The sequence below is a fragment of the Panthera onca genome, chromosome B4 (genome assembly GCF_046562875.1).
Source record: "Panthera onca isolate mPanOnc1 chromosome B4, mPanOnc1 haplotype 2, whole genome shotgun sequence".
Taxonomy (NCBI): domain Eukaryota; kingdom Metazoa; phylum Chordata; class Mammalia; order Carnivora; family Felidae; genus Panthera; species Panthera onca.
The window spans coordinates 100,242,548-101,395,980 of NC_138345.1; the positions used below are offsets into that span (position 1 = coordinate 100,242,548).

At 36.8% G+C, this 1,153,433-nt stretch overlaps 1 protein-coding gene, 1 long non-coding RNA gene, 1 other non-coding gene and 2 pseudogenes across 8 annotated transcripts; 4 read left to right on the plus strand and 1 right to left on the minus strand.

The window, feature by feature from the left end:
• Positions 1-10,144: 10,144 nt before the first annotated feature.
• LOC132694038 (heterogeneous nuclear ribonucleoprotein F-like) lies at positions 10,145-17,174 on the minus strand (annotated as a pseudogene).
• Positions 17,175-68,477: 51,303 nt separating this feature from the next.
• On the plus strand, positions 68,478-889,759 carry NAV3 (neuron navigator 3). 6 transcript variants are annotated; one of them, XM_078449654.2, is made up of 39 exons: positions 68,478-68,590; positions 299,906-300,314; positions 637,636-637,753; positions 638,395-638,447; positions 657,062-657,134; positions 659,638-659,821; positions 681,970-682,038; positions 685,231-685,370; positions 695,351-696,377; positions 712,416-712,531; positions 729,754-729,862; positions 730,563-730,946; positions 743,002-743,121; positions 797,273-797,405; positions 798,320-798,590; positions 799,772-800,480; positions 802,524-803,012; positions 808,331-808,372; positions 809,783-809,943; positions 815,442-815,630; positions 819,013-819,065; positions 825,015-825,038; positions 827,591-827,668; positions 834,988-835,071; positions 842,405-842,516; positions 849,360-849,481; positions 851,188-851,360; positions 852,992-853,145; positions 854,347-854,521; positions 859,218-859,315; positions 862,071-862,166; positions 862,436-862,604; positions 863,839-864,074; positions 874,573-874,727; positions 875,775-875,846; positions 876,463-876,659; positions 877,864-877,982; positions 882,493-882,696; positions 887,173-889,759. In XM_078449654.2, exons 2-39 carry the CDS (start codon positions 300,243-300,245, stop codon positions 887,290-887,292), a joined length of 6,900 nt encoding a protein of 2,299 aa, XP_078305780.1. In that variant the 5' UTR covers positions 68,478-68,590; positions 299,906-300,242; the 3' UTR covers positions 887,293-889,759. The 6 variants fall into 6 exon arrangements, with proteins under 6 accessions (XP_078305780.1, XP_060512876.2, XP_078305779.1 ...); XM_060656893.3 differs by lacking the exons at positions 68,478-68,590; positions 299,906-300,314 and adding an exon at positions 535,180-535,838; XM_078449653.2 differs by lacking the exons at positions 68,478-68,590; positions 299,906-300,314; positions 808,331-808,372 and adding an exon at positions 535,180-535,838.
• Positions 282,676-282,782, plus strand: LOC132660432 (U6 spliceosomal RNA). The gene has a single exon (XR_009601782.1). It is a non-coding gene; the product is annotated as a U6 spliceosomal RNA (small nuclear RNA).
• Positions 889,760-932,211: 42,452 nt separating the features above from the next.
• Positions 932,212-963,558, plus strand: LOC132675809 (peroxiredoxin-2 pseudogene; annotated as a pseudogene).
• Positions 963,559-1,140,872: 177,314 nt separating this feature from the next.
• LOC145715598 (uncharacterized) lies at positions 1,140,873-1,141,261 on the plus strand. The gene is made up of 2 exons (XR_014137881.1): positions 1,140,873-1,140,953; positions 1,141,193-1,141,261. It is a non-coding gene; the product is annotated as an uncharacterized LOC145715598 (long non-coding RNA).
• Positions 1,141,262-1,153,433: the final 12,172 nt, after the last annotated feature.

Below are 1,153,433 nucleotides of genomic sequence, written 5' to 3' on the forward strand. Positions count from 1 at the left end.
GACATGGATTCCCTCTCCTTTGTTTATCAGCATAACCTAGTCTGGATTTCCTCTCTCATCTCCATAGTCACCATCACAAAGAGGGCAGTGACTGTCCCACCTTAGAATCATGGAGTTTTCTTACTTTTACAATCTAAGTTTCTCTATTAGGATCATTCAGCTGCAAGTAACACTTTTTAAACAAAAGAGACTTTAATTTTCCTACAGAGTGAGAAGTCTGGGAATAGTTGGTTCTAGATTTGGTAAAGAAGACCAAAATTCATATCAAGGAACAAGGAGTTAGTCCTGTCCTTCTTCTCTGTCATCCTCAACTTTATGTTTGGTTCTTAAACTACAAGATGGCTACTGAAAAAGCATCATGGCCTCTTGACATGATGTTTGATTAGGAGCACGGGCTGGGGAAAAGAGCTCTTCTTGTTTCAGGAAGACACATTTCTCCCAGAGGTTCATTATTAGGCATTCCTTCATGACTCATTGGCAAGAACGAAATCACATATTCTGCCATTCCTACCCCCACAGCTGCACAGAATATTGGCGAAATAGCTGGCTAGCAAAGGAGAACAGGGTTTCTATGATTGGATTAGACAAACCAGAGTCATGTTCTGACGTTGAGCACATTGACACGCCCCCACCCTGCACCATTATGATTCCTTTGGCAAGGAAGAAGTGGGGAAGTCTGTTGAGTAATTACGTTTTGTCGTTTCCCAGCTGTGATTTCCATGACATCTCCCTCTGTCTGATATGACTCAGCAATGGGAGTCTTTTGGATGTTCACCTTGGGTTCTAGCCCTCCACTCAGGAAACCCCCTCATTCTTGATTCAGAGAGAAAAATAGGTCTAACGCGTCATTCCATATCTCATCACATAATTCACAACTTCATATTTAAGTGCTTTCTCAACTCATTTTTTTTTAAACCTAAGAGGTCTAGTTTCAAAAATGCACCTTTATCTTTTTTTTGCCCGCAGCTATGGCTCGTCTGGGTACAAAATAAAAGGGACAAAACGTCTGTGTGTCTGGTAACTTTTGGTTGTCTCCTCTAATTTCAGGACCCATAAGCCTCTGCCAGGAGATAGCTTGTGATGTAGGTCATCTATATTTTCTTGTTTCTACTTTTAAACACTCTGCTGGCTGTTCTACCTTTCCCATGAATGTTTAATATGTGTAATGATCCTGCCAGAATTGATTTTTCATTATAGAGGCCATTTTCCAAAGAGGTTTGTCACTATTTTTAAAATAGTATTTTAGCATGTTTATAAAAGACAGTTCTAAACTCAATTTTGTGCAACAGTTTTTTCACTGATAGAAAAAAGGACTTTTTAAAGGTATTTTACATTATTCATGTTACTGATAAGTTGGAAGGTTTGAAATTATCCATTTAGGTTTTAGTTACATTTTTAACAATTGATTCTTTAAATAATTGAAAATAGCTGGTAAGTTATTCATGTTCGAGGGTGTCATGTTATATTTACAAATCAGTGATTTGCCATCAACATAATACATTACATCTAGTGACCAAGCCTGAATATTCTTCCCATCTAAAATGAAGAAAAATGTGGGTGGCTCAGTCAGGTGAGCATCCGACTCTTCATTTCAGTTCAGGACATGATCCCAGGATGGTGAGATGGAGCCCTGCATCGGGCTTGTGCTGAGCATGGAGCCTGCTTGGGATTTTCTCTCTCTCTTCCTCTGCCCCTTTCACCTGATCATGCTCTCTCTTGCTGTCTCTAAACAATTTTTAAAAATTATAAAATGAAAAATGAGATATGAATGAGAATGAATGTCTTAGTTTTGAAATGGGTGTTTCTTTTACTATTTTATATTAGAGCTTTCTTAATTGGATTTTAATTGTTCTTTCTTCTCCCATTATTTATTCATCTTCAATTTGACTTTCATTGCTAAAAAGAATGACTGGCTTTCATATTACCTTGTCCCTATTGTCTTGATCACCTGAAATCAGGTACAGGTGTCACAGTTAGTTCTTAATAGGAAGATTCAAAAAATGGCTGGTGTTGAAGAGAGAAATAGGACTATAGAGGAAGATCCCAATTGCCCTCTCTGATAATTTATTATTTAAAAAAATTAAGGCTTTTTAAATATGGGGAGGCATCTTTACCCCCTATTTCTCCACACGCCCACTCACCTTCCACATACAAAATTCAAAAGGACTTACAGAAAGAAGAAAGATAGCAGTTATGGTTTCTTGGACCCTAAATCTTACCTGCAGATTTTTACAATGAAATGGAGGAAAGAATAAGTCATTATTTCTTTACTTCATGTTCTTCAGAGCCATGCATCCCAAGCTATCATAGAACTTAGCAAAATAGCTTGGATACTGATTGAAGAGACAGACTCAGAGTCTAGAAATGCAAAATAACAGCCCATATGCCAAACCACATGCATTGTAAGGCTTGGTACTTCTGAGGGAAGATTTAAAAGGCGACAAAGAATTCCAAATTTGGAACCCACAAAGACATCTGGTATCTTAGAACTTTCCACTTTCCCTTGGCAGATATTTCAGCTAATTTTCCCACCTTGGTCAGAGTGTATAATTCTTTCTTAAGCTTATTTTAATTTTAACATATTCTCTCTATTCAACTGTTACTGTGAAATGGCCCTACTCTCAGGACCAGCCACTTAATTTTAGCACTTAAATCATTTAGCAATTTCTTAGAAGAACAAAAATAAGGGGGAAGAATTTAATTAACATAATGGGTACATCATCAACTTTTTTGTGACATTTATGTATATTTCCAACACTTGGTCATCAAACAGATGCATGTGGGAAAAAAATGACAGATGAATCAAAATGTAGAAGAAAACACTGCATTCCAAATTGCGATTTTCATCATCAGTGTGCATGTGATGGCTCTTCAGCTTCAAGTAGATATTACCAAAACTATCCCAGGAGGTATCTTCATTATGTTGTTGCTTTTTACAGACCAGCCACTGGTAGCTGATCTGTGTCTACTTGAAGAATTCATTGATTGGGTCCACATTTGCTCAATGTGGATAGTGGGATGGGAAGGGGATTTGAGATTAATGAGGTTTTGGGCCAGTTACTGTGCAGAATGTTCTAAGGGGTGGGGGGGGGGAGGAGTTAAGATGGTAGAGAAGTAGGGGAACCCTAGGCTTTCCTTGTCCCTCAAACAGAGCTGGACTGAGGTCAGATTACTTGGAACACCCAGAGTGTCTGCAAAGTGGCAGAAGGATTTCGATAGTTGGAGGGAGACAGCATGGTAGGTGCGAGGTATGTGGAAGTGAATTGAGGGAGAGAAAAATTGCGGTGGCGCAGAGGGGAGAGAACACTTTTCATGGAGAGACAAAAGGGAGAGAAATAGAGAGAGATTGAGAGAGTGTGGCATTGGTTTTGCACAAGAGGAAGAATGTACTAAGGGGTGCATACAAGGGTTATTGAGTAGCAGTGAGTACTTAGTTGAAATTCAATAGTATAAATATTGAGTACTGTCAACCATCCCTATTCAATGACAGTAACAGTATCCTAGAATTGTGTTTATTTTAGAGCTAAAAAGGACCACCTAATTGAACTTTGCAGCTTACAGATGAGGAAACTGAGGCACAAAGAAGCTAAATGAGTGGCCTGGGTCTACAAAGCAAATGGCAGAGCAATTCTAATGCCTACACCAGATCTAAGGATAGTGTTTATAGGGATTTCAAAGTATGAGTAACTTTAAAGTAATTGAATTTCAGAATTTTCCATGGATTCTCTCCCTCTCTGTCTCTCTCTGTCTCTCTCTCTCTCTCTCTGTCTCCATCTCCCTCTCCCTCCACCCTTCTCCTGTCAAAGAGAACCTCTTGCTGGAATCTGATCTTGTCTTTGCGGAGCGATTTCTTGAACTCCTGTGTCAAGTCTTATCAGAAGGAAGAGAAAATGGCAAACATGGGAACGTATGTATCATCAATACAGCTGACCAAAGATTTACAATTAATAGATGGTCTCTTTTGTTTTTTTTTCTTTTTTTTAAAAAAAAATTTTTAATGTTTTTATTTATTTTTGAGACAGAGAGAGACAGAGCATGAATGGGGGAGGGGCAGAGAGAGAGGGAGACACAGAATCGGAAGCAGGCTCCAGGCTCTGAGCTGTCAGCACAGAGTCTGACGTGGGGCTCGAACTCACAAGCCATGAGATCATGACCTGAGCTGAAGTCGGACACTCAACCGACTGAGCCACCCAGGCGCCCCTCTTTTGTTTTTAATATATACATCTGTATTTATCATTCGATAAATTTAATTTTCTCATGTTCTAAATTCATTTTTAAAAATTGCCACTTTCCTGAGAATCCTTTACGAAATGGTCTGAAGGTTAAGTAGTGCCACAACTCCCGTTGGACCCCTGCTTATCATTGGTACCACTTACATAGCTGCAATACGTTGAATGTGTGCCCACTTCATACTTTTGTATCATGTGTCTAACCTGGTGGACATTAGGAACCGTCTAGTGTGGCTGACCCTTTGATCCCGTTTTCTAAAATGGGATATGCTCTAGGTTAAAGTACAAACAATGATGGGTAATCAATGCTACATTAAGATATGACTTAGAGATTCCCTTGTAATAACACTTAATAATATAGAAGGATATTTTTTTAATGTTTATTTATTTCTGAGACAGAGAGAGACAGAGCATGAGTGGGGGAGGGGCAGAGAGGGAGGGAGACACAGAATCCGAAGCAGGCTCCAGGCTCTGAGCTGTCACCACAGAGCCCCACACGGGGCTCGAACTCACAGACTGCGAGATCATGACCTGAGCCGAAGCTGGACGCTCAACCAACTGAGCCACACAGGCGCCCGTGGAAGGATATTTTAAGTGTGAAAAATATTTCATAAAATAGATACCCCTAAAATATCTCTTTAGAATTACTAGTCATTATTTTTGGGTATCGAGATTATAATCATTTAGATATATTTTATATGTATATTTCAAAATTTCTACTAAAATGAGTCCCATTTTAAACAAGAAAAACATAAAATATTATTTTCATTAAAAGAATAGCCGGGGTACCTGGGTGGCTCCGTCGGTTATGCATCTGACTCTTAGTTTCGGCTCAGGTCATGATCTCAGAGTTCATGGGTTCACAAAGCCCCTGGTCCGGCTCTGTGCTGACAGTGTAGAGCCTGCTTGGGATTCTCTCTGTGTATCCCTCTCTCTGCCCCTCCTCCTCTTGTGCTATTTCTGTCTCTCTCAAAATAGATAAATAAACTCTAAAAAAATAAAAAAAAAAACAGGTGAGTGTAAAAATTAAAGCATAAAAAAGGACATCTCTTTGCTCAAGGTAACAAATCATATGAAAATATATTGTGGCTTGGAGAATTTGGATGAATTTTAAAGAGAGTGGAGGTAAAAGTAACTATATTTTTCTGGTTGGTGTGACAGAGAATGTTGAGATGAGAATAACAACGTGCATTCGCAAACAGAAAGTATCATTGGAATAATGTTAAGGGTGATAAGATTGAAACAATATTGTCTATAATAACAAAGTACCTAGTTTCTTACATGGAAACTCAGTTGATACTGTACTAGAAACACATGGGGAATATAAATAACCTGAAAATCAGATGTATGAATCAAATGGAGTAATAATACTTCATAGTTAGGAAGCATTCTCTTGTCTTCATTATCACTGTTTCTTCACATAGAACGGTGTACACAGAAAGTGCTTCTCTAGGTAGAATCCCACATGTTATAAGACAGCAGAGAAGTTATTTTGAATGTTCCTTTAATGAAAGAGGAAACGTACTTGAAGAGAGCAGATTATCTGCTATGGCTGAAAAGGTCTCGATATCTTTTTCTAACCTTATGGTAAAAGTACCTGTTTTATATTTTTGTGCATAGGTTTGTATTTTGCCCTCCCTCATTCTCTTTTTGTTAACTAAAATGTTACCCTTATTCTTTATATACGGTTGTTTCCAAATCCTACCTTACTATTCAACCTATTTTGACGAAAAGAAGGGTGATATTTAAATTATTTGTCAACCGGAATGATGTGGGCAATAACTAATCAAATTGATTACTAGAATAGGTACCGATTCATCGGGATGTTCTACAAACAAACGCCATAGCCATGTAGGTATGTTTTAGCTAAATATCAACCTGCCACAGAAAACCCAACCCAAACAATGTTAAGGAATTCTGGGTAATTTTTTGACACACACATCTGGGCTGTCCAAATGTGGACTGTTTTTAGACACAACAGGATCCAGGAGCACAAACAATGTTGTCTCTTTCTCTTTGTTCTTCTTTTCTCTGTATTAATTCCAGTTTTAGAAGGGCTCTTACCTTGTGGTGCAAGATGACTTATAATGGCTCCTATTTCCTTAGGAAAAATGAGTATCTCTGTTGGTTGTCTGGTAAAAGTCTTGGGACTAATTTTGAATTGACTCTGATGAGTGTCCATCTTGTGGCCAAGGGGCTGTGATACAGTAAGTACTGAGGACGGAATCCAACTCCATCCAAACCATCAGACTAACATTGGGGGAGGAGAGTTTTTGAAGGAAAACCAGGGCTGTACCCAAAAGAAGGGGGAAAATTAGTGACCAACTGTAGATGTCTACTCCACTCTGTTTCCTTTGAGCTCTCATAAAACTTTATTACTTTAAGTATTTTTCTAAATTATCAAAGAAATACACTCTCATTTAGAAAACTTAAAGATAAAGTAAAATATAAGAACAAAGTAAAAAAAAATGACATGTTACTGAATTGGAAATGAAGAAAAAAGTTATAATGTCTGTAACAGCATAATTCATTGCAAATAGTGAAGTGCAGAAGAGTTAGCTTACTATGACTTAAAATCTGCCAAATTGATTTTATTCTACTCTCTAGTATCTTTAATGTTTTCCTGTGTAAACCAGATTATAGCCACAGTTTTTATTATGGCATTATAAAATAAGACCGATAATAATAAGACCAAGAATTGTTTTTCATAGTGTTACTCGAACTTAGTGTTATTATTTATTTATTTATAAATGTTTTTTTAAATTTATTTTTGGGAGAGAGACAGAGTGTAAGCAGGGGAGGGGCAGAGAGAGAGGGAGACACAGAATCCGAAGCAGGCTCCAGGCTCTGAGCTGTCAGCACAGAGCCCGATGTGGGGCTCCAACCCATGAACTGCAAGATCACAACCTGAACCAAAGTCAGACGCTCAGTGGACTGAGCCACCCAGGCTCCCCTAGTACTATTCTTTTATTAAAAAAATTTTTTTTCTAGTGTTTATTTATTTCTGAGACAGAGCATGAGTGGGGGAGGGGCGGAGAGAGAGGGAGACACAGAATCAGAAGCAGGCTCCCGGCTCTGAGCTGTCAGCACAGAGCCCGATGTGGGGCTGGAACTCACAAACCGTGAGATCATGGCCTGAGCCGAAGTCGGTCACTCAACCGACTGAGCCACCAAGGTGCCCCCCTAGTGTTATTTTTTAAATATAAGGTAGGATAAAGTATATAATTTGTATACTGAATTATGAAGTAAATATTAAGTTACATATATACATATACATGTAAAATATGTATATATATACATATGTATACATATAAAATACACACACACACACACACATATATATATACACATATGAAATACACATACTACATACTTTAAATAATGTATATGTTATAAATGTGAAAGGTAAGTTGCATCCAAAAAAGTTGGTTCCTAAAATTTCAAGGTGTCATTAAATCTTAGGAAATTGTAGTGCCACAATCATACATGTCTTTGAAAAAATACTTTGACCAGATAAACCTAATACTGATCCCTTTGCTAGCTCTGTTGGCCTAATAGTTAACATTTTAAATTAGTGTTTTCAGGCGTTAACCCAAATGAGTGACCCTTTTTGGGATTCTTGAGTCAAAAAGTACAGCCATGACTGAACAAGAACTTTATCTTTGACAATCTGCTACAGCACTATCTAGTAGAAATGTAATGAAACTCACAAGTATGCACTACATATGTCATTTAAAAGTTTCTATTACTCACATTAAAAACAAGTGAAATTAATTGTGAGAATATATTTTATTTAACCTAGTGTGTCCAAAGTATTATCAACATGTAATCAATATAAAACATTTTAATGACATATTTCACATTCTCTTTTTCATGTTAATTTTTAAAAATCCAGTGTGGATTTTATACTTACAGCACATCTTAATTTGGGCTAACTGCATTTCAAGTGCTCAATAGGCACATACGTTCACAGATCTACTAGGCAAACAAGAGTTATTAGTCAATAAGCCAAGATAATAATGATGATGATAATAAAAATCTGAATAGAGACCTGAATTCCTAGTGCATTCCTTGACAATTTTAGTCCTCAGCCTGACTACATAAAATTGGACCGACCATGTGAAATTGGACAAGATTATCTGTTGAGGTTGTGTAAGCAGGCTACAGGGAATTTTGGCTTTACTGTAAACTATTTTCACGTATGTTACTTATACTGAATTTACACATAACTCATGTTTGTAAATTTCAGGTACCCAACATTGTTTAGCTAAACATCCTTACCCTTAATTCCAAAGCATAATGTTTTAAAGTCAATACAGTCACTCACAACATACCCAGTAGCAGCAAGGGAAAGTTCAAGGTCTTGGAAGTACAACAGTAGGCTTCAAAGTGATTAGTAGGGTGTTGTTTTCCTGGTGTAATGGCATGTTATACACATTGTAATCAATAAAGGTACAGTTGGAGAAAGATTTCTGCATCTTGGCTTATTATAAATGGCCTCTTTTAACACTTGTTTTATTTAGGTCATGAAAAAAGAATTTTAGTATAAACCAATACCCAAAAGTTGTGGCAAGAAATGAGCTTGGTTCTGAATCACTGCAAATCTGGGGAAGTATAGGGAAGATACAATAGACATATAAGTTGGTTTTATGTTTTTTAAGAAATAAATCTAAAGCTAGTTAGGTGGATCAATTACTTAAGCAAATTTATTGGGTTGCACTGTACATATATTAAATGGAAAGAGTAAGTGGGACAGGCCTATATTTTAAACTAATGCATAAAATCAATAGGTACCAAGTAACTCTTCAACCTGACTATATTTATAATGACTTCATGTTCCACATTTACCAAAATTGTTCCTGTTCAACTGTTCCTGTTCCGTTTTGCCTCACTTTTGGCTTAATAAGCATATTCCGTGTCTAAGATATATCTATTTCTATCTCAAAAATCAACAAACAATACCACTTAAACTTTGGGAAAAGTTTCCAAGCTAGATCCAGTGGTCATGAAATTTTCCCACATAAGGTAGAATTTGGAACCAAGAAAAAAATATTTATGTTCAATGTCATTTTTTCTCCAAATTATCACCATGCTTGCTTACCAGGATCTGGTATGGATTTAGATTGTTATTCCTTAACTACTAGAGAGAGTACATTGATACCATTTCTGAACTGGGAAAGGCATATCACAAGTGTTGAATGAGGTATATACATGTTAGCATCTATTATGAGTACTGAATACTTGCCAGGCTACCTTGAGGAAAATATTTATGACAGAATTTAGGAATGCTGGATATTGTATTGACTCACATATATTAAATCTCAACAGAAATAGAGATTCTTTGCCTTACAATTTATAGCACTTTATTGTTTTTTTCATTGTGGAAAAAGCTTTAAGAAAAAAAATGTAGTTAACAAAAAAAACTTAACAAGTCCCACCTAGCAAAGTATACCCAAAAGGAAATTACAGTACAAGTAAGCTTTAAGTCAAATCCTCACCAATTCCTACAGTATTAGTAATGAGTCTCAATTTTCAAAACTCATTTATTTTTAAAAGCTTAAACTTAACCTAAAAGATTTTAAAGGAAAATAAACTAGAATGAACAAACATGAGAAATGTTCGTCTTTGAATTAGGGATCTAGCACCTTGAGTTGTCCAAAAAAGTATGTCTCCCCAATGTGTTCGTGGCAATGTGGTGTAAAAGATCCATTCAATGTACTTAAAACCACTTTAAATCAGATACATCACTCTGAAATACACAACCAAAATGTTACTTGAGAAAAGCTGAAAATAGTTTTAGTTTACTCATTATCACATGCTAGAAGAAAGTTTGCATGAGAAAACACTGCAAAGGTAATTTTTTAATCCAAATTTCACAAACTCATGGTGCAAAATGGGTCCCACAGCTTCTTCTAAGACTAATAATTGCTTTTCACTGCTTGTTGTATGCCTGTGAAAATTTGATTGCAATAGTGCAAATGTTCCTACAAAACTAATCATATCCACCCATGCTGTTCTGGCCTCAATAGCCAGCCCCATAACAGCCACTCACAGACTGGCTCTCGAGGCCACTGTAAGTAAGCTGGGCTGACACTCCCATGCATTGCATCATCTGGCTGCTATACGCCCCATTGCTGGCCCCAGGAGTAGAATTCAGGAAAAGGTCTATGTGCCTGTGTTGCGTGTTGGCCTGGTCTTTGGACATAGCTGCCACAGCTTTTTCGTGAGTGGGAGACTCAACATCAGCTCCGCCGGTCACGCTTCCATCAGGCCCAGTCTCAATATGCACTCTCACAGGGTTGAGCGGAGAGGAGTTGTGTCGTTCTCTGTGGGTGTGTATGGCAGCCCTCTCATGTGGACACTGTCCAGTGCTACTCCTGAGAGTGAACTCCCTGTCTCCATACCTGTGGTCATCCGTGCCTGAGGGACAATAGCTGAGGTCTCTCCCAAACACATCAGTGGTAAGCTGTAGCCATCGCTGAGGCCGCCGTTGTCCTCAGAGCCCCCATAGCCTGCACTATAATCACCAGACCTCATCCTCTCCGGGCCCGCTTGCTTGATGATGCCAATACACCTCCTGGCTGTGCCAGGACGATCTTGGGGCCTTGGCCGCTGTATAGACATGAACTTCACAGGGGGATCCGAGTATGACCTAACTTCTTCCTGACTGCTTTTGAACACTTCAGCATACCTGCACCTTATTCTCTCCTTATGCTTCCTTAGGGCCTTCTCAGCTAACTCCTGTGAGGCAAAACTACACAAAGGCTTCCCCTCTAATCTTGCCCCTGAGGTCCACAGGCAATGTGATCCTGCTTGGCATAATTTCAAACCCTGAGAATTGAACAGTTTCTTTCTTGGTGCCTCCAAATGGGGGTGGTCGAAGCTGCGCGAAGCCATCATTGGCGGTGTCAGCACCGTTTGGACCATGGGGCTTCAACACTCAGTCCATCTCGGTTCTGTGGTATGCTTCCCCTGTCTTTTTTAAGGGCCGTTTTTACATGGCCCTTACCACTCTCACCAAAAGCCTCACCACTCTGCCTGCCTTCTCTAGAGTAGATGAAATGAACACCTGCAGCCCCCTCATGTATTGTGCAGTCAGAAAGGAAATTCTGCACATCCTCAACAGAGCAGGATCAGGGCAGGCCACGGAGCTTGACCACAAAGCCTTCACCTCCCTCGGGCACAGCCTCATGGACACTTGAGAGAACAGAGGTCAAATAAACTTGGATGCAGCTTTTTTGTGGCTTAAAGAACAACTCTAGGATAAGGGTGGGATGCCCACAGTTAAATAAATAAATAAAAAGAAACATTTGTGAAAGGGAGGCCTGGGTGGCTCAGTCCCTTAAGTCACCCACTCTTGATTCCACCTCAGGTCATGATGTCACAGTTGGTGGGATCAGTCCCACATAGGGCTCTGTGCTGACAGTGCAGTGCCTGTTTGGGATTCTCTCTCTCTCTCTCTCCCTTCCCCGCTTGTGAACGCACGGTCTTTCTCTCAAAATAAATAAATAAACCTTATAAAAAAATTTTAATTTTTTTTTTCAACGTTTTTTATTTATTTTTGGGACAGAGAGAGACAGAGCATGAACAGGGGAGGGGCAGAGAGAGAGGGAGACACAGAATCGGAAACAGGCTCCAGGCTCCGAGCCATCAGCCCAGAGCCTGACGCGGGGCTCGAACTCACGGACCGCGAGATCGTGACCTGGCTGAAGTCGGCCGCTTAACCGACTGCACCACCCAGGCGCCCCATAAAAAATTTTTAAAATAAACATTTATAAAGATCTTTGTATGCTGAGTTTTTTATATGGTATCTTGTTCTTTTGAAGAAAACATGAAATACGCATACATATGAGTGTAGAGCTTATTCATCATACTGAATATATTTTTCAGTGGGTTGCTTTCGGGTGCTACTTTTTCAATTTTTTATTATTTTTTGTCTACTTCCTGTGTTTAGAAATTATATGTCCTCTGGCTAATCATTTAGTGGTTAACACACATTTAATTGTGGTAAAATGACATTACATTCATCATAATCATTTTAAAGTACAATTCAGTGGCATTAACTATATTCACAATGCACAGCCAGCCCAAATTGCACACAATGTACAATTAGAACTATATATTTCCAAAATTTTTCATCACTCTAAATGGAAACTTGTACCCACTAAGCAGTCATTCCCAAGGTACCTGGGTAGCTCATTCGGTTAAGTGTACAACTTCAGGTCAGGTCATGATCTCACAGTTCATGGGTTTGAACCCCGTGTGGGGTTCTGTGCTGACAGCTCAGAGCCTGGAGCCTACTTTGGATTCTGTGTCTCCATCTCTCCCTGTCCCTCCCCTGCCTGTGCTCTGTTTCTCTCTCAAAAATAAATGTTTTAAGAAATGTAACCAGTCGTTCCAAATTCCCCTCTCCCCCCAGCCCCTGGCAACCACAAATTAACTTTCTGTCTCTATGGATTAGCCTATTATGTACATTTCATGTAAATGGCATCATACAGTATGTGGTCCTTTGTATCTGGCTTGTTTCACTGAGTGTAAGGTTTTCAAGGTGCATCCATGTTGTAACATGTATCAGTAACATATGCAATAATTGTCTTTATGGCTGAATAATATTCTATTGAATGGATATCTCACATTTTGTTTATTCACTTATCTGGTGATAGACATTTGAGTTGTTTTTACCTTCTGGCTATCGTAAATAGAGCTACTATGAACATTCTTAACTTTTTGTTTGAACACCTATGTGTAATTCTTTTGGGTGTGTATCTATGAGGGAAATTACTGGGTTATGTGGTAATTCCATGTTTACATTTTTGAGGAAGCACCAAATTGTTTTCCACAGCACTGTACAATTTTATATTTTTACCAGAAATGCATAAGGATTATAGTTTTTCTACATCCTTGCAAATACTTGTTATTTTCCTTTTTCTTTTTTCTTTTTTTTTTTTTTTTACTGCAAATAGTTTCTCAGTGTGCTTTTCATTTGCATTTTCTAAATGACTAATTCAGTTAGCATGTTTTCATGTGTTTGTTGCCTATTTGGATATCTGGAGAAATGTCCATTTTTAAATTGGGTTTGTGTCTGCTGTTGAGTTGTAAGAGTTCTTTATATACTCTGGATACTAGACGCTTATCAGATACATGATTTGCAAATATTTTCTCCCAGTTTCTGGATGGTCTTTTCACTTTTAGAGTATCCTTTGATGGATGAAAGGGTTTTTTTAAAATGTTTAAAGTTTATTTATTAATTTGTTTTTTGAGAGAGAGAGAGAGAGAGAGAGAGAGAGAGAGAGAGAACAAGTAGAGGAATGGCAGAGAAAGTGGAAGAGAGAGAATCCCAAACAGCCTCCGTGCTGTCTGCATGCAGAGCCTCACGGGGCTTGATGTCATGAACTGTGAGATCATGACCTGAGCTGAAATCAGAGCCAGATGCTTAACTGACTGAATCACCCAGGCTCCCCTATGCATGTAAGTTTTTAATTTTTATGAAATCTAGCTTACCTATTTTTTCCTTCATTGCTTGTATTTTTGGGGTCACATTTAATAAACCATTAACAAAGGGGGACCTAGGTGGCTCAGTCTGCTAAGCATCAGACTCTCAATTTCAGCTCAGGTCATTATCTCCTGGTCCATGAGTTCGAGCCCTGAGTTGTCTGAAGCCTGCTTGGTATTCTATGTCTCCCTCTCCCTCTGTCCCTTCCTCAGCTCATGCTCTGTCTCTCTCTGAAAATAGTAAACATTAAAGAAAGAAAGAAAGAAAGAAAGAAAGAAAGAAACCATTGACAAACAATTGCCAAAGCCAAGAAAATTTTCCCATTTTCTTCTAAGAATTTTATTGCTGTAGAGCTTAAATTTTGATCTGTTAACTATTTTGAGTTAGTTTTTGTACATCATTCTTTTACACGTGAATATCTAGTTGTCCCAGCACCATTTGTTGAAGAGACTCTTCACCATTGAATAGTCCTATGGAACTTGTTGAAAATCAATTATAAAGCCTCTCTTCTACCCCACTCCCCCCCCCCCCCCAAATTGCACTCCCTAGCTCTTCCTCCTAGGTTTTTGGCATGTCTTTTGTTTGTCCCAGCTTTCTCCCCTAGCCTCCTACCCCCAGGCAACAGCAACCTGCTCATTTTATTTGTTTTCATTGTTTTTGAGGACCACATAGCCACTCCACTCTGATAGAGTTCAGAATTAGGCAAAACAAAGGGGAGACTCTTGCATAAGTCTTTGAAGGGAACTCTAGCAAGGTCAAAACAGAGAAACACAGTTCCTTGGGAATCAGACCATTTCTGTTCTTCTGGTTCCAGGTACCCACCCTGGGAATGCAGGCTGCCATTTTCAAGAATGCCACCATGACAGGAAAGAGGATGGAGCTAGAAGTTAGAATATCACAAAGAACTCTTACCTTATTTTGGAGGCTTTTCTGCTGGCTGAGTCTGTGCTTGGTTGCTGTAGACCTTCTGTTCTCTTCCAGGGTTGTGATTATAACAGGGTTTGTTTAGTTTTGTTTTGCCAAACATTTAGGGGTTTAGGGGCAGGATGGCTCCTGGAGGTCCATACTCTGCCATATTTTCTTCTATCACTCTACCCTATATATTTTGACATGCATGTCAAATTTAACAAAGTCTAAAAGATTTTACCCTTCTCTCAAAAATATAAGGTTTTAAAAATGCTTTCATTCTAATTCCTCCTGCCCAACTTACAGGCTATTTTCCTCCATTATCTTAGTTTTTGACTGCTTATATATCTTCCATGATAATAATGGTTGTGATAATGGCAATGAGGATGATGATGACTGTTACAATGCTTAATTAAATTTTCTCTTATTTGCTAGCATAATTCCTCATTATTCCATGGTAAATCACAAAGTCTCCATATCTTCACAGTCCGATGTGGTTGCCATTAGCCACATATGGCTATTTTACACTTGAGATGTGGTTAGTAAGGCTGAGGAACTAAATATTGTTTTATCTGAGTCAGTGTAAATTTATATTTAGAAAAAAAGAAGTGGAAAATCATTTTCTGTTAAACATGCATGTATTATTGTCATAGGACTCCATTTCACTTTAAATGTCAGCATTTCAATTTCACTGTGTTGTAAATATAAAATACACACTGGATTTCAAAGACTTATTACAAAAAAATAAATGTAAACTATCTCATCAGTAATTTTTTATTACTCAGTAATTTTTTAAAATGATATTTTTAATACATTTGGCTAAATAAACTATTAACATCAATTTTTCACCTTTTGTTTTCAATGGTCATAATGTGACTACCAGAGAATATAGGATTACATATATGTTTCTATTAATAGTGCTGCTCCAATCAATGTGATTTCCATCTCTCTGATATATATATAAAATTTAGAATTTCCCTTACTGAAGGTGACAATCTCTCTATGTTGTCTAAAATGTCTATTTTATTTTCATATTTCAAAGATAGTTTCTTTGGGTATAGAATGCTAAGTTGATATTTATTTTCTTTCAACACATTGAAGATATACCATTCTACTGTCTTCTGGCTTATACTGTTACCTTCAGGAAGTGAACATTCAGCCTAGTTGCCATTTCTATGTTAACAGTCATTCATTATCCTCTCGATAGTTTTAAGATCTCCTTTAGGTTGATGTTCTCCTGTGCTGTGTCTAGATGTAGATTTCTTTTTATTTATCCTATTTGGAATATATTGGGTTTCTTTGAACTGAGGTTTTGTGATTTTCAATAATTCTGGAAATTCCAAGCCATATCTCTTTACAGAGATCCTCTTTCCTATTCTTTCTATTTTCCCCCTTTTGGAACCCTAAATAGATATACATGAGACCATCTATTTCTAGATTTCATGTGTTTTCACTTTTCTTCATAGTTTCTATTTATCTTTCTTAGCTACATTCTATTACTCTATTGTTTAATCAACACTGAGTATTTTTATTTCATATATTGTATATTTTACTTCCAGAAGTGCTGTTAGGTTCTTTTTGGTCATTTGTTGCTTATATATTCAAGCTTCTCATTTAACTCTTTAAATATGTTAATTATAATATTTTTCTATATCTGACATTGTCACTATCTGATTTCTATGGGTTTGTTTCTGCAGCTGTTATTTCTACTTATTTTCATTCATGTTATCTTCCTTTTCTTAAAATGTATTTTATCAGGGGTACCTGGGTGGCTCAGTCAGTTGAGCGTCTGACTTCACCTCAGGTCTGATCTCACTGTTCATGGGTTCAAGCCCCGCATCGGGCTCTGTGCTGACAGCTCAGAGCCTGGAGCCTGCTTTGGATTCTGTGTCTCCCTCTCTCTCTTCCCCTCCACCACTCACACTCTGGGTCTCTCTCTCTCTCTCTCTCAAAAATAAACATTAAAACATTTTTAAAATGTATTTTATGAAATTTCAGTGTAAGCTGCATTATTCCTAAGACTACATCTTTAGGAATTTTTTGAAACTCAAACTAAAGGTAAAATCATCAAAGAGGATTCTTATTTGCTTTTGCCAGTCACCTGGGGGACATGGTTAACCCAGAACCACTTTAATTTTTCCACTTAGGTATTTTTTTTTATCATATAAGTAATATGAATGTGCAACAAAACCTGCAGGTGTATTGGTTTATGGATACAAATTTTTTGAAGAGGATTTTTTTCCTCCTCCATCAAATGGAAAGGCTGCATTAGGGCAACTTCCTGGCTTTCTCCTTCTATGTAGTGGGTTTATTTCTAACTCATTATTACACTGATAGAGGTAGGCTGTGTGTGTGTGTGTGTGTGTGTGTGTGTGTGTGTGTGTTGCAGTTTAAGATCCCTTATTAGGTTCCTAACTCAGGTGGGCCCAAAACTCCAACTTTTGTTACCTCATGTAGAAGAGTCTCATGTAGAAATTGAAATGAAACCTCAGGGTCTCCAGGTGGGCAACAGAAATCTTCAGGGCAACAGCCAGTTTTGGTGTCATTTTCCTTTTAGGATTTCAATTTTCGGTGCATTTTGAGGACCTGCAAATTCTTTGCTTTTGTGTCAGTGCAATAATGTGCTAAAAATATTTTCTTTATATAGTATCCAGCATTTAAATGCTTTCAATTAGTGGATCATTCAGTGTATTTTGTCTGTCATAATGTTAGGAAATAAAATGATCTTTTGTTTCTTTCTCATGGATTTCATTCCATCTTTTATTTCTCATGTATTTTTAACATAATTATTTTATAGTTTATATCCAATAATTCTTATATCTAAAATTTTTGATAGTCTAATTCTCTGTGTTGTGCTTTTGTTGTTTCTGTTGACCCTTGTTCATGGGTCAACCTTCTTTTCTCATGTGTTTTGGATGGTGAAATATGGGTAGCAGGGCTTCATATATGGGAGTCTTGTGAGGGAGGCATCCCTTCATGCAGGATTATTTTCCTCTTTTAGGTAGCATGGCCATTTACCAGTCTGGGCTATTTTAAGTGTTGTTGCTTTGGGATTTCTGAGATTATATGTGTATAAAATCCAACACCAAACTCCTATGAAGGCAGGCCTGAGCTATTAATTCTTTGACAGTCATGTTATACTCCTGCTCAGAGCCCAGGTTGGGATTCATGCATTTTCTTGCCTTCTTTTGCTGGTAGTAGGAAGTCTTGGTTTGTGTCTTGTTTCCTTGAGGATATAGCCTTCCTACATCTGTGCTTTGATCTCAACTGCAAGTCCCTCCTGGCCAGTCCCCAAGGTCTTGCTTGCTTCCTATCCCTCTCATGGCTGCTAAACATTAGCCTCTTAGTTTCAGGATCAGGAGAAGGTACAAGATCAACCCCGGTTTACCATCAGTCCATCTTGCCACTCTGATTTCCAGCAACCTGGTCTGTGAGGCCTTCTAGTTCCTTTTATATCTCATTGTTGATTTATTTTCTCTTTCTAAATTTATTTTTGACAGAGATTTATTTGTTTCATTATTTTGACCCAAGAATCAGCTTAGACTTTTTAAGATTCCACTGTTTTGCTGTATTCTGACGTTAAAACTTAATTTTTTATCCTGCTTTTCGTTGCTTTGTTTTGTTTTTATCTTTGTTATTGTTCTTTGTTTTTCTTATTAATTATTCCCACACTTTTACTTGTAAGCTTTCCCACACATTCTGTTTTGGATACATTTTGTTGGCATATATTGGCTATCTTCACTTAGCACGTGTTGCATATCTTTACGTCAACAACTAGTGGAATTAAAACGTGATATATATTGTTCAAGTAACTGAAGATAAAAACTAATAAGCATAGTTTATGTTACAAAAGATTAAAACAGTAAGTAAAAGGAATCACAGGACCTACTTTCATTAAAGGGAATAAAACATTTGTTATCTACCAATTATAGAATAGGGAATGGTTTGAATCTTTATTTAGTATAGAAGTTTAAATAACTTATAACTGATGTATTTCTTTAAAAAAATTTTTTTTAAGTTTCTTTATTTATTTTGAGAGAGACAGAGACAGTGTGAGTGGGGGAGGGGCAGAAAGAGAGGAAGAGAGAGAGAATCCCAAGCAGACTCCACGCTGTCAGCACAGAGCCTGATGCAGGGCTCGAACTCACAAAATGAGATCAAGACCTGCACCTAAACCAAGAGTCAGATGCTTAACTGACTGAGCCACCCAGGTGGCCCCTATAACTGATATATTTCATGGTTTCTGTTCTTTGTTTTTGCTTTTGCCTTGTTACTGGTTTTTGTATTCTGCTTTTTGCTAAACTAGTATGACTATTTAGATTGTATTTTATGACCAAGAATATGAACACTTTTTAGAAATATTCTCCTGACACTTGAAAATAAAGATTTTACATAGCTAACTATATATTTGTTCAATTTATTTAATTACATTATTCTTCTATATGTGACTTTCTATCTTTGTAGATATGTCAAAGGCAGGAAAAGGTATATTAAAGTCTCCCATAAAAACTATATTTTTGTATTTTTCTCCTTGTTTTGCAACCCGTTTCTGATGTGTGGGGTGTGTGTATTTGTGAATCTGGGACCATAGTTTACAGTCTGTTAAGGTTCATGATTTTTATATCTTTATTGAATATTGTACCTTTAAAAATTTTTTTAATGTTTATTTTTTGAAGGGGGGGAGAGAGAGAGCAAGCGAGTGTGTGTGAGCATGAGCAGAGGAAGGGCAGAGAGAGAGGGAGACACAGAATCCGAAGCGGGCTTCAGGCTCTGAACTGTCAACACAGAGCCTGATGCGGGGCTCGAACCCACAGACTGTGAGATCATGACCTGAGCTGATCATGACTCAACCAACTGAGCCACCCAGGCATCCCAAATATTATACCTTTTGATTTTTAAATCTTGAATTACATAGTATTTTACCCCCCACCCCAAATATTCAACCTATATTTATAGCCAATTGTAAATATCAGAAGTAAGGTATCATCTTTTATATTTTCTTTATGTAAAATGAGAAACTTAACACACCTTTACCTACTTTCATTCATTCAATCAAAAAATACTTCTTGAATACCTATCATGATTCCCTAGGCACTATTCCAATTGTGAAAAATAAGTATAAAAGTCCCTGCCATCTTGGAGTTTAATTCTAGTGGAGAGAGACAGATAATAAACAATAAGTAAGCAAGTAAATGACCATATTTCATTGATTCAAATAAGTATATTTTTTTCCCCCACAATTTAACGTCTTTGAAATCAGGATGTCTTTACAATGGATGATTCATCATGTTCAATTGGCTGTGCTTTTTTGGGTAGAATACTTTAAAAATGGTAAGACTTGGGCTCCTGGGTGGCTCAGTCAGTTGAATGTCTGATCTCATGGTTTGTAAGTTGGAGCCTTGCATCAGGCTTACTGCTATCAGCCTGTCAGGGGAGATCCCGCTTTGGACCCTGTCCCCCTCTCTCTGCCCCTCCCCCACTTGCACTCTCTCAAAAATAAATAAACATTAGAAGAAATGGTGAGCCTTATAATTAGTGATGTGTTATATTAAATGAAATATTATAGTATATCCAATGGTGATTAATGCTATGGAGGAAACGAAGGTGGAGAAGGGGTATGGACATTTCTGGAGAAGTGTTGCATTTTTACGTAGGATGATCAGGGATGCCTACCTCCCTGAGAAGGTGACTTCTGAGCAAAGACCTTAAAGAGATGAGAGAGTGAGTAGGACCACTGCGTGCAGTTGTGCAGGTCATACACTGCTTTACTTTCATGATTACCATTCATATGGATTATGTGAAGAGCCTTACAGCTATGTTCAATGCCTATGGGAGGGAGCCATGTGGATATCAAGGGGAAGTAGGGTCTAGGCAAGAGTACATCATATGCAAGGGTACTGATTCTGGTGGGCACCTGGCATTCTCAAGGCACAGGGTGAGTAGGGGGGGAAGTAGTAGGGAATGTCAGAGAAGTCAGTAGGGGCCAGCTTTTATAGAGTCCTGTAACCACACTGGGACTTTGACTTTTACCTTGAGTCAGACGGGAAACAATTTGAAGATGTGGAAAAGGCAACTGATAACATCTGACTTACATTTTTGAAAAGGACCACACTGACTACAGTGTGAGAAGAGACTACAAAATGGGACAAAATAGGATACGATGAGATAGGTTAGTAGGCTTACTGCAATAATACAGGTGTGAGACGAAGGTGCCTGGGTGTAGGGGATGAGAAGTGGTCAGGGTCTGGGTACATTTTGAAGGTATGTAGGGCCACAGCATTTGCTTATGGATTAAATACGGGATGCGAGTCAAAGAGAGGCGTCAAGGATGTTTCCAAGTTTTGGGGGTCTAAGCAATTGCTCTCACTTCCCTGTTTGTTTATATAATCTAGGGTTTAAAACACAAATTATACATATAAAATTACTTTTTAATAACATATATTTTTGTTGAAGTACTGGTACAGATATTTATATTCAGTTTTGTAACAAAATTTATTATGCTTACATGGCACTAAGTTAAGCTGGTTTTAGTTCCTATCTGCTTTATTATCATTCCTTGGTTCCTAGATTTTGCTATTATTTGAGCTGTCTCAATATTGACCTCTGTCCATAACATTCTACTCTGTGTTTTGTTATTAACAATTTTTAGCTCAATATGGGATAGGATGTATAGACAATGAGAACAAGGACAATGACACTTTGATTTCCTCTGTCTACCCATATGATAGAAAGATAGATGTTTGGTTTTCTGCTTGCTACAAACTGTTGTTTCTGAACCAGGGGAATGACAGAAGATGGAAAAGTGTCATCTATCTACGTATGAGTCAGCCCAACCCTTTCCTGTGGTGTAACAGGGGTAGGTCACTGATTTGATCTTTCAGTCTGGTTCCGTTGACCTTGCAATAAATAAATTTCCCTGATTCTGGAGGCAGAGTGATTATCAGGACTTGTTCTTGGTGTTGCTCTTTCTTTTTGCCTTGTTCTTTACCTTCATGTAATCTCATGCGGTGATGGTGCAATGTGTGTTAAGGGTGGTTTGTTAGACGTTATTTTAAGCTGGAATTCAGAGTCTTTAAATTTAAAACTAATTTAACAAGCTGCCTTAGTTGAAGAAGGCACCAGCTGAGAATAACTTCACTTGTTAAAGGGCCTTTATCTCCATTGGACTAGCAGGGTTTTGACTTAATATTTCAAAATGGCACTTTTGTCTTCCTATACAATTGTCATGTGGAGCATTTTTGGGAAATTATGTCTTGTGTGACATCATACATAACACCTTACTCCTTTCTCCTAAAAAGACATTTAGTTTGCATTTCCTTGAGCAGAATTTGAAAGTAAAGCCACTCCCATCTATGCAAGACCACATTTGGATCCTGAGGGAAGTCTATTGCTTTCATGTAGACCCAGAGAATTAAGAAGTTAGTTCAGAAATTTAGGAGGTAACATTTGAATAATATAATGATGTGGTTTGTAGTCAACACCCTGCTCTGCCTCGGTTGTTCTGTGCATTGTCATGTTGAGGTATTATGGAAACTGCCTATATCTAAGCTCCTTGAACACAAGTGGAACAGCAAGTAACACTGGCTTTGCACAGTCCCCAGAAAGCCATCTCTAGGAATATAGCTTTTATAGCATATATATAGGAACAGTCAGTTCCTATATACTTCTGTATATATTTTTATTCCTGAATTATGTATGGGAATGCAGTAAGTATTCTGGGGTGAGTCTTTACAGACAAAATAATATTGTCCCTTTTCAAATGTTGGACACGGCTAGTGCCAGCCCACCAGGAAGGCCTGAAAGCCTAGCCATCTGTCAGCAGAAAGAAAGAAGTGTTACCAACTGAAAGCGAAATGGTCTTTCACTGAGAGGAGTTCTCCTTAGGATATTCTAGTCATCTTTTGTGAGTTTTGTTCCATTGAACAATAAAACCAAAGCCTGCTTAAGCATGGCTTCATGATTCTGCAATGAAGATTTTCTCTTATGGGTGGTTGTACGTTGACAACATTCTATTAAATGACCTTTTCATGTAAGTTAAGTTTAATGGGATCAGGAAATTGGTAGCTGTATACCTAGAATTGCTATTCCCGGAAAAACTTTAAGAAAATATTTTAATATCTGATGGAAATTACAAATAGCCACTCATCCAGAGGACATTGATAGAAGGAGAGAAAATGGGAAAGGATAATGTCAATTTATTTATATTTCTTTGTTCTTCCCTAGGAAGTAATATGTGGTTGAAAACTTAGATGGATGGTGAGGGTTTTAGGCCATACTGTGAAACTGTTCTCTTGATTAAGCAATCTTATTTACAAATACAAGTGTTATTTCTATGCACCTTCTATGTTTAAGTCCTCTTCTACATATTATGAGAACTTAAAAAAATTTTTTTAATGTTTATTTTTGAGAGAGAGTTCAAGTGGGGGAGGGGTAGAGAGAGAAGGAGACACAGAATCTGAAGCAAGCTCCAGGCTCTGAGCTTCAGCACAGAGCCCAGTGCAGGGCTTGAACTCACAAACCGTGTGAATGGTGACCTGGGCCAAAGTCGGACACTTAACCAACTGAGCCACCCAGACAGCATGTATTATGAGAACTTAAATAACAAACAACAAATCTTAGAATAGTAGGAAGAAAGGTCTTTTTTTTTTTTTTAAAGAAAGTTTATTTATTTTGAGAGAGAGAGAGAAAGAGCACACACAAGTGGAGGAGGGGCAGAGAGAGAGAGAGAGGGAGAGAGAGAGGGAGAATTCCAAGCAGGCTCCTCACTGTCAGTGTGGAGCCCCATGTGGGGCTCGAACTCACAAACCAGTAGATCATGATCTGAGCTAAAGTCAGATGCTTAAGTGACTGAGCCACTCAGGTACCCTGAGAAAGATCATATTTTATACAAACCATAGTAGAAAATAATCAGAATCAATTTGCATTGTCATTCCTGTCTGGTTGCTAAAGAGATTATTTTGTGGAATTGTGGGGACTAATGTTTTCTAGTTTTTATGAAAAATATGGTTAATTTTCTCAAGTAAAAATAAAAAACCTAAATATTAGCATTACAAATCCCTCAATTGCTTTAATCTTTATTGCGTACTATAAACAATATGCATAATCTTCCGTAAATGTCTCTCAACCTCTATAACTTTGGGGAGATTAAAATGTTAAATTTCAATATTACACTTCAAATGTTTAAAGCCTAATAGATAACTAAATTAATGAGAACACTATGTGCCATTGGACACATTGTGGCTTTCTCTCTTTTGTCAATATTGATTGAAATGGTTGTGGAAAGTGGCCAAATTAGACTAGATCTTTTAAACAATAGAATGTGTAAGAATAAACTGTATTTACCTTTGGGAAGCATTAAGGTACATGATTAGAAAAACAAGGTCATTCCTATCTCTTGTTCTTTGATCCTAGTCTCTGTTGGTGCTTTGTCCTGCTGTCATAGCCTAGTAACCTGCTCTGGTGGAGAAGCCACAGCTGCCCAGCTGTGCTAAATTATCTCCAGAATTCATTCTCCATCTGTGGACATTGTAGAGCCTATCATTATAGCCTTCTTTTAGGAAAACCTGTACTACAAAGACAAACTCACAAGGCAATCTCACAGATCATTATTCACACTATAGAGGATTTGGGGCAGTTGGGATTTGCAAAGGGAGTTACCTTGAGATTCCTGAAAAAATCAATCTCCTGTGTCCAATAAAACACAAATTGACTGCTACATTTTTTATTTTTTGTTTTTTTGGGCAGAATTTTCAGCAGGACTTACTGAGCAAGTAAGTAAATTGAATTCTTTCTAAGCATTTTTAGGAAGAGAATATTGATTGTCACTCAAGAGATCCTCAAAATTGTTATTCCTTATAATTTTATGTCATTCAGATCTTGGGCAGGAATTTAAATCCAGATATTAAATATTTATTAATATTTCTTTCTTTGCTGGATTTCTTCCATTACCACCAAAGGATGGGTTTTGGTCCAGGAAAGTGATCGTTACAGCTTTTTAGTGGAATGACTTACTGATTTATAATGTGAAAAGTCATCAAGAAACCTGTAGAATATTGGATGGCTATTCTTATAAATATTACTGTCTCCTATAAGTTACTACACCCTGAATTGTAATTGTCTTTATTTTTTGTGTTCATGGGCTTACATATATGCATGTGCTCACACACACACACACACACACACACACACACACACACATACACACTTTGTATAGTCATTAGAGTGGGTGTTAAATTGCTATATTCCTTCAGTTAAAAAAATAAGGGTAGGAGATTTTCATATCTAAAACCTTAATATTGACATCAATGAAGTGTGCACATGGGAATGTGAGCTATAGAATTGGGTCTTTTAATAGCAGTTGCTGGCTTGGAATGCTTTCTAAGGCCAGGTTCAAATCTGTTCTAAGGCAAAAGAAGATGTTTACCTTAAGAATCTAAGGCACAGGAGCTCAACTGGAGACTGTTTGCTGCACAAATAAATGCTAATGCAATGGAATGTTATTTGCGTCAGTCTATTCCTAAATACATTAATTTTCTCTTTTGCTATTCCAAATGTTCAATTAAATTCTTCAGCCTCTCCCCCCACTTCCCCCCTGCCCCCCGCCTCAACCCGCACCAGGAGCATAACTTGAACATAGAATTAGTTCCATCTGAAGCAAGACTTTTAACCTGTTGTTTCTTGGGCTGCATTTGTACATTTTATATACCAGTTTTAAAATGATTCAATAGTGAATTTGCAAATCATGACATAAAGTAATACTATTAGTGCACTGAAATATGTGGCTAAATGAATGCTGATTTTTAAACCAGGATTATCTTTTAATTATCTTTCAATTAAGTTTTTTCTAACTATAAACTTTTACAGCACATTTTTAGTCTGTATCTATTTTCATATTTATTTATGCTACTGAAGAGAAACTGCACTAAATGAAAAAAATGGATTTAACATAAAGACCCAGGTAGAGCTATGCAAATTGGAGATATAATAAGACAGTATAAATATGTATCCTTTTTTATGGAGCTAATGAAAAGATGTTGGGATTTTATTGTGCTTTTATTTTATAAATTAATGGACATTGTTATCATTTGAATCGTACTTTGGAGAATGCTTACCACTTTTTTTGAAATGTCTGTTTCCTACAATATGTCTCTATTAAGAGTTAACAGATTTATGTGGCACTAAAGGAGTAAAAAATAATGTAATGAAGAGCCATCTATCATTGAAATAGACTCTCCTTTTGAAAGCTCATATTGGAAAATCTGAGGCAGAGTGATGTAAACAATATCTATAAACCTTGAACTTACAGAAATGATGAGTTACCATTTTTATGGAATCAAAATCAAAGGCCAAAAAGGAACAATTTGAGGCCATCAAAAAATCAGGGTCACTGCTTCATGTGCCTGCCCTGTTTAGACAACGGGTGAACTTGCTTCCTTTCTTTAGTCTTTGCTGAAGGAATTTCAGTGCTTTATATAGGAATTTGATGCTCCATGCAACCAGAAGATTTTTACTTATATATAAACAAAGTAAAACATCTCTTTATAATTTAGGTATGGAAAATAAATTTATAATAGTAGTGCATGCAATTATATATATGTTATGTAAAGCAAAAATACCTATTAAGATTAAAGAAGTCTTTGCAGACATACTACATGTAATGTGTGACTCTTGTTTGGATTCTGATTCAAAATGAGGTCTCAAAGGACACTTTGAGATACTGGGAAGATTAAACATAGTTTAGAATGTAGACAGCATTAGAAAGACTGTATTAAATTTTTTGGGTACCATAATAAAATAGTGACTAAAAAAATCCTTATCTGTTAGAGATAAGTAATGATGTATTTCTAGAAGAAATGATTTGGTGTGTGGGATTTGCTTTAAAATACTCCAGAAAAAAATCTGGAAGAAAGTTGAGAAGCAAGAACAGGAGAAAGTTGTTGGTTCTCAAAGCCGAGCAGAAACATCTGAAATCTTCCATAATGAAAAGTTGGGGGGAAAAAAAGCACTCATGTCAGAATATACATATTCAAGGGAGTATTATCTTAAAAGTCATCTTGGAAGGTTGTATGCTTATTAAATAGTTATTCCAGCAGTAACAACACCAGTTAAAACAGCTCTGAAAAGCGTCATTTGAAAATGTGCTCATGACAGTGGAATTCTCAGTATGTGGCCCACATAGCTCAAGTCAGGGTCTGGGTTTCCCCGGGGGAGCAAGGTACAGGAGGGAGTCCTTTGTCAGCAAACATACTGCATCCAAAGGTAAGAGGGGATTTTTAAATCAGAGTCTATTTGGAAAAAGAGTAGTTCGAACATTGGAGAAATCATTGCTAACTTTCAGTTCAAAGAGCCAGAAGCGGAATCCAGTACTGGATTCAAGATCTATGAATTGGAAACAGGGTGGAGATTGAGATAAAGTTGAGAAATACTATTGAACTCAAACAAGCTAAGTAATCTAATGTTACTAGATAATAATGAACACCAGTAGGGTGTCTGTTGCTCTATTAGGTGTGCTGGTGGATGGGCGGGGGATAAACAAAGGAGCCAGCATAGGAAAATTAGACACACTCCTGTAGAACTGCACTTCACTTTGGAGCTCAGGGCATATCACCCAATTTGGCCATCTACTTCTGATCACTGAATTTAGCTCTGAATGACTATTGTCAATTTTCACAAATTAGACACACCCTGAAGAGATGAAGCTTTGCCAGTCTGCACGATATTCAAAAGAATATGCCCCAGGTTCTGAAGCCCATTCCCAAACGAGGGTTTGCAAAAGACTGGAAAATAGAATCCTTGCAATAAACATGCAGCTTCTTTCCTTAAAGAGAACATAGCCTGTTTACGTAATATAAAAATTCCATTATGTTTTTGAGAATTCAGCCCTATCACTTTTAGTTATAGCTCATAATTGTTATTTACTGTAATTTCTAATTTAAAGATGTTAAGAGTGGGGTGCTTGGGTGGCTTAGTCCCTGCATCAGGTTCTGTGCTGGCAGTGCAGAGCCTGCTTGGGATTCTCTCTCTCCCTCCCCCTCTCTCTCTGCCCCTCCCCTGCACGTGCATGCATGTGTGTTTGTGTGTGTGTGTGTGTGCGCGCGCCCACGTGTGCGCACTCTCTCAAAATAAATAAATAAACTTAAAAAATAAAGATATTAAGATTAACTAGCATAACTAAATTATAATAATTCATAGGAAAAGTGTGTGGGTGTGTCTGTGTGTGTGTGAGAGAGAGAGACAGAGACTTTTACTTCATTGTCTTTGAACAGCTGGGGAGTTCTATCCCCTTACCTCCTACTCTAAAGGAGGAACCTATCTTGGTTCTTATAACCTTGACTCTATCATCAATTCATGTGAGAAGCAACACTAACTCATCTAAAAGGTTGCCATATTCATTCATTAAATGTCATCTGCCTTGCCATATATCACAGCATGAGAAACCCTTACCTTCCGGTTGGGAACAAGAAGGATAAATATAGTCACTTCCTTTCCTTCCCTTGGAATCTCTGGCCACCTAAGCAGACAAATATGAGGGTGCAGCTGATAAATACAAAGCTTATGCCAACACACATCCCCATTAACACATTAGGCAGATGAGCAAGAGCCCTTATGACTGCAGTCTAGGCAAATCACTGCAAAGGTGCCCTTGATCCTGCAGGTCCCTCTTCTGTCGCCACCTACATGAGCTGGAGACCACTTTGCTAGTGACACTACCTTGGGGAAAGGAGGGAGGAAGACATTATTAGCAAGAGTTGCTTCTTCTTTGTAGTTCTCACAGTTCTCTTGCACACCTGACATCTGACACAATGAATGCATTATCAAATCATTAGCCCCCATCAAATAGGAGGTGACTGCATCTTCTGTCTGTCAATGCTGTATAGATCCAGAAGAGAAGCAGTTAAGTGTTAATGGATTTGCTTTAGGCATTTTACAACCTATTGGTCCTAAATAGACTGAAAAAGGGTTGCTATAGACAACCTGGAATTTAAATAATGTATTTATTCTCCTTTATTCTTCTTAAACATTTCATCGAGAACTTAGGGGAAAAAAGAGAAATATTGTGAAACAGTGTAATTTTGCATTTTCAAAACAGAGCCTAAACCTCACTGAGTTATTCTGTGCCATTGATGACGTGGCTTAGCAAAATTTTAAAATAGTATCTTGAGCACAGTGCACTCAAGAAGCTTACGTGAAGTATCACCTAAACAATGAGGTTGCAAGAGAAACTTGAATTGATCACTAGAAACACAAAGGCAGTTGTAGAAAAGCAGAGATTCTCCAAACAAGGAACAGGGATGGTATCTGAAAGCAGCATGGGTCCAAGTAGTGTTAAGCCTGAAGAAGTAAGAACAGAGGGGTCACTTATTATACGAACTTTAATGAGCTGTCTTAAAGCAGCAACAGCAGAGGTCCTTTGAAGTACCCAGAACCCTCAGAAGACAACATTTGGAGAGATATACAGACATTTGCAATAATCAATAGGAACAGTGGCAAAAGCATTAATTAAAGCTGTTGCAGTTCCTTGCAATCCAAGGAGGTTGAGATTTCAGATAATTGTAGTACAGTAAATGGAATAAGGAAGCCAAAGCTCTTTGTCTCAGATGCAGGCCAATTTTCCATGCACAATCAAATTTTACTTCTTATATCCCCTAACAGCTGCTCTAAACCCACTGAGGATTTGGAAGTCATGATACAATATTAGTAAGAAAATTAGAGTGGTAGCAAATCACAAGTTGCTTTCTGAGCAACACAGTAGGAGGTCAGTTAATATTAAATATCCATAGCCTGTGTGCACACACTCACATTTCCTGGGAGACTCTAAGCAAAATACAGCCTTTGGGGATACACACTTAGTAGCTTTTGCATAACAATAACCAAGATGCTGATACCAGCTAATGAAATTCTGATGCTGAAGAAGGGCCCCAAAGGCTCAGAACAAAGGCCTCTAGGAAAATAGGGATAAACTTCTTATTTAAACAGTAAACAACCAATCTCATATATTTTTTCATTTAACATATATTTATCGAGGGCCTTCTTCCTATCACTTTGGATAGGCCCCAGAGAAGTCATAGTGAGAAAATACAGACTCTGTCCCTGACCTCAAGGAGTTTAAACTTAGAGGGAGACAGACTTCAATGAAACATTCACATAAATAAGTGTATATTTACAAGCTGAAATTACTTTGAAGTGACGGTACCTGGTGCTATAAAAGCATCTAATAGAAGACACTGACCTTGACTATGAAGGGTGAACAGGGAATATGAGGGATGACCAGGAATTCTAGAAGAAGACGAATTGAAGAGAGTTCTTGTTTGAAGGGAAAGTATGTGCAAAGAACCTGTGGCCTGAAGGAGCATAATGCTTTAAGAAACTAAGATAGGACATTTAGGGACAGAGAGGGAAGTGTAAGATGTAAAATGAGGTGGAAACACACAGGTAGGCACCAGACCATGCAGGGCATAAGACTATTCTATCCTGTAATTACAGCAATGGGAAACCATTGAAATTTAGGTAGATAGTTGTTGTGAGCCTTTTGAAGTGATCACTTAGGATAAAGTGTGAAGAATGAGATGGAAGAAACCAAGAAGATTGCTATAGGCAGTGGCTCAAGAAAGAGGATGGCAGTCTGGACAAAGATGGTAATGAAGTATGTGGAGAGCCATGAACAATTCATGGAGAGATATTTAGGAATTAAAACAGGAATTAAAGTTTTAGATATGAGAGGTAGTAAATGAGAGGGAAGTGTTGAAGATGAATCCTAGATTCTGACTTCCTTAATAGGATAGACAAGGCATTATTTCCTTGAATAGACATCCCTGGAAAAGTAACTGGTTCATTACAAGTTCATAAGTTTATTACAAATACATTGAGTTTGGGGGTAACTGATGCACATAAGTGGAGATTTTTCATTCCTATTAGATATTTGGGTGTATAAATTTGTGTGTCATTGATATGAAGCTAGTAATTGAAGTTAGGGATGTACAAGAAATCATCAATAGAAAGAGTAGAAAGTAGAAAAAAGAATATGGCTATGACCAAGTCTAGAAGAATTGTATTATTTAATACAGTGGCCCTCAAAGCGTGATCCCTAAACCAGCAGCATGGGAATCAGCTAGGAATCTATTGGAAGTACAAATAAAAAATTCTGGGGGTGAGGTTCAACAACATGCCCCAAACATGTCTTCAGGTGTTTCTGATGAAGTTTGAGAACCACTAATAATGGAAGGGTGGAGGAGACATGTCTGTAAATATTACTGAGATTGAGATGCTTAACAGATGATAAAAGGAAAACCAAGAAAGTCATTAGAGCCATTAGGAAAAGGGAGGAAAGTAGTTCAAGGAGAAGATCAAATTCAACAGAGTCAAATGTCATTGGGAGATCAAGTGAAATGGAGATACTTTTGACTCTAGAGAAAGCTGTTTCAATCAAAGATTGAGATGAAAATATACTGGAGAGATTTTGAAGCATGAGTGAGAGGGGAAGAAGGGGGTAAGTATAGACAACTCTTTTTTTTTTAAACTTTGGATAGACTGAATCTGGAGGAGAAAGCGGAGATGTGTTTTAAAATATTAGTGTCAGGAACATGTTTTAATGCTGAGTGAAATGATCAGCTTGAAAGAGAATGCAGAGCAGACAGAGGTAGTATATCAGTAATGAGGGTTCTTAAGAAGGCAAAGGGTATGGGTTCCAAAGCACAGATGGAAAGACCGTATTCAGATCCACTTTCTTATAGCTTCCGGATGAGTAGAGGACACTGTCTCATCCCATTCTCCTTCTTGCTTACTCTGTTCAAGCCACATGGACTTTTTTGTGGTTCCTGAACATGTAATAAAGTTTTCCTTCTTCAGGACCTTAGTTCTTGCTTTCCTTCTTGATCTTCCCATGAATGACTGGTGTCATGTGAGTCATAACTCAAATGCCACCTCCTCAGAGAAGTTTTCCTTGACACTATATCTTATGTTGCTATCCTCTCTCACCATCTGTGATCAAAACCTCATCCATTACCCTATCTCTTATTCCTCACAGCACTTTTCCCTCTCTGAGGGTATCTTGGGTATTTGCCCACTGTCAGGGAACACCATGGAACAGAAAGACTTCCCTGTTCATGGCTATAGCTCTAGAGTTCAGGACAGCACCTGGAGTGTGGTGGGCATTCTATAAACATTTGTTGAAGGAAAGAATAAGAGAATGGGTGCAGAAATATCTATCTGTTTGTACATTCGATAGAGGGAGATGAGGTGGAAGGGTTTCTTTCCACTAGATTTTATTTTCTCTCCAAGTATGTAAGGGAGGTCATCTTCCAAGACCAAAGGTCAGAGGAAATTGAGGATGTTGATTTGCTGAAGAGTGGAGAATGTTTTAGCTAGTCCAGTCGGTGAAAGACTGAGTAGACTATATAATCCAGGAGTTCCAGGTGGTATTGAGAATCAATTTGAGAATGATAACCATGAACTTAGAGTGGGACAAATTGCTCTGCTGAATGACTTTCTCCAGTGATACTCAGATAAATGGGAAGACACAGGAAAAGCTGATAGTACATTGGGATTGGTGTTTTCTCAGGTGGGGCCAGAGACTGTAGAGTATTAGCAAGAATGTTACTGAGTACCAAGGACTTTAAAGGGTTAGAGAGTTTAGCAGGAATAGTTGATCAAGAAACATGGAAGTTGGGAAAGTTGTAACCAAAGATCAGGATGCCCAAATTAGACATGTTCTGAGTCACGCTTTCATGATGACAGGAAGAGTGTGAGGTTGAGGTGGATGTGGGAGAACTCATTAGAAATAAAGGTCAGTGAACTGAGCTTTTCACTTCTAAAATCTTTTGAAGGCCCAAAACATCTTATAAACCAACCAGATATTTCAAATCATAATACAAAATACTTAACTAAAAATAACAACAGGTAAAAAGTGTCTTACCATAATGCTACCATGCCATTTTTGTGTTGGTCTTAAAGTGGCATCTCTGAATTATGAATGATAAAGTAAAACCTCATTACTTCATTTCACTAATTAATAATTAGTGATAAATTATTTAGCTGGGCTGATACTTTATTTCATTAGTAAAAGCTACAGAGTAAGAAATGGATTTGTATATTGATTCTGTCACCTTTCTGTGGGTGTGTTGGCCTTGGGCTAGGTTCCTAACTACTGAGCCTCTGCTTTGGGATTTGTAAAAAGGAGGAAAAATTAAATGTCACACAGCATTATTGTGAGGTTTAAATGAGAACATGTAGGTAAAAATGTCTATAAATGATAGTTGTCACACAATTAGAAGGCCTTAGACTCTATAGAAAAGATATTTGTTATGGAAATAAAAATTATAATAAGACTCAGCCAGATGCTTATCTTTCTTACAATTTTTAAACCTTCTTAGAAACATTGTTTACAAATAATGCATATAATAATTATCATTCTTCATTAAAAATTTAAAGTGGATCAAAATAACTGTCCTGTTTGTCAACTGTACCTAAAATTTATGAAAATGTATATATTAAAAAATACTTTATAATCTTGATTTTTCCTGATGTCAAAGAGGCTTTTTTTCTCAAAATATACATTTATTTTGTTATTCTAAAATATGGCAATTCTAGCGCTATGCCTATGTGTGGGTAGGGGTGTGTGTGGGTGAAGGGCGTGGGTGGGTGTGTGTGGGTGAAGGGCTTGGGTGGGTGTGTATATATGTATATCATATCTGTGGCTTCTGTAACTTTTCTTTTCACATCAAACTTGATACTCATAATTTTTATTCTCATCTGGACTGGTTTAATTATGGAGGCATCAATTTTCAATATCAATAAATAGAATAGATCGATACAATGTGTTTACTCAAATCTATGGTCTGAGCAGCTCTTCCAAATCATAACGTGAAACACTTAACTGAAAATGAGAACACAGCATTATTACATAAAATAGACACGGAATATTTTATTGCACTTTTGTAGTACTTTTTTTTTTTTTATTTTTAGGGAGACATGCATTTACCCAAACCTAGTATTTGGTGTTGTGAGCAGAAAGAGACAAAAGCAAAAGGTAATTTATTGTTTTATCAAGGGATGAGGACAAACCTCATTTTTACAATATGATCAAGATTCTAAAATAACTCCAAATTTTCTCCTTACTGACTTGACAACATGTGCATACCTCCCCCGCACCCTTTTTAGTTGGTAAATCAATGGGATAGAATTGAAAGCAGACTAATGACTCCTACGTATGAAAAATTATGTCTGTCTGCTCTCCAGTGTGTGTTGTCCACGCACTGCCAAATGAAGATGCCACTTGAAAGTTCCCATGAATATTTGTTTTGATTACTTACACTTAGGTTGTCTCAAACTATTAAGAGCAGGAAGCTGTTTTTTTTCCACATCAACTCACTAGAGTCTGAGCTCACCTATCCATCAAGTGAAAATGGTATTTAATTGGCAGCTGCTGAGAAAGTTCAAAGAACAGTCATCAATACAATTTCCCATGCTGTAGCTGTTGCCTGAATGAAACTTGCCAGGATGCCGGCAAATGTGAACCAATTTTCAGTAAACATTCTGTTATTTTAAAATCCTTGGTGAGGAAATTCTTAATATATGTTTTTTCCTCCTCTTATTTTTGGGAAATATCTCACTCGGGAACAATACAAATCTTTGTATCGTAGGTAGGAGTAAGGGAAGTAGAATATTTAAATGTTGACAGAAGGGAAAAACAGGTTGAACACAATAATATTTGTAACAATGATGCGTGTTTTTCTTTTTTCCTTTCAAGTTGAATACAAAGTAGGAAATGTAATTAGGTGAACTAGGTTAGTTTCTTATTAATGCTGTCTCGCGATTGAAAAAAGCAATGATGCAAATTATCCTTCATGTTTTTCCAGCGTGTTTTGGAAAATCCTAGTACCTTGTCAAACATCCGTGGTGTTCCAAAAACTGAAACAGGATAGGTGAAGAGGCCTGTAGATAGGCTTCACTGTCCTCCAGGCCTTACTTTAAATGACTCTCTTAGCAATGCTTACTTCACTTTGGAATCTTTTTCCACCCTCTTCAGGGAAAAGAGCCCTTATGTGTCTGATATTCCTGGTGTCTGGCATCCCTACTAGAACATACGAGGCATATAATAAATATCTGTTAAATGGATGAATGAATGAGTGAACTGCAACAACATATATACCATCTAACCTGGAGTTGAAATACAGCCCTGTTTCAATCATGAAGTCACATCTGTATTGATAAAACATCAGAGTTGCAATGGCAGGGGAAGGTCCATGTGTCTTGTTTTGGTCTAACCATTGACTAGGAGGCCTTAAAATGGGACTTTACAGGCTGATTAAAGATATCTATGTGATGACTTGGTTATTATTTATAAAAGAGTAAGATGTACGTGAATGATGGTATGAGTTATTATTTATGCAGTTCTAATTTTCCATAAATATTGAGCATTTGTGGCAATGAGTAGAAGTTTTAAAACTGAGAACAACAGGTTTCTTTTTTTGTTTTTTTAAGTCTGAAATAAATAGGGCATCAGCAAAGCCATCTGAGGATGCCTTGCTGCTTGAGTAAGAGGAGGTGGGAAGACACATTCTAGAATTCGTATCACTTAAGCCAAGGCAGGAGAAACTCCTGCCGAGGATCAAGTTTGGATTTAAATTTGATGGGAGAAAATAAATGTTGGCAATGCTCAGAGAGGCTAACAGTCATGGATTTGGGCATCCCTCATAGATCCCCAGCAGAGGTTTGAGTATCAACTTTGAATAGAATAAAGGATTTTTATTTTAATAATTTAATAGTTTGTCAGACACATAGAATTTGGGCAAAAGGACCATTTTCATATTTCACCATGACGTCAATACCTCTGTTGGATTGAAATGTCTCAATCATGTTAATTTTACCAAATAGCTCTTTAATATAGTGACTATGTTTGTCTACACTGCTTTTGGTTTGGCCTTCTTTATCACTGGGTAGCCTTCTGACTGGCTCTTATTTGATTCTCTTTTTTTCATTCTTCAGTAAATTTGCTGCATTCATTGATGTGATCGTCTAAAACAGGAACTGGCAAACTCTTCCAGCTGCTGTTGTAGTGTGTAAGCAACCATAGACAATACATAAATGAATGAACATGGCTGTGTTCCAATAAAATGTTTTCTATGGGCATTGAACTTCATATAATTTTCATGTGTCACAAAATATTATTCTTTTGATATTTTCCAGACATTTAAAAATGTAAACAACCCATCTTGCTCGTGGGCCATATAGAAACAGGAAGCAGGCAGTCTTTGGCTGGTAGACCATAGTTTGCTGATCCCTGTTGTAAAGCAAATTTAATTATAAGTTCTTGACTTTCTATCTTTAAGTGGTAAGTTAGGTTATTAAATCACCTGCTGTGACAGTTGGCCACTATACATTGGCTTACACGGGGTTAAAGTTGATATTTATTTTTGTGTACCAGTCTAAGTGTAATTAGGCCAGGGTATGTGTGGAAGCCCTATGGAGCTGGGGACCCAGGCATCTTCACTCTAGTTGGTCCTCAGTGTGCTGCCCTCATCTGCATGGTCCAAGTTGCTTCACCATCACTAAATTTACATTCCCAGTGGGAAGGAGAAGAAGGGAAGGAGAGGGCAAGTTTCCTTTTAAAAGCATGACTTCAAATTGCACATATTACTTTTGTTCACTTCACATTGGTTGTAACTTGATCATGTGGCCACTGCTAGCTATTGAGGGAAGCTGGCAAATACATTCTTTATTCTTTGCATTGAAGTGTCCAGTTTACAATCGTGCATGCTAATAGTATGAGAAAGCAGAAGGAATATGGGGGAGAGGGCAACTAGTGGTATTTGTTCTCTCTCCATTGTATTCTGAGGTAATACCCTGGCTTTACTAAAATGGCTCAATTTCCCATTCCAGTCCAATTTTCCATCACTTCCCAGTTTGAATCTGTCCCTTGCTAGAATATGAGCTGCCTGAGGGCAATATTTTATTTCATCTTTGTATTCCTACTAGTGTCACTTAGAAAAATCTCCATCTATATTTGTTGAATGAATAATGACAGGATGCTTTTGTCCAGCAATACTAAGCTGGACTTTGCTGGCTGTCAGGAGTCTATTAGACTGTGTGCAATGAAAAGGAAATAGGATTAGTTAGGGTCCTCTGGTTGGAAGGAAAGAAAATTCAGTCTCAAAAATTTAAATAAAGTAGAGCTTATCAAAACTACACTACCGCACTCACAAAATCAAAAGAAATGCTTACAAAAATAACCAGGTAAGAAAGAAGCAAAGGTGCGTGGAAGATCTTCGAGAGTTCTAACAATGGGTGCCCCAGCTCTGTCTTCAGTCTCTGTGGGTCTTAATTCAGTTTTCAGACACCTGGGAGAGGGAGGATGACTGGCCTAACTTGAATCAAAACCACCTTGTGCATAAGATATGGTGGAATATTGTCAGTGATATTTCCAACAAAGTAGAATGGAGTGGGTAAGGGGAAGTTCCTTAAAGAAAGGAGTTCATTGCCTAACAACAACAACAACAAATAGAGGACCATCATAAAGGTTTTGGGCAGCAATAACATTTCTACTCCACCACTGCTCCTTGGAGATGCTACTCTCACTCTGCTGTAGAGATAGCGTATTGGTCTTGAAACTCTATTCTGAAATTGTGGCATGGGGGCTGGAAGGCAGTAGACTTTCCTTTCCTAATTTGTCATAAGAGTCTTAGCTTATGGAGATGAAAGGCTCTGTCCCCGTGAGTCTTGCCAGGGTATCCATTGCGAAAATTTGCCAGTCTTTCTACTATACTATCCAATACAAAAGAAGGATAAAAATGTAGAAAAATGCCTGATGACCTCCCAAGGAGAGACGAAATGCAAGAAATGTAGACTTCTTTTTTTTTAATAGTCCTTCTTGGATCTAATTATGAATCATTGATTCACCTTTTTGATTCGTTGATTTCTCCAACACAGGGAATAGAGACCATACTGAACAACCTTATTTTTGCTGCTGTGTTGTTATTGTTATTCTTCTTCCATAAACTCAAAGAAGAAGGATTTATTGTAAAATTTATATTTATCCAAGATAAAAAAAGAAAACTATAACTTCATCAAAATTGCAGAAAATATATATAACAAAATATCTTGAACATAAAAGTGACATCAGGATTGAGACAGAGAATGAATATAAGCAGGAATTTAGCAAAAAGCATGAGAGACTAAGCTAAAATTCGACTTCAGAGAGGAGACTCTTGGACAAAGATGTCCCTAGAATTTCTTGGATAATGACACAAGGTTGGTTGTAGAGCTTTGGAGGGGACCAAATTATCCTGAGGGAAATTGTGGGCGGACTCATAGGAAGCTGCATTAGGTGTAGCAGATACAGGCAAATGGACTACACAGAAAATGATTGAATACACTGAAAAATTACATAAAATGTCATCCATTGATCAGTTAGGGTTCATTCAGTGCAAGGAATTAAACACTACATCCCTTTAATTAGCAGTCTATGAAATACATATGATGCTCAAGGTTGTTAGAAGGAGAGAAGAAGTAGGTTCTAGGATGGGCCTCCAGGAATAACTTCTGGAAGATTTCATAATTTGTTTAGGGGAGCTAGCACCTTTAATATTATAAGTGGTGCTATGAGTTCAAGAACACACCCCATAACTTTGATACCAGATTAGTCATCTATAATGAACCAGTTCTGTAATGAAGCTGCTGCTGTGGACAACTTTCTCTCATTATCCAGGAATCTAGAGAATGGGCCCACAATTTTGATCCAAAGATTAGAATGAGATGACACGATCATTTCTTAACAACTGCACAGCTGGTAAACAGATTCTGAATCATTGTTGCAGAAAGCAACTTCCTTTTCCATGACATTGATTGCCAATAAAAAGACCTAAGAAGGAACAAGACAATTCTTTCGCCTGACTTTGTCTCCCAAATTTCACATAGGAGCATCCAATTGACATAACTGAATTTGCATGAAGAATCTTAGATTCAAAGGAGTCTAAATATTTTAAGTTTTCCAGCTTCTCCAACTAAAAGGAAGATAGAATGGAGCTTGAAAAAGCTAAAGCTAACCTCCAATTCCACATACCTGTGATGTTTACTTATCCGTATTTATGTATACGTATTTGGTCATGTGGATGTATCATTTGTACCATGTGAAGCCTAACTATGCCTTATATGCTTGTGCTCTGTGTGTATGTGTGTAGTACTTAATTAACCTATAACTGAAATGATTTCTGAGGAAAATAACACCTATAGGAAAAAAATATATATTTGGAGCTAAAGAGAGAAGTGAAGTAAAGTTGACTTTCTGTGTGGCTTAGTAACTAATGCATTTATACATAAAACAGGCTAATTTTTAAGAAGAGCTTCCAAAAGTCAATAACCTCCACCTTCAATGATTCTTTGAGTCTTTTATTTATAGATTGTCTTTCCCACTCTCATTTCCCCCTTACATCACAGGAACTCTGGCCTAATGTAAAGTGCTTCATCCTTGTGAGGTATCAGCTTGCCCTTTAGTTAGTCTTCTCCTTTATGCAGCAATACAGAGCGAATATAACCACAATGAGCTAATTTTTACCTAATTTCCTTCTCCCAGGGAGCAAGACAAGGGACTGTAGTTTGACCTCAATAAAACAAAATGGATTTGTATTAATGGCATACTAGTGAAAATCCATTAAAGTCATTTTAGATAAAAAAAATTGTTGAGATTTTCAAACCATACTAAGGTTTTTAGTATAAAATAACTTTATAATTTTTCTTATCACTGAAATAAAATTAAAGTGGAGTTCTCTTCTCATTTCTCTGGTTGGAAAAAAAATGTGAAGGGTTTGGGTTAACCACCCTACTGAGCTGAATGTACACAAATGCAAGTGAAGCTTTTCAAGATGCTAGGGGGCGATTCATCCAGGAAACAGAGATTCATTTGACGCTATTCTTTAGCAGTACTTTTTGAGCCTAGGGAAGCAGTACATTGGGGAAAGAAGAATCATGCTTGAAGAGTAAAGGTTACCAGATGTCTCAGATAAACACAAATAAACAAACATAGATATTAATAACTTTTTGTAAAATGAGGTGATAAAAGGATTAAGAAGGAATGCTTTGTGGTTGTTGCCACTGTGGGGATTTTTAATTGGCTTTTTCACTCAATGGAAGATAAAGGCCCTATTTAGCTCCTTTTCTTCTGCCTCAGAGAATGTCTCAAGACCCTTTAGTCACTGCAGGGCAAGAATATGTATCAGGCAGACTGACCGCAGAAGGGCAGAAGGTCGCCAAAGCTAGAACAGAGAAAAGCCATTCCAAGTTAATAACTAATTCATGGCCAGCGTTTTATACAGCACATTGGTTGGAGAAAATATACTTAGGAATAAAAAAAAAAAAGGGTAAATAATTATAAGGCAAATTTCAGCAAGTCCACAAATGGAGATTGAAAATGATATCCTCAAGGCAAAAGGGTGACATCCCAGAATAGGGCAATGTGGACCAGTAGATGCAGGACGCTGTGGCAGAAACTGACTAGATACAGCTGTTTCAAATTCTTTCCCTTGGTATTTTGCTTTTCTAAATCTCTCTACCCATTGCATGTGATTGAGCTCTGATCAACGCATGCGGATAAAAGGGGTTCCTGCCATTATAATAAGAATGTGCAGATCCCTTTCAAATTTTGCTCATTAGCTGGTGTGCATCTAGAAATTCTATTGATGGGCTCTGAGGTTTAGTCACTACTAGCTAGAGCCCAGCAGAGCCACCAGTTGGAAGGAGCCTATAATGGTGTGGAGTGGAAGACCCTGCCATCTCATTCAATCTGTATTAATTGTGACCCAAGAAAGAAAGACACCCTTCTTGGATTAAGCCACTACAGCCTATGGGTTGTTCATTGCAACAATCAGCCTAATAATAAATCTAATAATTAATAATTTGATATTATTATTAAATTTAATATAATAAATCTAACTAATAAACCACAGAATAGCAGAACTTGGAAAGATGCAAGAAGAGGTGTTCAGACAAAAATACAGAATAGAAACTAGAATAACCAGAGAGTTACCTGATAAGGATTTTCTAGCAGAAATAATTGGATAGTGTTCACAATCACTAACCACAAAATTTCATCAAATTTATTAAGTTCTCATTCAGCTTTTAGGTTTACTTATTCTCACTTGACATTTTGTATTCCCTAAAGTGTTCCAAACTGAAGACCCTCTCCGGATTTTATTAAATAATTAAATCATTCTACCAAAAGTGGAAATTCCCTGAAGTGAGGTTCTGATGCTCCCAGTAGAAATATCATACGGGTATAGTATGCATTATGAATGCATGCTAAGATGCCATCAAAATCATTTGTTCATTCATTTGTTCATTCATTCACTCAATCAACAAACAGAAATGAGGAATACAGGTTCCAGGCACAATTACTGAGTGGGTGGGAGAGAAAGGTGGTGGCCCCAGTACCCCACCTGTGTTCCACACCCCATTATTAGTACACTTTTTCATTTCAATGTAGCATTTTGAATGGTTGCTTCTGAGTCAGTGACAATAATTTTGTTCACTTTTCTCTGCGATACCCATGTCTTTGACACTCAGCAGTTTCATAGAAAACAAAGAATATAAATCCTAAAAGACAAGACTTCAGTGAAAAGCCAAGTAAAGATTGGTAACCCCAGTTTTAATCATGATTTTTTTGTTTCTACATGTTATTAGTCTCCTTAGATTATTATGCTTACTTGAGTAAAAGAGGCCAGCTCAGTTACCTGTGCTTTCTAGGATGTACACAAATATGATATACAAATAGGATGTTTATTGGTCCTGAGTAAGAATGCAAGTCAGAGGATAATATCTTTCATTTGCAAGTTTGTACATGATTTCTTTCAAGTTCAAATGTTGAAGCAACAATTTTGCTGCAGACATTTTTGAATGTGAGATTGAGCTTTTATTGCTTGAAAAGAAGGAGTCATTTTTATACAAATAACTGAGCTAAACACCAGGACGCTTGATACAGAATCCCCAAATCAATTTTTACACCAGTTCTTCTTCCCACCAAGAAAATATCATAATTTTTCTTCTTTAGTGTCAGTATTAATTAAATTTCCCTTTAGCTTCTACTAGTGCTCTCCTCCAATGTCTACACAGGAAAAAAAAAAAAAACAAAACATTTCTTTATATATTGTAATTACTCTTGCTTAGGATCTTCCTCACTAAAATTTGTTTTATGTTCTTTAGGTAGATTGCATTTAAAAATTCAATTCCTTGAATAAATATCTTTATTGAACACTATGTGCCAGGAGGGGTGCTGATGATCATTAAAAACGCTATGACTTTTCCTCATGGAATGGGGGTGATGATATTTATCAAATAGTCACATAAATAAAATGACTACTTTGATAAGTATAATGAAGGGGAAACACATGAAAAAATGAGAGCTGGTGAGTGAGCTGAGTGCTTTCCTGAAGGATGTGACCACACAGCTGAAGTCTGAAAGAAGAAGGAATAGAGTATCCTTAACCACTTGCAAGGTAGGGTACTTCGGGAGTCAGGGGTGCAGGCAGATTTTCACCATGTTTTAAGTCCTTGAAGTGGAAGGAAACAAGAACTTATTGGAGAAATCAGAGGAAGGGGCATATAGTAGATCACAGAAAGCTAGAGAAGGTGGGAGGCTCTGGAGAAGGCATTTTCATAACATGGAGGCAAAGAGTTATTTCCCAACCTCCCAATAATAATGAAAAACCATTGATATGATTAAAACTTGGGGGTGGGGGTCCACCATATAATTTGTCTTTGGCTTATATTCTCAGTTCAAGATATTACTTTTAGAAAATTAATTATAGTATTTCCTGTCATAATATATAGTGAAACACACAAATATGAGCTACCCCAGACATAAAAATAGGGTCAATTTTACTCTCCACAGGAGCAAGAGTATTCTTTTTTCAGAAACAACAGGATTCGGAATTGAAGAATCAAGGCACAATTTGTGCATACTGAAACCTTACCAACAGCAGAGATAAGCCAGTCTATTCTAAAAAGTATTATTGCTTACTCGAAGGACCTTTAAGGTCTTTTCATTATCATCTTGGGTAAGATCATTCAGCTTGATGGGAGATTGAGTGTTGTGCCTAAGAAAATACTGTGAAGATGGTAATATTATATTCCCAGTGGATTGAAAGCTGCAGTTTCCATGAAATTATGTAAAATATATCAGGGAAGCTCATCTTTATGGCGATCTATACTCACAGATTAAATTTTGTTGATATATGTGCAATAGAATGAAGAGATTGAATAATGAATTATTTCTTGATATTTCACATAGAAAGAGAGGGACTTTTAACAGTTGTCTAAGTGTCTGAACTGAAAATTAAATGTGGATTGGAAAGACAAGGTTGGCAGGATTTCTACTCAGAAGAGGAAGTGGAGAGTTTCATTTCTTTTCTACCCTAGAAAAGGACTCTTGGCTATATCATGGACAGCAACCTGGCAAAACTAATGTCTGCAGTATAATGCCTACTCTGATACAAGGTGAGTAGCAAAGCTCCAATGCTTGGGAACACAACAGCAATGAGATTGGCAAAGAACCAAAGGGAAGAGCGTGACACTATTAGGGACAACCTGGAGTTGTATGCATGACCAAGAGATGATTGGCCTTTCCTGACTTATTTTTTGAGCATTGATTTATATGTGTGGCACATAGTTTTTTCTCTTCCTGTTTTTCTCTAAACTAATTTATATTTCTAGATTCTATTTTTCCTAGAATGCTGTTATATAGGCAATTAAGGTACTTATATTTTCCATGAAAATGACTTTCCCCAAACTTCTCTCACCCACTAAGAGTAGAAATCTGATATCTGTGTTGTTGGAAGAAGGGAATGTGTTCAAAGGTGTCTGGATAGGCTCTTAGTTTTTGACAGACTTCATCCGTGGGAATTTTTTACTCATTAGTACACCTCATGGATTCAAGGATTCAGATTTCTGTCTTTGGTAATTTTGAGGTTCTGCCAGAGAAAATTGCTGGTTCTTTTCCTGTAAGGCTTGTATTAAGTGCAAACACATGGAATCCTAGCCTTCCTAAATTGAACAAAATCTTAGAAGTCATATCATCCAGCCTCTTGGTTTTAAATTTTTGAGAAAAATAAGGTTTTGGTATAAACAGTCTAATGAAAAGATAGCTGAACTTGAAGCCAAAATAGTTGTTTATGACTCATCTATTGATTCACTGTGCACTGTTTGCTTGGCCTTTAATCTGTACTATGTTTTGCAGTAAGCATATTATGGGAAGACCCACTAATCTGTGTAATCTCAGACAAATTATGTAAACAGAGACTCTGTTTCTTCATCTTTTAATTGGCGATAACAATAATAATCCCTTGTGGCCAGATTGGGTCGGAGGAAAAAACAAACAAGGTGGACAAAAGGTCCTTTGCAAATCCCCTATGTTTCTGAAACAGTGGATGGCACTGACAGAGACCCAGGGCAAGGTTGATAAAAAAGAGCTGGTGGTTTCTACCCTCCTTTCTGCAGTAAGTAGAGAAGAGTTTGCAACTGCATCTCTTAGCCTCTGGCCTCTGGCTAAAGCTGAGGTTTCTCTAGTTTCTTCCAAACTTTGGAAGTTTATTTGGGGGAAGGACTATTGGTTTTACTATAAAAGGAGTGGAGCTGAGTTTGAATTTTGGTTGTACCTATCAGCTCTTTGACCTTGAGCAAGCTTCAATATTTCTTGAACTTTGTTTTCCCATCACTATAATGGGGTTTTAGAACATCTGTATGCTTTAGCTAAAGCAAAGAGATATAGAAATGCTTTCTTTCTCAGGGCACCTGGATGGCTCAGTCAGTTAAGCTTCTGACTTCAGCTCAGGTCATGATCTCATGGTTTGTGGGTTTAAGCCCTGTGTTGGGCTCTGTGCTGACAGCTTGGAGCCTAGAGCCTGCTTCAGATTCTGTGTCTCCCTCTCTCTCTGCCCCTCCTCTGCTCATGCTCTGGTTCTTTCAAAAATAAATAAACATTTAAAAAAATTAAAAAAAAGATTTCTTTCTCTTACCTCTGCTGGGGTTAATCTTTTATTAGGTAAAGTTAGTTGGGTAGTATGATTTGGGAGAAGGTCTAAAATATATGAGGGGCCCTTGGGTGGCTCTGTTGGTTGAGCATCCGACTTTGGCTCAGGTCATGATCTCATGGTTTGTGAGTTTGAGCCCTGTATTGGGCTTGCGGCTGTCAGTGTAGAGCCTGCTTCAAATCCTCTGTCCCCCTCTCTCTTTGTCCTCCTGCTCATGCTCTCTCTCTCAAAAATGAATAAATATTTTTAAAAATGTTTAAATATCATCTGATATTTCTCAAACTTCCACAAGTTAGGGAATATAAAATGGTACAAACATTGGAAAACTGTTTTACTAGAAAGTAAATATACACCTACCTTATGGCCCAGATTGATCCCCCAAAAGAAAACATGTGTCCACACAAAAATTTCTGCATGAAAATTCAAAGCAGTTTTATTCATAAAAGCCCCAAACTGGAAAGAGCCAAATGTCCATCAACAAGTGAATGGATAAACTATGGTAATTCCATGCAATGGAATACTATTCAGCAATAAAAAGGAATGAACTACTGAATGCATTTGCAACAGCATGCATAAATCTCAAAAATACTATGCAAAGTGTAAAAAGGTCAGATGCACAAAAAATATATATCTTGTATGATTCCATTTATACAAACTTCAGGAATAGCTGCAATTAATCTCTGGTGATAGAAGTTAGAACAGTGGTCGTTTAAAGGAAGGTTAGAATTGATTGAGAGGTAACCTGAGGAAACTTTCTGGGGTAGTCTAAATCTTGAGTGGGATGGTAGTCACATGAATGTAGTTAATACCAAACTCTTCATATTTTGCATTTGAGACTTGTGTATTTTGCTGCATGTAAAATTTACTCAATAAAAATGTATCCACCAGTAAAGATCCATTCAACTTGGCGAGTTAAAGAAGAGGAAGCAGGAAGCAGGAAGCAAGAAGCAGAGTGAATCGTTCCCTTCCAAGTGTGGGTTAGTTTATTGTTTTTGTTATTGTTTATTGCTTTTTATTATTATTGTTATTAGTTTATTGCTTTTATTAGTTTTATTGGTTTTGTTGACCAAGAGAAAGTTTAGAACTTGAAACACTTCTGTTGAGAGTAAGCTTGGAGTTGGTGAGTTATGCTGAAACTCTGAAAACAAATATTTTCAATTTTATATGTATATGGCTCTAATGATCATCCTAAGGTATGTTTGGAGTGACAGGTCTCACTTGAGATGGTGCGTATAGGTTAGAAGCATGTGAGCTTTTTGGATTGCCAATTACAGGGAGTATAATTAACTGAGGGTTGCAGGTGTCAGGCTCTGATATTCACCACCAAGTTTGTGCTGAGGCCATGCCTCCCACAGGCTGTGCTCAGCCAATAACTAAGCACACCTGGGATGTTAAGGCAGGTCTCTCCCTGGGAGCGATGGGTCTCCTCTGATAGGCAACTTTGGCTTGAGGACCTTCCCACCCATCTCCCATGACCTTTCCAAACTTCTTTTTGAATGTCCTGCTAAGACACATCCTACCCTCCTCCCTTCTTTCTCTCTGCTCTCTTTCCACCAGGGCACACCTATGTCAACGTCTCACTGCCCTCTCAGCCTCTCCCCATTTTCTCTTACAGGTGGGTCCCTAATAAATTTCTTAAATATGCCATTCTGTCATGGTGTCTGCTTCTTGAAAGGTCTGACAAAAGCATGTGTGTTATGTGTGTGTTTGGGTGGAGGGAGGGAATCAAAATCTTGTGGTATCTTCTAACCATTCCCAACCTCCTGGCCCATTTCTGTTGGATACCCACAGGTTACAGAATCGTTCAATTTCAGACACTGTGACAATATTGTAAAACATTCACTAAGCCCTCTCATGCTCTTTCTTACAATAAATCTGTAGCAGAAGGCCAAGAGAAGCTACAGCTAAAAAACAGTTCTTAGGCCATTCATAATATTTAATTAAAGCTAAATTTTCACCTGTTTTAAATTTTGCCTGCTTTCTTTCAGGTCCTGTGTTAGCATATGTAGTTGTATTGTGTACTTTTATTATGTGCTGGTGTAAATCTAAATCTGGCTTATGTATACCTCTATATTTTTTCCTTAAAAGATAATTATTTTTATAATTATAGTGTACATATATAATAAGATACATTATTTCTCTCTGAGAATAAAATTTAAAAGGCCCTCATAAGATAAATCTAAATCTGGCTTATGCATACCTCTAGATTTTTTCCTTAAAAGATAATTATTTTTATAATTATATATATATATATATATATATATATATATATATATATATATAAAGTAAGATACATTATTTCTCTCCAAGAATAAAATTTAAAAGGCCCTCATAAGATAAAGTTTGAGTGAGCTGATTATGGTACACAGAACATTAAGAGTAGGGCTTGCTGAAGATTATTCATTAGTAAGCTATTTTTAAAAATATGCTTCTTTTTCCAAGCTGTGAGATGATACCTACATGAGTCAAATGACTTGATTAAATCCACTCAGAAGATTTGGAGCAGGTTAGGGTTAATCCTGTTGGAGACCATAGTCTAAAAGAAAAATGGGAGAACTCTCCTATTAAGTATGAATGATTTGTGCTTTAATAGAAAGGGCTTTCTTTAAAAGGAGACTTGAGGTTATGTAAAATATTTCTGAAAAGGTACCCTCAAAGCTATTAATGCTGAGTGCTTCTGAGGACTGAAACAGAGACCTGGGCTTGGGAAGAAATTTATACTTTGCATCCTACACTCCTGTTTGCTGTTAAAAAAGAAAAGAAAAGAAAAAGAAAGAAAGAAAGAAAGAAAGAAAGAAAAGAAAAAACAGAAACCATGTGAATATCTTTTTAAATAAAAAAAACTATTCAAATAAAATCTAAGACATGCAACAAAGGATGTAGTAAGGATATAATTTTGGTGAATTCCGTTTACAGTTGTAAATGGAGATCAGGAAAATGAATAAGTGACTAGACATCTTCATGCTAACCTTTAGAAGAAAGAGTATGACTATTGCTAGAGAAATCAAGAAGGGGATTGTTCATTTATGATATATTATATTTAAAAAGGCTTTTTACACAAATCATGGTTGTAATTCTATAACTGAGTCATTTGGTGTCTAGTGGTGATTCATAACTTACTGGATACTCTGGTTAAAATGTCAACACTGCTTAGAATGAAAATGCAGTGGTACCAAAAAGAGAACTGCAATATTTTGGGGAAAGCAGCAGACCATTACTCTGTGACCAAGCTCTGTTAAGTGAGCATGATCTCATAGTTTTCTGTGGAATCAGTCTCAGTATGTATGAGCGTGATTAATATCATGCATTATGAAAGCTAATGCTGTGTATCTCTAATGCTCATGACTCTATAACCACAGATTAAAAAAAAATTAACATGCAACACATATACAGGGATAAATTTCAAAGAACACTTACACATTCAGGAGCAACTTTATTAAATGGGTGTCATGTTTGTTTTCTTTCACTAGGTTCCAGAAAATCTTGATTTTAGAAATCTACAGTTGATTTTTTTTAAATCAACAAAAGGATCTGAATATCCAGCTGTGTTCTTTTTTGCTTTTCAATTTTCCACCAGAACTCAACTGTGAATTGTATGGTTCCTAAAGCAGGATGTGATTCAGCTGGATCTTTCCACCAGCCTGCTATAGACCCAGCGGGGAAGGCCCTGGACAGGGACTAGAAGATTATTTTAGTAAATCTGTAACTCGCAACCTAATCTCCTGATGCCTCATTTTCTTCCCTGCCCTTTCCAGAGCATTTGTGAAACTAATGAGGTGATAGATTATCCAGGAAGTGTTTTACATTCTTAGGAAAAGGGTCTGATCTGTGAAGTGCATCCCGCAAAGGATGCATCCATACCCAGGACCTATGAATAGATTTAATTTTTTAATTTTTTAAATTTAAATGTTTATTTATTTTTGAGAGAGAGAGAGAGAGAGACAGAGAGAGAGCACGCACAAGTGGGGAGTGGCAGAGAGAGACACACAGAATGTGAAGCATGCTCTAGGCTCAGAGCCTGATATGGGGCTCAAATCCATGAACTGTGAGGTCATGACCTGAGCCAAAGTCAGACTCTCAACCAATTGAGCCACCCAGGTGCCCTGAGACTTTATTTTTAAAAAGGATTTTTGCAGATGTAATGAAGGATCTTGAGATCATCCTGGATTCTCCTGTGAGCCTTAAATCTAATGACAAGTGTTCTTATAAAAGACAGAAGAGGAGGAGTGCTTGGGTGGTTCAGTTGGTTGAGTGACTGACTTTGGCCAAGGTCATGATCTCATGGTTCAGGAGTTCAAGCCCTGTGTTTGCAGAGCTTGCCTGGGACTCCCTCTCTCTTTCTCTGCTCCTCTCCCACTTGTTCTCTCTCTCTTTCTCTCTCTCTCTCTCAAAATAAATAAATAAGTAAACTTGAAAAAAAAGAAGAGGACACAGAAAAGACTGTGAAGATAAAGGCAGAGATTGGAGTTCTGCAGCCATAAGCCAAGGAACACCTGGAACCACCAGAATTGGGGAAAGGCCAGGAAGGATTCTCCCAAATCCTCAGAGGGAGTGTAGGTCTATTGACACCTTGATTTTGGACTACTTATTTCCAGAACTGTGAGAGAATAAATCTCTTACTCTAAGCCATCAAGTTTGTGGTAGTTTTTATGGTAGACACAGGAAACCAGTACCCTCTTGTCCTAAGTTATCATTGTTATCTGACATATAGTGATGATTAAGCATGTGAACATTATTGGAAAAACTATACAAGTGCTATTATAAAGGTGGTATGATGTATGACAGGTTTTCAGTCGGGGTTGATTTTGCCCCTAAAAGACATCTGGCAACATCTAAAGACATTTTTGTTGTTATGGTGGGGGAGGGGCACTGCTGGTATCTAGTGGGGAGAGCCAGAATGCAGCTAAACATTCTGAAATGCACAAGACAGCCCCTTCCCCAAGTAATCACTCAGCCTACAATGTGCAGGGTGCTAAGACTGAGAAATCCTCACGTATGAGACAGCCTAGCATTCTGAGATTCAAACCTTAGTTCTGCTCTGAATATGTGAGCAAGATGATTTACTCCGGGTAGTAGACCTTTTGGAGCTTTGTTTTTCTCATCTGTGAAACACTGTGATATTGATACTTGACAGTGTTGTATCAAGTGCCAATGAAATAATGTCAAGTCTTTAATAGTAATGGAGAGGATTTCATTATTGTTCCTATATATCTTTCGAACTAACAAAAATAAACCTTTGATTTTTAATTAATATAGCTAGGAAGACCACAATGAATGGATTCACTGGGCCTCAGGGGACTCACTTTTATATGTTTATGGTTATTATCTCAAAGAGAGTAGTTCTCAGAAATTTCATGACTATTACTGTTTAATGATGTTTTTCAGTGGAAAAGATACTCTGGAAGTGCTCATAAAGTTTCTCTGGGGAGCTTATAGTTTATGTCAGATGAATAACAAAAGCAAAGCCAAATCGAGGGTTGGACAGAATTTTAATGTAATGCATATAATAAAAGCAGAGATAGCACTATGTAGCTTTTAGTGCTTTTTGGTATATTTCTTTCTAATAATGATTATTACAACAGTCCTGCAAAGCTAGTTGGACAAGAGTTATCTTCATCTGACTTATGAGAAAACTGAGGATTGGGGGAGTAATGTGCATAGTCAGCAAATGGCAGAGTTATAATTAGAACTCAGGTTTTTTCATCCTTACTCCACTACAGAGTATCTGTAAACACCAGCCCTTGAGAATACGGTTATGATAATGATCACTGAAGTGTGTCCAGAAAAGTGGATATTTACCTGAGAATAAAAGGCAAGAAATTATTTGATAGACACTTCTAGGAAGAAAGATTTAGTCATTAAGACAGACAGAAAAATAATTAACCTTGTTTTGAAAGCAGGCTAGGAAAATTTCTGTGATGACCAGTTCTGGACCTTCTTAGCAGAACGTTTAGTGAACACCTAAAGTGTAATGCATAGTATCTCAGACACAGTGGAAGGGCAGAAGGGAGAAGAAATAGGCACAATTTTTTATTCAGAAGGGTTATATACTAACAAAAAAAATCATTTAGATCAACTTAGGCCAAAAGGGAATGGGATATAGAGAATGAATACATTTAAGGTGGTATTTTTCAAAAATAAGATTCGTGAGACTTAGATCTTGAGATATAGTTCTTTAAAAAGTGAAGGATTCTTCTTTGGTTAGACAAATTTGGGACTAAATATATTGCCCTTGATCCTAAGAGGAAATGTGTGTGCATGTGTATGTGTGTGTTTGTATGTTTTCAGTTTTAACATCTCTGAATTCAAGATGTGTCTTACAAATACAATCAGCTGACTAGCAGGTTCTAGATATGCAATATATTTGAATTCTTGGCTGTTTCCTAAAAATTTCTTTGACATCTAATAAAGAACATGCCAACTTAAAAACTTCCAAAATAGGTATAAGTGTCTTAGAAGCATATTCTAGAGATAATAGTGAAACACTTTTAGGAAATATTGCATTAGGAGAAAATGTTGTCTGGAAAAATGATAGTGAAACTCAGTTGAAAAGTGCTTCAGAAAAGTCAGACTTTGAATGTGAAGAAATTTGTTAATAATGTGATCAGTGACTTTTCCTTATACTTTCCTTTTTATATATGCATGTGAATGATATATGACAAGGCTAGGTAGCCTTCCTATTTACTTGGCATTATTATTACCTGTCTAGTTGTACCTAAAGTGATACATGTTAGCATTAGATGGCATTTAGATTCATTGAAATGTGATATATTTCCTTCTTGGAATATATAGAAGGGTATATACTTCTACATATTAGCATCCAGAGATGCTAATGATTAGTATATTAAAGACTCTAAGAAGTTTTATAGTAGAAAAATTAATTTTCACATATATTTTATGATACCTCTCCTTTTTCTATAAAACTTACATCTTGGATGACTTAATTTTGTGTTTTCCTATCAGGTTGTAATACAACTTTGAAAAATACACCTACCTAACTTTTAAAACCGGATTTTTAAAAAAATGTTTATTTTTGTGTGAGAGAGAGAGAGAGTGCGCAGGGGAGGGGCACAGAGAGAGGAAGAGGGAGAACCCCAAGCAGCCTCCACACTGTCAGCACAGAGTCTGATGCGGGCCTTGATCACACAAACTGTGAGATCGTGACCTTATCCGAAATTACGAGTTGGATGCTTAACTGACTGAGCCATCCTGGTGCCCCTTAAAACTGTGTTTTTGAGATAAATATTGCCTTCTTTAAGTAAGAAGGAGTATTTTTATTAACTTTAAAGGCAAGTACTAAAATCAATCAATGCTATTTGTCTCCTTAATTTATTATGGGTCAGGCTTGTAATAAATTAGGAGTTTGAAGTAAGTTATTTGAAATTATTTTAATTAGATTATTAATACCTGGCCGAAATAAAAGAACATATATATTAGAGTAGCAATAGCACTTGTGATGTTTAATGTTATGTGTCAAGTTGACTGGGCCATGGGCACCCAGATATTTGGTCAAAGATTCTTCTGGGTTTGTGAGAATGTTTTTGAATGAGATTAACCTTTGGATAGGTGGAATGAGTTAAACAGATTGCCTTCCTTAATGTGGGTGGCCCTCATCCAATCAGTGGAAGGGCTGAATAGAATGAAAAGGCTGACCCTCCCACAAGTACAAAGGCTCCTGCTGCCTGACCACATGAGCTTGGACATCAGTCTTTTCTTGACTTGGGACCCAAACTGAAAGAAGACCTTCTTCTTGGGTCTTGAGCCTGCTGGCTTTCAGATTGGAGCTATACCACTGGTGCTTTTGGTCTCCAACTTGCTAACTGCAGATCTTGGGACTTCTCAGCCTCCGTAATCACGTGAGCCAATTTCTTATAACCTATCTCTCCCTCTTTCTTATATATATATCATATATATGTATGTATATATGATATATAACATATATATGTTTATATACACGATATATCATATATGTTTATATATATGTTATATATGTTATATATATGTTTATATATATATAATCAAGAATATATATGTTATATATATGTTATATATAACCCATATATATAACATATATATGATTATATATTATATATATATGATTATATGTTATATATATATGTTTACATATATAAATAACCAAGAATTGCTGCTTATATATATATGTTTATATATATATAATATAATGTTTATATATATAATATATGTTCCTGCTACTCAAAGATTGGCCCTGGATTAGCATTGACATCTTTGGGAGCTTACTAGAAATGCAGAATCTCAGGCCCTCAGGCCCCGTCCCAGACCCAGTGAAGTAGAGTCTGCATTTTGACATGATCCCCAGATGATCTGTATGCACATTAAATGTGAGAAGCACTTCTTTAGAATATTTTGAAGTCTTGCCTATAATTTGTGTTACTGAAGAAGAGTACAAAAGAACCTTATAATTATTTGACATTAATACTTCAGGAGAGACATAATAGGGGGATTGTAACACAAGAATATTTTTTTTAAAGAATTCTGCATAAGATTTGATGAACAATTTTGCAATGACAAAAAAGAAAAAGATTATCTTCGAGGGTCGCCTGGGTGGCTCAGTCAGTTAACAGTCCGACTCTTGATTTTGGGTCAGGTCATGATCTCACGGATTGTGGGTTCGAGCCCCGTGTTGGGCTCTGTGCTGACAGTGTGGAGCCTGTTTGGGATTCTTCCTCCCTTTCTCTGTGCCTCTCCCCCACTCAAGCTTGCTTGCTCTCTTGTTCTTTCTCTCAAGATAAACTAATAAACATTAAAAAATGATCTCTGATCTTTTATTCTTAGAAAATTTCTAGATTTATCAGTTTTGAAATAACAATACACTGTAATGGACACCTGCTTGTCTTTAAGGATTAACAAGAAGATGTCTGAAATTTGTTTTACAAAGAAACCTTACAGATATTAGCCTAAGCACCTCCAAACGTTTTAACATTTATTTAGAGTAGATTTCATAACTGGCCTATGATGACGTGTGGCCCATAGTCATGACCATTTAATAATAATATCTTGAATTTTCCAATGCTAAGAATAACACTCATACAGCACTCTATTGTTTTTAAATCAGCTTCACATACATCAATAGCCCAAGAGATTCTTTCCGTAAACTTGTGGAATAGCTATAGGGTATTTCTTCTGAAATACTTTTACAATTATTCCTTCACTTGTATTTTCATCTTTTTAAGTCAGAAAAGTCAGCTTGAATTTAAGCATCATAAATATTTATTGACACTGTTTGAATAATTTTATTATTTTCAATTCTTTTTAGTTCTGCGGCCCACCAAGAGTAGACTGGCTTGTTGTTGTTGAGTGAATTCTACTCTGCTTTATATTTAATGTGGCATCGAAACCAAGAATTGCTGCCTTCCTTTTCAGTCTACCTGTCTCCTTTCGGTGTGCAATAGGGATATATCCACGTGTGATTCAGTGGCATCTCTGCTTCTGGTTTCTGGGGAAGTAACTATACTTAGTAATTATCACCCAAAAGTGACTGGCTATTGGGCAGAGATGAAGTTGCTGTTGTATCTGTACGTCTAGGATAGGATTTAGTTGTAAGAGCAGATCATAGCCTGTCACACTGTAATTTTATCTTGCCCACGGGACATTTAGGCTCAGGAGGTTACCCAGGGATGCCAGGGAGCAGCTGATGCAGCTGAGACTGGTTCCCTGTCCTAGGGAATTGGGCTGCTCGTGTTTAGGGGGATGACAAGGATGAGAAGGTACTTGTCTTGGTTTAGATAAGGCAATATTTTCCTCTGCATACAGGAAATAATCTGCCAGTTTAGAATGTTGCATTATTGGGGTACCGGGGTGGTTCAGTCGGTTTAAGCGACTTTGGCTCAGGTCATGATCTCATGGTTTGTGATTTCAAGCCCCGCGTTGGGCTCTATGCTGACAGCTCGGAGCCTGGAGCCTGCTTTGGATTCTGTGTCTCCCTCTCTCTCTGCCTCTCCCTCACTTGTGCTCTGTCTCTGTCTCTCAAAAATGAATAAATGTAAACAAATATTAGAATATTGCATTATAATACTTGGTATTTAGAAGAGCTTAGTAATGCAAGCAATGAGGAAATTACTTGTTGGTAGCTATTCTACTTCACAGATAGATTTTTATACTGTTTAGTATACATCAGTGTGCTATGAGGCAAAATGATTTTGGGGGAGTAGGAGTATCGCTGCTATGAGACCAAACCTTTAAAAATGTTTTATTATAATAAATGATGTGAACAACATCTGGTTGTTTTTTAGAGAAGATTTGAAATTCCCTGGTGGATTTTTTAAAATAATTTATACACATAGAAATGGGTCAACAATTAGGCTGATTACTCAGAATTTATATTTCTTTGTAAAACCAGTTAACTGTTCACAAGGGTATAATGGAATGAAAGAGACTATGATTTACAAATGCAAAGCTATAAAAGCAAAGGGCAGGGAGACAAGGAGAGCTGATAAAGACCATAGACTCATTCCATGCATAATTATATGAAATTAACTCTTTGAGAGAGAATATAAAATTGCAAATTATTTTTAATTAATGTTAAAATTTCAACTTTTTTTTTAACGTTTATTCATTTTTGAGAGACAGAGAGAGACAGAGCACGAGCGGGGAAGGGGCAGAGAGAGAGGGAGACACAGAATCTGAAGCAGGCTCCAGGCTGTGAGCCATTGGCACAGAGCCCAATGCGGGGCTCGAACTCAGGTACTGTGAGATCATGACCTGAGCCGAAGTTGGATGCTCAACCGGCTGAGCCACCTAGGTGCCCCAAAACTTCAACTTTTTAACACTTACCATTGTAATCACTCAGGTTCTATCATAACCCCTCCAATCTCTCTCTCTTTCTAGGTTTCTTCCCACTTTTAAGTAAGTACTTTGCTCCACCTTGTTACAATAGAATAAAACAAAATAAAAAAAACCCTAGCTTGACCCTACTGTTTCCTGAGGTACCGCTTTATACTGCTCAGTTCTTTCCCTGCCAAATTTCTCTGTCTGGCTTCCACACCCTAGGACACTGCTGGAAATTTTTCTTGAAACATTTCATGTAAGTAAAAACACCTAGCACATAGTTGGCACTCAAACATTTGTACCTTTTCCTTTGCATAAAATCCAAGGGTTTACTTTCACACTCTGTCTTCTCTGATCCCCCCACGACATTCAATGCTATTGACTTCCATCTGGTTGAATTTCTCTTTAGGTTTTCCATGTTGTCTCTCTTTTCAGATTTCTGTGTTTAACTGGCATTCATTTCCATTTCCAAGTCAACACTGCCCTGTCTTTTCGCCCATACTTTCTTTGACCTCTTTGATGACCCATCTTTTTCATCCTACTCTTTACCCCTAAATAAGCTCATCCATGAGGCTATAATCCTCTAAAAGTGAAATACTCCCAATGCTGTGTAGTAACTTCTAATCCTCAACCATGCTCTAAAACTGTCTATTAGATATTCCCACTTGCAAGTTCTACTGTTAACTCAAAACTAGTATTTCTCCAACTGAATTAATAATTTCTTATCCTAAATCAGCTACATTTACTTAACTCCCACTCAGCATTACTCTCATCGCTCAGCATTACTCTCATCGCTCAGACTTAAAATTTTATTTCACACTTGACTTTATTTTTTTCTTTCCTTGTTTTTATTTTTTGGTCTATTAAGAAGTCTAATACATTTTTAGGTTCAGTAAAGCTTTTCTTGAGAAATGACTCTATATCAACTAGAGTCGATATACCATTGTTTCCACCCCCAACACCAACGTTAATACTTTCTCTAGTATTTGTTAAATCACAAGACACTTACTTGACAAACAGGAGACATCTTTCAATTATGTTAATATGTGCAGAATAGAATATCATATTTTACTTTTTCATTAAATCTCTTTCAAGAGAGGTGCCAAAATTTTGCCTTGGAATCATAAAAGGTGTCAACAGGCTTCATCTTCCTACAAAGATATAAGGGTTCTTCAGTAGTAGGGTAAAACCACCTTTGATTCACAGTGTTACCTTCCTCAGAAGAGTATTAGCTTTGTGTTTGGAGAATATAAGATGAAAAACTGCCTGACACCTGGGGAGGGAAACTGAAGTGGTCTCTGGGTGGCTGACATTGAGCCAATCTGGACACCAAAATGTTGAAATGAAAGCTACATGCAGTGGGAGCTCAAGTGAGGGCACTTTATTCTCACGTAGCATTGAGGGGGTAGGTTCCTGCTTCCTTGCAGAACCACAGTGGCTTGCACTTGGATCTGGATTGTCATTAATTCAGTGGTGGATTGGCATTAACTTTGGAATTTTGTAGAATCTAGTTTCAACTGGGCCAACCATATAGCAGCAAGAAGCAATGCACATGACTTTAGTGTTCTTCCTGTTCGGGTGTGCACATTGGGTTGTATGAACACTGGGGGTTATGGTTGATGGGGCAAGGGAGGGTTCTAAAGAAGGTACATGACTACCTATAAATAAAGACATTAAGGGCTCAAGATATTATTTGGAAAAATGGATAAGATTTTATTGTATTTACATTCCAAGTTTTTAGGGCATTTTATATTAGTTTCTTGTGCAAGCACACTATATCAGGAATACAGGTTTGCTCAGGATGGTCTTAGTTTACAACAGTTAAACTGGTGTAGTTTTGAATAATTTTCTCTTTTACCTTCAAAGATTTCCTACATTGCAAGATATAGTGTTACTCTCTCTAAAAATCTCCAATTCTGTGGGCTTGGGTTGAGGAGTGGCTTTTTACATCCCATAAAGTCTCTAGATCTTGGGACTTCAGTCCTCAGACAAAAATTGTCTTGTATATTTTGAGTCTGCATGCATGATGAAAAAGTTATACTTGACCAACAAAAACCTACCTAATTAACGAGCTTCCCACCAAGGACCAGGTGGCTGCCTCACATGTCCATTTTTAGGCAAGGCAAAGAAGGAAAGCAGGTTTCCAGCTTCTTCCATCCCACCCAATGGGTGGGATGTGTGAACTCTGCTCTGAGGTGTTTATTTCACAAAAACAAGAAGTATAGGCTAGTTCTGTAGTGAAGGGGTGGGCAGGATAATTCATGCTTTTGAAAAACAGAGTTAAGGCCCACTAGCAAGACACAGCTCAATGAATCTCAGGCTCTCATCAACTGGATTCACCTCTCTCTTTTTTGGGTACATGTAAGAATGTTGCCTTTAGCTCTTTTTCCTCACAGGAGGAAATTTTATGGACAGTCCCCCAAATACATGGCGTATGTTCTTCAGGCTGTGGTTTCCTGTTGGTGTCCTTGTTCCCCATATATCTCTTTTCTGATATAGTCTATGCTTAATCACTGCAAATGTAAAAATGAATTCAGTTGAACTTTCAGGGCTCTCTACTATTTAGACTCTGTTTATGACCATAATCTCACCTATCTTGTTATTATAGGCCCTGATCAAAGATTGCTTTTTTCCTACCAGTACAGTCTCAAATTTCATGGGCATGGAATTGAGCTTGGGATCTGGTGAAAATGAAGATTCTGATTCATGGGTCTGGCTTGAGGCCTGAGTTCTGCATTCGTATCTAGTTTCCAGGTAATGAATTTGCTCCTGGTCCTCTGTACTACATTTGGAGTATCAAGGCCGTATATAGCCCAATTAAAAGCTCATTTTAAGCCCATTTCCTCAGAACATTCAAATTAAGTGTTGCAAAATTGTCTTTGGTTGTTCTTAATGGCAGACTACTCATTTGTAGTATATCTTCTCAAGTATTACTATTTAAGTGCTTCATTTTCACATGCTGTCACCCCCGGTAGACAAAAAAGTTTCTTTACAGCAAGAATTGTTCTCTGTAACTTTGGCAATCTCTTCTAGTGGGGGTCACACTCCCACATAGTAGGTCCACAACAGATTTGCTGATTGATTAATCATCCTTAAGGAATGCCTTCTTACCATTCCATCCCGTGAGAACTCCTGAGATATATTTAAATTTACACTTTGGCAACAAAAAATGTTTTAAGCAAAATTATAAACTATAGCAAATGAGGAAATCTCAGAATACAGAAGAAAATGTGTATTTGAATTATTAAATTACAATGCTTATGCAAGAAGTAAAGGCCTTTGTTATATTAAAGATAATATAAGTCCAAATAGGCTTTAAACAGGATGCCTGAGCGGCTCAGTTGACTACTTGACTCTTGATCTCTGCTCAGGTCATGATTTCGTGGTCCTGAGATTGAGCCCCACGTTGGACTCTGCACTAACAGTGCAGAGCCTGCTTGGGATGCTCTCTCCCCCTCACTCACATACTTTCTCTCCCTCTCAAAATAAATAAATAAACTTTAAAAACAAAACCAAAACAAACAAATAGGCTTTATGGACAAGGTTAGGGGAAAGTATGCATTAATGTATTATTGCTTTGATTACTTGATATGTACTCTGGAAAACTCACAAATCATGAAATTATAGGTTATAATCCTGATGATTATTTCCAAAATTATTTTAACTGATTCTTAGACACAAATATGATCAACTTGTGTGGGTAGATCACATCCTTATGGAGTTCCTGTTAAAGAGTTTTGAAGGATTTCAATAGTTAGATGGTCTACAGAAATAACATATAAACTCTCTTCTTTTTAGAATTTGAAACAGAGTTGGAAACCTCCCACAGACATCAGGATATAACAGCCTGTAGAAGGGCTGGTGAAAAGTTTAGGGAAAAAGAAAAAAGTAATAAAATGGTCATAAATCCTGACTACAGACTTTGGATCTCAGTTTTCAAATGAATATATTGATTGAGTCATTTCCTATAACTCTCAAAGGTAGTCAGATGCTCTTGAGTAAATTTTATGGATATATGTGTTTCAAAATAAGTGCTTTGCCAGGGGTTTACACTTGCCTTCAGTAGAACAAATATCTGTCTGTGATAACTTTAAGCTTTTCCTCATCACTTCTTAAGGATCTCAGAGTTCAGGAAATAAATTGGAAGAACGACATATTTTCTTATCATTTATACAGCACACTCTATGAGATTTTTGTTCAATTTTGCTTCATTTTTAAACTAATGACTATTCCTTGGGCATGTGCCAAATATTCTTTGGCATAAGAATGGCCAGCAGTCCATTTATATTTCTGCACTTGAGCCCTGTTTGTAGCATTGGTAAGAAAGAACTGGTTCTTTTCTAGATGTTTTCGGATATATTAGTACAGATTTATTGTAAAGGAGATAATCATTTATCTTCACCAGCACCAGAAGCCATCATTCTAACTGGATACTGTATACAATTAAAGGTGGGAGACTTGAATAAACTTTGATTCTTATGCAGATTGATGATAACTGGTATTAACACAGAACAAACATAGTTGTTTGACAGGAGTAACTGCCACCTTCTTAGGTAAGACTCCTGATTAAGCTGGGAATAAAACTGGCTTCATAAGTGCTTATGACTTCAAGTTTATAAATTACTAGAAAAACCTCACTAGTCTGCAAAACATCAAGGAGACAGACATTAGCATTTCACATCTGCTCTCCTATGACAGTTATTACAGGAGCTGAGATATGACTCCTCATTCCCTGTCACGTGATTCAGTCCCTATCCATCCTTTTAGGATCTCGGATTGCAGATTGTGACTTGAACCAAGTGTTTGTGCAGAAGAGCTATGCTGTGAGTAAAGTGTCCGGGGTTTCAAAATGAAGTATCCGGGTTTGTCATAAGCAGAAGTGGGGTACTTATTAAGTGAAATAATATGTTCCTTTTAAGAAAGAGGAAATATTTGAGAATTTTTTGAGAACAGGAAGTCAAAGCCCATGTGTACATACATTCTCTCATACATATGCTTATGATCCTATTTGGGGGTCAATAAGGAAGCATTTAAATAGTGGATTTTAATGAAATATATAAATCAGAAATATAGCTCATTCTCATCAACCATGTAGACTGAACTCCACGTGTAATATATTAGAACTCAGGTTTAAAAGTTTTTCATTCAGTAAGTCAGATTTATATCTAATCTATACTATATAAAATGTAACATGTAGGTTGAATATTTTGGGATTGCATGTAGTGACAGGTAGCTGTGGAATAGATGAAGTTAAGGAAACAAGATGTCTTCATCTTATATTTAACTTATTATTTTGCCTGAGGGCTGTATCCTCTATATGTCTGTTATTCATATTTTTTTATAAGTTAATTTTCCTATGTTTGAATTCCTAACAGCTATGGTTAAGAGGGCATTTTGTGAGTGGAAGGAGCAAATCAATATGCTGGTCTGTGCTGGTGTTTTACTTCCTAAAGGCACCTTTCCAAAAATATCAGAAAAAAACCAATAACCCATAAATGAAAGCTAATGAAATTCCTCCCCAAACTGGCCTTAGTCAATCCCTTGGTATTAGAAAAAGTTGTACTCTTGTCACCATGCTTGGTGGAATAAAACTGAGTACAATTTTACTAATATCTGTCCACACTCAGTTACTACAAAGGTTCAGGACTCTTCCCCCACCCCCCACCCCCCACGCCCCCATTCCATATAACTTCCAGTAGGACTTGGAACTCTAAAGACATAGAAATAAACGGGGTTCCCATTAGGGGAAACGAATTTTGCAAAAGATCTGTTGATTTGAAGGGCAGCACTCTCATGTTTCTGAGCTTTTGACATATTCAACTAGATTCTCTACAGGGCTGAATAATTAAGGGGTGACACAACCTTTTCATTTAGGACTTATTTTGTACTTATTGAGCTTTTCTTGAGAATGTGGCTCTGTATTCACTGATAAGTGCAATTCAATGTATGATTCCTCTCCCTATATATTGGACTACTCAAACAGAAATTCCCTTACCTGATTGTTTCTGAAAGGAAAAGAGAACACTCTTCTCTTGGTGTGCCTACCTTGCAAACACATCTTGAGATTTGATTTGCACTGTTAGTGTGAGGCAAGAAGTAGGGAACTTTTTCTAACTTTATCTTTTCTCTATATCCTCTGGCATGTAGAAAAAAAATCACTCTCTGTTCCATTTGATTTTCATGCTACCTAATTCTTCCATTTTTGCTTGTTTCCTCCAAAAGATAAGAAATGTGTGCAAGTCAGGGTTGACCAAATACTGGAAATCAGAATCTCTTTTTTTTTTTTTTTTCTCCCTCCTACTTAGAAAATCTAACAGAAACAGAGCAGGTGCCTTGAAGAAATTGAATACACCTGGTTTATTTTGCTTCCATTTTTTTATTTGTTATTTATGGGAATGTGGGTCTGCTAGGGAATTCTAAGTCATAAAGCTTAAGGCAGGTGCCAACTTCCTCTTATTCATGATCTGGGTGTGACTCAGGGGTAGGGATTGATTGTCGCAGGGCTTTTTAGAGGAAACCTTACCATGGGTTAGTAGGATCAGCATCCATGCAAATGTAGCATTAGGAAGGACATTTTTGTGGGTCAAAAAATTCGTGAGAACAAGTAAAGGTGACTTAATGATGGAAAAATACATTAATACCGTGGACATAACATGGTTTTAAGGGTTGTGTACACTCTACATTTTCTAGAGGTTGATAATTTTACTGTCATAGTTGGCAGTGCAGAAAAGTATAAATCTGATACTGGTATTCAACTGAGTACCTCTGAGAAACTCACACAACTGCCGATAGCTCTTAAACCTGTCCTTAAAGAAGGTTCTTGGTGCTGCTCGTCTCCAGACCAACAATAAAGGTTGTTACGAGGCCTCTGGGAAAGAGAAATGTGATTCTGAGCACTGATGAGCACAGAAATGCAGGACTCACAGCTGGCCAGTCTTGCTCATTTTCTTCTGGGCAACCAAGGCTATAAACAAGGGGGAGTGGGAATGGCCTGGAAATCAATTTGCGGAATATTAAAAAGGTCACCATGGTGCAGAGAAATATGCTGCAATACTTGGAAGATATGATGGGCTAGACGTGTGTGCCACATCTTTAACGACAATAATTGTTACACAAGAGGGGGACATGTTGCCAATCTCCTGTTAATGGTTCTTCAGAACAGACCGAAACCTATTTTCAGGACCTTCATTTTGAGCTCTTTTTCCATTGTGACTTTGGGAGACGTATTTTGCAGCACTTTTGTTAATCAATTCTTTTTCAAATAAGCTTTTTAGTTTGAAAAAATTTTAAACCCACGGAAATGTGACGTCTATTACAACTCGCATCTATTCCCGTATGTCACCTTTCATTAACGTTTGTCACATTTGCATTTTCTCTCCTGATTATATGTATATCCAATCTATATATCTATATCTATCTATCTATCTATCTATCTATCTATCTATATGGTGAGACACTTTCTTATTTTCATGTACAAATAAGAAACAAACCTTCTTATTCTTAAATATTTGTTGTTGTGGCCATGTCTGTGTAAGTTCAACTGACTTCTCTTAAGAACAGGAACACTTTCTTATGTTACCTCACTGCTACTTTCAAATTCTATTTTTAAGAGTCGTCTGATTTGAAAATTTAGCTTTTTATTACCTTTTCCAAGGAGATCAACTCAAAAATGAAACAACCCCAGGTGTCTATAAGTGACACTGTCCAAATGAAGCCCACCTTGTCATGCACAGCAATCTCTTTCCCCAATATTCCTGCATGCCTTTTCTTGTCATCATCTTTATCTACTTTTTTTTCCTTCTACATTTCCTCATCACAATTGATATTTTTAAAGGCTACTTACTGCTGTTCTCCATTCACCTAAGCAACTTAATTACATTTCTTGGAACTGCCTTGCTTATTTAAGTGTATATGCCTATAAAAAGAAATCTATGTGACATTTTGCAGTTTGGCGGTGACTATTATTTCCTTCAGCCTGGGTAGGAGGAGACTTCATTCAAACTTTAAGAGCTTTCCAGAGTAAGCAGTTCAGTAGCTGATGTAGTAATTAACATTGTGGCTATTTGAAAAAGCACAGGCAAATACAGGCTGGTAGATCACCCTTAGAAAGCCTTTTCTCTTGTCAGCAACTCGGCACCTGATGTTGTGGCTGGCAGCTCTTTCAGGACCCTCTCCCAGGAGCTCTCATCAGTTAAATACAGAAATGCCACTGATCCTAAAGAAGTCTCAGAAAGAAAATGCAGTTTAACAGTCTATTTCAGAACTTTTCAAAAGCAATTGCCAAGTAGAGAGGCAGGGTCTCCTACTCTAAAAAAGAGCTTATCCCCAAAAGAGTCTCTCCTAAAGGATCCAGGTTAGTAGCCTGAAATCAATTCAAGCAGCTAAAAGGATGAAAGGAGATTTCATGGTCCGGGGTGTCTTCTTTTGAGTCTCTGGTTGGGGGTTTTCTTTGGCTGCCTGACTAGAGGCAAAGATTAGTGACACAGTGCTTGCTTTCAGTGATCTGTGCTTCTCTGCTTTTCCCTGGAAGGAAGCCCAGGCTGTGGGAACGGGGGTGCTTTTAACATTTGTAGGTTAGGATGGACAGGATTTACATAGCTACATTCACACCAAGGCACCAAGAAGAAACAGTATTTACTTTTTGAGAATGACCAGGGTTTTCTTTCTTCTTAAAGCTACTACAGGAAGAGTAGCCTCTTTGGGGAAGGTAAATGGGCTGATTGGTGTAGCCAGAGAGGGCAAACTCTTCATCGGCTTTTATGCTCTAGATCTGGTGGTTTGGTTTGAGGAGAGAAGGGATCATGGTTTTTTTTTTCCCTAAAGTTTTTGTGCAATTTAGTACAATCACTGAATTCTTCACAGCCGTATCTATAACTGTGGTGCCTGTACCTTTTAGTTCTGAATACTGATTTTTTTTTTTTTTACCCAGTAAGAGTAGGTCAAAACAAAACAAAACAAAACAAAACAAAACATGTTGCATACACAATCGTCCCATAACTTTATACTTTGGGGAATTAGGTACAAGAAATTTCTTTTAATAAGCTTGGTGCAGCCCCAGCACATTGGTTTCATTTTGGGATAAGTTCTCAGGGAGAGCAGAATACATGCCCCCAAAATGTGCCACTTTGGCATGTGGAGGATTTTGAGCTGAAGGTAATGAAGACCCAGCAGACTCAAGGAAAACCTTTTTTTTTTTTTTTTTGCTTCTCTTTTTTAATTGAAAATAATTTAGATAGAGAGCTTGTACCAGGACTGGATATGAAAGCTAACTTTTTACATTAGAAATATTTATCTGTGTGGCATGGCAAACATTTGTTTACCAAACATTTGCTCTTCTCATCTTCCTGTGAATTGTCTTCTTCCCCTTTGAAGCCCCAGATCCCTAACCGCTTCTCCTTAGCTAGTGCCTGTCTTTGGGGTCTTATACCTTTGGGGCTCCCTCACATACGAAATTTGTTTTTTTCTTGTTAATCTGTCTTGGGTCGATTTAATTATTAGACCCACCTAAGAAGCCAGAAGGAAAGAAAGGAAGTTTTCCACCCCTGCAGTCCCTTTTGAAAACAAAAAAAAAATGAAACAAATTTCAAGATTCCTAATAATTATAGGGATTGGCTCATAATGGGACAGTGGTTCTCAGAGTGTGATCCCTGGAACCACAGCATCCTCATCACTAGAAACTAGGAGTGACGGTCAGGACCACCATATTTAAGAGCTCAATAGAAGTTTGCTAAAGGTGATGCTGAATTCTTAAATCTAAAGGAGAATGATGCCACTAATACCGTGTTATAAGGCAGTGGGTCCCAAAGTTCAGTGTGTATTAGAATAATTAGGAAGACTTGTTGAAATACAGAGTTCTGGAACTCACCACAAACATTTCTCGTTCAGTGGGTCTGAGGTGGGAGGGAGTCAGAATCTGCGTTTCTAACAGGCCCCCAGATGGTGCTGCTGTTGTGGGGACTCTGCTTTGAGAACCATTGCTCTGAGACAGGTTTTCCTCAATAAGAACCTCTGCAGTGAGTGTGGGCGTGGTAGCCATTAAAATTTCTCAGGTGATCTAATGAACAGCCAGCCTTACGTCCCACTGCACATCATCTCAAAATAAGTGGTTCTCGGTACTGGTTGCCCATGAGAACCATCTGGAAGTCTTTAAAAAAATCCTGACACATAGGGGGACTTGGGTAGCTCATTCAGTTAAATGACTCTTGGTTTCAGCTCAGGTCATGATCTTGAATTTCGTGAGTTCAAGTTCCGTGTTGGGCTCTGCGCTGCTGGTGCGAAGCCTGCTGGGGATTCTCTCTCTCTCTCTTTCAACAAACAAACAAACAAACAAACTTAAAAAAAAATTCCGACATCTAGATGCCAATCCTGGAGGTTCTGATACAGTTGTTTTGAGATGCAACCTGGGCACTGAAAGTTTTGAGAACTCCCCAGGTGGTCCTAGTATGCAGCTAAAATTAGGAACCACATCCCTTAAAGATACCCTCCAACTGTCAGAATTTCATGATGTTAGCATAGTCCTATGTAAAGGACACAACACTCAAGGAAAACAAACATCTCTCTAGGGACACAAACATTCAGTCTATAGCAAGCATGCAAAGCGTTTAACCTAGTATCTGATACATGCAATAAATACTAATTCTCTCTTCCCCTCTGTCCTAATATTATTACTACTTCCCTTATGTCACTCTTTTGTCTTTGAACATCATTAGAATCATCAGTGATGAAAAATGTCATCTCTCCCTCTCTCCCCTGCCCCCATGTATTGAGCTGCAACTTTCTGACCAATGTGCTAGGCACTTGGGGATACAGGGATAAATAAGCTACAGTCCCTGCCCTTAGCTTACCCAGTCTAATGAGGAAGGAAACAAATAAATATGTGAGTATTATACTTAAGGTGTGAAAAGTGGGTACAGAGGCAGCACAAAGAGTGAGACCTAAACTCAGATGTGGGACCCTGGAGTGTTTGGGGAGGCACCCTGAAGTTGTTTAGTTTTAGGGGTTGAGCAAGTTACCCAGATGCTGTACTGGGGGCATGGGGGAGAGTAGAGGGGAGAACATTCCTGGCAGAGAACAGCCTATGCAAGGTGGGGCTGAGTAGGTGCTATTTGGGAAAGCATAGCATAAGTTAGTAAGTTCACCTTGCTTGGGAACTGTGGGGCAGGTGTGAGGGATGAAGCAGGAGAAATAAGCAGGGGCCAGATCATCAAAGATCTTTGCCAGTGGTTCTCAAAGTGTGGGTCCCAGACTGACAGCATCAACATCACCTAGGATCTTGTTAGGTTTACACATTCTTATGCCTCACCCTATTCCTTATTGAAAGGGAAAAGTTGAGCATGAGTATGGGGCCTAGAAATCTTTTAATAAGGCCTCTAGGTGATTCTGATGCATGTAAAAACTTGAGAAACACTCTTCTATTCCATAATAAAAAAATGGCCATTTTCCTTGAGGAAATGGCAAAGTATAGAAGAATTTTATAATTTTAGATAGGGCTACTATATTTTGAAGGCTTGCTCTGGAAGTCAGGTAAAAGACAAGATGCAAGTATGGAGCAGGTGTGAGTCCTGGGGGTAGGATCGTCTGGAGAGGTAAAGAAGAAATTTAAGACACTTGAGTTAGAATGTAGTCTCCGTGTTTGTGTAGGGCTCATAAAAATATATAAGGTCTAAGATATAGGAATAATATATGACTCCTGCCCACAGGATGTTGGTAATTTAGACTTCGATTTATTTCTTCTGAGAATACTTTCTATCAACCCCAAAGAGTGTCATTCACATTTATTGACACCACAGGGAGAGCCTTATTGCCCCCCTCCCCCCAGGAAATTTGTGTTGAACTGGTACCAAAAAAGGCTGTTTAGTATATGAAGCAGTGAAAGGTGATTGTTTGAACAGCAAAATAAATTGATTGGATCATAATTTGATACTCCAAATAAATATGTGGTGGCATTAAACCGTGTACATTTATAAACACATTCTTTGGGCTGTATGTGGGGAACAGCACAAATGTGAGCCGCATTTGCAACGGCAGTGAGAGAAGTGGCCACTGAAAGCTGGTGTAGCTAGGGATAGCAAAGGGCCAGACTCGATGCTTCTTTCTGCTAGATTCTTGCTTATTCGCAGCAACAGAAGCAAGCTTGCATTCATGGTTGTAGAGAAAAGGTGCCAACTGGAGGGTGATCTGTCGGAGGACGCTTAACTAGAGGCTGGAATATACATTCAAGCCTGTTCTCCAGGGCTGAGAGGGAAGAGAAAAGGAGAGGCTTCCTTGGTTGAGAGAGGAAGAGAGAGAGAGAGAGAGAGAGAAAGATTTTTCAAGACAGTTGACAGCTGTATCTTCCCGCCACCACCTTCGCTCCAAACCCATGTGTCTCTCTGCTTGGTGTCTGACATAAAACAAGGAATGAACCCGCATTTGTCTCTGTGCTTTCAATGAAAAAAAGTCGGTGCACAAGGACGAAAACGAGCGCAGCTGAAAATAGGTGCATGACTTGTTGAGCATACAAATCATTTCCCCCTTAGTCTCCAAGGGAGGGGGAAAAAAAAAAGCCCTCTTACTCTCTCCTTGCAGCCTGTGTTCTGCATTCTGGAGAGGAGGCCGAGGCAGGTCTTCACGCACTCCCGCCGCCGTCCCCGCACGAAACTTTTCTCTCCCGGCCTGCTCTGTCCCTCCCGCTCGGGCAGAGACGGTGGGCGCCCTGCGTGCCCCTCTGAGGGCACCGGCCCCAGACCCCGAGAGGCGTCTGTCTCTTTAAATTCCAGCTGCGCGGTCGGGAAACAGCGCCACTCGGCGCCCAGGCCGGCTGGTGGCTGCGAGCTCGCTCGCGCTCTCGCTCCCGGCTGCGCGCCGCGGAGGGCTCGCTCGGCCCGCGGGCTGCTCGGCGGCGGCGGCGGCGGCGGCGGCGCGGGGCGGGGAGGCGCGGCCCGGCCGAGGAGGGAAGAAAGAGCGAGCCGGGCCGGGAGAGGCGCCGCGCCCGGTCCCGCGCCCACGCTCGGCGGCCCCAGCAGTTTCCTTCGGGGTGACGAGGATGTGCCTGGGCTGCGTTTTTTTTTTTTCCTTCTCAAGACGATTTCCATAGTAACCTGATCAAGTGGCTCAGTATCGCAAACCTGAGGATTTCCGCGGCCCGCCGGCTTGACCTCAGTCAGGTAACGCTGGGCTCCCGTTCTCTTCCATTGCAAACCGCTGCGCTCCTTCCAAACTTCCTTTTGTGGAAAATCGCCCAGCCCGACGCAGCCCGGGGTATTTGCAACAGCGTGTTCCTTCCCAGGTGCCTGCCACGGGTCTCCTTCCCTGTGCTCCCCCAGGACCTATGACCACATTATTAAAAAAAAAAATTTTTTTTTTTTGGTCGTCTCCCTCCCCTTTTTGATTTTCCCATCTCTCGGCTTTTCCCTAGACTAGTGATGGGGGCGCCGGGAGCAGTCGGGGCGGGGGTGGCTAGCGCGGTCCAGGGAGTGGCGGGCTCGGCTGGGTGGGCTGCTGGGGGCTACTTGGGGCATCTCGGCGTGGCCTGCGCCGGGCTGGGGTCGCGGGGAGGGCTGTCCGCACCAGGGCGGCGCACCGGGGGAACCCCACGGCTCCAGACGAGAGAGCGAGGGAGGCAGGCTTGGGGGCGATGGAGCGCTCGGCTGGGTGGCTGGCGAGCGTCCAAACATCATAGCTTTCCTTCCTACTCCCCCGCCCCTCTTCGGGTTTCTCTCTTTCTCTTTCCCCGTTCTCGTTTCTTTCTTCCTTTTCTCATCATCAGCTCCATTCTGTTCCCTCCCTTCCCTGTTTTTCCTCCCCCCGGTTCCTTTTTTCGTCTCCCTCTTAAAAGAAAGGGAATCGTTGGTAACCCTTCCCTTCTGCCAACATGGGAAGAGCCGTGAAACCTGCAGCGTGGCCACCTCAACCAGGTCGTTTTCAGACTTGTCCTCATCCATCAGCATATTTGTTTCCTGAGTCTATTGATCTCCCTCGATTCTGCAGAAATGCATTCTAAGCTGGGCTGTGTGTCAGAATCAGAGTTCTGCAGCTCGCTTCCGTGCTCCAAGTATGACATGTATTGTAAGGGCTGAATATGTTTTCAAATCCTCCTAAGCCATGGATGTAAAGAAATCTTACGTTTTTAAAAATACGATCTTCTACAGAAAGTCTCAAATTATTGATCTATACGTACTCTTCTTTGAATTTTAATTTTAGGGCACTTGAGAGATACCCCCCTCCCCCTCCCCCAGTTTATGAGGAACATGCAACTTCTGTTGCCTTAATTATCTCCTCTTTAACCCTCATTCAGTTTTACACGTTCTAGTTACATGAATGAGTGGATCATAATTAAGGTTTAGAACGTTGCTTCCTAAAGTCCCAGCTGGCTGAAAAGGCATCCTCTGGTAGAAGGTGTAACAGTCAAGCGGGTAGGAGGGTTCAGACAGACCATGCCAAGGAATAGAGAAGGCATAGCAACTCCTGTGTGAAAGACATAAGACCTAAAGACTAGATTCAGACTTTAGTCCTGAGGACATGATAGTACAATGCAACCCGACTTTTGCTTTGGTTCTTAGCATGTGTAGAGCTGTACTATGTAGGTCTAAGTTAAAACTTATTTAAAAGTGGAGCCGCTCTAGTATGGAACCCGTTCTGCCTTGTTTATGTTTGAGGTACTTCCTCACTATGGTTTTATTTCTCCTTGAAACATGAGATGTCTGTATCATGTGGAAACAAAGGGATAAGACAGGACAGCTTCCTTTTAACCAGAAATAGAAATTTTGTGGATTTTTGTTTCCCGAAAGATCTAGTTGTTACGCTCTCAAGTTTTCCTGAGGTCAAAATATTTCATGGGTGAAAACAATGCTAATCAGTGGTTTTCCTCTGGTCTGTTTCAGTGGTATATAGTTAATATAGAAAAAGGTCTCTGTTTTAGTGAGGTCCCCTTGCCTCCTTTCCTTTGTCTGCACATTTGTTTTTAAATTCAACTATCATTGGATCTTGGGGCAGAGAATGGATCAGGAAGAAGAGAAACTACTGATATATTGGGAAATATAACCGATAATTCTAATCAAGAAAAGATCATTACTGCCATGCCACTCCACACTGTTGGCTTTGTTTTTACCCAATTAAGAAGCTGTAGGTTTTAAATGTATTTTCATCTTATTAATTCTACATCTAATACTTTTTATACCGTAGGTCATATTTATCCAGTTCAGATGAATATTTACAGAAGACTTAAAATTCCCTTGCCAGTGAAATCCAAAAAAGCATGATTTTTCTTTCAACATTTTCTTCTTCCTTCTAGTGAGCAGTGATAGTAGTAATTAATGGTCCTACGTTGTTGTTTTCACCTGACTTCTGATGTTTGGTGTTTCCTGGTTGAGTGGGTTCTCTTGACGTATGTACAAGATGTTCCTGGCGGACTGCATGGCACTTGAATGCACAGTGCATAGATTCAATGAAATGTTCATTTTTCTTGCCTTTGGTTTAAGAGATGCCATGCCCTCTTGTACTTTTAATATTTTCATGTGACTGCTCTGCTCCTCTTTTTGTATGTGTACACGAAGGATTTAACGTGAAGTCTGTTCTGATTAATCCTTGCATGATTTGAAGTTAAATGGTGTATTAGGGACACATCATAAATTATTTACTTATTTTGAATACATTGATCCCCAAACCGTCTTTCCTCCTTGTGATTGCATCTATATGTGAATCATTTAATGAAAGGTTAGTAATAATGAGTTACCTGTTTTATGAAAGGGGGAGAATCCCTCAAGTTTACTTACTTCAAGTCCCCATTTTCCTGCAGAGGGATTAACAGATGTTTTTGATCTGATATTTTAATAGACTGTATTGCTGAGCACTGCTAATTACCGAGAATATATTTTGTTAATTCTGAAAATGGTACAAGATAAGACATCTTTCAAGTTGTCTGGAGGGCTCCAAGTGACTCATCCTTGTTACCCATGGCAACAGGAAGTGGTTGTCCTGGGTGCAAGCCGAAGTGTGGACAGAAATCCACACTTTGTGATCATTCAGGGACTTGATAGGAAAAGTGTGTTGGCTCCTATGAATAGTCTGATGTAAACTTTCTGCCTTCACTCAGAACACTGATTCCCAGGCCTAGGTTTGCAGTTCTCCTTAGCTCCTTATTTACTTGAGGAGTGTTCTAAAATTCTCAGAAAACACCTGAGTTTACTGTTATTTTTGTAAGAGAAAAGAATTTATGGAGACATGTGCATATGTGTCTGACTTTGTGTGTAACTGGGATCATTAGGGTGAGAATATCACCAAATCAAATGAGAGTCTGTGAACCTTAGAAATGCTGGGAGTCAGGGAGCTATGCATAAAGTAGGAGCCAAGAGACCAAGGTTATATATTCCTACTTGTCACTGGATCACAGTTACTCTTGGGATCGTCTCCTTATTCACAGATATCACTTAGTTTTGTTTTATCCAGGGGGAAAATGGACACAATAATCTTTTTTTCCTTTTTTTGAATTCTTCAATATGTGCGTATATGACATATATACACAGGTGTACCTTTGTAGCCTGGTGGATGCTAGAAGATACACACTGCACACATTGAGAGGCAGCAGACAAGTGTTCTGAATAAAGGAAATCTTTACTTTTGCCATTGACAGATGGGTAATGATGCTGAATATTTCTTTCGATTCAGGAGAAGGTGATTATTCTCTATATTCTATGGATATGGGTAGTAGATGGTTAATGGCTAATCACATAACCTGGTATCCAGAACTGAACAATCCTAGCAGGTACCACCCTTTTACTTCAATGCAAGTAAGTAATAAATTTCTCCCACTTTAAAACAAAAACAGTGTAAGATCTCCTCTTCCAACACCAACCCCCACCCTCCCATTTTGTAAGGAAAAGTAATTTTCTGTAAGGTTAAGTGGACCTCAGGGTAGGAAAAAAATCCCCAGAGGTATCTTTCTGCCCAGACTTCATTTTTCCTCCCAAGTCTGACTGTCAACAATAATATCTGATATGAGCCTCTGGTGGTGATATTTCCGTAGGTCATCATCCTTCTCTGTCCCAGATGAAGTCTCAGGACAAGCAATGCAGTAGCATAGATTCTGAATGTAATGCATCATTCAAGGTGGTTATGTAACTCAGCAGTCTTGTTAAAAAAAAAACAAAAAAACAAAAAAACTCCAAGTCTTTAAAAATTATACGTGTTTACTATTCTCTTATCTTAAAATGATTTTTACAGTGTTCAGAGAAAATAACCCTGGTCCCTGTAGGGATTCAAAAGCTGCTTGTTCATGTCATTAGATTAAACAGCGTTTGTACAATGATACTTTTTGTTAAACTATGCAACGTTTTCATAAGAGCATAGCGGTTGGGACAATTGCTAGTTGTGCTTGTTTGGATAAGTACTTGACAGAATGGGGACCTCGAGATTTCACGATCTGGAAACGCTGCCAATGCACAGGGCCAAAGTTTTTTTGAGAAAAGAAGGGAAAATCCGTGTTTTGACAAGAAGTAATTTGTAACACTTCAGGTGCAGTCGGGAGGATTTGAAACAGACTCGTATATTTCTTTAGTCTTGATTTGTATATATTTTTATGTAGTCCATTCATATGTTGAACCATGGGCCTCCTGTCCAGCTTTTAGTTTTCTCTAGTGGGGAACATCAAAGTCTCTAACCTTACTTGATACCTTTTGGTAGGTTTGTAGGGGTAGCACTGAGGAAGAAATGGTACCTTTTTATATGCTAATGTTGCAAATACAAATGAGACCTCAAAGTCGGACCATGAGGAGCTTTTTCAATCAAAAGAAGCATTGTTATCGAACACCTTCTTACATTACCTTATTATAGGGAACCAAACATGATGGCTACTTGATTTTACTGCCCCATTTTAAGGCAGCACTGCACAGCACTTAAAGATGTAGCTTCTGGAGTCAACTGCTTGAGTTCGAATCTCAGCTCTGCCACTTACTGTGTAGGTTGTCACTGGTAATTTTCTTAATCTGAATCTGTTTCCCCATTTGTAAAATAGTTGTTTAGAAGGATTTTTGTGAAGATTAAACGAGAGCCTCTATTAATTTAATATTTAGGAGTGTTCCTGGCATGTAGTAAGTCTTCATTGCACATTCACTATCATTATTGGTGTTGCTGCTGCTGTGGCTGAAATGTATCAGAAGGCTGTAGTTATTTTTATTAGATTTATTTTTCTTTCCAAGTCTGATATGACACATACAGAACACTTATCCACATAGGAGCTGTGCCACTCTGTTTCTTTCCCTCTTCTCTCCAACCCCAACTTCGCTTTTCCCCATAGTCTTAAGCTGAAAATACTGACCAGGTGCCTGGGAGAAAATAATACAAGTTGTTGTTTTTTTTTTTTTTTTTTTTTTTACCCATTCTTCTAGTTTCCAGAAAAGTTTATCCTATTCTTTTTTTTTTTATATGTAGTATCAAGATTATCCATGGGTTTTTTAAATTCAGTACTTGAAACTTGAAATCAGGATTAGCTCCAGTAGTAGTATGTCTGTTAAACAACTTAACAAGCATAAAATTCCTACCTTTGGTATACAGTGCTTTTTAGTCACAACGACAACAGACTACTGTTACCCTAATGTAATCCTAAAGCAACAAGCTTTTGCTAAAGAGAGTTGCTGGACAGTTTTTGTGTGTGAAGTTATTTAAGGTCTTATGGATGAGAAGATGTCACTTGTTTAAAGATGTCATGTTTCATCTTGGCTTTTTATCTTTTGTGAGTTCCAATATTAAGAGCTGCATTGAATAGGTAAGTTTCTTTATATATTAAGGGAATGTCTTCATCTGTAAAATGAATGTATTGGATTAGTATGCTTAAGTTTTTTTTTTTTTTTTTATTATGGACTGTTTTGAATAAACACAAAAGTGGAAAGGATGGTGTACTGGATTTCCAGGGACCTGTCATTCAGCTTCAACAAAGTAGGTGACCTCTTAAGATCCTTCCTGATTCTCTGATTCTCTGATTCTCTGACCATGGAAACTAACTTACTCAGGTTTTGAGAATCTAGAATATTTGATTTTAAAATAATATCGTTACTACTATCAATAATATGAATTCTGAGATAAAAGTTACTAGATTACAGGACTGAGCATTTCATGGCAAGTCAAAATAATAGACATATCATATTTAAGAATAGTTATTAAGGAATTGGGCTATATAAAACCAGTCTGAAACTATATTGAGTGTTATCTTTCGTTTGGAAGCTTATTTCAAGATTGCAATGATAGCCAGCCTGCAGATGGTCCCCGGTGGTCATTGGTTGTTGCTATTCATGCCTTTCTGAAGTTTCCTCCTACATTGTACCAGGGTTGTTCTGTGTGATCTATAGGATATGACGGAAGTGATGGCATTTGAAATGTGAGGCGAAGTCATAAAAGCCATTGCCACTTTTGCCTTGTTCTCTTGGATAACTCACTTTGGGAGAAACCACCTGCCGTGTGGTGATGACATTCAAGCAGTCCATAGAGAATTATGTAGAAGTGAGGCCTTTTGCTAATTGCCAACAGTTTTTCAGTTTACCAGCCATCTGAAAGGGGTCCTTTAACCCTGGGGAAGTACCAGATAACTGCAGTGCTGGGTAACACACTGTATACTCTTGAAAGACCACAAACCATCTAGTTAAGGCACTTCTGAATTTGTAACTCACAGGAGCTGCATGAGTTATTAAACGTTTACTATTTGTAATGGCTAAATTTTGGAGTAATTTGTTATGCAGCAGCAATATAAAAACCTTAAACTGCCTTAGGATTATTCTTATAAATACTAGTTACTGTTTTATAGATACAGCTAATAGAGTTCTGGCTGACAGAATGCTGTTTAAAGTCTACACTTACCACAGTGAGTTATTGGCATCTTACCCTTTTATACTTTAACTCCTCAGAGTGACTCTTTTGTGGACATTATCCATAATTAAAGGAGAAGACACGATGTTTCTTCTTTCATTAGTTGCTAACCTGGAACTTAATCCCAGCCCTTCCTTTTGGCAATCGTATATGTTAACAATTCTACTGTTGTGGAATTTTGAAAGAAATCAGGGCTGGGGGTTGAGTACTGGGACATGTTTTAGCTTATATTTAGGTAAATTTTGAGATACTATCATAGTCTACCTTCAGGTTACCCCCAGCACACACGAAGTCCTTAATGATGTAAGCTTTCATTGTCCTACAGACTTTTTTTCTGTTGCCTACTAAATAAGGTAAGATTAAAGTGCCCAAACTATAATATGCCCCAAATGAGACCCTGGTAACATTGTCTCTTGTAGCCATTCTTTATGAATTTGTATTTCAGGCTTTTGTGTGTATTGCTGGATTTCCCTTTTTAAAAAAAAAATTTTTTTTTCTTTAACGTTGATTTTTGAGAGAGAGAGCAAGTGGGGGAAGGGCAGAGTGAGAGAAATACAGAGTCTGAAGCAGGCTTCAGGCTTTGAGCTGTCAGCCCAGAGCCGGACACAGGACTTGAGCCCATGAACCGTGAGATCATCACCTGAGCCTAAGTCAGACGCTTAAGCTTAACCCACTGAGCCACCCAGGTGCCCTTGGGTTTCCTTCCCTTCTTAAGTGTGGTTCTGGATCATATGTATCGATCTGTTCTTCTCATTGTTTATCTCATTAAAAGTTTAATGAACTCTAAAACTTGGATATTTATCATAGGTAGAATAGGTTCTATGTAAGTGCAAGGTTTTGATATATCTGAAAATGTATGGATTAGAGAACCAAGAAAAGACAATTCCATCACTTTTTACTTAATCTGTTTTATCTATGTAAATTACCATCCATAAAAATTTAAAAGGTGACTGAATCCTTAATATGTATAAGTTGGTGCTAGGAACTTTGGAGAATAAATACTAGGAAGTAAAGTTTTTAAGACTTTAGACTGGTGTGAGTATTAGGCTCTTTTCATAAATGAGCCACCAGTCTTATGGTCTGGAGCATCAGGTGTTAGTACTTTTGCTGTGTGATTTGTTAGGTAGTGTAATTAATAGGATTCTTGCTCCTGAGAATTTTTCAGATCCGTGGTTATCTTGGGATGAAACACTAATGGTGTTCACTGACCTACACCAATATCATGCTCTCTGGGAATTGAAATTGATTTTTTTTGGGGGGGTTCCTTGGCTATTTGAACAAACCTCACCTGGGAGGACTCAGAAAACCACTAAGCGGCCATTCAGAAATTAGTTTTTAGGCCCTCGGAAATAAGTTGCATCACCAGCCTCAGGAGAAAGTTAATGAAGTTACTAGTTTCTTATGTTTGAGCACAGTGTGCAGTAAGAACTACCTTTAGAATTGAGAATAAACAAACAGATCTGATTTTTTTGTTCTTTGTGAAATGTGTAGAAATTCAACCACTCCATGTTGCCAGTAAAAAGGATCTACAGCAGATGTGTATAAAGTCTGGGAGTGTTTTCTTAGATGTCTTTTGATAAGTGTGCTTTTGTGTATTTGATGGATAATGTGTCCCATCTTGTGTGCTTGTTTTATGTGCTATGCACATGTGGCATTGCATTAATTTACCCTACCCCATGATGTAAACATGATGTTTAAACAAAAGTAAAGTTTATAGATATATGTTAATTGGCTTCTATGCTGTGATGAGGATATCAGGGGTACAGAAATGAGTAAGACAAGGTCCCTGCCCTGCCTTAGAGGCAGTTGAATGTGCTTAATTTGAATTTATTTTATTTTTTTATTTTTCAGAGTGTTTAGCTGCTTATTTATAGCTAGACTTTACAATTTATAATGGTGAAGCCGCACTCAACCTAAGATCAGGTTGAATTATGTTACCATAATTGAGAGTTATCCTGAGTTCTACACTGTTAATGAATGCTAATGCTCTTTTGAAGGTCTTCTATATATGGCCTCAGTAACCACAAAGGCTTTTCTGCCTCCAGCAGATAAACTCTCAATAATGTCACAGGAAGTTGCATTAGAAATTATGCCTTTACCTATAGCTTTTTCCTTTTTTGCGCACTAATAATGTCTCTTCAGGGTATTCCCTATAGGGCAAATGTCTGTATCATACTTTGGAAATGCGTTTCCACTCTGGTAGGGAAAAAATACATCTCATGAACTTTTAAACTTCCTGATGTTAGTGCTTGTTAAATGTAGAGTTTAAGAATTGAGGTGGGATTTCTTTGGTAGTATGTTAGAGTCCCAGAAATATCTGAATCGTCCTTGCCCTTCCCTCCATCCCTGTGCAAGGACCCCAGGGAAGATCTTTGCATGCAATAGCAGCCGAATGGTAATCAGAATACCATTTTATTAACGCCTTGAGATGGTGCAATTTTCCCTTGATGCAGGCTTCTTTGGAAGATGGTTTAGAATACATACTTTAGTCTTGAATCCATATATGTATATATATTTAGTCTTGATATGCTCTGGTCTCAACACAGTTTAGGGAGTGGAAGTCAAAAAGAGAAAGAGAGATCCTAATTTAACTCAATAGCCATATAAAACCCAGAAGTCAAAGGAGAGTGAGAGGGAGTAGACCTTGGTTTTGTGCTCTTTAAAGCATAATCACTCTGCCCACTAATAATTAAAGTTAAGTCGCTGTTTTTGGATCTTTCCTAATAGAAGAGCAATTCCTCCTTTGAAGGGAGTGGTCAGAGGTGGCTCTGCTGAGGAAGGAGAGAACAAACAGTATGGATAAATTATGGCACAGGTCAGAATCTTACTGAAACCCTAGGGATAAGTATTTCAGAATGTGGGCTTTCTTGTATTTTAGAAAGAAAATAGTGTGTGTCTGTGTGTGTGTGCATGTGTACACACACACGCGTGCGCACACGCGCACACACACACACACACACACACACACACACAGTGCATTATGTAACAATCTGACCATGGCCTGGGGCAGTGTCTCTTGGTTTAATAAATGACTATTTCTGTAAGGAAATCCATAAGTAATCAGAATAAGTGGGAACAGTAGACAGAAGAATGCCCCTCTCCCAAAATACCACATCCCAATCCCCAGAACCTGTGGATATGTCCCTTTTCATGGCAAAGGGGACTTTGCACCTGTAATTAAGGTTTAAGGTGTTTGTGGGCCCAATCTAATGACATGGGTCCTTAAGAAAGCAGAGAACCTTTCCCAACTGTGGTCAGAGGAGATGTGATGATGAGAACAGGGTCAGAGAGGTGTGACCTGTCTTTGAAAATGGGGAAGAGGAGCATGGGTGAAGAAACACAGGTGGCCTGTAGAATCTGAATAGGGCAAGGAAACAGATTCTCACCTAGAGCCTCTAGAAAGGAATGCAGTTAGCTCAGTGAGACCCTGGTTGGACTTGAACTCCAGAACCTAAAGACAATACATTTATGTTGTTTTAAGCTGCTAAAACTATGGTAATTAATTATAGCAGTGATAGAAAATGAATGTGGTGGGAGAGACTATATAGCCTTATTTTACTTTCTAAAGTGAAATGGGTTATAAAAACCTTGTTGATTTTCAGAACTTTCACTATATGAATTGGATTTAGGGATTGTGGACCAGTAGAGAGAACCAGGAATCTTGATGTTTTTACTGGATGACTTGACTTTGAGGTTTCCACTGGATGACTTAATGGTGTTTGAATTTTTAGCAGTGGGAAGAAGAGCTTCTTAGAAGAAAGCCTTTTAATTGTTACCATCCTAATCTTTGAGCCTTTGCTGATTTCTTTGTATTCATTTCTATTGCCTTCCTGGATCTTAACAATGGTTGATGGTTGATGATGGCTCTGGTTCACTGTCAATCAGATCAAGGTAATGTAGGTGAAGGAACTCAAACTCCAAGGTACTATGCAAATGCACATTGGTCCTTGTTGATTGTGTTCATTATTATTGAGCAGCTGCCTCCTGTCCTTCCTTCCTTCTAGCCTGGTTGGGGGTTAGAGGGGAAGAAATACTGCAGGATGATTTTGTGAATGTGGCAGCAGCACTGTCTCTTCCTCTGGGCTGCCAGAAATCCTCTCCCCTCTACCATACCTCAAGTTGCCTACAGTGTGTGTGGCTACAAGGTAGGCGGCACCTGGAATGAATGTCTTATCACAGAAAGGGTGGATACCCTTGGGCTCATCCATGTACCTCATTGTCAGCCATTTACCTTTAATTACATTAAAATTTTAAGTAGAAGAACTCTCCATATTCTGCTTCTTCTCATGGCAGAATCCAGGGCAAAGTCTATGTGTAGATGGTTTCTAGAAAATCTCCCACGAGGTATATAAAGTGCATTTTAGAACATGGGGCAGCAGTTTATGCTAAAAATACGTTGTTTATTTTCTTATGATGTTGTGCTGTTGTATTATATCCCATTATTATGAAATGATTGTAGTTGTCGGATTCATGTTTGAAGGTTATTCCATGAAATCTTTCAGAATAATGATACTAGATCTGAGTCAAATTAAGATGCTTAACTTCGAGCATGTCCCTTGCAGTGTCCTTGATTTGTAGCTGAATCTTTAGGATCATCAGTTGTCCTATTGATTCTTTTGATGTCCAAGTGCTGGGAGAGTGAGTCTTACTTTGTTAGGTGCCTGGTGTATGTGTGTGGTTGTGTGAGGTTGTGTTCCTGTTTGATCTTCATTTTCAGTAAATTGGTAGGTTTTGAGCTGTACTTAATGATCAGATGTGTGAATGCAAACTTTATTCCTTAGTAAAGACATATCTCCTTTTTGCCCCAGTGCCTACATTGCCCTTATCAATAACACAAGACTTTTCTTCATCAACATTTTCAGTAGGACATTTAAAATCTTTTCTTAGCTTTTGGCAAAAGTGATTGCGATTCAAATACAACTTTGCAACTTGCTCTAGACAAGTACCTGTTTTGAGACCTCATGTCTTTGTAATCAATAATAAGATTTTGCTATTTATGCACAATTTTAAATAGTTTTATTTAGATCAGGGCCTAAGTGAAAATCCGGCACATTGGGAACTCTGGAGAGAAATTTTGTCCCTTGAAATCTATCCTGTAATTGCTATGATACATAATCATAAGTTTGTTTCAACACTTAATGAATACTGAATTTTAATTCAAGTGTATATTTAAAGTAGTTTCAGAACCTAGAGAGTGCCTTATTCTTCATGCCACGATGTATTGGGCTCTGGGCTATGTGCTAGAGATGATTGGGGAGCGAAGGATGTAGCCTTTGCCCTTAAGGGAAGGGAAGACTTGTGGAAAGGAAAACGTGGCAAGTTGTGTAGACAAGTATAAGGATCCATGGAGGGGAACAGATAAAGGAGGGGAAGGCTGCTTCTGGATGGGGAAAATGCAGTATGCTTGATGGATTAAGTGGCTTTTGACCCATGAACACATGCAGAAGTACAATGATGGATATTGTCATTGAGAAATGGGGTAGTAAAGTATGCAAGTAAACTTGAATCTGCTCCATGGCATACGGATCCCTGGGATTTGGCCCTGCCTCCTCTTGCGTCGGGTCATGTCTATCTCCCATTGAAGGCGTGTTGAGCTATTTGTAATTTCCTGTAAGTGTCCTGCTCTTTCCACTTTGGATCTGTGCTAACAGGTACAGTTGCTGTACAGTGAGCTTTCCATATTGAGTTTTTTTTTTTAAAGAACTCCCCTTAAGATGTAGGCATTACTCCCTGTAAATCACATCTTGATAGTTGTTCAGTCTTGCCAGCTACAAAGTTTAAGAGTTCCAGAGTTCATAGTAAGGGATGTTTGTTGTTGAACACCACTAGTGCCTTTTATGTATTTGTTCCTTTGTTTTTTCCTGAAGCTCGTCTATTGCTGAACAGGCACCGATGGCAAAGTAGCTGCTCTTAAGGATCTCACTGCTGGCAAGACCCTGAACAGTAGTTTTAATGTGAAACTTTCATAGCCAATCTAGATGTGTGAAGAAGATGCAGGGGAAAGCACAAGTGGGAGTGACCATTCCTCCTGATGGCAGGGCGTCAGGGAAGGATGCCTAGAGCGGAGATGCTTGAACTGAGTCATGAGAGATGAGTGGGAACCTACCAGATGGACAAAAGGGAGTAGGATGTTTCAGCATGTGACTCCACAAGTGGAGAAAGACCTAGGGGAACATGAGAAGTTTGGGAACAGTCAGTCCCCAGGAGCAAAAATGCGCGCATGGGTCAGGTGCAACATGGTGAAGCTGGAAGGGGAGGCAGCCCAGAAAGTGTATAATTCTAGATGAAGGAGTTTGTACTTTATTCTGAGGTAGAAGCGATCATTGAAGAGTATTGAACAGGGATGCCATGTATAGAATTCTGTTTGAGAGGGGATATCACAATTACAAGATGGTAAAATTGTTTAGTGCAGAGCAGTACCATATAAAAAGCCTCGTCTTTCAATATGATAACACTTCTTAGAGCCTTTGTGCATGTGGACAAGTGATTCAGTTTCTCCAGATCTTAGTTTCTTCATCTGTAAGTGGGAATTATAATAGCACTTGTCTAAGAATTGAGGTGGCAATTAGGTGGACTATTGTTGCTAAATAACCCAACTACATAGTAAGTGTATAATAATTAAATTACATTTATTATGCATTTTGATTTTATTAAGAATAGTGAATAGGTGTCCAGCGAGAGGTTGGCAATGTAGAAACAGAATGCTTCATTAGAAGTCAAATGCAGTGTGTATTATTTTAACCTCACAACAAAGGCCAAAATCCATAAGCTGAATTTTAAATATTTTTTGAAATCTGAGATTGTCCTGTTTACCTGCCTGAGGAAAGAGCATTGGAAAATGAGATGTGGCATAAATTAAAAAGGAATCGCTAATGTGGCCAACGGTGTGTGGAACCCTGACTGGAATTAGTCAAATTTGAGTGAGGTTATTGCAATCTCATCCCATAATCAGCATTATTGTGTCCCTGTATCAGTAATGTAGAGTCATTTCATGAGGCAATCTACAAAAAACAGGGGATGTTTAAGGTTGAAAGAGTTTCCTCTGCCATGACTCAGTTGGTCCAGAGAAATGTGAGCTGAAGCCTAGGGCACCAAAATGGTATAAAGGTTGGTCATGGCTTCTGCTGGCCTTTTAAGGCTGAATAATTGTCAGTGACTTGTGGATAACCACAAAACTGTGTTTGAATATTCACTCGAAAATCATTCACATTATGGGTCAGCAGATACTAACCATTTTTAAATGTAATAAAAAATATTTAGGAAAGAGTAAGACATAGATTTAGTGGTTCTGTTGGTAAAAATGTGTGTATCAGTGAGTACAAAGTATTTCATAAACAAAAACATTCTCACAATATCAGTACTCTTGTATACCAAGATGTATTATATATATCATTGGTCTTGCTGTTAGTAAAATACCAAATGATATTTTTACAAGATAGGCTATGAAGTATCAATCTATGGTTTTATTAATTGATAATTATATTTTCCTTGCTATTTTAAAAAGTGTTTTGAATTATCTCCCTATTACTGTAGCAAGATTTTTAAGGTAATTACCATGATAATTTCTTTGGCTGAGTGTGGTTTTATTTCACTGACTTTCCAAATGATGTTGAAACATTCTGTTTCTAAACAGCAGGACTTTTTTTTTTTTTTTTTTAATTTTAAGTGTTTGTAACTTCTTATATAATCTAATAGAAAGGTGAAGTCAGACCTTGGTCTTTTTTGTTGAGCAGTTACTAAAGATTGAATGATGAATGATTGTTACTCTCTCAGTCATGTGAATCACCAGTACCCAAGGAAGGCACAGTCTAGAGAAGTTTTTAATGATGAGTTGGTGCCATTAATGAAAAAGAAGTGGGTGGTAAATTATAGATCCAAGCCCTTGAAAATTAACCTCTCGCTCGTGTTATTAGTTGGATTTTTTGCCTAGAGCTACAGTTAAATTTTTTTGATAAAGCCATTTATTGCCCTCTAAAACATATTTAAATTAGAAAAATACTTCTTTTGTGTTGCTTACCCAAAAGGAGCAATTTACCAGTGGCCATGTTATGGTTGTTTTTCTCATTTGCATTCTTAACCCCCTCTTAGGGCTCTTGTTTGGAGCTGGTATAGATTTATTTGTAGAGGAGGACACATTGAATTGGATTTAGGATTAAATGAATTCCATGAATTAGAAGGATGACCTTGTAGACAGAAAAAGATTTCATTACATGTCTTCCCTGCTTCCACTATATTAGAATTTGTGTTGTGTGCCTCATGCTTAAACCTTTCGTGTGTGTGTGTGTGTGTGTGTGTGTGTGTGTGTGTGTGTTACATCAAAAGAATAGATGGAAATTCAGCACCCAGGCAGTGGACAATAAATTGACTGAGTTCTAATTGTGAAGATTGTAGTACTGCATTTCATTTTCCCTCCTGTCATTCTCAGCAAATAATTCTATTTACATTTCAGCCTCCAAACATCTTTGTTTGGGCATGATGGGAATACCATACGGGCAAATGGTTTTATGGTTAGAATGCTGGTTATATGGATTTTTATTTCTTGTGTGTGTAGCCAAGTAGTGTAAAGTCTGGTGTTTTGCTCAGGTATTGAAGCTTTGCAGGACTGAGAGAGGATAAAATAGAGGGGGATGGAAGAGTGGAACTGCCCGTGTCTTTTTCTAGCAGAAACACGGTTCATGGCTCTATGCTAGAAGGGGAGGCTTTGGAAGCTTCAAAAGGATCAAACCAAATAGCAGGTTCTAACAATTTACTGCTAATTGATGAGCTTTAGGTATAAGGGTGTGCAATTACATGCAATTGCAGCCAACTGTGGGTTTTTTATTTTTTTAATTGTTGTTGTTGTTAAGTTTATCTGACTTTTAAACCAGATTCATTTGCTGTCTGTTCAAATTGGTTTTATTCTTCACGAGGGCCTGATTGATTTGACCAAGGACTGCACCTTCATGATAGCTAGCTGTTGACAATGGGGGGTAAATTAAAATAGCCTATGGCCAGGTCAGACTATCTCTGAGAGGTAATAGAAGAGTCCCTTAGGCCTGGTGACTCAAAGTGCTCAAATTCTATTTTCTACTCTGGTTAAAAACAATTTTAAAAATGGTAGCCTTTAAAGTATGTGAGATACAATAAATTGTTTCCTCTTTCTACAAATTGGTTTAGAAAAAATCTTTAGGAAGTATACAAAAAAATATGTTCCCATGGGGGTTTAATGTTACCAGGAAATCACCTAGTTTGTATTTGTTGCATTGTTGCATTTATATGGTTAGTTTGGCATATAATAGTTTAAAGTTTGGAAGGATATAGTACCTGTATTTGCTCCCAATTTATAGGCAACTAAACTGAGGCTCAGAATAAAATTCAGTGGTTTATTTGAAATCACAGAAGTGATTACAGTGGAATTAGAACCCTGTTTCACAAACGTCTAGACTTTTGAATTCGCGACTGTGATGAAGCAAGGCATGTAGTTAGTTGCTCAGGCAATGGCGCAGGGATTCTTTTACAAATTATTTCTGGGGCCTTCTCAACCATGATAGGTCTTTAGTTATGCCTCTGCAGCACTGAGGGAAGCCAAACATATTTTAAAATCAGTAATGATGGTGGAAGGAAGAAAACAAGAAGCCTGATCTGCTTATTTTACTGGGCACAAATGGAAGGAGCTCTTCTTTTAAAACGCTTTTCTGTTTGTGTTTTGGGATCAGTGTGTCTCATTTGTGACATAGGCTTCTGTAAAGTCAGTAGTTTGAATGAATGGTGAATTATAGTTACACAATGCAGTCTCTTTCTTCTAAACATCATAAATCGATCAAATTTGACAATTTTTGTTTCCATTCTTGCTGAAAATGATCATTGTGGATACTTTGCTCAATTTCCCCAAGAGTATATGACTTAATATTATCATTTTTTTTCGTTCTTGAAAGGAGCTAATAAAACCTGCCTCTGGGATGAATAAATACATTATTATAGGTGTTGAAATTGTTTAAATAGGAAATATTTATCCCCTCCTTGAGTGAAGCTATATTATCCCAAACATAAACATTGTCAATGAAAGAGTTTGAATGTGTCCTTCAGTCAACTCAAGATCACTTTGTATAGCTAGGGCTCAGTCAAATATCACTTTTAATCATTTAATTACATAAAGGAGATCAGGTTTTCCTGCCAAACAAATGACTGGGGAGGAATAATTCTGTAAGCGTACACTCCTGAATGCCCCCCCTCCCCCAAACAAAATAGTTTTTTGAGGAAACAAGGCTCACAAGGTTAAAGTTGTATATGCCTTAAATTTTGGAATGCTCATTACTTTAGAAGGACCATGGGAACATTTTATTGTATTTAGGAAAGAAAATTAGTTTGGCATTCTGCCCCTTCTCTCCCACCATCCCTGCCATTAAATTCTCGAGTCTCCATGTTTCCCTTTCTGTATTAACCTTTCCTCTCCAATTCTTCCAGGTGTCCTTAGGCTCCGAAGGCCAAGAACACAACCTTCTCCTTGGTGACAACATCAGTTTGTCATAGGGACAGTATCCTGTGTCTCCTAGAAAACCGTTTTCAACTTCCTGTGGTTCTTTTTTTCAAAGCCATATGCTTGCATAGGGCTTTAGATATTCACAAAACCTTATGCAGTTTACACAGTTAGTCATATGTATGTTCACCTCATTGAGGCCCAGTGAGGCTAAGAGATTTGCAGAAGCCATTTTGGAGTGGAGATAGGAGTGCTGGTCTGATCTTAGCATTTAAACTAGGAAATGCAAAGGTAGAACAATTGCCAGGGTGAAATAACCTATTCATCTTCCTTGTTACAGTGTGGTCTCGGTTACAATAGGAAGTCCTGTCTCCAGCATCTATTACCCTGAGCACATGCAATAAATATTTTCTGAAGCTGCAAGAGTTGAGAAAGAAACCTATTGTTCCACTGCAGGGACTATTGAAAAACATGCCAGAGCTTTTCTCATCACTGCTCCATTGCTTATTGCTTACTTCTACTGTTGAGTTTTTCTTCTGTCACTAGTAAGGTTTCAGGTGAATATTAGGAGATGAGTAGAGATTGACAAGATTTTTTCACATCAGCATGTTAGAGTATTGCTGGGAACCTGAGAGTGTACGGTATTGGGAGTATATTGGTAAGGGGCTTGTAACCCTTGTCCAATTCTCTCTGCATTTGTGTTTTCTAGGCAGGCCTCTGGAGGTAGCAGGGCTATGCTGAGGTGATATGGCTGGGTCAGCATTTCCAGGGTACTGCATGATTTCATCCTGACTGAGGTTCAGAAGTCTCTTTCTCCTAGCTAGCAAGAAGTCCTGTTGGGATGTTAATGGCCCACATAGGACTTGTTCCTAAGGATTGGGTGTAAAAACTGATCCCTTTTCAGGGAGGCACAAAATAAGGGACGCCCCATACACATATGAGGTCACGTTCTGAAAGGCAAGGATAGTGACCATATGGCATGTCAGGACTATCAGCCATAAAGAGTGGTGCACCTGCAGAAACATTTATCAACTTACAGTACTTTTAAAGATGGGAGAAGACTGTAGTAAATGTGTGCCCCGAGGTTCATGGAAACCGGTAGGAAAGTGCTATGAAATCTCACCTGTCATCCAAAATCTGAATGCAGATTTTGCATTCAACTTCATGATTTTTGTGTTACTGGTTACATTACTCAAAAACATAAAATTGAAAATGTAGACATAAGAACTGTTGCTACTGGAATTCTCCTATCCTTTGGTGCATGTTTCTGGATCATCTTCAGACAGTTTTTATACCTTAAGTCCTAACTCTACTGAAAAAAAAAAAATCCAACACCTGGCATAACTTTTCCAAAGGACCATACATGCAGGCTCTATGGTGTTTGGTTAATACCCAGGGTGAAGAGTCTGTGTGTTATAAGGGAAAATTTCCATTTAAATTTTTTCTATGCCCATTATTAGGTTATAATGGAATCATTTCCCCTGTTGGTGAAACATATTAAAACAAAAAGCAAATAAAACATTTATTTGATAAGAGAATAGTACCATACAGGAGGAAGACTTTTATGAGCTACGTTCTGATACTGGCTGAACCATGTGAAAATGTGGGGTCTTGGGCAGATCTATGACCTTTCTGTTGTGGGTGACTGCATCATTTGTTGTCCCTTTGTGGAGGTGCTTTTCAAAATTACAGTGAGTCATCAGACCTGAACCAGGACTGTCCTGGGCAAACTGATTACCCTTGCTTCAGTTTTTTTATGTTTGTTGGTGAAATGAGATGGGTGGATTAGGTTAGATGTTTTTAAGCAGTTTTTCCTTCAAGAAGCCCAATTATAAAACAAATAAGAGGCAAGTTCAATTTGAAGCATGGGCAGGGGGCAGGGCTCCAGTTCCCCACCCTCCCGCCCCTGCATACTCCACCCGAAGATCCTGAGGGATCCCTGGAGCAGTTTGAAAACCCTCACACTCTGGTGTATCCCACCCATCATTCGCCTCTCGCTGGTTTCCTGTGCCCCATCTTCAGGACAGGAAGGCAAACGCCAAATCTAAGTATTGGGCCAGTGCAAATCCTAGGAAGAGAAAGGATGTAATCTCACCTGAGGCAACAAGGTATTCCTTTTGGGCTTCATCGTCTTCTTTCTGCTTCCCCTTAACTATTTGCTTTTCTCAGGGGTAGGAGCTTGGGCGAATTTTGTTTCTTCTAAACTTACTGTTTTTTGTTGGAAAGACCTGAACCTTCAAAATGTAATTTTAGGGGTGGAGACATAGCTAAGCCTTTAAAAACAAATATTAAATGAGGAATTCTTCTGTGTGTGTAGGAAAGTGATCGGACCATTCCCTGACCCTCCACACTCATCAAGAAGAACATTCCAGTGCTGAGACCACAGGTCAGATACAATGTAAGCATAAGGCTATTTTCAGGGAGGTGTATGAAGGTACACAAGAAAAGTAATAACCTTGACTTGCCTACTAATTTCCCCAGTGCAACTAATGAGTTAATTCTATCATTTGCTCTTTATCTCCTTGTTTCTGTGCTGTATTCTTTTCCCTTCCCAGTCTCTTTATTGCAGACATCTCCTCCATCTTCCTGAACATCATTTGGAGTGTTGTTCTTAAGATCACCCTAATCGCTGTGTCTCAACAGTTCTCTCAATTAAAGCTGCCTCTCCTCTATGCCTGTAACATCCAGACAGTAGGAATCCAAGGTCCTTGTGGAGGGTGGGGAATTAAGTCCCGTTCCCCCCCCCCCCCCCCATCACTGTTGTACTAGCAGACAAGCGGCTGAGAATGAATGTAACACTCCATCCACATTGGACGTTAGCTGTAACAAAGGGGAGCAGAAACCAGCTTCTGATCACTCCTGTATTTATATTCCCTCATTATTGACTGGGGCAGGCTCTTGCATTTTTGTGTGTCCTCCCTTCTCAGTGATCATTGGGAGGTTCCTTCACATGAATGTCATCAGATTCTTAGGCTCAGTGGTCTTAGACCTGACCTGAGGCAAGTGGACATTTTTTTTTTTCTGTTATTTCTTTTTAATGTACTATGGTTTTTTTTTTTTTTTTTTTTTTTTTTTTTTTTTTTTTTTTTTTTTTTCCTGACTTAAGTTCTAGCACTGCCTTGGGCTAATAATATTCCCATCTAGGTTTGCTCATCTTTGGAATTCAGCTGCTTCTTGGTTGATGTTCCCTCCCTTTCCACTGCATTTAGTTGTCTGGACTATTGCAGGTGCGATTATCTGAGAATGAACGGCTAGAGGATGATCCCTATCTATAACTGTTTGATATGTGGTAGGAGGCATCCGTATTGCTACAGGTAACAGACATGATCTGCAGTGGAAAATTAGATAACTGGTTTCTTGGAGAGGCATGAGATTGCCCTGGTTATGGACATCTCTCCACAATAATTCAGCAGCCATCATTAATCCCGTGTCTAATGTGTGCCATGCTTTATTCACATACTTTCCCACTTAATATATCGATATCAGTCGTTGTTAGTATCCTGTTGCTGCTGTAACAAATACTACCAATATAGTAGTTTAAAACAACCATAATATGTCACAGTTAGGAATTGAAAAGGTCACAAATTTCTTCTAGTTATGAAGGTCAAAAGTCCTAAAATCAAGGTGTCAGCAGGGCTTTGTTCCTCCTGGAGGCTCTAGGGGAGAGTGTGTGCCTGCCTTTTCCAGTTTCTGGAGGCTGCCCACATTCCTTTGGCTCATGGCCCCTCCTCCATCTTGTAAGCCAGAAGTGGGTCATCTTCAAATCTCTCCTCTGACCCCTGCATTTGTCTTCACCTCTTTTTCTCTGATTCTGGTTCTCCTTCCCCCTTCCCCCTTCTTCTCTTAGAATGACCCTTGTGAGTCCACCTGGATAATCCTGGATAATCCTCCCATCTCTGGATCCTTTATTTAATCACATCTGCAAAGTCCCTTTTGATGTATAAATGACCACAGGATTAGAATGTGGCCCTTTTTGGGGGACCATTATACTGTCTCTCACAGGTGGAAAGAGCTCCTACCACTGGAACAGGAGCAGTAGTTTACAAGTATGGAGTTCCTACTCTGCTCCAGTCAGGAGAAGGATCTTACTTAATTTTCATCACAACCATGGGAGGATGGTATCTTATGGTAAGGCACCGAGGCTTGGTGAGGTTAAGTGACTTGTCTAAAGTCTTGCCACTTGCCACATGGCTGCAGGCAAAGGATTGTGGTCCAGGCTCTTTGATACCGGTGTGCATACTCTTAACCACTCCGCTATTCCACGTTTATTACCTTTCGGTACAGACAGGCGTAAGTGAAAACAGGGTGTTTTCTCTGGCTCACCCAGGTAGTCGATAAACAGGGTCACTATTCAGACTGGATCTCTTGGATTCCAAAGCCTCAGTCTGAAATGCTGTTGGCATGTGCTGATATTATACCTTTGTTCTACTGAGATTTTTGCTTTTAGCTGTGGTTCCCATGACCTTTGTTTTGTTTGTTTGTTTGTTTGTTTTTTCCTTTCCGGATTGTGCTTATTTATCGGTGAAGTCAGGTGGAGAAGGTTGTCACTTAGGTCATGATGTCATGGTGTTGACAGTTACTGGGCAAAGGCCTTTGGCCTGAAGCCGCTGAGCTATCCTGGTTTGTGGCTGCCGCCTGCTCTCTTCAAGTGGAATTCTCGGACTGGCTTATAGGTTGAGGTGACCACTGCTGCCTCATTTGGAGCAGAGACCCTGACTTCCATTGAATTTTAAACACCGTCTCTGCAATGGAAAGCTAATGTTTTATGGAACCAGCCCCAATTTAGTTACCATAACAACTTGGTAATACTCCTTCTGTCTTGGCTTACCGCCTCAGAGTGTGATGTACAGCAGTCATTCTGGCCAGCTGAAATGGGCTCTCACCTTATTCTTGTCAGGCATATTGATAAATAGCTCTGTTTCATGACACATTTCAAAGTCATCACTTTTTTTTTTTTTTTTTTTTTTTTTTTGTGTTGCTGACCTTCCCTTTAAGCTTCAGGTTGTATAAAGAGAAGCTGCTGGAGTCACACCATGATTGTGCTGCCTTTTTGTTCCTGAGCTATTTTCTCACAAAATCCTATGTCCATGTGGTGGGGGAGGGGGATAAGGAGTGAGATAAGTAGATGATTGTGTTCATATTCTTGGAGCAGACTGTCGTAGAATCATAGCAGTGTCTTTATGTCATCTGCCAAAAAGAAAAAGAAAAAAGCTTGAAATAATGTTCAATTTAATCTCATTCTTTATGCAGTAAATTTGATGTCCTCTGGAAAAGGTGTGGGCAATACAATCAAAGAGAGGGTTCATTTCTTTTATTCAAGCATTTCGTATGCACTAAACCATTCATGTCTAGTATTGCCTTGATAATCAGTAACCTGTAGCAGAATTTAAATTTTGCATAGGAGAAATAGATGGGCTGGGGGAATTTGAGGGGAAGCAGACATAAGGATTTTGTCTTGTATTCTAGTAGGTAGGAGAGTGTTCTCTGTTTCAGGAAGGATTAATAGGTATTCCTTGGAGAGGTGGGGAGGAAAAGGCAGGGTAATGATGCATTCTTTATTCCTCTCTGGGAGATACAGAATCTATATTCACATTCCAAGGCTCTGAAAAGTCCAGCAGCAGAGAAACCTATTTAATTAACTGTTTTATTCAGCTGTGGGGGCTGTAGGGGCCCCCTTTCCAGCAGAGCATCTGTGAATATCTCCTAGAGCACGGGGAAAATGGTGCTTTAGAACAATAATGATAAAGAGGAAACCAAAGCCAGGATTTCACCTTGTGTTCTTAACCATTTCTGTAGTGATTCAGCTATGGGGCAGACTCAATACTTTTATTCTTCGTTATGAGCTGATGTGTTGTCTACTCCCCTCTCCACATGTTTAAAATGGCCTTTCCTGTGGTTTGTGCCTTTCAGGATTCCATATATGCATTGATTTTGAGCAATTTGTGTAACATTCTGTTCACCTTTTCTTTCTCTAAATATGCAGGTTTATTGTTAAGGAAGATTATGAGGTTTCCTTGGGAGAATTCTAAGAAAAAGTACTGACCATTTTTTTGGGGATAGTTAGAGTTGAGGCTTCTAAGAAACAAGTAATACATCTACTGAAATCTGTATTTTTATCCTAATGATTTCATGTAAAAACCTGGAAATCTAATGGTTAGTAATAAATCCTAAGCTTTCTGTGCTTTGGAGAGAATCTCAATAAGTTAGTTAATATCTGTCTTCTAATGTTGCAAAAACCTCATTACCTAAAAACCGGAGTTCTTCAGTGTCATCAAGTAGGAAGACTGGCTGTAGAACTTGGAACTCTTGATTTCTGAGGAATGCATTTCCTTGTTTTGTTGTTGGTAATTTTCAGCAATTGGACTAAGCAAAAATACTTAGTGAAGACATGAAAACCCTCTTGATGGCATCCTTTCTTGAAGAGACAGGGTGGAAAGGTCTGTGTCCTCCTTGATGTTGGTTCTTTTTTTTTTTTTTTTAATTTTTTTTTTTAACGTTTATTTGAGACAGAGAGAGACAGAGCATGAACGGGGGAGGGGCAGAGAGAGAGGGAGACACAGAACCGGAAGCAGGCTCCAGGCTCTGAGCCATCAGCCCAGAGCCCGTCGCGGGGCTCGAACTCACGGAACGTGAGATCGTGACCTGAGCTGAAGTCGGATGCTTAACCGACTGAGCCACCCAGGCACCCCGATGTTGACTGTTTAAGATATCTTTTATTGAGGAATGGAGTTTTTAAGATGATTTTCAGTGTATATGCCTATCCAAGTGTTAGTTTTTTTTTGTTTCAATCCAAAAGATTGGAAAAAAGCATATTTGAGTAACTGGGTATGCAGGAACAAAGTTGTTGTCTACTATTTACTTCATAGATGTTCTGAGATCCATTCCTGGCCCAGCTGGCTTGCTGGATTAATTGACCACAATCCCATGAGTGCTAGTGGTCAGTGTATTGTATGTGATTTAGCAGAGTCAGTAGCTTTTCTAATTCAGAACAGCTTTTGTGTACTGTGTTGTCTACCCATGGTTCACATTATCCAAATAACAATGCCACACCATGATTTTGAGGCAATTGGTAATCTCTGTCTGATGAAGCTTCCCTATGTCTCATTTGTTTGAATTTAATGTGCCTCTTTGTTCCTTTTTAATTTTTTTTTTCAACAACAGCATTGTCTGGCATTTTTAGGTAATTGATTTTTGCATTTGCATTTTGGTTAGAAAATGGCTGTGGTTCTAAGCAAGAGGGTTGGATTCATCCAGCACTGTCTATATTGTTAGCCAGAAGAATTGTACATTAGAGTAACTTGATAATAGAACACCCAAATGTATACTTTCATTGAAAAATTTCAAGTAATTTCTCCTTTGGTGATACAAAATTAGAGCTAGTGACAATCAACGGATGATAACCCAAAGTGTTAACCCGAGATGTTTTGAAATATTTGGGTTATTATACACAGCTCAGGGAAAAGAAATAGCCATTCGTGTGTGTGACTGCTAAAATGCTGACCTTGTTTATTCTCAATAAACATAATAACTAGTTTCATATGAGTACATAATTTCTTGGAAGAAATTTGGAAGAGCTGAAGTAAAGTGGAATGTACATAAGACCTATATATTTACCCACCAAAATATACTTCCTGATACAGTCACTCAATTTTTATTTTTAGGAGGGAAATCAGTTAAAGACAATGTGTTAGAAATCTTTCTTGGCTTCAGGAATGTTAGTAGTTTGCATATTTTTTTAGGTGCTGTTAGCAGGGTTACTCATTTCCTGGCATGATGTGGTGCAAGTATGTCTTCATGAAGATTAAAATGAGAAGGAAAAGAGATCTAAGGATTGGGCTTCTTGGAAATTATCTCCCAAGGCACGGGAGACAAAGAAGTTCTCTATGTTGCTTCAATGAAGCTATAAAAATAAGACTTGCTGTGGGCATGAGTAGGATCAGAACCCAAAGAGAGTCAGTTAGATGTAATAAAGACAAGAAAGAATTTGTTACATTGTCATTTCACATACTTTATTTTTATTTTTGTCTTTCCTGATTAGATGCTGGGAGAAAGCATCTGATGTATGTCATTACATCTTTGTGTGTATGTCATTGAATCTTTGTCATTTAATCTTTGGTTAGTAGGAATATGATTTAGCTTTTCCAGTCTGATCAACATTTTTTGTCACTGATAGAATTGAGCTCGTAAGAATCATACCCTGGATTGTGGTGAAATTCACTGAGTTTTAAAGTATGCCCTTTGGGTGGGTAGCCAGCCTCTCCTTTTCAACACTCCATACTCTCCCAATAACTTCCAGAGAAAGGGTATGCACTGTGGGGGCCTGAAGAGGAGGGGAAAAAAAAGCCTACATTTTGACTGTCATTTCTTGATAGGTGGTGGTTTCTAGGGTGTGGGTAAGGGCCATAGTAGTTTTCAGAGATACTTGACTCTTGTAGGATTTGTCAGAGTTTTCAGGAGGCAAGCAGAGGTGAAGCAGGAAGGCATGTGTGGGGTACTAAAATTGTGTTGGGAGTGCTAAATTGTTGGAGCCTAGAGCACATGGTTGGAAAGGACAATAGTTGAAGTCTCCAAGGGCAGACAGGGACCACACAATGCAGGGTCTCACCTGCTGTGCTAAGGATTTAGGGTCTGTAGCATAGGAGAGAGAGTGATAGGTCTGCATTTCATAAAGATAGATTTGGGAGATGAATCCAAAGAGGGCTGAGGTTTGGGAGTAGGGGCTTAGTAATGACATAAGGAGATGGGGGTCTAAGTTAAGGTCATAGCAGTGGAAATGGAGAGGGAGGGAATGGCTACTGAGAAATTTGGGTGCTGTGATTCTAAAGACTTCGTGATGTATTAGAAAGGGGGAGTGAAAGATTGTGGTGTGAATTAAATGAGATAATATATATTTTTCATGTATTTAACACAGTACCTGGCACATGGGAAGCACACAGGAAATGAGAACTTGCAATTCTGTTATCAACACAGACAATAAGAAACCTGTTGGAGGTTCCTGTTACTAGTAACAATAATAGTCCCGTCTCCAAATATGCATGCTAGCAGATTTCATACTCTTATTTTTTGCTTGTTAGCGAGACTGTGGCCACATTGTATTCACTTTACCTGATGACCTGGCAGTAATACCGGTGCATGCTTGAAATCCAGCTCGACTGTAGAGCACATCTGTTTACCTTTATGCTGTCATTAAGGGAGAAAGGCCCAATCCCCCAGTCCTATTTCATTAGTTGTCTGAGGTTTTATCCTGAAAGTACTTTCTTTCCCTTCATGTCTTCAGAGTTATATTTTCTTTCTTATTTCAGATAGGTTTCTTCCAGTTTAGTAAGTTAGGAGATGAGGTTATTCATAACTGTGTTGGTAGTTATGGCGAACAGTTCTTTGATAGGATGTTTTTCGTGTAAAACTAGTGAATTAGTGTAATTGGGCTGCCATAACAAAATACCATAGACTGGCTTATACAACAAAAACTTCTTTTGTACAGTTCTGGAGGTAGGAAGTCCCAGTGAAGTCCAAGATCAAGGTATCCAGGGATTCTGTTCCTGGTGACGACTCTCTTCCTTGCTTGCAGACAGCTGCCTTTTCCCTGTGTCCTCACATGGAGGAGGGTGCTCTCTCTTTTCTTCTTATTATCCCTTCATGAGGGCCCCACCGTCACGACTTCATCTAACCTTAATTAGGCCTTCCAAAAGTCCTATTTACAAATACCATTATGTTGTGGGGGGTAGGTCTTCAATGTACAGATATTGGGGGGGGGGACACAGTTCGGTTCATAGCAACTGGGATTCAGAAATGTGAGCTAGGGTGTTTGGAACTCTTATGCCTTATTTCTACCTTTTACAGATTTGCCTTGATGATTGTCTTAAAGCTGGTTGTGTTGGCTGTTTAAGATGTCTTAAAGAGTCATTCATTAGCCATTCATCAGATAGTTATAGAGCTAGGATTCAGAAGTCAGTAAGATAATTTTTCCCTTAAAAGCTTTTAAAGCACAGCTGTAGTTTCTTAACTGGAAGGAAACAAACAAATGTGCCGATTGTTATGGGAGTAATTGTCTCTTAGGGGGTGGGAATCAGAGAAGGTACAACATCAGGATCTTGGCAAGAAGGTTATTCTCTGGAGATCGTTTTCAAGGCCAATATGGTACTTTATGTGCTGCTAAAAATGATATTGTGTCATGCTATAGTTGTGTCCTGTGATTCAAGTAATGATGGAGTTAATCTTCACTACAGGAATGGATAATTTCCCTTCAGGTGTGGCCCTAAATTTAAAGGAAGCTGTTAATTTAAGTACTTTGTTAGTATAATTTTTCTTTAATGCCAAAACACATTTTCCCACATTTTAAGATCTCTGAAATCAAGATGTATATTACACTCAATGATGCATCTTAATTGGCACTTTTTTCTTTCCTGTTAGAGTATTTTATTTCTTTTATATTGTTTCCTCTTTTCTTATAATATTATAGTACATTTTATGGTTGACACCGAATATTCATTGAAATACAATTGTAAAAGCTAGACTAATATGTACCTGAATAAGCTGTTTTCTTACTATCTCATTTAATGTTTACAATGACCTTATGAATTGTGTTTAATTTATAGAGGATTTGGTGATATTAAGTTACTTGTTGAAGGTCATTTTTTTCTTTAGTGGTTTACATTATTTTCTTCATGAAATATATACAGTTTTTTTCTTAGCAAGATCACAAATCTTCTAGTAATTCTCCAAGACTGCATACTTTAAAGGAAAATATTGATGAGTTTTGCTCTGAATTTCATATGAATTTAAACGATGTAGTTTTCCGGGGGGAAATTCTATCTCCTTGTTTGTATTTGCAGATGTTCCACACACAATACAATATAGTAGTCTTGTCCTTCAACTCTATTAGAAGATGAAGAGTTCTTTCAGGACAGCTGGATTGACAGCCCTGGACCCTGGCTTCCTCCAATTCCAATCTTAATTCCATAGCTGGAGTGGGGGGTGGTGAATGGCTCAGTCGATTAAGCTTTTGATTAACAGCTGTTGATTAATCGACTGTTGATTTTTGATTCAGGTCATGATCCCAGAGTCCTGGGATCGAGCCCCATGTCAGGCTCCATGCTGTTTAAGATTCTCAGTCTCACTCCCTCTACCCCTCTTCCCCGATTGCCCGTGTGTACATGCTCTCTCAATCTCTCTTGCTCTCTCTCTCAAAAAAAAAAAAAAAAAAAAAAAAAAAATTCCATAGCTGGGACTCCTCAGCTCTTGTATGTAAGATATTTTCTTCCCAGTCTCTGAGGGGATTCTCTTTCTTAGAGGGAATTTCAGAAACCTAGGCAATTATCTTGTTTGGCTTAGCATAAAATTAATCATGATTCTGGTCTTGCTGTTTACAGTGGCTGTGTTCTGTTCACTGGGTTCTCTTGTGAACAGACTTTAAACCTAGTATAAGTAGCTTGAGTCTACATTTTCTCATTATGCTGGAGCCTCTGTAATGGTTCTTTGCCTGAATCTTCCAGGATCCAGGGCCTGCCTGCCTTGATCCTCCCTGACTAAGGGCTGTGTCTCCTGTATCTAGACCTGCTGTCTAATGTTGAATACTTGGATCCGTATTCTGCTTTTCTTTGGGAAATTGCCTAGGGAGCCCCTCTGGGATTACCTGGCCCTGTTTCTGGTGGATGGGGTCTGGGTCTCTGTTCTATTACCTACCGTGGGCTCTGATTCAGATATCCGAGACCATGCCTTGAATACTACATAGATCCGTCTTAGTTATTCAAGGTTTTCCAAAATCTGTCTCTCCCTTTTCTTTCCAACAGTTTGCACTACCCAGCACTATCAAACTTCTTTACAGTAATTTGTTTTTACTGTATTATGATTTTTGTGTTTGTACATTTGTCTAAATTTGTCTAGTATACTCTGAGCCCCTTGAACACAGGACCATGTCTTTTACATATAAAAGATAAAAAAGATCCCCCCCATAGTACCTTGCATGTAGTAGTAAGCAGAATGAGTAAAGGGTAGAGTTAATGACTGTTGGGCACCCAATGTTTACCTGATGACTAAAAGCTTGTAATAAACAGAAAAGCATTCATAGCAAGTGGTCCTTGATCACATGATCTGTGCTTTTATGGGGCCATATGTCTGGATTTTGGAATGGTGCTCTTTAGCTTTTAAGTATTTGCTTATTTTTGATCCATCTAGTGTATAATTTATTAACTTTCAATAGAGTTTGGCTGTTTTTTTTCAACTTTTGAGGTCATATTTTACCTATGATTTACACATGAAGTATATATGTTATATAGCCTTTCTATATAAATGCATGTTTAAAATGATTTAAGCTTTTCAGAGTTTAAGTACTTTAAGAACCTTTTATTTTTTTTATTAAAATTTTTTTAATGTTTATTTTTGAGAGAGAGAGAGGGAGAGAGACAGAGTGCAAGTGGGGGAGGGACAGAGAGAGAGGGAGACACAGAATCCCAAGCAGGTTCCAGGCTCTGAGCTGTCAGCACAGAGCCCGACATGGGGCTGGAACCCATCAACCGTTAGATCATGATCTGAGCCGAAGTCAGACGCTCAACTGACTGAGCCACCCAAGCGTCCCTTTAAGTACCTTTTAAATGTGTCACTAGAGTATAAGCTTATGAGGGCAGTGGCTTTTTTAGTTTATTTCTACATGCTCAGTTCCTGGAATAATACCTAGGTACTCAACTATTGACTAGTAGGTGGCCCATAAATTGTGAATAAATAATTATAATAATCTCTGCTTTCCTGAGAGGAAAAAAATTAGTGTTCGAAAATTCTTCAGATTTCATATATTGCTTACAATTTGATTCAGATTTAATTTCCAGGTTGTATGAGTTTATAGACTCTTAGGTTTGGAAGGGAACTTAAAGCTATATATAGTCCAGCTTCTCTACTGTGGATCAGCTAACAAGTGAGTATCATACATGTCAGTAAGTAGAATATTTAGTTCAGAAATTGTTACTGGAAACCTAGGACTGTGACACTAGTGAGGAAAGACCAATTCCTCAAGCACTTTGCCCCTGTGCCCCCCACTTAAAGGATTGTTTATATGGGGACTACAGAAAATTACATTATATTAAAGCGATTTGTGATGTCCGCTAAAGGTGCACAAAAGTGGCTTGTTGCTGATTTGAGAGATCAGAAGCAGTTCTTCTGTTGTGTTTATTCTGTTTCTGTTCCATCTTTTCTGCCAGTGGAAAATGGCCTCAGGATTAGGAGAAGGAAAGGGATATGAAACATTTGAGCTGTGTTTGGTGCCATATTGAATATTTGGAGCATTTATTTGCTTTGTTCGTTTGCTTAGCCCTATTTTGATTAAAACCATATTTCTAGAAAAAAGGAAATAAATACTAATAACTTTTGTAGTTGACCAGTTGGCATTGGCACCAAGTAACAGGGTAGCTAATTAGTCCTTAGAGTGTTTGAGAGTAGAGTATATCATTTTTCTATTCTTGGTTAGTGACATTTCCAGTGATGAAATACAGTCTCTCTGGTCCAGAAACACCTGCAGTGTTATGGAGTCATTTCTCTTAAGCTTGAATTTTCTCTATAACCTTCTTCTCAGGTGTTCTTTCGAGATGATCCTTCTACACTAACTTGCAAAGCTTTCTCTGTCTTTAAATAATGCTAATTTTTCAAAATAAAAATTTCCCTTATTTTCATTGTCATTTGTTTGCATAAATCTCTTACCCATTGTTACTAGTCTGATGTCTGGTGCTATCAAGAGCTTGTCTAATTCCCCTCACATATAGCTCCTTCCTTGAGTTTCTTGGTTTCTGGAGAAGCCAACTACAGACCTTCAGCTACTTCTCACATTCATTCGCTGGACCCCCTTAATTTCGTAGTATCTTTAGATTAGGTATATCACTTCTGTTATAGGTATATCTCTTCTGTTATTTATTTTTGAGAGATTAAAAAAAAAGGACGACATGAGCACAGAGTCATTATGTTCTTGGATATAATCATAAGGCTTTTTCTTGAAATAAGTGAAATTTTGTGTGTCATGAAGTAAAAATTTTCTCTTAACAAATGAGGCAAACATCCCTTTTCTTCAATTTGTAGTGTGTTTGAAAATGGTCTCTAGGCCTCTGTCTGTATCTACTCTTATGATCTTTACAACAATTCCGTGATCATGGGTTTTCCCTCAAATATAAACATTTACAAACAGAAGGGACATAAACCTGAAATTGCATAGCTGAGACTTAGTGCTAGAAAGATTGTTTAATAATGTATTTAGCATACATAAATGAGATTAAAAATGAGAAGCTGTATCCTTTGCGTTTGCTCCAGCCCAATTCTTGTTTGTTAAAATGAAAAATGGTTCAGTCTATTTTGGAGCATTGCCATTATAAAAATAAATGTCAATATGTTGCGTACTTGCAGAGTTTTAGCACTTGTCTACAAAATGCCAAAGGATGACTACACCAGTACTTCTGGGTGTGGGCAGTGTATTCACAGAGGAATGACCTCGATTACAAAAATGTAAGCTTGTGCTTGGCCTTAAAGGAGTTTCCCCGATGGGAAGTTTATTTGATGATAGCAAATGCATTCTTGGTTAGTGAATTCTTAGAAGAAAGATAGGAACAGTTTAGGTGGGGAAGTATTTGGTGGTTTTCTCTCTACCACTTGCTGGCATCTAGTTCCCAGTCTTCTTTCATTTTCCCTCTGGCTTTTCTAACTTTCTCTTCAATCCTTTTTTTCCCCCTGCCTTGCAGTGAGCAGTGTGGGTATTACTTTGTCCCAGTGGTGGCATAGGGATTTAATAAGATTGCTGACCTCTGGGCCACAATGACTCTTGCCTGGATGACAGTTGTTAACTCCTAGTGGGCTATGTAGGTAAGAAAAGCGAAGTGATAGAATTCACAGGAGCTGCTGAAACAGAAGGTGTTGAAGACGGGGGACCTCTGTCAACACTTTTTTTTTTTTTTTTTTTTTTCTTTTTTAGCACTGGGTCTGGGTGGGTGGTGATGTAATTCGTTCAGAATTAAATAACAGGAAGGGATCGGTAGATGTGCCTTCCATCTTGCTTTTAATCACATGTCTTCACTACACTCAAGGCCTTACATGTGGCAAAAAGGAACGAGAACAGGATAAAGAGGTGCTGAAAAACCATTTGTGTTTTTCTTGTTCTGTCTTTGGAGAAAGGTTTCTGGTTTTGGGTGTGGAGGTGGAGCTGCTATATTAGTGATGAGAATTGGGACCTGGAGGGTGGGTTTGGATGACCTGGTTCTGGGAGTGTTGGGGCTGAGGCCATAACTTCAAGGACATGAGCAGAGTGGAGACCTTTAAGAAAATATGAGTTCACTGTTTGCACGAGTAAAGTTAAGCCAGCTTTGCAAATTATGTATTTCTCTAACTTAGTCCCGTTGACAGTAGAACCTGCTATGAGGCATACCAAAATTTCTCTCTAACTTTGGGAATTCTTACTACCAAATATATGGATACAGTTTTTTTTAAATTAAAGATTCCATTCTAGAGGCTGATATCTTGTGACTTCTTAATGCCTTATAATATGAATTCTCTCTCTTGTGTACCTGATTCAAAATAAAAAGCTACTACAAGCTGTCTTACAAGGTACCTGTGAATTCCTAGTTGTGGCAACAGGCAGACCAGAATCAGTTAAATACTGCTTACTGGTAGGTAACCATTTTCTTTTTTTTTTTTAATGTTTTTATTTATTTTTGAGAGAGAGGGAGAGAGAGAGAGAGGGAGGGAGAGAGGGGCAAAGAGGGAGGGAGGGAGGGAGGGGCAGAGAGAGGGAGACAAAGAATCTGAAGCAGGCTCCAGGCTCTGAGCTGTCAGCACAGAGCCTGATGTGGGGCCTGAACTCGTGAACTGCGAGGTCATGACCCGAGCCAAAGTCAGACACTTAACAGACTGAGCCACCCAGGTGCCCCAATAGGTAACCATTTTCTATAAAGAACTGGGAGCATAGTGGGTAAGTAGGTAGTTTTCCGTAATCAATGAGTTTTTTATCCAGCAAAAAATCAAATAAGTGATCAATTTCTGTCCCTCTGCCCCTTCCCCCTCCAAATACTTGATTAGGATATATGATTTGAAATTTGAAAATACTTCCTGAAACTATTCTGGAAATATTTCTATTCCAGTTATTAAAAATGAAAAGTCTTTTGGTTTATTTGATCTTCCTCTCTGTCCCATTCACCAATAAAAAAATGAAACTTAATATCAAGTAAGCATTTGATTAAGTTAGCAGTGATTTATGGGGAGCTCATTAACGTACTGCACAGGCAGGAATTATACAGATTTGATGAATCAACAAAGCAGAAAATGGAAAATACATTCCACTCCTGAATTTTTAAGTGAGGAAGAATATATCCTTGGCCATGGTCATGCTTTAATATCAGTCCTACAAAAAAGAAACAGATTTTCACTTGCGCTGATCTATTATGCTGTGAAAATACTGTGTGCATTTTCATCCTTAGAAAAGATTTCTGCAAACAGAGTTCTAAGAACTGAACATAAGTGATTGTGGAGATTGTTTTATTTATCCCTAAAAGCAATATTCTTCCTGTTAGAGCAAGGGATTTAGACGGCAGAATCAATAACTTGGCTGCCGTATGGGACTTGCTTATACACAAATTAATGTATGATGCTCATGAACTTGATAAGCTTGAAAGGCCATATTCTCTTGGTCCTTTATTGCCATGCAGTCAAATGAAACATTAGATAGAAACAATGTAAGGGAATGAAACGATATGTATCATAATCTTTGAGGGATGTTAATTCACATGTGTAGTGACGACAGCTGATATCTTTGTACTAGCTAGTTGCATGGCAAACTCTTGAGACAAATCACTGGTATAACGTGTGTGTTTTCCTAAAGCAAAAATCAGATAAAACCTGGTAGTTTTTTTTTTTTTATAAGAACTGCTCATTCTTTGGCATGTATAATTGGAAAGCATTGGCAAATAGACACTGACTATGAGATTCATTTCCTGAAATGCTCTTTTCAGAGTTCCATGTGAAAGCGTTAGCTGTGTCAATTAGTTGAGATGAAATGACATAATTTATTGACCTGTGGTGATAACTTCCTAAATACATTGAACATTTGGCGCCATATAACTGAATGCCTTGCTAATTGCTCAGATGCATGCCTGCTTTCGTAATCAATGTGCTACTTGGGCTAACCTCAGCAGATTTATTGCCTCATTTTCTGTTTCAGACTGCTTAACTATTCACTGGGTGGTATCCGTGAAAATGACAGTCCCTAAGGATCAGAATCTGCGTGTCAGAGGGCAGAGGTCTCTCTGTTTCATGGCTTTGGAATCACTCTTTCATATTCTAAGGGGAAGGCAGAACTGGCAATTTGCATTTAAAGCACTGCTCTCCAAGGTTGCATTCTGTTGAGTATATATTTCAGATAGTGGACATTTATCATAGTGTAGCTCTCAAATCTGAAATTGCTGCTGAAGGTATAGCCGAAGAGCCATCACAGTCTTGGAGAACAAGGTAATAAATCAGAGGCTGCCACATGATCACTATGGTAACCGTCAGGCCCTGTCACAGTGCAGGCATTATTGAAGGGTAGGTTCAATGTTCAGCTCATCAAGTGTTTGTGATCATAAACCTATTGACACTATAGATTTGATATGACCATATTATTGTCTTTGTGAATTGAAAGGGACTGCTATCATATTTAAGGTAACATTTTATGACTGTAGATTTGAATCTGGTTGTCAATGCCAATTGGTTTAATACAATAGTATGTAGTTTTTAAAGGTAAAATCTAGTTTTTCAACATTGTGAAACTAAACGTTTTTTTTCTAATGAGACCATTCATGCTGAGCTGAACCTGTAGACCTATGTAATTATGTATCCACATTGATTCAAATCACTTAATTCGAACATTTTAAACAATATTCAACACTGTTATTTGACACAATTTCTTTATCATAATTTTCGGAATTTATAAACATGAGATCTTGCAATAATGATTTATGCTTTATTTTTAAATTCATGCACATAATTGTGTTTTAAAATTTTATAACATGACATTTAGATATAGGTAGCATCTTGATGAACTTGTTGGGAACCATTAGAATACAAGGCCAACATCCTGAAAGGTAATTATTTTTGTTTATAAGAACTGTGCATTCCTGAAATCATGACAGCTTTAAGTAAATACATACATTCTCTAAGAGCAGAGTTCATGTATCCAATATATTTTATATGAATTTAGTGAGTAGTAGTATTTTTCAATTACATTTACTTATAACAGAAGGTGATTCCTCAAAATAGTTTTACCATAAAATTTTTTAGCATTTTATTTAAGAACATAGATTTAGAACTAATCAGAGTTGCCGGGGGGGTGGGGGGGGGCTCACATGCATTATTATAATAAAGTTGTTAGTATTTTCATAATTATTACTGCATTTGAACATCTTTCTTCAAATTGAACCAAAAGGGCATTACTAAATGTTAAAGGCAGTAACTATGGTAATTCCCTTGTGAGAAAGACAAAAACTCATTAAGATCATAATAAGGTAGTCACTTGTACACATTCCTCAGAAGGTTTTGAATTTTCTTCCTTCTCCTTTGTTTTAAAAGAGTGATCAAACATGAAGTTGGTAGGCACATATCCATCATGACATGTTGAAAGCCTCCTATCCAACTTCCCTATCCAAGGATACACATTGTAAAGTTTGTTCTGAGGATAGTACTTAGCTCTCTGTGTTGGAAGGCAGGAGGAAATGAAGGACAGAGGGAAGGGACATTTGAACATTTCCTGTCTCCTTTGCTGCACAGTGCAGGAGTTTGGAATCACTATATTTAGTGACTAGTAGAGGACGAGGCACTGCAGATATTTAGCAGTTTTCAAAAAAAAAAAAGATTTTTTTCCTGCCGTCCTTCTTTTTATATGAACGGCAGCCTACGGCAGGGGCCTGTTGCTGCTGAAATGTAGTGCAACTCGGTGATATGGCCTGTGCAGTAGAGTGTGAACTAGATCATGAGTGCTGCTGTTTCATGTGGGATGCTGAGCAGCTGGCAGATAGGAACTACTTTGCACCATTTATGGGCTGGAGTTAAAGTAGTAGGCTGGAGAGGAAAGACTTAGGGCCAGTCGGCTAGCTTCTGAAGCTCTGTCTGAAAGTGTTTATAAAGGCAGCAGTTATGTCCTATTTGTTATCTTCACTGAGTTCGCTTTTCCTGGTCTCCGTGTCCATTATTCTTATTACATTATTACATTAGGTGCTCAGAAGCACTTGCTCTAGCATTTTTATACATTTTGAAGAAGTCCAGGAAAATTACACACTGTAAAGGAAGAAGACTAACACTTCTCCCTTGCCGTGTGCTAGGTACCATGGTAGGTATTTGCATCCACACTTTAATCCTGAGAGCAACCTTAAGAAGTGTTACAGTTCCCGGTTTTAGTGATAAGAGGGTTGGGCCTAAGAAAGGTTAAATGTGTGGGAAGTGGCGGAGCTGGATTTTCAACACGATATTCTTTGGTGCCAGAGTCTATGTTCCTTCTATTTTTCCTGTCCTGTTTGCATGAATGTTCAAGAAGGCATAACTTCTTCCAATTGCTTTTTTATATTCTTTTGGTTATTGTAGCAAGAGCACTTAATATGAAATCTACCATTTTAACAGTTTTTTAAGTATGCATTACAGTATTGTTACCTACAGGTACCATATTGTATGCCAGATCTCTAGAAGTTCATTATTTTGTACACCTGGAAATTTATAACCGTTGAATAGCAACTCCCCGTTCCAATCTTCCCCTAGTCCCTGGCAACCACCGTTCTACTCTCTGCTTCTAGGAGTTTGACTACTTCAGATACCTCAAATAAGTGGAATTGTAGTGCTGTGACTGGCTTATTTCATTCAGCATAATGTCTTCAGGGTCATTAATGTTGTTCTCTGTGGAAAACTTTCCTTTTTTTTTTTTTTTAAAGGCTGAATATTATTCCATTGTATGTACGTATCACATTTTCTTGATCCATTCATCTCTCAACAGAAACTCAAGTTGCTTGCAAGTCTTGGCTATTGTGAATGGTACTGCAGTGAATGTGGGACTGCAGTTATTTTTTTTTCAAGATCCTGATTTAAATTCCTTTAGAGGTATACCAAGAAATGAGATTGCTGATCATAGGGTAGTTCTGTTTTTTAATTTTTTGAGCAACCTCCATATGGTTTCCCATATGGCTACACCATTTGCATTCCCATCAACAGCACACGAAGGTTCCAGTATCTCCATGCCCTTGCCAAAAAAATCTTATTTATTGGTTTGATAATAGCCATCCTAACAGATGTGAGAGATGATATCTCATTGTGGTTGTGATTTGCATTTCCCTGAAAATTAGTGATGTTGAGCATGTTTTCATGTGTCTGTTGGCCATTTGTATGTCATCTTTAGGGAAATGTCTGTTCAAGTGTTTGGCCATTTTTAATTGGGTCATTGATTGATTGATTGCTATTTGGTTGTTGGCATTCTTTATCTATTTTGGATATTAACCTCTTACCCAACATGTGGTTTGCAAATATTTTCTCTTCTCCCATAGGTTGTCTTTTCACTATGTTGATTGTTTCTTTTGCTATGCAGCAGCTTTTTATTTATTTATTTTAAAAGATTTTTTTTAATGCTTATTTGTTTTTGGCAGAGAAACAGAGACAGAATATGAGTGGGGGAGGGACAGAGAGAGGGAGACCCAGAATCCAAAGCAGGATCCAGGCTCCAAGCTGTCAGCACAGAGCCTAACGTGGGGCTTGAACCGTGAGATCATGACATAAGCTGAAGTCAGACCCGTAACTGACTGAGCCACCCAGGCACCCCTGAAGCAGCTGTTTAATTTGATGTAGTCCCACTGTGTGTTTTAGCTTTCATTGCTTGTTTTTGGTCCTATCCAAGAAATTACTACCTAGACCAATGTCATAAAGTTTTTGCCATATATTTTCTTCTAAGAATTTTACAGTTTCAGTTTGTTTAAATCCTTAATCTATTTTAAGTAAATTTCGTGTGTGTGTGTGTGTGTGTGTGTGTGTGTGTGTGTGTATGGTGTAAGATAAGGATCCACTTTTATCTCTTTGCTTGAAGATGTCCAGTTTTGCCAGCACTGTTTGTTGAGGAAACTGTCCTCTCCCCATTGTGTATTCTTAGTACTCTAGTTGAAGATCAGTTGATAAGTATGCCTGAGTTTATTTCTAGGTTCTGTCTCCTCTTCAATTGGTCTATGTGTTTGTTTTTGTGCCAGTGTCATACTGTTTTGATTACTATGGCCTTGTAATATATTTTGAAATCAGAAAGTATGATGTTTTCATACTTTCATACTTTCAAAGTATGATGTTTTCATACTTCATAGCCAAGATTGTTTTGGCTATTCAGAATCACTTGTGGTTCCATATGAATTTTAGAATTGTTTTTTCTATTTCTGTAAAGAAAAAAAAGTCATTGGGATTTTGATAAGGATTGTAGATCACTTTGTGTGGTATCGACACTTCAACAATATGAAGTCTTCTAATTCAAGAACATGAGAAAAATAAAAGGCATCCAAAGCCAAAGGAAGTAGTAAAATTATCTCTACTTACAAATCACATGATCTTATATGTATGTTGAAATCCCCAAAGATTCTACAAAAAAGTGTTAAATTAATTCAATAAAGGTGCAGGATACTAAATCAGCATATAAAAATCAGTTGGGTTTCTATACACTAAAAATGAACTATCCAAAAAGGAAATTGAGAAAACAATCTAAGGTAGCGCCATAAAGAATGAAATACTTAGGAATAAACTTAAGGAGATTAAAGGCTTATACACTGAAACTGCATAACTGAAAGATATTGAAGAAGACAAGAATAAATGGAAAAACTTCTTTTAGCTTTGTTAGTGTGTATTTGGATGTTTCTGCTGTTCATCTGTTCTTAGAATTACATCCAGACATTGTGTCTGGTGCTAGAAAAATCTGTCCAAATTGAGTCCTCTGTACTTTAATGGACTCAGACTGGGGTAAGAAGATCATGACCTGAGCCAAAGTCAGGCACTCAACTGACTGAGCCACCCAGGTGCCTCGTAAGCCAAAAAATTTTAGATGAAGGTTAGTATTCATTTTCATGCACCTTCATGTATATAATATATTCAGTGATAGTGTAGGTGACACTCATACTAATGATATTTCTATCTTCTTTCCTATTAGAGATTAATTGCTGTCTTCATTTATGCATTTAAAACTGAGCTATTACTTTGACCATTGGATGCAAATATGGAAAAGAAAATGAGAATGCAGTATTCTCCCCAAATCTAAATCTGTGCTAGAGCCCTGAGGGTCTTTCACCATCGATCCTGGTGTCTGTGCCGAAGAGAATCCTGCTGATCAGAGTCAGGAAGACAGAGGCTAACACGCTAATCTCTAGTATTTCTCCACGAATTGGTCATGCCTCTGTGTCTGCTTTCGTTGATTTGCTTGCCTTTGTTTTCCTGTCACTCTCACTCTGCAGAGCAACATCCTAAGATTTGTACTTTGTACCTTCTGTCACAATAATGCAGTATAAACCTTGCTATCCAGGGAGGGGCACTTGTGTCATTTCATCTGGTTTGGTACTGTTACGTTGGCCTTTTAAATGGCAGCCTCCTGATTTGTCCAGCCCAGCTCCTGGTGCAATTCGGGAAGCCTGTAGATACGGGCTCAGCTCTCCCCTGGTGTGGACAGACGCAGCCAGCATACTCCTGAGGGCCGCTACATGGAGGTGTTACGGTTACAATCATGTCATTGCCAGACTGTTCAGTGTTCTTTCGCAATAATGGCAATCATTTGATTAACTGAAAGATCATTCTCGTAATAAAGGATTAGTTTTTTTTTCCAAAAAGCATATTAAAATGTTTCAATCTTGTATTAACTTTTATTTGTTCAATACTGTCAATAGTGGCTTCTTTTTTTTATAACAATATTTAAAAGGTTTCAATTTTGCAATAACTCTTATTTGTTCAGTGCTGTCAGTTGACTGTTTTGGTTTTTTGTGTGTGTGCTTTTTATTTCAAAGGCTTCTGGATGTGTGTAGAAAGCAGATAAAATTCTGTAGGTTTTGTTATCTCAGGTAATGCTTAAAACAGAATTGCCATGGTAAGTCATGTTTGGGTAGAAATTCTGATGACATTGACTTTTCCTCTGTCATCCCTATTCGACTCTCAACAACAGGCAGTAGCTTGAAATTCTTGTTCTCTGTTAGATGAGAACTCGCCCTTTTTCTGAAATGTTTGATTTACCTTGGCTTTGCCTTTCCAGTGGTAAACAAATAAGCATTACTGTTTGCAGAGCCAGACTAAGATTAAAACAGGCCTTTTACATTTAGGCATCTTGATGCTTGTTATACTAATACATACATTTTGCTTCCCTGCTTTCTAAGAAGTTGAAACAGAAATATACATAATTGATGACCTAGGGAATTGTGATTAAGTGCTTGATGTGTGTGTGCTTGCCTATTGGCTTCCTTGTTTCAAATGTAATTACTACATTTCCTTATAAGATTTGGGAGAACTGTAGCTTAAATGAAAGGCAACAGGAGGCTTAGGATATAAAAGCTACTTAGTTTTGAAACTTCTATATATTAAAAGTCACTTTTTTAATGTGTTGATCTATGAATTATGACAAATAGCATCAGCACAGTCAAGGTTCAGAACAGCTCCTGGCTTCGCCAAACTCCCTTATGCTGTCACCAAATTCCCTTTGTAGTTAAACCCTTCTCCTGCTCCTAATCCCTGGTAACTATAGATTTGTTCTTCCCTATAGTTTTTTACCTTTCTCAGAATGTGATACATAAATGGACTAATATGTAGTCTTTCAAGTTAGAGCTTTTTTTCATTCGGCATGATGCATTTGAGATTCATCTAAGCTGTTGTATCAATGGTTCCTTTTTTATTGTTGAGTAATATTCCATTGTATAGGTGTACTATAGTTTGTTCACTCATTTATCAGTAGAGACTTCTAGGATGTTTCCAGTTTTGGGCAGTTATGAATAAGGCAGCTGTAAACATTTGCATATAAATTTGTATGTAAATGTAAGTGGTATCTCTCTTGAATAAATACCTAGGAGTGTGATCGTTGGATCATATGGTAAGTGTATATTTACCTTTGTAAGAAATTGACACTTTTTTTTTTTCAAAGTGGCTGTAACATTTTGAACTACTCCAACCAACAAAGTAATGAACTTCTCAGTTTCTCTGCCTCCTTGTCAGCACTTGGTCCTCCTTCCCTTCTTCCCTCCTTTCCTTTCTCCCGCCCTCCCTTCCCTTCCTTTCTTCTCTTCCAGTTTCGCTATTCCACTGGGAATATAGTGTCTCATTGTAGTTTTAATCTACATTTGTGCTTTACTTGTGCTTCTTATCTGTATATCCTCAGTGAATTGTTTGTGCAAACCTTCTGCACATTTGAAAACAACAAAGTTATTTTCTTAACAAGTGCTGCTCCTATATACCCTGGATATAAGTCCTCTGTCAGTTATGTGACTTGAAAATACTTTTTTCTCGGTCTTGGCTTGTCTTTTAATTCTTTTAACAGAGGCTTTTGCAGAGATAAGTTTTAAATTTGAAGTCCATTTTAACCATATTTTCTCTTTTAAATTGTACTTTTGATGGTGTATCTAAGGACGGTTTGCCTAACCTGGGGTCAAAAAAAAACCAAACAAACAAACTCCTCCCATGTTTTCTTCTAAAAGTGTTTTATAGTTTTATAAATTACATTTAGGTCTGATCATCCATTATGAGTTAAGTTTTGTATAAGGTGTCAAGTTTTTGGGAAGGCTTTTTAAATTTATTTTTGTTTTTGTTTTGGATGTAGATGTTCACTTGTTCCAGCACCAATTGTCAAAAAGGCTCTTCTTTCTTCGAATTGCCTTTGCATCCTGATCAACATTGATTGTATTTGTGTGGTTTTACTTCTGGTGTCTTTACATTGTTCCACCTAAATGTGTCTGTTTTTGCAGTATGATATTCTCTTTATTACTATAGCTTTAGAGAAAGCCTATGAATCCGGTGCTATGAGTCTTCCAACTTTATTTTTCAAAATTGTGCTTGTTATTTTGGTTCCTTTGTCTTCTCATAGAAATTTTAGAATCACCTTCTAGACAGTTATAAAAAAATTCCTCCTGGGGCTCCTGGGTGGCTCAGTCAGTTAAGCGTCCGACTCGGCTCAAGTCATGATCTCGCAGTTTGTGAGCTCGAGCCCTGTGTCGGGCTCTGTGCTGAGAGCTCAGAGCCTGGAGCCTGCTTAGGATTCTGTGTCTCTCTCTCTGTCCCTCCCCCACTTGCACTCTGTCTCTCTTTCAAAAATAAATAAACGTTAAAAATTAAAAAAAAAAATTCCTCCTGACATTTTTATAGGAATTACATTGACTCTATAATGCAATTTCTATAGATAAATTTGGGATAGTCTACATGTAAATAACATTGAATCTTTTTAATTTATTTTTATTTATTTATTTATTTATTTATTTATTTATTTATTTATTTGAGAGAGACAGAGCATGAGCAGGGGAGGGACAGAGAGAGAGAGGGAGACACAGAATCTGAAGCACGCTCCAGGCTCCGAGCTGTCAGTGCAGAGCCCGATGTGGGGCTCGAACCCACGAACTGTGACATCATGACCTGAGCTGAAGTCGGACACTTAACTGACTAAGCCACCCCGGCGCCCCAACATTGAATCTTTCAATCCACGAACATGTTGTATCTCATTAAAAATGTTTTATTTTTCTTTCATCAGTGTTCTATAATTTTCTGCACATAGATACTCCATATTTTGTTAAACTTTCATTAGTCTAAATATTGTGGAGGGTGCTGTTATATATGGTACTTAAAATTTTTTTGATTCTAGTTACTCATTGTCACTTAGGCTATCAGTAATACCAATATTATTGAAATTTGCATTTTTACGTTGTTTCAGGTGACCTTATGAAAACTCACTAATTATAGAAGCTTCTTATGAGGATTTTTTTGAGATTTTTCTACATAGACAATCATGTTGTTTACAGATAGGAATAGTTTTACCTCTTCCTTTCCAATCTGTATGCCTTTTCTTTTATTTCCATCTTATTGCACTTATTAGGACTCTGAATGAGATGTTGAGCACAAATGGTGAGAGCCAGTATCTCTATATTTTTCTCAGTTTTAGAGGAAAGCATCCAGTCTCTTAGAAAGATTGATGCTAGCTGTATATTTATTTTGTGGATGCTCTTTGTTAGATTAAGAGAATTCCCTTTTTTCATATTCTGCTAATATGATTTTTTTTTCTTAATTGTGAGTGGGTGTTAAATTTCGTCAATTTTTTTTTCTGTATCTGCTGATGTAATAATGGTTTTTCTTTACTAGTCTGCTAATAAGGTAAATTACTTATTTTTAGAATGTTGAAGTAGGCTTGTATTGTTGGAAGAAGCCCTAATTAATTATGAAGTAATTATGAAGTAATGTATATACATACATACATACATACATACACACACGCATATGGGGTATGTGTGTGTGCAGATACACACACATATAATCTAATATTTGCTTGAGAATTTTTGCATCTGAAGAATATCTGTACTTTTTTTCCATGTCTTTGTCTGGTTTCAGTCTCTGTGTAATGTCAGATTCCTGTAATGAGATGGGAGATGTTCTTTCCTCTTTCATTTTCTAAAAGAAATTTGTGGAGTTGTTAGGACTTCTTCCTGGAATATTTGGTAGAATTTTCCAGTAAAACCATCTGGGCCTGGAGTTTTCTTTGTTGGAAGGATTATGATTATGAATCGAATTTTAAAAATAGTTTCAGATCTCTTCAGGTTATCATTTTCAGTTTGATAGTTTGTCTTTCAAGGAATTATCCATCTCATTTTTGTTTTTATTAGAATTTGTCTTATTTGAGGCTCACTGGGCATAGTGAATCTGCAAATCAATGCATTTTACCAAATTTGGGATGCTTTTGGCCATTATTTCTTCCAATATTTTTTTCTGCATCATTATCATTCTCCTCTCCCTCCAGGAGTCCAGTGACACAAATGTTTGCCCTTTTGGTGTTGTCCCACATGTCTTTGAGATCTGTTCATTAAAAAAAAAAATCCAGTCTGAAGAACAGAGAAGATAATTTCTATTGCTTTGTCTTCAAGTTCACTGACCATTTCCTTTTTCATCTTGATTCTACTCTTGATAAAATCCACTGAATTTTTGAATTTCAGAATTTTACATTTCAGGGTTTTTGTGTGTGGATGTTTAAAAAATTTTTTTGCTCTTGGGTCAACATAAGGAGATAAAGAAGGAAAAACAAAACTAGTAAATATGCTCTCTTTTTTATGGTTTCTTTCAATTTCATTTCAAGAGTATGTTCATAGATACCACAGTTGTAATTGCCTCTTTAAAATCTTCATTAATTTTAAGATCAGGATCATCTTGGGCTGACCCCTGTTGTTCATTCATTTCCTTGTTAATTGGTCAGAGTTTCCTGGTTTTTTATATGTTGAATATGTTTGGATTAAATCTTGGATTTCGGAATATTTGATGAGACTCAGCATCTTGTTAAAATCCTCCTGAGATTGGTGACTTCTTTTGTTTCTTTGTTTTAGCAGGAAGTCAATCCTGCTAAAGTTGTACCACTTCATTGGGTGATTTGCTCTATGTTTCATTTTCTAAGCCTTTTCTGTACTGTTTTGGATCCATTTTGTGCATTTCCCATTCTTTTGGGATGTGGGTGGTAATTTTAATCTTAGCTTAATTCTCAAAACCTTTGTTAGGTTTCTTTGTGTCTGTGTCACGAAAGCACTGGTTGGGGTGGACCTGGGACTCGTATTTACATACCGCGTTAGGGGATCTCCTCTCCAGTTCTTTCTTCATTGGACTTCTCCAGTACTTTCGGACTCCTAGGATCTCTGTTTCTTTGGCTAAAAAAGGCTAGTGTTTCTCTCAGTTTACCACCCTTTGCTGTTGTACAGTTCTGACTATCTGGGCTGCCTTTGGGATTGAGCAATGGGGGTGTGGTGGGAAGTTTGGGGGAAGACAGGGACCAGAAGAGAGATGCTGACATTCTCACATTCTTCAGATCACTTGGTTGGGTTCATTAGCTCCATTCCTTAGAATCAAGAGATAGGCATTTGGAATCTGGAAAGAAAACGTGTGTCAAAGGTGTGGCAGTAGTGCAACATCGTGGCTGCAAGTGGTCTCTAAGCAGGACTGGGGGAGGGAAAAGGAAGGATTCCCTCTACATTCTTCTGTTCCCAGGGGTCCCTTTTCCAGTCCTCTGGAGAGAAAAAGGCTTTCTCTTGAAGTTCTCTGCCATCTGTATCCACTGTATATTTCAGGGACTCAGGCCCAGCCTTGGGTCAAAGCCAGAACATAGAAGATCTAGAAACCATCATTGTACTGGTCGTTATCTTAAGTTTTTACTTCGCTCCTTAAATCATTTGCTCTTGTTAATTTTTTAGAGTTGTCAGGTAGCATTTTGTGTATTGTCCAGAGTTTTTAGTTATAATCAATGGTGGGGAGAGAGAGAGTATAGTGGACTTACTCTATCTTAGCTCCTTAGGTATCAGGAGCCCAAAAGAATGTTTTTAATATTAAATGTTATTTTATTTGCCAATCATCAAATAACAAATTACAGTAACAATATGGGAAATCTGGGAAATACAAAATTAAACTACCCATAATCTCACAACTTAAAATTAAGTACTCCTAGCATTTTTATGTATACCCTGTCTGCTGACTTTTAATGTATAGGTAGCTGTTTTTCAGAAGCGACTATATTCTATACACTTGTGTATCTTTTTTCACTTATTACAAAGGAAGATTTTAAATGTTATGAAAATTACAGTGAGTTTACAATGAGTTCATTGAATAAATCCCTTATAGTTTATTCAATTTTTTCCCTATTGTTAGACATTTGTTTTTGAAGTATTTGCTACCGTAAAATTGCTGTGATTAACATCTTTGTGTATAAATATTTCCCTAAATTGAGATCATTCTTTAGGTTGGCTTTTTGGATGTATAATTAAAAACTCATAGGATATGAATGTCTTTGAGGGATTTGTTACCTAATTGTAAATTGTACAATACTAACTATCCCGCTGGCAGTATTTAAGAGTGCCTAATTCCTGGCAATTGAGGTAGCCCCACATATCTTCTACAAGTCTTTATTGGGGCTCTGTCCATTTCCTTGAACCTTATGGACTTAATCAAGACCCCATTCACTATCTGGAACACTCCTATTCCATCTTTTTTTTTTTTTTTTTTTTTAACATTTATTCATTTTTTGATAGAGACAGAGTGTGAGCAGGGGAGGGGCAGAGAGAGAGGCAGACACAGAATCCTAAGCAGGCTCCAGGCTCCGAGCTGTCAGCACAGAGCCCGTCATGGGGCTCGAACTCACGGACTGTGAGATCATGACCTGAGCCGACATCAGGCACCCAACCGACTGAGCCACCCAGGCGCCCCTGAACACTCCTATTCTGAACACTGTCTTACTGCTGTGCCTTAAAACTTTATCACATGTTGCCCTGGTGCCATAATGACTTATGCAAGACTTGTGCTATTTGAGACAGTCACTTGAGAAGCTCAACTGTAATCACCTCACTTTCTTTTTTAAAACCTATTAGTCCTCTGTTGCCGATGGGAAAAAGTCCAAGTTTCTTAACATGACACAGAAAGCATTTCACTATCAGCCTTGTTTATTTGTGATGCTCCATTTCTTACCATTCTTGCATCACAAGTTTGGTTTGAGGTGTACTCAACTGTTTGTTCGTATGTTCTTTCTTGCCTTTGTATCTTTATTCATGGTCTTCGTTCCCATGTCCTGCCACCTTCTTCCTTCCCCTACCCCTGCCACATGATTCTGATCCCACACAAATAGAAGCAGACACACACACATTTGCAAGTTCCTTTGTCTTGTATAACTTAGTTGGGGTGTCACTTCTTTCTTCAGAGTGTTTTTTTTTCCTGAACAAACCTCTGTTCCACTCCACTCACTACAGTCGTATATATGTTTGTTTAAGCTGTATTCAAATTATTTGCCTATAGATTTTTTTCCTCTTCAGTATATCATGAACCCTGTAAACTAGAGACTTTTTTTTTTTTTAATACTATCAAAACCCAGCACAATACCTGATGGATGCTAGGACTTTAAGAAACACTGATTAGTTGAATGAATGCATATATGCATGCATGAATGAATGAATAGCTCTGAAATATCCTTACTTTTGTTCATTTTTCACATTTATTTAGTGCTTTAGAAGAACATCTTGTTGTTGTTTTGGTTCTCAGGTGTGAATATTTGTTACTGGTGATGATGGTCAGTGACATGAGGGCAGCCCTCTCAGCATTGCCCCATTGTGAACATAGTTCTTGATTCACAAGTTCAAATGGAGACTGATTCTTGAGCACTTATGGCTCTGGAATATGGCAGCAGTACACAAATCTTTGTATATTTTGTGTTAACTGATGTTGTGTGTCATGGAGTAAATGCTTTTTGTTTTTCTCTTTTTTTCTCCACACTCCCCCTCCTTCAAGTTCTATATTTTGTGTCTGTGAAAACTTCAGGATGTATGGTTAAAATTATTTTCGAACTAGTCTGTTAAAGAGCTATGAGAACCATTTGGTTTCACTCTTGCAAAGTAAAAACAGATTAAAAATTATAAAATGTGTAAGTGGTTATTTAGGGAAGGGCGTTTGAGACTGTAAAATTATTTACGTGTAAAAATATTACTTAGGCTTTCTGATTTTTTTCTCTCTCCTTAGTTCACTAGGACCCACCCAAACTCCATTCAATACAGATTTTCATACTTTCAAATAGGTATTCAGTTTAAGGTAAACATCCCATAAAATGAAATGTAGGCAATTAGATAAAGCAAAATATAAAGCAGGAATAAAGTTAGAACAAATCTCACCTGACTGTCCCAGTACGTGCATTTTCTTTGGATCTTAACCCCTTAATATGGACTGTAGGGTAAAAGTCGGAATTGTCATTTTCACTATTCCTTTTTTTCTGGTATTGTTTGTCATTTTCCCCTATTGATAATTATCCTTCCACATCCTTCCAGAAACACCAACATGGGACAGACATGTACTGTTTTCTTTGCCCACTTCCTAAAATATATTATGTGAGCTTGGAATTGGTGTTAGGTGGTCCTGAGTTCTTTAGGTGTGGGCTCCAGCTCCTGTTATCTTTGGACCCCAAGGTGAGGTTAGATTTAGCATCCACCAGCTGGTTTGGTCTGTATTATTCATTCATTCACACACACACACACAAAAAGTGTCCATTACTGTTTTACATGGTAAAAAGGCACAGGGTCTGCTCTTAGGGAGCTCACATGGGAAGCAGCCCAGTGATGAAGTGACCAAATCAACGGGCAATTGTAGATGACACTGTAATGTACAATGTACTGGCAGAAGAGTGAATGGAAGGTTCTTTGAGTGCATCTAGAGTAACTTTGGTGGATCAGGAATAATTTCTTGGAGGCAGTGAGAACTAAATGTTGATGTTACTGAGTTATAATTTGGGATATAAAAAAAAAATCCTTCTGTGCTTTTGGATATGGGTGTTTAGCTCTTAGCACTGGGTTTCCAAGTATGTCCTTATTAGTCTGTACCTTACTACTCTACCAATCTGTCCTCTCTCTCTTCCTGGCATTGTATCTTTAACACGATGGAGCATCCGAAGAACTCTTCTTGGAACAAGTAACGAAATCCATAAGGCGCATTTATGCAGGGCACCTAGCTTTATCCCTCCCTCGCTGTATTTTTAGGCCTAGTGGGAACAGTATTGCCATCAGTGTTTGCCAAGTGCAATTGCCAGGAGGAATATTGCAGGGGGCTTGTTGTTAAGGTGAGGTTATGTGAGGCCCAGCTAACTCTTTGGCTATTGACAAGTTGTAGTTTAAATTACTCAGGGGGAAAAGAGGGAACTTTTGTCAGCAGTTTTGAATACAGGAGGAAGTGTTGTCTCTAGAGAAATTACAATTTAAAGCATGCTGTTTTTCATTTTGGAGCTGGTCCTAGTAGCTGTGTATATTTTTCCTTCCTCGCTGGCTGAATGACACTCTGTAGCACTCCAGCAAATTGGGGTGAGGCTTTTAGATCCATTCCCATGGTTCTAGCTGGCTAGCTGCAAGTGCCATGTTGACCACACATTCTCCCCTTGAACCGTACAAGTACGATAGGAATTGACATCACTAAACAAGCTAGGGTATGTTGGCCGTGTAGATCGCTTCTAAAAAGGATTCTTAAGTATAATTTTTTTGGGGGATACATTTAGACAGTTGTAATCTGTTCATAATTTGGTATAGTCAGTGGTAGTGTAGACTGTAGATCTACATTATCTGGGTTCACATTCTGGCTCTGTGTATCCTTGATAAGTCCATTATTTTACTCACGTGTAAGGTGGGAACAGTAATAATGACTTCTTGTAAGAATTAAATACATGAATATATAAAGCACTTAAAATATTACCTGGCCTGGAAAAGTGCTCAAGTGCCATTAGAAATCATTAAAAATTAACGAACACTGAATTATATGGCATCAGGGAATGAAGAGCAGTGGGAATGCCTAGGGTTTTGTGATAAAGATCTGCAGAGCCATTCAGGGTTGCTTTGTGGGAGGCATTGTATACATGTGCTGAAAAAATACCAGAGTCTGAGAGCAGTTTCTTTATCCTCCGCTATCATTCTGGTTTTTCACGTAAGCCTCCTTTGCTCCATATCCAAGGAAGCATTTTTGTCCCTTGGAAGTAGCTCATTCCTTTATCACCGTTAGTAATCATATAAATTAATTGGAATCACCTTTGAGGTGTTTGTCCAGCGGTAGCCTGTGGCAGCCTTTCTGGAAGAGTCTCCTCTTAAAACAGGCTTTATAAAATAAAGCTTGTTGCAGAGTGTTTGTTTGCCCTCTCCTGCATGTTATTTATGTACTTACTCTGTAATTTCTTTGGAGTGCCTTCTTCTTTTTGCTTGAAGTATGTTTTGTGAATTGAAGTTCTCCCTTTGTTTATAACCTTGCATTGTGATGCATTTTGTCCTTGAGTTTTTCCTGTCTCATTCCTTTACCAATTGGAGGAACATTTTTTCTCTCAGTAATAAAATGAGTCTTGAAGTGAACGTAATTTGGTTTTTACATTGTCTTGTTCTTGTGTTCGCATGTGAGCAGTGAGTGAAGTTCAGGTTCAAGGACAATTGTTGCATTGCATGTGGTGTGCAGCTTTGAAAGCAGTATAAAGCATAATTGCCATTTGGTGAAATTTGACTGTAGTCCTCATCACTACAAAAGTTCTTTAAAATCACCAGGTTAGGGAAAAAAAAAAAAAAAAAAAAGTTGAAAAAAAAAAAAAAATCACCAGGTTAGGTTCTTTACTGAGTGCTTTGTTCTATATGTGGGTTCTGAATGTATGATAAATGTTTTTGTAATTTGTCATTTTTTAATGTTTATTTATTTTTGAAAGAGAGAGACAGACCGTGAGTGGAGGAGGGGTAGAGAGAGGGAGACAAAGAATCTGAAGAAGGATCCAGGCTCCATGCTGTCAGCACAGAGCCTGACAATGGGGCTTGAACTCATGAACTGCATGATCATGACCTGAGCTGAAGTCAGATGTTTAACTGACTGAGCCACCCAGGCGCCCCTATGGTAAAATTTTTAATGTCCATGTCTCATTATATATATTGCCTAAACTAAAAGGAACTTTTTATTATGTGTCATTTTGGTCTCTATTCAGGGGAGACCAAGAAATATGCCCTTATGGTTGGCTTAAACACACCTCAGATCAAAGTTATTAAGCTTTCCCTATGATGTCCTTCCCATGGCATATATGGAAAATCTTACTTAAAAGGATTCTTAGTAAGGGACAACATTCTGTAGCAGCTAGTAAGAAAATTTTGGTAAGGGTTCATTATGTAGGTGCAATACAGTCTCATTTTTTCTGTATATAATGGAGCTCACAGTTTATTTATAAACTCATTTCTCCAATGTTTTCAGATACTGGCCCCTTCCACATAAGTATATTCTTATGTGCGTCCCTTGGTATGGACTTTTTCTGTTGAGTCCCCTTAATTTTATACCTTTTTTATTGATCTGGCAGCTTTGAACACACTCAGCTTATTTTGAATGATCCTTGGTTCTTCTAGTATTTTTTTTCCTTCCTGAGATTCTGTAGAGTATAGATATTGTTGCTGAGTTGTGAGATATCAAATGGGTTGTTAAACATGGAAGTGCTTTGTTTTGCTGTTTCATTTACCTCAGCAAACATTTATTAAGTGCCTATGCTGTGCCAGGTTACCTAAATACAAAAGACAGGTCCCTGCTTTTGAGGTTCAAAACCGTGGTGGAGATCTCTGTAAAGGTAGAATTTCTGTACACAATGGTAATTATAACGATGGAAACATGTGACAAGTGCTCTATGAGCTCAGAGGAAGGTCGCGCATGTAGCCAGCTTGGTCAGCCAGGAAAGGCTTGTCTGGATAAGCTAAGTCTTAAGGAGGACTAGGATTTAACTAGAGAGAAGCAATGAGCCTGAGCCTAAGATGTAGGACAGAACTCTAGTCAATAGAAATGATTTTACATAGTTGTGTAAAACATGAGAGTATATATGTGGTCACTACAGGATGCAGTTATTTCTGCTATAATGGGACCTATGCATTCTTAAAAATCACTGTTGCAAAATTACACAGTGAAAAGCCCCAAGGTCTTATGAGGAAAAAAAGGGTCAGGGACAAAGCACTAAAAAACCTTGTGTCACGGGAAGAAAAAAAGCTAGAACCTAATAAACCTGAGCACAGTTTTACACGTTAAATGGTTCAGAATTGTATGAATACTTCAACAAACCTGGTGCAGTGCCTTGCAGAAGATCTGAAAGATCTGAAATTTGCCTTTTGAAGCTGGCCTGAGAAGAGCCGCAGCTTGGGAATGATGGCGAGGCCGCGGCAAGAGGGCTTCTGCCCGGGAGTGAGAATTGTAATACCAGACAAGTGGCTCGTGAGACGGCAGCTAAGGGGTGGTGGGTGTCGAAGTGTGCGTGTGTATGGGGGGGGGGGGGGGGGTTGGTTTTTTATTTATTGTATTCCTGCGTGGCTTGGTTTAATTGGGTACCCTTCTCTTTGTTCACCCAGTCTTTCCCAAAGATGAAATTGCACGGAAGCAAATGCAAAATTTGGTTATGCTAAATTATTTCCTAATATAATCTGTCATGTTGGGACAAATTCGTGTTTTCAAAGCCAGTGCTGTTGCAGAAGTGACTGGCTTGTACTGGGGGAGGGTAACAACAGATGTCTGCAGTGGCCAGAAAGGTAGGGTGTGGCTCTGGCATAGGGCTCCCATCTCTGTGTGCGGCATCTTTTTAATATTTGCCGTTGAAGATTGTTGTGGTTTCTTTAAATCTCTAGCAAATTCATCATATGATCTTTCATGATGTTACTGGCTTTCCTGTCCATTCTTTTCTCTTCAGTATCTTCCTTGCACCCCACTGGGAATTTTTACTGTGATCATATTATCTCTTTCTGACCCTTGTCGCTCCTGAGAGTGGCCCACTTTGTTGTCAGTGGCTGGGCTTTTTCCTTGGCCTTCCATCATCTCATGTCAGGCCTTTTTTACATTAGTGCAAGGGCTGCTGGGAATTTAGTTCTGTCCTACAACCACCACCCAGACCCTGCTTTCCCCTGAGTGACCACTTTGCTGTGGTTTGGTTTCTGTGCAGATTGGTTACTTGTACTTAATACGTCGCTGCTGGTATGTTTCGTGCTTTTTGAAAATTTACCCTCATGTGCTCACCGCTTGAAGCTGTGCTTAGCAATTACAGTGGACCTGAGGGGAATTAGGAGTTCTTTTAGATCATATACCTATGTAGAAAAAGTGAAACCTTGCATCTCTGTCAGCTGATGATCATTTAATTTTCAATAAGTAGTTGCAAACCTTTCCTGAATGTATAGTGTAAAGACAGGCACAGCGTCACATAGTTTACCTGGATGCTTTTCTTTCATCCTCACAGTGGTCTTAGGACGTAGGTCCTATTATCTTCTTTTTTACACATAAAGCTACTGAGACGCAGAAAGTTAAGTGAATTATCCAAGGTCACACAGATACTTGTTCAAGGTCACATGGTAGAGTGCCTATACGAACCTGGATAGTTTGATCTAGACCCTACGCTTTAAACCATCATTGCGTAATTGACTTAGTTTCTGTCAAACAGTACTGTAGGCACCTTGAGCTTGTACTGGGAAGAAGGCCTACCTCAATGTAAAGGACCATGATACTTGGATAGTTTACAAATCAGATCTACTAGCAGCTAAGTCTCTGCCCTCAGTTACATAGATGGATCGTTCATCACTTTATATGTTGGGCATTCATTAGAATATTTTAATAGTACTTCAATAGTTATTGGCTAAATTTTTCACCTGCATTTTTTATAGCATTTTTGTTGTTGTTGTTAACTAAACTCGGTTTGTAGTGGTAACATAGATGGTGAGGGGAGAAACATGACCTCTTTCCTATTATGGGTTATAGAGCCCTTTCATGTATCAAAGCGTAAAGCCCTAATGTACATGCTGAGGTGGGGTTGGGGGCATGTGTGCAAAATAATCATAAGAAATGTGCTCAGATATGAAATAGGGGAGTTCATAACTAGAACTAAATCAACTACTTGGTTCTGTGTTGATAAGCAAAATAATAAAGATGGAAACTGAAAACAAGGAAGTTCTAGCGCCATCTTGTGGAGAGATCACTGCAGTCAGGTTCTGCCCCTTTGCCTGTGCTTCTGCTGGTGGAGTGTGGTGATGGGGTGCTGTTACCACGTGGATGGGGATGTCGTGGCATGCCTGTGCTGAGCACCTATGTTTCTAACCAAATGTTGGGCTTCTAAGAGTTAGAGATGATGAAATTAGATATCAAGCGTACTGGGTAACCTTGACAGTTTATAGTGCCCTTCTATATGTATTATTTTATTTATTGCATATCTGTAAGGTAGGCAGGGAAGCTATTATTCTTACTTAATAGGTGAGGAAATGGGTTAATTGACTTGCCCAGGGTCACAACCAGTAAGTGATAAAGCTGTGACTTGATATACAATCTTTTGTGTCCTAATCCAGGGGATTTTCCTGTTGTACTGTGTTTTTCATAATGCGTGAGACTGTTGTATGTGCAGGCAGTGGCTGCTTCAGACAATTGCTTTTGAAGCTTCTTTTCCTTATTATTTTGTAGTATTTTGATTTCTTCATTATTTTCTGTATTACTGGAGGTCTGGGATCTGAGGGCTTCAAATTCTTGTCAAGAAGGTCCTAAATCTGTTTTTAGAGTTAGATGCATAGAAAGTGACAAGTCCTTAAATATACAGAATCTTTGTTTAGAATTTGCCGGGCAATGATTTTTAGCAGGGAGAGGGAAGCCCTTTCTATCTGAAAGGGAGAGAGAGGTTTCATCTTGATTTTTGACAGAGCAGAGGACTCAGCACGTGATGAAACCATGCTTTGCACTGGGCTTTTGTTTCTGTTTCAGCCTTGTGGACTTCAGGCGTTGGTTGGAGTCTTAGGAAAGTCTCATACTGCAGATTCTGTATCCCCACTAGTTTCTTAGTTGACTGAGATCAGGGCATCTATGGGTCCTGTTTGTTGCTGTGTTCTCAGCATTTAGGAGGCACTCAAATAATTGAGTGACACATGAAGGAACTTTGGTTGTTTTCTTTCTCTTGGATCAGTGCTCTGATTCATTAGGAAGTTAGTGGGGCACAAGAGTTGAAGCTAGACTCTGGAGTCAGACATACTTAGATTTGATTTGATTCCTAACTGTGGTCCTTCTGATTAGTACCTATCTCTCTCAGGTTTTTCGAATGAAGTACAGTTGACATACAATGCTACATTAGCTTCAGTTGTGTAACATGGTGATTTGACAACTGTGTACATAATGCTCTGCTCACCACAGCGTAACTATCCTCTATTTCCATACAATGCCATTATAATACTATTGACAATAGTGTCTATGCTGCACCTTTCATCCTCGTGACTTATTTATTTCATAACTGGAAGACTGTATCTCCCACTCCCCTTCACCCATGATGCTTCTTTGCCCATCTTGATTCTCCCCTCCAGCAACCATCACTTTGTTCTCTGTGTGTATGGGTTTGTTTTTGCTTTCTGTTTGTTTGTTCATTTGTTTTGTTGTGTAGATTCCACATATAAGTGAAAACATTGGGTAATTGACATTCTCTGACTTATTTCACTTGGCATCATACCCTTGAGGTTCACCTGTGTTGTCACAAATTTGAGCCTTGGGTTTCTTAATTGTAGAATGGATAGTTTATAATGACCACATAGTACTGTGCATGTAAAGAATTTGGCACATACTTGGTACACAGTAAGTTTTAAATCAAGGCTAGTTGATATTGTCATAATCATCTGAATTCATTTGGACTTCCATACTTCTCATAGAACGGGCTAAATATTCCAAGGTTATAATGTTCGCTTTTATTACATCTCTAAATATGGTTCTTAAGATTTTAGTATCAGTCCAACCCATAATTATTCATTGTGTCAAATCGCTTTGCATGTTGGAGTGCCACTGTACTGACTCATGCTTATTTTCTTTGGTCAGTTGAGGATGAAGCCTTGGATATCAACTAGAGCCTTTCACACTAGTATCTCCATTTTTGTACTGACAAAATTTTGGGGAAAACATAGGCCCGATTCTGGGCTGTGCAGATGAGCAGAAGCAAAGTGAAATCTCTGGTAAACCTTTTTGTACCTGGTAAGAGAACCTTGTTTGATTGTTCCTGCAATCATTTTCTGTATCTTACAGAAAGTCTAGACCAGAGTTACTCAACCTCAGTATTGCTGGCGTTCTGAGCTGGATAATTCTTTATTGTGGGTGGCTGTTCTGTGTGCTGTAGGATGATTAGCAGCGTCTCTAGCCCCATCTGCTAGGTGCCAGAAGCATTCCTCCCCTCCCTGTTGTGACAACCAAAAACATCTTCACATTGTCCAAATATCTCCCAGGGAACAAAAATCAGCCTGGTTTGAGAACCCCATATGTAAACCTTTCTGTGTTAGTGTCTTGCCAGATACTGTCTCCTTTCAACTAATGACTGACTTTTCTCCTTTAATTTTTTCCTTCTTCCTGTCATTCATTCTCAGCTCACTTCTTTTCCCTCTGAGAGTACCGATTTGCTTAGGTTCAGGGAATTACTAAAGTACTCTCTGTGAGTGCAAAGGTTTTAAATTCACAAATGCTCAGTGATTATAAGTCTCAAGGGCCATGTTTCCCAGAAAGTAAAAGTAGTAAGTATTTCTGCTTCTCTTTAGCAAAGGATATTGTCCTTTTGAAGGAAGGATAACATTTTGTCAACATGGAGGCAAGTGACGTTTGTCTTGCTTTCTGCTCTTTCTTTTATTTCCCAGTGCTCCCTTTCCAAAACTTCAAACTTAATCCTACTTACTTCTTGTAGTGTACAACCTTTTACTGTCCATCTTCAGTATGTAAGGAGTTCCATATGTATTGGAAATCAGTTAATGATTAGGAGAGCCAGATTATCAGTCAAATTTATTTGAAATTGGAAATAATTCATAGGAGTCACTGTATTGGGCCTCTTAACATTTGCATTTTCTGCAAAGTATAGCTTGCTAACTGAAGTCTCATGGGCTTTGCTATAATAAAACGAAGAATTGTCAGCGGATGATATTTTCAGATATGAGTCTTCCCTGCACTTAGTAAGTCGTCTCCTCAACCACAGTTTTTTTTCTATATACAGACAACCAACATACGTTTCAAGAGTTTTCAGATAGAAGTTGTCCCACTTTCTGGCTATCCCTGTAACTTCTTGGGAGTATTTTTTTTTTGCTCTTGGTGGTGGAATGCTCTTCCATGTTCATGGTCTGTGAGTAGATGAGGATGTTGAGCAGAGGGACACGTTGTATATCCATGCAAGCTGCTGGAAGATAGAAAACCAAATTTTAAAATTGTATGTAAATGACGTGGCAGGCTTTGTAGAGGGTAGGGTACAGTTCTGGTTCTGGGAATGCGTGAATTTATTCTGAAGATATAAATAACTCTAGAGGAGAAAAGACAGCTGGAAAAATATATGTGGCCGAGTAGAGGACATTATAAGGAAGAAGTTTGGGGTAGACAGACTAGACAAACATTTGCTGCCTTGCGTATAAGAAGAGGGCTATGAAGATTTATGTATTATCTGTAGAAGGAGAGTATTGGCCTGCTTCCCTCTGAGTCTAGCACTCTGTTATTACTAGATGACATTCTTGAAGAGCTGGGAAAGGGGCAGTGTTTGCCATTTAATACCCAAAATGCAGTAGGAGCTCTCTCCTCTCTGTACCTCATTACAACAACAATCATGTAGCAGAGAGAACTGCAGAATGAGAGTTGCCTTAGACAAAAACCTGGGCCTACTTCCTCCTCTGCTTGGGTATGGTCTATGCTTGAGTATATTCTGTGCTCACAGACTTGAGACTTGCACATATCCGAGTTAAATTCAAAAGTGAATCTGTCACTTACAGTGTTTTCATGGGTTAATGAGGTTTCTTAGGTCTTGCTTTATTTCTGGATGTCCTAAAGTATCCTATAATAATATAGCCACATTTAGGATCAATATTGCCTTTCATTATTTCTGAAATTTGTATAGGACTATCTTCAGGAACATGGCAACAGAGTGGGTACAGAGACAGTCAGAATGGCCTACAATCACAAATGGAACATTACATTAAAAAAATAATTCTTCAAAAAAAATTAAAAAAATAATTCTTCAAAAACCCTCTGTTAAGTGCATACAACATGCAATGCATTTTGCTATGTGCTGGGGCTGTAAAAGAGGAAACAAACAATCAAACAAACACAACAGCAACCATTTCCAAATTATAGTTTGCTTTTCTCAGTTTGCAAAAGCATGGTGATTAGAATAGAACCAACGCACAATACTAGAAACCCTGAGGCTTGGAATACAAATGCTCGTGAGGGCCCTTTGCTCTGGACATCTCTCCACATTGGGTCAGCTGCAGAGGAAGTTACTGAGGGCAGGAGAAGCGGAAACTGCTATGTCCATGTGGCCTCGAATGCCTCTGGATTCATTTTATGTTGTTCTGGATAGATTCTTGGAACCCTGCCCCATTTAAGCTTTTCGGAAAGCTTGATTTGGGGTTCAAGTGCCATATGCGAGGGGTGTGGTTTTTGGATCTTCTCTGGAATGTGGGAATTGACAAAAACAGATGAAAATTCTGGGGCAGGCTTTGCTGTCCTAGAGTGTCCTCCTACCGACTAGTGGTTCACCTGCATGCTTTTGCTCTTATGAGTTTTTCAGGCCGAAGTCCACCCTTCTCAATCTTCAAGGAAGTTCTGGCAATCCCAAATGGGCCAAGGTTGGGAGAGGGGCTCAGGACAGGAGGGTTAGATGCAGTTGTTAATGATGGTTTAATATAGTCAATCTTTAACCTGGTAGCAAAATGTCTAAATGGCAAAGGGATTGATTTCTTTCTCTGTCTTGCAGCCTCTCTGTGACCTTGGGCAAGTCACACTTCCTCTCCAGGACTGTTTTCACATCTATAAAATAAGGGAGCTAGAGTAGGAAAATTTCTAAAGTTGATCAAAGGAGAAGTACCTCTAATTCTAGGTCTTGTTGGTAGTTCTCTTTTGAAAGGATAGGAATGGATCTAAAGCTGTCTCCTAGGACCCTATACTGAATCTTGCTTGTAAAAGTTTTACTTGTTTGCACTAAAGAGGGTAGCCTTTCAGGATGAGAACGAGCACCCATAAGGTACATCAATCAGTTTCTACTGCAAAGAGCAAGATTCTTCTTGATTCTTCTTGACTCTTCACTGATTCTTCTTATCACTGGCATCCAGAATAGTGGCAATGAAATGGGAAAGAATGAATTGGGTAATTATTATTGCTGCTTGAGCAGACAGAGGAGTATGGCTTCAGAGTTCCTGGATACCATTTATTACTGTCTTGTCATTGTTGCCAGAACTGTGAAGAAAATGCAGCTAGGATAAGAGGTGTTAGAGATAAATTTTTTTTCAGGCACAACTTTATTATTTTTTTCTTTTTTTGTTGTTTTAAATCTGTAAAAGAAAGTGGGTTCTAGAAGCTGCAGTGATTTAAGCAGCAGCAAGTTTGTGCATTCGTCTTTTTTTGGTTTTCTTTAAATTCGGTTAAATTTCCACACTGCTGGCACACCTCACTTGCACGCAGTTCTGGACCCTACATACTAAGTGTAGTAAAAAGTTACCTGCTCCCCATCTGGGGTAATTACTCTGGAATAATAATTTTCACTGAAATCTAACTTAACTTCGTTAAGGGGACTGTGACAAGATTATAAATGATATGATAAATGATATCAACAAGTTATTCTTTCTGTGCGGAAATAAAGGGGTAAAAATGGGGAATGGTATCCAACTTGAGAAAATGCAGGACTGGTTCGAGATGAAAACACCAGGATGTCCAGAGAAATGATTATGTATAAGTGGTAAGTTCTGACTGAAGTTGTCATCAGCCAGTGTTTGATGCATACCTTTTCTTTTACAGGAAAAATAAAAGATAAGTACACATTGCTGTTGGCATCAAAGAAGCAATCTGAATTTAAAGAGCTGGAATCTTTTTTTCTTGCATTATCTCCAAAGCTGTCAGTGATGTAAATTATGATTGCAGAACTTCTATTATTGTGGCAGTATTATAAGCAGGAAGAATATAGCAGTATTTTCAGATCCCAGGTGGAATACGTCTGACTGGCACTTACATCCCAGATTTTGATTTATAAAAGCAAGAACAAAATCATGAAGGGAGTGTACGTGTTGCTCCACCTAATCTGTCATTTTTTGAGTTACATCCAATTTTATAACTTCAGTAAAGTTTTTTTCTGTTTCCCTCTTATTTAGAAAAAAATAAATGCAATGCTATCATTTTTAGAAAGAAAATTCCAGAGTTGAGGATCATGAATGACTTATTTACTTTAAGAATGAGAGTTTCCAGAACAGTGATTAGAAAGGTTTCTAATTCTACATTAGAAATGTGGGAATTTTCTTTTGTGCTAAGCATACTTGAAAAAGTTATAATTGTACAGTTCATAGGAACCAATTAAAATTGGGTCATCTGAGTTTTATTCTCTTCATGGCAGTAGAAACCTTACATGTTGTGATATTTTGATTCTTCTTTTTTTTTTTACTTGCAATCAGAATGCCAACCATTATCGGTTTTTTAAAATAGTAGTGTTCCCAGACTTAGTGTAGTTGAAACCATTCCCAAGAGATACATTTCTTAGCCCTTGATTAAGCTCAGTTTTACTTCTACCTTGTTCAGATGACTGAAATGGAAATAGGGATGTTTAAACAGGAATGTAGCATCCAGTAATCACGAGTAATCCTTCTCCAGTAGTTTTTGCTGGAAACATCTGGAATATGACTAATGGTTTGGGAAATAGGACCTATGAGTAAAAGTTAACAGGAATTGAAAATTATTTCACATGTGGATAAATAAATGGTGATTTAAATACAAATTGTCAGTTTATGAGGAACAGTTGGAAGAAGGACAGTAAATGTCATCTATTCTTCTAAATAATAAAGAACATACATAACATCAGGAGAAATTTGTATTAGAACTAAAGACAAAGATTTGTAGCAATGGCCCAGAGAGATGTTAACTACTGTAGTGCATTAGAAAAAAGACCAATAGTTAACTATTAATAAAGTATCAGGATTTTATCTTGGACAAAATTATTTCCAAGATCATTTGGAAAAGTTTTTTCATTTATCAGTGAAGTGGTAAACATGTTCCCATAACCCATTTCCTTAACGTTTGTATCGCTTTTTTTTTTTTAATGTTTATTTGTTTTTGAGTCAGAGAGCATGAGTTGGGGATGGGCAGAGAGAGAGGGAGACACAAAATCTGAAGCAGGCTCCAGGCTCTGAGCTGTCAGCCCAGAGACCTATGCGGGGCTTGGACCCATGAACTGTGAGACCATGACCTGAGCTGAAATCGGATGCTTACCCTACTGAGCCACCCAGGTGCCCCAACATTTGTATCACTTGTATCCATTATTCTGCCCAGGTGTGATAAAGATCAGGTATTCTTGGAAGCACATCTGAGGTCATAGAATGGTTGTCTTAGCATACAAATTTCAGGGGTCAGATATTCTCTTGGGTCCTGAGCTGAGTATGCTGGAGGTGTTCTGGCAAGAAGTAAACCACAGTAAGCTGTTTGTAACTAGAAGCAGTCACTAATGTCATGAGGTATGAAAATATGCAACTAAGGGAGGCATAATTTGATGTAGAGGAGTTGTGGGCAAAGAGAATTCATTGGTTTGAAAAGTATCATTGGAAATGTATTTTTTTTTTTTTTTTGGTAATCAGACTTCCACTGCTTACAAATATGGTACACGTTAGGAGCTCAAATTAAAATGTATCAAGAGCAGTGTGTTGGACACAATGTTCGTATATTCTTGAGAAAATGTTAAACTCCTTGAAGATATTTCTTGGTTTAATGGCATTCTTTTTATTTCCTAGGATGATATTTCATGATGCACTTTTTTTATTCCATAAGCACCTCTTTTCTTCCTCTATGCTTTTGTGTGGGATTGAAATAAAATAAAAAAATTTAGAGCTATACAATGCTGTCAGGCCCATAATGAAATCTAGCTTTATTTATGTGTGCTTCAAGGGTAGCAGTTTGAGCTGCTAACTGTGGTGTTAAACATTGTCTGATACTCCTCTCCCTTAAATCCTTTGAAAAGAGCAGATTTTTTATGTTCATGCAAAAGAGCCCTTAAAGGATAGTGAAGGAGGCATGTGGTTTGCTCATATATGGGATTATTTTATTATTATGTAACCTTTGCAATTGTTAAAGGAAGAAGCAGCCATGGAGTAAAGTAATACTGAGATGTTTCCCATAAACTCCAAGGGCTGTACCATTTAGGAAATTTGCAAGAAACCTTAATCATGCCTATAAATATGCGACCGATGTATTATGGCATAAATGAGATCATAGTATGAGAATGGAACCCAGATTATATCTCTCAGTGTATATACCTAACATAAATTACTTTAATTGAAATGACTGGGCAATTTAAGGTTTTCTAATAGCCCAGCTATAGATGATGAGTAGAGTGAAGATTTTTTAATGGGGCTTCATGACCTAAAGTATCTGAACTTTTCCCATAGAGAATAGCTGCCTTGATCTTACATAATCACAGCCTTACATTTGTATTGGGATGTTGTTGGTAACATGTGGGAAGGGACAAGGGCACCTCACATTTAGTCGGAAGAGTAGACACTAGAAGAGCAAGTGAGGCCTAACAATTAGAGGACTGTTAAGGTCCAGGAAACTAAAGGATGTATAGGAAAATGCTCTTCAAATGAGCAAGACCTGTAGCCTGGGCATCACCTGGGAGCTTGTTAGAAATGCAGAATCTGAGGAACAACCCAGACGTAGTGATTCAAAATCTGCATACACACACACACACACACACATATGCATGCAGATTTATATATATATGTGTATGTGTGTGTGTGTGTGTATATATATATATATATACACACACACACACACATACACATATATATGTAAATATAAATACTTAAAAAGTTTTTTAATGTTTATTTTTGAGAGAGGGAGGGAGGGGAAGAGAGAGACAGAGGCACAGAATCCAAAGCAGTCTCCAGGCTCTGAGCTGTCAGCACAGAGCCTGACGCAAGGCTCGAACCCATAGGCGGTGAGATCATGACCTGAGCCAAAGTCTAATGCTTAACCGACTGAGCAATCCAGGTGCCCTGCAAAATCTGCATATTTAGCTCCTCAGGTTGTTGGTACGTGCTGTGTAGACTGAATGATGCCCCCCCCCCCCCCGCCACTTGCCCCCCACACACCAAATTCATATGATGAAACCTAACCCCCCTTGTCATGGTGTTTGGAAGGGGAGCCTTTGGAAGTAATTAGGTTATGAGGGTGGGTCCTTCATGGTTGGGATTAATGCCTTCGTAACAGAGGCCCCAGTTGGCTCTCTTGCCCCTGCTGCTGTGTGAAGTTATGGTGAGAAGATGCTGGTCTATGAATCAGGAAGCAGATCCTCATTAAACCCTAAATCTGCTGCCTTGATCCTGGACTTCCCAGCCTCCAGAATTGTGAGAAATAAATTTGTTATTTATAAGCCTTCCAGTCTATGGTATTTGGTTATAGCAGCCTGGACTAAGGTAATATGTACATTCAACTTTGAGGAACAGTGATCTACAGAATCCCTCAGATGGAATGGGCCCTAAATTGAAACTGAAGTGAGTGTATACAGAGTGGGGCATCTTGAACCTAGGATCAGGATCAAAGGGAGGGTATGTGTGTTTGGATTTGTTTGTTTTAGTGGTGGGGAGGGTGGGTTAAGGGAAAAGATGGTATCTTGAGTGATTGCCATGGTTAAAACCTCCATTATTGCTTGGCATTTGGTTTTATGGAGTGTGCATGAGGGACCTTGTTTACAGATAGGGGTGAAACACACACTGGATGACCATGGAGTCTGGCAGTTATTAAATGTCAGAATAGATCAGAGACTCGGAAGTCTAGTGAGAGCAGAAGACCCCAGCTGAGTCAAGTTTGGGGAAATGAATGCTGTTGGCTGAAGGTGAGGCAGCCTCTTGGGGGCAGAAAACCAATCAAATCTTACTCCCAAGAGAAAAGGCATTTTACTGGTGGGATATTTCCTGAGACTGGCTTAGCTGTGTCCATCTCTCAGGTCAGCTGAGGCACTATTGCATGCACGTGTTCCCACCAGATGCCAGTAAGCCTGGGACTTTGAGGCCAGGTCCAAAGATGGAAACGCTAGTAATGCACGAATTAGGTTTTGCTAAGTTGATACATAAGAAACAAGAAGACATACATTTTCTGTCGGAAATAATAGGAAGCCATCCATCTTCTCGTTGGAGAAATGTCAATAATTATTTTTTTTAATTTTATAGTTTTAAATTTTAATTAAAATAAAGGTGTAATTTTTATGTTGGTTTTAATTTTGCTTAAAAATGCATACATGTTAATAAAGAAATTAAAAGAATAGTGAGTACAGTAAAAATTTAAATCAGTCTGTACTATAGTGTGAAAATATTTAGTGGGTTGTTACCTCTTTATCTACATTCCTTTAAATTTCATTTACTTTTCCTCTCCATTGGTGACCATACCTGAGGCTTTGTATGTAGCTTCCCATATTTGGGGAGGAAAAAGAATCTTATTCATGATAGCAATTGAAATTTTCAAAAGAGAACACAAGAATCTTTTAGTAACAACAAATATTTTGAATAAAACATGTACAGGACTTCTTAAAACTGTAATAAGGACCAGAAGTTAAGATCTTTCTATGAACTTCTAGCAGTGTCGGCAGGAAATGAGGAGCTGGGTTGCAGTATATTTTGGTCGAGCCAATTATGTCAATGAGATCAGAGGTATATATAAAATATATTTTTAGTGGTTGCACAGCACTTAAGCTGTGGCAGTCCTTATCCTACACTCTTGTGGTTTAGCTTGGCAGATCTGAGATGGGATGTAAGCCACAAAGGGCTATGGTTCTTAAGACAAAATGAAGTCATACATTACAATCAAGGATAGGGAGGTGGAAAATCAACATTTCCCAATATCCAAGCCCTTCACATAGAAATTTCAGATATATTTCACTCTTTGTGCCTTTATAGCCTATTATAACTCTGTAAAGATTGCCTTAATTTCTCTACCTGTGGATTTATGGGACTAAGTGTCTTGCCTTTGTTCATGTTCAGGGGGCTACCCGGTGCTGTATGGAGTCCTCCGAGGCAGTGACCTCTCACTCTTCTAGGTATATAGTGGGTGTTACATGAGTAATTCTTTTGTTGGGTGCCCATGGTGCAACTTGTTGACAGTGTAGCTAGGGAGCAACTACTGAGGTCATTCAATTGACCGGAGTAGGGAGTCTGGTTTGAGAGAGAAATGTGGAGAAGTGAGGAGACTGTGGGTAAGACTCCAGACAAACATGGAGGCTGACTCTTACATCATTAGTGACCAGGCAGATGATGGCTCCACCTCTCTGGTGCTCACTGCTTGGGATGCCACAGTAGAATATGGCCATAGGAGCTCTTGGACTATGACTATGTAGGATGACTGGGAGGCTGCCTTAGGTAAGCTAATGTTTCAAATTGGAAAACTGGAAAATTGGAAAATTTATCACCGGAGTGTAACCATCCCTGGTAAAGGATGCTTTGTTGAGATAAGTGAATCTTGTTTGTGTTCTAATTACCTGTAAGTGTTAGAATGAGAAAATACATGTGGTGATATAAAAACGAATGGAGATGTTCATCTTACGGTTGATTTTATTGTGCTTTCCATTCAGAATCATAATTATGCCTTGTTTCTGGGACCTGATTATATCAGAAAAGGTCATAATATGAATCCCTTGTAGAAAATGGCTATTTTTTTTTAATGTGAAAACATATCGGTCTTTTTCTTTTTAAAAACAAATTTAACTTTAGAGAGCAAGAATGTGCAAGTGGGGGAGAGGGGCAGAAGGAGAGAGAAACCATCTAAGCAGGCTCCATGCGAAGCGTGGAGCCTGATGCAGGACTTGATCCCATGACCTTGGGATCATGACCTGAGCCAAAATCAAGAGTCAGCCATTCAACTGACTGAGCTACCCAGGCACCCTGATATTGATCTTTTTTAAGGGATAGATTGGTTGATAAAAGAAAAAAATACCCAGGGGCGCTTGGTGGCTCAGTTAAGCATCTGACTTCGGCTTAGGTCACGATCTCATGGTTCCTGAGTTTGAGCCCCGTGTCATGTTCTGTGCTGACGCTCAGAGACTGGAGCCCGCTTTGGATTCTGTGTCTCCCTCTTTCTGTGCCCCTCCCCGACTCACGCTCTCTCTCAAAAATAAATAAATTTAAAACAATTAAAAAAATGCCCATCCATTTAAGACATTTTCTTCTTGCATGTTTCTTGTTTTAGCTTCATCTGAGCCAGTGTTCTGTGCCCTGTGCATTTGTCTATTATTCCCTCCGATCTGAAGGTACAGTCCCAGGTTTAAATCTATCTCAACTGTACACATTTATTATAGGTTCAGGAAGGGGAGCTGGAAACTATCCTCTGAATAATCCTGAGAGGGTTTTTTTAATGGTTTTTTTCTTTTTAAAAGACACTAAAACATATCCTAAATTATCTCCACTAAGATTGGCTTTTGTTTCTGGTCATAGATAGTTGAAAAGTAATCCAATTGTTATTTAAAGATGGGTTTGTTAAGATTTACCTGGTGGTGTTTTCTAAGAGAAAAAAAAAAAAAAAACATGTCAGCATTAAATTTGCTGTTTAAGTATCCTAAGAATATACTGCACATTACATACTAAACATATGTTTGTATGTTAAAAACGTCTAGACTAAATTTGTTTAAATGCATATAAATATACAATTGTTTTATATTAATACCTCTGATTATTTTTGGTGCTCATGCTTTGAGCCACTGTTTTTGAATCAGTTAGTTACATGTATATTTGTTTTTTAGAGACAGATGATTGTTCATGGGAAAGAGGCACACAACCTTTTGTCTTTTGTAAGTGAATTCATGGAATGCATTTTAGAAATGGATTTTCTGTGGCAAGACTTTATCCGACACATTGTTGAAACTTTTATTAGTCAAGCCTTACCAAATTTCCATTTAGCACATTTATCCCTCCATTTAAACGTTGGGACATGAAGAGAATTTAAATAGCCTAGAAAATTTACATATATCTATTCAAGGAATCAGGATACTTCCTTAATTTCTTACTTGACCTTGTAATGAAAATTAGGTGGCAAAAGGTGATAATTTGTTAACGGGATAGTGTGGAGTAATGGAACTCTAGGGCACCAGTGACCGGTACAAAGAGTAACGATTTTAATGTGGATTTATTTTTTTGGAGAGAGAATATTTAAGGTCCCCTCTTTAAAAACTGCCTTGACACTAGCTCTTAATTCAATTATATTTCTGCCTAAAAGCCCTTCATGTAATAATCAATTAGCAGGCCAAGCTGGAGGAAACCTCGCTGTGTGTAAATACAAAGAGCTCGTGTCTCTGTGTGTGCTCTACATGCCTGTGTATCAGTGGAACGGTGGAGTGTGTATATGTGTGTATGTATGTCCTTGACTGTGTGTGTGGTGTGTGTATCTCTTGGGGGGAGGGGAGGGTCTTTGCTCCTGAAGATGCTTTGTAAATGTCTTTTGTTTTCATGTATTTCTCTTTCCCTTTGTGTGCAGTCCCTTGGATTCTCCTCTGCACCAGTGCCCTAAGTGACAGCCACTGGCAGTAATGAGGCTGCACGCTCCACTATAATTGAACCCTGTCAGCGCTGCCCATTAAGGCCGTGGTGTGCATGCCAGCTCTTTAATCCCAGACCCATTTCTTCTCTCCGTCATTTCCCTTTTACTCATGGCACCGGTTCAATTTCCTGATCCCCTCATTGTGCACGTGGAGGTTCAGGAATGGAGAGTAATTGGTGTTGTTGCACCCGTCTTAAGAAGCAACCCTTTTAATAAAGACATGTTCACATCTGCAAACTAAGATCATTGTGTCATGATTGAGCATTGTTTGGGCTTCCTAGATAGTCTATTTGCAGTTAGATTTCTTTATTTTTGGTGGATTCAGATGCAGCATCTCAGACTCTCACAGTGGCGTGATAAAAAGACAGGTCTTTATGATGGAAAATACGCACATTTAATTTGCTTTTATATTAAAACTAATTAGGTATTGTGAAATCCCAGTATAACATAAAACTTAAAGGGATTGTTAGTTTTCGTCCACATGCCAGCATAAAAATAACAGGCTTCTTGATTAATACACTCCTGGTTAGTCACAATTTCTGAGAAAAACTTCTTTCTTCAGATAGTTTTGTTAAGTGTTACAATCTTAACATCAAAATAGTAACAGAGGAATACCAGCATGCTTTTATCTTTACTTTTCTTTTACAACATGTTCAAATTTTGTCATTGTTTTCGTGTTTGTGCTTTGCGTATATGATCCTTTTACGTGTTCAAACTCTCTGGTACGAGCAGAGATGACTTAGTTGTCCCACGGTAACATGTGTAACTCTGTTTAGAGTCCAACTTTCATCTCCTTATGCTAAATACACCCTTATTTACACTCAAAATGTAATTAAATGAAATCCCTTTTTGCATAATTTTGAATCTAATCTAATTGGGGCTTATCTTTTAATGTGGTTTCTAAGTAGGAATCAAAGAAAATCTACTTTGGGCCTTGGTAAGGGAGGCAGTTCAACTCAAGTATCACCTAATCGAAATCCAGAAACGTTGACAATGATCCAGCCTCTATAGAGATAGTGAGTGAGGGAAAGGGTGTAGGAAGGTAAATGGGAAGAGGTATTGACAAAAATAGTTTAAAAATTCAGGTGACTATTTCATGTAGAAATTAATAGAGTCAGATTTATCAACATTATCACTTGCTTCTAGATAACTTTGAAGTTTTGCTTAATGAAGTGGGAACACGTTTTTAAACAAATGGAAATTGTTGATATTTAGTACATGTTATCTGTTAAGTTATTTTGTTAGGCTAGCTCAGGTCTGAATAGTCTAGGACTCACTTTGTATAAAAGTAAAAAAAAAAAAAAAACAGAAATAGTTATCAGGAACAACAACAACAACAAAAGAAGTCAGTTGCAACTTGAGGATGAGATTTGTTTAATGTTCTGAATTTAATGTTCTATATTTGCTATAGTTGAGTGTTTGAACACGGTAAGACTTTTAATCACAATTTCATCTAAACAATGAAAATTCTGTGTGGGTAGAGATTTTTGCCTCTGTTGTGCTTCTAGTTCTCAAAATGGCAGAAACAGTGCTCAGTAAATTTTATTGAATTTATTAATTGATTCATTTTATAATACAGACAAAAAGATTACCGTTACAACAAAGGTTTTCAACCTAGCTTCTTCATGGTAGAAAGCAAAGAGGAAGTTGTAGCAGAATAACCAGAGAAGATACCCTTTTATTATCAAGAAAAAAAAATATGTCCAGGATGAAACACAATCTCTAAAGTAAACTTTTAAGCTTTCCACAACCAGCAGACTTTGGAGTTGTTTCTGTCCTCAAAATCACATGTCAACATTGTTTTGAACTCTATACATTTTTCTGATAATTTTTGTTTCACTAAATGTTGTCAGGAAATATTTTTTTAAGTTTATTTTTTGAGGATGAGAGAGAGAACGCGCATGTGAGTGCATGGGGAAGGGACAGAGCGAGACAGAGGGAGGGAGAGTCCCAAGCAGGCTCTGCACCCTCAGCACGGAGCAGGATGCTGGGCTAGACCTTGCAGAACCATGAGATCATGACCTGAGCCAAAATCAAGAGTTGGATGCTTAACCGACTGAGCCACCCAGACACCCCTCAGGTAAGATATTTTTTAAAGGTAACAGTAATAAAAATCAAAATTTAGTTATGTAATCTCTGTTAGAGGCAACATAACATGTACTTGATTTTTTTTTTCTTAAGAAAACACAGTTCAGAAAAGTCTCTTTAAGATGATGCAGTTAGTTTGAGCGATGTGAAATTGGCACATTTTTACATGAAACCTACCAATTTATATCTTATTTCTAGATGATGAGGTCACAGATATTTTTCTCCTGCTCCTTTCTCCTTCCCCCCACTTCCTCCTCTGTGTGTTTGTGTGTGAGTTTGTGAATGTGTGTGTGTATGTGTGTGTGTGTGTGTGTGTGTGTAACGGGTGGTGGTGAAAAATTTGAACATGGAATAGGGAACCCAGCCCCGGTCACATGGTTCTAAATAAATCAACAAAAAACCAAGAGTGCTTCAAGTCTCTTTTTATCCTAAAAGAGGAGTTAAGGTGGCTGTGGGAGTCTAGTGGACTCCACCCTCTAATTTCAGGGCTCTCATTGATTTTGGTGTCATTAGCAATTTGACCCTTGATTATAACCATATGACTGGGAACTTTGACCAAGATAGAGAAGTGATCCAATGTTTTTTTTTCTTTTTTTTTTTTAAATAAAGGCCCAATTATAGTGAAAGGAAAATAAACATATGTTATATGTCTTGAGAAATGCTTGAAGAGTTTGTTATTGTGGGAGTTACAGATACTGTTTAAACGAAAACTCTGTATTGAAATTTGTTGCATTTTGAATACTTATGTGAAAGAAGTCATCAGCAGATGATTTTCCTGACATTCCTTCTCCTCCACATTTTTTATCCCAAATTTTTGAAACCAGCCACTATTATATCTGTTGCAGATGTCACAGTTACGCAAGGGTCCTCACACAAATGGGTGTTTCAGAGCCTGAACCTCTTGGAGCCTTAGACCGTGTTGTCATAGGAGTGGATGTATTCTCTCAAGGCAGAGGCCATGACTTTTGCAGAAAAGATAATTAGACTAAAAAAACCCCAACAAAAACAGACAAATGTACCTATCTTCCCCCTTTTCCTGCCTTTCATTTAGGCTCAAGCAGACTAATACCACCAAGGTCTCATTGAAATCCAGTTTCTTTTTTTTTTTTTTTTTTTAATATATGAAATTTATTGTCAACTTGGTTTCCATACAACCCCCAGTGCTCATCCCAAAAGATGCCCTCTTCAATACCCATCACCCACCCTCACCTCCCTCCCACCTCCCATCCAAAAAGCTCATCACATTCCTCTGAGACTCTCCCTTAAGACCTTGCTGGCCTCCTGATTTGCAGACGGTTATATTTTTAGCAAGAGCGTGACCTAGACTAGGGTCTGTTGGAAATATCTTATAAATCAGAATGTAATTGACTGTCAGTAACTTAGTTGGGTGGACAAGTTGTTTGGGGGAATCTAAGGTCATGTCTGTTAGATGATGACTGACATTAGGTACAGTGGCCACTAATACACAGATTCTCTGTTGACAATTTGTTTATCATATCTTACTTAAAGAGCTGTCATTTCCACTGACATGAATGAGCACCATCCATTGTATACATTTATGCATTAAAAACTGATGATCTTATGAATCTTAACCTTGTTTACTGTGCTGGGATTGTTGCCCATTAAATTAATATGATATGACTGTTTTTGATTTGCCTATGTTTTTATTTATAATAATATTCTTGAAATATTCTCTAGTAATCTTTGCTAAGAATATTACCCATTGTATGGTCCTTCCACCTCAGAAAAGAAGGAACATATTGCCTTTTTCCTCAAGCACCTTACCTTTACCCCTTCAAACATTGCTTAGAACCTGACTTCTGAGTAAGATAAATGAGTAACTTTTCAGTGCATTATCATATTAATACTGTCGTTAGTACAGTATTAATTACAAGACCAAAATTTTACCTGATGAGACTCATTCTTCTTAGTTTTTTCACACATTGTGTTTTTTCTTTAGTATTGAGCTCTGGAATTCTTTTTTTTTTTTTTTTTTTTTTTTTTTTTTACCTTACTGGGTACTTGAGAATAAATCCTTGTTGTATGTTATTTTTTTATATGGTTGGTTTTGTGAAGGAAAGTTTAAATTTTTAAAATCGCTCTCAGTAGCCATCGCACCAGGTTGTTATTTAATGGATGGTATTTTTTGATGTTGAGGTATAAGGTAAAAATATGAGAATCTTGAGTACTAACTTCAGATTTGTAGTTAAAAGTCTGTAGATTAGTCTTCTACACTACTTTTGGGGTAGGAGAGGTTGTAGCTTTTCTCAAGGATAGTTTGGAAAGGCTTTAAAATATCCAGGTTTTTTCAGAAATATTTCCTAAACTTTTAAGAATATGCACAAAGATTTGACCAGAAGAATGTCTCTCCAGACAGAGAAGAAAATGAGAGGGAAGGAAGAGTAATTTAACTCTTTAATAGTAGAGCCATTTCTTAATTTTTCCATATTTATAAAATGAATGCCCACATAGCCATTCATTATGAAGCTGTGTATTCTTATTTATACCAATAACATTAGGGAAAATGTAGCCTAGAGTATAATTCTATGTTTATTGAAAAAACAAGCATCTTGAAGTACATGCACCAAGGTACAAATGGACATTACATGTGAACCGTGAGGATTATGAGCATTTTTTGCATTTGTCTTTAGTGCCCTATCTTTTCTAATCTTTTTACAGTAAGTGCATACTCAGTTGGTATTAAAATGTTGTTTTTCATTTAAGAGCCCTTCACATTATTTAAAAACATATTTATTGAATGCTTCATGTCTGCCAATTCTGTTCTAGGTGCTAAGGGCATGTGAAATAACAGCTGATTTTCCTGTCGACATTATATAACTCTAGTGAACTTGCTGCACCGATTAGCAGCCATTCCCTAATGAACACGCAAAAAGGCTATTACTTTTATTGTCTTCACAAAATGAACATGGGTATTTTCTACAGACTTGTGATTTTTATGGCCAAAGGTATTCCTATTGTTAGTGGTGGTTAAAAGATGTGGAGAACCATCTTTTATTTTCAGTGTTTTATTTGTAGAGTTCAGCCTTGTTCCTTTCTGAAATTTTAGGCCTGGAGGTTAACCTTGTCAAGACCTTGAGTATACAGATCCTACCCTCTAACTTAGGCATAGTGCACACTTAAAAATCTCTGATTGCTTTTAAGCAAGGAAGTATGATTTTGTAAAAAGAGAACCGAGCCTAATTAGTAATTTCGTATACCAAGTAGACTGGTGATGTATTTCATCATGGATTTCATTAGTGGTGAGAAGGAGAGCTTCGCCAATCACAAAACTTATCTAAATTAAATTCTAAATTAGCTTTATAATAAAATTGTAAATGGTATTGCTGTAAGACTCTAAAATACTGTGGTGTCCTGTCAATGTTTTCTTTTTTTAAATTTAAATTATGTCTTATACTGATGTGTTTGAATGGCAAAACAACCATTCCGCTGTTAATAGACTGAGTCTCATCTTAGAGAAACATAAATAACTTCTTGCAAATGAAAATTACTTGAACTATTCAGTAATAGTTGTAATAAATGTACTGCAGGTTAATTTTACTTAGTACTTAACGGTATTTTTCAAATGGCTGAAAAAGCAAGATCTCTTGATTAAATGCTTTAAGAGAGTGATTTCGTACACTGGTATTCCACAAAGCACTATTTCTTGAGATGTGGTAATGGTGGTGATGTACAGTGAGGGGTTTGATACCAAAAATAATTGGGAAATACTATATGCTATGTTCTCTTGGAGATATAAAAGCATACAAGCCTTGAAGGCTCTGGGAAGTCATGCAGTAAAGAGGCCAATTTCAATTTTGTTTAATGTTTCTTAAACTTATTTATCTAGGAAGTTTTTACATTTCCTAATATGCCACACTCTGGTATTCTATGAACCCTCTTTGGCCGGGATGATTTAAGTTCTAGAGTAGTGCTTCTGAAACTACTGTGTTTAAGTGTCAACTTTTAACATTCTAATCTGTCATTGTAGACAACTGGTGATGACTAGTATATACATATATATATATATATATATATATATATCTTCTACCACGTGGGTCTGACAGTATTTGAACTGGCTTATATGCTGTTAAATACGATGAGTCCAGTGATCCTGCAGTTGGATGTTACAACAATGTCAAGTCACAGTAATATTTTCTAAATGCTCATTGTTACTTTCCTCAGTTCTGTACCTCCCTCATTTTAGACTGGTAACGCACACTTGCAGACCAGCACCGGTCGTCATAGTACACTTAGAGTAGTGTGTGTCCAGAGCCTCACTTAAGGTTAGGTCTGCAGACCAGCCATATTGGGATCACCTAGAGTTTGTTGGAATGCCATACCTCAGGCCTTCACCCATACGTGTTGACTCAGGAATCTGCATTTTAAGGTCCCAGGTGAGTCCATGCACATTAAAATTTGGGAAACGTGAGTTTAGAACTGTGCTCTAATAGAAGTAGAATGCAAACCACATATGTAATTTTAAATTTTCTAGTAGACTGGTTAATTTTATAGTTTTTACTTTTTTAACTTTCATATATCTCATTTAACTCACAGATAACCAATAATTTTAAGTTGAGCATGTCTGTATGTAACAATAAGATATTCTATATTTTTACAAAACATGCCTTTGAAATTTGGGTATTTGCACTTACAGCACATCTCAATTCCTGCTGGCCACATTTCAGGTGTTCAGTGGCTACATGTGGCCCGTGGCTATCTGTATTGGACAGCTCAGGACCTGGCATGATATCTGCTTAGGAGTTGGGAGAGAATGTTGATTGAAGGCCAGCTATGTACCAGCTGCATTGCTGCCTCATAATGTGTAGTAGGATAGGTAGTTTTGACAGAACAGCACTTAGAACCAGGTCTCTGACTCCTTGGTTTACCACTTTCTCTTTAGCTCTTGAATGCTTTTATATTTTTATTTTCTTTTATTTTTTTGTGCGTCTCTTTACGTGCTTTCAGTAGAATTAAAAAATGTTTTTTTTTTTTTTTTTTGTTTTTTTTTTTTTTTTTTTTTTTGGGAGAGAGTGAGAGAGCAAGCATCTGTTCATGAGCAGGGTAGGGACAGGGAGAGAGGGAGAGAGAGAATCCCAAGCAGGCTCCATGTTCTCAGCACAGGGCCTGACCTGGTGCTCAATCTCAGATCTCACAAACCATGAGATCATGTCCTGAGCTGAAATCATGAGTCAGATGCTTAACTGACTGAGCCACGCAGGTGCCCCTTTCCCAAATGTTCATAAGTCTGTTTTAAATCCTTCTTGGAAAAAGTTCAACTTTAAATAGATAAATAATCAAGACTGAGTTTATATTATTTCTTTGCCCCTCTGATAATTCCCTGACTATATATATTTTGTTGTTACAATTTGTAATTTAAATCTACCTTGGGAAAATTGGTCAGATAGTTTTCCATTCTAGAAATTCTTTCTCCAAGTTTGGTGGAGAGAAGGATTTGGAAATTGAAAGCAGCTAGTCAAACGAACTATAAATCACAGCACTTTTCTATACCACGTGGGCCAGTGTGATTAAAAATATGGTTGATTCCTGGTGTCCAGGAGATGGAAAACCTGAGTGTCCTTGGACAACAGAACAGAACAACCACAGGATGCTGAGGTTGATGCTCTATCTACAGAATTCATTACCACAGGTTGTGTGAGAGTGGTAATTACAAGGTCTCAAAGCACAAGAGCATGAAGGACAAGTACTTAGTTATTTTCTCCTTATGTGTGCTGATTGGGTTTCTGAAAGAATCAAGACAAAAGATAAATTATTTCTTGTACTATCCCCTAACTTCTATTTATGAGGCTCATAAAATCAGAATATCGACTCTCTGCACCTCTTTTTTTTTAAGTTTATTTATTTATTTTGAGAGGGGGGTGGCCCATTAGTGAGGGAGGGGTAAGAGAGAATCACAAGAAGGCTCTGCGCCATGAGCTCATGACCTGAGCTGAAATCAGGAGTCAGATGCTTAACTGACTGAGCTGCCGAGGCTCCCCTCTGTGTGCCTTCTAAATAGGAATTCTACAGCTACTATTGCATCTGTTACCTACTGCTTGCTTTATTCAGTGAAATCTCCCAAGACAGGTGGTGGGATTTTAATTAAGCACCCATACTATGGGGGCACCTGGGTGGCTCAATTAGTTATGTGTCCAACTCTTGATTTCAGCTCAGGTGCTCATCTCCTGGTTTGTGATTATTGACCCCTTTGTCGGGCTCTATGCTGACAGCATGGAGCCTGCTTGGGTTTCTTTCTCTCCCCCTAACCCTGTGCGTGCGCACGCTCTCTCTCTCTCTCTCTCTCTCTCTCTCTCTCTCTCAAAATAAATAAATAGACCTAAAAAAAAACCATACTATGCTGTAGACTCACATGGAAATGTAGCAGATTGGAAAAAGATTGAATCTAGGAACTCTGGGCATCTCAGGTTTTAATCTTGGTGTTCCATCAAACCAACTTTTTAAAATCTCAGTTTCCTGATCTGTTAAAAGGAGGATAATACAAAACTTCCAGGATTAAACTGAGAGGAGTAAATGAAACAATATGTTTTAAGATACTTGGGCCAACAGAAATTAGTTATCCATGCTTTTTCCTGAGGAAGGGAGAGGGAAATGGGAATTTTCACATACCAAGGATTGGTAGAAGGTTAACCAGAACATGCTTTTTCGAAGGCAGTTTGACAGTCTTTTGACACAGCAGTATTGCCATTCATGTACTTGTGTAGCAGAAGAGTACATTCTTGGGATCTATGAACAAGGACGCTCATGATAGGATTGTTTTAGATAGCAAGTCTAAAACTGTAGACAACCAAACTGCCAGTACATTAGGAACTGATTAAATTATGGCAGATCCCTACAGTGAGATGTACAGACATTACAACAAATGACAGAGACCCTTGGGAAGATGTCCAAAACCTATTAAGTGAAAAGAAATTGCAGGATGCTCTTTTTTTGCACAGAAAATATATAAAAAATATGCAATTATTAAGTGGGTCACCCCTGAGAAATAGAAATGGGGTCTAGAAGAGAGGAGGACTTGATTTTATCCCTTCTGTATGGTCTGAGAGTTTTGTTATGAGTGGCATTACTTTTCCAAAGTATTTATATCAATATTTGTAATAGGGAATGTATTGCCTTCTAGCTAAGTACTCTGATTGTTGGATGAAAAGGCAATTTGGGGGAGGGAGATCAATATTACAGTGGAGTAATTTTGAAATTTTGCCGTGCAAGAACTAAAAAACCAATTCAAAAGCCTGTGTACTCTGTCGAAGTTGATTCAGTGTGTCAAGTTTGGTCTAGGGGTGATTGTTCTGGAGCTTTTATATTAAACAACCCGGTGTTCTACATTGTGATTCAAGCGTTTTTGTAATGACTTAATTTGGTATTTTGCAAGGATTCACATGATTAAAGTGGATGCGAAAAATGCAGCCTTAAAAAAAGTCCTATCAATTCAGTTTCTCCTCACCCATCAATGTAATATATACTAACGAGGCCTGACTTCATTTTTCCAGAGGTCAGTTTCTAACTCATTTTATTTGCACTGCATAAAGAAAAAGGAAATTCAAAATAAATTCAAATTGATTTATTATAGGAGGGGCATACTCTGAATGAGTTTAGCTAAGTAGATGCTAAAACAAATGTGGCTTACAAAAAAATACAATAATGTAAGGATTTTTCCTAATCCTGATTAGATTTTAAATTGCCCTTTCAGTAGTTTGCATAATTATAAGGCACTGCCATACAGTGAGTAACAATGGAAAATAACTCATTAATGCCTGTTTCTCTTTGGCATTGTTCCAGGCCATGCAGCTTGATGTTTACCGAGCAGACAGTCTGTAGCATTTCCCTGTCTGATATGGAACATCAAAGATTGCTTGGATTTCTCTGTACTCAGACATTCCTGATTTTGTCTGAAGTGGTAATATCCCGAGAAGCCAATAGCAGCATGAAATTTAAAGTATTTTGGCACTTCCTAGTTCTTGTATTATTTTCAAACGCAGTGATATTGGAGAAGTAGATTGGGATTTCTTGGCTTTTAAACAAAGTGAACTGTTACAAATGTAGTTTCTGAGCCCAAGGTCATAAGGTCATTACAATGCTGGTGACAGAACTGAATCACTTTCCAGAGCTAGGTTTTTAAATATCCACCACTGACAAGCCACGGTGTTTGTTTCATTAGCATTAGTGCATTTTCAGTGGTGCTGAGACATTAGATATGCATCTCTAATAAATAATGAGATGTAGAATCTAGAGTATTGGAATTTTATTCTTCACTGTGCAGTATTTTTCAATACAGGTTGTGCTTCACGTTAGTGCATCAGGAAATAGCTGTAAATATGGCTGATGCCTTGCAAATACTTACCAAATAAGCAGTTCCTGTCTTAATAGTCTTAAACCGTTGCCAGCCTCTATGGAGTTTAGACTGATCAGCCCACTTAAAAGGAGTAGAACCAAGGGTGCGTGGCTGGCTCAGAAGACCATGTGACTCTTGACGTTAAGGTTGTGAGTTTGAGCCCCACATTGTTTTTAGAAGCTACTTAAATGAACAAATAAAGACTTAAAGAGTAGGACCCATTGATATATGGACCTGATCCAAATGTGGGCCCTAAAATGTATATTCTTCATGGGACAGACTATATGGAACCAGTAAAGATGCTCTTCTTCTAAATAGTTCAGTACTAAGATAGGGAGTAAATAGTAAGACAGTCTTAACCAATCAGCCATTTAACATATAAATCTTTCCACTGTTCTTTACTGGTAAATGTTTCATTTATCTATTTGAACCGCTCAGGAATAATTATTCCTTAGATCTCTGCATTTTTTTTTTTTTTTTTTTTTTTTAGAGTTAACAAGCATGTGAGCAGGGGAAGGGCAGAGAGAGAGTGAGAGAGAGAGAATCTTAAGCACACTCCGTGCCCAGCACAGAGCCCAATGCAGGGCTTGATTTCATGACCTGAGCTGAAATAAAGTCCAATGCTTAACCTACTAAGCCACCCAGGTGCCCCAATCTCTGCAGTTTTTAAAAGTTCTTTGGTTGGTTATGTCTGCTTAAAAAAATACATTCATGTTGTCACTATCACCCAATGATGGTTGGGCATTCAACAAGAATTACATAGTTGTTAGATTTTAAGTTTTTTTCTCTTATTCTGAGAGAGAGAACATGCACATGCGAGTGAGGGGGGGCGCAGAGAGAGAGGGAGAGATGAAGAATTCTAAGCAGGCAGTGCAGAGCCCGACATGGAGCTCGAACACATGAACTGTGAGATCATGATCTGAGCCGAAATTAAGAGTCAGGCACTTAACTGACCAAGCCACCCAGACGCCCCATAGTTTTTATATTTTTGTGAGCGAGTAGGATATATATCATAATGAGATAATATGTGTATGTATATACACTCATAGACACTGCCTTTGTACAATAATTTTATCAATATGAAATTGTATTAGTAGTAATAACTTCAATGTGTTGGGTATAGATAATTAGTTTAAACTTTGTTTTATTGAACTGGAAGAAAAAAGTTCATCCTTTCTCTAACTTTTGACCGTGACCACCAGGCCTAGACATTTGTACAACATCTTCTTGGGAAAATTACCCTCTATGTTCCTCAACCAGATGTGTGCTTCCCCACTGGCATCTGCGTACTTTCTGGCCCTAGTGGGTATGGGCCCTGGATAGCCATGATGACCAGGCCCCTGGTTAACTTATGTCTCCCTAAGGGTGGAAGTCACCACTTCTGAGGTAGGACTGGTAAGAGGAGTACTGCCCTTTTGATGATATCTGATTCCATGGAAAGGTAACCAAATTCAAAAAGCAGTTTTTCTTCTGGGCCTCTTTATTTCTGAATTGTAGAATCAACTTTTCTGTCCACATACATGGATCCATGGATCCATCAGCCACTGTGTACCTTTCTGACTTCTTAATAACTCATGCCCTTAGTTCACCCTGTGAGGAATTGCATTTTGTGCATTAAGAAAGTGAAAAGAAAAACCTCAATCAACACAGAGTAGTATCTCTTTAAAAAACATATGCACACTTGTGTTTCACTATATAATTGTTTTACTCTTGTGACTGTATTTGTTGGCTTTAAAACAAGCCGACCATGACCTAGGATTTCAGAAAAGGATAATTCTATCAGCATTCTACAGTAGCTACTGTGAAATATGGAAAGACTAATTCTTGTATGTAAGTTTTCCAGATGTGTAGAGTATCAAGCATAGTAAATCCAATGAGAATGTTGTGAGATCCTCTCTGTAGAGTTCTTCCATTTCAGAGTAATGCTCATCAGACATTGATAAATATATTTTCATTATTTTTTCCCTTGATTTTTATATATTCCTCAAAAGATATGGATTTGCTAAATGAAATCTAAAATTCAACTTGTTAGGGGTGCTGGGTGTTTAAGCTTCTGACCCTTGATTTTGGTTTAGGTCATGATCTCATGGTCGTGAGATTGAGCCCCATGTTGGGCTCTGTGCTGGGCATGGAGACTGCTTAAGATTTTCTCTCTCCCTGTCCCTGTGCCCCTCCCCTGCTCATGCGTGTGTGCACATACCTTCTCTCTCTCTCTCTCTCTCTCTGAAACAAAACAAAACAAAACTCCACTTGTAAAAACAATATATAGGGGCGCCTGGGTGGCGCAGTCGGTTAAGCGTCCGACTTCAGCCAGGTCACGATCTCGCGGTCCGTGAGTTCGAGCCCCGCGTCAGGCTCTGGGCTGATGGCTCGGAGCCTGGAGCCTGTTTCCGATTCTGTGTCTCCCTCTCTCTCTGCCCCTCCCCCGTTCATGCTCTGTCTCTCTCTGTCCCAAAAATAAATAAAAAACGTTGAAAAAAAAAATTTAAAAAAAAAAACAAAAAACAAAAAAACAATATATAAATGATCCTGTTATGAAAGATGCTGTTAAAGAAAGTAATTTATTACTGGCATAGTTCATTATATCAAACAACATATAAGAAAAGATATAAACCCTGTGTAGATGTACCATCTGTGTTAGTTTCCTAGGACTGCAGTAACAAGTATCAAAAACAAAGTACCAAAACCAGAAATTTATTGTCTAGCAATTCTGGAGGGTAGAAATCTGAAATGAGGGTTTTAGCAGGCCCATGCTATCTCTGAGTGCTACCAGGAACGATCCTTTATTGACTCTTCCAGCTTACGGTATTTGCCACCATCCTTGGTGTTTTTGGCTTCTAGATGCATCATTCTAGTCATGTGGCCATCTTTTCTCTTTGTGATTTTTAAAAAAAAAAAAATTTAATATTTATTTTTCAGAGAGAGAGAGACAGAGTATGAATGGGGGAGGGGCAGAGAGAGAGGGAGACACAGAATCGGAAGCAGGCTGTAGGCTCTGGGCTGTCAGCACAGAGCCTGATGCAGGGCTTGAACTCACAATCCACGAGATCATGACCTGAGCCAAAGACAGATGCTTAACCGACTGAGCCACCCAGGCACCCTTTCTGTGTGTTTTTACTTTATCTTTCTGTGCATGTCTTTTTCTTTGTCCAAACTTTTTATTTTGTTAGCACACCAGTCATACTGGCATACCCTAGTGACCTCATTTTAATCCTATTTCCAAATAAGGTCAGGTTCTGAGGTATAGTGGAAGGTTAAGACTTCAGCATACCTTTTTTTTTGGGGGGGGGGGCAGAAATGATTCAACCATCTGCTGCTAGAAACGTGGATGGTGTTTATTCATTTAGAAACTGTTTACTGAAATTACATTATAGGATACAGACGATAAGCCAGGTAGTTGTAAACAAACCTCTGAATAATCTCTATTACTATTCATTATTTATTCAATTATTTAAATAAGATAGAGAAATCACATAAATTAAAGCAGGAGCAGAGTTAGCAGAAGTGTGTGTGTTACGAATACCGGTGCCATGAACTAATCAAACGAAAAATGGTATCAAATGAGAAAAGGTTTCAGTGCCTAATAAATCTATAGAATGCTGGGTTAAATAGGTGACGAAGTGTTCTTTTCTGAAAGACTGTTCCAAGCCTCGACTATGCTATTGTGCTTTGAGAATATCCAGCAGGAGGGTACAGTGTTTCTCAAACTTACTTGACCACATAACTCTATATTATCAATCATCTCAAGGAATTAAATTCCTAGGAAAACACTGGAAACTAATTTAGTGTCAAACCAAAATTTAGTTTAGAGAGCAGATCACTTGCTTTTAACTGGATTTTGGAATACATCAAATTTTCTGGATCAAAGACAGAATTCTGTTCACTAGTAAGTATTTTCTTGAATCTGTCATGAAAGAATTTGCACTCTCTTCACAAAAATTGAGTAGATTTACATGAGAATTTTGTAGATTTCTGTGAAAATCTTTGGTCTGGTTTCAAGGGCTCTGAATTATATTTGTAACTATTAGATTACTACACTTCTTTAATGATGTTTTAAATATTATTCCGAGCCTTGAAAACCTGTATGTCTTGTATACTTTTGAGACAATACCACATTACTGTTTATATCAATGTGAGGAAACATGAAGCTGTGTACCAAATTATATTAGGAAAATCTTACAGCAAATACACTTCTATTAGCAACTTAGAGCAGGAACAATATCTGAACTCCTATTCACTAGGATAATTTTGGAAAATGAGTTGGCTAAGTGGTAATCTTAACAGCATTAGAACCACAGATAGGCTGAGAGATGCTTAAGTGAGCAGCCTGGCCCTATGCAATTTGAATGGGATAGGAGTTATGGATGGGATAGGATTGGGATGTTTCTAGCTCTTAGAGACAATTGTTTTATTAAATTTTCCCCCTACCTTTTGGAAACCCATTTGGAGTCATGAAGTTATGGCCAATCTGAGGAATAATGGAGACTCTGAGACCTAATTACCCTCCCAGAATATGGGATTGATGGTGAAAATTTTGTATGGCTTCCCAGGGACTGAATCCCCCAAGAATCACTAAATTGCTCTGCGCATGGTTTCTTAATCATATTTCCTGTCCCCTAATTCTTTACCTTCAGTGTTCCATACCTATGCATAGAGCTTAGTGAGGCCACCCCACCTCAGTGGTTCCACAAAAGAGGAGATAACATACCTTCTCTTTAACCACGGGTCAAATAACTGCAGGATTAAACATGAATTCTTTTGACGTCTAAGCCCCAGAGTAATGATCTTCCAAACTTCCAGACTCCAATATCTCATTAAATGTGTCTGTTTTGAATTTTGTGAACGTCATTGCTATTAAATAAAAAAATCCTCCTCATTGATGTTTGTTTTGTAGTCAACAGCATAATGGTCAAAACATTCTATGTGCTGGCACAGTGTTGGTTGAAGTGAGTGAAAAAGTTCCTGGAGAGAGAGAGAGAGGGAGAGAGAGAGGGAGAGAGAGGAGGAAGTGTGTGTGTGTGTGTGTATATATTCCCCCCCCCCCGGAAAGCTATGTGAGTGCTCTGTGGAGTCAGACAGCAGTTTCAAAGGTTACAATGTTCCAGAAATTGAAAGCCACTGTAGTAGACAATGGTTCTTGGTGGCTTTCTTGGGGCTTCTATTGAGTCATCCAGCCTTTGGTGTTCTTTGGTTGCTGAGTAATTCTGGAGGGCTTGATGGGTTCTTCTGTTCCACCTTAATAATGTCTCAGTTTCAAAAATGAATGTAGACTTCTGAATTTTCTAAAGAGTTTTATTTTATTTATTTTGAGAGAGAAAGTGTGAGTGAGAAATGGAAGAGACACAGAATCCTATGCAGGCTCTGTGCCGTTAGCGCACACCCCCAGGTGGGGCTCAATCTCGTGAATCTCCAGAGCCTGACCTGAGCTAACACTCCTGTATTTTTTTTTTTTTTAAGTCTGTCTCTTTGGATTAACAGCATAGAAATGTAAAACATTTATTATTATTGATGATCATCTTACTCAAAGCTACCCCCTGTAAAGGGAGAAAACCAAGAACTTTCTATTCATTAAAAAGCTTCTTAGGGAAAAGCAGAGGACATGGATGCAAACTGTCCTCCGCTGTGACAAACCAGTATTTCCTCTCTACTGAGCTCCAGTAGCAGATTGTTCTTAATATCTGGCTGATAAATGGAAATGCAGCTCGTTTCAACAACGCACAACATTGACTAGTGTTCAAACAGTAGTGACTGGGTGGAACACTTATGGATTACAGGCATTTTCTGACATTTTGGAAAAGAAGGTATATTTGGGGGTTTATTGAAGAATACCATTGTAGTATGCATTCAGCTTCTGGGAGGAATGACCATGTAGTTGATTCATTCCCGAGCATGAATCCATAAGACACTGTTGTTTTTATTGAGATCATATGCATAAGTTTTTGTTTACTTAAGTTATCCTCATTTAATTGGAACAGCTGTGGAAATGTATTTTGTTCACTCAGCTAAGCTTAGAGCAAACTTTTCATTAGGAATCCCATTGAAGACTGGAATTGCTCCTTTTCCCTTAAATCAAGACTTGTAATTTTGAACACAAATCATTAAATGGTGATGTCCAAAGCTTTAGGTCTTCCATTTTGTATGTGTAACTCATCGTTACCCAAGGCAGTTGTCATTTTGGGCAACGAATTAAGATGCTTAGCGTGGGCGACTTGATGTGTCTTCTGCCCAATCCAGAATGTCTTGAAGCATTCCAAAGTGACTTCTGTGGAGAGGTAGTACTCTAAGTCATACCAAATGGTGAGATAGCACTTTTGTTTGGCAGGACTAAAACCATTTACACATACAGAAATTTTTACCAGAAAAAAATATATTCTGACGTGGCCTATAAATATTAAGGGGATAGAAAAAAAAGAGCTGACCATAGAACGTCTGAATGATTTGTTGTCACTTCAGGCCATGAGTTCCTTGAGGACAGGGATGTCAGAGACTGCTTATGTTGCTGACTCAAGTAGTTCAGGTTGAACAACATCTTCAGTAATTTTGAGGGGCTTTCTCAATAACTAGTGAAGTTTTACATCTGATTCATTACAACTTTAAAACCTTAGTTACAGACTGAAGGGGTATGAATATAATTTGACTGCGATGGCAGTCACAACCCTGTGAAAGGAGAAGGACAAAGTTTCCTCTCCGTGTTTCGTAAGAGAAAAGCAACAGGAACAAAGAGGGTGCGTGATATTTTCAAAGCTGCAGCTAGGATTTACCTCTAAGAATCTACCACTCTGATTGACCTCATACACTTTATGAAAAGAATAAACTTTCCAACAGTCGTTAATTCTTTGCAGTTACCTGTGAACTATAAGAAATGAATTCTATGTGGCTTACCGGTTTTAAATGTATTAAAACTTGGAAAAGTAGAAAGACACCAAACAGGAATTTTATTAAAAATGTTTCAGTTTTGATAAGTCTAATTATGTATTGACTTAGTTAATTCTCTGGATATTTTTGCCTGCTTGTACTTATGAAGTATTTGGATGACAGTTCTACTTCCTTTACAGAATTGAAGTAAGTGAGGTATAATGTGTATGAAAACAACTGGAAAAATATAAGGCATGTCAACATGGTTTATTTCTAGGTGATTGGAACACTGATACTAGCTTTTGTGCTTCTCTGGATTTTTTTATTTTTTTTTCCAATTAGAAAATAAAAAAATACAGCCATGTAAGCCATTATTATTTTAAAAACTGAGTTAGGTAAACTGTCTAGACCCTAATGCATTCATCCATTGCAGTGTACAATTCAGTGCTTTTTAATAAGTCTATAGAATTGGGCCACTATCACCACAACTCAGTTTTAGAAAATTGCCATCAACCTCCAGATCCCTATGGGCATTCTTGTAGTCCATCTCAGTTTAGCCAATTACTGATAGACTTTCTGTCTTTATAAATTTGCATTTTCTGGATATCTCATATAAACGTTATCATGGAATGTGTGTATCTTTTGTGCCAGGCCTCTTTCACTTAGTGCTACCTCAAACATAATGCTATCAGTAATTCATTCCTATTTTATTATTATTTAAAAAAAAATTGTTTATTTTTAAAAGAAAGAGACAGAGTGTGATGGGGGAGGGGCAGAGAGAGAGGGAGGTACAGAATCCAAAGCAGGCTTCAGGCTCTGAGCTGTCAGCACAGAGCCCAACACGGGGCTCGAATTCACAGACCGTGAGATCATGGCCTGAGCTGAAGTTGGACGCTTAACTGACTGAGCCACCCAGGCGCCCCTATTCCTATTTTATTATTAAGTATTGCTCCATTTTCTGGATATGTCACATTCACTTACATATGGACATTTGGATTATTTCCATTTTGGGGGCTATTACGAGTAATGCTGCTATGGGCATTTGTGTACAAGTCTTTGTGTGAACACGGGTTTTCATCCTTCTTGGATTCCTAGGAGTAGAATTGTTGGATCATATGTCTGTTGCACTTTTAAGGAACTGCCAGTCTATTTTCCAAAGTATTTAGATCAGTTTCCACCAGAAACATACAAGTGATTCCAGTACTTCCACATCCTCATCAACATTTGGTATTGTCCGTCTTTGATTTTAGCTATTTCAGTTGATGTATGGTGGTGTTTCATTATGGATTTAATTTGCATTTCCCAATGAATATTGATGTTGATCACCTTTTCATATGCTTATTAGCCATTCTTTTTTGGTCAACTATCCATTGAATTATTTTGTCAATTTTTAAATTGTCTATTTACTGAGTTTTTTTTTTTTTTTTTTTTTTTTTTTGGGGGACAGAGAGAGACAGAGCATGAACAGGGGAGGGGCAGAGAGAGAGGGAGACACAGAATCGGAAACAGGCTCCAGGCTCTGAGCCATCAGCCCAGAGCCTGACGCGGGGCTTGAACTCACGGACCGCGAGATTGTGACCTGGCTGAAGTCGGACGCTTAACCGACTGCGCCACCCAGGTGCCCCTCTATTTACTGAGTTTTAAGAGTTCTTTGTCTACTCCAGATACAAGTTGTTAATCAGATATGATTTACAAATAATTTCTCATAGTGTCTGGTTTGTCTTTTCATTTTCTTACTGGTGTCTTTTGAAGTGAAAAAGTTTTTAGCTTTAAGTCCATTTTATGAATTTTTTAATTTTAGGGTTTGTGATTTTGGAGTCAAGTTATTATTAATTGGTATTATTATGTATTTTGAGTTCAGCATCCCTAGTAACTTCTGTTTAGGTAATTAAAAGATAAAAAATGAAACTTAATAAACTAGGGCATGAAAGATGTCCTGTGAGAAATTTTCTTTATAAGAAATATTAAGGGAAAGAAATCTGAACTGATACTTAAACATGATTGTGAACTCTGTGTTGGCATCTGGGAATACTGGGTACCTGTGGATAGCGCTGGTGCCCAGGGACCGTCCTGGCTTCATTAATGACCAAGTCCTTGTACTGACATTGGTTTGCATGAGAAAAATGATAAAAACTCTGTGGGAGAAATACCCACTATATGCAGTCACTCATAGCATGAACACTCTTATGTTCTAGTTCTAACACATATAAGCTTACTTTTTTGTTTTTTTTGAGAGAGAGAGAGAGCATTTGCATACGTACACATGTGGGAGTGTGGTGGAGGAGCAGAGTGAAGTGAGGAGAGAGAATCCCAACTAGGCTCCAGACTGTCAGGGCAGAGCCCCACACTGGGCTTGATCTTATGAAGTGGGAGATCATGAACGGAGCCAAAATCAAGAGTTGGACACTTAACCGGTTGAGCCACCCAGGCGCCCCACATTTAACTTTTATAAAGAGCAAAATATGTGGTTTAACACCTTGCATAGATTATTCTGGTAAGAATGTGTCTCCAAGAAGTGTGTTTTAAAAGTCCTTAGGGTTTGTATTGTTTTCTTAGTTATTAAAAGAAAAGGTAAAAGATATTAATGATTCTCGAAGCTCCTTTTCAAAAGCGGAGTCTCATATAATTTAATTTCTTGCATTTCTTACACGCAGTGACACTACACTGTAGATTTTATTTTTCTCTCACTCTTAACCAGCATGCTGGTATTAATTAATACCAGGATTGAGTGATGCCTGTGGCAGTCGTGGCAGAGAAGCGTGCTGTTAGGGCCTGTTGTAGACGATGCTGCTGCTGAAGAGATATTAGCATCAGGACAGAGGTAGTGCAGGGAAGAGAAGATCTGTCTTCTCGTTGCTTTTTCTGCCTTCTTCTATTAGGCCCACATCAAAACTTGTCTAACTCCTTGGTCTTTGGGTGAGGGCTTTAAACTAACTTTGATTTGATTTCTAGCTCTTGTAGTTACTAGCTGAATGGCCTTGGACAGGCTATTCAACCTAGTAAGCCTGCGATTTCATTGCTTGTAAAACGGGATTGCCAGAGCTACTTGCATTGAGTTTTTTTAAGCAGAGAAAATACACACAGATCACCTAACATCGTGATTAGCATATGGTAGATACTTTATTGGAAATTGTTATTATTGTTAATGTGTTATTTTCTAGATTCTTGATGATCCAGAGAACTCTTACGTACAGAAATATGAAGGAAAAATGATCATATTGAAGGTAGAACAAATAGACTGATCCCTATAATAAAACTTCAGTTTGTTTTTTTTTTTAAAGAGGTGTTGCTAATCTTTCTGTTTTTCCAGACATGAATTCATGCAATTCTTTTCTCAGGATACATATTTTTCTTTATATCCTTATAAATAGAATCTCTAAAAAGTTTAATTGGTTGGCAGAAAGACTCTGGCATGAACGTAGCCTATACTGATATTAGTCATTTGTAAAAGCTGTGGAGTCTTATGAGGTCTATGGGATTCCTGTATTTGAGTTATTTATTTTTTCTACACAAGGACCCTCAAAAATTACAAGGTCAGAGGAGCCAAGACTCCTGTATTTGCTTTTTCTGAAATAGCACTTCATTTGATACTGGGTGCGCAACATTCTTAAGCATGAACATGAAATTCTCTCTTCCAGTCAATTATTAAAAAGGTGCTAAGATCTTGCAACTTTAACATAAAGTTAAAATTCTATTATATTGCGCTAGGCAAAGTTCAAACATCATTAGATAACTTAGACATGAAGTGAATAATTTCTCTCTTGATATGTGTGTATCATTCATTATTAAAGTGAGTAATTTATTTAATTAACAGCTGCTCAGAGATTGGTTTTTCTGTCTTTTAATTTTATCAAAAGTGTAGGAAAACTATAAGATAAAATGACTGTGTGTTCTCATGCTTAAAATTCCTAATTTCTCTCCAACATATATTTCCCCTCATAATTACACATCTAAATTTCTGAGCTAAAGGACAGATTTATCCATACTAATAGAAGTAAATCTTTCCTTTTGAATTATTGCCTCTTGTTGAACATTGTAAGATATTTAATTAGTTCTCCTATCTACCATTAAAAATACTGCTGAGATATCTTGACAACTAAGCCACATTATGTATTAAAAAACACTCCCAATTTATATGAATTTAATGTGCGTGCAAGTATTAAGTATTAAAATTAGTTATTGCGACATGTAATCCATATAAGCAGGAGCAGACCTTGTATAGGCACTACTCCATAAATGGGGTGTAGACCTTACTATGGCTCCTTCAGGAGAACAAGTCTGTCCCATTAGCCAGAGGATCAAATCTTTGCTTATCCTCACTGGCCCAAGTCAGACTGTCCTTCCATTGAAGGACTTTTGTTTTTTGAAGGATACTTTTGATATTTGATCTTTTTGTTAATGTTTTTAGTATTCACTACTCCAGACAAAAGAACTGGGGAGTCGTGTCATATATTTCTGCTTGTAATTGAGATGAGACAAAGACAGGAGAGATGTTGGCTGTTATAAGTGGAGTGGTGGACAGTGTTCTTTCTTAATGCCTCATCAGCAGCAATTATAACAAATTACTTAATGCACTCATTAATATACTCAAAACATGAATAGTATTGCATGTCTGTTTAAACACCACCTGGTGGATATCAATAGACCACCAATGATCTTTTGACCATATTTTGATAATCACTGGTTTAGAACTTCAAATGCTTTGGAAGTGACACAAATAATTTAATTTTGATTTAAAAATATTCTAATGAGCTATATAACTGCCTGCTATATTTGCAAGTAGAATTACTTTCTGGGATGTTTACAGAAATAGGAAGCCATTCATATTTCACCGTTGGTACAGAATTTTACCTTTATGATATATTTATTCTTGGAGTCTGAGCCAAACATTTTTCTAGTTTCTTTTGAGTGATCCCATATACTTAGTTTCTTCCATTTGATCATTATTGTGTTGGTTAAATTTCTTAGGTTGACTCCTGAGAAAATTACAATGAGCTGAGCATTTTAATGTGAAAAGGCAACTGAGAAAACTATGCAGTAAATAACATTTAGGATATAATAAAATGGCTCCAAGAATGGTTGTAAATGCTTTCTATTTATTTGCCCCTATGTAGCTGAGATTGAAATACATCAAGCTTAAGCTGGAATCACTGCTACTTTAGTCATTAAACTACAACATGTGGATGCCACTTTATTAAATGTCCTTTCAGAGAAGACATCCAAACAATTTTTGCACTATCAAGCAATTTTCAGACACATAGAAGCATCAGATAACTTGAAAATATTTTTAAGATTAGGAATTTTATTAAAAATGGCCCAATGGAGCAAATCAAAACTCCACAAATTTGGATCCGCAAAAAGATGAGAAAGGTGAGTAAGATAATGTTCTATGTTGAAAAATGTCTTTGGCCAGGCAGTTCACAATGTAGATAGGTAAGTACAACCTTTGGGGTCCTGAAGAAGAGAGTATTAGGGAACTAAAAGGATCGTGTCTAAAATGAGATTTATGGTTTAATGAGCAGTTAATATTTGTTTTGCTTTTAAAAGCAGAGCCATATGCTAGAATTTATGTATTATGTTAAAATAAATTTTCTGGAAATGCTCGCTAAGTTTCTTCAAGCCATTTTGGGGGAAAAGGTCAATGTTTTTCTGTAAAGAAAACACTGTTTGCATGAGGATGGTACTTCGTAAACACCACATTTGCAGCGTTAAGTAGGTAATCAGAATGAGTTGATCCAGTAATCATTGTTCTCTAGGCTACATATAGGAAAAGAGAATAAAACTCCTCCAGGCACTTAAAAGACAAGCTTAAACCCCATGTACTCCTCTCTTTTCCCCAAGGGTGGATTCCTAGCAGTTTTAGATTTTTGCTCTAAACAGTTTGAGGAAACTTACAGCACATTATACTTTTCCAAAGAAACAATGCTTTCAAAGTGTGTTGAGTTTCTAAACAAGGACTAGATAAGGTGTAGCAAACAAGGATGTAATAACATTGAGTTTAAACTAAAACACTATGGTCTAAAATACTAAAATTACACTTTTCAGCATGTGTTTTGGATTTTAAAATAACCATATTTCTATTGTGTAGGGAGTTTTAATACATTATAAATTAAATACATGCATGAAGTTTGATATACTTAAGGTAAATATTAGCAGGTATAGTTGTTAAATAATGGATTGTCTGTGATTTCCTTGCCTGAGCATTTAGAAGAGTGATCAGTGATATGACTTGATTCCTTGAAATTTCTTTAAAATTGGTCACTCTCATTTGGTTGCACGTATTCACATTATTTAAATCTCACAACCACGTGAGGATGTTTTAATCCCTTTGACCGTTCAGGAGACCCAGGCTCAGAGAGTAATTCATTTACAGCACATATGTTTTAATTAAGGTATTTTTGATTCCACGTTAATTAAAAAAAAAAAGCCCTCTCAATCTATCATAAGAGATGTTTGTGGTGATGAAACCTCATGTACACTGAAGGCTTAGGAATGAAGTCCATTTGGACGATCCTGTGCCTGGCTTTGCAGACTGGTAGCTGATTGTCTCAAGTTATTTGAATAAAGGTAAACCATTCACTTGTCACAAACATGGCTGTAGGGGCAGTAAGATGAGGTCAATTCCAAATAAGGGAGTGTGGATAGGATTGGCATGTCACAATAGAGCTGCTTGGAGCAGGACCAAAATCCACCTGCAGACCTTCTCATCCCAAGTCAAGGCCTCCCTCCCATGTACTTGGGGTAAAAGTGAAGTGATGAATGATTCATTTGAAGTACTTTGAATAATTTCATGGATCCTAGAATTTTAAATTTTGATCATCCTTTTAAATAAAATATAGGACCTAAATATTTGAAAGCTTTCAAGATTTTAGGTGTGAAAGTTTGAATAGGATTTATTTTTTCTTTGATTTTTCCCTCTCCTCATAAATAACATGAATAAAACTTAGGAAAGTTAAATAAAAACATCATAAGAGCAGAGAAATGGAGTCAGACTTCTTTGCTACAGTATTCTGGCTGTAGAGCATGTGTGTATGTTGTGAAGAGGGTGACAGAACCATAGGATGCTTGTATATTTATTAACCTTCAAAATTTAAGCTCTGATGGAAGCATCCTGTATCAGCATAGGCTACCGTATGCTGCACTAACAACCCTCAAATCTTAGTTTTTTTTAAAAATAGAAGTTTATTTCTTAGGGAAAATTTCTGTTGTGATTCAGCTGCCACATGATTCCACATTGTCTTCAATTGATTCCCTGCCTGAAAGGCAGGAGAATATTGGTGGTCTTGGGGCAAGAGAAAGGGTTAATGCGCGGTGCGCGCTGGTTCATAAGGCCAGAGATGGTGTCTGTCACTTCTGCCTAGATTTCATTGGCCAAATCAGATCATGTAACTGTGGATGAGTTAAACTGGTAAACCTTTTTGCAGGAAGGGGCATCATGGAGGGTGCCATAGAGCAAACATGTAGATGAACAGAAATCCCATCTGCCACAACCCCCTTCTAACATCTTCCCTCATACCCCAGAATCACCAGAGGCAAGGGGGCCTTCACTGACCTTTTTTTTTTTTTTGTAAAGTTAGTCAAAAAGAACATATAAAAGCTTATATACTTTTATAGCATGTATGGTACGCGTATATTTGTATATACACATTTGAAAGCTACATTTGTAGTCTTGAGATTTATATTTTTACCCTTATCAAGACTTCCTGCCTCTAGAGCGCCTGGGTGGCTCAGTTGGTTGGGTGGCTGACTTCAGCTCAGGTCATGATCTCAGGTTTGGTAGGTTTCGGCTCTGACCCAGGCTCTGTGCTGACAGCCTCAGAGCCTGGAGCCTGCTTCGGATTATGTGTCTCCCTCTCTCTCTGCCCCGCCCCTGCTTGTCCTCTGTCTCTCAAAAATAAATAAATGTTAAAAAAAATTTGTTTAAAGACTTACTGCCTCTCATCATCAATATTTATTAAGCATTTGCAGTGTACTAGGCACAATAGAACAGACAGACAATATTACCCCTGCTGTTGAGGAGCTGACGTTCTAAAATACACACACACACACACACACACACACACACACACACACCTCTTCATTTCAAAAGCAGTCTTTACTTTTTGGAGAAGGTTTAGGTGAACAGCAAAATTAGAGGAAGGTGTAGAGATTGCCCATATATCTCCTGAATCCATAAATGTATAGCCACCCCCCCCACCCCCGCCATCATCAGCATCTCCCATCAGAGTGATAGATTTATTGCAGTTGAGGAACCTACACTGACACATCATTATCACAAAAAAATCCACAGTTTACATTAGGGTTCACTCTTGGAATAGCACATTTTGTGGTTTTGAACAAATATATAATGACCTATACCCATGTTGTAATATTATAAAGAATAGTTTCTCTGCCCTGAAAATCTCTGTGCTCTACTTTGTTCCCATCCCCCCCCCCCCCCACCGCCATACCTGGCAACCAGTGATCTTTTTACAGTCTTCATAGTTTTCCCTTTTCCAAAATATCATATAGTTGGAATTGTATAATTTATAGCCTTTTTAGATAGTTTTTTTTTCACTTACTAATATGATTTTTGTTTCCTCCGTGTCTTATTCATGGCTTTATAGCTCAGTTCTTTCCAGCACTTACAAGCCTTGACATTCGCTTATTGAAAGACATCTTAGTTGCTTCTGATTTTTGGCAGTTAAGACTAAAGCTTGTATAAGCATCCGTGTTCAGGTTTTTGCGTGGATGTGAATTTTTCAACTGCTTTTGGTAAATACTAAGGAAGGTGATGGCTGGATCGTATGGTTAGGGCATGTGTAGTTTTGTAACAGACCACCCAGTGGTCTTCCCAAGTGGCTGTACCATTTTGCATTCGCACCGGAAGTCGATGACAGCTCCTGTTGCATCACATCCTTGCTAGCATTTGGTGTTGTCAGTTCTGGACTTTGGCCACTCCAACAGGTGTGTACTGGCATCTCATTGCTTCAGTTTGCATTTACCTGATGGCATGTGATGGGGAACATTTTCTTAGGCTCATTTGTGATCCTTATATCTTCTTCAGTGAGGTGTCCGTTAGGATCTTTGACCCATTTTTTATTTGGGTTGTTTTCTTATTTTTGGCTTTTAACAGTTCCAGTCCTTTAGCAGATACATCTTTTGCAGGTGTTTTCGCCCTGTCTTTGGTTTGGTTTTTTATTCTCTGGACAGTGACTTTTGCAAAAAAAAAAAAAAAATGTGATTTTAATGAAGTCCAGCTTTATCAATTCTTTTTTTTCCCCATGGATTATGCCTGTGGTGGTACATTCTAAAAAGTCACTGCTAAACCCTAGATCATCTAGATTGTTTTTATATTATCTTCTAGGAGTTTTATAGTTTTGTATTTTACATTTAGGTCTGTGATCCACTTTAATTTTGGTGATGGGTATAATGTAATACCTAGATTATTATTATTATTTTTTGCATGTGGATATCCAGTTATTTCAGCACTATTTTTTTGAAAAAACAAACTTTTAACATGGCATTTTTGTTAGATGTTTTCTGCAAAGTTCTGAGGAAATATTCTGGAGGGTGAGCTTTGGGTATACCCTAGCCCCATCGTTATTTAGAGAGTAGAGGAAAAAGAGGATTATTGAATGCCAATTCTGTATTAGTCATTATACTATATAGTCCATACATGTTATTTAGACTTTGTAACAACCTGAGTTGGGTATCGATCTACTCATACACTATAATTTGAGATGCAGAGCTTAAATACTACTTCTAGCCGGGTTCTCTTAGTACACACATGGCAAGAGCACAGGCTCTGGGAACAAGCCTGGATCTGAATCTGAGGCTTGCCATTTTCTGACCATATGACCTGTCAGGTTATGGAACTCCCTGTTTTCAGTTTCTTAGTAGAATGTGGGTAGCAATCATGTCTATCCTATAGGAGTTTTGTAAGCATTAATGCATGGGGAGTGTTTACTGCCAGGCCTCTGTACACAGTGATTGTTCAATAAACTAGACGTTAGCTGTCATTCACTCCCAAACATGCCCATTCTGTCCATCTGGTTATACTGGTCCTGAGAAGTGAAATAGCAGTGGTGTCCTAGGCCTGGTTCTGTGGCTCGGGGAGAAACTGTCCAGGTTACATCTCGGGAGCTGGGACCCGGGCTCTTCCACGTGGAGACATAAAGTAATAAAAGTGGTATAAAATGCAGTAGAACACTTTTAAAACATATGTTGCCATAATGAAATAGTAAAGAAGATACCATGATAACTGCAAATGGAGGACTAAAGCTCAATGTCAATATAAGGCAACATCTGTCAAGATTGTAGCAAACTCTGATTAGCCTATTTTTCATAAATGAAAATGAACCCATATCTGCAAAGGATTGCCAACTGTTAATACACCATTTCATGGAAGCACTTTGTTTCATAATAGACTTGTGGAAGGATGTCTTAATCTGATGTTTTGTTTGGGATTTTTTTTTTTTTTTTTTTTTTTTTTTTGAGGAAGACCTCAATGTAGTGGTTTCATCCGTAGCCAGTCTACAGACCTCTAGGAGTCTGTTGTGTTCAGATAGTTTTAGTAGCTCATCTTTGTGGAGGAGTCACCAGGGGCTGGGTTTATCAAGTATTTGCTCATTTAATCCCTCCCAACAGTCCAACGAGGTAAGTGGTGCTGTCACACCCATTTTACAGATTAAGAAACAGAGATACAGAGAGGTCGAGAAACAGGTCCAAGATCATATGCCTGATTGGTATGTGATTGTGGCTGAACTGAGATTCATATCCAGGTGGTTCTGCTCCCAGAGCCTGCTTTTAAGCGTCGTGTGTAAATCGTTTTTATTCTCAAAACTCTAAGAGGAACTATGTATTTATCAAAGTTACTGCTGCATACACTATTTAAACATCCTTTACTTCGGGCTGAAATTACTGCAAATTCTTTTGAAATACAGGATCTAAGGGGGAAAGGAACAAATGGAAAGACCTTGCTGAGGAACTAGGAGATAAGACTAGTTGCAGGAGGAGGTAGGAATTGACGGGCACATGAACTGAACTCAGTCTGTGTAGGTGTTCGTTTACATCAAACGTGTTGTTTAAAAAAACTTCAAGTTTGGATACATGTAGTCAAGATGTGCATTTAGCATCCTACCTCATTTCCTATCCTACCCGCGTCCTCTTCATTGAGGGTGTGGTCCCTGTAAAGAGAGGGTCTAAGTCAGTTTTCCAAAGTCTTTGTTGCTGTTAGTTTTTCATTGAAAATAGTTCAGCATTTCTTTTGTCCTAGTTTTTCATTTACTGAACTTTTTGAGACAAGGTAGCTTTAAGTACTATAGTGTTTGGTCCTTGAGGTTAGGAAGTTGTGTTCACTGTACCTCTTTTGCCTATAATGTGATGAGCCAATTAATATCTTGATTAGTTAATCCATTCAGTAATAGTGGCTTGTAGGTTCTATAAAGAAAGACACCTTACAAAAGGGGGCTAGAATTCTAGCAGCTGAAGTTGGACAATTAACTCTTACATTCTAGCAGGAAATTCTCCGCTAGACCTTGTTCATCACCAACGTAGTTTAGTAGAATGTAAATATAGCACTAAAATTTAAAAAGACAAAAAATGATGTTTACCATTGCATTTTTAAAAAATCCTTGCATGTACTTTGACTTCTATGTGAAGATCAAGAGACCTGGGCAGCGCTTACTGCTTTCATCAAGCATTTTGAACCTTGTTGCCCATAGATATCGTCACATCCTGTGGGGGGAGGTAAGACCATAGGTATTTATATGGAATGTGTGTTTCATTGCCATAAGTTCAGTACATAAAGAAGTTGCTGAAAAGCTCCTAATTTTTTAAAGTTTATCTCATTATTTTGAGGTGGGGTGGGGAGGGGCATAGAGAGAGGGAGAGAGACAGATCCCAATCTTTATCAGCACAGAGCACGACTTGGGGCTCGAACTTCCCAACTGTGAGATCATGACTTGAGCTGAAATCAAGAGTTGGATGCTTAACTGACTGAGAAGGAGAAATGAATGTAAAGGTTTTCATACCCCACGTATTCTGGAGCACTGATACGTTAATTGTTCCACACTGGCACAAAGTGCTGGTGTCATCAGTAAGAGCTGAGAGTAGGTCCAAAAAAAGAATGAAGCCAGTATAAATTTTGCAAGTGCTTACTTCTTAAAAAAATTTTTTAATGTTTATATATTTTAGAGAGAGAGAGAGAGAGAGAGAGAGACAGAGACAGCACGACCAGGAGAAGGGCAGAGAGAGAGGGAGTCACAGAATCTGAAGCAGCTCCAGGCTCTGAGCTGTCAGCACAGAGCCTGACATGGGGGCATGAGCCCAGGAACCATGAGATCATGACCTGAGCCGAGGTCGGACGCTTAACCGACTGAGCCTCCCAGGCGCCCCTGCAAGTGTTCACTTTTGAATGGTAATCATTGCCTAAAGTTCACAGCAGAACTGTTAGCTTCACTCAGCAATCACTCAGTTCGTGATTGAGTTTCAAACAAAAGTCCAGTTTTTGGATGTTGACACACTGAGAAGAGTATGCAGTGAGCTAAGGATTGACGGTTGTACCTGAGGATTGACAATAGTCATTACACAGTTATGCAAACTCTGTAGCTTCCTGTATCACCATAATTGCTTTGGGGCCACAACATTGCACTATAAATTGCTCTGGTGAAGAACTGTAAATTTGGCATTTACTTTGGGCAGGAGGAATCCATGAGTCTGTGTTTTTCTCTGGGCCCAAGAGACAATGGATAGGGTTAAGTAAGATAGAAATAGAGAATAAGTGGGAGTTTTCTGGCTTGTGGACTCAATGGGGAAAGTGAAACAGTTCAGGCAGGAGTTAATTTTTCTATGGTTCTTCTATAGCAAAACTGTAAGTGGTCTGCGTAATAGGGGAAAGAAAAAAAAAGTAGCTCTATTTTCACCACCTCCTCCAGCAGCTTGTAGACTCCTTATAGAAACAAGGTACTCACTAAATTCTACTTACTATCCTTTGCCCTCACTCCCTACTTGTCCTGTTTGGGTGGAAGAGGTGTGGAAAGCCATGAAAATAACCATTATTAAGTTTTCTTGCATTAATAAACATTTAAAATAAACTTAGAATGTTCTTTTCCTGTGGATTCGTATGATTGGAATTCTCTGTGATGGACTGTTAACATTGGTTTCAAGGAGATGTTTTGATATCTTCATGCAGCTTGTGTGAGATCTTGTCAATGTAAACTTTGACAACGTTTCATGCTCTTCCAAAGTAGAAGCTAGATTTTTTTTTTTTTTTTTTAGAGTAGTTGCTGCTTGTGCTGCAATTATTTGCAGTTCCTTACCTATGAGCTTATTTCTTGATTATTTCTGGCCTTGTTTCCTCTTGCATCTAGCAAGATATTTGGAATAAACCTTATTACTGTCCTGTGGGGTACATAACATGTGTTTGATTTCTATTTCATTACCCACAATACCTGGCAGTATTGGGCACTTAGTAGGTGTTCAGGAAGTATTTGATTCATCATTTATACTTTCCGACTATTCTAAGAGGAATTAGGGATACCTGTTACTTAGATTTAATCCCAAGAGAACTTTTTTCTTAAGGTATCTGTGGTAAATGGGGTTCCCATCTGCCTCCATTGTTGGGGTGTAAACCTTTTGCTAGTGATTACTAGCCTTTTCTAATTTCGAAAGGATTGGACTCCGTTCCTTATGGTTAGTCAGTTGCTTGTTTTAGCAGAGGCAGTATACGGTAGTGGCTGAGAACATAGGTTAATCCTGCTTCTGTCACTTAGCTGTATGACCTTGGAGGTCTTAATAGCACTTAACTTGTTGTTGGGAGAACTAAATAGATGTAAATAACTTAGAAAAGAGCCTGGTACACAATTATGACTTTATTTGTGTTAGCTTTAAGATTTTTTCTTTAAATTTTATTTATTTTAGAGAGTGCCTGAGCAGGGGAGAGGGGCGGAGGGAGGAAGGGAGAGAGAGAGAATCTCAATCAGGTTCCACGCTAAGCCTGGAGCCCTCCGCAGTGCTCGATCCCACAACCCTGGGATCATGACCTGAGCCAAAAGATTTGGACACTCAACTGACCGAGCCACTCAGGTGCCCCTGTGTTAGCTTTTATTAGTAGCTTTTAAAAGCTGAGTTTGTGACCATCATATACTTTTATAAGCTATTGGAAAAATTGTCTGGAAATGCAAGTGCCTTTTTATTTAGACTAGTTAGAGTCTTTTGCAGTGTGTTTAATTTCCTTGACCTTGGGTTCCTTTCTTTATCAGAAGCCTTTTTCTCTAAAGATTTAACTCCCAGGAAGGATAATAATATTTATGTTTAGAGGAGACGGGCTAAATTACAGAACATTCCTGATGTTCACCAGGGTTTTCCAGCACTTCATTGAACATAAGTTGATAGGACCCTTGATAATACTAGTATGTAACCAGTTTAGACTTGAAGATTAGGAATTGTTGTTGCTTTCATGAAAAAGGAGTTTGGGGCTTTTCTTTTTAGCTAAAACGGTTTATTTTCTACAAGAAGAGCACTGCAGCCTGCTCTTTTCTTTTTTAAGCACTTTTAGACTATTTGATCTTTCTTAATTCTTAATATTGAGGTATCATAAAGGAATTCATCTGGCTTTAGTGAGTATGATAACATTTAGCCAGGCACTATAGAAAGCCATTAAACATGACCTTCTAAGGGTCTGTGTAGACCATTAGTTGAATATTTTAGAAATAGATTTTATAGGTTAAAAAAGTACCTTTTTCCCCCCATTGGGTCTACACACATTTTAAATGACTTAGTTTTCATATCCTGATATTTTTGAAGTGAATTGATTCAGATCCATTATGAGGACTAGGGTTTGTATGGCCTTTCTCTTTAACTCCAGGGAAATCTGCCTAACTTTACAACTCATCTATGATGCCAAGTTATCAATTAACTGTCAAGTTTGCTGCTTTAGAAATCAAACAGCCTCTAAAATCCAACTCTAAATCTCAATAGATTTCTTTCTAACCACATCTGAATCATGGTCCACTGTTCTGAAGTGCTGAATTAAATCAACCACTGACTCTACGCCTCACTGTCAAAATGAAACTTCTAGTGGATCAATTAGGAAATGTATTGATTTTTTTAAAAAGGCTCTTATCCTAGTTAGAACTTATAAACCACAAGAGTATCTCTATATATTTATGTACAGACTTGATCTGTAGCTCAGATGGTTTCCCAGCCTTTGCCAATATGATTCTGGAGTACAATTTGCAGTGAACCATGGTCTGTTTTTTCAATGGGCCACCCATGAGTATTCATTGCTTAATGCAAGCAGGAAATAGAGGCACCATATTTATAGTGGGCATTTATTTTTGAATGCTACATTTCAAGGTTAGAGATAGTAAAGATTTTAAAATAAATCCACTTTGCTTATTTACAATCTCTATTGGTTCTTGTCTGAATAAATTAATTCAACAGGTATTTTAGGTTGCTCATAGTCCAAATTAGAAAAAAAAATCTATGTTCTGTGATAGTATTTACTAAAAGTTTTTTCAAAAGTATTAATGACTCAATCATATTTGTGTTTTACTTAAAATATACCTTATTCTGAAATAAACATGTACATAAAATGCATAACACAGTTGGATTGATTCCATATCATTTTATTTATATTTCAGAAGTGATGCTTATGACTTGTTGCCTTTTCCCCTGTGAACTCTGGCTTTATATAATACAACTACTTTTATAATGGACTGTTAAAAACCAAACAAATGAATATGGCTTTAAAATAATCATCACGTGGAAGGCCACACACTTTTTCAACAAATGTTGCTATCTCAAATGTTTTTGTCAGTGTTTTGGAGTTGCCTAGAGTTTGAGTATACCAGTTAACTTCATAGAACTGATTAACTTTTTACTAAGCTGTGGTACCAATCTCATTCATGAACTTTTGTTTGAATGACTTGGCTGTAACCAAATGTTAAGTCCATTTTGAAACATGCAACAGTGATATATGGATTCTACAGATAGTTCAGCTTTGGAGCCATAATTATTGATGACTCTGGAGACTTTTATAAATATAAACAGCTTTGCCAGTGTTCAAGGAGGCCGAAATTTGGAAAGGGTGCAAGTTGGCTTTTTGCTGGATAGGATAGGAGAGGGGGATATTGACTGAGCACTTGTTACCTTACCCCTGTTCTGATTATTTTCACTTTCTTTCCTTCTTTTGAATTTCTTAATGGTGTTGCCTAAATTCTCAGAATTGGTCTCAGATCTCCTAATGAAATACCAGATTGGCTTTATTTCGGGGGGAGAAGTGGAAGTGATGGAGTAGCCAAACAGTCTTTCATACCAAATTCATCATCAGGACAAATGCTAATTTGCAGGAGAATGTAAATTTATTTTTAGGTAGTTGACTCTACCCAGACTTTAAGGGAAAAGAACATTTTTTCTGTGTAATTAATGGCTGTAGGAAGATATTGAATCTAAAGCTGAATTAACCTCTCATGCAATGGTTGTGATTTAAGAAGTAAAGTAATTAAACAAGTAAAAAAATATTTATTAAATGTGAAATTGTCCTGGTCATTGTTGAAAACTCAAAATCTGGGCATTCTCTTTGTCTTCATATAATGAAGATGTGATGGGGATGTAAACATGTAAATCACAACATAAGAGCTAAATAACAGGAACTATGAAAAATAGCAGAAGGTGTTTTACGATTTATTGATAACACCTTACATCTCTTTTTGTGTTTTGTAATTGTCGGACTACTTCCGCGTACGTCATCTTGTTTGCGTTTCACAATTACCAGGTACACAGGCTAGATGTTATCTTCATTAGATAATAAGTAGGCCTGAGAAATAGCCAAATTATGGAAAGAGCCTAAATGTCCATCAACTGATGAATGGATAAAGAAATTGTGGTTTATATACACAATGGAGTACTACGTGGCAATGAGAAAGAATGAAATATGGCCCTTTGTAGCAACATGGATGGAACTGGAGAGTGTGATGCTAAGTGAAATAAGCCATACAGAGAAAGACAGATACCATATGGTTTCACTCTTATGTTTAACAGAAACCCATGGGGGAGGGGAAGGAAAAAAAAGAGTGGAAGAGAGCCAAAGCATAAGAGACTCTTAAAAACTGAGAAGAAACTGAGGGTTGATGGGGGGTGGGAGGGAGGGGAGGGTGGGTGATGGGTATTGAGGAGGGCACCTTTTGGGATGAGCACTGGGTGTTGTATGGAAACCAATTTGACAATAAACTTCATATAATGAAAAAAAAAATAAAATAAGTAGGCCTGAGATTAAGGAGATGTACATGAAGTCATAATTACTAAATGTAGTACCAGGGGTCAATTCAAGATCTTTAAAAAAATGAACTTCAGTGTTCAGACTGACATGTGCAGAAAAAAACTTTTAGAAATGGGAATATAAGGTGGATCTTGAAGAAGATACAAGTAGGATATTCTGCCAAAATATGAAAATGAGAAACTCTGAGTAATATTCTAGAATACAGCTGCGAGTCGAGGTAGATCAGAAGCTTTACTGTGGGGCCTGTTGAGAGAAGATTTCCAGAAAGGTGATTTGGGCCGAGAGCAGTGATTTTCAACTGTGGGTGAAAGTTAGCAGTGTCTGGAGAGGTTTTTGCTGTTGTAACTGGAGGGGAGAGGTGGGGCTGCTGGCATCTAGTTAGTGCGGATGAAGATGCCCCTAAATATTGTGCAGTCCACAGAACAGAACCACATCACAAATGATCTTTTGGCTCAGAATGTCAATAGTGAGGCCGAGAAATGCCGAACTAGATTGCAGAGGACCAAAATGTCCATTCAACGACTTAGAAGTTACCCCATATGTATTAGGGGGCCATTGAATTTTTTGTAGTTTTAACTAGGGAGTGCTGTACCTAGTGGAAGTCGGTCAGAAATGGTAATCTATGAAATAGATTGGATTTTCTAAGTTTTTCGACAAGAATAAAACTCTACACTTCCTTATGCACACAGGTCTACAGAGGAGACAACAAAATCATTTTATGATGTTTTGCAGGGAAGAGATGGGTCTTGAAAGGTACTGAAACCTTACAGACAAATCCTTTCGAGGTGTGTGAGATAATGAGAATTCAGCTCACAGAAAGATGGGATTGAATAGCCAATGTAGGTTTCTTTCACTGAAACGACGAGGGAGGCTGCTGTCGCGCCCAGCAGAGCTGAAAGGGCACCGTCAGGCTGCCGATGCCTATAAATCACAGAGATGGTTTATAGCAAGGGCAGACTGTGCTGACGTGATCGATGCTCTCCAAACCATCAATGGGTCATTCCTCGTTGTGATGAGATGTGAATGCTGCCAGGGGTCATGAGAATCTTGGATTTATCCAACCATCCTGGATTCTGAATAGCTTCATCAAGTGAGACTTCTCACAGTCCCAGCCCCCATTTTTAACCTTCTGCTGCATGAAATTTCACATCTATGAGCTACAACATGATGAAATGTAGAGGCAAGCGTCTGCTACTTCTGTAATCATCTTCCAGTTTCTTTTCCAGCATTTACTTTTTATTTGCAAAATGCTAGATTTCATTGTCATTCAGCTTCATGCCAAAACTTGTTCCTTTCTTCTTTGCTGTTACATGCATTTCTCTATAAGACATTGTCATGGGAAAAAATTATATACTAACAATGTAAAGGTGTCTGTTGCTTTAATGGTATAGCGAGAAATGAAAGATAAATGCCAGGTTATCATTTGATGCTGTGCTCGATACCAGGATTAATGAATGTGTTGCTATACCTAAGCAACTCCCCTTTGGGCCTCCTCTCCGGGAAGACTGTGATTTATGTGATACAAACTTCTCCCAATTTAAAACCAGTGGGTTTTCCATTATCTAGGATAGGCTACCATTTGCTTTAAGCAAAAGTACACATTTACTACAGCTGTAAACCACCTTGAGGGCCCAGAAAATCCCAAACTTTATAGATTGCTTTAAACTAATTTAATCCTAGAGAAAGGTCAGTCTGCAAAAATTTAATTTTTATGTTTCCAAATCAGAAGGCAGAGAATGTCTGTGTCCTGAGGCATATGCATTAGCTCTAGGGCTGGTGGGAGTCGGGGGGAGGTGCGGTCATCATCTTTTATTAATATTCTCGGTTTTCTGTGGCTTTCTTTCAAGTCTGGCCAGATTCATCTCTGGACCAATGCTCATTTGCAGGGGAATGTACATTTACTTTTAGGTGGTTGACTTTACCCAGTCTTTAAGGGAAAAGAATATGACCATTACTCAGGAAGATACTTTAAACCTTTTAGGTTTACTCAAGAAAATCACAAATGCAGGTGGCCAAAGGACTTAGGAAAGCATGGAGTGAAGTAGGTGACCCTTTTTTTAGGTGCATCAACTTAGAAGAAATCTATTGTAAATGCCAAACATACACCATGTGATAATGTGAGGTTAACACAAATTTAGCTATTAGAATAAAATGGCTTGCTGAATTTTATCAATTACACTCTTATTGAATACACACCTATAGTTATTAAATATCCTTTGAATGTCAATACATATTGCCAATTGAATGTTTTCCTTAATATTATGACTATGACAGTTCTCTCCTATTCTGAATAAATATTAAAACATTTTAATACACTCAGCCTGTATGGTTTATGGTTAGGTTTAAATTTTCTATTTTTATTTTCTCACCTTCTACTTCAACAAAAGTTAAAGGGTTAGATAAAAAAGAAATGTAACTAAAAATTCACAGTCACATTACTACTTGGCAAACTTCAGGAGTTCTGTACATTGCATAGTCAGTTTTGGGAAGACCATTCCTACTTTGAATATGCTTGAAAAAAGACGATAATTTGATTTGGAGAGTGTAGGTTTGCTCTATGGGAATTTATAACTTAGAAGAAAGTAAAACATGCCCAGGAAAAGTCTTAAAACTTCTTAAGAGGCCTGACATTGTTTTGATATACTTTTCAAAATATTGCTGAAGAGTCCTGTATGAATTTTACGGCACTAGACTTGATGAGAAATAGAACTGCGGTTAAACAGCACCCAGGTAATATTAAATGATATGTAATGGGATTGGGTACTGCAGTTTTTACTTGTGTGAAATTTTTTATGCTCTATATTACTGAAAATGGTTAAATATAGTATTGTCATTTCTATAAAAAGGCATTTGAACCTTGAACATAAGTGCAGTCTCCAATTACAGAGTAATACTCATCTTGCTTAAATGATGCTTATAGACTCTTCTTTTTTTTTTTCAATATATGAAATTTATTGTCAAATTGGTTTCCATACAACACCCAGTGCTCATCCAAAAGGTGCCCTCCTCAATGACCGTCGCCCACCCTCCCTCCCCTCCCACCCCCCATCAACCCTCAGTTTGTTCTCAGTTTTTAAGAGTCTTTTATGCTTTGGCTCTCTCCCACTCTAACCTCTTTTTTTTTTTTTCCTTCCCATATAGACTCTTCTTTAGAAAAACAATTAGCCAAAGGAGTATAAAAAAATGTATTTTTCCTTTTTCTTTTGGTTTTGGGTTCTAAAATCTAGAATCAAAGGAGAGATCAATATTCTTAAACTGTGTGGGTTTGTATAATTTAAATTATAGTAATATGATCTGGGGCTATTACATAATGAGGTAATTATCAACACCATCTTCTATGTGTCTTTTAAAATTCAGTAAATGAGGGGCACTTGGGTGGCTCAGTCAGTTGAGTGTCCCGCTTCAGCTCAGGTCATGATCTTGAGGTTTGCGGGTTCAAACCCCACGTTTGTGGGTTCAAACCCTGGTGATAGCAGAGAGCCTGCTTTGGATCGTCTGTCTCCCTCTCTCTCTTCCCCTCCCCTGCTCATGTTATCTCTCTCAAAAATGAATGAACATTGAAAAAAATTCATTAAATGAAAACAAAGTTTTAGGCAATTCATGCTTGTTGAGACATAACTTAGTTATGCATTGAAGTCCAACTTATTGTCAACATCTCATTTAGATAATCTTAGTCTTCATAAATAATATACTTAAATATCTAATCATTTACTAAATGATATTTAAATGTTTGCTAAAATGTAAGTCAGTTTGAATGACCCCCTTTGCCTTTATACTGCATTGGTTTATCTTTGATATATGCTTTGATACATACTTAAACACATGCTTTTCACTGAGACATTTTCTCCCCATTTATTTAATTTTAAAAATCAGTTTGTGTAAAAGAATCATGATGTTTTAATGCCTACCGATGGTAATACCATAGATATTAGAAGAATGGAGCTTTGACCTCGAATAATAGAAATAATCATTTATATAAATTTTAGTGTACTCTCTGCCAGCATGTAATAGATAAGAAAAAATATTTTGGTATATTCAAATTGCACTTTACTATAGCCAAATTTAGTCATCCCTGTTGCTTTCTTGTGTTTACTTCACTGTGAGTATGCCTGTACTCATGATGGCTCTATGGCCAGCCACCCATTGGAGATGGTCAATGTTGCTTTTCACAGAGATGGTTGTGCTAGTTTTCTATTAATGCCATACCCCATTACCACAGATTTAGTGACTGAAAACAATATCCATTTATTATGTCACAGTGTACGGGATAGAAATCTGGTTACAGTATGGCTCAGCTGGGTTCTTTGCTTACGATCTCACAAGGCCTTGTGTGTCAGGTGGGCTCTGTTCCTTTCTGGGGATGGGTCCACTTACAGACCACTCACTCTGGCTCTCCTTAGAATTGTAGGATGGAGGTTACCCTTTCCTTGCTGGCCATCATCCAGGGGCCAGTCTTTTCTGCTGGAGTCTGTCAGCATTCTTTCATGTGCTTTCTGGGTTCCAGGTGTCTTTTCTTAGCAACAGTGGGTCCGGTCTGTCTCATACTTCAAATCTCTCTGACTCTAGCCAGAAAAAGTTCTCTGTTTTTTAAGAGCTTGTATCATTAGATTTGGCTCACCTGGGTGTTACAGTTTAATGTCTCTCTTTTAAAGTATGCGACCTTAACCACATCTGCACAATCTCCTTTGCCACGTAACATATTCACAGGTTCCAGGGATTAGGGTGTGGGCATTCTTTGAGTGTCATTCTGCCTAGTGGGATGACCATACTAACAAACCAAAGAACTACCTTAGGTTCTCTTCAGTCTCCTTCACTAGCCAGTTGTATGAACTTGATCTTTCAGTTTGCTTATGGGTATGTTATGCCATGAACTCTTAAAAGTCCCTTCTAGTTGTTTACACCATGAAAGTGTGGACCTATCTCTCCACTTGCCTTCTTTCATTCTTTATTCTTCTTTTCTCCTTCATATCATTAAATTTTTGCTCAAACCATTTTATTTTCTCTATTATATTGGTTTTCACATTCCTTTGCCTTTTTTTTTTTTTTTCCTTTAGTGTTTGTATGCAATTCAAGGGACTCTTGGCTGGTAAAAGATTTTTTTTTCTTCATATATCATTTAATTGTAATATCTAACCTGAATCAGATGTGACACTCTTTATAGCCTTTATTCCAGTTGATGTATGTTGTAAGTGTTGCTATAGGATATTAATGTGTTTGGCTGTAGCATGATACTCTAACCTTGCCAAGACTTGTGTAATAGATAGGATATTACCATATTACCTTCCTAAGATCTGAAAACTTTTGAGTTCTACAACAATCTGACCTCCCATCATTTTGGATAATGACAGCTTATTGGGTGCAGTAGTCCTGTGTTGCCACAGAATGCCATGTGGTGTTAGGACCTTCTTTCCCTCTTTAGGATGCCAGGTGTCAGATACTTGTGTTAAATTAAAATCAATCAGATTTGTGTTTTGTTTAACATACTTCTGAAAATTACCCACCCCTTGTGCTAATAACACATGTTGCTTTTGAGAAGTAATGCCACAGAGCCGGGCCAGAGAAATACTCCAAGAGTCTGTTGCCAGAAACTATTGAGGCACACAATGTGCAATAAACCATGGAGGGGAGGGGGTCTTTATCTTTCAGGGATACGCTTGATTTTCAGTTAACAAAAAATTCGGGCATTGTTCCAGAATTTAAATTTACAGTGTTGATAGCCACACATGAATCTGAAAGTTGGAAGATTGTGCTAATCATGGTAGATTCCCGTAAGATGCACTGGAACTCTCCTATGCTAGATAAAAATTGTGATGGGAAAATTTACTGTGTATATATAGCAGTCTTGCTAATTTACTAATTGTTTCATTTAGGATGTTGAAAATAATGCTTTTCTTTAGCTTATTCTTTTGTATTAGCTACTGCTAACCCTTCATCTACTTAATTTCTTCACTTGATTTTTATTATATATTTTTTTATTTTTTTAAAGTTTATCTATTTTGAGAGTGAGAGAAAGTGCACAGACACACTTGGAGGAGGGGCAGAGAGAGAGAGAGAGAGAGAGAGAGAGAGAGAGAGAGAATCTCAAGCAGGTGGGGCTAGATCCCATGACCGTGAGATCATGACCTGAGCCAAAATCAAGAGTTGGACGCTTAAACCAACGGAGCTACCCAGGCTTCCCTCTTTACTGGATTTTTGAAAGCCTAAGAAAAGCTCATTCAAAAATAAATCTGGCTGACTTTTAGATTGTTAATTTGCAGATAAGTAATTGCATTTATTTTCTGGCAGTGTTACACAATTAATATTTAAGCCTAGAATCTTGTATGTTGGAGCTGTTGACACAGAGTTAAATATCTCCCAGAGTAAAGGCCACTGATATGTAAAAATTCCCTGCCCCCACCCTTATCCTTACTGGAATTTTATCTGATAAGCTCTGGGTTAGTTTTGTTATCTATAAGCCTCGGGCTCTTGTATTTCTATCAGGATTTATTAGGATCTGGTCCTGAGAATGCTGCTTGCATACCATGAGGTACACTACAGGATGAGAATGGACTATGAACTTGTAGTTTGTTATTTATGATTCTCCATGACTGCTGCGTTTTAGTTATGGTTCTCCCTGTCCTCCCCTCAGAGTACTAAGGGAAGGGGATAGTGGCATGGTTGCTATTGTTACTATTTTTCTTTTCTTTTTTTTTTTTTTAATGTTTATTTCTGAGACAGAAACAGCATGAGTGGGGGAGGGGCAGAGAGAGAGGGAGACAGAATATGAAGCTGGCTCCCCCGGCTCTGAGCTGTCAGCACAGAGCCCGATACAGGGCTCAAACCCACAAACCTTGAGATCATGACCTGAGCTGAAGTCGGTCTCTCAACCGATTGAGCCACCCAGGCGCCCTGTTACTATTTTTCAAATAACCTGTTGACTGATTTCTAGACTGAAATAACCTTACTTGGATATACAAATACTCCTTTAAACGATACCTTCTGTGGCAAATGATTATTGTCTAAAATATGACTAATCATAAAGTTTTGTAACAGCATTGTAAATAATTTGATATTTTGACTTTCCTTTTCTTGGATGACTTCTTTTCCATAGAAAGCAAATAGTAGGTACAATGAAGAAATATTTTTTGCTACTTGTCCAGAACATTTTCACTTCTTTTGGGTACAGAACATTTATGGGGATTGAAATGTTGCTGTGTTCTCTTAGCCATCATGAATGTATCACCTATTAGTATTTCAAAATGTCGTTTGAATCAAAATTACCTAATTCCTTTAAAAATGTTTATTTTTTTCACCTTCTGTGTATTCAAGCTTAAGTTTGTCATCTAATGATAAAAGTAGCACTTTCTTGTTTTTGTCCAAAAACCTTTATCTTTTAAGCTTCAAGATGCATGTGTAGTATGGGTGGAAATTAGAGTTCTGGTGTTCTATGATTTGAGTGGTCTTCAGGTTACCAGATAATTCATTACACTTTTGATCAGATGTTTCTTCAGTTTTTGAGCATAAAGAACCACTCCTCTTTACCCCAGTGGTTCTCATAGTTTGGCCTGAGGATGCCTGGAGGCCCCTTCCCCCCCACCCCCCCCCCACCTCCCCAAATTTTTCTGGAAATTTTTGTGGAAAGCTTTTCCACAAAAGCTTTCCTTTTTGCAACTACATATCTCTGTGAGGTTAGATTATCTTCATATACTTCAATGAAAACAATATATCTTTTTTTCTTTTTAACTTTTTTTAACGTTTATTTATTTTTGAGACAGAGAGAGACAGAGCATGAACGGGGGAGGGTCAGAGAGAGGGAGACACAGAATCTGAAACGGGCTCCAGGCTCTGAGCTGTCAGCACAGAGCCCGACGCGGGGCTTGAACTCACTGACCGCGAGATCATGACCTGAGCCGAAGTCGGCCACTTAACCGACTGAGCCACCCAGGCGCCCCGAAAACAATATATCTTAATAGAATCCAGCTGGCTTTTATGAAGCCAGACAGTAAAAAGATTTACAAAAATGTAGAACAAAACAGCTCTTTTCACTAATTATTTTTGTTTTAGAAAATGTACTTTTCCCTAAAAGATATGTATCTACATTTTAACATGCAGTGGGCATAATATTGTTATTTAAAGGGCATTAACAAATATTTAAATGCTTCTCACTTTTCATATTTATAGCAAATGTTGATAGATAACAACCCATATAAATAAAAGATTGCTGTGGTCCTTAACAATTTTTAAGGGTTTACAAGGCTTCTGAGACCAAAAATTTGAGAAGGACCTGCCTTATACACTTTCATAAGGCCTCCTAAACCTCCATTTCCTTGAATTATTTCGAGTTCTAGCACTTGGATATAGGAGGCTTTATAAATATTTTCTCTTTAGTGTCTGATACTTTTATGTAGTTTTCTGATCTAAAAAAAAGATCAGAAAGGCAATGCTCTGTTTTCTGATAGATCCCCAGGAATATCTGACTGGTTTCGGGGGTTGTAATGGGGAGGGGAGTTAGCACAATGTTGGATCTGCAACTCTTCAAGTCAACAACGAGCAAAGGAAAGAGAATGTTGCATACTCACCTCTCAACTTTACAAATCTCAACATTTTGCTATATTTGCTGTTTGACTCTGACTGTTCTACTTCTTTCTTCTTGTAAGGACCCTTGTAATTACATCAGGCCATCTGGATAATCTCCCCATCTCCAATCCTTAATCATATCTGGAAAATCTTTTTTGCCATGTAATGTAATATATTCACAGTTTTCAGGAATTAGGAGGTAGATATCATTGGGAGGCCATTATTCTGCCTTGATATCAAGGGAATACATGTCTTTAACTTTACTAGGTGTTACACATTGCTCTCAAAAATTGTTCAGCTAAGTTTTTCTCCCACTAGCAGTTTAAGAATTGGTCACATTCCTTGTCAACAACTAGCTTATCAGAATTTAATATTTTTATTACTTTTTGGTATAAAAGACTTTATATTTTCTTTATTGTTAGTGATATATTGTGTAATCTTTCTCTTATAAATCACTATCTTACAAGTATAGTTTGAATTATTTTGGCTAAGATGTTTTTTTGTTTTTGTTTTCTTGAGAGAGAGAGAGAGAGCGAGAGAGAGCGCAGTCATGATCAGGGAAGGAGCAGAGAGAGAGGGAGATAGAGAATCCCAGGCAGGCTTCATGCCGTCAGCACTGAGCCCAGCGTGGGGCTTGAACTCACGAACCGTGAGATCACAAGTTGAGAATCAAGAATCAGATGCTTAAGTGACTGGGCCACCAAGGTGCCCCATATTTTGGCTAAGAATGTTGGCTCACATTTCTTTGCACTCACATAGCCTTGTGCAATCTTTTTGCAGGTTATTTCTGTGATTGACAGTTTACTAGCCAGAAATACTTAGCATAATCTGCGAACAGTAAGACATTCATCAAGATGAAAAATAAAACCAATCTCAGTTTTAATGAAAATTGAAATTAATCCAGAGATTTACCAGAAAACTACTTCTTATAGAATGCTGTTGTTTGTAAGTGTCTCCTTGGTGATTTGAAATATATACATTCGTAGACCTATTATGGTTATATACATGATTATAGTAAGGACATTGTTGCTTATTGGTCTTATTCAGCAGGAACTCTTCCTGTGCTGCCTGACTTACATGAAGTCTGTGTCTTTTGTAGCCTGGCATTTCCCATAGTCTCTTATCTGATTTCCCTTCCTTTAGTGTCATGCACTGTCTGCCCAATCTATACATAGTCCTGGTGCCAGAGTCATGTCTCCAAAGCATACCTTGAAGAAATTCCTCCTGCAGATATCCCCAACAGATTTCATAACATTTTTTAATTCATGGACCCTTTTAGAATTTAAAAACAGTTGTAGATCTGGGGCACCTGGGTTGTTCAGTTGGTTGATTGTGTGACTTCAGCTCAGGTTATGATCTCACGGGTCGTGAGTTCAAGTCTCGCATTGGGCTCTGTGCTGACAGCTCAGAACCTGGAGCCTGCTTCGGATTCTGTGTCTCCCTCCCTCTCTGCCCCTCCCCTGCTCACACTCTGTCTGTCTCTCTCTCACTCAAAAATAAACATAAAAAATTTAAAAACAGTTGTAGATCCTTTCCCAGTGTGTATATATGTGGGTGTGTACACACACCCACACCCACACACACACCCACACACACACCCACACCCCCCCCCCCCCCCCCACACACACACAATGTAATGATAGTCTCAGAGTGTTCAGAGACTACATGTAGGGTCTGTGTGTCCCAAATTAAAACATCTGACTTGAAGGAGAAAAACGGAACTGGCTAGCCCACGATCCTGTCAGGATGCCGTTTATGATCTGATCCCTAGATTCCTGCCTCTCCAGATCAATTTCCTACCACTATATCCTGCATTAACATTTTACTACTTGAAATTCCTCAAACATTCTGTTCTTATCTGTTGAAGCTAGCTCTGGACTAGTTTATAGGATCCTGATAGCTATTTCTAGATGTCTGATGGCCATATTAATAGGTAGAAAACTTTGTGCCTTTGCCAAATGCTTTACGTAGCTTTCAGTGATTTTGTTTCCTCACTTTTTACTCTTAGTAGCTATTTATCAGTATGTTAGATTTGAATAGTTTTCACGTCAGCAGCTTTGGGCAATGGAAGACTGTTTCTTTCATAACAAGTAAAAGACTCTCTGGGATAATTATTTATTGCTCATTGTCTTCCTTCCTCCCTCCCTCCCTTTCTTCTTTTCTTCTCATTTCTTGATTTCTTGCAGTGCTTCACAAATCATAACTTTTGTGTGCTGGACAATGGGAAAAGTGAGAGCCAGTATAGTTAGTGGTTATGAAGATGTGTTCTAGGGGCACCTGGGTGGTTCAGTTGGTTGAGTGTCTGACTCTTGATTTCGGTCAGATCATGATCCCGAGCTTGTGGGATTGAGACCCGTGTCGGGCTCCATGCTGAGTTTGGGGCCTGCTTAAGATTCTCTCTCTCTCTCTCTCTCTCTCTCTCTCTGTCTTTCTCTCTCTCTCTCTCTCTCTCTGTCTCTCTGTCTCTCTCTCTCTCCATTTCTCTCCCTGTCTCCCTCTGCACCCCTCCCCACCTTGTACACACCCAGTGTCTCTCTCAAAAAAAAAAAAAAATAAAGATGTGTTCTAAAGCCAGATGGACTATATGAATCCACATCCTGACAGTTGCAAGTTTCAGAAAATGCATTGCAGATTGGTTTAATTAAGGGCACTTGTTTTTACTCACGTAACTAAAAGTCTGGTAACATGTTCTCCTTGGGTATGGTTTGATCTCAGCTATAGCACCATTTATCTGTGATTGTCTTATCTGTATCCTTATTTTTGAAGTGTCTTCTTTGAAATACTTTCTTGTGTAGGAAAATGGCTGACCTAGTTCTGGGCCTTACACCCTATACCATGCAGTCTGAAAAAGTACAAAATGCTCTTTCTCAACCCTGGAATGGAAGTCTTAGAATTTATTTTATTTGGAACGACTTAGGCTATGTGCCAACCCCTGTGGTTAAGGAAATCTCATGTACTAGTTGGCTTATAAAGGGATTAGTGCTCATCAATAAAACAATTGCCTTTGAATAAATAAGTAAAATTAGCATATTTAACAATGAATGTCTGGCCAAGAATATTTGAAATCAAATTAAATGAATAGTTTAAGACCCTACACTTTACTTGGTAGACTCTCATCAGAAAAATGTCTACCTCAGATGGTTATGAGTGTTAAGAAATGTGAACAATCTGAGATTCTACCCTACTTGGCCAGCTGATAAGTTAGCCTGCTACAATTCATGTTTGCTGGAAAAAGGCACAAGACTCCTGAATCAGATACAAAGGGTTTTATTACAACGATAGCAGTGGAGGAGTTATAGGATTTGCACGAGTTACCTCAGACCCTGTTCCCACAGGGCAGTGCAAAGAGGGCCAGATGATACCTGCATATGCATTGGGTTGCATTATATAAAAGGGACACCCCAGCCAAAATTAGGGAAACTGAATCTTTTATTATGTTCTCTAAGCAAACTGCCTGACCTTTGCCTTGGACAGAGTCATTATCCTTATTATACTGGACAGTAAACAAACCTGCCTTTTGCTCCACAGAGAGATAATGTTTCTGTCTTCTAAGGCTGTTTTCTATACAAGCATCCTTGAAAAGATGCTGTGAAAAAGTGCTGTGAAATGTATCTCTGACTTGAGCCGAAATGATCAATGATACCAACTAGGCCCTGGAAAACATTCAGGTCAGCTGCAGCTCACTGACCAAGGCTGTTAGGGACGACAGAGCTACCCTAGACTTACTCATTTTGGGCTAAGGCATAGTATATACAACACAGGCTGCTAGAACAGTCTAGAACAAAAGCTGTTAGTGCCTCTGCTCGCAAGACATGCGTAAATGTAAGGGACCTGTGGGAAATTGTTTCCCAATAATATCTATCCCGCTTTTCTGCTCTCTCTCAGGTTCTGGAGACTTGACCTGTGAGAATGCTGCACCATGGGCTATTCTAATCTGGCCAACAGAAGTTGCCGCAAATCTGTTTAATTCATCTTATGTGGTATTTAATTAAGTCTGCTCTGAACAGGATTCCAAGTAGGGCAACCTCACCGTCCAGGGGTCCAACCATACCCTACAGGGTCTGAAACCTGGCTAGCTGAACAAATCCCATAAAATATCAGGGTAAATGAAAACCTTGTGCTTTCTCCTTAAATTTCTGTATTGACCTTTCCACTTGATTTAGCATTGATTCAGGCATGGCAGGATGTATTAGTGATTGTATATACTGTGCCTTAGCCCAAAATGAGTAAGTCTAGGGTAGCTCTGTCACCCATAACAACCTTGGCCAGTGAGCTGAAACTGACCTGAATGCTTTCCGGGGCCTAGTTGTTATCATTGATCACCTCAGCTCAAGTTAAAGATACATTTCACAGCACTTTTTCTAATTAGATGGCTCCTGGGAAAACTGCCCCCAGAGTGTGCATAAATAACATGTCAGTTATGCCTCTCGGCCACTCCCCCAGGTAATATGGATTTCAGCAGTTTCCTGAAGGTTTTTTTTTTTTATTTTTTATAATTTGTTTTTGAGAGAGAGAATGAGCAGGGGAGGGGCAGAGAGAGGGACACACAGAATCTGAAGCAGGCTCCAGGCTCTGAGCTGTCAGCACAGAGCCCAACATGGGGCTCGAACTCATGGGCCGTGAGATCATGACTTGAGCTGAAGTCGGACACTTAATTGACTGAGCCACCCAGGCACCCCTCTAATGGTATGCTTCTAGAGGCAGTTGTAGGGTTGCTTAGAATCTTCTGTGGCTTCCCATATTTAATAGATTCTTTGAATCCTATGTGATCTGGCCTTTGTTCAACTTATCAGCTTTATCTTGTCCTAGCTTCTCCCTCACTCTCTGTATTCTCTAATTCTCTTGTATTTGCCATGCTCTCTCTTCATACATAGCCCCTGCACCAGCCAGGCCTTACATATAAAATGCTGTGAGTTTCCACTTAACTCTATCCTCTCCCATCCCCATTATCCTATTGTACTAGATCTTGTACTTTTGAGGTGTTATGTATGTACTGCTTCATAGTGCTTATCACAGTCTCAGTTTGCATCTATTAGAATTCTGTTAGTGTCAAGTCATTGCTAAACTATATGCTCTGTGATGGCTGGGAATGCATTTATTGTTGCTTATCTTTATATTCCTGTAGCTTCCTAGAACAATGTCTGGGAAGTGGCTAGTATTCAGTAAATATCTATTAAGTTAATTAGTGCTTTTTTTTCAATTCACAATTAAATATTTGGAAAGGATATTGGTGTCAAGCTGTTGGGCAATAATTGCTCATGCATCAGACGTGGCTCACCATAGTTGGCTGTAGCTTGATTGGTCAGGAAAGGAGATCCAGTCATAAGACACCCAGTAAAATACAGAATGGCATGATTAACAAAGAAACAATGAAGGTGGGCCAAAGAGACTTTTGCATCACTTAGGGAAACAGGGCTTAAGCTTGAAGAGTATAGAATTTGCTTCCTTGAACTCCACAGCAGTTCCCCAAATGTGCAGACAACAGTTAATGAAGAGGTGACCTAATACGTAACTAAATCCCAGGCTAGTGGAAGTGTTAATAGAGAAGTCCTTTAAAGACCTGTCCTGCCAGGTACAGGAAATGGATGTTGGATGATTCTGTTCCTAAGCTGGTTCCTCAAGGGGTTCTGGGTAGGGAAGGCCTCCTGGTGATGCCTAGGAGTTGGATCTGTTCTGTTAAATGAACAATAGTGATAGTGTTCACTCAAAGCTGCCATTCCAAATTTATCTGGAAGTTCTTTTCATTTTACTTGCATTTCTAGTTTTTTTATTAAGGTAGTTTAGGGAATTGATTAGATAGTGAAACAAAATGTTTACTTTCAATTGTTTGTCCATGTCTCTGCAAGCTGTTCCAAGTCAGGCACTCTTATTCTCTGTGTCTCATTTACCTGGGATAGTGCCTAGGACATACAGAGTAGTGACTCCATGGACTTGTGTTCTGGGAGGCTCCAGAGAGAGACTGTCTAGTTTCATCCAAGCTCTGCTGCTTCTTGCTGTGTAGCCATGGAAGTTGACTGAATTTCTCGTAGCTTCAGCTTCCTCATGGAGATAATAAAGCTTAGAGGGTTCTTGGGAGAACTGAATGACATAATGTATAAGAAGCACTTAGAAGGTGCCTGGCATATATTTAATGGTCGATGAATACTAGCTTTCATTTTTAGGAACATAGCATCACACATCTATATTTTGATCAGAGTTTGGGAATCTTAAATCAGTTGGAATATTAATACCTACGTTAGGACAGGCAGTGGTAATTGGAAGGTGAGAGGCTTACCTGGGCTGTTCTTCTTCAAGTGATGACTCAGGGAACCAGAATCTTCTCTCATGGTTCTGTCTACTCTCTAGAACCTCCTTGGAATTCTAGCTGCATCCTCCTATGCAGCTGGCTGATGAGTGAAGAGAGAGACTAAGCAGGCCGATGTAGGGGCCAAGTGTAGCAGTGACAGAATTCTCTTCTACCCATGTTCTCTTGGCTAGAGTTCAGTTACAGAGCCCCCTGGAGATGCAAGAGTACTGGAGATTGGAGTCTTGGGTACCTAGGAAATGCTCCGAGGAACTCCCTGTACTTCTACTACAAGCTTTTATTAATAATCATCAAATATCCATAATTAGCTTGAAGTAATATCATTTTTAGTGAATGTCATCTAGTTTTGTTGATGTTCCTCTTGTTGTTTTTATTCCATTTGTTTTCACAGACTGCCTGGTATGGCCATGTCCTGGCCATGGGCAGATTCAGTTTGACAGCTGGAAAAACAGTAGGAAAGCTAGAAAAAAGAGGGGACCTGCCTCCAAACAGGCACCATGAAATTGTTGAAGCCATTTTATGTCTTGGAAATCATAAGAGCTGCAGAGAAATATCTCTGTGATGTCTATTGATTTGCCATTCAATTCTCCTTTGATTATAGTTTTACACAGATCCCATTTTATACATTAATAAGCTCTAGCAGCTTCATATTTGACTTTGAGATTCTAGTTAATCTAAAGCTTTATCTGGTAGGAATATATATATGCATATGTACATATATATATGTGTGTGTATAAATATATATATATATATATATATATATATATATATATATATATATATGTATGGTATGTATGTATGGTATGTCTTATTTATTAGCTATAGTATATGCTTTTAGCAGTTACTTTTCAATAACTGTTGCTCCACAGGTCAGATACTATCTCCACTCCACCAAGTAGAGGTACTTAATTCTTACACTAAGGCCTTTAACCATGTTAGTTTGACATCCACAGGCTCGTTGGCATTATTTTTAGTCGTTCTGTATTCTCTCTGTATTCTTACTGCATTTGATGAAGAGGGTTTTGGATTCCCCAAGCTAAGAAACAAAAGTGGCTGAGTGTCCTCCTTATTGCTTTTAAACCTGAGGGATTATCAGATGCATTTCAACTCCGTAAAGCTCAAGGCAATTTAATAACTTGCACACTCCAAATCATAAGAACATATAAAACAACTAGGACAGTGACAGCTTAAGTAGGACATTTCCTTTCTAAACACTGAGAAGCAGCAGCATTAGACTGAGTCATAATGGAACTGAAACTCTGCTTCTATACCTTGAACGTTTGCAATCACTGAAACTATTTGTAGCAACTGGCTAGTGTGCCTTTGAGTCTGACTAAGTGCTTTTCTTATATATCATCAAAAGTATATGTGATATATTGATAGTTAGAGTGATATGTGGGAAAACTTAGATCTGGGTCATAAGGTTATGTTAATATTTCTGCCTCTTAGGGACACATGCTTTTATGAATGTAATCCCCTGCTGTGGGACCTCTGCTCTGGGAGCAAGAAGCACACCAGAGTTGGGTGCAAGCCTAAAAATTTCTCCTCCTTGATTTTAGAGAGCTCTAAATTGAGATCATGAAACTGCAGTGTGCCTGGTGAATATTTTTGTGTTAGGATTCATCATATTAGGATTAAAGGCTCTTATGATTGAATATATTTCCCTCTAAGCCATATTCTTTCATATTCTGGGTCCCAAGAACTCCTAAAAATGGGCTGAAGTTGAAGTTAAAGTATTGTAGCTTTTATATCCATGGTATCCAGGTAGCTCTTTATTCAGCTGTATTTAGTGACCACATCCAGGAGCTGTTTCAACCAACTCTGTGTAACTAAGATCATCTTAAAGGGGTTTGTTTATCAGCAGGAAACTTTGACTATTCAGTAAGATGTCAAGGGCATGTTTTTGTTGGTGGGACCTTTCTAAACCTTGTCTAGAACCTGAGGATTCAGAAAGAATGGCAGTGTTGTTTTTCTTTGATTTATTTTTTTCTCGACTGTTGTATTTTTGTGTTTTATGTGTGCTTAGCAGCTCTGTGCACAGTTTTATTGACTTCTAAACTAAGCAAATAGAACAAACTCTGGTGGTATAAAGTGCTAAGTGAGTGAGCCACAGGGAGCACATTATAAAGGCTCTTCACTCACTCGGCTCTGGCTGCCAATTTGCTTTCAAGTGCAATTCAGGAAGCCAGTTATGCTCTATCAAGCCCTAAATAATCTAGGCCTTGTTCACCCCAGAAATTGGCTGCTTTTTATACCATCACCACAATTAATCATGGCCCATCATCCTCATATCCTATGTGGGGAGGTTCTGTCTATACTTTATTTGATGAACTCTTCCTACACCCTGTCCCCTTGTTTATAATGAGCGGTAGTGTAGAGGAGAGTTTAGGAGTTGGTCTATTTGAGACTGGGGTTCAAGATTCAGTTTTACTACGTAATAGCTGTGGGATGTTGATCAGCATACTATGACCAATGTTACCAGTAATTTTAAGAGCAAACACATACCACTGTGTGTCAGATACTGTTGTAAGTTTTAACATATATTCTTTCAATTGTCGCTCCCAACCCTATCCTGTAGGCGTTATTATTTTCCCCATTTTGTAGATGAGGAAACCAAACATACTGAAACTCTGATTCTCTGATTCCTCAACTGGTAAATGAGAATAATAGTATTCATGTAATAGTAATATGCTAAGGATTAAATGAGATTTTGTTTATAGTAGTGTCTTTCAGTAAATATGTACTCAGTAAGTATAAGCTGTTAATATTATGGTCACAGTTGTAGTAGGTTCTCCAGAGTAACAGAACCAATAGGATATATATCTCTATATTATATATTATAACTGATTAATATAATTAAGATGTATATATGAATGTATTGTGAAGGAAATAAATACATGTATGTGTGCATAAATTTATTGTAAGGAATTGGCTCATGTGATTATGGAGGCTGGGAAGTCCCATTTCTTCAGAGGTGGGCTGGTGGTACGGGACACTCAGGGAGAGGCAGTGCTCCAGTTCAAAGGCTGTCAGGCAGTAAGAGTCAATGTTGCAGATGAAGTTTGAAGGCAATTAGCTGGAGAAATCTCTCTTACCTGGAGGAGGCTCAGCCTACAGTCTATTCAGACCTTCGACTGATTGGATGAGGCCCACTCATGTTATAGAAGGCCATCTGCTTTACTCTGATTAAAATGTTAATATTAAGGTGTTTCCATTTAAATGTTAATCTCACCCAAGAACACCCTCATAGAAACATCCAGGATAGCATTTGATCAAATATATGGGCACTTCATGGCCTAATCAAGTTGAAACTGAAATTAACCACCATCACAATAGTTTATCTAATTTAATAATCAATATGAATATATTTTTCCATTACATATAATCTTCTCAGGAGACTGACCATGTCTAATGTATTGTTGATATTTTAGAGCTCAGCTTTATACCTGAGATAATGTCAGGGGTGTGTGTGTATTTTGTTTTGAATCTAAAATCATCCATTTCATCCATGCGGACAAGGAGTATCCTTCTTAACTCCTGGATTCCTGGGAATGTGGGTATCCATGAGGGAATTTGAGCAATGACTCTATTTTGCTCCAGACGTGACTATTGTCAGGAGAGGATGTACCTGTCATCAGTATGAGTTTTCTAAGGCTGAGACCCAATAGAGCACTCTTGGATCAAAAATATACTTGACCAGGAGGTGGTTTTATTCATTTACCTTAATATTTGGAAGAACTCAGTTGAAGTCCACACTTTTCAAACTGTAGTTTGATGCCTCTATTTTAGTTTTTTATTTTTTATTTTTTATATTTATTTATTTATTTATTTATTTATTTAATGTTTATTTTTGACAGAGAGAGAAAGACAGAGCATGAGCGGGGGAGGGGCAGAGAGAGAGGGAGACACAGGATCTGAAGCAGACTCCAGGTTCTGAGCTGTCAGCACAGAGCCCGACATGGGGCTCGATCTCACGAACTGCAAGATCATGACCTAAGCCAAGTCAGATGCTTAGCCGACTGAGCCACCCAGGCGCCCCTAGTTATTTTTTAAAAAGGAGAGGAAATGGTCCTATTTGTCAAGCTGTCCATGTTTTATGATCTCTCGTCACTGGAACAGCATCTAGTTATTTCAAGGCCTTGAAATGGACCCTGGAAGATGTAATTTAACTAACATTGTGTACAAACATGCAGCAACCATAACGAAACATATTTTGTCTGGTTCTCTATAATCACACAGTTAACATGTGTCTTTGTATGCAATTGGAATAATTTAAAACAAAACACCATTTAATCAGAAGACAGCTGATAATTAATCACTTCTTATAGCTACATTCCCCCCCACCCCAGACTTGTTTACAAAACCCGGGCTTCTAAACATTCACTTTTATTCCATTCGGTTCATTGTTTTTTAGTACCTTTTCAATGCTCAAGCCGGTCTTGAATTTAATCTTTCATATAATAATAGTTACATTATTATCAATTATAATATAATTATTAATATTAATATTAATTATATATTAATATTATATATAATAATAACAATAATAATGTTTACCGAAGCTGTTTTTGGACCTTCAGAATCATGCTAATACTGAGATTGTGGATTGTAAAAAAAGTCAGAAGCAGGGATGAAATATTGAAAATTTGACTCCATTTAGCAGGTTGGATCTCTCTATTTAAATATAGCAATAAGATATAGTGACTGGAGATGTCACTATCTTACATGGAGGAAGCCAGGGTAGAAAAATTATAAAGAGAAACACTAAAAACAAAAACCAAACAAACACCCACAAAATCTTAAACAAAAGGCTAATAATAATCCTGCTCTTCTGTCAGTCTCTATTTTAGGCAAAATAGGTCTGCCTAATCTTCCTTAAAAATTCTTTCAGTAAACAGCTATAGGAAGGGAAAAGGAAAAAAAGAAGACCCTGCTACTAAAGAAAGTTTCCTTCTAGCAAATATAATGCCCAATCTTTCTCTCTTCGAAGCAATATGGTGCCCTGTAGTGACTTTCTCTGTGTTATGGGATTCGTGTGTAAGGATTCCCAGTTGATTCCATTTTGTCAGTAGTCAGCAAGATGCCCAGTTCATTATGCTTTGTCTTTGGCCAAAAAGAATGTTGCTTCTTACTCAGAGACTGGCATGATGCAGATTTAGATACAGTGCCTGCTGACTCTTGAAAGGATGAATCTAATAGTTCTACATCCAGGCAGTCATTCTCTACAGAATGTGTTTAGAGTTTATCAATGGCTCATTATGACTCCTTAATGATGGGGACCCTCTGGTGTTGGGGTCCATAGTCTTGAATAAGGACTAATTTACCTGGTTAAAAATAAGCAGGCAAGCGGGGAGAAGATCAAAGGGTAGATAGAGTAGAATCTATTTCTGTTAATCTGGCTGGCCGGCTGGCTGGCTTGCTTGTTTGCTTGCTTTTCTTTCTCTCTCTCTCTCTCTCTCTCTTTTTCTCTCTCCCTTTCTATTTTTTTACAACAATGTCCAGATATAGTGACCCTGCAAATAATTTCACAGGTTGGCTTTTGCTGTTGACCTCAGAAGTCTTCTTGACAACTGTCTCTAACAATGAACTTGGGGGAAAACTTAGTGGTTTCCACCCCCATTATTTGCTTGGATAAAGTCCCAGAACGATGATTTTCTAAACTTAAATGTGATAGCTACATACCATGATGAGAAAAAACCCAAATATTAACTGTCAGCTAGGTGAGATTGTTGCGGAGGTTTGAGAGAATAAACAAATATGGCAGTGCATTTTTCTATACTCCACCACAATAAAGAATGCCTGTGCTAAGTGATGGATGTTCTTGACTGAGCCTTACAGCTTCCGTACAGCCATGAGAAGCAGAAACCTCTCCCTGAAGATTCATGTCGCATATTAACAACATAGTTTCTATTGGTACCTACTCTTCTGTTATGATAATTCTGGGGGAGGAGCTATTCCGAAGGCCCCTGGGGCTCCTTTCTGCCTTAGGGCCTCTGAACTTAATCTTCTCTTCCCCAGAAGCTGCTGACCCAGATCTTCTCTAGGCAGGTAGCTTTCTGCTGTTTGGAAATCAAATATTTACTTTTCAGACTCCTGGCCCCAGACAAAAGCGGCTCTCCGTGTCACTCTGTCACTTCAGCTCTGTTTTATATAGCTTTATGTTAAAATGTAACAAAACATGTTTTAGCAGAACACTGTCACTGTTTGTGTGTCTATTGTCTATCATTCTCCATGTCACCACTAGAATGAAAGATCCAGAAGGAGGGAGCTTGCCTTTCTAGTTGGTACTGCGTTCCCTATATATTTGTATAGTAGGTGCTTTAAAAATATTTGTTGAATGCGTTGTTGAAACAAGGAAAACAGAGCCACCTCAGGGTTTTCATTTGTAGCTTTTCTTTAAAGATTTTGTTTTCAAGTAATCTCTACATCCAGCATGGGGCTCGAACCCATGATCCTGAGATCAAGAGTTGTGTGCTCCACTGACTGAGCCAGCCAGGTGCCCCTCGTTTGCAGCTTTTTATGAGTAACATGAATAGCACTAGCAACACTCTCTAATGTCTTATGAGGGCAGCGTGCCAGGCGTTATGACTCAGCACAGTGCCTTACCTATATTTTCTTATGTCAACCTCAAAATAATCTGAAAATTTAGACACCGTCATTATTCCTGTTTTATGGAAGCAGAAACGGAAAGGTTCCTACCACTTGGCAAAGCTCCTGTAGCTGGTAAGCAGCAAAGCTAGGATCTGGTTAAGTCTTTGCAGCTAACTGCATATTTCAGGTCCAGAGGCATTTTTCTCTGGAACATGACACAGTTTATGAGCTTTGCTTTTATATGAATAATTAAGAATACTTGATGCTTGGCAGCATGATGTGCTATAATAGTTTCAGAATTTCATTCTGAGTTATACTGAATGACAGGGTCTCTGACAGTGGCTCTTTGTTCCCATATAGACACTGCAGTCCACGTTCTTAACCTTTTGTAGACTGTGCGAATGGTGATTTTTATTGTTTGGGGCATATTTTGAAGCAAATGTTTTCTGTCTTCTGTCTGCTGGCAAAATTTTTCTGCTAGCATGTATCCATGATTTGCATAACAAGATGCTCCTGTACTTTTTGGGGCTTGTAGTGGTCTTACTGGTTAGAAGCAGCTTTTTAGTTGTTCCCACATTTAGTCAAATGGGGTTCAGCCAAGAGCTTTAGGAAGAGTTTACCTGTGATCTTCATATATAACCCAAACACAGGTAATATATTCTGTTAAAAATCCCTCAGATCTCACTGTTGAGACATTTGCCAGGTTTGTGTCAGGTATACGTCACAGCACCCTGCTGTCTATAAGAACGATACTGTGGAATGGAAAATGTACCTTCATTTGACCCGTAAAATCACTGCCCTGATATTCTGTGATTAGGGTGGTAAGGGGGCTTAACATGGCGGGTATGGGATGGACTCTCAGAAAAACATCAAAGTAGGCAGCTCCTCTGTCTCCCTTCGTAAATGTAAAGATGGTGAAAATACTGCATTTCTGTATATTCTGTAATGAACAGAATTCCCATTTGTGGAATACAGTGGTGGGGTGGGAAGTTCAAGCTCATTTAAAAATTCCATGTGCTTTCCTTTCTCCACAGTTGTACAGAGCTCCCAAGGTTATGTACTCCAGTAAGATAATGATGTAGGCCCTCTTGACACTGGCTATTAGTATAGTGGCAGTAATTAGAGGGATACCCGCATTTCTAGGCACATGTTTCCTTGGGATCCTCACTCCATGAATTCCATAGTGTAATTTGGGGTTTAGGAATCTCAAGCAAAGTTGAGAATCCAGGAGCTGTGTTACGCAGGACCTCTTCTCTTCTTATGTCCCGCACAGCAGTTCCCCTACTGAACCCTGCCACGTCCCTAACGGAGAACATGCTGCCAGTCACCAGACCTCTGTTCCCATCTCGGTCTCAGGAAATCTTCCTTCCCCACTTCAGGTCTTCTCACATTTACTTTCAATGGGCCAATCCGTATTTCCAGAATAAGGAATTACAAAGGAACACACCTAATTTAGTATTTCAGTGGATTATTTTGTCACGGTAAACTGAACACCTTCTAGGAAGTGAATCCCAGGAAGCAGTGTGTCTTATGTCCACCTACTTTATATAACAAAAGAGCCATTTTGAAGAGAAAGCTGAGGTCTACGTGATAGCTAGGATGGAGATTTTAGTAGGTTTTTTATCCCCAATTGTTCAGAACAGGGTTCAAGATACTGCCTTGAAAAATGCTCTTGACATAGGAGCCCTGTTGTCATCATGAGGGAAGTTATATTAGCACGAAAACACCAATGAACAAACCAAGGAAAGCATGTTTCTTTTACCGGGAAGGCCTTTGTGGCTCCCGTATTCCTTTGGTTGATCCTCCTTTCCATGAGTGAACAGACAACTAAAGAATTCAAAATGGCAAACATTCTGTAGTAACACTGAACCACACAAGTCAGTGACATGTGTCATAGAGCAGGTGGGTGGTAAGATGGAAGGAGAGCACCACTATACCCTTTCTGGTCTCCTCAGAAATTCCATTCCTTGGAGGAGCAATTTCTCCCATTTAGAGGATTGAAAAGGCAAGGCTGGCAGATATTTGACCATTATAATAGCATAAGCACCAGCTGGCTATAGACTCATATAAAACATACCTAGAAAGACGGCTTTTTATTGGTATTCATGTACAATTGATGAGAAAATATCTCCTCCCCCCCTTTTTTTTATTAACAGCATTCTAAATATTGTCAGATGTGTTTGGCATTTGGATAAGAATTAGTATCAGTCACATTGTTTACTTGTGACTATTCTCTTGCCTTGCTTCCACTGTTATTTAAGCCTTATTTCTAATTTCACTTTGAAAAGCACATGAGAATGGAATTAATTTGCTTTGATCTGGGGCCTTCTCTGATGACTGAATACTATAATTTACCCAACGCAGTGACTTTGATATGTTTTTCTTGGTTAAGCTTACATAGGTATTACATGTCACAACTGGTAGGGCTATAATAATTTTACTGTTCATTGAATGTCAAATTAAAAATGTATATGAGATAGCTAAGGATCCTATCCCATTAATTATTCTCTTAGGATTTCTGAAATTCTGTGTTAATGAGCTGTAACAGTCTGAAGACCAAATGCCTGAATGTATTAAAAGGAAGAGTGAGAAAACCTGCAACCTGAAAATTGCTCATGAAGAAGAATAAGCTAAAAATAAATGTGGTGCGATCATTTGACTTTTTTTTTTTTTTAATGAGGAAGTTGGTCACTTTTGGAAATGAAGATCACTCTTGTATTCATAAGTACCAATCTATGTTGGTGGCTGTAAAATCCTGTGCCTTGTAAAAACAAATCTATTCTCTTCATTGAAATTCAGGACCAATGAATGAATGAGTGAACGAACGAACGAGCCAGTAGGTTTTTTATTCTGTTGTTCTCCTCATTCTAAAACTGGGGCAAGTTGTTTGTTTCCCTGAACCACTATTTCCTCATTTATAAAATAAAGAAAATGGCTCCTACCTCTTAGTGGCTGAGACCTGAATAAATTGATTTACATATAATTGTTATATGTTTTCTAAAGTGTTTCTTGCAATATAGTTTTTTTACTCTCCCATTTGTGTTTGAATACTATTAAAATTTCCCGGAAGTCTATAGCCATTCTGATTCAACTGGAGGAACTTTGTAGAGTATGTTTATTTTCTGTGTTGGTACTCTTCTAGTTCATCGAAGGACAATCTGATAATTGCTTTTTCTATTTTTGGATAGGACTAGTTTATTGTGAAGTGTAGCTTTAACAGTTTATTTTGGGGGATGTCATAAGAATCCCAAAGACATTATGGAGAGTTTGAGCTCAGTAGTCATGGTGACATGATTTTGCTGTAAGCAGCCAGGTGGTCCCATATGGCAAAGGACCACTCTAAATGAAAGCTTTATCTTTGAAACTGTAAAGAATCTTCATTTTTAATCTCTCATTCATTTTCTCATGTGAGTCCCCAGAAGCTTTACTCAGAAATTTGTAGATGGTTATGCTTGCCTGGATTTCTCAATTATACGGAATTAGGATATGTGGCTTTATTCTGAGAATGAATTATTGCAGAGGAGTTACATGATGTAAGCCTGTATTTACTGTTGGAGGAGCAGTGAACATTTTCTTTTATTTCATCTTATTTTTGTGAACTCTGAAAAACTAAGAGCAAAAGGATGGCAGGAAAGTTACATGGGCTAGAAATGATGAGGAGCCCGGGGTCAAGGCTGACGATTCTTAGATATCTGCATTTTCTTTAATGAATCTTTAAATGAGACATTAAAGAATTCGACATTAAAGAAATTTAAACTTGAGGACACTTCTAAGCACAATCCAAATTACTTGGAAAGAGGAGCTAGCACTCAGACTTCTTTTACGTTTTGAATAACCAAGAGGGAGTACATTCTGCAGGTGCACTAGCATGGACTGCCTTTCAGTGACATTGTTATATTTTTAGCTGTGTTCTTGCCTCTGTGGCATCCCTACTCCCTTACCTTTTGGCTCACGTTAAATTTTTTGCTGAATGGTACTGTATCTGATCTTACATCTTAACCAGAACATACCTGTGGTTACCATGCAGTTTCTTTTCTTTCGTTTGTTTAAAATGTGTTAAAAGAAGTTTCCATATTCTTTTTTTAAATTTTTTTAACATTTATTTATTTTTGAGAGAGAGAGTGTGAGTGGGAGAGGAGCAGAGAGAGAAGGAGACGCAGAATCTGAAGCAGGTTCCAGGCTCTGAGCTGTCAGCACAGAGCCCGATGCGGGGCTCGAACTCATGAACCTCGAGATCGTGACCTGAGCTGAAGTTGGACGCTTAACCAACAGAGCCACCCAGGTGCCTCCAAAGTTTCCATATTCTTAAATTTCACTGAAACTGTGCATCCATTTGAAGGCAGATTTTCCGTGAAACTACCAAAGCTTAAACATCAGGGCCTCCTGTTTGTATGAGCCTTTACCTAGGCCTTCATAAGGGCCTACACAATAGTGTATTCACAATTTATTTTTATTTTTGTAAGTTTATTTATTTACTTTGAGAGAGACAGAGACAACATGAGCGGGGGAGGGGTAGAGAGTGAGGGGGAGAGAGAGAGAATCCCAAGCAGGCTCTGCACTGCCAGTGCCGACCCCACAAGGGGCCCCAAACTCATGAAACCATGAGATCATGACCTGAGCTGAAACCAAGAGTCAGACGCTTAACTGAGCCACACAGGTGCCCCATAATTTTCTTCTTTTAAGAATTAAAAAAAAAAAATTAACGTTTATTTTTGAGAGACAGAGAGAGACAGACCATGAGCAGGCGAGGCAGAGAGAGCAGGAGACACAGAATCTGAAGCAGGGTCCAGGCTGTGAGCTGTCAGCACTGCGAGATCATGACCTGAGCCGAAGTCGGACGCTTAACTGGCTGAGCCACCCAGGCGCTTCCATAATTTTCTTTGTTTAAAGGAGACTCTAAAATTGCTTAATATTTGTGCCCACAAGATCTGAATATGCCCCAAGTTCTATTGCCAATACTACTGAAACGTGGTTGCTAACATTATCAGTAACTACAGGATTTAAGGTTTTACCTAACTGGGCTTCCTTGTATTTTATACTATTTATTAATCTCTTTTTCATGAAAAGCTTTTGCTTTGGTTTGTATTTTTCCCAGTTAGTGTGGTTTGTTGAAAGTTCCTCCCCATCTGAGATACAGGCTGTTTTCTTATCATCTCTATTGGCATTATCCACTTCTAGTTCTCCCTTCTTATTCAGTTTATACTTTCCATGTAACACACACTTTCTCACGTCTTCAACCACCCCCAATTCTGTAGTGTACAAGACAGTAGCCACTAGTCACATATGGCTACTTAGCGGTTGAAATATAACTAGTGCCATATGCTGAAAAAATATTTTGGATACATTGGTAAAATAAAATATAACTTTATTTGTTATAAATATGTTATAACTTTAAAAAAATGTAGCTACTAGAAAATTTGAAATTTCATATGTGGGATGCATTATATTTCTATCTGAGAGCACAAGAAGATGCTGATGGCTGCCAAATCTCTGTCTCCAGTCCAGACCCCTCGATGGAGTTTCAAGCATGAAAACCCTGCTGGTATCCTTCTGGCCAACTGAAGAGGCCTCAGACTGAACCTGTCACCTTTGTAGTCAGATGCTCCAGTGTTCTTTATGTCCGCTGGAGGAATGCACTGTCTTAATTCACCCAAACTAGAGACCTGATGTCATACTGGATTCCACCTTCTTGCTCATGTCCGTAACAAGTCCGTCAGAAGTAGTCAGATCTTAAAATTCCATTTCAACTGTATCTTTGTAATCCTCACCGTATGTATCCTGGTTTGAGCACTCATAATTTTTTTTTTTACCTGAACTATTGTAACAACATTCCAAGTGTGTTTCCCATTTGGTACCTCTCATATATCCTCCGGTGACTGATGCTTTGTATAGGAGAGGCAATAGAGGCAGACTGTTGAAAAAACCAAAAGCCATGAGGCTTATGAGAGATGGCCATAGCTGTGTGAGTGGAGAAGCACATGCTTCTATTATAAGGCAGGTGCTTTATGTGGAATGGATTGCTGTATCAAATCATAAATCGCTAGCCTCGAATTGCCAATCCAATCAGAAGATAGGCAGGTTTCTCCAGTCTCATGACCCAGTAAAGTGACTCTGAGTGCATTTTTTCCCCTTACAACAAAACTTACAAACATTTTTACGTAGGCTTTGCTCTTCTCTTTGCCATGCTCACTGGCAGCTGCTTATGTATACCACAACCATTGTGTTAATACCTTTCTGTTGCTCCTCTTCTACGATGTCTGCTTTGGTGACTACTTAAGTTAAAAGTGCCTAGAATATTGAAAGTGAATTGTTTAAACAACATGGGGTGTGTTGGAAATTGAAAACATTATTATGATGATGTCATATTAACCTTAAGGCAAACACTCTGAAAAGCAAACGTTAATTTTCAAATAGTGGAAGGTACTTGGTGAGAAACATTGAGTAACAAATTAACCAAGTATCTTCTTTTTTTCTTTTTAATATTTATGTTGAGAGGGTGCATGTGTGCATGAGTTGGGGGAGGGGCAGAGAGCGAGAGCGAGATCGAGAGAGAGCGAGAGAGAGCGAGAGAGAGAGAGAATTCCATGCAAGCTTCTCAACATCACCTCAGAGCCCGGCACAGGGCTCCATCCCACGAACTGTGAGATCATGACCTGAGCTGAAATCAAGAGTCAGAAGCTTGACTGACTGAGCCACCCAAGTGCCCTTAACCAAGTATCTTTTAATTTAAGTGTTACATTGAAGTTCTCCTCTTTTTGGGCAATGCATGAATTCATCAGTACCTTCACTGATTTTTTCCTCTTCTGGATCTTTACATTTTACTGACTAAAATTGTTACCTGGCATGTAGTGATCCAAAGTGAGGTAGAAATACTAGAGACTCTACACTGTCTTTACCTGACTTGGAGAAGGAGGGTTGCTTTATGCATAGAAAATGCTCAGCCTAGTAAAAACATAAAAGGAGCCTTTATCTTTCAATATAAAAATAAATGATCTTTGCTATAAATCATGAATGCAGTGGTACATGGTTGTAATCATGCTTTGTCTTTCAAAGGTATAAAGGATCTCTGTTCTCTAATGATGACCCTCTACTCTGGTGCTCTCCACTTCAATTTAAAATTTGTATCAAATATGCATTCAATTATTTAGATTTCAATACAACTTAATAAGTATTCTTATTAACGTTCTCTCTTGCAAACCCTTCAATTTTACTTCTGTGCTAAACCAGGCTTGCTGGGATGATTACATTAATAATACATCTCTATCCAAAACTGAAGTGCCGAGTAGAGAACATGCTAATGGGTTTCATTGATTTCAACTTGGAAATGGGTGCAGGCAATCAGAAAGCAGGTGCAAAACCTGACTAGCACTGAACGACTGGGAGAATATTGAGCCAGGATCCGTGGCAAGATTCATGGCTGTGATTTGAGTTGGAAAAATGTTAAACATAATGAAGTTAAAGCGATTAACGCCTTCTGGGAGAAATGTGAATGCTTCATTATGCTTTTCAGATGGTGGCTTTGAGGGATAAGAGTTCTAAATTCTGTCTTAGTAATTTTATTAGTTTTCCTCTATTTTTCCTTCAAGTTAGCTGCATATAGACTCACTCTTCGTTTTCTAAAAACTTGGAAGATGAAGTTAAGGACACAGCTTAAAACATTCAAACAATCATACTACCCATGCACTTTTCTTTAAAATGATCTGGAGTTAATTTCACTGTTGGTAAAACTGTGTCATTAAAGCTAATTCTGTACTTGAGTGTATACTCCTTTGTATTTATTCCTTTATTTCTGGCCCTAAGAATGAAAGAATAGATGATACTGTGCATAAAAAGTGATTTTAGGGTAAGTTGGAGAGAAGGGCTTCTTAAAATGCAAGGCAGAAACAGTAGTAATACTCCTAATTTCTCTTGTGTTTTCCTCAGTCCTGGATTCTCTTCTTTTTGAAGTGTGCCCCTTCTGCTTCATATACACACTTTCAGACACTGTACTTCTCTATAGTTTTTGCATGGGTAATAATTCAAGTGATTATCATCAGAAACCTTCAGTAACACATAAAAATGGACTCATTCACTGGAAATTTAATAGGTTCATTTGGTTTCTTCAGACAGCTTATGAGAGGTGCTTGGAGGAATAGACTGATAAGGCTCAGGCCTCTGTGTTCTCTACCTGGAAATATCCCATACAATTTAGGGACTGCTATATGGGCATGGTCGTTGTAATTTGGAGCACATGCAGAGAATCTGCCTTACCTGGGTATTAATCCCCGCTCCAACGACTTGCCGGCTCAGTGACTTTGTGTCTTAAGAAATGGGGCTAATATTAATACCTATTTATAGAGTTGTTGTGAGAAGGACGTGAGTCAATTCACTTAGATCTGTTGGAGCAATGCCTGGCACATGGTAGGCACCCTGTGACTGTGAACATGTGTGGTAGTAGTTGTTGCTGCTGTTACTGCTGCTGCTACTATAAGATCCTCGTTTCTCCTTTACCAAAAGTGGCCTTACATCCTGACCCAGTTCCCACCGTCATTCATTCTAGCTAAGTCTCTTTGTTTTGCACGCCTGCTAAAATACCATACTACATCTGCATCACTTTTCATTCCTGAGAAATTTGAATTTGACCTTTTGACGCTATCTACTAAGTCCTTATGAGGGGGTATTGATAATGCCAGGTAATGCATTGTATTCGCTTTATTGAATGAGAGGGCTGTCTGGCTTGAGCAAGGACCCAATCTACCTCAATGCTTGATTCTTACACTGGGAATGTTGGAAGTATATAAAAAAATAATTTGGGGGAGTGCCTGGGTGGCTCAGTTGGTTAAGCGTCTGACTTCAGCTCAGGTCATGTTCTCGTGGTCCTGGGAGTTCGAGCCCCACAGCGGGCTCGCTCCTGTCAGCTGGAGCTGAGCCCTCTTTGGATCCTGTCTCCCTCTCTCTAGTCTTCGCCTGCTCACGCACACTCTCTCTTTCTCTCAAAAATAAATAAACATTAAAAACAAGAATAATTTGTTCACAGACGGGATTATCACCCCTGAGGCTGCCTTCCTCAATCTTCTCAGCTATTATTTTACTGGTATAATTTTAATTTTTGATGGTCGTGTATGTGTTGAAAGAAAGGAGGTCTTTTTGGTTGTTCGTGCCACTTCCAGTTTGTGTGGTTTTAATCAGGTACCCTAACCTCTCTATGACTGTTTTCTAATCTGTAAAATAAGAAAACAAATAGTATCTACTTCATAGGATTGTAGCTAGGTTTTACCGATTCAGTGTAATATTATGTCCCTGATACATGACGTGATCCTAATAAATTGTCACTAGTTACATCAACCCAGAAAGAAACATATTTCATAGTTCTTTTCTTGCCAAGATTTGCCAAGTCCTTCAGGCTACTTCTCACTGTAGCACTTGGTGAAGGAGCATTAGAGCCACAAATGGGAAATCTATGTAGACGTACCCCAGACTGCAGTGGGTGCACAGTCTGTTTGGTGGACCACACCTTCTTCTTTTCTGCCACCTATCCATGGCTGAGAATGATCCAGATCCCTTCCACTTTTTCACACTTGATTATGAATATTAATTTGTTTATGTGTTCAACTGTAAGCATTAGTCTTGGTGAGCCAGTGTTCAATCGTGGCCTTCTTCAGAAAAGGGTAGTGGGGTGCCTGGGTGGGTCAGTTGGTTAAGCGTCCGACTCTGGCTCAGGTCATGATCTCATGGATCGTGGGTTCAGGCCCCGCGTCCGGCTCTGTGCTGACAACTCGGAGCCGGGAGCCTGCTTCCGATTCTGTGTCTCTTTCTCTCTCTGCCCCTCCCCCACCCATGCTCTCTCAAAAATAAAATAAACATTAAACATTTTTTTAAAAAGGATAGTATTTTAATATGTAATAACTAGAGCAAGAAAAATGTGAAGAGTAATAGTAGATGAAGAGGTAAAAGGCAAGCATGATACACGGTTGCCAGTATCTTTATTCTACCAGAGGAAGAAGCAAAGCAGATTCTCACAGATCCACATTCTTGATTAATGACCAGTTAAAGCCTAAAGCCATCCTGGTAAAACCTTTCATGTGGTTCTCCTCCTGCTGATAACTAAATAAAAATGAAGAAACTTTGGCCTATTTCCCTGTGTAAAACTTTGACTGTAACAAGGGCAAACCCAGAAGTTCAGCCATTAGGTCATCGTACTCAAATCATTCCCTTGTGAATTTGTCTTCCATACTGGAAAGTTCTTAGTGTCATTATTAAGCATCTTATGAAACTCTGTATCATTGTTCCTTAATTCACTTTATCATAATGTTCATCAGAGAGTTGGTGAGGTGTAAATGAAAGGTGAAATTATCTGTGGTTAAGCTGCCAATACACATGCTACGATTTTCAATTATACAATAACTTCTCCAATTAGTCATTTTAATTTCTAAAGGCAAGGGTCACAAGAACCCATTTTCCTTGAATGAATAAGCACTAGGAATATCATTTGAGGCCACTGCATTAAACAGTAGTAGTCCATTTTTCTACCAGTGCGGAGAATCCAAGAAGCTTTGGGAAATAACGGTTTCGTTTTGTTATGGCTGTCTGAAGAAGAAAAAGCTCGCGAAGCGTTGCCACATATTTCTTTAGCTACATTTGGGAAGGAAATTCAACTTGGTCAATTATGGATACGTATACTCTTCACAAATATTGTTCCTTTTTTATTAGATAGTTGTAGACATGTTCTTAATTTTGTAATACTATAGTAGATTAAATGAAATTGCGGAGAATACCTTAGTAATACCACTATTAGAAAAAAGATTTACTACATGATTATATACATACTTATTTCTAATTTTTCTCTTGCTACCATGAGTGTGGGTATGTGGACACATGTGTATGTATTTGTGTTGACTCAAACACTTTGTCTTGGATTCCCCTCAACCATATTTCAGTTGAGGGACAATCTGTTTCTTATTGATACTTGACTATAGTTTTCTATTTTTGTGACCTCACTGGTGTTTGTAGTGTCTCTAGAAAGTATCATATGCTAAATTTGTTTTCCGTCCAAATCATTAAATTAAAAAAATGAAACAACAGACCCACGGCTGATTTGCCCAGTGAGCTGATTGTTGCTACAGGAAACAGATATTATCAAGCCGACTTGATGAATTTTCCACCCTCCCAGTCTCTTCTCCCTTTTCTCACCCATTGATCTTCAATTGAATATATTTTGGGAAATTTTCACATCTCATTGTCTGGGGACAAAGAGGCCAGTGAGAATCTATAGCACAAATAATTCATAGTTTTAATAAACACTATTTAAAGAAAAATCCAGAGTCCTGTACTTTGGCATTTGTTTATCATTCATTCATTCAACAAGGAATTACTGAATACGTGTGTTCAGATAGGTATAGCATAGATAAAATCCTGTTTATGGAATGTAACTACTTGAAACTCTTTTCAGTGTGTCCATTCTAGATTTGTGTACAATACAGGAAACATACTTTCAGGTATATTCTATATGTGAAAAAATACAGAAATTAGAATACAGCAACACAGAATATAGAAAAGAATTCATGTGTATAGTAACAAGTACAATGGTACTGTCACATTTTCCTGTCCAGCAATTTTCATATATATATACGTATGTATATATATATACATACGTATATATATATATATGATATTGTTATTGCTCTACACATTTCACATAGGCTTCAAAAACTGGAAATAATTTATTATGTGCTTTTACTTATCTTGCAGGGTCTAGAGTTTTTGTTGTTGTTGCCTTCATTTCAGTTGCTTTAGTGTATGTCTCTTGACAACTACTGTTTCATTTCTGAGTACACAGATATAGATCCTGTGCAGACTCTTGCAGGTACTTCCAAATGAATATAGTGAAAACAGGAGGTGATGTGTGAAATGCTGCAGCAGTATCGATTGTCCTGCCACACGAACAGGAATAAACCAAATTACTGCTGTTATGCAGGCCTTTTATAATTATGGGCAAAGGCCAAGGTTAAGCTGGAAAGTGAATTGCTTTCAGAATACTGTATGACATATGGATTTTTCAGGAAGGATGGAGATTGAAGACTTGGAGAGATTGTGAACTTTGCCCTGTTACGTGGAACACATTTGTTTGACCAAGATTAAAAATCGGTGGTAACAGGCAGACATACCTTCTTATTAAATGCTATCCTTTGAATTGTAAACAAGGTGGTTAAAAAATCATTACCAAAAAAAACCAGTCACATAGTTGGTGATCAATACATATTACTGACAAAAGTTTGTGAACTGACATAAGTTGACCAATTTTAAGATACACCAAACAAAATACTGGGAAAATATTCCAACCATTCAGGTTGATAACAGTTTGAACTCTGGCTTGTATCCTTCTAAATATCAAATAAAAAGTTTCCAGTTTCCTGCTTTGAAGTTTCCTCAGGATTCTTTTAAGTTCTCAGGAATCTAAATTCTTCATATGTAAACATTGCATTTGCTTGCAAGCAATAAAAAAATAATCATGAATTTGTATTTGATTATATGATACCCGAGATATTCAAGGCATTGCTTCTACTCATCAAAATGTTAAGTCAAATATTTTTCTTTTGTTTTTCTGTAAACTGTTACTTTCCCATTTTTTTTTTCACATTTTAGTCAAATGTATTAGAACAATATAGAGATAACCTTGTTGACTCTGGTTCTAGCAGTGACATTTGGGATGGAAAACTTGATAGGCAATAATTTTTACTATGTTTTTAAAGGAAATCTTTATGGTTTGTGGTTATGGCCCATCCCACAAATGTCATCATTTGATTGTATTCTTCCTTTACATTTGGTCTTATGTTTTATATTTAAATGTCTTATACATGATGGTAAACTTCTTCAGGGCAGGGATCATAGAAAATCCCAATAATTGTCAGCTTTTCTGAGGCCAGTGCTCAATAATACAAATTGTGTCTTGCTGAGAGAGAATAAGAAAGGAAAAGAGAGAACAAATACCAAGTCCAACACTGTTTCAAAAGGCCACATGGTCCAGAATGAAGGGGCTCTGGGGTAGGAATATTCTAGTCTCCAGTGCTGGACATTAGTGACAGGGGCAGTGATGGAAGAAAAGGTCACATAGGAAAGCAGAAGAGGCAGCATTAGTGGCATAAATGGAGGAGGAAGGAAACAAGGCAGTGAGTAATAGTTTTTCACATCCATAGATCGGAAATGCACTCTAAGTCAGGTACGTATTGCCTGTAGGTGAAAGATTATGACAATACAATACTACTGTAGGATTAGCTATATAATGAATAGCTATTGATTTACATTATCTAGACCAGCACTGTCTAGGAGAAATATAATACAAGCTACATATCTAATTTAAAATCTTCTAGTAGCTGTGTCTTAAAAGCAAAAGGAAACAGAGGAAACTATTTTAGTCATATAATTTACTTTACCCAATATTTCCAAAGCATCATTTCATCATATAATCAAATGAAAATTAGTCAACTACTTTATATATTTTTTGTACCAAGTTTTAGAAATCTGGTCAATTAACAGTGTGCATCTCCATTTAGACTAGTCGCATTCCTAGTGCTCAGTATCTCTACACGGCTAGTAGTGACTATACTAGACAGTGAAGGTACATGTATGTGTGTTTTAAATAAAATGTGCTCTTTCTTATATTCTAAAAATGGAAGTATACAGTTTCTGGGCATTTTTCACATTTGTATGTTTCCATTTAAAATCTGAGGATACTTTCATATATAGGATGGAAGTTTATAAATTTTAACAGAATAGCTCCAGTGTTATTGAGGTCACACTGTGTCCTTGGGGTCTTACCCTGGCCATGAATAATTAGGAGCTCTGGGTAATCCCTGAAATTATAGCTGAAATTCTTCATGTGGATGTATGATATGTACATGCAAAGGTTCCCATCCGCTTCTCCTGGTGAAGGGGGTCTATACCTTTTATTCGTCTCTCAAAGGGATCGTTATACTCCCGTCACCCCACCAAAAAGAGTTAAGAACTTTTGCGTGTTTATTTGCTTCAGGTAAAGAGACCAAATAGTAAATTGAAGTTGGTGAAATTAAAATCAGGACTGTGGTTGATACTGGCTAGAAAGCCTGCCATGATGACTCTTATACACATTATAACAAATACATAATTAGGTGTCTATGGGTCTGATGCACAGAATGAACGAATTAAATTATGACATTCTACAATATTGTAGTCATCATTAAAATTTGACAAGTAATTGTTTAATCCTTTACAGTTTTTAATGAGGTATTTACATAACTTGTAAATGACACATTAATTAACATAACTTATCTGAGGGATCCACAGTTTTGTTCTTTAATGACACATTTCTGGCAAGGCTACCTATTCAAAGAGCGTGATGAAAGTAACTTCAGTTCGTCCAGGATGCTTCATTTCTGATTTAGCGTATGCTATATGCTTTCAATCTAACTTTCCTGTGGGAGAAAAATTGTAATTCTCTAGTTCTATCATCTGTGTTCCAAAATCTCTTATTTTGACTTAAATAAATCAGAATTATAGTCCCACCTTGATGGAATTTGGGGTGAGGCAAGGTCTGTATTCCATTTTCCTGCAAGAGGTGTCAGGTGCTAAAGTCTTTATCCCTTTATTTCCCTTTTCCTTTTCTGAATAATTCCCCATTTGTAAGTACATTTGAATTGCAGAGACTGGAAAAAGGTTTTTTAGCAATCTGTAATTATTAATTGATTACCTTTATATTATACAAGCTCCCTGGTGACTTGGCTGGAGAGAACTGTAATAAATCCCAGCATTAACATAAATTAATCATGAAAGAAAATATGAGATACGTGAAGAGCTGGAAATGAGATTAGAGGTAACAATTTTTTTTTTTCTAGAAAATACAAAACAAGAGCAAAGGTTTTATCTCCCATGCAAGGAGACACAAGAAGCAAAGCCCAAGGATTGGGTAGTGTGAATGTGAGGAATGGGTAGAGAGACAAGGGTCCAGGTTGTATGGACAGACTGCCAGGGAGGTGGAGGACAGTGACAAGCCAGTTAGATCAAAAGATGAGAAGTGAAATCTAGTACAAAGCCATTTGGGAAGAATTAGAATGTAGTAGAGATCATTGTAGTAGAGAAGAAAGGAGGAAATTATACAGGATAAAAAAGGGAAAATTCAAGAGTGGAGCTAAGCCCCACAACCTGACAAAGCTGGCTGTCCCGAAGCAGAGCTCTGTCAGGAGGTTTTGTTGGGCTCTCTTCAGGTGGCATCTGTCTCCAAACCTCCAAGGGATAGAGGCTGAAGTCATGATCGTAATTGCGAGAAACGGATTTGGAACAGTAATTGTATCTTGGTCTGTTTGGGCTGCTATAACAAAATGCCATAGGATAGGTGCCTTATAAAACAAATGTATTAGTCCTGAAGGCTGGGAAGTAAAAGACCAAGGTGCCTGCAAATATCATGTCTATTGAGGGTCTACTTCCTGGTTCACAGATGGCTGTCTTATCATTGTGTCTTCATGTGGTGCAAGAGATGGGAGTGTAATCTGGGGTCTTTTATAAGGGCACTAATCCCATGCATGAGGGCTCTCCCTTGTGATCTCATCACCTCCAAAAGGCCCTACCTCCTTTTTTTTAAAAAAAAAAAATTTTTTTAACGTATATTTATTTTTGAGACAGAGAGAGACAGAGCATAAATGGGGGAGGGTTAGAGAGAGGGAGACACAGAATCCAAAACAGGCTCCAGGCTCTGAGCTGTCAGCACAGAGCCCGATGCGGGGCTCGAACTCACGGACCGCGAGATCATGACCTAAGCCGAAGTCGGCCGCTTAACCGACTGAGCCACCCAGGCACCTCTAGGCCCTGCCTCCTAATGTGACATTGGAGATTAGGTTTCAACATAGGAATGGGGTGGGGGGCACTGTTGGTCTATAGCAATTTCCTTCTTTCTTGTGATTCTACTGCAGGGGTTAAGTTTGGAAGTCATATTGAATAGGTGGGTGCACACTCACATGCACAAGACTAAAATCTTCAGGGGTTGAATGTCTTGGAGGTGTGCATCACTTTGGTAGTGCTGCCATGCCTGAATCTGACAGATTTCAAAGGAGTCCAGAAGCTGATGTGTCAGGGCCTTTCCTGTAACTCAAGCAGATAGGTTTATGGAATGGGGGCTCTGGGTAGGAATTTAACTGTAAGGTGGTCAGAATCATTAACAAGGAGATGGGGTTGGTTGATAGTTTAAACATCTTTAACACCATCACTGTCTTTCTTCTGCTGACCATTCCTTGCACGCGCGCATGTGTATGGTGTATGTAGAATAAATAATGGCTCAGAAAGGAGAATGTGTTGCTACATTTGAACTAAGCCAACATCTAGATATATGGACAGTCTGCTTGAGAGTTGATTTGTTAGAAGGCGTTTAACAGGTCTGATGCTCATATTTTTATAGCAAATATTGATGTATTAGAAGTAGAGCCAGAAAAGTCTGAATCCAGACAGTTCCTGCAAGAGCAGTCAGAAATTGCTTTGTGCTCCAGAGTAGACAGAAAGGAAGGCTGCTGTCTGTCAAAAGCTCGGTAGTATTGGCCTTTCCTTTACATTGCAAAGACTGGTTTGCTTCCTTTTGATAAAGGAATTCATCTGGGATCTCAATAAATTGTTCTGAAGCTCTGCACTGAAAGTTCTCAACAAAACTTTGATCAACTTTTTCCCCCCTGCTACAAGCATGAGAATCTTCTCTAGCCTGTAGTACTTCTAAGACCACTGCAGTAAGATTCTAAGAGACAAGATAAGTAGATAACTTGTTACAGCTCCTTTTTAGCATTAATTGACCTGGCTTCTTACATCCACAACTTCCTAGAGACATTTGTAACCGATAAGTTTTAGAGTAAGTACATCATTACATTTTGAGTTCTTTTTTTTTTTTTCTTTCCAGTTTTATTGAGGTACAGTTGATACAGAACAATGTATAAATTTAAGGTGTACAACAAGATGACTTGATTTGGGGCTCTTTCTTTGGTCATTTATTTATATATTTTTTCTAACTGCATATCTTTTTTTGAAATATAGACTCCACATATTCTGGAAGTTGGAGCAATGTCGAATTGCTTACTATAACATGGATATGTCAGTCATTCCACCCACCGTTTATATATTTGACTGAATGTCCCAGGGGGATAATAAAGCTGTGTCTTATTTTTAGCTACTATCTGGCCTTTGAAGAAGGAAAATGTGTGCTGATGAAGTCTATGGTTTTTAAGAACATTATAACAAAGTAGGTATACAAGTTCACATTTCCTGGCACACAGGAATAACTGACCTCTGACATAGCAGAAACTGTTTTTTCCCCTGGTCCCAAAGTCTGATGTCACCAGGTAATGTGCATCAACTTAAATGGTGATCTAAGCCATAAAATGCAAAACCTGTCTATGTCATCTTTACTTCAAGATACTAAGTAAATGCCGTGGGGATTTGTTTGTTTCTTGTTACTTGGAAAATGGAATCTTAGTAGAATATAAAGAATCTTAATAAATAAGATTAATGAAAGTTGGTAATCAGTGTATCTTATTCTGGGTAATAAAGTTTACCAACAGAAAAAATTTCTCTCCAGTAACCTTGTCAACAGTAAAATATTTATTAGTCTTCCTCATACACATGGTTGTATTCATTGGGAAAGGATTTTCTTCTGCTCAATATTTCAGTAGGTTACATATTTTCTCCTCTGCATGTGGTATATTTTAAGAGAATATTGGCTTTGTTGTCTTAAAATATTGTGTGTCTAGAAACAATATGATGCTTCAACTTCAGCCAAAATATTTGCATTTGAGAAACAGCGCATTTGTTTTATTAATTGTCTTCTATTTCTTCCTGTGTTTGGTTACTTACAAGCTCAGTCAAAAAATATATTAATGGTGCTAAGGTCTTGGATGTGGTATCTCAAACCAGTTGGATTTGTGTGCATTTTGCAGTGCTTTAGACCTACTGTTTTTGCATGTCCAATTGTAGATAAAGGGCTGAAAGGAATTTTAAGGATGGCATTCTCCTTCTAATTGAGACAGAAAACTGTGTGATCACTTGTCCAATCTTCTTTTCACTGAATAAGGGAATAACATATTGATTGTACTCAAGGTCTGAACAATTGCTCATCAGAAAAAAAGTAAAAGTACCTTTTCCTCTGTGTTTCCAGATATTTTATGTGGCGTAGTGTATTAACAATCGTACCTGCCGATGTAAATTTAGAGACACTTACCCAAAATGTATTCTAGGAGTTGAAATGTATTGAGTATACTATATTTTAAAAAGTAACTAACAATTTAGAAGTAACTTTTTCCTGTGTTCCCAACTCTTCATTTACATATATACAACTATGTTGTGTGTGTGTGTGTGTGTGTGTGTGTGTATATATGTATGTATGTATATATATACATGTATATGTATATACATATATGTATGCATATATATGTATGTATATATGTATGTATGTATATATATGTATGTATATATACATATATACATGTATATGTATGTGTATATATACGTATAAGCGTACATATATACAGCTATATATATGTACGTTTATACAACTTGTACATATATGCAACATATATCTTATACATAAATACAACTATGTTTCTTGGTACTGCAAAGTTGGAAGATACAACTGAATGCTACTGATTTAGATAGTGTGTGAATGATAAATAGAAACTTAAAAACTTAGGTCCAAAGAGGTTGTGGATTGGCAGACAGAGTGGTTTCAAGAGAATTCAGGTTTAGACTGAACCTAAGTTAAATAAAGTTGGGGTAGCATCTAAAGGAGTATTTCTTCTGTATCCAATCGCTCATATACTTGCATCCATATTTCCTGCGTGTTCTACTCAAAACCATTTAACTCCCTACAGTGCGATGCTTCCACATCCCCATGGCTGTGCTTACTGTTATGCCCAGAATTCGTGATCCCCAAATACCGCCAGGGAGCCGAGTCCGATGCAAAAGCAAAAGAGCCTTTATTCGAGCTAGCTCGAGCTCAATCCCCTACCTGCACCAACGCATCGGTGAGATACCGGGGAGAGAGAGCGAGTTTCAAAAGCACAAAGGTTTTATAGGGGTCTAGGGGGAGTTGGTGAGGTAATGGCTGTGGCCTCAGCTGATTGGCTGGGGAAGGGTTGGAGTCCTGTTACGCAGGTCGCTGGGCGTGTTTTGATCAGGAAGTTTGAACGGGTGAGCGGAAAATTACTCAAGGGGAGGAGGCGTGGTCTAGGTGAAGGACACAGAACAAGATGGAGTCGGCGGGCATAGGCCCGCCCTTCACTTACTAGTGAAGTTCCACTGGTCTATAAATGTACATAGAACATCTGACAGCAAGACATCCAGCAAAGTAGCTTTTATGGAGCCAGAGATAATTCAGAAAAAGAGTATAGTCAGAAATTAAAGGAGCATCCTGCTCTCTGGGCATGAATATAAATTCTAGGGAGAGGGCCACTTTTTTGTGCCTCTTTTGATATACCCAAAGGAAATGAAATGAGTACCTTGAAGAGATACCTGCACTCCTGCGTTTATTATTGTTCCATTATTCACAAGAGCCAATGTATGAAATCAATCTAATGAATGGATAAAGAAATTGTGATACGTCTATTGTGTCTTGTATCTATAATGTTTATATATGTCTATATAAATATAAGTATATAGATATGAATAGACATATATAGATATGTATATAAATCTAGAATGTTATTAGATATAGAAATGTATATAAATGCCTATATTGGTGTGTATGTAAATAAAGATATTATGAAATATTACTTAGTCTTAAAAAAGAAATCCTGTCTCCATTCCATCAGTTGCCTTTTATTTTGGTGATTGTTTCTTTAGCTGTTCAGAAGCTTTTTATCTTGATGATATCCCAATAATTCATTTTTGCTTTTATTTCCCTTGCCTCGGGAGCCATGTCAAGTAAGAAGTCACTGTAGCCTAGGTCAAAGAGGTTGCTGCCTGTTTCCTCCTGCAGGATTTTGATGGCTTCCTATCACACATTTAGGGTTTTCATCCATTTTGAATTTATTTTTATGTATGGTATAAGAAAATAGTTCAATTTCATTTTTCTTCATGTTACTGTCCAGTTCTCCCAGCACCATTTGCTAAAGAGACTGTCTTTTTTTCCATTGGATACTTTTTCTTGGTTTATTGAAGATTAGTTAGCCATGTATCTGTGGGCCAATTTCTGGGTTCTCTATTCCATTGTTCTGTATGTCTGTTTTTGTGCCAGTACCATATTGTCTTAGTGATTACAGCTTTGTAATACAGCTTGAAGTCCAGTATTGTGATGCCTCCAGCTTTGGTTTTCTTTTTCAACATTACTTTGGCTATTCAGGGTCTTTTGTGGTTCCATACAGATTTTAGGGTTGTTTGTTCTAGCTCTGTGAAGAATGCTGGTGTTATAAAGAAGATGTGGTATATATAAGAACAATGGAATACTACTCAGTGATGAAAAAGAATCAAATCTTGCCATTTGCAACAAAGTGGATGGAACTATAGGGTATTATGTTAAGTGAAATAAGTCTGTCAGAAAAGGATGTCATATGATTTCACTCCTATGTGGAATTTGAGAAACTGAACAGATGATCACAGGGGAAGGGAAGGAAACATAAGATAAAAAATAGGGAAGCAAACCATCAGAGACTCTAAAATATAAAGAACAAACTCAGGGTTGTTGCAGGGGCAGTGGGTGGGGGGATGGGCCAAATGGGTGAGGAGCATTAAGGAGGGCACTTGTTGGGATGAGCACTGAGTGTTATATGTAAGTAACAAATCACTGAGTTCTACTCCTGAAGCCAAGACTATGCTGTATGTTAACTAACTTGAATTTAATCATAAAAAAAGAGGTTCTATCATTTGCAATAACAGATAAATCTAGAGGACATTATGCTAAGCGAAGTAAGCCAGACACAGAAAGAAAAATGCTGCACGTTGTCGCTTGTATATGGAATCCAAAAAAGTTGAATTTATAGAAGCAGAGAGTAGAAGGATAGTTGCCAATGGGGAGATACTGGTCAAAGGGTACAAAATTGCAGTTAGGTAGGATGAAAAAATCTAGAGACATAATGTGCAGTATGAGTATAGTTAATACTGTACTCACCACTGGACATTAGCTGAGAGTAGATTCAGGTGCTCTCACCACATACATAAAAGGTAAGAATGATTGAAGCAGGTAGATAAGTTAATTAGCTTGCCTATAGTAATCTTTTTACTATGTCTATCAAAACATCATGTTGTACACCTTAAATGTATACAGTTTAATTTTTTTTAAAGAGTGAAATCTTTGATTCTTGCCAAATTAAAGGAAGAAACAAACTTCAAGTTCACCAGGAGTCTATGAAGCTAAGTTGCAAACCATAGTAAGCTACACAAATCGCAGCTCCAGCCACGAGGCAAGGGACCACCCGCCTGGGCCTGTCTTTAAATGTGTGTGGATCATATAAGAGATTCTGGGACTTTATTATGTTCTTTTAACAAATGGCATAATTTCCAATAGAATATAACTTGGAATTGGGAAACAAGATTTTCCCCCAGTATTTTCCATCTACTATCATTTTTAGATAATAAAGATATTTCCTTAAAAAGAATAAATATTTTCATGTCTTGCCAATTACCCTACAGGCAGCTTATGCAGGTAAATGCTAATGTTAAAATCAGCAGCAGTGGGGGGTGCGCCTGGGTGGCTCAGTCCATTAAGTGTCTGACTTTGGCTCAGGTCATGCTCTCACCGTTTGTGGGTTGGAGCCCCGCGTCGGGCTCTGTGCTGACAGCTTGGAGTCTGGATCCTGTTTCAGATTCTGTCTCCCTCTCTGTCTGCCCCTCCCCCACTCACACTCTGTCTCTCTCTCTCTCTCTGTCTCTCTCTCTCTCTCTCTCTCAAAAAAAAAAATAAATGTTAAAAAAAATTAAAAGAAGAAAAAATCAGCCAGCAAGTCAACTGCAGCTTTGTAAAGAAATATGAATAGAGTTGGCCCAACAAAGAAATTTGGAAGAGGAACTGTAAGACATCAGACCATCACCCTCCTATTAGGTCGGTGCACCAGATCTGAGAGCCAGGTAAATACCAAATGCTGCTGCTAAGTTAAAGGGATATGTCATGTAGGATGAGTCCAAGAAGTATCTTTTGCTCCTTTTCCAGAAAAAGAAAATTCTAACCAAATCTTTCTTACTGATGTTTAGTTGAAGATGTGTAGGATGGCACCCTTTGGGATCATACTTGTTTTAAACCAGAATTTGCAAACTTGAAGCCAAGAGATCCAGCTTGTCTTACAGAGATGCTTAGGGAAAAAAAGTAAGCTGACAGTTGAAAATGAGAGGTTTTAATTTAAATACTTGGGTTTTTGACTTCCTAGAAGACTTGGAAGATGAACCATGCAGAGCCTGCATTCCTACATGACAATATTTTCCTGAAACTCAGTATTACTGCCATTTTTATTCATTTAAAAAAATTTTTTTAAAGTTTATTTTTGAGAGAATGAGAAAGTGTGAGCAGGGGAGGGGCAGAGAGAGGGAGACACAGACTCTGAAGCAGGTTCCAGGCTCTGAGCTGTCAGCACAGAGCCCGACGCGGGGCTGGAACTCACGAACTGTGCTACCATGACCGGAGCTGAAGTTGGATGCTTAACAGACTGAGCCACCCAGGCGCCCCAATATTACTGCCATTTTTAAAGGGAACATGCCCCATAACTTTCTGTAGTTTCTCTAAAACTGAGACCGTGTGTAGTGGTGTGCTTGCTGATGTGTCCTACTTGGCTCTTCACAAATAAAAAAAACCCGATTTATAACATTTTATGATTTTCCAACATGGCGGATTTTAGGTTACCAATGCTATGTCATTTAACAAGGAATAGGGAAGACAGCCATACAGTTTGGTATGAGCTGGTTCTAGAATACCATGGGTAGTTTTCACGTATCACGCTTAGATGATTTTTTCTTAAAGTAAAGAAATACTTCTTTATTCTTTGTTCCATCAAAATTGGAAACATAAAAGACAATTCAAAAGACTACACGTTTCCAAAAATAAAAAGATGTGTCATTGTGATTTACTATCCAGATAGCTGGCACAATTTATTAATTTGTGGTTCCTGTATGGGCCCTCTGGGCATTTGCTACCTACGTCTAAGGGACCCTGAGGACATTTTGTGGATTCTAGGGAGTTTTAGGGAGGCTGTGCTGTAGTGGAAAGAACACCAGATAAGCTCTCAGGGGTTCATATTTTGATCTTCTACTAACTTGGTTGTTTGATCTTCAGTAGTTTATTAACCCCCCTGGGATGTTTTGTATCAGAGGCCATTAGAATTGGAGGGAGCATAAGAATCCTTGTCTAACCAGCCGTATTGGATGCAGCTCTGTGCCTCCCCAGGCCTTGTTAACTTGCCTAATGGAAGGTCTCAGCACATTGTCACCACTTTATCTCATAATAGTCTGCTGGGATAAGGCCTGGCCACAGTAGTCCTGACACTCAGGTCAGACTTCGGGGTCCAGGCTAACAAGACTCATGGAGGGTTCTCATAAAACTTCCAGGCTTAGAAGAGGTGCTATGTAAACAATTCCTAGGTTTTGGCTTCTGCTCCAGCAGTTATGCAGAGGGCAGGATAAATGAAACAGGAAATATTAGAGGGTTTTGACTTGGGGCTGACTCAGACCAGTGAGGGAAAAATGACTGGAAGAAATATGTTGACAAAATGCTCTCCTATCTGATTGACCTAAGGGGCTGTGTTTCCACACAGTATCCATATCTGAGGGCATCTCTCTACCATGCTGGAGTCATGGCTGTGTTTTCTTGAGAAACTTTATATAATACCTTCTCTTCCACCTTGTATTTTCTTTCTCCTCTTCCCTACTTTTTCCTTTGCCTTGGAATCCTACTTTTCATTTAAGCTTGATTCTGAAATATTTACCTCAGACATGGATTTTTAAAGAATTAAATATTTATTTTTAAATTTTAATTCCAGTGTAGTTATCATACAGCGTTACATCAGTTTCAGTGATGTGTGTACAATATAGTGATTCAACAATTCTATACATTACTCAGTGCTCATTGTGATAAGTGTTTTCTTAATTCTCTTCTATTTCACCTGTCCCTGCACTCACCTTCTCTCTGGTAACCATTGGCTTTTCTCTATAGTTACGAGTCTGTTTTTTGGCTTATCTCCTTCTTTCTTTGTGTGTTTTGTTTCTTAAATTCAACATATTAATGAAATCATCTAGTATTTACCTTTCTCTGACTTATTTCACTTAGCATAATATACTCTACTATTATCTATGCTGTTGCAAATGGCAAGATTTTGTTCTTTTTTATGGCTGAGTTACATTCTCTTGCCATCTTCTTTATCCATTAATCTTTTGATGGACATGTGGGTTGCTTTCATAGTTTGGCTATTGTAAATAGTGCTACAATAAATATGGGGGTGCATATATCTTTTTCTAGTGTTTTTATATTCTTTGGGTAAATACCCAGTAGTGGAATTACTAGATCATATGATAGTTCTATTTTATCTTTTTGAGGACCCTCCGTATTGTTTTCCAGTGTCTATACCAGTTTGCATTCCCACCAACGGTGCACAAAGATTCCTTTTTCTCCACATCCTCGCCAATACTCATTGTTTCTTGTGGTTTTGATTTTAGCCATTCTGACAGGTGTGAGGTGACATCTCATTGTAGTTTTCATTTGCATTTCTCTGATGATGTGTGATGCTGAGCATCTTTTCATGTGTCTATTGGCCATATCTTCTTTGGAGAAATGTCTGTTCTTTGTCTTCTGCCCATTTTTAAGTTGGGTTGTTTTTCTGATGTTGAGTTGTTTTAGTTTTTTATATATTTTGGATACTAGCCCTTGTCAAGTATGTCATTTGCAAATATAAAGAATGAAATATTTAAAAGAGACTAGTATCTCTCAGGATTAAGATACTAGTCTCTGGGGCACCTGAGTGGCTCAGTCGGTTAAGCGGCTGACTTTGGCTCAGGTTGTGATCTCGTGGTTTGTGAGTTCGAGACCCGCGTCGGGCTCGGTGCTGGCAGCTCAGAGCCTGGAGCCTGCTTCGGATTCTGTGTCTCTGTCTCTCTCTGCCCCTCCCCCACTTGTGCTCTCTCTATCAAAAATTAATAAAATATAAAAAAAAAAGATACTAGTCTCTTATCCAAACAAATTCTAACAGATGACTGAGTGACTTCTACTTGAGTAAATATTTACTATATTCTAAAAACTAATTTAATTGTTAAGTCAGAATTTCAAGAGATATAGAAAATAAATGTAATTCCTATTTCACATGTGTTTAAAGATAGAGGAAGTATTGCACAAAAGGTTAAGAGTAGGGACCTCTGGAATCAGAGAGACTTGGGATCAAATCCTCTTTCTTGTACTTGCAAGGTGTGTGATTTGGGCAAAGGTACAAATTCTCTCCCAGCTTCAGTGTTCTTAAAATACAGGTCTATGACAATTTGATTCTGTATCCCTGGGCCTTGTCTGAAACTGTCAAGGTATTGAGGGACTTGACCATTGAGTGGAAAGGAGGGGAGAGATTGGAGGTGGTTGGTGAATGTGTGGTCCCGCTTGCTGCTATGCACTTTGGTGTCAAATGGGTTCAGGTAAGATGATCAGACAGTAGAGTCTGTAGTGGAGACTGGAGTTAAAAAGATTACGGTCAAAACTGGAAACTGCAGCTGTGCTTTTCAGATTGTCAGCTGAAAACCAAATAAGAGGTTAGTAAAGGGCATCCAGGAATGTAAGATAAGATGAGATATGACAGCTTTGCCAGGAGGTCGTCTTGGGGCTGTGGGAAACGTAGAAGTGGAAAAACACATTTTGGTTTCTCTCCCCTCTTTTTAGGCGTAGCCTGGGGAAAGCCTGTAAGTTGGAAACATCACCTTAAATATTGTGTTCTGTTTCTTCCAGGCAATTTAGTAAGCCCTGTTTTTCATTTTGAATTACTGAATATTTCATTTACAATATCCAAAATTCTAAGAGGAGGAAAGAGATGAGAAGGAGGAAGAAAGGAGGGAGAGAAAACATCTCTAACAGAAATTCATTTTCTGGCTAGCTGATGTCCATTAAAAGGAATTTTTTGTTTGTGGAAAACTACCCATTATCATATTTTATCAGGTTATTAAGTATTATGAAGTTGGAGCTTTGTGACAAAAGACATTTGAGGTTAAAGTATGTTTTAGAAAATATTTATCTCTGTACTAAAACATGATAATCCATGCTATATAAAATTTTTTGAACTACTCTCCATTATGTAGTATTTTCATTTTACAGAGAAGCAAATTAGTATTAGCATACTTTTGCATAGCTCTATGTGATTCTTATTCATGTTTATATGACTTTAATTTATCAGGACTTTATAGAGTCATAACAACTTACTTTACGTGAAATATATCTAATGGACAGGTTTGTTAAGCTGAGCTCTTAAATGAAGATGGGGGAATGACAGAGACTTTTCACTTCGTATATTGCCAGACTAAAAGTTTCCTCTCTTATTGCACCATAAAGGCGAAATCTCAATGTTGTATTTGGGAGTGGGAATAAGACTTGGAATGAAGCATTTGTGTGTATGTGCTTCGGTCTTTATGAGTTTAGAACTACTGGTATGCTCTAAATTCTTAACTATTTTTACAGTGGTGGGGAGAGGAGATGATAGAGCATATTGAAAAGCCCTTAATCATTCATGCATTCATTTATCCATCAACTGCTTATCAAGCAACCATTTTGGAATTTGGAAACCATTGTTCTAGTGACCATTTTTAGGCTTGAATTGAAAAACAAACAAAACAACAACAACACATTGCAGAACTGAAGTATTCACGTATCATATATGACTTAATGTTCAAAGGCAAAAATCAAGTAAAATATTTAACACAAAATAAATGGCTAAAAGCTTAGCCCAGCCTTATTTTGTGGAAAAGAAAAGAATGATATAATTTGAGGATCTATTTTGGGCCGAGTTCATTACTAGTAATTTTTTAGAAACGGTTTCATTTAATCTATAGACCATGAGAGGTAGGTGTGCTGTATGATGAGGACTGGTGGAACAAAGCTGATGAACAGGCCTCTGCCCTTGCCCTCAAGGATTTTATACTCTCGTGGGGACAGATAGGGATAATTTAAATGTAACATCTCAGCCCCACAAGAATATTAATCCATGCCTATTGATCTATATGAAGTGAAGGAGGAGGTCACATGCCAGACACATCTGACTCAGCCCAGGTCAAGTCAGGGATACCGTATTTCATCAGAATGTGTATGTGTGGGGCTAGGTAATTTGTCCATGGTTAGTGTCTTAAAGGGATATTCTGCAATTTGGGTGCTGCAGAATGGGAAAACTGAGATCAGCAGATATAGGTATGTTATTCAATATCTGAAGAAGGGTTAAGAATGAAGGATCAGAACTACCCATATGTCCCATAGTATATGTCCCAATACTATTATTATTCCAAGGCCAATGGCGTTCCCTATGGCCTTGGAATAATAATAGTATTGGGACATATACCCAGTACTGGGGAGCTAGTGAGAGTTGTGGGGTAGCTACCTGCCATGTTTTTTGGACTTAAAACTGATGAGTAGGCACCCTGAGACACAGAGATAAAGTAACAAGACAAAAGTAACACAATTATTAAGTTGTAGGGCCAGGATTACTCGAGTCCCTGCTCTTAGCCATAATATTAAACTGTCCTTTCAACAACTACAGGTATTCTATACCCATTTTATAGGAAGAGAAACCTGAGGTTTACGGAGATTAAGTATGACTTCTTGCTTGAGGTCGTATAGCTCATAAGTGGAACCCACTGGGCTTAATTCCATATTGAATTTGCTCTGAAGCCATACCACACTTTGGTTAATTATTTTCAGGAAAAACATTTTTTACTTCAATGGTGCCAAGTGTAGGTTATTGTTTCTGGCGTATAAATTGTCCAAATTCACATGAATAAGATTAAATAATTCTTTTCAACGGTGCAGCTGGGAAGACAACTTGAATATCATTTTGGGGGCTAATTCGTTCTGGCAGGCCTTTCAAGAGGTGGTATTGTGTGCTAGGGGGGTGATAATAAAGGATGTTAACGTTTTCCTGGCCCAATTCAAGATTTGTTTGAGTTCTCTGGTACAGAACTGTGTAGGCTCAGCTTTGTACTGGGCTCGTCACTTGAGTGATTCCTACTTTTATTCCTTTAGAAAAACTTGAGCCTTCTCTCCTAAGGCATCTTGACAGCTTGTTGAGAGGTGAAGTGACCTTTCATTTGGGTGGAATCAGATGCCACAGTTTTGGGGTAAAGTGCCTGCTCGCCTCTTCCCTCTCTTGTTTCTGAAGGCTTTTACTCTCCTTCCAATGGATAGTATTATGTTTGTTCTTTGGGTACTCACTAGAAACTAAATCCTGAATGTACTGCTAGGTAGGTTACTTTGAAAATACAGGATACCCACAGTATTTTAGGCAGTATTTCTGAATGCAGGCTCTTATGAGATTGCACAGGCTACTTATCCATGAAGCTGGCCCTGATTTTAGAAAAATTATCTGAGGTAGTGATCCCAAATACCTGTGTTCTGGTGCTATTCTGTAGCGAAACTTTTACAAGTTATGGCAAATAGGAAAAACACATGTTAGAACAATTTGGTGATTAGACATTTGATAAAATTTACTAAAGGATTAAACTTTTGACTTAATATTCATACTTTTTTTATTTTTGCATTTCAAATAGACTTTCTTTTTAAAGTCATCATGATAGACATAAAAATATCCCTGTCAAAAGTAACACACAGAAACCCCTTCTACTTGTGTTCTTTTCTGAATTTACTCAGTAGAAATTCCTAGGGTCTTGAAATCACAGGTCAAAAGTACCTACAGACAATATTTCTTTGCGTTCAGTAAACTCTTAATCATATATCTTTAAAAAAAATTTTTTTAACATTTACTTATTTTTGAGAGAGAGACAGAGCATGAGCAAGGGAGGGGTAGAGAGAGAGGGAGACACAGAATCCAAAGCAGGCTCCAGGCTCCGGGCTGTCAGCACTAGAGTCTGACATGGGGCTTGAACTCACAGACCGCGAGATCATGACCTGAGCCAAAGTCTGATGCTTAACTGACTGAGCCACCCAGGCACCTCTTCATCAGGTTATATCCTAAGGAATATATTATTGAAACTTATGAAATTATTTACTGTATGTCTTTAGTCTTCATCAAACACTTTTATAAGAAATGGCCTTAAAAAGGTAGTTTTCCCATCCCATATTCAAAAGATATTTTTTCATTTCATTTTCAACATCCCCCTTATATGTAAGGATTCACAAAATGCATTCTTCCTAGGACTCAATGCCAACAAAATCTGCCTCTCAAATGAACTTGCCTGCAAAGAGTACTATAAAATCCATCACAAAATTTTAGCCAAGTGCTACATTTGATCGTGAATGGCAGAACCGTTTTGTACCATTTTCCTAGTATCTTTCTTCACTTCTTTTATTTATCTTTTTTATTTTTTTATTTAACTTTATTTTTTTTAATTTACATCCAAATTAGTATATAGCAAAGCAATGATTTCAGTAGATTCCTTAGTGCTCCTTACCCATTTAGCCCATCCCCCTCCCACAACCCCTCCAGCAACCCTCAGTTTGTTCTCCGTATTTATGAGTCTCTTTTGTTTTGTCCCCCTCCCTGTTTTTATATTTTGTTTCCCTTCCCTTATGTTCATCTGTTTTGTCTCTTAAAGTCTTCATATGAGTGAAGTCATATGATTTTTGTCTTTCTCTAATTTCACTTAGCATAATACCCTCCAGTTCCATCCATGTGGTTGCAAATGGCAAGATTTCATTCTTTTTGATTGCGGAGTAATACTCCATTGTATGTGTGTGTGTGTGTGTGTGTGTATATCACATCATGTTTATCCATTCATCCATTGATGGAAATTTGGGCTCTTTCCATACTTTGGCTATTGTTGATAGTGCTGCTATAAACATGGGGATGCATGTGTCCCTTCGAAACAGCACACCTGTATCCCATGGATAAATGCCTAGTAGTGCGATTGCTGGGTCATAGGGTAGTTCTATTTTTAGTTTTTTGAGAACCTCCATACTGTTTTCCAGAGTGGCTGCACCAGTTTGCATTCCCACCAGCAGTGCAAAAGAGATCCTCTTTCTCTGCATCCTCACCAATATCTGTTGTTGCCTGAGTTGTTAATGTTAGCCATTCTGACATGTGTAAGGTGGTATCTCATTGTGGTTTTGATTTGTATTTCCCTGATGATGAGTGATGTGGAGCATGTTTTCATGTGTCAGTTGGCCATCGGGATGTCTTATTTGGAGAAGTGTCTATTCATGTCTTTTGCCCATTTCTTCACTGGATTATTTGTTTTTTGGGTGTTGAGTTTGATAAGATCTTTGTAGATTTTGGATACTAAGCCTTTATCTGATATGTCATTTGCAAATATCTTCTCCTATTCTGTCAGTTGCCTTTTAGTTTTGCTGATTGTTTCCTTCGCTGTGCAGAAAGAAGCTTTTTATTTTGATGAGGTCCCAGTAGTTCATTTTTGCTTTTGTTTCCCATGCCTCTGGAGATGTGTTGAGTAAGAAGTTGCTGTGGCCAAGATCAAAGAGGTTTTTGCCTGGTTTCTCCTCGAGGATTTTGATGGCTTCCTGTGTTACATTGAGGTCTTTCATCCATTTTGAGTTTATTTTTGTGTATGGTGTAAGAAAGTGGTCCAGGTTCATTCCTCTGCATGTGGCTGTCCAGTTTTCCCAGCACTACTTGCTGAAGAGACTGTCTTTATTCCATTGGACATTTTTTCCTGCTTTGTCAAAGATTAGTTGCCCATACGTTTGTGGGTCCATTTCTGGGTTCTCTATTCTATTCCATTGATGTGAGTGTCTGTTTTTGTGCCAGTACCATACTGTCTTGATGATTACAGCTTTGTAGTATAGCTTGAGGTCTGGGATGTGATGCCTCCTGCTTTGGTTTTCTTTTTCAAGATTGCTTTGGCTATTCGGGGTCTTTTCTGGTTCCATATAAATTTCAGGATGATTTGTTCTAGCTCTGTGAAGAATGCTGGTGTTACTTTGATAGGGATTGCATTGAATATGTAGAGTGCTTTGGGTAGTGTTGACATTTTAACAATATTTGTTCTTCCTATCCAGGAGCATGGAATCTTATTCCATTTCTTTGTGTGTTCTTCAATTTCTTTCATCAGCTTTCTATAGTTTTCAGTGTATAGATTTTTCACCCCTTTGGTTAGATTTATTCCTAGGTATTTTATGGTTTTTGGTGCAACTGTAAATGGGATCGATTCCTTGAGTTCTCTTTCTGTTGCTTCATTGTTGGTGTATAGGAATGCAACTGATTTCTGTGCATTGATTTTATATGCTGCAACTTTGCTGAATTCATGAATCAGTTCTAGCAGTTTTTTGGTGGAATCTTTAGGGTTTTCCATACAGAGTATCATGTCACCTGCGAAGAGTGAAAGTTTGACCTCCTCCTGGCCGATTTGGATGCCTTTTATTTCTTTGTGTTGTCTGATTGCACTTCTTTTAAATGGTTTCTTATCTCAGAAATGTGTATTTTAACTGTTCTTACTCCATTTTAAATGTCTGACATTTAAAATTTTTCAAATCTATCCTTTTCTTAAGCTTTAGGTTGACTTAGGTAAGTAGTCAAAAAATAGTAGATACTACGTGACAAGGGCTGTGAGTGTAGAGAAACATTTTGATGAGCTTGTAGAGGTTGGGTAATACTCAAATCAAAGTTACGTGCATTTCCTTCCTGGCACCTCCTGTATCTGCGTCATTAGCATTTTTCTCATATGGTTGTGCCAACTAGTAGAAGGAAGGAAGGAAGATGAGGATGACTTAGCTTCTTGGGGTATGTGTGAATTCCAGGTGCTGAGACATTGATGATGAGGCTGTCGTTCTTTTTCCTCCAGTTTGGAGTCAGTGTGAAGTGTGAAGTATTATTTCTTTCTTCTCTGGAATTTAAGCTGCTTCTCTAAATTGTGATTTCAAACGTGAAGAGTAATCCTGGGTTCAGCTTGAAAATGCATGGGCAAAAACTGATGTGTCTTGAGAATACTACCGAAGGGAGCCTCCAGCTAGCCTGGTGTTACCTCACCTACCTGCATCTTAAACATATGACCGTACGAGTGTTTCCTTTAGGTTTTTAATGGTGACCTATAGTAAAACAGATAAAAATTCAGTGAGAAGTTGTCTGTAATCTTAAGAGAGGCTGATGTACATTTTTCCTTGAATTTTCACGGTGGATTGCAGTGCGATATCCATTAGGAAACACTTAGAATAGTGGTTATGCTTTCCGAAAGAGAGGGAAATAACTTCATTCAGTACTGCATGTGCTGAATTGTCAGGAATTGTCCATCAAGAATTGTCCATAAATTATTTTATTTAGTTTTCATAACTTCATGAAAATATATTATCTCTAGTTTTTATGTGTTGGAAAAAGAAGCTTGGAGAAATAAATTGCCTGATCTGACAAGGCAGAACTAGGAATTTCTACAACTATAATGTGACTGTAGAGCTCTCGGATTTCCTCTGATTCCAGAGACTGCACACTTGTCCTTTAGAGTAAGGTGGTAGCTGAGTTGGACATCTGAGGCCTTTAGGCAGCTTGCGGGGAGGAAGTTGATGATGTTGGCTATTGTATTACAGATCTGTTGCACCAAGCCATACTTCACTGCATAAAGACTTACCTACCAGAGCCAGCCAGCCCTCATTAGAACTGTCAAAGCTCTTTGGAAAGCATACTAGTCATCTTTGAGAGAAACAAAGTTAGGAAGGTTTGGATTTAAGAGAAGGCATCTTTCTCCCAATGACCTGTATCTGTGACCTCTCCTATCTTCATTTGGAAGAAAAAAAAAATCTTAACTATGTGCAGAGTACTGTGCCATATTACAGCATCCTGAAGATACTGTGATAAGAAGTGCATGGTCTCTTTTCTCAATGAATTCATTGTTTATTGAGATAAATTAGTAAGCTGATAATCACATAGATAATTCGTTAATTAGAAGTGTGATGAATGCTGTAGTGGAGAATGACAGGATGTTATGATCATGTAAGAAGTCTGACACTAAGTAGTGGTCAGCTGAATGAAGGGAGTGGGAGGAGCTGAGCATTCCAGCCAGAGGGTCCAGATAAGTTATAGAAGAGCCACATGGAAATAAGCAACACATCTGGTAGGTTGCAGGATGCCAGAATAAGAGGATCACGGTTACATGGGCCATCAGACACTTTTAGTTAATAGTTGTGGTAGCTCTGAATTCCATCCTTGCCCCAAGTAGTTTTGTAGCATAGTATAAGGTAGCACAGTACCTGCATATTGTAGGGGTCGCATGTGTTTTACCTGTTACCTATTGCTGTGTCATAAATCTTTCCCAACCGTATTAACAAATAATTAACCTTTTATTAATCAGCTCTCAGGGTTCTGTGAGTTGACTGGGCTCAGCTGGGTGGTTCCAAGAAGCCCAGGTAGAAGCTGCAGGACTTTTTATCTGGTCTTGTAAGTTTGAGAACTTCACTTCTGCCATATTCTGTTAGTCAGAAAAATCACTAAGGCCAGCTCAGATTGAAGGGAAGGGGAAGTAGACTTCACCTGTTGGTTTAAGAGTGAATAGGTCACATTGCAGGGAAAGCATGCTGGCGGGAAGATACTGTTACCACTATCTTTGAAAAACACAATCTGCCAAGCTGAAGAAAGGAATTGGATGCTAGTCAGGACTGAGATACACCCAGGAGGCTGGTTTGTCTGCTCCTTATGGTCTCAAGTTTCTGATCTGATTCATATTTTAGGAACTGCCAAGATTAGATATGTCTCCCTTATTTAATCAGATCCTACTCTGATTCATTTAATCCCTATGAGATGGCATTACAGCATACATCCTTGCCAAGTATTTTTGATCAACTTATATTATTTCTCTAAGTTTTTAAAAAGATGCTAGTAAAATATAGACTATCAGAGTTCTTTATCTGCCACATTAGGTTGTGGTAAGGTTGCCACTGATGTACTCATTTTTCAGCAAACAACATGACAGCAAAGGCTTAGGGTGCTTGCTTTAGCCTGAAGCTGTTCCACTACTTTAAGGACTATATATTCAGTAGTCCTTTTTTTTAAAAAAAAATAATGTTTATTGAGAGACAGAGAGAGTGCGAGCAGGGGAGGGGCAGAGAGAGAGGGATACACAGAATCTGAAGCAGGATCCAGTCTCTGAGCTGTCAGCACAGAGCCCAATTCAGGGCTCGTACTCAGGATCTGTGAGATCATGACCTGAGCCAAAGTTGGATGCTTAACCTACTGAGCCACCCAGGCACTCCGATTCAGTTATCTTTGATAACAGGACTGAGGACCAGCTGTGTGCCAAGTAGCATATTCCGTGCTGAGGATGTAAAATATTAACAGAAAAATGTGCAGTGCTGCCCTTAGGAGTTTCTAGTTTCAAGACTGGTTAAACGTTCACACAAATGTGAACTTACATCTCAGATACAAAGGCATGTAATGAGAAATAACTTGATTTAAGAAAGATATAGAAGCACCTACTTTGTGCCAGGCCTAGGTTAATTTAAATTGGTAGATGATGGTTTCTACTGTGGTTAATGTGTAAAGGTCACTAACATGTTTCAAGGAGTTTGGGGGGTGACCTGAAAAATTGTAAGATTCTGACTAGGTAAACTTAAGAAAGAAGCTAAAATAGGGATTTTATAATGAAATATTTTTGAGTGCTTCTGAAGAGTTTGCTCCTCATATTAATTTTCATGGACAGCTGTGACTGAAGCATGATGAAATTGCTTAAAAATGGTGTTTCTTAGCAGATTCTGTCATTTTTATGACAAATCTGCCCACTTTTCCCCCTTAGAAAATAAAAGAAAATAAAGTTGTCTTTCTGGTCCCATAACTTAGAAGTGTTTCCATCCCATAAAATAAGTAAAGCTACTTCTTTGGCCTTTTGCTAAAAGAAAAAAAAAAATGCTTAGGGATATTCTTCAAAAGGCACAGTGGCACTGTTTAGAAAACTAAAACTTTTCTATTTGGAGCCTTGAAAATCTGGCTTTGAATTTCCTCTCTACCTTTTCCTAACCAAACATCCTTAGATGAGTTACTTAGCACTCCTGAGCCTCTATTTCCACTGTCTGTAAAGTCATGTAATAAGATTTTATTTTTATATACACTGCACGACACTATGTAAAGCATTACAGTGTCACACAATTATCATTTAATACTACTTGGCACCAACTGGGACTGTAGAATGTTAGGTTTCTAGGTAAAACAAAAGCCTTTGTATCTCCTGTATGTTCTATTTTATTTTAAGGTCAATAATTGATTTCAAAATAATACTGGACCTCGAGGTCAATTGATGTTAGGGCTGGTGGCCATTTTGCATGTGAGATCATCTTTAATGTGGTCTTTGGAGTAACATTAATTTGGTCATCTTTGGATTCAGTGACTAATCAGCTTATTTTTCTTTATGATCCGAATACACAGAGAGTGCTTGATATCCATGTATAAAGTTGGGTCGAGAGCAAAAATTGGTATACTATTAAGCTCTTTACTGATTATTATCTTAAAAAGTAGTCTCCATTCAAACATCTCTTATGCTTAATGATGCCATCTTTCCCTACACCTGGTGTCAAATTCTATAGTGGGCAGTTACTTGCTGAAATCTAATGCAAATTCAGTGTGAATTCTTGGGAATGGAAATGATCGGTTTTTTTTGAGTGAATCAGAAATGAACAATGCTTTATAAATGTTTTCACGCATTTTTTTTTCAGAAAAATAATGTCTCTGAAATTTATATCTGATTTATTTTTGGTCAATTAAAAATATAGGACTTATTTTCCTTATTCCACCCCCCCAATATTTGTAATCACTAATTAAAATATAAATTTATGTATATATTTTAATTGACTGCTTTTGGTAACATTATCCTATAATACAGAGCACCTATTCTATACTAAATTAGAAGCTGGCATTGGGTGGTTAGAACTAAATTAGAAGCTGGTGCCTGGGTGGCTCAGTTGGTTAAGCGTCCAAATCTTGATTTCGGCTCAGGTCATGATCTCACAGTTCATGCCCTACTTTGGTCTCTGTGCTGACAGCATGGAGCCTGCTTGGGATTCTGTCTCTCTCTCTCTCTCTCTCTCTCTCTCTCTCTCTCTCTCAATCTCCCTCCCTCCCTCCCTCCCTCCCTCACTCTCTCTCTGCTCCTCTCCCTTTTGCTTTCTGTGTCTCTATCTCAAAATCAATAAACTTAAAAAGATAATTTAGAACCTGGCATCCAGTTTACCAGTGTGGTAAAGGGATGATAGAGATCAAGAAAAGAAATTAAATTTTGAAGGATAAGGTTATTTTCAGGAAGTTTAAAAAAATGGATTTCCTTTTCTTATTTATGTTAATTATATTTATTTATTATAGTTTACTTATATTTAGATTATTTGTAACATATACCAAAAAATAAGGCAGCTTTTTAAAAATAGTTATTAGTTTACTCTGAATTTTTGTTACTGAATTTGGGTTGTTCAGTCATCAGTACTTTTAGGTCGAGACTCCAATTTGAAGAAGACTCAGGGAGGATTGGATAAAAATGAGTTTCTTATATCTTGCCCTTGTTGCAAACATTTCAGTTTAAATTATACCTTGATCAGTATTTATTCTGACCCATGGTTCACAAAAACTCCAGAATCAACTGGGGAACTTCATAAAAGTTCTAATCCCCAGACCTCACCCAGTCCTTTATTTATTTATTTATTTATTTATTTATTTATTTATTTATTTATATTAATTTTTAAAATGTTTTTATTTATTTTTGAGAGTGAGAGAGAGAGCACAAGCAGGGCATGGGAAGAGAGAGAGGGAGACACAGAATCCAAAGCAGGCTCCAGGCTCTGAGCTGTCAGTACAGAGCCTGACATGGGGCTTGAACTCATGAACTGTGAGACTGTGACCTGAGATAAAAGTCAGATGCTCAACTGACTGAGCCACCCAGGTGCCCCTCACCCAGTCTATTTAAATCAGAATCTTTGAGGGGTTAGGCCTGGTTGCTTTTTAAAATTTTATTTTATTAAAAAATTTTTTTTTCTGTTTTATTAATTTTTGAGAACAAGAGAGAGCATGAGCAGGGAAGGGAAAGGAGGAAGAGTGAGGGAGGGGCAGAGAGAAAGGGAGACACAGAATTGAAACAGGTTCCAGGCTCTGAGCTGTCAGCATAGAGCTCTGTGCAGGACTCAAACCCACGAACTGTGAGATCATGACCTGAACCGAAGTCAGATGCTCAACCAACTGAACCATCCATGTGCCCCTAGGCCTGGCTACTTTTTTTTTTTTTTTTTAACGCTTATATATTTTTTAGAGACAGAGACAGGGCTTGAGTTGGGGAGGGGCAGACAGAGAGGGAGACACAGAACTCTAAGCAGGCTCCAGACTGAGCTGTCAGCACAGAGCCGGATGTGGGGCTCAAACCCACAACTGTGAGACGATAACTTGAGCTGAAGTTGGAAGCTGAACTGCTCGAGCCACCCAGGCGCCCCTATGCCTGACTACTTTTAACACTTGTCCAGGTGACTCTAATGTATGACAAGGTTGGGAAGTACTGATGTGGCAGATCCTGACAGTGGAATCACTCCCAAGGGGCTCTGGGATGGCAGCTAGTAACCGTCCATTTCCTGGAACCCATTGTTCCCAAATGTCTGCACCATTATTCTGTTCTCTGCTCTCAACTGTTCTTCCCATTGCTCCCACTTAGAAGATGTAACTGTCATTATTTAGAGCACAACTGGCCCCAGGATGCAGTTTTAGCAAGATTCCAGCTTGGCTGCCATTATTGACTAGAATTACTTGTGATAGAGCCAAGCCATTTTTCTCTCAAACAACTCAAAACTTAGTGTCATTGCAGCATGGTGAGGATGAAACAGCTGTCTAATTTTCTTTCTACCCCCAGACCCTGATGTAGCTTTTTAGCTATTATATATTGCCCTTGAAATGGACCACTATGAGGTCATGCTGGGAACTTTGGTGATTTTACATCAAGGAGCCGCCCAGACAGGCTGTGAAGTGAAAAGACCCAGCTGCTGAGGAGGATGAAGCTGCCAGTAACAGCTTTTGGTTCCGAAGCCTGGAACCTGGTCTGTCTTGTTCACTGTGGGGTCCCTGGCTTCTAGAACAGTATCAACCACAGAGTGGGCACATGATGAAAACTTGTTGAAGGAAGACCTGAAGCATGAAAAACCTAAGTGCTTAATGGCTTTGGGAAAGGCTTTTAGATACTATCTGTCAGCCTCCCCCCATACTACTCAATAATAATAATAATAATTATTATTATTATTGTTATTACCGAGACTTTACACATACTGGACAATGCACTAACTTATATGTACACCTACATACAGGCACACATAGGGACCCAGAAATACAAGTATGTTACTTCCCCTTTACAACTTATAATAATCATCTTAAATAATTGTTTTTATGCATTATTGTCCTGCTTTGTTTGGCGACACTGAGACTTAGGCCAAATAACACAACCAATTAAAAGCAGAAGTGGTATCAAATTTCACATCTTCCAATTCCAAGGCTGCATGATAAAATCACCAAATGAGGCTAATAAACTAGGTCTCTAGCTTCCTTAAACATTTCCTTTCCAGTTTCCTTAAACATTTCCACAAGCTTCAGCCCTTCATAGCAGTTACAAATCCACTCTCAGAAGTTACCTTATTCCTGCATCTGTTCACCTGCTGCCTCAGTTAGCTTCTAAGTTCAACAAGAGAAGGAAATTGGTTTTCTTGTTCACCACATAAGCATCTAGAGAGTGGTTAAGTGGGTATTGGATGAATGAGTAAATGAGCCCACTCTCCTCTATGGTCCGTGTTTGATTGATAAGCCTCACCGTCCAGTTGCTCAATCAAGACAGCTGGAGATTATCTTTGATCCATTGCTCATCCTCATTGATTGCCCGTGATTGGCCAAGTTATGTTTACTTCTCAAATGTTACTCAAATCTGTCACTCCTCTCCTTCATTTCCCATGCTACTGCATTAATTCTGGCACTTAGTGCTTCCTCTTTTGTGGTAGCATTCTGATCTGTTGTCTGGACTTGAGTCAGCTTCTGATTCATGAAGCTTCTAGTGTGGTGCTTCTCAACTGGGGAAAATTTTGCCCACCAGGTGAGATTGGGCAATGTCACAAGACCTATTTTGTTGTCACACCTGGGGATTTGCTCCTGGCATCTAGTTGAGAGAGGCTATGGATGTTGCCGAACACCCCACAATGCACAAGACAGTGCCCCAAAATGAGGAATTACCTGGCCAAAATGTCAGCAGTGCAGATGTTGGAAAACAGTATTCTAGAGAAGGTTACTAAAACTTCTTTCTAATTTATGTATAGTCAAACCCTTTTGATGACTGGTCTCTGCCAGTAGGGTAAAATACAAAGTTCATAGCATGTAGAGTATAATTATGATTTGCTTCCATCTTAGGACTTCAGCAACACCTCTCATTCTTCTGCCATATGTGCGGTGAAACTCCAGTTACTTTAAGCAATTTGCACGTTCTTGAAAGCTTTCAAGTATTTCTTATTGTTGATTTGTTAAAACTCTCAGCAATCTTCTGAGGTGTCCTCTTACACTATCCTAGTTACAGTACTTGGGTTAATACTGAGTGCTCAGTGTGTGGATGCTATGGTAGGCATTGAGGATTACAGCAGTAAATACAATAAACGTGGTCCCTCACTCTTGGAGCTTCCCATCTGTATCTACTGGAGTTAGCTTAGAGTTGTGTAGCACTTAGAACTATCAGTTTACCATTATTAAGACCATTAAATACAATTGAGTTGTCACTTCAGATAAAATGAGCAAGACATAAAAGTCATTCTCTGTTCACAGCAAAATCACATTTATCTTAAAAAATGTGTGTATTTTAAGCAGTTAATTTCTTCAAATCAGGTTTCAAACAAGATCCATTCTTTGTATTGGGTTATGTCCTTTGTCTGTTGTAAGTCTTTTGGGTTCTTTTAATCTAAAGACCAATTTCTTTCCATCATCCCTCATTTTCTCTCCTTCCTTCCATCGTTTCTTCCCTTCTTCCTCTTCATCTCTCTCTTCATTTCATTCTTCTTCTCTTTCTCCCATTCTGTTGTTTTGTAGAAGCCATCGGTCATCCTGTAGAAAGTCCCATATTTTGGAGTTTAGATTTCTGACTGCTCCTTTGTCTAGGTACTTAACTTATTCCTCTATTCTTCATGTTCCCTTGTAACTAGATATTAGATAGAAAAGCTTAATTAGACTTATGTATCTTTTTTGCAATTATATTTATAACTAGTGCTGTGTATTTCACAGTTCATCATATAGGTGGTAAACAATGTGTGGTTGCTGCACCTTTAATGATGCTTAAATTGGGTTTGGATGGTGACAGGTGACAACCTGATATCTTCCTTATAAACTTTCCTATCAATTTTGCATCTAATGGTTTTACCATTCACTGAAGAGCATTGTGTGAATCAGTTAATTAGATATTTTAAAATGTTGGCAGTCTAATTCTTCTATTCTGTTTGCATTTATTAGGTAAAATTCCTTTATATAGAATTTGCATCGTGGTTACTGTGAAATAGAATTTAAACAAGATCAGCAGCATAGATTTTAATTTTCCTCTTCAATCATTAATTCGATGAGAAATAATTTAGTACCTTAACATTCTCTGGTGGTATCTAATTAACTTTAATTTGTTTTTTTCTTTATCCTTCCTATTTATTTTCTTCCATAAGTATTATTATGAACTAATAGCACCTTTATGCCTATATCTCTTTTTAAATGCATGGGGCTCTAATATTTAGTACAAAGCTTTGTACATAAGCAATGGATATTTGTGGGTTTTTTCCCCCGAAAATTAAAGGAATAATCATTGTTTTAGAATTTGGGTACAAGTTTATTAGGGGATGAAATAAATTAGTTGTTACTTAAGACAGTAGATCTTGTGCCTGTTTTCTTGGATCCAGTAGACACACTCTAACACGTACTAGACAACAGGCTAGATACTATTTTTGTTGCAGATTTACTTTTGGTCATAATATCTGTGAATTATTTACAATCAAATACCACTAGACTGTGCAACTTACTACATAATTTAGAGATGTCTCAGAAATTATACCCTTGGTGGGAGCTCTGGGGGATGATTGTGGGTCACTGTGGAATCTTTCTCACATTATATAATTCCCTTGTGTGAACAAGCATTAGAGGACCTTGGTCAGTGACATTTTCTAGAGGAGCTTATTATAAAGGATCTAGCCAAGTTAAAACAGGACCATGAATTCAGAGTAGTTGTTTGAAGTTTTGGTTTTGCTGTTGATTTCCTAGACATGCTTGATCAAATCTTTTGATCTCCATTTCCCCCAATTTTCCCGCATTTAACAAATGGTGTTTATGACAGTCTACTTACCTTTCAAAGGTGTGGTATAGTTTAATCAGTGTTATAAAAATGCATAAGTTTTAATTGAGTTTCAGTATCCTAGTCCTGTATATGTTTTGCTGCCAAATAATTTTACCTGGCTGGTACACATTTGGGAGTTTTTCTGTGCTGTTAGTGGAGTGTTCCATAGTTGATCACAGCTTAAATTACGTTTAATTATTGGAAATTGGAACACAAGGAATGATGTGGCTTCTTTTATTTGTCACCTCTCAATTTAAAAAATTATAATGAACATAGTTATGTGAACTGGCAGTAATAATGAACTTACTGAATGCTCCTGGTCCTTGTCTGACAGCTTACACCAGTGATATTTTCTTTTGTATCCAATTATTTTCTCTTGATTAAAGTTGACTATGTCTTTGGATTATCTGCTTTAAAATATTTTTAAGAGTGATACAATTATTTAAATAAAAGTAACTTCAATTTATTGATTACTTACTATGTTCTTGGTCCTATGATATTGTACCTTATTTGGTCCTATGATATTGTACCTAATTTTAAAAATATGCCTTATAATTAATTAATTTTAATTTTTATAACAGCCTAATGTGTTTCCAGAATAAATTTAAGTATTATAGAGATTTAAGAATTTTCCTAGTGTACCATGTATAGTTAGAAGTAAAGTTGAGATTAACTAAAGTCTGCTTGACTCTAAAGTTTATGCTCTTAACTATAAGCTACTGTCATCTTTGAAAAAGACCAACTCTTTTCCCACAGAGAACTAGTAAGTCATCTTTTCCAACCATAATAAATGCTTGTTTATATAAGTGAACATATTTTTATAATATGCACATATTATGTGGCCCTTGATAACTTAGACACCCATTCCTTAGTATCCAAACAGCATGGCATAAAACAAAGTGTATGGCCCAGGATCATTAACAATACATTCTACTCTTAACTTGCTTAACTTGCTCTGATCTTCAACAGACATTGAAAGAACCTAAAGATACAGCCCATAGAATTTATTCACTTTCCCTTTTCTCTTACAGCTCTTTTCTCCAAATCGCCCAAATTTCTTGTCACAACCTGCCTTTTAAAAATATTCCCTCTTTTCTGTTTTTGTTCTTTCAGTTTGGGAGAAAATTCCTTATATTTAGGAAAGAGGTAAGGGAAAATCAAATTTGTGATTTCAGCAGTGACTTGCAAACTTTGTTGACTGCATATAATAAGTGAAAAGTGTTGGAAAATAGTGCAGTGGCTTTAACACTTCTATGTTATTCCAGTCCATTCTGCTGCACCCTTACCCTGCTCTCTATCCCCTTCACCCTGCCTATTTAAAAATTTCGGTTATGACCCATCCACTTGATTTTATCATGAGTGGGTCATGGGCAGAAGTAAGAAACTCACTTAAGACAATTATCTTCTATTGGAGAAAGAGAGAAGTCTATGAACATGGCTCAATTACTAATTTTGCTCCTATTATCCATATACATGCATGTCACATTAGTTGCTTTGCTAAGAATTACTTCAGTGGGAATTTGTATTTTGAAAAGTCATATTAAAGTGATTATTAAGAAAAAAAGGATAATGATTAGGTCAGAGGGGAATGAAGTAAAACACTTAGAAAATAATAGGATTAAAGATGGATTATGGATTTAGTATATTTTGTTTCATTTAAAATGTGTTTGGTAGAGTTGTTTGACAACACAGGAAGGTCCATGGGAAGGAGGGTAAAACACAGTGAACAATTTTAATGGGGAGTAAAATGACCAAGAGAAATTATAAGTATTAATATGCATGTTTTATGACAGACAGTGAGAGAAGTGTTGGTGAGAAGGTTGAGAAATTGGAAACCTCATATATTGCTGATGGGAATGTAAAATAGTGTAGCCACTTTGGAAAACAGCTCAGCACTTCTTCCAAAGGTTCAATGTAGACTTAATATTTGGTGCAGTAAATCCACTTCCAGGTATACTATTGACAGCAGTGAAAGTATATGTCCACACAAAAACTTGTTCACAAATGTATGTTCACAGAAGCATTATTCGTAATAGCCCCAAATTGGAAATAACCCAAATGTCCATCAAGTGATAAATAAAATGTGGTATATTCACTCGATGGAGTATTATTCAGCAATAAAAAAAAGGAAGTGGTGATATATGCTGCAAGATGGATGACTTTTGAAAGAATTATGACAGCTGAAAGAAGCCAGTCACAAAGGGCCACATGTCGTATGATTTCCTTCTCAAGGAATGCCTAGAATAGGCAGATTTATAGACATAGAAAGTGGATTAATGGTTGCCAGGGCTGAGGGTAGGGTGGGGCATGAACAGTGGCAGCTAAGGGATATGAGGTTTCTGTCTTGGATGACAAAAATGATCTAAAATTAGATCATGGTAATGGTTGCACAACTCTGGTAATAGACCAAAACCCACTGAATTGTGCATTTTAAATGGGTGAATTTTATGGTATATGAATTATACTTCAATAAGGCTGTTGAAAAAGGAAATACATGTTTTAGAACTGAGTGGAAGTATTAAATGAATGGTATCATTTGATGAATCAAGTGATCGTTTTTATGTTTTTGAATATTGCCTACTTGTTTTTCATAGTAGAGCCCTTGTTCAAGGTGCCTTCACATTGTAAAGAGAAAATTCAGCATAGCAGTTTGGCTCAAGTTTGTATAAAATCTGCATGCATAAGAAGAGAGGCAGTTAATAAAAAATGATATTTTCAGAAGGATATTTAAAACTAATTCCAATAAAATGGCAAAAATAGCTCAAGAGCAGAAGGACAGAAACTGTAAACTGAATTGTTTTCACAATGTAGACAGTATATCTCATGTTGCTAATTTTGATCCAAGATTTTTATAACTTCAAAATTAACTTTTTATTTTGTTCTCATAATTTAACTGGGGACTGATTGCTTCTGTCTTGACAGTAGTTTAACTGCGATCTGAGGTAATTTGGAAAAAGACATTGGGGTTTTTGTATCATTAAAAACAGGAAGTTTAATTTTAAATAAACTTCATTTTTTTTGGAGTAATTTTATATTTGTAGAAAAGTTGTGAAGAGAGTGGACAGTTTCCTTAAACCCTTACTGATGTCCCTTAAGGTTAGCCATGGTATAAGTGCTGGTCAAAACTAGGAAATTAGTATTAACTAGCACACTGATAGTAACTAAACTCCAGAATTTATTCGGAATTCAGTGTTTTTCCACTGAGTCCTTTTTTTTTTTTTCCTGCCATTCCTTCAATCTAGGTTACCCCATTGCCTGCAATCATTATGTCTTCTTAGTCTCCTCTCATTTGTGACATTTTTTTTAGTCTCTCCTTGTCTTTTGCATGACCTTGACATCTTTTAGGGCTAGTGGTCAGTTATTTTTTAGAGTATTCCTTAACTTAGTTTGGTCTGATACATATTTTTTATCGTCATTAGCTCTGAGTGACGAAGGTTGGGGAAGAATATCAGAGAGGTGAAGTTTTTTCCTGGTCACCTCGTGTCTGGAGATACATGGCATCAATATGACTTACTCCTGGTGGTAGTAATCTTGATCCCTTGGCTAATGTAGTGTTTGTAGGGTTTCTTCACTGAACAGTTACTATTTTCCCTATCCGTATCCTATTCTTGGGAAGTGATGAACCTAGTTTTATATGATAAATGGACTGCTTCATTTTTATTTCCCTGTATTTTATTTAGGCCCCAATATGTCTTTTGAATCTGTGCGGTAGGGTGGTTCTTTTTTTTAAATCTCTACTTAAAACATCTTATCCTTTTTGTGACAAATTACAGTGCTTCTTAATCAAGTGAATTTTGATTTTCATAACACATGAAGATTCCACTCTAAGTTAGGTAGTTTTTTACAAGTGACAGTGAAGATATTAATATAAGATGAAAATTCCTATACCAAAAGGAATATATTTTTAGGGCAATCCAATACAAAAGCTTTTCTGTGAGCGCTGTTTCATACAAACACTAAGACAAAAACACTCCACCGTAAATGGCATTTTGCACTGTGTTTGAGTAGATAGGTAGCTCTAATTTTCATGTACATTTTTTCATTCCATTTATGGAATTCTGTTCTTCAAAATGGGAGTGTTTCAGTTTAATTTACTCCGTGCACTTTATAATATAAAGTCCTGCATAAAAAATTGTATTTTTTCTCTCAGAGACATGATGTGTTAAAAACCTGCAGGACTTCTATACAAGGTTAATTCCTCTTAGTTTGCTTCCTTCCTTCCTTCTCCAAGAAGGCTCAGCTTTAAAATGAGCATGTGTGGGGGTGCCTGAGTGGCTCAGTCGGTTGAGCATCTGACTTCGGCTCAGGTCATGATCTCACAGTTTGTGGGTTCAAGCCCTGCATCGGGCTCTGTGCTGACAGCTTAGAGCCTGGAGACTGTTGCGGATTCTGTGTCTCCCTCTTTCTGCTCTCCCCCCACTCATGCTCTGTCTCTCTACTCAAAAATAAATAAACATTAAAAAAAAATTAAAATGAACATGTGTGCCCGGGTGCCCATATATATGTGTGTGTGTGTGTGTGTGTATGTGTGTGTGTGTGCGCGCACGCATGCACGCACATGCATTCTTGCACTCTCGGGAACACACACACACACGTCTCTTGAGGCTTAACATCCCATGGTTTCTCTGTCTGTGTCTGTCTCTGATTGTATCTCTACTTTTTTCATTCTCCTGAATCTCTTCAGAGGTTACATTTATACTTCATGTCACTAAATTGTACATTTAGAAATTGGTTAAAAGGGTAAATTTTGCTGTATCACATTAAAACCTAAAATAACCAACAAGAGGTTCGTTTATCTCTTCTTTGTCTTTATTTGCCATCTCTAACCCACTTTCATTCTGAATTGTACTGTATTCTATCTGCTGAAATTATTTTGTCTGTGCCACCAGACATCTCTAATTTCCAAATCAGATGGACTTTCTCCTACTGGACTTTGACAGTTACTGACATATGGTGTGTATTCAATAAATATCAGTTGATTGGGTGTTAAAGGAACTTCTAACTCTCCATAAAATATTGGTATATATAGAAATACCTCTCACAAATGTGCTTTCCTCATTTGGTTAATTTGTAATGACTAGTTTCTCCCATATCTGTGTGGTACCTACTCATGTATGTGAATAAAACAGGAATATCTGGTATAGTCAGCGTCACAGCTTTTGCAATGTATATTTGATTATTGTGAACTTTTTTTTCTCCACTGATAATTTTAGTAACTGCTTTGGGGCCGGTTTGGTTAGTCCCCAACAACAATATCACTTTCCACTTTCCCCTTTGGGTCCCCAAAGGCAAATATGTGCTTGTTTTGGACCAGGAACAGTATACCAGAATAGCTATATATTCTCTTCCCAGAATAGCTCCCTTGTTCTCTTTCCTAGGAAAGCTCAGTTAGTCACCTGAACTAAGACATCAATACTTAAAAATGAGGCAGTAGTTGTATCCTAGATCTTATAGTGGAGGTAAAGTAAGATAGGTCACAGAAGCATAAAGAGTAACCAGACCTAACAGGGTAGGGTTTTTAAGCAATGTTAGAGAGCCTTTCTCTGGTCAGCCCTTATGTTGATAAAAATTTCTCCAGGCCCAGATAAGGACTCATAATGGGAAACTTGTGCATCTTTAATATAAAGCCAAGGTGCTTTTCACAGTGAAGTTGTATCTATGTTTGTAGGGTCCTAGTGGGTCTGCTCAGTAGTTACCTCCCTTTCTTCTCTCATAATTATATCCCTCTTTAAACTTCTTTATTTCAAGACACATTGTAGAGAGAAATGGAATTATATATTCCTATTGGAGAGAGGTGCTTAGCTCTAAGCTCAGTATTGTCAGCATGTGGCTGGGCCAAGAATAATACTAATATATATCAAAAATAGTAGCAGCGTCAACAGCCATTTATTGAACCCAGACCATGTGCTTATGAAAGTCACCCAGACATTTTGCAAACACTCTAACGTCAGGGATCATGTCCACTATATCACCACTTTTGGCAGAGTCACTGGGACATAGAAGGCAAAACTTTTTCTCACCTTCAGAACCATCCTGAACAGGTCTATTATAGTTTCTCTTGTATAGAAGGAGAAACTGAAGCTTACAAGTAAATAACTTGCACAATGCCATTCACTTAGTAATTATAGTGTCAGATTTGAGCTCAACTATATACAGCTTCAAGGCCAGGTATGTTTGCACTATTTCATGGTGGCAAGTGAGCAGATGGTTAAAATAATAGAAGAGTGAGTGAATGAATACATTGCTCTAGCCCTATTTATTTGTATTTATTACTCAGCCATCCCTAGGCTACCTTTGCTTAGAATTAGAGAATTGTGCTTGCCACTGTGTAGAAGACGGCTTTGATTTCTGCTTCCTTGTTCTTAAGATCCAGAGCATCTGTGGAGGTCAAAGACAAAGACAAAAACAAAACGACAAAACAAAACAAAACAAAAAAAACAGTGGGACCGTTGGACTCCAGGAATGTGCTCACACTGTGGAGGCCAGCCTTCTTAGGTAACTACAGATATGGGAGCTCTCTGTGTCTCAGATATGGGAGCATGTTCCGAAGGTGCTCAGAAATATTTTATCACCAAGGAACTGGGTAGGGATAGTAGTGGAGGCGGTGAATGAATGGTCATTCTGTCAGGTGCCCACATCATTCTTGGTGCTCTGTGAGTTCAGCTTCCAAAGAGTAATTCTGCTCTTTGCTTTGTCTGGCCCAGAATCTGGCTAACTGTCCAAACCTGGGGAGCTCACAAACCAAAACATCAATTTCCAAGAAGAGTGGCCTATTTAAATTCAATTCCAGGAAGGTACCGGAATCAGGGGGTGTTTAATAGGGCAGGTCCGAAAAAAAGACTGAGATAGGCAAGGACAGGAAAAGGGCATTTCTGGCAGAGAATAATGTGTTTATTATCACACTTGGGTAACTTTAAATTTTGATCCTTCTATTTGTCTTTCTGCTATTTTACTAGAAATTGCTAAGGAAAATTGGCCAGAAAGTAGAAGAAAAGGCCATACATCATCTAGAAGTTTAATAATTTATATTTGAGTCTGAAAACTTGCCTAATTAAGATATTAGATATTTAGATGGAATCAAATATGGAAGCAAAACTAAAGTAGCCAACACTCTGAGAGTGCTTTTGAATGACTTGTTGAGTGAGAGAGGCTTTTGTCTCTTGGAGAATCTTTTGCAGACTTGCAGCCCAAGAGAGTTCTGGTGCTAACAAGGTTGGTCTAATATTACTTCCCATTTGTTAGAGAATTGTAGTTGGTTAGCTGGAAATACAGTATTTCAGTTGCTAGGCAAAATACGTCTGTTGTAAGCAGTAATGCTTTTACATATATTTATCTGAGATTTTGGAAGAAATTAAATTTACCCTGTCTTCATTTACATCTCTAATGCATGCCTTTTGACTGTGCTGATTCTAAAGCATTGGTTATGATGCTGTGTTATGTTGTTAATTTATACAATAGCTCACTGTTTATAGACCATTGGCTTCTGGGATTTGAGGCAGTTTATGAATAGAGTATACTGCTATTGTTTCTATAACCTCTTGTTTAAATCAGTAAATATTTGAGATTGCTGAAGGAGGATTTTTTTTTTTTTTGAAGATCACTGAATGTACCTTATTTTATATTAAATCATTGACACTTTTCTTTGTGTCTTTCTTTATATGTAATAACAAACACTTTATGAAAAACGTGTTCTCACACATTTTCTTTTGTATCAGTTTTATGTCTATTCAACTTAATAACTTTATGAAAATGAAATAAGGCTATGTCTTTTAAAGGCATCAGGTCCTAAAAAAAAAAAAAAAAAAAAAAAAAAAAAAAATTTAAAAAGGGGCGCCTGGGTGGCGCAGTCGGTTAAGCATCCGACTTCAGCCAGGTCACGATCTCGCGGTCCGTGAGTTCGAGCCCCGCATCAGGCTCTGGGCTGATGGCTCGGAGCCTGGAGCCTGTTTCCGATTCTGTGTCTCCCTCTCTCTCTGCCCCTCCCCCGTTCATGCTCTGTCTCTCTCTGTCCCAAAAATAAATTTAAAAACGTTGAAAAAAAAAATAAAGGCATCAGGTCCTCATTAATAGTGTTTTGGAAGCGGTTAAAAGTATGTATGTTTTGAAGCTGAGCTTTCAGAATTCTTATACAACTTTAATCATTTACTGGCTGTGAGATTTTTAAGCAACTTAGACATCTTTGTGCCTTAGGTTCTTCAACTGTAACGAGATTATAATAGTATCTACTCACTAGTCTTGTTCTGAGGATTAAATGAGATCTTTTTGATAATGTGCTTATGTAGAACAATATCTGCCACATAGTAAACACTATTTATATAATCACATGTCTTTGAAGTTTAATAGTTTCTATTTGGTTTTGATTGGTAAGTATATTTCTGGTAATCAGAGTATTTGAATTAGACTATTGGATTATTGATTAGCAGGTTTTCATTTACTTACTTGAGATCTTATATCAACAATTTGTAAAGAATATTTTTTGAGAAATTCCAAAGGTATTGTGCATGAAGATCACATATCAAATAGAAATATACATATATACATGCATGAAATCATTTAGTCATATTGTATTAATTGGAAATGTTAAACTATTTCAGCCTATTTCATCTTTTTGCAAGGTTTTCAGGTTAAAGTGCTTCCCTTGGACATTCTTGTCAAAACTGTATGCTGTGTTATTTTCTTATTTTCCTTGTTAATCTTAGCCATGTCCTTAATAGATGGGCACTTTACAATGATAAAATCACTGAACTAGAATCATTAATCTTTTATTTTGGTAATTTATGTTTTCATATTTGTGCCTGCTCTTTAGAGGAATATTAGGAAAGTAAGTTGCATGTTTGAAACCTATAGAGTCTATTTTTTTAAATGTTTATTTATTTTTGAAAGAGAGAGAGTGAAAGGGGAGGAGCAGAGAGAGAGGGAGACACAGAATCTGAAGCAGGCTCCAGGCTCCGAGCAGTCAGCACAGAGCCTGATGCGGAGTTTGAACCCATGAACCATGAGATCATGACCTGAGCTGAAGTTGGACGCTTAAGTGACTGAGCCACCCAGGTGCCCCTTATATAGTCTATTTTTAGGTATATGATATAAAGTTCTGAGAAATGGTAATACCTTGATTTTGTAACATGTTGTTAGGAAATGATGTATTCTAGATACACATATTTTTAAGGTGATTTATTCCCCTTTAATGTATCCTGTTTTCCTTGTCTCCTGAAGCAGTGTATAGTGAATATAAATTTTTCCTTTAATACAGGGTCATCATTAGAAATTTTTATTATTATGCTGCCCAGTGACAAAACACTGTTCTCAGCATATATTAAAATATGTAGTTCTGCTTGACCATGTACTAAATCAGTCCAGACAACTGTCTTTTTGTGAATTCTCATGTCTACTGTTTTTCCTTACCATTGGCGATACGCTAACTTCTAGAAAGCCACTCCTCTTTATTTGTTGGTTTTGACTATAAGCCATGCTATCTGGAATTGTGTCTAAAATAACATTAGAATAGAGCTCGAGTAAGGACTTGATGTTTTCTCCTCAAGTGCAGTTCATAGGATGAGGTGTTAGTGTAGGTAGAGGAGATATTAGCTCCCTTAGAGAGCTCTGCTGGAAAAACTGCTTTTGATGTCTGGCACGCTATCTAACATACAACCAGAGGACCTTTATTTATTGATTTAAATGTTTATTTTTGAGAGAGAGAGAGAGAGAGAGAGAACGCGAGCGCGTGCGCGATGGGGAGGGGCAGAAAGAGGGGGGAACAGAGGATCCGAATAAGGCTCTGTGCTGACAGCACGGAGCCCATTGCGGGGCTGGAACACACAAACTGCAAGATCATGACCTGAGCTGAAGTTGGATGCTTAAGCAGCTGAGCTACCCAGGCACCCCTGATTTATATTTTAAATAGATGGCTCACTCAAGTGATGAACTTGAGTATAAATGTGAACATTACACATATATTGAGTAGATTTGCTAAGTCTGTAAATAAGAGAAACAGAATTCTGAGTTCATAAATTAAACATCTTAAATATAATTATGCTAAAACTAGGAACAGGTATAATACATGTTCTGGAGGAGTCCCTCTCCCTGGAGATATTTCACGGCATAACTCAAGAATTACTGTCTGTTATTTTTAGTCAGCACTTTGGTGGTAGAGGCTTTATGGGTCAGATGACTATTTGAAAACTTTTTGGCTCTGCCTTTGTTCTCTATGTTGGATATGAACATTGACAGATTGATTCATTCAATGATTTTTCATGATTTTATCTACTCAATTAAAGGTAGTGTGGGAAGTACTGGAGAGGTAACTAAAACATATATGGCCCTTGCCCTTCTGAAAAGGGGAGCAAAATAATCACGTAAAAGAATCCATATTTATCAATTGTAATAAGTCTTATAAAAGTATTGGGTGCTGTGAGCTTAAATATTAGCAAGAAGAGGTAATTTAGATTGGCAGTTTAGAGATGAGTTGGTGATCAAGTTGGTATCTGACAGGTGAAGAGAAACTAGAAAAAACAATGCTCCTAACAGAGGAAGCAGTGTGGGGAAACTCTTAGAGATGAGAAAGAGCTTGGCCCATTGTGAGATCTGAAAGAAGGCCCAGGAAACTGGAATGCAGTGAGCAAGGAAGAGTATCCTTTATGAGATAGAGATGGACACGTGTGTCAGTGATGGGTTGTGAAGAACCTTGGAGGCCATTGGAAAGGTTTTGAATATTTCCCCAGTGTAAAGACACTGAAGAGTCTTAAGTAAGGGGATGGCATCATCAGAGTTTAAAAAAAACAAAAATTTTCTTCTCTGCTATTCATTGATTAATGGAAGTTGGAGAAGGTGTGAGGAAGTGTAGAGACTGGCAGAGAGGCTATGGAAGTAACAGAAGGGTGGCGAAAGTGATGATGGGCATAAGTGGACAGAGCCAAGATACACAGACCAAGTCCTCAGTTCCATTATCTGTAAGGTGGGGATAGTTGCCGTGTCTGGTACAGGGTTCCAGGTTCAGTAAATGGTAGCTTTGTTGTTATTTGTGTTATCCAGTGGAATTTTACTAGTTGATTAGTTAATTGAAAAAGCTGGCTAAGGAAGGAAAATAGTAAATAATACATAAACACATTCTGTATTTTAACTTAAAATATATAAATACTCATTGCTAATCTTTGAATGTAGTGTTGGGATCATTTACTGAATATAAATCTGTGAATTGCAGTTCTCAGTTGATTTCATTTGGTTTGGTTTTGTATGATGCAAACCCGTAGATATATCCTTTTATTTACTGGTGTTGTTCACTGATGGTCCAGCAAGAATTTAAAGACATCTGTAGATGCCTTTAGAAAGCAAGGATGAGAACAGAGAACTTTCTATTTTTTTTTTCCAGTGTGTGATTTAAAAACAATTCATAAAATAATTTTTCTTGGAAGTTTTTCAAAATATTTTACATAGTTTTTGTGGAATTAAACATTTTAAAATTGAAATTTTACCAGTTTATATAGTATTTAATTAGAATATATGATTTCAGTAATAAGTACATACTGATATAAGCAGGTTTGGAAAAAAAGTATAGCTGACTTCTGGCATTGATATCATTTGACTGGAGGGAATAATAATGTAGGGTGATACTAGAAATTAACTTTGTACTGGTGCAAACATTCCATGTGCCATGGCCATTCGTCAGTGTCTTTTTATAGAAGTAATGGAGAATATCAGTAAATCTCACAAGTAACTGGAGAATAGTTAAGAGTGCTTTTACCGGGTTTTGGAAGTACTATTGATGGGACAGACCTTGATGAGGTGAGGGGAAGGAGAGTTCCAAGCATGTCTCCCATACTTCTGTGTAAGCAACCATTTTGAAGAAGGAATTATTTATCAAGATGGTTGGGAAGTTGGGGGATAGGCTCCAAATGTAGTTTCCAATTTAAGATGCCTGGAAGACATTCAAGTAGCATATTAAATAGGCCCTTGGCAGTTCAGCCCTAAATTTTAGAGTGATCTTGGCTGCCTTTGCTTTCGGAGCTGATGGGGAAGTGTGAGGAAGGCTTGAACCAAGACTGAGTGGCCCATGTGCCAGGCTGAATTATATAGCATGTGGAATCATGATGGCTGCAGGCCAAGTGGTGAGAAGGAGGGTCTGAATGGTCCTTGTGTAACGAGGCAGAGTGACGTAGCTGCAGAAGTGGATCTGACTGCCGGGTACAAGGGTCAAAGTGGAGCTTCAAATGCAGAAACTAATCAGAAAATCACAAGTCTGCAGAATTAGTAGAGAAGGAAGTGCGGCAAAAAACAAATTAAGGTAAACGCTTCAGTGGTAAGACATAAAACTGCTGGGGTATTAGAACACCATTTTTTTTTGCATTGTAGTGATTGAACAGTGTGTAGGCCAATATGAGAACACCTCATACACAGTCAACAGGCATAAACATTGATTTGATTTCCTAAAAGTGTCAGTGGACTTTTCATAGTGCAGCCTCGATGCAAGGCTGCTCTTATAATCAGTGGTATGCGTTTATGGACGTGTTAGCTTCTGCTAGGGGTGCTAGATAAAGAAAGCAATTCCTAATTCCCTAAAAAGGACCTATGCTCTTAACCTTGGTCTTATTAACATTATTCTGTAACAAAATAAACAAACTGATCCTACTGATTTATTACTCTGCATGTGCAACAATACAGACGTTTGTTATCACCAGTGCCTGAGAATCATACTGATGTCCAAATCATTCCATTGTGTCGGAATTCATATGGAAAACACAACATATTTAGAAACTGGTGGAAATTATAAGTAGATCTGAAAGTATCTTGTCAATCAAAATAAATATTGTGTTGTTTTACCCAGCTGAGTTAAGTGGCAAATTGTGGTAAGGAAGGAAGCGATTATTTTTAGTCGATGAGTATAACTAATCTAGCCTCTCAGTATAGGGTGGTTGGGCTGTGAGATGAGAGATAATTTGGCTGACTGGCCACATGATGGCTTGTTAAATAGTTTCAAACACACCAGATTGAAGATTTTCATTGATTTCCCATTTCCTGGAAGACTAGAGAGCTGAATCTGGGTATCTTTTCTTTTTGAAGAGGCAGTCTCTTAAAGGATGGTTTCTTCCTTCTGATGTGAATATTTATGTATTTAATGTTAAAACTGGAAATAGCCATGATTGATTTTTTTTTGAAGAACTTGATATCTTACCTACATAGTGAATTTCTTAAATGTTTTAATCTTTACAGATACTTGATGTTTATTAAATTTTTTCTTTACCTATTTTAAAAACACCCCTGAAGAACTGTATTCTGTATGAAAAATCTGTCAATATCTCAGGTTTATAATACATTTTTTTTCCATTTTATATTTAGAAGGAGCCACACATCTCGTATGAATTAACAGCTCTTCTTGATTCCCTTTCTTGGGATCTGGTGCCATCATTCAGTCCCTTGCCCAAAGTGGAAAACTGGGCTTCATCATTGACTCCTACTTTGCTTTCTTCTATACTTAACTCATTCTAGAGTCTGCTCAGATTCTCTATCTTCATAGCTCCTACTTAATTCAGCCCTCTGCCTCTGCCCTACATTGTTTCAGCGGCTTTCTGGATTCTCTCTGCCACTACTTTTCAACGGATCCTTTCTCCGTTAGACAGCATGATGTAGAATCATGCCATCTCCCTGCTAAAACATCAGTGGTGTTGCCTTTAGGGGAAGACACAAACTACTTAACATGTTGTCTAAAGTGTTTTGAGGCCTGACCACCTCCTGTTTCTTCAGCTTCAGACTCCCTTTTTATTCCCTCACGTTCTAAGCTCCAGGCATACAGAAACTTAGTTTATGTTCTCAAATGTTACATGCCTATGTGGCAACTCCATCTTCACGCATGATCTTCCTTTGGTTTACTGTCTTCCTACCTTCTGGCCTTCAGTGTAGGTGTCACTGCACAGAGGAAATTTTCCTTGAGCAACACAGACAAGATTATGTATTCATGTTACGCATACCCAGTGCAACCATTTCATCCATATTGTGGCACTTTTTATTCTTCACTGCTGTTGCGTCTTTACTTGTCTGTACCTCCCAATAGACTGTAAGAGATGAGACCATATCTATTGTTCTGGTTATCTGTTGCCACATGTTTTAGTTTTGTTATGGTGGCATCCCACTTCTGGGAACCCAAATCTGTTCCAGTTACTATTACAACAAGTAAAAAACCCTTAAAACTTAGTGGTATACAACATCCATCATTTCATATGTTCATGGCTTACATGGGTAAAAATTTGGACAGGGCATAGTCCAGCTATGGAGATGACAGGTCTCTGCTCCACAGTGTCTGAAGCATGAACTAGAAAGACTAGAAGGGCAGGGAGTACAGGATGGAATTGTCTGAAGGCTTCCTTCCTCATGTGTCTGGTACCCAGACTGAGAAGACTTGAAGATGTGGTTCAGTCAGGGTTGTCAACCAGAGTGCCTACCTGTGGCCTCTCAGTGTGTTCTTGGTATCTTCAGAGATTCAACTTCAGAATGCCAGATATGTTACATGCCCTCTCAGGGCCCCAGGATCAAGTCAGAAGAAAGTAGAAGCTGCATACCAATCTCAAAGCCGGCTGATTGTCAACCTTAATCCACCAACAACTTGAATTTCCCCTTGTCATATAACAACATATTTATAAGTTTTGGCAATTGGAATGTGCACGTCTTTGGGGACTATTGCAGTCAATCCCACTCAGATTCAAGGTGACTCTTACCAACAGGGACTAGGTTTTGAGACTTGGCACTGGTCAGAAAGTCCTCTCATGAATGGACCCAAAGTCCTTACTCACACAGACTGAATCATCGCTCTGAAGAGATCAGAGCCTGAGACTGTATTCTCCCCTCCATTGGTTAAGGCAAGAGGATATAGATTCACTCGTTGATAAAAAGAGGGTCAAGTAATTTGTAGCCATATTTTTAAGTTACCACATATGTTTTGTTCATCATCAGTCTGCTTCATTGTTTAACAGATAATAGGTACTTAATGAATGCAGGGCACTTAATGTTTGTATCATGATTGAATTGAATAATGTCAATTCTTATGAAGGAGTACCAGAAAAAAAATGAGCTATGAAGACTAGGAAACAAGTTTGTGCATCTAAGGAAATGCAGAGATTTTCAGTGGTTATCTCTCTAAATAAACAGATATGTTCAGTGACTAGTAATGAGAAGCAATGATGTGTCAGAGTTACTATTGTGAACACCCCAGGGAGGCATGCTCATTTATGTGTTGTGATATCTCTGGTCTATAAAAAACTTAAATACATAAGACGTAGTGAGAATATATGATAAATATAACAAGTGTAAGTTTATGGAAAAGATGAAATGAGAGAGGAACCAAAATGGACATAAAACACTATGGAAATTTTAAAATTATGTTATGGGCTGAATTATCCCCCTGCCCCCAATTCGTATGTCAAAGCACTAGCCCCCATTGTGACTGTATTTGGAGACAGGGCCTTTGAGGAAGTTATTAAGGTTAAGTGAGGTGTAAGGGGTGACCCCAATCTGATAGAACTAGAGTTCTTATAAAAAGAGGAAGAAACATCAGAAAATAGCTATGTCTGTCTGTATGCACAGAGGAAAGAGCATAGAACGAAACAAGAAAGCGGCCACCTACAGGCCAGGAAGAGAAGGCTCACCAGAAGCCAAGACAGATGGCACCTCGATCTTGGACTTCTAAGTCTCCAGAACTGAGAAAATGAATTTCTGTTGTTTAAGCCACCCAGTTGTTGGTGTTTTGTGATGAAAACCCAAGTAGACTAGTACTTGTATTTAAAAACTAAATGAATAGATTGAAGCTAAACTTTCTAAAGGATTAAGTCAACTTCGAGGACTTCATTAACTGGTGATCATAGAATATGTTTACTATATGGTGGTGATTGTTTCTTTTTCTTTTGTAGAAATGTGGCTCCAGGAAGTAAGGAATTTGAATCTTTAATAACTTTGGAACTTGTAATCTTATGGCACTAGGTCACTTCATCAGGTTAACGTGGTAGTTCCTGCATAGTGGGTCTCCATTCACAGTATTTGGGCGGGGAAAAAAAAACTTGTTAACTCATAATTTTTTCTTATCTTCAAATTGAAAACACATGCCAATATTCATTTGACCCCCTGGTTTTGTTATCCTCTATGATTAATGTTCCCTTGAAAAGGGCTAGAAAAGCAGTTTGGCTAACTTCAATCAGAAGTGTCTAAGTAATGTACACATGTACAGAGTTCTCTTAAAGTTAGTGGGGTGGTGTGTCCCAGATAAAGAGATAAGTCATGATATTAATGATATTAGAAACCACCTGCTTAAACTGGTTCACTAAATCAAGCAATTCTGTAATTTGTCTTAACCCAGCTATTAAACAGACTCTCAAAGATGATCAGTTTTTATTCATGGAGAAATCATACTAGAAAACAAGATCAAAATCGCTGGTAATGCCTTTGGGATTAACTATATAAATGAGGGTTCGTTTTTTTTTTTTTTTTTTTTCAAGCAGTGAATTACTGTGGTTAACTCGGTAAATAAATGCATTTATTTGAAGTTTAGGGTATAGTTCCCAATATCGAAAGTGGTAGTATAAACCAGACTTTAGATAGAACCAGGCATACTTATATGGCTCATGGGAACAGCAAAATTTCAATCCTCTTTCTCTGGCAGCTTTATGGTATAGGTGAACTTAAACTGCTTACCTGCCCTTGTACTCCCTTATGTGAATTTTTTTTTTTTAAGATTTAAATTTTTTTGGGAGAGGGCAAGTGGGGGAGGGGCAGAGAGATGCTATGAAGCAGGCTCTGCCCTGACAGGCTGACAGAGGTGAGCCCAATGTGGGGCTTGAATTCATGAACTGCAAGATCATGACCTGAGCTGAAGTCGGAAGCTCAACCGACTAAGCCAGCTAGGTGGCCCTCCGTTACATGAATGTCTAAGAGACAGAATTTTAGTTTGCCTGACACCTTACCTGTATACAGATGGCAAGAAGAAAGAATCAATGATGAGACCTTGAGGCATACCTTGGGAGTCCATAGTGGAAGAATCACCTTGATTTATTGTTCCACTGAAATATCACATAGGGAAGGAAACTTGTTTCCTAAAATGAACTAGATACTATTAGCAAAGCAGATGCCTTTCAGACAGCTTCAAGGCAAGAGCTATTCACTATACTGTTTCATTTGTTTGTTTTGAATGTATTTATTTAAATTCAAGTTAGTTAACGTACAGCATATTAATTTCAGGAGTAGGAGCCAGTGATTCATCACTTACATATAACACCCAGTGCTAATCCCAATATGTGCCCTCCTTAATGCTCATCACCCATCTGGCCCATCCCCCACCCATCTCCCCTCCAGCAACCCTCAGTTTGTTCTATTAAGGAGCCTCTTATGGTTTGCCTCCCTCTCTGTATCTTATTTTTGCTTCTCTTCCCCTGTGTTCATCTGTTTTGTTTCTTAAATTCCAATTCTGAGCGAAATCATATATTGTATTTCTCTGACTTATTTCACTTAGCATAATACACTCTAGGTCCATCCATGTTGTTGCAAATGGCAAGATTTCATTCTTTTTGATCACTGAGTAATATTCTGTTGGTATATATGGCACATCTTCTTTATCCGTTCATCAGTCGATGGACATTTGGTCTCCTTCCATAGTATGGACCCACAAATGTATGGCCAACTAATCTTTGACAAAGCAGTAAAGAGTATCCAATGGAAAAAAGAGGGTCTCTTCAGCAAACGATGCTGGGAAAACTGGACAGTGACAGGCGGAAGAATGAAATGAGGCCACTTTCCTATACCATACACAAAATTACATTCAAAAAGGATAAAAAACCTAAATGTGAGACCAGAAACCATCAAAATCCTAGAGGAGAAAACGGGCAGCAACCTCTGTGACCTCAGCTGCAGCAACTTCTTAATAGACATTTTTTGTTTGTTTTTTTTTTTAATTTGAGGGCTTAAAGGCAATCTGGCTTTGCATAAGTAGTCCTGCTTTTGCTCATGGATCCCCTTTAAAAGAGTCAACGCCATATTAGAACCTATAAGTAAATGAATACATGTGTTTTAGAACTTTCTAGTAGTGTTGTGAGGAGTCAATATATTATGGTTAGCACAATACCTAGCAAAAAAAATTAGACTTTAAAACAAGCCTTGCCTTTGAGATGAAAATTGTTTTAGGGTTCCTACCAGTTTAAATAGAAGATTTAGGGATAGAACCACAAAAAAATCTTATACAAATGAACTATAATTGTAAATATATTTAATAAAATAATTAGAAAACTCAGTTACAATGTCAGTTTGTTCTCTCTATTAAGGAGATACATTTGCCTCTAAGAAGATAGTGTTTAACAAGGGTGTCAAGATAATTCAGTGAGTAAAGAAGAGCCTTTTCAAGAAATGGCACAGTGACAACTGGATATCTACATATAAAAGAATGAATTTGAACATTATTTCATGCCATATACAAATATTAACTCAAAATGGATCATTAGACCTACATGTAAAAGTGAAAACTATACAATTTTTTTTTCTATAAAACTCTTAAAACATAGGAGTAAATTTCCATGATCTTGGGTTAAGTGGTGGCTTCTTAGATATGACATCAGAAGTATAAGTAACAAAGGGAAAAATAAATTTGACTTACCAAGATTAAAAATTGTGTTTTTTTTTTTAAAAAAAACACCATCAAGAAAGTGAATCCACAACCTAAAGTGTGTTTTACTTACTGTATTTTCTCCCACAGAACTATTCCAACTCAATAGACAAATATCCCAATTGAGAACAGGCAAAGTACTTGATATTTTTGTAAAGAAGGCATGCAGACGTCCAGTAAATACCTGTATATGTTATGAGTCATCAGAGAAATGCAAATCAAAAGGAGATACCACTTCATGCCCAGTAGGATGGTTAAAATCAGAAAGATAGACAAAAACAAGTATTGTGAGGATGTGGAGATATTAGAACCTTCATATATTGCGGGTGGGATTGTAAAATGGTGCAGTCACTTTGGAAAACAGGTTAGCAGTTCCTCAAAATGTTAAGCAAAGGGTTACCACGTGACCTAGCCATTCCACTTCTAGGTATATACCCAAAAGGAATTTTCCACACAAAAAACTGTACATGAATATTCATGGGAGCATTATTCACAGTAACCAAGAAGTGGAAACAACTCAAATATCAATCAATTGATGAATGGATAACACAATATTATATGAACCATACAATGGAAGTTTATTTGGCATTAAGGAATGAATTAGTGATACGTACAACAATGCAGATTAGCCTTGAAAACATGCTAAGTGAAAGAAGACAGTCATAACAGGCCACATACTATATGATTACTTATATGAAATGTTCACGTTAGGCAAATGCTCACAAACAAAAAGTAGATTGGTGAATGCCAGAGACTGGAGGGATGAGGACATGGGGAATGAATGACAGCTTATGGTTACAAGGTTTTTTTTTGGTTTTGTTTTGTTTTGTTTTTGTCTTTTTGAAGTGATGAAAATGTTCTGAATTATGTAGTGGTGATGATTGTACAGTTCCATGAATATTCTAAAAACCAGTGACTTTTGTATGCTTTAAAAGAGAAAATTTTATGGTATGTGAATTACACGTTAATAAAAGTGTATATGAAAGTGAGTTTAGCCAATAATAAAGGCTCCATGCTTGAGATTCTTTTCAAAGAGAGTTTGAATGCATATCTATTTGAATATTTTGAGAGGGATGTAAATGTCATTCTGTATTTTTAATTCATGTGTTGTATAATTTCTTGGATTCAAATCATGGCAATAAGGTATCACAAAATGTTAAAATGTAATGCTGTGTGTCAGCTATACTTGAATTTAAAAGTGTTACAGTGAGGAGTTAAGTAAAAATACTTAATATTTTTTCAACGTCATGGGTTCCTGGGTGGCTCTTCTGGTTAAGTGTCTGACTCTTGATTTTGGCTCAGGTCATGATCCCAAGGTTGTGGGATCAAGCCCTGCATTGGGCTCTGCACTGAGAGTGGAGCTTGCTTGAGATTCTCTCCCTCTGTCCCTGTGCCCCTCTTCCACTCTCTCCCTCTCTCAAAAATTAACATATTTTTCAACATCAGTGCACATGCATAGGAGTGAAAGGATGTAGAAGCAGAGACTGAAGGAAAAGGAGAAAGACGGATTTTGCTAATAAATCTTCATTTGGGTTTAATATATGTCTACTCTACATGTGGCTGTAAGAGAAACTTATTATAATTTTTGATGTTTGGTAGAAGCCAAAAAATTTATTCCAACCAGCTATGTTCAGCAATATTTATGTTCACTGACACTCAACATAAAAGTGAAAGAGGAGGTGAGTATAGTCCTACTTTTGTATTTGCTTTATCTAGAAATTGGAAAATAATTGGTAGGAAAAAGAAGGTATACTATGACTTATTTAAGTGCATAATGTAAAGAAAAATCTTATGCCACGATTGCTGCATATCTTTGCCACAATTTGCATACTATTTTCAGGTAAAAACATGGATATTGTAAAATTTCTGATTACCAAACAATACATTACTAAATTCCCATTCATAATTTTTTTTACTGTTTATATAATCAAGATTTATTGGAGATGCAAAAGAATTGGAAACAGAATTTTGAAGAGATATTTGTGCATTCATGTTCTTTGCAGCATTATTTAGAATGTCCAAGAAGTGTCCATCAATGGGTAAATGGATAAAGAAAATGTGGGGTGTGTGTGTGTGTGTGTGTGTGTGTGTGTGTACACACACACACACATACAATGGAATATTGGAAGGAAGCCTTTTTATATGCTGAAATGTGAATGAACCTGGAGGACTAAGTGGAATAAGTTAGTCACGGAAGGAAAAATACTGCATGATTCCACTTATATGAGATACCTAAAGTAGTCAAACTCGAATAAATAGAAAGTAGAATGTGGTTACCAGGGACTGGAGGAGAGGGAGAAATGGGGTGTTATTCAAAGGGCATAGTTTGTTTTGCAAGATGAAAAAGTTCTAGAAATCTGTTGTACAACAATATGCATATAGTTAACAGCATAGTTAATTATAGTTAAGTATTTTATACTTAAAAATAGTTAAGGTGGTAAATTTTATGTGTTTCTTTACCACAAAAAAAATTCCTAAAATAAATGTACATCTGGAGCACATAGAAAAGGTATGACATTGTATTTAGAGTCTTTCTTTCTAATGGTGGGTGATAGGGATATTTTCTCCGGAAACTTGGATAAAATGAGATATTTTATAGGTAAACAATAAAAAGGGTATATGAGTAAAAACTTCATTGTGAAAATTTAGAACTGCAGATTTTGAGCTGGAAAAATTTTACTTTATAGAGAAACGGCCAGAAAGTAAAAATTGCTATGCTTATTAATCCAGGAAATTTTTCTGTTATGAAAGTGTGATCAATAGGTAATATCTTTATGTTTAAAAACACTGGATATGGATGGACAGGCAGAATTCCAGACTGACTCTGTCTTAGGTGACACACCATCTAGTGTGGGGAAACAGATGCCTAAGCAATTAACGGTGCTTGCAGCGAGGGCACAGAGAGCTCAGATAGAGATACAGTCCTGGAGCAAAGAGGATGCAGTGATGGACTCTGCTCAAGGCACAGGCAACGGAGTCATTATGGTAGAGCTGGGATTGAAAGAATGAGCAGTCTCTTCCATGGTAGGGAGGAAAAAATGCCCTTAGGTAAAGCCCTGGAGTCATGAAAGTAGATCATGCCTTGAGGATGATGAGAAGTGCAGTGTGTGTAGAGTTTGAGGTGCAGAAATGAGAACATTTGGAGCCAGAGTATAGTGCCCTCCAATGGGATATCCTGCACACTTCATAATTGGCTCTCTAGGTGTTGAGGAACTGTGCTATCAGTGACTATAATAGCTGCCATTTACTGAAGGCTAACCACGGACAAAGAATTACGTTATTTGCATATATTATCTTATTCCCATTTGGTAGACAAGGAAGCTAAGGTGCCCGGAAGTTAAGTAATTTAATATCACGTAACAGATGACTTGGAGAGCCGGGTTTGGAGCCACATCGTGTCAAATTCCAAAGATTCTGTTCTGAAATTATATAATGCTTGACAGCTTTCTGTGGCAGTATTTAAAGAGGGGAAATGTAGGTGAATGTGAGATGTGTTTTGGGAAGGTATTGCAGCAATGATGTGGAGAAAGCCCTGGAAGAAAGGAAGGTTACAGCAGTAATGCAGGTGGAAAATCGTGAGTCTGAATAAAAAGCATTGGTGGGAAGTTGTTGAATCTAAAAATGGTACAGTTCTGAGACGTCACTCTCCTTAGAAGCTAAGAGGTTTGCCTGTGAGGTAATGTGTGTATATATATATATATATATATATATATATATATATATATATATATACACACACACACACACACTAACAGAAACACGATACCTCTGAATGAGAGAGAAGACCATTTCCTCACAGAGCATTTTAGCAACACCACTCCTCATGCTGCAATTCTCCATAGGGCAGTGAAATGCAGACTAGATATATCTGTGCATGCAGGGACTGCACCAAAGGAAAGGAACCCCCCAAATTATGAAACTCAGAGTTTATGTAGGGCAGCAAGCATATCAGCCCTTAGTCCCCCACAGAGAGATAAGTCCTGTCTGGGGAGGGGAGGGAAAGGTCCCTAGATTTTTATTACCCTTTAAATGTACGCAAGTGGCTCTGAGGGAGATAAGCCCTTAAATCTCTCTAGAAAAATTTATCTCTAACTTTCAATGTGTGGTTACTGTTCAGGCATCCTTTAGCCTAGCTGCCAATAATTTTTACTCAAAAGGTTCTGAATGTGCAGAAACGTGAAAATATTCATGGAACATAGTTTCTCAACAGCAGTATGAACAACCTACTGACAGTGGATAGAAGTTTTATACCTTTTCTAAGATACTTCCACAAGCTTTAAAGAAATCCTCTTGATTATTCAAGTTATAGTTGTTGTATGTATATTCTTAATTTGAGTACCAATAAATTGTTTGAGAAGAATCCTATTTCTTCTCTACTTTGAAAGTTGCTGAGGCCATACTGATTAGTGGTCCAGAGAAGGACCAAGGAACCCTGCTTTTATTGAGAAACCCAGGCAATTAACACAATTTGAGGAACACAGCAACATATCTCCAGAATAAATTGCATATAATAAAGCTACATTGGATGTGAAATTTTAAAAAGAGAGTTTCCCTATTTCGGCTGATAATGTATATCATAAACTCTTCTCTAGAAGACATAATGGCACTCAGTTCTGTTTTCCTTAAAAAATAAAAAGATGTGAAGATGAATTCTTGTTTCATAGAGATTGTCTAGGCAGGTACCAAAAAGAATAAATTCAATAACAGCATTAAATCAAGAGCACACTGAACCAAGCTGAGTCTGACATTTGGAGAGTTAAAAAAAAAATCAGTTTCTAGTATAATACAATGATCTTTCATTTCCGACTTTGTGTGTGTGTGGATGAGGGAGGTTGGTTAAGGAATAAGTATCAGGGAGGAAATAGGATGGAAGTTGGAAATAAGCAGGAAATAAAAATGAAACTTCCAAGGATTTTTAAATCTTGGTTTGACAGCAGGTAACTTTTCCAACATGTTACATGCAAAATAAAACTGTTAGGTTTTGTTTGTTTGTTTGTTTTCATGTTTCTCCCTCCTTTTCTCATTGCCAGAGATGATATTAGCCTTGATCCTATCACTTACATGTTAGAGAGGAGAAGGATATCAATACCCAAAACCAAGAAGTGCATGTTGGCTGAAGACCAGACTTCAATGTGTAGATCTTTTTTGCTTTTATACTTTTTAATTGGAATAATGATAAAATAGCAGTGTTTTTTTTTTTAATAAAAAGTTATACTGTTCTGTCACCATCAATTTGCTTTTCTGTATTACCTTGCATTTTAGATATACACACACATCCACACACAGCAGAGTTTTGGTAGTTATTAAGTACTTAATACATCTTCCCCATTAGCATTGTATTTGTTTTTCAAGGAGGTACAAAAAGCTCAAAATTGAATACTGAAAATTTGATTCAGGTGTACTGAGTGTTTTTAAGTCTGCCGGAGTAACCCTAGGCTAACATTAGTCCTGCCAGTGACACGTTAAAGTATAACAGGCATAAAATGATCTCTTGCCACAGCTGTTAGGCAAGATGAAAGTGCCAGTTTTACATTTTTTTGTTGCTAACCTCATAATAGTAATTTTATAAGATGCATGTATAAGCTTGATTGTTGCTTCATCAGAATAATTTATAGTTTCTTTGAATTATCAATTATTTTTGCATGTGTATTCATACATGAATAACAATTGGAAGAGAAATGATTTTGATCTGTAAGTCAGAAGATCCTAGAACTGTTAAAAGCACTCAGACCTCTCCTGTATCTGGGCAAGTCTCCAATTTTGGTGCCGAGCCCGGGATGCTGCTTTAAAGTGGAGGTTCTTACCCATCTCGGAACAATCTGGTTTAGTAGGTCAAATGTGAGGCCTACTAAACTTACATTAAAAAAAAATTAATATTTATTTTTGAGACAGAGAGAGAGATAGAGTGTGAGCAGGGGAGGGGCAGAGAGAGAGGGAGACACAGAATCTGAAGCAGGCTGTAGGCTGTGAGCTGTCAGCACAGAGCCCGAGGCGGGGCTAGAACTCACAGACTGTGAGAGCATGACCTGAGCCAAAGTCAGATGCTCAACTGACTGAGTCACCCGGGTGCCCCCTAAATGTGCATTTGTTAATTTTTTTAAAATGTTTATTTATTTTTGAGAGAGAGAACATGAGCAGGGCAGGGGCAGAGAGAGAGGGAGACATAGAATCCGAAGCAGACTCCAGGCTCCGAGCTGTCAGCACAGAATCCTATGTGGAGCTTGAACTCAAGAACCGCGAGATCACGACCTGAGCCGAAGTTGGACGCTTAACCGACTGAGCCACCCAGGCGCCTCAAAATGTGCAGTTTTTAAATGTGCCCAACTGATTTTGATGCATGTGGTTGTTGGACCACATTGAGAAAATACCAGCTTAGACCTCATCTTTTCAAGCACTTAAGAGAAAAAACTGTGGACTGGGGAGAGTAAGTGACTATCAGGAAGGCTGCAGGTGGCAAAATACATCTACCACTGGGTTAAACAATAAGAAATTTTGCTGTCTCATGTAAAGGGAAATTCAAAGGTACAGTGAGCTTGAGGTGCAGTTCAGTGAGGGCCCCAGCCCAGATTCTTTTTGGTCACTGAGATTTTTCCTTCTCCCTGTGTGACATCTCACAATGCTTCTCGTAGGGGAGCGAGATGGTACATTTGCCATGTTTCCTCATTCATATTCAGCAGTCACTTCCTTTGATACTTTTAACCTTTCTTGACACTTCCCATCTTATTGGCCAGAACTGGGTCCCAGGTCCATCTCTAAAATAATTATTGATAGAGGAAATAGAATTACCATGATTGATGTATACTAATTCTTTCTTAGACTTAGAGCTGAAGTCAGATCCATGATCTGCCTTACCTACTACTCAGTGGGCCAAGATGGAATAAATGTGGTAGCATTTCAAAGCTAATAATGCCTTGTTTAAGAAAAGAAAGAATTCTCTTGAACTTAATTTTTGATTGAAATTATACGAATAGTAGTGTATCTCTATTCTCGAAACCTTTAATGTTACCATTCTTGTTCCTTTTCCAAACATTATGCTTGGTAAATTTATTCCAGGATAACAATGTAAACTCCAAACTTTAAAGTGTTTTCAATATGTAAGAAAGCACCAGAGAGTTTTAACAGTATTTAACAAAGGTTTCATTAGGAAATTTAATTAATATATCACACCAGCTTGCTATTCCTATTAAATTTCATTATTGACTCTACTGATATGGCAGAGACCTTGTCAATGCTAAGACTATGGTGTTGAACCCAGATTTTCAAATCCTTGTGCCCATGGAGTGTGCTTTTCAGTTGTGGGTTCCCACATGTATGCAAGTAATTACAATGTTGTTTAAGTTCAGGCTGCTGTAACAATACAGACTTGGTGGCTTAAATAACAGATATTTCCATTCTAGAGTCTGGAAATCTGTGATCAGGTTGCCATGGTCAGGTTCTTAGTAAAAGTCCCCGTCTTGGTTATATCCTCACAAAGCTTTTCGTTGGGGAATGTACTGAGAGAGAAATCTTGTCTTTTAGTATTTCTATTAGGGCATTAATCCCACCATCGGGGCTTCATGACTTCGTCTAAACCTAATTACTTCCCAAAGGCTCCACCTCCAAAAGCCATTATGTTGGGAGTTGGGACTTCAATATATCGATTTGAGGGGTGGAGACACACACATTTAATACATATGAAGTATAATGTAGTAATTGCTATAATAGGAAGAAAGCAGCAGGTGCTGTCGAAGTTGCATTAGGAACACCACACCAAGAGTGAGAGGTCAGTGTCAGGAACCTAGAGGGAGTGAATTTAAACCAATGCCTGACCTTTGATCAGAATTTGGGTAAGAAGGGATAGAATAGGGAGTTTCCAGGGGAAAAAGGCAAAAACAACATGGTTTGGTTAAGGGAATTTGGCATCCAACATTTCACCATGTCAGTGTGTTTGGAGCAGAGATGGAATAGGTTAAGGTGTGGAGTAACCAGTGATGAGGGTGAAGAGATACTCAGTGCCAGATTCTTAAGAACCTTTGTAAGTTACACTGCAGAGTTGGGATTTCATCTGAAATAGTGGATTTCAGAAGGGTTAAGTAAACCATTTGGAACGTTCTTAGGGATTTCATCTTGGGGCAAATAGGGAGCCAATGAATGCCACTTAAAAAGGGAAGTGCTGTTATGGAATCTGTATTTACATTTTTTTTAATGTTTATTTTTGAGAGAGAGAGAGAGAGAAAGAAAGAAAGAAAGAAAGAAAGAAAGAAAGAAAGAAAGAAAGAAAGAAAGAAAGAATCCAAAGCAGGCTCCAGGCCCCAAGCTGTCAGCACAGAGCCTGACACAGGGCTTGAATTCCTGCACCACGAGATCATGACCTGAGCCCAAGTCAGCCAGTCAATCGACTGAGCCACCCAGGTGCCCCTGGAATCTGCTTTCAAAGGTGACTCTCTGTGAATAGTGGATTTCAGAAGGGTTAGGTAAACCATTTGGAAAGTTCTTAGGGATCCCTGTGAGGAAGAAGGGGGCTTAAGGTCAGTCTGAGGCAGCAGAGCCATAAAGAAGTTAGGCTAAAGAGGAATTTAAGAGACTGACTCAGCAAGCCTTTGTGATTAAGTGAATATAGTAATTTGGGAAGAGGAAGCCTTGCAGGATTAATGCACAGGTGTCTGATAGGGAAAACTGTGTAGCTGTTGGTGCCGGCCACTGTGATGGCCATAAATTGAGTGATGCCTATGAATCCTTTCCAGCCCAGTGGTATCTTTAGGACTTGAAGATAAACATGAATGGGCCAAGTGATATATTTTGCATTATGTATCTTTTTTGTTCTTAAGTTTCCAGTTTTATGTCAGTATTGCTAAAATATTACAAACATTAAAAAAATATTCATACATATCTTTTCAGACCTTCCTTGAAGCCCTTCTGATTTCTGTCACTGAAAAAACAATTATTAACTTTCTCTGGCACTTGTGTATTGCCCCATAGCTATGTCAGTTTTGAATTGTGTTGGGGTTTTGCTTGTATTTTCTTGTGTCTTTGTTTTTGATTTGTCCTTATTGCCTTCATTATTAAGTGCTTGGGAATGCCTTATCTTGTATTCTTTCTGTGTCTTGTTAAGATACCTGATTGTTTTGATTTAGTAAAGGTTTTGACCAATTAAAATGTCTATAATATAGAATATGAATGTGGATTCTGTCAAGGATAAACATTACGTAAAGTTAGAACAAACTTATAACTCCAGACCTGGGAGGTGAGATATGCTGGAAATTATTTCTATTCCCATTAATGTGTAAAGAAGCTATCAGAAAATTATTGCATGTGTAATTATTTGATACATACCAGTTATATACAGAGGACCTTGTTGGAAGTACTTGTTGAATGAAGTATTTGTTGATAAAGGCTTTTGCATAGTAATTATTTTCTCATTACTGCAACGGAGAGAACTTTCTGAAATAAAATCAGGTCTCTATCAATAAATCCAAGCCAATCAGACTCATCTCACTCAGGTGTTTCATGCTGCTGATGGCGATCTTGAAATTTCTTGTCAGCTGTGAAAAATTTTACTGTGGCATCAAAAACACGTTATGAAGAAAATGTATGATAATTCTTTCAATTTTCTAAGTTGAGCATAAATGTTGTGTCCTACATACACAAGCTCTTCCGTGCTCTGATTTAGTATTCAAACCCTTCGAATCTTACGTTCTCAAGTTTTGCAATCATTTTTCCTTCAAGGATCTCTTTTTTTGTTTAGGTTTTTATAAGGTACCTGGGATACCACTGTAGTTCATGGTCTTTAATGTTTTTGACAAAAAATACATAAAAAGAAAGCAATTAAACTCTTTCCTATAAATCCTATGAATATTTTCACTTTTAGAAAAACTTGCATTATGAATACCGTTCGGCTGAGTGTTTAAAGTTTTGAGCCGCAAGGCTATATTTGCTATCCTTCTTATTTATTTCTTATCTGTTGAATGTATTATCTCAGAGCCAGTGTCTGTGGCCAGATTGCTCTTGTTTTTTCTTTGCATGTACCTTTATTGGAATGATTCTTTTATCCAACTCAGCCCCATTGTTCTGTCTTTTATTATTGATGGGTATGTGCTGAGTCATTTCAGCTGACCCTGCAGGTCATTATTTAGCTTTGTTTAACAATGTGTTAGGTAATTATATTTGTTCTATTTGTCTTAGTCTCTTCATCAAGACCATAATGAGTCTCATCTATATGTTAAAAATCAATTATCTTTAATTTTATCATTAAGTCTTTGTTGTAGTCAACTTTTGTAATTTTCCTTTACACTTTTGGAAAGCCTGTCAAATTTGATAGTTGTTGATTTGAATTTTACAGCATATATTACTTACTTTCTCTAATGTTCATTTGACTTCCACTGTGGCTTTATAAATGACCCATCATTCTTTTATCTAGCCCTGTGAGTATATTATTTTTCCATGTTAGCATTTATACTAATTAGGATGGATTAGCCTATGCAGTAGGAATAAATAACCAAACCTGTAAGTCTGTAGCTCAATGAAAATAAAAAGTGTATTTTTTTTCTCTTGCTGCACTTTATCTGAAGGTGGCAGTGTGCTGTGCTTCACACAGCCATTCCATGACCCAAGCTGATGGAGCCCTACTGCTAGTTACCCGCACCACCTGGGATATGTTACATTTTCCGTCATAGCACTGTGATTGAGTTTTTCTGTCTCATTGGCTGGAAGCAGGCACTTAGCCCAGCAAACTATATGTACCTGGAAAGAGTGGAGAATTAGATGTGAGTAACACTAGACATCTCAACTAGAGCACTTAGGAAATTAATGGCTATTTTAAAGTTTGTTTGTTTGTTTGTTTGTTTAGAGAGCATGCACATGAGCAGGGGAGGAGCAGATAGAGAGGGAGAGAGAATTCCAGGCAGGCTCCGTGCTATCAGTGCAGAGCCCGAAGTAGGGCTTGGACCCACAAACCGTGAGATCATGACCTGAGCCAAAACCAAGAGTTGGAGGCTTAACCGAGTGAGCCACCCAGGTGCTCCAGTGATTATTTAAAAGAAATTGTTTTGGGTGTATAAAGCAGATAGTGTCTAAATCTTACCTGTGTTTGTGTTTCTGATGGTAAAACTTTTTTAGAGGTATGATTGTCTTCTTTGCTTTGGCAGAATCTAGAATACAGAATATGAGAATATCATGTTTTAATCAATGTATTTTAATATACTAAAATGACAGATATAAATATTTTTTTTTAATTTTAACGTTTATTTATTTTTGAGACAGAGAGAGACAGAGCATGAACAGGGGAGGGGCAGAGAGAGAGGGAGACACAGAATCTGAAACAGGCTCCAGGCTCTGAGCTGTCAGCACAGAGCCCGACGCAGGGCTCGAACTCACGGACCGTGAGATCATGACCTGAGTCGAAGTCGGATGCTTAACCGACCGAGCCACCCAGGCGCCCCAGAAATGACAGATATAAATATTACAGACATCTTAAATTGTTTTCCCGGGTTGAGTACTAGCCAGTCACCCCTATACCATTTATCGGGTTGTTTCTTCTCACTTATTTGGATTGAATGATCATCTTTGTATACTAAATGCTCATGTATTTTAAGCACCTGGTAGGGAAAAGCATTACCTTTTTTCTCCTGAAGTTTTCTTACTATTTGTATATATTTAACCTTCAGGGGAATTTTAGAATCATTTTCTCAGTCTAAGCTTTCTGAAAAGATGCACGAAGTGGCTGCACCTCATCAATATTCGTAATTAGTAGAAAGTCGTAGAATTATCTTTTGTGGAGTCAGATTCCTAGGTTCTAATCTCAGCTTTGCCACATAACAGCCATATGACCTTGGGAGAATACTAGACTCTATATCTCAATTTCCTCATCTGTGAAATAGGGATGATAATATCATCTATGTTATAGGGTTATTATAAAGGTAAAGGGTCAGTAAAGCTCTTAGTACAATGTCTGATATGTATTCTGTGTTAGTGGTTTTTTAAATATAAATAAAGTAAAATTAAAAATGTTAATGCTGGAGCACAATAGAAATATGTGAGGTTTTTGAGAATACTATGCATGAAGAAATACATTTGTTCACCCTGGAGGAAAAAGACATCATGTGTGAATGTAGGCAGTATTGTTCTTTCTGGTGTTGGTTTTCAGGGCAGATGAATTGTCATTGTACCTGATGTGATATGTGAAGTCTAATCTGAGATTAGAACATTTGATATACCTGAAATACTAAAATTCTTGTCAGCAGACCCATACATTCTTGGGGAAAGGCTACCCAACTCCCAGCTTAAAAGCATTGTTCTTTATAGTAAAGTTTGCCTCTAGAGGTCTGTAAGTACTCATCTTTAGCAGAAATAAACTTGGAGGTTGTGAATTTTTCTGACCAAAGACAGCACTTTATTAAAAAAAAAAAATTACTATGTGCAGGCAACCTCTATATTATTTTGAATGTTTTACTTTTATGTCTGTTTGTTAAGCTATGCTAGAAGTTTTATGTGATTGTAAGATTGTTTAAATATAGGGTTTTTAAAAACCAGACTTTATCTTGAAGCATCATGAGATTTACAAAGGCATAGCAAGATCGGACTAATGCCCATTTTACATTAATATTAAAATACGGAGGCGTATGAACTGAAATGTGGCTATATTATTTGCATTGGCAACTGAGACGTCACATGAATCATTTTCATTTTTAAATGTTAAGAATCCTTTGCCTTCCACCGAAATAGCAAGAAGTATAGAGATAAACTATTTATTGCTGTGCTAGCACAAAGCAATATACCTTTTTTATTACAGAATCAGGCAACAATCCTCTGAGATTCTTATTGAAGTAGAATGGAGTGAATTTTTATTGATTTGTTATTTCATTTAAGACATCATTTTGCCCTCTTGCTTTCTTGTAGTATGAGTGTTCAATAAATAATACATTCTCTCTTGTACATGGTGCCACCTAAGAATTTGTTTGGCTTGAAATAAAACAGGTGTTTCTACAGCCCACTGTTCTGGCTTCTCTGTCATTTTGCATACCAGCTGTAAGGACTGATCTTCTTAATTATTTTATGTGATGTGAATTCAGGTTTTGATAATAAAGGTGGTCGGGGGTCAGTAGCTGAATGCCCTTTACTCGACGGCCATGTTGTGGACATGTGCTGCTTGTATTGTCCCTGGCTGATGTGTGGTGATGGTAGCTGACCTCTGCCTGTCGTGCGTGCCTGGTAGCCGATCGATGGAATCACCTCAGAATGATGATCAGTAACCGGGCCTGACAGCAACCAGATGTAAAAGCAGCTTTGCAAGTGAGACCCACATTTCATGGTTTGATTCAACAGGGAGCATGGCTGTGACACAGCTGTATTTTCATAATCCAGAAGACAAGTGACAAGACAGGTCTTTCCAGAGAGGGTTATTCATACATTTCATCAATGGTTCCTTTTGGTTTTAATTAGAAATCCTAGCAGTGTCACTTTTTGATAGTTTCAGTTGGATTGAAAAAGAAGGCAAGAGGATGCAATTCTAAATTCTTTTTTTTAGTGTTTTATTTATTTTTGGGAGAGAGAGCGTGGGCACGCGGGGAGGAGAGCGGGGGAGGGGCAGAGAGAGAGGGGACAGAGAATCCGAAGTTGGCTGTGCACTGAAAGCAGTGAGCCCAACGTGGGGCATGAACACACAAATTGTGAGGTCGTGACCGGAGCCAGTCAGACGCTAAACCTACTGAGCCACCCAAGTGCCCGAAGAGGATACAATTCTAAAATGGCAGATAGTAGGATTTCAGTGAGTATTTAATTGAAGTCAGGATTAGATTAGAAAGCATCTTTGGTTATTTCATGAAGCTCATTCCTCTTTGAAACTGTGAACACTGGAACTACCCGATGAAAATGAATTTAAATGGGAGGTACCACACCCATGTCAGGTCTTCTAATGCCCCATCTCAAGCCTTTCTTCAGGTAAGAAGTGCTGCTTATGGAGAAGGGTATGTGGTTTGTATTACACTGATTGCATTAAACTAGGGGTCAGATTTTTGTTGTTAGCTCTCAAAGTTTTGGAGAAAATATGTGCATTTTTATTAATGTATCCCACTTGGTCCTTCACTTTTTAGTTTAATTTTATTTTTTAAGTTTATTTACTTTTGAGAGAGGGCACACGAGCCAGTGAGTTGGGGAGGGGCAGAGAGACAGGGAGAAAGAGAATCCCAAGCAGGCTCTGCATTGTCAGCATGAAGCCTGATGTGGAGCTCGAACTCACAAACTGTGAGATCATGACCTGAGCCGAAACCAAGAGTCGGGATGCTTAACTGACTGAGCCACCCAGGTGCCCCATGGTCCTTCACTCTTAAAAGAACCTCAGTTTACTATATTCCATACTTGACCCTTAACACAGGTTGGCCCAAGCTGGAAGAATACCATTGAATACAGTGAAAACACATGTCTTCAAAGGTGCATTTGGAATGATGGGCCTCTCTGGGACCCTACTTACTACAAATCACCTTTCGTTTTCCAACAGGTGGCTGATAATGGATTCACGTAGTGGTTTTAAGTAAAAGCTCATTTTACTTTCTGCTTAAGACCTGAAATTAAAAAAAAAAAAATTAAGTTTATTTTGGGAGAGAGAGTAAGCATGCATGAGTGGGGGAGGGGTAGAGAGAGAGAGGCTGAGAGAATCCCAAGCAGGCTCCGTAATGTCAGCACAGACCCTGACATGGGGCTCAAACCTATGAATCATGACATAATGATCTGAGCTGAAATCAAGAGTTGGATGCTTAACTGACTGAACCACCCGGGCGCCCCTAAGATCACAAATTTAACACGATTATGAAAAGGGTCACAGCACTGGGGTGCTTGGGTGGCTCAGTCAGTCAAGCATCGAACTCTTGATTTTGGCTCAGGTCATGATCTCACAGTTTGTGAGATCAAACCCCGTGTCAGGCTCTGTGCTGGCAGTGCAGAGTCTGCTTGGGATTCTCTCTCTCCCTCTTTTTTGTCCCTCTTCCACTTGTTCTCTGTCTCTCTCAAATAAGCATTAAAAAAAGGGTCACGGCATTATAACCTTTAAAAAATAATGTATATTTCAATTAACAAAAAGCACTTTTTAACAAAATACATATTTTGAAGATACACTGTGAATTGCACATAATTTTCATTAGTCTTTAAATACGTAAATACCTTAGATCATAACTCCTTCAACATTTGAATTCTTTTTGGATTGCACAAGGACGTGCTAATGATGCTAATGGTGATACAAAACAGGGAAAACCGAGAAGACAGAAGGAAACTAAACAGCCAGGTATTGAGGAAGAAATCAGCATTTTAATCCTTATTTCATGTGTTGTTTACTGTCAGAGGAAGGCCTGTCCATTCTCCCAAGTTGAAAACAGAAAGATAATTGAAACAAGCAGTGTTAGTAAGAGATCTCTAATGCCAAGTCAGTAAGTATTATAATCATGCGCTATATTTCTTATTAATATTGGTTTACAATTTCTATTTAGTTGTTAATGGTCTCTTGGTACTGCCTTGGATTCCATATTTTTTTGATAGCATTTACTGGTTTTTTTTCCGCTAATATAAAAGAAATTGTTATGTTAAAAACTTTGGGAAATATTTACAAGAAAAAATTAATGAAAAGCATTTGTAGGAAAATGATAAATGATGAAGTTTGCTTCAAAATGATTTTAAATGAGAAAAGAAGTGGGATCTAGTTGAATCTGTATTGGCCATGATAAACTTTGGGTACAAAGAGATGCATTATACTGTTTGCTTTACTTCTTTATCCTTTGAAAGTTACTATAAATAAAAGCACTTCTAGTCCCATTTCTCAGACGTAAATGTTTCTTCTTCTGCAGATATACACATTCATAAAAGCACATTATACATATTCACAGTTTGCAATTTAAACAAAATTGGATTCCTGCTCCCCCAGCGGGTGGTATATTCAGGAGAGACTCCAGTAGAAACTCTGAGTCTGGTAGAGATCAGGTTGCTCTTTTTAAATGTTCTTGGCAGTCTTGTGTACAGAGCATTCATTTGAAGCTTGTGACTTGTCATTGGATGGTCAGGTTTGGCGAGTGACTTGTGTATTCAGTTCTGTGGGTTCAGCCCTAAAACACCATGAACGGCTACATACATTGACAGTGGACTGTTGGACTTAGAATTTGCTTGTGTTTGGTACTGCATTTAGACAGCTTGAGTATTTTCCATAGGATATGTGGGAAAAAATTAAAAAGCATGGAGGCTACCTCATTCTCATCATCTCTTCCTTTGTACTGTGTACTCCTTCTTCCTCTGAAAGAAATGGAGGGGAGACTGAGTAGAACCTTAGAATGGTTTAACTCTGAGAGCAAGGTATGAAAGAACTAGATTGCCACCTGCTTTGCCTTTCCCCAGCCCCTCCATATCCTCCACCCCAAGCCCCAGCATGTGTCAAGTTCATATGTACAAGTTCATTTACATAGCCCAGGCAATAAAAAAGTATTTTCTGAAACATAACATTTCCAGGACAGATCTAGGTAACATGACTCAAGGGATCCTCTAGGTCCTACTGATATTTCCAAAATGATAATCCCTATACAGACTCTGCACTGCCAGCACAGAGCCTGACACGGGGTTTGATCTTACAAACTGTGAGATCATGATCATGTATCTAAAGTATCTTAACTTAGCTCCTTGGAAGATATTCACATTCAGTTCATGCTTTGCATGAATGGTTTTATCTTCTGGAGGTATGTGAGAAGCATGAGAAGCATTCTCAGTATATTTGGCCCTCATCGATGCTAATTTTCAGAACACTGGAGGAAGGTTTAGGTCCAGGTGTGGAAAAGAATCACATTGATTATGGGAAATTCATTTTGATTCATGATGCAAATGGCTGCATAATTTTAAAAGCCTTTTCTCAGTGGAACTCCTGTTCCTAGGACTAGCCTTCCTTTGCATGGGTAGGCATGGGTAGTCTTTGTTTCTTTTTCTTTTTAATGTTTATTTTGAGAGAGAGACAGAGGATGAGTAGGAGAGGGAGAAGGAGAGGGAGAGGGAGAGAGAGAGAGAGAGAGAGAGAGAGAGAATCCCAAGCAGGCTCTACACTCAGAGCAGAGCCTGATATGGGGCTCAATCCCAGGACTGTGAGATCATGACCTGAGCTAAAATTAAAAGAGTCGAACACTTAACTGACTGAGCCACCCAGGCGCCCCTGCATGAGTACTCGTTCTTGAATACTTTTTTCAGTACCTTAGGCAAATACAAAGTTCTCACCATGCTAAGTATACCATTCCAGATACCATGAATTCTCCTCATGCCTATTTATTTTAAACATTTGCCCTTACTAAATTTGTGTGTTTCTACACTGTGATGATAAGGTTTGATGTAGCGCTTGTGAAGCAGTTCTGGGCACTGAGTTCTGGTGGCAAGACACAAGAGAAATGGGGAATATGATGCTAAGGGAACAGTCTACACTGCAAAAGCATTGGTGAATTGCATTGTAGAATTTTGGAGCAAACAAGATTTGTGTGTCTTTAACAAAGTCAGTGACCCATGTTTGTTTATGGCATAGGGCAGAACTTAGGATATTTTAAGTAATAGCAGAATATTTTAAATCCTAACCTGGGTTTTAAAAGCCCTATATTTTTAGATTTGGATTTATTATGAATTATACTCACAGGTTAGTTTGGTTTGTGGCTTGGGACTATTAAATGACATCAGTGAACAACGAGAATTTATGATTAGTGATTTTTTTTGTTAATGCCTACTTTAAAAATCTGTGCTTGGTTGGCAAGTAAAAACCAAGTGTTTTTTAGTAGTGTTATATACTATCATAATTTATATTTTTTGCTGTAATTGCAGTAAGATATGTCAGCATTTAGTAAAAATCTTAATGTTTCCTCCAAATATCATTTAATGTTGTCATTGTTTTGTCTACTTGTATTTTAATTTTCCGACTGAAACCCTGTAAGAAATTAGTAAAATGATCATGTACTTTGAATTTTCAGTTGTTATACGATAACTAAATTTCTGTTGAAAATTTTTACTGATTCCTGGACCCAAGTAAAATGTAGCGAAATATTTTTTTAAATTATTGCCAGATTCTTTTGTCCAGATCCTGTGAGGCCAGCAGACCTGGACTAGTCCCAGCATTAAGCTGGTAGCTTACTAAAAGTAAACGCTTGATTGAATTACTTCTTGGAAATAAGGAATTTCCATTACTTCAAAAGGATTGGTTTTTTTCTTCTTTTTCTTCTTCAGGTTTTTATTTAAATTCCAGTTAGCTAACATATCATGTAATATTAGTTTCAGGTACAGAATTTAGTGATTCAACACTTGTATACAACACCCAGTGCTCATCCCAACTAGTGCCCTCCTTAATGCCCATCACACATCTAGCCCATCTCCCGCCCACCTCACCTCCAGTAACCATCAGTGTTTTCTCTGTAGTTAAGAGTCTTGTATGTTCATCTGTTCTGTTTCATAAATTCCACTTATGAGTGAAACCATATAGTATTTGTCTTTCTCTGACTGATTTATTTCGCTTAGGATAATACTCTAGCTCCATCCATGTCATTGAAAATGGCAAGATTTCATCTTTTTTATGGCTGAGTAATACTCCATTGTATATGTGTATACACACACACACACACACACACACACACACACACACACACACACACATCATGTCTTCTTATCCATTCATCAGCCACTGGACATTAGGGTTCTTTTCTGTAATTTGGCTATTGTTGGATAATGCTGCTATAAACATTGGGGTGCATGTATCCCTTTGAATCTTTATTTATTTATTTATTTATTTATTTATTTATTTATTTGTATCCTTTGGGTAAGTTTCTGGCAGTACACTTGCTGGATTATAGGGTAGTTCTATTTTAAAATTTTTGAGGAACATTCATACTGTTTACAGAGTGGCTGCACCAGTTTGCATTCCCACCAACAGTGTAAGAGGGTTCACCTATCTTGCATCCTCGCCAACATCTTTTGTTTCCTGTGTTGTCGATTTTAGCCATTCTGACAGGTGTGAGGTGATACCTGATTGTAGTTTTGATTTATATTTCCCTGATCATGAGTGATGTTGAGCACCTTTTCATGTGTGTGTTACCCATCTAGATGTCTTTGGAAAAATGTCTGTTCATGTCTTCTGCCCAATTTTTAACTGGATTACTTGTTTTTTGGGTGTTGAATATATTAGTTCATTATAGATTTTGGATACTAACCCTTTATCACATATGTCATTTGTAAATATCTTCTCCCATTCCATAGGTTGCCTTTTGGTTTCATTGATTCTTTTGCTGTGCAGAAGCTTTTTATTTTGATGAAATCCCAATTGTTTCTTTTTGCCTTTGTTTCCCTTGCCTTGGGAGATATATCTAGTAAGAAGTTGCTATGGGCAATGTCAGAGAGGTTGCTGCTTGTGTTCTCCTCTAGGATTTTGATGGTTTCCTGTTTCACATTTAGGTCTTTCATCCATTTTGAATTCATTTTTGTGTATGGTGTAAGAAAGTGGTCCAATTTCATTCTTGTGCATGTCGCTGTCCAGTTTTCCCAAAACCAATTGTTTTTTCCAATTGATATTTTTTCTTGCTTGGTCGAAGATGAGTTTACCATATAGTTTTGGGTCCATTTCTGGGTTCTTCATTCTGTTGCATTGATCTATGTGTCTGTTTTTGTGCCAGTACCATACTGTCTTGATCACTACAGCTTTGTAATAAAACTTGGATTCTGGAATTGTGATGACTCCAGCTTTGCTTCTCTTTTTCAAGATTGCTTTAGTTATTTGAGGTCTTTTGTGGTTCCATACAAATTTTAGGGTTGTTTGTTCTAGCTCTGTGAAAAATGCTGGTAGTATTTTGATAGGTATTGCATTAAATGTGTAGATTGCTTTGGGAAGTACAGGCATTTAACAATATTTGTTATTTATGGGGCGCTTTGGTTGCTCAGTTGGTTGAGCGTCCAATTTCGACTCAAGTCATGATCTCACAATTCATGAGTTCGAACCCTGCATCGGGCTCTGTGTTGACAGCTCAGAACCTGGAGCCTGCTTTGCATTCTGTGTCTCCCTCTCTCTCTGCCTCTCCCCTGTTCACACTCTGTCTCTCTTTCAAAAATAAATAAACATTAAAAAATTAAAAGAAAAACAATATTCTTTCAATCCATGAGCATGGAATGTTTTTCTATTTCTTTTGTCCTCTTCAATTTCTTTCATCAGTATTTTATAGTTTTCAGAATACAGATCTTTTACCTTTGGATAGATTTATTCCTAGGTATCTTACTAAGGTTTTTGGTGCATTTGTCAATGTGATCTATTCCTTGATTTCTCTTTTTACTGCTTCATTATTGATGTATAAAAATGCAACAGATTTCTGTACATTGATTTTTATCCTGCAGCTTTACTGGATTTGTATATCAATTCTAGCAATTTTTTGGTGGAGTCTTTTGGGTTTTCTGTAGAGCACCATGTCATATGCAAATAGTGAAAGTTTGACTTCTCCTTGCTGATTTGGATGCTTTTAATTTCTTTTTGTTGTCTGATTGCTGAGGCTAGGACTTCCAGTACTATGTTGAATAAAAGTGGTGAGAATGGACATCCCTGTCTTATTCCTGATTCCCGGCTGTGGGTTTTTCATATATGACCTCTATTATATGACCTCTATTGAGGTATGTTCTCTCTGTCTCTATTTTCTTGAGGGTTTTCATCATGAATGGGTATTATACTTTGTCAGATGCTTTTTCTGCATCTATTGAGAGGATCATGTGGCTCTTATCCTTTCTTTTATTAACGTGGTATATCACATTGATTGATTTGTGAATATTGAACTACTTTTGCAGCCCAGAAATAAATTCCACTTGATCATAGTATTTCTTTTAATGTACTGTTGTTGAGAATTTTTACGTCTATGTTCATCAGGGATATTGGCCTGTAGTTCTCTTTTTTAATGGAGTCTTTATCTAGTTTTTGAATCAGCATAATGCTGGCCTCTTAGAATGAGTTTGGAAATTCTCCTTCCATTTCTATTTTTTTGGAATAATTTAAGAAGAATAGGTATTAACTCTTCTTTTATTGTTTGGTAGAATTCCACTGTGAAGCCATCTGGCCCTGGACTTTTGTTTGCTGGGAGATTTTTGATTACTGATTCAATTTCTTTGCTGGTTATTGAACTGTTCAAGTTTTCTATTTATTTCTGTTTCAGTTTTGGTAGTTTATGTTTCTAGGAATTTCTCTTTCTTTCAGATTGCAAGTTTGGTGGCATATAATTTTTCATAATATTCTTTTACAATTGTTTGTGTTACTGTGGTATTGGTAGTTATTTCTCCTCTCTCATCTGTGATTTTATTTATTTGGGTCCTTCCTTTTTTCTTTTTGATAAGTCTGGCTAGGAGTTTACCAATTTTATTTTATTTTATTTTATTTTTTTCAAAGAACCAGCTCCTTATTTCATCTATCTGGGTTGGTTTTTTTTCAGTTTTTATATCATTTATTTTGCTCTAATCTTTATTATTTCCCTTCTTTTGCTGGATTTAGGCTTTGTTTGTCTAGCTCTGTTAGGTGTAAGGTTAGTTGTATATTTGAGGTATTTTTCTTGCTTCTTGAGGTAGACCCGTACTGCTATATACTTCCCTCTTATGATTGCTTTTCCTCCATCCCAGAGGTTTTGGAGCTTTGTGTTTTCATTTTCATTATTTATTCTTTAATTTCCTGGTTGACCCATTCATTCTTTATGAGCATGTTGTTTAAACTCTGTATATTTGCAGTCTTTCCAAATTTTTTCATGTGGTTGACTTCAAGTTTCATAGTGTTGTGGTCAGAAAATATGCATGGTATGATACCAATGTTTTTGTACCTGTTGAGGCCTGACTTGTAACCTAGTATATTGTCTGTTCTGGAGAATGTTCCATGTGCACTTGAAATGAATGTGTTTTCTGCTGCTTTGGGATGTTTTGCATATATCTGTTAAGTCTGGTCCAGTGGTGTCTTTCAATGCCACTGGTTCCATGTTGATTTGTGTGTCCCAGGCATTTTTCAGATTGCTGTTTTCATGCTGTCTGTCTCTGGGTTGCTTCCCTGCCTGGAGCAGCACAATGCAATTTGGGCTCTGTCTCAACCAGGTCTGCTGACTTTTAATACTCCAAACTTTAGGACTTGGTGTGGGGGTCCCTATGCTGGTCTTCTGGGAGAGTATCTTGCTGCATTGGGATGGATGCAGGTTTGACCAAGAAGGACAGTCCTACCAGAGCACAGGGGCATGGGATTTGGAACAAAGCAGGCTAGTGGTGCTTGGGTGGCTCAGTCAGGGAAGTGTCCAACTTCAGCTGAGGTCATGATCTCTAGGTATAAGAGTTCGAACTCTGCGTTGGGCTCTGTGCTGACAACTCAGAGCCTGGAGCCTGCTTCAGATTCTGTGTCTTCCTCTCTCCCTGCTCACATTCTGTCTCTCTCTCAAAAAATAAATAAACCATTTAAAAAAAAACTTAAAAAAATGGGCTAAACAGTTGGTGTCCAGGTTAGCCTCCCTCATCAGGTGTCTCTGATCCTATACAGGAGTGGGGGTGGGTGGTGGGGAATGGCATCCACTGACTCCTTTATCCCTGGAGAGGTGTCTGCAAAAACCACCTCTCACAGATGCAAGAGAGAACAGTCTCTCCTTGTGCACCTTAGGCAATCCTCAGATTGCAGTGTCTGCCCTGGGGTTGTTTTATTACCTTCTTTGCAGGTGTAGGGCAGCGTCCTCAGGGCTTTATGCCAACCAAGCCTGATGACCTCTAAAACTCCAGTCTTTGAGCCCTGCTATTTGCAAAATCTCATGAAAATCAGCCCCACTCCTTTTCCCAGCCAATGGCTTTTTGGGTAAGTGTTCTCCTTATTTGTATCCCTGTGCCCTATACTTGCTCTCACCTTTCTCCCTGACCAGGGTTTCCTCCCTCCATAGCACCTGTGATCCATTTCTCCTCCAAACCAGGTCTCCCCTTCTACCTTCTTTGATGTGGCCTTTTCTCTCCTTCTAGTTGTGCAGTTTGTTCTGTGAGTCCTCAGGTCGATTTCTTGGGTATTTGATATTCATGTATAGAATGATTTGATAGTTATCTAGCTGTGTTTGAGGGATGAGGTGAACCTAGGGTCCTCCTCTGCAGCTATCTTACTCTCTCAGCTCTCAAAAGGACTGATGTTTAATCAAGGTCGAATTCTAAAACATCTTTTCAGGATTCTGTGTTTGATTTCCATGAATTTGGTTTCTGAGGCCTTTTCCTTTTAATAATCTTCCTTTCTGAATTTGGTTTTCCTTTACCAAGGGGAAAATATTGCTTTCCAGATTAAATGATAAGCTGAAAACCAGAATAATAGAGGAATAAAGCCTTCTATTTCTCCAACTTGGCTAAAAGAACTCCTTTACTTTATTGTATTTGAATCAATAAAACATTTGTTACTTTTTTTTTTAGAAAACTGAGCATGCTTACTTACTGAAGAATCAGCTTGGAGTTAGTTCTCCTTAATTTTCTCAGACCAGGTACTGGGAAAAGGTCTTTTCAGGGATGTGGAAGGTATACCATTTGTTTCATAAAATTACTTTGAGTTTCCTTGGGGAGGCAGGGATTTGTTGTAATTTTCTTTTATTTACATGTGTTCTACGGAAGTTTCAGGAAGGGGAATTGGAGCAAATATATGGGATTATAAGAACCTAGAAAATGAGACAAACTACATCTCTTGATGACAGATGCAAGAACTTCATACTGGGATGTTGCTGAGTGTTTCTAGGAACCACGTTTGGGATTATAAAAAAATGGGAAACATAAATGAGTAACAAGCAACAGCATCTACTCTCAAGAAACTCACAACCTAGTGAGGCACGTGTACTTGCTGTTATCCCCCATGGGGCCTATGTCACCACATTAAGATGATACACCGTCACTTTACTGACTGCAGTCTTTCTGTATCTGCCAATTATAGCAGATGATAAAATGATATTCCTCAGGCCCAATAATATCAGAGCCAGTAGTTTGGGCTCATCCAAAGCATTGACTGATTAGTGCATACAAATTTAACATGGTTCCTAGCTTTTATGACTAATACACAAATACTAAATGAACACATGAAAGTATATCTATTAAGATAATAAGAAAGATATTATATAAGGAAAAGGTGACAAGTGCTTACATGATTTAATGCATTGTGGTTTTTTAAATGTTTTTACTTATTTATTTTGAGAGAGAGAGAGTGTGAGTGAGGGAGGGGCAGAGAGAATATATAAAAATGTCCCTTGGGCATAGGAAAAAGGGTTCAGATTCACTGATGATTTGGTAAATGCCAGTAAAATAGTACTGGGATACTATTTCTGGGCCATCAGGTGAATTAAAATGAAAAAGTGTGATGACCTATCCCATTGGTGAGACTGTAAGTAGGTGCTCTCAAACATTGCTGATGGGAATGTAAACTGGTAAAATGCTTCTGAGTGAGAATTTAGAAATAGTTGGCAAAATTACATATGCTACTACCTTTTGACCAGCAACTGCACTTTTAGGACTCTCCCTGGTAACTACATCTACAGCTTTTTGGAAATACCTATACAAGGTTACTCAGTGCAACTTAAATTAGAATTGGAGAACACTGGAAATGACCCATATGTTGACAAATGCAAGAATGGTTGAGTAAGCAATGGTGTATTTGCACAGTGGAACACTATACAACTGCAGAAAGCAAAACAAAAACGAAAAGAAAGTGCAAAAGACTGTACTATGAAACTCTTTGTATCAGAAATAGGGAGTATAAGAAAATATAGTGTGTCTGTTTATTTGTCCCAAATAAATTTAGAAAGGAGAAAGCAGAAACTGAGATTATTACCCACAGAAGATGAGTGAAAACAGGGTTGAGATGAGAGTGATCCATTTCTTAATATAGATTTTATATAGCTGTGAGTCTTGGAAACATGGTAATCCTTCATGTATCTTCCCTGAGATAAACAATTAAAATTAACAGGACGTGGGAGAACCCAAAGTGGAGTTTAAAGAGTAACAAATGAATATAAGTGTATTATAGATGAATGACATCACTACACTGATGATGGGGAAGGAAAGATTTAGGCAAATTGGGAAAACAGTATTTGGCTATGGACTGCAGGGTTTGAGACAAAAATGAACGTAATTCAAATATTATACTGCAGTTAATTGAGACATTTCTCAGAGGCATCTGGGTTGGAAATTCTAAACTACTTCATGTGTATATTAGAACTAAGTGAAGAAATATATTGTGGATAAATAAGAGCCAGGTTTCTTGGAGAAAGAAAAGAGAAAAGAGAAAAGAGACACCTCATATGAACCCATGATTTTGGTGAGAATCAGAGCTATCAGTATGATCTCATGGTTTTTAATATATAAGTAGTTAGAAAAATGCAGACATAAGTATAGATGCATGTATATATGTGTGCATGTCTGTTGGTGTACATACTTATATTTCCATGCTTCGTCTGCTTGAAAGTGAGACTAAAAGTGGGAGAGAGATAGAGAATCCCAAGCAGGCTCCGTACTCGGCGCAGAGGAATCCAGGACACTGGGATCATGACCTGAGAGCCAAAGTCAAGAGTTGGACACTCAGCTGACTGAGCCACCCAGCCGCCCATAAGATTTTTTTTGAATGGGAGTATAGTTGACAGTGTTAGAATAGTCTCATTGTACATAATACATAGTGATTCGACAACTCTATACTATATTCACCACAAGTATAGCTACTGTCTGTCACCATTCAGTAAACTATTTTAAAAGCTTTTTTTAAATTTTATTTAAATTTTAAATTTAAGTTAATTAAAATTAAATTAAAAGTTAAATTTACTCAAATTTCAGTTAGCATACAGTGTAATACTAATTTCAGGTATACAGTGTAGTGATTCAACACTTCCATACAGCCCCCACTTCTCATCACAACCAGTGTACTCCTTAATCCCTATCACCTATTTCACATACCCTGCTCCCCACCACCCTTCTGCTAACCATCAGTTTCCTTTCTGTAGTTAAGGGTCTGTGTTTTTGGTTTGCCTCTCTCTCTCTTTTTTTTTTTTTTTCTCACTTGTTTCTTATATTCCACATATGAGTGAAATCATATGGTATTTGTCTTTCTCTATTTCGCTTAGCATAATACTCTCTAGCTACATCCACATCATTGCAAATGGCAAGATTTAACTCTTTTTTATGGCTAATATCCCATTGTGTGTGTGTGTGTGTGTGTGTGTGTGTGTGTGTGTGTGTGTGTGTATGTATGTATATATCTCTTCTTTATTCATTCATCAGTTGATGGACATTGGGCTGTTTGCATAATTTGGCTATTGTAGATAATGCTGCTCTGAACATCAGGGTGTATGTATCACTTTGAATTAATATTACTAATTAGCATTAGTAATTAGTATTACTGGGCAAATACCTAGTAGTGCGATTGCTGGATTATAGGTTAGTTATATTTTTAACTTTTTGAGGAACTTCCATGCTTCCATACTTTTCTTCCAGAGCAGCTGTACAAGTTTGCATTCCCAACAACAGTGCAAGAGGGTTTCCCTTTTTTCACGTCCTCACCGACATCTCTTGTTTCTTATATTGTTGATTTTAGCCATTCTGACAGGTGTGAGGTAATATTTTGTAGGTGTATCTCATGTCTTCTGCCCATTTTAATTGGATTATTTGTTTTTTGGATGTTGAATTTTGGAAGTTCTTTATATATTTTGGATACTAATCCTTTATTGGATGTTTTATTTTCACATATCTTCTCCAATTCCATAAAAGCACACTTTTAATTCAGAATCAAGCTGCCTGTTTGTACCGTGTACTAAATAGATGACCTTTGGTAGACCTCAGTTTCCTTCTCTGTAAAATGGAGAGAATGAAAATCTCAAATTCGCAGGTTTCAGTGAGATGGTAATGATTCTGGTACAAAGCATGGCTTATAGAAAATGCTGTATGTTTGAGCTATTATAATCTCTATTCCATTTGGAAGGAGAACTTAAGGCTGAAAAATAACTCATCCACTGGTGGCAACAGTACATATTCTTCTATAGGATCACCATTGAAGCACAGTTTCAGTCAGAATTCATGTTTCTTCCTTTGAGCTCACTATGTGTTTTTAGGTCCTGGAAGAACACTAACTAGTCCTTAGAAGCAAATCACAGAATTATGTTTATTGACAAGCTAAAGAGATTTTGTGTAGTACTGCTAAACAAATTGAGTGAGAAATTGCCTTTATGAAAGGCCAGCAAAAGAAAATGTATGTAGTACCTTAATATAACCATTTTTTAATCAAAATGGTACTCTGCCATGTAAGCTAATGTTGCTGAAATCATTTATGTAAGTAGAATTTGTGTTCATATTTTTACAGAACTAGGCAGATATTTCTGCAGTGTTTCTTATTTGCAATTAGATATACTACTCATTGGAACCAGTGTTTTCCTCCAGAGAATAGCATCAAGGTCACCTGGTTTTGGTTGTTCTTTTTTTGTTTTGTTTTTGTTTAAACATTGTGTCATGCTAGTTGCTCCCTACAATTTGACTGTCAGGGTTAAAGCCAGGCCATTTAATGAGGGAAGTGATGGCTTCATTTTTTAATGAGTGGTAGATGTAAATTTATTCATAAGTTAATACAGGTTCACCACTGATGTCCAAATAAATAATTCCTTCTGCCCCTGTCCCTGTACTGGAAAATTTTTTTCCTTTTCTCTAGCTCTCTGTGTCAGGGGTTGCAATGTCAAGTGCATCAATCATGTTTAGGGAATAAGTAATTATAATCAACATGTGGATGACTAGTTTTAAGACAATAGCAAGTGGCATAAGCCGGCTTATGGAAAATTGAGAATGCATGGTTTGCCTAGTGACAGTTAAAAAAAAGCAAGAAAATAAAACCATAGCACCCTTCCTGACATCCCCACACCCTCAACACACACTCTCTAATACTTAACCTTTGGGTCAGGTAGGCTGTCATTTTAAAAGCCTTGTTAATGTCCTTTTTCTTTCTTTAAGCTGTAGGTCTATCAGTCTTCATGGACACTTTCCCTTGGTTTCTTCTCATTTGAAACTACCCTGGTGTTACCAAAATGTTACTAATGCAGATAATCGGGATCAGAATTAATTTCACCATTTTCAACTCTTTTTTTCTAGAATACATTTGAGAACGTTTCATTTTACTGTGCCTTTATAAAGTGAAGTTAATTCCTGGCATTTAGTAGGTGCTCAGTGCATATTCATTGAATGAAGAAATACCTGACTTGCTTTTATGAATAACAAGAACCATTTGTAATCAACACATTTATTACTTGTAAACAGATTACATGTAGCTGAAGTGCTTGGAAGCAGCTAGTTCTTACTAACATACTTTTTATACTGTTGATTTGCTCTGAAATCTTTTTTAAAAGTATTAAAGAAAAATTAAGTCCAGTATAATTCTAATTTCTAAAATATAAATTCTGTATCATGTGGATGAATTAATGGTGATTCAAAAGTTTTTAAACACTCTGTTTCCCCTTTATCAGGTAGTCTTTCTTGTTCATTATCTTGACCTATTACATGAAGAGCCATATTTTCAGAAACATAGGCGTAACATAGGCCTTTACAAAAGAAATAACTATTAAATTTCTTTTGTTGGATAATGTATTCTTCCTCTCTCCCTTCCCGTTTCCTTATTTCCACAATCATTTGTTAAACTATGTGCTAAGATAACTTACTCCTGAAGAGTGAAAATAAGGTAGTGTTAACTGTTTCTTAAGTGACTCATTGTCTAGAGAGGTACTGCAGTGATTGTGAATATACTTATTTGATGATATTTCATGTTTCTCAAAATATTCGTTTTCAATGGATCATGAATGTTTGTACACAAAAGAGTGTATCTTCGTGTGTTTTTTTATGACTTGAGACCTAACGTTTATAAGCATATTAAAATGAATTATTAGAGTTTATTGAAAGCTATTTCATAATGAGATTAGAAGTCAATGTAAAACTAGACCATATGAAAATCGACAAGTCGTTTGAAAATCGGGGTGCCTGGGTGGCTCAGTTGGTTAAGTGTCCGATTCATGGTTTTGGCTCAGGCTACCATCTCGCAGTTTGTGGGTTAGAGACCCACATCGGGGTCCGTGATGTACGGAGTCTGCTTGGGATTCTCCCTCTCCCTCTCTCTTGGCCCCTCCCCCCACTTGCACTCTCTCTCAAAATAAATAAATAAACTTAAAAAGAAAATTGATGAACTGCATAAAACATACAGTTTATTGACTACTTTGTGCAGTGGCATGTTGTATATGCCAGCAGGCGCCGAAACTTTTATTGTGTTTTCTTTATTCAGACGTTACCAGTTCAACAACATTTCACTGATGTATGCGAAAACAAAACAGATAGGTTTTCAACGTGTGGTGACGACATTCTAGTAGAGAAGCAGAGTAGTGTGTGGTGCTATGGGATGATGGAGCCAAGCTATCCTTCTTGTACCTGTCAAGATAATGTGGTGATCAGAAATTCCAAATGGCTTAACAAAACACAGGTGTTTGTTTGTCTGTTTGTTTTTCCTCACTTGCATCATCGTCTGATATGCGTCAGGCCACTTTCCTTGTTGACTTTTCTTCAACTGTAAACTGAGGGATTCAAACTCTTCCCGTGTCAATTGCACGGATGGGAAAGAGTGATTGGAACTCACACTCATCTTGGACTGTCCGCTTCCAGAGGTGAAACCCCACTTGTGCATCGGTGAAAACTAAGCAATGTATTCCCAACCCTGTGACTGTGAAATGTGGTCTTCCTGTAATCACAGAAGAAGAAACTGCTGTGAATGTAGAGATTCTACAACTGCGAATAGTGAGCTACAAAAATTTTCTGCTGTTATCAAGAAAAAATATGCACAAAGAAGTGGTTTTACTAGACACCAAATACTACTGACTGTTCACTAAAGGGTTTCTCTCCCATCCTTTTATAAATCTCATCACATAAAGGAGTGACTCTCCATTGAGTGCTGGTCTTTCTCTGATAACTCTGTTCAAAATATTCCATTGGACCCTCTAATAGAAAATTTCCACAGTTTTATAGGCTGGGTAGACTTTTGATTCTCTAGTTAACATGCAGTTTGTGATATTTAATAAGATAGCATCTGTTCCTTTGTGTTGCACTAGTGTTCAAAGATAGGATATTATAGAAATTAAAGTGTAGACCATTGGGCTATAAAATGGTAACAAATCTGGTTTTAATGATCTGAAATCAGGGAGGGCTCAGAACACCTCTTAGCAAGGAGAATGTCCTAAAAGTTGCAATGCACTGATCAAGATAGCCTTGGCTAAGAAAGTGGCAGAAATTAGGAGGCAGTGTATGAAATCTTAGAATATTAAAGTTGTAGGTGTCCTTGAAGATTGTATATTGTACCTTTTTTATTCTGAAGATCAGAAAATTGAATTGAAACCATGATGAGTTACACATAAAAGTTTTGAAAACTTTTAATTCCCAGTTTGTGAAGTCCACATTATTTTCTGTGTCATCAGTATTCTTTTCAGTATTGCATGTTGCTTCAATAATGTAGCCCAACTTCACCCTATGCCCTTCCTCCCAAATTCAATAGCTTAGAAAAATAAGCATTTGTGTTCTTGTTAATGGAATGGCCATGCCTCATCTGTGCTCGTGTGGTTTTGGCATCATGGCTGGATACATGGATATGGGTCTCCCTTACATTTCCCCTTTTTTCATGGACCAGTGGCTACCTGAGGCATGCTCTTCTCATGGAAGATTATAGAAAGACAAGAAGGCAAGCTGATTTAAAATCTCTGCTTGCAGTGCTCTCTTGGGCAGCACTTATACTAAAATTGGAATGATACAGAGAAGATTAGCATGGCCTCTGTGCAAGGGTGACACGCAAATTCATAAAACCCCTGCTTGTGTTAATTCTCTCTTTCGTGTGCGCTCGCTCTCTCTTGAGCAAAGTCAGTTATTTGGACAAATTCTAAGTATTTGGACAGGGGAGATGAGAGAATATTCACTGAAAACAGTCCAATCTATCATGTTCTCTATAAGGCCAAGATTTCTGAATTTAGGGTAAAGGAGAATCTGCTGTAACAAAAGTACTGTGGTTCAAATAAGATTGATGTTTATTTTTCACTCTCATAACAATTTAGAGTAGGTCAGTGTTCCAGGGCAGGTTAGAGGTTCTGTTCCAGGGACCCAGATTCCTTCCATTTCATTGCTCTACCATTCCATAGGGTGGTGTCCTTGTCACATGACTGAAGCTGTCTGACTGGTACAACATTACATTGTAGCCCATGGGAAGGAGAAGAGAGAAAATCACTACACAAGCAATCTCCTTTTCAAGTCCGTGTTTGAAAGTTGGTATGTGCAATTTCTGCTTGCATTCCATTGACCGTAGCATCATAGAATGGCAAGACCTAGCCACCAGGTAAACTGGTTAAGGTAGTCTCTCATTTCTGCATAGAAAGTTATAATGCTGCCTACAGTTAGAACCTTGAGGATAAATAGAGAGTGGATCTTGGATGACAGTTAGCAGTCTTTGCTCTCAAGATAGTTTGAGGTAATTATGTATACGATGGAATGGGCATGGGTGGGAAAGATGAGGAATGCTCCTTTTGCCTAGGGGGAATTATGTAGGTAACTACCTTCCACAAGAAGAAAACTGGAAAAAAAAATTAAAACTTTTTTTAGCTCACCAATTCTCAGTATGTTTACTTTTATGATTACCTAGAAAAAATGCTTGTCTATTTGCTGTTGTAACCAGAAACAGCCATTGTTTCACATCTCCCTTAGGCGAGCCTGTATTCTGTAAATAACCGAGTCCATGTACAGACTAAATGTAAGAACCTGATTAAATAAAAAGTTTGATTAAAATTATAAAATAAGGCACTGGATTTTTAAGCATACATCATCATTGTATGCACATAATGTGTGCCATATCATATGGGTTATGACCTGAATTATTGCGTGTGTGTGTGTGTGTGTGTGTTTCCTTTCTCTTCAAGGCTTAGAAACTCCCATTTCAGAACTATTACTGAAGATTGAATTGATGTCAGCCAGGAAACTGTAATTTCCTGTCACTTGGCCTTGAATTACTACTTTGAGTTTGCAGACAGTAAACAATTTAGCTAAAAGATGCAAGCTTTTTTCCTACTTATCATTAGTACCTAAGAATATGAATGTTTTGTACTGTTCCATCTCCATTACACATATACTTATTGGCTCAGAATGATATTCAACCCTCCTTGTGTACTTTTATCTTGAACTAATCAAGTCCAAACTTCCTGCTGCTGAAAACCCATGTATGTTCTTTTAAAGTGGGCTACAGAGCCAATTCATCTGATAAAGCAAATAATCTACCATTTCCAGTACAGAAATGAAGCAGAGAAGCCATGTTGCAAGGAACATAATGTTTTCCCCTGCTGTTTTTATTTGTTCTGCATATTTCAAGTGAGAAAGATGGAATTTTACAAGAACTTCATTTGTGAAGGATGCAAGGCAGTTATGTTTCTTTAAATACTTTCCCCGAATACTTGGTACACGAGAGAGAAGCTTGTTTTGTCTTACATAATTGGGTTGCAGTTTTTTGAAAACTAACCCACAAAATTTGTGTTCTATTAGTGTTGACTTTCTGGTTGCCGGTTTCGCTACGATGCCACAAAAAGGGATTCATTTATTTGTGGGGGGCATTTATGGGACAATCAGTAGCACCAAGTCTGTTTAACTGTGTGTAGCTGAATCAAGTGAGCTTAAAGATTTCATGGGGTTAATGTGATGGGGTCCTCGGCTGAGGGGATGGACTGGGAATTCAGCTTAGGGGTTGGGACTAGGGCAGAACCTCACACATCTTTTCTCTCTCTGGTCCAGGAACAATCTCTGACACATAGGAAGCTCTGGGAAAAGAAAAAAAAAAATGTTATTAAAGCCAGCATACCAAGGAAGGAGGCCATCTTTTCATGAGAAGGGACTTGAGCTGACACTTGGTCAAGTCAGTCATGTTCCAGGGCCACTTGGTATGGTGACGGTAACCGTCAACAGGAGACGTAGGGACAATTTTTCTTTGCTCTGGATTGTACCAATGCATTGTAAAGCATTTATCATTCTTCCCCTTCCTCCCAATAAATGCCGACAGCACTCTTGGGACAACCAAAAGGAACCCCTTGTCCCCGACCACATTGTCAGATGCCACGTATGAGGAGGTCATAGCTCTGCAGAAACTTACTGTCTATAGTCCCATAGTTACTTGTTTGGTTGATCGATTTAGCTATTATAAATAAATAATTTAATAATGTCTTTTTAAAAAAACATTTCTTGTTTTTATTGTGAACTGTTTTCAGTGTTAGGAAAACCAAAATGAATAATAATGATTAACTCTTGTGTACTCAACATCCAGCTTTACTTCATTTTAACATATTGCTTTAGACACTTTTTTTTAAGTACATGAATACAGCATCATTATTAAAGCTTCCTTTTTAATCCTCCCCAACCTCATTTCCATGTCTTCACCTCAGGAAAAAACCTGCTGTTCTAATTTTGGCTTCATTACTTTTAACATGTTTTTATGCTTTTACCATACTTGCATGTATTTCTAAGTGGTATTTAGTATTTCTTTATATGTTTTAAATTTCTTATAAATGGTATCACGCTCTATTCCTGCATAATTTCCCTACTTGATGCATAAGTATGCTACCAAGATTTGTCTATGTGGATATGTAGAGCTTTGGTTCATTCATTTTAAATGCTACAGACTATGTCCTTATACAATTATATGCTATAATTTATCTAAATTTCTGGTTCTGGATATTAAGTTTATTTTTAATTTATTATCAATGCCAAGGATGCTGTAATGAACATTCTTATACACATCTTTTAGTGAATGGGTTTCTCCCTAGGAATTCAATTGATGCATAGTTGAATTTTATTAGATTTTGCCACATTACTCACTACAGTGCTTGCACTAAACCAGCACACCAGGTACCTACCCACCATCAATTCATGTAAGTTTTAGAATCATCACATCTTTTCCATCAGTTGCGGTTGGTAACATTTAAAAAGTTTTAACAATCTGTGACGTGGGACATAGCATCTTTTTAAAAAAATTGTATTTTCTCACTTTCTATTTCTCATGCGTATTGGCCATCCATATTTCCTCTTGTAGGGAATGTGTATTCATATACTTTGTTCTTTTTTCTATTGGGTTGGCTGCCTTCTTTGATTTTTAGTTTTTTAGTAAGAATTTTGTTTTTCATTTCTACACACACACATACATATACATATGTGTTGTAAATATATTTTCCCAATCCCTGGCCTTTCTTTTCTATGTCCACTTTTTGTTGTATAGATGGCTTTACTCAATTTTATCACCCTCTTTATTAGAGTTTATATTTTTTATATATTAAACAAGAAATTTTTTTATGCTAGCTTTATTTTGCCTCATGTGGATAACCAATTCTTCCAAAATCATTTTTAAAATTGTAAAGTCTTTTTTATTGAATTGCATGTTAATATTTGTGGGCGTATCTATTTCTAAGCTATATATTTTATCTCAGTAATTTATTTGTCACTTTCCTTGTCCCTTACTTTGTCATTGTTTTTTTTTTTTTTTTTTATCAATTTTGTTATCTTTGAAAGCATCCTTTTTTTAAAAGTGTCTTGGCTAGTCTTATCCCTTTGTCCTTGCATATGAAGTTAACGTCAGCTTTTTAAGTTACATAATAAAGTTATATATTGACATTTAGGTTGGGAACTGAAATAAATAAAGTTATGGAATAATTGGAGGACAACTGATATCCTTATGATATTGAATCCTCCTACACATTAACATGTATTATCTCTCCATTTATATAGTTTGCATGTTTTTAAATTAAAATGATTTTCTATGTAAAGATCGAAATATAGTTTACTAGTTTGTTTCTCTGAGGACATTGTATCGTATGTTTTTCTTACTAACGGAATTTGTTTTGAAATTATATTTTCTGTCACTGTTTTTATTGTTGCTGATCTAAAGTTTTTTTTTTTTTTTTTTTTGCTGGTGCATTATGAATCATAATCTTGTTTAGTGTAAATGATTTGTTTATAATTTTTCTTAATTGCTCTTTGTAGTCAATATTATATGCAAACTTTTTTCCTCCTTTCTTATCCTTATATTTATTGATTTTTTTTTGCCATACGATGGCAATAAGTGCCTATAATATAGCAGTTTATTGAAATGATGGTAGCAGGCATCTTTATCTTATTTTTTTATCTTTATTTTATTTTTTTTAACTTTGTAATTTAACTTTATTTTTTTTTTAAATTTACATCCAAATTAGTATATAGAGAAGCAATGATTTCAGTAGATTCTGTACTGCCCCTTACCCATTTAGCCCATCCCCCCGTCCTACCCCCCCTCCAGCAACCCTCAGTTTGTTCTCCGTATTTATGAGTCTCTTTTGTTTTGTCCCCCTCTCTGTTTTCATATTATTTTTGTTTCCCTTCCCTTATGTTCATCTGTTTTTTCTCTTAAAGTCCTCATATGAGTGAAGTCATATGATTTTTGTCTTTCTCTGACTAATTTCACTTAGCATAATACCCTCCAGTTCCATCCATGTAGTTGCAAATGGCAAGATTTCATTCTTTTTGATTGCTGAGTAATATACTCCATTGTATGTATGTGTGTGTATGTATGTATGTGTATATATATATATATATATATATATATATATATATATACACACACACATACCACATCATCTTTATCCATTCATCCATCGATGGACATTTGGGCTCTTTCCATACTTTGGCTATTGTTGATAGTGCTGCTATAAACATGGGGGTGCATATGTCCCTTCGAAACAGCACACCTGTATCCCTTGGATAAATACCTAGTAGTGCAATTGCTGGGTCGTAGGGTAGTTCTATTTTTAGTTTTTTGAGAACCTCCATACTGTTTTCCAGAGTGGCTGCACCAGCTTGCATTCCCACCAACAAGGCAAAAGAGATCCTCTTTCTCCGCATCCTTGCAACATCTGTTGTTGCCTGAGTTGTTCATGTTAGCCGTTCTGACAGGTGTAAGGTGGTACCTCATGGTGGTTTTGATTTATATTTCCCTGATGATGAGTGATGTTGAGCATTTTTTCATGTGTCAGTTGGCCATCTGGATGTCTTCCTTGGAGAAGTGTCTATTCATGTCTTTTGCCCATTTTGTCACTGGATTATTTGTTTTTTGGGTGTTGAGTTTGATAAGATCTTTGTAGATTTTGGATACTAACCCTTTATCTGATATGTCATTTGCAAATATCTTCTCCCAGCCTGTCGGTTGCCTTTTAGTTTTGCTGATTGTTTCCTTCACTGTGCAGAAGCTTTTTATTTTGATGAGGTCCCAATAGTTCATTTTCGCTTTTGTTTCTCTTGCCTCTAGAGACGTGTTGAGTAAGAAATTGCTGCAGGCAACTTGGAGAGGTTTATCATTTAATATATGAAATTACTTTTACTATATTTATCTGTATTTATAAATACTACCTAGTAATAATTTTAAACTTCATATAAATAGTATTCTATGTGTTCTTCTTATAGTTCATCATTAAGTATGATATTCTCTGTTAGAGCTATTTCTTTCTATTTTATATTTTCTTTTTATATTTTAATCATGAATGGGAATTGATGTTTATCAAAAAATTAACATTTTTTGTGAGTCATATTGTTCCAATAGGTTTCTGTTTTTATAGTGCTGGATTCCTTTAGTATATGTAACACTGGAGTCTTTGATCTGGGACACATTAGCAGAAGGGCAAGGAGAACTTCTGACCCCAACATCTTCTTCTGCTGGAACAACTTCTTACCCTGAAGGGTTATAGGATCCATCCTTTTCTTTGGGCCTGGATCCTCTTCTTTACACTTTAGATCTACTGATTTAGCTATGTAAAGAATATTCAACAATTCAATACCAGAATTTAAAGAGCAAACAATGACCATTCACCTCTAATACTTAAAATTCCAAAAGCAATTTCTAGTCATTTTTGAATGGTTTCTGGATCTGTGATTTGTTACTTCTTCGGTAGTCTGGCACGGGAACTGTTGATTCTTTTTCATTCTCTTGGACTTGAATAGAGGTCCCAGAGCCTGGGAAAAATATGTGAAATAAAGCAAACTTTCTTATTTTTCTATTTGTAAAAGTGAAGACTCCAGAAATCCCGAATTAGGATATTGAGTTTAAGATAGTTAAAAATCCCCCTATAGAATTGGGCTTTATTTTGGTCAGTTACATGAATTGGGATCTGTAAGGAAACCATCCCCTCCATAGAGCAAAAGAATGAGTTACCTAGTGCTACTTAAAATTACACAGATGGATCTTCCAGATTTAATGTTGAAAAAAAAAAAAAGGAAAAAACGTACAGGTACATGCTGTATAATTCCACTTAATATGATAATTTAAGACCAAATAAATCCACAGTAATAAAACAGAGTAGTTGTTACCTATTAAGGGAGGGAGGAATAAAGGGGTCTTTTGGAGTTCTGGAAATTTTCTCTATCTTCATATAGGTGGTGATTAACTCAGTATATCATATGCTCTACAATTAAGATTTTTGTGACTTATTGTATGCATGTGATAACCTCAGTAAAAAAGAGTATGGCTAACATAAATTCAGAAAGGGCTTACTGTTCCTTCTATGTGATACATAGGTTTTTTCATAGGATGAGACAATTTTGGAATAACCTTTTTAGGTTTATAAGAGATTGGTAGAATATGTGTGTATGTGTGTATGCATGTCATATGTTTTCTTCAGAATCACATGAATCCTTTAATGAATGGTGAGCAGCTTCCAGGTGTTGTGTTATAACTTGGGGATTCTAAGAAAGTATATCGGGGCTGACAATCTAGTGGGGACAAGTAATTAGGGATGTGTGAGAGCAGGGGGAAGTATTTAATGCTTCCTAGAACATAGGGGAAAAAGTGCCTGACTTGTTTGCAGTGGACTTGGGGGCACAGAGTGAAACCTTCTGAAGACATAGACTTGAGTAAAATTTTTAAGGATAAATAGAAGTCTGACAAAGTGGATTGTGTAGCACGTATAGATATGTTAGTGCTAAAGGTATGAAATGGCATTTTGTCCTCAGGACTCTAGTTTTATGATATAACCACAACAAAATGTAGAACCTGAGAAGTGTTAATATATTAAATTAGAAAGTCAATTTCATTTTTATTTGAGAGAGAGAGAGAGAGAGAGAGAGAGAGAGAGAGAGGAAGCAGGAGAGGGACAGAGAGGGAAAGAGAGAGAATCCCAAGCAGGCCACATGCTCAGTGCAGAGCCCGATGAGGGGTTCAATCACACGACCCTGGGATCATGACCTGAGCTGAAATCAGGAGTTGGACACTCAACTGACTGAGCCATCCAGACACCCTTGAAATTAGAAAGTTAAAAAGGGATCATGATGGGAAAAGTTTTGAATGACATGCTAAGGAATTTTTATTTTTATTATTATTTTTTGGCTTTAGATGGTAGGGAAGCATTGAAGATTTTAATTAAGTGGTGTGATTGGGTTAATTTTGGCAGTATTTGGCAATTTGGATCCTCTCCCTGGAGTTCTTTCTTTGGTGCTTTTTTCTTTACTGTAACGTGTATGCATCATCTCCTCTGTAGACCAGTGGTTCCTAAATCTACATCTCTGTTCCAAAGTCCTCTCCTGTGTCTTCAGACTCCTTAGCAGAATCAATTGTTTTTCTGTCCCTCGATGCAAATTTCAGTTGTTTCTTATCACTTTATGTCACAAAACTTCACCTTACAATTTACACTATTTATTCCAATATGTTTATAAACATATGTTTCTTCAAAGCTTTTTCCTCTTGACCCAAACCAAGACTGACTACAAGTGCTTCTTACTACTACATTCCTGCTGTTTGGAAAGGACCTTTGTTCACCACCTCCAGGCTCAATAGGGTCTCTGTAGGAAATGGGGAAGAGGAGAGGTACAGAGAGACATTTTCTTATTGGCTGATCCTGTGGTAAGGTGGCTTCATTCTCTAGGCTGGGGGGATATTTAAACTGACTCATTGTTATTTGCCTGAGATATTTGAAGATTTCACTGTAGGGTACCTTTGATCTTCCCTCCCTTGACCTGAGTAATCACATCTCTCCTCAGTTTCTTTCCCCAGTGGTGCCTAGAGCTTCCTCTTGGAGGAATCACTCACGTGGCAAATTATTCTTTCAAGCAGAGCCCCTTTTATAAAAAAATTCAGGCAAACATTCCTACCACAAATTCCATTATCTTGTCTCTAAGATTTGTACATCTTAGATCTACGATCAGAGAAGACTTTAGTTTACTTCTCAGATGATTATTCTAGCCTGCTGCCACAGGTACCTTTACCTTGCTTAGGTACTGGACTTCTTTGTCTCATCAGCTGCAGGGAACATACATCGGTTGCTCCGGACAATACGGAAACCTCATAGGTTCTCTAGAAAAATAAAACTATTTATATTTAGGCATTAAGAGACTTGATTTCACTACCGAATCCAACCACTGAGTTATATTGAGTAAGAATGGCAAAGAATTAGTATGATATATTGACCATTAACTTCATATAAGAGAATAACCTTTTTGAATCATTTTAATATACATAAATTCACTCTTTTTCTCTCCACTCCTTTAGAATTTTTTAATAAATGTTTTTTATTCCACAAAAGTAAGAGGTCATATTATATTCTTTATGCATTTAAAATGAATCAAAGCCATATTAAAATTAATTTTTATTTGTACAGTATTCCATTAATTAATTCTATCCACATGAAATTGACTTTTATCCTTGATATGAAATCATCAGTATTCTAAAGTGTTGATGTTGGACTAAATTGAAGAGTATGCTGATACTCATTAGTTTTATTTATACCTGACTCCTTACTGAACTGTAATTTCCATAAAGACAAGGGATGAATTTGAAAGTTGACTGTGCTGAGTGCATATTAGGCACTCAGTGCTATGTGCCTTTCATATGTCTTTAGTGCTATAAGGAAGATACTAGCTAAGGTGGATAAATTTGAATAATGTAGAGCATTCGTGATGCTTTGGCAGTATTATTTCATATCAATTTCAAGAAATGTGCATAACAAGTATGGTCAATAGGCTATAATAAGTCATTAAGGAAAATGGGAGATATGTTGGAAGTCTAGAGATGAATACATTTCCTGACACTTGATAGACCATGTATTTGTAAGGTTGACGTTGTTCTCAGGCAAAATTTTATGCCATAATCAAACAGTTGGTCATAACCTTAAAAAAGAGTGATGCCCACTAATAACAGGTTCCATGAGTCTAGGATACTTATTTGTTCCTTATTCGGAGCACTGTTAAAGGGAATACTAAAGACAGGATGTATCTGAATTTTTTTCTTAGTGTACTTTTTTTCTCCCCAAACATACTAGACATCAAGAAAACTGCACAGAATGTAAATTTACAGCTCACTGAATTGTTACAAAGGTAGCATCCATGTAGTGCACCCTCAAGTCACAAAATGGAACACTAATAGCAACTCCAGTTAAATTCCAGTCAAAACCCTTTTTATCCCCCTCACCAAAGGTAACCACTATCCTGACTTCTAACCCCATAGTTGAGTTTTACGAATTTTTTGAACTTCTGTGAATGGAATCATGCAGTATATATTCTTTTGGACTTTGAATTCTTAAAATTTTTGATATTTATATTGATAAGTGTCTCTAGTTTTCTCATTTTATTTAATGTATGTTTATCTCTTGTATAAAAGTGCCACAAATTACTTACCCATTGTAATGTTGGACTTTTGTATTCTTTCCATATTTTTGGCCATTCTGAAGGAACTGTCCTGCACATTTCTCTTCATGCACTATGTGTACAGTTTTGAAAACTACAAGTCTAGGAGTATTACTGCTGGGCCATACTGTATGTGTATCTTCAAACTTGTTAGATTTGCAATTAACAATTTTTGGTAAAAAAAAATTGTTGCCATTTTTGAGTGTGTGTGTATGAAATTACTGTACAAATTTATATTTTGGCCAGCATATTTATGTTCTTGTTTTTCCATGTCTTTGCCAGTAGTTGGTATTGTCATTTTAAAACATTTTTTCTAAGTTTTGAGTTTCAATTCCAGTATAATTAACATATGATGTTATATTAGTTTCAGGTGTACAATATAGTGATACAACAATTCTATATATGACTCAGTGCTCATCATGATAAGTGTACTCTTAATCCCTTTCACCTATTTCACCCATTCCCTCCCCCACCTCCCCTTTGGTAACCATCAGTTTGTTTTCTGTAGTTAAGAGTCTGTTCCATGGTTTGTCTCTCTCTCTTTTTTCCTTTGTTTGTTTCTTAAATTCCCCCTAAGAATGAAATCATAGGACATTTGTCTTCCTCTGGCTTACTTATACCGCTTAGCATTAGACTTTCTAGCTCCATCCATGTTGTTGCAAATGGCAAGATTTCATTGTTCATGGTTAAATAATGTTTCATTGTGTGTGTGTGTGTGTGTGTGTGTGTGTGTGTGTGTGTGACACACCATGGAATATTTATACACACACACACACACACATACACCCCACCTCGTCTTTATCCATTCATCTATTGATGAACACTAGGGTTACTTCCATAATTTGGCTATTGTAGATAATACTGCTGTAAACATCGGCGTGCATGTATCTTTTTGAATTAGTATTTTTATATTCTTTGGATAAATACCCGGTAGTGTTGGGACGCCTGGGTGGCTCAGTTGGTTGGGTGTCTGACTTCAGCTCAGATCATGATCTCACGGTTCGTGACTTTGAGCCCCATGTTCAGCTCTGTGCTGACAGCTCAGAGCCTGGAGCCTGCCTCAGATCCTGTGTCTCCCTCTGTCTCTCTGCCCCTCCCCCATTCACACAATCTCTCACTCTCTCTCTCAAAAATAAATAAAGATTTTTAAAAAATTAAAAAAAGTACCCAGTAGTGTATAGTAGTTCTATTTTAATTTTTTGAGGAACCTCCATACTATTTTCCATGGTGGCTGCAGCAGTTTGCATTCATACCAACAATGCATGAAAGTTACTTTTTCCCCACATCCTTGCTGATGCTTGTTGTTGTGTTTTTGGTTTTAGCCGTTTTGACAGGTGTGAGGTGATTTCTCATTGTAATTTTGATTCGCATTTCCCTGCTGGTAAGCGATATTGAGTATCTTTCCATATGCCTGTTGGCCATCTGTAAGTCTTCTTTGGAGAAATGTCTGTTTATGTCATCTGCTTATTTTTAATTGGATTATTTGTGGGTTTTTTGTTTGTTTTTGTTTTTAGTGTTGGGATGTGTGGGTCTTTATGTGTTTTGGATACTAGGTCTTCATTGGATATGTCATTTACAAATATCTTCTCCCATTCAGTTGGTTGCCTTTTAGTTTTGTTAATGGTTTACTTGGCTGCACAGAGATTTTTATTTTGTTGTGGTCCCAATAGTTTATTTTTGCTTTTATTTCCCTTGCCTCAGGAGACGGATCTAGAAAAATGTTGCTACAGTCGATGTCAGCGAAATTACTGCCTGTGTTCTCTTCTAGGATTTTATGGTTTCAGGTCTCAAATTTAGGTCTTTGATCCATTTTGAGTTTATTTTTGGGTATGGCGGGAGAAAGTGGTCCGGTTTCACTCTTTTCCGTGTAGCTGTCCAGTTTTACCAACACGATTTGTTGAAGAGACTTTTTTCCCTATTGCATTTTCTTACCTTTTTTTGTTGAAGGTTAATTGATCATAGAATCACGGGGTGTTTCTGGGTTCTGTTCATGTGTGTGTCTCTTTTATGTGCCAGTACTATACTGTTTTGATAGCTACAGCTTTGTAGTTTATCTTGAAATTGTGATACTTTCAGCTTTGTTTTTCTTTTTCAACATTGTTTTGGCTATTTGGGTCTTTTGTGGTTCCAAACAAATTTTAGTGTTACTTGTTCTAGTTATGTGAAAAATGCTATTGATATTTTGATAGGGATTGCATGAAATGTGTAGATTGCTTTGGGTACTGTTACCATTTTAACAATATTTGTTCTCCTAATCCATGAGCATGGAATATCTTTCATTTGTGTGATCCTCAATTTCTTACATCATCAGTGTTTTATAGTTTTCAGAGTACAGGTCTTTCACCTCCTTGGTTAAGTTTATTCCTAGGTATTTTATTATTTTTGGTGCCATTGTAAATGGGGTTGTTTTCTTAATTTCTCTTTCTGTTGTTTCATTATTGGCGTATAGAAATGCAATGAATTTCTGTACATTGATTTTGTATCCTGGACCTTACTCAATCCATTTATCAGTTCTGATAGTATTTTGTTGTTGGTATTGTTAGGTTTTTCTGTATTTAGTATCATGCCAATTGCAAATAGTGAAAGTTTTACTTCTTTGTGATAATTCAGATGTCTTTTATTCTTTTTTTTTTTTTGTCTTACTCTGTGGCTCGGAATTCCAGTACTATGTTGAATAAAAGTGGTGAGAGTGTCTTGTTCCTAGTTTTAGGAGAAAACCTTTAAGTTTTTCACCATTCAGTATGACATTAGCTGTGGGTTTTTCATATATGGCCTTTATTATGTTGAGGTATGTTTCTTCTAAACCTTTGTTGAGGGTATTGCCATTTTTGAAAATTATAGACCTTGGTTTACACTAGCATTTTCCTAATATAAATGAGGGTGTTTACTTTTTCATGCTTGTTGGCATTTGTGCATCCTCTTTTCTTCTCACTTTTTATTTTTAAATAATTTCAAATTCATAAGGAGTGGGGGAAAAAAGTACAGGGAAGTTTTATTTCTGTACCTAGTTTCTCTAGTTGATAACACTGTGTGTAACTATAGCACGTATCAAAGCCAGTAAATTGACACTGGTACAATTATAAGAACGTATTCATATTTCACCAGCTTTGCACTCTTTTGTGTATGTATATACATTTATTGCATGTGTAGATTCATGTAACCACCTCCACAATCAAGATAGAATTATTCTATTAATATAGGGCTTCCTCACATCACACATCCTTCTCCCCATCCTTCTCCCCACCACTAATCTGTTCTCCATGTCTGTTACTTTTCTCTTTTTGGAGCACCTATTCAAATATTTTTGTCTGTTTTTTTTTGTCTTTTCTTAATTTTTAAATGTTTTTATATGTAGTTATATGTATAACAAGTACCTTTTCCTACTCTGGGTTTATATTTTCTTATTGGTGTAATCTGATGAATAAAAGTTCTTGATTTTAATATTATCTTAGCTACCATGTTTTCTTTAGGTTTAGTGCTTATGACCTCTTGTTTCTCTTCCTTCAGATCATTAATATATTCTTGCAGAGGCATTATTATCTTGTCACAGGTATATGTACAGTCCACCTGGAATTGATTATTGATGTGAAGCAGAGGTCAAATTTCACTTTGTACCCACATGAATGTCTAATCGAGCCAGAACTCTATTGAGAAAACGTCTTCCTTTCACTTTGCAATCCTACCTTTGCACTGAATCAAGTGACCCATATGTGTTAAGAGTTTGTTTCTGGGCTTCTGAATCCATTGGTTAACTTGTCTATCCTTGTATCAGTTATATCCCATTGTGTTTACTGTTGGTTTATATTTCTCAACATTTGGCAGAGCAGATAGTTGAAACTTGTTCTTCATAATGTCTTGGATTTTCCTGGTATTTTGCTTTCCCATATACATTTTAGAAGCATCTTCTGATGCTATAAAAACAAAACCGGGAATTTTGTTTGGTAATGGACTGTGTCTACAAATTTTTTAGGCATGAATTGGCATTTCTGCAGTATTAAATCTTACAGTCCATGAATATAGCATAGTGCTCTATTTATATTTTGATTTTTTGATGTTTTATTGCTTTATTATAAAGTTTTCAACCATCTTTTATGAGATCTACTCCAAGATATTTGATATTTTTAATTCCACTGTAAATAGTATCTTCTTAAAATTTCATCTTTTTGAATATTTGTTGCCGTTATAAAGGAATATAAAGGGATGTTATGCATTGATTTTGTATCCAGGAAATTTGCAAACTCTATTAATTCTAGTAATTTAACTCTTGATGCTTTGATATTTTCTGTATACATCATCATAACATTTCCAAATAAAAGTTATATTTCTTCCTTTCCAGTGCTTTCACTGCATGCCTGTATCCCTCTCCTTCCCTTTTTCTTTCTCTCATACTTTCTTGTATCACTGCATGGTAGGACTTTAAGTACAATATTTACAATATTGTAGATACTTTACATTGGTAGTTATTTATGTGCTGTCCCTGAGCAGATGGAAAGTCTTTAATTTTTTACAAGTATGATGTTTACTATAGATATTTTGTGAATACACTTTATCAGATAAAGGAAGATTATAGAAATCCTTTTCTAGTCCTCCTTTGCCAAGGGTGTGTGTGTATGGTGTGTGTATGTGTGTGTGTGTGTGTGTGTGTTTGCGTGATGAATCAGTGTTTAATTTGTCAAATTATATTTCTGCACCAATAGAGATGGGCATATCATTTTTCTTCCTTATTTCATTAATCTGAATTATACGGATTCATTTTCAAACCTTAAACCAATCTTTATTTCTGGCATAGGACCAACTTGGAATTGGTGTATGATCCATCTTGTACATTGTTGGATTCAGTTCATGTTCCTTTAGGAATTTTGCTCCTGTGTCCATCGGTGAGATTGGCTTGTAATTTTCCGGATTTTAGCAAGCATCTTTTGTGTGCTTTACAAGTCATTTTATCTTCTTCCATCCAAAGTGCTTCTCTTGGGGGATTTGCTGTTTTAGATAATGATATTATCCTTCCTGTGCTAATAGGAATAATGCATCCTTACATCACACACCCACACTCATGTCTAATCAGGTACCATTTCCATCAACTGTACCTTTAAAATATCATATTACTTAGTTTTGTCATTCTTTCCATTTCATCAGCTCCTGCACTAGTTCAGGATGCTACTGTCTCTTTATTTGATTGTTGAAGCAGTATCTATAAGGTTTTTCTGTCACAGGTTTTGTTCCCTCCCATCTATCTTGCTTATTGCAGGTAAGATGAACTTTTAAAACCACAAATTCTATTATGCTTCATTTCTTCTTAAGAAATTTCAGTGACTCCTCATCGAATTACTCTGAGCTCATATGGGCCATGTGTTCTCTCATGTCCCAGCCTTGGCCCATGCTGTTTTCTTTGCTGGTAACATTCCCATTAGTACATAAACTAGGTATACCTCTGCAGCACATCAGAGGACTTGAGGAAGGAACAAGACTTGGGGAAATAATGGCTAGACAGGAAACTGTATGGAAAGGTACAAAAGGCAGTCAGGAGCTGATTTTTCAGACAGTATCTATTTAGTTTATCATTTATTTTATGCTTGGCCTGGCATGTTTTGTGGGACCTGGCAGTGAGGTTCTTAAAAGGAATACATCATGCCGAACCCTGGTGCTCAGCTCTTGATAGTGTAGTTAATGAGTCATGTAAAAAGTGAACCTCTTAAGTAAATAACCAGGGTGATGGGGAATTGGTGAAGGTGTAGGGATGGTTAACCTGGCTAAGGTGCTACTTGAAGACTTGTCAGATACAAGGGGAAATTAAAAATGTTTTGTGTACATTGATGACTACAAGGATATAAATAACCACAAATATACAGAAGTATTTAGGAATGCAGAATTGATCTCCAAATTAGGAAGACTTATTTCAAGGCCAGAAATTTAAAGACTGCTTCCATATGGAAGGAGCTGCCTCCCAAGATAACTGTTTTCTCTTGTGTAATGTACTTAGGCAGTGGTTGGTCAATTATGTTAAGGGATTTTATACATTAGGGCAGTGGTTTGAAGACTCAGGCCATATACAGACTAAATAAGAGTCTTTGGGGATGGGACATAAGAATCAGTAATTTTTGAAGCTTCCCTATGACTCCAAAATGGAGACAAGTTTGGGAAGCCCTACAGTAGTGGGAGGTCTCAATTCCTCAGTGGTTTCCTACATCAGGAGTGTTTCAAGGAAATGAATAAAAAAATGCACATTTCCGAGCACTCCTTTATAGCTTCTACATTAGTCGTGTTGGGTGGACCCAATAAATCTGTGTAATTAAGATTATTTCCAGATTATTTCATTTTCTAGCAGGGTTTGGAAACCACTGGCTTATATGACTTTTTAAAGGAGAAAATTGTGCATTCATAATTCAGCAAGGCACCTGAAAAACTAATTTATGGTATGCTTGTGGACAAAATATATAATATGAATTGAGACATCTATGTCTAGGACAAAGAATGGGTTTTGTGGGACATTTGGCTGGCTCAGTCGATTGAGTGTCTGACTCTTGATTTCAGCCCAGGTCATGATCCCAGGGTCGTGGGATTGAGCTCCAAGTTGAACTCCCTGCTGAGTGTGGAGCCTGCTTAAGATTCTGTCTCTGTCTCTGTCTCTGTCTCTGTCTCTGCCTCTCTCTCTCTCTCTCTCTCTCTCTCTCTCTGTCTTCCTCTGCCCCCACTCACATGCTCTCTCTTGCTCTCTAAAATAAAAAACTTAAAAAATTAAAAAAAGAATGGGTTTGGGTTCAAAGTTATCTGAATTCTAATTCTAGTCCTGTTGCTACTTACTAGACTTAAAAAATTTGCTTACCATCTCAGTCTCCTCATCTTAAAATAGAGTAATAATAACAACTTTATAAATTCATTTTGAAATTTAAGTTATTTATGAGAACTGTCAGTCTAACATCATGTCTAAGTATATTGGGCTCGTTTTAAATTCTTTAGTTCTGTGAATACTGAAATTAATGAGTGGATCCATGGAGCATATACGCATGTTTGATGAATGTATATGTATTCCCTATTGACTTTTAGCTTTGATGTGCTGTGAATCCCTAGTTTTAATATTCTGCTTTGAGTCAGGTTGGAATTGGTATTTTAAAGGCCAGAGGGGTAAAGAATAATGCCTTTCACCAGCTATTGCTTTTATGTGAAATATAATCCATGCCTACATTGTTTTTCTAAATTGCACATTTTAGGTAATTTTTCATTAATTATACTGCAAATGACGGGGGTGAGAATTAACTGTGTACTTTTTTTTTTTAATCACAGGTTAAGGGGAACTGTGTAATTATTTATTAAAATGGAAAACTGTGAAGAAAGAAAAAGATAGCAGTTGGAGTTAAAATTCCTGGATGAATATTTTGCTTTTTGAGACATCAACATTTAAAAACGATATGCTGATTTGGAAAGTCCTGGGAGTACATTGCAAAATTCATCTTTTCCATTCAATAAATGGACTTTTTAATCACTCCTTGGAGTTGAGGAAGTTCGGAGACAGTGTGTGATGGGAAATGTGGCATGCCGGTGTTTTCCTGGTGATTGCATCTTGGATTAGGTTGCTGCCTATTTGAAGAGATTCCATTTTGAAAAGCAAGAACCCACTGTGATGGATGTCTCTTCAGAGATGAGCAGACATGGGAAGAATCCAGTGAGTCACAAGCTAGAAGATCAGAAGAAGGTAATGCAATACATTTCTTTTTGCTTCGTCCTTTTTATTTATGCTTAGCGAGAATTTTCTGAATTGCAAATGAATGTGGTTTAGGAGATAAAATAACATACTATTTCATGGAAATAAATCCCTCCATATAGCCATGTATAGCTTTGGGCCTGGATCTCATTACCAGTTGGTGGTTTTATTTCTGAAATCTTCTGAATTCATCCATCCAATAGGTTGGCAAAGGATTCTGTGGTGTTCTCTCACTCTTGACTGTGTTCTAGTGACCTGCTGGCCTGACCTCGTGGAACAGTTTTCTGAGATCCAGGATTAGGTATGAGTCATGGGGCATTGCTAGAGTAATGGAGCAAGTTAGAGCACTCCTAAAAGAGAACACCTGCCTTGCTGCCAATAGAAGGTGTAGTTGGCATTTGAAATTCTCCGATTTCATGTCCTTGGGGCACATCAACTTAAGCCTTCTCATTTTTACAGCTGGCCTGGAAAGAGAGTCATGAGGAAGCTGTGAGCTTTGGTTTGACTCTTCATGTGTGATGTCAAAGGAACTAATGGAAAATATCAAAATAGTGCTGTGCTAATATTTATTTTTAAATGGGGTTAGAGAGGTTCTGAGTGAGAAGCTGGGAATTCAATGCTGTGAGGTTTGCACTTAAACCTCATTTTTCTACCTTCTTAGAAATTCTTACCTGCTAAACTGCTATATCATCCAGAGAGTACTTACTAGAAGGGTCAAAGATGGTACCAGGAGAGAAATCCCAGTCTTAATAAAATATATTGTCTTTTGTGGTGCTTTCATTGATTCCATTAGTATAGGAGAGGTGTGTGGGGACCCAGTGGCTAAGTCACGAAATCAAGGAATAATGATAATAGAAAGGATATTTTTAGTTACAACTGGATCTAAGGGCATGATTAAAGTTTGTGTTTACATCTGTCTTAGAAATTTGTTGGCTAGTCCTTTTGTACTCCCAGGAGACAACTAGCTCTTTTGCAGTTTTGGAGGTAGGAAGTTTCGAAGAGGCCATGTAGACAATAGCTTGTTAATTTGTTCTGACGTTTTGACTAGTGCCACTAGAAGAGGGGCTACAGTGATTGCTGTGCATCAATCTGGGCAGAAATGGATGGATTATTTATGCCCAACTGGTTCATTCATTGGGTTTACCTGCAGTATAAGTAAGTCTTGGAAATACTAAGTAGCATAAAATCCAAGATGCCTAGAGTCAATTTCGACTTCAATGTGGATATAAATTTCTGCACAAATAAGTGTGTTACCAAGAATGTTGTTGGTGTTTCAAGTGGTCAGCATTTTTTTCTTCCGCTGATACTAAGGGTGTTATTCCAAATAGATGGCAAGATTAATTTCCATCTAAACCACGCTCTGAAATTTCTTAACTACGGAGGGGCGGTTTTATCATTTTTCTCTATCTATAATTTTTATTTATTTAAAATTTTTTTTTCAATGTTTGCAGAGAGTGCAAGCGGGAGAGGGGCAGAGAAAGAGGGAGGCACAGCATACGCAGGCTCCAGGTGCTCTGAGCTATGGGCACAGAGCCCAACGCGGGGGCTCAAACTCAGGAACTGTGAGATCATGACCTGAGCCGAAGTCAGACGCTCAGTTGACTGAGCCACCCAGGCGCCCTTCTATCTACATTTTTTTTTAATGTCCTTAACTATGATGGGTAATTTGCTTACTGTATTAGATTGGTTAAGAGGGAAGCAAGTAATAGGTAAGTGGTTAATAATACAGAAATCTGACTTTTGGAGGAAGTCCTGCTTTTCTGGCGGGAAAGAAAAGCACCCTTGCGGGTGCTATCATTTTCTTTCCTGAATAAGAGATTCTTTCTGCAAACACAGAAAGGATTGCAAACTGAAGAATGGAATGAATTCTTCAAGTAATTCTGAAAATTCCTTGTATGAAACTTTAAACAATGGTCTCTAATGAGGCTTAGTTTCCCAGGCCAGTTCACAAAGGACTGTTCAGCTCATAAATAATAGTAATAGAGTTTAGGCAAACTATGGAGAGCCATGGCTCTGTGGGAAAATTAAAAAGACCAGTGTGGTAGTGTGGGACAAGAGGATCCCCATTCAACTGTAGCCTTCTAGTCGGTAGGGAGATGGGAGGAGGCATGAACATTTTCAGTGAGCATTATCAAGACAGAAAATGGGATACTAATGATTTCCTGGGTGTCCGATTTGTGTGAGCATTCACATTGAGTCAGCTAGAAATTCAGATGTTGATCGATTAATTGATAAGGACTTAAGATTCAGATTGAAGTGTCAGCAGGAACCCCTAGTCTCAATGACAGGTTTTTGAGTTTGCATTGAGGAGAAAAATGAAACGTAACATCATAAATCTTCGCAGACTAAACTCTGGGCACAGCCCTGCCACCACACAATTGCCAACAGAGATTATAAAATCATTCATGCAATTACTTCGAGTGTTTGTAGTCCTTTGTGATGAATTAATTTAACAGGCACAGTGTTTCACAACAGTGAAATAAAATACATTTATTCCAACTCGTGACTTAATCTAGAGGTGAAGCATCTTTTTGATACTACTGAAAAAATGTGTTCTTCTCACAGTGTTTGTGGCCTGCGGTAGATATTTAAAGCAAGACACGTGGAACTGACTTCAATATAGGCTCTTATTTTGAATACTGCCCCGCTGATTTTTTTGTTCAGTCTACAAATAACTCGTTAGATTTTTGTTCTTTTTTTTCTTTATTTATTTTGGGGGAGGACAGAAAGGGGGAGAGAGAATCCCAAGCAGGCTCCATGCTGTGAGTGCAGAAACCAATGTGGGACTCGATCTCATGAACTGTGAGATCCTGAACTGAGCCGAAATCAAGAGTCAGACACTTAACCCACTGAGCTACCCAGGCACCCCACTGGCTTTTGTTCTTGATTTAAAATGTTTGAATTTGTACTTCGTGTGCTCTACTTCCAAATAGAAACCGTTAGGATACTGGGCACATGAGTTTGTATGTGTGCGACTCTGGTGAGTAGGGAATGTCAGGGAAGAGGTAATTTATGGAGTGCTTACTATACCAGGAGCATGCTTGGTCCTTTCCAGTTCATGAAGAAAGTGTCTTTCTATAAAGATGAAAGGTGGTTTTACCTTTTCCGTCTCTCCTTAAGAAATTTGGTCCTGTAAAATTAATGACAAGTTCCTCAAAAGTATATATACGATATATATGTATATACAATATACAAAAATATAAATAAAATAAAATAAAATATATACCATTATTCAAAATTAAAGCTTTCAAAATGTGTGTGACTCCTTAGGCTTCTTTAAAATAATGCCCCATCACCTGACTAAATCTGGAAAACATAGCATGCTTGGTCCTTTCCAGTTCATGAAGAAAGTGTCTTTCTATAAAGATGAAAGGTGGTTTTACCTTTTCCGTCTCTCCTTAAGAAATTTGGTCCTGTAAAATTAATGACAAGTTCCTCAAAAGTATATATACGATATATATGTATATACAATATACAAAAATATAAATAAAATAAAATAAAATATATACCATTATTCAAAATTAAAGCTTTCAAAATGTGTGTGACTCCTTAGGCTTCTTTAAAATAATGCCCCATCACCTGACTAAATCTGGAAAACATAGATAAAGTATGATCATAGTATCATATCTACAAGTCCTATCTGAAGAACTCTTCATTATGGATAAACCAGAGATGTGGATCTTATAGGAGCTGAGAATACTTCTAAGAATCTCAACTCAACCTGGATTAGTGTAGGGGTAGGTGGAATTCAATTCTCTTTTTGATTCCTGTGATTTTTATCAGTAGAGTGGTCAGTTAGCGTTGGCCCATTATCCTGCACTTGGCATTCTCTTTCTGGAATGTCCCAGATGGGAAAATGATCCTGGCATCTCAAAGCTCCTGAATGCCCATAATGAGGTGTTTTATTTTTGAAAACTTGACCTTTTGACCCATGTTTGCTCCTTGTGCCAGTGAGTTCGGGATATTGCTTTCCACTAATTTTATTGCTTTGTGGGATTCTTTCTGCAGAAGCCCGTGGAACAGTGAAAGCCCAATAGGTACAAACGTCGCTTCTATTTAATTAATTGTGAACTAGAACTGAAAAGCAGAGCTCAGTAGGTTTGACTGTCACTCAACTGCAGCAGTTTGCAGTTCAGACAGCCCTGGGACACTGCTTTATTGGTCCATGAATAGTTTGTGTATTAAAACAAACATTTGTCATAGTCAACAGTTTGCTAGGTTGTGCTGAAAAGGGTAACAGGGACACACATTTTGAAATTATGGCAATGAAATGCAATAAATATTTAGTGACCTGTTGGAATAACTTTGTTTTTCTGTTCTCTGAAGCAGAAAGGGATGAAGAGTATTACTGAATATATGCAGAGATATTTACATTTATGGAAATGTCTAAGATTGATGTCCTATTATTTTACTGCCTAAAATCATATCTTTTACATATTAGCATTATTTTCACACTGCCTTGCAAAAAGCTCGAGATAAATTCTAACACATCATGTCTTCTTAAGAGATGGCAATTATTTCAAAAGTAACACAATCTGAGTGTAGTGAATGGGAGTCTGAGATGTGGAAAGTCATGTAAAATGAGAGAAATGATTGTATTAATTAATAGAAAAGGGGATGCTGATATGGACAAAGCTTGCTATTTGAAGGGCAACTCCAGTGATGTTGTGGACTTAAAATCAAGTTTAGATAGGGGTTAGAAAAAGCATCATCTGCAAGTGCCATTGAGGGCTTCATCAGTGTCTCTCCCCATAGACTAGTTTTGTTTTTCAGTTGACATCAAACAGAAGAGTGTGGTCCAGGTTCATAACTGCAGACAACTACGTTAGGCTACTCCAATAATTTTACTGAAAACCTTGCTCACAATGATTACCAGTGCTTTATAGAGCAAAAATAATTTATCAGTTTAAATCTAGCCTAATTTTTCATTTACTATTTTTCTTTTAGTGTGCTGATTGTGATTATCCTCACAGGTGTTGAGAACTACTTGAAATTTTTGATGTTGGAAGCTGATTAAAAACCTGTGTTCTTAAGAGAAAATATGAAGATAAGTCACTAGAGAAGGCTTAGAATAGATCTAGGCTTTTCGTTCATTCTTTGATCTTCTTGAAGGATGGACTCATTACATGGTGCTTTATTTTCACAAATCTGCCTGACTTCTTTTTTGTTAGTATGTCTGAGATACGTTAAAAGGTCCATAAGCGAGCACGAGGTTTCTGAAACAAAGTCACATCATTTATTAATCATCCAATGTGAAGCATGACTTGCTAATATGAATCGATTATCTGTGGGTTTCAACAAAATTGATGAGTCATCTGGTTGCTGATTAGCCAAATTTTTAATTTTTGAAATTCATTGAGCAGGTATTCGGCAATGATCTTATATAAATCTGGAATCCATGTGGAGACACAAATATGAAGGCCACGTTCACAAAGAAACTGGTACTGGAATTGTGGCATTCTGTGATACTGCCCCTAATTTCTGCCCCTGTTGTGTGTCTTTTTTTTTTTTTTTAATTTTTTTTTTTTTTTTTTTTTTTTGCGACAGAGAGAGACAGAGCATGAGCAGGGGAGGGGCAGAGAGAGAGGGAAACACAGAATCGGAAGCAGGCTCCAGGCTCTGAGCTGTCAGCACAGAGCCCGATGCGGGGCTCGAACCCACAGACTGAGAGATCATGACCTGAGCTGAAGTCGGACGCTTAACCGACTGAGCCACCCAGGCGCCCCCCTGTTGTGGGTCTTAAAAAAGCTGCTGCAAACAGCTGTCTCCCAGCCACTTTACCTGGAGTTCTCTAAGAATGAATTAGATAAGGTGGGCTCTTTTTCTGCTGAGCAGTGATTCTAGAAACTTCTCTCTCAGATGTGAACTTGGATAAAACTTCTTTTAAAGCTCCTTCTATCATATCATAGGTGGTCCTCAAATAGACCTCTCCTGAAAGTTTATATGGCCACTTGCCTTTTTGGTCCTGACCACATACGTTTTCAGTGTAAACAGTATTTGTGCTAACAGGAAGAATTGGTAATAGATAAAAGTGAATATTGTATACCATGCTTAATGGTTCTGCTCCTTGGTTCTAAACTAGACCATGTTCTGTTTCCTGATTGGTGAATTTTAGATGTCAACAGGTGTAATGACTGCATTACATAATGCATAATGCATAATGAATGACTGCATTCATAAGAATAAACAGATACAACAGGCCCAAGATGGATGGATGATACTTGAGTGGTGTGATACACATTTTGAGCATTTTGAAGGCAAAATTACATGTTGTTGTTTGGTTATTACTTGTCCTTAATTATGTTCTCAATGATAATAATGATTACTAAGATATAAAGTTTAGTAAGTTTTAATTCCTGTTTATTCTTAAATACTTTTTTCTGTTTTGGTATTAACATGTGAATTCTGGCTTTTATCATTCCTTAAAGGAATGACTGAAACTAATTTTTTCATCTAAAATATATTGGAAAAATGTGACCACATGCAATACAAAAAACTTGGAATATATCAATAGACTGACTTGCTCTTACCTTTCAATACATATATTATTATATTTTTATGTGTTTATATCTAGTGTGTGTATACATACACATACAACTTTTTAAAGCAGATATTATAATATTGTGTGACCTGTTTTGAATGGCCAATCATATCATTGTCAGTTTCTCTTTAAAATTATGTTCCTAAAAGGATTGAGACTTTCCTCCATTTGACCATATGAATAAATACTTTTGAACATAGCACAGTCATTTTATTTTTTAATTTAATTTTATTTTTTTTAAAGTTTTTAATGTTCATTTTTTTAAATTTTTTTTAACGTTTATTTATTTATTTAAAAAATTTTTTTTAACGTTTTTTAAATTTATTTTTGAGACAGGGAGAGACAGAGCATGAACAGGGGAGGGTCAGAGAGAGGGAGACACAGAATATGAAACAGGTTCCAGTCTCTGTGCTGTCAGCACAGAGCCTGATGTGGGGCTCGAACTCCCAGACCGCGAGATCATGACCTGAGCTGAAGTCAGACGCTTAACCGACTGAGCCACTCAGGCACCCCACATTTGTTCATTTTTGAGAGACAGAGACAGAGCGTGAGTGGGGGAGGGACAGAGAGAGGGGGAGGCACAGAATCTGAAGCAGGCCCCAGGCTCTGAGCTGTCAGCACAGAGCCCGACGCGGAGCTCGAACTCATGAAGTGTGAGATCATGTCCTGAGTTGAAGTCTGATTCTTAACAGACTGAGCCCCCCAAGCACCTCATAGCACAGTCATTCTAAACCAATAGTTCACCTGTGTCCACTTGCCTCCTTCGAGGTTCCAGGTAATTATAAAAGGGTAGACTGAGAATTCTACAAAGCTTACCCTGGGGTAGCCACATGGACAACAAACCTATAAATGCACATAAAAATACCATTAAAAAGTGCTGAACATCAAAATTGGGGGCGGGGGGGGGGACTTGCTCATTTCCACGAGTCAAAGATTTGAGATTAATCATGAAATCAGAGTACACGTTGGCACCAGAATGGAGTGGGAAGCAAGAACATGTGTAAGCAGAGAAGAGTCAGAGTGGGATGCCATGAGCTGGGAGTGGGATGATACGGGGAGTGCAATGACTTGTCTCGTTTGTGTCTTGTACAGCAGGCTCCTTGCTGGTGAGCAGAGCCATCTGATTTAATAACACGAGGACAGGGTGGCAGCATTTTTTGTTTTTTTCCTACATGGGGACTGACCAGATGTCTCCCAGACATGATATTCAGTGAATACACAAATGCCTGGGATAAGAGTTACATGAAGCAAAGCAGATTTAATGATATGTTCTAAAAGCACCGGACATAAGAAATTCTGTCAGTTTTATATGCAAAGTTGGGCAATTTTTATGAGAAATAAGCAGAAAATCATCAAGTCTTCGAAGTATGTTCTGAGGAACAGTAACAGTATTCTAATCAGAAATGTATAAGAAATGCGGAGTCTCAGGCCCCACACCAGAACTACTGAATCAGAATGTGCATTTGAACAAGATATCCAGGTGGTTTATTAATGCACAGCAGTATTGGAGAAGCACTGCCCTAGAGATCATGCCTGAGAGCTTCTCAGTGGGACTAAGCTTTTTTTTTTTTTAAATATATTGTATTTATTTATTTTTAATTTACATCCAAGTTAGTGAGCATATAGTGAAACAATAATTTCAAGAGTAAATTCCTTAGTACCCCTTACCTATTTAGCCCATCCCCTCTGCCCTCCCATAACCCTCTGTTTGTTCTCCAGATTTATGAGTCTCTTCTGTTTTGTCCCCCTCCCTGGTTTTGTGTTCTTTTTGCTTCCCTTATGTTCATCTGTTTTGTATCTTAAAGTCCTCATATGAGTGAAGTCACATGATATTTGTCTTTCTCTGACTAATTTCGCTTAGCATAATACCCTCTAGTTCCATCCACGTAGTTGCAAATGGCAAGATTTCTTTTTTCTTTTCTTTTTTTTTTTTTTTGGTATTTCATTTTTCTTTCTTTTTTTTTAATATATGAAATTTATTGTCAAGTTGGTTTCCATACAACACCCAGTGCTCATCCCAAAAGATGCCCTCTTCAATACCCATCACCACCCTCCCCTCCCTCCCACCCCCCATCAGCCCTCAGTTTGTTCTCAGTTTTTAAGAGTCTCTTATGCTTTGGCTCTCTCCCACTCTAACCTCTCTCTTTTTTTTTCCTTCCCCTCCCCCATGGGTTCCTGTTAAGTTTCTCAGGATCCACATAAGGGTGAAAACATATGGTATCTGTCTTTCTCTGTATGGCTTATTTCACTTAGCATCACACTCTCCAGTTCCATCCACGTTGCTACAAAGGACCGGATTTCATTCTTTCTCATTGCCACGTAGTACTCCTTTGTGTATATAAACCACAATTTCTTTATCCATTCATCAGTTGATGGACATTTAGGCTCTTTCCATAATTTGGCTATTGTTGAAGGTGCTGCTATAAACATTCGGGTACAAGTGCCCCTGTGCATCAGTACTCCTGTATCCCTTGGGTAAATTCCTAGCAGTTCTGCTGGGTCATAGGGTAGGTCTCTTTTTAATTTTTTGAGGAACCTCCACACTGTTTTCCAGAGTGGCTGCACGAGTTTACATTCCCACCAACAGTGCAAGAGGGTTCCCGTTTCTCCACATCCTCTCCAGCATCTATAGTCTCCTGATTTGTTCATTTTGGCCACTCTGACTGGCGTGAGGTGATATCTGAGTGTGGTTTTGATTTGTATTTTCCTGATGAGGAGCAGCATTGAGCATCTTTTCATGTGCCTGTTGGCCATCTGGATGTCTTCTTTAGAGAAGTGTCTATTCATGTTTTCTGCCCATTTCTTCACTGGATTATTTGATTAAGCTTTAGTTACCCACTCTTGGAGTAAGATGCCCTTTATTTTCTGTGTTCTGATTCCTATCTCCCTTCCCGACTTCTCTCCCAGTATTTCCTGGCATCATCAGCTAAGTTAACTACTTGCACTTGAATCATTCTTTCAGGTTCTACTCTGGCAAAAGCCTAAACTAAGACATTCTGTATCTGAGGTTCTGGACCAATACGGTGTATTTGTTTCCATCAGCTAGTGTTGGACTCTAAGTTAACACAGTTATTTGGAATTTAAATTTTTCAGGAATTCTTCTATCTCGTTTATTTATTCCTATTTTATTTTTGGATATCCTAAGTGCACACCCAGATAATGGTGGTGTGCTGGCCCTCACTTGTACAATATGGCTGGCCCTGACTTATAAACACTCAATTAAGAGATGACCCACTCACAGGACAGCTGCTGCCACCTCCCACTGCCACCCCATTGTCAACAGCCTCTACAGCACAAATTGTCCTAAGAAGTTGTTGAAGGAGCTGTGAGCTCCTTTCCCCATCTCTTGCCTTCTTCAACCTATTCACTAAAAACCAAAACACAATTATGAGACATTTACTGAATCTATTGTTTGGCATGGGTTTTTATATGAAATCTTCCTATTCACTCCTCTTTTCCTTTAGGGTTCCTTGCTGGGGAAACTAAATATACACAAAACAATGTCTAAGTGGGAACAAAGAACTAGCTTTATGAAAAGAGCATGCATGTAAATGCTCCCAAACTCTCCTAAAAGTAGATCTTCTCTTAGATGCTATGGTGCTTCAGTTCCAGAAGCCAAATGTGGGTTTCCTACTACCCTCAAAACTTGGATCACTGCTCCAGTGAACTGACCTGAAAATACTAACTATGTTAGTTGTGTGGATGAAGATGGACAGAGAACCTACCCAAAGAGGAGGACCGTGTGGGGGGAGTTTATCACAGATGAGCAATACAGTGGAAAAAAAAGAAGTGATGATGCCCATGATCTTACCTTTAGTAGAAAGAAACACTGCCCAATAATAAAACTTGGCCCAATATTTCACTCATGACCTCACCCATCAGGCTAGCAACGTCTTTGGGAGGATCTAGTAAAAAGTAGTGTAATAAACAGTGAAAAGCAAAGGATCTAGAATAAGATGCTTGAATTTGATTTCTGGCACTTACTGAAATTACTCAACTCTGTCCTCTCCTAGTTTTCTCATTTGTGTTATTTTATAAAATGAGAATATTTAAAACAATTATATATAAAGCATTTGGAGCAATGCCTTGTACCTACAAAACACTCAATAATTGGTAGCTTTTGGGGTGAACTAAAGAGTTGGGCATGGTTTATTTTCCTGTGTGCATAGGCCAGAATGTGAGTTAATGGGCACAAGTGTTCCTCCCTTCTCATCACTTGACTTCCTATGAGGTCCGGAAATGCTGGTCCTGAATGACTTCCTGGTTAGTTGTAATCACAGCAACTCATTTTAGACTTCTCTCTACCATCTGTGTTTAACAATTTAAGCACTCATAACATTAGGCTTCCCAAAATGTGAAGGGCTTCTTTATTAGGGAGTGGGAACAAACTCTCCCTCCCTGCTCCCTAAAACACCGAAGTGGAACCAACCAATCCTGGATTATGCACTAGAGCTTAAGATGGGTGGTAGGTCTGAGCATTGTTTCTTGACTTCTATTAAACTTGGTGTTAGTAGTTCATGTGAGTCCAAGGCTTAGTTTGCCTGTTTTTTGGAGAGAGTCTGAGGATAGTTGGTACCGAGGGAATTTCATCTGAAAGTATGGATATCAGGTTAACTACGTGTGACTAGAGTTCAACCCTAGAGCCAGTCAGAAAAGACGTCTGTGAGTTCAAAGGCTTTAATTTTCTTAGGATGACAAGTTTGATAAACCAAAATATTTTCTGGCCATGACATATTGATAAATACAGAGTTATCCTTAGCTCATGGTACATTTTAAATAAAAAAGTATTTTCTAAATCCTAAATATTTAGGATGAGTTTTGTTTCTGTTTTCAAGAGGATATAAAGAACATTGAACATGAGGAAAATTCTCAGTTGATGCAGACTTTATTTCTTTCATTACCAATGTGAGATTGAGAGTGTAAAAATGTATATAAATTTTTTTTAACGTTTATTTATTTTTGAGACAGAGAGAGACAGAGCATGAACGGGGGAGGGTCAGAGAGAGGGAGACACAGAATCTGAAACAGGCTCCAGGCTCTGAGCTGTCAGCACAGAGCCCGACGCGGGGCTTGAACTCACTGACTGAGAGATCATGACCTGAGCTGAAGTTGGCCGCTTAACCGACTGAGCCACCCAGGCGCCCCATAAAACTGTATATAATGAAGATATGTGATGAAGCAAACATGGTAAAATGTTAACCATACATACCAACTAGTGGTATGTATAAAGGTGTTTACTGTAAAATTGTTTAAACTTTTCTGTATGTTTGAAGATACATATAAGACAACATGGGCAAATATATTAATAAGTGATGTTTGCCATCAAGGTATTAACATTCTAGTAGCATATGTATAGTTTCTGTGCTTTACTTCCTTGAGCTTGATTCTCCTCCTCTGTGTAACTTGGGGATCAAGGGAGCTTAGAGGTTTTTAGAGGGAGACTAAGGACTGCTATTTTATTAGTCTTTCAGCTGCACTAGGTAGTTTTTCCAATTGGCCTGGGTCCTAAGCAGTGTTTCTTACATGATATATATAGGAAATGCACTCACAATTTTCAACAACTGACTTAAAACTCATTTAGAGGATCCATCCCCATATGTATTGATTTTCCTTGACTTAAAACTAAGTTCGGTATATTCAATCATTTGTATGTTTCATAGACACGCACAGTTATTGTGCTTTAATTTGAATCTGGAGATGTCCATTCCAAGCATTAATACAGTAAAAATAAATACCTTTTTCTCGTTTTTAGAATCATTCTTTATGACCAATTTTTCATATTTCATGGAATAAATGCTTTTTTTAATTCTTTTTTTTAATGTTTATTTTTGAGAGAGAGCACGAACAGGGGAGGGGCAGAGAGAGAGAGAGAGAAGACACAGAATCCAAAGCAGGCTCCAGGCTCTGAGCTGTCAGCACAGAGCCCGATGCAGGGCTGGAACCTATGAACTGTGAGATCATGACCTGAGCCGAAGTCGGATCCTTAACTGACTGAGCCACGCAGGAACCCCTGGAATAAATTATTCTTTATAAATGTTTCTTGACACATATTACAGCAGAGCATGTACTTGTTAAAAATCCATTAAAAATGTTCAATGTTACATTGCTTGTTTGGAAGGAATTTCTTATGAGCATTTTTGCATAATGGTAAAGTGGTTCCTTAGTGCCCAATGGATATACTTCTACAGTGTACGTAGAAGGTTCTACATATTGCTTGCTATCTTCCAGGTTTTGATAACTCATCAGGTTTTGAGAAGTCATTGTTTCAGAGACAGAGATGGAGGTTAGTGGATTCAGGTTAGTAACGTTGCTCTTTGTTTTACTATATATTGCATTGTAGCATACTATTTTGTTTGATGGTGGAAATTATCAAAGAATCAACCACAGATTTAAGAGATATTTTGCAATCTTCAGTGTTTATTTGTGTATTTATGGAGTGCCTACTAGTTCTCTGTGGTAGGCAACAGTAATACAATTTACTTGGTTAACTGCATTACTAATGAATGGATGTATCCATTTGTATCTATCACCTCCTCTTGCATAAAAAAGTGGGTTAGGCTCCTAACTAATATCTGAATAGCAAGCAATCTGTAGTTTGCAAAGAACTTTTACTTGTGTTTCTGTCCACCCTCGCAACTCAGTGGAATTGTAGGTCCAGTAATTTTATGTTCATTTTAGCAATGAACTTGTCTCAGATGAGAGAACTCACCGGTTGCATCTTTTTATTTTGCTCAGTGATTTATTTTTATTTTATTTTTTAAAGATTTTTGAAATGCTTATTTTTGAGAGAGAGAGAGAAAGCCAGCACAAGCCGGGGAGAGGCTGGGGGTGGGGGGGCAGAGGATCAGAATCAGGCTCTGTGCTGACAGCAGAGAGCCTAATGTGGGATTTGAACTCATGAACTGTGAGATCATACCCTGAGCTGAAGTCGGACGCTTAACTGACTGAGCCACCCAGGTGCCTCAAAAACATGTAACTTATTAATAGGTTGTTAAAAATCTGTTTGAAAAATATAAATCTATGAAGACTTTTTGTTTCCATGTTAAATTTTATTCTAGGTGGGTGTGAGTATGATACACTTTCTTTAAGCAGATGTTTTTCGAGAGCTACTCCCAAATGACTTTGAAAAGATGTGAAAAATGAGGGTCCAGATTTGGGAACTGCAGTTAACCTGGTTTAGTCACGTTAGACTTGTCACGTTTGGGAAGTTGCACTCAAGGTTCTCCATCTATCTTATTAAAGGTGACTGATTTCATTAAGTCACATTAGGAAGCTTCATTTAATTGTTAGGAAAATATGTTGTAAGGGACACAGGTCATATTTAAATTTGATAGACTACATGGAGAAAAATTATTGCCAGTCTACACAGGTGGGGCCACACTCCCTCTCAGCTTCTCAGTTTTGCCAGCCCATCAGCCACCAGCTAACCCACAAAGCTTGGCTACCTGGTCCCCTGGCTGTGCCAATGACACATGTGAGTACACGCAGGTATGTAAGCCACCGAGCTCTCCTGTAGTGAGGCAGGATGTTCTGTTGGACCACATTCACATTCAGAATCTGCTTACCAGGGTGGAAATGAATGGGAAGTGGGGTCTGTCCCAGACATACGCCTGCTAGCCATTGTAAGCCATATCTACATCATTTTTGAGAGAATATTAAAAAAAAAAGTTTGTCTACCCATCTTTGGATCTAATTTATAGTGTGTTTGATTTATCTGATGCAAAATGAAGATGAGGATAGTGTTTTATACAAATGGCCCTTCTGACTTTCTACTTTGATAAATATCTTTCAACAGCTACAGTTACGACATTTTCCTAATGTTGTTGTTTTCACACATGCTAATGGCTCTAAGGTATTAATCCAAATGGGCACGTTTAGTTCTGAGGCAAGAATGTGACTGAAACCACATGAATTCACCTGAATACTTTCCACTTTTTGCTGCTGATAGTTAACTTTATACTTTATAGTTTTTATTAAAATTAGGTGTTTCCTCTGAAACTCTTACTGGCTGCTTGATTAAACAATATTGTTAGGTGCAATGTAGTAGTTTTACTTCATGCTGTCTCGGTAAGAAGGGCTTGTATCTTTTAACAGTTGCTGGTCTTGGCAAATTGTAATGCTTGCACATAACAGATAAACAACACCTTGTATGTGCTTGTTATTCTCTAATTAACACTGGGAAAGGATTTAGGGTTAAACTTGAAAAACAACATAATGTCTTAATCTGCTTTGCTTTGTAAAATATTTTCATAGAATCATGAACCGATGCAGTGATTTCCACATTGCTTTGGGTGGAAAAGTACAAAATAACGTTAAATAAAAATGTGCCTTTATGTTTCTGTAATACTTACCATTTTAGAAATGTCTTTCATATCCTTATCAGGTGCTAAATTCGTGTTCCAGCTAAATATACGATACTAAGAATATCCATGGGTATAGCCATGATTTTCTTTTTAACACATCTAGATTAATCACTTACCTTCCTAATAACCCTCCAGTGACCTTCTGGTGCATTTTGAGTACAGTCTGAACTCCTTAACGTGGCCCATAGGGCGCTGCATAATATTTCCATTTTTCCCCCAAAGTCATCCTCTGCCACCTTTTCTCTCCCTCATTCTGTCCAAGGTGTGTTGGTGATCTGTCAGTAAGTTCTTTGAACAGTCAAGGGTTTTCTCACTCTCAGGCCTTGGCATTGACAGCTCTTTCTGCCTAAAGTACTCATTGCTCTATTTTTTGCATGAATGACTTCTCATCATTCAGGCATAGGGTATTAATGTAATTTCCTCCAGAAAGTGCTTTCCCATCCACTCCATCACTGTGTTCTGTTGATTTTCTTTCTAGTAATCCTTTCAATATTTCCTTCTTACCCACTTAATGGCTTGCTTGTTTATAATCTGCCTCTATTAGGTTAGGGACGCTGTCTGTCTTGGTCAACATTGTGTGGGAAACCTTGCATGTGATACAAACTCAAGAACTGTTGCTGTGGAACAAAGAAGAAAAATCTATATGAGTACTTACCAAATTGGGGTGCAATTTTTGATAAAAAGCTAAAGAAGAAAGATATAAATCCCTGTATTGCTCTCAGGCTAGTATATTGTTAAATGAGAAAATAGGAAAACTTTAACTCATGACAAGGGCTTTTGGGTTAGAGTAAATGCTTCTGAGTATTATTTGCCTAAACACCCTTGTATCTTTATTTCTCTGAAGGAAGAGTGGAATTGTCAAAGCATGACTCTCTGTGCAGTTCCTTTATTTTCTACTAACTCTCTGAAGCCTTCTAGCTCTTGAAGATGAAAGAAATGATAGGTTTAAAAGTTGAACAACTTTCATTCCAAATCATCTAGCTATTTGTTTATGAGTTAATCCACGATATTTTGTAAGCAAAAGAGATGGCATCTTTAGGATTTAAAATTGCTGAAAACTGGTAATACAGGTACTTATGTGATATTTGGACAATCTCCAAGCAGTATCAAAAATTAAGGCTAACATTAGTTAATATTTAAGGTTTGATTGTTTTTACTCACAAACATAGGGCAAAAGGATAGTCAAATTTTATTTAAGTTTTGAAATGATTGTAAATGCCCTTATCTATCATATTATCACAGACACTAGTTATCAACTTCTGAGTAGTATTCGAGAATTCTGATGGCACAGTTGAAAGTGGAGGAGGGTAGGGGCACTCCTCCTTACCCACCCAAGTAGAGATAAACCCCAGTCTCATCAGTCTATGGCTTTGTGTTTTACTGCCAGATGGTGCTGACAGGTGTTTCTTCATTGCCTAACTGGTAATGCCTGCCTCTTGGTGGTTCAGGATGTTTTTTGACAGAATATGATCCTGCTTCCTAGGGCTAAGCTGGACTGTGCTTTTGCTACTGTAGCTGTAGTATTCGACGTTCCTCCTTTTCAGGTCACATTCAAACTCACCTCCCAGGTGTCAGCCAACACCGGGACCCTGCATCAGATCTGTTTCTAGGGTCTTTCCTCTCTAGGCAGTTACCGGTAGACATCAGCTACCATTTTCCTTTCCTACCAACAAACACAATTTGCTTGATTATGCACTCTTTAGCTGGGTAGTTAGGTTCTAGTAGAACTTCCTTGGACCCTAGATGGAGTCGATTTCAATGACTCCAAGGTAATTTCCAGCAGTTCACTTGCTAAGGGAGAGAAAACACAAATATGAAAAACTAAATTAAAATACTCTTTAATTAGCCATGCTACTATATAAAGTACACAAGTTAATAGGTTTGTTGATTTACTTACCTCTGTAGTATTAAGCATGTCCATTCTCAAAACTTCCTGTAATATTATAATTTATATTGGCCACCAGCTCCTTGTACATGAAGTCTATTCTGTAAATTCTTATAATATCATCTGGCCAAAAGTATTAATATCTCTCCTTGAAGAAGGATTTTATTTTCGGCAGTTAGGAGAGCACTTTCCTGGATAAGAAAATATAATTATCCCTTTTTATGCTTGTTTTATATGGTTAGTTTCTTTCCAGTATTCAAAAAGACTGGGAGTCCATTAGTGCACAGTTTTTTTTTTTTTTTTTTTTTTTTTTTTTTTCCCAGAGATAATGGGCTTTTCATACTCTTGTTTACAAACATAATTAAAAATAGGCTTTTGTGGAGAGGAACTTAATTCTAATAGAATGTTGATTAACTGAAGTGTTTAGTTTTGTCTAAAAGTCTTAGAGAGCACCTGATATACATTTAGGATTATTCTAAGAGAAAGTAAGTTAGAGCAGCTACTACAAAATAGAAACTAGAGCTTAAAAATTATTTGAATGCTCTGTGTGTGCTTGCTGGTGCAGTATCCACTAACCATTGTAACCATTACCATTGAAATTAATAAAAATTAAATAAAGAATTCAGTTCTTCAGTTGCACTAGCCATATTTCAAGTGCTCAGTCATTGCTTGTGACTAGTGGCTACCCTACTACAGAGTATATTTACATAATTACAGAAAGATCTGTTGAATATTTCTACTGAAATATTGTCCTGGTTAGAATGTAACATAGAATAAGAAGTTAGGGGAATCCAAGAGTTAGACTTCTTGTCAGAGGAACAAGAGCAGTAATGGAGGCATTTTTTCTTCTTTTTAGTGCATAAAATTGGAATGGGAAGCCACTGTTGTTCCACGATAAAGGAACAATGATAAAGGGGTCAATAACCTTTTTGCTTGCCATAAATTTAGTAGACTAAAGTGTTTGCAAATATCTTAAAAGTCAGACCGATTACCAAGTTTATCTTTGAACTGTTTATCTTGTTTATTTTTGCTTAGATGGATTGCTTCAAAGCACCTTACCTTAAGAAGCAATATACATTGAGCAATGAGTGGGATAATCAGTTTTGTATTCTACATACAGAAAAAATGTGAATTATCACACGTTAGTATCCATAATAAATTATTTGACAGTAAACTTTCAGTACTGAACCAACATGAAGACTTTCCAAAAATGCTTTCCATGACCCCGGGGGGGAATTGAATATGGTTTCAAATCTTAGGACGTGATAAGGTTGTCAGGCAACAAATTAGCATCCAGGCAAAAGTACTGAGGTCAAAAAGAATCTTAAAGTACTTGCAAAAATACATGCATAGTAGTCTTTATCATTTTAGCAAATGATTTAACATCACGATTGTGTCCATTTATATTGTAGTTCAATCGGCCATATATATTTTATTGTGTTCTTGCCAAAAGATAAGATCAACAGAGCCATATGTTTCCTAAGCTCCTCTTGGACAGAAATTTTACTAAAACCGGACCAAGTAAAATATTACCTAGTCAGCAAAGGTCATCATTAGTTAAATTTGTGTTTCACGAAGTGCTGTTCCAAAATAGGTATTATCAATAAAATAAAAATTATGATTTAACACAGCATTGTTTTCTGTTTGATGAGAAAAACAAAATTAAGTAACTTTGATACTTAAAATTTTTTTTCCAAATTTTATAAATTAAAAAAAATTAATGTTTATTTATTTATTTTTTAATTTTTTTTAACGTTTATTTACTTTTGAGACAGAGAGAGACAGAGCATGAATGGGGGGAGGGTCAGAGAGAGAGGGAGACACAGAATCAGAAGCAGGCTCCAGGTTCTGAGCTGTCAGCACAGAGCCCGACGTGGGGCTCGAACTCACGGACCACGAGATCACGACCTGAGCCGAAGTTGGACGCTTAACCGACTGAGCCACCCAGGTGCCCCTAATGTTTATTTATTTTTGAGAGAGAGAGAGAGAGAGAGAGCGAGCGAGCAAGCGTGAGCAAGCAGGGGAGGGTCAGAGAGAGAGAGAGGGAGGCGTAGAATCCAAAGCCGGCTCCAGGCTCTGAGCTGTCAGCACAGAGCCCGACGCTGGACTGGAAGTGATAAATCGTGAGATCATGAGTGAGCCGAAGTCGGACGCTTAACCAACTGAGCCACCCAGGTGCGCCCCTCCAAATTTTAAATCTCTCCTCATCTTCTCAATGTCCGGAGAGCCAACTATAACAAATTCCAAATTTTAAATCCCTTTTGGAATGGAGTGTAGTTGGCTCTCTGGACACTAAGCAGAAGAGATGGGAATTGGGCTACAAGTTAGAATTGCGTACGACAAAGTAAAGCTTAGAGGTGATTGGTAGGAGCAAGCTAAAGACACTGTCCATGTGGGGGATACTCCAGCGCTTTAAGGTAAACAGCCCAGCATCCAGGAATCTGAGTGTCTCAAGGTGGTGTAGGAGCATCAAGCCCCATCAAAATCAAGTAGCCCAGGTTACCACGAGGCTGGAGATAAAATATCTAAAAACTGAAAGAAAGATTGCTTTAGGAAGAAACTTTTTATAATTTTTCCCCTGTAGAAAGGTCTGAGTGGCATGAAATAGTAGGAAAAACATCAGCCTTGACAAGAGGCAGATAATAGTTCAAATCCTGGCTCTCTCATTTAGCAGATCTGTGAATTTAGTTCAGCGACTTAACCGTAGTGAGATTCACCTTTCTTCATCTGTAAAAATGGGTTTGTAATGTTAGTTCCCCTTTCCAGAACATAGTCTGCTTAGAGACTACTAGTCAGCAAGCATCATCTTCAATAAGGAAAATGTGGATGCTCTTTTTAAATCACTTTTATTATCTTTATTGTATAGATGACAAAAGTGACATTAGGCGTTCCAACAAATACATTGAATATCCTCATAGAAAAAAGAAATCTGCAAAAGTATACTCTCTTAAAATTTGCAAATAATATTTCTCCATGCTTGGATCAACAGAATATTTGAGTGTGTGTGGTATGGGGGTGTTTACTGTATTGTCCAGAAAGTACATTTTACAGATATCATACATACTGCACAGACACATACGCATACATACACTCTGTAGTTGTCCAGTTGGGAATATCCGAAAATGATAGGTAAATTTATAATCAGAGAAATATCGTATGTTACAAAACTCTGCTCCCTTAAGATATAAAAGTATTAACTTATATGGGGGTCGTAGTTCAAACGAAAATGAAAATTATACTCTTCTTGAAGTCATGTGCCAGTGTTCTCATGGTGAGAACTTAATTTTGCTCCTATTTTTTGGACTCTTGTGACTCTTAGTTGAATAGTGTGTAGGGTGTTGAGGGATTGCTGCTGCTGAAGTCCCATAATTATGGAAGAGGATAATTGTCCACAGGTCACTGAGAAGAGCCACAAAACCCTGTCCCTGACAAAGAGGTCAGTGGACTTTGGAGAATAGAGTTTTGACATAGTTGATGAGTTTGAAGTTTACCATCAACACATATAAAGTCCTTTGCTGAAGCCTTACCCAGTTTATTTTTTTTACACAGAAACTGTATGAAGAACCACAATAGAGGACATCTTAAACTGACCCTGAATTTAGTCATCTACTACGTCTGTTTTACAAAGAATAGAGGTTAAGGCACAGGCTTTGGAGTCTGACAGGCTGAGCGTGAACACCGGTTATGCTCTTTCCTAGCTGCTTCAACCTGATCAGGTGGCTTAATCTCTTCATGCTTCCTTGTCCTCATCTACAAAATAGGGACAGTAATAGCCTTTCCTCAAATGGTTGCTGAGGACATTCAGAAAGATAATTCACATAAACTTGGAAAAAGACTAAGCATTTAGTAAAGATTAGATTTATTGGCTACTATAATTCCTGAGTGATACAAGATTAAAACAAACTTAAAGCTCTATGGAGAAGAAAACATTAACTATAGGGCAGTTATTGGAATTACCAGAAGAGGTTGTGTACCCAAATCTGCATCTGGCATTTTAGGTCAACTGATGGCAGGACCTGCAAAACTGGAGGACAGGACCATGGATGGTTCGACAGTGATAGGGTAAGCTCCTGGCCTTCCTTTTGCTTGGGACCTCCATGATTAAGATGAGAAGACCCAACAATAGATTCCTCAGCAGGAGGAATGAAGTTAAGACCTCACACTTGTGGTTTTAATTATTCACATCAGTGTGCTCATTTATGGAGATTGATCATCAAGGTTTTATATATAGAAGCTTAGATGGAATTTGTGAATAGACAGATTTTGCAGTGATTAACAACCTGTTGTAGAGTCCTACAGATCTGGATGTGAGTGTCAAGATTACTGCATCTTGTCCATGTGGTCGCAGCTCCTTTAGCCTCAGTTTATTCATCTGGAAGAGGGGGGCTTAGTAATATCCACCTCGTTAGGTGGTTGTGATAATAAGGGTGACAGGCCATGTAAGTCCCGTTGTATGATGCTCGCTGCTCATTTAAATCACTGTCTTCTTAACAACGTCCCTCAGTGAATTATTTTCTGTTTGAAACCTTATTTCTTAAAAGGAAAGTGGTTATTAATTTAGAAATCTGTTACTTTCATCCATCTCAAGCACTTTGGAAGATATTTGTCTATTTTATTAACTCTTGTGGACAATGGGATAAGTCTTATCCACCAGATTTCCTCTGTAGGTTTTTAGGATTATTTCCTGTGGGAAACTTTACAGCATGGGAAATACTTGTGATGTTCCTTCTTTAATTATTTTGTGCCAACTCCGAAGTTGAAGATATTCCAGGAAGATGTATAAAATATATAGTCAATAGTATTAAAGTCTACACGGATGGAAGAAGCTGATGCTTAGAGAATTACTAGCTTTTCGAAGCATCCAGTGTAGATAAATTGAGTGATCAGGAAGCCTTATACATAACAATTTGATTAGTCATATCCAAATGTGTCAGTTGATTTCAAAACCATTTAAACATATAGCAAATTATTCTAGGTTTGCATATCTGAAACTGAGTGCACCAGGAGGAAATCCTATATAAAAATATATTATTTAAATATAAAATAAAAAATATATTTAAAAAAATATATATATGAGCTTGGATTTATGTGTGTGTGTTATATGTCTATTTCTATATGTATGTGTGTGTTTGTATGTATTGAAATGTATTCATATGCATATAAATACACCATCATACTTGATATTAATACTAATAAGAAAGTCTCCCCAATTTTTAGTAACATAAAAGGAATGTTACAAATTTCTGAGATGTTTTGTGAATTATGATATACATTTTTCATTCTGTGGAAGCATGTCTTCTGAAATAAGATTCAGTGGTAGATTGCTGTGTTGTTGTTAGAAAGTAGACATTCTGGGCCTCTTGTTGGGCAGGCTCTGCAGGTGCTTTGCATGGTGTCTGGCTCTAAAACCAGCTTTGGATCCTGCCTAGCTCATTGGGCTTTCCTCCCAGGTTTTCTGATCAGAAAACTGAAGGCCAGCTGCTGCCTGTCATTAGGAAGCTTAGTGAAAGTCAACGTGGGACTGGAGGCTGGCTGGGGGCAGATGGGGCACTGTCCACACTCTGACTGAAGGTCACCCAGAGAAAGACTTTCTAATGCTGCCTAGGACTTGCTGCATAATGTGTCTGCTCTAAAGCAGCCCCAGAGAGGTAATAGATCGTTTTCAGAATGTTCTGTTTTTGTAGATAGATGTTATATCTGGAGAATTTTGAACAAGGTTTGGAGTGAGAGAGTGGTCACTCTTTGATCTCATGTAAATATTATTATAGCTGAATCAACAGATTCCTTTTGTGTTACTCTAAAATTTTAATTGAAGTATCTCCCTATCCTTTCCCTTTCTCACCATGCCCACCCCATGTCTTTTGTAATATAGCCTTAAGGGCTGATTTATTTTCTGACCTTCCTTAATGAAGATAATCAGATTTTGCCCTGGAGCCTAACAGTTGTTCTAGTCTTTGGTCTGATATCTTGATTGGTGCTAGGACATATGTTGTGCTTATTTACAAATGCTAAATTGCTACACTTTTCTAAATTCCTCTAAATATTTTGGCTGAGTGATTTCCTCTGGCAGTTGATTAGCCAGGTTGCCCATATACTGGGTATTGTGAATTTGTTCTCCTTTTATCAGACTATTTTATACAGTGTTATGTGTTGTGTAGCAAAGCCTATTGAATGAAAAGAAAATGCTGACATTTGAATGGAAAGCCCAGAGGGCTCGGGAAATGCCAGAGGAATTCTACAAATACCCTTTCTCAGTGGCCTACACAATTGGGATCTAATTCTTCCTGGGTAGCAGATGGAGGTGGTAAAAACTGAGCTTCTAAATGGCCTGAGTCTCTGAGTTAAAGGGCTTGGTGCAGTGCCATGCAAACAGCCCTGCTTTTTTCCAGCCTGCAAAGAGGATGGAAGCCAGCTTTCAGACAAGACTGGGCCTCTGAGAGAAAAGAGAAACCCAAATCGCCCTTGGGTGTCTAGAAATGATTATAGTTTTAAAAGTAATGGATCTGTTGAAAAGGAATGCCAGTGTTACACCAATGCTATTAACACTCATTACTCTGTGGAGTATGCATGTGTGTATATTTTTATCCCTTAGGTTTTAAACAGTAGAAAGCTGATTATATTTTATTCTAACACATTAACTTCTCTTTCTGAATCTGTCTCTCTCCCCCTTCCCCTTGCCTTCCCTTCCCTCTTTCCTAATCTCTTCCCCATCTCTCTTTTCCCCTCTCTTTCTCTCTCCCAAAAAGCCAAAAGGTATTTTTGTATGTGTGATTTTTTTTTTTTTTTTTTTGCGGGGAGGGAGTATTTGGGGCAGGAGGAATAGAAATTAGGCGTTTATAGCTTGTTTAAATTGTCTAATGTCTTAATGCTCTTTTCTCAATATTTTACCTTCTCTGTAACGACACATGATTCTTCTACCTTTGTAAGCTTGAGGACACAAAACTTACATATATACTGGCACAGCGTCTGTTGCATGTTTAGTTACTAATTTTTTAACAAATTTTACATAATTTTTATCTCTTCTCATTTTCAGCAGATGTCCTTAATGCCAATGACTAACAAATTCATAAAAGGAAAATCTTAGTAAGTCCCCTTGCTGTTGGAACAACTATAAAAAGATGCTAGTAAATTTTGTTTTTGAGAAGAGGAATTATGGGTATTGTCTCACACATTTACAATTGCAGACATTTTATTTAATCATTTCTATTGCTCACGGGGGAAGAGGGGGTGGGAGGGAGTAGCTGGTATACACTATTGAAAATATTGTCATGGAAAAGAGAACAGCCACACAGAATTTTATAATCATCTTCTCTAATCATCTATCTGTGCTAAGAAGAAAGAAAAAAATATAGCTTAGCCTTTCTTCCAGTGCTTAAATAAACGTGCCCAATTATTTTAACCAGTTTCCACTGACTTGTCAAAAATCCTTGTGTACAATAATGGTCTGCCGGCGGCAAGACTGGACAGAAATACTGTAGAGTAATTGATTTTGTTAGTTGAACATCTGGCAGAACAGCCTGGATATTTACTTGGAAGGAATGTTCCCCAACCGGAGTAAGTTCACTATTGGGTTTTAGGGCACTAAAGTGCCAGATCAGGCTGCACCAGGCATAAAACACATAGACGACAACAGGCAAGTAAAGCAGTAAAAGAAATGAGGAGAAGAGAAATAAGGAGAAGAAAATGAGGAGGAGAAGGAACACTTTGCACACATGGACTGAAGGTTAGAGGACATGTTTTCCAGGACTTCCTGACTAGAGTTCAAAATGGAAACCAGGCAATATATAGTAGGATAATTGTTTTACTTCATATGATTTGTAATTAGCTATTCATTTTCTTAAATGGGATTGTTTTTTTAATAAATGCCAGTAAGGAAAACCCAATTGTGGGGGAAAGAATAATTTATCATTAAAATATAATCTTTGTGGGGCAACTGGGTGGCTCAGTGGGTTAAGCATCTGACTCTTGATTTGGGTTCAGTCATGATCTCATTGTTCTGTGGGATCAAGCCCTGCATTGGGCTCTGCGCTGATAGCACGGATAAAATAAATAAACTTAAAATATAATACTTACAAAATATAATACATCTGTGATGTTAGATACTGTTGAATGCAGTGTGGTACTGATTATGATAAACACCATCATTTGGTTTGTTTCCTGGCTAACATGCCTGGCGTGTGTATCTGTCCTTTTTGTGGTTTAGTTGTTATTCTCGTAAGTGTATGATTTTGACAACCATAAGAAGTTCACAGTATGTTCTCTCTCACCCTATCTGATTTCTTTAAGCAGACTATAAGTTACAGATTGTGCTTCAGACCATAAAATATTGCTAGGGATATTTTTGTTGTCTATTTAATTCTAAGGATCATGTGGTAGCATATATATTCTTCTAGGACATTAATAAAAAATGTTTTCCAAGGAAATGGTCCCTTGTGCTATCCACAAACCTAGGATATGTTGGCATGACCTCCTTATTTGTATTCCTCTAAATTGCAGTCGTTAATTCATTGTACCTACTAAGATGGACTCCCCAGTAGATTGAGATTGCCTTGTGGGTAAGAATGTATCTTACCGATTTTTATACTCTAGCCCAGTTGCTGACATATGGTAGTTATTAAGTGAATACTTATTGAACAAATTCCTCCATGATTTATATTTATTTTCAGCACATCTTTTATCATGCCGAACAAACGTTTGTGAAAGAAATAAGCCGTCATATTACAAATGTGAAGTGTATTTGCTTTGCTAGGTATATGTATAATTTGAATATTTGTCATATTCCCATAACTCTAATTGGCTCTGTGACAGCTACATTTGTTTGGCGGATAAATAATAAGGAACATGAAGGTAATGCACTGAGTTTTAAAAGGATTTGTTTCACGGAGGGGGAAATTTACTTTAACAACACTGGATATTCACTGAATGTATAGTTTTACTCACTTGGTGCATTCTGGGAATCTCTGAGCAATGTGTAATTTTAGTCCTATAACTAGTGACTAAAAGGTTGGACTCTGGGGCCAGACAAGTCTGAGTTCAAATCCCAGCTCTACCACTCTCCTGGTTATTTGGCATCAGACTGGAGGCTTAATATCTCAGAATCTCTTGCAGTCAATGGGCATAATAATAGAATCCGTGGATGGTTACTAGTTAGATAAATGAGGCAATGCATTTGAGCTTTTAGAAGTGCATGATGTATGGCAACATCTTGAAAAATCATATTTTTGATCACTTGAGCAGATTAAAAAACTGGTTTTATTTTGTAAAGACTCCTCATTTGATCAAAATGTAGCCTTTTATCAAATAATTCTTAATATTTATTGATTGATATGTTATATCATAAATATTTTATGCTATAAATAATAGTAAAATAAAAATTTAAATGTAATGCTACCAAGATATGTAATTCACAGCTTAGATCCCAAGTAAAATTGCATAAAATCTTATTCTCAGATTTATTTCTGAACATTACATGTTACTACAGTTTCATAGGCTATAGAGCAAGTCAGAGTATTTTAGCATGTCTTTGTATTTTCAAATTAAAGATTAAACAGTCTACTCATGAAGCAGTCATTTTAGATACAGCACTAGACGTTGAGAGCAGAGGATGCAATTGACACTTTCTCAGCTTTCAAGGCAAATAGAGAGGAGGAGAGAAAACTGATTTAATAATCAATGAAACAAGACAAGCTTATATAATACACGGAGGTAACAAAGAGAAAATAGTGATTAACTGCTGAAGGGGTGGACATAGGTGGCTATTTTGTTGGGATACAAGTCAGAGGTTTTGTTTTTTTTTTAATTTTTTTTAATGTTTATTACTGAGAGGGGGGAGGGAGGGAGAGAGGGAGAGGGAGAGGGAGAGGGAGAGAGAAAGAAAGAAAGAAAGAAAGAAAGAAAGAAAGTAAGTAAGTAAGTGGGGAGGGACAGAGAGAGAGGGAGACTCAGAATCCAAAGCAGGCTCCAGGCTCTGAGCTGTCAGCATAGAGCCCAACACAGGGCTCGAACTCACAAACTGTGAGATCATGACCGGAGCCAAAGTCAGACGCCAACTGACTGAGCCACCCTGGTGCCCTGGTCATGGTTGTTTTTGAAGATGCAGAGACATGAACCAGGTTGGTGTGTTTGTGCCTCCATGTGCAGTATTACTTTGCCAGAAAGTAAAGATGATAGGTGGGGTGGAGAGAGAGAAAATACAGTTGTTGGTAAAAATGAAATCGTGAAGGGTCTCTCAGACAAGGTGGGTGTGGCTACTTCCCCGTGCAACCACTGATTCTGTTCTGTAATTCAACAACATGGAAGGATGAACACTTTTTCAACTCAAAGAGCAATATGCTGGTAGAGATCTGTGTCCATCATTAGTCTAAAATTGATGAGCATTTGCTGGGCTCACGATAGATGGTGATATGTAACATGAAATACAAAAACCCCGAAATGACAATTAGTCCGTGTTAATGGTATTTAAGATCTAAAGTGACAACTTTCTTCAACCTGTTCTCTATGGGGTAAGCTTGACATTTCTGAGGTATGTTATTGTTGACTTCTGTTTTCCCATATCAAGTTGCAGTGGCTCCTGTTCAGTCCTAGCCATATGATATGAAATGATTTATTTCTATTCCTGTCTCTTCCACTAAGGCAGGAAGTTTTGAAAGCTCCAGTATACAGAGCAGGTAATAAATATGCAAATTCTTTATCTTCAAGGGTTAGTAATTTTCAGTGATACTACGAAAAATATCACTTTTAATCACTTGAATAAGATTTGGTGAGCATAGACATTATGCATGGGATTACATTTTAGAGAATCTTGAGTTACTCAGTTGTATTTTCAAGGAGGAATTTTAATGACTTTTGTTCAAAAGTCACTGAACAGATTTTGGGTATTGGGTGCTGTCCTGAATGGCAGGATATAAATATGAAAATATATGTTTTCTGATCTCAGATAGTTTCCAGTTTCTGCCTTCTGATACATGCAAACAATTGAAATACAGTAAGAAAACAGGTATGTTCAAAATGCAGTAAGGTAAAGCTATGTCCAAGTTAACCTGAGAGGAACAGAAAACTTTGACAGAGGATGTAACATTTGACCTAGTAGCAAGATAATAGTTTTCAGGTGGGTATGTGGGGGACAGATTGGGTTGGAATTAGGCTTGGCAAAGAAGAAAGCCTCCTCCCATCTCTGACCAGGTAGAAGAAGGGAAAAGGAAAGGGAAAGGGTGGGAACAAGATAGGTGCAGATGTGATAAATTTATGAGGAAGGCTGTAAGTACTGAAGAAATGCATGCCTGGTAACCATTGTCTTTCAGTTTTATAAAAAATCATGCCATCTTCCTATAAATAGCTTAATTTTTTTGTAAGTTACATAGCCACATACATACATTGTGGAAAATTAAATCATTTTTTCCAGAATGTTATTTTACCTCCTATTTTGTCAGTGGAAATTTTTGTTTCATGATAAAGTGGCCATTTAAAAAATATATGTGTTAGTCTATAGTATCTTTTTAAATAGTTGAATAGTCTTCTTTTTATGGACGTATCCCAATCTAATAACCATTTCATTATTGTTTGGAATTTGATGGTTTCAATTTTTATTTGTGACAATTATGTATTATACCATTGACATTTTTCATAACTAAACATCTGCTAAGTATTCCAACATATCCTTCGTTTTTAGGATAAATTTGTAGAAATGGAATCATTAGGTGATAACGCATACATATATTTGAAGGACTATATCCTTGCCTAATTAGTCTCTAGAAATTGCATAACAATTTTAAGCATAACATTTTATTAATTTGTTTAAAATTAGCTTTATTGCATATTATACAAAGTACATATTTAATGTATACAATTTGAATTAGGTTGTATCTATTCATACACCCATGAAACTATTGCCACAATCAAGGTAATAAACATACCTCCAATGTTGACTCAGGCCCTTTTTTGTTTATGTGTTAAGAACACTTAATATGAGATCTGCCCATCTTAGCAAATGTTTTCATTGCATGATACATTCTCATTATCTATGGCATAATATTGTACATCTGATCTCTGGAACTTCTACTCATCTTCCATAACTGAAATTTTATACACACTGAACACCTTCCTCTCCACCCGCTCCTGGAAATCTTCATTCTTTTCTGCTTCTATGAGTTTTATTATTTTAGATACCTCATATCATTGGAAATATGCAGTATTTATCTTTCTGTGACTGGCTTATTTCACTTAGGATCATGTACTCGAATTTCATCCATGTTGTCACATATGGTAAGATTTTCTTCTTTTTTAATGGTGAACAATATTCCATTGTATGTATATACCACAATTTCTTTATCCACTCATCCACTGGTGGACATTTAGGTTGTTTCCTTAGCTTGGCTATTGTGAATAATTCTGCAATGAACATGGAATGCAGATGGTTCTTCAAGATTCTGGTTTCAATTCTTTTGGATATATATCCAGATGTGAGATTTAAGCATGACTTGTGCATATTCTACTATGGGACCATTTATTTGGTATACTTACCAGTATGGTGAATTATAAGGTAATGCTCATTCCTTTTACTAAAATACAATTTGCATACCCCAAATTTTTCATTAGTCTAAAACAAAACAAAATTTTGTAGGCTGAAAACTATTCCAAGATAGGATATTTAATGTTTTGGTAATGGTGACATATATTGGTTCAAATATTTTAAAACACTTGTTTTTGGGGTGCCTGGGTGGCTCAGTTGGTTGAGCATTCGACTTTGGCTCAGGTCATGATCTCAGAGTTTGTGAGTTCGAGCCCCGTGTCGGGCTCTGTGCTGACAGCTCAGAGCCTGGAGCCTGCTTCAGATTCTGTGTCCCCCTCTCTCTCCGCCCCACCCCTGCTTGTGCTCTGTCTCTCTCTGTCTTTCAAAAATGAATAAACATTAAAAGTTTTTTTAAAACACTTGTTTTTATCATCACTTTCCACATCTCATACCTTTCTCAGCTTTTCTTATTTCTTTAAACATATTAACTATTATTTTTAAAAAGACTCAGATCAGGTTTCCTTCTCTAATAAAATGTTGTGATTTACACTTGAGAGAAATTTTTAATTTTTAATTGGTTAGTCTCTAGTTTATAAGGAGCCAAATATGAACAAACCTTAAGGAATATAGAGCAGGAAGGCACATTAGTGATTATCTAGTTTAAAGTCCAGTCCTTTTGCACTGTGAATAGAAAGTCAATTTGCAGAAATATTTTGCCATTAAGCCGGTAGAACAGCTTTTTAATAATTAAAGAAGCCTGTCAGATCTTTGAAAAACTACACAACATCACAGATTTTCTTCTCCTTTGTAGCCGTACTTGCTGTTGGAATATATTTAGAAACATTGATGCTTAAGCAAATGTGTAATACATGTGGTCAAAGTAATGCAGCCTAAGTGTAAGTTTACCCCAGGGAATGCAAAACTTAGAGTTTTGATGTTTGTGTTGAAATATTTAGTACCCAGGCCAGCTCTAGGCAGAATTGGTAAAGCTTATCTTGGGCATTCTCATCTTCTTTCAGCTTTCTACGTAGGATTCCTGATGTACTGGGTCTCTGTTTCTGATCTAGTACTGATCGCTGCCCCAGTACATCTCAATTCTCTGTTTGACTGAAGTTTCCAAAGCAAGTCCTTCTGCCCTCCTAACTGTCTATTCTCTCTAATTAATCCTGCAACCTTCAAGGCTTTCCCAAGCTTCAGATCCAACCTGTGAAGCAGGAATTTTGTAGGACAATGGGGTATGGGCTGTTCAGGGATGGGGGGAAGCCATAATGTAGATAAGGTCTTGAGATCAGACCAGAGACCAGAGAATTTAGCAGAAATGCAACCAGCGGGTGCATTATCTCTGAAGGGGGAAAAAAGCATCATAGATCAGGGAATGACTATGTAAACTGAAAGGTAAAAGAAAAGCATCCATTGGATGGCAGAGCTGGAGAGAAAAGGACAGAAATTTGGCCAGGGAGATCACTCTGGTTTATCCCATGACACGTGGTGATAGATTACCTTTAGATAGGGATGAATGTGTAGTTCAGGATCCATCTAGCAGATATTGGGCTCTGGCTTCCAGTTTCTTTACAGGTATATCTACAGGTTTCCATATGCTGGGCCTTAAAGTGGCAGACTTCTGCCAGCCATCCTGTAACCCTTAAAACTGAATAGATTATTTCTGTAACTATTACCCAGTTTTAGAAAGGTATCCCTATCAGATAATAGTGAGAAAAAAAATACAAATAATTAGCCATCTTTGCTGTTCCTTCAAGTAGCCTAAGACCCTTTTTAGCTTTCTTTTTTTAAATTTTTTTAAAAATGTTTTTGAGACAGAGAGAGACAGAGCATGAATGGGGGAAGGTCAGAGAGAGGGAGACACAGAATCCAAAGCAGGCTCCAGGCTCCGAGCTGTCAGCACAGAGCCTGATGCAGGGCTCAAACTCACAAACCGCAAGATCATGACCTGAGCTGAGGTTGGACGCTCAAAGCTCAACTGACTGAACCACCCAGGCACCCTGGCCCTCCTTAGCTTTCTTTTCGCTTTTCTTTTTGAAATGGTAACAACAGCTAGCCCTTTTATAGTGCTTAGTGTGGAGGTTTCCGTTTTAACTGCATTGTATGTAAACTTATTATCTATTTTCATATTTATAACTTATTACAAATCCAAAGTCATGTTATCCTCACAAATACCATATGATTAAGAAAACTTATTATTCTGACTGCAGATGAGGAAAATGAAGCACAGAGAAGGTAAAGTGATGTGGCCCGGTGAATGACATGCTACCGGTTTGTGGCAGAGTTAGGACTGGAAACAAGCCCTGTGGCTTCAACGCTCATGCATGTGCTTTATGACTTTTAGGCCACTGTCTCAATTAATCTTTTCCCTTTTGTCACCAGAATGAGAGAGTATGATGGGAGGAGTCCAATCTGAATGTAAGGGAAGGCTCTCACCACTGTACATTTTTATACTGGTAGGATGCTTCCTTATGTTTATTACATCAATCTTTGCAGACATACTGAACTATTGAAGGATCGATTCAGTTACTCCAAAATATTTATTATTGTCCAATACATGCCAGGGTGACCAAGTTACAAAGATGAATAAGAAATGCTTTCTATTCTTTAGAAATTTAGAGTAAGTCGGAAATGCTTTCTCTTCTTTAGAAATTATAGTGAGTCAGACACGCAGACGGGTAAATTAAAATATGATTTATTGCTGCTGTTACATAATAGAACACAGATAATAGAGCAATAATCACTACTGGGAGATTTCGAAGAGTCTTCATTGAAGATAAGACATTTATAATGGGATATAAGGGTTAAGTAGGTGTTTTCATGACTAAGAAGAAAGGGCAAGGGGCATTTCAGCCGAAGAGACTCCATGAGTAAAGGCATAGGGAGGGTTGTAATAATTATGGAAATAATGGGGACTTCTGTGTGGCAGGAGCATGTGGTATGTCGTGAGGAATGGTAGCAAGTGAGAAGGATTTCAAAGATCTGTGTATGCCAAGCTAAGAGATTAGGATAGTATTTGGTACATATTGGGAAACCTTCAGAAGTTTTGATGCAGAAGAGTGATATCAAGAGATTTGTTTTATAGGAAGATTATGTTACTGGCTGTTGGAGAATAGGCCACAATGTAAAGGGTATCAGGTACGAGACTTAGAAAATTCTAAGCCAGACCCTTTTATATATAGAGTTTGAGCAAGGTCTGTGCAGTTAGAAAAGAGGAATTGAATTTGAGATATTTTTCCATGATAGAATCAGTAAGATTTGATAAATGATTAGAGGTAGAGGATGAACTATATTGAGGAACAGTGCCTTTGAAATTTCTAGCCTTAAGAAAGAAGGAAATCCTGCCATTTGGAGCCATGTGGAAGAACCTAGGAGACATTATGCTAAGTAAAATAAGCCAGTTGCAGAAAGACAAATACTGGTATGATCTCTGCTAAATATGAAAAACTAAAATATTCAAGCTCATAGAAGTAGAGAATAGAATGGTGATTGCCAGGGTTTGGGGGGGAGGAAAATGGAACGATGTTGGTAAAGGTGCATAAAATTTCAGTGATGCAAGATGAACTTATGTACAACAATACAGTTACCAATACTATATTGTATACTTGATGTTTGCTAAGAGGGTAAATCTTAAGTGTTCTCACCATAACAACAACAACAAAAATAATAACTATATGAGGTTATAGATACATTAATTAGCTTGATTGTGGTGATTATTTCACAGTGTATACATATATCAAATTTCTATGTTGTATACCTTTAGTATATATACTTTTAATTGTGAATTATTGGAAAAAATGCATACATTTATTTCTCTTTCAGCCAAACAGTACAGATTTAGCAGTCTAGAGATAATATGGGCTTCTGTGGTATTACGGATGTAGATATATTTTTGTTGGTTTCTCTCCCTTCTCTCAGGGTGATAAAACTCCATCCATGTGGTTGAAGAGGTCTCATTGCCAAGAGTTACCTCTATAATTCATGAAGTAGGAAGGAGCAAAGGGAGAAGTGGCATGGCCAGGAAGTCTCCTCATATTCCGTTGGCCACAACTTAGTCACATATTTCTAGAAGTAAAGAAGGCTGGGAATGGTTGCCTTTATTTTGGATGGCCATGAACCTAGCTAAAAATTGGGAGTTTCATTGTTAAAGGAAGAGAGGGAGAATGGATATTAAGGTACAATTAGTAGTTTATCTACAGAGTATCTGATGACCACACTAATAGCAGTCTGAGATGAACAAGGGAGAACAGGTTTAGGGAAATAATGAGTTCCATTTGGATATATGAAATTTTAGGTGTCTATGAGACCATCTGATAGGAATTCTTCTTAGGAATTCTCATTAGGATGCTCTCTCAGAGTTGTGGAACCCATTTCACTATTCCTGTAACAGCAATCTGCAATATCCTGCACATATTACTGTGGCCATAAAAGTGATTCTACGCTGTAGCCTCCTACCTATCAGAAAGCAGCTTTCAAAATCTGAGGGTCCAGTCACAGTGGCCTTCATCCATGGCCTCAGTCTATTGCTTATTTTATTCATGGAAGCAAAGACCACTACAACAGGGGATTCTAAGAAATTTTGAGGCACTTAGTGCTCAATTCAGAGAATCGAATGATATAATATCTTTCAGTTTCTTGCAATAATTTATCATTTAGCTTCCTCAAACAGAGTCAACCCCAGCAGGGAATGTACATGTTATGTTGAGATTGCCTTCTGTTATATTTCTATTTATTGTCATTGAGGAAATGGGAGAATCAATGCTGTGAGATCCCAGACCTGATGCTGTACATGGTGGTTTCCAAGGCTGGTAGACTTTAGTATGACTCACTGGCACTGGCCCTGAGGTTCACCTGTAAGTACAACAATTTGAGCTTATTGGCATGTGAAAAGCAAGGATGGAGTGGTGGTTGAGAAGTAGGAAGTGCTGATGAGAGATCAAATAAGGTGAGAGCTAAAACTATGGAATGGAGTATGACATTCATGAAGTCTCTGGTGATTTCAGCAAAAGGCACTCTAGTGCATTGGGATTAGTAAAAGCTGAAGGATTGTTGGGAGTAATGCACACTGAACTGTGGATTAATGAAAGTAAAAAAAGTGATAATAGAAAATTTAGGTTATGCTTCCATAGATTTTGCTGATGAACAGAAGCTGGAGGGATAGTCATGATGAAGGGGGCGAGATGTGATAGACCATTGAATCGAGGGCAAATCTATAATGAATTATATTTTTCCTTCTGACTTCCTCCTTCCCTTACTTATTTCCAGTCAGAGTTTTTTTTTTAAATAAGTTTATTTATGTATTTTTAGAGAGGGATTGTGCGTGTGAGTGGGGGAGGGCCAGAGAGAGAGAGGGAGAGAGAGAAACCCAAGCAGGCTCCACACTGCCTCACAGAGCCTGATGTGGAGTTCAGTCTCATGAACCGAGAGATCATGACTTGAGCCGAAATCAAGAGTTGGACGCTTAGCCAACTGAGCCATCCAGGCGTTCCTTCCCCGTGTGGGAGTTTTACATGTATTTACAGGCTGATAGGAAGAAGCCAGTGCAAAGGGACAGCTTAAAGTACAGGAAGGAGATGTTTAATATATAGAGGAAGTCTTTCATAAGAAAGATAGGAGCAGAGGGTGTAAGAAAATAATCTGTAATAGGTAAGTTTAGAGATGGAGTTTGAAAAGGTAAGTTGGGAGAGTTCCTGTTTGATATTTTTTTTTTCTCTGTGAATTAGAAAGCTGTCTAATCAAGTGAGTATACGGGACGGTTGGGGCGGTAAGGAGATGCAGAACTCAGTGCAGACAGAAGTGATGAGTCAGAGCAGTGCTCTTGGCTCACATGGAGGTAGAAACCATCCTACAACCAAATGGCATAGATGATAATCTCCAGAAACACTTTCAATTGCAAGCATTCAGGACAGAACAATTTCCAGGGCATGCAGGCCAGTGTTTGTAGCAGAAGGACAAGAGAGAAAGCGAATCAAGAACGCTGGAAAATTTGTGGTTTTATACGTACTGATACCTTAGTAAAAGTATAAACAGAGGTGTCCATACAGTACCTACAACAGTCCCTGGCACAGAGAAGTCACAAGTAAATATTCTTCAAATAAATGACTGTTTTTTCCCTCTAGGAATCATAAATTTATTCTTATATATTTTGGGGGGGGGATGCATTTTGAGAAAAATAGCTCTCTAGAATGCATTTGAGATGCACATCGGGCATTGGATTATGTGTGGCTTTTTCTTTGATGACATTTCCTTCCTGTTGAGTGTTTACTAGGCTGTTTAGCTTGTGCTGCTATGGTCCTCAGTTCATTTATGTTTCTGTTGCCCTTATTTAGATAGACAGGTTTAAACTCTGTCTATAAATGGTGCTTATTGGTAAAATTCCAAGTAGGTTGGGGGATGTTTAAGTAGCATATTAAGAAGATTTACTCACTATCTCTCACAGAACTAGACTCTTACATTAACAGTGCACTATGTGCAGACATAAACTTTCTTCCTTTAAACTATAAATAAAGACTTGTTTAACTATTTCAGATTGTGCACTTAAAAAATGGTTGTTTGCTTTAGGATTTGACCTATATTGCTCTTCTTTATTCAACATTTACTGAGAGCCTAGTATTTAAGTTAAGTTATAATGTAAATTATGAACGATGGATTGAGGACTCAATACTTAGGGGAGAAAGAGAGAAGAGTCTGTATCATCACTAATGATGAATCATTTCAAAAACAGTTCAGTTTTCTCTGCTGTAGAAGTGTCTCCTAGCTATAGCTATTCTAATATTCAGAAATTCTAAATAATGATAATAATTTATGAGATAAATTAGAATCCTGCCTAGCAAGATACCTTATAGTCATTCATTTGTTCAAGTATTTCAGCTTGCTTAGTCTCAGTCTCCTCATCATCTGTAAAATGGGAATAATCATTCCAACAAGATAGTTAATAACACCCTATGATAATTACCTCTAAATATTAGTTTTCTTCCCCACTTTCTGGTTATACTAGAAGATTCAGTCAGCCAATCCATTGATTCTCATTATATTCCCTTCTCAATGACAAGAAAAAAAACAAAAAACAAAAAACAAAAAAAAAAACCAAGGGAGCAAAACTCCAAACTGGTTATATTTGTACAAATCCAAATAAGAAGAGTGGTATTACAGTTCTTTATTGTAGCACATTAATTTGTATTGGGACTTCTTTAACATGTTCATATTGTGCTCTAAGTTTAAAGATACAATCTTTTCCTAGAGGTAAGTGCATGAAATAATTGTATTTCCTGAAACTCTGATTACTGTAAAAGTGCACACTCTGGAAAAATAGCAATAACCAGCATTTGTCTTGAGTGCTTTATAATCTTTAACTCTCTCTCATATCCTGTATTGGATGTGACTCCACAGGGAACATTTCTGTCATACAGAAATGTATTTTAACACCCAACTATTTTACCACCTTCGCTTTTTAAAATAGCAGTTAATTTTTGCCTCACTGAATTTGTTGACTTTCAGGTCCTCGGAGATTGCTTCTTAAACACACCACAGGTAAAATAAATTACCTGGTTGTGGCCTCAGAGTCAGTACTTTGCATTTTGTCCACTGCAGTGTCCTTTCATGCCACACAATAAATGACAATCTGTTGCAGGAATGAGTTGGTGATTTCAAGGGGCTAATATTGGGTGCAAATATTAATATTTAGCATTTAAGCCACAGGCATGTCACATTGAGTGCAAAGCAACTAGCCACACTGCTAACTGGCAGATGGTCATCCATAAACCAGTGATGGGGTGTAGTCTGACGTTTGGATATCAAGTTTTGGAATGGATGCCCTTCCTTTTTAGCATTCCATTATCCTATTATAGTGTTTACCTTCTTAATTCACTGAAACACTACTGATTTAGTCTTTTTATCTTTTTAACTTTTCTGCTAGAATATCAGCAACTTCTGGGCAGAAATTATGTCTCATTCCTTGCTGCAATCCTAGAACCTAGCACAGAGCATGTGCTCAGTGAACATTTACTGAATTCATTAGTCATATGTTTTTAGTTGCAGGGAAAGGGGAAGCCCACTAAAAATGCCTTGGACAGTAAAATAATTTGACTTAATAATTGAGGCCCAATTTGATCAAGACTGCCTCCACCTCTTTTTGCAGTTTATTTGGCCCTTTACAGCTCCAAGCCAAAACTTCAGTCTTCTGCAGGCTTCTCTCAGGGAGTGAAAAGACTGAAACATGGGACCTTCCATATTTAGAGCAAGACATAGTCTGCCCCAGACTGTTAGGAACAGTCCTAAAACTCACTCCAACTGGACTCTTTTAGGTCACATGTTGTCCTTGAACCAATAACTATCATCAGATACAGAATACACTGATCGGCTTTGCCACGATTATGTGTTCTGCTCCTGAAAACTGATTGCAGTCAGGGGACAAATGAATGCAAAAAAAGCTATCAAAAAAAAAAATTCACTACAATTAATTAATGGATTTCCAAGTCTCTAGTGTATTTTAATGAAGTATAGGGGAATGAAACATTTTTTAAAAGTTTTAAATCTGAAGAATATCGCCCTTCAATCGTTTAAAATAGTTGCACCCTTGTTAAGACAAGTATATTTCAGTCTGTCCATAATACTTCTGCCTGCATATAATTACCTGAAATCCAAGACTTACCTTAGCAAACGTTAGAGTGGGCAATTGTCTTCATGCTGCAATTTAGGAAGAACCTTTCACTGCTCCCAACTCCTGTCAGTCTATGTCCTTGAATCTATGAGGAATTGTAGCCTTCAACAAGGGATGCTTTTTTTTTTTTTTTTTTTTTTTTTTTTTTTATAATTAGATGAGGGAAGGCAAATCTGGGACAGGGAACATTGAGGGAATCAAACTTTGCAGACTCACATTTTTGCCTAGACCCATGCCAGATATTTCTGATTTCTTAAAAACATGATTTTGTGTGAGCATTTACATTTTGAAGGAGATAGATGAATGAATGAAGTGTCTAAGAGAGGGGATTGTAGCCAGGAAGCCAAAACCAATATTGCGTGGTAGTGCTAACTTTATATAAAACTGAAGTCACACACAGCTTCTTGTAGACTGTGTGCTTATCAAGCCTTTGCCTCCATGGCAGTCCCTCTTTCTTCTGTTTCAACCCCATGCAAATCCTATTGTCTGATCCATTTTTCTCTTATTCCCACATTGCCTTGCGGTATCATTTAACTGTTTTCATTTGCGTGTTTTGTCTCCCTAAACAGAATGTAAACATTCAGAGAGCAAGAACTTTGTCTTGTCTTTCTATGGAATTAACTCCAGTGTTTCGTAGAGTTGCTCTGTAAATAACTGGTGCTGAATAAATGCTTGTGGGGATTGGCTCATATCATCTATTGCACAATGATTGGGGCAAAGATGATTGGACCACAGTGATGTGAAAATGTTTGCCTAACATTTTTTTTCACTGTGAAACTCTGATTAAAACTTAAATATTGACGTGCACAGGAAAAGATCCAATAAGAAAGGAGACTATTGAAAGGCTTTCAAAGGGAACGGAACCATTGAAAATACATTCATTGCTCTTCTGATGCCAGGTTTCTAATGACTTTCAAACAAATAGATAATAAAGGAAGACATTTTATGGGTGTGTCAATGCATTTATATTGCTTCCATAAATCTGTTAGAATGTTGAGATATGGACAGACTATAATGTTATTCAGATATTTTTCTTAAGCAGATGCAGGGAAAGGAGGAAAGATGGTACAATGTCATTATTGTTCCCATATTTGTTGTAAACTGCGAAGTGCTTGTCTTTTGTGAACTGTCAGCTTAGAATATTCCGCCAAAAACCTCCTAAAGCAAGTCCTTATTAGAATTAATCACAAGTGTCAGCTGAGACAGTATTATCTTTTCTGGGTAATTTAAACAGACTCTTATGTACTATATGCAAAATACTTGCTTTGTTTTAGATGCAGAGTTGGGCCATAACAAGATGCTGGTATAAAAAAAAAGAGTATCTTTGGCCCTGCTGGGTCTCAAAATGCTAAGCAGCTGAGGTCACTCCTTCTTGTATGTTGTAAAGATATTTTCTAGGTCTCTGACTTAATTTGTCCTGGCTGGTAGTAGCATTTCTGTAGTCACGTAGACCTATGGATTGCAAAGTAAACTGGGAATTCTCTATTTTATTATCTTTGTAGAGTTACTGGCCATGTACCATCAGTTCTTTCTTTGAAAATCCTGGCCATCTCCTTTTCTGATGTGTAGTGTGAAATACTGGGGATGAGGTATATACCCGGGAGATGTATGACCTTGGTTAAGTCGTCTACCACTTTTTGGTCTCATTTTCCCTACTCTTAAGGTCCTCCAGCTCACCTTCTCTGAATCCTCTACAAACATCCTATCTGTCCTTTTGCTATATCACACTTACGGGTGGTAGTAACCTTTAATCTGGTACCTTTGCCCAGATCTCTGCGTCCTATAAGTCAGGGCTCCTGACCAATGGCATATAAATCTTTCTGAAGCATTGCCTTATCTGCTCACAAAATCTTCAATACTGGCTATTTTGCAGTAATTCATTGAGTTGGCACCAGTATGATTTGTGCACATTTCTATACCTGGATGTTATATGTCAACAAAAAGGTTAAAGAATCCCAACACTGAAATGGCTTTTTGTGACTCCCCACTAAGGTCTGACACCTCAACCTTGAATTTAAGGCTGTCAGCAAACTGGCCTCAACTGAAGTTTCCATTTAAGCCTCCACTACTTCAGTAGTTCCCGAACCTTGCTGCATAGCAATATTACCTGGAGAGCTTTCTCTGCATATTGAGAACTTCAATATGGAACTGAAAGGTGTTTTTCTTTTCTTTTTCTTTCTTTTTTTTTTTTTTTGTAATCCATTCTAGACGATTCTGACATTGTGAATCCACGGTTAAACGTTTGAAAACATTGGTTTTGCCTCATTATACCTTTACTTATGATTCTCAAACCTCAGTCCACATCAGAATCACCTGGGATGATTATTAAAATTTAGACTGTAAGGCTTGTCAACTCATTAACTTAGGGTTGGAGCCCAAGAATTTGTAGTTCTAATTATTTCCCATATGATGCGGATGGTGTTGGTTTGGGGGCCACACTGTGGGAACCACTGCTTTATGCTAGTCCCTTGCCCTGGAATGCCACTTACTTACTTTCTTTCTTTTTCTTTCTTTCTTTCTTTCTTTCTTTCTTTCTTTCTTTCTTTCTTTCTTTCTTTTTCTTTCTTTCTTTTTTTTTTAAATTTTTAAAAACGTTTTATTTATTTTTGAGACACAGACAGAGCATGAGCAGGGGAGGGGCAGAGAGAGAGAGGGAGACACAGAATCCGAAGCAGGCTCCAGGCTCTGAGCTGTCAGCACAGAGCCCGATGCGGGGCTTGAAGTCACAAACCGTGAGATCATGACCTGAGCCGAAGTCGGACACTTAACCAACTGAGCCACCCAGGCACCCCTAGAATGCCACATGTTCATCAACGTCATGATACTGCCTTCATAGATCAGTTCTTGAAGTCCCAGATAGAAGGGATCTCTTTGGCTCATATACTGCCAACATTTTATTCTTGCCTTGATTTTCACTATTACCATACTTGGATTATACTAGATTGTAAGCTCCTTGAAACTTTATCTCATTTCCGTAAAACCCCATATCTGTGGTTCAATGATTTGCACAAGAGAGGGAAATTCAATATACATATTTGAATGAATGTCAACCACTTGAAAATTTCTTTTTCCACATTTTTTTCTCCTTCTTTTGCTCATGGCTTTATTTTTTTTTAATCTAATAAGGCATTCTTAGAGTAATATTTCTGTTTAAAATTTTAAAAGGCCCTGCTGAATACTATTTTCAGGGAGATTAACTATGCCATTGAATTATTGATTTCTAAGATACACTAATTATTGCCTACATTTTAAAAAGAGTGTTTCTCTTAGTCACTCTTAATTAACCTCAAGTGCCATCACTTACAATACATTTTCTTTGAAGTTATCTTTTGGCCATGGTCCTGCTACTGCCCCCCTCCCTTTTAAACTACACCTTACATTTGTTCTCTGTGTTTTCTTTGTCAGGTATCTGGATAGGTAAGTAGCTTTGGTATTATATGGTATTTTGTTCAGTCTGTTTGCTGCTGGACGAATTACAGAAAGTGGCCATCACTGACACAGTTCACTCAAGGCTAGAATTGTAATGTTGGAAGAGATCTGTCAGGACATGGAATCCGTTTCACATTTACAGATAAGTAGGCTGAAGACAGGTAAGATGGAAAGAGTTGCACTGGTCACAGATAGAATGGATGATGAAACTGTAACTCTGTGGTTGAGATCTCATCCTAGAACTCTTTCTGGAATCACTTGGATTCCATTTATTGAGACTCAGAGGAAAATTTCAAAGAACATCTCCTAAGTGCTTGGAACCAAGGCTTCCTCCCTCCTGACAGCATGGAAAAATTTTGTCAAGTTCTGCAGATAGAACTGGAAATGGGATCCTAGTCTCCATGGACTCAGAAGAAAAGCACCTCTTGTTGGCTTTTTATTTGGAAAGTAGAATATTTTAAGAGGCAAGTATGTTAGATCAAAGATGTGTGTGATCTGTACACTTTTAGAAATAGACAAGAAAGTAGAACAAGAGACAAGTAAAGACTAAACTCTTGAGAATAGAGGATGTCCAATTTTCAGATGATTTTTATTTTTTATTTTATTTTATTTTATTTTTTTTCAATATATGAAATTTATTGTCAAATTGGTTTCCATACAACACCCAGTGCTCATCCCAAAAGGTTCCCTCCTCAATACCCATCACCCACCCTCCCCTCCCTCCCACCCCCCATCAACCCTCAGTTTCTTCTCAGTTTTTAAGAGTCTCTTATGCTTTGGCTCTCTTCCACTCTAACCTCTTTTTTTTTTTTTTTTTTCTTCCTTCCCCTCCCCCATGGGTTTCTGTTAAGTTTCACATAAGAGTGAAAACATAAGGTATCTGTCTTTCTCTGTATGGCTTATTTCACTTAGTATCACACTCTCCAGTTCCATCCATGTTGCTACAAAGGGCCATATTTCATTATTTCTCATTGCCATGTAGTACTCCATTGTGTATATAAACCACAATTTCTTTATCCATTCATCAGTTGATGGACATTTAGGCTCTTTCCATAATTTGGCTATTGTTGAGAGTGCTGCTATAAACATTGGGGTACAAGTGCCCCTGTGCATCAGTACTCCTGTATCTGTTGGGTAAATTCCTAGCAGTGCTATTGCTGGGTCATAGGGTAGGTCTATTTTTAATTTTTTGAGGAACCTCCACACTGTTTTCCAGAGTGGCTGCACCAGTTTGCATTCCCACCAACAGTGCAAGAGGGTTCCAGTTTCTCTACATCCTCTCCATCATCTGTAGTCTCCTGATTTGTTCATTTTGGCCACTCTGACTGGCGTGAGGTGATATCTGAGTGTGGTTTTGATTTGTATTTCCCTGATGAGGAGCGACATTGAGCATCTTTTCATGTGCCTGTTGGCCATCTGGATGTCTTCTTTAGAGAAGTGTCTATTCATGTTTTCTGCCCGTTTCTTCACTGGGTTATTTGTCTTTTGGGTGTAGAGTTTGATGAGCTCTCTATAGATTTTGGATACTAGCCCTTTGTCCGATATGTCATTTGCAAATGTCTTTTCCCATTCCGTTGGTTGCCTTTTAGTTTTGTTGGTTGTTTCCTTTGCTGTGCAGAAGCTTTTTATCTTCATAAGGTCCCAGTAGTTCATTTTTGCTTTTAATTCCCTTGCCTTTGGGGATGTGTCAAGTAAGAAATTGCTACGGCTGAGGTCAGAGAGGTCTTTTCCTGCTTTCTCCTCTAGGGTTTTGATGGTTTCCTGTCTCACATTCAGGTCCTTAATCCATTTTGAGTTTATTTTTGTGAATGGTGTGAGAAAGTGGTCTAGTTTCAATCTTCTGCATGTTGTTGTTCAGTTCTCCCAGCACCATTTGTTAAAGAGACTGTCTTTTTTCCATTGGATGTTCTTTCCTGCTTTGTCAAAGATTAGTTGGCCATACGTTTGTGGGTCTAGTTCTGGGGTTTCTATTCTATTCCATTGGTTTATGTGTTTGTTTTTGTGCCAAAACCATGCTGTCTTGATGATTACAGCTTTGTAGTAGAGGCTAAAGTCTGGGATTGTGATCCCTCCTGCTTTGGTCTTCTTCAAAATTACTTTGGCTATTCGGGGCCTTGTGGTTCCATATAAATTTTAGGATTGCTTGTTCTAGTTAAGAGAAGAATGCTGGTGTAATTTTGATTGGGATTGCATTGAATGTGTAGATAGCTTTGGGTAGTATTGACATTTTGACAATATTTATTCTTCCAATCCGTGAGCACGGAATGTTTTTCCATTTCTTTATATTTCTTCAATTTCCTTCATAAGCTTTCTATACTTTTCAGCATACAGATCTTTTACATCTTTGGTCAGATTTATTCCTAGGTATTTTATGCTTCTTGGTGCAATTGTGAATGGGATCAGTGTCTTTATTTGTCTTTCTGTTGCTTCATTGTTAGTGTATAAGAATGCAACTGATTTCTGTACATTGATTTTGTATCCTGCGACTTTGCTAAATTCATGTATCAGTTCTAGCAGACTTTTGGTCGAGTGTATCAGATTTTCCATGTATAATATCATGTCATCTGCAAAAAGTGAAAGCTTAACTTCATCTATGCCAATTTTGATGCCTTTGATTTCCTTTTGTTGTCCGATTGCTGATGCTAGAACTTCCAACACTATGTTAAACAACAGCGGTGAGAGTGGACATCGCTGTCGTGTTCCTGATCTCAGGGAAAAAGCTCTCAGTTTTTCCCCATTGAGGATGATGTTAGCTGTGGGCTTTTCATAAATGGCTTTTATGATGTTTAAGTATGTTCCTTCTATCCCGACTTTCTCAAGCGTTTTTATTAAGAAAGGTTGCTGAATTTTGTCAAAGGTCTTTTCTGTATCGATTGACAGGATCATATGGTTCTTATCTTTTCTTTTATTACTGTGATGTATCACGTTGATTGATTTGCGAATGTTGAACCAGCCCTGCATCCCAGGAATGAATCCCACTTGATCATGGTGAATAATTCTTTTTATATGCTGTTGAATTCAATTTGCTAGTATCTTATTGAGAATTTTTGCATCCATATTCATCAGGGATATTGGCCTGTAGTTCTCTTTTTTCTACTGGGTCTCTGCCTGGTTTAGGAATCAAAATAATACTGGCTTCATAGAATGAGTCTGGAAGTTTTCCTTCCCTTTCTATTTTTTGGAATAGCTTGAGAAGGATAGGTATTATCTCAGCTTTAAACGTCTGGTAGAAGTCCCCTGGGAAGCCGTCTGGTCCTGGACTCTTATTTGTTGGGAGATTTTTGGTGACTGATTCAATTTCTTCACTGGTTATGGGTCTGTTCAAGCTTTCTATTTCCTCCTGATTGAGTTTTGGAAGTGTGTGGGTGTTTAGGAATTTGTCCATTTCTTCCAGGTTGTCCAGTTTGTTGGCATATAATTTTTCATAGTATTCCCTGATAATTGCTTGTGTCTCTGAGGGATTGGTTGTAATAATTCCATTTTCATTCATGATATTATCTATTTGGGTCATCACCCTTTTCTTTTTGAGAAGCCTGGCTAGAGGTTTATCAATTTTGTTTATTTTTTCAAAAAACCGACTCTTGGTTTCGTTGATCTGCTCTACAGTTTTTTTAGATTCTATATTGTTTATTTCTGCTCTGATCTTTATTATTTCTCTTCTTCTGCTGGGTTTAGGCTGTCTTTGCTGTTCTGCTTCTATTTCCTTTAGGTGTGCTATTAGATTTTGTATATGGGATTTTTCTTGTTTCTTGAGACAGGCCTGGATTGCAATGTATTTTCCTCTCAGGACTGCCTTCACTGCGTCCCAAAGCGTTTGGATTGTTGTATTTTCATTTTCGTTTGTTTCCATATATTTTTTAATTTCTTCTCTAATTGCCTGGTTGACCCATTCATTCTTTAGTAGGGTGTTCTTTAACCTCCATGCTTTTGGAGGTTTTCCAGACTTTTTCCTGTGGTTGATTTCAAGCTTCATAGCATTGTGGTCTGAAAGTATGCATGGTATGATTTCAATTCGTGTATACTTATGAAGGGCTGTTTTGTGACCCAGTATGTGATCTATCTTGGAGAATGTTCCATGTGCACTCGAGAAGAAAGTATATTCTGTTGCTTTGGGATGCAGAGTTCTAAATATATCTGTCAAGTCCATCTGATCCAATGTATCATTCAGGGCCCTTGTTTCTTTATTGACCATGTGTCTAGATGATCTATCCATTTCTGTAAGTGGAGTGTTAAAGTCCCCTGCAATTACCACATTCTTATCAATTAGGTTGCTTATGTTTGTGAGTAATTGTTTTATATATTTGGGGGCTCCTGTATTCGGCGCATAGACATTTATAATTGTTAGCTCTTCCTGATGGATAGACCCTGTGATTATTATATAATGCCCTTCTTCATCTCTTGTTACAGCCTTTAATTTAAAGTCTAGTTTGTCTGATATAAGTATGGCTACTCCAGCTTTCTTTTGGCTTCCAGTAGCATGATAAATAGTTCTCCATCCCCTCACTCTCAATCTAAAGGTGTCCTCAGGTCTAAAATGAGTCTCTTGTAGACAGCAAATAGATAGGTCTTGTTTTTTTATCCATTCTGATGCCCTATGTCTTTTGGTTGGTGCATTTAGTCCATTTACATTCAGTGTTATTATAGAAAGATATGGGTTTAGAGTCCTTGTGATGTCCGTAGGTTTCATGCTTGTAGTGATGTCTCTGGTACTTTGTCTCACAGGATGCCCCTTAGGATGTCTTGTAGGGCTGGTTTAGTGGTGATGCATTCCTTCAGTTTTTGTTTGTTTGGGAAGACCTTTATCTCTCCTTCTATTCTAAACGACAGACTTGCTGGATAAAGGATTCTCGGCTGCATATTTTTTCTGTTCATCACATTGAAGATTTCCTGCCATTCCTTTCTGGCTTGCCAAGTTTCAGTAGAGAGATTGGTCACGAGTCTTATAGGTCTCCTTTTATATGTTAGAGCACGTTTATCTCTAGCTGTTTTCAGAATTTTCTCTTTACCCTTGTATTTTGCCAGTTTCACTATGATATGTCGTTCAGAAGATCGATTCAAGTTACGTCTGAAGGGAGATCTCTGTGCCTCTTGGATTTCAATGCCTTTTTCCTTCCCCAGATCTGGGAAGTTCTCAGCTATGATTTCTTCAGGTACATCTTCAGCACCTTTCCCTCTCTCTTCCTCCTCTAGAATCCCAATTATGCGTAGATTATTTCTCTTGAGTGCATCACTTAGTTCTCTAATTTTCCTCTCATACTCCTGGATTTTTTTTATCTCTCTTTTTCTCAGCTTCTTCTTTTTCCATAATTTTATCTTCTAGTTCACCTATTCTTTCCTCTGCCTCTTCAATCCGAGCCGTAGTTGTCTCCATTTTATTTTGCAGCTCACTGATAGCATTTTTTAGCTCCTCCTGGCTGTTCCTTAGTCCCTTGATCTATGTAGCAATAGATTCTCTGCTGTCCTTTATACTGTTTTCAAGCCCAGCGACTAATTTTATGACTATTATTCTAAATTCACTTTCTGTTATAATATTTAAGTCGTTTTTGATCAGTTCATTACCTGCTGTTATTTCCTGGAGGTTTTTTTGACGGGAATTCTTCTGTTTTGTCATTGTGGATAGTCCTTGGAGTGGTGGGGAACTGCGGGGCACTTCCCCTGTGCTATCTTGAATAACTTGTGTTGGTGGGCAGGGCTGTAGTCAGACCTGATGTCTGCCCCCAGCCCACTGCTGGGGTCACAGTCAGACTGGTGTGTGCCTTCTCTTCCCCTCTCCTAGGGGCGGGATTCACTGTGGGGTGGCGTGGCCCATCTGGGCTACTTGCACACTGCCAGGCTTGTGGTGCTGGGAATCTGGCGTATTAGCTGGGGTGGATCGGCAGGGTGCACAGGGGCAGGAGGGGCAGGCTCAGCTCGCTTTTCCTTCCGAGATCTGCTGTGGGAGGGGCCCTGCGACACCGGGAGGGAGTCAGACCCGCTGGAGGGATGGATCTGCAGAAGCACAGTGTTGGGTGTTTACGCGGTGCAAGCAAGTTCCCTGGCAGGAACTGGTTCCCTTTGGGATTTTGGCTGGGGGATGGGTGAGGGAGATGGCGCTGGCGAGCACCTTTGTTCCCCGCCAAGCTGCGCTCTGTCGTCAGGGGCTCAACAACTCTCCCTCCCGTTGTTCTCCAGCCCTCCTGTTCTCGGAGCAGAGCTGTTAGCTTATAACCTTCCAGATGTTAAGTCCAGCTTGCTGTCTGAACACACTCCGTCCGGCCCTCCACTTTTGCAAGCCAGACTCAGGGGCTCTGCTTGGCTGGCGGGCCGCCCCTCTGCCCCGGCTCCCTCCCACTAGTCCATGCAGGGTGCACCGCTTCTCTGCCCTTCCTACCCTCTTCCGTGGGCCTCTCGTCTGCACTTGGCTCCGGAGACTCCGTTCTGCTAGTCTTCTGACGGTTTTCTGGGTTATTTAGGCAGGTGTAGGTGGAATCTAAGTGATCAGCAGGATTCACAGTGAGCCCAGCGTCCTCCTATGCCGCCATCTTCCCAGGATCCCCCTCAGATGATTTTTAAAAACGTCATTAAATTTTTTTAGCTCTGCTTTGTAGTAATATTCATGTTTGGTAATTTCGAGTACTTTAATAATATTTGGGGGGCACCTGGTGGCTCAGTCAGTTAAGCATCTGACTTTGGCTCAGGTCATGATCTCCATGATTCGTGAGTTCGAGCCCCACATCCGGCTCCATTCTGACAGTTCCAAGCCTGGAGCCTGCTTCAGTTTCTCTGTCTCCCTTTCTCTCTGCCCCTCCCCTGCTCATACTCTCTCCCTCTCTCTCTCCAAAAATGAATACACATTTAAAAACATTTTTTTAAAAAAATAATTTTTCATTTTAAATGCCAGTGTGAGAAACGTTTGTCTTATACCTAATAACCCACATCAGAGGGTGAACACAAAATACTTTAACCAGAACATCCTGCAGGGCAATGGTTGCCAGTGAAGTCTCCCTCCTGACAAGCAATTTTGCCTTCTAATTTTCTGTTTATTTTAATGTTCCATTTTGTTTATCTTTTCCTTGTGTCAGAAAGCTTTTCTCTTGAGTTGGAGAAAATTAGTTGCAATGTATAGATTTTTATAATTTACTTTCAGAGAAAAAGGAATTATAATTTCAATTGAGTTTGATGAGACTGGCAAGAAAGTGAAATACTAAAAATAAGTAGTAGCTATTTATCCTCCTATAAAATGTTTTCTTACTTTAAAGAAGTTTAAATTTTATTTTAAAAGAAATATGTGCCAGTGCATAAAATTATATACAATGAAAAGTCTTTTAAAAATCCTTTGTCAAGCCCCAGTTCTGCCTCCAGAAGCAACCATTGTGAACAGGTTTTTTTTTGTATCCCTTCAATTTATGTAGTACGCACACGCACATACACATACAACAGAAATTGAATCATGCCATACAAAACCTTGATTTTTCCTGAAATACTTTGAGAATGCATACTAAAAAATGATCAACAAAACTGTTATAATTATAATTAAAGGAAAGGAGAAATAAATAATTGAGAATCACTTATCAAGTATACTTTTTTTTTTTTTTTTTTAACCCCAAACAGATTAAAAATACTTTATCCATTGGGAGAAAAGGGACTGAGCTTCTTTTTGTATTTTAAAATGTTGATTCAGGAAGCTTTTATTTATTTATTCAAAGATATTTGCTACCACTCATGGCTTTTCAAAGGTACATAAATGCTGTAAATGAGCTAAGGAGATAATGATCCCAGAAACTTCATATCAGATATTTTGGATTGTATTTATTGATATGATTTCATTGTACATTTCTATTTTGATTCTTATTTAAATATTAAAAATCATTTTTAGGTGATAGTAGAAAAGATTAGACATTATCATTTCATAATCCCATAGTAAAAAGTATGGACAGGCTTTTAGAAGCGTAATTGATAGAGAAACCATTTCATATTACAGTATTATTTTAAATATACAGGACTATGTGAACTGGGTGATTATACAGCCAATATTTGACCCTCATTGAGGAAGAATCACTTTTCAATCACTCATGTGGATAGTGCCTCCAATCACGATCTGCACTTGTGGAAAGTATGCAATTTTGAGTTTTAATAGAGTGAAACTTACATATCTGATCCACTGTTGGATAAACAAGTAATGTCTGTCATTATGCCTTTCTTCCTGGTAGACGTGGTTATGTGAAGGCGCATAGTGTGTGCCTTCTCACAGGTCAAGGACCTTGTCACGTTCCCCTTGCTTTTGCAGTCTCTTGTCCTCTGAATTAGTGTTTCCTTACCCACCCTGGATGTGGGAGGCAGTAGGAGAGACTGGGAATCTCCTTAGTTATATCATTGTTACTTTTCCAATGTAATTTGGCTTAATGTGGACATGTATTTATTTAAATTTATTGCTACTTGTAGATTCAGAAGGTACCTCAACAGATTTCAGAGCAAGGAGATATTTTTCTCTGATGCGACTCTATTACTTCATACAATTACAGTTTTCCAGAAATAATATTTTCTTTCTTTTCATTTTTAAAAGTACCACCTCTGCAATTTGAAGGAGTCTTCTTTAGCAGCAATGATCAATCTTTCATTGACCACTGGACTTACCTTGCTTGGGAGCAGAATAAGTAGATTTTATTAATCTGTTTATTGGTTAGTTATTTGCATACTTTGCTCTGGATAGAGTTATAAAGAATGCAATGAGTAGATTTTATGCACATATGAGTCTTCTACTGTTTTAAGTTGTTCTTTGTTTAAAAGGAACTCAACAACTTTCATTTCCCTTTACTGGTGTTTTTGGTGTTGAAGGAAATTGATTAAATTGGTGTCTAATTAGGGAGCATTGGGAACACTGCAGTAAAGAGGGAAGTCTGGAAAATGAAGTTAGTAACCTTTAGCCTCAGGAAGGGGTAAGCAGCCTTTTATTTTTAAAGGGATTCTCTGTTCTTGAAGTATGCCATTTCATTTCCCATTTTTTTCTTTTGCTATTATTTGATGTTTACAGAAAATTGTAGAGGGAAATTCTTGGTATTAAGTGCATCCAGTATCTTTCCAGTACTTTTAAGTTAGAAAAGGATTATTTTCGGTGTTTGTGGTTGAGGCTGGAAGAGTAGTTTGTGGAAAATAAATGGCCTTTTCACAGTATAAACCCACACACACTGTCATTTGTTTTTATATTTCATATGGTAATTTGCTGAAGTTTTAATACTTCTTTGTGGGGTTGTCTTTTTGTGTGTTAGAAACTTCAGGATTTTTCTTCAAAGAAACCATTTATTTAACTGCAAATCAAATTGATCTGATAGCTATTTATTCACTTGATAGGTGTCCGAAAGAACTAAGTGGCCTGGTTCTTTTTTTCTTCCTCCTGCTGTAGGCTTCTTCTGTATAAGTTAAGTGTATTATCCTATAAAGGGGAGCCTAGGCTTTGGACCAGGCTCCTGCAGTCAGGGCCTTGCTACTTTATTGAACCTGGGACCTCAGCAAAGCTATTTTGCCTTTCTAAGACCGTTTCTTTTTGGGCAAAACATTGTAGTATATTGATTGGGATGTTTCTGCATTTCTTACCAATGGCCTGAACTAAATAGGTGCATTCAGTAAATAACTCTCCTTCCAATCAACCTTTGATTTTTATGTTCTAGTGTTCTCTGGGGTCTGTGTTCATCTTCCCAGGGATCATATTTTCCAAAGTATTGCTATCTCTCTCTTGCCCTTTGAAACTATGTTTAGTTTTACTACTACTTAGGATGTAAAACACTATGGAGTTTGGAGATTAGTGGAGATTCCTTAAATATTAATAAATGTATTAATTAAAGTTTAGGAGGAGATAAATATGTCAAGACTAGCTTGGTTTGTAACACTGCTGATATATTAGGCTGGGCAATGAGCTGTTGTGGGTGGCTCTTCCCCACATTATGGAACGTTCAGCAGCATGCCTAGCTTCTACCCACTAGATGTCAGTAGCATCACCTTTCCAGTTGTGACAGCCAAACATGTCTCCAGTCATTACCAAATATCCCTTGGGAAGCAAAATCACCCTTAGTTCAGAACCACTAGTCAACAGGGAAAGTAAGTCTGGGCATATATACCTCTTAAACACATAGCCTGTCATTATGCAAGTGTCATCCTTTATTGTGACGTTGGGAACACCATGTCTTTTTTTTTTTTTTTTTTTTTTTGATAGAGAGAGTGCTGGCAGAGGAGAGAGGCAGAGAGAGAGAGAGAGAGAGAGAGCCTCCATGCATAGTGTGGACCCCAATGCAAGGCTTGATCTCATGACCCTGGGATCATGACCTGAGCCAAAATCAAGAGTTGGACTCTCAACCATCTGAGCCACCTAGGTGCCTCAATCCTTTGTCTTCTTGAAACTTTTTGTCCTCAGTCTGAGTATACTAGTGTGAAGCAACTTTGTATTAATATTTACAATTATCTATCGGTAGACTATATTTCAAATCAGTTATTTTTAATGTATATATATATATATGTATATATATGAGCTCCTCTATAAATCAGCACTGTCCTATGTAATGAGTATTCTGATGAATATATAGGCAGTGTTCATTTAGAAGTTAGGAGCTTAAGCTCTAGAGTCAGACTGCCTGAGTTCGAAGACTGGTTGTAGCATTTCTGGCTATATGATCTTCAACAATGACTATCTCAATTTAATCGTAAATTAAATGGTAGTACCATTTACTTTCATATACTTGCTAATAAAATTAAAGAAAAACATAGATATAAATCACTTAACAGCACTTGATGCATAGTAAGTGCTTAAAATATCTTAGTTGTGTAGACCTTTTCATTATCTGCATCAACAGCATTATTATCAAGGGTGCTGTGCTCATTAAAGAGAACAGCCCCTAATTCTGAGTACAGGGGTGGTAGCAACATCAGAAGGCTTCCTGGCAAAGATAAACCCTGAGGTGTGCCCTGTAGATCTAGGTCAGCCAAAAGATTAGGAAGTGAAGAACAGGGTGAAGGGCACGCTCGCAAAAGTATTACATTGTCTTTTATGCATAATCTGATATAGAAACAGGTGAGTATTATTTGTTTCTTTGAAATATTTCAAAATGCAGTAATTTCTTTCAACTTTTATTTCTCAGCTTGCAACTCTTTCTAAGTTTATTTTGCTATTAGAAAAGTGTTATCAAGTGTTCTTTACACCAGTGAAGTATTGATTTTAAATGAATCCTTTATTTTTCCTTGAGAATGATATGATAGTCTTATCTGATTATAATATTCCTTCTGAATCCTAAAGGTTCAGACTGAAGGGAATCTAGGGTTACAGACTGAGGAGAGCCTGGTTATTTCCTACTTTTGTTTGCTTCTTTACAAATAATGTTAAAGCGTAGGTTTCATCTGATAGAGGTTTTTCTGTCTTTTAGCTACCTTATTTATTTGTGAACCTATAAGGGATCTAATTGGCGGGTGTTGGGGTGATGATGGGGTTCAGAGCCTACAGTCAAGAAAGAATTCTTGAAGACATCTTTGGTGCAAAAAGGTGATTTTATTGAAGCATGGGGGCAGGAACCATGGGCAAAAAGAGCTGCAATGGGGTTGTGAAGAATGGCTGATTATATACCTTCAGGTTGGGAGGGGGTTAGGGACAGCGTAAGTCTCTAAAGAATTTTGGAAGCAAGGTTTCCAGGACCTTGAGGGAGCCAGCTGTTAGGAAAACGTCATTTATTACCATTTAGTAAAACCTCAGTCATGAGATCCTTCAGATATATATTAGGGACCATATGCTTGGAGTATAATTGCCAACATATACTTGGTGGTTAAAAATAAAGGAGGTTTGCAAAGGAATTTTTATGTGTTTAATGAGACTCACAGGATCCTGGGGGGGGGGGGGGGGGCGGTCAGGATAATGTTAAGCCAATGTTCCCTTTTGCCCCTAGCAAAGTGTCATCACCGAGGCAGCTGAGCTCCTAGAGGAAGGTCACTCTGCCTCTTTCAAGGACTTGTCAATGGGCTGTAAGCATTAAGGAAATTTAATTTTTCATTTTCCTTTGTTTCCCACATCACCATGGCAAGCACTTAAACCCCTTTACATCTTGATAAAGGTGATATTAGGGCTTCAGAAAATGGAGTCTGTAGGTTTCTGGAGATCAGGCTATGGATAAAATTGCCTTTTTCTTGCAGTTTCCTAAGTTATCCGTAAACTGAAGGAGACTCCTGTCCTGCATGACTGTGATCTCTATCAGTCAACAATTTTGTTTTCTTTCCTTCCCTTTGTTCTTGAGCAACAGAAGTGTCTGAGCAATATCATACATATCCCACCTGGGGAGGGGGAAGGTGCTGTTAGCCTGTACTTTGCCCTCAGTTTGCCTTATGCTCCCTCATCATTATCATCATTGGGCAGTTGGTGATGAATGCTTACCTGCCCTCATGATTCAAGGATAATATTCAAAAACAAGCCATACCCCATCCTAACATTTATATGACATGGTGCTCTCTCCAACATATGTGTTGGCTTCTGTGACCCATAACTAACCCATGGATTAGGTGAGGGCAAGTTTACAGGTGAGGAAATTGGGCTCATAAATGTTACTTGTCTAGGATGATACAATGTCAGAACTGGGCAGGGAAACCAGGTCTTCTTGACCCCAAAGCCTGCTATTCCTATTACATATGCAGTTATGTTCAAGTGTGCTCTATGCATTCGTATACTTCGTTTTCAAAGACCTCTTATTAGCTATGAAGATAGAATGATGTTCTGCAGAAGAGTTCAATATCTCTTCTTCATTTCTTTTATATTTTATAATGCTAGGCTATTATGGAAGGACTAAAACTACTGATTATTTGAGCTTGTAACTAGTTTCATTACTTTATAAAGTCAATAAGAACAGTTAGGATCCATTGTAACATTGACACAATTCCAAATAATCATTTATCTTGCTCATTCGAGTGCGCTTCCTGAGGACATCTGTGACTTTTCTTTTTTGACACATTTCATAGTTTCTCTCACCAAGTTCCATACCTATTAGAAGCTCTTTGGACAACTGGCTACTGAATTTACCATAGTGGACCAGATAGTTTTAAAATTCTGACCGTCTTGTAAATTAGGTGATTGTGGTGTCCAGCCTCCAGATATTCCCCAGCAATTCCTACTCCCTGATATTTAGGCCCTTGAGCAGTTTCCTCCCATATGGAATAGGGATGACTCATATAAACAATAGAACAATGCTGGGTTGTAAAACTCATTATAAGCTTCCATCCTGCCCTTTTGGATCCCTTGTTCTGGGGGAGGTCAGCTGCCATCTTACAAGGTATCTCTGTGGAGAGAAGCACACTGAGGCCTACTGTCTAGACCATGTAAGTGAACCATTAAGGAAGTGAATCCTCCAGCTACCGTCAGACCTTCAAGTGACTGTGAACCCTGGCCTGCACCTTGACTGTAGCATCATGACAGATACTGAGCTAGAAGTGCTCAGCTAACCTGCTAACAAAGTCATAACCCACAGAAACCACAAAATAATAAATGTTTATTGTTTTAAGCCACTAGGTTTGGGGATTTGTTATATTGAGCAATAATACTCCTATGGAAGGATTTTAAACTTCTTGATAGTCAGATACTATTAAAACACAGGTGGAATATTAAGTGCTCTGCAGATTGTTTTGTCTTTTTGAAATGGAATATGATTTTGTTTATCTGTGCTCGATATTATAAACAATGATTCTATAAATTGTTTTTTTATCATTAGTCATTAGTGTTTTAAATTTAAAATAAATGAGATATATGGAAAGCATTTATACAATACAAATGTTAAACAATTGTAAACTATCAAAATAAAGTCACTTCTAAACTCTTGTGATGTGTTTTTATGTATTCGTAGGATTTCTCATAATATTAACAAAATAACTTGAAGAGATCCCCCCTTAAAAATGGTTGCAATTGTTGAATATTGCTTGTATGTTAGTATTTTATACAATTTATTCATTAATTTTGTAATGCCCAAAACAAATACAGACAGAAGAAAAAAGGAAGAAGGATACTACAGTAAATAGTATCAGCCCTTGTCAACCCATTGAGAATTGAAAGCACATCAAGTCTAAATAAACCAATTGTCAGTAGCCTAGAAGAGGTACCTTCTAGTGTTAAAGAGGCTTTTCTGTCTTTAAGTTGTATTGTCAGGCTAAGCTTTGTGTTATGTAACCAAGAACTGTGTTCTTGGTACCTAAGGAATATTAACTTTTACTCGGGAGATGGCCTCACAAAATAAGAATCTTAACATAATCATTGAAAATACATTTTTATAAATCAGTTTAGTAGTGTATTGAATACTCTTAGCATGAAACACTTCCTTCATAAAAGAGTTTTATTATACTTTGCCATCTTTTGAAAAAGTGGTTTATGGCACTGGCACAACATGATCACTGCCAACCATGATTCTTCATGCTTCCTCAGAAAATAAAGCTGTCCTTATCCCCACCCCCTTAAGTTTATGAATGCTATTAAAAGCCACAACGCTTCCTGAAATACTTAAAAATAGTGCACATCGATCAATAATATTTTTTAGATTCTATGCACTTCTGCTGATGAAGGTCATAAACCACATCAGACAGATCCAGAAAATCAGATTGTCTTTTCTACTAGCCCTTTGTTCTGACCAGAGCAGTTGCATTTCGTTATTTCCTCTTCCTCGACAATTTCCTCTAGTGGTAAAGTAAATAAAGCATGTGTATTAAAAATATAGCTGTGAATCTGAGCATAGATTCTTGTCTTGAGCTTTGATTGCAGGTGTGCGTAGCCTTCTAAACGGGCATTCCACAGTTGCTACAGATGGTGTGTCCGTCCTGTCAGCTGCATTCACACATGATGTATGACATTAATTGTTTTTGGACTATTGAAGGAATAAATGCTTTTGCTATCACAGGGAACACGTGGGAAAGAAAAAATGAGTAAGTAGAGATGTCATGGTGTGAATTACTTTCTTTAAATCACCATTTTTATTCATGTGTACCTCTTTTTAAAAAAGAAACACGAGGCATTCCATTCTCAAAATGACTTTGGAGTAGAAGAGTTTTTAAGGGAAGAAGGGAATTGCAATTTTTGGATAAGAAAAATGTCCTAAGTCTGTCTGTCAGCCTGTCTCTGCTTCTTCCTTCCTCTCTCTCTCTCTCTCTCTCTCTCTCTCACTCACTCACTCACACACACACACACACACACACTCATCTGGTTTGGAAGTTTTCAAATGTTTAAACATCCCTTTTGGGTAAAGAATTTTTTTTAAAGGATGTAAAAGATAATTCTGAATTTACTTTTATTGTTTAAATATAATTTAAAATTTTTAATATAAAATTAAGGGTGTTTTTCATTCAGGAAGTAACTTTTAGGCCATATCATAAAATAAAGTATAAATTTTGGGAGCACTTCAAACGTTACAGTCCAAAACTGAAATTCAGCCTTTCTCACCTCCTATTCCTAGCTTTGCCACTCCCTGGCTATGAAACCTTGGGAAACTTACTGATTATCCCCATCTCCCTGAGCCTCATCTTTCTGGTCTCTGTCATGGGGTTTTATGAAGATTATGGCTGATGAAGACTGGTTGTCACATGTTAATATCATATGTAGTTAGTTGCTCAATAAATATAGTTGTTTTTGTTAATCATGATAATGTTAGCAGGTGTTGCTGAGTCAAAAGTGCAGATATACAAATGGAATCCATTTACACAAAGGTATACTTGTGCTTGTGTTCTGTCTCCAAAATTACACTTCAGATTTTGAACATCCATTTTGTGAAAAAGGGAGAAGGTAGCTAGCTGTTGAAAGAGTACAAAAAGAAAATATTTTGGTATTTATATCAAAGAATTGAACAGTTGAAAATTTAGCAAATTATGAAAACCTAAAGTCATCAAATATTGGAATCAGTTAAAAGAGTTGAGAGACATAAGTGACATATAAAAGTTTGAAACAGGCACAGATGTGGCAGCGTGAAGGGTAGAGAAGTTGGAGAAAATGAGGAGGAGTGAGATGGATCGCTCAGATTTTCAAGGCTCTATAGTTAAGCTGTTCTTGAAGGATTGGATTTTTGATGTATTTGAGTTCATTCTGAAACTTAGTCTTTCTGTGAGATGTATTAGCAGACAATAATCTTTTTCATTTACAAGTTTATCACTTATAAAATTACTCCATATATGTTTCATATGTGTGTGTATATATATATATATATATATATATGATATAGATTAATATATATATATAAATCAATTGCTACAAAATCCTAGGGGTTGGTTAGTTAAGAAGTCTTCCTACAACTGTTGGGCCCTATTTTGTTGCTGTGATTATAGACTCACACATATAAGCAATGCCCTCCTATTCAAAACATAGAACAACCAATCAAATCTGAGAAACGAACCACTGTAGCCTCCAGGTATAATCATCATTTTGTTTAAACCCTAAGGAGGAGGCTAGAAGTATGCAAATACAGCACCCTTACTTCTTGCTCTCGCCACAAAGCTCCAATGCATATGCCACCTTTGAGCTCAACAAGGCTTAGCAAAAGAAGATGACCCCCCCCCCTTACAATCACATAATACGCATTTCACTGTCCCTTACTATTCTTTATATCTTAGAACCAGAGAAATAAGATGTGGGTGAATACCCTATACAGGCTTCAATGGGGATGGGGAATGGTAGACATGTTCAGAATTAAGGTTCATAGTCTGCTGACAGTAATATTTTGGCCCCCTTGTCTTTGCAGTATATAGGGCTTTCCCCAGTCATTATTATTATTTCGTTATAAAGATCAGGAAATTGAATAGAGGAGGCAGGAGACCCTTGCACCCAATTTCAAGCCTTCAGTGGTTTTCCACCAAATCACATTGATCAAGGTCCATTGTGCTTTGTATGATACTCAACCATCTGAATTTTTCATTGGAAGTTGGAGGAGAAATGATCATGCAAACACTGAGAAAACATGATGCGTCAGCTAGTTGTACTAGTTCCAGAATATTTAGAAAAGCAATAATGTTCTTGTATTTTAGTTCCTGACTTTGACACATTGTGTTATATTAATCACATTAAGTTTTAGATAGAGACTTTATGAAACAAAGTTAGATGATATGTATATGTGTATATATATATATATATATACATGTGTATCTATAATTTATTAAGTTTAAAAAATTTATTTTTCCACCACATTATCGGGTGTTATAAACAATACTGAGATTTAGATGCAGATGTAGCAATTCTATTATCATCTAGATAGGTACAAAAGTGCATATTTGTATGTGCCAGAGAATGTGATTTACCGACCGTGATTTTTAGTCAATAATGTTTGTAATGCAATTTCATGTTAGGCAGTGTCATAATAGAAAGTGATGGATACAAAACTATATTGATGGAAGTGTGACTTGGCAAACACTGAGGAAGGGAGAGGAATGATTCATCAACATGTCTCCTTTAGATGTCTTTGTACAGGATGGGCTTTGAGGCCAGAACACATTAGCATGAATATGTTCTTTTCAAATTAAAGTATAGTACTTTTCTGTTACTGAAAACCGATTTTTTTTAATTCTAAATTCTGTAAGACCAAAAATAAAACAACAACAATAAATTTAAAGATACTAAAGGTCTGTTTTTACCCAGTGTCTTTTAGGCACCAGAGGACCAGGGACATCTTGATTAGAATCACTTCAGGAGGTTAATCTGATGATAATATATACAATAGATTAAAAGGAAACAGAATTAAGTCAGACTGGGAGGAGAATATTCCAGAAAGCCAAAAGTGAAGCTCAAGGTCTTGTAATCTATCACAGGTTCTTAACCGTGGGCATGTGGAAATGTTTGGAGACATTTTTAGTTATTACAATGCCTGGGAATGCCTCTGGTATTGAATCTGTGGAAATATGGAAAGTGAAACATCTTCCATTAGGAGAGGTCACCTGCAGAACAGAGAGTTTTCCATTCCAAGTTCAGGCATAGCCCTACAGTGAATGGCGGAACAGAGTCAGTGGGGGTTTGGAGGGTCTGCTCGGCAGCATAACTAGGGATGAGAAAGGTCAGGACACTCTTGCTTTTTTCTGTGCACCATTATTAAGGTCTAGCATTTCCATAGACAAAGGGGCCTTATGCAGTTGTTTTCACCTTAAAGAATACTCAAATGCCAGGGTTTTCCTTGAGTTTTCTGTTGGAAGAGAATCAGGATAATTCCTATCAGTAACATTAAGACAGTTAAACCTTTAAATATCGACATTTTCCAGAGGAAAATTATAGATAAGAATATCTGTAAAAAACTTAGTGCAGAAGTTTAAGGATCATTCTCCTTAAAATATGAAGACAACGAATGAGATGGATTCCCTTCTACACTAGGAAAACGATTATGAGAAGAAATTTTGTATTTGACTTCATCCATGCTTTCAACAGTGTGTTCTCAGCATCCGTTGTGTCAGGCACTGCCCTAGGATTGAAGCAGGTAGCAATGTCTTCTGCGAACTTACATAATAATAAGGGAGACAGTAATAAATAATGTCAGGTAGTGCAATGATGGAAAGCATTATTTTAAATGGGCTGGCCAAGAAAGGACTGAATGGGTGACACTTTGAGTAGAAACTAAATAAAAGGACACATGCCAGCAAATGAATATGTGAGGGGAACACAGTTCAGCAAAGATTAGTGAAAGCTCTAAGCACAGCTGGTCATGGTGAGGACCAGTTAGGAGACCACAGAACAAGGGGAAAGCTGTAGAAATAAAGTTGGAGAAGTAGCCAAGCTCCAAATATGCAGGAACTCCATGGTAGCCCATAAAACAGCTTTTATTCAGAGTTACCTTAAAAGCCACTGGGGTATCTTGAGTGTAAAAGGGATGCAATCTGACAAATGTTTCCAAATGCATCACTCTGTACTCTTTGTGGTTTTTGTGGTCTGGCCAGAGTGGAAGCAGAGTCTGTGACCATAGCTGATGAATGATGAAGGTTGACCTGGGCCAGATGGAAGGACAAAGTTGTAAGGTGACTGCTGAAGGTAGAGTTTTTGGGATGTGTTGATGGTTATAATGTAGGCTGGTAGAAAAAAGAGAAGAATCAAGACTTGAAGGTTTAGGAATTACCCTCAATTTATGGGATGCTCACTTGAGAAACACTGTATTACAAAATAAAAATGATTAACTCAGTTACATTATCTATCAGATTGAACTTCCTCAGGCCTTTCCAAAGATTGCGCTATTACTCAAGGCAGTCATCCCTAATCCTCAGGGCTGTTTTAGTGACCTCTTCTAGATTGAAGATTTTTCTAACCTTTGACTTTGGTTTTCCATAGGTTGGTAGTAAAATAGGCAATATGTAGGATGAAGTTTAAAATGCATGTAAGAAATACTTTATTGGGGAATTAAGTATAAATTATAGTGAAGTTGTTAAGAGTGTGAGTTCTAGAAACAGACTGTCTGGGTTTAAATGCTGACATCACTGTTAATGAGCTTTGCAACTTTAAGGAAATTAGTTACTCTCTTTTTCATCATCTGTAAATTAGAAATAATAATATTGGAGGATTGTGGTGAGGATTTAGTGCTTTCCTACATATGTAATGCTGTGAGCAATGCTTGGCACATAGTAAGCTCTTAATAAGTGTTAATTATTTTTTATTATCTGTTAATACTATTGCTGACAACAGATATGTAGTGATTCAAATAAAAAAAAAAGGCAGCTTCAGAAACAAAAGGAACAAATAATCCATGAGCTGAAAAAGCCAAATGAAAAATTGAAACAGAGCTCTACATAAAAATAGTAAAAAAATAGACTCAATAGGGGCGCCTGGGTGGCGCAGTCGGTTAAGCGTCCGACTTCAGCCAGGTCACGATCTCGCGGTCCGTGAGTTCGAGCCCCGCGTCAGGCTCTGGGCCGATGGCTCGGAGCCTGGAGCCTGTTTCCGATTCTGTGTCTCCCTCTCTCTCTGCCCCTCCCCCGTTCATGCTCTGTCTCTCTCTGTCCCAAAAATAAATACAAAACGTTGAAAAAAAAATTTAAAAAAAAAAAAAAAAAATAGACTCAATAGATAAATTCATAAACAAAAAGTTTGAAATTATATCAGATTATTGGTGCTAACAGCATGGTTTAAATTTGTAACCTGAGAAAAGAAACACAATATCAGCAAAAGACACAATTTTTCAATTATTATTTGTATCATTAAACTATTATGTTCCACATTGCTGGGTTTTTTTCCTTGTTTTGAAAATTGCTTTTCAGGAATCCAAAATCTAAATGTACCTTTTGCATTTTCCAGGATTTTAAATTTCCTGGTGTCATTCTCAATTGATGGGGAGTACTAAATTGAATGTACAAAGTAAAACTTAATTGCTCATATGTTTGAAAATAATTTTATCATTTTAAAGAAAGTTCTTAAGATTGCGTAAAACAAGTTTTTAAGATCTCTATTAATATCTATAGTACTTAGTAATAATTTAATCCTAGAGTAGAAATAATAAAGTTGTGAAACATGAGGCCTGGCTTATTTTCAACCTCATAAATACTGTCTTTCTTTAGAGTCTTGTCACAAGATTCCAAGTGGCTGAGATAGAAGTATTCAATAAATATTTGCAGTTTATTGTAGATTTGTAAATTTGCAGTTTAATGTTTAATTATGAACTTCATGTGCTAAATGAAGTAAAATAGAAATTTTGAGAATGCTGTATGAATCACACAAACAGCAGAAAGTAATGTGACTTTTAAGTTGTAATTGCAGTAAGTGGCCTTCAGTTTGACATTTTGAAGCTGACCTGACAACATCGGGATCATCTACCAATGTTTATCCATATACATTATTTAATGTGCGTTGTGATTGGACCTTGGGAGTTTCACTTGTAAAGTTGTGGGTAAATATGGTTCTTCTCTGGTTCTCTTGATCCCTTGCTTAGACTGTCGCAATACCTTTCTCTCTCATTTTTCCCTAGAATAAATTTTCAAACATTAAGTATTCTATAGGACGTACCAACTTTCATTTCTAAGTATTAGGCTATTTATGCAGTAATATTCTATTTTACTGTCATTATATACTATATTTGTTAAATATATGCCATATTAACTTTTGTACATCAGTTAAAAGCTCACCTTTCTGCTTAAAATGACATTCTGCTTGTTACTCTGAGTTTTGGGTATGCTAGGAGTACCATGCTGAACAAAGCTGCTTGGGAGAACACAGGAGGAACTAAACTGTAGAAAGAATGACTCCTTGACAGATTGTTGCAAACAATAGTACTAGCATTGTCCAGTATTCTTAAAAATTTCCATTTTGGCATAACCAAGGTCTTTTCAAGGGTGTCTGTGTTGGGACCAGCTCATGACAACAATGGTTCCAGAAGGGGTTGTTGGAGGAAGCCCCGTAGGTTTCACATAGGAGGTTATGGAACCTAGATGAGAGAAAAGCAACACTCACAACCTGGGCACAACTCTAGGACTCAACTGATGGGGGTCACGGTTAGATAGGGAAGCTGATGCCAGATTCTCTTTCAAATACTCTGTGAAGTTGAGAGTGTGAACAGCAGGCCATCCAACTCCAGATTCCTTTCACTCATGGTGGCGGAGCCTGTTCAGTCAGTGTCTGTACCATCTTATTGGTGGAGTTCAGGGATGGGGCTGTGCCTATGGATGAGTGAGTCATTACTTGTGGCAGCTCTGTGCACCTCAGTCTGCTGGGGGATTTACCACGCTTCAAAGATGCCGGCTGAAAACCGTTTGCATCGGTCTCCTGGGCTAGATTTCATCTGTTTATCTTCTGTGTTACCAGGATCATGCTTTTTTCCCCTCTTTTATGGTACTTAGTAGAGTTGGCTTTGCAACAGAATAAAACCATGTACCTTCAGATCAGGCCTCCACTTCTCCCCAGTACCTCGCTCATAGCAAGCACTTAATACGTGACTTTTGAGTGTGTTGGGTGTATGAAATATCTTAATAAAGTGAGGAAAAACCAAATTTTTTTCTTGACCGCATTTTCCGAATTGTCTTAACTGCTGGTCTTTGAGGTTTTAGGCTTTAATAAGCCTATCATTCATACTAAGATCTATGGGAGAAAGATACATCTTTTATTGCTTTATTTCAATAAAATTTGCACATTCACACCTGATGATTTAATCATCCATTTTCAGGCCTCATTCACCTTATGCATGCTGGGTGAACAACTTGCTGCTCATTAAACAGATTGTACATTAAAAACTATAGAGTACAAAAGCAGAAATATCATACATTTGGTGATAATTAGCAGTGTTCATTTCCTTACTAAGTACTAGGGCATACCACACTGTTTCCATAGCAACTTCTATTCTGTTCAATTAACTGCCTAATGTGAATATATGAATAAGTTTCTGTGTTTAAGGAAAAAGCCCCCAAACAATGGGGTAATTTAAGAGTTTACAGTCACAGATATAAACATGTTGGTTTTATGTTATTTTCTGCTTTACTTTTGGAATCATATTTTTAATGTTTTCAGGTTCTGGTCATAACCAGAAAAAGCATAAGGAATGAATGAATTTTAATGAGTTTCTAAATGGCCTACTGAACCAGATTCTCCTAGTCCCTAGCTACTCCCTGGTTGTAAATTATGCAAATATACAAGCTGCCTTAACTCTTTCAGGACACTAGGGTACCATTTGGCAAATAGCAACTCCAGGGAAGTAATCCATCATGGGGGGTAGAAATAAAGAAAGAAACAAAGGCCATTTCATAGCGATTAAATATGTGTTGCTTTAATGTATTAAATGTCCCTGGAAAGCAGGATTTGCATTATGTTAATTTTTCTGAAGAGAAAAGCAGCTTAGATATTTTCAGCAGAGTCTCAGACACTGTGGCTGACAGTATGGTGTAGGAGGGCCAGCAATGACTTTGGAATCTAAAATCTAAGTTAGAATTCTAAAACCATATGCTAAGGCTGGGACTGGAAACACCAGCTTCCCTCATTGTGAGGATAATAATATTAACCCTGAATAGCTTCTTACTGTATACCACCCTGTACATGATTATATCAAGGTATAGTAATTATGAGTTAAGAACCATTGGCTTCTTGCTTTTATTTGGTGGAACCTCAGAATTGATCATTGTGGACCTTAAAGAGAGTAATTTCATACAGTTCAGTTTAATAGACAGGAGAGAGACACTGAGGCACAGAAAGATCAAGTAAGGAAGGCATCTAATGTCATAGGGCCAGTCATTGTATACCAGGGCCCAGGGCCTATTCTGTTCTCCTAAATCACTAAAACATCCTGTTTGTCTAAATAGCCAGTATAACCTGGTACATTGCAGTCACCCCCAAATTGTTACACTTTGTCCTTTTCTAGTCATTGGCTGGATCATGAATTGAATGTAGAAGAGAGCACAAGTAATGATCTGTTTTGCTTTGCCTGTGTGATTTGGAGCTTTGTGGAAGGACTGAGATTGTGTTGGGAGTCGAGAAATTCGTTTCGTATCCTACTCATTCCATTAAGAAACACACCTGGGAGCTTAACCATGTTATTCCTCCATTTATCTAACTGTAATAAGGATGGCAACATATGTGTGTTTTTTCGAAAGGGTTGTAATCTTTTGATGTTCTTTGTAAAAAAGTCAATAATAAGTGTACATTTTCCGTACATTTATATATATCGTTGTCAAATGTTTATTATTATATCTATTATCTTTACTGACTCTTTCAAAGAAAAAAAATCTAGGGGCACCTAGGTGGCTCAGTCAGTTGAGTGTCCAGCTTCGGCTCAGGTAGTGATCTCACTGTTCATGAGTTCGAGTCCTGCTGGGGCTCTCTGCTGTCAGCACAGAGCCTGCTTTCAATCCTCTGTCCCCTTCTTTCTCTGCCCCTCCCCCACTTATGCTCTCTCTTTCAAAAATAAATAAAACGTTAAAAAAATCTAAAGTCCATCCCTTATCCTACCAGTAATGAAGAGGCTTTTAAGAGCAATACATAAAGCTTTCCCCCTGTTCTATAAAGCTTTATATATAAACTATATTTGTGTGTGTCTTGTTTTATACTTTAATAGAAGACTTATATATTAAAATAAGGCACATAGAAACGTTTTTGGATAATAATATACTGAATATATCTTGGGAAATACAAACATGTATATCCCATAATTTAAAATTTTTTACTAACATTTAGCATTAAACCTACTAAGCACTCAGAAATGTTAGCTCATTGCAACTGGTCTTCTTTTATATAATGATACTAATTTGAACAAAATTATTTTTCTAGAGAGTTCCAATTTTGATGTAGAGGTTCATTCAGAGAGAAATGAAAACATGTTTCTATCAGAATAAACACACTTATTAGGTGAATTTTATCAATTTTTTATAATATGCTAGGCAGTATGTTAAATGTTTTAAACATATTAACTCATTGTATTCCTAAAGGTTGTGTTTCATTGTTATCTCCATTTAGTATCTTAAGTCCAGATCCCAATTGTACTACTCTATGAATCTGAAACTATTTAACTGTATATATTTTTTAAGCAGAGAAAAGGGTTCAAAGAATTTGTCACCATTATAGGAATTAGACTCTTAAACACTTTTTTTCTTTATGCTTATTTTTAAAGCCAGTATATGCCTAATAAGGAATAGCATTTCATTTTCTAAAGATAATCTATAATTGTTGCATATCAAGTATTCTTAATGAAGAAATTAAAATAAGTCATTTTTCCTTTAAAAATTGATAATTCTGATGAAGTTCATAGAAAATGTTCATCAAAGGTAACTATATATTTTTCTTGACACTATGCTAGAAATAAAATCTAAAAGATTCAAAGCACTTTCCACATGTTAAATAACCTGCTTAAAAAACTTAAAGGAGAAACTAAATAAATTAATTTGCATCCCAGAATAACATGTTCTTATCGAGGCTGGAAATTGTGGAGTTAGCATTGAGCAGTTATTTTTAAAGTGTTAGGTAGTTCTTGTAAACATGAAGTTCTGTCAAAAAATATTTCAAATATAAACCATTATTTTATTCATGAAAGCGTTTGCAAGATAACGATTTCCATTTGCTACGTATTTCTAAGGATATGTTTACATAAGGTAAAATATGCTTATTTTTTTTCTATTTGTAAAACAGTATTATTGGAGTGCTAATTGGAATCATGTCAAATTTATTTATTTTGAAAACATAACATTTTCATAGTAAATCTTCCCATTCCAGAATATAAAATGAATTTCTAATTGTCCAGATCTTGTTTTAAATCCTTTTAAATTATTTTGATGTTTCCTTCATATAATTCTCATCTGTCTTATAAAACTTGTTTCTCAGTGTTTAATGGATTTGTTGTTTATGTAAATGGAATATTCTTCTGTTTCTTACTTTTTTGTGTGTATTTTAGTCTTGTTTCCAGCCACCTTGGCAGATCTTCTTATTAATTCAGCTTGTTTTACAAGAATCACTTGACTTTTTGAGAGATGTAACATGAGATATATTGTTACAGAGCTTGACTGGTACTTGGTGCAGAGCAAGTCCTCAGTGAACAGTGGCTGTTGTCATCACCTGAGGTTCCACTTTCAGTCTGCATGGTCCTTATCTATATAACATCCCGTTCAGTATTAGTTGCATGCATTGCTATTTTGGTGTTTTGATCAATTTAATTTTACATAGCATTTATTGAATATCTGTGACTAAACGCTAATTGCTCTTACATAGATGATTTTTATACTTTTATGAAGTAACACGAGCAGTATGTCCTTTGTTCTAGTGACTGTCATACCATAAACATTGCTACGAGGGGGACCAATCTGTAAAGTAATCTTGGGTCCACAACTAGTGTAATTAAGAAGGTTATAAAAAATGTTGAAAAAGAAATGTTCTTTTCTTTGCAGCTTGTTCACCTTTAATCAGTGACAAATTTTGCCTTCTTAAGTACACAAAAATATGTTTTAATATGTAAGATATGAATCTCATGGTGTGAAATTTTGTAATAAGTGTGACCTTTTTTTCTATCTTAGACTTGCTTTAAAAATATTCTGTTTATGTCAATGATGAAAATTCCATATTCTATTCTTATGCATTCTAAGGCTTTAGCAGTAATTAACAGAACACATTATCTCTATGACTGATAAAATTTACTAAGACAATAAACGTCTAAAAAAAGAAATGAGAAAATATTTCATTTCTAAAGACTTATAAGCAGTGACCTTCATAATCTAACCCTAGCAAATATTATTCTAAGGATAAATTTGCCTTCTAAATGAGAGGAATGGTTCTATAAGAATGAGAAATATAATTTAAGTTGGGAAAATATATGTAAATAAAATTTTCTCCTGAGTTGTTTATATGACAGCTTTGTGTTAATAGCAGTTGTTCATTGACAACAACAGCAACAACAACAACAAATATGAAGGATGTTCTCAGATGCCATAAGCTTTCATAACAGTGACTTTACCTAGTACCTCCTAATAAGTTGGGATTGATTAACTTCTCTAACTTACTGAAGAGGCACCTTAAAATTGATTAAAGAGCATTTGACTGTAAAAACGAATACTGTCAGCTAACATTTATTGAACACTTAAATTTTTCTAGGCTCTGAGATTGAAAACTATGCTTGAATTAAGCACATTTAATCTTCTCAACAAAAACAGTGTGAAGTAGGAACAATCACTATCCCTATTTTGAAGATAAAGATATTAAAGCTATGAGAATTAAATAAACTTTGAAAAGTTACAGAATTAATATAATGCTGCTACAATACTCAAATCTTAGTTTAATCTGGTCTTCCTCTTGCCCTCTATTCTACTACTTAATTACCACAGAAATAGTGACATACTTTTTCTTTAAAAATATTCTACTAATTTATAAATATGCATGGACTCATAATAGATTTAATATGTAAAATAAATCAACTCTATAAACGTTTGACTTTGAGATATTATGCTTGTGATAAAACTTGACTATAGAATTATAATATTTAAACCATCACCAGGATGTAAAAAATTATTAATGCTACTTTCAGTTGTAAAGATTAAGTATTTATTAGAATTTTTGCAGGAAGACATCCCAATGATCAGGAAAATTGTAACATTTCTTCAGTTTTTGATGTTCAAGTCTAGAATCAAAGCAATTTACAATATTGACAGAAATACAATGTTTTTCAGAGATGTAGATACTTTAAGTCATTTTTATCATACGGATAGGGAGCAATTTCTGTAGTCTAGAGACTGTCCTAAGCACTTTAAAAATATTAACTTATTTAGGGGCGCCTGGGTGGCTCAGTCAGTTAAACGTCTGACTTCAGCTCAGGTGATGATCTCCTAGTCCCTGAATTCGAGCCCCACGTCAAGCTCTGTGCTGACAGCTCAGAGCCTGGAGCCTGCTTCAGATTCTGTGTCTCCCTCTGTCTCTGCCCCTCCTCTGCTAACACTCTGTCTCACTCACTCAAAAATAAACGCTAAAATTAAAAAAAAAAAAATGGGGTGCCTGGGTGGCTCAGTCGGTTAAGCGTCCGACTTCGGTCCAGGTCATGATCTCGCGGTTCGTGTGTTTGAGCCCCATGTCTGGCTCTGTGCTGACAGCTCAGAGCTTGGAGCCTGCTTTGGATTCTGTGTGTGTGTCTCTCTCTCAGCTACTCCTCTGCTCATGCTCTGTCTCTCTCTGTCTCTCAAAAATAAAAAAAACGTTAAAATAAATAAAAATAAATATTAACTTATTTAATCCTCCTATTCACCCTAATGAGGTAGGTATTATTATCCCCCTTTTAAAGAAAAGAAAATGAGAAAAAAAAAACTTGTTCATGTTCAAATGGCTAGTAAGTATGGCCATTGGATTTAAATCTAGGCTAATTCCAGAATCTGTGCTGAATTCTGCCTCTCATACGTGTCTTCCAAACACCTAATTCAATAGTTCAGTCAGTGTTTTATTTTAAATATATTGCATATATTTTACAGTGTTCTATGTTCTATTAAATTCATGTATGCCAGTTATAATTTCAAATAATGTCATTATTTTTTAAATTATACTGTGATAAGGCAGAATCAAGCTTTTTAAATAGTATTTCCTTGTTTGACTACTGTTGTAGAAAATTTTTGAATTGACATTTTAATTAACAAGTCAAAGTTTCTCAACAGACACTATTTGCTGCATCATAAAGCAACCTTTGTGGTATATACTTTGATGCCATTTGTCATCTTATTTGTGCACTAGAGCATAGAACATAATGTTTCTTGTCTGTAGGGATTTCTTTAGCAATTGATCATTAATTGAAAAGCATAGCAGAGCTAAGTCTTATGAGAGAAATTAATGTCTTGTCCCAATTAAATGCATTAATTAAAATAATAGGATCTTTGGATGATTTTTATGAATTGCCAAACTTCATTAATGCAGTCTCTTGCCAAGAATAATGGGGAATTTTTTCTCCTGCTTTGTTTGAAAGCAAAGGACAATTTCTTGGAATTTGGCTTTATACATCTTTCCAGCCCCAAGAAAGGATAGTTCTTTGCCTTACTACATCATTATTCTCTTTAAAGTCCAGGGATCTATGTAATATACTTATTTTTAGCTCACTACCACCTCACGCCTATTTTGTTCTTCATACCTTTTCTTTAATGTTGCATGTAGTGTGGGAGTCTGCTTCCTATAAGAAATTATGGGTCTCACATGTGTAATGAGTGTTCTCAGTCTTTCAAACAGAATCTAGAGACCATACTGCATGAGCTGCAATTCTGTCATTTACTAAGTACCTTCTCAATATTCTGAAAATAATGATTGAAAAATAGAGCAACTTAAGAGGATTCTTACACTTTTTTTGAACTTGAGACATGTTTATATACTAATAATTTTGCTGCCATACATGAATAGATTAAAACTCTCCAAAGAACAACAAAATCAGTGATATTTATAGTGCATCACCATAGAAATGTCTGCAATGGCTACATTGTAGATATCATGAGCTTGTTTAATCTTGTGTCTCTATTTGAATAGAACCATTTTTAACCTTGAACCTGCTTTTTAATGTACTTATGAGGCAGTGTTTTCATACTCTAGAAAGGATACAATATTGATTTGGACGAATGCTATAAATATATATATTCTTTACCTCCGCTATATTCCACATAGTTCTATTTAAAGGTCATTGATGTAATGGTATGAATATTCAGAAAACAATTTTTTTTCACATGAAAAATATGTGAAAACTTTTTCACATGGTGGGCATATGGCACAATGAAACTTTAGAACCACTGAGGTAGATTCAGCGAAAACCCCTGTTGAGATAAAGTTTGGGATAACTTTATCCCATGTCTCTGTGTGGATGTGGATTTCTAGCAGATGTAGGATCTGTAAATAAGTTTTTATTTACCTTCATGTGTAAAGGACTATGCGAGATTTCTTCATTTATTAATTTAGTCCGTTAAGCAGTTTAGTCTAGATGCCAGGCACCTGTCTAGGTACAAGTGACTCAGAAATGAACAAGATAGAACCACTCTGCTCTTTTGCAATTTACAGTGAAACATTGAAGCAGAAACTGAATGATTCATTCATCCATTTACTTAATACATTTTATTTTTCTCTGTAGCATTCTTTATGATCTGATACATTGTAAATTTACCAGTTTGTCTGTGGACTGTCTCCTCCACCCAGACTGTAATTCAGCAAGGGTGAAGATTTGTCTACTTCGTTCATTGCTGAAATGTCACTGCTAGAACAGTAGCTGCCTCATGATATGAAGACAATGTCAAAGGAGAAAAATGATATTACTATTGCTATTTAGCTATTTATCTATCACTATTTATCTATTAAGTATGAGGGTGCTCGGTGCCAGGTGTAAAGATGAATAGGAACCACAGGGATTAGGAAAGCCAATGTGACAACAGGCATCTTACTGAGAGGTGGTTAAGTGCAATGGCAGACAAATAACTCAGGTGCCTGGAGAAGTGAAAGGAGGAATAATAAGCTCCCATGTCAGAGGTGAAGAATAGCTTCCTAAAGGAAATGACGTCTGACTGACACAAGCAATCAGTGGCCTCAAAATCCAAGACCCTAGGTTTAGTGTTAATTCCTTCCCTACCTGCACACCCCATATACAGCCTCAGTTGCACACATAGAAATGCAGCGCATGCACAGTTGCTCGGATGTCAGACAGAAAGCAGAAACTAAGTCTGGCTGGAGGCATAAAAAAGACCAGGAGAACCGTTTGACCCAAGCATTCAAAAGGGGGCTCTGATTATATAAAAACGAGTTGAGAGTAACCCCCATGGCTGAAGGAATGGCACAGGCAAAGGTACTTGTATAGCATCTTCCAGACCATCATCTAAATTCTTAGATCCACATCTTAAGAGATTAAGGTTTGTTGATGATTCTTACAGCAGGCACCTTCCCCATTGTACAGATATGCTTCCTTTGTTTCCTTTAACTAAACATTATGTTATTAAAGTGCTCCAGAGAAGCAGATGATTGTAATTGCCAAGTACACTGTACAAAAGAAAAGATGTATTTGGAACGCTAATCACAGAGACAGAGCAGAGAGAAGAAAAGGACTTATTTTGCAACACACGGAAAGAAGCAATTCCTTGGTGGGAGATGAGTAATCATTTTGTAAAGGAGACTAGAGTAAAACAAAACTTTCTTCAAAGTGCTCCTGATGAAGAAAATATAAATTGCAAAAACATTTTGGAGAGAAGTTTGGTAAAACCCAGTGATCCTGAAGTGGCCCACGAGTTTCACTTCTATTAAGTTGAACTGTCTGAACCTGCTGATATGTAGCTGTTTTTAAACTTCAAAAATGGCAGTTTCCTCTGGCTTAATTGATAGGTACATAATCATTACACATTCCTGTATACAGGTATATATCTTAGAGAAATTTATCCATGAATTGTGGCAAGAAATACAATTGTGGAAGCAAGACATTGGAAATAATCTAAATGCTGTCAAGAAGAGAATACATAAATTATGGCATAATCATACAATAAAAAGAGTTAAAAGGCTAAGTCTTTAACATCTTTACAGTAAAAAAAAGGAATTAGGGGAATGACTTTTTTTTTTTTTTTTTTTTTTTTTTGTAAAGGGAGAGAGGCGCCTCTATGCATTAGGAAGGCTTTAAATGTCTTAGCTGGTACACCAAATTATATTTTGTTCTGTGTCTGCATCAGCTAAAATCACAGTAAGCTGAAGTCATTAGTCTTCTGTTCTGCAACCAGCTGTAGACTTGTAGCACGTCTTTCTTTGCTGAAACTGGATAGACAGTTTTTTTTTAAAATCTCAGAAATTTGAGAAAGTTTGGGACATGAGATTTTATCTACATTTACCCTTATTCCATCCTTCTAGAAACACTTGAAAAGGCACGTGATCAGAATCAAGTCACTGCTTGTTTAGTGCTGTTTCTGATTCTATTATATTTGATATAAAATGAAGTGATTTATTAACATTTTATAGCTCGTCCTATTGTTAAACTGTACTAACTTTAAGGGATGGAACGAAGTAATATAGATACACCACTATTCCTACTAATATTACTACTGTATTATGTTTTACTACTGCAGAAAAATAAAGCCTGCAGTCAGGAAATTGCTTGATTTAAAGGCACAGCTCTACCTTTCCTATCATATAAAAGAGAAATGTGGTTTTCTGTACCTTAATTTACAGTGTACATCCCAGCTTCTCTTAAAACAGATGGGAGAATGCAATAATATTACATTTGGGGCCCCCACAACCAAGGAGAAACCTGGCAGCAGTTCAAAAATAATGATATAACAAAGAGAAGAAAACAGATCCTGATTTTTCCCTCATGTCGGACTCTCTATCACTGGCCAAACAGAGATTTTGGCCTATTTGAAAAATTATGCCTATTTGGAAAGGCATACTAAATAACATTAAGTGTTTCAGCTTTGTCCGGTAAAAGTAAGTCCTGATTTCAAAGGAATTTCTTTGGAACAGTATAAAAGCCAAGAAGCTGCTGGAATTTATTATCAAACAGGGTCTGATCTGGAATTATGCTATAATTCAGCTGTAGTTTGAGACCTGATCCTTATTACTTTTTCAGAAATATACACAGGCACCCATACATACATAGACACCCCTAATCTTAATTGAGCTCTTGGTTGGTGTTTTAAGTCAGAAGCACCAAAGGTGGTGAACACTGCAGACAAGCAACTTAATAGTAGTATTTATATTTCACAGCTTGTGGAGTCTTAGAGTATATTACTGACTGGTTATTAAATGGTAATAGTTGGATCAGGGCCAACGTGATTATTCAAGCCTTTCTGCTTCTTGAGTAGGAGCATGGCACTCAGTGGAAGAGATATCTTCTGAACTCACTACTGTTCATCCAGTTATGAAGAAACTGTAGAAATCTACACCCATCAGGGCCCCTAATATATGTCATAAACTTTTGGTGACAGTTTGTTTTCAGTAATTATCTTACTTTGCCTCATGCATGAAAGGTAGACCTGATGAGACCTGCTCTACTTTCTCTGATGTGAGCATCCAGAACTTTCTACCTTTGCTGTGGGGTTCAGTGGTTATGGTGTCTACTGGGGAAATACATTTTTTTTTCTTTTGGAGTTGATTATAAATCCTCTGATTACACCATAAATTGTCTCTGAGGTCATTAATTCTTCCAGCAAGTCACAGAGTAAGCCATTTGGGAACTAGGAAATTACAGGGAGGTGGTCTAGATAGAATCAGGCTCAGATGATCTGTTGTAATCATAGATTATCCCCAGTATCTGGGTTTCCTCCTTGCTGTTCCATCCTCAATTTCCTAAATAAATTTCAGAATACAATTTGGATTAGACCCTGTTTAAACCAGTGGCTCTGCAGAGAGACCACTGCCACAACAGTGGACCGAGAAAGGAAATGAGTAGGTTGTTCATTCATTCAGTCAACAAATATTTATTGACCACCTACTATATGGGAGGCATTCTAAGTAGTGAGGACAATTTAGTGAACAAAACATAGGTTATTGTTGACCTTAGATTGTTCAAAATCTGATGATATTTATATATGTTAGTTTCTATGTTGAGTGTTAGTAATAAGAGAGAGATATTTGGTTAAATGTAACCTCTGTGTGGTAATACACTATATGCTATGTTATCTTTTGTTCAATTGTTATTATTTCAGGTTTTAATTTATCTTGTTTAATTAAAAGGCATAAATTAGCACATAGTGTTTTCATCAAATTATCAGCTGAGTTCTTGGATTGTCTTTGATTCACAAAGTGCAATTCAACATACAGGCAGAGTAAATCAGAAATATACATACAAACTTTCAATATGAATTTTAAAATAAAAGCGAAATTCATGTGCATTGTAACTATACATTAATATGATCTTATTATAATCTTATTTAAAAATGACTGTTACAATAGACTGAATGTGAGCAGTCTTCTGTAGTATGACAACAAGATCATTTTCCCTATATCATTTTCTCTCTGCTCTATGTTGTATGACTAAAGATTTTTACATATGCCTTTGAAAATGAATGGTTTAATAGTTCTTTCTTTTAAAAATGACAGTCTACACATTTGTTTTCCCTTGCAATAGTTTTATTTTCTTTACCAGGATGACCTTGAGTTCCTCTTTTATTTCACTTTGGGCTCCTTCATGAATCATTTAGCCGGAATATGCCAAAACAAAGATCTTTTTGTTCAGATATAATTAGAGATGGTGTTTAATTTCTGTGGCATGGCCCTGGTATCCTTCCACCCTGTCTTTGTCTTGTAAGTGTGTCTCCTCCATATTTGGCTCATGTCAAACCTTCTGTTTCTACCTCTCTTTAGGTATTTTCTAAGTCCAGGCTTTGTGTTGGATTCTAGGGATACAGCAGTAAACCTGTTAATCAAACCCTTCTTGGATTTGATGATAAAGCAATGTTCCTTACATAACTAATTACGTATAGTAATTTAATTTCTTGTTTTAGTATCTTTTAATTTTTTTTGAGACAGAGACAGAGCATGAGCGGGGGAGGGGCAGAGAGAGAGGGAGACACAGAATCTGAAGCAGCCTCCAGGCTCTGAGCTGTCAGCACAGAGCCTGATGCGGGGCTCCAACTCACGAACCGTGAGATCATGACCTGAGCTGAAGTCGGGCCCTTAACCAACTGAGCCACCCAGGCGCCCCTAATTTCTTGTTTTAATATCTTGAAAAAAGTATGAAGTGTATTAAGAGGTGTATTGGGGAACTTACCCTAGGCTGTAGAGAAAGGGGTGGATCAAGAAAGTCTTTCCTGAAGATAAACCATTTAAGCTGAACCATGAATATTGGAAAGAATAAAGAACCCTCCCGATGAGAAGAATCTCTGATTGCCACTCCTCTGCTGTCAGGAGATATTTCACTTGATGCTGAGTTTCAAGTACAGCTAGAAACCTTGTTACTGGGGATGCTGAAGTAATCTAATGAATGATTTGAAGAGAAAAGATTTAAGTGCAAAACTCCGATGGAGAGAAGAGCATTTTGTCATATGTTATGAACTATTATGTATTTCTGTATGTCCTTGATATGACTTGTTTAGTGTGGCTTATTACTTCAAGTTAAAATTACATAAATTGTGACTCACTTTTGTAAAAGGATATTTAGTTTCAGGGGGAGAATAAGCTTGAAGATATTCTTGGAGGATGATATCAGTTATAGGTAAGCATTAGTTAATGACTTAAAATTCTAATTTATGGTATTGTTTAATAACAAGCTAATAAGGATCATAGAGATGGACTTCATAGTACATATGATTAGGCCAGTGAAAAGGATTAAAAATCAAAATAAGTGTACTGATCATGATATGCACTGCTTCCAAAGTTTCCACCAGTTTTCAAGAGATCTGACCCAATTGAGTAAGAGCACGGAGGATTGAAAACATTATATTCTTATAAATTTTTAGCAGCCATTGTAAATTTAGACGAAATTCATCCAGATAACTAAGACTGTTATTAAAAGTGGCAGGTCCTGGGGTGCCTGGGTGGCTCAGTCAGTTTTGTCTGACTGCATCTATCTATCTATCTATCTATCTATCTATCTATCTATCTATCTATCATCTATTTAATTCAAGTTGGTTAACATATAGTGTAGTATTAGTTTCAGACATCACTTATATATAACACCCAGTGCTCATCACAACAGGTGCCCTCCTTAATGCTCATCACTTATTTAGCCCAACCCTTCACCTACCTCCCATCCAGCAACCCTCAGTTTGTTCTCTGTATTGAAGAGTCTCTTATGGTTTGCTTCCCTCTCATTTTAGCTTATTTTCCTTCTTTCCCCTATATTCGTGTGTTGTGTTTTTAAATTCCATATATGGGTGAAATCATATATTTGTTTTTCTCTGACTGACTTATTTCGCTTAGCATAATACACTCGAGTTCCATCCATGTTGCTACAAATGGCAAGATTTCATTCTTTTTGATGGATGAGTAGTGTTCCATTCTATGTATGTATGTATATATACACACATACATATATGTGTGTGTGTGTGTATATATATGTATATATACACACACACACATACATACATACACCACATCTTTATCCATCCCATCAGTCCATGGACATTTGGGCTCTTTCCTAATTTGGCTACTTAGTTGATAGCGCTGCTGTGAACATTGGGTGGATGTGCCCCTTCAAATGAGCGTTTTTGTATCCTTTGGATAAATACCTAGTAGTGGAATTGCTGTGTCATAAGATAGTTCTATTTTTAATTTTTTGAGGGAGCTCCATACTGTATTCCAGAGTGGCTGCACCAGTTTGCATTCCCACCAACCTTGCAAAAGGATTCCCCTTTCTTCACATCCTCACCGACATCTGTTGTTGTCTGAGTTATTAATTTTAGCCATTGTGACAGGTGTGAAGTGGTATCTCATTGTGGTTTTGATTTGTATTTCTCTGATGATGAATGATGTTGAGCCTCTTTTTATGTGTCTGTTACCTATGTGGATGTCTTCTTTCAAAAAGTGTCTATTCATGGCTTTTGCCCATTTTTTTTTTTTACTGGATCATTTGTTTTTTGGGTATTGTGTTTGATAAGATCTTTCTATATTTTGGATACTAACCTTTTATCCGATATGTCATTTGCAAATATCTCCCATTCTGTCAGTTGTCTTTAAGTTTTATTGATTGTTTCCTTTGCTGTGCTAAAGTTTTTATCTTGATGATGTCCCTGTAGTTCATTTTTGCTTTTATTTTCCTTGCCTCCAGAGACATGTCTAGTAAGAAGTTGCTGTGGCCAAGGTTATTTTGGCTCAAGTTATGATCTCAGGGTTCATGGAACCAAGTCCTGTGTTGGGTCCCATGCTGACAGCATGGAGCCTGCTTAAGATTCTGTCTCTGCTTCTCCCTCTGCCTTTCTCCCTTGCTCATGCTTTCACTGTAAATAAATAAGTGGATAAATAGTCAAAAACTTAAAAAAAAGTGTCAGGTCCCATCTTAGGTGCATCAAAGTACAAATATATTGCACATTGCTGATACATTTTACTGAAGAATGCCTGAGAGGACCACAGTACCTTAGAGTCAAATGAATCATAAGACCTTTCTACTTTTCTGCCCAGATGTTTGCATGATTACATACTGGCAAACATAGCTCCATCAATTTCTTTAAAAAATTTTGGCCATTAAAACCCATGGGAATTCCCCACCATATTTATATTGACTTTAAAAAATATTGAAGTGGGGCGCCTGGGTGGCGCAGTCGGTTAAGCCTCCGACTTCAGCCAGGTCACGATCTCGCGGTCCGTGAGTTCGAGCCCCGTGTCAGGCTCTGGGCTGATGGCTCGGAGCCTGGAGCCTGTTTCCGATTCTGTGTCTCCCTCTCTCTCTGCCCCTCCCCCATTCATGCTCTGTCTCTCTCTGTCCCAAAAATAAATAAAAAACGTTGAAAAAAAAATTAAAAAAAATATTGAAGTAAAATTTCTGCTTTTTTCTCTGTGACCCCTTAATCCTTTCATACCTGTGCTGACTGATAGATTCTTGGGTTTCCTCCTCTGTGTTGGTGATTAGTTTGCTACTCCCAATATATTTTCCCATGCTTTTTCTTTTAATAGTTATTGCTGCTTATGGGTGATGATTGCAGTAGATTATATTATAGCCATAGGGATTTTAAAATACCTTCAAATATACACATACCCCCCCCCCCCAACTAAAGAAAAACCTCTGAAACTGGGTCTCTGATTAGGAAAGCCTTTGCCCTTAACCTCCTGAACCCACATCCTTAGACGGTGTATATGTGCATTTGAACAGGTGACTATCACTTCAGTGTTGGCTAGTGTTCCTTACATACGTTAAGGCTCCAGGGGCTAGAATTGGAGTATCAGCTGAGCTGGTATTTATTTTTTAGACTACTGCAGTTACATACAAGAGAATACAGTGTGGCCATTTAAACAAAAATTGAATTTGTGGAAAGGATGTCTGGTAGCTCATGTAATAAAAGGAATAGCTGAAGATCCAGGCTTTGAAAAAGAAAGGGTCAGAGATGCTCTGGGCTTTATATCTAGCAACTCACATCCAGGGCTTGCAAATCTAACTTTAGGGAGAATCTAGTTAACTTGTATTCAGTCAGCTCTCTAACTGTGGCTGGACAGGTACTAGTATGGAAAGAGTGGCTTTCAAAGCAGTAATGAGGGTGTGATGACCAGAAGAAAGCAGAATGATACAGGGAAGGCAAAAACGGTAGCTTTCTGCTTTGATTAATGGGATTAAACTCTCTGGAATGTCCTGGTCTCTAATACGGGAAGAGTAGTACCACTTACTTCTCGAGTTGCTAACAGTAGTGAAAGTAGAAGCACTTAGAACAGTGTTTAACAAATAATAAGCACTCGATTTCATTATCATCTCCATTTTATAAGTAAGAAATTATGGTTCAGAGAGGTTTAAATAACCTGCCTAAAGTCACACTAAGGGAGTGATTGAGGTGGCATTCAGACCATCTTATTACAGAGAATTCACTCTTTTTTTTTATGTTTGTTTATTTTTGAGAGGGGAGGGAGAGACAGAGAGCGAGAGTGTGCACAAATGGGGGAGGGGCAGAGAGAGAGAGAGATACACATAGAATCCCAAGCAGGCTCTAGGCTCTGAGCTGTCAGCACAGAGCCCTATGTGGGGCCTGAACTCAAAAACCCAAGATCATGACCTGAGCTGAAGTCAGATGCTCAGCTGACTGAACCACCCAGGCACCCAGAGAATTTACTCATCAACACCTTGCCACATTGCTTCGAAGTCCAGAGAGCTTACTCCTGTAAGGTCAACTTTCTCTTTTATTGTAGTATTTCTTCCTACAGCTGTCATTTTTTTTTTGTAATTTTTTAAAAATTTATTTATTTTTGAGAGAGACAGAGCGCAAGTGGGGGAGAGCCAGAGAGAGAAGGAGACACAGAATCCAAAGCAAGCTCCAGGCTCTGAGCTGTCAGCACAGTGCCTCTAACAGCTGTCATAAAGAAAAAGTTTGAATTGTACTCCTTCACTCCATACAACCTCAAATTTTAACATTTTTCGTGAATAGCATATATTACAATCCTTTTTAGAGGCCAGTAAGATGATCCCCATTTTACAGATGGTGAAAATAACAGCTGAGAGAGGTTAAATATTGTGGGTCAAGTTCACAGAGCAAGTAATGGTGGCAGCTGAGCTTTGAGCTGAGCTCTGCCCTATCCCGGAGCCTGTTGCTTTGATCCAGCTTTACTGCGTCCTGGAAAACAGAAAAGTGCAAGAGGGTCCTTTCCTTTAGACTAACAAAGAACGATCTAAATAAAAAGAGCATCTGTTCAAAAAAGAATATGTAACCAGCATACAGGAAGAATGGAAGCTTCTATAGCAAAGTAGTATTTGGATATGTGTTTTGAAGTTCCAGACAGTATTCTAGATCCTTGCACCATAAGATACACATTAAATCCATAAGGTACATGTTAAAATTATCTTTATTTACAGCTAGGGACACTTAACACATTAATTTTGATACTTCCCCAGGATTATTTAGTATGTAGGTTGTGGAGCCAAACCTGTAGGCTCTGTGAGGATAAATCCAGTTACCTAATTTGTTTACCACTTTATCAGGGTACTCAATAAATAGGTGTTGAATACATGAATGTCTTTAGGCCACAGATCCCAAAGTTCTGAATTTTTTTTTTCTTTTTCAGTCTTGTCAGAAGCAGTCAAGATGTGAACAATTAATAGGAGTAATTGAAAGTCAAACTAGAACACCAAAAAGATGTGTGTCTGGAATACCAAGTAAAAAACACATACCCATCAAAAGGCACCCAAAACCATAGGCTCAAGGCCTTGTATTAAAAGATTAGTCAAATACTTGAGGCAAAAATATAATCTTTGATTTTAGAAAAGAATCAGAAATAAACCTTAGGGCTAGGAGAAAGTAAATGTTATGTCCATCTTTGATAAAAGAATGATTTGTGAGATTATAGACTGTTCAATGTAACTTCCACACCAGCTGGCAAAATAGTAGAGCCCATTAGCAAGCAATCAGTGTTTGTCAAGCCACAAATGCTGTAATCAGCTTGACACTGAGAAATGAAAGCAATGCTAGAAATTTCCGCTTTTCTTTTATGAAAGAGTTACAGATTTTATACGAGGAATTCCAAGGTATTGGTATTTTTTTAAAGTGTGCTCAATGGATGTTATTAGGATTAATGGCTGAAAAAATTCAGAGTCAAATTTTAAGAAACTCTAGAACATAAAAGGTGAAAGTCCTCTTTACTATAGGACTACTCAGAACCTTTAATTTTGTTTATTTTCAAAAAGGATTGTAGAATGCAGCATTGCTAAAACAAACCCTACCATGACTTGAGAATCTTATGTACCAAATTTGCAAAATACTTAGGTGGACTTATACAAACCCTCCGTTTTGGACTCCTTGGCTGCTTTAGGGCAGGTGCTGTCCCTGTTCCTCTATCACTGATACCTAGCTTAGTATCTAATACACACAGAGTACTCATGGTGTATTTATTGGCTGTATGAATCACTGATAAATACTGAATAGCATCCTAAAAAAAAATGATGGGCTACTTAATATCTTGACGATATGATCTAACATATATTTGAAAAGAGGAAGCTGACTAAAAACTGGATTAAAATTATTCTCTTTGTCCTGTTAGATTTTAGAATGAAAAGTCTATTTTCTAATTATATTTGATAATAAAATTTAGATTAACTGAAAATGTATAAACTTCTTGATATTTTCATGTATTAGAAATATCTTCAGAGCCAACATTTTTATAGTCATACACCCTTATTGATATGTGTAAAACAAAAGTTATAACACCATTTGTTTTGAGTTTCTTCTTGACATGGGATATTGCTGGGAGGAGCCTCCAGAAGGCACTTTTGCCAGAAAATAGGTGTAGTATTTTTGTCTGAATACTAAATAACGTATATATTTTATATTTATAAAAATTATATATTTATATAACATTTAATACTTAAAATATTTATATTTTATATTTGCAAACATAATTTTATTGTACGAAATATATGTACAAAATACATATGCATAAATGCATTATAGCTCTTTATGCATACATACATTTTTATGTTTGAAAACACATATATGCATTTATATGGGAAGTATATTGGAAAAAATTTTGGTTTTCTGAGTGAAGAAAAACCATGCAAATGTCGCCTGAAGTAAGAAATGTCCGATAGACATCTTATTTTATGGTAATTACATAAATAAAATTAATGCATCAGAAATTACTTATAATGGGTGGAACAAAGTCTAATTGAAGTTTTACAGTCAGCTATCACCATCATTTTAAAGATATGGCTTATTGCATGGGATAGAAAAATTTTACCAAGAAGATTCCCATTTTTTCATTTTGAATTTAAGTCAAATATTGTGATATCATAAATATCACAATATTGGGACTTTGGAAGAAAATTGGAAAGAGTCACATCTGTGAACCAGGTCTGTATTTTTCAAATGGATTAGATATTTCCTGATTTTTTTAATGTTTATTTATTTTTGAGGAGGTAGGGAGAGAGAGCTTGCGCGTGTAGGGCATGCTCTTGCAAGTGGGAGAGGGACAGAGAGAGAAGGGGACAGAGAATCTGAAGGGGGCTGTCAGGGAGCCTGATGAGATCATGACCTGAGTCAATGTCTGACATGCAACCAACTGAGCCACTACAATGCCTCGATATTTCCTCATTTTTAAAGTTTATTGATTTATTTTGACAGAGAGAGAAAAAAAAAGCATGAGTGGGGGAGGGGCAGATAGAGAGGGAGACAGAATCCCAAGCAGGGCCCACACCAGCAGCTCAGAACCCAGCTGTGGGGCTGGGACTCCCAACCGTGAGACCAAGACCTGAGCTGAGATTCAGAGTTAGTTGGCTCCACACACTTGGATGGCTCAGTTGGTTTGAGCTTTGGACTTTGGCTCAAGTCATGATCTCACCCTTTGTGAATTCCAGCCCCACAACAAGCTTGCTGCTCTCAGTGCAGAGCTGGCTTTGAATCTTCTGTCTCCCTCCCTCTGCCCCTCCCCCACTTGCATGGGGTGTGTGTGTGTGTGTGTGTGTGTGTGTGTGTGTGTGTGTACTACCTACTCTCTTTCTCTCTCAAAAATAAATGTTAAAAAAAAGAGTCAGTTACTTAACCAACTAAGCCACACAGGCGCCCCTCCTCACTTTTATACTGTAAGGTTTATATGTGAATGCTCTAAAGATATTTATTTCAAACAACTTTGATAAGAATAACTTACATACTATAAAGTTTGCCATTGTATCTGCAGCTTGACCCTTTGGAGGAAATACATACAGTCATGTACCATTACCTCTGTCCAGTTTTAGAGCACATCTGTCTTTGCCTAAGGTTCCCCTGTGCCCATTTGCAGTCAGTCCTCCTTCCCATCCCTGGCAAATTATTTTCCAAAGTGGGCGTACCATTGTACATTCCAACCAGCAATGAATGAGTGTTCCAATTTCTCCATATCCTCAACAAAATTAGAGTTATAAGTCTTTGATTTAGCCATTCTCCTGTAAATAGCGGTATCTTATTGCAGTTTTAAGTTGCATTATATAATGACTAATGCTGTTGAGAATGCTTTTATGTACTTACTAGCCATTTGTATGTTGTATTCAATGAAAGGTGTATTCAGATCTTTTGCCTCCTTTGAGTTATTCATTGAATTATTAGAGTTATTTATATATTGTAGATAGAAAAATTTTAGTAGATATATGAGCTGCAGTGTTCTGACTCAGCTTGTGTCTTTTTACCTACCTAATGGTGTTTTTTTGAAAAGTTTTTAATTTTGCTGAAGTTCAATTTAACAATTTATTTCTTGGATGAATCATGCCATTGGTATAACATGTAAGAAATGTTTGCCTGATCCCACATCTAGGCATTTTCTCCTAGTTGTCCTCTTTTCTTCTATTTCTTCCAGATGTTTTATAGTTTTTAAAAATTTTTTTTTAACGTTTTATTTATTTTTGAGACAGGGAGAGACAGAGCATGAACAGGGGAGGATCAGAGAGAGGGAGACACAGAATCTGAAACAGGCTCCAGGCTCTGAGCCGTCAGCACAGAGCCCAATGTGGGGCTCGAACTCACAGACCGCGAGATCATGACTTGAGCCAAAGTCGGCCGCTTAACCGACTGAGCCACCCAGGTGCCCCTATAGTTTTAAGTTGTGCATTCAGATATATGACTGATTTTTTATTTATTTATTTTTTTTACTTTTGAGAGAGAGAGAGAAAGAGAGAGAGAGAGAGAGATAGCAAGTGAGGGAGGGGCAAAAGGAGGGAGAGACACAGAATTCGAAGCTGGCTCCAGGGTCTGAGCTGTCAGCACAGAGCCCGACACAGGGCTCAAACTCATGAACTGCGAAATCATGACCTGAGCTGAAGACGCTTAACTGACTGAGCCACCCAGGCACCCCTATGGTAGATTTTTAGTTTATTTTTGTATATGATGTGAAACTAGAATCTAAGTTTATTTTTTTCATATAAATATCCAATCATCCCAGTATCATTTACTGAAAAAGCTTTTATTTTTCTCCGCCCCTTGAGGTGCCTTGGTGCCTTTATCAAGAATCAATTGACATAATTAGAGGATATATTTCTGGACTTTCTATTTGGTTCCATCAATGTGTATGTTTATCTTATGAAAATAATATCCTGTCTTGATTACTCTAGCTTTATATTGACTTTTGAAATCAAACAGCATAAATCCTTTGACTTCAACCTTCTTTCTCAGAATTATTTTACTATTCCGAGTTCTTTGCCTTTCCATGTAAAATTTAAGATTAGCTCGTCAATTTCTACAATAATGGTTATTAGGATTTTCATAGAGATTCAGTTACATTTTACTGAGATCACCTTGGAGAATTGCCATCCATGATCTTGATTCTTCCGATTCATGAACATGGCATACTTCCCTTTCTTAGGGGTTTTTTAAAATTTTCTCAGTGATGTTCTATAGTTTTCAGGTACAGGTCTTGCATTTTTGTTAAGTTTATTCCCAAGTACTTTATTCTTTTAATGCTTTTGTGAGTAATTTGCTTTCTTAACTACATTCAGATTCTTTGTATTATAAAAAATGGATTTTTTACATTAATCTTGTATCTTATAAATTTGCTACATTATAGAACAAATGTCCTACTAGATTTTTTTTGTCAAACCCTTAGGACTCCTTAAAAGATATGAATGTCTCCTAGAAATAGCCTGTATATGCTCCTTGAGAACAGATACCCATGTCTGTCACATAGTGATTGTTGAATATGTGCTTGCTGAATGATGGAGTGGATTTTTGCATGTTTCTCCAAAGTATTAAGGTTTCTCTAACTACATTTAATAGGTATTTTAGCTTTATAAAAATGAGATTTACATAAAAGCTTGATAATTATATATTTACATTTCATTACAATTAGATTGCATATGTTTTTTGTGTTAGACTTCATTCCTAGGCTAAAGAGACAATGTGAAAAAAAAAATCCGCAAGTTGGCAATAAGATAGATTTATTTTATCCAAGAGCATTTTGGTGATAAGAGCCACCTTTTACTTTTTTTTTCCCAAAAAGATGAGCATTTTAAGTCCATATGTGATCAATACTAAATGCATTAAGAATGAATTCCTTATTGTCAAGTTTTGATTTCATGAACGAAAAATGCTTACGCCTTATCACGTTTATTGCATAATTTGCAATTTATAGCAACAATGTATCTATTGAATTTTCACTTAAATGTTATAAATTACACTGTTTAAGGATACATTGAGTACAAATCTTTTTTATTCACTTAGTTGGTTTTTTTCTTTCCTAAACTAACATCCTGAGTCAGTTTAAACATCATACATTTTACTAAGATAATCTTTTTTTTTCCTTAAGTTGTAACTAAAGATTTTTAATTACATAAAACACAAACATCTGTTTTCTACACAGTATTAGTTGGTATAATGCTAACATACATCATAATCTGACTATGTGAGATATGTCAAAATATACCTCACTTTTCAAGCCAAAGACAAGTTTAAGGAGTTTTCAATTTGTCAGCTCTGAAACTGCATCAATTTGAAAATGAAGGACACAAAGGAAAAAGTAAACAAACACAAACAAAAACATACAAAGCTATCTTTTTCAGCTACAAGTAAGGCTTATATTACCTGTGAAGCAACATCTCTTTCAAGTGTGTGGAATGAGCTTACACCATGAGTACATGGGTGTATACCTACAGCTGTGCTCAATCCCTTCTGTGTTCTAATATGATAACCAGTGTATAATCAACATTAACTTAAGGGCTTTTACCAGATACATATCCCTTCATGTCACCATTACTTCCCAACCCATTTCTCCTTACCACCTGCCTTACGTATTTGTTGCCACTGCTCCCAGAGGCACCTGTAAGCAACAGATAAGAGCCAGGACTTTGGATGGTATTACCTAAGTTCACATTTTGGCTCAGTCGCTCACTGGCTGTGTAATCATGGGCAGTTTATTTACACTGCCATGTTTAATGCCATGTTTCCAATCTGCAAAACGGAGATAATAGTAGTACCTAGCTCCTCAGGTTGTATGAAGATGGAAATGTGTTTATCACTTTAGCCCTATGTGATATGTGTGTATGCGTATGTGTATATACCTATATACATATATATACCTGTGTATATATGTATGCACACACAGACACAATACATATGCAGAATACATGTGCTTGTATATCTGTGTGTATATGTATAGATAGGTAGATAGATACTGTTTTGAATAGCAATTACTGGTACATAATAAGTGATTAGTATATTTTAGATATTATTAAATCTGGTTGCTCTGATGTAATATCTCTCAGAGTTCCTGCTGTGTAAACCATTTTTTAATTAACCCTTTGGCTAGTCTGATGATAGTAGACATATGGGAAATGAAGTCAACCAAATAGACAAGCTATGAAATTATTCAGGTTTTGGTCCTTGCCAATGGTAAAGTACATACATGCAATAGCTAGTAATATGTTTAATGAAGGTTTTTGATCCAAGTTATTTTAGCAATGTAAGAGCCTTAAAATTTTTAAATACCTATGAAAATCATCCCGTTGAACATGTAATTTTCCAGGCTTGCACCAAATAATTGTGATATTCAGTGAACAATGAAGTTCCATTTAACATATTATTGCTTTTATTTCCTTAGAAGAGTTGGCTAAATAGTGGATTGGCATCCAGTGTTTCTTCACAATTCTTGAGGATATTTTAAAACACTTTTTTTCTTTTTGACACCTTTAATGTGCACTTGTAATTATATTAAAGAAATAGGTAATTTGACAGTCTCATTAATGAAGACAAATATGATCTAGTGAGGATATATTATTTTAATAGTACTCTGCTAAAGTCACAGATGACACTGTTCTCACAGTGCTATTGTATTTGCTAATTCATAATTTTTGTTGAACTTTAAAAGTAAAGCACTGTATTGCTCGATGAATCTTTTTTCAAACTTATTTATCAGTTAAGATTTGATATCTTAACTGTCTCCACTTACATATGTTTATTTAGGTTAAAAAACACAAATTAAAAAGCACCCTGAAATCTTGTTAATCTCTGTAGATTCTTGTCTGATAACACATTATCTTTGTACCTGAAAAATATTGAGTGACAGTTCCTGAATTCAGGTTTTCAACACTGTGCTGTATTGTACTTCACAGTTGTAACTTGTATCAGCACTTCTGGAGTGGGGATACCTGAGGTTCTGTGGTTGGTTTGTGGACCCTTTTGAAAATCTGTGAAAAAATGTGTGAAAACCCTTGACTTTTTCCTCTCAAGCATATAGACACGCATGCAGATACAATTTTACGTCACTTTACATCACTGGATCCCTTAAAGCTCAATCAAGGACATACTCCATAGTATACTTCTTACTACTTTATGAAGCCCAATTCTATTTCTGTGTAAATCAGAGACATTTTTCAGTAATTCACAATTTCTTGTATTTAGTCAGTATCGCAGAAATTTTACTGCCTTTTTTGGTTTTACATTTTTAGTACGATGGAACAAATCATTATGGACGTGTGTCATTTCATATTACAGTTTTTTGTTTGAAGATTAAAATTTTTATTTTTTTAAATTAAAAAAAAAAACCCAAACACTTGTTGATTTTTGAGAGAGCACAAGCACGGGAGGGTCAGAAAGAGACAGAGACACAGAATCCGAAGCAGGCTTCAGGCTCTGAGCTGTCAGCACAGAGCCCAATGAGGGGCTCCAGCCTACAAACAGTGAGATAATGACCTGAGCCAAAGTCAGACGCTTAACCGACTGAGCCACCCAGGTGCCCCTGAGGATTAAAATTTTTATTAAAAAATTGTGTATTATTCTGGAAAAGAATAGCATCCTTTCTGAATCATATTTTCCTTATCTGCAAATAATTTGCTTTTCTATCAGGAAGTTGTGAGGAGGTCTTTGTTATTGGTCAAATATCCCAGTATCTTGGGAAAATGAAGACTGTTTAGAGTTCACATATCTTTAAAATCTGTTATGTTCTGAAATTAAGTTGTAAAATAAATCTTAACTATTACACATCGACTGCGTGCCAGTCTTTTATACTTGGCACATTTTTGACATCATTGCATTCATTTTCATAAAATCCCTGGAAGTATTGTCTTAGTCTGTGCATGCTGTTAAAATGAAAATGTCATAGCTTGGGTCACTTAAACAACAAACACCTATTTCTCCCAGTTCAGAAATCTGGTAAGTCCAGGATCAAGGAACCAGCAGTTCCAGTATCTGGTGAAGACAAGCTTCTTGGCTCATACACAGCCATCTTGCTGTGTCCTTACATGGCAGAAGGGAGAAGAAAGCTCTTTGGGGTGTCTTTTATAAAGGTACTAATCCCATTAATGAATGCTCCACCCACATGACCTAACCACCTTTCAAAGATCCCACCTCCTAATACCATCACATTGAGGTTTAGGATTCAACAAAGGAATAGGGAGAGGGGGGATAAACATTCAGTCTATTACAAGTGTACATGATTATTCCTGTTTTGCAGTTGAAGTAACCGAGGATAGGTTGAAGTAACTATCCCAGGATTACTCAATCAGTAATTACTCAGAGGACAGTTGGGGATCCCAGCCAGATTGTCTGACTTTTTTGGCCCGGATTGTAAACATTCCACTGTAAGCTAAACTGATTTGCCTAGAATTACCGAATTGATGTTACTTTCATAATTTCTTAAGTCAGAAAAGAAATACACATCATATGATATCTCAGAGTCCTTGTAATTTCACTTTAATTCATTTATTCAATAAATATTTAGCTAGTTTTTGGATTATCTTACGTGACAGTTAAAAAAAACAGGAATCTATGAAATTAGGTTTATAATTTATTGCTCATAACATAGGCACAATTTTTGTTTCTAATGATCTCTCTTTCTACAAATTTCCATATTCTTTCATATATATTCATGTAGACACACCCCAGGTGGCTCCCATCACCTGCATGCTTAGTTTATTTAAGAGACTTCTTTATTGTGTCTTTCAAACTACCCATTAACAATTTCTTTTGAAATTACTGGCAGAACAGTGGTCTTTGATTTGTGACATCAATAACTCTTCTGTTAAACCAAATGCCTTATACATAGTAGACAGAGAACAAATAATTGTACAATTAATGAATGAATTTATAATGCTTAGATTGCACAAAAAGTCAGATTACTTACATTAAATGAAGGGACACAGTAGTTTAATCTGTTGTGTGTTGAAGAGGCCAAACGTCTTGAATATTGTCTGTTAGGAATATACTGCACAAGAAAATGATAGTTTCAATTTAATGTATTCTGAGATTGAATTCAAAGATTGTAGACCCAATGGCTTGTACTAAGTAAGTCTAAATATTCTGCTAAAGTATTAAGTTGAATTATGAATTAAATCCTCTTATTTAAAGATATCTATTGTACTTCTGTGAAGTTATTCTGTCTGGATTAAGGATTTTTGTTTGATATAGAATTCTGCCTTGATATTCACATCAGATAGGAGGATAGATTCTGTTTGAAAGAAATTTTGTAAGGTTGATTTGATTCATTATACTTCTGTTGAACGTATTCTATACTGTCATGGTTAGGTAACAGTGGGTTTCTTGTGGAAGTAGATTTGTTTTCTGGGTATTTCCTAGTTAATTTCTTAAAGAAGTCAAAATATGTAATGGTCACCTTAAAATGAGGGTATCCTACACATGAAGAGTTTATTAAGCACAAATTATGTAAACTAAAATGGATTTTGTGAGGATTGAGTACTGAGTTACTTGGAAATAATAACCTCAAGTTTAATTTTCAGAATGCAAAGAGGGTTTGTTAAGTTTCCATTCTCATGGATCATGTGAAGTGAGGACACAAGGAATTTTGCAATACTAGTTGTGGTTAGTGTGAAAATGGATTTAAAAATTTTATGACTATTTTGAAAGGTAATAAAAAAAGTAAAGACTTCCAAAAAATGCATGCCTTTTCTTTTTCCTGTTCTTTTCCCCACTTTAAAAAAATTGATATGTATTTGAACATTAATGATTCTTAGCTTTGTACAAATGAGTAGTTATTACTTGAAAGTGTTTTCTTATATTTAGTATTAATCAAGTATATTTTGCTATATAAATTCTATTTTTAAAAACATTTTTTACACTTACTAAATCAGATATTAGTTTATTGACCTATTAAAAAATTAAGTTTATTTGTTTTGAGAGAGAGACACAGAATCAGCGGGAAAAAGGCAGAGAGAGAGGGAGAGAGAGAATCCCAAGCAGGCTCCACACTGCCTGTGCAGAGCCTAATGTGGGGCTGGAACTCACAAACCATAAGATCATGACCTGAGCTGAGACCAAGTCTGACACTTAGCGGACTGAGCCACCCAGGTGCCCCAGGAACATCAATTTGTTTTTAAAAGGAAGCTTGATTTTGTTTGTTTGTTTGTTTGTTTGTTTGTTTTGAGAGAGAGAGGGAAAGAGAGACACTAGGGGGGATCGGAGAGAGAGGAAGAGACAGAAATACCAAGCAGGCTCCAGACTATCAGCGCAGAGCCCAACGCAGCCCTGGAACGCACGAACCTTGAGATGATGACCTGAGCCGAAATCAAGAATCTCGTGCTTAACTAAGCCACCCAGACACTCGGGAATATAATTTTTTTTCTCATCTTTTTGTTGAAGGATGTTTCTCTCTTCGAGATTAAAAAAACTCCATCGATAATGAGTTTTAGTTTCAGTGTTTATACATATATTGAATTTAAAATTTACTCTTATAATCAGATTGCATTGCAAGAGCCTTGTATTAGTGTGCTGGATGAATGATTCAACAGAGTTTAATAACTGTAATAGCAATTTATTATGATTCATTGAAAGAAGAAGCATTAATAAACACTACTGATAACTATTAAGATTTTCTTTTATATCCAAAGTATAACATATATTTTCACATTCCTGTGTCAGCTTTTAAACATGAAATCTTTCTTGAGCCAATGAAGGTATTTATCTCAGAGAATATTAAAGATGCAATAATTTATTGAACACCCTTCCAAGTAATCTGATTCACACACAACATCAAATTTATTTGGAAGTGAATATTTATTCCTGTATTTTTGTATGGTGTGTTTGTTTTCAGCTTCTCCTAAGATTAAGCTACTTAGAAATAAGTGATGAGGTAGTTGGAGATCCTTTTCTCATGGGAAGGATTTCATCAGGGAAGACTCATTTCTTAAACTGAAATTCATGGAAGAATTTTAAGCAAGTTCTCTTTCATATCTATTTTTCTTTCTAATATACTGTGGTCAGTACCTAATGTAATTGTGCTCTTTAAAATGGTATTTGATGTTCATTTTCAACCTTTTGTGTCAAAAGAACAAGAATTTGGTTAGCCTTAGATTGTGAATATAGGTTTTTATTAAACATATTTACAACTCCCTATATTCTCATTACCTAATTTTAACATCCAAATTAATATCCCAAGTCATGAGATGAATCATTATTTCCAAAGGGATCTTAAAATACTATTAAGAATGTCATAAAATGTTGTGCCATTTAGCTGTCTCAGAGAACCATAAAATCTATGTTTCTACATAAATGTAAAATTGGTGAACAGATTTATTAGGTCTTCATCTTGCAGCGTTGGCTTTAGGTCATCTTAGTTCATGTGATTTGGGCCCTATTAACTAAAAAAGAGTTTGCGATTGTTATGGTCTGACTGTATCTCTCCCCCCGCTCCCCGAAATTCATATGTTGAAATCTAACCTCTAAGGTTATATATTGGGGATAGGGCCTGTGGGAGATGATTAAATTAGAAGGATGTAGCTTTCCTAAAAGGGATTAGTAATCTTATGAAAAAGGTCCTAGAAAGATCCCTTGCCCCTTCCACAATCCGAGGATACAAGAAGTCTGTAATCCAGAAGAAGGTCTTCACTAGACCATGCTGGCACACTGATCTCAGACTTCCAGCCTCTAGAACTATGAGGAATAAATTTCTGTTGTTTGTAAATTACTCAGTCTGTGTTATTTTGTTATAACAGCCCAAACTCACAAACACAGTGATATTCAGTGGGCTGCCGACACAGGCAAAGCTAGTAATACCTGTATTTCTTACCTCTCAATTTTACATTCTAAGTCCTACACAAGTTTTCTTTGGACAATACAGCTAAGGGTCAACTACCAAATGCAGATATTTTCAAATTATATTCAATTTTGGAATATGTGGTTTTTTTAAATCTATATTCTTTTATGCCCATACACATTCGTTCACTTAATATTTTTTGAGTATCCACTGTATGTCCTAGACAGTATGTTTGATAATGAGGCTACATTGGTGACCAAGTCAGACCTGGCCTCTGTCTACATAGAGCTTAAACTTTAAAGGGGAAGACGAATGAATGTTGAATAATTAAACATTCGTTTCAACTGTAATAAGAGCTACAGGAGAAGAACAGGTGTCAAGAGCAGATCTAATAGCAGGACCTGAATTTGATGAGTGGTCAAGAAAGCGTTCCTGCAGAAGTAGATCTTTAGATGGGTACTTAGAAGGAGAGGGAGTAGGAGAAGAGCATTCCAGGCAAAGAGGGAGTATGCATGAAATCCTCCAGGTATGTAGGGCTTATTTACACATACTAAATTATTCATGCTACAAACCACATGTGAAGAAAAATGTAGTATTTTATATCTTTCATCATTATTGTGGTCTTTTTTGTGAGTATCTGATTATATCAATCTGAGTTCAGCCAGAGATATGTATTGAGAGATGTATCGCATGTAATTGGCTTACACAGTTGTGGGGACAGGCTGGGTAAGTAAGGCAAATCCATAAGGCAGGCTTTCAAAAAGGGCAGAATGAAACTCTGAAGAGGAGTTAAAGCTGCTGTTCAAAGGCAGAATTTTCCTCAGCTCTGCTTTTACGACCTATCAACTGAAAGGCTCACCCAGAATAGCTTGGATAATTCTTCTTACTTAAAGTCTACTGATTATGGAGTTGAATTATATCCCCCAAATACCTTCACAGCAACACCTAGGTTAGTGTCTAATTGAATAACTGGGAACTCTAACCTGCTCAAATTGACGCATGAAATTGACCATCACACCAGTACAATTTAAACTTGTCCAGTTAGAACATTTAAACGGTCCTTTTAGGTAAATTTCAGCCTCTCATTTAGATAAAAAGTGTACTCATACTACCTCCCTCTCACCTACTTCTGTGTCTGTGGTGACATCCAGGTGTCAGGGGGTGAGTGTTCTGGGAAGGTTGTGCCTTATGAGATGTGGGGTGGTGTGGGGAGAGGTGTGAAGTTCCCTCTCATGCTTGTCTGTGTGTATATGTGTACACTAGCTGGAGTTTGTCACCTCCAGGTTCTTGTTCCCAGTTTATGGGGTTGATGCACGCTCTTCTGTCCTGTATATAGGTCCTGGCCAATGGTTCTAGACTCCTCTCAGAAGCTAGTAATGTAGACCTCAAGACCTCTCTTTACCTGCCATTTGGCCCTTGGTCTGGGAGTTTCCATAGTCCCTCACTCACCAGAAGGGGTCAGTGGTAAACCGACTGGTTCTCAAAATATCTACACGTGAGAAGCCGCTTCTGAATGCTGGCTTTAGGACTATCCTTTGTCGGACGGGACTGCACCACCTTGATATGGTTGCTCCCTCCCTCTACAAAGGGGGGCCAGCAAGGCGGTATCCTCCTATGGCCTCTTTTAGGCAGATGATAGGCTATCCTTAGTGCTTTCCCCTGCAGAGCCAACTACATATCTTATTTTGGTTTTTATTTTATTTTATTTTATTTTTTCCTTCCCACGATCTCCTAGGGTTAGAAAGGTGTGGGCGCGCGCTCTCTCTCTCTCTCTCTCTCTCTCTCTCTTTTCCAGAACTGTTCTTGTGTGGCTTGCAAGCCTAACTTTTTAATGTCTTTTGAAAGGCATAATTCAAATATCGATTATGTTATCCTTCACCTGGGGATGGATTGAGGAGAAAGGACTTATTTTTCGTCTGTTGGTAAACTGTTCATTAGGGTTAAGGAAAGTTAAGTACGTAGAGGTGAGATGAGGATTGAATGTATTAGAGGTGGGAGTAGGGGAGTGAGGAGTGCATTCTTGAAGGCTTTGCTTAGAGCCCCAGCATTTAAATGTCAGCTAGATAGAAATGTTAATTAGATTGTAAAAATGATTTCTCACAGCCATAAAAATTCCTAAACCAGCACAGATGAATGTGAAGTATTTCTACCAGTGGTGCGCATGGATTCCTAATGATTCATTTATTTTTTCTTAATCCATCCCCACATTTAACCAAAGGCATTTTCAGCCTGAGTTATTGAAGAGAGGGGTTTAGTTAGCGGCCAAGAAGTAAGTTTATTTATTCAACAAATATTTATTGAGTGTATCTAGGTGCAGCCTATAATATGAAATCTGAGTCTTCGTTTATAATTGGCTAATTAGCCATTTTACAAAGACTTATTCTTTGAAGAATGTAATTTAGATAGATGAAAAAGATAGGATTTCACATATTTTGTGATCTGTTGGAGCAGAGGCAGGGCTGACTCCATGGGTGTACTTAGATGGGCCCACACTTAAAAAAAAAAAAAGGTGGGTTGTGCCTGGGTTGCTCAGTTGGTTAGGTGACTGACTCTTGATCTCGGCTCACGTCTCAATCTCAGGGTCATGAGTTCAAATGCCCTCTTGGGCTCCACGCTGGGCATGCAGCTTACTTAAAAAAAAATAAATACATACAAAATAAAAAGAAGGGACCACACTTGGTTTAATGCTCTGCTGCTGCCATCTTAAAGTTCTCCATCTTTGAATAAGGGTCCCCACATTATCATTTTGTGCTGGTCCCAGCATATTGTGTAGCCTGTCAAGGGCAGAGGGATTGATCTTTTAATCCTGATGACACTTGTGAGCACTTAGGTTGCTTGGCTAAACTAAACCTTATTGCCTCATCTGTGAAATGGGGATATACCAGCACCTTCTCAGGATTGCTGAGAAGATAAATGTGTGACTGCTGTGATTCGTGCATTGCTCGGTGGTTACCAAGCTTGCAGTAAACCTTAGCAGCTGCTACCACTGTCACTAATACATAAATGAATGTGTTTTGGAGCCAAACTACGTTTCAGGTCTGAACAACCTACTAAAGTGAGGAGTGAATTTCATTGCTCTAAAGTAGAAACAATATAGGGGCACCTGGGTGACTCAGTCTGTTAAGCATCTGACTTCAGCTCAGGTCATGATCTCATGGTTTGTGGGTTCGAGCCCCACATCAGGATCTGTGCTGACAGCTCGAAGCCTGGAGCCTGCTTCGGATTCTGTGTCTCCCTCTCTCTGTCCCTCCCCTCCTCATGCTGTCTCTTTCTATCTGTCAAGAATAAATAAACATTAAAAATATACAAAAAATAAAGTAGAAACAATATAAAGTCTTTTAAAAAACATCCTTGGTATTACCCTAATATTGCCAACCTCTTTATTTACTGCTCACTGGTTAGTTTTTGCATAGCAAGTAATAGGCCTTCGCCCCCCGCCCCAACAGATTTAAATTAAGTTTAGAATTGTTTTTCTTGCAACTTTAAGATTGCTAAATAACATGGTTTTTTGAAGGAGAGGTAGCAGGCTCTGATATTAGGCCTCAGCACTGGTTTGCTGTTAGGGTTTGGCAATATTGCTTGTATCTTAAGTAATTAATATGCAATATAGATTTATAAATAAATTATACATAAACTATAAATAGAAAAGGACAGAACTAATGGACAAATTGGAGTGGTAGATTAGGAGGAAGGAACAGACATAAAACAATAATGCTATATTTTAAAAAAGTGTAAACTATTTGAGAAATGATTAGAAACAGAATACTTAACCCATGCAGGATACTAGAGGAATGGATAAATGAACTTTTGTCACCACTGAACATTTAAACATTTAAACTTGCAATGCTTGCTTTAACATATTTTAATGGAAAGTAATTGTTTCTGTGGAAATCTTAAGTATTGCAGACATCTGATTCAGAAAATAGAATGTGTTGAGCAATGTGTTTCTTTTATGAGTTACCTCAAGGTCATCACTGGGAATATCATGCTTTATTTTTATTAGAAAATATTTTTAAGTTTATTTATTTTGAGAGAGAGACAGAAAGAATGAGCAGGGGAGGGGGAGAGAGAGAGGGGGAGAGAGAGAAACCCAAGGAGGCTCCATACTGTTAGCACAGAGCCTGATGTGAGGCTCAAACTCACCAACCGTGAGATCATGACCTGAGCTGAAACCAAGAGTCTGTGCTTAACATTAAGCCACGCAAGTGCCCTGGGAATATCATGCTTTAAGTGTTTTCTCTTCTCTTTTCTCCCCTCCCCTTTTTTTAGTGTTTTGTTTTATTTATTTTTTTAAAGTATATTAACATACAGTGTTAGCTTCAGGTGTACAATATAAGTGATTCAGTAATTCTATACATTACTCAGTGCTCATCATAAGTCTACTCTTGTTCCCCTTCATCTATTTCACCCAATCCCTCTCCCCCACTCTCCCCTCCCCTCCCCCCCCCCCCCCCCACCTTCTGGCAATCATCAGTTCTCTATAGTTAAGAGCCTGTTTTTGTTTGTTTGTTTTTGTTTTGTGTTAAGTTCTTAAATTCCACATAGTTTCCTAATGACTCTTAATTGATGCAAGTGGGTCTGTTTCTTCTGCTTCTCCCTTTCTCGGGATTTTTAAATACATTTGATTCTAATCAGTCTCTTTCTGGGGTTAGAATTAAGAGAGTTGTGAAAACGCAGGAGCAGTACCTTAGCCATCTCATAGCATATGGTACCCTAAGAAAGAGAAGTCTCCTCCCAGAGAGATCAGAAGTAAACAGAAGGACAAGGAGGAAAGAGAAGAGATGAAGAGAGTGTGCCCAGATTCCTGAAGGCTTTCTGGCTTCTGTTTCTAGAGCCTTGCAAGGTCCTGCTTCCTTTGAGCTTCTTTAAGTATCTCATTATCTTTTAAGTAATTGCAAACTTTAAGAAAACATATAGTTTGAATTTGCATTATTTTATCTGTGAACCAAAGGCATCTGAAATGTGATTATATTAGTCTGCTAAGCAGTTACTATTCAATGTTAACTCGTGTGAATTTGCAATTCACTAGCTCTGGATCTTTTCCTTCCTTCCTTCCCTTCTTTCTTTCTTTCTTTCTTTCTTTCTTTCTTTCTTTCTTCCTTTCTTTTCTTCTTTCTTCCTTTCTTAACCGAATTCAGCACTTTATATTTAGCTCTGTTAAATTTCAGTGTTACCAAAGTGATATATTTGAATATTGAATAGTCTGAGATGATGAAGATGTCCGTTAGTGTTAGGGCCCTAATAGAGGGTCTGAGGAAACTGAAGGATAGGATGAGATGAGGAAGACTTGATAGGACTTGGTGTTAGCTGGAAGTGATGAGATAAATGAGAGGTTGAATCCTCAGGAGAACTGAATGGGTGGAGTTTGATGACATTCACTGAGATAGTACATGTGAACAGGACGATGAGTTCTTTCTGGTCATGTTGAGTGGCTTCACTTGGAGGAGGTAAGCTTAGGAGTCTGGAGCTCAGGAGAGAGACCCAAAAGACAAAATAGCCCAAGAGCTACCCACGTTTAAGTGATTGTTCACCCCAGGGTGGTGAATGAGCCTGCTCAGCAGATGTATATAGTGTGAGAAGAAAAACGTAGAGATGCAACTGTGAGGAACACCACAGTGGAAAAAGAGGACCAAGTGCTGAGAAGTAGAGAAGCAGTAGCCTGAGAGGTATGAGGGAAATAGGAAAAGACAGCATCAGAAAAGACAACAAAGAGACATGCTCAAGAGGGAATGGTCAACATTGTCAACTGACATTGAAGTCAAGTGGGATAAGAGGTGATGCATGCCCATAAGCTTTGATTACCCAGAGGCAGTTGCTGACTTTAGATACAGTAATTTCAGATATCAGCAGGAGGAAAGCCGCCTTACAGAGGACGTATAAGTAATGGGCAGTGTGGAAATGAACATCACGCTATTTGCTCTTCAGAAGCTCAACTGAGACTGGAAAGAGAGGATTTATATGTATAAGAGGATTCCTGGGTGAAGGAAAACCTTTTTAACGATAGAGATTATATGCTACTCATACTGAAGGAGGAAGGGAGCTCAGAGGTACAAGGGAAAGGAGAGATTAACTGATGGAGGGAGAATATAGGTTCTGGAAAATAACAGGTTCTGGAGATCCAGTGTCTGGATGAACTTCTGATAAAATTCAAAACACATACTTTTTAGGGGCGCCTGGTTGGCTCAGGTGGTTAAGCGCCTGACTTCAGCTCAGTTTAGCCAAACTCACGGTTCATGGCTTCAAGCCCCACATCGGGTTCTGTACTGACAGCTCAGAGCCTGGAGCCTGCTTCAGATTCTGTGTTTCCCTCAGTGTCCCTCCGCAGCTTGTGTGCGTGCTCTCTCTCTCTCGCTCTCTCTCTCTCTCTCTCTCTCTCTCTCAAATAAACATTAAAAAACAAAACAAAAGACCCCACATACTTATATGTTATTGGGGAGGGATGCAGCAGGCATGGGGGGTGAGAAACAAAAATATTCTCCTTTCAGCCCAATGGTGATATTTTCTTCCATGAAGAAGGAATATTAGAGTAACAAAGCTTCATTCTGCCTTCTTACCCATACTTTCTCAGGGAAAGTGGGAGGCATAATTTAGTTAATTTGTGACTTTGGAAAAACTGGGTGTTAATAGCCCACTTTTCTTCATTCATTGCTACTGTGAAATCTCTCTCTGTTCCTAAGTTGGTAAAACTGCTTGGTTTTGGTTTTCTTTTCAGTAAGAACTTTCAATTAAGAACTTTGAGTCTTACATTTCAGCCATGGTTGCCAATGTTAGCTTCAACAATAGGAAAAATGATAATTTTTGGACTTCATTGACTTAATCTTATTTCTCAATTGGCTCAGTATTAAGACTGGAAGTATCCCTTGGTGCCCCTTATTGATTTTTTAAAAATATAATTGATATACAATGTGACATTAATTTCAGGTATGCAACTGATTCACAAGTTTATATGTTATGCTATGTTCACTTCACGTGCAGATACCATCCATGTGTCCTGATACATTGCTATTACAGTATAATTGACTATATTCTTTTTTAATGTTTATTTATATTTGAGAGAGAGACAGAACACAAGTTGAGAAGGGGCAGAGAGAGAGGGGGAGACAGAATCTGAAGCAGGCTCCAGGCTCTGAGTTATCAGCACAGAGCCCGATTGGGGCTTGAACTCATGAACCACATGATTGTGACCTGAACCAAAGTCACTTAACCGACTGAGCCACCCAGGTACCCCTCATTGACTATATTCCTTATGCTATGCCTCTTATTCCTGTGATTTATTCATTCTATAACTGGAAGCCTGTATCTCCTAATTCCCTTGACTCATTTAGTCCATTCTCCCCCCCACCCCACCCTCTTCCCTTCTGACAACCATCAACAAATTTTTCTTTTAAGATGTGTAGAAAGCGGTTAATAATTGAAGATAAAATATTTCCATACATATATAAAGGTAACAAAGTCTTGACCCTTCCTAAGAGGAGGGGTCAGAAATGGAGTAGAATCTGAAGAGTGAGACAAATGTGGACACATAGGAAGAGTACTGATCGGCATTTTACATCCAGCTGAGAAAATTTATTAAAATAGTTTTCTCTTTTATTCTTTACCAGGGTGACCAAGGTTATAAGATAATGTTTTTTTGTTCTTTGTTTTTAATTTTTTTTAATGTTTATTCATTTTTTGATAGAGTGCGAGTGGGGGAGGGGCAGAGAGAGAGGGAGACACAGAATCCGAAGTAGGCTCCAGGCTCTCAACTGACAGCACAGAGCCTGATGCGGGGCTCGAACTCACGGCCCATGAGATCATGACCTGAGCTGAAGTCAGATGCCCAACTGACTGAGCCACCCTGACACCCCTGTTTTTGTTTTTTAAGTGACATTCATTGCTAGATTTCTGGCACTGGGATCTTCTCTATCCTTTCTTTAACTTTTTCTGAAGTTTTGTTGAATATCTAAATATTCCTGGAATTTTTGTCTTTCTTGTAGTTAGCTCCAGGATAGCCTGATCAGCTCTCTGACAAGCTCTTTACTTTAAACATCTTTTCATTTGAAAATATTTAATATTTAATTTTGAAAATATTTCCCAACTTCATCTCTCTTCAGCGCAATAACATTTAAAGTCTAATGAAGAATAACATTAAGTTCAGTAAACATACTTTGGATGCCTTTTGGTGAAAGGCAGGCAGGTAACATTTATGTTGATGATATCAAATATCATCACAAAAAATACCTTTTTGTGAATGGCGCAGGAAGTCCTTGACATTCCTTTTGTGTGCTGTAAGTGCAATGGACAAAGAGCATCAACGCATAAGGACAGTAACTAGAGTGTATTTGCAGTAAGGTGAATGCTTATTTTATTACAGAAATGTCTGTTTAAAAATTTAATTCAAAAGAGAATCTTGCCTGGATTTAATCACCTACATTTGAGTGGCATTTGCAGTTGCGAAGAGGTAAGAGTGACCAGTATAACATGTTAAAAAATTAGCTTTTTTTCCCCTAAGTAGATTTCTGACCTAAGGTGTCATGTGCCCCTGGATATTCTTTTTCTTTTCCTTTTTTTTTGGTGGTATAATTTAAGACAGTCAAATTTACAAGATCCTAGGAATAGTTCGATGAGTTTTGATAAATATATATAAACCATTTAACTAACACCTCAATCAAGATACAGAGCCATTGCTGCCTTTCCAGTTTATCCCATTCTCCCCAGAGCAGTGACATTTCTGATTTCTTTCTTTATAGAATGGTTTTATTTGTTCCTTTTTTTTTACACTTATTTATTTTTGAGAGACAGAGCACAAGTGGGGGAGGGAGAAAGAGAGAGGGAGACATAGAATCTGAAGCAGGTTCCAGGCTCTGAGCTGTCGGCACAGAGCCTGATGTGGGACTGGAACTCACAAACTTTGAGATCATGACCTGAACCGAAGTTGGACGCTTAACTGACTGAGCCACACAGGTGCCCCTATTTGTTCTTGAATATTGCAACAATAGATTATACATTAGGTATGCTTTTATGTTTGGCTTCTCCTAAGAATAATATTTTTGAGATTAATCCATTTGCTGTAGATCAGAAGTTTATTTTTTTAATTTCTGAATAGTCTCTTATAAATAAGTTACAGTTGTCCTTTCTATTGATGTATGTCTGAGTTGTTTCCAGTTTTAGGTTATTTTGAATAAGATTACCATGAATATTTGTGTTCAGTATTTGGGAGACATCTGTTTATTTATTTTGGGTAAATACATTAAGAGTAGAAATAATGGATCATAAGGTAGGTATATGCATAATTTAAAAAACCTGCTGAATGATTTTCCACAGGTGTCGATTGGTTTTATGCTCCCCCCAATAATATCTGAGTGGTCCTGTTGCTCTGGATTCTCTTCTACATTAGATGCTATGCCCCTCTTGAATTTTAATCATTCTAATGAGCATGAAAAGATATCTTGTTACAGTTTTAATTCACGTTTCTCTGATAATTGTGATGAGCTTGTTTGCGTATGTTTTTTGACATTCTGATACACTTTCTTCTAAAGTGACTCTCAAGTCTTTTGCCCATTTTTAACTGGCTTGTTTGAGCTTCGTCGTCATTATTTATTTGCAGGTATAATTTAGATAACCTGAATATAAGTGTGTGATTTGCAGATACTCTTCTTCTATTTTATGGTTTGCTCTTTTGTTTTCTTAATGGTGTCTTTTGTTGAGAAGAATTTTGATGAAGTCATATTTATTATACATTTTCAATGGTTAGTTTTCTGTTCTAAAGAAATCATTTCAGACTGGTCATAGGATATTTTCCTGTAGTTTTGGGGCACCTGGTTAGTTCAGTCGGTTGAGCTCCCAGTTCGTCATTTTGGCTCATGTCATGATCCCAGTACTCTGCACTCAGCATGGAACCTGCTTAAGATTCTCTTTCTCCTTCTGCCCTTCTCTCCCATATGCACACATGCTCTCTCTTATGTATGTATGTATATATGTGTGTGTGTGTGTGTGTGTGTGTGTGTACATATATACATACACACATATATGTGTGTGTATATGTATATGTATATACATATATGTATATGTATATATATGTATATGTGTATATATATGACAGAGAGAGGGAGGGAGGGAGAGAGAGATAATATTTTCCTACGGTTTCTTCAATGAGCTTTATGGTTTGGCTTTTACATTTAGGTTTATAGTCCAGACTTAATTAATTTTTACATATGGCCTGAGGTATGAATCATGTTCAGTTTCCACCCCCCATACAGATATAGTTTAGCAAAACATGTTGGAAAGACTTTCCTTTCACCATTGAATTACAATTGATACCCTTGTCAAAAATCATTTGGATTTTAATGGACTCTTAACTCTGTTCCATTGATCTGTTTGGCCTTGTGTCGGTACCACACTGTTACAATTATTTTAGCTTTATGTTGAGTCTTAAGATCAGAAAATGTTAATCCTCTAGTTTCATTATTCCTTTTCAAGATTCTGAAGCTATAATTTTTATTAAGAATCACTTTATGCTTAATGTAGATCCTGTTATTCTTCTAATTTTATGAATGTGTTACTGAAGGTAACACATGTGTAAACATGTATGCATCTTTTCACCATGTTCCCAAGAAGCACTATGCGACATGCCATGAGATTTGTAAAGTGTCTTAGAGCCATTCTTTTGTGCAGTGAAACAGGCTTCCTGATACGTGTGCCATCTGCTGATCAGTGTTTCCAACTGCATTATCTGATGATGAACTCTTAACTGTCTTTCGTCTCTTTGTTCACCCAGCATCTTCAAAGACAGATTCTCCAGCCCAATATTTATCACACTCCAAACACACACACGCACACACACCCACTTGCAAAAATTTGCTGCTGTTTCTATATCTCATTTTTATCTTTGCTTCCAATTTCTTTTACCTTTTCCACCCAATATACAAGTTTAAGACTTTTTTTCCCACTCCCTTCCCAAGAGCCTTTTGGAATGGCCCTGAAGATCCAAATCTCCTCTGAGGAAGCTTCAGAGAACTCTAAAAATGCCTTTTTGTCAGGTCATTGCCAATTGTTCCAAGCCTCATTAAAGTGAATTAATTTTAGTGCTTTTAAAGCTACTCTATGCAGTCTGAGCCTAATGGGGAGTAGGATCCATTAACAACTTTGCAAATTGTTTTTGTATATAATTTATAAATGGAAAAAGTTAACCACATCGAATATATTTTTCTTCCCTGTACTCTTACCATTTAGAATGCTTAAAAGACTTGAGAAAACTTTGACAATGTTTACTAGAGGTATGGAGCTATTACTGACCAGGAGAGTAGTGTTTTTGTTGTTGTGTTGTTTTTGTTTTAGCACTGCTAACTAAATATAAATGTCTAGTTTTTTAAAGTCACTATTTAATTGGAGGGAAAGATATTGATTTAACTATCTGGATGTGGAATCCCTCTTGCTCCAACATGCCTGATTCTAAGTGTCCTGACATATGACTATCCAGAGCCTACCATGATGATTAAGCTCAGCCATAGTGATTATTAAGGATTGTTTATCGCATAAAGTTAGAGACTTTGTTCTAAAGTTGGTTTTGTACTTTGTCTTTTCTTAACACAATTGTTTTATACCATATATATATATATGTGTGTATGTATATATATATATATATATATATATGTATATATATATATATATATATATATATAAAATCATTGAATTATCAGATTTTGAATTGTAAGGCTACTTTAAGACTCAGAGTTGGGGTGCCTGTATGGCTCAGTTGGTTAAGTTTCTGACTTCGACTCAGGTCATGATCTCACAGCTCATGAGTTTGAGCCCTGCGTCGGCCTCTGTGCTGACAGCTCAGAGCCTGGAGCCTGTTTCAGATTCTGTGTCCCTCTCTTGCTGTGCCCCTCCCTCACTTGTGCTCTGTCTCTCTCACCCTCTCAAGAATAAATAAACATTAAAAAAAAATTTAAAAAAACTCACAGTCAATGATGAAGCTACACATAGCGTCCCTGAGTGCCGAGTACTTTGCATGTATTATTTCATTTTATTATTAACCTCATTTATAGAGATTACACAATGCTTATGGGGCTGATGTAACTTATCCCAAATCATAAGTACATGGCAGAGGGAAGCCAGTCTTTTAATCAGGTCCATCTGACTTCATAACAAGCCCTTACAACACAATACTGCCTGTTTCTCTTTTTTAGACATTTATTCTCTTAAAACAGCTTTCCATATAAAAGCTCTGATGAAGTTTTTAAATCTCAGTTCTTTTCTAATTAAGATTTGTGTTGTAATATACAAACATAGAGTTGTAGGAGAATAATAATTTTTAAAAAGCCTAGTTGTGTATACATGTCCAAAACGCAATGCTGCCTCTTAGTGGGGTCTTCTTCCATAGCAGTCTTCACATCCTCACTATCCATTAGCCACTGTGCATCTTACATTAACTACGTTTATAATTTCCTGAAAATATTAGCATATGCATAATTGTATTTTTATTTTTTGAGTTAATGAGATATAATTGACCTATAGCATTGTATAAGTTTAACATATACAACATAGTGATTTGATACAGGTACAGAATTTGATTTTTCTAACTGACATTTTCTCATGTCTTGTCTTTGGTCAGCCCAGTTTTCTACTTCAGTAACTTCAGACTGGAAGAACATGAACCGTTGGCATGCAGTATTCCCTTTTTTAATATGACATATAATCAGTTTCAAAAACAGAAAAAAAAAGTGAGCTGGTGTGTTTTATCATCCCAGGTCTAATATTTGATTTTTATTAGGGATATTCTTCATTATTTGGATATACTTCATGTTCATATGTGAGGTGTGTATGTGTGTGTGGGGGGGAGGTAAGCTGTTTCAGAACCCTTATTTATCAGTGAGTCCTTTAACGTGCACTTTATCCTTCCTCTGAGTCTATACCAAATGCATTTCTGAGAATCCAATATATAAAAAGTCCTCAAATGTATGAATCTGTAGACAATCCAGGGTTTGGAAATAGACCCAGGAAATACCTAGGGGTAATAAGAGTGACTTAATTAATCAAGTTTATATCTGCCAGAGATTTAAGTGGGCTATTTAGTTGCCCCAAAACAGGCCAAGTATGAGTAAAAAAGAACAGCACATGGAAGCATTCTAGCATAGTAAAAAGGGAAAATCATGAGAAAAACTGGCTTCTTAGGCTCTACCACTGAACAGTAATATGAATATAGATAGGGTCTATGAACTGTCTCTACTAAAGCCGTGGTAATGCCTTTCTTGATTATAAGCTACTTGGAGGTCAGGACAGAGTCCCATGTATCACCTTATTGCATACTACCAATTTGTAAAAACATCAGTACATCATACCCATTTTTGACTGATTATTTCTTCAAAATTATTTCTGTATACAGTATACCAAAATCCATATCTTGATTTTTCCTTGTATCTCCAGAAGGATCAGATTTTAAGCATATTATAAATACTGCTTTTACATGAAATGTTTACACACTTTTTATTTTTTAATGTTTATTTTTGAGAGAGAGCGAGCGAGAGCAAGTGCGTGCTTGAGTGGGGGAGGGGCAGAGAGAGAGAGGAAGACACAGAATCCCAAGCAGGCTCCAAGCTCTGAGCTGTCAGCACAGAGCCCGACACGGGGCTTGAACCTGTAAGCCATGAGATCATGATCTGAACAGAAGTTGGACACTTAACCAACTGAGCCACCCAGCCACCTGTTTACACACTTGTAATTCCAGTGGAATATAAATATTGTAGCAAATTGAAACCCACTGATAATCACTTAAATAGTATATCTAAAAGCTCAATTTTAACAGATGAAAATTTTAAGTTATGTTTGCTTCGTCAAATTTTCCTTCCAACCTACTTCCCCTCACACAATTATGATCAGTCCACAAAAGTTCAAAACAACATTAATATATTGATAGATGCACGGTAACTGTTTGTCGAGTTGATTTTTATTAAGGACTCAGTAAGGAAAGACAGAGTAAGAGCTGTCAGACATGCGACTAGAAAAGTAGAGTATCTATAAAAACCAGTGGTCAAATAAAACACAATTATTATAAGAAATAATTTATTGCAGTTGTATAATTGTGGAGAATGAAGTTTCGGTAGAATGGAGTCAATGGAAGTTAGATTATGGAGAATATTAAAGACTGGTGGTTAATGAAGAAGGAGAGGCAGCAGAGGAAAAGAGAGAGTCACTGAAATTGAGATTTGTGAACATGGGGTGCTGGGAGGGAAGTGTAGTGAAGTGTTCTGAGCAGTGTGTTATATAATCAATAATGTCTAAGAAGTGATAAGCAACCAAGTGAAATAGGAAAATCTGAATTATTGGTGGGCCAAATTTACATAGTTTCCTAGCTTTTTCCAAAAGGGCTCTACTGAAGCCAGGATAATAGAGAAAGTGGAAAACAGGGGTCATCCAGAATTTAAGACTGGAATAGCAGGGTTGAGGAGGCGATGAGGTTGAGGGCGTTATTAAAGACCTCATCAATAGGACTGAATATGGAAGATTTCAACACACACAGCAGACTATTTCCAAGTATTAACAAGTCTAAAAAAGATAACATTTCCTGCTGAAGCTGCTGCTTCTTTTCCAAGCAAAATATGTTATTCTCATGTCTTGAACATCTGCTGCTAGTAGAAAAAAATCTAAAAGCTCAACGCTATATACCAGTGTTCAAGTCAAAGCAGCACTAAAATCTCTGAATGAATCAAGATGAGCTCATCCAAGAGTCCGTTTTAGAAAATATCTAGTCTTCTACCAGTGGTTGGAGGGCAATAAAAATTGTAAACTAAAAATAACAACCTTTTTCAATGCTGTACATGATGTCATCTGCTATGTATAACCAATACAGGAGAGCCCAAATTTCTCTAGGCAGTGACTTTTATATCGTATGTTTCAGGAAGGTGGGTTAAGATGTCTGTGAACTTGAAACTTTTAATGAACTAGCAGATGGTCGTTACCTTAGCAACTGTAGCGGTGCACTATACTTAGATGTTTTTCTCTGAAAGCTGATTGCAGAAACACTATCCTGGTGTTCAGATGTAGTAAAGTGAAGAAAGAAATAGGAGCCTAAACTGAGGTGAGGGTTTATTACAAAGGTCAACATTTCCGAATGGCCATTGCTAAAGTAGAGCTTCTTCTTCTTCTTCTTCTTCTTTTTTTTTTTTTTTTTTTTTTTTTTTTGCTATTTTTGTTTAATTTAAGAAAAAAATGGTGAGTCAACATTTTTAGGAATGCCTTTATTTGGTACTATTAGAATTTTATTATACAGTTGAATATTTTAATATTTTCAGAAATCACAGTAGGTCTAATTATCAACAAGTCAGCAATTTCAACTTTAGAGTTTTATGTATTAGTAGCAGTCTCCATCTCCAAGAGTGATGATCACATCGAAAATAAGTATGATCATGTGCAGGTCTTTTCTCCATTTGCCATTCTGAAATAAAATTGAACAATTATCAATACTGAGTTGTGTTTTTTTTTTTTTTTTTTTTTTTTTTTTTTTTTTTCCCTGTCATAGGTAAGTGGTCCTCACACTTAGGGGAATATTAACATTTAGCTTTAGTAGGTTTTTCAGGGGCCATCTATACCAGAGTGATTTATGGTGTTTGATAAAATGCAGATTTTCAGGTCCTTAAGCACTCTGACTCAGTGATGCTGAATATGAATACTTTGTGATTTCACAAGTTATTCTGATACAGATGGTTCTTAGATAACACTTGAGAAACAAACTGTCTCAGCTTGATGCCCCAGGGAAGTCTTGGGTCACTTTGACAAATGAGAGACTTCACAGGAGGGAGGTAAATTTAGTGTTGATGTTGTGAAGCTTGGAATATAAAATCACTACTAAAATTTTTAGAAAATTCATTGTTTAAAAATGATAATGCTTGATTGCCATTACCAACAAAGTAATTAAAATACAATAAATCCTTTAAAATGTTTTGGTCCTTTGTAAACATCATTCTGATACAAATATATTTTAAATTCCTGAAACTTACATTTTTATTCCTTTCTATCTTAGGGGCATTCTTATCTTATTCTGCTGTGTATGGGGCAGTGTGGGGGAATGGAAAGAAGCTGGGTTATGAGGCCAGATAGCTATGCATTTCATTTCTTATTTTTTCTTCCTTCCAATATTTTATTTAAATTCAATGGGGCGCCTGGGTGGCGCAGTCGGTTAAGCGTCCGACTTCAGCCAGGTCACGATCTCGCGGTCCGTGAGTTCGAGCCCCGCGTCAGGCTCTGGGCTGATGGCCCGGAGCCTGGAGCCTGTTTCCGATTCTGTGTCTCCCTCTCTCTCTGCCCCTCCCCCGTTCATGCTGTGTCTCTCTCTGTCCCAAAAATAAATAAAAAACGTTGAAAAAAAAAATTAAAAAAAAAAAATAAATAAATTCAAGTTAGTTAACAAATAGTGTAGTACTGGTTTCAGGAGTAGAAGTTAGTGACTCATTACTCCAGTGCTTATCACCAGTGGCTGAAGGATGTCAAGCAAGTTTTCTAACTTTGTAAAGCCTCAGTTTTCTCCTTCATTACAGTAATTGTTTGGGAATAATAATAAAATATATGTGTGTCTAAAATAATATTCACTCAAAAATTGCCTCTTTTTCCTTCTTTCCTCGTGTGAAAAGGAGAACTCATTCAGTGTTAATTTCTTGAATTTATGCTTAGTAGGTTCAGATTACTAAAATTAAAGCAAAAGTCTTAAACCATGCCTAAATATTATCAATAAATTGTTTCTAAATTTGTTTTGTCCTATTTTTAAGTTATATCCATTATTTTCCTTATATTAATCTTCCAGTTCTAAGCTCAACTAAATATCATTATTTTTATGTTGATAATAGAATCATTAAAGAAATAAAGATTCTGGGTGAAATAATACCAGAAAAAATATTATTAAATCACAATTGTCTTACAGACAAATAAGAAATAGATAAAATTTCATGCAGTTAAGGTAGGATCAATCCATTACTCTTTGTTTTCCTAGAACCCACCAGATTGTTTTGATAAATGGTTTGAGTGAATAGTCAGTGAAGCCTTGGTAAATGACAAATGAAATCAGATTAAATGGAAACCTCAATTTAATGAAGTAGAAAGTTGACTACTCTGTGCGTGTACTGAAAGGAAACAAGTAACACTATCCTGATAAGGATTACGTGAATGAGTATCTTTCCTATCGTGTCTTTTTTTAAATTCAAGAACACTTAAAATAGTACTTACAAATACAAAATTACAATTTTGAAGTAAAAATAAAACAGTAGCAGAGGAAACCAAATAGTTAGAAATCATAACATGGAGCAGCAGTTGGGAAAGCTAGTCAGAGAGATTTGATCATTCTGTGGCAAGTTCCTTAGAGCCATTAACAATCCATGATTGCCGTGAGTTATGGTTTCAGAATTCAATTAGTGTATGACATTCCCTTATGAATCGAATCCTTTGTTTTTGCTTAGTTTATTTGAACCTGCATCTTTAATAATTTAGGTATTACAATGGAAAGTTAGATGGCAGGATCTGGCATCAGCTCTGTAAAAGGTTTAATAGTGCTATTTCCTAGGAGGAAGTACCTACAAAACATATGAGATTGAATACATAGGGCACCATTATGAAGCTAAAAGTGAGTTTCCAAAGAAAATAAATAATTTATCTCATAAATTTAATCAAAAATCATGTGATATTTATGTTTTGAGTGTTTTTTAAAGTTTATGTAATTATTTTGAGAGAGAGAGACAGATAGCGAGCATGAGTAGGAGAGGGAAGGGGAGAGGGAGAGAAAGAATCCCAACCAGTCCCCATGGTCAGCACAGAACCCCATGTGGGACTGGGTCCCATGACTCTGGGATCATGACCTGAGCTGAAATTAAGAGTCAGATGTTCATCCGACTGAGCCACTGAGGCACCCCTATGTTTGTGTGTTTTCATTTGTTAATACAACTTTGTATGAATGACCAGATATTAATAACTGGCCCTTTATGACAAATGTAATTTTTCTGTCTTCGAATTTTCATGTAATCCTGTAGCTTTATTATTTATTGTATTTTACTACTATATTCATTTCTGAGTGATTGGTTTTTTAAAAATTGTTTTAAAAATTATTCTGAGAGAGGGGAGAGATAGAATCCTAAGTAAGTTCCAGGCTCCTCACTGTCAGCACAGAGCCCAATCTAGGGCTCGATCATGAACCTTGAGATCATGATCTGAGCCGATATCAAGAGTGTAACACTTAACTGACTGAGACACCCAGATGTCCTGAGGGATTACTTTATACTAGATAATACTCTGAGGTTGGTATCATTATATCATAATTTACGTATGAGATCATTGAGGCTCAGGAAGTAACTTGCCCCACATCGAACAGCTAGTAAATGCAGGATCCTGGATTTGAAATCATATGTGTCAGAATTGAAACCACTTAGGTTCTTATATCACTTTCCTATGTCAAGTTTAAAATTAAACTCTTATCCTGTTTAAAAATAGGTACTATACCTTTCTTTCTATGGTGTCACTTTCAGCAGTGTTTCTAGATGCTTATCCATGGATGCCAAATGTTATTCCGTATCCAGCTCTCTCCAGTGATGCTAGTACACAATTTAGTTGGGAAGTTCCTATGCCCAAGATTGTGTCTCAGTAAACATTGGACTAAATAAATGAAAGACAAGGATAGGAGTACTGAGAGTACTAAGGGTGAAATATATCCATTCATACAATGAGTATATTGCTTCATGGGGATGCATTGATTAACTTTTAATGTTACATGAGAAATCCATAATGAAATATTTTACATTTATGGTTGTACTATATGTATAAGGACTTATTTTATAAATATTGCTATTTTTTTTTTTCAACGTTTTTTTTTTTTTTTTTTTTTATTTTATTATTTTTGGGACAGAGAGAGACAGAGCATGAACGGGGGAGGGGCAGAGAGAGAGGGAGACACAGAATCGGAAACAGGCTCCAGGCTCCGAGCCATCAGCCCAGAGCCTGACGCGGGGCTCGAACTCACGGACCGCGAGATCGTGACCTGGCTGAAGTCGGACGCTTAACCGACTGCGCCACCCAGGCGCCCCTAAATATTGCTATTTTGAATGGGTTAAGACTCCAGCAACTTGAGTCAGAGGTGCTGCTCCATCATTTAATAGCTTTATGGCATTAAGTAAATCATTTCTTGTCTAAGCTTTAGTGTTCCAAATTTGTAATAAGGAAATGATATTACCAATCCTTACAGGATTGTGTTAAGCATCAGATGAACTCATTGAAGCTCTTATTGAGCATGATATACTACATTCTTTGAACCTAGCACTATATACTACTCATACTGTGTCCAAAAACTCCTTTCCGTCACCACCCAGCACCATTATTTAGTGATCGTTGTGAGCTACAGTGAATGCTTAGAACAAAGAAGCAGGTTTAGCTATTTATATAGAGGTATAGTAATTATATTTCCTTCACTCATTCAGCTATTCATTTTTGGTTGTTTATGAATGATATTATGGTATAAGGCAAAATGAGAAAATATGTGATTTTTTAAAAATACAAGAATATGTTTCTGCCCTTATGGAGCTTCATAATCTGTTGGGAGAAAGAGATGTCAATTAAGGAATCATAGAAATTATCTTTTAATTATGGTAAGCCTATAAAGAAGAAGTACATAATTTTAAGAACATAGCAACGGGGAGACCTGATCTAATCTGGGAGGTCAGTGAAAGCTTCTCTGAGTCAGAACCTGAAGAATAAAATTTAACCAAGCACATATGGTGGCAGAAAATTAGTGGCATTCTTGTTAGAGGAACAATAGATACAAAAATCCTCCAAATGACAGAACGAAAGGCAGGGTGTCCAGGTCATGGAAAAGGAGAGGATAGGGAGAGGTTGTCTGGGTCCAAGCCATGGAGAATTCTGAGGTGTGACTTCTAGATTCCTATATGCTATGAGCAAGTACACTATACCAGTGTCTCAGCCCAGGAGCCCGAATATCAAGCCATGAGAAAATCATGTCCTCCTTTCCATCTATAACCTTCTGTCCCGTATAATCCAGTCTGTAATCTAGAAATCACTTGGACCAAGATCATTATCTAGCATCAGTTGAATGACTATGTTGTGAAACTGCCATTCTATGCTAAACATGAAATCACCCCTAGGTGGGAGTGCCTTTATTGACAACCTGATAACTTATTATGCTTTCTAGTTACCTGCTGGGAACTCTGGGAAATCCTACTAGAGTTAGCTCTTCATACTGTTTTGGTGGAATCTTGAGACTGAACAACTTATTCCACCCTTTCTTCTGACATGATGCAACACCTGTTACCATCTGCTACATACCTGATTAGCGCTGGTGATACCAGGCTCATAGACTTACTCTTCTCTCAGTCATCACTCCCTATGACTTTTTGGACCACAGAAGTCCATTCATTTTCTTTTTCTATGTGCCCTTTTTAATTTAATGTCCTTCAAATAAGAAGGCATCTGCCTCTGCTTACAACCTTTAATCCCAACTGATGCAATTGTTCTAATTTCTAAGAAATTAGAATTCTATTTCTAAGAAATATTTATGATGCTCTCTTATCAGCAGGATAATTGGGACACCTCGCAGGGCCCTGGGCTTTTGCTATAGCAGCACAATCCCCTATTCCATTCTTAATATCAAGATTTTTATGGTTCCTATATATATTCCCATTTTCTTTTCTATAATCCTAGGACCTGAAATAGAATTTTCTTATTGAATGTTGTCGTGACCAATATTTTCTACCGCAGGAATGGTTGTAAATGGAATCCCTTTGTCTTTTGAAGCTCTAATGTGTCATGCACTCAAACCTTTACAACTAATTTCAGTGTCTGGCCCATGTGTTGACAGTTGAAAGCCAACTGCCAAGCAACCTTTCATATGCATGGTCTTTCCTTGAGCTGTCTTCAGTTTTGCTAGACATCCTCTGTAGTTCATATTTATTAAAGAAAAAATATTCAGACACTTTAAAATGGTACAGAAGACTTCAGTGTGGACTATTGCAGTAGGTGTCAAGACTGTTGCAGTAAGGGACAGAGATAGGGCTTAGCTTTTAATTTTCTTTTAATTTCTTTTAATTTTTTTGAGTTTATTCATTTTGAGAGAGAGAGAGCGCACAAGTGGGTTGGGGGGGGGGGGCACAGAGAGGAGAGACAGAATCTTAAGCAGTCTCCACACCATTAGCACAGAGCCCAATACAGGTCTCTAACTCCCAAATTGCGAGATCATGACCTGAGCTGAGATCAAGAGTCAGATGCTTAATTGACTGAGCTACCCAGGGTTCAACTTTCAATGTAACAATGGCAACTGGGGATTTACAGCCAAGGAGCAGGGCAAGGGAATCAGTGGATGAAAAAGACTATGAGGAGACATCAAGGGTGCAGTGATTCTTGTTAAATGGACTTAGGATTCTTTCTGCACCTGGACCAGGCAGACTGAAGGCAGGCACCAAGGATGAGTCCTAGTTGAACAACAGGCTCAGAGCAGCCTGTCTAAAGTTTGGTCAAAGGGAGTCTTTGTCAATGTCTAATCCTTGGTATTTTTTTCTATTTGTATTCTTTTTTTGTTTATTTATTTATTTTTGAGAGAAAGAGTGTGAGGGGACAAGGGGCCGAGAGAGAGGGAGACACAGAATCCGAAGCAGGCTCCAGGCTCCCAGCTGTCAGCACAGACCCCGACATGGGGCTTGAACTCATGAGCTGTGAAATCATGACCTGAGCTGAAGTCAGACACTTAACTGACTGAGCCACCCAGGCATCCCTTTCTATTTGTATTCTTGTCATTCCCCAACTGATAGCTTTCTGAGCTAGTTAAAGTTGGGGACTTTGGAATCAGAAAGACCAGTGATCAAAACACATACCCACCACTTATTCCACCACTGACAGTTTATTGCAAAGTGGATATAAAATAGTATCTAATATACAAGGTTATTAAATTATATAATGTATTCAGTAGAAGAGTTATTTAAAGATAAAATGCATGCAAAGCACTTAGCTCATTGACTGGCAGGCAGTAATCATACAGTAAATGTAACCTTTTATCAAGCCTCCAAATCATCACAGAAGCTCTCTCTCTTCCTGAATGTAAGGTTTTTAGGAACAGGGCTCTGTCCATTTGGATGCCAGTGTATTTCCTAAACATAAAACAACACCCTTAAAACAATAAATATTTGTGAAATGAATGAATGTAAAACTCACAAAATCACATTTCATCCATATAGAAATTAAAAGGAAGAAAAACTTTGGCCACTGCCTCCTGAAAAGATATGCTACCACTCCATATAGTCTGAGCCTATAGCCTAAAAAGATATCCTTTGCCCATATACCATCCTTCATGGTACTGTTTTGAATTAAGATACTCCTATGCTAAACCTCATTGGGTTTGATGAAACAAACCACTATGTTAGAAAGACTCATGTGGTAAGCGAGGCCTCTGGCTGGCAGCCAGCAAAACATGAGGCCCTCAGACTAACAGCCTACAAGGAACTGAATTTTGCCAACAACGATGTAAGTTCAGAAACAGATTTTTCCCCAATTGAGCCTTCAGATGTGACTCTGCCCTTGGCCAGCACAGCAAGGTCTGTCAATGCAGCCTGGTGAAAGACCCTGAAGGAGAGGCCCTGGTTAATTAATTCTGCCTGGTCTCCTGCCCCAGTGGAATTGTGAAATACTAAACATGTGTTAATTTAAGTCACTAAGGCTGTGGTGATGTGTTAAGTTGCAAGAGATGATGAATACATCAGGTTAGCCTTTGGCAACATTGGGAGGTTAAGTAAATAGCATAGAGTTCTCTGTCTTAACTTGCTCTCTCACATTTTCCCCTAGCTGTGCCTCTACCTCAGGCCCCATTCTCCATGGCTGTATTATTCTGAGTAACACATGCTGGAACAGCCTCCTCATCCCTAGAGTGAATTCTTTTCTAGGCAGCTGCCTTCTTAAATCACATCCTGGGATTGGAACTTTAGGTGTATTAGTGGAAAGTGAGGGTTACTCATGGAGCTGATGTATTTTTCACAGAATGAGAACTCTAAGGGGAATTTTTATTTTATTTTTAATTTAATTTTTGAGAGAGAGAGAATGAGCTGGGGAGGGGGCATGGGATAGGGAGAGGGAGAGAGAGAATCTTATGCAGGCCTCATAGAGTTCGATGTGGGACTCTGTCTCATAACCATGAGATCATGACCTGAGCCAAAATCAAGAGTGGGACACTTAAGTGCCTGAGCCACGCAAGCACCCCTTCTAAGGGGAATTTTTAGATGATTCCATGTCTACTCCTCAACATAAGCCATGACACTTTCCATCAAAGAGCTCAGTATCTAATATAGTAAATGAGGGCTTGAGGGCCATTTGGTGCTCTCTGAACTTTCTGTAGGAGCTGTGGCCAGCACAGAGGGCCCCTTAGCTAGGTGCTTCCTGAGTTTAGAAACCTTCTCCGGCTTCCTAATCAGCAACACTGACTCCATCCTAAGTAAGAATTTTTCATAAGTCATAGCCTTTGTACTGAAGATATTTTTCAACATTGTTAAACATACCTAAAGTAGCCTTCCTCTCTTGCTGTTGAGTAAGAATCTTCTTCCTCTTGGAAGCACATGATTGATGCTCTTATTCATTCTCCTTTCTGACATGTGGCAAAATGCCGAGCTTCTCTAGTGCAAGGGTGATGCTGCTTTCTTCCCGTTATCTCTAGTGACTGTCCTTGTGGCTGAGACGTGATAGATACAAATGAATTTGCTGAATGAGTAAATAATGGCAAGGAGTAAGGCTTCCTTACACTTAATCTGTTCACCTGTTTGTAATCGAATGCCGTTTCAATATACACATGTTAGAAATGAGTGTGCTTTATCACTAACTCCCCCTTGGTTATAGATTTTGGCTCATGCACATTCTCTAATTATTTCCAACCACTACCAGTTCAAAATCAGCATATGTTTAGCTCATTAGCTTCATCTTTGGTGATATAGTTGAAAACCTCTTGCTGGTACCCTACCTCTCCAGCAGCTGGGCTTTTCACCTTTTGCTGAGCTATATCTCTCTGTGTCTGACCCAGTTTCCTTCTCCCAGAGGAGCAGCACATGTTGGTATCTTGTGTAATTCCCCTGGCCTGGGGTAGCATGGAATGAACTCCCACAGCCTTCCTACCTACCAGTTACCTCTCTCTTAAGGCTTCCTTGAGCCCAGTACTCTCCCAGCCCTCTCTGTGCCTCTAGATCACCATCAGTGTCATTGTCACCATCACCATCATCCAAGTCCTCTTCCTTCTCCCTACAGCTGCCCTCAGTCTTGTCTTGGGGCATCTCCAGACAGTGATGGACAGGTTGAAATGGCTGCAGCTAAATGACTAAGCACATTAGCTAAAATTAGGCACATCGGAGTCAGACTGTCCTAGATATAAATCCTGATTTCTTGTCACTTATGACCATGGCTGTGTTGCTTAATCTATCTTTCTCAACTTTTTCATCTGTAAAATGAAGATGATAATGTTTTATTTTTGTTTTTTTGGACTCAAGTTCCTGTTTCCCACATTTCAGCCTGTCAGGAATATCCTATTAATTTCATATTTTTGTTGTTTCAGAATCAGGTATACTCATGGACTTGCATTCCACTCTCCTTCCCTTACTCACTCATGAATTAAATAATTCTTTATAAGTGCCTATATATGGCAGATCTTATGACAAACACCATGGATAATAAGAATAGTAAGATATTATTCCTGCCCTCAAAGAAGTTACAGACTGAATGAAAGGAATGAAGTTATATAGAGTGCAAGAAGAAATAAAACATGTGCCAGAGCTTGAGAAGAGATGGGAACAATTAACAGGGAATTCCCAAGGCCTTCCCAGAAGAAGCTATCATTGAACTTGACCTTGTAAGATGGGCATTAATGTAGAAGTTAAAAAGTGGTGGAGATGATAGTCTAGTAAGAGAAAACAATTTGCTTTAGGTTGCTTCTTTTTCTAGCTTCTTCAGTTAGAAACCATTCATTTTTTCCCATATAAGCATTTAAATGTATAAATTTCCCTCTACCACTATTAGAGTTGCATCTCACAATTTTTCTTATGTAGTATTTACATTATCCTTGAGTTCCAAATATTTCCTAGTTTCCATTGTGATTTCTAATCTCTTTTTTTCTGTTTTTTGTTTTTGTTTGTTTTTTTGAGAATGTTGTTTAATTTCCAAATTTGAATGGTTTTTCTCTATGTATCTTACTGTTAATTAATTCTTAAAATTCATTTATGTTAGTGGCCAGAGAATATATCTTGTAAGATTTAATTTTTTTTTTTTTTGGAATTTATTAAGACGTTTTATGGCCTACCATATGGTTGACTCTGGTGAATGTCCCATGTGAGTGGAGCAAAATGTATATTCTTTAGTTATTGGGCATTATGTTCTATATGTATCAGTTAAGCTAGTTGATAATGTTGTTCATTCTTTTTATATCCTTATTGACTTTTTCTAGTTCTGTCAATTATGAAGATTGGGGTATTAATGTATCCAAGTGCGAGTGTGAATTTAATTTCTCTATTTTACAGTGATGGGTTTATGCATTTTTGAGGTTCTGTAATTAGGTACGTGAACATTTAGGATTTTCTGTCTTTTTGATTAATTGACCCATTCATTAGTATAAAATATCCTTCTTTAACTCCAGTGATCCTGTCTTGAAGATTGCTTTGTCTGACATAAATATACTTGCTTTCAGTTTGCATATTATGTACTTAACTATTTGCATAGTGTAATCTTCCGATTTATTTTTCTTTCGTTACTTCCTACCTTGATGTTTTTCTATTAAAAGTCTGTCTCTTGCAGGGGCATCCTGGGTGGCTCAGGTTGTTAAGCATTGGACTCTTGATTTCAGCTCAGGTCATGACCTCATGGTTCATGAGATCCAGCCATGCATCAGGCTCTGCTTTAACAGCCTGCAGAGTCTGCTTGGGATTCTCTCTTTCCCCATCTCTCTGACCCTCCCCTGCTCGTGCACATGTGTATTCCCTCTCTCAAAGTAAATAAATAAACATTAAAAAAAACTGTCTCTTGCCAAGAATATGGTTTAGTTTTGCCTTTTAATCCTGTAGGACACTTTCTGCCTTTTATTGGAATATTAAGTACATTTACCTTTATCGTATTTATTTTTACACCTGAGATAAGTTTATTATCTCTATTTTCTTTTTTTTTTTAAGTTTATTTATTTCTTTTGAGAGAGAGAGAGTAGAAGAGAGAGAGGCAGAGAGAGAATCCTAAGCAGGCTCTGCACGGTCAGCATGGAGTCCCATGCAGGGCTTGAACCCATGAATCGCGAGATCATGACCTGAGCTGAAATCAGGAGCCAGGTGCTTAACCGACTGAGCCATCCAGGCACCACTTATCTCTATTATTTTCTATTTGTCACATTTATTTTCTCAGATCTTTTCCTGGTTTCATTCAGATTAATCAAATTTTAATACCTTTTTACTATTATAATTCATTTACTGGCTTTTTTAAAATTATAGTTTTCTGGTTTTCTTTTTCTAGTCATTGCTCCAGGGATTATAATATTCATCCTCATCTGTCACAGTCTACTTATGGTCAATATTGTATCACTTCACATAAAATGTAACAGCCATATAAAAGTATACTTCTACTTATTCCTGTTCTTTGTGCTATTGTTGTCATATATTTTAGTTCTATAAACATGAAACATTCCACATACAATATTATTGCTTTTGCTTCAAATAAACAAGTGCCTTTCAAAGAAATTAATGAGAGAATAGATAATAATTTACGTTTACCTGCATATCAGGAATTTCCCTTTCTCTGTAGCCTTTCTGTAATTTGAGTTTTCTATCTGGTATTATTTCCCTTCAGCCCGAGGATTTTCTTTCAAAATTCTTATAATGTGATGGTCTACTGGTGACCAAATGCCTTCAATTTTGTGTATATGAAAAAAATGTCTCTTTTTTTTCCTTTTAAAATACTTTTTAACAACAGGTTTATTGCTATATACATAAAAGTCATTCTTTCGACGGTATAGTTTGATAAGTTTTGGTTAATATACATAGTCAGATATCTATCACAACAACCCAGATAGAGAATCCCTTAATCCTGAAGAGTTTTCTTATGCATCTTTGAAGTCAGCCCCATTCTCCCCTTCTAGGCCCTGGCAACGGCTGATATATTTTCTGTCCCTGAAGTTTTTGTTTTTGTTTTGTTTGTGTTTTACTCCACAGTGTTATGTAAATGGAATCATATACTGTATAAGATCATGTGTCTGTTCTTTCACTTAGCATATTTTTGAGATTCATCCATGTATTGCATATATCAGTAGTTTACTTTTTTTGTGGAATAATATTCAGTTTTTTAAATTTACTATAATTTATCCATTTATCAGTTGTGGGTATTTGGGTTGCTTCTGAGTTTTTAACTGTTCTGAATAAAGCTTACATGAGCATTTCTATACAAGTTGTTTTGTAGACATGTTTTTACATTTATCTTGATAACAAACCAAGAGTAAGCTTTGTGGGTCACATGGCAACACATGTTTAACTTTGTAAGAAACTGCCCCAGTTTTGCAAAATATCTGTAACATTTTCTATTTCCACAAATATTGATGGTTCAGATTTTTGAGAGAACCATTTGGCCTGCTTTCAGCTATATGTGCATACCTTGGTCAGGACAGGGTAGAATTCCCTTTCGACATTTCCACAAAGTTAAAATCAATGAGAAGGCAGTAATTCTCCAATGAAAACAAGATCCTGTCAATAGAAGAATGACTGCTGAGCAGGTAAAAATAGTGGTATTTTCTGCAGTGTAAGCCCCTGAAACATGCCACAGAAGTAGACTGTTGGCTCACTGGACTTGACTTTGATACCACTCCTAGACTTCCCAGTCATCATTTGCATAACCTTCCACACCACGTTTGACTTCTCTGTGTTACTTTTCTCTCCCTTGTGACACTAGAGGAATGTAATGGATGATGTTGATGAGATCAGTGCCATTTTGAGCTGAATCTGAGCCATAGAGATGAATTAAACATGTATTGAATGAACAACTTTAAAAGAATGTGTAGCTGAAGGTCTTCTCTATTTTTATATCTTTGGTTCATTGTCACTTTTAAATTGGATAAAGGACTTTTTTCTTATTAGTTTTAATATATAAAGCTATTAAAAAGGTCTAAGGTTTGAAATCTGTGTGTGCCTGTGTAATACTTTAAAGTAATTGGCAACTGATTCATAGATTGGATTAGTAGCAATAGTGCCAATGTGGAATTTATAAGATATTGTTAACAGAGCTTCCATTTTGAAGCACCAAGGAAAGCTGCCGTATCTTATGTGTGATTTGGTCAAGCAGCCCTGATTCCTATTTGCTTGATTTCCAAACTAGTATTGGGCACACCTGCTCTGAAAATCTCACAGTCATCCGGCAATCATTGCTCTTAAACTCTTTAAAAATTTTATGCCATTCCACAAAAATTGCCTCATGGAAAGCAAAACTTATCATCTTTTTTTTCAGAGGAAAATTGTTCCTGTTAATGAGAATTTTCCCATCATTGTTAATTACTAAGGGCAATAATAATAATGAAAATCCAACCTTTGATATTTGCTGAAGTGGAGTGAACTAGACTCCACTTTAACAAACTGTACATTAGTAAACTAGACTAGATGAAGCTGTATTACCAAAAAAAAAAAAAAAAAAAAAAAAATCTAATGCCCTAAAGAAGATTTATAAGAACTTTTTTATTTCCTACATTTTGAAGATTTATTCATCTGTCTTGCTTCCATTCTGTCCTACCAGATCAAAGACTTTTAGCCCATCTAGTAATTTTCAACTCAATGTGAGTTTCTGGAATAGCATTACTTTTTTCTATTTGAATCTCAAATCTGGTTTATGTTTGTGAAATAAAAGATTTTATGATACTATTTTATGATACTATTTTAGAAACTTGATAGTGAATCGTAAGTCATTTTTAAGGTACAAGAGATAGTGATAAGCAGAGTGGAGAAATCTTATTGCTACCCTGATATTACTCTGACCCTATTTATTATACAGATAAGGTGAATGGATCTTTGTCATATTTAAGTGTGTATTAAATAGGACCTTTTCTCTCATCATAGTGAAAAAAATCACAGCTCGTTCTAGCTTGAAATTGAGAGGGAATATATTAGCTAACAAAACTTAGAAATTTAAAATTATGAAATGGCTTTAGACCCAAATTTCCAAAATTATATTTTTAGGATACTGTCTTTCCAATTTTTCCAATTTTTAGGATACAAATTTTTAGGATACTGTCTTTCCAATCTTAGGATTACTTTTCTATCTGGTTCCATTCTTGGGCACAGTTATTTGGGGCATATATATATATATATATATATATATATATATATATATGGTTATCAGCAGCTCCAGCCAGATGGACTTCATTAGTTAGTTTCACCTGGGTCATTTGGTGCCCCTGGATTCAAGGATGGATTTAGTCCCTCTGAAATCATGGGTACTATTCTGAATTCTGAGAACAAAGAGTCCAAATTTATGCCATCATAGAGCTTCTGTCTTAGCCACAGATTGAGGAAGTAGAGCTCTCTGTTATTAATAATAGAAATTTCTTAAAGCTGGATTAGAGTTGCTATTTTTTTCCCTTAGTCTTATGAATTTTCCGACACAATAACCATCTCACTTCTGATTTTAAGTTGCATACTTTTTCACACGTATTTATTTTTTCAATTAGAATGAATCTTTGATGTGTTTATCCACTGTGATTGGGTTTTCCTTCCAGAGCTATTATAATAGAGGGTGGCCTTACAGTCCATGATATCTGTAACAGAAAATATGATTCTTTTATAAAGACAAGACAGTTATTATTAAACAACTTCTAGCTTTTATGATTCATAATTCAAATCAAAGAAGATTACCCTGTAGTGTAGCTAAGAGATATGAATTAATAAAAAGTTAATGAAATTTCAGGTAGACCTATCAGTGTGCAAACTACTCCAGAAAGCCTGGTTAATCATTTTGGGAACTAAATTAACAACAGATCTCCATTACAAATGCTGAAAAAAAATAATGTGACTTTATAAGTACACACTATATTTCCCAAAAGTTGTTCAAAGAATTTGAGATACTTTTCTTATTACACATAAAGAGGCTTTCTTCAAAGTAGGGGCCAACTCAACATGTTGACCTCCATTCACTATTGAGACCTGCTTTGAACCTCTACTTTTACTGTGCAGAGTCAAAGACCTGCTAGTAATAAGTTACCGTGATTATCTTGATTAGTCCTGATCAGTTTTTTCCTAGAAAGCAAAAGATAGACCCAGAATGAGAAAACCTGGAAGAGAAAAGGAATGATCTTTTTGCATACTGATTTTAAGCAGATCTGTATATGTATGTTTTACCTGTTTGGGATGCTTTCCTTTCCTTTGTTTACCTACTAAACTCCTACTCCATTTTTCAGGGACCAGTTTGAATTCTACCTTTTTGCTTTTACTGCGAAGTAGTTTTAATTTTCTTTTCCTCCATGCTTCAAGCCCCTTCATTTACACTATGTGCGTACTGTGAATCTGCTCTGTAAGGCACTGAGTGTATAAACGTCAAGCGCCTTTAAGAGTCATGCGGAAGAGAGGAAGGGGAACAGTATTTATAGGTAGACACCAGAGATATTGTGGGCTTAGTTCCAAACCACCACAACAAAGTGAATATTGCAAGAGCGCCTGGATGACTCAATTAATTAAGTGTCTGACTTCGGCTCTGGTCATGAGCTCACGGTTCTTGAGTTTGAACCCCACGTTGGGCTCTGTGCTGACAGCTCAGAGTCCAGAGCCTGCTTCAGATTCTGTGTCTCCCTCTGTACCCCTCCCCTGCTCATGCTGTGTCTCTCTTTGTCTCTAAAAAATAAATGAACATTCAAAAAAAAAAAAAAAAGCTTCAAAACAAAGCGAATCTTGCAATAAAGTGAGTCAAATGAATATTTTGGTTACTCACTACATATAAAAGTTAAGTTTATACTATAACATCTGTTAAGTTGTTATATGCAATAATATAACACAATAGTGTTATAACTAAAAAAGAAGAAGAAAAAAAAGTACTTTACCTTAATTTGAAAAATACTTTATTACAAAGAAATGCTAACCATCATCTGAGCTTTCAGTAAGAATCTTTTTGCTGGTGGAGGGTCTTGCCTCGACCCTAATGGCTGCTAACTGGTCAGGGCAGCAGCTGCTGAAGGTTGCAGTGGCTGTGACAATTTCTTAAAATAAGACAGCAATGACGTTTGCCACATACACTGACTCTTTCTTTCATACTAGTGATTTTTCTCTAACGTGTGATACTATTTGATAGCATTTTGCCCCCAGTCAAGTTTCTTTCAAAATTGGAGTCAGTCTTCTCAAACTTTGTTGCTGCTTTATTGACTAACTTTATGTAATATTCTAAAACGTTTGTTGTCATTCCTACATTCTTTACAGCATCTTCATCAAGAGTAGATTCCATTAAAAAACAAAACAAAACTCTTTGTTCATCCTTAAGAAGCAACTCCTCATCTGTTAAATTCTTATAATGATAGTTCAGCAATTTAGTCCTATCTTCAGGCTTCGTTTCTTATTCTGTATCTCTTACTCTTTCCATTACATCTACTTTCCGCTGAAGTCTTGGACCCCTTAAAGTTCTCCATGGGGGGTGGAATCACTTTCTTCCAAACTCCTGTTCACGTTGTTATTTTGACACCTTCCCATGAATCACAAATGTTCTTAATGGCATTTGGAGTGGTGAATCTTTTCCAGAAAACTATCATTTTACTTTGCCCAGATCTATTAGAGGAATCACTCTCTGTGGCACTTATGTGGCTTTACAAAATGGATTTGTTAAATAATAAGATTTGAAAATTGAAATGACTCCTTGACCCATGGGCTACAGAAAAGATGTTATATTAACAGGCATGAAAACGTTACTGTTATTGTACATCCCCACCAGAGCTCTTCAGTAACCAGGTGTATTGTCAAGGAGCAGTCATATTTTGAAAAGACTCTTATTTTCTGAGCAGTAGGTCTCAACAGCAGGCTTAAAATATTCTGTAAATCATGCTGTAAACAAATGTGCTGTCATCCAGATTTTATGGTTCTATGTATAGAGCACAAACAGTAGCTTTAGTGTAATTCTTAAGGGCCCTCTGATTTTCAGAATGGTAAATGAGCATTGTCTTCAACTTAAAGTCACCAGCTGCATTAGGCCCTTATGAGTGAGTCAGCCTATCCTTCGAAGCTTTAAGGTCAGGCTTTGACTTCCCCCTTTTAGTTATGAAAGCCCCAGATGGCATTTTCTTCCAATATAAGGCTGTTTCACCTACATTGAAAATCTGTTGTTTAGTGGCGCCACCTTCACAATTATTTTAGCGTATCTTGGATAACTTGCAGCAGCAAGTGCTGCTGGACTTTGCACTTTTATGTTACGGAGGTGGCTTCTCTACTGAAACCTCATGTACCAGCCTCCGCAGCTCTCCCCTCTCTCAGCCTTCACACAATTGAAGGCAACGTTAGCTCTGGCCTAAGGGAATGTTGTGGCTGCTTTCATCATATATTCCGACCACTCAAACTTCCTCCGTTTCAGCGGGAAGGCTGCTTTGCTTTCTTATCATTTGTGTGTTCATCGGAGTAGCACTTTTAATTTCTTTCAGGAACGTTTCCTTTGTACCCACAACTTGGCTGCCTATTTGGCACAAGAGGCCCAGCTTTCAGCTTGTTTGACTTTCAACACGCCTCCTCGCTAAGTGCCTTCGTGGCTAGGTTTTGATTGAAAATGATATGTGTGACTGTTCCTTTCACCTGAACACTTAGAGGCTATTGTAGGATTATTAATTGAATTAATTCAATATCTTGTTCTGTCTCAAGGAATAGGGGGCCCAAAGAAAGGGAGAGATGCAGGGAATGAGGTGGAACAGTCATAACACGTGCAACGTTTATTAAGTTCATTGTCTTATGCCCCAAAACAGTTACAATAGTAATATCAAAAATCGCTGATCACAGATCACCATAACGAATATAAGAGCAATGAAAAACTTGGAAATCTTGCGAGAATTACCAAAATGTGACACAGACACAGGAAGTGAGCACATGCTGTTGAAAAAATGGCACTGATAGACTTGCTCAATGCACGGTTGCCACAAACCCTCAATTTATAAAAACAAAAACACAGTATTTAACTTGGATGTAAATTTTAAAACACAAATTAAAGGCAAATTTAAAAAAAATGCAGTATCTGTTAAATGCAATAAAGCAAAGTGTCATAAAATGAAGTAGGCTTGTGTATAAATTCAATGAAGTATATTAGGTGCCATAAAGATATTTGCTTCGTACAGAAAGGGATCACATCAAACATAGTGTTTTAAGCTATAAAAACTCCTTTACGTATGAAATTTCTGCTTACTTAAAAATGATGAGTTACTTATATATCTTTTTGATAATTTAAAAAACTGAGGTATTGAGAAATTAGGTAACATGCCATTGTCCTGGTCTGGCAAAGGACTTTTTAATGCAAGTACACTGTCTTGCATTTATCCAACCTCCTTATTAAATTGCAGCCTTCAAAGTGATTTTGTATTTCTGGCAATTAGCATTGTGACTGACATGGAGAAAACGCTGAATAAATTTTGTTTACTTACAAGGTTTCTGTTTTCCTTCCATATATATTTTCAAGCTATCTATTAATCTGTCTCTGTTCAGTTTGCCAGTATTGAAGATTCAGCCAAACCTTATAGATAGAGTTATATGATATGAATCTAGATAAACTATACAGAATCTTGAACCTTCTAGAGGACCTACTATGGGCATCAGTGAAGACCAATATCAGCTTGCATTACTCTTTAAAGTGACTTGTTTTCATAGTAGTGCATGTCTTAGCTGCATTTTGAAAGCCAATAGTTATTCAATAGTTCCTAGCAACAACAACAAAAAATCAACCAGTGATTATTCTTATTAGGGTGTGCATTTTTTCTTTTTAAATATCCTAATGTATTCCAAACGTACCATACTTCAAATCATTAAAAGTTTAGCTCTCTCCAAAACACTTAAAATCACTTAGGAAATGAAATGCTTGTGTATGTACTGTCTCAATTATGACCCCCAAATTACAAATCTGATCATAGATTTAGCTTGTGAATCTAAAACTTTTGAGTTTTCCTGGACTTGATTTTGAGCAACTGTTACCTGTTTGGAGCTCTTGAGAAATAATTAACATTTTGGATGCCCTGTGCTTTACCAATTCAGTGGATTAAGAGCAGAAGTGGAAAACTGAGTTCAAGTTTGAATTTGCCAATGTTCTTTGTGAATTTGAAACTCATTCGTCCCCTGTACCAATTTTTACATCTGGAAAATGGATGTTAATGTGATTTATGCTCCCATAGGTGCCAGTAGAAATCACTTAAAAGTGATTGGAAATATATTGCACAATTGTAATTTAATGAACAAATTAGGAGATGTTGTTCTGTACTTTTTAGAGAACAAAGACCTGAAAGAGTATCTCTGACAGGACTTGAGTTCTTTGTTTCTGCTTTCTTGAATCTTCATAGAATTCCACTGACATATTAGAAAAATAGCACTGCATGTTACTTATATTTCTAGAAACAATCAAAGTGTTTTCCTTGTTCTAGCTCTTGGCAGTGGATTAAGTGAACTAATCTAGTATGCTTGGCAAAATTTCTTTGAGTAGGGTTTTCCTTTTTTGGCAGCTGCCTTTAAACATAGTTTAAAAAATTATTTCTAAGAATTTTTATTCAATTTTTATTGGTCAGAACTTTTGTACCATGACATTTCTTGATTCCATCCCAAACCAATGACCTTATAAAACTACAAACTGACTTAAAACACTTTTCAAATACTGTGTCACTTTGCTTTTCTCAAAGAAATGAAGTAACTGAAAATTGTGTGTTTTGGAAATAATTGCTGGTCGAACCGGTTTGGTACACAACAAAATTATTTGAGTGCTTTGCATTTTGTGAAACATCACACCCGCTTAGAATGGCTAAGTCATGTGCATCCCTTTTGTGATTTTGCATTGGAAGTGCTAGTGTGAGCCACAGAGACTCATAGGGACTCAAAGAGACTCACTTTTGTTAATGTGGTCTAACCCCATGCTTCTGGATTGAAGTAGAAGGTGTTTGTTTGTTTGTTTGTTTGTTTGTTTGTTTGTTTTAAAGCTCTGGCCTCTGCCCTGACTTTCATTGTCTGTGCATCACTAGTCTCCAGGGAAGTTCCTAGTCTTTCTTTGTTTTTGTATTATGATTTTCCCTCCCTGACTTCAGGGGTCAAAACTGGAAGAGTATTGTGCCAATTTTCTTTCCTCATCTCCATACTTCTGAAATCTGGGAGAAGAGGCAAGCACTTTGACCTTGAAATTATAGCTTAAATACTGGAAGGAATTACAACTAGGACCTGGCCCTTTCGTGGGTGTGGCCTCAAGTATGTTGTCAGGGACAGGTGAGGGAGGGACAGGCGCTCCTGATGGCTTGCCAGTCTTGTTTCCTCAGCTGCCTGAAGGAAGTGAGTCAGGATGTCAGTGGCACAGAGGATCTTAAAAGGAGGGAGGTATCCACAAACTGGAAGCTTTTGTCTGGAATGATGTTTTCTCATTGGTGTGAATCTAGTGATAACTTTTTTATCACCATCAGCTGGGAGCTGAAAGAAGGCAGCTGTCCCTCCATGCTCTTGGTGCCTGTGTGTGCTTTTTTCTGTCTTTTCCTCCCAGGGGTCCATGCTTTAAGTCCGTGGACCTTTCTTCTCACAGAGGGAGGACATCACAGCATGAAAGCTATATTTGCTTGTAGTAAATCAGACACAGTTATTTGGTTATACTTAGATGCAGGCATGCAATGTTTAACAATATGTCTGGGGACACTGCTCTCATTCCCTCTTTCTCAATCCTCTCATCTTGAACACTACTCCTGAACTAAGCTCTTTTCCAGCCCTGGGCTTTGGGAAGAGAGGCCTTCTTTCCAGTTGAAGTATCCTCTTTTAGCTGGTTGGAAGCTGCCATACCGATAGCCACTAGGCAGCCACTAAATGAGCTCTCAGGAAATTCTCTGCTTAGTCTTCTGTACTCAGCCTCTATACCAACCAATAGATCTGAGGTTCTTTCTCCTTCAGTTTGATCTTCCTGTTTCCTATTCATTGCCTCCTGTATTTGGTTTTACCATTTCTCTGGCGGGCTATTTCTAGAGCCCTCTATGTCGAGTGAACTCAGTCTGTCTTCTCTCTTTTTTCCTCAAAACCCACAACTCTATTAAAAAGCTTTTAGTTCTTTGATTAAGTCTGCCTGCATCTGTCCTTCAAACCCCCAGGTTATTTAAACCACCTGTAACTTGTAAAAACAAACACTGGTTTTAGCCATCCTGTGTTATTTTCTATTATTGCATTTTGTCATGTCTAACTTCAGTCTATTCCTTAAGCTACAGTCTTCTTTTCAGAAAGAAAGAGATACTCTTGTGAAAGTAAGCAGCAGAGACTAAGGGGAACCCAAGAGAGAAAAAAAAATGCTGGACCAATGAAAGACATTGGAGGTTAAGGAGAAGGGGGCTATCATTCTATGTTTGTCCCTCATGAATTTGTCCCACTTGTGAGAGCAGTCAGTCATCATTTCCAGAAAACACCAGTTTAAATGCACACAGGCACCCTTCAAAGTGAAATATACTAAAAGCCCCATCCTTATGTTAAAACTCCAGAAACAGGAAGATGCCAATCACGGATGAGTTAGGAACCAACATATTTTGAGATCCAAAAAGTGTTCTTAGTGAAAGGCCGCTTCTAATTAGAATTAAAACTCCAGTAAAGTATATATTAACCTAATGTCCTAGCCAGAATATATTTATAAGGAGCCAAAGGTCCCTACAACCTTAGTTTTGCCTGTTCAATTCTTACTCGCTGATGGTTGTAGTGAGTCCAAGCTATGGATATTTCTTTTCAAATGGAGCTCATTTTAATTCACATAAAAGGCCAAACAACGCAGATCTCTCTGAGATAGCAACCATTGCCTTGCGGTTCTGTGGACTAGAGTTTGCATGGAAACAAAACGAACTCATACATACAAATTACTCATGTTGATGAACAGGCAAGCAAGTGGATAGAAATCACTTAACACAATTACTCACAGTTATATTTCATAAATCATGCTCTATGGCTAATAGCTGGTTTTCTCAACAAAGTGAACAATTGGCTCAATCCTGTGTGGATGTCTGTTTCTGTGATGGTTCCAGAGTTCACAGTTGCTTGTGGCTGTGGCCCCACCTGCCTTTAGTTCAGATATCGACTGCCCTACCGCCCCTCTGGAGTCAGGGTCCTAGCTCCAGCCAGCAGGGCTTTGTTTCTTCCATTTAAGACAGTGCTAGGACCAAGAAATGGCCTTTTCAGTTGGTTACATTTCATCTAAGTTGGCCTACCCATACATACCTATGCATATTGGCACACTTATTTAAGTGTAAAAAAACACAACTAATTTGATCATCTTAAAGAGGGAAGTTGATGTATGTATGCATTGGTTTCTGATTTTTTTTTAAGCATTTGTTTTTCTATTCATTTATAAAAACCATATATCTTCAAACAAAAATCTTCTACAAGATTGTATATCTTCTACAAAAATAAGGTGTGTTCAGAAATTACCTAGCCATGCTGTATATCTGCACCTATCTATTCCTTTAGTGATGGAGGTTTAAAATTTGGCTTATAATGTATGTTCATTTTACATACTGTTTTTAACTTGTAGAGTGAACAGTTTGCCAACCTAAAATATTAGTCTGAAACTTTATTTTAATGATATGTCTGTTCTTAATTTCACATTTAGGTGAAAGTCAGTGGTGTTTAGTGAAATATATAGAGTATATGAAGCTCATGAAATGTTAAGAAGCCCTCCTGTTTATTTTGTTTTACTCTTTATCGTGTTTTAAAGATTCATTTAATGATCTTCCTTAGATCTTTTCTATATGACCTTTTGAGGTTTTTATTTCCCCTGTTCTATCCTTACTTTTTTAACTCTTTCCATCCTAAGATTAATTATGGATTTATACAAGCCAGAAATGGAAATAAAACAAATGTGTATAATATCTTGTGGTGGCTAACGGCACGCATGGTCTTTGCAGTCAGATGCCGTGGATCTGAATCCTACGTCTAACATTTACCAGTTCAGTTGATGTTGTGGACTACGTAATCATTTATATTTATTTATTTAATTGTTTCTAAAATGAGAAGGGTAATATTTCCTAGCAAAATCAAGTGCTCAGTTGGTGTTGCTATTAATAATAATAATAATAATAATAATATATTACAACATTTTTGTATGAAGGAAATACTTTATCTTTTTCTGCATGGCAGAAAATATCATTCAGTTTTCTAGAGATAAAAAAGATGTATTTCTCTGTTTTCTTCTGGGAATATAGTTTGTTATATGTGTAATGCATGGTTTGTGATTGACATTTGGAGAAATTCCAAGTAAATTGATGTTACAGGCTCTGCTTCTCAAAACCTTGCTCAAAAATTGAGGATAGAAGGCATAGAGATGTCAAATTTTTGTAACTTAAAAGTGTGAGAATTGAAGCTCTGAAGAAATAGCCAGAATAATACCACATGAATGGGTAGAGAAGATTCAATGCAACCCTAAACCATACTCAAATTTACCCTTGGAAATTCATCAGTTGACAGTATATTTTGTTGTTCTTTTCACTTGCTAGATGCATGCTACATGTGCCAATAAGCCCTCTGCACAATCACTGCTTGATAGATCTAGTTCCTGATCTGTTGGAACTTGTTCAACTTTGTGTCCTACAGCCTCTCAAATCTTTTTAGAATTGAAGACACAGGCCCATGTGTGGGTTAGATTCCACTCCTATTCCTCCCATATAGATTTGAATAAGGCTACCTTAGAACATTACTGTAGTACGATTAGTAATAGGCATCGGTCCATTAGATTTTGAAGAAAATGTTAAAATATATTAGTGTCAATATCATTTACCTATGGCTTTGTTTATAATAAAACTTCTAAACATCTCTGAATCCAATTTTTATTGTGGGATTGAAAGATTTTGCTTTCAAATATATTATGTGCTGTGTAGAGGGAAATTTTCAGTTATTTAATTCCCTCCTTTTATAAAGTATCCCTTACAATTTGGGAATCTTTACTATTTGAAATAGACTATAGGAATTAAGTTTATATAAATGTTATTAAAAGTTCCACTTGGCATAAAGAATTGAATAATATTGGGGCACTGGGTTGACTCAGTTGGTTAAGCATCCGACTTCGGCTCAGGTCATAATTTCATGGTTGATGGGTTCAAGCCCTGTGTTGGGCTCTGTGCTGATAGCTCAGAGGCTGGAGCCTGCTTCAGATTCTGTGTCTCCCTCTCTCTTTGCCCCTCTCCCGCTTGTGCTTTGTCTCTCAAAGGTGAATAAATGTTTAAAAAATTAAAATAATTAAATAATATTTGTATTTATAACATATAGATTTTTCAGATCCCCCAAGTATCTTTACTTAAAAATATATTTACTTTTCATTATTTAACCCACAAGAATTTAATTTATATTAAGAGCCATATAAGTGTTGATAGGTGGCAAGTCACTCTTGGTAGTAATTTGGCTCTCCCACTGAAATTGTAACCACAACAACTAGAAGACATGAGTTATAATCTTGTCAATAGAACTGTTTTGGTAATCTGGCAGTTGTGATGTTAAATCCATAAGAGAAAAGGGAGCATCATAGGAAGTATGATTTGAGGATTAAATTTGAGTAAAATGTATCTTTTTTTAATTGAGATACAATTGACATAAAACATTGTGTTAGTTTCAGGTGTACCGTATAATGCAATTATGCTACTAGGTATTTACCCAAAGGATACCAAGTACTGATTTGAAGGGGCACTTGCACTCTGATGTTTATAGCAGCATTATCAACAATAGCCAAATTATGGAAAAAGCCCAAATGTCCATTGACTAATGAATGAATGAAGAAGATATGGTACGTATGTACAATAGAATATTACGCAGCCATCAAAAAGAATGAAATCATGCCATTTGCAATGATGTAAATGGCGCTAGAATGTATTATGGTAAGCAAAATAAATCAGATAAAGATAGATACCATATGATTTCATTCATATGGGGAGTTTAAGAAACCGAACAGATGAAATAGAGGAAGGGAAACAGAGAGGGAGACAAACCATAAGATACCTTTAACTATAGAAAACAAACTAAGTGTTGCCAGAGGGGAGGAAGGTGGGGGATGGGCTAAACGGGTAATGGGTATTAAGGATGGCACTTGTGGTGAGCACTGGGTATTATATGTAAGTGATCAATCACTAAATTCTACCCCTGAAACCAATCGTACACTGTATGTTAACTAATTAGAATTTAAATAAAAACTTGAAAAAAATAAACACGCAACATAACAATTCAATATTTGTCTATATTGCAGAATGATTCCAGAATAAGTCTAGTTAACATCCATTATGATACATAGTAACAAATTTTTTTGTTGTAATGGGAACTTTTAAGATTTACTCTCTGCACACCTTTGAAATATGCAATACAGTGTTATTAGCTAAAGTTGCTATGCTGAAAATGTACCCTATCTTTATTACACCATTGAAAATGACATCTGTAGTCAATGTTCATCAATATATAGTTGATATAGAGTGGAATCTAAATTTTTTAATGTTTATTTATTTTTTGAAGGAGAAAGAGAGAGAGAGAGAGAGCGAGTGAGCAGGAGAGGGGCAGAGAGAGAGGGAGACACAGAATCTGGAGCAGGCTCCAGGCTCTGAGCTGTCAGCACAGAGCCCAACTGCAGGGCTAGAATTCAGAAACTGTGAGATCATGACCTGAGCTGAAGTAGGATGCTTAACTGACTGAGCCACCCAGGCGCCCTTGATACAGAGTGGAATCTAATCCTAAGTAAAAATTTCCACATTTCAGCTATTAAAATTAACTTTGAAACTTTTATTTCTTTGTTTTATATTGTATTTACTTCCTATTTTTATTACTTTTTTGAATACAAATGCTCATTATTTTAAGAAATGTTTAGAACGACAAATATTTATGTCTATTTGTATAAGGTAGTTATTAAATTATTTGAATATTTATTTTAAAATTTATATTTATTTCATACAGTATTAAATATTTTTAAAATTTGTAGCTGGTGAAATATAATTTTTACCCAAAAAGAAATAGGGTTAATAAATTATTATAACATAGATGTTATCATGAAATGATATCAGTGAAATGAAATTGGCCATTACTGAGGACACTATTTTTTAGATACATTAAACCATTGATGATATTTGCAGTAAAGTCCTTTTGCCAATCTTTTGTTACTATACTGCAGGATGTCTTATTAATTAAGTAGACACATATGGGCTGAATATCAAAGCTTTGCTGACTCAGCTATTTTTTGCTTCTTGTTGTGTATTTTCTCTGCATAGTATGCTATTTTTCTGAGTGAAGAAAAGATTATGGTAGACTTTAGTCCTTGTTGTCAGATGCCATTTATTTGTATTATGAGGGCATGAGGTCTTTATTAAATTATTTTTTAGGTACATTTATAGGCACTACTTTATACCTATGCTGCAGATTTTCAGAGAGATGTAGAGCTGAAGCCATTATCCAGATTTAGAGGCAAAAGGAAAATCATTGTATTTCACAAGTACAGTATATTTACAAGTTGTATGTACAAGGTGCAAACCTATAACTGTAACTTTAAACTTCTTAGAATTTGTCAGACTTTTTTTTTTTAATTTTTTTTTAACGTTTATTTATTTTTGAGACAGAGAGAGACAGAGCATGAACGGGGGAGGGTCAGAGAGAGAGGGAGACACAGAATCTGAAACAGCCTCCAGGCTCTGAGCAGTGAGCACAGAGTCCGACGCAGGGCTCGAACTCACATACCGCGAGATCGTGACCTGAGCCGAAGTCGGACGCTTAACCGACTGAGCCACCCAGGCGCCCCACTTATAATGAATTTCAAACAATCTCATTTTTCAAGTTTCTTTCCAGAGTGGAATCTTGAGGTCATCAGTATTTTTTCTTCTAAATAAGAGTTTATATACTGTAATATCTATTGGTTTTTAAAATAAGTTTTGCACTTCAAGAAATCTAATTGCATTTCCCAAAAAGGAATAATAAGATTTTCTTTTCTTTACACATCTGAGCAATTGCATTTGTCGAATCTAGAATACAGTCACTGATTTAGAGGAATAGAAGAAATAATCATGACCTTTAGTTTTCCTGCACATTTTTCAGTTATGACATAAAAATTTATAAACACCTATCTAAGCAACTGAAATCATTTCTCATTTATAAGTTCCCAGAGATAAAAAATGGCAGATTCATAAATGCTGGATGTCATTGGGAAAATGATACATCACTTTCTCAATGATAGAGAATTTTAATTTGGGCAGTAAATTGTGCTTTGTAGAAACATGTACTTTATATAAAATATTTATTTAAAAGTACATTAAAACAAAATTATGTGTAACACTATACTTGTACCACAGAGAAAAAGAATGGGCAAGAAATGTTATTTTTCTCAAGAAACTTGTGTAATGGTTAGGGAGAAATTATTAATTATAAGTAATATAGGGTTGGGCAAAGTATATTGTGCAAAATAATAATCACTAATTCTTGTGTTTCTATATTTTTTCAAAGGATTAATAGTTTTAAAAATTCATTTCTATATTATTACCATCATATAACTAAGTTTATGTATTACTCACATTTTATGAGCTGTAAATATAGAAAAAGTACAAGTGAAATTATTTTTTCCCCAGGATCACATAGTAACAAATCGATTTACCAGTGAATGAATCTAAATGCCCAGTTCTTCTCATGGACTGAAATCATGGATAGAATCCTAGACTTAACAGAGTTCAACAGATATAACTTAATTCTAAGCCACACTACTTACTATCTCCTTACTTAAGAATTCTGTGCCTTAATTTTCTTACCTGCAAAAATGGGTATATATACAATTTATCACCACACCAGATTTTGATGAACATTAAATGAGATATGATTGAAGGAAACTGATGTGTCAAACAGATTAGACACTTATGCTGACAGCAGAAATCTTATAGAACAAAGCTTTTAGGAAACTGCCTCTTAAGTTTATTATACAGAAAGCATTGTAGTAAAGACTAAAGCAACTGTGCTACGCAGCTTGCTGAAAATTAAACACATGTTTGTGCATGAATGTATGCATATGTGTGAATGTGGGGAATTATTGAACATCTAATTTTTTATGCTTCCTTTTTTTAATTGTAGTAAAAACACATAACATGTAAACTACCCTTTAAAAATATTAAGGGTACAGTATGCTATTAACTATATGCACATTATAGTACAGCAGATGTCTAGAACTTTCTCATCTTGAAAGACTAAAAGTCTATACCCATTGAACAGCAACTTTCCGATGACTCTCTTCCTCTAGCCCCTGTCTACCACCAATCCACTTCCTGCTTCTGTGAGTTTGACTGCCTTAGACACCTCGGGTAATTGGAATGATACAGTATATGTTATTCTGAGAGTGGCTTATTTCATTTAGCATAATTTCTTCAAGGTCAATCCATATTGTAGCATATGCAGGTGTTGGTGGTATAGTGGTGAGCATAGCTGCCTTCCATATTGTAGCATATGTCAAGATTTCCTTCTTGTTTAAGGCTGAATGATATTGCATTGTATGTACGTGTCACATTCTCCTTATCCATTCATCCATTGATGGATGATTGGAGATTTCTATCTCTTGGATATTTTGAATAATGCTGCAATAAATATGACAGTGCAGGTAACTCTCTGAGAGCCCGCTTTAAGTGTTTTTTGGATAAGTACCTGTAAGTGGGATTGCTGAGTGCCATGGCAATTCCATTTTTTTTTGAAAGGAAGCTCCATACTGTTCCATAGTGGTTACACTATTTTGCATTACTCCAAACAGTGCATAATGTTCTAATTTCTTCATATCTTCATCAACATTTGTTATTTTATTTTGTTTTATTTTTATTTTTTATAATGGCCATCCTAACAGGTATGAAGTCATAGCTCTTTGTGATTTTGGTTAGCATTTCCCTGATTATTACTGATGTTGAACATATTTTATATACAGGTTAGTCATTTGTATGTCTTCATTGGAGAAATATCTGTTCAAGTCATTTGTCCAATTTTTAGTAGGGTTGTTTATTTACTGTTTTATTGTAGGCATTTCTTATATGTTTTGGATATTAAAGACTGTGACAAATACATAGTTTGCAAATATTTTATCCCATTCCATAGATTGCTTTATAATCTGTTGGTTGTTTCCTTTGCTATGCAGAAGCTTTTTTAGTTTAACGTAATCCCATTTGTCTATTTTTGCTTTAATTTCTTATGCTTTTGATGTCATATCCAAGAAATCATTTCAATGTTATGTTCAGGCTAGTGTTTAAAAGCTTTTTTTTCCTGTGTTTTATTCTAAGATTTTTATGGCCTTAGGTCTTCTTTTTAAGCCGTTAATCCATTTTTGAGTTCATTTTCATGTATGGTATAAGATAAGGGTCCAGTTTTATTTCTCATGTGAATGTCTCGTTTTCCCATCACCATTTTGTTGAAGACTATCCTTTCCCCACTGTTATATTGGCACCCTTATCAAAGATCATTTGACCAAATATGTGTGGGTATATTTCTGGGTTCTCCACTCTTTTGCATTGGTCTGTATATTTGTCTTTATGCTAGTACCATACTCTTGATGAGTTTTGCTTTGTAATATGTTTTGAAATTAGAAGGTGTGAGGCCTTCAGCTTTGTTCTTCTGTCTCAAAATTGTTTTGACTCTTCAGGGTCTTTGGTGGTTTCATATTAATTTTAGGATTTTCTTTCTATTTCTGCAAATATACATTAGAAAAAAATAAACCGGGTCTCTTGTAGATAGCAAAACACTGGAATTTTTTTTAATCCACTCAACCATTCCGTGTCTTTTGTTTGGCTAGTTTAATCTGTTACATTTGATTATTGTTTGGTATGGATTTGCTATTGCCATTTTGTTAATTGCTTTCTGTCTTACAATTATTTTGTGTCATTTTCCCTCTCTTGCTTTCTTCCTTTCTGATTTGTTGGGTTTTGTGAAGTGATATGCTTTGATTCCATTTTCTTTTTCTTTTTGTGTATTTTCTATAGATATTTTCTCTGTGATTCCCATGACACTCCATAAATATCGTATAGTTCTAACCATATTTTTTCAAGCGTGTAACAACTTAACTTTAATTGCACACAAAAGCTGCTTTTTTTACTCCTCATTTTACCCACACTTTGTTATTTATGTCACAAATTACATCTTAATACATTGCATATCCATTAACATAAGTTTGTTGTTAGAGTTATCTTTTACACTTTTGTCTTTTAACTTCTCTATACCAGAGTTAAAAGTGATTTATGTATCACTATTACAATATATTCTGTATTTGTATAAGTTTCATAGTGTGGTCTGAGTCTGATTTAGAGATTGGTGTTTGTTTATTGTTTTGTTTTGTTTAGTTTTTTTTCTAATAAAATTAGAGGACTTGACCCAAGGAATTCACTGTAAGCTAGGGAGCTAGGGACAGTCATTCAACATGTCTGAAATTCTGTTCTGTCATTTGTAGAATTTGAACGCTAGTCAAATATTCACCATTACTTTTGTAAGTACATTGTAAGGGTATAAAACACTAAATGAATTGTACTGATTGTGTGTAATGACTGTAGGATATATCCTGAATATGTGGATTTTTTTTCCAACCTAATTCATACAGTTCATTTTGACAGCTGCTATTTTCCCCTCAGTATTAGCATTGCAAAGACATTCAAGTCTACTGCAAATTCTGAGCAATTGAAATTTCATTGTATCTTCTCTTTATGTTTGGCTTACTGCCCTCACATGTATGAATGCATCTATCTCCACTTCAGATATGTTAAATCCTAAAATTCAGTAATTTAGGTAGATGTTTTACATTTAAATTAGTGCTACCTGTAAGTAAGAAGCATGGATATAAAAACATGAAGCATTGAATCAAAAGTAAAAAGAGTAGCTTTAGTTATTTGTTTATCTTTGCTAAATCAGTAATTCTTATTATTTTTCCTTTATATTAAGATAATTAAGTATTACATTCAGGATCTGGAATGCTGAAAGCCATATTAACTTCTACACACCCATTTTTGGAAAGTGCTCTGTAGGAATGTAGCAATTACCTAGTACATTTCCTCAAGGAATGCAAAGCAGATTGTGACTATTATCTGATTCATGTGAGGTAGCATACATTTTCCTTTATTTAAGATCGCAAAGTCCACTAATTGAAGGAAAATTCTCTTCAGAGGCTTTTCTGATTCAGGAAAACCAATCCAAACCAGGTCTGAAAACTGCATTGTTCTGGATTTTTGCGGGTGAGACATGGAAGAATAGCACACCTGAAAGAATTGTGATTTTACACTGTGGCAACAATTGCCATAAACCATGTGTTCTGTGTGTTGAAAAGGAACTGAAACCCAACTCAATTTTCTGCTGGACAAATGTTTGCACTGAAGAAAACAACGATGAAACCCACGAACAACCCTTTCAACATGCGTGTCTTTGTGTATTCTCTTGTTTTAAGAGTGGGATTTCTATAGAAAATGAAAGACATGACAATTATTTCAGTCATGTTTGGTAGTATTTTTCTACACTATCTACCGGCCTGTGACTGACATAGTTCATTTGATAGGAATTATAAAGCATCCTTCCTTCAGAAAAAGGGATTCAAGACTTCCTGTGATTAATTTACTTGTACCGTTTTATGAAAAGTGTGTGCTGTGGATTTATATATTAAAGCACCAGGTAGTATAAAAATGTTGATATGGTATGTGATAGCTTTCAGATTTAGAATATTTAAACCTTGCTTCTACAAAGCCTCGTGCTGGTGATGCTGTTTAGCAATAACTTTTGATTACTAGAGGGGTATGAAAATTTTCTGTGTTTTAAATGGGCAGTATTCATATTACACATAAATTGCAGTGATGGAAAAACATGAAAACTATTTTGCTATAGTCTGGGAGAAATTTTGTTAAATAATGCTATTATATGGGTCGTTGAGTTCTTTAGAGTCTTTTGAAGAGCATCCAGGCTATTTCCATGCTTTGTTTATATGGGGAAATGGTTTAAATAAAAGAATGATCTGAACTATTGTTGAATTAAGCCAAATATTTATCTTATGGCATTATTGATAGAAATTTTGTCATGTTCCTTGGAAATCATGAAATGTTTATGGGGATAGCAATTTTCTAGCCAAAACCTTACTCGTGAAGTTCAGTTCTCTGACTTTAGGAATGATTGTGCTTTTTCTACTGCTTTGACATGCATACTTGGCATAGACCTCAATGAGGCTCGGTCCAGATGAATGTATACAGTCTTTCTTTCCGCTGTGACTGAATACACGAACATTACCGTAGCTTTTGTGTGACTGGTTCTAGTGATTTTCCGTGTTTCTGTCTTTCAGATTCTTACTCAGTATTCTCTTAATTTGTGGTCCACTCTGCAAAATATGTAGCTTTGTATGTATATTGTCCATTCTTCAACAGATACCTGATTATCTACTATGTGCCACATACTTCGCAGAGTAGTAGGATGCAGAGGTGACAGTGGCACGGTCTGTCCCTCTTGGAGATGGTGTGATAGACCAAACCATCTTTTCTCAGTCCCCTTCCTTTCCCTGCCTTTTATTGAAATGCCCATCAGTAAACTACACTGAAGGGTAAATCGCTGTATGCCTTAGCCTTTCGCCTTTACAGAATTCATGCCATTTAATTGTCACAGTGGTATCAGGAAGTTTTGAAAATGTTTGGACATATAGGATAGTGCTTCGCTGAGGGATTGTGACGAAGAGATGTCCTTAAAGAGGCTGGCAGGATGCTTCGGCCATGTGGAGTCACTGAGCAGATAGTTAGCAAGTCACACACACTGTGTGCCCAGTACTCTGTAGGCTGTTGGGAAATCAGTAGTAAACAAGGTAGAGATGATCTCTGTCCACTTTATGTAAATAAATTTCACATTTCAAATTACGACAGATGCAATGAAGGGCTTGAATCTTCTGGCTCATGCATCTTATCCCAGCAGGAAATCCAAGTACAAAGGCAAATTATAATTCCTTGGTTGCTTAATGATCATGGGAATAGAGGATTAATGCAGATTCTGATCACTAACCATCTGATGCCCTTTCTGTGTCTTCATATACATTTAGGGGTTATCTTCTTGGTAGACTTAACATTTTGTACCTATATTTCAGTCACAACAGATACCATGATAGTTTGATTGTTTCATTTCTGCCTTTTGCATACAGTGAATCATACAGTGAATGCTTTCAATATAGTGATAAGTCTTTTTCATGCTAAATTCCCAATGTTTAGTCCTTGATATATACATGATTTTAAGTAATGGGTACATCCATTCATTCAGTTATTCATTGAATATGAAAGCTCATAGTTGTCTCTGACTTTAAAATTTTTCTATTTGTTACTTAAAAATTTGCCAAACAAATGATTACATCCTGGTATCCATTCAATGGAGATAATAATACTTATCTCATTATCTTACTGTGTAATCAAATAATATCATGTGTATGACATATTTTAACATTATTCCAGGTATTCATATAAGATCTCAAGAAATGTTATATATTAATGACACTAAATAATACCACATTCTAAATCTAATGAGGAAAAGTTTGGCACAGTTCTTATAAAAATGCTTCTTTTATATATAATCCCAGGCTTAGACTGTATATATGGGTACTTGTGTATTTGTGTATAGTCTTATAATATTTGATCCTGCTTTTTTCCATTTTTTTTTCTTTTAAGAGCAGAGGTTGAAAAAACTCATGATGCCTACAAGTAAATTAGCTCAAAGATGTTCAATTTTGGAAGGAGATTTTAAAGTAATCCTTTGTGATATGCTCATATTATGATTGCATACCTGGAACTACAGAAAAAGTTAAAAATGTATTTAGGCTGATTTAGAAGCAATAAAGATGTTGAGTAATACCTTAAGTGTTAAAATTTGCAGTAAATTATTTCTGTCAGTGCTACAGGATTCAGCAATACACTGTGTTTGCCACCAGAAGGGGCTGGAGGGAAATGAAACCAGCTTCAATGAATGCTTTGCACTAGGTTTTTCCCTTTATTCTTGGTGTTCTCTCTCTCTCTAGGTAATTTCCTGTGCTCAGTGGCAGATTTTCATATGGTTTTGATAGGATATTTATGAAGTTTCAGGGAATTTGTCATATGCACAAACAAAAACAGATTCCTAATCTGTTAACCAGGAAATAACTAGAAAAGTCTTTAGGAAAAAAAAAAAAATTGTATGAGTTATTTAGGAACATGACATTCACATAATTGATAATATTTTATACTTCTGCTTAAAAGTTCTTTCATGTCAAGTTTGTGAAGAAAGCTTATGTTTCATGCTAATTTAAATTTGAAATCTTTCAAAGGTCAATTTATCTTGCACTCACACTATGATGGAGATGAGAATGGTATTGCTGAGCGTGTAATTGTGGAGTGCATTTCCTAATCTCATAAGTGAATTCACTATCCTTAAAGACTTTGCTGTCTTCCATCTTTCCTAAATATAAACTATCAGGTGTCCATGTGTATTTTATTCACACAGTATATTTCAGACAGTTTAAGCATCTAGGAGATGCTGGTGTATTAAAAAAAAATCATTGTGGGGCACCTGGGTGGCTCAGTTGGTTGAGCTTCTGACTTCGGCTCAGGTCATGATCTCACCGTCTGTGAGTTCGAGCCCCGCTTCGGGCTCTGTGCTGACAGCTCAGAGCCTGGAGCCTGCTTCAGATTCTGTGTCTCCCTCTCTCTCTGACCCTCCCCCATTCATGCTCTGTCTCTCTCTGTCTCAAAAATAAATAAACATTAAAAAAAAATTTTAAAAAATCATTGAGGATTTGCCTTTTCTTTCCCGTTCAGTAACTATGACATACTTCATAGATTCCAAAATCCATTGCTTGTTTTGGTACTGCTCTAAAGGTGCAAGAAAATGTTAAAACTGTAAAACGACAATAGTGTTATCCTGGGAGCTATTTCTGTCTTTCAGTGCTAAAAGTCATCAAGCTGTATAGACATTTTCTAAAGTCCTTTTGTAATATGAATGTACCTGATGAAAATGTATTCATTCATCATTTTAGCAAGAAAAATTATGAAATTTCTCTGGATATGTTCTGTCTACATTTTTACTTAACATGTCTTTGGGGAAAAAAAATGCTTGCGTTTGTGAGCCAGATAGTTTCTCCAGATTTTTTTTTTATTTCATGTGTTGAGTAGAAATATGGCAGTCTGAAGCACAGTGTTAGAAACTATACTGATCAGATAGGACAAAAGGTAGAGAAAATACAAGTTGCAGAGAGCTTGTCCGCAAAACCATATAAAATTTGAAAAGGAAAAAATACGTGAGAAGTCTCCTCTTCACAAATATTCTCTTATGTTAGCTTCCTGTTGCTGCTGTAACAAATTAGCTACTGCAGACTAATGTCTTAAAACCCAAAAGTATTTTCTCTTAGAGTTCTGGAGGTGAGAAATCCAAAATGGGTCTCATTGGGGTAATATTAAGAATGCAAGGCTACGTATTTCCTGGAGTTTCTGGGAGAATTCATGCCCTTGACTTCTTCAACATCTATAGGCTGTCCACAATCCTTGGCTCATGCTTCCCTTGTGTCTTCAAAGCTAGCAGTGGCTGCTTGAGTTTCTCCCATGCGGCTTGACTCTCAATCTGACTCTTCTGCTTCCTCTTCCAGATTTAAAAGACCCTTGTGACTATATGGGGCCCAACCAAATAATCAAGGATAATCTCCTCATTTTAAAGTCAACTGATTAGCAACTTTAATTCCCCCTTTCCCACATAATGTAACATATTTACAGGTTCCAGGGATTTGGGGAAAGAGCCATTTATCTACCTGCCACATCTATCTTCTGTTAGAGGGCTATGTATATAATTTGTATTTTTGTATTTTTCACCTGTAGTTCTGATTTGCATTTTCACACATCGACACTTTTTAGTGTATATTTTTTCATAGCGACAGAATACTACATGACAAGAATTTACTCTAATTCATTTGCCCACTTACCTAACGTTGGCCATTTCACCAATACAAAAAATATCTATCGTGTTCCAATTATGTGAGAGATGTTCTGCAAAGAAATGTGGGTTTAATAATAAACACGAAAAAGCCTCTGCCTTTGAGGAATTTATGAGAAAATGGAGGAGAAAAGAGAGTAAGAAATTAATGAAAATATTATTAATTAAAATTCCAACGTAGGCATGAGAATGAAGAATAGGATTCCATAAAAATGGAAAGAACATTGCTCATGTGGGGAGTCAGGTATGAGTTCATGTGACATTTAAGCTGGGACTGGAAGAACGGATGGATTTATACAAGCACAAATAAAGACCACAAATCAGGAAGTAGCTTGGCACGTTGGAGGAATCCGAAGATGTCAGACAAGTCTCCTCCTTGTGAGGACGAGATCGACTTAAGATAAAGATAGAGAGGTAGACAGAGTCCAAATCATATAAGGCTTAACACGTCACGGTAAGAATACTGAATTTTGTTTTATAAACGGGAAAGCTATTGATTCCTTTTAAACAAAGGAGAAATCCAGTAAGGCTGCATTCAAAATGATCCCTCTGGCTGCAGCACTAACTAATCATGAATTAAGGAAACAGAAGTAAAGGGGTAGCAGGGGACCGTGTTGAGAAATGTCCAGTTTGTTAATGGAATGGATAGTGACAGTGGCAAGAATGACCAGCAGGTCATTTACTTGAATAAGTATAGGCAGGGAAGAAGCAGTTGTGGTAGGAAGATTGGGTTCGGCCTTGAATATATGGAGTTTGAGAGGCCTTCGAGTCGTAAGCATGGAGGTTCAGTGGTGAGTTTAAGGAACGGGAGAAGAAATAATACTGAAGTATTTAACACGGGCCTGTTTGTAATGGGTTCTGTTGGTCATGGTAGGAGAATTCAGTTTGCATATACATGAATAATATTTATTTAATACTTATATGGAGATGAACTTGTTCTAAGAATTTCCTGCTTATTAAATCAACAAGTCTATGAGGTAATTAATGTCATTACTCTTATATCTTAGATCACTAAGGCACTCAGAAGTTAAGTAACTTGCCCTAGTTTTTTTAATTTACTTTTATTTTTTTTAATATTTTATTTATTTTTTGAGAGCAAGAGACAGAGTGTGAGTGGGGGAGGGGCAGAGAGAGAGGGAGACACAGAATCCGAAGCAGGCTCCAGGCTCTGAGCTGTCAGCACAGATCCTGATGCAGGGCTCAAACTCGGGAACTGTGAGATCATGACCTGAGCTGAAGTCAGACACTTAACTGACTGAGCCACCTAAGCACCCCTAACTTGACCTACTTGTATAGCTGCGGAGTTACTGTGCTAGAACTCAAGTCCGGGGAGTCTGTATTACATAGTAGACAGCCACTGTTGCCCAGCATTCTTACAATTACTCTTTTTTGGGGGAAACTGCTCCCTTGTTTATACTGCTGGCAATGATTTCCGTTCTCACTGGCTATCAGAATGTGCAATGAACTCTAGCCAGCCTCATTGGTATCTTACTGTAGGATTTTAAAAATTAGAAATAAAGCAGTAGAGATCCTTGCTTCCCTAGTAGCAAAGCTGGTGAAATGTGTACTCCAGTTTGCAAGTGACTGTCATTCCAGTGTTGGGGACATAGTTCAAATACCTAAGACACACCAAGAAAGGCATAGAAGAGATCTTAGAGAGTCTACTGAAGTTTTTTCGAATGAACCGCTGATTCATTCCGGTATGATGCGGCAGGCATCCCTTCCAGCAGTTGGGTCATATGAATTAAAAAAAAAATGCCTAAAGTTGCATGAGTTGGTTACTATGGCTTGTGAGCAAAAATGTTTCATTACTTTTCAACAGGCAACAACATAAAAATTGTTTGGGATGGCTCACACTTGTAGTAATATGGAAAGTGCAAGACTAGAGACAGAAAGAATATAATTGGACTATTTCTGTAGCCCAGGTAAATTGATGAAAAAATGGAGTAAAGCATTAGCACTGAAGGTAGAGAGGAAACAGATCTCTAAAACTCATTAATTCAGTCATACCTATTGAATTCTATTTTAATTTAAATTCAAATTAGTTAACCTACAGATTGGGAAGGGTAAGGGACATGGAGGAAATACATAGATCTTTGGCCTAAGTGGTGAGTTGGAGGCAGTGATGGCTTGAGGGTGGATGAAACAGCCCAATTTTGTAAATAATATCCAGAACGCACTTGTATATGCTGATGTGAAGAGAGGCCCAGGCTTGATATATATAGGTTTGGACAATTATCAGTATATTGGTCTTAGAATGTAGAATGCCCTTATTGATCCTTGCTAAAACAGTTTTAGTGGCAAGAAAGAGATAGAAGCCTGATTTCATCATTGAAAAGGAAGAGGAAGTCTTCTACTTAAACACGGAAGATTGAGTTCATACGTTTACTTTTACTTCCTCTGAAATTCTGCTAAAGTGCTAGCAAAGATAAAAACCTACAAGGTAAAGAGATGGGGGGACTGTATGAGTGAGATCTATGGCATGTGGGAAAGTGAAAAGGAAACATGGTCAACAGAGTACAGAAGTTGAAATACAATTCGTTGAAGAAGGGAGAGCCAACAATATACATCGTTTTGCCTTAGGATACTAAAATGGCTCAGGTATTGCAGGTCACAGGCATCACTGAAAAAGGGGATGAAAGATAGCTGAAATTCAGACTGAACAATTAGTCTCCTAGACTGGCTCCACAGCGATGTGATAAGTACTCTTCAGTCCTGAAATAAGGAAGGTGGTTTACTCACAGGTGAAATTGAACCAGAAATAATATGACTTCAGGATATCACACACAATACAAGGCCTGAAAGAAGGTAATCCATTGATGAGGTAGATCCTAAATAGAGAAACATAAAATCCTTCTTTTTCCAGGATGCAGCATCCAAGGTTTTAACTCCTTAGATAAAAGAATGATAGAATTGTTTCTCAAGAAAGGTGAGTGAAGGATAGAAGAGATTTCTAGATGTTGACATCTGGAGCTTCTGTGATGAAAAGATACAGACTCTGCTCACTTACTTTCCTATAAGACCCATGAAGCAGTAAAGTCTACTCATTCATATTGACCTCTCAATCTACTTTTATATGCCTCACTTTAACGTAGACTGCCAAGGAATCGGGTATTTGTGAAATTCCTTTAATGTGAAACAAAATATATGGGCAAAAATTAGGAAAAATAGTTACGGAGAAATGAAAACATTTGTAATACACATAGCAACAATAAATAAAAAGTTTAGATAAAAAATAGAATATACATGAGAAAATAGGATGAGATTTTTTTTAAAGAGCATTTAGGGGTGCCTGGGTAGCTCAGTTGGTTAAGGATCCAACTCTTGATTTTGGCTCAGGTCATGATTTCACAGTTTGTGAGTTCAAGTGCTATGTAGGGTTCCATGTTGACAGTGTAGAGACTTCTGGGGATTCTCTCTCCCCCTCTCTCTGCCCGTCCCCCACTTGCTCTCTCTCTCAAAAATAAATAAAAATTTTAAAAGGAGCTTTTAGAGAAAAATAAGATTTTTAGAAATAAAAATGTATGATTCTGGAAATTAAAAAAAAGAAATAGTAATGTGAGGTTTAGTAGTTAAAAGTGAAGAAGACACTTAGAAAACCTAAAAAAAATAACAGAAAACCCAACAGCAACCCAAAAGACATAGAATCATAATAGGAAAAAAAAAAGTAAACTAAAAGGTCTAGTATCCTAATTAACATATTTAATCAATTTTTATCAAGCATCATTATGTGCCATTTATTGTTCTAGATGCTGGGGACATCTCAGTGAATAAAATAAAATCCTATTATCAGGAGTCCCAGTAAGATGGCATTCAGAAAATACAAGTAAATAAATTAGGAATGAAATAATTTATATATTGAAAAATCTGACCTAAATATTAAAGTTCCAGATTGAAATTGCACATCGAATAATTATTTTTTTAAAAGGCGTGTCATCATGAGATTTGAAGAATCAGGATAAAGAGAATATCTTAAAAGCTTTCAGAAAGGAGGATAACTTTCAAAGAAGAATGTCCTTAAAAGCAACAATGCTAGCAGTACTCATAAGGAATTTGATATTATGCTAATTTCTGAATTATATGAGGATTAAAAACAAAAGAAAACTTACAAATAATAAATCCCATAAGGGGTTAATATCCAAGATACATAAAGAACTTACACAACTCAATACTAAAAACAAAACTAAACAATTACAAAATGGGCAGAAGACCTGAACAGACGTTTTTTCAAAGAAGACATACAGGTGGCCATCAGGCACATGAAAAGACACTCAACATCACTCATCATCAGGGAAGTATAAATCAAAACTACAATGAGATATCAATATCACCTTACACCTGTTAGAATGGCTAAAATCAAAAACAAGAAATAACAAGCTTTGGCAAGGGTGCGGACTAAAAGGAATCCTTGTGTACTGTTGGTAGGAATGCAAACCCGTGCAGCCACTGTGGAAAACATTATGGATGTTCCTCCCAAAGTTAAAAATAGAACCACCATATGATCCAGTAATTCTACTACTTGGTACTTACTTGAAGAATACGAAAACACTAATTCAGAAAGATATATGCACCCCTACAGCATTATTTACAAAAGCCAAATTATGGAATCAACCTAAGTATCCAATGATAGGCAAGTGGATAAGGAAGATGTGGTATAGATATACAAGAGAATATTATGCGCCATAAAGAAGGATGATATCATGCTGCTTGTGGCAACATTGGATGGATCTAGAGGGTATCATGCTAAATGAGATAAGTAAGACACAGAAAGACAAATATCATATGATTTCACTCCTATGTGGTATCTAAAAAAGAATAAACAAACAAAAAGCAGAATCAGATCTATAAATAAAGATAACAAACATGGTTGCCCGAGGGAAGGAGGTGGGGGGGGGGTTGGCAAAATAGATGAAGGGAAGTGAGAAATACAAGATTCCAGTTGTGGAATGAGTAAGTCACAGGAATAAAAGGCACAGCCTAATGGATATAGTCAATGATATTTTAATAGTGTTGTATGGAAGATGGTAGCTACACTGATGAGCACAGTGTAAAGAATTGTCAAATCACTGTTGTACACCTGAAACTAATGTAACATTGTCAACTACCAACATTGAAACATTAACAAAAAGAATGGTATTTCAAAAAACATGATATTGAAACTTTACCACTCACATAATTTACAGTCTATAAAATGAAGGGATTAGGTCAAGAATGAAGATAGCATGATGTTCATGAATAAGGAGTCCTAACACAATAGAGGAGTGAAGGTGATTTCCAGAAAAAGGAAGTTCAGGACAAGGATGATGCCTGCATACTAGGCTTGTGCATTAGTTCCTCTTGATTATTGGAGTAGGAGGGAGGGCTCCAGATGAAGGTCTTTCAGAGGAAAGAGAAGGTGGAAATGTTGGGTTATCTATCCTGTGTGCTGTATCCCAGAGATTTACAGAAGAATTAGGAACATAGAAAACTATGCAGATTTTTTTAAAGAGGCAATTAATTCCAAGAAAAACGAAACGGTGTGTAACAGAGTAAATGATTTTATGATGTGATACATGACCTGGCAGTAAACACAGTTACTTGGTTACTATAATATAAATACTGAATATAGATTTCTATCCAAACTATGATTGGAGAAAGCTCATCAGGGAGTAAAATTTGGACTATGAGAGAGAATCATCCTCATCTTCCATATAGGAATTCAAGAGATGGTTGAACTTTGAAATAGTAAATAGCCTGGATATTGTTTGTACATTTGAGATAAATTCTAGAAGAATGACTTAAAAGAATTAAAAAATAATTAAAATAGTTACCTTTAAGGAACTGAACTCAGTGATGATACAGAGGACTGTTGTCATTAAAATATTTCAAGTAGTACTTAATTTTTTAAAAGGTTTGCATGTAATATTTCCAAATATAAGATGTTTATATTATAATAATTAAAAATTAGAGAATGGCTGCTTGAGGAAGTGGAGACTGCAAATATAGCACAACTGTAGCTAGAATTAAGTTGCGAGGGGCAGAAGAAAGAGACGTGAGAAACCATTGCTGCATTTAACATTGAGGGGAAGGTTGATTTTAGTATGGAGACGTATGAACTGGTTTATAGGATACAGAGATGGAAACAGAAGTGAAGAGAAGAGTATGCAAACAAAGCAAGAAATAAAAGAACACACAAATTAAATTTCCTAAGTAGTAAGGTTTGCATTGAACCACCAAAAAGGATTGGGGTCACTGCAAATTTCTTCCTCTTTACCAGGGTTCCTAGTGCCTTCTCCCTGCTTCCCCCATCCCAAATTCAAGAACCTATTCTGCAGCCATGTGCAGGAGTGATGAAGTAGGGCTATATCAGTTGATGAAAATTTCCTGAAAAAAAATATGGCCTTGAAATGGAAAGAAGAACAGATGGGGAGGGATTTATGAAGCTTGACATTAATTGAGCTTGAGAAGAATATGCCCTCACAGAGGAAATTCCTATACAGAGGGAGATTTAAGGAGAGGCTCTTTTCACTGCTGCTGAAGGTGTTTCCATGAGTGAGTGGTACTAAGCTATAGGACCTCAACATTGCATCTAAGTTGCTTGATTATTTTTGTGAAGTACTCCCCAAACTTAGGTAGAATTCAGCACTTCCTATAGGTATTAATACATATAATTTTGGTGACTATTGCTAACATTTACTGTGAGGCTACTTCTGGTCTTATTTTCATTGCTTTATATTGATTGTCTCATGTAATCCTCACCACAACTTTATGAGATAAAAATGGCTTTTTTTTAGGATTTATTTTTATTTTTTTAGTGAGAGAAAGGAGGAGAGAGAGAGAATGAATGAATGAATTAATGAGTGAATAAATGAATGAATGAATATCTTAAGCAGGCTCCCTGCTCAGCACAGAGCCCGATGCAGGGCTTGATCCCACAACCCTGGGATCATGACCTGAGCCAAAATCAAGAGTCGGATGATCCGTCCAGGTGCCCAGAGATAAAAATTGTTTTTATCCCCATTTTACCAATGAGAAGAACAAGGCACACAAGGTTTAATTGGCAAATGACACCCAGCTAGAGAATGGAGGAGTTGACATTTAAATCTGCGTGTCCTGAATCCTCAGCCTGGTTAGTGTGGCTAGTCATTATCTATGTCACCTATAATTACATTGTCGACAGAGGAATAGCAAGCACACAGGGCATGAAGGTGAAAGAACAGAGTATACTTGGGGAATTGAAAATAATTATGTAGAGTGAGAACATAGGATGTATTGTGCACACGTTAAAGACGTTTGTGGGAAAGTGGTAGAGAAAATCAGTAGACATCAGAGAAACTGATTCACAAAGAGCCTTGTTGTCATATTGAAGACCTGTAGGCTTTACCCTGATAGCTAGAAGGATCCACTGAAAGATTTTAAGTGAGAAAATAATGTGAATGGAGAAAGGGTTCTCTGACATTGTAGAAGATTGTTGGAAAGATCTAAAGAGGGGATGCAGTGATGAGAACATTGAAGAGACTGACATTGATTGAGGTAGAGTTCCAGTAGGCGTAAGAGGAGGGAATGGATATGAGTGACAAGAAAATGATATAATCAGACTTAGTGGAAGAATGGGTAGGGGAGGAATAAGGGTATGACTCCTTCTTTTTTGGTCTGGGTAGTTAGGTGGGTGAAACACTATTCACCTGTATAAGAATACCAGGAAGAAGAGCATATGAGAGATAAGGAAAATATCAGTTCAGTTTGAAATGTATCAACTCTGTGTGACCTGGGAAACTTCTAGACAGAAATGTGACCAAAGGGGTGCCTGGGTGGCTCATTCGATTAAGTATCCAACTCTTGATTTCGGCTCAGGTCATGATCTCACAGTTTTGTGAGTTTGAGCCCCGCATTGGGCTCTGTATTGACAGCATGGAGCCTACTTGGGATTCTCTCTCCTCCTCCTCCTCCTCCTCCTCCTCCTCCTCCTCCTCCTCCTCCTCCTCTCTCTGCCCCTCCCCCACTCATGTTCTGTCTCTCACAATAAATAAATAAGTAAACTTAAAAAGAAAGAACTGTTCACAAGTGCATCAGGATGAAAGTCAGACCTTGGTGCAGAAAATCTAGCAATCTGTCAACTTGATAGATTCTCTTTTTTTACATCCTGTCTTCCGTGAGCCAGTCATTTTTTTTCCTCTGAATTCTTGCTATATTTGTGTTTTCATCTGCATACTTAAATTGGTTCTGAGACCCAATTTCAACATGTGTGTAGAGGATTCTTCGCATACCTGCAGCAAGTAGTTCTTGCATCCCAGCAGGACACCAGCCGGATGTCCAAAAATTCAACTCAGTTCTAATGTTACTTACCCAGAGATAGCATCAGATTCCACAGGTTAAGAATTAAGTCTCACAAGACTATCCCACCACCCCACCACATGCACACACTTCAGAGGCAAGAGCCCAGGCTCTTACCTGTACTTCTGACCTACTCACTATAGACTGGAGGTTCCCACGACCCCCTCCTTAGACTTCAGAAACTGGTTACCAGTCTAGGTTGTTATCTCTGCTTCTGCGTGACTGGCTGCAAATTAGAGGTTCCCATAACCTCCTTTTTGGGTTTAAGTAATTTGATAGAGCAGCTCATAGAATTCAGAGAAACTTTCACTTACTGGGTAACTGGTTTATTATAATAAGACGTAACTCAGGAACAGCCCGATGGAAGAGTTGCATAACGCAAGGTATGAGGAAAGGGGCATGGAACTTTGCAAGCCCTCTCCAGGCATGCCATTCTCCCTCATCTCCATGTGTTTACCAACCCCAAACTGCTTCCTTTTAGGTTTTTATGGAGGCTTCATTGCATAAGACACGATTGATTAAATGATTGGTCATTGATGATTAATTCAACCTCCCTCTCTCCCCCATAGAAGTCAGGGGGTAGGACCTCTAATCACATGGTTGGCCCCATTGGAAACCAGTCTATCAGTCTCTCCTTCCACGCTTTGGAAATTTCAAGGACTTAGGGAGCTATGGATGAAGACCAAATACATATGAGAAATGTATTCATTCATATGAGCAAATATATATTTCTCATAAATCACAAGATTGCAATACTTTTTTTTTATCTTCATGATAAACTTGAAATTACAGGCCATGTCCATTTGTCCTTCTAATTCCCTAGATTCCATGTGTATGCTACCTGCCTGATAATCTCTAAGGAATAGCTTGCTGATAGCTGGATCTATACATGTGAAATACCTGGCATAGAATGAAACAATTTTTGAGGATTTTCTGATGACCCTTATAGAAGTCAGAGTTACAGTAACTAAGTTTGAGGTTTTCAATTTGCGTACTTGGATATAATTTTGCAGCCTGAGCAGATGATCTACAACCTGGCCTCAAAGATCTGTATGCGGTAAATTGTAAGATGTGCCTTATTTTTTTTTTTTTTTAACCTCCAAATGTGGAAGGGATGAGTCAGCCTATCTTGAATTTTAAACTGCCAGTTCCAGGGACACTGCACAACCCAAAGCCATGCCTCCAGCAAATTACTATTAAATATATTCTCTGCTAGGCAGGACTGCCTAATATGTCAACTGTGGCCAGTTCCTTTAAGTAAAAGCAAACACCAGGAAGCAAAAACAACAGAATTACTACTGAAGAGAGTGGAAAGGTTACTTCCTTCATTTGCCTTTGAACATCTGATGTTTTTGTTTTTGTTTTGTTTTCCTGCTGGCTTTGACGTTTTATAAGAAGAGGCATAAGTAACTCATTTTACCAAGGACAAGATGAAGGTGAATCAATTTTCTCTCTGAAAAAGCAAATAGTATGCAAATCGATGTCTAAATGTCAGTGAGTACACTGTGTTTGTGCACTTGAATGGTATCATAACCCTTCCTTTGCACAGATACCAGGAACATGAGATTATTCACCTAACTACATATATTTAGGCACAACAGGATAAAGAAGATATTTTAAACAAAATACATGGAAAATTATGCAGAATGTGACAGTCTTTCAAAGTCTTATTCCTGTTGAAAATGAGTGCGCTGGAGATTTGTTTACAATGTCATTTTAATAAGAGTGCTAGAAAATGATATTTACCTTCGAATATAAACACTTTAATTATTCTTAAATAGGATTTGTATGTCAATGCAAGCGAGTGTGTATGAAGAATATTATTAATAAATAAATTACCCTAAAGGAGAGTGCAGGTCACTGTTCACCATAGGAGCTCAACAATGGTTAGCTGAATTTGAAGGATGTAAAAATAAGAAGAAAAACATGTTAAACTCTCCTGTAAGCTGAAGATGCCTCCTGGAAGGAGCCCATTTTTTTTGTTTTAGGTTGATTAAAGACTTTCTTAGTATTCAGGGTGATTGTTTATCTTGTAAAAATTTTTCTGTAGTTTCTGTACTATTAGAAATTATTTTATCATTACTATCAGAAATATATATATATATATATATTGATTTTTGAAAGACAGATTATAAAAACCTACTTCCTTACTTTAAAGTTTGATTTTTCATACCTGCCCTTTGAATCTGCTGTTGTAAACTCCAAACACAACTGTTCATAAAAGGAGGTGCTATGTGCAATGAATGAGTGAATACCACTACTTAAAAATGTAGCAAAATGTAGCATTTGCTTAAGAATGAAGCAAAATCTTTAAAATCTTTAAAAGAATTATCAAAATAACAATAGAACATTTTTAACACCACCATTCCTAGGTTTGACTACTTTGCCTGCATCCCTCTGATGTCTACACTTCCCATCTGCTACCCAAAGACAGATTCTAAAATGGACTTACCAATCTTGTTAGCCGTTCAGCTAACTATGTCTTCTTGCAGTGTATCTTCATTACATTTTGCAAAGACACTCTGGAAAATCTGTAATGCTTGTAGTTGACCACTATTACATTCTGTATAACGGATCCAAGTAAACATTGTTCAGGTCATATGGATTAGAAGCTATTTCAGAAAGCAAGGAGGGAGGGAGGGAAGGAAGGAAGGAAGGAAGGAAGGAAGGAAGGAAGGAAGGAAGAAAGAAAGAAAAGGGAAGGGAAGGGAAGGGAAGAAAGAAAAAAAAGAAAAAAAAAGAAAAAAAACCTTATTTGTTCAGTCTTACCAAATAGTCAAGTAACGTTAAATCAGTTTTCTCCTACATATACCACAAATAGATGTGAAAACCCTTCCCAGATCCAGGAGCTGTTTTATATTTTTGTTGAAATATAATAAATACCTCAAAACTTAATCTTCAAAAAACAATCATATGCTCATGATTCTGCAGTCTGGGTTGGGTTCAGCTGAATGGTTCTTCTGCTGGTCCTGCTGGTAGTAACTAATGTGGATTTATCCAATTTATAGACTGGGACCTGGGATCCACTGGACCGGTGAGACAACATAGCTTTTCTTTCTTCTATGCAATCTCAATACCTCTTCTCTCCATGAGGTCCTTCTGGAGGAGGTAGATATACTCCTTACATGTCAGTTAAGAATTCTCAAGAGTGCAATTTAGGCTTAGGACAGATTATAGTTAAAGTGAAACACAAGTTCACAGGGAGAGAACTCTGACAAAAGCACAAATACTGGAATTGTGAATCATTGGGGTCCACTAATGTAATATAAAGAATACTAAATTCAAGATGCAGTGTGTATGCACACAGCCCCTAGGTGGCACTGTAGGTCACTGTAAGAGTCTTGGCTTTTGCCCAAGATTTAGGTCAATGAGTGACATAGTCAGGTAAGTCTCTTGGACAGTGCTGTGGAGGATGGATTTTAGAAGAACAAGACTAGTGTCAATGAGGCCAATTCAGACGTATTGCAGTAATCGGGTAAGATGTGCTTTGAGCCCAAAATTAGGCTACTTTTTTTTTCTCCTAGAATTTCCTTCAGCCTTCTTTTAACTCTGGGAGAGGATGAAGAAATAAAGATGTGGGGTGAAAGACAAATTTAGTATGGTTCTCTGTGTGTTAACACTATCCAGTCAGATCAGGGAGGCAGAGAGAACATTAAAAAAATCTCTTGGGGTGCCTGGGTGGCTCAGTTGGTTAAGCATCTGACTGGCTCAGGTCATGATCTCACAGTTCGTGGATTTGAGTTCCATGTTGGGCTCTGTGCTGACAGCTCAGAACCTGGTCCCTGCTTAGGATTATGTGTCTCCCTCTCTCTGTGCCCCTCCCCCGCTCACTTGTGCTTGCACGTTCTCTCTCTCACTCTCTCAAAAATTAAAAAAAATAATAAAAAAATTAAAATCTATTGACTTTGATGTTTCTTTGGAGGTATAGGCAGAAATATGCACCAGGCACATGACTATGTGGGTTTGGAAGAAGAGAGATCTAGAATGGTGGTAAGACTTAGGAGTCCTTAGAACAGAAATGTTTTTTTGAAGGCCCAGGAGAGATTGAGCTCACCCAAGGAGCTGTCACAACAGGAGGAGGGAAGTATATCAGGATTCACTAAGGGTCATTTATAAACTCTACATTCTAAAACTCTACCCTGTCTCCCAACATCACAGGAGTGGAGAAAGGAGCATGTGTACTTTGAAAAAACTCCCAGGTGCTTCTTTGATATTTTATCCTCTCCCTGGAGATGTGGGCATTGATACTGTTTTAAAATCACTTCAGGAGATTCTGATATATGCCCAGGATTAAGAACCAAAACTAAAGGCATACAAAAAGGGAAGAAGGGTGAGTATTCCATCTGGGGAAACAAAAGTCAAGGGAACAAGGCCAGACTTGGTAACATTATCTACAGATTGCAGGGACAACTAAAGAATATTAGCAACTGTCACAAATTTAAGGCTAAGCTTTGTATATGTTATTTCTGGGAAGGACTTATAGCGATTAATTGGGCTCTTCAGCTACTAGTAAACCCTCTGTCTTTTAGGAATTCAACGGTCATTGCTTTTCTGAAAGAAGTGTTTCCAGTATTTTCCATTGATTTGATGATTGAATCTGATCATTTTCTAGAAAGGTTCAAGCATGCTTTCCTGTGATTTTCTAGTCCTTTTCGGGTGAAAGTTTCACTACTTCTCCTCTGAGCCTTTGCTCAGAGCCTGGAGCCTTTTCTGTCTTGTCTTCCCTTGATACCTTGCCCCATCCCTTTTAATGTGGGCATCCTTTAAGATTTCCTGTCTTCAAGTTAATCTTCCTCCTCACATTCCTGAATGTATGCTTTAATTTTAGCTTCCTTCTCTTTATTCTGTAGTGAATCTCTCATGATAGGGAGTCTCATCTGCTTGGATTCTGGATTGCAAATCAAATTTAAACTGGTGATTATGGAATTCTTTCTTGGGCTTGAAAAATCTCTCTTAGTATTCATCAATCTTGTCATCTCCTTTTACGTCTTTACCTTTTACATTTTCTTTTAAATGTTTATTCTGAGAGAGAGAGAGCATGAGAAGGGGAGGGGCAGAGAGAGAGACAGGGAGGGAGAAGATTTCAAACCATTTTCATGCTCAGAGCAGAGCCCAACGCGGGACTAGACCTCAGGAACTGTGAGATCACGACCTGAGCTGAAATCAAGAGTCAGACACTTAACTGACTGAGCCACCCAGGTGCCTCTACCTCTTTACCTTTTGAACTTCTTAACTTTTTACTTTTTTAACTCTGCATTTTAGATCCTGATCTGCAAAATGGAGACAGTTGTACTGTCTTCCTGGCAAGGTAGTTGGGAGGGTTATGGAAAGTATTAGGTATAGAGCACCCTCTACATTGGTGGTCGCTTAGCAAGTACTCTGTAAATATTAGTTATCACTGGCTTCTATTGACACTTCCTTTTTTCTCCAAGTTTATTAGCTTTTCTAAATAAATTAGCAAAAGTACAATGAACGGGAGCTGGACCTAAAAGTGTGCAAGTGGGTGCACACACACACACACACACACACACACACATACATACACACATATATCTTGATTTGGGTGGCGGTTACCCAGGCATGTACATAAGCCAAAGTTACTGAGCTTTATATTCAAGACTTAATGCATTTTCTAGATGTAATTATACCTCAGTAAATTACTTGGGATAAAAAGTGTAATTGGAAGTAGAATAGCAAAGTGGCTCATGTTGTGGGTTCTGGAACTGGGTTTAGGTTCAAATCTTGGCTTCGGTACTAATTGTGTGATTTGAGGCAAGGAATTGGCCTCTGTATTTCAGTTTCTTCTTTAGTTAAATTTTGATAAAAATACCTGTCTGATAGGCTTGCTGTAAACATTAAAGGGGGTAATTTAAAGTAGTGCTTGGCACATCTTACATAGTACAGAAATGTTAGCTTTTAATTTTTTTAATATATTTTCTTAAAACAAGGGCATTACATATTTCTAAATATGTATCTTGTTCTGTGTAATCCCATATCTTAGCATCTTTTTTTAATGTAGAGAATAAGGTTTTATACTGTTTTGTTACCTCTGTGTATGTTCACCAGTGAAGCATGAAGCTACATTTACTAAGAGCAAACTCAGCATTCATTGACTCAGTGGATATTGACAATTAAGGTCGTACCAGATTAAAAAAGAAGACAGTTTTTATTGGAAAAACTGATTAAGTTGGGTGTTTCTAGCTAGTAGTAAAAATTGTATCTTAGTGATTTAAGCCAAATCCACCCAAAGCATAACTACTCCTTTAGCAGCAAATTTAAAAATGATACAAAAATAAGTTTGTGAGAAGTAAACAGATTTTATTTTAACCTCAACTATTCTACTCAACCTTTCAGATCCCAGAAAATTACAGTAATAATAAATTGGAATAATGTCAGATGATGGAAAATTCAAATCCACACGGATAATTGTCTCTCTTAAGTAGTGAGTGGCTATGGTTCTGGAGCTTTAAACATTGAGTCTAAAAGACAAATGTCCTAGCGTTTTATAATGATTCACACAGTGACTTTTTTCACTATAATTTTAAATTGTTTAATCAAATCTTAATACAAAGTGTAAAAGCTGTTTGAGTCATTTGTATGAATTAGAATAATGTCATCAATGCCTGAAAAGAAAATTTATATTAATTTAAGTTGATAATAACCATATTATCAATTAATAACATTATCTATGTTTTCAGTTATACAATCAAGAAAAAGATGCCACTTTATTTCTAGTTTTGGGTTGGGAACTTATAAATACCTTTTATTATTGCCTACCAATTATTTTCAGTTCCTATTCTTGGTAGATTTTACATGTCTTTCTAAAACTTCCACAATGTAGTTATTATCTCTATGTAGACATGAGAAAACTAACATAGCACTCAGTTTAATGCTTAAATATGTTTATTGGATCTGTGGACATTTTCCTCTTTAATGTAACATTTCTAATATGTAGAAAACTGGTACAAAGTATCTGAATAAAGACTAAGAAAATATCCATTTAGAAAGCGATAAGATGATATATAACAGAATAAAGACCATCAAAGAAGTCAAAAAACACATTATTGGTTGGAAGAAACCTGATTTTGCCAAAAAAAAAAATCTATGGGAAAATGTATATGCTATATATTGGGCTAGGGGGTTGCTCTTTTATAAGTTAACTTTGAAAGGGTATGTTAAATAATTCATTTTGGAAAAAAAAAACAGGATAACAATGGAATTAGAACTCATCATACATTAATAAAGGCATATTTCCAGCTAAAGAAAGTATTTCACCTGTCATAATATACTGCTAAATCCCATTCTCAGGTTAAGACCTGGATACTATAGTACTATAGTACTGGATGCATTCACAGGGAACATTTTCTAAAAGAATAAATGGAAGGGTAAGAGGTCTTGAATGGTCTTCAGTGGAGAGAAGCTGCCGTGATTACCCTGAAAAAGAGAAGGCTAGCCAGTAGACTACAGAAGGCAGAAGTAGAACACATGAGTGAATAATGCTTGGAGGTGAATTTCGGCTCCTGGAAGAGAAGCCTCAGCTCTTTTTGGCACTCTCCAACCATGATGCAAGCTTGTGTGCAAAGAGGTGAACTCCCAAATGCTGTGAATACTTTAGCGGGGTGAGGCCGTATCAGGGATGTGAGGATCAAGGTTGGGAGAAAAGGGCCAGAGGAATCCTGAGCAACTTTCTGGCCCTTGGTTTTTCAGATAAAAAGAAGTGCCTGGAAGTTTGCCAGGTGGATTGTGTGTTATTAGATTAAGAGAGTCCAATATCAAAAAAAAAGATAGTTTATGGGGAGGGGTGCCTGGGTGACTCATTAGGTTAAACATCTGGCTTTTGACTTTGCCTCAGGTTATGATGTAATGATTCATGGGGTCTAGCCCTTCATGGGACTCTATGAGGAGTCTGCTTGGGATTCTCCCTTTCCCCCTCGAACTCATGCACTCTGTCTCTCTCTCCCAAATTAAATAAATAAACTTAAAAAATAGTTTATGGGAAAAGTATTCCTTAAAATGTCATTCCTCACTGGTTATAAAGATTGGAACTGATATTTGTTGATTTTAGAAATAATGTTAACAGGGGCTCCTGGGTGGCTCAATTGGTTAAGCATCCAACTTTGGCTCAGGTCATGATCTTGCCATTCATGGGTTCAAGCCCTGTGTCAGGCTCTGTGCTGACAGCTCAGATCCTGAAGCCTGCTTCAGATTCTCTGTCTCCCTCTCTCTCTGCCCTTTCCTCTCTTTCTCTCTGCCCCTCCCTCACTTGTGCTCTGTCTCTCTCTTTCTCTCCAAAAATCAATAAATGTTTAAAAAGTTTAAGAAAAGAAATAACGTTAACAAAATAAAATTGGCAGACATAGAGAGAAGAAAAAGAAAAAAATGGAGAAATGAAACGAAACAGAAAATATATAAAGTATGATACACTTAGCAGTTTTTAATTTTTTTGCTCACCTATATCAACTTATTCATTACTTTTCATTGTTATAAATATAATAATCTGAAGTTTTGGACTTAGGTTGTTACAGCTATTAATTTTTACATTATATATATATATACATTTCATACATATGTACTTTTAACTTTTTGTACTGTTTTCAGTTTTGTTTTTACCATGCCTACTACATTTAGACAACTTTTACTTAACTTATTTTTATTCTCATTGCTAACATTTCTTTCTTGCTCAAGATCTGTTACATTTGAATCATTATTCACTCACCTAAGTAAGGTACATGTTCTAATAGTTTGATAAATAGTTTGAATTACTGAAAATGTCTTTATCTTACCTTTATATAGGAATAAAAATGTGGTTAAATAGAAAATTATTGGTTGGTTATTAAAATTGTAGACACTGGGGCATCTGGGTGGCTTGGTTAAATGTCCAACCCCCATCTCTGCTTGCACATGCGTGTGCTCTCTCTCTCTGTCTGTCTCTCTCTCTCTCTCTCTCTCACACACACACACACACACACACACACACACACAAATTGTTGGCATTGCTGAATTTTATTTAGGAATTTTGTTTTGCAGATGAGTATGATGGCAAATTAAGGTCTGTCTTTCTTCATTGATAACTAATTTTTTATGACTTCATGCTTTTTGACATTAATTGATCTTTATACAATAGAAAATATAAAAAGTGGCTATAAGCTCTTATTTAATTAATTTGAATTCCTTTGTTAAGAACATGGTGATCTCTTGATTTTCTTATACAGCCTCACAAAATTTGCCTTAAAAATTACCATTTATTCTTCAATAAATGTTGAGGATCTAATTGCTTATTTTTATTGTTTCCTCACTCATTACACCTAAAAATCTTTGATTAGTGACCTGCATGTGCATCCTTTATAGAAATTGTCTTCCAGCTGTTTTTGTTTGTTTGTGTTTTAGAAATAGAGAATAATTATTAGGAATGCAAACAACTTAGAACAAAGGATTTTTTAAAGAGGTAAATGAAACGATTTATTTACACTTTTTGATTTTAAGACCTGCTATAAAGCTCCTGTTATTAAAATGGTGTGGTGTGGATGAAAGCACAGATATATACATCAGTGGAAGGGAATAGAGCATATAGAAACAGACCCACACATAGTGAATTGATTTTTGACAAATATGCTGAGGCAGTTGGTGGGATAAGGAAAGGTTTTCAACAAATGTTTCTCTAACAATTGTACAGTCTTTTGTTTTGTTTTGCTTTGCTTTGCTTATAGAGAACCTAGTCTTCCCAAGCTGAAAACGCTGGTATCTCTCTCTCAAAAATGCCTGTCTTGTCCTGTTTTTCAAAATCTTAGGTTTCTGCAAAAGGGGCTATAGAAGTGAGTGAGAATCCTCATGTATAGCAAAAGGACTTCTCTATTTAATAAGTGGAAGCATATACAGGACACTGAGTCTTTCTCCTGAGTCAATTTGCAGGGAGCTTGTAAACAGTGGAGCTTCCTAGGATTCTATATATCTCTTTGTTATGCTCAGATTTTCATTGTGGTGTGGGATTTTTTTGTTTGTTTTTGTTCTTTTTTCCCCAAGTGTTTTTAATGGTATATTTATTGATTTAAAAAAAAGTAGGGGGGAAGGTATGTCACAAAATGAATAATAATGTTTGAAATATTTAAATATTTATTATCAGAAATCATAATGGATTTTTGAAGATAATGAACTTAAAAGAGTGCAGTGGTTCTAAAATAAGTCCTCAGAATGTCCTTTGATGCTAGATAATTTCATCTGTCTATGTGTGATTTGCATTTCAAGGGGTGAACAGTAACTGTATCTCTGCATCTTGTTTTGGACAATGAGGTGTTAAATAAGTGTGATGAGGAGCTCTCTAGTATAACCATATTTCATTTAAAAAAACTAGCAGTCTAGGACTAAGGTATTGTCTTTTGTTTAAAAACAAGTGTTGCAGTAATTTTTCTGATTTTCATATCATTGGAATTTATCAAACAAATTACTAATTAAAACAACCACTTTATTAATGGTAAGTATTGTATCATCCATTCTTCATGAAACTGAGGCTATCTTCTGCCCTCTTATTATCCCAGTAGGAGTTTGGACCACTTAGCCAGGTGGAAATCATTGGTTCTTTTGAAAGCTGGAAATATATGAGTTAGTTGGATGGGTGAGAAAGACATGATGATAAAGGAGCAAAGTACAGTTGATGGAACAAATTGCCTAGAAGACTGGGGTTAAGCCCAGGAGCATAGATAAAATATATTTCCTTGGAAAGGAGCTGAATGAAAGGATGTGTGCAGATGAAGCCAGCTCTATCTTCAAGTGGGGAGAAAGGAGCTTTCAAGGTGTTATCTACAGAAGTCATGATCTAAATCAAGAAGGAGAGTTGTATGCTTAGTAAATAATCCTTGAATGAGTTGAGGGCACCTAGGGAGGAGAAGACTGAGAAGATTTGAGGATATAGGAAAGTTTGGGCTCAACTATGGAGGAGAATGCAATCAAGACTCCATTAGGACTGAATCAAAGGCTTGCTGAGTAATCATGAGGTCTATGTGGAGTTACATGCATATTCTAAGTCAAACAGGATAGCATTGTACCTTTCTGGTAGTCCTTGATATAGAAGAACAAAACATAAATAAATAAACTTCTAAAATAAATGGGACCTTGATGAACTCTCAAGGAATACGAGAACACGGATCTATATGGGAAAATGGATTAGAGATCAAGACAGCCCTACTCTGAAAACTTAGACTAGACATCCATGCAGACCCCACAATATTAGCTAAAGACCTAAGGTCAAAATATAGGAACATACCCTAGGATCCATTAGTAAAGAGCAATAGCCTGATTCCCAATTGGAAGCTGATAATAACAGTAAAATAGCAATTAAAAGAAAACCTATTGCTGTAGTACAGCTTCTACTATTACTCTTTGTTGAGATCTACTCTGTACATTTTACCTACATCACGGGTTGATGAACATTTTCTTATAGAACTAGGTAGCATATATTTTTGGCTTTGTGGGCCATATTTTCTATCACAACTGCTCAGATCTACCATCAGAGCATGAACACAGCTTTAGTCAATATGTAAATGCATTTACATGAAAACTGCAGGAGGTTGCCCAGAAACACCAGGAGAGCCCCATTAGAAATCAATGCAAAGACATTTCCGTGTAAGCTGTGATGTAAATCCTTGTAAAAATACAGTTCCTAGCCTATGTTTTTTTTCAGTCTGTGTACAGGTATGTATACTACTGTGTGAGTGTGTGTGTGTGTGTGTGTGTGTGTGTGTACATTATATTACATACCTAATACTGTTTCAGGCCTTACGAGAAATACATAGAAATAAAGGGAATGATTTGTCTTCCAAGATATGTCAATCTATTTGGAGAAGGAGTTGGAGAGAAGAAGATTGGGGAAATAGAAAGAATTATAAGATATCAGATAGTTGGACAATGAGTTATTGCTAAAAAATGTGACTAATGACTTTGAGTGCAAAGTGCGTATATACCAAACAGGAAGAAGATTTCTCTGTTTTTGGACTTAAAGTTTAAGACAGTAGCCAACTGGGAACTCTTTTTCTCACATGCAGCATTTCAGTTACTCTTGTGCTTTGGAAAGATGAAATGATGACTCATTTTTCCAGGATTATTATTTCTACTGCTTAGTTCTGCGAAATGCCGTATAGTCTGAATTGTTATTAAAGTTTGGAAAAATCTAAAAATTAAATAGACACTTTTCAGACTCAGTTGCACTTTGACACCCAAAACATTTGATGCCTTGAAAGTAGTGTCTTGCTATATATTGTAGACTCTTTTATTCTTTTTTTTAAAGTAAAAATTTATTGAATTATGAGATGCATTTATGTGACAATACATTAAGTCTGTTGATTACATTCTGTCAAGTTTTGCCTAAGAAAAATAAAGATGGTAGATAAAATCTATGTAGTGTTTGTCGGATTAAAAGAAAAATCATTCTTGTTGGGATGAACACTGGGTGTCATATGTTAGGGATGAATCACTGGGTTCTACTCCTGAGGGCAAGACTACACTGTATGTTAACTAAGTCGAGAATCAATAAAATTTAAAAAGTTGAAAAAAAAAGCAGCATTTAAAAAATAAATGACAGTATTATAAATTTTCCAGTGCTATCACTTCTTACTAGTGATTCTTCAGTCAAACACAATCTGTGATTCTTTTTTTTTTTTCAATATATGAAATTTATTGTCAAATTGGTTTCCATACAACACCCAGTGCTCATCCCAAAAGGTGCCCTCCTCAATACCCATCTCCCACCCTCCTCTCCCTCCCACCCCCCATCAACCCTCAGTTTGTTCTCAGTTTTTAACAGTCTCCTATGCTTTGGGACCTTATGAAGATAAAAAGCTTCTGCACAGCAAAGGAAACAACCAACAAAACTAATAAGGCAACCAACGGAATGGGAAAAGATATTTGCAAATGACATATCAGACAAAAGGCTAGTATCCAAAATCTATAAAGAGCTCACCAAACTCCACACCCGAAAAACAAATAACCCAGTGAAGAAATGGGCAGAAAACATGAATAGACACTTCTCTAAAGAAGACATCCGGATGGCCAACAGGCACATGAAAAGATGTTCAACGTCGCTCCTTATCAGGGAAATACAAATCTGTGATTCTTAATGGAAAATTACAGCATCAAACATTCAGTGTCATGGTGGTGTCTCCACAAAGCTGCCTGAGCAATCTGGTTGTCACAATCAATACACACGTTCCATCTCCATTTGTGTTTTCCTTTATTCATTGTCAGATCCAAGATTTCCATTGTTATAGATGACAAAAAAATTATATATCAAGATTGTGGGTAAGATTCAAATTGGCCTTATAAGTTGATGCATGGGTGGCTCAGTCAGTTAAGAGTCCGATTTAGGCTCAGGTCATGATCTCATGGTTTGTGGGTTCAAGCCCTGCATCTGGTTCTGTGCTCACAGCACAGAGCCTGCCGGCTGCTTCAGACTCTGTGTCTCCCTCTCTCTCTATGCCACTCCCCCACTCTTGCTCTGTCTCTCAAAAATAAGTAATAAACGTTAAAGACAAAAACAAACAAACAAAAATTGACCTTGTAAGTTGAGATAATTGTGATATTAAGCGTTTGCTAGAAACCATCCCACGTTGTTTACAACAAATTCTACGTTACAAAGTGAAATGGGAAAGATTCTCCCACTACAGTCTTACTCAGAACTCTTGAAAAGAAATGTTATTATTTAATGATGATAGGCATGATGAAGGAAAACTTGATGTGAACTTCATTTCTAAAGAGTGATTCTCATCAGACTGTGCTGATGGACATCAGATGAACAGAGAAGGAATATAAAGGGAACGTTACATTTCTAACAGTTCTGTTATTTTGAGGGATATCTAAACATCAGACTGTGAAGGCTTCACCCTGAGACTGGGTTTAACATTCATTTTTTAAAAATCTATTAAATGCACAAAACTTAGATAAAGGCATAAAAGATATTTAATCAGCTTCTGCAGATGATAGAAATATAGAAGGGAGCATTGATATGATGGGTGAGAAAATCAGGGCACAAAGTCAATAGCTTAAGTTGACAGACTGCATCAAATTATGGGATTAAATTTAAATATAAATATTTATTTTAAAAATCAATTTGGGCAGTTTTAAGATGGTACAGGCAGAGCTTTCTAGCAAATGATGCTTTTTAAAAAGGTTAAGCTGGGGCTTTTTTATATGACCAGAATGTTCATACGAGTCACTAGTGTGAAGCTGCTGCTAAAAGTAAAAACCTTAGACACAATAGAAACATGGGAAAGATCAGAAGAGGTTATGGACACACTGGACTGGGTGATATTTAGGCTGCATGTAGAAGGTTGTACTGTTGTCTGTTCGCCACATTTTAAAAGAGTCCTCAGTAAACAGTTAGTCAAAAGGAGGCTGACCAGTTCTTTTCAAATATTCAGATTACCAGTGGAACAGATGCTGGAATATTTTCTTTCAAATAAAAGCTCCAAGAAGCCAACTTGATTCTCCCCAAAATCATGGGCCCCTGCCAATTGAGAGATAACAGTAAATTGGATTCTTTGGTTTGGTGAAGATTAAATGGAATAGCTTCTGTTTTCCCCTTAAAAGTCAAAGATGCCATGATTATTTTAATACAGGTGAAAATTTTGAGAACGCAAAAAGAAAGATGGCCCTGGCTTACGTAGTGAGATGAGTATGACTGGGGCTCTCATTTTTAGTGAGATTCCTGGGTGTACTAAGTAAAGCAGGTTGTGTGGACCTCAGGTCTCCAGTTAAAGACCGGAATGGCCTTCACTAATTGTGATACACAGTGACAAATGATAGACTAGACTATCGCAAGGTATACCATTAGCATTAAAAAGGGGTCAGAAATACTTTCACATGGATTTTATCACAAATCAGGTAAACAAAAAAGGTAAAACAAAAAGCTCACAAGAAATGATAGTATATCCACTTTGAAGGTTTTCAAAAACTAACAGGCATGCAGTTTTTTACTTTATAGTTCACTTAGAATTGAAAACGAAGCTGCCGCTGGCTACATGAATGCCCTTCTAATTTTCTTAGTGATTGCTACAATCTCAAGACTAATTGTAAGAATTGTCTGGAATTCTCTTTTTTATTTTAGGGGTGATGGGCTAAAGAGTTCTGTTGTTTGTAACTTCCCAAAGAGACAGTAAATCTTAGTTTGAGCAAGTTGATTGTGTTATTTCTTTAGAATCTATTAAGCATATGAAAGTTGAGTTTGGTGTGGGGGGAGGGGAAAGTAAACATGGGACGCTTGACAACAAAGATGACTAATGTCTTACGCCCTTATAAGCCTCCCGACTTCAAAAATACCAGTCTTGTAGAGAGCTGTCTTTGAAAGGATTCTTTTTCCCCCCTCTCAAATCCAAATCCACCCCAACCAGACACACACACAGATATATGCATACTTTACTTCCATAATCTAGAAATGCTATAAGAAGCTGTGAATACGTGTTATATTATTAAATCGCACAGTACAAATAACACATTGTTCATGTTTTATTTTTCCTTTCACAACTGAGTTTATAGTCAGTCGTTCTGTGACATTAACACGTTGCAGTTATTCTTAGTTTGTTATTAAAGAAAATCTTGGAAATATTAGATATCTTCAGGGAAGTTTTTTTAAAAAACATATTACCAGATGGGTGGACATTTATCCTTTCCAAGAATATAAAATTTGTGACTCATTTTTATCTTTGGTTTTCCACTGTAAAGAATGGGTGTCAGCTTCCTATGTAATTTTGATTTGTTTATCCAGCAGTTTTGTTTGTCCGTGCAGTCTTCTGTGTGCCAATTGTGGTCAATATTTGGTTTCCATAAAAGGTATGAGTTTTCTTTGAGGCTATCTTTCCTTGCCATTGCCAAACCCACAACTGATGCACCATTACTTTGACTTTTGTTCTTAATTTAAACTTGGCATAGACCCTCTCTTTGGTGTAAAACATGAAACAAACTCCATTTTGACATGGAATCTGGGGAGGAAACTATTTGCTTGACATTCTCTAAAGGAATAGATAGACAGGATGTTTGTGTTGCTCTTACAGGAACAGAACTGCTACCTGAATGTGCTGTTATGCACAAATTCAAGGGTTGGCACTGCTATTGAAGAAAAAAGAAATCTAGGCAAGAGTCCATTTTCCTTAGTGTTTAGGTAAAAGCAGATAAATGCAAAATGTCTCAGTTTAGTGGAATGCACAACAATGCGGGAAAGACACTAAGTGCCCTTAAGTCCAATGCCTTTCCATGCTGCAATCCCACAAGACTGAGTCAGTATTGTATAGGATTCAGATACAGACGGCTTGAGTTTGAATCCTGGTTCTACCACTTCTGTGCCTAGACAAGTTGTTTCACCTCCTTGAGTCTTTGTTGTGTGAACTCTAAAATGAGGTATCAAAAGTTTCGACTTCATGGAACTTTTGTAAGGATTACATAAATTAAGTGACCTAGCACAGTGCTTGGCACAGAATATCATCTTCCTCCTCTTCATTTCTCAAAACTGAATGTGTGAGCTACATTCCGTTTTGACAAGACTTGGGATTAAGGTCTTTAGAGAGCTAACTTTGGCTTTTCTGGCTTCATTACCACCCTGCTCTAACTTCCTAACTCATTGACACAGTCTTCTACTTCTTCTATAGCAAACTGAATGATGACCTTGTAGCTTCAGAGTGCTAATACACCTCTAAGATGTAAAGCTTTGAATTACATTTTAGGAATAAGTTAGGTTTGGTAAGCTCAGTTCATCCATATTTTGGAAATTTTTAAAACTATCTTTAAGAGCTATGGTGAAGCTAGAAATTGAAAACACATAGAAATAGTAAAAAACGAATTGCTGTCAACATTTACCTGTCAAATCAATCCATTTATTCATATTTATTGAGTGTCTAGAACCTACGGGGTGGAAAAAACTACTTATCATTTTCATGAGCTCCCTGCCTTGTACATTGTAGGCACCTAATAAAATTTGTTTTCAACTGAAGTTTATGACCAAGGTTTTCACAGTAAAGGTTCCTTTTAAAATATTCTCTAAATCTCTTCTTTGTAAAGTAGATAACCAGTCAGAAGTGGAGAAGTAGCAATTGCTGAGCTTAGCAGTAGCCAAAAGCAAACTTCATCCCTAAGTCTAATGACAGCTTCTTGGATGCAGCTCATGTGTGTTTCTTCTCTCTCTTTTTAAAGACAATCCCTAGGTCTGGATCTACTGCTGATTCTGCAGTTTTTACTGGTTAGGTCATATTGAGAATGATGATAGCATTAAAAATGAAGTGTTGCATTCTTTTTTATCCTTTACCACAGTTTAGTAAAGGGAGAGAAAAGGGGGAGATCTATTGGCATTGTTCTACAACACCAGACTCATAGCTTTTTAAGAAAAGGCACCAAAGTTGTATGCACTACATAAAAAATTCTTGTCTAAAGCAAAATTGCTTTACAGATGGGGTGCCTGGCTGGCTCAGGGGGTAGAGCATGTGACTCTTGACCTCACGGTCATGAGTTGAAGCCCCACATTGGGTGTGGAGCCTACTTAAAAGAACTGTTTTGCAGATGAAGATAGTTAGTGATTAGTAAGCTAATAATGCATTGAATTATATTTAAAGAAGAATTGAGTAAAATATGTTTTGCCATTCTACTCATGGATCACTAACCAGGATGTAAATTTCTACACATTGATCAGACTGCCATATTTAGTGCAATTAAATTTCACATAAGTAACTGTGATTTTGAGTGTGTGTGTGTGTGTGTGTGTGTGTGTGTGTGTGTAAAAGAATTAGGCTAGGTACACTTGAGTTTGTTTCAGAAACAATGATTTTAGGTTTATCACTGAAATTATTTAATAAATACTTCTGAATGAGCTTCTCCAAAGGCATCTCATAGACATCTTATCGGCATCTCCTCCTTCAGTATCACCAAAACTTTCTGTCAATTTTATTCATTTCAAGCTCCTATTTTAGCCATTTACTAAAGGTTCTTCACTGTCCTCAAGTAGATGTTGACATAGCATTAGTCTACAAAGCCCACAGTCTACATGGAACCAGTATCAAAGAAATAAATTGAATTATCCATTGGCCTACTTCCCCATTTATGCTCACATGGGAAAGGGATAACAATATATGTGAAAGTCCTTTTAAAGCTATACCCCAGTACAAGCTATGGCTGTTATCGTTTTCCCACATTGGATTACTATGATGACCTTCACTGCTCCTAAAGAACTACTTTACCTAGTCTTTCTTTTTCATGGTCTCAATTCATAGCACATAATTGTAGCTCTCGATTTTTGTATAGTCTGGACTTTGAGGTTAATTAAGTATCTAATTCTTATCCACTAAAACTTGGATAGCTACAGAAACAAGTTTCTTAATCATAATTTCTGGTTTCTTGCTGCTGCTAAAAGAGGCAGGAAGGCAACTCTGTTGACTAGTATCAGCGAGACTTTGTGAAATCCTAGGAAAATGTTAATGTTCCTTTTGGCTATGCTTCCAATGAATTAGCTGTTTATGTGAAACTTTGCCTGAATTGCTCATGAGACCAATGATTCTATGAGGTTTTTTTCCCCCTGCCTTGGAGAGCAGTGCTACTGAAGTCATGCTCCTTCTCCTTCTGTTGTTTTCCTCCTGGTTTTACACTAAACCCAAAGACATAGTCAGATAATGGTTGCTTAAAAAACAAACAAACAAACAAACAAAAACATATAATTGTCGGCATGAAGAGAGAATCTTTTATCAGGAGACTTAAATATGGTATCCTGCATGATTTTTAAAAATTTTTTTAAAATTTATTTATTTTTGAGAAAGAGAGAGAGACAGAGTACAAGTGGGGAGGGCAGAGAGAGCGAGGGAGACACGGAATCTGAAGCAGGCTCCAGGCTCTGAGCTATCAGCACAGAGTCTGATGTGGGGCTTGAACTCATGAACTGAGAGATCATGACCTGAGCTGAAGTTGGATGCTTAACTGACTGAGCCACCCAGGCACCCCTCCTGCATGATTTTTATCAATATCAGGGCAAGTTTCTTTCCTGACTTTACAAACAAAAATCTTGTAATTTAATTTTCCCTCATTTCTCAGTTGGTTGTGAAGGTAGACCTTTTGATACAGATGTGAACCTCACCATCTTGATGTATTTAAGTCTCTTCCTTTTTTCCCCCTGAAATCTACCCTATTCACCAAGTTTCTTTTTTTTTTTTTTTTCCTAATAGGCTATTTCTAACATAGATACAGTCTCTTATATCACAATCCATAATTTTCAGTTTATATTTTCCTAATAAGTCCAAAGATATAAATGAAATGTATGACTTTACTATAGACTTTACTATAGATATTTTGACCCCTTTGCTCATTCACACCTACTATGTGCCAACTATGTGCTGGGCACACAAAGGGCACAAAGCCCTCTACATATATCTGGTGGGAGTTACAGTCTCCTCTTTGAGAGACTCTTGGATAATAAACTTCAATAGTTTTAAATAGTCAAAATTCGGAAGTATTTTATAAAATATTTAAAAATAAAATGATGTAAAAAATCTTCATATGTTTATTTACTTAAAAAAAATGTTTTTTAGGTTTACTTGTTTTGAGAGACAGAGAGAGCAGAGGACAAGCAGAGAGATAGGGAGAGAGAAAATCCCAGGCAGGTTCTGTCCTATCAGTGCAGAGCCTGGTGCGGGGCTCAAACTCACAAACCTTGAGATCATGACCTGAACCAAAATCAAGAACTGGACACAACCGACTGAGCCACCCAGGCGCCCCTAAAAAATCTTCATATGTTTATAGGAAAGCATAGGAAAAAGTCTAAAATACTTAGAATGGTCTTTGGAACACAAATATCAACTTTTAGGGTTCCTAGTTGGCTCAGTCAGTTAAACGTCCGACTTCAGCTCCGGTCATGATCTTATGGTTTGGGAGTTGCAGTGCCGCGTAGGGCTCTGTGCTGACAGCTTTGAGCCTGGAGCCTGCTTCTGATTCTGTGTCTCCCCCTCTCTCTCTGCCCCTCCTCTGCTCTTGCTCTCTCTCTGTCTCTCAAAAAATATATAAACATTAAAAAATTAAAAAAAATGAATATCAACTTTTGATTCTTAGCACCATTACTTAACAGGGACAAATCATAATTTTTCTATTCTCATTTTGTTCTTTTTGAAATATAGAGGTACCAAAAGTATTCTCATGGGGGTATGTGAGGACTGTGTAAAATTATATGCAGAAAGACTACCACAAAGTAGGTTCCTAATGCATTGTGCCTTTTATTATTATTCATGTTATTAAGAACAAGAGCTTATGGAAATTAAATAAAATTATAAAAATTTGAAAACCATAGGATAGAATAATCTTGTGCAATGTTGGCTCAGATGGTTTTTGAAGTTTATTAATATCATGCTTAACTGTTAAATTTATTTTTGAACTTTCGGTTCTCTCTCCTATCTCCAGGAAGCATGTATTTTTATTTTTTCACCCAGTATGTCATCCTACTTATTATTCTGGATGTGAGAATAAAGGAGTGCTTGGAAATATCTTGATTATCTTGGACATTCTCTTGTTACATTCAGTGATGTCAGTAAAACAAGCTTCTTCAGGAGCTGTGTAGCTTATGAGTTTGGAATGCCATATAAAAAAGAAATATCCATAACTCTAGGTTTTGGCTAAAGATTATGTAAAGATTCTTGGTTGGCTGTTTTTAGGGATTGAGTATTTCAGTAATGGTTTAAAATTGATATTCTGAGTTATTCTCATTATATTATATTCTTATTTTCTTGTTTGAAAGTAAAGTGTTCCTAACAACTAAAATGTAGATGTACTTTGGAAGTCTTTGAGATACACGATATCCACAGGTTCTCCCCATCTATATTTAGTTGGTATATTGTAGCTAGGCTAAAGAAGACCTTTCAATTTTCAACTTACTTTACTTCCCCCCTTTACTTCCATTAGGTGACTTTGCAAGTTTACAGAGTGGGAATGAATTAGTGAAATCTAAGCTTAATTACTTGCCCATGTTAAATATTGTCTGAGGTTCCTCTTCATCCTGGGACTCCTGCTGAGTCCCTTATCTGGGCCATGCCCAGATTATAATAAAGGGAGATTGTAAGACTACATCCTGGCTCTTACCGGCAGGCATGTGCCCAGCAGGCATGTGTCTCATTGCTCTTTCCCTCATGTTTTGTTACCCCAAATCAGTCACATTGCCTGAAGACAATGTGATGGAAGGTATAATCTTCCTGCAGCCATGGGCCTGGTGGGATGGTAATTGGGGACCTCGTGGGGGGGGCAACCGCCTAAACATTGTTATCTTTACATGTTGAGATGTGCCTTCCTCTCTCTAATTCTAAGTGGTCATGTACTTATTTTGTGAACATATATCAGATATCATCTGCTATCTTTTCCCCATAGTAATTGTATAAACTTTAATATGAAGGATCAAAAACTGAAAGAAAAATCGACATTCTTAGTTCTTATTCTCTGTTATTTCCATACGTACTGAATGATTTTTCTTGTTTTCCTTGAAATTTTCATCTCATCCACATTTTATGATGCCAAATTTCAAATGACTTGGATGTTTTTAAGTGAGAAGAATAGGATTGGAATTCTACCCCTTAATTTATTAGCTATGTGATCTTGGTCAAGTTATTTATTCCCTTTGACCTTCAGTTTGGTCAACAGTAGAGTGGAGATATTAGAATTTGGGGGATTAAATTACATAAGAAATATGAACCACTTGATGGGATGTGTGATGCATTAAAAATCCCTGTGCAAGTCATATCTTGTGTACTTCCATGAGAACCCTGTAAGATGTCTGATTTCACTCCGAATTAAAACAGAAGTCATCTTTTGTTTTACACACTCTGAAACAATCTGGCTCTATGGCTCTCTCCCTTGCTTACTTCACTCCAGATATCTTGGACTTCTTGATAACCCAAAACATGCTCCAGGCTTGGTGCCTTTGCCACGATCCTTCCCACTGGAATGTTCTTTTCTAAAAAATATGTATGAGGCTTATCTTATAATTTTATTCTGTTTAAATGCCATCTCATTAGAGAGGCCTCTGACCACTCTATATAAGATATCAACTCTTCTATCACTCGGTCCTCTTACCTGGACTTATTTTTCTATTTTGATTTCTCATCACTTTGACATGCATATGTGTTTGCTTATCGGTTTATGATTTTTCCTCCCTACAAAATTTAAACTTCTTAAAAACATAGACTTTTTTTTTCTTTTTTAAAAATGTTTATTATTTATTTTTGAGACAGACAGAGCATAAGCAGGGGAGGGGCAGGGAGAGAGGGAGGCACAGAATCTGAAGCAGGCTCCAGGCTCTGAGGTGTCAGCACAGAGCCCGACACGGGGCTTGGACTCACGAACTCATCAGGACAGATGCAGTCCTGAAGTCAACACTTAACCAACTGAGCCACCCAGGTCCCCTGACTTTTTTTTTTTTTTTTTTTTTTTTACTGTTCACTGTAGCATCAACAATGGTACCTGGCCCATAACAGGTACTTAACCAATGGTCAGTAAATAAATGTATCTTACAATCTATCACTCAAGAGAATATATAATAAAACTGACCAAAGAAAGCCAGATAGGAGCTCCACATCCTTTTATCGTTGTATGCACAAAAGCTGGCCTAGAAAAGATCACTGAGACACACGAATTGAATGTATATATTTATGTCCCAAATCACTAACCAATTAAATGCAGTCTAAATAATTAGAAATTGCTTGCAGTATAAAGAACTATAAAATATAAATGATTATAATACTTTCTATAAGATTTTATTTTACATGTTCTTTCCTAGGATAGAAACTGATTTGTTTGGAATGGAAACAACACTTCAGCCAATGAGCTAAGGATAAGAGGAAAATTGCTTTTTTTCCTTGGAAAACAAATGAGAGAAAAAAATCAAATAGTATTTTGAATTCAGAGCAAAAAACTCAATAATAGGAAAGTTGACTTTATGATATTTGAAAAGTTTAATAATCTAAGATTTTTTATTTAATAAGCTAAGATTTTTCATGTAAGCCAAAGCACCATTTCAACATATCATCAATATAAAAATTGTTAATGAAGTCATTTGTATTTTTAATACTAGTTCTTTGATATCCGATGTGTATTTATACTTGCCACATATCTCAGTTTGGATTGACCGCATCCCAAATGATTAGTTGCCATTTGCGGCTGGTAGCTACCGTATTGAATATCACAATTCCAATCCAACCTGCTTTACCATTATAGAAGATGATTTTTATAGGGTGGCACCTTTAATCCACTGCCAGCTTGTTCTTTTTTCCTACAAGTTTATAGGCAAAAACAGTGTTTCATCATTTTTAAATTCCAGTTTGGACTAGTAGGAAAATTTATCATAACTATAACCCCCTATGTACTAGGATTATAGTAGTTGCTTTATCATTGTTCTCTAGCTCTTCACCAAAAAAAAAATGAGTGTTAAAATGAAAATGGGGAACAGAAACATTGTAAAATTTGCCTAAATTTGCATACTTTAAAATGGTGGAGCTGGGATTCAGTTTTGGAAATATCTTACTTTTTGACTGGTTTAGGTATGTGTGTAGATCCAGGAGTCTTGAAATCCCAGAAAGATATAAATTGAACTTAATTTTATAGGTAATAAAACTATTTAGCTGAGATATACGTGAGGCTCTGAATATGATCCTCTGACTCTTAGAGGACCTCTTATTCTCAGTAAAGTAGTTGGTCTGCCCAGTATTGCTGTTTTTCTGGAATCTGGAGCTCTGTCATGTAACTTCTACTTAAAGTTTTGTTTCAGTATCCAGTGGGTTTCTGCATGCAGCAGATACCCAAAGCACAATTGCAAGTGTTTTTTCTGTGTGTGTTTGTGTGTGTGTGTGGGGGGGGGGGGTTTCCTGGGATCAGTTATATGTCCGAGGGAACTGGAACCTTTCTAATGTTGATTTGAACATCTTAGACTTTTGAACATTGTGAGCATCAGGAAGGTCTCTGGTGTAGAATATGTTTAATGTTTTGAATCTTGACTAGAATCAGTATTAAATCCAGATATGGCAGGAAATATCCATGTTTATGAGGAAAGCTGTGTCTTTTAAGTCCTGAGTAGCAATGTAAAAAAAATAAAAAAGACAACTTTTGAATCTTACTCCAAAATATTTTTCCTTTTGTCAGGATTTTAGTTACACATTCAGGTGGAGATAATTTTTAGGCTGAGGAGATATCTTGGCCTTGCTCCCCATGTCCCAAATGGAGTAGGAGTGGGCAGAAGGATTTCTGGGGAACCACAGAGCAGCATGCAAGTTTGCTTTGGAGACAGGGTTTCTTGCCATAAATGTGAATTTCAAAGTAAAATGTTAACCTTCATTAGCATCTCTAAGCCTTCTTTGTTGATTTTGGCTATTGTTTAGTGTCACTTGTATTAGCAGCAGTTGAAGAGCTTGAAAAGGCATTAGTAGTCTGGTTTTTAATATTGCTTGAGCTGTCAGTAAGTAGAACTTCAAAGACATCATTATGAAGAAGTTGTATTGAAAATGAATTCCATTTTAGATGAAATTCTTGGTGAAAGCAAAAGAAACATTATCAATCATAATAAGGTTTATTATGTGATTTTTTTTTTTTTAGTATTGACTTATAGGTTGATCTTAGTACAGTATGAGTCCAGGACAACATAGAGCACACAGAGAGAGAGAGAGAAAGGTAGATGATCATAGCACTGGACCATTAGAGTGCCACAATTTTACCAAACTCAAGTGTGAATCAAGCAACTGTGAGTACTAGGAGGTAGGACCATAATTAGTTCAGAGTGACAGGGTTTTCCCAGAGAACTGGACTTTTAGAAAACGATTATGTAGTGGCAAGCCCTGACCACTTTAAAAGCAAAATTGAACACACCCCTCTACTGCTGACTCTCTGACTTAAGCTCACCCCCAGGCATCTAAAATTGCTAGTCTCCTCTCTACAAGGGGTCCAATCGATTGGGCACATCAGCAGGAAGTAGGTATGCAGCAGGTGGCAAGTGCTCTGTGTAGAGTGAAGATGGGGTACATACAGAAGCAAAGTAGTCTTCCACAGAGAGTGCTTTATGTAAAGTAGAAGAGTTTCTTGGTGCCCATCCCTGGATGCATTTCAAAGTAAGGTCCTTGTCCCAGAATGGTTTAAAACCTTAGGAATGGTAATGAATCAGGGAAACAGCACAGGAAATAGGGCAGTAGCCCAGTTCTTTTTACAGACTGCAATACGGAAGACCAGGAAAATTATTTTCCAATGCATAGGTCTTGGGTAATGGAAGAAACTATGGGCAATTTAGGACTCTGTATGATATAAAGAACACTATATCATGGAAGTGGACCGTGGGACCATAGGCAAGTACTGATGAGGTGATGATAATCTGAGCGAAGATTGACCCAGGCACAGAACCTGCAAAACAGATGTAATAGTGAATTTGCTATGATTGGTTACTATGGACATAAAGGATACATTGGCCCTACATTAGACCTATTAGGGAGACAGAAGGCATATATCTATAGATCACCCCTTAAGGCTGTTCCTAAATACATTGTGAAGAAGAAAAATAATTTACCATTAAAAAAAAGCTTGTCAGAGATTATATTAGTACAATGCCTAACACGTTGACTTAGCCTTCCTTTCTTTTGCTATTCTGGTCTTTGCTAGGTTGATGTAAGTCAAGAGAATAATAATATATAGTGGCCCTCTTAATAATCCCTTTGAATTCACATTCTCTTAGAAGTCAAACATAAGTTAAAAAAAAGAAGAAATGGAGTAATTGAGAATATCTTAGGCTTATTAATAGTAGCAGCAGTGGTGGTAGTAATAGAGTAGTGATAATAATAATCATTTTGTCCAGAATACTTATAATTACACCTGTAAAGTGATTAAATTCCTGGCTTTTTCAGAGAGGAGAAGAATGAAGGAAATAGAACCCAAGTAATTTTTCAAACAATATTTAACATAGTTTCTCATGTTAAGTAGAATCACACAATCTTGGCACAAAGCAATGTGGTTTAGTCAGCATAACAGTAATGAAAGAACAGAGACTGTTTTAAAAATTCTCTCAAGGAGTTTTTTTTTCAAAATTGACAGATACTGATATTTGAAATTCATAAATTTCTATCAGCTTCATGTTGATTTTGAGAAACACTAAGCAATGCCTTATAGAAACCTGAAGTTATATAGAAACCTCTTTGAAACCATTTTGGACATTCCACTGTCTCTCATTGAAGAAGAAGGTATCTAAGACCATTATAATTTAACAACACCTTAAAGATCATCTATTTTAACCTGCTACATGGTGAAGCTATCATATCCCAACATTGTTGATATTTGATCAGTGTTGCCTGAACTTTTTTAGCATGGAAAATGTTCAAAAGATGACTATTCTATGTATGAACAGGGATATTTGTTACAAAGTTTTTTTTTTTTAATTCAACAGAGCTCTTCCTCCAAATTCTACCCATCTCTTCATGTTCTTTATTGTTAAATGCACAATTTCTGGCTAATTGATTATTTCTCACTGTGAGAAAGGGTAGCAAGGCTGTTATTACCTTCAATCCCACAAATCTTCAGAACCAATTTGTATTGAAACAGTATGAGTCTTGCTTCTACAGCACATGATGCCATTCAGTTAATGATAGTTAGATCATTATTCATGACACTGTTTTATCCATTGTTCTTTCTATGAACATTGGCTTCTAGTGGTTCCCTCGGAAGTTATTTCCATGTACAGTGATAACCATGAAAGGATGTCTTATTCAAAGTATGGAGGGAGAGGTGAACCATATTTTGTGTTCTTGTCATGTTACATTTACTATTCAGATAAAATTATAACTGGGGTTTTATATATCTATATATGTATATATATAGATATATACAAAACTTTATATATATCTATATATATATATAGATATATACATATATCTATGTATATATATAGATATATACAAAACTTTCCATCCAAAGGCAACAGAATACACTTTCTTCTCAAGTGCACGTGAAAGATTTTCCAAGATAGATCACATGTAAGGTCATAAATCAAGTCTTAATAAATTTACGATTGAGGTGATATCAAGCATCATTTATGACCACACTGGTATGAAGCTAGAAATCACTTCTACAAAGAAAACTGGAGAATTCACAAATATGTGGAAATTAAGCAACATGCTACTCAACAACCAATGGGCCAAAGAAGAAATCAAAAGAGAGATCAAAAAATACCTTAGGCAAATTAAAATGGAAATATAGCATACAAAAATTTATGGGATGCAGCGTAAGTAGTTCTAAGAGGGAAGGTCATAATGATAAATGCCTACCTCAAGAAACAAGGAAAGTCTCAAATAAACAATCTAAGTTTACAACTGAAGGAACTACTAGAGGAAAAAAGGAATAAAATAAAGGTAAAACCACTAAAGGAAAAAGGCAAGTGAAGCCCAAAGTTAGTTTATGGAAGGCAATAACAAAAAGTAATTTTGTTATAACGGATACCACAAAAATAAAAAGGATCATAAGAAATTAAAATGAACAATTACATGCCAACAAATTGTAAAACCTAGAAAAAAATGGATAAATTCCCATAAACATACAATCCACCAGGACTGAACATGAAGAAATAGAAAATCTGAACAGACCAATTATTAGCAAGGAGATTGAATCAGTAATCAAAAACCTATCTGACAAAAGTCCAGGGCCTGACAGCTTCATGAGTGAATTCTGCTAAACATTCAAAGATGAGTTAATACTAATGCTTCTCAAACTCTTCCAAAATACGGAAGAGGAGAGAACTCTTCTAATTACAAATCCAGCATTACACCGATACCAAAACCAAAGATACCACAAGAAAATAAAATTATAAGCCTGTATCCCTGATGAACATAGATGCAAAAATATTCAGCAAAATATTAGTAAATCAAGTTCAACAATATAGTAAAAGGATCATACGCTGTGATCAAGTGGGAATTATGGTCTGCAAATCTGTGAATGGCATACAACACATTCACAAAATGAAAGATAAAAATCACAAAGGATGCAGAAAAAGCAATTTGACAAAAGTCAATGTCCATTAATGGTAAAAAATCTAAACAGATTATTGAGGGAACACACCTTGACATAATAAGGGCCATATTATGACAACCCCACAGGTAACATCGTATTAAGTAGTGTAAACCTAAAAGGTTTTCCTCTATGATCAGGAATAAGACAAGGATGCCCACTCTTACCTTTTTATTCAATGTGGTACTGGAAGTTCTAGCTAGAAAATTAGGCAAGAAAATGAAATAAAAAGCAGATTGGAAAGAAAGAAGTAAAACTATCACAATTTGCAGATGGATATTGCATATGAAATGTCGTATAAAGAAAACTCTAAAGACTCCATCTCAAAAAGCTTTTGGAACTAATAAGAGAAGTCTGAAGTTACAGCATACAAAATCAATATGCAAAAAATCTGTTGCATTTCTACACTCTATTAATGAACTATCAGATAAATTAAGAAAATAGTCCCATTTACAATTCTGGTACACTCCTATGAAAGAAACACCACACTGAGCAGTGGAGGGGTCCCTTACCAGGCTGCTCGCCCATAACTACCACAAGATCATTAAGCCCTGAGATAGATTTGAGTCCCTAAGCTCTTCAGAGCATCTGGTTGACCCCATACTTGGGATAAAGAGTTGGAGAAGACCTTAAACAGAAGAAACAGGAATGCATCCCATGTGGTCCGGGGTGAATTTGGAATGCCATACCCAGATAGCACTGCAGACCCTGGTTAAGTTCAAGGCACTAGAGAGGAACTTAGGTTAATTTAAAACTAGAAAATTTGTTTTAGTTTTGCAAGATGAGTAGTTTCTAGAGGTCTTCTGTAGTACATAGTATCTAGAGTTAATAATATATCTGCATTTAGAAGTTTGTCAAGATGATACGTATCATGCTAAGTGCTCTGACCACACACACATAAACACACACACACACACACACACACACACACACACACACACACACGAAGGAAACTTTGGTAAGTGATGGATAAGTGGTGGTGATGGTTTCATGGGTTTGTGCATATGTCCCACTCATCAAATTGTATACATTAAATACGTGCAGATTTTTTTTATATGTTGATTTTATCTCAGAAAATGAGATAAAAGTATTTTAAAAAGAAAAAAAAAACTTCAAGGAAGTAATTTCAAGTGTGGAAGCCCATGAGGGCTTGGGCCTGTCTTGTCCAGCTGTAAAAGGTGGTATTACCCACTATAGCTGTTTAATTATGTGACAATAGTTTTCTTTCTTCCCTAAGTCATCTTTTCTAAACTTGTCCTCCTTGATTTAACTATTGCCATGAGTGGATGCACGCCTCCTGAAATGTAGCAGCATTTTAGATGCCGCTCTTTTATATGTGTGACCATCTGTGCTCAGGCACTGCCTTTTCTAATTAAGTTGTACATAATATCATCTGCGCTGTTTATGTATTTGTTTGGCATTCATGTACAGAGTAATAGAATCCATTCAAAGTCAATAAAATCACCCCAATTGTCACTTATCAAAGGCAAATGTTATCACATAGGCAGTTGTAGAGATTTTGGTGCATGTTTTAAGATCCACTCGTAGGACTCTGGCCATTTGGTAATTGACAACAGTCATTGAAGATTTTGAAAGGAAGATAAAAATTACTATTTTTTTTTATCTATTTAGGGATTTAAAGACAAATTTAACCCTGAAACGTTTGAAGATCACTTTAATAAAGTTCCAAAATAGACTTTAGCCACATTTAAGTTGATATTTCAGTGATTTAAACATGACATTAATTTTTTTTATTACTTCATGGCATTAAAAAAAAAGAGACTCTTTTAAAATTGGTTTTGCACTGGTTTTAAGCCCAATAAAATATTTCATTGTTGTTAGAATTATTGCATTTTGTTCTTTATTTTACTCTCTCACGGGAGGTCTATGCCTCTGAATTACCTACAGGATCTCTCATTTATAAATGGAGTCACTGGGTGCATAAATTACTATATATTCATGTCAGTGTGTGAGTGACATTTGTAAAAGCAAGTCTCATTGTTTTGGAAGGTATCCCAGTGCATGTAATGTATACCTCATCCGGGAAGTGTTTGCATATGCACTAGCAAACCAGTCCTCCTCATGCCCTCTTGTAAAATCTGTTAATGGTGTGTTGTCAGTTATGCTAGGTTAAGAAACCTGTTTAAAAGTTTTCATGAACATAAAATGTTATGAAGGCTATTAAATTTAAAAATGGTGTTTGGAAAGTGGAAATCCCCAGAAATCCTAATCTTTTAAACTTTCTTCTTTACTCAAATCTTGTTGGAAGAGCATAGTATTTTCATACCCTGGGTTGAAGGAAGCTTTCTGACATCGGTCTTGCTGCCAGACCTGAATTCCTCAGGCCCCAAAGTTCTCTGACCTTCCTGAGGCCCTTAGCCACAAATCCCTTTTTCAGCCACTTTGGCCTCAGCTCTGTGCTGTATTGCCTCTCTCAATATCAGTGTCGGCTGCTTGTTCCCATAACTGCAAATTTGCTCACTGGTCACACTATCAAAAATTGATTGTGGGAGGGTCTCTGAATTCTAGGTACCATGACAGTTACTGAGGTAATGACCATAAATGATATCTTTTGAGATGCCTTTGAAGAGATTCTACTGGAGAAGAAGTCCAAATTCAAAAGAATGTGGTAGGTGCTGCAGACTCATGAGGACAAAGAAATATCAGCAGCTGAGACTGTTTCAGACATTCAGTTAGGATGATTTTTAAGCTAAATTGCCAAGAAGCCAAAGAAGAAAAGGGCCATCTGAATAAAAGGAATAGCAGGAAGAAAGATGTGCAGTTCCAAAGGAGCACAGGGTATTGGAGGAACAGTATGGCTGGAGTGTAGAGTTCACATGTCAGGTGGTAAGGTCTGAGTCAGGAGAGGTGGAGACGGTACAGTTGAAGAAAAGGAAACGAGTTCGTCATGCAGACTGAGAGTAGAAAGAAGGCAGATGATGAAACTTTGAGGAAACTGACTAGAAGCGATGAGGGTATCAAGATCAAAGAATGAGATAAGGAGAATCAAGAGAAAATTATAACACAGAAACAAGAAGAGAGAGGCACTTGGGTGGCCCAGTTGGTTGACTGGCTGGCAGCTGACAACGTGGAGCCTGCTGGTGATTCTCTCTCTCTCCCTCTCGGTTTCTACCCCTCCCCCACTCATGCATGCACACACGCAGGTGTGCACTCTCTCTCAAAACATAGAAACATTAAGAAAATAAGACAAAAAATGTAACAAAGGAGGAAGGAATCAATGGTGAAATTTAAAGGAGGGACATCAAACCAAATGAAAAATGTGAAATGATTGTCAAATTTCAGAGCAAGATCTATCCCAGATGACTGGTTGGGAGAGAAAAATTGCTTCAGGGTGGGAAATTTAAGAGATGTGAGAAAGAAGAGATGTTGAGTGGTCTCATTTCTTGAAGGAGGCAAGAAAGGAAATGGCAACTGAACACTTATCTAGTCAGGCTTGTATTGTTGTTCCGCCCGGATAGAAAAATTTAGATCACATTTATCATACAAGAGAAGAGAAGGAGCTGGAGGAACGGAAGACAGTGAAGACACAGGAAATAGAAGAAATTATAATTGCTTCTAAAGGAGGTGCGGAAAATCTGTCAGTTCCTTTCACACATCAACACTACCCTTTTCTCTCTCTCGTCATTTCCTTTCCCAGTGAAATTTAACTCCCCTTTTGGCACAACTGTAATTCACCGACAAAGCTATTCTTTTATCTCAGTCTCAGAACCTGGCTCACACTTTGCTTAGTGGTTGGCCCATTTTATTTCCCTGTTATTGTAGCCTAATACATATTCATCTGATTACTGTCTACTATAGGTAATGGCCAAGGTAATGCTTTTAACATTCAAAAAGGATGATTTTAGTATGAAGAAATATATTGATAGCTGAAGAAAGAAAAAAAAGGAGAGCTACATGGCCTCAAGACAAGATACTTGAACACACTAAGCTTCAGTCCTCTCCTATTTTTTTTGACTTTGTTATAAGTTTTTAGGTATGTCTCAGGTTTACAGTAAAATTAAGGAGGTTACAGAGATCACTCATATACCCCTCGCCCCCCACACATTGATAGCCTCCCTCATTATCAACGTCATTCACCAGAATGTACATTTTTTTTTACCAAGGATAAACCTACATTGACACATCATAATCACCCATAATCAATCCATAGTTTGCCTAAAAGTTCACTCTTGGTGTTGCACATTCAGTGGGCTTGAAAAAATATATGACATATATCCATCATTAAAATGTACAATATTATATCATTGCCCTAAAATTAAATGCCCTCTATGCCTTGCCTATTCATTTTCCCTACCTCTGCCCCCTGGAAATCACTTTATCTTTTTATTGTTCCATAGGCTTTGCTTTCTCAGAATGTTATATAATTGGAATTATATATAGACTTCTCAGATTGGCTTCTTTCACTTGGTAATATATATTTAACTTTCCATTATGTCTTGATAGCTCATTTCTTTTTATTGCTGAATAATATTTCATTGGGTATACCACAATTTCATTTTTTCATTCACATTCTGAAGGACATTTTGGTTGCTTCCAAGTTTTGGCAGTTATGAATAAGGCTACTATAAACATCTACCTATAGGATTTTGTGCAGACATAAATTTCCGACTCCTCTGTGGAAAATACCAAGAAGAGTGATCACTGATTGTATGACAATTGTATGTTTAGTTTTATAAGAAATTTCCAAACTGTCTTCCAAAGTGGCATATCATTGGGCAGCACCAGCAATGTTGAGAGTTCTTGTCACTTCACATCCTCATCTGCATTTGTTGTCAGTGTTCTGGATGTTGGCCATTCTAAGTATGTAGTGGTACCTCATTATTGTTTTAAATTAGTTTCTATTTTTTATAAGCTTATTTATTTTAAGAGAGAGGGAAAGCATGAACAGAGGAGGGCCTGAGAGAGAGGAAGTGAGAGAATCCCAAGCAGGCACCGTGCTATCAGCATAGAGCCCAATGTAGGGCTCGATCCCAGAAACCATGGGATCAGGACCCAAGCCGAGATCAAAAGTCAGACACTTAACTGACTGAGACCCTCATTATTGTTTTCATTTCTGTGTTTCTGTGATGTCCTATAATATGGGGAATGTTGTTATATGTATTTGACATCTGCATATCTTCCCTGGTAAGATGTTTATTAAGATCTTTGGCCCATTTTTCTATTTGGGTTTTTTGTTTTCCTATTGTTGAGTTTTAAGATACCTTTGCATGTTTTATGTAATAGACTTTTGTCATTATTTTTGAAGATTCTCTTTGAGTGTGTAGCTTGCCTTTTTATTTTCTTGGTACTGTCTTCTGCAGAGTAGAAGTTTTTCATTTCAATGACTTTTAGTGTGACAATGATTTCTTTCATGGGATGTGTCTTTGGTGTTGTGTCGAAAGCATCACCACGACAAAGTCATCTAGGTCATCTTCTAAGAATTTTCAGTTTTGTGTTTTACATTTGTGTTTGTGATCCATTTTGATTTAATTTTTGTGAAGGGTGTAAGTTGGGTGTCTCCCCCAACTATAAAAGTAACTATTTTGATTACATTATACTTAAGCAGTATCCCAGCTTAAAAATTTGAGGATTCTAAAATTTGGAAATTAAGAATTTTATTAAATGGGAAGAAATTACTATTAAGAGGTATGGTGGAAAGTCAGAGAGGTAGGCTCCAATCATGGCTTCTGGTGTGGTGGTTTTATACTCCTATCTAAGTTAATTAAACTCACTAAATCTTAATTTGGCCTCTCCATAATGAGTAGGTGTATAATTTCGTACAGGACTATTATAAGAACAACATGAGATGATCTCTGTAAAATAGCCAGCATAAACATGGCACGTTGTGGTGCCTGATAGTATTTGCAACACTCATCTTCCTTAAGTTCATTTTGCTCATTGACATTGCTTTATTTAGGAAAATACTAATAGTATACATGGAATGAAAATTTACTATGAATTAATATATGTTCTACATGAATTAATATGTCTAATCCTCATTAAAAACCAATTATTTCCATTGCCATCTCACAGTTGAGGAAGCAGGCATAGGGAGGTTAAATGATTTGCTCAGGGTAACTCCTACAGTAAAGAACTGAGCCCCAATTTAACTTCAGGCAAGTCGGTTCTAGAACCTTTGTTTTTAACTACCACATATAGTTGCTGTATATTTATGAAATAATTCTTAGTCAAATCTGTGTTTGATATAAATTACATTTGATACAAAGCTCAGATATATATGGCTTCCAAGCTTTCAAATATAATTTCTACTATAACTTTAGACATATGTAAAATGCACAGTTTGTTAGTAATAACTAACAGAAGAGCCCAGCTCCCAGAGTGGGCATGCCATTTGTCAGAAGCATTTTCTGATAGTACAATAGTTACTGTATTTGAAAAGAGGAATGTTGATCTGTTTTGTATAGTTAGTCAGATAACTGCTTTGACATCTGAAACTTTTTCTGTACATTTCCTTGCCCTGAAAGAGTATATTGTACATTCACATCAAAGAAAAGTTATAGGAATTCTTGATGAGACATTCTGATTATGGGATAATAAATATAGATATTGCATTCTTATAAATTAGTAAGGTAAAACCTGAATCATTATAATCATTTAGTAATAATGTCAATTAAAACAACTTATTTAGTAATTAAAGTAATGTTTTTGATATTAGTGTTTTAAATATACTGCCATTATAGAAAGGCAGCTGACTCAACAAGGAAGTGATTTTTCAAAATAGTTACCATCATTTTTACCAGACATTAATTGAGCGTACCCTATATTGATTTTGTTTCTAGTTAATCTGATAGTGAATATTGTTAATTTAAAGAAAAAAACCTGCCAGTTCCTATTTTGAAATAGTAGCTTATCATCAGTATGTATGTCTAGTGAAATGAATGTTTGATCAGTAACTAGGATATTTGAGTTACTTGAGTTACTTTCTGTTAAAACAGAGTTAAGGAAATAAATAAGAAAGGGAAGTTGCCTTTTTAGCGAAAGTGATGGCTTTGAATTTGGGTATGTTGTATTTGAGATGGCAGTAGTCATATGAAAATGTAAGACACAGAACATCTGTTAGGACTAGAGTTCTAGATTGGCTTTGTTTTGTTTGGGAGGGGGGCATTGGTAATATCAAGAGTCTTAGGATGGGGGTTGTGTTCTCTGGTTTTTGACAAAGAATAGTGGCCTTGAGGAGAACATTCATAGTGAAGAAATCAGAAATTAGGACGCTAAAATGCCTCTGGCAATAGAGTAGATTGTCAGCTTACAGCCTTAAGATGGAGCACTTCTAACTGAAGACAAGTCTGAGTTAGAGACCTCCAGAGGTTTGTCACTGAAAGTAGCCTTGGAGATAGATGCCACTGTGGTTGAGCATGTCATGGAATCAGGCCAATCAGTGAGTTGTCCTCCCAGGTAACCAAGAGAGTATTATTTAGTAGCGACTTTTGCCTGAACTGCTCTAGAACTCTTGAGAACTCTTGAGAAAGTTTAATTTGATTTAGAGGAACCTTGCCCTAGTGGTTGCCCAGAGCTTCAGATCTGAGTAGTTAACGATAGAGTGTAGCGGCCACGCCTACAACACAACTTCCGGGGCCTGTCTGCTCATTCCTTGCTTTTATCTGAAGTCTAAGACTTCACCATTTGGTTTATATTAGCCCAAAAGTCATTATATATGACCAAGTATGAAAAAATTCATACCATTTATTCAACATTGGTGTCTATTAATAATAGCTAATATTTATCATCCTTTTAAGATGTACCAGATACTGTGCTAAGGACTTTGCATGATGTAGAACTTAACATCAGCCTTGAATTGGTTAACATTGTTAACTATTGGGGATGCTGGAGCTTGGAAAGGGTATGTAAATTGCTTCAGGTGACAGTGCTAATTCTGGACCAAGCCAGTATTCAAACTTAGGTTTGTCTGATCTCTAAGTTATACTGATATTTCAAGAACTTTGTCTGCTTTGTACTTTCTGAACAACAGATCATAAAATGATGAATGATTTATTTTTTATTAAAAATTTTTTTAACATTTTTCATTTATTTATTTTTATTTTTTTTTAACATTTATTTATTTTTTGAGACAGAGAGAGAGAGAGCATGAACAGGGGAGGGTCAAAGAAAGAGGGAGACACAGAATCTGAAACAGGCTCTAGGCTCTGAGCTGTCAGCACAGAGCCTGACACGGGGCTTGAACCCGCAGACCGCGAGATCATGACCTGAGCGGAAGTTGGACGCTTAACCGACTGAGACACCCAGGCACCCCAACATTTTTGATTTTTGAGAGAGACAGAGGGAGTGTGAGTTGGGAGAGGCAGAGAGAGAGGGAGACACAAGATCCAAAGCAGGCTCCAGGCTCTTAGCTGGCAGCACAGAGTCTGATGTGGGGCTCGAACTCACGAACCATGAGATCATGACCTGAGCCGAAGTTGGACGCTTAACCAACTGAGCCACCCAGGCACCCCTGGATGATTTCAAAAGAAAAATAGGGGAGATTTTTTAAAATTTTGAAATCTTTTAGTTAATTATGAAAAAGCAATGACTTATGATCAAACTAAATCTTTTTATTCATTCCATTTCAACTCTACTTGTCACTTATTTTATGAATGTATGTCTTTTATAAGGAAATTTCAGAAGCGGGTCCTTGCTAAGCCTAATGCTAGTGTTAACACTGACAGTGACTTCTCTGAACAGAATTAGTAAGGAGATGCTTGCAGGTAGGGAATTTTATATTACTTGAAAACTGAACTGAGCTTTTTGGTTTGGTTATCCTTTTATCTTAAATTTCACTTCTTGGTTTGAGAGGTTCTATTTCAATGGATAAACCTCACAGTCACATGAGAAGCTGTTTTAAAAGGAAAATCCTTGATGGTTCAAGCAGTTGGAATCTGTGTTGAATTCTAACTGAGGTTTAGGATGACTGTTGATGGCCAAAATGTGCTCGTGGGACACACATGTTACATGATAGCACCCAGACTTGACTTAATGCACTAAACAGATTGCTAGTCTTTCTTACCAGCTGTTCCTGTCTCCTTTAGTTGTTTGCATTATGACTATTCATGAACAACAGATAAATCTGTATGTTTCAAAAGCTTATATATTAAATGAAGACATTGTAATAGTGAAAAAAGAGGCTGGTTTCTGAGACTCTGTCATCCTGAATTTTTAATCATCCTTGATGACAGAAACAGGTGAATGCTCCTATTGGCTACAAAGGCATCCTATAAAATAGATGACATCCTTACGTGATATATATCTAGTTGGCATGCTCTTCAGTAACAAAACAATCAGAGATTTCTTTTCTTCCCAAAGTGTTGATTATTTACTGTGGCATCTTATCAGAATTCCCTTTGCCACAGCCATCAGTTTTGTACTGTTTTCTCTAGTGATAATGCTCGAAGATAAGAATGTATTGAAATTATTGTAGACAAAAGCCAAAAGACTATGATCATTAGCACCTAGATTTCAAAAGAAAAGCGACATAGAAAATGTCATTTATATTGGGAAAAAATCTATTTAATGTCTCTTTCATTTGACTTTGGTTTTTGCAAGATCTTTTATGCATTTTAAAGAAAATTAACTGCAAACCATTCTGTTCATTCCTTCACAGATATTTATCAAGTACTTACTAAGTGCTAGGAACATTTCTACACACTGAATATACACAGTCTCTGGCTTGGTGGAGTGGGAAAATAATTCTTTGTCCTAATAGAGTTTAAAATTTAGTAAGGGAGTCAGATTATAAATGAGATAAATAAAGTAAAATACGTAATATGTTAAATGCTGCTGATAAGAGCTATGGAGAAACACAAGACAGGAAAGGCAAACAGAGAATGCTACTGGAGGGCATGGGGAGGTGCAATTTTAATAGAAGAACTCTCACAAGTTTTCAAATATGTATTTTGACAACTTCATATGTAATTTTGCCTAGTGTACACAGTATATAGCTTTGACATTTCACCTACTTAATTTTTTTTCATTATTTTTTTTTATTTTGAGAGAGGGAGGGAGGGAGGGAGAGAGAGAGAGAGAGAGAGAGAGATTGAGAGAGAGCGGAGGAGGGGCAAAGACAGAGGGAGAGAGAGAATCTCAAGCAGGCTCCATGCTGTCAGTGCAGAGCCTGACCCCAGGCTGGATCTCATGATGCAGGGCTTGATCTCATGACCGTGAGGTCATGACCTGAGCCGAAATCAAGAGTTGGATGCTTAATGGACTGAGCCATCCAGGTGCCCCGCACCACCTATTTACTTTTGTAATTACACTGTATCTTATTTTAAAATCTATGTCAGCCAATCACTGCTGTCATGTTAATGAGTTAAAAAAGACAGTAGAATTTGGTAGATTCACAGGCTACTTTTCTACATTAGAATCTAATTGTCATTAGATATGATTGTTCTATTAATCACTATTAAGCTTTTTATTTTAATGCCACGAAGTCTGTTAAGTCTTTGCTGTACTTACCTTGCCTGTTGAACTCATGATAAGAAATGGGTCATGGGTTAAAAAGGCTTGAATGTGCATAACATGTTTATATTAATATTACCAAATCATTGTGAATGAAATGGTTTTCTGGAAAGTTATGTAACACATTCCGGTTGTGATTTTAATGCTCAGGTGAACAGCATGCACGGTTGCTGATCTGCAGAAACTAGAAAGAATAAACTTCTCATCTACTCAGATGCTTAGATGGTAATACTCTTAAAAACTGCACAAGGACTAATAGGAAGTACCTTTTATTATCTAATAATTGCTTTGATCCACTTTCGTTAAGAGTTAGAGTGGACTTTTTTAGCCTCCCTAAGTTGATGCTGGTCCTATCCTTGCTTACCTTTTTGTATAATCACTTCTCAATCAGGAACACACAGTAGCTGGATTCAAGGCACTTCTCAGAGGATATTATTTTGATACTACTGCACCAAAATGCGTGTCAGAACTGGAATGAGAAAGTATTTATGGACAATTCCTTGAAAGAGATACAGGTCATCCACTCCTCTAGATTGAGAATTACAAACTAAAAGGACTAGAAAGACCAAGGAAGTATCAAAATTGAATGAAGGCAACCATGTGACCTGTGGCATGCCAGAGGTCACATGCCAATCTAAGCAACAGTTATTCTTCACCATCACAAAACAGTCTTGTAGGTTGACTCCTGCAAGCAAATGATTGCTTTGAAACTCTGCATTCAATAGACTGTAATCTCTCTCTGATTAAGAGGGGTGGCAAAAGACTATATATCCAAACCACAGTATTCTAATCTCTGTTAAAATATAATTTTCTGAACATAATGTATTGTGAATCCAAAATCTCCATTGAAGAAGTTAAAAGATAAAGATTTATGAAACATATGGTTCTTTTTACTATATTTATATATCACAGTGTCCTCCTATGAGGACCCCTGGGAGAAATTTCTGTCTAGTCTTAGTAGCAGGATTAGTTGTGCTTCTACTGTGAATAAAATAAATAGATTTGCAAACTGCCATTCCATATCAGGAGCTGGTGGCTTTAGGCGTAGATATTCTCCTTGAAAGTGTCTATTTGCTCTCTTGCAAAAGTTAATCTGAATTCATGATCAAGCTCTAGTCAACAGATCTCACTGCAGTGCATACTTGTCTTTAACTTCACTTTTGACCTTATCTTTCTTATCCTCATTTTCCTTCAACTTAATTTCTGTATTCATTTATTTAGAAATGTGTATCCTGTTTTATTATATATATATATATGTATATATATATATATATACACACATATAATATACGTATAAATATGTATATATATTCCATATATATTCATATATATACATATATATACATATATACATATACATATACATATACATAGTCTAAAGACCACCTTAGAATTTTGGGAACAGATGAGATTAAAAATAAATTCAGAAACAGCTTCCAAAATCTATGTTGGTGGACATATTTCTTTCTCACAATAGCATTGCACTGTAGTGTATTATGAGGTAGGTCACAAATGCCAATGTTTTTGTGATCAAACATAATAAAACAAGAGGAAGGTGTTTACATTTTGACATTAATTGGTGATAATTGGGTGGTTCTTGTAATGAGATCTTTAATAAGAGCCTGTTCACTTTCTTCAATGTGATAGAAGAGGTACATTTACATCTAATGCTGGGAGTTGCATGTAAACAGAAATTAATCCTTTTACAGTTGATGGTTACTAGTCCTTGTGGTAGCTTTGCATGAATTAAAAAAAGGACATCTTGTCCTCCCAGAGGATACAGCTGAAGGTCAGGACTTGTGCTTTGTGTTCAGAGCATGAAAAGGATTGTAGGCCCCATCTCTCTTTGGCCAGGAATTATTGGGGAAAATACAACTTGCTGGACCATTCACAAAAGGTCTGCTAGTGTGTTACATGTGAATTTCAAGTGCCACATGTGTCTGACCCGGAAAACAAAGACTAAAAGCTGATGGGGTAAATTCTAGCTTGGCAGCATTTTATAATCATATAAACAAAAATAAGCAGCTCTAAGCTCACAGAAAAGGAAGCTAGGCAATAGGTTGCATATATATTACAAATTACATTTTTTGATATGTATTGACCTCTTCCTATATTTAATAGCTAAATCCTTTTTGTGGATCACAGACCTTTTGAAAATCTGATGAAAGCTATGGTCCTTCTATAGGAAGATACATGAAGGTATAAGCTTATAGACTTTTTATTGAATTTCTGAAAGTCATCGAATGTAGGAGACCAACTCAGTCTATTGATAATGGAGAACTTCATTCATTCAACTGTTTGTTCAATACAAGAGTGATGATGACCTCCTTATGAAGGTACTGCACCTTTCTGAACTTACGCCTCAAAATCACCAATCCCTAAGCTCATTAAAGCCATGCTGTGTGATTGCACCACATATAATATGGCTTCTGTGCAAGTCTAAACAAGAGCAGAGAGTTTTACACCATTCAAACAGAACTTAATAGGAAAAAATGTGAAGATTCTTTTCCTTATCCATCTGGCCCAGTAGTTCAGAGTCTATTTTGCATATTCTAATGCTTAACAATATGTTTAATAGGAAAGCAAGAATTAAATAAACCATTATACATTTATTCCTTGAAATATTATGTGGTCATTTAAAAGGATATTTGAAAAGAATTAGTAATCACCTAGGGAAAAAAAATGCTTTGTCAAACTGTTAAGGTAATAAAGCTGATTCCATAAGAGTTTCAGCAGTATGATTACATTTTTTTCTTAAAAACAAAATTACCAAAACTATTAGTGATTATTTTTGGTAAAATTGTAGATCATTTTTGTTATTTATACACTTTTCCACAATGTTACAATGAATGTGTATTATTTTACATTAAAATTGGGAAACAAAGTTCATATAAAAATATGGTAAGTAGTTTGCTAGAACAAGGAAAGTGTATTAGTCAAGTAGAAAATTTTCTTTAAGCAAAAGAATTCTGAATCCTCACTAATAAATGTGTGTGATTATATAGCATCAACTATCCTCTTTGGGACGAAGGAGACAGAGTCAATTTTCCTAGTAATTATTGAGATCGGATGTCTCAAATGACTAAATTAAGTTGTGATATAAAATATGTGTTGGATTTTGTAATTTTCTCAAATTATTAATAAAACACATGTAGTGTTAATAGGCTTTGAAAATATAAATTAAAAAAGTCTCTTAGGTACAAGCCTGTGTCTTTCTATAAAAGTGAGAATGTATTATTGGAGTCCATACTTAAAGTTTGTTTTTGTAGGGACACTTTTATGGCAATTGGTCACATTGTTTCTGCTACAAGTGTCAGCTTTGGATAAATGTTGTGCAATCACTGAAATTTGTGGTTTGGGGTTGAAATTTTGTCACAACACTGAAAAATCACACCCAGAGGGTATGGATTAAATTTTCAGCCTTTACTCATGAGTTGGGTGAAACCAACACTAAAATAACATCTCAAGGGGTATAAAACTAACCATTCCAATAAAATGGACATATTCTGAAATAGAATTCAATATAGCCTGTATATACTCAGATCATCCAGGACTGCTGAAGAAGAGAAATTTCAACTACTTTAAACTTCTCATTGGTAAGAACTGTGTACAGCTGGATCACCATGTATCACAATTCCATGAAGTTCAATGTGAATAAATACGAATGGTACTTCTTGGAATTGGGCAGACACTGGATGGAATTAAACAGACAAGGAAGACTTCATCCATAACTGTTTCAATAGGGGACATGACTATTGCGATAAGGTCACAGGCTATGTAATAGAGGAGAGAGACTGTTTTAATTCTGCTGAAAGGAAAGATGATAGAATTTTTAAGCTCTGATCTGAGCTAGTGGAAAAATCCTGGAGGATGTTAGTGGAGAAGCTGGTCACCATAGTTGCTAAATGGCAGCTCATCTAAATTAGATTCCTACCCTCCCCCAGAGACTGGGAGATTGAGGCTCAATCCTTCTTGATTATGTTTCAAAGGTATGGCTCCCAGGTCCTTGAGAAAGACACTCTTAAGTAGTAGAATAGGCTAGTGGCCGGAAAAAGGGTTACATCTAAAAGGGGCAGAGAAAGAATTTACAATTGTAAATTTTCTGAAGTAAATTCTCTAAGAAAAGAGAGGACAGAAGAAGAAACATGTCTAAAGTTTAATCAAGCTATGGGGTTCCTTTGGGCCCTCTTGGTCATAGTCATTTTCTCTGGAAGCAATGTGGAGATAGAAAATTTAAACCATAAGAATTGGCCTTTATCCTTGACTCTGTCTTAGGTATACTTTTTGAGTGTTGGTTCTTCTCTATTAGTTGTTTATACTGCATAAAAATTGCCACACACTTAGTGGCTTAACATAAATTTATTTATCTCATAGTTTTTGTGGGTCATAGGTCTGTTTAGGATCTGTTGAAATCACTGTGTTGACCAGGACTGTGTTTTCTTCTAGAAGCCTGAACTAGGGAAGCATCTGCTTCCTCTCCTTGCCTGTTTCTTGGCAAGATTCTTGGCAGTTTTCTGTAGTTGTAGGATTCATACCATCTTGGTTCTTCAAAGTGAGAAAGGGGAGTGAGAGATACTAGGGAAAATTGGCTAGCAGGAAGTTTTGTATATTGTAATCATAGGAATGACATCTTTGCTGTGGTCTGTTGGCTAGAAGTGAGTAACGTGTCCCATGCACACTCAGGAGAGGTTTTTACACAAAGATGTGAAGCCTAAGAGGCCAGCCTAAGTCTATGTGCCACATCCTACATTTGTAAAATCAAAGCAATTCACTTACACTAAACTTTTAGATCCATAGTAGTACTGCAAGTTGCTTTTGGAGCAATTTGGCAATGGATGGTGAGCTCTGTTTTAGAGCTCTGGTCCTCTATGCCTACTCTAACCTAAGCAGCATGTTGAGATTTCTTATGAACTTACTCTTGTCTTCCCTTCCCTTCCCTTCCCTTCTTTCATGAAGTTTTTCTGTTCCCTTAAAATATATCTTAAAAATGCATTAGACCATATAATAATTATGATCACCTTAGTTGGAAAAGTTATGATTCAAATAAAATTTAAAATGAAAACTTGCTTCATTGAATTAAAGCTTCACCTCATGAATTTGACCATAATTATGATGTGATTCATCCTAGAAAGAATTCAAGATTCCCTGTCTTGAGTGAACAGCCTGTAACCTGGTAGCTTACTTTGCACAGAGAGACATAGAAACATTTCAATCAAACTTTTCTGCACGGTTTTTATCCTCTGCACACCCTTGAGTTTTTCATAGCTGTGTCTTCTCCAGAGGGATCATCTCATTTGCAACAGGAAAGCCTAAGAAACTCCTAGTGGCACTTAAAGGAGTATCCAGATGAAAAGAGACCAAGTCACATGTTGCTATCATTCTAGAATATTTATTACATAGTTGAGCTTTCCACATCTGAGAACACACTTGAATATTTTCCTCTTTTTATTTGCAAAGTTATCTTTTCCATCTTAGTGTGAAGTCCTTACTGAGACGCTGACGCAATGTCCCATGCTGTGTTTACAGACTCTCTGGAGGTAAAGTGGAGGTGGGGAGGGAGCACGGGAAGAAGCAGTTCCTTAGCAATTGTTTTTCTCATTATGTTGTTAGGCGGCCCATCACAAATTATCCTTGGAAAGTATTTTTTTAAATTCATTTATATCATCAAGTCTTTCTATATATGATTGTTTATCTGTTTTTCAATTTGTAATAGGAAGAACACCATTTGAAATGGTGCTATATTAACTTCAGTTTTTGGCTCTAGATTCCAGCTGCTGTTTAATATCTTGCTTTTTAGGGCTCTTGGAGCCAATCCTCCCCTTTGTACTTGTAAAGTATAAACACATGACCTTTCCAGGCCTGGTAGGAGAACCTCCCCAGATGGAGCACATGAGGCTTGCAATTATGAAGGAAGAAGAGCAAGTGCAGATTTGGCGGCTTCTGATTGCCAGCATCTGACAACCACACCCCCTTCCCTCAGGATGTGCTGGGAATATGATCAGGCAGGGGTGCACCGAAGTGAATCCAGCAGTTGAACAGTTGAGCCTACCACAGAAGTGTTTGATACACAGTGGGCATATGGAGAAGAGAAGACCACAATGTGAGCCTCTGAGGAGCTCAACATGTAGCTGGGTTGGAGAGGTATAAATTATGTAGCAAGAAAATAAAGTGATACAGGAATTAAAGTAAGAGGCAAGTTATTTCACAGTCAGGGATTGTGGCAGGCTGCATGGAAAAGTATGCCTTTGATCTGGGTCTTATAGAAGGAGTAGGACTGAATATGGAGTTTATAAGGGTGAGCATATTTTACATTAGAGGAAATCACCTTGATAAAATGATTGCCATCTAAGTGTATAGCTTATTTGTAGTTACATGCATTTTAATTTGCCAGGAGTTCAGATTCCATGTGGCTGAGAGAGGTGAGGACAAAGGGAGGGATGAATCTCCAAAGGCAAATAGAGGCAAATTATGGAGGACTCCATCACCAGCTTAAGATTTGCTGACTTTTTCATTGCTGGGGGGGAGGGGGGTGCGGGGGGGGGGGCAGAATGGAGTCCTACTATAGTCATTAAAATAACAGATTTGGGGTTCAGAGTAACTTGGTTTTCTATTCTGATTCTGTCATCTACTGGTTATGTGAACTTGTGAACTTGTGTAGTATATAATGCATCTGACCTTAAGGGTGTTTTTTTTTTCCATCAATAAATGAGGACAGTAATGTCAATTTAAGAGGGAAATTCTGAGGATCGTATAAGATCCTGTACCTTAAATTCTTAGGCTAATACCTGCTGCTCAACACTCTGTGAGCTGTGATTTTGATAAATAGAAGGATGGCAATGCAACAACCTCAACACAAGTATCCTCATCAGTTGTGGATGTGAATGTAACATCCCCTCTCTCCCAGATAAGTAGGAACTGACCCTGCTCAAACCAGCTTATTGCTAAATGGATGAGAACACTGGACTGAGCAGGGAGTCCAATGATCTCATGGAGAGCAACTCAAGCCAAAGTCATATAGAATGTGCAACAGAATTACCAATGAAGAAAGGGAGAATCTAGAAGGCAACAAGAAGCATAGGGAAACTAAAGAAGATAGAAAGTCTGTGGAATTCAGCCTAGAATGAATTCCTTGAAGTGACAAGGCTGAGAGAGATTTTTATGTACCTACCATTCTGAGTTGCTCAGGAGGGAATAGGCACTTTGCTGGTCTGGACAGAGGGAATGATGGCTCTTCATTTCTTCTGTTAACCTATAATAGTCTTTCTGAATATCAGCAATGACAGAAGATTGAGGAACTTATTGACATATTAAGATACACACCATGAATAGAGGCTCAATCTATATACTGATTAGAGTCAGGATCCGAAAGTGTTGGTAGCTGGGTAGATAAAACTGTCAGAAGTTGGGCTATGCATGGAGCACAAAGCCAGGACACCATAACTAAAGGAAGAACAGGGGCACCTGGGTGGCTCAGTCGGTTAAGCGTCTGACTTCAGCTCAGGTCATGATCTCACAGTTCGTGAGTTCGAGCCTCATGTCAGGCTCTGTGTGGACAGCTCAGATCCTGGAGCCTGCTTTGGATTCTGTGTCTTCCTCTCTCTCTGCCCCTCCCCTGCTTGTGCTCTGTCTCTCAAAAATGAATAAACGTTAAAAAAAATTTAAAGGAAGAACAGTAATAACTAGTATCATCTAAAGCAGAAAGTTACCTGCTAAGGGTATGTTAAGGTTAGAGGTTAAAGACGAGAGTCAGCACTAGAACTCAGCTCATGCCCCAAATTAGTTAATTTGGTCATGAAGCAGTTCCTTGAATTAGTGTCTTATGTTATCTATGGTTTTGTATGGCTGGAGGAGCAGTAGGTTGGAAGGATCAATTTGGGTGCAGTTGATACTGGGAGAGGTATCAGGGAATCTTAGAATCAAGTCATAGAGGCTAACTCACAAAAGCAAAATGGGAATTAATAAGGATAATGCAAGTTCAGTGAGTCAGTGGGAAGCTGGAGGTCCAGACTTGGAAAATGAACAGGAACCACAGGCACAGCAGAGGGGTGATCAGAAGGACATGTGGTTTTTATGCCTCCACTCTGACCTCCAGCTGTCCCCATATTAATTATGGTATCACTTACTCATTTAAAAACCTGGGAGAACCTCAGATTGACCTCTGCTCTTGACTGGCCCCTGTCCTGAGCAAGGTAATGAACATATTACTGTTTTGGCTTCCTTAGCGAGAAGTAAGCACCATTTCCCAAAATAATGTGAAATGAGAAGAGATCCCTTAAACAGAGACTGGGATGCTAATTGGAAAAGAGTAGTTGGGGTGTTAGATGTCTTCTTAGAGGCACTGAGGTAAAGAAGTACGAGGAGGGGATGGGGGAACAAAAGAAGATAAAGGGATAAAGAAAGAAGATAAGCTTCTCAGAGACAGTTTTCAGTAGTGTTAACACAGCGCTGTATTACAGATGGGTTCCACGAGAAGGTAAAAACTGAGCTGGTCCTGAAGGGTCAATGGAGAAATAAGAAAGGGGACATTCCACAAAGCAGGACCAGTGTAAGTAGCAGCTCAGTCTGATGACAGTTACTACCTTGTTTCTAAGTATATTAGTATGTTTGGAGTGCTGGGTATGTGTGAACTATTTACTCTTTGGCTTTTCTTTTCTTTCTTTTCTTTCTTTCTTTCTTGCTTTCTTTTTTTAATGTTTGTTTATTTTTGAGAGAGAGAGAAAGAAAGAGAGAGACAGAGCACAAGCAGGGGAGGGGCAGAGAGAGAGGGAGTCATAGAATCTGAGGCAGGCTCCAGGCTCTGAGCTGTCAGGTGCCGGCCTCGAACCCACGGACCATGAGATCATGACCTGAGCCCGAGCCACTCAGGCACCCCTCTGTGGCCTTTCTAATGAAAGGAATGATGGTAGGCTGGTGTAGTACCTTCAGGATGCCTTTTATCAGGGGCAATTTGCAAGGCACATACTTTGGAAACCCAAGAAACCTGTGGTCATCTCTCCTCCTCTTTTACTTCTGGTACAAATCTCTTACTAATAGAGCCTGTGTATACTGAGATGAAGAGACGTTTGTCATATTAAACCTTAAACAGTTTAAGGTTTAGGAGGAGCTGAGTGACTTATTTGATGAGTGTAGATTTATAAGAATTTGGGCTTGGAGTATGGAATCAAATTCTCTCACCTAACCTGTGGGAGCCCATGAAATCTTTCCAGGAAAAATGATTGCAGTTGAGATTTTTGCCAAATAGTACCTCTTAAAAAAAATCTCTATTTAAGTCATTCCTCAACAATAACTGAATATGTCTATTTTGTTATGCTTCTGACTGCTATGTAGCACTATTTATTTCTTTTTGAGAAGTATGTGGTAGAGAATAAGATAATTCTGATTACAACGAAGTGAGAGGACACTCATGTTATTTTATTTGTTTTGTCCCCTCAGTTGAAGCTTTGTGTTTTTGGATTGTTCGTCATATACCCTTTTGCCTGCTATCATTTCCAAATGGTGACTCTTATACATGTATTTTAATATTCTTCATATGTCGTTTTAATGTTGTTCATCTGTTAAGGCTGAAGTGACTTTTTGTCTTTGTAACACTAGGATAATTTAAAGAGAATGTTTCTGAAGCATCATTTTATTTCATTGTAAATTGGGCCAAATAAAATATTTTTGTTCATTTGGGCAGCATGTCAACAGCTATGTATTTCAAACAAAAAGTGTGATTTCTTTTAACATTTTCAAGCAGTTCAGATGGAGAGGACCCTTGAAAAAGTTCCTGTTAAAAGTGATGTTGAGAGTTAGTAGTACAGATTGGAGGATAATATGGAAAAAAATCTCTGAATGTTTAACCTTCTCCTCTTTCCTATCCCCACACTGCCAGCTTCTATCATTTCTAACTGCCCAGGGTCTGTCTTTTCCAATGCTACCCATGATGGAATTAAGGTCTTAGAGAATCACATTTTCTTCTAAAGGATGTCTTGGCCTTCAGTCTCTCAGCACACATCATCCACAGTTCTGTCACCACCTGTTGTACTTCATTACTTACAAATATCCAAGAAGAACTTTGAAGTTTTAGAACTATTCATTACTGTAGGTTGGTTAAGAAGTACAGTAAAACCTTGGGTTGTGAGTAACTTGTTCTGCAAGTATTCTGCAAGATGAGCAAACATTTCTAATAATTTGTAAACATTTTTAAAAGTTTATTATTTTAAAAGAGAGAGAGAGAGAGAGAGAGCGTACATGTGTGAGCGGGGGAGAAGCAGAGAGGAAGGAAGGCACAGAATCCGAAGCAGGCTCCAGGCTCTGAGCTGTCAGCGCAGAGCCTGACATGGGGCTTGATCTCCCAGACCACAAGATCATGACCTGAGCTGAAGTTGGACACTTAAGCGACTGAGCCACCCAGGTGCCCCTCTAATAAAGTTTAACTTGATAAATAAGTGATGTCTTGCAATACGTGTAGTATATGACACCAAATTTCACATGATCACAACTGAGCCAATGGTTCTTGAAATTATCTTTGATATATGAGTGCTTTCAGTTACAAGCATGTTTCTGGAATGAATTATACTCACAAACCAAGATCTTACTGTACACCCTTTATCCTCCCATCTGCTTGGACAATGACATCCTGAGCCAATGAACACCAGTGATAACTAAGGAGGAGAGAAATTCTTATTTGTGTGGCACATATGTCCCACCTGTCCTTTAAGACAGCAGCACCTGGATAGATGTTCAGAGGATATCTTACCATAGACAGTGATGTGATCAACATATTTTATTGGCATTTGCTGCTTCCGCCATATTTGTTGTCTAATGGATCTGAAATCATCAGCCTCCACCTGGTAGCAATTCCTGCAGCTAAGTTAAGTAGTTTTTAGAAACAGTCTTTGGGGAACTATTTATCTAAATGTAATTTACCAAGCTGGTTTGGTAGATTATCATGATATTAATATCAAGTGTACAGTTCAATAGTTACATATGTATGTATATATATATACATTCACACATATATACACACCAACACATTTTATTTTTTTAAGTATTTTTAAAATTTATTTATTTATTTTGGGAGAGACAGAGACGGCGTGCGTGGGGGAGGGCCAGAGAGAGAAGGAGAGAGGGAATCCCAAGCAGGCTTTGCGCTGCTAGCTGCAGAGCTAGCTCGAACTCATGAACTTGTGAGATCATGACCAGAGCCGAAACCAAGGGTCGGATGCTCAACCGAATGAACCACCCAGGCGCCCCACATATGCACACATTTTAAAATTATTCATGGACTTACCTTGATAATGCTTAGGTCTACGTTTAAATGGCAACATGTTGAAAATATTTCCTGTATTATAATAATGTTTATTAGCGCTGTTATTTTGAGGCAAAAAAAAAAATATAAGAGACATTGTATTAGAGTTCAAGAATATAGACTCTGCAGCTAGATTACCAGTGTTCAAGTCCTGATTTTACAAGTTATTAGTTCTGTGACCCAGAGCTATTAGCTCTATAATGTTTTTGTGCCTTGTTGGCCTCAACTATAAAATATAAAATATGGATAATCGTCATGGAATTGTAGACCCAAATAATGTCCTTAGTGTGGATTTTATGGAGGTGTATTACATGAGCATATATACATCTCTTTTTTTTTGTTATTAGATAGTGTTCAGAATGTTGATGTGTTCTTAATAGAATTAGAAATCCCAAATGTCAGAAAGAAGAACAACAGGTGAAAATGCACCACATTCAATTCTCATTCTGTAATAGTCTTCACCTGAAGTAAAAACTGAGTATGGATGGTCAGCAGAGAGCATGCTGGGAAGACCCGTCCCGTGCTGGTCTCTCTTGTGTGGTCTTGGCCAAGTTCTTAACCCCTCTCTACTCCTGTTGCCTCATCTATAAAAATGCTCCCTTGGATTACATGATCTCTAAGGTGCTTTCCACTCTAAAAGTCTGTGAATCTTTCAGTATACTTTGACATAATGAGTTTTACACATGGAATACTCTTGAAAGCATTTAGCTTTTTTTTTTTTTTTAACAAAGAGTTTTTCAGGTGTTTCCTCTTCTTCCTTCCCACCTCCCTTTTCCTTCTCCTTCCTTCTATTATGCAGAATCTGTAGAGATTCCAAACATGACTACTGCTTTTAGGATGGTGAAATAGTAGGATTTCCATTTCTAAGACACAGTAATTGAGATTCCATGAGGTGAAATCCTTATAATAGGTTAAAGCAATCTTAAAACACAAAATTTAATGTTCCTCCTCAGTGATTCATTATCCTCTCTGTTCCTTTGTTCCCCAAACTCAGTCCTTCTCCTACTTTCCCTTACCTGATGGACATCTTTCCTACATCTATCTCAGCCAGAGTTCTGGTAGCCATCAGAGAACCGTCCGTCTTACCTCCTGCCGCATCCACAATAATTCAGTAACAGAAGTCATGACTGTGTTACCTAACTTATCTGATACATTATCCTCTCCTTTCCCTTTCTGTTGCCACCACCTTAGCTCATGCTCTAATCATTTCTTGTGTGCATTATTTCAACTAACCTATTTCCCTTATTCTGATCTCAGATAGGCCCCATAAATTCTCTACTTCTCTGCCAGAGTGGGATTTCCTGGAATGAATGTCTGATTATCATATCCATCCCCTAATACACTTTTCTAGTTTCTTACTAGCTCTTCATTGAATGCCTCTTACCAAAGTTGTCACTTGATTTACTAGTCATTAGCCTCCCCTTCCCCTGACCCTCTCCCCTTTAGCTATGATAGCTATTACTGAACTACTTTCTTTTCTTTAGTACTTTTTTGTTTGCTTGTTTCTGGTACCTACTGCCCAGCTTTATCCTCCTGTTCCTACTGTCTGGAGTACTTGTCTTCATCTGCCGTGTAAATGCTCAGTTAGCTTTTCAAGATTCAGCTATTTCAAACACTTTGTGAAACTTCTTTTCCTGCTATACCATTTCAGGCTACCAGGAATAAGCTTGCCTTTGGTGCCTCTGCTGTTATTTGTAACAGAAATACCCATAAAAGAAATGATGGCAAAGTTACTCACAAAACAGCTGAGATGCACAGTGGACACAATGTTTCTTTTGTTGTTGTTGTTTTTTGTTTGTTTGTTTTTAAGTTGGGTTCGTCTCCTTCGCAAAGGCCCACAGTGGAAAAACAAATAGGTAAGATATATAATGGTGGCTACTTAAGTGATTCTCAACATCTCTGGGAGAAAGTATGCAGTCTTGGATATTTCAGTCATCTGCCCCTATTTTAGGGGCAATTTTTCCTAAACTAGTCTGGGTGTAAGGTGTTGAAGAATGAGTGAGTTGCATAATCTTATGGGTAAACCATTGGGGTTCTTGGGTACTAAGGCTTCTGGTTCCTCTGGTCCCTGAAGGAGTACCCTTGTTCACCTGGTTGCTAGCCTTGCAAGTGAGGACAGCTACTAGCAAAAATTGCGGACTGGCTTTGTGACCCACCTTTGTACCCTGGTTGGCTAGACCTTTCTTGTCTTAGAGACTTGCTGGCCTTTGAGGCTTTGCAGCCTCCTCTCTCTGGATCTGAGATTCTGGACTTTTACCCAGTCTATGGGATTTACCTCCAAGAGGGCCGTTAGCAGGCCCAGTAACTTAATTCAGAGTCCAGGCAATGCAAGAATATTCAGGAGTGCAAACTAGAGCCTACTGCACTTGGCCACACCACTCTGGGAAACCTCTGCTGACTAAAGCCCACTTTATGTTTTTCTCCACTTATTTTGTGTTTTTAAAGGCATTCTTCTCCACCACCCCCTTTTCCACATATACCCTTTCAGTGTGTTCCCAAAGAGAAAAAAGGCAACAACCTTGATCTCAACGTAGTGCTTTCTTGGTTCCTCTAGGACAACAAAGAGGTCTTCCTTTTGTGTTGTTACTCCTTCTTTCTTGACTCCTTCTTATGGAAAGGGCTTAATGGTAAAAAAGAATAGAATGTTTTCTTGTATTAGGGAACAGATTCTACAATAAGATTGAACGTGCTTATCTCTTAGAAACTTACTGAGTGCTTTAAATATATTTTCTCATTTAGTTTTCATGACTCCCTATGACATAGCTGCTATTATTATTATTATTGTTATTATCATTCCTATTTTACAGAGGCTCATAGAAGGCCATTAGTATCCCATGGTTCACCACAGGCACATTGCCAGAGCCTAATACCTGTATGGACTACTCTAAAAGCCTCCTAAGTACAAGGTAGCTTACATGATTTCATCAGTATTATCCAGCACTATTTTCAGTGTCATTCTGTATGCTACAGCCAGACTCACTTTTTTTTATTCCCCCAAATTGTCTTAATTATTTTCTTTTTTATTGTTATTATTATTTCTGGACCATCTGCTGTTCCTTCTATTTGGAATTCTTTTTCCTTCTACATGCAGCAAGTATAAACCTCAGCTTACAAACTCAGATGGCAAGAAATAAAAGTCTTTATTTTATAATTCAATTTTGTTTATCTTTTAACCAACCTCCTGTCAAGCCTGCAAAGAAATAGTTTTCAGCCTGTCTTGGGGCCCCACCATGGTACGCTTACCTACCATGGTATCCAAGTAACATGTAGGTCTGAGGCATTACATGTGGATCATAGTGGCCATGAGAATATACTCTCAGACTACAAATTACAGGGAGCATTACTGACCAAAAGCCCCTACTGCTGTGGTTTGAAAGCCACTGACACATTTATACAAGCTTCCCAGGGGCTTCTCCCAGCCAGTGAATAAGTGTAGCAGGGATATTCAGGCAGACCTATTTCTGGAAGACATGGGATTTCTTTGATAGCCAGATTTGGTTCACAGACAGACACCCGAACAATCTTGCTGAACCATTCTTGCATAACACCGCAGGCTAAGGCATTGCTTCTGTCAGCCTTCCTTCCGTCTTTCCTCCATTGGGAGATAAGACTTGTATTACTGTCTGAAGATAATTACAATCTTTAAGGCTCCCTCCCTATTTTGTCTCATAAGTGTTTCCCATAGTAAAATGTTGGCATATTTAATCCTGTCTTGGTATCTGGTCTGTTTCTAAGAAAACCATACTAAAATATATGGTATTTCGCTATCAAGTCGTCCCTTCCTACCAGAAACTACTAAGAGACCTGTCTATCAGTGGACATGTTACCATGGCCCTTCAAATCTGCTGGCTCTTGGCTGTTTGAGTCCATGATTCCAGTGCAAGAATCTTCTGAGAGGTTACCTATGGTCTTCTGTGTCTAGTTACCCTAGGAAGTTAAAACCTTTCTTAGGCTTTGCTAATGCCAAACTGCCCTCACCAATACATCAAATGAGGCTACCTTCTATGAACTTATATTTTACTGGGGAGAAAACAGACAAAAATGAAATGAATGACTGAGCAAATAAGTAAAATAGTTATAGCTAGTAATCAGTCTTATGAAAGAAAAAAATATATAAGTGTAATAAAAATATTGTGTAATATTGCATTGAAATCAAGAAGGGTTTATTGAGAAGGTGGTATTTTGCTTAAGATTTGAAGAAGTGATAATTATTTCTTAATATCTTCTGTTTAACATATAAAGTTATAGTTTCCACCTTATATATGAAGAAAAACATTGAGCTTGAGGTCAGGAATGTAATACTAGCCAAGTCCTCTTTTCTAAGTATCTATAAAATCTTCAGCAAATAAATAAAATTGTTAGGAACTCCATTATCTTATTGTTACTTAAGTGTAAATTAAGTGGTTTTTAAGATCCTTTCACCTCTAATAGTCCCTAAGTCAAGATCAATCAGCCACCCAGCTATTGATCTAGAAGATTGATCTTGCCAGCTATCTATCTAAAACCATGCTCTTTAACATCAACCTTTATATTTTTCAGAGCATAATGCAGCAAGGTCAGAGGTATTTGGGTTTGAGTAGTGGTTTGCTTTCATGTATAATGTGTGAACTTGGTTCAAATTTTGAACTATAAAATGAAAATAATAGCCCTTTCTCATATTGTCTATGAGAGTGGAGATTATGTACGTACAATTCCTAGCACAAATGAACTAGATGCGAAATAAACATTTTAAAGTATGCAGTTCAGAGACATTTAATACATTCACCTTGTGCAACTGCCAATATGATCTATTTTTGCAATCAATTTTTAAAATGATTTCTGTAACTCTGACAATCTTCTATCCTCTATTATGTACTTAGAAGAAATTATTTTTATCACTTTTTGTGTTCACCAGGATATATTTGATTTATCTAATTTGGGAGAGCAACACTGGTATATAACATAATAAAATTTTCAGGTATATGACATTATAATTTGATACTTGTGTATACTGCAAAGTGATGATCACCATAAGTCTAGTTACCATCCATCACCGTACATTTGAGCCCCTTTACCCATTTTACCCACTCCCAAAACCCTTTCCCTTTGGTAATCATCAATATGTTCTTTTTAATCCATGTTTTTTTGTTTGTTTTTGTTTTTGTTTTAGATTTCACATATAAGTCAAATAATTCAGTATTGGTGTTATTGGCCTTTCTCTTATTTCACTTAGGATAATACCTTTGAGGTCCATCCATGTTGTTGCAAATGGCAAGATATCTTCTTTTTTTATGGCTGAGTAGTATTGTGTGTATATCTATTGTCTATCTATATATTTCATATCGTCTTTATCCATTCATCCATCATTGGATATATTTTCTTTCTCTATCTTGGCTATTGTAATGCAGTGAACATTAGGTGTGCATATGTTTTCCAATTACTATTTTGTATTCTTCATATAAATACCCAGTGGAATTGCTGGATCATATGTTAGTTTGATTTTAACTTTTAGAGACACTTTCATACTGTTTTCCACATTGGTTGCACCAATTTATGTTAGGTGATCATAGGATTTTTATCTTTTGTTGATGTGGTATATCACATTGATTGATTTGTGAATGTTAAACCATCCTTGTATCTCTAGAATAAATCCTACTTGATTACAGTGTATCATCTTTTAAATTCATTGTTGAATTTGCTTTGCTAATATTTTGTTGAGAATTTTTGCCTCTGTGTTCATTAAGGATATTGACTTGTAATTCCTTTTTTTGTGGTGTCTATGTCTTGTTTTGGTATCAGGTAAGGCAGGCCTTATAAAAAGAATTTGGAAGCATTACAATCTTTCAATTTTTTGGAAGAGTTTGAGAAGCATAGATATTAAGTTTTTGAATGTTTGGTAGGATTCACCAGTGAAGCCATCTGTCCCTGGACTTTTGTTTGTTGGGAGGTTTTTGATTACTGATTTAATCTCTCTTTTTTAAAAATTATTATTATTTTTGAATTCTTTTATTGTTTATTTTTGAGAGAGAGACACACATATACATACAGAGCATGAGTAGGGGAGGGGCAGAGAGAGGGAGAGACACAGAATCCGAAGCAGGTTCCAGGCTGTCAGCTCAGAGCTGACATGGGGCTTGAACCCACCAACGGTGAGATTATGAGCTGAGTCAAGGTCAGACGTTCAACCAACTGAGCCAACCAGGTGTACCTAATCTCTTTTCTAGTAATTGATCTGTTAAGATTTTCTATTTCTTCATGATTCAGTATTGGTAGATCATATGTTTTTAGGAATTTGTCCATTCCTTATTAGGTTGCCTTATTTATTGGGATGTAACTGTCATAGTATTCTCTTATGATCCTTTGTATTTCTGTGGCATCAGTTGTAACGTCTCTTTCATTTCAGATTTTATTTATTTGAGCTCTCTCTCTCTCTTTTGTTTTTTCTCTTGGTTAACCTAGCTATAGATTTGCCAATTTTGTTATCTATTCAGTGAACCAATTCTTAGTTTCATCGGTCTTCAACATTGTCTTTTTAGTTTGTATTTCATTTATTTCCACTCTGATATTTACTGTTTCCTTCCTTCTACTAACTATAAACTTCTAATATTCTTTTTCTATGTCTTTTAGATGTAGAGTTAGATTGTGTATTTGATATTGTGTCTTGAGGTAGGCCTTAAGATACTTTCACTTTTTAAAAATTCTTTTTTCTTTTTGCTGCTTGAACTGAGTAATTTCCACTACCCTGTCTTCCAGGTTGCTGATGCATTCTTCTACTTTATCTAATGTGCTTTTGAATCCCATATATTTAGTTTAGCTCCTGTTTTCTTTAGCTCTTGGATTTCTGTTTGGTACTTTCTGATGTTTTACATCTCTTTTGTTTAAGTTCTCACTTTGTTCATCCATTCTTCTCTTGAGTTTGGTGAGCATCTTTATGATTATTACTTTGAACTCTTTATCAGGTTGATTGCTTATTTCTCTTTCATTAAGGTTTCTTGTAAGGCTTGTTCTTTTTGTTTGGAATGTTTTTCCCTGTCTCCTCCTTTAGCTTGATTCTCTATACTTGTTTCTGTGCATTAGGTGAAACAGCTACCTCTCCCTGTCTTGAAGGAGGAGCTGTGTATAGATGAACCTTTATGTGCAAACTTGCCCTAGCTTTTGGTTGGTTCTTGGACCTTTGTGATTATCTAAATCTTGATAGGTCCCAATTGTTAAGGGTTTTCCAAGACCTGTCTGTGTTTCAGAGGAAGGGGTCTCAGAAAATGCCTACTTTCAGGCTAATTGTAAACCAGATTCTTAGGCAGCAGATTTTAATGTATGTAAATATAAAGTGTCTCTAGTTGATTGCAATTGTAAACCCTGCTGACTTTCAGACCAGGGGGTCTGAAGCTGTGCCCTGAGTGAAAGTTGCAAAAATTATGGCTTTAGATGTGTATATAAGCTCCTTTTTTGGAGATATCAGTGAGCCTTGGTGGTGCCATAACAGAGCACTGATATGATATTTTCCTGCCCATGTTTTCTGGGGGCACCTCTGCAACCTTGGGATATGTGGCAAACCTGAATGTTGTCCCTCAGGCATGATGATGAGAATATAGGCTCTTTTCATAGGAAGACTGGGGATGTGTTTCAATCTGCTGTTTATGCAGTGCCCTGGAGGTGGTATCCTGCCAAGGACTCTTTCTCTGATTGTTTCAGACATGTGGGTCACAGAGATACACTCTCCCTTGGCCACCACAGTCAGGCAGTCAAGGGGCATACCCTGTGTGGGCTATTTGTGTCCACTGGCTGTGTCATGCTGAGGCTAGGTGTTCCCCAGCTAGACTAGGGTAGGGCATGCTGCCTCTATGGTTCATGGGGGCTGGGCACTTGCTACCCAACTGCAGAACACAGACTTTTGATTATTGTACTCTACAGTCTCACAAATGTGCATATATATGTATCTTAAATATTAAATGATTATAATATCTTACCTTATTTTTAGTTATTAATTATAGTGCTATTGCATTGTTTGTCACAGAATCTCCACATTAACCTCAGGGAATACTGGGAATCAATGTCATAAAAAATTAATGCACAACCAGATTAATGTGCTAATAGGTTTTGTTCTCACCATCACATCCACTTGCTTTCTGAGAGGTATAACTTAATTAAAACATGTCAAACTATGGGTGAATAGTAGTTTTATAATAATGGACTTGTAGTCTTCTGGAACATCAACAGCAGTGTCATGAAATGGCTTTTGAGGCCTTGAACTTGGCGGCCACTCCAAAAATTCAATTTGGCTTGCTAAGTAATGGAAACGCCAAAAGTGAAAAGGGTAAAGCAGGAAGGGACTAGCTGTATTTATGGGTGGGCTTTAGAAATGAAACTGTTCCCAAAGCAGAAATGGAACATGGAACTCAACTCCCAAAGCTAATAAACTGAGGCATTCACATCTACAAATCACCCAACTTCAGTTTGGCTGCTTTTGTAGGAAAGTGTTTTCTAATATGGTGTGAAGTAAATGGGCCCTAGTGAATGTACAATGGTCTGATGTTCTTGGGGCTCATGTTTCTATTGAGGGAATGTTAAAATTATGATGGTTTCTAAATATTTATAAAATATTGAGAGCTTTTGCACCCCTCCTCCCAAAGTCATTAGCTTGATATCAGCCTTAGTTTTATAATATTTACTAACAAAGAAAATAGGCATTTTTGTCTTTTGGTTAAGTGCAATAGGAGGAACTATGGTTTATAAACAATTTATAATTTTACTTAGAAAAAATTATGTAACTGTAATTTTAAAATATAAAGTAAAAACACAGTTTGACATGTGTTGAATTGGCCTATATATTACAGTTTATATCAGATTAAGTTGTGAAAAGTTAATTGGGGGAATATTTTTAAGATCTGCTTTTTAGTAAATACAGATTTAGGAGATAAAACCCACGAATAGAAAACTTTTCATTTATTTCTATGCTCTTTATGGAAGTTAGATGCTAGCACTTACTAGATTTTTCTGTACTCTTAAGTCCTTTTATTCATCCAGGATTCTCCTCATCACTTTTTAGAACATTATGATTATTCAGAGATTATTCTATGATTTTGTTAAAGAGATAATTATGGAAAAACATGACAACCATCTTTTCTCACCAACCCGATACCTGTTTCTTTGCTTTGAGTATTAGAGCATTAGAGTACCTGAGCATTAGAATCTGGGAGTGTCTGGATGGCTCAGTTGGTTAAGCATCTGACTTGGGATCAGGTCATGATCTCATGGCTCGCAGGTTCGAGCCCCCACATCAGGCTCTGTGCTGACAGCTTGGAGCCTGGAGCCTGCTTCCGATTCTGTGTCTCTGATTCTCTCTGCCCCTCCCCAGCTCACGCTCTCCTCTCCTTCCCTCTCTCCCTTTCTCTTTCTCTCTCTCTCAAAAATAAATATTAAAGAAATTAAAAAAGAATCTGAAAAATATGTACTTTTAAATCCAGATTCTAATCTAGATTGACCTTGGGTACACCACTTAATCTCACAGAATCTAAGTTCCAACAACAACAACAACAATGACAAATATATAATATTTGATACAACCTCCCTCAGAGTGTGGTGGTGAGGATTCTGTGAGCTAAGTACATGAAAGCTACATGGCAGGGTGGCTGTCACATAGACATTACTCAGTAAGTGTTAATATTTTTCTCCCAATTATATGATCACATAACATACTGTATATATCATTTCTATCCTCACATAGCATACATTAAACAAAATGTGAACAAAACTAAACCTTAACTGAAAGCAGTTTTGGATGTGTTATGGATATTAAATTATTATGGGAATTTTAATTTCCTCTCCTATTTTGCAAATCCACATCTTCACCATTTCTTTGTATTTCTCTCACACGTATGTACATCCAGACAATGAGAAGGATATTTGTTCTTACCACGATCTCAGAATCTCTGGAAATTTCTTTTTGAGAGCATGTACTTATACAATATGGATTTTCAGAGACTTAGAAAGCATTAATTTGTCTTTTTCTCCTATTATTTCCTTAGCGAATAAAAATTAATCTTGGGATATTTTTTTCTTTACACTAAAACTCTAAAACAGTAATGTGTTCCAGCCAAATTGGAAAACTAGGTATATAAAACTTAAATTTTACTTTCTTGGGTTTTGTTCTTACTAATACAACATCTTGGTGTGCTCACTGTAAGTTGCTTCCTATGACTTCAGGTTATTACCTGGTAGAATTAAGACCTGTCCCTAATGCCCTAGTTACTCCGTTCTTCAGCCTTTTGTGTCTAACACCCTTGGCATATCAGAGATCTTCATGTTCCTCTCAAATGATTTCTAAATGAAAAGGCCCTTATCTTCACTTCCTTTTCAGTTAGTAAGGTACTGAGTGAGATATGTCATCTTTTATGTCTCTCACAGTTTATGGCACTTTTGTTCATAGTTGCAGACTGAATATTTAATAAATGAGCAAATGTATGGGTGGCCCCCTATTGAACACAGAGATACAAAAGTAGGCTAAAACATTATTTAAAATAATCCATCTTTTAAAAGAGGCCTCTGTACTTACAGTTTTTGCATAAATATAAGAATATGAGAAACGATTCTTCCCCATAGGGCTTGGCATATATTTTGATGCTACCTGTATATCACCTTTTTCTTCTCTCTTTGCCCAACTTAGCCTAGATGTCCAGGAGTTACTGGACAGGAATCAGCTAAAAAGACGTGCATAAATTTTTATAGCAAATGTAGTCATCTCACAATAATTGGCTAATAGAAAAATGAAACATAGGAGATTTGAGAAGTTAAGTGTATCATTAATTTTATATTACATTAATTGTGTGGTTTACATTTATAGCTCAATGAATGCTATCTGTGATTTTTTAGGAAGGAAATTTGGAAAAAGAAGAAATGTTTTCGCTATTATCCCCAGGTATTCAAAAGAAAAACAGAACTCTTCTCTGAGAAATTCAAATAATTAGTTTCTAGAAACGGATCCTAGAGTAATATAAATGTGCTTGACGTAAACTGCATTAATGAAACCTAAAAAGAACTTTAAAAGCTACATTCTTCTTTTGAACTCAATACTTGAAAACCCCTTACGATAATTTAAAAGGGTACATTTATTATATAAAATTCTATGTTCAATTACATTTTAATAACAAATATCACACTGGCTAGCTCTCTTCCTTGCTTTATTTTTTATGGTTTAGCCAAGGAACCTGAGGAGTTAGTTACTCTCTTGTTTTTGTAGTTATGAAAAAAATTGAGAATAAAACATACTTTGTTGATGTGAGTTGTTTATTCTTTATATTTAAACTCTGTCATTTAAATTGGGTTAAATAGCTAATTTCCATTTCACAGCAAAACCACTGTTGTGTGGCTTTTTCCACGGTGAATTACAAATCATTTTGGCTTTAATGTTTGGCAGATATGTACTTGGTTTTTATATCAGATCTGCCTTTGGTTGGGTTCCTGGTTGCTCCAATGCAGCAAAAATTGAATTGCCAAATATTTTTATTGGCTTGTCACCTTTGCTGTTGTAAAAATATTAAATCAAGGATCTATTAAAACCAGATTCTGAAATGCCTGACTGTTCAAACTGTTCTGCTCAGGATTGATCTGGGTTTTGCCTTCTTTTTCAGCTTGATTTTATTTCTGTTGGTCTGTTTTCTGAATTTATTAGTCATTTTATACATGTTTTAAATAAAATCTGTTACATGTTTTTATACTGATCAATAATCTGATCTGTTCTTAGTGAAATAAGTGATCGGTTTAAAAGGATATTGCATGATTTCACTAATGGACTGAGAACTGTTTTCAAATTAGAAAATATTTTAAAAATTAGGGCAATGTTGCAGCCCAACAAGGGTTTGAACAGATGTTCATTTCCAGGATTAAAGAGTTTTTAGAAATGTTAATTGGTGTAGAACTAAGAAATTTCAAGTACAATGTCAGCAGTGCACTTCATAAAAATGTTTTAATTCTTTTTACTTAACAAATATTTCTGCCTAGACACTATGAAGAAGAGTAGGGCAATATTCCAATTAAGTTTTTTTTTTTTAATTGTCACAAGATTTCTTTATGTTAAATCAGTTTTTTGAAGTTTTTAAACATTTATTTATTTTTGAAGGAGAAAGAGACAGAGAGTGAGCAGGGGAGAGGAGCAGAGAGACAGGGAGACACAGACTCCAAAGCAGGCTCCAGGCTCTGAGCTATCAGCACAGAGCCTGATGCGGGACTCAAACTCACAAACCATCAATTCATGACCTGAGCCATGTGAAGTCAGTTGCTCCAGGGACTGAGCCACCTAGGTGTTCCAATGTTAAACCAGTTTTCTTATGTTTTCTTACTTTAATTCAAAATACCTGCTCATTTAACAAAACAAAACAAAACATAAACACCCTCTCACTTTAAAACATGCAAAGTTTTAATATTTAAATAGCTTTATAATCACATCCTCTTGATATGACTACTGATAAGAAAAATTCAAAGCAATTAGATTTCTTAAATGGAAAAATTTAACCTTTTCAATTTAAAAGATGTGTCTCAAAAATGACATGGGCACCTGGGTAGCTCAGTTGGTTGAGTGTCCAACTTCAACCCAGGTCATGATCTCACAGCTTTAAGTACAAGCCCCAAGCCAGCTTTAGCTCTTCTGTCCCTATCTCTCTCTGCCCCTTCCCCGCTTGTGCTCTCTCAAAAATAAATAAAATAAAATTAAAAAATGACGTGAAACACGTATAGTAGATAAATTTTTAAAACTTTAAGACTAAAGTGTTAATTAGGATTGTAGTTATTAGGTACTATTACAGATTTCTCTGAGTACAGTTTTTCATCCTCTGTTCTTATTGTCCATGAACATCTATTAATCATTTATTATTCTTCATTCTTTCAGTATCACTTAAGAGCAGGATAATTTACATATTTTCTGGCCATGTTTTCTAGTATATAAAAGCTCCTGACCTATAGGATGTTATAATCTAATTACAAAAACTAATTATAGTTATTAATAATTAAGAGAGTATAGGGCTGCCTGGGTGACTCATTCGGTTGAGTTTCTGATTCTTGATTTTGGCTCAGGCCATGGTCCCAGAGTCATTGGATCAAGCCCCATGTCAGGCTTTTCGCTGATGGTGCAGAGCCTGCTTAAGATTCTGTCTCCCTCTGCCCCTCTCCCCTGCTCGTACATGCTCTCTTTCTCTAGCATTAAAGAAAAAAATGAGAAAGAGTATATCATAAAACACGTATGAAGAGAAGAATTTCGTGACCACCATGGTGTACCCAGTCTCAGGTTATTTATTTAGTTTTATGTCCTCAAGTAATGTTTATTTTTATTAATGTGCTTTTGTTGATTTGGTACTAGGCTTTCTTTAGCTTGATTAAATAATTCTTTCCAGTTGTCAGAATGAGTTTGCCAAAGTTTTTCCAATGCCCAGCACCTAGTGGGGTCTTAATAAATATCTGCTGACTGAGTGACTGAATGTGAAAAATACAATATAAACACTTAGGCAAGTGAAAGTCAATTTGGATTTGGAATTGACAAGGAAGGTCTGAATAAGTAAGTGGCATTTGAATTGGCTCTAGAAGAAAAAGACATGGATAAATGGAAAGAATGAAGAGAGACATTCACTGGGGTGGTAGAAAATCAGATAACACGATGTTAACCATTTTAAAGTGAACAATTCAGTGGCATTTAGCACACTGACAATATTGTGTTACCAACTCTATCTAACATTTTCAAACACTTTCATCATCTCAAAAGGAAACTCTGTATTCCTTAAACAGTCCACATTTCCTCTTTCTCCCTAGCCCCTGGCAACCACCAGTCTTCATTCTGTCTCTATGTGTTTACCTATTCTGGATATTTCGTAGAAGTTGGAATCCTATGCTATACAACCATTGTGTCTGGCTTCTTTCACTCACCATAATGTTTTCAAGGTTCATTCACATTGTAGCATATATCAGTGCTTCATTCATTTTTATGTCTGCATATTTCACTGTTTGTATGTACCACAATTTGTTTTTCCATTCATCCATTGATGCACCTTTGGTCTGTTTCCACCTCTTGGCTATTATGAATAGTGTTGTTATGAACATGCATGTGCATGTGATTTTTTAGTATCTGTTTTTAATTCTTTAGGGTATATGTCCAGAAGTGAAATTGCTGGATCATATCTTATGACATGATAGTGATTTTAGGACAAATTATGACCTAATATTTATTTGATATCATAAGAAAAGATTGTTTTGTGAATGTTAAAACTATATTGAGTTTAAATTTTTGCATTAATGGAAAACTTGGTTTCAAGTTTATGATTGTTTCTTTCATAAACATATTCCATTGTAATTATTTTCTACTGCATATGAGTTTAAAATAGAATTGACTTCTTGCTTTGTTTGAGCCCTTAAGCTTTTTTTCTTAATACTCTAAATCAGCCGTCTCTTAAGGTAATTCTTAACTTAGGAGATGCTGATTAATTCAGTTATGAGTCCTGATTCCATTGTCATTATATTTTTATTTACCCTCAACCTTGAAATTTCTTCGTAATATTCAGCAAATTGGTAAACATAAGCATAGAATTTTTTTTTCCATTCTCCTTGGATTTTTTCATTCGTGAGATGTGTATTTTCCATTGTTTTCTTTTACTGTCCCTAGCCTGAAATAACAACTCATATCCTGTTGCTAAACTCCATGCAATTCAAATTCTTTAATTGGAACAAACATCAACTTCCAGTTCTATTCCTTCCACTTTCCTTAATACCCTCCTTGGACTGGAAATATCTGGAAATCTATTCTGATGGAAACCCAACCAATTAGTCAAACATGAAGATAAATAAACAGTGAAGTGCTATTTAATAAATGACATTTCTTCCTACCCTGATTTCCATGATCACTTCAGAGATCAGAGATTCAGTCGCAATAAAGTATTAAGGAACTTTATTTCTGATGTAACAAAAATCACATTTGATCACTGAGTAAAACTCAAAAATTGATATGGGTATTCTTTGTAAATAAAGTTACCAGCCTCTTATTGGTAATGAGATTCTCTCAGCCATTGGCACCTGGGCAGTTTATGTATAAGCAAGGAACCTGTGTGCGTTGAGCAACTTTTGTTTCCACCTGCCCCAAAGAATTTATTACTAATTCTTTTGCTGATAGTATACTCATTTTGCTTTTGGAGACCAGCCATTGCAGTTAGATACTGTCTTGGTGGGATGATATATCAAGGAACTCTACTTTCCTGGCTGAGGGATAGGAATGTGACCCACGTTTCGTGAATCAAATTTCTTTCCCAGGAATGTGATCTTTGAGTAGAGTAAAAAACAAATCTGGAATTGATATTAGGAGGCCCTGAAAGTGCCCATTAGTTCCTGCCACTCATATCAGCAGGCTTGATTGATTTACTTTTTCTGTCAGTTTTGTTAGCAACTAACTCTGCATCCTCCTTGCAATAGTTATATTCCCACATGAAGGGGCTATTGCAAATTCTACAGCTATCCCACAGAAAATAGCCTGGGAGAAAGAAGACCCCATCCAAATAAAAGGCTTTAGGGAAGACCAAATAAATTTGTATCTTAAGAGTTGGTTCGTAAAGAAGTATTAGGATATGACTGGTCAGCAACCACATGGCCAGTACTAGTTGGTTCATATGACTAATACCAAACACTCAAAAGATTAGAGGCTGGCGCTAATCAAAAATATTTCATTGAAGAGAGGCAAAATCTAAAACTTCAATGTCCTCATATCTTTCAGTATTTTTTTTCTGGCATTTAATGTAAATACATCTAAGTTATTGTCAAAAGTAAATCCTGTTTCTTGCTCTTCTCTTTATGGCACACGAAAGCCAGAGTAAGGTCCTGAGATCAGCAGCATTTAGGAACTTACTATCAAAGCAAATCCTCAGGACCCACCCATATCTACTATTTCAGAGACTCCCGGGGGTGGGGTCCAGCGTCTACGCTTTAGCAAACCCTCCAGCTGATTCTGAAGCCTGACAACATTAAAGAACCACGGACCTAATATCACGCAAGAGGTTCATGGACACTCACAGGTCTAATCTTTCAGAGGCAGTTATGTGTCAATGCCTAAGGAGACTCATGGTCTTTCATATGTCGAAAGAAATGTGATTTTGGGAGAACATCCCGACAGCTCTTAACATTTCCTTCCTATGATGAATTGCTCAATAATCCTTTGGGAAGATGTGGTCTCCAATTCAGACATTCTGCTTTCTCTGCCATGGTCTGGCATTGAACTCTGCTTCTACCAAACTCTACACCATGCAAATTAAAAGAGAAATAAATAAAGCAACACCAAAGCAATGGAGATCTTCATTTGAAATGTTATACCAAGAAAACAACAACTGGGAGAGGAGGCTGAATTCAAAAGGATCGGCTGGGTTAGAGCCAATAAAAACAACTGATGTGTAGTAAGCAGAGGCAGTTGCAGAAGAAGGGGAAAAGACAGGGTTTTGTGGAAAGGACTAAAAAACTGTGGGGAAGTAGTTTGCAACCTGAAAAAGTGAGTCCTCAATAAGCAGGCCTACTTTCCTCCTTCATTAGACTGGAATTGCCCATGAGTGGGACTCACCTGTGATTAAAAACCAACAACAGCAAAGTGGTAAAATACTGGATGTACAAGCTTTAAAACAAGACTATTTCTAAACTTGTTCACGATTATAATTCTGCTGCTGGTGCTGTCAATCAGTGAGGTTGAAAACTTTGAATACCTTCTTGAGTGTGCATCCCCAGTTTTGGGAGAGGAAGAGCAATTTTTATTTTCCCGAAGAGTTGAGATGTGTGCAGTAAGATGTACTGACTTTGCCGTCATTTACATTGGCGCTGCTAATGGAAGGGTCCTTGAAAGCTGTCAGGGAGGGGAATCGTTCTGAACATCAGAGTATAACAGTGTAATAGACAAGGTGGTGAGGACGGCTGTTGGAAGGATTACACGTTTCTTGAATTTTAGTTCTGGCTCTATTCACTGCAAGTCAGATGTTCTTCATTATTTCAAAGTAAAATTTTAGGCTGAATAAATAAATAATGCAAAAGGCAGATAAATGGCAGACAGTAACTTTAGTCATAACTTACTATTTAGTTCACTGCAGTCTTGTTATTTATGGCATTACAGTTACTTGTGTTGTTTATTTAGAAGCAAATGGAGATATCCCTTGATCAGGAGGATCCTAGAGTGGGCAGCGATGCAATTACTTTAAAAATCCAAGTGGTAAACTTAAAAATCTTGTTCTCTGAAGATACGGCTATGTGATTATGCTACTGTTTTCTCATTGCTAGGATTACAGTATATGTATTTTCTGGAACATATAGTAAATATTTGCCTTGCCTTTTCAATGTTTGGTGAGGCTAAGGGTCTCTACTATGATTATCTAAGTTAAATATAATGCATTAAAAATTCCTGGTATATGCCCTAATGAATAGCTTTCCAAATTATCATGAATATCATCGCCAGTAAGTTGCAGCTTTTAAAATTATGTCATAGTCTCATATAATTATCACTTTATATTAGAACTAAAATGCTCTAATATAAGTGTGGTCATGGCTTCCTGAGATGTCATAATTCATCAGATCTTTTCTTTAGTACATCTCATCTCCACATCCTTTTTGAACTGTACACTGTAATTTTTAGATTGCCAAGTATGATCTATCAAAACTAGAACTTGGGTGTGGTACTTAGCAATTTGTAGATATTCCAATAAAATAATCATCTGATGGCTAAGGAAAACTGCATAATTTTCTAATGATAACTTTTTGCATTTTGGGACCTCTTAATATAGAAGTGTATACCAGGGGAGGTGAGAAGCTGAACTGCACTATATTATATGTTGAGCTAGTGTCATATATCAAGTGATTTTAGAGGACAGGGAGTAAAAGCAGCAGTATTGAGGAAATATAAGATAGAATTTCAAAGGCAGGAAGAAACTTGAGGCAAGAATAATTAAGAATAGATTGTTGGAGATTTGTGGATAATTACGACGCGTTACGGAGGAGATGAAAATGGTAGTCCTTGGAAAGGGATTAAGAATAAAGGCTCTTAAATATTCTCGAAGCAGAAAGTCTGGTAACAGACTGGTATTTTGTGATCTATCATAATATCAATATATCACCTAATGTATTCACCTATGTTTTCAGATGTGTCAACCACCCTCTACTATGATTAATAGGTAAACAAGTACGTTAGCTCCATCCGAGAAGAAGGTATACTTTTGCAAAGAAAAGGAATTTGTCAGCCTTTTGAAAGGTGAAGATACTAGAAAATCACTGTTCTTATTTTCAGGAAGGAATTGGTACTGGGTCTGTGTTTTCAGATAGGCTCTAAGATGTTGGAATTTATTTCCTTTTGCTTCCTTTCCTATGAGTGTTTGTATCATTTAGGACTGTCCAGGAGTCCCACATCTTTATTCAGTGAAAGCACAAATGACTAGAAAAATGGAGGGTGAAAGCACCAGGTAGCCTCTGAGAAACATGATTATCTGTATTAATCTTGTACCCAACTGCGGACCTTGCAGTCCCCTAGCTGTGTTCTTGCACCCCTCTGCACATGGCGGGCTTTGAACATTGCTTACAGGCACGCTATCTTGTTCCACTTTGCTTTATGTTCACTTTGTTTTATTATTTACCACCCTTCCACTTCCTTCATTAGGCCAGGATCGGAGAAAAAAATAAATTTTATATTAATAGGCAAATATGTAAAAACGTTTGAAATAAGTAATGTGGGTTCAGGGCTTCATGTTTCAGCTCAGTTGTAAACATCTTTATGATCTCTAAACGAGGGAGAGAATGTTCATTGTTTACAAGTGAACTATTAAAGCTAAAAGTTCAGAGAGAGTGGTAAAGTTTCATGGATGTGTTACAACTCTCTGAATTCTTCTGATTAACAAACCAAATTGGGCAAAAGGAGACCTCCAGAGCTGGTATTTTACCTACTACTATCAAACTGCGCTTGTTTCTTTTATTTTCATCTTCTTCACTTCCTTTCCAATTTATTCAACTACTCTTGCATCTTCTGATTGGCTATTTATTGACCCTTAATCCTAGTTTACCACATATACTTCGGTGATACATTTATGGAATTTTTGTAGGGGCTCAGATGCGTAGGAAAAAATGGCACCAGTAAAATGTAAATGGAGAGAAAGAGAAGAAGCAAACTTTAAGCTCATCTAAATGGAGCTCACCGTTTTAACATTGCCTGAAATTGCTCTACTCCCTTTAAGATTTACTGGTAATTTCACACTTACATTGAATATTCTGTGAAGGAATAATAAGCCTCATTCTTTGTCAGAGATGCTTTGTTTAAATCAAATCCTCTAGAGAAGAACTCAAGAGGAAAAGCTGCTGAGTTTACTTAATATAAAAAAAAAGTCTTTTTTTCCCCTTTACATTACTTGTTGATTAAAATGCTCTGCAAAGTTCTAGTGATTCTGTCAAGACCACACTGTACTTTCTTTTTATTGCAGAGGCAAATGTTAACCTCTCCTGAGGTTTTTCTAGCAAAGCATTTTCTCCTTTTCAGTTCTTAGCTTTGCCAGATGTGCAATTAAATGGCCATTTCACCTTTATTATAGTTTTCATGGTGTGTTATTTTCATTATTTTTCTTGTTTATGTACACTGTAGCAGTTATGGTCTCCACATGCTTGCTATGTATGATAGCTCTTAAAACCCAGTTGAGAGACACAAGCTGGTGGGGAAAAAATCAGCACTGGTTTCCCATTTATCTTATTTTAACCCTCAGAGGGAAATTCATCTGGGTAAATGTGTTTCTAAGAATCTTTTAGTGATCAGGCAGTATTTTTGTGTATTTCCTCAGCAGTATGAAGAGGCCTACATCTGTAGAAACTGATTTTATCATTTAATAGCCTCAGGCTATTGAGAAAGTACAAGTAAGATGCAGTAAGCAGGTGAATTAGAAGCTGAGGTGTGGTGAAATGAATGTGTAGAAACTAGGGTGTGTGTGTGTGTGTGTGTGTGTGTGTGTGTGTGTGAGAGAGAGAGAGAGAGAGAGAGCAGGAGAAAGTTAAGGATTCCTTCTTGATGAATATAAACAAAAGGCAATTTCAAAGGAAATGAGAGTTTAATAATTTAAATAACTCTTAGTAAGACATACAATTGAATTTATTTTTCCTAATGTTATTCTCAGAGAAATCCCAAATATCTTGTTTCATGAGAATCTGGAATATGTACAGTAGAAAATGCAAATATGCCATTATTTCAGAAAGAATTACAGATATAAAACTTCTAGAATGCACATACTTTCAGGCATGGTTTTTAAAACTGTCCTATGAAAATGATATATTTCTAATGAGCAGTTTTAATGTTTAATAGGAAACAGGGAAATTGGCTTTATGGGAGAAGAATCTATCCCATCCAATTAGAATTATGAAACTTTCCATTTATGTTTGTTCAAAGAATTTTGTTTTGCTTTGTTTGCCTGTTTTTTGTCAGAAAGTGTGGAAAGTTGGCTGTGTTGTCCCCAGGAATAAGAGTATATGAATGCTAACACCATTTGTTTTCAAAGGTCTCATGTAAAAGTTAACACTTCTGTTAGGAGAGTCTGGAATAAATCATTATATTTGCAAGAATGTAGGTTAGTATCTGATGGTGTCCATCAGCAATTGTTGATAGGAGAGGAGAAATAATAGATTATTTTTCATTTTTGACATTTCACCTTTCATCCTACATGCATCTGAAAGAAGAAACTTTTGTCCTGTCAATTCCAGAAATATATTTTTATTTTATTTATGATAAAGAGTATGAAAATAAAAATACCTATTAGTAGCCAAGTTTAATTAATGAAAAGCTATATTATTTTCAAACTTAGCAAATTGCTTATTTTCCTAAATCTATATTCCAAGTTCACATGTGATCTGTTTTGTACCCATTGTTGATAGATTTCAGCCCATACCATTTTCAGCAAATCGAATGGTACTTTATTTCATTTTATTTTGGCTGTGCAAATTTCCTCCATATCCTTAAAATCCATTGCAGGCCTTTCCAGTGACTAAGGCGGTATCTGTCAGTGATAGTGGAATTGATTGATTTCAAAGCTTCTTGTTGCTATTATAGAACTTGGCAAAGAGAAGACTCATGGCAGCTATAGATGTATCTGGGAACTTTTTATGAGGCCAGTGGGAATCTTCTAAATATTTTTAGTGGTTCTCCCTCACCTCACTCCTTTTGCCTTCATGCCTGAACTGAATACTAACAAAACTATGGTATACATATGCTACTCATCCTGAAAGTACAAGAGTTGACTAATCATGAGAATTTTAAGCTGAGGTTAGTAAGAGTTGAACTTCCTCTTGTATTAGATGAAAATCTAGTTTATCACCAGCTACTTAACAGCAGATTATCAGCATTTTTTTTCTTCATTCTCATTTCTTGTAAGTTTGTGGACTCTCTCCAATTCATTAAAAAATTTAGCTATTGAATAAAGAAAAATAGAATGAAATTTTGGATTACCAACCTTAGTTATCCATTTTTTGTCTATCCTCATCCTTGCCCACCCTCTAAAGCTTATAAATAATTTGTGGAAGCATTGTAGGGGAATAAGAAACAGAATGTTGTAAAAATATATAGCAAGTAAATATGGGTGCAGGGTAAAAAATTAAGAAAACAAAACAAACAAACAAAACTCATAGTCTTAGCCTAAAATTACAACTTTGTTTAAAACTCTATATAGAATGAATATATTTGAATATATATATATACACACACACATATATATATATATATATATATATATATATATGTATTCATTCTATATATCTTATCTTGGTAGTGATAAAAAATTTCCTCAATTGAAAGTCATCTTTACAGAAATGTCTCATATTTTTCAACATTATTCTTTTCTATTCAGTTATTTTTACTTTTCAAGCATTTAAAACAGGAAAGAGGAAGATATTTTAGGGTAACATACGTGTTGTTCATAAAACCAATAAGCAAAGTATATATAAGAAGAGACAGCAGTCTCTACTGCTGTCAGTAATCATCCTTTCTTTGTGAAATTTCAAGAAAAGGAACCCTTGAGACTCAGACAATATGGAAACGAAGGGAATGTATATATGTGGACATCAACATTTTAGTGAAAAAACTGGCAAAGAAAACAGATGGCGAGGTCAGGATGATAATGTCAGTTAAAAAAATCTTTAAAGACAACTATTCTGGTGAAGGCAGATAAAAAGTAAGAGGAAAACTTTGAATTCATTCATTCATTCATTCATTCATTCATTCATTCAGATTTTTTTTTTTCTTTTAAGGGTATACTTGAAGCTTGCATCTTTTTATGGTCTATTTTCTGCATATTTCTAAATCTAATGGATTAAATGTTCCTGATAGAGAAGCATGGTTCTCAGTTATTGGTCTCATTTTCTTTCTGGCCTATTGAAAATAAGGCCATTGTATACAGCTGAGAATAATGTGCCCTGCACCACTCCAGATGTAGAAGGTACGAAAACCACAAGTGGTGGCCTTGGATCACTATTTTTGCCCAGTGGAATAAACATGCCTATAATGCATTTGTAATTTTATGTTGCTGACCAAGCAGCTGAATAAAACACTCAGAATAGTAGGACGTTAGTCAGTAGACCCCATGCTTTCCTTTTCACACTTTCTAATCCCCCATTCTTATTTCCATGTCTTAGGTAGGTTGAATAAGAAGTTATCCTGCTGAATCTCTCAATAGCCTCCTCCTTCCCCACTCTTCTGGCCCCATGCACACAGCTATTTCGAAATATCCCCAGAGTTTGCAGGAAAATGTTGCATGAGTTGATAAAGACCACCTTTGTGAAGCTGTTGGTTCGAGTGGGTTTTCTGGGTGGTCTTGTAGAATGGATATGAATGTTAGCAAACCTAAAATTCCCTTTGCTGCAACTAAGGGAAATATCTTCTGATCACAGGCAACAATTCATTTAATTCATCTTTGGGGTGGAAATTACAGGTGATTATATTCCTACCCTGGGTTAAAACTTGAAAATAAATAGACTAAAAAGAAAACTTAAGAAAATATTTCTTTTCAGTTCCTAAAAGGAACCTGAGGCACCGTCAGTATATCTGAAGTGAAACAGAATAGTTAACATTTTTACTCTGAAAGAATAAGGGTGATGGTTATATTGCCTGGCCTAGGGTTCTTGGGATGTGAGAATGTGCAATGTTCCACGTGATTTTCCTAAAAATTCTTCACAACTATAAGGTACAACTTTTGCAACCAACACTTTTATTTTTACCTTTTAAGCAGTTATATCTTGGTGTGTCATTCCTTTTTATTTTCACCAAGTCTTATTTATATATAATATTCAAAGCTAAGCTAAAAATAATAAAAGTGGCAAGGGAACAGTAGTGAAAAAGATACTTTCATAAAACACTATTTTATATATTGTTATGGCTAAAATTATTTGGCTGCACTTTCCAGGACTAAGCTCTCATGATTTGGGTTAAGGTGCTCTTATTTATCTTTTTAGTGCAATGTCTTTTTGTACATATATGCCAACAAGAATAGTTCCTTCAAGTGTAACTATTTTAAAAGTTGTCAATGTCCTTTTTGAGAGTTTCTTTAGATTTGTAAGATCTACTGCCTTGTTGGGGCCCTGAAATTTATCTGGCAAGACTATCGAATAGATTTTGTTTTAATAAAATAGCTGTCCTTTCTCCAGATGTATGTATTTTTGACTCTGGGGGATGATATTCTAAAAGAGAGAGTATAACATGCAATGCCATTTCAAAGCTCACTACATTTGCTTTTCATTATGCTTCATGGTTAAGCGGCCTTCTGAATTTGATGAATTTTATTTGCTCAATTAACTGCATCAGTAGCATATTGTAAGGAAGCCTGTAAGATGGTAAATGTATGCTGTAGAGCAGATATAACCAGCTTCCACCTTTCCTGAATTGTTCCTCATTTTAATGGGCATCATGTGCATTTCCAAATGTCCATTAACTGTTTTATTATTGGCTTCTTTGTATTCATCACCTGCCTTTATGTTTTAGACAGCTGGCTTACCTTCTTTCCCCCTGCTCAATACTATAATAAAGGCATATCTTGGCTTATTGCCCCCTTAAATATACTGTATGGCTAATACTTCTGTATGTATCAAATTTTTCCCAGATCCCTGAAAAAAAATGATGCCAATGGGGGTTCTGGCAAGAGATATTCTAAAATAGACCTCGGTGTTTTAAGTGTTTCAAGACAAGTCTGGAGAACTGTTTTAACTCCATGCTCACTATGTCTCATATTATTTTTTTAATTTTAATTTTCTCATTAGATTTGGAAGGCTATCTGATTCAGTCAGTCAAACACTTTGCAAGCTGTTAGTACAAAATATTTCTTCTCTAAGGTTTATGGGAAGTTCTTAGCTAGGTGAAGGAAACTAACAAACCAATGGAGGTTTTTGAGGTCTAAAGTGAAAACTAGTAACACCCAATGTTTTCAGGATGGATTGGAGAAAAATAAGAATTAGGAGTATAACTCTTTACTTATGCTTCTAACTATTGTAGATTAACAGGGATCTGATATATTCTCATACATTAAAAAACTAGCATCTGGCCAAAGTATATAACACAACATTATGCAGCCATTGGACAAAAGATAGCATAGGTCTATGATCCATGAGAGAAGGATAATAAAAGGAGAATCCTATTATTGTATCAGCTGAATTTCTGGAGACACTATCCAGATCACACAGTAGGGATGGAAAATTTAAATGAAGTCCGGGAGTTGTGCTTGAATATAGAGATTGAAATCAAAGTTAAGGGTAGTCTAGAGGTCTAAATTTTTTCAGGCACATTACTAGAAAGGAAGGAACTGTGGAGAGAGAGAGAAAGAATGAGAGAATGAGAATGAACACTCAAAACTTAGATGTTTCCTCCACTGTTTCATAGAGGACATAATTGTACATGTCTGAGAGGAAATAAGAAGACCAAGGAAGAAAGCACCAGAAAAACAGATGATAAACCATTCCAAGAACTCACACAAGTCTAGGAATACATGGTATTTCCCCCTAGCTAAAGTAGAGAGACCAATTAAGTCTTCAGGCATTTGTTAGAGTTGAAAAAAGTATATTTACTTGGGAGTGGAGTTACATTAGCTCTAAACAATAAGCTCCTCTATGCCTTCTTTAACATAGCTTATAAGAAGATCTCAATAGTGGCTGAATTGTGTACTATTACAAAGTCAAACACACCTTGAAATCCAGCACAGAACATGCAGTAAAAATGCCTAACATGCAGTAAAATATTACAGTGTATCAATGACTCATATCCAAAAGGGAAAAAGAAAGAAAGGAAGGAAGGAAAGAAGGAAGGAAGGAAGGAAGGAAGGAAGAAAGAAAGAAAGAAAGAAAGAAAAGAAAAAATCCATTAATAGAAACGTGTGAAAATTAAAGAGATGATGAAATCAATGGACAAGAGAATTAAACACATATTATAAATATGCCTCTAAATTCAAGAAGGTAGAAGAGAACATAAATATGATGAGAAGAGAAATGTTAAATATAAAAGACACCGTGTAGAGCTTCTAGAGTTGAAAAATGCATTATCTGAAATAAAATTCACTAGATAAGCTTAAAACAGATTAAGTATTATAGAAGTAAAGATTTGAAAAGTAAAGTGAACTTGAAAACATAACAGCAGAAATTAATGAATGCAAAATGAATAAAAGAGCGTTAAAAAGGTTTAAAGAATAAACATAATATTAGTAACCTATGGAAGAAAAGCAAATGGTCCAACACATGTGTAATTAGAGCCCCAGAAAGGAAGAGGGAAGTAGACCAATATTTTTAGAAATAATTGTCAAAAATTTCTCCTATTTGACAAAACTATAAAGAAGTTCAGTGAACACAAAACAGAAGAAATATATAAAAATTAGGTAAAGAAAAAAATATTAACAGAAACTGGATAAAATAGCCACAATACATAGAGAGGAACAGAGATCAGAAATACAACAGACTTCTCATTGGAAACTATGCAAGTTAAAAACAATACACTGGCATCTTTAAAATACTGAAGAAGGAAAATTGCTAACTTAGTTTAAAACACTAAATTGATCCAACCCAGAAATTGTCCCACAATGATATGGTAAACTAATCTTTGATAAAGTAAGAAAGAATATCCAGTGGATAAAAGACCCATCTCTTCAACAAATGGTGCTGCGAAAACTGGATGGTGACATGCAGAATAATGAAACTGGACCACTTTCTTACACCACATACAAAACCAAACTCAAAATGGATGAAAGACCTAAATGTGACACAGAAACCATCAAAATCCTAGAGGAGAACACAGGCAGAAACCTCTTTGACCTCAGGCAGAGCAACTTCTTACTAGACATCACCAAAGGCAAGAGAAACAAAAGCAAACACAAACTATTTGGACTTCATCTAGACAAAAAGCTTCTTCACAGTGAAAGAAACAATCAGCAAAACTAAAAGTCAGCCTACAGAATGGGAGAAATTTGCAAGGGGCATATCTGATAAAGGGTTATTATCTAAAATCTATAAAGAACTTATCAAACCCAACACCCCAAAAACATATAATCCAATGAAGAAATCGGCAGCAAACATGAATAGACACTTTTCCAAAGAAGACATCCCAGAGGGCTAGAGACAAATGAAAAGATACTCAGTGTCACTCATCTTCAGGGAAATACCACAATACCACCTCATACCTGTCAGAATAACTAAAATTAACAAACAAGAAACAGCAGATGTTGGTGAGAATGAGGAGAAAGGGGAACCCTATTGCACTGTTGGCAGGAATGCAAAGTGGTGCAGCCACTCTGAGAACAGTATGGAGGTTCCTCAAGAAACTAAAAACCGAACTACCCTATGATCCAGCAGTTTCATTACTAGGCATTTACCCAAAGGATACAAAAATACAGATTTGAGGGGGTATATGCACTCCAGTTTTTTTAGCAACATTATCAACAATAGCCAAACTATGGAAATATCCATCAACTAATGAATGGATAAGGAAGGTGTGATATGTGTCTATTGATGTGTATCACGCACAATGGAACAATGCTCAACCATCGAAAAGAATGAAATCTTGCCATTTACAATGATGTGGGTGGAGCTATAATGTATTATGCTAAGTGAAATAAATCAGTCAGAGAAAGACAGATACTACATCATTTCACTCCTATCTGGAATTTAAGAAACAAAACATGAACATACAGAAAGTGGAGGAAAAAAGAGAAGAGAGGGAAACAAACCAAAAGAAACTTCTTGTTTTTAATGTTAATTTTTGAGAGAGAGAGAGAGAGAGAGAGAGAGAGAGAGAGAGAGAGAAAGAGAGAGGAAGTGGGGGAGGGACAGAGAAAGAGAGAGAATCTCAAGCAGGCTTCTCACTGTCAGCCTAGAGCCCAATGTAGGGCTTAAACTCACAAACCATGAGATTATGACCTGAGCCTAAACCAAGAGTCAGATACTTAGCTGACTGAACCACCCAGGCACCCCAGGAGTCTAAATGATAGAGAACAAACTCTGGTTTGATGGAGGCAGTTGAGTGGGAGATGGGCTAGATGGGTGATGGGTATTAAGGAGGGCACTTGTGATAAGCACTGGGTGTTGTATATAAGTGATGAATCACTGAATTCTACTCTTGAAACCAACATTAATTGCACTGTATGTTAACTAAATACAATTTAAATTTATAAAAAAAGAAAAAAACATTGAATTGATCAAAAGAATAAAGGGGAAAAAGAATAAAAACAAATAGAAAACTAATGGTATATGGTAGACTTAAACCAATCATATTCATAGTTACACGAATTTGAAATGGCTTAAGTACTCCATTTAAAAAGCACAGATTATCAGAAAGAATAAAAGAATAGGATGAAGTATGCATCATCTACTGGAAATCCACTTTTAAGTATAAAGATACATATTTAAAGTAAAAGGATGGAAAATTGATACCAAACACTTATGAAAAGAAACATCATATATTGCCAAAATAAACTTTATAATAAGAAATATTAACAAATATAAAGGAGGACTTTTCATCATATATGTTAAAGGAGTCAATTCATCAAAAGGAAATAATAATCTTAAATGAGTATAAAGCTAATGATAAAGCTTTAGAACACATAAAGCAGAAACTGACGGCATTGTCAAAAAAAACAATATTAACATGTCAAAAACTATGAAGGGTTTGAGATTTTACTCTGTTTGCAAACTAGTAAGTTAATGTGGTGTATCTTCACAAAAAGTGCCACTGAGTCCTGAAGCCACTCTACTTGGCAGAAGGGAGTAAAGTCCTCCCTTAGAGACCAGGGATGATTTATTACTTACAGCAACAGCGGTGGCCAGAGTATCACATCTTTTTGTACAGGTTCCTCAAGCCCCAGTTTCTATAGGACAATGTGACAAGGACTAGATGATGTCTCACCTGCACTGCACTGGGTTATAGAAGAGAAACTTTGAGTCTAGGGAACACAAATCTTTTATGATTAGTTATGAGCAAAACTTCCTGACATTTTTATCTGGAGGGAGGCATTATGTTTAGTATAATGGGCAGAAAATAAGCCTGTTCTTTGCTCCAGAGGGAAACATCATCTTTATCTTTCAAGGCTATTTTTGTCTATCTTCCAAGCTTATTTGTTTGAAAACAAGCAAAATTCATGAAAACATAGTTCAGCATAAAAGTACAGTTAGTTATGGCCTCTGGTAACACGATTGAAAAAACGTGAGAAATATACCGAGAATTTTCTCTTAAACAAGACAATCTGCAAACTGGGAGAAAATATTTTTGAAATGTATATCTAAGAAAGGATGTGTATCCAAAATATGTAAAGAGCTGTTTAAACTCAATAATAAGATAAAAAAAAAAAGAGCAAACATTTTGAACAGACATTTCATGAAAGATGCTATATGGATTACATGACAAAAAAACATAAAAATATATTCAACAGAAATAAGTTATTAGAAGAGTTTAAATTAAAACTGTTCTTATATACCACTGCACCTCACTAGAATGGCTAACTTTAGAGACTTAACAGTATGAAGTACTGATGAGTATGTGTACAACTGACAACTATCCATTGCTAGTGGAAGTTCAAAATGCCATGTTTTGGAAAACGGTTTGGCAGTTTTTTACACCATTTAATATATACTAATCTAATAAGCCAGCAATCACCTCTGAATTATATATCCATAAGAAATTATAAACATAAATGCAAAACATATTCAAATATTCATAGAGCTTTATTCACAATGTCTCCCATCTCATAAACAAGCTGTGCCATATCTTCACAATGGAACACATCTCTGCCATACAAAAGAAGGATCATTGATACACATAGCATGGATAAATCTCAAAAGCATTATGCAAAGTGAAAAAGGCCAGACACTAAAAGACTGCCTAATTTTAATTAAATGGATTCCTATAAAAAACAAAACTTGTGTCCGAGCACATCTCTTTGGTTGCTTGAGTTGACACTGGAGCATTGCCTATAAGGGGACATGAGAGATCCTTTTGGGGATGAAGGAAATTTTCCAATCTTGCTGTGGTTCTGGTTAAATTGAATTATTTCTTTAGAATTGTTGAATTTTACGTGTAATTTTTACTTTAGTCAAGCTGTTAAAAATAGGAATGTGACTCTCTTATTTTAGCAAACATCTGAGTTGACTAACCAGTCCTATGTTTTTCTTTTAGCAAGAATTTTCTTGATGTTGTTTGATAGTCGGTTATTTTTTCTTTCTCTCTTATAAATAAATAGTAGTTCGTAAATTGTAATTCATGACGTTTTGTTATTTATTTTTAAAATAACTCATGTTAAAATTTAGCCAGGTTGGAATTCTCTTATTGCCTAAAACTCTACCTTGATTTTGGAAGGTCGTATGTTTTGGGAAAATGACAAGTAATTTATCTCATTTTAATTTTCCAGATTCCCCCCCCCCCCTGAGTTCAGTTCTGGTGACCCTTATGATCCTGACAAAATTTTTTACTTATGCTTTTTGACCTTACCTCAGTAATTCTCAGGGTCATTATATGTCTTACCACATTAATGGCCAACATTTATTGGCCATTTTTTATGTGGTGGATTCTGTTCTAATGACTTCATACATTTATTTCTTTTAAGTCTCACAGCTATGTTGTAAAAGAAGCAAAATTATTTTTTCCCATTTTGTAGATGATGAAACTGAGGCATAGCAACTTGCAAGTTCATATAGCTAGCAGGTGAGGAAACAGGGATTTGACTCCAGGCGATATAACTTTAGCCTTTTCCCTGAACTGTCAATCTACTAATCCTCTAAAATAGAGATCTTGAAGTTTAGTGTCTGGGAGAATCAGTTTATTTAAATTCTATTGTCAGATTTTCTCCCTTGCCCTCATGATTCTTATTTGGTGGGTTTAGGATGAATCCAGTAATCTGTATGTTTAGCAAGCATTCCAGGTGGTGGTTTGTTGAACCCAGTTTGAGAAACCCCTTTTTCTGTGACTTTAAGCTAAGTGTCTAACTTTTCTGGACCTTTGTCTCCTACTTAAAGGTGATGTTCTTTTAGGATGGAATGTGATGACTACTCCTGGCACGCAATTCATTCTCTAGAATAAGTTAATTTGCTTTTGTTGCTCTTGGTGTAGGTGTTATTTCATAGAATTAGTCAACAGTGGGAACTGTTTTCAACCCTGTCTTTCAGGGAAATGATATTATCCAATAAGCAAAAGGTGTTTCAAAGTGAAAAGACATCTTATTGAATGTAAATACTTTTTTTCCAATTTGATTATATCGGGAATTATAGCATGTTCTGCTCCAGCATATGTTTCTAAAATACCACCGAGCTCATTTGCAGTTGGTAAATAGAATTATGCTGGTATAATGTAGAAGTTGCATAGCCTTAACTATGATTTATTCTAGTCCAAAGGAGGCAGAATAGAGTTAAATTATAACCTTGGGCAGGAGAAGAAGTCCTTAAGTTTGATACTGAAGAGTCAACAGGATTCCTTTTGGTTTTGTTTTAAGAAAATTAAAAACAAAACAAAACAAACAAACAAAAACAAGTGTCTGTGCATTTGGGGCTCCCTGGCCCGAGGTACATACCCCTCGTCTTGTGTGGTTCTCAAATATTTGCAGACTGTACTGCCCCCTGTGCCTGTTTCACGGGCGAGCCTATTGGCTCAGAGTTTGCCTTCCACCTAGATTTTTCCCACCAATTCTAATAAAGTATTATCATCACTTCTTATCAATTGTATTTTTTTTAAACTCTGGGCTGGACTGCTTGCTTGGGTGGTCCAAATTGTCTTCCAAGGTACCAATATTATTTTTGCTAGTGATCTGTTCCCAAAGTTGCATGTTTTAGTGGTCTTCCCAGAACCTATTTTTCCCACAAGTTTTATTATTTTGGTTATGCCATTTTGTCTGCAATGTGTGGATTTCAAGACGCATATACCTTTTTCTTAATGTTTATTTCTGAGAGGGAGAGAGAGAGAGAGGTGGAGACACAGAATCTGAAGCTGGCTCCAAGCTTGGAGCTGTCAACACAGAGCCTGATGCAGGGCTTGAACTCACGAACTGGGAGATCATGACCTGAGCCAAAGTTGGGTGCCTAACTGACTGAGCCACACAAGCGCCCCACAATACATATATGTTCTTATTTACTTAAAACCCCTATTTCAGGAACATGAACATCTTCAGCTTTGCAGTATTTTATGGTCTTTGGAAGGGACAGTGTGTTAAATGGTTTGTTAATTAAGAAGTAACTTACTTCCTCAGAGGGATCACTTTGTTTCTCATTCCCACTAGTGTTGTATTTGTTTCTTATTATACCATTAAATCCCACTTGAGTTACTTTCTTTTTTAAAGTTGGCAAGATTTCTAACTCGTATTTGAATTTCTTCTATGCGTATATCAAAAGAACATATAAATTCAACTTTAGTTATTAGCTTTTATCTGTAAATTACTGCTTCTTACTTAAAGTTATTTAATATTTTATAGAGCTGGAAACAGTAGAGAAAGAAAATAATTGACTCTAAAGAGGTGTTTTCTATAGTAATAGTTATGATTCTTGTAATTGCTACCATTTATTGAATGTGCATTAAATGTCCACTCATTTTTCTATGAACTTCTCTTGCAATATTACTAATTCTTAATATATTTAATGAATAGAACAGAGATTTTCTAAATAAAGAAAAAAATGAAGGGGCGCCTGGGTGGCTCAGTCAATTAAGCATCTGACTTCAGCTCAGGTCAAGATCTTGAGGTTCGTGGGTTTGACCTCCAGCTCAGAGCCTGGAGCCTGCTTCAGTTTCTGTGTCTCCCTCTCTCTCTCTCTGCTTCTCCCCCACTTGCACTCTGTCTCGCTCTCAAAAATTAATAAACATTAAAAAAATTAAAAAAAAAAAGAAAACAGGAGTCCACCTGTGTCTTTTAGATTCTTCAACAGAAACATGAGGAATCTGAACTAAGTGAATTCCTATTACTAGATAGGAAATTGCTGTTGAAATCTCAACACCGTCACATAAATATTATATTTACGGAATGACAGAGAAACTTATCTAAGTGCAACTACTTTACAGACAATAATGCATTCATGACAGATGTTTTTTTAAAAATGTACCCCTTGCTTTTGTTATAGTTCCTGACATGTTTTTTTTTTCCAGAAATGGAACATAATCTAACCATAGTAAAATAATTTTATGGAGAGAAGCAGCATTATTCGTAGCCACAGAATATATATTTGGGTATTTATTACCTTAGGATTTTAGTTTGGACCTGAAGAGCTCGAATAACAGCATTATTTTAAGTTGTTTCTATGATGTTTTTTGAAGTTACTCTAAGTAGTAAAGGCTCTTCCAGTTCCTAATTCTATGACTTTGGTCAGGTTATTTAAGAGAATCTGAGTCTTGGTTATCCTTTCTATGTAGTGGAGAAGACAAGTGTGTGTTCTTGAGTCATTTCATTGGCTAAATGTGGTAATACATAAAGTACTTGGTCCAGTAACTGCTCTGTAGTTACGTTCCACCTACATGGAATAGCAGTGAATTTTTTTTTTTATCACTATTGGTGTTAAATTTAGAAACAATGATTACTGATAGCAAATATGATTGCTGTCCATATTTACTGTGTTTTCATAACCTAGGCAGGTATAGTCTGCTGATTTAACAGCTTTGGCAAGTTGCACTATTGCATGAATTTAACTTGATTTCATGGGATAAAACAGAATGAGCACCGTGGTTCATGGCTGTCAGTAGTGAAAAATAGCTGGAAATCAGACAAACAGCTTCATTGCTGAGATTGTTTCCGGGCTAAAAGTTCTTCCAACAGCTGTTTGTTTTGGCCATTAATCGTGTTCATTCTTTTTTTTAAACTGGGGGAAATATGATTTTCTTTAAAAAGAGAAGATAGGCTGGTTATTTCTGAAGTCAGGAAGGACTCCTGTCCTTCCACTATTGTGGTCTTTTGGCTGCCTTGACAGTTGGACTGAGGACGTTTCCTTTTGTTTCTCTCCACTTCTTTATTCTCAGTGCTCAGACTCAGACTGCCGTGGTAGGAGGGAAAAAAAGCAGGAGCTCTTTAATCCTAGAGAAGGAGCTTTGTAGCAGTTACCTTCAAGAAAAGTTTACTCCCCAAAGGAGTATTTAATATTACATAGACACTGACTCACTGAACAGAGAGAGAGAGAAAGAGAGAGAGAGAGAGAGGTTGAGAGAGAGATGAGAGAATATGAGAATTCAAGCCAGCAAGAAAGAAAGATACTTAACTGAAGATGAAGGGAAGTTTTGCCTCTTCCTGGAAGTTATATTATTAGGTTTTTTTTTTTTTTTTTTAAATCATGATGACTGCTAGTTTTGTTTAAAGTATTTGTTCTGGAAATACTAAAGTTGGAGTCTACCAGACTGAGGTTAGAAGCATTTTCTTTGGCAGCAAGAAGATACTTTTATAGAAGCCATGCCTGTACTTGGGGTTGCCTCAAAACTGAGACAGCCAGCTGTTGGGTCAAAGCCTGCTCATACTGCTCTTCTGATACCAAATCTTGGCACTACTGGGTCACAGCCCTATTCTTCAAGACCTTTGGAACTTACTGAACCGGAGAGCTCAATGCTTTCTTGTCAGCTCACATTAAAAGCAACCTGTGAATTTGGAGAGAAGAAACCCCTCCAAGAGAAAGCTAAGGAGACAGAAGACAGTAAGGTTAGTGGCTGAAGGTTACTTGCAGACTTTTGAATGCAAATTTCCTTTTAGGTGGGATATAAAGCCTGTTGTGAAATGGGGAGTGGTAGAGGAAATCCGGAGTAAGAAAGTAAGTAGTTTGCATGACTGAACAGCTAAATATTTAGCATATGTAAAAGTGTATTGATAACTTACAGTTGTAGAAAAGTCATGAACAAATTTCTCTGAAAATGCATGTTTGTTATCACTGAGTACTTCTTGATAAAGCCCCTAGTTAGTCCTAGATATCTTTTTTCTTCATTTCTAATAACCATAACCAATCACAAATATGAGAAAAGAGGGACCTATTTTTCATGCATATTATAGTATAAAAGAAGGATTTATCTGTAAAAATCCATATAGATGCCATGACTTTTTTCTCAATGTCATTTGCAGTTTAAACACTTTCTGCTTGAAAGTATGTATCTTAGAATGCTTAATTCATTGCAATATGAAAAAATGAAATATTGTTTTCCTTGATACTGTAAATTTGTCTGGATTTTTCACTTGTAAATTGAAACCTTACTGTTTTACTTATTACTAACATCTTTTTCAGTCATTTAATTTATGATATTTTGGGAGCAGTGGCTCCTAGCGCTTGGTGTGTAAGCCATCCTGCATGTTTTCTCCAGATGCTGAGGGGTAACAGGGTCTTTCAGTTGCTGAACTTTAGGGGGATTCATTTGTACCTTGATAAACATCACTTTTTAATGCAGCGTTAATCAAAGTCAGCATTCTCACCTCTGGTTTAGGAAATGCTTTGATTTTACTTTCCTACCCAAATGTAATTTTCAAATGACTTCAGAAAAAACTAACTTTATATTGAAATAAAATCTACAAGTTAAAAAGAAAGCCATCCCGTTTGCCTGAAACGTCCACCTGTTCAAATCCTCTAAGGAAAAGCCAAATGCAACTTTTTCCCTAAAGTCTTTGCTAGCTACCCCTTACCCTCCTTTCCTCTCTTGTGATTCTTTGCCTGTAGTAATCCTTAAGGCACATTTATTTACATTGTGTTTTAATTATCTGGATAATTTATTTCCATTCCCACTGTGAAAATATGTAGATGGCAAGGCCCTATTTATGCTATGCTACAGCTCCCTCTGCCTAGTGCTTTCTGCCTAAAATTCAATAGTATTTGAATGGATTAATACATTAATGGATGAATCAATGAATGAATAATTCTTCTGAGAAAGATTTAGTTAAATTCATTAGTCTCTTTGTATCATTTACTCTATAAAATATAGGGTTTAGAGTGAATGATTTTTAAAGTATTTGTAGCTCTCAAGTTATGTTATTCCTTCTGTGTTTTAAGAAAACATTAGAAAGTCACACAAGAAAAATCAGTTAAAAAATAATTGATTGTAGGCTTATAGTTCTTAGTCCAATATAAGCAATTCAGGGTAAAAGTAGAGAAGTATAAGTTATCAACAAAAGACTAAAAATATGTACCTTTATGCAGATAATTAAAAGCAAATACCCTATAAGCCTGTTCTAATGTTCTGTGTACCCACAACGACTCCTCTGGATTAGATGGAAAGAATAGGTAGGCCCTTTTTCTTTGCTGACCATGGCTATCATCTGCAGGTTTCGTCAAACTTCCACTTTGCTAAATGCCCCTGGCCTAAGACTTATGTACCATAAGTACTGTTTTCAATCCAGTTTGGTTGACCTCTTTGGCTAACACACATATCAATCACATATCTGATATTCCAATAAGCCTCTGTGGTAAGCAGTGTTGTATTTATGGGATGTTTTTTAACATGCTACTTATCAGATTAAAAACTTTTTCAAACAAATTTAAAGAATGACTTGTCAGCATTTCAGAATATTTCTCAACGTTACAAAAAAGTATATTTAAAGAATTTTATAAACCTTGAAAAAATAGAACTGAAGAAAAGAGCAAAAATGATCAAGGACGTTGTATTAGAGATAATTAGATCTGACTGCAAAGAGTAGAAAACATAACAATAGGATAAACAACATAGTAGTTTATTTCTTTTTCATGTAAAGAATACTTGGAAGTAAGCAGTCCATAACTGATAAAGTGGCTTCATGGCAATTGTCAGGGAATCCATCTCTGTCTTTTGCCCACCATCACCAGTTTGTGGCATCTATCTCTCAGTCTTGGGTGGATAATTTGAGTTTTGTTCAATTAGAAGGACACCTACTGTTTCATTACGGATTCTTCCACATCCAGTTGGCCTGTGTACCATTCCCAGGCCTTATCTAGCTGCAGTGGAGACTGAAAAATGTAGTGTTTATTCTAGGTAGCCATGTGCCCAGCTAAAAATTACGGGTTCTATTTCTAAGGAAAAGGAGACCCTGTATGGTACCCACAGTAGATGGCTATCGTTAAGAAACATTTATGTGGTGCACTTTGCTAGTCCTTGCACCAGATAACCTTATGGTATGGTTAGAGGAAACAAATCTATATGTGCCTGTCAGAAATGTGTCTTCAATCCAGCACTCCCTTCTCCTATTCTTGTTACTGATTAGTGTAAATACCACTATTCCAGTTACTTGATCTTGAATTCCTAATCTAATATCTGGCAATATACATTCTATAACTTGCTAGAAATTGGGGGGTTTATCTCCATATTAGAGCTTGGGTTTATTCCTTTATACACAGTCTCATTTACTGGCCCTTGTTACATTTCCTGTTGATTATTGCAATAATTCCATAGTGATCTCCCCTCTTCTTGTAGCTCTCCACTACATACATACAACACATTCACCATCCTGCTTACTGCTTGGTAAATTTGTCACTTCTGGTGTCTTAGAATTCTTTCATTCAGGCATTCCATTCTCCAATTGTTGACACCTCTTCTTCTTCTATTGTAGTTCCATCTAGCTACTATTTTCCAGATGTCTCCTTCCTGGGTGTCCCCAGTTGTTCAGAATGCTTAGTCTCACTATCCTTTACCAAATAAATAACATTAGTTCCAGATTCCGTGCCACATAAATTTGGAAACTCCATCACCATATCTCAAGGACTTATGTTTTCTCTAGATGTCTCTTGTTCTGCTTTCTTTACGTCTTTGAATTTTCCAGTGCCTCTCTTCATATGGATTGGTTTTTCCATTCTTCCTGGGCATTCATCCAAATAAGGAAGAGAGTCACTTTGCTTTGGAAATTTTACTTAAGAATCTAGAGATTAAAGCTGAGAAAGGGGATTCTATTTTTGTCACAGCTTAGCACATCACATGTAATTAAGGATTAGACACATACTTGTTCTTCAAAGTCCCCTGGCCATACCTACCACTTCCTTCAGCCTCCTTCCCCCTTGGTCTGCCACCTCTCTTTTACCTCTCATTTACCTCTCATTTTTCCTCTCATTTCAGTTTCTTTCTAGTTCTGGGCTCACTTACCTTTTCCCTCTTGAATTACCTATGCAAACTCAAGATTCTTTACATTACTATCAAAATTAATTTTTTGAACACCTACTTTGTGCTTTATGGGAAATTTCTTTTTTTTCCCCCTCATGACATTTCAGAGAAGGCTTATATATTATCCACATTTACAGAGAAATAAACTCAGTGGGAGACATTCATAAGATCAGATGATTAACTAGTACCAAGATCCAGAATTTGAATCTAGGTTTGTTTCTACAAAGGTTTTATTTTTTACTTTTTATTTTATTTCATTTGTCTGTTGCATTACGCTCTCTCTTCATGATGTAATTGCAGTAGTTTTTCTAGATATGCCCTACCTGCCAAATCTCACCCATTCTTGAGTCTGTTCAAAAGTCAAAGAAAAGAGTAAACAAATTGTTGAGGAGGTTAAAGGGAAGGAAAGTTTACATCCAGTTGGAGAGATCTAAAGGAAATTCTAAAAAGAGTAGTTGCCTTTATGTCCATGTTAGTGTGGACATTTTTAAGGACAATTAAGGTAGACAATTCTTAACATTTCATTCATAGAGTGCTAGCACTAATGGTTTAAAAACAGAAGATACTTAAGGCCTTACATTGAATTTTAAAAAAAAAACATGAAGAGCAATATAGACAAGTAAATATATTATATGAATATTGCTGCTAATGAGGGCAATGTTTGTCATATTTAAGGGATGAAAGAAATCCAATTTGGATGGAGCATTTAGCAAAGACTTCATCAAGTATTTGATATTTAATGGGCAGAGAGGACCCAGATATATGGAGCAAAAAGCATTTGTTGGAGAAGATGTTTGCACAGAATGCCCAGTGAATAAACCTTTATAACTTGAGGAGACTGTTTATGGAGAGGAGCAGGTTCTGGTCAAATTATACATGGAGGCAGACTTCATTAGTAGACGTTGGGGAAGGCTCTTACGTAAGAATGGGACAGAATTACGCTGGCAATGATACTTAAGATAAATCATTACAGAGAAGGACTAATATTAATTAATGTTTACAGAGGTTTGTTATATGCCTGGTAGTGGGCCAAGCACTTTATGGAGTATCCTGTTAGTCGTCACAATAGCCTTATGATATAAGCACTATTGACATTTTCATATCATAGATAAAGAAACTGAGGCAGAGAGAAGTTATATTACTTACCAATATCTCAGTGCTAGAGTGTGGTAGAAGAGGGATTCAAACCAAGGCTGTGTGCTTCCAGAAGACATCACTCTTAACTACTAACACTGCCACAGTGAAGATTTTGCTGTGTCAGGGGGATAAAAGAAGGGCTATTGATTGACTTGATTTCTATATAGATGAGTAAGGTTTGTTTTAAATATTTGGTTAACACTGCTAGTGAATTGCAAATACATCATTGGTGTGCCCAAGTGCCTAGAATTATCAGGAGAAGACAATTAAATTGACACATGGTCTCTACCAAATTGCTCCAATAACAGAAATAAATATAAGAAAGCCCATGATAGGATTATAGCAGCAGATGTCAATAGAGTCGAATCTGGCTCTGGCCTCCAGCTGTTTCCTTCTTGGAGAAGATGCCTGATTGCTGAGGACTGTCGACACTCCTGTTGGCTGGCTCACATGGTAGCACTTCCAGAGCTCGCCAGGCCTACAGCTGCACAGGTCAGCCCTCCGCTCCCTAGATGATTCCGCCTTCCTTGCCTCTTTCTGCTGTGCTTGCACATTTACTTATTTGTACTTCAAGAAACATGGTTGTTTCTTTTTCTAGTTATGGCTCATGTTCCAAGTTTCACAGTTAAACTGTTGATGGTCGTTTTAATTGTTTTTGCCTTTGTGGTAGCAATGGTATGCAGAATGTTGTAATGATCCTTGAATTTTAACATTTTCTCTACTGGAAAAATGCTAAGCTTTTCAATATTGTACATTTATTTCTCTTGAGTAACCATTCGTAGAAATGTAGCAATTTGATACTCTTGTCTGTTATTTTAGTTTGTGCTTTACAGTCTTTAAAGAATTATATCTCATGCTTTAAACTACAAAAATACTAAATATTCTTGGGTAAATTAAAAGTGATTAAGTGTTATTAAAAATATCATACAATTTTTTTTCATTGTTCTTCAGGTGTCAATATTGAATATATATTTGATGCCAATTTGCGGAACATGTCCTTCTGAGTTACTTAAATGTTTATAGGACTATAGACATGTTTCTCTTCTTTAATATAAATAAAGGCCCTAAGTATGTTGTAGTAGAAATATAAAATCAATAGACATTTCATTAATTTTTAAGCAAAATTGCTTCATGGCTGCATGCTATCACATCTCCAAGAATTATCCTCAATCTTGAACTTAATGTATAAGGTGGCATAGTTAAAAGAACATCACATTGGGTGCTCAAAGATTTGAATGAAACTTCTGCTAGATCCTGAAAGGATAGCAGGATATCCTGAAAGGATAAGTCATTTAAACTGTCTGAACTTTAATCTCTGTATCCTCTAAAATGAAGTTAATATTTCTTGATAAATATTTCTTAAAGGTAACATGTTTATCTATTTCCTTTCTCCTTCTTACCAATTTTGTCCTATCCATTATCTCTTTTCTCTTATTTTTTTCAATATCTTCCTCTCCAATGGATCCTTTGGACCAGGATTTTTCAAACTTGGCACATTTTGGACCTGATAATTTTTTGTTGTGGGGGTCATTCTTACTATTATAGATTATTTAGTAGCATCCATGCTATTAGTGATTACATACCAGTACCATTCTTCAGTTGTTACAACAAAAATGTGTCCAGACATTGTGAAATGTTTCCAGAGAGAGGCACAAAATCAAACTCAGTTGAGGAAACAGTATTTTACAGTCAGCTTCCAAAAATACTCATGTGGTCACTTTTTTGCCATTGTTTAATACTGTAGTGTGATTGACACATTACATTAATTTCAGATGTACAACACAGTGTTTCAACAACTCTATACTTTATGTTATGCTCACCACAAGTGTAGCTGTCATCTGTCACCATACAGTGCTATTATGATATCATTAAAATATTCCCTATGCTGTATCTTTCATCCCTATGACTTGTTCATTTCATGAATGGAAGCCTGTACCTTCTAGTTCCCTTCACCTGTTTTGACCTTCCCTCTAGCAACCACCTGTATTTATGCATCTGTTTCTCCTTTTTGTTTATTTGCTTATTTGTTTTGTTTTCTAGATTCCACGTATAAGTGAAATCATATGGTATTTGTCTTTCTCTGTCTGACCTATTTCACTTAGCATGATACCCTCTAGGTCCATTCATGTTACAAATGGCAAGATCCCATTCTTTCTTATGGATGAGTAATATTCCATTATATACATTATATATGTGTGTGTGTGTGTGTGTGTGTGTGTGTATATATCTATCTATCTATATATATATATAGATATATATATATATATCTATATATATATATATATATATATCTGTGTATATACACACACATATACACATAAACACACACCCCATCCTTTTTATCCATTTACTGTCGATGGGCACTTGGATTACTTCCATATCTTCACTATTATAAAATAATGCTACAATAAATACAGGGGTGCATCTATCTTTTCGAATTAGTGCTTTCTTTGGGTAAATACCCACTAATGGAATTACTTGATCATATTGTCTTTGTATTTTATTTTATTTTTTTTTACATTTTTTTTAACGTTTATTCATTTTTGAGACAGAGAGAGACAGAGCATGAATGGGGGAAGGTCAGAGAGAGAGGGAGACACAGAATCTGAAACAGGCTCCAGGCTCTGAGCTGTCAGCACAGAGCCCATCGCGGGGCTCGAACTCACGGATCGCGAGATCATGACCTGATTCAAAGTCGGACGCCCAACCGACTGATCCACCCAGGCGCCCCTATTTTATTATTTTTTTGAGGAAACCCTGTACTGTTTTCCACAGTGGTTGCACCAATTTGCATTCTCACCAATAGTGCATGAGGGTTCCCTTTCACATCCTCACCAACACTTGTTATTTCTTGTCCTTTTGATCATGTATCTGTTGGCCATCCATCTGTATGTCTCTTTGGGAAAATGTCTATTTGGGTCTTCTGCCTATGTTTTAATGGTGTTGAGTTGTATAAGTTCTTTATATATTTTGGATATTAACCCCTTATTGGGTTTATCATTTGCATATATCTTTTGCCATTCATTAGTTTTCCTTTTTGTTTCATTGATGGTTTCCTTCACTGTGCAAAAGCTTTTTATTTTGGTGTAGTCCCAATAGTTTTAGTTTTGCTTTTGTTCCCCTCGCTTGAGGAGACATACTGGAGAAGTGTTGCTAAGGCCAATGTCAAAGAGATGACTGCCTATGTTTTCTTCTAGGAGTTGTATGGTTTCAGGTCTCTACTATTTTTTAATATTAGTATTATTTCCTTCAATCTGTTGCAGATGGTCACTCCTTTTTTTTCAACTTTGCAAATATATTTCTTGAAAGGGTAGTTTGTATTCAATGCCAAGCTTTCCTGGTTTCTGACTCCCCTTCTGTTTTCCTAGAGGTTACCAACAGGTTTTGAAAGACCTCTCTTCTTGGTTAATATTTCTTTTGTATGTATATATGTATGTTAACATTTTAGCTCTTGTTTTCATCTTGTTTGCAGCACTTGACATATGCTAAGCACAATTCTCTCTTTGGAACATTCCAATATTTACTAGCTCAGGGACCTTGGTGAGTCAATTAATACTGAAGTCTTAGTTTCTTCATTTATAAAATGAGGATAAACTGCTTCATAAAATCATTTTGAAGAATAAATGAGACATTGCATATAAACTATATTCCAACAGAGAACCCAATATGTAGTTGGTGGTGAACATTCATTACCTATGATATAGTCTTATAAAAATATCTAGCAGTTTCACACAAAAATTCATGATGTTAAGAATTGGTAGTAGAACAAAAGAGGCAGTGATTAATTGTCCATGCACAGGGAAAATAATGTGTCAGGCATATTTTGCTGAGTCAGTTTGTTTAGCCAAATATATTTGTAAAAAAGAACATTTTAGGTAGACTAGCATTTACAAAGGTGTATAATATTGTGCTGTGTTTAGAACACTACAGATTATTCACCAATCCTAGAATGCAGGATGCAAGTAAGAGAGATGAGGTTGAGTTGAGGCATGAGGAAGATGGCCATTAGGTTCCAGTAAGCTGTTTGAACTTACTTTTTAGCAGATGGGAGGAGGGTGTCAACATGAAATGAGTAAGTCTGTATTTTAGAAAGATAATGATGAAATGAAACTTGGGAAGATTCAGTTAAAGGGAGAGAAGTTCAAAAATACAGAAGAGGAGACGAGTGCGTTTAGAGCAAAATCTTGACTAAAATACAGAGCTTAGAGCATTGGAAGAGGGGCAAGTCTAGTAAAGGAAGCTATCGATGTTTGGATTCATTTATTAATTATCACCAATTCACAAAAGTTTAAGGCTTGAAGGATAAATGCATTTTTTCAAACAAAAATTTACAGTGTACTTGGACATGATAATTTGTGAGCTTGGCAGCAAGTAACAGTTAAAACTAATGATAAGCACTAATACTTTTTGAGTACCTACTACATGCACATCCTCTACACAGTTTATTATTACTATGATTGAAAGTATATGGGAACTGAGTTCAGATTGGTGCTAAAGTGTAGCAGGAATTCCAATGTAGGTGTATTTGAGTCCTATGTCAGTCTCCCTCTCTATTTCTCTCTGATTAAAATTCATAAATTAGAGTTAAAAACCAATGCTATTCTTTTCTCTCTTTGTGGATATTGAGTCACATATGGGGTGAAAAAAAGAAAGAAAACTATGGATCCTTGCCAGTAGTAATGAATTAATCTTTCACAAGTTTCACTCTTAATTCTTCCTTTCCCCCCAGCACCCACCGTTGCTCCATTTTGGCTTTAAAATGTGCTTTTCTTTGGATTTCTAGTCATTCGGGCCAATAGGGAAATTCAATATCTGTGGGAGAGTTCATTAACTGGATACATGGCAGGAATTCCCCACTGTTCCCAGTAAATGGAATGATTTGTTAAAAAGTGTCGCAATTCTGCCTGCAGATAAAGTCACCAGATGAGACAGCAATGTCAAACATTTACCATTTTCCCAATAAAATAACATGATGTAGTCTCCATAAAAGAAAAACAAAACAACAAATCATTACTTTTCTCTATATTTCGATGTTGTAAAGAATTCTTTTGTAAAACTGAAAACCTGAGGGGGGCAGGTTCACAATTTTCCATCATGAAATGTGTTACATTTTATAAACCATCAACATAGCATCGTGTTAGTTAAAGTAATTCTAACTGCTCTAACACATGAGCTCAAGGTCTTAGTGGCTCAACACAGTAGGAATTTACTTTTCATTCATTTAGCTGTTACATATAGTGGGGGCTTGAGGAACTGTGGTGCATAGGTCACATCTGGGCTGGCACCCAAGTTTATTACGTCAAGTTTTATTGGAACACAGCCATGCCATTGGTTTGTGTGTGGCCTATGGTTGCTTTTGTGCTATAACAGCAGAGTTGAATGGTTACAACAGAGACTGTATGGCCTGCAAAGACTAAAATATATACTATCTAGCCCTTTACAGGAAACGTTTGCTGACACATGCATCTGATAATTCAGGAAAGCAGATTCCTTCCAACTTTTGGTTCCATCATCCCACTTGTAGCCAGCCGTCAGTGAAAGAGAGAAAATAGAAGATTGCTTAAGAGACTTAGAAATTTCACATGTCACCTCTACTCAGTTATCTTCCACATTGTCAAGCTGTCCAGGGCACATTGAGTAACTGGAAGACCGTCATTACACTCAGGTTACTAGGTGTACAGAAGGAAAATCTTGTAGTTAACTCAGCTTAAAAAAAAATAGACCAGGCACATCTAGATAGAAGTATCATATAACAAGCTCACTGTGGGGGCGCCTGGGTGGCTCAGGCAATTAATCATCTGACTTCGGCTCAGGTCATGATCTCATGGTTTGTGGGTTCGAATCCTGCAACCTGCTTCAGATTCTGTGTCTCCCTCTCTCTCTGCCCCTCCCCAGCTTGCACTCTGTCTCTCTCTGTCTCTCAAAAATAAATAAATGTTAAAAAATTAAAAAAATAAATACAAATCTCCCTGTGTTCTCATGACTCCTCTGACTGTTCCTTACCTTACAATTTTGTGAACCGCCTTCAAGTTTTCCTTTTCTAATCTGCTGTTTCAAACTCAGATCTGGAAAGCAACTCTACATTGGTTCTGTGCCCTTGTTTCTATTTGCCTTACCACTCAGTTTTTAGCATTCTTCTTTTGCTGGTTCTGGAAGCTCTCTATCAGTGCTGGAAACCAGAAAAACTAAGGCAGTGTAGGATGTGAATTCTAGAAGTGACCTTGAAAGAATCCAAATGGAGTCAGGCATCACAGCAGGAGGGAGGCATTTGCTGACTTCTAGATATGGTCCAGTGGGTGGCGGCATAGTTGTCTGAGGGAAGATCTGCTGTCTTGGCCTAGAGATAGGATGTAGCTTTGGTCAGCACATTGCAAATTGGTTCCAAAGTGGACCTTGTGGGAATGTGTGGATGGGTCATTGACAAACCCACTACCAGCCTTGAAAGAAGCAACTCACTGATCCTTTCGGACCAGGGTGAGCAAATATAAGAAGCAGTACCTGTAACAACCTCTTTTCAAATGAAAGATAAATTTCTAAATTACTTAATCGGTCTTTAGATTTAGTGTTGCATATGGGACTATCTCTACTCAGTTTTCTGTTTCTGGTTGACAATCAATTGAAATTGCTCCTTTTTTAGACTCTAAGAAATACACAGGTTGTGTATTTCTCCTCATTGCCCCTGAATGCTCTCATTTTTAATATAATTTTCTGTGCTTTCTTTTTTGGAAAATTTATTGAATTTCTACACAGTGATATTTTTGTCAGAACCTTTCATGTTGTTATTTTGACCCATATATTTTTTTGGATTGTATTTCACATTTCCTTTGTCTCTAAACCATCTGCTTTTTATAGCTGTTTCTTCCTTCCTGTGGTTGACTTTTTGATATTCACACTTGTGAGTTGCTTTCTTCCATTGAGCACAAGGTTTATCATCTCCAACAATATGTTCTCTCTGTTTTTTCCCTCTGATTCAGGCTAGACCCATTGTATTCTAAAACCAGCCTGCTATTTCACAAATGTAAATCCCTCAATGGCTACTTCTAGGTATACCTCATGGATTCTAGGTGGCTTTTCTTGTGTTTGTTAGTCATTCATCCAATCAACTATTTATTGTCCATCATTACCTATTTATTGCATACTTGTCATGCAGAAGGCAAAGTGTGTGTGTGTGTGTGTGTGTGTGTGTGTGTGTGTGTATAAAATGAGCTTATTTTAGCGTGATAGGCTTTATGGGAAATATACTTGCAACAACCAGGACTCTTTTAGAAATATATATTCATTCTTTTTATGGCAACATTAAATTTTTAATTAACATTACCTAGAAATATCAATTGATTATAATTCCAATTTTCAATAATCATTACTTTTATTATACATTTAGAGTATGTCTGTTTTATTTAGGATAGATTTGTCCCTTCCAGTTGTGACAATTGTGACAATGTCTCTAGACATTGACTTTCCCGGGAGAAAAAATTGCCCCCAGTTTAGAACCACTGACTTAGATCCTGCCTTGTTTGAAAAAGGATTTACTAGAATTTAAAAATGTATGTAACATAAAAGATTTTGAAACATATGCAAATAAAATGGGATTACAAGAAGAAAAAAATAGAAAAGGATAATGATACAGAAGAGGAGGGTGTATAAAATTTGTGCTGTGATGTGTTGTATCATTGCTGGAAGTCATCTGTGCATTTGGATCTTAGCTTTTGAGTTGCTGATACATAAAGGTTAAGCAAGTGATGTTTTAGTCAGTGCCCAAAGCATGAGCTAATATTTGCTCAGCAGAGTCACATCTTTGTTTCTGGGTGAACAAAGAAATGTTTCCTATGGATAGCTATGGAGACATTCTTATGTAATTTAGGTAACAATTATCTCAACATATTTATTACAGATTTTAGTTATTGTTTTCTGTATTTATCCCTACCTTCTATACAAAACCATTAAAATAAAATTTTCAATTAAATTCACTTAGGATGACCAATTTTAATGGTTTTCATAAGACTGTCCTGATTTTAGCATTGCAAGTCTCTTGTTCTGGGAATATTGCAGCCCAGAACAAACTGGGATGATTAGTCACTTTCATTCTGGATCAGATTTTCTTTTTTTTTTTTTTCTTTTTTTTTTTTTTTTTTGGTTGTTGTTTGTTTTATTCTGTTTTTTAAAAAAATTGTTTTAACGTTTTTATTTATTTTTGAGACAGAGAGAGACAGAGCATGAGCAGGGGAGGGGCAGAGAGAGAGAGGGAGATACAGAATCCGAAGCAGGCTCCAGGCTCTGAGCTGTCAGACAGGGCCTCATGTGGGGCTCGAACTCACAGACTGTGAGATCATGACCTGAGCCAAAGTCGGACGCTTAACCAACGGAGCCACCCAGGTGTCCCATTATTCTCTTTTTTTTTGAATTAATTATGAATTTTAATTTTGTAGACGAAAATATATTTTATATTAGTCAATTTTAAGATATTGCCTCATTTAATTAAGAATTTATCATCAGACATTGTCAGTTTTCTATTCAGACAGAACAATCTATCTTTTGTTTAACAGCAATTATTCAGATTAGAAGTAATTTCTATGGAAGTTCTGCTTTTCAAAGAATAGTGATTTTTTTTTATGAGGTTCAAATGTTTACATCTGTTCCTTCCTTATCCATACAATATATTTAAAAAATGTTTATTTATTTACTTTGAGAGAGAGGGAAAGCATGATAAGGGGAGGGCCAGAGAGAGAGACCGAGAGAGAATCCCAAGCACTCTCCATGCTCAGTGTGGAGCCCTGAGCCTTAAAACTTTCTATTATATTTAAGAATCATAATAGCATAATATCATTCACTGTAAGTTTGTGGAATGCATTTAGTAAAATATTTGGCTTGTTGGAAAACATTTTTAACTTTTATTTTTAAGTTTGTGGTGAAGCATAATAAACACGAACCAAAAGATATACATATCATAAATGTATAGCTCATGAATTTTCAGAAACAGAACACACCTGTGCAAGCAGTGCAGAACAGGAAACAGGCATTGCCAGCATCCCAGCTCAATACAGGACCCTGGAATCGTTACCTGCGCCTAAATCAAGAGCAGGATGCTTAACTCACTGAGCCACCCAGGTGCCCCTTATCCATACAATTTTAACTCATGTTGACAATACCGAATGTCCTCTCTTCCATTTTGTGTGAAAGACTTAGAGCTGTCAGTAAAACGAATTTCCAACGTAATTTCCAACATGAGTCCTATGGGTCCTGAGTTGAATAGAGTGATACCTTGAGGTATGTGCACTTAGTTCTTTCTACACCACAAAGAACGGGACTTTCATCTTTCTGCAGCAGCATACTTCTCCTCTGTAAGACAGACAGGATGTGGTCTGGAAGAAAGTCCCCACTTTAACAATAGACCATTGACAGAATGTTTGGGAAGCTTGAAAAGGAAGAGAGCATCTGTCTACACCCAGAATTATCAGAAGCATTTGTGTGTGTGAGAATCTTAGGTTTCAGAAATATGTTTTTTTAAGGGCACCCATTTTCCTTCTCTGTTTTTATTGGACAAGAAGAGTTGCCTTCAAGATAACAAAACATTTTAAAATCAAGGGAGGAATTGCATCACATTTTGTCTAGTTATCCCGGGCAGAAAATTAATTCCCTCAGGCACGAAACACATTTTGTTTAGCCCTTATGTATGGTCTGTGTGAATCTAGCTGAGCAAATTTGGAGGGAGAAGATAAAATGCAACTGAAAGAGAATGCTGGGGAGAATTCAAAGGGAAAGAAGTCTTTCCAGGCAGAGTAACCCAGGTGCTGACTTTACCTACAATTCATTCTGCTTGCAGTAGGAGAAAAGATGCACAGTAGAGTGTGGATGTCACAAGCACTGACATATCCTTTTCTTCTTTCCAGCCTTGAAAAATAGTAATTCAATTTAAATCAAATTTACTACCTTAAGAAGTTGCAAGAAAATCTTTGTCATTTTATTCATGTTCATGCTTTTCCTTTTGTAGCTTATTTTGCTTCCCAGAGGAAAGTTCCTATATACACCACCCTGTCACAACGTTGATTTGCATGAACGTATCCATTTAGTGCAGCTGCCATTAAGTTGAACATAGAGTTAGAGTGAGTGCCAATGCCTGCCTTGTCTTTTGCTTTCTTCTTTTCAAATGTGGTTGTGAAAAACTTTTGTTCAAATGTCTTACCACCTGGCTCCTCTTGTGGATGTGTTGCTAGTCTCCAAAGGACTTGGCAGCGGGGTACTTCCTGTTCAGCAGGCTTTCATTTACAGGACATCTGTAAAACCACAACATGAATAGTCAGAATAGCAAAAACGGTCTTCTAATGAACGTAGTAAAACTTCAGAGCAAATTCTTGAGCCAGGAGAAAGTGTCCCAAAGAGCAGATGTAATTTAGGATGAGTAAGACATAAGTCAAGGTGTGGGTCTTTTACTCTCCACCAGAAAATGCTTGGGTTTCCTGGCAGTGCAATTATGTAATGACTGTGGTTTTTTGTGGTGTACTTTTTTTTTTTTTTTTGTCAACTGTGTCTCAGACAGGGAGGAAGAAAGAACCAATTGGGTTGTGTAACTTTATAAATAGAAACAGCCATATTGAAATAACGAGACTGCTCTGAGTTAAGCTGATGAATTTTGCTTCTTGCTGCAAACTCAGGCTACTGAATGAATATAAGATCCATCCTGTGGAGTAATTTCTCAGGTTTGACCAAGAATGTTTAATGGGAAAAATCAGCAAGAAGTTCTTACCCTCCTTCCATTATACTCCCAAATATTTTAGTCCAAATAAATCAAAACCATTTCTCTGTTGGAAGTAGTCAAGTTGGAGACACACAGGAACTTTGTCCTCTACTACAAATAAGGAATAATGAGCTCATACTATTTTTAATACAGCCCATAATTTACTAAACACTGGGAACAGTTTATCCTGGCAGTGGCATAAAGGATAAAGAGGTACCTACCTTATCATCTGTGGAACAAAATGTGTCCTACATTTTTCATATGTTCTGGAACAGTAGGTGATTTCAATTCTATTGCCTCTTTAATTTACAGGGCAGAACCCAGGTAAATAGAGAAAAATCTCCTTGAGAAGGTCCAAAAACATTAGTCTTCCCAGCATGATTCCATTCAATTGGATATATGCTCCGAAAGAGAGATTGTGCTCTGTTTGCCAGTTAGCTGAGGTTTATAGATCATAGGTTCTGAACCTCTCAGTGATTGTATAACAGTAGTATTTTCTTTGAGTTTTGTGGCTACGAAAGTGATACCAGTCCTTCCTAGATACTGTTGAGAAATTAGTCTTTCCTAGCACAGCTGCAGTCTTGGTAATTTCAAAGTTCTCCCTAATCTGATAGAAATGAATGTTCTCATTTAATCCTTTACTGTAAGGAAAGGCCTATTTGATTCAAGTTGACATCCACTGAGATGTCAAAAGCAATGTATTTTTTGTAATTGAAGTTTCAAATGGATAACATAGTGATTAGACAAGTCTATACATTATGCTCTGCTCATGAGCGTAGTCACCATCTGTCACCATACAACTCTATTACAATACTATGGACTCTATTCTCAACGTTTATTTTTATTTTTTTTTTTATTTTTGGGACAGAGAGAGACAGAGCATGAACGGGGGAGGGGCAGAGAGAGAGGGAGACACAGAATCGGAAACAGGCTCCAGGCTCCGAGCCATCAGCCCAGAGCCCGACGCGGGGCTCGAACTCACGGACCGTGAGATCGTGACCTGGCTGAAGTCGGACGCTTAACCGACTGCGCCACCCAGGTGCCCCTGGACTCTATTCTCTACGCAGTACCTTTCATCCCCATGACTTAGTCATTCCATAACTGAAAACCTGTACCTCCCACTCCCCTTCACCCATTTTGCCCATGTCCCCACTTCCAACCAACCAATTTGTTCTCCGTATTTATGAATATCTTTCTGCTTTTTATGTTGGTTTCTTTGTTTTGTTTTCTAGATTGCACATATAAGTGAAATCGTATGGCATTTGTCTTTCTCTGTATGATGTATTTCACTTTACATGATACTTCTAAGTTTGTACATGTTGTCACAAATGGCAAGATTTCATTCTTATGGCTGAGTAATATTCCATTATATAAATTTTTATCCATTCATTTGTTGGTGGACACTTGGATTGCTTCTTGACTAATGGACATAATCATGCAGTAAACATGTGGGGAGGGATATCTTTTTGAATTAGTGGTTTTGTCTTCTTTGGGTAAATACCCACTAATGGAATGACTGGATTGTATTGTTTTTCTATTTTTAAATCTTTTGAGGAATCTCTGTACTGTTTTCTATAGTGGCTGCACCACTATGAATTCCTACCAACAATTTATGAGTGTTCCCTTTTCTCCACATCCCCATCAACACTTGTTATTTCTTGTCTTTTTGATACTAGCCATTCTTACTAGTATGAGGTGATATCTTATTGTGCTTTTGATTTGGATTTTCCTGACAATTAGTGATGTTGAGCGTCTGTTCATATGTCTGTTGGCCATCTGTATGTCTCTTTGGGAAAATGTCTATTCAGGTCTTCTGCCCATTTTTTAATCAGATTGTTTTTTGGTTTTCGGGGTTTTTTTTGGTGTTGAATTATGTAAGTTCTTTATATATTTTGGATATTAACCACTTATCAGATATATCATTTGCATATATCTTCTGCCATTCATTAGGTTGCCTTTTTGTTTCCTGATGGTTTCCTTCACTGTGCAAGAGCTTTTTATTTTGGCGTAGTTCCAGTAGTCTTATTTTTGCTTTTGTTCCCCTTGCCTGAGGAGACATACCTAGAGAAATGCTGCTAAGGCTGATGTCAAAGAGATTACTGCCTGTGTGGTTTCAGGTTTCACATTTAGATCTTTAATCCATTTTGAGTTTATTTTTGTGTATGGTATAAGAAAGTAGTCCAGTTTCATTATTTTGCATGTAGCTGTCCAGTTTTCCCAGTTCCACTTGTGGAATCTAGTACAATGCCCTGCATGCAGTAAGAATTTAAACATAACTGTTGAATGGAAAAATTGACAGGGGTTTTTGTAATTTTTTTCTTCTACCCCATGGTTTACCTCATGTCTGTATTTCACAAAGAGCTATCCTAGATTTTTTTCATGATGGCTTGGATATACATTTTGGCTCTTCTATCCTGGTGTATTTCTGCAATTTCAGTGATTCAAGGCCAAAATATTTATAATTTTGGCCTCAGTGTATTATACTAGTCCTTCTTGAACAAATCTACACTAATTCAATGGTGGTCTCCTATGTCTCTAAATCTGCCTCACGAAATATTACATATTAATAGTGGAAGGGAGAGTAGAGGATCTCCTAATCCAAGTATCTCTTTTTTGCCCATTGGTAAAATTAAGTCCCAAAAAATTGAAATGGACTGTCTTAAACCAACTTCATCTTAAAAAGTGAATATAAAAGCCATGATCTGAGAGTCCTATTTGTTGATAACTATTACTTAGGTTATTCTAACAAACCTGTTTAGGAAAACGAATGTAACTTTAACATCAAATCCGAGACTCATAGTCTCAATACCAAACCAGCCATGGCTTTGTGCTGAAGAACCACTAAGGAGATGGAATGTGTTCAAGTCATGCTTCAACACCTAAAAGCATCTTGGCATTCTTTGATATCCTTTTCAGTTAGAATATAGATGGTGAGATCACTTTATTCAGTAACAATGTCCATGTGCTATTGCCAGGGTAGGTTTATGGATGTTAATAGAGTTTTCCTTGTCTAGGGTGATGTATGGTCTGAATCTTCCTCTAAATAATCACAAATCCATTGTACTGTAGTAAATTCAGCCAAGTGTATTATAATTTATATGTTTTACTTAAAGGGCTTTAAGACAGTACTTCTTAGATATACAAGAAAATATAACTCAGTAGTTTCTCCAACATATCTCTTGCTCTCAAACCTCCATCCTTGCTGATGATGATAGAAAAGGAGATTGGTAAGGATGGGAGAAACCTAATTTGATCTTTTTTTTGGGGGGGGGGTGGTAAAAAAGCCTCATTAAAGTAAATATGTCGTAATCTGAAGGTCAAACTTCTTGTCAGTGCTGTTTTCCTTTCTTCATGAAGTTTCTCATCTTTTTTCTTATTTATAAAAGGTCATCTGTGGATGTATGGATGCAGTATGTTTAGGGAAGTCTGTATGTCCTCAGGGCAATTGGTGCTGGAGTGAGAGAGAAACTCTGGTTTGCTTGCTACCATCTGGATCCTTGCTGTTCTGTGCTGAGATAGTCCCATATGTCTGGTCACTGGGCATGCTGTATTACTCTTGGTTAAGACTTGGCCTTTGGGTACTGTGTGGACACCCATTGATGGCTACCATTGCCCAAGTTCTCTATCTACCTGTCTTCATGTCAGCTCTCTTTGGGTACACTAGTCTGCTACACTTTTGCTTAACCCCATTGGGATACATAGAAACTTCTGCATTCATACATATCAGGAATGCTTTCTGCAGCTCCACTTGCCTAACCGTGCCCTGTTGCCATTTTTCCCTTTACTGTGGCTATTCACAAAGGGCAAAGGGCACACTGCATTATAGATGGGAAACAAGATACAAGTACTCTTAGGTTTCTCCCTGATCTTCATCCTACCTGGGAATTTTTCTTGTTCGATAGTCATGGGACGGAGTCAGGGGTAGTTCAGTTGTCGGGTACGGAGACATAAGATTCCTTCTCAGATTCTAAAGCTGTTTTATATGAGACATACGCCTTCTGAATCTCTTGTCTTCTTTCCTGCTATTTGTACTTTTCTTTATCTCACCCTCATAGTTAGCTTCTCTGAAAATACCTCCTGCATCCTCTATGTTTTGTTTTATCATACAACTCTGTGTTCTGGTTTTTCATTTGATAGGTAAAGGTTACACTTTTGCAATATGGAAAACACTTTTTCTTGTTGAAAGAAATTTGTTGAAAAGCCTGACTTTCAAGGCTATTTTGTCACTATGAACTTAAAAATATTTGATATAAAGTTGAGCCATGAGTTTTGTTGTTGTTGTTAGCAGCTAAATTGTGTCTTCTTGAAACAATAAATGTCATCCTTTCAATGGATGGAGGAACGAAAGATCAGCTAAAAAACAAAGATAAATAAGGACAAGAATATGCTGTTTTATGTCTCAAAAATATATTCCCTTTTATATAAATATAGGGACGTATACATCATGATATGGTGAAATTCACAACTTACTGTATTTTTCCCCAACTTGCATTGTAGAATATTGAAAGCATTTTTTAATAGTGGTCTCAATATCTATATGTAACTCATGAAACACCACTGATACTGGCTATCACTCATTAAATAATTCTCTCCAGACACTGTTGGGGATACTTTAAATGCATTTCCATTTAGGCTTTTTGTGTACTATTAGGCATGTGTTACCGACAAGGAAAGCAAAGAACAAAGGAGCCAAGTGACAGGAGTCAAATGACCCAGCTACTACTGCCTTTTATGTAATTCCTGTGGATTGTATAGAGGAATAAGAACTATTACTGTAGAAGCAGGAATTGAGTGAAAACTTCATCTGGGAAATCAGAGCTAGAGGATAAATGAAACGACTCTTAGGAAATAAGAGGTGATTTTTCCAAGTATGGGTAATCACGTAATTCAGGTTAGCAGTAGACTAACTGATCTTCAAAATGGAATAACTGTCCTAAAACTTTATATTCTATTTAAGAAGGATAATAGCCTAATATCATTCACTGTAAGTTTATGGAAAGCACTTGGTAAAATACGTAGCTTGTTAGAAAACATTGCTAACTTTTGTTTTTAAATTTGTAGCATAGTAAACACATAAATTTGAAGCACAGTAAACACAAACCAAAAAAACGTATGCATATCATAAATATATAGTTGTTGAATTTTCAGAAACAGAACACACCTGTACAACTAGTGCAGAACAGGAAACAGGCATTGCCAGCATCCCAGAGCCCCCTCATCCCTTGAGTTCTAGTGATGGAAACCACTATCCTAATTTCTAACAGTGTATATTAATTTTTGCCTGTTTTGTCCTTTATATACAAGTAAAATTATGAAATATGTATTCTGTTTTACTTCTTTTATCCATCATTATGTTCGCATATGTTTGCACATTGTTGTATCTGGATTTGAATTGTTTGTGCTAATGGATTCATATTATTCCAGAGAGTGAGTTTCTGCCAAATTTATTTTTTTAATTCTGGCATTAATATAGCCAGTTAGGTGGTTTGTAGTTTGGGCTTTGTGAATAATGCTGTGAAAATTCTTGCACATGACTTTTTGTGAACATATAAGACAGTGTCTGTTGGGTAAATACCTAGGAATGAAATTGCAAGGTCATAGACAATGCATATACTCAACTTTAATGGATACTACTTACCACCTTGCATTACCACTTATTGTTCCACATCTCTGCTCATACTCGATATCCTTATGGCTATGACACCACAAATTCTTAGTATCTTCTGGGTAGTGGGATTTCATTGTTGTTTATATATATATATATATATATATATATATATATATATATATATATGTATATATGTATATATATATATATATATGTTTATATATATATATATATATATATATACATATATATATATATATATGTTTTTAACGTTTATTTATTTTTGAGACAGAGAGAGACAGAGCATGAACAGGGGAGGGGCAGAGAGAGAGGGAGACACAGAATCTGAAACAGGCTCCAGGCTCTGAGCTGTCAGCACAGAGCCCGACGCAGGGCTCGAACTCACGGACCGTGAGATCATGACCTGAGCCGAAGTCGGACGCTTAACCGACCAAGCCACCCAGGCGCCCCTATATATAAATTTTTAAATTTTATTTATTTATTTTGAAAGAGGCAGAGATAGTGCAAGTGGGGAGCAGCAGAGAGAGAGAGAGAGAGAGAGAGAGAGAGAGAGAGAGAGAGAATCCCAAGCAGGCTCTGCACCGTCAGCTTGGAGCCTGATGTGGGCTCGAAGTCACGAAGCCATGAGATCATGACCTGAGCCAAAACCAAGAGTCAGGCGCTTAACTGACTGAGCCACCCAGGTGCCCCTCACTGTAGTTTTTATCTACATTTTCCAGATGTCTAATGGCATTGATCATCTTTTCATATATTTAATTGACCATTTGGATATCCTATTTTGTGAAGTGTCTGTTTAGGTTTTTTTCCTCACTTTTCTAATGAGTGATGAGTCTTTTTCCTTAATGGTCTGTAAGATTTCTTCATATTTTCTGGATATGGCTCCTTTGTTGGATACACATTTTGTCAATATCTTTTCCCACCTTGTGGATTGCCTTTGCACTCTCTAGGAATGTTTTCTTTTGAAGGACATAAGTTCTTAATGTAATCCTATGTATCAATTTTTCTGCATCTTGTTAAGATTCTGCCTATTCAAAGGTCACAAAGCTATTCCATTTAAAAAAAAAAAACATTTGAGATAGAAAATTGAATATGTATAGTATATTTGATAGCTACTTTTATGTATTTACATATATTTACTAAAATATGCAGAATTATTCATGGTATAGAATCGAGATTATCTTGTCCATATTTCTAAAAATTAATGTCCATTCTATTTTGTCTCATATTATTTCTGAATTTGTGAAGTAATCTGGTGAAATTTCTTATATTAATGTAGGACCCCTTCAGTTAATTTGACAGAATCCTTCTGATGAAGAGGGGTTAGTGTCTCATGAAGTACATTTTTTCTTATACTGAGGTAAAAACTGCCTCTCTGTAATTTTCATTTACTAGTTCTCCTTCACTAACATATTTTTTTCGTTTACTTATTTATTCAACAGGTATTATATGAGTCATATTGCATCCCAGACTTTATAGGTGTCAGGAATACAAAGGTGAATAAAAGTCTGGAAGAGTGCAGCCTTTGACTTGGGAAGCAGGCATGTGAAAGGACACATTTTTTACAGCTCATAGCTTTACAGAGTGGTGGAAATATGAACATGCCTCAACTTTTTCTCCTCCTTTTGGGGCAAAAGCCTTTAATTATTCCATACATTATATCGATTCTTTACCATCCTGGTCATTCTGCTGTAGAAAGAGCCTAATTAGTTATTGACATCTTTAAATTTAAAATTAAAAGTTAAAGAAAGCTCCAGTCCCAGGATTTTTTACCAAGAAAGACACCATGATTCCTGTGTGGGAAACCAGCCTGTTTCTGTTGATTCAACCTAAAGAAGTTTTAGCATCTTTTCAGCAGTGTTTCATACTATTTGTACATACTAAATTGAATTTTAAAAAAAATCTCCTAGATCTTATGATTATTGTCAACCTGACCTGACATTTTCAGGTAATTTATGGACACACAAAAGTTACTTGTCATTAGAAACCTTGCTTTCCAAGAATATTTAATGATGTAGGACTATATTTTTAATATAAAGGTAAATGAAAAAGCATATAAAGCTGTCTGATCACTGTAACCCAATTGTGTGCGTGTATGTGTTGTCTATGTTGAAATAATTAAAGTTAAATCACCAAAATATTCATAGCATTTTTCTTTGGATAATAACATGGGATTTTAAATCCAAGTATGCTAAGTTCTCTTTGTTTACTTATCAATCGTGCTAGCCATTTCTACTACATTTTATAATATTTAAACTGAATGGGATGCCATCTAATTCTTTTAAGTGTAAGCATCTATTATTTAGAAACACTAATTAGTACATCCTTTTGAGTGTTCCCTAAAAATATTTATGTAGACAGTGGTCTATTAGTCATCGTTCTTTAATTATAATTATCTAAATATTTTTGAAATTATCCAACTCTTATATTGTATAGACTGAATTTTAGTATGTTTTTGTTTAAAAATAAATGATATCATCATCAAAAATTTTTGCTGAAATCAAAATATTTATGCCTTTGTCGCTTCTTTGGCTACCAGCTTTGTAACACTGTCACAAAAGGAAGGAAGTTTAATTTGCTAGAATCTGTTCTTAGTAAGTCTGTGATATTCCTAAAAATATTACATTATTTTTTAAAAATTTCTCATAAAGTGTTTGTTTAATGACATTGTGATAGAAGACATTCTACAGTACTTTGCAGCTCCCTCCTTCAAGGCAGGGTACCAGAGTCTCTTTATCTGCGTCTTGAACCTGAGCTGGCCTTGGGATTTGCTTTGAGCAATGGAATGTACTTGACTGACGAGATACTGGAAATTCTGAGCCTCGGTTTCAAGCTAAATTCTTTAGCTTTTCCACTTGCCTTTCTTGGGAACTGTATGTGAGTAAGCCTGGGCTAGTCCACTGGCTAATGAATGGCATATGACCCAGGGCCCTACCTGACAGCTAGCTAATGCTAGACATATGACAAAATCATCCACTACCCAGCATACCAGCATATTGGAGTTACCTGTGTGAGATTGGCCAAAACCAAGTGAATGACATCTGAGATGATTATAGCCCAAATTGTCAACCCATGGTACCATGAGCTAAAAAATGAAAAAAAAAAAAAAAAAAATCGTTGAAGTCACTAAATTTTTGATAGTGTATTATACAGCAAATGCTAACATACAGATATGAACTGGATTTCCATAATAATGCTATGAACTTTATTTGCACGTAAGTTTTATTATTAAAATTCTTTCCCATAAATTTTGGAATATTGTTAATTTCATATCAATATAATTTTTTCAGAAATCCGATTTATTCTGGCACCTGTGCTGCGGAGTGAAAGGAGCACTATATAGTTATTTTTACCTTTCAGAAAACGGTAGGGCTTACAGGTTTTGGTCTTCTATTTACTAGAGGATTCTTCCTATTATTTGTTCTTGTAACATGTAGCTATTTAAATCTGAGTGAAAATACCACTTTATGAGGTGATAATGACAGGGTGAAAATTAGGAGGAAATACTGATAAATTGTTCATAAATTCTGAATGTTGGCTGTTGGCATCCTCTGAGCCTTGAGGGCTTTGTTCTCACACAGGATTCTTTGCCTTTGTTTTAAAGTGTAAAAATACACTTTGGAAGCTTAGATTTATTTGAATTAAGACTACATTGGGCTTATTTTCAGCTTACTGTAATCTTTCAATTAAAGTTTTTAACTCCATAAATAATTAAAAAATATTCTCTTGGAATATTGTCTAGTAGAAAAATGTCACAGTTTTGAATTGATGTAACAAAAAGTAAATTAATAAAAATAATATTCTCACGATTAAATAATTTTATAATGTTTGGGAATATATAACATTAAAATGTTAGGTTGAAAAGAGGGAAAATATAGTTAATTATCCACATCCTTTTTCTGAATAACATTAAATAATTGAATATTAGGGAATGCCTTTTTAAAATTTTCCCCCAGATTGTGTGGAATTATGTGTTCTATGGTCTGAATAGTTTATTTTTTACTTAAAAAAAATTTTTTTTAACGTTTATTTATTTTTGAGACAGAGAGAGACAGAGTATGAACAGGGGAGGAGCAGAGAGAGAGGGAGACACAGCATCTGAAACAGACTCCAGGCTCTGAGCTGTCAGCACAGAGCCCGACGCGGGGCTCAAGCTCACGGACCGTGAGATCATGACCTGAGCCGAAGTCGGACGCTTAACCAACCAAGCCACCCAGGCACCCCCGGTCTGAATAGTTTAATTTGGCAATAAGATGTGATATTTTCTGAATATTAGCTTTACACATCTTGAGTGGTTCTAAATTTTTACATACTTTGGACAATGAAAGGATAAAAAGGATTTAATTCTAATTGTTTAGACTTCACTTAGCATTGTTGAATATTCAAAACTATTTTTCTGGCTTTGCTTTGAATAAATCTTTAACGTTTTTAAAACAAATATATCCATTTGATAACCTGAAAAATGAGATACCAATTGCGACATTCAAACTTACTTGTTTCTGATAAATTTGTGGAGTAATTCAAGCATGAATGTTGTAACCAGACAGTAATATATACAAATTCCAGCCCTGCCACTTATTGAGGGAGTAATCTTGAACATATTTTTTAACCTCTCTGAGTGCCTGTCCTTTTTCTCCAAAATGGAGCTTATAATATGCCTTTTATGAATTTTTGTAAGGATTACATATCTTTTTACAGGGCCTGGAATAACGTGGCCCTTTAATAAGTGGTGACTATTGTCATATACTTCAAGATTGTGGTTTCAGTTTTCTTTGAAATTATATGATAATCATGGAGGGTTTTTTCTTCTTCCTTCCTTTTTTTCTTGGTGTTGTTGTTGTTTTGTTGTGGTGATGGTTACATGAAATAGGAGAGTCGAAACTAAAACATTTCAAAAATATTAGGTCTCATTAATTCAGCTACTAAAATTAAAGCGTAATCAATTCTATTTCTTTCAAATATTCAGCAATACTTGTAATGATGAATATTCAGGTTTCATCATTTTGGTTCCCAACAGTTCCCTTTCTCTGAATTTTAAACTATTGTCTTTAGTTATATATGATACTTCTTGGATTTTTTTCAAGGACAAGAAGAAACAAGGTTTTGGGAAAAAGTCTGCCTTGTGTAATATTTTCCTCAAAGGAATTAATCATAGTTGAGGGTTGCAGAAAGTTTAATTAAATCCTCACATATAAAAACATGTCTTGAAACTGGGGATAATAAAAATCTGTATTACACAGATGAAATATATAGATGACAAGTGACCACCCCTCACATGTACATACTTAAATTTGCTATGGAGTTGGTTCCATTTTTATGACACAGACTTGATGTGTTTTTTTATTGTTGTTTTGTTTGTTTATTTGTCTTTAATATCTTGTAAGGATAAAGATTATATGAGTGATAAGGAAATTCACATTACATACCAAATGCTACCCCTGTAATTTGCCAAGAATAAAAATACAGTTTGCATTTGAGACAAAATACAATCCATAGTTATTTCATGGGCTCAGGAATTTCAAGGGGTCACTTCTATAGGAGAGTTCCAAGGGAGTTAGGAATCTGGCCTGTGATTTTTACTTTTGGCAGTGGCCTCTAAAATAAAACACAATAGCTTATAATATTTCAGAAAGTTATCCATCATCCACATTGTAAAGTACATTGCAGTATTTTAAGCTCTGGAGTATGGCTTGAAAAATTCAGTATTCATGGGAGGTGGAAAACATGAAAAGAAAATGAAAATGGGAGACAGGAGGTTTAGGGGGGATTGGATTCCATGTGGATGAAGAATTTGCCTCTGAGTACGTATGTTCCAGGAAATGTTTTGCGAGGACTGTGCTGTTAATTAAGATTTCCAGAGGTTCAGCAATACCTCAGGTTCTCAGGAAGTATACTGTTTATACCCTCCATGTTAATATCTAAGACTGCAGTTGTTTACATACATGATTTTAATAGAGATTTACCAGAAGCGTCAGTGAGAAAGCAGCTCTGTTGAAGAGAGATCGGGAACTTACAGCCATATTTTATTACCACTATCTCATTGTGGTTTTTCACACTGTGGGAATTCGACTTCCAGAAATAGGGGAGCCTCTCTACTTTCACTGTAGTATGACCACTTTTCTTCAGGGAAAGCAAAAGTTCACAAACCAAAAGTTTGCTCATGTTAAACCCCAGGAAAATATTTAAAAGGAAAATCCTGCACCATAAGCATGCTTATCCATATAACAATAGCTGCTCTACCAAAGCCCAAACCAATTGGAATAAAATCTAACAAAATCTCATTAAGTATACAATTGCATGTGCAGTGTTTAGAGAGGATATGTTACCTTGTATAAATTCTGTTACAGTTTTCTACTGAGAGAGATGCAAGTTTCTTTACCCCATACGATTATAAGATAAGGTGTTAAGATTATAAACCCTTTATGTTGATTGACTGGCATTATGTGTTCACAAGTATTTCTTCTAGTTTATTTTCATTACAATTATAAAAAATGTAGACCTTTACTCTATTTTTAAATGAGTTAAGGGTGTGTCATTCACAATGACGTAGTTTCAGCCACACTATCAATGAATGAGAAGTACAAGTCAGTATCACAACTGTTCGAGATCTCTCTTCAATCTTTTAGAGAGAGGAGAAAAAAATATCAATTTAGTTGTCATTATATTTAATTCATGAAACTCTTTGTATATTTTTATCAGACTAATAAACTTCCCTTTGGAATCGGTTATGCTCTTGTTACCACCTTAGAAATTATATTGTAAATCCCTGAAAGTTGTACTGCAAACGTATCTCAGAAATAACTTAACATGTAATGCTAGCCTTAGAATTATTCAGTTTTGTCTAAGAGAAATACATAGTTCCTTGAAATATAGCTTTTGGCCCCCAGGGCGAAGATTGTCTGATAGAGTAAGTAATTTTTCAGTCTTAAAGAAAATCATTGTGACTCTATTGAAAGAACAGTTTTTTGGGTGATAGCAAACACTATAGTGATAACCTTTTTGCTGTATAATTTCTGCTTTTCAAGAAAATGTTTAAAATGATAACTTTGCCTTGAATTTGAACTTTGACACGCCTCATAATTCTTACATTTATCCTATTCTTCTTTTGCCTACACTGTCACCATTTTCATTTATTTTATGCTTAGTTCTATTTCGTCATAATTTAGATCAACTTCTATTAATAAATAAAGCACATTTAAAATGTTTTGCTGTTCATTAAAAAGAATGTGATTGACCTACATGTACTAATAATGAATGAGACTCAGGTCTCAAGTGGAAAAAGTAAAGCTCAGAACATGGTGGGTAGTATACTTCCATTTTTGTAATCAAATACACAAAAAATATATTTATACGTACAGGTACATATATATTTATTTATGTACAAACAAGCTTTGGAAAGATACCTAAGAAAACAGTAGGGGCGTCTGGGTGGCTCAGCCGGTTAAGCATCTGACTTCAGCTCAGGTCATGATCTCACCATTTGTGAGTTGAAGCCCCATGTTGGGCTTTGTGTTGATAACTCAGAGCCTGGAGCCTGCTTCGGATTCTGTGTCTCCCTCTGTGTCTCTGCCCCTCCCCCACTTGTCCTCTGTCTCTGTCTCTGTCTCTCTCTGTCTCTTTCTCTCTTTCTCTGTCTCTCAAAAATAAATAAAATGTAAAAATAAAATAAAAAAAAAAAAAGAATATAGTCGGGGAACCCGGGTGGCTCAGTTAAGCCTCTGATGGCTCAGGACATGATCTCACAGTTTGTGAGTTTGAGCCCCGTGTCGGGCTCTGTGCTGACAGCTCAGAGCTTGGAGCTGGCTTTGGATTCTGTGTCTCCCTCTCTCTCTATCCCTCCCCGACTAGTGCTGTGTCTCTCTCTGTCTTTCAAAAATAAATAAATGTAAAAAAAAAAAAAAAAAAAGAATATAGTAACAGTGATTACCTCTAGGGAGGAAAGGGAAACCGAGAAGCTTAGGGATCAAGGGTAGAGGGGTGCTTACTTTACTTTTATATATCTATAGATACATATATGTCAAACATATACATAAAAATACACATATATTTGTACATATAACACATACATATATAAATGTGTATATATATTACTATACATATAAACAGATATACACATATATAATATGTATTGTTAACCTTTATTATGTATATTAGTTAAAATTAAATAATTAAAATGTAGCTGATGTTTAAATAATAACTTTTACATCTTTTTTTATACTTGAATTAGAAATAACCATATCCAAAGTAGTGCTACACCAAAATTGATAATCATAAATATTCAAACAAAATAATACTTATATTTATTTTTCTAGTTGCTACACAATATTTGTCTTTTTTTTAATGTTTTCTGAATATAGGGCAAAAATTGCAATTATTCAATAAAGCATTACTACTCTGAGATTGCAATAAATTGGCAGTCTTTTATTTGAATAAAATACAACACTCCCAAGTCTGTATTTGACATTTAAAGAAAATAAAGTTAGTTTTTACTGTCAAAATATTAGGTGCAGATGTGAAGGCCTAAACTCAGGTTTAAACTTTTATGTAGAGCCCCATATGGGTTTACAATCAAATGCGAAGGATTGCTGGCAGTGTCTCATACAATTTTGAATGGCAGTGAACTTAGTATTTCAGTAATCCTTAGTCAAGCTGTTTTAATTGGCCTATTGAAGGGAAATAAAGGGCTTGAGGATCAAAACTATCCTTCACAGAGTGGGTAAACTTGATCATTTCGTCTGAATTATTTGGCTCCACTCTACAATATTCATCTGAAGCATGTTTGTGAAGAAATGATGAGTCATTTAAAAGCATGGCATTGGAAAATCCCATTAATTCCTTTTTTTTTTTTTTTTTTTTATCATGGAGACATTTGTTCTGAGCATTCATGAGCTCAGTTCGTGAGAGTTCAGCTGGATGCCATAACCATGGTTGTCTCCTATGTAGTAGAGATAAAATTAACCAATGAGCACAAAATCATATAGCTCTGTGGTATTTACTGGGGTCGTGACTGATTACATCATTTTTCAGCTTAAAAAGAGAAACATTCTTCTTTTTTTATTTTTTTCCTTCTGTTTTGTACAAATAACTATGTACATCTGTCTGCATGAGCTCTCTTACTTAATCAAGGCTGTCTAGAGGTTTTGTGACTTTTTTCTCCTGTCCTCCTGTTATATGGTGTCAGTCATGATTAGAGAGGACAATGTTTAATTCTTGCCATTTATGTTCTGGTCAGATACCAAGGAATCTGGAAGGAAGTTCCAATGAAACCATCTTGTATATCTGTCTTAAGAGCACATTCAGAAATGCTTCAGCAAGTAGAGTTTCTTGTTGTATTGTGGAAAAATAAAGCAGGTAAATAATAAATGAAGTATGGCCCATGGAATCTCCTCGACATTTGCAGCCTGCTATGTACGCAAAAGGATGCATGTCTTAGGATTCCCATTACCTCCTAGCCAATATCATATAAGCCTATTGAGTTTTAAATTGTTATGGTTGGGGAGGGAGTAGGTTATGGGGAAAAACGAACAAACAAACAAAAAACACCCCAGAATCTTGGAGGAGGCTCTAAAGAAACTTTCTGAGATCTTAAGTAATTGTCTTAAGCTTGTTTACTATGATATATTCTATCATATAGTATGTGTAAATTCTGTAATTGTAAAAATGAAGTTCATTCTTTTGAGCCATTAGAAAAATAATCCTTCTCTCACCAGGCTAATATTAATGTGAATAAACATTAGGTTGGATTTCAATCATTTTTGTCGACTGACATAGAAACTGTGTCTGTCTAAGTACCTTTAAAATATACAATCAAAGGTCAAGAAAGAATTCCACACACGAGAAAGATAGTGTTCTGCTGTCTCATTTCTGACATGTTCTCTAATTTTTCTAGTGTATAATATTGTGATGATTGTTACTTTAACTAATGGGAAAATGTAGTTCTGTTGAGGTTTCTCCAGACGTGGGACACACATTAAAATGAATTATATTTCTGTTCATGGGTGTTTGGAGGAGTATTGAATAAAGTAACAATTCATTTTCTTTTCTATATCATTAAAATAATGTTTTTTAAAGTACTTTTAAGTGAACTGTAAAGAAAGGAGCAATTTATCAGTTGTCCCTGACAAGCCTTTGGTCCAAAGGAAAATTTGGTGTGCCATTTTAATTAGTTTCATGACAAAGGTAATGAGGTATCTTGCCCTCTTGAATCAGTTCTGCTTGTCAATAAGACGAATTTGTTTAGCGTTTTTTGATGCCAAAGGAGTTTGTGGGGAGGTGGAGAGAAAGTTGGAGAATCATCTCAAATTGATACTGGATCCACTGTGGCCAGCCTATAGAATCTGTAGAATAATTTGCAAGTATTTACTTTGGCTTGATGTTCTGTTTTTGAGATGGAACCAAATGAGAAAACATTTATTAAATCAATAATCCATTCTGTAATCCTTCCTAGCAAGCCCTAATGAGTATAGTAAGTGAACGGTAAAAAGTTATAAAAAAGACATTATTATTCTCTTTCTGTTTGAATTCATTAAATAAATGCAAGTACAAAGGGAAAGCATTGTTTCATTGGGGTGATGTGTGACCTTTTTTTTTAACATTATTTTGATTAAATAGCTTATCTAATGTTTCCATATTAATCAGGCAGAAGTTTCTTGGATGAAGTAACTATTTATTTTAAAACTTGAGTGGGGGCAGGATGAAAGGGGATACTGTCACACTCAATTTTAGAAGGTCATGAAACCTTTGCCTTCTTTTTTTCTCTCATCTTGAAGAAAAAACTGAAGTATTCCATTTCTTTATTTCTATCATATTAAACACTGCATGTTACCATTCCGAATTCCCTTTCTTCTTTGTTAATGAAAACTCTCTTTTGCCAGTGACTTGATGAACTGCATGCATATACTTAAGAAATTGACATCTTGAAAATCTTTGTTAAATTATTTGCAGCTGCTCATACCAAATACAACAGGTTTCTATTTAAAATGGGAGGGCTGGCAGTGCGAACTGTCCAAATACTGGAGAAACAAAATGTAAAGTATAAACAAATAACACTTCTGCGCAAGATAGGTATATCAGAATACATGCTTATTTGACAAGATTAACTTTTAAGTAATTTTCCTAAGGATTGTTACGATGACTCATCTGTATTTAAGGTCATAGAAACTCAGTTCTCTTCACCAATGTCAGTATATATGTGTGGAAGACCCTCTGGGTGCTGGTTAAACTTTTGCAAACCTTCCAGGCATTGTGTGTGTGTGTGTGTGTGTGTGTGTGTGTGTGTGTGTGTGTGTGACAGAGAGAGAGAGAGAGAGAGAGAGACAGAGAGAGAATCCCAAGCAGGCTCCACACTGTCAGTACAGACCTGGATGTGAGACTTAAACTCACAAACCGTAATATCATGAGCTGAGCTGAAACCAAGAATCTGACGCTTAACCAACTGAGCCACCCAGGCACCTTCACCCAGTTATTTTTGATCCTTTCATAGTTCCTTCTTTATAATCGCTGTTCAGTGGAAAAATTAAGTATTTCAGCTTTTTTTTTTTTTTTTTTTTTTTTTTTTACTGACATAAATAATAGCATAAGTTATTCTACCGAACATTTTAGCAGGTATTTTTAAAATCTGTTGGTTTGGGTCATGACATATCTAACTCTTTAGTTTTCTTTTTACTATGATTCTTTGCATTCATTGACATAAATGCGTGTAGGGTTTATTTTAGTTAGCAGTGTTCCTATAGTCTTTAAAGTATTCTTTTGGTTAAAAAAGTTTAAATTGCATGTATAAGGAAGAATCCTATAACCACAACAAATCATGTTTCAAGGCTACATTAAGTATCTGCAGACCTTTGAAAGTAAGGACATTTAGAGCTAAGGTTAAAGCAGTTATAGACCATTTCCTCACAATTCAGTGTTTATTTTGTTTTAAATAATAGATCTATTAAACCATAAGATAAGAACAGGAAACAAAAATCATTTAAAAGAGTCCTGCGGGACAATCAAGTTAATAGCAACAGATCTCCAAACACTCTCTCTCTCTCTCTCTCTCTCTCTCTCTCTCTCTCTCTCTCTCTCTGTGTGTGTGTGTATATATGTGTGTGTATATATATGTGTGTGTGTTTATATATATACATATATATATACACACACATATGTATATATGTCACTCCTTTCACTTCCCACTTAAGTTCTGAGCAAAGAGTCACAAAACCCATGAGGTGGTTTATAAGCAGGCTGGGAGCTGGTACCCTTAAATCACTCTGGCCAAGTTCTGCAAATGACGTACTGGGGAGCCATGCTCTGACAAACTGGAGACAGGCTGTCCCTATGTGTGTATACATATATACATATATACATATATACTTATATATACATATATATATATACACATATATACTTATATATACATATATATATACATATATATTTCATTTTTTTATGTATATGAAAAAGATGCCTTTATGTATGTGTATAAGATGCCTCTTATAGCAGAGCCTATAATATAAATGGGACAGGACTGACACATCTTTGGTACATCTTAGAAGATATGTAAACAGAAATATTTATTTAAATACCATGATCAGGGCATCTCTAATTTGATTTGTGCTTTCATCCTGCTACAGCTCCTTCATGTACCCCTTATTTATATCTTCTTTTCTTTCCATTTTAAGACCTTTACTGAAGGACTGGCAAGTTATAGTATTTCTTCTATCCTTTTCAGTTCCTCATCTTCTCAGAAGTAGGGCCCAATGCATCAAAGTAGGTTTCCAAATGCATCAAAGATGTAATGAGTTGTAATTTCTGAGATGGCCAAGAGAACACAGATTATACAAATTCTGTGACTAATCTGAACAGAAGCAGACTCCTCTCAGAAATACATTCCAACACCGTCTCGGCTCACCACCTGAGCAACCCTTTCCTTTCGGAAGTCCCCGCTACCCATCCAGTGTATATCATGTTACCCTTTTAAAATTTCCTTCACAGTAGGTATTTTAGTCTATAATTCTCTTATTCATTTTGTTGAAGAATGTATGTACTATGAAGGGGAGAGGACTTACCTGTCCTATTCTTTTCCAACCCTGGCCCCTTTATGTCCTAAGTAGTGTCTTGCACAAAGCCGGTGCTCAATAATTTCCAATAAATGATAAATGAAGGAATATATGAATGAGCTAACCCAGGAGTAACCCAATGAAGGTTCAGAGCACTTATTACTCTCCATGATTAGCATTGCTGGCATCAGGCATATTTTATGATTTATTTTAATTTATAATGGACACGAAATGTCTCATAATAAGACCTATGAGAAGGGCATTTGTATTGTTAACATATGATGAATTTAGATGAAATGTGAATCTTTGGTGAGGAAATCTAGAATATGTTTATTTACATTAGCCTCTTGTGTAAAAATATGATTAAATGATAAGTTATTCACTCAGCAGTTCAAAACTCTTTTGTAGTTAAAGTGAATGAGTCTGTTTTTATCGTATTTTACTTTTGTGTGAAAGGAAAATCTGATATGTGAGACACTTCCAATGAATAAGAAAGAATAGATGTTTCCCTTTACCCTCATAATGTCTGTGTGACCACTGAATATTTCAAGTCCTTTTCCAACAGGCATAATGGAACTTGTTTTTGTTTTCTAATCTTCTATTATTACCAATATCTTTTACAAGGGAGAATTTGCACTTTGGAACTATGGCTGTCTTTGAAGTATATCTGAGATGTGCTCGTTGGTTAATGTTTGATCCTTAAAATGTATTTGGTTACTGCTCTTGGTAGTAGTAATAACAATTGTGTTCTGTTTAAATTTGTCATGTATTAAAATTTAAGAAAATAATGTTCAATAATAATATTTAGGAATGTTTATAAGTTGTAAGATAAATTATTTTTAAAAACTTTTTAAATGTTTATTTGTTTTAGAGAGAGACAGAGTGAGAGTGGGGGCGGGGCAGAGAGAGAGAGGGATACATAGAATCAGAAGCAGGCTCCAGGCTCCAGGCTGTCAGTGCAGATCCCAGTATGAAACTTGAACCCGAGAGATGTGAGATCATGACTTGAGCCAAAGTCGGTTGCTCAACCGACTGAGCCACCCAGGCACACCAGATAAATTATTTAACAAAAACAAGTGAACAAAACTTCTGCTCTATAACTTCCTACAATATATAAACAACTGTTCTCTTCCATATGCATATTTTTTGTCACTCTAATCTGTTTGCTTAGCGACCACTACCTACTTTTCCCTTTTTCCTAAGTTTTGATGTCTCTTAACTTGTGTATAATATAGGTGATCAATGTTTGACTTTATGAATGCATAAAAAGACAACACGCTGCTCTTAGGGATGTTGCTCATTGACCTCACATTATACAAGTTTGTCAGCCTACCACTAAATATATGGTAACATTTTTTCTATTATTGTTTACCAAATAGATTTTATATAATGTAACAAAGTTCCGAGCATATGGTTTGAAGGCAGAAAAAGCAAAAATCTATATCCATAAGAAGAAGAATTTTTGAATGTAGTGAATTGAAATTGAACAAATGAGGCTTAAGTTTCAATTAGTCTGGGTTTGAGCATTCATACAATGATACCAGATGCAAGAAAGGAGTCTTTTTATAGACCTTGGTACAGTAGGAATGAGTTAGCTTCAGTGGCTACTGGCTCATGCAAATTCCACAGGCCTCCTGGTCTATGCAGCCACAGAGGAACTTTGATTTGAATCAGAGAAGGAAGATGATCCAGCAACCACAGGATGCTGAAGCAAACATTTTTTTTCTATCCCACATCAAGACCAATAACTAAGATTTTATACAGTTTTAATTACTATCATAGAAAAATGTTGAGAAGTGACTTGAGATAGTTTTACTATGTTGGTTAGTTACAAAAAGTTTGCCTTTTTTTAAAGAAGAGAGTACTTTAAAAATTTTTTTTCATGTTTATTTGTTTTGAGAGAGTGCTTGGGTATACACATGTGCACAAGTGGGGTAGGGGCAGAGAGCGAGAGTGAGCAAATCTCAAGCTGTCTGCGTGCTGTCAGCACAGATCCCGAGGTAGGGCTCGACCTCACAAACCATGAGATTATGACTTGAGCCAAAATCAAAAGTCAGATGCTTAACCACTGAGCCATCCAGGCGCCTCAAGAAATTTGCCTTTTGATTAGAATTTAAAATCTTGTAAGTTTGAGGCATAAATGATATATCAGTACTGTATATTCCTGAATAACTTAGGAATAACTCCTGTAATAGTTTTAAATGGAAAGAAATTCTCTTTATATCCAATCAATGCTTTGGTTTATAGCTAAATTATCCCATCGAGTAACCAGAAACATCCACCCCCAATGAAGATAAATTGTGGAAAACCTCTCACCTATACTTAGCTTCCTTTTCAATGTAACCAAATAGAACTATGAAAAGATAAACTTTTTCTTTATAACATGCAAATAACTTGGTGTAAATTAAACTCAGTAATGTGACACTCAAAGCAAGTAATAACTTTAACAGTTTAAAAGATAGCCAACATTTAGAAATGACAAATGCAAATATTGAAGGTGGAGATGGATGAAATCCAAGATAGTATAATTATTCTTTGTTCTGCTGGACCATTGTATTTATTACATGTTGGTTCCCATTAATCTTTTCTCTAAAAGTGTGTCTGGCATATCTAAGCTGAAAAACATACACAGGGCTTAAGTCATGTTAAAAATATGTAGAAGTTGCTATTAAAAAACAGGTTAGTACATAAGGTCCTACAGTTATTTAAACTAAGTGAAATCAGCATATAGTTGAACCTGATGGTTACAAGGAGGTGAGTGTTGAATGGCCCTTGAAAGTAATGAATAGATGGATGTGAGGAAAGGAGTGAAACAGATGTGCTTTTAAATAGGATCAGACATGTGGAATATTCTAGAGTATAAGAATAAAATGTGACCCTTTCCAAGCATGGTAGCAGGCCATTCCTAGAGCTGTGACACTAAACCCTTGAGCAGATCCAATGGTGTAATGAACACGAAAGCAATTAGTTAGAGTAACTGTAGTGTAGCAAAACAGAACAAAACACCAAACATTTTTTTAATGACAATAGAGTAAATGCTAATGTACTATTGTGAGCCCACTTCTTAGGCCAAAAACAGTGTAAAAGGTATGTAGTCTGCAATTTTGCACTAAGCTGACCTAGTAGATTGCAGGGTGCTAAGGCCACTCAAGTACGGACGTGTGTCGGTAAGGCACTGGAGAAGACTACAGTGGAGTCTGTTCACACCAGATACCATCCTTCATCTCAGCCAGACCCTGCATTGTGGATTGATCAGTTCGATGGTAACCAAAGTTTGAGTCATTTTCTTTTAGGCTTCAAACTTTGCAGAGAGCTATTAAAATTAGGAAGAATTTGAGGAGAATAAACAGCATGCTGAGATCACTGAATTATAATGAGAGAAACAGAGCCAGGGGAGGCATTCCTCTAGACTAAATATAGGTCTTCCTAAAAATTTCAACTCTTGCATGAATCCTCGTCAGTTAGATAATTGTATGAATGCTTTAAACATCACTGTGTGAAAACTACTCTTTCAGGTCAGTACAAGCCATTGAAAGCAATCATTTAAGAAGAGAGGGAATGTTCTTCCCTATTAGCTGAGAATGTGGAATACTAATTAATATGGGGGAAATGAGGTCAAGCAGGAAGAAGCTGGGCTTTGGACAGGGATGACTGAACCAGGGTTGCCCTTTATCAGCCCTGTGACCTCGGGCAAATTGCCTAACCTCTATAAGCATCAGTTCCCTAGCTGTTATAGGATTCCATTAAATAACGATATAAAGTTCTTGACATATAGTAAGTAAATACCCTATTTGGGGCCATAAATATCAAGTAGAAACAATATTGTATTGAAAAACATGTTATGGTGGTGATGTTTCTGGTGAAACTAATCATCCAATGTAATGACAGTTTATATTCATGGTCATTTACTAAATAAATGAAAATTTGTCTTATTAGATGTGATCCTGGTCACGTGCACCATTTTGAACATAGTATGCCCCCACTTCTTTCCTCATGATTTTTGGAAGTGCCATTATTATTTGAAGATTTCATCCCTTGCTTTTGACTTGGTTAACTCTAAGTCATTTTCAGATTTTAGTTCAGACTTTACTTCCTCAGGGCCAACTTCCATGACCACCTGCCTCCACCCTCCAAATCCAAATCAGTTTCCTTTGCTTTGTACTCTCTTTTGATATCATGTTCTTTTCATTCAGAGTCCTTATCTCATTTTCTTAAATTTTGTTTGAATTCTATTTGGTTTACATACGGTATAATATTAGTTTCAGGTGTACAACTTAGTGATTCAACACTTATGTACAACAACACCTGGTGCGCATCGGAAGTGTACTCCTTAATCTCTAGTGCCTATATCACCCATCCCCCCACTCACCTCCCCACTGGTAACCATCAGTTTGTTCTCTATTGTTAAGAGTCTGTTTCTTGGTTTCTCTCTCTTTTTCCCCCATGATTGTTTTATTTCTTAAATTCCACATATGAGTGAAATGATACTGTATTTGTCTTTCTCTGACTGACTTATTTTGCTTAGCATGATACTCTCTAACTCCACCCATGTCATTGCAACAATCTTTAATAACATACTGATTATAATTATTTGTTGAATATCTTTTTTTCACACTAGGCCGGATGCTTTATGGGTGCAAAATTTGTGATTTTTTTGCCCAAAAATGTATTTCTAGTGTTTAATGCATACTAGACATACAATGTGATGAATGCATTAATGCATGATGTGTGCCTTCAATTCTATTTTGCATATCATTTTTGTAATGGATATAAAATAAGTAAATACACATATAGTCTTGTTACCCACTTCAAAGTTTATGTCCATGACAATTTACTAATAAAATATACAAATATGTACTGAAAAATAATATATATAAATAGTATATATAAAAACTTCTAGTAGTCATCACATCTGTGTACTTTTCAGGAAAGAATATATAGAGGTAAAATTTATATATTTTAGGTGATCGAATAAGTCAAAATAAAGCCTAGAAAATATTTTCAAAGGAAATTTCTACCAAAAATTTTCTAGAAAACAATTAGCTCCTTATTTGTGAGACATTAGGAATCAGAAATAGGGAGAGATATTGGGAGTGAAAGTGAGATTTTTAACATTTTTAACAAGTCAGTAAGTTCATCACGGTGCTTCTGTTACTGATGCCAGAGAACATGTGGACAGGGAGTGTACCACACACTGGGGAACGAAAAGGAAGGGAGCAGATTGGAAAAAAATAACCAGTGTTTAAAAAGAGTTGAGAAGAGAAAGCCAGACAGTGGCAAACCTGGCAAGAAGAAGCTAATCCATGAGGATCTAACAAACCAAGCAAGGAAGAGGGTTTAAATTAAATTCTGAAAACAACAGTCATTTTTCATAAAATTCAAGTATATTGATCATTTTTACTTAGAACCAAGGTGAAAGCCTATGTAAACATGGCTTCTTTTCAACATTTTCACATTGCTTCTGGATTCTGTCCTATCCTTAGGGTTTTCTGGGGAAAACAGGGATAAAAAAAAATTGCACACCTGTGCATGGGCATGCCCACATGTGCACCAAACGGATGTGAGAAAGATGAAATAATCTAGCTGCGAAAGCAAGTGGTCCATGCTAGAGGTCCATTTATGATAGTTTCAGCTCTTGAACCTAAGCATTTACAAGGGTATTGGAAGTGTATATGCCCAGCTTCACTAAACCTTAATAGCTTTGAGTCCATTTGCGTATGTGAAATACATTTCAATACAGATCTAAGCAGATAGAATTTTATATAAGAAATAACGTTTATAAATCAGCATGCAAGAGGAGAATCAACTCTAGAAAAATTACTTTTGAGATTTTCCTAAATTGAAGGACAGCACACATGATAGTTTTGTGTACTCTGTTTGCTTGCAGTTTATTGATCACGTTTTTTTCTCTAGAATGGGAACAGATTGCCATTTCTTTAACTGAATATGAAATAAGGTAAGCCTGTGTTTGAGATCAGCCAATAAGGAAAAAAGGAGTCCTACGTGTTGCTGCCTAACTACAGTGGAATATATGTTAACTTTACCTGTATTATGACTTTAGTGTACGTGCTAAACTTCGGAAAAACAAAAAGATTTAGAGAATGAAGAGACCAGTGAGGGTAGCACTTAGTGGAAATGCAAACGTTAGAGCTGAGAGAGAACCTTGAAATGTTAGTTGTTTGGGGAAAGAACATGGTGCTGCGACAGAGGCCTCAGGTTCTGAAAAGCCGTGGTTGAAGATTCTAGGACCCCAGGCCAAGTTCTGGGATAAAATCATTAGCTCATGACATTCCTGCTGAACAAGAAAATGTATAATAGAGGCACAGATACTGAGAAAAGTCAATTGAAACATTTCATTTGTTTCTAGCTGAAGCCTTGGCCACTTGCATCTTAGATAATGTTTGCTAAGATTTTAGTATGTCTCCTTTATATGTTTTGAAACTTCTAGAACCCTCTAAATAATGTAATTATGGCTCTGGTTTTAATCAATGTGGAGTTGATTTTTATGTCATGTTTTTAATTCTCCTATTGTGTCGAGTAAGTATAATGTATGCTCATTTCAAAGAATTTGAAAACTATGGAAGAAAGTTTAAAGGGCCTGTAACCTCACGTATCAGATACTAATCTGTTTTAACATATTAGTGTATTTTCAGTTTTAATATGTATGAAGATATATATTTTGTATATATCTTATAATGTCCTTTAATATTCCTTAAATGTTTCTGCATATCCATTCATATTTTGAGGAACTTGATTTTAAATGATTGAAAGTGTTTCTTCCATAGATCTGTTAAAATTTATTTCATTACATGGTTATTATTTAACATTTCTATTATATGTAATTTTTGCTTACAACTTTGTATAATGTCTTAGTAAAGAACCATTGTGGATTTTTTTTTTTCCTTTACGGTAACTATCTAGAAGAGCCACACCGTGTTAACATTTTTAAACATATAAATTACATTGTATTATATTATAGCATATTAGATCATACTGTATTATGTGAAATTTCTCTCTGTTGTATCAATTTGTTCTTTCAGTAAAAATGTGTAAGAGTGTTCATTTCTTTATAGCCTAGTCAACACTAGGTGTTAACATTACTTCTAAGTTTTGCAAATGGGATGGGTAGATTTTAAAAACACCTAAGTTTACTTGCATTGTTTTAGTTCCTAGTGAATGCTTCTTTGTGTCTAAGATAGAAACTTAGGGATCTTCCAGAATGGCTTCATACTATAATTATAATTTGGGAGCTAGTCTGAAGCAAGTTACACCAACCTGTGAGGCTTTAGATGTATGATCTATAAAATGAGGCTAATATTAGTAGCCTATCATATTATATTATTATAATGAGTAAATTATACATTCGGAGGCACCTGGCCCAGTAAATGATTATTTCATTCTTACCCTCTATCAATTTTGTTGCTTTGTTTGGAGTTAATAGCTTCCATGAAAAAAAGACAAAAATAGGGGTGCCTGGGTGGTTCAGTTGGTTAAGTGTCTGACTGTTGATTTCAGTTCGGGTCGTGATCTCATGGCTCCTGAGTTTCAGCACCGCGTGCTCAGCGTTTATGGTGCAGAGCCTGCTTGGGATTCTTTCTCTTTCCCTCTTTCTCTACCCACCCCTCGCCCTTGCTCTCTCTGTTTCAAAGTAATGAATAAACTTAAAAAAATATTTTAAAAATGAGAAAAATATGTGTAGAGAAAATTAACCAAAGTGACACAACAAATTTATATTTCATTATAGGAAAAACGCATTTATTTTAACTTTATAACTAGTAGTAGTTTCACAAGAGTAAGGGTTTTTGTTTGTTTTTGTGTGGCAAGATTTTTTCTGCCATCAGTAGAGGTAAAAGGGAGCTCTTTGTGGTTATTTGTTTGTTTTTATATAGAGGAAGACATTATAAAGTATATTTTCTCCAAAAACATTTTTTTGGAGATCCCCTTCACCTTTAAACTGCCAAAAGGTTATAAACATTAGAATTGCTATTCTTGAACACTCCATACATAGTCACCTCTGGACCTTTGGACTGATTATGTCTGGACCTTTGGACTTAAGCATCTTGCCCACAGGGTGCCTGGGTGGCTTAGTCGGTTAAGTATCTGACTTTGGCTCAGGTCATGATCTCCTGCTTTGTGAGTTCTAGCTGTCGGGCTCTGTGCTGACAGCTCAGAGCCTGGAGCCTGCTTTGGATTCTGTGTCTCCCTCTCTCTCCGCCCCTCCCCTGCTCACACTCTTTCTTTCAAAAATAAGCATTAAAAAATTTAAAAAAATAAAAATAAAATGTCTTGCCCTTAGCTGTTTACAAGGTTCATTCCTTTATTTTGTACCGTTTTCTGTATATTTAATTAATTAATTAATTTATTTATTTATTATTTATTTAATTTATTTATTTTATACAGTTTTCTGCTCAAATGGCATTTTTTTCTAAAAGATCTCTGAGTATACTTCTGAAAAGAACATCTTATCACTCTTCAACTCATTATCCTACTTTATTGTTCTTCATAGCACTTATAAATACATTAAAATTATCAATTAATTTTCCAATTACAACGTTAGTTCTGTGAGAGCAAGGAGTTTGTTTCATTCACTGTTGTGTTCTCAGTGCCTAAAACATTGGCTGGCATAGAGAACATGCACAATAGATGTTTATTAAATGAATCTATGAATAAATGAATAAATTGAATCTAGTAAAAATGAATAAAACAGGTATCATTTGATTATCTAAATAGATACTATTTTATTATATTCCTGCTCATAGGAGTTATATATTTTATTGACTGGAAATATTTAGGCTGTGTGCAAATTACATGCTAGATAATACATTTCAAACACATTATTAATGAGTGGTCCACAGTGTGCTTTTATGTCTCCATTCATAGTCTTGTCCAAATCCATTATTAATAAGTAGCCTACAATATTCTTCTGCTTCTATTTGTGTGTTCCTGTATCAATAAGCGATACTTACAGCAATCCATATGATTTCCTCTTTGCCTTCATAATCTTTTTAGAAAAATATGGCGTATTGAGGATGCAACTTGGCATTTCAGGTTTTAGTCTTTTTCCAGGACATAATGGCACCACGTTCTGTTATTGGCCTTCTTTCCATCAAATTCTAAAAGAAATAATGTAGGTATGAAAACAAATATGGAAATATAATTGGTTTATGGTTCTATCATTATTTTATAGTCATCGTTTTATATGTTATATAATTTTTTTTTTTTTACATTTTATTTATTTTTGAGAGACAGGGAGAGACAGTGTGAGCAGGGGAGGGGCAGAGAGAGAGGAAGACACAGAATCAGAAGCAGGCTCCAGGCTCCGAGCTGTCAGCACAGAGCCTGATGCGGGGCTCGAACCCACGAACCGTGAGATCATGACCTGAGCCGAAGTCAGACACTTAACTGACTGAGCCACTCAGGCGCCCCCCCTTTTATTTTTTTAAATTTTTAATGTTTTTTTTTAATTTTATTTTTGAGACAGAGACAGAGCATGAATGGGGGAGGGGCAGAGAGAGAGGGAGACATAGAATCTGAAGCAAGTTCCAGGCTCTGAGCTGTCAGCACAGAGCCTGACGCGGGACTCGAACTCACGGATGGTGAGATCATGACCTGAGCTGAAGTCCTACGCTTAACCGACTGAGCCACCCCAGCCCCCCATATATTATATAGTTTTACTGTGTCACAAATGGTTTCATAGTCAATTGTTTTGGATACAAAAGTTATACTAGTTCACCAAAGTTGAAGTTGGACCTTCCTACCATATTTTATGATTATGCAGATTGGCCATTACCCTTCTCCATCTTTAACACTGATGGAATAGAAGAAAGCTAATGGGAAATAAATAATCCATATAGCTCTAATTTAAAGACCACTCAGAGCCCTCATGGTAGTCAGGGCAGGAAGATGGGAAAGTGGGATCAACATGATAATAATTTGAATTTATTCATGAAAGAGATGAATGGCCTGTTTCATGAGGAATGAGTTATTTTTTATTAGTGTGCCTTTAACCAAATTGAAGAGTTGTTCATGGTTTTCAATAATGCATACACACATGCATTTAACTTAGTTGGAAAGTGTCACGAAGTATGATGAATCTATTTGTAACATCATTTAAATATAAAGAGGAAGATAATTTTCCATTAGCAGAAACTATTAAAGACTAAAGAAAAAAAATCATAGTTAAAAGCAAATATGTTTTTAACTGTATTTCCCGTGATCAAATTTAAATACTGATTATTTGGGGCGCCTGAGTTGTTCAGTCAGTTGAGCATCCGACTTCGGCTTGGGTCACGATCTCCTGGTTCTTGAGTTCCAGCCCCGCATTGGGCTCTGTGCTGACAGCTCAGAGCCTGGAGCCTGCTTCGGATTCTGTGTCTCCCTTTGTCTCTGCCCCTCCCCTGCTCACACTCTGACTCTCTCTCAAAAATAAATAAAGATTAAAAAATTAAAAAAATGGGGCACCTGGGTGGCTCAGTCGGTTGGGCGTCCGACTTCAGCTCAGGTCACAATCTCACGGTTGGTGAGTTCGAGCCCCGTGTCCGGCTCTGTGCTGACAGCTCAGAGCCTGGAGCCTGTTTCACATTCTGTGTCTCCCTCTTTCTCTGCCCCTCCCCTCTCATGCTCTGTCTCTTTCACTCTCAAAAATGAATAAATGTTAAAAATTTTTTTAAAAAAATTAAAAAAAAATATTGATGATTTATAAGTCATTTTTTGACTCTTGGGTTAGTGTAAAAGTTAATATGGTGAACCAGTTTGTCAAGGCTGTCAGAACAGTAGGTTTTGGCTGCTTACTTTTTTTTTCCTGCTTTATGTGTTTCTGATGAAAAGTCCTTTTTCTTCCTTCAGTTCTCTATGAAAATGATCATGAATTCTCTGTGCATTTTGAAAGATAAGAGAAATCATCCTCTGTGTCCATCATGACAGTGTTAAGAATTGTCTTAATTTGGTACTTTGGGAAGATGGAGGAGGGCCCTGAGTTCAACTTGCCCCTGGATACAATTAGGTGACACTCACATCAGTGTAAATAACCCAGAAATCGACAGGAAGACTGGAAGAACAGTCTCTACAGCTAACTGAGAAAAGAGCCTACAGTAAAGAGGGTAGGAAGGGCAGATGTACGTTTGGAAACTGAATTGACCCATGGGACTGTCCATGGGATGGAGGGATGCCAGGGGTGCTGAGAGGGCGTGAAAACAGACCCTCAACACCAGGCACAGGGAATCCACATGGGGAAGACAAATCCCCATAACATTTAGCTTTGAAAACCAGACGGGCCAAATTTTCTGAGTTCATATAATCAGCAGGGATTAATACCAAAAGTGGAACTTTAAAAATCAGCAGGCTGGTCTCAGGAGAGCTGGGAGGGCAAAAGGAAACCGATTCCTCATCCTTAAAGAGACACCACAACAAACAGCCCACAAACACATAGCATAGAAGTAGCCGTTTGAAAGTGCCTGGAGTATGTGGGAGGGAGACCTTTTTTTTTTTTTTTTTTATACTAATCTCAAAGTGTTCCTTAGGAAGGGCAGAAATCCTTGGGAGACTTCTCTTGGACCAAGGAAGTGGCTGGTGCATTTCCTTGCCTGCCTCCCAGCCTAGACACGCAGACACATACAGAAACCGGTATCATACCACATTCCCCACTTAAGGTGCTAACAGCACACTCTCCCCCTTTGTTCTTCTGCAGAGATACCTCTTTCAGTCAGGCCTTAGCTCCAGGTCCCCTCCCACAGCAGACCCAAGCAAACCTCGCCAAAAATGTGTACCATATTCCCTCATGCTTCTGTGGAGCTGCCTCATCCAACTCAGGCCACCTTGGTCTCAAGGGAAAGCAGGTCCCCTCCTGCAGTGTACCTGCATGGACTTTGCTGGGACTATGCCCTGCCCCCACGTCCTCCTGCAGACCTGCCCCCCTCCAATATGCCCTTGGCCAAAGCCCATCCAAAGCTGAGCCTCAAGCCTGGTGGTGTGCAATCAGCCCCGGCAGGGGCCAACATCATTCCAAAGTGACTCCTGTCTCAGGAAGAGGGGAAAGTAATCACACACACCAGTGTGTCTGGGCCCCAGCACAGGATTGGGGGCCAGATGTCTGGTCTGACTGCAGGCCCCACCCACCAGCTAAAGTTTCTTAGGGGAAGTTCCCCTGCAGTTCAGAGCCACCAAGTCTCTGGCAAACACCTGATCTGACTCAACTTAAACCCAACGTGGCCCCAGACTGGCTCACTAACAACCCAGAGACCAAACCCTGCCCACAACAGGGAAAGAGAACCACTGCAGACAAATGGACTGAAGGCAAAAGTATCTCAGCCACAGCAGGAGGACGCACACAACCCACATGGGAGAAACCCTGAAGTGTCAGGTTCTAGTGAACAGGGGACAATGCACCGCAGGGCATCATAGGGTCTCTTATAGTAATCAAAATGTATGATACTGGCACAAAAATAGACAAATAGATCAATAGAACAGAATAAGGAACCCAGAAATGTACCCATAATTATATTGTTAATAAATCTTTAATAGGGGAGTTAGGAATATGCAATGGGAAAAAGATAGTCTCTTCAATAAATGGTGTTGGGAAAACTGGACAGCTACTTGTAATATGTGAAAGTAGACCACTTTCTTATACCATACACAAAAATTAACTCAAAATCGATGAAAGATATAATGTGAAACCTGAAACCATAAAAATCCTAGAAGGGAGCACAGGCAGTAATTTCTCTGACATCTGCCGTAGCACTATTTTTCTAGACATGAGAGGCAAGAGAAACAAAAGGAAAAATATTGCAACTATATCAAAATAAAAAAATCTGTACAACAAAGGAAACAATCAACAAAACAAAAAGAGACAAGCTTTTGAATGTGAGAAGATAGATGCAAATTATATATTTGATTAGTACCCCAAATTTATAATTAAGTTATAAAACTCAACACCTAAAAAACTCCACAAACCAGTTAAAAAAATGGACAAAAAACATGAACAGACATTTCTCCAAAGAAGACATACAGATGACCAACATACATATGCAAGGAGGCTCAACAGCGCTCATCAAGGAAATGCAAATCAAAACTACAATGAGATATCAGTTCATACCTGTCAGAATGGCTAAAATCAAAAACTCAAGAAACAAGTATTGTCAAGGATGTGAAGAAAAAGGAACCCTTGTTCACTGCTGGTGGGAATGCAAACTGGTACAACCAACCACTGTGGAAGAGTATGGATGTTCTTCAAAAAATTAAAAATAGAATTACCATATGATTCAATAATTACACTAATATGTATTTATCCAGAGAATATTAAAACAATTTGAAAAGTAAATGGACCCCTATGTTTATTACAGCATTGTTTATAATAGCCAAAATATGGAAGTATCCCAAGTGTCCACTGATACATGTATGGATAAAGAAGTGGTATATATATATATACACACACACATACATACAATGGAATATTAGTCATAAAAAGGAATGAAGTCTTGCTATTTTCAACAACAGGGATGGATCTAGAGGATATAATGTTAACTGAAATAAATGAGAGATAGACAAATACCATATGATTTCATTTGTGTGTGAAGTTTAGGTAACAAAACAAGCAAGATAAGGCAAAAAAGAAATAAACCAAAAAATAGTCTCTTAACTATAGAGGACAAACTGATGATTACAGAGGGGAGGTGAGTGGTAGATGGATGAAATATACGAAGGGGATTAAGAGTACCCTCAAGAGTAATGTATAGAATTGTTGAATCACTATATTATACACCTGAAACTAATATAACACTGTATCTTAACTGGAATTAAAATTTTTAAATAAATAAGTTAAATAAAAAAAGAAATTGTCTTAGTTTGAAATTGTCTGATTTGGATATCTCACAAGGTATTTAGTATGCTCCGTGAACCTCTACAACCCTTTCTCAACAGTGTGCAGAAAATTCACTGAGAACTTTTAGGTGCTATTTTACATTTACTTATCATAAACTACTGCTGTATTATATTTTAAGCTTCATAAGAAATGCCAGAATATTTTAAGCTGTACAAAGTTTACAGTATATACATTATGTACATGAATGAATATGTCCCTATTATTTTCTCCCTACTCCTGCTGATTCCATCTCTACATCAGTAGCTTTGGGATTTAAATTCCACTTGTTAACTATTTTTAAGTTAGTAAATGTGTTAAACTTAATAATTCCAGTGGTCTTTGGTCACTTGTATCTCTTTTAACTCTTTTAATCCGTTTTTAAAATATGAGAATACATTTTCTACTAATTTATTCTAATATGGTTAGTATATTCATTAGCTTTGCATGTCTGTAAATAATTATGAGTTGCCTTTATATGTAATTAATAGCTTGGCTGGATAGATATAAAAGCCTAGATTTATATACTTTTTTCTCAGAGCTCTAATGACATTGCCAGGTGTTTTCTTACATCTGATTTGCTGGTAAGAAACCTGGTAACAATGAATTTCACGCTTCTATGTAGATAATCCATTTTTCTCTAGAAGTATGTTTTCTATATAAATTGATGTTTCTTTTCATTGTTTCCATACAGTGCTTAAAACACTATTTTATTTTGATTTGGGTTGTATTAGAGGTATGCTCACAATCCTATGTGGTGTTTAGTACATTTTGTAAACCCAGAGTATGTCCCATCATTGTTGCTGTTGTTTTTGCTACTTTAAATAAACCCCCTTGTAGTACTGTGACATATGTTGTTGCTACCCCCTGAACATAAGTGAGATATATCTAATATTCCATTTATTAAAAATAGGTCCCAGAGCACTCTCTGTGACACCTGGCACCTGTGATGACCTTAAATCCTATAAAACCAGACTAAAAAACCTGCCAAAACTCATTTGTTATGAGACTTGTAACATGGTAAGGGGATGGATTTCTTGGCTACAGAAGTTGCCTCCTCGCATATAGAACCTAGGAAAGAAAAGAAAGGACAGAACAGATTGCATTCACATTGTGGCTGCACCTGGCACATCCATTTGTAGGCATCTGGGGACTTTCAGAGTTACCTTGAATATATTTTCAAAGATTCCATGATCGTGTTAGATACTGGTGGTGGTGACAGTGACACTAAAATTTGGGAATCAAAAATTAATGTGATCTTGGGCTCCTGGGTGGCTCAATGGGTTAAGTGTCTGATTTCAGCTCACGTCATGATCTCACGGTGCACGAGATTGAGCCCCACATTGGGCTCTGTGCCGACAGCTCACAGCCTGGAGCCTGCTTCAAATTCTGTCTTTCTCTCTGCCCCTCCCCCGCTTTCTCTCTCTCTTTCTCTCTCTCTCTCTCTCTCTTTTTCTCTCTCTCTCTCTCAAAAGTGAATAAACATTAAAAACAAAGTTAATGTGATCTTGTCAGGTGGGAATTTTTAGATAAACAAGCAGAGAGGCTAGAATAATCCATACAGTAATGGATTATAATTGGAGATACCCATTTGAATTCATGTTTAGCTTGACATAAATACAGATAGTTAAATATAGAAATATTTATAGATACACATAAAAACATGGGGTAGTATACATACATACATATTTCTTTGCTCTGTCAGTTAAGAGGATCTGAATGCAAGGACATCCCAGTAGTAAAGAGCATACCTACCATGCAGATGGTTTTTCACACCATTCTCTAATCAAAGCATTGGTGAAGTGGCTGGTTTTAGAATAAGAAACACATACGATGATGGTACAGCATCTTGTAGTGCCATAAAATAAGGAAGTCACCAAAACCCGAAATGAGTATATCATTGGTGGGAGTACGTTAAAGCGACATACAAAAGTCAACTAAATGAACCTCCAGTTACCAAAATTGAAATAATTTGAAGAATAAAATAAAGCATTATTGTTTGATAGCTTATAGCACAATATAAAATACCCATGAGCCAATGCTAATATAAAGAATTGAATAAATAAATAAATGGGGAGAATAGACAACTCTTCTATGCATAAGAATTCTAAATAAGTTACATAGGTACGCCACGCTAAAGTGGAAAGCATAACTCCCACCTTCTTAATTGTGGGTTAAATGTAGTGGCTACCTCCCAAAGAATAAGGTATGGGAAGTAGGTGGGGAAGAGGTTTAGGAAAACTTAACAGTGGAAAAACCTGATGAACACTACTTCAGTTAGGTGACTAAAGTCAACATCAAAAGACATCAAAAGTCCTAATCACGTTGGTAGTATTAACCTTTGATATGAGAAATATAGCACTTTTATCTTTGTGGTCTTTCTCTCCCAAACCTTCATACCAGTGTAATTATGAGAAAAACATCAGACAAGTTTCAATAGATGAATATCCTATAAAATGCCTTACCAGTGCTCCTCAAAACTGTCAAGGTCATCAAAATCAAGGGGAGTGTGAAAAACCGGGAAGAGCCAAGAGAAGCCTAAGCCGACACACCATCTAAATTGTATCATAGTGTACCAAATAAGATCCTGGAACAGAAAAAGGACAATCATTCAGAGCTAAGGAAATCTGAATGAAATATGGATTTTAGTTAATAATAATGTAGCAACACTGATGATTCATCAAATGTAACAAATATCCATAGTAATCTAAGATGTTAATAGTAGACAACATTGGGTGCTGTGTATATCGGAGTTCTCTGTACTATCTTCTCAATTTTCTATAAAACTAAAACTGTACTAAAAATAAGGTCTTTTTAAAACAGAGTTAATTTGATCTGTGATATCTCTGTTGGATAGAGTTTAGACATGCTGACTATATTTAATTGCATAATGGTTTTCAGAATTCCCATTGTTTCTATTGTCTTTGCTGTAGAAACAGCCTTTGTCAGAAATGACCTGAATTGCTTTCTGAGAATGGCCGAGAAAATTTAACTATATTAACCTCGTACAGTTCAATAAGGTGTTTATAGGAGGGAGACCCCTATTTGTAGATTTCTGTTCCTGGTTGAGCATATTTGTGTCTATGCCTGCGTACCCTTTGTCCCAGATAGCATTTTCTTCATTTTTACTGACTCTTGCAAGAGAGAGCAGCCCTCGAACCGAAGAATTTAACAGTGCCTCGAGGTCAGTTGTTCTGTGCCACCCACTATATACAGTTGATGCCAGAGGAACTATTTATAAGTTAGGAAGGGAGAATTATAACAGTTCAGATTAGGCAAGTAACTTTCGAAAGTCCCCAGGGTCAAAAATTTCTCCTCCACACTTTCAGGGAACCATAGGGTTTTAGCAGGTATCTAAATCAGCTCTCTACGTGATGTAAAATTCATGTTCACAGAATTCATATTAAATGGGAATTAAAATAATATTTGCCCCACAGAGCTATATAGGCTAAATGAGATCATGATGTGAACGTTATTTTACAACTATAAAGTGCCTGTATGTAGACGTACATAATTATTATGTGTAGTTATCAGAGTTCACTGCCTCACAAGCCAGTTTGGTTCACTGTTGGTTAGCTATAACTTTTTAAAAAGCACTTTCTCATGTTAAGTCAAAGTCATCTTTTCCATAATTTGTAGTACAAAGCAAGTGATAATGAAGTCCCATGGGTGTGGGTTCAAAAGCTGGCCTTCTTGCCTACTAGCCAGGACCTTGGATAAATTACTTGAGTTCTGTGTTCTTGGTTTCCTCATTGATACATAATGGTGATAATCTCTTCCTTTCAGGGATAACATAAATGAGATCATGTTTGTAAAAATGTGCCTAGCTTCAGTGCCTAATAAATGGTAGTAGTTATTATTAATATGAGTTTTCCTTTTATAAATCTGCAATGGGTTAAGAGTGATTAGGAGTCCCAAGCCTTTCCAACTTCCCAATGAATGGCACTTCACAAAAACCTGTCTGAACCTCCATTTCAAAGTAATAAAGATGTAATAAGTGGAATAATTCTGTTCCTTTTATTGTATTTCTCATTCTGGGAAGACATCAGCAGGGAGCCTGAGGGAGGAAACCTTTCTTTAGCAAATAACAGATGTCTCCTAGTGGAGTCGTGTCATGTAAAATGCAATTCCCCCTAATTGTGAAGAAAATGGGCAATTGTGAAGAAAATGGACAATGCAGTTACTTTATAGAGACTCTTTTTTAAGTAGAAGGAGGAGAACCCTGAAGGCAAGTAGGAATCCTTTAAACTTCTCTGTCTACAGTCTCTATGAAGCATTGCTGAGACTAATCACTGTACAACTTTAGTAGATATTATCTACATAGACAGCATGTGAAAGGCGCCCTCTGGATTCGTACAGTTCTTGGATGCTGTCATTACCTACCTTGCCAGTTAATGATATTTAATAATTATCTTTAAATCAAAATACCTAGATACTTGTGCATGCAAGTTTCATTCAGGTTAACTCAGTGAATCTCAGGTAGAAATATGAGTGCATAAATATGAGTATATTATGGCCGTAACATTTTTCAAAGGAATTTTTATTGTAGTGATTTTGACCTGAGGATCTGGCTTTAAGATTGTGTTTTCTCCCTACCCTACTCCAGTGTTGACTGCACTGTATTCCCAGGTGAAACCTCAAGCCACTACAGTGTTTACAAATACTTAGTAGCTCAGCTGGACTCTTCCATGAAGTCTGAGGATCATATTTAACCATCCATTAGCATTCGTTGAATATAGCTGTCAGTCATTAACAGCTTTCCCACTGGTCAGCAAAATAATTTGAAATTATATTTCATTTGAAAGCTATTTTATTCTAACATGTTTGCTAGGAGAGAGCATGCAAGAGAGAGCATGTGCATGGACTAGCATATTTCACATTAAAGAGAATTAATTTCCTTTTTCTTTTTCTCAAAGACGGTATCGGTTTTGCCGTGACCTATATTGCTCAGTTTGTTTTTCTGTTTCTCCTTTCAATTTATCACAAGGAAATCAGAAATACAGGTCTAGCTGAAAATCTTTCCTAGAAAAGATTGGTTATTCTTTCCTGCCATTATTTTATTTAAAAAGTAGAAAACAAATTACATTTGGCCACCTAAAATTTTTTTTTCATGTGATTTTATAGTAACTTCAGATAAAGTCCAAAGCAACCTTCTGGGAAGCCCAGCCCTCACTGTAGCCTTGATCTTTTTTATAGCTCCTTCAAGTCATGGAGACACATCTGCCTTCTAAGACCAGTCAGTTCAATTAAAGCTGGGTGCCCTTTAGCATGGTGCCTAAGAGCAACTATACGTCTTTATAAATGGTAGCTTGGGGCCCCTGGGTGGCTCAGTTGGTTAAGCGGCCGACTTCGGCCCAGGTCATGATCTCGCGGTCCGTGAGTTCGAGCCCCGTGTCGGGCTCTGTGCTGACAGCTCAGAGCCTGGAGCCTGTTTCAGATTCTGTGTCTCCCTCTCTCTGACCCTCCCCCGTCCATGCTTTGTCTGTCTCTGTCTCAAAAATAAATAAACGCTAAAAAAAAAAGTTTTTAAAAAAATGGGAGCTCTGATTATTTCCTTATTTCTTCAATTCTCAGATTTACCATCAGTTTAATGAAACTTTAGAGGGAGGAAAAAAGTATTGACAATGCCAAATAATTATGAGATGTTCCCATTTTCCGAAATGATATTGTGAAAAATTATGTCTTATCACAAGTATGGTGATAAGGATGAGAATGATGATAGATGAAGCATTTATGGAATCTTACCTTGCTGTTGGAAAAAGTTGCATTCATAGAACACGACATCTACCGTGACTAGTATGTCATGTCAAATTTTGTGTCTTTTGCTTTAAGGTAAAGGAGTCTAAACATCTAAGTATTTCATCATTGTTTCTGAAAATATAAGATGATTCCTATACAGATTAAGAAAGAAAAAGCAATTATAATATTAAACTTCCTAGAAGTTAGTGTTTTGTTATAGTGAAGTATGACTGGGTTTCCCCATATATGTCACGGGGTTGGAACAGCTCTCTTAGAATTCAGTCATCTGATTATACAAAAAAGTCAATCTGAAGTCTAAGAAAACCAAGAAATTTGCAGAGGTTGCACTGCTATTTGTTTTTTGGTTTGGGGGTATTTTTTTTATATAGCTAGGTATGTGTATATGGTGTCTTATTTTCAGGAAAAAAAATGATAGTTCACAACACTACCTGGTGCAGAGAAGTGCTCAATAAATGTGTGATAGTTTGTTGTATATAGAAATAATAGTCATGTTGGTTATACATGGAGGTTGCGTGCTTTTTATAGTTTGTATCTGCCGCAGAAGAGTATTTTCATGGGGGCACCTCAGTGACGCAGTCAGCTGAGCATCAGGCTCTTGATTTCGGCTCAGGTTTGTGGGATCAAACCCCACGTGGGGCTCTATGTTGACAGTGCGGAGCTTGCTTGGGATTCTGTCTCTCTCCCTCCCTCTTTCTCTCTCTGCCCCTCCCCTTCTCATAGTCTCTATCAAAATAAATAAATAAACATTAAAAAAAAGAAGAGTATTTTCATGAATCAAAAATATAAGGTTATGCTATGATGTTCACTTCAAAGTGACTGCTAGTATTCATTCTAAATTTACCTACCGATGCCCATTTCCTTCATGTTAACATGAACTTCAATATATTGGAGGGACCATATTCCTAAAAGAGCATTGCTGAAGCAAAGTGAGTCATCCCCTAACTGTCCTGTTGCTTAAGACTAAATTTAATCCAGACTGAGATACAGCTCTAATTTCATGATCTTCTTCACCTTTCCTGACAATGGAAGCAATGAAATGTTTTCATTTAAGAATACTTTTATTTAAAGAAACAATCCATATTTTTTTTTGCCAATTCCTCCTCCAAGTTAAAAGCAACATCATTTATGTATTTATGTAAACCAAATATCTAGTCCTCATTCCTGGTATCAAATCAGTCACCAAGTCCTAGTATTAAGTATTTTTTTCAATCCTGCCCTCCGCCTTCTATCTCCATTATCACTGCCCTAGTTCCAGGCATTGTCATTTCTCATCTTTACTCCCTAAAAACACCTTTTTGATAGTCTCAATTCTGTCTTACTACCTCCCAGCCAATCTTTCACCTGCTGCCTGAGAAATGTAGATGTGACCATACCACATCCATGTGAATGTTCCCTCTTGCCACAGGTGAAGTCCCATCTGCACAGCATGGCATCCAAGAACGCCATGATCTGGTCTCTGTGTTCATTTACAGACTCATTTCCCTGCTCTAGTAACACTGAATGGCTTCTCACACAACCTGCTGTTTAGTGGTTAAAACTTCCCAGTTCTTATGAACTTCCAAACCTTCCCCTACTATCATCGCAATGGATGTGGCTCTATCCTAGACTTATGTTATACTGAATATACATTATCCATCTCTTAGTCTAACACAGTAGACTATAGGAGACCGTGGTTTATTCATAATTTTCTAATAGGTGTAATTTACTTATTGTAATTAAAAAATCTCATAGTGTAGTGGAAGAAAATTATAGTCTTCACATGAGCATAAGAAATAGTGCCTAATAGTTATACCATTCATATGCATCTGGTATCTTCTTCAGAATATACAAAGAACAGGTGTTATAAATTTGGATTGTGTATAAACACATGTAGTAGATACCTCTCTTGTCCTGTAACTATCTGAGGCCTGGCTTGGGTAGCTATTTAAAACTGAAACCATACCTAGTGGGAGGAGAAAATAAGAGGAAAAACCTAAGAATGATAACTAAATCTTTACAATCCTTGTAATTTTTAACTGTATGTGTATTAGTCTCATATGGCGTCATTTTATGAATTATTGTTCTAAACAAATTATAATTCAAATTCAATCAAATCTCAGCTTTGACTAAGTATTTTTTGATGAATGAACTTTTTGTGTGAGAACTTTGCTATTTGCAGCCTATTTTTATTTCATTAGTTTCAAAGAAATTACAAAATAAAGATAAATACAGTTTTATGCCTTAGCTCATGTCTGCTTCATATCTGGCTATCCATGGCTGGATTTTTTAAAAAATGTCTATTTTTTACCTTTCATTTTTAATTTCGAGAATATCTGTTTTGCTTTGACATTTCTACAGTACTTCTTAGGGTAAATAACCTGCTCTATTTTGACCTAGAAAATATTCCTAAATCTCACGATACAAACTAGAAGATTAGTATTTAAACCATGTAGATGAATTTTTGCACAAAGTACTCCACAATAAGTGTTCATTGGATATATCCCAAAGTGTCTTTTTTTTTTTTTAATGTTTATTTATTTTTGAGACAGAGACAGAGTATGAACAGGGGAGGTTCCGAGAGAGAGGGAGACACAGAATCTGAAACAGGCTCCAGGCTCTGAGCTGTCAGCACAGAGCCCGACGCGGGGCTTGAACTCATGGACCGTGAGATCATGACCTGAGCCGAAGTCGGCCGCTTAACCGACTGAGCCACCCAGGTGCCCCTCCCAAAGTGTCTTAAAGAGCTATATGTAAACCTTGAAAGAAAGCTGCAAGTTGTTATGAAAGTATCTTCAAATCGCACCAACACCTAAAATGCCTGTAACATTTCAGAAACTAATTCAAAGGGAAGTGGTGGTGCCCAACACCACATACATATATATATATATATATACACACACACACACAGACATATATATGTACTTTATGTATTATATTAATGATACAATAAATTATTTAATAATTTAGACACAACATGGTTCTCCAAAGCAAGGGTGGTTAGTCAAATATTTTCTACCCTCTCTTAAGCAAGATTATCCCATTTTATAAGTAGGACTCCTTGTTAAGTTAGTGTTTGTAATGAAATATTAGAACTTTTTCTTAGTATTACGGCTTTAAAAATAGGTAAGTGAAACCAAGTGAAGTGACAAAATATATTTTCCTGGTAATTTAGATATGGTATCTTGTGTATCTATGTTGTGATTCAGTATGAATTTACTGCCAAAGTTCATTTTGATATTAACTCAGTAACTGTTTCTGTGGTGAACATTGTTTGCATATTATGTTGGACTCAAAATATGCCATAAAGTGCCTTGTCTCCTATTTCCTTGCTTACATTCTTGACAGGTAAATATATGTCTATTTGGCGGTAGTGGCCATCTCACTCTCAAATGTAGGCCTATTTTTTTTGAGGACTCTAACGAATTTCCAGTCTTATTATTTGTGACTTGTTACTTTTTTTGAAACAGTAACAACCTAATTTAAAATTATTTAATATGATGCACTATTTCGTGTAAATCACAAACAGGTATAGCAATTTACTACCTTCCATGAATCAAGTTGAGGTGAGGGATCTGTGTGCAATCCCAAAAGTCAACAGCTATACAGATGGCATTGAAGTCTAATGCAGTTCTTCCAATCTAATGCACGCTGTTAACACTGCGCTGCCTTCCAGGGATGAACCATGTATCTTAAGTCCATTTGTTTTTCTTCAACTTAAAGCTGTCATTGATCCCATCATTCTCTCCTCTTTGCTGCCCTGTGACCAGCAGGGTTGCAGGTATGATTTCTTAGCTAGCAGTCTAGCAGAAGCCTTTGAAAGGGCAAGTCGCCCACTCTGTTGGGTTCATGGGTTTAGAGAAATTGATCTACATGCAAGGGTTTTCAAACTTATCTGACCATGGAACACTTTAATGATGATAATATTTGGTCAGGGTATTATATTAACAATATACCTGCAGGTGATAAGGAGAAATGATCCAAACTAATCTTAAAATAGAAAGCAAAAATGGTCTTATTAAAAAATTGCTTAATAAATTATCACAATATGACTTACGTTTAATGTGCAATAGAGATATGGAAGTTGTAAGCCAGTGACATAGCCTATAGTCACTAAATAGAAGAATTCAGTGCAAAGTTGAGTTCAGTAATGCTGTCTAGATCTTGCTGGTGGAAAATTATTTCTTGTTGCATCAAATGACCGTGAAAGATTTCCCTAAGTTATAGAGGAGGCAAGCTCAACAGACTCTGAATTCATTTCAGCTTTACAATTCATTATCTGTATGATTTGAGAAAATTATTTAAATCTGTTAGTCCCCATTTTCTTTATTTCAAAATAGGAATACTATTGAGAAATTAGATGTCAAGTGCTTAGTACATTACCAGTTAAAATGCGAAAATATATGTTATCTATTATAAAGGGAAAGGAGAGAGAGGTGATAATTATTGGATAGATAACTAACTTGAATGTTAGTTAAGTAACTAAAGTAGCAGTGTTCCTACGTGATGGGTTTCAAGGTAATCATTTACTGTCTTTCAGTGAGTATTAATATCAAACTGGGTGTTAGTTTACTGAAGAACAGTGTTTGGAAATACCAACATGGTTATAAGAAATTACTCTACATTTAACTGTAGTGTTTTTTTTTTCTTTTGTTTGTTTTCCTTACATGGTGTGGAAAAGGTCTTTGTAAATATAAAATAGGATTCAAAGGAACACTAATCAATGAAAGTTAGTATCTTTAAAAAACCCAAGAATGAGCTAAATCATACAGTAATTTTTTTTATATAAATTTTCTATTCTCAAATTTTACAGAGGTCCCACTCTATCAAATTAAATATTTTCTTAGGAGTTTACTATTAAGTTATACTTCCTCTGCTGTTCAATAGGAAGTTTTTCCTCAAGCATAAAACTCAGGAGAGTGACTAAGATAGTTAAGAAAGAAGAAAAAGAAGAAGAGACCCAGTTGAAGTCCATAATACTAATACATTTTTATTAGAGTTGAATTGCATAGAGTACTTATAATGACATTGTCTTATCTACATATTAATAAAGTATCTTAACCAAAATGAATTGATAAAAATAAATCTATTAATATAAACAATCACAGAATCAATCTAATAGGGTAGAATTAAAATTGTGTAGGCAAGCTTAATCTGACTTGTAAAGGGTGAGATTTGCTCAAAGATAAATCTAGGGTTCAAGATCATGGAGTTAAAGGGCAAGAATGATACCTTGCTCTGATAATACTTTTGAATAGTGACTTTGGTAACTTCAATCAGATTTTTTCCCAGGGATGTTTAAAGCAGTGAGTTTGTCAGAGGTAGAGAAGCATCTTGCTTTTAATTGTTGGTATAAAAATGAAAACTTCAACTGTAATCATAAGTCTCCTCTAGTTACACTAATGCAATCTTTAAAAAAAAACATAGACCAGGGCTGCCTGGGTGGCTCAGTCAGTTAACGGTACATCTTCGGCTCAGGTCATGATCTTGCTGTTCATGAGTTCGAGCCCCACATCGGGCTCTGTGCAGACAGCTCAAAACTTGGAGCCTGCTTCGGATTCTGTCTCCCTCTCTCTCTTCCCCTCCCACTCATGCACTGCCTGTCTGTCTGTCTCTCTCTCTCAAAAATAAGTAAACACTTAAAAAATTAAATAAAAAACCCCCAAAAACATAGACCAAGAACTGCTTATTTCCTACAAAAAGTGCCTAGGATGATGTAGGGCAACTTATTTTTGCTCATCAGTGCTGCCTTCTTCCTCTAACTTCTTGACACTTTACCTGGATTCCCCTTTCAAAAATGTGATTTGATCTGAATTCCAGAACTTCAGCTTCCTATTTACCTCCTGACTTCCAGAAACTACAGCAGCTTAATTGTAGTCTGGTTGACATTGGAGCTTTGCCCAGGTATTTTTCCAATTAACTAACAAGAGGGTGTTGTCACTGTCCTCCAGGATGACAATTATGAACACAACCTGGAAAGGTTTCTATCCCTAAAATAAGACTTAAAATAAAGTTCATAAGCCAAGATAAAAGTTATAGAAAATATACATCTGCTATATATTTTTAAATCTCACTCTAGGTGTTATTTCATGTTAAGATAAAAATTACAGTAATTTGGGTTTGGAGAACAATAATCTGCTAGAAAAACGGGCTTGATTATTAGGGAAAAAAATTCTTAGGACCTTATTATTTTAATCAACCCTACCAATTGCAGTTAGTGGAGTTAGAAAGAACAAGGCAATATCCAGCACAGGAATTGTAAACTCAAAGAAATGTCTACAGTGACCAGACAAGAAGAGTAAATGTGCAGAAAGCAACCAGGGATGTTGAAGAGAATTGGCCAACTGACAAGTGCAGGCTCCATATTAAAAGAGCAGCTCCAGCTCTGTATTGACATTCAAGAATATGGGCCTGGTGTTCCTAGAAATTCCTGGTTCTCAAAAGAAGCCAGAAATCTGGAATTTTATGTGAAATATTCTGAGTTTTAAAAACTAGCCCAAATATTTTTAAAACACTGTGTTTGTCAAACATGGCATCTTGGGAGGGCTTAATCCAGTTTTCTACCTCTGGTCTAGTAGCAGATAGTTCTCACATATTCCTATTTTCTCGCCATCAAATGTCCCACCTGTAGAGGAGTAACTCATTAAAGTATTACCAAATATTTGAAATAAAATAAGATCATGAATTCTGATAGAAACAAGATAAGGATAGCAATATTTCCTGAGAAGTATGTATTTTCACAGATTTATCCACTGGGGCCTTGCCTATCTAGGACCCTAGACACAAAGTACAATGAAGGGAATAGAGATACAAATGCAAACAAAGCCAGTAGTAGGAACAAAATAGGTGAAGAGTCAACAGAGAGTTGCTGGTTTGTCTGGGGCTGACCGGATTTTAAAATAGATTTTAAAAAGAACGAAATTGCAGTGCACGTGCATTTTGTGGGAAGGAAGGAGGAAGGGAAAAGTAGATTGTGGATGGTAGAATTTTCAAAACTTGCCAATCATTTTATGGTAAACAATAAAGGGAACATTGTTTTGATTTTCAAACATGCTGTAGCATAGAAAACTTAAAACATACTCTCCGAATACAAGATAAGCATTTTGATTAGAACCTGCCTTCATATTATTTTGGGTTTGATTGTGGTTGTTAATGTTCTCAGCAGTTCTATTCTCAATGCAAAAGTTTATTTCTGAGCTTTTGAGTTTTATATAAAATATATTAACAGTTGCATATTTTCTTAACTTTTTAAAAGTATGTGCTGTAAGCAGGCATTATGATTTTGTTTCAAATCTGCCTTCCTCCATTGCCATTTCACTCTATACCATGTATATATAGATGTAAAATTCTGTCTGGAAACATTTACCCAAATCTTTCTTTTTAAATAAAATGCACAAATCTGATAAAAGTCATATGTCATTTTTCTTTGCAAAGAGCTCATAAAAAGTATAAATTATGATTTACAACTACTGAAAGTGGGATTTAATTTTATTCTGATCTTTTGAGGCAAATTTAGTTTCCTTTTTTATCTCAATTTCCAGTAAATAAGGAAAAAAGGACACTCTTTTATGCATTTATTTATTTATGAGAGAGAGAGAGTGCACGTGAGAAGGGGAGGGGCAGAGAGAGAGGGAGACAAAGAATCCAAAGCAGCCTCCAGGCTCTGAACTGTCAGCACAGAGCCCAGTGTGGGACTTGAACCCACAAACCGTGAGATCATGACCTGAGCCAAAGTCAGACGCTTAACCAACTGAGCCACCCAGGCGTTCCACTTTTATGCTGTTTTTTAGGACAATGGAAATATGTCAAAATCTGAGAAAGTGCTAATGTTAGAAACTTAATGAATTAAGCAATATATGGTAAGGTTGCACTTTTAATTTTATCATATCTGCTGCCAGTAACCATGATCTTTTCAAGAGGCAGTTCACTGTAGCCCCATCTAATATTTCAGTTCTTCAGTTTACAAAGTTCATCTAAAAGATTGTGAACTTAGGGGCTCACTGTAGGTAGATATATAGTACATGGATCTGCCTGCACGGGAAAACCAGTTTTATGGTGGAAACATTAATGTAACAAAACAGAGCACCACTAAAGGATTCCAAAACAATGCCCTTGATACTGAGTCTCTGTTTTCCATTAGAAATTCATTTCACATTACTGTTTGCCGGGCTGTGTCTTAGGTACTCGAAATCAGTAGTTGAAATAGACCAGGTGTTACAAAGTCAAAAATTTAAAGGGGATTGACAGATAATATAAATGATTGATACGGAAAATGTCTACAACATGATACAACTTGGATAAAGTTTATTTTCTCAGTTTTGACAGAGACATATATTTCTCTACTGAACAAAATTAACCTAACAATTGCATGATGCTTAGCAAATGGCTCCTGCCTCTATGAGAGATGTACTTGGTAACCAAGGGGGTTGTGGGGGATTGGAGGGGAACATGCCTTCTCTAAAGGGGTGACTTTCACTCGGTTCCAGCTGATTGTTGACGTGTAACATTTCAGACCCAGTGATGCCATCTCTCCTATTAAACAAACCAGGAAACCCAATCTTTGGGTGAAATCTGCTTTTCATTTTTATTACTACTTATCAATGTTTATTTATTTAGTTTTGAGAGAGAGAGAGAGAGTGTGTGTGTGTGCATGTACACAGAGTGGGGGAGGGGCAGAGAGAGAGGGGGCCAGAGGATCCAAAGTGGGTTCAGTGCTGTCAGCACAGAGCCCGATGCAGGGCTCAAACCCACGAACTGTGAGATCAAGACCTGAGATGAAGTCGGACGCTCAACCCGACTGAGCTACCCAGGAGCCCCTGAGATCTGCTTTTTAAATGTGGACTTTAAACTGTGTGGGTCAAACAGAGGAAAGCTGCAAGAGGCCAATGAACAGCCACAGAAAACCCCTTTAGGCTCTCAAGTTGCTTATGCACCAGAACCTCACTGATTAAACTGTGGTCACTGGACACTGACCAGAGCATCACCTGTGAGTTTGTTAAAAATACAGAATCTCAGGGGCGCCTGGTGGGCTCAGGCAGAGGACCATGCAGCCCTTGATCCTCATGGTCATGAATTCGAGCCCCGTGTTGGATGTAGAGATTACTTTAAAAAATAAATAAATAAAATAAAATAAAAATAGAGAATCTCAGGCTCAGCCCCAGACCTTCTAAGACCTGCATCTGAAATGCAGATTCTGCATTTCAACAAGCCCCTGATGATTTATAGGCTCATAAATATTTGACAAGTTTCAGTCTAGGAAGGCATCAGAAAGAACAAATTGATTTTTCTCTAAAGGCTGTGACTTTGAATTGTAGGTCCTTCCCTTTTTCTTCTTGTGCTTTACCCATGCCCATTATTGATTGTCACTGATACTTGGTCTGTCCTAGACAACAGCTCATCTAAACTCTCATGGAAATAAATCTGAAGCCATTACAGGGTGTTTCATTAAATGACTAGTGCATACGGTCACATCACATCCCTCCTTTAACTTGATAGAAAGTTTGAGTATTTACTGGCATTCTTCATGCAGTGTTAGAGCTCTGACCTCATTCTCTCTGTTGTCCTTTCTTGCCTTTTTGCTTCGTCTCTGCTTTCTCATATTTCTTATACCCTGGAACAAAGGGGTCTTTTCCTAGCTAGGCTTTGGTTACACCTTTGTTGATTTCAGTTGCAAGTTACTTTGTCACAGCGATTCAAATTGTAAGCCTGTAGCCCTGCTAAGTACTAATCCGGCTGTTGTGGCTCCTTCTTTTGCATTATTTCTCCATGAATTGTACCTGTAGTTTTTAAACAGTGAATTCTGGGCTCCTATTTCTTATTTTTGCTTTATATTGTCATTTATGTGTGTGTTTGGTGGGGGAGAGGGGATTTGGCAGGTGCATGTGGGGTATGCATGTATAAATGTCTGTGTTAATTAGTATAAATGTTATTGAGAACACTGGGAATTGTACAATTCTAATGAAGTCTCAGGGGAGGAAATCTATGTATTTGTTATATATTCTCCTCTTGTTGAGCTTACCTTCCTGTTTTATACCCCTTTGCTTTTTCATAACTCTTCACCAAGTAGTCCACATCTGACCTAATCCTGGGGTGCTTTAAATCATCAATATTTTTTTAAATGTCTACTTGTTTATTTTGAGAGAGAGAGAGCATGCATGAGCAGGGGAGGGGCAGAGAGAGAAGGAGAGACAGAATCCCAAGAAGACTCTGTGCTGTCAGCACAGAGCCCAATGCAGGGCTTAATCCCACAAACTGTGAGATCGTGACCTGAACCGAAATCCAGAGTCAGTCGCACGACTGACTGAGCCACGCACGTGCCCACCAATGATTTTTATTATAAATACCTAGTTTCACATGGCATTTTATTGATTTTGAGATTTATATTCCATTTATTTCCTAAAACAACCATTACAGATTGGATAACTGTATTCCCATTTCATAGAAGAGAATATGTAGATTATGGAAATTAGCTAAGTAGACTAAGACCACACACTCTTGAACTGACACTAGATTTCTGGCCCTTGGTATTTCCTTGTGAGGGAGGGGATCATATCCTATCACTCTTTCTCTCACAAGCATGGTAAAGAAGGTTTCTTATAATACATTTACATTTCATTTCATCTGTCATCAAACTAGTCAAACTCAGTGAATATCAGTTTTTTATTCAGTTAAAAACATGTGGTAAATATAAATTAAAGCATCAAGTTACTAGAATTTTCTGACAGATCATACATAGAATGTAAGAGTAAAGGGTAGTCAAGGATGACTGCTGAGGTTTAGATGGACCAGTTGGAAGGGTACACTTGCTGTAAAATGAGATGGGAAAGAATGCATGAGGAGCCAGTGTGACTGAAGCAAGGCTCAACAGCTCAGCTGTGGAAATGTTAAGTCTGAGACATGTGTTATGGTTCTTGAGAGAAACAGAACCCAAAGGCTATAATGATATCTGTTGTAAGGTGTTGGCTCATGATGTTAGCAGGCTGAGAAGCCCCTCTGCCAACTGAAAGCTGGGGACCCAAGAAATCTGATGGCATAGTTTGAAGGTCTGAGAGCCAGCCAGCCAGTGGAATAGGTTCCAGTCTGAGTCTGAGGGCCTGAACCAGGAGTCACAAAGGCAGCAGATCAGTGTCCCAGCTTAATCAGATATGCATAGAGTGAGTTCATCCTTCCCCTCTTTGTTTTATTCAGTCCGTCAAAAGATTAGGCGATGCCCACTCACATTGGAGAGGGCTATCAACTCAAAATTCCCTCTGGAAAAACTCTCACAGACACACCTAGAAGTAATGTTTTAATAGGTATCTGGGCATCTTGTGGCTCCATCCATTTATCACGTGAAATTAATCATCACAATATGCTTTTTGGATATCCGAGTAGAAATATTGGGTTAGCAATTGGAAATATGCATCTGGACTTTGGGGTGGAGGAGGGTGATAACTATAGTTAATCATTTTGGAGTAATAATATACGGGTAGTATTTAAAGCCAGGCAACCTGATGAAATCTCCAAGGGAGAGAGTGTTAATTGAGAAAAGGACAGGTTCAAGTACTGAAACTAGAGGAATGTCAATGTGCAGGGGTCAGAGAGATGAGGAAAAAACATCAGTGGAGACTAAGAAGCAGGGGCCTGGGAGGCAGGAGCAAAACCTAAGAATGTGTCATCCTGGAAGCCAAGTCAAGAAGGAGCTCAGGGAGAAGAAGATGATCAGCTACATCAAAAGCTGCTGACAAGGCAAGTGGATAAGAACTGGCCAGCAGATTTAGCACTTGGAAGTCATTACTGACCTGGACAAAGCCCGCGGATAGGGAGGGATGGAACATGGAGTCATAAAGTGCACGGGCAAGAGTTTTGTGAGGATTAAATTCTAGGGATGCAGGATCACTTGTCCAAGGCTTCTTGAGGAAATAGATTTGAACTGATTCTTCCTGAAGGTTTAATATGAGTTTTGGAGTAGGGAAGCATATAAACTCTAAAATTTTCATAATAGTTGAATCACCAAGGGAGGCATATTTTAGGTGTTCACAATTTTAAATTTTGTATACTTTTTCAAAACAAACTGTTCATTTACTAGCTACCAGAGACCCATAACTTAATTAACTTAATTTCTGTTCCTAATATCTTTTTCTTCTCTGTGTTCTGCTATGTGGTAATTGACCTTCTTTTCGTTGGCTACTCTCTTGAAATCTTGACCATCATTTTGCTCCCTTCACGTCCAGATTTGCTAAATGGACTTCTCAGTACAAGAGCCCATTTTGTTCTCATCAAATTTCTTCTAATTTAGAATCTCATTAAGGCTTCCATGCAGGTTGGGCCTGGTGCCTGCCTCTTTGCTTCTTTATGGAAAGAAAACCTGGAAGTCATATTGCTTGATTCCTTTGAATATTATTATTATTTACTATATATAAAACAAATGTATATATGTATATATATGTGTGTACATGTATATGTGTATATATATGTGTGTGTACACACATGACAAATATACACACAGTAGTACTTATTAGATTTACTTTAGAACTACTGCCAGATTTTCTTAATTCTTCCCTAACTTATTTTGGGCTTAGAGCCAAAAGTTGTTGTCGTGACTCTTTCATTATACTTTTATCTGCTCAAGTTTTCCTTCTATACTTTATCTGCCCAAGAGCTGTTCTTCTTGTTGTTATATTCCTTGTCTCTGATTCAGATTCAGACTCAGCTGTAGCTGCCCTTTTCTACCAGTCTCAGCTGAGCTACCCTAGTTCCTTAAAGAGGCAGCTTCTTTTCTTTAGTTTCTGTTTGGAGTCCCTGGATTTTCATGAATATGCAGCTCTGAAATTCTCCAGTAATGTCTTTCTCCTTGGCACATGGAGTCACCGTCTGGCTTCACCAATCGTCGTCCACCATATGGACGTCCATACGGTGCTTGGAGAAGAAGGGCTGGGGCTGCATCATAAGTGATCTTATCGTAATTGTCTTTACCTTCAGTCCTGTCTCTGAAACAAGTGATTTCTATTCTTAATTCTTATTTCTTGTATTAAATTTTAGTTGTTCTAAATATTACCTTCTGGAACTTTGACTAGATATTTTATTGGTAGTGAAACTTCTCTGAATTATCTTTATTACTTCATCATTAATTAGGATGGTGCTACAACTGAAACTGGCTTCTGGACTGACCGAGCGGACTCTGTGAAATTGTTCCACCAATTCAGTTTCACAACACCAGTAGTTTGACGAGCGGATCAGCCATTAGATGGAATGAACTATTTTGTTGTTTTTATGTTGTGTAGACTTTGAAACTGGGGCTATGAAAAATGCAATAAAGATGATTCCAAAAGGTAGGTGGTCACAAAAACCAAGCAATGGGGAATAGAAAGGCACGGCAGTACTTATTAGATTTACTTTAGACCTGCTGCCAGATTTTCTTAATTTTTTCCTAACTTATTTTGGGCTTAGAGCCAGAAGTTGTTGTCATGACTCTTTCATTATCCTTCTATCTGCTCAAATTTTTCTTCTACACTTTATCTGCCCAAGAGTCAGTGTATGTTTTCCTTCCGTGCTGGTATCGCCATATGGTTGCATTAGTTTGAGCAAGTACCTTAGTTTTAAAAATACTAAGAAAGGGGCACCTGGTGGCTCAGTCAGTTAAGTGTCTGACTCTTGATTTCCACTCAGGTCGTGATCTCATGGTTTGTGAGTTCAAGCCTGGTGTCAAGGGCTCTCTGCCCCTCTCCCCACTTCTCTCAAAAGTAAATAAACGTTTAAAATCCCAATGCTTAAGCAATGCCACACCAATTTAAAAAACATACTAAGAAAAAGATCTGAAAAAACTATGTATTTAATGCACAAGTCAAGGAATGAAAAGTTATTCTCATACTTACTTACGGTGATAGTAAATCCAGTATGCTCTTCCCCTGGTCTCTAAACACCTTTGGATATATCTGAAATTATCTCATTAAAAACTTCCCTTTTGGCATAACAAAATGTTATCTATGTCTTCAGGGACCTGGTTCTTTTTAAATGCCAACTGGAATCTCAAAATTCAGTTTAAGATGAATAAATGTATTACAAGCTATAGAAATTACTTTGGGAAAAAAAACCCCAAAATATATCATTTCTATTTCTATTATTTACTGGTAGTGTACAAGTGGGAATATGTTTTTCTTTTCCATAGATTTTTTTTATGTAGTCAGTGAATCATTTTGTTTGAAAGAAATTATCTTTAGATTCTAGATCATTTCCTCAAGTACTATACTTATAGAAGGGAAAAAAAAGTGGCATATAATTTTAAAAGTAGAGAGGCCTTCAAAATGTATAAGTCAAATTATAGGATGGCAAGAACCTAGAAAACCTGAGTGATTTGTCCAAGTTTGGTGCCATAACTACTTGTATTTTTTTTTCCTTTTTCATATTGACTTTCAAATAAACTAAGTTTATATTTTCAGTTTACATATTCAGTTATATATTTACATGCAGTGGATTCTGTTTCCTCACTTAATGCATTTCTCACTCTTGGGGGTTTTTGAATTAGTCAGAATGCAATTCAGAATCTAGAAATAATAAGTTTGTCATTTACAACTTATTGTTTAATAAAAGCTATATTATCTGTGACTGCCCAGACCCATAAAAATGTAAGCACAAATATTACCACAGTAATTAGCTTAAATTTTTTTTAAAGTTTTTATTTATTTATTCATTTAAGTAATCTGTACACCCATTGTGGGGCTCGAATCCAAGATCAAGAGTTGAATGCTTTTCTGACTGAGCCAGTAGGTGCCCCTACAGTAATGTAGTTTTGTGTGTTGCTCACAAAGGAAATTTTCTGAGCTAACTGGAACATTTGGGTTGCTGATAAATTCTGGAGTAGACCTGTCATGGGTGCCTGTTTGCTTCCTTGACTTCTCTGAGTGCTTTTCCCACAGTCTACTGAATAGGTAGCATGCTGTGCAACCTTACCCACTCTGGTAACTTCTGATTAGATAAAGGGTGGCTTTTTGATGCAAGCCCATTCTATTTCTTTTGTCTAGAAATTATGGATCATGAGTGTAAGTATTTAGGTAGAGTTACTGGTATATTAGTTCAGAAATATCAGACCTGGATTTGCCATGGATGTTAAGAGTAGAGAAGCCAATTTAGGCCCATCAGCAAAGAATGAAGATGGGAAGATATTAGAGAGAAAGAGAAACAGAAAGAGAAAGAGGAGAGCAGAGAAGAAGAGAGGAAAGAGCAAGCCATTATTTCCAAGGGCTTTCTAGTTAATTTCATTTACCTGCTTATGGGTTTTCCAGACCCAGCACAATGACCTTAGGACAGACCTCTGCATCTTCATAATAAACTCCCTTTTCAGCTAAATCTTTGCATGAGTATACGGTTATTGCAATCCGTATAAAAAAGTGTGTGTGTGTGTGTGTGTGTGTGTGTGTGTGTGTGGTGTATTTTGTTTCGTTTTAAATTTGAATGACATATTAGGACAACCATCAATACTGCCAGGAAGGAATGATTACTTGAGGGAATGGACTAGGTTTAAAGGATTAAAAAATAATCTTGTAGCAGTGTAGCAAAGTATTAAAACTCTGAGCCAAACAGCCTGGGTTCAAATCCCATCTCTACCATACATTAGGTGTCTGATTTCAACAGTTTTTTGTTTTTTTTTTTTTTTTACATCCCTCTCTGTGTAAGACAGAGATAAAAATAGTACCTACCTCACAGAGTGGTTATGAGGACTTAATGATTTAATTCATATAAGGGTTCAGATGATTACTTGGCTCACAGGAAATCAATATAGATGTTAGCTATTAAACTATTATTACTATATAACACTTTAATAACTGGAAGTAAAATAGCTAGCATTATATAACTTTAAAGAGAATAATGATTTCACAGTGATGAATAGCTACATAAAGTTAGTGGTCTGTGTACTAAACACAATGATTGCCACATAATTTTTTTCCATAATATCCTGGAAAGCCAGAAATAAACTACCCCCATGTTGAAACTATAGAATTGTGGTTAACCATGGTTTTTGGCATATTTTCTTATATTTTATTCTTATTTTAAAACATAATGAGGTTTTGTAGGTAAGTACCAATCACAGATTATATGTTTATTTGTCAGCAGGATGTTTCAAAATAACTTATATTCAGAATTGCTTGTTTCCACATAGACTACTAATTACATATTGGAAAATATACATAAATAATTGCCATACTATAAGTATAAAACCACTGCATATGCATCTAGAAAGTATTGAAGCTGACATATTTTTTATGGCTTCTTACGGGCTGAATATATTGTGCTTCACTGAAAGCTTAGATATCTTTATTTATGTATTTATTTATCTCAGAAATATAAAATGTTTTCCAAATGGGCATCACTTATCAAAATGTGCATAAATATGTTCGTTAGAGGAAAAAGAAACAATGAAACAAATATTTTTATGAGCGAGAAAATGCAGCTTAAAAATAATATATTCTTGTTACTTTCTGGCTTATGGTGTCTAAATAGTTTTTGGTGATCATATCATTTTCATTTCATAATAATGGTTTGATTTTACACTGTCTTTTGAAAATGGTATTCATCATAAAAGTGTATGCTTTTTCTTGATAACTGGCTTAGCTATAGCTAAAATATCTTTTTTTTTTTTTTTTTTTTTATTATTTTTTTTTTTTATTTTTTATTTTTGGGACAGAGAGAGACAGAGCATGAACGGGGGAGGGGCAGAGAGAGAGGGAGACACAGAATCGGAAACAGGCTCCAGGCTCCGAGCCATCAGCCCAGAGCCTGACGCGGGGCTCGAACTCACGGACCGCGAGATCGTGACCTGGCTGAAGTCGGACGCTTAACCGACTGCGCCACCCAGGCGCCCCGTAAAATATCTTGATTAATGGATGGATTTTTTCCACCGCCTCACTATTCACAGTGTTTCAGGGAAACATTCAGCACATCATTCTAAGAGATTTTCTCCTTTGCATAATTTATAGATCAGATTGCTCCTTATGTATAATAACAGCACTTTATCCTTGCCCGTGAAAATAGATTGAACAGTTTATATTTAAAGACTTTGAAAGTAAAAACAAACCCCAAATTCCATAGTTCAGTGAAAAGAGCATAGATGTGAAAATGGCAGACTGGGTTCAATAACAACACTTCCGTTTGTTGTTGGACACTACTCAAGATACTTAAGTTCTCTTAGCTGCTGTTTCCTTATCTGTAAAACTTGGATAATAATATTTGCCTTAAAGTTTTGTTGTAAGCATTAAATTAGGTACTAGATATAAAGCTCCTAATATAAATACTAACAAGGGCTTATACTGTCATTATAAGATTTACATTTGTAGGTGCAGGATTTTGCAATAGTTTGATAATTAAAGATGACATAAATTGTAGAACAGGAAATAAAAATCAGTAAATGTATCAGAATATATTTGGTTGAAAAACTTTCAGGGACCTTTTTCTTTTTTGGCTTTGCTGGAACATCAGTTCAGAGAGGCATGTTTCCATCTATGTAATGACTCTATTTCACCCTGGTCAAGGTCGATCAGCATGAATAGTGATAGGAGGAAGGATCACAAGAGATGCCAACTGAGTGTGTAAAAAGGGAAATCATGTTATAAGGAGATTTTGGTACTACCTGCTGGTGCTTGTAGTCACAAAAGGAAAAGCAGACCAGCTTGTTAGTTCTCTTATAAGTAGAACTTGTTCTTTTTTGGAACATTTTATTGGAACATATGACATACTTTTCTCTTTTAAAAATCAGCTACTGGCATGAAGTTCAGCCACCTTTTGTATGCATCATCCATTATCTAACATGATTCAATGGAAACAGAATTTATTTTCTACTTTTCTTGTACAAATAATTTTTCATGAATACTTTAGATACAATTGTAGTAATTGGAATAATTGCACCAGTTTTTATGACTTATCACAGATTCTGTTGAAATGATTGGACTAGCCTCAGAGTCTACAGTTACAATGTATGTGTTTAAAGGTATCACAATTTACTTTAAACACACAAAAATGAATGCCTAAAAATAGGTTTAGTGTATGTTTCTCTTGGCAGGATAGATACCTTTAGGGACAAAGATGTATAGTCATATTTAAGCAATAATTTAAATGCCTTGTTGTTGTCATTCTTTTTTAATTTTTAAAAAAAATTTTTTTTTAACGTTTATTTATTTTTGAGACAGAGAGACAGAGCATGAACGGGGGAGGGTCAGAGAGAGGGAGACACAGAATCTGAAACAGGCTCCAGGCTCTGAGCTGTCAGCACAGAGCCCAACGCGGGGCTTGAACTCACGGACCGCGAGATCATGACCTGAGCCGAAGTCGGCTGCTTAACCGACTAAGCCACCCAGGCGCCCCTTAAAAATTTTTTTAATGTTTATTTATTTTTGAAAGGGAGACAGAGTGTGAATGGGGGAGGGGGAGAAAGAGAGGGAGACACAGAATTGGAAGCAGGCTCCAGGCTCTGAGCTGTCAGCACAGAGCCTGACTCAGGGCTCAAACTCAAACCATGAGATCATGACCTGAGCCAAAGTTGGATGCTTAACCAGCTAAGCCACCCAGTCGCCCCTTGCTGTTGTCATTTTTGAGACATCTTTACAATGTTCTTACTATTTTTATTTTAAGGTTCATTTTAGAACACCACTATTTTATTATTAACACATTCTTAAACTATGCTTCATAGAGAGTTCAATTACAGAGGACATTTGGGGTATTATGTTGAACAGATTGCTAAAAATTTAGTATAATCTAAAACTCTCTCTTGTGTATGCCTAAATATATGTTTGCTCTTAACTTCAGTGACTTGCTAATGTATGGCCACAAGAAGCATTAAATCTTCCTATCAGGGAAACTATAGTTTCAACGACTTGCTCTGCACTTGAAATTAGTGACACAGAAAGCCCAGTGCACGCAGACAAGTGACCTCAATGGAAAGATAGAACTGAAAGCACACAGGCCATGCCCTATAACAAATATGTTCACAAGGGTCCCCTGGAGGTCAGAGAGAAAGTGTGCATCCTGATAGGATGGTGATATACCTCCAAAGCTGTTTTACTTGAAAGCTGAGGCAAGGGGGAAAAAATGAGAAATGATAAAAACCATGGAGAGAGAGAGCTAGAGGGCTAGACAGTGAGGATACTTATAGACGCTAATAAATAGAGACAAACAACCGAAGAGGTAGAAGGAAGATCCCCCAAATATCTGTATTTAGGATAGAAGTGAGTGAGTGGCTGGCTCTCTTTTTATACTTTTACTAGCCTGTAGCATATTACCTAGGAAATAGTAGAGGCATAATAAAGAGACTGTGGGTGAGTGAAAGACTAAATGAATACCCTTAGGTCAATGTGGTGTCCTGTCAACCAAACATTGGCTGTAGAATAATGAGGTAGCAATGCGTCTGTGGAGAGAGCAAAGAGCCATCTTAATGAGAAAAGTGATCCAGTCCCTTAATACTTCATGGTAAAAGAAAGTCAGATGGATGGTCTGTCCTAGCTTTTGGAAGATGTAGAGTTTCCTTGAGGAAATGGGATTAAAATCTGTCATTTTCATAAAATGTACCTAACCTACTGATGACTGAGATCATGAAATCTTGCCACCAAATAGTTATAAAACTGTTGAACTATCTTGCCAAAATTAAGATTTCCAATCTCGAGCCTGTGTCTGTGTTTCTGTTAGAAGATAAACTAATGAGGACAGATTATGGGATATTTTGGTTTACTATCAGTTTCAATTCAAAGAGTTGCATCTTATCCTGGACTTTGTCCACAACAGCTTGGAGAATGATGTTCCATCCTATATGTGAAAACATATAATCATTCCAACAACACTTCTCTAATTTCTTTTTAACCTAAACATCATCTATAGACTGATGGAGTGAGTATTCACTCTATTGTTTGCCAAAAATCAGTCCTTTGGACTTGAGAAATGTATTTGAAACGAAAATTATTTATAATCCCGCTGAAAACTTTTCATTCCATTACAAAATGTTTTAATTTTAATATAAAAATAATGTTTTAAGTCACCTGTCAGTAGATAAAGTTGATTTCCACAGAGGATGGACCATGTTAACCAAAAAGATTCTTATACCACTGATGACTGTATGTTTTATAACTCCAGGGCATTCATTCCCCAGTTTCAGAAATATAGACTTTGTAATCAAGTAGTTCCATTTTTAAATCAAGACTGCTTTTTACTTGCTGTGTCATTCTTAAAAAAAAAAAAAAAAAAAAAAAAAAGACAATGTAATCTTAGCTGCATCCCCCAAAAGAATATGCTGTAGTCCTAACCTATTGTACCTGTGAATGTGACCTTGTTTGGTAATAGGGTCTTTGCTAAAGTAGTCAAGTTAAGATGAAATCATACTGGATTAGAGTGGGCCCTTATCCAGTGATTTGTGTCCTTTTGCGAAGAGGGAAATTTGGATACAGGCACGCAGGGAAAGACAGTGTGTCCATGGAGGCAGAGAATGGAGTGATGAGTCTACAAGCCAAGGAACACTTACTGACCCAAGTACAATAATATGGTCTTAATTTGAATTGACTTGTTCCTAGTAAACAAAATCTGATTGCTGTATACATCTTTTAATTTGCAAATGATAACAAATCAGTTGTTCAATATTCCACACATCAAGCTACTGATCTGCAAGACATTTTCCCCGGTTTTGAAAACTGGATAGATCTCTATTTCTTATACTGGGCTTCATGCTTTCTATAGAGATTTTAAAAGTATGTTTCCTCAGTTCTTTCTGTTGATTGTACATATCTTTTCTGAGTCTGATGTGGATCTTGGGTTTGTCATACAGCTTTTTGTTTTTCAGCATTGTGCCTAATGTATAATAAAGATTCATTGAATTTTGACTTTTTCTTCTTAATTCTTTGTGATTCTTAATCATATCTAGACCAGAAGTTCCCCTCCACTTCTGAGCCATGACATGTTAAAGAAGCCAAGTTGAGGTTTTATGATGCTCTGCTTTTAATTGAATGAAAATTTCAGCAGATGTTTAGCTGGTTAATGCTTCCCATAATTTTTACATTTTGTATCTATGCCAACTTTTTAAACTGCTTCAAGGGAGAATCATCTAACAATCTCTTCTATAGACTAGTACTACTTGGTCTTATTGGCATGTAAAGACAGCATGCCTTTGATTCCTAGAACTTCAATCATTTACTCACTCATCAAACAGTCAATCAGTCAATCATTTGAGAAGGTGGAAGATGTTTTTGGAGGTACACAGATGACTGTACTGCTCGTACTTCAGCTGGCCTCTGAGTTTAGCGGTTACTTTGATACCTTAGTGAGGAGTGCTCTCTAGTGTTTTACTGCAGATGTTTTGATGTCATGAAATTGCAAGATAAATGATTTTGCCTTGATCTGAAAATTATACTGGAAGGACAACTTCTTGTTTTGTGATTCCATTAAAATAAATTATGGTCCCAGGAATGGAGTAAATTTCCTCAAAGGATTTGTTGGTGCCCAGTGGGATAACCTGTGTGTCTTGCTTGTTTCTCATCCCCTTGCACGAAAATAGAGATGGGGTTTTGCCTAGTCTGTTGCAGACTGAAGTGAATAGCTTGTAAAAAGAAATTTTCAGATATCTATTCACATTCAGAAAACAGATATTTTTAACTTAAAACTATACATGAAAACCTGTTACCAGTGAGGAAATGCATAAATGTTTTGTCTTTGTTTCATGATCTGGAGTTTTCCATTTTATGCCTAATATGTGTGTTGTAGCATACATATTATTTACAGAATAGATTATTTGTAGGTTTTAAAAAATCCAAATCAAATACAGTTCATTAATTTCTGAGATCATTGAGTTTAGTTATGTAATATAAGTTCAGGAGCTAGGATACATCTTTTTCAGTCCAGTTGTTAGAATCTTGAAAACACTATAAAAAAATCTAAATGTCTTCCTTCATGCCTTACGATCCTTCTCCCTTCCTGAGCTCCACAAAGATTTCTCCACCCTGGATTTACTTCCTGACCAGCTGCAAATTTTCTTTGACTCTTGCCTCCTCCCAGAGTCAAGTAGCTTACTTTCAATGTGTAATTGATTTTTATTTTTAAATGCGATAGTGGACACATCACAGAATTTCCCATTACGTACTTTGTGCAGAAAAATGCATCACTAAGTTGCCATGTGTGTGGATGACTGAATTAAACCTCACACGTCTATGACAGTTAAAACTTCTTCCTGGCGTTGCATCGAGCTGCACACAGAGTTTGTTTAGGGCTTCTCTGAAATTTCCACTTGTATGGCCCTCTGGAGACTTGTCAAATAAATAACAGATGTAGAGATTATCAGTTACTGTTGAATGTTTGACAAAAACAGACATGCAATCCAGGCATTTCCCACTGGGTCTTTTCATGTTAAAAGAAAGAAAAGGTTTTCTAGCCAGAATCAAGTAATTCAACTAAATACTGTATTCTTTGCATCTTTTACTGTAATTATTGCTGTTTTTTATCTGCAAGAAAATGTCAGGATCAGTAAGGTAAATTTTCTATGATCTTTGGAGATAATTACTTTATCTGGAAGAAATAATCACTTGGACTGCAATGTTGTCCTCTCTGGTAGAGCTGTAACAATAAGGACGTTATAAGATCGGTAAGATGTTTACTAGGTGTACTCTGTGGTGTCATGCATTCCTCATCCATTCATTTTATCCCATCAATATTTGTTTATCCCATCTTGTTCAAGCCCCTGGAGATACAGCAATGAACGAGGCAGAGTGACGAATGACGTGAAGCTTACATTCTACTTGAGGGGATGGAGGGATTTGGGAGACAAGTGTATAGTGTATCAGGTGATGGTAAGCACGTGAAGAAAATAAAGCAACATATGGTGTTAGGGATAGAATTGCAGTGGGGAAAGTATTTTATCCAGGAATTTCAGGAAGGCTTCCCTGAGGTTGTGACATCTGAACACAGACGTGAATGAAATGGTTACGTGAACGATGTATTGATGGAAGCATTATGAGGGAAGAGAGGGATCAGTGAAAGCAATGCCCTGAAGCTAGCCTGGAGTTATGGAAGTTGTCCATTGCACAGGTTTTCTTAATGCAGAAAATAAAGAACTGTCTACTATTTGAAGGTCATTGGAAAATATGTACAACTGACTTAATACTTCATTTAGAGAAGAGGAGAGAACAAATACAGAGGACTGTTTAGAAGCAGAAGACTAAAACCTCTTTCTGATTGCACCTGGTGGGAGTCCAGCTTTCAACTGAAAGGCCCAGGAAGCAAGGAAGAAGAAATTATTAAAAGCCTACCAAGAGAGGGACCTATGGTGTAGAGACCATATTAGAAACAAGAGTAAATAAGTTCAGGCATCAGTTGAAATAGGAGGAAGGCGGGTTTTCCATACATTTTAGTATACATTTCAACAAAAGTACAAAAAGCACAAAATCAACCTCATATCTTTTTTTCTGTTGTATTAAAAACTATTTTACTCAGTGAATGCTTTTGGGTGGCAGGTGTGCATCTTATGCAGTGGGTGTGTCTCATTTTCTGTGACCTCATATCCTGCCAGCTCTAGCTTCCATCACTTACATTTTGCTTCTAGGATTCAGAATACCACACTTAATTTCCCTCTTGCTGAATGGCTTCCTGCTCTTGCTAACACCTGGCTTAAACGTTCCCTGTTTGTCTTCATGACTGTTCCATCACGTTTGTCAATAGGCACAAATTTAATTCCTTCTATGTAAAATATCTAGTGTGGATTCTATTTTCCTGACTGGACCCTGACTCATGCAGTGATATTTTTTTTTGCATCTAAACGCAGGGACCAGGTTGCCTTGCTGGCTCAGTTGGTAGAGCATGTGACTCTTGATCTTAGATTTGTGAGTTTGAGCGCCATGTTGTGTGTGGAGCATACTTAAAAAAAATAAAAATAAAGGTAGTGATCAAATGGATCCTTTCAATTGATATAATGTCTATTATTTTTAAATATTCATTTATATTTGAGAGTGAGAGAGAGAGAGCACGAGAGGTGGAGGGGCAGAGAGAGAGAGGGAGACAAAGAATCTGAAGCAGGCTCCCAGCTCTGAGCTGTCAGCACAGAACCCAACACAGGACTCGAACCCACGAACCGTGAGGTCATGACCTGAGCCGAAGTCGGATGCTTAACCAACTGAGCCACCCAGGTGTCCCGATACTTTCTATTCTTAAAGACAGAAGGCATGGGATGGCATTTAGTAAAGCTTTCATTCACCTGTGTGCAGTCAACAGCATTGTTTTCAGACAGGAAGATCAACAAATTATATAAAGTCCAGATTGAACTCATCAAAATCAAACATTAGAGTCTTATTCCTAAAGAACAGTGTTCTGGCATCTGTCCTTCCATATGGAATGGTCAGTTGTGATATTTCTGTCTTCTCTCTGGACCCTAGGGATTCCCCTTGCTTTCATTGTTAGAGTTCTTCCTAAATGAAATATATTAAACACCACTTTGCAACCCTTCCTTTGGATAAGTTTTCATGGTCAAGGCTACTTTATTTTAGGAACTATATTAGCATGCTTATTAGATTGACATTCTGTTAGCCAGTGATCCATAAACAGAATCCATTTGGCTGAGTATGGTTACAGTCTATATTATGGAGATCATTTATGCCAGCAAGTCCAGAGCTATTAGGTACTGATTCTGTTAGTACATCCACACCTATTTTGAGTTATTAGAAAATGTATTAGGTAGCTTTTGGTACAAAACCAACTGACCCCCAACTCCCTATCTTAGGACAACAACCATCTGTTTGGTTCACAACTTTGTGAGTTTACAGTTGTGCCGGCCTCATGAGGGCAGGTCCTCTCTGCTCCATGGGCTCATTCATATTTGTGGTCAGCTACCAGCCAGCTGGGTAACTGTTTCTAAGGGTGGTGTTTGATGGCTTCATCTTCTAGAGCTGGGGTGCCTGGGGCTTCTTGCCGCATGGTGTTTCCTTGAGTAGTCCAGACTTCTTCACATGGCAGCTCAGAGTTCTGAGAGTAGCAAACAGGCAGGGCCCATTGCACAGGGGTTTTCCAGGTTATGCGTATGTCATGTTGCCAAAGTCACACTGAACAAAGCCAGTCAAATAGCCAGCCTCAATTCAAGGATGGAGGAATAGACTCCATATCATTATGAGGAAAGTGACAGTTGTGCCCATTATTGCAAAAATTACCAAAGAAAACATATACAATTAGCCAAGTGATTTATTCATGCCAGGGGAAAGAATGAGCCAGAGGGCTGGTTTGTAGGGACTGTAAGAGAAAGGATATTTTCACAGATAATAATAAGAAGAATTGGAATCTTCAGTGATTGAACTGGGGAGAGAAATTTAGGTTTGGAATGAGTATGAGCATTACAGAAAGAGATCAAACGGAACAAATATTTGGTGCCCATGGGCAAAAAGAAATGGATGCATGGAGAGCAGGATCTTAATCATGGATTAGTCTGAGATGAGATTCAAAGTGTGGTCAAAGATTTCCTTTTTATGCTATCTTGACCAGGCATCCACATGAATTGAAACATTGGTCAAACCAAATAGTGTAAACATAGATGAATGAGCCTGTATAGAACTTTCGTATCAGAAGACTCACATGAATGTTACTGAATTAGACTTCAACTGTTGGGGTACAGGTAGAAAAGGAGACTTCAGCTATTGGGGTCCAGCTTAGCTTATGAAAATGCTCACACCTCATTATCACCAATCTGCTTAAGTGGCAGTGGGGATAGCAAGGACTATATCATGTCAAATTAAGCCATGACCTTGTGTCTCATTTTTTAACCCCCTGTTTTATGAATATAATTAAGAAAAATACTCTAAAATCTATGATTTAGCTTATTTTGTAACCTAAAATGTTACCTAGCAACCACTGAAGGATATCTTTGGATATTTCAAGGCAAAATAAATCATGTTAATTTAACAAACATCTGTTTTCTTATAAGAATAGATATGTTTTCATCCAGACAATCTGCATGTACACTGTGCTTAGTGGCAGTTATACTCCCTTAGCTTAAATATGATCAGATCAACAGAATTCGGGCTCTCAGAGGGCCACTGTTAATTCAGTATGAAAACCTAATTGAGCTTTGATTGTCTGGTGGCCTTTTGTCACTGTTGGATCTATGTGATTGCAATTTGAAGGGAACAACCCATGGTTTCTGTAGGCGACGGAAAAATTATTTATGTTTTATTTTGGAAACACACTGTAAAATGGCAGGTGTAGGACTTACCACCATCTAAAGCAATATTCACCGAATGCCTTTAAAACAACGCATATTAGGAAGAGCTCCAGAGTTTGTTAGACTTGGTTAATAGTCTAGGCTCAGCCATTTCTGACCACTTATATATCGACCACTTGCTTAATATCTCTAAACTTAGTTTCCTCATCTGTAAAATAAGAGTAGTGATAACACTGTTTTTAATGCTGTCGTTTTGAGGATTGCATTAACTGTACCTGTTAGAGCATAGCACAATGACTTCTACGTGGTAAGAGCTGAATACACTTTATTGTTATTATTACTATTGCTAATGTACACATATAATTAATGCTCTTAAACTCATAATTAATATTTAAATAAAGAATACCATGCTACATAGTGTACTTAATTTTCTCAATTGCTTCATCCAACTCAAACTGTTTTCTTTTATCTGAAAAAATTGGATTTTGTTTTAAGAATGGTTTAATATTGGACACGAAGAAAATGGAATTGATAAAATTAAAAATCATACAATAAAAAGCCCAAAAACTATAAAATGAATTAAGTCCTAACTGACCTTTTTACTTGCAAATTTCATAGAGTAAATAAATAACTTCACTGAATTTTTCTTGAAACACAATTGACTTGGTATTATGGGAACTTAAAGTTTTACAGACATGTATACAGTTGACCCTTGAACAGTATGGGAGTTAGGGGCCACCCCCCTCCCATACACATTCTGAAATCCACATATAACTTTTGACTCTCCAAAAATCTAATAGCCTCCTGTTGACTGGAAGTAGTACAAGGGCAAGACAAGGACAAAAAGAAACAGTTGATTAATACATATTTTGCATATTACATGTATTATGTACTGTATTCTGACAGTAAAGTAAGCTAGAGAAAAAATGTTAAGCAAATCATAAAGAAGAGCAAATGCATTTTCAGTACTGTACTGTATTTATTATAAAACACCTGTGTAAAAGTGGATCCGTACATTTCAAACCTGTGTTGTTCAGAGGTCAGTCCTATTGTGAAAATTAGAACTGGCTGAAAGACAAATACAAATTGAACTCACTTTTATGCCCCATTACTCAAACGCTTAGTTCATGTACCCAAATATTCGTCATCATTTTAGACTTGATTTGCAAGCATGAATCCAAATGCTAACCATCAATGTTTGTCAAAAAAGTTATATTTTAAAAATTATACTTGAGATGCTACTTGTCTTGGGAAAGAAAAGATATCAGAGAATAAGATGGCATTAATGACCATTTTTCCTTGTGAATGGAAAGAGTATGAGACCTTCAAATAGCACCATTCTATATTCTTTGGGGTTATCTTCCCACACCCAGGTCCGCAAAGGGAACGGAAGGGCTGTTGGTAATTCTGAGTAGAGAATTTTTGTTAGGAAAAGTGGGTTTTTAATTATCTCATTATAAAAACATGAAAAGGATACCCATTTTCAAGGCTCAACTGCCAGTGAAGAAGCTGAGATTTGAGGCTTGAGTTATGTGAAATATTCAATAGACATCTTCACAGAGGCTTAACCTTATATTTAGACAAGTTTGAGAAAAGATGTGAATTTTTTTCTCATTATGAATTTAGTAACTGAGGGCATGTATCTTCAAGAAAAGATGTGAATTTTTCCTCATTATGAATTTAGTAACTGAGGACATGTATCTTCAAGATATGGAATTCTATAAACGTTAATTTTTATTCAAATTATAATTTGGGATTTTAGAGACTAATAAATGTTCTTCTGCTAAATTAATACCAACTGCAAATCGTTTATGGAGTCATAGAGATGATGATCAACATTTCATCTTTATTATGCACAGAACTGTTGGAGAACTATAGCCATGGGACAGTAGGGCCCTTTATAATCCTACAGCCACGAATTAGCTCTCCATACCCAGTCATAGAGACTGGCATCATGGAATAACCAATAAATTGTTACTGCTATTAACCCAAATATATTAGAGCCAGAAACAAAACAAAACAAAACAAAACAAAACAAAAACAAATGCTGTTTTTAAGAGCTGCAGCTTGGAACTGACTTGAGAAAGATTGTCTAATAATGAGTTTTTTCTCATAGCTAAATACATTTACCTTGAATTTAATAAGCTTTCTAATGTGAAAAGATGGAAAAAACTACTGAAAAATATACGGTTAGAGTGACATATTCTTAGGGAAAGCAGTTATTCCACAGGCATATAAAGGGCAGTGCAAGGACAAACACCTTGGAAAATGTAAAGTTACCTTTTTTATTGTTTATACCAACAGAGAAGATAGTATGGTGTCGTTGAAAATGCATGGGTGTTAGAGAGAAGCTGTTTCTAACCTGGCTCCTTGACTCACTGTTTATTGACTTAGGGCCAGTTGGTAAACTGATCTGATCTTCAGTTATCTCCTATGTAAAATGAATAGAGCAATGCCCATCTCATAGGATCCTTTGGAGAATAAATGATACAAAACCTGTAAAGTGCCTAGCACGTGGGAGTAAATGCTATACTGAGGTGGGATGCCCTTCATGACTTAGTGGGGACTGTGGCAATTAGATCAAAGCTGTATCTCTGAATCTTTGTGTCAGTAAATTTGCAGTGCAAGAGCTTCTGGTCCTTGGCTTAAAGGAAGCTGTTGCCTCCGTTAACCCTGAAGACACTCCTTAATTCAGCCATCAGTTCCAATTACCTGCTTTCCCTGAAGATGCCAGAGTAGCTACTCTGGGATGGCTCACTGCCACTGTGTTTGAAAATCTTTGAGCTGTGAACCACTGCTTTGCATTGGATTCTCTAATTGCTTTTCTGTTCGCTGGGCTCCTGTGAACATCCTGCTTCTCATGCGATCCTTTGATCTTTTAGTTACTCACCTACCTCTGCTTTCTGCTTCTGGGAAAATCTCTCCTCCGTGTTTGTTCTCACTTAGCAGTCCCCATGTGCCTGCTGTCTGTTGTTATCCTACAAAAGTATCAGTCTGACTTTCTTGATGTCAATGGGCCACCCCCAAGTACTTTGCCCTTGCAGGCCATGTGCCAACTTTGGCCCCTACCTTTGTCCAGAGTTGGCTTATCTCTTGTCAGCTTGGCAGGAGTACCTCAACCTATGTGTGGTCCAAAACCATCTTGTTACTTGCGGCTCTCTCTATGGGAATGATGGTAAATAGAGTTCATATTACTGATTTGAATTCAAAGTCTCACTGTATAGTTTTTCCCCCTAGAAAGCCAAAACATACTCTCAAAATATTCTCACTGATTTCTTGGAATACCTGAATGGTGATGCTTAGAAATCCGTTTTACTTATTTATGAAATATAGCATTACAGAATTTTCAAAATATAAAATTTAATATAAATTAGATAAACATAACAAATTAAATATAAATAGCATATACTTACAATAAATATATTTATATGGGGCACCTGGGTGGCTCAGTCGGTTAAGCATCCGACTTCAGCCAGGTCACGATCTCGCGGTCCGTGAGTTCGAGCCCCGCGTCAGGCTCTGGGCTGATGGCTCAGAGCCTGGAGGCTGTTTCCAATTCTGTGTCTCCTTCTCTCTCTGCCCCTCCCCTGTTCATGCTGTCTCTCTCTGTCCCAAAAATAAATAAACATTGAAAAAAAAAATTAAAAAAAAAATATATTTATAATAAAAATAAAATTAAAATCTTTAAAAAATTCCGTCCATCTAATCACCTTCATTCCAAATACTGGTATGCCCTGCATTTACTTCTAGTATTTTTTATATGCACATCTGAAGATGGGTTTATAGTCTACTTTTTTTTGCATCCTCCTTTTTCATTTTGCTGTACAAATATCGTAAGTTTTATTTTTCATGGCTACTCAGTATTTCATAGTGTGAATAAATAATACTTAGTAATAATTTCCCTATTATTGGATATTTCATTTTTGTTTTTAAATACCATGATTAATCTTATCAATGGTATTTTCTTGGCACAAAAATGCACATAAAGAGGAGAGTAAAGGAATGTCACAGGAGGATATGGCAAACATAAATCCAGTTTGAGAAATTAAAAAATACATTCTCTATCACTGCAGAATTCTACCAACTGGACTATGACAGTGAAGAATTCTGAATTTTAAAAGCCACTCTTTATGGGGCAAGTGTTGCTCAGTCGGTTGAGCTTCTGACTTAATTTCAGCTCAGGTCACGATCCCAGGGTCATGGGATTGAGCCCTGCACCGAAGTCTGCACTGAACATGGAGCCTGGTTGAGATTCTCTCTCTCTCCCTCTGCCCCTCTCCCCACTCAAGTTCTCTGTGTCTCTAAAATAAAAAATAATAAGAAATTAAAAACCCATTTTTTGTGTTTACATACATTTTAAGCCATTGAATTTAATTTCATATGCAGACGTCAGAATTAAAATAGAAGAGAGGCAGCGATGGATTGAGAAATTGATCATCTTCCAGGGGTGCCCGGGTGGCTCCGTTGGTTGAGTGTCCAACTTTTGATTTTGGCTCAGGTCATGACCTCACAGTCATGAGATTGAGCCCCACATCAGGCTCTGTGCTGACAGTGCACAGCCTGGGCTGACAGCCTGCTTGCGATTCTGTCTCTCTCCCTCTCTCTCTGCCCTTCTCCTGCTCACATACATTCTCTCTCTGTCTAAAAATAAATAAATAAACATTTTTCAAAAAGAAAAAAAATAAGAAGGACTATGATTATAACACCTACTCTGTTCAACTCAAAAGATTGTGGGGCACCTGGGTGGCTCAGTCGGTTAGGCGACCAACTTCAGCTCAGGTCATGATTTCAGGGTCCATGAGTTTGAGCCCCAAGTCAGGCTCTGTGCTGACAGCTCAGAGCCTGGAGCCTGCTTCGGATTCTGTGTCTCCCTCATTCTCTGCCCCTCCCCCACTCACGCTTGCTCTCTCTCTCTCTCTCTCTCTCTCTATCAAATAATGAATAAATGTTAAAAAAAAAGCGTATTGTGAGGAACAAAAGACGTGATCCATTTGTAAATTCTAGAGCAATTAGATGTAGAGATATTAGATGTTTAATACTTAGTCCTGTTTTCATCAATTTGTTGAAACAAGAAAAACACCAAAATATTATACCAAGTTTCAGGGATCCTGGATAAGAAAATTTAACCAATATATGCCCACACCCCCACCCCAGGACCAATAGTAACAAACTGAACAGAACTGCTGTGGGGGTCCAATCTTAGAACTTCAGAAAGAAGAGAGAGGAGTTCCTAGTGATGAAGAGCTTGTGCCCAAAAGATGTACATTCAATGAATTAATTAGAAGATTTCCAAGAATGAAGAGAAAGTCCTTGGTAAGGATTGTGGTTCCAGGACGTTGGTCTCTGGAAGGGAAATAGCAATATTGGGAATGGAAGTTAGGGGAGTGGTTCTTCAAAGAGTCTTTGGCTGCAAAGAGAGTGTCTCTGAAATTTAAATTAATGCCAGCCACGGGGTGCCTGGGTGGCTCAGTCAATTAAGCATCTGACTCTTGGTTTTGGCTCAGCTTATCACAGGTCTTGAGCTCAAGCCCCACGTTGGCTTTGTGCTGACAGTGGGGAGCGTGCTTGGGATTCTGTCTCCCTCTCTCTCCCTCTCTCTCTCTGCCCCTCCCCCTCTCGCTCTCTCTCTGCCTCTCTCTCAAAATAAATAAACTTAAAAAAATATTAAAAATAAATTAATTATTGCTAGTCTGTAACAGACTCCTAGATTTCAGTGGTTCCTCACAATAGCTGTTTATTTGTCATACACACAGTCCAAGGTGTTTCCTGGTTGTTGGGTGTGGAGTTGGGATGTTCTGTTGTGTACGGTTATTCAGAAACTCACACTGATGAAAACTGCCATTTTTATTATGTGGCTTTTATGTCCTGTTTAGGTATGTGTTTCCAGCCAGCCCGAGGACAAAGGGGATGAAGAATAAGGTGTGGGGTATTATATGGGTCAGGCTTGGAGGAGATTTCTATCACTCCAGCTCACATTCCATTGGTGAGAACTAGTCCACATGTCCCTACTTAAATGTAAGGAAAGGAAAGCTAGAAATGAAGTCCCTATCTGAGAACGGGGCACTGGGTGGGTCAGGGGGGCTCAGTCGGCTGAGCATCTGACTCTTGATTTCGGCTCAGGATTGAGCCCTGTCTCAGGCTACGTGCTCAGTGTGGAGATTCTCTTTCTCCTTCTGCCTCTCTCCTCTGCTCATGCTTTCTCTCTCTCTCTCTCTCTCTCTCTCAGGAAAAAAAGAAAAAAGTCCCTGTGTGAGAAATTCCTTGCTAGACATGTTCTATGCCTAGAAGGTAGAGCACAGATTTTGCCAAACAGCAGCTAAAGTGTAATAGGTTCTCTGACAAGGGGTGGCTGTGAGAGGACTGCCCGTCATAAGGAGGCTGGAGGGGCATTCCTGGTTGGATCAACTCTTTATAAAATGTGAGGAGTAGTTGTACAATCATCCATTGTCAAAAGACACAGATGAAGCATTATAACCTTTCTTGAAATAGACTAGGTAATACATCAGAAATGGACAGGGAAGAAGTTCAAGACAAGTTTATTTCATGGTAACAAATTAGTTTCTGTGTTTCATTAAGGCGATTTAAAAACAAAGAGTAGTCTCCCTCACTATGCCTGTGCAATATTATTTGAACTTATTGTATGTTTATTTTGGGGGAATGTGGTTTTGAATGTTATTCATGGGTAACATGTTATTGATTATAATAATGATGCCTTGCAATGTGTAACACATTTTGCTTTTGCAAATGTTTTCTACACAGTTAATCCTCATAACAATCCTATGAGAGAGGCTGAGTAGATAAGGATGTGATCCTTGCATGAAAAAAGAGGAAACTCAGGATCCTATAGTAAGAGGTGAGACTGGGAAAGGAGCCTAGAATTTCTCACTCCAGGCTCCGTACTTTCCACTTCTGAATCCCTTCACAATTTATCTTTTTTCTTGGAGGGGTTAGGAACTGAAGAACGTCAACTTAGATCAGCCTCCCTTCTTAGTGAGTTTAACTGACTGAGTCATCCATATTGGATGAATGTTTCACACAGCCTTTCACATACCTCTTAAGGAACAACTTCAATCACGGGAATAGGTTTTATAAGGAAAACAGACTGTAAAATTTGGTTTATGGGCTTGAACTTAAAATACTGGCCGATTTAGAATCTTTCATTGTTATTTGCTTGCATTTGTATAGAAATACAATATAAAATCACATGGTGAGAAAACTGTTTTTGTTCTCTTTTTTCCCATTTTATTTAATGTAATGCAATAATTTCTAAGGGCTTCAAACGGAATCCTTAGCAATCTGGCAATGGGGGTACATTTAAAATGGAAGAATTTCAGGAAGAAATACGGAGGTTTTTAAGGTGGCTGCTAGTGTGACGATTTCTAAAGTCTTGGTGCTCTCTTAGTTGTCAGGAGACTACTAACGTGGTTGTTTGATTCTGTGAGCTGTTTTACTTTGCACTGTGACAAAGCGGCACGGTCGCAGCCTTGGCTGATGGTCTTGAGTTACGTGGCTCTCTAGCCCCTACCCGTGGTGATTTGGAGTTATAGCATGTCACTGCAGGAAGAGAAACCACCTGCAGGAAGCGGACAGATAATTGTGTCTGAAGGGAGTGTAACTTGAATCTATCGAAGTGTCTTTATTTTATTTATTTATTTTTTTAAATTTATTTTCCCCTCAGAGTGTCTTTAGAAAACAGCCAACTGGATGGCAGATCTCACCATGTGTCATGCATGTACATGTGTGTGTATTTTATTATAATTTGTGATAGCTTCAAGCATTTCAAATTATTTATGGAAATAGAATATGTTCTAGTAAGGGTCAACAAAATCTTCTACCTAATGTTGCATTTGCTTAGAGTTACGTAACAAAAAAGGAAAGAAAGATGTCAAGAAAACAAATATTTTGAAAGGTCTCCTTTTTTCCTCCCAGAAATGTTACTCCTGCTGCCTCTCCATGGTTGGATGGATGTATTATAACCCCTAGGGTACTGCATTTGTATTTCCATTACTTTCCACTGTGGCTTTTTAGCACAGCAGGGAGTGTGTTCTCTCTCGGCTTCCAAGTTCTGTGTTTTCAGCCTCAGTAAATGTGAACTGCTCCTTCTTCACCTCTTTCTAAAGAAAGAAATGATTTTCTTTGGAAAAAAACTTTGAAATAAATGCCTACCTCGATCTCTAATAATTTAAAGGATTTAAAACATGAGGATGAATGTTTTGCAAAGAGCATTTATAATCAGTATTTTATGGGCTCCATGTGTTTTTCTTGGTAGCAAGAAACATTTAGGAGGTAAGGGGCAATAGTATATAAGCCATTAGTCTTTTGTTATCTTTCCCTTACAATGAAATAGCATTCTCTTTACATTAAAATACAATTTAAAGTGTTAGAAATTTGTGAACAGCATTCATTTATACCTTTGGTTCTTAAATACTAACACACAGCAGAATCACCTGGAGGCCATGTTAAAACTCAAATTACTGGCCCCCTTTCCAGAGTCTCTAAGTCAGTAGATCTGGGGTGAGGACTGATAATTTGCATTTCTAACAAGTTCCTACATGACTCTGATGATGTTGGTCCGGGAAGACTGAAAACCATTGGCTTACACTAAGCATTTTTCTATTAGTCAATTCCTCACTGCTAATTATTGGTATGTGATTAGAAATGCCCAGTTCAGAAGTCTAGAAACTCTGAAATGCTAAGACTTAGACATATTTATTCTCTCTTAACTTGATGTTTCATTAACATTATCTGCTCACATATTTTCTGCCATGTTATTTGATGTTTGAAGAGTGGTTGTTACTATTTACCTTGAATTCATTTGCATTATCAATTTATATCAATTACAGAGTGTGATAAAATGAAAGAAAAAGCAGCTCAGGGCACCTGGGTGGCTCAGTCAGTTAAGCATCCGACTTCAGCTCATGTCATGATCTCAGGTTCGTAAGTTCGAGCCCCACGTCGGGCTCTGTGATGACAGCGTGGAGCCTGGGGCCTGTGTCAATTCTGTGTCTCCCTCTCTCTCTACCCCTCTCCCACTCGCACTCTGTCTCTCTCTCTCTCTCTCTGTCTCCCTCTCTCTCTGAAAAATAAATAAACATTAAAAAATTAAAACAAAAAACCTAAATAAAACAAAACAGCAACAACAACAAAAGAATCTCAAGTAACATGCCTTTTCCCCCCTAGAAAAGTGTGAGTACTAAAAATTCTTTTAACTGTTTTTCTAAAATACTCTTTGGTACAGTTTAATATGCAGATTTTAGCTCATGTCACCTGCATTATTAGAATTTTGCAAGCTGTTAGGATGCATTCCCCATAGAGCATTCTATAAATGCCAGATGTGTGGCAGTCAGATAAAGGAGGTTTTTCACCATATTTTGAGATAGATGTCAGATACATTGGAAATAACTGTAGGAGGCTGGAATTAAGGAAGGCTCATAACTGAAATATTACCTTTTGTTTGGGCTGAGAGTGTGGCTTTTGAGCCAGAAAATCTGGGATCTATGCAGCACTTACTGTTGTGACGTGGGGAAAATACTTCACTTCTCTATTTCAAGATCCTCATCTCCAAATGGAATGGAGCTCGTAGGGAGCTTTGAGGATTGAGTGAGTTAAATGACTTTACATGTTTAAAACAGTGCTTTACTCTCAACACTATTATAAATAGATACTACATCTTGGAGAAAGAATTCTGTATAGCCCCTCCCCTCAGTCCTTTTTTTGTCATACTGCTGGTAGCAGTAGAAATGCAACTGAAGTTAAATGAAATAAAATCTAAGTTAATACTAGAATCATGCTACATAATTATAATATTCAACTCCTTTTTCAAGAATTCCCACAATGCCATATTGTCTGTAGAAGAAAAAGTCATTAATAGGCACTGTGCATTTAAGATAGGGTAGATGGTTCCTCATTATATATTTAATTTCTGGCATCGTGTTTGATAGATTGTCTATACTGATAATGAAATTGCCCAGGATGTTTGTTAACACTTAAGTTTAGGGGAGAAAATACTGACTCAGGAGCCAAAGTATTCTTTACATTTGGAGTAGTAAGGATTAGAGAGTGACATATATGTCTATGGCCATACCACCCTGAACATGCCTGATCTCATCTGATCTCAGAAGCTAAGCTAAGCAAAGCAGGGGTGGACCTGGTTAGTACTTGGATGGGAGAGTGCCATACATGGGCTCAAATGAATGCTGAGAAGTCTTCGCAAGAATATGGGAAGTGATGATTTTGATAAAGAGTCCGGTGGGTGCACTACCACTCAGTAGGTGAGATGGGGGAAGACTAGGCAGTCATTATTGCAGAGATCTAGTAGGTTCTCAAAATTGGCTAACCTGTTCCCTTTCTCCTCCCACCTTCCCTCCTCAAGGACAAACTATGTGTCTTATCCTTTTAGTGTTGACTGTAATACCCAGCATAGCTCTGCTCAATCATTGTTGGCTGGTTTGAGTTGCTAATAGGATGCCACAGTTTATATATGGCCTCAGTTATTTTTCTCTGTAAAGAAACCACAGGTGAAAAAAATTAGAACATACTATAGTTTGCATAATAAGCCCCATCCTTTCTTTTCCTACGAGCTTACACTGAGGTCTATATCTGTTCATCTAACAGATCTAACATCTAACATCTATTCATTATAGTCCAAGCTAATAATTTGTGGCTATAAATTTAAACAGATAAATATCAATATAATTTTGGTTCCAGTAAAATCTGAAACTTGAATTAAGGGGTGCATTTTATAGCCACATATCAAGGAAGAGGATGGGTAGGATTGCCTGCATCAGAGTTGAAAATATTGATGTTGATTACTTGTTCCATCTGGCTTCTGGTCACAATAAGTACAACAGACAGTTTAGGTGTATTCTTAAATAGGAATTAACTCAAAGAACTGGGAAACTTAAATGCACTAATAATGGAAAGTGATATTTATGCATGTAAATGAAGTTTAGTCATGTTTACTTAAGACTGGTAATCCCTTCACAGGGAATATATTATTAGTACTATATGTGACGTGAACTGGAATTTTAATATATTCATCAGCATTAGGGCGTTTTCATCTTTGCAAATGAAATCAAACCTTTTTTTTTTTTAAAAAATATGAAAGGTATTGGGGTACCTAGTTAGCCCGGTTAAGTGTCCAACTCTTGATTTCAGCTCAGGTCATGATCTCACGGTTCATGGGATGCAGCCCCATGTCGGGCTCCATGTGGAGCCTGCTTGGGATTCTCTCTCTCTCACTGTCTCTTCCTCTCCTCTGCTCATGCAGGTTCTCTTGCTCTCTCTCTCTCTCTCTCTCTCTCTCAATAAATAAATAAATAAATAAATATTTTAAAAAATTAAATAAGAATTAAAACATTAAAAGATTATTTATATTTTCTTAAAACCTAAAAATGAAGGCATTTTTAGAGTACTATTATATTAACCTGTCAAGATCACCACACACAACTGTACAACTCTAAGTGTATCCTTAATATGGATCACCTAAAGATGGTCCTATTATAGGCTAGAAGCCAGACTTTTTTTTGGAGCCTAAGTAGGAGACACCATGATTATAATTTTCTCATATGCCTCCCAATTTTCCTCTTTAATTGTATTTACCTCCTTCTGCAGGATCAAATTACCAGGCAGGGAATATGTGCAGTCATTCTTTTTCTCTGCTTGCCAAGTGGCATTTTATGTAATTGTCCCATATCAGCTTCTCCAGCCCACTCTCTCTTACCTGCAGGTGTGAGGTTCTGTGTCACTTACGCAGGATATTCAACTGTCAGGTAAACTGAGTGATTTCTCTAGTGTTAAAAGTTACTCTTTTCTCATTAAAATATACATTAAAAAATAATAATTTTCTTGAAGTTTCCTTTTGCCCCTGACTTTCACTCCATTTTATTCTGACTTCTTTTTGATCTGTTTATCTAGTACCGACAGTTTATTTCAGAGGCTTTCATAAAGCATTTGGTAACCCGCAACTCTGTTCATATATACGCACAATCCTTAACGTCCTGGGGGATTCACTATAGGCTCCCCACTGGCCAGCTGGTTGATGGACTGGGTACCTTGAACTTCAATGCCTATTGGTCTTAGGTATGATCATTGTAGTCAGAGAAAGAGTTTCCATTTGGGGCTGGAATGAGGGTGGGAGATACACCACCCTGCATTTCTGAAAAAGAAGGAGCCTAGAAGGGAAGACAGTTGCTCAAGTCTTTATATCAGGAAGCATAATTTCACTTAACCTCCGGTTTTCATTCCCATGTCTCCACCTTCCTGTCTGACTGGTAAGTCAACGCTGGATTTTCCCTGGTCAACATTTACTGGCTCTTGATGGAGCGAGGGGGAGGCACGTAACCATAGGCCTCTTCACTCTGGTCCACCCCACCTTCCATCTGGTCTGATGCCCACACTTCCTGAGCTCTTCTGGGGTTCTGTGGGAAAATCTGTTTACATTGCTCTGATATCTCCCTCTGCAGGCTCCTGTGGTTTATTCTTCCTTTGTTCCCCTTTGCTAAATCATTTATCATTCTTTCATCGGTTTTCTGTGTCCACGTATTGTGGTCATGGGAAATAGAGTTTGAGTTTTATTTACTTATTTAATTAATTAATTTATTTATTTGTATTCTGGCTGTCTGGAGGGAAATTTTCTAGAAAATACAGGGCAGAAAAGTACTGCACCTTCTAGAAAGTGGAAGTCTTACACTAGCCTCTTAAGTAGGCTCCCTTTGTTCAGTTTTTCTCTGCTCGAAACTATCCTCCATAGCGGCACCAGAGCGGCAGTTAGAAACTCGGCCAGAGCTATCATTTTTATATCCCTATATATAAATAAGCTAACATTCACCTAAAAATATTGAGGCAGCCCTCTTATATTTATATATGACTCCACCTGATTCCTATTCTCTTACTTCTAGTCTTTCTATGTGCCTCTTCCCCATGCTGTGACCAAATGGAATTATTCAATATTCAGTGAATTCTGCATGCTGTTTCATACCTGTGACCCTTTGTAGATTTCGTTATTCCTGTATCTGTCGGTAGAATATGCTTTCCCCTTCTTTCTGCTTATCAAAGATCATCGTTTTGTGTGCCTTTCCTCAATCTTCATTCTTCTAGAACCTTCATAGCCGTACCTTCCTCTTTTCTTTCCTTTTCTTTCTTTCCTTTTCTTTCTTTCCTTTTTGTTTTTCCGTTTCTTTCTTTCTTTCTTTCTTTCTGCCACTTTTCTTGAAGCCAATTCACTTTTAAAAAGAATACATTGGCTTCATAAAGAGGCTCTTTTTCTGAAAGTAAATGGAGCTCTTGGGTGATTTTTAGGTAGGAAGGTAAATTACTTGATCAGATTTGCATTTTAAAGTCATCACTAGCAATAGTGTATAAAACAGTTTATTGCTTAGCCTGCCTACATTCAGACTGTTTATAGGACTGGTAAAGCAATTTGGGTGAGAGATGATGAAAAGCTGAACCAGGGTGATTATAGCAGTAATGGGGCAGAAGGGTCAAGAGGCATTCAGGATATAGAATGAACAGAACTGGGTCAGAGATTGGATATGAGAAATAAAGAAAAAGTTAGAGGAAATTATCAGAATCAATTTTATGTTTTCTTTAGAGTTTTCTTGCCTTTATAGACCATTCACGAATTTTCTGGAGTTGTTGAAACTTTAATAGTCACTTTTAAATCAACCTTTAAACTTGAAAAAAAATTTTTCTCACACAAACTTAAAGTTTTATTTTTTTGCAGAATCCCCGAAGATTTAGATGGAAAAGTGAATGCTTTTCAGTACTTTTGGGGGTTATAATTAATGGTTATAAATTTAATGACCCCTCTAAGAAGTTGTTTTATACATTTTATTCAATTTATTTAAACTATACAGAAACTTAATTTTTTAAAACAATTTTTATTACTGAAGAATAGCTGATGTACATTGTTATATTCGTTTCAGGTGTATAGCATAGTGATACAACACATTTATACACTACTTAGTGCTCACCATGACAAGTATACACCATACAACATTATTACAAATTATCGACTATACTCCTAGTGCAATACTTTTTATCTCTGTGACTTATTTATTCCATAACTGGAAGTTTGTACCTCTTAATCCCTTTCACTTATTTTACCACCCCCCCACTGTTTTCCCCTCTTGCAACCACTAGATTATTCACTGTATTTGTGGATTTGTTTCTGTTTGTTCATTTGTTTTGTTTTTTTAGATTTCGCATATAAGTGAAATCACAAGATGTTCATCTTTCTTTGTCTGACTTATTCCACTTAGCATAATAACCTCTAGGTCCATCCACGTTGTCTCAAATAGTAAGATCTCATACTCTTTTATGGCTGAGTAATATTCCGCATATTTCTCTATCCATCTATCAACAGAAACTTGAGTTGGCTATTATAAATAATCCTGCAACAAACTTAGGGGGCATATATCTTTTGAAATTAACATTTTCATTTTCTCTGAGTAAATACCTATGTGGAATTACTGGATCATATGGTATTTTGATTTTTAATTTTTTGAGAAACCTCCATACTGTTTTCCACAGTGACTGTGCCAATTTACATTCCCACCAACAGTGTATGAGGATTCCTTTTTCTCTACATCTCTGCCTGCACTTGTTATTTTTTGTGCTTTTGATATTAACCATCCTGACTGGTGTGGTATCTCATTGTGCTTTTGATTTGCATTTCCCTGATGTCGAGGATATTTTTATGTCTTTTGCCATCTGGATCTTACCTTTGGAAAAGTGTCTATTTAGGTCTTCTGCCCATTTTTAAATCAGATTGTTTTCTTTTTGATGTTGAGTCCTACACGTTCTTTATATATTTTGGATATTAACCACTTATCAGAATTAATTTGAAAATGTCTTCTCCTGTTCAATAGGTTGCCTTTTTATTTTGTTGATTTTTTTCACTATGCAGAAGCTTTTTATTTTGGTGTGATCCCAATAGTTTATTTTTGCTTTTGTTCCCCTTGTCTGAGGAGACATATCCATAAATATGTTGTTAAGGCCAGTGTCAAAGGCAGAGACTACTGCCTGTATTTTCTTCCAGGAGTTTTATGGTTTCAGGTCTCACACTTAGGTCTTTAATCCATTTTGAGTATATTTTTGTGTATGATGTAAGAAGCTGGTCCAGTTTCATTCTTTTGGAGATAGCTGTCCATTTTTCCCAGCACCATTTATTGAAGACTGTCTTTTCCCCCATTTCATATTCTTGCCCCCTTTGTCATAGGTTAATTGACCATAGACACCTGGGTTTATTTCTGGGAAGTGGATCCTGTTCCATTGATCTATGTGTCTTATTTTGTCCCAGTACCATACTGTTTTGATTAGTATGGTTTTATAGTATATCTTGAAATCTGGAATTGTGATACCTCCAGCTTTGTTATTCCTTTGCAAGATTGCTTTGGCTACTCAAGGCATTTGGTGGTTCTATACTTTTTTAGTTTAGAACTAAACTATATTTGTTTTAGTCCTGTGATTTTGATATAGATTTCACTGAATCTGTAGTTTGGTTTGGGGAGTACAGACATTTTAATAATACTAATTCTTCTAATCCATGAACATGGTATATCATTCCATATTTTTGTGTCTTTTTCAATTTATTTTATCAGTGTCTTAAAGTTTTCACAGTATAAGTCTTTCACTTCCTTGGTTAAATTTATTCTTAGATATTTTATTCCTTTTGGTGCAATTATACAGAGATTGAGAAACTCCATAAAGAGCCAGCATTTACCTTGATGTAAAAACAGAAATAAATCAGCTGAGTTCAACCATTTACTTGGTGAATCTGTTACATATATTATGATGATCTCAACATTACCAAAAGCTTTGAATGGGTTCACTTCCTACTAATACCACGTGGTCCTCAGTATTGAGAATTCTAGGTCTGTAAGGGTCATGAAATTTGACTCAGTGGATCTGGTGGTCATGTTAGTTCTGTAACATCAACGAAAGATTCAGTCTGTGATTGGCTTTTTAAACTAAAAATAGCATGTCTTATGTCTTAATTCCATGTTGTAATTTTCCAGCCTTCTTTATCCAGTATTGCATACATTCATGAGTTTTTGAGTACTAAACTTAGATGTGCAAAATTACAACTTTTAAAAATAATAAATATGTAGGCCCACCTCCCAAGCCTTTCTTTATGTGCAGTAGTAGAAAATTTATTTCTCCAAATGCAAGATAATTCAGTCACTTCTGGTTTAAAGTTCAGTCTTGAGGAAAAAGTTCATTCAGTTCCAGATTCTTCCCCTTCCCCTGTGCATCTTTTCTCCCTGGAATGACTGATTCAGGTTGGTAAGCATGGTTACTAATGATCATAGCACCATGATAGTTTTCATCTTTGTGGGAAGAATACTTATGTCACAGTCACACTTCCCTGATCTATTTATTTGTTAACTTTATGTAATTTGTCTTACACTGCTTTCTAAGATATAGAAGGCTAGTTATTGCCATTGAATTTCTTTGTTTTCGACCCAATTTCTATCTGTTAAAGATTTAAAAAATCCTATATGATTTCTCAAAGTTGATAATTTGAACACATCAGAGAGTAGTATTTTATAGGGATATATAACTACTGCTTGAATGTTGGGAAAAAAACTAATGTGTATAAATATGTGCAGGGTTAAAACTAGCTCAGCTAGTATGTAAAAATCATGTGACTACATTTATAATATTTTCTAACCAGGTTATAGATTTGCGTCTTTCTATTAAAACAACCTCTGGGGTTAAATGAAGTCTGTTTTTCTTCTACTACTTCTTTCATGTCTTTGATCATTTAATACTCATTAAAATATTGTATCTCTTTGAAATATTTATATATCTCAGAGTAGTATATGGAATAACAAAAGTACTCATAATTATTTTTATATTGCAGTTAGGTTATTTATAATACACTCATCAAATGCTAAATTAAATATTGGCTTTAAAGTTCAGGGGCAGCTTGCTGTGATATACAGATGCTGTTTGTTATATTGTCTGTAGTAAAAAAAAAATTACTATAAACAAAAGCTTAGGACTCTGTGGAAAATCAGATCTTCCAATGTTGTTTTACTATGACAAGTTCACTGGACAGAAGCAATATGGTGTCACATATATTGCCTTCTATTTGAACCCATTGTTTTATAATGAGAAAAAAAAAAACACTGTAAAAGAAATATAAAAGCAAATGGCTAAGCTAAGAGATCATTACATTTTGCAAAAGTTTTCCTTAGGTTAACTACATTTGGGCAAATAGCTAAGATTTAAGGATTTGAAATGATAATCGTTCATAATCATTATATTTAATATAAACTTATTATAATTAATATAAATGTAGTTTACATTAAAATAGTAATAGTGAATAGTAATATTTAACATTTAACAAGTACTTATTAAGTGAAAGACTGTGTTTCAAAACTATAAATTCATTCAATCCTTACAATAATCCCATTAGTATGTAATATTTTTGTTGCCATTTTACAGAAGAGAAAAACTCTGGAACTGAGAGAAAATAAACATTCAACCCATGTTCACACGGCTTTTAAGAGTGGAGCAGAAATTCCAGCAATATGGAATATTTCTCAAGGAGTACATAGTCTTGCATAATAGGCCTTAAAATTCATGCAGATCAATATGAAATATAAATTATGTCATGGTATCTTTGATTTTATCGTAATGAATTACTGTAAATGAATTAATACATATATAATTTTACCTGAACTGAGTATTCCTTTGTTAAGTCTAATCTCATTAATTTTCTGAATCTCTAAAATATAATTACCATATCAGATAACATTATATTTATAATATTGCAGTTAAAACAGGTGAGGAAAATTGACTCCACATATTTAGAGATAAGTTATATTTAAAGCTTCAGCCAGACCTAGATGACTGAACATTAATTTATGATTAATTTGATATTGTTCCCCATCATATCAGTGTGTTCACTAAAAACCTATAGTTACTTTATAGCATAATCCTACAAAAAACATTACCACTCATTTTGTATCTCAAGTGAAGCTAAGTGGTTAAATATTGTGATTTTGTGTCTGTGTCTGGTAATGAACCAAAGGCAACTTTGGAGTTCAGATCCAAAATCTGGACATGATTTTGCCATTCTGTTGTATTTATTTGAACAATAGATTCTCTTGTGACAGTTGATGAGATTGTTGGTATCCTCTCTCACTGGAGTAGTACAGGAAATTTATTGATGCGTTTTGCATATATTTAAATGCCATGTGTCCTCTGCTTGAAAACTGTCTCATTAAAGATACATCTCATATTTCCACTTATTTCTTCAATTTACATATATAAAATTTTAAAAGGCAAAAATAAATTTATGTGTAATATTAAAGATATAAATTACTTTGTAATTGTTTTATATTTCATCTAGATAATAACATCCTTTCCAAAGGAAAGGTCTCAAGTAGGGTCTTATAGGGTCTCAAGTATCTTTTACACATGTTTAAGAAAGATAAGTAAAGCATAAGGACTTTTTTTAAATGGAGATTTATTTTTAGTTTATTCATATAGTCCGAATTGATTTTGCTGATTGCAACTAAAGTCAGAGATTATGGTCTGAGCAATGTTTCACATATTATACATGGTATACAAGTCAAAGCACTTAGGCTTGGGATTCCTCTGGAAGAAATCTGGACCAAGTGAAAAACATTTTATGAGCTAAATCAGAGGCTTTTCCAGTCAGTCTTGAAGGCAACCAGCTGGCTTCCCATCTGTTTCCTTACCTAAGTCCAGGAGCAAGTTGGATATAAGCTAAGGCACTGTTGACATGCATTTGGAGAATGAAAGTATTCTTGTTTTCATTTCTAATATATCCCATTCTATGTATATTTAAATAAGTTTTTTTTTTTTTTTTTTTTTTGCCTAATGTAATGCTATCATAAAACAATGCATGTAACCTAGAGTTTGATGGGGGTGGTGTCACAATGGAGGCATTGCAAACCTGAATGAGAACATGGCAGCCTTAAACCAGGTGCCTTCCTCTGAGTTTAGATGGCAGACAGATCTGTGGCCACATTGAATTAGAAGGCAGGAGGTGTCAGAGATACAAGTAGTGGCAGAATTAGCAAGGAGCACATTTAAAAAATTTTTTAAATGTTTATTTTTGAAGTAGATAGAGAAAGAGAGAGAGAGAGAGAGAGAGAGAGCGAGCACGAGTAGGGGTGGGCGGGGGGAAGGGAGGAAAACACAGAATCTGAAACAGGCTCCAGGCTCTGTCAGCACAGAGCCCGATACAGGGCTTAAATTCAGGGAACGGTGAGATCTTGACTTAGGCTGAAGTCAGACTCTTAACCGAGTGAGCCACCCAGACACCCTAAGGAGCACAATTTTTTCAGGTCTGCCAATCCTCTAAAATCTTTAACCTCTACAAAACAATAACCTTAATAAATATTTGTTGGAAAGCCATCATAGCAAAGAAAACGAGATGCCATAATGATGATAATAATAGCAGACATTTCTTCAGGGCTAATTCTGTGGTGGATACTTTACAAGTGCTGTCTTATTTAATCCTGCCATAACCCTCCAATGTAGGTATTAATATTATGCTTATTTTGCAGATGAGGGATTTGAGGTTTAGAGAGGATAAGAAACTTGTCCAAAGGTCCCATGGGTGGTAAGAGGTCTCCTGGGCCTCAAAGCCAGGTCTACTGACTCCAGAACTCATGTTCTTCATCTTTGAGGGATCCTTTAAAGTCAGCCAACCGGTCCTTGTAACTCACTGCCGATGGAGACAAGAGCACAAATCAAGTCTGGCTCAACCTGAAATTTCTAGTAGAAGGCCAAGCAATTAATGTTATCATTTGCCTGGTGTGTACAGGGGAAGGTCCTCAATGTTTTAGATTTTCAACAGTATACATCCTTGTAAAAATAAATTTTCCTATTGCAAAATAGTAAATACAAGTAGAATAAAATTTTGAGGAAAATGACCCCTGAATAAAAAAAAAAGTGTCTATCTAGAAATTGTGTGTTTGCCTTCTAATCGAGCAGTTATGCAAGTATATTTTCTTATACTAATGTCTTTGGTATAAAGATTATGAATATGGTGAAAGGAGGTGTAACATTGCCGTCTCATTTATTTTCCTTATGCAACTGGATGCTTCCAATTATTTATACTCTTTTAGGAAACTTAACACTGTGTTGCATTAAGATTCTACTTTATATTTTCTAAAATAACCATTTTCTTTGACTATACTGTATACTGTATTTTGGAATGTTTGTACCTAGGATTCATTAAGAAAAAAAAAAAAAAAACCTAACAGCCCCACTTAGGTTTGGGTCCTATGAAAATAGGAGCATGAAAGTGTGAAAGATACATTTTTAAGGCTCTCTCTTATAACTTTATATGTAATAGAGACAGATTTAAGCAAATTAAATATCTTTCAACAGGGGTATTGGTATGTACAATATAATATCAAAAATAGTGAGACATTGGGGTACCTGGGTGGCTCCATCAGTTAAGCATCTGACTTTGCCTCAGGTCATGATGTCATGGTTCATGGGTTCAAGCCCCCTGTCAGATTCTGCACTGCCAGCATAGAGCCTGCTTGGGATTTTCTCCCCTCCCCCCCGTCCCTTCCCCACTCTCTTTCTCAAAAATAAATAAGCGTTTAAAAAATATCTAAAAAATAGCGAGACATATGTATGTAAAATGGTTATAGCAGTGTTACTAAAATACTGTCACATAGAAAGTTGAAAAGTGCAGAACGATAAGTGAAATTTGAGACATTTTTGGTTAAAAATCCTATCATGTGTGTATATATGTGTGTGTAATACGGTGTCATGTGGTCCAGTGTGTAAGCATAAAACAAAATTCTAGACCTATTCATACCAAATTATTGAAAAGTGGAAAAATTATTGAAAAGTTGTGAGGAAACTTTTACTTCTTAGTTTCTACACTTCTGACTTATTTTGTTTTATTTTTATGAAAACACGTATATTGGTTTTGTTAGAAGCAAAAAGTAGTATTTTTTTCCAATTTTCTTGGCCTTCTGAAAGATGCAAGTTACCTCTTCAGTCTAATTGTCCTCATTAAGGCTTGCTGCCTTAATTACAGATTTTCCAACTGTGCCTGATTCCTTTGCCACTCTGCCCTTCTGTACTGGTATTCTCTGTGGGGAAGGCCCTTCCCTTCCCTTCTTATACCCAGGTTTCATTATGTTCCCTGTTCTAATTCCAGTGCTTCTCTAACACACTTTTATATGTATATTTCTCAATCAATTCCCCTCCTCTGTTATCATTCCAGACACTGTGTTCTTCTGTTACATATTACATACCATGGTTTGCCTTGTAATAAACTTGACTAATGTATCTGAAAGAGCCGCTGTAAAATTGAAACATCTTAATGCTTATTTATTTCCTTATACTTAGATTACATTACCTTAGGGGTGTCCCATAACATTTGAAAAATTAGTAGATTTTTATTTTTGTGACAATTTTTGAACAATTCCATCTTTTCTTCATATCGTAATTTACTTTCAGTCACTTCTACTTTATGACAGATTGACAATCTTGAGATTTATAATCCACTCCTACACTCTATGTTGTGATTTCTCTGTAATAACTATATTTGCTTCCTCTATTTTCGTACATAAACACATTTCAAGAGGCTTAAATGGGAGATGGCAGTCCAAATAAAATAACTTTGGCATTTGCAATTATTTTATAACACGATGCCAAAATATTGTCACATGCAGTATCTCACATGACAAATCTAATAAGGTGTTAGAGAAACAGAAATTTTTATAATAGGTTCCTGTATAAATCAGTACAGGTGGTTTCCTTTTACAAGGACAGGCAGGATTAGGTTCGATAGGACAGAAGCAGGCAAAAGAGTGAAAACCCAACTGACTTGCAAACAGGAGTTTCCTGGGTAGTCATTGGGGAAGGGAGTTTTGCTGTGTCACAAGTGACTAGTCCCTGGTTTTGAAAGAGAGTGACTCATCCTCCTTTGAAACAAGAGATAAGTGGGAGAGAGAGCTGTATAAAATTATTTTACAACTATTTCCTTTTGAGCTATGACTTCTTAAACTGGAATGTGATCCAGAATAGCTTCCCTTTGAATCCAACATTTGTCTTAAGCATTTTTATTGTCTCTATTTTCTCTCACACCATCTCCCTTCTTCTCTCCCTCTGTTCAACAGATTTACACTGACTGGGCCAACCACTACCTAGCAAAATCAGGCCATAAGCGGCTGATCAAGGATTTGCAACAAGACATTGCAGATGGAGTGCTGCTAGCCGAAATCATCCAGATCATTGGTAAGACCTGCCCTCTGGGAAAAACCATGAAAGTCTCCCCCCCCCCCCACCCGCCTTGGTCAAACACAATTTAAGTTGAATGCATATGAACTTAGTCCCTGTGTCTCTGAGATTAATGTAGCTCTCCCGTGATTTAATTAAAAATGTTTATGTGAGAATGTTTGAAAAAAAGCAGTTTGGCTATACTTTTAAATGGCTAGAACTGTGTCTTTACATACACTGGATTGTCAGAAATGAACGCTTCATTAAACCATATGTCTCCCATGTGTGCATTTTGTTAGCTAGGGCAACTCATACACTCTGAGATTCCTTGAAACTGTATCCTGATCCAGCAGGGACAATTGTGAAAGGTTTCATGTCAGCAGTCATTTGGCACAGGCTAAAGAATTAGCAGCAACTTCCTTCTCACTCACTTTTTTTTTTTTTGCCTGATTTTTGCATATGGAATTGGCGGCGGCTAACAAGTGTGTCCTCTTGTACGCGGCTGGGGAGACAGAGTGAATGTAGCAGCAGCATTGTGCTTGTTTTTGTTTTGGTTTTGGTTTTTGTGTTTTCTTAGTCTCCTTTTTTTTTGTGTTTCACTTCATTGCTTAAGCATGTCATTCTTTTTTTCTCTCTTTTATTTTATTTCTTGGCTTTAGCAAATGAAAAAGTTGAAGATATCAATGGATGTCCTAGGAGTCAATCTCAGATGGTAAGAATCAAATTTATTTTAAAATATAATGCTTACCTTCACTTTTGATTACACTGCATTTGTAAATGGACTAGAAATTTCTTTTGCATGCCTTCCTGCTTAAGAAACCATTCGATCACATTCTATCATATGTATTTCTTTGGGTGCAGTTTATGGGCAAATGATAGCATCAGCACAGCTGAATATGTATGACTCCTGAATAACATGTCTCCAGGTGTTTTATCAGATCCTTGACTTTTTGTTGTTGTTGTTGTTGTTCTGATGGCTGAATAATTTAATACTGGTTTTGCTGGCAGTAAATCCCATTTCCAATTTTAAGTGGAGCCTTTTTGTCTGAACAACTGGTTTGAAGAACAGAGCTGGCCATGTGCATCTGAAAAATACATAAATAGTATTTTCCTTGTTCATAACAAAGTCCAGTGTAAACACACAGACTCTTCAGCACTTTTGGAAATAGCTCCAAAGGCATGCTGCTGGACGTTTTCTGAACAGTGACTGATCATGAGATATGATTCATAGCCTTTTTCAGAAAGCTGTTGATCTAGAGGTCTGTGCCTTTCCCATCTCTCTTTTTATCTTTACCAACTGGTAAAGTTTAAAGTTTTATAATACAAAAATAGATTGATAAACTGCTGAGGTAAAAACTTACCCCTCTATTTATTAAATAGCCACAACTGAAGTTTCTAGGACAACCTGAAATACAAATGCCTTCATTAAAGTTATATCAGCAGATATAATCAGGAGTGATAGCCAAAATCCATCAGATGAGGCTTCCTTCAAAACTCTAGCACAAAATAGACATTTTAAGTGAATGTAATGACTTCTCAATTATCAGGGATTGGAGAATGAAAAAAAAGAACTCTTTTGATGTGCTGACTTGCTTTACTTAATGTCAGAAAACTGAAATCCAAAATAATAAAAGGAATTTATTCTTAAAGAGTGATTAAGTAGCATGTCGTGTGTATGTGTGTGTGTGTGTGTGTGTGTGTGTGTGTGTGTGTGTGTCTGTGTGTCTGTGTGTGTGTGTATGTGATTAATAAACACTCAAAGGCACTATTACAATACATAAACCCTGCATAACTGTTGTGAAAAAAAATCTGGGTAAAAAACAATTTTCTGTAAAATAATTCAGTTTTAAGGGGACTTCTTGATCTAATTATTCTGGGCACAAGCATGGCACTATGGAAATTAATTATAATTTTACTGAAAGCAATTATAATACCTTCAGACCCTGCTAAAATAATAGCTGTGTGATATTGGAAAATGATGTAACCTCTCTGAGTTTCAGCTTTTTCATCTGTATAATGAACCCTAATTAGGATATGATAATGACCTATAATTATGGATATTCTTTACTACCAAAACTGATATGGAAATATAATAGTGCTGCTATAAACTTTGTTAAGACATATTCATGAATTAACACATGTTAAAAGTTTTTTAGAGCTTTATATTAAAAATCTGTATAGTCTCTGAATATCATATTTTATGTTTCTTAAACTCAACCCTTGGGTTTACTTTCATTATTTCAATTATAAGGAGGTGTTGGATAGTAAAATAGGTCTTCTCTGTTGTCATTCCAGTTTGATTCTGATTACAGAGAATCCAATAAACAGCCAAGCTAATATTTCATGACAGAAAAAACAAAACAAACAAACAAACAAAAAAACTACGAAGTTCATAACTATGGATAGGAATATAGTCCTTATATATTTATCTGAAACATCTGTACCGAAGATTCTACAAATCTGTGAAAACATTCTCATGAGTATTAGACTCTGTTAATTTTTTTATTACTTCCTAATCCTTATTAGCCCCCAGATGTCATGTAACATCTAGTATACATGTCGTGTTGATATTTCTGCTTTTGATTAACACACACACACACACACACACACACACACACACACACCAGAAAAACCAAAGCCTGAGGGATGTAGATGCTATGAAAAAGGTAGTTTTTCCAGCCAAACAGTATTAGTTGGAAGCACTTTGGATTTTGAGTTAAGAATGACTTGTATCCTCATTTTTTTCTGATGTGGTTGAATTTTGAATCTGAAGTTGACATGCCCTCCATGTGTTGATTCAGAATAATGCATATAACAAAAATAGAGCTTTTTAGTTGAATTACTTTTGCCTCTATTCCTAAGAATTGGCATTGGCACTATATTATTAATGGATAAAAATCCAGACTTTAACTGAGACAAGAAATTAGGGGAAAGAGAATTATGACAGAGTATGACTAGGCTTATGAAGTTCTTATAAATTGCATATATCTATTCCAAACAGGATGTTGCCTGTTTCTTTATTGCTTAACAACCAAGAGGTGAAACATTAATAACAGTGAGTGCTATCCTTACTCACAAAACTGCTTTGACCACATCCTTTTGAATATCTGATTTTTTATGGTGCTTGCTGTTTGTGTGGAGTAAGGAAAGGAAAAGTAAAAACTAGGTATGCTCCTGTTTGTAGTCACAAATTATTTAAATTTAAAATTTGATAACTTTTATTGGATTGTTTTAAACCTTTAAGAATACAGAGTTTCTTGTGGTATGAATCTACAATATATTGATGAATATTTTGATGAATAGTAGTCAGGTAATTCATATTTAGCCAATATTTGCTGAGCACCTGAGCTACCAGATTGAGGGACCCTTGAGGATCAAAGGAGCAAATATTGAAATAAATAATAGCAACAGTGTTGCATAGGTAAGAACAGAAGTACTGTGACGGGAGTCCACTGTGGCTTGAGTGCAGTGAGGTGTTTGTATGGGACGATGGAAGTCTGATCACACAGGGCTAAAGTATGGGGTTGGTTGAGGAGCCTTTTGAGGACTTTTAAAGCTGGCTGTGGCATGATCTGATGTAAATATTTAAAAAAAAAATCATCCTAGATGCTTTCTGGGAATTGTAGAATATGTGTTAAATCTTCATTTGGATGTGGGAGATGGCGAATATAGGGAGTATGAATGTTCCCACAGTTTCTCCTGAGAAGTTACGATTAGACGTGATTACTACAGAGGGAGAAAACAGACTAAAGGTAGAAGGGGGAAGATGACAAATTCATACTCTGAAAGTAAAGTTTGACCTATCCATTGGAACATCAAGTAGGAGGTGACTTCAGGCGATTAGGCATGTGTTTCCTGAAGGTCACAATAAGGTGTTAGGTAGAATATAGCTAGTGCACAGGTAATGATTGAAGTCATGGAAAAAGGATGAGATTTCAACAGAAGGCCTGTATAAAGTCAGGAGGGGAGAGATTTGAGGTTCTCACGCTGGGGAGTATCAATATGTATGTGATGAGCAAAGGTGTAGGAATCAGAAATAGGGAAGAGTAGTGAGAGAGTGAGCCCATCTTTAAGAGGATGGATCCACAGATGGGGATTATTGATCCTTAGGGTAGCTAGAGTAGCTTCAACTAGAGTACTTGGACTAACCCAGTGAGATGGGGCAAAGTAAGATGAGCAGAATGTGGTGGATGTTGTCAAATGCTACTTAGCCAACTAGTTGGTGGTGTACCTCAACAAAGAAGTTGGTTCTAGCAATTAGGCAGGCATTAATGACCTTGATGCAAATGTCTTCTATAGGGTGACCATGTGTTAATTAAGGAGTAAGAGAGGTGCCCCTGTCTATTGAGATTTGGATAATCTTTCTAGGAATTTCCTGTTGAAGAGAAAACCAAAAATATATCTATAGTTTGAGAGGAAGGAAGGGTGAGGGGAGCTTTTGGAAGGGGGGAAATAGTCAGAGGAGGAGGAAGCAGTAAGGAGAGAGAAGAATCCAGGGGACTGGGGAGACAAAAGATGATGCCAAATCCTAAAACAAGTGGCAAAGGAATAAATTTGAAGTCTGTGTAGAAGATTAAATTTTTTTAATGTTTATGTATTTTTGAGAGAGAGAGACAGAGTGCTAGCAGGGGAGGGGAAGAGAGAGAGGGAGACAGAATCTGAAGCAGGCTTCAGGCTCTAAGCTGTCAGCACAGAGCCCGACACGGGGCTCGAACCTGTGAACCTCCAGATCATGACCTAAGCCAAAGTTCGATGCTTAACTGATTGAGCCACCCAGGCGCCCCCTGGGTAGAAGATTTAATGTTGGAAAAGAATGAGGGTACATTTTCCTTTGTGTCATGTCACAAGGGGATATGATTGCATGAAATGAAGGTACCTGAAAATGGATTAAACAGAAATTGAGGGGCGCCTGGGTGGCTCAGTCGGTTAAGCGTCCGACTTCGGCTCAGGTCACGATCTCGCGGTCCGCGGGTTCGAGCCCCGCGTCAGGCTCTGGGCTGATGGCTCAGAGCCTGGAGCCTGCTTCAAATTCTGTGTTTCCCTCTCTCTCTGCCCCTCCCCCATTCATGCTGTGTCTCTGTCTGAAAAATAAATAAACGTTAAAAAAATTAAAAAAAAAAAGAAATTGAAGGAATTCATCAATAACATAACTGCAGAGTATTAGAGAATAATAATGTGCACTTTTCCATGGGATTCTCTAATTATAATACCTTATAGAAAAACTCACGTATGTTGTCTTGAAATAGATGAAGAAAACAGTAATTCTTTCAAGTGGGCCAAAGAATATGTTTAAGAGAAATATGAACTAGTCAATGCACCAATTTATTAGTGTAATTTTTGGAAGATTTTGATTCATGTTTATTCTAAGTCTCAAAGTCATAGTTATCTTCCTTAATGAGCTGAGACTAAACTCATCCTGAAAAACAGAACTCAGTTTGAAGGAGCTTATTCAACACTATATTTAACCTTATCCAAAGATGAAGTTACTGATATGGATAGCACCTGTTGAGTAATTTCTAGGTGGGTGGTTTCAGAATTCAAAATATATGCTGCATGCCACACTTTGGTGAGATTACGCGAGGAAATAAATTAGTAAACTATAAATACTAGGAATGTCCAGAATGCCTAGCAGATTAAAAATAGCAGAAAAATGCCCAACATGTATTTGAAATGCTGAGGCACAAGTGCTAGGTTCTTAGACAAAAATGTAAGACACGTTGGGGAAAAGTTGTTTTGAAGACAAATTTTCCTTTAGTTTAAAATAGACCGTTACATTTAAGGATCTTCACAAATGCAGTAGAGGGATTAGAAACTGTGTTTATGTGAAGTAAGCCAAAATTCTGATTGTACGGTATAGCTGAGGATGTGACAAATGTGCTTCACAGCCTGTCCTTCCTTTTTGCTGGCTCCTCCCATTATCTCACGGTAAGAGCTCCATTGTTTTCAGCCACAACTTTCCATCTTCCTTTGAACATACCATGTTGTTTAAAATTTTCTGAGATGGTGATTTGGGGAATGTTTATCCCTGTGCCTCTTACCCCTTTTTGTTCCTAGAAGATAAAAAAAAAAAAACAAAAAAACAAAAAATAGGTTCATTCTCCCTTAACTCTCCAGTTCCAAGTCCCACAACGTTGTGACTTCCAGAATAATAACATGATGGATTTTATTGGCATCTTTATTCCATTTCAAGAGTTTACACTCATCTGTACAGTGAAACTATTCTTCCTAGTAAACATATTTGGTGCTTTTATCAGTATTCTGTCCTTTAAAGTTTTAATTATTTTAGCCACTGCTTGTAATTGGTTCTCTCATAAAGGACCTATTTAGGTAAGATAGAAAGATGAGGTTTCTAACCAAATAGGGAAGAGATAAAATATTGGAATGCTTTTAAAGGTTTAATAAAATCTTATAAATGGCACACTGCAGGATTCTCGCACTATGACTCAGAGGAGTGGAATATTGCTAAGTTAGTCCATTCACATGATCCCCTGCCATTTTTGAAACTGTTCATCTTCTGGAATGGCTGGAAAAAGATAGCTTAATGAAGACAAATGCTTTACTACAAATATAGCTCTGATCTCTAACGAAATGCTAAATGGAAATTTCTACTTTGAGGTTTTCTATTTAATTTCATTATTTTCATATAGGCTCACACTTTGGAACAAAAGAATAAACTACCAGTGTTAAGAAATGTATACTTAAGTTATTACAATATCCTGATGATTTTTAAAACTGAATGTGTCTCTATAAGTTGCTCTGTGTACTAGCATTTAAAGTTCAAACGAAGGACTTGAAGGATTGAAAGGAGGGGTGTTACACTGAAAGGACAGTAGTCACTGGAATTCAATTGTGACTCTGTGACCGAGAAAAATATCCAGTGAATGCTCAGTCTCTGGTCATTTCTGCATTGAGGAAATTAGACCAATAGAACTCTGACTTGCTAGATTGATTTAAAAACAGCAAACACCATGGCTCCTGTTCAGTGTTTTAGAGGTATATTTGGGGTTTAGCTCTTTATAGCTTTTTATTTTTTATTTTTTTTTTTCAACTTTTTTTTTTTTATTTATTTTTGGGACAGAGAGAGACAGAGCATGAACCGGGGAGGGGCAGAGAGAGAGGGAGACACAGAATCGGAAACAGGCTCCAGGCTCCGAGCCATCAGCCCAGAGCCTGACGCGGGGCTCGAACTCACGGACCGCGAGATCGTGACCTGGCTGAAGTCGGACGCTTAACCGACTGCGCCACCCAGGTGCCCCTCTTTATAGCTTTTTAAAAGTATATTCATAGTAAGGTGAGAAAGATATTTCCTAAATTATATTAAATCCATTTTAAAAGAAAAACGGTAATAGCATGAGAATTATATTTTTATGGGAGTTGTCTGGTCTGCCATTAAATTAAGTAAATGTTGGGGCACCTGCATGGCTTAGGCTGTTGAGCATCCGACTTCAGCTCCCAGGTCCTAATCTTGCAGCTCATGACTTCCAGTTGCTCATCAGGTTCACTGCTGTCAGCCTGTTGGCGTGGAGCCTGCTTCGGATCCTCTGTCCCCTTCTCTCTGCCCCTCCCCTGCTTGCTCTTGCCCCAAAATAAATAAATATTAAGGAAATTAAATAAATGTTGAAAATACAAGAATGCTTTTCTGTATTCACTTTATATTATGGAATACACATTTTAAATGTTCTCATGAATATCAATATTTAAATTGGTTTGTGCTGTTAGTAGGACAAATAGAAATTGGAACAAAGTGGGGTTCCTGGGTAGCTCAGTTGGTGAGGCATCCAAATCTTGATTTCAGCTCAGGTCATGATCTCCCAGTTCGTGGGATTGAGCCCCACATCAGGCTCTGTGCTGAGAGTGCAGAGCCTGTGTGGGATTCTCTCTCTTCCTCTCTCTCTCTGCCCCTCCTCCACTCATATGCATGCTCCCTCTTTCTCTCTCAAAAAGAAATAAACTTTAAAAAACAAAGGAATTGAAATAAAGTAAGTAACTGCAAAGATTTATTTATTTATTTATTTATTTATTTATTTATTTATTTATTTAGAGTGTGTGAGCAGGGGAGAGGGCAGAGGGAGAGAGAATCTTAACACAGCCTCCAGCCCAGCACAGAGCCCAACTGGAGCTCTATCCCATGACTCTGGGATCATGACATGAGCTGAAATCAAGCGTCAGACCCTCAACCAACTGAACTACCCAGGCACCCCATTTATTTTTTACAAAGAATTCTTTTTAAATAAAGTAACAATTCCGAATTGGATTCTGGATTCTGTATAATTTGTTTTTCTTTCTTTTTGGAGAGAATATATGTTTTTTATTTTATTTGAGGAAAATTAGTAAGCTTTATATATGTATGTATAATAACCATTGTGAACTATAGTTAATATTTCAACTATATATTTGAATATCAACCACTTTCTTAAACATTTAGCATGTTCTTTATCCTGATATCTTTAACTTAATTGCTGTTAATTGTTTCCTACCTCTAGGCCAATATCCCAGTAAACACAAAGTACAATCATACCTAGTGTTAGAAAGCATATTTTGTAACAATCCTTTCATAAATTTAGTTTTTATTACCTTCAATAATCTGGTCTTTTTTAAAAGGACTTTCCCCTCCATGTTTTTCAATCCCCTTCTTGAAATTTATTAGAATATTACCACTTACAGGGGCATCTGGATGTGTCAGTCAGTTAAGCATTGGACTTCGGTTCAGGTCATGATCTCACCGTTCGTGGGTTCGAGCCCTGTGTCGAGCTCTGTGCTGACAGCTCAGAACCTGAAACCTGCTTCAGATTCTGTGTCTCCTTCTCTCTCTGCCCCTCCCTTTCTCACTCTCTCTCTCTCTCAAAAAAAAAATTTTAAATTATCACTTATTGTAATCAGTGGTAAAATACCTAACAGTGGAACAATTTTATTTTTTTAATTTTAAAGGGTTTTTTAGTGTTTTTATTTATTTTTGAGACAGAGAGAGACAGAGCATGAGCAGGGGAGGGGCAGAGGGAGGGGAAGACACAGAATCTGAAGCAGGCTCCAGGCTCTGAGCTGTCAGCACAGAGCCCAACGCAGGACTCGAACTCACAGAGTGTGAGATCATGACCCCAGCTGAAGTTGGACACTTAACCGACTGAGCCATCCAGGCACCCCAACTTTGGAATAATTTTAAAAACTGGTAGTTAGGCAAATAATATACTAAGATATGAGACCATTTTAAATAAGAACTCTTTTTAAATCTGTTAAAACCTATTAGATTAAATGATGCTCTAAAAATTACTTCTATAAAAAGAGAAAAAGGAAATGAATTAGGGAGAATCTTATTCATCTGATCTCAGTATAATCATTTGAAAAGTTTATTTTGAATGAGATAAATTATTGGAAAGTTAGTAGATACACCCAAAGTAGCTGCTTTATTAATTATATTTAAATGATTTTAATATAAAGTCAGTTAAACTGACAGATGTGGATAGACACAGACAAAAATACATGGAATGCCTCTGAAAAATCATATTGCCCAATTGATTGTGTTAGCCATGTTTCAAACCTAGCAAAACATTTTGTGAAATCATATCATAGAAACCAAATTGTACAGCATTCAGCAATATCAGCATCACTTACTGATCGACATGAAAGATTAAATATCAGTCATGTATATTGGGTGCTATGCTAGATGATTGGCTTGCAGTTTTTACTTAGTATTTTAGCAAACCGACAAAGGAATGGGGTCTCACTGAGCCTACCTGGAGAAGAACCAGTGTTTGGTCTCATGTTTATCTGAGTCAAAACCAAAATGCTTAAACTTACTAATAAATAAGCTTAACAGAAGAATTCAAGTCTTTGGATTTTCAACCCCTCCACCCCTCCTCCTCCTCTTTCTATTCTTCCTCTTTGTCTTCCTCCTCTCTCTCTCTCTCTTCCTTCTTTAATATTTTGGTCCCTCTTTCTTCCCTCCCCCCCAAGCTTATAATATACATTATTTTTCTTTAATACCATACTTATTTTTCCTATGTATGGAAGGAGTATAAACTTTGGTTAGTTTGGGAGAGGGTGTGGGTATGTGAGCTAAATAAGAGTGTATAGATTTGTGGTAACATTATGCATTTGGCAAATAATTAGTTGTTATAAGTAACTTTAGTCCTATATAGAAGTATGCGTTATTTAAGTTTAGAAAAATTTTATAACCTCATAGTAAGATTCTTTGTTTTTTTTTTGTCTTCTGAAACAAACTGAAAAGTAAGAACTCATTAAAACCCCCACAATGTATCTTCAGCTCAACAAATACTGCGGTCATATTTATAATTTTATATTTGTAAAAAATATTAAACAATATTTATTATTCTCTAATTACCAAGCCAGTTAGAATAGTAGAATTTTAAAGAAAAAATAATTTTTTATCTGATAAAATACTAATGGATTTTCCATATCTATATCCATACCTATATATATGTATATATATATACACTATACGTATACATCTGTCTAATCACACATACACACATAGATTCTGTTATAGAATATATATGTTTACATAAAGCATTTCTATTATGGATATAATATAATATATATATTAGATATATCCACGTATATGTAGATATATACACATATACACATACACGGATGCCTAGTATGGAACTCGGCTCTTTATAAATATCTTTAATCTTTGTATATTATGTGGAAAATATTTTTAATCCCATTTCATGGATAAGGAAGCAGAGGCTTCAGGAGAGTAAAAACTTTGCAAATTTTTTACCTTGTATAAGTTGCATAAGTAGGATGCTAACCCAGTTTTACTTGACTGAAAAACTTTCAATTATTATACTTACTGCTTAATTAATAAACTGACTCCTTGCATCTAACCACAGACCACTCAGCACAAAAAGAAAGGGATGAGTGAAACAAAATTACTATCCCCTCTGCCTCTCTCTATCCCACAACACAAAGTAACTTGAAATGGAAAAGGGAAGTGGGTGGGTTAGCATTGCAGTGACAGGAGGCAACTAACCAAACTGCATGTTTTACCTTCCTTCCCCAAAGTCTTAACAAATCAAAACTCAGAGGGCAAAGCCTGGAAACGTGCCTGCTCACGGATCCCAGCTCATCCTTAGCCTTGCTAAAGTTTCTTTATGTCTACTGCTCTATCGAGTAGAAAATTGTTTTAATTACCTCTGGTTGCTGTTACAAATTATCACAAACTTGGTGGCTTAAAGCAAAAGAAATTTAAGCTCACACAGTTCTGGAGGCCAGAAGTCTACAATCAGTATGACAAGGCCAAAATGAAGGTATCAGCAGTTCTGTGCTCCCTTCTGAAACTGTAGGAGAAATCCATTCCTTGTCTCTTCTAACTTCTGGAGACTGCCAGTATTTGGCTTGTGGCCGCATCAGTCATTCTATATGTCAATGTGCCAGCATATAAAAGTACATTGGATATTTGAGAATTAATTTGGAAGCATTTAAACTTTGTGAACTTAGACTTTATACAGAACGAGTGGATTTTGCATACTATTTCTGTCTTTCCCTTCAAACTACACAATTTCATCTTTACATTCAACCAGATATTTATTGAGCACTTATTTTGTGCCAGGCGCTGTGTCCTGGCTATCTGTCAGTCATGCAGAGAGCTTGAGTCAGAGGCTGGAAATGTCTTAGTCAGAATGTCTAAATTGCATGGAAGTGCCTGGGTGGCCCAGTGGGTTAGCATCTGATTTTAGCTCAGGTCATGATCTTGCAGTTTGTGAGTTTGAGCCCCGCATCAGGCTCTGCGCTGATAGTCTGGAGCCTGGAGTCTGCTTCAGTTCTCTGTCTCCTTCTCTCTGCCCCTCCCCCATTCATGCTTTTCTCTCTCTCTCTCTCTCTGTCTCTGTCTCTGTCTCTGTCTCTGTCTCTGTCTCTGTCTCAAAGTAAATGAGCATTACATTTAAAAAAAATTTTTTTACCGTTTATTTATTTTTGAGAGACAGAGCGAGACAGAGCACGAGCAGGGTAGGGGCAGAGAGAGAGGGAGACACAGAATCCAAAGCAGGCTCCAGGCTCTGAGCTGTCAGCACAGAGCCCAACGTGGGGCTTGAACTCACAAACCAGGAGATCATGACCTGAGCTGACGTCGAATGCTTAACCAACTGAGCCACCCAGGTACCCCTAAAAAAATTTCTTTTAAATGAATGTCTAAATTACAGTGGTAGAAAGCTTAGTGTGGAAGAAAGCTCAAGTTCATTGGAGACTGACAGGGTTGAATTTGAATTCTGGCTCAGCTATTTTATTAAATATTTTTATTAAATATTAATATTAAATTTATTAAAAGTAAGTTATCTTTCCAAGTCTCTATTGAATAGGAAAAATTGTATAAAATTTACTGGAGTTGATGGTGAACATTAAAAGGGTTTTGCATTTGGAGTAAATAACCTATGTGCTTAAAACTCTGTGTGAACTCCCTGTGCTAGGTCATTGAGAGGTGGAGAAAAGTGGCTTCTAAGCCATTTTCCCTGCTTCCATTCGTGACATGTAGTATAGAGTTTTTTCCAAATGGGGCTTTTTTGCCTAGTGTGTTGTAAAGGCAATATGTTAAAAATGACATTTTAAAATGAAATACACTAAAGTATAATTTTGAAAAATCAGAGTGCATTGCAAAGAGTATAAATAGAAAATGATGTGTGAAACTTTTATTACTATCAATAAATCTGTGTATGTGCTGTGTGATCATGTCTTCAAAGCAACACTGCGCATTTCTTTCTTTTGCATAAAACACACCATTAGCTCCCTGGGCTTTGAGATGAGCCCAGACTCCCACCAGGGCACGGCACATGTTTTCCAGTAAACCTCTGTCTATCTCGATGGCCTTCTCTCCTGGCACCAGATTCTCCAGATTTCAAGATGCTTATGCCTGGAGTCCCTGCTGCATGATCTTTCCTCCTACTTTGGATCTTGAAATGGATTGAAGGTTATCACTTTTTGGAGTGGCCTTTATTCACATTGGTAAACAATGAAGTAGTGAAGAAAGATTTAGGTGACTTTTACTCTCAGTATTCCCAGCTCTTCTGAATTCTTTGTCAGCCCTTTAACTTACGGTGTTTCTCAATCATGGCCAGTTCAGACAGTGTTCCTTCCTTGGATTCACCTCATACCACATCCTCTTATTTGGTTAACTCTTCCTAACCTTTCAGCGACTAGCTCAGTCTTCCTTTTAAGGAGAAAAATGTGGGGGTTAATGACATGGCTCTAGTTTTGATATATTCTTTCTTTGTGACTTTGAGGCTGTCAATTGAATGCTCTGATCAACATCTTTCTCAGTATAAAATGGTATAGTAATGGCGACTTCAGATGAAGATATCTTTCTAAGTGTTAGTTAAGTCTTAGTTACTAATAACTTTCTCCTTCCCTAGTTACTTGACCTCTGGTCAGGAATAGGCCTTTGTTCATGCTTCTCCAGGAGTCTATGTTTTTCTGGCCATAACATTTCTTGCATTACATTGGAATTGCTTCTCTCTCCTATAAAACTATATATTTTTAAAGACCCAGGCATGCTCAATGAATAGTTAATTGTTAAATCCATGAATTAAAATAAACATGAAGAATTTTAATCAATGCAGAAACATGACTGCATTTTTAAAATTCTCCAGATGAATTTATATCTGATTAAAACCTTTGGCTAAAATTTATATTACTGTTTGAATTTCGTGATGGGACAGGAGTTCACTCACACTGAGCAATTTTACCTTTTTTTTTTTTTTTTTTTGGTTGAAATCACATTTATTTCATTTATATAGTGACACTACCAGTACACATTTATAATGAAAAAATAAGATGTGTCGTTAATCAAAAATAGCACAAGTCACAAGAGAATGTACCATCCAGAGATAACAAAAGTTAAATTTAGTCTATATTCTTGTAGACATTCTCTATGTATGATTCATAACAGCATTATCTCTGGCACTTCAGACATGCCCTAACCGGGATGCATTGCATTTGTAGAAAGGACTCAAACTTTGAAGGATTATGTCTGCTACCTGGTTTACAGTTATTTAACTTTTTATACTGCAGTGTTTTCAGAATCCAAGGGGCAATAGAGGCTTTTCAATTCCAGCTAAAATTCAGCTTTGTAAACATAACTGTAGAGAGTAAAGACTGGCATGCTCTTTTCTCATGGAGCAATTTTGCTCTTGGGAACTCTGATGGGCGTGACCGGCCCTCCTTCTGATACCTGTCGACCTTATCAAAGTCAAACTTAGCCCTCAAGTTTAAATGATTGTTCTTCTATGAAGTTTTCCCCAGGTCTGTAGTGAAAATTGATAAGTCCCTTCTCTCTACTGCCATAAAATATTGTTTACAATCCTTTTTTAGAATTTATCATATTATGCCTTGTGTTGTGATGATTTATGAATCTTTTTTTTTGTCTCCAGCTATTTTACAAGCTCACAAAGGCAAAGACTTTATAATTCATTTTTATATCCCTTCACCATCTAGCAGAGCTCTTTGCATGTAATAAACAGTCAATCGTTGCTGAATGAATTTCTCATTCATTGTTAAGCGTTGGTGCCGATGTTAAATATAATGACAAACTATAAAGTTGATATTAATCATACCCAGATATTTAGGACCTAAATATATTTTTCATTAAGTATCGATAACTAAAAGTGAAAGAAACATGTGAATGGACAGGATAGAACCTTGTTAATATTGTGAAAGTTGCCTCCAGTCAGACTTTCCAAAACAGATTATACCAGTTTCATGGTAAAAATACTAAAAGGCTAGGTGTCATAAAACATGCAGCTTAAAATGTATGAGTTCAATAAAGAAATGTGGTAATTAAAATTCTGCATTTTTTGGAATAGCTTATGAAAAAATATAAATATTTCCAATATATCCTCTCACTACGTTTAATGTTGAAAATATATATTGACCCTCAGGGTTAAAAAATTTTGAAGGCACAAATACACTGATGACTATCTACAGCTTTTATAAGTGAAAATAATGAAAACCCTTCTCTTCCTCATTTGAAACCCAATTTGTGATTTAGCAATATGCATGCTCATATTTAGCAAGTTCACAAGGCTCAAGATGAATGTACATTTATACAATTAGATGATCAGCGAAATTTGTTTTTGAAAAATGCCTTTGATTTTTCACAAGAGTGTGGAAAATACTGCAAATGAGTCAATGCTCTTTAGAAAAGATCCAAGGGTCATAGCTATGATTTGAAATTTATGTTTGCAACACTGAGCATAATTCCATGCATAAAATAAGTTGAATAAATGCTTGATGAATGAATAAGTTAAGGGTTTGATTTTATAAAACATAAACACAATTAAATGATAGTGCTCCAAAATACTAATATTAATTATACAAATAGAAACTACTGAGGTAAAAATATGAACCAATTTCTATTGAATTTGTGTCTTCAGTAAGGAAAACATACAGCAGTCTATTTTTGTATTTATTCGAGGAAAATTGTCTTTTTGTTTAGACATTGTGATAACATCAGATATTTTCATACAACCAAAGCCTCAAGGCTCAGTGCACCCAAACATTTTGAAGCCTCCGACTAGATCTTATTGACTGGATTTGGAACTTAGAAATTGGATGTTATTGAGTAGATTTATAACTTAGAAACTTTGTTTTATTTTTATTACAAAGTCAATATTTTTATGTATTTTATGTAGCCATGCTTAAATTTAACAGGAAGAGGGAGGCAATATGGGTGTTCTGGGCCAATGAAATGTAAGCCACAAATAGACCCAACAAATTGTGCATGACGTAGTAGTAGGCAAATAAATAAAAGTCTTAGAGTGACTAGGAGGTATGGATGGGAGTTTTTCTTGAGCCATATGAGAAGGGTGGTGCCCACAGAACTGAGAATGAATTTTTCTGTATTCCTGCTCTAAGGGATCTATATAAAATACCACAGGCATAAGATGTAAAATGCATGAATTTTATAGTATCATGGTCATCCTTGACTCCTCACTTTCTCTCTCTTACAGGCCATATCTTCCCACCAGATTTCTTTAACTTACGTCCAGAATCTGGCTCACCTTCACAGCCACCATTGTCTTAAACACCATCGTCATTCACTTAATTACTTGCAACAGCCACCCATCAAGCCTTCATACAAGGCACCCATTATATGCCTATATTTTCAATAAAATAGGGGCTGATCATTTTATTTTTATTTTTAATTGAAGTAAAACATACATAAAAGAGTGTAAAGTACTCTAATATGAATTGAGGTTAATAAAAACATGGAAAGTATAAAAAATACTCCAATCTCAAGTATATAGGTGATTGCTTTTTTAAAATGTGTATACCTGTGTTGTCACACTCGGATCAGAACAAAGGACACTTTCAGCATGCCTGGTCCCCTCCTGCAGATTTCCAGACTTTACCCTTCCAAAGTTCATCACTATTCTGATTTTGTTTTCATTATTTACTTTTACACATCTTGGATTTCATGTAAACTGGGGATAAGAAATATACACTCTTTTATTGGCTTCCTCTGCTCATCTTTCTATGAGATCTCTGCAGGTAAGTTGCTTAATCTGTAAAGAGGAGGATAGGCTGACCCTGGGAGCTAAAATTTGACAACAAATTGATGTTCAGCCCCAACCCACAGAATTTCTGATTTATATTGTGTGGAGTCAGGCACAGAGAATTAGTATATTTTTAAAAATCCCAAAGATAATTGAACCTGTATACTCTGAATCAAATGATGTCTCTCCCCTCCCCTTTCCTCCCCATTTCCTCCTTTTCTCTCCCCCCACCACCCCTCTACTCCTTTCTTCCAAAAGTACAGGGATGGGCTGGCCACTGCTCCTTTTTACCTCTATTCTTCCTGAAGTGTGCACTGAGCACCTATCAGATACTAAACATCATCTTAGGTTGCTGAAACTACATGAGTCAACAAAATGTAGTTCCTATGTTCCAAGGGCTTGATGTCTCAAAAACCCCATGCCTGAATATATGAACAAATTATCACTGAATATATTATAATAAAGTAGGCTTTAATAGTCCTACTGGAAATTAAGTATTCAACTACTTGTTCTATTGCTGTTACTTAACTACTATACCAGTAATGCAGAACTGAATTAACTATCTTGAATTGTTGGTACTCATAATGAATAACTATAAAGGAATATCCCAAAATGTTGAATGCCCCTGATAAATCGCTATGTAAGGAATACAGAATGTATTTTAAATATTTTTTTCCTCTACTCTTTTAGGGCCCTTTTATTTTCCTTTCTAATTTATGGTGCATGCTGAAAGAGCTCTTGGTCTCTGATACCCACTCCAGGCACCAGTTTGTTTTTAAGTGGTTTCAAAGGTAGCCAAAAAACAAAAACAATAAACAAAAACAAAAAACCTATCTTATATTCTTAATTACAGACTCTATCTGTTAACCTTTTGTGGTTCTTACAGTGAATTAATCTGTTCAGGTATTATAAAAATAACTGAAATTTAGGCAATAATAGCCTGTGAACATTTTGCTGTAAATTACGTATAAGTTTGGATCAGGAATCTTCCTATTTTCTGTAAAAGGTATATAATTGCTATGGAGTTAACAACAGCAAGACTATTAGGGTGAATGTTTGAAAATATTCAGTTCAATTCTCTTTCTCAGTATTAGACCACAGTAATTATTTAGTGTGTTTTTTTTTACTTGTTTGTAATGGTCCTGGAAAAAAAGTTCAAAAGAATATTTTAGATGGATACAGTAGAATATCATCTTTTTCCCATTTCTTTTCCTTCCTCCTCAATTCCTTCCTTCCAAGTCTTATTTTATAGTAGCAAAGTGAAATGTAAATAAAGAATGTAAAATATATTTCAGCACCTTAGCGTTATTGGATATTCACATGCTAATGAGCAAACAAGGTGTTTGATCTTGTTGGACTTAGTGACTTCAAATCTATTGTTTCAATAGAATAATTTAAATAAAACTTACTTTTTGTTTTTTAGTAAAACTTATTTTGAAATAAATCCGTAAAATCACTTTTCACAAAACAAATGTGTAGATCTTGGCTGCATTTTTAAGCAAAGAATATCTAATTGAATGTTATTAATTTAGTTTTGCATAAAATTACATTTAAAATGGAATGTAAATTGTTGTCCATTTTATAAGGACAGATTTTTAATCTCTTTTTTTTTTCTTTTTCTTTTCTCTAAGAGACACTTTGACCTTGCTGTGAAGCTAAGCTAGAGAGGACATTGGCAGAACTTTGTATGTCCATATGCATAGATTTGGATGATAATTTAATATGACAGAAAACAATACCTTGCCAAGGATTAACTTTAAATCTTCTATTTACTTTAGAATTCCAAGATTTATGGAATACCAAAACAACCCAGGGAGATGACTCATAAAGAAACAGGACTTTCTAGTTTCCTATACTCTTTTACAAATTCTTAGCTGTTTAACTTTGTTGTATAACATGATGGTCAGTATTGAGGTCAACCTGTAAAGTAACATAAATCAGTCATTTGGGTTTTGTTTGTTTGTTTGTGTTTTGTTTTATGTTTTTTGTTTGCATATCATTCTAAATGGTTACAAGCTAGTAATTATATCAAAACAAACTGTTTAAAAGCCATGGCATGACATTTTTTTTTTTCAGTTGATTTATTTATTTGGAAAGAAAGAGCAAGCAGGAGAGGGGTAGAGAGAGAGGGAGAGTGAGAGGGAGAGAGAGAATCCCAAGAGGCTTCATGCTGTCAGCACAGAGCCCAACGTGGGGCTGGAACCCATAAACTGTGAGCCGAAACCAAGAGTCAGCTGAGCTACCTAGGCACCCTGGCATCACAATTTTACATTACAAAGACAATACCTATATTTATTTAATCAGAGGAATATACAATTGTAGAAATACAAATACAGTTTTAAAAATAAAGACTTGCTATGATTTAAGATGAAAATTCGCTTTATTTCTTTCATGCTGTATCAACCCTTCTGGCATATTACCAAATCTCACTGATTGAATCTCAATTACCTACATCTGAACATTCTATAACTTGCATAAGCAACAGTCTTCTTCTATGGATGCTTTCGTTGAGACTTATTGGTGAAGCACAAAATCCAGACTTATGTTAAGTAGGTGGGTTGCTAATTTGTAAGAATGCCATTCTTGATCAGGCCTCTATGAATTGTTTGTAAATACCACACTGGACAATGCAAGCTTTATATTCGTTCTTCCGTTAGCCGGAATAATTCTAGTTAAACTCTGGTACAAAGATCTGTAGTATGAAATGAATGTAAAGTATTCATTCTTTCTTTATCTTACTCTCTGGTTTCATTTTAGCTCATTTGTTTATTTAAAAATAACCCTCTAAGTTGCTTTTTCACTGCTTTTCATATTACAGATTGAAAATGTTGATGTCTGCCTTAGTTTTCTAGCAGCCAGAGGAGTAAATGTTCAAGGTCTATCTGCTGAAGGTAAGAAAAGGCATAGCTGTCACAAATAACACCTAAGTTTGTAAAAAAAAAAAAAAAATTTTTTGTATTACAAGAAATGCAAAGTGGGAGCACAAAGTTTCTTAATATATAAAGGAAATCAGTAAAGTTTCCAAAATAATAGAAACATAAACGCAGTGGTTATTAACCTATGCTTTAATTATTTATATATGTTTCATATTTTGCCAAAACTGTTACTTACATGCATAAGTGTATGAGAGAGGTGTAGATTAACAAAAAATCTTTATGTTATTACCAGTGTATAGTATTTTTGGAGTCTTAAGTAGAGGGATAGATGTATGCATAGATAACGCTGTGTAATAGTGGACCTAAATACAGGTAAAAATAGTATAATTAATTTGAAAATATTATTTTGTCAATAAAATTTCTATAATATAAAATTGGTAGTCCTAGTTGAAATATTTGGTGAGCTTAAATTACGCATCATGAGGTCTTAAATAATTAGCACTAACAATACTTAATAACTGTTATATATAAAAGCTTTAAAGTCATTAAAGGCTTAAAAGGTCATCATTAAAATACAGAAAAGTGGGAAAAGACTGAACTGGTACTGTCATTTTTTTTTTTCTGAGACTTTCTCTTTCACATATATTTTTAGGAAAACTTTTCAAGTGTTATTAATGAAATCTAGTTAAAATTATGAAATAACAAATCCTTTGAGATCTGCATTAACAAAAACCATCTTATTAGAATGTTAATTTATATATAAAAATTCTGCTTAATACTTGTATATACTCTGACAATTTAGATCTGTTAATGTTTCTACTATGATTATTTGCTGCGAATAGCCTTTTACCTGACACATACTAGAAATATCAGACACCTCTGTTTTAAAATTTTTGCTGTCATTGGAAAAAGGAATTATGTGGCTTCTGAAATACAGTGAACATTTAATAGAATTATTGAGCTTTCCCAATTTTTCTTCTATATTTATTTTTGTTGTTTTAAATTTCATTTATCTTTTACATTTATATATGTTGCATAATATTAAATTACTCATTTGGTGGCCAACAAGTTTAGGTTCAAACCTAACTGATGGTTCTATAATTTTGAATAAATGTGATAAAATTCCCCAGGAAAATATTTCACTTTTTTAGTGGTTAAAAGCAGGTTAGAAAGGCTCCAGTTTGTTCCTTTTATGTCTCTTCCTTTTCATGGGACATCCTTTATTAACACAAACCCATTGGTCTTCATTTATCTTCTAAAAGTATATGAATGCTCAAAATGATTTTCTAAATTAATTAAATATGCATATTAATAAAACCAGAGATTTTTTAAAACCGCTATGATCATCCAGGGGTACATGGGAACATTAATACTTTCTTACTGTAGCCTCTTATCGATCAGACTAATTCTTCTATATCATGGCCACTGTGAGAAGGTTTGGCGGGGGCAGGATTCTCATTCTCATTGCATATGAATAATGCCACTGTGGACTCCATGTGACATTTATAAACCATCAGAGAGCAAGAAATCAGAATAGTTTGTTAATGTCCCTAAACTACAGAAAGGAGGCATGAAACCCTGACCTCACAGGGGGATGTATATTTTATTGCCAACAGCGTGTTTTATTTAGAATGTGATTATAGGTTTCATGGCCTTATTTCAGACTTTACTTCCATCTCTACTCCTAAGTTTTAAGTTATAACTACAAGAGAAAAAAAAGCTAGAGTCAGATTGTATCTTACTTTGTACATTTAACTTTTTATTCAATATTAGAAACGTTTATAAAGGAGCTTGATGTATTTCTACTAGGATTTATACATTTACATTTATTCGGTTATGTTATCTAATGTCATGGTCTTTATTATTTATTAATATATAACATGAGTTATAAATAAAAGAATTGGAGCATTAAAAATTAATACGATGTTGACTTTATGATATATGTGTGTACTATATATCTATCTACATCTATCTATCTATATTTATAGACAGATAGCTATATTAATAAATTTATTGTTGGGTGATTTAGGACTGCTATAAATCCAGTTGCCATTACAAAGTACACCCATACCATCCTGATTTATAATACAGGACAACCAACATTTAGGTGGCTTTTTTTCTCCACTTCAGAGCCATCACTATGTTGATAACAGCTGTGTATTTGTGAGGGCAGCAGAATGCTAAATCAAATGATTAGCACAAGACAGCCCATCCTTTTGTAGGAAGAAGCAAACTCCAGAAAAATTGCAGTTAAGGATCAGCAAAGAGCATCGCTCATCCAAGTTTTGTTCTCTGTACCCCCCCATCCCGTGACTCAGTCCCTGAAGCTCCAAGCTATTTGGAAATGCTACGTGTCAGAAATTCACAAGTGACTGAGAGACTCCAGTTGCATTTCCATCTTCACAGACTTAGTCTAAGACAATGGCAACTAGAATTTCAGTTGTAAAACAAATAATAAAAAGGAAAACCACATTCATTTGTATGTTTTTACTGTTTGTATATTTTCCCTTTGATACAGAAATAAGAAATGGAAACTTAAAAGCCATTCTAGGGCTGTTTTTCAGTTTGTCTCGCTACAAGCAGCAACAACACCATCAGCAACAGTATTACCAGTCCTTGGTGGAGCTTCAGCAGCCAGTCAGCCACGCCTCCCCTCAGGCAGAAGCCAGTCAGGCCAAAAGCCAGCAAGATATGCAGTCCAGGTAAGGAGGGAAGCAGAGATGTGTTTGAAATCAACGTGTCTAGATACAACTCGTTTTTAAATGAGTTTTTGTTTGTGAGTTTGAAAAACCGATTTATGTCGTTGTATCAGCGTTATGATATTTTTTGACTAATGTGACACAAGTTAAAACCACTTTTCTTTTGGTTGGATGAGCAACATTTATCACTCTGGGGATGAAATATTTGTGTTTGTTTTCTAGAGATGATTGTGGTTTGTATCAAAGTGTGTGAAATGTCTTTCTTGTCAGCGATGCGGCAGGTTATTTCCTTCTGCAAATTATTACTTAGAATGTGCTATTGAGTCCTACTCTGGACTCCTACTCTCTACTCAATTATCTTTGAGTCGTTTGATAAATTCATTAAGTCTGTCAAAAGTTTCAGATCTGTTAAACATAGGGATTTGAGTGTTTGGGGACATACTGTTTTTAATGTATGATTGTGTGTGTGTGTGTGTGTGTGTGTGTGTGTGTGTGTGTGTGTGTGTATTTATAAACACACATGTATGTGTTTGTCTGACTTGATACCGTTGGCTCATTGTAGACACAGCCTGGGGTGAGGTGCTGACAAATCACGGCACCTTCCTTACACTTCCATTACTGCCATTTTCCAATTTGGACTTTCTATCAGTCAGGGTTCAGCCAGAGAAGCAGAACCAATAAAGGATTAAGAGATTTATTGTGAAGAATTGGTTTACATGATCATGGGGACTCCCTAGGCAAGTCTGAAATCCTAAAGGCAGCTGATCAGGAAAGGCAGGCTGAACTTCTCAGCATGAGCCAAAACTTTTATATACAGGTGGAATTTCTTCTCTCAAGTAAGCTTCCATCCTGCTCTTAAGACCTTTCAAGTGGGGAATCAGACCTACCCAGATTATCTCGGATAATCTCTCTTAAAGTCAGCTGCTGTGGATTTTAGCCACATCCACAAAATACTTTCACAGCAGCACCTAGATTAGTGTTTGATTGAATAAGTGGGACTGAGTTGACACATCAAAAAATCATCACAGAATGAAATTAAGTTAACAAGTTTCATGCATACTGCTCATTTGTTCCTCATCAATGACCAGGGTATCAGGTCATTAGCTCTATTGCGTAAATAGCTGATTGTTTTTCCTTAGTGGGGAGAATGTCCAATATGAAAATACTCACCATGTTGAAGAGTATATATACATATCAAACATATGTAAATATTTAACTTTTTCCATATGTAAATATTTAACTTTTTCCATCTTAGAAGACAAACCTGAAACTTAGTAACACTCGGTTTGCCTTGAATTTGTTTTTGATATTTAGTATTGACTCAAAAAGTTAAAGTCCAAATTACATTCACAAAGCACACGCCCCATCCTTATTGTCAAATATTCAACAGTTCAGAAATCTTCTTCTCTTTCACCTGCCAACTAGCCCTTTCTTCATATTAGGAAATATTTCTTTTCTCTATATGACCATGTAAACTCTATTCCCTTTGGCAGATTTTATTCACTAATGAATTATTAAATCGATATAGAAAAATTAGAATTTTATCAAAGAATATAGGGTATACTACAGAGTTCATGGAGTGATAAAAGATACTTCTCATTACTCAATGCAGATATGTTTCTGTTCTTTAAGCTCGTCTGGGCTATTTATGATGTAAGTGAAATTATGCAAAAGTCAAAGTGAAAAAAAATACGGAGTAAGTTCTTTGGATTTCCTTAAGAATGGAGAGGAGCGGGGGAAGGAAATAGCTTTTTATTATGTATTATTATTTGGAGGAGTTGGTAGAAAGAGATCTAGATTGTAAAAACTGCCAGAAATAATAATTCCTAGAGTTTGGTGTAAGTTACTTAAACCACGGACAAAAGGCAGGAATAGTAGTGGAAAAAACATAGGAAGTTAAGTGGTATATGTATTGTAGAAAACATATGACCTCTGGAAGTGATATGGAGTATCGTTTGTCTTTGCTTTACCTCATTCTATTTCTGTATCTGCCATGTGGAATTTCTTGCCCAGAAGTTCTCAGTGGTTATGACCCTTTTGGGGAGATTGTTTTTCTCATTCTTACTGGATATGCATGACTGTTATGGAATTGTGTTTTTTTTTTTAGATACAAAACCCTATATAGTAGGCATGGTAATTTTACACCATTTTGGGGAGAGCCTGCTTATTTTTTTCTCTGAAAGGTTTTGAGGAGTATTCTTTTCACCGGTATCCTTTAAGACTGAGGCACACTCCTAAATAATTTTTTCTTATGATAAATTTAATTACTTTTAATTACTTTTTAGACCAATAATTTATAAATGTGGAGTACTTGCTGTAGTAAATATAGCACTTATGCCTCTGATGGAGAGGGGCTACAAGTCTTAATTTTAATAGAATTTATTATATGTTTTGAAGAATATTATTTCAAACATTAATACTTATTTCTATTTGTATAGATTTGGTCAGAGAATAGCCTATGAATTAGAATTTATGTGGACTTATGTACAACAATCATTGTATGTATTTTTCAAAAGCCCGTAGTGATAATATACATAAGAAAGGATATCTACTATATGTCGTTATAGTAGAACCAAGATAATTAATGCAGAAAAAAATAACCCAGTGACACATTTATCTTCATTCTCCTGAAGTGTGAGTCATAAGTCATGATTTATGAAGCCTTTCTGTTGATTCTAAATCTCTTCCCAAGTAAATAGCTTAAATAACTGGTTGCTATAGTATTCTGGATATTTAGCCAGAAAATGTTCTTACATTTTTCTCTGTCAACTCCAAAAAATTTTAAGGGCACATTGTTTCAGTTCAGTGAGAGTTTTATTTTGTTTTATTCTTTTTGTTTATTTAAAATAAATTGATGTAACTGTATATATTCCCAGAGTATTTTATACATTAAGAATTTGTAACTTGGTTTTGCTATTTTAAAAATAGCTCCAAATGTTTTCAATCATTTGGAACATCTTTCATTTAAACAGACACTTTGACCTAAAGGTTAATAAGTATACAAGAGAGAAAATAAAACATGGACCAAGAGGAATCGAGTGTGGGTAACAAAGTCTCCTTTTTTGGTTTCTCAGCTCTTTCTCTACTTTCGTGTGCATGTTTGTGGGTATGTAGGCTCACATACATGAGAGCATACCTGCGTGTGTGTGTGTGTGTGTGTGTGTGTGTGTGTGTGTGTGTGTGTGTAAGTGTGTGTATCCTGCTCAGGTGGCAACAAGAAACTTGCCTCTAGAATCAAACTGCCCGAACCTGGATCCCAGTTCTCCCACTGCCTAATTGTGTGGCCTGGGGCAACTTGCCTGACGTCTTGGTGCCCATTTCATGAAGTTGTTTTTAGGTTCACTGGGTCAGTACAGCATAAGACACTGTGAACATATCTGGCACAGGTCACTCTCTGCTCAAAGCCTTGCAATGGTCTCAAGTAGCCCAGGTTTTCTCCCACCTTAGGCAATGTGTTCTTGCTGATCCTTTGCCTGGAATACTCTGATAGCTGCTTGGCTAAATCTCTCATCTGCCTCAAGTCAGCCGCTCATCTGTTGCCTTCCCACTGATGCTTACCTAACCACCCTTTTAACCCTGCCTGAGTCCCATCTCCGCTCCCCATTGCACTTCGCCATACTTTTTCTTTTTTTCCTTAGCTTAGCCTTAATCAACCTTTAACCTCAATTCACTTCTTATATCCGTTATTTATTCTTGCCACTTCCCTCTAAAAGGCAAGCGCTGTCAGTACAGCAAGATTTGTGATATTTTAATTACTGGTGTGGTAGTACTCGTAACAGTAATAATAATAGTAATAATTATAATAGTAAGCACAGGGCCTTACACATAGTAGTTTTCCACGATTATTTCTGAAATGAGATAATGTAAGAATTAACAAATCTGTGTTCCACCTGTTTCCAATTTTAAATAGAAAGATGGGTAGTTGCAAGTGTAAGTAGTTCCAAATGACAATTGTGTGTATTTATAAAATTAGTAGAATAAAAATAATTAAACATATCCTTGACTTGGGGTGGTCATGTTATTAAAATACAATTAGTTTCAAAAAGATGTACAGTGGAAATTCTTATTATTCCTGGAATTATCCATTTGTAGTATCTATATTAAAATAAGGCGGGGACTCGAATTGTAAATTTCTTAAACGTTCCCGGGGAATACTTGGTTATATCTGGAGTGATAAAGCCTTGATTAATCAAGTCTTCAATTCTCAAAAATGTGAATATATTTAACATAAAAATTAAATTCTCTTTGTCAATGATGTTTGGAAGGACTTTGCATGAGTAAAGATTAAAGATCTTGCTGGATTATGTAATGTAAAACATCCTATTTGCATTTATTTAATGTGAATATAAGACTAGTTCCTCCTATTTTTCTGGCTTTTCTTTTTATTTTGAAAATAGTAAAGACCCTTTCTTAAACCAACTGGAAAAATATGAGAAATGTTTTAATAAAATTGATAAAAATCTTTAGTAAGAGTTGAAGTCATCGTTCTTTTCTATAAATTTGAACTAGAAGATCAGAAGATATTATTTCTTTTTCTAGAAAAAAAGTAGAGAAGAATGCTTTAATTTTCAAACTCAGAAAATTCATTTGATCAGTAGGTATGTTTTGGGCATTCAGGTTATTTCTGCTAATCATACTTTTCCATGTGTTGAGTTTTGACCATAGAGTTCTAGTTGACATGGAAGATGACAGGAAGTTTAATTTCACCCAAATCTTACACAATGTCTGACACATGAGACCAGCCAGGAATGAGCAGAATGCATATCATGAATGGATAATCTTCCTAAGAATATCTGGTAAATCATTGTAGTGAAAGAAGATTATAAAACAAAAATTTATTTTTCTTATGTCTTGGTCCAGCTATACATGAAGTGTTAACATGATACTATGTGTAAAAGATGATGATTTTTATTTGCTAAAAGCTTTAAGAAAGAGGGTTTTTTTTTCTTAAAATGTGGACCTTTTTGCTTAATTTTTATCCAGATGATTAAATAACTTTCCTTCCTGTTATTACATAGTGAATTTTACCAACTCGCAAATAGTGATCACTGAATCACATGAATAGAGATTTCATGTTATATAGAAATAAAACATGTTAAAAAGAAAAGAAATTAAGTGTAAAAGTAGAAATAGGTAAGAAATCACATAGATCACAGGAGTAAGAAAGGCAGCGACGAAGATGTATCTTTCTGAACTACCATAACAGCTATTTTGAGAATTGGGGAGATTATGATTTCCGCAGCTGATCATTTGCCCTTCTGCTTCTCATTTGTAGGAGAAAATCAAATATGTGTCCACTTGCAATTTATACGAACTTTCTCAGAGGACTCGCACGCCAAATAGCAAAATCTATGGACACGTGTTCTTTGAGTGACTTATCTATTCCCTGTGCAGCCCCTTGAAAAGGTTCCCGCGACCCCCGCCACACACGTTGCTCTTGGAACCCTCTTTCCATTGAGGACATTTGCCTGTCTCTTTTCCAGGAAACATCATTTCCTTCTGGGGGATTCACTCAGAAACTGGGACGGCTTACAGCTTTTCAGCCTGGGGTTATAAATCTTGCAAAGTATATTAAGGAAGTTTAATTTAAGATGACAGGAAGGCTCTGGTAATTTAAGCCCTCGTGAACCTGGCTTCAATTAGTTTCTTAACTCAGCTCTGTGTTGTGGCCTATAGTGTGCTCTTCAAAAAAGTCAGTGAATCAATTAAACTTTAAACAAATGAAATGCAAAGGACATTTATGAATATTTTTTAAGTGGGACTTTTTCTTTTCTAGAGAGGAATAATTGAAGGGATAGAGAGTTTTTGTTAATTGCCTGATTTAGGAAACCAAGAGAGTGCAATAATAAAAGAGCATATAATACGCACATACACAGTTTGCTTACGTTGTGCTTTTATTTCACTGTTTAAAAGGCTTGACGACTACTCATACTTCTGTTGTTATAGATGAAGCAGCATCTATACAGTTTTGGTTATTTTAGAGTCAGGCAAACATGGGTTTAAATTCTGCCTGCCAATTCCCAGTGTTGTGGCATTGAGCAAATGATTTTAACCTGTTCAAATACCAGTGTTCTTACCTCTACTATTGGAATGGAGGTAACTGCCTCATGAAGGCATTGAGAAGTCCTCAGAGAGTGATTCATGTATAAAGTGCCTCCTTAGCACAACACTTGGCATGTAATAGACACTCAACTCAGCTACCGACACTATACCTTCTCCCCCTTAAATATTGTGTCATATGTATAATAAAATATATTGACCCATGTTAGAAACCTCAAGTCAGCCTCGTCTCTCCCTTCTCACTTTCTCTGATCACTTCTGTCCATTCCACTTCTAACTTGTATTTGAATATGTGAAAGTAATTCAAAGTAATAACATCCTCATTATTAAAAACAACGGCCTGATGCTCAGCCTGTCTCATGCCCAGTCTGATAAACCCTTTAGTTATTATTAAAGAGGTAAACACTTTAATTATTTCAGGTATTTCCTTTGGTAGTTACTCCCATGTAGCTAAATAAAATACTTCTGCACTAGTTTGTATTCATTAATTTGGTCATTCTCTTTTGATTCACACACTCCCCATCTCTCCCATCCTCCATTAATGTGTTCAGTACATATTTTTTAAGCACTTAGCATTCTTCAGACACTCTTCTAGGCACTTGAGATACAGCAGAGGACAAAAGAGATTAAAGAATCCTTGCCCTCTTGAAGCTTACATCTACCCTAGTGATGGGAGACAATAAAAAATTAAAATATGTATCACTAACTGGACAGCTGATGGTAGAGAAAAACAAACCAGAAAAAAAGATCCTGTGTAGAAGCCATATTCCTGCCAATTTAAATATGGAGCCCTCACTCAAATGACATTGAGCAGAGGAGGTAAGAGAACCAGCAGTGTGGCTATCTTGGGAGAGAGAGTTTCAAGCTGACAGAACACAAGAGCTGAGACCTTGAGTTAGGAGCTTGTCTGGTTTATTTTAAGAAGAGTAAATAACCCAATTGGGATGGATCAGAGGGAAGGAGGCAGGAAAAGAGTAGGATTAATTCAGATGAAGAGCAGGGAAACACTAGCGTGATGTGACCCTTTTGCCGCTGCAAGGACATTGGATTTTATTCCAGGAGAAATGGGAAGCCACCATATTCCATAAAGAGGTGTAAACAGGTATAAAAATCAAGGGGTCACTCTGGCTGCTTTGTTGGAAACAGTTTTTAATGGGGAGAAGGTAAAAACAAGAAGGGGAGAAGGTCATGGAGAAAAGCTTGGAGTACCATATTGAAAGTGGAGAGGAAGTTAAGTTCAAAATATATTTTGAAGGCAGTGTCAGTAGAATTAGCTGACAGATTTCAAGTGGGATTGGTAAACAGAGAGGAGATTCTCATTGGAAAGGCAATTCCATTTACTGCAAAGGGAAAGAATGTGGGAGGGGCAGATTTGGTATGGAGAAAGATATTTACTTATCGACATGTCAATTTTATGATGTCTACTAGGTATATACAAGAGGAAATACAAAGAAGGCAATTGGAATTGCAAGACTGTATTTAAGGGACAGGCGTAGGCCATATATGAAAATTCTATGAATACAAATATATAGAAATTATAAAAACTGTGAGCCTAGATACAATAAAGTCACCAAAAATCTGTATGCAGATGAAGAGAAGATGAGGACTGGGGCCAAGACCCAGACTGTATTTAGACAATGAGTGATTGCAAGACCTGCTAGAGGAAACTAAAAAAAGGGCAGCCTGTAGAGTCAGAAGAAAACCAGAATTTGTTTGCCTGGAAAGCAAGTGAAGAAAGTAGGCTAAGGAGAAGGAGGAGATTAATAATAATAATTTATATGTAGCCCCAGTCACCATTCTAAGTACTTTCTATACTTATTAATTATTCCATTCCTCACAGCGACCCTCTGATATAGCTATTGTAAGTAATCGTAGTTATCAGATTAAAAACAAAACTGGAAATCGAAAGACCAGTTAGATTGCACAAAGTTTCATGGTTACTAAACTGTATATTTAATCCAGGCAATCTGGCTACAGAGCTTGTGGTTCTAACCATTGCAAACCTACCTGCAGAATGTCAACTGCCTCAAAAATTGCACAAAAGCGGGATGAGCACTGAGATCTGATTCCTGGGTTTTTCATTGGAGACTCTGATGAGAGCTATTCAGTGGAGTGGTCACTGTGGTAACTTGATGAGAATCAAGGAGAAATGGACAATCAATGCAAAAGGAGAGAGAGAGGAATTAGAGGTGGTCATTAGTGTGTGGACAGGTCTTCCTAGGATTGCTACTAATATAGTGAAATTTCACTCTTTTTAGCTCTTTTATTGGTTAACTTTGTAACTTTATATAATGAATGAACATCTTTGCTTCTCTCTCACTCAACTGTAGAATATCTTTGGGTGTTCTGTATTATAAAATATGGCTATTAACATTTCTATTCAGTTCTCCGCCTCCACTAACAATTTCCATCCTCTGTCATCTGCACTCTTAAAATTAAGGCTCATAAGATTTACATTCTATTTTGTACAGATTGATTCCAAGATTTTTCAAACCAATGGAGTACTTCTATAATGGGTATTAGAAATATGTTCTGCGGAATCAAAACATATACTGTGATTCTTTCCTTTTCAACAGCTGTCTTGAGTTTCTATTGAAAGTTGATATGTGTTTGAATGCAGTCATTAACTAATAGACAATTTTAAGAATGATCCAGGGTTGCTCTGTGCTGACAATGCAGAACGTGCTTGGGATTCTCTGTCTCCCTCTTCTCTGTCCCTCCCCCACTCACCCTGTCTCTGTCTCTCTCAAATAAATAAACTAAAAAAAAAAAAAATTGAAAGAATGAGCCAATGTTCATTTAATGATGCTTTAGAAGGATGAGTCCAGGTGTATTGAGGAACCCCTCCGTGCCAGCATTCCTTTTCTTGGATTATTCAGTTGTTGGTAGTTAAAATTGCTTCTTGTTTGTTTGGAAGGTTAATTAATTGGTTTGTTTATATCCGGCCATAGAGCGGTCATTGATAGTGATTGATGTGGATATTTGACTAATCTCCTTTTTGTAGTCTCTTCATTTTACCTCCAATTTCCTAGTCCAGCTTTCCTCCTTATTCTTCTAGACTGAATCCTCCCTGCATGTGTACACTGGGATGAAGCTTCTCTTCCTATGTGTTTTCCATTAACATTACTCCATTTATTTTCAATTTTTTAAAGTCTGTTGAAGTCTCTTGTCCATTGATGGCTCTTGTCTTCTATCCTGTTATTCTTGATGTTGTGAACTTAAACCTTCATTATTCCCTTTTAAGCGTGCTAATGGCATCACATTAGGGAAAACAATAACATGAATTTGAGTCTCAGAAGGCATGGGCCGAATCATTTTTGGTTCTGATAACTTTCTTTTTTCTTCTTTAAAAAAAAATAAAAATCCATTAACTGAGTCTAAGTCTCCAGATGGATAATAAAAATATTGTAGTTCTACCCTACTTTTTTGAGGGAGTTAGGAGAATATAATATATAAAGTATTAGACTGCCTACTAATTTCGAGTTTAACTTAAGACTTGTGTTTTTTGACATAAATGTATAAGTAAAAACAATAGTTAGCCAGTGTTTTATAGTTTGCTCTTAAAACAACCAACAATGTGATTTGTGTATCATCGTATCCTGTGACTCAGGATAACTTGTAATTTATTTCTTCAACATTTTACCATAGGACATTTTCACATCCTTTTTATATATTTTACAAACATTGTCTCCCAAACACTAGATGTTGTTTGGTTCGATTTGATTTTTAGTATGTATGGGGGCACTTCTCAGATAGAGCACTGATAATGTAGACTTAATTATTATACCTCCGATTTTTATACCATATGAAATTATTTTATATTAATCTGTTTTCCACTAGAGACTGCATTCAACTTACTGACTTAACAATAGAGAATGCAACTGTCATAATAACTATAATAATCATCCCAGTATGGCCATTGAATTAATTTCCCATAGTTAGAGCTACATAGAAAACCAAATAGTAATCAGGGGATGACAGGGTGAGCACCGAGTTAGGTTTAGGGGACTTGTAAACATTTCTGTAGCTGAGACAGTCTTGCCTATGAGACTTCAACCATTAGTCAAGGGTCCCTCCTTATCATAAAGCACACTGTTAACATTTGCCTCTTCATATTCCATTTCCTGAGCTTCCCCTTCTGACAACACCCACAGTCTCCCCCTTTCTGACTGACCTCTTAGTCTGAAAAGATGTACAAATACAACCAGCCCTCTTTCCCTGCAAGAACTGTCAGGTAGACTCTGGACCAAAGCTCACCATCAGAGATATTTTGAGACCACAGCCACTCCTTCATAACATGAAACTGAATGTATTGATGATTACATTTGTTTTGCAATAAATTGACAATAGTCCAATTATAAGAACTCTAAAAAATTGACTTTTTCCTAGATCTTCATACTGTATAAGCATTCAGTTACATAATTATTTTATAAGTATAATAAAGTCATTTTCAGAAACATGTACTAAGAAATAGTTAACATTTTGTGCTTATTACAACACTTTTTAAGTCTTACAAGTATTAAGTAATTCAGATTTTCCACTAATCAGGGTAGTCTTTACCAAAGTAGTCAGGTGTGTGTGTGTGTGTGTGTGTGTGTGTGTGTGTGTGTGTAGTTGCATTAAAATGAACTTTTGGAATGGAGCATTCAATTTATTGTAATACAATTTTACTCCATGCTGAAAATTATAAGTGGGAAAGATCCATGGAGCAAGATAGTGCTTTGAGCTATGTGTAAGTAAAAGCATTGTTGGGAAATTTCATTTATGGTAAGGTTGTGAGAGAAATATGAGCCTGGTTTCCTGAGTTGCCCTTTATCCTGAAGTTCTACGTTCCTAAAAAAGCATGAGACTTTGATGCAGTAATATCTCACACAGGCATCTCCCTCTCTAGTTACCGTTTTGAGATCCCACAAAAACAGACCATGCAGGTGGCCTTATTAACTGTCAGTTGAAATTTAAGATAACACAGAGGTTATAATCTATTTACATACCATATGTCACTAATGGGATAAGTTATCACAGTAACCTGTCTCACATATAATCAGGATGATATTTCAGCCACCCAGCTACTAAAAAGAAACACATGTGGATGAAAGCTAAGTTTCTGACTCATCTATGGATTAGGCAATAACTGTTTTCAGTGATGTCTCAGCTAAATTGAAGCATAGGGACAGAGTATTTTTATCACATACTCTGATGGTGAGTATAGTTGTTGCAGAATATCTTAAATATTTCTGAAGGAACATATTTGGTTTTGAGGCGCAAAAGATATTTTTACAGAAGTGGTTGAACACCTTCATCTTTCTTAGAGCCAATAGCTTGTCAGTTACCATTTTATAACACTGCACAAGGATCCTATAAAAGGGAAAATCTTTATAATAAAGGAAGAATTTGGTGTAGAGAATTCTTTGAATCTTAATTCTGAATGCATGGGTTTTTATCTACTCTTAGCAATTATAGGATATATAAGGATATATATTTTAATCTATTTCAGTCTTAAAATGTTAGTGGATGTGCTTTCCTATCTTCAAAACTTTTTATTTTGTTGTACCTATTGTTGTCTAAAAATCTTTTAAGACTTTGTTCCCATGGACTTAGTTATAATATATGTTGGGTGACTTCTTCCAGATCTCAAGCTATTTTCAGTGTATTTGGAAGGGAATAATTTCTAACTTTTTAACATGATAACAATAGAAGTACAATAGGGATTTATAAATTGTCCACTAAAACCCATATCCAGGAAATTTCTTACTTTCTATTTTGTGATTTCTTTGTAGGTCTCCTTGGTCCCTTGGGAATAGTGCTGTTAAAAAGACAAATGTGATTTTATGATTAAGTGTGTTTTTCTCTTTCTTTGAGAATCAAAAGCACAAAATGTCTGACTACATAAGGATTCTGTAGAGGGATTTTTTACTCATAATATGTTTATGTGACTATAAGACTTAATGGTAAATAGACAAGAGAGGAATAAAGGGTGCTTCCAAAGTAATTTTCTCTCAAGTTTCTTAATATAGATGAGGAGTTATAAGAATGTATGTAGATGAAAAATTGCTTTTATATTCTACCTTACTCTAAAAAACTTAGTTTATTCAATCACTTTTGTATTAAGTACATACACTTTAACTCTTTTGTGCTTGATTTTTGTTTTAATGAGTCTGTCACTGTGCAGTTGGGCTTAGTCAAAGAATGCTGTATGGAAATGAAATGAAATATTTTAATGAAAGATGATATTGTTCCTAATGATTCTTCATATGTTACATTAGAGCCCAGTGTTCTTTTTCATTGGTGACTTAAAATTTCAGCTGTGACCTTTTAGCAAACAAAGAGTCAGTCCCCACTGTGTGCCAAGAATTATGTTCGATGTGTGGTTGAGATATGGTGATGATTTTACCATTCAAATTGCTGACAATGTAATAGAAAACCTAGATATTTAAACAGATAGTTCAATCAGGGTTTGCTAACTAATCCAACAGAGTTACTCAGTGACCACAGTTAGAGGAAAGAGCTCATATGAAGTCACCGATGAATTAAATGCCATTTATATTCAGGAAACTGCAAGTATGTGGACAAGGAAACAGTGTAGATAGAAGTGTGTTCTGAGTATCCATTGCTGTTCAAAAAAATATCCCAAATATAGATGTGCAAAGCAATAACCATTTGATTATACTCATGAATTTTGTGAGCTCAGGAGCCAGACAGGGCACAGTAGAGATGGCTTGTCTCTGCCCCACAGAGTTGAGGACCTCTACAGGGAAGGGTGGAGTGGCTGGGGTGTCACAGACTGCTGGGAGGCAGAACATCTGTTGCTGGAGAACCCACTTCCAAGGTGACTTTTTCACTCAATGTGTCTGGCAGCTTAGTGGGAATAGTGATTACACAAAGCTTCCCCCAGCACGGCAGTCGCAAGGACATTGTGCTTCTCACATGGTGACCTGTTGGTCAATGGAGTGACAAGCCCACCCAAATTCAAGGAGAGTGTCAGTGGAACAAAGATTTCACCTCTTAATGAAAGGAGCATCAAAGAATTTATTATAGTTCTATGTTTAAATTGCCACAGGGTGTGATGAAAGATAAGACTAGAGAAGCAGGCAGAGGTCAATTTATGGAGGCTTTGGATGTTATGTCTAGGAGTGGGGACTCATTTCTTGAACGTAAAGGACAATTGTCTTGGAGATTTTTTTTTTTTTTAGCAGAGAAAAAATGATGCCATATATAACTTAGGAACATGACCTTGGTGACAGAGTAGAGAAAAGATGTGCATTCGGGGGAGGATTGGGAGGGACCCTGCAGCTATAGTGGCAGGAAAATGAACAGTGTAATGTTAATAGACATGAGGTTCTGACTAGGAAATGGACTTGGGGATTGTTTGGAGATAAGGGTGAAATAAAATTATCATATTTCTTTCTTTCTTCCTTTCTTTCTTTATTTCCTTCTGACTCATTGGATAGCGATATATTTCAGTAAGGAAAAAAACAATACAATCATCAAAACAGATGAAGGAAATGGAGAGAAAAAAGTTCAGCCTTGGCCTTCAAGTTGATATTTCAATGGGACCTCTAGATGGCGGTGTCTTATGCGTGGCTCTGGAGCCCAGTAGAGAGGTCAGGGCCAGAGATGCAGGCATGGGAACTTTGTTTAACCATGTTTTATTGATTGAAACAATAGAAGTGGAAGAGATTGCTCAGGGAAAAAGGGTAAAGCTGGGGGGAAAAGGGACCAAACTCAGAGCAAACTTCAGACAACCGCATTTGAGAGACTTCCTTTTGATTGTTTTGCAATACATTTAGAGTTATGGTAGTTTATTTGGTATCTTCTTAAAGACAAATTGTTTTTGTTGTTGTTATTGAGGAATGCCTCAGCTTTTGAGACATTTTAACCTTGTCTTTCAAATTGTGAAATCTAGAGTACAAATCTTTTGTTTTTTTTAATGTTTATTTATTTTTGAGAGAGAGGAGGGCAGACTGCAAGCAGAGGGAGTGGCAGAGGGAGTGGGAGGCACAGAATCAGAAGCAGGCTCCGGGCTCTCAGCTGACAGCACAGAGCCCGACGCGGGGCTCGAACCCACAAACTGTGAGATCATGACCTGAGCCGAAGTCCGTCGCTTAACCAACTGAGCCACCCAAATGCCCCTAGAGTACAAATCTAAAACAGAACTGTGGTTGAAATATTAAAGTAAATTTACTATATTTTATAAGCACATCAAAACTGTATTTTCATCTAACCACTATATTACAAACTTAACATTTGTTAAATTCTGTATTTGACACACTTTTTGGATTATGTACAGTGTTGAGAATTATGGGTTCTGAAAGTCTCCCCCTGTGCATGTTACTTTGGGAATGTTGTTTCTTGGATGTCCTTTGGGGACCTACAGGGATTCATAGTGTTGAGTTCAGGAAACAAGAAGAGTGAGTAGGATCCATGGGATGTTGGAGGGAGAAAAGGACTTAATTTGCTTTCCACAAATCATGGTCCCAAAGTAATTATAAATTTGGAGACCAAGAACCAGGGTTAAAAGCTCAACTACTATACTAAGAGGTCCATGCTTGTGAGATTTATGAGTAAGAATGTAGTAACCTCAGAAGTGATAGGTGAGAACCAAAGGGCATGGCATGGGGAAGACCAAGCACAAGAGAGCAGAGGAATTGTAGGGATCGAGGAACATAGTTACGTTGTACGGAATTCACCAGAATATTTAGAGGTTCCTGTGAGGACTTAGTTCATTCAAGGACTCTCAAATGTACACCTGAATACCACTGAATTTTCTTTTCAACTGGCATAGCACTTATGTAAGCCAGACACCCTTTGAAGTGACTTACAGTTCAAACCTTATAAAAACTTGAGGTAGGCAAAGTTGTCATCCTCATTTAACAGTTGAGGAAACAGGCAAAGAGAATAGAAACAGCTAAACCGGGATTCAGATAGAGCAGCCTGAGTCGAAATCCTGTGCTACTAACCCATATACTAGATTTTACTACTGACATTGGAGTTTAATAATTCAGAGAAAATGAAAATTTTAATGTATCACTTTTACGTACCTGCCTAATATTTGCATATTGCTCCTTTCAAGCTTGAAGTAAATTCAGTTTCCATTAAATATCAAATTATACTTTTTAGAAAGGAGTTTGAATTAGTATATTTGGTTTTAAGTGTTATACTTCTCACAGTAAAACCTAAACCATGCATGTGTAAATCTTATTTTTCCAAATTGAATTTTTCTAGCCCAGTGCCAGTACATATGGGCGGTCAATAAAAGTCTTTAATGATTAATTAACCTGTTGATTACATCAATACATACATGCTTATTAGAATAAATACAACATAAAACTGAATCAAATTTCATAATATCTATATCTACCTTCCACTTTAAAAACTCTGAGGGATGTGCAGTTAATTTCCTCTTAAAGTGATCTTGACTTTAGCTCCACTGTAAAGGTGAGTTTATTCACCACTGAGTATACATCTTCCCAGTATATCCTGTTAATTCATTCACCCTGTGACTAGTGACATGATTGAGAAGTCGAGTCTTTATTTTTTCCATTCATACACTATGCCAGGGATGTTCAGTCTGCTTTTCCTACTCTGCATGTATGTAACTATCCTGTGCAACTCAAGCCAGAGAACCAGGAGCCTTCCTAAATTCTTCCCTTTTCTTCAGTTCCTCCAGGTACAATTAACTTCTCTCATTAATCATTTACTTCTGTTTCCTGTGCCTCTGTCTTCATTCAGACCCTCTTCAAATCTAGCCTGAATTATAGCAGTGATGTCCTATTTGGTCTCCGGGTTCCAGCCTTGACAAATACCCCAACTTTTTTCCTCCTCTAGTTCCTCCTTTACACACCTAAGAGAAAGTCTCTCTAATCTGAGAATTTATCCTTTATTCTGCAGTCAACACCTTTTGGTATTCCCTACTGCCTCAGGACAAAGGCCCAACTCCTTAACAAGTTGCTGTGGTTCTCCAGGTTCTTAACTGGGCAAATCATGGGTGTTAAAAGGATATTTGTAGAATCAATAAATAAGAAAAAAATATTTTCAGATGTCATAATATGTTCAATTATCATAATAATTAAACACAATTCAAATATCAGTTGTTTCAACTGATTTTTTTTAGAAGAAATTCGTAATAGCCGATGGAGGTAAAGAATGATAGATTGTGTGAGACTCAGATATTATGTGTTGGTAACTTCTAATGATTCATGTGTTCTTTTTTTATGGGTCCAATTTGGTTTTGAAAATAAAAACTAAACATTAAGATTTTACATAATTTTTAAGATTATGTAACTTTCACTTCTGCATGGAGTTCTACTGTTCCAATAACTATAATAGAATCTTCTATAAAAATCTGTACTGAGCCACTCAAATCTTCTTAATGTTTTGATGAGACAATAAAGAGATTCAAATAAGTTTTTATTCTCATTCTAATTCTCTCAATTAATAAATTCTCTCAATTCAGGCAAAACAGATTACCTGAGTCATGGCCAAGGATTTTGGAGCTACCACAGGGCTCAATAGGAAAGAATTATGTGATTGACTGGTTAATCATCTGTGCAATGGGTATGGGAGCAGGAGGCTATAATTATTATGCCATATTTCCTAGCCCTGATTAAATGTTGCTTAACAATTTTTAAAAAATTTTTTAATGTTTATTTTTGAGAGAGAGAGAGCACACTAGCAGGGGAGGGGCAGAGAGAGAGGGGGACACAGAATCCATGAAGCAGGCTCCAGGCTCTGAGCTGTCAGCACTGAGCCCAGTGTGGGGATCGAACCCATGAACTGTGAGATCATGACCTGAGGCAAAATCAGATGCTTAACTGACTGAGCCACCCAGGCGCCCCTGTTGCTTAACAATTTAAATGATATTGTTTACGTGGAAGAATTGTGAGGAGAGTTACTTCGGTACTCAAAGTATCTTTCTCTTTCAAATTGTATTATTGCCTATTCTAGATTTCTATATAAAGTGACCCGTTGAAATAAATTATCAATATTACATATCTGAGTGCTAAAGAATATATTTTGAAAGTAGATGTCTTTGATACTGGAAGAGTTGCTATTTGTAGCAGCAATGAAATTGTTGTTGTTGTTGTTGTTATTGTTGTTGTCTTGGAGATATAAATCCATAGGGCAATGAATTAATAGAAAAAGAAGCATTAAAATATTGCAATTAGTAATCAGTTTGCATGAAAATGATATAGTATAATAGAGCATAGCACAGATTATATAGTGTCTAACAGACCAAAGTTCAAATTTTAGTACTGTTATTTTTAAGATGTATAATGTATACAGATAAGTGAATGTTTAAAATCTTTAGTTTCATAGTTTCAGTCAGGGATAGAGTCTCACCTTTGCAGGACTATTGTAAGGAACAAGTGAGAAAATAAATGTGAACTGCTGATCACTTACTAAGGACACAATGAAAATGAGTGTCTTTTTGTTCCATCCTTTAATATACTTCCAATATATCCATTCTTAAAACGATTCCTCCTGCATAAAAGTTGGGGATATAACATACCTTTGTTCAAAAATAACACTCAGTTAATATCAGTCAAATATTTAGTGATTAAACACATATCACCCCCATGAGAGGAATTAGAATGCAAAAGTTGACATAACACAATTCCTGTCCTAGTGAACGATACATCTGCTCAGGACACAGGCAAATATCGTGATAAATTCCCATATTAACCTACTAATTAGAGAAGCATTAAGACCTGTGGACCATGGGAGGACGAAACTAACTTTGGGAAACTTGAGAGATGCTTCAACAAAAGGTGACATTTGAGCAGGATTTTGAAGCAGCGGTAAGGTTTTGTAATATAGGGAAGAGAAGGATTGGTCTTTCAGATGAAGGAAACCTCATAAAGAAAGCCATGGGCCCGTGGGAGAAGAGGTTATAGATAAGGAGCAGAGGTGCGGTGACAGTGGAGAAAACGGAGCAGAGATGTGCAGAGGAGACAAAGCTGTAAGAATCTGAGAAAGCAGAAAGAAATGCTGTACACCAAGTCACAGGGCTTGGATTTTACCCTGTGGGCAATGAGGAGTCAATAGCAACGTCAGGAAAAGGGGTTGACATTCATTCTGTCTTGGGAAAGTTCATTCTGTTGATTATGAGAAGAATGATCTGATTTGTCTGGAAACAAAAAATGGACTGATAATAAAGAAGAGCTGTTATTAGGCTCTGTGGGAGAGATGACTGACAGAGAAAGCAAGTAGTAGGTAATGACTGAGGCAATGCCATACTGTTCAACAGAAAAAATGGTGACAGTCAAGTTACATGACAAAGAGGGAGTATGGTATGAAAGAAGGAGAATGAATTGTTATGAACATTTTGGGAATATCTGGGAGAAATCTAGGTGATAGATCCAGGTATAATATCTAGGGGATGTCAAGATGATACTTAGGAAAGGAAAGAGACCTCGAGGTTAGGGTTGAGATTTGAGTATAAAATGTACACCTGAGGTAAAAAGAATAAAAGAATAGATCGCCTGTTGCCTAGGATTACAATTTTGAAAATATTCATGATAATGGTACAAAATTTAGGGGGTGGAGATAGTGAGTCGATCTATATTTGGGAAGGAGGAGTAGCTGGAGAGGTAGCTGTTTCTTTAGGAAAGCTATGTGAGGTAAGGATTTCTAGAAGGAGGCTATCAATAGTATCTAAAGCTGTTGCAGGATAGAAGATGAGGCATGGCTTGAGATGTTTAGATTATGCTGTTTGACTTTGCAGAATGGAAGGTGGGTTTTTTTTTTTTGTTGTTTTTTGTGGGGTTTTTTTGCAAGATTGCACATTTGTGAGTATTCTGTAGCGCACAGCCTTTTCAATTTTATTATGCGTAAGAATCCTGTTAAAATGCAGATGAGACCTGAGGGTCATTATTTTTTAACAAGTCCCAGGTGATGCCAGTTTTGTTGGTCTTTGGACAACACTTTGAGTGGTCAGGTACTAGCAGTTAGTAAAAATGGGTAAGTCACAATCAGGATCTGTTTACTCTGAGAAGCTTTCTATCCTCATAACAAGTGGATATTATAGTTCAACACGGGCATTTGTGCTGAAGTTACATTAGAAAGGTCTGGTAGTTTGGATCTTTCTGTGTGTTGAAGACCAGATGAGTTTTATTATTTTTTTAAAAATTAATTTGACTGCCTCTAGTTTCTTCCTCTTGTCTTCCATGTTAGGGAAATAAAAAGCATTCCCTTGATATTTCACTTTATCAGCTAGATGAGCAGATACTTCTTTCAGTAGAACCCACAATGAGTCTCAAAATATTTCTTTTGTGCTTCTGTTTCTGATATTTTTATCATCCACTAGTTAGAAGAAGTCTTATTGAACAATCTTTCCAGGAAAAAAATACATACTCTTCAATCCAGATATTCTAAAAATTCCTAGTTTAATGATATTCTGACTGTATTTATCTACTGCATCTTGCCTCAGAGCTGTGTCTACATGTCCCTTGTGTTTGTTTTACCAATAAATTGCTGTACCTCCTCACCTGTTCTATTACTAGACTGTACATCTGAAACTTGGGATATCATATTACAAGCACTGTGGAGAAAATAAGGAGCCGAAGGCATTGTGGGAAGTACGGGGGGTTTGAGTTAGTGCAGTAAACAAGGAAATTGAAAGAGAACATACATGCAAATGGACTTATAGAGGCTGAATCAGTGTGACAGCCTATTGAATGCATATCTCAATAATTACAAAGAAAAAGAGAAGAGTCAACTGTTGAGGTTTCAAGCCCATTGGCCTAAAGAAAATGATAATCTTGTGAGTAGAAATCAAGAAATTAGAGGAGGGATCTGATTGAGACCTGGGGGATAAAAGAAGGAAAATGGTGTTTAATGTGGTGACTTTGAAGATCAGGGAAACGGGCATCTTTTACTCAGTTATTGTTGAGGGCTGGGGATGCAATGCACACATTAATTCTATTTTATAATAGATTTTATTTAAAATCTTAGCTAAGAAATGAATTGCTAAGTGAAAGAATGCATACAAGTGTGTGAGGAGAGAGGGCATATGAAAAATCATGCCTTTATGACCTTGATAAAGGAAAAGGACCCAGTGAAGGAAAGAGAAAATGGATAATAATGATGGTGGGCAAATCAAGTGAGCTCACTGGTGCTACAATCTATAAAAGAGAAAGATTCCAAAAGGCAGAGTGAGCGATATGGCCAAATACAAAGATGTTAGAGTATGGTGAGAACTGAAGAAAACTCCATGTTCTTCACATAACAGTTTCACAAGTGCAAGGGAAGCAGAACAGAAGCCAAGGGTCAAAGGATTAAAATATGAGGGTTTGGTGCAAAAATCTAGGCAAACATAGAATATTATTATCTCATCATGAATTAGAAAACACATGGGCTATAAAATCCAAACTGATTTTAGCAAGTCAGTTGACCTCTCTAGATTTTCTCCCCCTACCCACTTCCCTCCTAGAAATTATTGTACTTCTCTAAAATCATGGAAGAAACCCCTATGAGGTGTCTTCGGTTCCCTTAAGGAGGATTTATTGTTTCATTGTCATTTCTCCAGCTCATATGTGTGTTCAATTTTGGTGAGTACAGGATAGGATATAGTAGTGAACCTTGAGGTAGGTCTCTTTCTCTTAGATTCACAAAGTAGACTGAGAAGTTCACAAAAAATGTTCCTTCACTTTGGGTGCTTTTATTTTAAATTTAGATTTTAAATTAATATCTCATTTCATTCACACACTTTGGTTTTTATTTTTAAATTATTCTCTGATGTCATTGTCACCTGAGGTAGTTTCAACAGTTGGGGCCAGTTGTCTCAGTGTCCAGGGGAGTTAGAATGCAGATGTTATTATGTGCAAATAATAATAATTCACTTGTCAAATGTGAAAAATAAGTGCTATGAAAAGCTCCTTAGCTATGCGGATTTTATTCTTTTCTACCCAGGCAGTGTCTAAAAGGTCTTCTTGCTCCCTAGTGGAGGGAGAATTAACTTAGGAAGCATGTCAACACCGTAAGAAATCCTTGCCTTGACTAAAATCCCTGTTGCTTGGCAGCAAAGCAACTGGATGAACTGCATCAGGGCTCTTTTGACCCTTTTACCCTGATTCTAACACCCCCATGTTGTTCCTGTTTCCTCGGAGACTTTGGAAACTACATGCACATCATGTACGGTCCTCACAGTTCACCTGAAAAGTGATTCTCCACTCAGGCATCAACGCATGACCATTACAGGGTATCTGAACATGTTTCAGGTCTAATTGGGTCTGACCATAGCCCGCAAAACACTAATTTTCGGAACATTCAGGTTATTCCAAAATTAGCTTAACTTCAAGTGGAAAATTTCATTTTGTTTGCAAAGTATTCACTGCTCTTTAGAGCTCGGTTTAAATAATGCTTTCTTTTGTGTCTTGGAGTGAAGATTTTGATTTAAAAAAAATATGAAGAATTATAGTTCAAGAATGCCCAGAAGTTGTCATTAACAGTTGTCGAGTTTGTTTTTGAAGAATTTAACTCTAGTTTAATCCATTTGACTTTTGCATAGCTCTCTCTTTAGAGAAACATCTTGTATTGTTCACTTCCTTAAAACATTCTAGATACATTCAAGATACAATACATTACATTTGTCAGACACCAGATGTTTTAGTCATTTGGTTTTCCAGATAGCATTTTGGTTAAAGCATCAAATTAGGAGAACTTGTTAAAGAAAATAATGACTCTTACATGTTTTCTGTTCATTTTAACTTTTTTGAGAAGGAGATCTTTGTACCATGTAAAGTCAGACTTTAGCTTTCCTGAAGTTTTCATAGTCATTTACAAACATTGAATTTTTTGTGCGATGAACTACTACTTAAGATAATATGAACGATATCACACAGCCATAATTTTAACGTCATTGATGATACCGTGACAAGGGGTGCATGGCATTATTTCATAGCGTGTTCATTAATCAAAGTTCATGGTATATGTGTTGCATTATCATAATTTTCTAATTAATTTATTCTTTATACATGCTTATACATGTTCCAATTGCATTTCATTAACTCCTAGTTTTCTTGTAATTTTGTGCTTTCTTTCCATGTTCAAAGAATCTCTTTAATTCAATTTCTCTGTTTCTCCTCATACAGTCTGGCAGCCAGATATGCAACTCAATCTAATCACAGTGGAATTGCAACCAGTCAAAAAAAGCCTACTAGGTCAGTTAATATCTCTAATTTATTGCTTGTTAGTGATAATAAAGTAACTGCCCAGTGATATTTTGTCCTATCATTCTAAATTTTTTTCATAAATCACATACTTCTGGATGAAAAGTTTAGAGGGATGACTTCCTCCAACTGGATTTGCATACACATTCTCAGGGACGAGCATGTCTGTGTTAGATCATTAAATGGGTTTTGGCTTCTTCTGTTTTGGTTCTGTTACATGTAGTGTTATAACTGGGCTGAAGTCTAGCTTCTAGGCTTAGAGAAAGTCAAGGAAAACATGACTTTGAAGGCCCCATTCTTTCCAGGTTACAGAATCTGGAAGTCACACAAGAATGTGATTGCTTTTTGAAATGGGCATGCATTAATTACTGCATGTTTTGAAGCAGAATTGAGGAATATTGGCAGGTATTTGTGGGTAGGTTGGCACCAGGTCACCAGGTTAACCTGGACTGTTCTTTTATCTATAATAGTTTAAATTGTTGCTTCTTTATGACATACATATTTTAAAGACAGTCTGTTATAGTAAATGACTGCATTATGGAAAATATTGCTTTATAACTGATGCTGAAAGTGATGTGTTTTTAAAACTGTTAAGTTACCAAAGGCACAATGGTGCAGCTGAGTGGAGCCACAGCAAACGTGTTTTGCACCCCTGATTATTATGTGATTATATGTGCCACCTCTCTCACTGGAGGAGTATCTCAGGGGTGGCTTCCTAATCACTGCTCTGATAATGTATCATACATACTATGCACTGTTTGACCACAAGGACTGCTTCTGATGCCTTGACTTGAGGTATGTTCTTTTCCTCTTGCCCTGGTTTTCTAAGTTATGTTCATTTCCATAGTAATTTAAACGATTCTAGAGAGAAAAATGTAAAGGGTATTTAATTAAAAGTAAGAAAAATGATATGAATTCAGATGTGCAAAGAACAGTGACCTGCCATGTACAATAAGCATTTTTTATTACCACTTCTAAGGCTCATGCATATAAAATATACTTTAGTACTTTGATTTAATAGAATATCTCTCTCTCTTGTCTTTTTTTGGCTTCATTCTTATTTCTCTTTTTATTACTTTGATGAATGATCTGGAGCTCTGGCTGCCTGTCACATTAGGGTAATGAGAAGAGCAAATGGATTTTTTAATTTGTTTTAATTTGTTCTTCTGAGAACTGAAGATCATTTGGCTTCATGGGTCACGGTAAAGATTAAAATGTATTTTAATTGCTTTCTAGAAACAGGTCAAGTTTCATTGCAAGCAGGGCAAGTTTTGTGACAAAATGTGTTTATACATGTGAGTTTGGAATGAACTTTCTAAGTCTGTAGCTGTGTCTGCAGGAGTAGTTCTCAGATTTATTATGATTGGGACATTTGGCCAAATTAATTAATTGAGTTCTTTCTGCAGAATGCAGTCACTGGTACTCAAAATTCTTGGTGTCTGTAGTTAATTGTGGTGTCCTTACATACCCTGTGGATCCATTTGAGCAAAAGTTAATGCTGGAATCATCGAAAAGGTTCCAATCTCATGTGTGAGGCAATTTCTAATTGGCAAAACAGTTGAAGGAGCTATTTATTAGCCATATGTATTTAAACTCCAAAATACAATCAACATTTTGAAATTACCAAGTATTCCAAGAAAGCAGAACTTCTGTTTGTAAGCTGGTACTTGAGTTTTCCTGATGTTCATTCCATGTTGCAATACCTGTTGCTATTTTTTAAAGGTACCTATAGTATTTAAGAGTTTGATTTCCTAATAATCTATGGAGATAATGTATCAATTATAAAGGTGAGTTAAAATACGAATATAGTAACAACTTATCTTGAAATCGTGATATATTGTGCATCAGTATAACAGTTATTTTTATTTTATACTTTCATTTTAAAAATATAGTATGAGAGAACAGTAAAAATTTCAGTGCTTCATTTTCAAGTTCTGGATTTTTTTCTTTTAAAATAGAAAATGTCAGAGAAGTACACAGTGACATTCACATGATGGCAGCAAATGCTGGCAAAGATGCTGACATCCTTTAAGATCGTGTTTTTAAATATGACATAGGACGCCAACATTGGTTCCTAATGACTAGTTTTAATTGATACAGATTGTTTATTATATATACAGTATGTTAATAGTATAAAATAAAATACAGTGATTGTACGTTTTAGGCACAATTCATGAAATAATTGATACTTGAAATTTTATTGTGGAAACTACTTTAGCAGTGAAATAAATTATCCACATTGATATTTAGTGTTAGTCCATGTAAAATAACTCTAAATCACACCCTAATGTGAAACTTACCCTAATTTTAAGACAGTCTGTCTGTACTTTCCTTGTGGTCTGTCTTCCATACACAAAGAATAGCTAAAGTTACTGTCACTGTAGGTGTATTTTACATTATCATTCTGCTCATAGAGAATTTCTTGTTCTGAGACCTTCATCCTTTCTTGTTATATCACCTCTGTGATCAGTTGGCCACACTTGCAAGATAACCAGTAGAGTCTTGGTACTTATTTTTGGTAAAACAGTTACAGAAAAAAGAATTTTGAGGCAGACCAATGAAATATAAATTAATTCATGACCTTGTCTCTGTACCATGTTTTAATAAGAGTAGTTTAGTACCTTAGATATACTATGAGCATTTGCTGTTAACAGTTTTTTCAGTACCTTTATTTTTCTCGTTATTATCAAGTTGACTTAGGCTACAGCTATGTAGGATAAAAACAAATGCCCCATACATTGAAAAGAACAACTTAATAATAACTGCAAATAGGTGATTAATACCCTGAGAACATAATAAATTTGTGTTGTTATTTCCCTTGCTTTTCATGTAATTGTTATAGTACTTTTAAGTCAAAGTTTTATTATTATTATTATTATTATTATTATTATTAGGGGTATGGTAAGAATGACTTTTTAAGTTAAAGGTTACATTATTTTTGATTGTTCTACATTGTTAATATCATTTGAGGGCAGATTTAGTGAAAAGTGAGACAAGATTTTTCTGAAGATTCTTAATCCTTGTGTTTAGCTATTTATCACTTAAGCCACCAATTTTCTGCTAAATAGATTTTAGAACATCCTATATTGTGCCTTTCCCATTAAGGCTTCCCTGCTCAGAACCTCTTACCCCTATCTTTTTGCAATGTACAATAATGATGTAATTTTTCTTATACTATTTCAGGCTTCCAGGTCCCTCTAGGGTACCAGCTGCAGGCAGCAGCAGTAAAGCCCAGGGAGCCTCTAATTTAAATAGGAGAAGTCAGAGCTTTAACAGCATTGACAAAAACAAGCCTCCGAATTATGCAAATGGAAATGAAAAAGGTAAGTGTTTGCCTGTTACATCATTATGGCATAAGGCTAAGGTATTAGCCTTGTAAATTACATACTAAGTCCAATATTTGAGCAGTGTTAATGGCTTTTGGAATGGAGTTCTTACCAGCATAGTTTCATGTTTTCAAACTGCCCCCTCCTGAATTCTAGCTTTCTTCAGGGCTTTTCATTCTAAAGAACATTTTAAGGAAGTAGACTCATACATTCTGAAGTGTTTAATTGTAGGGGTGCCTGGGTGGTGCAGTCAGTTAAGCATCCGACTTTGGCTCAGGTCATGATCTCGCAGTTCGAGTGGGTTTGAGCCCTGCGTCGGGCTCTGGGCTGACAGCTCAGAGCCTGGAGCCTGCTTCAGGTTCTGTGTCTCCCTCTTTCTCTGTCCCTCCCCTGCTCATACTCTGTCCCTTTCTCTCCCTCAAAAATAAATAACACATTACAAAAAATTTAAAGTGGTTAATTGTATACCCAAGTCTAAAATCTTTCTCCCAAAAATATTTCCTCCTCTTTTGCCTTCTCATGTTTTATGAACAATTATTATAAATTGATAAATTTATATTAAATTTATTTGAATATTTAGCTTCAGTTAACATAAATGCCGTAAGTCTTTTGGGCATCAGAAATTGAGACATAATTAGGATAGATATTTAATCTATCACAGAAATAATGTGACCTTAGTTTTCCCTAAAGAGACAAATTATCCATGTTTGTTTTATTTTCTTGAAGAGTGCAGAATGGAAATATCAAATCACAAAATCATCAGGAAGAAAGGAGGCATAGTGGAAGTCTGTGTTAATGACAAATTATATTCTCGCTAGATGATACACAATTCTCTGTACTGTGCAGTGTGCATTTAACTAGGTGCTGGCTTGATACATCGCACTGTGGAGCATGCACACAAGTGAGAGCACGTTCAATGTATATCAAAACCATGAGGGAATCAAGAAACTCTACTGTTATAGGCAGTGTGACTGTGTGAGGGACTAAGGCCTTCGGGTGGATTTTGTGGTAGTTTTTACACACCAATACGATTTTAACTTCTCTTTACAGTATTTAGCTTTCCATGCAGCAAGACATGAAGTCCATAAGCGGAAAATATGCTTAGTTAATAGAATAGCAGGCAAACTCAGCCGGATAGGAACTTTATCGCTCAGATTAGATCATATCAAATTGTTTCATAAGAGTATCTGATTAGACAGCTTTCTCTAACTTAGACATGAACTGACAGGTAATCTGTCAATTGGACATTTTTTGTGAAGATTTCCCAGCCATTAAAACAGAATTGGAACAGAGGCTCCTGGGTGGCTCAGTCTGTAAGTTTCTGACTCTTGACTTCGGTTCAGGTCATGGTCTCATGATTCGTGATATGGAGCCCCAAGTGGGGATTCTGCCCTGACAGCAAGTAGCCTGCTTGGGATTCTCACTCTCCCTCCCTCTCACTCCCCCTTCCCTGGTCATGCATGTCCCCCCCTCCCCCCTGCTCTCTTTCAAAATAAATACACAAATATTTAAAAACACACAGACAAAAAATTAAAACAGACCATAAATCCCTGAAGGCAAAGCAATGTCCCTGGATCCCTGCAATACCCTCTGTTCTTGTATCAAATGGAACAAAGGAAGAAAATAATGTATAATTGTAAGTTAGGGATTTCTTTAAAGTATAGAAGAAAGCTTCTGATTCAGGAACCTGAGAAATATTACTGAAGATTTACACTTTTCCTGAGGAAAAGGGAGACAACAATTTTCTTCTTTGTTTTGTGACTTTCCTAGAAAGTGTCATACAGGGCCTGAATGTGCTATGAAATTCTAAGGGAAAGTTCGGTTAGACATAGAGATATGTTGAATGAACTCTTCATATATCCAATTTAACTATGAGATTATATAATTATCTAAAATTTTTGCAAGAAATGACTAATAACATTGGCAAAGAAATTTAGAAATGTTTAGGATGAGCTAACATTTTGATATCATGGTGTATCTGAAGTTTTCTGTCATGTGAAATTATTTTCTGTATTTCTAGTGTCTAAAAGTAAAAATCTAAAAGTAGACAAGCATTTCTATTTTTCCATAGCCATTCAACCAACCTCTCTTACATATGTCTAGGAAGTAATGCAAAATTAGGATGTAGCAATAGTTACAACCACCACAAGGTGGAGACAGATGACATACATTATGAAGTTTTTGACAATGTAAAGCAGATTTCCTCTGATCCATAACTGCAGCAAAATATCAGAGTTTTCATTACTTTTGATTCCAACTAACTAAAAGTTCTAAAGCATTAAGGTGTGTGATCACACCTTCACAAATATTTATAATATGCCCAATATAGGCATTAGATGCCTGAAAACTGTCAAAAATCACTAAAACATAAATTGCATCATATGATTGCTACATAGTATTTTCTATTAACACGGAGTTACAACTTAATGAATACATCCAATATTAATGTTTCTTTCTATTAAAAGATTTTGCTTATTTATTTATTCATTTATTCATTCATTCATTCATTCGTTTATTTCAAGTAATCACACCCAAGGTGGGACTCAAACTCACAACACTGAGATCAGAAATCATGCACGCTACCAACTGAGCCAGCCAAGCACCCCTCAGTGTTTCAAAGTTAATCGTTGTCATTCTATTTTATATTTCTAAAATATTGTCTTAAGTTATAAGAGCAAACAAAACAATAACAAACATCACAAATGAAACCATTTATACTTTACTCTTTAGACTATTAGAGTGGTATATTTTTTGGGTAAGAATGTTTTATTTACCCTTTTGTCATGGATATTTATAGTGGTAGTGTAGTTTATATAAAAATGTAAGATTCCTTCTGCTGACAAGCTTATCTCTATCACAGACTAGTTTGCATACATATCCTAAATATGATCAAGTAAGGGGAACATTAAATAAGATTTTTCAAAGGTTATAGTATTATAAGGACAGAATTCAGAAAATACTAACTTGAATATTCTAATTAATTGCTCTTCCTTTCTTAGTTATGAAGTTGTAATATTTAAGTTTAATAAATTAATACATTTTACTTGAGGTATTATCCACATTATCCACAACATGCTCCCTGAAATGCTTCTAAGAGGAAGTATACTTTCTACTTTCTTTAATAAGTCTTGGGTGATGAGTTACATGAACACTTGAAGAATCTCTAGAATTTGTAATCGATAATAAAGATTTACTGACAGTGAAAACAGTTTCATTTCTCTATTAAAAAAACATACTGTGAAAGCACAGCTTTTCACATGTATGGCACTGTAAAACTAACTTACTTGCAAACTGTGTGACTTATCTAATGAAAGGAAATCAGTAGAGAGTCACCAACTTCCAAAGATATATCTAACATAATTTTAATAATAAAACAATTCAAAAAAGAGGGTGCTCATTTCACCATTTTAGCAAATGAATTAAATGTCCGTGAGCATGGCCATAGATGCTTGCTTGCAGAGAAGGCAGGAGAGAACCGTTGTCACAGCTGGGGGCAATGCCATGTCACCCTCTGTTGAAATTGAAAGTGGGAACAAATTTTTCAGAACAAGTGGGAAAATGAAGATAGCTCTGTTTGTAGAGAAGCATTTCTTCCGAGAGTCCAAATTTCTTCTCTTGGCGACCTGCCATTCAGATACGGACATCGAATAATACGTTCCGACCCCAGCATTTATCACTTTGCCCATACACTACACACAGATCTATGCTGTAAAAAAAATTAAATACCCGTTTTGTGATCTTGTGAAGATGATGCCCTGGTTCATTTAGATACACACTCTATATGCTTGAAGCACACTATCTTAAGAAATCATTCTTGTTGTATAAAATCTGGGTATTAAATCTGCAAAAGGTGACACAGTTTAATATTATTAGGAACGTAAATATCCCTAGCTTCATTTGGAATTCAGTTTCTGAAATATGATCTGTAAACAATTACTGCTTGACAGTTTGTTAGCAGAGAATTGTTTTTCTGTGTTGCTAAGAAACATGCCACAGTACCAGAGGGCATTTTGCCATCTTTTCATTGTTTCTCCCAAGTGATTCTTACGTTGTGTATCTACTAAGGAGATGTCCTTTCTGTTCTCCTGGATCCTAATGAAGTGTCTTCTGGTGTGGACGTGTTCACTTTCATTTACACTCAACATAGATTTAAAAGGACTGATACCGAGAATTTGGCAGCATTGGAAATGAACTTTTGAAAAGTAATGAGCTTTTGTAAAGCTTAATGTGAATGTTGCATCAGTCATGGAATGTTGACTGCTAAAACATAACTATCTGGTTCTTAAGTACTTTTTCCTTTTTTTTTAAATGCTCTGAATTACTATAGCATTAAAGAACTAAACTGTTGTATTTTCTTTTCAAGATAATGCAATTATCTGTTACTTATTACATTGCTTTACTAGTGATTTATTTATGTGTTCCACCAGGACTTTTTTCTTTATTTCCTTGATACTTATAGAAGCCTAAAATATAATGTTAAATGAAAATTTCAGGTTAATCTTAGGGATTTTTCATGAGGTAACATAATTCGGTATGTGTATTAGATGATGTGAATCAATAGACTTGAGAATATAAGTTGTTTCCTTATGTATAAATGCTCCCATATTGAGGTGTACACGTGTTATTCATGCCAGTACATAAATTGCATACTTAAAAAAAAGTGGCTGGAGAATAGAAGTTTCCCTAAATTTCACAATGCTCCACAAAGTGGCACTGTAACATTGTAAGTAGTACGATATGAGCCTGTGCAGAATGGATAGCACCTCTAGGGTTCCGGTAATACCATTCCATGTTTCTGTGAAGTCATCATAAAGTTGATGATTGAGACATGGCACAGGCAATTGTTTATGGAAGATAGTGTGGTGAGGTGAATAAGGGGCCAGTTGGTAACAAGACATATTTGGATTTGAATTCTACATTTTTTTTCTTTTTACTTTTTAAAATGTTCAAATGTGTTTTGATATGTTATTGTGAAATGCGAGTCTAAATGAATTAATTGCCAGGGTCACATCGATAAATCATTTTCTTCCTTTCCCAATGGCCTGTGATGTTAAAGTTGCCCAGTATTTAGCAGGGATCCTGTGTATCAAGGAGTACAATGTCTGCTACGCAGTGAATACTTTCCAACGAATGGTGCTATTGTCATCATTTTGGTTATTTTGGTGTTGCTTTGTAAGTCGAAAGCTAGTTTGCTTCCATCCAAGCAACATACTCTTCAGGGAGGAAGAAGAGGTAAATAGGTTGAGGACCGTCCCTGTGTCTTCTCTCAGGGTAACAGCAGGCAACATGGCACTAAACTCTAAAGCTAGCTGAAGTTCCACAGAGAAATGTCTTATCTAAACTTAGCCATATGCCTCTGTCACTGCCACATTTATCAACATGTATTAATTTTAGAACTAGATTGGCACTTTTTTCCAGGTCATCAATGTTATTTTTTTTAAGATGAGATGACTAAAAATTAACTCTGTCAGTGTACATGTTTTCTGAGCATGAATTAAATACTATTCTTATGTCAACTCAGCCGGGTGGTTCAAGTAGAGTGCCCAAGGAGTTAGTATATAATGTACCAAGTAGAGAGTGTCTCCTGTACTGTTCTCCCCATTTGTATTCTGCTTCTTGAGAAAGAAAGACACCATGCTTCAAGGAGGTACCCAATTAGCTTCACTATTGTGGCAAACGTGGCTTTCTAGAGAGCCACACCAGCAGAATTTCTGGGCGTGCAGCGAACATATGGGAAAAGAAAGAGAGAGTGAAGAGCCTCCAAAATTTGGAGTCAGAAAAACCTGAGCTCTAATTTTGCCTCTCTCTTTTCTGAGCTTTACTATATGTGTGAATTGGAACAAGTTACTTTCTCTTTTTAAGTTTCAGTTTTCCCATTTATAACACGAGAAATCATAAGTATATTACAGGTTATTATGGGTGTAAGTGAGATCCTACATATGAAGAGCTTTAAACGTGATAGCAAGTTTCAGAGTACTTGGAAAAAGTAAGCAGTTGATAAATAATATTATTTGGCTGTAGTGGGGTTGATGATGGTGGAGGTGGAGGCGGAGGAAGGGAAGGAGAGAAAGGAGAGCAAGTGGGAGAAAATGTCTCTTTAGAGGTTAGAGACAAGAAGCCAGAGCTGTAGACATAGGTCCTGCAGATTCAAGACAGATCCATTGCAAGAATGCCCTTAAATATGTGCATTGGGTAGCTGTTCCTTTCCTCATACCCAGATAACAACCCGTTCATAGTCAGAAGCTGAGTTATCAACATTCAGAAATATATCCGTGAGACCAGGCTATTTAATATTGAACATGGAAATTGCACAGAGACTAGAATTTGTGGTGCTGTCAGAGCTACGGACCCTCCCATTTCAGTGGCTGCTGTTGTGCAACCTTTATTGTGAGGAGTCCGGGGAGACTCTTATTATTCCAGTGCCTTCCTGATGCACAGCAACCTATGATTTGCCCTCTTAATGAGACCCAAAGCACCTCACTGCTGCTCTATAGAGAGAAGCTGGGGACAGATTTAGAGTGGAGCTTAGAGAAGTGTCTTATATGTGTGTACTCATCTGAGAACAGTTTTACAGCTGTTGCTGTGATGGTGACCATGGTTTGGATGTGGATGTCATAATTTGGAGTCCCTCCTGTCTCATTTTTGAGAGTGGTGATGTTGAAATTCCTCTTCTGTACTTGAACTGCTGTAGCAGTCTATCTAGCTAATGGCAGAACACTTAAACATCCTGGTGGATTCTTTCCTACCTTTTCTTCTCATTCCCACCAAAGCTCCCAGGCACGCAGGGACAGGAGTCTCCCGACTTCTTAATCAAGTTGCAAATACAAAGAGGATACACACTATATGTATGGCCGTCAGGAGAACCTGACGGGCTTCTTTTGTTTGCCATATCCCTAGCCACACATTGCCAAGCATCCCACGAATATCGAACTGGCCGAACTCTGAAAGTTCAGAAGGCAAAGAATATTAATACTGCACATCTATGGACCATGTGACAAATTCAACCAAATTGGGTACTGGCATAAGAAAAATTCTTGAAAACTGATAATGTCAGCAACTGCCAGGATTTCCGAGTCTGTTCAACTTTTGTTACTCAAAACATGGTTTGTGACGCAGCAGCAGCAGCAGCAGGAGCATCTGGAGCTTATTAGAAATGCAGAATCTCAGGGCCCATAGCAGATCTGCGGAATCACAATGTGTTGTGTGCTCAATAGGCTCCCCAGATAACTTCTGTGCCCATTAAAGTTTGAGAACCTCTATGGGAAACACTTAGGGTGTTAGACATTCTATGCATAATAACAGACTTGGTCTTTGCTTTAATGGAACGCAAAGTGCAGTATAGGAAACAGGCAATTACACTCGAGTAATAATGGTCATAAGGGAGGAAATAATAAGCTATGGAAAAATGTAAAGGAGCCACCCGACCCAGACTTGATGCTAGGATGATCAGAAATGGGGGTGGGGATAATGTTTTTGTGTTTTGTTTTGTTTTGTTTTGTTTTGTTTTGTTTTGTTTTTTTCCAGAAGTGAGGTCAAAGTTGAGACCTGACCACTAAATAGAAATTATTCTGAAGAAATATTTGGTAGGCATTTCTACCTGCAGGTAGATTCCAATTTTGGTCACGTGTTGTCAGTCTCTGAAAGGGATCTTAACATGTAAGCGAAATAAATTTGGAACTACCTGTACTTAAAAGAGATTGAAGTAAAAGATTGAAATCCATTAACAGAGAGTGAATGTATTTGAGACTGGTTATTTTGAAGCTTGTTAGATTTGTTTGTCCTAAATTAGTCGATACTCCTACTGTTTTTCAGAATACCTTAGTGTTTATATACAAACCTAATAGATTTCTACAGATATTCTAGAAATGGACACAATTACAGATATTACCTGAATATTGAAAAACATCAATTTATCATCATAGGCTGTACAATTTAAATATGCCATATAAGCATTTTGACTTTTCAGTAGACTGTTACATTTTAACATAAAGTATACATGTACAGTCTTACAGTAACTTTTGCCAGTTGAAATATGGAAATGTAGAAAGGTAATGAGAGTTAGAGTTAATGTTGGTATACCAATTTTTAAAAGAAATATTAAAGAGGGCACTTGTGATGAGCAGTGGGTGTTTTGTATAAGTGATGAATCACTACATCTTACATCTGAAACTAATATTACACTGTATGTTAACTTTAATTTAAATGAAAATTTGGAATAAAAAGTGAATATTAACTATAAAATGCATTTGTCTATTCTTGTTAATATAAATTTCACAAATCTACTGTATCATTTTAGGCACACTTCTTTTTAAAAAGCTTAACTCACACAAATACTTAACTAATAATTTAACCTATTTTTGTGTCTCTAATTTCTTTATTTTCTCTTTTTTATATTAGTTTCCTTTTCTTAAAAATGGTTAAAAGTAGTTTTTGGTACAAATGAGCTTGATTACATATCATTTTCCCTGCATTTTGAAGAACACATTTAAAAATAAAAGCATTGTGTTTTATAGTTGTAAATATTTGATGAAATTGAATGGGCTCTAATTCTTGAATATTAGGAAAAGGATATTATTTATAAAATATTTCCTTTGGACATTTCATCAAAAACAGCTCTGCATTTATTTGTCAATGTCTAGTGTGTTAACAGTGCTAAATGATGCCTCTGTTACATAAGTATCTAATTTAATCATTGATCATTTCATGTCTAAAAAAAAAAAAAGATGAAAGAAGGAGGCATTTATGGTAGATGAAATTTAGAGTAAATGACTTGGCCAGAATTATACTGTTCCTCAATGTTAAATAACATTTATACTGAGGTCTTTAAACTCCAAGCTCAGTTCTTTCTATTCTATGCCCTGTTATAAAATCTCTTTTTTGATTTAGTTTTTCATCCTTAAAAGTGAGACGTTTTATCAGGCATTAATCAGTGTTAAAACAGTCATGTAACAGTTCATATCATAATGAGATTTCTGAGTGGAAAGTAAGTAAAGTGAGTAAACACATGCATTATAAAGTACTTTTTTTTCATAGCCCCCCCCCCCCAAAATAGCTTGATTTTTTTAGTAGTCTTTAGAGTTTGTTGACATCACTTCAGGAGGTATGTTAGTTAAGGGCACCAGCTCTGAACTGTGTTCAAGTCCAGGATGAGTGACTTTGAACAAGTTACGAGTTTTTTATTTGTGAAACAGGAATAATATCAATACATACCTTATGGGGTTGTTATATAGTATATATGTAATTTATGTTGCATATATAACATGTTTTATGTAATATATATTATATGTAATATATCTAAGTATATATTAAAATTATATGTAATATGTGTGATATATTATATAATATATGTAATATATAACATATATTTTATGTTACATATGATGTCTATTTATATATGTTATATATAATGTGTGTGTGTCTATATATGTAACAGTACATTATCTGACCCATATAAGCATAGATTTCATGCTTTTTTTTTAATTCAGATTAAAACAAACAATACTGAGAGCTAAATCATGATTCATAAGCACATTTAATCAGATGACAAAAAGCTAGTCTCCTGTAGGTTAAAGTAATTTCTCAACACTTATCATACAACGTATTTTATAAAACTATGTGGAATATCAATTTACTGCTATGAACTACAGCAATAATTGGGAGAAATACAAAGAACTGCTTAAGGAAAGGATAGTGTTTTCTCTTTGGATGTGTATGACTAGCGAAGTTCCTTTGGGTTAGACAAATTTTAGAAGGGAAAATAATTGTTTTCTAAAACCAGCGGCTCTCAGATCCTGAATCTGTGATATGTGGTACAAAGACAACCGTAGCACAAGAGTGATCGATGCCCCATAGCATGTCTCCTTTCTGCTTACAGGAGAGATCCTTTCCTGTGTCTGTCGTTAGCAGTACTCTGTGGTGTGAAATAAGCGATCAAAAGTCATCAGCCTTTTCTTGCTCATTTTTTTCTTCACGTCCAGATTCCTCCAAAGGACCTCAACCATCTTCAGGTGTAAATGGAAACGCACAGCCCCCTGGCACTGCTGGGCAGCCTCCTGCCTCCGCCATCCCTTCCCCAAGTGCCAGCAAACCCTGGCGCAGCAAGTCCATGAACGTCAAGCACAGCGCCACCTCCACCATGCTGACCGTGAAGCAGCCAAGCCCAGCCACCTCTCCCACACCCTCTGCAGACAGACTGAAGCCGCCTGCGTCAGAAGGGGTCAAAACAGCTCCCTCGGGACAGAAATCCATGCTTGAAAAATTCAAGCTGGTCAATGCCCGGACTGCTTTACGGCCCCCACAATCTCCCAGTTCAGGACCCAGTGATGGCGGGAAGGATGACGATGCCTTTTCTGAATCTGGAGAAATGGAAGGTTTTAGCAGTGGTCTGAATAGCGGTGGCTCAACCAACAGCAGCCCCAAAGTGTCACCTAAATTAGCTCCTCCAAAAGCTGGAAGCAAAAACCTCAGCAATAAAAAGTCTTTGCTACAGCCAAAGGAAAAAGAGGAAAAGAACAGGGACAAAAATAAAGTTTGCACTGAAAAACCAGTCAAGGACGAAAAGGATCAGGTGACAGAGACGGCTCCAAAAAAGACCTCTAAAATCGCAAGCTTGATCCCAAAGGGTAGCAAGACGACAGCAGCCAAGAAAGAAAGCTTAATCCCCTCTTCCAGCGGCATTCCCAAACCGGGCTCGAAGGTGCCAACAGCAAAGCAAACCATTTCATCTGGCAGTGCAGTGAGCAAAGAGTCAGAAAAATTCAGGACTACCAAGGGAAGCCCTTCCCAGTCCTTACCTAAGCCCGTTACCACTGAAAAAGCAAGCACATCCAATTGCCCTGCTCCTTTGGAAGGAAGGGAAGCCGGCCAAGCTTCTCATGCTGGTTCCTGTGCCGTGCTAGGGGCACAAGGCAGTGGGCAGACTGCGGGGAACGGTGCCGTCCACCTGCCTCAGCAGCAGCAACACAGCCACCCCAACACTGCCACGGTGGCTCCATTCATTTACAGGTAAGGTGGCCCCTGTTGGTCCACAGCTGTCATCTCCTGCAGGCCTTCATGCTCACAGTGTAAGAAACACGGTTACTAGCATTGTGTTTTGCGGTGGTCATTTTGGAACAATGTTTCATCCTGAAGATAAAGGCCTCGAATTTCATCTTTTAAGAAAAACGTAACCCGTATTCTCTAGTCGTATTCCGCTTCCTCTTCCCTTCTTCTGCCCTCTTGTCTCCTCTTTTCAAGAACTTGAGGCTTTAGGAAGTTAACTTACTTGTTCTCAAAGGTGAAATGAAACCCAGATGCCATGACTTTTCCCTGTGTCTATTACCATTTTTATTATTGGTCTTTTAAAACAATTCTCAGTTTTATAACGTTTACAGATAGTTTTCCTTTCACCCTTGGGAGCAAGTACACCCAAATGCCTAAAGGGGCAGACTCTAGAGTCAGACACACGTGGCTTTAATGTCCTGCTCTGGCCCGCACCAGCTTTGTGACTTTACGACTCTTCGTCTCATTTTCTTCAGCTGTCAAATAGGAATAATAGTATCTACCTTAAAGCACGGAGAAGAGTAATAGGGAAAATTCCTATGTTTGCTCTATATTCTGGAACATTGTAAGTGTTTGTTGAATATTGTTTATAAGGTATTGGTTTCCCAGCATACAATTTATATTACTTTTCTCTGGCTAAGCGTTAGTTTCTAGGCACACATAATAATCTATATAATTATTATATTTGTGCTTTATTAATTTGTTCTTGCATTGTACTTATGTGTATTGAAATATGCCAACATGTGCTATATCTTAAAGTATTTATTCTATACAGTTATAAAAATGGCATGTTTTGCCTATTGTGTGGGTTGTCTTAATCAATTAGAAATATGTCAGTCACTGCTTTGCCTCCATTTTTATTCATGGTCTTTTCTGCCAGGAGATGCTTAGGGAGGGATAACGTCTGCCCTTTTGGCAAGTTGGCAGTTCAATAACAGGAAAGACGTTTTCTGAATAGGAGGCAGTACCTGCTATACTTAAGTGAGGGTCAATATTATATAGCTTAATAATGTATTAAATTTATTAAATGTATGGGTTTTTTTATGTAAAGAAAGTAATTATGAGGGTTTGTTTTCCTTCAGTGAAAAACCTGAGTGCTTTTCTGGTGCTTTATATACTCGGCGAAGCAAATTTAAAATTACTATCTCTCAGCTTCTTTTTCAAGTCTGCTTTTCTGCCTTTAGGAGCAGTAATTCATTTAAAACCTTTGTATTTGGATCAGATGGGACTCAGCTCTAACTCCAGAGTCCCTGTGTGACAAATGAGAATTGAAGATGTCAAAATCATAATCCACATTTCACATATGTGAGAAAAATTATCAAGTGTTAAGTATGTCACACTCAGCACACATGTGCATCTCAAATATATTCTGTAGAAGCATCAGTCATCTCAAATCACCACAAATGAATTTCACAGGAAAGCGTAAATCTAAGCAGAAAGATTGTGCCTGCCAGGTTAGCAAGCATGTTTTTAGAAGTGGCAACAGGCTTTTTTTGGGTTTTTTTGTTTGTTTATCATAAAGTGTCCAGTGGACACAAATTTGGTGGTTTCCATTTGAAAAATGCAACTCTCACTATTAAAAAGAGGAAGCAGCACAGCCTGGGGTTGTGGTATGGATCAGTTGTGTGACCTTGCCACATTCTCCTACCTCTTAGTTTCTGTTTGCCCCTTTTAAAATGGAGATGATAAAACTGAGGTAATACAGCCAAGTAGCTAAGACTATGGGCTGTGAATTCTGCCTGTTCTACCACTGTTCGGAAACAACATCTTGTGTTGGTGAGTAGATGACCCCAGGAGCCAAGTTGGCTGGGTTGAAATCTTGACAATGTCCTTTGTTAGCCATGTGACATTGGGCAATGTATTTAAAGACTCTGAGCCTTGATTTCCTAATCTGTAAAATGGGGCTGATAATAAGAGAAGCTGCCTCCTAAGGCTATTTTGAAGATGAAATGAGTTGATATTTATACAAGGCTTAGGATAGTTCCCGCCACATAGTGAACAGTCTTCCCCAAATTTCAGTGTATAATCCTGTGAAGTATGGTGGGTAAGAATGTCCACTTGGGGTGTTTTAAAGATGAAATAAGGCAACCTCATGTAAAGATTTTAGCACAGATCCAGATTCAGAGTAAATGGCTTATAAACATCACCAATTAGTGGTATTATTATGAATAATATAAGGTAGTTGAAAATAAAACCGTCTGATTAGAAAATTTCACGTCATAGTCTGCGTATGAGGCAATAGTTGCTGGAAGTCTCTTATAAATTCAGAATAATTTTGTAAATGATAATGTAAATCCCCTCAAGGTAAATTAATCAATACTTAAGCTTTTTAACTGTCAGCGAAAGATATTTATATTACAGAATCATGTTGTTTGGATTAGGTAACCCTTGATTTTCTTTTGACTCTGTCGTTCCAACCCCATGTAAGAATTCTTCCTGCAAAATGCCTGACAGACTTTTCTGGATTGCCAATTATTTGATAACAGGCATAATTGACTATTTTATAATGTTCTTGAGTACTTAGTACAAGTCTGTATTTCACAAGATTTATGTTCATTTTCTCATTTAAACTTTATCATCAACAAATGAGGAAAAATGTTATCTCCATTTCACAAAGATGAAGAATCGGAGATTTCCGATCAGAATAGTAGTTGCCATTTAAAGTCACAGGGCTGGTAGGGGTTTGCCTTTGAACTCAAATGTGCTTGGACCTGTAGTATCCCCTTCGTTGTTCACCAGTTCTTCCTGCAAGAAATAGTTATTAGAAAGATTCTGGCCAGAAAAATGTCTATCATAGGTTGCAGAATTCTTAATCAGAACCCATTTATGATAGGAAATGCCAAATTGCTTTCAAGTTGTGTGTGTGTGTATGTGTATAGTGTATATAGTTTTGATATTTAAAGATAATTTAATAACTTCTATAAAATGGGAAGATTTATGGCTGAGGGTGATGTTTTTCTCCTTTCTTCACCCTGATTCTAGGTCATGCTAGGTTATTAATTATTACTTCTGGAACTCTAATATATGCTTCATAATACTCTTTGTTACAAATTGAATGTCAGAGTTCTATAAATATAATGTTGAGTTCTGGAAGTTAATGGATTTCATATTAGTCCTACTTCCTATACAATGCAAGCATGTTCTAAATTAAGTTTTTGTGACTCATTTATCTCTATAGTGTGATAAAAGTAGTTTTTAAGTTAGTATATCTTTATCCATTTAATGAGTGGATATAGCTGAAATCAAAAGTGGAAAATTTTAAGAAAGAATGTTTTAATTTAAAATAAAAAGTTCCCAATATTTAAACCTATTTGAATGGAATAGACTGCCATTGTATTAAGGTGGCTACCAGAGATATTTAAGATTTGGTAGAATGATGAGGCGCCTGGGTAGCTCAGTCAGTTAAGCATCCCACTCCTGATTTTGGCTCAGGTCATGATCTCAGCGTTGTGACATCGATTCCCACATCAGGCTTTGTGCTGGGTGTGGACTTTGCTTAAGATTCTCTCTCTCCCTCTACCGCTCATGTGCTCTCTCTCTCTATAAAAAAAGAAAGGAAGGAAGGAAGTAAAGAAGGAAGGAAGGAAGGAAGGAAGGAAGGAAGGAAGGAAGGAAGAAAAGAAAAGAAAAGAGAAAAGAAAAGAAAAGAAAAGAAAAGAAAAGAAAAGAAAAGAAAAGAAAAGAAAAGAAAAGAAAAGAAATATGGGTGCCTGGGTGGCTCAGTCGGTTAAACCTCCAACTTTGGCTCAGGTCATGATCTCATGGTGAGTGAGTTCAAGCCCTGCATCAGGCTCTCTGCTGTCAGCACAGAGCCCACTTCAGATCTTCTGTCTCCCCTCTCTCTGCCCCTCCCTTGCTCTCTCTCTTTCTCTCTCTCTCAAAAAATAAATAAATGTAGCAAAAAATAGTAAGTGGTAGAATGACAGGTTGCCATTGTTTAGGTAAAGGGAAAACACCAAATACGTTTTCATTTATGTACTCATCATTCATTTTGCAAATACTATGTATTAAGAACTACAAAGATTTTTTTTTTTTTTAATTTTTTTTCCAACGTTTTTTACTTATTTTTGGGACAGAGAGAGACAGAGCATGAACGGGGGAGGGGCAGAGAGAGAGAGGGAGACACAGAATCGGAAACAGGCTCCAGGCTCCGAGCCATCAGCCCAGCGCCTGACGCGGGGCTCAGAGCCTGACGCGGGGCTCGAACTCACGGACCGTGAGATCGTGACCTGGCTGAAGTCGGACGCTTAACCGACTGCGCCACCCAGGCGCCCCAAAGATTTTTTTTTTTTTTTAAAGACTTTGAGTTCCAGTGAGGGAAGGAGGCAAACCATAAGAAACTCATAAATATTGAGAACAAACTGAGGGTTGATGGGGGGTTGGGGGAGAGGGGAAAGTGTGTGATGGGCATTGAGGAGGGCACCTGTTGGAATGAGCACTGGGTGTTGTATGGAAACCAATTTGACGATAAATTACATATATATATTAAAAAAAAAGACGTTGCCTTGCCCTCAGGGAGTTCACTCTATTGGACATAATGATAAAATATAATAAAAATTAAAAATCATTGCTGTTATGGAAGTATATACAAGAAATAATGTAGAAGAGAGTAGAGGTTTGGGATATAGGATTATTGAGTGGAAAATTCAGAAGAAAATTTGGAAAGAATCCATATTTTACTCTTGATTTTCAATCACTCTCTCCCTGCACATCTTATTTTCAGTTAGTCCTATTGGCTCTTCCCCCCCAAAACATACCCTCAATCAGGCATTTCTTTCCATTTCCACCCCCCTCTCCTGGTCCAAGTCATGTCACCATCAGTACTTACCTAGTTTCCAGTGAGTCTTCCAGATTCCACTTCTGGCCCTTTCCAACAGCATTCTTCACACAGCAGGGGCTCTAACCTCCTAAAAGTGTACATTATATATGTCATTCCAATTTATGAGACAATCTATTGGATTTTCACTACACTTGAAAACAATGAAACCCAGACACCTTGCCAAGACCTACAAGTCCCTACATAATCTGACCCTCTATCTAACCCACAGGCCACAGTCATACCATTTCTCCTGTAGGGCACTAAACCCCTGCCTTCGTTCTGTTTCTCAACAAACTAACCTATTCTGCTTTGGTGCCTTTGTCATAGATGATCTCTCTACCTGTGACAATCCTCTTCCAGAGCAAAGCAGGCTACTTCTCATCAGATCTCTGCTTACATGCTACCTCTTCACACAAGCTATCTCCAGCCATCTAATCCAAAGAAACATTCAGTATGCCTTTTGCCAGAATTCTATGACATCATCTTCTTATATTTTATTCATAAGGTTTATTATTATCTGCTATTATTTTTTAAATATTTATTTTGAGAGAGTGAGAGAGAGTGAAAGAGAGAGAGAGAGCGCTCAAGCAGGGGAGAGGGGGAGGGAGAGGGAGAGAGATAATCCCAAGCAGGCTCCATACTGTCAGCACAGAGCCCAATGTGGGGCTCGATCTCACGAACACTGAGATCATGACCTGACCGAAAACAAGAGTTGGACGCTTAACCAACTCAGCCACCCAGGCACCCCTGCTACTATTTTGATAACTTATTAATAAGTATGATTTCATGGCACCTGGTTGGCTCATTCGGTTAAGCATCTGACTTCGGCTCAGGTCACGGTTTGTGAGTTCGAGTCCTGCATGGGGTGAGCTCGAGCCCCACTTCCAATGAGCAAGAGCCCTGCTTCAGGTGAGCCCCCCTTCCCTTTTTCTCCCTCTCTGCCCCTCGCTCACTTGCTCCCTCTCTCAAAAAAAAGAAAATCAGCCACTTCCAGCTATAAATAACAAGCTCATTGATACCAGCTCTTATATTTTTTAGTTAGTACTGTAATGCCCAGAACAGAACCTACCTACCATGGGCACCATGTGAAATTGTTGAATGAAACACCATCAACATGGTTTAGACTCACCTGCTATAGATGAATAGTACAATTAGCAGCAATGTATAATGAAACAGAGAAACTTCTGAAATCTCTTACCTCGTATAAATGAGCTAGATGGTTTAACTGAAATATAAACAGCTTTAAAATATTTAAAGAATGAAATTTCTTCTCTTCAGGACATTCATTCACTTATTTTGTTCTTCTTCCAGTAACTCCCTACTAAAATCTATTATGTATAAAACATGAGGATAGAGTGAAACATGACACATCCCAAATATCATTTTCTTTCTGTTGTCCACAGTATAGTAGGCAAGAGACTGACTCAAAGATCACTACAAAATGAAGCGAGATGTCTAAAGCTCTCCAACAGCGAACCGGATTTGGTACATTGAGACTTCAAAACATGGAAAATTACTGCTAGGTGTCGGAATCAGAGAAAGTGACACTTGAACTGGGTTCTGAAAGATAAGTGGGATTTAGGCATGCCGAAATGAGGGGGACAAGGAAGGAATTGCAAGACTGAAGGAACCATATAAACAGGATGAATACCAGATGTGTAGGGCAGTCAGCAAGTAAAATAGATTTCCTGGAAAATGAAGGTTGATTGGAGCCTAATTGTAACAGAAATTACTGAATATCAGGCCCTTAGACTTGTGTGTGTGTGTGCGTGTGTGTGTGCGTGTGTGTGTGTGTGTGTGTGCAAGAGAGAGAGAGCACAAGTGTGTGAAGCATGATTATGAAAATTGCTGTGTCTTCACTGTGTAAGTTAGATTGTTAATGGAAGACAACAGCATAGGTTAAAATGCTCAATGGCTATATGAGGGAGAAATTTCCTGACTTTCAGAGGTAGCTTTGTTAAGATTTGAATTAGAGGTCCCAATTACAGGAGGAAAGGAAGGAGAAAGAAGAGCGTCGTTCAGAAAAGAAGCTTTTCATTCTTCTTGTTCTTTCTTGGTATTCTTTCTTGGTTTGACCCTATGCTGTCTTCTTCAAACTTGTTTTCCTCACCTGGAGTTCAAAAGTTACTACCTTTGCTCTATTTTAAAAAAATGCCTCCCCTCTACCCACATGTCATTTTTCTTACATAGCTTGTGTATTCATCACTTTAGAGCTATAATTCCTCATGATGGTAAAGACATATTAAGTCAAATAGTGAAGTAAATAGTCAATTAAAGAGAAAAGAGAGACCTGTACATTTTTCCCAAACCTCAGTCTTTTTAGCAGCCTCCAATAATTTTCAAAAGAGCTAGTAACCAGATTCTTAACTTGCTATTTTAAGGTCCACCTTCTTTTCCTTATTTTCTGACCACTTGTAGTAAATGCCAGGAAAACAGTGCATTGGATATAAAGCAAACATCTTAATGCAAAGGGAGTAGAATCAGGAGTGGGGGTCGTTTGCACTTGCATCCACATTTGTGCGTGCACACACACACGCACGCACGCACGCAGAAAGAACCCAACACATAGATAAGGCAAGACACTGTTATACAGAGAAGAAAACCATCATGCATCTTAAACCTATGAATTAAATATAGGAGGAGACCCTCTATACACACTTGAATTGTAAAATTAGGTCAGTAAAGTCTGAATGCAGAGGTTTTGTTTTTTTTCCTTCACAAAATGTATCTTGTACAACAGCATCATGGGTTCTCAGGAGACATTTTTGTTGCAGCCAGTTTTTGTGAGAGTTCAGATTTGCCTAGGAAGTGACAAGAAAAACTGACACTTGAATATACTACGTTCGGAAAGGTAAAGAATGCAAAACATTAATCTTGAAAATGCTTACACACATGGTTTTAAGTTTGGCTAATTTGTTGAACCAGTAAACTGAGTAGGAGGAGCTGTGAGTATACCAAGATTGAAATGGAGAGCAGATAACCATCATGCAGAAAAAGCTTTTCTAAGCCCTGCAGCTACTATTACAGATTATGCTGCAATTGTGGTTTTATGTGAACTGGGCGTAATTGGTCATCAGTACAAAGTGCAGCTTATTGAATGCCAGCCTTGAGAGCTTGTCTTTTGCTAGGTTTGAGATATATATGTGCATCGGGTAGCAGTTTAAACTCCTTCGCACAGCAGTATTTTTAAGATGGAATATAGAGACACCACTAGAAGAGGGCCTGTTGTGTGGGATAGTGCTAGGAGCTGGCATTCTCTCAGCGGAGAAGCTTCATCAAATACCTTCTGTAGTTGGCTTACGAGGTTTGCTGCCAGATTGCCCAATCAAACCACTGCTGTTTCTTCTTTCTATATTTTATTTGCTCTTGGAAAAATGTTAAGCTTACAGAAAATTTGCAAGAATAGTACAAAGAACTCCCATACATACTTCACTCACGGCAGCCAGAGACTTTTTCAAGTTTCACTGATTGTCCCAGAGATCCCCTTTGACCAATTCAGGATGACTGTTGTACCAAGTTGGCATTTCTGCCTATTTTCCCTCAGTCTGGAGCAGTTCTTTGATCTTTGCTTGACTTGCATGACGCTGATGTGGTGAAAATAAGCATTTGTAGACTGTTTCTTAATTTGGGCTTGTCTGATATTTGCTCATCACTAGGTGTGTATTATATATTTTTGTTCAGAATGCCACAGAAGTGATGCTGTGTTCTTCCCATCGCATCCCATCAGATAGCAACAACACTGATACTTCCCATTTTGGTGATGTGAAATTTAATCCCTCGATTAAGATAATTTTGCCATAGTTTTTCACTCTAGAGTTTTCCCCGTTTGTATTCAATGAGTATTTTTGTGGAAAGGTATCTTGAGACTCTTTGTAAAAAATCTGTTCCTGGATCTTCTTTTGCCTCTAGGGTTCAGCATCCATTGAGATTTTTTTCCATAAATTAATATTTTAGTTGAGTGGAGGTCAAATGACTTCTAATCCTATCATTCCTTCCACATTTCTGCCTTGGGTTTCTTTATTAAGAGACGCCCCTTCTCCTCTGCCTTTTCCTTCTCCCTCCCCCTCTTCCCCTCTCTTCAAATTGTATGGATTAATGGATTCCCATTGTATTCAGTGGATTTTAACCCATTGGTATGACTGTTTTAATGCTTAAATTTTCTCAGGTTTCACTACTGGGATCCCCTTCAAGCTGGCTTCTGCCCCATTATTCTTTGAGAACTTTATTTCTTTTCAGCTCCAGGTGTTCAGGCTCATCTTGTACTCCCCCTATCTCTTGGCTGCAGCTTTTACTAAGGAGTCCTGATTTCTTTTTGTAGAGAGTGATATTTAGAAACCAAGATCTCACTGCTCCCTGGTTTCCTAAATGGTAAAATATATGCAGGTAACACACACATGCAAACACACAGACACACACACACACACACACACACACACACACACACACTTATATCATTATTTATCTCAGTGTCTGTGAGCTATCTATGATATATATACACACAGACAGATAGTCCTCCACTTAAAATGGAGTGAGAGCAAATACACACTGAGCAGAAACCATACTTTTGAATTTGGTTTTTGCCGGGGCTAGTGATATGCAGCACTGTCCTGTCTCGTGATGCCCGTCAGCAGGCGGAGCCTCAGCTCAGTCAGCCGGCAATCACAAGAGTCAGCAACCAATGCATTGACAACCGTTGTGTCTCCACACGACCACTCTGCTTTTCATTTTAAGTACAGTGTGCAATAAATTACATGAGGTATTCAGCACTTTATTGTAAAATAGGCTTTGTATGAGATGGTTTTGCCCAACCGTAGGTTAATGCACGTGTTTTGAACACATTTAAAGTAGACTAGGCTAAGCTATGATGGTAGGTCAGTTAGGTATATTAGATTCCTTTTCAACTTACAATATTTTCAACTTACAACGGGTTTATAGGAATGTAACCTCTTCATAAATTAAGGACAATGTATAGATATATATGCATATACATAATACATGATTTATGTATATGTATATACACACACACATACATACATATTTCCTTTCCATACTTGTATTTCCTTTTGTTAACTGAGAAACTTGGCTCACATTATTCTCCATATATCTTCTTATTTGCTCAACCCATCCTGAGATAACAAATTTCCCATCCACACTTAGTACTCTTCCTCCTGACTCATTTCTGTCCTTGGCCCTAGGTGTCACCTGTCTGCCTTCCCAACAGGAAGGAAAGAAGAGAGCAAAACCATGGTGGTTTTAGAAAGATATTTACTTTTCTTTGCCTTTATTTGATTTATAAATCAAACTATTAGACTATTAATGTTGCTGTCTCAACCCAGCTGTATTTGTGCTTACCTGTGTGACTATATCCATATTAAGATGAATCCAGGGGAGGATATATTTTAATATAAATTAATGAGCAAACACTCATATTTATGATATTTGAAATTTCCAATTGATAGTATCTAGGACTTACTGCTGAAGTCCTTTGAGTGGTATATATAATAGCTTCTTTTTTGTAAGAGTACAAATTTAAGGTAGTAAAGAGTAAAGAATAATATTTAAGGTAGATCAGTAGCTATTGTCATTTTCAAATACTGTGTGTTATTCACTTAGTGAATGAAGTATCTGTCAGCTAAGGAGACCTCAAGTGTACTAAAATAGTGTCCAGAGGCATTTGAATGGTGTTAAACTGGAGGGTAGTGGTTAATAGAACAGTGTTTAGATGTAGCCAGGGTCACATATGGGATAACTATCTATCAGCTTGTTATATAAGGCAAATTATTAAACCTCTAGAAGCCTGAATCTATCTACAGCACCTATATTATAGGTGTCTTAATCTGTTTAGGCTACTGTCACAAAAATAGACCTGGTGGCTTAAACAGCAGACAGTTATTTCTCATGGTTCTGGAAGTGGGGAAGTCTAAAATCAAAGTGCTTGAATTTCCAAGTCTGGTGAGAGCCTGCTTCTTGGTTCACACATGACCATTTTCTCACTCTGCCCTCTCATGACAGAAGGGGTGAGGGAGTTCTCTGGGGTGTCTTTTAAAACAACACTAATCCCAGGCATGAACGTTCCACTCTCAACACCTAATCAGCCCAAAAAGCCTCCACCTCCTAATACCATCATATTGGAGATTAGTTTTCAAGGTAAGGATTTGGGGGAGGAAACAGACATTCATTCCATAACAATAGGATTGTTGGGACATTTAAGTGAAATGCCATCAGTAAAATACCAGGCATAGTATTTGGCACATGGTAAGTGCACAGAAACAGGAAATGGCTTTCGTGTTAATCATCAGTGAACTCTACACTTTTCACCGCTACCACGCTTGGTAAGAGATACTAACCCTGAGAGCCTGGCTTGTTAACACTCTAAATATGGCATTTTTGCAATGCTATATTTGACAGTTTCAGTAGGTACTTGCAACGTGTTGACCATGTTGTAAATACACAGTAATTAGTCTGCACAATTCAGGTCTTTTAAATATTTTACAGGAACATCATGACACTTATTTTTTTTTCCTTTTTCCAATCAGAATGAGGAAAATGTAGTATCAGTTTATGTAGGAACAGTGAATGATGCCACTGCATTATTCACTGTGTCTGTCAAAATGAACCCTTTGATTGGAGAACACTATTGATTCTGAAGTCTTCATAAATTGTTTCATGAATCACCCCAAACCCTTTTATTTTATCAGAGTGAAACATGCACAAAAAGAGAGGACATGTTGGGAGTCTTCAGAGATTTAACTGAACTTCTTTGATCATTTGTATAAAAGTTAAATCTTTACCAGTTAGCAGTGATTGCCCCTCTGGAGACTAGAGTTAAAATTTGAATCCACTCTAAAATACAATGAGTGGAAATCTGGAGAAATGGATGGTTTGTAACATATGTAGACCAGAGACCTGGATCCATTTACATGCACATATGAAACGAGATGTCTTGTAGGTCCTTTTTATAAATTATTTAAAATTTAACCCTTTCTATGTTCCCTTCCTTGATCAATCTGCTTCCCTATTGTTCATAATATAGGTAATACCATGGAAAATACACCAAAGAACTTGAAAATAAGGTAAATAAGATTGTATCCTGTCGGGGCGCCTGGGTGGCCCAGTCGGTTAAACGTCCGACTTTGGCTCAGGTCATGATCTCATGGTTCGTGAATTTGAGCCCTCATTGGGCTCTGTGCTGTTAGCTCAGAGTCTGGAGCCTACTTCAGATTCTGTGTCTCCCTCTCTCTCTGTTCCTCCCCTGCTCACACCATGTCTCTCACTCTCTCTCAAAAATAAATAGGATTAAAAAAAATCACCTCCTGTAAATTAAAATAAAAAAGATAATAAAGCGGGAATCAGCCAGAAATACACACTGACAGATTTTTAAAAACCAAAATAAAATGAAATGTTCTAATAGATCACTGAGCTGTCAGAAGTGTGCATACTTAAAAATATATGTTTATTTATTTATTTATTTTTGAGAGAAAGCAAGCACATGTGAGCAGGGAAGGCATAGAAGGAGGGAGAGAGAAAATCCCAGCCAGGCTCCTCACTGTCAGCACAGAGCCTGGCATGGGGCTCAATTCCATGAACTGTGAGATCATGACCTGAGCGAAAATCAAGAGTCAGACGCTCAACTGACTGAGCCACCCAGGTGCCCCTAGTAGTGTGCATACTTTTTATAAGAGCCTCAGATAATAGGGCCTGAAGACAGCTGATGGAATTGAGTACCAAGTCTCATACGCTGAGGAAGATAGCTACCGTCAGCTCCTGAGCAACTTTTTAAGATCTGTTTATTCAGAGCAAAGCAGAATTTCTACTCTCAAGACACATTCAAAATACATTTTTACTTGATACAGATTTTTCTAGAACCTTTGTAACTAGCATGAGCACATGCATTCAGGCTCCGGTAACAGCTACTGATCTTGTTCTCGTAAGAACCAATTGGCATTGGACTATAGCCAGCCATCAAAGTGAACTACTTAATGTGACTCAGCTTCTGAGAGATCAGTCTATGAATACTGAGTCTGCAGGACTGTAGGCCAATCCTGGCTCACAGCCAGTTCACCAAGGCACCCTGCCTTTCTGAGGCTTCTTGGCAGACAGCCAGTAAAGTTTCCCTGGGGTCTCCAATCTCACCACATACTCTCCATTTAAACCTCTTCAGCAAGTAATAAATATCCTTAGAAAACTTCAGCGGATTTTAACCCTTCATTCAGGGACAGCAGGCTAAGGAACAGGTCAGGGAGGTGCAGTGGCCCACAAGAAATAAGCCCAAGTAGAAGAACCGACTGTAGTGGGCTTTAGCATTGAGGAAGGTGGGGCTATCAAAAGACAGGGGATATAGGAGAACCTGGAGGCCAGAGAAGAGAAGAAGTGAACTACTATTATTAGTAATAATAACACTTGAGTTCAAATTACTTTGGAAGGCACATATTTTTCTTTCATACATGAGCAAACTGAGGTTTAGGGAGGCTAAGTAACTTAGCAAGGTCACATGAGTTAATAACTAGTTAGTTAGAGACCCAAGTTATACATTGCATATACCGTTATACCATGCTTCCCTCTATATGCTGTACTCTAATACTATTTTATGATGATGGCTAATAAGATTTATTCATTTATTTATCTAATATTTTCTCAGTGCAATACATTGCGAGACCAAGGCTAGGCGTTGGGGTACAACGGCGAGCTTAAACGTGGGCAGTGGAGTCTAGTTTGGGAGATAAACATTGATCAAATAATTAGATTTTGCACTGGAAGTGTACGAAGTACTGTCAAGATAGATACAGAGAGTAGATAAGTACTTACAATTTGGGACTTTACCTGAAAATTAGAGATGGTTCTTTAAGAGTTACTTGAACTGAAGGGAGAGACTTAATTGGATGAAGAGAGAAGGAAAGTAATGGAGTGTAAAAGCCCGGTTGAGGCAGGGGGCTATGGGAAGTGGGTAGAAAATTCATGTGACCACAGAGACGAGAGATAAGAAGACTCACATGCAAGATGGTACTGGAGAGGCAGACAGAGATCAGACCACACAAAGCCACCTTATAGTTTCCCTAAAGGTTTCATCCAGGATACCATGAACAAGGAACATTACAAGTTTAGATTACAACAAAAGATTACAAGTTTAATTCTGTACATGATAGATTTGAGATATCTTTGTGACAATTAAGAAGTTATGTCAATTAAATAGCTGTGCTATACATCTGGTATTCAGTGGAAAGTGCTGGGTTAGAGCTAGAATATGGGATTCATGTGTGGCTAGGTAATCATGAATATAGTGAATGTGCTTGAGATCATCTAAAGAGACTACAATGAAAACTGGAAAAAGCTTAAGATCCTGCTTTGAGGAACCCACAGTTTTGCCCTCTGTATCCCCTTCTTTTCACTACCCAGAACCACATTTAATGATTGGGTAAAAGAGAGCAAAAGAGGGGGAAAGTGGCATCCAGAGAGAATGGGGAACAAACTGGAAAGTTTTTGTCATAGAAGCCAGAGTAGGATGACTTCATGAAAGGAATGATGGTCTGCTGTTCTAAATGCTGCCAAGACATCAAGGAAGGTAAAGACTAAAAGGTGTTGATTTTAGCAACATTGAGGTCTTTACTGGCCTTTATGTTATGTCCTTTCACTTGAACAGTATATCCTCTTTCTTAATTTTGCCATGCTTTTTATATTCAGTTTCAAGTTAGAATAAAATAAGGACAGTCTGCTAGAAATCAATAGAGGCCATTTATATGAATTCTCACTTAGCTTTTTCTTTTGTTTATTAATTCCTATATATACACATTCGTCCATAAATATAGCATAATGTTTTCCACGATTTCTTAAAATCCTAACGAGCTTTTCAGAGTTTCTGGATATGTCATTTCATATAACGTATTGTGGATATCAGTGATTACACTTTATTTTCTCTCAAACAACACGAGGACTTAGAATAAAAGTAACATATTAATTAAACTTTGATTCAGGGGTACCTAGGTAGCTCACATGGTTAAGCGTCTGACTTTTTTTTTTTTTCGGCTCAGGTCATAATCTCACTGTTCTTAAGTTGCAGCCCTGAATCAGGCTGTGTGTTGACACTGCAGAGTTGGTTTGGGATTCTCTGTTTCCCTCTGGCTGCGCCCCTCCCCCCTGCTTGCATAGATGCACATTCTCTCTCTCAAAAATAAATAAATAATACATAAATAAATAGATTTTAAAGAAATTGATTCAGAAAAAAAGCATACTGAATTCCTCTTTCACATATTTGGAATATTCTGTATAGTTTTTAAAAGTGAGAAATATTTAGTGGTCACTCACCATGGTCCAAACCCAGTAATACAAATGGGACTTCAAGGTTGCCTCCTCCTGTATCTTAGTTCATCCTCTAGTTTTTGTTTTTTTTTTAAGATGTGGTGGTTTGGATCAAATATATGTGGATTTTGAAGCTGCATCAGGAAAGATCATGCCTCTTAAAACATTTGCTTGTGCATAAAAGAAGTAATGCATGAAGATTAGAATATCAAAATATATGCAGTCCATCTGTTGTGTACTTTTATCTGATGAGACCTACTCTCTACATGTTAATCACACACACAAATACATAGCCGCGCACATATACACACACAAATATAAAACATAAGGCAGATGAAATTTTAATAATGAGAATTTGGTTCTGATTGACTTTGGCTTTTCTGAAATTGAGACATTATAGCGATGTTTACGGCTCAGAACAAGTTCAACATTAATTTTTTACTTACACTTTCTGTTTTAGGATATATTTTCTAGAATTTTCATGAAAAAAAACTATAGGGATGCTTTCAGTATTTTTATTAGTTATTCTCACAAGAATGCAATTTAGCCAGACTTTATCTAAAACTGCAGAAAAAGTTGGATCTTTTCAAGTTTTTTGCTTCCCCCCAAATGTAACTATTGGTAATTACAGGCTTTCAAATGTAGAAAAGGCTAAGAAATATGATTTCATATCTCACTCCTACTTGGGTTGTATATGAAAATAAGGATTTTCTCTTACAGATAGTTTAGGAATGTCGTCGTCATAAGGAAGTGCTTACTTACCTTAATAGAAAACTTGACTTCTGCTTGTACTACAACAATAGAAATGTTGACTTCTGCTTGTGCTAGGGAATTTTGAGTCACTAATGACAGCAATTGCTATTTGTTTCTGTCTTTTTGGTTAATTTCAGATCACATTCAGAAAACGAAGGCACCTCTTTACCATCTGCTGACTCCTGTACCAGTCCTACTAAGATGGATGTATCATATAATAAAACTGCTAAGCAGTGCCTAGAGGAGATATCTGGTAAGTGACCTGACTGATGGGTAGGACAGACCTCAGAATTTTTGCAATCTCTCCATAAGTCTTTTTAATAAAAGTCATATCTGTGCCGTACTGTTTTTTCTTAAGCATAAATGGACTGTGTGCATCTTATGCATCAGAGATTCTTAGATATTTGTCTACTTTGCTCAGGGTGATCTCTTTGTTGTTCTGTGAAGAATTTTGTGAAGAATGGTAGGGCTTTTAGAGGCTGAGGTCTTCAAGTCATTGTTGCCCTCAGTCAAGTTCAATATAATCATAGAAAACCTGGGGAAGCTTCATTGTTAATAAGACAGCCCTTGAATATATTTGGAGATTTTAAAAAATGTTAAGGATCAGATGTCAATACAAATGTACCATGGCCAATCCCACCCTGTTCTGTCTTCAGTTCCCTACTCTTTAGAACATTCCTACACAATGGCTCCAAATGTGTATTTAGGAAAAATTCTAATTATGGAAATATTTCATTACATATAAATAATGTAAGGAAAAAACATATATACAATTTGTTAGGTTTGTAAGTATATAAAACCAGCTTCTCTGCTTTAGTCCAGTGTGTTTTTATAGAACCCAAATGAGTGTAGGCATTTATGGAAGGCCTTTGGTGTAATTATATTATATATAATATATATAATATATATTAATTAATACTAATATATATAAAAATCTGTATTAATGAGCAACTAAAGAATTTTTTAGAAAAACATACTAAGGGGAAAGAGAGTTTGAGGACAGTTTTTATAATTCTAAGAGTAAGAATTCATAGAAGTAGAGGTATTCTCTTATTCCAATAAGTTTCTGGTCAGCCTTTATATATTCTGAAGAAAAAAAAATGAAAGAACTATTTAATTTTTTAAAAAAATTGCTCTAATGCTTGAAAGATTCAAAATATTGTCCTGAAGTTCATGAAAATAAACATATTACAAATTTGGGGGTTAAAGAGCTTGTTTGACAGAAGCTCTTTGGCAGATCTGAACACTGTGGCAGGCATTAGCCATTCCTGCAATATCCACCAGGAGATATTGATCCCGTTGACAACACAAAATTATGAGGGTTCCTTTGGAATCATCAGTGGTATCATCAGGCATCAGAGGTTTTGTGTGAAGATTGCAACGGGCCAGTTCCGGGTAGAGGTAGATATGGTAATGCTAAGACATAGCTATTGGGATTGTATTTACAGAATTTTCAAGTACTTGGGGGAAGTTTTGGCTTTCCCATAGCTCCAGATAGTGTGATAATGAGAATGATGATACATATCTGTATTGTGACTAGATATTTTTAAAATCTGGTGTGGCATGGAGATGCATATACTTCACACATTTCTTTATTCATGAATGTCTTCAGTTATGTATCAGTATGCCTATGAAATACCAGAGCTCAAATATGTAGGACAAAATGCCTTTATACAGTTTGAATTTTAGGTTTTATGGGAATTTCACAAAGGAACATTGTTTCTTTGAATTTAATATATCACTGAGTATCTGTTTAAATAAATAATCCACATGTGAATTTTTCCTCCAGTTTCTTATTCTGTCCATCATTTGATCATTCTTTCACATTTTTAGTTGATATTTCCATTTAACGTTCTGATGTTTTTAAATATAACACTTGAAAGTGGGGGGCACCTGGGTGGCTCAGTAGGTTGAGCATCAACTCTTGATTTAGGCTCAGGTCATGATCTCAAGGTCGTGAGATTGAGCCCTGTGTCAAGCCTCCTGTGGGGCTCTGCAATGAGTGTGGAGCCTGTTTAGGATTCTCTCTCTCCTTTTCTGTGTGCACCTTCCCCACTCTCTCTCTCAAAGTAAATGAACATATTAAAAAATAAATATAACACTTGAAAGTGAAATATAAAGTAGACTTTAACATAATATAATAATTTAATGGATTTATCACAGGGTATAATATTATTTTGCATTTTTATTAATTATTTCTATAGAATAATAGATTCAAGTCTGTGATTTAGATAGGAATAAAAGAAAACAGCATAAATGGTGAAATGAGTCTTTTCCTGATTGTGTCATTTCTGTTAATATTTGTTTAAAATGATAATAAAAATAATAAAATTTATCTCAGTGCAAGCTTGGGATTTCCCAGAACAGAGATGATATTCATTTATGATTAGTAGGGTAAAAATTGAGTACTATAATCGGAAGAACAGAGATGAGCGTATACAGGTAGACCAGTGATGAGAGAATGATTAGCATCCCCTGGCCTTTCTTCCAATGATCTTGTCTTCTTTTTTTTTTTTTTTTTTTTTTTTTATTAACATTTTTTATTTATTTTTGGGACAGAGAGAGACAGAGCATGAACGGAGGAGGGGCAGAGAGAGGGAGACACAGAATCGGAAACAGGCTCCAGGCTCCGAGCCATCAGCCCAGAGCCTGACGCGGGGCTCGAACTCACGGACCGTGAGATCGTGACCTGGCTGAAGTCGGAGGCTTAACCGACTGCGCCACCCAGGCGCCCCCCAATGATCTTGTCTTCTAATCCCTCCTGAGCTACTTATTTTCACTGGCACACCCTTGAGCTGAGCATCATCAGAATCTGCGGCTTCTCTATCAGTTCACTTCTGTGCACCCCATTCTTACTGATTAAATCCTAGCTTTTCAGTGGTCTTCCTTTTGTTCCATGACTCTACCACTGGTTCTGCTAGGATTTCTAAATTCATTGATCCTACAGCTTTTTACTGACCCTCACCAAACTCTTCATATTCTTTCTTACCACCCTCCCCCCCCTTAATCAGCTGAATCCCTGTGGTAACTGAATGCAATTTGACTTTTGCATATACTCTTTACTGTTCCTCCTCTCTCACTTCATTTGATGAAATCACAGACCTGGTTACATTAAACTCTCCACCAGTTCCGTACCAGAAGTGAATGAACCTGGAGAAAAAAACATGTCCCATGTGGATGTGATTCACTTTACATTTATGATCACCAACCTCAAATGAGTATTTGTTGCTGCCGAGCAATCATTCTGTATTTCCCCAGTCCATTCACTCTTTGTTTTTTTTCATCTAAGACCCCTCTCAAGTTCTTAGATGATAATTTCATGCCTTTTCTTCTCAAACTTACCATACCAACTCTCCCATCCTCTAACTGTTGACCTTGATGTTGACTTCACTGAAAAAAAAAAATTAAAGCAGAGAGAAAAGAATTTTATACAACCCTGCCATCACATCTACCTATACACAACATTTATACCCATTCTTACCACCTTTTCTTGGATTACTTTCTCTTCTACCTCCTTAAGAGCTCCCTCTACACCAAATCATTCTCTTTAGTCCTCAGGATATGACATCTCTCCAGTTTCAATTTTTGAAAAACAAAAAAACGAAAAAACAACTTCTCTTGACCCCTCCTTTCCTTCTTTCTTCTCTTCCTGATTTCTGTTGTTGCTACTTACTACATTCTGGCTGCTAGAGAAACCATAGACCACAAAATCACTGGAAATTATTGCCAAGCCCACAGAATATTCCTTTGAAGACAAAATGAATTAAGGGAAATGAAATGTTCTAGGAAGTATAGAAAATAATTTTGGCCCCTGCACTGTCATTATTTAGCTGAATTGTTCCTTGGTTTCCTTTGTGTGTGTGTGTGAGAGAGAGAGAGAGAGAGATGACTGTAATACTTAATAAACGCACAGGATTGTTCTAAAATACAATTTCATTCATCCATCCATATTTTCAGTAATCTTCACCTGGTTCCGTATACATGCCAGTCTTTCCAAAGGTTGGGAAGACAAACATGACTAAGACATGAGTCCTCCTATAGAAGAGTAAGAATTAAACTTTAACACCACAAATAATTAAATCACTAGATGCCTAGGAACAACTAAATTCGCTGTAAAGAGTTATATAGGGCTTAAAATAATATTCCAGGAAGAAATAACTTCAGTAAAAACAATTTGAAAAATGAAATTCTACTTACCTTATTATTTTCATTAGTTTCTTATTGTAAAACTGGGCACTCAATTGAAATCTTGGTAACTCACTGGTTTTCTATAATAAAAAATATCAATGCTATTGCTGTTGTTGAATTCATACTGCTAATGGTTGGTGTGGCATCCTCCCTGGGGAAGAATTCTGTTCTGTTCTCCAAGGGAGGTAGACTTAATGGTATAGAACTCTAATGGATTTAGTCTTGGCAGGATAAGATCCAGGTTTTGTGAATTTTTGAAGCCTATGCAATTTGAGGGAACCTGAAAATAAATGCAAAAATATAAATATAATATAAAATTACATGTAGTATTTTAGGAAGTATCTTAAGCTGGTTAGACCTCTGTATCTTAAGAACCTTTGGCTTCACAATAAATACACCTTGATGTCCTGGTTTTGCCTGACCAGCCTCCCTTACCCCATCTGCTAATAATAGCACCTTAATATTTTTTTTTCTTTTTTGGTGGGGGAAACCATTTCTCTATCAATCAATCACTGTCTAAGTGGCTCAAGTGAAATTGACCCAAGCAGATCAAATCAAAACAATCTTTTCCCTTGACCACAGTAACTCTTTCAGGAATGGACATGTGACCCAATTCAGTTTAGTCAGAACTAATGAGAATAAATCTCAGAACTTTCCCTAACACTGTTAGAAAAGAGACACTGTTTATCCACGAGACCTAAAGCTATCAAAAGAAGCTGGTAGCTGCTGGCAGTTACCTTCATCCTCAAGTGAAACAAACATTGAGAAAACGGAACTTAGAACAGAAGAGAATGAGCTCAAGGTCATTGTAGGGGATGTCTGAGCCTCTGTGAACAAGCCATGCCTGATACTATCCTTCCTTCCACCCCTGCACTCTTCCTCAAGGGAAAGGAAAATCCCCGTTTGTGCTTAAACAATGTGAAAAACATCCCTATTGCATGACCTACAAGATGTATGACACTTAAAGGTTGGTGATACTGTTAAGGAGCAAACTTGAGTGGTTCACACTGAAATGCAGGTTTGCTAGAGACATTCACTAAGTCAGGAAGCTTAGGTGTTTACACTTTGATCTACACAGTAATTCACATAAAGCTATATAAAACACTGTCTTTGTGATTAAGTGGTACTGGAAGTTAAATGTAGTTAAATTATGGTGTGAAGAAATGTATCAGAAATGAATAACAATAAAATGGCATACTGAAGAAAACTCAAGATTTTTACAATTTGGAGACCTTATATCCCTCTGAAGTCTTTACATATATCATTCAAGTGTCCTATTATTTGTCATTTTCTCAAGGGAAAAAACCTAATGATATTTACCCAATCTAATAATGGTGGTCCCATTAATTATTACAGTCAGGTGGAATGTTATTAAATAATTTGTGGCAACAGGTGAACAAGCTTCTTGCTTCCAGCCTATCCTTTAAGATTCATGCCACAGCCTTGATACTGTAAGTCCAGCCAAAATGATGGTTCAGATATTATTGTTTTGGCTCGGGTTTCATTCTTACGTTCATTGACAAAAAGAGTTTGGCCTCAGAGACCATCCCATTCATTGAGTGCCAAGAGATCCTGCCAAACATAAAGGGAGCTTTATTTTTTAGTCCACGGGAATCATTCAGGAAAGATTTTAGTTTAGTTGTTTTTTTTTTTTTTTTTAATATAGGTTCACACTTGCCCTTTTGTGTGTGTGTGTGTGTGTGTGTGTGTGTGTGTGTGTGTGTATGCGCATGTGTGCACACACACATAAGGCTTTTTACCAACATGTATAACATTTGTTTAATGCCCTTTTTAATCTTTATCTAGAATTTATATTCAAATGAAAAACATTGAAAGATGCCAGGCTGACTTAATATTAGCAAAGCTGGCATACCATATGTAAAAAAGTAATAAAATAATTTGACAAATTCAGGAAATCGTTTTAGACGTAAGGATTTAAATTAAGCAGAAGGATAAGTTAATGGTTACATGTGTTTTCTTTTCGGACTTACCAGACTTTGTCTTGAATAATGGTCAATATCTGGTATTTAAGACCTTTGTAAATGATCACTTAAGTCGCATTTTTCTTGAATTTTTGTAAAAATTAAGAAATCAAGCTCAGGTAATTTAAATCACTTAAGGTCTTTTACTTAAATAGTCACTTTACAATTATGTTTACTAAAACACTGAGAAACATTCCTTTTTAGAACATTACAGTAGCTATGCTTTATGTTAAGTCTTGGCAAAATCAGAGAGTTTTAGTACTGATTGTGGATATTCATCTCCTATGCACTGAAGCTTCTTCCACCTCGTGTAACATACATTTATAAGGGTGAATACAAATAAGTATAATTATACCCATATATGAATGCACATCCGAAACAAGCAGGTATAGCTGCCTCTAGAGAAGCAATGAGTGGGATCCCCATTGTTGTTCAGGGTAAACTGATAAACTGATGTCGTTCCAGGGGAAAAACTTCTGTAGCTATGAGTTGACAACAATGTTTTTAGACAAACAAAAGTACCCTTTTGGGGTTTTCTGTTAGGGTTATTTCTTCAAAATAACTAGCTCCTCCTTATCAGCCCCTTCCTGGGTTCACCCCTACTGGAGGATTTTACTTCCTGACCCACTGAATCAGGAGGGCCCGTGTGATTTGATTTGACCAATGAAATGCGAGTGGAAAAATGACATGGGCCGTTCCTGAGCAGAAGCTTTAAGAGCCAGTGCTAAGATCTCTCATGTCTTTTCCCTCTGTCGTAAGATCAACATGTCTGAAGACTGGTATTGTGCTTTTAGCATGGGTCCTAGTATATAGGGTCCCTGAATCAGAGCTGCAGCCAACAAAGTGAACATTGATGTGAGCAAAAATGCATCTTTGGGTTTGTGAGCCACTGGAATTTCGAGAGCACTTGCAAATTTAACATAACTTAGTCTAAGCCAGAATTTCTCCACCTTGGCACTTGTGACATTGTAATCTGCATAATTCTCTATTGTGGGGGGAGGGGGCGTCCTGTCATTGTAGGGGGTATAAAAACATCATTGGCCTCTACCTACTAGGTATCAGAAGTACCACACTCCCCAGTTGTGACAACAGAAAATGTCTCCTGATGTTGCTGAATGTCCCCTAGGGGGGAACCAGTTGAAAACCACTAGTATCAGCCTAGGAGTTAACAAAGTGGAGTCCCAGAGCCAACAGTACCTGCATCACCTGGAAATATGTAAGAAATGTAGAGTTTCAAGCCCCTTTCAGACCTGCTGAATGAGTAAGGATGGGGCTGGGGCCCTGCAAGCTATAATTTAATGAGCCCTCCAAGAGTTCTGAACATGAAAGTTTGAGCTAGTCCAAACTGACTGGTACACAAACTCCTTTGTATAAAGAGGACATAATTATTGCTTTCCATTATTTTGATGTCTAAAACATAAGAATTCCCTTTTTGTGTGTGTGTGTGAATCTAGAAGGCTTTCATAAGTCTTATACTACATGGGTGCTTTAGTGTAATTAATACACGTCAAATGAAATGAAGTATTATAACATCAGTATATTTACTGTAGTCTTATAACCTGGTGATTCACTAGGTCACAGTAATTGCAAATAAAAAGAAGTGTTTTGCTTAGGAATCAAAAGGGGAGCGGCATTTTGATCTTTTAAAAAACTCTTTGTAAAATGATTGTTTTTATAAGGATAATCATCAGTTTCTGTGATTTGACATTTGTACCCTCATTTAAGCACATTTTATAAAAACATTTATAAATTTTATAAAAAAATTTTATAATGTTTATTTTTGAGAGAGAGAGAGAAAGAGAGAGAGAGAGAGAGAGAGAGAGAGAGTGCAAACAGGGGAGGGGCAGAGGGAGGGAGACACAGAATCGGAAGCAGGCTCCAGGTTCTGAGCAGTCAGCACAGACCCTGATGCGGGGCTTGAACTCATGAGCCTTCAAGCCATGAGATCATGACCTGAGCTGAAGTCGGCGGCTTAACCGACTGAGCCACCCACGTGTTCCAAAACATTTATTTTTAAAGACAGATGTATTGAGAATCAGTATTCACAATCACAAGTTTATGTGTTTGCTTCATTACAAAAAAATTTTTTGGAAATAATTGTGATTTTCATTTAAATTCCCTTTTATATATGTGTGTAAAACGGAGGATTTATGTATGATCTGTCTTGAGCCTGGGTAGAAGAATTAATTAACTTCGAAAAGTAGATTATTATCATATGTAAAGGTATAGGTAGTGTGCATTATAGTGCTAATTTCTATAGTTAAGAAATTGGGGTGTTTCCCATAGTTGAGGTAGGCGGTATGAAACAGACTCAGAAGTAATTAGATCATATTAGTTCAGAAAATGGCAGGGACTTATGTAACAATTGGAATGGCACAATTATTTCTACATATTTCTCCATTTTACTCCTTTTAATATGGAATGCTTATGGGCAGAAAACCTCAAAAGAAAACTGATAGTACTTTTCTCCTTAGCTCTAAATGGTACACATGGTCCCTACCACACCTAATAAGTGTTTTAAAAGTTTTCCTGGGGCACCTGGGTGACTCATGTGGTTAAGGGTTTGACTCTAGGTTTCAGCTCAGGTCATGAGCTCACAGAAGGTGAGTTCGAGTCCTACATCGGGCTCTGTGCTGACAGTGTAGAGCCTGCTTGGGATTCTCTCTCTCCCTCTGTCTCTGCCCCTACCCTACTTGCTCGTGCTCAATCTCTCTCTCTCTCTCTCTCTCTCTCTCCTTCAAAATAAATAAATGAACTTAAAAAAAGTTTTCCTAAAATCAGATTTCAGGGTGCTGGTGTAGTATATATACATAAGCAGTGTGAGATAAATACAATAAATTTATCTTGTAGGTTTTCTGTTTTTATTAAAATATCAAAAAATAAAGAGCTGATGATGCTACAGTAGGTTAATAGAATAGACTAGAAAAAATGCTCAGTATCAAAAACCATATTTATATTTTTTGTCACATCATTATATTCTACTTACTTGGCCAACAACTTTTAATTTTGTGCTTTGAGTGAAAATATTGTGTGTGGGGGGGGGGAACCCTCTTGAGTTATTTTCTTGGCTATTTTTTCTGTAAAGAAATCTTGATTTTTATTGTCGTGGTAGGATTTTACAAAATAGTTTCAGAATAATAAGCCCTTGAGAGATGAGGTGAAGTCTTTCCCTTTAAAGCATTATCTGCCAGCCAGTGGAGAGTGTCATGCTACGTTTTTTAGGTCCTTTACACTCTTGAATTTGATTTGTGCTTTTACAGCACAAATCCCAACATTCAGAAGGCAGATCTGCCTGCTTCAGCTGCCTGCAGCTATAGAGAATTAGTCTGTCATTCTCCAGAGTCGGAGAATGTGTGTGTGCGAGCGTGTGTGTGTGTGTCCGTGTCTGAGGCTGGGTGGCCAGGAGTGATTTAAATGTGCATAGGGTGAATAGTGTAGCATCTCATTCAGGCTTGGCTTTGAAACCTGTGGCATTCTGGGCTGGACAGCCGCTTCAGTGCTTCTGTTTTAATTTAGCAGGATGTTTGCTGCCATGGCAGCCAGCAGCATCCACTGCAGCAGCAAGGAAGGGCCATAGATCTGAGAATGCAGGTGGAATACTAAAACACCAGACGCTCGTGCAGCACTGGGCTTCAGTGCTTAATTTCTGCTCTTAGGGGGCTCTGCTGTGGAGGCTGTACATGCTGCGCTGTGTCAGCTCATCTAGAGTCAAGGGCTGCAGACCTAGATCAGTGAAGGGCTGGTGAGAGGTAGGAAAAAAAAAAAAAAAAAACGTGAGTGAGATCGCCGGTGCTTCACTACCTCGCGTTTGAGAACATAGAGGTGGTAGAGGGAAATGTGGACCCATCGTCCTGCTGAGATATGTGATTGGATGAAGACTGGAAAATGTAGTTGGCTTCCTGTGCTACTTTCAGCTGGAGCCGTGTCTTTGGTGAACTCTTTTCTGCTTCAGATACGCTCCAGCAAAATGTTTGTAAGTACTGCTGATTAGGGGGAGAATGTGGCCAGCTAAATCGTGGGCAACTGACTGATTGTACTGTCGCTCTAGAATCTTATGTGAATGTTGGAGCCTGCTGGGGCTTTTACTAAAGTGCATGTGTTAATTAAAACCAAAAAGCGCCGGTTGCCATCTCCGTGTAAAAAGACAATGTGAAGTCCAGTTGAAAAGAAGAAGCCCCTAGAAGAGCCATGCAGCGGCCGGCTGAACTCTCTGTGTTTCGGAGCAAAGAAGTAAGGAGAAAGGGAGCCTGCCTTCAGAAACAGAAGTCTCTGACCAATCTTGCCCTCACCAGCGAGGGGGACAGGAGACCCACTGTGCGCATTTCCAACTGGTTTGGAAATGCTGCAAAGGCCAGCCAGAGAGAATCCGACTATGCAGAGAGGCGCTCGCTGTCCAGATTTCTCTCGCGCTCTGTGCAGTCCCTGTACCACGCCAGCGGCCCCGGTGCCTGGAACCTCCTGCCTGCCGGCCAGTCGGGCAGTGAGGGCTTGGAGGACTGGTCTTCCAGAAAAGGCTTGGAAGGGGAGAGTGATGAAGACAGCAGGTCCGAAGATGAGAACGTGTCCTCCAGGCAAAGCAGCATCAGCAGAAGCTGGGCTGAAGAGGAGGGAGAAAGCTGCCTGCGGGAAGGCACAGCTCATCTGGATGAAGACGTGATCCTTACGATGCTGGGTGACCTGGAACAGGCACTTTATACTGACTTGTTAGGTAAGTCAGGTGTGTTCCTAAGATGAGGAGGGGATTTGAAGAAGCTGCACATTTGCATTAGCCAAATAGCTTCCATTCTTCTGACTGGATTTTTAAACTGTCGTTACTCAAAAAAATGTTTTTAATTACTTGTTGTGATTATTGGCTTTGTAAAGCTAAGCTGTGAGAACCGGGTGTAAAGTCTATTGGAGGAAAATAATTAGCAACCTGCCCTGGGCATTCTTGGCCTGATGTCTAGGATATTCTAGATATCTATAAAGGAGTGGTAACGTCTTAAAATTCCAACATGTTTTTTTACTTAGTAATTAACGGGGCCTAGTTTTTTAACTTCCCTCAAGGTGACCTCGCCACAAATATGGAATGAACAATGAAGGGCCTCTTGGGTAAATTTGTTGTAAAGTTGGTTTTCTTCTACTGCCTCAGTGGCATCCACATAGACGGTCCTTGTTTGTGCCTCAGTGCTAAGTACCATGTATTCTAGGAACACTTCCAGAAATGCAGAGGTATCTTTTGACAGCTTTGCTCACGCACCACTTTTTGGGGGGAGGGGGTGGTGATTGGCAAAAAATTCTCCTGAGCGTGTACATTGTAACGATTGAAACTGCTATGTAGATGACCATGAACTGTTTGTTCCCACAAAGTGGGCTTTTTGATGACATAGGTCTTACTGATAACTTCTGACATAATCTTTAGTTAACTAGATATGGAGATGTCTGAAGTATTTCTTCAGTGTTGTTTCGCTTTCCACTTGCTGCCTGCCTAAATAGCCATACTGCATACATTTTAGTTGTCATGTCTAAATTGAGCGCTCTACCAAAGGACATTTATATCACACAGTTCCTTCTTCAAAAATCCATAAGTTTTAAACCACTGACTACGTCATATTTGGTTACCATGTATGTTTACAAAAACAAAACAAAACAAAAACAAAAAACACCTCCCTATAGGACTCCTCACATGTAAAAGAATTAAACCTGACCAGTGATCTCTTTGTTTCTGATTCATACAACTGATGCTAAATGTAGATGTGTTGTTATTCTGTATGTAGACCCTCCTATTACAAGATGTTTTATGAGGCTCTCCGGAATCTTAGTGAACCAGCTTTAGAAGAAGAAAGCCTAGAGAGACAGCAGAGGCAAATATTGCTCAATTTTTCATGTCAGTTTGGCTTTAAAAGAGTAATGTTTCCACAGTTGTGGGAATAGTGATTCCTGAATCTGAATCTGAATACACCAGGTGCTTAGACATAGAAGATTTACTTCTTCACCATTGTGTGATTTCTGTGATGAACTGTTTCTCATAAAAGACCTCTATGCAGTACAAAGGCAAGAGAGGGAGTATTATTCCTTAAGGATCTTTTTAATTTTTTTTTTGATCTTCTGAAACTGTAGAATCAAATAATATTCATCTTTTGCCTTTAAAATAGTAGCGTTTGTCTTGTTCTAAGTACCTCTTACATAAGTATTTTCAAAGATATGAACAGAGAGCAGTCCCCTGGCAGGATTTGTTGGTTGCTCTGGTAAATTATAGCATGCTGTGCGTGGGTGTATGTATGACATTCGCCTTTTTGTGCATAAATAACTTGGAGCATTACTGTCAGAGGGCAATCTCTCAATAGAATTCTGTATGTTCCAAGGTTTTTAAACCAAACATCTGCTTATTATATTTATGGGGTTATTCTTTTTAAGGCTTCCCCCCACCCCAACTTATGCCAGTTTTTGAAAATGCAAGTGAGAAAGTAAGGAAGAGTTTATTCAAATAGTTGTGACATGAATAATCATGTCAGGATAATGAAGCACTCCAATGCAGTTTCCTAAATAATGATGCATGTTAAGTTGGTAAATATATCCAAGCCCAGAGCACACGGGAATTTCAAGATTTCTACCACGTGCTTGACTGGGTTCTGCTTCTGACTCAAAATGGCCTCTTCCAAGTGAATTTTTAGACAGAGTTCCTTGAGTTCCACTCTTTAAACTTGTGTATCCTAATAGATTAGACTAAGGTCTGTGCTATAACTTTACAGGGGAATTTTAAAAGATAACTAGCCATGTTTTTGCTATTTTCTGCCCAAAATATCTGGCTTGAGATGAGTTGAAAAATTTCCATCCAACTCATTGTTGGGGTCATCTACAAAATTAGGGTTCTCAAAATACATCAGGCAGCTGTACTCTAAATACCATTTGCAAAGTGGTTGGTGTAGAGGATATAATTCTTTGTGAACCAGGTTCATTCATATGTAATTTGATTTCCTATTAAAAGATGACAGTGCTGAGAGTCTTAATTACAATGTATATAATTAAAGCCTTTAATGTAAGAGCAGGACCACATATTAAGCAAAAATGCAGAAGCCACTATTTTTCCTGAATGAAGCCTCTTGAGTGTCAGACAGGATAGTAAGGCCTTACACACATTTTCCCAAGTGGTATATTCTGTGATTATCTTCGAGTTTTTAACATTGTTGTAAACTGCTTTCTCATTGCTTATAAAGTGTCCTTTGTAAGTGAGGCTAAGAGTAGGGCTAAACTGAGCCTTAGTGGAACAGAGATTATGAAAGTGAGAGGGGATACAACGCTTTTGAGACTAAATTAACTTATCGTGTGTTTTTTCTACTAACTTTTGTTGTTACTGAATAATTCACTTTATTTGTGCTTTTACATTTGGCCTTTTCAGTTGAACTTCCTTTCTCTCCCCCAATCTTCTAGACATCATTTGGATACACATTTATAGGATGTTTTAAGATTTGTGCAATCCTTAAGGGGATTGTAGGTGTATTTAATTGTATTTTGCCTTTTATGGGTCATTGAGAACATTTACTGTGATAAATGTTGATTTGATTGTTATCTTTCTTAACATGAATGAGGCAAAAATTATGTTTTGCTCAATAAGGACCGGGAGAAAAGATCCATTTGTCTGATTGTCATGAACAGTGCAGTACCCTATGAGCAAATATCATGAATGAATAAAACCAAAGGAGGGAAGAAGGTGTGGTTTTGTAATATGAGAGAAGCTATATAAACAAAAATGGATTCAATTGGAAAAATTTAGGATCTAAGATGCCTGTTGGATTGGAAGAAGGACATTTAAAATGAGCTGAGGGGTGCCTGGGTGGCTCAGTTGGTTAAGTGTCCGACTCTTGGTTTTGGCTCCGGTCGTGACCTCTTCGTTCATAGGCTCGAGCCCCACATTGGGCTCTGTGCTGACAGCGCAGAGCTTGCTGGGTCTCTCTTCCTCTCTCTTTGCCCCTTCCTCCAAAAATAAATAAACTTTTTAAAAAGTAAAAAATAAATAAATTAATTAATTAATTAAAGGAGCTGGGGTGCCTGGGTGGCCCATTCAGTTAAGTGTCTGACTCTTGGTTTTGGCTCAGGTCATGATCTCATGGTTTTGTGGGTTCGAGCCCCACATTGGGCTCTAAGCTGACAGAGTGGAGCCTGCTTGGGATTCTCTGTCTCTCTCTCGCTCTACCCCTCCCTGACTTGCACTGTCTCTGTCTCTCTCAAAATCAACTTAAAAAAATTAAAAAGTATATAAATAAAATAAAACATATAAAAGGAGCTGAAGAAGATGTGAAAAAACATTTAGTGAAATGGAATGTCTGAAAACACAGTGTTTCTATAATTTATATTAAAAAGATATTGAGGGGCACCTGGGTGGCTAAATTGATTAAGCAGTCGACTTCGGCTCAGGTCATGATCTCGCGGTCCGTGAGTTCGAGCCCTGCATCAGGCTCTGTGCTGACAGCTCAGAGCCTGCAGCCTGTTTCAGATTCTGTGTCTCCTTCTCTCTGACCCTCCCCCATTCATGCTCTGTCTTTGTCTCAAAAATAAATAAACGTTAAAAAAATTAAAAAAATAAAAGATATTGAAAGAAATTAAGATATCAGTGTTATTACATGAGTTGACAAGTGGCTGACAGCCAACCTGATTCCAGTGTAGAAGTTCTCACAGAGGGAAGGGGACCAGGGCCAGAGGACATGTAAAGGTATATTCTACCACCTCGTGTAAGGTCAATGACTACATCCCTTCTTCCTTCCAGTAAAGATTATCTCAACAACTCCCTCCTTTAAGTCTTGTCATTTCTTGGGGGACCTGGGTGGTTCACTCGGTTAAACTTCTGACTTGGGCTCAAGTCATGATGTTGCGATTCGGGAGTTCGAACTCCATGTCATGAGTGCAGAGCCCGCTTGGGATTCTCTCTCTCTCTCTCTCTCTCTCTCTCTCTCTCTCTCTCTCTCCCCCTCTCTCTTTCTTCCCCTCCCCCACTTGTGCATGCTCTCTTTCTCTCAAAAAAAATAAATAAACTTAAAAAAAGAAGACTTGTCATTTCTTACTATCACTTAGAAACTTAGGTATATTACTGTATGAAATCTTATATTCTGATATTGGCTTTAGTGCTTCTCTGATTTTGTCCCATTCTTCACTATTTCTTTTGCCCACTTTGAGTAAAATCTCTTCTTGACCTCTGACTTTCCTTTGGCTGTAATTATATTCTGCCCTTTAAGATTTTCCTTAAAAAAATCCTTCTTTGTCTTCAGGGTTTTACCAGATTATTTTGAAGTAAAAGGTAGGCTTTCTAGCCATTTCTAAAATATGATGTTATATTTATGAGAAGGATGGGAATAAGTTCCAGAAGTATCATGATTAGAATCTTAAGGGTTATTAACAGTTCCGAGTCGTAAAGTGATGTTAGTTTATAAGGTTAAGGATTGTGTTAACTTGAGTTAGTGTAGGAAAAGTTGATGCCATGTGCATGAGGGTACGAAATATATTTTTCTAGCTCTTGAAAGTATATTTAAGGACCATTTTTATACTTTCAAGTTTGAAATAATAATGCTACTTTTAAACATATTTTAATCATTCAAATAATTTATAAATTAAAAAGTAGAAATTTATGGACTGGAAGCAAAATGATGGTTGTTTTGGCAACCATCCAGGAGGAGGAATAATGAGCAATGTAGTAATGTTTGGGTGAAGAAGAAAACAGAGGAATCAGCAGTTGTGTCTTCTGGTATTTAACTGCCCATGGTGAAGGTAGTATAAAGTTGTTCTGTCAGTTTCAGAGCCACTAGGACCTCTGGATGGAAATGAAAGGGAGGCAAATTATTCATCCTCAGAAATGTTTTCACAATTAGAAGTTTCTAATAGAAGGAGCCATCTCTTCCTGAAGAGGAAGGCTTTCCAGTCTTAGAGGTTTCAGGCAGAGGCACATGGCTGTCACCCGTGTGAGGCATAGATCATGTGAGGCATAGATGAGTTTCCTCACTGGCTGAGCTAAGAAGAAGCATTCTCTGGAATCCCTACCAACTCTATGATTATACTGTAAATGTTAAATGGGTGTATTTGTTGCGTATGTGTCTTTTTTTTTTTTAATCTGGCATAAATTCTGAGGAAGAAAATGAACATGTCAAATATCTACTTCTATTCTTGAAACAGATTGTAGATATGTATCTTGACTTGTCTATAGTGGCAGTCTTCCTACTGGAGTTTAATATATGCTATTTTCTACCTTCACTTTCCCTCCACTTTTTCCTTTGCTTCCATTCCCTTCTCCTTCCCACCATCCCCTTCCTTTGCCTTCCTATTCTTCCCCTCTCCTTCTCATACCTTCCCTCCCTTTACTCTATCAGTGCCCTGCTCTCCCTTCCTGTCCTCCCTTTATCAGTGTCCCTCTCTCCCCCCCTGTCCTCCTGCATCTTTCCTTCTTGTTAAAATTTCCCATCACAGAACATCCTTTTGAGCCCAAACTGAACAGAAGAGAAACTGTACCTCCTCTGCCATCTCCCCATGTTCTTCTCATTATCCAGATAGACAAGTTTCAAATGGCCACTAGCCTGGAAGGTGTTACGTTGCATAATCAAACTGGTTTTCTGGCACCTCTACCTCCAAATGATGGGTAGTGGTTGTGTAAGGCCAGCATTTGTCACACTGGCAGAGCTGCTGGTCTCGTGCCTATTAAACACATGCTGACTTGAGATGCCAAGGACTTTACTGGAACTGTAATGTCACATGTGGATGCTGTGAGTCCCTGTGGAAAGCGGGGAAGGAATTGAGAATAAAGCTATCCGATGTTGTGAATTTTGATCCATGAGTCTAATAAAATAAAAGACTTAACAAATGTATTGCTTCTAAAAGAAAAGGCCTCTATCTTACTCCCCAGAGTCCAAATGTATAATTGCTACCAGGTAAGTTTATCTTACTATTCTGAATATACCTAGAAGTAAGTAATTATGGAGATAATTAGAATCCCAATAATTTCAGTTTTTTTTTAAATTAAGCTCGGTAACATGCAGTACTCTACAGTGTATTGCTGAATTAATCACTGTCACTTTGCAATGATCAAGGTCACAAATCTATAAAGTATTATTGGATTATCATCACTTCTTATCATCAATTTATTACTTGTAATGTCACATTTGTTTCTATTCACATTTTATTTGTAGAAAGGAGAATCATAATTTTCAGATAATAGGCATTTGGAATGTCCTACCTTTATTTTATTTTTAAGGAGAGGAATTTGTATTACTTATCTATGTATACAGTTATTCTGAGACCAGGAAATGACTTGACTAACAAGTTTATTATTGTGTTACTTTTTTAGGTGAAGATCCTGAAACAAGAAGAATGAGAACAGTTAAAAACATAGCAGACTTGAGGCAAAATTTAGAGGAGACTATGTCCAGTCTTCGTGGGACCCAGATAAGCCACAGGTTTTGTTTTTTGTTTTTTGTTTTTTCTCAGTTCTACATTTCTTTGGGCCAATAAAGACAAATGACAACCGAGCACTAACTTCTTATAATGATAAAGAATTTAATTTTCCTTAACTGTTTTCTCACTTAAATTTTACATGACATTCAACTGGTGACTTCTTAGCACAAACCCAGGGACTTTTTTTCTCCTATCCGTCTCTTCTTTAATAGAATGCCCCATTCAAACTGAATTAGCTACTGAAATTGCCACCATCACTACTAAGTAGATTCGCATGCCTGTGCCATGGACAGTTGAAATGCATCTGGCAGGGGGGAGGGGAGGGGAGAGAGACTTTCAAGAATAATTTTGGTCAACTTCGAGAATCGTTCTGAGAAGCTGTAAGGGGTTCGGTTCAGGGTTTGTTGAAAGTGTGAAACAAAAATTTGCTTTATCTAAACTGTGATGATGACCTTTCTTTTGAACGCCCGAAAGTAAAACAAACAAACTTCAGAATGCCCCTCCCACATTTCGACCTCTGCAGAGGTGTCTTGCATCTCATAAGAATGCCGAGATAACGTCTCACGATGAGTGCATCATTTGGCTTACCTGAAAATGGCATGCTTCTAAGAAACTCTAGCCTTTCCAGTCCTCATGTATTGCATTCTCAGTCTATGACCCCAAGTGAATCAGAGTTTAGTGACTTCTTCGCTTTGTTGACAGCACCCTGGAGACAACATTTGACAGCACTGTGACAACAGAAGTGAACGGAAGGACCATACCCAACTTGACAAGCCGCCCCACTCCCATGACCTGGAGGTTGGGTCAGGCGTGTCCTCGACTTCAGGCTGGAGATGCCCCTTCCCTGGGGGCTGGCTACCCTCGCAGTGGTACCAGCCGACTTATCCACACAGACCCCTCGAGATTCATGTACACAACGCCTCTCCGTCGAGCAGCTGTGTCTCGACTGGGAAACCTATCACAGATGGACATGAGTGAGAAAGCAAGCAGTGACCTGGACATGTCTTCTGAAGTTGACGTTGGTGGATACATGAGTGACGGTGATATCCTTGGGAAAAGTCTCAGGGCTGACGACATCAACAGTGGGTAAGTGGCCCTGGGCTCTACCAACATTATGTGAACAGGGAGGGTGGTCTCCTAAGATGCATTAGCTATAGGAAGGGTATATAGGTGAGCTCACAAAGTCATTAGAAAACATAATAAATCAAAGGTTATTTGGGGGTATATCAGGCCCTCTCGTCTGCTCATTCCTGAAAAGTAAAATATCTAAAATTTCTATAAAATCTTTTCATTGTGAGCCATTACATTTTTCTATTGTTAGTTTAGAGAAACAAATGTGCCCTGGGCTTTTCAGAGTGATTTTCACATGCTTCTTAAGTAACAGATTTTGTAGTGAAAGATGTGGGAAGGGGACAGGAGGAGTTTTGCTGAGCTGCTGCAATTTTTTTTTGTTTTAATTTGGCTTATCAAAGCTGCCTATAACTGCTTGGAGGAACAAATATTTTCTAGCATTCTTCAGTTATTCACCTCGAATTGAAAGCTTCAATCTCTTTTGATGAGATTTTTTTTTAAATCTTAGCCTTTGTTGTTGTTGTTGTTGTTTTTTTTTTTCTGTTTCCTATCATATTCCAAAAAAACACTGTTGTGATTATAAAACTTTTAAAGATTTTGGCAGTTTGGAATATTTAGTTCAATCTGAGCATGAACGAAGGCAATAGGAAACTCTGTTAAAACTGCTTCTATTAATTATAATTCCCTACAGACAAGAAAACTGGTCTGAGCTGGCCATAATTGTGTAATGCTGAAGAAAGGCTGGACTTGCATTAGAACTCAGATATATCTGACTTCAAAACCTAGGGTCTGTGATATAATGAAAAGCTTCCCAATCAATTTTGTCATTTTCATGGGAGTCTGGGTTTTGACTTATTCTTTGTCCTTAGACATCTGAGAGGACCAGTAACGGAAATCATTCTCCTGTATGAGTAACCCTGACTTCATTCATGAAAGGAAAGGGAAGGAAAGGAAAGGAAAGGAAAGGAAAGGAAAGGAAAGGAAAGGAAAAAGAAGAGAAAAGAAAAGAAAAGAAAAAAAGAAAATCTTATTTGAAAGGTGACAAGACCTTAAAATAACTCAGACAAGCTTTAGATCAGATTTATAGCTCTGCTCTGTATCCAGTGTTTCCTTGTGACCACCTTCGTGGTAGCTAAATTCCAACAATTTAGAATTAGGGAGACAGATGGTGGTCAGTTAGGGTAGGAAATAGTTGAGTTGCCACTGGAGTCAGAGTGCAATTTAAATTCCTTTTGACCATAGCTATCTGTGGACCGCTTGGGGCCTTAAGTTATCCAAACTCCTTTTTGTTATCTGTAATAAGGATAAAATGGCAGAATCTCTCCAAAACCATTAGGAATCGAGGAAATAATCTACAAAATTGTACTTCCACAAAGCCTGTCACAGTATGAGTGTTGAATAAATGTGTCACTATCATAATTCCATTTATTATCATTCACACTCATACTGATTTATGGATGCTATTGTTATCATTTTTGTACATGTTAGATGCCACCTAGGAGGGAGTGCCCAGTATAGGGAGCATGATGGCAATGCAGGAACATCTAAGGCATGAACTTTTTCTCCCATCTCTCTCCTTTCTCACCCATTCTTTCCACTCTCCCTCCTATATCCTCTTTTTTCTTTCTTTGTCTCTTTAAATGAGAGCATATGTGTGTATTCACTTTCTATATTTACTACTGGATGAAGATTTAACTATACACATAAATATCATATTTATACACACATGTATATGCATATTTATATATACAGAGACACATATACATATATGTGTATATATATAATATACAGACACATACATAAGCCGTCAATCTCATTATTTACAGTAGTTACATTCTATAAAATCACTACATACACTGAATTAGTGAACACTGAACCATTGCTCCTAGGGGAAATACAGATATAGTTCCTGTGATCTTTTGGTCATAATAGTTTCATCAAACCATCAGAATATAGTCTTGTTGTATGTGTATTTCAATTTAAAGCGAGCTTATTTATTAGTACATATTGTAGATACATATTGTAGATTCATTATTGTAGATATTATTAATACATATTGTATTGTTAATACATATTGTAGATACATTAACATTGAGCTCATGCCTAAAAGCAGTATAATCCATGCCTGCATGAAGCTCATCTAACACATATTTTTCCATAAGGCACATCGCAGCCTTCCTACACTTGGGAACACAAGGGCACTTCAGCACTACACTCGGGGGCCATCTTAACACCAGAATCTCAAACAGGAAGCACAAAAATGTGAAAAATGTGGCTCTAAATAGACTAAAGAGGACACATTGGCAGTAGGAGAGCTGAATCAAGAAGGCAGAATATCACCTTATTTGACCTCAGCCTGGAATGTCCTCATGAGCAACTTAAATTTCTCTCTGTTCTGTGCCTATCCGTGAGTGACCATGAATATGTTGCAATTATTGATTTGGGGCTTCAAAGTTTAGCCAGTAAGCAAATTTGCAAATGTGGTATTTATGAATAATTAGGATTGACTATATTTATTTATAAACAAGTAAAATGTTTATCTGGAGAGGGAAAGCATATCTTGGGAGCAGTTTAAACCAGAAATCAATGGACATTGACAATGTAACGTGTGAGTCATTTCAAAGGTCTCATACAGAAAAAAAACTGAAGAGTTCATAGTAGGGAGAAAGTGCTAAATACAGGCATGAAATAGAAAGGAGGGAATAAGAAAAGGAAATAGTTTAGTTATAGTCTCTGATTTATTTTTTTATTTTTTATTTTAGAAAAAAGACAGAGCAAAGGAGGTGCAGAGAGAGAGAGAGAGAGAGAGAGGGAGAGAGAGAGAGAATCCCAAGCAGGCTCTAAGCTCAGCTGGAGCCCAAGGCAGGACTCTATCCCATGATCCTGGGATAATGACCCAAGCCAAAACCAAGACTCTGATGCTTAAACCACTGAGCCATGCAAGTGCCCCTACATTCTGTCACTGAAATACTGAAATAGCTATGGGGGTACCTGGTTCAGTTGGTTGAGCACCCAACTCTTGATTTGGGCTCAGGTTATGATCCCAGAGTCATGGGGTCCCTCCCCACTCTCTCTTGTGTACTCTGTCTCTCTTTCTAAAAAATAAAAATAAATAAATAAATATCTAAAGAGGAGGGAAATGTAATAAGAGCATGTTTGTAAAAAAAAGTATAAATATTGTAGAAAGAATGTCATTTGATAAGCTTCACTAAAAAAATAATTTTCAAAGTCACAGGGACACTTGGATTGGATGATATTCACTGACCTTTTCCCCAACTGAGATTCATGGAATCTGAGTACTTAATTTTGAGAGATAGGGACTATTATGACCGGACCTCAATAACATTATGCTAAAAAGTTTACACAGTGTACTCTAAACAATTGAAAGCAGATTATCGAATAGTCACAGAATAAGATATGATGATGGTTTTTGAAAACCCCCTTTAGGGTAAATCTGCAAAATGGATTGAGGGGAGCAGCTCTGATGGCAGGTTTCAGACATTACTGCAAAAGTCCACGTCCAAGTTTTGTAGTCCAGAAACATGACAGTGGCCTTGACAGGGGTGAAAGAAGGAAAGAATTTGAATGGGAGGTACCAGAGAGGAGAAATGTACAGAATTAATGATAGGCTACTCATGAGGGCTTCAGAGAGGCAGAGAATTCAGATACGATGCCCATTTTGTAAGCACAGGAGGTAGAAAATTATACCTTTAGAGAAAATAGGCAGACAGAGAGAAATGATTTTTATTTTTGAGAAAGCAGAGAGGAGATGCTGAGTGTAGAGTTTCCAATGTAGAGTTGGAGACAGTGTGGTATAAAAGTTTGTTGTTGAAAATGCAGAAGTAGTTTTCAGGGTAGAGCTACGATGGAGAGTGTGGTCTCAGAGAAGACAGTAGAACTTGTGGGCATGAGGACTCCTGGGGAAAGAATGGAGAGACAGAAGAGGGATCTTCAGCTGAAGTAAATACGGGTGTATGTATCCAAAAAATATCTCTAAGTTCATCCTATGTGCCAAGCAGCATTTTGGGACCGTGTGTGCAGTGGTGAGCAATAGAGACACAGCGCCATGTGACTTACGTGCGGCCTTTTTTGTTTGTTTGTTTGTTTTTTAATTATCGTCAAGTTAGCTAACATACAGCATATACAGTGTGCTCTTGGTTTCGGGGGTAGATTCCTGTGATTCATCGCTTACGTATAACAACCAGTGCTCCTCCCAACAAGTTCCCTCCTCAATGCCCATCACGCATTTTACCTCCCCCGCCCCGCCCATCAACCCTCAGTTTGTTCTCTGCATTTAAGAGTCTCTTATGGAATTGCCTCCCTCTTTGTTTGAAACTGTTTTTCCCCTTCCCCTCCCCCATGGTCTTCTTGTTAAGTTTCTCAAGTTCCGTATATGAGTGAAAACATACGATACTTGTCTTTCTCTAACTGACTTATTTCACTTAGCACGATACCCTCCAGTTCCATCCCTGTTGTTGCAAACGGCAGGATTTCATTCTTTCTCATTGCCAAGTAGTATTCCATGGTATGTATAAACCACATCTTCGTTTTTAAAATATTTTTGTAGACGCTCGTTTATTCAGTGAACGAACGTGTCCTATATACACACATGTGTGTGAGTGTGTGTGTATAGATTCTTGGATCAGGAGTTTTTCCTTAAGCTAATTTTTTGAAACAGCTGAGTTCTGTATGTAATAATACATATTACAGGCATACTTCAGTTGGGAGTGTGTACCATATAGTCTCTCAGAGAATAAGATGGATGGAAGTTATTCTGCTTCTGGCCCACCAGGCTTCCAGTGTCACCCTGAGCATTGATATTCAACAGGCAGATGGAAAAAGAGAGGCAGAACTGCGGTGTGAGAATATTCCCTACGTACGAGATCTGGAGGTTGCGCGTATGACTTCTACCCACACTTCCTTATCCAAAACGGCTCTGTTGCCACATCTACCTGTGAGGGAGGCCAGGAAATCTGGGTTAGCTGTGTGCCCAAGAGGAAGAGGAAGTTGGTTGAGGAGGGCTAGCTAGGTTCTGCTGAATTCACTCCTGAGAAACACAAAAAAAGTCATATCCATTGTCCTTCCTACTTGTTTCATACCTCAGTGGAACCCATTTCAGGCTTCTGTTCATTTTTGTTCCTGTCCGTGTTTCAAATGAAGTCTTGGGAGTGTTTTACAAATGGGCCCATTTAAGTATCATCACTGGTTCACATGTTATATTTTTGTCATCAGTATTCGGTATATTTAAAAAAGGCTAAAAATAACACAAATCCTGTATGAAAACTTCCCCTGGTGTGGTTGACCTGTTTGGCATTATGCATTTTCTCTTTGCCGTGGCAGAGTACAGAACATGGACATGTAAGGCATGGCTCAGAATGCTGTCCCCTGGGCAGAAGGTGACTAGCCGTGATCAGCAGGTGGTATGGCTGGTTTCAGCTCAAGTGGGATTGAGGGGTCTTGTGTGGAGGACATCCCACGGTGTGCTGCACTTAATTGCTCACCAGTCTACACACAAAAAATTTGGTATCCCTAGGATGTAGCCTGATGCCTCAGCCTAGAATTAAAAGGTGGGAAGACAAGAGGACTAGAGACATCCCAGGAGAATTTTAATTTGATGATGTTTTAAGCAAGAAAAAGGGGCATAGAAATTGTGCTACGATTCATGAAGAAATTGAGTCACAAGGTTAATTTTCTGTTCCCAATTTTTAAAAAAAGTACGTTTCACTGATTAAAGGGACAAAGAGCTCAAAAGACATAGTAAAGAATGAAGGTGTTTAATTTAGGATTTTTCTTTTCTCCTGTAATCACAAGGAATGTCATGAAGTGAATGGGAATGGAGTTTCATTTTCTCATGTACCTTAAGTAGAACTCTGAAAACTAGTTAATCGGCATTCTGAGAATTCAGAATTTCCTGAAGCATGTAAAGACTTATCTCTTTCTTCTCTTTTTAAAATTACTTTAAACACTTGGGGAATGTGAATCTGCCAGTAATTAGGAATTAGTCAGAGAAAGCCTCTTGCTTATAATGAGGCCCTGAAAAAGTCTCCATTTATGAAGCAAAGAAAGAACATGCTGGAAAATTGGGGAGAAAGTTACATATTTTAACTGGGTGGAAATTGAAGTTATCTGCAGATGTCACAGTGTAAATAGCTGGGCCAGAATATAACCTGAAATTCTACTTAAAGTCACATGGCCCAAACACAGAGTAATTTAATTCTGGGCAATTAACTTTTTGGAAAGGGAGGTGAATGCTTTGATCCTTCTCTCTGGATCCTCCCTCAATTCTCACTTAGTAAACTTGGTGATAGGAAGTATGACTAACATTGGAAAGGGCAGGGTTAAAGCAGTGAGTTGAAAGGGTTTATATGGCAAACCACAGGTTCCTAATCCTAATGCTTCAATTAATTGCATATTGAAGATATGAGAGTTGTGTTTAGTGAATGTGGAGATCCTAATGGAAAAATAGCTGGTAATAATAGCCAACACTTACATAGCACGTACTAAGTGCTAGACAATGTTCTTTGCATTTTACATGTGTTAACTCACATATGATTCACCATAAGTCTCACAGGGAAGCCTATCATTACTATCTCCATTTTATAGATGAAACAACTGAGGCCTGGATAGTTTAAGTGACTTTAGCTAGAACTCAGAAAATTTGTTAACTGGCTTCTGGGAATTCAAAATTCCTTAAAGCATGCAATGCTGGACTTGAACCTAAGCAGTTTGGCTCCAGTCTGTACTCAGCCATCATGACATACTGACCTTGTGAGATTGTCTCCATGTCTGCATGTACACATTTCTCTCCTAGGAGTTGATTTTTTATAATATAACAGAGCTTCACAGCAAGCATTCATTATTGGTATAGTTTTTTTTTTTTTTTTAAACTAGCATATTTGTTCTAGGGGACAATACTTAATATTATCTGTGTTCAGCTAAAGGAAGATGCTGAACTAGAGTGCCTTTGAGGTTTAAAAACAAATCCAAAAACTTTAGATGCCTCGCATGTTCATATCATTAAAAAGTAGTTCGTTGTAACAGTCGCTGATAAGAAATTCGAATGTAAAAACACAGAATTCTAGTAAGTTGTGGTACATGCATCGGTTTTGAATCTTGCCAAATCCCCACAAAAACAGACAAAGCAACTAAACAGCAAAGCAAAATCACAATTATTGTTTATACATAAAAGATGATGACAGGGGTGTCTGGGTGGCTCAGTCGGTTAAGCGTCGACTCTCAGTTTCGGTTCAGGTCATAATCTCATGGTGTTGTGAGTTCGAGCCCCACATCAGGCTCTGTGCTGACAGCTCAGAGCCTGGAGCCTGATTCTGATTCTGTGTCTCCCTCTCTCTCTGCCCGTCCCCCACTCATACTCTGTCTCTCTCTCTCTCTCCCCCCCCAAAAAAATAAATAAAAAACATTAAAAAATTAAAAATAAAATGGATGAGACAATGATACACATGAGAATAGCTGATTATAAAAATGTAATTTTGAGTGAAGGAAAGAAGTCACAAGAAAACATGTAGTGTGACTCAATTTATAGGAAGTTCAAATCCAGGAGATGCTAAACAATTTAGTTTTAAGGATACATGCCTATGTGGCAAAGATATAAGTAAAGGAGTGCTTACAAAATCCAGAACATTAGCTATCTCTGAAGGGGAGGTTTGGGGATATGAGGGGTGGGAGGCTATATGGCGATTGCAAAAACTGTAAATGTCCTCTTTCTGAAGCCAGGTGGTAAGTACATGAAAGTTGATATTATTTTTATTATTATTTGATATGTATTTTTATACCTTATATATCTGAAAAAAATATATCTCCCTCTAAATTTTTTTTTCAAAAAGCATGAAATTGCTATGATGGTACAATTGTATATCTTTCTGTTCATTGAGAAATGAAAGTAGGATTAAACAATATAAAAAATAAGATTTTTAGGGGAGCCTGAGTGGCTCAGTCAGTCAAGTGTTTGAGTCGGTTTCGGCTCAGGTCATGATCTCATGCTATGTGATATCCGTGCAGAGCCCACTTGGAATTCTCTCTCTCTCCCTCTCTCTCTGCCCTTTCCCTGTTCTGTCTCTCTTTCTCAAAATAAACAAATTTAGAAAAATAAGATTTTTACAAAGTTTCTCTATTGCAGTGAATTCCAGACATAATTAGAGCATAATGATACCGATTCACAGATTTGAACAGACTCCATCTTGTAATAGCTGAGTGTGGTGAGTGACGAGCGGCACGTATCTATATTGTTGATTGGGTAGACGGTGTCTTTGCCTTTAACTATACTAACACACACACAAGGAACACGAGCCTTAGTGATGAAGATAACATATGGTCAGTTTATACTAGATTTGAGATGCTTATGAGACATCCACCTATCCATGCCTTGGAAGCAATTTAATACCTTATTTTACAACAAGGTGAAATGATATGGGCTAGAAATACTAATTTAGGTAATAGACACCTAAGGCAAATATGCCATAAGTATGCAAATTTGCCTGTACAGAAAGAAGCAGAGTAGCAGTGTAAGTGAGGAAGAATTAGGAAATGCTTTGTGAGACTATTTTTTCATGTGAATATTTTTTTATTTAAAAAAATTTTTTAATGTTCATTTATTTGTGAGGGGGAGAGAGAGAGAGAGAGGGGGAGAGAGAGAGAGATGAGTGTGAGCAGGGGAGGGGCAGAGAGAGAAGAGAGGGAGGCACAGAATCCGAAGCTCAGGCTCCAGGCCCTGAGCTGTTGGCATAGGGTCTGACACGGGGCTCGAACTCATGAGTCGTGAGATCATGACCTGAGCTGAAATCTGACACTTAACCGACTGAGCCACCCAGGCACCCCTCATAGCTTATAGAATTTGAATGTGACTAAAATTATTCTAATACTTTCACATTTTGAGATAATTTATTTTTTTTGTCAGTAACCTTCACGATTCTTTTGCAGTTTTTTTGTGCTAACAATCTTCCCTGTGATTGTTATCTCTTCTTAAACGCATCTTGGCTGTCAGTTTTGCAGTTTAGTTATAATGTTCTTAGGAAATCATTTTTAAAATTTTATATTATTCTTTCAAAATGATTCCCTAACATTTATAGCTCCCAAGACTATAGCATAATTCTTGTAGAGGAACTATAAAATTCATGTTCTTTTAGATTTTTAAATCCTCCAGAAAGAATGAAAAGAAGGAAGAATTACCAAGATAATTTAAATCAGATATTTGTCTTGTGTGGTGCCTGTATGTTGTTTTTTAAATGACAAACTCATGGTGTGATGCCTGGGTGGCTCAGCCAATTGAGTGTCCGACTTCGGCTCAAGTTATGATCTCACAGTTCGTGGGCTCGAGCCCTGCATCAGGGTCTGTGCTGACATCTCAGAGCCTGGAGTCTTCTTTGGATTCTGTCTCCCTCTGTCTGCCCCTCCTCTCTCTCTCTCTCTCTCTCTCTCTCTCTCTCAAAAATAAACATTAAAAAAATAAATAACAGACTCATGGTTCTATTATGAAGATGCCCTATCAATATTCAAATGAGAGTATCTGTAGACAGAGGAATTAGAACTGACTCATTTTTTTGTTTTAATTGATACCTGTTGGAAACCTATTTGATATTACTTGGAAAATCAAGAAGCCCAAGAAAAAGGAATATCCTTTAAAATACTTTTTTCTTTTTAATTAATTAATTAATTTATTTTTTGGGGATAGAGACAGACAGAGCATGAACGGGGGAGGGGCAGAGAGAGAGGGAGACACAGAATCGGAAACAGAAAATACTTTTTGAAAAAAGATTTTACTAAATTTATTGAAATTTTAAACATTGTTTTTTCCTTTTGCAAATTAGTTTTCAAAGCAGTTGACCTTTGTCTATAGAACTTACTTTTCTGTAAGTATTAAATAATTGAAAGGTTATGTTTCTAATAGAAGTGATCTGTCGTCTTATTTCTTGTTTCCATGCATCACCATCATGGGTAAAGTTGCCCCAAGATCTGCTATGATGCTTTCTTTTTACAATATGGAAGCCTTTTAAGTTCAGCTGAACAAATGTTCAATATATTTGTTGATCCCAAATGATATACAAAACATTGTGTTAAACACTGTTGGAGATACACAAATGAATAAGCAGACCAGTGAGACATACATGAAACATAACTTGTGTACATTGTTATAACTTCCTCCAGAAACTAAGTTTAGGATTAAGCATGTTGGTAAAAAAAGAAGAAGAAGAAGAAAAAGAGCGTCTCACTTGTCTGGAGAGAAGATTTCTACTACCCTCAACCTTTTATTTATTTTTTATTTTTCAGAAAGAGGGAGAGAGTGTGCATGCATTCACGCACCCAAGAGCAGGGATGGGGCAGAGAGAGATACAGACAGAGACAGAGACAGAGAGAGACAGAAAGCATCTTAAACAGGCTCCACACCCAGTGCAGAGCCTCATGAGGAGCCTGATGTGAGGCTTGATGCAGGGCTCAATTTCAGGATGGTGAGATCATGACCTGAGCCAAAATTAAGAGTTGGCTGTTTAACCACTGAGCGACCCAGGTGCCCCTTCCCTCAAACTTTTACAACACAATTTTGAAAGAGTGAGAAAAATATTTGCCACTAACTAAACACTTTTACCTTATTACCTATATTACCTTATAAGGATAATTCAGAATGACTTAGTGTTGTTTTGTAAATAAAATGCATATATTTCCTTTTCAAAATATGTGGGAGAGACTTTGTGAATCACAAGTAGCTACTAGTTATAGGGCTCTCATATTAAGAGCTTTGGGTATTCTTCCTTTAATTTTCTTAAAAATCTATCTGCAGATTTTATTCTTCCCAAATTCAGTGGAAGAAATTGAGGCACAGGTTAAGAAACTTGTTCAAGGCCCTTCAACTAGTAAGGGCAGAATTCATAATCATCGAAGCAATTCGCCAGTTTGATAATCCTAGCTTTAACTATTTGGTCAGTCTTCAATATGGCCGTGATTGAATATTTTTTTTATTCCAAAAAGTGAAATTGACTCCAATTTGCTTAAACAGATTGGGAACATGATTGTAAAGAAGGATATCTCCTAGAACCCAAGGACAAGTTGAAACCACATGGCCAAGTGTCTGCTTCCTTTTGTGCATCTGTGCCATTGTTTTTACTTTGCTGACCAACTTTCTCTGTGACTCCTTACATCTTGTGGAAATAAATACATCTCCTTAGTCTTCATGATCATCATCTCTATTCGCATAGAAAGACTGATGACCTATCTTTTAATCCTAGTTCTCAAGAAAGAAAAATTTGATATATAGCCCAGCATGAGGCTATATAAACAATGTGTTCTAATCCTCCATAGCCAAGGAAGGAAGATGACCATTAGTAACATGACGATTTGGGTCTACCATCCCTGTGCAATGGTGATGGTCCCATGATGACAGGGAAGTATCTCTCCAAGGTATGAAGTGGGGCAGTGTGGCCCTTCAGTTCAGACAGTAATGCATGATGGTTCAGATCATTCCTAGATTTATTTCTTAATTCTGCTACGACTGGCTGAGTAACACTGGGTGACTTAGCCTTCTCATGTTCACTCATTTTATCTCTAATGGGACAGTCGTAATGTTATTACATGTAAACTATTTAGAACAGTTAATGGAAATATTTTAAACAATGCATCTAGGCTATTATTTTATCATAGTGGCCAATTGGTAGCGTACATTTTACTTATCAAAAAAATTCATCTAATTTTAAGTTTAATAATATTACATTACTCCTATGACCTTCAGTCTTCAAAAATGAGATTTACAAGATGAAATGATCTTGCTCTTACTTTGCTAAGAGTTATATTATCTCCAAGCTGTTTAAAATTTTGATAACCAAAGGGAAATAAATGGAGGTTTTACATAGGCTAGTTATTTGGTGTAGCAAGTAAGATTGGTTTCCTAATAAACTTGAAAAGATGCTCTAACTTTTCCTGGTGGGTAAAATGTTTATGTAGAAAAAACTGTGATAGGGCACATTTACATAATTATTGAAAATTGTGAATACTTTTTATGAAACTAAATTATACAGATGAGATCATTTAATTTTCTGTTGATTAATGACACATTTGTTTTCAGGTACATGACAGATGGAGGGCTCAACCTATATACTAGAAGTCTGAACCGAATACCTGACACAGCGACTTCCAGGGATGTCATCCAAAGAGGGGTTCACGATGTGACAGTGGATGCCGACAGGTAATGCTGTTAGTAATGTGATGGTGAGAAGTGCATAAAGCAATTTCCTGAGTGAGATCTGAGAAGTTTTACAGTATAAATGAAAGGACTTCTAATATTTATGTAATAGTCGTTTTGGAATATTTTAAAAATTAAGGTGGGTTTTCTTACAAGACTTGTTTAGCCCTGTATACTTAAAACAATTGCACTGGTGAGAATATCGAACAAATTTCAGTTTACATGGTGGCAAATTTTAATATCCATAAAAGCAAAATTGTAAACATAGACTTACGTTCTTTACTTGAAAAGAACCCTGGCTAATAAGTTCCTTTCAGTTCAGATATTCTCAGATTTACCTGGAGGCTAATGATACAAAGATTGAAACATAATTCAAATTATCAGGTACAATAAACAGGATGCTTTTCTTGAGGGGTTTGTTGAAAGCATAAAACTCTTGCTAATTTCTGTGTTGTAATTGTTGCAGATTGTTTAAAGGTGTGTGTGTGTGTGTGTGTGTGTGTGTGTGTGTGTGTGTGTGTTTGATGCATGTGCTAGTTATTATTTTGCCAGGAGTTGTTTTGTCACTTTGATCACAATCACTGCTGTTAAAGAATCTTGTTCTTGTAAAATACTATTGTAAGGCATACTTCTGACCTGATTTTTCCCTCTCATCATTCAGAATTTTGACTTCATTCGTCAGGAAGGGATTGTCGTTTCCAAAACTATGATATATCAATACCTAGAGTGGTTCTTTACTAAAGTCAGCATTTATGAAGACAAAGGGTTGTGGCTTCATGTATCTGCATTCTGAAATAAGAACTGTGTACAGTTCATTGTGCATTTCAACATAGCCAACTCTAGAGGCTAGATTCTGATATTAGTCGTCAGTTTCTCCTCACTCAAATGGTGTTGATATATTGGCCGGGGGATGGATTGAGGGCTCTCAATACGCTTTAAATAGATATTCAGTTGGTCCTTCTGTTTTTAATCCTGCCGTCACACCCATTTTCAGAAATACCATCACTTGTTACATATTTGGGGTCTTCTCTGGGTTAAGTTGGCTGCTTCTCAGCTTTTCTTACCATGTGTTCAGAAAGCTGCTTTCTCAGATCTGCGTGGGGGTGAGGTTGAGGGTATGTGCCTGGTATCCTGTAGTTCAGAGACCTGTCCAGGGGGTTGCAGCTAGGGTTAGGCTTGGGGGTATGAGTTAGGGGTTTGGATATGTGCCTGGCATCCGTAGATCAGAGACCTCTCCAGAGAATAAACCCTCAGACATCTGCTGGAGTGAGAATCGACATGGCAGCCATTTAGGGAGCTGAGGCAAGGAGGGGATTTGGGGTTCTGAATACTCTTTAAATGATGCTGTTGATATTTTAACTCCTGTTGGCCAGAGGGCAGTTTCCACCAGGGTATATATATCCTAGTCTCCTAGTCTGCATACCAGCTGTGTGTGAGAGAATCATGTGGTTACAAAAGGATTATGAACAATTTTTGTTTCCCTACCCCTAACCTGAACTCCTCAACCATTTTCCCTTGCTGACTCCTTCAACAACCCTGGACTTCTTTCTGCCCTTGAATTGATGCTTCCTCCGCCTGGAATGCCCCTTTCTACATTCTTTACATTGTTTTCTCCATCACGACATTTCAGTTCAGCTTTATGTTTCCTTCTCAGAAAAATGATTCCACAGAGGCTAGAATACATTTGATTTCCAGTCACTTTCTTACCTGTGACCTTATATTATTTTCTTCAGTGTACACATCCCTTCTTTATATCATACTTAGTTGTGTACGCGTTTGTCTTATATATTCCCCATTCCAGTGTAAGTGCATGAATGCAGAATTTTGTCATCATTACACTTTGAGCCTTTAACAAATGCTATGGAGTGAATGAACCAAGGAATGAATATAAGCTTTACATTCATATAGACTAGCAATAGAGTCCAACTAGGTACACAGGCAAATGAGGCCAGGAAAGACCCAACATACTGCAAGGATATCATATAAGAGAGGGAATGGGTTATGTGGAAATACAGGAAGCAGTGATTTGAGGGGGAAAAATCTACAGTGTGGACTACATTTTGAGACTAATGACCTGCACATTCTTAGCAGACAGTGGAGAATACTAAAGGAAGGGGAAAGTCTATTGGTCTTTAGGAAATGAGATTGTGGGATCAATACAAAGGTGCCTTATTTTGGAGACAGTTGGGATAACTCTCCTATTCCTTTAAGACTCCAGATTGGGGCCTGGCTGAGGAGCCTCAGAGCAACAGAAAAACCCAGATGTGTGTCTAATAAATTGGGGCCTGTGAAAGCAGCAGATCTTAAAGTGTGGTAACTGCGTCAGCAGCATCAGCAGCACTTGGAACTTGATAGAAATGCAGATCAGCTCTATCCAAAAGACTTACTGAATAGGAAGCACCAGGGTGGGCCCAGCAATCTGAGCTCCAGTAGGCCCTCCAGGAGATTCTTGTGTGTGCTCAAGTTAGCGAATCACTATCCTAAAATTAACAAACAGATGCCAGGTGTATGAAAACACGAACACTTAACATAAACATTTAAACATTAAAAATGACATATTGAAGTTTGTATTCACTTCATTAGCTGTGCTGTGTCAAGGGAAAGACAACATAAAAACAACAATGGCACTAATCTTTAAATTAGATCAAATAATGACATGTTGCACCAGAAATAAATTGTCTCCATTCATTAGATTCAGCTTCTGAGAATTGCCTAAGAGGTTTGTGAAAGAATTATATAATTTAATTAAATGGAATACAAAAACCACTTTACTCACTTGTATATATTAAATACCAATAAAGTCCTAGGGGAAATCCTGCTATCAACAGAGATAGGAATTTGTCTTTTATTATAGATAAGTCCGAAGCTCTTTTAAAATTCTGTGTTCAGGAAGTGAATCAGGATGTATATAACTTTAAAAATGCAAGTGCACCTGGGTGGCTCTATAGGTTGAGTGTCCAACTCTTTTTTTTTTTTTTTATTTGACATTTCCTTTAATTTATTTATTGTTTAATTTCCCTCCAAGTTAGCATATGATGCAACAATGATTTCAGGAGTAGATTCCTTAATGCCCCTTATGCATTTAGACCATCCCCCCGCCCCCCACAACCCCTCCAATAACCCTCTGTTTGTTGTCCATATCTAAGAGTCTCTGATGTTTTGTCCTCCTCCCTGTTTTTATATTATTTTTGCTTCCCTTCCCTTATGTTCACCTGTTTTGTATCTTAAATTTCTCATATGGCAAATATCATATGAGTGTCCTGCTCTTGATTTCGGCTCAGGTCATGGTCGCAGGGTTGTGGGATGGAGCCCATGTTGGGCTCCATGGTCAGTGTGGAGCCTGCTTGGGATTCTCTCTCTCTCCCCTTCTGACCCTCTTCCCTGTTCACACTAAAAATAAATAAGTAAGTAAATAAATAAATAAATAAATAAATACATAAATACATAAATAAAAGAGTTGTGTAAGTCCTTCTGTTGCACTAAATAAATAAATAAATTATTAAATATTATAGTTGTGTAAGTCCTTCTGTTAATTTAAAAATCTCCTTGTACAGGATGTTGTTTCATAAAGCTTTCTTAATTCTGATATCCATTCCAAATAAGATAGGCAAGAATAGCTATAAGGTGATACCTCTTTGCTCAGTTTTACTTAAAAAAAATACTGAGAAGTTCTGTACTTAAAAACTGCTTAACTTTTTTTTAACTCATTGCTTCCCAAAAGCTTTTTTTATCACTCACTGGTTCCCCTGCTTTTTTCTCTATAACAATTTGTTTTTGTGATATTTTGAGAAATACTATTTTGCTTAATGACTTCGTTTAGTGGATCTAATTGCACAAGGACTTAGATCTTTTACCTCCTGTATTTATGGTTTCCCAGCTATCTTAGTCAAGGTTCTTTTAAATAATATGAAAAGTATTAGTGCTTGGTTCATTTTAGCAAATTGGCAAATGTAAGGCTTGCAATAATTCACTGGTAAGAAAGCTGAAGAGCAAAAATAAACCCAGCAGTTAAGTTTTCAAATTTCTTAGGTATTTTTTCTGTAAGCTATATCAATGAAAAAGCACTTACATAAGAGCAAAGTAGCCAGCTGGCCAGGATAGCAATGGATTTGAATTGCTTGTGTTTTTTTAGTCAAGGTTATAAGGCTCCCCTTTGATCAACGTCTGTTTAAAATCTGATGGGCCATAGACAACAGCTGAAATCTTCTGCCCAACAATTGAAATGGCCCCAAAGTAAAGAGGAGGGCTTTGAACAGATAACTATGGTATATTTTAAGTATTTTAGTACTCAAAGATACTGCAGTTCATTCATTTTCCATATCAATCCAATACTAACCCCATTTCTTCACTACGATGACTAAAAAAAAGATTACAGAATGGGACTAATCTTTGTAGACATGTTGGAGATGCTTTGGGAACTTCACAAATAAACTCACAGTAGACAAAATGTGTGGGCTTTACCCATTTGACTCTGGTTATAATGAAGTCAATCCTAATTCATATACACTTATACAATTGGGTTGCACTATATTTGAAAGGTAATTTGAGGGGAAAGTTGGGGAATAGCTGTTGTTTGGGTTTTTATTAACTCCTTTTACTGTCCTGACACTAGTTCCTCTGCTAGCATTAACAAATATTTGATTAATAAATGTATAATTTCCTCCTAAGTGCATGACAGCATAATAGCACCTTGGGTAAAAACAGGACAAAACAATAAAGATGAGAGACCCTGAGTTTAATGGTCAGACAATGCAATATAAGCAAAAAATAAAAGTGATAATAAAATCGAGTCAGTTGTAATAGATGTATATACAAAGTACCTTAGAAGCACCCCAAAGGGAAGTAGTTATTCCTACCTGGGAGAATAAGGAAAGACTTCAAAAAGCAGTGTGATTTAAATGGGGCAAACATAAGACTTTTTGACATATGGCCTAGGAGATAGCTGAAGAAATGTGGGGGTGGAGAGCATAGAAGCATAGAAGGGTTTAGTGTAAGGGCATGTTACAGAAAACCAGATGTGGGCCATTTTTAAAGCAATGAAAACAGATTTCATAAGGAAATCTACTAATAGGGGAAAAGAGATCTTAGTATACAACTGAGCTCAGTTCTGAGTACAACAGGAACAAGTGGGGATTCGTAGCCAACAAGCAGAATGGCGGGGCGTGGGTCAGTGGAAAATTACTGAGAGCAGACATCAAGGGAAGGGGAATTCTTCTTAAGCCCACTTAGGATCCCTGCTGAAGACAGCCCAGGGTGATCAGATCCTGAGCATGGGGGATGAGGACCACTATCAGATTATCACAGGTGCTCTGATATCAAAGGCAGAGGATTCTCTCGAAAATGCCCTAGTAGGCAGTATTCTTGCTAAAACTGGGCTTTGGAGGCCCAGCAATGGATCAAAGTCAAGGCCTAGTCCAAGAAGAGACCTCACAGGAGATTAAAGTTTGGTCAAGAAGAGAGTCTTCGTCAGACCCGTTAATGATGTGACTTTGCTGGTGCATTGGGAATGTGGGCGAGGGTGACAAGAGACAAAGGACCTGGAGGAACTATAAGTATAAGGGGCTATTTTACTATTTTAATTCATTTTATTTTTAAATTTCAAAGCAAGAGCATATGTTATAATTACTGTATTTTAAAAAGAACTCCCCACAGCAAATAGTGAATAGAGATGGCACAAAGACAGGCAGACGGCTCAGGAAGTGACTTCAAGAGTCCAGTGAAAGAAGATGAGCTCCCAGCTAGGAAGCTGGAATGGGGGCACCATTTCTTCTTGTTTTTTTTATTTTTTTTTAATTTTATTTATTTATTTTGAGAGAAAAAGCATGAGTGGAGGAGGGGCAGAAAGAGAGGGAGACAGAATCACAAGCAGGGTCCTCACTGTCAGTGCAAAGCTCTATGTGGGGCTTGAACTCATGAACCTGAGATCATGACCTGAGCCAAAGTCGGACGCTTGACTGACTGAGCCACCCAGATGCCCCAGGGGCACCATTTCTAAAGAAACGTGTTGGTCTGTGGACAGTACTCTGCTTATGCACAAAATATAGCAACTGGGTGGCTTAAACAACAGCTATATGATATCAGACAGTTCTGAAGGCAACACATCCATGGTTGCAGTGCTGCAAAAGTCATTATCTGGTGAGAGCTTTCTTCCTGGTTTGTAGATGGCTACCTTCTTACTATGTCCTCATACCGCCTTTCCCCTGTGCTCCCTCAGGGAGAAAGAGGAAGATCTCTCATGTCTTTTCTTGTTCTTAAAAGGACACCAGTTCTATCGGAGTAGGGCCCTACCATTATGACCTCATTTAACCCTAATTACCTCTGTAAAGGCCCTACCTCAAATATAGTCACATTGATGAATAGAGTTTCAAAATTGGCATCTGGGGGGAATGGGGCACAATTCAGTTCATAACACTGTATCATTCTGAGGTGGTTTTCTCCTTGGAGATATAGGTTAGTCCCTGTATAAATGCTGGATTAAAGTACTGACTCTATATAGTATGTCTATTATTAATCTCTAATCCCTCAGGGATCAGGAAGATCACATGAAATGAATAAAGCAGAAGGGTTATGTTCAACATGATCAATCTGAAGGAGGTAGGCACCCTTAGCTCTAGAGGTTGCTGCCTGTGGAAATGCAGAAATGTGGAAAGGAGGGGCTAAAGACGGCCAAGCCATTTGATTTTTCAAGTGAAGTCAGACTCTGGACTTTTGTGAGAAACCTTCCAATTTTTAAATATCTGTAACTGAACCTTAATAGGTCTATAAGATAAATCGATAAAGACACACATTTTCTTCAATGGCAGATAACGTAGGAAACTACAGAGAAGCTTATATAAAGCAAGAGACAGTGAACGTTCTCATGTATGGTCATGTAAACTCCTAGTGCCTTAAAGATTCCCACAGAGATAACGCTCTTGATGATATTGGCTGTACGGAAAGAAAATGCCAGCAGTCATGAGAAGCCAGCCTACCAGAGGCAAGTAATTGAGGCAAACCTATCTGAGCACATTCCCAAGTTTGTAATGCATGTACAATCTCAGGTCAGTTTCCCAGCCTTAGCATCCCTCCATGGAGCTGGCCGGAGGCTTATTATGATGATAACTAATTAATTTAGTTTAAACCGCTATGTGAATGAGCGCTGTGCAGGCTACGAGCACATTTGTATCTGTGATGTGGAGTGGGAAAACAGGCACTGAGAATGAACCCTTGGCATTTAAAGAGTGAAGAAAGGGAAAGTAACCATTGGCGAGAGAGAGAAAATAGCTCCAACACAAAGCTGAAGAACAAATGGGGTTTTCTGATATTTTTGAAATGGAGAGTAGAGGAAATGGGCAACAATGTCAAATTCCATGGGCAAATGAAGTTAATTGGAGAAGGTTTATGCAAAAGAATAAAATAAAATAGTATGAAACTTAACATTTGAGATGATTGAGCGAGGTATAAGCAATAGCCTGAGTTACTCAAGTAAAATGTCCATAGAAGTCAAAATTTGGTTAAGATGGATTATCCATGTGACCGTCAAGTCCATATAATGACAGAATGAGTCTCAAAGGAGAGGAAGATAAACCGCCAGGTAACAGACTCTTTTTTGGAAAATTAACAAAATCCCATGTATTGTAATGACAAAGATACCATTCTCCAGGTCCATTTTGGATTATCTATTATGTTACTATCTAAAGTATATTCTTAAATACAGTGATTGTTATTTTGAATTGTAAGCTAACCGATTTAACTATTGACATTTTTACTGATTTCTGCTTGTTGAACCATGACCTTTTGAAAAGTAAAAGCATAATACATCACAGAAATTATTTTTGTAGTATATTCACTGACAAATTGGTTTTATTTGTTACACTATAGTCCGGATGCTGAAATCGTGGCTGATGGAAGAGTTTACAAAAGGCATTAAGGGACTGTCGTGATTTTACATAGCTCTCAGGTTATCAGTCATTATAACTCAATATGTTAAGGGAAGCCTAGGATGAAACGTCTAGTCATACTGAATCCCTTATTGTGGGCAGTCAGGGGCTTTTTCCTCTGTCCTCTTAGGTTTAGAGTTTGGGGCCTGCAAATACAATGACAAAAGGAGATTATTAAAAAAAAAAAAAAAAAGACAGATTTTTTTATTTGCATATGTATGTGGGAAACTGACAGAAAATGTGATTCAAAGAGGAAATTAGAATTTGGGACTAAGTACCATCTATTTTCCCCCCAGTTTATTAAAAAATAATTGACCTACATTGCCACATATGTTTAAGGCATACAGCCTGACAGTTTGGTTTGCATGTATTGTGAAATGATTGCCACATTAGGGTCAACTAATGTCCATCTTCTCATATGGATACAAGGAAAAGGAAAGAAAAGAGGAAAAAAATTCTTGTGAGAAGAATTCCTCGGGTGATGGGCATTGAGGAGGGCACCTGTTGGGATGAGCACCGGGTGTTGTATGGAAACCAATTTGACAAAAATTTCATATTAGAAAAAAAAGTACTCTTCAGATTTACTCTCTTGATAGGACAAGGGGAGAGGGAGAAGGGCACTTGTGGGAAGACAGATGACTTCTGGGAAAAATAAATGGACACTTACAAGAAGAGATGAGAGATATGTAGTTTCATAACCATGTCTAAGTGATTATTGTCCTTTCTTCTCATCTCAGGTGATAGGATTCAAACTTCTCTGGTTACAGAACTCCCAGGGAGGGGATTTATGACAGTCGAATTATTTTGGGAGGCTCTACTTTTAGGCAATAAGAAAAGTTCAGGGAAAAAAAAATCCAACAACCTCTTCACAGTGGTATATTCTGGGTCCCTTTGCCCTAAATCTACAGTTGGTATCAATGTGCAGAATACAGTACTGCCTTTACAAAGGGAGCCATGCAACATGCAAATTCTCACAAAATCCTGTGAAGAGTTAGTTCTAAGAATGGGAGGCCTTTGATATTTCCACAACTTGTCCAAATAGGAGAAGTGAAGGCAACAGAGATTTCTCCTAAGCCATCAAGCAAATATCTCCAGGGGTCAGATTCATGATGCTTCTCACTAGTGTGTGTACATTCTAATAATTCATTCTATTCTGTGTTGATTTGTCCTAGCATACTCACAGAATCAGTAGAGTCCCGTATCTTAAGTATTTCCTTCATTAGCTTACTAGCTTTCCGTTGTAATTAAAAGCAAACACAAAAAAGATTAATAGGCTGAGATGGAAATAGATAAAGTAAATATAATTACTTCACTTCATAATCAGATGGTCTGTCTTTTTTGCTCTTGTTTCTTTACTCTTAAGTAGAAAGAGGCCAGTGCAAAATATTAGAGAAGCAGAAAAAGTCTGATTTGTCCTTTCAACTTCCCTTTGACACCCTGCTCACCATCGCAGGTTTATGAACTGCTGCTGAACTTCTTTTTGGGGTTCCAACTCTCAGAGTTAACTGACCTCATTGTGAATAATCGTATAAACTTCCAGTACTTTTAAGTAATACCCCTCACAGAATTAATCCACACCGGAAGCACTATTGAGAACCTACCCTCTACCAAGCACTGTGTTCAATCCTGGGGACGCTGTTTTCAAGGGAATTAGAGTACGAATTATTAAAGTTTAAAAGGCCATTGAGATTGAAAGGATACTGGGACAATACAACTAGCCCGGGCTATAGATATTTTTGTTTAGGATACTGCTTAATGTTTTTCAAAACATGCATACAGGTGACTTTAAGCTCTCCCACCTCCTGACATTAAAGTTGGCTGAAGCTAAACTTTACTATTATAGAATATTCTTCCCATTGAAGAGGTATTCCTCAGTACTCTTATATATGCAGTAGTTTTACCTTATCTCCTTCCAAAATAATTTGTTAATAATCTTATGAAGATGGTAATGAGGAGAAAGAAGGGGAGGAGTCAAGGTTGTTATAATACAACTTAGCTGTAGTAGCTTTCAGCATTGTGGACTAGTTATGTGTAGCCAACATGCCATGTTACTTAAATACATTGTTACAACTGAGATATCACCTCACACCAGTCAAATGAACAAATCAGGAGACTATAGATGCTGGAGAGGATGTGGAGAAACGGGAACCTTCTTGCACTGTTGGTGGGAATGCAAACTGGTGCAGCTACTCTGGAAAACATTGTGGAGGTTCCTCAAAAAATTAAAAATAGATCTACCCTATGACTCAGCAATAGCACTGCTAGGAATTTACCCAAGGGATACAGGAGTGCTGATGCATAAGGGCACTTGTACCCCAATGTTTATAGCAGCACTATCAACACTAGCCAAATTATGGAAAGAGCCTAAATGTCCATCAACTGATGAATGGATAAAGAAATTGTGGTTTATATACACAATGGAGTACTACTTGGCAATGAGAAAGAATAAAATATGGCCTTTTGTAGCAACGTGGATGGAACTAGAGAGTGTTATGCTAAGTGAAATAAGCCATAGAGAGAAAGACAGATACCATATGTTTTCACTCTTATGTGGATCCTGAGAAACTTAACAGAAGACCATGGAGGAGGGGAAGGGAACAAACAAACAAAAAAGTTACAGAGAGGGAAGGAGCCAAACCTTATTAAGAGACTCTTAAAAGCTGGGAATAAACTGAGGGTTGTGGGAGGGAGGGGAAAGTGGGTGATGAACATTGAGGAGGGCACCTGTTAGGATGAGCACTGGGTGTTGTGTGGAAACCAATTTGACAATAAATTTCATATTAAAAAATACATTGTTACATTTTATCTTTACAACAGCCCTATGAAGGTTTGTTTTGTTTTGTTTTGTTTTGTTTTGTTGCTGCCACTTTATAAGGCTAAGAGTTCCTAGGTTAATAAACTTGCCTATAGACACTTTGTTAATTAACTGTAGTGGTAAAATTTGAGTCCAGTTCCTGTGCTCTATTATTTGTAATATCATTAATTTAGAAAAAAAATTATTTTTTATTTTTTAAATGTGTATTTATTTGAAAGAGAGAGAGAGAGAGAGAGAGAGAGAGAGAGAGAATCCAAAGCAGGCTCCAGGCTCTGAGCTCTCACCACAGAGCCAGACACAGGGCTCAAAGTCATGAACCGCGAGATCATAACCTGAGCTGAAGCCGGACACTTTGACTGACCCACCCAGGTGCCCCTAGATAAAAGTTTTTTGTTTGTTTGTTTGTTTTAATTTGCCTGGATATACATTTTCTGATTTTGTAAATTGTTTCCTTTTTCCCTTTGGTCTAAACATATCTGTAAGATATGAACAGGTTTATGTTTTTACTCAACTTCATAAATGTTGGTTAAGTTCCCTCAGTATATAATCCTATTCTATTTTACTGCAGATTTTTGATAAACCTAAAAACAGAACTGACAGAACAATATTTTCACATGTGTTACAGCTTCTAAAATGCTGGCTAGTCTGTTAACGTGAGTAAAGCAATTTAGCAGTGTTTTGTTCATATATATATATATATATAATCTATCACAGTCTTAAATCCCAATGTCTGTTGAAATATCTATTTCTAACAGGCTCAAGGAAACATTAGAAAAAATAGAAAAGGGAGAAATATGTTCAGCTTATATACAGGAAAATATTAAAAGAGTACTTATATGAAGGGAAAAGCAAGGTGGGATTTTATAGGACATGAATTTTTTTTTCATAAAGAGCAAAATATAGGAGAGACTATATCAGCTAACTTAACTGTTTAATTTGATTCAAGAGGTTGCATCTATACATGAATCACTTGTGTATTTTTTTTTCCCCCGCAAGAAGTAGGGATGAGTTCTTTTTTTAATAGGCCAACTAATGGAGTGAGACATTCAAGTTGGGATCATTAAATTGAGAGCTTCCGGCTGGCAGCTGATAAATTCTGCATCTTGCTCACTCCAGCTGTATAGAGTGGGCTACATGGACTTGTTTAATAGTCATGTGTGCTTCATTTATATTCTTTTTCCTTGCTTGACTTAATTTGTGTTTGAAATGGTTAAAGTTATTTGCAGCGCGCTGCGGCTTTTTTAAGCATTAAGGGAGCTTCCATATGTTTTTTTCAGATAAGTTGCAAATGAAAGTGTTTTCATTACAAATGAGTGTTTATTTTCTGAATTAAATAGTTATTTTGTTATTTTAAAGCTTTTCTGTGATTACTGAGGAAAATTCACAGAATACGTATAAGCATAAAGAAGAATCCAAAGTAATCCATTACCCTTCCATCCCCCAAACAATTGCCTTGACAGATTTCCTCCCAGGCATGTTCCTCCCCTCAATTTACATAGTTTGGGTTGTACCTTCTATACGATATATTATCCTGCTTGCTTAACTTACATAATAAACAATACACATAGTATTAAATATTATTTTAAATTATGACTTGTAGTGATGGTATGCTATTCTGTCATGGAATGAATTATATCTAAGGAGTTTGTGTAGTCAACCATTAAATTTAAGATATTCATCAAAGTTCTGGTTTAATTGGTAGAGTCATTAGCAGAATCTTACCTATCTGATTGTATGTTTATATCTATGTATTTTTTTCTAAAAAGATTAAATTTTGAACTTATAGAAGATCCCTAAGATGTCTACATGTGCATGTTTGTGTATATGTATGTATATGTGTGTGTGTGTGTGTGTATACACATACACATATGAACATTTGGAATTTTATTTTTCTGTGTAAATATCATTCCTTAAGATTATATAAATTATTTTCATTTTAGATTTTTTTTCTAATTTCAAGTATATATTTAGGGCTTTGTACACTATTAGGATTCATGAGTTTGTTATAAATTTAAAATATTTTGTTAGCCAGGGGCACCTGGGTGGCTCAGTCGGTTAAGCATGCAACTTCAGCTTAGGTTATGATCTCACGTCTCGTGGGTTTGAGTTCCACATTGGGCTCTGCACTGACAGCCTAGAACCTGCTTCTGATTCTGTGACTCCCTCTCTCTCTGCCCTTCCCCTGCTCATGCTCTGTGTCTCCCTAAAATAAATTAACATTAAAAAAATGAAAAATTAAAATAAAAAACAAATTAAAAAAATAATAAATAGTTAAATTTTTTTTTCAGCCAGATTTTGCCGCTGACAAAATAGAAGGGAAACACTGTTGACTGAAACTGTGCTTCTTCTTTAAATTTAATTAAATGTTTTATTTATTTATTTATTTTTAAATATAATTTATTGTCAAGTTGCCTAACAGTGTATACAGTGCGCTTTTGGTTATGGGGATCGATTCCCATGATCCATGGCTTACATACAAACCCAGTGCTCATCCTAACAAGTGCCCTCCTCAATGCCCATCACCCATTTTCCCCTTTCCCCCGTCCTAATCAACCCTCAGTTTGTTCTTTGTATTTAGGAGTCTCAACTTAATTAAATATTGGGGCGTACTTTATTTCTTACAGAATAAAACCTTATTATTTGTTTCTCTAACAGTATATTCTACTCTGACCCCGGCTGATTTGTCCCAGCCATGTCCACTTGATAACCAGGATATATACTAGCTAAAATTAAAAATAATTTGGGGCAGGTGAAGTAAAACAAATAAATGGAATTAAAAATGAAATTAATGTATATTTTTATTTTGAAATCTTTTCCAGCGTCAGTTTGACTCAGTAATTTAATTGTCCCCTGACCTTCTTTTCTAAGCCAGATTGATCAGCTAATGGCTAGAACAGGTTGTTCATAGTAAAAACCAATAGAAATGCTGTTCTGATTCCAGTTAACCACTAAAGTTTTAGAATAGGTTGATGCTGTTGATTTTATAGCAGGAATGTTTTCAGATTCAAATATCATGCCAGTTCTTGTGCTATTAAAAACTGTCCAAATATTTTAGTGAAAAGATTTTCTTGAATGTATAAAGCCACAAGGGCCAGAATACAGAGGGCAAAAATGGTAAAAACAAAACAAAACAAAAGAAAACAAAACAAAAAACTGTGAAAGTGGCAAAACAGAGGAAGAATGAAGACTGATTTAGCAGCCCCAGGAAAGCACTGAGTGAACTGTAGAACACTGTGGGTAAGGTCAAGGAGCGATGCAAGTCACATCGTAGGCATGCCAAAAAGCTTAGGAATTTTAGGATCGGTTACCTTGGGATGTAGGGATGAATGTGAAGTAAAAATGGAAGGAATTGTATTAAAACGTTTTTAAGAAACAATCAGACCCTCAGATTCCCAGCCAAACACATGAAAAACTAGGCAACTGCCCCTTTTCAAATATCATAGCAAAAGATGAGATTATTCTCTGGAGCAGGAAAATACGGAATCTTGGTGGGATGACCACGAAGTAATTAAATAAATTTTGTGTGATAAACATGGAGCTTTCCCCCTTACTTTGCCCTATAATCATGGCAACCAGGTGTGAGTCCACTCGATCAGCACCATCATTTACCCTCCACCTTTGCCACATATCTACCATGTACTTACCATAAGTCGTTAAATAAGCAGTATACATTTGGAGAAAATATAGTATTGTGAGATAGAATTTAGCGTAATTGGTTATTTAAAAGGGTTTTCGAGTTTGGATTCTTGGTTTGATCACAGCTAAGCTAGTGGCCTCTCAGCCTCATTTTTATACTTACAAATTGTGTGAAATACTAGTAACAACTAGTAATAAATACTATTAGGTCTTTCATCATTGTACCTGACAGAAAAATCCTACCCAAACTGGTTTAAGAAAAAAAAAATGCATTGTTCCGATAACTGAAATGTCTATAAGTAGTTCTGAGTTTAGATGTGGCTGAATAAAGTATCCAGTTTTCTTTATCAGTTGGCTGGGCTGTGGTATTTTGCATGGGTAGGCTTAGTGCTCCTCTTATTACGGCGGCTTATTCTCAGTCCTTACATAATTCAAGGCTCAAGTCCAATGGGGGAAAATGCATGCTTCTGCCAGATTCCTAGAAATTACAAGGATTGGACAGGCTATCATATGTGCATTCTTGAACCAGTGAACACAGCCAAAGACACACATTAACTGCCTAAGTCTTTACTTAACATCTTAACATGCTTACTCTATACAGTTACCAGTGCACCCTTTTCCTCCCTCCCTTCTCTTCTAAACCTGGGCATCCTGGCTTCTGTTCACAGCTTTACTTGGTCTCAGGCCTTGCCTGGCCTTACAGTTTACACTTTGAAAATATCGAACTCTTGGGGAGCCTGGGGTGGCTCAGTGGGTTAAGTGTTTGACTTTGGCTCACGGTTCATGGGCTTGACCCCCATGTTGGGCTCTGTACTGAGAGCTTGGAGCCTGCTTTGGATTCTGTGCCTCCCTCTCTCTCTGCCCCTCCCCTGCTCACGCTGTGTCTTTCTCTGTCTCTCAAAAATAAACGTTAAAAAAATAAAAAAGAAAATATCCAACTCTTTATCCCCTCACCAACTCTGCTGTTTTATGCCTTTGCTTAGACCTGGAATCCCATATTCAATCTGGAATACTCATTCTGTTTTCCTTCATAACTCTTACTTATTCTGCAAGATTCACTTCAGATGTTGTCTCCTCTGTGAACTCCCCTCAAAACCTTAGCAGTGTCGGTGCACCACCCCTGTGAACTAGGTTGTACTTCAACTTTATAATTTACTATACTATTTTGAAGACTCTGTTTATATCTCTGTCTCTCCCAGAGGCCTGTGATGTATCCAAGGATAGGGACTATGTCCCATTCATCCCTGTAACCCCAAATCCAAATGCAGTTCTTGTTACCAAATATACATCCATTGTCCTGAAACCCCATTTCATCATGTGCATCTTTGTGTTATATAATGTCCTACACATCATATCAAAAATACTTTTCCATACCTTATGTGACTTTATATTTTTGGCATTTAGCACTGAGCCTGATGCCGTACTGAATCTCAATAAATATTTATTTAAATGAATGAATAGATGAATGCATTGATGCTTTATTTTGTGGAGAGGTTTTTTTTTATTTTTGTTTTTTTAAAGCATAGGTCTAAAAAGAAAAATGTAGTTAAGGTTGTTAACACTTGAAGGCACTATGGAAAATAATTTATTATGTGTGAATGTCTTCCATAACCATATCATCTAGATCATTGCTATTTTCTTCTTTAAAAAAAAAAAAGACATAAGTGGCATATAACACTGTATATGTTTAAGGTGTACAATGTGTTTATTTGATTCTGGCTGTTGATCTTTTAAAAATTTTGACCAAGACACTCAAACCAGAAATTTAAATAGCAAAGTATAATACTAGGCTATCTGATGTCCTGAAGTATATTTTGATTTTGTCTAAAACAACACAGAACTGATCTCTGAGTTTAGAAAATTTATAGAGTAGAAGTACAGACTTTTGAAATTTGGTGTACATATAGTTTATATTAATATTTCTGGGAAAAGCTATAATTATATGTGTATGGACATTTCTACATATCTCAAGTTATCCCACGTTGTCATTTTTTGTTTATTTCTTGATACGAATTCTGCGAAGTGAGGAAAGTTGTTAAAAAGACTTACTCTATGAATAAAATTAGGAAGGGTCAGTGAGGTTAACTGAACTTGCAATAATTAAAAGGTAAGTTGAAAGTGAGCTCAACTTGTTCCTTATCTAGGCCAAGGATTAGCAAATATTTTCTGGAAAAGATCAGACAGAAGATATTTTAATCTTTTCAGGGTGAGGTGTAAAATCAAGAAATCGGATGATAAAAGGAACAACAAACATACAAGTATTTTCAGCTCTGTCAAAATGTAAAGGCCATTCTTAGTTCACGGGGTCTACAATTTGGATTTGGTTCGCAGCCATTGATTGCTGACCCCTCTTCCAAGCCACTCTTAGGCCTGATATTTATTCTCTGTATGATTGCTAGGGTTGCCATAACAACCCTAAAGTGGGTAGCTTAAACAATAGAAATGTGTTGTCTCACAGTTCTGGAGGCTAGAAATCGAAAACCCAGGTGTTGGCAGGTTTAACACTTCTGGGCCGTAAGAAAGGACCTGTTCTAGGCCTCCCTCCTCGGCTTGTATTTGTTGCCTTCTCTCTTTGGCTTTACGTTTTCTTCCTCTGTGTGTGTCTGTGTCCAAATGTCCCCTTCTTATAAAGACACAGGTCGTCTTAGATTACTGCACACCCTAATAACCTCAGTTTAACTTAATAACTTTGTAAAGGCCCTATTTCCAAATAATGTCACATTCTGTAGGTGAGGACTGAGGCACATTATTTTGGCTGGGGGAGGGAGTGGCATACCATTTGACCCTAACACTCTCATTCTCTTTGTACTACATCAAACCCCATTGCCAGGAGGTAAAGTAACAGGTCTGAGTTGTGTCTCATTCTTTCTGCCCTTCTGAATTTAAAGCCATAGCTTCTTTCTCAGAAACCCTGCAGCACGGTAACAGACGACTAAAAACAGAAAATGGAAAGACGACCCTGTGAGACCTGCTGCCTCAACCTTACAAAGCACCCAGAAGAAAATGGGGCATAGTCTCAGTCATCTGAGTGTTTAATCATTTTAGCGAATGGGCTAAAATTATTTACAAAAATCGATTATAGGAAAAAAAATTAATTTTGATTATATTTCTGATAAATATACCTCTGGTTAAGAGCCTTAACTCACTGGTTCCCTAAGTCTATCAAGAAGACTCACACAAATCACATCCTCCTGTGTCCAAGCAGCAGACAGAATTGACCCTAAAATAAATCTGTCATTTGAAGTCCCCAGCTGTGAATATGCCTTGTTGTTAGGAAGTGTCAGATCTTTTGTCGTTAGAGCTGTCACAGCAGGCACAGCCTACATGCCATTGAGTCTTACAACCAGGTTAAGGGTGGGTTAGTGCAGGAATTCTAAAGGATTTTTTTAATGAAAATACTGTGTGCGTTTCTTAAATATAAAGACCTAGATTGATAGCTCACATACCTGAGACTGTCTTGAGAAAAATTAGTCCATGGAGATCAATTTTTAAAGAACTATGCTTTGAAACAAAGCATGGCATCATCTTCCTTTGAAGCCTACCAATGACTTATGCGTTGTTTTCATGACTGATGAGTTTTTTATCTGCAGAAACAAGCAGTGTTTTTTTGGTATGTGTTGTTTGACATCTGGTGTTTAACATCTGCTTCATCATTTCAAAAACGTCCATGGTCAGTAGGACCATTATAGAAAATACATGAGATACACAAAAAGTATTTACCTCATTTCAAGAACAATGCCCCCTTTCCCTGTCTTCACAGAAGAAAGTATCGATTTTTAAAAATGCTCGCTTCTGTAAAAATAAGAAAACAAACGTGAATCTTCTTCAGTTATAGAATGGTTAGATACCCTGGTGCACTGATCGGATCTCTCAAATGGAACCATCTTCAAAGAGAACACCAGGAAGTGATTAGGCCTGTTCACCAAGTGGAATTTCTGTCAGTTCCATGGAGGATAAGTGAGGGCTATTCCCTATAAATGGAAGAAGGGGAAGGAGACTTATATTTGTCTAACTACATAAAAGATGCTGTGCTAAGTGCTTTATGTTACTAACCGAAAATATTACATTCTGAATTTTGCAAATAAGGTAACTGAAGCACTGAGAGTGAATACATTTGTAATATTAAATGGGTTCATTTAATATTTTAATACCTTATGAACATGGTCCTTCTTACACACACACACACACACACACACACACACGCACACACACCCTGTTGGTAATAGATTGCAGACTGTATCCACACGGGCTTTCTTTCCTGACATTTCTGACTAGAATAGTTTAAGGATGTGGTATAGTTCAGATTTTTCTCACTTGAAATTATCTTTTCCATAGTATATACTCAAATGGTATGGGTTGAGGTATAAAGGTACAAAGAAAGTGTGAGAAGAATATCGCATCCACTTGACAAGCAGGCATCAATTGTAGAACAGGCCTCTTTCTCTCATTTTCTAAAGATCAGTAGGAACGCTTTTGTAAAATTAAGTCGTCTGTGTGATATATAGAGTGAGCTGTAAATTAACTTTTAAATGTTTTTTTTTAATCTTGAAACATGCTTTTAAAATAAATTTTCACCTGCATAAATGCTCTCTTTGGATTAAAGGCGTAATCACTACACTTTGAAGAGATACTTTCCTTAACTTTCTGATTCCATTGTTATTGTAATAACGGCAACTCATTAACCCAGTGGGTGTCTGTATTGATTATGATTTTAGATTTTACTTTTTCCCACTATAGTTTAGTTTTTATCTAAAATAGATCATAACCCTTGATTGGCTGCTGCCTTGGAGTTTTTCCAAGCTCCTGGAGTCATGGTAAGATAATAGTGTTGAAATTGATGCTGGTAGTCACTAGGGACCCTGGACTTTTTTCTCCTACTGTGGTGCTCTGTTTCACAGAGTGCGATAATATGTGTAGCCTTCAATACAGAATTAATCATGAAAGTCAAGTGCATACTGCAGGTACAATCAGCCCCATCTAATTATCTCAAACTTGTTTGTCTTATGACTTTATTTAGCAGAGCACACGCGTGCGGTAATAACAAATAGGCTAATTCGAAATCCTGTCAACTACAGGCAATTTAGTAATCATAAATGGAGTCTGGCGCATTTTAGAGATTGTATGTATGTGACAAGCTAGCAGGTCTGAAGGGGAAAAACAATAAGGCAGAAAATAAAAAAGTCTCAATTGGTTCCCCCCCCCCCCACCTCAGGAGAAAAACCTATCAAGTTATAGGAGTCTTTGTTTAAAGGGTATATGAAGCATTCAGTTACTTAAAGTGTTATAATATCTCTGATATCCTATGAAGTGTGTAACACCATAATGTGCTAAGAGAGACAGGTTGATTTTTCAGATTCAAAGGCATGTTCTTAAAGGAATATCTATTGATCAGAGTCAACAAACATTATTAAACCTTTTATTGTGCATAGATAAGCACAGCTAATGAGCCTGTTAGTTTAGCTCTGCAAGGCTCAGGGTGGGCCTTGCACAGACACAGGTCTTGGTGCTCAGCACAGCTCGAGGGCCCCAAGGTACCGACTGCAACCCTTTATGGGATGTGAATGGCAGGAGATGAATAAGGGAAGTGTATGCTGTCATTAATGCCCCTCTCAGCTTATTTTAGCTGTCTGTCCTCCTGACAGTCTCTTGCTCACTGTCAGCGATCATTCACTCTCCTTGTCTCTTGTTGCTTTCTCTTTGAACCCCCCTGGCCGAGACCTTTTTATACATAGCGGGTATTTGAGAGGGGCAGATCTTGAAGGAGGAGAGAGTCTTGTCTGAGGTGCTCTGCTGTTCTTCTTATGTAGAAAGGATACTGTTTTTCCCTGTCCCAGGAGAAGGGCCTAGGGCTACTGTGTGTCCTCCCTGGAGTCCAGCGTCTCAACGCTGTCCTCCACATTTCTTGGTCCCTTTCCCTTTGGAACCCACACTGTATTTTTACCTCTGACTACATTACACAGAGAATTTTCCATTTCAAAATGCCAAGCTTCCTAAAGCCGGGACGTTAACTAGCTATTTCCCTGGGTGCTATTTAATTTAGCTCATTCCCTGGCATATGCACATTTTCAAATATAAATGTATGGGCTGATGAATTATTTTCACTCAACTGTTTTGTCAAATTAATGACCTTTTTTGAAAATATCTGTGCACAAGTTTTAAGAATAGCATGTTCTTTCAGATAGAGTTCTGTGCTAGGCCCACCCTGAGCCTTGCAGAGCTGAACCAATAGGCTCATTAGTTGTACCTGTCTATGCGCAATAAAAGGCTTAATAATGTTTGTTGACTCTGATCAATAGATATTCCTTTCAGAAAGGTAAACACTCTTCTTCCTTGAACACATTTTCCCTCCTTCTCCTCCCTGAAAACATCGAGTTTTAAAAGACCGTCCGTCTACATCACCTACCTATCACCCCTCCTTGGTGTTGTAATTCCAAGAACCTTAAGCCACTCTCCCTTAGTTATTCAAGATTTTAACTCCCATGCCCCCCTTTTTGGTCACTTTCTCTAACACTGCTCCTGCCATAATATATCAGTAGCTACATATACTTTGCAACAGCCTAGCTTCTCAGAACCTTGACATCTTATCCTCCAATGATCTTGCCTTCTACTTGAGCTTAGCCACGCATTCCCACTGTTAATAAAAGCTTCACCCTCTCCACTGAAATGATTTTGAGTATCATATTTTCAGTAACTGCTTCTACTTTTCCCCTTCACTCCTTTTATTATCCCAGCATCATGAAAAATAGTCTACCAGCACCTGCAGTCCACCGATTCCAAATTTGTCAGAATCCCATACTTTCACTGCACCCTCAAGTTCTTCGTTGTAAAGGTTAGAGTCCATGGTCCATAAAGAAAACTCTTTTTATTGGATATAGACACCCCTCTACTCCACTTCCTCTTTCTGTCTTTGCTTAACTGGCTAGCAGAACTTCAACCTTTAGTTAAGCCCAACATTTCATCTGTTCTGCACCTTCCCAGCTGAATGTGATGAGAAAGTTTGAAAAATCTTACAGACTGGTAGTAATCCCAAGTGGATTTCTAGTGTTCCCAGAAATCCTACATTTCCCTGGTCCACTTATTCTTCCATTCTCTTGACAAATAATTCACACTTGTTCTTTCTCCTCAAACCACTGATCTCTTCTTTCCATTCTGATTTGCAGTTAGCATGTTTAAGATTTCTCTAAGACAAAAAAAAAAAAAAAAAGCAGTTCAAATATAGCTCTCATCACCCTTGTGACCTCCTTGCTTACAACTCACTTATATTGCCTCCTGTTGCTCTGTAGGAACTGTCTCAGGTACTATATGAGGCCAAATTCTCCAGTTAGGCACTGGGTCCTATCCCCTCTCTTCTGTTCAAAGGTATAGCTCCATTATTTCTAAGCTTTCTGCTATCATCAATTTGTGTTCGTTTCTTTCTGCTAGGGTATTGGCATCAGTGCACCAAAAGGTTGAAGTTTCTCTGTCCCCACAAACAAAGTAAGGCAAAACAAAGCAAAGCCCTCTCACCTAATTCCATATGGCCCTTGAGCCTGCCCTCTTTCTCTGTCCTTTTTATTTTAACCAAAACTCTTGAAAAGATATTTTTTAAAAATTATCCTGCTATCTCCAATTTCTCTCTTTCTGTTGTCTCTTAAATCCACTCCACTTTACCCCAAAAGTGTTCTTACTAAAGTAATAAATGACTTTCTTAGTAAGGTTAGAATGATTTTCATTCACATCAGACACATGTTGCTAAATCCAGTGGTTACTTCTCATTCCTCTTCTGATTGGACCTATAGCACTATTTGAAAAAATGATTACTTAGTCTTTTGTGAGACCTCCCTCACCCCAACCTTGGAGAATCATTTCTCGTATTTGAATAGGGACGTCAACTCATCAAATTTCATTTGAGAAAGAGTTATCTTGATAGACAAGAAATTAGAGAAAAAGGCATAAAGAATTGCAATCATCAGAAATGGGTAAGGTAGTATAGAATAGTGGGGGTAGTGGTAATGGTAGTATATAAATAAATATAGAAGCTACATTGCAAATGTAGAACTAAAGAAAATTGCAATGGATTTGATATCCAGGTGAGAGTAAGACAAAAATCTCTAATGGTAGTAGCAAGAAATAATCTAATGTCAGTGGCTTGTCATAACTAGCATTTACTCCTTGTTTTCAATGCTTGCCAAATTGTGGGTTGAATGCTGTGGCCTGACTTGTTTTCTCACGCCTAGATCTAGACCAAACAAGTAGCCCCTGTTTGCAATATCTTTTTTTTAAGACAGAGAGGAAGAACAAGAGAGCTGAGAGAAACGCTCATTGCTCCCTAAAGAATGTAGGATATGTCATACCTGCTTCCATTTCATTGGCTGAACACATCACATGGCCAAGATCAAAGTCAAGGGGCACCTGGGTGGCTCAGTTGGTTAAGCGTGGGCTTTGGCTCAGGTTATGATCTCACCGTTTCTGAGTTTGAGCCCCACATCGGCTTCTATGCTGACAGCTTGGAGCCTGGAGACTGCTTTGGATTCTGTGTCTCCCGCTCTCTCTGTCCCTCCCCCACTCAAGCTCTCTGTCTCAAAAATAAAATAAATGTTAAAAAAAAAAAAAAAAAGATCAAAGTCAAACCTAGACATGTATAAACCACGTAAAAGGAAGAGGGTATAGAACATTTATGAATAATAATGCCATTATTATAATGATTGTGGTGATTCACACTAGTTTCTGTCCTCCTAAGTGATTGTCAAAATAATGGGCAGAAATAGAAAATCTAATAGAAAGGATGGATTTGGGAAGGAAGAAGATGAATTCAGTAAGAAATATGTATTATACAGGTTGAATATCCAGGAACATCAGGCAGACAGTTTGAAACGAAAATTTGGCACTTAGGGAAAGATCAGGGCTGGGGATTTTGAACAAAGCCAAGAACAGATCATTGGGGAACACCTACATTTGGCAAAGAAAGATAAAGGGTGTAACTATAAGAAACAGAGTAACCTGGTTCACAAATTTAAAAAAATCCAAGCTCAAATGTGAAGTAAAATGCATCCTTATAGACATGTGGATTGGTGATCCACTATTAAATCACGTCGACACGCTCAGCAATATGTTCCAAATTACGTGAATTTATCAGAGATACAATATGGCATAGAAATTGAAAACACATGCTCAGGGGTCAAAGATAGGAGTTTACCTTCCCCTACCACCATCTTATAACTCTTTCAGATTGGGCAAATTACTTCATTGCTCTAGACCTGTTTCCTTCTCAACAAAATAGTAACAATAACTTTAACCTTATAGGATTGTTGAGAAACTTAAATGAAATTATGCCTGTAAAATGTTAAGGCAGCTCCTGGCTTGTTTTGAATATTGAATTGGTATTAGTAGTATTGTTAACGATTACAAAAAGAAAACATTGACTCTGATTTTACCTTTGCGTTTCTAGAAGTCTTTCCTATAAGCATATGTTCTTTATTTACTAGTGTTAAAGATGCATTTGACAATTTAACAAGAATGCCTGGGATTTGTATTATTAGCCAATTATGTGAAAAATGCAAATAAGATTAAATTCAATTAGAAAATGTATGCAGGACTTTGAGTAATAACATATTTATTTCCAGATTCATTACACCCAAATGCTCACTTCTTGTTCCTTGCAGGAGTATGACTGTGCAGCATGCATATTTATTGCTACCGATATTTTTATCACAGTGAAATTAGGAAAGACAATTTGGACAATGTTGTTACTATTTACCTTCACCTTCTTAAGCTTTATCCTTAATGAAAAATCATATGGTGATGAACAATTTTATAGTCCCCCATTGAGGGACTATTCCGTTTAGCTTGAAGAAATAATGAAGGCAACTCTTAAAAGTTGGCTAGAATTAAACACTTGAAAAGATGTATCTATTTCACACTCGGTATTTCCATAGCCCACTTGTGGCCCAGATTCGTTTTTGCATTTCATTCTCTGCCATCACTTCTTTCCATTGAAATATGGTTTCCATTGAAAGATATCTGTGTGTTAAGGATATAGTGGTTTCTTTGGCCATCTTTCATACTAGTAAAAAAAAAAAAATAGTCTTTAGTGAAGAACATTCCATTTGTGACACCAACACTTTTTCCTATTTTTGAATTAAATGCCTATAAAGTCTTCAAAGTTGTCAATGATACAGTATGTATTCTAGAGCCTGGGGCCCATATTGTTCTTTTATTTTATCTTGTGGTTTTCCTGTGAAATGGTTTTTGGTGTTTATTTTCTTGAAGCATCACTAGCCATTTGTTAGACTGCAGGGCTGATTAAAACCCAGACTCCCATATGAGGCCTACAGATGTCATAGAATTAGAGGAAATTAGCTTCAGGTCTGGCAGTGATTTTCTAAAAATGGTTCTCTTGATCTCACTGAAATCGAGGATTTCTTTGCTGAGCTGCCAAGATGCATAAATCTTCTATGAGAGCTGAGTTTGTAACAGACCTTGACATGTATGATCTAATTCTAGAAATCAGACTTTTAGCTGAAAATCAACAGCCTCAGGGAGGATTAAGGATGTTGGTATCCACATGTGTATTCTATCTTCTCCTGCACAAATGAGCTTAGAAGGTAATTGGTGTATTCAGAAGGAGCCCCAAAGCATCTATACTTTACCAACGTAATCCCTCCAAATTACAATGCACAGCCAAAGAAATGGGTATTTAGGAACTGTGGTGGTGACCTGGGTGGGCTTTAGCATGCGGTTTTAAATTGTTTGATTTTTTTTTTTTAATTTGATGACAGCTGTATTAGTGGATGGTAAAGTAGTCTAACTATGGTCAAAAAGATTCTTCATAAACTAGAAGGTCTCACCTTCTTGACTGTTTCTAGAAATAATAGTTTATAACATATAAACACTAAAATGAATTGTTGTCTTTTGATTTTTTTACCTTGTAAATTATGCAAGGTATTTTAGAATTACAATGGCCAGCTGATTATTTTGCATAGTCTTATACTTTTTATTTAATTAGGATATATTTATTTTCTCTAGTTTTATATAAGAACTCCTAATAGAAGAATAATTTGAATATTCACTTATAGATCAACATGATTAATACAAACTATTTTTTATTGCAAAAGTAATAGGACATCATAGGAAGTTTCTGCTCAATTAAAAAAAAAACACATCTCCTCAAACACAGTTGATGTTACTCTTTTTCTTTTAGTTTCCAACATTACTTCCTATGCATATTTGGGTTTTAAATTATTTATTTATTTATTTGTTTGTTTATTTATTTAGAGAGCAGGCACAAGAGCAGAGGTGGGGCAGAGAGAGAGAGAGAGAGAGAGAGAGAGAGAGAGAGAGAATCCCAAGTAGGCACAGTGCTCGATCCCACGAACCACGAGATCATGACTTGAGCTGAAACCAAGAATCAGAATCTTAACTGAGTGAGCCACCCAGGCGTCCCCCCCTGATTTGTTTTTACATATATAGTATATAAGCTTCATTAAATTTTATATATTGGTTATTCATCTACTATATAAATCTTTTTATGATGATAGCAATATTATAGATATATAATTCATGTAATATATAAAATACATTAAAATCAATTCGTTAATGGTTCTGAAATGTATGTGAAGAAAAATAAATGTATAGCATATTATAGACAAAAGATAACAGATTAAAAGGTAAAATTCATTCAATCATTCTTTTCTTTCCAACAAAAAATAAAACACTATTATTATCCAATGTGTGAATGGATTGTCCCTACAAACAGGGCGTTCTCAACTAGGCAGACCCAATGATCACATTAGTTTTGCAACTGTCCTTTTAGACTTTTAGAAGTTTGTTGAAATGCACGAGAGTATAAACTCACAGGTGATGCTAATAGTGTCCTCTCTAGAAGAGAGAATCAGATCTTTATACCATTTCTTTCTCTTTTTGTCCTTCTTTTGAGAGAAGCTCAGGGAGCAACTGAAGTCCTCTAACTCAGAACTTCATGTAAGTGCAATTGCCCTTTTGACTACTGATCTCTCAAGGTCCTCCTTCTCCTAGACAGCAACTACCTGCTGGGGTCCCCAGATAATTTGAAAGTCACCCAGAATCTGAGACCATGATCTGGATCAAATCACTACATAATGGAACCAAAGACAAACTGTACCAGCAAAGATGGGGTCCAAGAAAACATCTATGCATATTATAACCTGCTAAACATCTCCTCCTGGTGTTTGAATTAATGCTTTTAGCTTTTGACCTTTCATAAGAAATTGTGCAGTTCATTGATAGTAACTGCTTATTGATCTTTTAGAATTCGAGATTATGAATGGACTCTACCCTCCATACATTTTGAGATCAGCATAATAGGCATGATTGTGTGTTGTACTCTCTTTGCAAATATGGCAGGGAGAGTAATTTATATTTGTGATTTAGTGCACCGGCTCTTCATTGTTCCCTACCACTGCCCTCAGAAAAACAACTGTGTAGAATTCAACCCATTTATAAGCTCATATTTCTTCCCTCTGAGTTTTCAATTCAAGTAGAAATAAAGCTAATACAGGTGAAATAAACAAGAAAGAAATCAATGCTAAGCCATATGGTGAGATCTTCAGATGAACTTATAACCATATTAAACTTCATCTTAACATATTGAAAGAACAAACATACTGGTGTTTCTAATTTGTCAAAACGTAGTCCATAGTGTCCTGAACAGTTTGTTTTTTTCAAATATATACTTGGCTTTCCAAAGGTTTTCTTTATCTAGTTTCCTTCCCTTATTTCTAGATGAAATAAACTTCAGTTCAGTTATCTGATTAGCTGGGTTGATGGTTTTTAGGTTTAGCATTACGAATGATTTTTTTTTATCCAATTCAATATTCAATTTGAATGTACCAGTTAGTAACAGAATTAAAAATAGAAAGTAAGACTTTGGAGTTATGATGAGATACTAAGTGCCTTAGGAAGTTTTTTTTTTTTCCCCTTCTCCCTCCTTACCATATGTAGGTTGATACCTGTGATCCCCACCATACATCGATCTTGCTTGACCATTCTTCCTTAGCCACTATATCTATCTCATCTAATAAAAAATAATTTCAGATCCAAAATGCCCCAGTGTATATATTCAACCTCATCTTCTATTCTTTTTCAGTTTACATCTTGATTTCCAGATGGACTGGTGTCTACAGTCCCTCTATGCCTTTGCTCTGTCTTCTGCATCTACTAAACATTACCCACTTCTCAAACTCTGATATAATCTCTCTCTCTACTCTCCACTGCCTGACTTTTATATGATTTTGTTTACTTATTTTATTAATTCACCTGTCACTTTTTTGCAAAATTAGAATCATAACATAGGTTCCTCCTTCTCTTGTATCTCCACTATCCCCTGCATCAAGTGATGGCTACTGTACTTTGTATACAGAACCATCCAAATATTTTGAAAGTTGAATTAATTTGCAAGTGTTCTGACAACCATGCTCTTTGCTTCTAGTACTGCGAATGAATGTAGATGGTATCATATTAAGCAATAGAAAATTTACAGGTGTTGAGATATTTATCCAAGATTCAAATATAAGCTTGTCTGAAATTAAAGCCTCGGCTACTAACATTAGCCACATTACCTAAAGATGCCTGTCAAATCTCACTATAGAAATTGTGTCTTAAATGATTGCAAACTGTTAGAAAAATATGAAGTATAGGATGAATGAGCTTTTTGGAATATTTTCCCAATGGTCACGATACCTTTGACATTAACCAGAGCTTTGTTGTTGATATACTGTGAACTTTATTCTAGAATAACCCTGGGCTCTTGCTTTGTATGTTCTTAAAATAACCACCATGTGGGGTTTTTTTGTTTGTTTGTTTGTTTGTTTTAAATTTTCTCTAAAACAAAAACTGCTATGGCTGACACATCATACAACTGTCTTTATGACCTATCATTAAGGTGCTAAAGAAGACCCCGTAATAGTTGCCTTCCTTTTTCAAAAATTCATTGATTTTAGAGATAAATGTTAAAAAGATGTGAAAATACCCTACATCTTTTCATGGGATCCATCCTTTCACTTCCAAGCTCTAACAATAAAAGTGAAAGACAAATAGTATCTTGCAAAGTGTCAGAGTTATTTTTGCCTTCTCTCTCTCTTTCTCTCTCTCTCTCTCTGGGAATATATCTAAAGAGATTTGGCCTTTTACTCAAGTAACTATGATATTGGAAAATGGCATAAAATAATTGAAAAGAGTGTAGTTTACATTGAAAAATGACTTTTTGAAATACAACTGATTACTAACCTAGTTAATCAAGGAGACTCTGCTGAAGATATATGCCTGAAGTGTTAAAGATCATAGGAATAATACCTACTGATTCTTATTGATGTTTTGACGTTTATTTAAAAGCTCTTTGATGATAAAGCCTTCATTTTGTAAACTTCAAGTTGGCTTCAGGAGATGATTTTGCTGGGTTCTTTAGAGGTGTGTTATTGGCCCTTTCTTGCTAAAATAAATTGTTCTTTGATTAATGTTGAAAATTCTTAAGCTGTTGAAAATTACTAATTCAGCAACTGATCCTATGATAAATCCTCACTACTCAGCAGATTCAACTGACCGAAAAATTAACTCAAAATAAATGTTAAAACAATGTATTAATCATAGTACAGCAAGAAATTTATCTGTTAATGGGCTACATTTCTTGTTCAGTTTTTCCTTTTCTTCCTTTTTGACTTCTTTTTAAAGCCAGGCATCATATAAAGAAGCACTATCATGCTCAGTCCATTCTCAAATTAGCTCTCACTTAAAGAGCGGTAATTATGATAAAAAAAGAAAATGGTATTTTGATTTTCCTAATATTTTTTCAGCCTTCAGCATTCATTCATTATTCTTTCAGCAATACACAAGCTACTGTATACAAAGCACGGGGAATACAGTAACGCACAGGATGAACCAGGGGCACAAATTCCATATCACCTGGATTTTTGCAGAATTTCCTGAATTTGTGGAAAGTTCACATTCAAATTCAAGGCCATTTTAAGTAACATTGCAAATGGAGCCTGTGTAAATGGGGAGTTGAGAAGGCTGGGAGAGGTCAGCCCCATATGAGATAGTTGTTATATTGAAGGAGCATTGTAGTATATAAAATAAACACATCTTTAAATATGTGCTCATGTTGGTATGGTAATATTTTTCTAATGCAAGAAAGAAACTCACCCTTTGAAAGTGTTTATTATTTTCCAAACTGTCTCATCCATGTTCATGTGGACCTTAAACCAAATTATAAGACTATTTCCTTCTAAGGGGATGCAAACATTGTGTTTCTCCCTGTTGCATAGCACAGAGAAGGTATGTATTTGACTTTCAAATATTGATTAAGTATTAGCTGGTTGGTTGGTCAAATCTCCCAAAGAAACTTGCCTAGTCATGTCTACTTCCTGTAGTAATTTTCATTTGGTCACATCCTAGGTGGCTAGATTTTGTTCTGTTCATCTTTGTAGGCTAACTGCCGAGTAAATCCTTGGAGGAGGATAAATAAATGAAAGAAGAAATTATTTAACAATAAACAGTGAATATGATGCATTGAATAAAATTCTCAAATTTCTGTGGCCAAATCAATGACTGCCTTTTTGTGAGAATAACCAGATTCAGATGTAAGTTTTACATAATGCATTCTTATTCTTCTGTTATTTGACTGAAAATAAGCAAAAATTCAGGTTCTTAGTTACAGATGTTTACCATCTATCTTTTTCTCCATCCCATATGTGCATCAAAGACAAAATCCAATTTTTATTGACCCTTTTATAATCCGTAGTTAGTACCAAGCCTGGAATATAGTAGGTGCACAATAAATCAAGAATGGAATAAAAGAACAGAAGGGGCATTTTCTGGTTTGATTAGGAACTCTAAAGTACTCTACCTCTAATAGTATACAAAGTTGTGATGGAAGTAATATAACAAATCCACATACATACGTACACACACACATACGTACTTACATACATACATACATATATAAATACATACATACATATTTGGAAATAAAACAAACATTACCATGGTATAAAGATTTGCAGAGCAGTGGAAAAGCTGTGGAGACTAGAAGCTATAAACTCTGTACTTCAGTTTGGCAAAACAAAAGGACTCTAGGGATTAACAAAAACAAAAGGACAGCAGAGCATTAAGTGGAAAAATAGACAAGCTTTTTCTTGCCCAGTAAACATTATCCCCTACCCAAAATCATCTTTACTTTTACATTAGGAGATATATTAATTCCAGAGCACATTCAAAGAAATGTTGTTTAGTGACATGAGTCTTAAGAATAATAATCATTTTATTTTATTCCTATTTTTTAAGAAGTTCTAAAGTACCAATTTCAATAGAGAGGATTAGTCATTCATGCTGTCTCCCTTCATTTAAGAGGTTATTAAAGACACTAGAGATATTTGTGAAGTCTTGAGCCAGCTGAGAATTTCCTTCTAAGATGCAACAATGAAATTGGCTTGTCCTTAATCCCAGAAGCAATCTAGAAAATATTAATTTCAAATGCCTTACATTTAACATTCTGTCCAAGTTGTTAAGTAATGGGCTGTTTATTTTTAGTTGAAATGATTCAATTGATGTAGTAACATTTTAATGAGAAGAAAATAATTCCTCAAACCAAAAATTTGTACTTGATAGACTAGAGACAATTACTGAGATGAGTGCAAATTGCACATTTAAACTTTGAGGACTACATTAACCTTGCCATATCATTATCAATATCCTAAAGTACTTAATTCTTTGAAGTCATAATTATAACACTTCATAAATACACAGCTATAAATGTGTGCTATTATATTCTTACGAAAACTCAGGAATATGGTGAAGATTGAAGAAAGAGATTGAAGAAAAAGTAAAGGTGTTTTGAATTGCCAGATTATAACTTAGGAACATATAACACCTTGTATAGTGCCTTGCACATCAGAGATATTACAAAGTATGTCTTGATTTGTTATAATTGATACGATAGCAAAGCGTGTCATGCTACGCATTTACTCTGTCAAGACCTTGCACACTACATGAGACCTCAGTTCCAGAAAGTCTTGCAAGTTATGGAGATGGAATAAGAAGATAATCCAGTTTCTGGAAGCAACTTTTGTAAACTTCCTCAACGAATTCAAACTCAAATCTTGACAGAAGAGTAACGTGAGAGAGAGAACATGAATGAATCTGGTTTATAAACAGAATGGAAGTATTCCTGATGTTCATTTCAGCACTTCACTCAAAGAGCCCACCCTCTGGAGTGAACACAGATGGGAGAGTTATATTTGTAGTTCACTTAGTCTTAGTTTCTACTTGTCTTCTTTAGAGTGAGACAAGCAATGCTTCTAGTATTGGAGATTCTTTTCTTTCATGTATTTCAGCCACTCGGTAAAACTTAGCTACTTCATAGAGACTGAACTGAAGAAATTGCAATATGTTGTAATGAGATTGAATGAGACCATCTATGGAGGAGGTAGGAGAAAGAAAGGGAGATCAGAAGAAAGACTGTGGTGTAGGAATGCCAACATCTCTACCTTTTGCCTCTTTGAATTCTTACTGCTCTGAAACGAGTCTTTCATGTGTGCACATTTGAGGAAAAAATTAACAAATTATTTTATTTTCAGAAATTTTTTCTAAAAGATAACCAGGGATTAGAGGACTTGTCATTTTTTAGGTTTCTGAGCCTGAAATCCCCCAATCTTGTATAAACCTATTACTAATATAAGTTAGGGTGTTTGTATACATGTAAATACACACACATATATAGACAAATACATATAAAGGTTTACAAAATTTATCATGTAATCCGAAATCTGTCCATAAATACCTGAGAGCAGATCACATCCCAATGAAAAATATAAATAAAATACGCAATATCAATTTGGTGAGAGAAGTGCTATAATGAAAATTAAAAGTATTTGAATTGGACACTCTCAGAATACATAAGAAGGTCATTTAGAGTCTGAGGTGTTTGAAGGTTTTTGAGAAGGAAGACAATTTAACTGAGGACATGTGCCAGTCGGAAGAATGTATGTGTAGAGAAATGTATTAGTGAATGCATGAATTCGTCAAACAGAGAGAACACTTGAAGTACAAAGTAGCTCAACATGACTGTATGCAAGGAAGCAATAGGGAACCAGGCTGAACCATACACTTTCAAGAGTCTTTGTACCATGCCAAGTTTTACAAACCATGTTAAGTAATTTATTCTGGGTCTTTGGAGGATACATTGGAAACCCGAACCCAAGGCAGGGATAGCAATTATGAGGTGAAGTAGTCTACTGGGAAGTGGTTAGATCATTAATTAAGAAAGTGGCAGTGGGGGTGAAGAGGTGCAGATGGAGGGACTACAGATCAGATTGAGCTTGGGGACCAACTGGATATAGATTAAGGTTATGCAAGATGGAGAAATGCAGGTTCTTGTCTTGGGCAAATGCTTCCATGATAGTACCCAGGACGGTCATGCAGGATTGCACAGGTTGTACACAACCGAGTACACATGGCTGAATGACTGTGTAGCTGAAACCTACACCACGCTACTTTCAAAACCATGTTCCCATGGAACTATATAAAAGTACTTGCTACACAGGCTATGGGCAGCCCTAGAAAGAACCCATATAAAAAACAGGAGATAGAATAGATTGGTATAAACCCTACTGATAAAATTCAGTTTGATCCTAACATTTTACCTCATTTCTGCTTGAGAAGAGTATTTCATATATATTATTACTGAAATAACACAGAGTGGTATTAAATTCACTATTTGGAAAAAAAGAGATAGAATTCTCAAGACCAACCTATGGATCAGCTCCACATAGGATATGCCCAGCCAATGGACTTCCCCCATACTTATAGGATACAACCTGGCTCTTCTCTCTTGAGAAGAGCAAAGAATAACAACATACCCTGTATCCCAAACAACCAGGAAAAAAGTTGCTTTCCTCCCCATCTTTACATCATTCTGCCAAGCCCTTCTGTTTGCCTTCACCAAATCCTGGGAAGTTGATTTCTGTTCTAGTGATATAAATGCTTCATTTTTCAGATGAAAGACTGCTCCATTTGCCAAGGCCTTTTTTTTTTTTTTGTAAAAATCACATCTGTATATCACATCTTTTCTTCTGTTTATGTTTTGAGTCTTTTCAACTCCTATAAATCTGCTAATTTTGCACTGTGCTAGGACCCAATGACCTCTCTCTTGCTTGCTTCTGTTCTACCGCGACTTTCTTCTTGGCTGTGTCATGACTCCACTTTGCCTGGGGTGAGAGATGGTCTGTTGACCAACCACTGCTTCATCATTTTTTAATGTTTATTTATTTATTTTTGAGAGAGAGCAAGAGTGAGCAGGGGAGGGGCAGAGAGAGGGGAGAGAGAAAGAGAATCCCAAGCAGACTCTGAGCTGTCAGCACAGAGCCCAACACAGGGCTCTAACTCACAAACAGTGAGATCATGACCTGAGCTGATATTGAGCTGGATGCTTAACTGACTGAGCCATCCAGGTACCCCTGCTTCCTCTTTTAAGCATCATATTTTATGAATCCTCACTTCCTGCTGGGAAGAACACAAATAAATCTGATCAGGCATTATGGTTCGGGGTTAGCAACAAAAGCCTATCTGGAAGAAAGCAGAAAGCAAATGAGAGTGTCAAGGCACAGCTCAGAAACATCAACCCAGGCTGTGAGAAGTGTGATGGTTGACCAGGAGTGGCTGGCAACACTTCAGACCTGGAGATAGTTTAGGCAAACCATCAGCACGGGGTCGATGCCTGGGAAATCTCAGGAAACTGACACCTGGCCAGGGTCTTGTTGTCACCTCAGCCTTGCCCTTCCAGTTTAATTCTTTCCCTGTTACGGCAGTTCACATGTCATTTTTTGCATTTTTTTTTTGTCTTCTCTATCCATGCAGACAATACGAGGAGACAACAGTTAGCTGTTTGTGATAGGAAATATAAATGACCATTTTGAAAGTGTGCCAGACAGGATCTGCTGTAAGTTGTCATTGTTACTGCTGCCATCTGTTGTTCTTCAGTGCTGAGATGTGATTTTCCTGGCAAATGTCTCTCTCATTGTGAACTATCTTTCACCCCTTCCAGAGATCTTCACTCAACTAGACTGACTCTTTTAAGGAATGTTCAAGGCAGTGTTCCCAATGTTTTAAAATAGAAGAATCTGGGATGTTTTTATATTACATATTTTATATATCTCAAAGCAAAAATATTTCTGATTATTAATATTTTTTATCTTAAAATAAAAATATTTTAATGAATTCTTATTACTTTAGTGTAGGCTCTATCAAGCAAGATAACACAGAACAGATTTCCATTTTCAACCTTGTTCGCAGTTAGGTTTGTAGCTAAGTTGGTGAGCTTTGTCTAAGCTCTTTTATTTCTATATAACGTTTCTCTTTTCATGCAACCTTGAAATTATAGTAATTTGGGTATTTCTATTCTTCTGAAAGAAATAACTAATGCCAAAAATATTTCAAGTGATAAAGGTTTTTGAGACGGGAGACAATTTTGCTGAGGGTTAATAGCTATGATTGCTATTTATTAAATAAAATGCCTATAACTAAATGTTCAGATATCAAAAAAAAAATAATCTGAACTCTCAAAAGTAAGAATTACACATTTTCCACATTTAAGCAAGTGTTGTTTCTCTGTACTATCACATTGATTTCTATATTCTCAATATCTGCCATAATGAAACCATTCAATAAATGTTTCATGCATTACTGAGTAGAACTATGGATGGTAATAATTTTTTTTAGAATAATAGCTAACTTCTATAATTTGGAGGTTTTTAAAAGGTTTGAATCCTTAGTTAAGTATATATTTTTAAGTCATAGTCTGCCGTAAAAAAACTCATTATAATAATTAGGGCAGCATGGTATTACTGGAGAAATCACCAACTAGGTCAGTGGAACATATTTAATAATCATTAAAAATACTCTAGTATATCTCATATATTAAGACTTCATAAGTGAACCATAATAATAAATTGAAATAAATATTTATCAGAGTTTCTCACCTTACCATAAAAATGGAATATCAAAGAAGGGGAAGGAAGAGCAATAGAATTATATGCACAAAAATTCTTGGGAGAAGATCTTATAGAAGCAAAGATTTATAGAGTTGCCTATAATATTTTTGAACGCTACATATTAAAATACCATCAATCAAAGTAAAAACCAAGAAACAGAGGGGGAAAATATTTGAAGCAATTTGTAATACATAAAAATCTAATACAAATGAGGTGTTTAAACTCTGTTGAAGGAATACAGAAAGGACATAATTTAGGGATATAAAAATAGCCAGCATACCTATAGAAATTTTGTAATCTCACTCATAAATTGATCAATGTAAATTAAAAATACACCGATCAACTATTTCACATTTGAAAATTTTCAAATTACTGAAGAAAGCCACATGACCTGAAACTACCCAGGATTTTGTAAGGATATCAGTGTCAAATGACTGGCAAGAATAGAAAATGATGTGTTCTTCAACTGATATGCTGCATCTGCAGTGTTTCAAATGTTCATATCCCATGAATTAGTAATTCTCTTTCTAGGAATTTATCCTAGGAAAATAATCACAAATGTAACCCGATATGTCAACGTAAATGTTCAAAGGTATTCATTGCAATGATACTTAAAGTAGTTAGAAAATTATATTTTATATTTCCTAAAACAGAAATGATTAAAAATACAATAGTTCATATGATATACTTACGTCAAAAATATTTTAAGGACTTTAAAATCATTACAATGTCACATAAAACAAATGAATAATGAGCAAATATTATAATCAGAAGGTCTCAACCAGGTAAATTTACACCTGTGCATATAATACATCCAGGAAATGAATGGATAGAAATCATCAAAATGTTAATGGTGGCTACTGCTGGGTGGATGGCAGATGATTTACTTTGTCTCTTTCATATTATTTATGAACTGCCTAGTTTTCCACAATGAACACATATTGGTTTTTAAATTAATATAAGAAATAAAAGGATACCAATGGACCTTAATTAATCCTTGAGTTAACTTTCATTGCGTATGTTATATTCTCAGCTTATCACTAACAGAAGCTTTTAAATAAACTTGTACCTATTTCAACCATATAATAGCATCATGCAAATGAACACTGGAGGAAGCTAGCAAAATTACAATAAGCATTGTTCCAGTAATGTGTTTCAGCAAAGTAATTTTAAGTAAGGTTATTTTATCTCTTTGATTTCAGCTCGTATTATAATAAAAACAAAAATAGATGTTTCTTATCTGCCTCAGATATCATCAAAACATAAAAATCTGCCTGACTGCATAAATTCATTTCAAGCTAACATCATTCATCATTTAACCAAATCTACCTAGGGCTTTCTTTTATAAAGAACAGGGCCTTTCATTTTTCATTTATCTTACCTTATCTGATGCTACAATAGAATAAATCTTCATTATTTGTTTCCTAGAAGAAAGAAAAGGGGATGAAAAGTTCAGTGCATAGAGTTTATTGATTGCTCTCCTTACCCAAAACCCACATGGTATTAATATAGTCTCTATAAATATTTCATGGGTAAATACATAGCATTTTGTGCATACTAAAAATAATGAAAATGGAAAGACTTTATATTTATATGAATTGCCAGTTTATCAAGGGTTATACACTTAAATTATGATATAGTAAATTCATATCAGTTTCTCTTGGTATGTAAAAATAGTGGTACTAAGTGCAAACTGAATTTGGGATTAAAATTATGTCTTGAATCCTATTGATGGATTCTTTACTTTTCCAAAAAAATCACTCATGTCTCTATTGCCAGTGGAAAGTATGCAAAAGATCTAAAGTCTTTTTCTTTTTCTTTTTTTTTTTTTTTCTCTTTTACCACATTCCAACTAAAAGAAAAATCTCTATTCGTGGAATATTTCTGACACCAAATGTTTGGGATTTTTTTTTTTTTTTCTCACGCTGACCAATTCTCTCACCCCAAATGACTGTCCTATAGTTGAATTCAAGTCAGTTCTGGCACAAACTACCTGGAATGAGTGTCAGATCCCATAAGTTGAGGGCTCATTCCCTAAGACTTCCCCCACTTAAATACCAGTTGCAAGTCTAGGCCTCCTGTATTTTTGACTTACTGACTATAAGTTGGAGGTTCCCATGTCTCCCTCCACAGGTTTGATAATTTGCTAGAATGGCTCACAAACTCAGGGTAACACTTATTTTTAATTACTGGCTTGTTATAAAGGATATGACAATGGATACTGGACATCATCTGAACAGCCAATTGGATGGGTACATAGGGCAAAATATAGAGAAGGAGCCCAGAATTTCCATGCTTTCTCCCAGCACGCCATGCTCCCAACACCTCCGTGTGTTCACCTTCCTGGAAGCACTCCAAACTTTGTAATTCATGGATTTTTATGGAAGCTTTATCACATAGGCATGATACATTATTAACTGAATCTTGTGCCTCTTTCCCATCCTGGAGGACAGAGGTGTGGGATAAATCAATAAATGATCTGGTCTTATATGGTCACAACATTAAGGCATTAATATGTGATTTATTCACTTATTCTTTAAAAAAAAATTGTTTAATGTTTATTTAATTTTGGGACAGAGCATGAGCAGGAGAGGGGCAGAGAGAGGGAGACACAGAATCTGAAGCAGGCTCCAGGCTCTGAACTGTCAGCACAGAGCCCGACGTGGGGCTCAAGCCCACGAATTGCAAGATCATGACCTGGGCCAAAGTCAGACACCTGACCGACTGAGCCACCCAGGCACCCTCTGTTCACTCATTCTAACGCTTAAATGTGCAAATAATTATGAATTGGGGTAAAAACAATCAGTGAGCTATCCAGGAGCCAATCAAGTGTTCCCTCATTAGAACAAAAGATGCTCCTATCACCCAGGGAATTCCAAGAGATTTAGGAGCCCTGTATTATGTACTGCAGTCAAAGACCAACTATTAGAACAAAGATGATCCTAGTACCTTATCACTCAAGAAATTACAAAAGTTTTAGGAGCTCTGTATCAGGAATCCAGGATAGAGACCAAGTATATAGAGACCAAATCCCACCATTTCTACCTCCAAATATACCTTGAAACTGCCTTTTGTTAATTTACTTGTATCCCGTGATCAAAAACTAAAGAAAGTCACAAGAGCCTCCTCATGGAGCTTCCTGCATCCAATCTTACTTACCTTCAATATATTCAAAAGACTAAAATATTTGAAAACTATATATAGGCTCATGTCATTTTACTGCTTAAAGCTATTTGATGACTTTTTATTGTCCTAAGGAAGTCTTACTTCTCAGCACTGTGTGTAACCTACTTTTTCAATCTCAGAACTTCCCTTGCCTGCTGTACCTTGACCTCTGTTGCTTCCAGGTTTTCACACTTGCTGTTTCCCCTTCCTTTAATGCTCTCTCCCCCACCACTTTGATGGAGGGCCTTTCTTCACCCTTCACTTGTCTGCTTAATGCTTATTTAAAATGACCTCCTCAAAGCACTCATTCTTTCTTCACCCAAACCTTAGCAGGTCCCTCTCGTTTTTTCTCTCACTTTTTCCCCTTGATTTTTTTTTTTTTTATTAACCACGATTTAAGATTATTTGCCTGTTTAAGGGTTAGGATGAGTGAATGAATCACAGACTAAGGCTGTAGATTGTGCCTATGTAGGACTAGATCATTTATACATTTATTTCACAAACATTGAGAACCTTTCACGGGCCAGATGCCAACCTGGGCACGGAGACTCCAAGAGACAAGCCACTCTCCTTGCCCTCAACCATGACCTTGTGACTGAAGTTGCTTTGTAAGCAGATCAACTGCTGTACAGTGGAAGCACGCTAGTAGTAAACACAGTGTAGAAGAATTAAAGTTTGCTTGGAAATCACAGGAGGCTTCATAGAGAAAATGGCATTTCAACTGAATGTAAACCTACTACTCAAACTCTACTGTATCACATAATTAATAAAAAGTGGTAGGATGAAACACTTTTGAAGGTAGAAGCTAGAACAACAAAAAAAAAATCCTGCAATTAAAAACCATAAATATTTTATAAATGGAAGAGAGTATTTTAACATAAAATTATAAAATTATTTTTAGTATGTTGATGTTGTTATATAGTTAGGGTTTTCCAATTCAGAAGTCCCTTTAAAGACTGGTTCTTTTTTCTTGGTAATAAATTTTTTTCCAGGGAAATGCTGAATAAATCTTTGTTGAAATACACTCCATTGCTTTCTGTCAATGACCCTGAAGTACTACCGAATTTACACTTGAGTGGTTGCCATGCTCAAACTTGACAGGTAGTGTAGTGTGTTTGTTGATTAAAAAAAAAAAAAAGTATGGTGTAGGTCTATATGGTTTTGTGTTTATTTAGTTTTGAGGAGAAATTAATTGATTTAACATATTGATAGCAAAGCACAAAACCTACCCGGCTGACTCTTAGTATTTTTAAAATTATTATTGCAAATGTCATTATGTCAAAGTATATATTAAAGGTATCTGTATCTCCTTATGTGCATTATTCGAATTGCCATAAATAATGGAAATAGAAAACAAAGCTATCCTGAAACAGGATATTTTTTAAAGTGGTGCTTTCCTTTTGTTTTCAAATGTTATGTAGTTTTCCCTTAGAAACAAGAAGCATATCCAGAAGTTTTTACACAATGATTTCTTGGATAGCTAAGGTCACTTCATTTTTCTCTTCATTCAATAATTGTTATTAGTCTTAAGAAATATTTAATAAAGTACTTAGATTTTATACTTTGTCATATATTGTTAAAAGGTTTGCCAATTTTTAGGTTGGAAGAGAGCAATATGTCTATCGCATGAGAGTTTTTACAGTGCCTAAATACATCTACTGTGTCATCCTGTATATATGAATGTTCACAGGTCTCAACACTGAGATCAACACTTTACATTTTCTACATTGATTACAAGTGGCAAACATGACTCCAGAATTTGCATTTCAGTACTATATAAAAATGTTGAGTTTGCTTAACCTTTTTTTTTTAATTAACATTTTTAAAATGTTTGTAATCTTGAGGTTCTTGAAAATGGGACCAAGTGTATATGAAATTTAATTTAGAATTCAGAGTGAGGTTGTGGTAGGGGAAGGATTTAGAACTTGGTGTAAGACCTGTCCAATAAATCAAAGTGATGTCTTAGGGGACTGAGAGACATAAGTGGGGGTGGCACCAAGGATCTAAAGCATGTATAATAATCTATTCATGGTGTCTCCAGAGTCTAACGGGACAATTACTGTCAGCATAAGAACTTGGTGGATATCATTGGATAGTAATGAATGAGGGAGTGTGATGTGCTGGTACCTGGAGGAAGAATTTATACTCTTGAAACACTGTGGCATACCTCAGGCAGTTGTTCCAACAGCATTGTCCTAGAAACACTCAGATACTGGCAAAATTTTATAATATCTACAGTTATGTTTTCTAAACAGCCATGATATATGTAATCAAAGGCTCAAGAAGATATACGTTGTTTATATGGCTATTTCTTATTTTAACTTGTAATAAAACAAGCTAACAAAAAAGTATATTGTTAAATGATTTGGACTAAGAAGATGTTTTTATAGAAATCAAAAATAATGTCACCTTAGTAGACAACATTCTCATAACTGGAATTGAATTGGGGTTGGCACACAGTACTACAGGAATTTTTGGTGAGCCCATGTTCATTTATTTATTTGTCTATTCATTTGTTTGTTTGTTTTTAGTTTATTTTGAGAAAAGGGGAGCGAGCAGGGGAGGGGTAGAGAGAGAAGGAGAGAGAGAATCCCAAACAAGCTCTGCACAGTCAGCCCCAAGCCAGGAGATCATAACCTGGGCTGAAACCAAGAGTCAGACACTGGGGCACCTAGGTGTCTCAGTCAGTTAAACATCCAACTTTGGCTCAGGTCATGATCTCACAGTTTGTGAGTTTGAGCCCTGCATCAGGCTCTGTGCTGACAGCTCAGAGCCTGGAGCCTGCTTTGGATTCTGTGTCTCCCTCTGTCTCTGGCCCTCCCCCACTCATGCTCAGTATCTCTCTCTCTCTCTCTCTCTCTCTCTCTCTCTCTCTCTCTCTCAAAAATCAATAAACATGGAAAAAAAATTTTTAAAGTTGGACACTTTCTGACTGAGCCACCAGGGGACCCTCATTTATTTCATTAATGGAATATTTAATGAGCTAGCAAATTGAGATTGAGGTTACTATTGAATGCCTGAAGTATAGGAATTATTTATTGAAATAAAATCTCCTTCTTACAGGTACAGGTATAAGTAGGACAATTGACCTTGCAATATGAATTGTTGAAGAGCCTGACCAAATACCTCCTGTATGAATTGCTAATACACCCAAAATAGGATTGTGTTGAAAAATTACCTGTAAATAGGACTAGCATTTTTAAATCTGCAACCTTATTTTAACTATTATTCAGTTAATATTTCAGAATTCTTCATTGTAAAAAGCAGAAAGAAAAAAAAAAGACCTTGAATGTATAACACATTTGTTTTCAATCAGGTCTACTTTTTTTTAATTATTATTATTTTATTTATTTATTTTTGAGAGAGAGAGAAAGAGAGAGAGAGAGAGAGGCAGAGAGTGAAAGAATCCCAAGCAGGCTCAGCATTGTCAGTGCGGAGCCTGACTTGGGGCTCGGACTCACAAACCATGAGACTGACCTGAGCTGAAATCAAGGGTCGGACGCTTAACCGACTGAGCCACCCAGGCGCACCTCAAACAGTTCTACTTCTAAGTGTAAATCCAGAGGTGAACATGAGGGTCAGAGCTACAAGTGCACTACCAGATAAATAAAATAGATACCTGGCCCCACTGAGTTATTGAACATTTAAAATATACATAGCAGGGGTGCTTGGGTAGCCCAGTAGGGTAAGGGGCTGACTCTTGGTTTCAGCTCGGGCCATGATCTCACAGTTCATGAGTTTGAGCCCCTCACAGCTGCTGGTATGGAGCCTGTTTTGGATTCTCAATCTCTCCCTCACTCTCTAACCCCTCCCCTGCTCACGCTGTCTATCTCAAAATAAATAAACTTGAAAAAATAAAATAAAATATATATAGTAAAAGGCATGCCAAAAAATCATTTTCCTCTCAGAATACTTAGTAATCTTGTGTATGTCTAAATTGTAATTTGTCAACAGGCTAATTGGCTACATTTTTTGTTTTTCCCCTACAGCTCTGAGTTTTGACATATGTATCAAATCATGTATGTCCACTATAAATCTTTCCACACTTCTGACCACTGGCCATCACTGATCATCCTGTATATCTGTAGTTTTGCCTGTTATAAAATGTCACATAATTGGAATGTATGTGAATGTTCTTAACAGCTTCAATCATAGTATTTCAGAACTGGGAACAATCCAATGTGTAAATGCAATCTGTGTGATAACATCCACAGATCTGCAATTTATAGAGCTGTCCTAGATTGTTGAGAAAAATTTAGCAGAGTGACAGATCTGTAACTTGGAGGAGAAAAAAAGTTGCCCTTTTATAAGGACTATCATCAAGAATTCTTAGCACATCTTAATGAAATTAAAAATGAAAGGAGGGAGAAAATATATTGATGAGGCTTGAGACCTACTACTCAGAGCCAATTATAAGAGTAAATTATCATTTTTTTCAGGAAAAAGAACTCTATTTTTTGAAGCTTCTCAACTTAATTAAGTGTGCCATAATAAACAAGATTAATTGCATCCTGGCTAGGGAGAATTCTGGTATCTACAAAATCAAAGATGAAAGTCAAAATCACAGAATAGATTCTGGAAATAATGTTGTCATCAATCAAAATTTGTTCCTTTAAGTTTGTTTACCAAAAAAATATGTTAAACAACATTTTCTCAAAATCTACGTCTATTATTGGATTCAATTCAATTTAGCATTACTGGATCGAAGCAGCATTTTCAAAAGTAAAATTGTTTCCTTCATTTAACAAGCATCTACTAGTCATCTGTTCAATAGTAGACACCATGGTAAGTGCTAGGATTATAAAGATAAATCAAATACAGTCCCTGGCTTCAGGTTATTCAAATCATGATCAAGAATATAGAAAAGTACAAAAAAATGTGTATCACAGGCAATATACGCTACAATACAGTGATTAACATAGATTTCATCTGATCACTCTACGACATTCCTATTGTGAAATAATTCTTCAACTCTGCAAGTAAGTGAGAGTAGCTTTGACATGCCATACGTACATTTAACACACACTTCTATTACAACACTTACCATTTTATATTGTAATCACTTGTTTAAGTTTTTGTCTCCAACAATAAACACTGAGTTCTTCAAGAAGGGGGGCTATAATTTATTCATCACTTAATGAATAAGAGCAGATACTTACTAATAGCTTTATGGAAGGAAGGACAAGCAGAGGCAGTGGATACGTGGAACAAAAGGGTGGCACAAAAGGGTGTCACCTGTGGCCAGGAGGATTTTCAAGGTTTAGAGACAACTAAGAATGGAGCCAAATGAGAGAAGAGAGGCAATAACACTTATATTTCATGGCAGAAAGGTTAATAGGTAATGACAATAACTGAAAGGGAGAAGAATTTTTAAAGAGAAATTATGTAATCTAGGCAGAGTGATTTGAAATGTTGACAGGACATCCATGACAAACTGTCCAGTAGAAGGCTGGAAATGCTGATCTGGTAGTCAGGAATAAGTCTGATTAAAGATGTGAATCTAAGTGTCCTAATGATACAGGTGATATTGAAGTTGTGGAAGACTAGGGAATTTCCAAGGAAGAAAGTAAAAGATGAGTTAAGATTAGTTTCTGAATATTGAGGAATTCAAAAGAATCCCAAATAAGAAGAAAAGGTAACTGGTTTGGAGGGATCTGTGAACTTCGCAAAGAGCCTATAAAGACTCATCATTGATATATTTCAAGAGAGAAGGGGTGAAAAGATGGGAGGCAGGGGAGCATAATGCTAATCAGCTTTGGGACAGAATTCCTGCGTTCAAATCCCAGCTCCATCACAGGCTCTTAGGCTCATCATTTAACCAACCTGACCCTCTTAATCTTTTTAAAGCTTGTCTCATAGTTTTGAGGATTATATAATATAAAGTAATTGGAAGAGTGGGACACATAGTAAGCATTCAATTCATGGATTAATTGACCTCTGTAAAAACAATTTCAGTATTAGGAGAAAGAGTTTGGAATACAAAGGAAGAAGAGAAATAACACTATGCTTCTGGAATTTGAGGAGAATGACTTCTTTTGAAGTTTTTATTTTAATTCCAGTTAATTCACATACAGTGTTACATTAGATTCAGGTGTACAATACAGTGATTTAACAATTCTGTACATCACCTGGTGCTCATCACAAGTGTACTCATTAATCCCCATCACCTGTTTCATCCCCCTACCTATCTTCCTTCTGGATAACCATCAGTTTGTTCTCTAGTTAAAAATCCTTTTCTTGGTCTCTCTTTCTCTCTTTCTCTCTCTTTTCCCTGTCTGCTCATTTGTTTTGTTTCTTAAATTCCACATATGAATGAAATCATGGTCTCTGACTGACTTATTTGCTTGTGTAGGGTAGTTCTACTTTTAATTTTTTGAGGAACCTCCGTACTGTTTTCCTGAGTGACTGCACCAGTTTGCATTCCCACCAACAGTGCACATGGGTTCTTTTTTTTCCATATCCTTGCCAACCCTTGTTGTTTCTTGTGTTGTTGATTTTAGCCATTCTCATAGGTGTGAAGTGCTATCTCATTGTAGCTTTGATTTGCATTTCCCTGATGGTAAGTGATGATGAGCATCTTTTCATGTGTCTCTTGTCCATCTGGATGTCTTCTTTGGAGACATGTCTGTTCATGTCTTCTGATTATTTTAATAAGATTATTTCTTTATTGAGAGTTGAGTTTTATAAGTTCTTTATATATTGTGGATAGTAACCCTTTATTGATTATGTCATTTGCAAGTATATTTTCCCTTCTGTAGGTTGCCTTTTATTTTAGTTTTGTTGATTGCTTCCTTTACTGTGCAGGAGCTTTTTATTTTCATGTAGTCCCAATAATTCATTTTTTCTTTTATTTCCCTTGCCTTAGGAGACCTATCTAGAAAAAAAGTTACTACGGCCAATGTCAAAAAAGTTACTGCTGTGCTCTCTTCTAGAATTTTTATGGTTGCAGGTCTCACATTTAGGTCTTTAATCCATTTGAGTTTATTTTTGTTTGTCATGTAAGAAAGTGGTCCAGTTTCATTGTTTTGCATATGTCTGTCCAGTTTTTCCAACACGATTTGTTGAACAGACTGTCTTTTTTCCAATTGCATAGTCTTTCTTATTTTGTGAAAGATTAATTGACCATATAATTGTGGATTCATTTCTGGGTTTTTATTCTGTTCTATTGATGTATGTGTCTATATATGTGCCAGTACCATACTGTTTTCATTACTACAGCTTTGTAATATAACTTGAAGTCTGGAACTGTGAGGCCTCCAGCTTTGCTTTGCTTTTTCAAAATTGCTTTGGCTATTCAAGGTTTTTTGTGGTTCCCTACAAATTTTAGGATTGTTTGTTCTTTGAAAAGTGCTGTTGGTATTTTGATAGGGATTGAAATAAATCTGCATATTGCTTTGGGTAGTATAGACATTTTAACAATATTCTTCCAATCCATGAGCATGGAATGTCTTTCCATTTCTTTGTGTCATCTTCAGTTTTTTTCCCAGTGTTTTATAGTTTTCAGAGTACAGGTCTTTCACCTCTTTCATTACGTCTATTCTAGGTATCTTACTATTTTTGGTGCAATTGTAAATGGGATTGTTTTCTTATTTTCTCTTTCTGCTTCTTCATTATTGGTGTATAGAAATGCAACAGATTTCTGTACATTGATTTTGTATCCTGTGACTTTCCTGAATTTGTTTATCAGTTCTGGCAGTTTCTTGGTAGTCTTTTAGGTTTCCAGTATATAGTATGATGTCATTTGTAAATAGTGCAAGTTTTACTTCTTCCTACCAATGTGAATTCCTTTTATTTCTTTCTGTTGCCTGCTTGCTGTGGCTAGGACTTCCAGGACTATGTTGAATGAAAGTAGTGAGAGACAACATCCCTGTCTTGTTCCCGACCTCAGGAGAAAAGCTCTCAGTTTTTCCCCCATTGAGTATGGCGTTAACTGTGGATTTTCATATATGGCCTTTATTATGTTGAGGTATGTCCCCTCTAAACCTACTTTGTTGAGGGTTTTTATCATGAATGGATAGTTTGTCAAATGCTTTTTCTGCATCTATTAAAATGATCATATGGGTCTTATCCTTTCTCTTATTAGTGTGATGTATCACAATGATTGATTTGCAAATATTGAACCACCTTTGCAACCCAGGAATAAATCCCTCTTGATAGTGGTGAATTATTTTTTAAATTTATTCTTGGATTTGGTTTGCTAGTATTTTTTTGAGAATTTTTGTATCTATATTCATCAGAAATATTGGCCTGTATGCCTGAGTGGCTCAGTTGATTAGGCATCTGACTCTTGATATCAGCTCAGGTCATGATCTCATAGTTCACGAGATCAAGCCCTAAGTCAGGCTTTTTCCTGACAGTGTGGAGCCTGCTTGGTATTCTCTCTCTCCCTCTCTTTCTGCCCCTCCCCTGAGGGGGATTTCTTAAATATTTCTTAAAAAAAAGAAGTATTGGCCTGTAGTTCAATTTTTTTTTTTTTTTTTTTTTTTTTTTTTTTTTTTTTTGTGGTGTCTTTATCTGGTTTTGTTATCAGGTTAATGCTGACCTCATAGAATGGATTTAAAAGTTTTCCTTCCTCTTCTATTTTTTGGAATAGTTTGAGAAGAGTAGGTGTTAACTCTTATTTAAAGTGTTCAGTAGAATTTGCCAATGAAGCCATCTGGTCATGGACTCTTTTTATTAGAATTTTTTTTTTTTTTAATTACTGGTGCAATTTCATTGCTGGCAATTGATCTGTTCAAATTTTCTATTTCTTCCTGTTTCAGTTTTGGTAGTTTATAGGTCCCTAGAAATTTATCCATTTCATCTAGCTTGTCCAATTTGTTGGCATATAGTTTTTCATAATACTCACTTATAATTATTTGTATTTCTGTAGTGTTGATTGTTATTTCTTCTTTCTAATTTGTAATTTTATTTATTTAGATCCTTTGTCTTTTTTTCTTGATAAATCTTGCTAGAGGTTTATCAGTTTTATTGATTTCTTTTTTCAAAGAACCAGCTTCCAGTTTCATTGATGCGTTCTATTGAGTTTTTTACATTCTATATCATTTATTTCTGTTCTAATCTCTCTTATTTCCTTACTTCTGATGGTTTTAGCTTTTTTTTGTTGTTCTTTTTCTAGCTCCTTTAGGTGTAAGATTAAGTTGTTTATTTCAGATTTTTCTTGCCTCAGGAGGTAGACCTGTGTTGCTATAAACTTCCCTCTTAGAATTGCTTTTTCTGCATCCCAAAGGTTTTAGACTGTTGTGTTTTCATTTTCATTTGTTTCCATGTTCTTTTTGTTTCTTCTTTTATTTCCCGATTGCCCTATTCATTGCTTAGTAGCATGTTGTTTAAACTCCATGTATTTTTGTCTTTCCAGATTTTTTCTTGTGATTGATTTCTAGTTTCATGGAGTTATGTTCAGAAAAGATGCATTGTATGACTTCAGTCTTCTTGAATTTGTTGAGACTTGTTTTGTGGACTAATATGTGATCTATTCTGGAGAATATTCCATGTGCACTTGAAAAGAATGTGGATTCTGCAATTTTAGGGTGGAATGTTCTACATATTTCTGTTAAATCTATAGGGTCCATCCAATGTGTCATTCAAAGCCATTGTTTCCTTGTTGATTTTCTTTTTAGATGAACTGTCCATAGATGTGAATGGGGTGTTAAAGTCCCATACAATACTATTATTGTATTATTGTCAATTATTTCCTTTATGTTTGTTATTAACTGATTTATGTATTTAGGTGCTTTCATATTGGGTGCATAAATATTGGATTTATGTTGTTATATCTTCTTGTTGGCTTGTCCCCTTTACTATTATATTGTGCCCTTCTTTGTCTCTTGTTATAGTCTTTTTTTAAGGTCTTGTTTGTCCAATGGAGGTATTGCTGTTCTATTTTTTTTTTTTGACATCCATTTGCATGTTAAATATTTCTCCATCCCCTCACTTTAAATAGGCAGGTATCTTTAGCTCTAAAACGACTCTCTTGTCGGCAGCATATAGATGGGCCTTGTTTTCTTTATCCATTCTGTCACCCAGTATCTTTTGATTGGAGCATTTAGTTCATTATATTCAAAATGATTATTGATAGATACATGCTTATTGCCATTTTATTACTTGTTTGTGGTTATTTCTGAAGATTTTCTCTGATCCTTTCTTCTCTTGGTCTCTTTCATGGTTTGCTGGTTTTCTTTAGTGATGTATTTGGATTTCTTTCTCTTTATTCTTTGCATATTTCTTAGTGGTTTTTGATTTGTGGTTACTAGTAGGTTTATATGTAACATCTCCCGCATATAGCAGCCTTTATTAAGTTGATGGCCATTTAAGTTTGAACCCATGTTTAAGGTACATGGCATTATATTTTGCATCCTTTTCATTTTGTGAGTTCCTTGACTGTATTTTTATAGAAATATTCATTTTTACTGCTTTTGTGTTTCCTACTTTCATACTGTCATTTTTGGTCTTTCCTTTCCACTGGCAGTGTCCCCTTTAGTATTTCTTGCAACGCTGGTTTCGTGATCATGAACTCCTTTAGTTTTTATTTGTCTGGGAAACTACTTATCTCTCCTTCTATTCTGAATTACAGCCTTGCTGGGTAGAGTATTCTTGGCTTCAGATTTTTCCCATTCAGCACTTTGAATATATCATGCTAGTCTCTTCTGGCTTGGAAAGTTTCTGTTGAAAAATATGCTTGTAGCCTTAGGAGATTTTCCTTGCAGGTAACTGTCTTCCTTTTTCTTTCTGCTTTTAAGGAGTTTTCTTAATCACTACATTTTGCCATTTTAATTACAATGTCTTGGTGTAGACCTGCTTTTGTTGATTTTGTTGTGGGTTCTTTCTGTGCCTCCTCGATTTGGATATCTGCTTCCTTCCCCAGATTAGGGAAATTTTCAGCTATTACTTCTACAGATAAATTTTCTGCCCCCTTTCTCTTCATTCGGGACTCCTACAGTACAAATGTTATTATATTTGTTGGAGTCACTGAATTCTCTAAGTCTATTCTCATTTTGCATAATTCTTTTTCCTCTCTTTTGTTCAGCTTGGTTACTTTCCATCACTCTCTTCTAGGTTACTGATTCATTCCTTTGCTTCTTCCAGCCTGCTGTTCATTCCATCATTAATTCTGATTTCACTTATTGAGCCCTTTATCTCTGCTGTTATTCCTTATTTCTGTGTTAATGGTTTCACTGATGCCTTTTACTCTTTTTCTCAAGCCCATTGAGTATCTTTATGAACATTACTTTAAATTCTCTATCAGGCATGTTCCTTATATCTGTTTCACTTAAATCTCTGGCCACGGCTTTGTTCTGTTTTTTCATTTGGGACAAATTCCTCTGTCTACTGATTTTATCTAAGTCTCTTCCTACTTCTGTGAGTTAGAAAAATCAGCTAGTCTCCTGCTAATAAAGATAATGGCTTTATGAAGAAGAGGTCCTCTATTGCCCTGCAGTATGATGTTCTCTGTCTCTCAGGACCTGTTGCTTTAGGGAGTGTCTCGAATGTGTGCTGTGTGCACCCTGCTGTTATGTCCTCGCCACTTTATCCTTCAGACCAGTCATCTGCAGAGTTTCTCTTTGCTTATTGCTGGAGACCTATTGCCACTGTTGCCGGAACTGAGGCTCTGCGAAACTCCAGGGTTGAAAGGCACAGTATGGAAAGGTGTTTCAGCCAGTCTTCTGAGAGAGGGGCCTTCCACGTTGGGACAGAGACAAGTGTAACTGTGAGGGGTGGTTCCACCGAGCAGGGGAGTTGGACTGGGGAGAGGGGCTTGGTGTATGGAAGTTAGGTAGCAAGTGTGGACACTGCACTGGTTTCCACAGGTGGCTCTGTGCTTGTGCAGAGGAGCAGGAAAAGAAAATGGTGCCAGCTAGTCCCTTTGCTCCTGAAGGGGTCTCTCCTTGAATGCTGCTTCTCTGGGACACACTCCAAGAAGAGCAAATGACCTCCATGCTGTGTGCCCCAGGCACTCTTCAGATTGCTGTTTCCATGCTATACGGCCCCAGGCTGTGTGCCTTCCCCTCTCCATAAGAGCAGTGCAGTGCCCTCCGGGTTCTCCCTGAGGCAAGCCCACTGACCTTTAAAACTCCAGGCTCTCAGCCCTGCTGGTTGCAAGAACTCCTGAAATTCAGCCACTCTTGCCTTCCAAGCCAATTGTTATGGGGAATTGTCTTTCCTGTGCACACACCTGTGTGCTACTCTGTCTCTCCCACTTCTCTGTGACTGCTCTCCCTTCCCACCACAGTGGCTACAATTGATTTCTCCCATGTCTCTGCACTTTCTACCTTCATTGATGAGGCCTCTTCTCTGCCTTTGGTTGTAGAGTTTGCTCTGTCGGTCTTCAGGTCATTTTCTGGGGTAGTTAGCATGATTTGGTAGTTATCTAGCTGTATTCAGGGATCAAGGTGAGCCTAGGGTCCTCCTACTTTGCTGCCATCTTCCTCCAAACTACAGGAAAGTTACTTTAGGATAAAACAGAATTTCTAAGTAGCCCTGAGAAATCATAACAATGATTTATTTTATATAATCAAACGTATTGTATATAATAAAATACATATTATATTAGTCATTATAATTAGCTGACTTTCTTGTATTTTTCAAAAAAAAAGAATGGAGAAAACATATATTTAAGTAATATAAAGTCAAGACAGATATGGAAGACTATGAGGGTGGCAAGAACTAGAAGAGTAATGGTTGCACTATTATTTTAGTGTTCCTTTTGCTTCAGCACCTTTGCATCTTGCATCACTTGGTAAAGAGCTCACTAAAATTTAAAAAAAAAGAAACAACAACAACACAAGAAGGCTGGTAAAAATGCGTAAGAGGAACTCTCTATAAAGTTGGCATAAAAATTAGGAATCAGTAGATTTTAGCTTGCTGGAAATATGGAATATTGTGGTCAAAAGTGATTGCAGAATTTGAGATCTTGGAAGAGATGGAAAAGTATAAGGTATTATAAAATAGTTTATGGAAGTGATTCATTTGCTTCTCACACAACCCTATGAACTAGTAAAGTCAGAATAGCAAGTGAACATACTAGCTGTGAACCTCTAAAGAAGGCTCACATGAAAGACTTTAATTTTTTTATTGGGCATAATTGACATATAGAGTTATATGAGTTTTAGGTGTATAACATAAAGACTTTAATTTTATGACTCTATATGTCTTTTTATTACACTAAGCTAAATTTGGAAAATTTTTCTTTATGTTCTTATAATCTATGATATTTAACTTATTAATTAGATATATTTTACTATACTTTTTTTTTGAGAGAGAGAGGCAGTGTGAGCAGGGGAGGGGTCGAAGAAAGGGAAAAAGAGAATTTTTTTTAATGCTTCTTAATGTTTATTTATTTTTGAGAGAGAGAGACAGAGCATGAGCAGGGGAGGGGCAGAGAGAGAGAGTCACAGAATCTGAAGCAGGCTCCAGGCTCTGAGCTGTCCTCACAGAGCCTGACGCCAGGCTCCAACGCACGAGCCATGGGATCATGACCTGAGCCAAAGTCGGACGCTTAACCAACTGAGCCACCCAGGTGCCCCTACTTTTCTATTTCTAGATTGCAATGTTTTTATATTGTTTGGGATTCTGTCACTTATATCATCTAAACCACCAAGCTATTGTGTTCATTTGAGATTTTAAATGGTTGCAAAATATAAGTGATAGTTATGATTACCATAAGAGTTGTAGCATTTGACTTTATAGTCACTGATGCTAAGATTGACAGTGGAAGAGGCTATTAATAGAAATACTGATTCTGGACACACCTGGGTGGCTCAGTTGGTGGAGCATCCAACTCTTGGTTTAGGATCAGGTCATGATCTCATGGTTTGTGAGATGGAGCCCCATGTCAGTCTCCACACTCACAGCATAGAGCCTGCTTGCAATTCTCTCTCCCTTTCTTGCTGCCCCTTCCTGCTTGTGCTCTCTCTCTCTTTCTCAAAATAAATAAATAGACATATATACAGGTTGCCTGGAGAATAAATCTTAAAAAGTTCTCATCACAAGACAAAAATTTGTAACAGTGTGGTGATGGATATTCCCTAAACCTATGGTGGTAATCATTTTGCAAAATATACCTATATCAAATCATTATTTGTATACCTAAAAGTGATACAAGGTTGCATGTCAATTATATCTCAATTAAAATACGGTCATTGATAACAATCTGACTTATAAATATCTTTGGTAATCATGATGCTTTATGCTATCAGTAGCTAATATTGCAAACAAAATACAGCAGGGGTGGGATCATCATTAACAGTGTGTATACCAAAGTAGGAAAAGTATCAGTTCCTCTGTGGTTTGCTTATGCTTTCATTAAGGATATTCTCTTGGGGCACCTGGATGGCTCAGTCGGTTAAGTGTCCAACTTTTGATTTCAGCTCAGGTTTGTGGTTCGTGAGCTGGAACCCTGTGTTAGGCTCTGCACTGAGCCCGGAGCCTGCATGGAATTCTCTCTTCTTCTCTATCTGCCCCTCCCCGGCTTGACCTCTAAATAAGTAAATAAATAAATAAAACTTTAAAAAGGATATTCTCTTAATATATGGATTACTTGTAGAAGGTTTTTAAAGCGACTTGTCATTTAATGAGACTTAACTTTTGTCTGCCTCTAACATATGTATCCCATGTGGACGACTTTGTTTAACAGAGCACAGGTAAGCAGCAATACATCACAATAGACTGAGAAACAGTAAAGAAGAGAACCATGTCCCACTCCTTGGAACTGTGGAGCTGCTCTTCTCATTCAAGTTACCCTGCTTATCCTACATTACTTCTGCATCATCTGGCACATTGACTAAATGAGGTTGCACATGTTAGCCTGCACATGAATATTAATATAGCTTATGTGATTGTTTTCTTCTTTAGATTAAAAACAAATGTATTCAGAATTGCAGATATTTTTCTTACACCCCAATGGATTGCTTTGTCCATCCTGTGTGGCAGGTGCATTTTATTTTGGAATCTATGGCTTTGGTAAAGAGAAGTCTGTGAAGAGGAGGGGTGACATGGCCAGATGTGAATTTTTGATCATTTTTGATCATTGACCCAAATTTAGCAATGAAGTTGTATTGAGAAAGACCAAAGGCAGGAAGGCCAGATAAGAGGGTATTGTCTATTGTCTAGGCCAGAAATTGTGAGGTATGGCAGGAGTAATGATATGCTAGAAGTGAAACTCAATGTTCAAAAGTTGGTGAGTCATTAGAAGTAGTTACTAAGGTAGGAGGAAGAATGAAGAATTACTTTGATTCCTAACTAAAGCACAGTTCTTTTTTTTTTTTTTTTTTAATTTTCAGAACAAAGAACAAATTCTTATATGCAATGTTGCTTTTTCCAGGGGGAAAAAAAGTCATTGTTAATTTTATTCTTTCCTAATACCATGCTGTATTTGTGGTGTTTTCATTCATTCTAGAGACACTCCCTTGGAGGCCAGATTTGCGCTGATTCTTTGCATATATCAGATGAGGTTCAATTCTTATTTAATATGATTCTCGAAAAATGGAAAGTCAATAACTTTTCATCATGAGATTTAAAAAATGAGGATCATCCTTCCAAGACATGATAAGTGTTAGATGGAAATATAGGTGACTTCCTTATGCATCCTGTGTTTAGTTCATTGCTGCTGTGTGTCTTGCCTTTAGCTGGGATGACAGCAGCTCTGTGAGCAGTGGTCTCAGTGACACCCTCGATAATATCAGCACAGATGACTTGAATACGACATCCTCAGTCAGCTCTTACTCTAACATCACTGTCCCTTCCAGGAAGAACACGCAGGTGAGAATTGCCTTCTTTCTTTTTCCAGTGCTTCTGCCGGTTTCTCCCCAACCACCGCCCCCCCCCCCCCCCCCGCCAACTATTTATATTGGATTAAAATGTAGCACAGGGGTACCTGTGTGGCTCAGTTGGTTAAGCCTCCAACTCTTGATTTTGGCTTAGGTCATGATCTCATGGTGGTGAGATCGAGTCCCACATCAGGCTGCATGCTGAGCATGGAGTCTACTTTAGATTCTCTCTCTCTCTCTCTCTCTCTCTCTCTCTCTCTCTGCACCCCTCCCCCATTCACATTCTCTTTCTCTCTGTCTCTAAAATAAAATTAAATATATGTATATATATATATAGCATGACCCCTTAATCTGAAATAATTGCATAAACTGAAGCAGCTTGTGTATATGTATTTTTTTCTATTGATTATAAGCCAACCCAGAAAGACTTGTTTTTACCATATCTGTTTTTATAATATTGATATTTTTTAACTCAAAAAATATTTTAATAGTCTAACTTTAAATAGTTCTTCATTAATTTTGTATTGATCTCTGAAATAAATTACTACATCTCTTGAGAATCGTAAATCAAGAATGGATATTAGATAATTAAGTTTTATCTTGTCTTACTTTTCCTTGTTAGATTTGACATAGAAAATTTCTTCCTCTCTGGAGTATGTAATTGGGGTTTTCTGCACATATTTATTCTGACATTCTCTAATATGTGCAAGTGAGGATTATGTGACTAAAATTAATGAAACTTAAATTAAGAAGGCAGAGATAAAAATAGGAGTCTCTGGGATTCTTTTGAAATATAAATCAGTGCTGCTTTTTTTTTTTTAACCAGTTATCTGAAAGTACATTGCAATGCCTATTCACACTTCATAGATTTTTCTGCACAGTTTCTTTGTAATATTTTCCTCATAGCTGAAGACAGACTCAGAGAAACGTTCTACAACAGATGAGACATGGGATGCTACCGAGGAGCTGAAGAAAACAGAAGAGGACCTCGACAGCCATGGGGATAGTGGCGGCAAGTGGAAGGCTATTTCCTCAGGACATCCTGAAGACCCCGAGAAGACAGGGCAGAAAGCCTCCCTGTCCATCTCCCAGACAGGTTCCTGGAGAAGAGGCATGTCTGCCCAAGGGGGAGCGTCATCTAGGCAGAAAGCTGGAACAAGTGCACTCAAGACCCCTGGTAGGCTTGTCATTTCACAGCTGTTATGCAAAAAGGTTTTAATTTATAGCTTCCATTCAGTCTTGGTTCTCTTTAATGATAGCTTTATTTTTTAATTAAATCCTATTCTTCTCTGTATAGTTATTTTTTTCCTATGTAAATTTCACATACTTTACCATAGAAGTCCACATGAATACAACAATTTGGCATTCTCTAGAGAGCACCATCATAATTTGGGGCTATTGAGTGTCTATTCTGCCACTGTCATTTCTGTTCGTGTGCAAATAAAAGAAGTCTGCCTAATAAAAACAAGATTGCTTTCTTTCTGACTTCCTTATGAAAGTTGGGAATATTTATGGTAAGCATACCTCTAATTTTTACTACCACCACTGAGAGGCAAGAACAATCACACTAATCTAATGGGTTGGAATTCTGGAGATTTGAAACATCATTTGTGAATTACACTTTATGAAAGAAGAGAGTGAAAGAATTCTGCCAAATTTTACCATCTTTTCTTTCTTTTTTTTTAAGATTCTCTCCCTGTTTTTAAAATGGTGCCTAATTATGGGCACTTAGTTGGTTAAGTGTCCGACTCTTGATTTCTGCTCAGGCCATGATCTCATAGTTTGTGGGTTCAAGCCCCACGTCAGGCTCTGTGCTAGGAGCACAGAGTCTGGTTGGGATTCTCTCTCTCCCTTTCTCTGTCCCTCCCCTGTTCATGTTCTCTTTCTCTCTCTCTCTCTCTCTCTCTCTCTCTCTCTCTCTCTCTCAAAATAAATAAATAAAGTTAGAAGAAAGAAAAAAAGGAAACGGTGCCCAATTTTAAATATTGCCACCTGAATTAGTGATGTAACAGGGTACTCTAAATATAATCATCTTATATATATTCAAGTGAATTCTTTTTCTGGCACTTAGCTTGATAAGATTAAGTGCTATCCTGATAAAAGAAGAGAATTGTGAGATAAAAGACAATAATAAATTGCAAAAATATGTGTTTCCATTTTATCTCCATCACTCATCACATTTCCTCTAAGAGCCATAATTTTATAGCTTTGTACTCAACCCTCTCAATATATTAATCCATATTTCGGAACTGAAGTAACATAAAGATGTGTTCACATTTTTTACACATGGTTTAGAGAAAGAGTATTATGAAATCGAAGCGTGCCGGCATGCATATTTGTGTATTTCTCGTTAATTAGGGAAAACCGATGATGCCAAAGCTTCCGAGAAAGGCAAAAGTCCTCTAAAAGGATCGTCTCTACAGAGGTCTCCTTCAGATGCAGGAAAAAGCAGTGGAGACGAGGGGAAAAAGCCCCCTTCGGGCATTGGAAGATCTACTGCTCCCGGCTCTTTTGGGTTTAAGAAGTCAAGCGGGGTAGGCTCATCTACTATGATCACGAGCAGTGGAGCCACAATTACAAGCGGATCGGCAACACTGGGTAAAATTCCCAAGTCGGCTGCCATCGGTGGGAAGTCCAGCGCCGGGAGGAAAACCAGTCTGGACGGCTCACAGAATCAGGACGACGGCGTGCTGCACGTGAGCTCCAAGTCGTCCCTGCAGTACCGCAGCCTGCCCCGCCCTTCCAAGTCCAGCGCGAGCGGCATCCCCGGCCGAGGCGGCCACAGGTCCAGCACCAGCAGTATTGATTCCAACGTCAGCAGCAAGTCGGCTGGCGCCACCACCTCGAAGCTCAGAGAACCTACTAAGATTGGGTCAGGGCGCTCGAGTCCCGTCACTGTCAACCAAACAGACAAGGAAAAGGAAAAAGTGGCCGTCTCAGATTCAGAAAGCGTTTCTCTGTCAGGGTCCCCCAAATCCAGCCCCACCTCTGCCAGCGCCTGCGGGACACAAGGGCTCAGGCAGCCGGGATCCAAGTATCCTGACATTGCCTCACCTACGTTCCGAAGGTAAGAGTGTGTAAGATGATGCTGGGAAAATAGAGTATGCTATGCCGTAGGAGACATGTAAACCGTGTGTCTATAAAATATGTGTGTCCACAATCCTATATCCTGAGTAAATATACCCTACATATATAGTGTAAGGTATGTATAATCTTAGAATCTTTTATTCAGTTTCTGAGTACAGTGAGTTTTAAAAAGCTGGTCGTGTAAATAACCAGCAAAAAATAAAAATAAAAAATGGAGTTCATTTTGAGAAATGCTCAAGCTTCCCAGTTCCATTCTCATCTAATATTAGCAACATAAAAACAGCATTTATAAGAAACTTAAGAGCAGATGGCAATACCTAGGGGTAGTAATAAAATAAAGTGATCGCTTATAAAATTTCCATAGATTTCCATCTCTCCTTTCCACAATTACAAATAAAGCAAAATGGGCCTTTATGACTGTTGGTATTTGTTTCCAGTGTTTATTATCTTGCTGGCTCTTAATGAGTCAAATGATCATGAACGTAGACGAAATAGTTTTTCTTGTAAAAGATTACATTGGACAGATTGATGTAGTACCCGATCTTGACAGATTAATGAAAATCAAGGCACAATATCATGGACGGAATTTGAAAACATTTGGATATTTCACACAGGGTTACAACTAAGGAATGAGCTTCATCGCTTTCCTTTATATGACTGATAAGCAGCATAACTTAGTTTCTATACGAGGACTGTCTTCGATATTAAATTCTGCTGTGAGATATCATTGTTTTTAAATACTACTGTGTTTTAAGTGGCAGGGAAATACATGTGGTTAAAGACTTGCGACAAATGGTTGAACCTCTCTGGGTCTGTTTCCTCATCTATGATATGATAGAGTATGATTTATAGTTCATTATGTGTTAAGTATGTTTAATGTTTGTTTTTATTATGATGACCAAACTGGGAAATAAAGGGTCTTGAAACATTTACTTTTACATTTCAAGCAATCTCAGTTACATGATTGTTTGAAAATCTGGAGGTTATATTCCTCAGTAGCAATATTAATTCTGAAAAACTGGCTTTTTGAAATGTTGAATCTCATCCGAAAGAATAATGACTTATCGTGGGAGTAATTATTTCTCTTGCTTAAATAAAAGCCAATAGTGCCCTCCAGTGGCCCATTACCTATGAAACAATTTCTCATATTCGTCATAAAATACTTCACTGTAGGAAATATGGATTTCATTGCAACTTAATTAGTTAGTAATCATTATGCCATTACTCCATATCACTTTATTTCCATATTTACATAAATTCGATGATATCATCTGCTTCATTTACAAAACTAAAATGTTTTCTGAACTGAACTCCAACATCCAAGTTAGCACCAACTCTGTTTCAAATCACTATTATAAATATGTATTTGAATAGCACTGGCAACTGACATAAAACCCTTTGGTCTCTCTTGAGGAAAACGCACACAAACCAACATGTTGCCAACAGTGTCCAATCTTGTTTCTAACCAACTGCTCTCTGACAGCCACTCAGGCCACCAGCCACATAACATAACCTCCCGAACCTTGCCTTAAGCATTCCTTTTAGATTTTGAACAGACTGTTACAATGAGAGAGAAAAAAAAAAAAAAAGAGAGAGAGAGAGAGAGAAAAGAGAGAGAAGATTTTAAGTGTTACGTACCGAATGCGTAGAAGTTGTTTCATTATAATGGCTCTGTAAATAGGTACCAGCATATGTGCTCAAGCTCTCTTTCTTCAAAAACTCTCATGATCACTTAAACTGTGAAAACCAGGGACTTTCATGTTTGATCTCCTTTTGTTCTGCCCACTTCCCCCCACCGTGTGGGCGGCGGCCCAGTACCGACTGACCCTTATGGTGATAGGAGACATTTTTTGGCACGACATTAAGAAGTGCAAGCTCGTAACGTTCGTTGACACGGAGACGGGAAGTGCTTGGTGGCTGGGCACACCGAAGCACGCTTGGCTCTGTGTACTGTAACCCTAAATATTGAGTGTGGATGTCGGTTTCTTGGAACAACTGAAGTTGTTATTTGTTTTTCTTTTAGGTTGTTTGGTGCCAAGGCAGGTGGCAAATCTGCCCCTGCACCTAATACTGAGGGTGTGAAATCCTCCTCAGTAATGCCCAGTCCTAGTACCACTTTAGCGCGGCAAGGCAGTCTGGAGTCACCGTCGTCTGGTACGGGCAGCATGGGCAGTGCTGGTGGGCTGAGTGGCAGCAGCAGCCCTCTCTTCAATAAACCCTCAGACTTAACTACAGACGTTATAAGCTTAAGTCACTCGTTGGCTTCCAGCCCGGCGTCGGTTCACTCTTTCACCTCAGGTGGTCTCGTGTGGGCTGCCAATCTGAGCAGTTCCTCTGCCGGCAGCAAGGACACTCCGAGTTACCAGTCCATGACTAGCCTCCATACGAGCTCTGAGTCTATTGACCTCCCCCTCAGCCATCATGGCTCCCTGTCCGGACTGACCACAGGCGCTCACGAGGTGCAAAGCCTGCTCATGAGAACGGGTAGTGTGAGATCTACTCTCTCAGAAAGGTGAGCTTTCCTAGAGGCATCGACGAAGTCTTCGCCGCCTCCTCCCTACGCTGCGCCTACCCTCCTGCCCCACTAAATTCCCTTGAGGTCCATGGGAGAGCCACTCCGCAAGGGAACAGACGATTCAAGGGATGTGAGATTAACGGGCCTTTTGTTTGCGCATATTGCCAAGTATGTAGAAGGGGGAAAAAATGCCATCACGGATAGGATAGTTGCATAATTAAGTTTCTTAATATGAATGCGTACATATATACCAGATAGGCGATTTGAATAAAATTCAAAGCCTGTGTTTGTGTATTAAATGATGTCTTCTCCAGACATGTTAGCGATTTGGCCTGAGCTCCAAGATAACAGAGCTCCTTATGATAATTTGAGTATTTTTAAAGACCGAATGTAAATGGATTTGACGATCATGCTCTGAGCAATATGTTAAGTTTGTTTTATTATCACTTCTCTGGGAAAATAGCAAAAAGATCACTGGAGAATCCTAGCTGAATTGGAAAAAAAAAAGTCAATTGTCAAGTATGAATGCTTAAAGAAAATTAATAGCAGCAGTGATATTTTTAATAGACCCCTTGAGGTGCCTGGGTGGCTCAGTTGGTTAAGCGACCAACTTCGGCTCAGGTCATGATCTCGCAGTTTGTGGGTTCGAGCCCCGTGTCGGGCTCTGTGATGACAGCTCAGAGCCTGGAGCCTGCTTCAGATTCTATGTCTCCCCCTCTCTCTACCCCTCCCCTGCTCATGCTCTGTGTCTCTCCGTCTCTCCATAATAAATAAATGTTAAAAAAATTAAAAAAAAAAATAGGCCCCTTGAGAATAAATCACATTACAAGGTGTTTCCCATTGGTTTAATGAGATTTTTTTTTTTAACTTAAAAAGAACATAAGAAGGCATTCCTTACCTAATATACTTACCAGAAAGTGTCACTGCTGACCAAAATGCCTTTAGATTCTCTCACCCCAAAAATCCTTTCTCAGATACTTTGGTACTGACTCTTTCCCCCAGGAAAATGCCCTGAAATGGCCACTTTCTCCCAGATTAACTTAATGTTATTTGTTTCTTGACACACCTACAACTTTTCAGAAATGGTCTTGGCCATATGTCTTAATTATATTATTGGGGAAAGCACCACTAGCCGATGAAAATGCCTCAGATCGTTTCCTAAACTTTTGTTCAGTCTGTTAGTCATTCTGACATATCACCTCTTTTCCAGACTTCCAGCCTTATTCCCAGAATCATTTTTTTAAAGGTCAACTAAAGCTCTTACCGCATGGCACCGGTTGTCCCTTAATCCGGGATTTCCCGTTGCTCTTCAGTTTCCCTTGCCTTTGTAAAATGCTGAACGTTGCTTCCATCCCACTGTACATCCCTGCCCCCTCATGCTACATGGACAGCAATGCCCATAAGACATCCCCCTGATCCAAGAATTTTAGAACTGAAATATTTATGCTTGATAGTTCCTATGGTGGGCTGCTAATTACAAAATAAATTTTTCTTCATAAATAAATAACTGGGCCAAGAGACACAAGACAAAGAACTGGGTAATAGAGATTAAACTGTAGGTGTTTGCATCTATATACCTTCTAGTTTTCTCATGATAGATAGCAGGCATAAAGACCAGCTGCATACACAAAAACAATGGTTGTAAGTACTGTTTCATTTCATTTTCTATCTCAGAAGTTAGGCTTTCTACAGCATCTTAGATTTGAGTTTCTGCCCTTTCAGGTGAATGGGTATCCTCATATGTCATTTTCAAAACTTTTAACGAGTAAATCAAATTACAGCAAAGCCTTGGTTTGCGAGTATAATTCATTCTGGAAACATGCTTGTAATCGAAAGCACTCAGATATCAAATCGAATTTCAAGAACCATTGGCTGAGTTTTGACCATGTGACGTTTGGCATCACGTACTACTCGTGTTGCAAGACATCACTTATTTATCAAGTTAAAATGTATTAGAAAGGTTTGCTTGTCTTGCAGAACACTTGCAAAACAAGTTATTCACAATCCAAGGTTTTACTGTATGTTGAAAATCTGTTAACAGTCTATAGTTTGTATCTTTGATTGTGTACTCATATGTGAGAAACCCAAATAACACTTTTATAACCAAACTAAGCACACTGCAAATAGGTGATTTTTTATTAACCCGAATCACCCTCCAAAACACTGATTTTTTTAAATCGTAAATATGGCTGTAACAAGTTGACCCTTGAGCCATCAACCTATTTCTTTGGCATTCAGATATCAAAAATAGTCAAGTAAGTATTTATAACCAAGTAACCGTCAAATCAAACCAGATGATAACGTTGAGGTTTATAGATATAAATGCAATGTTAGTATTTTACTTTGATTTATATTTTAGCAGTAGCCAATATACATTTTCACTTAGAAATACACCAGCAAATATGCAGTTACTTATTTTCCTTAAGCAAATCTTTTGTTATTATTGTTGTTCAGTTTTTGAAATAGACCAGTTTTACCAATGGAAGTATCCCAGTATTAAAAATATAAATAATTTTTCTAAAATAAATCTTAAATAGACTAATTTTATTTTTTAAATTTTTTTTAATGTTTATTTATTTTTGAGAGAGAGAGAGAGAGAGGCAGAGCACAAGCAGGGGAGGGGCAGAGAGAGAGGGAGACCCAGAATCCGGAGCAGGCTCCAGGCTCTGAGCTGTCAGCACAGAGCCCAACGCGGGGCTTGCATCCACAAACCATGAGATCATGACTTGAACCGAAGTCCAACGTTTAACCGACTGAGCCACCCAGGTGCCCCAAAAAGACTAATTTTAGGTAAATGCATATTTTGCCCTGGATTTTTAGTGAAATGTACTGATGAATATTAAATTTGAACAATAAAATACTTTGATAGGTATAATATGTGATATAAATATTAATTAGTTCCTCCTAGTAAATTACTGGATCAAAATAATTTTTTATATGACAGGTTGTACTTTTCCTTTCTTGGAAACAAAACTGCAGGCAGTAGCAATTTATTCTAGTCCTTTAAAGTGCATTCAAGAAAGTTTATGATCTATTGAAGAGAAAATTAGATCCTATCAGAGATCCTGGCTTAATTCTAATTAAGCAGGGAGCAGCATGTTGGGAACACTAAGGAAACCAAAGAGCCATCTGAGGGAAAGTGTGCTAGAGTATAAATATTTAAAACAAAGTAACTAGAATGATATGATAGAGATGTGTATAAGTTCATGCCTTACCTGTTTATCTACAATTTCAAATATTTTATTGATATATTCACATCTCAATGTTATTGAATCAGTCATTTTTTAATTTAAATTCCTCTTCATTAAAATATCGTAAAATAATAAATAATAACCAAAAGCTCTTCAGTAATTTTCTCTCTAGCTGCCCCAGATCATTGATGGCCCTGGAGCCACAACCAGTTTACAGTTATTTTGTTTAGTTTGCTTTCTTTTTTTATAAAATAACCAAACTGTAAAAATAATTTTGAGGTGCCTGGGTGGCTCAGTTGGTTGAGCATCAGACTTTGGCTCAGGTCATTATCTCACAGTTTGTGAGTTCAAGCCCCACATCGGGCTCTCTGCTGACAGCACAGAGCCCGCTTTGGATCCTCTGTGCCCCTCCCCTGCTTGTGCTCTCTCTCTCTCTCAAAAGTAAATAAACATTAAAAAAATAATTGAAAGTAGTAACCACCTTTAGAAATTGCTGGCTTGTTTCTACATATCACATGGAGCAAACTTGCCTGCACAATTCTGCACAGCATCTATTGCCTTTAAATAGACAGTACGTGACCTCCTCAGACTGCTGGCTGAGAGCCTTACTTCCCTCATTCCCACTGCCTGCTGGCCCTGCAAGCAGTGAATTTGTGACCTTTCGGGATAAGTGAGAAGTGTCTACGTTATAAAACCATTAATATCCAGATTCAAACAGATGTTTCTACTTCAAGTTTTAACTTATATTGGTAAATTTAAATGCATTTTTTCTGAGGTTTTTTTTTTTCCATTAAATTCTCTGTGTGCTAGAAACATATACATGTTATACAATTGATAATGTTGGCAAACAATGCCTCTTTTCAATTTCCTCTGCAATGTTAAGCTTTAATAAATTTGCACACAAGACAAAGGTCATCTTTAAAATGGCTTGTGACCATATTAATGCTTTAGCACAACCGTAGTTCATATTTACAGGTTTTTCATATTTGTTCAATACGATTCCTTTTTGTTTGCCTATCCACACTATTCAAAAAACTTCTGTAGTCAAAACGTACACTAGAACTAGCCTCTACATAACTGAGTAATTACCTTTTGTGGACATTCCCTATAAATAAAGTCATATAATGTCTTTGGTGGCTTTCTACAGCAGTGCTAAATAATGGAGTACCCACAGAAGAAAACATTTTAGCTTTGATTTTGAGTGATTGATTTTCAAGTCGATGTGTTTGCATTTGTGTTATATCATTCCCATCATGCATATCCTGTGTATTTAATTTTGATCATTGGGGGTTCTACTGGAAGAGAGCTATTATTCTGCAAATTCAAATTAATTTTATTCTTTGGTTATCCACATGCCAGAGATTATAACAGAAATCCCTAGACTTGTCCCGTTTAGCTGTTGACACCCTCTTCTATTTTTAGAGAGGCCATTTCTCATTTTCTCCAGACACATCCTTTCATCTCTTTCTATGACCGATTGAGATTCTTTAAAATACATTGACTGATACAATGTATAGCCTTTGAAATACCTAACTTATAATTTCCAAAAGATGGCATAATTTCATTAAGTATTTAAATAAATGGTGCCAAAAACCATGACGTTTCAAGCAGATATTTATTACATATTATTTTTCTTGTCTTATATGCAAATAGAATAAATCTGCCTTTGTTTTTCATAAAAATAATCTGAATACAAAAGTAAATATCAAATGGTGTTTTACCTCTCCTCTGTCCATTAGAAGTGGTCACTTTAACTTAGGCAGAGCAGATCTATCTGATTTCCACACATGTCTCTCCTACATATGAAATCACAGTGAGAGAGTCTAGTCAGTTGCACAGGGAAGCAAAAACTACCATAGGAGGAAATAAATAGAATCTACTGGGGAATAATGTTAACATGTCATTTAATCTACCTGCTCATGATCCTGTCACTAAATTGTCATTGAATGTGTTACAACAAAGGACATCTGGTCACCTTTAGTTGTCCTTTTCCAATAAGTTAAACATTAAATGTGTGTTACAGAAATTTTATTTTGTGTAGTTTAGTGAATCATTTTTGTTGGATGTGTAATTTTGAGGTTTTTGTTTACATTATGTCCTTAGGGGTTTTCTTTGTTTTAACAGCATGCAGCTTGACAGAAATACACTACCCAAAAAGGGACTAAGGTATATATTTCTCTCAGCACAATTGCTGCCTTTCATTGTTGTTATGTAAACTCTGTGTGCTGTCTCTTTCCCTCTTCTTTCTTTGTTTGCAATGACGTATCTGCCATTGAGGATGGCATCACTTTTCATCCTGATGTTTTCTCTGGCCTGAGGATTTGGTGGGATAAGCTTCAGGTTAGAGATACCTGTAGGGCTCAAGACTCATTAAATCCAATGTAAATACCATTATTTGGGGGATAGCAACATTTGGTAGATTTCAGAACCCAACTTCTGTAAATTAAAAAAAAATTGACTTCCCTAACTTTAGCATCTTGGAGGCATATGCTTGCAAAACCTCAACCCATATAGTCTACAGATGTGGCCAGTTAATGTTGAAAGGTTGAAGGATGCTCTAATTTGAATCAAAGAAAATATATTTTCATCATCAGAGGACAACTATTGTAATTAAGGTATGAATTTTTACAGAATCCTTTTGGTAGAAACTCAAGAATTTTAATTTCTGTTTTTCAGGAGTGCTGGTCAATTTAGATATGGATTACTCCAGTATTACATAATAATATCAAAATAATCATTCAGTTCATCATAAAAACTAAAATGAAAATTTAATCCATGGCCATCCTTTACTGTACACTCTTATCTGAGGAGAGGATATAAAATGAACTATGAATAGAGGTATAACACATATGAACACAATGAGTTGACTGTTCTTTGATGCTAAGAACTTACTTACTCTGGTGAAAATGAGCACTGGCCAAATAGGTCTTCCCCTGTTATCTTTTTTTCCCCTCTTCAGTCCCTGAGTAATAGCAAACAGCTTGTAATTAATTATTCCATTTCAATATTTTGCTTCAGAAATCTATTTTCCACTAAAGTGAGCCCATTTTTTTTTCTTTTTTAAAAAAAATCTGGACATGATGTCAAGTGGCATTTTAATGAAATAAATGTTTATTTTAATTTTTTTTCTTTTTTTTTTTTTTTCCAAAAAATTTCTGTCAGTTTGTGTTCCACTTCCTGTGCTTTTCTGTATCCATCACTTCAGTTCTCTTGGCTTCTGGCCTACCACTGTCTGCCATATTTAGTCCATGCTTTCACCCTCTTCACATCCTTCCAAGCACTGTGCTTTTGAGTCCTTCTCAATTAACTTGGCTGTCTGCTCATTGCTTATGATTTTCAACTACATATCTCACAGAAGCATAATTTTCCTTTCAAAATCCTTTATTTTTCTTTTCCTGTGAGATTCAAACAGATGGTGTCAGATCATCTGGAAGAACTAAGCAATTATAATTAGATTCAATCTGTTGGAGAATGTTGTTCAATCTGAATAGTAAGCTCCTCTCAATTGTTTTCTTGTCCTGGTATTGCCTTGCCCTTGTAGATGTGCTTACGTGTCTTAGCTGTGCTGTTTTGCAGATATACCCCATCGTCTCGGCAGGCCAACCAAGAAGAGGGCAAAGAGTGGCTGCGTTCCCATTCCACTGGAGGGCTGCAGGATGCTGGCAACCAGTCACCTCTGCTCTCCCCTTCTGCCATGTCATCTTCTGCGACAGGAAAATACCACTTTTCCAACTTGGGTAAAATAGCCTAAACCCAATTTCATCGTGTTGTTTTCACCACTTACCCTCACAGGAGTCCTCGAATCTCTTAAAAATTCTTCACTTAAAGACACGACAAAGATACCTCAACAGTACCTTTTATTTGTTTGATGGCTTACTGTTCACAAAATACTTCCCAAATGTTATGCAGGTTATTGCTCATGACAACAATGTGACATAGGTACTACTGTTGTTACTTTACAGTCTAGGTCCAGAGGCACAGAGAGGTCATTTCACTCAAAAGAGAAAAAAAAAAAAGAAAAGTCTCTCCACTCAAGCAGTAAGTGATCCCAGAACACCTGACTTCAAGCCTGTGGAGTTTTCTCAGAGTCCTCTTAAAAACCAAAAAAAAGCTCCTTATTTTTTGTTTAAAATGTTTTTTTAAAGTCCTTAGAAGAATTTCTCATACTTTTGTAGAGAAGCATAAAATATAAAGAAAAAGAAAAAAAAACCCATAACTCGATGACTCTAAGATCGCTTCTTTAAAAGTGATCAAAATTAATACCATTTTAAAGCTAAAACTGTCCTTTAAATAAACAGAATTCCATGGGAACATTTTTGGATAAGTACAATGAAAAAAAAATGATGATTTAACCATTGGGCTACTTTGTGTGCTTAGCATCATTTGTATGACATATAGCATCATTTGTGTAAATGTCACAGAAAACATTGGGAAGCATGATAAAATAAAGAAAGAAGTCTAAACGTACCAGCTATAATTTGATAGAGCCAATGCTTTTAAAAACAGATTTATGTTCTATAAATTTACATATAAAGTAGTCTCATTTTTTTTTTCTTTTTGCTTCAAAACTTTTTTTTTTCTAATAACGGACCCACCAGTTGTCCAAATTCTTCAGTAGTTTGGACTTTTCAACATTTTCAGTCCTGTGAGGACAACAAAGCCTATTTCTTTTCTCTTGTAACTCTTCCTGCTACACAGAATAAGCCTCTGGCAATGAGAAACCATTATTTCAGTCATGGTTCCATATGATCTAATGAAGTCCTATTAGACACAAAGTTGCTACACATATACACCTACACAGTGATGAGACTTCTTTGCCTCATAATGGCAAAGAATGGTATAGTTTTTACTTACTTTGAATTGTAACTATAAAACATAGCAAGAAGCTTAAAATTTTAACTTCAGAAATGGATTGAAAAGGTTTTTTATGGAGTCCTAGAAATATGAAATAAACTCTAATTTTATGCAACATTTGCAACAAACCCAAATCACCTGGAATGCCGTTTGCTAGGTATCTTATGTCTCCTACCATTCTTTTTAATACCTGATGTTAATTTGAGTAATTGAATCCTTACCCCACTGTTTTTTCATTTATATTATTCTGATGAAAGCCATCTGTTCCATTATTATTTGGGAAAAAAAAAAAAAACCCTCACCACTTACTATGTCTGACCTCGACAAAGTCATTTAGCCTCAATTTTCTCAACTGTGAAATGGACCCATAATACCTAGGTTATATTATGAGGGACTGATTTAATGTATACCAAAACTGAGGAGAGTATAAGACTTGATAGACTCTGTTACCTCATCATTTTTATTAGAAAACATGCCTTACATTATCAGAGACAATAGCTGTAGATTTCAAATTGATCTTGCTGCCTCTACTCTCATATTCAATATTTTCACTCATTGATACTTATGATGGAAGACCTTCCCATACATGACAACATACTAGGCAAAACAGTGGGTACTATTAAAATAATCATAAATAAGGATTATTTTATCATTAAACTTATAAAAATACACCAAATGGAATTTTTTAACTTGAATATGGGTTCCATTGTCTTGCATTTTGCTTTGGTCATCATTTGTTTTCAATTTGAACATTATCTCTTCTGAATGATCAGCAACTGATTACTACTAACAGTCACCATTTGCAATGTGTTTCTTTATCATTCCTACCTATTAAAATATATTAATAGATAAAATTTTTAGAAATATTGCCATAAAAAGTCACATATAACAAACAGAAATTTAAGAGAACTGCAGTTACAGCATTCTATGTAGACTACCATAAGCTATTGCCAAAGTAAACTGGTTTGTGTGCAATTCCCAGCATGTATGTTACCTATAATAGAAACTGTTCCACTCAAGAGAACAAATCGGAATAACTTAGGAAGCAAAATACATCTTTGGATGAAACTTTATTTACTCTTGATCATTGTCCTTGCAAGGCATCTCATAACCTGGTGAGACTCATTGTCATCTTGCTGTGAGTGACGATTACTCAGCTTTATTTCTCACCTTGCTGCAGGTTTAGCGTGTAGGAGCATTACTATCAGCCTCTCACCTATGTATTTGTGGACCCTTTTGCGTACAGAGGATTGTTTATAAACAACTTTGTGTGGGAAGTTTCTATTTCCCTCTCCATATTCACCTTTCAAGCTATTTAGAATTAACCCCATTCTTCTGTACTCATGAGAGCATAGAATCTTGGAGATGGGAGACATCTACCTATGGTTCAATTATTCATCTTTTAGTTAAATTCTTATGACATCTCTAGCTTCTTGTCTAAACCCACCCGTAACAGAAACTACCTAGATGGAGATATATTAGACTTTTGAAGTTCTTCCTTTAAAAGATCAAATAAAATTTTCTTTTTTTTTTTTAATTTTTTTAAATGTTTATTTATTTTTGAGACAGAGAGAGACAGAGCATGAACGGGGGAGGGGCAGAGAGAGAGGGAGACACAGAATCGGAAGCAGGCTCCAGGCTCGGAGCCATCAGCCCAGAGCCCGACGCGGGGCTCGAACTCACGGAGCGCGAGATCGTGACCCGAGCTGAAGTCGGATGCTCAACCGACTGAGCCACCCAGGCGCCCCAAATAAAATTTTCTTGAATCTCTACCTAGTTCTTAGAGTCCCAGATTCCACAAAATAAGTTAAAATTAGCGTTCATTTGAATATTCTTATTTCAAAATAATATCATAAACCCAGTAACTAATATGTCAAGATATAGTAGCCAAGTTGAGGGACTCTGAGGTATTTAAAAACCCACTCCATATTTCTATTAGTTCCTATCTCCTCAAATCACCACTAATCAACATTTAATTTAATTTGAAAAGCGGCTTTGCTCTGAAATATAAGGCAAAGTCAGTGGGTCCCTTTTCTCTAATATATTGTCACATCTACATCTCTCTTATTTAGAAATTTGGATGTGTCTCCTGGATTTGAATGGGTCCTAGAGGTCATTTATTCTGCCGTTTTTTAAATTCATAATTTGTGAAGAAATTGAAGGGTAGAGATTGGAATATTTGCCTGAAACAATTGGGAAGCAAGGCCACCATTAGAAGGCTTGTGCTAGTTTGTGTCCCATTATAGAAATTCTCTTTTTCCATCATATTTTTGTCTTCTATTTTATAACTTTTCTTGGTTTATTCACATACTAATTTTTCTACTTTTCAGTCAGATGCCCAGCCCCCCTCCTCCACCCCCAGAGGCCATTCTTGCATTCAGGGCCATGCCATGTTGATCTTTCTATGCAACCACAGCACCAAAAAATCAGACCTGTCATAGATATTAACTGAACATTCTTAAATAGCATAGGGGTATAGTTCCAAGGGATACACTATCAAAAGTGTTTGTAAAGGCAAATTAGTTGCTTTAAAATTCACTCTAATCCTCATTCCTATTTCTTGAATGAGTTAAGTCCTATGTTTTGAAATTATAGAAGGACAATTTACTTGGCTAGCTCTGCAGCCATTTTGGTAAGAATTATGCAAAGCCAAATAGTGAATAAGATGTCTTTCTAACCTCTAGATATGTACTGACATAATACATTTATTTATAAATGTGTTGAATATTTCATTCATTTAGCAAAGAGACAGTTCATACTGTGAACATAGAATAGGATGATTTACTCCAATTCAGGTACTTTAAACATAAATATTCAAGTCTAGAATGTTCTTCAGTGTTATCTATTGGCAGTCAGTCAGCAATCAGATTGAATTAGTCACTGCTGGCTAAAAATCTCTCTGTCTCTGTCTCTCTCTGTCTCTCTGTCTCTCTCTCCCTCTCCTCCCTCCCTCTCTCCCTCCCTCGCTCCCACCCCCTCACTCCTTCTCCTCTCTCTCCTTGGTCCTCCTTCTTTCTTTCCTTCTTTCCTACAGATTGTACACTTTGCAAATCCATAGTTTCTTTCACTTTTTATTATATGTAATATGCACTCACAATATAATTCTAAGTCTTGTATTTATTTCCTTTTTTTGTCCTTTTTTCAATCCAGTCCACAACTGCTCTATCAGAGGATTGTTCTGTGTATTAATTCATCAATATCTATTAAATATTCAGCATAGTGCCTGGAAAATAGAATGCATTCCCTTTTGTCTACCTCATAGTATATAGGCCTCCTATTTTACATTGTTTTGAAAGCCAGTCATTATATATTAAGAAATGTAGTGCCTGTGTCAAAAAAAAAACAAAAAAAAACCCTGGAGATTTTGAAATGATATCAGATGAATTTTAAGCCAATGACATAAATTCTTTAAGGCTTTGAAAGCACCCAGCAGCTTTTGTGATTGCTTAAGACATTCCTGCCTGCTTCCTCAGATACTTACAACAGCTTGCTTGTCTTAAATATGAGCATTTATGATATATTTCTTAATTTTCTGCTTTGCTTTTACTCCACATTTAAGTTAGTATTGTTTCAAAAGAAGTTGTACATTCAGTCAATCACATCTTTCTTTAAATTCACGACCATCATTTGGCCTAAAAAATTGAGTGTTATTAGAATTCTGGCAATTGGCACTAAGTACATAAATTTGTATTTCAAATTATGAACATAAGGTACTGCTTGGGAAACATAACAGGTTTGTACTTCTGACAGTCTTACTATGGCACTGTGGTCTTAGACACAGCAGAAAAAGTGATTGATTCGCCTTATGATGAGCTATAAATGCCATGTATATTACATTTCATTAAAAAATTATTTTCTTCTCTTATAACCTAACTCTGATAGCAGTGATGGTGCTGACCATGAACTGACATAAATTCAGAACTCAAAATGACTAAAAGTCTTTGGTTGGGAACTTCAAAAGGATCTTCTTGTGAAATTTAGATTCCTTGTGTTTCCTTTTCACTTTTGTTTTTCCCAGATGTATTCTTCTCTAAAAGAAACCTGATGACTCCATGAAGGCAGTCTTTTCTTCTTAATTGCCAGCAGAATATACTTGTTACTGTATTTCTAGCATAAACAGGAGAGGTTGCTTGGTGGCTTTGTTTAATGTTGCTTTAGAAATTGACATATTGCTTGCCATGAAAGCGTTAGGAGGAAAGAGGGACTCCACTGAAACTGTTATCGACCATTTCAGAGGCAGACTCTCAGCCTACCTTAAATAGAGACACCTGTTAAAATCACATTTCCATAGAATTGGGGTCACATTCTCACTCTCCATCAACCTACTATTTTCATCATCCAAGCCTCAGAATAATGAGGCTGTGTGTGCTTTGTTTTTCAGTGAGCCCAACCAATCTGTCTCAATTTAACCTTCCCGGGCCCAGCATGATGCGCTCAAATAGCATCCCAGCCCAAGACTCTTCGTTCGATCTCTACGATGACTCCCAGCTTTGTGGGAGTGCCACATCTCTGGAAGAAAGGCCACGTGCCATCAGTCATTCAGGCTCGTTCCGAGACAGCATGGAAGAAGGTAGGCGAAGGGGGAAATAAAGACGGAGTTAACTTTATTTAACTCAGAGATGAAAACTGTCACATCAGACACATCACAAGGATTTCTGAAGAGTAGATAAATGAGTAAGTATAACTCTCATTTAGGGAGCCCTGAAGCTTGAAGAAGTTTGAGTCTGCATTACCTTGGGTTTCTTTTCTTTTTTTTTTTTTTTAGTGTTTATTTATTTTTGAGACAGGGAGAGAGCAAGAGCGGTGGAAGTGCAGAGAGAGAGGGAAACACAGAATCGGAAGCAGGCTCCAGGTTCCGAGCTGTCAGCACAGAGCCCGACCAGGGCTGGAACTCCCAAACCCTGAGATCATGACCTGAGCTGAAGTTGGAGGCTCAACTGACTGAGCTACTCGGGCACCCCAATTACCTTCTGTTTCTCTATGCATTTGCAAATATGCCAGAAATTGTTTTGATTATTACTTGGTTCTAGAATAGTTCAGAATAAATTCAGTGTTTTCATAAAGAAAGCTTCATAATTTTAGAGCCTGTTTGTCCTGGTGTGTCAAATATCAGAGCAAATGTTTTGTTTGACATCTCAGTTAAAGAACCATAAAGATACATAAACCAGAAAAATTATCTTATGAAACTACCACACGTTGACAACTTGTATTCTCAGAAACTCCCTCTGGTGTTAATTTCTGTTATCATATCATATTTGAATTCATATTATGTCTACTTTTGCTTCATAAGTTTCATTTCCTTATCCAATGCAATAAGGTTCTATGTGAATATTTTATAAAAATTCTATTTGAAAAAGGCTTCATTGATATTTAAACATATATAATTTTCTAAACTATATAATCTCAAGTGTGAAATTTGATAATATTTGAGAGACTTCCTCTTTGATTTAATGAATGAGTTTTTAAAGTATCCATAAAGGGAAATTGTGGCACACATATTATAAAGCATATCAGCTATGGATAAAATACAGGTAAACATAAAAGTTTGAACAGATCACAATAAAATCAGACATAAAATCAGACAACTATCCTAGTCCTTAATAATAACATAGAAAAGAAGGACTCCAGATCTTAAAACATACCAGGTTTTAAGCCTCTGGCCACCCATTTATTTGTGGTATGAACTTGTGCAGGATTTTTAACTTTGTCAGTCCTAATTCCTGCAGATGTAATTTTACAGGTTTGTCATGAAAACAAAGTTAGGGAACAGTTCCGTTCCTTTCTCTTTCACCTTCCTGCTTTCTTAGAGTCTTTTCTGATTAAAAGTTTAGATGGTTATGGGGGCACCTGGGTGCTTAGTCAGTTAAGCATCTGACTTTGGCTTAGGTCATGATCTCATGGTTCATGGGTTTGAGCCCATATGGAGCTTGCTTGCTTCAGATTCTGTGTCTCCCTCTCTCTGTCCCTCTCTCACTCGTGCTCTCTCTCTCAAAAATAAATAAACATTTTTTTTTAAGTTTAGATGGCTGTGAAAATTGATTTAATGTTTTCAGGCCACAACTGTATGCTTAATTTGCTGGCCCTAATTTCGTTGACCACCATTGCCACTACCTTCTGTGATATTAAGCAAACCACTGAGTTCATTGTGACAGAGAGTGGATTATATCCAGAGAGTCTGCTGATTGTGGCAGAATAGATAGACAGAATTGACCTAATTGGCAATATAAAGTCATAGCTTTTTTGAGATGATTCTATCACTCTCTTCACAGACAGGCATCTTACAATACTGTGAAAATAATTTGCCAAGCATACTGATGGCTCTCTAGAGTGCTCATTTACAGATAGAATACTGTTCATATGCTGAGAAAGTCTGGCCTTCTGTGTATGAGGATTAAATAATCTAAATGGCTGAACAGCACCCTGAGTGGGCAAGATGGCTTCTTGATGCCCATCCATTGAACACTGAACAATTATTATTCTTACAATATGGTCTGCAATCAAGGGATTATTGAACTAGTGAGATGGGAAGGGCTTTATTGATGCCCTCCCTGCTCAATGCTCACAGTGAAGATCAGGAACGTGCCACAAACTAGGAGTCCATAGACCTATAAATAGTAAGTAGCAGGAACAGACCAAAAAATGGGATCTCCCAATTCATTGCCCGCCTGCCTTCTGTACACCGTGTTGAAAATCTTAGTCCATTCTGGTGTTATTAGAGGTTGAAAGAATGTGGGATTTTGTTTGGTTGTTTTGTGTTCTTTAGATGACTAACATTTTGCACATCTCACACAGTGGTAGGAGGTGCTCCAGCTGGAGATCTGGGGTTGTCCTTCTTTCCTCTTTGACCCGCATTTATAGTCAGTCAGTTTTAAAGAGGTTCTTCCTGATGTCCCTCAAATTCATCCCTTTCTTTTGAGCCACACGGCCACAATCCTGCACGCCTTTGCCAGCCTTTCCAGACCAGGTTGTGAGCACCTCCCTTGTGTCCTTGCTGTACCCCTTGTATTGCTCTCAGTAGTATTTATGTTACTCTTTTATAATTATCTTCTTAGTTGAATATCTTTCTACTTCTTTTCAAGCTCCTAGGATTGTGTCATAATTTTTATAGTCCCAGGATCCAGAAAGGACCTGTCACGTTGGGTGGGACCAACTACTATTTAATGGATGAGTATGCAGAAATAACTTTATATTATCCCACAATGAAAAGAGGAAGGGCTTTTCTATAACTATAATTAAGCACAATTTTATCTACCTTTTGGGCTTAACACATTAGTTGCCGAGAAATACAAAGCAGTCTACCACTTGCCTACGATGTTATTTTGGTATACCTAGATAAAAGCCAGTACCCAATTTCCATTCTTAATTTCATTGAGACACCACCTTGAAATAAGTAATTTTCTATTACTAAAACTACAAAAGAAACAATAATTCTCCACTTAAATGAGTATTATCAACTCATTACAGATAATGTTGAAATAGCAAGTTAAATAAAATGCTTATGTCCCTGAAAGTATATGGAGAAAAAACATTGAAAATGGACCTTTGTTGTATATAAATGAAATTAAATAAATAAAGAAAATGTATAAAATAAAGAGATTTTTTTTAAGTTCATAAATTTATGGCAACTTTAGGTTTCCATGATTCTCTGGTAATTTATTATGTGGAGGTTTACTGTAACTTTGAATCTGTCAACAGCATGCCTACAGGGCTTGTATTGGCCAAATCCTCTCCGTAACATGATGAGGGAGATATTTTAGGAGAACAGGTATGGGACCTTCCCATGTCTCAACATTTTGACCTCCAAGAAATGGCAGGAGAATTGTTCTCAGATCTTTGTATCTAGCTGTATTATTTTATTTCCCTAATTGCCTAGTCTCCACTATCTAGCAAAGGCCGGGTGTTTCTGAGCACGCTTCATTATTTTACCTCTTGTTCGTTTTTGCTTTTTCCAGTTCACGGCTCTTCATTATCACTGGTCTCCAGCACTTCTTCTCTTTACTCAACAGTAAGTATCCGTTGTTAACAAGGAGCTTCTGCCTCGGCCAAGCACACAGTGATTAAATAGGTTGACATTTACACAGAAGTTGCACAGTGAAATGAGGGCATACGCTCAGCTACCATAACCAATAGCTGGCGGGTGCTTTCCCGGACCTTCTGTGGCCCAGTTTTATGCGCTTTCACTGGACTTTTGTGTACTTATTAAAATCAATGAGTGCATGAAAAACTGAGTTTCGTAAAACCTCTTATGGTATAACTGGGAATCGCTGAAACCATGTACTCTCCCATAAATTTATAATATTGACTGGTTTTCCTTGTTTGGTTCTCTGAGCCATGACTGGTAATTCTTCAATGGTATTTTCTCCATTTTCTTATTTTAATTTTTCAAGTTCCTCTGTGCCAAAGTGTAAAGGCGTAAAAGGCCTAGAGACTCTTAAAAATATATACCTTCTGAAATAGAATGATTTTTAAAACTATTTCTGCAAAGAGAAAAATGCCGATGTTTCAACTTATTTTCCTGATGTGTGCAGTTATAATCTGTTTTTGCCAAGATGAGCTTCCTGTCCACTTAATATAATTTCATTTTTTTTTGCAAAAAAAAAAAAAGAAGAAGAAGATCTATAGGATGTTATATTTAATAGGAGGGTTCCTTCATGCCTAAGTAAAAGTGAAGTGTATTTCATTTACTGAATCTCACTGAGACTTCAGCAGTACAAATAGTTCTTAGCCAGAGCTGAGGTTCATAAAAAGTTCAGTCTTGGCCATCACTGAGCAATTAAGCCTGATGGGCAACGCTAATTGTTTCACTCATTTCATTAGGCTTAAATGTTAGGGCCCTCATTTTATAAGCTCATCTTACATATTTATTGCTTTGGATAGTTACACAAGATCAGAAATATTACTGGGAAAAGCAATATTTTTCTCATCATGTCTCCTTTTCATGATTAAATTTGCCAATTATACTCTGTAAATGAAGAAATCACTATTATTGTTTAAATTTAATCCTTTAGGCAAGTGGATAAGAAGTAGAAAGGTGAAATGTTTTGGCAAAAACACATAAAAGAACTGTGTTAACACTTAACCCTCCTCATTGGCCCGGGGCCGCTGTGTGCTCAGGAGATGACCTCTGACCTAAAGCATTGCGGCCGAAGTCCCTACAAAGCATCAAACGATGCAGCATGATCATAATATTTTAAATATATGCAAAACCACCATTTGGATAAAACTGCCTTCATTCAGCCTGAGAAAGATTCCAGAAGAAAAGGAGCTTGATGGGGTGCCTGGGTGGCGCAGTCGGTTAAGCATCCGACTTCAGCCAGATCACGATCTCTCGGTCCGTGAGTTGGAGCCCCGCGTCAGGCTCTGGGCCGATGGCTCGGAGCCTGGAGCCTGTTTCCGATTCTGTGTCTCCCTCTCTCTCTGCCCCTCCCCCGTTCATGCTCTGTCTCTCTCTGTCCCAAAAATAAAAAAAAAAAAAAAAAAAAAAGTTGAAAAAAAAAATTTAAGAAAAGGAGCTTGGTTTGAGGGAAAACAGATGGCTGATTAGTATGTACCAGAGTCCGGTAGAACTTTATGCGACAATAAGAAGGTTTTCTAGCTGCACTGTCCAGTACAGTGACCTCTGGCCACATGTGGCTATTGACTGTTTGAAGTGTGGAGTAACAGAGGAACTGAATTTTTAAGTTTAATTAATTTAAATTATTTAAATAGGCACGTATGTCTAGTAGCTTCTATATTGGGTATTGCAGGTTCATAAGGAACAAGGGGCTTCATTTTAATAATTGTAGATAAGTAGGAGTAGATGTCGTATGATAAGGACAATCAGAAAGCATACAGGAGGAGTATGTAGTAAGAGTGCAATATGTAATAGGAACAGAGACGAAAGTGACTACATACATATACCTATATGCCAAAACTTGGAAATGAAATATACCTTTGTGTTAAGTGTGAAAAGAATGTATTAGGTCTTTAAGCCACAGAGACTGTACGTGGTTGTCCTGAAAATGATGGAAATTATATTCTTGAATTCACAAATAACCTATAAACAATTCAAATAAATGCATATTTGGAGGACTAATAAAAAGAAAAACCAAAAATCAAAGATGATGAGGAGTCATTCTGACTTCAGTCCCCCATTATCATTCACCGAGATTCCACTGACAATGAGAAAATATCTGTGAAAGTATTTTTTAAACCATGAGGTAAAAAGTCAGTTTGTCATTATTTTTCATGCCTTCTTAAGGACTCTAGATCAAGATTCAGTTGATTTGCATTCTTGCCTAACTCTATCAGCAATTACTGTGTGACATCAGAAAAGTTGCTAAGTTTCTTTGGACTATACCTGTAAAATCAAATTGGAAAACAACAGCCAGATCTATCCCATCTGTCTCAAGGGTTTTGTGTAATTATTAGGGAAGACCAGAAATGTTGTATACCAAAAATAACAAAAATTATAAATTTTTGATACACAGTGATTCTAGGAGCACCATTTATATCATAGTTGATGTGAATTGCATCTTTTGAATTTAGGCAGTGTAGTAACATAGCTGTGCATGGTTATTTCCTTCATCAAATAATTCAAGTGTCTAGGGGGAGAAAAAGTTCTTTTTTTAAGTAGTATATTAGGCACTATCTGCTCTTACTAGACAAAATACTGCTCTCGTCAACCATGCGTATAAACCATGTTTACTCTAACATTATCCATATAACATTAACGCTTATACAACTTACAGAATTATATATTTTGCTGGATGTATTGCACTTCAAGATATTAAAACAAACTAATAACAATGGCCTGTTGCAAAGAACATTTGCCTATAAAATCACCAATCTAACAAGTCTCATTGGAAGGATTCTTTACCTATAGATCTTTTAACGCTTCTACAACTTACAGTTTGGTAAATTTTTCAAAAGTATTGTGTTGTAAAGTTGAGGATTATCACCTGATAGTATATTCCTGAGCAGAAAGGGAATTTGCATATTGATCAGAAATCATAGGCCTGATCTAGGGGCACCTGGGTGGCTGGGTTAAGCATCTGACTGACTTCAGCTCAGGTCATGATCTCACGGTCTGTGAGTTCGAGCCCCACATCAGGCTCTGTGCTGGCAGCTCAGAGCCTGGAGCCTGCTTCGGCTTCTGTCTCCATCTCTCTCTGCCCCTCCCCTTCTCGTGTTCTGTCTCTCTCTCTCTCTCTCTCTCTCTCTCTCTCAAAAATAAATAAACATTAAAAAAAAAAAATCATAGGCCTAATCTGATCTGCCAAGTTCTTACCTTTGGCACACTTAGAGTTTGTGTGCTTCTTTTAAAATCCAAGCCAACACTGTGAAATCCAGAACTTTTATCTAAAAATTCAAATTTCTAAGTTACTTTTAATGTAACCTGAATATCTAGTAACACTGAGATGAATTCCTCCAGGTTTACAGTCACTTGGCATCATCCCTTTAGATGCTGGAGTATGTTCTCAGGCCGGTTCCCGCCTCCACAACCTTTTTTCTTCCTGACACTGAAGCTGAGTTCGGGTTCTTAGTTATTATTGTGCTGTTTAATTTCTCAAAGGAAAGACATACTCCTTATTATCTGTATCTTTATGAAAAGTGGGGAAAATGTAAGCCTAGGGAGGCTGTATGATTTTTTTTTAATTCCCAGAGCCTTTTATATTCTTTATATTCCTGGTCCTTTTAAGCACTGAAATTGTTGATCCTTGCAATAAATAGCTTTTTTTTTTTTCTGACTGGACTTGTATATTAAAAACTTGATTGAATCTTTTTTGTACCTGGAATCTAATTTATATTGATTTAATAAGAGCAGGGGCCATGTTTGGTTTGTTGTGGATCCCTTTAGCATATTTCCTAACACACAACTAATACTAAAGTAATTTTTTTTAGTAAATTTGAATGGGTGAATGAAAGGCTAATTAATGATTTATGGAGTAAAGAATCATCTGATATAATTTTATTTAGGCAAAATGTTTTATACTGTCTACCATTCTCCAGACATTGAACTTGGTTCAAAACCATCATTTAAAAATGGCAAGTAATCATATTCCTTCATGATGTTATTAATTCTGTGCCTGAATTGCTGAAAGAAGTATAATATTAATATTCTGCCTCAGTGCTTCCACTTTATGGTAACACCTACCTAGTACTAATAGCCATGAGGTATGAAAGAAGGCAAAGATTAAAGGAAAAGATAGTTGTGAAAATATAGCAATGAGAAAAATCATTATATACAATCCATATGGAATTAATATGTAATGGTTATACTTATGAGTATTATAAATAACTTATTCAAGGTTTTTTTTAATGAGAAATATGATGAATATCTTTCTTGACTTTTTTGTTAAATAGGATGCATTGCGTTTTTTAAGCTACAAATTATTTATTATTAGTTTTATATAATGCTAGCAGGCCTTGAAGCAGGATTTGGGCAAAATATAGTGGCAATAAACATGCCAAGTTCTAGGGAAAACAAATCGTCATAGCTAATTGTGCCATATATCTTAAGGCAAATAACTTCCAGCTTTCTTTAAGGTGAAATTTCCATCTTAAAATTAGTTCCCTAGTTCTGATTCAAATGCCAACTGTTGAGGAAACCTTAAAACTATTAGAATTGAAAAATAAAATCTTCACTTAAAAATTAAAATTGAGATGTAAAATATTCAAGCTTTATGTTAGCATTTATTTTTAAAACACAGTTTTCTTATAAGGGCTATTAGGATTTTACTATGTAACCACTCTGTTATTCCAACACAATATTACTAACGATACATTATTTTTAAGAGTAGAGAAAATACAGGAAAGGGAAAACTGAAAAATGCTTATGCATAAAAAAATACCTTGATGTTTATGTTGTTACTTTGTTTTATTGTATATTTTCTAAAAAAAAAAAAAAAAAAAAGTGGTTCAGGTACTTTTGTATCAATCAACCAGGAAATGTCCCCAAAAGAAAGATAGGAAATGAGATTTTTTTTAAATTTTTTTAGCTTCGAAATTGATCAGCGCAATGAGCAGATTTGTACTGTTCAGAGGTATTATTCATTCTCCACCTTTTTCCAAAATAAGGGAGCTTCCCAAATGTAATGGTGCACATAACTCATTTTCTGGCATTTTGCAGCCCAGCACAAAGAAGAAAAACAGAGCTGGGAATTTTCTGCAACTGAGTCCAAAACAGCCTTCAATTTCCTAAAGCAGTCCTTATTTGCATAATGTGTATGACCAAAGATGTTTGTCAGCCACTTTCATCACCATCTTGACATGGGGAATTTTAATGTTTTGCTGACTTGCAGCTCAGTAAACTTAATAATCATTAGCGACAGTGAAAGAAGACAGAAACTAATAAAGTGATTTTACCCAGTTATCAGTAGAGGTCAATATTTTCCCTCCAGCTTTATTTGGCATTTTTATGATCTGTAAATCACAGAATAAAATTCTGACTCCCAAGTCGTGGCTGATGATGTCTATAATATCATGGAGTGTATTTTCTAATATGTATGAAAAAGTCCAATATTTCATTTTTTCCTACACCCATCTTTTTTAGAGTGAAATGTTATGATTACTTTTGTTTTTGTTGCTTATGGTCTGAATCTTAGAATAACATTGTCTTTTAATTCTAACTTTGCTTTTAAGGCATATTATGTATCCATGAATCAAATAACCTACATTTTCAAAAAATTTTATCATTTGTATATAAGGAAGTACTCATTTGCAATCTTAACGGTTCCTGTTATAATAATAGAATATTAGTCTAATATTTATAACATGTAAGTATAGTATAACTATAACAATAATGTATAATACTATGAAATTTTAACATGTATTTTACTATAATAATAATTTATAAATAGTCTTAGGTTGGATCATAATATTTTTAATACAGTACAATTATACATTTATACTTGTGGAGCAAAATGACATTAGTCACTTATAGTTAATTTTTTTTTCCTTTTGTCTTTTACAGGCTGAAGAAAAAGCTCATTCAGAGGTAAAATTTGTAGCATTTTCATATTCCACTCTTTGTTTACATCTGTGATGAAAGGAAGGTACCACTAGAGGGCTGTGTGATACAGTAGCATAGCTCTCCACCACTGCCAACAGAAGTGATCCTCTAGTTGATAAATGGTCTCCGATATTTACTCTTAAGGAAAATGAAAGGAAGTTTTTAAAAGCAAACTTACCTCTTACATTCTAGAATGGAGTTTTAGATCAACAACCAAAAATTTGCCTGTAGTAGTAAGCACTCATTAGATCTGATGAATGAATGAATGTGTGGTCTTTCCAATTCATTGTAGTCTCTTTTCCCCAAGCCTGTGAGACTAACTGCATAGGATTAACGAAACCGTTGAACCTTAGGCATCAGACCTCCATAACAGAAGCTACCAGCATCACAGTCCATCTGTTTCATGCCGGGACTTTGCCGCTCTAATCATCGCTTCATGTCTAGTGTGGTATATTGTTCTAATCACACACATTTCACAAATGCACTTTGTCTCAATCATGTTCCAATCAGATTGCAACCTGGAGAGAGTGTCCTTTTTATTTCACTTTGTAAAAGAATTTTCCTATCCAAGGAGAGCAGGAGGACTTTAATTAGGACTTTATTCAAGGTGTGGTAATGATATTTGATTGGTTTACACTGAGGCAGTCAGACCACAGAGAAAATCAATGTCTTGGCAATAGCCTTTGCAAAGGATCTCTGCCCTTATTAGCCCTTAAAGGAAAATTTATGCTATGCTTAAAAGTACTGAAATAGTATTGATTATAGCATTTGATCTTTATCATTGCTAGACCAAAAAGTTAGTATGTTTTTTTTTTAAAAAACCTAAAGTGTTTTATTTACATTGCATGGACCTGACAGTGCTAATTCGGTCGTAATATGGCTGCTGAGATAAACAAATGCTGCCTATTTGCCTGATTAGTCCTTACCCATCTCCCCTTTTTGTCATCTCTGCCTCCTAATGGATCATGGTTTTTAAAAAATAATTTCCATTCCTTTAAGGTTTCCTGGGTTAATTTGTAAAGGATCATGTAATAGAGGCTATTATCTTGAGAAAGGCTCCTTAAGTTTGTATTGGTTTAGGATAAAGTATATGGTCTGTTTTCTGGGACTGTCTGTGGTCATCATCATTTGAATGCAAGTCAGTGCGATGCTATTGGGGGCTAGTGTATCTATTACAAAAAAAAACTGGAGTGAAATGGGATCACATTTGCTGAAATTATATAAATGTTCACCGTCCCAGCTTCCAGCTTAAAATTCACAAGGTCTTTAGAGTCTCTCAACATTGACTACCATTTCTTTTCTGCCAAAAAGTGGGGGAGAAGACGCTGAACTGTGTCAAGAATGCTCTTTCAAACTGAGACAGTATTCCAAAAGTCCAACCACAACAATAGAAGATTTCTTTTTAAAGAAAGGAGAAGAATTAGAGTAGAATGTTTGGCATCTAAGTAACTAAAATCCCTGGAGACCAGAAGTAGACCAGTAGACTTAGTCTCAGATGACTGTAGATGTTTTACCCTTATAATCGCTGTTTACATTTCTTAGCAACATGAGACACAGTTTTAACTGCAGAAAGTGCTTACATTAACAATTTAAATGTGATATGACCTACTCTCTTCCTCTGGTTCAGTTTTGGTACAGTGTGAACTTAGCTAAAGAGGTAGACATTTTAGCACATTTATTTTATTGGTTTATCTCATTATTTGAACAGCATTACTGATTTTTTCCCCCTCTTAAGCTATGGTTAATCTATAAAACATTTTTAGTCTGAGCTAATAGTAACTCAATGAATAAAAGGCATTATAATAAAGTTTTGGGAAGGCGTCTCTCAGAATGTTAGCCATTAAAACTCCAGCTAATAAAATTATTTTCAAATATGAAATCATTACACATTGGATCGGAGCCAACTTTCAGTGGCTAAGGGATAGTCTAATGCTGGGAAGTTGCCAAACTAGAAAATTTTAAAGCACATACTAAAAAAAACAAAAAAAAAAACAAAAAAAAAGTATTTTTTTTTCTTTGCTAAAACTCCATGCTAACCTCCATGCTAAAACTTTCAGTACATTCCTTTAATTTGCAAATTTGAGGGGTGCCTGGATGGCTCAGTCTGTTGGGCATCCGACTTCGGCTCGGGTCATGATCTCGTGGTCCGTGAGTTCGAGCCCCGCGTCAGGCTCTGTGCTGACAGCTCAGGGCCTGGAGCCTGCTTTGGATTCTGTGTCTCCCTCTCTCTGACCCTCCCCCGTTCATGCTCTGTCTCTCTCTGTCTCAAAAATAAATAAATGTTAAAAAAATTTTAATTTGCAAATTTGAGTCCTGACCTTGAACATAGTCACTTACTTCTCTTCTTATACATGGTATTTGACTGTTACTGTATAGCTAGTGTTCACATTTCTTTGGTTTTTCAGGAATTGGTGCTGATACACTAACTAAGGGGCTGCATGAGCAGAATATAGTATTTGCTTTCTTGGATTGAATTCTTAGTTTTAAGTAAAAATCCACTAGCATATTAAATTGATTTTTTTTTTAATTACATTCAGCAAATCCATAAACTGCGTCGAGAGCTGGTTGCATCGCAAGAAAAAGTTGCTACCCTCACATCTCAACTTTCAGCAAATGTAAGTCACTCTTGATTTTTTTGATATATTAGAATAGATTTTTATATAGTAAATGGAATAATTTTAGTAACAGCCTCACAAACTTTAAGTGTCCAAAAATAAAACAGACTTCAGTCACTCATACAAACGTAAACTTCCCTGCATGTCGAGTAATAAAATGTAAACCCAAATTGACGTGGTTAAAGGGCTTTTGTTTCTTCTTAGGTTGGAAACATTAGTAAGAGTTACAAGGGCTATTTCTTTTCTTATGTCTTATTTTTATTACTCTCCGTAGATATTTTTCAAACCACAATACAGTTGGTGGTTGACAGTGATTAACTTTGGAAGATAAAAAATTCTATGTGCCCTGCATTCTTCAGCACAATTTATTGGGCAATTAGTTAAGCACCCAATTAATTATAAAAAAATTAACTTAGGTCTACATTTGGGTATCCAAGCTATATTGGAAATGAGAGAGAGTTCCCTAAAAAACCTGGGCAGTCTTCTCATAGCAGTTTGACCAGCTGAGAGTGGCAAAAATGATGCCAATGAGACCATCAATAATATTAACATTTATTGAATATCTTTCAATGTGCCAGGAATATTCAGAATAGATGCAGAATAAGAAAGGAGAACCTGTGACATTGTGCCTGGTCCTAAGGAACATTAGTGTTAGAAACACCAGCGAGGGGTAAGGAAGCTCCCACTGTTTTGCCATACGCCCTGCCACCTGCACTCAACATTAATCTGCTCAGTTGAAGTGTGTAGCTCTGGGCCCTTCCTCTGCCTCACCACTCTGCTCTCCATTGAGGTTTTCTATCTCCTAGACAAAGCATGACAGGGCAAGAGAGAGCAGGTGTAGGCCCATGGGGTACGAGCTGATTAAGAGAGATTTTAAGGATAAAAATTATTGTGCAATATAACTTCCACAGTATAGAAGTAAGTCTTTTTAACCCACCATGTATTCATTTCAGCACTGGATTTGAATTGATTTTATCTTTTCAACGTGGGAAGAATCAAATTAATTTGGGGTTGGCTGTATTCATTTTTATCGATGTTGTTAGGGGGTTGTTAAAAATAATGGCAGGTTTTAGAGAATTTTTAGGCAGTACTGAAAGAGGACAGAATTATTTAACCTATATTTTATGTTTAAGAATAATTCTTAAAGAAATAGTTCAGAAGCAACTGTAAATTTTATACTATAGGCTAGATGAATAACACTGTAAAACACTCAGTCTAGGTTCCTGACTCAGCACCCAGAGAACATATTACAATGTAAATGCCAGAAACACATGAATTGTGTTTATCTGCAATGAGGAAGGCTCAATGATAGACCCTATGGACTGGAGAGTCAAGATATTTACAGATGTCTTTAATGATTACTCAGGATTTTATTTTATTTCATAAATGTCTCTTGCATAGGTTTATATATTAAGATGTTAGGATGATAAATGTCTGCTATACATTATGGAATTTGGGCTTTTACACGGTATTTTTAAAACTATTTCCATTTAAAACGCATTATATTAATATTCTGTTAAAAAGGAAAACTCAAACTAAAAAAATGGATGCAATAAAAAGTGTATATTTGTTTTTCCCTCAGACACTCCCTTCCTAAACATGGTTGTTGGTTTCTTTTTTGGGGGGAGGGTATAGTTGACATACAATGTTCCTTTAGTTTCAGGTGATTTCCCAAGTTTATACATTATATATATACTATATACTATATCACTATATACATAGTGATTTCCCAAGTTTATACATTATTCTGTGTTCATCACAAGTGCCATTACATCTGTCCCATTACATCACTATTACAATATCACTGACTATATGACTGTATTCCTTATGCTCTGCTTTTTATGATTGTGACTTACTCCTTCTATAGCTGGAGGCCTGTATCTCCCTCTCCCCTTCACCTATTTGCCCAGCACCCCCACACCCCGTTCCCCTCTGACAACCATCCATTTGTTCTCTGTAGTTACAGTTCTGATTCTGCCTTCTGTTTGTTCATTTCTTTTAAGATTTCATGTATGAGTGGAGTCATATGGTTTTTGTCTTTCTCAGTCTGACTTATTTCACTTAGCATACCACCCTCTAAGTCTATTCATGTTGTCTCAAATTGCAAAATTTCATTCTTTTGTATGGCTGTGTAACATTGGATTGTTGGTTTCTTATGTATCCTTTCAACTTTGATCTTTTTATTCCCATGAATACATATATGCAACACACACCTGCAAAGGCTTGTACACACGCATGCACACACACACACACACACACACACACGAGCAACCAAATTTTAACATAAGGGAACAGTCCTGAAATTTGACTCTGTGCCATTGTTTAGAAGGGGAGCAAAAATTTTTTAAAGTTGTCAGCCATTGGCTACCTACCACTTCTCCTTTAATCATGCATACCACACTGTTTTCACTGATGTGTTTTCATGACTTTGGCTCACATATTCTCAGCTGAGCATTGATATGACCACCAGAGGGTGAAAATTGTTTTTCTGTGGTTAAAAAAAAAAAACTTACTCTTTTTATGCACAAAGCACAGATATACATGGAAGCACAGATATACATGGAGTGCATAAAAAAGTATCCAACATATCTCTGGTGCTAAAATGTCATGGAGGAAGGGTGCTATTAGAAGAAAAAGCATCTATAATATCTCCTCAAGGAATAATAATGAAAAAAAAAAGAATGAATACAGAATTAGAGGAAGTAGTGTCAAATAGATAATTTTGTTTAAAAAGTGCTAGTCTTAGAGAAAATTTCCAAATGTATCCAGCTTCCTCTGGCTACATCTCTGTTATCATTAGCAAAACTTGTTGCACATGAAAAGGAGCCTAAAATTATATCCTGTTTTTCATGCTCCTTTTTTTTTTTTACTTCATAATGCATTTTATAAATCTTCTGAAATCACCTGAAGGTCATGACCTTAGGGTTCCTGGGCTTGAGCCCTGCATCAGGCTCTGTGCTGACAGCTCAGTGCCTGGATCCTGCTTCTGATTCTGTGTCTCCCTCTCTGTCCCTCTCCTGCTCAAGCTCTCTCTCTCTCTTTCTCTCAAAAATAAATAAAAATTAAAAAAAAAAAAGGAAAGGAAAGAAAGCATGTTGTCGGACCTTCGCTAAATCAATACCCCACACATGCACAGGAAGAAAACAGAAGCCCCACAAGCAAGCAGCTGCAAATGTATAGTCACATCTTACAGTCAGGTGCCCCCTGGCCTTTCACTCACACCTTTCTGCAGCCAAGACATGTGGGAAGCATTTCTTCATGTTCTAATATATTTTGTTGTACAAATCTCAGCTCTTAGATCATCTAGAAGTGGGTGCTGAGGCTAGTTATTATTACCATTTTTCAAAGGTACCACTGAATGAACATGTCACAAAACAAAAGATACTTTTTTTTTCCTTTCAGCACATTGGTCTTTTAGCCCAAAATCTCAAATATATTATTTTGTTTAGGATTGTGTCCTGTTGTTTTTTTTTTTTTTTTTTTTTGCTTTATTTAATATTTTTATATAACCTGGCAATTACTCTTGCTTTTCTGCATCTCCTTTAACAGAAAACAGTTTTGCATATACTAACAATGGCAAAAACTGAAGGGACAATTTTATAATGTGTAAAAGAAATGTGAAACCTTAATTATGATAGTTTCATTTATTTTCAGTTCATCTATTGATTTTCAAAACTAAAGTCACAGAAATATATATCCACAAAAATCTATGTATATTTTTTGGTTGGTGGACCATTACTAAATTCTGGGGGAACAAATATAATGCAGGCATTTTTCATAATATTTCATCTTACTGTTTAGCAGTACGATAATTCTCTTTACATGTCTATTCAGATTGTATTATAGGATTCAAAAACTGAAGTCAGTATGTATTAGAAATACCATCCATAACTACTCTTCAGTCTTGCTTATTTTATTACCTTGACAGACTTCACCTAACACACATTGGGATGTAGTCATTATCATATTGACACAATTTTACTCTGGCTTTCAAATTATGCAGCTGGTAATGGAGAAGTAAGACCCAAGTAAATCATGATCAGTAGTCCCTCTAAAAATCCACAATTTTTAAAAAGTCATAATGTTGTTAAGGTTTTCAGACAAGATATATTGTCCTATAGTTTAATCAGTTTTACTTTCCATTTTAGTTTCTTTTATTTGTATCTTGTACTGTCTTTCCATTAATCCAATTGGTGAGAAGTTTATCCTTTTATTACCTTCAAAGTAACAAAGTTAGTAAGCCAAGACAAACTTAAAAGCAGTATTTCACTAACATACCTCTAACATATTTTTCATGGAGAACGATGTGACTCAAAATGTTCTTTGGTAACCAGTTATACATTTCTTATGAATAATTAATGAGTAGCAATGTTCCAAAGATTGAAAACTGACATTCTCATAGTGAACATTTTGTATTAATTAATAGCTACAAATTATAGGCAATATATTTGTAGCTACAAAATACAGACAGTATATTTATTCAGCATACTCACATTCCTACATTCTTTGTCACTTTAACTCCCATTCAACTGATAAAATATGCATAGAAGGTAAAGTATAAATTTTCTTCTAGTTTTTACATCCAATAATTGGGCATTACAGTTGTTTGAGAGAATTAAAACTGCAATATTGAGTACATTCTTACATTTCTTTTAGTACATGTTAACAATGGTTTTCGGCCAGAATTTTCACTATTTTAAAAGAAAATGAGCAATTTTATTTTAGGATTTAGAAACCTATTGTATGCTCACAGCATGATTATTGATTATCATCTAAACTAGAATCAGCACAAAATGGTCAATCATAGGCAAATACATTATAAATCACATAGAGCAATGCATTACAGCAAAATCTAACTCCTGCTGCTTACCACTGGATGAATCTCAGAAACTCAATGTTAAGCAAAGCAAAAGTCACAAAATAATTGTGCCATATGATTCCACTCTGAAAGTTTTAAAAATAGACAAAGCTAAAACATAGTGTTTAGGAATGCAAGCTCAGTGGTGCAACTATAGAGAGAAGCAAGACAATAATTACCACCAATGTTGCGATAATGGTGGTTATCTTTGGGGCAGGGAGAGGCGACAGTAATAGGGGAGAGGTAAGAGAGAACTTCTAACATCTTCAAATGTCCAATTTCTGGACTTGGCTGGTGACTAATGAACCAGTGAGCTCTGCATTTTCACTTTGTTCAATTTTAATATGGCAAGAATTTTTTTTACATTAAAAAAGTTTACGCGTGAGAGAAAATGCAACATAACCTTATGTTAATTTCTGAAATATTAAGTCTGATGTAATGATATTCCTTGCCATTGAAAACATTTTAAACTACAGCTGCATTTCACTTTGTTCGCTTGTAATATGACAGGAATTTTTTTCACAATAAAAAAGTTTACGCGTGAGAGAAAATACAACATAACCTTATGTTAATTTCTGAAATATTAAGTCTGATGTAATGATATTCCTTGCCATTGAAAACATTTTAAACTACAAGACACAATTCCTTTTTTATTTTTTAATTTAAAAAAAAATATTTAAATTCATTTTTGAGAGAGAGAGAGAGAACGAGTGGGGGAAGAGCAGAGAGAGAGGGAGATAGAATCCAAAGCAAGCTCCAGGCTCTGAGCTGTCAGCACAGAGCCCGGTACAGGGCCAGTACTCATGGACCACAAGGTCATGATGCTTAACCGACTGAGCCACCCAGGCGCCCCTACTATTCCTTTTTTTAAAAGACTGTTATTTTTCCAATTAAATCTGCTAATGAACCCTGGAGTATAACTCTCAAGGGTGTGTGTGTGTGTGTGTGTGTGTGTGTGTGTGTGTGTGTGTATGAGAGAGAGAGAGAGAAAGAGAGAGAGAGAGACAATTTGGGGGGAGGGAGAAAGAGAGAAGAGGGAGTGGAAAAAGAATAAAGAGTTGTTCTGGTAGACTGAAGATTAATAGAAGTATTCTCCACCAATTATCTTTCTCTATATAGCAATGTCAGGAAAAGAAAGGGAGCCCAGCCCAGCATAAGCTCAGAGCTAAGAACAAAGACACCTTTGTGTCGTGATGCTAATGGAAGGGACTTGTACATTCTAGCTGTTGGCAACAATGAAATAAACCTCTAGCTCTTACCAATAATGGAATAAACCTCTAGTCATTATTAATAATGAAATAAACCTCTAGCTGTTACCAATAATGGAATGTTTCTAGTGCCCTAATTCCTTGGACTCCTGTGATTCATCTGATAATAGTTACCTCAGCGTTTCAGCTCTGCTAGAGTTACAAGGTGAAGTATTTTAAGAAGTCCTTTTACTCCCTTCCCTCAAAGAATTAATCTTTTGCTGAGGACTACCAAATTTCTTCCCACACATAGTTCATTGTAGATGTAGGCTGTGAAATATTCCATCATTGTACCTTTGTAAGGGCACAATTAGATTGGATGAGTGTGAGATAACACCCCTATAGCTCTCCTCAAGCTACCGTGAAAGCTTGAAGGACCTCTTCTTCGTGCTTAATATTCTGTGGGTGAAGCTGTTGGATAATGGCATGTCGACAGAATTGGGCCTATTTTAGAGCTGTAAGATTGTCAAATACTTCTTAATCATAAGAGTTATGGTTTTATACAGCAATATGTATAATTCCGGGAGATTTAAAATAAAACCCGAAAGCCATGAAAACTTAAATAAAATATGACTGAGTGTTATTTCTAGCCGGCCAACCTGCACTTCCTTAGTTGAAGGGAATAAAGTAGAAATAAAAGCCATTTTATTAAAAAGAGTTTGGAGAATGAAGACAACTCTTTTCGACTGAATTCTTTGTAAGCACAAAAAAAGGAAAGATAATGTTAAAGCTGTCAGCAGATGTCTGACACTTGAAGGAGAGTGTCATTACAATAAAGGAACTAACAATATCTCCAAAGGTCATCATGCAGGTATAAAAAGGAGAAACATTTGTCCATTGACTACTGCAGTGACCTCCCCTTGAGCTTGAAGTCTAAAAACTTGGCAACTCAGAACTTTATTCAGCATTTTGGGTGTCAAATCCTCTGTGAGATGCAGGCCGGAAGGTGTTATTATTTGCAAAATGCCATCCCTTTTCAGAAGTTGAACTCACATTAAATGTCAAGAAATGGAAACACTGAATTTAAACTGAAGTTTAGGAATATAAATAAAGATTGATGTTAAAGGAGAGTCATCACTGAGAGCTAACCAAGATGGTCATAGTATTTAAAGAATTAGAACACCTGAAATTCAGCATTTTATAAAATGAAGAGTTTTCATCCATCTGCGTAAGGTCCTGACATTTAAAATGTGTTCCTTCCGTTTTGTTCACAGGCTCACCTCGTAGCAGCTTTTGAAAAGAGTTTAGGGAATATGACTGGTCGACTGCAAAGTCTAACTATGACAGCGGAACAGAAGGTATGTTCAAGAATCACCACAGGGGATTCAAATAAGACAGCAAGTTACATAGGATGTTTAAACAATGCCTGAGATGCAGCTCCTTAAATATAATGCTTCAGAGGATCCCTTCCTTATTAGATTGAAACAATGACAAGATAATGCATTTTCTTGTCAGATTTTAATTTTTAAAGACTTATGATTCAGATTCATCTATATTAGAATACACACACACACACACACACACACACGCACACACGCACACGCAAAGTTCTTTCTAGGCCATCTATTTCACTTCTGACTGGACCCATTAAAAGAATACCAAATGTTTTAAGAAAGAGAAGCAGTTGTATAGGAAAGAGTTAGAATATTCCAGGAACAATTTGTTATGCAGTTGACAAGAATTACAGTCTGACAAGAATTTTCACAAATTTATGGTCTGTAAACCCAGTTATGGACCATGGCTATAATCTGAGATAGGCGTGAGGAAAGTCTGGAGGAGAGTGAGGACTCTACAAAGTAAAGGGACTCAGGGTACAGCATCTGTGAGATGAGACTGAAACACTGATCGTGAGCTGAAGTTTAGAAATGCGGAATGCTAAATGAAGATTTGGGTCGTTTGCACTAACAAGGACCAGTTGGCATCTGGGGATGCTGTCTTTGAAAAGTAAAGCTAATTTATATGAAAAGCTTTAAAATAAACCTGACGGGTTTTTACGGAGTGGGAGAAGGAATTCTAAAAAGAAAGAAACAGAGAATTTAGGTCACAAGGCAGACATATCAAAAAGGTTCACGTTGCCTAGAAAGAGTATGGACACTTTCCATGGGGTGACCAGTAACTTACCTCTCTGCCGTTATTTCGGCCCTAACCTGGGTCCTTGGATGGGTGTCAGAGACAGATGCAGTCTCTAAAATTGTATGGAAACATTTGTAAAACCTGCATATGTGCATGATCTGAGCAGATGTCCAGTTTTCATCTAATTTTCAGAGATCCAATATCTGAAAAGCTTTGGCTGTTTTCAGAATCTGTACCTATATCTGTCCCTAGAGATGGCTTCAGTTTTTGTCTTTAGTTCCGTAAAGTATGTCATTAGCTTTAGAGAGCTAGCATATGTTACCATTGTGTTCGTTTACCAATTTTTACATTAAAAAAAAAAAACCCTGAATGAACAGCCCAATTAAACTAAAGAGAAAAATCAAATATTCCTCTTGTAGCCTGGTGTAATTAGCAAACTGTAACGTTATTTGCCCTTGTCTTCCATGCTCCTATTTCACAGATTTCCCTCTTGCCCATGAAAGAGAGCACTATCCATCCCTGTCAAACCTGTTCTGTAAGGGAAGATGACAAATGCCTTTTGAGCACAGGAATTTTATCTTAATCTTTTTTGAAGAGGAGAGGGGCAGTACAGTTTACCACTTCACTATGTAACCTAAGAACTTGGCAAATAGGATTACAAAGGTCTTTTAGGGCAGCCAAGTGGGAAAGAATATAAGGAAGCTTGAGTGTGGATCTCAGCGGAACCTCTTTTTTTTTTAAGTTTATTTATTTATTTTGAGAGAGAAAGCATGCACAAGCTGGGGAGGGACAGAGGAAAGGAGAGACAGAATCCCAAGCAGGCTCCCTCCATGCCTTTAGCACAGAGCAGATGCAGGGCTTGGACTCACAACCTATGAGATCATGACCTGAGCTGAGATCAAGAGTCAGCACTTAACTTAGCCATCCAGGCACCCCATCAGTGGAACCTCTGTAAGGGCTGAGGAATTTTCCTTTTCTGACCCTCAAATTCATCATTTTATTTATTTATTTATTTATTTATTTATTTATTTATTTATTTATTTTAAATTCATCATTTTAAAAATCAGGATTATAATAACTACCTTACAGAAGCATTATGAGGAACAAATAAGGTACTATATAACACTACATACAGTGGATAGTCAAAAATGTTACCTTTCTTACATTGCTTTCCTTTTTCCCCTTAAGGGATATAGGATAAGCCAAGTTTATCATTGTCCATATGCCAGGCATATCACTAGAAATCATAGCTAGTATTTAAGTCTCATATCTTTAAAAAGTCAAAATTAATGTTTTTCACCCCCCCATATTTCCTTTAATTACTTTATATTTATAAGTAAAATTTCTTACAAAAATTGGAAAACTACGCAGTTGTTAATTTTTTCATAATGCCTATGAATAATGCCCAAATATTTTTAAACACATCTGCATAGTACCTGGAATTTTAAAATTATCCATAACGTAACATTGCCAAATTATGAAATTTTCTCAGAAGATGCCATGATGTCTGAAATTGCCTTGCCCTTTTTTAACTGAAAATAAAGTGATTGCTTGTCTCATTGCAAGCTGTATGCACACAACAGTGTTAGTAATTTATTTTATTAATCTGAGATGTATAACTTGCCTATATCCAAGGTGGTTTTGAGAATCATAAAATTAATTGTAATACGATATGGCACAACTCAGTAACGGAATCTAGTGAAAACCAGTAGAAGAATGTATATAACAAGACGCCTGAGCCTACGTAATCACTACTGCAAAGCACAAAATGGAATTGAATGTCAAGGAAGCCAGCACACAAAGGGGGATTGCTTGGCATGTGTAGCTCTCATTTTCTGACCAGAAGAGTATAATTTAGATCGGAGAGACAAACTTTTTGGCACTGAATTCAAGGACAAATTTATTGTAAAGTTTTTAAAATTGGGGTCATGGAATAACAAAAGACAAAATCGCTGTTCAAATAGACATTTCTCTAAAAGCTGAGGGCATAACATTTAATCATATTTCAGTAAAGTCATTTCTTCAGGGAGCTGAGATAAAAGGGTATATTGCTCTCTGGTGATCCAACAATCCTGGGAAAAAGATTAGAGCATATAGAGCAGAGGTTTTGAAACTCTGTTCTTGGAGTTCCAAGGCTCATTTGTCCATTTAATCATTCACCAAAGTTATATTGAATTTCTACTCTGTATAAGACACTGCTCTAGCTACTGAGAATTTAGCAGTGAACTATATGTATATGACATATATTTTATAGTGTACATATATAATATATGCATTCTATATATGTAAACTGTGTATAACTGGTTATAAGAGTATATATTCCAGTAGGTGACAGATTATGATAAAAATATAGGATTTCAAGGGGCACCTGGGTGGCTCAGTTGGTTGAACATCTGACTCTTGGTTTTGGCTCAGGTCGTGATCTCGCAGTTTGTGGGTTCAAGCCCTGCTTGGGATTCTCTGTCTCTCTCTGTCCCTCCCAGAGGGTAATTTGAATCCATAAATTTTTCATGGATGCAAGTTACTTATACTACTGGGATTTGATGAACTAGTGTATTTTCTTAGAATCAGGGCTGGCTGGGTTCTTTCAGTAGAAAAATTTACAAGATTTCAAGGCACACACACAGGGATGGGGAGTAGGATGTGTTCAAAGAAACTACAGCTAGATAGTTTAAGATTAACTGAATGTCAGTGTGATGAAACCAAAGACAGGCTTAGCAGAAATTTTTTAAGAACCTTGCCTAGAAGGTCAAGTTGGTTGATGAGATTTATTGCCAAGCTTGTAGGAAATTTGCAAGTTTCCAGGAGAAACTTGGAAAGAGGTCAGATGCAGTTAGGAAATTAGGTTGGAGAGGATACCAAGCAAGGTGAGTATTATGACAAACTATTTGATCATCTCATTTTGAAGCATTCCAAGCCTGACCTTGATACTTATTTAGCCTCAGAGACATGTACAAAACAATTGGAAAAGATACTGCCTCCATCCACCTTCTTGTACACAAGAAACTTTCATGGAAAACTGGAATCTTACATCAATGGCAGATATTTGGGACATCATTATCTACAATAGCTTATTGTAGGTGAATGAATTTTTGGTTCCCAAGTTTTAAAGTACCACGTTTGAAAAGTGAGAAACATCAATGAAATATGATCTGATCATCTATTCCCAAGATCCTGTACAGAATTATCCTAGCCTCAATCTTCTCCTTAGTATATATGAAGAGAGTAGGAAAATGGATACTACTGGATTAGAAGAGACTTTAAATCCTTATCCTGATGGCATATACATTTTCCAGTTTTTTTTTTAATTTCCTGAAAGTGTAATATTCTTAAAACTCAAGTATCTTCTATTTGGTCACTTTCAAAATAAAGACACTATATGAAAATATTTCAGAGTATCAAATGATTTTATATTTGGCTATTTCTAGAACTTGCTTCTAATTATACAGCAAAAAAAGAGGAATTCATAATTGTACTTGGAAGCAGCATTGCAATTTCCAAGCATTATAATCACCTTAGAAAAATATGGCTTAAAAATAAATGTGAACAATCAATTATAATTATGAAGGAGAAGAAAAGGAAAACTAGAAATAAACTATTTAAAAACAATTTATATGTCTCAGTCAAGTTTTCACTTTCAAGTGCCTTCTATTAACCTTTATATACTTACTACTGGAAAAGAGAGAAAGGATAACCCTGACTTTGTTGCCATCCCAAGGAAATGATTTCACTGATTTAGCCATATCCAGACTTCCTGTTTATAATGAATAATAAAGTCACTGATGTTTTTATATGGCACCATAGGTGATCAAACACCCTGTTGTTAAAATATAAGTAGAATTGAAGCTTTACATTATTCTTAGGAGATAAACACCTGTTTAACATAGACCAGAACATTTGAGCAAAATCACCCCAACATTTACTGAGATCCTAAGTCAGGTGAAAAGATAAAGTCTACAACAGCTAAATAAGCTGAATGCTTTAAATCTGGAAGCACAGAGAAGGGCTTTAGTTTTTCTGAAAGGCAAACTAAGAGGTTTCAAGCTCATTCTACCATGGCCTTTAATGGTGAGAAAAATATTTAAAGCAAAGGGAAAAATCATATGGGAAGACTCAGAGAAAAGGATAGCTGTAGTTTGAAGTGATGTGGAAGATGGATCTCATCAACTGAAATAAGAAAGAAGGAAGGAATTTTTGCATGTATATAGAGATACCTAGTTCAGGTTTGAACAGATTATCACTGTCAAATTTACCTATCTTTTTAATTAAAGACACTGGAATATTTTATAGGTGCTTGCATGTACTTATGAAGTTCCCCTAAAGAACTACTAAGATGAATTTGGCTAAACTAATTTTTTCATGTATGTGATTTTCCCAAACTATATAATGAATATATCTGTTACCTAGTTATTCTTCCTTTGGGTCTACTGTGCCATGCTGCATAATAACTAACGTGCTTAATATGTTTTTTTTAGAAGATACTTAGTTTTAAAAGTGAGCATTCTTCTACCTCACATTAAAAGCTATTTTCTGAAAAAGCAATATTCCCTGAACATTCCACTTGTAATCTTTGTTATAACAGTTTTGAGAAGAGATTTCCGTAGAAAACATTAAAGTTTAGACCCTGAAATAAGTCTGCTTACTCATAAAATTAAGTATGAGATCTCATTTCCATTTTACTTCTTTCAACTTAAAGCCACATATTTCAGCAGATTTTAATCCACGGTACAGGCACTGTTGATTTTAAATTCAAGGATGAAAATCTGATTTTAATCAAAATTTAACTTGTATTCTAGTTTACACGTTGTAAAATTACTCTTTAAATTATGTGATTGATTAAGTATGTACAGTAGATCTCCTTTTGTGAATAATTTTCTGGTAAAGGCAGAATGAATTTTCAGTAAACATTTTATCTACTGGGAAATTTATTTTAAATGGAAAACACGTTAAATTTTGGTAAACTTACCTATTACTAATTGAGCAAGGGAAAAAATTTAGATAGAACTTGGAGAGACAGAAATTATGACGAAATTTGTATTATGACAGTGAAACTTTTCCACAAACCTGTTTCTTTTGTGAAAAATACATGCAAATGAATTACAGTCAAGTATTTAAGGATCCATCTATGAATCCACAAGATTGTTACTGATTTTCATTATGTAATTCTTTGACTTACAAACTATTAGAAGTCTGTAAGAGGGTTTATTTTTTTAATATCTGTGTCCATTACAAATACGTCAGATATCCAGTGACAATAGTTACAGGATGTGCTAGGTATCTATTCCAAAGTTGGATATCATTACAGTTAGCATTGCCCCCTTTTTTTTTTTTTTAAGTGTCTAACTTTCGAATAGTCTCTGGATGTTCTCATATCTGAAGCAGTTTCCTACAAAGGCAATGTTGTGATCTTACCTTTTTTTGTATATTCGGAAGACAGAGAGTAGGAATAAGCTACTGACTATGGAGGGAAGAACCCAAGCCTGATTCTTTGGATTTCTGCCAACGATGCTAGAGAAAATGATAAATGACAATTACATTACCTAGGAATTCTCCCTCTAAGAGGCTGACAAAAATTCTAATTTTTAGAGTTGCTATCACAGCCAAGAATTCTGGATACTCCTGGTTTGGGGGCTCCCGATGGAAATACTGCCAATGCTAGAAAAAACACTCTACTTCATTTTGCAGTGAGGCACATGTCTTCCTGATGCTGCCTCGTAGTCACTTGTGGTTAAATAATTCATTTAGATAACTGTGAAAAATCATATTTGTATGTTCTTTGAGACACATCTTAAAGTTACCCTAAGTTCAATAAGAAAACAGATGTTGTATAAAAAATTGATTTGTAAGCTACCTTTTTTTTTTCTTTTTGATGAACTATTATTTAAGGAATGTACATTGCATATAATTCTATTCACTTTAAAAAATTCCTGTGTTGTTTTGGCTTGGTAAAATTGAGGTCTCCATGCTAAAAATCTTACTGGATAAAAAGTAGCAGAATCTAAGACGACCATGATTTGCAAAGCAGAATTTAATAATATGATATTTAGTAGCAATGAGTTAGGGATGAATACCTCTTTTTATACTTGGGTATGAAGAATCAATTCCCCAAGTGCAAAATCAAAGAGACAAAATCTGAAGTCATTCATTCAGGGTTTCCGGCTGACAGTAAAATGCAGTCTGATTCACCAGTACAATCCTGATAGCTAACCCTGTGATGTAATCTGGTGGTATTCATAGGTTTGGTATAAAATGAACCATGTGACATCTTGCTTTGTGTTGAACTGTCCAGCTTTAGGTGCCACCCTTTGAAAGGAATAAAGACCATTCAGGTCACATTCATAAGAAAATAACCAAGGCATTTTTTTTGTTTTTATTCTCCTTTACATTTAACTAAATGAGAAGTTGTTAAATGCAACTTGACAAGGTTAGTCAGGCATCCAAATCTCTCAGGACGTTCGCACCACGTACAATTGAACCCAGTTGGTAGTGAATTATAAGCAAGGACATTTTGCTTTTCTCTCTAGGTACTAAAACCTCTAAATTCTATTTGTTTCACAGGAGTCTGAACTTATAGAACTAAGGGAAACCATTGAAATGCTGAAGGCCCAGAACTCTGCTGCCCAAGCAGCTATTCAGGGAGCACTGAATGGTCCAGACCACCCTCCCAAAGGTATATTTAGAAGTATTGCCATTTTTCATTCAATGTAATGAATATCTATTTGATTCATTAGAGTGAAGCTGCTTTTACTCAGTGGCATTGTCCTTTATAAGGAATAAGTTGGTATTAAGGCAGTCAGAATCCCAGAATTTAAGAACAGTAGCTTTCCTCATCAAATAAATTTTTAATTAAGTTTAAGGAATTTGCTTCTATAGTAGGACACACCTTTCTCTCCGTTTGGTTTGGTGAAAGTGGGGCTGGGGAGGTTGGCTAATACATTTATCTCTGACTTGAAGCAAAACAAACCCTGTAAAGACCATCAAAGTCTAGATCTGTAAAGAAAATGAATTAATTAATATGGTCAAATTCCAAGGAGAAGATGTGTGGAACAGCTCCTTCTGGGTGGAGGCATTAAAAAGGGACACTTCTTATGAAAATGCTAAAAACAATAAGAAAAAGGACTAAAAGTCTACTTTTAATTATTACTATGCTTGTCAGTTCTAAACAATAATAAGATAATCTCCTTTGCCATCACCCCCACCCCTTAGTTTCCCACTGTAGAAATGCTTTGTGTTAATGTCATGTCAGTTTTTTCTTTGCGTGGGTTCTACTTATTCATGCCCTACCTCTTTTCAATGGCATTCAACATGCTCAACTCTTCACCAGCTAAACAAATGCTTTTATAAATCTTGAATGCCCTATCATGTATGTTTCCATTTCCAGGGGAATTCTGGGAACATTTTATGGAATCTTTTAATGTCTCCAGCAGCCAGTCACACTTCGGACCCCTGGAGTGTGGCATCTCTTACCATCAACCCAAAAGAGTTCTCTCCAGGATCAATAATGATTTACACGACACGAAATCTAGTACCACATTTAAAATTCTTACTGTATTTAACATGCAGACCGCATTGTATACTGATGTCCATTCCATCCTAATTGACACATTAATTTCTTGTAATGTTTGTAATATTCACATTCTTAGTTTTTTCTCCTGCTGCATTGAAATCTATTTGAAAGTTTCTTTTGCAGGTTTACTCATTTGTATCGTTTTGTTAAATGCTGATATTTCTTAGAACCCAGTCCTAAACTCTCTTCCATTATGATTTTGTGCATTGTGATTCCCTTCTCCTATCTAAAAATCTATAAACTCATCTAATACTCTGGCTATAACTATCATTTATGCATTGATAACTGTCAAAAATATTTCTTCAGGCCAGGCTCATCTCTTGAGTTGCAGATCTATAAATCGAGCTGCATAAGAGAGAGCTCCACTTGGTTATCTTTGGATGTCTCTTTGTCACGTTAAATTCAACATCTCCAAATTTGAACTTGTCATCTTCCCTCTCAGACCTGCTTTGCCTTCAGTGTTCCTTGCCTCAGTAAGTGGCACCACCATTCTTCCATATAGCCAGCCATAAACCTAGATGTTCATTCATATATCCTCCTCTCCTCATTCATTAAATCACCAAGTTCTATTGATTCCACCCCTTAAGTATCTCTTGGATGTGTTCCTTTTCTCAGATACTACTATTACCATCCCTTATCTCTCCCCTGAACTGTGACCACAAACTCCTAAATCCTTCCTGCCCTTCACCTTAACACTTTTGTATCATTCTTCACACTGAAACCAGAGCATTAGTCAACAACAAATATCTACAGGTATCCCTTGCCTTTAGGATGAAATACAAACTTCTTAACATGACATAATTTCTCTTCGTCATCTTTGTTCACTCAACAAATATATAATGATTATCAGTTATTTGCTAGACACTGGTCTAGACCTTATGCTTTGCTTTTTTGTCACATTGTATATTTCAGCTACCCTGACTTCTTCTAATTCTCTAAAAGTTTTTTGTATGTTCTGTTTATTTCTACTTAAAATTTTCTGCCTTGTGTGCTCAGCATAAAAACGTTTTGAGACCTAAGAGAGTTAGCCTAAATATGCCTCCTTGACCCTTAAAATTAATGAGGTCCCCTTGTGGTATGTTTCTGGAGATAACTGTAGTTCCTCTATCAAAATTTGCATTGTACTTTGGTGCCCTAATTCATGTAAGGTCTGCCTTTTCTAATCAATGGTAGGGTGGTATGTTTTCTCAACCCGAGTGACTGTGGGGGTGCTGTACACATAAAAGGGGTTTATTTGAATTTTAATTTAAGAAAATACAATTTTTGGTGTGCCTGGGTGGCTTAGTCCATTAAGCATCCAACTTTGGCTCAGGTCATGATCTCACAGTTCATGGGCTGGAGCCCCACGTCAGGCTCTGTGCTGACAGCTGAGAGCCTGGAGCCTGCTTTGGATTCTGTGTCTCCCTCTCTCTCTCTGCCCCTCCTTTGCTCATACTCTGTCTCTCTTTCTTTCTCAAAGATAAATAAATACTAAAAAAAATGTTTAATAAAATAAAAAAATGCAATTTTTTAAATACTAGAATTCAAATTTTAGAAAAAAATTATAAAGTGAGAGATACTTAAATTGAAGGACAAACTAGTCCTCTAGGGGCTACTTCTGTTAGGAATTTAGCAACTTTCCATGCGGGGGAGTTGATTTATATGCTACATGGAAAATTACTGCATATTTAAAGCTTATCTTAGAGCTATAATAAAGCAGCTTATGTTCTGAATCTTCATGTTGTAAATAGGTCCAGAGAAGGGATTGAAAAAGACTTAATCCTTTCTTTAACACAGTACAAGTCACTGAAGTAAAACTTTCTGGAAGGATTCCTTTTATCTTAGGCAACAGGTACCCTAATGTATCTACTGGAATTGAAAAAAGGAATTCCTCTGCTCACTAATGTGGGAGGGGTACATAAAATGAGTAAAATGATAACAGTTAATATTCAAATTGGTCAAGAAAGATTAAAAAATATTTTATAAGATTTAAAACTGACAAAAACAAATAATTATAAGTGTATATAGGATATTTATGTTTCTATAATATATATTCAGTGAACACAAACTGATTCTTACTATCTTGACCATTGGCATCACATACAGAAAATAAAGTCTGTTGGACTGTTTATGTATCTGTCCATGGGTCATTATGGTGATTGTATAAGCTATAAGCTATGAACTTACAGTCTGAAATCATATTGAGATTTGGTTTTCGAGAGCTTTACACATTTATGTCAGGTAAATTTGTAACATATAGTCTTACAATATATATTTGGAGTGAGGCAACAGTTTCATAGACAGGTCAAACTGAGACAAAATCACGTAATTAATGTAACTTTCTATTTTCTATGTGTTCATCCCATTTATTAACAGAGCCTGATAAATAATAGCAGTCTATAATAGAATAAATTTATTTATTCATGCACAAATGTTATCTGAGTAGCTGATATATACTAGTCGCTCTGTTAGATCTTGAAATACAAAGATAAAAAACAAAGCCCCCTACTCTCAAGGACTCACAGTCCACTGCCACAAAAGGTTATAAATATATCTCTGTGTAAATTTAATGATATAGAGATACATATATATAACCATATATGAAAGGTAAAGTAATAGAAAATTTTACTTTTATTTTTCAAAATATACTTTTTTTAAGTCACTACCTCTGTATATAAACATAGAATAGTTTTTCCTTGAGATGTACCAAATACAATTTAACAAAACACGTAGTAAATTGCTATGAACAGTGAATACATTTTTAGGAATGTTAGGCAAACAGTTGTGCTGAATGAATAAGAATAATATTGCCCACAAGCACTTACTGATTGCCTACCATAAGCCATAGTGTGCACAAGGTCCTGGATATACAACGGTAAACAAAACAGATATAATCTTTGTCTCCATTAAACATTTACACTTGGGGCACCTGGATGGCTCCATCAGATGGGCGTCTGACTTCAGCTCAGGTCATGATCTCACTGTTTGTGAGTTTGAGCCCCACATCCGGCTCTCTGCTATCAGAGCAGAGTCTGCTTTGGATCCTGTTTCCCTCTCTCTCTGCCCCTACCCCACTCTCTCGCGCACTCTCTCTCTCAAAAATAAACATTAAAAAAAATAAACCTTAAATCTTGTGGGAGAGCAGAAAATTAGCAATTGTTGTGATCATAGGTATAGCTGAATATGCATGGCAAAACAGTTATAAGTTAAAAAATGGACAAGAATTAGTGCTATAGAAAGCAAGGGTAGCAGGGAACCTACTAGAGGTGCATAGTCAGGAAAGGCCTTTCCCAGATAGCAACATTTAGGGGGAGATCCAAGGAACAATTATCAATGTATATGGCAAATATTGAAAGAGGAGTATTCCAGAAGAGTCTTGAGATAGAAAACAGACTATTGCCTTTATGGAGCTGATACAATGAGCAGAGGTGAAATAAGAAGAACCAGGTTAGAGAGACAAGTACTGACCAGATTACTGAGGGACTTTTAGGCCATTTTTAAGAGTTGAAATATTTTCTTTCTTATTAAAATGGTAATCTACTAAAAAGTCTGAAGTAAGGGAGTGATGATGACATTTTCGTTTTAAAGATTTCTCTAGCTACTGTTTACAGAATGGTTTGAACTTGGACAGCTCTTCTTGCTGTAAAGCAGAGAAATGTTAGTAATAGCTTCAGCTGGGGCATCGGTGGTAAGAAGGGTGGGAAGTGGGAATGAATGGATGAACAAACACGTAACTGAAATACAGACTTTTAAAATAAGCTTCTCCGTTCGTTCATAAGGTTCACATCCATTTGGTCAACCGTTCTTTTCCAAGCTCTGTAGTGTCACATGTACTGAATCAAATACTTACAAACACTAGCAAGAAATTGTTAGAGATGAATAAAATAAATTCCTTTCATTCCATGATATTACTGAAATTTGCTTTTCAGTATAATGAATTCGGTTCATAATAATTCAACAAGTATGTTTTATGCCCAGATTCTCTTTTTATTCTTTATTGGTGAATGCATTCATAACTGAAGATAAATAATACCTACAAGGACTACTTTTGACCTATGATTATAAGAATTTACCTATCTTCTCAAATTTTGAAGGTTAATCAAAGCCAAATACAATTTATTAATACTGGATATAATAAAAACTCTTGAGTACCTTAACATCCAGTACCATTGCTTTAGTTGTGAAAGTCAATTACTAGGAAAAAACCTAAAAAACAATGTATCTTGATCACAAAAGCTTATAACCAAGCACAGCAGAAATGTAAAACACAAATAAGTACCAACATATTCTTCTTTTCTTTATTCATACAACTTCTAGTATTAGTTGATTAAAAGATACTATAAATGCCTTAAGTTGTGACATTGGTAATGTTTGGGGCATGTAAACACATCATTATTTTTTAAAGCACTTTTAAGAGGCCACAATCTACAGAGTCTGAAAAATCGTTTTATTTTTGGCTCCTATAAAATTTGTTAGCATATTTAATATCTTAAGGGAAAAAGTTGAGGTATATGTTGATATATATGTATATGACTAAGGATGGAGATATGTATACATATATTTCATACCCACACACATGTTCACTGATTATATGTTTTAAAAGGAACCAGTTATAGTTCCATTGTCATGGGGCAGTGTACTGTTAAGTACATCTGTCAACTGGAAAGCTTTGATTTTATACTATTGTTTCTATGGAAACTTTTTGAAAGCTATATAGTGATTTCTGACATAAGTTCTACTGAAATTTTTTGCTCGGCTAATCTGCGTTGATGCCAATTAAATATAATAATAGATTTGACCTTAAAGTAGACTGGGCCTTAAAAGTAATTTTATGAATTGGTAGTGTCTCCACTAACACTTAATATTAGTTCACTGTAAGCAGTAAGTAAAATTACTTATTTAACTCTCAGTAAAATGTCAATTTCAACAACTGTAAATTAATCTTATAGGCTGATTTTATGGAGTAAGTGGATATCTTCAAAATGTGAATAAATGCCAAAAGTTTTTTTTCCTCAAATCGTCTTGTGTGACTAGAGAAGCACTACATGCTTTGTAGAAGCACGGCAAGCCCATATCACGTGGCAGTTAGCATGACAGACATTACAATCTGTCCAGGTCTCGGCTTGGCTCTGCTGTGTTTCAGCTCTGTAACTCTGGTCAAATGATTTTTAGTAATTAAACTCATTTCAACACTTTGCTTTAAGAATGAAATTAAATAATCCCAGGTCAGAGCCAACACAGAGTAAAAGCTAGGTTTGTTATTACCTGTGGTTATTATTACTGTCACCATTACTATTCCACGTCATGGGCAGGGATTATGATGCATTGTCTTAAATATGTGCTCCGTTTAGTGTATACATGTCATCTACCCAGATTCTCTCTTGAGCGTCTTCCCCCCACTGACTCTTTGACCTCGGTCAGGTTACTTCTTTGCACTTCAATTTCCTCATCTGTGAATTGAAGTGCTTAAATGACTTCCAAGGTTTGTTTTGGCTCTATCATGGTATGATTCTATGAAATGGAAAATTAATATACTTGGCTTCGGTAGCTGTATCCAAAGAACTAATATTAAAAAGACACAATTAATTCTCATGCAGTTATGAGTTTCCATTTACTCCATGGGAGTAATCATTTGGAATAAATCACTTGGAAGATCTGTTTGATCCAGGTATTCAGTGGAAATCAGTAGCATAGCATTTCATTTTTGGGTAAAAACTCGGGACTCATTAAACCACCAATGCTACAGACTTATATGAGATGTTCAATGAATCTTAATGAAGATAACGCATTTAATTAAAGCAAATAAGGTTGTATTTTATTACACTTAAAAACCAAAGCTGCCCTGAAACGATTTGCACAAAGCCATGTTGACTTTTATTAGCAGACTTCCTCTCAGGAAGCCTAATGGTCTTATTTGTTCCCAGTGAAAGTGTATGAGCTAATGTGATATTGTCTATCTGTTGCTAGATCTCCGTATCAGAAGACAACATTCCTCTGAAAGTGTTTCTAGTATCAACAGTGCCACAAGCCATTCCAGCATTGGTAGTGGTAATGATGCTGACTCCAAGAAAAAGAAAAAGAAAAACTGGGTAAGTAAGCCGTGGTCATTTCATCTCATTGAGAAGCATATTGTTGCACAATGAGTCAGGTTTTTGTTTTTGTTTTTGTTTTTTCCTTATGAGATTTAGAAATCTGTAGCGGTTTACAAAGACTGTCATTCAGGTAACTGGCCCCTTGAATGCTGGACTCGTCACCAAAATTAGGGTGGCATGGTGCTGAAGTCAGGACCAGGCTTGGGTTTGAATCCCCACTCTGCCACTTACTACTGGGATTGTAGGCAGGCTCCTTCACCCTTTGAGGGGGGCCTACATTTTTCTCATCTGTAACAATAGGATCATCAACACTGGCTTTATAGAGTTGTTGTAAGGAAAAATAAGATAACGTCTGCTAGTAAATGACAGGGCAGGGATTTATCGTGGAGGCGAGAAAGAAGGAGAGATGGTGGGAGTGGTGGCGGTGGTGGTGGTGGTGGTGGTGGTGGTGATGGTGGGGCTGGGGGAAGAGGAGAAGAAATAGATTGTAAAAGTAGGGACAGAAGAAACCTTGACGGTCTTCGCACCTCTCACTTCCACGGGGCTTATAGTGTAAATAAAGCTTCGCCTCACGAGAAATGAACTACATGAGTGTCTGCTTTCTATCTTTTTTTACCAAGAGAATATAGCAGAAACAGAGAAATGCTTCAACAGAGCACTGCCTTACATTTGCTAGAGATTTAATTTATGATAGCACAAAGCATTTGTTAAAAAAACGGAGAAGATGCTATCACAGCAAAATGTTTAAAAACCACGAAGTAAAGGGTTTCTTTGAATGCCATGAAACAAAGGTCGATTTTTGAAAGAAGTACAACTCTTGATGAAATCCAAAACGTTAAACCATCAGAGGATTTTACTGGAGTGCCTACTATAAATAATGAAAGAAATATATTTTTTTTTTTGTTTAAAAAAATGTTTATACAGGTAATATTTTAAAATACTGATCAGCCTTCCTTCCCTTGATTTGTAATTCCACACTCTTTCATGTTTCTGCAAGGTGAACTCTAGAGGAAGTGAGGTGAATATAAACCGTGGACAATTTGGCATGCATCTATAAAAAATACCCTACCTTGGCATGAATGCTATTCATTTTGGCAGTAGGCTTTTTATACCTTTTAAAAACAGATTACCTTGTATGTCTTTTCTTTGTGTCTTTTCATTTTAATCTCAAATTTTCAAGAGAAGAGGTAAAACCACTTTCTGAATAGCGCTGTAGGGGATACCAATTCTGGTTTTGAATAGTAGGGGAATTGAAAAATTTGAATAGAAAATCACAATTAATGAAGTGTTAGGTGAATTTGATTTCATTTTGCTTTTTAAGTTTATACTGTCAGCAGGACATGACTTGATTGTAGCGCTAAAGTGGCCATTTAAAACAAATTGCCTTGAAGAGAGAAGCATTGGGAGTGGAGATCCCTTCAAGGTACTTAGTTTTAAATGAGTGCTCTGACAGCCATGCCCTTGACCTTGCACTATTTGAAAAGCCTTCCGTGTTTGCGCTGCGCTGGATTAATATAAGAATAAGACAAACCACAAAACATGGTATCATTTTTTTCTAGAGATACCGTGCTGCAACTCTTAATCCTCTGCTTGTACATACTGACCCCAGGCAGTGGCTAGGATAGCATCTGCAAACTAACGCCCCAAAGCAAAATTTGCCAAGTGCAAATAGACAAGAAAGGTAATTTCTGTCCTCTTTGCAGCTGCGAAGCTCATTCAAACAAGCCTTTGGGAAGAAAAAGTCCACCAAGCCTCCTTCCTCACATTCGGACATTGAAGAGCTTACAGACTCATCCCTTCCAGCATCCCCTAAATTGCCCCATAATGCAGGTGACTGTGGGTCCGCGTCCATGAAGCCCTCACAATCCGCCTCAGCGTAAGTCACTCCGTCGGCAGGATGCTGAAGTATTTTTCGAAAGCAACTTCGGGCCAAGCCCGTGTTTGTGTTCTAAATGCAGTCCGGTTGTACTTTCACAGCGGCAACACCATCTGTGCCGATCGTTTTCAGATCTTCCTTAGAACTATGGACAGCATTTGTTTCTCCTTTGCTTTTCACATATTAGAACTGGCATGTTTTTGAAGTTCATTCTCCACTTTCATGAGTCATTTATTCTCACTTCTTTTCACTTGCGTTTGTCCGTGTATCTGTCTCACTGTGCATTCAATGCAGGTCACCCCTTGTCTGGCCACCAAAGAAACGGCAAAATGGCCCTGTGATCTACAAGCATAGATCCCGGTAAAATGGCGTGTGATGCATGAAATTTGCAAAGACCCAGATTCTAACCTAAGCAGCGTCTGCTTTTGCTCTTTCTAAAACCACTCACATGCATTTCAATGATAAAAACCTCTGTCTTTCTCTTTTTGAAGTCAAAGCTGTTTTCCTAAAACCAAGCTGTAATCCATTTGTCTTTAATTCCACGAGATAATCTAGCATAGCATTTTTATTGTTGCTATTTGTTGTTACAAGAATGAATGAAACCTTTGGATGTAGAACATGTACTCGGATGTGGTGATTCCTTGTTTTAGATACTATTTGAATCAAATTTTCTTGACTGTGACTAGCAGAGAACTCTCACGTAGCACAGAGCCACTAGTAGGACCATTTAAGACATTTGTAGATCCTAGATAATTCCATCACGTGTATAGGAAGGAGGAACATAACACTATCATTTTGGTAAGCAACAAACAAAGCAAAAATGTAGTCCTCGCATTTTAAATGGAAGAGAGATCAGTTAATATAAAACAAGTTCTTTCACCATATTTCCTGCAAAACTGCCCACAAGACAACAATAACAAAATAATAAGGAAATAATGTATATGACTTTTAGGTAGCCCTCGACTAGCCTGCTTGCATGGGTTGAAACCTGTGATTTAGCTTCATCAGTCCGATCTCCTAAATCAGCTGAGCCTACCAGGAGGGTTGTATAACCCTCCTCCATGAGTTAAATATCCAAAACTAATCTCTCTGATTTATTTTCTACAATATCTATATTGGATTTTCATGGTAACTTGAAGACAGTGTTGTGGCAAATAATGTTATTCTTTGGCGGTTTACAAAAAAAAAAAAAAAAGAAAAAGAAATCAATGTTTTAAGACTATCATAACTGCTTTAAAAAAAGAATGTTTCATAAGCTGCAAATAGAGATTTAAGTCCCTTGAACAATGGTAGAATGAAATGGTGTCATACTATGACTCCACAGCCCCATGAATATGAGCAACAAGGGAATTTTGAAGATTACTTGGTATTCAGTAATAATGGATTGTTTTTAAAGTTCAGAAAATAGGAAGAAAGGATTAAAGGAAAAAGACAGCTACTGTTTTCAGTTTTGAACCTGTGAATGTGTTGCCGTTTGTAAAACTCTTTCTCCTTCTCTTTAGGTGTTGCTGTTAGCAAATAACTTCTGTAGCTGCTGGATAATATTGCAGCTCAGCCTTAAAAGAAGCACTGCTTTTCCGAATCCTCCGGCTTTCCCCTACCGCTGATTTTGTGTTTGTTTCCTTCTTCAGGATCTGTGAATGCACCGAGGCTGAGGCAGAGATAATTCTGCAGCTGAAGAGCGAGCTCAGAGAAAAGGAATTAAAATTAACAGATATCCGACTGGAGGCCCTCAGCTCTGCTCATCACCTTGACCAGATCCGGGAAGCCATGAACCGGATGCAGGTCAGTGCTGAAACACCTTCAAGGAACAAAGAGGAGAGATTTAAAATATTGTTTATTTTCCACTCTTGGTTATTATAAAAACACATCTCACTTTTAAACCCACTGTGGAAACACAGTGTGTTTATTCAGTCTTTGCACCTCATTTCTTAATACTGAATGGAGCATTTTGTCAAATCCAAAGCTGGAATGAGGAGTACAGACTGGCCAGTTGCCCTCAAGGGCCATTCAAGACACTTGTACTAGTGATTGGATTCACTTGAGGGCCGAGTTTTTAAAGGAACTACTACAACCCTTGGGTCTACACTTGTCCACGATTTGCCTTTGTGTTGGTTTTTTTCCGTTCTTTTGACATCTGGCTTTCAATTACTTTTACCTATTTTCTATTGGGAAAAAAACGTAATGAGGAAACTACAGAAATTTAACACAAGCCTTCTAAATATGCAAAGTAACAGTGGTGTGGAAGGCCATCTGTAAAAGTAAAGCTTTTGTATTTTGGGGAAGCATCTGAAGGCTAATTTCAGAACCAGGCTGGGCTCAGACTAAGTTTTCATTTTATTATTGTAAACCGGTCATCACTCTGTACCACAGTTGACTGAACTAAGAAAAACTCATTGCTGAGCAGATTTATCTGCTACCATATGTATTCATCAAAAGGTTTTTGTTGTTTTTATGAGCTTAGTGCTCCATTTTGAAGGAACAACTTTTCAGATGTTGGCTGGAATTCTGCAGTAATGTTAAGTCACCTTATTGATACTGTTTCTGTTTTGCTCTGGTTGTCAACTCTACGTGAGTTCAGACTATTACAAATGACATTATTTACCTGTGAGATTTAACAATGCATTTAAAATGAGAAATTTTGCAAACTCTTCAAATATATGACTCTTAATTCAAATGGGACCAAGTCCTAGAAGACCCCTCAAATATATGATACATTCAAAAAATACTTATATAAATTCTAAGGGTTAGTGTGTCTATATTCATGAATACATGAATCTATGTATGTAAGAAACAGAGACTAGGTTGATAATTTACCTTCTTTGGAAGAAAATCCTGTTTTCATAATCTATATTTGTTTACTTAACATATCACCACATGCTTTATTTAATAAACAAAATAATTACCTCTGATGAAAGAGTTGGTGCCATTTTCTCACACAAACTGGCCGGATTTTGTTTTCCTGTATTTTCCGTCTTCACAACAGAATGAAATTGAAATACTGAAGGCTGAAAATGACCGCCTGAAGGCAGAAACCGGTCACGCAGCTAAGCCTGCTCGTCCACCGTCAGAGTCCTCAAGTAGTTCATCCTCCTCATCTTCACGCCAGTCACTAGGACTTTCTCTGAACAACCTGAATATCACAGAGTCCGTTACCTCAGGTAATTTTGTGCACACACCTGCCTGAATGAAATCATGCCTATGATTTCATGAGGGGAGAGGGGGCTGGCATTGGAGAATCGTGCCCACCGCTGTTCTTAAACTCACTCTCCTAAAAATGTTAGCACTCTGAATTCTCAGAAATAGTCCTTCTCCCAAAAATGTATTCTACTCTGTTATACTTTTAAAAGAATATGCTCTGTGAAAGAGTGACACACGTAAGACATATGGTTTTCATATCATTTTAAAAAATTACTTGTGCTTGAGAAATACTTCCTTGGTGATTACAAACACAATAAAGAAATGATATTCTCAGTGGTGATCGTTAGTATTTATGAATATAATGCTAATAATCCCACACAGTCGTACAGTATTTTAAGTGTACAAAGCCCATTTACGAGTGCATCAGGACCTATTCCTAAATTTGACCAGATGATCGTGCATGACGTTACCTGGAGAGAACATAATGCTAGTACATCACAGTTCTATTAAGTTTTCAACAAATGTAAAGAATTCACTGGATTCTGTTATTGTGTGCAGCGGTACTAATGATGGAACCAGGGTATAGTTTTACTTCATCTCAGATAGAATCATATGACATAATGTTGTCTTCGTATCTGATGAACTATCAGTTATAAAGTATATAGCAGTGAATCATTTTATGTATGTAAGATTTAGTTTAGGAAAGAGTTACATGAAGATCTGTGGTAATTGCAAAGCATAGCCACCAGATGACGCTTGGAAACCAATGATATGCATGTTCCTGGGTAACTTTGGATTCCATTATACAACTATATAGTTCTTCCCGGCTTGCCTTAAATTACACTAAAATAGAGATGAAGAAGAGAAACAGAGATACAGCATGCTGATATTGATGAAGATTTGTAATAAGTCGTACCTCTTCTAAAAAGTCAGAATGTTAATTCTGTTACATCTGCTGTTCATAATGTAAAATGAAGGGCTTAAATATATAACTTGCTTTCTTCTTAGAAGAGGCAAGTGGCAACTAAAAGACAAGTAGGAACTCCCTGAAATTCAGGAAAACACTGTATATAACATTTGGCAGGTATTGGGGGAGGGAAATGAATTCTGAGACTAAGCATCTAGTAAAACCAATGTTAGTAGCCAAGAAGAAACAGAGAGAGGTCATAATTAAACGAACTTAAAAATCATTCAGCGGAATCAAACTATGGGACTGTGGTCGCAACTTGAATGTGTAAATTGTCTGTAAGGTGTCATCATCCACACTCTTCAAAAGATGCCAACAAAGAAAAAAAAATAAAAACTTTAAATGTATAGATTCTGGTGGCCCTGAGCAAAATCCTATATGTTGTCCGTGATGAGCCTAACAGAGAAGTGAAAGTAGGGTCCACAGCCAAAGGCAGTCAGCGTCTGTGTCCTCGCTGGACTCCTTAAGGAAAGACGAGCAAGGGCTGGTACCTTACACGATGGCTTAATGGCAGGATTTCACTGCTTGTTATGTGATATCGTTTTATCTCATGGAAATACAGTAAAGTTTAAAGGAGGCACAGTTAGTACTAAAGATAGTTTAGAAACAGAAGCCATGTAAAAATGAAACTAAAAATTCATGTCTAGGAAAAACTAAGACTCATAATGATAAATATAAAATATAATAAATCAAATTTATAATCTCTGTATTCATCAGCCTGAAAATACTGATGTCCGTGAATCAGAATTTGGGGCAAATGTTTTGAGGGGGTTTCAAAGATGTACTTTTTAAGTATACATTTTATCTTTAGTTCTATATTATTTTATTTCTTTAATCATTTTTCATTAGTGATAATTGTATCTGAACTAAAAAAAAAACATTAAATCACATGACTAGGATACTGTTTTCATTGTCCTCACTCTTGTTTAGTGGATTCAGAATTGGAAATCAATAATGCCTTTATGCTGTGGCTTTTTAACAAAAAAAAAAAATTTCTAGGCTTCATGATTAATTTTTTTTAAAAAAGGAGAGAAGTAGGCAGGAGAGTGGATAATTGACAAACTTTCATTTCCTGAAATATAACTACACATTCCATACATCTAGTAAAGACATAAATTTGAAAAGACTTCATTTTTTTTTGTCATAACTTCATTGGATTGTAACCAAAATGGCAGATCTTTTTATTCTTCCTTAAAATATTGACAGAGGACCATAACTTATTTTCCATTAAGGAAACCCCACAGAGAACCCTTACCTCAAATTTGCTGGTTTTCATTTTTTTCTTGGAGTTGTTTCTTCAGGTGATCATCCTATCGATATGGTGAGGACAGGAGGGGACACGGAGTGAGTCAGGATGTACTCCTCCCACTGTGCAGAGAAGGGATTACAGTAAACACCTGCACAAAGTGAATAGTGGTTACAACAGCTGGCGGTATTAAACAATGGGGAGAAAGTGTTGTAAAAGCATTATCTCTTATGGTCTCAGTAACCCTATTAAGTAAGGGCTGTTTGAGCCCCATTTTACAGATGAGGAAACCAACACTTAGGAAAGAAACTATAAGGATTTGTTCGAGATCATGCAGCTAGTAAGATGTAGAGTTAATATTTGAACCCAGGTCTGGATGAATCCAGCATCTGACCTTTTAACTCCCATACTCTTTTCCTTTAAGTAGCCGTATGAGAAGCCAAGGACAGTCATTCATTCATTTACTGGTAGACATGTACGTCACTGCCTTCAGGAAGAATTTCACAGTTCTGGCAGTTTTTAAGAGTGAGCATAAAGTGAAATGAGAAACATGCTCCAAGACAAACTTGGGCAGAGAAGTAGATCAGAAACCAGATTAAATACCTTGATGTGGAGTACTAGGCCACTCATGATCTGGCCCTTAGCTACCTCCACATCATTCCATACTAGTCCCCCCAACCCCTTGATCTCCACCCTCCTACCACCCAAACCCTTGAACACACATAGCTCTTTCATCAAGGGTTTTGCATTTGTTCTTGTTTTCTGGACCTCTTTTCCTTGGTCTTTACTTGCATAGCACTTCTCAGCCACCTGGTCTTATCTCCAAATAGCACCTCCCCATGGAAGCCTTCTAGGATGCCCTATCTGTGTAGAGCAGCCTCCCTTCAGTTACTCTATTTCACTGCCTCATGCCTTTATTTCTGGCACTTAACACATGCCAAAAGAGCAAGAAATTCATTTTCCTTCTCACCTTTTCACCTGAATGGGTATTCCTTCCCAATACCCAGCACAGTTCCTGGTATCTTTTAGGCTTAAGAAGTATTTTTGAACATTTATGAACATTTAGAACTAATTGAGCAAAGTACTAAAGAGATAGATAATTTGGTCATGGGATACCAGAAATTTACATGCATGCAGCCAACATAAGCCACTCTAAACTTCTAAGAAAAAGAGCAAGAAGATAAAATGACACTTAAAAAGGGTTTTATTTTTGACTGAGATAAGCAAAAAAGTAAGAGATTGTGAGGATGTTGATCTGGCAAAAGAATTGAATTTCCAGTAGGGAGATTGTCTTTGATATTTTAAAAATTTTTGGCAAAAATATCCATTTTCCTCAAAATCTGTGGATTTTTTTATTGTTATGATCTTAAGGCATTTTTTTTTACTCTTTCCTTTGTGAAATGACATATTCTTAATTATTAAGATAATAGAGCCATTCTATTTTCAAAAACTATTTGATTAAATTATTGTTTCTCTGCGAGTACATTCACATCCCTTCTCTCTATAAATTTAGTCACAGTAATTGACTCCCCTTGTCACCAGGCTCATGTGCTCTTTAGCACGTAACTGAGTTCCTTTTTGCACAAAGCACTATCTTCATATTAAACATGGCTCTATAATAACATTATCGTCAAAGCCATATTAAGTGTGGCTCTATAATAACACATATGTGGGATAGTTGACATTAATAATTATCCAAATTGGATGTTAATCTCATATGGTATAGTTTAAAAATTAATCCTCAATTATATTTAAAGGCTGGTGCTTGCAGGTTAGCTAGCTTTATCAGGCTTCTGTAAGTCTTAGCTGATTACTAGAAATACTGTTTTGGTTTTAAAACCATAAGTATAAAGGGTACAGGAGAGTGATAATTAATATACTTCTATAGGGAAGTATAATGCTGTGGTTGAAATTCAGTAACAGTACCTAATAATTACAGATATAAGGTAAGCAGTAATATAGCTGGATATATGCCAAATGCTTGGCAATAATTTTAGTTGACACGCAATCTCAGCACCTTAGCTTTCATAAATTACATGGGTATTGAGCTTGGATATTTTAGGTTGGATAGAAAAACCAAATAGCTTTTCAGTGTGTCACAGTTGCAATGATGGTAACTGAATATTACCCAGGTATTACTCAGACGTGTGTGCAATAGGAAAAGAAACCCTTCATTTCCCCATCTGAGGGCAATGGCCCAGCATGTGAGTGAAGATCTTTGGAAGCAGAAATAAATTTTTAGACTGAACCTTCAGCCCAACCACAGTAATTCATCTTCTTGAAAGCTGAGATTTTTCAAACCAGTTAGGCTAGAATGGGAAGCAAAAAGGCCATATATTCCTACTGAAAGATATAAAACTGAGGGAGAAAAAATGAGGGAGAAAACAATGATAGTAAACAATTCCAAGCTAATGTGACTCTATTGTGTGTGTGTGTGTGTGTGTGTGTGTGTGTGTGTGTGTGTGCGCGCGCGTGTTTACTTACTTCTTTGAAAATTTGGTAGATATTTTGCTCGACGATGCTGGTGATACAACTGGACACAAAGATGGCCGCAGTGTGAAAATTATAGTCTCCATAAGCAAGGGCTACGGCCGAGCAAAGGTATGTTTTTAATCTTAAATTCTAAATATTCCTAAAGGATGAACATGACCATGAATCAAATGTATCTTATATTGGATATTTGTCCTGGTAAATATGCTATCAGCAGTGTGTATCTTGTCATTCACTTAATATGTCATAAAAGCATGAAAGTTAGGGACTCAAAAGAAATTACATCATTATATAGGTAGAAATATGTCTCGATATCTCATGTTCATTCACTGATAACAATAGTGATTGTCAACCACTCTCATTTCTATAGCTTCAGAAAAGAATCATCATTTTCTTTGACATAAACATCTTGTCTAACATTCTTTTGGTGTCATCTGTAAAATACAGGGGATATTTATGATGTGTAGTAACACGTTACCAGGGTTGTCAATATAGTTTTTGTACAAAGAAGAGACTATATGCTAGATGAATATTCTAGACACTAGAAAGATGTATTTACTGAACTTAGTATGAAAATTCTATTGATGCTACCTATGTGTCATTTATAAGCAAAGTCTTAGAAGATAAGGCAAATATTTTAATTTTTCTGGAATCAATTATTGCTATCAAATTGACAATGTCCTTGTGACTCAAGTCTTTTTTGAAAACTATAAATATTAGTTCAAGTTGAGTTTGTAGTCAAGTGGCCAAGAATACAAATCTGCAAATATCTGAATTTGTTCCCATCAAACAGAAAAACAGAAAAGTCCTTTGGAATTTTAAAATAGTTGAAATATTGAAGTTAAAAAAGTAAGATAGCACTTGTGAATTTTTACACTGAGAAAATATTCCAAGAATTCCAATGCCATAAACTTTCTTCTTGAGCTGTAGATTTTTGCTTGATTTTCCCAAGTGGGTCTTCATGTGAAAGATTCTAATAGTCTCAGTGAAGCTTAAGCTATCTCTAATTTGAAAGCAGCTACTTACAAAGCATTGTATGAACACATTTGTTTTGACTGGGTTATAATACTACTAGAAAGCAAGTTTTCTATTTTAACATAATTCTAAAAGGCAATGTTTTTGAACATTGAAAGGAATTGTTTTAGTTTTCTTGGGCTGCCATAACAAAATACCATAGACTGGCTGTATTACAGATCAAAAATTTATTTTCACACCATGGTAAAGTCCAAGACCAAGGGGCTAGCTAATTTGGTTTCTAGTGAGGACTCTTTTGCATTGCAGATAGCCATCTCTCAATATGTCTTCACATGTCTTTTCCTCAGTGTGTGTACTTGGGGAGAGGGAAAGTTGGGTGTCTCCCTCTCCCCACCCCCTGCCACTTATGAGGTCACTAATGCCATCATGAGAGCGCCATTCTACTGACTTAACCTGATTACCTCCTAACGGCTTCATTTCCAAATATCACACAGGATTGTGTCTTTAACATGTGGATTTGGGAAAGACACAAACACTCAGTCCATAAGAGTAGTAAAAAAAAAAAAAAAAATCACAATGGTTTGTTGTGAATTTCTTAACCTTTTCTGAAAAAGGTATTGACTTCTAACTTGGATTATATCTAAATAATGGTAATAATCATTTACCCTTATAGAGGCAAATGTTATAGATGAAGAAATCAAGGCTTCTTGATGAGATGGCTAGGTGACTTACCTAAAGTCACATTTCTTAAGTGAGGTGGTAGATATTGTGCATTGTAGAATCCTTATCTTCTAATATCTGATTCAGTTGTTATTCTACCACCTGTTGAGGATAATACAGTCGGTGACTAGAACCAAGATTGTAACATAGCAACTAGCTAATTATATCTACTGAAGTCATGATCACTATTTTATGTAACCATTTCCAGTCATCATAAAAGAGGCTCCACTCAGACTATAAATCTCGAATTGTTTATTTGTCCAATATATGTAAAAAGTCCTCAAAATCCCATCCCACAAAAAAAGATAATAGGGGCGCCTGGGTGGCTCAGTTAATTGAGTGTCCGACTTAGGCTCAGGTCACGATCTCACTGTCTGTGAGTTTGAGCCCCGCATCGGGCTCTGTGCTGACAGCTCAGAGCCCGGAGCCTGCTTCGGATTCTGCGTCTCCCTCTCTCTCTGCCCCTCCCCTGCTCGTGTTCTGTCTCTCTCTCTGTCAAAAATAAATACACATTAAAAATTTTTTTTCGAAAGAAGATACTAAATTTGGGACCATTCTTTGCTCAATAAAATGGCTCCTGTAGGATTCCCTGACATGTTCTTGTAGTAAATTTTTTGATAAATTCAAAGTGGAAACTGTTTTGTAAATATGTGAAGGCCATGCTACTGTGGATAACTTAGTTTTAAAAGCTGGATTTGATATCATCTAAATCAATACATGAAAACAACCTGAATTTTAGACTTAACAAAGATCAGGCCACAAAATTAGTAGGAGGAAGTTGTAGGTCTCATATGAAATAGTTCTCTTGCCTCTCGATCACCATTTCCCTTCTACCAAGCTGCATCTACTCAAGAATGCACCCGCTGCATTAAAGCAAAAGACTATTTTCCCTATTACCAAACAGGTCATGAATTAGTTTTCCATACCACTTCATCTCATCTCTTTCTTTCTTGTTTTTGTTACTATTGATGTTACTTTGTTTGTTTGTTTAGTTAGTTTGTTGGGGTGGGTTTTATTTTATATAATATACCATGCAGGTCTGTTACGATAAGACCTATAGGCTTAATAAACATTTTAGTCCTTAGTAGAAGTACATTAATATGTTTTAGTAGGAAATGTAGTAATAAGACATATGACTGGGTTTTATTGGGTTCTATTTGTTCTTATTTAGGATCAGAAGTCTCAGGCCTATTTGATAGGATCCATTGGTGTTAGTGGAAAAACCAAGTGGGATGTCTTAGATGGTGTAATCAGACGTCTCTTTAAGGTAAGTTGTACAAAATTTCCTGATACTAAGTTTCACATATGTTTTATTTTACATGCTTTCCTTAGCTTTAATAACGTGGACTTTGCTTTTCCTACCTCCCTTTCAAATAGTAAGGAAAGCTTTCTCGTTGTGCTGTGTGATATTAATAATTCTTTTATTGCCCATTTCAAAAATCTTGACAGCTAGCTTCATATCCCCAGGAGTTTTGTATTTGTAGTAGATGAGTTGAATCTCTGTTTTGACTTCCTTTTTTGTGTGTATCATTTTAGGAATATGTGTTCCGAATTGATACATCCACTAGCCTTGGTCTGAGCTCGGACTGCATTGCTAGCTACTGTATAGGAGATTTAATTAGATCCCATAGCCTAGAAGTGCCTGAACTGCTGCCTTGTGGATATCTTGTTGGAGATAATAACGTCATTACTGTGAACCTGAAAGGTAAAAAGAAAAATGAAAAGAAAAACACAACTGTATCTTTTAGCCAACGTTTCTTTCTTCTTTCTTTCTTTCTTTCTTTCTTTCTTTCTTTCTTTCTTCCTCTTTGTTTGCAATTTCACTTCAAGTTTTCATTACTCGAAAGCTCTCTTAACCACATCAATGGTTTTAATATGAAACGAGACACACTTATTTTTAAAACACTAAAATCTTACTAAAACACTAAAACCCTACTAAAAACACCAAAATTGAAGTAAATGAAATTCTTTGAGTTCTGGGATGTGAAATTTTGAAGATTCTCTAAGACTCAAGAAGAGGAATGTGATGAGGGAATTTCAAATTTCTAGGTTTTCTCCAGTACCATCTTTCATTTAGGGAGGATTCAAAGAATTCATTGCATATCCCAAAGTAATATATTCATCACTGCATCTTTGATTTTAAAATATGTGTGTGTACCCAATAAATACCCACTGGGGATAGAGAATGGATGTTAAGAATCGGGGATGAGAAATTCTGTTTGCTTTGGATGATGTGATTAATTATAGGCAAGTGGAATATCTAAAGTATACTTGTCTCCATAATTCCTTGCTCATATATGTTAAAGAGCCAGAGCACATCTACATAAACTGGATTAATAGAGGAATTTGCCAATGTTTGATTTTGTGATTAAGGTGCTTGGGTTAGTAAAAGGAGATACTGTTGCTCTGCTTCTTAATTCCTTGCCAAATATCACAATTTCTATTCTTCAAAAGCTTAAGTGGTTGTACAGCTAGGATTTGTAAGGAGAGATAGGAGAAAACAAAGAGAAGGGAAAAATAGAAAGAAAAGGGAAGAATGTACACATATGCTTTAATATTTACATTTATTCTTAACAAAATTATCACCTTCAAAGGCAAGGAAAATATTATGATAGAAATGATAGTAATTCTTCCATTTCTGTCTGGAAACCTACTTGGGAAATATGAAGTAGACAATAGAGCTAAGCCTGAACCAAAGGAAACAGCTAACTTTCTGTTGGATGTTCACTCTGCCTTATTACTGATGTGTTTGTTTGTTTGTTTATTTGGGGGGGGGGGGGCTAAAATGGCAGCACATGGTTGTGAGATAGAAATATCAAGGAAAGAATTTTACAAGGCCTGCATCCCTAAAACTAATAACTCTGTTGTCAGCACTGTATTTTAAATCCCAGCTTATGTAGAACAATAAGGCATGCTATTCCCTTTGTTTCTTCCTTCAGGGGTAGAAGAAAACAGTTTGGACAGTTTTGTTTTTGATACACTGATTCCTAAACCAATTACCCAAAGGTACTTTAACTTGTTGATGGAGCATCACAGAATTATACTCTCGGGACCTAGTGGTACTGGAAAGACCTATTTAGCAAACAAACTTGCTGAGTATGTAATAACCAAATCTGGAAGGAAAAAAACAGAGGATGCAATTGCCATTTTTAATGTGGACCACAAGTCAAGTAAGGTAAGTCACAAACTCCTAAGAGAACTGTCATTGCTTACTTATGGATTTAAGTGTCTTAAGCAATTAAGCTATAAGATTGTGTGAGACCCATTACCCAATTTGAACATGGAAACATATCTATCTCTGACTAAAACTGAAATCTAATGGATGACGTAACCCTGTTTCATGAATTTGAGCAAGACTGATATTCAGTAGCATTCACTTATCAGGCAGCTTTACAAGCATTGGGAATATACAGAAGAAAATGATGGTCTCTATTGTCCGATTTCTCTTAGACATCCATTTAAGAGGTGTTGGAGTAGAAAGAGATCCATGCAGAGTTCTATAGAAGCAAGAGGGAAGAATAACTCTTCTGTAAGAATTTGAGCTTTATAAAAAGTTAACTTGACCTGGATCTTAACAAATAGGTGGGAATAAACTGGGGTATTATAACAAAGGGGATATGGGTATGATTAGAATAGTCTAAGCAGAAATTCTGGGAACAGCAATTTGCTTACATTATATTTCTATTAGAATTTCTGCTTAGGAACCTTAGGAAATTGAACGATATTTCATGTTGCCATCAACTAAGTTCTAATGTACCATAATAATCAGCTTGAACACTCTCAGCTATTAAATAGGCATGAGGAAGCTATAAAACCTAGCCTGTAATTTCATATATTATGAATAGAATAAGGAATCCTAAATGGAAAATTGTTAATGTCTAACATATTCCTGACATTATAATATTTTTGCCTGTAATAATTAATTACTTCCTCAATCAATTTAACCTAAGCATCTCTTAGGAAACTGTATCTGTTATAAGCAATAACGTGATGGAATCCACATGATATTGGGTCATGTTATTTTTCCAAAGATAGCCTGGTTAGATGATCCAAACTGACCCAGTCTCTCAGAAGCTTCAGACCTACAAATTTTCAGAAATAAACACATGAAAGCAACCCAAACCCATTGGATTCTTGAAATAAACCAGACGTATAGCTTAGTAAACAAAACATTCTTAATGGTATGAATAGCTATATACTAACAAACTGGACAACCTAGGAGAAATGGAAAAGCTTTTAGAAATATAGAACTTGCTACAACTGAACCAGGAAGAAACGGCAAATCTGAATAGACCAATTACTAGTAAAGAGATTGAATCAATCATCAAAAATCTCCCAAAGAAGAAAAGCTCAGGACCAGATGACTTCACATGTGAATTTTATCAATCATTTAGAGAACACCAATTCAAACTCTGCTGAAAATCTGAAGATGAGGGAACATTTCAGAACTCATTCTATGAGGCCAGCATTATCCTGATACCAAAACTAGAAAATGACACCACTAGAAAAGAAAACTACAGGCAATATCCCTGATGAATATAAACGTAAAAATTCTCAATAAAAATACTGGCAAACCAGGGGCGCCTGGATGGCTCATTCAGCTGAGTGTCTAGCTCTTGGTTTCAGCTCAGGTCATGATCTCACAATTTATGAGTTCGAGCCTCCTGTCGGGCTCTGCACTGACAGTGCAGAGCCTGCCTGGAATTATCTTTCTCTCCCTCTCTCTCTGCCTCTCCCCTTTTTTCTCTCTCTCACAAAATAAATAAATAAACTTAAAAAAATACTAGCAAATCAAATTCAGTAGCACCTTAAAAGGATTATTCACCATGATCCAATGGGATTTACACCTAGGATACAAAGATAGTTCAGCATATAGAAATTAATTAATGTGATGTGTCACATTCATAGAATGAAAGAGAATAGGTCATATGATCATCTCAATAGATGCAAAGAAAGCATATGACAAAGTACAACATCCATTCATGATAAAAACTTTTAACAAATTAGGCATCAAAGAAAAACATCTTAACATGATAAAGGCCATACAGACAAGCCAATGGTTACCCTCATACTCAGTGGTAAAATTTGAAAGCTTTTCCTTTAAGATCAGGACCAAGACAAAGATGCCCACCCTCATCACTTCTATTTAACATAGTACGAAATATCCTAGCTAGAACAATTAGGCAAAAAAAGAAGGGGAAGAATAAAAGGTGTCAGAATTGGAAAGGAAGAAGTAAAATCATCTCTATGTGCAGGTGACATTTTATATAGAGAAAATCCTAAAGACACACAAAAAAACTGTTAGATCTAATCAATGAATTTAGTGGTTGCAAGATATAAAATTAACACACAGAAATCCGTTATGTTTCTATATGCCAACAATGGATTTTTGGAAAAAGAAATAAAGAAGTTGATCTCATTTATATTAGCATCAAAAACAATAAAATACTTAGAAATAACTTTAAGGAGATAAAATATCTCTGCTCTGAGAACTACAATGCATTGATGAAAGAAATTGAAGAAGACACAAATAAATGGATAGGTATCTCATGTTCATGGATTAGAAGAATTAGTATTATTAAGGTATCAATAGTAGCATAAGCCATTATAGATTCAATGTAATCTCTATCAAGATTCGAATGCATTTTTTATAGAAGTCAAAAAAAAACCCACTCATGAAATGTATATGGAACCACAAAAGACTCTGAATAGCCAAAGAAATCCTGAGAAAGAAAAACAAAGCAGGAGCCATCACACTTCCTAATTTCATCTCTACTCTATAGTCATTAAAACAGTATGGAACTGGCACAGCAACAGACATGTAGAATTGACAGACACAATGAAACAGAATCAAAAGCCTGAAAATAAATCCAAGCATATACCATTATCTAATGCTGGATAAGGGAACCAAGAATACTCAATGGAGAAAAGACAGTTTCTGCAGTAAATGGTGCTGGGATAATTAGATATTCACATGCAAAAGAATGAAACTGGGCACATATTTACATTACTCAAAAAATTAACTTGCAGTGCATTAAAGATATAAAAGTAAGACCTGAAACCATGAAACTCCTGGAAGAAAACATAGAAATAAAGCTCCTTAACATGGATCTTGATAATGATTTTTTGGTTAAGACACCTAAAGTACAACCAACAAAATAAAAAATAAACAAGTGGCAATATATCAAGCTCAAAACATCTGTACAGCAAAAGAAACAAAATGAAAAGGCAACCTATAGAATGGGAGAAAATGTTTACAAACCACCTATATCTGATAAGGGCTTAATATCCAAAATATGGAAAAAACTCATACAACTCAATAGCAACAAAACATTTGACCCAATTAAAAAGAGGACAAGGGACCCGAATGGATATTCTCCATAAAAGGTATACAAAAGGCCAACAGGTACATGAAAAGATGCCCAATATCACTAACCGCTAGGGAAATGAAAATTAAAACCACAAAAAGGTATCACCTCATGCCTGTTAGAATGGACATCATCAGAAAGACAAGACGTGATAAATACTAGTGTGGAAGTAGAGAAAAGGGAACCCTTGTACACTCTTGGTGGGATTGTTAATTGGTATAGTCACTATGGAAAATAGTACAGAGGATCCTCAAAAAGTTAAAAATACTGCCATATGATCCAGCAGCTCCACTTCTGGGAATATATGCAAAGGAAATGAAAACACCAACTCAGAAACGTATCTGCACCTTCCCATGTCCATAGCAGCATTATTTACAATAGCCAAGACATGGAAACAACTCAAGTGTCCATGGAAGGATAGATGGATTTAAAAAATGGTATATTTGATGGAATTCTAATAATATAATGGAATATTATTCATCCATAAAAAAATGAAGAAATCCTACCATTTGCTACAACATAGATGGACCCTGAAGTCACTATGCTAAGTGAAATAAGTCAGAGAAAGACAAATATGTATGATCTCACTTATATGTGGAATCTCAAAACAAAACAAAAAAATTACCTGAGGTAGAGTATGGAGAGATGGAAATTGTAGGAAAATGGTTAAAAGGTAAAAACTTCCACTTACAGGGTAAATAAATACTAGTGTTGTTATATACAACATGATGACCACAGCTAACCCCTGCTGTATGGTATATAGGAGAATTGTTAATGGAGTAAATTCTAAGAATTCTCATCACAAGAAAAATTTTGTTCTTTTTTTCTTTTCTTTTTATCAGATCTATCTGAGAAGGTGGATGTTAGCTGAACCTGTTGTAATCATTTTACAATATGTATAAACCAAAACATCATGCTATTCATCTTAAACTTATACAGTGATGTATGTTAATTCTTTCTCAACAAAAATGTTCTTAACGAAGTAGTTTTTTAAGTCCCTATCACTGACCACCTGTGGAATATAGAGCAGATTGCTGAATTTCCTTTGCCATGGTTTTCCCAACTGTTATATGGTCATGGCAAAAGCTAAGTGTCTGTGTGTCTGTGTGTGTGTGAGAGAAAAAGGGAGAGAAAGAGGGGAGCAAGGAGAGAGAGAGTGGAGGGGAGGGAGAGAGGGGGTAAGGGAGAAAAGGATTGAGAGAGCAGGGGAGGGACAAAAGGAAGAAGAGAGAGAAATAACAGTACAGGTAGCAAACACAATCAGTATAAGGGTTGCCTGCAGTTATTAATTATATAATTAATGTAAATAGCTTTCAATAAATATTTCTTTCACAAGTACAGACCCATACAGACACCAGCCCCCAAACACACACATAGACCTTTGTTGAAAATTATCTTGTATGTACTTTTCACAGAGAACAGTGATGTACATAAAACATGCTGGGATCTCTTAAAGTTAAATAAACGTTATAGCACATGAATTCTGAATATTTCCTTGGAACTCAGCACCATTCGAATTGCGGTTGAACCACCCATTTTCATTTCAACTAAGGAGAGACATGTAATCTGCGGCAGAATATTTGGCCCTTCTCTCAGCAGAAGTAGGAAGAGCTCAGTTGTTTGTTTGCTCCAGTCTACGTTTTTAATGCTTCCTGTGAATCTTGGGTCTCCTCAGAACTTTACTTAAAAAGCATTTACCACCAGTATTTTTCTTTTCAGCCAGAATGATGAAAGGATTATGTCCCTTAGCCATCTTCAGTGTGTTCTCTGGATTTCCCCCAAATCCGGATAGAACTGGATAGAACTCTTGAGTTGTGATAGAACTCTTGAGTTGTGATAGAACTCTTGAGAAGTTTCTTTATGAAAGGCAAACAAACAAACAAATAGTTGTAAAAGGAGAAGAACAGAGTTATGACAAGTTACAAGTTCTTTTGATAAAATTGCGGATCACTTAAAATCAAGTTTTTAATCAACTGGAGTGATTTGGGCTTCATTAGGATGTAGTTTAACATGGCATAATATAGTCAGTTAATTTATACTAATAAAATGTATGCTTCTAAAATTACTTACACTTAATTTGCACTTATAAAATTTGCCTCACACCCAAACCCACTATTATATATAGGTTCTTTTTATTTCAGTTAAAAAAAAAAAAGGCTTAGTGTTTGGAGATGTTCTTAATAATATTATATGAATCTTTAAAAAAAAAATTTGACCAAATATTACCAACACTCTTGTTTTCTTCTTGTTCTGAATAAAATCACTTGTGTCCTTAATGGGTCAGTTTAATGTTTCTCATTACAATATAATGAAAAATCATTGCCGAGAGCATTGGAACAGAATGAATGATGCTAGGAAACAATAATAGGAAAAACCCGTGGACAAATCAGGTGGCATTTGGCACCAAGAAAGCACAAAATACAACTAACAAATGTTTATTGTTTCTTTCTGTTTGTAAGATATGAATGAGCTGTGGGCAGCGCTGGATACGATTCTTGCTAGAGAATTTAGCCAATTCTTGCCAAGTTACCAGAGAATCCACAGTGGTTTTTGTTTGCTTTGCTTTGCTTTTTTGTGAGATGGGGGTGGTGGGAAGGCTATAAAGGACTAGCGATGACTAGCCGAGACTGAGGGACAGCTGCTAGCAGTGTGGAGTTACTAAAGTAACGTGTGAATGAGGCACGAAATAATAGAGCCCATCTCTGAAAACTGAAGCCGTGTAATGGCTGACGTGTATTATGCTTTGCTGCAGATAACACGGAAGAGACAAAGCCAAAAGGCACTTGCGGATTAAAAAAAATCGAACAATAAAACCATCAAATGGAAAAAATCTTTTCATGTGTTCAGTACCTCTGCATCTTACATTCTGTCCTCTTCCCATTGTCCCAGCCCTCCCTCAAACTGCCAGCTGGAATATTTTGATCGAGAGCGGTACACATAAACAATTACACTTTATGACATTTGATATAGCGGGCCCAGAAGGCTAGAGATGGATTTAGTAAATAATACGTGGCCAGCTGAGAACACTTGGAATGTTAGGTAGGAAAAGATCAGAAAACTGGACTTGGCAGATTCATTTTTGATGTGTCTAGAGTCAAAACCAGAGAAAGCAATGATCACCAGCTTTTATATAACTGCAGGTTTCCATGTGTATTTTCAAAGTATGAGATTCATCTCATTATCAGTGTCCATCTGGTAGATATACCCGTTTTCCTTTGCTTAATTAGATCTTGGACATGAAACATTTAATGCTAATGCATTAATACTTCAACCTAACATTTAAACCCAGTTAAGCTACAGCGGGGATCATAAAGTGATTTCAAAGGGGTCTGAGAAAAACTCTTTTAAGTTATATGACAAAATTATTTGTGTATGCGTATTTCCACTTGCAACTGGTCTACAGCTTTCATTAGGTACCCAAAGAGGTCTACTACCTTTCTCAAGATGAGAGAATTATAATAGAATCTAATGGCCCTTCTTTTCCAAAATCACTCAGTGATGTCTTAATTACCAAGTTCATTGCCCTTGGCATCTTTTCTCTCTCTCTGGTTTTTGCTGATGTATAGCAAATTGCTATAGGTAATCTTCCCTTTCTAGAAATCCCTCTAATTTTCATGATTTATAATTCTCTCCTGGTTTTCTTCTTTCCCTCTAGTAAGCTCTTTAAAAGTCTCATTCGCTGACTGTTTTCCTTCACCTACCAGTAAATGAAAATATACCCCAACATTCTATTCTCTCCCACTTCTGTTTTCCCCTGGATGACTCTCCTGGTTTCAACTTGTATTGACTCCAATTGGAGACTCTTAGCCATGCCGACTCTTCCAAATAGTAGGCCTTTCTCTTAGCTTACACATATGTTTCTATCAGCATACGAGGTACACATATTTAGAAAACCCAGTTTCAGCTCTGAAAAATATTAAATCCATCTTTTTCCATCCATCTCCAGTACCACCACCCTCCCACCCAAATTAACCCTATCACTTGGATGACTGCAATTGTCTTCTAATTGCTTGATTCAGATGTTCTATTAAATTTTCCTTTTCTCTTTATGCATTTATCCCTTCACCTCATGGAAAACAGAATGTTTTTCCACTGTTGAAGTCTGACTGCATTAAAATCCTGCAATGTTTTTCCACTGCTTTCCATACTAGATCAAAAATCTTCCCACACTTCTACTATCCCTACTGAATCCCATAGTGTCTCTTGGCTTCAACAATTTGGTTATTCTCTTTGACTGGTTTCTATTCCTCCTTTACACTATACTTACCATACTTTGAAATCATGATCCTGGCTACATTGCTCAGAACCCCAGACAAACATTCAATGTTTCTTTGTTGCCGACGGGAAAAGTCCGGTAACCTTTCAAATCATTCAGGGTTGCAAACTCTTCTTTCCAATTTACTTACCATTATTCATATACGCAAAACATATTCTACTAGTTCTTTCCTGCTTGGATAGTACTTGTGTGAGTGTGTGTGTGTGTGTGTATGTGTGTGTGCGCGCGCGCGCTTAGGCCTTTGATTATTCTTCTCCCTCTAATTGGAAAGCTCTTCTTCCATTTTTAAGTATCAAAACATTACCTAATATTAAAAATAAAAGGTTAATATCAAATAATACTACTACCAGGAAGTCTTTCCTAGCAGTACAAGTAAGGTTTACATGCTCTGAACAAAATCTTATGTGTATGCTTTTTTGATATATTTTTACTGTGAATTTGTTTTGTTTTGTTTTGTTTTTATACACACACATGTGTAACCCTCTATTCTAGGCAATAGGCTCTTGAATGTTTTTCCCATTTCTAATTAATCATCATCTCCTTCATATTTGTGTTTCCTTTGATAAATAAACTGCCCTTTCCCTACTGAAAAGAACATGTCAATGGTTCACATTTGTTTATATAGTAAGATCCAAATTTTTCTGCACGGACTCAAAGTTTTTCTATTTTCTTTTTTATTGCAACCATCAGTACCATGTACCATTTCTCTTGCAACAACAGAACACTTATTTCCCCAAGCACATCATATGCTCATACCGTCCAGCTTTCACTCCTTATTATTTGGACTTCAATAATTTGTCCCCATGTACCCTGTTGTTTCCCGAACAACAAGCCTGGATCAGGTGCCTCTCTTAAATGTCCCTGTAGTGTTTTGTGCATTTTGTTAACCACACTGTGTTTTTGATTTACTTGTTGACCTGCCTTTCTGCTTATCAACTCTGAATTCCTGGAATGCAGAGATTATCTTGGAATCCTTAGTGCCAGAGTACCTGGAACATAATAGGTGCTTGCTAAAGCTATTTTGAAAGGATAGATTAACTACATAGTTTTCATTTGGAAGTCCATTCATTGTTCAAAATTCATCTCGAATTCTACCTTGCTCTGGAGTCCACCAGGATCCCCCAGTTGGAATTAATCCTTTTTCCTTCTACAGGCCACATCCCTCCTTTAACCTTTCTCATGGGATGTTTTACATTTCATTTTGTGAATTTATTAGTTGTGGCTGTTCCTACCACCCTCCCAAGTTCCAGCATACCTCTTCTGGAAGGTTTTCCTTGATACCCACTACCTAGGCAAAATCTCCTCCCCTGACCTCTCACAGCTCCTAATACACTAGTACCTTGTTTTCAAATGATTTATCATATTTAAATTTTGGTACCTAACGTGACATTCTTAAAGCCTACGAGGGAAGACTTTTTTAACCTCTATGCTCAAAAAGTACTTGATTCAGTTCATAATTCATGTTAAACTAACTTGAGCAGTGATTCATTATTTTTGTATACCCCAGGGGTTTGTCTAGGACTAAGAACGTAATAGAGAGGCAGTCAATATTTTATAAATCAATGAATGACTTAATATAGTTAGATTATTGATATAAATTCCATTTTTGTCTTTTAAGGTAAATGAAATTCTCCAGACCATTCATTAGTTTGAACATTTTTTTCTGTATTCTCTGATTTAGGCAATATTTATTCAATGTGATTGGCTCAATATAAGGTTAATAGTGGATTAGTTTTCCTAACAAATTTTATATTTAAACTTAAATGAATATATTACTAAATGCCTCAGAATCCTGGCCATTGCTTTTATCCTTTTCTCCTTTCTTTCCAAGTTTATTTTTATTTATTTTCAGAGAAATAGAGAGCAAGTGGGGGAGGGACAGAGAGAGAGGGAGACAGAATCCCAAGCAGGCTCCACACCATCAGCACAAAGCCCAATCCGGGCCTTCAACTTACAAACCATAAGATCGAGACCTGACCCAAAATCAAGAGTTGGACACTTAACTGACTCAGCCCCCCCCCGGGTGCCCTTATCCTTTTCTGCTTTTAGTTCCGAAAATGGTATTACAGACAGAGAGAGGTGGCATCTAGGGTGAGGAGTTCAGATATTTACTGGCAGGCAAAAATTGGAATCATGGAATTGTTTTTTAACCCTGAGCAAGATTTACAAATTGAAAATGTCATTGTAAATATGCAAATATTATGGAAATGCTCTTACTGATTAGGATAATTCTAAGAAAACTAATTATGTTCCTGGTCTACCCATCTGTGAGAGCAGTCAAACAGTAAACTGGTTATCATATTTAGATTAAAAGCTATCAGAAAGGAATAATACCTGTTAAAAAACTCAAGAAGTTCAAGAAATGCTAATGTCAAGTGACCCAGTGAAATATAAAAATTTTTGTCTTTGTTTAAAATCACGGAAGTTTCATGCAGATTATAGATAAGTAAATAACCACACTTTTGGCTACGTCCTGGGGTGGTGCTTTCATGCATCCTATCAAAATAAATTGGAATTAAAATAGTTGAAGTATTAGCACAAACTTAGCTGTGCCATTTTGGATTTATTCTAGCTTTGAAATTACAAGGTTTGCTTAAATCCACTTTTATCATTTTAATACCAAAAGCAAGAATGGTATTTGTCTTGATGTTTGTGGTTTATTGTAAGAGATCCAGAATTCTCTCTCTCTCTCCCTCACTCTTATTTATTTGTTTGTTTGTTTGTTTGTTTATTTTTCTCTTTCTTAAGGGGAGACAACAACTGGAAAACATGCTTTTGTGTTTACAGTTTTATATTTGCTGCAGGCGTTGTGTATTGGCTTTTCTCTTCGCTCGTTTCTTTATAAAATATATCCTTTCAGCATCATATGTTTTTTTGTTTTGTAGAATAAAGTTTTATATCACTGGAATGACCTATGGGTTTTTAAAAGATACTGGATGGAAGACAAAGTGTGCTCTTCCTAAACGATGAATTGCTTACCACTGATATAAATTTATCATTGATATTTGTTTTCTTTTTTTTTTTTCAAGGAGTTGCAACAGTATCTAGCTAACCTGGCTGAACAGTGCAGTGCTGATAATAATGGTGTAGAACTCCCTGTTGTAATAATTCTTGACAATCTTCATCATGTGGGCTCTTTGAGTGATATCTTCAATGGTTTTCTCAACTGTAAATACAACAAATGGTATGCTTATGAAAGGTTTGAATGATGAAATGATAATAAAATTTGCTTTCTTATGCCTTTAAACCTTTTAAAACCTATGGTTTTCAGTGGATGCTATTAATTTGAGAAGCTTCATTAATATTATAACGCATTTTTAAAAACTCCCTGTGCATTTTTTCAAACGTCTGTTTATTCCTTCAACACTTAGTCCCAGGCAACTTTTATGGAAACATGTTTTACTTGATAGTGTTAGCTTCTACAGATATGCTGAAGGTCTGGGAGACCAGTATCCATGACAGAATGGATCCAGGAAATGAAGAACTAAAATGAAGCTTTAGGGCTCTGGTTTCATTTTTACTCCATATCAAAGTTTCAATTCATCCTTCCCATGAAGATAAATTTAATGCATTCAGATATATCTCTTTCCATTAATGAGTCTAATTTTTAACTATTTACTATGAAAGTAAAAGGTTGAAGTCGGATATAAAAAAATCTGAAAACCCACTAAAGATTCACTATAGTATGGCCTCTAAAGAAAGGGTATACAAGAGCAAGCTAAATATTAGTTTTAATGGTGCAAATATCCCAATTAATCTCTGCTAGAGATTTTTTAAATGCTAAAAATAGATCAGCATAAGAGAAGCACTGAAACAAGAATGCAAATTTTCTCATGTTATTAAGAAACTTTAAAATATCTATGAAATAATAAAAAAAGGAAAAATTAATGCATTTGATTATAATCGTAAGAGCCATAAGATATCATAGTGAAATGAGGCTACTGTGATTATTCTGTCTAACCTTTTTATCTTATAGATGAGTAAACTCAGACTCAGAAAGGTAAAAGAATTCTCCTAGGATGCCAGACCTGAAATTAGACTCCCAAACCCAAATTTCCACTCAATGATCTTTGTTATTTTTCAACCTAACATGACAGTATTACCCTTTTAAAGCCTAATGTTAAAATGGAATAATCCATATTTACCTAAATTTTTTCTTAAGGCAATTTTAATGTACTAATCTCTTTTACCTTCAGTACATCCACACATTTTATTTTATTTTATTTTCCAGTCCATATATTATTGGAACAATGAATCAGGGAGTTTCTTCATCACCAAATCTAGAGTTGCATCACAATTTCAGGTAAAGATAAACCAAATGTTTTACTTTTATTATTATTATTTATTTTATTTTTTTGTAACATCTCTTTCTCTTTGCTTTCGGTTAGTGTTCTTCCATTTGTACATTGACAACTCCTGCCCATGGTGACCTGTGGTGTGAAAATAATTCTCACTTCTTCTGACATTCTTTCTCGAGCAGACGTTTTGTAATCCTCAACCATAATCAGAAGTGTTTCTTTAAAAACAAGAGAGAGAGAGAGAGAGAGAAAGAGAGAAAAGGAAAGGAAAGAAATGTTTGTCCTGCTCGCATTGTCACCAGCTAAAGTAGAGCATTTTTCTTCTAAGTGTGAGGAATGTGAAGAGAGTTCCTATTTCAGGATTTGTGATTCTCCTACAGAAGACGACTCAGCGTGTATACTCCCACTCACTTCTGACACACAAGAGCTTCCCTTTAGCTCAAAAAGAAAAGTTAGTTGCTTTATATGCCTCTAATGCTAATGGATCTGTAACCCCTTTGAGCATTAAAGTGAGCCACCAATTAAAATAGGAACATTCTTAATTTTAATTGGAAAGAGAATGCTGTGGGCTTAAAACTTAATTTATTTAAAGATTTATGATTTTTTTTTTCCTTTTTGTAGGTGGGTGCTATGCGCAAACCACACAGAACCAGTGAAAGGATTTTTAGGCAGATATCTTCGAAGAAAACTGATAGAGATAGAAATTGAAAGGAATATACGCAATAACGACTTAGTCAAAATTATAGATTGGATTCCTAAGACATGGCATCATCTCAACAGTTTTTTGGAAACACACAGTTCTTCTGATGTTACCATTGGTGAGTTCCAAAATTGCAATATGCCATTTTCCAGGAACTAAGAGTACGGTGCTGAAGATGGCCAGATTGGATGGTAGAAAATAACAAGTGAAGCTAATTTTTTCAGGCTTCCAAAGATTGAAGTTTTCTCTTTTCCTTCTGAAAGTTTGCCTTCTTCTAAGCTTTATATCTCTGATTACATTCATTTTGGCTGACAATTATGGTTTCCTAAGATTTGACTGAAATCAAATAAGTTTAACATAGACAAATATTTAAAAATCAGATAATCATTTGAAATAAATTGTTATCCGTTTCAAGTCCTTTCTTATGCTAAAAACAAATTTTATTTTATTTTTTTATTTAAAATTTTTTTAAACATTTATTCATTTTTGAAAGGCAGAGAGAGAGAGAGAGAGACAGAGCATGAATGGGGGAGGGGCAGAAAGAGAGGAAGACACAGAAACAGAAGCAGGCTCCAGGCTCTGAGCTATCAGCACAGAGCCCGACATGGGGCTTGAACTCACGGACCGCGAGATCATGACCCGAGCCGAAGACAGCCACTTAACCGACTGAGCCACCAAGCCACCCCTAAAAACAAATTTTAATCAGTGATTCACATCAAACATAGTTGTGAGAGAAGATTTTAGTTAGAAACACTTTAGGTGTTTTATGGATAATTGAAGTTGTTTTATATTTTTCATTGAGATAAAACTGAATTACTTCCTGTTAGTTGACATAACGATGTTTATTTTTCTATTCCTCCTTAAATTGCATGTATAAAAGTCTCTTTCCCATACTGATGGATCATAAAGATGCAGTCAATAAGATACAATGTAAATGAGAAGAAGAATTTAACATTTGAGATCAGAAGACCAAAGCTGAGTCCCGTTTCTGCAAATAATGACATATTTTATATTTGGCAGTTTATTTCAGCTCAGTTTCATTATCTGTAAAATGGGGCATGGGGTTTGGATTATCACATGTAAGGTTTCTCCAACTCTAATATATTATATTTTAGATTAAGATTTTAGGGTCAAAGGAAGGGGAATTCAGAAGAGTGAGTCATCAGTAAAATGTACTTTGATAATAATCAAGCTGGGCAAGATTATAATTAAGAATCCTGCAAGGCATATTATTACTTCCCAAAAAATGATGTCTGAATATTTATGTGTTCAGGTTGTTAAATTTAATGCTTCTCAAAAATGGTTTGTTTTCTTCTTCGTAGGTCCCCGACTTTTCCTTCCTTGCCCTATGGATGTAGAAGCTTCTAGAGTTTGGTTCATGGATCTCTGGAACTATTCTTTGGTTCCTTACATTCTGGAAGCAGTGAGAGAAGGTCTTCAGGTATAGCACTCAATTTTCTTTACTGTTTAAAAACAAACAGGGGCACCTGGGTGGCTCAGTTGGTTAGGCATCCGACTTCGGCTCAGGTCACGATCTCGCGGTCCGCGAGTTCGAGCCCCGCATCGGGCTCTGGGCTGATGGCTCAGAGCCTGGAGCCTGCTTCCGATTCTGTGTCTCCCTCTCTCTCTGCCCCTCCCCCGTTCATGCTGTGTCTCTCTCTGTCTCAAAAATAAATAAACGTTAAAAAAAATTAAAAAAAAATAAAAACAAACAAATAATATCATCCTTTTGAAAGCCAAAAACACTTTTTTCTCTCAGTATATATACAGAAAACTGAAGGCATGAACTACATAAAAATACTGGGAAAATTCTAAAGATCAGCTAATATATCGCACTTTATTTATCTATGTGTTCTCTTCTGAGAATAAATATGTAGAAGAAAGAGAAAACACTTATTCCAACCACCACCCATTTAAAGCCAAATTTATTGCCATGGATAATAGCAGTTAGTTGATAGCCAGTTAATTGGACAGTGCTACATCTTATAAGACAGGCTTGTTTACATGGGTCTTGAACACTTATTCATTTATCATGTAATTTGCAACAAATAGTTTTTGCTTACAGGTTCCCTGTTTTTAGCATGTTTCATTTTTTGAAGCCCTTTAATGTCACTTGTAAGATCCTTTACTATCTTGAGGGAGTGCTCTAAATTCTAAGGCAGTTGACTTTTTAAAACCTGTGGTAGGGGAGGGCCTGGATGGCTCAGTCGGTAAAGCGTCTGACTTCAGCTCAGTCTTGATCTCACAGTTTATGGGTTCAAGCCCTGTGTCGGGCTCTGTGCTGACCTCTCAGCACCTGGAGTCTGCTTCAGGAGATTCTGTGTCTCCCTCTCTCTGCCCCTCCCCCACTCATGCTCACTCACTCTCTCAAAAAGTAAACAAACACTAAAAAAATTAAAAGTAAAATAAATGAAAACTATGGTAGGATCGAAAAGAATGAAATCTTGCCATTTGCAGTGTCCTTTCCCTTTCTTTCCCAGCATGCTCTCCTCACCTAGTATAACAGTCTGGCAGTATTTGGAACCATCATGATGGTTCTGGTGAACATGATAAATATTATGTGGATGAGGATGTTCAGAGATAATAACCCTAGAGAATGCTATCAACTGGTTTGCAGATTTAAATAATCCATTTTCGTATTTTAAGAGTATGAGCCAATCTAGCCCCAGTAAATGGTTTCAACAAAATAAAAGACTATACCAAAGGTTTCTGTTTTTTAAGTTTAATACATCACTTTTCTGGATTCCTCTAAAACTATTAGGCTAAGATGTGAGTCTCTCAATTTCAATCATTTATGCAAAAAAAATTATATGAAAATGTATAATATTCTAGAATTCATAATTATGAAAACTAATATCTAAATGAATTATATGTTTTCTTCAGATAGTTTCAGTATTAATAAGCTATCATCCAAGTCTTTATATATAAAATTCTTTGTATTTTGTACTTGCTAATACATATAAAGAAAAAGAAGCTTTTACAAACTCAAAAACAGTAATACCTAAGAATACTGAGCTTCCTTAGATATCATTTTTGAAAAGGGCATAAGTTCTAGGGTGCCTGGGTGGTTCAATCAGTTAAGCATCTGACTCTTGGTTTCTGCTCAGGTCATGATCTCAGGGTTTATGGATCCAAGCCCCATGTTAGGCTCCATGCAGACAATGCAGAGCCTGCTTGGGATTCTCTGTCTCTGTCTCTCTCTGCCCCTCCCCCACTCATGGTGTGTGTGTGTGTCTCTCTCTCTCTCAAAATAAATAAACTTCAAAAAAAGTACATAAGTTCTTTTTTTAATATTTTAATCAGTATTATTTATAAAACACTATTCTGAAAATTATAATTTTATACAGCTTCCATTTAGGCAAACGCATGACCATTAGAGTAATGTGTTTCCCAGACTAAAACTGGGAGATATTTCAAAACTACTATTTTTTTAAGTTCACTTATTTTGAGAGAGAGACAAGCGTGCATGCGCACAAGTAGGGGAGGGACAGGGAGAGAAAATCGTAAGCAGGCTCAGCACTGTGAGTTAAGAGCCCAATGTGGGCTTAAACTCATCAATCTACGTTCAATCATGACCTGAGCCAAAATCAAGAGTCGGTCACTTAACCAACTGAGCCACCCAGGCACCCCTCAAAATTATTTTTGAAGAGGGGTAGAAATGTCTTGTTTCTTGCTGTGGGTGTAGATGTTTAGTAATAGGTTAGTGTGAATACTAAATCAACCATGATGCAGGGAGTGTACAGGGGGAAATCTAACACAATGGAGAGATAAGAAATCCAGAAATCCATTGGCAGATGATATTCCTGGGGTGGTCCACGTATATGTTTTCTGTAAGAGCAGGAAGAAAGGGAATCGCGTGTGTTATAAACCATTTCCTTGGATTCAAAACCTTGAATTAGAACAAGAGGTGAAAAAACAAAGCCTGACTGCAAAGATGAAAATCTGAGTTGAGAGGAGTGGAAAAATTTCTTTTTAAATGAATGCTTTGATGAGGAACCATATGGGGATACTCTCTGCCAGATGTTCTAGTTGGAAAAAAAAAAAAAAAACAAACCTCTGGTGATAACAATGGATTCTGATTTTTATTCTGGTGATTCTACCTTTCTTGAAATGTGAACAATCTACTTATAGTATTCTAAATACTTAACTATATCTGCTTTCCATTACTTTTATATAGTATCTATTTTACTCTGAAATATAGAATTGGACCTATTTAGCATTTTATTTATTTATTTTAATATAAAAACATTTCTTTTTTTTTTTTTTTTTTACATTTATTTATTTATTTTTTTTTTTTTGAGAGACAGAGAGAGACAGAGCACAAGTTGGGGAAGGGCAGAGAGAGAAGGAGACACAGAATCCAAAGCAGGCTCCAGGCTCTGAGATGTCAGCACAGAGCCTGACGTGGGGCTCGAACTCACAAACCATGAGATCATGACCTGAGCCGAAGTCGGACACTTAACCGACTGAGCCACCCAGGCACCCCAATATTTAGCATTTTATTAGCCACCTCCAATTTTGCTCTCCTTGGTGATTCATTAAAAGGTTGTCATCAGTTGATTCTAGAATTTCATATTCTTTTTGTAACATATATTTTCCAAGAAATATAAATTTTCGTTCAATTGGCTTAACTTGTATAGCATGCTTTGTCTTACAGATCTATAAAGCAGGTTTTTAACTAGAGAAAACTTTTGCTCCAAAACAAGATAACTATATAAAAAAAAAAAAAAAAGAAAAATCTAGGATTGCTACTCCTGCCATCATCTCCCAGGAAATACACAGATATCAGGACCTGGCCTCCTCTCTCTCTCTCTCTCTCTCTCTCTCTCTCTCTCGCTCTCTCAAGTCAAGGCTGACACAACCCTGCATAGTTCCTCCAGGAGAAACCCAAAAGATAATTCGAAGGCAATCCATGTGTCTTTTATGGTGTCAATGTCCACCATTTTGCTCTTGTCTAACTGAACCACAATAAGCCATATAGAACAGCTCACAGTATGCTATCTGGGACCAAATATGCACCTGGTAACCAGGATTGCCCTCAGTGGAGCAGGTCAAGGAGAAAGGGAAGTACATCAGAGAACAAGTTTGCCCATGTTACTGCTGTCTCCTCTTCATTTTAGCTTGTCTTTCTGTCCCCCTGCAGCCTTGTGATTGTTTACAAAGTCCCCTCTACCTCTTTCTCTTTGGTGTGCCCTTCTTAATAGTTTCATTTTTTCTTCCAGCTTAAAAAACTTTTAGCATATCTTGTACTTGTCTTCTCCCCTCGAATCCACTGCCAGTACTTTAACAAGGCTTTATTATCTCTTTCATACTGACTCTGCTTCCACTTGAGTCCTTCCATTTCCCCTTTTTCTCTTCTTTTACCACTGACCTTATAAATATATATCTAAAAAGAGTTTTTACAAGGAACAATGAAATTATTGGGGGAAATTAATCCAAAGAAAATGGCTATCAGAGAAAGGATCCTTATTTTCAAAGAAAGTTTGAGTAGAATGAGGTTGACAGAGAAAAACTCTCTTATTTGATTTATCATCTTCCCAAAGTGCACTTTAGTAGAGAACTCTGTTTACTGTCTAGCATGCCTTGTTTCAGTTCTCCCTCACTGGAACATTTCTTTCTCAGCTGTGAGTTTTCTTTTGGTTAATAAAATTACTAATAAAGATAAATGTGCGCCGTGATATTTATATGCGTTTTACGTAAACGTCCCTCACCCTGTCTCCCAAATGGTGACCACCTAGCCCAAATGGTCAGCTTCATTTTGTTTCTCCTTCAAGTTTCCAGAGAGATATGTACACAGATGTGTATTTATAATCTGAAAAGTTGTATACAGACACAATCCGCTTGAAAGGTCCCTAAGAACTCAGGGTGCAAAGGAATCTGTAAGTTAGTGTCACCTGTTTTACTGAATAGAAATATATTTTATATTTATTAAATATGTAACCATTTTTTAGATGTATGGGAAACGGGCACCTTGGGAAGACCCCTCAAAGTGGGTGCTTGACACATACCCATGGAGCTCAGCGTCTCTGCCTCAGGATGGTCCAGCATTACTTCAGTTGCGACCAGAAGATGTTGGGTACGAAGGCTGCATAGCCACTAAGGAAGCCACAACCTCAAAGCACATTCCACAAAGTGACACGGAAGGGGATCCTCTGGTAAGAAACTGATGTGTGATCCTTCTAATATAAGTTTAATTACAGTGTGTGGTCATCAATATTTAGTCATTTGTACCAAGGATATAGTTATCTTAGGTAGGATTTGGTACTGTCCTGATACAGGTATTCAGTTTTAACTCTTACCTTTGGTCTGCTTTCATTGGGTGAAATTCTTAAAGGCCAACCTTGAATGCTTAAAAATCAAGAAACACTAAAACTAGGCCGTATGCTTTGACCCTAATTTTTATCTTACTAGGTGTAAAACTGTGTAAATAAATTAATAAATCTTCAACATTACAGACTCGATTCACTAGGTATTTAAGAGAACACTGAATTTTGTGTTTAAATTGTAAAAAAATAATGTAACATACACTTGGAGAACTAAAGAATATTTTACATATATCAACTAGTTTGACTAAATTGAGAATTAGTCTTTTGTTGTCTGTGGTAAAGAATAAACTGACTTGGAAATCAAAGGGGACTTATTCTCCCTGATTCTCCCTGTGTGCTGAATTTGCAATTGTGTGTAGCTTCATAAAGATGAGTAAAACTCCAAAGTATGAGTACTCTGAAAATATTAAGTAAAGGGTATTATTAGGAAGATATTTTATCTTCATGTATTTTTTTTTTATGTTTGTAGATGCATTTGTATAGATTGGTATCAAATGTAGTGCGTTTATTAGCTTACCTTTCTAAAGAAATCACTGGACTTGCACATTCCATACAGAAAGAAAAGATACTGAAAAAAAAGCCATTTTGCTACTTAAAACAAATGAACAAAAAAGAAAATGATTAAAAATCATAGCCTATGATTATACCCAAGAACATAAAATGACTTGATATTTTCTGGAATATTCCTATACCCTCAACCCCAATACATATACAACGTTTTCATCCCAGATGACCATTCTTAACATTTTGGGGGTTACATGTGAACAGCCTCAGAGATTTTTAAGATCTTTTCCCCAGCAAAGTGCACTCACACACAGGAAAATTTGCGTACTATTTCAAAGGCTTCCATAGAGTCATGGAAGTATACTTATAGACCTGCTTAGAGTCTGGGGAACTCCTATATAGGACTTCCTATATTGGACTTTTGCTCTAGACCATCAAATCCTTAAGGGCCTAGACTTGTATTTTTATTACAGGTAGCTGGCCCTTTAGCTTGTACATAGCTTGAAATCAACAGTGGTGGAGGGATTGGTTTGGATGCAACATAATTGTGAGCATACACTAATTAATTGCTTACAGAATGGTTAACATTTAACAGTAAATATAAGCTTTAGAGTACAAGTATGGGTTATCACATATGAATTTTTTTTATTACTTCTAGTCTTACCTTTGTAGTGTTGATAGACTGTGTCTGCAGTAGGGAGAGGTTTTATAGCGTTTGTTTTGAAATTATACTGTAGAGTAAGTTATGCCCTCAGCTTTCCCAATTCCCACACTCCTCATCAGCTAAACCCTGCAATCTTCCCTGGCTCTAAATGCTCTTGTCTTCTAGTGTGGTAAAGAGGTCCAGAATCTCCCATACTGAGGGAAAATTAGGGTTAAAAAAATCTGATTCTTAAACAGCTGCTCAACTAAATATCTTAAGAAACAGGGATTATGAAATGTTAAATAGAAGACTTATCTAAAAGTAAATCTTTAGATCAGGCATATTCTGATAAAAAAATAAATATCCTCTTGATCTGCTTTTATTTTGTTGTAGTTCTATAATTACTAACATCAAGTAAAATATATTTGCGGTCCAATCTAAATAAAAAGTATTTGGGAAAAAATCCACTATTTAATGTCAGAAATACATGTTTGGATATGAACAAGGATTCAGGTTTTTGATGCATCTCCCAGTATTTGATTCATTATCAACAAACTCATTCATAGTTCCATAAGTATTAATAAGTATGTACTCAGGGCTAAGACCTGGTGGTCAGGACATAAATAAAATATCATTTCTGATCCCAAGAAGCTCACAGTCCATTAGTGTAGAGAGATGTCTACTTATATAAATTATAGTTAAAGAATAGTAGTCACATGCTAGGTGAAGTTGTGAGTCCATCGAGGAAGTGATTAGAAGAAAGCTTCACAGAGAAGGAGATACTTGAGCTGCGTCTGGAAGGACGAATAGAAGTTCATCTTGTGGTTGGCTGGAGAACATCCAAGATTAAGGAAGCAGCAGGGGAACTGTGAAACAGTATAATAAAAATGATGAGTTTAGGAAGCTATATGCAGATTGGTGAGATTAGAACAAAAGGGGCAAGAACAACTGAAGCTACAAAAGTCTGCAATTGCTACATTATGCCCAAGGCTTTTTTATCTTTGAAGGAATTCAGAACTTTATCACACAGATAATGAGGCATTACCAAAGGTGTTTGGGCAGGGCACTTAATTTACCTTAGCAAGATTTGCAAGTTATAAAGATCGCTTTGGTAACAGAACAGAGGACAGATTAAAAGAGAGAGGCTGGAGGCTGGGAGCCCAGCAGATTTGTAAATAGCAGGGGTGATAAGGACCTGACCAAGGACAAGGCAGAGGAGAGGAGGGAAATTCTTGTGCAGAAAATAATGATTTATCCCAATGACTATTGGTTCAGATGTAACCTTGCCCCCTCTTGTAATCTCCTTTGACCTGAACTCATAGAGCAGCACTGTGAGAAAGCAAAGTAAATCCCTTGTGTACATTTATTATGGATCTGAGACTTGGAACTTATTCTAACAAAATGTATTTACTATATGGCACAATTTTCATAGATTAAGACTTTAATAACACTTCTGTTATATAATAAAACGTTTATAGCATTCAGCATTCAAGCGATTTGAAACATTTATGAGTGAGATAGAATAATAACCCATTAAACGGACTTCATTTACAATTTCTACTCTTAGTAAATCAGGAGGACGCTCAACACACAATTGCGTTTCACAAATTCTCTTTACTCAAATGCTTGAACATACAGCTGGCGACTAATGTGGGAGGAATTGACACCAGAAAGGAGAGAGACAGTATGAATGTGAATGGAGGTTAGGGTGTGTGGGTGAGAGAGAGAGAGGGAGAGAGGGAGACAGAGAAAGGAAGCGTTGATGGAGATTTGGCTTTTTGCCTTATTGGGTTTGAGAGATTGTCACTACTTTCAAATCTGTATGTAGCTGATTGAATAAATTCAGAGAGTTAGACTAACAATTATGTTGAAAAATACTGTCCTGAAGAATATTAAAATGACTTTAAAATGTGCTATAAACTGTGAACTTCTTGGTGAGAAAGGCATACTTGCTGTAATTGGTGATTATCAGTTTATCATTTATTTCAAAAGCATTTATTGAACACACATTTTACACTGAGCCCACAAGCATGCATAGCCTAACATATCACTAAGGAATCCTTTTTTTAGATTTTTTTTTTTTCTTTTGGATCAGATTCTCTATTTCTCTAGGTTGGAAAAAAAAAAAAGAACAACTTTGATGACTTTATACAATAATACATTAGTCTGCATTAAACAACAGAAAGATGATTACAATTTATAGAATCCCTCGACAAGAAAACAAGTCCACTCCTTTCATGAAGACAGGTGCCAGTTTTTCTGCACTTTCTCAAATGGTTGCACAATCCATCCACAATTTGCTTTTAAACAATTTTTCTTTTGTCTCCAAAGTGGGTCTGCAGATCTTACCACAAGCCAAGCAAGGTGGCTGCCTTTTATTTTGTAAGACATGGACACGCTAGCTGTCTTTCTCCCCAGGTGCTTTCATGCATATGCCCCTTTTACTGGAACACATATTACCATTGTCCTATCAAGCTGGGAGACCTGAGACAGCTGCTGCTGTTCCAGAAGGCGGCTCTTGTTTTCAGTGGCGTAGCAATCATATTTTAGCCAGAAATTTCAACAACGTCAGAAACTTGACAGGGATTCTTTCCTTCTCCCTCTTCCAACACTCATGGTCGGCTTCATTCACTCACCTCCTTGGAGGTCAGCTCCTGAACAGCAGATGGTGTGCTTGAGTGCGGCAGCTGGCTTCATTCCCCTCCGTCCCCTCCTTCTCTCAGGGGAGCGCGAGTGGGCGCCTGTGTGCGCGTCTGCGTGTGTATGAACATTCACGACTTTCCGTTGCCATTCAATGCTTTCTGCTTCTCCCCGCCAAAAAGCTAGGCAGCTTGGCGAACTCTCCAGCAAAGAGCCCAGATGTCCAGCTGTGATACGGCTTCCTTCCCAGTCGCCCTGCTGGAGCAGTATTCATTCACGACCCCAAATAAAAGAGCTGTCTCGAGGCCCTGTTTTGTCCTTATGGTTTGGTGGCGTAGCCGTGTTTGGGAGAAACCGTGTAGGAGCTGGAGGCAACTAATAAAAATCTCAGATTGTTTTCCCGTTTCACTTGGACGGGATGAGACGGTGCCTCGGTGTGGCTCAGGGCCGTGTGTTTTGTGGGGCTGGCTCGCTCACTGCATCACTGCCTACATCGATGTCTCTTTTTCTTTCTTCAGATGAATATGCTAATGAAACTCCAAGAAGCAGCCAATTACTCGGGCACACAAAGCTGTGACAGCGATAGCACCAGCCACCAAGAAGACATTTTAGATTCATCTCTCGAGTCTACTCTCTAGAGGGTGAAAAAAGTTAGGGGAAGAGACTCATGCTTTTTCGAAATGTGTAAAAAGTAAAGTATTTTCACTAAACCACTGCCAGTATGAAAGCACCCTGTCAGGGGCCCTGACCCAGAGTTGTGGTCTCCAAGGAGGCAGCTGAACCGAGTCTGAACCGCCAAGATGCTAAATTGAGATGGGAGCTTAACTTTATTTTGTTTCTAGGCGTTTTTATATCCGTGGAGTGACGTACGGCTCCACTGCTCAACTGGAAAGGACCCTAATGACAGGGCAACCGAATAGATTGCACACGGGATAGCCAAACTGGACTTTATTTTTCTCCTCTTTAAAAGTTTACAGTGCAGACCTTTTTTTGTCCCCTCCTTTCGTTTCCTCTGACGGGCCGTCCTCCCCAGGCAGGGCCCCTTCTCCGTCCAGCCTCCCTTGTGCCACATGGTGCTGGTCCCAGGGCTCCAGTAGTGTTCGTGTGGTGCGCTCACCCCATTGCAAAATGCAGCCGCGAGGCCAGCCCTCCGTCAGCACTAAGGGAATTGTGCTACCGCCAGGAAAACACTACTGCGGCGAACTGGATACGTGCCAATGTGATTCCTAACTGCCACGTTCACACGATGTGCTCCGCCCACTTTTCCGTGTATGAGTCACAGGTTTTATAAGGTTGTTTTTACCACAGTGGTCTTTGTAAACCACCTGCCCACTCCCTTAACAAGAGTTTTATACCAATTAATAGTCGACACTGACAAAAGGCTTTTTTAGGGCTTCGTTCGTTTGAGCCTTTTCAGTGAAAGAAGGGACATTTCCTATGGTGCTGTCTCACTGCCTTAAAACAGATTTCTACAACAGTTTAACAGCTGGTTTAAATCCTAAACCACTGGTAATTTCCACTGTCTTTTCATTTACAACCAAGCAATGCCAGTTAATACAATAGCCTCATCTCTATATATCTTTTTTTTTTTTTTTTTTTTTTTGGAAGAATTGGTTAGGAGAAAAAAAAAATCAGTATTTTTACCTGGGGTATTTAGATTGCCTTTCCTCCAAAATGTTCAAGTAACCCGGAAACCCTCTCTGACCGTCACTTAAAAGCGAAGACATGTGGCTGAACTCCATCCAGTTATAGGCAAGAGAGTTTTAGAAGGAGGGAGATTTGGAGATGCAACATGAGCACAACTGTCTGGCTTTCCTCCCCGATTCCTTTTCTTATTACTGTTACTCTTAGTTTTGAGCATGTTGTTTCGATTGCTATTGTCGTACATGAGAAATTCAGCATTAAAGAACACTGAAGCAGTGTAGTCACTGTGGAAGAGGAAGCGTTTATACTGTAAAAGAAGGTTAGATTTGCACAGTCTACTGGGTAGGTATTGTAAATAATCATTTTAAAAACTCGCACAAATCCAAGCAGACACACACGAAAATGTATCTTCTCCCGTTGGTGTTAAGCGGTGTTTCGCTTGCTGAGATTTCCTGTACATTGCGAACAAATACAGAATGCAAACCCTCGAAGCTGTCATTATCCGGCGTGTTTGTCCTGTACTTAACAGTTGTTATGACTATGCAGGAGCTATCAGTGCTAGAGTGAGCATGCTTCAAAACTGTTCATGAAGCCAATACGTATTTGGAAAAGAAAAATGTCCAAAAGTGCATCTGTTGTGGCAGGCTTTAAAGAGAGTGCATGAAAACTGATGGGAATCATTGGAGAAGTTACCACCATACACAGGACAGGTCTTTAAGTTTTTAGAACCGAAGGGCTAGGCCATGGTGTAGACTTGTTCTATGCACGTGAAAATATGTTGCTTTCAGGAGGTGCGATTGGTGCTACTCTCTGTGACCACCCGTGGGTCAGTTGCTCTAGAACAATAACAACACAAGACATCGGTGCAGTTTTCAGAGTGTCTCTAAGTCTCTAGGTCCTACCCGGTGCTATTGCCCTAAGGGAAATCTGAACCGAATTTATGCACATAGAATTGTCACCCTGACTTTGAAGCCTCAAACATGGATCAAAGCTGTTTTGAAACATCACTATATGTAGCTGGATGAGTGACTAGTTGCCCTTGTATAATACGTGATCTAAAACAATTGCTAATCTTTCCCTGCCATTTCGAGAAACACAGTCCAAACATGATCATAAACAGAAATCCCTGCAATACATCCCAGTAGGTTCACCTAGTTTACAACTTAAACTAGTTTGTGAAACATTTGTCTGTAAACATTTTATATTTTGTACATTTTTGATGTAACATATCATGTAAATAGGCAGAAACAGTGAAATAAATCATCTGAAAAGTTTTGTAGTCTTTGTAAAGCCCCGACAATAAGTACTTGGTGTCAATGGACTTAACTGGATGATGTATTTTCTATTGGTTTATTGTTCCTCTAGCTTGTAAACCAGCTTGCATATATTTTTTTGCAAATGTGCACCCTGTATCTGTCTAAATTATTACTTTGCCATTAAAGTGGAATTATTTATTGACAACGAGGTGTGGTGTCTGTGTATGGAGAAAAACTGAATAACCGTGTGCCAAAAGTGTCAAGCTTTCAAACGTTGCTTGTGCTATTAATCCGCCATCAACAGGGATGTGTGGAAATTTTCATTTTTTATATCTTACAGAAAGAACCACATAGATTTTAATAAATAAACCGAGGGTACTAGAAATAAATAAACTGACGGTACTAGAAATAAATAAACTGAGGGTACTAGAAATATTTTTAATGAAATTTATTCAGTATTTTTAGAAAACTCTGACTAGTGTAAATGTTTGATTATGAAATAAGAATTGATATAAAATAGAATGTTGATATTACCTAAATCAACTTAAGTGTTTCTTTGTTTATATTTCATTAAATCCTCGATTTTCTAAAATACTTATTTTGAGAAAGAGAGAGCATATGGAAGGGGCAGAGAGAGAGGGTGGATCTCTCTACACCTGGGTGGCTTGGTGGGTTAAGCGTCCAATTCTTAGGCAAACCTTAAGAGACTCTTTTTTTTTTTTTTTTTTAAGTTTACTTTTGAGGAGGAGGGTGGCAGAGGGAGAAAGAGAGACAGAGAGACAGAGAATCCAAAACAGGCTCTGCGCTGTCAACGGGGAGCTGGCTGTGGAGCTCCAACTCACAAACTGTGAGATCATGACCTGAGCCAAAATCAAGAGTCAGACACTTAACCAACTGAGCCGCGCAGATGCCCCAACCATTAGAGACTCTTAAATTCAGGGAACAAACTGAGCGTTGCTAGAGAGGTGTTGGGTGGGGCATTGGGCTAAATGGGTGATGGGCATTAAAGAGGGCACTTTTTGGAACGTGCACTGGGTGTTGTATGTAAGTGAGGAATCACTAAATTCTATAGCTGAAATCATTACTACACTGTATGTTCACCAATTTTGATTTAAATAAAAAAATAAATACTCTCAAAAAGAACAAAAAGAAAAGAAAAGCATCCAACTCTTGACTTTGGCTCAGGGTCATGATCTTACGGTTTTGTGGGTTCAAGCCCTGCATCGGGCTTTGCAAACTGACTGCGTGGAGCCTACTTGGGATTCTCCCTCTCCTCTCTCTCTGCCCCTCCCCTGCTCACGCTCTCTCTGTCTCTCAATAAATAAACTTTAAGAAACTCAAAACCCTACTTATATTGGGGCACCTGGGTGGCTCAGTCAGTTGAGCGTCCCACTTTGGCTCAGGTCATGATCTCGCAGTTCATGAGCTCGAGCTCCACATCAGGCTCTGTGCTGATAGCTCAGAGCCTAGAGCCTGCTTCAGATTCTGTGTGTGTGTGTGTCTGCCCTTTCCCCCCCACCCCCCCGTCTCTATCTGTCTCTCAAAAATAAACATTAACAATTTTTACAAAAACCTACTTATATCATCCAAATATACATTATATTTACTGGAGTTGGAACCTAAGGTATTTTGAAAAAAAATTCTAATATAAAGGGAGTTTTTATAATCTCAATTAAAAAATTAGGCACCCCCCCCAAAATTATTCTGCTTTAACATATTTTAGAACTAAAAGTTTAAAAGAGGATTTAATGAGGGGCACCAGAGGGGCTCAGTTGGTTAAGTGTCTAACCCTTGATTTCGGCTCAGGTCATGATCTCACAGTTCGTGAGATCTCACAATTCTCTCTCTCCCTCTCTCCCTCTCTCTGCCCCTTCGCATCTCACTCTCAGTCACTCTCTCTCTCTAAAAATAAACTTAAAAAGAAAAGAATTTATCTTTTAATTTCCTCATGTAGAAAAGAGAGATAGTAAGGATACCAACCTGTAGGGCTGTTGGAGGACTGAGTTAAGATCTGTAAAGCACTTAGAACAATGTCTAGCATTCATGAAACTTGGAATAAATGTTAGTTGCTGCAATGACACAGCCATGATAGGAATTATATCCGTAGTATAACATATTCTCAGGATTCAATTTGTAAACTGGTAATATTTAGTCTTGCTAAAAATGTCTTCCATCCAGTTTTCTCACCTATAAAGTGGGATAACTATAGTATCTATTCATAAGATTGTTTTCAGACACTGATAGAATGAATGATCCCATGAATTATATTTGAATTCGGAGAAATTCAAATGTCATTTCAGCCTTTTGGATTTTCACATTTAAAAAGGCCCTATGTTTTTATAAGAAATAAGCCACCTTAAAAATGTCTAGTTCTATGTCTTTGATCAGTGAAGATGTTTAAAAAAGAAGTTTCCGTTGTGTTTTGCTTTATTGGGTTGTAGGGTGGCACCAACAAGTAAACTATTTCATTACAGAGTGCAATATTATTTTTAGTTTAGTGGAAATGATCTGGATAATGATGCAGAGGATTTCTTCGTGAAGTATCCATTATCTCTTACTTAGGTAGGAGTTCATCAATAAGAAAACATATTCATAGAAATTAAACATAAGACATTCTGAACTATGATCTTAGTAGAGGAAAATGAAAGTTGTCAAGCTGTTTTCCATAAAATTGTAAAAAATAATAATAAACTTTTCCTTTGTCACTGGAACTTTTAACAATTCACCTTAATATTTTAGAATAGCATGGTATTAAGTTGATGAACAATGGAGTAAATGATTTTTTACATTGATTATATGTTAAAATACTGTTAATATATTGGGTTGTATTAAGTATAGTAATGTAAGTAACTCACCTGATTCTCTTTACCTTTTTAACTTGGCTGCTAGAAAATTTACCATTAAATATATGTTGCCTGTATTTGTGACACACATATTTCTATTCCTGTCGGATAGCACCAGTATTGAAAGACTGATCTTTATAAAATATAAACGTGATCACACACCCCCTCTCTTTTATATTTCGTGTTAACGAATAAGATTCCAATATCAAAGGACAATTCCTTTCTCAACTTGGATTTTGCTTCTCCCTGAGCTGCCTTTTTCACACATCCAGTGCCCCTATTTTGGTTCTGTTCTCTGTTATTGTAACCTAATTGCAGACGTGGAAGTAATCACTGAGACAATAACCACAGCTTTCCAGACAATTTACCTATGAGCATGTGTCAGAGTTTTATTATAATCTTGCTACATGGGAAAAACCTCTAGTGGGCCAATTTAAAAGTTTCTCTCCTTCACCCTTGATTGTCGGATGGAGGCAGGAGTGACTGGTTTCCCAAGACCAATATTTATCCCATAAATAATTAAACAATTATGGAAATTGCAAAACAAATTACCAGAGTTCTGAGCTATTCAAATAAGGAGATTGCTAATTATATCAAGCGATAACATTTTGTCCCAGACTAGGTTTGAAACAATATTTCTTTTACAGTAATTTACTTCCTTTTACCCCAAGGTCTTTACACAGTCTCCAATCCCATTACCTTAGATAAGCCTTTCTGGTCCTCCAGACTAAGTCAAGAGTCTGATTTATTTGCTTTTCTAGAAATTATATATAATCATCTTACATAATATACATATGTATATATATATATATATCTTACATGCTTATGCCACTTATCATGCAATCTCAGGGCTTAGAATATAGCAATATAGTATATTCTGAATGCATACATATTGAAAAAAAAAACTATTTCTGTACATGGAGATAGCAATGGAACTTTAGCTTTTGTAAAACAAAAACACTGAACTCAAGAAGAGCCACTATTACAGGTGAGGAGCTTCCTGGGAAGCCATATAAATAAAAGCTACAGACCAAGCAGGGTGCTTGGGTGGCTCAGTCGGTTGGGCGTCTGACTTCAGTTCAGGTCATGATCTCACACTCTGTGAGTTCAAGCCCTGCGTCAGGCTCTGTGCTGACAGCTCAGAACCTGGAGCCATCTTCCATTTCTGTGTCTCCCTCTCTCTCTGCCCCTCCCCTTGCTCTCTCTGCCCCTCCCCCCTTTTCTCTTTCTCTTTCTCTCTCTCAAAAATAAATAGAAACATTTAAAAAAATTTTTTTAAAAAGCTGTGACCAAGGAAGGAAGTGGATAACCTGAGGGTGTGTGTAACCCTGTACAGACAAAATATTGCCTCCCACTTAGGATTTGTTTTCCCTTTAGATGTAATGTACTACCATACTTTCTGCCAAGTTTTCTTTTTCTTTCTGCTTTTCAAGTTCTTTGAAGATGACTTAGTTATATATAGTACAATTTAAGAGTGTGGGTTTTTGGGGAAATAGATAAAACTGTTGGAAGTGTAGTGCTAGAGCCTAGAAGACAAGTGGAGGCTGAAAAGATCAAAATAGGAGTTCTTCACATAGAAATGAGAAGTGGAGTTGTGAATTTCATTCTGGGATGTTTTCCCCCAGGAAAGATGTTGACCAAGTCAAGAAGACTGGGAATAAAACTTGAGAGGTGTGGTGGACATCTTTATAGTTCACTTGGCCTTTATTTTCCAATTTGCATAATATATCTATGCCCATTTAATGTGACATTTATAAAGAAGGGGTATAATGTAATGGAAAGACCATTAATTTGAAGTCAGAAATCTGTATCCTTGTGATGTTTTGTGATTTGTCCAGGAAGAATCAACTAACCCATCATATGTGTTCATCTAGGTTTTATCCCCTAAAGATGGTGATAGATAATTAAATACATGCAATGTAACAGGAGTCATTCCAGACATCATTGTGATACAAATGATGTGTATTTATCAGTTCCCAAAAACCATATTCCCAGGGAATAGTAGAAAATCTAGAAGTCTAGTCATAGCCCATCCATGAACACTTGAGTCCTTGTATTTTCAATAGTTGTATTCAGTGTGTCAATTTGAGGCAGCTGGGTATAAGATGTCCAAGGTATAGAAGCTGGACCAAATTCCCAAGTGGTGGAATGATCATTTGCCTAACATCAGCACCTCTCCGAAGGTGAGTTGCCTAGTTCCCAAATGGTTGTCCTGGTAAACTGCCTTCATTCCCTTGTCTAGCCCTTCTGTGAGTTACCACGGGTTGTACGGACTGGCAATCTCTATAGTTGGTTTCTGGTGGGCTAGAAACTCTGAGAGTGATGGGGAAATGCAACCAGGAGCCTGGTATTGGTTGAACTATGAAGGTCAAAAGCAAGCACAATGAACAGCCAGAGTCAGGCTCAAAGTGTGGAGATAAATCCTCCAGTCTGGCCACTGGAAGCTAGAGGAGGGTGTTTTCCATACCAGTGGTTTCTCAGAGGAGGGAAATACACATGGACTATGTTTGCTGGGAGGCCTCATATTCTGGACTCTGGCAGCACCTATGATAGAAATATGAGAGCCACACACACAATTTAAAATTTTTCAGTAGCCATATAATATTAGAAAAGTGAAATTGATTATAACAATGTACTTTATTATCCTAACATATCAAAAATTTTATCATTTCATCATATAATCAAGCTGAATGTTATTTTATTATTTTAATTTAAATGTTTATTTTTGACAGAGAGAAAACCACAATGCGAGTGGGGTGGGGGGTGTGCAGAGAGTGAGGGAGACACAGAATCTGAAGCAGGCTCCAGCCTCTGAGATGTCAGCACAGAGCCCAAGGCGGCCTCGAACTCAGGAATGGTGAGATCATGACCTGAGCGGAAGTCGGATGCTCAACTGATTGAGCCACCCAGTTGAGCCATTCAGCCTCAAGCTAAAATGTTTTAAAGAAGATGCTTAATATATTTTCCATTTTCTTTTATTTTTTAACTAAGTCTTCAAAATCCAGCATGTATTTTATGCTTATAACGCATGTCAATTTGGACACAATCTTTATCAGAAGAACCGGATTTGTACTTAGAATTCATAAATGTACAGTTAAAAGGTAGATTCACATAGGCAACTTATTCCAAACAGAGTTAACATAAATTGAGCATGAGTTTTAAGGTTAGATTTTTGATAATTACCATTAAGTTAAAAATTAAGTTCTGGGGTGCCTGGGTGGCTCAGTTAAGCGTCTGACTTAGGCTCAGGTCATGATCGCACAGCTTATGGGTTCAAGTCCCACACTGGGGTCTACGCTGACAGCTCAGAGCCTGGAGCCTGCTTCGGATTCTGTGTCTCCCTCTCTCTCTCTGCCCCTCCCCCATTTGCTCTGTCTCTCTCTCTCTCTCAAAAATAAATAAAAACAGTTAAAAATTAAAAAAAAATTAAGTTCCAAATTGCTATATATATTTCTTATTCTGTAATCCCACGATAAAGGATGCCTACTCATCCTACATTTGGATAAAGAAGGAACTTTCCTCAAATTGTTTTGTTTTGTGTGTGTTTTTTTTTTTTTTTTTTTTGGCCTGTGAGGAAATGATTCTCTTCATGAGATTAAAAACAAACAAAAAAAGAAAGAAAGTGTAACCAAAGACATTTTTAATAGTAGAATGGCCCCCAAAGTGAGATCCGAACTTCACTGCAAAACTATCAATAATATTGACATATATAAATGCAGAGAATGTTTTAAGAGATTAGAGACAGAATAAGAGAAATATCTACAAATACATGAAACATGGGTTTGTGTACTAAATATGAACGAGAAGCAGATTAAAGCAGTGCTTTCCCTGATCTGCATAAAATATCCCTCAGGGCGATTCATTTTCCTTGCCCACATTCACTGTTCACCAAACAACATTCTAATTGCTAATCTGGTTTCCTAGAAACCCTGAAACCTGTATAAGTATTTCTCAAATATTATGTGGTTTTTTTCCCCTTTTTTCCCCTTATATATTGAAGTTCAGTGATTATTTCTTTCCTTCACTACATTTTTTTTTTAAGTTCTGCTCCTAGAAATTTAGTTCATCTGCAGAAGCCACAGAGCAGACTATAAAGAACATTCCGCAAGTAGTCCTCTTGCTAATGTAGCACAGTAATTAGCCTTTTCTTTTTTTAAATAGTGTGCTCTTCAGCTGTTTGCTTTTTTTTTCAGCATCAACCAAGAGTTTTATTAACGAGCTTGAAAAAAAAAAACATGTCCGTCATACTGGTGGCACATTCAGAAATTTGAAATTATTATTTTTTAATTATTTTTAAACGTTTATTTTTGAGACAGAGAGAGACAGAGCATAAACGGGGGAGGGTCAGAGAGAGGGAGACACAGAATCCGAAACAGGCTCCAGGCTCTCAGCTGTCAGCACAGAGCCCAACGCGGGGCTCGAACCCACGGACTGCGAGATCATGACCTGAGCCAAAGTCGGTCGCTCAACCGACTGAGCCACCCAGGCGCCCCCAGAAATTTGAAATTATTAATAGCCCAAGCACACATTGGGGTTGAAGTAAAATGAGTTGACGATTCTACCAAATAAAATTATAACTGGTACTAATGTATTAACTGTCAGCCTGAAAATAAAATGCCATTGGCATAAGACACGAGTGAAGAGGAAAGTTTCTGGGTGACCAGCTGGCATGAGAATGATTCCTGGGTTGCTCCTGCAGGACACCATGGATTTGCAGTCTGCTCTGGAAATTTCCTCCTCACAGAATGAATTGCAAAAGATATGCAGGACCTTCAGAGAACTAGAAAATAGACCATGTGCAAACAGATGAAAACATTTTTCCAGCCAAGCAAATATTGATACTGCTAGAACCCGACCTGCAGTTACTGTGTGACCATTAATTTCAAAGAAAGGTCAAGTTGCAGATTTTAACATCAGTAAAGCAAAAGTGGAACAGGAGTTTGAACATTATAAGTTTGAACATTCTATAGAAAAATGCCATAAGCGATTTTACATTGTTACCTTTCATTGAGAAATCAACCCAGGGGTTAACTTGAAGGGGGAAAAAAAAAGATTTTGTGGCCAAAGAAATTGTAACTTCTGTAAGGTTATGATGTGTTAATAATAATATCATAGAGATATACCTACAAAGTAGGGTATCCAATTTTTAGAAAGTATTAAAAAATTATGTTAAATAACTTTATATAACTCTTCCAATAAACCTAAAGAACAAGTGGAATCCTAGAGTAAACTCTATTGTGCAATCAAAGGAGAACAAGTTAATTAAATGCACGCCTTGTTTAATATGCATAGGACGCTAACAGGAAAATGACAAAAGAAACAACAATGATAGTGTGACAGTTATATTTTATGTAAGTTTTAGCACTTCCAAACAGATACCAAGAATCCTCTGTGTTCTCTAAAGTTATGATATTTATTTTATTTAATGAACATCCATTATCTTATGACTCCACTGCATAAACAAATGGCTAATTTTGAAGGCACTGTAAGTGCCAATGAAAGGAAATATTTCTCCTTGCCCCACATTTTGCCCTTAGGCCATAGGGAAGAGACATTTCACCTGGGAAGAGCAGTAGAAGGATACTGCATCTTCCCCTCCCCCCCCCCCCCCCCAGGGTGAGGGGCTTGTGCAAATAAAGTCCTAATATTTTGGAAAGGAAGAGTGAGGTGTTGCGGGCTGGGGGGTGGGGGGTGGGGTGGGGGGGCGCTAAGCCAGAGCCCAAAGAAGTTGCATTTGTAAAAATCTCACATGAAGATCATGACTCGGGTTACCCTTAAAACTTCTCCAAGGCCCTAACCTGCTCTTAAAAGCCCTACCCTCACTTGAACTTGCCCAGAGCAAGAGTAATTTATGTGAATAAGACACGCAACTGTTCACATTTATCTACCAGAGGGCAGACCGGTCGCTCAAATCCGCTTGTGTGCAAATCCAGTTTACCAGCTTTCAAGCAGTAAGCATCCTTGGGCAGAGTCTCTGAAAGCAGTGGGAAACACATACTGGGGAGACGCTGAATCTCCCCCAGCTTTTTCACCCACAGCTGAGTGAGTCCAACGTCTTTTGTCTTCAAGTTGGTTGTGTCAGGGGGAGCATAGTTGGGAAATCTTGGTAGCATCTTTAATAGAACTCACATAGGCCCACTTTTAACTATAACAGAAAAATTTGAAAAGAAAAGGAAGTAGTAAGATACTTGAAGCTAGATAGCTATCATGTCTTTTCAGTCGTATCTGTCCCTTCGCATCCTTGAACAGTGCCTTGAACACACTAGGTGTTAACTACACTGAATAAATGAGAGTCTTCTAAGGGCTGCAAGAGAAGGTACTTACTGATTAATCATATTTACATTTAAGAAACAGTTTAGCCAAAGAATGTTGTTACTGGGTCATGAAACGAGAACAAATTTATTCCCAGAGCCACTTGGAATAATCTTCCAAAATTTGTTTGCCAAAAGAGAAACTACCTCCTATGGAGTTTCTAAACTTTCCCATATTCAGTACCTGGTATTCAAGCTAGAAAACTTTAGGGATGCAAATAGTCACCATTTATTTATTATTTTTTTATTAAAAATTGTTTGGTGTTTATTTATTTTAGAGAGAGAGCACATGCGAGTGGGGGAAGGGCATGACTTTCCTTTGTGCTGACAGCAGAGAGTCTGATGTGGGGCTCGAACTCATAAACCATGAGACCATGGCCTGAGCTGAAATCGGATGCATAACCGACTGAACCACGCAGGTGTCCCTGGTCTCCATGTATTTAAAGATACATCCTCGTATCCTCGATCAAGAATAAGTAAAACTGATTTGTTTAGGGGGACATTAAAGGGTTTTAAGGACACAAGTATCCCCAGTTCATTCTTAGGAAAAAAAAAGTGTTAAGGAAATTTCCCATCCTTTTGATTTACCTCAGTGACCTAACATTTACCTCGATGACTGAATATACAGAAAATATCCACAAAGCCAATAAATTGTCTCTATTAATGCACTCATGCATTTCTTCTAATGCTTTCACCCATTAGCCAAAATGTGGACAATTTTATTTGCATTTCAAGTCAAAAGATTATTTCTTTTGAATGCCTTTAAGTAATGAGCATGAGAAGCACCATGCATAGTTTGTTATATTAGAAGATGGAGGAAAGCTAGACCCCCTTCCATCTGAACTGGCTCAGCTCACCTTAGTTATACCAGAGCTTGCAAACTAATGCCTCTTTGATTGATGTGTACTAACTGATCTACAAACAATTTTTAAAATAATTTTAATTGCTTTCTATATTACTTTCCTGTTGCTGGGTAATAAATAACCGCATAGATAGCAACCTAAAACATCACCCATTTTTTAGCTCACAGTCTGTAAGTCATAAGTCAGCCGGGCTCCATTGGGTTCTCTGCTCAGGGTCTCACAAGACCAAAATGAAAGTGTTGGCTAGAAGGAGCTCTTGCTTGAAAACTCCAGGGAAGAATTCATTTCCAAGCTTATTCAGGTCTCTGGCAGGATTCAGTTCCTTGTGGTTAAAGGACCAAAGTCCCCATTTTCTTCCTGGCTGACAACCTGGGACTAATCTCAGCATCTACGGGCTTCTCGGTCCTTGGGTTCAGCCTTCTATAGCTTCAAGGCTACCAAAAGCCTGTGGTATCTTTCTATTGCTTTCTTCCTTGGATAGTATGTGATGATATTAGGCCTACCTAGATAATCAGCCTTCTGCCACAAGATGTAAAAGTCATGGGAGTAATAATACCTCATCATAGTAATGGATACCACCCACAGTCTAAGGGAAATTATACACATGTAATTATACACGTGGAAGAAGATCATCAGGGGTCATTCTTAGAACTATGCCTACCACACTTACCAAACTTCAACATCAGGGTATAGATATCCAGATATCTGATTCCCCTTAAAATTGTAATTTCTAGCAACATTGGGCCACATTCCACTGTTACGACTGACTACACCTGATAAGTGACGATGTCTTTCAGAGGAGCATTCTCCAATGGATTGTACCAGCCCCTATTAGTGCACGTCCACCTGGTTCACCCTGTACATATTTTAGTTTTCAACAATTGCATTACACAATAAGTAACACTGCAGTGCAACATTTCTGACAGAGTGCATAGTCATACCTCTTCAAGCCTAAATTTATCCAGGAAACTAATCATCTCAATGCTATCTGCACTTTAAAGATAATGAGACCATCTCAAGCTACACACTAATGTTCCGTTTGCCTCTCAAGACTGATTCTTGTAATAACATCCCAATAACTCAGTAATTCTGAGCATGTTCTGTCTTTGGGGCTGATAAGTGAATAATATTGCACAAATGAAGTGCTACCACTGAGTTAGCCCATGCAAAGGACACAAATGCACTCTCAGTGGACAAATGTATTCCCGTGTAATCACGCCAGCAGCAGAAAATGGAATCTGTCATAAAAAATAAATTATCCAAGAGTCAGACCATGTTCACACAGCTCGGCACTAAATTTCATTTTCCTTGTTCTTCAGCTGAGAGTCTAAATAAACACTTACGAAACAGTCTGAAAGATCGCATTGTTAGTCAAAGTTGGATTCTACAGCCTCTGAATTCAGATGTATGAAACCGTGGCAGTTGGGAGGCCTGCTGCTTCTCATGTGCTGGTTTCTCTGTGATCACGGCCTCAGTCAGATTTTCCAGTTTCAGAAGGCGTACAGGTGCAGAGAGAGGTGGTGCAAAGCGAGTTGGGGGTGAGTGTGGAGGGAGGTTGGGGTCAATGAGCATTAAAGTAATGGGATTAGCTACAGTTGTTGTGAGCTAGATTGTGGAGGTTCGACATGTCAAGGTAAGAAGTTTGGAAATCATTCTAGAGTGAACAGGGATCTCATTTAGAGTACCAGGACAGTACAGCAGAAGCATAACCTTTGGGGGGCACCTGGGTGGCTCAATAGGTTAGGTGTCCAACTCTTTTTTTTTTTTTTTTTTTTTTAGTATTTATTTTTGAGAGAGAGAGACACACACAGAGTGTGAGCAGCGGAGGGGCACAGAGAGAGAGAGAGAGAGAGAGAAACAGGATCTGAAGCAGGCTCCAGGCTCTGAGCTGTCAGTACAGAGCCCGATGTGGGGCTTGAACCCATGAACCTTGAGACCATGACCTGAGCTGAAGTCTGATGCCTAACAACGGAGCTCTCCAGGTGCCCCTAGCATCCAACTCTTGATCTCAGCTCTGGTCTTGATCTCAGGATCGTGAGCTCAAGCCCTGTGTTGGGTTCTGCACTGGATGTGGAGTCTACTTAAAAATAAGCAAGTAAATAATAAACAAATAAATAAATGCTAGATTTAAAAAAGAAATAGCAGCAGCAGCAGCAGCAGCATAGCCTTTGAAGCCAGATTGTGTGGATTCAAATGACTCGGGACAAACTATTTTTATACTGTGTCTTAATATTTATATGAAATATTAATGAAAGTATTAATACTATACAATTATATTAACAGTATTAATATTAATATTTCATATAGACATTCAGCTAAGCTACTTTCAAATTCTTGACTATGTGAGCAAATAAACGCTTGTTGTTTTAAGGTACTAAATTTCATGGGTAATTTGTGATGCAAAAAGTTGCTTTAGTAATATTTTGGAAAGCCAACATTTGACAGGTATTCAAAACAAAAAAAAAGGTACAGCTGTGCTGGCTATTACAGCAGCTGCCAGCCACATATGGCTATTTAAATTTAAATTAGATAAAATTAAATAAAATTTAATATTCAATTTGCCAGTCACATTAGCTACATTTTAAGTAACTCTATAGCCACATGTGGTCAGTGGCTATTGTATCAGATAGTGCAGATACAGGAAATTTTCATGAGCTCAGAGGGTTCTACTAGATAGTGTTACTCTGGAGCAGTGAGGCTCAAATTGGAACCTGCAAAGACTTAGCAAAAATGAATATATTTTGTTATTTTTATTTGGATTTAAATATATGAGATGTTTGGCATGATGATTATTTTTTAAGAAATAAACACCTTCTGAATCATTTAGACAACCATCTTAAAACCAAATACTGTAAATGAATTTCTGTGCTTCATTAAGACCTTGAATTTGAATGTTTATAATGGAGTTCCAAGCAGGCAGTGCTGCTCTAAATGTTGAGGGCTATTGATAAAAGAACTAAGTCAAAGCCATTTTATAACAATGGGTGCATAACATGTTGGTAACGTTAACCCATCATGTCAACCATGCTGAAATAAAGGTTAGTCATGGGAAAACTGGTTCATCGTCATAACACTTTGAGCATTCAGTGATTTACTTTGAGCAAAACAACATTCTCTTCATATGATATTTATTACCTTGATTATATAGTTTTTTTATATTTGTAACTGGATAGTGGTTATGAATACATAGTTTTATTCTTATCCATTATTTTGTCTTATTGTAGAAAAAAATTATTATGATCATACCAGAATTCCATGATATTTTTCTCATTTAAAAGTGATGCCTACATAATTCAGATCTGAGGGGAAAAATCCTAGAGCGATTTTATCTATCTCGGTTTGCAATTCCCTATTTCTGCATATCTCCGTTTCAATTTTTCTTCAACTCTTTATTCAAATTCTAGTTACTTAAATAGGATCATAGTGGTTTCAGGAGTAGACTTTAGTGGTTTATCACTTACATATGACACTCCATGCTCATCACAAGTGCCCTCCTTAATCCCCATCACCCATCTAGCTCATCCGCCCCACCTCTCCTCCATCAATCCTCGGTTTGTTCTCTATCATTAAGAGTCTCTTATGATTTGTTTCCTTCTCTCTTTTTTCCCCCCTTCCCCTATGTTCATCCAATTTGTTTCTTAAATTCCACGTGTAAGTGAAATCATATGGTATTTGTGTGGAACCACAAAAGACCCTAAATAGCCAAAGCAATTTTAAAAAAAGAATAGCAAAGCTGGAGGCATCACAATTCCAGGCTTCAAGCTGTATTACAAACCTGTAATCATTAAGACAGTATGGTACAGACACAAAAACAGACACATAGATCAATGGAACAGAATAGAAAACCCAGAAATGGACCCACAACTATATGGTCAACTCATCTTCCACAAAGCAGGAATGAATATCCAATGGAAAAATGATAGCCTCTTCAACAAATGGTGTTGGGAAAACTGGATGGCAACATGCAGAAGAATGAAACTTCCTTACACGATGCACAAAAATACAATCAAAATGAATGAAAGACTTCAGTGTAAATTCTTAAGCAAAAGATTTTGATTGACCTAGCTGGAATCATGTATCCTCCCTTGTCCAGTGAGCTATGATCAAGACAGCAGGTTCACAGTAATAAAACATTTCTATCCAGCCAACTCATATTAATGGGGGTTCTTCACAAAGAAGATAAGTTGGGGAGATAGCCCCACATTGCCATCAACAGGGTTATTAACCATTAGGTATGAGGATAGTGCCTAAAAAAAGAAATCTCGTTTTCCTTCCAGTAAGCAGACTTACATTTTAAGCTGGGACTTCAAGGAAAAGACTGCCTAAACCTGAATGTCTCTGCAAAGCAGATTCCCCCACCCCCCACCCCCACAGTAGCAAGCCCAGGAGGGAGGAATTTTTAATTGGGAACCTTCTCCTTGTACTTCACAACATGTCCAGTAGGTGGCCCTGCCTATGCTTTCCCTAATGCATGTAAATATGAGTGTTTCTTTGATGATGCATTTCAAGAGCTCTGTGAGCCACCTAAAAACTTATGCAGAACAGGCCTCTGAAGAGAGAAAGGCTTTTGATGAATGCACTAGAATTATATTAAGTAATCGGCACACCTTTTGTTATGTTGATTGTGTCTTGGTTTTTATTGAACTGAATGAAAAATAGGTCTGAATTTCTCCCTCAGCTATGCACATGCCATTCTTTCCAATAGCTCACAGAGCTGGGTCAATCCTTGCTGGGTAAAACAGAATGGACTTGGGACATGCTGTCTTCTCCAGTGTTCTCTTTTTCCTACCTGTGCAATGATGGCCTCCCTTTGTTATTGATGGGAGCAACCAAACTTGCTTTAGTAACTGCTGTTCTGAATTTCTCTGCTCCTGCTTACTCTGTCCTCTTCTCCCTCAAATCCATTTACAAAAGTCTCTGTCACCTCCTTCCACTCTGCCTTCTCAGCTCCCCACATTACCCTATTTTTCATTCCTGTGTAGTTTATTTCCTTTCAATTACACTTAAAACCCAAACCTGTGTTTCACTTAGCTTCTGAGAAGTCTCTCCAGGTTTTTCCTCTTGAATGTTGCAATTAACTTTTTTTAGTAGGTGCTACTGACTTTCCACTGTCATCCATTTCCATGGTAATGCTATCTTTGTGATAGGTTTACTCAAAGAAGAAACAGGACCTGGCTTCATAAGTTTGAGTAGGGGAAGTTCCCATTTTCTCACTAAATTATTTCCTGATGCTACAGAATAAATTGCATCCCCTTGAAATGTATTATATTTCCCATAGCGGCAGTTTCATGACTGGGGATGTCACATGTGACAATGGACACTTAGTTACATATAAGACATTTGCATCAGAGCCACTGTCATGTTCCTACCTATTCTATAACTTAGAGCAAATATACCTGATTCTTTGGGAACTCCAGTAAAAAATGAAATCTTACTGTGCTTTCTAGAGCAGCTCTCTCCTTTCAGTTTTTTTTTTTTAATAAAACTATTTTGTCTGTGTGTCCAAACATTCATCACTAGGACACTCAATGGTCAGGTTAAGGTACTTAGCATAATGCCTTCTACCTATATAATAATTTAAAGTAATAAAATTAGGTGGCAATTCTCTAAATGGGCACAATTGTATCATACTTATTTCTAGTACAAAGGTGTCTCCCATTCCTTAAAACATTGTCAAAAACGAAACTCCACACACTGAGTAAAACAAAAGCAAAAGATGAGCTTGTTGCAAGGGTTTCAATCTAAAGACTCAAGGTGTGGGAACAATGAGTTCTTAGTTGCTTACAGCTGGAGTCTTCACAGGGCAAATGCGGAAGTTGTTTGGCTTTTCTAGCTGATTGGTTACCCTAGTTGTCTTCTTCCTCATATGGACGAGGCAGGTTGCGTCTGGGAAATAAGGACGTCCAGTGCTGGTACAGACTTGGCGTTCAGGGACTGGCAGGTGTCCTCCGCTGATTTCTAAAAAGAGCTGTAAATTCCTGCAACTTAGGTAAGGCTAAATTTTATTTTCTTTAACGCCTGCATTGGCTGCCTCCATTTTATTCCCAGTATAAATGACTCTGTGTTAGTTTGTTTCTACAACATTAAAAATTAAAACTCTACTCATGTGTAGAGTTGGATCACTGGGTAATGAAGGACCTATTGAAATTTTATATTGTTAAAAAACTAAAATTCAACAGAGTAAACCCTAAGGATTTTGTTGGCTTCATTCAATGATTCACGAACTGGGTAGCATCCAATCTAGCAGATAGGAAGGAGTTCTAAGGAACTGTACAAAAGAAAGACTTCTATAGGCAGAAGGTAAGTGTGAACAAGGAAGTTATGGTAGACAAAGAAGCGAGTTGGTCACTGCAAGGTGACCATTAGGGGATTCCATTAGGGGATTGTAGGGGTATATGAGGCAGATTACCTAACTAGTGCTGATCAGGTGATTCAGGTATGACTGGTTTAAGATTTTATTTCTGGGAAAGCTGAAACTGATTAAGTTAAGCCTTGGTATGGTGATATGGGGCATAAAGAGCTCCATTTTTTGGCCTGTTGTCTTGTTTTTAACAATATACTTACTAACAAATATAAATTAAGAATGGCAAATAATATTTTTCTTGACATTTTAGAATACAGAAGTTTTATTTTAAAGAGCCATATCTTTTGATTGTTGGTTTCTTTTTTTAAAAAACTATCCAAAGAAGTTTATACAGATAATTTGCCCATAGTCAATATTCAAAATCCTTTCATTGATCTTTTAGTGATATTCACATCTGTGGTCATGCTTTTCAAAATAATCTCTGAAAGTTTGGAATTATTAGTAAGGTATGTTAATAGTTAATGGGAGTTTCTAGAATGCCTTTTGGCAATGAATATACTTTTACATTTTGCAGTTGAACTGACAATTTCTCGAAGTTACAAATTCAAAAACCACATTTTTCTTTGGCCTTTAAGCTATTTTTCACAAATTGTATGTCATTTATAGATCTAAAAATTGTATTTGAGAAAGAGCAGTCACCTTTACTCTTTTGCTTATTCTTTAATTAAAATTGATTAGCTCAAGTCTATGATTTAAACTCTCTTGAACAATCAATTCCTTGAGCAACTTAGTTAATTAAATTCCCTTAAGTATTTTAAACAGAATTTATAAGCCTAATATCTTCAATTTGTTGTAAGCACTGACCTGAAAAACAGCATTTGAAGATGTCAGAAATGATCTACCTGCTCCGTGCCTGAGTTTGAAACTTATTTGTTTATATTTTGGTTGATTAATTTAACAAACACTTTATATAATGCTTAGTCTCTCAGGCTGTCCTGCCAAGATGATCTTATTGTCAGCAGATCTCTTACTCTGAAGGTTACCATATAAACAATTCACTCCTCTTCCCCTGGAAGGCAGGGGACAGGACAGTGGAATTATCTACTGGAGCTTCTGCAGATGAGAAGGGGAAACCAAGGGAAAGACATTCCCTAACTCACTTGGTCAGCAGACACAATTGCCCAAACCTCCAGTTTTGTATGCTTGTTCCTTTTTGGGCTTAACCATTAAAATTATTCTTAAACAGGTCTGTGACTTTCTCCATCAGTGGAGAACATCAGCCTGTGATGTCAAAGACAATTGAACCTGACGGAGTTCCAGAGACAAGGGAGACATTATTCAAGGCTATTACAATAGGAGTCAGGGTTATTGCAATAGGAGAGAGGGAATGAACTAAATTTCACTGAAACAAAAGGTGGGAGAGTTTTTAAGCACTGTAGTGAGCTAGGGGGAAAGTAGTGGAGAATCCTAGATGTCAATGTGATTAGGCCATCTGAATTTGCTAATTGGTGCTTATAAAGTTAGGCCCCAGTCCTCTCACAGAGAGTGGGAGACTGAGACCTTTCTTTCTTTCTGTCTTTCCTTCCTTCCTTATTTTCTTTCTTTCTTTCTTTCTTTCTTTTTTTTTTTTTTTTTTTTTTTTGAGACCATCTTTCTTGATGATTACATTTCAATAAGGTGGTTCGCAGGTCTGAGAATGGCATTTCTGGGTTGTAGAAAATTTATATCTCAAACAGTCAAAGAAAGAATGAAGTAAATGCTCTAAGAAAAGTGATGTCAGGAGCCTATAGTTAGGAAGAAAACTGTCTAAAATTTAGTTAAGGTGGATGTATTGGTTTTGCAATCAGAAGATTCAGAAATGGATGAAAACGGGAGCTAAATCAAATCTGAGTCAATCTGTATCCAGGCAGAAAGAATGAGGAACAGGCAGCTTGTTCTCTTGTCCAGGCTAATATTTAGGAGTGCCTAAGAGTTCTTTGTACAATAGATCACCTCAGAGCTATTCTATTCTTTAATGTGCTTAAAGTTATAACTATATCCTTCTGTTTCTTCCTCCCATTTCTCAAATGCTACTTCATCCTTTTTTAGGAGGTACTGAGAGAAGTGAATAAGAACAGAAATGTATATTGATAGTCATGATACTGATATATTTAGCGAGTATTATAAAGGGTGCCAATTTGTTTCTTGACTGTAGTGTAATTGTAAATGAACTAAGTTCTATGTTCTGAGAAAAAGGGGAACAATTCATATTAAGGATAATTCATGCCTGGAGAGTTTAATTTTTTTGAAAAAAATTTATTCAGTCTTCTTCATGATATACCAAGCTTTTGTACCAACTTGAAATTTAATTTTTCAGTTCTTTTATGGCAGCTAAACCTACCAAGGGCAAAGTCACTGGTTTTGATTTAATGAAAGCAGTGGGTATCTCACAGAAGGTGAGACAAGGTGGATTCTATTCATAAGGGAGGAAATTAAATTTTCAAATTTTGATTGATTCTGGAATCCACACTTTTTTTGTGATAAGTTGATAAGATACTTTAACTGAAGAAACACTGAATTTAATAAAGTGCAAGTGTAAGTATGCTAATTGAAAAAAGTTAGAAAGTGTTAGGAAATCAATTCATTTTGTAAGTGCACTGATAAAGAAGGCTCTGCAAGGGGATTTATGTAAATGTAATGAATTAAAGCATTTATCTTGCAAACTTGATAAACAGCAGTAGGCACTTTAGAGGGGGGAAATAATTAGTTCCTCAGCTCTCATGTGTACCCAAATCATTGTTACAATTATATTTGTTTATTACTTTAAAATGACTTTTTCTTTCAATGCAACACAGACTTAGAAACCTATAATCACATCATTTTTCCCTAATAATTTTTGTTTATATTTAATGTAGGGGATGGATTCCCATCTTTAATAATGTTGTTGGCCCTTTTGTGTCCTCTCCTTAAGAAGACACAATAATTCTGAGAGTTAACTAATTGTAGGCAAGATCATTTTATAAACAACCGTTCCTCTTTAGCCCTCTACTACATTGTCTAAATTGGAATTGATGATTTTATTTTTTAGAGTGAAAATAAGGTCTGTTGCTTCCCTTAAAATTTCCAATGTCTCTCCATTATCGTGCATAAAGTTCCCATAAGGCATTTTATATTCAGCTCCTGCAAACTAATCCAAATTCATCCCACACTAATTGCCTCCACCTTGAACTTTGCATTTCAGTCAAATAAACTCTTAGGTCCCTTCTAGAAGTTGTTGATCGTATTGGTGCACTGCTTCTCCATAGAATTCTGACTACTATAGCTCCAAAGATTTTGGCCATGTGAAGCTGAAATGATGTCACCGTTTCTGCCATGGTAACTAGGGCAGGAGGTGGCTGGTAGGAAGAATTAGGAGGTCAGGTTTGACATATTAACTTTGAGATATGGGTTTGACATCCTAGTAGAGATGCCTGGTGAGACGTTCCATACACAATATGTTGTTCTGCGGGGTAATCATGATGTGGAAATGTGGGGGTTTGGAGTGAATGGTCGAGAGAGAATTCTTGAGGGATACCTGGGTGGTTCAGCTGGTTAAGCAGCAGATTCTTGATTTCAGTTCATTTCACGATCCCATGGTCGTGAGTTCGAGCTCTGCATTGGGCTCCCCACTGAGTGTAGAGCCTGCTTAAGATTCTCTCTCTCCCTCTGCATCTGTCCATCCCCCTTTCTCTCTTTGATAAACACACAATTGATTATATACTTTCAAGTTGGGATGGAGTTAGGAATAGTGTAAGTCTCTAAAGAATTTTGAAAGCAAGGTTTCCAGGACCTTGAGGGGGCTAGATATTTTTAGGAAAAGGTCATTTATCACTGTCTAATAAAAGCTTAGTCATGAGACTCTTCAGATGTTTATCAGGGGGCCATATGCTTGGAGGATGATTGTTATCCCATATCTTGGGGGTTAGTGAAAAAGGAATTTTCCAAAGGAATTTTTATATGTTAAAGTAGACTTATAGGATCTTGGAGGTAGGGCTAATATTAAGCTAAGACTGCCTTTTGCCATTAGCAAAGTATTAAAATCAATGTAGTTGAGTTCCCAGAGGAAGGTCACTCTACCTGTCTCAAGGACATGTCAGTGGCCTGTAAGTTATTGTAAGTAAATTTATGTTTTTTTTTAATTTCTTTTGCCTTTGTTCTCCACATCAATCACATCTGGATATTATGAAATCAGACCGTCTTCAACGAATAGGACTCCGTGTAACTAATTCAAAACATTAAAGGAAACTAAAATAACAAAAAGATAATCTGTTTTACTTACTTGGTCATCTTAAACTTTTAAGTAATGTTCAGTTACATATTTCTTCTTGACCTTCTAAAAGAAACAGGTGATTTTCCCCCATATCTTCAAATGTATATTTGAATGCTTTTCAAACAACTGCTCTCTTTCAAATAGCCTTTTAAAGTTTGTTTATTTGTGAGTTCAAGGCCCTCCTTCTTCTGTGAATCACAAAGGAAGCCCTAGTGTGTTTCAGTGTGGGAGGCAGATGGGTAACAGGAGATATTGTGCATGAGAGAAAACCTATAAAATTTTTGTGAAGTAAATGCCAGCTTCTAGATGACATGACATCTGAGATTTAAATCCAAATTGGCAAGTTGTCACAGTGTAGATGGTATGGGAAGCCATGCTACTGGATGAGATCATGTTGGGAATGAGTAAGGGAGAAAAGAGAGGAGTCCAAGGACAGAGCCCTGGGGCACGCTCACATTTAGAGTTCAGGAGAGGCAAATATACTTAATAAGAGAGTATAGAAAGATAGGAAGAATTCCAGGTAGATACCAAGAGACAAAGGTATTTTATAAAGAAAACATCATCAGCGGTATTGAATACTATTGACATTTCCTCTTGCACATCTCAGTAGTAATTCATATTCATCCTCAGCTCTGCTAAACTGGGCATGAAGGGTGCAAGAATATGCTACCTCAAAATAAGCCTCCTGGCATTTGGATTGTTTTCAGTTAAAGGCAATTGAGAAGAGAGGCAGAAAAAGCTCTTTACCTTCCCCTGTCTAAGAATAGAGTATACGTTTTCCCCTTTGTAAAGATAATTTCTGTTTGTAAAGAAAATCTGCTTATCAGGAAGGGAGCTACTCATGGAGACAACTTTTATTACCTGAAAGACTTACCTGCATACTATTTTTTTTTTTTTTTGCAACTCTTATCTACCATACTTTCCTCCCTTCCCTTTCCCATAACTTGTCTTCCTTGCCCAAAACCCCCAATCCCCTCTTCCTTTGTTCAGCCTAGGTGGAATATAAACATCAGTCATCTGGCTGCCTCCTTGAGCCACATGTTTCCTTGTGAAGTTTTGTGCGTATTTACTTAAGATCATATTTTCTCTTATTAATCTGTCTTTTCGGAGTTTGATTCATGGGCCCCAGCCATTGAACATAGGAGGATCGAGGGAAAAGATTTTCCTCCCCCACAGGCGCTTTTTCCCTATTGCCGTATTTCTGTGAAGGGAACCATAAGCAATGCAGTTACTCAAGACAATAACCTAGGAATTATTCTTGATTCCTACTCCTTTCTATCTTCAACTCCTATTCATTACTGAGCCTTGTTGATTTTATCTTTTAGATTCCTCATGAATCCACCATTTCTATTTCCATTTAGACTGCTGTAATAACCTCTGCTCTACTGGTAGCCCCTCAGATTGGTTCTCCACACGATTCTTTGGAAATACAAATCTAATCTCCAGTGACCCCCTCAATAACCTTCAATAGTCTGTGGCGCTTTTAAGATTAAGACAAAACTGGGGCGCCTGGGTGGCTCAGTTGGTTGAGCGTCCGACTTCGGCTCAGGTCATGATCTCGCGGTCCGTGAGTTCGAGCCCCGCATCGGGCTCTGTGCTGACAGCTCAGAGCCCGGAGCCCATTTCAGATTATGTGTCTCCCTCTCTCTCTGACCCTCCCCTGTTTATGCTCTGTCTCTCTCTGTCTCAAAAATAAATAAACGTTAAAAAAAATTAAAAAAAAAAAGATTAAGACAAAACTTTTTAACATGAACTACCTATACCTCTAGCTTTATCTCATCACACTTCATTCCTTGTTCACTCAGCTCCCATCCCACTGGCCTTGTTTGAGTTTTTCCCACTTACCCTTTTCTTTTTCTTTTTTTAAATTTCAAGTTTTTATTTAGGTTCTAGTTAGTTAACGTATATGGTAAAACTGGTTTCAGGTGGAGAATTTAGTGATTCATCAGTTACATGTAACACCCAGCACTCGTCACAAGTGCCCTCTTTAGTACCCATCACCCATTTAGCCTATCCCCCCGCCCACCTCCCTTCATCAACTCTGTTCTCTATAGTTAAGAATCTCTTCCTGTTTCCTTCCCAATCTCTTTTTTATTTTCCCTTCCCCTTATGTTTATCAGTTTTGTTTCATAAATTCCACATATGAGTAAAACATATGGTATTTGTCCCACTTACCTTTTTCTTACTAGGTTTTTGCACATGCTGATCCCTGTGTTCAGAACACTTCTCACATCTCCTTGTTAATTCATTTTCATTATTCATCTCAGCATACATCTAACTACTTCAGTTAGCCTTTCTTGAGTTCCCTGATCAGTTTAAAATTCCCCACTTTGTATTTTCTTAGCACCATAGCCATTATATACTTCAGCAGCATTGTAGGCTTCTTGATAATGGTTTACATAGACTCAATAAAGACAGGGTTGCAACCACCTTTTTGCTCTCCATTTTTCTGATTGGTACATAGTAGGCACTCAAATATTCATTGAATGAATAAAGATTGAGTGCTTTCATCCAGGATATAACTGTTTCTTTATTCTTCTTTTCTGCCCCCAGACCTTTAAGTCCTGGAAAGGAAATCATTGTGTTCACTGAACTTAATCACGTAAGCTCAGCAGTCTACCAGTAAAGATAGGCTAGGTTTTGCTGCAGTAATAAATATTCCCAAATGATAGAAGCTTAACACAACAAAAGTTTGTTTCTCTCTTGTTTAGTACATAGCCCTAATGACTATAGCATATGGGTTCTAGTGTATATATGGGCTAGACACAAAGAAATCAGTTGACCAATAATTCACAGAAAAATCAGAGGAGAATTCTTTATTTAGGTAACAATCTAAGGATGACTTTCACTACTTTGATACTACAAAAGGTAATCACTTAAGGACATGTCCAATAGGTAACACAGCCATGTGGGAAAGCGCACAGGAGTGCAAAACCAGCACTTGGAAAATTACAGCTTTCAAGGAACTGCTAGAACCCAAGGAAAGAACTTTAGGAGTTACTCTAGACTTCCAGACAGCTCTAAATTGCATGTTGACAGCAATGTGAGTTATGCTGGCTAAAAATAAATAACAGTCCTTGGTCTTCTTGTTCTCTGCTCTTCATGGGTTATTAGACAAAACAGGAAATTAAACATAGGAACCAACCCAATGTTTTCACTTTACTGGATTCATCACACCAAAATGATTTTACCAAATAAGATTTGTTTTATTGTTGCTGTTGTTGTTGTTTTGAAATATTTGTGGGTAATAAAAAATTCTCAGTGTAGGTGGAATATTCCTAAGTGCTAAGAGACAAGAGGAAAGATACAGCATAGTCCTCACTTTTAAAATACCACAAAAGTGGGGCACCTGGGTGGCTCAGTTGGTTAAGCCACTGACTTCAGCTCAGGTCATGATCTTGCACTCTCTGAGTTCAAGCCCCACATCGGGCTCTATGCTGACAGCTCAGAGCCTGGAGCCTGCTTCAGATTCTGTGTCTCCTCCTCTCTCTGCCCCTCTGCCTCTCGTGCTGTCTCTATGTCTCTCTCAAAAATAAATATTAAAAAAAATTTAAGTAAAGTAAGATACCATGAAAGTACCGGAGAAAATGGTTATTTGAAGGTAACTTGTAGACAAAGTAGAGTGCTATGATTAGCACAAGAAAGATAAAAAAAAATTAGTGCCAGGGGAAGAAAACAATTAAATTATAGCCAGAGTTTAAATTAATGGTTGCCAGGTCTACACCATCATTTCGTTTGTTGTTATTGGTTTAAGCTGAAAAACATACTTTTTAATTACAATCACATATTTATTCAGATGGTGTTTAAATCAAAGAAGATTCATACAAATATTAAAGCCCTTATAGGATACCATATTTGCTTGTTTTTCTGTTTTCCTACAAAAGTATGAAATTCTGATGGGTGTATTCTCCTTTCTCTCTCTGTATATAATTTTCAAATAAATAAATGAACATTTGAGTGGAAAAAATGAGAAGGAAGGTCAGAACAGTAGATAAATTTCAATTTCTTCACAATTTGCCTAGTTCTGAACTAGTCCTAACTATCATTACATATGTTTGCATTCTGATACAGACCCACATCAGAATCAGGAAGTTTTTCTTGCGAACTGAGAGAGTCAGAAGGTATTTTAACTCTTATTTTTTAAAATTAATGCTGTTGAATCCTGGTGGAGATAGAGAGGATTGGGAGCCACAATAGATAGCGAGAGAGAGGCAGAGATAAGAGTGAAGAGAGAAATAAGCCAGAAAATTAGTGTTGAAGATTCACAATGAGGAAATAGATATTTCCAGTGAGTAAGCACCTCCCATTTGATATCACTGTTAGGTTTATATAACTAAGTACAGAAGAGGCTTCCAGGTGTAGTCACACAGGAAGTTGAGTCATGGCATGTTAAAATTGAAAGCAGTAAAAATTATTATCAAAAGCCAACTTCGTCTCCTATTACCATTTCTTCTGTCCAAATCCTTGTACTTGGAATGAAGAACTTCTCTAAATTTTAAAGCTTGTTTTAACTTTTAAGACAACAGGATGTGAGCATTTTACATTACATGAAAGAGAAAGAGCTCAAATAGAACACGCTTTAAATTTTTTTCTTTGAATACATTTTCCACTTGTATAAAGAAAAACTAAACCTTAAGAATAGATTTGAAAAGTTGTTCTTATAAACTAGCCAGTGTCAGTTATGTTTCTTTGATTACAAGCAAGCAGAACTTGATTTTGGTTATCCTGAGCAACAACAAATGTATTGGGTAGCTACCGGGCAGCAGGGCATTCACTCAAAAGAGAAGCCAAACAACCAGGAGTCTTAAAAAATAGATCAGAGGATAGTTCCAATACTTTGGGTTGCAAGAAGAAACAATAAGATTATTTTGGACATTGCTGTTGAGATAAATCAGAGCTCAACAATTTTTAAAAATAATGTTTGAGGTAATTTCAGACTTACAGTTTTAGAAAATTGGCAAAAATAGGACAGAATTTCCATATGTCTCTTCTTTATAGCTCTGTACCATACTGCATCTATTAAAACCAGGAAGTGAACACTGGTGTAGTGTTAACTGAACGAGATACCTTATTTGAATTTGACCGGGTTTTCCACTGATGTTGTGTGTCTATTCCAGAATTCCATTCAGAATCCAATTTTATTTTAAAATGAAAAAAACAACATTTTATTTCTCCTTAGTCTCCTCCAGTTTATAAGTTCCTTTGTCTTTTCTTATCTTTTATAAGTCTCTCCTTGTCCTTCATGATCTTGACACTTTTGAAAGTTATCAATTAGTGATTTGTCGAATATTCTTGAATTCATGGATGTCTGAAATTTTCTCATAATTGAATTGAAGTTATATTTTTGAAGTATACCACAGAAATGATATGTGTTCTCCTCAATACATCGTATCATGGAGTTCGTGATGTTGATATGTTTGATTACTAGGGATGCTGACCTTGATTGCTCGCCTAAGGTGGTTTCCGTTAGATTCCTCCACTGTAAAATTACTGTCATTTCCTTTGTAATTAATAAATATCTTCAGGAGTTACTCTGAGACAAATCCACTTTCTCTTCAAAATTTTGACCAATAATTTTAGCATCTATCAGTTGATATTATCTGCAAAATGTTATTACTTTGGTGTCTGTCAATGGTGATTTCATATTTCTCTCTATGTTACTCATTGAAATTTTGTGTTCAAGAGCTATCTTTTTTCCTAATGTGTTTATTTAATTGTATTTATTTGTATAAATATGGACTTGTGGATTTTTTATTATTCCACAAATATTTGTTTTATTGAAGTATATTTGACATGCAATATCGTAATAGTTTTAGGTGTTGATAATAGTGATTCAATATTTTACACATTATTAAAAGATCCCCATGATAAGTCTGGTCATCATCTGTTACCATGCAAGATTATTACAATACTATCGACTATATATTTCCTATGCTATACATTATATCCCCATAACTTGTTTATATTATAACTATATCCCCATAACTATTTATATTATAACTATAAGTTTGTACTTCTTAATCCTCTTCACCTATTTTGCCCACCTCCCTAAACTCTTATTCTGGGAACCAACAGTTTGTTTCTAATATCTGTGAATCTGTTTCTGTTTTGTTTTGTTTTGTAGATTCCATATATAAATGAAGTCAAATAGTGTTTGTCCTTCTTTGTTTGCTGTGTTTCACTTAGAATAATATCATCTAGATTCATCCATGTTGTCAAAAATGTGAAGATTTCCTATTTTTTATGGCTGAGTAATATTTCAATTTTTATATATACCACATTTGTTTTATGCACTCATCCATCAATAGACACTTAAGTTGCTTCTATATCTTGGCTATTGTAAATAATGCTGCAATGAACATAGGGTGCATAAGTCTCTTCAAATTGAGGTTTCATTTTCTTTAGATAAATATTCTTAAGTGGAATTGTTGGATCATATGGTAGTTCTCCTTTTAACATTTTGGGGATATTGATTTTTTTATGGGTTATAGTCTAATGTGTGTGTGTGGCCTCAAATATTTGGGCTTAGGCCATCAGAAACTTACTTAGATTGGTGCCTATGTTTTTGACAAGTCTCTATCTTTTTTTTAAAACACTTTCATACTATCTGTTAACATGTATTTTTCAGGTTCGTCTTATATTTTCACTGCCCCGGTCCTGAAACCAACTATTTCTCCAAGGATCCTTGGTTCCTTTTATTGAAGGGAGTGTTTAGAAACCAGATCTGGGTGGGGCACCTGGGTGACTCAGTCAGTTAAAGAGTCAGACTCTTGATTTCTACTCAGGTCATGATGTCACAGTTGCTGAGATTGAGACCCATGTTGGGTTTTGCACTGACAGCACACAGCCTACTTGGGATTTTCTTCATCTCGCTCTTTCTTTCCCTCCCGTGATCACATGCATTCTCTCTCTCACTCAAAATAAATAAACCAAAAAATAAAGAAACCAGGGGCGCCTGGGTGGCTCAGTCGGTTAAGCTTCCGACTTCAGCTCAGGTCACGATCTCGCGGTCCGTGAGTTCGAGCCCCGCGTGGGGCTCTGGGCTGATGGCTCAGAGCCTGGAGCCTGCTTCCGATTCTGTGTCTCCCTCTCTCTCTGCCCCTCCCCCGTTCATGCTCTGTCTCTCTCTGTCTCAAAAATAAATAAACGTTAAAAAAAAATTAAAGAAACCAGATCTGGGCATTATGTGTGCTCATTGTTACTGATATATCATTGCTTTCCACCTATTTTCAGACAGAGGTAAGGAACACATGTATGAATACTAATTCAGGCACACTCAAATATTTATATATCTATCACTTGGACATATATTAAAGACCATGAGTTTTCACTGAGCTATTGAATTTTTAATCCAACAAAAGCTTCATTTTTGGCTTTCATCCTTTGCTTTTTATCTTTGTACTCCAACAGTGACAAACCTGGCTCTTACTACCTACCATATGTTTACTTATTTGTTTAAATCTAGTATACTTAAGAATTGTTTCTGAATTTCTCACTCATATCTCTGTAAGAAACATTTTTATCACTGGATCACAGCACTTATACACAGTTTTTTTGGCCTTGAAGTATCCCAAGTTATATACGTAAGTTCTTTTTTTCCTACCTCTCTCCTACTGCAAATAAATGTGGTTGCTCTTCATATGACTCATATAATAGAGTTCATTTGTTGTTATTCTATTTTGGGTTCCTCCTCAACCTCACTGGTTTTCATTTGTCTCTTTTTTGAGTATGTGAAACATTACTATGGATCTATACGTCAGAGCTATACCAAAAAATACCCTCAGAGAAGTGTGATTTAGTCCTGTTCCTGCTACCCTGTTGCTTTCCCACCCCCCTTGTTGCCATCCCTTTCCCTCACTCTTTATAGGTAATCAGTTCTTCTTAGTTTCTGGTTTGACCTTCCAGTACTTACTTTGCACAAATGAGCTTATAAATGTGTATTTTCTTAGATCCCCTGTTATCTTATGCTTTGTGTTTTTCACTTAACAGCATATCCTTGAAATCATTCCATATCAGTTTGTAGATGTCTTCCTAATGCTTATATTACAGCTATACAGGACTTGCATCATGTGGATGTGCTAGAGTGTACTCAACCACTTTCCTATGTATGGATGGATGTTTATGTTGTTTCAATATTCTGTTCCTACAAACAATGAATGACCTGATGCATGTATGTTTATTCTTGGTGGTGTCTTTTTACAGCAGATTTCTAAAAGTGTGATTGCTAGGTTGAAAGATGTATGCATATGCAGTTGTGTTGCGTATTGCTAAATTTCTCTCCAGAAGGGCTGTTACATATTTGCATTCCTACCTGGCAATTTCCCGTCACAGTCTCACTGACAGAATGTTCTCTTGTATTTTTTTTTTGCAGTGTGATATACGAAAAATGATATTTTAGCATTGTCTTAATTTGTGATTCTTTCATTATGTGTGAGTTTGAACTTTTTTTCCTTGTGTTTGAGGAGAATTTGTGTGTGTGTGTGTGTGTGTGTGTGTGTGTGTGTGTGTGTGTGTTGACAATTGTCTGTTCATATCTTTGTGACATTTTTATTGGGTTGTAATTTTTCTCTCAATTTTAAGAGTTATTTATATGCTAGGGACATTAGCTGTTTGATATACATTGTGAATAATTTCTCTCAGTTTTCTTTATACTTCATTTATGGTATTTTTTTTTCATGCAAATTAGAAAAAAAAAAAGAAAACAACTACAGTCAAGTTTACCTATCTTATTGCCTCTGGATTTTGAGACACAGTCAGAAAGCCTTTGCTTATAATGAGGTTAAAGAGGAATTCATCGTTGTTTTCTCTTATTATTTTTTCGGTTTCATTGTTTAATTATATTCCTGATTCATTTGTTGTTTATTCTTGTTTATGGTGTGAGATACGGATCTAATTTTATTTTTTTTCCAAATGACCCCTTACTTGACCCAGCACTATTTATTTCAGAATGTCAAGCTTCACAGTGCTATCTTTGTCATATTTTAAGTTTCCGTTTGTGTTTGTGTCCAGTTATGGACTTTCTATTCTAATCTACTGATCTATTTGTCTAGAAATGTACAGTAACACACTCTTAATTATAGAGACTCTATAAGAGTATGTTTTAATATCTACTAGGCTAGCCCTCTCCTCATAAATTTTCTTTAGCCATATTTTCCAGATTATTCCTGCATGTTTGTTTTTCCATATGAATTTTAATAGCATATTATCTAACTGCAAAAATAGCTTATTTGCATTTTTATTTGGATTGCATTAATTTTGTGAATCAACTGACATCTTTATTTTGAGGCATTCTATTCAAGAACAGGACATGTCTTTTCATTTTTCATATCTACTTTATGACTTTTGGGAGTATTTTATAGTTTTCCTCATAGAAATTTTATACATTTGGTATTAGATCTATTCCTAAGTAGTCTATTTTATTTGATGCTCTTTTAAATGTAATTTTCCCTCCACCTTTATGCTTAACTTTATTACATGTGTATATGAAGGATATTGATTTTTCATGTTAATATTTTGTTTCTTCACTGAATTATCTAATTGTTTGAGTTAGTTTTATCTGATTCTCTAGGGATTTTCAAGTGCACTATTTATCTGCAAGTAAAGATAGTATTCTTATTTTTATCCTTTTGTTGACTTCTCTTGTCTAATTATTTTGGCTAATAATTCTAGTACAATATCAACTAACAAAAGAGATAGTAGAAATGCATGTAGTATTTTCCCATTTAAATAAGATAATAGCTTAAGTACGGTATACACACACACACACACACACACACACACACACATTTTAAAAAGACATGTATGTGCAAATTCTTGTTTTTTTTTTCTTTTTTTTCTTTTTATTTTTTTTAACGTTTATTTATTTTTGAGATAGAGAGAGACAGAGCATGAACAGGGGAGGGGCAGAGAGAGAGGGAGACACAGAATCGGAAGCAGGCTCCAGGCTCTGAGCCATCAGCCCAGAGCCCGATGCGGGGCTCGAACTCACGGACCGCGAGATCGTGACCTGAGCTGAAGTCGGACGCTTAACCACTGAGCCACCCAGGCGCCCCTTTTTTTCTTTTTTTTTAAAATAACGGGTGTTGAATTTTGTCAAAGGTATTTGTAGCATTTATGAATATAATCGTAATTTTCCCCTAGAGATAATATAATATCTGAAATTAATAGATTTTTTAATATTAAGCCAACTTTGCATTCCTAGAATGAATCCTACTTGGTGATAGTGTATTATTTTCTTAGCCCTAACCTCCAGTATTTAAGATGTGATTCTAATATTTGGGCCTTTAAGGAAAAGATTAAATTAAAATGAGCTCACAAGGAGGATTGGCCTATCTCTTCTGTCACTAGACCCTCTTCCTTATCTCTCCGACCTCATATGCTACTCTGCTTACTCACTTCACTCCAGCTATACTGGCTTCCCATCTATTCATTGAATACATGGGAACATGGATTTCTCAGCACTTTTGTAATTGCCATTCTGTGTTCATGGAGATATCTCCCCCCATACACACAGGAGCATGGCTTGCTTTTTTACTCTGTGGTAGGCTCAGTAATGACCCCCAAAGATATGTGGTTTCTAATCCTTGGGACATGCAAATGTTCTCTTACAAGGCAATGGAGTTTTTCAGATGTGATTAAATTCAAGATCTGGAGATGGAAGGATTATCCTGAATTATCCAAATGGGTCCTAAGTATAATCATGAGTGTACTTATAAGAGATGCAGAGGGAAATGAGATGCAGAAAAAGCAATGTGATCACGAAAGCCACATACTGTATTTCTGGCTTGAGAGATGGAGGAAGGAGCTCTGAGCCAAGGAACGTAATCTAGAAACTGGAAAAGGTCAGAAAACAAATTCTTCCTTAGGGGCCCCAGAGGAAGCGTGGCCCTACTGACACCATGATTTCCTCCCAGTGAAACTGATTTCAGACTTCTGACCATCAGAAATATAAGAGAGTAAATGTGTATTGTTTTAAGCCACTCGATGTGTGATAATTTGTTACAACAGCGATAGGAAACTCATATACCAGTATTTGCTTAAATGTCATCTTGTCACTGAGCTCCTCTCTGGCAGCCTAATTGAAAACTGCAACCTCCATACCCCCTCTCTATTCATTTTCCTGGATTTTAATTTTCTCTGTAGCCCTTGCCATCCTATTAAATAATTTACCTGTTGTTTTGGTTGTTTCTGTCTTTCCCCAATGAAGGTATGTTATATGAGGGAAGACTTCGGTCTGCTTGGTTCACTGCTTTGCGTGCAGCACCCAAATAGTATCTAGGAAATAGAATTTTCATTCAGGAAATTACATTGAACAGATATATATCTCTTAGCACAGGGTGTGTGCAAAAGAAAAGGAACACAAATCAAGAATTTATCAAAGATATAGTAGACTCTGAACTTGAGAGTGTGGCAGTCCTGAATAGCCTAAAATGAAAGAGGGAATTTGCCTATAGGAGGATTGGATGGATGAATGGATGGATGGGTGGAGAGATGGTTAGATGGATAGATAAATCCTATTAATTCTGTTTCTCTGGAGAACCCGAGTGTGTGCGTGTGAGGGCGGGGGGTGTAAAATAGATCTAGGAGATCTGTGATAAGGACTTGTATCATGTGACTGAGGTTGAGAAGTCCCAAGATCTGTATTTAGCAAGCTGGAGACCCAGAAGACTGATCATGTAAGTTACATCTGAGTCAAAGTCCTGAGAACCAAGAGAACCAATGTCTCATCTCTACCATCAGGCCAAAGTAGTACCTTTTTACATAGCTTTTTTGTTCTATTTAAGTCTTCAACTGATTGGATGAAAGCCATCCACCTTAGGGAAGGCAATCTCTTTTACTCTATCTACTGACTCAAATGTTAATCTTATTAAAAAGCACACAGAGATACTCAGAAGAATGTTTGCCCAAGTGTCCAGGCATCCATTTTTTTGTCCTTTGTTTTTTTGAAAATTCAAAACTGTGCATTGTATGCAGCGTTGGATATTGTGACCACAATCTTCCCAGTATTAAGAAAATCTAAAGAACTTAACGCAGCTTTATGTGGAGTACAAGCTATGATTGGTTTAAAAGTGGGTGTTTCAGAAAACATATTTAATTGAAATATATTTAAAAACAGATGCAAAATATACTCAGTATTTTTGTTTGGGTTGATGAAAATTTGCTTACATTAAAATGGATAAAATTACATGTTAGTGAAAAGCTTTTTAAAAAAGTTGACACATAAAATTAACCATCACAGGTTCATCTCTTTTCAAACTGGTACCCATACACATCTCCTTAAACCATACTTAATCTTCAAATAGAGACAATGACAAGGTCATAAATCTGACTAACATGATACAACTATTCTATGTCCTACATCTGCTTTACCCAGTCTACTGATTCAAATGCTAATCTCATTCAAGAACTCTCACAGACACACCAGAATTATGTTTGACCTAATGCCTGGGCATCCAGTGGGCTTGGCAAGTTGACACATAATATTAATCATCACAGGGTATAATAAACTCTCTGAATGTAGTGGACTAAGATGGGGGTGGGGGACTGGATGTGCTCAAAACTAAAGGTCTCCACTTTTCCTTCTTTAACCGTTTTGTCGGGACTCCTTACAGAAAGATTAGCTCCAGATGGGGAGGATTAGGATACATTCTTTGGGGGCAAAAGCAAAAGAGGCAAAATAATTCCTTGTAGCTCCATTTATTTTTTATGAGAATGTGATGGGAGAAGTACATAATTTCCGTAACAGAAGAGCCCAGCATGCAAGTTCTCTTTTGAAGTAGCAGAGAGAGGAACAACTGCATTCCTTTCAAGACTGGTGCAGAACTCCTTCTAGGGAGAGAAGAGTCATGTTTGGTTATAAATATGAGGATGAGGCCCTTTAGGCATGAGCAGCTGTTTTGCAATAAAACAGAGGGCCAGCTAAATTGTTCTGCAAACAGAAATTATCTAAAACATTGGGTGGGAGCTACAGCCGAGTGAGTTTGGTTTGAGGAAAAAGGGGGCAATATGGTGCAAAGCTAAAATCCTAGTAAAAAAAAAAAAAAATGATCACTGCAAATTCCCTGGATAAGCTCAATGACTTTTAGGGCTAGAGATGTCTAATAGTCAATGTTGTTTTTCCTGTGCAGCTAAGTAAACCTACCTCTCCCACTATTGTCTCTAAATTCTTAAGTAAAAACTGAAATATTTGTCATCTTGGGCTGGAGGAATTGGGGAGAATAAATGTAATCAGTCTGTGACTAGAAGAGGTTGTGGGGTATAGAACAAAGTATTATATACATGGTAGACATAATTTGGAATGGATATTGACAAGCAAGCTGAAATAATATGGAGAAATGTATCTTGCCCTCCACATCTCTACCCAAATAATCATAAGGGATTTGAGGAATTCAAGCCAATGTCCTACAAATAATTAAGGATCTAACCACCACAACCAGCTGGACAAATTAAGCATTTCTAGATGTTTATATTACAAGAAACATTCCTATCACAGTTCTTTATTTGGCTTTCTAAAAAACATTGTTGGCCTATATAGGAAGCCACACCTGGGGTGAAAGTCAAAAGGATTATGAAATCTTGCATGGGGTATTTTGGTCCCCATTCCTTTCTTTCCTCTTAAAAACTAAGCTCTGGCACATTTGTTCTGGGTTGTTTTCTCTTCCTTTCTGTGGCTCTGTGTACATGCTGTTGCTTTTGTATTTGTGCTCAGTGCTGTGTTCTCTGAAACTTGTATCAGTCAGAGCCTTCCTTTCAAAACAGAACTGACGTGGAGAAGATCTGGAAGTCCACATTGGGGTCTCACTTGGAGACGTGCTTGGAAATCAAACAATCAATGCAAACCATGTTATTAATCAAAATAGGCTCAAAGGATATTTGCCTGGCAGCACTGGAGAGCAGTAATAAAATTATATAAATGCCTGTGGGTAGTTACAGATGAAAAAAATATTTCTTTACTTGTACAACGAGAGATAAATGGTAAAGCACATTAGGGTTTGAAGGGCCCTTTTGGAGAAGAGCTGTCAGAATGGCCATTTACATACCTCAGCTGGTTGTCAGAGTCTTCTGTGCATCCTAATAGCTCCTCTGCTGTGACTGCCAGGGACTGTCATTCACATCTCATAAAATAAGCTAAGAGTCGGCATCTCTTCATTGTTTCAAACTGGAGGCTAAACATTCTTCAAGGCAGTGACACCTGGAAATGAGAACTAAGTATTATGCCTAGGATTTGGAACACAGCTGGGTCTTAGTTTTTTTGAGTCTTTCATTGGTTCATTCATTTAGCCAACAGATTCTTCCTGAATTCATCATAGGTACACACTTCTGCAGGATACAAACGTGACTTAGATGCATATTCTTACATAAAGGAACTTCCATTTCAAAATGAGAGAAACAGTATGTACACGTATAGTCAAAAGTGCCACAGGTCAGAAGTTAAATGTTATGAAACTATCACTAGGTGTATTATTTTAATGACTGTCCTTATTTTGTCTTTAGGGACTGCCATGGATAAGGCACTATAGATAAGAGGTCTATGCTTCCTGCCCCCAATTTTTCAACTTTTACTGATTCCTCAACCCACTGTGATCTGACATTCACCCTCACCAACCCATAAGAAATGTTCTTTACAAACATCATCAATGACCTCCTAATGCTAAAACCTTCAGTAGATCTTCACTCTTCAAGCAACTTGATATTCATATCTTCACTTCTTCCTTTATTTTCTGCTCAGTCAGTAGTTACAAGATGGACAAACCTTTCCATCAATAAACTGGTTTCACCCTCAGCTTCCAAACTGGGCCTGTCCTAGTTTTTCCCCCTGGCTTACTGACTTCTTTTTTCTAGCTCTCTCCACTGGTTCTTCTCCCTAGGTCTGAGATAACAATGAAAGTGTCTCCCCAGTTTTTATGTTGGCATCCTTTCCTCCTCTCTACTCTTTCCTGCTCCCCTTTCCTTGGAAAACCTCACACATGAACACAGCTTCTTCTATCCACTTTATGCTGTGGACTTCCAGATTTCTATCTTTAGTAGTAGAATTTTTGTGTATTCGCTATTTCTAAAGTTCCCAGTGAGTACATCCTCCTAGATAATTCTCAGGCATCCCAAACCCTTAGTTTTAAAATTAAACTCATTAAATTCTTTCTATCTGTACTCCCCATCTGCCCCAATCTGCCCCAATCCTATCTCCCTTATCTCCAAATGATTCTACCATAGTGATAGCAATGGTTAAGCCAGAAAGCTAGGGGTCACACTTCCTTCATTCTGCTTGACTCTTGTCAAATCATTATCATCTGAACCCACTGCATCTTCGTCTACAGAGTTAATCATGGCCCTCATTATATTTTACTTAAACTTTTGAAATAGCTCGTAGTGAATCTTTTTATTTCTTAGCTTCTCCTCCAACCTGCCCTTCACACTGTAGCGGAATTATCTGTGAGAAATTTCAAATAGTTGAAGTGGCTGCCAAGTGGTTACCTATGTCCCTATGTCCTTGTGTTTCTTTCCAGAACAATATAGATCAATAAGGAGGGAAGAATAAAACTATACCAAAACAACACCTTCAGCATAATTTACAGAGAATAATAAACTTATTTATAATAAATAAATTCTAAGAAAGCCAAAACAGTAAATCCAAGTTGAGATTTCTAACACTGCCATTCAGTACCTCCTACCCCAAGGCCTTGCAGTAAGCAAAGGAGGCCATGAACCATTATGGAGGGAGAAGATGGGAACTAGAGTTAGCCTAGAGTTGATCTAAAGCTACTGCGGGAAATATCAATTCCCCCTAGAAGGTCTGAAAATACTAAACTTTTGCCCAATAGATCCGAGTGTAGACCGCAAGAAGGAGTTTGAACATTTGTGAGATTTTGGGGGGCAGTCTTTGAAAGGTATAGCTTCTGGGGAGAAAAAGGCAAAAGGGAAGGTAGAAGTGCCACTTGGCAGTTAAGTGGAGTCTTAGTTTGTTCAGGCTGCTATGACAAAATCCCATATACTGGGTGGCTTATACACAACAGACATTTCATGTTTATAGTTCTGGAGACTGGAAATCTGAGCTCAGAGTGACAGCATGGTTGGGTTAGGGCCCTCTTCCAGGTCACAGACTTCTTGTTTTATCCTTTCATGGTGGAAGAGGTAACATCTGTCTCTCAGGGGTCTCTTTTATAAGGGCAAGAATCCCATTCATGAGAGCTTTACCCTCATGATCTAATTACCTCCCCAAAGCCCCACCTCCTAATTCCATCACTTTGGGGTTTAAGATTTTAACATTGGTATTTTGTGGGGGACACAAATATTCAGTCTAAAGCAACATGTGTAAAAATTTCCTCTCCAAAATAGCTATCTTTTTCATCAGATTTTCAGAAACATCCATCAGCCCAAACAGCTTAAGAACCTTTGCTTTTGATAGAGGTAGGGAAGGTCTGTCAAGATATGTCAGTGCCTTGGGAAAAGAACTATTAGAAAAACACCATATGTGCTTTGGAAGGAAGTGAATCAGTGGGAGCATTTATTTCAGATGCTCAGGCAAAGAATAAATATATCCACGATAATTAGACGAAAGGTTTATCAGTGAGGACTGATACTGTGTAGATTACCAGATTAAGTCTAGATTATTCTGCCTGGAGAATGATGAACAATGAGGGAATAATTTCAAGATACAAGAAAAATATTGAGAGATGATTTATTTCTGAGCTAGACTAAATGATGGAAGGCTGACAGTAGGCATCCTATATTATTATACAGAGAGTGCATAATAGCATCAGCTATTGGACTATAGCCACAAGGACAGACTGGGCTATTTGTGGTATCCTACCAGGGAATGAAATTTACCCAAAAGATGAATCAAACATAGCATATTTGTTTTTGAGTTTTTGTTTATTTGTTTGGCTCCATGTGGAAAGTGCTCATTAATCTACCTAATAGCAGGGTTACTATTATTTCACAACAATATTTTGTAGATACCAGAGGCTTGGCTATAGAATTTCTGTATCTAGTTTCATTATTATCATCATTATTATCAGGGCTAACATTTATTTGCTCCGTGTTTCTTACTGTAATATGAAATTAAATGCACTATCATATTTAATCCATAACAAAAGTCCTCACGTGATATATGCTATTATATCAGTTTCAGGGAAAGGAAAACTGAGCCTGAGAATAAGTAGTTCAGTTCCCACAGGGAGCACACACCTAGGTCTGTGTTATGCTGAGACCCATTCTGCTATGTTTCTGGCAGTTTATTTCCATTTTACTTCTGAGGGAGCATTGGACAAGAGAATTAGCATTAAGAGAACTTGGCATCATCTCTTGCCTGGAAACAGTGATTCAGAATGATGTATACTCTAAAAAAGAATGAAAAACGTTGATGAGGATTTGCATCAAACCTCAAAAACATTGCAAAGTAGCACAACAGAGCAGTCCCAGGGGAAATTGCAAAGGGAGGGGGAAAGAATATGGAGACTTCGAGAAAAGGAGAGAAAGGAGGATGGAGAAAATAGAAAAAGGAGAGTCAGTGAGCAGGGACTGAAAACATCTAAGAAGAACAGGAACATGCTGCTTCCCCTTCGTCTCCACCCACAGAATCACTTGTGCTGAACTGTGTGAAAATCTGTGAAGGATTGAGGAAAAACCCACATTTTATTATCATCTCTTCTAAGTTATTTATTGAGAATTATTATAGGAATCAAGAAAACCATTTCCTTTCCTATATAGTTTTCTGCAGTTTCCTATCTTTTGGACCTTTTACTTCATAAATTTTTGTTCATAAATGAACTCTCCAAAGCATAATTGTTTAAGCATAATTTTTAACTACTGGCTTAAACTGTTTTTCCTACATATTTTGTGTGTAACTTTTAAAAATCATTTCCTTTAATATTTGATCAGTACAAATAGAATAAAGGAATTTGCATATTCCAGAATTATAGATAATTCCTTTGTCAATGAGTTTTAAATAATAGAATTTTCTATCCCTGGCAATTGGCTAGCAATAATAATGGCAGCTTCTGAGTGCTGACAATGTATCAAGCACTGTGCTCAGAGTTTAACATGTATTAACTCATTTAATGAGCAAATCAGCACTACAATCCTGTGGGGAACATTGTGGTAGAGAAGGCTGGTTGCCTACAAATCTACTTTTCCTTTTTTCCTTTGCATCCAAACGTTATCTAAGTGACACAGCCCTCGCTAAAGGACTCAGTTTCCAAGCCCACCTTGCACCTTCACGCACCCACATTAATGAGTACTGACCTGCAGGGTGTGCACAGATCTGCTGTGTGAAACTTTAGGCCATTGGGAGATCCTTCTTTGTGAACCCACCCTCTACCCCCACTTCCTCTTTTTTAACTCTTTGAAATGCAGCGATGATTGCTAATGGTTCAGTCGCTAGTATGGGCCATGGTAGCTTGAGGATAGAAGCCAGTGCTGAGCATAAGTGAACAGACAGATCAAAGAATCCTGGGTTCTGGATAACTTTCTGGAGCCATTGTACCAGTTGTAAACTGCTTATATCTGTACTTCTTTTACGAGAGAGATTTAACCATCGATGTTTAAGCCATTGTTGTTTGGGAGAGTCTTTTACGTGCTATCCCACAGGATTCTTAATTGCTATGCAGGTATTGTTATCTCAGTTTTATGGAAGAAGAATCTTATAGCTTAACCATGTTATGAGGCTTTTATAGTATTTGGGTTCAAACTAGAGTCTATTTGACTCTAGAACCCAACAATTTGCTACTAGATTAATATTGATAGTATTAATTTTATTAATAAAATTAATTTTAATGTCAATACCCACATCATGGACAATTCAACAGCATTCTTTTCAAACCAGTAATAGTACTTTATGCAGGGGTAGAGACCATAGCTAATCAAGCCAAGGTCGTGAATACCTTTCCCAAGGAAGTTGGACTTATTTCAGTAGCCACAATCTGTTGGTGCCTTTGGCTATTCCTCAGCCCATGCCACAAGCTGCCTAGTAATCACAGAGAAAGCTGGATTAGGGTGTGCACAACTGCTCACCACCAGTGAAAAACAACCTAGAGTACTGCCCATGAGGCACTGCATATGTGTGTGTTCACCAAAAGATATGTATTCTAGACATGTCAATCAGTTCACCTGCTGCAATCTACTTTTCTTTCTTACATATCCTCGACTGTAACCACAGCCATTTATTTCAAGACCCTCTCTGCCCTACTCCTGCTCCAGAGGCTAATTTGACTATGGCAGCACTTAATATTAGCCAAGCCCTCTGTAGATCAGGCTAAGTCAATTAGATTGTCCATTCTAACAAGAGAGACCATAGCCTTCCTTGTAACAGCCTAATGGTTGTGTAATTTCCAGATTTGAAGTCATCTGTATTTTGTGTCTATGTAAAACATAAATAGCCGAAAGAAACTTCTTAGGCAGAAGAATGAAACACACATATAAAAGAAGGGGTTTAGACAACACACAGTTGTGCTAGTTGAAAGTTCATAGCACCACTTGCATGATTACCTTCCGTTTATTCTCAAGATTCCAACCTCTGCTTCATTTCTCAGAAGCCTTTACTATACGCTCAAAATCAACTGAGCTCTGCATCTAATATTTCTACTCTGTACAATTTTCCTACTTTTAAAGTATTTTCAATAACTGGCTAATGTCTCATTTTTCTGCTGCTTAGACAGTGCCTGGAACATAGAGGTTACTCAATATATATGTGTTGGAGACACTATGACCTGAGAGAATGAGGTAGTTGTCTTAATCCATGACGTTCTTGTCATGGTCCCAGTTAGATATAATCGTACTTTGGTTTCTATTTCTGAGTGTCCAATAAATTACAATGTTTATGATTGTCATAATAACCCTACTTTCTCTTTCTGTTTTGGCTTCATATATATATCTGTTTCTTGAAAACAAAGGAAATATAATTAGAGAAAATGTGTATAAAATAAATAGGCGATTAGGTAAACAAAGAAGGGAAAGACCAAAAATTTAGAAAGTGGAAATTGCATCATGTGAAATAGTAGAGATATTTGGTTCATTCATTAATACATGTTTAAAATGAGTATAATTATGATTCCTATGATAACATCATATCAAACTTCCATTTAACCAGCAGTTAAAGAATATCCTTTGACTCCACACTATTTTTAATAAATGGTGACATTCAAATTGAAGAATGGTGTAGATTTTCTTCATTGATCTTTTTTTTTTTTCTTATCCCAATGAGGGAGAAGTATAAGAATTAGCAGTGCCAGAAATAAGTGAAGAAAACTTATAGGAATTGATGTTTATTAGAAAGTTCATGTGGGTGACTGGCATGCCCATGAGAACTTCCTGACTGAGGAAAATAATGGTTTAAAATCTTCTGTTCAACCTAGCAACTTAAATGTGAATTTCCATTATATTTTGTAAATTCATTTAGATATAAATGATAAATAATAAAAAGTCATAGATCAGGGTGGCAGACAGGGAATAAACAGGTTTGTGTCTAGCACTTTGGAAGAAGAGGTTGACTAGAACAATTTAAGCTAAGAGATGCCACACCATTGCTTTTCTTGAAATCATGCTTCATAGGTAACAGATGGCACAAAATCAATAGCTGATTAGAGAATAACACTTGGCATTCTATCTTGTGGGTGGGAGGAAAAGGGTGTTTAAATTTTAAGGAAAAAACAGCTCATAAGCAAGATTGGCATACAAAGACTGAGAAGAATGCTAAAGGAAAGAATCACTTTCTTTCCATTTAATGTCCAGAAAAGAAGTGAGCAGAATTCTGTTTGTCACAGCTTAAGTCAAAATAATTTCCTATGGGCTTATTTCCTAGAGCTTATTGTTTAATTTCAAATTATTGGTACTACTGGGGCCACATTCCCTCTTTCCTTGGGTAAACTTACATGACCATTTCTTTATGTGATATTGTATATGGAAAAAAAAAATCAAGGACTGAGGAGACAAATCGTGCTCAAGCCCCATTAACGGACCTTATTGTCATTTCACTAGCCATCTTGTTATACTAAATTATATGTCTTCAGGGGAAAAGTTCCATGAACTCTTGTCTGTCTTCCTCTTCTCGTCTCAGGTTATTCATGCTGAGTTTATGTAGACCCGCTCTCTCAGGTGTGTTGTGTCCCTTCCTCTTCTACCTTTCATCATTGCCAGATAGCAAATATAGAAGAGAATGTTCAGAAATAGTGATAGATGGCCTGTGGACTTGCTTGTGTGTGTGTGTGTGTGTGTGTGTGTGTGTGTGTGTGTGTAGAGACAGACAGAGAGACAGAGATTGAGTTATGGACAAGGTTTGAAGTTAGTTGATACTAAGACTAAAATTCAGCAAAACCCAGGAGTTTATATAAGAACCTTGAGTTTTTGAAGATGTATATGGCAAATTAGCACAGACTTTATAAAGGAAATATTCATTACCTCTGGAAAAATGCAAAATCAGATTTCCAGTCTAAGAAATGTGGCAGGCAGCCAGACATTTGTCTGTAAAAGTACAAATGAGATGTTCATCTTAAACCAAGATCGGGGAGAACAAATGGACAAGAAATACATGGTGTGTGTTTGTCATTACTGCCATTCCGTTTTCTTCAGAAAAGCTTTTATGACAAAACTTCTAATGCTGTTAATCTTACAGGCAGAGGACCAGAATGAGGGAAGTCATTACAAGTTACTAGAGCCAGATGGGGGTCCAGGGCCAGCCCCCCTGAAGATCTTTAGCTTTTGTTGGAGGGACCAAAAACAATGTTTATCATTTTGAAGTTGAAACTGTCCTGCTTGTAGGTCTTCTATTAATGGCCTCAGGTATGAGATCTGAGCCCATCTGTAAAGAAAGGTAATAGAAATTCCCTAAAAGTACCTGGAGCTACATCTTAGTGTGGGATAGGTTCTAAAGTTAAATTTAAAGTGAAATTCTCATATATCCAAATTTAGGCAAAAGTAGTTTTGGATTTTTATGTCAGTCAATTTAGATTATGTTGTCCTGCAGTAATAAGTGGCCCCAAATTTCAACCATTTAAACACAAAGATTTATTTCTTTTTCATGTTAGATATTGGTTAGATTTACTTGCAGGTTGATTCTATGGGTCTCCTTCATTCTGGGATTCAGATTTCAGGAACGGCTAACTTCTGGTACATGTTATTTTTCATGGTAGAAGATGAAAGAGCCAAGGGGAAACCATTTGATGACTCTTTAAATTCAGTTATAAAAAATTTCACCCCTGCTTGTGTCCCACTGGCCACAGTAAGTCACATGGCCAAGGATGAAGATGATGACAGTGGGAACTATATTGCTTCCACTAGGAAAGATGTGGCAAGTCACATGCACTGAGTGGGGGTGTGTGATGCTATTATTGGGAGTTGCAGAGAACAACAGAGAACAGAATGGAAATCTGTAGCACAAATGGGATCAACACAATCGAAGCACAATGTCCCTTTGGAAGGTGTCACTTTGGCGATATATGATGTCTTAGTATCGAGTGATGTAAGATGCCTTAGTTCCTCCATATGTATACCTGATGAAGCAGTTGTATTTGGGGAAGTGGAGCATGAGCCTTAACATAAGAACCACACCCACTTCTCTGGGAGAAGTGCTGGTTTTGGGGAGGCAATTGGGAACCAAGACTGACTAATTTATGGGAGATTCACATTTCTCACTTTATATTGATTCCAGGACTAATCTCCATTGATTGGAACGGCAGCAGAAAACTTCCACGCTATTGAATTTGTTTTCCTTTTCCTGTCTCCTCATTCTTGGTCCATGTTACTGCTTCTCTGTCTTACCATTTCTGAAGCCAGAAATGTGGGACTCATCTTTTCTACTTCCTTCTTCCTTATTCTTCATTTCTATCTATTTTCCTCTATAAATAAGCATTTTTATCCCTCTCCACTCCCACTAAATTAGTGCACAGTGCCGTCATCTTCCTGGACTAAGCAAAAGTCTACTTCATGGTCTCTCTGCTTCCACTCTTAACAATCAATTCTCCACACAGCATAGAGAGAGGTTTTCTTAGAGAGGTAAATGCTGTGATAACATCTCCTTGCTTAAAACCCTCAGTGATCCCCTATCACTCTTAGAGTATGGTCTGAGCTCCTTAATGCCACCAACAAAGCCCTCCTGATCTGGCCCCTCGCAGCCTCATGTCAGACTTTTCTTTGCCATTGCTTTCTCTAGCTTGGTCACAGTGGCTTTTAGTCCATTTTTCAAGGTCTTCCTACTGCCTCTTTCTTCACAGTTTTCACACCCACTGTTCCCTATGGCTTGATCAAGATTTTCCTTACCCTTTCCACCTACTGCCCCCACTTAGCTGATTTATATTAATTGAGAAAAACATAGGTTAAAAGTCAGTTCCTTAGAAAAAACTTCCTTCCTTGCCAGCTACGATGCCCTTGGATAATTCTTATGATTTTCTTCTCTAGGACTTATGCAAGAAATATGCATTTAAATGATTTTTGAAACCTACTGGATATATGAGTGTGGTTATTTTTTGCCATGATTTAAAATAAAATAAAAGGAGTCCCTCAAAATCTACCTTCAAACCTTTCCCCTCTTGGATATAAAGCTCTTGTACGGACTCCCCAAAGAATTTGTCCTGAATATTGCAGGTTCCTCAAAACAAATATTTACTGGATGCCCAGATATAAACTTGTATCATTATATTTATTTCAAAATAAACCTTTTAACAGAGCAGTTTAAAAACAATTAAGACATGGTAGTCAGCACAAATAATTTCTAAACAGGCATTTTCTGTTCTCCTGATAGTGCTTACGTGCTCGGGAACAGGGGAAAAATTAAAACAGATTTAACGTAGTAGCATTACAGCATCTCCTTGGCTTGTCACTGGGTCATAAAAAGGGGTCTTCTGGGTACATTCTGAATTGTCTAACGAATCAAGTGGAAAGAAACTCTTGACTGAGAGTCTCTAGGTATATGGCTCCATTGTGCTCCTTTTATAATTAGTAGTCACTTTTTTATAGGCTCCTTGTAAAGTATGAATTTATATCAATCAATAGTAATATAATTTATGGGAATTTTGGATATGCCTACATTTTGTTTCCCAAAGCAAGAGCCCATTCCTCAGGTTTAATTGCTAACAAAAACACTTTTAATAACACGCACTGGAAATACGGTGTGAACTGGCATGAATTAATGCTCATACCCTCTTTCTCCACATCCCCCTCATTTCTGTTTGTTTTTAATGAGAACTATCAAGAAATATTGTTCTTCGGGGCGCCTGGGTGGCGCAGTCGGTTAAGCGTCCGACTTCAGCCAGGTCACGATCTCGAGGTCCGTGAGTTCGAGCCCCGCGTCAGGCTCTGGGCTGATGGCTCGGAGCCTGGAGCCTGTTTCCGATTCTGTGTCTCCCTCTCTCTCTGCCCCTCCCCCGTTCATGCTCTGTATCTCTCTGTCCCAAAAATAAATTAAAAAAATATATATATATTGTTCTTCACTGTTCTCGTGAATATGGGAAATGGGTTCAAAAGTTGTTCTTTCCCAACACAGAAGTAGCAATATTTCTTTTTTTAAAAATTTTTTAATGTTTATTTATTTTTGAGAGAGAGGGAGAGACAGAGTGTGAGCAGGGGAGGGGCAGAGAGAGAGAGAGAGAGAGAGAGAGAGACCCAGAATCAGAAGCAGGCTCTGAGCTGTCAGCACAGAGCCCAACGCGGGGCTCGAACTCACGAACCACGAGATCGTGACCTGAGCCGAAGTCGGACGCTCAGCGGACTGAGCCACCCAGGCGCCCCACAATTAGCAATATTTCTGAACAAACTTTTTGACTTCTGAGAAATCACTGTGTACCAAGATATGACCATAAAACCAAGGTAAAGCATACCAGAAAATTACATCTTTAAGACCTGAAACTGCAAGTTCTGAAGTAGAGTTCACTGCAGGAAAGCCGACGAATTAGTCATTTTAGGCCATGCCCAGCAGACACTTGGTGAAGAGGTTTCATAGCCAAACTATATTGCCATTGTATTTGAAAATTATTATCCCCAATATTTACTTCTCATGGTAAAAGACTCACAGCATATGCTTTCTTCCCCCTTAAATAGAATATTCCGCTGATTTTCTTTCTAAGTACACAAGTCAAATGTTCTTGTAACAGAAAGTGACTAAAGCCTGCGAAATCTTTAATTGGTGCTTAAATTCAAGCAGCTGTCTTTCTGCAGATAGGCTGGACCTGGGAGAACCTGACTAATGTAATGTTCGGGCTTTGTTCAAAGCAGCCTCCCCCACTCTATCTCTGGAGCTGAGATTTGCATGTTTTCCCCAAGTTAGCTTCCTCTTTTAGAAACCAAAGTGTGTGTGAGAAGCTTCTAATATAAAATGCCCATCTTGTTTCCTAAGCTGAAGTCAGTCTTGGCTGAAATATTATTTCTTGAGTTTGTACCTGTAAGCTGATGGTGGACAGGGTTTAGCCCTTAAGCCCAACAGATTTTAGAAATTTGGACGCTTACTGCCGTGTCACCCTCACTTTCACTGTAGAACAATCATAAGAAAGTGCTTCCTAGCGCTTCCTTTTTTTTTTTTTTTTTCATTTTGACAGGCTTTCAAATTATTATGCAAACCATGCTTTTGTTGTCTTTGAGCTATAAACCACATTGATTTAGGAAAGGGTTTCATGCAATCATAGGAATGAAAGGGATTTATTCCATCATGCTGGCCTGAAGTGAGATTTCAAATTACTCTGCTGGACTAATAAAGTTTCTCCTGCTTTAAAGATGCTCAGGGAGCCAATTTTAACCCCTTAAACCACAGACAGGATCAGCAGTATCAGCTCCACCTGATAGCTTTTTAAAATGCAAATTACCTGACCTCTAGAATCTCCAGTGCTGGCTGCATTTGTGTTTTAACCAGTATTGTGAGTGATTCTTTTGTCTGCTTAAATTTGGGATGGATGGATCAGCTATACGTTGTGGATAGGTCAGAGTGTAGACTGTAGAGTTTAGATCATCTGAGTTCAAATCCTTTTTGGGGGTCTGAAGTTTTCCTATATGCACTAACATTGTATACATTGCCAAAATGTTCTGCTCTGATGGATCTTTTCTTTTTATTGAATCTTGGTAACCAAAAGGGCCAATTATCTCCTTTGGAAAGTATTTCTTAATAAGCTGCTGCAATCCAAAGCCAAGCAAAATGAAAAGTGGCAATGAAATATAATGTATTCTAAAGTAACAGTTATTAATAAATTCTTTGCTGAGATACATGTATCTACTCTACTCTTTTAGAAAAAAAAATCGTTTGAAAACAGGATCTATTATTTGTTAATGGCATATAACTATCAACATAATTCACAACTAGTTGGGACAAAGCAGTTAAACCACTGCAATTGATAATCACAAATTTTAGAGAGTGATTATATCTATATAATATAAAATTTGTGATCACACACACACACACACACACATATATACATATATATATATATATATATATATATATTCATGCTGCAAGAGTATTTGTAAACTTATGGCAAGCAATGTGGTTTTGGAGAAGAAAAAATTTGACATAATTTTGGTTAACTTGGTATACTGGTATTTGCATATGAACATTTTTTTATTTCTTTAAGTTTCAAGTGGAAAAATAAAAATAAACATATCATCTATATCTTTGCCCAAGCCACAAAGAAGAAAAACAAAAAACAAAGAAACCCAAACACAACAACATGTTAGTAGATCAAAGTAAAGAACTGAGTTGTGCAATATTCCCCCATAAAAGGTGTCTGTGTGTGTGGCGGGGAGGGGGGGCGGGATCCCTTAAATGAAATAAATGAAGTAAGCTTTAAATAAAGTTAGCCTGCTATGACTTGTTCCATTTTTTCACAAGTCACAACACTTAAACAATTAGGGAATTTTTGAATCAGAACTACATAAATTCTGACTGTAGGTCAGGTAATACTCAGAATATAGATACCATGTAAGCAGTGAGGGCATTTCTCTTCTCACTGATGTTGCTCTAGCACCTAGGACAGCGTCTGGCACAGAATGGAATTACAACAAATATTTGTTGAAAAATGAATGAAAAATCTATCCCTGTTTTCTTTTTAAAAATAGAAAATCGTCATTTGCCACATTTCAGATTTCCTGCATCATTCCCAATCTCTGTAATTCTAGTTTTTAATATTTATAATATTTCAAGGGCATGCACACAAAAGCATACAGTATGAACATCAGTGGGCTTACCGTCAAGATGATAAAATAAAACATTACAGATATTTTTGAAATTGAACTAACCACTGTGTTGAATGTTTTTTTAATCTAATTCATCTTTTAAAAATAGTTTTACCAAATAATATGAACACATAAACATATATACGTTATTTGGTCTGATTTGAATGTTTTATAATTTTATATAATTTGTATCAAATTATACAGGCCTCAGGCAACTTCCTTTTATTTTCTCTCTTTCAACATTGTATTTGTGAGATTTATCTGTGTTTATAAGATGGCTCTACTTTATTTTTTATTTTTTTATTTATTTTTAATTTTTTTTTTAACATTTATTTATTTTTGAGACAGAGAGAGACAGAGCATGAATGGGGGAGGGTCAGAGAGAGGGAGACACAGAATCTGAAACAGGCTCCAGGCTCTGAGCTTTCAGCACAGAGCCTGACGCGGGGCTCGAACCCACGGACCGTGAGATCATGACCTGAGCCGAAGTCGGCCGCCCAACCGACTGAGCCACCCAGGCGCCCCTAAGATGGCTCTACTTTATTAATTTTTACAACTATGTGCTATCCCATTGTATGGGTACTCCAAATATGCTTCTCCTTTGATAGATTGGACTTCAGTTTTCTGCTATTATAAACAATGCTGAAAAAACATTCTTGTCTCTGTATTCCAATGATAAGTGTGTGAGGGTTTCACAGGCATTTTTAAATTTATATTATTGCTAAATTACTCTCCAAATAAATGGCACCAATCCATACCTCCTCTATGAGGACTACGTAAATGTCTCTACTCTCTTAAAAACTTGTATAATCTTCAGGTGGCTTAAAATTTACTAAACCCTTTTAAAATTTTTATTTCGCATTTTCAGAAAAACTGAGTAACCCTTAATTTACTTATTGAACCTTGTGGATTTCCCATCTTTATTGTCTGTCCATATTATATGCTCAGTTCTCTATTTTATCTTCATTTTCTAATTAATTTGAAAGTTTTAAAAACATTTTTTGGTAATAATGCATTATCAGATGAATCATTGCATATGCTTTCCCCTGTACTGTTGTCATTTCCATTTCTTACAGTGTCTTGGATGTGCAGAGACTTATCATTGTTAATGTAATCCAATTTATTAGTCTTTTACTTTATTCCTTCTGCTTTTTGCTTCCTGTTTACTCAAAAGCTTGAAAAATGTTTTGTCTTTTATCAGAAACATTTCAGGGGCGCCTGGGTGTCTCAGTTGGTTAAGTGTCCAACTCTTGATCTCAGCTCAGGTCTTCATCTTAGGGACATGAGTTAAGCTCCATGTTGGGCTCCATGCTGGGCATGAAGCCCACTTTAAAAGACAAAAAGCAAACAAACAAACAAAAAACTGAGGCACCTGGATGGCTCAGTCAGTTAAGCATCTGACTTTGGCTTAGATCATGATCTCATGGTTTGGGAGTTTGAGCCCTGCATTGAGCTATCTGCTGTCAGCACAGAGCCCACTTTGGATCCTCTGTCCCCCAATCTCTTCGTCTCCGTCCCTTACTTATACTCTCCTTCTCAAAAATAAACAAACATTTTTAAAAATTAAAAAAAAAACAAAAAGAAACATTTCAGTGTTTTACTTTATACAATTAAATATTCTATTTTAAAGCTATATTCCTATACAGTATGTAGGAATATAATTACTATTTTTTCCTTACAGATGAATTATTGTGTCAAGATCATAACACATCCTTGGCTCACTACTTACTAATGACACTTCTACCATTTATAATTTGTGAAAATATGAATACATGTTTCTAGACTATTCTGTTGGTTTTCCTTTAGCCATATCCCTACAACAATGGCACATTGGCTTAATGTCTCTAATTAGGTCTTGATAAGTAGTAGGGCAAGACCCCCAACTCTTGTTTATTTTCCTTCTCAGATTTGTCTTGACTATTCTTGGCTTTTTACTCTCTGACATTAATTTAGAATTAGCTTATTAGGTTTTGTGGAAAGCCTTGTAATTTCGATTATAATTTCATTAAATTTATAGACTGATATTGGAAACATTATTTGCTTTATGATACTGAGAATCCTTCTCCATTTGCAATATCTCTCCACTTACTTGGTATTCTTAAATGTCAGTCAATAAAATATTTTCAGTTTTCTCAAATAGGTCTTAAACATCTTTGCTGGGTATTCTTATATATTTTATGTTGACTTTTTACTAATGTACATATCTTTTTAAGTAATTGAAAAGTTTTGTGTTTCTTTGTGGTATATAAAAATTATTTTTATATGCAAATTTTATATTCAGATTACTGGCAGGAATGGTTTTGTTCTTCCATTTTTTATTTTTTGTTAATTCTCCTAGACTTTCTTTTTTCATTCTAGATTTTCTATGCAATCTTGTAATCTAAATGCAATTTTATATGCAATCATATAATCTTTAAATAAGTTTCCTCCCAATCCTTAATACCATCATCATCAGCACATTTATCATGCTTCTCCTTCTTCTCATTTTATTATGATGGGTAAAATCTCTAATATAACTTTGACATGAAATGGCTGTGATAGATTGATATAAAATGATCCCCAATGAACAAATTCTTCTCTGTACTCACACCTTTGTGTAGTCTCCCACACTGAATCTGGCCTAGTATTTAGCTTAATTTAGATTTTTTTTTTAATGTTTATACTTTTTGACAGAGACAGAGAGAGAGAGAGAGAGAGAGAGAGAGAGAGAAAGAGAGAGAGACAGAGCGTGCATGAGTGTGGGAGGGGCAGAGAGAGAGAGGGAGACACAAAATCCAGAGCAGGCTCCAGGCTCTGAGCTGTCAGCACCGAGCCTGAGGTGGCCCGAACTCACAAGCTGTGAGATCATGACCTGAGCCAAAGTCGGACTGAGCCACCTAGGCATCCCAGCTTAATTTAAGCTATAGAATATCGTAGATACAGTGGCATCTGAGTTCAAAAGCCTACACTTGAAAGCTTGCAGTTTCTGCTTTTGTCCCCTGAGATTTCTGAGATGTGATGTAAAGGAGCCTGAGCAATTCCACTGAAGAGGTCACATGGAGAGAAGGACACTAGGGAGTGAAAGCCTATCCAGGGAGAAAGTGCCTACAAGTAACGAGAGAGGACCCTGCTATCCCAGGGTAGGAACTGGGCATGTGAGTGAGACCATTTTGAGTTCCTCCTGCCAGACTAAAGCCATATTAGCAAGCCCAGCTAGGACTTAGGTGGAGGAGACAAATCATCCCACCTGAGCTCTGCCCAGTCAATTCACAGAACCCTGAAGATGAGTAAATCATTGTTTTCATAAAGCACAAAGTTGCGGGGCCATTTGTTCACAGCAACAGGTAACTGTTACGGTGGTAATGGTGAGATTCTTCTCTTCTGGTGACTTTAAAGAAAATCTTTCTCCTGTTTTACTTCTAAGCATAATGTTTTCTATAGTTTTCTGGCAGGTACCCTCCAACAGGTTAAATAAGGTTCCGTTTCATCATAGTTTTCAAAAAGTTAATTTTTTCCAAATCTCTTTCTCATTTCTGTTGCAATTATGTTTTTTCCTTTCATCTATTAGCATAATTAGTTACATTTTCATATATTAAATAATCTTTGCATGTGTATGGTAAATCAAATTTTATGATATTTTTATGTACCTTGCTTCATTTTCTTTGACAATATTTTATTTAGGATTATATTATCTATGCTCATAAATAAAATTCTTGCATTGTTTTTTCCTTCAGTTGTTTGTATCTAGACTTGTATTAAGGTTTTATTGTCCCCATACAGTGATTGTTAATATGGGCATCCTTTGTTATCAATGTCTAATATGTACCTGGATATATGTTAACCTGAACATTCTTGCATATTCTATTTCAATTTTTAAATGGTACACAAAATGCATTCTCAGGCCACCCAGAGCCCTTAGTCAAGTTACTCCACATACCACTAAAACCTTGATATAAGGCTTTTTGTATAATAGAAAGCATCTAAAACCATTTATTCCATTATTTTCACTGTTAAACAATGATGCAATATCAGATGGAAATGACATTTGTAATGTATACATTCTAATAATGCATACATACATTGTATGTTCTATAATATAAATAATCAACGAAATAGGTTATAGATAACTAATTCCAGCCAGATCCAGGTTGATACTATGCTAAGTTGCTCAGTATAAGCAAACCATAGTACCCAGGGAATATATGGGGATATGTAGCAATTGTGCAGAGCCATTTAATGTAATAGGAGATCAAAATACTATCCTCGGGAGACAATCCAGTATAAAATGAAGCCACATTGCCTTCTATGGCCTTGCATAGTGTATAAATTCAATACTTTTTCTGGTATACAAATATGGATTTTTTTATAGGGAGTTTCAATTCAGGTAGTAAATTTGGGCAAAATTTTGCAATTTATCGTTTTGAATATTCATATCAGGAAAAATTGTGTAGTGGGGTATACTTGTAAAGCTCTGGCTTGTTTAATAACTTTAAACACGCAGCATTTTCACATTTGAATATTTTGAATTTATTCTAATTTCTAATATTTTTTAAATTTATGAGCTGCTTAAAAAGCTATTCATACTTTTCAAATGTGTGTGTGTTTTTTAATGTGTTTCCTAAGTTATTTAAAAATAATGTATACCTAAATGAAGTTCTTCATCATTAAGAATTTAATCTATATGATACTTATTTTTGGTATTTGTTTGAAAATCATTTTATTGTTTGGTGCATGATAAGTTTTTTTGTACATGTATCATGTGAGTTTACAAAAATTGTGGAGTCTTTAATTCTTGGCATGGATAGTTCTCTATATGTGTCATCAGACCAAATTTGTTAATAGATATGTTCAAATCTTTTATATTCTTATTGACTGTTTATCCACTGAATATTCCAATTCCTGGAGGAGGTATTTAGATATTTCTGTCTATGATAGCAGAATTTCTAATTTTTCTAGATAATTATCTCAACTGTATTCTGAGATTTCTTCTTAGGTATATGCTGATTTTAAATTGTCATATTTACCAGTTAAGTATTATTTTTATTACTACATAGAGACCATTTTTTATCTCCTAATTGTGCTTTCTATCTTAAAGCATATTGTGCTTGTCATCAATGAGGTCATGCCAGCTCTCTTCAGGCTAACATGTTCACGGTATTTTAACATCTTTTTAAAATTTTGTATCTTACTCTTTTTGCCAACCATTCATTTTTATTGGTCACGATTGGGTTCTAAATAATCTCCCTTGGATAAGTCCTCCTCTCTTCAGGAGTTTTAATTTTCAGCAAAGCTAATATAGAACCTGTAAGACCCTCTTTTTCTACTCAAATGATTCTTTCAACATACTACTAAATCTTACTCCTGAGAGAGTTTCTTATTCCCCATTTGGTGGCCCTAATCTTAATTTTGCCCCTAACTCCAGGACTAACCCTGTGATCTAACCTCTAACCCCATAGCAAAACCTCACTGGGGCAATCATTGCCAATATATATACATATGCATACACATATATACATATATATACATAAATATATATATAGGAGGACATATATGGTTATGTATATATACACGTATATACATATATATACATATATATATATATATATATATATATATGTATATATATATGTCTCCTAGATGTATGTATGTATGTATATGCGTATATGTGTGTGTATGTACATACACACACATATAGGTGTTCTTCAGTAATCATTACTTCTTAAGACACTGGGTTTTTTAGGTGAACATGAAACAATTCCATTCTTTGTAGGTCTGTATGTCCTTTTAACACTGTATTCCCCTCTTACAAAACTCTACAAAGTCTACACATCCATTTTAATTGTTTTTTTCTTAAAATTTAACATTCACATTACTTGGGACCTGCACAATAATATATATTTGCATCTGGATTATAAGTGTAATTAATGATTTTTGGTCCAATTGGTTTCTCATATGACTCACTAGCACCTCCCACACTGTTTTCCTTCCTTGAATATCATAGCCACTGTTTTCCATAGTAAATTGATTTACATATTTATCTAGATGTTTTTCTCCTCCCTCATCACATTTAGTTTCAGTTCCTCTTGATTAGTTTATCTAGCCTCTGGGCAAACACATTCTCCAAGGAAAAAACAGAGCTTGATAAAGCTTGGAAAATAAGATGAAAATAAGGAAGGCATTCTAGGTAAAATGGATGGTGCAGAGGTAGAAATATAAATATGTGACTAGAGGACATTATGTGAATAATTGCAGTATTTATGAAAGAACACTAGGAGCTTAGGTAGAAATGGTAGGTATAGGCCACCAAAATAGCCTTGAATTTCAACTTAGAAAGTTTAGATTTATCCTGTAGATTTAAAAGTTTTATCTGAAGTTAAGCAGTATTGCTCAATGACATCTAAATAAATTGCTGTGCAAATGGCATGTAAAAGACATAAGGGATAAAAACCAGAGACACAGGTTTGCATAAAAATCCAGACTGCTATTCTAGAGAAAATGAATAATAAGTGAGGAATTGAGAGGTACCAGAGTGGCTTAGTGGGTTAAGCGTTCGGCTCAGGTCATGATCTTATGGTTTGTGAATTCATGCACCTGCCTCCCCAAAACCCCACACCAGGCTCTGCACTGACAGCACAGAGGCTGCTTTGGATTCTCTATCTTCCTCTCTCTTTTCTGCACCCCGCCCCCCACTGGGCTCTCTCTTTCTCAAAAATAAATAATACACATTTTTTAAAAAGTGAAAAATCAAAGGGATAATGAGGAAAATGGACAAGACTAAAGTGAAACAGATAAGACGGAAGAGACTTTGGTAAGATTTTTAAGCTTTTCAACTTTGGGGGAAAATAGTATCACAGAGACACATAGGAGGTTACATAGGAAAAGTAATCAGAGGTTAAAGGATGAACTTATATGTGTTACACATGGTGAATTAGAGGCATATTCAAGTAGACTTGGATGAGAAATCTATTAAACAAAGATGCTTTGTACCAGATAGAGTTTGAGAGACAAACTCAGGGTTTTCTGTATTAGGAAGCACGGATGTGTGATAGTCTAAGAAGGATGCCAAATCACATTTTCAGTTGCAAGTGATGGAAACCTAACACAAATTAGTTTAAGCAATAAAGAAGATTTACCGGAAGGGGACTGGAATGGTTCGCAATATGAAGGAACAACTTAAGGACTTGAGCACTTCTGGAGGTTTAAGGAATAAAAACTGAGGCTTGGCCACAATCAAAACTTTTCCCTTCTCCCTCTCTACCAACCCGGGTCTCTCTTTGACTATCTCTCTTTGATGGTTTCTTTCTATAATAGACAAGTGTTTTCCTTGTTGTAAAAATTAGGGATTATGGGATAGTTTTGGAAGCATATTATTAGAGACTTTTTCTAAAGAGGAACTTCTAGCCTTGGGTCCATAAAATCTGGCAAAGGGCTGATTGATTTAGTTTGGGTCATGAACCTATTTCTGGGCTACTTACTGTGGTCAGGAGCAAAGGACACTATGACCAACATTTATCTTTGTGAACAGGAAGGTGGAATATATCATTATGGAAAGTGATGGGGGTGGGAGGACATGATGTCTACTGGAAAAAAAACTACAGATGGCTCAACTTGCACTATTTTATGATACGATAATGATTAAAACATATATTTACCTCTTTATCACTGTGCAGGATGTTAATACCAATGCATGCTACACTAGGTAACTGGCAGCAACATCAATAATAATTAAAAGAAAACAAAATGAAAAGCTGATGGACTGACACAGAAGTAAAAAAGAATGTAAATGAAATGGCTATGTACTGTGTCTTAGAGCACATCTATATGCCGCTTAACCAAGTAAGGATATCATCAAAGGCATTGTCTTTTCTTTGAAATAATTAGGATCAAACATAGGGAGACATCAAAGAAGAGGTTTCAGGATGAGCAAAAGAAAGTCTGCCTTAGGAAGAAAATTGCTTGTTATATAGCATTAGAGTAGGATGAAGTCAAAAGCATGAAAACAATAATCCATCAACCTCTGATAGCTTGGCTCTGAACAAGTCAGAAAGCCAATGATCTAAGTTAGACTCATATGTAACGAAAGCCATGAAGCAATTGATGTCTATGAAAAGCAGAAATCATGGAGAAGATTAAAGGCAGTTAGAAGCAGAATAGAAAAAAAAAAAAAAAGAAACACATTGGAGAGAGAAACAGAAATGGAACTATTGAGTCACCATTATGTCAGGGCATGAGATATTTGAGTTAATTGAGGTGCTGCTGAAGCTGTTTTTATACAATTGAACAGCATCTCCGATCTCCATACGGTCTGACTATATGGCAGCTGGGATTGCTTCCTTTAGTTCTTACTTTTTCCCATGTGTCCTTAGAATAGACCTTAGTAAGTGGTATCATTATATTTTACTTGTCATTGTTTTTCAAACAATCTAGGGTTTGGGGAGCCTAAGAAACAAAAGTAAATTCTCCACCTGAGTTCTGAACAACTGAGGTATATGGATGAAAGAGTACAGCAGCATTATTGATAAGACTGATATTGTGGATGGTGGCTTAGAACTGAAGGAAGGTGGAATATCTAATACAGAACCAGAGAATTAGATAGACTTAGCCACAGGCAACCCTGGCTTTAGGGCCAGGCATTCATGCTTAGGGTGTGAACATAGAGAAGCAAAGCAAGTATGTGTATCCTGCAAACACTGTGGTTCCAAAGAGAAAGAGAAGGTGAAGTGAGTGAACTGCAAAATAAACAATAATTTTAAGTCATCATTTACACCTTGGGAGAAGTGAGTCATGGAACAGAGAAAGGCTAGAAATGTTACCCTATTGGAGTCTCCTCCATGAGAATGGGAACACCAGAAGAATGAAAAAGTATCCTCCCCACCCTCTCCCAAATAAAACACATTTATTTACTCTGTTTTAGTCTTATAATTTTTTTATAAGTCCTGACTCTGTCTTGTATTTTTGACATGAGCAATTGTCAGAATATATCATATTATTTTGTAGATATAAAGACTGAAAGACTAAGTCTAACAAAGTATTAATTTCTTTTTCATATTTTCAAAATAGGCATAATTCACTAAGTAATGAGGAGAAAAGTAGATCGTTGCTTGGAAAGAAAACAAAAAGATGGTGGTGGTACTAGCAGAATAGAAGAACTGCTTTTGCTATGTGGGCTTTGGAAAGTTTAAGAAAAGAGTGTCAAAACGTAATGGTCTTGGGAAGGTCTATTATGAAGGAGAGGGCAAGCCCATAGGCAAGCAGGCCAGAGTGTCTTCCTGAGTTCCACTGTGCTCATGCATGGAGTTTTCAGAGGATGAACTGAACCTAGATAGATCATAGGTAGTAAAGTACAGATGGGTAAGTTGGAGAGATATCCCCAGTTCTGAATTTTCCTCCTTTGGAAAATTCACCTAAATATGATAAATTTGGGGCCAACTTTTCCTTACCAAAAGCTGCCCAAAGATCCCTTTCCTCTAAGGCCAAGACTCAACCAAGAGATGGGTGCTAACAGACTTTTGAGTGGGTAACAATTTGTACACAAACTTCAGGTGGTGTGGAAATTTATGAGAGAACCATCGAGAGGTAATGTTTCAGTAAAGTCTGGTATTCACGCAATGCCAAGTGGCTAACAACTATAAGTTGCTTCTTTGATTGTGATATTTCTAGATTCACTGAAGCTTGGTGCTTCTTCCACCTAACCAATGCTGTTTTTTAATAATTTTTGAAAATGTGATTAGATGGTGAGATCACATCTGAAGGAAGCCTAGCCTAGCTTCAATGGAATAACCTCAGTGATGTAGTGTTTCCATCTCAGATGTTTTTGGCAATTGTTAATAGGCAAGTCTTGGCACAGGTGGTTAATACTGACCATAATGGCTTAAGTTTCAATTCCCTTCCAGTGAATTCAAATCAAATGTCAAATTCATGGAGAAGAAATTGAAAAAATCCCAAAGGGTGGAAAAGATGAATTAAGATCTAGGGGCACCTGGGTAGCTCAGTCAGTTAAGCATCGAACTCTGGCTCAGATCATGATCTTGCAGTTCATGAGTCCAAGCCCATGTCAGGCTCTGTGCTGACAGCTCAGAGCTTGAAGCCTGCTTCAGATTCTGTGTCTCCCTCTCTCTCTGCCCCTCCCTCTCTCTCTCAAAAATAAATAAATATTAAAAAGGTTTTAAATCTAAATTAATGTTCTGCAGGATTTGAGGGTGTTGAGTTGTATGAAACAAAGATTGTATTTTTTAAATTTTTTTTTCAGTGACAATAAAATTGTTAAGTAATTGTTGTATCCTAACAGAATAATTGGGTACAGTTTGCTTCCCAGAAATTATCTGGTACTTATTAAAGACGAAGTTGTGACCACCCTAGAAAAGAAATACTGCTAGAAAACATTAAATTTTTAAGAGTTAGAAGAAAATGTTTGTCACTTTTTAAAACAAGACAAAGTGATTTTTACTTGTATTTTCCTTTGCTGATCAATTTAGGACTCTAGTTCTTTGGTGTGACTCATGGTCTTTGTTTTAGAAATGTACTGTTTAGATATTGTTGGGATCTTGGGAATTTTCTTGGAGGAGCTATTCCTAACAACTACATCGAGATCAAAAATCATTATATACTTTCTTCAATAACTTTCATTTTGATGACGTTAAATATTTCTTAAAAGACTTCTTTGCCTCCAATAGGACCCAATAACGTTTTCCAGAAGGGGCTCTCTCAAGAATTTCAAGAGGGTCTGGGGAAGTATCTGTTATGCATCGGTTCTAGTTTATATGAAAGAATATTAGATATTAGTCTCCTATGTAAAAACTAATCATGGAATATTTACGTTTATCTTGCTATCTTGAGAATTTAAAATTCCTAGTTTCTAAAATATCAGTCTTCAGGTATACAAAGTTGAACTGACATAAATGAGGATACCTGGCTGATTAATAATGCATAACACTGGCCTCTTGATGTATGTAAAGCATTCTCCCTGATGAAACTTCTCGTTAATGTCAGTTGAGAAGGTATTTAGCGCTCAGACCTCTATTCTTTAAAGTTGAGAGGGTCTTTATTTGGGTGAAAAAAATCAAAGAATATCTTTGCCGCATTGTTGTGCTATCTTGGCTGCCAGGTGAGGTAATTTTGCTAAGAGGATGCTGATTCAGAGTCTTGCTTTCTTTCCTCACTCTTCCAAGAGTAGTGATTTTTCATAAGCCCAAATAGAAGACTGAGATAGGTGGGTGGGTTATCAACCTCTACTTGTTGTACTTTCATTCGTTCATCAAGCAGTTGTGAATGTTTTGTTTTGTTTTAAGATAGAGCAAGATCAAAATACCACAGCCTTATTACTAATAAGTTGAAATAGAAAATGTGCTTCAGATATGTATCTACAATCAGACTTCCTCATATTTTTCCTTCAAAATAAAATCCATACACTCAGAAATGCAGACATCTCAGAGGCAGATGCCTCATTGACAGAGGCAGAGCCTGCTTTCAGAAAGCAGAGAAACTGTGCATCTTGAGGTGAAGCTGCTAGAAAGAAATCTTGGGACAGGGATTGACAGGCTCGGTTTCTTCCCCCTAATTAACCAATTAGATGTGTCACTATCCTCCTTGGGAAGGCGCGGGCTCCATGTGCTTCCATGTTTTTTTCTCTACTACTGCACATTTTCCTTCATTTGTCTGAAAAGTATGAGATAGAGACTTGACTTCACCTCCTCATCTCTGCCCTCTTCCAAGTATGTGTTCCAAGTCGACAATTCATTAGGTGTTGTGAGAGATGAAGGTAGGAAACTCAGATTCTCTGCCCCTAAAGCAATCTGGTATAGAAGGGAACTTGATGCCCAAAGTGCAAAGTGTGAAAGAGACATATGTTATTACTTCTGGCATAAGAGGGACATCAAGGTAGGGAGAGCTTTTAAGCTGGACTTTGAAAGATAAGTAAGATTTAGTCAGGAAGACATGAACAGAAAGGCATTAAAAAATAGGAACAAACACAAAGTAGTAAAAAATCAGACAATAGTTGAATTAAAAAAAAAAAAAAAAGATGGATGAGGGGTGCCCGGATGGCTCAGTTGGTTAAGCATCCTACTTCAGCTCAGGTCATGATATCATGGTGCATGAGTTCAAACCCCGCATCAGGCTCTTTTCTGTCAGCACAGAGCCCACTTTGGATCCACTGTTCACCTATCTCTCTGTCCCTCCCTCACTCTTTCTATCTCTCAAAAATAAATAAACATTAAAAAATAGTTGAGAAGATGGATGCAAAGCACTTTGAAAGAAAAATAAGTTATGCAACAGAAATGGGGAGAATAAGATTATATATATATATATATATATATATATATATATACACCTATATATATATATATAGATATATATATCTGCACACACAATAAGAGTGAGTTTTAGAATGTTGGTATGCTGGATTTCATACTGCTGGATTCAACTATTTAAGAACTACTCACAAAATTTCATGGCAATTCTAAACGGCGTTATTTCTACCTCATAGGTTTGTTCTGAATTTCACAAGTGTGTATGCATGTAACACTACTTAAAATAAATATTGATTGTGTGGCCTATGAACTTAGGGTTCAGATCATTTAGCTAAAGACCAAACCCACAAATCACTTCCAGAATAATGGTTGATGTGAAAATAGTTTAAAATAGTCTACTATCCTCACACCAGAAAGTTAAGATTTTGTGCCCTCAAAAGGCTCTAAGAATACTGAGTCCCTCTCTGCAAAATTTTAAATTGTGGCAGATGAGAATGAGAAAAATAGAACACCATATTGAACTTTCTTCAGTTCTCAAACACACACTTTTGTTTCAATCTCAAACCCTAGCTTTCTGCCTGGAGTGCTTTTACTTTAACTGTTTCATGACCACCTCCTACTCCTCATTAATGTCAAAACTCAAACAATACTTACTTAGAAAATCCCTCCTTGAATACTCTGAAGTTGTTTCCCTCCTATCTTAGACACCGTGTTACAGCATCATGTTTTATTGTCAATCAGAGCACTTGGGAAATTACCATCTTTCATCGTCAACTAATATTTTTTTTTTCTGTCTTCTTCCTCTATGCAGAAATTCTTTGGGGTTAGGTAATGTTTCATTTCCCTGTATACTACTTTATTCCTGGCACACAGAAGAATGCCTATGAATCAACATATTATCAATAAATATTTGTTGGATGAATGAATAAATGATTGAATGTATGAATGGGACATCTACTTGCAGAACTGACAGGTGTAAATCCTACACCTTGACTAATTTGGGAGCAGTAAGTTCATCTTTGATACATCCTTATGGATAAAATGAATCCTTAGAGTAATTATCCTACATGGTTCATTTTGTTTTCAAAGAAAGATGTTGAAGTAAACAGAAAGGTTAAAGAAAAAGCATTTCTATTGTTCTCACTCTTTTGTAATTTTCCTGTTTTTGTCTGTCAGAGCCTTGCTTTGCTTTGGCAGAGGTAGTTCCTAGTGTATATAAAGAACTGATGGTTGATGGCTATATCAAGAAGCACCTGGATATAGAAAAAGCCAACCAATGAGTTGCTTTCCCAATGATGCCATGCAACCAATGAGGCGAGTGATTGCTCTAAGTGGCCACATTTCCTTGATTCATCAGGGCATAACTGCTGTCCTGTGCCCTTGCTGTAGAGTATCATCCCCTGAGAAAGATACCAGAGAGTGGATAAAACTCAAGGAAAAGAGTAACAACAAATAAACAAAAAAGTTGAGCTGAACCTTCTAAAAATTTGTACTGCTGTCTTATCTCTTGAAACAGTTGTGAAAAACATGAGACCTTTTAATGGAACTTTTAGGCCTGTGTTACGTATCTCTGCGTACCCGAACTCCTATGACAGTAAGGCCGATTTCAAGTGGAAAAACAAACAGACAATCAAAAACAGATGGACCTGAAAAAAACTGAGCAACCCAGCATTTTTTACTATTTTGTTAGTCATTTCGAATTTTATAATAAGCATTCATTATTTTTAAGTTCATTTATTTTTGAGAGAGACAGAGACGGAATGAGTGAGGTCGGGGCAGAGAGAGAAGAGAGAGAAAATCCCACGCAGGCTCTACACCGCCAGCACAGAGACCGATGCAGGGCTGGAACTCACAACTGTGAGATCATGACCTGAGCCAAAACCAAGAACCAGTGGCCTAACTGACTGAGCCACGCAGACGCCCCTATAATAAGCATTTGTTTAAAAGAGCCCAAACACCCACACTAATCCTCAATAGATGAATTCCCAATCATATCGTTTTCTGTTGCTTTTCCCACTATACTAAGAAGTTGAAGACAATTGTGATTCAGAAGCTACAAGTAAAAAATATTTGAAACTAAAGTTTCATCAGGAAAGACCTTTATATATGCTGAGCGCAAAAAGGTTTCTGTTTTAACAAAGCATATTTTTAGGAAACAAATAGTAGTCATTTTAAAACATTTTCTGATGCCTTAAGTTTTTAGAGTTTTTTTTTTTTTTTTGGCCACTATAATTGAAGATTATTAACTCAAGGTTATTGGGTAACTATTGTTCTAAATTCTCAAAAATAATGTTTGTGCTCTATCCAAATGTTACACTATCCTAATATGACATGGCGTGAATTCACATGCCTCAGAAAAAAATATCATATATGTAATTATATGTATAATCTGTTACTTAGATATTGGCAAGGAAGAATAAGTGTTGGAAGAAAAAGAAATAAATTTTAATGTAAGATGCCTGAAGAATTTCAAATTTAATTTCTATGTCAAAGGACACTAAAATATTTATTCTTGGAATATAATAAATAAGAATTCTACATGGAAGCTTAAATGTTTCAAAAACCATAAAGGATAATACAAAATACAAAATAAAAAAGTGTTTTTGGCCAATGCAATTTTAGGAACCAGTGATGGAATTACAAGTGTTTATAATTGGCATAATGTGTTATTTCACCATTTACTATTTTTTCTGTAATAAAAAGGGAGATGACAAAGCATGGTTTCCAAAGAATGAATTTATTGCATTCATAGAAGTACTCAATTACAAAATGTTTGCTAAATCCAAGTACCTGGAGAGCTAAAGTCAGCTTTTAGTTGTTCATACTCAGTATCCATAATAATCTTTGAGATCAATTGCAATTGTGATTCCTAAGCAAGAAGGGTTTGCTGGGAAACGCAGTTTAGATGAGAAGTCTAGAAACCAATATGCTAGCATTAAATCAGGTCTCGTCTCTTTCCTGAGATTTTGTTTTCTTTTTTCCTAAACTTGTGGTTTTCCCCTTGGCTTATGATCTCACTGCATTTGCAGTTTGTTTTTTGTTTTTTGTTGTTGTTGTTTTTTTTTTTTTTTAGAAAACAATATTATTGTTCGAAGAAACACTGGTATGCACATGGAGCCCTCCTGATTCAGTTATGCAAGCTTTGGAATGTCAGCCTGCTCTCAGCTCTAAAATTGTATTTGCCTCCCTGCATTATTTCTTTTTCGCAAGGGCCCTCGTGCCTTGGGATCCGGCCCCAAGATGGAAGGTGTGAAAGAGCTAATCATGAATCATAATAGTCAGAGGAGTTCAGAATAAATGGATGAGAACCTATACCAGCACCTTAGTGTTACCATAGAAAAGAAGTGGTCTTTGGGTGTTTGGTTTGATGTCTGATTCCTCCATTGACTGGTGACAAAACAGTCAGTAGAGCTAGAGTGTAGAAAAAGAAAACGGAAGTTTTGCCCATAAAATCTTGACCACTTCAGGGAAGAAAGTGCATTTCCTTTAGTATTCATGGGAAGGAACTCTGGCTTGCTCTAAGACTGGTTGTTATTTTACAGTTCATTAATCACCGAGGGTAAAGGGCTCTGGAGGAGCGGAGGGAAGCTGGGGTCAGCCAGCCAGCAGACAGCCCACGGTAATGACAGTGTTGTGGAGGTCTCCGGCTGAGGGCAGCCAGCCCAGGCACAGGGACTGTTATGATTAGTCACCGTAACCGGTTTGGCTCCGTGCGCCCTCTGCTTTCAAAGAAAGCAACGCTTAAACTTTCAAGTCCCCTGATGTAAGCATCCAATGCAAATAGGTTTCTCAAAGTTACAACAGCTGAGAGGGATTGAAGAGATAACGAGTGTATCAAAAGGTACAATAATGTTCCTTTTCCTTAAAACAGTTGCCAGTTGATCTGCAAAAACGTTGCAGATTTGACAGAATAATTATCACTTGTTCAATATTAAACATACAGGTATTGTACCACAGGTATATTCTTTTAGTTTCCCAATTTTTTCTTCTTTCTCTTATTCCTCCCTGAACTCAATCTGCAGTAAACATTATATAAACTTGATTTGCAGAGCTCTTATGGTCAGAAATCCTGGCCAAAATATAGGGAAGAATTGCACTGTAACTCGATCAATATAATAGTTGAGTATTATTTACAAAAACAATAAAAAAAACCTAACACTTTCTTTGTAAAAGCCTTAAAAGAAACACATTTCTTCTTTCAGGTAAAAATTCTTTATAGATACCAGGAAAGTGCCCAGAATTGAATGCCTTTCAAATAATATCAGACATTTTCTGATATATGACGGTTTTATTTAAAGGCTTTGGTGATAGTTTTCATGTTATAAATGTTGCCATCAATAATTTCTATTGTTTTGTGTCCTTATATAAAGAGCATTATATTAATAGAAAACTCAATATTACACATATTTGAGATTTTAGTTGAGAATGCATCATCTTTCATTTAGCACCGAATAGGAAGCTTGCTTTTGCATTTCACGATTAGAAGTTTTGCTAAAGAAAATGGATTATTCAAAGTGAATTGTTAAGACAATGTGTTCTTTAAATTTTTTTTTAAACATTAAATTTAAGGGAGCAGAGGGAAAGAGAGAATTTGATGTAGGCTCCACACTCAGCATGGAGTCCAGTGTGAGGCTCGATCCCACAATCCTGGGATCATGACCTGCTTCAAAATCAAGAGTCAGACACTCAACTGACTGAGCCACCCAGATGTTCCACCAAGAAAATGTTTTAAAAGAACTAAAATATACTGAATTTTGTGTTTGGAAACATAAAATATAGAAGTATGCATTTACTTATGAATAATTGAATTCCTAACTATAAACCCTTTATAATGTATTTTAAATACCTATAATGGACACTGTTAACCTTTTGCAGTCATTCATTATGTTTGAAGGAGATAATTTTTTGATACATGGTAACATAGCATCCCTCTTTTGATTAATTTTTTTCCTCATTGAGCATTCAATAAGTCTATGGAGAGACACATTTAAAACTTATTTTGATGTTTATCTTCCCTGAGGGAAATTGTTTAACTATGACAGTGATAGGATATATTATCTGGTCTTTGCTTCATTTTTTTTTTTTTCAACGTTTTTTTTTTTTTTTTTTTTTTTTTTAATTTATTTTTGGGACAGAGAGAGACAGAGCATGAACGGGGGAGGGGCAGAGAGAGAGGGAGACACAGAATCGGAAACAGGCTCCAGGCTCCGAGCCATCAGCCCAGAGCCTGACGCGGGGCTCGAACTCACAGACCGCGAGATCGTGACCTGGCTGAAGTCGGACGCTTAACCGACTGAGCCACCCAGGCGCCCCTGCTTCATTTTTTTAGACATTCTTTTATTCCTACCATTTTAGAATAATGCTCCATTAGTCAGCTTGGCATAGATTGATAACAAGGAGCCTCCAAATCTCAAAGTCTTACAACAATAAATAATTTTTAAAATCACATGACATGTTGCCTTCACTTCGGCTGTGACTCTATTTCACATCTTCAATCCAGGACAAAGTTGGAACAACAGACTTTAACATCTTAGTACATGAAGCTCATTTGACAGAAAAAAACAACGGAAATGAGAAATGGCAGAGCCTCATGAAGGATCTTAATATTTTGCTCAAAAATGCCATGTGTCAGTTTCACTTACATTGGCCAAAACAAATAAGATGGCCTGATGTGGGGTAGAGAGCATCTTTTTTTTTTAATTGAAGTGCAGTTGACATATATTATTAGTTTCAGGCGTACAACATAGTGATTTGACAATTATGTACAGCACAAAATGCTCACCATGATAAGTACAGTTACCATCTGTCACCATACAAGGTTATTACAATATTATTGACTATATTCCTTTTGCTGTCATTTTCATCCCTGTGACTTACTTATTTTATTGGTCTTTGCTTTCTTTTAAAATTTTTTTTTTACATTTTTATTTATTTTTGAGAGACAGAGACAGAGCACAAGTGGGGGAGGGAAGAGAGAGAATGAGACACAGAATCCGAAGCAGGCTCCAGGTTCTGAGCTGTCAGCACAGAGCCCAACGCAGGGCTCAAACTCATGAACCATGAGATCATGGCCTGAGCTGAAGTTGGACACTTAACCGACTGAGTCACTCAGGCGCCCCTTGGTCTTTGCTTTCTAGTTCTCCTATAATACTATATGGATCCTAGAGGACTCCCTCTTAGGCAGCCTCAAGCCTTCAATCAGATCTTCTACCTGCCAGAACTCTGTCTGATCAACCACAAAGGCACATGTATCTGATAGAAGGGAATTTGTGAACTTTAAAGTTTGAAACTTCATAGATACAATGAAGGGCTTAATAAACCAAGAGACATGCAGATTTACTTAGGAGATGAAGATTACATAGACCAAAAAGTGGCACCTAGACCAACCTGCAGCAAAGCTGGTCAGTAGAATCAAGCTGCTTCCAGATGTAAATCAACTCATTTAGTAGAATTCTTATTCTTGGTTGGAAGAGTTTTGTTTGTTTGTTTGTTTTTGTCTGAGCTACTCTTTGCTTCTCCTGTCTCCCTGACAACTATTCAAATTGTTTGCTGATGTCTGGGTTAATTCTTATATAACAGACCATAACGAACATTAGTGTCTTCCAAGTTTTGCCTAGAGTAATAGAAAAATCCAGCAGATAAATTATGGGTAAGGGAGACATTACATTTGTAAAAGGTTTCACCACAGGAATTCTTTAAATATTGTACTTCTCTAATGCAATTGAAATAATTCAATTAACTTTAAAAAAGACTTTCAGAAAGATATCCATATTTAGTTTTAGTTAATGCTTGTCATGTAGCTATTAGCACAGTGGTAATGTTTTGAAATTACACGAAAACTGAGGAAGCTTTCCAAGTCCTCTCAATGTTTATAATTTGTCAGGTTTAGAAATTTTGTGGAATTAGTCAAAAATATTTGTGGAGTATTTATCATATAAAAGGAATTGGCAGATTGAAAACATATATATGCATATACATATACACTAACATTAACATTTGGTTTCTTGTAAAATATACATATATTTACTTTCATTTCATTTTTGAAAATAATTATGAAAAATCATTGAAAATCCACAGGACTGGAGATTTGTACGTGTGAAAACTTTTTCAAGAATAGTACAGTAGAGGTTTTAGGTATCTTAAAGAAGAATAAATTAATGTTGATTTTTGGCAAAAAAAAAATTCAGAGTAGATGATTAAATGTTTTTCCTACCAGCTAAGATTTTGTTTGGTTGCAAGTAACAGAAATTGGACTACCGCTACTTAACCTAACAACGTTTTATTTTATTTATTTTTTGCAAAAAGACGTCTCAGTCTAGACATTTATGCTAACTCAATGATGCTGAGTGATCTGGGTCCTTCTGTTTCTCATCCCTCATTTGTAGCTTTCTTCCTCATATTCCTCAGATTGCTGTTCTACTTCCAGGCATCACGACTGCAGAAGGTGTTTGCCTGCCATGTGGATTCCTTTTCATCCAGAAAACAAAAGCAGAAATTATCTTCTTGCATCTCAAGAGCCAAGACAATATGACATAACTATCTTCCAGATACACGTTACTGCTTCTCACCTAGTGCTCACAAGTTGACCATTATTACGTCTCTGCTTTGCTTTGACCAAACTTTAGTCTGGCTTCTGTCTTCTCCACAGGGCCCTGAACATCAGTTCGACCCCTAAACAAGCACTAAAATGCTGAACACACTCCCCCTATCCGCTTAGGTGGCAAAGTAGCTGACCACAGCAAGACAGGTACTCTGTCAAACTGCACAAAATAGGCAATCTCCCTCCTTTTGCCAACAACTTCCTTACTTCCTTACTGCCAACTTCTTCCCTACTTCCTTCCTTCCTTCCTTCCTACCCTCTATAAGAAAAGCTTTTCTCTTTTTGATTTTGAAATGCTTCTAGATTTCTGAGATCAGGGAGCTTTTTCTAATGGAAAAGTCTTTCTTCTAAATAAAGTCTCTTCTTATCTAAGCCTGGGTTTGTTTTTATGACACTTGGCTTTCTGGTTTGGGTGAGTAGAGAGAAAGAAAGGTAGTGATATTGGGTATTAGATTGACCATGTAAAGTATCTACTGAAGTTTGTAAGTACTTAGCAGTGTTAAAGCAGAAGCTGGCCTGTTTGGCAGCATTGTTATATAAGGAAATCATTCATACATTGAAAAGAGGCTTGACCCAGATGATCTGAGTGTTCCTCTCCAACTCTAGCAGAGTACAATTCTAAGCATGATTCACATAAACCCCAAAATCAGCTTTCAGGCAGAGATCATATCTAATTCTAATCAATTGAGAAAATATTTAGGAACAATACAATTTAAATTGGATTTTAATCATGTGTATAATTTTAATAGTTGAGACAACAGCGATGCATATTTAGTCAGGAATATATTCAGGATTTATAGTTCATTGCCATGAAGCTGTCTGGATCCTGTATTTAACCACCAATGATTTTCCAAGCGCCTAGCTTTTATAAGGATAATAACTACATTCAAGGTTCCCATACAGGCCAATATTTGACCCCCAAATATACTTCTTTTGGTGTAAAATATTGTGCTTATTCCCATTTTAGTTTAGTCTGGTCTTGGAGAGAAGATAAAACAAGTATGCAGTTTTCTCTCCTTCAAGGAAGCAATGTGATAAAACTATATCTTGAGCTCATTGAAAGTAATTTAAGTCATCTAAAAGTGTCAAATATCTAATAAAATTTGGAACTAGGATAAGAAAAAAAATCCTTCACTAATTCTCTGGAAAAATAATCCTGTTTTATGTATGCTGAAAAGTGTTAATGCAACTTTCAGGCAGAAGATATATATGGTTCTGTGTCTTAGCAGAAATGAATGCAATATTTATGAAAAAAATAGAGATTGTTAAAAAATACATTGGGAAAACTTGAAAAATATTATTTTTCTCAAAACTTACCTCACTTAACTTCAGAAGCACTTTTCAGTCACATTAGCTTATTTGATTGCTTTCTGATTGGTTAAAAAATATCACAATTTTATCATATACTTGAGAGTCTATATTGACATGTCATTTTAATAAAAGGGACAGAAAATCGCTTTGGTAGTTTTCACTTAAGATTTTAATCCTATTGTAATATTTTCCTACTTGCTTTTAAATAGACTTTCATATTTTCTGGCTTCCAAAAGCAAATATTTTTGGGCATATACTCTACGAAACATTTCTGCTTGGTTCTAGGAATGAAATACTTGTGTCCAACTTGTATTTATGAAAATTGTTAGTAGAAAATTTATGTTGTTGAGTCATGTAGTAGAATATATTTTTCTCTTCAGAAACATGAAGCTCCTTTTATTGATTTGTTTATGTTTTGAAAAATTAAAAAAAATACAGCCAGGTACAATAAGTAATATAACATAAACCAGTATGCCCACTACACAAAATTGGCCAATATGGACATGTTCTGCTTTCTGTATAAATATGAATCTGATTTCTATCCACTTATTCATCTTTTGTATACTTTAATATATTTTTTTCTTTATCTCACACAATTTTTGTTAAACTTACTCCTAATAGGTACCAAAGGTAAATAGAAATTTCTTTGCTACTGTGAATGTTCATGTCTAGTATAGCACTTACTAATTTGTCATTGCTTATTTATAAGAATTCTAATGATTTTGGTATGTTGATATTATATCCAGCAAACTTACTAAACTCAGATTGTCTAAGATTGTCTTAGATGTTCTATATAAATGACTGTTCTGTAACTCCTTTTTAAATTTGTATGCTTCATATTTATTTTTCTTGAATTAAATATTGGCCAGGACATCCCATGCAAAGTTCAATAATTGAATGATGATAAAACACTTGTTTTATTTCTGACATTAGTAGGAATGACTCTTACATTTTACTTGTAGGGATAATATTCCTAAAGATTTTTCATAGTACTTTATTAGGTAAAGATGTGCCCTTCTACTCCTAAATTGCTTTTTAAATAAATGGGTGCTGACTTTTCTAAATGATTTTTTTTCTGCACCTATTTTTCTCCATCATATGATCTATCAGTTTAACAGAGCCATATTTTATATTGAACTGCTTTTTTTTTTTTTTTTTTTTTTTTTTAATGTACCAACCTTGCATTCCTGGAATAAACATTCATGGTATTTTTGAGTTCTTTTAAATTCCACACTGAGTTGACTTTGGTTTCTATATTTTCTTTTGATTTCTTCATGTATTTTGAAAGGTTAGATTTAACTATTATACTCTTGCCTAATTCCCATGTATTCTATTTTAGATTCATAAAATGGGTAAGGTATTTTTCCATAATTTTTTGTTTCTAAAATAATTTGGTAGTATAAGGATTACTAATAACTTTAATATCTGGCAAAACTGACAGGTACAATGCTCTGGATCTACTGCCTATTTTAGAGAAAGGTTTTTAGTTTATTATTTTTTTTTCCAACCAGTTCAGTTTATTCATGGATGCTGGTCTAGTCCACTTTTTGACTTATTAAATCAATTTTAGTAACTTATTTTTATACAAAATTGACTATTTCAGCTATCTGTTCCAATATGTTCACATAAAGTTATTTGTAATATTATCTTGTGATAGAACAATAATCTCTAATGGACTATTACCATTTTGTTTCTTGAAATTGCTAATACTGTTTATTTGTACCCTCTTTTTTTATTACTATTATATATATATATATTTTTTTTTTATTTATTTTTTTTTTTTCCGTAATCAATGTTGTTACTGGAACCCATGCCTAAGCCTGTCATGCATGTAATTTTGTAGCCATAGTAATTATTTCAGGAATGGGCACCTGCCCTAATATGTGACCGTGGCAAAGGGGGAGAGGTTTTCTGGACCCCTTGGAAAATATGGGCTTTCCCTCAAGAGATAGATACAAAAAGAGGTGACTTGTTTCTTCTGAGCATTTTTGGGAGGATTTGTGGTTCCAAACTGCTCTAATCCTATTCATATCATCCCAATCAGAAAAGGCACTGAAACAGGATGAAATAGTCAAGCAAATATCAGGGAGATTTAGATTCAGCTACTAAATTAAATCAACAATTCTATCTCTGAGCTTTCAGATAAGTGAGGCAAAAAAATTTCTTACTGTTTATGGCACTTGGAAAAAGTTTTGTTTATTTAAATCCTAACTCTTGGACCTCTATTATTTCTTTTCTGTTATGTCCTTTAGCTTTCCTCTATTTTTTTTTTTTCCCTTAGCAATCTTTGTTACAGTTTCCACATAGTTGCCTCTATACCATAATGTACATTCAGAAGTTGGTCAGTAAATGTTTTCCATGGGAAAGAAGAAAGCCACCATTTTTCTTCCTCCCTAACTCCATATTTGTAAGTTCTCCATCAAAATTCTCCGTCAATGTCCCTCAAGGCCACTGGCTGTTCTCCTTGCCCAGTGACACCACTATGGGTGGCCAACAACATCTCTAGTTTGGGTGATCACAGGCCCCCAGAACTAGACTCCTTGACTGGCCACCCTCCTTCATGTTACAAACGGCACAACTAGACAGATTGTCCTAAACTGCAAATCTCTGCTACTTTTCTGCGTATAATCCTTTAAAGGCTGAATTGTCAGGAAATTTGTTGCAAATAAGAGCAACCAGCTGTGGCTAAGACTATCTTACAGGCACATTCTTCTCTGATTGACTGAGTTCAACCCCTCATAGGACCCTAACTTTCCAGGGTTTGGAGGAGGGAATATCTCTATGCCTTCCTTTTGGCAATTCTACCAAAAGGAAGAATGTTCATATAAGGCAATGTCAAATTGACAAATGAAAATCAACAGTGGTCCTCAAATTCTCCAGTCCAAACTGCACAACATGACTTATAAAAGAAATAAATTGAGCTGCCCATGTTTTTGTTTCTTTGGAAATGTTCTTCTGGCTCTCATTCACCTTCCAGTTCTCAGCTTAGAATTTGCTTCCTTTCACTGGAAGCTTTCCTAAAACCCTCATGTCCAGGTTGGGAGTTCTTGTGTATTCTCATAGAACAAGTTGTACCTACACCATCTTTATTATTTTAGACATAATTCTACATCTCCTTCACTGGACTTCACACTCTCCTTTATTTCTTCCTTGCACATAAAATGATGCATAGCACAACTACACACTCATTAAACATGTATTGAATAAATAAATAATGTATATGCGAGCATTCAGTCGAATTCCTATAAAATAGTATTCAGTGATGCTCTTTCTTCCTTCTTTTGTTTTTCTCCTTCCTAAGGTTGAAGTTGAGATCTGTTGCCAACATGAACACAAACCCTGATGTACTAAAGGTGAACCTGGGACAGGAACTTTGACAGCCTTTAAAACTGACCACAATAATAATTTAATCCCAGTAATGCCTGTTAGGATTTTATTTTCCATCTAACCAGAAACCCTGGGTGTGAGGTCCAGGGTATACCTAGGATGCTTAATATCTTGCACGGTGTGGTAGCCTGTATCCTTCGCGATTAGAGTTGCGTCTTCGTGTGCTGGTGGAGACACATGACAACTGTGTAGATTTCCTTGATTTTACCGTCTTGACCCCAACATGCCTTGCATGATAGATTTATAAATGATGGTCATTTTCCATCTTACTTGGTGATAATTGAAGTTTTTCGCTTCTACATAAAATAATTTGGATATTTTTTTTTCAGTCAGAAACTATTATTTTCAAAATAGAACTTCACTCTGTAAGTTTGAGAGGCAGGCTATATGGTGAAAATTACCTCATCTATGTATTCAGTTGATCTTATGTTAATTTGCATGCTGGGGGACCTACTAAGTTTTAGGCACTGGAATAGGCACAAATGGTACTGAGGTAAGTAAGGGTCAATCCCTTTCTTGAGGGAGACAGACACATAAACCATTCATCCTAAAACAAGCAAACAAAACAATGAGTAAAATGGAAGTACTGAGGAGAGGTATCCCTGGGTAAAGGCAACAGTAGAAATTCTGTGTTCTTGATAGTCAAAGAGCGATAAGGCATAACAGAGTTTAATTGAAACACTAAGTCTTTCCTTGTTAAGTTCTCTAGTGCAAAAGAGGTCAGCTGTGGAGAATTAGTTAAAACAAATGTCAGCTGTATTCTACCCACGAAAATCAGACAATTGTGAAAGCTTTTACTCAGAGGTATCTAGAAAACAGAACATTTAAAATCATAGTAACTGTGGACATAATTTCTAAAATAATTATTATAGATATTACTTATGAGCCATTAGGCATTAAGTAGAGGAGTTAGGGAGAGTTTCCTAAGAATGACTCAAGATCCATGTGTTCCTTACTAAAAAAATAAAAAAAGGCATAAAAACATAAAAGAGTGGCTTGTGTTAATAGATACACAGTACTAACAAGAGAATGACTTATAGGCCAGGAAGCATTTATTTCCTTTTTAATTTTTTTTTAATTGAAGTATAATGGGCCCCTTTAATACGTGTTCATGTGTCTGCCGGTCCACACATCCCGCCCTTGCACACACAGCATTCAGTCAAGGTCTCTGGCAACACACATATCCAAAAGCCCACTGCAAACTTCCAACCACCTCTTTGGTGGATGGCGCCTTCAAGGAGGTAAAACTTTCCAACTACAGAGGGATTGGTCCTCTTTCTGTCTGTTTGTATCGTGGAGATTATCATTTTCAGAGAGCATGCTGAGGACTTCTCCGAGCTGGGCTGGGAGGTGCTGGGGGTCTCTGTCTACTGAATTCACCCACCTGTCTTGGATAAACATTTCAGAGAAGGAAGGAGGTTTGGGCCTCCTGAACATGCCTCTGCCGGCAGATATAACCATAAGCTTACCCCAAGATTATGGCATACAGAAGGAAGATGAGGGCATTGCCTACCAGGCCTCTTTATTATTCCCAGCAAGGGTGCCCTTGGCCAGATCACTGTCAATGATTTGCCTGTGGGGTTCCATGGACAAAGTTCTGGGACTGGCCCGGACCTTTCAGTACTCAGGTGACCATAGGGAAATCTGTCCCACTGGATAGAAGCCAGGCAGCACCACAATCAATCACGACGTGGTCAACAGCTAGTAATACTTCTCCAAACACAGCTAGGCTGACAGGTGGAGACCTTGGGCTCTAGGCCCCCACCTCTGCCCCTACGTGGATACCGCTGCTAACCCAGGAAAGGCTAGATCTGCCCCTTCAAACCCTGACCCAGGAAGGCTGGGCCAAGGCCTTCTCTTTCTTGTAGCTGGGAGCTGGTGAGTGGTGACCCCCTCCCTCAAGCCCACTTAGCTAGGCACAGGCCTAGAGGTGACCAATGAAAAATTAGGACAGACATAATTGCTATCCAGCCAGCTAGAAGTGCAATGAACATGTAGTGTTAGTTTAGTTTTAGGTGTACAATATAGTGATTCAGCAATTCTATACATATCTTAGTGCCCATCAAGCTAAGAGTACTTTTTTTTTTAAGTTTATTTATTTATTTTTAAAAAGTGATTGAGAATACAAGTAGGGAAGGAACATAGAGAGACAGGGAGAGAGAGAGAATCCCAAGCAGACTCTGCACTATCAGCACAGAACCCAATGCAGAGCTCAAATTCACAAACCATGAGATAATGACCTGAGCTGAAATCAAGTTGGTTGCTTAACCCACTGAGCCACCCAGGTGCCCACGATAAGTGTACTCTTAAACTCCTTTATCTATTTCACCCCTCCCCCTACTCATTTTCTCTCTGGCAACCACCAGTTCTCATTATTTAAGAATCTATTTTCTTTTGTCTCTTTCTCTCTCTCTCTCTCTCTCGTTTGTTCGTTTTGTTTCTTAAATTACACATGAGTAAAATCGTATAGTATTTGTCTTTCTCTCACTGACTTATTTCACTTAGGGTTAATAGTGATATATATGTATGTACATATGTACATGTGTATATACACATATACACACACACACACGCACACACACACACACCTCACATCTTTATCCATTTATCTATGGATGGACACTTGGGCTGCTTCCATATCTTGGCTATTATAAACAATACTGGAATAAACATAGGGGTACATGTATCTTTTCAAATTAGTGTTTTCATTTTATTTGTGTAAATATCCAGCAGTGAGATTACTGGATTACATGATAATTATATTCTTAATTTTTTGAGGGGCCTCCATCCTGTTTTCCATAGTAACTGTACCAATTTCCATTCCCACCAACAGTGAATGAGGGTTCCTTTATTTCCATATCTTTGCCAACCCTTGTTATTTATTGTCTTTTTGATTCTAGTCATTGTGACAGGTGAAAAGTGATACCTCATTGTGGTTTTGATTTACATTTCCTTGGTGATGAATGACCTTGATCATCTTTTCAAGTGTCTGTTGGCTATACGTCTTCTTTGGAAAAATGTCTATTCAGGTCCTCTGCCCATTATTTATTTATTTATTTATTTTATTTTATTTTTTATTTTTTTCAATATATGAAGTTTATTGTCAAATTGGTTTCCATACAACACCCAGTGCTCATCCCCAAAGGCACCCTCCTCAATACCCATCACCCACCCTCCCCTCCCTCCCACCCCCCATCAACCCTCAGTTTGTTCTCAGTTTTTAAGAGTCTCTTATGCTTTGGCTCTCTCCCACTCTAACCTCTTTTTTTTTTTTCCTTCCCCTCCCCCATGGGTTTCTGTTAAGTTTCTCAGGATCCACATAAGAGTGAAACCATATGGTATCTGTCTTTCTCTGTATGGCTTATTTCACTTAGCATAACACTCTCCAGTTCCATCCATGTCGCTACAAAGGGCCATATTTCATTCTTTCTCATTGCCATGTAGTACTCCATTGTGTATATAAACCACAATTTTTTTATCCATTCATCAGTTGATGGACATTTAGGCTCTTTCCATAATTTGGCTATTGTTGAGAGTGCTGCTATAAACATTGGGGTACAAGTGCCATGAAAAGATGCTCAACGTCGCTCCTCATCAGGGAAATACAAATCAAAACCACACTCAGCTATCACCTCACGCCAGTCAGAGTGGCCAAAATGAACAAATCAGGAGACTATAGATGCTGGAGAGGATGTGGAGAAACGGGAACCCTCTTGCACTGTTGGTGGGAATGCAAATTGGTGCAGCCACTCTGGAAAACAGTGTGGAGGTTCCTCAAAAAATTAAAAATAGACCTACCCTATGACCCGCAATAGCACTGCTAGGAATTTACCCAAGGGATACGGGAGTTCTGCCCATTTTTTAATTGAATTAATATTATTTTTGGTGTTGAGTTGTATAATTTTTTTATATTTTTAAAATATTAACCCCTTATCATATATTTCATTTGCAAATACTTTCTTCCATTCAGTAGGCTGCCTTTTTGTTTTGTTGATGGTTTCCTCACATAGAAAACAATTGTTCAATTATGCTAAAATTGTAGAATCTTTCAGTATATAGAGTTTAAACATTAAATACTCTATGTTGTCAATATTTTATAACATTTCCATGAATGCCATAGTAAACTGTATTATTTATCTATAATTCCTCCTTTCTTCTCCTCCCTAGCATGATTCATTGTGAGCCTAGTATACTTCCTTGTGCCATTGTCTTTGGCTTGGCCATGTGACTTCATTTGGTAATGAAATGAAGGTGCATTGAGAATATACCAACCCTGAGTTGAAGCCACAAGAAACATTAAATACTTTTGCTCGCTTTTCTTGGAGTCTTCCATCTGAAATAAAAAGCACTTGACCTGAGTACATATTTAGTAGACTAGAATGAGAAAAATGTGGTCCTGAATCTAATCTTCAGTGTGAAATAGAGCTTTCCCAGCCAACCTACAGACCTGTAAGCATGAATTAAATGCTTGTTGCTCTAAGCCATGGAGATTTGGGGACAGTTATACAGCGTATGTCAACAGAAACATGACAAATACATATAGCTATTTCACTGCCTCTCAAATATATCTTTGTATGAGGATGATGAAAAGTATTAAGCCGGTCCTAGATACTGTTTTAGACACATAACATAATTATCTTATTAATAGTATAGCTTAGTGATTAAAATACCAGTTCATTTTTCAGCTTCATCACTTAACTACCTGTGTGTCCTTGGGAAAGTTAACTTAATATTTTAGTGTCTAGTTTCCTTGTTGATAAATAGAAAAATAATAACAGATTTTATCTCACTAGTTCTTTTATGGATTATATGAGATTTAAGGAAAAAAAGAAAAATTGCTAGATACATAATAAGTATTCACCAAATGTGAGCTAGTATTATCTTAATACTCTGTCATAGACCAATGAGGCAAGTTTTATTAAACAGATTATAAAGATTAAAAATTGAAGATTTGTAATAATAACTATTCTTGCATGGTTTTGAACTCAGGTTTATTTTATTATAAAGTCCACACTTACTGCACAGACTTGTGAGTTAGAAATCTTTTCATCCTACAGATTCTACATTTAATAAAATATCTTAAGGCTTTCTTTTTTGTGTCAAGTTGCTTTTGGACAAATGTATCTAATTATATCAAATTAATCTAAAATGTGTGGAAAAATCTAAAAAATGAGGAATAATTCCTATGAGAAAATGTAAAAGGAAGAATATTTAATCTGAGGAGAAAAGGAGAAGAGGAAATTTGGGATCTCTTTCTGATTATATAAAGCATTTTAAGAAGTTGTGTTGGTTTTTTAAACATAAAAAGGTAAAGAGTATCATAAACCCCAGTATACCCATAACCCGATTTTAATAATTATTATTTTCAAAGTATTTTTAAATATAAATGCTAATCACAAGATGTGAAAAGACAAGTTAATTCTACTTTGCTAGGGATAAAAAAAAAAAGTGAGTTGTCTATTGCCATATAGCAAATTGACCCAAAGCTTAGTGGCTTAAAAGAACACAATTATTATCTTAAAATTTCTCTGTTTCTAGAAGCTGAGCACAACTTCACTGGGTGCCGCTCCTAAAGGTCTCTCTTGATGTTTTAATTAGGCTGTCAGTTGTGGTCTTATCTGAAGGCTCAAGTGGGAGAAGATTTACTTCCAAACTCAGTAATACAGTTGTTGGTAAGATTCAGTTCCTCACAGGATTTAGTTGTTTGATGGCTTGTTGGCAGAAGAATTTCCTCATTGTTGTTGACAGGATTTAGTTCCTTAACATTTGTTGAGCAGAGACCTTCTTCATCTCCTCTCCATAGGGCAGCTCACAATGTGGCAAATGGCTCCCCTGGGAACAAATGAGTGAGGGAGCAAGAGAGAACAAGCAACAAAGTGGAGACCATAGTCTTTTCTACAACTTTATCTCATAAATGACATTCTTATTAATTTCAGTATATTCTACTTGTTAGAAGGAAGTCAGTAAGCCTAGCCCATACTCAAGTGACGCAAGGGTGTGAATACCAGGAAGCTGGCTGTTGGCAGCCATCTTGGAGGCTGCCTTCCCCAGGTTAGGTATAACTTTAAAGCAGAAGATGCCTAAAACACCAAGTCTATAAATATAGGAAGTGGAAATTAATAAAAATTCTTCTCTGACTTATACAAATGTGTGTTTAACAGGTGTCAACAGGATTCTGGCCCTGTTTGGGGGATCCACATTCACAAAGCTCTTTATGAGGACATCATTTTTTATCTTAAATCAACTAGGCCAGTGTTTTTCTATTAGGTATCCTTGAAATCCTTGGATGTTGAGAAATGCTTTCTTGATTTTCTGCTTTTAGAAACATGAAGCTAATATGGTGTATAAAATCTATCCTTCTAGGCCATTTAAACAGTCAAATCTTAAAAAAATGTTAAATAAATCCTTGAATGAGTGAATAAATGAAACTCATTTGCCTATCAGACATGCTGATATGATAGGTGTCATTTAGGATTCTTAGCTCTGACATTAGTTATCTGAAAAAGGAGGTTCTTCTTGAATGAAAACAAAATATGTTGCCTTGTACTTTCTTACAAATTTTCCATGGACTGCAATATCTAGGAATTGACTTTATATTAATGTTTTTTTCCCTCTAAAATAAACACTAATATTCTATTTGCATTCCTATAAGTTCTCCTTAAAATTGTATTGATATCTTGGTTACATTTAACTGACTTAAAGATTTTCTAAGAACGGTGAAAGGAAACATTTTACATCCAGGCTTCAGTTATGTTTTCCCAGTGATTGATGACATTGTGAAGTTAGATTTTTACTTTACTGTGCAAAATCAATTTTTCAACTAGAGTAACCTGCAACTGTAATGAGTTTGGAAAAATCTTTCTGGTTTCATGCTGAGATTCCATTAGCTGCATTTAGAGATAGCTATATACACAGATGCACAGTACCGATGGAATGCTGTTTTTCCGTAGTTGCCCCAAACCATTCAGTGGCATAAAGTTTGAACAAGTGTCCTAAAATGACAGCCTTTGTAGAGCTTTAAGTCTGGAACAAATGTTGTGGTGTCAATTAATGCAATTGTCTTCAAATCCATAAACTTATTATTCCAGAGTAAATGGTTTACTTGGGTAACTTCCAGAAATAATAAGCTTCCAGTACCCAGTGAATTCTCCCGCTAAAAATGTCCCTAAAATGTCTGTGGTTGAGAGGAAGCCAATTCTTCATTGTTTTTTTGGAAAATCAACAATGCCAATGCAAAATACATGTATCACATTTCATAAATTAGAAGGAAGTTAGTGTTAAATTTTATTTGAAATTTACCAAATTTTAGCAGTAATAATTTTATTCATATCGCCACATACTCTGGTGTGAATTAGTTCATTTAACAACTGCAGCTGAGTCAATCAAAGATTTTACTAGTAGCATTGATAGTAACATTTATAATTGTCATGAAAGAAAATTGAGAAGTAAAATCTCAAATCTCTGTAGTTACAATACAGTATTTTGCATAAATGTTTTTCATCTCTTTTCAAGACTCTCTCTCTTTGGTTGCATCCTCTTTCAGTAGCATGTGTTTAAAAGAAAATAAGTTTTTTGATCAATCCCCTTGTTTACATCTTGTTTACATAATGACAATAATTCTACTAATTTTTTCCACAAAAGTTCTTAAAATCACCAATATTCTCCATCCCATATATTCACAGACTTAGAATGTTTAAAAATTTGGGGGCACTTGCGTAGCTCAGTTGGTTAAATGTCACACTCTTATTTTCAGCCCAGGTCATGATCTCACAGTTACTCAGATCGAACCCCATGTTGATTTTAGGATTCTCTGTCCCTCTCTCTGCCCATCTCCTGCTTATGTTTTCTCTCTCAAAATAAATAAACATTAAAAAAATTGTTCTGAAGATGACAAAAGGGAATTCAACTTAGTATCTCTGGGGGTGGGGAATGGCAGTGAATAAGTCTTGCACAAAGCATGCAACATGAAAGAAAATTTGTGAAGAAATGTTAAAATATCCAGAGGTGAGAGCAGAGAGAGAATAGTGTATGACCTTGCATTATCCATCCAACTGTATAGCAGGGCCGCACAAAATGCCATTGAAGTTTCCCACTGGATACAACTCCATCATATTGCCTATTAGGGTGGTGACAGGCTTTCTACTTAGGTTGCCCTTGTGAGAAACCCCTTAGAGTATTAAATTCAGACTTGGACAGCACGATACTAGAGAAATAGAAAGACTGAAGGGGGTTTTAAGAAAACAACACATTGTAGGAAATATCATAGGATCATAGGGCTGAGAGAGACCCAGAAAGGTCATCTAATCTCTCAGCCTGCCTCTGGGCATGATTGCATTTAAACGATTGAATCTCCTTCGAGAAAGGAAATGGTACAAGATTTCTACTGTTTTTAATATTTCAGATGCGTATTTGGGACATTTAACCTAAACTCATCAGACTAACTTTTTTTTGTTAAATTAAAAAAAATTGCAGTGAAGTGCACATATTTTATGTTTAAAGCTCCACGAGTGTTTATAAATGAATACACTAGTGGAATTACAAACCAGATCAAAACATGTACATTCTCAGCCTTCCAGAAGCCTCCTTGAATCTAGTACAAGTCAATAGCTCCCCCATATAAACACACTGAAAGTAACTACCATTTTATTTCTATTACTAGTAATTAGTTTTCCTATTTTTGAACTTCATGTAAATATAATTATTTTTGTTAGTCTTTGTTTCTGGGTTGTTTGGTTCAACATAATGTAATTCTGTCTTGAATGAAGGAATTTGCTTTGTTGTTACTGTTCTAGGACATTCTGTTAAATGAATATAGCACAATTTACTTATCCATCCTCTCGTTGATGAGTGTTTATTTTTCCATTTTGTCTACTATGATTAAAGTTGTTTTGAGCATTCCTGTATATGTCATTTGGTACAACTATCTATGTGTTTCTTTTGGGCAAATACATAGGAGTGGGATTGCTGGATCACAGGTTATGCGTATGATTAATTTCAGCAGTATCACCAAACTCTTTCTCAATTTATATTTTCACTATCATTGCATAAGAATTTCTGTTCTTTCAGTCTTACCACTACTTGGCATTGTAAGTTATTTTTAAATTGTAACCATCTTTGTAGTATGCATTGATATCTCATTGACGTTCTAACTTGCACTTTCTTGATGACTAATGAAGTTGAATATCCTTTTATATCCTTACTGTATATTTTGATAGTCTCTTTTTAAATACCTACTCATGACTTCTGCTATTTCTAATTGTGCATTTAAAAATCATATATATATATATATATATATATATATATATATATATATTTACATGTGTATGTGTATGTGCATGTATCATTTTATATCTGAGTCTATCTTTGATATAGGACATCCAGATTTGCCCTGGGGGTTACTCCATGAGAGTCAATCTAAAAAAGAAAGAAAAGGGGGGAGTGGGAGAGAAGGGAAAATGGGTGATGGGCATTGAGGAGGGCACTTGTTGGAATGAGCACTGGGTATGGTATGTAAGCCATTTTGACAATAAATTGTATTTAAAAAAATAGACCTGACAACCAAAGTCAAAAAGAAATAAAAAAGAGAAAAAGGAAAGAAAAAGAGAATGTAGGATTGCATGAGAACACATTTCTAAGAAAGGCCTGAAATTGATGTATATCACTTCTATACACATTTCATTGGTCACATTTTAATTTAGCTACAAGAGTACCATTAGTTCCAGAAAAACATAACCTTATTGGTTAACCTTGATATAGAGACTATAAGTTGTTTGAATACCTAGTCAGTCTCTGGCTGGTAGTGAAAAATATTCTGCAGAAAAATTTTTAGCAAGCAAGGTATATTAGTGCCATGATTAAATCAACCTAACTTGCTAACTGGAATCCAAAACCATGTCTGTGTTTACCATTCATTGCTGCTTTTAATCATATGTAATATATACTTTTTAATGAATGCATTTCATCTAAAATTTTGTTATATTGAACAAATGTTATATAAATTCTTGTTATATTGATTTCTCAGTCTTTTATAGAATCCCAGAGTTGAAAAAGACCACAGAGGTCATCTGGTACAATCCTTATCCATGCATGAATCCCCTCCAGCTGGTTAAACTAATTTTTAATTCCAAAGCTATTCTCCAAGCTTCTAGTCATTTCATCAGCAAACTTAATTAACAGGGACTCTATTCAATCTATTGACTCATGAGGCCAGCTTAACAAAATTAATAAATATATAATTTGGCTGACTGCACAGAGAGGTGAAAGATGTGGGAGTAATGTGCATTACTTCAATGCCTATAATTCCTTTCATAACATTACGAAGCAATATTAGATAATCTTCAGTTCACTTTGCCATTAAAAAAAATGTGTCGTTACAACAGCATGCTGCTGGGAGATGAAAAATAAAATATTGTCTTGTAAGTTAAAATGTGCTAGATGGTGAATTAACATTTCAGATGAACCATAGTAAGCAAAAAACACTTAATTCAGTAACTTTATGACTTTTCTCTTGAAAAAATGTACCATTTTTGGAAAAGTTATTATGCTTATCGATGATCATTGGCCAAGCTGCCAATCTTAGGTCGTACTATTTATATAAACTATAATATGAAAAGTATGCCCTGGGGTCGTATAGTTCACTGACAATTTTTCTTCACCAGTTTATTCATATTCAAATCTCAACAAAGAGTAAAATAAAAATTTGGATATGTATTATGCAACATTTGAAATTTAAATATAGTGACAAAGATCCCATTGAAAATATCTGAACTCCAGTTATACAGTGGGTTGGATAACTTTATTTTTTTTTTAAGTTTATTTATTTTGAAAGAGAAAGAGTGTCTCAATCAGTGCAGAGCCTGAAGTGGGGCTTAAACTCATTAACATGAGATCCTGACCTGAGCTGAAATCAACATTTGGGCACTTAATCAACTGAGCCACCCGGGCACCCCACTTTATTTCATATTAATGAATATATCTTATATGAGCATCATGACAGTTTTCAGAAGTCATACCATATCCAGTGAAGATCACTGACTGATCAATTGCATGTGAAAACTTGTTTCCTTGCAGAGGCACAATAGGACCCATGCTATGATTGATAATATCTGTTACAATTTACCAATAGTGTAAATTGGGATTATGAAAAAGTAACTTCACCAATTTTTAAACTTTGTATTGTTAAAGTATATTTTTGATGGCTTCCAAGTGGCTTTTTCAGACACAAAAGATTATTCAGTGGTCAATTTTGGTTTTAAAAGCTATATTTTATTTATAAAGAAGCTAGGGGAAAAAAGAAGCTAGATCTTCCTTAAGGATTTAATCTTAGTTTATAAATATTGTTATTTTGTTTGTAAGTCTAGTAATTGCGAACAATCACTTGTAAGAAGACATTTGATTAGTATGTTATCACTTTTATAAACTTGGAAAGTTAAATGCTTTTAAACATTTTAAGTTATAAGGCACCTGGGTGGCTCAGTCAGTTGAGTGTCTAACTTCAGCTCAGGTCATGATCTTGCAGTTCATGAATTCTAGCCCTACATCTGGCTCGCTGATGTTAGCCTGTCAGCACAGAGCCCACTTCAGATCCTCTGTCCCCCTCTCTCTGCCCCTCCCCTGGTTGTGCTCTCCCCAAAATAAATAAATATAAAAAGAAAATACTTTAAGTTATAATTATAAACTTTAAAATATCAACTAAGAGATTGAGAGATAAATCTTGAGAGATAAGTCTTAAGAGATAAATTCATTCCAAATAATTTAGGAGTGTCTCCACAGGACAAGTTTTTTAGAGTTGCCTTTTTAGTTGATATTATTTATCAACCAGAGTCTAATCCAGGGATATATCATCCAGGTGCTCAAAAGTAAGGGGATTTTTGTTGTTGTTTTGCATTCTCTTGACTGCTTCAGTGAAACCCCTTTTGAGAGCCATTTGCTACTGAGAACGTTAGTCAGGTAGCACAAAATGGAGGACTTAAGTCTTAATATTGTCTAATTTAGAAGTCAGATTAGAGTCTCTAAACTTCAGTGAGGTAAAACTATGCCACCAGTTGGATATAACTAATGTGTTTCCTCAGTCATTCAATTCTGAATTGTGTATACTTTTCTTTCTTATCTGTTGGAACCATAATTTCTACAGATAATCAGCATATTAACTAACATTAGATATTTTTCACAGATATATTTGTACCTTACATTCACAACTGTTAAAGTCATCCTACTGAGATAAAATCAATTATGGGGATTAAAAGGTAAAAACATCCACTTATAACACAAATAAGTCATGAGGATATAATATGCAGCATAGAGAATATAAATAATAATATTGTAACAACGTTGTATGGTGATAGATGATAGCTACATTTATTGTGGTTTTCATTTCATAATGTATATAAATAATCAAGTATGTTACTATGTTGCCTCACCGAAACTAATGTGATATTGTATGTTAACTACAATTCAGTAAAAAAAGTTTAAACTAAAACCCAATATGTACTAATTTTACATACAATTATCTGATGTATTCATTTCATATTATATGCACAAAGGTTGGGGTGGGGGGAGGTAGGGAGTCGGGATACAGAAATGAAGTCACTCTTGATCACCAAACACCTCCCAGTTACTATTTTTAGATTTGGCTGGTATTTCATCTCTCTTATTGTTCTAGCTATATCTTGCAATGGACTTTCTTAAAGTAGTAGGAGTTTTCTACCAAGCAGCAATAACAGCTAGAATACATCCAGAAAAGACACCTCCTTGTCTATTCAGGGAAGGCATCATACCAAAGCACAGTTTGAATAAAGAAGACTGAAGAAGTCTATTCTATGCAGCCAATTCTCTGGTGACCTGGCTTAAACCAGGGGTGGATTTTAGAGCACTTGGACTCACGCTTTCCAAACTAGAGTACCTTCCAGATGAGACTCATGGAAGCATGACAATGAGTTTCTACACGATACTGTTGTTTTCTGTAGTATAACCACAATGCATTTCACTTCAGTGCAAATTTTCCACGAGTATTTAGAGCAAAATGGTTTTGAAAGCATATAGCCTTTAAAAGTATTTTGATACATGCTCATATGCAGTCAGTAGAATCCTACTTTATTGTGTCAGCCAATCTCATAGATGTTTTTTAGCAGTGAGTGGTTTTGTGATAGTAGGGAATTCTATGGTATAGCTGTTATCAGTGTGAACAGGGTGCACTAGTGTAGAGTAAACAAAGTCTACTAATGTATGGCAGGGATGATCTGGGAAGATTCCTTGCTGAAGTGAGAAAGCTAGAAGGGTGATCTTGAAAATCTCTTTTGTAAATGTTATCACCTTATGAAATCTTAAGTTCGTAAGGTGCAAACCTTTAGATCACCTTAAGTTTTGGTTTTAACTACCTGAAAATAAAACAAGTTGACTCTCAAAAATCCATTCTTCTTCCTGATTGTAGATCAGATCTTTTGGTCACATGTTGTATTGCTTGTTCTACTTTCTCATCAATAAGAGCATCAAATAGTCTGCGACTTGTGATTCGGTTGCATTCATAATTTTTCATTCATAGCACTTCGTTTAAAACCTGTTAACTTAAAACAATAATTCAGAGATTTAGAAAGTTGAAGAAACTTAGAAGTATGAAAATGAATCTGCTAAAATGTGTAACAACACCGTAAGTTTAAAGCAACATTAAAGTTTTAAGACAACAGCAAAGAAGATGCTATCATCATTCCAGTTATAACAGGTGACATGATGATAAGTGGCAATAAACAATTAATGAAAAGTAGGATGTGTTTACATGTTTACCTAAAATATGGATACCAAAGGGGTGCTTTGGTGGCTCAGTCAGTTAAATGTCCAACTCTTGGTATTGGCTTAGGTCATGATCTCTGGTCATGGGATCGAGTCCTGCATTGGGGTCTGTGCTGAGCATGGAGCCTGCTTAGGATTCTCAATCTCTCTCTCTCCCTCTCCCTCTCCCTCTCCCTCTCCCTCTGCCCTGCTCATGCTCTAACTCTCTCCCAAAATAAATAAATACTTAAAATATCAATACAAAGATGAAAATAAATCAGCCTCCTGAGAAAAAAATTATATAAATTTATGTCTTTTTGTAGTATATAAATGATAATGTGGACAATTTCAATAAAAACCATCAGAAGAGGGGCGCCTGGGTGGCTCAGTCGGTTAAGCGTCCGACTTCAGCCCGGGTCACGATCTCACAGTCCGTGAGTTCGAGCCCCGCGTCGGGCTCTGGGCTGATGGCTCAGAGCCTGGAGTCTGCTTCCGATTCTGTGTCTCCCTCTCTCTCTGCCCCTCCCCCGTTCATGCTGTGTCTCTCTCTGTCTCAAAAATAAATAAACGTTAAAAAAATTAAAAAAAAAAAAACCATCAGAAGATTTTACAGATAAAGAGAGAAACATACTGTTTATAGAACACAATAAAGTAACTTAATAAAAATAGCAAATAAAAAATTGCTTAAGACTTCTTGCCATTTTGTCCACTAAATTTTATTGTTTAATATATTGATTTTAAGAAGTTACATGATATATATCACAACTTAAAGAATTTTTAACAATTATAATCATAAAGTGTCAACGATTTTAAAATGCTTCTTAATTTCAAAAATACCAATATATTAATATAAACTATATATAGTTTATTATGGGAGGAAAAATCATTTTTAGAATTCAACATGAGATCTCAAAATATTGAAAAGGAAAGAAAACATTGCCTATTATAAAAATATGATACTTAATGTGGATTTTTCTTAATTCAGTCTTATTTCTGGAGTTGATAGATATGCTTGCAAGCATCTTTAATGAAACAGATAAGAAATTTTTAAAAAATTACTTTATGAAAATTAAGATAAAATCTTTGTGTTTTAAAATAAACACACAAATATATATTATGTAATAGAGCACAAAAAGATTGTAAATATGATACACCTAGAGTTCTTTTGAAAAGACTTTGAGAATTACTGATTGTGAATAATGAGTAAATTTTTCATCATTTTAGAAATTATTTAAAATAATGATCTTTTAACATGTTTTGAGTGGTGGCTACTTAAACATTATTATATTCCCTGATGAGTGAAAATTTGTCTGAATAAGTGAGAGGAAAGGCTTTATAAGCATGCATGTATCCTTTTAGTTTCTGATTTTCATTAATTCAATAAGTATTTAGTACCTCTGTGCCAAATAGTATAGTGAAGACTAAAATTGTAGTTCTCCCTATACTACCTGGTGCTGAAGGTACATTGATGCAGCGTTCTTATTGCAAGGTATATAACATATCACAATGAGAGAATCAAGGGCATAAAATGTATCATTTAAAAAATTATGGGATAAAGGGTATAATGCAAAAAGAATAAGGTGGTGAGGATATGATAGAAAATACTCTGGTTCTCTCCAGAAGGTGAAATACCCTTGGCTTGCAGTGCTGTTGGCATCTTGAAGGCACAGAGATATAAGAAAACATGACCTATTTAGTCTGATACTTTAGTCTAGCTAAAGATGGAGAGCTAGAAAGTAGCATTGGCACAAAAACAGACATTCAGATCAATGGAACAGAATAGAGAACCCAGAAATGGATCCACAAACATATGGCCAACTAATCTTTGACAAAGCAGGAAAGAAGATCCAATGGAATAAAGACAGTGTCTTCAGCAAGTGGTGCCAGGAAAACTGGACAGCCACATGCAAAAAAATGAACCTGGACCACTTTCTTACACCATACACAAAAATAAGCTCAAAATGGATGAAAGACCTAAATGTAAGACAGGAAGCCATCAAAATCCTCAAGGAGAAAGCAGGCAAGGACTTCTTTGACCTTGGCCACAGCAATTTCTTACTCAACATGTCTCCGGAGGCAAGGGAAACAAAAGCAAAAATGAACTATTGAGACCTCATCAAAATAAAAACTTCTGCACAGCGAAGGAAACAATCAGCAAAACTAAAAGGCAACCGACGGAATATGAGAAGATATTTGCAAACAACATATCAGATAAAGGGTTAATACCAAAATCTATAAAGAACTTATCAAACTCAACACCGAAAAAACAAATAATCCAGTGAAGAAATGGACAAAAGACTCGAAGACACACTTCTCCAAAGAAGACATCCAGATGGCCAACTGACACATGAAAAAACGCTCAACATGACTCATCATCAGGGACATAAATATCAAAACCACAATGAGATACCACCTCACACCTGTCAGAATGGCTAACATTAACAACTCAGGCAACAAAAGATGTTGGTGAGGATGCGGGAAAAGAGGATCTCTTTTGCACTGCTGATGGGAATGCAAACTGGTGCAGCCACTCTGGAAAACAGTATGGAGTTCCTCAAAAAACTAAAAATAGAACTACCATACGACCCAGCAATTGTACTACTAGGTATTTATCCAAGGGATACAGGTATGCTGTTTTGAAGGGGCACATATACCCCAATGTTTATAGCAGCACTATCAACAATAGCCAAATTAGGGAAAGAGCCTGGATGGATGAATGGATAGAGAAGATGTGGTATATATGTGTGTATACACACACACACACACACACACACACACACACACACACACACACAATGGAGTATTACTCAGCAATCAAAAAGAATGAAATCTTGCCATTTGCAACTACATGGATGGAACTAGAGGGTATTATACTAAGCAAAATTAGAGAAAGACAGATATCATATGACTTCACTCATATGAGGACTTTAAGAGACAAAACAGATGAACATAAGGGAAGGGAAACAAAAATAATATAAAAACAGAGAGGGGGACAAAACATAAGAGACTCTTAAATATGGAGAACAAACAGACGGTTACTGGAGGGCCGTGGGCTAAATGGGTAAGGGGCATTAAGGAATCTACTCCTGAAATCGTTGTACTATATGGTAACTTGGATGTAAAAAGAAGAAGGAGAAGGAGGAGAAAGAGAAGAATGGCCCCCAAAGATGGTCACATCCTAATCCCTGGAATCTTCAAATATGTAACCGTACATGACAAAAGGGGTTTTGCAGATGTAATTAAATTAAGGGTCTTGAGATGGAGAGGTTATCCTGGATTATCTGGGTGGCCTGATTACATTGGGCCTTTTACTTGAAAGAGGGAGGTAGTAGATCAAAATCAGAGAGAGATTTGAAAGTGCTACATTGCTGGCTGTGCAAATGGAGAAAGAGGCCATGGACTAAGGAATGCAGGAAGCCTTTAGAAACTGGACAAGGCAAGGGGACTTTTCCAGCGATTCTCCCGTAGAGCATCCAGAAGGAAGACAGCCCTGCTAACACTTTGATTTTAGTCCGTTTAGTCCATTTCAGTCCATGTATTATGTAAGATAATACATTTCTGTTGTTCTAAAAAAATAATAAAAAGAAGAAATAAAAAAAATAAGACAGAAAATTGGATTGTTAAACAAAAAGAAGAAGAAAAAAAGAGAGTAGTGTTACAGGGATAATCACAAGCCAGGTTAAGTTTTACAACCATGTCAGTGAATTGTGACTTTACAATGTAGCCTTAACAGGGCTAAAAGAAGTGTAGTAAAAGATAACAATGAATATGATCAGATATTGCAGGTGCTTTCAAGATCTGTTAATACTGAAATTGGCCCATGCGCCAACAGGTCTTTGTTTAAAGAATAGATGAAGTGTTCTTTTGTGAAGTAGATTCCCCCCCTTCTTTTTTGCCATTCCATTTAACAGATGAGGAAACAGACTTCAAGAAATTAAATAATTTATCCATATTCACATAATTATGAAAAGATGAATCTGGTATTTAGTGGGTGAGAAATCCAGAACCTGAGTCCAGAGCCTCTGCTCTAATATTCCCACTCAACTGCACACCCTAACCAGAATCATTGGTATCATCTGAAATTTCTTTGGAAATACAAAATTTTAGGCTTACCCCAGCCCTGCATTTTTACATCTTCAGGGAAATTACATGCACACAAAAGTTTGAGACCCACTGCACGCTGCTTCTGCATCCAAGACACGTTTGGGTGGAGGTAATTCTGGGTTCATAGAATGCCTTATGTTCCTATGGCTTTTGTTAAGATTTTTTAGTCAAGGTCAGAGGTTACATCCAAGCAATATCAATAAATCTGGATGAATATAAGAAAATTCATCCTGAATATTTTGTTCCCACCCTAAAATGATTGTCATGCTTCTGCTTTATCCTCTTAAGTAGAGACACCAAAATTGGAAGTTCTGTAGACTTCACAGATCCAAATGAAAACATACAGCGTTGCTGTGTAGATGTAGAGATGTAGATGTAGAGATAGTGCTGGATGTAGAGAGAGCTGTGAGGTGGTACATGGACACAGTGTTTCACAGCAGCGACTGAGAACATGACTCCATGTCCAGTTGTCTCTCAATCCTCTGGTCAACTAAGATCAAGCGTTTTGGAGACTTCGTCCTAACGCTTTTCTCCTACTCTCTCTTTTACAAAGGGAGAAATAGTTTTTGACAGACAAATATAACAAAGTAGGTTTTTAACCATTGTTTTGTTTTTATTGCACTTTTACTTATAATTATTTTTTTTTAATTTTTAATGTTTATTTATTTTTGAGACAGAGAGAGACAGAGCATAAAGGGGGAGGGGCAGAGAGAGACGGAGGCACAGAATCGGAAGCAGGCTCCAGGCTCTGAGCCATCAGCCCAGAGCCCGACGCGGGGCTCGAACTCACGGACCGCGAGATCGTGACCTGAGCTGAAGTCGGACGCTTAACCGACTGAGCCACCCAGGCGCCCCTATTTTCTATGTATAGTTTGAAAGTGTGGTAGATTTGAAACTGCCTTTAATATACATTTTAAGTAAACAATTATCAATTTTAAAGAAAGTGAGACAATAACAGTAGAGTTGATACATGGAGAGGGCAAAAACGGTGATGAATGTGTGTTAATACTGAAGTGTAAGACCACTGATGTCTAGGATCATCAGCGTTCAAAAAAACATACTAAACACACAAACGTAAGACAGAATTTAGTCTCCAAGAGTTTTAAGCAAGTTTAAGAATTCTTTTCAATGTCTTTTATTTCTTCCCTTTGTTTACAGTAGGGTATAAGCTGAATGCCCTTCTAACAGGGTCTGGGTCGTCCTATGACTCTCCGCTCTTCCTTCCACCAAGATGACACCTGGCTAGAAGCGGAACACAGTGCACTTGGTTGAGATCAGGACACATATTTCCTTTTGACAGGAGCACAGATTTTCCCCTCTCTGAGAGGATCCCTAAAGACAGCAGTTAGTGACTGCTCAGCCTCACCTCTACCACATCCCTGACCTTGTCCCTTTTGGAAGAGGGCTAAGAAATTCAGGAATGAGACAAAGCCAGAGCATATACTATAGAAAAGATCCTTACAATTGAAAAAGTGCTAAAGAAAAATTGATGAGATATATTATCATTGTTGTAAGAAGAAAATTATCTTCCCCATATTTAAGTACCAAATAGAATAAGGGAGAAAATTTGGACTCTAATTTATAATTTTTTTTCTTAATCTAAAGCTTATTTAAATAACAACTAACTCCTATTTATAGCCACAGAGATCTATAAATCACTATATTTTTTAATGCTGAGGAAAAGAAAAGATTACTTCTAAGTGCTTCAAATCCCAGCAGTGTTTTTAATGAACCAAGCTTGATTTTAATCAATACTTAAGCTATGAGGGTTTTATTTTTTTTATTTTTTTATGGTGTTGCTTTTAGATTTGTGTGCTTGCAAAGAGATAATAGCAAATGTCATGCCTGGAAAAAGGAAGTGACTTTGTTGCTGCAAATCAATAAGAAGCATTGTTCGGCTAAGTAGGACAGATAAAAATGAAAACAAATGCCATTTCCCAATCTTATAAGAAATCGCCATTGTGATGCGTCCTGTGCTGGTGGGCACTGGAACGTGTAGACTCTGAGCCTGGAGCTTTAGGATGTTTGCAGAAATCTTTTCAGGTTAACATGAATCTAGTGGAATGCATTCCAGAGCTAAACCTGTCTTTAATTGTTAATCTCTTTTATTTGTAGACCATTTTATTGTGTACCAAGTGCTTTTACCTCACATTAGATTGTTTAGATCTTACAACGATCCCGACAATCTGGTAAAGTGGGGTTTATTATACTCATCTCACAGATGGAAAATTGGAGATGCAAAGATATTAGGTCATTAGCCCAAGGTCATAGATACTGGTATATTGCCGTACAAATGGCAGACCCCAACGAGTACATAATTCATGTGCAATGTGAGGAGAGAGAATGTGTCCTTAAATTTCCTAGCCAAAATTTTCTCAAAGGTTATGTTGAAGAGTAGGAACTAATAACAATTGCACTTAGTTTCACATATAAAACTAATTAGATGTAAATTAATGTTTTTAAGTCAACCTAATCATTATTAATTTATTCAACTAATATTTATTGTATGCTGACTACTTGCTAGACACAGTTCTGACATTGAGAATAGGGCAGAAACCAAGACAACAGCAGTCCCTAAGCTTGAGAAATTTAGTCTAACCAACTACGATTAAGCATTTTCCTTGAAAATTTGTACCTAGTTTTCTATTGAGTAGTTTGGCATAATACATTCATATTTAAAATGAATAGATTTACTCTCTACTTTTAAGCAACTCTACTTTTAAAAATTTATTATAAATAATCAGACATACACATAAAGATGTATACACTAGATGTGCTCACAATTTTATAGTAACAAAAATTTGAAATACGTGCATCAGTATAGGATTGTTAAATGTGATACAATTGCACAGTAAATATTATTTCATTATTATAAATTATTCTCTTGATTGATGGTTATGGATATTAAAATTTGCCCATAAGTGATAATTATTTGTAACAAATAAGTTAGAGTATGTAACTTTTGTTTTATAAAATTTATGTAATGTTCTTAGTATGTGTAAACATAATGGATTTTCTGAAAAAATAACCAAATGTTAGCTATTATCTCTGAATGGCTAGATTTCTTGTTTTTGCTTTCCTTTTAAGCTTTTGGTATTATTTCATTTTTTGGTAATAAGTATGTTGTATTTTATGATTAACAATAATACCATTTTACTTAAATCTAATTCATTATATATCAATTATTTACAGAGCATGCAGTCTTGCAATGAAAAATAATTTTAGGGAATTTTGGAACATATCTTTATGATCTAAATATGCAGGATTTCTTGCTTATAATGCCTTGTTCAATTTTTCGGATGATTTTGTTACTTGAATTTGGAGTCCATTAGATTATAGCATATATTTTATGTTAGAAGTTTATATTGTTATTCTTTTATTTGAACTTGGTTATTCCATGGACTGCATTATACTCTCTTCTTATGGTTAGTTTCTATCAACATTTTCTACATGGAATAAAAAGGACAACTTCTCTTTTCAACTACCATCAGAACCATGCTAAAACCTCTGTGAGGATTTTTGATTCAGTGTTTATATTTCTTTTCAAGTAGTATTTTCCCACAATTTCAGGTACAATTTATTCCACTTTCTGAGGCCTGGCCTTAATGTATACACAAAAAAAATCAGTTTTGTTTTGCCTGAGATGAATGCAGAAAAGAAAATAATCTGTTTATTTAATGACTTGACTAATAGAACACAAAAATCCTGAAGCTTTTATTCCTCCTTTGGGAATCTGAGTTTGGAAACGTTGTTTTAACCTTCTACTCAGTAGAAACTTCTGTAAAATCTCATGTACAGTCTTTAGATTGCCAAAGGTGAAGGCTTGGTGCTATTCTTGACATGAATGGACAGATGATCTTTATTGACATGGTACAACATATCACCAAAGATTGTCTACTATATCAATGCCAGGGGCTGGAAAAGGGGGACATAAATAACATTAGAGAAGTCATAATTTTGAGCTCTCAACCTCAGGACTCTGGTCTGTAAAGCTCTTTAATCTCTGTGTTGAGAAAAACACAGAGGGGGAAATAAATGTGTGGTTTGAATTCCCAACTTGTAAAATAAGGAGTGATGCCCATTTCATATTTTGACTTGGTCCAAAGGATCTCTGTTTTGAGGCCAACTTTTCCACATATTATATGTGCTTTAAATGGGAACAAGCAATTATGACTTGTCTTGGTCAGAGCCATTTAACCTCATATATACACGTAATTACCTTTTTAGAATGACATTGCCAACATTTTGTACACAGGGATGGTGACATTGACTTGTTCATGGTGGCTGCTGGAGCCTGATGAGGAAGGCTTTGAGGGCCAGCAGGAGCTCATTGGCAGAGTACTAAAATCCATCAGTGATGTCTGCCATCTGCAAAAACACCCCGCATTTGCCCTCTGTTGAAGTTGCCAACTGGCAGTCTACATTCTGGAAAGTTACACGAACCAGGCTTCCTTGCCTGGTTTAGAAGAGAAATCCTTAAGAATTAAAGTATTAGTGAAAATTATTATTTTAGGGGGTAAAAAGAGGCAATTAGCTGTGGGGATTAAGAGAACAAGACTCAAAAAAAGAAAAAAAGAAAGAGGAAGGAAGGAAGGAAAGAAAGAAAGAAAGAAAGAAAGAAAGAAAGGAAAAGAGAGAAAGGAAAAAAGAGGACTCCAACCTAGGTCTATCTAATCTGTGTGACTTGAACAAGCCATTAGAATTCTCCGGGTTGCTGTTTCTTCACTGGCAAATTGGGATGGTGATTGTCTTTCCTCAGAAGATTGCTGTGAGGATATTTTCAACCTTTCACTCTGAGCCATGTACTTTGTGCTACACATTATATTTGTCTTTAGTGAATAAACTGAGTTCTAATGGATAAAATAGATCTGATGGATTAAAAGTTTAGTGGTTGAACTAGATTTTAGTAGAGTAGCAAGAGTGGTAAATGGTCTTTTACATTGATAAGGCCAAGTTTGTCAGCCTTGGACAATTTTGGCCAAAGTTACATTAATATCATCTCCATAGCAGTGAGCACAACTAGTGCATAGATTTTGATTATGAGGGCTCTTGGGAGACATGACTGATTCTAGAACAACTCAATAAATACATATGAGCTGGAGCATCTTGTAATTCCAGAAAGTAAGGCAGTATTACCACACACACACAATGTGATGGGGGTATGTCAAAGTGACACAAGAGCCAACTGTTCTGATTTTGGTGACTTTTTTTTTTTTTGTTCTATGTCTGCCTATGTCTGAGATCTATAATTACTTTTAAATTATTCATCATTATGGCTTATATTTTTCATAGCTTTGACTTTCTGAGAGCTTTTGCAAATATCATCAGAATCTCTCTGCAGGCCTCATCCTTAAAGAATAATCTGGTTGATCTGCAACTTGACCATCTGGTTCAAGAAATGCTTTGGGGGCAGGGCTTTTTGCTGCATAGACCAGTGGCCATCCTATAGTTTGGTAGTCAATGACATAGACAACATGACTGTAGGCAACAGGACAGTGAGGGATATTCATACCAAATAATTCTGAAGAAATTTCAGATTGATTCCTGTCCCCTTAGAAGATACTTACAGATATCCTGTGGGTCAGAAAATGAAGGAACTTTTCCGGGCAGTTACCTTTAGTTAAGTGGAATAAATAAGCCCACCAACCCAATCAAGGAGGGACACAGGGACCCAGAGCACAGTGAAACAAGGCTTTAATCAATGTTCTTGCAAGAGTGAGTGTCCAATGGACAGGCACACTCAGGGCAGTTACCACAGACAATTTATCTCCTAGTGTGCATGTCCATCCCTGGATTCCTCATTGGCTGAGTACTACAGAGGTTACAGGTTACTATCTGGAGGTCACCTATGCCCATGTAAGGCAAAAAGTAGTCTGACTGGAACAAATGTACATTCCCTGAGGTGACACAGAGACTTTCATTCCCTCCTTCATTTGTTCTTTGGTGCATGCTCATTGCAAATCCCACGAAAGTAAGCCCAAAAAATGAAGAGGAAAAGAACCAGGAAGTGAAGTGTCTAAGGGTTTGGGACTCCATTGTTGGGGGGAGTGGAAAGGGTCGTACATATTTCCAATAGGTTGTAAACCTACTGTTTACTAGACAGCACAGCTTTTATTTGGTATTTCTGAAAATGAATCATCATTCTTATTTCTCATATTAAGGATGGAGGCATTGTAGGGGTGCCTGGGTGGCTTGGTCGGTTGGGTGTCTGGGTGGGTCATCTCAGGTCCTAATCTCGCAATTAGTGAGTTCGAGCCCTGTGTCTGTCTCTGTGCTGACAGCTGGGAGCCTGGAGCCTGCTTCAGATTCTGTGTCTCCCTCTCTCTCTCTGCCCCTCCTGTGCTCAAGCTCTATCTCTGTCTCTGTCTCTCTCAAAAACAAACAAACATTAAAAAATTTTCTAAAAAAAAAAAAAAAAAAAAAGGATGGGAGCATTGTAGGCTATACTCCTGAATGCCACTTGCCTATGCCACTACCTTCAGCAGAAGGCAGCAATGGACCTGAACATTTTCTTCAGAATGGCCTGTGGGCACTGCAAGTGATGTGGTTTTGGAGTGATGGGGGTCTGGAGCTGATGGTCAAGCAAGAATTCTGGAAATGTCTTTGGTGCAACAAGGTGATTTTATTAAAGCCTGGGGAAAGGACCCATGGGCAGAAGAAGCTGCACTAGGGTTGCAGTGGGTGACTGATTATATATCTTCAGATTGGGAGGGGGTTAGGCATACTGTAAGTCTCCAAGGAGTTTTAGAAGGAAGGTTTCCAGGACCTTGAGGGGGCTAGCTATTGTTAGGAAAACAATTTGTTTATTGTTTTTGTTTAGTAAAAACTCAGGCATGAGACACTTAAGATGTATGTTGGTGGGCCATAAGCTTGGGATATGATTGCCAGTCTATATCTTGGCGGGGGGTGGGGGGGGCGCAGATAGAAATAAGGGAAGTTTCTGAAGGAATTTTTATGTTAAAGTAGATTTACAGGATCCTGGAGGGTCAGGATAATGTTAAGCTAAGATTCCCTTTTGCCCATAGCAAAGTGTCATCATCATCATCGAGGCAGCTGAGCTCCTAGAGGAAGGTCAGTCTGCCTCTTTCAAGGACTTGTCAATGGGCTGTAGACAGGGAATTTAATTTTTCGTTTGCCTTTGTTTCCCATATCAGCAAGTGCACTGGTTATTTTTTATCTCTCTCCTACCTTTGCCATTCCTCCCAAGACTAGAAATAAGTTAATAATACAGTAATAAAGTGTTTGTAAACTTTGTTAAGAATTAGGGCCCAACTATGCATACAAGGCAGTTTTGTGATAGGTGCACAAGGAAGCTTGGAAACCACATATTCCTTAGAAAACCCTAGTGATGGAAGAACCAGTAGGCTCTGAGCATGGGACTTTTTTTCCTGGAGTGAGACATGCCATTAGAGGCGTATGGTTTTCTCTTCTTTTTACCTAGATGTTTTTTAGAGGTCCTATTGTGCAGTCACATTCCTTTCATTCAGATTCTTTTCAATCATTAGCAGTTCATCAGTGGTCTTCCTTAACTCCATAATAGTCCCCCAGCCAAGAGGTTAAGGCTTCTAAATACAGCACTGCGGTTTATTCTGATTATTTAATTTCCATCATTAATAAGTTGCCATTTTTATGATTGCAAATTTTTCTTTTATTTCATGCCTTTCAGTTTGAGTTTGATTCCCTATGTTTACTAACTATGTGTAACTAACTAAATGTGTAACTAACATTTTTTGGTGTGCACTGGGGGAATTTTTATAATGTTTTAACTAAAAACATAAATATAATAAAAACATTCGACTCCATTACTACATATTATAATTATTGGGATTTCATTAAACTGTGTTGTACAAATATGACTTCTAAAGAATTCTCCATAATAGAGATTGGTTTCCTTCAGAATTTGTATCAAAGAACATCAAAATTGAGTCTAATATTAGAAAGGAACTCACAAAAGGCCAGAAATTGTAATTTTCTACCAACTCCATCTAAGGTATACTCTGTTAAATAAAGCATAAAATTTACTGGCAAATGTAATGCTATAAGATTCTATATATACTCAGGGTATTTTTGACTAGTTTTTCTTCTTATTTTTTATAGTTAAAATTCAAATGCTAAAAGCGTATTTGCATTTTTTTTATTTAAAAGGTATACTGGTTAAATTTTACACACTGTGATGATAAAGTGTATTTTTCACCTTGATGTGACCATGGAGACTTGAATATCTTCTTTTTATTTCTTCTCTGAGATAAATTCTATTTCATCAAAGCTCAAAGGTAATAAAGACCCCAAGCACTGCAGTACTTATTATTTCTTTAAGTGTAGAATTGGCAACAATTCCAATTCCAGTTTGAAATATATATATATATATATATATATATATATATATATTCCAGCAAGTTGTATCACATATGAATTTACTCATGTGGATTGTTTATTGAAAACAGGTAATAATTGCTGTTACTGTTATTATTAAAGATGAGTACTTAGAACATTAATGATCTTATATTACATAGGGCTTTTCCAAAGTCTTAATGGATGTGTTTTGCTTTTTTTAATAAACAGAATATTTAAATGCATAAAATTTAAATAGATGAGCTGCTTGAATACTATTCTTTCTAAAACAGAATTCTTTCTCAAGTTGTCTCTATTAGTCCCTCATTATCTCTGACAGCTAATATTTACTTTGTATCCTCAAGCACTTGGCCAAGAGATAGAAACCATATTAGTTAGGCTCGACCCAACTAAAGGTCTAGTTCTAAAATAGGGAACTGTTGTCAGTTTTATCAATTCCCACTTGGCTATCTGAGTCATGTCCTACTTGTGTTTCCAATGCGATCAACATCATTCAGATCCTTGCACCCTTCTTCCCTAAAGTTTCAGTAGCTCTTTGAACTATTAGTTCAATAGCCTTGAACTATTCAAGGCATCCTACTCATGGCTTCCAAATTAACATATTCAAGCACATTTTCCAATCATGTAACTTTCTTACACATGAAAAGTACTACTGAATAGTAGTAGTTTAATTAATGTAGTCATTTAATTAAGTCATTTAATTTAACTCAATGATTATTTAATAAAGAGATACGGTAAGCACTTACTAAATTAAGGAATTGTTTTCGGTCTTGCTAATATAAAGATGAATAAAAGAACATTCTTGGCTTTGAGATGTTTACAGATTCCTGGGGAAAAATATGTAGTATTTACTATGTATAATTTATAGAAATTAAATCCATAATGTATGGCTATATTGATATGCCTGTATGTATATTTAAATACACATATAGACATATTATGAAGTGACACAGAGTTAGGATATGTAGAGTGGGTATAAACCTGAGTCCACAGATGATTCTTACATTTAAATAAAAGAAATGATTTTTAAAAAATTAAAAAATAAAAATTAAAAATAAACCTGAGTCCAAAATAACATTGTACCTCATCTAAACATTCAATTTCCAGTCTGAGCTTTCATGCTACTCACATGACAGAACTGTAATAACAGGTTGAACCCTGTCCCCTTTACTAGGGTTGTGGATAATTCTGGAAGCTTATGTACTATCTCTGCTATAAACTCAATGTGTCTCCCCAAAATTTCTATGTAGAAACCTCATTCCCACTGTGATAGTATTCACAGGTGGGGCCTTTGGAATGTGATTAGGTCATAAGGGCATTGCTCCTATGAATAGGATTAGTGCTCCTGTAAAGAGATCCCAGGGGAGACAGCTGGAAATCATGATTGGCAAACCGGCGCCAAGGCCCATAAGGACAGTAGGACCAGAAGGAGTCTGATGGGAACCACCATTTCAATCTCCTCATCAGTGACATAGGTCTGGAATGCTCTGGCTCTAGGAATATGATCTGGTAAACTAGGGCAGGGCCTATCCAACAGGCCAGGAGGGCCCGATTGAAGGCAGGTGTGTGGGTGAAAACTATGTAGGTGCCTGCCTGATGACTCAGCATGCAGGATCCTTAAGATCAGTCCTGAGTCTGGGGTAGGTAGAAGTAGGTCATGTCGCAAGCAGGGGTTTCTGGGGGCCACACCTGGTGTGGTCTGCCTGCCAGTTTCTATTTTAAAAAAAGGAAAGAAAATATAGACACCCCAGACAGCTTCCTTGCTCTTTTTGTGTGAGGACATGGTGAACAATTGGCCATCTATGAACTTGGAAGCGGGCTCTCCCCAGATGCTAAATGTGACTGCATCTTGATCTTGGACTTCCCAGCCTCCAGAAACATGAGAAACAGTCACCTAGTCTATGGTATTTTTGTTACAGCAGTCTGAAGGGACTAAATAATTCCTGTAGAGGGGGGGGCATATGGTCTTATGTGTTGTCTGAGTATGCAGGTATTCACTTAATTGACCCGTCTGGTCCACACAAGTCTCTTAAAACATGCTTTATTCTTGTTTACCTGGCCACATCAGGTCTGATCTGACAGTCTTCTAATTTTTTCTTGTTACTCCTAATTCTGTGTCTATTCTCTTCAACCTACCTTTCTCAAAGAATTTGTTTGTGCTTAAAATTCTCTCCTTTCCCCTAAAGTGACTACAGAGCTTTTACAAATCGCAGCTAAGTGACATCTCTTTTGCTTTGCTTTCCACTCCCTGAGTAGGAACTGAACAGCCCAATCACATGAATAGAAGGGCCGTGGGGAGGCAATGTGTGAGGGCAGAGCAGGAGCCGAGAAGCAGAGGGCAAAAGAGGAAATTAGCAAGGGGGAAATTATTTACAATGTCAAAAATATTGTTCTACCCCTTATAACCTGCATGGTAGACATTAGAGATGTAACCGCATACTGGTCCCTGTGTACTACAGCAGGAGTTGTGACCCTATCATGTCACCTACAACACTTTTCAGAGCCATGGGCAGAAGTGGCATGTGCCATAATGCAGAGGCCCTCAGATATTTCTAATAATGCCAAATATTAACAGTATTTATGCATTTCCATCTAATTACATTAAACTCAGTAGTGTTAGCTGAGCTCTCATATTCTAGACACCTGTTAAAGAAACCTTTTCAGAAATCTGTAATCTGATACAGAACTGAAGCCTTTTATTTTTAAACCAATATCCACCCTGGTGTATTATAAAATATTGGTCAGTTAACCATGAGCGGAACTCTACGATCTTGATGCTCACTTGATGCTTTCTAATCTGCTAACACAGATGATGATGGTAAGGATGATAATTCTTTTAACTTCTTTATTGAGTATTTTGTTCCAGCCATAAATAAAATAATTTTATATGAATTACCTTATTTGACTCTAATAATGATACTGGTATACTTTTATTATATTGATTTTATATATGAAAAATTAAGGCCTCAGGGGTAAAATAACTTATGCAAAATTACAGTTAATTATCTGAACTCTACTTTTAGACCCCAGCAATTATGTCAAGTTTTGGGGAGGCCGTGGAGGGACAAATGGACATAGTTTATATATATCTCAATCGTGGAGTGTTGCATATTGAGAATAGGTAATGCATCTTAATCTTTCAGCATGTTGACTGGACCTACAAACAATTCAAGCAACGTTATTAAATTTTTCTTGAAATGATTTGGGAGTAACTATACGTGGAATAATAGTTGTGCAAAGATTTTATTTCAGGTATAAATAATGTAGCATAGGTGGCGTTGAGGCATTACATCTCACAAATTACTAGTGACCAGTGATGTGATTAATCGTGGTATTGCTGCCATGGACAAGAATATTGCTTGACTCTCTTTTTACCTTCTAATAACCTCAGTTACCTTTTTTCTTCATACACGCTTTGTGATCCTTTTTGCCTCCCTTCTTTTTATAATGTAATCTTTCTCTCTCTCCCTCTATCTCTGTGTCTCCCCATCGTTTTTGCTTCAGATTGTCCAGCAATTTTCCTTTGTTTCTCTTTCTCTGTATCGCTGGTCTCCTAGCCTGTTAGAATTGGTGGTAGCATTGAATTTGGGAGCATGCCCAGGATTTTTTTTATTTTTCACATAGAGCCTTAAGGATTGACTTTTCCCACCAAGATGTTAATTGGACAATAGAAATTTTAACAGATGAAAATAGGTGGGAACACTCTTCTGGCCCTAAAATTCTGAAAATTCAGGAGGAAATACTTCAATTTATGTGTAGGAAAATTGTTTTTCATTGTGCAATCATTTTTCTAAAAATTACATTCACATCGAAATGTTTCATAATAATAACTTTCTATTATGATGATAATGATGATGATGGAGATTATGTTACTTCTTGAGAACAGCTATGTTCCTCTTCCTTGTGTTTCTAACATCCAGCAGAGTGATTGGCACATGGTAGGTGCTTCAACAAGTATTGAAGAAAAGAATACATGATAATTAACTATAACTGCAATAATTATGTAAGTATTAAAATATAATAATAATTACAGTGTGTGAATCTGTACTCCTTTTTTGGGCAATATACCTGTTGACAATGCTCAAACTCAGGTCTTACCTAGTCTGGGAGACTTGTGGATAGAAATTCATACATACATGTACCTCATAAATGCATCCCAAACCTAATTTAATCAGTAACTTAAATACTTGCCTCCTTCTGGAAGCCCAACGTTGATGGCACTATGCACAAATCCATAGGACTCTCCAAAGAAGCCCAACACAGCTGCTTCATTGTCTGAGAATGTCCCAGGATTAAAGCTTTGGGGACTTTCTTTTCTGTTTGCAGGCATGTTTTAGCTGGCCTACTTGAAATATTGTTAAGAGGTTTAGGAAATCCATAATTATTATCTGAGAACTCTATGTTTATATTTTTGGTTATAGCAAAGAGACATTAAAATTTGGCTTATAAAGGACTCTGAATGCCAGATTATTAATATTTTAGAAAACCGAAGATCAAATCCAGAAGCAAAGGAGCTTATTACCCTTACTAAAATAAAATTACTAATGTGAAAATATGAGAAAGGTCATTGTGTTTGATACTTGCATTATGCATAAAGAAATAACGCTTCTTTTGAAGTGCTTATTATAATGATTTGCCATGGGACTGAGTTATGAAATCACTGTGTATAATTAAAATACAGTCTTTGTGTCCTATAGTAACACACAAGAGGTTTAATATGACCTAGGACACACCCTTGGCTATTGTGAACATACTTTATGTTTAGAGAAGAAAAAGGAATTACCTATCTATGCGCCAGATGAATAATCTCGTAATAAAACATAATTGCCATGAGACAGTTGACATCTCAATATGATCTGATTTCTTCCTATCTGGTACAAGATTATTCCATGGGCTTTACCATGGGAGTGTTACATTAGAAGGTTATAGAAAAAAAAAACAAAACAAAACATAGAGTGGTATTGTGATCTGATCTACAAACTTAGAGTCCGAGCACAAGAATTCACATTCTGATTTTCTTTCTTCTCCTTCTGATGAAACTGGGCAGATATCAACCTTCCTGAGGCAACAATTCCTCATCTTTAAATGGTGGAAACAGTATCGGCTCACCTAACACACACACACACACACACACACACACACACACACACAAATACTTCTGGACTGAAATAAAAGAAATAAATTGTAAAGTGACATAAAATGCTGGTTAAACATCACAAGTACTAATTTTCATTATTACAAAGGACTAATAAGAGGGAGACATTCTCTGTGACCGCACTAAGGTAAACATGGCTCCTAAGATACTTGCTGACTTCTCTATGACTCTTGCAGAATCTGTTACAGTTCTGAAAGATATCTGTCCAAACGTGATTTTTTTTAAAGTTTATTTATTTATTTTGGGAGAGAGAGACAGACGCAGAGATATCGCACGAGCAGAGGAGGGGCAGAGAGACAGAGGGAGAGAGAGAATCCTAAGCAGGTTTGCACTGTCACCACAGAGCCCTATGTGGAGCTTGATCTCAGGAAATGTGAGATCATGAGCTGAGTTGAAATCAAGAGTCTGTTGCTTACCCAAATGAGTCCCCCAGGCGCTCCTGTGAAAATGTGGCTTTAGTTTTAGTTCTTAATCTGATGTTTTCAATTTTTTGTGTGTGCCACTCTTTTGGAACCAGGCAGATTGCCCAAGCATTTTACCATTTACCTTTTAGCATCTATGCAAGAGACTTATGTGTGCTATTTTTGAAAGGTTTCTGAGGTAATACTTGGACTAATTTTATCCTTTCTATTGATTATTTTCGTTGGTTCAGTTAAGAAGTTGCCACATTACTTAGTGAGTCCAAAACTGAGTATCCTGTTTGTGTATCTGTAATAGGTAATGGGCAATAATTATCAGCTCAAGGCCAGCAGTATTCACTTGAGAGTAAAAATTATATTGATTTTCTGACTTGATTAAAAATACCTTCTTCAGAAAATGTTAGGACAATTTCTTCTACTTCTTCTTTCTCTTTGTAACTGTCATATCTCAGTTCCACAAATTCAGAGTAAAAATGAGCTTAGAGTCATATTGAGGACAATTATCTCGATATTATATGTTTAGTTATTTAAATCATTTCTGTACTTGAGAAGATGTGGAATCATTTCTGTACTTGTGTACTTGAGAAATCATTTCTGTACTTTCTTAATTAATGAAATTATTTTCTATATACTTTAATGAAATAAACCTTTATATCCTGTGCAGGCACAACTAAAGAATTTAACAAAATATCTGGAGAATATGGATTTAGCAGTCCTGGATTACCAGCTGCGTAACCTGGGGGAGTTAGCTTACCTCTCTGACCTTCAGTTTTCTCTTGCGTAAAGTAAGAGAAGTAATAATACCTTATCTAGTCACACAGATTTGTGGCAGAGAACAAATGATGCTTATACATTGTATGTGGATGTACTATAAAGTATTACATATGATACATACTTTTTTTTAAATATGAAATTTATTGTCAACTTGGTTTCCATTCCACACCCAGTGCTATTCCCAACAGGTGCCCTCCTCAATGCCCATCAGCCACCTTCTCCTCCCTCCCATCCCCCATCAACCCTCAGTTTGTTCTCAGTTTTTAAGAGTCTCTTATGTTTTGGCTCCTTCCCTCTCTAACCTTGTTTTTTTTTTCCTTCCCCTCCCCCATGGTCCTCTGTTAAGTTTCTCAGGATCCACATAAGAGTGAAAACATATCGTATCTGTCTTTCTCTGTATGACTTATAACAGTGGGTATCTTTATCACACTACAAACACTTAAATACATTTCAATATGAAATACATTTCAATATTTTGAAATGCCTTTGTTGAAAGAAAGGCTACCAATTTCTGGCTATCATTTTTGTTTCTATACCTCTGTATAAGTAAGCATCATTTAGTATTTGATCTCCTGTCTTCACTTCTTGTAGTCTTACTGGTTGAGATTTTCTGCAATTCACTAATCCATCTGGCCCTGACTGTCTCCAGAATCGTATGTCTCATTGTGGATAACTGTTAACAACATTCATCCAATCACTCATGCCCGAAATAGTTCCTCCTCTTTAACTTACCAAGGTTTGTTAAAGTCACCACTCAAAGAAAAAAAAAAAAGTTATCTCTCAAAGATTTCCCAAATCTTTTTATAGACACTGTATGTGTTCAGGTCTCTTCTACTTCGACTGTTAAAATAGCTTCCTCACCTCAAGCCAAATGCATCCTCCACCATTCTGCTGGAGTGATCTTTCTAAAACACTTTGACTTTGCTTTCTCACGCTTTGTAATTTCTTGATGGGTTCATGTACTGTATAGGACAAAGTACGGATTCCATATTATGGCAAACATTTTTAATACTGTTTTCCCATCTGCACTTCACTCTAGGAATCCAGACCTGGTGGGATTTCCAGAACAGGGTATGAATTCCCCAGTTTTGTATCCGCGTATGCATCCTTTCCTTGAAATAGTCCCCCTCCTTTTCATCCCTCATTGCCTGGGAAATTGCGTGCCTCAAACATAACTTCTTCTCTGGAGTTTTATCTGTGCCAAGAGGCTCTTGGAGGCCTATGCTTCTTTGTGATTTTATGGACTCTTCTACATTTCAGGACGAAAGCCCTTAAGTCAATTGTAATATAATTATTTTTCTCACATTTGCCTTCCTCTCTAGGCTGAGCTTATTTTTCTCTGATCTTTTTCTCTACTAAAAAATAAAAATGCTCATTACATGTTTACTGGGAGAATGAAAAATGGCAATGCAGTTTAGCTTTTCATTTCTTATCACTTCCAAAACACTAAGATAAGGAGAAGGCAAGGAAAATCTCGGGAAGAAGGCGAGGGAATCAGGGTAGGCTGCCTCTTACCCTGTTTGTTTCCTGCTTCAAAAGAGATTCTTTTTGGCTCAGGCTGTTTGTGACAAGTTAGGGCCTGTTCTTTGTTCCTCTCTCTCTTTTTTAAAAGCATATTTGTAGACATTATTGTCTAATGAATAATATATCCAAATGAATATCTGCGAGGGTTCAGATTAGCAAATGGCTTGTCGCAGAAGCATTAAAAACTAGTGTTTCTGACAAGCGACGCATCATTTTTGAACAATAGACTCTATTTCTCTAGAGATTTTGCAGTGAAGTTCAGTTAACACAAGCATTAGATTAAAACATTTTAAAGGAAATCATATGTAAAATTTTTTATGCTAGATCATTTGCCTGACATTATATCTATTTTTTAAGACTAAAAACAAACATCTGAGTAATAAATTAATAAGATTTAAAAGCAGCACATTGTTATCAGAGAGCCCTGAAGTACAGGGTATGATCATATTCCAGAAGCCCACGATTCATGATGACAGGGAGCTAGTATATCATATCGTCATGGCAACAGGATGTCTTCTTAGGTTTAAATTTGTTTGTGTTGCAGATCCATAACTTTAAAAGCTTATCCAAAGCTTTTAAAGAACAACTTGTATCACTTCCATGGTTCATGCTGTATGCTAAAAATTCATGGCTATTTTGCAAATGGTAATTTGAGTGTTCTTTACTTTTGTTCTTTTTGTCTACAAAATGCACAGTTATCAGACTAAAATGGTTATGCTTGACTGTTTTGTTTTTTTTTGTCACTCACGTTGCTTCAATATAGAAATGTAGGGGTAATGATTTTCCTCCCCATATTTGCTGTACAGAGACTCTGGATTTATGTTTTTAGATGTAAGTACATATATTTCTTCACTGAGGCAACAATGATGAAAAGCAAACAGCTATTTTAACGTGCTGAATATTCTGAACTTAATAAGCCTCATGTGTTCAAAAAAGCCAAACCCATGCAACACTCTCAATTCTTTCTGACTGGCAAAAGCACTTCTTTTGCCCAGAGATTCTCTGTAAACAGTGAAGATAAACAATGATCAATGGTCCTGTTCACTGCCTAGCAAAATGTCCTTGACACCCCTCCCATCACAGCACAATGTGGACAGCTGGGTCCTCATTTAAAAGCTGGGAACAGAACCCGGGAAGTGGGAACCACAAAGGGTGAGAAGGAAAGAGGAAGGGAGGATGGAGGGAGGAGACAGAGAGAGAGAGAGAGAGAGAGAGAGAGAGAGAGACCAAAGTGAGAGATCTGCTTATGGTTGCCTTTGCAATTGTTAACCCGTTAAGAGTTAGGGATGGAAATTTCCCACATCAATATGCATTGCATTATTCCCTCCATTGAAGCAGATTGTTTTTGTAAGTTACCTTTGTCTTTAAAGAAGCATACAGATGAGGGTGATGGAGGGAATGCGAAGTAGAGAAGGTGCTCTGTGATGGAATTAATACTGAATTAAAAGGAAAGGCATCTGCAGAATAAAATAACTAAGCTGGGAACTAAACTCTGCAATGTGCTGTTTTCTTTTTTCCATTGCCAGTTGTTTGTCTCAGTGTATACATACATGGGTGATGAAAAAGACAAGGTGCAAGACATCCAGTAGGTTTTTGAAATGGATCTCAGGTGTTTTTTTTTTTTTTTTTTAATCATGTTACTATTTTTGTTGCATGTTTTTTTTCTGCTTCTTCCTGGGTATGACATAGATGACAATAGTTAAAATCTTTGAGTGCTTATGTCCATTTATCTACTATTAGTTGGCCAAATGGAATGACTTTCATGAAGTCCATTCTAGTATTTGTAATTTGATATTAAAAACTCGGGGCGCCTGGGTGGCGCAGTCGGTTAAGCGTCCGACTTCAGCCAGGTCACGATCTCGCGGTCCGTGAGTTCGAGCCCCGCGTCAGGCTCTGGGCTGATGGCTCGGAGCCTGGAGCCTGTTTCCGATTCTGTGTCTCCCTCTCTCTCTGCCCCTCCCCCGTTCATGCTCTGTCTCTCTCTGTCCCAAAAATAAATTAAAAACGTTGAAAAAAAAATTAAAAAAAAAAAAACAAAAAAACTCAATTAGTGGGTCTGATTGTCATTAGTATCTTAGCCATATGCTTTAGGAAAGAAAATGGAAGTATTCTATCAGATAAGAATTGAGAAGCAACCCTTTGTTTCGTCACCAATAATTAGTCCTTCACCTCTAATGTTAGGAAATTGACTAAGCTTCTAACATCCCTGGTGAGGATGAATATTGCAGAAACATAGACAATAACATTTAAATATCACATCAAGCCAGATGTTCAAGGGGGGCAGGATTTACTCTGGTCCTGGGTGCAGATTAGACATTTCTTTTCTAGTTTGTTCATGCCTGGGATTTATGACTATTATACACATTCAGTAGATCCCTGGTGGCCTGAGAGAGTGAGGATTTATTCTAAACTTGCAGCTTGTCCTAAGAAAATTGCTTTTGGTGATGGAAAGGGTGTGTGTTTCTTTTTTTCCTTTTCTTCACATATTTCTTTTGGTAGTATCATAATATTAAGAAGCCATCCTTAGAGCATTTCTCAAAGAGCTGGGATTTTATATGGGCTGGAGAAAAGGTCCAATCTTTGTAAAGTATAACTGGATCCCACTCTGTTTCTTCTCTCTCCCCCAACCACACTTGCACTAAGGGAAGACCAAGTTCAAACTCATCTGAGGGAGAGAAAATTAGTCCCAGATAAAGAGACCATTTCACTTCCATCAGAGACTGAATTTATGAGAAGTATTCAATCAAGATGTAGTTGGTTGAATGGTGCTTCCTGCCCTTTGCCTAAAAGATACACACTTGTCACACCCTTGGAAACAATTAACATTACCTTACTTAGAAAAAGGATTTTTGCACATGTGATTAAGTTAATGATCTTGAGGTGAGATTGTCCTAGATTATCCTAGTGAGCCCTAAATCCGACGATAAGTGTCTATAGAAGAGAAAGACAGAGGGAGATTTAAGAGAGCCAAACAGGGGGGAAAAAGTGATGTGACACATAGGCAGAGATTGGAGTGATACAGCCACAAGTCTAGAAATGCCAAGTGCCACCAGAAACTGAAAGAGGCTAGGAACAGAAGAGTCTTTCTTAGAGTCTCTGGAGGGAGCACAGCCCTGCCGATTCCTTGATTTCAGGCTTATAGCCTCCATAAAGGTGAGAGAATAAATTTCTCTCTTGTTTGATGACACCAAGTTTGTGGCAATTTGTTACAGCAGCCACAGGAAACTAATCCGTAGAGGACCATGGGATGAAATATGTGATGTACATGCAATATTTGAGTGTGTGGTGGGTGTGGCTTCGCCAGCATCCCTCCACTCACCCATACCCCTTGTCAGCCTGTGCAGAGACCTGAGAGAGCACGAGCTAGTTGGAAACTGAGGAAGCCATCTCACTGGCTTTGAATTATTTGTTTCCTTCTATAAACACTCTCTTTTGGCTCTTAGGCATCATCCCATTCCAAATCCCCCAACTTCAGCATCAGTGGCTTTATTTCTCACGTATATCCTCCCTTCTGCCTTCCCCTCTTTGCTCTCGTTATCAATCCCAGATTTAGGTTGATAAAATGTATTTTCTTCCAAGTAAAATGTTGTGTCTCTTAAAACCTCTGAAGTTTGTTTTTGTTTGTTTATTTGTTGTTGTTTTTAATCAAAGCTCTTGCAACTGCTGGCCCTTGCTGGAGAAAATTCTAGTTTAAGAACTGATCATAGCATAGAGGAATGCCAATCAAATGGAATATACAGAAAAAGGGTGGCTGACAAATGTAAGCTCTCCTGTTTTTAGTGATGTGTGTATTTTTTGTCCTCTTGTGATTATCAATATCCTTTATGTAATATATGTAAGCTAGTACCTGCCGTCCTCCTAAAAATCATAGCAGACTGATTTAGACAGTAACTGCTGAGTTTGTTTCTTTCCAGCATTTTTAAGTCGAAAAATGTTGAGAGATTCTGGTCATAAATAATAGAAGTTTTTTGACTTGTCTTAATAGCAACAAATAAAATTTCCCGAGCATTTTAGAAAATAATTGACTTAGACGAGATAGAGTGCTTATGCACATTTGCTTTCACAGCCAGGGGACAAAGATAGCACTGTAACTACAGTGGTTTAAAAGGCTGGACAAAGCTGTTAGCTCTTCTGGCTTCATCCTTTACCACAATCTGATATATAAAAATGTAGTGACAAAGATTAGACTTTTATATGTGGTAGCTGATGAAACTGACTTTTTCTAACTATTTTTGATGATGTGTATAGAGCATGGAGACTGATGGCTAAAGATGGAGAAAAGAATTGAGAAAAGAGTAGAGATGGTTAAAATGTCAGCAGATAATGAGAATATGTCACTATTATGCCTCCCGTGGGAGTACCAAGTAAAAATCCCATTTATCAATGATGCAATTCTTACGCAATTGTTCTGTTACATAATAGTTGGGAATTGTATTAATAACCCAAAGCAATTCTAAGTCTAAGCAGGAATCTGTGTAATAAGTAAGCTCATGATCTTTGGAATCAGATAGGATTAAAATTCTGGCTCTGAAACCGATTTTGAGATTTGTGTGTCATCTGACTTATTTGTGCCTCCCTTAACACATTGTCATTGGGTACAATACATCAAAGAGTGGTGGAAATTAAAGGAGGCAGCAGCAAATAGAGCAATGGTTGTCATGTCATAAGTGCTCAGAAAATGTGTATTATTGCTATTTCTCTCTATCAAACCCTGAAAATTCTCAACTATCTTACATAAATGCATAAAAGACGAAATGGAATATGTAAATTAATGCGTTAAGCATTTTCTGCCCTGCTCAAGGTCTTAACACTAATTTAAGGAAGCATTAAACTCTGGAAAGGGGACTGACTAAAACACAAAGAAAGAGAGTAATTGTCTATGGAGTGACTATGAATTTAAACACTAATAAATAAAAATAGGAAATGAATGAAAGTCAACTTAGAAAGCTAACAGCATGAAAGAATCCTTTTTCAACAGAGATCTTAACTTTACAACAGTTATACTCTACTCCAAGATAAAACATAAAAGTATAGTGAATTATGTCACTTCCCCATAATATCTGTTTTTAATCTTTATTTTTTATGAAATACTAGGATAATCAGAGATAGGAGGAGGAAGAGAGGAAAGAGAAAAAGCAATCAGCAGAATTTCATGACTCAATGATGGGGCATGTTAGAGATGTACTCCTAATAAAAATACTAGGAGGCAAATTCCATTCTCTTTATAAATGAAGGAATTGTGGCATTGAGAGGTTAAATTGCCTGCCTCCTATCCTCAGATTATAAGTGGTTTCAAAAAAAGTGCTGTCCACTTTATGAGAGCATAGGGTTGAGTTGATAATAATGAATAGGAAATCTGGGGGACAGTTTCACCTGGAACAACTGGCCTTTCTCTTTCTTTTATGCCCTGAATTTAGTCATCTTAATGCACTTATTTATAAGCATTCTAGGTGGTATTATGGGGAAGAAAACACTCAATATATGCTTCTACAGGAAGGAAAAGAAGATGAGGAGGAACCCTCTTCTCTCCCTTGGATTAAAATTCCTATGTAAATAACTCAGTGGATGGGACATTACCTCATCAAGGCTCATCTCAGATGTCTGTTCAGATATCCTGTTATTTTCTATAATTCAGGAATTTAGGCAAGCAGGCCAACAGGTCTCATTTTCACATGAAGCAAGAGATTTTGGGCTTTCAAAATCTATGCTGTTAGCAAAAATTACCATTTTTGGGAGGCAGTAAAATAGTTTGCCATTAAAGAGTGCAGAAAATAATTTGAAACCTTGTTCTTGGTGGATACCCTAAAGCAGTGGGGTTCTGAAACTGTGTTCCCCCTGCCAAGGCAGCATCAACATCACTTGGTACTAGTTAGAATTGCAGATTTTCGGACCCATCTCCAGAATCAGAAACTCTGGAGGTGGGGCCCAGCAATCTGTGCTTTAACAAACCTTCCAGGAGATTCTGATTCAAGCTAAAATTTGAGAAGCACTGACCTAGAATTGCAAATGAGGATTTCAAGGCAGGGAAGGAGATGAAGAGAGATCCACAAATCCTGCTGCAGAGGTTCTTTTTAAGGAAGAATGTGAAAGGGTGATGGAAAGACAAAGAGAAAGGTCATCTCTTATAAAAGTCTTTTGGAAATGACTTAGACATACGTTCAGGGCTCCAAAGGTAGACTTTTGCCTTCGCAACACCTTGTAGTGGAGGAACTCAGAGGACTAGGATGGAAAGACATAATTCAAAATACAAAGAGAATTTCAAAAAAGGCTTGCACCCACATTCTTCTTCCTAATGCAAACAGGAACAGAAATCTTGGAATCTTGGAAGCATTGCAAAGCCGGTGGAATGAGCATAAATTGCTCCTATCTCCAGACCCTTTCAAGGGGCCTCTGAGTTAGCGCTGCAGATGTCTGTGCTGTGATGTGGCTGGACTGTGTTCCTGAGGACTGCCCTCTCACCTGAGGATGAAATCTGTTCCTCTGCTATTCTGCCAGATGTGGCTGTGCAACTCAGTCTCCTTTGTCATTGTTTTGTGAGTTGTTGTTCAGAGCCACCTTATTTCCATTGTTCAACACCCATCAGGGCACTTTGAAATAAATGCTGACTACCTGTGCCCTCTGAGATTTCATGTTGGCTTTGAAGGTCATGGATGTCACTACAGATGTGATAGAATAGAATCATGGAAACAGCCAGAGTCTTTCAAGTCTTCTAATCTGAACTCCTTACATTTCAGATGAGGAAATGAAAGTATGGAGAAATTAAATGACTATTCAAGGCCACACAATAACAGAGGGAAAGCAACTCCATATTTTCTGGTCTTAATTTACTCAACAACTACTGATTAAGCATCTTTTACGTGGTAGGCAGTAGGGGAGAACAATGATGAATGAGGACTCTTGTCATCTAGTGGACAAGCTAGAGAAGAAAAGCAATTATGTGGAATATAATAATTTTAATAATAAAGTAAGCCTGTGATGCTATATGACGGCGTAAGTGGGACACCTAAGTCATCCTTAAAGAATGTTAATGACTGCTGTGGGCCAGTGACAGTTCCATGCCTTCCCTGCCTTTCCTTTTGGATTGGGAGTATCTTTTGCCCTCATCCTATGCTTGCCTCACCATTGTAAGTTGAGTGTTGGTGGGGGACAGATAAGCAAAGAGCCTTGTTGGTTCACAGGTCTGCAGATTGAGAGGAACTGTGCTCCAGGAGCTACATTCGAGGCTGGTTTAACCATTACATGGTACAGCTTCCTGAGATTTGTAGAATAAATGCCCAGTCATCAATAAAATACAGCAGAAGTGACATACAAGGACTTACAATGTTAGTTCATTAGAAACTTACTGTTTTGATCTGGACTTCTGGCACCTCACTGTGCTTGAGATGCTCCCTCTTGGAACCCAGTGTCCATGCTGTGAGAACCGAAGCCCCATGGAGTGGCCACAGTAGACAGCGCTGATTGAGCTCCCTGCCCACAGCCGACATCAGCTGCAGCCATGTGTGTAAGTCAGGCTGGACGTCTAGCCTAGTGAAGTCTCCAGATAACTGCTGCCCTGGAGCAACATCTGCCTGCAGCCACATAGGAAACCTTGAACAAAAACTTACCAGCTGTGCCTGCTCAACCTATAATACTGAGAGCGGTACCAGTAACTCATTTTGAGCTCCCAAGTTTGCTATATGACAACAAACTGTTTTGTTTCTTAAATTCCACCTATGAGTGAAATCATATGTTGTCTTCCTCTGACTGACTTATTTCACTTAGCTTAATACATACCAACTCCATCCGCGTCATTGCAAATGGCAAGATTTCATTTTTTTGATGGCGGAGTAATATTCCATTATGTATGTATGTGTGTGTATGCACACATACATACATACCACATCTTCTTTATCCTTACATCAGTCGGCGGACATTTGGGCTCTATCCATAGTTTGGCTATTATTGATAATTCTGCTGTAAATATTGGGGTGCATGTCCCCTTTGAATCTGTATTTTTGTATCCTTTGGATAAATACCTAATAGTGCAGTTGCTGGCTAGTAGGGTATTTTTATAAATGGCAGCCTCTAACAGTGTGGTAAAATTCAGAGGAAATGGAAGGTCCTATGATAGTGGTTGGGAAATGTTCAAACCATCCACAAAGAGAAGGCCAAGATAGGAAATCTGCCTGGTGCCTTTTTTAAAAATAGGAACTTTCTTGAGATATATAAATGATGTATACTAAAATTCACCTTTTTAAGGTTAATAATCCAATATCTTTCCACAAAAGTGTGTATCCATCTCCACTGTCTAATTTTAAAACTTTTCTTTAGCCCTTTCAGAGACACCCTGTACCCTGTAGCCATCACTCCCCATCATCCTCTAGCCCCTTAGTCTCTTTTTTTCACCTGTTTTAGAAAAGGGAATATTACTGTCTCTTTTTCTTCTTCAAACAATTAACAGGTATTTAAGAGCTATCAGAATGTAAGTGCCCTGAATACAGAGATTGAATCTGATTTAATTACAGTTGTGTCCACCATAGCAATCACATAGTAATGACACTCAAAGCATATTTGTTGCATGCATAGATGTGTCCTGTAAGTGATCTTTCTTACTGTGACTAAGAAAGTAGGTTTTTGTAATTCCTCAGAATGAAAGCCTTTGTTGAAACCCTCATTGGAAAAGAGTTTCTCTCCCATAGTGTGTAGGTGGGACCAAATTATACCCTTACTTCCCCATCTCCTCTGCAACATGCATCAACAGTTACCCCAGAAATGTAAATTTCTTGTTTCTTTACCAATGAAGCTATGTGAGGGTTAGGAGCTGCAAAGGACACATTTTCCTCTACTATGAATAGCACCAATGTTGTTATGAACTGAATTGCATGTGTTATGTACCCCCCCTTCCCCCTGCCTGTCTTACATGTACTCCATTTTGTTGAAGCCCTAACCCTCAATGTGACTGTTTTTGGAGATAGGGCCTTTAAAGAGAGAATTAAAGTTAAATGACATCATAAGGATGGGACTCTAGTCCAACATGACTTGTGTCCTTATAAGAAGAAATCTACAGAGACAAAGCCAAGTGAGAACCATGTCTGTGAGCCATAATGGCTTCCCCATGTAGCCGGAAATATTCAGGATGCAGCCTCATCCTTTAGCCTGCAGATAGAGTTTGAGCTAGCCCTTGTGTTTCTCACAGGGAAGATCATAGATTTTCCTCTCTGCTGCTCCATTATTGCATATGAGTTAAAAGGAAAATATTGCATGCTGATTATTTAAAACATGTTTTTCATTAAAAAGTAAATACTGTGCATCCGAGGATAAGTTTAAAACTTCATATAATCCACACAACCTGAAGAACAGGTTTGCTTTGAATAAAGGCATTAAAATTCCTTTGGTAAAATGTGAATTAAAAAACTGAAAAATAGCCACAAGACAATGTGAATAAAGTATGTCATCCTTACAATAGAAGCTTTATAGAATTTTTAAATAATAATTTCCTCTTATGGTAAAACTTGGTAAACACACAATGTACCCAAGCTTATATAATAAGTGTGGAGACAGTGAGAATGTGAAAAAACACAGTAAACAGAGAGGCAAAGTGGAATGCAGAAACACATTACTGAGGCAGAGATTCAGATGGAATTACGATGAGTAAATGCTGGGCTTGTATCTTTTTAGCTGTCAGTGTTTCAACATTTAGTGCATTATTTTAGCAATATAGCATACATATCTCAAAAGTGACATGAGCCACTATTTACTTACAGATCTATAATTCTGGGAACTAGAAGGATGAACAATAATTGCCTTTGTGTACCCAAGCTGTCAACTTTCGGAGGTGCAAAGCATGCTAAAATGTCTTTTCCTAAGTTCCTTATAGTAAAGTTTTGCCAAAGTTGGAAATAATTGCTGTGAAATCCTAACTCTGGTAAGACATTCTGGGAAAGAATATGAGGTTCGACAGAAATGGAGTGGGGCCGTTGCAATTCCTATCTTGCAGGGAGATAGCATAAATTCTATTCCCAGATAAGGATATAGGGACTGAAGCTTCCAATGACTTGATGAGGGTGACCCCACAGTAAGAAGTAGAGAATTCAACCCAAGGCATATCTAATTTCAAAGTCAAGATATTTTCCCATGATACTTGCCATATGGCCAGAATGTTCTGAGACTTCTGAGGGCTTACTAAATTGTCAAAGGGCTCCTGAATAAAAATATGTAGTAGGTATTGAGATTCTCCCTTAATCCACTAATTTGGGAACAGATTAAATATCACACTAAAACACAGAAGATATGCACCATAAAAGCTTATTGTCCTCCTCATCATTAGGGAAATACAAATCAAAACCACCTGTCAGAATGGCTAACATTAACAACTCAGGCAACAACAGATGTTGGCGAGGATGCAGAGAAAGAGGATCTCTTTTGCACTGCTGGTGGGAATGTAAGCTGGTGCAGCCACTCTGGAAACAGTACGGAAGTTCCTAAAAAAATTACAAATAGAACTACCCTACAACCCAGCAACTGCACTACTAGCATTTATCCACGGGATACAGGTGTGCTGTTTTGAAGGGACACATGCACCCTAATGTTTATAGCAGCACTATCAACAATAGCCAAAGTATGGAAAGAGCCCAAATGTCCATCGATGGATGAATGGATAAAGAAGATGTGGTATATATATACAATGGAGTATTACTCGGCAATCAAAAAGAATGAAATCTTGCCATTTGCAACTACATGGATGGAACAAGAAAGTTGTTATGCTAAGCAAAATTAGTCAAAGACAAATATCATATGACTTCACTTACATACGAGGAATTTAAGACACAACACTGATGAACATAAGAGAAGGGAAGCAAAAATAATATAAAAACAAGGAGGGGGACAAAATATAAGAGACTTTAAATATAGAGAACAAACTGAAGTTTGCTGCAGGGGTTGTGGGAGGAGGGATGGGCTAAATGGGTAAGGGGCATTAAGGAATCTACCCCTGAAATCATTGTTGCACCATATGCTAACTAACTTGGATGTAAATTAAAAAATAAACAAATTAAAAAAATTTTTGTTCTCTCCAGGATGATGACTGTAAACCACCTGCAAAACAACCAAATATCAAGCATGTATCTGAAGAATCTTGTATACAGAAAATACTCCGCACTAAATAGGGCAGTTCTAATCAATTTAAATAGACACAACTGATCAGAGACTCAATAAATCCACATCCATTTTCTTCTCAAGAGACTTAATTTGAGGAAGGAAGAGCATATGATTTTTTTTTTTTTTTTTTGAAGTGAGGGCCCAAACAGTTTCAAAACATTGGTTTTGTGTATTTCTTGATGTTCCTTGGCAGCATGGGCCTCATATTCCCAGCGGGCTGGTTAAGGAGAAATACTGAAATCTTTTTCATGAGGAGTAAAACCAGGAGTTTCAGAAAGTATAGCTTAACATAAATACCAAAATAGATTATCAAACATCGTGCTATCACCAAAGTTAGTGTTATGTCGTAGCACCGTTAGTGAAGACAGAGTTGTGTTGACTAATGTGAATAAAGACATGATTATTGATTTTATTTTTTTTATTCTGCTTAATTCTTATCATCTGGACTCTCCCAATACATTAAAAAGACAGATATGGTAGCTATTCCCTTGTTCCTTTCTTGGGCTTATGATTAGATGAGAGAACTAAAATCCATTTGATTAAAGCAAGTTTCATTACATGGAGCTGATTCACTAGTTGATACCCAATAAGATCACAGCACAGATAAATATCAGTGGCTCTGAATCAACCTGAGTCACATTTCAGGTGACAATTCATAGAAATCTTCTCTAATTTGATAGTTTTGTGATAACCTGGTGAAATGAATCAAAATTGGCTACTACATTTGTAGAATATAATAATGACGTAGTCACAAAATATAACAGAATTCAAAAGAAGAAGAAACGTTTCATCAGTGAGTAGGTACTAGTAGTAAAGATGATAATTTACAGTAGGAAAGAAATAGCTTAGAGAAAGAGTAGAGTATTTTTTAGATCCCGACATAAATATAGCTATTACTGTGGTTCTCTGGTGAACAACTAATCCTTTTTACCAATCTACTAAAATATGCCTGAATTGTCACATGTAGCACTTGGAAAATAATCCTTCCATTTTAATTTCCATTAGTCAAAATCTTTATGTTGCAGAGGAAGCGAATTTTTACCTTGATCCTCTTAGGGTTTTTCGTCTGGGCCTGAGAATTAAACTGGCAAATGACAGATTAACAGAAGAAAAGCACACACATTTACATTAAGTTTTATGGGACATGGGGTGATCATAAAGAATGAAGACAAAGAAATGGCAAAACCTACTTGCTTTTAATATTAGGTCAAACAAAGATAATTGTGAGGAAGCTAAAGGCAGATAAGAATTATTTTAACCAGGCATATAAAATTCTCTATCTCAACTTCTTGTTCCTAATAAGAATGCCCCTTTGCTTCTGGTATAGGCAGGACATCTTTCATATTGGAATTTCACCTGCTTTTAAGAAAAAAGATGGGAGGCCAGAGTGATTCTCTTGTATTTGGTGTTTTTCAAGTGCCTTTCACTCACAGTAGTCAGTATGAAAAGCAGCATATTTTGGGGTGACACGTTCTGAACTCCTTCACTGTATAGTTTATGTGCATATTTGATCATTACATTTCAAAGACATGTTGAGAAACTAAACAGGATTTGTACAAGAGTGACAGTGACATAATGATTAAAGGGCTGAAAAGTCAGTCTTACATGGAAAGGTTAGAAGAATTGGCATTTAGCCTGGAGAGGCGTAATATGATTACTATCTTCAAATAGATGAAGTTTTTGTGTGTGTGTAACAATGTGGTAAACTACAAAACTTGGTTACCCTGTGGAGAGAATTTATTACCTATTCAGTACATAGTTTTTGAAAGCTACCAAGTGCCAGGCTCTGGATTAGGTAAATAAGTCATTTTCTTTCCTTTAAGAATTTCACAGTATAGGATGCTATACTGATATAGGGCAGGAATAGTTGTATTCCTTAGGGTAAAGGCTAAATTGTTTTATCAATGAGATCCTCAAATATTGTTATTCAAATATGCTGGGATTCAAATGTTTTAAAACTTCATAATCTAGCCAGTCACAGCTAGGTGAGGCAGACTAACTCAACCTAGGAGGTGGTAGGGAACGTGTCCTTCCATTCTATCCCTTCTCCCTCAAAGGTAGTGTGTGGTTGAAGCTAGGTCACTACCCACTCGTGGAAGTTGATAAAAACAACAAATGGGTGGCATCAATTTCATTCAAAGTAAGTGAGGAGGCAGTTGCCAGTAAGCTCACATTCCATTGTTGTGACTTTGGTCATATGACCATACCTTGCAAGGGTATATTGTTTCGAGCTGGGTAACCACATGCTCAGCTACAATCCTATTATTATGGAAGAAGGAGAAAAGGATGTTAGGAAACAACAAGCAGTTTTCCATAGATAAGAAATATTATCATAAATATTAGCATATCAGTATTTCCATTCTTAAAAATCATGTGGAGAGCAGCTAACAATGCTCCTGGATAATTAAGATATACTTTACCTGAAGTCCCAATCTGCCTATACCAGAAGCAGAGTTGATCTTGTCTATACTATGTGTAAAAGTGTTCGGGTTATTTTTGACCACTTCTGACAATTTGTTTCTAAACTCTTTTTGGCCTCTGAGGATTTCTGTCTATAGAATTGTAGAGAATACCTAAAATTTCTTAAATTCTATGAGTGAAAAATATGACCAGAGTGAATTCAGTACTGGATCTCTCTCTTCATCTGCCTGCTATGAGGCTTCTGGTCCTAGAGACACTTCTTTTCCCAGCCAATGAAGGGGACTATAACCAAGTTGTTCTGCTTTTGTAGACAAAGCATTTGGGTCACCATATTCTCTCTCAACATCTAATAAAATTCAAGCACGGAATTTTATTGAAATCTCTCTACAATGGATACTCTTCATCTACATTTTTTTTTTTTGGCATTTAGTTTAAATGGGTATTTTCTTCAAAATCCTATCTGATCCTGACATCATAGGCAGTACATTGGCAAGGTCTCATATGATTTAATAACACTGTCAGACTCAGAATTAATTTAGTTCAATTCTTACAGCTCAAATTCCACAAGCACTGTAACAAACAATTTTATAATACATGGCAAGCCTATTAAAATAATCAATCCAAAAAACCAGACTCTCAAAAATCCTTCTAATGAAATTGTTTGTAATTTATTTACAAGAAGATATTATTTCAAATAGAATAAATCATATCCTACATCATCTTGTAAGTACTGTATTTTTTTTTTTTTGCGGAGTGACATATATGTCCTACCGGTGGCTCCATCTTATAACAATAATTGGAGACAGGAATTCTTTGAAAAAAATTTTTTAAATGTTATTAGATTAGATAAATGGACAAATACTTATTATTAGGTCGAATTTTTAACTCGCATTTGTTCATGTCTAAAACACAGTGATTAAAGATATATATTCACTTAATAGACTCTTCTGCATGAAATGTCCAGTTAATTTAGTTAAATAATCACTCTTCTTAAAAAAGTCCAGTAAACTCAAACAAAATTAGTTCGACTACTTTTTGAACTGACTGAATAATCAAGTAGTCATTTGGAGCAAGATGTTCCTATCAATTGTGTGTATAATTAAAAGTCAGTATATCTTATAGTCTCAGTTCCACTAACTCCTAACTAATAAAGTTATGATTTACATGAGCTTAAGGAATTGAAACTTAAATTATATATTACAAAATATAGTCAATATCTAGTCAATTAGATTTCTGTGGCTAAAATATGGCCTCCTGAAACTTTACATATTCCAAAATTATAGCCTTAGCACTTGCAAAAGTATTTTAAATAATCACAGAGGAAAAGAAAACTTAATGTACTAGGTACAGCTAGACCTATGCACAGAGAAAAATTCCTCCTGCCCTTTTATGCTCAATTGAAGTGATTCTTCTCAGATTTGTTTGGCTATTGTTTAATGCAACTATAACAAATTTCTAAATAACTGACTCAAACCTGTTACTATAGTATCTACAATATCTGATTGCTGATCAACTTTTTTCCCATTTTTTTGATTTCCTGACAGTTGCCTAGAATAATGCCAGTATGATTGGGATAAGATTCGGCATTTTAATGTTGAACTTCATTGCTATGAGTATTATAAGTAACTACGTTCTTATGTTTATGATAGTGTAGATAATGGAAGTATGGAAAAGCTACCACATCTGGACTACGACAGGACATTTAAGAGGATTTATCATGAAAACCTCATGTTTAAACTTTGAGTATCAGCAAAAAGAAGAAGTAACTTACTAAATGAGAAAACAAATTATAACAATTGCTAATCAGAAAGGAAGTATCTACTGGTAGGCTTGAGGGTATATGATCCAGTATTGTTACTCACAGATAGGGGATTTATATAGGCATATTCATAAAATCGTGGTGATACAAGATATACATTTATAAATGCAATGTATTTTTATATCAAGATGTCAAATGCCATGGCAGTTTTTTGGGCTGAATCAAATAAATCAAGTCCAGGACTTCAACTTTTTTGTAACATCACCCCTTTCCCCATTGAAAGAAGGACAGTGAGATTGAGATACGGCTCTGAACCAAAAAATGACAAAAAAGACTTTGAAATCTAAGTGAAATTATCCAAATTGGTATAATATCTCAAATCAGCCTGGACAAGATGACTATTTTAATTAGTTTATGACCAGAATTTTGATTTCCTATGTATCTTTAAAAAAAAAAATTGATGTTTATTTGAGAGAGAGAGAGAGAGAGAGAGAGAGAGAGAGAGAGAGAAGTGTGAGCCGGGGAGGGCCAGAGAGAGGGACACACACAGACACACAGATTCTGAAACAGGCTCCAGGCTCTGAGCCATCAGCACAGAGCCTGAAGGGGACTCGAACTCAGGAGCCCTAAGGTCATGACCTGAGCTGACCTTGATTTCCTATGTGTATGCCTATAGTAAATCACACAGTGAAGAGACAAAAAGAAGGATTGAAGGCACTAGGGATGTTCATGCTACAGAAGAGAAGATTTAGGAGAGACAAAAAAAAGTTTTCTTCATTGTCACAGGATTAGAGACGGAGCTTACTCTACATGGCTCCAAGGGTATAAACAGGAAACCAAGGGTTAGACAGATTTAACTTTGATTTAAAGGTGAATTTTGTAAAAGAGTTGTCCTGTGCCAAGATAGAGTCACTGAAGAATAATGGATTCCTAATGTGGGCGTATTCAAGAATAGGCTAGACCATTATTGGGTAAATATATAATTTTAGAAGTTCAGCTATTAAATAAATAAGATAAAATGATAGATGACATCCTTTCCAAGACTCTAACATCCATCCTACATATTTTATAAGATTTTTCTGGAGATTAACTGAGGTAATAAACATAGAAGTACTTATGAAAAACTTATGTTTTGAGGCAAGAAGTTTAAGTCTTTAATTTTAATAGTTCAAGTTCCAAGTTATACAGAAGCAATTTAATATAAACTTAATTTTTTCGAAAAAGTAGCTGAAATTAAAATTTAATAATTATCAATCTTATGACGTAATTGAAAATGTTGATAGAGCCTTCTACAATTAAAAAAAGCTTGTAAATTCCTTTTATAAGATATAATAAGATGAAAATAAGACAAAATGGAAAGCTATTTTACTAGATACAAGCAGTTAATATCTATATTGTTTAAAGAGCTCACATAAATATACATTTTAAAATTCTGAGTGAGAAACATGGAAATAATAGAACAATTTTCGCAGAAGAGCAAACAAATATTAAATATAATTGCATGGAAATAATTATAGTAACAAATGTTGATTCAACCTTGAGAATAATTCTACACCTATTAAATTAATAATATTATAAAGATGATTTTATCCAAGTACAGATGAATTTATTGGGAAGGTTATACATATAAACTCTTCACAAGGAATTTGCAAATTCTTACAATTTCTTTGTGAGACAATATTATAACATGATCCTTCATTTGGTATTGGGAGATAGTTCTTCACATGACTCTCTCATTTCTGTACATCTTGTGAACAGAAGCACAGATGGCTTTTTTTGTGGATAATCTTTTTAAGATTGTTTTATTGCAAATAGCCTTGGAAGATAGGGATAGTGCCTTTTTACTATTGAGTATAATAGAAATAATATCGCCCCCTGAGGCAAAAGGCAGCTGCACTTATCAGCCATTATAAGAAATTTGGATTATTAAGAAAACTGAGGGTTCCTCTCCTGCAACACAGCCCATTACATATGTAGGTGTTACCTGCCTTTTTTTATGTCACCCTGAGGGAACTGGGGCTTGAGGAACTGACACATGAAAATTTATGATATTCTGGGTATTTCTATTTCGGTGAGTAATAAAGTATCCTAGGTCTCTGATCCAGGAGTCTTCGTGTGTTCTGCCAGCATCCATGAAACTATGGCAGTCTAACCTGTTTGTTTGGAAATCTCATTTCTTGGCTTTTGGCATAGAGACAATGCAGTGTGATTTAGAAGGAGCCTAAACTTTAGAATCAGACCATCCATATTCAAGTTTGATCTCTGCCACTAGATAAATCATAAAACCTATCCAAATCCCAATTTCCTCATTTCCAAAATAGAGGATAAAAATGCTTAATTTTTAATGTTTATGAAAACATTAAGTGAGAAATGAAAGCCACGTGCTGATACTTTTCCTGCCACATATAAGAAATATAATTAGGGGTGCCTGGGTGGCTGAGTTGATTAAGCCTCTGACTTCTGCTCAGGTTGTGATCTCACAGTTCGTGAGTTCAAGCCCCGCAATGCGCTCCGTGCTGACAGCTCAACGCTCGGAGCCTGCATTAGATCCTGTGTCTCCCTTTCTGCCCACTCCTGGTTGTGCTCTGTCTCTGTCTGTCTCTCAAAAATGAATAAATGTTAAAAAATAAAAACAAATATAATTAATGCTTATCTCTTGTCTTTCCCTCCCTCTGCCATCCATCATAATTGTTATCCAACATTTCAATACCGTGACAAATAAATGCCCTATCAATAGAAAATAATTGGTTGCTGTCTGTGTAATTGTAATTCAGCTTAAGGATATCAATCAGCAGAAGATGAACTTGTACTCTATTAATAAATGGCATTTATTGCATATCAGTCTCTTTTTTACCGACAAGATCTGGAGGTCTGCTGCTTGGCAAGTAAGACCATATTTTGGTCATGTAATATGTAATATGTTAAATATGTAATATGTTAAAAGCTTTCTTACCAGTAATGAATCAAGTTCTGAAATGTTCCTATACTGTGTTAAGACCAACTGCAAAAGTGGAGAGACACATGTAACTGGACAATCCTATCAGGCAACATCTTAGTAAATCTATCCTAACCAGGCTAAGTAAGGATAGGAAAGAAGGTTGCATTTGCTTATTTGTGGGTTTTGTTTGTTTTTTGTTTTGTTTTGTTTTGATTTGTTTTTGCCCGAGGTATTTCCTATCTCCTTAGGTCTCTGACATTACTCTCAAATTATGAGGCAAATTTTTCAGCAAAATTATCTGAAGTACTTATTCTTTCTCATCACGTCTGCAAGACCTGGGTATCTTTCAAATGACTCTTCCATCTGTTTCTTCTTCTAATGCCAGGACCTCCATCCTCTTCCTTAGAGTTATATTTCCTTTTGAACACTAATTACTGCCTGGGACATGGCTCAAGTTTGCCTCCCTCCCTCTGACTTGGTGACTGTGCCACGCCAGATTCTCTCTAGAGCAGGGAGGTCATGTGAGTTCTGTTGCCCTGTTTCCTCGGCAACCTTTAATTTGGTTCCATCTGGGTCTCGCTGACTCCCAGAATTCCATGTTGTCACAGCCCAATTTACATCATTTCCCCTCTAGGCTGGGGCATGTTATATTGGGGGAGAGCAGTGAAAACAGGAAGAAAAAAAAATCCAACCATAGGATAGTGGCTGACTCAATTATGTTATATGTACCTTTTGATAGATCATTGTTGTTTTTCTTTCTCAGTCTTTTGCTATATTACAGAAAAATGTTAAAAGGACATGCCATATTGTACACATGCACGTAAATTGGCAGAATACATTTTTAGTAGTTGGGAGGGATGGATTGAACAGTATCTGCATTTTTGTTTTCAGTCATTGTCAAGTTGCCTCCACAGGGGTTGCACCATTTTACTCCCACTAGCAATATATTAGAGGAATTATTTTCTCACAAACTGGCTAAGAGAGTTTGCTATAAATTTTAGATTTTTGCTCTATCTATATAGGTTAAAATTATATCTTGGTATAGTTTTTAGTTTGCTGTTTTTTTTTTAATTATGAGAGAGGTTGATGATGCTTTCCTATGTTTAAGAGACTTTTAGCCTATAAATGTTAAGTTCATATTTTTTGCTCATTTTTCTAATGAGTGTTGTTTTTTTTAACTTCTTAATCCACCAGGAACTTCTTATCTATTCTTTCTGTGAGATATGTAATTTGAAGTTTTGTTTGTGATTTGCTTTTGCTTATAGTGTTTTTCATACAAAAGAGCTTTTAATGACTTCTGGAATTGAGGTCATACTTTGGAAGGTTTTCTCTACTCCAAGACTATGAAGAAATGTGCCCATATTTTTTTTCTAGTATTTACATGGCCTTGTTTTCCCTTCTAGACTTAGGTTACCATCTGTTCTGTTGCTCTGTAACAACGTGATAATTTACTTCTGACTCAATTTGGGTTCTCAATAAGGAGTCAGTTCATAGTGTAGAATACAGACATAATAAAATGAATTTGAGTTAATACAGTTATGGTTGTAAATTCATTTAATATTGGAAAAATAAGAAAGACTCCAACATATTATAAAAGTGAAACAAATGATTTCTGTTGACCATCTCTGGACAACTTGTGGAAAAAGTAAGGGTATCTTTGGAGTATATATATATATATGACTACATTTCCTGTCTTTCAAAGTAGGTCGTTTTTGATTTTGTTTTTGTTTTTTCTGGGAAAGACATGGTAGGTTATTTTCAGACAAGAAAGGCCCAGAGTGCTTAATTATCTCCAGGTGTATTCCCAGTGAGGCCTAGAGGAGCATGGTCAAAAGCACAGCACACTTGGTATATCTCCCCATCAGTTGCTATTTACCTCTTAGCTTCAGTTTCCTCATAGGCAAACTCTGGAAAAACGATGCCTTCTTCATAGCACTGAAAGGATTAAATTAGATGAAACAAGTACAGTGCCTGGCATATACATATCGTATATTATTCAATAAATAGCTTATTCGATATTGAAGCCATTTTATTTTAGATGACTCCATATTTTTAAAAGATGGAAATATTAATAACATACACATTTAGTTCACCCGAAGTAAAGGCAGCGTTGAGGATATATGACAACATAAATCTTCAAATGTATTGTCTCATATCACTGATTGAAAATGGCAACTTTAGTCTATTAGATGAGGCCTTGATGGGAGGGAGGGCAGGGTGGGTGATGGGTATTGAGGAGGGCACCTTTTGGGATGAGCACTGGGTGTTGTATGGAAACCAATTTGACAGTAAATTTCATATATTAAAAAATAAAAAAATAAAAAAAATAAAAAAAAAATAAAAAAAGATGAGCCCTTGAAGATACTCATCTTCAAAGTTTCTGGAGAATAACCTTGCAAGAACTCACTGGCTGGTGACAGTAATTCAGTTAGTTCTACATCTTTCTAGTGGAATCTAGAGTAACATATACAAAACCAGGTGATAAATTTTGAAAAAGTCCCTGGTATGGCAGTGCCGTGCATTTTAAGTGTACATCAAGCCTTCTGGAGACAGTTTGAGATGGATGTTCAGTGTGTTGGTGTCACATTTTTAGACATGTTCGCAAGGTCTCATTTTTTTTTTTTTGTCTCTTCATTCTTGCATTTCAGCAGCTGGAAATGGCTGTGCTGCTTCAGAACCCTGTGATATCTTTTTACTATACATTTAGATTTTTAAATGCCATTGTCACTTGCTGAATGCATTTGTAAGAAATGTGCAAATCAGCAAGTCTTTTTGAGGTGTATTTTGGCTAAATTATCTTTACTTAATGAATAGTTCCAAAACAAAAGCACGGGTGATAATCATTATCCTTCTTTTGTTCTTGCTACCTTGGCAAGACTACAGGAGCCAATAGGAAACAGACAATTGTTCTAATTTATGAATAGTAATGAATTTTTGTTACTGTGGCTTCTAGAATTTGGCTTTGTTCACGCTACTGTTGGAGAGCTAGAGCTGTTGAAATATAAGTGGTATAGTAACAAAATGAAAATGCATTCACAAATACGCATAAATAACACCTTGCTCAGCCAGTAGCCAATTATTTTCTGTTGATAGAGCACTTATTTCAGTGGTGGTATTGAAATGTTGAATAGCAATACAATTAACATTATTAAATGTCCCTATGTAATTATAAAAGTGTTTGTGAACTGTTACCATAAGAAATACAGAATGCAGCATTCAGCTTTAACATTCATGAGTTGAGTGGATTTTTAAAAATTATGAACTGCTATGATCCTTCATTTCCTCCTGTGTTTAACATGGATAGTAGTACCTACCTCATTAGATGATTATGGGAATAAAATGAGAATTTGCATCTAAAGCTAGAAATACAGTGTCTAGTTTATAGGAAGCACACAATTCTAGTTACTCAAATAGAGACAGAAAAAAAAGAATGTATGCTTGTGTTATAGGCACAGATACCTGATTTGTATCTCCATATGTGTGTCTTCATAAGAATTTATTTTAGACATGACACTTATTGACATACTTTTATAGTTGTAGATTAAGTGGTTGATTTAATAAAAAAAAATCATCAAAATAAAAACCATATATATTTACAACCAGATTTTTGTTCTGAAGGTCTGTTTATAAATCTATCTGTACAGTGGCTCAAGATTTACAAAAGATAATTTAAGCTTATAGTTCTTTGTTTAAAAAAATATTTTTAATGTTTGTTTATTTTTGAGAGAGAGAGACAGAGCACGAGCTAGGGAGGGGTAGAGAGAGACACAGACACAGAATCCAAAGCAGGGTCCAGGCTCTGAGCTGTCAGCACAGAATCCAACGTGGGGCTTGAATCCACAAACTGTGAGATCATGACCTGAGCTGAAATCAAGAGTCAGGCGCTTAACTGACTAAACCACCCAGGCACCCCAAACTTGATGTTCTTTAGGTTTATCTTAGAGTTGTGCTATCCAGTAAGATAGCCACTTGCCACTTGTAGTTATTTAAATTTAGACATAAATTAATTAAAATTTAATAATATTTTAAAATATTTATTTGCAAAATAATATTCGATATTTATAACTCTATTAAAATTAGCAATTTCTTTAGTCATCCTAGCCATAATTTACAACCCTTAATAGTCACACGTGGCAAGTGGTTATTGTAGTAGACAACGAAGATACAGAATATTTCCATCATTGCAGAAAGTTTTATTGGCCAATGTTCCCTTGCAGAATTTACAGATCTACTTCTATATAGATGCAGTAAGAGACTCTGGCCTTCTGTGGCTTGAAACATTTTTATGATCAGACCCTTCTGCAGTCTTAAATTTAAGGTTTTAAATGAATTCCCAACCTTCTCCTGCCTTAACATTATACTAATTGGCATCTGGCATTAATGCTATTACCTTAATTCAGTGATCCGCAATCTTGGGAGTACATTAGAACCACGTGGAGGGATCTAAAAAAATCTAGATAGCCAGGCCACATACTACATCACAGGCTAATTAAATTAGAATCTCTGATGAGGGGCAAGCAGAAATCAATATTTTTAATGCCCTCACAATGAATTCAACATCTGGTGAAGTCTGTCAACTATGGATCTAGCCACACAGATCTGGTTTTCCCATTTCCCATCGCTTGGTTATTATGTATTGTAAAGGCTGGTAGCTCTTTCCATACATTGCATGATTTACTCATTTTTTTTTAAAGGTAATACTTCCTACTATTACTTCTTTCAGTACATGCAACATTATTTTCTCACAGATTGCTGAGTTTTTTCTATTTTCATTCCAAATCAGAAGTCTTCTTTTCCAAGAACTTTTCACATTCTCACTGCTTTTGTATTCTCAAAGTTGGTAAGCATAAGTTCATAAAATATGTAAAACCAATTCTAAACAGGAAAAAGCTCTCCAAAATAGGTGGAAGAAAATGAAATAACCTTATACTATCCTTCCTCCAAATGCTTATAAAGAGTTTTGGTACTTTTGCCCTTGAATGCAGCTTTTTAACATGCACAAAACTTCTTTATTTAAAAGTTCATGAGTATAGGAGCTTCTGTATTGACATTCTTCCAACCAAAATAATTTTCTAGGAACAAGTTTTAAAGTACCTCATTATTTTGGGAAGACTCATGGTGCAAGAAAGAGTTTATATTGAGAACTTTAGGCAAATGCTAGCATATTCTTAAAATAACAGGTGAGGAAAATCTGTGGATGGTGATAATTGAGAAATACACTTGTTAAATAATATTTTAAGCCCATGTGCCACTAAAAATTGTATTTTTTTCATTTACCAAAATAAACTCATATGTCAGAAACTGCTAGATGTTGCCCACTATCTATTCTTTTCTTGCATAATAATAACACTTATAGTTGAGCATATTAAGATTTTTTTAATGAGAGAATGGGAAAAAATGAAAACTTTATATATTTAAAGGACCAAATATCATATATATATTAGAGAGAGAGAGAGAGAGGATGAATGCTGAATTATTATGGGGGTGAATGAATATAATAGTTTAAATATTGGTTCAGCTCAGTAGCAGAGAACAAAGATAATAGTGGCTTGATCAAAAAGGAATTTTTTCTCTTTCATGTGAAAGCCTAGGAACTCAGTCCTGGCTAGCATGGTAATTCCACAAATATCAAATATCCAGGCTCCTTCTATTCTGTTGCCCTTTCATCTTACAGCTTCCATCTCATGGTACAATATGGATTTTGCTAGTCAGAGAAAAGTAGAATAAAAATGGAAAACAGAGGGTGCATTCGCTTCCTTTCTGGTCATGATTTGGAACTTGTACATGACAACCCCATTCACATTTTATTGGCCAAAACTTAGTCTTGAGGCCACATGTAGCTGTAAGGAAGTGAGGGAATGTTATCTTACATTAAGCAGATTTGTGCCCAACCAAAACTCCTACTATTATGTAAGAAGGAAAGAGTGGATTTGAGAGCACATTAGTCTCCACAATAACACATTCAAACATCCAGACACATAGTCCTCCCTCTATCTTATGCTTGCTCCCTGCACCCCTCCTCAAATGTGACAACCATTTATTGAACTCAGCTCAAAATCCAGGATTTCTTGAGAATGTATAGTCTTTCTCTTCAGATTTCACACCACAATTTCAAATAAAGATTTCATCCATGGTGGTTTAGAGTCTGGCTTTTTGTTAGGAAGAACCCACACAGAGTTAATTAGAAGGAAGAAAGCATCAAGTGTTCCTGTTTAGACATCTTCTGAAAATATTATTGTCCTGTTTGAGTTGCTACTTTATATTTCTCTAAAAAATGAAAGTTATATAGACTGACAGTGAAATACCACTAAGGGTTCCATTGTCAAATTATATTCACAAAATCTAGAGATCTGACCCTGTATCAAACTATTCTATAACTCAAAGGAAATTGAGGTGAAATACGGTGAAGTTTGCGACTAATAGCAGTTTTCTATGCCTTTTCTTAAAACGGTAGTATCCACCCTGCCCCAGATTTAGTATAATTCTAAGTGATGCATGTAGGGCATTGCTGACACAAAGAGAGATGTGATGGTCATAAAATTCTTAATTTTATACTTTGTTAATTATGTAGCTGGCATGGCATTTTATAGCTGGCCATGCCTCATAAATTCATAAATTCCAGGTTTGTTTACCATTAACAATCTGAATGATCAAGATAGATTCTGTTAAAAGCATCTAGAGATAAGAACTCTCCATTACCTTTCTACCTGGAACTACTAGTAAGATGTTTAATTAAAATGCTTATTTAGAGATTTAATCAGGTCATTTTTCCCAAATAAAGATGGCTTTACATAAGGGGAAAAAGTAATAGATCATAAGTGTGTACAAATGTAGAATGGCTCCAAAATTGGTTCAGGGACTTTGTCATAATATCAGGGACTCAAGTTCTTTACCCCTTTCTGCTCTGCCATTTCAGTGTGTTGGCTTCTATCCATAAGTTTGTTTCCTCATGATCACTAGAAGGCTGCCATATTCTCTTTTTATGAAGAACAAAAATGTTTCTCAGGAACCTATCAACAAACTTAACCATGAATTTCATTAATGAAGATTGAGTCATATGCCCATGGTCTACTTTAGAGATGTGGAGTGACTATGCGGCATTTTTCACCTCTATAATGTGGAAAGTAGGATCTACCAGCGAAGAACAGGGCAGAGAAGGGAATGTCTATTTAAGCAACTGAAAAGTATCCTCCTCCGTACCTTATAAATGTCATTTCTAATGTGAAATATAGAGAGCAAGACTGTTGTCATTTTTTTTTTTTACTCTGCACATCTTCCTAGCCCAGAGCTTATCTCTTATACTGAACTTTGATGAAATTTCATTTAAAATTGCCATTGACTGGAAAAATTGAAGGCTACCCATGAGAACTCACTCGTGGAATTAACTCAGAAGATCCTTAAATCAAATTAATCTCTAAGCAGAGATAGAAAGCAAGTCTCAAAGATGGTTAAGAAGGATTTTTGAATTAGTGCTACTATATTGTCCTTATTAGTAATTCACCACCACTATGAACAGGTCTATAATTTAAAAATCATGCTGACGTATGTAAGCCTACACATATTATGTGAAAAATACAAACCCTAGGTGGTGTTATTGTCATTATGCTTTAGGATAATGCCTTATGCTTTAGGATAATGATATGTACCTTTTAAGTAGGCCATATGAAAACATTATTCTCTTACCATTTAAAAAATATTTTAACTTTCTGTTTTCTTCTTCATTAGTGTTTGTAACACCCCTTAACTTGATTAATGCTCAGTATACTCAGTAACATTTGCTCATATTAAAAGAAAAACTGTATTACCCTCTTTGCTCTATAATTGGAGCTCCCACCTCCATGAGGAAATTTTGGATGAGTATAATGGGGAGATATAGCTGATAACCAATATCTGGTATAATAGTAATTCCTCAGCACACTGTTATTTTGACAAAATTCTCAAATTGATAAAATTGTTAACTGAATTAATTCTACCTGGTTGTTTTCAAATAAATGATTGCTTAGTCTTGGGAAGTATTTTCATTTCCTTTATTGAATGCTGCCCCAAGATTGAGGGTTTCTCACAGATTGGTAGAAGAGAGAGCTCTAGTTCATAGGCTGTGAGTAATTTATTTGAAGTAAGGAAGTACCAGTACCTTAATGTAGCTATAATGGTGGAAATTCAGAAGCAAGAAATAGTACAGTGGAGGGAAGGATGAGTTCTGAGCATATGGAGTCTTTGGGAAAGCTGGAGAGAAGACAGTTGTTAAGATTCGGTGAGAAAGAAGATATCAGTACTGGATTTGGGGAAAGTAGAGTAAGGGAAGATTCAGGAAAGGAACATATTGGTGGGACAAATATTGAGATGGTTAAAGTCTATGTGATATAGAACTGGAAGATAGAAGCATTAAATGATGGACAAGATCTGTCTTATCTTCCCAGCTTTGTTTCATATGTTTATTATTTTGTCCTTTAAACGCCTATAGCACTTTGCGCATGTATGTCTGATTCTCTGTTGCTGCTTTAAACCACCACACCTACACTTGGAGCTCACTGCATAAAAAGGAAAACTGATGTCTCATCTTTAGCTGCCTTAGATCTGAACTCACTTTGCAAGTTTACAAATCGGATCACGTCATATTTTTGCATAAATGACTGCATTGGCTTTCCATTGGTCCTAGGAGAAAAACCGAAATTCAGAAAGGGACCTACAAGATTCTGCATGACCTAATTCTGCCTATCTCCCCAACCTTATCACTCCCTGTTTCTATAAGCTTCTCTCTTCCCCTTTCTTTGCCCCTGGTTCACTGGCTTGTTATCTGTTTCTTCAAGGCCTATTTCAGGGTCTTTGTGCATGGTCTTTCCTCTCTTCCTTTGTGCCTCTTCTCCTCCTCTTTCAGACTTCAGCTCAACATTCACTTCCTCCTTTCACAGCACTTAACAGAATTGGTAAACACATATTTGTGTAACATTGTTATCTATCTCCATTGGAACCAGGCTTGAATATATTTCCAGGAATCGTAAAAGTTTGGACACATCTAGCAAGCAGTAAGAGATTTAGTAAAAACATATTTGCAAAAGGCAGAGAGTATCCTTAGAGAAAACTCAATTTAAGCAATACATTCCCAATGGAGGAAGGATAAAGCAACTCTTCTCCAAAGAGGCACATCTGAATTACATGGAGGTGGGTATCCTTAGCTGTCATGTAGACTGATACACCCTTCTCCAGAGATGTGGCCCAGTGAAAGCACACATTAAAGTAGGTTGGCTATTGTTTGTCCATGATGGAAAGATGGTATATATTTCAGGGGTGGGAAGTAGAAAAGATCCAATACCTCCTCTCCATTCTGCAATCTCAGTTTCTTATTATACTGAAGAAAATAAAAAGCAATCAGCAAATAATTTCCATCACATCTGCCATTACATATCTACTATTACCATGGATTAAATGCACTTGCCCTTATAGAAGACTAACTCTCTTGTTTTCTCACTTGATTTTTATCCCCCCCCCCCTTTACCTAAGAACATTTCTCCATTAATTTCCCTTTCTATGTCCAGTATTTTCATTTTTTCCCCATTTTACGGGGTCAGTCCCATAGAAATAAAACACGCTGTGATAGCAATCATGTTAAAAACAAAGCAACTTCCTTGACACAGTATTTATCTGTAACTATCCCTCTACCCTGCCATCCTCCAAAATCCTATTCAACAAAACTCTATGAAAAGGTCTATAGTCTGTCAAATTTTTCTCCTCACATTTTTCCTTGAATTTTCTTTAATTAGTATCTCACCCATGCTATTCCTCCAAAACACATAAATGTTACTAAAGACCTCCAAATTGCTAAATCCAGTCAACTTCATCTTGTGAAAAATCTTGAAGAGAATTTGACACTTGATTATCCCTTCTCAAAACAGGTTTTTCATACAGCTTTCAAAACACTATAGTTCTCTTTTCTTGCTGACTTTTCCTCTGAGTCTTTTTTATTGGTTTTTTCTCATTACCCTGACCCCACAATGCTACAATGCCACAGAGCTCAGTTGAACTTGTATAGCTATACCCACTCTCTAGAAGGACCTTATTCAGCCTCATGGCCTTCGAAAAGTCTGAAATCCACCAAAGATTTCCAAATATATATACTTAGGGACATATTCATGTAAACTACTTGCCTTTCAACACCTGGATATGTAATAGATACCGCAAACTTAGTAAGTAAAAAATCATACTATTAATGTTCTTCTCTCTTCCCCCAACCTGCTTCTACCGTTCAGTTCAGCAGCTGCGGAGGCCCTTTTAAGATGTAGGTCAGGTCAGGTCACTCCTTTGCTCAAGACTTTTCAACTGCTTTCTTATCTTACCTGGAGTAAAATCCAGATTACTTATAGTGGCTTATAGACACCTGAATCAATCATCTCCTGCCTTTTACTTTTCTGGCCTCGTGTCCTACCACTATGTACTGTGTTTCCCCCAATTTCATATTTGTCTGTGTAGCATCCACTAATCACAGGGACAAATTAATGGCCAAACCTGCTTATAACCCTCTGTAATCCAGTTTTCACAGGCACCTGAAAATTGTATTGCAAACCCTCCAGCTATTCCTGAGCCCATATTTTCTGAGCCTCCTATACCTAACTTCCACAGCAAGCCAATATTTCTCCTGCCCCAAACCAAATGAGGGCCAGACATCAGAAAACTACAGACAGCCCCAATGTTCCAAAATCTGCTAGAAGTATTGAAACTAGCCAATCCTAAGCTGTTTACCCTTCCCTGCCTGGCCTTTCACACAGAAGTCCCAGTGACAGCTGTGTTCTGTGCTTTCCCCTCACTCAAGCCTCCACCTCCTGATCAACACTAGTCTTCCCAGTGTGGCTTTGTGTGGTGTAGCATGTCGTTTTCCCTGGAACTGTCAGCAATGCATTCTTTCACTGATACTTTCCAATCTGTGTCATCACTAGGTCACCTTAATAAATTAAGACCCAGGCACAAATCACATGGTTACCTCACTTACTCCCCTCCGGCCTCATTGGCCAATCTTTTTACTCTTCCTCAAATAAACCAAGCACTCTCCCTTCTCAGGTCCTTTGTCCTGCTCTTTCATTTGCCTGGAATTCTCCTCTCACATTTATTCACATGGTTCAGTACTTCTTTTCTTTCAGGATTTGCTCAAATGTCATCTTATCAGCAAGGCCTTCACTGAGTCCCCCTTAAAGATAGCCCTTCGCCTTCACCCCACCCCAACCCTAAGTTGACACTATCCTCCTTAGTATTCTTTGTTTTCCCATAAAATGTCATCTGAAGTATTTCCTATTTGCTTTTCTAGAAACATAGCCAGAACATAAGCTCCATGAGGAAAAGAGATTTGTTCACAATATATCTCCAGGGTCTAGAACAGTATTTGGAATAAAATAGGTTTTCAGGAAATATTTATTGGTTGGGTGAATGAACGAATGAATGAATGAGTGAATGGAGTATGGCCACTTCCAGGTCAGTTTAAGACGCTATGAACAATAAGTGATCGGAAACTAAATATTAACACTTGTCCCTGTATGCCTGCTGTAATGATCCCATCTTGTCCCTATTCCTCATCAACCATAGATAAACACATGCTTCAATCCAATATGGGAGGAGATTGAATTCATTTAAAAGTGAAAGAGAAAAGCTAATTACATAGAAAAGGATTCCCATGATAAAGTAATAACTAAACCAACAAAATACAGCAAAAAAGGGAGACAAATAGTCCCCTGGGGCTACCCTTGGCTGGCTGATCGAGTGGCGGTAGCATTCAGTAAGACCCCAAGGGGCCCAGGTGACATGAAGACACTAGAAATTAACTGGCATTCTATTTGTTCCAGTATCTTGCAACAGGATGTTGAATTGAGTTATGTTCAGAAATGTTACATAAAATAGAAACAAAAATCTGACACAAGTTCTGATGCTACATAGTATGTTGAGGGCTTTCCTTTCACAGATGGTGCCGGCTTCTCTATCACATAGAGAAACATGAACTACTCAGATGTTTTCTTTCTAATATTCATATACACTGGGTAGTATACCATGTTATACTTCCTCTTCTTTCTAGGTGGCAACAAATTGATCATCATATGATTTCTTTATTTTTTCATTCAGATATAAAATTTAATTTCTGGATTAATTCTCCCTCTTTTTGTCATGCAAATCTTTCCCAAGATTGAGAACTCATTCTGTCCCCCCAAATACACATTTTTACATATTATTTCCAGCCATATATTTTATATATAAACATTTGAGTGATTCTATACATGAATATGCAGATAGGCTTTTTAATGGTTGTGGTCTTTGGTGGTTTCTCAGCTGGGTTACTAAAACCTAAAGCCAAGGCAAGCGATTACTGCTATCTCTTTAGTTAATCTGGCGTTTACAGAGTACAATTTTTCATACTTGACCTTTAAAAAATTCATTAAATGAAAATTTATTAAATGTGTAGGCCTTGTTAGATACCATTTTTTAAAAATGTTTATTTTATTTTGAGAGAGACAGAGAGAGAGAGAGCATGCATGCATACAAGCAGGGGAGGGGCAGAGAGAGGAAGAGAGAATCCCAAGCAGGATCTTGCTGTCAGCATGTGGAGCCTGAAGCAGGGCTTGGTCTCATAGACCCTGAGATCAGGACCTGAGCCAAAATCAAGAGTTGGGTGCTTCAGTGACTGAGCCATCCAGGCACTCCTTTAGGTAACCTTTTATGGAAGAAAGAATAAAACCATGTACATCTATACTGTTATCCAATTGATATGGTTGTTAGTGTTATAAAACTACATCATTTAGAAACTCAAATACAAGTATGAACACAAATGACTGATTGTCAAGTAGAAACATCAAATTAATGTGACAGGTGGTTGCAGCCAAGCTATTTCTCCCTTCAACTGTCTTGTTTGTTTTTCATTCCCTACTTTCACTTCCTAATTTTGAGATTGGTTGGCTCTCTTCTCAACCATCTCTACCATTTTTCTTTTTTAATACTCTTTAATATAGCTAATAGGAGAATATTTCTACATCAGTGTCTAAACATGTATTTTCCTGCTAAAAATCCTCTGAAGGTGCCCCATTGTCAGTAAAATAAAGCCCATTCCCTGGTATGGAACCCAGGCCCTCCCAGTTTCACTCCCTGGAGCTTTTATCTCTTGCTTTTATCCTTCCTCTGCATTAGCTCTTTCCTCAAATCATGATGTGTGTTGAACTTTCTACATGATCTGAACTTTTTTAGAAAACCTCTGTGTTTTGCTCAAGCTGTTTTCTCTGACTAAAAGGTGTGGATGCTGTTCTTCTTTTAAAATGGCCACCTGTTTTAAAGGGGTGCCTGGGTGGCTCAGTCGGCTGAGGTCCGACTTTGGCTCAGGTCATGATCTCATGGTCCATGAGTCCAAGCCCCCTGTCGGGCTCTGTGCTGACAGCTCGGAGCCCGGAGCCTGCTTCAGATTCTGTGTCTCCCTCTCTCTCTGACCCTCCCCCGTTCATGCCCTGTCTGTCTCTGTCTCAAAAATAAATAAATGTTAAAAAAAAAAAATTAAAAAATAAATAAATAAAACGGCCATCTCTTTCATGCAGTCTTCCTCCCTACCACTAGTTAGAATTAGCTTTCTGTAATTTTTACCTGTAGTGTTTTCATAGCACTTACAACATTCATCATTTCATTTTAATTGCTTGTTTCAATTGCTTATCACATTTCACATTAAACTACATGTTTGAAGCCAGACTATTTTCCATCCATAGCCAGTTTTGATCCTTGAATATAAAAGACCCTTAAATATTTATCAAATCAGAAAGGATATAGTTATATTTAATATAATGAAGTTAAATAATCTTTCCTGTCTTCATGAGCATCCATATGTTTGATTTATTTTTTACTCTTTTCCTGTCTTTGAAGCAGCCTGGCTAGGAACTAGCACATACATCTCGCTGACAGGCCTTCTGTCAACATTTTCTCAGAGAGATCTCATTTTGAATTTTTAATGTCTCAGTCTAGTGTAGTATTGAGTAATACTACATTTTTAAATGCAGGGATCATAAGAATCGGTGATTAATAATAATTAATTACTTAGTAAATTGCCAGGTAAATTGATAAATGTAAACACACTCCCCACAGATGATTGCCTCATTTTTTTTATGTCTCTTATTGTGGCCTCAGTTTCCTCTTCCGAAATATGACATAGGTGATCCCTTCCAACCTGTGCGTCCTGCTCGAGTAGTATTGTCTGTCCAGACCTGGTTCAATTTTGCCACTTTTATTTTCATATTCCAAAGTTGATTAAAAACGGAGTAAACAATCATGATAGAAACATCGTTTTCATTAAAACAATGATCACAGTATTAACTATCCAGCCCCTTTTGCTGGAGGACAACAGATGGACTCTCGGGTGGGCACACAGCTCCACACCCATCCTGAATGAGCGAGCCAGCTTGCCAGAATCGCCTCTCATCTGTCTTGAGAACTGATTGAAATTATGGATGGGAAACGGTTTAGTAAGGCCTAACACACTCGCCACATCTGGGGGATCATTATTATTACTGTTGTCATCAGCCTTGTAGTGTGATTATATGGCTGTGCCTTTTTTGTTTTAAACAAATTTACTAGCACTTATACATCTGAATTAGTTTTAGCCTCTTCAAATAATATTTAGGAAGTTATTCACTTACTGCAACGATGCTGTTATTCCTCAAACATGATGTAGAATCCGTTCAAAAATAGAGAGTCATTGATAGTGGTCCCACGGTGACTTTAAACAAAACTAGTTGTCTGTATGGCATAATTGTACACATTAAAGCTACATAATGCTAAATACATAATTCTGGACAATTAGAAATTTAATGAAGAACGAAGTAGAGATCGGGAACTTAACTTCACAATAAAAGAGACTATTTGACTTTTTTTTTTTTTTTGGTCTTCTGACATGATGCAGTAAGAACTAACTATACAATACAACCTATGAAATATTCTCACCACGAGTTTGAACCTGAGTCTGATCAGCGTCTAGCTCTAAATACCAAATTAGAGTAGAAACACAAGAGAAAGAAATATTAAATGGTAAGGAGGAGATACAGTTAGCAAAATCCACAATTCAGATAATTCTATAGGACAAATAATCCATTTTCTTTGACTAATCAAAAGGAGTAGGGAAAAAGAAAGAGGACCTAGGAATTGTGAGAGATTGAAAGAAATTTAAGTGACAGATCAAACAAGTGCTAAATTTAGTTGAACTTGTGTGGACACAAATTTAAACAAATCAACTATTAAAAGACATTTATGAGACAATTGAGGACAGTTGAACACTGATGGGATATTTGATAGTATCAACAAATCAATTTTGTTTTGAATTTACATGTAATAATATAAATGGTTTATTGTTATATTATGAAAAGGTGTACATTTTTCAGCAGTACATACAGAAATATTTACTAATGAATGTTACATTGTTTAGAATATGCCTTTGTATGCTCCAACAGTGTAGAATGAAAAAGGGAAGTAAAAGAGGAGAGAAGAATACAGAATATGATAATTGAAGAAGATGAACTATGGGTCAATTGTTACTAATTATACTGTTCCCTCGAATTTTGTATAGATTTGAAAATTTTCATAGTAAAAAGTTTAAAATAAACACACAAAGTAGGCATATAAAGAGAAGAGGAGTGAGAATATTTCTGGACTTCACAATATCCCAGATAGCCTCCTGCCCTTGCGTTGCATGAGATATCCTCAAATGTGTCTCTTGAAATTAAATTTGCACCCAGGTTCTATTTGCCTCAGTGAATCCCTAATGAATGCATTGAGCCAGCCAAAAAGAATGCTCATGAGCTTCCTTAGTAATCATATTAGAGAACTAAAAATGTTTCAGTCCAGGAGCACCTGGGTGGCTCAATAGGTTAGGCGGCCGACTTCAGCTCAGGTCATGATCTTGTGGTTTGTGAGTTCTAGTCCCACATCAGCCTGTCTGCTGTCAGAACAGAGCCCGCTTTGGATCCTCTATACCCCTATACAGGGAATACTGTTACCCTCCCCCTCTCCCTCTGCCCCTTCCCTGCTCATGCTCTCTCTCTCTCAAAAATGAATAAACAGTTAAAAAATGTTTCACTCTATTTTAAAAATACTCTATAAAAAGTAATGCTTTATATAAATATCACTGTTTCCATTAAAGTGTCAATCATAGTCTTAGATACATATTGGGCATATTTATAATCTAAAATGGAATTAAATAAAATCGAGATTATTGGAGCATCACTAAGAGAGAAAGAAAAAGCTAGAAATACTAAAATCAGTGATTCTCAACCAAGGATGACTTTGCCCACCAGGAGACATTTTGCAATGCCTGTAGACATTTTTGATCATCACAACTTTGGGGAATGAGTGGGAAGAACCAGGGAAGGGGCGGGGTGGGGGGGGCGCTACTGGTATCTAACGGATAAAGGACAAGGATGCTGCTAAACATCCTGCAATGTACAGGACAGCCTCTTTCCCTGCCCCCACATACAACCAAGAATTACCCAGTTCAAACTCACTAGTTAAGTGATATTACTTTAAATGTGAAGCAGCCAGACACTCCTCGAATTTTTTCATTTATTTTAACACCTCTTAATGTGTCGATCACTACATACATTATGTACATCATACATGAAAATATAGAAAAAAAATCTATTTTTTGTTTTAATTAAGTTTGGAAAACAGATAAACTGTAACCCTGAAGAAGATAGTCAATAATGATTATTTTTGTAGCAAATCAAAAACTGCTATTTGCTACCTTTAAAATTATATCTTTTCACACATTTGGAGTCACTAATCTTTGCTCGCTTGATGAGTTATAAGTAGTAATTTTTTATCTGTCCAAGTTATAGGTAATTACTATATTGATTTTCAGCTGACCTAGGACATGATTTATGAAAAGTGTGAAAATGTGTATTTTAGATGTTTCTAGTTGGAGCTTTATTTCATTTTGCAATCTCTAGACAAATACTATACTAATCATTTAAAGACTATCAAAGTTGCTTCAGTTATCTCTTATAATAACAGTATAATTTTCATTTATGATTAGCACAGAAAATGTACTGTTAAGAAAGCAGCTTCTTGTCTTTGTGGCGTCTTAAAGATTTAATTTAGAAGATAAATTTCTTATTTAAAAAACCAATATGTTTTTCAGATATTAAAACAAAAGGAAAAGAAGAACTAATATTCTCTCCCTTACTACCTATTATTGTATAAATAGTATATGTCACCTTTTAGCGGGGATGGGAATACTGTTACGTAAGATACTTAAAAAATAATTTATAAAAATATGCCATGAATTTAAAGACCTACCCGAAGGATATTTTACTCTTATAACCACTCTTATGATTTTCTTGTAATTCTTTTCCCAGACTGATGCTTGTAGACACGTGGTTATATGTGAGCATGCTCTTATATTTTAGATATGTCTTTTGTAAATGATATTGCTACATTTTACTTTCTTATCCTATCTTTCTCTTTCAACTGCTGAATTTAGTTTATTTTAAAATAAATGGTATATTAATACCTGCAACCACTTCTTCCATCTCATTATGTAGATTCTTCTTGTGTGTTTTCCCTTTATTTAGGTATTTCCTCCTTATTTATTGCTTTCTTTTTTTTTTAATTAAGATTTTTGTTTCTATTTTTTTTTCATGTTTATTTACAATTTTTTGAGAGAGAGACAGAGAAAGACTGTGCACCCTTACTAACAAGAGAGGAGCAGAGAGAGAGGTAGACAGGATCTGAAGCGGGCTCTGTGCTGACAACAGAGAGCCCAATGCGGGATTCGAACTGACAAACCATGAGATCATGACCTGAGCTGCAAGCAGATGCTTAGCCGACTGAGCCACCCAGGCACCCCAAGGTTTTAGTTTTAAATTCTATTTTGCCCCCTAATTAATTTTGGGAAAACACTTCCTATTTCTGTTATTTATTCATCCTGATTTTCACATGCATGCTTAAAATCTGCTGTTAATACCTCCATGATATTCTTGGACCTTAGAAAATTTTACAGTCACCCCAGTCTTACATGTCATTAATTACAAAACTATAATCCTAACTTCCATTTCTTACCACAGTCTAAGTGACTTAAATAACAGAAATTTGTTGTCTCAAAGTTTTGGATTCTAGATATCCAGAATCAAGGCGTTGGTCGGATTCGTTCTTCCTGAGGGCTGGGAGAGGAGGATCTGTTTCAGCCACTCTGCTTGGCTTGTAGAGGTCATCCTTTCCCTATGTTTCTTTGTATCACCTTCCCTCTATGCATGTCATTGTGTCCAAATTTCCCCCTTTTATAAAGACTCCAGTCAGATTAGGGCCCACCCCATGACCTCGTTATGACCTTGATTATGTCTGTAAAGACCTTATGTCAAAGTAGTGTCAAGTTCTGAGTGACTAGAGGTTAATGATTTTAATATGTGAATGCTAGTGGACATAGTTCAACCCATAACACTACCCAAATTTCACATTATCATGATGATAACGATCAACTTTTGTTGTTAATGTTTCTTTAAATTTATTCATGGTCATTTTCTTTGCTCTAAAATGAAATGTTAGATTCTAAGATGTTTCTGGATCTGTTTCCTTGCTTTCCCCCAAACAAGTGGTTTTAATGAGGTTTTATTTGTAATAAAGTATTCACCTTTATCTGAAAATGTCTGTATTTTGCCCTAGCTCTTGAATGATTGTTTATTTGTGGACTTGATTCCGTGTTGACAGTTAATTTATTTTGGAAGTTTGAAGGTTTTGTTTTGTCTTTTGGCTTCCTTTGTTGCTATGGGAAGTCTTTTTTATTCTTATGTGCATATTACATCTTTTCCCCATAATTACTTGGAAATCCCCCCATTTTTATCATGTTTTTTAAAAAATGAAATGTTTATTATATATATTTCTATATATTATCTATATTATCTGTATATATTATCTATATAATATATATATTATCTATGTATATTATATTTATTATATATATATATATAGAGAGAGAGAGAGAAAGAGAGAAGAAGGGAGGGAGAGAGAGAGACACCATGGGGGAAGGGCAGAGAGAGAGAGAGAGGGGGAGATAGAGGATCTGAAGCAGGCTCTGCACTGTCAGCGCCCAGCCAGATGCTGGGACCGAACTTATGAACTGTGAGATCATGACCTGAGCCAAAGTCAAACACTTAAGCAGCTGACCCACCCACGGTGCCCCTGAAATCCTCCCCTTTTTAAAGTGAATTTTGAGTGTAACAAGTTTAGGTTTCGATTCATTTTTATGCATTCAGCCTGGGATTGGTTGAGCTCCCTGTACCTTAAGAATCATATCTCTTTAAATTCTAAAAGTGTTCACACATTATTTCTTTGAGATTTTGTTTTTCCTTGTTTCTTTGTATTCTGCTCTTTAAACTGGAAGACATGTCTCATCCTCTCTCTTATGTTTTTTCTTCTTTGTTTTATATCTATCTCTATTTTTCTGTGATTTTTGAAAATATTTCTTAGTTTTTTTTGTGAATGTATTTCTGTATTTGTAAGTATGTGTTGAATTGTATCTAAGGTACGGATTTGTTTGCTAAGGTTTTTTAAGAAAATTCAATTTTACATAAATGTTCATCTTTGCAGGGCTCAAGACAAGTGTGCAAATAGAAACCTATATATTATATCTCTACATATTTAAACACTATAGGTCATTAAATAAAATAAGTTCTATCTTCCAGTCTTAACAAATAAACCTTCATAATGATGTGAAAGGCCAAGTTTTGAATTTAGAATGCTTGGACTCTTCATTTTCTGTGCTACAAAGAAAGCCATCTTCTGGCCCTAGGGCCCCCGGCCTGTGTCCTGCTCTCCTTCTCTGTCCATAATTGCATCCATCCCATAATATGGGGGAATCCCCTCAGGCATGTGTTGACATGGCATCCATGCATCCAGGCTCCATCCCTGACCCTATTCACAGCTCTCCCTTAGACACCCCTCCAGCCTAGTGATATGAATACCAGTTGCTAAATCTGCTCTTAGGATGATCAACACAAAGTGTGGGACAGGTTAAAGCCACATAGACATGGAATTTGGGTTCCTGTGTACCCGGAGGATGATCTAGAAGAAAAGGATGAGAGACTCCAACTGGGCAGGTCTCCTTGAATCCATATTCCCTACACTTTGAAGATGGGTGTGGCAGAAAAAGAACCATTTCAGGCTCTTCAAAGTGCTGTACTCGGGCATAGGCCTCTCATGCATAGACCTAGAGCCATTATTCCTGGAAAATAGAAGCATCCTTATCAAGACCTTAAACAATCAGGAGCTTTTTCTGAGCCCACCACTTAATTAAAAGTAATCTGCTTGTTGATAATAAATACAACACATATAGCAAATATATATTTAATAATTTCTATTTGCAAGGCCCCAAGCTTGTGTTTTTATATATTTTCTCGTTAACATCTCTTGACTTAACCACTTCCTATCTATTTTTACCATCACTGATTCATTCAAGCCTTTACTATTTTTTCCTATACTGCTGGAATAGTTCTCTGAGGGGTCTCCCTCTTGTATCTATTCACAATTTATTTTCTGGCTCTTTGTTGACTTTAAGATGATAGTCCAACACCTAGTGTGATTTGCAGAGGCATTTGTGATATCATCCTTTACCATCTTTCCTACCTTAAATCCTTTCAGCCCATCCTTACATCTTCCAGCTATATCAACACATTTGTAGTTCCTCAGATGTCCTTTTCTATTTCCTGACCCCCATCTCTTTCCTTTCTCTGCCTTTTTCACATTTCTCTATGCGTTATTTGTTCTATGAGGACTTTCCTTAATAAGCTGATGGAATTCTTTGTGTCCCCACTGTATGCCGAGAGATTGGGGAGTGTTTAAAATGGATTATACCTGGGGCGCCTGGGTGGCTCAGTCAGTTAAGCAACTGACTTCTGCTCAGGTCATGAACTCATGGTTTGGGAGTTCGAGCCCCACGTCGGGCTCTGTGCAGACAGCTCAGAGCCTAGAGCCTGCTTCGGATTCTTTGTTTCTCTCTCTCTCTCTCTCTCTCTCTCTCTCTCTCTGTGTGTGTGTGTGTGTCGCTCAAAAATAAATAAACATAAAAAAAATGGATTACATCTATTGCCTCACATGTTTTCCCCCTGCTGGACTATGGGCAACTTGTTTTGACGGACTGTGGCCTCAGATGTTAGTACTTTGTGATGTACATACCAAATAGTAATATTTTCTGAACAAGTAAATAAATAGCAATACAATTCGATCTTGCTGGCTGATTAATCCTAAAATAGATCATTATAGCCTGTTTTGTTTTTTGTTTCTTGTTTTTTGTTTTTGCTTTTGTTTTTTTTTTCTTCTTCTTTCTGTTTGAGTCTACCTTGCAGGATAGTGTAGGGAAATGCAAGGTGCAGGAAAAAGCAACTGGTTATGAGGAGGACTGAGTTCCTTAGGGCTTCTTACATCATACAGACCTGGCAGGAGCTTTGTAGCTGAGTCAATTCCTCCAGGTACCCTTTTTGGAATAATTTTAAAATCCAGGTTCTTTCTCAAGGGATCGTGGTTTGTTTGTTTGTTTGTTTGTTCCAAATTATCTGTCTTTAATATTAGGAAAAGAAATCAGACATATTATAGCAGAAGAGAGAAATGCTACCTCTTATCAGTCTGGTTCAGAGAAGGCCTTAGGCAAATCTTCCCAGGAACAAAACAGTTTTCATTGTTTTCCATTATTGTTCCTTATTACTGTTATTATTATTGGTATATAATGTATAATGATGTGAGTGACTTTTGCTATGTGCTATGACATATGCCGTTTCATTGTAAATGTTAGAAGTCTTAGTTTTTATGGATTAAAGCCTATCTGAGGGGAAACGGTGTATGAATGATAGCTGTAGCCAAAGAAGCTATAAAAATAAATGTAAAACTCTATTGAAATTTTAAAAACTGATTCATTTACCTATTGTTTCCTCTATTATGTATTTTATTAGTAAACTCAATACTCAACCAAATATTATATCATTACATTCTTGTCAAGACTCATAGGACCATTCCGATGACTTCTCCACACAGCTTTATAATGGCCAATTCTAGACTCTTCTGGAAGGATTTTTGATGGCTTGGAAGATAGATGCTAATCACCAGAAATCTTCTGTTTTCTGCTAGCTGCCAGCCCAGGAATGTCAGGTGATAAAACTTGGTTTAGCGTCAGAATCTGATACTTAAAGATGCCTGTTACTTGGCTTGGGCAAAATCTCAGTCTTTACAAGTTAATAAACATGTTTACCCAATTCAGCCCTTCTGTATTTTATAAATCTGGTTGTAATTGTATCCAAATCAACTTTAAGTTTAGAAAATGCCTATGAGTCAGAAATATGAGATGTGAATGTTTAAAGGTGACTTTCCTGTAACACAGTGTGTTAAACATTCTCCCCCTTCATACTCCACCCCCTTCTGCTCCTTCCTTTCCCACTCCAGGAGACTGTGTGTTCTGTCTGTTACAAGCACTTTCATATTCTTATGTTTATGAGCTCATTGGAGAAGGCTTCATCAAGGCATTATTATGTATGGTGCTATTCTAGACGCTGGCATAAATGAGATGAACTAGGTACAGGCAACATTCTTAACTCATTCATGGTCTTAAAAAAAAGGCAGTTATGAACCCAAACAATTACAGTGTGCGCATTAAGCACAAACTGCAGGGAAGCATGAGATTTTAAGGGCGCTTACAGGAAGGAAGTAGCAGTGGGGTTACTGAAAGCAGGAAACGAATTACAATTAAAGCAGATGCTGTGAACAAAAGTTTAAGCTAGAGCTCTATAATGTTTAGGTTGATTGCTCATTGCTCAAGTTTCAAGTACAAGGTAAAGAGGGATGGGATTTGAAGGTAACATTTGTGTGCATAGATGGAACTAATGTGGGTCACTATGCACGTTGTGTGAGCCAAATAACCCAGGTAGGTCAGCTTAACTCCTCTCTTCAGTGGCCAAAGGGGAGTTGGGTTAGGGGTAAAGGAGAGAGTGAACATAAACGAGTAGTGATTCTGAAATATAATCACTTAAATGCCATCTGTTACGAATTACTGCTTGTCTTCTTATATGTGTTAGAAGAAAAATGTGCACTTTATGAAATGGCATCTTCTAATGGTCAATGGTAAATTAGTTTCTAGATATAATACCTTATTATGCCAAAATACTGAAAATAGTACAGAGGTGAGAGTCGATTACAGAGTATGGCTGAACTGAAGAAGAATGAAAAGCAATAAATATGTTAAGATACAGTCTTCATGACTATGAAGGGGGGCTGCTTCATTACAGTGGGAGCCGCTGGAGGAGAAGCCAAGATTCTTTGTTAGCTTGTTATGATAGGCAAAATAACACCTTATTACTCTGAAATGGATTTGCTATTTTAGATCTGCTTTGGAAATACTTATGAGATATTGAATTTGTTACTTCTTTGACTAAAAATCTTAATGGCATATGCTATTTTATTTTTATTTTTTGACATATGCTACTTTAAAAGCAATTTCATTTAAATAACCATAACAACAATAATTTTTAAAAAACGAAGCATCAACGTTCAGCACTACCACCTTCTCTGAAGAGTAAATATATTACTTCAAACTGCATTTTTAAAACAAAATTTTGTCTAAAATCCATTCATTCATTCATTCGCCTAAAATTCATGTTTGAACTTGCAAAAGCTTGTTCACTGTTGAAATTTTCATCTACTCAGAATAAGTGTTTATTTTCCTCCAGATTTCATATAAATCCAAAATTGAAATAAAAAAAATCAAAAGGAAAATAATTACTTTTTAAAATTATACATTTATATATATTTTTTTGTATTGTGAAGCCATATGGAGTACACCCTCAGATCTGTTCTAAGAAAAAAAAAAAAAAAACAGCTGCTTTTTCCTGTCCTAGTCATGTGCTGGGGATAAATGCATTCTGAAAAGGATGAGATTGTGAACTCAGAGGGATCCTAAGAATTTGAGGTATGGTAATAGGGGTATTATTTATTTTGAATAGCAAATGTAGTAGACTGTAGTTAGCCTGCAGAGTGTGAAACCCATAGAAACTCATTCACAGCCATGTGTTTACATGTCCAGGTACTTGCACTTCTAAGCTTTTTATATTCAAGTGTGAAAGACTTAGTTTCCAGTTAGAGGCTGATGGGAGAGATTCATTTTCCCTTTCTTCTCTTTTGGGCTTGTTGTTTTATCTTGTATCTGGAGGTAGGCTTGTGTTTTGTTCCTGAAATCATCCTACACCTGTGATTACATGTAAGCTTCCTTTAATAATCAAGAATGCAAAGTCTGAAGCTTAACTTTGCCTTCTAGACCCAGATTTCCAACTGGTGGTTTTGATGCATTAATGAATCGAGAAATTAACTTTGTGGGTTTGACTAGCATTTTTCTAGAATGGACTCTAGTAGAAAATACCAGAGGGTAATACAAATGTTAAAGTAGGCAGTTAGTTATGTTCTGGAAGGATGTCTGGAGGCCAGTGAAGAGGAAGTCCTGGCCAGCTATAAGGAAGTCAGAGAGGCCTGTCCTGGCAGCACTTTGAAACAAAACCACAAGAAACTGGATCAGACCAGACAGACCCAAGATGGCTGACAAAGTAGGCCAGAGTTCACATTATTCCTTCATTACACTACATTAACATGCTAAAATTATGTCCCTAAGGTGCCCTGACAGGAAACCCCTGACCAAATAAGGAAGAAACACCTGTACCCCTGCTTCAGAGAAATCCCCGCCTCAAGTAATGACTGTTCCATCTGCTTATTAACAACTGTCAATAAAAGATAAGCTCCAGGGGGGCAGCTCTTTCTTGAGCTCACCAGGTCTCACATCTTGAGAGAATAATTTCTCTTTAATCAACATTCCTTTTTGTATTGCTTGTCCCTGTGTTATGTCTGCCCTTGAATTCATTCTCATGATAAGACCAAGAGCCTTTAGCCATATCTTTTAGATGGGCTGGTTTGAGGCCTCAGACTCAAGGTGCTCCCCTGGCAACACAAATAGGGTGGGTTTCATGTTATTCAATTTCTGTTTCAGTTATACATACAAACGAATGGAAAAGATTTCTAGATTCTCCCTAGATACCTATTCTTCTCTTCTTAAATAATAAAAAACTACATTTCAACTACGTTTCCCAGCTACCCTGTAGCTGTATGGGCTTAAAGTTTTGAAGGCCATAATAAGCCACTGCAAAATTGACTCTTTGGCATATGGATGCATTTTGGGCTGAGAGCCATTGAACATCAGCATAGGCAGGAAAAGCTCTAAAAATGGGGCACACATTTTCTCCCTGTAAGGGTATTTATATTCGTAAAAGTTGTCTCCCTCTCCCATACCAGGAAGTGGAGGACTGTTAACAATTTATCAATGGAAAAGGTGCCCACTTAAATGTGTATGCCAAATCTTAATAAATCATTTGTTTACCATGCTCATCTGTCACCTTCCCATAACTTAAATCCCCTGCTGCCCCAAACATCTTTTCCTTTGTTTAGGCTAAGGTGGTGCATAAGCCTGAGTTCTAACCAGCCCCTTGGGTTGCACATTGATGGGTGCTTCCATGTGCATTAATGTGTATGTTAATAAACTTCTGTTTGTCTTTCTTTTCTTCATCTGTCTTTGGCCAGTCTAATTTACAGGTTTTCAGTTGGAAAACCCAAGGTGGATAGAGGAAAAAGATTATTTTCCTCTCCTACAACCTAATTGTGGCTAACAGGATATAAATGGAAGTGAGGTGTGCCACTTTTAGGTTGTGTCTTTGAGGGAAGGAAAAGCAACCTCCTCCTTTCTCTCCACTTTAGCTACAGTGCACACATATTGATGCCAGCTGGAGAAGCCAAACCACTAGATAGAAATCTCACACTGAGAATGGCCAGACAAGAAGATCGAATGAGCCTGGATCCCTGATTATTATGGAGCCTTTACATCAGCCCGTGACTCTAGCTAACTTCTAATTAAGAGATAAACAATTCTCTTGTTGAAGCTTTTATTATTTTGGATTCTAACCATGAATTGAATTGATGTATCAATTAGTACAGATCATGGTATCTGGGAGTGGAGCTGTAGAAACAACACCTAAAAATATTATACTGGCTCAGTGATTAGGAGGGATGGAGGGAAGATGCAAATGTTGGGCTAGAAAGCTGTTGACAATACCTATATTGTAATAAAACATTTGCCAAATTACTTGGAGAGATCCTGGATGTAAGACTATGTGCCAACCAAACCATTAATACTTTTATTACTTATAGGCTGTGTAGGCGCCCAAGGGCAGGCTGCCCCAACATGGGTCACTTTGGCATGGATATTATTTTGAGCTAAAAGTAATAAAAACCCAGTAGATGCAGGAAGAGCTCTTTTCCTGGTCCTCAACTGCCTAAATTTACATTGGCAAGGACAGCCTGTACCAGGCAATCAACAGAGACTTTCCTTTAGCTAAGAAACATATCTGCTAAAAGGGCAAACTTTGTTTTTCATAATATCTCCTTTTACCTTCCTGCTAACGGACCTTCTCCCTTATGTATCCTCAAACCCTTTCCCCTTCTTTAGCTCATATCAGCTTCCTGTTGCCTCATTGTCTTTGGAATTTCATGTTTGTGCAGATTGCCTGCAGGTACTCTTATTAAATTTTATTTTCTCCCGTTAATCTGTATCATGTCAATTTAATTCTAAGTCCAGCTAGAAGGACCTTGTAGGGCAGAGGAAGGTCTTTCTCCCCAATAACTGTTTATATTTTTTAAATTAAAAAAATTTTTTTTTCATCACTTGATAGGTCCTACCAGAGAAGTGAACTCAAGTTATAACTGGCCACTTGCAAAGAGAAAAAGAAGAGAATGAAGCTCTGGGAAGGTAGGTTTTCTGTTTCTTTGGCCTGCAATCTAAATTGAGAGTCTTATAATACAGGACCTTATAAATCAGTTCTGACAGGAAACAATGCCATTTGTGCCCAAACTGAGGCAGTGATAAAATGAGTCTCTAAATCAAGAAACAGTCTTTGCAGGAGATAAGACTGGACAAACCGTTAAGACTATCAGACAGTGGGAGCCAGCCCAGTGGGAAACATTAGATTAAAGATGTTGCCTTCCTACTGAAGCCAATTGTTTTATTTGGCCTGAAGGTAGTCACTATTAAATTGAGCAAGAGAGTGATTGACAGGGCACAGAAGCAAGTAAACAAAAGACCAGAATTGTCAGGCTAAAAAGCAGTGTACTGATGAGAACTTTGTCTTTATTTACTTGCAACCGGAACTGCTAGAAATAAAGAATCTGTTGACCTTCTAAAGTTTTTCATTGCGTTGTGTTACCAAAGGAATTGTGGACCAAGCTTGCGAAATTCTATTAGCGTTCACCCCTTAAAACAAACTTCATCTCCCTAAACCTGTCCAACTGGCAGGAAGCAGCCTTCTGACATTTTGAAGTTCCCAAGTTGGGAATACTCTGTGATGTGTACCTCTCACGTGGCCATGAAAATAATGGACAAGCCAAGTCAAACATTGGCAAGATAATGACCAAGAGGGTATGCCCCAGAAAATGGAACCAAAGACTGCCAGATAGCTTAACGCAGGAAATTACTGCCATGATAGTGAGTTCAGTTACTGTGGTGTTCTCCTTACTCTTCCCTTTTCAGAATTGAGTTCAGTATGTTGATCTTGTTCCTATTTACTATTGTGCATTAGTCTGGCAAGTGGGGCAGAAACTCAATTTTGATTAATAGATTGTCAGTTCATGCAAAGCCACTCCCAGTTTTGATGGGAGTGCACATCACCCAGAGATGCCAGACTTAGAACAGGATGCAGGACCTACACGAGACTTTGGGGTTGTCTGTCTTGGAGAGTGGAAGGGAAGGAGGATGTTCTAAGATGAATGGGAAGGGAAATGTGACCTAGATCGACTAGGATGGCCAAGACTGAAGTAGACTCACTATCTGTTCTTTTCTGTTGCAGAGAAAAGTCACTTTCCACCAAAATTCATGTTCCCATTCATAGTACACACTTGGTCTTGGGAAAGGGATGCCCATTTAGGGATTACATTTTCTAGCCCCTCTGATACCCGATGGGATCACATAACTACTTGCCAAAGAATGCAAGTCCACTTGACTTGTGGAGTCTGTCCTTTCTTGATCAGGTTGTTTAAGACACAGGAATACTTCTGTCTCATGCACTATCTCATGACTGGAAAGGAAAGGACAATCCTTCCCTCACCCCCAGCCATCGAATCCATGTATTGAAGATGACAGAGCATCAGCCTGAGTTTCTGAACAAATGCTAAACACAACATGAGGAATAAATTTTTATTGTGTTTGACCTATTTTGCATTTAGAGAGGCCTGTCTTTTTTTGTTTTTAAGTAGCAGCTAGTCTTACCCTAAGATACCTTTTTACATGTAGTAAAATAGTAATAGTAATAGTACTTCGGCACATGGCCATCCAGCTCAAGTCTGTATTTTCCAGTCTTTTTTGCATCTGGATGTGACTACATGATTAAGTCCTGCCAGTCGGACACAAGCTAAAGTGGTATATGTAACTTCTGTGGCATGTCCTTTAAGAGAAGAAGTATATCCTCCTTTTTATTTTTTTCTTTCCCCTAATAGAGTCTGGGCATGCTGATGGGAAGTGAAACACCCAGGAGTACCTGGGTGGTTCAGTCTGTTAAGTATCTGCCCCTTGATTTTGGCTCAGGTCATGATCTTATGGTTCATGAGATCTAGCACTGTGTTGAGCTCTGTGCTGACAGTGTGGAGCCTGCTTGGGATTCTCTCTCTCCCTTTCTCTCTGCCCCTCCCTCACTTACACTGTCTCTCTCAAAATAAATAAACATTAAAAGAAAGGAAGAAAGAAAGAAAGAAAGAAAGAAAAAGAAAGAAAGAAAGAAAGAAAGAAAGAAAGAAAGAAAGAAAGAAAGAAAAAAGAAAGAAAGAAAGAAAACATTTTAAAAAGAAGTGAAATACCCATCGTACACAAAAAGTGGTCTGATCAGGAAGATAGGACACCAAGATAAAACAGTGTAGGCCTAGGTTGCCTGTTTGGAATTTCACATGAGAGAGGAACTTTTCTCTTATTTAAATCATTGTTATATGAGAAGGCTCTCTGCTACAGCATATGAACAGATAGCTTACCTTATGCATATACATGTGTATGATTGACAATAAAACTTATTTTTGCAGGTTGCAGTTTTAAAAAATTTACATTGTTCCATTGTATTAATAATTCCATGAATACTCTTTTAATCTGATGTCCATTTATTTCTCCTATGCCTCTCTTCTTTATGGTGCCTCAGTAGCTAAAGGGCTCATAAACTCAGTGCCTCTCTATGGTAATTGTGCTGTCAACCTCCCCTAGAAATGACATGTGTAGTCATGTAGGAGAGGTAAAATAATTTCTCCTTAAACCTTCTAGGTTCGTGGCTGAGACTCTCTGTAATGAAAAGCAGATTAACAGAAAAACAGGAGTTTAATAACATGTATACGTCCTGTATAAATGGGAGAGACCCAGGAAGACCGAGTAACTCCCTGAAATGGCCCAAGCCACCACCTTATATGTCCTCTCCAGCAGACAAAAGAGGATGTTTGTGAGGGCTGAGCAGGCAGTTTTGGGGAGTTGCCAGGAAACGAATAGTAAACAAAGGTATGGTTGTTATGCAGATTTAAGTAGTTGCCTTTTCCATTAAAAGCATTTCTAGAGATTTGGTCCTCCTTTTCCTTGTTGAGAGAGGAAGTAGGCCTTGCAAATGGTGATTTCCCTTATAAACGTTAATGTCTTTTACAAAAAGGTATCTTAGTTTTTGGAGCTTTTCTTGTGTCTGTAGTTTCTCAAAAATAACCAGCTCAAAATAATCCTTATGCCTAAGTGGCATATTTTGACATGGTAAATTTTGCTCCCTTTTATCAATTTCTCCAAATGCAAAATGCTTTGAGCTCTCTGGTATGCAGATTTCCAAAGGTTTGGCTCAGGGAGTTAGGTATCCTATCTATTATGCCTAAGAATTGGACAGATTAGACAGATATAGGAAGCCATGGGGAGATTCACAGGATGACTCAGCTGTTTCCTATCCTGGGAATCTTGTTGATTGAAGAATAAGGTTTAGGACTTTTGAATTTTAATTTTATGTATTTATTTAAATTTTTTTAATGTTTATTTATTTTTGAGAGAGAGAGAGATACAGAGTGTGAGTAGGGGAGGAGCAGAAAGAGAGGGAGATGCACAATACGTAGTGGGCTCTGAGCTGTCAGCAGAGTCCAGTGAAGGGCTTGAACCCACAAATCATGAGACCATGACCTGAGCCAAAGTCAGATGCTTAACCGACTGAGCCACCCAGGTGCCCCTTGAATTTTAATTTTTGTTCATATCAATAAAGTGCCCAATCCTTTTTGAATAGGAATAATGTAAAAATTGATGAACGAATTAAATGAGCAGTGTTACTGATGCATATAAAGAGAAAGTAAGGTAAAAATCAACAGAAAAAAAAGAAAAATGTGTGACTACATGAAGTTATGTTTTTTGATAATTTATGATTTATTTCTATTTCTCATATAACCCAGATAATTAGCTGTCTTACTAAACAGAGGTCAAATTAATGTGGTTTAGGTTTTCTTTTTCTTTTTTTAATTATAATGTTAACAATACATCAACCAATATTTTTTTAAATTTCCTTTTTTTAAAAGGCAGCAGCTCTGGACCTTTTTGGAGATAGATATCAAAGACTAATAAAGGATAAGTATAGTAGTTTATAAAATAAGCACAAAAATCAATCAGTTCACTTACTCTTTTTCCTTAATATTTACTTACCTTCCACCAACAACAAAAGAGATGTAGAATCTTAAAGTCAATACTGTTGACTCACTTGTACTTGTGTTTTACTCCTGGGAGACTGGCTAAGTGACTATTTACAAGGTTGGGAAGCATGTACGTTCTGCTATATTATTGGGAACAGGATCTTGCAAACATGAAGTCATTCCATTGGGAGATAGGGACTTGTGTCTCTTGGATCTACCACTATTAAGTTATATAAAAGGGCAAATTGTCACAATATTTGGACCTCCATTTCATCATCTCTGCAATGAGGAGCTTATGCTAGATGGGCCCTACAACTCCTTTGCGTTCAAATTATGACTTAAAGGAAATAAAATGTAATTAAAAAAAGAAAGTGACACATCATAATAACAGAACTGATTTTGAAGGAAAGGAATGGATTTAGATGTATTTATTTTACGTGTGTTAAACAACCCCAAGTATAGCACAGGACTTCACATTGTCTCTTAGAAACATTCTCATGGCTCTCGATTTCTTCAGATTGTTGTGGAGTCTCACCTCCATCTCGGCTCAACAGCATATGACTGTTAAAATTTTATCCCCCAGATGGCAGCACAGCATTCTAAGTTTAGAATGGTCTGGTCCAGGGCTCTGGCAAAAGGCAATACAAGCTTGTCTCTGGCACATTTATGTGCCACGTTTCTTCCTTTTGGAGGAAATATGCTACGATTCTGATGTTAGGAGACTTGAGTGATCAGAGACAAATAGCTCATTTTGAAGCAAACACAGCACCTATCCAATTGCATGTTTGTGTAGTTCCACTTCTGATAAACAGTACGGAAGACAATCACACAAAGTAAACTAATGAAATGATGGGAGTTAAAAAAATATATATATATTAGGTTGAAGAAATGACCTGAATTTTTAATTTTTCTTTACATGTTATTTTATCAGAGTTTGAACATATTTACTAAATGTAATAGGATTAAATAACTGCTCAGCCATTACTTTTAAAGGACACAATTGAAATGGATAGGATCCTCTATCACCTCGGCTGCAAGCTGCTTATGCTATGACAGTTGCTAAGACTTGCTTAGGAGACAGATAGAAACAAACAAACAATATAGCTTCACAAGGTGAGCATGAAAGAAGTCAGGGGAAGATCCCTATCTCTGTTTTATGATTCAAAAGCCGGTGGAATCAATTGGATTGAAACAATATCTGGTCCTTTGTCTGATGGCCAAAGAGATTAGCATGAATCCTTTAAGTTTCCAGTATATAGGGAGGAAATTAAACATTATACATTCATAATACTAAAACAATGCTCATTGGTAACACCATGAAAGTAGCATAAATAAAGATGGGAAAACAAAGTGTAAAAAGGCTATAGAGGACCATCTTGAAAATAAGAAATATTTCATTTTGATGGGCTGTAAAACATGATCCTATTTGTATGTTTTGGAGATTCCTTTACTTTTAGGTTCAATGAAGGCTTCTTTCCAAATAGAAGGGAGGCAAGAAAAAAGGAAAATGTAGGCCCAAACATGTATGTTAAAGACGTTTCACATTGGGCTAGTTAGGAAATACTGCTTAATCAAACAATATGCGATGTCACTGAAGAATTTTTACACAAGACAGGGACAGTCAGATTTATTCTATAAACACAGGGTTCTGGTAGCACTATGAAAGAGAAGTTGAATGTAGAAGGAACTAGAGACAGGGAGATCAGAGATGAGCAAGGAAACACAGTCCAGAACAATAGGAGCAGCCATCATCATATCTTGCAAATAATGATTGGTTGGCTTGCCAACAAATTTAAAAATTGCATGATCTACACAAAGGCCCTTTAGTAGCCTGCAAATTTTTACATGTTTTTCCCATCAGGATGCAGATTCCCTCCCCTTCTCCTGTCCACATAGCATTCAGATGCCAGGTTTAAATATTCTACATAGAGGGGCCCCTGGGTGGCTCAGTCAGTTAAGCGACTGACTTTGGCTCCGGTTGGTCATGAACGTAAGGCCTGTGGGTTGGAGACTCTTGTCCTGCTCTGTGTTGACAGCTCAGAGCCTGGAGCCTGTTGGTTAAGCATTGGAATTCAGCTCAGGTTATGATCTCACAGTTGGTGGGTTCGAGCCCCGTGTGGGGCTCTGTGTTGACAGCTCAGAGCCTGGAGCCCGCTTCGGATTCTGTATCTCCCTCTCTCTCTGCCCCTCCCCGACATGTATTCTGTCTCTCTGGAATAAATTAGCATTAAAAAAAAATTGTACGCAGAATTAGCTATATTTATCAACAGGTGTCTCCTTCCTGCCCCACCAACACTTTATACCCAAACACAGGAGAAACCTTATCTTTTCTTCATAATTGCAGTTTGTTTGCAGGAAGATTGAACTGGTTGAGGCTTATAAGAGCAAACGTTTTTTTCTCCCTTTAATTGTTTTTGATGCCGCCATCAGTGATAAACTTGAGCAGCCAGCAGAGGGCGTGTTAGATGGAGAGTGTACAGTGTCTGCCTTGCCCATTTTTTTCTGCCTTGTTTTCCCTTTCCACCTGCCTCTGATTTGTTTCTTTCCCTCCATCGTCAACTTCTTTTTTCCTCCCTTCCTTCTTCCTAAATTGAATCAAAATATTTGAAAACTTTCCTCTCCTTCCCTCTTCTCACCACTAAGACCAGAGGGGTCTTCATTTGGCTAATGGGTCTCATTGTTCTGAACAAACATTGTGATCTGAAATAAAGCAACAGGCAGTCCAGATGGGATAGTGGTTCTTGCTCCCTGTTGCAATCGTGGAAGAATTGCCTGACTTACTGAGTAGAAACAGTATAATTTGAACTCCTGAATCTTCACTAGAATGAATTCAATTATAAGTCTCAGGAAGAAAAGCCACAAATGGCCTCCACATGAAGCTCTCTGTAGGAATTTTTCCAACTCCCAGCTTTGATCAGAAGACTGTAGTTACAAGAAAAGTTTTATTCAATGAGAAAAGAACCAGGAAATAGCAGACCTTCTGGAAACCAAGCTCACGATCTATCTCTGTGGTCTCTTGGTTACTCTCCTGGGACATCTGTCTGCTTACCCACTTCAACAAACTGGCTCTATTTACTTCCACCTGCATGTGAACAAAGGAGTATGCTCCAAGCTCCTAAATCGACATGTCCTCAGTTCCGGAGGTCAGCAGCAAGAGGTGGGAAACTGGTTAAACAAGAGTGAGGTACTGTCACCCTTGGGCCAATTAACTTGGGTCCTGGAGTCATAAGACATGGCTCATAGAGACTATATTAGTTATGGTGTGATACTGCCATGATAAAAAACATAAAAATAAATCAAGGGATTTGGTGACGTCAGCCTCTTTTCTGGTATCAGAGCTCTCCCGTGGGTCTTCTGCAATGGGAAAACCAGTAAGTGAAGACAGAGAGCAGGTAGAGGATCCCCTGGAAGGGCTTTTAGGCCGGAGGCTTGGAAGTGACATTTATCACTTCCACCTCCTTTTCATTGCCAGAGCTCAGTCACAGGACCCATCTAAGTGCAAGGGAGGCTGGGAAATTCAGTCTACCACGAGTCTAGGAGTAAAGGAATGGGATTATCTTTCCCACAGGGACCCGTCTTCGTTGGTCAGCAGGGAAGTTGTCAGAAAAACAGTGCTGGGCAGATACCCCAAAGACGTCTTCTATTATGAGACAATTGTCTGGCTTTTCCTGGGGCTACAGCAATGCTTCAGTCAGCCTGCTCAGTTTCTGTAGCCTTGTCTGAATTACTTGTTTCAACCGAATGATGTTATTTTCTTACAGCATTCAAGAGAATTAAAAAAATGACTTTACTTCCTTTCACCGCTACTCATCTAGGTTCTCAGATTGTTTATTGGTAATCTCTATTTCTTTTTAATGTCATCTCGAGGGGAGAAAATCCTATTTCAGCCAAGAGATTTCATTCTGTAATTACATCACAAAGGATCACTTTATAAGGAAGGCATTGACTTTGAATTTCTGTCAGCTTCAATTTACGTAGATGGAAAACTATGGAATATATACCATAAACAGCAATCTTTTTTTTAAGGCTTTGCAACCAGGAATATTTCAGCTCTCTAAGTCAGCTGACAAGCTTAGGACCTGGTGCTCATCAATCCTGTGCCTGAATAGTTCAACAAACACTTTGTTCATAGAACACAAAATGGGTATGATATTTCAGACCAGAGGGAACAGAGCTGTCTCACAAAATGAGGTTCCGTTGTTTCAATATATCAGATTCCCTCCCAACCCCCAACTAATCTAGCAAGGCTGGCTCCAATTGCTATGTGTGCTAAACTTCAAGAAATCTATAACAATCAAACCTTTAAATTACCTCTTCTGTTTAACACAGATCTGCCAGGGAATGCACTGTGGGAGTGTAGAAGGAATCCTAGCTGTTAAGAACCATGTTGCAGAAATGTGATTTTCACTATTACTACCACACCAGTAGTAAAAATTTAGGAAATGAACCTTTTCGTCTCTAGTTACCCATCTCTGCTGCTAAAGCCAAAAAGAGGTCCCAATGGTATGCAATCTCTTGAAGTCCAGAGTGCACTGTAGAAGCATATAGAACTGCACACTTGTGAGCCTAAAGCTACTGAATGCACATGTTGCTATGTAGACAGAAAGCTAATCCCTAGATTGTCTTTAAAGAATCCAAATTCCACATCAAGGCAATATGCCTAAGCTTATGCATTTTCTAAGCCACTTAACACATTTTAGAATAAATATATCAGATTTTATAGACCAGAGACACCTGACTAGAGACAACTTGTTACATTGATGCAAGGCTGAAAATTGATATTATGAGTTTGTTTTGAATTATAAACAATATGTTTAAAGGCACCACACATCCTACCTCCCCATTCACTAAACCAGGAACCTGGGAGACATCCTTTTCTCATCTCCCCTACCAATCAATTATGAAGGCCTACCAAAATCTACTTTCTAAAACTCACCTGAACAAATCACCTTTTCTTCCAGCTGTCCTGCTATCACCTCATCCAGTCTCCAACATTTCTTACCCAAGAGCCTTCTACTTGCTACTCAAAGTGAGGACCTCAGTTCATTAGCTTTAGCATCACTCAGGGGCATAGATATAAGAAATCTCAGCCCCCACCAGAACCTATGTATTAACTGCATTTCGGCATAGTCCCAAAATAATCTATATGCATGCTACATTTTTTAAAGTTTTTAAATTTTTTAATGCTTATTTATTTTTGAGAGAGAGAGAGAGAGAGAGAGAGAGCAAGGGAGGGGCAGAGAGAGAGGGAGACACAGAATCCGTAGCAGGCTCCAGGCTCTGAGCTGTCAGCACAGAGCCCCACGTGGGGCTTGAACTCACAAACCGTGAGATCATGATGCAAGCCGAAGTCTGACGCTTAATTGACTGAGCCACCAAAGTGCCCCTATGTGCATTTTAAGAAACACTGACATATCTTCATTCCTCTGACTTTATTTATCTTCATTCCATTCTGAATACCAAAGCCAGAGCAATCATTATAAAACTTAAATATGATCATGTCAGTATCTTGTTAAAACCCTTCAATTTCTTCTCCTTGTCCTTTGACTAAAATACAAAACCTTCAAATTGAATTATAAAGCCCCTCATGACCTAGATCCTGATTATTCCTCCCATCCCAACCCCAGCTTCATCTCAATAACACTTTCCCTTCACATACTACACTGTAGCCATCTTTGTTCCAAATATGGCCTTCTCTTTCTCTAATGGGGTCTTTGCACCTGCTGTTCCCTAGTCTGGGATATTCTTTCCCTCACACTGGTCAACCTCAGCCCTTTAGAATTCAATTTAAATGTCAGTTTAGTAGGAACCCTACCCTCAGACCACCTAGGTCTCATAGCATCATTTCTTGCTTTGTCATAATTCTCAATATTGTATCAACTTGTTGAATACATAGACTTCCAAATAAACTTTAATTTCCATGGGGACAAGGACCATGTCTGTCTTGTGCAGAGCAGTATCCCTAGTGCTTAGGACAGCAACTGGCACATGGCAGTTGTGAAAGAGCAACCAAATAAAATACCTTCTCAAAAAGATGAATGGGCAGCTTTCCACATCCTTAAGAATAACTGTCTTCCAAAATTATGAGATGCTGTCATGGGGAAGATAAATCAGATGTATTCTGATGGGCTCCAGAGGGCAGAAAGATATAAGCAGGGCCCATGAATGACTATACCACTATATCCTAGCATTTTGTTGGAGCCAAAATATCTGTTGACTAGATGAACCAAAACTAGTATGTAAAAGTTTTAGGAAGAGAGAAATCATTAAAGTAGTCACTCAGTATCATTTGCCAGGTAGTAGTCATGGAATGGGTTATTTTGTGAGGAAGTTCAGATTGTATGACTGTTCAAAGGCAGGATATGGAATAAAAAATTCCTATCTTAAGAAAGTATTTGAAGTAGATAATCTCTCAGATCCTTTGCAACATTAACAATTATGTTAATCATAAGTGCTAGCCTTAATTTTTTAAAACAATGTAACTCATACTTGTGAATGATGGTGTTACTAGTTTTATGCAGAGACTGGTAGTAAGGGGTGTTACTTGGCATAATCAAAAGGACATTGACAAAAGGACAAATATTTCCCTATTTGGTTGTCATTAGTCATCAGACTTCACCATTAGAGAGTCATTCGTTAGAAAATGTTCCTTCTCCAGGCACCAACACTAAGAATGCAAATGTCACAAGGAGAGGCAACATATTTAACTATTATCCATAATTTTTATCTTTATTTGATTTATTTTATGGTGACCCATTCTTAGAGTTGAGAGTAAGCAGTAGAGTGGATAGGGATAGTGTGGTAACATTCGGAAGGTAAGAGGCTCTGGATATTATTATTTATTTAGTCTCAGCTAAAATATTTCTCCATCAGAGATTATCTCAGATACCTCCATCTAAATGATATGTCTCTCCATGGGATTCTCTCTTGTATCAACTTTCGTTCAATGAAGATGTATTTATCGAGTTCCTGTTATGTGCTAAGCACTGTTCAAGGTACTTTGGATACATCATTTAATCAGAGACAAAAACAGACACACATAACCACCCTTGTGAACTTCGCATCTTAGTGATGTGTGTTCCAAGGACCAGGAATGCTGACGTCACCTGGAAACTTGTATGAAATATAGAATGTGGATATTTCCCAGACCTACTGGATTATATTCCGCCTTTTAACGAGATGCTCGGAGTACACAAACATCTGGATGTTTCAGTTTGAGAAATACTTTTCTGGTGTACTTGCCCTTTATTTTGGACTATTTTCACATGTTTAAGTAACATCTGTTAAATGCTTAAAGCCTGTTTGGCCCACTAGACTAGAAGCTGTATGAAGTCAGGGACGAGTGGGCAAAGATGGATGAGATAGGGAAATGTCAGTAACAAACTTAATCTGTTATTCAGCTCTAACAAGGCACGGACTTGGCTCTGCCCAGACGTCTCTTTTCATTCTCGCTGGCTAATTCACTTACTGCCCAACGGGCAGGGCAACTGAAACCTTTGCAGGAGAATCAGCTTAACGCTTGTGAGTTCTTTCTCACCTTCTGTCACAGCTCCATCATCTCCTGCATTTTTAAAACTTGTATGAAAAAATTTACTAGCGGGGTGCCTGGCTGGCTCTGTGGGAAGAGCATGCGGCTCTTGATCTTGGGGTTGTGAGTTCGAGCCCCATGTTGGGTGTAAAGATTGGTAAAAGGTAAATATGCTTAAAAAATTACTAGCATAAGAACATTTGTAATAAAAAATGATGGTGTTAATTGCTGTGGATAAAAAAAAAGGACTTCTGTGGTTTGTGTTACATGCAAAATCAATCTGGTAGTCTTGCCTCTTTGTTCATCCCTACAAATCTCATCTAAGAGTTTCTTTTCTATTCTAGTTTTGTAACCTATCTCTTTAGCGTGGGCAGTAGGCTTTGGTGGCTGATAGGGTTGCCCCTACATTGTACCTTCTGTAACCCATACTTCATAGGAGTTGGCAAACTTTGTCCCATGGGCAAATTCTGACAGGCTGTCATTCCCCATCCATTTTTATGTGACCAGTGACTCTTTTTCATACTTTTAAATTGTTGGAAAAAATCAGAAGAAGAGTAATATTTCATGACACGTGAAAACTATATGAAATTCAAATTTCAGTGTCCATAAATAAAGTTTTATTGGAACACAGCCATGCTCATTCATTTGCATATTGTCTTAGGGCTGCTTTCATGCTATAGTGACAAAGATGAGTAATTGAAACAGAGACCATATGGCTGCAAAACCTAAAATATTTACTATCTGGGCCTTCACAAGACAAAAATTGCTAACTTCTGCTCCATCGTACTATTGTCCAGTGGAAATATAATAACCCACCTGTGTCATTAAAATTTTTATGATAAGTACCTTAAAATGTTTTTAAAAAGGTAAAATTAGGGGCGCCTGGGTGGCGCAGTCGGTTGAGCGTCCGACTTCAGCCAGGTCACGATCTCGCGGTCCGTGAGTTCGAGCCCCGCGTCAGGCTCTGGGCTGATGGCTCGGAGCCTGGAGCCTGTTTCCGATTCTGTGTCTCCCTCTCTCTCTGCCCCTCCCCCATTCATGCTCTATCTCTCTCTCTGTCCCAAAAATAAATAAAAAAAAAAACGTTGAAAAAAAAAATTTAAAAATAAAAAGGTAAAATTAATTTTAAAAATATATTTTAGTCACATATATCCCAATCATTATCATCTCAATATATGATCGATATTAAAATTATTGAGATATTTTACAATCCTTTTTTGTGCTAAGTCTGCAAAAATCAGTGCATATTTTATACTTCTGGGACAGCATAATTCTAACTCACCACTTCTGGGACAGCATAATTTGAACCTCACCACATTACAAGTGCTAATAGGCCCATATGGCTGGAGGCTACCATATTTGCAGCCCTAGAGTATGTAGTTAAAAGTTGAATCATTTACCTTAATTATAGGAGAGGATTAAAAATTATTATAATATTAAAATTAAATATCATTGATATACATATGGTAGGCAAAGTTCATACCTCATAGCTTAACGCAGCACTACTCTAACCTATCAGGGAGGCAAAACATCATGGGCCCATGGTAAATAGCATCCTAAAAGCGAAGTATCCAGATTATCTGATTCTCAAATTTGCATAACAGAAGAGAATTTTTTCCCTAAAGTTTCTGTAGTGAGGCCTAAAATTTTGGTAGGATAGAATCTCTTTGCCAGGGGAAAAGGAGATAGACTTAATCTGTGGTTTAGAGTTTTCTGAATGCTCTGTAGAAATGAGTGGTAGAGAGAGAGAGAGAGAGAGAGAGAGAGAGAGAAGAGGAGAGAAATCATCTAAAAAGTGCAGTTGTAGCCTATTGCTTAGGGTAATCCATTTTAAATAGACCACTGAGAAGCCCACCTGCTATTAAAAAAAATGTTTGAATTGAACCCCTTGAAAATAGGACACGGAGGGTATTTTAAATATAGGCCACCCTTTACAAAGAAAACTATTTTTACAGCCTCCTATAAGGCAGTGTGGCTTGCTTTCAATGTCTGGAATTTCTTTGCTATTTAGCACACAGAACAGCACCTGACAGCCTTCCCAGCTACTAAAGGAAGGCCTCCGCCTTCATCCTTCCTTCACTTACCATCTGTTCTTTTTCAGAACCACAGGGCCTCAGCTGTGCTGTGGAAATTGACAAAGGTAATGACTTCCAGCGCGGCTTCTGTTTCCTAGCACTAGGTAGCTCCAATTACCTTTCACTGTCTCAATTTACCCACCTGTTAAATGGGGATAATGATGATCGAATGAGGGGCACTGCGGAAGCAGGGGTTAGAAGTGTTTGCCTAGAGGAAAAGAACATGGTGTTAGTATGGTAGAAAAACAGAAAATGTCCTCTGCTATTTAGCAACTCATATGCTTCCCTGCTCCAAGAGATCTAACCTCCCTTAATTAAGTTTGGCAACAAATGGGCATCTCCTTCAGGTAAAACCTGCTGCATAACAAAAATAAGAGGATTTGACAAGGCGCTGGGACAGTTCCCAGTTCAGGGCAGGGCAGTAGAAGATAATTCAATGAAAGAGATGTAAGGTCTGAGGAGCAAAGGATAGCTCCTGATTTTACGCAGCAACAAAACATGTTTGCAGCAGGCAAAAATGGGCATCAGACAAGAGTGCTTTCGTAAGGAAAATGTGCTCACACCTGAAGAGGATTTGAGGTTTTTGTTTGTTTGATGTGGCCCTATTCTGTGCTGACAAAACACATTCTTTTGTATATTGTTCTTTGTGGTTCTTTGCTCTTATGGCCCTGAGCCCTATAATGATGTATCATTTCTGCTGAGGGCCGGGTGTGCCTGATGATGGATGAGGGGTCCCACAGTGAAGGAGATCCATCATCCGCTACACTTGAGTTAATTGAAGTGACTCTGCCTGTGGCCAGTCGTCTGAAAGCACACGTTAAAAAAGAACCTGGTAAGCGTCCGACTTCAGCCAGGTCACGATCTCGCGGTCTGTGAGTTCGAGCCCCGCGTCAGGCTCTGGGCTGATGGCTCGGAGCCTGGAGCCTGTTTCCGATTCTGTGTCTCCCTCTCTCTCTGCCCCTCCCCCGTTCATGCTCTGTCTCTCTCTGTCCCAAAAATAAATAAAAAACGTTGAAAAAAAAAAAAATTAAAAAAAAAAAAAAAAAAAAAAAAAAAAAAAAGAACCTGGATGTGGCGTGACATGTACTTTATTTCTGGAATGTGGCTGACCCCCAATAAAGACCTTAAGTAAACCGAAGTAAAAACCTGTAACCAAGTGGCAAACTAAAATAAGAAACAAAACCATGAGGAGGTGACCTGTGACGATCTTTGGACATTCGGCTGAATTCCGGAAAAGAGCAAAATGTGAGCCTGAAAAGTGCTCATTTCTCCTAACTGGACTGTAGAGCTGTCGAATATGTCAGAAAGAGCCCCTTTGGGAAACTTCTGAGTTTTATAGCGTAACCAATGCATGAGTTTTCACAGAGCGTGATCGATGAAGAGATTTTCATGTATCAGAGTGATTACATAATAAAAACTAGAGATAGTCCTCAGAGTTTTCCACTTTGGTGTGTAAAATTTAAACTTGCTCATTTGAGATCAGCAAAACTTGACATAGAAGAAATATAATAAGCCTAGGGGCAAAAAAAAAAAAAAGCTTCTAGTTGAGGTTACATTACTCTGTAGGTAGGTAGCCTTGGGGCGTTCATTTTCCCCATCAAAGCCTCTGTTTCCCTTTTTCCGTGAGTGGGAATTGAACCTGATGTGTTCCCAGGCTGTGTGGTGTGGTATTGGAACCGCCCACCACGTGTGTATCTTGAGCTCTTCACATGTAGTTACTGAGAGACTACCTTTTAAATTGTATTTAATTTTGATTCATTTAAATTCAAATTTCAAAACAAATGCAGCATAAATCTGTTTGAATATTGATTACTTATTAAAATAAAACCTGTTTAAATATTGTATTAAAATTCATTTCTCCTGTTTCTTTTGACTTTTTCTTTAAGATGGCTGTTAGAAATGTTAAAATTGCCAATGTGGCTCTCTAAGTTCTTTTGGACAGTGTTGTTCTAGAGGAATAATTTCCATTTGTATCCTACTTTCATGGACATTCATAAAAATGGCTATATCTGTTCCATAAAAATATTAATGAGCTATATTTGTTCTCCTTTCTATAAATGTAGATTTTTTTTCATTTTTTTCCACTTTAAACATCAAAGCAGTTTTCATGAAAGGAAACCCATATGTTAGATGAACAGGAGTAAAAATATCACTTTCCTTAGGAATATAAACTCTTTGGGGCACCTGGGTGGCTCAGTTGGTTAAGCGTCCAACTTGGGCTCAGGTCATGATCTCATGGTTCATGAGTTCGAGCCCCATGTCGGGCTCTGTACTGACAGCTCAGAGCCTGGAGCCTGCTTTGGATTCTGTGTCTCCCTCTCTCTCTGCCCCTCCTTTGCTTGCTCACTCTTCCTCTCTCTCTCTCTCTCTCAAAAATAAACATTAAAAAAATTTTAAAAAATAATATAAGCTCTTTACATTTACCGTTAATCAAGGTCTCCTCTGAACCACCACGAGGGACACTTATCTCAGATTTTACTTCTCTCCTTTTAAGAACATGCTTCCGACACATCGCTTAGAGATTCAAGACTACATTCAGGAGAGTTGCTAAGTGTAATAGTCCTCTCTTAGTTGAAGGAAAAAAAAGCGACGAAGGTTGGCCCATTCTCGTAATTTGGGGAGCATAAGTTTTCTGGATTTTGAAAAAAAAGATCTGCTTTTTATTCATCAGCAGGGAGGATCCTGGTGCTGCTGGGTCTTCAAGAGGAGTGCCTCGACCTTTTCTGCGCAGCCTCTGACATTTAAAGGCCAGGGCCATCCAGCCTATCTCAGAGGCGAAAGCTGCCAGTTCCAAGTTTCATTGGCCATCTTCTTCTGGATGCCATATTCATGGCGAGGGATTAAGATCCGCATGTCATGATGCCCTAAAGATAGTACAGAAGAAAATGCATTTAGACAGATGGTTCCACGTGGGCTGTAGCTTTCCAGAATAGCTGAGATTGATATCGAGGCTGAAATCAGGCATGCTTATCAAATGGTTATACTTATCAATTCAGATATTATTGAAGATAATACTGCCATATGAAAATACTTTCTTGGCCACCTAGAAGTTTGCCCTCAGAAAACATCCGTATTCCAGACATCTTATAATTGATCATCCAAATTGGAAGCTTTGCCCCTTTCGTTCAGAATAGTATACTCTATTTTTGAAGGTTGAGACTACTTTCTTATTTTATTTTTTTGTTTCATCTTCATGCTGAAAAAAACTGGGACTTTTAGGATTCTGTGGCTGCCCCCGAATAGTATCTAATCAGCATCCTTCAAAGCTCTCTGTTTTGTCTTTATCTGGTTTTTTGAGGGAGAGAAGCCTAGCTTCTTTTCTGCATCTATTTCTTACTTCTAATCATTGTAATTTCAACTAAGTTCCTCAAAGACCAAGAGATTTCCTTCACCCTACCTGCTTTTGAAGAGCTTCTGAAGGTTAATCACTCAACAGTGGGACGGCATTGCTATACCTGACTGCTTTAATATCTTTTATTCATGTATATTTTATTTTTCTGGAAGGAGAAAAGGTAGGAAATGGTTCATTGAACTGAGAGTGTTTTCTAATTTCTACCCCCTCCCCTTCTAAGAATGATAATTACTAAAAATATCTTTTTCTAGGACAAGATGTTTGTGTATCCACGACGTTAGGACTCTCCTCTATTTGCTGCTGACTTCTGTCTGAGGCATTTGAGCACGGACTATCTCTTGAAGAGGAAATCATTTTTCACAGGCAAGTCAGAATGACAGACCTTGCAAATAAAGATGTTGTGTTGATACAGATATGAAAACCAAAGCCTACCCGCAGCCACAATTAGGTGTCGAGTTAGCAGAGTATCTACCAGTCTTCTTGAAAGCTGGTCATCTTTCATCTAAAAATAGAAGATGAAAAATTATTGGTGGGACAGACCATCTTTTTAGACATAGCATACAATTAAGGCTTCCATAGTGTGGCTCAAATGGAGAAAATATCTTGATATTTTAATTTTCTTACTCTGGTATAATTTGCCGGTTTACTGTCTGACATTTTCTAACACCTAGTGAGCAGGAAAATCCATCCATATTTTATTTAAAAAAATACTTATTTTTTTTAACTCTGAATCATTCTCAGAAAGTGCATTCTGAAGTTATTCATAATATTTTTAAGAGGAAAGGTGATAGAGTAAAACATGTCAATTCTCTTCTGAGGCTACTGTGAAGTTTATTGCTGTGACTATTATCTCTCTTCTCTCCTCTCCTCTCCTCTCCTCTCCTCTCCTCTCCTCTCCTCTCCTCTCCTCTCCCCTCCCCTCCCCTCCCCTCCCCTCCCCTCCCCTCCCCTCCTCTCTCCTTCTTTCCGTCTCTCTCTTTCTTTCTCTCTCCCTCTCCTTTTTTTTCTCCCTCTCTCCTTCCCTCCGCTCTCTCAGGATTACTGATGCTAATATTATTTCTTTCCCATACTGCATAATTGTGCATATGTACCTCGTCACCTCCTTTTAGTTTAGATATGATCTATCAGACATGTTATATAGCAATAAATAAAACAAATAATTCTCATAAGTCACAATAAAAGCCCATTAGCAACTACTGGAAATGAAAGGAATACTCAGCTATTTACACTGTAAAATCACGCCTCAGTACCAGCACTTCAAGTACAAAATGAGAAGTGAAGTGGGAAAATTTGGGCTTTGAACCAAAGAACATTTTGCCTGCGTTTAATGTTTTTCATTGGACCGGGGAGCAGTGCTTTTTTTGTTGGTAGGAAAAAAAAATTAAATGTACGTGCTTCTTACAGAAAGTGGAATAATTATATGTGGTTTCACCAATTATGGTCTTCACTCTTGGTTCCCTGTATGAAAATATTCTAAAAGGAGAAAGCTCACGTTATTACAGAGTCATGGCTTAAACTTGGGTGTGATCATTTTATTTAACAGCCTTGGATAAAATCTGGCTAACAAAGGGAATTTTTAAAGCAAAACGATTTCTAGGTCTTGTTGCGTGACCACAATAACAATGATTTGTTCACTGTTTATAATTAATCCCTTATAATAAATTAGCTTATTGAATAAATTCTTCTAGAGGTTCTAATGTGTGAAAAATGGCTAGTTACTCCCTTGAAATAAATTGTCACCTATTTTCAAGGCATATTAATGGAGGGCACATCAGACAGCATAGGTTAGGTGATTCTGCGCTAGCAACAATTACAAAGTATTAGTGACTTAAAAAAACAAAAAAGATGTATATCTTTTTCATGCTACATATCTGTTGCAGGACCGCTGTGGCTACACTCCATATTGTCTTTATTATAGGATCCATGATGAGGTAGCCCCTCCTTGGAACACTGCCCACTGACTGAGTTGACAAAGACATTAGAGAACACACAAACCACGCACTCACCCTTAAAGTTTGGTTCAGAAGTGACACCCATCACCCCACTCACATTTCATTGGCCCCAACGAATCACATGGCCAATTTGTTAAGCAGGGTGGGGATAGAACATCCTTCTGCAAGAAAGAGTTCTGGGAGGAGGCACCAAATATGTGTGGACAGAAATAAAATCTACCTCAGAGATTACATATCTTCCTCAAAAAGGGGAATGGGAATTAAAAAAAAAATAGCTAGTTCCCTTATGGTTTTACAAACTAATTTATCTTGTAATTTTTCACCTTACATACCTAATTGCCTCAATTGCATGTACCAATAGGAAATCAGCATGTTTATATTTGTAAAACCTAAATTAGAACAAAAGTGTACATAATATCCAAATGCTTAGAGTAGGAAAAAGGCAAGTTGTAAGGTAAAGGGAGGGATGGGATCTGACTGTCCCTCCATTAGGATTAAAACTAAAATAAGATTGTTATTGGCCAATTTACCAAATAAAAACTTGGCACATTTCTGTGCCAGAGAAACTAAAAGTTTGGCACAATTATTCATTTTTAATGAACTGTGCCATAGTTCAATATTCTTCTGGGTTAAAATATGGATTATTTATTTAATAACATTTATTTTGAAGAGCTATAAATAGGGAAACAAATTCATAGGAGTTTCTAATCCTTTGCCCTTAATATTTGGTTTAACAATTGTGAAAGGCTCTATGAAGAATTTATACACTTTAATAGACATTTCTTAATAAATCACTAGTATGTTTTGACACAGCAATGCCCAACATTGGGAACTTTTAGAGAAATTTACTCACAATTGGAGGAACATATTCATATACTCTCTATTTCTGCATCTGGAGATCATGTTATGTAATTTGGCATTAATATTCTTATCCCAGGCAATCTGTATGAGGATACTCCTGGGAAACTCCCTCCTTAGTTCTGGATTCATTAAATCATCACTCATTTCTTTATCTTCTTGGAATCAGAGCATCATGTTAAAGTTTAGCTATAGGTAATCATTTTTTACTACTTGATGAAGTAGGGACTTTTGTTCAGAAATTCAGCACTATTAAAAGGTAATTTCATAATTACTTGGTAAGAATTAGCCAATGTTTGTAAGTGCTAGACTTGAAGGTTAAAGTCATTCCTTAGGTGTATGGAAACAGCACCTCCCTGGGGAGAAGCTCAGAGGTTCTGAGAATTTGAATCAGAGCCAAAAAAAAAAAAAATTGAAGAGTACACATAAATTGACAAGTTGCATCACATGGGCTTCATTCTCTAGCTGTAATGTTTGTGTTCTTGTGTATCTTATTATGTATTTATGGAGCATGGCTAGGATGTTTGGTGATTTATAACAGCATAGATGAAACACAAATCTTTACTCTCAAGAGCTCAGAAACCAAAAACCAAAAACTATAAAAACTCCTAAAAACAAAACACACCAGCAAATATGCAGTATCGTAGGAGGAAAACGGTGCCCGTATTTATTTACTTTTAACTTTTAAATCTCTATTAAATCATCTCTGTGCAAAATATACGCTGTCATGCTTTCTTTCTGGCTTATCTTCACTGCAGAGTTGTGGAAAGGACAGATAACTGTTTCTTTTCTCCACAATGTTCAAGGTTATCAAAGCACGACCTCATCTTGTTATCCTCAATATTAGATTTAGAAATTGACTTTTATTAGAACAGTTACTGCTTATCTTCTTTTGCATGAAATAAAACTCTGAGTTTTTAAACCGTCATGCCAGTTTACAAATATCTCACCTGCAGTAGCTAATGTGTCTTTAATATAATGGGCGAATATTTTGCTATCTTCAGTGTTTTGGTTTGAATTGTGTCATTTTATATATGAATGCAAGATCAAATGAGATGCCACAATCAAGGTTTAGAGTTGAATATTCAAAACAGGCTAAGTAAAGAGGAAGGCTTTGCAGATAAGGATGAAGAACAGATTTCAGATTGTGGAGTGCAATAAAGTATTATGGATACCACCCTAACTCTACCAGAGGGACTTGGGAATTTTCATGTTATGCATATTAGTATTTTGTCTTTGTGTTTGAAACCAATTTTTTACTATCAAATTCAGGAAATGAAAAATGAATCTCACTGTATAAGTATGTGAAGCATAATGTAGTATGGACACGAGTGTGAGTTTTGAGGTTCAAATACTTCCTTAGTTCTTTGAGAAGTTAATAGTTAATATAGGTAATGACAAATTTTTTAATATGTATGTTTATTTATTTGAGAGAGAGCATGCATGCGTGAGAGAGAACAAGCAGGAAGGAGCAGAGAAAGAGAGGGGACACAGAATCTGAAGCAGGCTCCAAGGTCTGTGATATGGGGCTCAAACTCTTGAACCGTGAGATCATGACTTGACGCTTAACTGACTTAGCAGCCCATGTGCCCCTAATTTTTTTTTTTTTTGAGAGAGAGAGAGAGAGAGAGAGAGAGCATGCACATGGGTGAGGGAGAGACAGAGAGAGAATCCTAAGTATGCTCCATGCCCGGCAGGGGAGGGGCAGAGAAAGAGAAGGGACACAGATTCCGAAGCAGGCTCCAGTCTCGATGCAGGGCTTGAACTCCTGAACTGTGAGATCATGACCTGAACCAAAGTCTGATGTTTAACTGACTTAGCTTCCCAGCTGTCCCCAAAAATATTTTTTTTTGTTGTTTTTGAGAGAGAGAGAGAGAGAGCGAGCATGCACATGGGCAAAGGAGAGACAGAGAGAGAATCCTAAGCAGGTTCCATTCCCAGCTCAAAGCCCAATGTAGAGCTTGATCTCAGGACCATGAGATCATGACCTGAGCCAAAATCAAGAGTCAGCGGTTTAATCAGAGAAATTAATATGTATAAAACACTTGACATATAATAAGTAGCCACTTACTAGTTATGTCATTGAGCAACTGTTTTGGCGTCTCTGAGCTTTCCTTTTTATACCTATTAAATTGGATTAATGGTCACTTCTCAAGATTGCTATCAGGATTAAATGACTATTGACAATGCCTAGTGATGTTTCTCACAGTTTGTAGGTATTACGTTAAATCCGTTGTCATCGGTTATGAATTTTTGAGTTATTCAACTCGCTTTCAAAACTAGATTGAGGGTCAGAAGTTCTGGTTTTGTATTTCAACTCGGTCACTTGCCAGTTTCATTTTCTTGGGAAAAAGATGTAACCACCTCATTTAAAATATGAAGATAATAATAGCATGTCTCAAAGCTTTATTGTGAAGTCTAAACAAGGTCATGCTGTATGAATAATGGCCGAAGAATTCTCCCACAACTGTGGATTGAGTACTTGCTGTATGATATTACTCTTTTAGGTTTAGGAGACACAAGAATAAGTAAATTAGATGTGATTTTTGACCTTAAGTCATGCTATAATAGGCGATCATTGATGTATGTTGAATTTGACCCTACTAATTCATTCATTCTTTCATTAAACAAGTAATATTTTAGTACTTTTGATTTGTACCTCTAATCCTAGGTTTAAGCTCAAGGAAACTTTCAGTAGGTCATGGCCAGGTCTGCCTAGCAAAAAAGACCCTAGACTAGAAAGATTTTATGTAATGTGGAAAACCTTTCTGTTTGAAAACTCTGGGATGCAAAATCCTATTTCCTGTGACATGTATGGAAATTGCACATTGAGAAAAACCATCCTGTTGGCTTCAGGTAACTGATCGTTAGGGCACTTGTTAATTGATTATCATGGTGACGATGTTACTTTTCAAGAATAATTAAAAAAATGATAAAAATTTAAGATGGAAGCTACTTGATGCTCCTCTGAACTGGCTGGACCCTGGATGCTGCACTAACTGTTCAAGCCTACCCAGGGATAAGAGAACTTTAAAATCTAATCCTTAGTTCTAACTGGCTAAGGCACATTATCTTTCTCTCCTACATAAAAAAAACTGTTTACTAGCTTAGTATGGGGTTGAGGGGGCTATTCTTGCTGATTTATTTATTAATATAAGATAGCTTGGGCTTCCATAGGAATGTATAGAACTTGGATTGGATCCCTTGTATATGCCTCACTCTTTTACCAGTAGGCATCCAAGGATTTATTTCCTGGATAAAAATTGGAAGTGCAGTATATCCTCTTTTCAAATTCCAGTTCTGTTTTTTAACCAGGTGTGTGATTTTGGACAAGCCTCTTCATTTCTGGTAACCTTAGATTGTTTTTTGTTTTTTTTTTTTCATCTGTAAAATGGTAGAAAATAAAAGTAAAAGTTTCCAGTCGCTTAACACAGTGACTAGTACAGATTAAAGATGTAACAAATGTTAGCTATACGGTCCTGATTCCAGGAAAAGTAGGAAAATAAGATATAGGTCATTTGAGGGAGAGATACCTATTCTCAGTCAGAATACATAGTTAGAAATAATGGCATTTGTATGGTTTAGTGTTAATCACTCTAAGTCATAAGAATTTCCAAACTGATGATACAGAAGGTACTTGGTCTCCCACACTGTGCCTGTGCCAGAGCATTAGCTCTGTATAACTTCAGGAGACACCATTCATGTTACGGATCGAGCAAACGATGCCTTCCCAAAGTTGGCAGTGCTCGGTCTGGGTGGCTGTGCATTGTAGCCCTGCCCATAATAGCACTGAGTGCAGAATTTCACAACTGCACACCTAGTTGCAGAAACTGACAAAAGTATTTTGACTGACTCAGGAAAATATTGCTGGCAAAGATATTAGTTTACGTAGACTCAAATGCTTTCTATCCCACAGAAATGTCCACATGTGAGAGTACAGGCATTTATATTTCCAGTAAAGAGTATATAAATTGTCTTTGAATATACTAAACAATGCGATCACTTCATGATTAACAAGAGAAAAAAATATTTCCCGAAGGATAGTAAAACACAAAAGTCCTGAAATTTTTTATTTTTTTCAAGAAAAGGAAATTAATTATAAATATATTTTTTAAGTTTATTTTTATTTTTGAGAGAGACAGGGACAGTGTGAATAGGGGAGGGGCAGAGAGAATCCTAAGCAGCCTCTGCACCAACAGCAGAGAGCCCAATGTGGGTTTCATGGTCACAAAACTGTGTGATCATGACTTGAACAGAAACCTAGATTCAGACCCTTAACCAACTGAGCCACCCAGGCACCCCCAAAAAAGGAAATTGATTAACATGGGTTGATGAATTGACATGAACAGTTGACTCTTCCTTATGAGTAAAGAAATATCAAATTCTTGAAAAAAAATGAATTCACATTTGTTTTGTTGCTTTATGAGCATCAATTTATATGATACGTCTTTTTCCTCTCCCTGAATTTTATGCAGGCAATATATTTCCCCACATAACTGAAAAGGTATTATACTTTTACAATCGTAATATATAGACCAGAAAGTAGTATTTAAACTGAGATTTAACATTTCTCTCTTGCTTACATAATGTATATATTTGTAAGTTTGTTTTTGAGAGAGAGAGAGAGAGAGAGAGAGCATGCGCACATGAGCAGCAGAGGTGGGGGGGAGAGAGAGAGAATCCTAAGCAGGCTCTGCACTATTAGCATGGGGCCTAATGCAGGGCTTGAACTCACAAACCATGAGATCATGACCTGAGCCGAAATCAAGAGTCGAATGCTTAACCTACTGAGCCACCAGGCACCCCAGCTTACAAATTTTTATCCTGAAGCATAAGCACAGTTCCATAGACTGATAGGTTATATGAGAATGGGAAGCTGCAGTTTTACACTGAGAACTGATTGAACAATAAGCTCGGTTAATGTAGAAAACCTGTCCTGGAAGCCTTCGCTCAAACATTCCCTTATCACCGTATTGCTCTGGCCATAATTTATTGTTTTTTCATGTGTGTTCTACTGGCATTTTATGTATGCATTTATTATATTATCTATACTGTTTATTACTTGTGTGTCTTTCTCTTTTAGTGTGTTGCGAGCTTGTTCTTATTTTGAACTTTTTCCTCTTTAAAATTCATTATTCCCAAATTTAGTGCTGTTACACCAGCTAGGTTCTTAAAAGTGGTTGATGAATTGAATAGTAAACGATACCGATACTGCTTCTATAATTTAGGAATTTTCTAGATATAATAACCTTTCAGGGACAAAATATAATTATTATTAGCTCCATTTTACAGATGAAGAATGTGAGAGAATTTTATGGGCTTCACCAAGGTGTACTGCATCTAGGTTCATATGGTTAGGAAGTACAGATTTGGGACTCAGATTTATACATTCTGTCTCTCGGGCCTTTTCCTCTGAGTAACTGAAATATAAGAGCTCTCAATTGATAAAAATATTCATATTTGAATTGGAAAATATGGGTAAAGTTTAAATGGTTTTTAGGTTCCTTAAAATAAGAGAGCATCAGATAAAATATTATGACAAATAGAACAAAAACTAAAGAGATTTAAATGGCAAAGTGGTATGGATTTAGATCAATCTGTTGTTTTCAAAGAGGAACACTTCTAAATTTGGAGTGAAATTATTACATTGTTTTAGTTAATTGTTTATATACTCCATTCATTTTTATAGAGGAAGAAAAAATGATTTATTTAACTACTTACTTCCTTAATATTTTCTGACATGTTCCCATGTTGAAATATTACTGGATCATGGAATTAGAAGACAATGTATTCCTTCACTAGATTGTATCTTTGGATAGTTCAAGAGTTTCTAATAGATAATAAAAACGGGTCTTAGTGGATACCATGAAAGTGCAGAAAGATTTTGTACACATATGTAATATGCATTTTTCTGGGAAGAAGTTTGTAACTTTGTTGAGATTCACAAAATCGTTCATGATCATGAAGAGGTCTTGTAGAGGAAAGTGCTTTGGCATAAAAACTGTTTGGATCCTATTTTCAGGTTCTTGCATGTAAGTTGCTTACTTTAGGGCTGATTTGCCATTTGCAGATTCTTGCATTTAGGTTGCTTACCTTATGGGGCCAATGAGGAAATTAGATGATACAACATAAGTAAAGAACTGGTTTTGGAAGGTGTATGATACACGCAATCCAGAGTTGTTCTCAATGTCATTCATTGCCTGGGGAATAAATTCCAAATTCCTCAGCTTGGTATTCAAGAACATGCAGGATGTTTATCAAATCCCCTTTTCTGGCTTCCTTTTCCCACACTCTGTTCTCTAGTCAGACTGGATTGTTCAATCACAAGGACCATATCTGCCTTCTCACGCCTCTGGGTTCTTGTTAATGCATCCACCATGTCCAAAATCCATCCTGCCAATTTCCCTTACCTATATTTTGCCCACATGTTAAGGCCCAATTCAAGGGCTCCTACCTCAATAAAACCTTTGCTAATTTCTCTGTGAAGAACTATTTTTTCTTTTTTTTAATTCTCTCAATTTCATAGCACTTTGTAACCTCTCATAATTTTGAATATATTTTATTTAACAAAAAGGATATATGTGTATCCCTTAATTTATCTTAGGCTATTTTCCTTGGGTTTGAGTTTGCTTAAAACCCAGAAGAACCTGAATATATATTTGTGGAATTACTGAATGATTCTGGTCAACTCCATTCCTAGGCAGAAATAAATCTCTAATTTTCTAAGCATGTGTATACATCTATATTATCCTATAGTGAGCACTTACTGTAAGTCCTTTATGAAAGACATAAAATTCAAATTCAAGAAATAAAATATTTCCTTTTCCTTCAGAAGAAACTATAATGGAATTCATGTAGCACCTAAGTCAGCATCTGAGCCTGCACATACATAGAGTCCTAAGATAATTCAGATTTGCATGCTAAAAAAAAAAAAAAAAAAAAAAGACATCAGAGTATGTTTTATAAAGTTAGTTAACCTTGCCTTCAAAGTAATAAGACTTCCATTAATATTAACTACAGAACCTATAATTGTTTTCCTCCTTTTACTTTTGGCCCATTAAAATGAGTCTTTTGTGAAATAACTTTTGTTTCAGAACTGGCTGTCCTGACTTCCTAATCAAATTACCACCCACTCCCTTCCTTGCAAGCTACATCTCCCTGATCTACTTCGATTCCCAACCCTCTTTGTTTGCATTAGCTGAATATTTCAAGAGAAAATGTTCCAGGCAACACTATTGTAGAATATTAAGAAGAAATATCTTGCCAGTGGGAAGCCATTGCTATTTTAACCTCTCATAATTCCACATAGAAAGGACAAAAGTTCAAGAGTTTTCTTTCAGTTAAATAGAAACCTGTAAAATTATGACCTATTTATAATTAGTTTTAATAGTGTGTATTGATTATTTGATACTCTATAGATATATTAGGTATGGACCTTTCACTTTTATAAAGGGTCTTCACTTTTGTGTAGCCAGAAACTCAACTTTAACTATATCCCTATTTTCCAGAGGTCAACACTTGGTAAAGAATTATCTGTCATAGTAGCTAATCACCTTTAGTTTAGTTTTTTTCCCTTTCCACCAAAATGTTTTATGAAAAAGAGAGAGAGAAATACAGAGTGGGGCATGGGGAAGACAGGAAAAATTGTGTTGGGGATAGCACTCAGTGATCTTAGGTAGAATAAATTCCTTGCCTGTGATGAAACCAATCAATCTCAGGAACACTGAGAAACTTATTTATTGATCATAAGGAACATTGCAAGGAAAAAGATATTAGGAGAGATTAAAGTTATCACCAAATAGTTCTAGAAATTGGCTTTGCTCTCTTGAGTTGCTGTACATTGTCTTTATCCATTTATCGAAACACTGCTTCCAAATACAGATAATATGGTAGGAAATAGAAAAAAAAAACAAACACACACGTACATACAACACACACACACACACACACACACACACACACACACACAAATCCCCAAGAACCTTTAAATGGGAAATAAAATACTTTGATAAGAATTCCTCTAAATCTTTATATTAAGACAATGGTTTGTTTAAAAGAAGATGAGATTTTGATAAACCTTGATAAACCTTGATTTCACCGCATTAATCAAGTAGCCTCTGTCTGAAAAAGTGAAGGCTGTACTAGGATATTTTTAGAACCATTTTATCATACATTTCATGCCTTTACAGCGTGTAGTTGCTAATTTTCCTAATAAGGTCACCCTTCAGTAAATGGCATGTGTTCTCAAATTCATGTGGGGGTACTTGCCTAAAAATAAGGCCAATTGGTGTGAACTAAGGATCCTTATATTATCTCACCTGTCTTTCTTACTTCAGTATTACCAAATCAGAGGAAGAAAGTGGCTTTGTCATCACTTATTCATATTAATTTCTGTGTCATTCTCTGTATAGTCCAATAAAAGAAGTAAGTGATATAGGAATTAGCTTGCTTAGGTTTCTTGCCTTTAGAGATCTTCAAAGGTAAAGATAACCCCCCCCCACACACACACACCCCCAATTCTTCTGTATTGATAAACAGCAGGGCAGCACAGCCTCTCCCTAGAAAAGGAGCTCAATAAATCTTGTTATTTGGTGACTGGAGGCACATAGTCAAATGAGGAAAGATTAAAGAAATGTTCTTACCTTCTCAACTCAAGGGCAGGCAAAGTGAGAAGGTAGGTCTTGTAATCTAGCTGATGAGGAAGATGGCAGGAATCAAAGGCTCTTTCATTTGGAGAGCTGACAAAATGTGTTCCTAGCATTTTAACCTCAACTGTGCCCTAATATATGGACTTCGTTATTTTGCTAAGCAGCAGGAGGGACTGGTGATGACTTTCTTCGAATGTCTTGGCTAAGGTCTTCCACCGACTTGTAATTTTCATCCCTATGTGAGTCTCTTAATAAAAATCCTAAACCTTTTACCTCTGAACAGTCAAAAAACATATTTCACTCTGAAAAGTGTTACGGTTTCAAAGAAACTTTCTACTGAAGATAATGAGTGTTCTAGAGCGCTAATTGAAACAGCAGGAGAGAATGGTTACTTTCCAAATATCCCAGGGGAGTCCTGTGTGCCAAGGTAATGACATGAGTAAGCTAGACCAATGGACTTTGGTTTCTTAAGCCATAGGTCGACTACAGAAATTTTAAGGAAGAATGCTTTTTCATATCATAAAAATTTAATAAACACCATTCATAAATAAATATTAAAAATCTGTTCAACCCAGATGAAAGGACTCTACCATATGTTAGTGTTTCATTTGTTTAGAATCTGAGGTATAAATACTCATATTTTGATGCACAAGTTTTCTTCGATATGAAATAATTAGTGGATTCTTCTGATTTAATTCATATTTTAAATATCTGAGTGATACACAAAAAAACTATTTTGGTTTGAATTGATTCATCTGTGAATCATTACTTACTGAACACATACTATAAAGAAAACAGTGAGGTTGCAAAGATGGATTAGACGTGAATCTTGATCTCAAGAATTTACAAATCAGTAGAGGATAAAATATGTACGTACAAACTATAGACAAAGTATAAAATGATATATGCCATATAAAAACACAAAGTGCTACTTATTCCAATGTATTTGGTCAAAACTTTGATGAAAACATATTAGCTAGATTTTCTTGACTTGTAAATAAACCTTGCTAAACATTATTGGCTATTTGACGTTGGAAAATTTACAATTCCTCTTCCTAAATATCACTCCTCATTACACAACAATATAGAAAGCAACAAAAGTGAAATGAATTATTTGTAACCGTATAATAATACATGTAGCAATAATCATGCTGAGAGTAACTAGGTTCTGCTTAGATAATTGAGGTATTTCTATATTGTATCTTAGGTACTCTAAAATAATAAATAACACATTTCCCATTCAATTTTAAGACAATATAATAAGATCACAAATTTGAGTGGGTCTTAGTGTTTTGAGGACCTGAATTATTTGTCATTATAAGAACAAAATAATTAATAATTTGAAATTATTGTCAATTAAAAATAACTTAATACACATATTGATTGCCAGTATTTCCATTGCTTTCAGGGAACATGGTATTTACCAAGGGGAAAAAAAATTTTTTTTTTGAACTTCCTTCACTAAGGACAATTAACATAAAAGAAATTAAACCTAAGTAAAATTAGTACACAGAAGTGAATTTGTGATAGAGTAGGAATTAAAGTGAAAGCACTTGGGTTCAAGTCCCCACTGTGTGCAGTAGACAAGTCAATCAGCACAATGAAATCTACAAACCTAGTTCACAAGGTTGATAGCATTAACCAAAAGAGAGTTGAGAAAAGTACATAGCAAACATCGGTTGTTTTGTATTTATCATTATTATTTCTCTGAAATTATTGTACATTTAATATTATGTTTATTTTTATCCCTAAATGGAGTCTACTTTTCAAATGGGTAATGGCCTGAGTATTGTCTTCTTTACAGGAGAGAAATCACCTGTCCTCCTCCAGTTTGCTGGTTATTCTCAATTACCTCTGGAAGAGACAGTTTTTAGATTCTCATGTATTATATTAGTTTACTAGGGCTGTTATAACAGACTACCGGAGACTAGGTAATATTTTTATTACCAGAAGTTTTATTTTCTCATGATCAAATTGTCTGCAGGGTTGGTTCCTTCTGAGGGTTGGGAAGAAAGAATCTATTTAAGGAGTCTCTCAATGGCTTGTAGACGGCCAACTTCTCCCTGTGTCTTCACATGGTTTTCGCTCCTTACATATCCATGTCCACATTTTCTCTTCTTACAAGGACACTAAATTGGATAAGAGCCTACCACAATGACCTCATTTTAAATTAATCATGGTATTAAAGACACTATCTCCAAATACAGTTACATTCTGAAGCACTGGGATTAGGTCTTCAACACATAATTTTTGAGGAAGGGGACACAATTCAGCCCATAGCATGTATTATGATGGATTGAGAGAAATTTATATAATTTCTGTGGCAAAGATCGGCAGACGGCATTAGATAAGATCTAGAAATCAGATTAAAATATGAATATATATATACATATATATACATATATATGTATATTTCTTACTTGAAAATATTCTGTTGTGTTCTACCTGGTGAAGTGGAATTATTGTTACAAAATAGGTTCCTTCAATGATCCAAGGAAAGAAAGGTGTCTATTCAAATAGCAAACATATCAGCAGGCATCTAATGCCAGTCTAGTGCCCTCTGGAGATGCTCTATATTGGCTTGCAGTCTATTTTCTTCTAACCATATGGTTTTGCGCAGATGATTTAGCACAAAAATAACCTTCTTCAGTGAATAGTGGTACCGTGTGCAGAAAGCATGCCCTTCCTTTTTTAACCACTCACAGAGATGTAACCCCCACAGGAAAGGCATCTGTCCTCCAGCAACAGTTCAGAATATGGAGGTTATAGATTTGACAACTCACTGAAATGTCACAAAGAATCATTTTCTAAACAGAAATTTGCCATTTCTCTATATTGAAGTTCAGAACTTCACAATGAGACACAAGTTTTTTTCTAAATCTGTGGGGTTGAATTTAAATATAATTTTTTTAGCATTTTAATAAATATTTTTTTCTGCCGATCCATTAAACCAATGCAAAATGATATAGCCTACTACTTTTCCCCCCTTTTCTTCTTTTATTTGTTCTTTACTTAAAGAACAGAGACTTGTGGGTGAATAAATACTTTCAGTATTTAACACTATGCTGCCACAAGAAATTATACATAATAGTGCTGTATGGTCCTAAGTCTGTTTCTGGCTTTATTGCATAATTCCTTTGAAACTACAAGAAAATGCAGTATTTTTCAAACCATGCAATTTATGTTTGTAAAATGAAGGCAGGGATTGTAAATTATGGCAAATAGCTAATACAGAGACAAAATGTTAGAACCAACAATGAAAACCAAGTCAGCTCCCTGTGGGCTCATTTCTATGTGACAGGAAAAAAGATCCTGGTTAATACGGGTTCTGTTCAATTGTTCACCAAATATGTTGTGCTAGGCATTATTCTATATTCTTAGGATACACCAATGAATAAAACAAAGACCTTTATCATTGCAGATTTTATATTTTTGTAGGAGAATATCTGCAATAAACAAACATAAAAAGATATATAAATTACATAGTTATTTTAGAACGTACAATAAGGAAAAAGAAGAGAAAGTTAAGGTTAACAGGATGTTGTGTTGGGGATGAGGGTTTGAATTTTAAATGGGTGGTCAGGATAAGGACTCAAAGGTTATTGTAAGTCAGATCATTTTCTGATAGAAAAAAATAGTGCCTGAAACAAATCATTTTATTAAGTCTCCATCCTTAAAGACAGAATCAACTTTCAGAGTAAGGTATGAAAAATTTTGCAAAGTATGTCTAGTGTTTAAGATATTTTACTAAATAGTGTGTGTCTTCCTCTGTTTAATAAATGGTAATGCTTTACTTCTGTAGTTTTCCATTGTCCCTAAGAAACCTGGTTTGAACTAGCTAGCTAACTAGTTTCCCATTCCCTTCTCCGAACTTTAAACCTGTGCCTCACATTTCAGTTCTATATCTTTAGATGTGAGAATGCCACTGATACTGCAATATCACAAGGCATTTGTTTCTTCCAGGCAACTCTCTGTAGTCTTTATTCATTTTTGTCTAGATGCCGTGTGACATGAAAGGGAAAGAAGGCCAACCTTCAAAATAAAAATTATCAATGGTAATGTGTTATTGGAACACCCCAAGGTGCATATTCTCCCAGGTTAATTTGCTGTTAGCAGTGCTGATGTCACCAATTCACGGTTTTGTGGCTAGGTCTTAAAAGAAAGTACCTAAGCCCATGAAATGCTAGCAAAAGGGCAAAATTGTGTTTTTAACAAGAGAGGCAAAAGAAGATAGAGAATCACAGAAGCAGAGAGGGTACCTTTAAAATATACAATGCTCTATGAAGCTGGCAAAACATTATGAGACATCTAATTTCAGCTGTCAAAGGGGCTCACATTGATTTTTAGGTTCATTATATGCACTCTTAGGGTCCTCTAAAAGGAGTCTTATTTATTTGGCTCTTATGTAACCTATCTTTCTCAGGAGAAAGTTAATAGTACTTTCTAGTAGGAAAATAGCACCTTAGTTTGGACTGGAATCATTGAGAGTCCATTTTACTTCTGTTTAGATTCAAGAAAATGAAAAGGCTTTGACTTTTTCAGAGTAAAGAAGTCAACAGAAGTCCAGGAACCCTAAATCACTGCTCTAAGTGCTAGCCATTTTTGTCTAACTGTGCATGCTTTTGTTAGTTAGTGTCTGATCTATCTATTTTCTGCCTCCCCAGCCCTGATTGCTCAAAAATACTTCTGAGAATAAACAGAATATCATGACTCAGGTAAAAATAGCTCTTTTGTACAAAAGCATTTAAAAATTGGCCAGAAATTAAACCCAGACCCTGATCAAAAGAATCTGTTTAGAAAATATAATGTGTACTTATGGATGACTCAGTTCTGTTGTTGCAAAATATTCTTTTCTTAAAATACCTTGGCAGTAGTTTATTAAAAACAAGCCATTTTACTATCTTACTTTCACAATATGACATAGTTATTCTAATGGTACTCATAAGTGGAAAATGTAATTGTTTTCCTTTGGGCATTATATTTTCTTTTGTCATTTTATATTAAGTCTATTTATTGCAGAATGAGGGGTTTGTCTTTAGAGCTCTTGTAATGAGTTTAATGGGTAATTTCAACTTCTGATGTGGTGTACAGCATAATCCCAAATGTTAGACTCTAGAATCTAATCATGCTTTCACTGGCCTAATTGTCTAAAGATACAACAGCAGGTCAAGTAATATTTTATAGTTTAATTAATTACAACAGAGACAGAACAATTTTGTAAAGTTCCAAAAAATGATTGATTTTCTGCAATCAATGAAACCCTCACAATGGTGGGAGTATGAGTAACCATTGTGTTTATTAAGTCAAAATTTTGAATCTGTGAATCCCGATACATAGCTGGAACAGGGCAGTTCTGGGGTTTGCATTACATCTCTCAGATCCCCGGAAGTCTGTTTCACATGTTCTGCAATATTACCCACTTGTGTGGATTCTGAACAGATTTCATGAGATTAGGAGGAAGGATAGATGATGCAGAGAAATATCTTGGAATTCCTTCTTTGCATGTCCTGGAAATCTTTCAAGGCAGCTAACTTTAGGGAGTCAATCTCAATTCCACAGACACAATAGGACCTCTTTCAAATGCACAGCAATTCTAGAATGTCAGAGGAGATATCTTGGGGATGATATTTTGGCTCTTTGAACTCAGTAACTCCTGGGACAAGGATGATATGCAGAAATCTTGTTAAAGGAAGAAAAAATAGGCAGTGTGGAAGAAGTAATAAGCAAAGTCCAAAAATTGATGACTGAAAAATAAGCCTAAAGTTTTCTTAGGGAGGCACACTTAAGCAACCTCTTACCCATACTATTGAAAACCATACTATTCCAGAGGCCAGTCTAGAAGAGGTCAAAGAACCATTAGTAGCATCCAGATGCCTGGACCAATATAAGATGTGTTTTTCCTTCCCAGTGTTTAAAACTCCAAATGAAACTTTATATCATGATAAAAATGATTTTATTTGTGCTTTGCAGACACGTAAGAAAAAAAATATGGGAACTAATGCACCTATAATGTGTGAAGTGCTCTTATATATGTTACCTAATTTCACCACACATAAACTCCATGAGTTAAGTACAATTTCCTCCAGCTTAGAAATGAGGAAACTGAGGTTCAAGTGTCATGTGGCTTTGCCAGTGACAGAAGAAGTGGTGCAGGTAACCATGAACCTGGTTATAAAGCTTGTACTTTGGCAACTTCAAAATGCTGGTACTGTGCTTGGAACTTGAGTTAGATTACGTTATTTATGTCTTGCAGCAAGTTGTGACACTGACATCACTGTCTTATTATTATCCCATTCTAATAATCACTTTCCAGAAATGGAGACAATTTCAGAGATGTTTTGAGGACTGGTTCCCAAAATTCATGGACTCATCAGAATTGAATGGCACATTTTTAAAACTTGACTCAAGGGATCCATGCCTAGATATTCTTATTTAATCAGTCTTTCCTGAGGTATTTAGAATTTTTTTTAACTTTCTCAGGTGATTCTAACAAGCCACTAGGGTTTGGAAATACTGACTTGTGGGCACTTAATAGATGGAGGAGTAGGGATTTGAACTCTCGTGTATCTATGCTCTACCATGGTGTGAAGCTGAGATATAGGTCATGTTTGTATGTTATTATCAGTTTATTGACACTGTATAACTTAATGTTGACACTGATGCTCTATAAGTATTTACCACCGGATGGTTAATGGACACACATACAATTCATGTCCCGTTATTTATTGTTGTCTAACAATCTTACTACAAATGTGTCAGCTTAACATAACACATCTGGGGAATTCTACTTCCAGGAAGATAGAGTAGATGTAACTTTTCCTATCCCTTCTGCTAAGTAAAAGTAAAATCCTGGATATTGTATATAAAGCAGACAGAAGAAAACTGAAAGATGGAAAGAAGAAGGTAGACTGGCTAGGGAACTCAGGACCTAAAAATTGACACGGTTGTGACTTTTCTGGGTTTTTTTCCTCTCTCTCTCTTTTAAAGATGCCCTTACTTATTTTCTAATATGAAAATTTATAATTTAATCATATTTATATTTTTAAAAAACAGTTTATTGAGATATAACTTACCATACAATTCATCCATTTAAAATGTAAAATTCATTGGTTTTAACTATAATCACAGTTAAGGGCACCCATCACCACAATTTTAGAACACTTTCATTGCCACAAAGAGAAACACCATATTGTAATTTAACTGTCATCTGCAACTTCCCTACCTCTTAAGTTCTAAGAAACCATTATTATACTCTCTTTATCTACAGACTTACCTAGCTTGAGTATTTCATATAAATGAAATCATGTAACAAGTGACTTTTTTCCCTGGCTTCCTTCACTTAGCATTGTATTGTCAAGGTTCATATATGTTGTGGCGTGTATCATGACTTTATTCTTTTTTATGGCTGAATTGTATTCCCTTGTATGGATATGTTTATCCATCTATTTGTTGACTAACATTTGGATTGTTTCCACCTTTGGCTAACATGAGCAGGACTACTGGGAACATTCATATATTAGCTTTCATTTGAACACATGTTTTAAATTTGGAGGTGTGGTATATGCCTAGGAGTAGAATTTCTGGGTCATAGGCTAATTTGATGTTTAATTTTTTTGAGGAACTAGCAAGCATACACTTTATATCCTCACTAACAACTTATGGCTCCACTTCTCCACATCATCACCAACACTTGTTTTTACCTATTATTGTTAGTATTATTATTCCTACAGCTATATTGTTGGTGTGAGTGCTATCTTATTGTTTTGATATTTATTTCCCTGATGATTGATGATGAACACTTTTTATGTGCCTGTTGTCCCATTACTATATATGTGGGAAAACTTTTAATCAGGTTCTTTGTCTATTTTTGTAACTTGGTTGTTTGTCTTGTTTGTTGTGTTGTAAGAGTTCTTCATGTGTCTGAATACTAGAATTTCACTGGATATGTTATTTGGAATCAAACTGGAAATTGACAACAGAAAAATAACAGGAAAATTTCCAACACCTGAAAAACTGAATAGCACATTTCTAAATAATCCTTTGATCGAAGAGAATGTCGCAAGGAAAATCTAAAAATATACACTGAACTGAATGAAATGAAAAGACAGCATATTAAAATTTGTAAAGTGCAGTTAAATCAGTGCCAACAGGGAAACCTACAGCATTAAGGAAATATATTAGAAAAGAGTAGAAGTTCCAAACCAAGAAGGTAAACTTCCCTCCTATAGAACCTAAAATAAGAAAAGAAAAATAAACCCAGAAGTAAGCATAAGGAAGGAAATAAAGATGAGAGTAGAAATCAATAGAACGGATTGAAAAGAGCAAAACAATAGAAAAAATCAACAACACAAAGGACTGGTTCTTTAAAAAGATCAATAAGATAGGCAAATCTTGAGCAAAACTGACAAAAAACCAAAAACAAAACAAAAGCAAAAAACAAAAAACAAAAAAAAACAAGGAACCAAAGAAGACACAAATTACTGGCATCAGGAATGAAACAGGGTATATCACTATAGATCCTGAAGACATTAAACAAATAATAGAGGAATGCCACGAACAACTCCATACATACATATTTGAAAATAGACACATTAAAAAAAAAAAAAAAACTGCCACAATTCACTCAATAGGAAATATGGAACTAGAACAGCCCTATAAATGTTAAGAAAATCGAGTGCCTGGGTGGCTCAGTCGGTTGATCATTCGACTTTGGCTCAGGTCACGATCTCGCAGTTCATGAGTTCGAGCCACATGTGGGGCTCTGTGCTGACAGCTCCGAGCCTGGAGCCTGCTTCGGATTCTGTGTCTCCCTCTCTCTCTGCCCCTTCCCCACTCATGCTCTGTCTCTCTCTGTGTCTCAAAAGTGAATAAATGTTAAAAAAAAATAAATATTAAGGAAATTGAGTTCACAATTTAAAATAAAAAGAAAATCTAGTCCCAAATGGTTTCACTGGAGAATTCTACCAAACTATTGAAGAAGAATTAACACCAGTTGAAAACAACTTCCAGAAAATAGAAAAAGAAGGATCATTCCCAATTCATTGCGTGAGCTAATGTTACTTTGCTACCAAAACTGGACAATGACACATAAGAAAAGGGAATTATAAACTGATATCCCTCATGAATTAGATATACAATTCCTTGAGAAAGTATTGGCAGGTAGTATTTAGTCATAAATAATTATCCATCATGATCATTTGGCTTTATTACAGGATGCAAGGCTGTTACAATACTTGGAAATAAATAAATATAATCCGGCATATTACCAAGCTAAAGGAAAAGCCACATGACCACATCAGTCATTTCAGAAAAAAAATTTGACAAAATTCAGCACTAATTTATGATAAAATCTTTCAGAAAACTAGCAATAAAGGAGAACTTCTGCAACTTGATAAACAACATCTACAAAAATCCTGCACTAAAATTATACTTCACAAAGAAAGACTGAATGCTTTCTTCTTAATTTCAAGAATGAAGCAAAGATGTCTGTTCTCATCACTCTTATTTAGCACAGTACAGGAAATTTTAGCCAGTACAAGAAGAGAAGGAAATTAAAAAGAACTAAAACTGTCTTACCTTATAAATGACATTAAAGTCTACATACATTATTCCAAGAATTCTTAAACAACAACAATTTAATCAACACCATAGGATACAAGATAAATGTACAAAACTCTATTTTATTTCTAAATGCTAGCAAACACAGGGACAGAATTCCTAAAACAAACAAACAAAAAGAATGACTTAGGTATAAATCATGTACAGGACTCATGATGAAAATGACACAATGCTGATTAAAAAAATCATAGAATCTAAACAAATGGAGAAGCATATTGTCTTCATAGATTAGAAGGTTCACATAGTAAAGATGTCAGTTCTCTCCAAATTGATATACAGATTTAATGTGATACTTACAAAAATCCCATAGTGACATTTCATAGAAATAGACAAGATTATTCTAAATTTATATAAAAGGCAATGGACCTAAAACAGGTGATCAGTTTTGTAAAAGGTGAATAATGAGGAGGAATCAGCCTACCAGATTTTAACTGGTTAAAATTTAACTCTAGGACAAGAGGACAACATAAGGTTCCTTATAGTGATGCGAGTTTTTGTACCTTGACTGATCAATGTCAGTATCCTGTTTGATATTATACTGTAGTTTTTGCAAAAATTTCCATTAGGGAAAACTGAGGAAAGGATGTCTCTGTAGCACTTCATACAACTGCATGGGAATCCACAACTGTCTCAAAATTAAAAGTTTAATAAAAATATTTGCATTAATTATCTTACATTTTCTGTGGGTTAGAGCTCTACATATAGCTTAAGTTGATCCTCTACAAGGCCATAGTCAAACTGTCAGGCACGGCTGCATTCTTATATAAAAGATTGATAAATGTGCTTTCAAACTCAGGTAGTAATTGGCAACATTCACTTTTTGTGGATTGTTAAGCTGAAGTCTTCAGTTTCTTGTTGGCAGTTAGAAGCCACTTTCAGTTCCTTGCCAATATGGCCACTTGCTTTATTAAAGCCAGTGAGAGAGGGTGACTCTTAGCTGGACAGGTGTCATAACTTAATGTAAGATAATCATAGAAGTGACCTTCCATCCCCTTTGCTATATTCTATTGGTTAGAAATAATTTACAGTATCATCACACTGAAGGAGAGGTGATTGTACAAGGTTATGAATACCAGAAGACAGGGATGATTGGAACTATCTTAGAGTCCTGCATATATGTTTATATACAATCCTTTCAAAAATCATAGGTTTTGATGTAATTGGGAATGTGTTTCTTACTTCTTAAGTACGTGGCAACTGTACAGGATGATTTAAAGTATTACCACCTATGTTCTACATTTAGAACATCTACAGTAGAGTGTGGAACTGAAGGAGGCTAAAATATTTTTATCATAGGAAATAAAATGTATAAAAGCAGGCTGGGAAATACTGCATCTTATTTACATTGGATATTTGTAGCTTTTGGTACCTCTTTTAGACTTATAGAGAACTTGTTATGTTGCTATGTTTGTAACTTCGTAATCTGGACAAGTTAACGTTGTATCCCCAAAAAACAACATTATCACATGGAAAAGGTTTATCCTTTGGAATAAACTTTTCTACCGCAGCTTACCTTTGTAGCAAATACTGTCCATTTTAGGGGTGCCTGGCTGGCTCCTTTGGTGAATGATCTCAGGATTGTAAATTCAAGCCTCATGTTGGGTGTACAGATTACTTAAAAATAAAATCTTTAAACAAAATTGTCTTTTTAGAAAATTCAGTTGTCTTAAGAAGCTTAGAAATCTCTTCAAAATAGAAAAAAATATTCCAAATTATTATCATTTTCTTTTTGTAGAGTGAATCTATTCAAGTTCCTGGTGACCTAGTAAATATTCAAAGTACAATTCATCAGTCAAGTCCTAAATTTTAGGTTTTTGTGAAGATTTGGATTTTTAACTTATCTTTATATACTATAAAATATTTCCTTTTTAGAAAATTATGATGTGACATTTTTCATTCCTCTTATACCTCTTGGGTACTCCAAGATTTCTTAAATATTCCTTATGAGGCCTCTGAGAAACATTTTCAAATATTTATTAATGTTGAAATAATGTAGATCACCTGGAAATAATAAAACAAAAACTATCATCTTCATTATAACATTAATAATTCACAAAAATAATAACTGGTATCTGAATAGCTCTAATCTCTTTAACAGAAAATGTGGAGATCAGAAATGAACAACTCCTTCTGCTTTTCTTTTTCCCAAAAAAGAAAAAAGAAAGGTTTTCCTTCCTCTAGTACATTTGGAAAAAAAGAGATTTGTCTCATATCCCTGATGAGTCACTCTCCATATGGCCCTTGCTTCTGTGTGTTGCCTGATCTAACCATGCACACTGAATTTTCAGGCTGCTTTGCACCCAGCTGATCACTGGCCCCTTTTGCCTTATTCCCCATGATACTGCTAAACCAAGACTGCTGTAGGAACCACCTTCTACTAAAATTTTAGAGGGGTCTGTAGCCCAGTACTGAACAAAGAACAACTTATGTCCATTGTTATAATCAGGGTTTTTATGAGTCTTACTAGCTTTCTCTCTGTTGGAGAATATATCCTTGACCAGGATTCTTATCTGGCCTCTGGTCTTTGTCATGATGCTGGGCCTCCACTCTGTGGCCTTGCCCATCTCTGCAAAATTTCCTCCTGCATCCAGACATGTTTTATTATTATTATTATTATTATTATTATGCACAGCACTCAGCTATCCTCCTAAAACACATCCACAAGTCCTTAGCTTTCATAATTCTAAAAGCACTGGTTAGATGTTTTTCTAGATAAGAGTAATTCTTATCTAGAATTTTCCCTCCAGCTTTGTAATGATAACCACTACCCTTCATTGAGACATAAAATGCTGATAAATATTATTTATTGAGCTCTTTAATCATGCTATGGACGACTTTATGTATTTCACACTCTACATATTTTGAGTCATTTAAGTTTCAAAATAACTCCCTTATTATTCCATTTTAAAATACAGTGATTGTGAGAAGAGGCAATATGCTTTAAAAGCATGTGTATCTTAACAACACTACTGGAGAAAACATTAATTGTCCCCAGGTTTCAAGAGTGGGGAACTCCTATATATGGAGTTCCATAATTTCTCTTGTAAGTAAGAGAGCCAAGTATTTCTGGCTACAGAATCTCCCAAATTAATCATGAGACCTCACTACAAACAAACCTGGATTCCTTAAAAAAGAAAAAAAAAAAGATGTATACTTTTATGATATTATCTGTTGTGGTACCTAGAATACTGTCTACCCTATGCCCCAAGATGTCTATATCCTAGTTCCAGGAACCTATGGGTAAGATTACAGGACAAAGGGAAATTAAGCTCATAGAAGGAATTATTTGCTAATCAACTGGCCCTAAAATAGATTATCCTTGATTATTCAGTAGCCTCAATGTAATTAATAGGGTCTTTTAGGAAGAAGGAGAGAAAGGAGTCAATGTAAGAGTGATTCTATGTAAGCAACACTTGATTGGCCATTACTAGCTTTGAAAATTGGAGGAAGATATGAACCAAGGAATGCAGGCAGCCTCAAGAAGATGGAAAACATGAAACAATAGAATCTTCTCTAGAGTCTCCAGAAAGGAGCAGAGCCCTGTTGACACCTTGATTTAGCCCAATGAGACCCATTTCTGGACTTCTGAACTTCAGAACTGTAAGATAACACTTCTGAATTACTTTCCACAAAGCCTGTGGCAATTTATTGTAGCAGCAATGGGAAACTAATACATCTGTTTGACTTTTTATTATCTCTTATTTCCTGTTTCCAGTTTGAAAATTACGCTTTATTGATGTCTCAATTGACATATGATATTGATACTATTCCTCTTTCACAATTTTCCCTCTCCTTGACACTTTCAAGTAGAGAACTTGTATTTTTTTTTCTTTTTGATCCTAACAAATTCCAGTGCTCATTTTACTTGCCATTAGCAAAACAAAACAAAACAAAACAACTCAGTCTTCCTTGACATTTAGGCTTCCAAATTTTATTTTAGCCAAAGGCAATAGAGGGTATGGCTACCAAGGGCTCTTTAGATGGAGTGAAGCTTAGAGGAGGTGAAACATAAAGACTGTGGAAGATTTTAAGGTATACGTTATCTAGGTATAAAGGGGAGGGAAACAGAGTAGAGTCAAGGCAGCCAGGTGCCACAACATAATCCAATACACAAAATGCTCAAAGTGGAAGATCACTGGAACAAAGTAAGAGAGTAACGTATGAGAGATGGGGAAATATCATAATATGTCAGATTGTATAGAGGTATGATTGCCCTTCGAGAAAACTTGGATTTTATCTTGGAGGCCATGGGGAATCTGAGGAATGTTTAACCTAAGAGGAACTTGACCACAGTGGAGTTTGGAAAGCAAATGGTGGTGGCAGTGCAGTGAATGAAATTATACAGCAAGCCTAGAGGCAGGCAATTGTGTCAAGAGGCTTTTGAAGTACACTAGGAAAAGAATAACGGTAGGTACAACATATACTGGTGTCCTTTGGGGAGGTGGAAAGAAGTAAAGAGATTTGAAAGACTTCAAGAAGACAGAATCAATAGTATTCAACGACGAAATGTGGAGTGTGAGAAAATGAAAGAAGTCATATTGCTGGTGTGGAGCAATAGAATGTATGGTGTGTTCACCAATCCGGGAATGCAACAGGTTTGAGATAGAAGATGTGGTGTTCAGTTTCAGTTGAGTTTGAGTTACTCTGGATCATTCTATTGGAAATGTGAATCACTGTCACTTTCTTCTGGATTTTTACTCTGTGTTCGTATGGAGTATCTGTAAATTTCAGGACCTACTCCTTGCAAACTGATAAATGACCTGTCCTCCTTTGACATGTATTGTGTCAGCCTCTGCCAAGTAATGTGTGGTCATGTGCATACCTCTTTCGCTAATTCAGTTCCACTTTTTTTTTTATTTAGCAAATTAACAAAATAATTAAACATTGAAACCACATGAAAACATGGTGGGAAACCACACGCAGGCTTGATATTTAATAAAGAAGTAATAGTACAAATTAAAGTTTAGGAAATAAGAAAATGATACAACTGAAGCAAATGTAATAGACAATGATACCACAAAGCCTGTAAGAAGTCACTATGACATTTGGGACAATTGGTGTAAAGGTTTTGTTGACTGCTTCAATATTGTAGTTTGGCCACAACAAAAACCCGTGAACAATTTAATAATGTCAGATCAATGACAATAGAACCTGTTAATCTCAATCTACTTACTGTTTTGCTTATTGAACTGACTGGGGTTATATTTGTACCTCACAAAGTAAAAATGAATTATTCAACTTGCTCTAGTATTAAAGGGTCATTGTTAGTACCTATTGAGGATTACCTATGAACATCTGGTACTATGCTAAATGCGGTAGGAAATTAAGAAAATTAGAAGATGGAACCCCTGTCCCAAGGGAGCTTACATATCTTTTAGGAGAGGAAAGGTTAACGAGCACAGGAAACCATTAAAATAAAAAAAAAATAAATAGAATCAATTATCTATGTATCTTATATATGGAGAATTCAATAAATGCTAGCTAAATTCATCTGTAACATTTTATTTTATTATTACAGCAATTCTAAAGAGCAAACGTTTATTTGCTTTATGGAAATAGAACAACTTTTGAAAAAAATCTCATATGTATTACATGAAAGTTTCTAAAAAGTAAAGATAATATGCTGTTTAGGTAACTAACCAAAGTATCAAGAAAGTATATCTACTAATTGCTGATTGTTACATTTTTAGTATATAACTTTTGTATAATTCAAGAATATCCTGTAACAAATGAGAGCATGTACTTAAGCTAATATGATTTTAATTGAGGCTTGGGGGCCTTTGAAAATGTGCCTCTATAAACAGCCCCAGGAACAATGACTTCCTACAAGGGGAATGATGGATATTTTGAGTCTGGGAGAGGCTGTCTAGCATGTTATTCTCTGCGCTGCAGAGAAAATCCCTGGCATGCTTTAAAAAAGACTGATTTTTGATGTAAAGGCACATTTAACCATAGCTTTGAAAGTCTAAAAATTGTCTGTGAGGGTTTGCTTCTTGGTGGATTGGAAATCTACCAGTATTAGTAGTCAAGAGGTCACTGAATAACAGAAATCAAACTTTTCAAGTGTTCTGATGCAAAATTTGATGGGACATACCAAAGTAGTACATTTCTAAGAGCACAGCATTGAAGCTCCACTAACAGAAATAAGACTAACAAAATACATTCTTATGAACATATTATTGTGGTCATGGTTCCTCCATCTTCTAGTAAAAGTTAACCAACGCTGTAGACATTTCAAAAAAACCTGACCTTACAAAAAACATTACTATCTAGAAAAAAACTTGGTGGCATGGGCCATGATGTTCAGTGATTCTAGGTTCATGCACACCCACGGTAAAACAAGGTATGTGCTTTATTCCTTATCATTCAAGTTGTATTTCTGTACATTTGTAGTATATTGACAAAATGTCCTAACAGCCCACAAGACAGAGTAATTCCTTTTGTGTCTTCTCTCATTTGGTTTTATAGTGCTAATTTCTGAAGCGTTCCCCCTCTTTTTTAGCTTGATTCCATTTTCATTAATTTTCCTCTCTGTCACCACAGTACACTCTTTAAAATGCAATCCAAATCATGTCACCTATTGCTTCAAATCCTTCTATCAACACTATTACCATGAGGCTAAATCCAACACCAGAAGCTGTGAACTGAATAGGGCAAATTACTTGGATGAGCAGGCAGTGAATGTATGCTAGCTCCCACACTGGCCTCTACACTGCCCCCCCCCCGCCCCCCCAAACTAGAGATGTGGTGGAACCAACCATGTGGGATAGCAGTTGGGGGGTAGCAGTTTCTAGGGCACATTTGTTATACCAAGAGTCCAGATTAAGCTGGTTAGTTTTAAAAATGCACAGTATAGTTGAAATTTTGCCCAATGTGTTATTTTTATATCTTATGCGCTTATATTTATTTATAATTTCTACTCAAATTCAGGAAGAGTTAAGTTTGCACATAATAATTTACAAATAACTATTAAAATGAAGACATAATGAAAGATAAACCATATGTGAAAAAGAAGACGTCATTTCAGTTACCTTTTTGTCGATATACATGGACTCCTCCCTGTTTCGCCTATCCTGTGTATTAACATGACTTCTTCAAGGATATTTTTTCCTTCTCATTTCCTCTAATTTTTGTCTTTAGGATTGGCATCTGTTTGTATTTTATTACTATTTACTTCATTTTTTTTTAAGTTTATTTATTTGGAAACAGGGACAGAGCAAGTGGGGGAGGGGCAAGAGAAAGAAGGAGAGAGAGAGAATCACAAGCAGGCTCCATGCTGTCAGTGCAGAGCCTGACACAAGGTTCAAACCCACAAACTGTGAGATCATGACCTGAGCTGAAACCAAGAATCTGACACTTAGAGGACTAAGCCACCCAGGCGCCCCTAGTTCTGTTTACTTCTAATTTCCTCTGTACATCTTCTTTTTAAATCTGGGAGTCCACATTCTTCCATGAATATATAAATAAGTGCCATTACTCTCCACAGATACTGTATCTCTTTACTTTTCCTTTTCACAAAGTCACTACAACTCACAATCTCATAAAAAGAGTTCACAATTCTCAGGAAAGAACCTAGGAACTTTCCTTTAATAAAATTCATGCCCTTGACTCATAGCACTTCCTTTGCTATGTTGAAGTCACCTGCCTACTGCCCAGAGAAGGTTTTAATTCTTTCCTCACTGATTTCAACCTTTGCTTCATAATCCTTTACTCTAGCCTGTATTTTGACCCTGTATCTGAAACTACTAATTACCTTACAATTATGTAGATTTCCAATATGCACTCTTCATTTCCTCTTTTGAATAAAGAACCCCATTATATTTATAGTGCATTGTCAACCATACAGGGACTACATATCTAACCTTCTTTGCAACTGTTCCTTTCTGCCATCTTCCTCAATGTGCCATGTGACCAAGGTCTGGCCAATGGGCTATGAGATAAGAACTGTACTGCTTCCAGATCAACTGCTTACCCTACGCTTCCCTTTTACTGCTTCTTGAAGACTATTTAGAAAAGGAAAACAGCCTAGGGATGGTAGAAGAACAAAACAGAGAGAAGCAGAATTTCTGGATTACTTTGTGGAGCTAACTGCCTACCCACACCTGCCTACATTTGAACTGTAACTTTAGGGAGCAGTATACTTGTTTGTACAAGTATATTTTGGGATGTGTTGGAAAAGCAGCTTAGCCTGTACACAACCTAACAAAACATTTTGAAGATAATGCTGAAATCTCTGATAGCATATTCCCTCTGTCCAAAGACTACCATTTCTTTTTCTGTCTCAGCCACCTACATATCTTAGCATTCTCTGTACTCCAAGAAGTAAAATATCAAAATCTCTTCTCTGGTTCTGATCTTCTATGCACACTGGTCTTTGTATACTCTAACATACTTCCAAGCACGGTCTGCTCAGACTCGCTTAGTGTAGACTGACTTGCTTCTTTATCTACCTGGATGCCAATTTAAGATGCCAAAAGAATAGTCAAGGAGGAAAAAGGGAGCATCTGTTTGGAAAAAAAAAAAAAAAAAAGAAGAAGAAGAAGAAGAAGCAGGAGGTATTTGCCAATGTCATATGCTACTGAAAAGTCAAGTAAGATGAGATGTGCCTGTTATAGGAAGGTTGTAGATGGACGTAGAAAGCTCGGGGGTGTGGTGCGTATACTCTGAGGATTTACTTGGAGGAATAAGGAGACACAAATGACGTTAATTCTAGAGAGCTGGAAATGTAGGGGAAGAGAAAGCAAAAGATAATAAATGTTACTTTATCACATTTCAGGTGGGAAATTCTCTTGTCCTCCTTACTCGGTAGCTCCATTTTTGTTTCCTCTGCTTTTCTCCAACACTTTCTTTTGTCTTACTGTTCCACATAGTGCCATGTGTCCTGGCATCTTTCCCAACATTCTCTCCCCGAAAATCACCACTGATAGAATCCCCAAGTGCTCTGATCTGCATAGACGTCATCTGCCTTAGCCATTCCACATTCTTCTTACATTATTCTTTTTGCCTAGATTTTTAAAAAGTAGGCTTAATTTCCCTATTGACAGAAACAGTATCTACTAACTATAAAAACTTGGGAATGCACATAAAGTCATTAGAGTGACTCATAACTTTCAAAACAACCACTGATAAGGTTATTATGAATTGTTTAGGTTTTCTTAGTGATCTCTTATATGATCTATTTTCAGAAATGTTTCCCTGGTTATAAAAATTTTGTTTTTTTTTTTTATTTTTAAGGTAAAAATATATAAGCTCAATCCTACCAAGTACATTGTTAGAATACTTCATATCATTTTTTATTTAATATAAGAAATAATAATGTGTGTTAAATCTGCCCATGATATGGTACATCTGTAAAGTAACATTGAGCTACTACAGATATTATTTTATGTATTTTGTTGTCATTTAAAGAGGACAGGATATTCTTTCATATTGTCTTCATTTATGTTATGCTTCATTTATAAAATACTTTGTTCATTTAGTGCATCTTATCATAAATTATACATTGTTTATTGTGAATGGTGTTACCCTGGTGTTTCAAAATTCTGTTTGCTTATGTGGATTTTCCCATTATTCTAACTTTTTACATGCCATTTTCGATTGTTTCCTTTCATCCACTTATACATTAATCCCCTTATATAATATTTATTCTTGTGTCAATTTTGTGTGTTGCGCTAAAGATATCATTGTGTATAGGACAGGCCCTGTGCTTGCCTTTACAGGACTTATAGCATAGTGGGTGATACAAACAAGTAAATGGGTGATTATAACACAATTGATAAGCATGGTAATCGGGAAATGCTGTGTGCTGTGAAACCATACAATGTGTCTCTGAATTAGAAGTAAAAGAAGTAAAAGACTGGGCTGCCTGGGTGGCTCAGTAGGTTAAGCACCCGACTCTTGGTTTCAGCTCAAGTCATGGTTTCATGGTTACATGTGTTCGAGCCCCACATCAGACTCTTAGGATCTTCTCTCTCCTTCTCTTTCTGCCCCTCCACCTCTCACACTGTCTCTGTTTTTCTCAAAATAAATACATACACTTAAAAAAAAAGAAGTGAAAGACTAATGAAAGATTTCTGGAATGGTTACAAGGGGAAGAACTCAGTGCAACAGGTAAGGAATAAAACAGTGAACACTAGACAGGTTGAAATGACCCTTACAATTGTATGGAAAAGGTTGGGCTTTATCCTAAACACACACACACACACACACACGCACACACACACACACACACACACACACAAACCACAAAAAAACACACAAAAAACCATGAATCAACGGATTCATTCAAATAAATGAAATTATGAAAACAGCACTTTAGGAGAGATCATTCTAGTCTCAATGTGGAGTTCGACTTGGAGAAATGGAAGAGGAGCAGTCAGGAAAACTATAGGAGGCTATTTAAGTAATCTAGGAGAGAGGTAATTATCACCTAAGTTAGGTGGTAGCTCTGGGAATAGAGAGAACTGAAGCATTTGAGAGACATCTAGGAGGGAAAGTTTCATCTAAATGAGGAGTCTAAATGTATGAGTCTGGAGCTCAGGAGACAGATCTAAGTAGGAGATCAAGATTTGAGTCATAAACCTGTGTGATAGATATTAACTGGATGGACGGATAAGCTCATCCAAGGAAGGTGTGTAGAATAAAGTCTCCAAGACAAAATTCCAGAGAATGACAGCATTTCAGGATTTAAGACAGTGATTCTCAAGGCAGAGAAAAGAATGGCAGTGGTGAGGTGAGTTGGGGGTTCTCAGGGATAAGAGAATGCCCAGGGAAAGAGTAGAGAATCTATAGTTTTAAAATAAACAACACATTATTCCTTTGTCTTCTTTCCAGTCATATTTCATTTATTTTTGACATTTCAAACATTATTCTTAAAAATAATAAGTGAAAATAATAAGTGAAAATTTTAGGCTAAACACAGGAGGTAGGTAGGTTTTAAAGAGCTAGGTAATAGAACAAACTTAGCCAGAGAAGTTTGGAGAAGAGAGTGAAGGAGTGAGTAGCTAATGGGAGATGATTAAATATTTGAGGGCAGAATTTGGCTGTGAAAAGAGGAGAGTGGTAATGAGGTAGCTGAGAGGCGAGGCAGGATTGAATCAGGGAGGTGCATCCCAGAAATGGAAATACCTGAGTATGTAACTACTGAAGAGAAATATTCACTAGAGGGAAATAAAGTATAATCTATAAAACAAGTCACTGTGAAAGAAGAAAAGGAATCTCAGAGCACATATGAGCATTGTCTGTAGACAAAAATTGTAACATGTCTTTCACTGTAACTGGAGGGAAGAAAAAAAAGCGATCAAGTTATATGTGGGTTTTAGGTTTGGTGACAAAAAGTTTAGAATTAGGGGGGCCTGGGTGGCTCAGTCAGTTAAACGTCTGACTCTTGATTTTAGCTCAGGTCATGATCTCAGCATCCTGAGATCGAGCCCCATGTTGGGCTCCACACTAAGTTTGGAGCCTGCTTGAGATTCTCTCTGCCTCTCCCCAACTCGCGTGTGTTCCTAAGCACATGCTCTCTCTCTCTAAAATAATAATAAAAAATGTATGCAATTAAATTTCACTCTTCCATTTTATCTTAGAGATTCTACCTTTTTATAGAGAAATTTAAAATATTTTTCATTGTTCTCAAACCTGTTATGTTGTCTTAATTTTATTTAAGTAGTCCCCCTTATCTGCAGTTTCAGTTACTCAAGGTCAACCAGGGTCTGGAAGCAAATGATCATCCTTCTTATAAATCCTCACAAGGTCAATAGTAGCCTAAGCCGTAGTCACAATGCCTAAATCATTCATCTCACTTCATATCATGATATAGGAATTTTATCATCTCACATCATCACAAGATGGAGAATGAGTACAGTACAATAAAATATTTTGAGAGAGAAAGACCACATTCACATAACTTTTATTACAGCATATTGTTATAATTGTTCTATTTCATTATTAGCTATTGCTGTTAATATCTTACTGTGCCTAATTTATAAATTAAACTTTATCACAGGCATATATGTATAGGAAATAAACATAGTACATACAGAGTTCAGTATTATATGTGATTTCAGGCATCCACTAGGGGTCTTGGAACGTATCTCCCATAAATAAGGAGGGACCACCATGTATATATATGTTTACATATATGTATGAGCATTTGTGTCTGTATAAACAAATGTATTTATGAAAGTATCCATGATGGTGTATGTATGTGTGTGGCAGAAATATATATACTTGTGTTTGCATGTGTAAATGTAGGTTCCAGATAGCTTGAAAGTTAAGAATAAATATAAATAAATAAATAAGATCATGCGTTTCTAATCCTGGCTTCACTATTACTAGGTTTGTGACTTTGGGCAAGATGCCTCATTTCCTTAAACTTTGCTTCTTCATCTGTGATAATGAAATAAGGAAAATACTACTACTATATATTTCATATGATAATTTGAGGATTAAATAAGATAAGCCACACACATAGAAAGCAGGGCACATAATACTCTCTATGTTAAAAATGTTATTATTTTTTATTTTTACCCTTTCTATAGTAAATATATATATTTTTAAATTTTTTTTTAATGTTTATTTTCGAGAGAGACAGAGAGAGAGAGAGAGAGAGACAGAGCATGAATGGGGGAGGGGCAGAGAGAGACAGAGACAGAATCCAAAGCAGGGTCCAGGCTGTGATCTGTCAGCACAGAGCCAGCCATGGGGTTCGAACCCAGGAACTGTGAGTTCATGACCCAAGAAGAAGTCGGAGGCTTAACTGACTGAGCCACCCAGGCACCCATCTATATTTTATATTTTATTGCTTCCTTTTATTTTTTACTTCCTTTTATATATCTTTGCTTTATGAAGACTCACTTGTTTTTTTTTATTTTTCTAATGTTTATTTATTTTCAAGAGACAGAGAAAGACAGAACATGGTGGGGGGTGGGGGGAAAGGGCAGGGAAAGAGGGAGACAGAATCTGAAACAGGCCGTAGGCTCTGAGCTGTCCGCACAGAGCCCAACGCAGGTCTGGAACTCACAACCCACAAGGTCATGACCTAAGCCAAAGCTCAACTGACTGAGCCACCCAGGCACCCCTCATTTGTTTTTTATATTATGCATATATTTTGAAATTAGTATCCTATTTGTAATTCAGATTGTAAAAATAATCTTAATTCTATCTATCTATCTATCTATCTATCATCTATCATTCTCCATGTTGAATGAATAAAGCTTCTGTTATCTTCTACATCATCCTCTGCCTGGTTTAAGATTATACGCCCAGCTTTTAAAAATGTTAAAAAATATCTTTCAGTAAAAACTCTGTAAGGTTAATATTTCGCAAACACATTTGCCACACTTTTAGTTATATCTCTGTATTTTCTGAACATTTAACTCTTTTCAATGCCTATCACTAGTTTTCCTCCCCAAATTTACCATCCTTGATCTTGTTTGTTTCATCTGTCAATTACCTATGACTTGCTTTAGACACACTTTTTCAAAATAGTTTATTTTATGAGACCTTGTCTAGCTCTTGCCTTCACATTTGGAGAGCCGCTAGGCAGACTGTGGAAATTATGGGTCACAATCTTTCCTTTCAACCTCTAGGGGTGTTGTTCCCTTGTGCTCTGGCATTTGGTGTTTGAAAAGAATGTTGGGCCAGTCTTACATTTTGCTTTTTTTGTGTTTGGAGCATTCTTTATGCTTAGAATTCGCTAATGTCAGCAAGCTATTTTTTGTTGTGTAAATGTTGTTATTAATTTGCTTGGAACATGACTAGTCTCTCAATCTCCAAATATTGATTATTTTTTAAAATTGGATAATTTTCTAGAATTCCTCTTTGATTATTGTTACAACGGACTTACTCTGCTTTCTTTTGGAACTCTATCTTATATTAGCTGCATTTCCATTTGACTCGCCCTTATTCTCATTTTCTCTGTCAGTGTACTCTCTGCCCTTTTCTTCTGGATTCCTCAGTTTCTTCTCAGTCTTGTCCAGTAAATTGTTAATTAAGTTTTCTGTGATGTCAAGTCTGCTAATTATTGATTCAGACTAAAGTGTTTTTTAATTCAATAAGTGTACTGTTTATCAACAGTTTTTCCTCATCTTTGTCATCTGTTTCTATTTCATATGGGCATTGTTTCACTGATTTGTTTGTTTCTGTTTTTCTTTCTACTCCTTAAGAAGAATGTGAACCTACTGAATCAGGCACTGTTGTCCTTTTCTTGCATTGAAACCCTTTCTTACACGCTTTTTTGTTATTTTTCTTCTTTTTTATCTTTTTGGTTTCTTGTTTTAAAAAATAAATGTACATTTAAGATAGTTTTATAATTATAAATTGCTCTGGGTTTCATTACAAATTCTCACAATTCTCTATCTAAATCCTTCACAAAGGACCCCATCAAGTTGCCAGTGTTTTAATCTGCCTCCTGAAAATCTTAATAGAATGTCTCACTTTTCACACAAAATTAACATGCCCAGACTAGACTAAGAATCACCTTCTTCCCCTTCTGAACTCCCACAGCAACTATGCTATCATTCTGCCAGTCATTCAGGTTTAATTGGAGTATCTTTTACTTTTCTTTTTGGCCCTTTCGTAAGGACGGTTTCCTGTATTACAATGGTTCGTGTGGTGTTTCCTTCATATTTGTGCTGTTCTTTCTCATGTCACAAATTAACAACTATTTTAATAACTATTTGGTCTTGTCCTGATTCAAAGTAACCTGTGTAATATTATCAAATTATTCAACTTGAATCGTGCATTCTTTAGAAGCTTTTTATAACTCTTTTTGCTTACTGAATTAAGTACCCCTTCCTCCCCATGCAGTCAAGACTTGTCAATATTGATCCAATCTACATGTAAAGACCTATCTTCTACCAGTTAATGTGTACTACATTCTAGATTGATACTGGTCTGCAAGAATGTCTGTGGCTACCCACCTACATTCTCAAAAAAGGCATTCCTTTCCCAGTTCATATTTTATTCTATGAACTTATTGAGGTTCTATTATGAGGTAAGAAGGCCTAGTTAAGTTATTAGAAATTAAAACGTAAATATAATGTATCTTAACTAACAGACAATTCTGACATATATAGCTCATACTATAACATAATGATAGCCCAAATCAAGTGCAGTGAGAGCACAGAATAAAAGGAAGAATGCTTCCAGGGAATTCGGATAGGCTTCACAGAGAAGGTGATTTTAGAGCAGTAATAGGAAACATGAATTTGAGTTTACTATTCAGAGAAGAGTTAAATGGTATTCCATAAAGTAGACATAATGTGAAAAGAGTAACAAAAAAAAGAAAGTATAATTTATGATATATTTGGGACAAGATATATACTCTAGCATACTCATCTTTGAGGTATTTACAAGGTTTAGAACATGATCAGGAATGTATTATGTGCTCAAATAGGTATTTGTTGAATAAATGAATGAAAGACTGCCAGACGAAAGTATTAAAGGTACATAATGGAAGATAGGATTGGAAACAAAATATGAAGCTGCATTGTAAACGGGTGAATGCTAGCTCAGAAGTTTGGGCTTTATCTTATGAGTAATTGGGAATCAGAGACTTTTGCACATGGAATTGAATGTTAAAGTGAAAGTTTCAGCCATCATTTTAACAATATATGTACCATACCAGGTACTGAACTAAGCAGTAAGACAGACCATCCTATAGAATTTTCAAAAACAAGAATTGGCCACAAGCCAGCTTAGCCACTCTTGAATTGGTCGAAAGGATATCAAGTAAACATAAGTTTCATTGAGTGGAGACTGTTATGTGAGTCTCCGTTCCGTCCATAATAAGGAGAGGTGGGGGGGGGGGTGTTGCTTTTCCTTCACCTCAAGTCAAAAAATTGTTTTAAGACCACTCCAGTATTTTCATAGGCACTTTCTGCAATGTGGAGAGAGGTCATAGACAGAGTGGGCAGATAGCAGACTCCCACTTTCAAATTCTAAAAGCAGAAAAACAACTGGATAAGTAACCTAATAGCTAAAGGAGAAGCTATTTCTTGTTGTAGCAAAAATGATTGAATGCTTGAGTGTTTTCCAGGGGCCCCAGATAGGTCAGGGACTAAAGGAAGCCTATGGGTATTATCTTAGATCTTGTGTAAAGGGCTGCCTGCAGGAGCAAACAGACATCACTTTCTGGAATCTGGATTATGTGGGATGTAGAAGGAATAATTGAGCACTCAGTATAAAGATGCTTTTGTTTGGATTTAGGGAACTGCCAGGGAGAGATCATCAGTGATTGAGCAATCTCCAGAGAGCCCATGAAAGCACTAATGAGGGAGAGAGTCTGTTCTGAACAGCTGCCAGGCCCACTGAATGCAGCTCAGGACAATAAGTTCTGCTATGCCGTCCATTCTGCTCTGTCCTTCCTGGACTTAACTCTGCGGTGTTCAGAAACTAATGTACTCAAGCTGGGCCGAGGAAAGGATAAACTCAACCATCTCCCTCTCTTTATTGTGAGCTCCCTTCTCCTCTCTGCACCAATCCCCCACCCCTTACTCCCTCAGTGGAAGGATACATGTCTATGTTAAATCAAGTTGTACTTAGTATTTTACTTACAAAACTGGGATAGTAACTTTGTTTAAAAGTGGCCATTTCCTTAGAATGACCAAAAAAAATCATGAGACTGTCCGATTTTTCATCCAGTGGAAAGAAAACAACTAAATACAAGGACAATGTGAAACTAAAATAAACTTGTTTTATGATCACATCTTATGAGTCATACTTACCCACTATATGGTTACATAGAGAAATTTTATGAATTTAGCTGTGTTTGAGAAATATCTTCCACATGCTGAAGAGTAATAATCTGAAGTAGGATAGATGAATCAGGAAGACCATCTCTTCCTGTCAAAGTTCTTCTTTATCATCAAGTTATCACCTCATGCATTAAGTCATGAGTGCTTTTCTTCCACTGCCTTACTCTCCATTCAAATCTGATCGCTTATCAATTTATTCAGTAGGTATTTATTGAGCGAATACTATGTTTCAGATATTGATGTGATGCTTAGAATGAATCAAGGAATTAAACTGGTAAAAGTCCCTATCCAGATGGGGTTTATATTCTATTTGGTAGAGATGGACATGATACCTGAGTACTTTTCACAGTACACTAGAAGATAATAAGCATAATACCATAAAGAAAACAAGAGAGTAGGATAAAAGAATTTGAAAAAGATGTATTGGAGATAGTACCTTAATTTTAAATACAAAAGCCATTAGGCCTCCTTTAGAAGGTAAGATTTGAGTAAGTCTTGGGAGAGGTGAGAAAGTTAGGCATGTGGATATATGGAGGAAAGAACCAGTTCCCAAGGCTTAATATGGGATAGAGTTTGGTGATTTGTGAAACAGTAAGGATCCTTTGCGGCTGAAGAGAGCAAGCTGGAGGATTGTAGTAGATGAGGTCAAAGATATAATAGCAGCCAGATTGTGTAGGACCTTGAAGCTCATTGCAAGGACTTTGACATTTATATTCAGTGAGACGGGAAGTCATTAGAAAAGCTCAGCAGAGGAGTGACATAATCTGACTCATGTTATAAAAGAATTGTTCCTTTGATCTTTGGTAGCCTTTATTGTTCATAGGACATTTACCATTGCTGATTTCTTTTGCAGTGTGGTTATTTGTGTGTAAGTCTTCTCTTCCAAATTAGGAATTCACAAATGAAAGAGTCTAGGTCTTACTCAGCTTTGTATCACTCATAGTGAGAAGCCAGTACTTTGCATATAAATGATACTCAATCCACATTTGTCAGAACACAGTTTTACATTCCTTTCGGCAAGTGATACTGATATTGTCTGACATTCAAAGAATTATTTCATCTATTAGAATATCTTATTATTCTGGACTCATTATTCTCTTATGCCAAATAGCATAAAATTGACTATAAAATTGCATTTTCTATATGTTTGACTGTAGTATACAGCTCAGGTCATTCTACTCTATCCTGTTATTCTATGTGATCATGAACTGTTTCTTTCTCTATCATAGCAAACTGTTTAATCATACGTGGATTTGATTTTTTAATTTGTTATTTTCCTTCTTTATTTTCTGGGTCTTCTATACAGCCCTATCTCCTTAAATATCTTATTCACTGTTAAATCCTTAGTGTCTAATTCACTGTTTGACGCATAGTAAGTACTCATAGACATTCTTGAGTGCATAAAAGAATCAAAAGTGTCCTGTTATCATAACACTCTTACAACTAGAAAGGTTCATCCAATCTAATGTGAATCATCCAGGTTTATTTCCATATGTCTCCTGGCTAGAGTCAGATGTGTAGGGTAAATCATGGCATTTCCATTACTTCTGAAGAAGAAAAAAATAATGAAAGAAAAAAGGAAGAAGAAAGAAAGGGAGAAGAGAAAGAAAGAAAAAAAGGAGTGAGAAAGGAATGGAGGGAAGGAGGGAGGAAATGAGGGAGAAAGGGAGGGAGGTGAAGGAGAGCAGAATTTCCCACTCCAAAATATATCTCTGTAGCATATAAGGGTTATTTTAAACTAGGATATGGGAGAAACTCTGAAAACTAGGTAGAAGTGACCCTTTTGTAAGAGACATTTACATTTATAAGAGAATCTTCCTTTGTAAGGGTGTCCCCCTTTCTGTACCAGGAAGAGAAGAATGACTAAATCTCTAGAAATTCTATCAATGGAGAAGACTGCTGGCTTAAATTTACATGATGATCATACCTTGTTTGCAGTGCTTTGCCCAATAACCTCAGATGATCAGGCCTCCCACCCCCCACAACATCTTTGGTCATTAACTGAGCTTGTTATTTAAGGTGGTGGCTTGGGCCATTTGGGGGAATTACTGTTTCCTGAGTATTTCGCATGTATACAGGAGGTATACATGTTATTAAACTTGTTTGTTTTTCTCCTGTTAATCTCTCTTTATTACAGGGGGCAAGAGAGGGGTGGATCTTAGCCAAGAACCTAGAAGGGTAGAAGGAAAATTATTTCTCATTCCCCTCCAAGGAAAAGAGGGAAAAAGGAAGGAAAGCAAATTTCTCATTGCTGTTGAGGCGAATTTTCTACCTATATCCTTTTAAGTTCCCCACATTATCCTCTGTATACAATATTGCTTTGTACCTCACCATTTTTAATGGTTAAACAGTGAAAGGTACATTATGAAATAATACTTTCTGACTTGCTTGACATTGAGTGATCAAAAAAAAAAATCATTTCCCAGTGGGATTCTTATTCTGTAATAAAGAATAAAAAAACTACAGCTGCTTGTCAAAGAGTTGGTAAGATTTACCCAGCCTCTTTTACATATTAGGCAGCAAACATGTAGAACATAACAGCTGAGAACCTAGTGATTAATGTAGCTGACTGTGGAAATCAACTCCAGTGAACTCGCTTCATTGTAGAATGCTTCTAGACCAGAACCTAATAGGCACTTTGGTGTTTTCATCCAGTCAGCCTGCTGTGTGCAAGATGAATGCAGGTTTAGATAGATTCATTATATTTGGAGTGTTCTAATTCAGAGAGCTCCGAATTTAAGATTTGAACAATTTATGTTCATATGACTTTATAGATAGTCAGAGATGGTAAGGCACTATTTCTAGGGAGATAAAAGGAGACTTTAAGAAATCAGGTATTCTAGGTCTCTTATCATTAAAACTCCTAACATAAAGAAGGCACCATGGCCATTATTTTGATTGCAATGGAGAATGCAGGATTTCCAAAAACATCAAAGAACTGAAATCTTATCCTGCCGACATCTTCTTGTAAGGTGTCAAATACATGTTATCTGTGGTTCTTTTCAGAATCTTACATGATAAATATAGCATTGGCCTTGTCCAGGAGGTAGGGAAGGAATCCTGCAGCAAAGCCTAACAGAAAGGCAGAAATAGAGGTCAACAGACCTGCTTTTCTCTGAGAAAGTATAATCCAACCTTTATGAACTAAATTATCCAGACACTGATCATTTGCTCTATTAGGTATACATTAAAATTAAAAAGAAAAAAGAAGGAAAATAATAAAATAAGTCTTTTTACTGAGTCTTTATCAACAATTTTGTTGACATGAATCAACAATTCCTTTTCATGATATTATCTTGTTGTTGGTCTGAATGATTTTTGTCTATCTTGCTCAAACTCTATTATTGGTAACACTTTCTTGACTGTATTTGATTCATTAAGACACTAGCTTCTTTTTATGTCTTGTCTTTGTGTCAGATGCTAAGGAGTAAGTTCTCATTGGTTAGAGCATTTATCCTGTAATCAGGCAACCTGGGTTTCAAAGTTGAGTTAAATTCTGACATGTCCTAACACCTTCTCTTGATTTTAATGTTGATAAATCATTAATTGTTCTGAGCCTCAGCTTTGTCATCTGTAAAGTGAGAATAAGTATAAAACTATCTTTAATAGTGGTTATAAATATAGAAGAGGAAGTAAAGGTGAAACCTCTTTTTAAACCATTAAAAACAAACAAACAACCTACAGATGTGTAGGGTGATATTATGTTACCAAATGGCCAAAACTTAAGCCCATATTATTTGTGATTGCCCATCTTTTTTTTTTCTTGTTTACTTTTAAAATGGATCCTTGCTATAGTGGGTTGACTAAGGCACCCCAAAAGATGTAAGTCTAGGTCCTAATCTTTAAAATTCATGAATGTGAATTTATTTAGAAAAGGGTCTTCTTAGAAATAATTAAGGGTCTTGAGATGAAATCATCCTGAATTGGGTTTGGGCTCTACATCCAGTGACAGGTGTCCTTATAAGAGAAAGATGGAGGGAGATTGGAAATAAAGATACACACAAGGACAAAGTGAAATACGGAAGCAGGGATTGGAGTTCCGTAGTGGCAAACCAAGACACGCCAAGGATTGTTGACAGGTGCCAGAAGCTAGAACCGAAGCATGGAACAGACTTTTCCTCAGAGCCTCAAAAGAAGCTAACTCTTCACTCACCTTAATTTTGAGCTTCAGGCATCCAAAACTGTGACAGAATAAGTTTCTGTTATTTTAAACATATTACCCACTTTGTGGTAATTTGTTACAGCAGCTCTAGCAAACTAATACAATTGCATTAGGGCATTTCTAGAGTAACCACCCTAGACTCTTTCTGAGCTTACTAAATGTATTCTGCCTTCAACATTAATGATAATTAGGGGGAAAAATTCCAAGATGCTTTTCAAACTACATTCAACACTTGCACTAACGGTTATGAACCTGTTAGACTAGAAAGATCGCATTGTGAATATATTGAAATGTGTTCTCTTTCTTTCAAAAATCAAGTAGGTTAAGTTTCAGTTCTCATTTGAGGTGCAAATTTATATTTCATATTTGAGGTGCAAAGTTATATCTCATTATTGCAGTTTAGGCAAAAATTATTTGAAGAAATTTCAGTACCTTTTCAACCTCTTGTAAAGTAACAGTCAATATCTTTAGAGTTTCAGTTTTGATATGCATAGCTATCCCAAATATTGTGTTTGTTTTATTTACTTGGGACTATTTTATTGGCAAAAATAATTTTGAAAAATATATTCTTTGGATCAATTATCTTAGTAATAGACTTAATTATTAAATGTAATTTGCAAGAGATTTAACATTTAATTGTCAAAACATTTGATACATAGTAATGAGTAAAATGTATAGCCTGTTCATTTTTTTAATATAATACTTATATTTTCTCATAAAGTGAAGGAAAAATATTTTTACATCTTCCATAACAAGCCATGCTCCTGATTCTGTCTTTACTCTTACAAAATAATAATAATAATAATAATAATAATAATAATAATAATAAATTAGGTGGAACAAGTAAAAGGGGATCAGCTCTTTTATGAATCACATTTTTTGTTTTCTTTTTCTTTTGAACGTGGATAGATAGCTCTTGCTGACCTGATATCATTTATTTTTAGCCCCGTACTAAATTAGAGAAGGAAGTAGGGGAGCGATCCAAAATGTTAGTGAGGAGACACTCAGCAAAAACACTACAAAGGTTCTCTTGTTCTCCTTCTGGATCAGAGGAGGCTTTGTGAGTGAACCATTGTACAGATGAAGAAACAAATACTCTCAAAGATTCCTGCAAATGAATCTGTTTGAATCTTGTCAACTTGCAGGAGTTCTACAGAGGATGCCTTGGCCTGCCCTTGGGCCTGCCCTCTTCTTGTGGTTACCAAGGATTAGGCGAGTGGTTCTTGACCTATCTTGTGCCACATAGCCCTTTGGTAGTTGGAGGAAACTTAAGGACCCCTCTTCTGAGTTATGTTCTTTTTAGTTTTGTGTTTTGTCTGTTTTTGACTTTTCATTTTGGAATAATTATAATCAGGAATCAGGAATAATCAGGAAGTTCCAAAAATAATGCATGGAATCTGTATATGTTTCATCCAGCTTTCCACAGTGGCAACAACTTTTATGACTGCAGCACAATATAAAAACCAGGAAACTGACATTGGTACAATGTTAACTAGATTATACAATTTACTCAATTGTCATAGGCTTTTCGCATGCAATTAATTTTGTATGTATATGTGTCTATCTCTGTAGATGTATCATCTTTTTGTCAGGATTGTTGACTTTGAATTTATTGCCTCATACTACATTTCTCATATCAGATCAAAATTTATCATACATCTATGTCTTATGCCACATATTATCATAGTACCTTTCTAACATCATCTCTATAATTATCTCAGATCTACAAACACTGATAGAAAGATAGGAGAAAGCAAAAAAAAAATTTAAACATAGACTAAATATTTTCTCATAAATAAAGTGAAGCCCACCTGTGTTTATAGAACACTTGATAGGTACAAAGTTGTTTTGATAGGAACTGGGAGATTGTCTTCCAAAACAGGAAAATTCAGCTCCCATGGCAAAAAGCCATTAGAAATAATCCACCAAAGAGAAGGAGAGAGTATCATTAGTTTATTGTAAGAATCTTCCATTTTTTCATGATATTTAGAAGTTTAGAAGTCAAAGAATGTTACTTTGATTGAAGACTTGAATTTAAGACCCAATCTCAACTGTATGGCCTGAGGTAAATCACTTAACCTCTTGGAGACTCAGTTTATATAGCTGTAAAAGAGGAAACCAGTGGCTCTAAAAATACTATGAACACAAAATAATTTTTTTTCATAGGTTGTGACAGTTATGTATTCAGCAAAACTATAAAGTAAGAAACTTCCTCTTGGAGATTTCATGTCCCTTTGCATTGTGGCTCTCATTGGATTTCTTGCTGTTCTGACATCCCTCCTTCAAAGTGCCTTACCATTTTAACCTATTTAGTTTCCCTTGTTTTGAAGCATTATATGCTCTTGGCGAGTATTTCCCAAATCAATTTGACTACAGATCCTGCTACCCTTTCAGCAAAATCTATCAGCAAGTCACTTGGGGAAATGTTTTCCTCTGTCTCTTTTCCTCTGACATCTTGACATTTTTATGTATCTATCCTACCGTATCTTCTTTTAGGAAAAGATATTTGATAAACCTATTCATTTTATTCTAATGGGGGAGCTAATGTTTCTATGTGCAGTTAACTTAGTAGATTTTTAAAAATCATGAATCAAAAACCACTTTTTGATAATCTCTAAATCATAGAGGAAATATATTAATGGAGCAAACTTGTTTTCCACGATCAGTATTTTATGTCATAGGACCTGCAAGATTTTGATTGGATAGGCATTATCTTCTCTCACATTATACAAGAGTCTAGTGTTATTCTACCACTTTTATTTATATCTATTGATGTATTTTTCCTATGTAGTTATCTTAGAAAGCATGTCACTTGCATTTTTGACATTAAAAAATATCTGACTCAATTTAATTTTTCAGCTAACAAAAATCTACTTTCATGCCTAAGCAGGTACAGAAAAAGACAAGTCAGACATTTTCATACTGGCAAATATTATTTTCTTTCTTAGCTTTCCTAGTAGCAAGGATTGTCACTTAACGCTGGTGACATTCTTGACTTGAAATTGAGCTTCTCCTCCCATATTTTACATTCACTTCTGTGTTTTCCATCTGATGGATTGATCTGACATCTATCATAGTGGCCTCCTGTCAGTTCCTCCACTACATTATCCCTGTAAAGCTCTTATACATACTTTACATCCTGTCATTCTCACAACTATAACGATCTTCTAAAAATCTGACTTTTTAGCCTCAACATAGATGCTCTCACTCCTGATAGAAACGACTATAATCGCTGTGACAACCAGAAGGTACACAAGATCGTCATCAACTCTTGAGATATAAGACACCCCATATTGATCTGACACTTTATCTTTCTTCCATTATCTCCCTAGTTCCTCAAACCATTCTGAGAGCTATCCATGGCAGGTAACGTTATTCTTTACAACTTTTTGGAGGCATAGAGAAATTAAATGACTCAAGTATCACACCAAAAACCTGGTTCTAGTCAGTTCTCCTGTGTTCCAAGCAAGAGGTTTTCCATGGACTGTCTTTGTAGTGCCCCAGCTCATATGAGACCAGTCATGCTTCAAGTGTTTGAGAATACATTTCAGGTCCTAAAATGTTCATGCCATCTCAAGGCAATATGCTGTACAACTTCAACAGCACAATATGCATCTTCCCCAACCAGCCAGTGAGTTCTCATTTTTGTTCAGATTATTAGTCTACATGCTTACATGACCTGCTCCTTCCTCCCTTAATTTCCACATTGCCTACTGCTTTTATCCTCACTGATTCTATGCATACCCTCCCATACTGGCCTTCTTGACATTTTTTAAACTCAGTGGGCTATTGTACTGGCTATTCCCTCTCCCGGAATCATTCTTCTCTGAGGTATGAACCACTCAGATATTCAAATGTTTCCTTTTCAGTGAGGCCTGCATTGTTTACCATTTCTTTCAGAATGGTAACCCTCCTCCCTCCTTCCATCCTTCTTAGCATGCTTTATTTTCTTCCCTTGTACTGACCATTTTTAATATACGTATGTGATACATGTATTGTGTGTTATCTGTATCCCTCAACTGGAAGGTAAGCTATTGGTGGGGACTTTGGTCTCTTTTGTCTATTGCTGTATCTGTTGGAAAGGAAAGATTTTCTCTACTCTTCAATATTCTTCTAGCTGGTCTAACAGTTAAATTGACCTAAGATGGATTAACAGGAGAAAACAAGGAAACAAACAAACAAAGTTTATTATGTGCACATGGAGACCCAAGATTGAAATTGAGATCCGAAGCAATGATGAATGCAGGCAGTTTTACACGTTTTAGACAAAGAAACATAAATCTGTGAGCAATTGACAAGAAAAAGAAAAATATGAATGTCTGAGAGCTTCAATTAGAAAGGAATTCTAGAATTTGGGCTGAGGTAGTAAATTAAACAAACAAACAAACCAAAAAACCCACCAAAATAAAAACAACAGCAACAACAACAAGAAACAAGGTTTGTTTATACATACTTTTTAGCTCTGAATTTCCTATGTCTGACAATAAGGATGTCTCTCTCCCCCTGGTACAGGGAACCCACCTTTCACATGGCAGATTTATTTCCTACTTTCTGGATGCAAAGGGGGTCAGAGTATTCTTTTTGTACTAGCTTCTTCTTAAGTAGTTTTAACTCAAAATAATCTGTATGCCAAAGTGGCATCTTTGGGGGCAGCATGCCCTTGGCCTCCACATATCCACAGCATTTACTGGGCTCAATAAATAACAGTTGAATAAGTGAATACACACTCTGCCAGGCTCTCTATATGTTTGCAGATACCGCCTCCCCTCAGAAGTAGGCTTTGGGATATTGCCTGCATTTCTTAAGTTAGAGGGGTAATAACCCTGAGCTCCCTCAAAGGAGATTGTAGCAGAGCAAAAAGCTCACTTTTGCAGCTTGAGGGAAATCCAATTTAAAGAGCCACCATATTCCATAATAGAATATAGTTTGATAAAAGATTTTGAAAATAATTTAAAAGCTTCCTGGTCAGCATTACTTTTATCAGCTGATATATCTCTATACTGTCACTCTTCTTTTCAGCTTTGAAATTGTAAAATGTTTTTTTCCTCTGGCTACAAGTCTGAGGAAAACAGTATCTAAATGCTATTCCTCTGAAAATAGAGTGAGCAAGCTATGGAGAAACCCACATGCAGCATTCTAATTTTTACATTTTTCAGTAACTAAAATGATTGTCTTCATTCACGGGACTAGTTTGCAAATACCTAGCTTTCTCCAGTTAGACAGTTATGTGTAAATGCTTTTGGCTTGTGTGTGTGTGTGTGTGTGTGTGTGTGTGTGTGTGTGTGTGGGTGTCTACCTATGTTTGGTGAATTGGTCATTTAGGACCTTAGTGATTGTTTCAGTGCCTGGATGAGCATTTTGGCTGTTTCCATCCTGAAAGGGTATAAACTATGTTCAGAGAGATGTGCTTCACTTCTTACATATTATGAAATATCCAAGGTCTACTAACCATCACAGAGTGGCATTTCCAATTGGAAATCCTGGACAATGATTACTTCAAAACAAATGGGAAATATTTTAAAGACTCTGCTTCTTCTTTTAAGTGTTGGCTCTGAGAGAAAAAAAAAAAAAAAAAAAAGATAGTCACTTAGGTGTTATCCTAACAAGCCCATCCAAAAGATTCCTCTTTCATCAACTTCTACCTTGCTTCCTTAAGATGTTGAATGGAGACAAAGGGAACTTTATTTCAGTGTAGATCTCCCAGAGGAAATGTTAATTGAGGGCAATGGTATTGTGTAGCAATTCTCTGGCTCTGTCAACTGTTCAAATTTGTTGATTTACTTGGAAAATGAGAATTGGGAAGGTGTGTTTGTGGATAAGCACTTGCATTTTTTCAGATTTGTGTTGGGCACTGTAAATGGAGGTAAGGAAGTCAAAGATTTTTTTTTTTTTTTAAAGGCAGAGGCATGTCTCAGGAGGACTATCTGGTACAATAAGTAACATGCTAATTTTTTCTCTGAGTATTACATTTTTATTCTCCTTGAAGTTTATCATCGAGTAAAGGAAACAACAGCTTACTCATTCCAGTGTTTCATGAAGCCTAAGAACAAATAACATCTCTCTCTCTCTCTCGGCAAAGCAAAAAGGAAAATTGACTTTATTTCAAGATGTATATCAAGTGGAGTAACAGTGTACTGTTTGAGACAAACATTAAGTGCACTCTTTCAAGCTATTTCACAGCATAGCCCATTTCTTGAAAAATCAGGTGAAGTTAGTGAAATAATAAAGAGAATGTCCTCAATTGTAAAGTCAATTATAGTGGATCTGAAGCAGTTTCTGCAAGTATAGTAAGTTAGTAGACTTTTGGATTTGGCCCCTAGAACATGACGTTACTTTGGAGAATAAGACTGATGTGCTGAGCTAACAAATTCACGTTCCTGTGGGAGCACCTGGTATGTGCATACAAAGTGACTGCACACTCATGAGATTGGTAGCATAGGGTGGGGCAGGTGGAGGAGTTTTGGGGAGAGCAATTCTTACTCCTAGTACATGAAAACAAAAGGACAGTCCTTGGTTTTTAAATAAGAGCTGTAAAACTATTTTTGTAAGGGGTTAAATAGTAAATATTTTAAGCTTTGCTGGCCATGGAGTCTGTCACAATTACTCAACTCTATCAACACTATACTGTGAAGGCTGTGTTTCAACAGAACATTATTTATGGACTGGTGAGCCTGGGTAGCTCAGTCGGTTAAGTGTCCAACTCTTGATTTCAGCTCAGGTCATGATTTCTCGTTTCGTGGGATCAAGCCCCTTGTTGGATTCTGTGCTAACAACACAGAGATTGCTTGGGATTCTCTTTCTCTCTGCTCTCTCTAACCATTCCCCTGCTTGCTCTCTGTCTCTCTCTCTCTCAAAATAAATAAACATTTAAAAAACATTTATGGACATTGAAACTTGTATTTTATATATAATTCTCAGGTGTCATGAGAAAGTCTCCCTTTTTTTTCAGCCATTCAACACTGAACAACACATTCTTAGCTCATGGGTTGTGTAAAACCCAGGATTCGGCCACAAGATGAGCCATGGGTTGTTGACTTCTATCTCAGGGCAACAACTGATACATGTAAAAACTAGTAAAGGATCCGATACATTTTTTAAACATATTTTTAATGTTTATTCATTTTTGAGAGAGACAGAACGTGAGAGGGGGAGGGGCAGAGAGAGAGGGAGACACAGAATCCGAAGCAGGCTCCAGGCTCTGAGCTGTCAGCACAGAGCCTGACGCAGGGCTCGAACTCATAAACCACAATATCAAGACCTGAGCGGAAGTCAGATACTTAATTGACTGAACCACCCAGGCATCCCTGGATCTGATACATTTTTAAACTCAACTGGATATTTGTTGTGTTTTATAAAAGTCAAGTGCAGAATGGATAGTCTATGTTATTGACAATCTGACAAAAGTTAAAACTTTTAGTGGCCCAATAGAAACAATGGTAAGACGAAACTGGCCTTTTGTGGATTACTTTAATCACTGATGACCATGGAATTAGCTATTAATGTACAGAGGAACATTCTTCCTCTCTACATTTAACAACTTTTCTTACAGGAGGTAAAGAGAATTATATCCAGTTTCTTATATTCATGCCCCTCATTTCAAGCATAAGTTCCTTCACCACCTCTAACACTTGTCTTCACTATTTAGTGCTTTCTGTGTCCTAGGCAGTATGGTAAATTCTTCAGAAATGTCATTTTTTTAAATCCTTTCAAAAACTCTTTAGAAATGCTTTTACAATTCTCAGTTTAGAGGTGATGAAACTGTCTTACATGGGTTGTATAACATACTGAAAGCCACACTGCTGGCAAGGGGTAGATCTGGATTATGAAACAGGGCTTTCTACTTTCCAAAGCCATATTTATGCTATATTTTTTCCTATAGACATTAGTACAGTATTAGCAAATCTATGGGTCTCTAAGGACTCTGGTGAGCCTCAGACTGATTGACCATATGCATTCATTAAAGTTTTTGATTTCTACTATGCAATAGGCGCTGGGGTTACACTGATAAATAAATATAACTCCTATTATCAAAAAAGTTTTAGTCTGGCAGAAGAGACAGATACCTAAACAGTAAAATATAATCCCCCACTCTAGCAAAGGTAGGTATAAAAAGTAGATACAGAAATTTAGATCCAGTAGTGATTAATTTAACTGAGGAGAACGGAGGACTCTGGATGTACTTGACACAGTTTTGTGAGATTGACCAGGACCTTGTAGGACTGAAGCATGAATGAATGATTTCTGCTTCCTAGACTGATATGTTTATAGCTGTAGTTCCTAATATTCCCTAGTTAAGGCAGCGTTTGGAGCTGTAATATTTGTTCCAATTCTTCTGTGAGAATTGGATTGTTTTCTGGATGTGCATTTTAGAGAATAAGCTAATGTTTTCTGCGCAAATAAGATAAAACACCAAAAGCTTTCCAAACCAAATAACGTATTAACTCTCTTTGGCAGAAATCAATTAGAACACCAAATGAGTAATTGCTTATACTTCTGAAAAGCATCATAAACTATAATGGAAAGAACAAGAGGGCTAAAAATAAAATACCAGAGGCAGTTTCTTCATCCATTTGATCATTTATTCAGGCAAATATTTATGGTAAGTTTCCATTAGAAGCCAGTGACAGTGTTGGATGATGGAGATATAGCAGTGAATAAATTTAAGAAATCCTTGATTACTGGAGCTTACATCTAAGATAAGACATAGAACACATAAACACAAAATAAGAATTTAAAGAATAAAAGTGCACTGAACATAAAAAAAAAAAAAACTATTGTAATGGAACAGTAAGTGAACTAGGAGAGGAACACTTTCTTTTTTTAAATATAATTTGTTGTCAAATTGGCTAACATACAGTATGTATAGTGTGCTCTTGGCTTTGGGAGTAGATTAGGAGAGGAACACTTTTAAGAGGACAACCAGAGAAGGCTGTTCTGAGGAAATGATATTTCCACTGAGATTTCAATGTATATTAGAAGTCAGCTATGGGAAAACTTGGAGCCAGAGAATTCTGGGCTAAGGTCATATCAAATATAAGAGAAGGAGCTTGGTGGTATGTTCTAGAATCAGGAAGAAGTCTTGCTTAATGGAATATACTTACTAAAAGAGGAGATGGTTATGAACTGAGGAAGAAGGAAATATAAATTTTTAACAAACATTATTTTTAATAGTTTTATCTCCATTCTCATTGCACTGGGAATTTATTAAAGGGTTTCACGCAGTGAAGTGATATTTGATTTGTAATTTGTAAACTCTGCTGTTATGTAGAACATGAAATGTAGTTGGGTAAAGGTAAAAGTCTAGTGCAGTTGATTATTAGTTCTTATTATGAGTAGAATCTTTGTGCCAAATGACTGGGGTAAGAATGGTAATGATTTTTATGTTTCCAAATGAATCTAAATGTTTTCTTGAATTTTGGGGTACAGAGAATTGGTCAATTGGCAAACAAATTTGCATATTGGCAAATGGACCAATTTGCACATTTGGGCCATTAACATGTACCAGAAGGTGGACCTACGTGTGTCATAACTGAAACCTCAGTGAAGTGTTTATTGGAGCCTATCACCAAGATTCTAGTCAAAATCTGACTTAAAAATATTTGTTGGATGTCTTCTTTGGGCAAAGCACTTTGTTTGGGCCAGGAAGAATATGAAACTGACATAATTCCCACCCTTAAGAGTGTGATCTACTGCCCAGGGAGCCAATCTTAAAGAATCAGATTTTCACAGTGCTTATGTAACCCTTATGAGTGCACCGCTATTGTCCATGTTGCTGGCAAATCCCCCAATTTCTTTTCTTGATAAATGAAACATTTGGCTGGCCCGCTGTAATTAATGGTCCATTTCTAATAGTGTCTTTTGCTGTGATGAGTGTCACTTTAGTGCGGTTTAAGATCCTTCTCTTGCCACAATTAAAGTTACTCTGGCAGTCCTTTATTGCCACAATTCAAGTTTCTACATAAGTCCTATTCTTACAATGTCTATTAGCTGAGTCCCTGGTGAATAATTGCGTCCCTGGTGATAAAGTAAGTGTTTGAATGAATGATTCTAGAGGTTAGGTAATAATACTCAACATGTATTGTATGCTCACTAAAGGTCCATCACTGTATGAAATGGTTTTGCAACTCTTATTTTGTACTTCTTATAAATGAGGAGACTGAGGCACAGAGAATATAAGTAATTTTCCCCAGGTCTCACCTGACTCAGCAGCCTGCACTGAGCTGAGACCTCTGTCCTTTGTCCCCACAGACCTGAATTGGGAAAAATTCCTGAATGAAAGGCAAAGAGGAAAGCCTGACCCTGCCTACCTTTGTGGCTACGACTTCACTTATACTCCCTCCCAGTCTAGGCTCCCTCACAGCAGGACCACGCCAGCTTCCCTAGGCACACCTCTTGCTCATGCTTCTGTGCCTGTGAACGAGGACATGCTCCATGAGCACGTAACCTGTGTGGTTGCACAGGATGCCACACACAGAAGGGCCCCCTACTTCACTGAATGTTGTGCCATTGTGGTCTAAGAAGTCTTCATGATTTTATCTTTGAACTTGTGTTCATTTGGTGAAGTTCCAAGGAACAAGGGAGCATAAACATGAAGAAAGAGAATAAATATCATCTGTGTCTGACTTTGCTTGCTGCTCTATTTGCCCAAGAGATGCCCCATGAGTACAGCAAGTATGGTGGACCCACAGTGTATTGAAGGTCAGTGCAACTCCAAACAAGGTACATGTATTAAGTCTACAACTGAGGCAGAAGGGGCACAGGCAGGCAATCGGAAAGGCCTCACTTTCCTATTGAAACTGAACTGGCTTTAAATGCAAAAGGAAGAAAACGGCATTGTAGGAAACTCAAAATACCAAGGAATACTATCATATCTCTTGTTACTTGTATTATTTCCCTGTATATTAGCCAACTACTAATACTGGAAACGATGACATAGAAAGAAAGGGAAAGTTAGGGACAGCCCATAGGTACTTTTTTCTTTCAGTTCTTCTCTTCTGTAAGCAAAGTAGAGAGTGGTGGAATGTGTTGGTATCAAAGAGTGAACTAGGGGCGCCTGGATGGCTTGGTCGGTTAAGCATCCGACTTTGGCTCAGGTTATGATCTCGTGGTTTGTGGGTTCGAGCCCTGCACCGGGCCCTGTGCTGACAGCTCAGAACCTGGAGCCTGCTTCAGATTCTGTGTCCCCCTCTCTCTCTGCCCCTCCCCCTGTCTCTGTCTTGCTCTCAAAAATAAATAAACATTTAACAAAATGTTAAAAAGAGTGAGCTAGAATTGACAGGTTTTTGAAGCACTTTTATTGTTTGGTAAGAACAATATATATACACACATATGAACCATGAAATACAAATCGTGTGATTCTGTGATTCCACACTCAAGTTAAATGCTCTTATATTTTCATTTAAAACTCATATTGCAAAAAAGTTCAAGATGAATGGCACAATTGATGCTTATAATTTAAAATTTTAATGGTTTTCTACTTAGAGCAACATTAAGTAGCAAACAAGAAACATGATAAGAAGTGGAGGAAAGGCCATGGGAGACAGGAAAAGGTGTGTATTTTAATGCCTTTTAACACCACTTTCCTCCCTACTTTTTGAACAAAGGTCTGATCTCGTGTTTTCATGTTGTGCTGGGCCCCATAAATTATGTAGCTCTGCTTAGCACATACTGTTCCTATGGTCAACACACCAGACTTCCCTGGCATACCTGGCAAACAGCTAAGCAAACTCCAAATCTGTCTCAGATGTCACCTGTGCAATGAGTCCTTTTGTATCTCTTAGAGATAGAAATTAGGTGTTTCATTTTCTGTCAACTCACAGTAATTAGCACCTCCTTACTTGCTCAGATTCACGCGTTCCACAAATATTTGTAGCCTACCATATCACAGGTGCATTTTGTACCTTCTTTGATGGCAATGTCCTTCTATTGTATTTGCCTTCCTATCTTTTCTGCTAAATAGAATGTCCGTGTAGATATTTACTGTGTCAGTCATCAGGTTTTTTGGTTTTTTTTTTTTCCAACAGGCATTCTGTTGAGTGCCTACTACATATCAACCACTGTGCTTCATTAATGCTTTTTTTTTTTATCCCCAGGCACAAGCAGTGTCTGAACAGAAATGGATAATAAATATTTTGTAGGCAACCAAGTTGATGAAATAAATAGGAGCCATAAATGTAGTTGAGTAAATAGCCAAGTATCAGCATGAAATTGAGTAGAAAGAATAAATCCAGGGGCACCTGGGTGGCTGAGTCAGTTAGGCTCAGGTCATGATCTCACAGTTGTCGAGTTTGAGCCCCACGTTGGGCTCTGCATGGACAGTGTGAGCCTGCTTTGTATTCTCTGTATCCTTCTTTTTCTGCCCCTCCCCTGCTTGCACTCTCTCTCTCTCCCAAAAATAAATACATAAACATTTTAAAAAAGAATAAACCTAAATTAAAGAAATGCATTCTTCCATGATGATTTTATCATTTTTCTTGCATCTTCATTTCTTAGTTCACTGCCAGAGAATGCAAATAGGCTTCTGGATGAGTCACATTAGAGTCATCTATGGTTCATTATATGGCAAAACTGGAACAGCAATGACAGACTCCTGGATGGTAATATCTACCATCAGGGAAGCCAGCCTGCTGCCCTTGAACTTCACTGAACTAGATATGGGCAAAGAACAGATGACAGGAAGAAGTTACTAATACATAAGAAGAGGGAAAACAGTCCTTAGGACATCCAGGGGCATAACTTGAGGCAATGCAGCATAGCTGTGAAATCTTCTGGGGAGAACAACAGGGTACTCAGTAAGCCAATATACATGATCAGTGTGAGCACAATCTTTCTTTATTTTTTTGTATCAAAGTGTCCAAAAATGGATGAAAAGAGGCAGAACCACAGGCATTAAGTTGTCTTGAATTCAGGCATTGTGATTGCAACCCAGAAGAATTTCTTGTAGTCTTCATGGGAAAACTATCACAGGAAGAAGAAAAAGCAATGTTGAGTGAGATGGATGGTGGAAGGTGAGTTTAAAGAGTTATGCCAATGTCAGTTGATTATGTCAGTGTTCCTAAAATATTTACCTGTATTCTGAAGTCAGGGAAGGAGTTAGCAGAAGGTTTTGAATAGAATTCAGTGGTTATGCTGGCAAAAGGACAAAGTGATGGAGTGCAGTTTGCACTGAATGAGTTGGAATAAGCCAAGTGGATATCTTGGGAATAGCATTTTAAGCAGAGGAAACAGGAAGTACAGTTAGGAAACTGCAGGGTGGGTGAAGTGGCTGAAACAAAGTCATTAAAGAGAAAATTTGTGGGAAATAAAAATTATGGAGGTCTTCCAGATGGGCCAGATCATAGAAGAGCTCATAAGTTGTGGTTGGGACTTGGCTTTTTATTCTAATTGTGATGGGAAACCACTGGAGTGTTTGGAACATGTGAGTTTTCTATTTGAGAAGGATCACTTTGCCTACTGTCAATAGACTCAAAAGTAGAAGCACAGAGGTCAGTGAGATGATAAGCTACAATAACTTATATCAAGATGTTCATCATGGAAAGTAATAAGATTCTAGATATATCTTTAAAGTAAACCTGACAGGGTTTACTGACAATTAAATGTGGCATCTAAGAGAAAAAAAAGATGAGTATAATTTCAAAGTGAGGTGAATGTGGGGGTCAGGATGGGAAATGGGGCAGCTGTGGGGTAGGGGCAACCCAATGGTAGTGAGACAATTTCAAAGTTCAGTTTTTTTATATGTTAAGTTTGAAATACATATTGGATAATCCAGCATTCCTGTCAGCTATGGAGTTGTATATGATTTGGAGATGAAATTCTAGACAAAGGAGATCAATTAGAGAGTGTAATGGTAAAAGAGCACACTCTCCCCCACTCCAGGAGGGTAATGTGTTTTAAGTCTATTAAGTACCAGAATGGACTCATACTTGAATTATATTATTTAATCCCCATCATAACCCTGTAAAGGAAAGTAATATCCTCATGTTACAAACAGGGAACCTGAAATGCAGCAAGATTAACAATTATTGAGTGGCGAATTCGTCATCATAAAATTGGCTTCCATCATGACACCTAATAATCTTCTCAACAGTGAAGGAAAGTAGCAGTTATGGGGTACAGCTGGGGATGAAATGAAATGTGATGACCAGAAAGAACATTCAGGTTCCAAGTTTGGGGAACGCTCACCCATTCCCATGGGAATGTATTCAGAGTGTGAGTCCATGCAGGGGTATATAGAATAAAGGTGGGTCATTCCTGGGTTTTCCATATGGATGTGCCTCCTGACTGAAGTGAGTGTTTCCCAACTTCTCAGTGGATATTTACTTTGAAGAATAAAGCAATAATCAGCTAGACAAAAACTGAAGGGCATAGCATGGGCTATGCAGCTCAAAATTAGGTACGTCATCTCTTCATATAACTCTTCTCATTTTGCCAATGGAATATTTGTAGCATTGTTTGATTAATTTCTGCCTCTTCTACCAGAACTTAACATGTCTGAAGACAGGCTCTTTTTCTGCTTTAGCTACCATTATTACCTTAGCCTGCAACACAGTGACTGATACGATTTAAGCACTTAGGTCATGTTTATTGAATGTATCAGTGAGTAGGCAAAAGACTACGGCAAAATTCACTTGCATCTCTTGAGGCGGTATGACTCTGCCTTTCTCTGGTGTTTCCTTTCCTTATGAAGGAAGACCACGTATGATTCCTTTTCAAATGTTCTATGATATCCAAGGCAGTGGCCTGAAGAAAATTGAGAGTAAATTTTAATTCAAGGATGGTGAGTAATAGTCTCTCTAGAAACAAATTTAAGAAGCCCTTTATGTGTATATTTAAATACGTGTTTAATTTGGCACCATGAGCTTGACTCCTTCATTTCAAGCCCCCTCTTCTTCTTCTTCTTTTTTTAATTTTTAAACATTTATTTATTAAAAAAAAATGTTTATTTCTGAGAAACAGAGGCAGAGCATGAGTGGGGGAGGGGCAGAGAGAGAGGGAGACACAGAATCCGAAGCAGGCTCCAGGCTCTGAGCCCTTAACCACAAAGCCTGACCTAGGGATTGAACCCACAAACCACGAGATCATGAGCAGGAGCCGAAGCTGGACGCTCAAACCCACTGAGCCATCCGGGAACCCCTCAATTCCCCCTTTCTTAAAAAAGGGCTTGGCTCAAGCCTCACAGGATAGTCTTGGTAAACATTTGTTAAATGCATGACCAAATCCTGATAGGACTATGTATTGATTTAAAGCTCTGAAAAGCAAAAAACTGCGAAGTGTTATAATGGGTTAAAAAAAATTCACCGGCTATCACGGGGCTTATGTTAGTTTTCATACTGTTCTTTGCCTTGTAAAGACAATCTTAGCACTTATTCAGGTACTTCTATTGACCTGTCTGAAAGTTCTTTGATGTGTGAAATTCTCTTAGCCATAAAATAAAGCAAAAGTTTGAATATAAGTTATTCAAAGAAAGACCATAACTGTGATAGGACAGCATGGGCCTTGCAGAATTTTTTAGTAAAGTGAAAAAAGGCTTTTCAAAGCCCAGCAGTTGCTACTATGTATTTGACCCACTGTTTCAGCCTGCAATTTCAGATGTTGTGGAAACTTGGATGGAATATAACACGACCAAAAGAGCAGTGTTCTTTTCCTGAACCTTGCCTCTTGCTGGTAGAATATAAAGTATAATAGCAAAGAAAATTTTAGGCTGAGACTTGAGCTTCAAAAGACAAAACATAGAGGTTGTTTCTTAGCAGGAATGAAACATATACATTTCAATGAGAAAATGGGAAGTCAGAGGTCACAATTGCTGTGGAACACATCTCATGATAGAATCAATATCAAAATGATCACTAAATGTACTGTGGAGGGCACAGAAGGCCAGAACAATAATGCTTCAGGACTCTGAAAAAAGGCGAGGCAGGAAAAGCTTTCTGTCTGTCAGGTAAATGTGCTTTTATTTTGTTTTTTTTTTTGTTTTTGTTTTTTTTTTAAATATCCTCAAATGTAAAACATCACACTCTAACAGTTGCAAAAAGTTTTTTAATAAAAATTATTAAAATGGGTATAGAAATACAAATACTCTTTTTTTTTTTTATCAAGTAGTATGTTCCTAACAAACAGTCATTAGGAAACTTTCTGTTTATTTTATTTTATTTTATTTTATTTTATTTTATTTTATTTTACTTTATTTTATTTTAAAAAACCCTTAATTCCAGTATAGTTAACATACAGTGTTTTATATTAGTTTCAGGTGTACAATATAGTAATTCAACAATTTTATTCATTAGTCAGTTTTCACCATAATAAGTACACTCCTTAATCACTATCACCTATTTCCCCTTCTCCCCCCTGCATCTCCCTTCTGGTAACCATCGGTTCTCTATATTTAAGAGTATGGTATTTCATTTCTTTGGGGTTTTTTGTTGTTGTTGTTTTGTTTTTGAGGGGCATGTCCCTTTTTTCTTTCTTTGTATTGTTTTGTAAATTCTACGTATGAGTGAAATCACACAGTATTTGTCTATCTCTGACTGACTTATTTCACTTAGCATTATTCTTGCCTTCTTTGTTGAAGATTAATTGACTATATAAATGTGGATTTATTTCTAGGGTTTCTATTCTGTTTCATTGACCTGTGTGTCTCTTTTTGTGCCTCTGCCATACTGTTTTGATTACTACAGCTTTGTAGTATATGGAAACAGTCTGTTTTAGGGAATCAACTTTCATGACTGATGAGGTTGACTTTGTGTGGGGTATTGGAGAATAAGGAGGAAGAATTAAGTATGTGAGGCAAGACTGATTTGGTCAATTGGTTAATTGGCAATGCCATTCAGTGAATTAGGAAAGACAGAAAAATGAATGGATTCTGGTGAAAGAGTAAGCTTTTCTGGGGCATGTTCTGTCTGAGATATCTGTTTTGTTCACTACTAAATAACCAATGCTTAGCAGAGACCTGGCACCTAGCAGCTGCTAAACAAGTATTTGTTGAATGAACAAATGAATGAATGCATGCATGGATGAATGAATAAATGAATAAATGAATGAAATAGAACCATTAGAGATAGAGTTGGAGAAATTTGGTTTGGAAACAGTATTGGAAATCACCAGTATTCGGGTTGTAAATTAAAGGAATTTAAAAAGAATGAGCATAGAAAGAAGTCATAAGACTGAATGACAGACTTTTGAGGTAACATATCTTTTTTTTATAGATAACAAATTATCTCTAGCTCCTAGAGTTGGGCAAACACCTATTAAGCCGTCATCTAAGAACTTTCTGGAAATGGTGCCCATGCGAACAAAAGATTGTACATGGAGTCAGTTTTGTGCACTGAGTCAAGGGCAAGTAATAGAAAAAAACAAGATAAATAATTTGAGCTCCTATTGATACTGTGTTGTTACAGCTTTTACAGCCATCTCATTTAATCCCCACATGAACTTGGTGGGGAGACGCAAGGCAGATATTAAGCTGGCATTCACTATCTATGTCTGTCCTTATTGGTCACACTTCTGTGCTGATTGGCTGGAACTTGTGCCTTATTAACTGTTTTAATATCACCCTTGAAGATAGACATTATTGGTCACATTTGACAAGCAAGAAAAATGAGGCTCGAAGACTGAAAGTCCAAGGTCACGCAACTTATAATTCTTTTAGTTGATTGTGAACTGGCTGGACATTTACGCAATTAAAGCACAAAAGCTTCCCTCAGCTTCCTTCTCTGTTTCTCCGATTCCAAATGGAAGAGAAGACATTTGTTTACTGAGAGTCAAGAACTCTTTGTTTCTGGAGATTGTGGCCTCCGTCACATTTACCTCCTGAATGAGTGTCCACTTAATAGACCAGCAGTTCTTAACAGTTGGAACTCCCCATGAAAATATCATGGGTATTGGCTATTTCTGTGTAGACTTGTAGAGACTTCCTGAATCCTGGCTGTTTCATCTTCTTACTTTAGTTTTTAAGTCACTGAATCTAAAGAATATGACTAAAACCTGCCTTCTTTGTTCTACCTTGTTCTGACTCCTTATAGCTGCCCTCAAAGTAGCACAAAACACATTTTAAACACGTGGTCTCTTTAAGATAATATAAGATAATACATTTTATGTAACAAATAGTACAAAGCAGACTTTGTTGTCCATGCTGTTTGATGAAGTCTAGATGTCGTAAGTTTTAAGTGTATAGACAATCATGAAAGTGGTGTGTCAGTAAAACACTGAAGAGCATAGTTAAATGGGATCTGGAATTACTCTGTCAAGGAATGTTCAGGTACAGATGACAGCTACTTAAAGGGATTCATTTAGGTAATTTAAATTGCTTGCATATTGTGTATAAAACATTCTCTCTTCTTTAATAGTGAGCAACAAGTTGAAAGACTAATGGAGGAGGCAAGACTGAAAAATGTTAATTTCCAAGGGATCCTTTGATTAGCCTTATCTGAAATTTACCTTTTATATTTAGTATCCTTAAAAGTAAACAAAGAGTTTTTTCATTAGTTCTAATGTAACACTTCTAATGTGTTTCAAATGCCTTTTGCCGAAACTCTTTTCAAGCTTTAATTAAGGGTATTTTTGAACAGTTAAAATCAAATAACACAAACATTTCAGAGTTATGTTCCTTTTCATGGACTCCTAGGAATACCTTTTTAAAAGTTTCTGCCGAAAAGTCAGCTGTAAAGGCAATAACAGTATCGCAGACTCACAATTTTAATTAACATTGCATTAATTAACAGCACATAGATTAAAGTCCAAGAAAATGTATGCCTGTGTCTTTGGATGAGGGTATATTAGTGCAAGTTTCTCAATGTGTTCGTTGTTTTAATTATTTCAGAGAGATTTAGCATCTACTTACTTGGATCTTATGAATACAGAGACTCTCCGGAGAAAGTGTGAAAGTATCTCTAACATCAGGCTCAGTTGTGCATATAAATGGTGATTTTAGGGGCAGAGGAAGGTAGAAACTTCCGAGTTGGCATCATCTCCTCTGTCTCCCCACCATACACAGACCCAATCATTCAGAGGCCTAATAGATTCTACTAAATAAATGATTTCACATTTTGTTCCTCCTCCTGAACTCTATCTAATTTAATTTCGGTTATTATCTTTGGTTTTGACTGCTGTCAGTTTCTTTTCACTCGATTCTTTAGTCTGCTACCAGAATTACTTCTGTTATATATATTTTTGTTTCTGATACTCAGCATTCAATACTATATATATATATATATATATATATATATATATATATATATATATATGTTTTTTTTTTTCCTTTTCAACGAGGGCACCAAATTCCCCTACCTACAGGATTGCTTTTGATGGCTCTTCAGCCACTCCTGACCAGTCAACTTCTGCCTGTCATCCCCTCTCAGCCCCCAGCACAGTGATTTATTTTTTCAGGGGCAGGACCATAAGCCAAGTTGGTACAATCGGATCGGTTCTTAGAATATGTGATCGAGTTAGAGAAGAAACACTCTCTAGAGCCTGGGACGATGGGGCCCGGGTGCAGTTGGTAGCTGTTTGGACACCTGACAGAACTGTTTGTGATTCAGAAGAGAGCTATGGAAAATTGACATTGTTTTCTTTTGGATTAGTACTTGGCAAGAATGTAGCTCTAACTCTCTGGCAGTTTTATTGCCACCAGATGGAGCCTGAGATAAAAGCAACATGGAGGAGAGCAAAGATGTCAGAGAGTGAGTCCTGGGGACAGGGTGTGAACTCCTAGTTCAGCCAGCCCCTGAAACTACTCCCATGAGACAGTTTTATTTGAGGTTTCTGTCCCTTGCAACCAAATGGATCCTAACTGCTCTATCCTTAGGCTGAGGTGTTAACAAGTTAGCAGAATATTCAAATTCCTTCACAGTGCGGCTCCAATCACTCTTTCAGGACCACCTCTGTGCTTAATAGCTGTACCATCCAGCGCTCAGGAAGACTGCACTGTTTACCATTTTCCCATCCTTTAATAATGTTTCCCTTTGTGTACTTGGTATACTACTCATCTTTTGATCTGCTCAAATATTACCTTTTCTAACAACATTTTCCCTAATGCTCCAAGGAGGAATTATCTACTCTCTTTGATTCCCAAAGGTTTTTGCTCATAGTTCTATCACTGTGCTTAAAATTCCTGTTTCTTGTTATTCTTCCCTCCTTACCGCTCCATTATTGCAAAAGCAGCACCTCATTCATTTTTCTATCTCTACTTTCTGGTACAGTAACTGGGAAAACCTGGTATGGTCTTCTGTATTTGATGGGTATATATAAGTAAATGTCCAAAATATCCAAAATTACCACTTCACTTTAGGAGTTTTGCCACTGAATGTCCCATGAAAATGCAAACAAGAACCTGAAGAATACAAATTTAACAATCCATAGTCTTTTGGATTTATTTTAAAAATTTGTCAGCTATCTCAGCTGGTTCACTAGAGCCCTAGGCTTTCCCGAAACTGATTATCAATCAGAATCATCAGGAAGGCAAATTTAAACATTGTACCTCTCAGTCATCTGGATTCATTTACCTAGGGTGGAGCCCAGAAATGTGTATATTTTTAAAGATACCGAGATGATACTGATTCTCAGACATGTACTAATACATGTAGAACATGGCACTTTAAATTGAGAAGCTTTGGGGCACCTGGGTGGCTTGCTCAGTTACAGGATGAACTCTTGATTTCAGCTCAGGTCATGATCTCACGGTTCATTTCCTGAGTTTGAGCCCAGCATTGGGCTCACTGCCTTCAGTGTGCAGACCCTGCTAGGGATTCTCTGTCTCCTCTCTCTGCCCTGCCCCTGCTTGTGCTCTCTCTTCCTCTCTCAAAAAGTAAATAGATAAATAAATAAACGAACAAACAAACAAATAAACTTCAAACAAAAATAAGTTCAGAAGTTTAGATGGTGGAGTAGGGAGGATGAAGAAAATCTTGAAACATAAATTGACTTGGAGTCAAGAAAGGGTTGCAGAGACTCCACACTTGGCCCTTGGAGGGAAAGAAGGAGCCATGAGGAAGTGAGGGTGGAGAGGACAAAGTGCCATTGGTGTCAAAGATAGACCATGGCTTGCGTCTCATTTTTCCACCTTAAATTGCTTTTTTATTTTGCCAAAAATAGTCCTCTTTCATAAATTTTCAAAATATAACATGATTATTGTGTGGTTGGGTTTAGAGAAGTAGCTTAGTGATCATTTTAGTTAATTTGTTTACCAGTGTTTGCTATACATTATAAACCGAGCTGATCACATATTTCATCAGTAGAGAGAACCCTTGATGTTCTTTTTGTTTTTTGTTTTTTATTTCACTTCATCTATAAAATGGAATCTCTGTGTTATAAAAGACATCAGAGGTTACAGGAATGCTATCAGAGTGGCGGAAAGAAAAGTCACTGAGTCTCTAATAATCTGTTGATAGCTTCAGACCTGAGAACATTTCATGAATTAGGTTAAATGTGCTAACATTTGGAAGAAACTGGAGGATTAATTTTTAAGCTCATTAGTTCTGCAAATGGCTACGAAATAATGCCCAACTGCTAAAAATAGATCAATTTCTTTTTCCTGAAGGCTTTAAGTGGCATGTTTATTACTTCTGCACTTAGTACTTTTCTTCCTTGGATTTTCATTTATGTGTATCTGGTGTTTTTTGTCTCTTTAAAACATTTCTGAAATTGCCTGAACACAACCCTGCTATAGAAATGCTGGCAAAAGCAAATGTGAACTCTCCCATCTGTAGATCTCTACCTTTAAAAGCAATATCATGATTGACTTAGTTACCTTTTGAGGGAGAAATAAATATTCTTTTCTAATTCATAAAATTTTTCATGACTGCGAGTTTGAGGAATTAAAAGACAAAATTCTAAGCAATTAATTATTGCTAATTATGGATGGCAGTAGACTACGTGCATTATGACTTATGAAGATAGCAATTGAGAACAAAAGGACATATTAAATAAACATATACTGAAAAAATATAGGCTATTTGGGGACGTAGATGCCCCACACCAGCTTATTTTCGTTTATACTCACCGTTATACCCATTTAAATGATTTTAAATTAGTATTTTATTATAAAAGTATTAGAGTAATTGGAAACTGTGCTTATCTAATAAGATTACTGACATAATACTTTCTGAAGCTAGAATTATTGATTTGCGATATATATTTAAGTAGTAAGAAAAGCTCTAAATTGCAGATTAAACTGCTTTTAACCCAGCATTCTTTACCCCAAATTATAGTTGTTTCATATAAGTTTCTCCCCGCTACTTTACTGGGATGTAATTGACATATAGCATTGTGTAAGTCTAAAATAGGCAACATGATTATTTGAGATACATATATATGATGAAATGATTACAATAAGACCAGTTACATCCATCACCTCACATAATTACTTGGTGTGTATGTGGTAAGAGCATTTGAGATTTACTCTCCTAGCAAACTCTTAAGTATATAATGCAGTATTGTTAACTGTAGTCACCATGTTGCACATTAGCTCTCCAGAAATTATTCATCTTATAACTGAAAATGTATGCTCTTTGCCCAACATCTCCCCATTTTCCTCAGTCCTTAGTTCCTGGCTACCGCCATTCTACTCTTTGAATCTATGATTTCAGCTTTTTGAGATTCCACATGTAAGTAAGATCATGTAGTTTTTGTCTTTCTCTGTCTTACTTGTTACACTTAGCATAATCTGCTCAATGTCTACCTTTTTTGTTGCAAACAGCAACAAAAGGGCATATTCCTTTCTTTTAATAACCAAGTGATGTTCCATTATATATATATATATCCCCATATTCTTTATCCATTCATTTATTCAACACTTAGGTTGTTTACATGTCTTGGCTATTATTAATAATAATGTAGTAAACACGGGGGTGCACATATCTCTTTGATATAGTGATTTCAGTTCTTTTGGAAATAATCCTAGAAGTGGGATTGCTGGATTATATGGTAGTTCTGTTTTTAATGTTTTGAGGAATTTCCATACTTTTTTCCATATGGCTGTGCCACTTTACATTCCCTCGCATGGTACACAAGTGTTTCCTTTTTTCTGCAACCTTGCCAACACTTGTTATCTCTTGTATCTCTGATAATAGCCATTCTAATAGCTGTGAGGTGATATCTCACTGTGGTTTTGATTTGCATTTCCCTGATGATTAGTGATGTTGAGCATCTTTTCATATGTCTTTTGGACATGTGTATGTCTTCTTTGGAGAAATGTCTATTCAGATCCTTTGCTCTCTCTCTCTCTCTTATTTTTTTCCCTATTGAGTTGCAGGAGTTCTTTATATATTTTGGATTTTAACCAGTTACATATGATTTGCAAATATTTTAATGGCATCAATTGTAATGTCTTTTCTTTCATTTATCATTTTACTTGACTCCTCTCTCTTTTTTTGTTGGATAGTTTATCTATAGTTCTGTCAGTTTTATCTTTTCAAAAAAAACAACTCCTAGTTTCACTGAGTTTTTTAAACTGTCTTTTTCCTCTCTGTTTAATTTATTTTGCTTTGGTTTTTGTTATTTCCTTTTTTCTGCTATGTCAGACTCCGTTTTTTCTTCTTTTTCTAGTTTCTTGAAGTGTAAAGTTAAGTTGTTTGAAGTTTTCTTTTCGTTTTTTAAATGTAGGTATTTACTGCTGTAAACTTCCTTCTTAAAATTGCTTTTGCTATGTATCTCTTAAGGTTTGATATGGTGTGTTTCCATTTTTGTATGTCTCAATATACTTTCTGATTTATTTTCTGATTTCTTCTTTGGCTCACTGTATATTTAGGAGTATGTTGTTTAATTTTCACATATTTGTGAAATTTCTAATTTTCTTCCTGTTCTTGATTTTTGGTTTCATGCCATTGTGTTCCAAGCAGATGCTTTATATAAAATCAATTTTCTTAAACATGTTAAGACTTTCTTTGTGGCCCAACATCTGATTTATTCTGGAAAATGTTCCATATGTACTAGGGAAGAATGTGTATCCTGATGCCTAGGAATGAAATGTTCTGTATATGTCTATTAGGTCCATTTGGTCTGTAGTGTTAATCAAGTCTGCTATTCCCTTATTGATTTTCTGTCTGGATGATATATCTAATTTTAAAAGTGGGGTAATAAATCCTATTATTATTATTATTATTATTATTATTATTATTATATTGCTACTTATTTCTCCCTTCAGTTCTATTGATATTTGCCTTATATAAAGCTATTGTTGGGTCTGCAGTGGGGTCAATGTTTGGCAGGCTTATTACTTTGGGTATACATGGATCCTGCCTGGCCCCTAGGTGGGAGGGACTACCTCCAGGACCTTGTACAATAGGGCGGTGCTAGCACAAGGATCCACTTCAGAGTCTGCAGTTGGGTCCTTATACAGCAGACCTGTCACCAGATATGTGGCTCGTGTCAGGTATCTGGGAGGGCTTTGCAACACTGGAAGTTGCTGAAGTCTGCGTCTGGGGCTGGCAGACCCATTCCTGACCTGGGGCCAGGAGGGGCTGGAGTAGAGCTCTTTCAGATCTTTAGCCCAGAAGAGAGTGTCTCCCACCAGTCCCATGCCAGCAGGACCGCTCATAGACTGTAGTGGTTTAGTATAACTCAATGATATTCTTTATTTCCACAAAATAACACTTCACTGGACTAAATACAGCATTAATGAAATAGTATGTGGTTCTAATTGCTGTAAGTTTTACTTGAGACCCAATGCCAACATGGGATAGTGAATTCTCTCTCTCTCCTTGTTTTCCCTACGTATTTGCCATGTATATTCTGGCCTATATAATCCAGTTCAGTTTGAAGAGGGAACGTACATCTTCATTTTCTAGTTAAGTAGATGGCATATCTAGTTAAGTGGATAAATAAATGAGTATATAAACACATGAATGGAATGAAGGTTATACAGCAATCATGGAAATACTGCTGGATATTCTTTTATGACAGTCAATAAAAGGACTACAGTACTGATCAATGTAGCTCTTCAATTGCTCTTTTGGTAAGGGAAAAATTTAACCCTGGTGCTGAAAGCCTGGCTTAAGATGTATCCCTTGAACTCTGCCTTGATATTGAGCCCACATGATGAACTTAAATTGATTAAATCTAGGATGCTATGTGTTAAGTCATGAAAATGCTGGCTTTCAGAGAAGATAATAAATTATTTTTAGAAGAGAAATCAGGTTATTTGATAGAGTGAAGTGGGGGTGGGGGATAAAGAGGATACTTCCGTTGAACAAGGTATTTGGAAAAGTATATTAAGAAAAAAATTACAGTATATATATCTAGGTCTGCCATACCTATATGACCATAACTGTGATTATATCCAGATTTCAAATAGGTTTGAATTCTTTTTTCTTGTTTGCTTATTGAATTCTTATTGAATTCTTATTTTCTTTCCTTTTATTTTTATATTTAACTTTTTTCTATGTTTTTCTTTTACAATCAGTAAAGAACAAAATTGAATTAAAAATACGCGAATAAAAACAAACTAATGTTTGGTAAATAGTTAAGAATAACTGCCTGAGAGCTAACAAGTTCTTTCCTGTATTTAGAAGACTCTCTTTTAGTTTTAACCACAGAAATGACAACATACAGGCTTAGGATGGAAAAAAGTATCATTGGGGCATTTCACCTGAAAAATGATTGAGTACCCTTTACTCTTTACATCAATTAAATATAAATGACTAAAGTATTTCCCACTTAGTTATGACTCTAGAAAATAAATGTTCAGGTAAACATTTCCTAAACTTGTTCAATGAAACATTAATATCTTGAAAATTTGCTCATAGGCATTCCTTAGAACAAGGGTTTTATAATCCAATTGGTCTGGGAAATTAACTTCAACAAAATTAAACAGCCTTATTTTACAGATAGTTTCTCAGAGCCATTTCATGTAATAATGTGCTTTGTGATTCTCCAGGAGGAGACACAACTTGTAATGTTTCCTAAGCCTTCACCAAGAATTCCCATTAACACATGGCATAATACAGTTTTGGGAAAAACATGATGGCAGATGTCTGCTGCTACATTCAAGTGGGACATAATGCTCTTCAGTGTTTGGTTATCTCTAATTTCACATTCACATTGTTTTGTTCACCTTTCATAATTTATCTCTATCCTCAAACACAAAATGATCTTGCATTGCTTTCTTTTTATTTTTGAGAGATGGAACCAATATATCTTTTTTTACGAGAAAGATTTGTTGTTATGAATTGTATTCTGTTACAATAAGAAATCTAGAGAATTTATTCATTTGTTAGTTTATTTTTGATTATAAAATTTTCAAGTAAAGAACCATAAAGAATTAAATCGTGAATAGTTGTGTAAGCAGCTCCAAAAAATAAAACATTACAAGAAATGTTTCCTTAGACTCCTCCTGCTCCATATCTACTATGTCTAAGAGGTGGGCATCTTGAATTTCAAAACTTAAAATACAGGTTTTTATATATTTACAGGTCTTTATATATTTTTATATATTTTACTTTTACTTAATGTTTTATGTGAATGGTATGACACTATATGTGTTTATCTGTCCTACAATTTTCCCCCTCCGTGATGTGTCTGTGAGTTCTATATTAATGCTTTCAAGGCCACCACGATCAAACAAACAAACAAACAAAAATTTGGGGTGACTGACAAATTCAGTTTCCTGATGTGGAAGTCTTTGACTGGTTAAGGGTGGATTGTTCAACCTAATATATCATTAATTAGGATAAATGTCCCAATTTGTTCCTGAAACACAACTATTTTCCAATTTTTGAATGCTGTTTTCTACATGCCTATGATACATGAGCATGTTTTTATCCTTTTGGTTCAAATAAATCCACACATTTATTCTGTTTGGTGATCTCTCAACTAAGAGAGATGTTTGAAAATTTTCTGCATCCAAATACTTATAATTTCCTCACTTTAACTTAGCTTTGCCAATTTCTTCTTGTAATTCTTTCATTTTTGCTTTATATCCTTCATAGTCTGTGTTATTAGGTGTAAAATAATTTAGAATTATGGTATTATGTCTTCCTGGGGAATTTAACTTCTTAATCATTATATTGTATCCCCCTTTATCTTTACCACGCCTTTCTTCTATTTACCTTTATTTTATTTGATAGTAATATAGCTATACTTAATTTTCACAAACTTCAATTAAAAAATTTTTTTTTAATGTTTGTTTATTTTTGAGAGAGAGAGTGAGACAGAGTGTGAGCGGGGGAGGGCCAGAGAGAGGGAGATACAGAATCAGAAGCAGGCTCCAGTCTCCGAGCTGTCAGCACAGAGCCCAACGCAGGGCTCGAACCATGAACTGTGAGAACATGACCTGAGCCGAAGTCGGATGCCCAACTGACTGAGCTTCCCAGGCGCCCCACAAACTTTAATTTTTAACATATTTATAGGTCTTTATGTTTTAGATATGTCTCCTTAAACAATATAGCTAGAATATTTTAACAATCTGAACATACCTATTTTTTCACTGATAAATTTCATTATTTTATATTTATTGTATTTATGAATATACTTGCCCTTATTTCTATTAGTGACTTCTAGCTTTCAATTTGTCCTGCTTTTTTCTCCTTTTTTTAAGTATTAGAGTGCCTTTCTTTGGAACATTTCAGATATGTGTTCCTGTGTTTATTTGGAAGTTATACCTCAATTCTTTTCTTTAGCAGTCACCCTTAAACATTTAATTTAACATGCATATTTAACACAGTCTAAAGTTAATGAATATCTCTATACTGCTTCTGAGCAATTCAGTATGCTTTGACTTCCATTACTTCCTTCCAATTTACGTAGTATTATTTTCCAGTATTTAGTTCCACTAGATCAATCTTGTTTTCCACCTCCCAGATTGTTATTAATGTTGTTGCATTAAGCAGTCATCATTTGCTTAGATTCACCCACACATTTATGATTTTCTTTGATCACCATTACTTCTTTCATTGTACTTTTTTCCCTTTTGGTTCAGTTTCTTCCAGAAGTTCCCTTATTGAAGGTCTATTGGTGGTAAATGCTCAGTTTTTGTTTTTCTGAAATGTCATCACTTCACCTCCTTTCCAGGTATAAGTTTATGATCATACATCATTCTAAATTAACAGTTCTGAACAGTTCAGAAGTGTGTATCAGTATCCCATTCTCTTCTGGCCTCTATTCTTCCTGCTGAAAAGTCTGCTTTAGTCTATTTGTTCTTCCTACGATGTCTCTCGATTGTGACAGAGACAGTTAACCATTGGGTGCCTGAGTCATCTTGGACTCAACAAGCTGCAACCTAACGCCCAATCCTCTATACATTAAGAGACAAATCAATGCTGCCTCATTCTTCTGAAACACTGTGGGTTTAGAAGGGATTTAACCCTGAGAACTCTGGAAAATTTTGTTAATAGCCCTTTCCACTTTCAGTTCTACCCGTTGCTTCCCACACCATTGACAGTGAGAGAGTTGAAAGATATTTAGATGAAAAACCTCAGAGCAGGTGACGTATGGTCTCTCCATTGGACATTAGCCTGGGAATGAATATCTCTCTGAAAATTTGAAAATCAGGCCACCAAGATTCCTTGACCCTGTAACAATTAAAAAAGCCTGGAAAACAACCCATCTTTTTTTTTTTTTTTTTAACCTAGGGCATGATTTGCTGGCTGCATCAAGAGTGGGCCAAGCTACATTAAAATGCCCCTTTAGAGGAACTGGATGTGCAACCAGAAGGTTTGGGAGCCATTGAAAGGAATTGACAGGGCTTCTCTGTTGTGCACTACATACAGAAGTTGGGTGTTTACTTTCTGAGTCGTTAGAACATGTTAGATTCTGTGCAGGTGGAGAAACGATAATGCGATTTCTTATGAGTGCTAACCTGGGGGGAAGAGTACAGACCTAAATTGATAACACAAGATTATTTTGAACCGGGACTCCTCATGCTTCCTCCTGTTGTTTCAAGAGCAGTTTGTTTTAAGTGTGTGTGTGGGTGGAGGTGTGTAGAGAGGACCAGGGACGTCTCACAACTTCCATTTCCTTTCAGTCCGTCCTGTATGATCTCTAGCTCTTAAGTGACTAAATTGGCTTTTCCTGGCTTTTCTCAGTAATTCATGTACCATTCAGGGAATCCAGGTGGTTTCCAAGAAAACCACATATTGCCTCACCTGTGTAGGTAATATTTTTACCACTGCGACTATCCTTAGGTCCAAGGTAACACTACCTCATCAAGAAGCATCTCCTCTTTGGAAGGGGATTTAGACCCCAGAAGCGAGCCTCAGTGAACTGACAAACTTGATGTTGTTTGGGAGCAGAATGCTTTCTCCTGCTGCCATTATCCTCATATATCTCCCCTCAGAAAAGTGGTAGTTCTTACTCAGCCTACTGCCTGCCAGGCAAGCCATCCTAACAAGACTTTTCCTCAGCATCACTCACCTTTGGCCAACCAGTGTCTCTTACATGTCTTGTCTCCACGCCTCACTGACACAAATGACACAGCTTTACATTTCAGGGTAGGGCTCTCACCTGTTTCTTGGGTTCCCTGTGCACTGCTTCTCTTTAGCTTGAGCCTTTGTTTTAAATTGAGCAACCATTTTCTTCCCATTATCTGGATTTGATTCTATCATTTGTTCACAGATCTCCTCCTCACCCCCAGAGCATCTGTCTTGTCTACCTGTCCACTCGGATCCTTCCAGTCTCCATTAGTTCATTTGTTTAAATTGTTTGCCTGTATTTATTTGTGTATCACATTGTTTTGGGGAGAGGGAATAAGAAATGATTCACTAATTTCCAAAAAAAATTTTTTTTCTTTGCTTTCCATGTTTCCTATGTGTATTGTTGTCTGAAACACACGAGTCTCCATTTTTTTTTTCAGTAATTTAAATAAACAGCATTATTCTCAGAGTGAAAGACTTCTTTAACATGAAGCTGCATGAAATGATATTGATAAATGGCCTGTCAGCTCTGTGAGTAGGGCAAAGACATGAGTTTTATCGTGGACATCAAGAAAAAGAAATGGAAATTAGGCCTAAAGTCAAATCAGTGTTAAAGCCAACCAAAGCAATTGACTGAATGGAAGCATTTTATAGGACCTGCATTAATAAATAAAGTAGATATTGATGTAGCTTTAAGAGATCTGAAATGGAATTCTTTGAAAATTAAAAATACATCTTGAAGCTTTTTGTCCTTTCCCCCCCTCTCCCGCACTGATGAATACCCGACTGGAACTTTGTGACACATTTACGGAGTAAAACCGGAATTCATGAATTATTATGCACAATGTTCTTAACCGCACATAGTCTTTGTCACTAGAACCATTGTCACCCACCCCCACATCTTGTCTCTCCATCCAAAACAGAGAATATTTGTGCTGTGAGACATGTTGTATTGAATTACAGGGAAGAAATATGAAGAATATCCAACTCTCGACATCCAAAACTGAAGCACTAAAATTGCACATTAAATGTATTGTTCAGATGAAAAACACCACATTTTCCTTTGATTTTTACAATACTTTATGCTGCTTGGAAATTATGGGCTGGCATTTCAAAGTAACATTTTAGAAGAGGAGAATGGATATTTTAGAAGAAGATTTCTTTGGCATAAACTGTGTCAGAATGGATTTTTTTTTTCAAATGGTGAAAATCCCTATAAGGTTGGAGTCTTTGAAGGCAGACAGACAAGATGGAAAATATTATGTGACTTAAATATATCCTTCTGTATCTTAACTCCCAATTGTTTCTTTATGAATGACCTCAGAAGGACTGATTTTACTGCTACCGAAAACTGTCTGAAGATGAGAAGCCATTTCAGTAAGAAGAGCAGAGAGTAAACAAAGCTAAGATACTGAAGTGAATGCCATGAATCCTGAATAGAACACATGGATAACCTGATTTGTTCCATTTTATTAAGTTACAATGAAGTAGAAGTTTGTGGGACTCTACTGTGCATAGAGGTCAAAGTGGTATGTGTTTTTATCAAAATGAATTCTAATTGTTCAGCTGTATGAAAGTGAATCCTGGCAATATAGCACAGTGGTTAGAAGAGAATGAGCTTTGTGGTCAGACTGAAACTGGCTTCAAATCCCAACTCTGGGGGCGCCTGGGTGGCTTGGTCGGTTGAGTGTCTGACTTCGGCTCAGGTCATGATCTCGCAGTCCGTGAGTTCGAGCCCCGCGTCAGGCTCTGTGCTGACAGCTCAGAGCCTGGAGTCTGCTTCCGATTCTGTGTCTCCCTCTCTCTGTGACCCTCCCCCGTTCATGCTCTGTCTCTCTCTGTCTCAAAAATAAATAAAAACATTAAAAAAAAAATTTAAACAAATCCCAACTCTGTCAATTGCTAGTTAAGTGCTGGCAAATTACTTAATCTAAGTCTTATGTCCCACATTTGTCTGTGTCACAGGATAATTGTTTATTATATGAAGAGTGAGAAGTACATAAGGTATCATCAAAATTAAGTAAAATTCGGGGTGCCTGGGTGGCTCAGTTGGTTAAGCATCAGACTTCAGCTCAGGTCATGATCTCGCAGTTCACGGGTTCGAGCCCTGCAGCCGGCTCTGTGCTGACAGCTCAGAGCCTGGAGTCTGCTTCATGGATTCTGTGTCTCCCTCTCTCTTTGCCCCTCCCCCACTCATACTCTGTCTCTCTCTCTCTCTTTCTGAAAAATAAACAAAACATTAAAAAAAAAACTTAAAAAATTAAGTAAAATGAAAGAACTCAGTGCAATGTCTGGCACGCATATATTAAGTTCTTAGTAGATGCTACTTTTTATTATTATTATAAGACAAAAAGATTGTTATATAGGAAGTAGGCAAATTCTGATTTTCTACTTTTCCATTTTTTTATAGTAAATTAAAGTAGGCTCCTCCTACCTGTGGGGGCTATGTTTGAGACCTATATATAGGTGTGTGTGTGTGTGTGTATATATATATATAGATATAGGTATATATAGGTATATAGACAGATATAGGTATATATAGGTATATAGACAGATATAGGTATATATAGATATATAGAGAGGTATATATATAGGTATGTGTATATATAGGTATATATATAGGTATATATCATAGGTATATATGTGTGTATATATATGTATAGGAAAAACATAGTTATATATGTATATATATTATACATATATATTATGTGTATATTATGTTATACATATATTATATCTATTATATATATTATATTATAAATATATTATATTATATTATACATATATATTATATGTATAACTATGTTTTTCCTATACATATATATACCTATGATCAGTTTAATTTATATATTAGGCACAGTCAGCAATTAACAATAATAAAATAGAATGATTATGACAATATACTCTAATAAAAGTTATGTGAATGTGGTCTGTTTCTCAAAATATCTTACTGTGCTGTGCTTATTCTTCTTGTGATGATATGAGACGATAAAGTGCCTGTGTGATGAGATGAAGTAAGTGAATGATGTAGGTATTGGGATGTTGCGTTAGGCTGCTACTGACCTTCTGATGATATGTCAAAGGAGGATCATGTGCTTTGGACTGTGGTTGACAGTGCATAACTGAGACCATAGAAAGCAAAGACACAGATAAGGGAGGACAATTCTAATACTATTAATAACTTCATAGATGAAAGTTACCACAAACTGTAGGGAACTGTGGCAAAAAAAAAAAATTTAACTTTTTTGCATTATCTCAAATGCAAAAGCTCTACTTTACCCACTTCCCTGATTATTCATAAGCTTTGAAAACTTCTTCCAAAAGTAAGTACTTGTCAGTCTTCTTAATGGCCTCCAAGGAGAGAGACGTCAGGAAATTCACTTGAAGACTATCTTGGTGTTTAAGCCTGCTGAGCTTCTGTCTCTACAATTTGACATTCAGTGGAAGCAATAAATGGTGATCATATCATCAAGAAATTAGATTCACCCTTCAAAACATTTTAGTGACCCATTCGTTTCACATTTCTCTGTGGAAAGATTTATACATTTATACTCAGAATGGTTTTGTGTGTGTGAGCACGCGTGCACATGTATGTGTGTACGTTGAGAATGCCAAGTCTGAATCTTTCACAGGTCTGAAGTGGAGTCTTCTCATGGCATAGCCATGTGTTTGTAGAATTGTACTAAGTTTACCATTTAGTCAAATAGCATAATGCATTTTACCTATGTGCCACCATATTAAACAAATCCCATACTTTTCTTTGTTTAATTGCCTACACATATGGAGAGACTTATCTGAAAGGCTGTCTTTAATGGGATAAAACGTCCTACTATTCTAGATTTTCAGTTCTCCCTAAATTGGCCAGGGCTGTTGATTACAAATATGAGAAATGAACTTCAACAAGATTATTAATGGAAGAAATTTATTATTAGAAAGATAGGACAGAGACACTTCATGAACCCAAAGGTGGAAAAGTACTGAAGTTTCAAAAAGAGGGATTGCAATTAGGAATTAGATAACCTTTAGAACTCTTGTAGCCTACCTCTCTATACCTGTTGTATTATTTTAGCCTTAAAGGCTATTTCTTTTTTCTTTCTTTCTTTCTTTCTTTCTTTCTTTCTTTCTTTCTTTTTCCTATGTGTTTTGTGGAAAATGGCTGGCTTATATTTGCTTATTCATGTTTAAAGGATAAAAAGAAGAAAATCAGCTTACATTGAACTAGAATTCTTTATTTTTTAAAAATCTATGTTCTCAGGGGGAGAGAAACTCAGGAGGAAGATGTTTGGGTCAAGTATGCAACAAGAGTTCAATAAAGTTTGGACATAGAGGTAAAGTTATGTAGTATAAACATGATTCCCTAGTTGCTTCCCTATCATGTTTTTGAGGAGGTAAATTACAGGGTCATAATGAGCTATGTTGATACCATAAAGGAAGTCCACTACTCTTTCTCATCCCAGTGTCTGAAGAAGAGCTCTGCGTCTCAGAACTTTATATGAGGTGTAATCATTTCACATCTGCTTTGCACCTCTCCCCCCAAGTTTTCTTCTCTGTATGTGTGGCAGTCTCTCATCATAGTTGTTTCTTCTGAAAAATATTCTTTTTTACTTTGACTACTTCAAAAATTAACCGTGATTACATTGGATCATATTTCTGTGTTCTATTGGCACTATATTTATAACCGAATATTCTGCTATTCATAATTTTAGTAAGATATTGTTCATTCTAGTATTTATGACATTCATAAATAATATCCCTGTCTCAGCTTTTAGAGCATTACTAAATATGTTGTCCTGAATGGATGTACACATACTCAGCCATAATGCACCAGGTTGTACCATTTACATTTATCAAACAAAAGCCAAGATATAATAGATATCAGTGTGTGTGTGCACGTGTGCATGAGTGTGTTTGGTCGGAAATAATGTGGCATAATGGTATGTGGGAGCTGTCAAGCATGCAAGAAATGTAGCCTTTCTCTTGAGAGAAATGGGGGGAGATAGAACTATTCCCACATCTCTTACGATCTTGAGGAACTTGCATAGATTTTAAAACACATAAGAATCAAATGAAATGAGTATAATTGTCTATTGCAATGTCTATTTGAGCTCAGTTTCACAAGTTTGAGGTTTTCATGCTTAGACTACTATTAATTTGCTTGGCACACTATTTTCCTAGACTATAAAAAGGTTCCTACTGTCTACTTCAATCAGCTCTCTATTTAACAGAGCTGGCAGTCAATGCGCAGCTTGAGCTAGTGAGACTCCTAAGAGGACTCTTAAGGACATCTGTTGCTAATCTCCATTCCCTCAATTTTCCGAAGATTCTCTCCCTTCCCCCCCTCTCTCTTAGCAAATAGTATTACTTACAGCATTCCTGAGAAATGAAGCTTATCTGACATACTTGCTTCATTTTTAGTCTATGTTCTTGCTCTTATCACTTCCTACATCTGATGAGACATTACTCCAAAAAAATCTTTCAATCTTTTTTTTCACTTTCACCTAATATGAACAAACTCCTCCCCTCTACAAATACATTCCTATTTGATCCTTTAAGTTACTGCTCTTTTCCCCTTCCTTCTCCACCAGACATCTTAACATAAATGTCTACACACAGCCCCCACTTCCTCACTACCCACATTTTATCTTTTTTAAGTAGGTTCTATGCCCAACATGGGGCTCAAACTCACAACCCTGAGATCAAGAGTCACATCCTCTATACTGACTGAGCCAACCAGATACCCCCACACTACCCACATAATTGAGCTCTTACAGTGCAATTTCTACACACACTACTCCTATTTTTTTTGTATCAGCTGACTACTATAATTTTCTAATGTGTATGACATAGATAAAATGCATATCAATTTTATAAAAATATTATTTTGGGAAAAAATAACTTTCCATCAGGGTGAGTTAAAAGTATGTTTATAATAAAATTATTAATTTAATTACAATAAACTGTAAAAATAAAATCCAATAAGAAATCAAAATTTCTGACTAGATTGTAGTAGTCTATTAAAGACTTAAAAATAAAAATATAATTTAAAACAAATATAATGGAAGCAATAAATACTGATACTTAACAGGGTTATAATACTTAAATTGAAAGAGACCTGGGAGGATTAAAAGTTTCCCACTCTGTCCCCTGCATGCCCTCAGTACCCACAGCTGTTCCTCTCAAACCCCTCTTGAACTTGACCACTAAATGTTCCTTCCAATAAAAATATAATATTAGATTAAGAGGTATATACAGTGTGATGATCTTAAATAGGGGTTTGTGTAGTTTGTTATTTTTTTAAACCACTTTATTGAGGTTTGATTGACATACAAAAAGGTATGAATGTTTAATGCACATAATTTAGTGAGTTTTAAGATAAGTGCATGCCTGCAAAACCATCATTATAATCTATTCCATTAATATATCCATCATTTTTAAATTTTTCTCCCATAATTTTTACTTTATTACTATTATTATTATTAACACTTAGCAGTAGATCTACCCTCTAGCAAATTTTCAAGTACGTAATACGCTATTTTTACCTGAAGCTTCTATGCTTTAGAGTAGATCTATGACTATTTATGTTGTATAACTAAAATTTTAAAATCTGACTAATATCTCCCCATTTCCATCCTTTCCCAGCCCCTGGAAGCCACCATTCTACTCTGCTTCTGTATGACTAGTTTAGAGTCCTCTTGTAAGTGGTATCATGTAGCATTTGCCCTTCTGTGCAAATCTTATCTCACTTACCATAGTGTCCTTCAAATTCATCCATGTGTCACAAGTGACAGAATTTCCCTTTTTTTCAAGGCTGAATAATATTCCATTGCATGTACCACATTTGATCCATTCATCCTTTGATGAACATTTACGTTGTTTTATGTCATGACTATCATGAATACTATCGCAGTAAACACAGTAATGCAGACATCTGCTCGAGATCCTGATTTCAGTTCCTTTGGCAATGACACTCAGAAATGGAATTGCTGGCATTATCAACAATAACCAAACTATGGAGAGAGCCCAAATGTCCATTGACTGATGAATGGATAAAGATGTGATATATATATATATATATATATATATATATATATATATATATACACACACACACACACACACACACACACACACACATATATATATATATATAATGGAATATTACTGGGCTGTCAAAGAGGATGAAATCTTGCCATTTGCAATGACACGGATGGAGCTAGAATGTATTATGCTAAGTGAAATAAGTTGATCAGAGAAAGACAGATACCATATGATTTTACTCATATGTGGAATTTAAGAAATGAAACAGATGAACATATGGTGGGTGGGAGGTGAGTAGAAGAAAGAGGGAAACAAACCACAAGAGACTCTTAATGATAGAGAACAAACTGAGGGTTGATGGAGGGAGGTGGATGGGGGGATGGGCTAGATGGGTGATGGGTATTAAGGAGGGGACTTGTTATGATGAGCACTGGGTGTTGTATGTAAGCGAATCACTGAATTCTCCTCAAACCAATATTGTACTGTATGTTAACTGAAATTAAAAAAAAAAAAAAAGAAGTAGAGTTGCTTGATCACATGGTAGTTCTATTTTTAATTTTGAGGGAAACCTCCATACTATTTTTCATAATAGTTGCATGAATTTACATTCCTAGCAAGGGTTCCTTTTTCTCCACATCCTCAGCAATATTTATTATCTTTTGAGGGATTTTTTTTTGACAATAGTCATCCCAACAGGTGTGAGGTGATATCTCATTGTGGTTTTGATTTGCATTTTTCTGATGATTAGTGATGTTGAGCACATTTTCATCTACCTGTTGGCCATTTATATGTCTTTGGAGAGATGTCTTCAGTTCCTTTGATCACTTTACAATAAGATGATGATGATGATGATGATGATGATGATGATGGTGATTTGTTGGGTTGTATGAATTTCTTATATTTTGGATATTAACTCTTTATTAGATATGTAGTTTGTAAGTATTTTCCTCCATTCCACAGGTTGCCTTTTCATTGTGTTGATTGTTTCCTTTGCCGTGCAGAAGATTTTTACTTTGATGTAGTCTCATTTGTTTATTTTTGCTTTTGTTGCCTATGGTTTTGGTGTTATATCCAAGAAATCACTGCCCAGACCAGTATCCAGAAGCTTTGCTCCTATGTTTTTCTCTAGGAGTTTTATGGCTTTATTTTATTTTACTCTACTATTTGGTTTGGGGTCTCTTGAGAATATAAAGTATCTGTAATATTTCCCTACCTGAAAGTAGTAGAATTAGATGTAATTTATTTATTCTTAATTTTTAAAAATTATGTAATACTTGATGCATGCAAAAATATAGGCTAAAAAGAGGATACACTTACATATAGGGAGAATAAAACATGTTGAACCATTTGATTCCAACCTCATACATGTTACTTCATGGAATTATCTTATGGGCACCTACATATCTGTGTTCTAAGAATAAGACATATTAAAAATAGATTTGATTAAGTCAGACTGAGAAAGACAAATACCATATGATTTTACTCATATATGGAATCTAAGAAAAAAACAAAGGAATAAACAGACAAAAAGCAGAATCAAGAGAAAAAAACTGATGGTCAACAGAGGGAAGGGGAGTGGGGTAATGGGCAAAATGAGTGAAAGGGAGTAAGAAACAGGCTTTCAGTTATAGAATGAATAAGTCACAGGAATAAAAAGTATGACTTAGGGAATATAGTCAATGCCATTGTAATAGCATTGTATGTTGACTGATGGTAGCTATACTTGTGAGTGTAGCATGACATATAGAGATGGTGAACAACTATGTTGTGCTATGTAATGTAATCAGAAACTAATGTAACAATGTATGTCAACTATAGTCAAATAAAAAAATTAAAATAACTAAATAATGAAATAATATTAAAATAGATTTCATGAATCTTGGCTACTTTCGATACTGTGAACGTACGCAAGGAAAATGGTTAGAAATTTTGTCTGTTACCGACTTAATTTAATTTTTGAATATAGCAATTCTAGCTATTAAGCTATGTGAGCAACTCATGATTTTTCTTGGCATCCAGCAGACTGTTTTTGAATTTCTATTTCAAAAATGTTCTGAAAAATATTCAGTGACCTCACGGACCAGTGGTATGAAGTATGTATTGGAATAGGTTTTTGTCTGGACTTGTTTTTAATAAAATCTTCAAGCAATGTCCCTTACATCTCAGAAAAGCTCAGAGGAATATTTTGGTTTGTGGTATAATGATAAAATGAAACACTGTCCCCTGTACACTTTAGGGAGCAATCGTACATTGGTCATAAAATATAGTTTCTCTGCCTTCACAAATACATTTTTGATGTAACCTCTTTGTTGATTTTCATTATACTTGTGGGTAATTTGTTGGGGATTTCTTTCTAAGCCTATGTTCATACAATTAGAACTTTACAAGAAAATTAATTCCAATGCAAACAACTTTAACATTAATTTATATTCTGTAACATTAGTAACATATTTTGTTCTGTAACCCTAGAAACATTTTTCTTTTGTTACGGGGTTACTCAAATACAGTTGAGTAACATGATTATATTGTCCAGATAACTGCAAATGTCTCTATTAGTAATGTTATCAATCTCACACTCTGGGGAAATGTAGTGGTAATATCTTTATTCCACTGTTAACATTGGTTGTTTATTAGGTGGGGCAATGAAAATCTTTGGGCAACTTCTAGAGCCCCAAAAGGTATAGAAGACAGAAGAAAGGAAAAAAGAAAGAAAAAAGAAAAACCCATAACATTTCTAGCATTTGTTTTTCCTCCTTTAACACTTCTGAACACCTAGTTCCAATTTTTATCTATTTGGGAAAAGGCCAATCAAGATTAAGCTTCCTCATTTTTAGGGTGAGGATAAAAAGGCCCTGAATACCATTATAAAATTTACTCGTCTTCCATCTAATCATTTAACTCCCTTTGTTTAGCTAATAGATGCACATTGTAGATATTAAGTAAGTAAATGCTGATTTGATTTTAAGAGAGTTGAATTTAATTCTTTTATATTCTCAGTTTATTCTTAAATTGTTTTTGCAAAAAGAATTAGAAGTTGCCTTCTTTTGCTTCCTGAAGAAGCTTTATCTTGTAAGCCTCGGGACCTCTTGAAGTTCACCACTTTTGCTTCCTTGTCATTTGTGTCCATTGAGCTCAAACCTTGCATTTTATCATTGCTTCTGCTGTGTTAAATTTTGGGACAATCTGACTATCATGATTTATTGATAATTTCATAAGAAGTTATCTTTTCAACTCATTGGTATTGTCATTTAAAAAAAATCAGATAAAATTAGGGTGAAATTCAACCATTGAATGTCATGAATCATGTATTTCAAGATTTGCCTCCAAGTTTAGAAACTATGTGCTTCACTTGGATCTACTGGGAATAATTATTTCATGCGAATCTTCTTTATATGTCAGGCAAGACATGGAACAGCTTGTTTCTCTTAGTATACAACTTCACAAAGTTTTTGTTTCTTCAATAGGAAGGAAAGAGATCATTAAAATTTTCATAATAAATTGCTTCAATTTAATTGATTGATATTGTTTACAACTTAACTTCTATCCTTGTTATATTAATCATAAAGCTCTTATTAAACTCCGCAAGGAAACAGTATAAATTGTAATATTTATATGAAACACGAACTTAATAAGCAAGATTTAAGCTTTGCTGCAGTCAAGTAATCATTTTCTTAGTGTAAATAAATGACAAGTGCTACTATAGATCTTAAAGAGAAAATGTCATTACAGAATCATCCCTGATATAACATTTGCCAAGCTGCTTTCCCAAAATATTTCCCACAGAAGGATCTTTCTTTCACATCCTGGTCTTAGGTCAGTCCAACAGTTTCCTTTTCAATAAAGATGAGGATTTCTTGGAAATTTGGGGAATTATGATTAGACAAATATAGTGTTGATATAAAGGAAACAATAAATATCTTTCTATAATTATATAAAGAATGAGTGAAATAAATCATACAGAGAAAGACAGATACCGTATGTTTTCACTCTTATGTGGATCCTGAGAACTTAACAGAAGTCCATGGGGGAGGGGAAGGAAAAAAAAAAAAAAGAGTGGGAGAGAGCCAAAGCATAAGACACTCTTAAAAACTGAGAACAAACTGAGGGTTGATGGGGGGTGGGAGGGAGGGGAAGGTGGGTGATGGGTATTGAAGAGGCATCTTTTGGGATGAGCACTGGGTGTTGTATGGAAACCAATTTGACAATAAGTTTCATATTAAAAAAAGAAACAAGTAAAAAAAAAAGAATGAATACTGCCTTAGACTTTAACATTGTGCACATATTAGCATTTTAGTTTAGTTTAGTTTGTTAAAAAGGATATAAATAAAGGGAGGCAGTTGAGTAAAAACAGTCACATTGACTGTTTGCAGGCAGCTCTAACCCAAGAGGAAAGTAAATAGCGCACATGTACAAAGGCTTACATTTTATGTACGAAGAAGGAGAAAATCCCTTTCTTTTCAGCACATTAAACATGTTTGGCCCAGGGCAAGGCAAGAGGGTTATACACTTGGTCTGTTTCTTCATAAACAGAGGTCCTGCTATTTCACCTCTATGGCAGTTTTCTAGGCTATGTCTTTACCATTCTTGAAATGAAAAGGAAAGATTTCTGATGTACCCTAAAAGCAGGATGATTGTTTTTTTTTTTTCCCAGGAATATAGTGTATTATCAGCTTGATGTGTGATTGGAGAAACCGAAGGGGTCACTTCTTAGTGCAAAGGAGAGTAAGTGCACCTAAGTCTGTACAGAGAAGCACTGTTTTCAACATTGATAGAGATGTTCAGTAACTCATAAATCTTCAGGAAATATTTCCATCAGAAATGGGTGTTTCATCTCTTTCTATTTTGTTACTTTAGCTCAATATTTTCAGAATGGTCCATGTTATTAACTCTCTGTTCATCATCGTTGTCTTTATGAAGCTTTCCTCTAGTGGGAATCTCATTTTGTTTTTCTATTCAGTCAGATGAAGGGGCATCCCACCTAAACAGCACGCAGCTACTGGATGTCTGTTCTGCACCAAATGAACTCTTGGTATGATTCCTCACCGGTACAATTTTAATATATAAGAGAGACAGTACAAAAAGATCCTGAAGACCTTGGCAAACATGTGAGATAGTTTATGCAAATTATGCAAGCTCTATCTATTTTTAAGTGTTGTATTGTGTGGTATAAATATATGACCATATGTTACAAAACCAAAATCAGTACCCTTGTTCCAATAAATTATTTTTGTTTCATTACTGAGTATAAGGAACTGTCTGGAAAAAGTAGTTTAAGTGCTACAATAATGGAATTTTCAGGATGTTTTAAGAGTTTATGGGGAGAACAAACATATTTGAAATTAGATTTGTCCCTCAAAACCTATGATATAAATGTATTTTGGAAATTCAAACGCAAGCAAGAATGACAAAAACTGGAATTTTACTCCTCAGGACTTTAACACTCAGTATGTTAGTGAAAAATTTTTCATGGATCAACATTTGAAAAACTGGTCTTGGAAGTAACGCAAAATAAGTTTATAGATACAATAAGCTAGATTGCTTAAGCAAAGTGGATTTTGGGGAACAGGAAGGATTAGAAGACATGTTGGGTTGGGGGAATGAAATCTTTGAAGAAATAGAATTCAAGAAGAATCTAATACATGATGAATGTCGAACCATTGAAGTAAAAAGTACAAAATGCTGATTAGAGGACCTGAGGAATCATCATCAGTAAAATGAAACCAGGATTATGGCAGGCTTGAAAGATCAGACAGAATCTGGGCATGATGGATTATCTGGATTATTTATACACTCCGATTGCAGTCAGGCATAGAGTCAATTTTAAGATGATTATGATGACTATATTCCTTTAGAGGTTTATAATGACAGGTTAGTGTATTTTGTGGTGACTATACCTTGATAGTGTCCTAAAATTTGAGTTTCCTTTTTAAAAATCATTTAAAATATACAGAAATAACTTCTCCTATCCTTTCTCCTAGTTCTTCTCTCTCCTAGTCTCTTTCTCTCTCTCTCTCTTTCTTTCCACATACACATATATACCCCGTATATGCATATACATACACACATATATGGTATTCAAACATGACTGAGTATACAGAAATCAATTGATACTTTTGCAGTGTTTCTTTTATTTCCTGGGTGATACTGTCGTTGTCCCCTTGTCCTTATGCCCTAAAAATGTTTTTGAATAATAAAACAAAAACAAATCCCACCCTAATTGTTGGAAGGTGGTGGAAAGAAACTCATATGTATTAAGCAAAAACTACTTGATAATCACTAATCTGGATCCTAATATGCAGACATCTATTTAATCTTCTAAGAAATCATAGTAAAGGATTATCTCCATGTTACAGATGAGAGTATTGAAAATCGAAGAGGTCAATCAACTTGCCCAAGAGCACACAGTAGGCTAATGAGAGAGGCTGGATTTGAGCTCAGGTTTTTCTGGCTCCAAAACCGTCATTCACTTGTCTGTATAATTCTTTTTTTTTTTTTTTCCCCAAGAGTAACATTATTGTAATCTTATTTTAGTTTATTTTATTTTATTTTATGTAATTTATTATCAAGTTGGGTAACATACAGTGTATACAGTGTTTTCTTGGTTTTGGGGGTAGATTCCCGTGATTCATCCCTTACATACAACACCCAGTGCTCCTCCCAGCAAGTCCCCTCCTCAATGCCCATCACCCACTTTCCCCTCTCCTCCACCCCTCTCCCCCATGAACCCCCAGTTTGTTCTCTATATTTAAGAGTCTCTTATGGTTTGCCTCCCTCCCTGTCTGTTTGTAAATATTTTTTCTCCTTCCCTTCCCCCATGGTCTTCTGTTAAGTTTCTCAAGTTCCACATATGCGTGAAAACATACGATATAATTCTTTACTCAAACAAAATATTGCCACCATGGAGTTAGTGATCTAGAAGAGTAAGATTATTTTTTTCTTTTCAATACCGCATTTGTTTGCTTAATTTAGTGAAGTGTGTGTTGCTATTTTACCTTTCAATTATGGACCATGAAACAGTCACCTTCAATGATTTTAGTGGGAAAAAACCACAACAAATTATTAGAGTATTTGTTCATAAGAAGCTGTAAGATAGGTTAGGAATCATGGATCTCACCACTACTGTTTGTAGTCAACGGAGAAAATAAACTGCAGGCAGTTTTCCTGATAATAAAAAGTGAAAACAGTGATATTGGTAGGACAAAAAAAAAAGTTAACAAAATAGAATTAGCTGTTTTTTTTTTCTTTATGACTGTCTGCCATCTACATTCTTATTGCTAATGCTGTCCTGTTATCTGAACAGTGGTAGGTACCAACAGGAAATCCCCATCTAATCATACATTAATCTTATAATACAGACCCTAATCTGTGAATTTTCTGAGTAGTAAATGCTTCCCTCATCTGCTTTGTCCCTGTCTATGTATCAGACACTCTGAGTCACCTGATATTTTATTAAGGAAAAGAAAAAAAAAAACCTAACCTTTGCACAACCCTTTTGTTCTGTGCAGTAGTTATCATTCTTGCCTGATTCGCCTACTCCAATTACTTCTATTGCTTTTGTTGAAGAAATTGTATCACCTAGTGTTTGTTCACCCTTGCTCTCTGGGAAGCCCTACTTGAAGCACATCACTTGAAGTGATGGCTTACTTATTCCTATACTTAACCCTAGGAGGCCAGTTCTCTTACCATCCCTGATTTGTAGACGTGGAACTGGTTGTGGAGTAGGGTTTTGAACCTGGGCACTCTGACTATCAGGGCCAAACAATTAAACAGAACATTGTATCACTCAGTGTCAACAAGGAATTTGAGTCTCATTTTCATTATTGTTAAAATGTAGAAAACATTTTCCAACTTTCTGAATTAAGATTAAATTAGATATTTTATTACGATGATTACCATAGAGCCTGACACAAGGTATTTTCTCAGTAATAGCAGTTTCTATTAATTGTATTTTATTTAATGATATATTAAACTTAGTTATTAAACATAAGTGAAATATGAATTATATATTATTTTCACTGTTTTTATTTTTGTTCTGACATGCCTGTCTCCTATTATATATAGGTACAGAACAAGCTTTGTTCTTATTGATTTTGTACTCAAGATGAATAGTGTCTAAAACTTAGCAGTTAGTGAACATATGTTGAACCAATAAGAGATGTGAAAATTGCTTAAGTAATGCCATGTGTTTTGAAAGCTAGTTTTGGAATTACTTTATACTTTCCATATTATAGCTAAACCCTTATAGAATGTAAGTATTTAAAGCCCCTTAAAATTCCTTAAGAGGGGATATACCATGTGTTTTATAATGAGGCATGAAGAATGGCAAATTTGGATTATTAAATTAATAAGGAAAAATACTAGAAAATTGAAAAGCATACAAAAATGTTTCTGGTGACATTTCCTACAATAGATCTGCCTGACAGTGGAAACTTCAGAAACTTTCAGATAAAACCTAGATATTTATTTCACAGTGTTTGCAAAGAAAGGTCCGTTTTGTCTAATTATAAACAGCATGAATGTGTTTTCTGAGAGTATTATAAATCAGGGAAGGTAATTGCAGATGATGGGATATATTTAAAAAACTCTGATGTACTAGTAGCTTAACTATATATATATATATATATATATATATATACACACACACAAATATATATATATATAAATTATATATACACATATATTTATACATATATATATACATTATACATATTTATAAATATATTTATATATACATGTATAATTTATATATTTATACATGTATATTTGTATATGTATATGTGTATAAATATACATGTATAAATATATAAATTGTGTATATACATACATATATATACACATATATTTATAGATAGATGCCAAATAATACAAATGTCAGCTTTATGAACTTACAGGTCTAGAATGAAATCAGTGAAGAATTTCTAAAGCCTATGGGAAGACATTGGGATGCTGACACAGTATTGAAACTAGTAAGTAAATTCAGAAGCACCTGATTTCTTTTTTCTTTCATTATCTTTTAATCATTTGTTTGTTTTTCCTCATTCTTAGTCTCACTCAAGTATGGAATTTCTCTTCAGTTCATCCTCCTGTTCCATCCATCATTCATGTATTTTCTTAATTTCTTGTTCTTTCCAGGTTCTATAGTAGAAATGGCATTTGCTCACTTGCACAATCATTTGACAAATATGTATTGAATGTCCACTAAGTAGATAGATTTTGGAATGAGAGACTTATGGGTTCAAATCCTGATTCAACCACATAGCAGCTGTATGATTTGTCTTTTCTGGTGATCTAATTATCAAATCCCTGAAGTTGGGAGAAACAAACCACTGCCACACGTGAAGAAGGCCACTTGAAATAAATCTCAGAAATAGGCAGAAAGCACGCAGACAAACAGAAATGTAAGAATGTGTTCTACAAACTGTACAACACAATACAAACGTTTGCAGGAAGAGGAGAGAGATTTGCCCACTTTTCAGGGATATGTGACATTTCCTACTCGAAACCACTGTTGACAGTCTGGGTCAAAGATTGCACTAAGTAAGAAAGTGAGAACTCTCAGAAATGAAATAAGAATGTTCTATGGGAAATTAAGGTATTTATAATATTCAGAGTATGTAAGTCAGAATTTAGGAATGGAAACCTTGTGGAACATTAGAAGTCTCTTATACAAGGTGGATTAGCGAACATAGCATTGTAGTCAATATAAAGTGTGTTCCTATGTTTCCATTTCTAAAGCTCATGATTCCTCTTGATTTAGTTCAATGAATCCAATTCATATAAATGGGGATTAGTGTGACATGTAGCTCCTGCAGGAGTAAGATGGGGATTTAAGAAGGGTGGCTTTGTTCGTAAAGTGCACGAGAACATCCAGGAATGGAAGAACTGAACCAATCTGAGAAGTGAATATTGAACTTGTTTACTGTTTACCTTACATCATGAAATAATATTCAGTCCATTTGAAAAATGGACCTCACAGATACCTCTCTTTCAAAAAAAATTATTATTACAAACAAGCCTGACTCTCTTCCCTCCTTTATCCCTCTGCCCTCTCTCCTTCCTTCTCAAATGTTTCAGCAAGAAGACAGAGAAGTTCAATAATCATTAATTTTACAAAGGCTATTTGAACAATGCTAATACTTTGAACAAATAGCATAATATATACTCATCTTTTTATGAGGAAACTTTAAAGAATTTACTGAAATCCAGGAAAACACAATGACTCAATTTCACAGCTAATGCACACATATTTATAGTTGGTCACATCTTTTAATGTGAATCCCTCTATTTGCCTGAAGGCAACAGAACCTGTCAGGAAGGACCTATTAATAATTCCTTGATGCCCTGAGAGTATCTTGCACTTTTACCTTGCTTTTTTTTTTTTGGTTCTGTGCTCAGACTGATCTGGAATATACGACTGATACATCCTTAGCATGCTCTTTATACCAACAGGGACAACACCTTTGCATAGGTAGAGAAAATACATTATTTTTTTTAACGTTTATTTTTGAGAGAGATAGAGAGCAAGAGCACGTGCATGAGTGGGGGACAGGCAGAGAGTGAGGGAGATTCAGACTCCAAAACAGGCTCCAGGCTCTGAGCTGTCAGCACAGAGCCCAATGTAGGGCTTGAACCCGCAAAGGGTGAGATCATGACCTGGGCAGAAGTTGGATGCTTATATCATTTTATATATTATATTATATATTATATATATATATATATATATATATATATATATATATATATATATATATACATACACGTACATATATACACACACAGTGGAATATTACTTGGTGATAAGAAAAGAATGAAATATGCCATTTGCGGGGCGCCTGGGTGGTTCAGTTAGGCATCTGACCGATTCAGGTCATGATCTCGTAGTTTGTGGGTTCGAGCCCTCATCCAGCCCCCCTGCTTACAGCTCAGAGCCTGGAGCCTGCTTCAGATTCTGTGTCTCCTCCTGTCTCTGCCCCTCCCATGCTCATGCTCTGTCTTTCTCTGTCTCTCAATAATAAATACACGTTAAAAAAATTAAAAAAAATAGAAATATGCCATTTGCCATTTGCAACAACATGGATGGAAATAGAGTGTATTATGCTAAGCGAAATAAGTCAGAGAGACAAATATTATATGATTTCACTCATATGTGGAATATAAGATACAAAACAGATGAATATAAGGGAAGAGAAGCAAAATGATATAAAAACAGAGAGGGAGACAAACTATAAGAGACTTAATTACAGAGAACAAACTGAGGGTTGCTGGCAGGGTGTTGGGTGGGGGATGGGCTAAATGGGCAAGGGGCATTAAGGAGGACACTTACTGGGATGAGCAACGGGTGTTATATGTAAAGGATGAATCACTAAATTCTATTCCTGAAATCATTATTAACTAACTTGGATTTAAATTTAAAAAAAGAAAGAAGGAAGGAAGGAAGGAAGGAAAGAAGGAAAGAAAGAAAGAAAGAAAGAAAGAAAGAAAGAAGGAAAGAAAGAAAGAAATTAGGCTTAAAGAATGGGCAAGGACCATATTAAGTGGGACTTCATAGGTTGCAGTAATTTTTACCTGTGTCCTAAAGGCTGTAGAAAATTATTAAACAGTTTAAACAAGAATAAATAAATAAATAATCTCTTTTGCACCTAATAGAGTAGATTAGCACACAAACTCTGGAGCTACCTCAAACTGCTGCTGGAGTTTGAATCCCAGTTTAGCTACTTATCAGCTGTGTTATCTTAGAAATGTGTTTCAACCTCTCAGGGCTCAGTCATTTTTTTCAGTGATAACAACATATTCATGTATGAATATCTTGCAAATATTGAAATAATTGATTCAAATAGATTTTTGAAACTTACCTATTTATCATGTATAAAAACCAAGTTTCACTAGAATGAAGTTGGTGGTGGCAAAAGACTTATTTATAGTTAGGAATTAAGGTCATATGTAATATTATCAAATTAACTTCCGGGGAAGGAGACCTACCTCCTACCAGTTTCCTTTTATTTAAAACAAACAAACAAAATAAACAACAGTTCATCTGTTTCATTTTAATGACAAAGACAATATTTAGTAATTTGTGATATATTTAATAGGTTATAATTATTTTCATTAGTCAACAGTTTAGGGGCAGTTCATTAGGTTTTGATAATGAGTTCAGACTCTGGGTCATGCTTTTAGTTTTGAAACACTTTCGATCTCTCAGTTGCAGGAAAATGCTGGCACATTGAATACTCTTTTGTTTGTGTTTTTAGACAAAAATGCATTAAAATGATACACAAACATTCTTAAAACCTATAGATTTGCATACTGGAGTGTATTTCCCCTGTTGATAATGTATTTCTTGGAATATATATTTTTTATGGAATATGTCCTGTGATATACAAATATTCTTTGAATAACATCTTCAACAATCTCTTAAAGTTTCAGTGGAAATGTACCAAATATGTGGTTTTGTTGATATTAATTATATTTGCAAACATTCATTTATAATTTTTTCTCATGAAAGTCAAATTTTTTGAGTGTCGCAAATTGACGCAGTTTGATTAGTCTCTGTGGGACCAAAGGAGTGTATTCTGGGGCTTCAGTCATGCTGGGACCAGAACTCTCTCTGGGGAGAAAATTAGTTTGATTTATGTAGGAAATTTCATAAAGAAGAACTTGTTATTCAAAAAAAGATTTTGTTTAGAAACAGTGCTTCATAAAACCAGAGAGAGTGTTGTTTACCAAGAAATGGAATTTAGGGAGACAATTTATGTCTACAAAGTGATCAAAGATATGTATTTCCTGTCCTCATTCTTTCACTCTTTACTTCTTTACCATGTTATCTGATTTTCTACTTATATTAATAAAACAATCAAGTCCAACAATGCAAATTAGATTGCCAGGGACAAAAATGTGATTTTAATTAAATTTGAACTTTTGGTCCACTTCATTCTCTTAGGATTTGAATAAATCAAAATTCCTTTTTTAAAAAATATTTATTTATTTATTTTGAGAGAGTGGTAGTGAGTGGGGAAGGGCCAGAGAGAGAGGGAGAGAGACGATCCTAAGCAGGCTCTGCACTGTCAGCACAGAGCCCGATGGGAGCTGGAGCTCCATCCCGCAAATTGTGAGATCATGACCTGAGCTGAAACTAAGAGTCAGATGCTTAACTGACTGAGCCACCCATGCGCTCTAATTAGTGTTCCTTTTTGATGACAATTCTCTTGTGCATTGACAGCTGACATGTCTCAAACTTGCCATTTTCTCCAAGCCCTTTGAGAGTTTTCAAGTGTATGTTAAGAGATTATTTCTCTCATCACCAGTAATAGGCAAGAGAGGTCCTAATGGCAACTTCACATTAGCCCTGTCTTTAGCCTGTTGGTAAGGCGCAGTTCAAACAATAGCTGCAAAGTCAGATTTTTGTAAGTGTCCCCTTTACTAGCTGCATGGTCTTAAGACAATTCCCACTCAGTTTTCTCAATCAGCAATACTGTTAATACCTCTTAGGGCTATGATGAAGATGATGTGAACAGACATATGTAAAAGGACATATATAAAGACTTAGCCCTGTTCTGGCTTGTAGTGGTATTCAAGAAATGTATTTATATTCTTCCTCTTTTTCCATTTCCTTTCCTTTCCCTCTGTCAAACTTATGAAGTTCTTACTAAAATAAATTATATTGATCATCAATATTCTCTATTTGGCAGAAAATTTCATACATGTCTTCTCCAACTTTCCTTGGAATATACTTTCCATTCTGTGTTGAAAGGGAAAAGAAACATGATCCAGTTGGGAATCATGATAAATTATTTCATGTTCATGTTAGTGAGGGGAAATTCATAAACTCACTCAGAATGCATTTATTTCTGAGCGTGATTTAAAAATATTTAATAGCTTTAAATCAATTGTATTGAGTAAATGCCTCCTAGTTGTTTTGATAGCAACTCACGTCAATTTTTTTCCTGCCACTTATTATGACTTAATAGTGGACTTGTCTCAATAATGTGTTTATTTAGAATGCTTACTTGATAATGCTATTTGAATGGTAATGATACATTTTCATATAGCCTGTTGGTACGTAGGCATGAGGAAATTCAGGAGAACATATGTATAATAGTAAAGAGAAAGCAGGCTGATGGTATAGATTTTCTCTGATTAAGGCAAATTAGTGGGAGGGAAAGGAACCTCCTTCATTCACATTTAAAATTCATTTGATCTCAGTACCCAGGTTCATCTAAAAGCCAAAAATATGGGGAAAAAATAAGGAAACTAGCTCTAGCATACTTCTATTTAAAATGCCATCAGGACCCATCCCTCCATAGATCCTTTAGAAACACAAAGATGAATTAATGTATTCTTTATTAATTCACTCACTCAGTAGCCCCAACTATGTGCCTGACACTTTGGGATACTTAGGATACATAATATCCCACACAGAATATAATCCCTGGCCTTATGGAGTTTACGTTTTATAGGAAGATTTGGTTAGAAAAGCAATAGGTATTAAACATAGTAAGTAAGATATATACTTTGCTTAAGGGTGATAAATGCTTTGAATAAAAAAAAAATCAAGTAAGGGGGCATTCAAATACTGTGAAAGAGGGTGTATTGCATTTGCCCCACTGATGTTAATTTAACATTACACCAAACAGAAGGTCAGAAAATTAGACCAGAAATAGGAGAACGCTATTCAAATACAATGAGAAAATGGTTGGTTAGTGTATCAATGTTCTCAGGTGAAAACAGGTAGAAATGTATTAAAGTTGTTCAAAGTATCTTCTGGAGAGCCAATGACTAAACATGAACAATGCCCAACAATGCCATGTGAAGTGTTGTAGAGAAGAGATCATTGTCATCCCCATCCTGCACAAATAGCATGGTTTTGAGTCAACACAGTTTGTGCCAACAATCAATAATGGCCACACCACACACTTGTACCATGGCTACTCTCAAAGGGTCTTACCCCTTCACCATGTCACTCAGTAAAAGATGGATTCCCTACATGCCTACATCCTATTTTTTCTTATAGAGACTCTTCTTGTTCCTTTTAGTTGCCTCACATAGGTGTGTCTAATTGGCAGAATCTAAGTCACCCGATGCCGTAACAGTAGGGGAACCTGGCACAATGAGTCCTAGGATTGACTTTAGAAGAATAAGACTCAGAGTATGGGAAATTCCCCAAATACCCAAAATACATTCCAATGATTTGGGGCAAACCAAGCATGACAAATATACACTACAGTTAAGAATCATTGATTAGCTTCAGAGTCATATAATCTTTTTTTTTTTATGCTTTACCTTACCTTTAATTATTATTTTTCCCTCTCAGACAGATTCATAAGAGTGTAGCTCTGTGTCTTTCAACAGCAGGGTTTGGGAATATTTTAGGCTTTCAAGCAACATAGATTTTTCTTTCACATAGGTTAAAGACAAAATCCGTTGATATTGCTGATAATGGTTTTCATGGTGATTGTATTTGAATACCTAATAAAAGGTGAGAGAAGCTTCTTGACGGCTACAAACAGTTGTAGTTTTAAACACAAAACTCTAAGGGTGCCTGGGTGGCTTAGTTGGTTAAACATCTGACTCTTTATTTCAGCTCAGGTCATGATCTTATGGTTCATGAGACTGAGCCCCACGTCGGGCTCTACCCTGACAGTGTGGAACCTCTGTGGGCTTCTCTCGCTCCCTCTCTTTGTCCCTCCCCCACTCACAGTCTATCTCTCTCTCCAAATAAGAAAACAAACACAAAACTCTAAATTTTGACATGCTGTGGGAATTTGGTACTCTAATTCAGTAATCTCTCTTTTAATATGTTTATTCCTTCCTAGAAACAGGTTAAAAAATATATTCCTCTCTCCCTACTGATGGTTAAGATTAGATAATGATTGAGTGAAATATTGTCTTTGAAAACATACATGCAACAACTGTAAAAATCACAGTTGTAGAATTATACACATATGCACATCAGTGTAGGTATTTTAGTTGTGATTTATGAAGTATATATTTTCATTTATGGATGAAATATTTTTCTTCTTAGTTTTTTCCCCTCCTTCCTTAACTTAAATCTAATTTTAATAGTTCTCATCTATATTTATCAAGAATTCTTAAATATACATTACTCATTTAGATACTTTATGTATATTTTTAAAGAAGTCAAGTGCACATAAATAATGGGTTGTTTCATTACGTTTTTTTTTTACCTCATTTAAGCAAAATGTAACTGAGCCAAAAACTGTAGTGAAATATCTTTCCCGAAGAAAGATGATTTCAGAACAGACTTTTCATCATTTAGGTCATCATTAAAGAAAGGCAAACGATGAGGCTAAAACAGGAGTCAGAATGGAAGGGTGGCATGGGCAAGCATGTTGAAGAAGTGCTGGTAAATTGCATTAGAGGGAGGAAGAAACTGGCATAAAGTGACCACACCGAAGGATGGAGGGCATGGGTTTATTAGAGACAAATTCTTCTTTCAGCATCATTTCTGTATGGAAACCATTGAGGGGTGCTAACGTTCCCTGCGCTCACCCCTTTACTGTCTGGTTTATTCAGTCCATACACCTGACTGTGTAGGAAGGAAGAATTCCAATTGTGGCCCTTGTGAGATTGTGAAGCAAATGTTACTGACTTCCATGAGCTTATTACTGGGTGTTTCTATGCAAAGCTGGCAGAAAATTGGGCCACGCATGAGCTCCTTTTGAATTAGTCAGCAAGACTACAACTTACCACAATTGAAAAGACTTCATAACAGTTGCCAAGGATGTTTGGACAAGCCAGATTTCCACAGCTTCCCACAGGGGAATTCTGACACATTTTTCACTTCCTAAATCAATCAGTGGCCTTGTTGTTTTGCTAACTTTACCAATGGCAGGGCTACTGTCCCCAGAGATACTGAGAGCCAGGCCGAGGGGGCTGGGCAATCTGCAGAAATATGTACCGCAGCCAGGACTGTGAAGCTGCATGAGTTTTCCCTTGAGCTGAGAAACTTCGAACACTATCATGATGCAATGCCTTGGACTATAAGCAAAGGAATTGTCAAAATAAAGCATTCTTGTATGTTTGGCAGTATAACAGATGCAACATGCAGAGAGATTAATCTGATCATTATCCAAAGAATAGAGCAGAAGGTAGAGCCTGGCCTAGCACACCTTTAAGTATGTCAAGCACAACAAAACAAAACGACAGTCTATTTGGAACACACTTTATGTTTTTTTACTGCTTTCT

What these genes read in the sequence shown, in the direction of transcription:
- NAV3 (XM_060656893.3), top strand. Translation starts at nt 535,596, where the DNA reads ATGCCTGTACTTGGGGTTGCCTCAAAACTGAGACAGCCAGCTGTTGGG. An exon ending in GTGACAGTGGATGCCGACAG is followed by an intron (nt 743,122 to 797,272) that starts GTAATGCTGTTA and finishes TCTTGCCTTTAG; the next exon opens with CTGGGATGACAGCAGCTCTG. An exon ending in TGGACCACAAGTCAAGTAAG is followed by an intron (nt 864,075 to 874,572) that starts GTAAGTCACAAA and finishes TTTTTTTTCAAG; the next exon opens with GAGTTGCAACAGTATCTAGC.